The sequence below is a fragment of the Pipistrellus kuhlii genome, unplaced genomic scaffold (assembly GCF_014108245.1).
Source record: "Pipistrellus kuhlii isolate mPipKuh1 unplaced genomic scaffold, mPipKuh1.p scaffold_m20_p_2, whole genome shotgun sequence".
NCBI classification, from domain to species: Eukaryota; Metazoa; Chordata; class Mammalia; order Chiroptera; family Vespertilionidae; genus Pipistrellus; species Pipistrellus kuhlii.
Genome location: NW_023425515.1, coordinates 43,303,773 through 44,399,717, shown reverse-complemented (window position 1 = coordinate 44,399,717; position 1,095,945 = coordinate 43,303,773). Strand labels below are relative to the sequence as shown.

The 1,095,945-nt window shown below is 38.5% G+C and overlaps 4 protein-coding genes and 1 non-coding gene across 8 annotated transcripts; 4 read left to right on the top strand and 1 right to left on the bottom strand.

Moving 5' to 3' along the window:
* Nucleotides 1–9,833: 9,833 nt before the first annotated feature.
* ATP13A5 (ATPase 13A5) lies at nucleotides 9,834–108,229 on the top strand. Its single transcript, XM_036445076.2, has 30 exons — nucleotides 9,834–10,151; nucleotides 22,486–22,659; nucleotides 23,659–23,805; nucleotides 24,036–24,106; nucleotides 24,212–24,292; nucleotides 31,192–31,261; nucleotides 34,911–35,045; nucleotides 43,506–43,578; nucleotides 44,510–44,638; nucleotides 50,837–51,007; nucleotides 53,204–53,361; nucleotides 56,055–56,243; nucleotides 59,751–59,812; nucleotides 61,290–61,440; nucleotides 63,732–63,818; nucleotides 64,705–64,861; nucleotides 66,826–66,943; nucleotides 70,537–70,661; nucleotides 71,467–71,627; nucleotides 73,757–73,882; nucleotides 75,013–75,092; nucleotides 79,022–79,064; nucleotides 82,212–82,321; nucleotides 86,416–86,512; nucleotides 88,507–88,579; nucleotides 95,072–95,246; nucleotides 97,570–97,772; nucleotides 104,025–104,113; nucleotides 105,612–105,692; nucleotides 107,218–108,229. Exons 1-30 carry the CDS (start codon nucleotides 10,089–10,091, stop codon nucleotides 107,476–107,478), a joined length of 3,660 nt encoding a protein of 1,219 aa, XP_036300969.1. The 5' UTR covers nucleotides 9,834–10,088; the 3' UTR covers nucleotides 107,479–108,229.
* A 4,993-nt stretch (nucleotides 108,230–113,222) lies between these two features.
* PLAAT1 (phospholipase A and acyltransferase 1) lies at nucleotides 113,223–134,570 on the bottom strand. The gene is made up of 4 exons (XM_036445092.2): nucleotides 134,436–134,570; nucleotides 125,104–125,239; nucleotides 121,173–121,441; nucleotides 113,223–113,477 (listed from the first exon to the last, which is right to left on the bottom strand). Exons 2-4 carry the CDS (start codon nucleotides 125,237–125,239, stop codon nucleotides 113,376–113,378), a joined length of 507 nt encoding a protein of 168 aa, XP_036300985.1. The 5' UTR covers nucleotides 134,436–134,570; the 3' UTR covers nucleotides 113,223–113,375.
* A 213,055-nt stretch (nucleotides 134,571–347,625) lies between these two features.
* Nucleotides 347,626–461,317, top strand: MB21D2 (Mab-21 domain containing 2). The gene is made up of 2 exons (XM_036445020.2): nucleotides 347,626–348,328; nucleotides 458,495–461,317. Exons 1-2 carry the CDS (start codon nucleotides 347,683–347,685, stop codon nucleotides 459,757–459,759), a joined length of 1,911 nt encoding a protein of 636 aa, XP_036300913.2. The 5' UTR covers nucleotides 347,626–347,682; the 3' UTR covers nucleotides 459,760–461,317.
* A 54,692-nt stretch (nucleotides 461,318–516,009) lies between these two features.
* FGF12 (fibroblast growth factor 12) lies at nucleotides 516,010–1,024,920 on the top strand. Of its 4 annotated transcripts, XM_036446555.2 has the most exons (6): nucleotides 516,010–516,152; nucleotides 516,306–516,448; nucleotides 824,876–824,986; nucleotides 848,111–848,214; nucleotides 997,133–997,331; nucleotides 1,020,222–1,024,920. In XM_036446555.2, the coding sequence occupies exons 2-6, from the start codon at nucleotides 516,436–516,438 to the stop codon at nucleotides 1,020,338–1,020,340; spliced, it is 546 nt and encodes a 181-aa protein (XP_036302448.1). In that variant the 5' UTR covers nucleotides 516,010–516,152; nucleotides 516,306–516,435; the 3' UTR covers nucleotides 1,020,341–1,024,920. The 4 variants fall into 4 exon arrangements, with proteins under 4 accessions (XP_036302448.1, XP_045439803.1, XP_036302447.1 ...); XM_045583847.1 differs by lacking the exons at nucleotides 516,010–516,152; nucleotides 516,306–516,448 and adding an exon at nucleotides 642,365–642,501; XM_036446554.2 differs by lacking the exons at nucleotides 516,010–516,152; nucleotides 516,306–516,448 and adding an exon at nucleotides 672,057–672,220.
* Nucleotides 883,655–883,786, top strand: LOC118725151. Its single transcript, XR_004989891.1, has one exon. It is a non-coding gene; the product is annotated as a small nucleolar RNA SNORA51 (small nucleolar RNA).
* Nucleotides 1,024,921–1,095,945: the final 71,025 nt, after the last annotated feature.

Sequence of the window (1,095,945 nt, the reverse complement as noted above, 5' to 3'; positions counted from 1 at the left end):
CATTCTGCCTATTTTGGGGGGGAAATGCTTTATAAATAGGCCTCTCTTGGACGATTTTTGAGTCGTCAAGTTTTCCCCTGAGATGCAAAGATCTATATGAAACAATGTAGATTCAGGCAGAGCTGTAGGAGCTGTGTGGTTAGTGTTTTTGCTGTGCCTTCATGTTAGCCCATCTCTCTAGGGAATAATCCATAGCACTTCATGGGCTTCTCTTTGGAACATGGTTCTCAAATTTGACTCATAGAAATCCCCAAGGATCTTATTAGAAATAAAGTCCTGAACCCAACCTGAGACATACTTAATCAGAATTTCTGGGATGGGTTCTGGGAAGCTGTGCCTTTATCAAGCTCTTCAAGTGATTTTGACAATGAATCAGGCTTAGGAAATTTATTCCTTAAAAAAAAAAAAAGTATTTTCTTAGGTGTACTATCTTGCACTTGTTTTTATAGATACTCATCTATAATTTTTTTCTGCCAATGTCCACAGTTCAGACAGAAAATTTTGTGGCATATTTCCTTTGGAAATGTTGTTTGTCCCTGTGCATTCTCTACTCTGTATTATAAGAGCTGTCCCTGGTGGTAAGAAACCCTGTTAATGGATTTCTCTCCCTGAGGTGAACCAAGTTTTCAATGCTCTGTTAGAGATCTAAGTATATACTATATTCTTTTTGAAAATATATATATATTTTATTGATTTTTTTTCACAGAGAGAAAGGGAGAAGAACAGAGAGCCAGAAACATCAATGAGAGAGAAACATCAACCAGCTGCCTCCTGCACTCCCCCTACAGGGGATGTGCCTGCAATCATTGTACATGCCCTTGATGGGAATTAAACCTGGGATCCCTCAGTCCACAGACAGATGCTCTATCCATTGAGTCAAACCTGTCTTGGCAATATATTCTTGACAAAACAATCACCTGATGGTTAAGTTCAGTGGGGAAGACATAGTCACCAGCCAAAGTAAAAAACATAGAATAGTGTTTAATATCTCATATTCTTGAAGCTGGTTGAAAATGTATGCCAAAAAACTTGATTCCTGAAAATATTCAATCTAGTCCACCTTTCAGGTAAGGGAGAGAGAAAAAAAAAAAAAAGAATAATTGATCCTGGACCATGGAGAGGTCTGAATATATCTAAAGAATCCTCAACTCTCCAACCAGGTTAGATCATCTGGAATTGATTAGTAAGAAATCAACCAGCTTCAGGACATCACTTTAGAGGTTTATGTTCTAAGGTTAGTTCTTGGGATCAAGTTTACTGTGTAATACTTACATCCATTCAGTATTTTTGTAACCATCCCACCTCGTTCTATTTTTTTTTCCTTCCTGGGAAAACCTAACTTGACAAATGAAATTGAACCCATTCTTTGAGCAGAGACAGCACTGATTTCAGAAATGCCTCTGTCTTTCTGTTTAGCATCCTTCGCTGGACTCAGTGGTCATCAGTGTTTTTAGCAGCAGTGATGGGGGCACAGATGCAAGTTTAATGTTCACCAACATGAAATGATCTGACAGCATTGGGATATCTTTTTGGCCACTAGTCAGTCTCCAGTTGGTGACTTACCTGACAAAAATGGTTAACGCTTGACTCATTCTTGCTGGTACTTACTGTACTCAGCCAAAAAGCTATACAACTGGAAGTCTGTGTAGATTTGTCCTTGGGGCGAGTCATCTGGAACTCCTTCCAGAATGTTAAACAGACATTCTGTGTCTATGCAGCTACTAATTACACAGAGTACCATGGCAAAGTGGAATAAGCTTTGAGAAGCCTAAAGTCCTTGACAATAGTCAACACATTTCCAATAGCATGAAATGAGCTATTGAATTCTCCTGGAACAATCTTAATATCTTAGGCAGAAAGAATGGTTAGAACAAATTCAAGGTGGTTGCATGAATTTTAAATTAGAGAGGAAAAGAAGCACATCTCCCCCCCAACCCCCTACCCCCTACCCCCCCCCCCCCCCCCCCCCCCCCCCCCCCCCCCCCCCCCCGCCAGACACACACATTAAATTAAGGAGATTGGGAACTGGAGGCTTTGAAGTAAGAGTAATGAATAACATCCAGGTGAGAGAATGAAAAGATGAAATCTGCTCATATATAGCAGGTAGTCTCCCCTCTCCCCTTTCAAAAAGAAATGTGTTGATGGTGCCTACATAGATCTCTGGGAGATACAAATATTAAGAACATTTAGTTCTTTTCTGAAGTTAGAAACAAACACTGAGATGTGAATTTACTTTATAATGGGAGCGTTCCTAGCAGAAACTTGTAAGGGAGTGGAAGAAGAGACAAATAAGACTTTTGGGAAAAGTCTTAACTTTAACCCGATGCTGTCAGGGAGCTTTGGAATATACACTTCACCTCAATGTCCCAAGGGAGAAGGACTTCAGACTCCAGCCTCAGTCATTGGCTCAGGGTTGCTTGGGCAGGGTGGGGATGGGGTGGAAACTCGAAGCACTTTTGGGTCTTTGCTGGGATGGGCAAAGGGGCTCAAGGGCAATGCTATGGCTAGGTACAGGCCATTAGATGGAAATATACAGATGCCTGCGGGGCATTGAAGGCATCCAAAGGGATTTGAACAGGCCACAGACCATATCTGTTCTAGCTCTAGTTTCCACTCTGCCACTGATTATCCTAAAGGAAAAAAAATTCCGTAAACATTTACCTAATCTGAAAAATTGAATATTGTAAAGCAAACTCTCAAGGTAGAAAAAGTGACTTATTCATTTACACAATACTTATTGAGTACCTGCCATATCTGAGTTAAGTGCCTGGATCTGAAGATGAATGTTCTTTCCCTTGAATGTGATAGGAGCATTTTTTACTTCTGTATAAAAAGCTATGGGAATGGCCCCAAGGCAAAGAAGGTGGGCCCAAAGGGCAGCAAAGACCACCAAGCCTAACACATAAAGCATTAGGAAATAGACTTGACTCCATAATAGAGTAAAACAATGAATACGTATTTAGTGACTAAAGAGAACGTTTTCTAAACTTCAAACAGAAGCGATTAAATAAAAAAGGACAATGGCTTCATTTCAATGGTCCACACCGAATTACATCATCTGCAATGCATGCAGCTCATTTTGTAATAGAGGCCAAGTAGAGCCTAGGATTTATCCAAGTTCTGGTCCTTGACTCCCATGAGGCCCATGGAAGAGCTAGCTCAGTTACCTAACTTGTGTCTCTGTGCCTTTGGAGGGCAGCTATGCCTAAAATAGGAGCAGAAATGGGAACCCCAGGGAAAAGTCATTAACCGAAGAGGGAAGCCTTTTCCTCACTGATAGGAGTCAGCTGTGAGTGGGTGTGGCGGAATATTTCTTTCCCCATTGCTTCACATGCTCTAATCAGAAGTCCCTGGGCTGCTTTGTTTCTGTCACCCGTTCACAGATTCCAACTATCAGTCACTTTCAAACATCATCACGTCTGCCAACAAATTCTGAACCATCTAGTTCCTACAGGAAGAAGGCATCTCGGAGGATCCAGGTAAGCAATGAATGATTTAATATCTGTGACTAATCAAACTTGAACTTGTCAGTGAGAGAAGAGCTTGTCAAAGCCTTTTTGTAATATAGGTCACAGGAGTAGCTGGAGGAAAGTGAAGAACACAGAAGACTTACTTTTAGGAGCATGTCTCCAGTAGACTGAGTTCAAGGGCACAGTTCTAGCCTCAATCATCTCTGGATTCTCCTTTTAAGACCTAGAATACTTCACACATGTGGGCAGAAGTGAACTAAGGAAAGCAGAAAAGTTTGGTGAGCTACTATGACACCCCCAAAGGATGCTTTCTGCAAAGCATACAAAATTTAATTCCTTAGCTAGACTGTTCTAATTTCCATTCCCTGGCTCTAATCTAATTGTCTAGTTTCCCCCACAAGGCTGTTCTTCAAAAAAGAATGAAACAGAGTGCACAAGTTGAAATACTTTTGTATGATAAGAGCAAATTTTAGTTCATGCTTAAATTATTTATTTGAGTAATATATTATAATTAAATGTATTTTCCTTTCACATTTGTAATTGTTTTAAAACTAAAGAGAGGGTCAAGAAAATAAAATGTTTTGTGAGTAGATTAGTTTGATAATTGCCCAAATTTTACCCTTTTCAGATGTTTTGATTTCATTAAAATTTATTTAGTTTTAGTTATGCAATATTATTATTTATTACAATATATTCATTTTTCTTCTTTTGTAGACATACATGATATAATTAAAAGGTATTTATTAATTACTTCTTCCTTTATGTATAGTAATTTTTTTCCACTTAAAAATTATTTTTACTAACATAGTTACACATACAAAATTTAATAAAAGTCCATTTTCAGTGTCTATGTATGTTTATTTTCTAGCTGTTATTATCATTCATTTCACTAATCCTTGTGTGAGAGCTTAGAGCTGTTTGCTAAATGAATTAACAAGATAGAAAAAAACTGAGAAGTCATGAGAAGGTCTCTTTTCACAGGTTGGGCTCTTTTTTTATTTCCAGATAAGACAGATTTTACTTCTACTTATCTAAGTTTTGACATAGTCACTAAATTCTCAATTGATGACCACCTAAATAGAACTTTCAGGCAGGGAGTGAGAAAGGCCAAACCATGCCTTCACCTTCAATAGCCCACATTTTTATTTCCTGGAGGGAGTTCCCTCTGCTCTGTTTTGATCTGTAGAGAATGTGTGGGTTGTATTGATGCAGTGTCGATTAGGGTTGGAAGGAGTAAGAGTTGGTTGGCTCTGCTTATTAACAGATTAAGTACGATTAAAAAGGACAACTTTGCTCACATCTTTGAGTCTATACTTCAGATAGAAGATTAGTTATGTACTGAGAGTCAAATATTTTCCTAACCTGTGGTTGTTACAGAGAGCTCACAAGGTCACTCAGTCAGATATCATACTCCACTCCACACACTTGGGTATGCTCCTCCTTAGTCTGCAACCACTCAAGCCTTCCTCTTTCCAACTTGTATAGTAGACACCTCTGCATGGTTTTGCCTTTTCACCAGACTGAGTCCCCCAAGGAATAGGGTTCATTCTGATCCATCCCTTTACCTGTCACTGAGAACAGCACAGGAGAATGAGGTATTGTAGAAAGCTTTATTTCTATGGAATCAAGCCCCTGAGTTTCCAAGGTCTCATTTCCCTGTATCCCATCACAGAAGAAATGTAGCTGTAGCTTCAGAAGAGCTATGATTAAAGCTGTTGCCCAGAATTTCTGTTCCATGTTTACCCAGTCTAATCCAGCACCAGGTTAACTTAGTTTGTGTTCCCCACTACAGATCATCAATCCATTGTGTGTGGGGTCTGCAGGGTCACATGGCTATGGAGGGGACACAGGTGGGAGCAAAACCAGAAGAACCAAAGAGCCAAGAGTGCCAAGGGATCCAAGAGCCAGGAGAGAGTTCCTTTTGATAATGGGAACTGTGAGCCAAGGCCCTTTCCCCTCTCCCTCACCTCCCATCTGGTCTTGTCTTAGGACACTGAAGAATGAGCTCCATGAACCAGAAGATTTAAACAAAAGTGTGGAAAATTTATTACAAGCAAATTCAGATTTCCCACATGGGGAGGCCCCCAAAGCCTTGTAGTCTTGGGGTATATATTTGCTACAAGTCTGCTCTATATCTATTGATGCCATCACCTGATGGATTTCCTCAATTGTTCTTGCCCAGCAATGGATCTGAACTTTCTGTGTTCCTATGCATCAATTCACCTTATTGTTGCAAGCCCTCTCTTGTTCTCACATGCCTCCCACTTTGAGTCCAAAAACATTTTGTTATTCCTGCTTGGTTGGTTTCTGTGATTAGGCTTGCTCAAATTGCCATGTCTTCCTCTGCCTATATTCTACCTGCCTTTGTTTTCCACTGGACCCCTGCCCTGTTTGCTCTCACTTTGTGAGATTTTGTATCCCCAAATTTTTACATTTTTATAAGTGACCCTTTTCTCCCTAGTCAATGATTTCTGTTCCCAGGTTTGACTGGCATCAAGCCCCTTCCCTATATCATCCCAACTCACTGTGCATGTGCCCATCTTCTCCTTTGTCCAGTTTCTTCCCCCAGTAATCTGTAGGGAATGGGCCAGTGTTTCCCTGGGGAGTGTGAAATTTCTGCTTACTGGTGAAGGTGTGCTGGGGTTCTTGTTCCAGCATTAAGAAGGGTTCAGCAATCTGGAGAAAGGATATGTGTGTAACTGAAGTAAGAGTCCAGAGGTGAAAGATGATTTTGAAAGGCATTGGGGGTCAGAGGAGCTTTAGCTAAAGGAGCTAAGTTCTCCTTGTCTCAGAACTGCTTGCTTTTTATTAACAAAATTTGTCCTAGCTAGGTGGAGATATACTTCAAAGGGTAGAGTTTCATACAGAAGCATTGTCAGAATGGGGAACAGCCTAAGGCTGTTCAGGTGTTTGGCCAACAGAAGGCAATAATATGTAGATTAAGATGCCCTGAGCTGTGTGGCAACAAACAATCATCCTATTTAAATTAGGGGGAAATGCCTTTAGCCATTTCCAACAGGTGACAACATATGTGACTCAGCCCTTGTTGCATCCCTGAGTTCCATTCATCTTTTGAAGAAACTCTTGCAATTATGACATGCTGGAATTGGTTTCTGGCTAAGCTGCCCAGATGACCATGCTTATAATGTCTGGCCTACCCTTTACTCCTTTCATATTATTAATAATTAGCAAATTACAATGTTTTCAGTCTCAGGAATTGGCTAGTAGAAAGAGTCCTTTTGCCACATACAAAGCCAATATATATGTCATCCAAAGAATTGATCAACAACTTTGACTTGGTTTTTAAGCTCTTTATGGCTGGGTACTTCTCTGTTTATATTCCAATGTCACGGCTCAATACTCTACTCTTTTACCCTCTATTCTCAACTCTTACTTTGATTTCTCTTTACACCTCAAATACCCCATATTTTATTACCTCTATTAAGCCTCATCACACATTATTTTCTTGTGTTCTCAGGCCTAGAGTATGCCCACCATCTGCCACTGTTTCCCATTCCTTCACCTGGTTAACTTCTGCTCATCTTTGAGAGGTCAGCACAGATATCACTTCTTTCAGGGAGCTGTTCCCATTAAGTCTGAATTCAATGTCTTTCTTATTTAAGAGGATATTTACTTGTCTCTCTCCCAAATAACTAAACTCCTTCAGGATAGTGACTCCCCTTTTCCCACTGAATCCCAAGAACCTAACATAATGTCTGGGCCATATAATTGCTGAGTAAAAGTTTAACGGAGTTGCAGACAATGGTAGCATTATTAAGAACATTTAGTTATATATATATTTTTTTTTAAAAAAATATATTTTTATTGATTTTTTACAGAGAAGAAGAGAGAGGGATAGAGAGTTAGAAACATCGATGAGAGAGAATCATCGATCAGCTGCCTCTTGCACACCTCCTATTGGGGATGTGCCTGCAACCAAAGTATTGTACATGCCCTTGACCGGAATCAAACCTGGGACCTTTCAGTTGGTAGGCTGACGCTGTATCCACTGAGCCAAACCGGTTTCAGCTAGTTATATTTTTAACAAGGTGTGTGGAGCTAGGAAGTCACAGGCTTAGTTCTATGGCTCAGTGATATCAGGATCTAAGCTCTTTTATTCCTTTGTCTATCATCATTAACAAGGCAATTTCCATTCTCTTTACAATCTAAAGAAAACTGCCATGCTCTATGCATTGCCTCCTGACACATCACTTTTAAAGAAAGAAAGAGTGTAAAGGATGGAAAAGAAAATTCTCTTATTAATTGGATAATCTTTTCCAGAAGACTCCAGCCTCCACATGTTTTTCCTTTGATTTTTATTGTTGATAACTGGGTCATATACCCACTTTAAGCAAATCATGATTCATCCTTGGTGCTCTTGTATGAAGTCATTCTGCCCAAAGTAGTCATTCTTTTAGCAATAATACTAGAGACCTGGTGCATGAAAATTCATGCACTGGAGGGGATCCCTCAGCCTAATCTGCCCCCTCTTATAGTCCGGGAGCCTTCAGGGGAAAGGGGTGACCTAGTGATCAAGAGAAGGCAACGATCCATCACACCTCTGCTGCTGCCACTGCAGGCAGCACAAGCCTCGGCTGGACCTAGTTACCTGAGCCTCAGTTTGCCCAGGGTGGCTGGGCAGCCACCATCTGAGGCTTGCCTGTGCCTCTGGCTGGCCCTGGGTGGCTGGGGGGCTGAGGGGACTAGAGGACTCTGAAGGCAGGTGCATGGAGTGTGCCTGCTGTGTGCCTGCCACCCCAGCGGGCCTGAAGGGACTGGGCACCACCATCTTGTTGCTGCCATATTTGAGGGCATGTCAGTCAATTAGCATATTTCATCCTTATTGGCTGTGGGTGCCCATCTTTGAGGGCAGTGCAATTGATTAGCATATTCCCTCTTTATTGGCTATGGGTGCAGCCATCTTTGCGACCTGTGAGGGTCAATTAGCATATTTTCTCTGTATTAGATAGAATGAGTGAATAGATGATCACTAAGAAGAGAATGATTGCTGCCCCTAAAGTCTTTCTTTATGTTTTACTAAAATCCATGACTCTCTTCTCCAAACTGGAATTCAACTCTAGATTGGTGCTTCTTAAAAGTGCAATGTTATTCTTTAGTGTGGGTCTCTCAGCCTTTTTGGCATGAGAAGCTATAATTATTTGTTTATTTTCATCAGCTACTTTCTTCTGGGCCAGAAAGTACATTGAACTCTGCTGAACTTCAAGGTGGGCACTGGTTCCCCCATAAGACAACCAGGGACTATCTCAGGCAGTGGAAAGACTCGTTCTCTACTAGTCTTCATTCTTTGTAAATTTTCCTCCATGGCCAAAGTGGCAATAATTTTGTCAAGTAGCCTGGATTCAATAATAAGGCAATAAAATGACAAAAGTGTTTATCATGAACAAATTAATTAACCTTGAGTAGATCACAGTATATCTAATTTTTTATAAACTTACAAAATTCAAAATATTCAATATGATGGTGATTATACAATTGTGGGAATTTAGATGATATCCCCAATATTTAGCCTTCTTAGGCTCCCCCTCTCTCCATATACTTCAGTTATTGAAAGTTTTTGTAAACTAAAAAGGGAAAATAAAAGAAAAAAATATTATAGTTTACTATTTAAAAGCTTCTCTCTTTTTGCTTAGTGTTATGATTTTGGTAATGATGATCTATCACTTATTGAGTATGAAGGAACATATAGTTGGCTTTTAATAAATATCTCAAGCCAGAACCAGTTTGGCTCAGTGGATAGAGCGTTGGCCTGCGGACTGAAAAGTCCCGGGTTCGATTCCGGTCAAGGGCATGTACCTTGGTTGCTGGCACATCCCCAGAGGGGTATGTGCAAGAGGCAGCTGATCGATGACTCTCTCTCATCGATGTTTCTAATTTTCTATCCCTCTCTCTTCCTTTCTGTGAAAAATCAATAAAATATATTAAAAAAAAATATCAATAAATATCTTAAAAAAATCTTATCAACTCTATAATTATTATAGACATTTTACAAGTAAACTTAAAATTCAGATCTCATTTAAATATCTTAAAAAATCTTATCAACTCTATAATTTTATAGACATTTTACAAATAAACTTAAAAATCAGATCTATATCAGTAGAGCAGGGATTATAATTTAGAGTTTTCTGATTCCATAATGATTTCTACATTCCCAGGTATGAACCAACCTCTCTTCCTTTCTCATTGTCACTTCCAATATGCCCATTTCATTTTCAAAATCCATGGTACATTTATTCATTTATTCAAATCCTGTTGCCACAGGTTTTTAGCAAAGTGATCATTCTATTCATTGGATAGCCCAGGAAATACCTATCTAGTTCAGCAGCTTAAGTCTGGAGGCACTCACATCCAGCTCAGCAAGTAAGTACTAGGAAGAAAAAACAATCACTCCACAACAAGCAAAGAGATTAATAGATTAATCCTATGGCTGAGGAGAGGTGTTTTTTTTCACCCCCCCTCTCATTTGTTAACGTAATAGGTGAGGTATGTGCTAAGGGATATTAAGCACCTGAGAACTACAATGACAGATTGTTCAGAGTTCACCTAAACCTCTGTGGGTTTCACATTTCCCCAGGGCTTTAGCCAGGAGATCCAGTTTAGATGGAGGAGAAAAGTAAGAAGGACCATCGGGCTTTGCTTAACCAAGGAGAGGAGAATGAACTGGTGAGTCTTCCCTTCTTTTTATTACAGGATTCTCAAAATAACTGAGCAGTGGGCAGGGGCTGAAGTAGTGCTGATTTTAGAACGTGGAGAGGCTTCAGTTAGAATGTGGAGAGGCTTCAGTCTGCTAAGGCTCCTTGAGGTCCAGGGCAGTATTATAGTGAGGGAACCTAATGGGCTGAGAAAGTGGGTCCTAATAGGTATTGGACTGCATGAAGCCTCTGCTTCAGACATTTTGCAGAGAAATCAGGTGCACTCCTATATGAAGTCTTCCCTCCTTATCTTCTGGGTCTTAAGACAATTGGACAAACTCAGGCAAAAACAAACTATTTTTTTTTCTTTATTATTCTTGTGTGTTTGTATGTATGTTTAACTTATGTTTTCTGTGCTTTGGCTGGAAGTCATGCTAGTTGCCTAGAAGGGTTTTAAAACATCAAGTACTGAAGAAGGAATAGAGTGTAGCATAGGATTTAGTGCATATCTTAAAAAAGTTCTTACTTCTGTAATTCTTTACCCCTCATTGCCTTTTCCACCATATATATATATATATATATATATATATATATATATATATATATATATATAAAATCATTGAAAGCTTGAATACACTGTGTCTATTTGGTGCTGACAGGTTACTTTTATTATTTTATTTGATCTGCAGAATTTAGTGAAGAAATTAATCCTATTTCATGGAAAAAAATCTGAGACCAGGCAGGATGAATAACTAGCAAAGTCAAAACCTGCAAGGGACAGGCTGGGTATCCAGCCCACTCCTTCTGCCTTTATACCCCATATGTTTGTGCTGCAGTAGTGACTCCAGTTAGGTAATGAGAAAAAAGACAAAAAACAAACAAAACACACACACACACACACACACACAAAACAAACAAAAAACAAACAAAAAACAAATACCAAACAAACAAACAAAAACAAGGGGGACTGGGCAGAGAAGGTACCTGGGAGGCTGAAAGAAACCCAGAGGATAGAGTTCATACATCAGAAGGTCTCCCAGTTCCCTATGAGTTCTATAGGAAATCCATCCATCTACCTTTGTTTGTTAGCTGAAGGAATACTGAACAATCATATGCATTGTTCAGTATGGCAACCCTGGCCACATGTGGCTTTTGAGCACCAGAACAGTAGCTAGTTTGAAATGAAAGACACTGACTGAAGTGTAAAATACACACAGTATTTTAAAGACTTGGTAAGAAAACAACAACCTATAAATGAGCTCAATAATTTTTAAATTGGTTACACATTGAAATGACAATTTTTGGATTTGCTGGGTTAAATAAAATATATTATAAAAATTATTTTAACTTTTTTTTTTTTTTTTTTACTGTGGCTGTTAGGAAATATAAATAACCAACATGGCTCCCATGGGTTTGTCATTGATTTAGACAATGGAGAGGCACTTTAAAATCTTCATACAAGAAATTCACAGAGTAAAAATCTACTTACCTGTGTACACTCCAAACAGCACTGTGCCAGTGCTGATTTTTTTTCAATATGGATATAAGTATTCATAAAAGCCTTTGGTTGCTCTTTATTTTTCTGTAATGAAGTGACTTATTTGTAAAATTCATAGCCTAGTATTTTAATTCCTTTAATCACAGAGGTGGCACAGATATCAAAGCAATAAGTAATAGGCCCCGCACCATAGTTTACTTTTTTGTTGGTTATCAAACACTTCTAGAAACACCCACCAAAAAGCTCTATCAGGAATCCCACTGTGCTGATGTGGTGTTGTGAGAGCATATTGTCAGCAGGAAGTGGCTATAGATTTTTTTCTTCGTAAATCTTACTTGTGAGCTTGGGTAGAGATCACATATGCCAGTCCTACTCAGGTGGGTCAGAACTTTGGGTGAGTTAGGAAGCTCTGGTGGGAACAGGGGTCACCCAGTGCATAGGCTAAGAGGAAGCTGCCACCAAGCTCCAGTCACTGCTGTCCTGCAAGTCAACAGGCCCGGTGCTGTCAGCTCTTCAGAGTTTAAAAGGGAAGCCAGAAATCAAATGCTTGTGTGAAATAATAGCCTTATTATAAATTTTGGAAACAAATTCTTATTTTTGTTGTTGTTGTTGATAATTGGTAGGCCCAACTTAGCCTGGGCATGGTCTTGTCCCAGCCTTTGAGGGCTATCAGTCATGGCTTTTACAACCTCTCCCCACTTGTTTTTACTTTCCCAAAGGTTTCCCCATGGCCCACTCTGATTTCTATTTGAATTAATCATCTCAAGTACAAACACTTGTGATCATGTGAGAGGATCTAAGGTGAAAACCACACACCATTTGGGCAAATAATGAATTTCTTTAATCAAATATCCACAAAGAACCTATTTGAGTGGGGATGGCCTATGAGATTATTCAAGTGCAGCTCAGAGTCACTTTGCTGAATCAGCATGGATAGCAGGCATTGCACTAGCCTCCAGAGCTGGAGGAGAGAGGGGCTGGAAGTTGAGTCACTTGCCAATGACCAGTGTCATTCATATCTGGTTAATGAAACCTCCCCCAGAACCTAAAAGGCCTGGGCTGGGAAAGCTTTCTGGCTGAAAAATATGTGGAGGTGCTGGGAGTTAGAGAGGGCAGCTCAGTGCCCTTTCCAATCCTTGGCCTAGACATCTCTTCCATCTGTCCCTGCATTTTATCCTTTTATAATAAACCAGTGTTCTAGTAAGATATTTCTCTTGAGTTCAATGAGCCCCTCTAGAAAGTTAACCAAAGTCAAGGAGTGGGTTCTGGGAACCTCCAATTTGTAGCCAGTTGGTTAGAAGTATTAAGTAGCTACTTGGACTTGCAACTGGTGTCTGGACTTGGGGAGAGGCAGTGGAATCTGATGCTATCTTCAGGTGGTATCACTTCAGACAGTATTAGAATGGAGCTGAATTATAGGATGCCCAGCTGGTGCTTGAGAATTGTTTTGTGTTGTGTGGGAAGGCCTTGCTCTCGTCACATAAACATACATAGTGGGAATTGGGTCCAGGAACCCACAAGAGTCACCATGCCTCAAAGTTAGTTCTTATTATCTAATATAGACAAAAGACATTTTATCCCACTCTAAGGCACTCCATGGCATGAATGCAGGACAAAGTATAGAAAACTATAATTAACAATGCTTAGTAACTAGTGATAACTACCATAAGTTACTATTGTATTGATACATGTGGCCAAGCCCAAGCAATAATAGAGGGTGAGAAACACCTACAGGGTCCATTGACAATAGACAACAGGGTCCATACTAACAGGGTCCATTGATACAGACAATATTATCTTCGCATTAAAGAAAATAACCTTGAAACATGGCAGAATTAAAGATAAGAGAGCTTTAAGAATGCCCTCCTAATCTAAAACATAAAGGAACACAATTTGGCATGTACAGATAAAGAAAACAATGAATAATGAATAGAAATGTGCTGTTATGGTTGCTTTTAAAAATAAATAAGCTAAACCATGATGAATTCTAGTATCATGAAAGGACACAGAATATTACCTTTTCTTGGTCTGGATTCAATGGACTGAAATTTGTGGCCTATGTAGAAAAAGCTAACTTACTCTAAGGTTATTGGACCTTATCACCCATGGAAAAGCCATGTCATAGAAAAAAATGGCCTTGCCATTCACGGAAGATAATGGTAATACTGAGAATTATTTATGTCTTAGTTGAGTAAATTAAGTTATAACTTTGTGCTGCTATGAGAATTTTTAGGTAAGTAAAAGTGTTATGAGCTATCATCTAGAATATCATTCCAAGGATACTACTACTACTGTGTCTGTGCATGGTGGGTGCACAACAAATATTTTTAATGGATAAACATACAGTGAACATAGGACTAAAGGATTTACAAAAACTAAAAAGGATTGTTCACAAAACCAGTCATGCATAAATGCTAGTGCTCCAGATGCAATGAAAATCCAGGAGCAAGGACAGGTGGTGACCCAGGGGACGGTTCCATATGACTAAGAGGATCCCCAACAGAGTTTTGAAAGAAAACATGTTTAGATGAAGAAGCACCTCAAAATTCTTCTTTCCGGAGGAATTTAGCCAATTAGTTCTATCTTTGATGGCAGCCATAAAAGTTACCTATAAAAAAAAGAAAGAAAAAATAGTAATTGAAAAAGTGCCATTTATGTTCAAGAATTTCATATATGTTCTCATTTAATCCCTATGAGCTAATGTCTTAAATATCCATTTTATAACTAAGGAAATTGAGGCTCTGCTAAGGAACATATATAAAATGACATTACATAACATCAGAGGGTGTTCTATTACACTGTTTTTCTCCTGTACAAATGAAGAATGATTGTGCTGGTTTGTTTATATGTGTGTGTACATATGTGTGTGTGTGCATGTGTATATGTGCATGCACATTCATATATTATAATATATAATATATAATATATAATATATAATATATAATATATAATATATAATATATGGTTATAATATCTAATTAATCTTTGAATCAACTTAGTATTTAACTTAAACTTTTTTCTCAGTTTCATATATTACAAAGTTGAGTAGTTTTCTTTTTGGAATGTATTTGACTTCAACTTGGACAATTTGTGCTCTGTGAAAAAGCAAAAATTCCATTTAAGCCATTTAAGGATCAACCACTTTTAGAAATACAACTTTTGGTTTTGGCAAATAACATTGAGTTCTGAATATTGCCTGTGGTCAAATCATTTTACAATGGTTTGAAATTTTGTTGAACTGTATATCACTCAAGCTAATGTTAACTCAACACTTACTGTGTGCTCAAAGTGTTTCAGGAACTGAACTGCATATGTTATCTTGTTAATTTCTCACAACAATCCTAGAAGATAATTGTTGTTATTCTCATTTATGGAGAAGAAAATTGAGTCATCAGGAGAAATAAAGTGGATTGCCCAAGGTCACTTTTTGTGGCTACATGGTAGAGGATTTGAACTTGTTTTTTTCATGCCATATTCCCAGCTTTTAACTGCTATACCAGACTACTTCTGTTGCATTTTACAATCAACCACATTTATCACAGGAGGAATCTAAAGTTAGGGGAATTTAAATCATTAATTGAGATCCCAATTAGTAAGTGATGGAGCAAGAAACAGAAGTGCTGACTTCTAGAAGGCAATAGGGGTGGGGTACAAAGAATAGAGGCTCTGCTGATAAGCTCCCACAGGGCTTTAATTTGTCAAAAGGCACGTGTGTATTTTTTTGTTGCTCCTAACGCCTCTGCTTCTTCCACACTCTGGGTTTAGAAAAAGGTAAATAAGGCTGTGATACCTCTCCTGGGATCTGGAATACAGAGTTCTGGTAGGAAACAAAAAATAAGCAAACATCACTGTTTAGAGAGAATGCAGTTCAAGTCTCCTTGAAGAAACACACAACCCGTGTACTGTTCAACTCAACTCACAGGTGGTGGCAGATCTGGGTTTCTCTAGAACTCAGCCTGTTTCCATTACCAAACTTGACTCTATATTTCACAGCCACCACTTCCTTCCTTTGATTGACCTGTTATCAAACCACCTGCTGACATTGACTGTGAGCTTGGTTTATGCTCAATACCTATACCTAATTTAATCCTCACTACTATTCTTCCAAGTGTGTGTTATTAAAACTCCCTAAGTTCAGAAATGGAAGTGGACTTAGAGAAGTTAAGGTCACATAGGTCGTAGTTGACAAAACTCACTTTACTACAAGATACCATGTATAATGTGGTTGAGATTTTGATCCTCTGTCCCCAGTATCCTTACATTTACAAGACCTGGATTCTATTTACCTTCCTCTGTTATGGTATAAATATTGCTCCTGCATTGCTTAGTGGATTTTATTAGGAGTGTATTAATATCTAGGACAACTCTCAAGGACTCTTATTATATCAGAAGACTAATCATTTAGAACAATTAACTTATACTTGAGTTTAACTAGTCAATGTAGAAACACACAAATGTTGGCTAGTCCCTTAAGAGTATTTGGTTAAAAGAATGCCAGATAAAATAGTGATTCTTTTAGACAAAACCTCAAGTCCCATATCCAGCACTATAACTTGTGGTAAGACTGAGAAATAGTCTAGAAAAGAATTTTACCAAGAATTATGAGGTCAGTTTATCAAAGAAGCAAAAGCATTGCTTCTGCTCACTTTGCTCAAGAATAATATCTGAACATTATTCTGACATTTACTAGTTCTTATTTATTTATTTACTTACTTTTATGTGCTTAATTTTTTAAACAGACAGGAAAAAAAATCTGCTGACATTTTGATTGAGGTGTTCCAGCCATAAGCAGAGTCATGATCAGAAACCTCTTTTCCATCTTAGTGATTTTACCTCTGCTGTAAGAGAAGTCAGTTCTTCCCAATCATCCACACCAGAAAGCATCTACAGTCTTCCCAGGTCACCGAACCCCCTATTTTCCATAGAAGTTATTTCTCTGTCTCTTTATTTATTTATAATATTATGCTGCCAATTTTTCTTTCTCAATCTAATATTATTAAAATAATTAGAATATATTCTACCTGCTTGGACTAGAGTGTCTAATAAACAAATTAATTCTACTTTTCTAAAACTTTTTATTAACATATAAATACAGTGGGTGTATTTATATAAATTTATAAAAAAATAGCCTGGCCAGTGTAGCTCACTGGTTGAGCATAGACCCATGAACCAGGAGGTCATGGTTGGATTCCTGGTCAGGGCACAAGGCCGGGATGAGGGCTCAATCCCCAATGGGGAGAGTGCAGGAGGCAGCCAATGATTCTCTCTTATCATTGATGTTTCTATATCTCTCCCCCTCTCCTTTTTTCTCTGAAATTAATAAAAACATTAAAAAATTAAGTTAATTTATCTTAATGGCTTTCATCAGTTTTGCTAATTTTGAACTTGATCTAAGTAGAATTGTGCATTGCTTCATGATATTTGATTTACTCAATATAATGTCTGTGAAATGTATGAGAGAGAAGCTCATTCCTTTTTATTGTTTTGTAGTGTTCCATTGTATGCAAACACATTTATTTATCTCTCTTCTGTTAATGTATTTTTAGATGTTTGCAGTTTGGGGCCCTATTTTTAATTTTTATTTTCATTCAGTTCAAAATATTTCCTAATGTTTGTCGTAATTTCTTATTTGACTCACGGGTGTTCAGAAATATGTTTCTTTGTTTCCAAACATTTGGGAGTTTTAGTCATCATAATGTTAATTTCTAATTTAATTATAATGCCATCATTGCATAATACAGTCAATTTAGGTAAATATTTTATGTGTACTTGAACATAATTTGAATCATGCAGTTTGGGGCTGTGATTTTTTGTATTTGTTAACTAGGGCAATTTAGTTAATGAGGTTGTTTAAATTTCTGGTAGTCTTACTGATTTTGTTTTCTTTTTGTCTACTTTATTATCAGTTATTGAGAAATGATGAGAATGGATTTAATTCCTATCAATTTTACTTTAAAAATTTGGAAATTATATTTATAGGTGCACAAAAATTTAGGATTATTGTCTTCCTATTGATGTTTTAGCTTATGAAATGTCCTTTTTCTCATAATGTTTCTTTCCTTAAATTCAATGTTATCTGATGTGAATATAGCTATACCAATTTTCTTTTGTTAGTCTTTGCATGACACATTTCCCCCTTTTTCCTCCTTTTACACTGTCTGCTTCTTTTAACTAATTCATTTCTGTTCCTTTATATTTAAAACTAGTGGCCCAGTGCACAAAATTCATGCACATTAAAAGGGGATTAATAAGAGGAAATAATTTAATATTGCTATTTGCCCTTTCTCTATAATAGAACTGTCAGAGATGAAACCAAATTAGTAAAATGTATATGAAAACCTTCCTCCTGTCAGAGTCTGGGATATGCTCTGGGACCCAGAGTCAAGTCCCCACCCCACTCATGGTGCCTCAAAATTGCGCAAGACCCAGACTCAGTGGCCCCACCACCATTGGGCAAGATCCAGACCTAGCCAGCCCTTCCCTTATCAAGCCCTGAGGGGTGTGTGTTATGACCTACTATGTGGACTATCATATACATTTTATTTGACAAAACTAATAAAACTATAAATAAGTAAATTCACAAATAAAACCAAAACAGGTTTATAGAATCAGAAGGAAGTTTTGGGAGAAAGGAGACCAACTGAAGATATGCTTAAAAGCAGAGTGAACACATGCTTCTAAGTAACATGTGTGAGGGGGTGGTGGTGGGCACAAGTCCCCTGGCACAGGACCACGCAGTGGGGTGGACCTCAGTTGGAATCATGGTGTGGAATCATGGATTAAAGGAATAGAAACATCCTTATAATTCTTTTAAAAAATATATATTTTATTGATTTTTTACAGAGAAGAAGAGAGAAGGATAGTTAGAAACATCGATGAGAGAGAATTATTGATCAGCTGCTTCTTGCACACCCCCTATTGGGGATATGCCCACAACCAAGGTACATGCCCTTGACCGGAATCGAACCTGGGACCTTTCAGTTGGTAGGCTGATGCTCTATCCACTGAGTCAAACCGGTTTTGGCTTCTTATAATTCTTGATACAATTTGATATAATTGTTGTCACCTTGCTCTCCCTAAAGAATTATTCTAATTTATAAGCTTATTAGCAGTATGTAGCTGTAGTGGTTTCATTGCAGCCTTGCCGGCATTATGAATTCCTTTTTTTAAATAAAAACTTGTTGTATAAAAAAGAATGGAAAGGAATCAGAATTGTGATTACCAGTATCATTGCTGTGGGTACATAAACATAAAGGGGAAAAGTCATTTACAAATATTATTTTTAAAAATATACGTTTTATTTATTTTTTTACAGAGAGGAAAGGAGAGGGATAGTTAGAAATGTCAATGAGAGAGAATCATTGGTCAGCTGCCTCTTGCACACCCTCCAATGGGGATGTGCCCGCAACCAAGGTACATGCCCTTGGACCAGAATGGAACCTGGGACCTTTCAGTACGCAGGCCGGCGCTCTATCCACTGAGCCAAACCGGTTTCGGCTACAAATGTCATTTTTTATATAAGCTGGACTAAAATTTCTAACTCTTCTTCATCTGTGTTGCACACACTTGGGCTTTGGCCCTAAATCCCTCTATATTACTAAGTAAAATAAGTGATACATTTACGCTGTCTTTACAAAGTCTTTCATGGCCACAAATAATTTCTTAATTTATATCTTCCTACTGGTACAATTACTAATACTTTCAATTAGTTATGACCTACTATGTGGACTATCATATACATTTTATTTGACAAAACTAATAAAACTATAAATAAGTAAATTCACAAATAAAACCAAAACAGGTTTATAGAATCAGAAGGAAGTTTTGGGAGAAAGGAGACCAACTGAAAATATGCTTAAAAGCAGAGTGAACACATGCTTCTAAGTAACATTTAAACCTTAGTGTGAATAATCTCAAGATACAGTGGCTGCATCACTAAACTTAATGAACATCTTTCCTCAAGTGGGTGATAGTGCTGAGGAACAGTAGAAAGAAACTTTTAAAATTGTAATTACTTTGTGGAGCACTTGAGGAGACATTATCTCATTTGAGCATAAGTACCCTGTAAAGCACATATTTCTTTTCTTTTTTCTTTTTTTTTTTTTTTTTTGTAGATGAGTAAATTGGGATTCCCTAGAGGTGAAAAGATTTACCTAAGTTCACATAACTGATAACTGGCAGGCAGGTGACTCAAGTTTACATCTTTGCTTCTTAAGCCTGTGACCTCTCCACTATGTTTAAGGATTGCTTTCAACAGCTGTTATTAAAATCTTTATCTACCACAGAGTTATTAGAAAAACTTAATGAAATTAGTCATATTGAAGATGAAACTTTTCCAAGAATAAAGCCAAGAGACTTATTATAAATAATCTAAACTGTTATAAAATTCAGAAGATTCTATTATTTGAAAATGCCACAGAAATTCAGTGAAAACTTACTTCCTTGATATTACAGCTCTATGATCTGAACATGAAGTTCAGAGTCATAGAAAAACACACACACTCACACACAAAAATAATAGCAGAACCTAAAATCATAGTATAGCAACAATGTCATTCATAATAGCATCCCTCAGGCTTTACCAAATACACAGAGAATCTAGGCTTCTTTATTGGAAAAGTTTGACAGGTAATATTGTATAAATTTAAGGTAGCATGTTTCCTTAACCCTGTAAATAAAAGCCTAATATGCTAAGTGTCCAGTTGCCCAGTAGTCCATTCAACCAATCAAAGAGTAGTATGTTAATGATTTGCTAAGGCTGCTCAACTACTTATTATGACGTGCACTGACTACCAAGGGGCAGACACTCTGACCTGTAAGTTAGCTTGCTCCTGGGGTCTGGCTGATTAGGACTGAGTGAGACAGGCCAGACATGTCCTGGAGCCTTCCCGTGGTCCCTTCCCAACTGGCCAACTTCCTGCATCCCTTCCCAGCCCTGATGGAGCACTGGTGGGGTCCCTCAACCTGGCCTGTGCCCTCTTGTAATCTGGGAGCCCTCAAAGGATGTCCAAGAGCTGGCTTTGTTTCAGCCCGATCCTAAAGGCCAGGCCCAGAGACCCCACTGGTGCATGAATTCGTGCACTGGGCCTCTAGTATATTTATATACTGTAACATGGTTACTGATGTAATCATATTTATCACATTACATACTTAGAGTACAGCTAGTGGCATGGTGCACAAATTTGTGCACATTGAAAGTAAATTAATTAGAAGAAATATTTTAATGTTACTATTTGCCCTTTCTCTATAATAAAAGTGTCAATCAAATTCATGATCAACAATGACAGATGAAAACACATGCATGTGATTGATGCCAGTGAGAGCTTTATATGTATCATGCATGCATGAGTCAACTTAGCCTTTTAGAATAAACTTGCTTAATTAGAACTGCTTTCTGATGCAGCTAAACTTTTATTCCAGCCCAGCGAAGCACCCAACTTATCTTTCAGGTAATTTTCAGCAAAACAGAAGTAAATATCAACATGAAGATTTTTATTATAGGTCACACAGGGAGAATAAAGGGTGAAATATTTAACTGCAGTAGTGTTTGCCTATAATTTGTGCTTTGAGAAAACCTAAAGTCATTTTCAAGGTCCACAATTTCTTACTTCTTTTCAGTCAGGTCAAGTTTCTAAACTTTCTAAATCTCTGTTTTCTGGCTAATGGAAAGAAAACAGGATTCCACCCAGTCTCCTATCTATCAATACCTACTCCAGGACTTCTGTGAGGATCAAATGAGATGAGGCATGTGAAAACACTTCACAGACATTAAGTTACAGTGTGAAATGTTTGCACCTGGCTATAAAGCAATTCAAGTTCCTGGTATGAAGAAACTGCAAGGAGGCTAGTTGTCACTAGGGAGAGGAAGCCAGGCATTGCTAGGTGATATCATTACCTGAACAGACACTTAGCATACTAATCTTTTATATAAATAGATATTATTGTCTATGTTCACTAAATCTCTATGGCTATTTTAGTACTCATTATAGGTTTGTATCTTTAGACACCATCACTCTTCTTCCCCACCCATCAATCCCCTGGTTTCCACCATTTCATTGTCTAAAAAATTTAGTTTTAGAAATAAAATTTAAAAAAAAAACACTATACTGTGAGTCTTCATTGTAGAAGATGGAAACTATAAATTGGCTTTAAACAAACAAATATATTATTTTCTGCTACTTGTTTTCCCCTAAAACTGGATCTTAAGCCTTTATTCAATTTGTAAATAAAAATTAACTAACCTATTACTAAAAGTAGAACTATTTCATCAAGTTACTCTTTGAATGAATACCTTTAAGCTGTCTTTTGAGTGTTTCATGTCCCAAATAATCTTTTAATTTATATCATCTTATTGGTTCAGAAAGTAGTAGAGTTATTAATACTTTTAATGCTTCTTAATCCTGTTATCATTAAACAAAGCTGACTTTGAATAAAGCCAAACATTAAGTGTGGATCATGTTCTATTATTATTTTATCATCTTTCTCTAGTAAATTAATATTAATACTTAAAAAAAAAACACCTTATACTTAAAGAAAATAGAACTGGTCCAGAGCTGGTCCAGAGCACTAAGTATTTTATAAAATTATGCGGTGACTCTTAAGAGTATTTAGAACCAAATAATTCTGATCCTTCCTTGCTTCTCCTATCTAACATCTTAGCTCCAGATGCCAGGGTAATAAAATGAGTCTTTTTTTTTTTTATACTCTATCAGCTGACAGCTGTGAGCAATCAATCTGATTCAACCAGCCAAAGCCAGATTTCTCTCCCTATCAACACCCCCCACATCTAATCTCTGTTTCTAGGATCAAAATGATATGTTTATGTGAAAAAAAGAAAAAATAGAGTGATCTTTTCTTTTCCCTGCAGGAGGTGTTTGGTTACCAGACCCAGAGTCTTCGCAGAGCCTTCTGCCTTGCGGCATCGGTGATGACCTGTGGAATCCTCCTGCTAGTGTTCTACTGGAGGCCCCAGTGGAGAGTGTGGGCCACATGCATCCTGTGCCCCTTACAAGAAGCAGATACCGTTCTGCTAAGAACAACCGTGGGTGCCTATTGTGTTGCATTTGTGGCACAACCAATGTCTGGCTAGCACTTCAGAGGGGAGAGCTTTCTTCATTTAAAGAATTTTCCTGTCACAAAATAGGAGATGGCAAAACTACCTTTGCAATCTACTTGACATCTCTTATTTTAACCCAGGAAGGCCATTTCTTGCATGTCAGACTGGGGAAATTTCTGCCATGTCAGGGTAGTTGGCAAGCCTCTTAGCCATTGCACGAACAGTGGCTGTCAGTGTTACAGCTCTTAGAAATGTAACAAGGGAATGGTCATTCAGTCTTTCAAAAGTATGTATTCTGGGGGAAATTAGACATTTAAACATGTTAGATGTGACCTTGAGATAGCCAGAAACTATTTTCTGCTTTTTCCTGAGAAGTGTGTTTTTCTTTGTATTCTCCAGCACAGTGGTTCTCAAATTTTAGTGCAAGTCAGAATCACCTGGAGGGTTCTTTAAAATATAGTCTGTTGGCCTTAACACCAGAAATTCTGATTCAGTAGGTTTTGGGTGGGACTCAGAATATGCATTTCTAGCAACTTCCAAGATAATGTTGATGCTCTTTTTTTTAAAATAAATTTTTATTGTCCATATTATTACAAATGTTCCTCTTCCCCTCCCCCCCTCCATTGCTCTCCTCCACCAGGTTCCCACCCCACTCTCTGCCCTTTCCCCACCCTACATTGTCTTCATCCATAGGTGCACAGTTTATGTTCAGTCTCTTCCCACATTCCCCTCTCCCCTTTCCCCCAAGAATCATCAGTTCACACCCCTTCCATATCTCTGATTCTATTATATTCAACAGTTACTATTGTTCATCAGATTTTTAAAAAATTTCCTTGGTTTTTAGATTCACTTGTTGAGAGTTGCGTATTTGTTGTTCATAATTTTTATCTTTATTTTGTCTGTAGTCCAAACTTTGGGAAACACTGGTCGGTACTTGGTTGATTGAGTGCCTTACTGAATAACAGGCTGGATTGTTATTTCTAGGATGAATTTCAAAGATATATCAGGAAGAAAGTGACGTGCCTCTACTTAGCCACACTAAAGTTTCCTATAAGCAAGAACCCGGAAGAGCCCCTTGTAGCTGACCACCATTCTGTCATAAACCATGCCATATTGAAACCAGAACTAAAAGTAAGTGATTTTTTTAGACTGCATTGTTATGGTAAGTTTTTTTGCCCCCCCAAAAAGTTATGTAAGTGTTTATTAGACAAGGTTTGAATATCCCACGGCAGGATTGGAAATTGTAGCTATCTACTGACAAAAGGGAGGGCTGTGTGAGGACCTTCATTAAACAAGCCTCCCCTTCCCTGATAAGCTTGACTTTATGAATGACATATTTCCTATCACATTTGCCATTGCAGCTACGATGTATCCAAGTGCAGAAAATTAGGTATGTTTGGGACAACGTGGAGAAGAGGTTCCAGAAAGTGGGGTAAGTCTGACTTCTCCTTGGTTCTGCATCAGGATATAAGGGAAGAAGACTGTTTTTTTGCATGCCATGAACTGAAGTGTGGTTCCTGTCCTCACTGCATCCTAGGTTGCTGGAAGACAGCCACTCCTGCTATGACATCCATCATATATTCAGCCTGGGTCTGACCCATGAAGAGCGGGAGGTCAGGTAGGATTTGCAGTACTCCCTGAGAGAATCCTGCCAGCAGAAAGTGTAATATCAAATGGCGTGTGCTCAGTGAATTGTTGGCATAATGCTTCATCAGCTTCATATAATCCCAGCTCATTTGCTGGTATCAGAAGAGATATTCTAAATTGTTCACATCATAAGCAAACTTATTAAAAAGAAACTTCTAAAAGAACCATGCAATCAAGTAACATTTGATCCTTTCTTTTAGGATTGTACAACAGTCTTCTCTGTGTTGTCTTTTTATTTATTTTTTTCTCAAAAACATCTTGAGTCATTTCATAAACATCAGCTTCCTAATCCTCCCATCCTCAGAGAGACCAAAACTATATTATGATTGCATTTTACTTTAAAGAACAGCCCTTGGAGATGAGGATTTTGTTTGTTCAGTTGGTTCTGTCATTCTCTACTGTATTTGCAGCACCTGGGACAGTGCCTGACTCATGATTGGAGCTCGACAGATATTTGTGGAATGAATGAAGAATGAATGAAAGCATTCATAGATCTATTAACAAAATGCCTCTAAAATGCCAGGTACTCTGCAAGATACTAGGGATGTCAAAAACAAGTAAGACTTAGTCATCATCCCAGGAACATTTACTGACTAGAGAAAAAGAATAGTTGTATGATTGTGAGAATGATATCTTTAGTAGCACATAGGTTAAGAATAATGGTAGTAGCATAGGAAATGCTTAAGCTATGCATTAACTCACTGTGCTCTAGAGTCCTCACTTTCCTCATCTATAAACCGAAGTGGTAAATTCTGGTGAATCTGCAAGAAAACCACTGCAAACCTTCCCCAAAATTATAATAAGCAGCTTAATTTCTTCCAATTTTAAGGACATTATCTTCTTTGTGGTCAGGCAATATTGTCATAGACTAGATGCTTGCTTCATTTTTTCATAGTGTTCAATCAAAGAGAAAACTTACAAACAATAGATCAACAATTCTCAGACTTGGGATACTACATAAGAATTATGAGGGTGCCTGATAAATATGCAGTTTCTTTTTACCACTACTTCTACCTTCTACCTACACTAAACACTAATTCTCAAGCTAAGAAGACATTTGGAGCTTCAAATACAGGTCCTTGGACTCTATTCCCACAATTCTGATTTAGTAAGTAGAAGGTAGAAGTAGTGGTAAGAAGGAACTGCATATTTATCAGGCACCCTCATAATTCTTATGCACCCCAACTCTGAGAATTGCTGATCTATTATTTGTAAGTTTTCTCTTTGAACACTATGAAAAAATGAAGCAAGCATCTAGTCTATGACAATATTGCAAAATGCCTTTCAAAAGGTATCATTACATGAGATTTTAGATGCAATGCTTAATATATTGAGTACAAAAAGTTTTCAAACTCATTAAAACATATTGATTTAATAACATTAAGCATAAAACTTTAAAAGATTTATCTAAGGCATTTAGGAAATCTAGTTGATAAATGTAGATGTATTGTAGAGAAAATCATTTCTGCAGGAAAGATTTCCATCAGTGCAGCCACCTTACATGTCACTATTTATCAAGCCCAGGCTTTGATAAACATCATACATAATTAAATTTAAATCTGCTCCACACAATAAAGAACTTGACAATCTAATAAACAAGACAGAGTACAGTTTTCCAAATAAAAAGAATTGAGGAGATAATCTACTTATAAACATATAGACATATTTTATTTTATGGGCTTATCTATTTGGAGGGTTAAGACAATAAATAGAATGTGGAACATTTTCTCCCTATTTTCCCCCTCATTTTTTAGTGTAAAACTAACCCTTTAAAAATAAATCTGACTGGTGAGTGATATCAATTTCCATGAGCTTGCTTGCATGAAAAGTAAGGGCATGATATGTGAAATAAAGGAAGGAAAATACCCCCAAATCTCAGTTGATGAAAATCCACAGTCTAAATTTAATCTCCCATTTAGCCTTCCAAGTAGCCAGGAAAGGAGAGAAACTACATAGATTTACATAGTCCTCACTGTTAAGTAGCAGAAAGTAAATCAGGGCATGAAAAGAGATACATTTATCATGGAAAGAATTTGTCAAAGGGCATCAGAATGAAAGCAAGATTATCCCATGAGGTTTTATACTCCTAGCTTCACTCATTCATGAACTCAACTCAAGTTTCCTTCTTGGAATTGGTCCTAGGTAGGTTCATGGACACTTGAGTTAATTCCCTTATCTCATGGAAACAGGCCCCTATGGGAAAAACAAGTCTACTCACTTCCCATCCATCTCATAGTCTTCCTATTAGGACAGTTTTTAAATTGAGCATCTCTTCATTTTCCCTTTACCCAGCCCATGCCTCCTCTTGCCTCCATTGTTTAATCTCCTAAAAAGACAAGGGGAACTTTCTAGCATTGAAGATATCAGGCACCTCCTAATGGCATTAGCTTCAAACAATTTACCTTCTTGGTAACCCAGTTCCCTAAAAGAAAAAAAGCTTTGATGGATAGAGTTTGCCAATTTCTGTACTGGAACTACTCTCACCATGGCTAATTTTAATCCACTGGTGTGACATCCCTGAACGTGGAGTGGAAAAGAGATGCTCACCTTAGGCTCAGTGGTTCTGCAGGGCCAAACTTAATTTTCAACATTTGCCACACCATTGAGTAAAAAGGCATGCCTTTTAGTAGTAGAGGAAAGAAATTTCATTAATGCTCAGCCCCAAACTGGTAGAAGCTTTCCAGGAGAAGATAGATTTTTGAAACAGAGAGAAAGAAGGATTCAATAGGAGGCAGGAGAGAGAAAGGGATTAGTGCTGCTTTGAAACCCTATTCTTTTACTCCTCAGGTCTCGTGGGTAGCAAAAGTCAGAACAGAAAGCATGCTTTTATACCATGACTTTTATACCCTTCACAAGCTCTGTTCCTAGAAAACATTTCAATTGTAGACACTCATGCTTAGGAAGGAAGTATTGATTGGAGTAGAGGAGAGAGGCAATGTTTAACATTTAGTTAGAAGTTAATAAATTACTTAAAATAATATAGGGTATTTAGTACAAATTGAATGAGCCACTGAAATCCACATTCTCTTTTAGATATTTGTCACATCCTTGGTTCAATGAGGATGAGTCCATTCAAGATATAAAATCATTTAACTTCAATACCTGGTTCAGATCAAAGGACTATGGTGACACCAGTAAGCCTAAGGCTTGGGTCATCCTGGGGAAGTCCTGCCTGGCTTTTCTCAACCCCCACCTTCACCCTCTGCCCTCCTGGTCCTCTACTTTCCAAACCCTCATACCTGAGAATTTTTAAAAACTCTATAAACTTGCTTCCTAAAAACTCCAGAGTTCACAGAGTGTGTCATGATATGGCATTAACTTTGGAAAACTACAAGTCACCCACTCTACTGGTGGCTTATCAAAATGGAAGCAGAGCAGTCATATGTTGCTTAAAAAAACTCACCAATAATTCTAACATAGTCCTTCTCTGGTTGGGACCATTCTAGTCTTCACCAAATGGAGCCTAAAGTGTTTAGCACACAGCATATTCTCAGCAATTATCCTATATAATAATCATATATAATAAAAGGCTAATATGCAAATCAACTGAATGACCACTCGCTATGACACACACTGACCACCACGGAACAGATCCTCAATGCAGGAGCAGCCCCCTGGTGGCCAGTGTGCTCCCTCAGCTGGTGAGCATAGTGGTGGTGGCAGGGAGCCTCTCCCACCTCCACAACAGTGCTAAGGATATCAGACTGGTGGCTTAGGCCTAGGGTATTCGGGTCTAAGCCATCAGTCAGACATCCCCCAAGGGCTCCTGGGCTGCAAAAGGGTGTAGGCTTGGCTCAGGGACACCCCCCTCCTGTGCATGAATTTTGTGCACCCAGGCCTTTAATTTGGTTAATAAATTGATAAATGAATGAATGGATGTACACATGATCAAATTAAAAAAAGACACAGACCACCTCCAAAGGAAATTATTTCTATTTACTTACATTTTGGTTTTCATAAATAAATATATTCTAGTAGATTTACTAATATCTTATGATTGCAGAAAACTTCAGTCATCTTCCAAGTCTAATTTACAGCTGGTGCAGAAAATCTCTCCATAACTTCCCTGTTAAAAATTATTCAATCTCTTTTAGAGAGAGATCTTTTACCTCCAAAGCAACTATTCCAATAATGACTAGTTCTGAATATTAGGCAAGTCTACTTAGTTGTATTCAGCCTGTTTAGTACTGCAAGGCCACCTGGAATAATTCTCTGACCTCTTTTCCCTGCCAGTTCATCAGATTTTAAAGTCAGGGCATATAATCTTGCTTTGTTCCTTGGAATTTTACTTGGGAGACCCAGTTTCAAGCCTCATGTTCCTTTGCCCAGCCATGTCCCTGAAAAGTCTGTTTGGCTTGTGCTGAGACTGAGATGAGCACACAATCCCTAAACACACAGTATTTTTGGCAAGAGATACTGGAAAAGATGAAGCAGCAGGGGCATGCTGGGGGTGATTTCAACATGGCACAGATAAGCCCTAAAGAGGATAATTTTCAGGCATATTTCATCTTCTGGATCTCAGTCCTCATGGTTGCCGAGCTCCTCTCCTTTACTAGAAACATCAGAGACCACCTGACCACAGGAAAAGCAGAAGTGCATCAGGCCCTGGGCCTATTCCTCACTGAATTGACTTTCCCTAACATGTGTGCTGCTAAAGTTGTGTAAACTGCGGTTTTAGCCCTAATTGCGAGAGGGTATTCTAAACATGGATCACAAAGGTCCTCACTGATTAAGTCCAACATTTAGAGAACATTATCTGCATCAGACACTGCTTCTAGATGCTAGAAAAATAGAATTGAAAAAGCTCTATCTTTGCAATTAGAGTGATTAGGAAATTTAAGGGAAATACATATAACTATATGTAACAACAATTCAAGGAAGTAGATACTGTTATTAAGAAGGCTTGTTTGGAGTAGGGAAGACTTCAGTTGGTCATGTCCTAGGCACTTATGCTAAATGCTTTACATATGCATTTCATCTGTTATTGATAGCAATTTTATTAGGCATGTATTATCAAACCCTTTTCACCCATAGGGAATTAAGGCTCAACTCTCAATCACCTAGTCATTCATCCAACAAAACATTCTTGAATGCAGAATATATATTTGGTCCTGTTTTATGCATTCAGGATTAGTCAGTGTCCTCTAGAAGCTTATATCACAGTGGAGGATATGGTCTATAGTTTGCATGCTTATTAACAGGTAAAAAAAGTAAGATGTAATATTATATTATCAAATGCACTTTAATGTGAGATAGGTTGAGGAGATATAGAGAAACTAACTGGGGTTAGGGTAGCTATTTTAACAATAATTATTAGGGAAGACTCCAATAAGGAGGTGTTACCTGAACAGAAACCTGAATGAAATGAGAAACTGAGCCACGCAAAGATGTGGGGAAAACTGGTTTCATGTGCAGAAAGCAAGAACAGAGGCTTAGCTGGACTCAAACCCAAGTCTGTTATATCTTGACATTTTCAACCACTAGGCTCTATTACCAGATTTGGCTCTCAAAGGCTGAGAAGGCTTTTACAAAGTGAAGAATGTGGGGAGGGCATTCCAAGCAGAGAAAAGGCCAAGTTCATCATCTGATTCTTGGCCAAAAACAGATTATTTCCATGGATCCTGGAAAAGAAGATCTTTAGCACCAACATGACTTCAGTTATGGTCTCTTTCCAGTGTGGGGTTTAGATACTTGTGAAGTCAAACAGCAGCACATGCAGTTCAACCTCTCTGCTTCCCAACATCTCTGAACCTCAGTATTTCCGTGTCACAGGGCCAGAAGGCCTTGGATTGAGTTCTCTCTGACCATTGCAAGTAATAATTTTACTTGGAGCAGCAAGGCTTACAAGTCAGACAAACCTGGGTTTACTTCCTCTTATACCTTAGACCAAAGATCCACTTTGCAGATTTTGACCCCTGGTCCTTCCCAAAGCAGAGTGAGAAGTGGAGTGACAGAGACCATGCTGTGAAGCATGGCTCTGCTTCTTTCTAACTCTGATATTCTGGAAATACTACTTAGTTTTTCTGAACTTTGTCTTTAAATAAAGATGATAATATAAAATCTCATGGGATAATGTGTGATTAAAGGAGATAATGTATAAAAGGCTAACTGCGGTTTCTGAACTGTCATTTCTGCTCAAAAGTCACACTGCATTCTTTATGTTATATTTATACACCTTTGACAAAACATGCACTTGCCATGATTTCTCCCTTTGGAAAAATGTGGATATTAGCCCTTTCCTCTGGACTATTGTGAGTTTCAAATGGGAGAATCTTTTTGTAAGAGCTTTATAAATTGTAAAATGCTATAAAACACAAGGCCTTCTTGTTGTAACGTACATATGTTTGGATTTGCAAGATGTTAGTCATAAAGACCATCTATGATCTTCCTTTGTTGGTTCATTCATTCCTGTATTTTTTGAATTCATACACTAAGGGCCTGTCCTACGTGCTGGAGAGACCAATTTAAGACAGACATGATCACTAACATCAAGAGTAATCTAGAATGCCTGCACATTCCAGGAACATATCTATGTCTGTGGTGTTTCTGTGTGTGAGGGTTTGTTTTGTTTATTTGTTGTATACCTGCTTTTAGAGTATAATCAACTTATTTAAAAATAACTCAAAATAACTTTCTAATTTCATTTGGCTCTTTACTGTACTTCAGATATTTTTAACCCAGGAAAACAGCTTTGCTCATTGTGCATTGACTTTCATTTTAAAAATACACCAGTGTTTTAGGATTTACACATTCATTTGTAATTGAAAGCACAAAATCCAAATAGAGAAGTGACTTCTGCTCAGTTTGGCCTATACCCACTTATTCATGAGTTTGAAAGTATGATGCTAATCAATGGCCAATCTCCTACAGGAGACTTGTGTGTGGGCCCAATGCCATTGAGGTGGAAATTCAACCCATATGGAAGCTGCTTATTAAACAGGTAACTAACTTTTGCTTTCTTTTTGGAAAAACAAACATAAAAATTCTCATCCTTTGCTTGCTTGCTTTCTTTCTTTCTTTCTTTCTTTCTTTCTTTCTTTTTTTTTTTTTTTTTACATATAGATGTGAATGTTTTTGAAGGAATTGGTTCACAATTGTGGGGGCTTGCAAACCTAAACAATGTAGGGTGGAAGGCAGTCAGAGAAGAATTGATGTCCCTGTCTTGCCTCTGAAATGTGTAGGGCAACTGGTAGGCTGGAAACTCAGAAGGATTTCTATATTACAATTTTAAGATAGAATCCCTTCTCCTCTGGGAAATCTCAGTTATTGCTCTTATGTTTTCAACCCATATTACCAAGGGCAATCTCATATACTTAAAGTCAACTGATTGAAAAGGTTAATCATACCTGCAAAATACCTTCACAGCAACATCTAGTCTAGGATCTGACCAAACTGAACACTAAAGCTTACCCAAGTTTACACATAAAACGAACCACCGCAATAAGCTTTTTCTTTTCTTCTTTCTTTTCTAACAACTTACTTTGGCTGTCTTGCCAAACATTCAACTCTCTCTTCTTATCCCACCCTTTACTTTTTATTTTTACTACTGTGGGGAATATTAAGCAACACACAGGTACTGCAATGTGAACAAAATCTATGTTTCATGCATATTCTTTTTGTTATTGCCCCATTGCCTTTAGTCTATGCTTTTCTTACCTTTAAAATATTTTTAAAAGTGTATATTGTTGTTCTAGGATTTCAATGATCACTTGTTTTAAATTCAAATCTATTTTACAAAATCTCTTCCCAGTCTGAGGGAAGATGCCATGGTCTTGATCCAGCATCTAGGAGGGTTCAGGAACCTGGAGAAGGCACTATGCATAAATTAAATGAGTCCAGAGATTAAACATATTTTTAGAAGGCATTTTAGGGAGTCAGAGAAGACTTAGCTAAAGGAACTAAATTCTCCTCATCTCAGAACCCCTTGCTTTTTATTAACACAATTTGTCCTAAGGTAAGATGGAGATATACTCTTCAAAGGGTAGTGTTTCCTATACAGAATCCATTGTCAGATTGGGGAATTGCCTTAGGCTGTTCAGGTGTTTGACCAGCAGGAGGCAAAAACTTGTAGATTGTGATACCCTCAACTGCCTGGCAGCAAGCAATCAATTTATGTATCCTTTTCAGGTTTGGGGAAATGCCTTTAGCCATTCCCAGATCCTGCTGACATGCTGGAATTGACTTCTGGCAGGAAGAATCCTGTTTTATAACCTCCTGTTTGTTTTCTTAAATTTTTTATAGTGATTATGGTGGGGGGGCAATGCTTAGATTTCTATGATTTTTTGAGGGTTTTAGACATACTATTTTGGTCTTTTTTTTTTTTTCTCTATTGTTCTGCTGTTTCCATTTTCTGAGAATGATTTCTTCTTTTGTTGGCAGGTTTTTGTTTGCTTTTTTTTAAAAAAAAATATTTTCTTTGTGTGCTTTGAAGTTATTTTTTCTTTTTGGTAAACTCAGCTCAAGTGGGATTTCCCCCCTCCTTTATTTTTGTTTGTCTTCAAGTACTCACTCTCTCTGTTTAGTGGCTCTGTGTTTTGCCTCTTACTGGTCCCCTCAGGTCCCCAGTTCTGAAATAGGGCCTATACTACAGGTTTGGGCTTTGTCCCTCAGGGATCCCTGAGGTGCAGGAGCTGAGCCAGGTTGGGGCTTGGACAAGTTCACAGTTGCACCATGAGCTCTGTTCTGTCCTACTTCTCTCTCCGCTGGTGAACCACTGCTTGTTATGACTTTTCTCAACCTCTGCTTTTGGACAGGGGAACCCCATTGCTATCCCTGTTTTTCTCTGCAAGCTTGGGTTTTGTCCCCTGCCACTTACAGGACACTTTCTGTCTTACTCCCACTACAACTGAGCTTCTATCTATCCCTCTTCTGTCCTTGTCTGAAACTCAGTAGGCTGATCATATTAGTCCTCACTCAATTGCATGTTTCTAGTCTATTTCTAATCCACAAAGATGGTAATTTTATTTTATTTTTTATCATGGTCATATATTTTATAAAATAAATTTTATTAGACTCTTTATCTTAGGTTCATAGCAAAATGGAGTGGAAAGTACAGAGATCTCCCATTTACCCCATGTCCCCACATATACACAGACTCTGCCACTCTGGAAAAGAAGGTCACTTCTTAAACTTCTTATTCAAGTACATTTTCAAATTGCCAAAGACTCTCCCAAGTGTCAATAGATCTATTTTGAAAGAAGTGCTAGTATTTTTTTGGCACCTACTTACAGGCCTTTAATAGAAAAAAAAAAAAAAAAAAAAAAAAAAAAAAAAAAAAGCAAGTAAAACTGTTTTTCTCACATTTGGTTTCAAAACAATATTGAATAAGAGAACTGCATTAATTTTGATGATATTTAATAAGAAGTATTTAACAAATTTTCTACTGAGTTTAAACTGGAAAACATATGATCATTAATGTGTAATCCATAATTAGAACATTTTATGCCAAGCAACCAGAAAAGCTATAATTTGTAATTTAAAAAAAGGCATTGTGCAAAATAAATAAAAAGAACCATTAGGGAACAAAAGCTTTTTTAATATATAAAATATGCCTAATGATTTAAGAAACTCTTGAGGTACAGCCTATTCACTTCTTAAGGATATATCAGTTCACTTTTAGGACTAAAGTAGAAGTGTAATTAATATATTAGAGAACTATAAAAAATAGAGGTAAGAAAGAATGGCACTGGTTTTAGGTATTTCATCTAATTTATAATCATTGTAAAGAGTGCTTCACCAAGAAAAGAATCCTTGTTTTGCTCAGATAGGCTCTTTAATTCTCATTACTTGTGTGTATTACCTGACCATCTCTAGCTCCAACCCATCAAGTTGCTCTCTCTGCTACTATCATTAATAGAGAAATCAGCAGGGAGTGTAGTTTAAAGTATTACCAAAATATACCTGTATCGGTAGTTAGCATTGGGGCTGGCAGTGCACTCTGCCCCTGGTTTTTACTGTAGATTTGGATAAGATCTTTTTCTTCACTGTTCCTCCTGTACAAGGGAAGGCCTATCTATGTTGACTTGACTGGCTTTCAGAGGATCTTTCTAAGACCTGTACCATAAGAATAGGTTATTTTTAAATGTCTAGGTAAAATTAAAATCTTTAATTTTCATTACACAGTTTGACTAAATCTAGTCAATTTGTGATAATTTTGGGGAAAAAATCCTGCAGTAAAAATGATTCCTATTTTTTCCTTGTGATAATTTTGGGGAAAAAATCCTGCAGTAAAAATGTTCAAAATTGAAGTTTGTTTTAATATGAGAGTAAACTGAAGTTTGTTTACTATGGGTAAACACGTCTAAAAATGTAAATTATTGAATTTTGATATTGGTAATGTGTTTTTGAAAATTCAAAATAATAAGAATGATCAATTTGTGGCCATGCCTTTGAGTGCTTAAAATAATTTTGTTTCTACCTTATTACATTGTATGTTCTTGACATTGCCTACCCCAAAATTAATGGAGTTCTAAGTGTATTCTGAAATAATAGAGGTTGTTGGATGCTATAAAAAACGGGAAATACAACTCTATAAAGAAATGACATCATCTTGACTCTAAGCGATTTAAATGTTATTTTTGTACCTGCAGGTTTTAAATCCATTTTATGTGTTCCAAGCCTTTACCTTGACTTTGTGGCTGTCTCAAGGTTACATAGCATACGCTGTGGCCATCATCATCTTGTCTGTTATCTCCATTGTCTTAACTGTGTATGATTTGCGACAGGTAAGAACTGAAATCACAGTTGGATTCTATTTACTTTCTGGCTGTTTGAGAAACAAAGTACATGAAATTTGCATTGACAGCAAGGACTTGCTTTGTTAAACATATGCCAAAACAAAGAAAAAAGCATGGACTTACTCATGTGCCATCTCAGGAGGAGGGCTTCAGGAATACTAGGTAGGTTTAAATGACTTTGGAAAGTGATTATCGGTTGAAGGCTATATTTAGAAGGACTCTGATGCTGTGTCTGAATATTATGGGAAAGAATGCTGTGATGGATTGATGATGCTGATGCCAGCCATGGTTTTAGAAAGATTGGCAGCATCCTAGCTGTGTTTTAATAAAGACTGCTTCAAGTCTGTAGTGACAAAAACCCAACTTGAGCTAAATTAAGCAACTTACTTAAGCCATTTTAGGGTTGTTTGTATTTAGATAGATCTAGGTGCAGTACTGAAACAATGAATAGGAATCTGTTTCTCTTTATCTCTTCACCCTGCTTTACCAGAATCTTCTCAAAGTACTGTCTGTGGACTGGGGCTAGTCTGCAAACTATTTATTTGTCTGTGATTCATTAAGTACTACTGAACTCAAGAGTAAGCATTTATGAACTTTTTATAATAATTTGATATTGTCCTAACACTCAAGCATGTAGTCATTTTTCTATGAATCATGGCTTGAGAAATGATGTTTTACAATATGTGGTCTTTACATCCAGATAGAGCCTCTCAATACAGTGGTAAAAATGGCCACAGCAGTCTCAGGTATATAAATAACCCTTCAGAGCTCATAAGCTCAGTCGAAGAAGGAGAAATCCCTACTTATGCCATGTCCATATTCCCCAAAAGACCCTGGTTGGGACAGTTGGAAGTGGAATATGGCAGCACCATATGCTTTCATCTGCCTCCAAATCCTTTTTCTTTGAGCTCTTTTAATGCAGTATTTCAATATGTCCTTCATGCTGTAAGACAGGCTATTTTCCTTTGTGACTAAATGTTCTCCCATGGTAGACTCCAATTTAGTTTTTGATGGGAGCTTTATGTTTTCCATGCAAGCACATTCTTAATCAGAACGTGGTTTTTAAGAGCTTCACTTCTGAAACCCCTCATAGACTGTCCTGCTAATTCCTAGATCCCTGAGTAATGCAAACCCTTCTCATTGGTGATAGTAAGTTCATAGTTTATGATCTCTTTCTTTCTCTCACCATCTCTGTGTATCTTATAACCATTTAAAAATCTTCCTTTTAAAAAAATCAATCTTATAAATGACATAACAACATATTTTGACGTAGTATTAGTTGACTATTACCTGTAACTCCACAGCTCCTCCAAGTCTCAGATTTCTATAGCATCTCTCTAGAAAATGTTTTACTCCTTTGTTTAGAATTCATCAAACTGAATCATGAAGCAACCCTGAAGGAATTTCTTTCTTGCTTGCTTTTTAAAAAAATATATATTTTATTGATTTTTTTACAGAGAGAAAGGAGAGAGATAGAGTTTTGAAACAACGACAAGAGAGAGTCATCGATCAGCTGCCTCTTGCACACCCCCCACTGGGGATATGCCTGCAACCAAGGTACATGCCCCTGACCGGAATCGAACCTGGGACCCTTCAGTCCACAGGCTGACGCTCTATCCACTGAGCCGAACCAGTTTCGGCAACCCTGAAGGAATTTCTAACTGTATTTGTTGTATATTTTTGAAAGCCTGAGAGTAGAATTAGCTTTTTTTAGATATGATGAGCAACGGTGCTTGTGTCATCTTGTCAACTCTATTGAACTATTGAAACCATCCAATCTCAAATTTCCATCTTCATCTAGAGAGGAAGAAACTAAAATATAGGGAGCTTGATCCAGACCATAAAGTGGGTTGGCGACAGAGGCGGGGCTCCTGACTTTTCATAAAGTGAAATTCTATTGAAGGTATGTTATTTCCTTAGCACAAAACCATTTGCAAAGTAGCACCATAGCCAGCAATGAGATTAAACATTGCCATAGGAGAATGAATTCTAGCTGTCAGCAGAGTAAACTCTGGCCAAGTATTAGTGAGGCAGATGTAGAGGCATTGGAACAAGCCTAATGAAAAGACACCTTAGTCCCACTCTGTTTAAGTCACTTAAAATTTAGTAGGTTTAATATTGGCTTTTTACCTAGTGTTCGGTGCTACACATTTTGAGTTATTAAGTGTTTGATGAGAAGTAAGAGAAAAGCCATATGTATTTAAAGAATTAGAAGATAGAACATAAAATGATGGTTAATGAATGGAGTTACTTTGAGCTAGAAAGTGAGGAGTAGAAGGTCTTTGCTTTGATTATTTGTTTGTTTTTGTTAATTTCCTTTTTCGAATGAGTAACTGAGTGTTTTTCTTCATGAACTAATTTAAATCACAAAAATATTAACAGTGACCAGTAACCTCCCTTTGATAGTTACAAATCCTTTCTGTCTGGCTGTCAAGTCAGGGGCAGAGAAATTGTCCTGGTAAAAACTGTGAGCATTTGAGCAAAAGCATGAAAATATACACCAGGACAACAAAAGACCAGATACATTCTGCTCAGCCACTGTAGGGAATTATAGTGTTCCAAACTTTTAGCTTTATCGTTTGGTAAAGGTATGAAATGTGAAGCCCCCAAGTCAAACGTCTAGTTACTGGTTTTTGAGAAATCGTTGTTTTAATAGAATATCTAATTTGAAACCTGCAAGTCATTCATGTGCTTTCTGGCGTAAGTCAAACATTAGTGAGTACAGTTCTCCTCTCAACATGCTTCATTCTGCTGGGAAGACATCTGCATACCACAAACAGATCAGATACTCACAAACCATCTCAGGGTCCTGAGAAAAAATACAGAACACACTGAGGACTTTTAACAGGGAGATCGGTGTTTCTCAGTGGTTAGAGCATGGTCCAACACATGGAAGGGCCACAGGTTTGATTTCTAGTAAAGGCGTGTACCTGAGTTGCAGGTTGGATCCCTGGGCCCGGCTTAGGATTCATCAGACTCAATGATGAATCCTTTCTCCTATCTCTTCCCCTCTTCCTTTCTCTCTAAAAATCAAAGATTAAAAAAAAGTCCTCTGTGAGGATTAACAACAAAAAACAACACAAAGCCCTTACTATTTGTGTTACTGGACACTATTTGTTACTTGAAACTTTAATAATCAGCTTCCTCATCTATGAGTGTGTGTGTGTGAGAAATAATGTGTATGAAGAACTTATGTTCCCATACATTGTGGGCACTGAACACATGTTGTTAGTTCTTGTTATCACTGATGTTGCTGTTGCTATTTTTATTATTATTTCTGGAATGGAGAAGTAAGTGATGGGAAGATGGGAAGATGGGAGGGGGCACAGAGATTGAAGGGAGGAGCCCTATATTAACAAGGAAGCAGCATACACAGGGCTTCCATTGAACAGTGACTCATTCATCTTGTGACTCTAGGAACTCCCTTCTCCTTCCTGGGCTCACTTTTCTCAGCTGTAAATGGTGGAGGTGCAACTCTATGTTATTAAAGATTCCCTTTCTTTAGGACTCATTTTGCCACAGCCACCAATAAGAAATGCAAAAAGAAAGCCCTTGAAAACTTTAAAACAATAAGAAACTTTCTAGTCCCTGTAGACCTGGGAGCACGTGTTGCAGACTTGAGTCCACTCCTATAGGAACTTGTTAGAAGTTGGACTAACTATCTAGATAAACTACTCAGTCAGGTTGTGTGCACATAATAGAAATCCACTTAAATTACCTTAATCACAAAAGGGATCTATAGTATAAATATGCATCAGAAGCTCATGGAACCCAAGGACCTAAAGTACAGAAGACTTTTCTACGGCCTGAGCCCGAGAACTTGGTTACTCCCTCCGGCCTCCTAGTCTCTGACAGAGATGGGAGGAAGTGCACTTGTTTTGGGGAAAATGCTCTACTTTCACTCCTCTCCTCTGAAAGGCTGGGTACACCTGAGCCGTGGCAGCCTGCAACTAGCTTGTTCCATGTGGCTCTCTCTCTCCACTGCCACAGTTAGTTGGTATCAGGAGCACTTGACCCCCTGGAATCCAATCCATTAACAGGAATGATGCTAACCTGTTTTTTTTGTCTGAGATCTTAAAATAAGGGCTTAAAGCTGCTGCTCATCTGCATTAGAAACATCATCTAAGAAACGATGTATAGCCAAGACCAGGGTGGCCACACTTGATCCCTGGGTATGGACAATTAGAGAAAAAACTTCAGCAGAGAAAGAGAGTGAAAGGATGAACCAAATATGCAGTGAGACATAGAAGTGAGCAATGAACAGTCTAGCAGAGACAGAAAGAGTAACCTGCTCTTCATAGCTTTCCTGTTCTTATTCAGAGCCCTTGGAAGACTTGGCTGCACTTCCTACCTTAGGTTCATCAGACATCCCGGCATCCTCACAAATTCTCACCTTCTGCCTAAACCAGATTTAAAAATTACTTACAACCAATGAATCCCAAGTAAAGGATCTGCTATGTCCCCTAGAATGTTTTCACATATTTCTCTTGATTTAGTTACTGTTTTTGTCCTATACATCTCCCATCTATGTGTTTGTGACAAATTTCAGTCTCTCTTTTAAAATCCTTTTGCAATGTCCATTTCTTCATTTGGTATTACATATGTGTCCATATCCCTCCGTTAACCCCCCCACCCCAATCCTATACATGCCCTTAACCCCCTGCTGTCTCTGTCCATTGTTTATTTATAATTTTTGAAATATTTATTTTAAAATCCTTAAGGGAATTTAAACATTCAGGTTCGACATTTTAACAGAATTCTTTAGTCAGAACAGTGACTAATATGAGAAGTTTAGATATGATGGCAGTAATGCAAGATTTCTTTAAAAAGATATTAATCCTATTAGCAATTGGTATCTGTCACTAGAAGCTTATGACTCAACCTGTAAGGCATCTTGTAATACTATACAAAATGGGCCAGTTTCCTGAAACTATCTTTGCAGCTTAAATCATAAATCCTTAATAGTCAATATCTGTTTAGCACTTTATAGTTTGTAATGGTCTCCTGCATCTATATGAATGTGTTTATATGAGGCATGGCAAACAAAGTGATACACATACCATTGTTCTACCCCCACCTGAGAGGAGGGACAGGGGATTCAGAGAGGTGAACTGATTTGCTCATGCCATAGACCTTAGTCCAGATTTCAGACTCCAAGTTAAAAACAACACACCATCCCATTGAACAAAATCTCAAAGATACCTATGAGTTTTTCATTGGGATAGTAAATGACTGATATATATATATATATATATATATATATATATATATATATATATATATAATTTTTTTTAACAAAAAGCAGATTCAGGGAAGGATGTTGGTAGAAATGAAAGAAGGCACATCTACTCCCATCCCCTATCATGCTGAACAAATATATGCCTTTAAAAGTTGAAAGAAGGGGGTATTGACAGGAATCTTCCTGCATCGACTGTAGCCCTAAATCATGCCACACAGAGACCTTATTTTGTTAAAGCAAGAAACACCCTGTGCAGTCCCTTTCTAACATTTGGTACAAGTTTGAGTGCAAACCTCAACTCTCAACTATATTTCCATTGAACTGTATTACATACTCCACCACTGGCTTCATGGGTGGCTGCTAGAAATAATGCTGAGAGTGCCTGGCCCATATTGCTTCATTCATGACTGAGCTGGGCTTAAGAGATATCTGATTTAATGCCCTCATTACTTATCTCTGGAGGAAATCCAGCCACAGCAAACACAAGGACGATGCATAGCAACAGATGCCAAATAATAACAGGATGCAAATAGTCTTGGAAACGGATCTGGTCCCACTGAACAGGAACTAGAGAACCAGAGGGGGCCTAATGAAAATCAGGCAGTGAGCTTCAAAATCATGGCAAGCATCACAGCACTTGCTTTTTCCTAGCTGGTTGGTTGTCATAGAAACCTGTGTTTGTAGAGTTTCTGAGCACATTAGCTCAAAGAGGATGCTTACATTCTCCTATCTCAGGGTTGCTGGGGAAGTAGAATAATTCAGTTCTATTAAATAAATATTTGCTGAGGGCCTACTATGTGAGAGACTTCAGGGGATACACAGGTGGATGTGTGGTTCCCTCTGTGAACCGCCAGATGCACAGGGGAGGCCTGACAAGAAGACAGATGGCTATAATGGAATGTGATTAGCACACTAACACAGGTGGGAACACAGAGAGCAGAACAATTAATTCTTCTTGGGGATGTTAGGGACTTATGGAGTGGAGGTGACATTTGAGCAGGGATTTATGTGAAGAATTGGAAAGTTTGCTAGAAGAAAACTGAGGTAAACAGAGAATAGATTGAGCAAAGCAGGTTACGAAAAATGTTAAGTCTGATATACAAATCCAACTTTATGCCATAATGAGTTTTGAGAATTACAGTCAAGAATACTTAACGCATTCTTCACCACTTCCAAATATGTTAATTAGCATCCTCTCAAGCTAGGTTGAAGTTATCGTGGCATTGACTAAAAGGGTTTGCTATGCAAGAAAATAACAAAATTTATCATGAAGGATTATTTATCTTCTTAAAGGAAAAAGAGCTGTTTTCAAGCACTTTAGGAAAACATATTCATCAACATAAAAGGCTTTTGAGTCATATGAACCTGGGTTTGACTGTCAATCTTAATCGTAGTAAGTAAATGATTGTGGACAAGTTACTTTAACATTTTCAAACCCTCCTTTTTTATTATATGAACATTGGAGACAAAATTTTCATTATAGAATTACTTTATTATTTTTTTTAAATCAAGTACCATATTCCAAGTGACAGGCACAAAGCAGTTGCATAACATTTTAAACTGTTTAAAAAATAATAATTTGAGTCATTTAGATACTCTGGGTATTGCTTTTATGAAGCCTTGGAGGTTTTCAATAAATCTCTGGTATATAAAATTAATCAGTATAATGCCATTTTTAGAGCTTGAAAGGAACTTGAAAGTGGTCCAATTCAATGTCATTTGTTTACAGAGGAGACAACTAACTTATAAGATGACATTTCTGATATTCGGGTACATAGCTGGGTAGTGGAGAAGTCTGTCACACAAATGGGGAATCCTGATGGAATCCAGTGTCCTTGCCACAGAACCGATGATGACTTTCTCATCGTTATCCACCATTAAAGTGGATGTCCCAACGGGCAAGCCTCGGGAAGTCAAGTTAGGGAAATGAATTTGTGCCTAACAGTAATATCATTTCTTCCACTCAATTGGTCCAAATGATTGAAGTTTAGCTTTTCACACAAAACTGAAGTAAATAATAAATTGTTCCATATAAATATTAATGCAGAATTCATTATGTTCTCTCAAGAGGAAAGTTATGTGTAAGGCTTATCTTAGCCTGGTGACATTTATAATGTCAAAAATCATCCATAGAACAGATACTAATAATTTACTCTAACATCTGAAAGGAAAAGGTTTCCATTTGAGTTGGCTTAAGCTGTGTTTAAGTACTGTTGACACTATTCAGATCTCTTCTACTTATTAATATCTAAGTAACTGACACCTATTCAGAGATGGGCAGTACCTTCCAGGGTTGCCCCAGCTGGGAAGCATCCCACTCCTTCAACTGACAGCACCCCCTACAGTGGGTGTGGGAAACTGTGTGGACAGCAAAGCAGTCTCACCTCTGCCTCCCTGACTCCTGAGTTATTCTAAGAGATACTGCCTCTACTTCTCGGGACTGCTTTGCACAGGGTCACATCTCAGTTATTCTACCTCAAGCAAATTCTTCCAGCTGATGTACTCAGACAAACAACTTTCTATTAATCATTAATATGAGCTCTTACCACAGTAGTCAATACAATTAAGGTAGGAATGAACCAAAACAATCCTATAGAATAGATACGGTCATTTCCACTCTCAGATGAAGGAAAAGGAGTTAAATAAGCTAAATAACGTATAAGTGACAGCATCAGGATTCCAACAGAGCAGTGTGGCTCCACTCTGCAGATTTCCCCATTGTGAAAACCTACCCGTCATAAAGGAGAGGATGACCATTCTACGGTCAATTAAAACTCAACCCAGGCATTCACAGACTCCTCCAAAGGAAAGCCACTTACAAGCCACCTTCAGCATTGTTTTTTTCCAGATAGGGAAACAGAGGCACAGAGGGGGAAGTGACCCGTTTATGATCTCATTCTTCCCCAATCTAATCAGACATCTTCCAGAAGTGAATCCTTTGTGCTTTGCCTTAGGTCCTTGAGGGCAGTGGCTATGCATTATTTTTCCTGGGATTGAAATAACATTAAACTAATGAGCATATCTGCTTCTACAGATAGGGGGTTGGGTAGAGTAGGCGTTGGGGCAAGGAAGCAGTAGCATCAAAAGTTGAACTCTGAGTCTTCGCTCAGAGTCAGTTTGGCTGTGGCAGCAGCCTTGACATTTACTGTATTGAGAAGATGCTGTTTTCCTTAAGGACTAACCTTGAAACTTTGACTCTCAATTGATAGCAATCAGTTAAGCTGCACAACCTCGTGGAGGATCACAACAAAGTCCAGGTTACAATCACCGTAAAAGGCAAAGGTAAGTGAAATGTATTCTACTGTAGTTAGCATGCTAACATTTCAGGATGGAATCGGTTTCACTTATTATTATTAGTCCATGAGAAAAAGGCTTTTCTGATTGAACCCAGGACTGGGGCTAAGGTGAGACAAACAAGGCATCTGAGGTGCAAAATTTAAGAAGACAAGGTCATACAAATGCTGACCAGTACCTGTAGGTACCCTAAGAGTAAGAACCTTGTTAAATTTTGTACCATTGCATGATTCATCCTTATCCCAACCCTGATTAGACCATTCTTACCCCATGTATGGATTGCTTTCAAATTCCTTTTCCCTCCATATTTCATTTATTTAAACATTACTAGATAAGTCTTCCTATGGCTTTTTAAATTTTCCTAACTAACCATTCCAAACAGACCCTGCATCATACATGTTAACACAGCCTGAATGAGGCTTGTAGATGCCTGCTGGGCTCTGGCATTGGCTCTGGACTTAGCCTGAGGGAGGGGGGAGGTGGGAGGTGGGCGGTGGCCCTGGCTCTCTGTGAGGAAGGAGAAGCTGTCTGCAAGGTTTACACTAGTTCTCATTCAAAGAACAGAGTATCTGTGTCCGCAGGGGGTCAGGAACTCAGCCAAAAGAGAAAGCAAGAGCAAAGGGGGCAGTCTTTTCTATTGACAAATGCCCTCGAGTGACTCCTATGGACAGAGCACTGTCCCAGATACTAGGATCAAGATGAGGTCTTGTTGCTGAGCTGGTCCTTTGCTGTGGCCCAGGAATCAATCCCCTTAGTCTTGGTTCCTGGGAATTTGTGATTGAGTGGAAAAGGGTTGGAGTAGGTGAGCACCCAGGGCAGTTCTTGCCAACAGGCTGACATGAGTTTGCAGTCTCTTTCATTTTTAAATAAAACAGGAGACAGATGGTCAGCTAGTTATGGAAACTCTGCTGTTGTGTAGGTGTGCAGGAGCTGGAATCCCACCTCTTGGTTCCTGGAGATGTCCTCATTCTCCCAGGAAAATGCTCACTGCCATGTGATGCTGTTCTGATTGATGGAAGCTGTGTGGTGAACGAAGGCATGCTCACAGGTAGGCAGCTATCATGGAGCTTCATTTTTCTGTCCAACAACTAGGCCAAGTGTTAGCAAAGCAGACCTATGCATACACACTGCCTTATACCAGGCCCATGCTAAACAGTGAGAGAAGGGTGAGAGAGACATGGTATATGCAAATTTAACAATAAAAGAAAACCATTTAACAATAACAGAATCAGGCCATGAGGAATACAAAACTATATTTAAAAATCTAGCACAACACGTGATTAATTAACTGCCTGACAGGTGACGTGAATAGGATGAGTTGGGTTCTGAGGAGGGTGGGGCCACTACAATGATGCACAATCTCTTCATAAACATGAGAATGGTTTTTATATTTATCCAAACAAAACACAACCTAAAACTACCAACTCTCACAACTGGCAGAGCATAAATACTTTATCCAGCCCTACTCCCTGTGGATGGAACTCTGAGTTACTGGGAAGGAGACTGAGTTGTACCTTTGGGGAAAGGCAGTGAAACAGTTCTGTTTTTTAAAGATGTTTTTTCTATTTATTTTATTTTTTTTTTTTTAGAGAGAGAGCAGAAGAGAGAGGAAGAGAGAGATAAAAACATCAATAAGAGAGAAACATTATCCATTGGCTGCCTTCTGTATGTCGTCAACTGGGGAACCAAGCACACAACCAGGCATGTGTCCTGACTGGGAATAGAACCAGCAAACTATTAGTACCTGGGATGATGCTCAATCCACTGAGTAACACCAGCTGGGCAATAGTTCTGTTCTTTAAAATTATATTTCTAGATTATTTCACTGAACAGAAAAACCAGTTTTCTAGTTATTATTTAAACTGGCCTTGTTCTCATTTGTATTTTGTAAAGTCCACTTGAACTTGTGTAATTAGTAAGTCACTATTTGCAAAATATTCTTTATGCAAACACACACACACACATACACACACACACACACGCACACAATATCCTAATGAGAGAAGAGATTCTACAGCAGCACAAAAATAGACACTTTTTGCCTTTTGTGCTTACAAATTGTTGCATTTTTCTGTTTCCAAATTGCTAAAGATAGGAAAACACATACACACATACACACACACACACACACACACACACACTTTTTAACATCACCTAAATGTAAAGGGAGTCGTTATCTATTCCTAAATTGTTCAACACAAGCTGATTTCAAATTAAAAATGAGTCTGCTTAATTTAAAATTGAGAGAAGAAAATGTGGTAAACACAAATATATTCAGTGTAATTGCAAAATATCCATTTAATGTGCTGAAATCTAACTTTCTTATAATGACAGTGATGAGGTTTGCATGCTAATCATATCCTTCATCCAGCAGGTTGCCATAGTACCCACTGTGCAAACCTTAAGCCAAGAACTGTCCTCCTCGCTCAAAGGCAGCGACTGCTACATTTCCCCGCAGCCTGCCCACGAGGAACGGCTTCTCTCATTGGAGACAGGGAACCTGGTTGTGAAAAAACCCAATAGGGTGGAAAGCAGTATTTACTCACCTGAGTCTGACTCAGTGTGGAGTTCTCGCCTGGATTCTGGGGAAAACTCAGAGAATTTCAGAGAAGTAGAAATGGTAAACAAGACTGACCTTCAATAAATGTGCAAAATTGACCTAAAGTCACCTTAAATAGTAAGTGACTTTTCCTAGGGTCTGTTTCTGAAAAAAAAAAAATAAATAAAAAAAATAAATAAATAATAATAATAATAAATAAATAAATAAAATAAAGTCACCAGCATTAATATCTATATAATTTAAGTACTGATACAAGTAAATTTTAGAGACAGACCACACATAAAACAGAAATATTGCTTTCTTATTCATTGCTTCAAAAAGAGCTAAGTATCATCATGCTCTCTAAATACTTGATCACACAGCCCACATAAATCTTTCCACTCATGTACATATTTGTGGAAATGATGCTGATTGAAAGAAAAAAACAGATTAGGGTTAACTTCTGAAAGTGAAAATGTATTCCTAGATCATTGGTCCACATGTGACTCAGGTATCAATAGTTTCCCCCACTTGCAAAATAAGCTTTAACATCTATAGATGTCTTTATTTTATGTAAGATCAGCAAGTACTCCTAGAATATTCACACATTTTACAAATAACTTTTACATATCACTTCATTGTGGCATAAAACAAACTGACCAGGAACTATTATAATACCCAATGTACAGATATAGAAATTGAAATGAAAAGATACTAAGGCTGCTCAGCTAGCAAGTGAGAGAATTAGAAATGGAATTGGCATTTGTTCTCAGTCAGAAGGGGCCATAGGAGTGAGGAGGAGGATTCTAAAGTGAGCAAAGCTGCAGCTGTCATTTTTTGTGTGTTTGCTTTATCTCATTTCCCCTCAGCCAGGTATTCCCATCCATAGCACATTCCTGTAGTAAGATCTTCCTCCTCCTCATCTCCTTAGCCTCATCCTATTACATTAAACTCAACTAAGCAAGAAGCTTCATTTTATTTTATAGCTACACTTAATTATTATTTTGGTTCCAAATGCTGCCACCCTTGGAAGTGTGCATTGTGAAGTACCTGATATAAATCAAATAGTTATCCCCAGGAATTTGAGGTCCTTCAAATCCCAATCTGGCTGCTGATGTACAAGGCATCGAGGAGGGTGATCTAGTCTAGGGAATCCCATCCTTTCTGATGCCCCACTTCACTCTGGACTTGGGAAATGTTCCAGGCTTATCTACCTGGATAAGGAAGTAGATCCAGGTGCCTTTGGATCTCAGTTTTCACAATCTAAGTTTTCTTTGCATTTTCTTTCAATTGCCTTTCTAGGGATTTTTATTTAGCTAGAAGAGTAGTAGGATAAAGGGAAAAGCTTTGTTCTTACTCTCTAAAATTCATGATCAAACTTACGAATGACTTTTGAAACCCAAAAATTAGTTATCTACTCCTCTGTTCTTTTTTTCTTGTCTCTTGAGACAATGGTTCCTTTTAAGATTTAGCTTCTCACAAGCAGTCAAGAGGCAAAAGGGAATACTATAGGGGAAATCCTATCAACATTTCAAAAATTCCTCTTGGCAAAACAGCTAATGTTTCTTAGTTCTTATATGTATTAGACGCTGTGCCAGCATTTTACATGTGTTGTTTCATTCAACCCACAACTCTGTAAAGGTGGGAGAACCTAAGGCCTAGAGAGGCTGAGTAATTTGCTTAAGATCACAAAGCTAGGAGGTGGTGGTGCTGATATTTAAATTCATTTGTGTATTCATTCATTCATTCATTATTCATTCATTCATTCAGTTCACAAAGGTTTTAGTAGCCCTTACTATGGAGCAGACACTCTACCAGATGATGAGAATACAGCAGGGAATAAGGCAGACAAGATTTCTGCCCTCCTAGAGCTGACGTTATAGTGGGAGACATGAAAATAGGTAAATGACATAACTTTCCAACAGTTGAAAATTTTATGAAGAAAATAAAACACTTAAACACAGACATTTTGACCTCAGAACCTGTGCTTATAATTATTGCCTCCTCATTCTCTTAGGGATAATTGTGTGTGTGAGGGTGGAGGGAGGAGTAGTAGACACCCTGTCACAATCTCCTTCCTTCTCCCTCAAGTTATTAGAACTACTGGTTTATTTGAAACATATGTGTGGGAAGTATGCATGATACAAGTTAGACACCTTGGAATTTCCCTAAGTTATTAGTTCAGATTTATATTCTGCTAGACATGCTTAAAATCCGTTGGTAGATCTAATATTTTTCTCTCTTCTTCCTTTTCTCCTACCACACCCCTTTTCTTTTATTTATTCTTTTGTTTATCCATTAACTCTATAAAGATTAAAAAATGCCTACTATGTATCAGTCCCTGTGTTGTGTGCTGATCAATAAGACAAATCCCTGCCCTAAAATAGTTTATAGTCCAATAGTCCCACCCAATGTAAACAGACAAGGACATAGCATTTAAAACACCATCACTATGCAGAAGTTCATTGGTGACAAGGGAAAGAATCTCTCTTCTCAGCAGCCAGGACATCCAGGTCCTGGAAGCCAACTGAACTGTTAACAGTGAGTATAACTTCCTTCTGAAACCCTCTCTAGCCATGTCCAAACTTTTGTAGGAATATTCATTCTTATTTGGGATTATAAGAAAGTCCAAGCACAAGACTCTCTATTAATATGTGAACAGAGTAAAAGAGATTTTAAAATCATCTCTGTGTACAATCATCTGAATTGAACTTTATCTATGGAACCTGTATCCAATGATTTCCATTTTTGGTGATTAAAGAGCTGGCTGTCTGTTTCCCATACCATTGATTGTGTGTGCAGAAATTGTTCATCTACATATATAAAAGCCTAATATATAAAGTGTCCTAGAAGAGTTCGACCAACTGAGAGTTCGATCATTAGCTATGACATGCACTGACCACCAGGGGGCTGTGCAGAATGAAGGAAGGCCCTGGCTGGCAGCCAGCAGCCCCTAGGGACTCTACCCATGCACACATTTTGTGCACTGGGCCTCTAGTTAATTATAATTTGTGAATTAATATTTTGTGGCCTAAAGGCAGAGAAACATTTGTAATTCTGTAAGTAACTGTCTTTGCAAAGGATGATTTAAAAATAATGTGACACAGCAATTTGGAGATTTGTCAAGAGATTCTTTTTACAAAACCATTTAGAATGCAACTGATAAATCTACACAATGGATAGATGTCATAATTGTTCTAAAGAAATGACTTAAGAACAGTGCTTGATATGGGGTTTATAGATCGAAGTAGATGAACACATCCACATGTAGCAGGGTGATGCACCCCAACTCTGCACCAGGGGCCATCCCAGCCTTTGCCCTATGTAGCTCTTCATCTGACTGTTCTTCTCTATCCTTTAACATATCATTTAATACGCTGGTAAATGTGTTTACCTGAGTTCTGTGAGCCACTTAGCAAATTAGCAAATTAGAGGAGGAGGGGAGTGGGAGCCCCAGGTTTATTGGTCAGAAGCACATGTGACAACATAGATTTCCAATTGGCATCTGTAGTGAGGTGGGAGCAGTCCTGTGAGACTGAGCCCTCAACCTGTGGGATCTGATGCTATCTCTAGGTAGATAGGGTTGGAATTGAGGTAGATTGTAGGACAACCAGCAGGCATCACAAAATTGCTTCTTATAGGGTCAGAAGTGTATGATAGTAGTGTGAGAGTAAAAAAAAAAAAAAAAAAAAAAAAAAAAAAAAAAACCAGAGGAGGAAGGACTGGAGGTTTTTTGTTTTTTTTTAAACTCAGGAAATCAAGGAAGATTGTGATCGATAACTTATTAATAAAAAAATTTATTAGTCCCGCTGTAGCCTCAGATCATCCAGAGAATGTGTTTGTACTCCAAAAAGCTAAACAAGTCACAGCTTATCCATTAATGCAACTACTATGAGTCAGACAGAGATTACTAGTGAAGTCAGTGGGACCTAGATGCAAGAGTTCCAGACTGACTGGAAAAAACATCAGGACTCAGAGAATGATGCTATGAAAGATTAGAGCAGAGTATAGAAAGAGGAAGAATGAAACATGATTTGGAGGTTGTAAAACTGATTTAGCAAAAGAGTGGGACCATAAAGAAATAGGAAAGTCAAGAGGAAGTTTAAGGATGAAGATATTGATATGGACTTTAGATATGATGAGTTAGAGATACTAGTGGTATGTCCAGGTTGGGATGGACAACCCGCAATTGGGATAAGAGCCCAGGAGAGAGGCTGCTTACTTAATCTGGCTCCCCGAGCTTTACAAGGGCAGGGTTTCAGTCTGTCTTATTCATAATTATATGCCCAGGACTTAGAATAGTGCCTGGCACAGAGTAAAAATAGTTGTTGAATGAATAGATGGATGGGTGAATGAGAGGCAAATAATAATAACTCTGTACATGTTTTTTTGTTCCTTTATTGCCTAGAATAGTATTGGGCTTAAAGAACACTTGGGAGAATGGTTGTGATGACTCTTTTCGCTAAAATAGTTTTAAAAATTATAACTAGGTCAGATGTTAGAAATATAGGAAGAACTTAAATAAATATTTGAAATAGAATCATGTCCTACATTTTGTCTCCTGTATCCCTACGAACAGTCATCTGACTCAAGGGACGAGCATTCAGAGCCGATTAGCTGTGGTCTGTATATTTTCTTGACACTGGCAAGCACCAGCTCTAAATAACTCGAGTTCACACAAAATCAACAAAATACAATCTTCTTTAGGAGAAAGTATACCTGTTACAAAGACGCCATTGCCCCATATGGAGAATTCCATGCCCTGGAAATCCCACAGCTCAGAGGACTATCGGAAACATGTTCTTTTCTGTGGCACAGAAGTGATCCAGGTCAAGCCCGCTGGGCTGGGGCCAGTAAAAGCAGTTGTTTTGCGAACAGGTGAGTCAGTTCCACTTTTGTAAATTTAGTCTATGATTGAAGGTGGGGGAATTGAGTTTGGGGAAAATTTTGTTTGTGATTACAAAGTTTATCACATTCTGTAATAACAGCCACACTCACTTTCAATCAGGCTCTTATTATTCTAAGTTTCCACGATTTTGCCACAATTTTCAACTAAATAGTTCATTGTTAAAACCATTGTAGATGATGAAGCAAATAGAGGGACAAAGTATATTTCCTCAAAGGCAAAAGTGTTTTTTTGTGTCCTTAGACATCTTGTCTTCTCTTCTCTCCACCCACTCTGAGTACCAAGAAAACAGTTTCAACCACTATCACTTGAGAGCATTTTCCTTTCAAAGAGTTGCTTGCTGGGCTATTAAGATGCCTGCTGGATATCTCCACCTGGTTGCCCCACAGACACTTCAAGGCATTTAAACGTGATTTCATCCTCCTCTGGCACTTCTTCTGTTGACAACATCACCATCTGGTAGTGTCTTCATATCATCTTAACTCTTCACTTTCTCCCATACCAAATAGGGTACCACATCCCGTCTACTTCACAAATACATCCTGAGCCCTGTCTACCTCTCCTTAACTCCCGTAATGTTAATAGGGTACCACATCCCGTCTACTTCACAAATACATCCTGAGCCCTGTCTACCTCTCCTTAACTCCCGTAATGTTCAGGCCTTCACCATATCCCATCTAAACCATTACAATAGAAACATTTTTTGACAGTTGCTTTCAACTTTTGCCTCAAATACTTTTCTTTATATTTTGTTCAACCTTTCTTCGAACCTATTTTTCAATCTGTCTCAAGTCACATCTATAAAACATAACTTGAAGCAATTTATGCACATCATGCTTAAAAACTTTTCAAGATATTTGAATTAGTCCCAATCTTTCACATGACATCATAAGGCCAACATCTTCCATGGTATGTCCCAGGTCTGATGTTCACCCTTGACCTATATTTCTGCCACATGATATAGTCACAGACCTAAAATGCACCTTTCACTTTACCTCTCTGCTACTAACTGGTGTTTTTCAAATTAAAACAAAAAATAAGTTTTGTTCAAACTATTCAATGAGTAGGAGAACATTTCTTGGCCAGCTGACAAGCAGAAGTAAACAAGGGTAGAGATCATGAAAACCACACTATTTGGGTTTGTGAAGTGCTAAGGTAACAGGTTACAGGAAACTCTGCCCCTTTTCTCCAAAGCCTGAAAAGCCATGTTTCAGGAGACCCAGTGTCCATTAAGTAGTGGGATTAAGACATGTTTGTATTTATAATACTGACTCATAGAATGTATAGTAGTCAACCTTAGATATTAATAACTTAGATTTTAATGAGTATCTACTAAGTGCTATGCACTGGAGACTCTAAAGAGAAAAAAAAAATCGTGAAGTATTCATTGTTTTGAAGGAAGATTTGTAATGTGGAGAGGGACACAGATGGATTTATCACTAACTCAAATAGAGAGCAGTGATAGATGTCTTTGACCAAGTGTTATAGGTATTCCAAAAAGCAGAGAGATTATTTTTTATATGAACTATAAAAGTAGGACTCCGAAAACATTTATTTGATGAAGTGGCATTTTGAGCCACGCCTGATAGGAAGGATTTAGCCAATCATATCAGAGAGCTGAAAAGACATGTTAATTTACATCTACAAAACACAAAGGAAGGAAAGCACAGGGGTATTCTGGGATGAGTGCGAAGTTGAGAGATAAGTCTAGCGAGGAAGAAATGGAACAGCTTTAAGGGGACCTCAAATGCCATGCCTAGTTATGTGAACTTTATTCTAAAAAGTGGATATTCTGGAAAGTTTTTGGGCATAAAAGTGACATGATCAGAGGCATATGTATTTAAGAAATTACTTGCCTTGTACATTGCTCTTCTCTTAATTTTCTAATATTTTCAATACATATTTGGTCTTTAAAACTGCAATGTGAGCCACTGACTCAGTGACTCACAAGAAAGAGAAATCAAGCAGGGCTACAGGAATGCTACTTCTTGTGCCCAGCGAATTATAAGAAGACTAAATGTAAATACACTGTTAGGTCACAGAAATGCTGTTTTCAGTCCATATTCAAATGCTCCTTCTAACCAATTCTTAATTCAATGCAAACCATTTTTGGTTTGGGGGAAACTGTTTAAACGGACCTTATTCTGCCTCTGATTATCTTCGTGCAGGTTACAATACAGCCAAAGGGGACTTGGTGAGATCCATTCTTTACCCCCGGCCCCTGAACTTCAAACTCTACAGTGATGCCTTCAAGTTCATAGTGTTCCTGGCCTGTCTTGGAGTTGTGGGTTTTTTCTATGCCCTTGGTGTATATTTGTATCACAGAGTAAGTACTGAGAGTAAGGCTTTTTAATAGTATAGTTTTCTCAAGGAGTTGAATCCAAATCAGCAGGGTTAGATTAGGTTAACTCTGAATCCCATTATTCTGTGAATCAATGCTGTACAATAGAGCTTGCTTAGATGATGGAAATATTCTATGCAGTATAGACACTGTCCAGTTTGGTAGCCCTTAACCATGCATGTTTATTGGGCACTTGAAACATAGTAAGTGTAACCAAGGAAGTGAATTTTCAATCATTTTATTTTCGTTAGTTAGCCATATATGGTTAGTAAAAAATATATTAGATAGTGCAGCTACAAAAGTTATTCATTTAATCACTTAGATGGGGATAAGAAGTTACTGCATGTGTGGCATTGGTGATACCCAAGCCAAATAGCCTTGGAGGATATACATATTTCCTAAGCCTGATGAGATGGGGAGGATTTAGTTAATCAGATCAGAGAGCAGGAAGGTCATACTAATTTGAGTGAGCAAACACAAAAGAAGAAATGCACAGGGTCTTCTGGCATAGCAAGCAATTAAGAGATTAAGTCTAGCAAGGTAGAAAGAGATCAGATTGGAAGCGACCTTGAATGCCATGCCTAGAAATGTGGATTATTTGTGAGTGTTGACATATTTGAGGATGTACTCTGTCCAGGGAATACTTAACATACCATGCAGGCAATGATTGGCCCTGCGTTTTGTTAGGTTCTGAGATGAAATTCAATGTCTCCTTTTACAGAGCTGATGCTGCATGCTGCATGGGTTCCCACTTTTAAGTTTCAGGTGTCTATTTCATTTGGATGTTTCACTATGAATAGTTGTGATAGCTGGAGAGGGAAAGGTTGTCACAATAATCTCTGAGGTCCTTTCTGGTCCTGAGAGTCTGATTCTCTTGTGGGCCATGCCATCTTTTCTGTGAGACATCTGAAATCTTAACAGTGTGGGCTCAAAGGAAAGAAGAAAAAAAGTGAATAAACAGATTCAAACACGGGTATGAAACAGTGCTGGTGACCTAGTTACAATGCCCCAACAAGTAGCATCAAGCACATTTTCTGTGTGTGTTGGAGGAGGAGAGGGGTGAATATTAATGGGCAGAGACTCAGTCTTAAGAATATGTAGGCGATGTTCGTGCTCTCATTTGATCTCTGATAGTCATTTCAATCTGAAATAAGACTCCACAGAGCATGTCTGGAGGAGGCAGGGCATATTGGCAGGAGTAGAATGGATCCTGAAAGAGTGAAGCAAACTGTCAAACCCGGGGAGAGGGGGAGCATTGAACTCTGAGGCAGGGTACCAGTTTCAAATGGGAATAAGAATGTTCAGCAGAAAAACAAGCACAGGACCCTGTCCCTAGACCAGGAAGTGCTGGCAGCGATGGGGAAGGAAGATTTTCTGGGCAGGGTGCATATCAGCATTTAATATGCACTAAAGCAACAAGGCTAATTGCAGACCCCATCTTCTTGGGGTCAAAATCTATGGTGCTGTTGACCTCCTTTATGTGCACTGGTTCAAGATTAGCCAGGGCCAAGCCCTTACAGTCAAAACTTCGCTGTGGCTATGGGAAGAAAAGCAGGGAATTATGAATTTTGCAATAAACTGAGATTGGACCAAAGATGTATCTAGCAGCCATTTCTATTGAATTTGAAGCTGCAATTTCAGCTTATGGTTCATTAAAAAAAAATGGTTCATTAAAAACAAACAAACAAACAATAAAAAAACTAGGCAAAGTTGGAGGAACTGAGCCATTATATCTAGGGCATGTGAAAAATAAAACATGCCACCCCATGACTTGATCTTGGCCTTTACCAGCCTGAGAATTTCTTCAGATCTGCCTGGAATCTTCACTCCAGGAGAACTGGCTTGTTAGTAAAACACATTGGTACACATTTGTGCCTTGGAGTCAGATCAACTAGAGTTCAGATCCTCATCATTTAACTAGCATGAGGCCTAGAAGAAGTTTTTAATTTTTAAGCCTTGGTTTCCTCACTTGTTAAGTGATTAAGAAAAAAATAACGGTGTATATGTCATGAGGTTATTTTGGAGTAACTCAGCAATGTGTGTGCCCATCTCAGAGTGTGTGTCCAGTGAGGGTAAGCTATTTTTATTATTGGCTTCCCTATAGCAATATTTGCTGAGATCTTGGGCAAAATATTGGTCATAGTTTTTAGCAAGTTGTCATTCATTCAATGTATGTGCTGAGCACCTCCTCTGTGTCAGAAACTACTAAACTCTCTATCAAGAGATGAATAAGATAAATCCACAGATGAATAAGCTACAGCTGCTGCACCCAAAAGGTTTGTAAGCTAGAGGGGGAGAGAGATTTATAATCCAAGACTCAGGCCACTGTGTGAAATATTATAACTCTAGACTAGTCCCAGTGCCCTGGGAGACTAGAGGGCATATGGATGGGTAGAGAAGGGGTAGGCACTCTGAGTGAAGGAATGCTATGTGGAGAGAAACCGAGGCAGGAAAGGTCATGGACAGTGTGGGGTGTGGATCAGAGTCTCCTGTGTTCTGCAGTGGGAGCCAATTTATTCATTCGTTGAGCACAGCCAGGAGAACCCTCAGCCCCACCAAGAGAGCCAGCTCAGTAGGAATCTTCTGAGTCACTACTGCTCCTGTGGTGGCGGAGACGGTGCCAGGGAGGGTGCCAGCCTGCTTGACTGGGCTAACCTGTGTGTCCCTCCCCTCCCCAGATTTCACCAAGAGATACCGCAACCATGGCCTTACTCCTCCTCACCGTGACTGTCCCTCCAGTGCTACCAGCTGCCCTGACCACAGGCATCGTGTATGCACAAAAGAGGCTGAAGAAAAAGAAAATCTTCTGCATCTCCCCACAGAGAATCAATATGTGCGGACAAATAAACCTCGTGTGCTTTGACAAAGTATGAACTAAACTTTGCAGTTTGGTGATTGATGATTTTAGAGCTGGGAAGAGCCTCAGAGAATGTCTAGTCCGGAGCCCTCATTTTACAGATGGGAGCTCTGAGGCCAGAGAAGACCACATAGTGAGCTCATGTGACATCACGTTTTAGAAGCCTGCTGTGTTGAGACCCAAGAAAGTGGGTCAGCCATCACTCATGAATTTCTTTCCTGTGAAATTTAATACTTTTTGTCCCTGTTTTGAGTTTCTAAACAATCTCTTTCTGTAGAAACTTCTAGATATGATTGACTTTTTCAGGAAAAAAAATGAGGGACATTTTGATTCCCTGAAGTGCTTTGTCCTGAGCTAAAGTGAGCATATTCATTTCTCTGCCTCATAGCTTCACTGCTACAATGCAATGGCCTGACTTGTTCCCTCAGTTCATTTGCATTTGAATAATTGATAAAGGCTTGGCCACTTTTTAATTAACCCACTTTGGCAGAGAGGCCCATAATGAGATGTTCCTAGCTCTTGAGAAGTTCATGGTCTAGCCGAGGAAGCAGGTAAATGGGAGTGAAGATGATGATAATGCAGTGAGATGCATCCTTAATGCAGGTATGAGTGAAGCATAGAGGTGCAGTTACCTGGCACAGGTTGGAGGTAGATAGAATGGGCCCCAGGCTCAGAGCCAAGCAGCTGAGAAGCATAAGGATGTGAGGGCCTGCAGCATGGGAGGATAAAATTCCCTGAGGTGTGGCTGGAATGTGGGCTGTTTGGTAGGAAATGTATCTGGAGAGGAGGAGCCCAGTTGTTCAGTGCCTGATGTACCAAGCTAAGGAGTAGGGCCTTGTCATGAAGCGAATGGAAGCTCTTCCCATTTTTTTAAAAAAAGACCAATGACATTTTTATAGGTGTGTTTCAGTTATTCCATCAGGGGAATTTGATAAGAAGGGAAAAAAGGGAGATAGGGCTGAAGCAGGAGGTTATCTGGGGGGTAACTGAAGAGCATGTTTATTGTCCTCGACAGTGAGGTCAAGAATGGAGGGTAGAGGACAAACTGGAGAGACAGGAACAGGTCTTGACAAGTCTTCATCCCCAGTTGGAAGTGGCATAGCTCTTAGATTACTTTAGTTCTATTCTCTTTTAATTTCCTCTGGTAAAGGAAACCCTCTATTGACATCAGTGGGGAACCAGTAGGGTTAATTTAATAGGAGCTTCCTTTTAGATTCAGGGCCAGACAACAGCCCTTTGGACATTTTCTGATAGGGACTCCCATTACCTATCCCAGCGGCATCATTACTGTTTAGAATATAGGAGGGAGATTTATAAAATATGTTCACTCTATTTGACTGTTTCTAGAGCTAATTTTACACAGCTTGTTTATCTTATTTCCTATGTAAAGCTTTTTCCTTTCCTTCCTCATGTGCTTCTTTGCTAGTCTGTCTTAGGGACCACTCCTCAGCAAGCTTGGCCAAACTCCTAGTGGCACCATGTCATGTTATAGTGTAAACGAGTCTTGATTGGGAATTAGCAGAATTAAAAATCGAATCCTGAATTTTAGACTAGCTTTCTGCCTGACTTTTGCGATAAGATTATCTTTAAGTTTCTTTCTAGCTTTCACATTATAAAGCTCTACCAGCACGATATTGGAATAAAAGCACTCTACAATTAATTGAAGTATTGAATTTCCATCTAGTGCTGTTTCAATTTAGGAGATATTTACCACTGGGCTTCTGAGTATACTTGTCCCCATATGTATCTTTAGTTGATGTTGGTTTGTTGTAAGTTTTCTAAAACAAGTTCCCTCGTTTCTTTCTGTTCAATTCAGCCCAAGCCTGGGCTAATATTTATGCCAAGAAGTTTTCTTTATCTTTATTTTATTCTCTTTAGAACCTCAGCTATAATTTAGGTTTCTTTCTATTTTATGGTCAGCTTTTATTGTATAATGGTCATTTTCACTCAGATACATAACATGGTACCATTTCTATTTGCTGCCTTGTCATCTCTATTTTCATGTTCAAAATATTGATGCTTAAACACATAATCTAATCACCAGAAAAATATCTCAGTTTGGATTAAGTTGCTAAGTCTTTTTGGAATGGAACAACTCAAGGGGATTTGGAAACACACAGGTTGTGTTTCTTATAAAATGCAGGAAGGAAATGAAGCAAATAACTTTTCTTATTGTTGTCCTTCAAGAAATAACTCACACAGGCATGTTAGCTTTCTACAAAGTCAAATGAATGAAGACAACAAAGATTTCTTAATTCTTTAATCTAAAAATCAGTATGGGCTTTGTCTTTCCACATACTTTGCCAAGTTTTTTTTTTTTTTTTTTTTTTTTTTTTTTTTACCATTTTTCATAGAGTGGAAGACTCTAGATGACTGGATTCTGGCTCTTTCTCTCTAATTTACAGGCCATTGTGCCCTGAGGCTTCTCCAGTCACCTATAGCCTGAGACTGTGTCTATCTATTTACTCAGTTGTAAGAATTGAAAGCATTGTGACCACTCACAGTAAAGCACTGTGCTAATGTGATGTGTTGTAATAATAGAAGATGTCGTTTAGTAAGGTGTCTTATACAGAGATGACCTTTAAAAGTATTATACATCAGAGATCTGGGTGTCAGTGTTAAAATATAGGATGTTCCCCAACAGTTGGTAGTACTCTGCTCTGCCCTGATAGTGTTGACACAACAGTGGCAGCTCCTTAATCTGAATAGGTATTTAGCAGTCCTAAAGCTGTTGGTAGCCAGCGCCTTACTTTGAATGGGTGTTACTAAAGCTGTTAGCCTACCTACTGAAGAAATTGGGATCTGTAGTTCATGACCAACTGTGAAACAATGAGCAAATTAAACGTGCTAAGATTGTCCTCAGTTGTGTATTGAATCATCTGTTATATTTTCTGATAAATACCCTCCCATAATTCAGAAAATCAAATCTTCCAACTAATTTCCTCTTGACCTAACAATAAAACCCACTCATGGACATTCATAATATTTATTTAGCACTTTGTTGCTCTTTTTTTAGTCTCAAAGCCCTTTATCCACATTTTATTATCAATCTGGAAAGTCACCGTGTCACCCATATTTTAGGAAATTGTGTGAACCAGATGGCAGACTGTGAACTAAATATTCTTTAAAAGGAAAGAAAAATTCTGAGCTCTGTTTTAAAAGATAACAAGTGCTAACTAAAAGTCAAAGCTGATTCTTATTATATATCCATTCACTGAACCTCTCTCATTTAACAAGTCAAAACATTAATAAACAAAAACAAATCACTTCCATTTTGTTGTAATGGTTAGTAATTAGAATAATTTAATTATCAACATGGTCTTTTGGGAATCATTTGTCACCTGCTGAACCTTTCTTTCAGATGCCCTTCTCTGATTTGAAATTTGATGCTTCCAAAGAGAAGGCTTTGGATAACTAGATGTACTTTAATTTCTTGGGAACTTGGTTTTTATGTGAGTCATGATATAATTAAAAGCTCTTAATATTTGGCTAATACCAACTCTATTTCCCCCCCCAGACTGGCACTCTTACAGAGGATGGGCTGGACCTCTGGGGGACTGTCCCCACTGCTGACAACTGGTAGGCACCTTCATGAAGAAAAAAATGTGTGATTGGTTAGGTTGCCTTGGGGCTACTCAAATCTATTCTTCCAGTGTTGAGGGATCAATGACCCATAAAATATGTATAATAATTGGCTGGAACCAGCTCCCAATTATTCTAATTTTTTAAATTAAATGAGTTCTAATTTCAGAATCAGACAGGGAAAGTAGGCCTTCAAACTCCACATGAAAAATGGAATAGAATGAGGTTAGTGATTAAGAAGCTGGATGACTAAAACAGAGCAGTAAAGAGTGAAATCAGGACTGTGCTTAATTAAAAACTGCAAAGACTTCCTGGGCAGCTAGTGCGGTAGGGAATCCAGAGAAGAGCTCCGTCTTTTCCGTTAGTTTACACTCCAGTGGAATTAAAGGGCGCAGAGTAACAGCAGGCAGGCAGCACACACAGCGTTGCAGAAGAGCCATGGTCTGGGCCTCAACAAACACCCTGGGCTCTAGCCCTCCTCCTGAGTCTCTGCCTCTGGCTGTGTAGAGATCCAGTCCAGATTTTTGTCCAGACAGGCAGGGCCTCTACTGGTCAGAGTCACAAAAAGGGAAAAGGTATTTGCAGTTTTAACCCTGCTTTTCACTCCCTTGCCCCTAGTACTCTGAAAATTTTGGGGAGATAGAAACATCTAGATACAATTGCTATTTAGCTCTAAGACTGGATGAGAAGGTAAACCACGGTGGTCTACTGTCAAAGAAGAAAACAAGCGTTAGATGCTGGAAGTCTATGCCAGGAGTTTCAGGGAGCAGGGACAAAGGCCAAAAGGCTGAGTAAAGAGAAATATTGTAGTCCATGTGTGCTTTTACTTGAGCCACCTGACAGGCATCCTTTTCATTTCCCCTGCATCACTGGCTTAGGGATTTTGCTAAGAGACAGCTCTGGGGAGTTTGCAGGAATAAGCTCTGAGCCTTACAATGTGCCTTACTGTGATGCTGCCATCATGTGCGCTGGCTACAAGTACTCTGACAGAAATCCCTGTGATTCTATATGCTGAAATTACAGCATTGATTGACCAGTGGCAAACTATTGAAAAGGAAATTCACATCCACCTCAAAGGATGGTTTTATGAATAGCAATGCACAGGCAGAACACTCCAGTTAGAAAAGAAGGAAGCCAAGTGAGCTGATATCTGCAAACTCTCCAAGAGCTCAAGGGAAGGGCCATAGCTGTGCAAATATAGAAATATCAAGATGTTTAACTTGGCTCTGGAAAAATTGTGCATCAATGATATCAGAATGAGTAGAATCTGTAAGGTACCATAGAAATCAAGCAGACAGGCCTTGAATACCAGGCTCAGGGTTTGAACTTTATCATACTGGACATGGGGAGCTATTGAAGGTTTTTATCATAGGGATTGAGTATTATTGAAGCTCAGTGTTAGTGAGATTTAAGGGGCACAGGTGCAAAATGATTTTGTTGAAGGCCTTAACTTATTAGTTACTTTCTCTACCAGTTTCCAGGAGGTCCACAGCTTTGCCTCGGGCAGGGCTCTGCCTTGGGGCCCACTGTGTGCAGCCATGGCCAGCTGCCACTCTCTGATCCTCCTGGATGGGACCATCCAGGGAGACCCTCTGGACCTCAAGATGTTTGAGGGTACCAACTGGGTAAGATGATAGTTTATTGCTTCAACAGAATGATCAAAACATGAAGAAATCCTTAGTGGGAATGCTAAAGATTTTCTATCTTTAGTTGAAACCCAGAGAAGATTTATAACCATGCACATAGGAAGTCTGATCCTACCTGAATTTTCTAGCCTCTATGTCAAAGGACTCTGTTGATGACTGCAACATGAAATAGGGTTGCATGATGAGATGAATTTGGGAACTGCTGTTTAAACAAAGTCAAATCAATTTATTGACTGGAAGATTTCTTTAATATAATGTGGTGTCTTGTGACAATTCAAGAGAAACTATATGAAATGCTGCATTTCCCAAACCTATTTGACCACAGAAACCTTATCTATGGGCTTTCTAGAGGCCAGAATAATAAAAAGAATAAAAAATATTCTTCAAAACATCCTCAGAGAAACAGTAGACTAAAGCAGTACTGTCCAATATGTAACCACTTATCACATGTAGCTAACGAGCATTTTAAATGTGCTATGCAAACAAGGAACTAAATTTTTTATTTTATTTACTTTAAATCTAAATAGCTACAACTGGCTGGTACCTACTGTATTAGACAGCATAGGCTTATACACCAAACTGGGGGGCTCTCAGCCCAACGGTTCAATTTTCTGAGCTGAGTGTGAATGGTAGTTGAAGGTCATAAACCCATCCTGGCAACTGTCATGACAAGGTGGGAAGACCTCTCTATTCTGCCACTTTCTAGTGTGGACCCCAAATTCAAAACCAAGACTCTGAGTCTGTGCCTCATCATGCATTTGAGATTACAAAGCCTCACTCACAGACTTGTGGTGAGCATTGAGACTAAAAGGGCCCTGTGTACTGTAAAGTGCCGAACATATGGAGGGTATTAATGAATGAATGAATGAATTTGTTACTTAGATTCTCCTGTCCTCCAAAAAAATGTCCTAAAGCTACTTATAATGACACATCAAGTATAGGACAACATTTTAAACAGAGTTGTAAAGAAATGGAAACAAATTGTTGTAGGGACATTAAGAAGATTTCACACACACACAAAAAGTTTAATTTAAAGATGTATGGTAGGAAAATTGTAGCTTTCTAGAGGTCAGAATAATAAAAAGAAAAAACCTGTTAAACAGGGAAGTTTCTGATATCAGTACATTATAATTAGAGCAATTGCTTTGGAAATATTTTTGACATCAAGACAAAATAGTACTCACTTCTCTGGATCTGAATGGAGAGGAATCAGGATAATTATTATAAGCAATGTCTTACCAACCTCATTAGAGTTGGCACAGTAATGAATTACACAGGGCCCTTGTTACTATCTGTGACTTTGACCCTGGTTTTAGTATTGCCCCCTTTTCCATAACAGAAGTGTTGACTATCTGCACAAATGACAGATGAGTTAGGCTCGTGTGTGGAAACATAAATCATTAATGTTATCGTTGTAAGAATTGTTTTTAAGTTCCACCCCAAATAAAGCATAAAAGTGCAAGAATGTTCAAGTTTAAAGCTGGGTGAGAAGCAGCCTGGAGTTAAGCATCTTTTGGTAATGGGGAGGGGGGAAATCCTTACAGACTGTAAGAATTTTAGCACTGGAAGGGATATCAGAGTATTTTTCAGAAGGAACTGTGATCTAGAAAAATGGAGCAATGTTTCCAAGGTTAAACAGGTGACAGAGCGAACATCACCATTGTTTCTATATTCTGACCTTTATTATGTATATACCTGCCTGATTTCCCCATATATTAAGTTAGTATTAGTTTCTCTGGTGGTATGACTTACACTGTTATAATAAATATAAACTATACCAAAAAATATAAACCTTTTTGAAATATGCTTTCCAAGTTTCTGGCAGCTAACTTGTTAACTCTCTAGCTACCCAATTAAATGGGTATAGCATCAGAAATAGTCCCATGTTTATCTTAAGACCCAATCCTAAATCATCCGAGAGCTAATGTGCTCAGTTCTATTGAAGGGTAAATCTCCACTTAAGCCCTCCTTCAATTACTAGACATACCGTTTAGGAAGAGCCATTGGCCTATAGCTTACATTTCTTCCATCAATTACTACTTAAAATGCAGTCATAATATTTCTGGATTTTCCACATCCTACAAGAAGATTTTTTAATGTAAGTCAACATAATAGAAATCTGACAATGGGGTATTAAGATAATTGGCCCAGAAGAGCAAGTATGTGAAAAGGGCTTTGAAAAGATTAAAGTGCTATGCAAATGAGAGAAATTTCTTTCTTAATATTTTTTTTCCCTGAGGAATCTTATGGATGTTTTTATTTTAAAACAGATAATGGAAGATTGCAATGTAAACTTCTGCAAACTTAGGATGTCAAACTCAAACATAATAATAAAACCAGGACCGAAAGCCAGTCAGGTATGATTTGTTTCTTGAATCATGTAGCTCTTTCCCCTGAAAACAGATGAAACTTCCCTGAATTTTACATATTTCTATATCCTTATTGTTTTGCCTTATCCTAACAGTCTCCATAGATAGTTTGTTTATTTGTTTACTCATGAATTTATCCATTAACTCATTCAACGCCCACTGAGTACTCCATGAGAGCACTGTGCTCAGTGCTAAGGGATGGAGTGATTTCAATGCTAGACAGGTTGGACTCTATGTTGGAATTCACAGGGTGATAGAAAAATCAATAGGGATAAAAATAAGTATAATACAATGTGCCAAGTGCTATAATAAAGGCCAAACACAGTACCATGGGAATCCAGATATGGGTGTGAATACTCTTTCTGGGAGAGAGAAGCACTACAAAGGAGGGTAGGTAACCTGTGAACTTGGCCTGGAAAATGATTAGGATTTCTCCAGGCAGCCAAAGGAAAGGGTCTTACAGACCAGACAATTTGATGAGGGAATTGCCTTAGAGGGAGCCCCCAAAATACCAATGTTGTGAAAAGTATAGCACTTCATGATGTCCCTGAGCTCATTGCAAAGGAAACCCTGTTGGTGTGTATCTGCTAAATCTCACTTAAAAGCTTCTTAAACACTCCTTTTTCTTCTTTAATTTTTAAACCTTTATTGACTTTTAGAGAGAGAGAAAGGGAGAGGGAGAGAGAGATAGAAACATCAATGAGAGAAATATCATCAGCTGCCTCTTGCTTACCTCCTACTGAGGAACCTGCTTATAAGCCAGGCATGTGCCCTGCCTGAAAAATTGAACCATGTCCTTTTGGTTTCTGGGTTGACGCTCAACCTCTGAGCCACCCTGTCTGGGCTAAACACCTTTTTCTTGGTCCACTCTCAGAGTCCTGTGGAAGCTATCTCCATCTTGCGCCAGTTTCCATTCTCATCGAGCCTGCAGAGGATGTCTGTGGTTGCTGGGCTAGCAGGTGAGGATCACTTCCACGTCTACATGAAGGGCGCCCCAGAGATGTTGGCCAAGTTCTGCAGATCTGAAACAGGTACCAAGTGGCACATTTCCCTTTCGCGAGTATTTTAAGTCCAAATACACAAAGCAAACAAGCCTAAATCAGTAAGCGTAGAGGGGGTCGTTTTCTTGGTGGGTGGGAAGTGGGACTCATACATTTGATAAAGTAGGCATGATACTTCCAAGGCAAAGAGGCAGAAAGTAAATACCCAGCTGTGGTCCAGCTAGAAAAGCCCAACCTCAATGGGGTGTCAGGGAAGGAGATGTGAAGTGAGCACCAGAAGCCAGAATGGGAAGCTACATAGTGCTCAGAGAACCAGGCTGGTTGATAGTAGAAGTACTCGGAAGACAGAGCCAAAGGGAGAGGCTGGGACAATAGGCCAATTCTACAGAAGGGGTGTTCTGTCACCTCCTGAGGAGCTGGCTCCTCTCAAGGAACCTCAGAGACACCGATGGAAAGAGAATGTAGAAAAGATAAATCTTTTAGAAAAAAAAAGTGATTACAATAAATTAGATGGTATTAGAGCAGGGTAATAGATCATTTTTACAATACCAGTAATTTCATCTTTCTGGGCCAGATTTTGAGCTGATTTGTATTGTTTCATAGTCTTATAAACATATGCACTTGCTAAGCAGCAGCCCAGATTTGTAAGAATACTGTTGCATTCAAATGAATTCATTTGGATAAATTGCCCTTTTGCTTTTGATTTTCATCTATATTCTCCTATGATTGCTGATATCCATCAACTCGTGCACAGAATTTTGATTTTTGCAAACATTGCTTTAACTTCTCTCTCTACTTGGAGTCTTTTGTGCCTTAGAAGTATCTCCTTTTTCTTATTTTGATCTTCATAGCTCTCATTAACTCTATCCTATATAGATTGATGACCTATACTTTTCTTTCTACCTTTTCAGCCACACAGATATAAGTATCTCTTTGTCATTTTAACCAGTAACTATTGACCCTGCTCTGTCAGGTTTGGTGTCATTTGCCACCTCTTATTTTTCTGGTAGCCCTTCCAATTCTTCGTATTGTTCTAAACTCTCATCCTTTACACATGCTAATATCATCTTCAGTGATTTTTTTCCCCTCCTGTACTTAAGAAATAGAAAGGTAGGAGCTTCCTTGAAGTTAGACCTACCTGAAAGATTACTTCAGAATCACAGTAAGTCTGAGCTGAATGGGTACATAGAAAGCCACAACCCCCTCTTTTTTTCTATTGTAAAGTGGAGGTGCAGAAGAGAGACTTAACATGCCCAAGGTTAGAGAGCAAGTTGGTAACAGAGTGGAGACAGGAAGTCAGTGTTTTGCTATATAATCTGCTACACCTCCCATTATACTGTGCTTCTTTCTAATGCCTTTACAGGCATACTATAAAATATAAAGATTTTATAAATATAATAATATTAGTTATAATTACCATGTCAAAATACACATGTGTTGGCATTGTGTCATCCATTATCTAAAGTAAGGATCGACAAACATTTTTGAGAAGATCCAGGTACTAAATAATTTAGGATTTGTGAGCCACATGGTTTCTGTCTCAACTGCTCTCCCCTGCATTGTAGCCTAAAAGCAGCCATAGACAATGAAACTAATGGGTATAGATGTGTTCCAATAAAACTTTATTTACAAAACAACAACAACAAAGACAACAACAACCAGTAGGCCAGATTTAACCTACAGTTCACTGACCTCTGATTTAGAGAATCAGTATTTCTCTCTTTCATCCAGGAAGATATAGTGCTGAGGTCTGTCCATACTGAATCCAGCCAGTTGATGACTAGAACATCTTCGGCATTTGTTTCTGTCAGAGTAATAAGAACACACTATGAAGTGTTTGTAGCCTTTAACTAGAAGTTGTGGTATTTCTATTAAAGCATTTTTGATGGAGTGGAGGTTAAAACAAGTACAGTAGCTGCATCCCAGAGTCTTGCTTAGGAGTTTGGTGACCTTCAATGTGACCTTGAATTTACCTGTCTTTTCTCCCTTGGCAGTGCCCAGGAACTTTCCACAGGAACTGAGACATTACACAATGCAAGGCTTCCGTGTCATTGCCTTTGCCCATAAAGCTTTGAGTCTGGGGAATCTTTCAGAAGTGGAGAGTTTATCCAGGTAAGAAACTCAAAAATAAGTTCTGTATGAAAGAAGTGAAGGAGCCATTGGAGATGAATGGATATCTTAAATCATTAAGAAAGTTCTTGGTGATGAAAATTCAATCTCATTCAGCTCCTTAATTCAGAGATGGCTAACTGTGAGCTACACTGGGAGGACTTGATTAGGTCACAGTGCTGGTTAGTGGCAGAACATGGTTGGTGGTTGAGATGTCCTGACTCCCAGATGCTAGTAGCAAATTTTCTTTGCCCTGAATTCCATCATCCTACCAAAAATGACCAATGTTACTTGGGAGAACTACATACAAAAGAGTTGAGGGAAAGAAACAGTTGAAAGTTCTCCAGAATCCTTAGACTTAGCTTCTTTCAGGGCCCAACAATATACTCTCCTCAGAACTGAAGAGGTTGTGAGTGCAAACTGCATTTCTTAACCATATATATATAAAAGCCTAAACAACCTTTAAAATGGGTCAACCAAATGACTGGTTGACTGATTGCTATGATGATGCAATGACCACCAGGGGGCAGACACTCAATATAGGAACTTCCCCTGGGGGTCAGTGCATTTCCACAGTCAACTTCCCAGGAACCCTCCTCCCCCAACCGGCCAGCCCCTATTAGCCCCCACTGGTACAATCACTAGCCAGGCCAAGGGATTCCCACCCCTGCACAAATTCGTGCACCATGCCTCTAGTATGAAATATAATTCATTATCCTTAATTAAATTACAGAGATGAATTGTCCTCATAGAGGATAATTCTATAGATCTTTTTAAATGTTTCTCAATCTTTAATGCTGTTTTTTAATTGTCTATGACAAAGAAGTAGGGAAATAGTGTGAAAATTGAATAATTAATAATTTATGTATCTCTTATCTTTGGTTTTGTGTGGCTGATATATACTTTTATGTAAAATTAGCTCCCCTACAAAAGATATGGATATTCTTGGTTCAATATTAGTATTTACAACAGGAGTCTATATACCTTAATATAATCAGTAATCATTGCTGCTTTCTTACAGTGTCAACTTTTCCTATCTGTAAAATGCAGGATTGTATGGTCCCTAAGGAGCCTTTCAGCCATGACATTTTAATCTTCTAAATAGAACCACAAGGCTCATTTTGCAATGTATGAATGGCACTCTCAGGTTTAACATTCAAGGTGTTAGTTATTCTTGAGCAAGCATAAAGACCCATCACACACAGGATTGTAAAATTTTTCAAGACACAAATTTTAATAACGAACATTAAGATCATGTGTGAAAGGAAGATTTATGTAGCTTGACATGAAACGCAGCCACCGCCCAGCTGCCACAGACAAAGACAGCTGTGATGTTCTTATTTAAAAGCTGCTACTGAGATAGACTTTATTCTAAATATGCCAAAATAAAAAAAAATAAGAATAAAATGTGCTAGATTCCTAGGAATCTCAGATTTTCTAAGAGAATTTCAGAAATCTAGTATACTTCTTGGAATTTAGTTACTATTTTCAAAGAAGATAAAGGGATAGGGTTTTTGATATTTTTTAGAATCAAGTCATATTTATCTGAGTTTTCCAATTAGCAAATTAAAAAAAAAAAAAAACTTCTAAGAAACTGCCATCAGAAAAGGAGATAGAAGAGTTTTATGAGATGACTTAGATACAGGGGTCCTCAAACTTTTTAAAGTGGGGGCCAGATCACGGTCCCTCAGAGAGCTGGAGGGCCGGACTATATGAACTACTAATTCCTACTGTAACACCTCGGCTGCGCTCACTGCCCAAAAAACCTGGCGGGCTGGATCAGACTCTGCGGGCTGCATGTGGCCCGCGGGCCATAGTTTGAAGACCCCTGATAGAAGATAAAATACAAGCTATAAGACAGAAGAAATATTTGATCAAGGTTTCCTTTTTTATTGGTTTAGCAATGTTTTGTTGAGTTTGACTGTGTGAGATGCTCTTCGAGGCACTGAGGATTCAGAACTAAATTAGAATAAAATTCTTGCCCTTAATGAGCTTAAATTCTAATTGGGGAAATAGGTAATAATAATAATAATAATAATAATGATAATATATTCAATATTAAAAAATAAAAATAGATGATAGATAGATAGATAGATAGATAGATAATATATAGGTATACAAAATAGACCTATAAATATTGCCAACTAGTAAAAAATGTTCAGAGGGGGAAAATATAGAGCAGGTTGAGAGTATTTTTTAAAAATGACAGGGATCACCCTTTCCCATGGGGTGATCAGGGAAGTCCTCTGAGGAGGCAAGCTTTGGACAGAGATTTGAGTAAAGTAAGGGAGTAAAGCATGGAGCTATCCAGAGGAAAAGCTTTGCAGGCAATAGGAATAGTGGACACAAGGATCCTTATACAGGACTTTGCTAAAAATGTTATAGAGTCACAAAAGGTTAAAGTGCCTGAAATGGTAAACAAGGGGAAGAGCTATAAAGTAGAGATGAAAACCAGAATTAATCAGTGAGAAAATGTTTGGATTTTTTTTTTTTTTAGATCCAGATAATGAAAAAATAGTAATCCAATTTATCATGGAAATTGATTAAGTTAAACGATGGGACTTCAACAAGTTCTATATTAAGTTACCTTTTCTTTTATAATATTTTCTGAGATCAGTAAGGCAGGATTGATATCTGTTTATCTGAGTATTCACCAAAATGCCTAGTATAAGATCTAAAATATAGTTATTTAGTGAAAGGACTTTTGAAGGAAAGATGTAGCAACTTAGATTCTACTCCAGATAGAAGTGTTCTTATTCAACTTTGAATTATATTTCCAAGCCTCCAATTTCAAATTCTAAAACTATTTAAATCCATGGCTGATATCATGTATCAGGTTATAGATAGAAGTTGAAATGAATAATAGCATATTCAACTATTACTTTATATCCTGTATGCAGTAAGTCTTAACACATGTGTAATAAATTGAAATTACTTTAAGCTCAAAAAAGATCTTAGAAATTAAAAATATAAATGATTAACAATATTTTTAAAACCCAGAAGAGTTAGAAGATAATCATATTGTTTTAAAAAAATGGAGTTGAAAACTAAAAGCAGCTATAAGATATAAAAGTGGTTGCTGCCTCTGAGAAGTAGAAGAGCAGTATGAAGACATGGTCTTTTGGTTTTCATTATAAGTTTTTTGGGTTCTTTTTGATTTATTAAACACTAGAGGCCCGGTGCATGAAATCTGTGCATGGTAGGGTCCCTAGGCCCAGTCAGTGTTCGGATCGATTGGAGTCTTCTGGCTGCCAGCTGGGGCCTTTCTTCCCTGGCTGCCTGCTGCCTGCTGATGTCTGGGGCCTTCCTTCATTCCACGCCACCCCCTGGTGGTCAACACACATCCTAGTGAGCGATCAAACTCCCGGTCACCCGGTTGAACTATCAAAGGGACACTTTGCATATTAGCCTTTTATATATATATATATATATATATATATATATATATATATATATATATATATATATATATATATATATATATATTAGCATATAGTTAGCACATTGATAAAATTTAGAAACATTAAAAAAAAATAAATCCAACTGTTGAGACTATATAAATAAGCATTAACATTCACTTTCTCCTAACTCCATAGAGAGAAAGTGGAGTCAGAGTTAACATTTCTGGGACTTCTCATAATGGAGAATCGCTTGAAGAAGGAAACTAAACCTGTGTTGAAGGAACTGAGAGAAGCCTGCATCAGGACTGTGATGATTACCGGTATGTGTGTCTGGAAGCTTAATTAAGTTGAATGTCTCCTGGGCAAAAGAAAAATACTGTGTGAGCTGAGATCATATGATTGAGGCAGAAAGAAAGATGCTTTGCTGTCAAGTCTGTCGCCCTGTGGTACAGTTACCTGGAAACATGTGTAGCTCCCCCAACACCACAGTAAGTTTTGGAGGCACATACTATAACTTGTTTTCTTTGTCTAATGCTCACTTTTTATACCCAAAATCAGTGTACTGCTAAGGGATTCACAGTAAATGCTTAAACACAAGAATGTGTTTTCATCAATAACTCCAATAAGACCTCCTTGTAAAGAGTGTGAGACCTACCTGGACTGTCTTTAAGGCAGTGGTGACAGGCGTGGCACCTGATGATCAAATCGAAGCATGGCTCAGCGCTGTGTTCTTTTCTCTGCTTGACTGGAACCCAGATCCCAAGGATGGCTTTATGCTATCAGATTGGACTATGCTACCCTATCACTAAGAGCTGTCAGTCTCCTGGGATTAGTCATAAACTGACCACCACTTATTTATTCATTTGTGCATGTTTTGGAAATATGCAATATTCAGGATACCAAAATGCTAACTATGGTGGGAAGAAAATGCAGACAGCAGTTGACCTCTAGGGGCAGATAGACTGAGGCAGAGCAGAAGATAAATGATGATAAAATAAGGCCGAAAGCAATAAATGCTGATAAAGATCACTAACGAAGTAGTATGGACACTCAGGAGAGGGGGATCTCAATTCTGATTGCAGAGATGTTTGTACACAAAGCAATCTAACTTCCTTTGTCATCTAGGTGACAACCTGCAAACAGCTATTACTGTTGCAAAAAACTCAGAAATGATCCCTCCAGGGAGCCAAGTGATCCTTGTTGAGGCCAATGAACCAGAAGAGTTTGTTCCTGCTTCTGTGACCTGGCAGCTGGTTGAGAACCAAGAGAATGGACCTGGGAAGAACGTGAGCAAATGCGAAAAGGCCCTTCCGTGGCCTGAGCTGACAGATACAGTGCTGGCCCTGGGCAGCCTTTTCTTGGCATCACAAGTCACCACAGTAATAATCCTCACATCTGTCCAGAGCTTTACAGTTTGCAAAGCATTTATCATTTCCACCAGCACCACCTAGATGTAGACATAACCTGGAGGATGATTAGGGAGTCAATGCCAAGGCTCTACTGATTAAATCAGAACTTCTGGCCTGGGAGCTGACATCAGCCCTTCCTCCTGGTGTTTCCAATGTTCAGTCATAGTTGAAAATCACCAATTTATATCCATAATTCCCATTTAATACTCACAGTTACACTATACCAGTGGTCGACAAACTGTGGCTCGCGAGCCATATGTGGCTCTTTGGCCCCTTAAGTGTCCTAACACCACTTCTTCAAAATAGACTTGCCCAGGCTGAAAACTGACTTCTGTGCATAGGCCACGAAGTTTCAATCGCACTGTATGTGCATGCCCGCACGTGGTATTTTGTGGAAGAGCCACACTCAAGGGGCCAAAGAGCCGCATGTGGCTCTTGAGCTGCTGCTTGCCCACCACTGCCCTCTACAGTTCAGTAAACTATTCATTTTACAAGTGAGAAAACTGAGGCCTAGGGAGGTAAGCTTGTCCAAAACATACAACTAGCCAATTACAGAGCAGAATATCAATTTTGGGTCTGTTTGATTCCACCCAAATCATGGGCATTTAGATCGTGCTGTACCCGTGACATGCAGGTGGCAGGTGGCGCCTTCTCTTGAGAGTAAGGTCCCTGTGAGCCTGTGACAGGACAGCTTTTGCATGTGAAGGAAATGGTTGCAGTCTGATACTCCATCACTAATTGCACCACCTTTCTTTGTGTGAGTTCAATGAGATAGCCCTCCAGGTGATTAATTACAAGAAGGATGCTCTCTTCTTCTGGGCTGACCAGCCCTTTGGATTGTTCAGTGTAGAGTAGGCCTTTGTTCAATAGACAAATTGCACCACTGTACAGAGTGGCCCTGCACCTGCTGTGTGAAGATGACCCCATTGCATGGGCAGTGAAAGATGAAAGCTTTCTGCAGAGTTCTACATCAATTTATATCGCCTCAGTTTCACTGTGTGACGATACTCAGGTCCTCACTAATTTTTAACAAACAGTCCACTCACACTACCTGTTTGTTTTGGTCATTGCTGGAAGAAGTCACATCACAGCCTCAGGTTTTCCTCCTCTCCCTAGCTCCCCATCACCACACTTTCTCTCCCCACAGTCTGGTAAAAGCAAAAGGAATCATGTCCTTGCTTCAAGTGGAATGCTTCAGAGCATGTCTTTTTGTTGGCTGGTTCACAATGAGGGTTGGAAGGGGATGCACTTTGCCTTCCAATTTGGCACATCAAAATGTTTTTTCTTCCAAGTACAATGCTTTCCCTAAGATGAATACCTCAAATGAATAAAATTTTCTCACCTTTCATACTATTTGAATTTTAGAGTCCTATGTAAATGTAAGGCCCTCTGAGAAATGTCACATGAAAAACCATGATCACCTTTTGGCATGAGGCATGCATGTGCATTCATTAGATGCTCTCCAGTGGGGGGTAGGGGGTACTGACAGGTGAAAGACAGGGGAAAGGGTTACAGTGTTTTTGCAGTGGAAAATAAGGTGTGGAAAATCCGGGCACCTTCCTTGGTGGGGAGAGGTCAGGGAATAAAAGAAGAATTTGACAGTGTAGACTGTACAATTATTTTTGAAGGAATGAATCATAAGTTATCTTAGGAAATAAAAGGTTGCAAGCTGGGAAGAAGGAAGAAGAGAGTAGAATCTTCCTGTTCTTCTTGGAATCACTGACTGGTACCTCAGAATAATTTCGTGGGAAAAATGATACCACACATACTATCTCGTAGGATAGGATCCAGAGCATCATGTTGTCAAAGTATCGCAAGTTCATATATTATTTTGGGAGACATTCTGAAGGTTTTGGCCATAGAAGTGTAAGTTCCATGGGCAAATTATACATTGTTTGCTGAGCCTCACATGGTTATGAAACATGAATACACTTCCTTCCAGAAAACATAGGAAAGCAGAGGGATCCTTTAAGAGCTCACATGGAAATGATGCCTTTTGATTTTAGGAAACCCACATAAACATTGGAAACAGTTCAGTGCTTCCTGAAGAACAAGGGAACTGCTATCATTTTGCAATGAGTGGGAAATCATACCAAGTGCTATTTCAGCATTTCAGCAGCTTGCTTCCAAAAGTGAGTACTGGGGAAATGAAGTGTTTTGTTTTCCTCCTCAAATTAGTGAGGCATAAAAGGGAATGGAGTAGTGAAGGTGACATCACTGAGATTGCCTCGGAGCTAGAGAATAAATGTCCCCAAAGGGGCACCAAAGTTTCCTGGCCCTGCCCACATCCACCCAGTCCTGCACATGCTCATGACCTCCTCTGGGTGTTTTGAGTTCTGATATAGCCTGCTACCCCGTGGCCAATCTAACCCCAGCTTCCCTCATCCCTCCTTCCCCAGAAAGGAGACCTTCTGGATAGGTACAGACAAGATGGGTCAGCTTCTCTCTGAAATCTACCAACTCATGTCATAATAAGCTCTATTCCCCTTCCTGTCTGTATTCTTGAATTACAACAGGAGGAAACAAAAGCTCCATGGTTTTTATTTTCAAAATCATTTGTTATCTTGTCCTGTGTGTGTCTATTTTAAAATAGTGCTATGCAGGGCTGTGCTGTCAGTGTGTAGGAGATAAGTGGAGCACAAGCCCAGGGCAGCAGCCATCTGTCCGCCACGTCTTGAAATTCTGTCATCTTCCCAGTCCAGGACCATACAATCTAGTCCCCAAAGGTTTCCGGAAAGCCGTCAATCCAATTCCTCACTGTGGAGATGGGAAAGCTGAGACTCAGAGAGTTAAGTCACTTGTTGATGGTTTGTGCCACTAATTGGGACAGAGCTAAAAATAGGAGCTTATTTCTCAACTCTGGATTTATTGCTCCTTTCTCTGTCTATGCTACAAGTGTGGAGACAGAGTTCAGTAAAAACAAAGCAAAACAAAACAAAACAAAACAACAACAAGCACCCTGTATTTCCTTAAGCACTCTTATCCCACAGGCTTTGCTGCTTCTTAGTTATTATTAATTAGAGGTTAAGCCATCTGGGAAAAATGGCCTGGAAAGAATTAATAGACTTGTAATGGAGGACTGAGAATGAAAGTTACATATTAAAACATTAAATCACCTTATTCTCTTTCCTGACATTTGGTCTAATGGCCACAACCCAATGCTACATTCAAACAGTGGCCAGAAATGATTTTTCAGGGCTATCCTTTTATGTAAAAGTGTTTTTCTTTCTAAGTTTATTGCAAAAGTTGTTTTTCTCTTTAGATTCTGGTGAATGGAACCATTTTTGCAAGAATGTCTCCTGGGCAAAAATCAAGCCTTGTTGAAGAATTTCAGAAATTAAAGTAGGTGTTATTGCATGAAAGGATAGTGTATTCATTATCTATTGTGTAACAAATTACCCCAAAACTTAGAATGATACTATTTATTATTCTGCAGTTCTGTGGGTCAGACATCCACGTATGCTCAGATGACTCTGGCTGCAGATCTCTCACAAGGCTCTAATCAAGTGTCCATCAGAACTGCAGACATCTTGGCACTTAAGCGGGGGGGGGGGGGGGGGGGGGGGGGGAGATCTGCCACCAGCCTAACTCACATGTTGTTGGTAGGGTTCAGTTCCTTGAGACTGGTTGGGCTAAGAGTCTCTGTTTTCATTGGCTGTTGAACAAAAGCCACCCTCAGTTCCTTGCCACATTAATCATTTTACAAGGAAGTTCACAGTGTGGCCACTGGCTTTCATAAAGGTGAGCAAGGAAGGAGAATCAGAGAGAGAGAGATCAACATTTTTTATATCTCCATCTCAGAAATGACATCCCATAATTTTCACTATATACCCTTCATTAGAACAAAGTCACTAGGTCTGGCCACACTCAAAGAGGAGCATTACCCAACATCCCAAGCACCCAGGAGTTGGGGATCCCTGAGGGACATTTTAGAAGCTCCCTGTCTCAGAGAACATTCGTTCTGTGGCCCACAAGGCATATCTTAGAGCAGTGGTTCTCAACCTTTCTAATGCCATGACCCTTTAATACAGTTCTCATGTTGTGGTGATCCTCAACCATAAAATTATTTTTGTTGCTATTCCGTAACTGTAATTCTGCTACTGTTAATGAATCATAATGTAAATATCTGTGTTTTCCAATGGTCTTAGGTGACCCTGCTAGCGGTTCTCAACCTGTGGATCACGATGCACAGGTTGAGAACTGCTGCAGTAGAGCATAAGACCATCAGAAAACACAGATATTTACATTATGATTCATTCACAGATATTTATATATATAAACTAAATAAGCCTTTGGTTGATTTAGTGGGCTGTTGTTCTGGGATAGTGGCAGGGCCTGTGTCCCACTTGGGGGAAGCCAGTGTTGCTTTGTTGACCAGGTCTATAAATGTTTCTCTCTTTTTTGCATCTAGTGGGGCTAGCGAGCAGTCCAGTTCCTGAGTAAGTGTGGCTGGGGATTGAGAAAATGAAAGAAAGAGACAGACATAGAGATAGAAGGAAAAAGCTTGGGCCAGGTGGGACCACTGGCCTCTGACATGAACAGGGACAGGAACAGTGACCCTGAGCCAATGCAGCATGTTTATTTTATACAGCAAGAAAAACAGAAAGTTTTACTAAAAGTCAAGACAAAGGAGATTATACAAATTTTAGGGTGGGCCCTCGTCATATTCATTCCTGGTACTTGGCTGGATTTAAGTAGTAAAACCCCTGGCACCTGGGCTGAAGATCAAGTTTGGCAACGCATGTTTCCAGAGCTTGGCTTTGCCGAAGCCACTAGATTCAGCTGACAATAATTAAAGAAATGCCCATGTGCCTTCCCAGGTGTTCTCTACACAGGTCCACACTGCCATTTCTCTGTAAAATGGCAAGAGTGCATCACAGCAGCTGCTGCATTGAGTGTCTGCTCCTTGGTGGTTAGTGCATATCATAGCAACCAATCAAACAGTGGGAAAGATACTTAGTCTTTTATATACATAGATTGGCTGATGAAAGTAGTTTTACTCTCATGAAATGCCTGAGAAATTTTGCCAACTTAAATGCTTAAAACTAAAAATCTATATTTCCCTAAGGAAAAATATCAATTCAGGAATATATATGCAGTTTCAGAATGAGCTGTAGTCTCAATTTTCTGATTTTCTTTTTCATGCCTTTATCATTGGCAATGTGCATAAGGTTGTCTGAATTATCTTTCTGAATTCAGGGGACACTAGAATATGTAAAATTCCTTGTGTGACAGAGCCCAGAGATGTATTTTAAGGCTGAAGAAAGGAAATAATTTTCACCAAATGTACATAGTTATGAAATGTACATGAGCAGGTGATTTTTGTTTGCATTTATGAATTTGTTTACTTTTGACAATTTGTGCTCATTTCTTTGCAACCAATATGAATTTCTTTGTAACCAATAATAAGGAAAATCGCTAAAAACTTTATTTTTCCTGCCGAGACCGGTTTGGCTCAGTGGATAGAGCATCGGCCTGTGGACTGAAAGGTCCTGGGTTCGATTCCAGTCAAGGGCATGTACCTTGGTTGCGGGCACATCCCCGGTAGGGGGTGTGCAAGAGGCAGCTGATGGATGATTCTCTCTCATCGATGTTTCTGACTCTCTATTCCTCTCTCTTCCTCTCTGTGAAAAATCAATAAAATATATTAAAAACAAACAAACAAACAAACAAAACTTTGTTTTTCCTCGTATTGATTTGGTTGTTTCATGTGGTTTTTATTTTTGACAAATTATTGCTGAGCTTTTAATATTAGTGTCATTAGTCAATACCTATGATGTATTATCCTATATAATATAAGACTAATATGCTAAATGTCTGGTCAACTAGTCATCCATTCAACCAATCAAAGCAAAATAATGCTAATGATAAGCTAAGGCCGCTCAACCACTCGCTATGACATGTACTGAACACCAGGGAGCAGACACTCTGATCAGTAGGGATCCAACTGATCTGTATTGAGCAAGATGGGCTGGACATACCTTAGACCCTCACGCAGCCCCTCCCCAGCTGGCCAACCTCCCGCATCTCTCCCCGGCCTGGATCATGCACCAATGGGGTCCTTCAGCCTGGCCTGTGCCCTTTCACAATTTGGAACCCCTTGGGGGATGTTGGAGAGCCAGTTTTAGCCCTATCCCATAGACTAGGCCAAGGGACCCCACTGGTGCATAAATTTGTGCACTGGGTCCCTAGTTTATTTATAACAAAGACAGAGTATTTCCTGAATCAGAAATTCCTTTTTCTTTGGCAACAGTTTTGATATTTACTCTTTAATTTTATACTAGTGGCTCAGTACACAAAATTTGTGCACAAGGGAGGGGCATTCTCTCAGCCCAGCCTGCACCCTCTCCAATCAGGGACCCCTTGAGGGATGTCCAACTGATGGCTTAGGGGAGCAGGGAGTGGGCCTAAGCAGAAGTCTGGCCTCCCTCTGTGGGAGGTGACTGGCAGGCTGATCAAAATGGTGTGGGCAGCTAGCATCTGGCCCTATCCCCAATTGCACCATGGTCACTGGTGGGCTCTCTCTGTGGGAGGCAACCCCAGCAGGCCTATTTGGGGATGGTGTTGGGCAGCCCTGCCCTGAATCACCCTGCTGCTACTGCCACCAGTGGTCTCCCCCTACAGGAGGCAACCAGGTGGGCGATCATGGGATAGTACCAGCCCCCACTGCCCTGCAGCTGCTGGTTGCTGCCACCCTCCCTCCCACCCCATTGCCATCCCCTCTCTCTGCCCACTGGCATGTGCCTTGGCTGGTCTGGCAACACCTGCTCACTGGCCATGCCCCCACTGACTGGTTGTTCCAGTGTTCGGTCGATTTGCATATTACACTTTTATTATATAGGATCATTGTGTTTGCACACCAAGGTGGTATAATGGGAGCATATTATCTCATTTTTACTCCAGAATGCTTCAAGAGTATGTGTATCTAGCTCCAGTTATATCTGTTAAACTATTTCCCAAATGCTTCTCATCTAGCTGCCCCCACTCTAAAGTCTCAACAGCAGTTAGCAACCAAAACACGGAAGGATTAGGTCATGATCTATTCATAAGGTTCTGTGGCAAGTGCTATGATTATGACTGTGCACCCTTAAACTTCACCTTGGTGGTTATAATAAAGCAGGACTTCTCTCTCCTCTCTCTCTCTCTCTCTCTCTCTCTCTCTCTCTCTCTCTCTCTCTCTCTCTCTCTCATATTGCATTTGAGTTACTTATGTATGATATAAATTATTCAAGTGAGATGTTGTTATTAATTTTTCTTACTTTCCCCTGCAGTTATTATGTGGGCATGTGTGGAGATGGAGCCAATGACTGTGGGGTGAGTAGTAACTACTTCTGCTAATGCAGGCAGTTTACTAATATCCCCCTTAAAAACCCCACAGTCCCCTGGAGTCTGTCTCTTCACCCTTCTGCCACAATCACTTGATTATTTGTGATTCCCCAATTTCAGACTGAGAGGGACATTACAAGACTAGCTGGTTTAAATGTTATCAACAAGAAAATGAGTCTAGGGAAGTGAATTCTTTTTTTTTACCCAAACTCACACAGCTGGTAAATCCTCAATGAAGGAAAAGTTTGAAACTAATGATTAAAGATTTTGAATTATGTGCAAATTGCATTATTCCTGCCAAACTTCTATTTCAGGGTTAGTTTTTTAAAGTTTATTTTATCTCCAAATTTTTACACTCGATGAAATTGTGTGTTTCATGCTGTTGAGTCAGCTCTGACTCTGGGTGACCCTATGAATATGTGTTGTCTATAATGCCCTGTCCTCAGTAGCCCTGCCCATGGGAGTCACGCTTAGGGCTATTCTTATGGGGTCAATCCATCTAATACTTGTCTTTCTCTCTCCCTGCTGCTTTCTATTTCCCCAATATTATTGTTTTTTTCCAAAGAGCCTTGCCTTCTCATGATGTGCCTGAATGGGACAGCTTCGGTTTTGTCATTTTCACCTCCGGCAATATTTCAGGCTTAATGTGCTCCATTTGTTCATCTTTCAGGCAGTCCGGGGTGTCTGTAGAGCTCTTCTCCAACACCATATTTCAAATGAATCCATTTTTTCTTATCAGCCCTGTTAACTGCTCAACTTTTGTATCTGACATGGTAACTGGGCATATGGGGATATGGATGATCTTAACCTTGGTCTCTAATAACACATCTTTGCTCTTAGAAATCTTTCTCAATTTTTCTGTCGCTGCCCTTCCAAGCATCAGCCTTCTCTTGATTTATTGGCTTCAGTCTTCATATAAATTGATGATTGAACCAAGATAAGCAAAATATTTAACTATTTCTGTGTGTTTTTAGAACAAACTATTCAGTTGTTACACATGATAACAAAACCTAAATTTAATGATTCTCAGCAGATGACTTTCATACATAATAGAAGACAGTACATATTTTAGAATATTAGTTTTAAAGACATGGTTGAAGTAATACTCTACCTTGAAGATTTATACAAGAAAATATTCTAGTAGCTAATGTGTGGGACAAGAAGTGAAGAGGATTGCTTTGTATTTTCAAAGCCTATTAGATTTTTAAGATCTGGGTATTTCTTTTACTTCTCTCTTAAATGTTTTCTTCAAAGTTCTGTGTAAAACTATGACCATACATAGAGAACTGTTATAAATTTTTCTGCCTTATATTCATGAGAAACTAGCATTTAATCCATTCTTCAAAATTTAAAATGAGTGCCTAGTCTCATTAATTATGTGGAGTTTAGATGAAACAAAGAAATCAAGTGCTAAAAGGAATATAGTGTTTACCCCTAAAGAGTTAATTGTCTGGCGGGGGGGAGAATCATGCATAAAAATAACCCTAATATAAAGAAGATGGTACTAAATTATGTGATAGAGATGCAGAATACTAAGAGAGCAGAGAGGAAGAAGGAAATATTTTAATATTTATTGACCATGAATTTAGTATGTTCCGGTCATAGTATTCAGGTACTTTGTAGTTCTATAGAGCACAGAAATACACAATCTTACTTTATGCCCACACATGCCAGTAGGATCAAGGGCTTCCTGCTCTCCTTATTGGTCACTGCTCTGTATACCTTCTGAAGAGTTCTATCTTCTAAAAATCATTATTGTTACTATTATTATCCTCACCCAAGGATATGTTTATTGGTTTTTAGAGAGAAGGGAAGGGAGAGAGAAAAAACAACAACACTGATGAAACATTGACTAGTTGTCTCCCCCATGCTGCCTGACTGTAAATCGAACCCATATCCCAGTCAAGTGCCTTGACCAGGAATCAAACCTTTTGTGCATGAGAGGACACTTCAACCAGCTGAGCCACCTGGCCATGGCTCAGTCTTTTTTATTTTTATTTATTTATTTTTTTTTAGTGTTTTCATTTGATATATTTATAATTATTCTTAGAAATACAATGCTTCTTTTTCTTATTTTTCAACCTGAGTTGGCATTTCATATTATTTTCAGGTTATTTTCAGGTGTACAACCTAGTCATTAGACATTTATATAATTTACTAAGTGATTGCCCTAATAATTCCAGTACCTATCTGACATCATACCTAGTTATTGCATTATTATTGATTATATTCCACATGTTGTACTTTACATCCCCATGACTATTTTGTAACTACTAATTTGTACGTCTTCATCCCTTTACCGTTTTCACCCAGCTCTCCAGCACTCCTCTCATCTGGCAGCTATCAGTTTTTTCTCTGTGTCTCTGAGTCTGTTTCTGTGAACAGTTTTCAGTCTTGATGAGAAATGAATTAGTCTTCATTTCAATGAGGCAACTCACATACTGCTATGAGTCACTGATAAGTGTGATCTAGTTCCTGTGTTCAGGGAAGATGCTGTATGCCCCATATTTTATTCCAACAGTTAGCTAGTTGGCTGGGTCAGGAAGTTTAGGGAATGGTGGGGTTTGGATTTATTTTTCTATTGTTCATCAAGATGACCTGCTAAGTGTAAGAACTATGATAATAAATGTCTATTCAAATGCTGTCATCTTTTTAATAGATTTCTTGAATGACTACTTCTATTTATTTATTATGTCTATATCCCACAACCAATATATAGACATAACCCTAACATAAAGAAGATGGTACTAAATTAAGATCTGGGTATTTTATTTTATTTTTATTTCTCTCTTAAGTGTTTTCTTCAAAGTTCTGTGAAAAACTATGTTGATACTTAGAGAACTATTATGAATTAGTCTCAAACACACACACACACACACACAGACACACACACACACACACACACACACACACACTCCATTCTTCTTCATCTGAATCATTGTTTAATTGGCTCTCCTCAGTTGGTGACTTAGTAGAGAAAGGATATCCCAGGAGAAGGGACAACATAATCAAAAATCTAGGGTTGGAAAGATGCAATGTTATAAACATTATAATGTTAAGAATAGCCTCATGGTATTTAAGTAGTTAAAGCCTGGCCTGAGGAGTTGTGGGTGTAACATGGATTTGTCATTCCAGGCTTTGAAAATGGCTCATGCGGGTATTTCCTTGTCAGAGCAGGAGGCATCTGTAGCTTCACCTTTCACCTCGAAAACAGCCAACATCGAGTGTGTGCCTCATCTCATCAAGTAAGCCACTTCTTCCTTTTGCACCCCCATGACCAATAGGCTCAGAGTCTGGCTCTAGCTAGAATTCAACTATAACTTAGTGATAATTGTCACAACAGAGGTATGGGTAAAGTGCTATTGGATCACCAACCAAGGGAGCCTTTATTGCTGCTTGAGAATGCTGGTAAAAGCCACAAAAAGGTGACTTTTGCTGAGCCTTGAAGGATAAATGGCTGTGTCATGTAGAGAGCTGAAAGCTAGAGTTGGTATTTAAAAAGTAATTGCTTTTCTTATTTCTCCTTTCCTTTATGTTGTACATTGGGAGCTTACTAGAACTTTTCTCTCAGCAGTTGACAGGGTGAGGAAGCAGAAAGGGAATATTCCATCAGATAGCTTCCCCAAATAGTCTTATGTCTCCCCTCCCCTTCCCCCCCCCCAAAAAAAAATAGCGAACATCCAAAATAATTTCATAAAAGACTTTTATAATTGATTGGCAATAGTTAGGGAGGGGAAGGAATGAAAAACTGTTTATTTTCCCTTGCTCATTTCTGACGCCTTTACTCATATTTTAAATGTAGTTAAGAATAATGCAATAGGTTCTATATTTGTTCATAAGTATTATTCTCCTGTTGTGGGGTAACTTTAGGTAATTTTCACATCAATAGCCTTGAAGACATCATCAAATTTCGAGGTATGCACCAGAAAATTCTCTGTCATGTCCCTTGGTGCATCTGAATGGGCAGCTGCTGGCAGGAACCACTCACCTAAAGGTTCCAGGCTAGAAATTCCATGCCTGTGTCTGGCTGCATGTCAGGAAGACAGCTAGATGCATCTCCCTGAACAGTGGGTTGCTGCATCTGTGTCCTTCCACAGTCTCAAACATCATCACCTCCACTGCCTCCTCTTCCTACTTACCAGGTTCCCTGCTTCTGAGGACAATTTGGTTCTTAGAGTCCCTCATCCAGGCTCAGAAGCTCCCTTTCTTCTTCTTCTTCTTCTTCTTCTTCTTCTTCTTCTTCTTCTTCTTCTTCTTCTTCTTCTTCTTCTTCTTCTTCTTCTTCTTCTTCTTCTTCTTCTTCTTCTTCTTCTTCTCTCTCCTCCTCCTCCTCCTCCTCCTCCTCCTCCCCCCTCCTCCTTCCTCCTCCTCCCCCCTCCTCCTCCTCCTCCTCCTCCTCCTCCTCCTCCTCCTCTCCTCCTCCTCCTCCTCCTCCTCCTCCTCCTCCTCCTCCTCCTCCTCCTCCCTCCTCCTCCTCCTCCTCCTCCTCCTCCTCCTCCTCCTCCTCCTCCTCCTCCTCCTCCTCCTCCTCCTCCTCTTCTTCTTCTTCTTCTTCTTCTTCTTCTTCTTCTTCTTCTTCTTCTTCTTCTTCATCTCTTCTTTCTTCTTCTCCTCTCCTAGCCAACCAGGCATCATGTTTCACTGCTTTTGGAGACTCTCTTTGAGCCTTTTTCTTGCTACCTCTAGTGCCTCAGTCATTCATGTCATGGAGACTACAAAATGAGAATGCCTAGGACCTTTGCCCTCATGCATTCTTTCCATCATCAACACAGCTCCCGGAGCTCTTTTTAAATACTGTGTTTGGAAATATGTGGGATTAGGAATGAGACAAAACCTAGCCCTGGAGGATTTACATCCCAGTGAAGCATATAGATAGATGAAGAAATCATCACAAAACAGGAACTTCTGCATGATAAGTGAGAGGTGTTCAGTAAACTAGCTTTAAATAAATCAACATCCAACAATACATTACCTTTGCCAGCAGTTTAATATGATAGCTCTAGCCAGAGGGAAGGCTTCAGCAGAAGAGCTACCACTTAAAGGATGGACAGGATATCTGTGAACAGAAAGGAGCTGGGAGGGGATTCCAGGTAGAGGAAATGGAGAGACATATTTAGGAATAGGGTTTTAATTGGAATGTGCAGGGGCCCAATAGTCTAATTGTGCTGTGAAGATTCTCGTGTGGGAGTTGTGAAGGTGAAGCTGGAGCACCAGGTGTGGAGACCTCACATAGGGAGTTTAAACTCCAGGATACTTGCACAGTGTGCCTGGTTGGTCCACCAAAAGGCAGTGGTATTTGAACTTCAGGTGTTGTTGCTTATGCATGTGGCCTGATGCATTTATGAATACAATATACTGCTTTAAATTACAAGTCAGGATGCAAGATTTCTCTAGTGGCAGATGGTTTAGTAAAACTTCAGGGTAGAAACTCTTTGCTTTTATATTTCATAGATTTATAAAAATTAGATGTGGTTCAGCTCTGTTAGGCTCATAGTACCCTCGTCACTCTCCTTGATGCATGCTTATTCCAGAGCAAACATCCTCCAGAGGGACGTGAGGTAGTTTTAAATGCATAAGTCCAGATCCATGAGTTTTCATTTTTACCTTTTGAAACACTGTTGTTGTAGTTCAAGTCCTTTACCTTATTCATTTCTTATTATTGTGTCTCACACTACACTGGATGCATCAGAGCATTCATTACTGTTTGTGGAATGCATAAATAAATGAATGAGCTGCTCAAGATTCATGCTGATTAGGAATAGCAGTAATTCTGGGGGTCCATGAAAACATCCTTTGTTCTTTACTTGTAATGTTTTTTTGCACTCGCTTTTGAGTCTGCATCTTAACTTTAAAAAAAAAATATGCACAACTACAGAAAATAAAGGATGGAATCACAAAGTTTATGTCAGAAGATGATCCAGGCTTCACATGCTTGCCCCCTCTGAATCTGTCTTCTGCCCCATTCTCTGTGCTGAAAACAAATGGTGCTTCATCGCCTGGAGGAAAATAGCTGCCCACAGCAAGTTGCCCATCTCCCTCCTGGGCTTTCTCATTTGCCTGAGGCAAGGTGGTTATTATTTAGCTTTTAGATTTTCCTTCTTTGTTCCTGTTCTGTTGACAGTCTCTGAGCAGTGTAGATGTCCCTGTGACTGGGATCTGGAAACAAAAAGGATGTGGGCTACCTCACTTGTGGATTTGCTTCTGCCTAAACAAGAAGAGGCTGCACTAAGGGTTGTTTGCCAAGTTCCCACACCCTTATTGCACTACCTTGTCTTCTTCAGCCTGTCTTAATCCATCGCCCAACTAAGCCTCAGTTAAAGGAGCAATAGATCAAGCAGAATTTTTTAAAAGGGAGGAATATTTACTTTTTAAGCTGCCATTTTCACTTCATCTTGATCTCTTTGGATCTCCACACCAGCTCAGATTATTACCCTGTGTTCTTTGTGGTGTACTGAAACCAACAAAACCTATTTTGTCTCAGATATTGGAGTCGCATCCACATTCCTAAAATATGAGAGCCCCGGTACTTTAGTTTTATGTCTCTAAGGGTCTCCGAGGCACACACAGCTCAGGCCACAGGAAGCAAGTGTTGTTCAGGTGCAATGAGTCAGTCAAGTCAATGCTTGACATTTTTCACCATATTATAATGTACTTTATTTATAATGTACCGTATTTTTCGGACCATAAGACGCTCCGGACCATAAGACGCACCAGTTTTTAGAGAAAGGAAATGAAGAAAAAAAGATTCTGAAACAAATAGTGTCCTAAAATATTTTATGTGCATTAAAACCCAACATCACAGTCATAAACACATGTAATCAACCCTGTAAAGTAAACAGCAGCATTTAGAACCATTTTAGAGCCGGGCAAGCACACAGAGACCACACAGAGCCGGGCAAGTAAAAAAACTTTTTTTTTTAAGTATATGTGTAGGCTATATTTGGACCATAAGATGCAGGGACTTTTTCCCCCCACTTCTGGGGGGAAAAAAGTGTGTCTTATGGTCTGAAAAATATGGTACATGCTAATCTACCTAATTCACTGAAAGCTCGTTGAAAATATAGACTGAGCCTGATTAATTGATATCCTCTATGACTCTTAGCATAATTCTGGTATCTCAGAAACTCTGAATAAAGTTGAGTTTATGAATTAAAGAGTGAGGTAATGATTAAAGGAGAGAATAAATGAGTGGATAATTAAGTAAATAGTTGAGAGGATGAATCAGTGGTTAAGTGAATGTATGTCAATAACTATTAAAAATTAAACTTCTTTTGAAATATAAAAGAGAATAGAAGATGTGTAGAATGCATGACCAATATTCTTATTTTTTCTTAAACAGAGAAGGCCGTGCTGCCCTGGTTTCATCCTTCGGGGTATTTAAATACTTGACCATGTATGGGATAATCCAGTTTATTGGTACATCACTGCTCTACTGGGTATGAACCAAAATAAATTTCTAGTCCTAGTTGCATTTACATCGCTGGTTTATTCTTGATGGGGTGCAGCTCCTACACAGGATTTAATGTTTTATAAATAAATGACAATTCTCAAAATAGATGTCTATAAACTGGGAACTTGGTATAGCTGTGACTGAAACATGGAGCTAGAAATAAAGAGATGTGGCTCTGTTTTGTAGGAGTGTTGTTTTTCTCGAGTCACTTGACCTCTTCAAGCCTCTATTTCTTCCCCTGGATAATGAGTAAAGCTTCAGAACAGCCTAAATATAACTCAGCAGGAAATGGATCAGTCACCAACTGTGGAATATTTTTGGCAAAAGACTAAGAAGAGATCAAAAGAAATAGAAGTTGTTGAATTTGACTTTGAAGGATTCAAAGGCTAGAAAAATTTCCATGCCTGAACTTGGTTTCTGAACCTGCCTAGAAATTACACATTTAGATGCGCCATTAGTAAAGGATGAGTAATTCTTTAAAAAAAAAATGACTTTCTAAATTAAATGATAAAAATAAACACTTAAGAATTAATTAACTGTATGGGAGAAATATGTTCAGGTTGAAAGTACATTTCATTAGTTTAGTCATAACTTGCTCTAAAATAAAATGACGCTACAGGTTTAGGGACCACTTCAGGGAGAAAATTAGTCTGCTGTTTTTCTGAGACATCTGAGAGGTGAATGAAAGGGCCATAGGACTCCAGCATCCACCACTAGCAAGGATCACATACACAGAGGGCTAAGGGGCAACTGGGTTCATAGAACCAAGACTTGGCTTAGGAGTCAGGAAGCCTAGATTTAAGTTCTGACTCTATTATGAAGAACAAATTAGATCTTGTCCTTTGCCAAACCTTTATCTGCCTCTGGAAAGTTAGGCTGGCTGATTCCCAAAGCCCTCTGTAATTCTATTAATATATAAGCTGCTCCTAGAATGAAAACTGAAACTGCTTTTAAAAATTCCTCCCTATTTCATCTCACCCTGCATATAGATCATTTTACCATTCTGAGCAGATAATAAGGGCAAGAGATATGAGAAGGGCAAAGAAGATAGAAATGGAATTGTAGGATGAGAGGGACACTTTTGAACCATTTGCATCCTCTCATAAAGAGGAAAGCAGAACTTCAGTTCCCAAGTCTCATGGATAGAGTTAGAACCCTAGTCCATGCAGAATCCATCCACTCTGATGGTCTAGACCTAAATTAGAAGGTCTCCTCCACCCCCCGCAAGGACTTGCACCTTTTCACCTTATAAGAGGTCGGAAACGTTTTTCATTTGCACATATCTGGTCTGTAAAGTAGTCAGAGCCAGATTATAATTCAGTGCTCATTCAATAGCTGTGTAGCAGATAAACAGACTTACCTGTCCGCAGAAGGAATATTGCAAGGCAGGTTCCAAGAGACTGTTGACTCCTATTTAAATACTTCCAACTCCATAAATTTGAACATAAAGTATCTATATAAATCTCAAAAAGGCAGGTGTTCCAGACTGAAGTTTGCAGTGGGCTTACTTGGACTAGAAGCACTTGTTCAATTTGTGAAAGTGAATGAACCCCCAAGCACTATGATGTGATCTCAAACTATGAATAAAAATGGAGAGAGACCTGTTGAGTATTTCTTGGTCTTGACTTTAAATTTTAAGTTTGAAATTCCCAGGTAACTTTTAGGCTTCAATAGACTATGTTAAAAATTCAACCGTTCAGGCTGACACTATAGATATCAGAACTGCTGTTGCCAGTAAGAGGATGTTTTCCAACTGGCACACCCCCATTGCTAATATGGAATTAGGTAAGACACTGGGAAAATAGTGATCTGGTTTCATTCTCTCCAATAAGATGCTGAAAACCTAAGGTAAGTCACTTTCTTCCTAAAGAGGAGAAAAAGACAATAGTTGCTTCTTGACTATTTTCAAAATGTCTTAGAAATGATAAAATGATAAAATGGCAGAAGCAATGGTCATACCTACTTTTCTTTCCTTTTCAGCAACTGCAACTCTTTGGGAATTACCAGTATATGATGCAAGATATAGCCATTACCTTGATGGTGTGTTTAACAAGTAAGCTCTTTAGTAAATAAACTATATTATTTCTATTTATCCATGACATTCTATCGATAGACATGTTCACACAAGTAAGAGCTTCAGAAAAAGATGCATCTCAACTACTAAAACCTCATTTCCTATGACTATTTTTGAGAGTGGTGCTGGGGGAAAATTGAGGCTTAAAGTCCTCAGAGATGGCATTAAACATCCTGAAAGCAAATAGGTTTTAGCCTCATAAAATTGTCAATGTACTCTGAGTTGTTTGTAGGTTTGTGCCTTGTGCATAGAAAAATGTATAGGAAATCCAGACCTTTAAGCTGAAGGGTCACTTTCCATTATTCAGCTATGCTTCATGTTGACTTGAAACCAGATTCTTGCTTAGTCTTTGATGTGTGAGAACAAATGCTAACATTTTATTCTTGTGAAATTCTCACAAAAGCAAGGTGTATGCTTACAGCAGCTATGGCTCGTTTCCTTCCTTGCAGATGACACTGATACAGAGTTTCCTATCAAAGAACTCAGGTTCGATACTAACAATAAGTGAGAAAGGTGACTGCCTGAAAAGAGTAAAGAAAAAGAATGATGTAGTCATCTCTTTTCCCTTGTTCAATAATGAAAGTGTTTTGAAAAAGAACAGGTAAAACATCAGGCAGGGCAGGATATTAATAACTGTGTGAATTTCACGTTGAATCTTAAAACATAAAACTGATATTGAAGTCATTTATTATATCAATACAATGACAAAATTTGTTAGTATCAGAGATGTAAGTAATATAAATTTTGATTCTTAGGATTGGAATGTCTATTCATAGCCTATAGAAGTATTTTCTACACTAGAGGGCTGGTGCATGGGATTCACGCACTGGTGAGGGGGGGAGGCAATGACCTGCAAGAATTGGCCTGCTGTGAGAGCACCACTCATCTCAGTCAGCTGAAGAGCTGTGGACCCACCCTCTGAGGGCTTCTCCCTGGCCTGGCATCTTCCGTGGAGCCGGAGCACTCACCTTTCTAGTGGACCCGGTTGGGGCCAGGCCTGGGGACAATAGCACTGAAAGGCCGCAGGGTAAGCCTCAGTCCCACAGTGGCCACAGACCCATCTTCCAGCCTCCAGAATCAGCACTGAGAGCCCAGTGGCAGCGGCACTGCATGGCCTGCAGGTGTCCAGAGGAGACGTCAGGGAGAGAGGAGGAGGAGCCTGGGGCAAGGAGGCTATGATCACAGCCCCAATTCCTGCACATCAGTCTGGGTTCCCAGTGGTAGCAGTGGCTCATCTCGGTCAGCTGAGTGGTGCTCCCACTATGGGAGTGCACTGACCACCAAGAGGCAGGTCCTGCATTGAGTGTCTGCCCCTTGGTGGTCAGTGTGCATCATAGCAGACTGGTCAACCGGTTGTTCTGGTTGTTCTGCCTTTCGGTCTCTGGGCTTTTATTATATAGGATGTTATTAATATTCACATGACTAGATAATTTTGAATTAATATTGCTCTGCAGTGTTGGATATTTTTAAGTAATTGTCATTAGTTACTTATGAATATGGTCACTGATGCCAAAAAGGAAAAAGAATACCAGGAATTTCCAAGAGCTAAGCTAGCAGTCTGTTGCATGAAGGTGAAGGCCATTGCCATCCTCCACTGCTCCTTATCTCTGTGACCTTTGGAAAACTACTTATAAAACAAATAACTTCCTCATAGAAAATGTCCTCATAGGATTGTGTGGGGGGCCTGACATAGCCGGAGATCTCCCTTCTCCGTGGCCAGCACAGAAAGAGAGATGAAATTGGTTCTTCGTAGAGGCAGCCAGGGGTTGAGAAATATTAGAAATAAAGAGAGATGACATAGAAATAGATTTCAAGCTGGGAGCTGTGAGGGCCGCTGACCTCCTCTGCTGGAGAGACAGACTGACAACCTCCTAAGCCACACAGCACATCTATTTATACTCCAATCCAACAAGAGGTTTCACAGGAAAACAAGGAGCCTGGGAGAGCCCAGGTTCCACCCACTCCTTCCTCCTGAACAAACACAAGCCAGGAAAAAAGACCATCTCAGCACTCCCAGGATGGGAGTGCAACTGACATGATTCTGTCAATATCCCGGGCCCAGTCAGCAACAATCTAAAGAATGTCCAGGTGTCTTCCCATTTGGCCCTCTACAGGTTGTGAGAATCAGATAAAATAATACATGTGAAGTAAAATAATACAATGCACCACATGCTATGAGCACTCGTTACAAAATTAGTACCATGTGCTTCTATATTCTTTTTCTTCTTTTGCAATGATGCTAATTTGGTGAGCCCTTGAAAAGAATTTGATTGTATACAAGTAGATTGATTAGAAACCCAAAACATTGGGTGGTAGTCTTAGCCTTTCCTCAGAATGCCAGATGACATTGGTAAGTTATTTTGAGCCTTTACATATTTATTTATTTATTTTATTTATTTATTTATTTTTAAATATATTTTATTGATTTTGTACAGAGAGGAAGAGAGAGAGAGATAGAAAGCTAGAAACATCGATGAGAGAGAGTCATCGATCAGCTGCCTCTTGCACACCCCCTACTGGGGATATGCCCGCAACCAAGGTATATGCCCCTGACCGGAATCGAACCCGGGACCTTTCAGTCCCCAAGCCGACGCTCTATCCATTGAGCCAAACCAGTCTCGGCGAGCCTTTACATATTTAATTTCATGATATTGGTTATGAATTTGACTCCCATGGCAGGGGGTATACTTAACTTTTTCTCATGGCTCTATTCTGTTGATTTTCATGCCAGTTGGCCAGTTAGCCTCTCAGCTCAGAGTAGGCTCAGTGTGAAACTTTGAATGATTCAAGGCAGAATCATTGTTGCCAGTGGGAGAAAAAGTCTCAGAAGGGTAATAGATCAGAAGCATGATGTTCTATCAGAATGGCAGCATTTCATCCAAAAACTATTCAACAATCATATAGCTAGTTTGGTAAATGGGCTGGGCTTAGGGTAAGTTGAGAAATGGAGTCAAGAAACAGCTATTTCTGTTTGATTTTTACCCTCTGCCTTTAGGCACCATTGCTTTCCCATCCCTATAAACTCAGTTATCCCATAGGCAGATCATTTCTCCTGGTCAATTCCAGTTATTAAATGAACTTGTCTTTAGCTATAAAGCATCTAGGTATTATAATTAACATTTGGGTTTTCATCTAATTCTGAGCTTTGCTTTCCCTGTATCAAGCCTGACCTATGGTTTGGAGCAAGCAGTAGGTGAGAAGGCCATGGTCTCTGCTTTCCTTGCAATGGTCTCTACTTACCTAAATTCAAAACCTGTTTTAGGGAATATGAGAGCAACAAGAGCAAAGAACTTTTTACTTAAGCGGGAGTGTTGTAGCTGTCTCCTGACGTGACAGATATATTAAGTTCAGGCAATTTGTAGAGGGCCCATTGGTGAGTTCTTGGGTTCTTCAGAGAATAAGAAGTTCAGAAAGCATCTGTAGATTGGTCTGGACTAGACCTCTGCTTGACATAGTGGTGCTCTCTTCTTCTGACTCATCAGAATTCCTTTCAGCACCTGCCTTCTAGTGGTACATACCTCTAGCCTCAGATGACTGCCTCATTGGGTAGATTCTTTTCAAGACACCTCTACTTTGGTTAATTCCTATAGCTTCTGCGTGTGCTACCAATTAGTAAATGATATAGCTTGCTCTCACTGCTGCCCCCTCTTTTTTCCCTCTGATATTTCAATCTCAAAACCATTTCTCTTAGGGTGGTTCTTATGAACTTTTGGTTAGGGTGATGCAAGAAAGAAAAACACAGTTCTTGCTCCTTCTAAAAACTCCCTTTTAAAAATCTATTGATAATCTCTATTGTTTTCTCATATATAATCTGCACATAGGTAATTGTGTGTGTCTGAGGGTATGCTTGCATGCTTACGGTTGAAGAACCGATATGGATCTCACTTAGTAGGTACTATGGAATTATGGAAATGGGCTAATTTCTTTACAAAATGAAAAGTCCTATTCACCATCCTCTTAGACATGTTCATATCCTACTATGTGTTAGGCATGTACATGCCTCCTATATAAAAAGACTGATCAGCCAAAACTGGTTTGGCTCAGTGGTAGAGCGTCTGTCTGCGGACTGAAGGGTCCCGGGTTCGATTCCCGTCAAGGACATGTACGTTGGCTGCGGGCACATCCCCCGTAGGGGATGTGCAGGAGGCTGCTGGTCGATGTCTCTCTCTCTCATCAACATTTCTGGCTCTCTATCTCTCTCCCTTCCTCTCTGTAAAAAAATCAATACAATATATTTTTTAAAAAATTAAAAAGACTGATCACTAAAGGTCAGAGTTTAATGGGGGACTCACATACATGAATGAATGCCAGAAAATAAAAAGTTCAGAAAAAGCAGAGATTACTTCTGATAATCTGGGATTAGAAAGATGAGAGAGAGAGAGAGAGAGAGAGAGAGAGAGAGAGAGAGAGAGAGAGAGAGAGAGGAAGAGAGAGATATTTCAGAGAGGAAAGGAGGAGAGAGAGAGAAGCATCAAGCTTTAAGTTAAGGGTTTCCATGCCATCTGCACTTCTGACCAGCTGGCTACAAATTTGGAATTTCTCACTAACCTCTCAGATTAAATAATTCGCATCCACATTTCCCAGAACTCAGAAAAGTGCTACATATATGATTACAGTTTTGCTATAGCAAATGGATACAAATCAGAACAAGCTAATGTGAGAGAAACTTATAGGGAAAGATCTGGGAGGGGTCCCAAAGATGATATTCCATTGTCCTCTCCATGGGGAGTCAGTTTGCCTTATCCTCCTGGCAAATCAATGTGTGATAATATGCCGAGTAGAGCCAAGCATGGAAACGCACCTGAACTCCCACATGTGGAGTTTCCATGGCAGTTCCATTATTGAGGCATAATTGATTTAATCATTGGCCATGAACTTGAACTCAATCCCAGCTCCTCTTATCTCTCCGAAGATCAGCCTGATGTCAGGAATCTCAAAGTCCCAATTCTCCAATCATACAGGTGTTTTTTGTTGTTGTTGTTGTTGTTGTTATTGGTTTTTGTTGTTGTTGTTTTTTGTTTTTGTTTTTTGGGGGGAGCGTGCCAGATCCCATCCTGAGTCATCTCCTTAGCACAAACTCTCTTCAGGCCCACCATGAGTCATCTTGTTGGTATGACCTATCAGGACTCACCATGAATAACAAAGATACTTCTATCGACTCAGAAAATCCCAAGATTTTAGAGGGTATATCCCAGGAAATAGGGATAAAAGCCACCCCAATTCTTTATTCCAAGAATTTTGAGATACCCTCCCAATACCCTGGGACAAAGTCCAGACAAAATCTTTATTACACAATCCATCTATGTCTATTAGACTGCAAGCTCTTTGATAGCAGACAAGGTTCCTTCTTCTCTGAATACCCCGAAACCTCTAGCCCAGCACCCTCTTGGGGAAATATTGCTTAAATTGGTAAAGGTAAAGCCTTGGTCATGGAGCTTTAGGTTAAATGAGTTGGAAGAGACTTTGGAGACCTTGTAGACATTCCAACACATTCATTTTATACAGAGAGTTTAAAATGATTACCCCAGAAAACACATAGAGCAAACTGAAAAACTATGTTAGAGTTTTATTATCCCAAACTGGACACCCAATGCCCATCATAAATCTAAGCATCCACACTTCATTTTCTTCCTCACATCAAAGAAATCAGTTATAAGTTATGAAAAGGGGCAAGGTGATAGATCTGAAGGCAAGAACTGAGCCATGTCTGTGATATAAACCTTTAAATGTGTTGTATCCAATTTCTGACCTTCCCATGCTTCTTTCCTGCTTTGCCCTAAAAAGTACATTCCATTTTCATATATATACTTGTTAGAATGTATGGCTTCTCAGGAGGATATAGAAACTATATTTTCACATTCTCATCTGGAAGCAAGATTTTTTTTATGAGCTCTATTTTCTAACTGAGTCTAATGTACTCTAGTAGATCTCCATTGAGGCACATTTCCAGGAGGGAACAGAGCACATCTCTAACATTTATCCTGATAGATAGAAATACTCAGAGACTACTAGATGAATGAATAACAGAACAAATTCTTTTTTTTTAAATGGGTTGCCCTATAAAAATTAGTTTTCCTAGATGCTTTCTTACTCTACTCTTAACTCTCCACTTTCCATCATCACTGAGAAGTAATAGGAATGCTTATCCATGTGAAAGGCCATCTTCTTTTCTTATTTATCATTCCTGCTAAGTCTGGTTGTAGAGAAAACATTTGTCCATGCATTATGGTAAATTTATTAATACAGAACTTTTTAATCCATACTTTTAATTTCTGGAGGTAAAACCAAAGGAAAGAGGCAAAGCCTGATAGCATTGGATCTGCTACTGAACAATGTGCTTTCCTAGATATAAATTCTCAACTCACATGTGCTTAATTTGAGCCTTAGAGCAAGACTCAAAATAATATGCATCTCAGTTTTTTTATTCTCAACAATGAAAGTGTAACTGGGAAAAACGCATTTCTCTTTCAGTGAGTTCAACTCATGCCTACCCAAAGCTGGCTCCATACCGACCAGCAGGACAGCTCCTCTCTCCCCCTTTGCTGCTCTCAGTTTTGTTGAATACCTGTTTCACCTGCATTGTGCAAGTCTGTGCATTTCTCTATGTGAAGCAGCAGCCCTGGTACTGTGAGGTCTACAGATACAGGTAATGGTCAATTCTTTACTTTTCCTTTCCAAAGGTGACTACCAATGACATTGTACAACTGGGTTTGAACTATACTCTAACATTTTAATTAACAAAAGTTATGTCTCCATACTGCAAAATACCAGTGGTGAGATAGAACACAGAACACAGTTGATGGGTGGAGTCCTGGAGTGAGCTATATGGAATGGATGGGAGAACATTTTTACATTGGTTGTTGAGGTATAGATCTGACAGTTGGTTTACTGAATTAACTCCCTGATAGATTAGATATTATATAGATCAGAGGTGGGCAAACTTCTTGCAGAGGGACAGATAGTAAATAGTTTTGGCTTTGTGGGCTAGATGGTCTCTGTTGCAACTACTCAATCTGCTGTTAGAGTGAAAAAGCAGCCATAGACAGACAACATGTAAACAAGTGGATGTGACTGTGTTCCATAGAACTTCATTCACAAAAACAGTTGGTGGGTTGGATTTGGTGTGTGGGCTGAAGCCAGCTGTCCCCTCATATGTAAGAGATTTGCTTAAATTACTTTGGGCAAATCTTTCTAGTTCCCTGAGCTTTAATTTCTTTAACTATAGAATAAGGGTTAGCTGAGGTGAACTATGCCATAGATGTTTAATTTATTTTTTCCAGTAAAGCCTACCTGACCTCCAAAAGGAAAGGCAAGTGAAGCGCTGTTCTTTTTGAAGTCGGGCTTGTATAAATTCCCCCTCACTCCACTGTGGTTGTGAAGGCATTAGAATGCCAGGAACCAGTGAAAGATAGTTTAAAAAGTACCAAATGAGGTCTAAAGTTGTCATTTAGACCTCAAAGTCAGAACTTCAACTACTAGTTGAAATATAGAAGTTATTTTTATTTCAAAACCAGATTTCTCCCCCAATTGAAGTGTACGTATTCAGAGAAGTAAAGGTCTGATGAAATCTAGGAGACAACATGGCGTAGCCAAAAGGATGATGAATAGGTAGTCCCATCTCTAGCATTAATTAGCTAAGTCGTATTAGCCCTCAGCTTTCTTATCTGCAATGTAACTATATTGATATACTAGCTTAGTGTTAAATTTCATGCTTCAACTCCTCTAGTTTATCTGTCCACTTTGTGCAAGAATGCTTTGTTAAGTACTAATTGTTTCATTAATCTATTAAGCAAACATTAACTCAACATCTCTTCTATGCAAAGCACATTTGGGAGCCTCAGGTAGCCAAGGATAATAAGACTTAAGTCTTGCATTTGAGGTCACAATTGGAAAAGAAGTTATTTATAAACAATTTCAATAGCAGTAAAAAATTTCAAGCAGAATAAGAAAACTGTTGGAAACTGATTTGTGGGTTTGAAATTGAAAAAACAAACAAACAAAAAAACAAAAAACAAAACAAAAAACATTGCTCAAAGCTCCATCAGAACTGGGGAAGCCCATATCTTAAATATTTTTTTCCGAGCAAATGCTATGTGGCATCACTATATTAGGTGCTAAAGATTTGTTGAAAATCTGAGTAAAACAAAATAAAACCAAAAGGAAAACTCCACATTCAAAGAACTCTAATCCCAGGACTGGAAAATAAAAACATGTGAATGAATATTTGCAAAATAATGAGCTAAATGCAGCACTAAGAGGGGAAAATGGGGGCACTGGTTATGCCGGCCAGCAAATGTAAAGGCATTCAGAAGAAATAGCACTTATGACTCCAGAGATATACAAATAGTGACATTTGGGGAGTAGAGAATATCCCTATATTTTAAGAATACAATGAGTCTATAAGGACTAGCAAAAGATAAGGTTGCAAAAATACATTGAGATGAGAGTGTGGAGGTCTTCTGGACTTTGCCAATAAATTAAGTTGAAACTTAAGAAGTTTCAACTTAATTTATTGGCAAAACAAAGCCATGAACACTCATAAGCAGGAGAGTGTTTTGTTCAAATCCTCTGTAAGAGTCTTTGGTTGTGAGAAGAGATTCAAAATCAGGACTCAGCACACCCTAGCTAGTCTGATCTTGGATGCAAAGCAGGGTAGGGCCTAGTTAGCACTTGGATGGGAGACCCCCACACACATTTACTCTGAATTAAAAGGAATTCCATAGAAAATGGCCACTCAAGCCCTTTCAATACAGATCACTTTTTTTAAATGGAGTGCTGCACAAAGAACAATCTTGTGTTCCGCTGAATTTTATTTCTGCTTTGACATGGCAAGAGCTTTATGTCTTGGTAGTTACTGGCAGAACAGTTTGAAAGCTGAGGTTCTGTGGTCGTGGTAAACTAATTTTTTTTCCACCAGCTGGAGAAAAATGAAATAAAAGGTCCCATAAATGCTGGTGATTCTTTTGTAGTGAGTGCTTTCTGGACAACCAAAGTAATTTCTCAACAAATATGAGTTTGGAAAGAAACTGGACTGGAAATGCAACTCTGATTCCTGGTTCAATTTTAAGTTTTGAGAGTACCACACTATGGCCCATCACGACCATTAACTGTGTCACAGTAGCATTTATCTTTTCTAAGGGAAAGCCATTTCGAAAACCCATCTACACAAACTGTAAGTATATGAAGTTTACTTTTTCTTTTTGAATATTATTTTTCTCCTCCCTCTCCAGTTCCCCGAAGGTGCAATTCACTGAGGTGATTGGCTGAGAGAGAAACCATTGCATTGATCTAAAATTGAGTACTAAATGGTAGAGCCCACGGGAGAAACCTTCTCATTGGCATGGAAGCACATGCATTATTGAGTTGTAACATGAGTCCTGCCCTATTGTGAGCCATCAAGAAGGAATTTAAGCACCTACATATATGTCAAAATGTTTTGGAAAAGTCTTTCCAACCAATTCAAATATAACCTTGTAATGATTTATAACATTGAGGAAGTTACTTTAATAATTCTGTACATCTCTTTAATCACCAGTGAGGATGAACATATATCCATGTTATTAGCCATTTCTTCCTCTCTGGATTTCATTTACATTTTTATTCATTTGTTTATATTGTGTTGCTGTTATATTCCTTATTTATTTGTATGAGCTGTTTATTCCTTTGTGAATTTTCCATTGCCTTTATGCACAAATTTTTTCTCATTACAAAATCATATTATCATTTATTTAATTTTTTTAAATTTTCTTTTAATGGTTTTTAAAACCTAATGCTCATTTGGGATATAAAAGTAGAGATCAAACTAGTTTATCCAATTAGTTCCTAGTTTTCACAGTGTATTTTATTATTTAATATTCCTTTTAGTCATTTATTTCTCTACTCAATGTAATGCCACCAATATCATACCTATATTCATATATATATATATATGTATGAATATAGGTATGATATTGGTGGCATTACATTGTGTGTGTGATTTCTCATATACATAATTTATATTATGTATTGATAAATTTTAATATTATATTTATGTTATATACCAGGGGTTAGGAAAATCTGGCCCTGGGCCATATACTAGTAAGGCCTAGGAAATCATTTGGCCTGGCTCTATGAAGGCATTAAGGGTAAGTTAGTTAAATGTTTGACCAAATATAACAGACTACTTTTTAATTTAATTATTTCGTATGGCCCACAAATCTTATCTAATAAAAGAGTAATATGCAGATTGACCATCACTCCAACACACAATATGGCTGCCTCCATGTGGCCAAAGATCCTGCCCTATGTGGACACAAGATGGCCAGCAGGGGAGGGCAGTTGGGAGGGACCAGGCCTGTAGGGGAGGCAGTTGTGGGTGATCAGGCAAGTAGGGAGGGCAGTTGGGAGGCACCAGGCCTGCAAGGGAGGGCAGTTGAAGGCAATCAATCCTGCAGGGGAGGGCAGTTAGGGGTGATCAGGCTGGCAGAAGGGGGAAGTTGGGGACAAATGGGCTGGCAGGGGAGCAGTTAGACATCAATCATGCTGGCATGGGAGTGGTTAGGGGCTGATCAGGTTGGCAGGCAGAAGCATTTAGGGGCAATCAGGACGGCAGTTTATTTCTCAACTCAATGTAATGCCACCATTATCATACCTATATTCATATATATATATATATGGATATATATATATATATATATATATATATATATATATATATAAGCAGTTGAGAGCCAGCAGTCCTGGATTGTGAGAGGTATGTCTGACTGCCTATTTAGATTCCAGTAGGATTGGGTCTAAATGGGCAGTCGAACATCCCTCAAGGGATCCCAAATTGGAGAGAGTGCAGGCTGGGTTGAGGGATAACCCTCTCCTGCCCCCATGCATGAATTTTGTGCACCAGGCTTCTCATGATATTATAAATATCCGAATGGCCCTTGGCAGAAAAAAGGTTCCCCACTTAATTATACTGTATGTTAATTTTTATAAGATTAATATTTTCTATACTACCTGCTCTGTTTTATTGGTATGCCAGCCTATTCTTGATCTACCACTTGGCTTTAGAAATTATACTTTTATATGTTTTTATAAGTAGCAAGGTTGGTGTATTCTTGTTACTCTTCATTTAATAAATATTTTTTAAATGAATATATATATATATATATATTATTGATTTTTCACAGAGAGGAAGAGAGAGGGATAGAGAGTAAGAAACATCGATGAGAGAGAAACATCGATCAGCTGCCTCCTGCACAACCCCCACCAGGGATGTGCCCACAACCAAGGCACATGCCCTTGACTGGAATCGAACCTGGGACCCCTCAGTCCGCAGGCAGACACTCTCTCCACTGAGCCAAACCAGTTCTGGCAATATTTATTACTTTTCTTTCTTGTTTATTTTTCCAGAAAAACTCTAGAATAAATTGTCAGGCTTTTTAAAAATCCCCTTTGGAAAAAAATGTACTTATTTACACACTTTAATCTCCACATTTAAGAACATATTTTGTCTCTCTACATCTTTATGCTTCCCGGTATATCTCTCAGTAAATATTTGTTGTTTTCTGAACTATAGATCCTATACACTTATTTAAAAAACTAACCCTGTACTTTTTTGTATATTTTGTCTTACCATAGAGTTCAGAATTTTCAGGACAATGTTAAATAATAGTGGTAAAAGCAGATAGTTCTACCCATGCTTCTGAAAACTACTAGAACTATTTTTATTAATAAACATAATAAAATATAATAATTATATTTACTTATAAATATAATTTTGAATATTGGTTCAAGGCAGGCTATATATTGAAATTATCGTACTTCCAAAAATTAGAAGTGTGTTTTAAAATTCAAAATGGGAGATGCATTTCATTAAACTCCTCTGTCACCTATTGAGACAATTATGCTCTTTGTTGTCCTGTGACCAAGTGCTAGTCTGTTACATTAATAAACTTATCATTAAATCATCTTCACATTCTTGATCAAATCCTACTCCCTTGTGGTGGTTTATAAATTTTACTGAATTAAATTTTTTACATTTTTATATTTATACTAGAGGCATGAATTTGTGCACAGGTGAGGGTCAGGCCAGCAGGGGGAGGGGCCGAGGGCAGTTGGCCAGATGGCTCCACCCCCAACCAGGGTGTTTGGGGCTAATAGGAGGCCAGGCGATTGAGGGGTGGGCCCAATTAGGGCCCGGATCAGACCGGTTGGCTGCACAGTGCATGTCATAGCCACTGGTCATTCTGGCTGTTCTGTCCCTTCCACCTTTCCAGTTGCTGGGCTTTTATATATATACTATATATAGAATTTGTGCATAGGTGTTGTCTGGGTGTCCCAGCCCCGATCAGGGCCCAATTAGGGCTAGGCAGGCTGGGAGGGAGGGGACACAGGCAATTAGCTGGTAGGCCCCACTCCTAGTTTCGGTGGTGGGGAGCATTTGGGGGCCAGTAACTGGGGGCTGGGCCATGGGTGGTTGGCTGGCTGGCCCTGCCCCTGATTGGAGTGGGGGGGGGGGCATCATGGGCAGGGCCAGCCAGGGGGAGGGGCCACGGAAGGTTAGCCAGCCGACCCCACCCTAGATCAGCTGGTTTGCTGGCCACAGTGGACATTATAGCAACCAGTCATTACAGCATTCCGGCCACTGGCCTTTTATATATATAAATTATATCAGGACGGCAGTTTATTTCTCAACTCAATGTAATGCCACCATTATCATACATATATATATATATATATATATATATATATATATATTTCACAAGAAGGATATATTATGTTAGCTAGTGCTTCAATTTGAATTGTAGTTACAGAGTCCTTTTGCTTAAATTGAGTTTTTTGGAGCTGAATTAGTTACATCATAGTGATTTAAAGCTTTTGGGTAAGCTCAAACCCCTATGTCAAACATAGCTGATAATTTAAAGTGAAAAAAGTTCCAAACCAATGGAATAAATAATATTTTCAAGGTCATATAAGCCAAAAGTTCTTGGATCTACTATTCAATATACAAGCAATTTTATATTGACACAATAGAAAGTCTTTGCCCTTCTTAACAGCATTTGGCAGAAGAGCAACTTAAGATGAGATATATAAAAAAGTACAGATTAAATTTTTTGCAACCACAGTTTACATTCAACACTATTCTGCACAGCAAAGTGGGCAGAAAATCACTCACTTGACAGAGTGGTCTCCTGTTGCCCCATGTACCCACTTAGCCCCAAACACATACATCATTTCATTATTAACTATATTCCCTATGCTGTAATCTACATCCACATGACTATTCTGTACTACTGAACTGTAGTGCTTAATCCCTTCACCCTTTTCACCCAGTTCCCCAAACCCTCCTCCTCTCTGGCAACTGTCAATCTGTTCTCAGTACAGGTTAAATTTTTATAGAAACAGGTGTCAACATTCATTTACCTGAAAATAATCTGTAATGATTTGCCCAGAACTTTTCTTTACAAATCACTTGTATAAACACCCCGATTCTCTAAATTTCCTCATCAATAGTGACTAACCAAGGAGGGCAGCATTCATTTCAGATGTTCATTACATTTCCAACCAAAGCTGAATTAAAGAAGAGAGCCTTATAATTTTGTTTCTACGTTGCTCATTGATGCACTGGCTGCTTTTCAGATCATTAGTCTGAGGACAGTGTGAAATGCACTCAGTTACTAGTGAGCACCAGGCCTTTATCAGGATGAATGTTTGGGTCATCATCTTCCAAACATCTGGGTCCCTGGGATTTGGAAACAATGAAGCAAACGAACAATCTACATTGCCCTTTCCTGGGATCTTCTTGTCACCAACCTGCTCAGATTGCTTAATTTGGGAAGAGGCAGCCCCAGGTTTTCTCCACTTTGCCTCACGTCCTTCCTGAGAAAGCCTGGGTATTCTCCAGGAGGTGCTGTATCCAGCTTTGTATATAAAGTAAAGTGTAGATTAATATGATGGTGTTTGTGGATGAACAAGATGAAACCAGAGCTCTGGTTGTTTAAAATATTAGAACCTGCAGTAGAGGAGCAATTGCCACTGATTTCTCCTTGATATGACCTATGTAGAGTTGAGGGCCAGTAGATCATCAATACTGGAATAATGGGCATAAAATAAAACCTAGTCTGTTTATAAATTTTGTTTGTTAATCCTCACCAAAGGACATTTTTTTCATTGATTTTTAGGGAGAGTAGAAGAAAGAGGGAAAGACAGAGAGAAGAACATCAGTGTGAGAGAAACACATTGATTGGTTGCCTCCTGCATGAGTCCTCAGCAGGGCCTGGGCTAGTGAGGCGCTTGCAAGCAAGGTACATGCCCTTGACCGGAATTAGTCTGAAGGCAGATGCTCTATCCACTGAACCAAACCAGCTAGGGCTGTTTATAAATTTTGAGGATTATGAGAATCATAGATATCATAGAAACATTAATTAAATGCTAAAGAACTATTTCTATCAAAGAATTTCCAATGCACCAGCTACAAAGTACCTAAAAGCTCTGATGGACACAGGAGTGGATGAGGTTTGGGGTAAGAGCAGTAATGTTGGCACATTGCATTCTGGGAAGTTTAGCTCTTAAAAGTAAAGCAGTTTTGGCAGGTTGGGGAGAGAGAACCCAGCAGATGTGCAGGCTAGTTTTTCATTTACTCTTTCAATTTAGAGCCCCAGCGAGAAGCAAGTACAAAGTCACTTTTAAGTGGTTACAGTCTAGTTGATACATAAATGAAGAGCATGCAAAGATCATGAAATACACCATATGAAATAAAATTTTGTAAGGAAGAATTGGGGAACTTTAAAGATAAAGTCATATTTGAATTGGGCTTTTTTAAATTTTATTTTATTGGAATTTGCCAAGAGAGGAAAAATACCATCTACACAGGGAATTCTGTGAACAGAGGGATAGAAGGTGGAAAGTGTTGGGCCTCTGGAAGCAGCAGGTTTAGGTTTAACTTCCCTGGGCTTGTAAGAAAGAGCAACCAGAGGTCAGTTTAGAAAGGCTAATTGGAACCATATTGTGGAAGGTCATGAATCAAAGACCCTTGGATGTATTCCGTAGGCAATGAAAAAGAATGGGGTACTCTCAAGAGGACTGACTGTCCACGAATGCCTGACTCAATAGACACATGGTCTGTCTGGTGACCATTTACATGGACTGATCACTGCAGAAGGTCCTACCACTGCTCCCCCCCGCCAGGACTCCTCGGTTGAGGTAGCTCCTTTATGGAAGCTACTACAGTACACTTAGCAGCTTTCTATACCCAGCCTTTCGAGGAAAGATTTTAAGATATCACCTTTATCTTATAAGCATTTGAACATATTTTAAAACATATGGGGATATTTCAAAACATCGGAAGATGTATCTAGTATTTTCCCAACAGAGATAATTGATTCTGCAATGTGTGCCAAATTATGTGAAACATTCCTTTAGCATCTAAAAGTAATGTTTGGTGTTTCTTCAGATATATTCTCATTTCTGCTGATAACTGTCTTGGGCCTCACAGTTTTCATTCTGTTTTCTGATTTTCAAGTTATATATCGAGGGATGGAGGTAAGTGCTATTCATTTATGCTTCTGTTATGACTCACAGGTGCAGTGGGACCCTATTTGCATTATAATTTCAAATTGTTGTTGCCATAGTCTCTCTGATCACTGAGAGACATTTTCTATTTTCTAGAAGTGCAAATTATTATATTATATTATATTATATTATATTATATTATATTATATTAATCATATTATATATATGAAATACTTTATCCTTTAATGTTATATGGGTATAATAAATTTTATGCATTAAATTCAGTAATCATTTTTTCAAGTTTAATATTTTAAAACATATAGTCAAAATCCTTCATACCATAGCTGTGAGGAGTAAGAAAAAAGTAGACTTATAGGCCAATCATATTTCTATCTGTTGGAAACTGATTATAAGGAGTTTGATTACAGTAGACCCCATTTGATCCAGGGTGCAGTGTGTTAAAATTAAATTTATTAGAGGTTAGTGAGCCTGTTCTTGGACCCAACACTGTGGAAGAAATAAAAAAGTATTGACCCACTACCATATCTTATAGCTGCTCCAGACAGCCCTTGTACACAGTGTGCTGTTTTTTACAACCAAGAGAAAGGCTGCCTCCACTTGGAGGAAAAATAACTCATATCAGAATAGAGATGAGAATTAAAAGTGAGCATTTTTATACTGTGGAGGACCTGTAGTTTTAGTCCTCAAGGCAGCTCAGTCCTCTACATAGTTAGCCATATTCTACCTTTTAGGATCAGAAATGGGGCTAAGTAGTGGTTTTTTTGTGTGTTTTTTTTTGTAATGTGTGTTTTTTATTGTTTTTTTTTTTTTTTTTTTTTTTTGTGTGTGTGTGTGTGTGTGTGTGTGTGTGTGTGTGTGTGTGTTTGTTGCTATGGGTACAGCCAGGGGAAGTTGTAGCTCTTACACTCATTAAATAAGTGTAGTTGGTTGTCAATATGTACCCATTGATCCTTAAAAGAAGGTGATTTGGGTAAGTTTGACTTTCATCCAGCCATTGGTTTAGGGCTGGGAAAATGTGTTCAGAAAATGTTCCCTTCACTTCGATTAAAGTAAACTTAAACTTCTGTCCCCTTATGTTTACCCATAGGTCAATTTTACTGAGGGAATGAATTTCAAGTAGATTTAGCTTTGGGGGAATTAGAAGTCATAATGTAATTAGATGAATGATTTAATCATATACCCTGCTTGCTGTATTTGAAAAGACAAAAATGAAGAGAGACACAGGCTTCCGAATGCCCTGTCTCGGGCCTGCGGTTCAGGGCATATTTACTCCATGTCTGTCATCAGGAACTGGAGAAAACACAAGACGTGAGGCAGTCGGTTCTCATTTGAATTCTGGCTCTGTCTTTTATTTATTGGCTTTGAGTCCTGACTTTCTTGTCTGTAAAGTGCTGAAAATAATGCCCACCCTCCAAGCTCAGAGAGTTGTTACAAATAGGTAAATTAAATATGTTTTTTCAAAGTGTCAGGTATGAAAAGTCTAATAGTAGTATTCCTTTTTCCACAGCTCATCCCAACCACAACATCATGGAGGATTTCAATTTTGGTGGCAGCCCTAATCCAGTTCTGTGTGGCCTTCTTTGTAGAGGTAAAGTGATTTCTGTGTGGTTCCTATTACTCTACCAAGGAGATAAACAAATCAAGTGTCTCATTTTCCACAGATGCTCGTTTTTTTAGAGCGAACATCTTTATTCCCAATAGTGCTAGTTAAGAAGGGTATGTAAAAATTGTTTGTGTACCCTTTGGGGAAAACTTCTTATAGAATGATTTATAATTCTTTGAAGGCCACATAGAAATGCCCTTGGTATCTGTAGCCTAGAAAGCAAACCATGAAATTAGCTCTAATTTTGCCTCACTTGAAGGCACTGTATTGTACTTTTCTAGTGGTCTCAGTTATCCCTTAGAGACTGGACCAGGCAACCTTCCAGCTTGGAAATTCAATGAGACCATTTACAGTGAAGCTCTGTCTTCAGGAGGCCTTCCTTAATTAAGAGAGAAGGGAAGCTATTGCTCATTCTAGTCAATTCTTGCTCTGGAAGGTCTTCTCTGACAGCATTTCTCTTCTACTTAGTGTCACTAAATCACTTTACTTACACAGTGAAAGCTTCGGGTACTATATTTTTTAAAGGATAGGTTTTTTTGTTTGTTTGTTTGTTTTGTTTTTTAAAGATTCATGTACCATATGTTCTTTGGGAAAGGAATCAACCAAATTTTTAAACACACACACACACACACACACACACACCAGTAAATGCAACCAATATAAAATTTCTCATACTATTTAACTGAGGAATTCTAGTTCTGAAACTATATTTTAAAAAAAGCAAAAAAAAAACCAAAACAAAAAACAAACAAGTGAGAGAGAAAAGGTATGAAGGTATTATCATAGTATTACGTACAGTGGTAAAACAGACTGGACTCACGTGTTCTAAAGTAAAGATGTTTGTTTAAATAGTTATACAGAAATTTGGAGAAATGTTATACAATCATTAAAAAGGAGTATTAAGAAGACTGTAGCTACAAATAGTATATGAAAGCCGAGTATTAGCAAAAGTGGAATGCAAATTTTGACAAGTTCTGTTATGTGTAAAAATCGTGTGCATGTGAGCCTAGGGGGAAAAAAGAGCCCCAAATGGGAAACAAAATCTATTTGATGGCAAGAGTCCATCTATTCATTCAACAAGCTTTTATTTGTCTTCTTCTAGGTGGCATATGGCAGGTAGCAGTGATTTTTCTTTTCTTGATTTTGAGTATGTTATTGAGTACAATACCTGGTGATCACTGGCAGTAAACTAATTCTAAGTGAATCGTTAGCCAGAATTTAATTAGGAATATGTGGAAATGAAAGGCTGTACACATTCAGCAGATTTCTGAGAACACCAATACACTTGCTTCTCAAGGGAAAGACAGGAGAGCTGCTAGATTTGATGGGGCCTGCAGCGGGAGAAGCCAGCGCAGCAGCAGCAGCAGCAGCAGCAAGCACATCTCAGTGCTGGGTGGGGGGAGGGGAGCAGCTTGTGGGGGTAAACAGGGGTCTGCAGCGGGGAGAAACCAGCCACCAGGCAGCAGGGGAAGTGGATGATGGTTTGTTTTTTCCCCCCTGGATTTCCCAGGATGCCATCCTTCAAAATCGAGAGCTCTGGCTATTGATCAAAAACAAATTTGGATTCTTTTCGAAAAGTCAGTATCGGAACTGGCAAAAGAAGCTGGCAGAAGACTCCACCTGGCCTCCCACAAACAGGATGGACTATTCAGGCGATGGCCAAAACGGGTTCTACATCAACCGAGGCTATGAAAGCCCTGAACGGCTCCCACAGGGAAAGCTCCGACAGGGAGGCCAAACCACACAACAGCACTTTTGGACCAGACTGTAATCAGAATTGTTGTTGTACATGCTTAACAACATCCCCTTTTCCCCAGAAACTGCAGTGCTGTGGAGAGGTGAGGGTAGCCTGCCCTCATCTGTCCTCTCTCCAGCTGGGGACTCAAAACACATTTCTCAGTGTACTGAGCTTTGCGACAAAGAACCTTAACTATGCTTATTTTGACTGTATCCTATCCTTTATCACTGAGGAGAAAAGATACATTGCCTGGATTATCTATATTTAAAAAAAACAAAACACTATATTCACATTACATAGCATTATCCTGGTTAAAATGTACAGCTTTTCTCAGCAGTGAAATGAATGGTATGAACATCAATTAAAAAAAAAGAAAATAAAAAAAGAATCGTCATTGAAAGTTTCACAAATATATTTTTATTTTCATCTAAAATAAAAGTATTTAAAAAACACACACCCTTCTCTGAATAAATTGTCACAAGTTTACTTAACCTTACATTCACTTGCGAAGAACATTTATGTATAACTATTTTTCCAAGGTCACGAAATTCCTTTTGTTCCTTTTGTACAGTTGTGAGAGAAACAAGAATTGGCATGTACTTAGAAAATTCAGCTCTAACTGTGGTGACCTGGAGCCGTGTGGCAGTGGAGAATGAAGGAGGTGTCTGTTTATTGCAGATAATCTGGGCTTGGGCACAGCTAGCATCTAACCAAACTCCACCAAAGATGGCATTTCCCAAAACATATTGTTTTGGGGCCAATGAGCTATGTCCAGAGTAGATCATGAAGATGATGAAATAAACGGTTAAAATGTACTTTTACATTAAAGAAGCACAGCACCTTTATTTACTCTTCATTACTGACAGGTGAAATCCTTAAATTGTTTTTCTTTGTTTGTTTGTTTGTTTTTAACTAAAAGTTGGCCCAAAGTCAGTATTACTCATCTTAAAACACAATCCTAGGGGAGAGATGGACCCATAATGTTTGTATCTACACCATGACAATTTTCGAGCTACTAAACAATTTTAAGTTTCATTTCATCTTTTCATTATCTAAATCATTATCTGAATAACTATTCAATGCACATTAACAACTACCCTTTACAAATATATTGTGTACACTATTCTCTTTAGTACCTATCTACTCCACTGTGACCTGAGAGGACATTTATTCCAAGTGAACATTGTATATTATCTAATAGGCATTACTTATGATAATCAATGTAATTTTGCTAACTTAACAGAACTTTAATAGTTCATAGGCAATTAGGTAACCATCCCATTCCATGAGTGCCAATTATATGCCAAACACTGATGTATGCTTTCAATAATGTATTTATTGAAAATTTCAAGGTCATGAAATTCCTTTTCTGCTAGCTGTTTGAGAACCTCTGTTGTAGAGCCTTAGACCATCGGAAAACACAGATATTTACATTTTGATTCATTATCAGTAGCAAAATTGCAGTTATGAAGTAGCAATGAAAATAATTTTATGGTTGGGGGTCACCACAAGAAGAGAAACTGTATTAAAGGGTCGAGGCTTTAGAAAGGTTGAGAACCACTGCTTTAGAAGGAAAAAGAATTTTTTTACATTTCATTAATTTCTGTAAATAGGATTTAAGGCTTTGTTACACAAACCAATAGCACCAATAGCATAAATGCAAATGTTTATAAAAACAACTCTTTATATTTACATTTTATTTGCAAAACCTTGTTTTAATTTTGGTGCACAGCTCTTGGAGAATGATAATTTTCAAAATGTGCCTTATTTAGTGGCTACTAATTAATGATAAAAAGATAAAATATTTATCTTCTGGTTAAAAATCATATATCAATATAAAAAGTATGTAACTCAGGCATTTAATAATTTGACCATTAGCACAAGAGGATTCAACTGATACCCTATGGCAGATAGCATAACAAGATTTCTTAAAATCTTGATTTAATAAATGTACAGCTTTTTTTTTTTTTTTTTTGGCCCTGTTTTTCCAACAACCTTTTTGGTATCTGATAGGTGATCATTTTATTTCACAGATTTCTTAGGAAGTAGAATATGTTAAAGTTGAAGTCTATACTTAACTTTGCTAAATGTGCGCTCAGAGGAAGGTTTAATAGTCTTGGGGAAAAACTTTGATAAAAGCACAATGAGCATGGCCACTTATCAAATTGATCACCTATTGCAGTGATTTTCAACCTTTTTCATCTCATGGCACACATAAACTGATTGCTAAAATTCTGTGACACACCAAAACTATATGTTTTCTTGATCTGACAACAAAATAGGTATAATTTTGATTCATTTACACTGATGGCTATTGTTGTGCTGGCTGTTGTCATTTTTTTATTTGACAATCTATGGGAAAAAGAGGTCTGTGCCCCTGACTAAATAGTCAGGTACTGCATGTTTTAAATTTTCCTGCGGCACACCACCCACTGGTTGAAAATTGCTGACCTATAAAAAAAAACTGCCCATGAACAGAAGTGGCCATTTTTATGGGAACACTGATGACTAATTGTGAGCTTACTTTCAAGGGTGAAAATTATTGGAGCCTTGAACACTACCTATGTAAAAAATTAATCCATAAATTTATATAAGTACATAGTGAAATAAGCCAGTCAGAGAAAGACAAGTTTCATATGATCTCACTTTATATATGGTATCTAATGAACAAACTAAACTGATGAGCAAGATAGATCCAGAGACATGGAATCATGGAACAGACTGAAGAATCTCAGAGAGAAGAGGGGGAGAGGGGACAGGAAGAGATTAACCAAAGAACTTATATGCATATATGCATAACCCATGGACATGGACAATACTAAGGTGAAGGGGGTGGGTTGAGCTCTGAGTGGAGGGGGGTCAATGGGAGGACAAAAGCAGACATCTGTAATGCTTTCCAACAATAAAGATAAATTTAAAAAACTAAAAGTGTATTTTTGACATTATGTAGCATGTCTTCTGAAGTGGTGAAGTCCAGAGTTCTTTAGAAAGGTTTGACATGAGTTATTCTTAAGTCTGTTCTCATTTCTGCTCCCTTCCCCATCCACCAATGTTTAATTCCACCACACCCAAGACTCCTGTTTTGGGTTAAGATTTGCCCTCCAAAGTCACGTTTATTAAAAGACTAGAGGCCTGTGCATGAAATTTGTGCTCTGGGGGGTGTCCCTCATCCCAGCTTGCACCCTCTCCAATCTGGGACCCCGAAGGGGATGTCCGACTGCCGGTCCCACAGGAATCAGGCCTAAACCTGCAGTTGGACATTCTTCTTCTTCTTTTTTTTAAAAATATATTTTATTGATTTTTGTACAGAGAGGAAGGGAGAGAGATAGAGAGTTAGAAACATCGATGAGAGAGAGTCATCAATCAGCCGCCTCTTGCACACCCCCTACTGGGGATATGCCAGCAACCAAGGTACATGCCCTTGACCGGAATCGAACCCGGGACCTTTCAGTCCCCAAGCCGACGCTCTATCCATTGAGCCAAACTGGTTTCGGCTGGACATTCTTCTTACAGTCCAGGACTGCTGGCTCCTAACCACGTGTCTGACTAGCTGCCTGATTGCCCGTAACTACTCTGCCTTTCAGCCTGATAGCCCCCTAATTGCTCCCCTTCTGGCCTGATTGATACCTAACCGCTCCCCTGCTGGCATGATTGACACCTAATTGCTTTCCAGCCCAATCACCCCCAACTGTCTTTCCCTGCAGGCCTGGTCTCCCCAATGGCCCTCCTTGCCAGCCTGGTTGCCCCCAACTGCCCTCTCCTGCTGGCCATCTTGTGACAATGTGGGGGTGGCCACCTTGTGGTGGCCATCTTATGATGATGTGGGGGCAGTCATCTTGTGGCAGCCATCTTGTGGTGACATGGGGGTGCCCATCTTGTGACACATGGAGTGGCCGGCCATCTTGTGACACATGGGAGTGGCCGGCCATCTTGTGACACATGGAGTGGCCGGCCATCTTGTGGGAAAGGGGGGGTGGCTATCTTGTGATGTGAGAGTGTGAGGGTCAATTTGCATATTGCCTCTTTATTATATAGGATAAACACATCTTGGGAGAGGTAATACATTAAACTGCCATCAATCTCACCCTAATTTGACAGTACTAGATAAGTACTCATTATTTTAAAACTATTACTTGAGGACAGGACATAAAAGAAAGAGGAAAGTAAATTTAGAAAAAAATAAATGGGTATTTTTAGATCATGGTATCTGGTAGGAGATATCCATTACTCCCCTCCTCCCCTCCCCATCCAGGTCCAGTGGAGGAAGAGAGATGTCATAAAATTGAAAAGGGAAAAGTCAGGGTATAAGGAAAAGAAGAGCTAAGATCTCTACTGGCCTTGATTGCAGTAAATGACCCTTTTTGTTACTACTATTCTTAACCTTGCAGCTAAACTGTAGAGTATTTTTAGCCCTGGGGTAAAATCAGAATCCATTTAATAGATTCAAGTCTTTCATTGAGCCTTCTGTCCCTTTATTATACTAGTGGCCCAGTGCACAAAATTCCTGTACAGGGGGTGGTGTCTCTCCAATCTGGGACCTCTCAGGGGATGTCTGACTGCAGTTGGATATCCCTCTCACAATCCGAGACCACTGGCTTCTAACCACTCGCCTGCCTGCCTGCCTGCCTGATTGCCCTTAACCTCTCTGCCTACTGGCCTGCTCGTCCCCAACTGCTGCCCCTGCTGGCCTTCTCGCTCCCAACTGCCCTCCCCCCTTTGCTGGCCTGAGCATCCCCAACTGTCTCCCCTGCCAACCTGATCACCCCAACTGCCCTCCCCTCCTGGCCTGGCACCTGCCTCGGCCCTGACACCATGGCTATGTCCGGAAGGATGTCCGAAAGGTCTCCTGGTCTAATTAGCATATTACCCTTTTACTAGTATAAATTCCTAGTTCCTTCATTGCACTCACCCTCAACGTTTACTTGAACTTTTCCTTATCTAATGCCATGCTTTTAACGATGTCATTGGCTGCTAGTGTGTTTGGTAAAGCAGTGCTATGCTACAATTGTACAATAAAATCTTAGGGTATAGAGACCTGCAACCATTTTTCACCACCTGCTGCCAACAAGAATTCTACTGGAAAGATATTAAAAAGTAATTTGTTTCATTCACCACATAATCAATAAAATGCAAGAATAAAATCACAATGCTCCTTGACTTACAGTGAAAACCTTAAAAAAGTAATATGGGATATTTTTTTTCTAAATATGGCCCTTACACCTTTAAGGATCTCTTTCTAGGTTAAAACCCTTGAAATACTTCAAAATCCACAGGGAACACAGTAGGTAAAAGTAACAGCCCATTCTTATTTGTCAGTCTTCTGATAAATGAGTCATTTCCAGGGAAATCACTGGATCTGAAACACTGGAGCAAAAGCCCCCTTTCCCACTCATCCAGGCAGGAGCAAGAGGACAGGTGTGCACCCTCAAATGGCTTGTTAACCCAAGTTCCTCAATCTGCCTAGCCAAATGCTGAATTCTCCAATTTCTTTTCTAACCAGAAAAGGAGTATTAATTTAGATGTCAACCATAACAATTTAGAGCTCTTCTCATTTTTTTCAAAATCTCATGTAATCTGTTCTTTTTTTTCTCTTGGCAAATACAAAATAGCCACCCTCAGGAAAAAGGAAACTTATATTTATAGTATAAGATAAAATATACTGTGGTTTTGTTAAGATCCTCTGCTGGATCACTAAAAAGGTTATTGCTTCTTGTCCAAACTGCCACAGAAAAATCTATGCTAGTAGGAAGAAAAATTTCCTCAGCTCAATGATGAGATAATATCAGTAAGCAATTTATTAAAGAGCTCGCCATCCATCATTGGAGTTTGAAATTATAATGATGCATTGAAAATAAGTATTCATCCCAGGGCATTTCCTCCCCTCTCCCCCCGACAAATTTCTTCAGTCCCAATATCTCTTCAGTAAATTGTTAATGGTATTTCGCTCTTTGTCTTTTGAAAAACAAGCCAAGGAATGAGAAGGCTCCAGCAGCAGCTGTCACAAACCCAATGGTGCTTATTGCTCTGTTGGCCTATAAAGAAATGACAAGCAAACAAAAACACATTTTATTCTCAAGGCATCTCGGTATCCTAAACTCAAGCTTTTTAAAATATATATATATACTTAAAAAAATTACATATATATATATATATATATATATATATATATATATATTGATTTTCAGAGAGGAAGAGAGAGGGAGAGATAAAAACATCAATAATGAGAGAGGATTGCCCTCTTAGAAGCCTCCCACTGGGGGTCAAGCCCACAACCTGGCATGTTTCCTGACTGGGAATCGAACTGTGACCTCTTGATTCACAGGTCTATGCTCAACCACTTGACCACTCTGGTCAGGCTTTGGTTGCTGCTTCAACTGAAGACCCAGCTTAATGTACAATGAATAAATTTAAAGCTCAATAAAAAATTTAAATTTTGTATGAAGATGGCATTTATAATTTTTATAATTATGACAAAAACATAGATAAACACACACACACACATATATATATATATATATATATAATTTTTAGAGCCTCTAACCATTAATAAACTCATTATCACAATCCCTACGAATCATTACTCATGTTTGGCAATATTTAAGAAGTTAAAAGTGATTTACTCAAGGTCATAAGGCCAGACTTGACTCTTGAACACTGTGTTCACCTTTTACACAATTCTACCCCATAAACACACACTGGTTTGGTTGGATCTATAGCACAGTGAATAGTGTGTGTGGCAGGGGGTGGGGGGAAGCGAGGTATTTTCCCTGACTCAAGAATGTGTGTTAGCAAAATAATTCAGGGATGTGATCTGAGCTAAATATCTATAAGCTCTTGTTTGATAGATACCATTCGTATTCTGATAAACTTGAGAAGAAATCAATAGTAATGTTAATTATCATGTCAAAAATTAATTTCCCATGTAGACAAACTAAAATAAACCATTCTCAAGCTCAATTGTCCATAAAAGAGTTCAGACAGTTATAGCTTTAAGAGTATTAATCATCATCATCATGAGGGGTCTAATGAATATTCATGGTTTTCATGGTAATTGACTAGTATTGCCTTCCATCTGCAGGGGTTAGAGTACAATTTTATGACCCAACAGTCACAGCTAGATACTTCAGTATCAGGTATGGAAACAACAGGTGTTCTCTAGAATTTAAGAATCAGGCTCCTAGACAAAGCAAAACATTTTCCCCAAGTGCCTCTGGAGACCTGCCCCAATGCTGCAAACCCTGACTCAGCTCACATTTGCGCATGCCCTCTGTCTGGCCCCAGGCTTCCTGCATCCATCCTGTGAGCCGGCCACCCCCATGTTACTGACATAGGTTGCCTCCCTAACCGGGCCTCCCTGCCGGGAATGGGCAGAAAGAGCCCTGGCCGGGAAAGGAGTGCAATGACAGACCCTTCACTCCCTGTCACCGTTGGTGGGCTGCAGGGACAAGGCCCAAGATAGTAACCTCCTGAACTGCCAACTTTCCCCATTGCCAGGGAGAATGGCACTGGCAAACAACAGATAAATCATATTTTAGTTTATAATTATATATTTTTTTGCTTGGTTTATTTATTTTGTTTGTAATTTTTAATTAGTCGCTACCTAAGTTATTCTCCAGGAGAGAGACAGAATTCATGGCAGCTTACAGCTATCCACATAGCGCCTGGGATGAAAAAAGGGGCAGGGAGAGATACAGGACACAAGACAATATCAATAATCAAAGATAAATCAAACCCAAGCCTCCTACAATTCCAGGCAGATGTGGAGCTCCCCTGAAGGTTTAATACAGGAAACTGTGGCAGACGATGAAAAAGCAGAAAGGTGTCTCTGGTGTCTTTAAACAGAAGTGTCAAATGGCCGTAGGGTCCAGCCCTGGATACACTCAAGGTTCTGTGGGTAAGGGGTGCCCAGCTAGATGCAGACCTAACTCACTGCTTATTTTTCAGCCACTTAGAAACACAAAATGTGAGAGAAATCCCATAAGTCTAAAAGGCCTGGGGAGGGGACAGGCAAGTTGATCCTAAACCAAAGATTGCACAGACCAGATACAATAATACTAAAGCCACTTCCATCAGTGCACACGTTTCCCCAAATTCCAAATGCTTATTTCAAGTTGCAGTCTAGATGGCAAAATCCCATGTGATTGGAGCAATCCCTTGGAGTTGCATATAATGGAATCTGATCTGTGGGGTTATAACATCAAGGGCTGTTCTCGGTGAACCACATGGATAAGAGCTTTTACTTTATGGCTTGCTTAGAATGGATTATACAACCACCAAACCTGACTCTGCAAACGTCATCCTTTACAGGGTTCTCTGTCTGAGGGCCACAGCAAAGGCCTCAATGCTGAGGATCTGCTCATGCCCAACGAAACCTTAGCTGAGTCTGGAGCGCTGTGTCAGACACACTGTAGCTGGATTCCAGGTGGCTGCAGGCTTAATCAGGTAGCCTCTGAGGGTACAGTACTGGGCAGGCAACACAGTCAAGCTGTGCTGTGTGTCTCCTTGTCCAGGCCTAAGAGGGTCTTCCATCTCCCACAGAGACAGACTCATTTTATTAGTTGTTCCGGCACTGCAGTGAGAAATGTTGATATCAGAAATTTTAAAAAATGTAGAAAAGAAAAGCCACAGATTGGGAGAAAACTTTTGCTAAAGACAAACCTGATAAAGATTGTTATCCAAAATATGCAATAAACTCTTAAAACATAATAAGGAAACAAGCAAGCAATTAAAAATGGGCAAATGATCTCAAATGACACATCACCAAATATAATATGCAAATGGAAAATAAGCACATGAAAAGATGCTGAGCATCATACGGATCCATGCAACAGCAAATTAAGATGAGATACCACTATGCACCTATTAGAATGGCTAAATTCCAAAACACTGACAACTCGAGGTGCTGGTGAGTGGAATGCAAAATGGCACAGCCACTTTAGAAGGCAATTTAGTGGTTTCCTTTTTTTTTTTTTAATATATATTTTATTGATTTTTTTTTACAGAGAGGAAAGGAAAGAGATAGAGAGCCAGAAACATCGATGAGAGAGAAACATCAACCAGTTGCCTCCTGCACACCCCACACCTAGGATGTGCCAACAGCCAATGTACATACTCCTTACCTGAATCGAACCTGGGGCCTTTCAGTCCGCAGACCGACATTCTATCCACTGAGCCAAACCGGTTTCGGCAACTTGGCGGTTTCTTACAAACCTGAACATACTTTTACAAACAACTCAGCAATCATGCTCCTCAGTATTTAACCAGAGGAGTTGAAAACTTATATCCACACAAAAGCCTGCAAAAGCCTCCAGAACTCTAAAAAATAAAGGTCATGTTTAAACAACTCAGACTATGGTATTCTGTTACAGAGGCCCAAGCTGACAAAGACATCCACACAAAATCCACACAAAAGCTAAAAAAAAGTTGTTGCCCAAACTTGGAAGCAACCAAAATGCCCTTTAGTATGTGAGTATACATCCAGATAATGAAATATTATCTAATGACAAAAAGAAGTGAGCCATCAAGCCATGAAAAGACATGAAGAAATTTTAAATGCATATTTAAACAGTAAAAAGATCAGTGATCACCAAAAGTTTAAGTAGAGTAGGGGTGAATAAACCTAGAGCACAGAAAATTTTAAGACAGAGTATATTCTGTATGATACTGCAAGGACATAATTTGCCAAGTCCTGCAGAATGAGAGAACCCTAATGGAAACTATTTTTGCGGGAGGAAAAATGTTTTCTTTACCCATCACTGGTTCTCAGATAAGTTGCTATAATAAAAGACGGGTTATAAAAGACAAGAGAAAAACAGTTTATTGACATACTAGAGGCCCGATGCATAAAATTCATGCAAGAGTAGGCCTTCCTTCCTACTCTGAGGTTATAAAGTTAACTCTTGAGTCCAGAAATGTTCATGTGCACCTCAGGGAAGGGTAACTCAAAGATGTGGTTTAGAATTCAAGCTTACATAGCATTTTCAGAAAAGAGCAGACATTTGTAGAGAAATGATAGGACAAAGGAAAGTGGTTTTAAAGAAGAGCAAACTGTAGGAAAATAAACATATGGAAAACTAGTGGTCAATAGTGGCTTGTCAGTAAAGTTTGTCATACAGATTCCTCTGATGCCTTCTCCAGGCTGATAAATGTCTTACCTTAACCACAGATTCTCCCAGTGATTTTGTCCCTCCTAGTAGAAAGAGGAGGGACACCTGTGAAAATGTATGCCTGCTTTTAGGCAAATAGGGGAAGGGTTTTTTGTGTATCTGCTTCTTCTCAATGCCTTCAGTTCAAAATAATCTTTATGCCAAAGTGATATATTTGGGAGTGACACATTCTGCTTTCTTTCACTATAGACTTTGGTAGATAATGATGTACCAGTGCTGGCTCATTGTCTGAGACACATATACCACACTGATGTGGGGTGTTGATGGTGGGGAAGGCTATGTATTAAGTGTGATGGGTAGGGAGATATAATATAAGGACTCTATACTTTCCACTCAATTTTGCTGTGAACCTGAAACTGCTCTAAAAAAATAAAGCCTGTTAATTTTTTTAAATACTGAAAAGTACAAATTAGAAAAAAACAGGGCCATATCCTACCTACCTTTCTCATCTTTTTAAAATACATATACAATGTTGTTGTTATTTTAATTGGAGGAAATACATAGCCATTCCCCAAGAAAACTATTCTAAGTTAAAGACCATAGCCTTAAGGGGACCCAAAACACCAATCTAATACTAGCTATTATTGGTAATAATGCTATAATTATTGACAATAACACAAATAATTCAAGTGTTTTATTTCTTATTAGATCAACAGGTATTTTATTAGAGTGCCAACAAAAATCTATAAAATTCTTAAATAGTGTATTTAATAATATCTAGCTCTTCTTAGGATGGATGATAGTCAATACAGAATGCTAAGAAAGAAAAGAGAGAGAGAGAGAGAGAGAGAGAGAGAGAGAGAGAGAGAGAGAGAGAGAGAGAGAACTCATGGACATGGACAACAATGTGGTGATTGTGAGGAGAGAGGGGTAGGGAAGGTGGAAGAGGGCATAGAGGGTATAAATGGTGATAGGAAAAATAATAAAATAATACAGAATGCTAAGATATTTCAAATATATCCTATAATTTATAAAACAACTTCAATTTATAAATTAGGAAACTGATAAACAATGAGCCCCAATCACCAAGTTGAGTGATAAAGACGGAGTTCTATCTCAGGTCAGCAGAATTCTAAAGCTAAGGTGGGTTCTTAGGATTGTCACTCCATCATCTTCATCAGAACTTGTTAGAGAAGAGTTCAACTGATTGTTGAGGGATGATTGGTTTTTATGGGTCTTGATTGTGGGTATGGAAGGTGATTTGTGTATATATACTCTGTGTTCTAGCTCAGAAGCAATTTATTTTTCCATGTGAGTAGTACATTCATTACATTAATATATTTTCTAAATAAAAATGAATTTCCAATTAAATCACTTCCTAATGAAAACAAATGTATCCTTCCATTTGTTTATGTCTTCCTCTATCACTTTATTCAATGTCCTGTAGTTTTCTAGTACCGGTCTTTTACCTCCTTAGTTAAGTTTATTCCTAGGTACCTTAATTTTTGGTGCAATGGTAAATGGTTGTTTTTTTGTTTTTTGTTTTTTGTTTTTTTTTTTTTTTTTTTTTTTTTTAAGTTTCCCCTTCTGTGAGTTCATTATTGGTGTACAAGAAAGCCATAGAACCAAAACCGGTTTGGCTCAGTGGATAGAGTGTCTGCCTGCAGACTGAAAGGTCCCAGGTTCGATTCTGGTCAAGGGCATGTACATTGGTTGCGGGCTCAACCCTGGTAGGGGGTGTGCAGGAGGCAGTTGGTTGATGTTTCTCTCTCATTGATATTTCTAGCTCTCTATCCCTATCCTTTATTTAAAAAATAAATAAAATATATTTTAAAAAAAGAAAGCCATAGATTTCTAGCTGATAATTTTGTATCCTGCTACATTGCTGAATTCATTTATTAAGTCTAGTAGTTTTTTGATGGAGTCTTTGGGGTTTTCTAAGAACCATCAACAAAACAACATGAAAGCCCACTGAATGGGAGAACATATTTGTCAATGCTATTTCTGATAAGTATTTAATCTCCAAAATTTACAGGGAATTCATACAACTTATTAAAAGGAAGATAGACAATCCAATACAAAAATGGGCAAAGGACCTAAATAGATACTTTTTGAAAGAGGACATATAGAAGACCCAGAGACACATGAAAACATGCTTAAAGTCACTAATCATCCTAGATGCAAACCAAGACAATAATTAAGTATAATTTCACACCTGTCAGAATGGCTATCATCAACAAATCATCAAAAGACAAGTATTACATTAGGATGTAGAGAAAAAGGAACCCTTGTGCACTGCTGGTGGGAATGCAGACTGGTGCAACCACTGCAGGAAACAGTACAGAGTTTCCTCAAAAATTTAAAAATGGAACTGCCATTTGACCCAGTAATCCCACTTATAGGAATATATCCCAAGAAACCAGAAACACCAATCAGAAATGATATATGTATCCCTATGTTCATAGCAGCACAATTTACAATAGTTAAGATTTGGAAACAGTCTAAGTGCCCATCAACAAATGAATAGATTAGAAAATTAGAACATTACATGTTCTCACTCATATGAGGAATATAATGATCAACATAAAATGATGAACAAAAATAGATCCAGATCCCTAATTGATTTGGGTCAGTGGATAAAGCAAGCAGCCTGTGGACTCAAGGGTTCCAGGTTTGATTCTGGTCAAGGGCATGTACCTTGGTTATGGGCACATCCCCAGCAGTGGGTGTGCAGGAGCCAGCCAATTGATGTTTATTTCTCATCTATGTTTCTAACTCTCCATCCCTCTCCCTTACTCTCTGTAACAAATCAATAAAGTATATTTCTTTAAAAATAGATCCAGAGACAAAGTAGCACTGAACAGACCATCCAACCTCAGAGAGAAGGTGGGGAAAGGGAGGTTAGAGATAAACCAAAGGACTTGAATGCATCCATATTAACATAACCAATGGACACAGACACTGGGGTTGTGGGGGCTTGCAGTCAGGGGTGGGAGTGGCTGGGAAAGGAGACATATGTAATACTTTAAACAATAAAATAAATAAATAAATAAATAAATAAATAAGGTCAATTACTCCATTAAAAATAATCCAAAAGCTCTATGAATCAAAGAATCTACTTAAAAGCACAAAATTTCTTTGGAATTATCATTGCAAAGAGATATAAAACATTTACAAACCCACCAAGATATGTCATCAGTTGGCCTCTGTCAGCTAATGAAAAAGAATATTAGATTTACCATCTGTTTTTGGCAAATGAATTTCCATTCAAAAAGTCAACAATCTTTTCAGCATATTATTTTCAGTATATAAGATTACTGATTTAAGACTGCTGCATGGTGGGATAATGGGGGGGGGGTGGATACTGAAAGACAAAAGGCAATAAACTAACTGAAAGCTATGATTTTGATTCTGCTTCAAGTTTCTTCTACCCCAAATTTATAAATATCTATGTTTAGTCTCAATTTGGTCATTAACTTGTCTCAATGTTGGACAACTCAATTCCCTGATTTGTCCTTCGGTGTTCTTATCATTTTGTATGAGGCCTGGGAACCTTATCATAATCATTAGTTATCTTTTTCTCCAATGTAAGAAACTCCTTATCTCTTAAAGAAGACTCACCTGCTCTGAAACTCCTTCTCCATAGCGAAGCAAAGTCACAAAATGCTCACAGTTGTTGACCAGTACGTCATACTCCACTTCCTGTCCAATAACAAACTCTGACCGTTGCATGACTTCTTCCATGGGGAGGGGAGAATATGTTTCATCATATTTATTGTTTATTCTATATGTGTCATTGCCTGCAACATCCTTCAGGAGCTGCATCTTCACCAGGGCCTTTCTGCTGAATATGGACTTGGCGCTTGTAAATGATGCAGGAATGCCATCCTCTATAAGGAGAATTTTGGTTAGTGAGCTGTAGTGACCCAGCCCAGTGAATTTTCCCTGCCATCTAAAGACTTTGAAAGTGTTGGGACAACTGAACCCATCTCTGTTCCAAACGTATCATCAAACCAGAAATCACTTAACTTACTAGTCTAAGCACCCCTTGTAATTTATCAATATACTTATTCAATGATGTATGAGTGAGAGTGCAGGAAAACTTTGGAAAATTTACATCTCTCTAAGAGTAAATTGGGTAAGAAAAGTGTGCCCCTTCTTGAGTAATAAGTTCTCTATCACTTTATTAGAGATCTTGGTACATGTCAAGCTGTTTGAGATCTTGGTACATGTCTCTGTACCAAGTTCGGATAGGACCATTGCCCATGCTTTCTGTAAAGCGGTCTCTTTTTCAGCACGTGAACCCTTCCCAGCTAATATTGTTGGGCTTGAGCAGTAGTGCATTTTGATTAGTAGGGTTGTCCTAGTGTCTAAGCTGCATTCCTTACTCTTAACTCAATTTTACACTTATTCTTTCAACTATGTTTTAATTTGTGTCCAATTTGAAATTTGCACAGTTACCCCATTCCTCTGAGGAGTGAGCTGGTGTGAGGTGGAGTTCCTGCTTTGGTTTTGTCAGTTTCTTTGGCCAAGAAACAGTCCTGAACCTGAACCTGACCTAGTATGCACTCTCTGCTACATGTGGCCTCAGGCTGTGGCTTATTCACCTGTTATAAGGCCTCATGCCCTGTCACTATGTCTTAGCTGCCTCTATGGATAAGAATTTACCTAGACTGCCAGAGACATTTGTAACCTGGCCTGTCATAGTCAGTGTCCGAGGCTGGACAGGCAATTCCTCAGGGTTCAGCTCCACCGCCAGACTCCAGTCCCTCTTCCTCTGTCCAAGATGCTATGCGTGGCCCTTGTTCCAGTAAATCATGCGCGGGAAGGTCTGTATAACCAGTGCTTAGACAATTTTCCTTTTAGTAGTGACTGAAAGCAAACTTTCTTTCCTGCTCTTCCTTTTTTCTATCTATCAAGCTTCTATTCATTGGAGCAGCATTTCCAAATCTTACACATTGAAAGTTCTTACACTTACAAGTTCTTATACCACATATATTCTAGTTAGAATTATATATATATTTTTACTAGTCTGATATAATCAATTTGCAGATGAGGCGATTGATGCTTAGAGAAGTAAACTGGCTTGCTAAACATCACATGAGTAGTTAACAACGTAAATGGGAATCGAATTTCAGTCTACAGAATCAATGCTCAGTGTTTGGACCACATCAATAAGAAGCTTATGACATGAAAATAAAGAAACGGCACCAAAATTTCATATTATTTCCCAGATGTGAGCATTGCAGGAATAATGTAGGAAGTTGCTAAGTGTTAATCCCCAAACTCTGCAGAAACTAGCAGCTCTGTATCATAAATGTCATTGTATTTGCCATTTCCATTTTCAATATTCTGGAACAAAAAGCAACTATCTCAAAATATTGCAAAAACTACTTCAAGATAGTAAGATTAGGCACATCAATGCTTTTCTTTAAAGGTATTTTTAAGGAAAAAAGTACTTCAGGTTATTTATCTGCATATATTTTCCCAAAAAATTATTTGTGCTCATTTTTAAACATGTAGAAAATACAGCATAAACATGTAAATATAAATATTCCACCATCCTACCCCCTAGAAATAACTGCTATTATTTTTATGTACTTAAGTCTTTTTTAACACAATATAAAGGTGCATATATCTGTGTGTATTCATGGGTGTGTGTGTATATATATATATATATATATATATATATGTTTTTTGAAAACTGGGTTTTATATTGCATGTTACATTTTAATCTAGAATTTTCAAATAAATATCATGTGAGGATCATTTCTCATGCAATTAAACATGTCCAGAATAGTAATCTTTTTTAATGACTTTTATAGTGGCTATGGTCTTTTGCTATTTAGCACTTCATCCCTTCACTGCTATTCTTTCTAGAAAAAAAACTCTATCTAGGCCAATGAGCATCCCCTTGTCCTGAACATAGTGATGGTCCAGCAATGGGTATGGGACACCCACTGGATGAATTAGAGTCATTCTCCATGATTTTTCTAACTGCAATAGACAAGGTTTAGCTATCTCTTCTATTAGGTAACCAGATTATAAGAATGAGAATCTGAGGATGCTGATGGTCATCAGTTCGGCTCCTTAGAGAGACATAGCCTGGGAGAATGAAGGCCACAAATAGAAAAAGTACAGAAGTTAGACAGAGTCTTAATAGTGTTCAAACCTCTCATTGTAGGCAGCCCTGCGGCCAGCACCATCTCTGCCCTTTCTGTAGTTTCTTTTAGTGAAAGAATGAGTTATCTTTTTGTTTAAGCTAATTTGAGTATGATTTATTACTTGCAACTAAAGAATCCTGCCAAAACACAGATGCCTAATATTTTGCAGCTAAATAATAATTTAACCGTTTTCTTATTGAATGTTAAGACACTGTCTATTTTTAAATCATTATTAGTGAGATAGACATGGATACCCTTACACAGAAATGTTGTTTATATCTTTTAGATATTTCCCATGACCAGATTCGTAGAAGTACAACTAGAGGGTAAGAACGTAGGAACTCCTTTAAGACTCTTAACACATCTTATTAAATTGTTTTTGTGAATTAGTTTATCAACTTATATTTCTATCAGCAATATCTTTGTTTTCATTTCATTATACCCTTAACAACAATGATTGTTGCCATTTTTTAACCTGTGCTAATGTGATAAGCATAAAACCTATCATTTTATTTGATAATTCTTAGAGTACTAAAAAGTTAAAGGGTATTAGCTTTAACTTGGGTATTAGAAGATGGGTATTAGCTTTTGCTTCATTCTTTTGCAAGTTGTTCATAATTCTTTACTTAATTGTGTTGTGGTGTGTGTGTGTGTGTGTGTGTGTGTGTGTGTATTTAATATTTGGGTGTTTGCTGTCCACTTGGCCTGAAAAACTCTTCCCAAATATAATCTGCTCAGTTTTCTCATCTCTTTCAAGTTCAGAAATGTTACTTTCTTATGAGATTTTCCCAATCACCTCACTTATAATTATAGTACCCCTAATCTTCTACCATTTCATTTTCTGCTTCTATGATTTATTTTCTCCATATTATTTATCTTTACTTATCTTTACTCTAACGTTGTTCTCTGTTCTCTCTCGCTCTCTCTCTCTCTCTCTCTCTCTCTCTTTCTCTCTCTCTCTCTTTTCCCCCTCCCCACCCCTCTAGAATATAAACTACACCATGCAGGGACTGGTTTATGCATATCCAGTATCTAGAATAGCATTTTACATATACTGGGTAATCTATAAATAGATGTTAAATGAATTGAGATAACTAATTTGTATGTTATAAAAAAGTGACTTTGTCATGTTTGTGGCAAATGTATTTCCTGTTTGATTATTTAAACCAGAAGTTTTACATTTCAATGTGAACTGGTCTTTGTGATTTCTTCAATACCACTTTGGTCTTAAAATATTATTTCCTAAACCTAGATCAGCTATATTTATCAGCTTTGTATATTTTGGTTTATTTAGTTTTATGATTCTGTTCATGATATTTTTTCTGGTAATAATAATAATAATAGTAACAACCAAAAAGCTCCCATGAGCTTTTGGAAAGAAACCTTACCCAGAGGTGTTAAGTTGATAACGTAACCATCACCCAAGTACAGGGCCCAGTGCTGATAGGCAGGACGAAACACTTCAATCAAGTCCCCTGGCTGGGGGCTGCCAGGGTAGGCCAAACTAAAATCATTCACCGCCATCTGTAATGACAGACATAGAGAAAATCTAGCCAACATGACTTTACCAAAGAAAATCAGTTTAAGACTTCCATAGAAGCGATGGGAGACAGAATTTGTTGGGATTACACTCCTTATTAAAGACTTAGACTCATGCCCTGCTCTGTATCTTTGAATGATTCCAACACAGAATTATGTGTGCACAAGAGGACAAGTGGAGACTTTGTTTGCTTTTGTTTAATTGTCTATTGCAATGCTTTTCATCCTAATCAACCCCAGGGCCCCTTTGTTATAATAAGCATCTTATAATTCTCTTTAAGTCCAAAAATTTACAGATAATATTATTTACCTACAGACAAAATTTTCAAGAACATCATGCCATGTTTGGAATAGAATAGAGAAGGATGTTTATATCAATATCTGTTTTACTAGGTAAATAACTACACAAAAAGACATAATAAAGTATCTGTATTCTTGCATTTTCTAAGCATGAGAAAGTCAGGATTGAAAAGCAGACAATGAGAAGTCTTTCATATTGCAGCATAATAAAATCAAAGAGCAGAGGTATGGGCGGCTGATAATATTCTGTGCAAAAAAAAAAAAAATAGTGTATTGCAAAACTTACTCTGTGAGTTAATTTAAGCAGACATAAGTTCTAGGCTTGGATGAGTGTCCAGTCAGATATTCAGGCATCTAATGGGATACAGGACATTTACCCTTGTGCCGAACTATGCCGTGCCTATCTGGGCATGCTGGCCTCTACCCACAGCATATCAGTGAATGCCCTTTGTCATTGTGACAACAACAATGACAAAGATTTCTCCCCTCCCCCCGCCACTGCCCTGCTTACTGTCTGATTCCTTGCTTCCTGATTCCAGAACCAGTACAAGGTGGTCAGCATTGAAGTGGGTAATTTGGAATGTTGGGGAATTCATCATAATAATGAACATGTCTGAAAAGTGTAAGTCTGACCAGATCTTTTTTTCTTGTAAATCAATACTTTTCAGAAAGAACCTATGGAGGGGACTGAGGCTGGGCCAAGGCCAAACCCCGCCCGCTGTTTTAGGCCCCGCGAGCTGCCGCGCCCCTCCCTGCATCCTCCTCCGCCTCCGCGTCCGCGTCCGTGCATAGGGAGGGCCGTCAGCTTTGCCAGCGGGGCCCTAGGTATCAGGTCCCCGCGCAGATCTGGGGGTGGAGAACGGAGGCAAAGGGCGGGCTGGGAGAGCGCGGGAGATTGGGGAGCAGATAGCTGGACTGTTGGTGAAGATTAGTCCAAGTTTCCCAGGGAATGAATTGCTTTCTCTGGTGGAGAAACCTGACGAGGTTCTTACTGCGCTCAGAATACAAGCGGCCATCCCACTGTATCTCTTAAGATATTCAGAATCATTTGAACTTGTCCAGATATCTAGATTTCTTTTATAAACTTCCTTAGGGGGTCCAATTGATGGCTATCATTCAGAATTGAAGGGCAGATGAAGAGCTTCACAGACAAGAAAAAGCTAAAGGAATTCATCACCACCAAACCAGTATTATATGAAATGCTGAAAGGTATTCTTTAAGTACAAGAAGAAGAAAAAGGTAAAGATAAAAATTATGAACAACAAATACATATCTATCAACAAGTGAATCTAAAAATCAAGTGAATAAAAATCTGATAAACAGAAAAAAAAAAAAGAACATATGTCTCTTAAGTTTATTGCTATGGAAAGTTAACCATTCTATGTATGGCACAGAAGTCTAACGACTCAACAAGAGAAAGTTATGTACATCCATCACAAATCAAAAGGAGATTTAATGTGAAATCCGTGTTGAACATCTAATTGACAACAAAGTGTTTCTCATCATCTAATGTAGACGCGTACACTCACTGACAAAATAAACCCAAGTGCCAGAAAGGGAAACTTCCAAGTCATCACAATTATGATCATAATAGCATCAGCTAAGGACTCAGAAGACAAACCATGATTTTCCTGGCACTCTCAAAGTCTTTTTTACAGCAGTTGATATTGGGAGGGTGTTTTCCCAAGTATTTGTATGCCATCTGTTGAAAACTTCAATCATCACACTGGCACATGAACATGGCCTATATAAACTGTCCATCTGTTGAAAAATAACTATTAAAAACAACTTTATGGAAATCATTAAGTCTAACCACCCTGTCAAATATGTTTGAGCCTTATTAATATGGCAATTCCCAATTTGGCCACGTGGGTACTAAAAGGAAAAAAATAGATAATATACTGTGATATAAACAAACATATTTCCAATGAATAGGAATCAGCAAGCACACACAGCTGCCTGCTAGAATTCAGAGACCTAGCCAAGCTCACAATAATAACCATCATTTAAACAGCACTTTGTAGTGTAACCTTTTTTTTTTCAAATGCATTATTTCAATTCACTTTCTTTAATTAAAAAAAAAAAAACTACTACAACTATTTGAGTTCATTTGTTATTAAGCCATTTAACATCTTAAAAAGTGACAGTAGAAAATGCCAATTTTTTGGAAATCTCCACTGAAATCTTTACTTTATAAAATATAAAGAGGAGCCCTGGCCAGTGGATTTCAGTGGTTGGAGTTTCGGTCCATGCACCAAAGGGTGGTGGGTTCAATTCCCAGTCAAGGGCACATACCTGAATTGCAAGTTTAATCCCTGACCCCAGTTGCTGCTCACGCAGGAGGCAACAAGTCAATTTGTCTCTTTCACATGGATGTTTCAATGTTTCTCCCTCTCTCTCTCTCTCTCTCTCTCTCTCTCTCTCTCTCTCTCTCTCTCTCTCCTTCTCCCTTTCTCCCTTTCTCTCCCTTATTCCTCTCATTTCCATTCTCTCTTAAAAGCAATGGAAAAATATCCTTGGGTGAGGATTAAAAATATATATGGGAGAATAACTGGACTGGATGTTAAACATATGAGCTCTTGTCTTAGGTCTTTTACTTAGGGAAAGTCATTCAAATTGTCTACATCTCAGTTTTGTCATTTTAAAGGCGGGCATAAGAAGGTATAAGATAGGCTGTTGCAAATAACCTTTCATAAACTGGCTGAAAGCTATTGCAAGTGCTTTGTGAACTGGCAAGAGCTAGGCAGGTGTATAGTCAGAGAAGGCCAGCTGTTTGTAAAGGTTGAAAGATGGGTCCACCGCAGACATGTGATTTTCATTCCTTATCCTCTCTTTCAGCCACTATAATTCTTTAGAATGGATGATTCCACTGCAAAATGATAATATATTTAGCACATTTTAAATTCCGACATATACCTTTTAAACTGGTTTATGAAATGGAATTTCATTGATTTCATGAAGCCTGTCATATTTATAAAGAGGGGTGACAGGATAACAAGGAAAACATTTCATATCACTAAGTACATTCTCAGGAAATGGAGAGAAGAGCCTGAAGGCTAACCCTAAAGGGAAAGTGATTTCTGACACTGAACAGGTGAAAAGGCACTTCAGATGTTACCTGACTCAGTGCTCTCCAAGCTCGGCTTTAGCAGTGGGGCCCTTACCAAGTCAAACATTAGATAGACGCTCAAAAATCTAAAACATGAAAAGCTGCCCTGCCCTGGGTGAAGTCAGGGCCGGGGGTGGGGGGTGGGGGGGTGGGCAGGAAAACCCCTTCTGCTCCTTACTGTTGCTACTCCTGAGGCTATTGCGACCCCAGACCTTCCACTTTCAGGAATGGATCCTGAATGATGCTTATCTAGTCTGAATGCAACCCCCTCACTTGTAAGACAGAGGAAACAGAACCAGGCAGGTAATTTGTCTTGCCCAAGGACATATGCTTTTTTCCAAAAGATTTTTAACACATCATTTTGCTCGAGCAACTGGACTTTCACTCAGTTGGGAGAAGGGGGGGTGAACCTCAAACTAAGTCTCACACCTTATATAAAAAATGATTCAAAATGGATCATAAATTTAAATGTGAAGTGTAAAGCTATAAAGCATAAACAAAAACCACATAGGAGAAAATTCTCAGGATCTAGGGTAAGCACAGAGTTCTCAAACTTGGTACCAAAAGTACTATCCATTAAAGAAAAGACTGACAATAGGGTGTGCTCAAAATTTAAAACTTTTGCACTGTCAAAGATCTGTGAAATGGACAAAAAGACAAACTACAGAGTGGGAGAAAATATTTACAAATCATATATGCAAGAAAGGACTCATATGGAGATCATATTTTGAAATGTCAAAACTCAGAAATAAGAAAGCAAAGAATATAATTAGAACTTAAGCAATATACACGAAGACACATTTTATCAAAGAAGACACATATGTCAGGCAGGACATGCTAAACATCACTAGCCATTATGGAAATTCAGGTAAAAACCATAATGAGGTAGCCATACACACATATCACAATAGCACAAGTAAAAAGGTATTGGCCACAAAATGCTGGCAAGGATGCAGGATAACTGGGTCACTCATTAATTGCTGGTGAGAATATGAAATAGTACAGCCATTCTGGAAGAAGTCCTTCAGTTTCTTTTTTCTTAATCTTTATTGTTGATAGTATTACAGATGTCTCCTTTCTTACCCCTGTTAACCCCCTACCCCTTGTTCCTGCCCTCCCCAGGCCTTCCCCCAATGACCCAGAAACTGCACTCCTAGCCATTTACCCCAGAGACTGAAGACAATGACGACTTATATTCGCACAAATATTTATAGCAGCTTATTCATAATAGCCAAAACTGGAAAAAAATCTATATGACCTTCCATAAGTGAGTGTTTACACAAATTGTGGTACAGCCATACTCTGGAATACTACTACTAAGAAATAAAAAAAGAACAAACTATTGATACCTTCAAGGACCTGGATTAATCTTCAGAGAATTATGCTGAGTGAAACAAAGCCAATGGTAAAGTTTAAATAATGTGTGATTCTATTTGTACAACATTTTTGAAATGACAAAGTTATAGAAATAGAGAACAAAAAGTGATCACCAGGGATGAGAGGGAAGTGGGTGTGGCTATAAAAAGGCAACATAAGAGATTCTAATGATTATGGACATGTTCTGCATCTCCAGCGGGTCCGTGCCAATCTCCTGGTTGTGATTTTGTATTGCAATTCTGCAAGTAGTTACCATTGAGGAAGCTGGACAAGGTTCAGTGAATCTCTCTGTATTATTTCTTACAATTGCATATGAATCTACACTTACCTCAAAATTTAAAAAAAGGTATTTTTTAAAGGTCAATGCTTTTTTCTTTTTCTTTAAAAAGAAAAAGTTACCTGACTCATTGCTCTTTATTTAAATAGAACATAGAAGAGAACCAGTATGTAGAAGTTACACGAAGGCAGTTTTAAGCCATATGTCATAATATTTTCTTTCCTTGAAGATGATTCAATAATGAAATGGAGCACCTTGTGCAGATAGCAGGTTCTGGGAGTATTTAAACACAGTCAGGAAAAATAAAATTTCCATGGCAGGGGCATGGGGAAGGGGTGTTAGGGTAATGAAGCCTTCTAAGGTCCCTTTCAACTACAACATTCTCTCATTCTGTTTTCCAGAAACTGTGCTAGGTGTAATCCTCAAATCAACATCACAAAATAGATATAATTATTTCCTGATGTGCACAGCAGTTCAGGAACTCATCCAAAATCACACAGCGGGAAGGAGCAGAACCCACATCTGGACTCAGATTAGCCTACCTCCAAGGTCAGGCCCCTGTCCTGACAGCTTCTCCCATGCACGCTATCTGGCCTCCCTTGCTGACATTTCTGCAGCCCACCTCACAAGCTGCTACACTGTCAGCTGATTGCTATGACCACCATTTTACAGGTGAAGAGTCGGAGACTCAGAGGAGTTAAGTGTCAGATCCAAAGTCACACAGGTAGTGAGTGACAGAATTAGATTTCAGTTCCAGGTCTGTCTTCTTATTCCAGACTGCACGCTCCTGTTTTATATCACTGATTAACATCATTCACCAATGGAACTGATATATTTCATCTTGTCTCTCTTCCCAAATACCTCATCATATAGAGATGCCACAAAGTACACAAAATATATGTTTCATATGAGGATGTGGGAAGTTTCTAAACATTCATTTGTGGAACCAGTGAGTGATAACAACAGAGCCTTGGGGAATCCTTGTTCTTCACCTCAGGTGAGGTGTCAAGGTGGGGCCAGTCTAGAAGCATCTAGAAGATGCCCAGACTCAGGCTTTAGGGAAGTGCTCATAATATGTCTGGCTTGGAAGTTTGATTTACATGGATCCTTCTACCCATTTCATTCATGTACAGGTATGTAATATGGTGTTTCCTAAGTGATAGCACAGAACCAATTGAAGATGGATTTATAAAGTACTCTACTGCACTGTGTGTCTGACCTTCAAAGTAAAAATACTTCTTTGGAACAGTTCATCTGCACAGGATTGTTTGAAGAGTTTATAATAAAGAATGGCAGGAAGGTAGGTCTGTAATCTTTGTACAACCAATTTCCCCTTTCAACCGTCGAAACAGGCTACCCTGGTTATAGCTCCATGTTGGTCCCTGGGGATGCATCAAGGAAAGTAACTGCCCAGCACACAGAGAGAGACAGGCTGATTAACTGCTGCTCCTGTCCGTGCGGCCACCTCTGTTACCAAGAGCACTTTTTTCACAAACGACTCCCAAGAATGCTATGGAAGTCAGAAACACCATCACAAGCTACCTCTGGAGTCCAACAACCTCCCAGTTCAATTTGGACCCTTTGCCACTCCAGCGGCATTTTTCATCCACAGCCCAGCCTCACTGAGATGGCTCCATGAAGCCTTGTGCTCCCAGTCTGGCTCATTCATTCACAGACCCTCAGAGCTGCAAGGACCCCTGGCCCAACATCCTCACTCTAGCTGAGGGTTAACCTTCCAACCAGGTGAACCCTCTGCAGCCATGGCACTGTCATTCTCTGCTTGGAATCCTCCCAAACTTCCCACTACCAGCACCCTAATTGTGCCTTCTATAATTGTGACCTTCTTAATCCCTATGTTCTAGGCCAGTGGTCAGCAAACTCATTAGTCAACAGAGCCAAATATCAACAGTACAACGATTGAAATTTCTTTTGAAAGCCAATTTTTTAAAACTTAAACTTCTTCTAACATCACTTCTTCAAAATAGACTCACCCAGGCCGTGGTATTTTGTGGAAGAGCCACACTCAAGGGGCCAAAGAGCTGCACGTGGCTCTCGAGCCGAGCCACAGTTTGCCAACCACGGTTCTAAGCAAAGCCAACCATTCCTCATTCCTCACACTCACCTGGAGTTTGGTTGCTAATGCTGAACCTTCCTACCTGGAATGCACTGCCCAGTTCCAAATGGCCAGCTCTTAGACCAGGTCAGATGCCACTTCTTCCCTGAGTCTCCCCACTACCCCCCAACCCCCCTCAGTGAGCCAGCATTTCCTCTGACTTTCCACAGAGTCTTGTATCAGATGCCCATTGCACTATTCCTTCGCCTGGTCAGGTACTGGTACCTGGGGAATTTTGTCTTCTGCTTGATGTGGAGGGCTGGCTCCTTTTGTCTCTATCCCCCAGACCCCTGCAGAGAGCCTGCCACAAATTACTGCCCCCTGAGTGAGTGGTTGATGAATAAGGGGGAGGAGCTCCACTAGGAGGACAGAGTGGCTGGGTTTCCTGGCACTAAATCATAGTCACAGTCCCGAATGCACCATCCATATTTCCAAAACCTAATATTTTACAATAATAATTACTTGTATTAGCATTCATCTCCATTTTGGTGAGGACAGTATGCTTAAAACCCTTGGTAAGAGAGACCCATTTCTAGTCCTGGTTCTGCCACTGAATGGGGTGCGACTTGGGGAAGTGAGTCTCTTTCCTGAGAACACTGTTCTCCCATCTGTTAAAAATAAATTAAAGAAGAGAGAGAGAGAGAGAGAGAGAGAGAGAGAGAGAGAGAGAGAGAGAGAGAGAGAGAGAGAGAGAGAAAGGAGGGAAGGAAGGAAGGAAGGAAGAGGAAGGAAGGAAGGAAGGAAGGAAGGAAGGAAGTAAGGGAGGGAGGTAGGGAGGTATGGAAGGGATTAGGGAGGGCGGGGATTGAAGGGCTTGAGGTAGGGAGTAAGAAGGAGAGGAGAGAGAGAGAGATAGAGAGTAATAGATTAGAGGCAAATAATAGAAAGATAGAGAAAAGAAATAAAGAAAAGCGAAAGAAAGCTCAAAGAAAGAAGAAAGAAAGACAGAAAAGAAAAGAAAAAAAGAAAAGAAAGAAATAACAGAATAAATAAAGAAAAGAAAGAGAAAGAAAGAAAGAAAGAAATCAAGCAAACTTCTCCCGTTATAGTTGGCTCAAACAAGTTTGTCTCGGAATCCGGAGGTCCTCCCTCCCTGTCCCCAGCACTCCTCACTGTGAAGCAGGTCTGCTTTCCAGCACCGATGGCAGCTGCAGGGATTCTAGGGTGGCCCTGGCCTCTCAGCTCCTGTCCTCCTGCTAAAGGGCAGTGGGCGCCCTCCATCTGCTCCTGGAACTACCAACCAACCAGGGCCACCTCCAGCGCCAACGCCAGTCCCCGCCCTCCCCACCCCCCCACCGCGTGGAGACTCCTTCCCCCCCCCCCCCCCCATGAGACCCCGAGGTGCCAGCGACAGGACACTGCAGGGCACCCCCTTTCTTGCGTCAATGTCCCCCCTCACAGCCACCCCGCCACCCCGCACTCCTGCCGCGCCCTCCTCACCCCGGGAGCACTGATGCCACTCACACCCCCCTCCGCACACACTGATAGGTTTAAAAGGCAGCCCTGATGCGTACCTAACCAATGACACCCCTCCCAGCCGCTGGGACATTCCGGTAACTATGGTAGCTGAGGTTATAAAGTTAACTGTCTTCTGCAGCCCAGAAGTGTTCGTGTGCACCACGAATACACCCTACACCCACCAGAAGTACGCCCCTTCTAGCTCTACACAGACTCCTTCCTGCCAGTGGAAAAACCCCATCCCTGCGCCCAAAGTAAACATTGCAGCCTTTGACTCAGCAAAGTGGGAGAATTGGCCTTAAATAACCCTCCCTAAAAATAAAAATAAAACCCTCCCAGCTATGTGCTTGTCTGCCTGATCCAGCACCCACAGACTAAGGAAACACACGGACCCTGCTCCCTTTGGACCCCTTCCTGTCACCACCCTCCAACCTAAAATCAACTTCAGATTGGGATGAGGGGAGAAAGGAGAAAGCAGAAAGGAAGGATGTGCAGGCCCCTATTCCCCTAGACCTCCAGGCACCAGTTTCCCTGGTGGGAAATTTACCTGGCTCTGAATGGGGCCTTCATCAGAGACAAGACTCTCTCGGGCAGCTCATTCCCCTCCCCACCTCCCAGCCCAGTCCCTAACAGCAGCGGCTTCTGGATAGACAAGCCGAGCAAGTCCCTTATTCAGTGTGACTTGGGCGCATGTGACAGAGCAGGGCCTGTCTCTCAGGCCAGGTAGGCCAGCAGAGGCCTCCAGGAATCGGGCCATGAGTTTAAAAATAAAGCTGGGCATGGAGAGTATCCTCTTCCTCGGGGCTCAGAAGGGGAGGCCAGAACCACTCACCAGCTGAGTAAGGAAGCCTGGCAGGCTGCTGGCTAAGAGCGCTTTTTGGAGCGCTGCACAGGGCTGCTCTTCAAATAAGTCACAACCTAGATTTTTACTCTGATTTCAATGGAATCTCAGCTAAAAGGAAAAATTCTCCCCAACCCCCATTCTAATTCAAAGGCTGAAATAGCTTGCTAATTTTGTTTGTTTTGTCGCAATGAGAGAGAACTACCTAAAAATGGCAGCAGCTTTTTATAAAGGAATCAAGTTCTGGGAGAAGGTTAAAGGTGTATCTGCATGGCTTTGGCACCTTTAGAAAGATATTGAAAGCGTGTGGGACCTAGATACAATTATTGGCAAAGTGGGAACTGGAACACTTGAGAGGCTGTGTAGCTTTGTTTTGTACGAGTTTGTATTTTTCTTACATGTTCTCTATTTAATACAGTTTTGGTTCTAGACTGAATCAGATATGCTTCCCAATACCCTTTCAATGTCTCAAAGAGAAGCCAGAAACATGCATGTGCTTTGTGTACCCCAACCGTTTCAGTGTAGTCATCACTGAAGGAGGTGGTTCATGATTTTACACAGGAGAGTGACTGTGAGCACTTATAAAGCCATCCTGCTTATGAGCTAAATTTATTATGTTTGCCAGGTTAATCTGTTTTTTTCTAATCGGGCACTTAATCATCCAGTCTCTTCCCTGTATTATGGATTCATGAATGTCAACCGAAAAGGGTTGCTCAGTCAGGGCAAAATGATAAATTGCCTTTTCATTTTGGGGTATTTGTGACTAAATGCATCACAGTAGAATTAAAATGAAATGCATCTTGTATTTTTACTCCTAGATCCCTGTCAGGTATAGATAAAATGCATGTGATTAAGTTTGATGCCTGGATAGAATTTGTAGGAGAAACAGACAAAGTTTCTTCGTAGGTTCGGGAGAGCTCTGAGCTCCCCTATTTCTATAGATTGGAGAGGTAGTTAATCACTCATAGGTACTCCATGGATGAAGAGCACAGAACTAACATTTCCATTCAGAAAGAATGAGGAATTAGCCTTGTGCAGTAATAGCCAAATTTGTCTGAATCTAAAGTTGTAATACTGGGATCTCAAGGACTGCCCCTGATACAAGATGAGAGAAGATGTAAGATTACAACCAGATAACCAGTTCCTGCTGTTTTGGCTCTTACATTAAAGGAAGCACCACCTGGTAGCACTCTGCCTAGTTGGGGTGATAGGTTGAAACATTAAATAACCATAAAAGAGATGATTTAGTAACGTTTGTTGTTGAATAAATAACGTCCACATTATAGTGTGAGGTAATAAGAGTCAATATTTGCCGAAACTGGTTTGGCTCAGCGGTAGAGCGTTGGTCTGCGGACTGAAGGGTCCCAGGTTCGATTCCGGTCAGGGGCATATATGGATACCTTGGTTGCGAGCACATCCCTGGTCGGGGGTGTGCAGGAGGCAGCTGGTCGATGCTTCTCTCTCATCAACGTTTCTGACTCTATCTCTCTCCCTTCCTCTCTGTAAGAAAAATCAATAAAATATATTTGTTTTAAAAAGAAAAAAAAAAAAAGTCATTATTTGCCTTTTTAGCACCCGGAGACTAAAACCAATTGGCATTGTGTAATGTTAGAGAGTCCTCAAAAACAAACAAACAAAAAACAAACACACACACACACACACACACACACATGCACACACCAAACACCCTATTTTAGGATGCTCATTTTACAATTAGCAAAGCATTTCATATCCTTTATTTCATTTAATCTTCACAAGAAACTCACATTCAGATCCCAGCAGCTCTGAGTCCTGAGCCATGGGGCTCCTCACCCCAGGGTAGGCCCTAGAGCAGGCCTCTTAGTCCAGAGCTCCTTTCCCCAGTCTCCCTCTTTTATCACACAGTAAACGCAAAGTCTTCCTTTCAGACAAAAAAAACCAAAAAACCCACAAAAACAAAAGACCTATACTTTCAAGGTGAATGAGAACAAGTGCAAAAAATTAAAATAAAATAAAATGATATTGTAACGATTTGGTGGCTTTAACAGATATATTTGCTGAGATAATTCAGAGGCTGTTGGCTGCATGAGCATAAGAAGTGAGATTTGGGACAATCATTCAAATAGTTCCGATCCCATCTTCCCAATATCTATGCTGTTAAAATAAAAGCTTTTTTCTTGACTGGACTATCCAGGCAACATGTCTGCTCAGGTTGGATATTTGTACAAATTGCTCGAGGCTTCCATTCAATCAGCATTGCACATTCTTTTTTTCTTTTTCTTTTTTTAAAATATATTTTATTGATTTTACTCAGAGAGGAATTGAGAGGGACAGAGAGTTAGAAGCGTCGATGAGAGAGAAACACCAACCAGCTGCCTCTTGCACACCCCCCACTGGGGATATGCCCGCAACCAAGGTACATGCCCTTGACCTTAATCGAACCTGGGACCTTTCAGTCCGCAGGCCGACGCTCTATCCACTGAGCCAAACCGATCCCGGCTAAACAAAGTCTTTTAAAAATACAAAGGGTATAATATGTGTAAAGAATAAATTCACTCAATGCAATATAGAGATGCTGTATTGTAATACTGTACAGTTGAAACCTATATAATTTTATTAGCTAATGTCACCTGAACAAGTTTACTAAATATTTTTTTAAAAAACAGAATAAATTACAACTATGATTGGTCGATAGGTACAACTCAAGGATACCTTAGAGATGACACTTACATTTCACCATATTCAGGAAGAGAAATGACTAAATAGATACATAATGTTTTATTCCTGCCTATCATATTTACCTCTTTCCATTTTAAATTCCCGGCAAGTTGTTGTGTTTATTCATTGTAACATTTACATAGCACAAATAACTGTCACTGAAAAGTGACACTGACAATATGGTTAAACCTTTATTTTCTTTTATTAGTCCAATAAACAAAAGCACATCACTAAAAAGAGGCCACAAATATAAATGGTTTCAGGGACTTTGTCCTAAGGGGAAATTATAAAGTGCTTTTGGAAACCAGTAATTCTGACTTGGTCCTTTGTAAAATGCTAAATTTCTGCACAAAATCTTAAAACACAAGTGTTTACAGGACTCTTGATGACAAGAAGAGCTATAGTAAATGTGCCTTAGCACTAAAATTCCCGTATCCATGGAAACCTGTGAAGTTCTGTAAGTGCACACACATGTGGCCTGTAGTATTTATTGAGGGGCTGGGTGGTAATCGGTGCATTACTGTGCTCTGAGGGCTGTCAGGTTGCTGGGAGCTGCTTGTCACAGACCTGGATGTTTTCCCTGCTAACTGCAATTACAGAGAAATTCAGAAATTAAGGAGGGGGAAAAAAAAAACACACGTGTATATATTTACATATACTTATATTTCCCAGAAAAAAGATTCTTTTTTTCTGAAAGGCTTGAGAAATCAGCAGTGTTTCTCTCTCCCCCTTCACTTGCTACTCCATTTGAAAACTCTCCATTTTCCATGTGTGCCAATCCATATATTCCTTGCATGTTTGGAGAGAATACCACCAGTTTCAAAAGTATTCCTGGTCAATATTCCTAACGTATAATGGCTTTAAAAAGCACAGAGCACAGTCATACTGGAGGGAAAGAATCATCTATAGCACATGTGTCAAACACAAGGCCCATGGGCCAAATCCGTCCCGCCAGGCCTTGCAATGTGGCCTGCACCGCGCTGTCATCACTGCACTCGCTGCGTTTCCATCACAATGACAGTTTATGACTGTTCAGTAAACCATTCGGCCCGCGATTTAGGCTGGATTTTAGGTTTTGGCCCCTTCTCTGATTGAGTTCGACACCCCTAATCTACAGATAACTGAAGTGTTTATATAGCCTAGAACCAATATCCTAATAAAATAAAGAATAGCAATGCTAGTCAGAAAGGCATATTCACACAATGCTGTATTTTGTGAAATATATATTTTATCTCGTTTAGTCTTTATATCAGTCTTGATGGGTATCACCCCCATTTTCCCTTCCACTGCTAAATTCTTAGATAGCCTTTTCATAGTCTTAAATATTATTATGGATTTTAATGATTAGGAATGGTTTGTGTTTGAGTTAAAGTACGTTGAAACTGGTAAAATAATAACGAATTGTTTAAAATCTTTTGTGTTCTTTCTTCACAGAGATCTTCTTCTGAAAAATTTTTTCACATGTGGTTCTCTGAAGATGCCCTGTCCGAGGCGACAGCCGCTCACCACAGGTGGCCACCGAGCCCCTGGAATGTGGCTTGTGTCACACGTTGAAATGCTCACAGTTGCACATCGTCAGTGAAATAAAATATGACTTTAATTTCACCTGCTTCTCTTATGTTTTTAATATGCTTATAAAAATGTTTGCAATTATATATGTGGCTGGCATTACGCCTCTCCTTGGCCAGCACTGCTCCAGCGAAAGTCTTCCAAGCCCTCACAAGGGGTCTGCTTTTATCGTTTAGTGTCAGCCAGACTGGCTCAGTCTTGTGATTGACCTAAGAAGAAGGAGCCCTGATTGCTTCCCCTTAAAAGAAGGATTTAAATTATGCTCCTCTTTCTGGGCCTGGTTTTTCTCCTTTTCTCCCATGTGATTTTCCATAGCAGAACTGCAGTAAGCAAACCCAAGCTCTTCTCCTTTGGCTTTGCTTTAGAGAGGCGATGAGGCCATGTTCCAACCCCTCCCTCTCCGCGCCCTCTCCACCCTTCCTCCCCCCATTAAAGCCAGTGACCTCTGTCCATGCAGGACCCAGAGTTTGCCAGGAAAAGCCCCCTCTATGCCAGCCAAAGTCTGCTAAACACCTGGTAACAGAGTGCCGCCCTACGTTGAAACTGGCTCAGCCACCGCCCAGTCATGTGAAAACAGCTGAAGTTATTTTGTGTTAGCATCTTGTATTATTATTGCAATCCAAATTCTGAATCGTAATCTCAGTGTTCATTATCGGCTGTGTGACTTTTATCGAATCATTTATGCCATCTGTGCCTCAATTTTCTTTATTATATTTTAATGGAGTTTAATAATTATAGAAAAACTCTATAATGACTCAAGACTCAAAACTCTATAATGATTCAGTTAGAACTCATAAAACTGGAAAGAAAAGAGTATATGAAGAATAAATAGTTTTTGCCCCAATCTATATCAAGAATATTTTCAGCTGCAAGTAAGAGAATGCCATGTTAATGGTGGAATAAACAAAAAGTGTATATAGGAAGTCTGATAATGAGTATCAAACCCATCAGCAAATCCTGGTGGTATGACTTTAAAATATATCTACCCAATAGAACTCAGCCTTTTTCTCTACCGCCATCACTTTCACTTATGGCCAGCCACCTCCATCTCCCTGGTGTTTTTTTTTAACTTGTCTCCTGTTGCCTCCCTTGCTCTCCTTCAACATTTTCTATATCCCACATCCAGAAAGGCTTTTTGAAGTACCAAAAAGGTAAAATTTAAGTACTGCTTTGCACCCCTACTCATATTCCTCCAATGGTTTCTTGTGTCCTTCAGAATGAAATCTAAAATGCTTCCCACAGTTTTTAAGCCTCTATATGACCTGATACCTGTGATCCCTTCAGTTTTCCCTGCTGCTCATGCAGTTCTTCCTGCAGCTCCTTGAACATGCTGAACGCATTTTCCCTCAGGGCCTTTGCATATGTTGCTCCCTCTTCCTGCAGCACTCCTTCCCACTTTCTACCCCCTCCCCCCAAAATATCTGCATGCCTTGCTCCCACACTCCCTTCAGCTCTCTCAGATGTCACTTTATCATATATACCTTCCTCTATAAAATGTCACCCCTATCACTCTCTAGATCCCTTATCCTTCTTGATTTGTACCATGGTTCTTGACTCTATTATTGGCTATCTTTCCTTCTACTGAAATGTAAGCTCCCTGTAAGCAGGGACATATCAATCCCCAGCACTAGTACAGTGTCTGGTACCAATAAGGATTCAATAAATAGATTCAGCAACAGAATGATATCAAGCCCCTCTGTCAGCATTTCTGCAATTCCCTTGGCCTTCTCCTTGCTGCAGGAGGGCAGCGGCAGCTCCCACCATCATGTCCTCACACAGCCACCCTCCTAAGGAGGAAGCAGTGGGGACAGATCCTGTTTTCCTCCTGCACTCCTCTCTTAACGGGAGACCAATACCTCTCCTAGAATCTTGTAACAGACTTCTCTTTATATATTAATCACTAGAAGTTGGTCAGAGGCTACTCCTATGTGCAAGAGAGGCTGCATAAGCATTTGGCTTTTTTAGAGAGAGAGACAGGCAAAGGTGAATAGTATGATTAATAAAAGTGCCATGCCAACAGGATGCCTTGCTTGGTACACCGCAGTTATATCAGCTGATTGGAGATGTGGTAAATCATGAGATCCAGTGCTCTCAAACTTGTAGTGCCCCTATTTTTCCACCCTTCATATCTTGAAAATAGAATCATATATATTGACTTATCTTTTCAATTTAATTACTGATCTATCAAATGAAAACATTTTCAAAGAATTATGTGGAGAAAATGGCTTATGTAATTCTATTAGAGAGGGTTGGTGGAAGGCTGTATCAAAGGGAGAACTGGGCAGACAGATGGAAGGAAGTGACATTGGCATGCATACCTCAGTATGGGACAAGAGAAGACAAGTAGAGGGAAGTGCCCTCATGTTCTAAGTGTCCATAAGAGTGCTCTCCAAGTTCTAAGAGAGTCTGAAAATATCCACAGGCTGTGAAATCTTTTCTGTCAAATGTGCTGTCTGGGATAAGGACACAGACCCATTTCCCTGTTCACACATCTTAATATCAAATTAGCAGGCTCTCCAATCTAATACAAAATGGCTTTAAGATTTTTTCTGTTGAATTCTAAGGAAGGAAGGGAAGAAGGAAGGAAGGAAGGAAGGAAGGAAGGAAGGAAGGAAGGAAGGAAGGAAGGAAGGAAGGAAGGAAGGAAGGAAAGAAGGAAGAAAGGAAAGAAGGAAGGAAGGAAGGGGGGAGAAAGGGATGGAGGGAGGAAGGGAGGCAGAAAGGAGAAGGAAGATTGGGGAACAATCTTTCAAAAGGGAACACATTGTCTTTGAGGGATTAATGTGGCTATCTTGGTGGTGGGGTAGGGGGATGGGGTAGTTTGGAAAATAAGGACAGAAGCTACAGGCAGTATTTTCCTACTAGAGTTCACATCTTTGTCTATACTTTGCAAAAGAACCAAGACCAGGTTTTTATATAACATGTATAAATCAAATATTCAGAATGTTGTATAAAGATTTCTTTATTTTTTTTTTTTAATAATTTACTAAAGCTCACTTCTTGACAGGTTAATGCCGTGTGGTCCATGAGAGTGTCATCTGAGTTCTAAGAGAGTCTGGAAAAGAAACCAGCATTTGGATGCCCAAATAAGCTCCCCTCTTCACATCTTTCAGGAGCTATCAATGCCTTAATATATCAACTGCTGAGTGAAAACTATTTCAAGTCTGAAAAATGGGGCAACAGATAAGAAAGCAAGTTATGCTGGACTCAGGGTAGGGAGAGTGAAGATAAGGAGAGCCTCCTTAGTTTTTAATCTCAAGCATTCTGTCCCATGCCTCCGATTCTTGAGAGCACACACAAAAGCACAATGGTTCAGCATCCCAGAGTCCTAGAAGCAGAGAGTATGGAAACAAGGACCTTAAGATACAAGTGTCTGCACTATTAGACTTTTAAGTAAGCTCTGCATGACACGAGTGGATGGAAAACAACCCCTTCGTTTTCTCCTGTAGCTGTTCAAAGATTAAAGAGATATTTTTGTGTTTTGTAATGATATTTAGGATGACATGTGAGGTGGACCATTTTTAAGTGAATGTCCACTCAGGCAACAAAGCATGGAGGAGAGACAGGAAAGGCAGAATTAATGGAAATCACCACTGGCTATGAAATATTTTTCGTCAAATGTGTCATCTGGGATGAGGACACAGGCCTGTTGCCCTGGTACAAGCATCCTAATATCCAATTGGCAGGTTCTTTAATCTAGTAGAAAAAAAAATGGCTTTAACATTTTTCTATTGAATTATCAAAGAAGAAGAAGAAGAAGAAGAAGAAGAAGAAGAAGAAGAAGAAGAAGAAGAAGAAAGAGAGAGAGGGAGAGAGAGAGAGAGAGAGAGAGAGAGAGAGAGAGAGAGAGAGAGAGAGAGAGAGAGAGAGGAAGGAGGAAGGAAGGAAGGAAGGAAGGAAGGAAGGAAGGAAGGAAGGAAGGAAGGAAGGAAGGAAAGACTGAATACTAAAAGGGGAGCAAATTGCCCTTGAGATCATTTAAATTTCCAACCAATTCTAGTACTTGTTCTGTATGAATCTGTGACCAGGCTCTGCTCTGAGAGTTAGACAGACTGCCTGGGTTTACATTCCAGTTCTGCCATGCAGAGCAGTGTGACCAGAGCAGGTCACTTAACCTCTTTGTTCCCCAGTTTTACCATCTTCTATGGCAACCTACCTTTTTAGTTTAATGTGAGGATTCAACAAATTAATAAATAATCATTAGAACAACGCCTGGTAGATGCTATGTAAACGTTAGCAATTATTGTTATTGTTGCTCTCCAAAGTACATAATTAACAAATAGATATTTAGAAGAATATTGTGGAAATGAAACTTTGACTAAGTCAATTGAATGGCATAAATAAAACAAATATTTTATTACTAAGTAAAAAAGAACTGCACAAAAAATTATAGCATGATATGATATTTGTTTCAAAAGATATAAAAGACATTGCCTTGTGTAAAATGGATGCCAGATGTCCTTCTCTCTGGCTGGGACTATATATAAAACTTGGCTCTTCACTGAATTGACTGGGAAACTCAGCCAGAAACTAATCATTCAATCCAAGACACTAAATCATTGAAACCAAGTTTTTGGATCAAGTGACTTTTTTTTTCTTTCTTTCTCTGCTCATACTCCTGATTGATGCTATTAGACCATAGAACCAGTTAAGTCAGTGTCTTCTAGGTTGCCTGGAACAACCAACCTCCCTCCTTTTTTTTTCTTTTTTCTTTTAAGTACATATCTAATCTTTACTCTTCCCCAGGCCACCAGATGTTCAACTTCTTATTGTTAAACTTTGAATATTGATTATCTGTGACTTATTACTAGAAAAAACGGTCAAGAAACCCTGTGGTATTGATTTCCACTCTGTTTTATCTGTAGCCAATGCTGCCATCCTAGAGGGCAAGCCTGGGATTTTTTTTTTTTTAATATACTTTATTGATTTTTTACAGAGAGGAAGAGAGAGGGATAGAGAGTCAGAAACATCGATGAGAGAGAATCATCCATCAACTGCCTCTTGCACAACCCCTACTGGGGATGTGCCCGCAACCAAGTTACATGCCCTTGACCGGAATCGAACCTGGGACCTTTCAGTCTGCAGGCCGATGCTCTATCCACTGAGCCAAACCGATTTCGGCAAGCCTGAGATTTTGAGTATAAAGTACACAATGTTATCTGCAGCAAAATGGCCTGCAATGGGCCCAGGGTCACAGACATACTTGACAGTGCTGAGGCTCCTGCATGATTGTCCCACCCTGTGTGTGTGAGCCGCTCTGCAGTGTTTGCCCCAGCACTCGTAGACTGGTGTTTGGTGATGGTTTAATGCTATTATGGTCTCTGATAATTAGGCTCACTGACCAATGGAGGTAACTCCTGGACTGGTTGGAAATAGCACTAACATCTCCAGAATGCCTGGAAACTACTGAAAAATAAAATACATAAAAAAGTAAAGGCCAATTTAAGGAAAAGGAAATGCAAAAAGAGCTCAGCTACCAACGAAGCAAGCTTTTTATGGCTGAGTTACTTTTTCTGCCCCCTCATCCCGTAACCTCCACGGGCCTCCAGATTGTTTCTAACTCAGAATTGTTTCCAACTCAGATCTGAACATGTCACGCCTCTGATGAAACCCTCCTCTTCCACCTGCAAGAGAAGGCAGAAACGCCTCAGCCCTTCACTTTGGTCTTGATACCAGATCCCGTTATCCTTCTCATCTCCCACTTTCACCCCCTTCTTCCACCCGACCACCCCCAGGCCCTACACCATATGCTCCAGCCACACACAACCACTGAAAACTCCCTGGCCATGCCAGATGTCATCTTGTCTCCCTGTACATTATGCCCTTATGTCTCCTGTTTCAGTGGCAGAAGGTCAAATTTTCGTTTTCTTGCCTTTCGCTGCACTTTATTCATAATATTTTAAAGCAGAGCTTGTCTTGTGTGTGCTTATCACTCTCTCAATCGTGAACTCCTCAGTATCAAAGCTCAGTTTTGTAGCCTATTACTTATATGTGTGTCCCTAATTCCTAACCCAGGACTACAAGTGTATGGTGGTTAAAGAAATCTTAGAGGCAGGAAAACGTGAATGAGCTTGCCTTTGTTTTATTTTGTTTCTTTTATTACCTCTCACAGGGGGTCATTTTGATAATCACGTGCACCAATTCTCACAGCCCTGACACTGCCCTGAGAGACCTCATCTATGAAAGAAGGTAAAATGCATCTTACTAACTCCTCCAGGGCAAATGAAGGATATTCTGTGGCAGCTCATAGCACAAAATTATAACTTGATAAAAAAAACAGCTGCCCTGTCTCACCTGCTGTCATCAGTACTGTTCCAGAAGCTGCTTACAAATTCAGCTTTTTGATAATTCAGAGGCTGTTGAGCATCCTTCCTGTTGATTTGCTCTCTGGTGGAGCTGAAAATGTACTGGCTTGTAGTCAGAGGGCCTGAATTCTGGTCTTGGCTTTGCAGTTTGAAATGTATATGAGTTCATGTAGGGCAGTTAAGAGGTGAGTCTCCAGTTACTCAGGTGTAAAACAAGGAAAATGATCCTTTCCCTAACCTTGCTTACCTTGCGAGATTATTATGAAGTCCAGAGGATGCAAAGAATTTGAAATCACTTAAAAAAAAATCACCAGGGAGAATGAAGGGTAAATATATAATATTATTTCTACTTTAACCCTGGCCTTCTGAGGTTTTCTACACTGTTTTCTTCAGGACACAAAATTAAATACAGTGTCTGAAACACACAAATTTCATCCCATCAGTGTTGTCCAGTGTTTGAGCATCAAACCATAAACTAAGAGGTCACAGGTTTGATTCCAGGTCAGAGAACAAGACAGGGTTGCAAGCTTGATCCCCAGTAAGAGGAATGTAGGAGGCAGCTGATCAGTGATTCTCTCTTCTCATTGGTGTTTCTATCTCTCTCTCCCTCTCCCTTTCTCTCTGAAATTGATTTAAAAAATAATAATAAAAAAGAGTTAAACATTCACCTGCCATATGACCCAGCCATTCCACTCCTTGGTATTTACTCTAGGTAAATGAAAACATACGTCCACATGAATAAAGACCTGCACATGATTGATCATAGCTTAATTTATAATAGCCCAAAATTGGAAACAGCCCAAATTTCCAACACCGATGAATGAGTAAACAAATTGTGATGCATGTGTATATATGTATATATTAATTTAGTCAGTGTAATATTACTTAGTGATGAAAAAGGACTTAGCAATTGGTACACAGAACCATGTAAATGGATCTCAAAATTGTATGCTGAGTGACAAAAGCCAAACAAAAAGGAGTTTGATGATTCCGTATACATAAAATAATAGAGAATGTACCACGATCTACAGTGACAGATCAGTGTTTTCCTGGGGATTGTGGAGTAAGATAAAGGAGAGGTAAAAGGTAGGGGCTATTTAGGGCACTTGCACATTTTGCAGGGCATGGATATGTTCACCATCTTGACTGTGGTGATGTGTTCATGGATGCCTACACATGTCAAAATGTATCAAATCACTCCCTTTAAATACAAGTGGTTTATTGTCTATTAATCACATTTCAATAAAGCTATTTTTTAAAAATGGATACATAGGGAAAATGTACCAGAAACATCTCATGTTTCTCCCCTTCTACCCAATCAAAATACCCTATTTAATATCCATTATTTAGTTCCTAGAAGGTAGTTCATTGAGGGCAGATACGGCCTTATGTGCCTTTGTGTTCCCAATGAATTTTAGAATAAATGTTGAAAACAATACAGGCCCTAAATATATAGATATAAAATGTGTCAAGAATGAATTAACTAATTAGTTAAGTCATTTTCAACCTTAACAGTCATAAATGACACTCTCTACCATCATTTTTGTGAAGTCCTACAATTGCTGACTTTCCCCTCTCCAGGACAAATTCCTTTTTTTGGCAGGTCAATACATCTCACTCCAAATTATCAGGCAAAAATCTTTGTTGGAGGATGATCTATGAATGCCAAGGAGCACTATTTGTTTCTCTTTGAAGGTGGCCTCTTCTGACTCTTTTTAGTAGCATTACAAATTTAGAACTGTAGTTTAATACTAACTGGACTCTGTTGATAATGTATCTCCCAACATTCAGAAATCTGGATGTAAATGGAAAAGTATCCTATATAATAAAAGGCTAATATGCAAATTGTCCCATTGGTGGGAGTTTGACCAACTGTGAGTTAGACATGTGCTGACCACTAGGGGTGGCTCAGAACATGGTGGTTGTCAGCTTCCCTCCAGCTGGCAGTGGCAGCAGGCAGCTGGGGGAAAGGAGGCCCTGGGTGGCAGCTGGCAGCCACTAGGGACTCCATGCACTGGACCACTAGTCTTTAGATAAGAAAAAAAGCATTTGACCAGGAGAGGGAAGCTTGAAGTTCTAATCCTGAGCCTGATACTAGCTATTTGAACTTGGGTAAATCACTTCATCATTCTTGGGCATCGTGTTCCAGTTCTTAAAACAAGGAGATGAAGCAAAATTGCTCATGGAGCTTTCCTATGTCAACATTCTGCAATTTTGTGGTTCCATAAAGGATCTATTTAAATGAGCTCTTTGGGGGAAGAGACAAAATGAGAAAAGCAGTTACCGGATAAAGTGGAGGAGAGAGTGTTTCTACTCCTAGGAAACTCTCCCACATGGGAGGGAACACTCACGGCCCAGTTCTTTGTCACTAAACTATCCATTGAAGAGTACTATCCATTGGTGTATTATACCTCCTCTGTGGAACATAGAGCTAGTTTTGTGTCCCATGTATGTACTTGCTGTGTATAAACTGTGCAATGGAAAAAAAAAAAAAAAAAAGCATGGCAAGGAAAAATGAGCCACACATTTGGCCACTTTTCTGTGCATGTTTCACATCCAGGGACACCAAGCAAAGATTTGGCATAATCTATGTTCATTCACTATCAGAGATGAAAATTTTATTTTCTGCCCCTGTTTCTACTTGGCCAGAGTCCTTTGTCTGTGATGCTTAATGGGATGCAGTCTCCATAAGAGTGATTGATTGCCAGGTACAGGCACATTTAGCCAATGTAACTGTGGGTCACCCCATCCCCATAGTGCAAGAAGATAAGCATGCATTTTATAAGAGGACACTGGATCTTTCTTTGGCTTTGCAGCTCATGACATAAATACTCTGGGTTAAAAATAAATAATAATAATATGTATATAGTGAGCAAATTGGACTCATTCATGGAAGCAGAACATGGGGGAGATAAACAAGGCAAGTCTCAGAGTCAAATCTTAATTGTTAGACATTAAAGCATGATGCTCATTTAAAAACACTGTTTTATTAAGAGTATATTTCCTATGCTGTACTTATTTAAAAACCAAATAATTGTGACGTGTGTGTAAACCCAGTTCATCTTAACCTTTTCTCCTGCCTTAAAAAACTATCTATGTGTTTTTTGGGGGGGTTTGGGGGGAGGGTAGAATCCATCTCTGAAAGTTTTAAAATATTCTAAGTGTTTGCTGGAGACTTAAAGAGGAGAAAAAGAAAAATTGAAGGAGACAATATAGGGAAAAACTTTCTACAATCCCATATGTTTTCCAAAGTTCCACTTAACTTCCTCCCAAGGAAGACAATACTAAGATTGGATTGTTTTACTATCTCTAAGACCAGGATCTCTTGGAGATTGAGGTCCTTTCTATCCAGAATGGGTGGGAGATATTCCTTGTGGTTGGGAATATAGAAAAAACAGATTCTTGCCTCCCTACAGTCTTGGCTCCCCATACAGGGTAGGACCTGAACAGGACATCGAAATAAAAGGTCCCCTTTGGGATAAAGAAGTTCAGCTAGCTCAGAAGGCCGTGGTCTATGGCAAGAATGGGATACTGATGGGTGAATCTTAGGAAGAACTTTTATTCCATAGTGGATGAAATTCTTAATAAACCTTGAACCTGGTTTCTTGGAGTAACTGATAGCCTACTGCTTTCTATGATCCGCAACTCTGTCCTTTGAGAAATTGGAACCTCAAAGATTTTTATAGTCAGAAGGTTTTAAGGCCAGGCTTATAGATAGTTTCTTTAGCGATACATTTTTTCCTCAAAAACAGCAAGCTTATTTCTGACTTGTTTGTTGCTTGTCAGTTCCATGGGCTAATGATCTTATCCAGGATAGTGTTCTGCTATTCTTCCACAATATCTATATCCATGGTTATTCATGTCTTGCCTACCTCAAGCCACCTAGATGCCTTTGATATGGAAGTTCCACTGCTTATTTTCATCCCCATCCTTATAGTACTTCTCTGCTCTTTTCTGCCCCAACACAAGTCCTGGGAAGCTCTCATTGCATAACCTAAGCTCCCTTGCAGACTGGCTTCTACTAGTACTTGTGCAGTGGGAGGCACTTACAGGAGAGAAGGGTATTTCTTCCCCCATTCCTCCTGCTTCCCCAAAGCATTTCTGACAGTAGCTGCATGTTTCCAAAACTCTAGTTTCTGGAGGGCAGCCCCTTCTCTAGGGGTCCAATAAAAGTAATCATTGCCCCTGTCCATCAGCTCTGAGAAGGACTATGTCACTAAACTATCCATTGAAGAGTACTATCCATTGGTGTATTATACCTCCTCTGTGTAAGGTATAATACACCAATGGATAGTACACCAGGTGGTGGCAGTAGTGGTAATGGCTTGCCATTGTTGCTAGTGTCTGGGTGCCTCACCTTTACTTGATCGTTTCCTTAACCTGGCCTACTTCTTTGAAAGGAGTCCCTTCATTAAAGTCTCTTCATTGGAAACATCTGAGTGAATTATACTCCCTCACTCAAACAGAGCCTTTGCAACTTACAACAGTGTGACATGCTTGCTGAGAAGAGAAAAGCAGCTCCTGACACGGGCACCTGGCCTACCACAGTTAGGCATCAATGTTATTAGCAGCTGGCCTGAATGCTCATGGCTAGGCCATCTGTTCGCTTGCTGGACGCAAATAATTGCACAGACTGCCAATGTCAGGTAAGGTCACACCATACTGTGATGAATTGAGACTAAAGAAGACCACTTCCAAACTTCTTCTAGGCACAGACAAAGCAAAGTCCAGTCAAAAGCTAGCTTTTGCAAACCACAAAAGCTAAACATTTCCCTCTCCTAAAGAGCAGTGGCTGTTTCTTCTTTATCAATTACAGCTTTAGCCTTCCCTCCTTCTAGATGAAGATTAAGATAGCTAATCATAGAATCGTTCCTCTTCCTGACAGTACACAATCCAGAACAAGCCTTCATTTCCTTGGGCACTCTCCAAAAACGGTGTGATCAAACAACCTAAGTCCTTCCTAACACCCTCTTGTTGAAACACCCTGAAGTTCCCCATGTTGGCAGTCCCCTCATTTCCAGTGAGAAACTCAGCATGTTCACCTGGTGGTCTCTGACTACAGGGCATCAACGCTGGAACCAGGTGGTCTGGGTTCTTTGATTTAAATCCCCCATTCTAGTCATTCCAAAACCCTATTACAAAAGCCCTCAAACTGGAAGGTGGTTGAGTTGCCATGCCTAGAGACATTCTTTCTCTAGAAAACTATGATCATCTAGTTCGCCTCAGTTCTAAAAAGTCAGACAAACTAAACTAGATAAGAAATGATGTATCTGCATAACAATAGCCACCAGCGGCGGAAATTCCAATGGTGGGATGCAGGTGAGACTGCCAATAAGGAATGTCCCCACTTAGGAGCTCTGACATTGTACTAACATGTTAGGACAACAAAGCCCATTAAAAGCCTTACCATGGTATTGGATTCTTCTGGCAACTTGTATGGAATTGTTTCAGAAACACACATGAATTTCCAATAGTTATTCTTAGAATATACAACTGGTCCTGAGAGGCCTAAAGAACTGCATTGTTCCTCATCTCAAACATTCTGGTATACTAGCAATAAGATATACCTTAGGTCCTCTGCTTTCTGATGCCCAAGAAACTTTCCTAAGAATGTCAAATGTTCTCACCAAAGTATTACTGACACACTATTCCTATCCGTCTGCATTAACCATCACCACTCTATCAAAAGATCTATTTTTACAGACAATCTCATTATCTGATCTCTGACTATTTCCCTTAGCTTAATTTTTTTTTATTTGGAATGTGCTCTTCAAACTTGAACGTACACACTCATACTTATCTGCCCATCACATAGCTCTCCAAGACCAAGAACAACCTGGAGTGGTCAATGGAACACCAGAACATTGCAGTTACAGGACTGGTTGATCAACCCACACAACTTAGGCTTTGCCCCCAATAACATACTCTGCTCCTATACACAGACCACTCCTTAAAAAAAAAAAAAAATAAGTATTGATTCTTCCCCAAACTCCCTATGTCAAGAACTTCCAACTCCTTAGTAGCAAGAGGGTTCCTAGAATAGCCTCAGAGTACTTAAGAGAACAGAGAAGATACTTTCCCTTGCACCAAGAACAAGCAATGTGCCAGCCAGGAATCTACGAGATGGGAAATGATGCTCAAGAAGCCCTCACACCTATTAAAAACTGGAGACTGTGACCTCCAGTCTTTCAAGTTGAATGCATTTAATCAACCCTGTGGTTTTACAGTTTGTAACTTCAACCACCCTCCTTTACTATTTTTGCCTGTCCTATTCACACCACTTTCTGCTCCATTTGGCTAGTCAGAACTCTGATCTGTGCACCTCCCAGATCCCAGAATTTAAGATTAGGATCTGAACACTTGTCAAAGACTTTCTGGACTCTTACCAAAATCATATTTGGCCTCAGGGTTTTGAAGTCCTGGGTGGTGAGGATGCATGGGATGGGATATATATTATGGAATTGGGTGCCCCTTCCCACACTGCTGAGATGAATCAGAAGGAGAGTTCTGCACAAAAAAGCCAGTCCTCTCATAAACACTCCTAATATAGACATAGCAAATGTATTGAGAGAGCAATATCTGTTTCCAGTAAGTGCCTGAACAGTTGTCTACTTTTCTCAATCTACTGCTTTCAATTCCAGATTTAGATCTTGATTCTGGTTCCCAGGTGGTGATATATTTGGCCTTCTCTATCATATTAGACTCAGCTTTCTGGCATAAAATTATGCCTCCCTTCATCTTCTTCTCTCCCTAGGGGAGAGGCTCCCTTAGTCCAAACCCAAGTAGACTTTGTACCTGGGTCAACCCTGGAAAGTACTCGGGGGTATTAGATACTTGGATAGCTATTTTGTTTTAAAATCTTCACTCTTAATTCTCTCTTCTCTTTTATTTTCTGGTCACCCATTAATCCATCCACCCATTCAACCAACAACTTATTTAATTACCCATTCAAATTTTTTAAAGAATTACTATATACCAGACTATGATAGATTCGCTTGGAATATGACAAGATCCACATCATTCAGTCTACAATATAGTGGTGGAGAGTAGCTTTAAATGTGTTTAATTCTCACCCAATGAAATATTTTATTGATTTTTTAGATAGAAGAAAAGAGAGAGAGAAAGAAAGAAAGAGAGAGAGAGAGAGAGAGAGAGAGAGAGAGAGAGAGAGAGAGAGAGACATTGATGTGAGAAACATTGATTGATTGGTTGCCTTTCATACACACCCTGAACTAGAATGGACTCATAACATTTTGATATATGGGATTACACTCCAACAAATTGAGCCACCTGGCCAGGAAGGAGAACAGCTTTTTAAAAAAGAAAAGTGTCATAAAATGTGATGCATGCTATAATAAGAAGTATGAACAGCATGTTGTGGGAAGTTGCTGGTGACTAACTGCCTTCCTGCCTACCTCCTTCATTTCTATAACTCCCCTCTGATCCTCTATATCCTCCTCCTCCTCCAACACAGTCATGACTCCTGAGCTTGAGGTTTCACCAGCACTGACATGTCTCCTATTCACTTCTCTCTTCTCTCTGATCCATGCATTTGGAGTGAGACCCCTCAAGAGATACAGTAAAACATTAGTCATTCAATTGAAAGGGTATTAAGCCAGATTTTGAGTGGCTATTAGTGTGGAAAATCTGTTCCAGGATAATGAGGTGTGTGTACATCTACTATCTCTTGTAGAAGAGCAGATGAAATGAAATGCCAGCTGTAATTGCTCTCTTTGGGAAATTACAAGGGAGAGAGGACAAAATAATATCACTACTCTCTTGGCTCAACATCATGAATTTAAAAATGTTTATGTGAAAATACACAAGAAGATACATGTAATACTCCCATACACATATTAAAAAAAAAAAGACTTGGACCAAATTACCGGGAACTGTAATAAAAAGCAAATACATTTACCTATATAACCAGAGACATATAATATGAACATTCAGGCATGTGTCAGCAGGATCAGATCCCTTCACCTTGGGTGCCCTGGCATTTGGTAGCTGCATGACCCACTTTCACAAGGAACAAGGCAGGCTAGCTAGGGATGCTGGTCAGAATTGTTTTCATTTGTTTATTCATTTATTCACTCAATACATATTCATGAAGTGCCTTCCATATGCCAGGCACTGGGCTAGGCTAAAGATACAACTGTGAACCTGTAGGACATCCTCTCTTTCAGCTTGTATTCTAGTATCTAACAGGAATAGATGAAGCACACTAAGCCAGTGGGCAGTAGGATGCAATCATGGTCGTTCTAATATTTAACTTTGATGTGCCAGATATTAAGTGTTTTATGTATAGTTATTCATTTACTACTCTTCACCATCTTACGGTTAAGGTTATTGTTCTCACCATTTCTACTTTTACTAAATGTATTATCCTCATCTTACAAGGAAGAAAACCGACATTCAGAAGAATGAAGCTACTTGCCCCAGATCACACAGTAAGCTGCTCTGTTTGCCAAAGTCTGGGCTTAGATGCTATGTAAGTTCCACAGTGAGAAAGCAGAACCCAATTACCCAGCAATTGGAGAAAGCACTCTGTTACTCAAAGTCCTTGTGTTAGATCTCAAGTGTCCTTTTCCAGTTCATAAACTTGCCTTAATTCTTCTGCCTAACCCTCCTGCTGCATCTCTACCTGTGACCCAGTCTCCGGTCTGCACCACCCTCTCATCTGCTCTGGGTAGATGGGCTGCCTCAGGAAGGACAGCCCCAGGAACTGCACCCTGTGCCTCTCCAAGTTCACCTGGCCCTCAGGCAGGATAGACAAACAGAGCATCCCATGGTTGTCCGAATAAAATGTCCCTATAGAGAGACTATCGGATGCATTTGAAGCTCCAGGGAATAGCAAAGCTTTAATCTTCGATGCTTCCCTTCTGCTATCATATAAACAAATAATGCCATTGAAGATCATGTAGAGCTGTATTAGGAAATCCTGTTTCACTTTGTGCTGAGCTTAGTTTATGAAGAAGTAACATAGCAACTGCATTTTTCTTTCTCTGCCTTTGTTAGCAACTAAAACCCTAATGCCTTCTTTTTTCCCCCTCTCCTGTTTCATTTAGGGATTTAAAACAGTTTGTTCTGGTTTCTTTGAAAAATTCTGTTGTATCTCTGGGGAGGAAGTCTCCTCTGCTTTGTAATCTTCCTCTACCAGTGGGAAGCTAACACGGAATAAAGTTCCAGGAGAAAAACTATCACCTTTGTCACTTGACAGGAACAAAAATGCGAGGTTTTGACAAGTGACAAATTGTGATTAGGGGAATTATTTAAGGCACAAAGGACAAACTTGAAGGGTAAGAACTGTTCTGTTTACAGGAGTAAAGCTAAAGCCCCATTGTTTTTCAGAACACATCTTTCCTACCCCCAGTCAGAGAGGCAATGCTTTGTAAAAATGACATTTCTATTTTTTAGTCAATGTAGTGTTATTCAACAAGATTTGTAGAATGTAAGAGCTAGAAGGAAACTCTGAAATCACCTGGTCCAAAGAATACACTCTTGTTGGAGAAAATGAGGCTTAGAGACCTCTGCTTGGCAGGGGTTAACGGAACAGCCAGATTGCACCCTGGGCCTTGAACCTCACTCAGTCTATTGTCTTTAAGTCTGTCTCCTCCATGGTTTTTCCATACAATTCTTAGACATGTGGCAGCAAGGAGTTGCCCCAGACCAGCTGTACCCGGAGCTTTGTGTGAATGTGTTGGAGGAGGATTGCTCTATAAGAGACACTTAATGATTTAATTACTAATAGTAAAGAAGAGATCCAAAGCTTCTGCTGCTACTACTGAAGGCTCATCATTTTTACGTCTTGAGTGACACCTCATTTATCAAACAGCATGATAAGAGGACAACTTTACCAAATGAAAAATGCTGACTTTATTTTATTGTGTCCAAAAAAAAATGACTTTTTCTTTTGGGGGAAAAATGTCAGCATGAAATACCTGTTTTCATAATGTAAAATTTCAGGTCTCCCTTTTTCCCATGACACTTAAGCTACTGAAAGGGCCCAACTGCTAATGTACCATTATGAATCTACTTATATGTACACATGTATTTTCATACATTCCTTTTGGACTTTATAGAATAGTTTTAGATTAAAATGTATTAGAAAGAAAAAGCTAAGCTTATTTCTTATCTAAAAATTAGTTTAAAAGGTACTTAAGATAGTTACAACCATGCTTGCTTTTTAATTAGCCATATACATTTTTAATAAAATTAATAAATAACAATCTCACAGCAGTGTTCTTTTAAAAGAATTGAGAGGCAAGAAGCTCAGATTCAAGCAGAAACCCAAATAGTATCCTAAATACAAGGTGAAAGCAAAGCATTTTTATGAGAAAAAGGAAAATAAAAATTACATAAAAAGAAGAAGAAAACTCCTATTGGTGCGGACAAGCTGAGCTACTCTTGGCTGCACATGATGGGCTACCGATTCTGCCTTCAGCTAGAGCATCTACAATCATCAGTTCTATGGTTGGGATGTCCATGTTCTTCCAGTTTGGCCCAGTCCTAATGGTCAAGGAGTGAGAGGAGCAACATGGTTGGTCTGGACAGACTGCTCAAGCTCCATCTTGCGACATCTCCACTCATGTCACTTTTTCCAGCAGCTTTACCCCAAATGTGGTCTTTTGTCTAGTACTCCCAGAAGACAAGCTCTTAAAAATGAATTCTCTGGTCAAATGTATTTGAAAAATGCACATAATATACTCCCTTGAAAATTTACAACCTCTCTTCGCTCTTTATGGCTCTGAGATGTCCCACTCTCAAGAAAAATGCTGTTTTAAAAAAAGCTATTTTAACACAGAGTCATTTTAATTTCTCATGGAACACATTTTGGAAAATAATGCCACAGAGAATTCTTTTCAAAAGGTCAAGAAGATGTATTTCTACAATTATGAATACATTTAAAACAGTGGACTGAAAGCAAGACACCTGGTCTTCAGCTTCTGGGACTGTCAGGTCTAGACTTGTGCTTTAAATAAATACAGAAGCAGATATATTACATGAAGTAATTATTTTCAGATGTTGGACAGTAGGTAGCTCAGGAATATGACTCCTGAGAGAAGAATGCATTTAGCGAGCCTCCTGGTGGCCGGCTTTTAGCTGAGGCACTGTCTGGTAGATGTAGGGAGGGGATTCAAGCAGAGCATTGTCACTCAGCTGAGGAGCTGATATCAGGGTCAGGGGCTGAGGCAGCTGGGACTTGTGGATCAAGGTACCAAAGAAAGGAGTGGCCTAGAGAAAGAGCTCCAGGAATCTAGAGAGGCCCTCTTATCTTTGGCTTATACAACACTATGCACAGGAGAGGTCAGCGAGGCCTGGCTGAGAAGAGCTATTGCAGTACTGTGAGTTTCTGGGAGGCTTTGGACTGCCCATGGTGTGGGAGACAGAGCTTAACTCTCCTACGTGAGGATGCCTTGCCAAACACTGCAGCTTTGCACTGGGAGCCAGCAAGGCTAGGCTCTTGGCAAAGGGCTGCACTAGATCCCACCTGACAAAGCTTAGAAATAAGGCTCAAAGGGATCCCACTGATCTGCCAGTCAGTTAAAATCCAACACTCCTTCCAGGGAGAAACATACCTGGACTCTGGTAATCGGACCATTTCCAATATCCAGCATACAATTGATAAAATTACTAGATATTTATCTCTGAATAGCCAATAAGATGTGACCCATAACAAAGGGTGGCAGGTGGTGTGGTGGTGGTGGGGTGGGGAATAAATAGGAATAGATCCAGATATGACTAAGGTGTTGGGATCAGCAAACAAGTGCTTAAAACTGGTCTTATATATTTGTTTATAGATTTAAAGGAAGATGGACATAATAAGTGAACACGTGGAAATGAATTGGGAAACATGATACCTGAATTAAAACCAAGGAAACCCCAAAAGCATGCAAATGCATATTATTCCTTTTGAAGAGTACTTTGAAAGAAGTCAGTTATTAACTACTTTCCAGAATAAAACTTTCAGTTCCATGCTTAGATTCTGCACTTGAATTTTACAGATTATGTGGATTTAAAAGAACCCCAGCTGTGACTGAAAAAGACATAGAAATTATATCTAGGGATAAAAAGTAGAACTTGGCTGTTAATGGAAAGTTATAAAAGATTCAATAGCTGCATTAACTATGGGGAGTCAGAAAGAATAGTTTCCTTAGTGAGAAGCAATGAGAGAAAAATATTTCAAAACTAAAATGTGAAACAAGAGCAAGTCATAGATAAAGATGATAAAAGGAGTGTCATATAGTAATTTCATCTTCAATCGAAGCCAGTTCTTTGCTTTTTTTAGGAAACATTTGCCTCCCCGGATTTTATCTTTCCATGTTAAGCTGCAAGTCAGCATGGCAGAGGCCCAGCTTTTGTAGACCAGCTTCTGTCAGAAATCATAAAATCCTCTACCCTGTGGCATATAGCGTATGGATTCTCCTTGCATGGATGAGTTTCTACCTCTGTTCCTGCACACAGTGGCATAGCATGGCAGGGACTCAGAAAGGTCTAAAATGCAAGCAAGAGCTAAGATGAGGTAGATGGAGGCAGCCAGGGAGCATCATTACACTTCACTAAGCTGAGAGAGGAAGAGAGACCCTATGATGGCTGACATTGGTCTCAATCAGTGACAATTGACAGTCCCTCGGAGAACAGAGGAGTAGAAGGAAGGGAGGAGCAGGTGAACAGTTTGCCTTAAAGTGGAATGTATCTGAAGGGACTGTTTAAATCATTGTGTACAAGTAGATTATTTTAAATTTGGAAATAATCTCAAACTTACAGAAGAGTTGCCCATAACGCACAAAAACTCCCCCCTCTGAACTACTTGAGTATAAATTGTTGACATGACACCTTATAATCCCCAAGTATTTTACCATGTCATATTTTGCCCAAAAAAGAAAATTCTTCCTCATGACCACAACAGAATCACTAAAATCAGGAAATTAACATTGATAAATTACTACCACTTCATCCTCAGACTCGATTCAAATTCCACCAACTGTCACAATCATGTCCTTTATAGGAAAAGGATATAGTTCAGAAGCACATAATGTACGTCTCCTTAATTATTTCTATTTGGAACATTTCCATGGCCTTGAGGTTTTTGAACATAACAGCTTAGTTTTTTGGTAGAATATCACTTGATTTATGTATTCTGCTGTTCACTCACTATTAGATTTAGGTTATTCATTTCTGCCAGGGCCATCATGATAGTGATGCTTCCTTGGCCAGGTAGATCAGTTGGTTAGAGCATCATCCTGATACCTCAAGATTGTGAGTTCAGCCCCCTGTCAAGACATATACAGAAATCAACCAATGAATGCATAAATAAGTTAAACACAAGTTTCTCTCTCTCTCTCTCTCTCTCTCTCTCTCTCTCTCTATATATATATATATATATATATATATATATATATATATATACATATACATATATATATATACACACATATATATATACACACATACATATATGTATATATATATATATATCCACTAAATAAATAAATAAATAAATAAGGTAAATTTTAAAAGCTTTTTTTTTAAAAAGTGATACTGTATTCTTCTCATTGCATCCAATCAAGTGGCATATAATTTTCAACTTGTTCCATTACTAATGATGTTTACTTTGATCACTTGATGGAAGTCTTCCAGACTTATCCACTGTAAAGTTATTCTTTCCCCCTTTTTAATTGATAGGTATTTTTATAAGGAGGCACTTTGAAATGTTATAAATACCCTGTTCCTCCCCACACTTTCAGCTCATTTATTAACTCATACTCAATGTGTATATAATATAGACTATTATCATTATTTACGTATTTAGACTACGTATAGACTACGTATCATTATTTACGTATTTTGATGCACTTTGAGCACTTCCTTAGTCCTGTGGCACAACGAGGTACTCCAGGGTCTGACACCTTCCTTGCTCACACTGGACACAACTGGTTAGGAAATGGAGAGAAGGAGAGGAACAACTGATGAAGTTTTAAACTCAAGCAGACAGTTAATTTCTATCCTCCTTACCTCCCTATTCAAATGTGGGACCTAAAAGAAGACAAATGCAACTGCTTCCCCTCTGCTAATATGAGTGGTAGTGGGAGGGAATTTAAAACCTTGCTACATATTCATTATCAGGGAGACCTGTGTTCACAGTCCCTGAGACTTTGTCAGTTCCCTGGTTGGTTACTTATGTTATGCCTTTTGTTCTACAGTGCTTAGTTACACAGCTGTGAAACAACAGTAACATGAAACTGGTTTAGTCTTCAATTATGGAAAAACTGGTGACATTTTAATATTTTCCTAATATTTCAGCACAAACTTCTCAGTGAAATGCAGTTTGCATGAGAGACCCTGGTGCAGAAATGGCTGCTAGGCTCTGTTCAAGGGGGTGGGGAAGAAGTGGATTTTTCTTTTCTTTTCTTTTTTCTTTTTCTTTTATTTTCTGTTTGAGACCAGTTAGCCACCAGGAGCCCTTTTTGTAGGTGTCTTCTTTCTAAGTGTTCACAGTATAATAAAATTTTAATAATGTTCCCCCCCCCCCCCTGGAGAATGACACTTTGAAAAATATTTATTTTCTAACTTTTACATTTTTGATATGTTGGACATTTTACTAAATATGCATTATCTTTTAATCAGAAGAATTGCAGACATGTAAGAAATAGAAAAAGTAAAAATAATAGATGAGAAACCTAAGTAGTTTCGTTAAAATATTGTATGTAGTTAATTTTTTCTGAAGTATAATGTTATAATATACAAATCTTAAGTGTGGAACTGTGTTACAACGGCCATCTGGATCAAGATGGAGAATACTGACTACCTAAGAGAGTTTCCTTGTACCTCCTCCCAGAGAATTCTTCACTAAGACTTGTGTCACCTAGGGTTAGGAAGCAGGCTCCAGCTCTGACCTGACGGTTATGTACGGTGCCAATCTACACAGGTCTCTCTTCCTCTGCATCTCTGGAAATAGACTCAATGACTTGCAGGGACCCTTTCAGTTGTACTCTTCCAGGAGAGAAATGATAAGTAAAGTATTTTCCCCCCAAGTGTCCTTAGTAAGTGAGCAGTAAGAATTATCTCCCAACTTCTAAGTCTGACTCCATCTACTGAGTATATATTAGTTCCCAAAGCTGAATCAAATAGAGTTTATTTAAATAAAAAAGCAATCTTTAATTCTGAGGTATTAGATTAATGCTTCGTTTAGTCACTAACATGACAAATATCTCTTTAGCAGTCATGAGCTCTTCTGGGGAGACAATGATAATCAGATTGTTTACAGACTGAACTGGGTTTGAATACTCAGTAGTTGCCAGTCAAAAGACAACTCCAAGATGATTTTGCGAGAAGGAAATGAAAGCCAGCAGACGAAGACACTGCAGATAGTTCCCCGAGCAATGCATCCCTGAATAAAGCATGTATAAACATTGAGGTAGATTTCACCATTGCCTGTAAAAGTGGGGACATTCCAGCGCACCCACAGACAGAAAGCATCACATGTTCAAAAATGGCAGGAAATCTCCTGGGTGGAGAGTTTAGTATTATAATGAGGTATAATGAGGAAATTCAGGAGGACATCACTGGAGGGTCCTTCATGCTGCTCCTGCTGGTCTCAGGAAGTTTCAGCTGACTCACCCTGGATCCTGCAAGTGCAAAGCATCCTGAGCTTGTCCCTGAAAAACAGTCTGGAAATCTTCAACACCAGGGATTGCATAGGTATGCATAAACCGCTGAGTACAGTTTTGTCTTTCTGTAAAACTTCAGCAATGACAAGATAGCAGTACACAAACCTAATAAATTTAAAGGTGATCTAAGTGTGGTTCCAGGTTAATCAAGGCAAAGTTATAAACTGTAAACAAGGTGAACCTATACCAGACTCTCTGCCAGGCTACATGTGCAACTTAGTTACAACAGCATTGTTACAACAATGCCTGCTCATAGGTCTAGTGGAAGAATAAAAAGTCAGTTCCAAGTGACTGTAACAGAAGGAAGAAATGTTCAGGACCACCAGAGAGAATAGAGTTCTAAGAGGGGAGAAAGTCATTTTTAGTTGGCAGGTCAGGGACAGCTTTATGAGGAGGTTGACCAGAGAGCAGGACTTTGAATTGAATAACAAGCAGCAGTTGGATACATAAAAAGAGTTTAGTCCAAAAATGTGCTACTCTTACATAAGGATATGTTCTTGTCTACAGAACATACACAGCAAGATTAATGGTTTTGTGCTGAGTTCCTCAATTTATATCTGCAAGTCTGTTGGTCATTATTAGGAAAACTCTGTCTAACAGATTGATAGCCAAAGATGTTCCATATGTTATTATATATCAAGAAATCAAGACATATAAAGAAAACCATGTGTCTGCAAAGGCACTGTAAATTAGTGTTTGTCTTCACAACCCTCCAGGCTAGGCTGTGTCCAGCTGAGGGCTCCAAGGTTCTCCAGTTGGACTGATCAGTGGGGGACTTTCCTCAGTGCCACAGGAGTCCCTCCTCTCCCGGAGGGAAATAGAACATCATAAATGCTATCTCTTCCCTGTGTTGTGGTAGGAGAGCTTCCTTCTTGGTTTGACATTTGTATTATTAACCCTGAAATCATTGAGCAACCTGAGACCTCACCTCCTCACTGATTTTTCCATGTTGAGATCTCCAGATGGGAGCTCACTTAAGAAGCTGCTCTGTATGAGAAAAAAAAATAAATAAATAAATAAAAAATTCCCTTGTAAAGGCAATGAACCAGAAACCACATGGCGGATCTCTTGAGCAAAGATCAGGAAAGGGCAAGTCACAATTACTTGATTTTCTTACCTATTCATTCGAACTAATATATTTTAAAATTTTACTCTAGATTGCCCACAATTTGAATTACATTATCTGAACATCATTATTACTACTAAAAATAAATCATTTCCTCTTCAATGAAAGTGCACTGTGCTCCACTTATATGCCAATAGTTGCTACTCTATGAAAATGCAAAAGACAGAAAAGATCACAGTCATTCAGTATCATGTGTCATAATTCTTTGAACAGTTATCAAGCACCCTGTGGTACCAGGCACCTTCCTAGGAGTGAGGGAAAGAGAAAGGTGAGCCAGAGACCCTTTGGAGTCATCTCCTACAATTCCCCTATTTTTGGATGAAGAAATCAAAGCTGAGAAAGTTTATGTAATTTGAAACCAAGGTCACTTGACCAGTAAGTTGCAGAGCCCAGACAAGAAGACTCTTTCCTTGACTAACAGGTATTCTATTACCAAAAAAAGCCTCTTTTTATAGAAATAAAAGCAAATCTGACAACTGTTCTTCTAAAATGAGCCTATAGCTTTATAGGCTAGAAACTGTTGACTAAGGAAATTTTATTATCTCTTCTCCATAAAATAGTATAGTTGACATAGGATCCATCCCGAATTTTCTCATCTAAGTGTGTTCACAAAATCAGTTTGCACAGAAGTCTTACTTAGCTATTTTATTCCATTTGGAAAGATTATATATTACTGAGAGCAAGACATTTTACTGCAGGATTTAATTTGCAAGAATCCTAGATAATAGAAGGGTAATATGCAAATGAACCGAACGGTGGAAATATTGGTTGGTAGGAAGCTCACTAACTACCAGGGGGCAGGCACTCAACACAGGAGCTGCCCCCTAGTGGTCAATGTGCTCCCACAGGGGGAGCGACACTGGGCCACAGCCAGGCTGACAGCTGGTGTGCACAGCAGAGCTATGGATGTTTGTGGCTTAGGCCTACTCCATGAGGGGAGTGAGCCTAAGCTATCAGTCAGACATTCCCAGATGGCTCACAGACTGCTAAAGGGTGCAGGCCAGGCTGAGGAGACCCCCACACTGAATGCATGAATATCGTGCACAGGGCCTCTAGTTTATTTATAAAAGTAAAAACTAAAAGAACAGGAATATGATTCGCTCCTAAAAGGGACAGTTGTTATTCACAGTGTAATCACAATCACCCAAGATCAGCTGGATAACTGGGACCAGAAATGGCTTGAAGCTAATAAGTATTTTTTCTTTAGTTTTTACTCTGGTCTCCATCAGTTAAAATGTGAGTGCTGCTATCAATTTACTCTCTGTTTACCCTCTACTTCTTCCAATTTGGGTCTGATTTGAAAGGAGATTTTCTAGCTTCCCTTCCTTACACAACAGGCTAAATGTGCATAGAACTAAGTATTGTTCTTAAATTTTTTATTTCAGTGTTTTTATTTACTCAATTATTCATGAATTCATTTATCAAGCACCAGTTGGACACCCACTATGTAGTAAAGCACTGGGTTAGGTACTAGGGTTATGAAACAGACCTCAGCTAAAAACAAGTAAGCAAGCTTTTTGTAACAAATGGCACCCTAAGGACAATCTGAGTGCTGGAGGAAGCCTAGGAGGTGCCTCCGACCCAGACCTGGAGATCAGGGAAATGGCTTCTCCCTTATAGTGACTCTGCGACATTACTTGCAAGATAGTTTTGATTTTTCCCCATTGTCCGGAAGAAGAAACTGAGTTTTGTACAATTTAAGTGATCTCTTTATTCATTCATTCATACAACAAAACATTTGAGATCCTGCTAAGCATCAGGCACTTTTCTTAGCTCACTGCTCTATCCTTTTAGTAGCCGTATCAATTTCTGTGGGAAGATTTTACATTTTTGTGAGCGAGGTAAGATATGAACAAATACATATATGACATATTGGATGCTAATAAGCACTAGAAAGAAAACTAAAACAACTTAAAATGCATAGAGAATAAGGTTACTTACTAATTCTCACCAGTTGCTTGTGGATGAGGAGGGGCAGAAGGCAAACTTATAGAGATTGGTTGTTGAAGGTATGTCTCATAAAATGACTGAGATTGGAACTGACACCTGAAGGAAGTGAGGGAATTGGTTGTTTCTAGGATTAGCAGAGGGAGCAGCAAGTATAATTGTCTCCTCTTATCCTGGGGGATATGTTCCTAGATCCCCAGTGGATGCCTGACACCACAGACAGAACTGGATCCCATATGTTTTTTCCTATAATACATACCTATGGTAAAGTTTAATTTAAAAATTAGGCACAGTAAGAGAGGCACAACAATAACTAATAATGAAATAGAACAATTACAACAATATACTGTAATAAGAGTTTTGTCAATGTGGCTACTGGTTTCAGGGATCTTGGCTGAAGTCTTCAGATGGGCACCATGCTTTCTGGCACAATATGTTGCTATCAATTTCTCTTCATGTCTTGCATCTACAAAAGCATCTATCTTAATTAAGCACTTACCACGTACTGTGGCCACAACGTTTGCAGTTTGAGATGAAACAGCAAACCTATCACAAATAATTTCCCTTCTTTATCATTTCAAAGATAGAAGATTTGTTCTTATTGTGGATCTTAGGAACCTCAGCATATAACTTTTTTTTCCCTTAAGTTGATAACTTTTACCTTTTCCAGCTTCTCTTTGGCATATCCGAATTGCCAGCATCACTACTCATGCACTTTGGGACCATTATTAAAGGATATAAGGGTTGCTTGAACTTGAGCACCACAATACCAGTAGTTCTGATAACAGAGACTGCTACTAAGAGACTAATGGAAAGGGAGCATGTGCAGTGTGGAGATGATGGGCAAAAGAATGATTCATGTCCCGGGCAGGATGGAGCAGGATAGTGCAGGATTTCATCATGAGGCCCAGAACAGCACTTAATTTAAAACGTATGAATTATTTACTTTTGAAATTTTCCATTTGATACTTTGGACTGTGGTTAACAGGTGAGAAATTATCTGTTACTGAATATAGCTTGATGTGTGGAGTTACAGGACTTGCTGATGGATTGAATATGAAAGAAAGAGAGGGGTCAAAGTGGGTGCTGATTAACAAAAGAGACAGGGTCTGACCTCAGAGTTGTTTTACTGCTGGGATAGGCAGTCAAAACTGGTAAACAAATCAATATGATTCCGTTTTGTGCTAAGTATTAAAAAAAAAATGCTGCAAAAGAACAAGAGGTACATGCTATCAATAGGGTAGGCAAGGACTGTCTCTCTGAGGAGGCGGTGTTTAAACTAAAGCTTGAAGAAGGGGAGGGGTCCTCCATGCACAGGTGCAAGGGGTAGAGTATTCCAGGCGGGGCTCCAGCAGGTGCAACAGCTCGGAGGTTTCATTGCTGACCAGCAGGAAAGCCAGGGTTTAAACCAGTCTGCCCGACTCTGAAGCCTGTGTTTGTTTTGTTTTTCCTACTCTTACAGGCTCTAGCACAATGGTCTTCAGGGTGTGATCTATGGACTCCAGAGTTACCTGAGGTCCTTTGGGGAGTCCACAAGGTACAACTTTTTTCATATTAATACTAAGCCACTGTTTTTTTTCTTTTTCATACTAATTCTCACCAGAATACAGTGCTTTCCAAAGGCTACAAGACATGTGAAATAACAACAGACTGACTGCAAAGCAGAGACGAGAATCCACTATCTTCTACTAGCATTAAGCCAGACATTGAAGAGGTTTAAAAAATGGAAAACAATGTCACTGTTCCCACTACATGCTTTTTGGTGTGTTTTTTTTAAAAAGTTTTTTCATAATGTATGTTATTTATGTTAATAAGAAAGTTATTAATGTTATTTTAAATAAATTAACATTTTATATACTGCTCATACTTATTTCTAGTGGTAAATATCAATAGCTATAACCTCCCCCCCACACACACACACAAAAGTTATTTGAGTCCTTTATAATTTTTAAGGGTGTAAAGGATCCCGAGATCAAAAGGTTGAGAGCTGCTGCTCTGGCATTAATGTCAAAGCTCTTTCAAAGTTTGTATCAATACTTGGTCTCTGGATATAAAACCCCCTTTGCACCTACAACTTTCTTTAAAACACAACAAAAAGACTTGCCAATCCTGAGTGTTCACTGCATTCTAGGCATGACCTCGATGCTTTACAATGTTTTAACTAATTTAATCCTCTGAAACAAACCTAGGAAGTGGGTACTTTCATTACATCTGTTTTATAATGAGGAAACCAGGGAACAAAGGCATGACAATGTGTCCCGGATCACACAGCTGGTAAATGAAAGAACTGGGATTGGAACGTATACAGTCTTGCTCTACAGACAGCATTCTTAGCCATCAGTGGTAATTTAATATGTTTGAACAAATAAATAAAGATTTAGCCTTAACATTATGTAAATCTCACTTGTAGGAGATTATAGGAGCTCTGACTGGCTGGGGGCATCCAGGGCCGGCAATGGGGATGGAGGACTCAAATACCATGTAGTAGGTAGAGCAAGAGAGAAGATGAAATCTCTGGGCTAGTAGGGAGTGCTTAGTGGCAAGCCATGAAAATTCACTTCTGCCATGGAGTCCCACGGGCAAACATGAATCAGGAGAAGGAACAAGGCCAGAAGGCCCAAAGCTGCAGGGGCACTAGGACAAGGGAAGGGAAGGAGTGAAGTCCATGCTCCTGCCCATCAGATCTAAGAGATAGTCATCTCTCAGCACTATAGCTTCCTGTTCCTCTGACTCTTAAAGGAAGGTCATGATCCTCTGGAGGTCACTTCCCCAGGGGAAGCCTTGATTGAGATTGGAAAGGTTCACGCTCTCTCTTATCCATCCCATCCCACCAAGAGTGAGTAAGAGAATTCTAGATAAATAATAGTAGGAGGGCTGGAGTTGCCAAGACTTGATTGCATGTACTGTAGCATTCAAGATTCAAAGGCGGAACACTTGGATGAATGGCATCATGTTAGGAACAATACCCACACCAGGTTAAATTTTGCAATAGCATACTTTTCTTGGTGGATTAAACAATCACACATGGTTTGTACACTATAGTGTGAAGAGTCTTTTAAGTGACCCAAAATTTTTAAATGTGCATTTATTAAAATTAAGTATGCAGACCATAATCAATAAAGAATACAAAGTGAATTTTATACTACTGAGCATAAATGTAAGTTAAAACAAGAATTTGAAAAAATGGCATTTAAAGTTTCTGTGCTTAGTAGAGTGAAATTCAATTTCCACTTTTTGGGCAATGTAATTATAAGGTCAAAGGGAAATGTTTATATATGATAACCCACAGTCTCATCTGTCACAGGCTACATAACCCCTTTCTCCATGAGTTCAGTCTCACAAGGTATGTATTATGCAAATGAAGTAATGGATGAGAGAAGAGAAAACTCAGGGAAGCCTACATGGTTTATAGTAGAAATCATACACAATGGACACCCTTATGTGCATTCCCCCATCCCATTTCTATCCCTAACTTGCAAAGGTAAAGACCATCTTAATAGTCTTACTAGATATGCATTTATTCCTAAAAATGTATTGGTTAGTTTTGCATGTTTTGAATACAAGATAAATGAAATCGGATTGAATATGCTATTCTGCAATTTTCTTTGTACACTACTCTCAGTTCCTGAGCTGCTTTTGTAGCTGGAGTTCATTTATTTTCCATATCATGTAGGATTCTACTAGGGTCTCAAGCACATTTTCTTTGTTCTTTCTTCCTTTTGACTGGTATTTTGGTTGTTTCCAGGATTTTGCTTCTGTGGACCACCTTGCACATAAATCTTGGTGCACGCGTGTAAGAATAACTTCAGCATTCATATCTGGGACTAGAATTGCAGAATGGCTCAGGATGCACATCTTCAGCTGCGCTCCATAGTGTCGTTTGCTTAATCAATTACTGAGAGAAATGAGCTGAAGTCTCCCACAGTGATGATGAAGTTTGAAATTCCTCTTTGCAGGTCTACCAATTTTGGTTTTATAGCCTTAAATTGAGAGATGCTTCCATGCACATTTATTGTTCATTTGTGAATAATATATGTTTGAATTTATATTATATTGCTTTATATTCTCTCTCTCTCTTTTTGGCTTTTTCTGTGTACTTGCCCCTGTTTTTGTTTGTTTGTTTGTTTGTTTGTTTGTTTTGTTTTTTTACTTCCTCTTGACATATTAAAATTTTGGAGGATTTTTTTGTTTTGTTTTTTTTGTCAAAAATGGGATGCCGTTATGTCCCTCTCTGTAAGCAAACCCCTTTGGCAATAAGGTTGCATTTCCTTCTATCAAGAAGTGAAAGAGAAGCAACTGTCAGTTCTGTCTGAGCCAAGAGTCAGCACTACAGCTGCTGGCCAAACCTGGCCTGCTTTCTATCATTGTAAGCAAAGATTTACTGTAATATTGTAAGCAAAGATTTACTGTAATACAGCCACACCCATCCACTTACAAATTGGCCATGGATGCTTTTTCCCCCCCAAAAATAGCAGTTAAATAGTTGCAACACTTGAGTAGTATGGCCCTCAAATCCTAAAACGTACACTGTGTGGACCTTTATAGAAAAAGACTAAGGAGGCTTTTCATTCATTCTCTTGACACTTGATAAGTTGCCATGTGAACAGGGACAGGCTAGTCAGCTGGAGGATGAGAGGTCACCTGGATCAGAGATGAGTTGTCCTAGATAAGGGCAGCTTGGACTAGCCAGCTCCTGGGACAAAGCCCCTAATGACATTGCGTTTATGATTGCATCTAAGGAGAGCTACCCTAACCCAAATCAGCAAAACTGCCTCAAAAATCCACAGTCTCGTAAGTCATAACAAAGGTTTGTTGTTTTAAGGTGCTAAGTTTTAGGATAGTTTGTTATAGAATTAATACAGAGGGGTTTTTTTTGGCTATTTTTTCCCCATTTCATTTGTTCCTCTAGCAATTATAAGTTATACCTCTATTACCTTCTATTTTTATCCTGTGAGTGCTCTTTCTAAAAATTTTAATGTGCCAAGTTTAAAGTTAATCATTATTTTTTCTTCCTCACAAACAAGCTAAGGACCACATGCAGATGACTTTAACTTTGATCAAGCTGCTCTCAATTTATATGCTGTTATTGTACAGAATTTTGGAGGTTATCACTATTAATTATTATTTTATATTGTTGATTTTTGTTTAGATTTACCCATATATTTTCTATGTCTTTCACCCCAAACTTTCTAGTTTTTCAAATTTATTTTAATAAGAATTGATTAAGGCACATCCTCTCAGTGTTTTCTGAAAATATTTCATTTTGCCCTCCTTACTGCAATATACTTTGATGAAGTAATGATTCTGGATTGATAGATAACACTTTGAAGATATTATTCCACTTCTCTGGCTTCCATTTTCATCCTTTCTTGAGAAGCAGCTGCCATTTTAATATTTCTCCTTCTTAGGAAATCTATATTTTTTCTCTATATTCTCTCTTTTTGTCTTTGTGATTTGCTATCCTGCATCTAATTGTGAATTTCTTTTCTATTTATCTTCAGAATTTGTTTAGTTTTCTAAAATGAGGGCTGGGTTTTAGTACATTTGAAAAGTTTTTGGATATGAACTCCTCACATATTGACTCTCTCTTCTCACCTCTATGCTCTTATTTTATAATAATAAAATATGGTTAGACAATGCTCCACCTTCCCATTCTTTTCCATGGCATTATTCTCGCTGTTATACTTTCTATTACTTTTGCTCTCTGAGATGCATTTTGAATGATTTTTCCTATCTTTCAGCTTACTGATTCTTTCCCTATTTATGTTAAAATCTAAGATAACATTAAATTCTGCACACAATTATTCCAACATGTGTGGGTGTGTTTGTGGAGGTGTGTGGGAGGGTTCCACCCAACACCTAGCAATTCTCTGATACCAGCTGGGTGTTCTATAATTAAATCTAATTCTGACACTATTTATCCTCAGATAGCATCAGATTCCACAGATTAATGGGTCAGTCTCAGAAGACGCCCCCCAACCACTTCAGATCTCAATCAGAAGTCCAGGTTATTAGCTGATCTTCAGAGCCACTGGCTATGGATTGCGGACTCCTTGGATTTTATTAATTTCCTAGAGTGGCTTACAGAACTCAGAGAAACATGTTACTTATTTGATTACTGGTTTATTGTGAAAGGATATAATTCAGGAACAGTCAGATAAGAGAAAGGCACAGGGCGAGTTTTGTGGGGAGGGCTGCGGAGCTTTCGTGCCCTCTTCTGACCATCACTCTCCCAGCACCAACCCATAAGCTTTCCACCCGTCATTTAGGCTTTTTATGAAGGCCTTGTTAACTAGGCATGACTGATTAAGCTGTTGGTCATTGATTTAACTTCCAGTCTCTCTCCTCTCCTAGGTCTGAAAATTCAAACCTACTAATCACAAAGTTGGTTCTCCTGACAACCAGCCTTCTGCCTTAGGTACTGCCTAAACATCACCTCATTAATGTAACAGAAGACTCCTGTCATCAATTCCAAGGGTTTTAGGAGCTCTGTGCCAACAACAGGGTGCAAGACCAAATGAAGTATGCATATATTAAAATTTTAAAGCATTGAAATATAATTCTCATACCATAAAATGTTCCATTTCAAAGTGTACAATTTAGTAGACTCTAGTATATTTCCAAAATAGTACAACCATTATCATTATCTTATTACAAAATATTTTTATGCCCAAAAAAGCAACCCCATACCCATTATCAGTCACTTCCCTGTCCTCCTCTTCCCAGATTCTAGCAAACACTAAACTACTTTCCATCTCTATGGACCTGACTCTTCTGGACATTTCACATAAATGGAACCATATAATATATGGCCTTTTCTGTCTGACTTCTTTCTTTCCTTCCTTCCCTTCCTTCCTTCCTTCCTTCCTTCCTTCCTTCCTTCCTTCCTTCCTTCCTTCCTTCTTTCTCTTTCTTTCTTTCTTTCTTTCTTTCTTTCTTTCTTTCTTTCTTTCTTTCTTTCTTTCTTTTAAAAATATATATTTTATTGATTTTTTACAGAGAGGAAGGGAGAGAAATAGAAAGCTAGAAACATCAATGAGAGAGAATCATTGATCAGCTGCCTCCTGCACGCCCCCTACTGGGGATGTGCCCGCAACCACGGTACATGCCCTTGATCAGAATAGAACCCAGGACCCTTCAGTCCGCAGGCTGATGCTCTATCCACTGAGCCAAACCGGCTTCAGCTGTCTGACTTCTTTCATTTAGCATTATGTCTTCATGATTAATCCATGTTGTAGCACAAATCAGTATTGCATTTCTTTTTATTGCTGAATAACATTTTATTGTATAGAATCTATCACATTGTATTTTCTCATTCATCAGTTGATGGACCCTTAGGCTTGTTTCTACTTTGTAGCTATTATGAGTAATCCTGGTATTAACCTTCAAGTACAAGTTTTTGTATGGACACATGTTTTTAATTCTCTTGGGTATATACCTAACAATTCAATTGTTGGGTCATATGTTAACTTTATCTTTAACTTTTTGAGAAAATGACAGATTGTTTTCCACAGCGTTGACATTCCACTAACAGTATATGAGGGTTTCAATTTCTCCACATCCTTACCTACACTTTTTATTTTCCACTCTTTTTAACAGCCATCCTGCTTGTCATGAGGTGTTCCTTACAATTTTTCCAGTCACCAAATAAAAATGCAAGTTACAATTGACCCTTTAACAATGGGAAGTTAGAGGTGTCAATACCCTGCACTGTTAAAAATCTGCATATGACTTCTGACTACCCCCAAAAACTTAACCACTAATACCCTACTATTGACTAGAAGCTTCACTGATAACATAAATAGTTGATTAACACATAATGTGTATGTTATATGTGGTATATATTATATTCTTATAATAAAGTAAGCTATGGAGAAGAAAATACTATTAAGAAGTTCATAGGAAGAGAAAGTACATTTATATTATTCATTGAAAAAAATCCACATTTAAGTGGACTCACACAGTTCCAACCATGTTGTTCAAGGGTCAACTCTATTATCTTATCTGTATAATATTTTATATTAAAAACAGGTTCAACTCAGAAAGGTTGAAAACGTTTTAACATAACATGTTGTGATCATTATTACAGATGAATTCTCATAGCCTACACATTTCTCTAAGAGACTTAAAGCTACATCTCCTTTCTGGGAATCTACACTTATTATTAAACTAGAGGCCCGATGCACAAAAATTCATGCGAGAGTAGACTTTTCTTACCTCGGCTGGCAGACTAGCTTCCTTCTGGCACTCAGAACTCCAGCAGCTTCCCTCCACCCATCCTCAGGCACTGGGGACCAGGGACTAGGGCTTCGCTTCAGCCTGGCTTCATCAAGAAGGATATCCAGTCTAATCAGCATATTACCCTTTTATTGTTATAGATAAATGACTTGCCTGTACCTCTATAGGAAATGATTCATTTGAAAAGTGCAACACTTTTGGGTCATATGTTAACTTTATCTTTAACTTTTTGAGAAAATGACAGTGTGTTCTCTGAAACAGCTGTTACAACTCATGATCATTTCTCAAAGCATATCTTCTCTCTCTCTTTCTCTCTCTCTCTCTCTCTCTCTCTCTCTCTCTCTCTCTCTCTCTCTCTCTCTCTCTCTCTCTCTGTCACACAGACTAAGGCACCATGAAAACCACCAAAGCATAATGCACCAAAAACTGTGTCCATCCATATGTAATTACTTGCTTATACACTTTCACATATATTTTTTATGAAAAAAGGCAGTTATTTAATTATTTTGAATGAATTATTAGTTGATAGAGTAAGGAAGTGTTTAACTTTCAAACATTCATACAAACGACACAAATTTGATAAGAGGTATTAAGCACTGTAAATACAAAGAAGCATTATTTCCATTATAAATATACTAATATTGAAATTGATAACACTTTAAAAATAAATTTTTTCTTGATTTCAGATAGGAAAGGAGAAGGAAAAACATCAATGATGAAAGGCAATCATTGGTCAGCTGCCTCCTGCACGCCCCACACTGGGGAATGAGCCTGCAACCCGGTCATGTGGCCCTGACAGCATGTCCTCTAACAGGAATCGAACAGCGACCTCCTGGTTCTTAGGGAGACACTCAACCACAGAGCCACGCCACAGGGCTGAAATTGATAACATTTAATGGCACTGAAAATGCTTGGCATTTGCTTTTCTTCCATAGGCAATTATAAAGCTAAGGAAGTAATATTGGGAAGATTTTGCTATAATCATTGCAGCATTTCTAATTAACACCCTTTCATTTATATTTGGAAAATTAACAACACACAGTAGCATTCAGAGAAGTAAGACCTTCTTTTGTTTTTAATCCTTAAGATAATAGCAGGCTCATGCACCATTGAAGAGGCAGGAATGGAGCTAGCTACAGCAGGTATTCACAGCACAGAACTTGAGCTTTGAGGGTAAAAAAAAAAAAAAATGTTCCTTAAGCCAAAGAATTAAGAAATGACTCATACTTGAAAGCCACCTGCAGCTGCATGTTGGTGGGCAAGTTGCATCTGATATTCCTTAGATGCGACATGGGGGAAATCCCCATTGTCCACATTAACCTCAGCAGAAGTTTTGTTGAGAGCTCTCCCAAAGGAATACGTCTGCATCTTGTCTTCGGGTTCATGCTCAGCGGTAGTAAATAGATTAGCACAGCAATGTCTGATGGAATGATGGATGGAGTCAGAGGAGCGATTTTCTAAACACCCTTTCCTTCTTTGATGGATGTTTCCATTTCTGGATCATCCCTCGGGGCTCTTTGTGTGCAAAAATCTCTCTTCTGAAAGGAGTTTTCACTTGCTATTAGTACCCATGAATTTATGATGTCCTCTCTCTCTCTCTCTCTCTCTCTCTCTCTCTCTCTCTCTCTCTCTCTCTCTCTCTCTCTCTCCCTCTCTCTCTCTCTCTGTCAGGCTTTTTGCCATTCTGCAGGAAGAGTCAGCTCTGGCGTTCTATGTAAAATCTCTTCAAAGTCCAACCAACAGTACCCACTGTGCTAATATTTTTAAGCATGAGACTCAATTTAAGTATGAGAATATAACTGCACTTGTTTTCCCTAATTAGTCTCAACTGCAGCTGGAACTTGTCATGCACCTAAAGAAGCATTTACCTTCTTAGACGTGCTGCTGAATCCTGTGGTATTTCTTTGTTATCACTGGCACCTCCACCAATAATCTTATTTGGCCCCTTCATAAACCTCAGCTGAAGCTGGAGTATACATTTGATTACACTAATCAGCATGAAGTATACATCTGATTACACTAATCAACATGACCCCTCTCATTTGAACCATGAAGCATGTGTGTCTCTTTGATGGATTAAGGATGGAAGAGAAGATGCCAAGATTAATAAACAAAGACATCAAATTTGGGAGAGGAGGGGTTTGGTGAATGGTCAAGGGTTTAGGTATGAGGTGGAGAATTTGAAAGTAAATACCATCCACCTCAACCATTTTTTCTGTCACATTTCCTCATCTCCTTTAATATATACTAATATATATATATATATATATATATATATATATATATATATATATATGTGTGTGTGTGTGTGTGTGTGTGTTTGTGTGTATCAGGTAGCAGAGAATTGAGAACTGGCTTTGGTGTTTAAATAATTGGGAACTTAAAAAAATAGGCAGGTGACACAGGGACAAGCTTTCTTTTGAAATTTGAGAAATCTCTGAACCAGGTTCCAGTTGAAGGTTTCTTAGAACAATTTCTCTTCTGGCAATCACCCTACATCACCTGCCCATGGAGAGAGCAGTTAGGTGGCAGAATAATGAATACAGATAGGCAAGATCTGAGGACAATTCCTTCCAAAGTTTTTCTGATAACTCACAAATAGTGAGAAAGAGGTCCAAAATCTCATTGCCAGAAACAGAATATAGAAATTTGCTGAAGGTGAGAGCCATTACCTGTCAAAAAGTTCTTCAAAGGAGGTGAGCAAAGCTTATACTGAAAAGAGTATGGTATTTCAGTCACCTCCTGGGAAACACAGAGATGAAATATTTTAAATATCACTCCTGGCACAGAGTCAAGGAGGGAGGCCACATTCTCTCCTTGCCAGAATGGTCCCGGCAGCAGGGGAGAGACCATATGTTATGTTAGTAGCAGACCATGGAGATGCTGTCAGGGACCACAAGTTCACTTTCACTACTCCTGCCCACCCCTAAAATATAAATTTCATCCCTGGAGGAGAAGGAAAGGAGAGTAGAGCCTCGAATTGATAATATTTTAACCTGTACTGAATTGAAAAATTGCTACAGTGGACTAGATAGTTTGCCTGCTTTTAGACAGTATGTGCAATGCAAAATGAGATCAAATTGAGTTGTAGGAATGAAATGTACCATACAAATGTAAATTATATACATTTTAATTTTAAATTTATTTTTTAATTTCTAAATTTTTTTCAATTGCAGTTTGCATTCAGTATTATTTTGTATTGATTTCAGGAGTACAGCATAGTGGCTATACAGTCATATAATTTACTAAGTGTTCCCCCCATATTTCTAGTATCCAACTGGTACCGTATGTAGTTTTTACAATAGCACTGACTATATTTCCTACACTGCACTTTACATGCCCATGACTATTTTGTAACTACCAATCTGTACTTCTCAATCCCTTTACTTTTCACCCAGTCCCCAACCCCTCTTCCCTCTGCAACCATCAGTCTGTTTTCTGTATCTATGATCCTGTTTCTGTTTAGTTTGCTCATTTCTGTGGTTCTTTAGATTCCACATATGAGTGGAATGGTATTTATCATTCTCTGACTGAGTTATTTCACTTAGCATAATACCTTCTAATATCCATGTGGTTGAAAATGGTAAGATTTTATTTTTTTAGGCTGAGTAATATTTCTTCACATATATGCTCAACATCACTAATCATAAGAAAAATGCAAATTAAAACCACAATGATATACTACCTCACAACTGTCAGAATGGCTACCATCACTAAATCCAAAAAGAGCTAGAGTGGTGAAGGAGATGGAGGAATGGGAACCTGTGCGCACTATTGGTAGGAATGCAGTCACTGTGGAAAACAATATGGAGTTTTAACAAAAAAATTAAAAATAGAATTTCTTTATGACTCAGTGATTCCACTTCGGGGTATGTATCCTAAAAATCCCAAAACACTAATTTGAAAGAATATATGAACCCCTATGTTCATTGCAGCATTATTTATAGAAGCCAAGCTATGGAAGCAACCTAAGTGTCCATCAACAGATGAGTGAACCCTAACTGGTTTTGCTCACTGGAGAGAGCATCAGCCTGTGGACTGAAGGGTCCCAGATTTTATTCTGGTCAAAGGGCATATGCCCAGGTTGTGGGCTCAATCCCCAGTAGGGGGAGTGCAGGAGGCAGCTGATCAATGATTTCTCTTTCATTATTGATGTTTCTATCACTCTCCCTCTCCCTTTCTCTGAAATCAATTTAAAACACACACACACACACACACACACACACACACACACACACACACACAGAGATGAGTGAATTTAAAAAAATGTGGTAAATATATACCCAAGTCCTTTAAATTGTAGTAAGAGTAAAATTGAACATACTTAAAAAATATGTTTCTTTGCCGGGACTGGTTTGGCTCAATGGATAGAACGTCGGCTTGGGGACTGAGGGGACCCGGGTTTGATTCCGGTCAAGGGCATGTACCTTGGTTGCGGGCATATCCCCAGTGGGGGGTGTGCAAGAGGCAGCTGATCGATGACTCTCTCTCTCTCATCCATGTTTCTAGCTTTCTGTCTCTCTCCCTTCCTCTCTGTACAAAATCAATAAAATATATTTTAAAAAAATATGTTTCTTTAATTTGTGAAGAACATAATAGATTACAAGGTGAATTGAAATAGTTGATCCTTTTAGGGAAATGTGATATTCAATATGGGGTATTAGAAGAGTTGGCAAGGAAATTATAAGAAAATTTATTAAAATTTTGCCATTTTTTAAAAAATAGATTGAGAAAAGGAAAAGCTTGGAGGAAAACCAAGGACAACAGGACCTGAAAAGGCTATATACTGGAATATTTTTTAAGAGCTGGTTCTGAAAAAGCAAATATCGGTGAGTTGTAGGGCAGTTTTAATCGCATTAAGCCTAGATTTCAGTGGAAGAAAAATACTGGCTGTAGAATGCAGAAGAAATAAAGATGAAAAAGTAATAGACTGTGGAATCTTGAAATGCCCAAGAGTACCATTTGCCTAATGTATACATTATTTAAGTAACATGCTTCTGTTACAATATAGTTGTGTGCTTCAATCTATTCACTAGCAACTCATGAAACAGCAGAAGGATGTTCCATGAATCCAGGAAAGGATATTTGCTGGGGGAAATTATTGGTGCAAGATAGGGACTCTTCAATGGCAATGTAAGTGTCTTCTGTCTAAATGCTTCTCAGGCTCATGTTTTATTAAATATTATCATTGCACTTTCTGCTGTGAGGAACATATTAGGCTTAAAACATATTGTTAGTGGGCTGTAAACAGTGAAATGATAATTATTTGAAAATAATTTTAGCTCTGGATTTAATAAACAGATATTCTGTTTCTCAACAGTGTACTGGAAGAGCAACTAGAAGTTAACAGCTTGTCTTTTTAAAAAATTGTCAAAAGAACTTGAAAGGAATCTGGAGGCTTTGACTAGAAATAAATGGTGAAGATTTATTCAAGGGTCTTAGACTTTTCAAACATGGAACACAGTGAGCCCATAAGTGTTCCAAAGGAAAAAAAAAGTGAAGAGTTTTTATAGTAAGAAGTGCATTCTTTAGAATAAGCAGGCCTGCATTCTTAGCCAGAGGGTTGGTCCAGAGTGATTATCCATCAGATGTCAGGCAGTCTGGATGGTGGATGCCCAGGTGATCTACAGATGGGAGCAACAAGGTCTGGTCACATCAGGTGGCCTGGATAATGGATGTCTAGTAGCCTGGATGTGTAAGTCCTTCAGGGTGTAAGTAGAGGTTTGTCTGATGAATGTCTACATATATATCCAGATATTTACCCATGACTGGAAAGTTCAAACACTTTAAGTTCACAGGGTCATTAGAATAAAAATAGAGCCTGTCCTCATGCCCCAACCTTCACTGTGTTAATAATTGTAGCAGATTGGTTCAAGTGACTCCATTTCATATATTTCCTATCTTCATTCTTTCCTCAAAACCCTACTCCACAATTGAAGGCAGCTGGTTGTGTTTTATTGTCGTCTTGAATATTATTTTATTCCCTGTGTTTCAATATCTTTTGTTTTCTGAAAACTGAGGAATGGATTAAAATGAAACCAAAAAATGTTACCTCAAAAATGTTACCTTGCATTTCTGGCAAGTTAATGCCATCAGGTACTAAAAGTGAAATTTATAAAAATATCATGAAAAATGTTTAGTCCCTCTTGCCTTTCCTTCATTAGAAGATAAAAGTCAATTCCTAGGGTACTATTTTACATTTCAAATTTGCTTTTCTGGGTAAAAGATTAAAAGCCTTTGGCTTGGGCACATGTGAATATGTTTTTCTAGCCATTGTAAAGAAATTATTTAAAAGTACTGAATCTTGCATACCTATTCCTCTAAATAGCATCCTCTATGTCAAAGTATGCTCACAATTCCAGGGAGCATTGTGAAAAACAATAATACTAAATCATCGTAATCACCCACCCTTTCAGATACATTTCATGAGTGTTTGAAAATTAAAAGCCCAAAGAATTTTTCAAAGAAGAAACATCTTGGTCATTTACGTTTGTTTTCAAAGCCTCAACATATGGTGAGGGTGCTAAATTAGTGCTTTATTATTATAATCAGTAATAACAAATGGAAAATTAAGTCCAAAGAAAATGCAAGAAGAATGAATCATTGGTAAATGAGAAAGACTGATTTCAGAGGTAAACCAACATCTGGGCAAATGATGCAGCTTCATTGGGTGTGATTCCCACTTCCTGTTCCTCCGCCTTTCATTCTTACCTCTGTTTTCACCTCTTATGGAACAAATACAGTGGATCCTGGAGGCTGGACTTATGTCTCAAAATCTCTTCCTTATAATCCTTTTTAGAAATGATTAAGTTTCCTCAAAACATACTTTATTTTATTTAACATTATTATTTAGACTGAAAAAAGAAACACCCCTTTTAGGATTCTTTATGGAAATGTCTCAATCTAAATGAACCTCAATTTAAATTAAGAACCATAGAGATGAGATTAAAGGCCATAATCACAGTCAGCTAATATTTTCGGTGAGAAGTTGGAATGGCGCCTGTTAAATGTCCTGTCTAGTACTAAGTTTTTCCTCTCTTTCAAATCTCTCTGCAAACTCTTGTCCACCTCCATAACTTGTATTTTATTTCCCATGATCTCTAGCATTCTTGCTTTTCTGTATTAACCCCCATCTAATCTTCTTCAAATGCAATCAATAATAAATAATTAAAAGAACATATTCTATTTATTAACATTATGGAATGACTTGAACTCAACTTCTGTGAAATGCAGAATAATCCATTTTCTTTCTAAATTTCAAGTGACAACAAATAATGTCTAAAAATATTTATATTTCCTTTATTTTTAATAGAAACAACACACATTTAGTATATGACATTACAATCACAATCTTATAAATCCTTTTCCTAGAATCCAGGCAAATAATATCTTACCAAAATTAAGATTAGTAACTAAATTAAGATTCTTTATGTTCCACAACATAGGAATTATATATTTATTTGGAAACGTCATGAAAACTAATTTGAGTAATGCAGTAAACTTTATTTTAATTCAACAAACATTCAGTGTTTGCTGCATGAAAAAGATTACTGATCAAACTGGAGAATACAAAGACAGCTAAGATACCGCCTCTGTCCTTCAAGAATATAAATTCAAATGGAGGAAAGAGATGCAAGCATTAATATTAGTTAATATATAAACAAGAGAAGAGAGTGAGAAAAAAGTTATTTTGGCTGAACAGAGCACTATAAATTCTCAGAAGAAACAGAATTTGAATTGGCTTTAAAGGATTCGCAGAATTTTATAAAGCAAGGCAATCCTAGCAGAGACAAATTTGAGAGACTTTCTCAATATCACATCATATTGTAACTATTTATTTAAGTGTCTTTCTCCTTCACCTTAATATTAACTCCTTTAGGATTGAGATCATGGCTTACCATTTGCAACATCACAGCAGCATTTTATATCTTATTAAGTTTTTAGCAAAGGCCTGGTACTTCATAAGTTTTCAGTAAATATTTGTTGAATTAATCAATTGGTGGCTCCTAAAAAATTTAATGCCACTCGAATTTGTACTCAACAGTTGCTCAATGAAGTTTCACAAAAAACACATTCAAAATATTAAAATTATTTTAAAATCATGTCTGTGAGGACTAAGTGATTCCCTCATTGTTCTCTGTGTTTTCATGGGAGTAGTTTCATGATTCTTAAGGAAAGCAATGGACTGGGCATCAGGAGTATGAAACTGAGACCAACCAGTACCTTCAAAGAACTGGATTATCTCTTTTTCATGCCTCACCCTTCTCATCTAGCTTTTTCACTCAATGTCATTGAGAGGCTGTGTGAGGAAATGGAAAGTGCTGTGTGAGCTGGTACCTCTTAGGAATCAGTGTAAGGTTATGGTGATGTTCCCCATAGCCTAAAATGAAGAAAAAATCAGATCCTACTCTATCATGACCACTGCTACCTATATGATTTCCCAGGATTCCTCTTAGTTACAAAGAACATTGTTAGTAGTCTAGAGGCCTGATGCACGAATTCATGCATGGGTGAGGTACCTCTGGGTGGCCGAAACCCAAAGTCCAATGCTGCCTGCAATTCCTACCTGCTGCTCCCTCTCATCCAGGCCTCACTGTGCCTGCCATGGGCTCACACCTAATCAGTCTCGATAGAGAGAGGCTTGTGCTCGCTAACCATGAGCCCTGTATCTGGCACCCTTCCAAGGTGAGTGGCCTGCAGGATCAGGCTGCAACTGGCTCTCTGACATCTCCTGAGGGGTCCTGAATTGAGAGAGGGCACAGGCCAGCCAGAGGGATCTACCAGTGCACAATCAGGCTGGGAAGAGACTGTGTGAGGGCTCTGGGCGTGTCTGGCCATCTCACTCAGACCCAATCAGCCAGATACCAGCAGCAAGTTAACCTGCTGATCAGAGCATCTGCCCCCTGGTGGTCAGTGCATGTCATAGAGACTGGTCAACCAGTGGACTGTCTGCCCCTGGTGGTCAATGCATGTCATAGCAAGCAGTTGAGCAGCCTTAGCATATCATTAGCATATTATGCTTTGATTGGTTGTTCAGTTGTTCTGCCATTTGGTCTATTTGCATATTACTCTTTTATTTTATGGGATGGGAAACAAAATATTGCTTTCCTCTTGGGTATATGAGAACTCAGTACCCCCCAATTCAGGACCTTCTCCTAAGCTATGCTTGACTTGAGATAAGAATGGGACTTCTACTCCAGCTGGGTGGCTCAGTAGTTGAGTGTCAATCCATGAACCAAGAGGTCACCTTTAGATTCCCAGTCAGGGCACATGCACAGTTTGCTATCTTGATCCCCTGCAGGGGGCTTGCAGGAGGCAGCTGATTGATGTTTTTCTCTCATTTATGGATATTTCTCTCTATGCTTCTCCCTTCTCCATATGCCTAATTCTCCACCTTCACTCTAAATCTGGAGAGCACTATGAACTTTCAGGAGGAGGTATCTGCATGGCAAGCCATGAAATAACTTACCATTCAGTTGCAGATTTCAAGGGGATCCATTCTCTCTACAGTAACTGTAATTTTTATGGGCTCAAAAGCATTTTCAATTATATTTGTTTTCCATGGTGTGCATTTTCTCTATTCATTTATTTATTCACTCACTCAGCAAATATTTGTCCAGTATTTTTATGTGCTAGGCATTCTAGTAGACATTGAAGACACAATGTGAATAAGATAATCAAGATCACTGCCCTATTGGCACTTGTAGTCTAATGAGGAATAAAAAGAAGCAAATAGCCAATTATAATATAATATAAAAGTGTTATGATAGCCAAAGTACAGAATTATATGGGGGGGAAAAGAACAGAGATGACGAGTATAGAATTGATGACAGTGGGGGTGGCCAGAAAAACTTATAGTGGAAGTAATAGCCATGCTGACACTTAAAAGACAAGTAGAAGTTAGTCAAGTGTAGGAGACATTGTTTCTTCTGATCAGCATCCACTCCTCAGTCTTTAGGTATAGTACCCTAATTTTCCTTTGAGCAACTACCCTCCCCCACTTTCAATCCATGTGGTTTGGATAAGTCTGATAGCAACAACACAATCTAGGGTGTGTTGCATAGTTGCTGAGCACAATTCTGATCTGGTCCATCAGAGTACTTCATCCCTTTGGTCCTCATTTGGTTCAGTAACTTGCATGTTATGTAAGTGAGGCCAGTGAGACTGATTTCAATAGCACATGTTGGAACCATTGGGTTGAAGGACCTCTGATGTACTGGAATTGCTTAGGTAGTAGAATATAAAAGCTTGAGATTTGTAAAGAGAGATAGCACATCCCATCTGTGACTGAGATAGAAAGCAGGAGGACGGGTAGGGAGACACATATATAATCTCCATCTGTATCATTATTATTTTTTTAATCAGGAAAGCAAAAGCTTTCTCATAAGCCCACTATGACTTTCTTATGGTCTCACTGACCAGAACCTGGTCACATGGTCAATTCTACTTGCAAAGGATGCTGGGGAAACAAGGAACAGGATCTTCAGAATTGGCTTAGACTAAACATAGACCATAGCCTAATGCTAAGTAGATGCTATACTCTCCAAACACAAACAAACAAAAAAGCCTGAATTCTATTAGTAAGGAAGGAGGGTGAAATGAATATTGAAAGGAACTAACTGTAGTGATGACAGTGTTTGAAGATATTTAATATTCATGGTCTATGTATGGTGTCTCTCAGCCTCATTTTCTAGTGCTGCCATAAGAAAATACCACATATTGGGTGGCTTAAACAACAGAACTTTATTTTCACAGTTCTTGAGGCTGGAAACTTGCAATCAAAGTATCAGTGGGTTTTGTTTCTTCTGAGGTCTCCTCCTTGATTTGCAGATGGCCACCTTTTTTGCTGTGTCCTCACATGATCTTCCTTCTGTGTGCACAATCCCTATTGTCTCTTTTGTTTGTTTGTTTGTTTTGTTAATCCTCACCCAAGGGTATCTTTTTCCCATTGATTTTTTAGAGAAAGTGGGTTGGAGGGGTAGAGACAGAGAGAGAAAAACATCAATTTGAGAGAAACACCTCAAAGTTGCCTCCCACACACATGCCCGGTCTGGAGATCAAGCCTACCCCTGAGGTATGTGCCCTTGATCGGAATGGAACCCACAATCATTCAGTCCATGGGCCAATTCTCTAACCACTGAGGCAAACTGAGTAGGGCCGTGTTGTATCTTTGTGTGTCTAAATTCCCTCTCCTTATAAGGATACCAGTCAGATTGAATGATAGCCCACCATAATGGCCTCATTTTAACTTAGTTACCTTTTATAGGGCCTGTCTCCAAATACAGTAACGTTCTGAGGTACTGGGGATTAGGGCTTCAATATATGAATTTGGGGGAGCTGAAATTCAGCCCATAACAATCTGTATCATTAATTTAATTCTAGAAAGTTTATAAAATGTATTTCTATTACAGTGAGGGCAAATTTTCCTCTCTTACTACATCTTTAAATATTGTGGGTAATAAATTTTAAAATCACTCTAAGTGTATCAGAGAAAAAGACAGTGTTTTTTCCATTCCTTTGATTAGCAGTGAAGATAAATTTTTTTCAGGTGTATTTTTCTCATGCAGTTTCATTTTTTTATTACCAGATGTCTTTCAGCCTTATCCTGATTCCAGACATGGTGGTTCCAGAGAGGTGGCTCTCAATGCCTGCTGTGCTCCCAGCTTCTCTGAATATGGAGAATAGAGAGGGCAGGACTCTGCCATGCAAACAGGCCTGCTAAACTGAGAAGTTCTGGGGAGTTAGCAGCCCTGGGACAACTTTTTAACGTGAGATATGAAAGACGATGAGTATATGCTTCTCCCCAACCATCCTTGGTGGTGGGATGCTTCTGAGCCCTCTCTGCACTCCTGAGCACATCCCGGTGGAATGGAGCTTCAGTTGCTGTAGTCGCAGCCAACTCGAACACACACCATTGCACTAGCTTTCCCTTCTCCCCTAGTTCAATCTGCTCAGTTTCTCACTTCTGCCCCCAGCATTTACCAAATAAATCACTTGCACAAAATGTCCTGTTTTAGCCTCTGCTTTCAAAGACCAAGGCATCTATAAACTATTCTTTGGTTGTTCTTTTGGTTTTGTTAATTTTCACCCTATTCCATGAATGATTCATATATTAAGGATATTATTAATCTTGATGTCGGTGTCAACAGAGCTGGGAAAAAATATTATACATCCCTTAAACTCTATGTCACACCAGACTATGTGTAAGGCCAAGAGGATATATTGTTGTACTTGCCTTAATACGGTAATTCAGAAATGCAGAGTTTAGCAGTATTCATTTCATATTACTGCTTCCATCAGTTTCTAACTTGGAAATGATATTTATGCCTCCAAAAAATTCTACTAGAACAGTGGTTGGCAAACTGTGGCTCGAGAGCCACATGGGACTCTTTGGCCCCTTGAGTGTGGCTCTTCCACAAAATACCACAGCCTGGATGAGTCTATTTTGAAGAAGTGGTGTTAAAAGAAGTTTTAAAAAATTTGGTTCTCAAAAGAAATTTCAATCGTTGTACTGTTGACATTTGGATCTGTTGACTAATGAGTTTGCCGACCACTGTTCTAAAATATCAGGTGATTCCCCCTTTAGGGAGCGGTTTGCTTTCATTTTAGAGATAGAGAACCCTTTTAAATTGTGTTGAGAACATAAATAAATAAGTTCCTAAACATGCCTATTTCTTTCAGCCCATCTGTTTTAGATGGAGAGAAACTCTCATTCCTCTGTGTGATCCATTTCTTTTGAATGGCAGCTTTAATTTTTCCCCGGTTCTGTGCTTTTACTGAATTTTCCCTCCATAGGAAAAATGTTTACACCTTTCAAGAATTAGCTTATATCCTAGGAGGAATAGAGGGTACATCTTTCAAAATTTGCTGGGCTCTTCGCCCAAACCTTTAGGTCAGAGATTCCTGAAAGCATCATCTGATATGAGAGTCAGTTTTGAGGTGGGAAATCCTAAGCCATTTACACCAAATTCAAGCTGAGCAGGTCAAGATAAGGGAGCTAAACCTGGCCAGCCAATCCCATGCATCGAGATGTCACTGATTTGATTCCTGGTCAGGGCACACACCTAGCTTGCAGGCTGGATCCCCATTGGGGGTGGAGGAGCATACAGGAGGCAGCTGATCAATGTTTCTCTCTCATTGATGTTTTTCTTTCTCCCCCTCTCTCTAAAAAATAAATAAATAAAATTCAATAACAATTTTTTTTTACAAAAAAGATGAGGAAGCTGAGATGAGAAACAGCTTATACACCAGGAGAGCAAAGGGGAGGAGGAAAAGTGAGGCCTGCAGAATTCCTGAGGCCGCCAGTACCTAGCTGCAGACACACTGAATGTGATTCTTGTGACAAAAGAAGAGGCTTAATCCCTGGAGATAAACTGGATGTAGAGGCAATGGTGAGTATTTTTTATGGATTTATTACCTCTGCTTATAAAAGTCAGGGGAAGAATCCACATTATTTTACCCTTCCAGATTATCTTTGTTTAAAACTTAGCCTCGTCAATTGCATTAGCAAACATCTGGTGTTCTATAGCTATTTTCATTCCCATGATATAGATTCTTCTCACTTGGGTGAGCAGTAATGGCGTCTCCCTGTAGAGATGACTCCTTTTCTGAGGAGGATTTCTGTCAGTGGAAACCACAGTTGGACTGGGTGCTGTTTTTTATACAGGGGATGATCTATCTTGTTCATTTATAGCTCCAGTAATAAAGCTGTAAATTCATTATGCCATTTTAACTGCCACTGATCATGGTAATTACAAGTGTGACTCTGCAAATGTATCAAATCCTTTTAAGGGTGCAACAAGGAGGCAATCAATCGTCTATTCATATTGTCACTTCTTTTTCATAATTTTAACTCTTCTCCTTGATAAACACGTAGAAGTTAGTATTTTGAGCTGAGGCAGGAGGGACTGAATCATAAATCTCAGCATTATCTGGAAAGAGCATGTTTATAATATAAAAAAGGCTTACAGAGAGTCCAACTGAACAATGAATTTAAAGAATCTAAGCAAAGAGGCAACATTGAGTTAAGAGGTGATAAGGCACACTCAGTTGAGACAATTAGGATCCCTGTTAGGGATGACACCTCTGTAGCTTCTACTTGCAGAATCTTTAGAGCCTTAAACATGAGAGGGAACAGGAATATCAAGAGCTCCAATTCCACTCAGACATTCTGCTTCCTTCTTGATCCATTCCCTGATTCTTTCCAATGCAGTTTGAATCATAAAAAGTAATTCAAAATTATCTTCTTCCTTCTCCTCCTCCTTCCCTCATCCTCTCCCTCTCCCTCTTTCTTCTTCTTCTTCTTGTTCTTGTTCTTCTTCTTCTTCTTCTTCTTCTTCTTCTTCTTCTTCTTCTTCTTCTTCTTCTCTCTCTCTCTCTCTCTCTCCTCTCTCTCTCTCTCTCTCTCTCTCTCTCTCTCTCTCTCTCTCTCTCTCTCTCCCTCCCCCAAAATCTATATTCAGTGTATTTCCACCACTAAAAAATTCTTGCAGTATTTGTAGAGCATCATCTAGCACAATCCTGACCACTTCTTTGGCATAGGAGAAGCTAGGATCCCAGAATGAGGTCTGGAGAGAAAGCTGAGGGCTATTTAGTGATGCATCAGACCCATTAAACTCCCAGTGCCCCATGGACTGACCTAAAATCCTGGAGCCAAGGAATGCACCCTAGCATGCATATATTTCCGCAACTTCAATACTCTCTACTCTACTCGTGATTCCCATTCTTGACTTCCCTACAGGACAAGAAATCTGTTTAGGTTTTTACTTTTGAACTTGCCTAGTACTCCAGATTTCATGTTTACTAGGCCCTATTTCTTGCCTGAGGTCTTCAAATAAATGTTTTTGTTAGTTACAAGACAAGTCAGTGTATTGCTTTGGAGTGTTTAACCATTGCAGATTAATGAGCCAGGACAACTACTCTGCTTTCTCAATGTACTGGAACTTAGTGCAACAGATCAGTAGGTGTGTTGCTGTGCTTGTATCTGCTTCTCATTTACAGCATAAAAAGCTATTTAGTTAAAACTTGTAAAGTTGCCGAAATCCGGTTTGGCTCAGGTCAGTCTGTGGACTGAAATATCCCAGATTTGATTCTGGTCAAGGGCATGTACATTGGTTGCGGGCATATCCCCGGTAGGGGGTGTGCAGGAGGCAGCTGGTCAATGTTTCTCTCTCATCGACGTTTCTGGCTCTCTATCTCTCTCCCTTCCTCTCTGTAAAAAAATCAATAAAATATATTTAAAAAAAACTTGTAAAGTTTACAATTTATAAACAAAAATGCTCCCTAATGTCCAATAAAATAGTTAGTTTGGATTCTGTGGACTTAGAAAATATTTTCTTTTTTTAAAAGGGAGATGGAAGAGGATGGTGGTGGCGACAAATAGCTCATGTATTATGACAATGTCCTTAATGCTTTTATTAACCCACTTAACCTTCACAGCAATTTAGTCAGTCAGGCACTATTATTGTGAGACTATAAAACTATAGCCAGTACTTGACTGTTATAGTCACAGAGCTAGGAATTGGTAGAGCCAGGATTTAAACCCAGGTAATCAGGCTCTACTACAATATAATCTTATATTTCTTATGGTGGTTAAAATGTGGTCTTTAATATTTCAATAGTGCAACTTAATAGCTAAATTGCAAAAATCTTTTCTAATTGAAATTTAAACATCATTTTTCATTAATCAGAAACTATTCTTACTCACCCAGTCATTCCATATAAAAATTACTCATAATGATTGAATAATTTGAAAAGTCATATGAGACTCAATGACTAGCTATTTATAATCTGAAACAATGTCAGAGTTCTCTTGGTGGTAAAGAAACATTAACCCACCCTGTGCCAAAGGTTGTGTGTGGAGGTAAGGAAGTGGGAGCCAAAGAACCCAACGCTGTTTGCTGAGAGCATTGTTTCATCTAAGAAAAGAGAAGAAAAATTATGATCACATTATAAAATGACTATGCACCCATATTATAATAATGACTAGAAACTTATCATATAAAATTTAGGAACAATTCAGCCTTCTAAACAGGCACCCTCAAAATCATCTAATCATCATTCTACACCAAAGGTACTTAGCACAATACAAAAGACACAATGGCCTCTCCTTTTGCTCCAGATTTTTATGGTTCTAAATCATCAGACTGTTTCATTGCTTATTTACACAATATTGGCTGCCCAAAACAGCAAAGAGAGGCAAGTATCCAAGAGGCTGTTTTAAATGCTGGTTGGGACAATATCTAGCATACAAAACACCTAAACTATAAAATGATATTATTGATCATAAATAGGTAAAGGTGACTTAGCATTATAAAAGTTAATAGACATACCTATGGCTGTATTACAACTTGCTTGAGATATAAACAACACTCACATGGACTCATTTAAGCCTCAAGTCACCATGAGAATTAGGAGTTATCTCTAGCTCATAAGTGAAGAAAGAGAGAAATAAAAATACCAAGTGTCTTTGAGATCCAAACAGTATTGTCAGTGTAAATCTAGTATACTTTGCACTATACATAGCACCTATGATTAGACATGCAAAATTAAAAAAAAAATCTCCTTTATACTTGTGATATTAGTGAAGGGCATAAAAAGAAATAACAAATACTCCAGCATAAGTCTTATTTCAAAAATGATAAAACAGGACTGAAAAGAAATTATGTAATTAATTCTTGTTACTAACACTTTTTATCCCACATAATGGCATGAATATCTTAAGCCTTTGGAAATTTAAATAAAGCATGTGTTTGTTCTATCTGTCTTTCTATACATCTAAACTTTACATATTGTATATATAAAGTTTTAATTTAATTTTAAGGAACGAAGAACATCTATATCTGCATATTGAATGAATGTGTCTATATTAAAATATATTGAAAATTGAGGTGCTTTATGCATGGAGTATGTTTTACAAAAAAAATTAATGCTAATGGGCTTGATTCAATGAGAGCAAACACTATCAAGAATTATATCTATATTATTTATTAATGAAAAAATTTTCATTTGCTTGAAATGTAGAAAACAGCTATCCATGTTTCAATATGCCTAGATAACTATTCCCAGCAATGTCTCATTATGTTGACTGTTTTCCTATACATGAAATGCACATTCAAATTGAAAATTCACTGAACAAATAAATATTTGCTGTCATGTCTACATTTGGGAACTAAGACTTACAATTTGGTTAGGGAAGGAAGATAGATGTAGGAGAAGCATCACTAATATAAATGGAAATTCCCCAATCTAACTCATTTTCCCCCCTTTACTCCATCACCAAACTGGAGTGGCTGTCAATACTGCCTGCAGTTAGAGCTCTCTCTGCACCAGCTGCACTGTATATTCACACTGGTGTTAGATATTTTAACTAATTGAAAATCACCTGAAGACAAATAAAAAGTAATAAGCAGGATTCGGCTTGTGTTTTTATATTTATATATTTTATATGCACATCCTATTTCTATTGGCTTATTTGTTGTCTTAATAAGAATTATTCAATTTTTAATCTATATATTTGAATAATAATCAATGGTTTCATTATTAACCACCCTATGTTAACTTTGTTAACTATGACTAGGAACATAAGAGATTGCAGGATGTGTCCTGTTATGGGAAATGAACCCTTTATCTATATGTCTGGGATAAATTTTAGTTGGCTAGACATATAATACAATTGTAAGTATCAGAATGGTTCATGTGATAGATATTGACTCACTAAATTGTAAAATCAAAGTTTTAATTTTTTTGTGTGTGTCAGAAATTTTACTTGAAGGACATATTTTTATTATTATTTATAACTATGAAATGCTTGTTGAAAAAAAAAAACTAGGACATTTTTAAGCACATAAAAAATCCATTGCAATTAAAGGACCATCATATCTAAATTCTAAACCTAGAAACATACTCATAGTTTTTTGTCTTTCCACTAAAAGACCTTTTCTTTCTGGAGAAGAAGGACAATGATGAATCATGTCTCAATCATATCCATTGAAAGAAAAATCATAAAGATGATATGTAAAAAAAAATTATGGTATAACGCATCATAATATTGGATTCTATACAATTAGCCATGGTGGTACACTCACATGCAGGTGAATATTCATCTCAGTACTCCCACACCACCTAGCATAATGCTCTGCTCATAATGCTCTGCTCCTAATAGATTCTTGATAAATGTCTGATTATTTTAATTATACTGTATGTTGAATCCATAAACTAATACTATTTATCCTGCCAGTGTCTATATTGTCCTCCAGAGAGACTTGGGTAAGAGTAACATCTACTTGTTAGAACCATTTACTCACATAGAGTTGCTTTTTTATTGTATACTTGAAAACATAGGGGGTTAGAGTTTGTTGTCATATTTAGAGCAATCTATAAAGTTAGAATGATATTGACAATAGGCTGCAGCCAGTATGCATAAACAGTCACAAAGAAAATTATAAACATTGACCTTAATTTAGTAGTCAATGAACAAGTCAGGGTCCTCCAGAGAAACAGAACCAACAGATGAAAGACAGAGAAAGAAAGAGAGAGATTGCAAGGAATTAATTCACATGATTGCAGAGGCTAAGTGCTAAGATCTGCAGTCAGTAAACTGGAGACCCAGAGACTTAGTAGAGTTCCAGCCTGAGTTTGACAGTCTAAGAACTAGGACAGCCAATGTTTTAACATATATAACACATACACACTAATAAAAGAGAAACATGCAAATTGACTGTACCTCTATGACACCCACAAACTACTCCCACCAGCCAATCAGAAGCAAGTATGCAAATTAACCCATCAAATATGGGGGGTAAGTTTGCATATGCAGGTTAGGCAGGCAGCACCATGGCCCGCCCCTGAGGGTCTGGGGAGGTGGGGTTGGCAGTGCCAGATGTCACCCACAGGGTCCAGGCCCATCACAGGCCCCAGGAGGGGCAGTGGGCCTGCCTAGCCACTCCCAGGAGCCCCTGTGAACATCACCATCCTGGGGTTGGGAGGCCTGGCCTGCTTAGCCACTCCTGTGGGGCCCTGTGAACATCACTGCCCTGGAGAGGTGCAGATGGGCCTTCTTAGCTACTCCTATGAGGTGCAGGTAACATCGCTGCCCTAGGTAGGCATGGCTGGACCTTCTTAGGCACTCCTGTGGGGCCCGTAAACATGACTGAGGGGCTGCTTGAGGGGCAGGCAGCTTCAGAGCGAATGCCACAGGAGGCAGGCATTCCAAGAGGCCCCAAGTAGTGCCTCACCATTCTGCTATGAGGACACCCCACACAGGTGCTGCCTTTACCAGCAGGCTCTGGGAAATATCTGCAAATGCTACTGCAACCTCTAACCTTCTGGGCAAAGAACTGACCTTGTGTCCCTCTGGGTACTAGGCTTGCTAGGAGTGTGCTGTCAGCAATGCCATAGATCAAAGGCAAAAACCTGGCGAGGCAGGGTACACCAGAGAGGGCTCGGGCTGGGGCAGGGGACCAGCGGGCAGTTATCTGCCTTGCCTGCAGAGAGAGAGGTTCTGCAGTGGCCCCAAGAAGCAGGTGGGTCCGGCCAGGGATCTAGGGCCATGGAAAGATGCCCGGGAAGAGGGGCAAAGACCTGTAGTCCTGAGGTGGGCACTGAGGGGCGGTGCCACCTCTGTGGAGGGGTGCCACATTGTAGGGTACCAGACTGACTGATGTGATTCAGAGAAGCTCCCAGTGCTAACTGGACTCGCCTAGGCAGCCTTCACACTTCAGAGGCGGCAACTCCTGCTCCCACCTTGACCCAAAAGCAAGCCCGCTCCACCCTGCCCCACAGCAGAGCATGCCTAGGCGGTGAAGGCAAAGCCTTCCACCTGCTCCGGAGAAAGTGGGGGGGGGGGGGCGGTAAAGAATGGGGGCAGGGGATGGGGAGAGGAAAGAATGCGAGCGTCAACAATGAAGAGGTGCTTGAGAAAGAGGCTCAGAATCTTGATGGGAAGGTTTGTTCTGTTTGCCCAACAGCTGCCCTTTAGGAAGGGCAGAGAGAATGGCTCTGAGGACTCCCTGTGCACTGAGTCAACTACCACAGCCAACTGGAATTGGCCTCAGTTTCCTGGTCTGAAAATAGATAAGCGTGTCCCAGTGCTTTCACTGAGCTTTGATGGCCAATTAAGACACTATATAAGAAAAATGAGGGAAGAATTGAGAAAGAAAAGGAAAGGCAAACAATACAAAAGAAAGACTGGAAGGAACCTGTAAACCCATTGTCACATAAATAGGGACTATAGTCAATAGTGTTGTAATGATGGTATGATGCCAGGAGGGTACTGGAAATATCGGGGAACACTGTACATAATATGATTGTCTAACCACTATTCTGTAACTAATATAAAACCTGAAACCAATACAAAATAATATTGAATAAAAATTAGAGTGAATTTTTTTTATAAATTTCAAAGTTTAAAGAAAGGCTGTAAAGGAAGGAAGGGGGAGAATAAAAATAGTGTTTTTCATTTTATCATTTTATTGTCTTTTCAGTACATGAAAAAAACAGTTGTCTTTACATGGTGCTTTTATACTTTTCTAAGGCATTATCTCATTTTAATTTCAGGGCAACTTAAAAACAAGATAATTATTTCCTCCACTATTCAAAGAAAGGAAATCTTAGTGTCTGGTTCCAATGATTCAATCATCAAGCCCTTATTGTAAAGAAGGGTTAGTAAAATTTTCTGTGAAAGATAATATCTATACTAATAAAAACCTTGGGGGTTATCAGGCCAGCAGAGGAGGGTAGATTGGGGCAATCAGGCTGGCAAGGAGCAGTTAGGGGGCAATCAGGCAGGCAGGCAAGCGGTTATGAGCCAGTGGTCCCAGATTGTGAGAGGAATGTCCTACTGCAGGTTGGAATTGGGCCTAAACCTGCAGTCAGACATCCCCCGAGGGGTCCCAGATTGGAGAGGGTGCAGGCTGGGCAGAGGAACACCCTCCCCCAGTGCACTAATTTCATGCACCAGACCTCTAGAGTATATATAATTAATTAACTACACATTAATTATTAATAATATATTAACAACTATATACATATCATTAATAATTAATGATCTATACAGAAAGAGAAGAGCTATAATTTTCAAGGCAGAGTGGTTAGGATGTAGAGAGTGGAAACATGTCTAAGAAAGAATCTCTGCCTCCAAGGTAACTTATATTATCACTAGGGAGACAAAATACATGCAGAAGAAAAAAAAAACAAATACAAGGTAGCATTGCTGTGCTAGGTTAGAGTCACAGATTATGTCTGATTTAGAGTGCATTTTAATGCACAAATAATTTTAAACATGTAAATATATCTGTCAAGTTATGAACTATAATGAAAAGCTCAGCCATCTGATAAATTTTTAAAATTTGAAATAGCTTTATTATTTATTTTATTCATAAAGATAATTAAAATGATGTTTAAAATATTCAGAAGCTTCCAAAGAAAAACAAACAGCACTGAAAACTTCATCACTCAGGGTCAGTAACTATTAAAAATTTTAGTGTAACTTGTATCTTTCTATGCAGATATAGATAAAATTGAATTTCAACACATGCTGTTTTCTGACCTGCATTTACATTATATTGCACTGAAAATACATGGAGCAGTTGCAACACACTGTGAATATTTTTTTTCTTGTGCTTATTTTTAACAATCCATGGTTTTAAAAATGAATAGTATTAACGAAGCTTATAATGAAAACCATTAATGACCTGAATACCTCCCTACACTGATTCTCACTCTATAGAGAAAACAATTTTTTAACATTTAGGTATTTTTTTTTTTTAGTACATATCTCCATTTTTTTCTAAATCACAAGACTATAGTGTTATTTCTTTATTTTTCTCTTTCAACACATATTTATTTTCATACATTCATTGTGCTGTGAACTCAGAATATCCCTTTAATCCACAAACATGTGTCCTTCTCTGATGGGAAATTGTATTATTTATCTCTTTATTAACTTCCTTTCCTGGGGCCTGGGGAGAATCCATTTCACTGGCTGACCAAGGGCTGGAATCTAGGGACCACAGTGCATATGAGTTCTAGTGCCATCTGTGGCCATCATGGCAGCCTGATCATCAAACTAGTTCTTCCTTTTGCTCTGAGTCTGCTTCTCCAGCCTTCCTTGTAACTTCCCAATATTTATTTTATGGATTACTTTTTTGCTTAACTCAGGCAGATTCAATTTATCCTGCTTAAAACTAAAAGCAAGCACTGAATAACACTAAAACACTGTCTACACTCTAATAACCACCCTTTAAGCCACAAATATATTACTGTTTGGAAAAGTTGGAGTTCATAAAAAATAATTGGAGTGAGTTATAACAGAAACTGAGTTTAGGGGTCATTGGACATAGAGTCTTTGTTCTTCAAAACCCTCCATTTTTATGACACCCCAATTCCCTTTGTCTTAAAAATACATTACCACCTTCATTTAAGGAGGATAGTTAGAAGTGCCTTAGCATATTTGTAATTCTGGGGTTTTCTGGAAAATTATTGATGCAATATACCTTTGGCTCCAATGTGGAGATAAAGCAAGCAGATTCATTTGTGTGTGTGTGTTTTTTTTTACAAAGTGTGATGCCAAATGTCCATAGGGATACTCATAGATCAAAATGAGACCTCCAAAGATAGCCATCTTCAAGTTGACTGTCTATTAAGGTTGCATTTGAGGGCTTGCTATTTCTCCTTTGTCTGTGTCCTCGGCTGCTTGTCATGAGATGTGGAGGGAGTGGAATGAATCAGAAAGAAATATAAAAGATGTTACAATATGGATAATGGCCTATATAAATCTTTGTGAACTGTTTTTCCTTAGAGCTGTGCTTGAAACATTGAAATGCCTGTTCCCATGATGCTCAGTGGGCACTATGAGGTCAATAAAACTTCCTAAGATTATATAAGCTAGCTAGACACTTATACCCAGGGAGTTTTCAGCTATTAAATGAAGGTCCTTAAAGCTCAGAATGAAAGGAGAGGAGGTGACAAATGTGGCCAAGGGCCTAAAAACAAGTAGAGCAATATCTAAACATAAAGAAAACACTTGGCAAAATCCACTGTATATACTTGACATGAGTAAAAAAGAGTTGGAGCAAAGTTATTAAACGTGGTTCACCATACATAACTTACTGTCTATCCACAATGTGTAATAAGAAGAACATCTGTTGTTCTCATAGGCTTTGGAGCCAGAATCCTGGCTCAATTCTGGTTTGCCTCCTACTAACTGTCTGGCTTTTAATAAGTCACTGCATCTCTCTGAACCACACTTTTCTCATCTGCAAAAAATATTCTTAAAAATAACCAGTTCTGCCAAGCTGGTTTGGTGCAGTGGTTGAGTATTGACCTATGAATCAGGAGGATCATGGTTTGATTCCTAGTCAAGGCTCATGCTGGGGTTGTGGGCTCAAACCCGAGTAGGAGGCATGCAGAAGGCAGCTGATAAATGATTCTCTTTCAACATTTATTTTACTCCCTCTCCCCCTCTCCCTTCCTCTCTGAAATCAATTTAAAAATATTTTTAAAATAACCAGCCCAGCTGAATAGCTCAGTGGTTGAGTGTCAACCTATGAACCAGGAGGTCACAGTTCAATTTCCAGTAGGTCATATGCTTAGATTGCAGGCTCAATTCCCCCAGTGTGGGGTGTACAGGAGGCAGTCAATCAATGATTCTCTCTCATCATTGATCTTTCTATCTCTCTCTGTTCCTTCTTCTTTGAAATAATAAATAAATAAATAAATAAATAAATAAATAAATAAATTACCAGTTCTTTATACTTTGAAGATTAATGAAAGACTATTTATAAGTCATTTATACATGCCTGACACAATTACAGCAATCACTGTTATGATGAACAAGCTCAAACTTGGGCCCTGTTCTGCAGCCCATTTTATTGAGCTTGTCTTTGGCTGGCTCTCTCTATGAGTCAGCTGCATGGATGTGTCACTCCTAGTTTCATGCTTTGGCAGCAACTTCCCTTTACTACTTGGCTCTGTTCTCTACCATTGGTACTCACAATACCTTCATTCTTAAACATGTCCAGTCCTGGATCGCCAGTTTCCATCCCTATGTCAACCAGAATTTAAGTGTTATGACATTCTGAATTACTGGAAACAAGAAACTAAAATACGCTGTCCCTGACACTCTGCTTCACTTACAGCCCTTGACCTGTTTAGTTTCTCACCAATGCCACCCAGCCCGTTGCAGCAAAGCCTGTAGAAGGCCACTCTGGAAAGGTTTCAGGTACTTTCTCTTCACCAGCATGAGAGGACTATAAGCTGTCCTCTTTGCTTCTGGCCTATTAAACTAACCACCAGCTCAGGGATCACAAAACTTTTTGTTTCCAAGGCACACAGCACAAAAAGCTGATATGCAATCAGTTTTCTTGTTTATTCTCGACTGCTTTTGTTTTGACATCACCTCCACCCATTCCCAGACTTGGCATCTTTGGCTCCTTTGGGTATGTTTTTCTCTATTTGGTACCAAGCTTTCTCATGTTGACTTCATCTTGGCTCCTTTCCTGGCCCCAAGCATTTCTATGCTTCACACAAAAATATAATCCCTATCTTAAGTCACTCTTTAAGTGAGCATGTGGTAGTAAAGAATACCATTTTAGGCATCAGTTTTTCTGAATTCAAGTCCTATTCTTTGTACTTTTTAGTTATGTGATCTTGGCCAAATGGCTTAACCCATTTGAGCCTTCATATTTCCTCAGAAAATTGGTGTTGATATTACTAAAACTATCCTGTCAGGATCAAATGAAATATATAACATGCAAAAAAAATAGTGCTTTATGAACTTCAAGGGCATTGTTAACTATTCAACACTGAAATAAAAGATGGCTAATGAAAGATCAGCATTTAATAAGAGGAGCTATAATCTCCCTGGTACAAAATAAAGATCCACTTTTTAAAAAAAAATGCCAGACCCTTAAAGCAAATAGAAGCATCAATCTTCAGGCTCAGAAAAAGAATTTTTGCTTCTAATGTTCTTAGCATTTTTATGAGCTTCTTCACTTCCAGAACCTACATATTTATTAACATTAAAAAATGTGAGTTGCCTCTTTAAAAATCAAGTTGGTGAGAATCTAAGACTTTGCTCCTATTTTTGCATATAAAACACATTTTCTTATTTTAATTAAAAATAACAAACAAACATGTTTATACATGTCTTCCTTAGGTAGTATCCCTGATGACACAAAGCAGAAAGCTGTTCCCCTCATCCAGCTTGGGTAATGGCAAAGGCAGTTTCCCAAGAAATGTGAGGTTGCTTGACCTTCGCAAAGTAATAGAGCAGGTCATCTCATGCCTGGCAAACTCACACCAGGACTGAATAAAATAAATTATTTTCCAGTTGCAAGTGGGGATGCTTGAGATGTGCAGGTTAACTTCTGTTCACTTAGGACCGCTCTCTGACATCTGGATTGCCAACAAAGAATCTGCAATTAGGTCCACAAAATGCTGAGTTCCTTCAGGAACTCAGAAGAAATTTCAACATGAAACTCTGAGTTCTCTATATACACACTTCTTCTCAAAGCCTAAGCAAAGAATTGACTTAACTGAAAATAAAAAAAAGTTTTCTAATTATCTTATTTGATGGGAAAACATAAAGCAATTAAGGGATTGATCTAGTTACGTGGTGTACCCACTCACACCAGTTCCAGAGCTAACTTGACATTTGCTCCTCAGTCCCAGAGCCTTTGTTCTCTCCAAAATGCTTTAACATATCCCTTCAGGCAATTTGATTTACCGCAAATTGTACTGTTGCCAACATTTCCCTGAACATTTGCTTTTTTCCCCACTATAAAATTAACTCAGATGTAACAAACAAATATTTGAGCCAGCACTGCTCTGTGTATTTGTGTGTTGACTAAGAAGTGAGTATGTCACTGTGGGGTATCTTCTCTATGCACCTCTTTACATTCCATGTGTCCTCAATCTGGAAAAAGACCATGTGGGGCACTTTGGCCACAGGCATTAGAGGCTTCGTAGGAATGACCAATCAGTATCTCCCATGACAATTTCAAGAGTTGATGGTAACTGCTGGAAAGTTATTGTGGGGATTCTGAGATTCCAGACTCGGCAGGAAAAGTGTTGTGATGCATTAGCAATGCCAACTGTGTGCACAGGAAGGAGGAAAGCTGCACCTGTGCCATGTCCCTGTGCTCCCAGTGAGCACTCAGGGCCATAAGTGTTGCAGCCTTATCTACCAAGAGGAGCAATGTAATATAATAATTCCTGTGGAAAGGGTTCAAGAATGAAGGGGTTCGAAATTTAAAATTAGGACATTTATATGGCACTTTGCCCTTCACAAAGGATTTTTTCCACATAGGTTCTTATTTAATTTCTCCAACACACCCATGAGGCAGATGTCAATTCTATCTCCATTTTGCAGCAGAGAGATTAAAGGCTAAGAGAAGGCACAATTATTAGCCCAAGGTTCCACATGGATCATAAATGGCAGACTAACTATCCAAGCCCAGACTTACTAATTCCAAGTCTTATACCAGAGCAATGTGAGTCAATTAAGCCCCAAGTTCCCCCTGCAGTCAGAGGGTGGATTCCAAGGATAGGATCGGATTTATGTGTGTCTCTGAGGAACCTCTGGACCTCAGCAGAAGAATGTAGTATGCAGTCAGGTCAAGTATGAGGCACATTCATCCTCTTTCTTATTTTTTACAGTCAGCCTTCTTTGTGAAAGCATTAGAACAGCCATCATTACACAGAGCTAAAATAGGCAAGGAATTGTTGCCAAAGAAAATATAATGTGCTTTATTTGAAATGACTTATCTTGCTTCATTTGTAAATTGATGTTAATACGACTGCTCAGACTAATTTCTGTAAACAAGCATTAATGCCTTCACCACCTATCTTCTGCAGCATGAAATTGTGGTGGCTGTCTTAAAATTATCTTCTTTCTTGAGGGTAAAAGCCTAAATTTCTTTTCTTAGACTCTTGCCAAAGGTTTTAATTAGGATATGCAAATATACAATACTTATGCAAATGAAGCTCTGGATCACAGAATTTAATGCTTTGGGAAAGAGTTTGGGTAAAATAAACTTCCTGCATGATTTTTTTTTTTTTAACAATACCACCCAAAACTCTTGCTTTTATTAAGTAAAAATATGGTAAGAACTTCCTTATTCCTCTAGTTTAGGATCATACATTGGACAATAATAGAAACTTACATGAACAACTTCAATTGTTGAGAGATCTTTTATCAAAATTAAATCTGAGTTTCAAAACAACCTATAGGTTAAATATCATTTTTCTCATTTTACAGATGAGAAAAACCAATGTATACAGAGGCAAGCAAGTGAAGTTGCCCTACTCCAGGCAAATGAGATACTTGTCCTACTTTTTATTGAAGAGCATTAAAAGTAAAATTAAAATCTAGTATTTTTATTTCTTACTTCTCATTTTTCTCTCTAGAACCCTCTCAATAGAAGTAAATGGCATCTTACATGAGGAAGCACTTCACAGTTTATAAAATCCTTTCATTAAAACATATCAATCCAAACATTTATTGAATTCACTACATCAATCAAACATTTACTGCCATCTTCTATGTACTTGCTAGACATTATCCCAAGTACAACTGCTAAAAGGTCCATGCTCACTAATGTTTATATTATTGACTGGAGAGAGACAATTAATGAACAACTAATCTCTGTATAAACAAGTTAGTAAAATAAATTTAAAAATTGATATTTGATCATTGATACAAAAAAAAAATAACACAGAATAATGTGATAGGCCATGACAAGTTGTTTGTAGAAATGAAACATTTGAGAAGAGAGAAATATTCTTTGAAAAAAATTTCACATGAGCTTAGACCTAGATGGTAGGGAGTATCAAGGAAAAGATGACTCCAGCATTGATGTGGGAGAGATATTGGTATTTGAGCAATAGGGGGAAGGTTCAATAACAGGAACTGAAAGAGAAAAGTAGAAGATAATATCAAAGAGATAGGCAGGGGCTAGATCTAAAGGAGTTCTTTAAGCTGCTGTGCTAGGATTATATTCTACTTGCTATGGAATGACTTTCAGGGTTTTAAATTTTATTTCCCACAGTAATCTGTAAGGTAGGAGTTATCCTTGTTTTACAAATCAGGAAACTTGAAGATGTTTGAAATTTTGTCTAAAGATACACAATGAGTAAAGCAGCAGGATTTTATTCTTTAGGATCCTGGTCTAGACTTATATCTCTAACTACTGAAAGTGAGACTGGAAATAAAACACACAATGGGGGAAATAGTATAGGTGACTGTTATCCTCCCATGAGTATAAGCAGGATAGGCAGACCCATGCACTCCACTTATTGTGGGAAGTCCTACAACACTTTAGACCCATCTAGAAAGAGAGCCTAAATCTCCAAAGGCCTTTGGCTTAGTCTTAAGACAAATATTCTGTTGAAGTTACTATTGAATATTTAGCAGTATTGAATTTGTCATGAAGTCTAATTTGCTTGATAGATTGTTTTTGGGAAAGTAGTCAGTGAATACAAAAGAATAGGGGGATGAGGACCTGTCAATCAGTAAGCCATAAGCAAAGCTTCTCTTTCCAGTTTAGCCTCTTAACTCATACTGCCTATCAATGGATAGTAACCCAGCAGTGTGGTTAATATGGAAAGAATTGCCGAAACCAGTTTGGCTCAGTGGTAGAGGGTCAATATGGGAACTGAAAGATCCAGGTTCAATTCCGGTCACGGGCATGTACCTTGGTTGCGGGCACATCCCCAGTAGGGGGTGTGCAAGAGGCAGCTGGTCGATGTTTCTCTCTCCTGGACGTTTCTAGCTCTCTCTCCTCCTCTGTGTAAAAAAATCAATAAAATATATTAAAAAGAAAAGATGGAAAGAGTGTGTTCTAAAATCTAGCTCATTTATAATCATAATATAATTATAGTCAAATGTTTCTTTTTCCTCATCCTCCCTAAGGCAAATTTGATGAGATTAATTACTTATTGATTCATGGAGTGTCTCCTGTGCCATTATGGACCCTGTATGAGGTGCTAGATATGTCAATATCACAGAGACTGAGATTTTAAGACTCTCACAGCCCAGGGGTCTCATATCTCTTAGATCTGCCATACCCCGTGTGTCCTTCTGTCTTTATTGTTCCCTTTAACCTGATTCCATCTGTATAAAGGTATTGTAGGGGAAGCAGAAAAGTATGATTTGTGATTCATCTCATCCCCTAAGAATACTACTAGTTTCCATTTAGACTTTATGGTTCCCAGAGGCATTAGGGAAAGAATCCAAATGTGGCCATGTAATTGTCTAATTTCTATATTAAAGAATGGCCTTACTTATTTTATTATCTGTCATTATTTTCAGCTAACTGCTACACACATTCACTTTCAAAGCCTTTCCTCTAAACTTGGTTTTCCTCCTCTCTCTTGCCTAACCTGCTTCCCAGGTTCACTCCTGTTGCTCTTGTCCAGAAGAGGGTGAGATCACCTTGGCTATTTATAATTTCTCTCTCACTCTCTCTCTCTCTCTCTCTCTCTCTCTCTGTCTCTCTCTCTCTCTCTCTCTCTCTCTCTCTCTCTCTCTCTCTCTCTCCAATGAAGCATGGTTCATTAGTTTTCGGGTGGTTTAGCTTTCTCTCCTGAATTAGAAAACCAAAATCCTTGCTACCTCTCCAGGAACATTTATACTATGGGTATTTTTATTGCAGTCTGTGGTTTTAAGGACTGGCAAAAAATTTCTAAGAATGGCTAACAATGAATTACAGTCAAATGGGAGAAACCAGAAACCTGTGAATAGCCTGAACTGACCATGACTAAACCTTGTTCATGCTTTTGTCATTATGTTTTACTAATACTCAGACTCACAGAATGCTCAATTTGAAGGAGACTTAGGCAATTATCTAAAAATGTAGCATATCATATAGCAGAAATAACTTAACCACTAGAATTATAACTTTAAACTGTAGTTTTTTAAAAAAATAACCATTCCATATACATAAAAATTTTTAAATAAGGTATGCTGATAAGAGAGGGTTAGCCTATAGGAAGAGTGTAAGGATATAAAATGGACGTGGCAGGAATATAGGGCAAATTGGTTCATTCTAAGACTCCATCTAAGTATAAAGAAAATGATGGGACTTAGGGCACAGGAGCAAGGTGGCAGTGGAGGCTCATGACAATTGGTTTGGGTAGAGCAGTGTTTTTCAACCTTTTTTGGGCAAAGGCACACTTGTTTCATGAAAAAAATCACGAGGCACACCACCATTAGAAAATGTTAAAAAATTTAACTCTGTGCCTATATTGACTATATATAAAGTAATTCTCTTGAATAGGAATCAAATAAACACAAAGAAAGTATTTTATAATTACTTTATTATGAAATATTAAGTAAACAAAATAGTGAAAAATTATAAAATTCTTGTCTTGTCTGCACCTACGGCACACGCTGCGGAACAGCGGTTGAAAAACGCTGGGGTAGAGGATCAACCTTTATGTTAGGCTTCACTACTTTGGAAGGAAAGAAAATCTCAAGTACCCAAGAGTCTAGAATAGAAGAAAGTATGGGAATTTTTTTTATCAGTGGGGCAAATTCTACTTTGTAGAGCTACTAAACTGGTAAATTGAGATTATTTCAACTAACCATCCTCAAAAAGTTATTGACCTGTTGTTCCCTAGTTGGTCCCATGAGAGGGAACAGAGTAGCCAGCAGAGAGGCTGAAGTTTATTATCAAGAACTGAGATGGTGCTCAGCTGAGGCAGAGCCTGACTTTAAGGACACCAGCAGCCCGGGAATGTATGGAGCTTGCCATAGTATGCCCATGGGGGCACTTGGCTTTTAATTAGGATATGATATAGAAAACTGACAATGAAGACTGAAAAACTTGAGGACACCTGGGGACAAAAGTTTGGGTAACAGGAGAGTTAAAAAAAAAAAAAGCTTTGGAGTTATGAGTGAATAAAAAAGATTTTAGCCTGTAAACAGAATAGCCAGAATGTCACTGTGCTGGAGAATTGAGTTATTTTTCTGTCACTGGAAGTGTTTTTGATTAACATTGGAAAACAAATTCCATGCTCTCCTTTTTTTAAAAATATATTTTTATTGATTTCAAAGAAGAGGGAGAGGGAGGGAGAGATAGAAACATCAATGATGAGAGAGAATCACTGATGGGCTGCCTTCTCTACACCCCCTACTGGGGATTAAGCTGGCAACCTGGGCACATACCCTTGACCAGAATTGAACCCGGGACCCTTCAGTTCACAGGCCAATGCTCTAGCCACTGTGCCCAACTGGCTAGGCCATGCTCTCTCTTTTTTGAGACATCATTAAAACAACTTCAGTTTGTTCTACAACCAAACAAGGGGAGAGCACCAAGGAATAAGAAAAAGGAAGACTTAAGAATCAGGAGAATAATAAATGAAATTCTAGAATGGCAGCCGTGTGCCATACCTGCAGCATAGTCCAGTCTTAGAGGGGGAGGACGGAGAGTTTTAGGAGGGTGGTCTGCTCGAAAAAGGAAGTGGGAGTGGGAGGCTCAGTAGATCATAATACTGTCAGATCCCATAGAATGTTAAACAGATTTTTCACAGATAGAGTCAATATTTGAATAGTCACAATGATTACTTTTTTAACCATATCCCTGAATAAAAATGTATTAAGAAGATGGAGTCAGGAGGAAGGGGAAAGTATAGAAGAGCACTAACTCTCTCACCTATAATAATAGAAAGTCAAGAGTTAATGTTTAAAGTGGAGAAATCAAGAAATATGCAATTCAGCATATTTATAAAATACTGGTCAGTCACTACCAGAAGAAACTGCTGAAAGGTTAAATAAAGGTGATTCCTTTGGGATTGTGGTATTTTGGGTTAGGAAATTGCTATTTTTCATTAAAATACTGTTAGCATTATATTATTTTTGCTTTAGTTGGGTGCATGAAATTTCCTTGGTAAAAACAAAATTTACTAATGATAATTTTAAAATTAAAATAAAACAGAAGAAATGAATAGGCCACTTGGTAATAACAATGTTGAAAAGAGAATTGTGATGGTCAGTTGCACCAGTTAGACATATAGGTAGAAGTTTTGTCCCCATGTCCAATGCTTTTAGATTCTCTGTTCTTTTTCTTAATATAATGTGTTCAGTCCAGCCCGGATTGTGGGCTAGAGACATTGGGGATATTGAGGTGGTCAACAAAAGTTGTGTGAGGAGCATAGAAGTTGGGGAAGGAAAAAATCTAGCTCCAGTTCACCCCATTGCATAGGAGTTCAGGTCAGTTGGCAATGGTCCAGCTCTGACATTGTGAAGTTGAATTTGTTGGCCTACTGATAATTTAACAGATCAGCCTTTGTTCTCAACATGGTGCCTTTGCAAGTGTGGCATCTGTAGTTCCAGAGAAACTTGAGTCCAAGCCACACACAGGCCGATGGTCACTCATGGCCTTACCAGGAACTAAGTGTACCTGCAATCAAGTCCTAGATCTGCCAGTGACTAGCTGTGTGACCTAAGGCGTTTTACCTGATCTCAGTAAGCCTCTGTTTCCCCAGTCATATTAAGGTAATAACAACCATATCCATCTCATTGAGATTTGGGAAAGAAAAAATAAATTTATGTCAAGTGTTCAGTGCAATGCTCCATAAATATCAGCACTAAATACTAGCTTGCCTCTGATCTCAGCCCCTCATTCCTCCAGGTATGTCATCCAGGAAGATGGCTGTAACCAGACAGAACCCTCTCCCCAGCTTCTGTAAATGATGCAGAGTACTGTGCCTCTGTTCAATACACGCTAACTATTGTGATGGCCCATGAGATGATGTGACCAGTGGCACCCTCTTTGGAGGGTGAGATGCTCATGGAAAAAGCAGCAAAATCTCTCTCTCTCTCTGTATAAATATGATGAGCAATATAGCATTTCCATAACCTGTCCAGAACCCTGACAGGAGCAGAAATGCTGTTTTCTCTGAATTTGTTAGCCAAGAACCCTTTCAGTCTTAATGAGGCTGAAACAAACTATTCTGTCTGAGAAAGAAAACCTGTGCTGGTTTCGGGATGTTATGCTCCAAGTGCTTTATAAAAGTAGAGTGAAGGAGGAACCAGCTGCCTTCTGACTTGCAGGATACCAGGACCAGCTCCCAAAGAAATAAATTCTCATTATATCTATAATATTTGTATGGTGCATGTCCTCACTTTTCCAGAATATCATGAATACATAAACTGGCTTCTTCAAGCCTCTCTCCAGATCTCTACAGGTTTTCCCTAGTTGCTCTGAGCTTTTGTGGACACACAGTTCTAGACTGGCTCAGCAGCCTTCTTTATCACAGTGGGGCAGTCTTCCTGCTTCTCCCCTTTCTCTCTTTCAGGTGGCCAGCATTGTGAGAAAGACGACCACCCAAGCCCCTGCTACCTGTCCCAGCTCCTCTCGGACACAAACCTTATTTCCTTTTGTTTCCAGTCTACTGCATCCTCAGAACTTTCCAGCAGCAGATATAATTTAAGCAGTTTTATGTCATTTCGTTTATTTTGTAAATTAAGTATCTGCCACAGGATTGCTCCATGTTCTCCAGCTTTCTGATATCACTCCTCCTTTTCACATTGAACTAGAAATTCTTGACCCCCATTTCGTTCCCTCTGGAAGCCAAGGACATTGCTCTAATGTTCTCGTTGTGAGGCTTTCTTTTCTTTGTCTTTTCAAATTTCTTCTGCTGAATTCTTGATTCTCTATTTTATTTCACTCCTGCCACCCCCTTTTATACTACTTTGCTTATCTAGGCAACATCCTTCCTTCCTTTATTCCCATAAATCATCACAAATTCAAGCCATTGTGCATATCATGTGTATATCACATTTTTTACTGAAAACCTGAAGTAAACTAAGATTCTTATGTCAAACCCAACATAGTTCAACTCAGAAAGGTATGACTATACTAAGATTATTATTTTTGTGAGAATATGTTTTTATTGATTACAGAAAGGGAGAGGAAGAGAGAGCTAGAAATGTCCATGATGAGAGAGAATCATTGATCAGCTGCCGCCTGTATGTCCCCTACTGGAGACTGAGCCTGCAATCCGGGCATGTGCCCTGCCTGGGAATTGAGCCATGACCTCCTGGTTCATAGGTCAACTCTCAACTACTGAACCACCATGGCTGGGCTAACTTTATTTTTTCCTCATTTAGATTTCTTCTCTGAAAACCAAATATTTTTAAATGGTAGCTTATAGGCCTTAACATAGTCCACAGACATATTTTATTGGCAGCACAGTAACTAAATAAAATTTTACTTCCCTGCATTTAAAAATGAGGATCTTTTTCCAGGTTTCTGACTTTTCTTGAAAGACTGAAAGATCTGATAGTGCTGGACCCCCACTTATGCATGGCAAGTAACCTTGCCCAAGTCTTGCCCTCTGCCCTCCTAGGCCACTCAGCAGTATTTTCAGCCTGGGCTCTACTTAGCTTGTAAATTTTGCTCTAAATGTCCTTATCTTTTTTCCAAGGAGCCAAATTTCTTTCTCTGACAAACAACACTAGCATGCCTGTTTTTTGTCTTACAGGTATTTAATTCTTTTTGAGGCAACCCTGGTCATATATACCCATTTTTCACAACCAAAAATACCTATTGAGATCTTCCAGATGTTTCCCTCAATAGAACTTACCCATCTGATATGAACTGTGCCACTTTTATATAGGGTAGAAGTAGCTTTGGTTTATGAATTGTTTCTAAATTATATAGCTAGTACGTGGCAAAGCCAAGATTCAAATCCAGTCCTCCTGACTCCCAGCCCAGTACCTCCTCACACCTCACCCTAAATGCACCTTGATGCAATCCATAAAATGGAGAACTTTTACTTGCTTGGGAGGCAGACTGAGAGAAAGTAGAAAAGGAAGCACCTCTGTGAGTTGATGTTCAAGGGCATTCATTTAACCGCCTGCACATCTTAACTGCCTTCAGTAAGGCAGTAGGTCACCTGCCACTCTTCTTTTCTACACAGCCTTTGGCTTTCTCTGGTGACTTTTTAAATCATGGAACACTCAAGCTGCTGAGGAACCCCAGAGACCCCTGTAGCCCAACAACCCAATTTTATAAATGTGGAAATTGAGGTCACTTACCCTCCTGAGCTACTCAAATATTCTTTTTAAGCAGCACATGCTCATCTTGCCTCTACACAAATTACCAGACAAGATACAGCAGGTATTTTGTCATCAATCTCTAAGAAGAGAATTTTCAAGTTGGATTTGAATAATGGAAGAAAACACAGCAAAAAAGCTTAGGTGACTATAACAATAAAGTGTACTAGAGGCAATTGTATTGTTTAGTGATCTGTGAAGAACCACTTTTGCATCTCTTGAAGTACTGTCGGAAATTAACTTACTAATCCTCAATGTGGCATAGAAATAACATTCAGAAACACCTACTTTCCTAAAGCTACTGAAGGCTAAGAAAAACAAAGAAGTGGTATTGGTGTGAGCATTTTGATTTTAAAAATAATTAAGCAAATTAGCAAAAGAAAGCATGGGTAGTTTTAACTCAGATTGGGGGGGGTGGGGTTTGAACATATGAGTGAAGCAGAGGAAGATACCAAAGATCTAGTCTCAGCCTAAACACACCATGGGTGAGAGTCATTCTGGACCCAGGGCCCTTGAAGAGACTGGAGCAGAGCTTCTTACATTAGCTGTGATTAAGGGCCAGTTGTCCAGCACTCCTACCTAAGTATTTTAGATTTAGCAAATAAAAATACAATCAATTAGGCTTGAATTTTAGATAAGTCTAAAATAATTTTAATAGAAATATAACCCATAAAATTCTTGAGATATTGTTCCATTAAAATATTATCCATGGTTGTCCAGATACAGCTCAAATTCAAGTGGGCATTCTGTATTTTATGTGACAACCCATTTCTAAGCCAAATCCATCATGGAACAATGCCTGAAACAATACAACTATGCATGACCAGAAGCAGTTTGCACACATGCAGTTCCCTGCTGAGTTGGACAACTGGTCCGCATCCTCTTTATTGAGATGAGTCCACCGGTCACATACTTGGGCATCAAGGTAATGTCAAATTACTATTGATATAAAAGTTTCTAAGAGACAACACTCAGTTTCAGACCCTACATATTGACTGTTCTGAACAAATGCTCTGCCTGCCGCCATTAGTCTGTGCAGCACACTTAGAACATCACTGGGCAGGAAAGATGGAAACACCATCTGCTTCCGGCTCATTCTCTTGCCAGGTGTGCAAGTCTGGTTAAGGCATCCACTTTTTGGTTTCCAAAGTAACAATGACAGTGATGGTGCCTAATTCTGTGTAACCCCACATTTATTTATTTATTTATTTATTTATTTATTTATTAAATATACTTTATTGATATTTTACAGAGAGGAGGAAGGGAGAGAGACAGAGAGCTAGAAATGCCCATGAGAGAAACATCGACCAGCTGCCTCCTGCACACCCCCTACTGAGGATGTGTCTGCAACCAATGTACATGCCCTTGACCAGAATCGAACCTGGGACCTTTCAGTCTGCGGACTGAGCTATACCACTGACTCAAACCGGTTTCAGCTGTAACCCCACATTCAGACTCAAACACCCCTTGCACTTGATATAATAGACATGGAAACATGCCTCCATATCCTCCAAAACACTAAAGAAAGGCAGAGAAATGAAAATTTAAACATTTAATTGTATAAACATTGATGCTAAAATTATACAAAAATTCAGAACTTGTTAGACTCTCTTATACATATCATCCTATATAATAAAACCCTAATATGCAAATCGACTGAACCTCAGAATGACCAGTTGCTGTGATGCACACTGACCACCAGGGGGCATATGCTCAATGCAGGAGCTGCCCCCTGGTGGTCAGTGCATTCCCACAGGAAGATGCTGCTCAGCAAGAAGCCAGGCTCATGGCTGGTGAACGCAGTGGCAGTGGTGTGATCCTCTCCTGCCTCTGAGGCAGCACTAAGGATGTCCAACTGATAGCTTAGGCCCTAGGGAGAGGGCCTAAGCCACATGTGTCAAACACAAGGCCCGCGGGCCAAATCCTTCCCGCCAGGCCTTGCAATGTGGCCCGCACCGCGCTGTCATCACTGCACTCCACTGCATTTCCATCACAATGACAGTTTATGACTGTTCAGTAAACCATTCGGCCCGCGATTTAGGCTGGATTTTAGATTTTGGCCCTTTCTCTGATTGAGTTCGACACCCCTAGCCTAAGCAATCAGTCAGACATGCCCCAAGGGCTCCCATACTCAAGAGGGCACAGGCAAGACTGAGAGAACACACTCCCCTCCCGAGTGCACAATTTCATGCACCAAGCCTCTAGTCTTATATAGAAGTGTTTTCACATTGAAGACCATATGAAGATGGGGAGTGTATGAGTACCTTAATATTTGAAAGAGTATGGATTTTAAAGATCTTAAACTGGCCCTGATTGTGTTTTTTTGCTCATTTGTTTTGGTTTGGTTTTGGCTTGTTTTGTTGTAAGATTCAAAAAAAATTATGTAAAATGACTCAATAGTCTCCATTCCTTGTAGGTAAAATGTTGGTGTAGATAAATTTTGGCTTTTAAAATAAAAATATATATGCCAACTTTCCCACTTAATCTGGAAAATTTTGTATATGGCTGCATATTTGTGGATATATACACTTACAGCTTCTGGATCCAGGGATGGTTTCAGTTTGGTTTTGCCACTTTATGGTTGTGTGTCCTTAGACAGCTTTCTTAACCTTGTGAAGTTTCAGATTCCTAATATTATTATAACAAGTAGTGAGTACAAAAATTGTTTTATATGTATGGAGGGTAATATAAACACATAACTAATCAAAATGTGCATATTAAAATTGACTGTTTATAATAGCAAAAATTAAGAATTCAGATAGCAAACATTAGGATTTCTTCAAAATATTATGTTCTCATACATATACTTAAATGCCTAATCAAAGTTTAGGATGATGTACATGAAGATAAAATTTCATCTTAACTTTGGTCATCTTTGGAAAATATTTTCTTTTCTCCATTCTAATTTTTTTTCCCAGTAACTACATATCACTTGGGTAGTAAAATTTCTTTAGAAGGTGCTGACATTGTGACTTCTTTTCTCCTTCTACTAGGTCCTCCCTCCCTCCTGCTCTTAGCCCATCACAACCACCTCAAGGATGATACTCCACCTCCATAGATCTCACTTCCCTTCTGCCCTTCCAAATCTGCTCCCTGGAAAGTGTCTAGTAAACTTTTCTTTTTCTTGGTCCAAGTGATCAGATTCTATTAGATGAATTTGGTGGCAATGTTTGGAGTTTTGCTGATCTCAACAGCTCTCCAAAGATATTGAGATATTTGCTCCTTTTGTGGCCATGGCAATTCTTTGGTCAGCAGTAGTGCTAACCCATGAAGCAGTGTCAGAAAGAGAAGATATATATGTCTTTGCCATGTTCCTGTATGTCAGTGGTGCTGAACCATGCAATGGTCCCTGGAATGATAACCTTGGGAGAAGATTAGCCTGTCTGCCAACACCAACATCTTTGTTCCCTAGCAACATGCTCAAGCAAAAAGGGACTTTTGTTTTGTGCTGGCAGCTAGAAGTCAGTTCATCTCAGGGTTGGTTAAGCCATCTATCTCTCCCAAGAAATCATACTCATATAAAAGGTTCACCTCTAAATTTTGGACTTTATTCCTTCCACCTCTCTTGTTCAGAACAATAGTGTGATTAATCTGTTATTTGTTTTGAATAATGTCTTTCTTTACTTGGTTTATTAAGAGATATTGTCCTGGATGCTATTGGCTTGTAAAATTAGTATAATTCTCAGAGCAACCCTGTGTTAAATAACTTGCTGACAAAAACAGACTTGGTCTCTGAGTATGTTTTTTTTTTTAAATATACTTTATTGATTTTTTACAGAGAGAAAGAAAGAGAGATAGAGAGTTAGAAACACTGATGAGAGAGAATCATTGATCAGCTGCCTCTTGCACACCGCCTACTGGGAATGTGCCTCCAGCCAAGGTACATGCCCTTGACTGGAATCGAACCTGAGACCTTTCCATCCGCAGGCTGATGCTCTATCCAAACTGGTTTCAGCTCTGATTATGATTTTGACACCTGCCCCAAAACCAAACAAAAAAGCTGCAAAACCAATAGTTCTAATTACACCTGCTAATAAGGAAGGCAGATTCTTGTAAAACTTGTGCAAATAATTATGTGCAATTATGTGCAAATACTGAACACGTGTTTTTAAATTGTTTAGTTGTCAATCAGAGAGAAAAATATAACATTTACAAATATTTCTTTTCCTTTTACAAAAGCAGCCTACTAAATTGTTATAAATTAAAGATAGCTTAAAAAAATGATTACCTTTATATTTAGAAAATATAACATTAAAACATGAACAATATTCCAAACAAGAAGCACAATTATCCTTTATTACTTCATTGATATCTAATTCTTGTTCTGTTTAATCTTGAGTTGACAGTTCATGAAACCACTTACTTCTGAAAATCCTGACTCAAATCACTGGTCTGGTCTCAATATTGTTTAAGTGATACAATATCATCAGATGCCTGAACTCAAAAGTATCTGGCATAGACCTTTTCTGTGGGGCTCTGAAAAAAGTCCTTCTTTGGTGAAGACAAAGTACTTTGGTTCATGACTGATTGTAAGAGCTTTCAGGGAAACATCAGAATAAAATGTAAAAAAAAAACAAACAAAAAAAAAACTGTCTATAGATCACAAGAGACTTAAAATGGCTGTGGTTAACTTCATGCCATAATTTTCTAAGATGAAAGAGTTTATGAGTGTTCATTTCAAGAATAATTCAACTGACAAAAAAAGTCGGTTGTTTCTGTGGCATGCAAAATAAGATAATAAAATCAATTTTTAAAACTGGGCAAAATATCTCTAAACATGATGATTAATCCTATTTTCACAGAACAGTGAATGTTATATCTAATCTATAAAAATGGATGAACATAGTCTTTTACAGCAAAAAATATGTTCAGATATAACATATAATCATCCTGTGACATAATATACAATACAATGAGTTTACCAAATGGATGTAACAACCTATAGTTAGACTACAGCAAGAATATCAAGTAAGGAGATTCTGTAAGTCAAGAGTACCATTTGCAACAGCATGGATGGAGCTGGAGAGCATTATGCTAAGTGAAGTAAGTCAGAGAAAGATAAATATCACATGATCTTACTCATTTGTGGAATATAATGAACAACATAAACCGATGAACAAAAGCAGATCCAGAGACACAGAAGCATTGATCAGACTGTCAAACCTCAGAGGGAAGGTAGGGGAGGGTGTGGGTAAGGTCAACCAAAGAACTTGTATGCATGCATATAAGCATAACCAATGGGTGCAGACAATAGGGGGTGAGGGTGAGGGCAGGATTTGGCCAGGTGGGGGGGATGGGAGGTGGCGAGTGGGAGGAATGAGGGAGCAATGGGATGATAAGCACACATTTGTAATACCTTAATCAAATAGGGGGGTTGGGGGAGTGGGTTGTAAACATCTGTATATTAATGTAACTGCATAGGTAAGTATGTGAATCTCTCATTAAAAGCCACTGGCTTGGAATATGCTAGATTCAAATTAAGGAAAATTGAGATCAAGTTAATATTTTTAAAAAATAGCTAAAATTGTGACGGATAATATTGTTGTCTCTGATACCAACGAAAATAACACCTGAGATCTGATGATGAGAATCACCTGACAGTGGGGGCATTGACAAGTCTCTAGTGATTTCCCACACAGTACACAATATCTAAAACATTTGTGTTAATAACATTTTTCCTATACCATTTTAACCTAGAGAAAGCTGAACATTTTTCCTGACTTGACAACACTTCCAGTGCAACTAATCAACAGTAGCATATTAAATAAGCCTATTCCTTGCACCTCTCTCTTTATAAGCTGGAAGACCAAATACTTAGTGATTTTTCAGGGGTCTTCTGTGAAGTCTCAAAGACAGTTTTAGGTACAAAACATATTAGTTAGAATTCAATTTTAGAAAGAAAAAATAGTAAAATTATCAGCATGTTTTAACTTGATTAAAATAGGATCATGGGTCTTACCATAATAAAATTTAATACTTTAAATACAAAATAGTAAAAAAAAAAAAAAAAAAAAAAAAAAAAAAAAGATAGGATCATGGGTGACTGAGAAACAGTACTTAGCTATCTATTAAGCTAAGTGACAATAAAACATTTTAAATGTAAACATAGGAGGTTACCTAGGAGATAACTCTTTCACATGTGAAAAAAAATTTGATTTCTTAAATAATTGACACAATAAAGTCAACATCAACCACAGAGTTTTTTTGCTATCTATGCAGATTACATGAAAGATAAAAAGTAACCTTTCCAACCTTTTAGTAAGAGCAGACGAATACTCCAGGAGAAAGGCCACATTTAGAGAGAGAAATTCTAGCAATGCATTAATAGTAATATAAAATTTGCTATTGTGACTCTTTTTGAAAATCTTCTAAACTCATCAAAACCAAGTTCTCTTTTCATGAACTTTCTGCTTTCCGTATCTATAAACATCCCTATTGAGCAACCACTCAAGAAGACAAAAAAGAAATACTATCAATTAATAGCCTCAAGTGAGAGGGCAGGAAAGGGCAGGGAGGGGCTAATTCCTGACTCCATTTTGTACTGTGGGGCAGGGCGGAGCTATCCTCATCTTGTAACTGGACCCTAGCCCTCACCCAACCAATCAGGGTCAGCCAAAGCAGTGACATCACCACCCCTTGATCTGTTGAAGCTGGCACTCTTCCGCCACGCCGCTGTCGGTGTAAGTGGGACAGAGCCCATGCTAGCATGGAACAGGCTTTCTGCTATTGCATAGGACTCAGCTCCCTGGTGGTCCTTGGGGATCACGAAATCTAGGCATAACAAAGTATATATACCCTCTTTGTGCATACACAAATAAGAGGCAGAGCATATGAGCTCAAAGTTATGCTTAGTAATTAATATATCTAAGTAAGTGTTCCTTCTCACTTAGAAATAACCCAAATATCTAAATTATCTTAAGAATTATAATTAAGCTACATGCTACACAACATAAATAGTGCTCAAATAAAATTTGTCAGAATAGTGATTCAATTTGGTTAAGCATAAGTTTACATTTCACATAATCTTAAGCAGTAAATAGAAGAGATGCCAGCTTATTTGATGAGTAAACTTGTACAAGTTCAGGAAGAACATACCCAAATAGAATAAAATCTGTGTTTGTTTTATTTAATTCTGATAAATCAGAAGAGACATAGTTTTTTTTTTTTTTTTATAAAACTAAATATGTTAAATTAGTTTTATTTGCCAAATATTTCCCCAAAATATGTGAGCTTGGTTTCTTAAAATATTTGAGTAATTCCTATAAGAAATTTTTACCATGTTGTAAGTATTAGAAATTCAATTTCCTTAATTTCTGGGGAGTTTGAGCATATTTATTTTATATAAGCCTTTATTTATCTTTAAACCCAATAGAATGCAGCTCCTTTAAGAAATTTTATGATCTAATTTATTATTACTATCCAGAGATAGGAAAATATTACACAATCACACAATGAAAGGAAAAATATATTTCTGAATTTCAAACAGACACAAAGGGAATGCATTTAGTTTCATATATAAAATTTTGGCCCTGGATTAAGAATAAACACAGACTTACAAACTCATAGCATCAAATCAAAATGCTCTTCTTTTCCAAGTTGAAATAAATTCTCAATTTGAGCTCAAAATAGACAAACAAAAGAGATGAACAAAACAGATTCTCTGTTGCATTTCACCCAACATAAACAAGAACTTTATGAACCATCAACCCATATATATAAATTGTCAAATGGTTAAACCATTAAATCAAAAGTAACACTGCCAGAATCAAGTGCATATTCAAAAATAATCAAAATCAAATCTTGACTGTGCTACCAATAGACAAAAGTTGAGAATACAGGGTCAGGAGTCAGACACAATACTGCATCTGCAGATCACCAGCCAGAAACTGAACACAAGGTCTCTGAGAGGCCCCATTATGAAGATGGAGTTAACAGGGATCTAAAGGTGAGGTCCAAACTCATCTGAATCACAGCACCAAGCTATCAAAGGTAAACATACTAGACAGTTAAGGAGATGATCTTATTCATGGTATTATAATTGGGAGAACATTCCCTAATGTAAAAATAAACCACCTCAAAGAAAATAAAGGAGGCCTAGGAAGGGGAAGGTTAACAAAGGAATCATATTGGAGTCTTATGAGACAGATGAGGAAGGATGAAGATGGGTCTTATCTGATTCATCGAGAAGAGGTGGAGAAGGGTCTACACTGAAATATGGGAGAGCTAAATGTCCTTTGTGGATTTGTCATTTCTCAGAAAACAAAAGGGTAAGGATTTCTTTGCCTTTTTATTTTCCAGGAGAACAAGACTCAGGTGAAGTTCAACATTGGCAAAGATAAGCTTGTGAGGAAACTAAGAAAATATGATGGTCAAATGCAATGTTGTATCCTAGATTGTATCCTAGAAGAGATGAATTGCATAAGTGAAAATAAGAAGAAAACCAAGAAAGTTTATAAAAATGTACCAACATTAATTTTTCAGCTTTCAAAAATGTGCATGGTAATGAAGATATAATATCATGGAAAAATGAGAGAAAAGTCATATAGGAAATCTCTAGTCTTATCTTTTAAATTTCTCTTTAAACCTAACAGTTTCCAAATAAAAGCATAATGGAATACCACTACATACCAACCTGAATGACTAAAATAGAGACTGACACTCAAACTGTTGGTGAGAATATGGAGCAATAAGAGCCCACAGATACTATTAGTTTAAGGGTGAACTTGTCAACCTATCTGGTTTGGCTCATAGATAGTGTTGGCCTGCAGACTGAAAGATCCTGTGTTCAATTCTAGGCAAGGGTGCATGCCCAGGTTACAGGCTCAATCCCCATCAGGGGGTGTGTAGGAGGCAGCCGATTCAATGATTCTCTCTCATAACTATTTCTTTCTCCCTCTCTCTTCCTTCAAGAAATCAAGAAAATGTATTTATTTTTTAAAAGAGTAAATCTGTCCAACTACTTTAGAAAAACATTTCGCAATTTTTTTTAAAGTTGGAAAGAAAAAAAAAAAAAAACACATACAATTGAAAATACACATACCATTTGACCTAAGAAGTCTATCTCCAGGTCTATATCTAACAGAAAAGTGTGCACTTTTACCTCAAAAAACACATATGACAATATTCATAGCAGGTTTTTTTTTTAACTTTTTAAAAATAATTTTACTTTTAGTTTTGAAGATTTTTTTCAACTTTAATTGAGGTATAATTGACAAATAAGAATTGTGTATATTGAAGGTATTGATGATTTGACATATGTACATTGTAAAATTGATCACCATAATCAAGCTAATAAACATATTCATCACCTGACATAACATTTTACTTTTTTCTCTTCATATTGTGTGAATCTTTCACCTTTTCCTTTTCAACTTTATATCCATTGAACTACTTCTCATGTCCCCCTGCCTCCATCCCCCAGTAACACCATTCTATTTTCTGCTTTTATATCACTGGCTATTCTAGGTGCTTTTATATAAGAGAAGTAAGTATTTGTCCTTCTGTAACTGACATATTTCTTAGCATAATGTCTTCCAGATCCATCCACTTTGTTGCCATAACAGCTTTTTTGTAACAGCTGGAAACAAACCAAAGGTCCATTACAATAGAGTGAATAAATACATTATGATAAATTCATTTTGTGGAATATTATACTCAATAAAAATAGCTGAACTACTGCTATATGCAATAGCAACATGAGTAACTAATTTCTCTTCTGAATCAGAGAAGCCAGGTGTAAGTAAAAACATACTAAGCTATTCTACTTTACAAAAAGTTTAAAACAAGTTTAGTCTTTAGAATTAAAAGTATGGATGGTGTCGCTGTGGATTCTGTGTACTTGGGCAGGGAAGTGATATGATTCAAACCAAAACAAAGATTGGTTTGAATTTACAGAATTCTTGGTTATACCTCTTTCTCTTAAGTGTCAGTGAGTCTTTGCTTTTTTCTCAAATGAAAGCAAAATGATTTTGCTCAATCATAGACATATTTTAAGGCAAAAACAAAGTTAGCAAATAAGATTATGAAACATGAGTTTATTTTATTGCAAAGTCAGCTTTCATACAGGATTGAATACTCTGACTCAGACTGAGGTTAGCTCTTCATACAGATCTACTTCACACCTAACAAGAGTAAAAACCCTTTATAATAAAGAAGTAATATGCAAATTGACTGCCACACCCTCACACAATATGGCACCCCCATGTGGTCACAAGATGGCCACCCCCATGTGGCCACAAGATGGCTACTACAAGATGGCCAGCTGGGAAGGGCAATTGTGGGCAATCAGGCCAGCAGGGGAGAGCAGTTGGGGGCAATCAGGCTGGCAGGGGAGCAGTTAGGTATCAATCAGGCTGGCAGGGGAATGGCTAGGGGGTGATCAGGCTGGCAGGCAGGTGAGCTGTTGGAGTCAGCAGTTCCAGATTGTGAAAGGGATGTCACAGGATGCAGGCTGGGCTCAATGCAAATTTTGTGCATTGAGACTCTAGTATATATTTTTTTAATTAAATTTATTGAGGTAACATTGGTTAATAGGATCACATTGGTTTCAGGTATAAATTTCTATGATACAAGATCTATGTATGTACAAAAAATAATTTAAAATGGGTCAAATACCTAAATATATGACCTGAAACAATAAATTATATAGAAGAAAAAGTACCTACTGAACTTGTGGACCTAGATTGTGGAGAACATGTTATGAACTTGATCCCAAATGCAAGGGAAGTAAAAACAAAAATAAATGAATGGGAGTATATCAAACTAAAAAGCTTCTGTGCACAGCAAAAGAAACTGACAAAAAACAAAGACTAGAAAGCAGAATGGGAAATGATATTTGCAAATAATAGCTCCAATAAAATATATTTGAAATCAAGAAAAACACTATGGATATTCTGTTGATTAGTATGAATGAGGTGCAGGTGGGTAAGAAGCTCTTATTATAGGGATTTGGGGGGGGATGAATGCTGTATGTTGTAATCTTGAGAAGAGAAAGCACATTATCCCAAAAATCCTTTTCCAATAACATCTACCTCAGCACACATAAAACATACAAATTTGCCATTTCATTTCAAATATCCCAAAAGGCATCTTCACTTTGCCCTTTATCTTACTGAGTCTTTAATAATAAAGCAAATGATGCTTGTTTCTGGTATTTTATAGATAGCATTGAGAAAGCATCCTAGGACCCTTTGGAGTGTCAACTGATAGTTCTGTGGAATTTTTAAAATTGATTTATACAAATAAAGAATTTAAAGTTACTGAACAAAAGTGCTAGGAATCTGTATCTCCCCTTTGTGCTCTAGAAATTAGATGTGGAGACAAGTTATCCATGTAGAGGAGCTGATGTAGGACAGAACATAAAACCTGATATGGGCCCTAACATCTGAAAAAATGATGAGACTTGAATCTCTCCCTTTGGGCTAAGAGAGAATCATCTTAGCACTCAAGCCTGCCCAACAATGTGTGAAGATATTTTTCTTCTCAGGCTGGGAAAGGAAAGTACTGGCACTGAAGTACACCTACTAAGGAAATTCTTGTCCTGCTACAATTACATATTTCAGAGTTACTTATAGCAGGACTGGCCATGGTCTCCCAAATGCAGCAAAAGAACGTTCACTTTGGAAATCTGAGTCAAAAGGACAACAGTAAGATCAACTTATATACATGGTATTCTTGCTATAACAAGTTCCCTGTAGGCACAAAATACTACTTATTTGAGTAATATGTGGTTGGGATTGTAACCTTTACCTATAAAACACCCTTTGGGAGGGAAGGTCAAAGCTTGTGAAAAAAGAGAAAAAGTACACATACTAAGAATAGAACCAAAGCTTTAAATTCTAGGTAGAAATTATATCTCTTTATTAGAAATACCTATGAGTACATTAAATAGGAAATGCCTGACATTAATAATCACCATAAAATCCTATATAATAAAAGCCTAATATGCAAATTGTTCCCTTGACTGGGAGTTCAGCTGGGAGTTCAACCACTTGCCATGATGTGCACTGACCACCAGGGGGTGGCACAGAACATGGAAGGCATATGCAATGGGATTCTGGCAGCCGATGGGACTGTAGCAGGATGGTGGAGCAAGTGAGCAGGCAGCACCAGGCCAAAGGTGGGTGCAAGCAGGTGCCCAATCGCCCCATCAATCACTCTGAAGATGGTGACCAGTGGCGACGGTGGGAGGGGATGGAGCTGCCATCTGCCTCCCAGGTGCTGAGGCAGCCAGGCAGGGGACCTGGCCCCAACCTATCCACAAGTGAGATGGTGGAATAGGTGACTGGGCAGTGCTAGTCCATGGTGGAGTGCCAGGCAGGGTAACAGGGTTGCAAGGCTGGGGGCAGGAGCTGGGGCCCAATCCCCACAGGTCACTCCAAAGGACCCCACCCATGCAAAAATTGGTGCACCAGGCCTCTTGTAGTTATTATAAAGAAAATATACAGAAAATTTATAAATGGTTTCTGTCATCACTGAAGATCAAACTAATGTTTGGGTCCAGATTATTCTTTGGGGTGAAGTCCTGTCCTGTGCATTATAGGATGCTTTGCAGTATCCTTGGACTCTCCACCCAGAGTTACCAATAGTGACATTCCTATATCATGACTATCAAAATGATCTCCAAATATTGCTTGAGAATACTTAGAGCAGAGAGTCCTATAAGTCATCCACCTTCTCATGAGGCAAGGAAGAGAAGGAAAGGAGAGATTGGAGCAGAATCCCAGGGATGACAAAACCCAGGAAATCACTCCCCATTGGGAACCACTGAACTAGAGGAATGATTGAAGAGAATTAAGAAAGAGTCTCTGAGAGTAGTGAATAAACCTTAAAAAATAATAACAAACAGAGAATAGATAATAAACATTTCTAGCAATGGGCTATTCAGCCTCAAACTACAATCCCACCTAGAAGAAGGATGATAAGATATTAAAGCCTCTTTGGCACTAACTAGTTCAAAGAGTTGTGTTGTCCATGAAAAGTTTCCATCTACTGAGATTGGTAGAGCTAAAACTGTAGGTAATTTTAATAGTTAAACATTACAAATTAAAGAAAGAGCAAATCAGAAAAAGCAAATTAGAAATAAAGCCTCTTAAGGGCTAATTATGATAAGGGCTTCCTTTTCAAAACGACCTTTTCAATGATGGGCCAATTTGGATTACCTAATTATCGTACTTACTGCAGACTTTTTAAATGAAGGAAACTGGCTTTATAGATTTTGTGGTTTACATAAAAAAAGATAACCAACAAACCTACTGTAATTTGTCAAACCCTTATACAATACTTCTATGCTATTATCTGTGAATGTTTCACAAGGAATTTGTTTATGTTACAAGTTGTATCACCAATTCAACTCCATGGGGGAAATAAAAAGATGCTTGAGACAGTCTCCTTGCCTTTAATAAGCTTGCTATCTTGTGATTGACATAGAAATACTCTGAAATAAATTATGGTAAGATCTGTCCCAAAGAAATTAATTTAATATTACAAGGAATATAAATTACCTTGGAAACTCAAAGAAGAAATCATTTAATTTAATCTGACTAGGGTTGGGGGTGAGGCCCACAGGGAGGTGGAGGATTGGATATTGTTTAATGTATATTTGGATATGAACCTTAAATTGATGAGTTCAACAGTTACTGTTAGAGGATAGACATGGAATTATATTATAGGTGGAAGGATCAGAAATGTCAAAAGTCAAGAGGTCAGGAGTGATGATTTCATCTATCTGGAACAAGTGATAACATGGGTAATGCTAGAAAAATTAGATTGTGGTTAGTTGTGGAGAGCATTGAATGCTGGTGTAAGGTATATATGATGGTAATTTAAAATTTCTGTCTTTTACTTAGAGTATTTAGGTTTTAAATTATGGACTACTCACATTGCTTCTATTTCTGGAAATAAAGATTATAAATGAAGAGTACTTTGTCACAAAATTATCCTATCTAATAAAAGAGTAATATGTAAATTTACCGTACCTCTGTTGTGCCATAAGCCATGCCCACTAGCCAATCAGAAGCAAGTATGCAAATTAAGCTAACCAAGATGGCTGCAGCCACAGAGTGAGGAGGAAGCTTGGGTTTCCCTAGTGATGAAGAAAGCTAAACTTCCTGGCCTGCCCTGGCCTGTGCTTAAGGCTACAAAGTCTCAATTATAAAAGATAAATAAATCCCAGATACCAGGGCCTCTGCTTGGGATTGCCTGGGGGGGGGGGGGGGTTGGTCAGCCTGCAAACCACCGCAGACCCCTTGCCCAGGCCAGCCCCACAGACCCCTTGCCCAGGCCAGCCCATGTCCTAAGGGAACCCCCATCCTGATCCGGGACACTCTTCAGGGCAAACCAGCTGGTCCCTAAACATGCATCAGGTCTCTATTCTATCTAATCAAAGAGTTATATGCAGATTGACTGTCACTCCAACACACAAGATGGCTGCCCCCATGTGGACACAAAATGGCCACTACAGATGGCCAGCAGGGGAGGGCAGTTGGGAGAGACCAGGCCTGCAGAGGAGGGTAATTGTGGGCAATCAGGCCAGCAAGAAAGGGCAGTTGGAGGTGACCAGACTTGCAATGCAGGGCAGTTAGGGGCAATCAAGCCTGCAGGGGAAGGCAGTTAGGGTGACCAGGCCAACAGAGGAGAGAAGTTGGGGAGAACCAGGCCTGCAGGGGAGGGCAGTTTAGAGGCAATCAGGCAGTTAGGGGAGCAGTTAGGCATCAATCAGGCTGGCAGAGGAGTGGTTAGGGGTGATCAGACTGGCAGGCAGAAGCAGTTAGGGGCAATTAGGAAGGTGATCAGGCAAGGTAGGTGACCAGTTGGAAGCCAGCAGTTCTGGATTCTGAAAGGGTGCAGGCTGGGCTAAGGGACACACACACCCATGCATGAATTTCCTGCACTGGATCTCTAGTTGTTAGTAATCTTTTCAAAAGCATAAGTGTATCTGAGATTACTTGACTAGCAGCAATTCCAGAATTTATATTATAACCAAACAGCTTTCCAGGCTTAGCCTTGGTGTTGCATTTATCTAGCAAACACACTATTTTACTAGAATTGTAAATCCATCTGGAGTGTCTCTGAGGAAGATGGGGGAGATTATAGAGTAAGTAAAATTTCCTTAAAATATGATTTAGATGCTACCATTAGACTTGATTAATTAAGAGGCCAGTAGGTTAAGGATTAAAGAAAATTTTGTTGATTTATGTTCTATCCAGGTATAAAGAAATACATTAGATATCAAACCCCAAAACATTTATTTTATACTAGAGGCCTGGTGCACAAAATTCATGTACTGAAGGGGGGATGTCTCTCATTCCAGACTGCACCCTCTTCAATCTGGAACCCCTTAAGGGATGTCTGACTGCCGGGTTAGGCCCAATCCCACAGAGACTGCTGGCTCCCAACAATTCACATGCCTGATTGGCCCTAACCGCTTCTGCCTGCCAGTCTGATCACCCCTAACCATTCCCTGCCATCCTGATCAATGCCTAACTGCTCCCCTGCCAGCTCAATTGCCTCCAATTGCCCTCCCCTGCAGACCCAGTCACTCCTAACTGCCCTTCTCTGCTGGCCTGGTTGCCCACAACTTCCCTCCCCTGTTGGCCATCTTGTGGCGGCTATGTTGTGACCACATGGGGTGGCCATCTTATGACCACATGGGGGCAGTCATCTTGTGCGAGGGTATGACAATCAATTTTCATATTACCTCTTTATTATATAAGATAAACAGGGAATAGAAGAAAAGAGCTCTATGAATGTTACAATAGATCTTATGGGAAGTGTCCACTAGATATTAGGTCTAGTAATAATTAATGTCATTTTCTAATACTTTTTTAAATCGAATTTATTTAAACAATACAACAAAATTTAATCAACAATATAGTTGCCGTTGTTTTCTACTACTTGTGCCCAACGCTCAGGAAGCATTTTAATCCCTCTGTTGTAAAATTCTTGTGATTTTGATGCAAAAAATTCGGTCAATGCATTTTTGAGGCATTCTTCACTATGAAATTTTTTTCCAAGAAGAAAGTTTTGCAAAGAACGAAACAAATGGTAATCGGAAGGGGCAATATCAGGAGAATATGCAGGTTGAGGGAGAACTTCTCATTCCAACCGGCGCAGTTTTTCAGCAGTGATTCTTGCAGTATGCGGTCGTGCGTTATCGTGGTGAAGAATTACGCCCTTCCGATTAATCAGCGTAGGCGGGTTCTTTTTCTCTTAAAGCTTGGGCTAACCTTTCCAATTGGGCACTATACACTGCACTTGTAATGGTTTGGTTACATGGTAAAAGTTCATAATGAAGAATTCCTTTAAAATTCCACCAAACACACAACATCACTTTTTTCGCATGCAAGTCAGGTTTTGGCGTGGGCTGCGGAGCCTCATTTTTGTCCAATCATTGAGGCCGCCTTTTCAAATTAACATACAGCACCCATTCTTCTTCTCTGGTAACAATTTGCTCTAAAAACGGCAAACGGTTTTGAAGAGAGAGGAGCGAACTGCAAATTGTGACTCTTTGATTATGGTTGTTGTTGGTCAACTCATGAGGAACCCATTTTCCAAACTTTTGGACTTTGCCAAGTGCACGCAATTGATTGGAAATTGTTTTTTGTGAACAATTTAAAGTTGTCGCAAGCTCTTGTTGGGTAATTTGAGGATTTTGCACCAAAAGAGCTTGAAGAGCTTCTTGATCAAAATTGGACACATGGCCTCGACCACTCTTGTCATCTAACAAAAAATTTCCCTCGCGAGATTTCTCAAACCAACGCTGGCATTTTCTGGCGCTAACTGCATCTTGACCAAGAGCACTACAGATGTTTTTTGCAGCCTCACTTGCTTTTCTTCCTAATTGGAACTCGTAAAGCATGCAGTGCCGAATATGCTCTTCATCCGCCATCTTCTTAGCCCTAGTTTTGCAACAAAAACCAAACCAAACACAAACTTTTTCAGCAAAACTTGTTAATTGCACTTCACATGTTCTGTAGATATCATGTGTTTGAAGGTTATGTCAATACAAGTCAACGCCAAGCAAGATTTTAAACGAATGTTTAAAAACGACATTAATTATTACTAGACCCGATAATAGGATAGTAAAGGCAAATACTTAGTTATTACAAACTGTGCACCTTTCAAATAAGTAAACATCCCTATGTTAACCATTTACCTTCTCCAGCATGTTCTGACCATCAGAGTTAGAAATCAAAAGCATAATAAAATGTCAAATTGAAATCAAAATTAAACTCACAGTTTTATCAGAAACTTTCCCACTTTTTCAGCTCACTTCTGAAAAACCCTTTGTAAAGTGCAAATAGTCTGAAAAATCACTCATCAAAGAAACCAAACACACCTTTGTAAAAGATGCCATAAAAAATTATGAAGACTTCATTATTGTTACTCTTGCTCTTTTAATAGCATATTTCTAAGACATTTTGGGTGTCCAAACTCTAGGCAGGAAGTTAAGGTCTATGTAAATTATTTTTTCAACTCTTGAATTATTAAATAGAAAATAGTATCTCATCCTGTGGTCATAAGTTTTAAGGTCTTGACCAAGCCACTTAGTGGTTTTAATTAAATGATTAAAAAAAACCCACAACATTCCTATATTTGTTTTATTTGTTTGTTTTACTTAAAATCATCCTCATGCTGAAGCATGAGTGAAATAATATCCTTTAGCATTATATATAATCTTTCTATATAATAAAAGGGTAATATGAAAATTGACCAAATGGCAGAATGACCAGTCACTATGACATGCACTGACCATGAGGGGGAAGAAGCTCAATGCAGGAATGAAGGTTGAAGGCTGGTGAGCATAGCAGCTGTGCTGAGAGCCTCTTCTGCTTCTACAGCAGTGCTAAGGATGTCCATCTGGTGGCTTAGGCCCACTCCCTGACAGTCAGACATTAACCAAGGGCTCCTGGACTGCTAAAGGATGCAGGCCAGGCTGAAGGGATCTTTCCCTCCTCTAGTACATGAATGTCATGCACTAGGCCTCTGGTCCTATATAATAAAAGCCCAGCAACCAAAAGGCGAAACAACAAGTTGACCAGTTGCTATGACACACACTGATCTCCAGCTCAACACAGGAGCTGCCCTCTGGTGGTCAGTGCCCTCCCACAGTGGGAGTGCTGCTCCGCTACCTGGGATGAGCAGTGCTCCCATAGAAAGCCGATCCCTGCAGACCACATCCCCCACCAGTGCAGGAATCCAGTGCACCAGGCCTCTAGTTATTCTATAATGATATATTGTCTTTTGCACGTACACCAGTTTTTTAATCCAATTGTGTACCTGTATCTTGATTATATCCTGCCTTTTATATGAAGTTTTATATTACAGTGCCCAGTTCACAGAAGCTAATAACAGTCTATAAAGGTTAACTTTATGTTTAAATAGATGAGAACTGTATTGAAATTAGTGAAGTAAATCCCAGTCTATCCTCACTACCTACACAAGAAAATCCTCCTTTGACCTGTGAAGCTGTGCTCAGAAAATAGGTTTACCTTCATTATAAAGATATTCTTTTTTTTATTGATTTTTTTACAGAGAGCAAGAGAGAGGGATAGAGAGTTAGAAACATCGATGAGAGAGAATCATCGATCAGCTGCCTCTTGTACACCCCCTACTGGGGATGTGCCCGCAACCAAGGTACATGCCCTTGACCAGAATCAAACCTGGGACCTTTCAGTCCGCAGGTTGATGTTCTATCCACTGAGCCAAACCGGTCTTGGCATGAAGATATTCTTAGTCATAATTCTTTTTTCCTGGTCTACTCCTATTCACCCCAGTGTATATATTTGGTTGTAATCTATGAAATATAAAATGTCCACCTTCAAGAGTAACAATCTGGTATAATAGAAACCCAATAAGCTCTGTAAGTTAGTTGACTCTGGTTGGAATTCTGGCTCTGCTGCTTACTAGCTCTGTGTCCTACGGAAAGTTGCTTAACTCCTCTGAGTTTTTGTTTCCTGGTTTATGTGAACTGTAGTAACAATAACTATCTCATAGTATTATGATAAGGTGTACAGGAAATGTGCATATAGCTGTAGTACATATAGGTAGGTGCTCAGGTATTGGTAGCTGTTGCTATTGCTGTTGTTGTTGTCATCATCATTATGGCATCAGAAGTCAGCAGTAACAGATCTGAGTCCAGTGTCCTGGCACCTAGGGGCAGCTGAGAGCAGCAGAGCTCTCTTGAGTGAAGAACTCTCAGAAGCCACCCCTCTACAGGTGGATCGAGTTATCAAAGTGGATGGAAGAGGAAGGAAGAAAAGACTGGAGCAGAACCCCTGAGATGGCCGGGGACAGAAAAGTAAGAGTATAGAGGAAAATTGATTCAATATCAATAATGGTGTGGCACTGGGCAATTGAGAAAGACATTAAAAAGACAATTCCTCTACCCTGCCTGGTGTGGTTCAGTTGATTGAGCATCATCCTGTGCACCAAAAGCTTGCTGGTTCAATTCCCAATTTGGGCACATGCCTGGGTTGTGTGCTTTTAGGATTCATTCCACCCAGTAGAACGTGTGCAAGAGGTAGGCAATCTATTTTTCACTCTCACATCAATGGGTTTTGTTTTGTTTTGTTTTTTCTCTCTCTCCCTCTCCCTTCATCTTTCTCTAAAAATCAATTTAAAAAAAAAAACTTAAAAGAAAAAGAGACAATTCTTCCTTAGCAGAATCAGAAAACAGGAAATACAAAAAATCAGGGGATTCAGCAATAACACTAAACTCTCACATAGGGACTTCACAGATTACCACCACGGTCACATCCATTAGTTTATGGTGCAGTACACCCATCACCAAACCCACATAATAGCCTATGTCTCACTGTTCAGAACATGGAAAACCCTGCAAATCCCACTGATACATAAATCTGTAAACTTCATGTTTTAGAAATCAGCTCACTAGATTTCTAACCACATGAAAGCATATAAATTGCCCAGACTTCCAACCTGTAGGAAAAGAACTCAATAAATTGCTCTCACTTGTTCTCTTAGAGAGCCTAGAAGTAATAAGTTCCCTTGCTAAGCATTGCTGCGTGGTCAGCATGGTCACTCATCAATGCCAGGGCAACCATAAACCCTAACGCCGGCTGGCTAACTGCTGGATGTGGGCCTCCAGGCAGTGCCAGGGAGGTTAATATAGTGCGCTGAGATGTACTTCCCCCAAGGCTACCGATGCTGACTCTTCAATGGTTGCTAAGGGGGAGAACTAGCCTCTGCACTGCCAAGCAGGCTTGGTCTGGGAAAATTGAGCTCTTGGCCATCCAGGCATTTTAATGGACTCTATGAATCACTGATCAGCCCAGAAAGAATGTGAAAAAAAACCTCGAGTCCTAACTCTGCTGATTGGCTCTTTCAACAAAGACAAATGGAGAGCCAGTCAATCTCAATGAAGCAGGCCATAACAGAGATCCTTTCCACTAACTTCGGTCTCGCCTGTTTCTGTCCCAGGAGGACCATGGAGATAAAAGCTGCCATAAAACACAATTCCTTACAAACAGCAAAAGAGAGTAGATGGAGAAAAGGATGGATTGAATCACCCTGTGTTCTTCAAAAAGTGTCAGCCTTGCCTCATAGCAGGTAAAAGTACTAAAATGAGTGGAGCCCTCAGTTTTCAGAAACAACATCAACATGATTGGGGAATGGCACAAATTAGAAATAAGGATCTTAGCCTTGGAAAGTAAAGCATTTTATAAATGTGAAATTTGAGGCAGAGAGGCAAAGATACGTGCCCAAGGTCAGACTGTTTATTGAAGGCAGAATTGGAACTAGGTCACGTGACTATGTACTCCCAGTCAGTGTAGAGCAGATCGGGTTGCCATGTGGATTGAACTAGACAAAAAGCAGAAAGAATTTTTTACAAGAAATATGTGAGGACTCAGAACATTAGCTTACTAGATGCTGATGACTTCACAAATAATACATACTTTGAAGCCAGGTTTTAGCTCAAATATTGGTCCTGCTGCTCCTACCCACTTTAGCCATGAGAAGTCCCTTGACTGTTGCCTTAGTCTCCTGTCCATGAAATTAAGATGACAAAAATTTAGAGTTTTTGTAGGAATTCAAGGAGATAATGCACTTAGCACAATGTCAAATATATACCAGATGTTCAACAAATGGCAGGAGTATAGAGGTGTAAAAAGTGGATTCTGGAGTCAGGAGACTTGGTTTTGTAAAAGAGTTACAGTTATAATACATAATCTGTGTTTGGTAAGATATCCTCTCTATCCAATTTCTCAATTATAAAATAGACATGATAATTCTAGTTACTAACTCATAAGACTAATTTGAGAATTAAATGATTACATACAAGGTACCTCCTGATGTAACTAAAACCTGGTAGATGTTCAGTAAATATTAGATGTTATGTTATTATTCTCTTTCTCAGCCCCTTCCTCCTTCCACCCATCCTCTGCCATCGTATCAGGGGTGATTGCCCATCATTTATATATCATTTGTTCAATAAGTTCTCTGGTATTGGATGACCCCAGTGATCTCTCACTCTATACTTCTCTAGCAAACCACACCTTCAGTTCCAACTTGTACCAGATCATTTCCTCCTGAATGCAATTATTTTCTAAATATTTTAATTCCAAATTCCACCTCTTCAATCACAACTTCATATTTTCTCACACACTCTTAAATCCCAAGTACATACTCTCCATAAAGTTTTTCCAGGCCCAGTTATAAAGTATAGGATTTAGGAGAATAATATTTCCACTCAATGGGCATGACTACTACCAGACTCATCTAGTTTTACCAATTTAAACCTGTTGCTTTCCTTTAGTTACTCAGCCTTAAAATAAGACCTATTGTCTGTTTAAGCACATTTGATCATCTATGGCCTAATCAGAATATCAATATACCTAAGTGGATTTGAAATCTCTATAGCCCACACAAACCATAGCTCACCTAATCTAATAGATTAGGGAAATATCATTCACTTCTGCATATTTTATTCTTTGATTTTGTTAATACCATTTTGGTAGGATGAACTGGAATGTTGAATGTAATCAGATCACTTGATGGCATGGCATTGATGGCAGGAATGTTATTGCTTTCATCCTTGGCACTGTGTAAAACATGAGGGAGGTTTTTGCCTGTACCTCTTTGCTAAGAATTTCTGATTTTAATTGGGTTGGGATGAGGCCTGAGCATTAGTGCTTTTTAAATGCCACTGTGGTGAATTTAATGTTCAGACAGGGTTGAGAACAACTGCAACAGAGGGTAAGAAGAGATTATTAGAAGTTTCTTTTATCTAATATCAATTTAACTCTTCGGTGGGATGCTAAAGCTGGTGTATCCTAGTTCATTAAAACTGATTGATAAATTTTAGAAATTTTGTTTAACCAATTGGTTCACATTGGTAAAGTGAAAGTGGTCATGCAGGAGAATTTACACTTTAGCAAATACTAAATATCAGGGATTTCCCCTTGATTTCTGTACATATACCCTGAAATAGAATTGTGGATGGTTTGAGCTTCTTCCTTTTCTTTCTTACTGAGATAACATTGGTTAATAACATTATACATAAGTTTCAGATGTACAACATTACATTCCATATCTGTATGCATTAGAGTGTGCTCACCCCTAAAAGTTCCATTTCCATCCAACTTAAACTTTAATACTCATACAAATAACTTTGAAATCTTGTTGAGAGTCTTTATTTCATTTTTCTTTCCTTCTCCTTGTCCTTGAATCAGAAATTATATGCAACTAAAACCACCCTCCTCTTGAGTGTTTCAGATGAAAGTTTTCCCCCTATGGTTCACTATGAAATGGCTCTGCTTTTTCTTCTTTTCAAAAGAAGTGGCTGCCCAGGGGGAATTGGCCCAGGGGGAAGTTGATAAATACCTTCATAAATGGGAACTGACAGAGTTGAAGAGAAGGCCCTACTTTCTATGCAAATCTATTTACTCTCATTTCCTCTTTGGTCTGGTAATTGATAGTTCTATTGATTTATTAATTTAATTTCCATGGCTTTCTAGACCTGCCAGAAATCCTTCCAACACTACAACGTAAGAGTTATTGTTTTCCATATATTTTATTGTGAATGTGTAAAAGAAATAAAACTTACCCAAGGCAGATATGATGGCACAGAGTATCCAAGAAGAAAAATGGTCTTAGAAGTTATCTAGCCCGAGCCCCTCATTTTGTAAATGACCTAATTGGTCCAGAGAGTTTATAACTCAGGTCTCTTCACTTTTGAGTTATTTTCCTTTTTTTTTTTTTTTTCTATGCCCTTGTACTTCAGTGTGTGGTCTGCCCCCACCTGCAACTCTGATATCATCCTTGAGCTTGTAAGAAATACAGGCCAAAGAACAGAACCTACTAAAAACTAATTTGTATCTCAACAAGATCCTGTGTTTATTTGTATGTGTATTAAAGTTTAAGAAGCACAAATCCATCCAATAATTCCATTTCCTGGTGTATATCCAAAATAATTGAAAGCAAGGTCATAAAGATATATTTGTACATACATGTTGATAGCAATATTATTTATAATAACCACAAGGTAGAAACAACCCAAGTATTCCTACATGGATAAACAGATAAACAACATGTGATATGCACACACAATGAAATATTATTCATTCTTAAAAAGGAGAAAAATTCTGACACATGCTATAATATGAATGGAACATGAGGATATTATGTTAAACTAGATGCCTGGTGCACGGATTTGTGCACATTGAAAGGAAATTAATTAGAAGGTGGCTGAGGGGACTGGACTAGACGGGTTGGATGCACCCTGGAGACAACCTCCTGCAGTCCTTCCCTGTCCAACTGCATGTAGGGCAGGGCTGGGGTTCAAAGGGCATCTCTGGCAGGTGGGATCCTTGTGGGGAACAGGCTGAAACCATCAGTCTGACATTTCCTGAGGGGTCCTGGAGTATAAGTGGACAATCTGCAAAGTTGCTGTCATTCGGCAATTTCTGCCTTAAGTGTTTTCTGCCTGGTGGTCATTGCATGTCATAGCTACCTGTTGGACTGTCAGGTAGTCAGATGGTTGCTTAGGCTTTTACATATATACTAGGAGCCCATTGAAGGAAGATTCCTGCAAGTGGCCGCCTCAGCCACGCTTGCAGCCACCACCACCCTCACCCACCAGCCCTGCCCACCACCTCCATTGTGGCCACAGTTGCCACCTTCCCCTCCCACACTTTCCCTCTGGCAGCCGCCTTGCTTTCCGAATTTCTTCCCTCTTCCTTCTATGCTGTCTTCAGTCTTCACTCCTCGCTTCCTCGGTGTATGCAAATTAACCACCATCTTTGTTGGGTTAATTTGCATACTTGTTCTGATTGGCTGTGGGTGTAGCAAAGGTATAGTCAATTAGCATTTTTCTCTTTTATTAGTGTAGGTAGATATGGTAAAATGAGTTTTGGAGTTTGGTTACACAACAATGTGAATATACTTAATATGTGTACAATTTAACACTGTTAAGTTGTATGGTTAAAATGATAAATTTTATGTTGCATATATTTTGCCATAACTTTTAAAAATCTTCACTTAAATAAAAAGAAACACTAGTCCATCCCTATTTTATTCTGCTTTCTGGAAGTTTTCATTCAACAACTGGAAGGAATGTTAGGTGGAGATAAAGCCAAGCAAGGATAAATAGTGATTGGGGTGTGTGTGTGTGTGTTTGTGTGTGTGTGTAAATAAAATAAATAATAAATAGTAATAAATAGATACAATTTTTAAAAAGAAGATTATTGAAGTGAGTTGAATAAAAACATTTCTCATTTGTTTAAAATTACTTTGATTAGGCTTTTTGAAGGCTCAGAATCCTCACAAAAACCTTTAGATGTATATTTAATACTCATGTGACCAATTCGTCTTAGGACTCCCACTTTTAACCTGGAAAGTCCCCATGTTTCAGGAAACACCTTGCTCCTGAGCTACTTCAAAAATAATTGGAAGCCAGTGTCATCAGGTCTGTCTGTATTCAATATATGCCCAAAACCTATTTATTAACAAATCTTAGAAAGATTATGCAGCAGCTAAGTGAGCCAGATTCAAACTCAGAGATTGCTGGCAAAAAAATTTAAAAAGAATTCCAATCAAATGATTAAGAAAAAGAGAGGAGTGACCATAAAACCTCTAGGCCAATGTTATTGTATCATAAGGTAATATTATTGTAATATAGCTCAGATTTAAAAGAAATAGAATCTGCTATGTCAAACATTCTTAACTAATGGGTTTTTCTGTTCCAATTAAATGTCATTATAATTGGTACTATTCTGGAAAGTTCACAAGATGCTGTTCTTCTAAAGCAAAGACACATTTCTCATTTGTGTGTTGTGTTTAGAATGACTGTGGGCCACGGGGAAGAAGCAATGGAGAATAACCCTCAGCATGGAATGTCATCAGGTCTGTCTGTAAACAATATTTGCCCAAAACCTTCTTTCTAAAGGAATTTGGTGATAAAGGGAGTGTAGGTTTAAAAAATCACTGTTTAAAAAATCATTGTAGTTACTTGAAACATTCAAAATATAGGCTGACAATGGATGGACAAAGATGTTTGAATTGTAGTGAGAGAATAACTCTATTTTTCTCTACATTTATTAGAGAAGGGGTGGGGGTGGGTTGCTGAGAAATCTCAGACTAATTCACACATCCACCTTACCTCTGTCTTCAGCACCTGTGGGTGCTAAAGGAGGGGGATTATTAATAAAAGAAGGGCTGGAAAGACAATGGGAGGAGAAGGGAACACACCACTCTGAGGATAAAAGCTAAATTGAGAGCACTAGCCAAAAAAGCACCTAAGAAAGACTGTCTGAACACCAAGGATATTTCAGAAAAGGACAAAAAATGGATGCCTTTTATTTCATTGTAGATTAGGGAATCACTGATGATGCTATAACATCTGAGGAAACTGCCACTGAGCATGTGGCTTTGTTTGCTTTTCACTGTTCACTCACTGAGGTTAATAACAAAACACTTAATCATGCATAGAGAGGGGAAAGCTGGTGGGAGCAGATACTGCTCCAGCATTAGGGTGGGTGGAGACTTAAGAGAGGAATCTCCAGTTGTTATCTGTGAAAAGAAAACAATAGAATACCAGCTCCCTTGAGCATCTAGAAAGAGAAAATGTAGCTGTTAGGGAGAGCTGGCCTTGGTGAAACAAGGAAGCAGGCCAGATGATTGAACCCAAGCCATCCATCCCCCTTCTAGGTCCACTGAAAAATGCTCTTGGCCATTCAGAGACCAACCCTTCAGAAATGAGTGCAGCCAAGCTAAGGACAGAATAGAGCCAGTCTTGCCCTTTATCTTCTATAACAAACTTGACAAATGATGTTCATTTGCCTGGCAAATGCCCGTGATTGCCCCCAAAAAGGCTATTGCAAATTGCCTGTGTGAATAAATTCACTCTTGCAAAACAGGATGCAAGTGAGCGAGAGTGATGCTACATGAATATATCTTTATTTCTCTCAAATGTATTATTATATGACAACTAAAATGGGCAACTTAGCTACAAACCTTAATTCTTTATAAAGTCAAGAATGATTGTTCACACAAAAAGATCTGTATGTTTATAGCACAATTATTCTCAATAGCCAACAAGTGGAAATAGTCCAAATGTCAATTGACTAGTGACTGAATAAACAAAATGCAGTATATCCATGAATATTATTCAACAATAAAAAGGAAGATATTATGTAAATGGATGAACCTCAAAAACATTATGCTAAGTAAAAGGAGCCAGATTCAAAAGAACATATTATTTCCTTTATACAAAATGTCAAGAAAAGGCAAATATAGACAGAGTGTAGATTGGTCGTTGCCCTGGAGTTGGGGATGAGAATGAGTAACTATACTAGTAAATGGGCCTGAAGGTCTCCCAGTCTAATTAGCATATTACACTTTTATTAGTGTAGACTAGAGAAGGGAGGGCAGTACCCTCAGCCAGGCCTGCACCCTCTACAATCTGGGACCCCTTGGAGATGTTCTACTGCTGGTAAGTACAACACAGATGAGTAAGAGCCTATAATCTGATAAATAAAATTATTTAGAGGTACTGTTTTGAGGTATTATTACATATTCCCACACATTCTCCTTTGTTTTCTCCTTTCCTCTCTCCAAAATAAGTAGCTGGTTCTGCCTTTATTGCCAATGGAGAAAGATTCTACAGAACATTCTGGATGGTGGGTACCTGGGTGTAGACATAGGTAAACATTTATTGAGCTCTACAATTGAGATTTCTGTATTTTATTTGGACATTTGACTCTTGTGTTTGCATAAACATAAGCAGTGGCTTCTAACCCACAGGTTAGAATCATTCAGGGATACTTAAAATTCACTGTTGGCTGGATATTCTTCAAATCAGCAAAATCAGAATCTATGGAAATTGAACAGAATGGAACACTAATTTCTGAAGGGGTAGACTTGTTTGGAATATTTTAAACACACACACACACACAAGCACACACACACACACTCCTCAAGTAATTCCCATGAACAACTATCATTGAAAATCAACCTCCAAGAGAATTTAGAGTCCCTGTAAGGGGGCAGAAGAATTCAGGCACAATAAATAGACAATTGTGTTGCTAGAAACAGCAGGAAATGTGGGCCTGCCCTCATGCCTTACAGCAGCCTTAAAAAGCCTTGCACTGCCTGTCCTGCCTCCCTGGCCCCCAATGGACTGGGACCCCACAGCCAGGGCCTGGCGCTGCTCGCCCCTCCTACATATGCAAATTTACCCACCATCTTTGTTGGGTTAATTTGCATGTCACTACCTGATTGGCTAGGGGTGTAGCAGAGGTACAGTCAATTTACGTGTTTGTCTATTATTGAGTAAGATAATCATCCCCATTATACTTGCAGGATTGCTTTGGATAAACAGTCTATCCTAGAAGCAGAGAAACCAGGAGTTGTTGTGCATGGCTTGGTCTCAAAAACAAAACACAGGAAAAATAATGTAAAATGTTCTGTCATAAGTTTCCTGTTGTTTATCCTTGGGGCATTTCCAGCAGAAGGGTAGGGGTTGGGGGAGCAGGAAGGATAATGATCACGCTTTCTGGATGCTAGTAAATGATTATATTAAAGAATCTTTTTATGTGTGAAATGAGAATATAAAGGTAATATTTCCTATTGACACTCAATATAAACAATAGTGCATTGCAAACGACTTGCAAACTCAGTTTTAACCAATTCTTATTACCACACTCAGATCTGAAAAAAATGTGATAAACAGATTACAAGTTTATAATAATGTTTGCAGTGGTACAATGCTATGAAACAAATGTTAGCATGCTTAAATTTTATTTAGGTTACATCTCTGATTACAATTTTTTTTTTTTCATCTAAACTATGCAAGTGGGAAGGGAACTAAATACCATGAACCAATCCCCTGAGCTGATGGAACAAAGAACTGTGAATCAGCTTGCTCCTAATCTCACAGAATAGGAAAGGCAAAGCAGGCCCCCTGACTCACTATGACGTGCTCTTTGCCTTATAACTCTAGTTCCTAAAGCATGCAGAAAGGTTGCACACTGGATACGAAGGCATAGGAGAGGGGTTTCCCCTCTGGGTGCACCTTGTACTTACTTAGAAAGAATTAAAGTGGAAGGGACCAACTACCATTTTGTGGATGAAATCTAAGTTTGCTTGACCAACATGGATTTTTTAAAATTTTAAATTGTTTGTCAAATTTTCTGTTTGTTTGTTAAGAAAATTAGAACTTTGGCAACCCCGGGCCAGCCTTTTTCTATAACAGCAGTCCCTGGAAGAATGGCGACTGTCCAGCTTAGGGCGTGCTTTCCCTCCTCGGTGTGAATTTTTTTAAACACCTGAGCTGCTTCTTTCATTTTACTTACCCAGACCCCTGTTGGCATTTGAGTTGTGCGTGAGAGGATCTGGGAATACTGACTCCTAGATTAGAATCATCAAGGTAGAACTTTTGGGACAGATGTGTGGCACTTAGCGGTTGGCTGAGTTCTTAGTCTCTCTAGTTAGATATAATTTATGCAACGGACAGTCATTGGGAATACATATCAGCAACAGATTTATTGAGGCTATCTTGGAGTTGACTTAGAAATTGTTGGGCTGTTTTCAAAGACAGATCATTGGGTAGCTTAGGACAAGATTGCTTTCAACATTTATGGGGCCCTGAGCAAGAATGCAAATAAAGGCCCATGTAGCCCAAGCCTAAATTTATAAAAGTTATGAACTTACGTTAAACAGACTATTCAACACAATCTATATTTTATTGACAAGGTACCTATCTTACATGAGGCCAGTTTTAAATGTGAAATTCTCAGACACCTTGGAGTTTCAGACCAGAACAAGATAACATGAAATCTAGCCACCTGACCTGACCCCATAGCCAACCCTGTCTCTTTTTTTCCCATGGCCATTCTCTACCACAAGGGGCTTCATGCACTTATGTGTACACATCCAGCTATCGGCCCACACTCTGCCCACAACCTTCCCCTCAAGCCCATTCCCTTGAGCCTACAAAATCTCACACAGGTGGTTGGCAAGGTTCCGTGAACCATATAGTCTTGGAGCTAAACAGCCTGTTTTGGTATGGGCTTTAAGCTAAGAATGGTTTTCACGCTTTCAAAAAGTTGTAAAAAAAAAAATTTTTTTTTTTAAAGAATATGTGACAGGGACTCTAAGTGGCCTGTAAAAACTAAATAATATTATCCTTTACAAAAAACTTTGCCTATGCGTATTCTAAGGCCTAGAGCAGGACTCCCTCTTCCTCTGATCTAAGACCCAGAACCTTCTAAAACTATCATGCAGCAATCGAAAGTCTACTTACCTCCGCCTAATTTCCCCAATGACCCTGGAACCAGTCCCCTGATTCTACCTTTTATGGGGTCTTCTGAACCAGAGAGGCTTCGGATGGGGTTGAAGGTAAAGGCCATAGGCCAATCAATGCATATTGAACACCAGCTTTGTGTCAGGCGTGTGCTAAGTCGTTTGCATACATTATCTCCTTCAACCTTCTCAGACAATCTCTAGTCAAGACAGAAACCTAAGTCATGCAAATAAACCCTGTGGGTGAGAAGACATGAAAAAGCCTGGTATTCTTGCATTTTCTAAATCATCAATGGCATCATTTAACTTTAATGTGATGATGTCCATAGTGGAGAGGAGAATAAGTCATTTCAATCATTAAAAAAAAAAATAGGTACAGCTTTAGTTAAGTGCAAAATGAATCTTTTTTTTTTTTTTTTCTTCCCCAGCAAAGGGATGGGAGAGATTAGCTGCAGCTCGGTAGTTAGGAGTTCAACAGCCTAGAGACCTTAGTGATTAAATTCCACCTCTGCTTCTACGCTGTGCCTCTCCAAGGAGAGAGACAGATGGCATGTCAGGCGACAGAAGATCACATCACATGGTGATGAATATCTCGCACTGGCTCAGAGGCAGTCTTATATGAAGCCAGCAGCCTCGCATGGAATCAAATCCTTACATTATGAGGAGAGGCATCCAGGAGTTGCCACATTGTGCAGCTGTGGCGTCTTACCTCACCGCCTGCCTGGGGTGCTATGACCTGCTATTTCCTTACCACACAAAGCTCTTCCCAAGGAAAACAGGCTCTTTCTTCTCACAGAAAAGCGTAATTTCAGATCCCTGAACTTCGGGAAGAACAAAGAAACCTCAGAAAAAGTCACTCATGATCTTTGAGGCTTATCTGATTTTCTTATTCATAGCCATACTATGACTTTTATTTTTTTTTATGAGTAAAGGCAAAAGCCTCACAGTCATTAAATAAGTCAGAGAATAGGAGGGTTTTCTTCATGAGAAATAGCTTTATCTATTGCAAATACAGAAAACCTTGGCTATAAGCTGGTAGAAAATTGAGTGAAAAATTTAAAAATCATAAAAGTACAGATGATATAATAAATGCACATACACTCATCACAAAGATAGAATGATTTTTGTCATAATTGCTTTAAATATTATTGAAACAAAATAAAATAAAATAAATATTACTTTCTGTTTCAGTTCCATTTTTAAGGCACACCTCACAGTCCTATCAAACCTATCATATGATAAATTATATTAATAGTTTCATGCTGGATTATTGTTCCCTAGAGTAAGTCTAATTTGCTCAAATATGTGTGTGCAATACTGTGTTTAATTTTGTTTTGATTATATCATTTATGGTTTGGGCATTTATATTCATTAGTAATATTGGATTTTAATAATAGTTTTAAAAGTGAGGTGGGTAACTTACCTCTTTTTTCTAGTCTCTGAAACAGTTTGCATAATAAAGAGATTATTTATGCCATTTAAGTTTGGAGAAATTCATCTATAAAATTATCTTATATTACTAAGAATTTTTACTACTAATTCAATTTTTAAAAGTTTTTAATTGTTGGTTTTTAAACATTTTGGTCAGGTTTTTAATTTATACTTTCCAATTTATTGACAAAAGTTGTTCATGTTATTCTTTTGACAAATCTTAAAAATTCAATTGTGTTGGTAATATATTCCTTTTCCAACTTCTTTCAGTTTTTATTGGTGATTTCTTTCCTTTTTCCAGTTAATTTTGTCAGATTTTTATCTATTATTCAAATATTAGCTCTTTGCTTTTGATAATTTCTTTCTCTTTAATTCCTTATTTCACTAAATTTTCCATTATATCCTTTTCCTATTTTATTTCTATTTCTTCTGATTTTTTTCTAACTCCTTGATGTAAAACTTTAATCTCATGTATTTTCATGATTTTTTTAAATAAACAAAGCATCACAGCATTTTATATGTAATTTTTGTGTTTTGTTCAAAATTAAATATTTTATTTATTCAACTATGGTTACCTCTAACATGAGTTAAGTGTTGCCTTGTTTTCAAGTTAATTTATTTTTTAAAGCTTTTCAATTAATTTCTTATTTAATTGTTTTAGATAATTGAATGAACTCTGTATGATATCAGTTCTTTGGAATCTATTGTGAGTACCATTGTGCCATTATAGAAGGTTGGTTTGGGAGAATGTTTTTGTGTATGCATGAAAATAATTTAGGTTCTCTATATAGGTGCTGGATCAAGCTAATTAAATGCATTATTCATATCACTACAGTGCTATGATATTTTCTGCATGAGCTATCAATTTCTGAACACAATACATTAAAATCCCCCTCTGTGATTGTATTAATATAGTAAATTGCATTGATTGGTTTTTTATTGTTAACCTACCCTTGCATTCCTGAAGTAAATCCTACTCGGTCATGACTATCTTTTATTCAGTTTGCTATTGGTTTACTTAAGGTTTTTATTTCTATGTGTATAAGAAAGATTAAATTGTTAATTTCTTTTATTCTAACATCCTTGCAATAAAATGATTTGGAAAATGTTACTTCATTTTCAGTCCTCTGGAGCATACAATGTTTCCCCCAAAATAAGACCTACTTAAAGGTTTCCTTCTGAGTAAAATATAGGCCCCCTCTAGGCTAAACATGAGAGATTTGGTCCACTGATTCTGAAAGAAATGGAGTCACAAGAAATTCATCAGGAAATTCAGTTATTGGATTGTTATGATGATGTTCCAGAAGATGGTGACATGATTGTTATTGAATAAGTGAGTAAATTCTTGATACTGTAGGATTCACAGTTTGTCTGGTTTGTGTTGACAACTACCGTACTACTGTACCGTATACAGGTAATAAATTTCTTTTATTTTCATTTAACAATAAATGTGTACCGTATTCTTCTTCATGGAAAAATAAAACATCCCCTGAAAATAAGACCTAGTGCATCTTTGGGAGCAAAAATTAATATAAGACACTGTCCTGTCTTATTTTCAGGGAAACAGGGTAGTAAGAGGAATCATTATCCTATCTAATAAAAGAGTAATATGCAGATTGACCATCACCCCAACACACAAGATGACTGCCCCCATGTGGTCAAAGATGGCTGGCCCAATGTGGATATAAGATGGCCCCACAAAATGGCAGGCAGGGCAGGGCAGTTGTGGATGATCAGGCCAGCAGGGAGGGCAGTTAGGGGTGACTGGGCTGGCAGGGGAGGACAGTTGTAATTCTTTAATTCCAGTTTGGTTCTTGGAGGAGGTTTTTCTACCTACTCTGCCATCTTGGAACCTCAGTTCTCACATCTTTTTTTTTTTTTTTAATCTTTATTGTTGAAAGTATTTCATATGTCCCCTTTTCCCACCCTTAACCTCTCCCAGCCTACCCCCACCCCAGGCTTTTACCACCCTATTGTCTGTGTCCATGGGTTATACATATATGCATATTAAGTTCATTGGTTGATCTCTTCCCATCCACCCACTCTCCCTGCCTTTCCTCTGAGGTTTGACAATCTGTTCCATGCTCCTATGACCCTGAATCTATTTTTGTTCATCAGTTTATGTTCATTAGATTCTACATATGAGTGAGATCATGTGATACTTATCTTTCTCTGACTGGCTTATTTCACTTAGCATAATGCTCTTTAGGTCCACCCATGCTGTTGCAAATGGTAAGAGTTCTTTTTAAAAGCTGTGTAGTATTCCATTGTATAGATGTACCAGAGTTTTTAAATCCTCACATCTTGATGGAAGGGTTTCTATCTGTGGTTTGGCTGAGGTGGTTCTGGGAGAGCAGCAATAGCCTGAAAAACTGAGTCAAGTTTTCTTAGGATTGCAAAAGCAATGCTCCAAAGCAAGAACCAGAGAGCTGAACAAAGTGGCAAATGACAATCTGGATGAAGTGGGAACACCTAAGCATTCCCTGGCATGGGGAGATTGATTAGTCTGGACTTCCTGAAGATAAGTGTACCTGGAGCCCCTTGAGAATATAATTTAGGACCTCACAGGCTGGAGAATTCTGGGACATTTATGGAACACACAGGAAAACTTTCACAGTTAAACCTACAAAAGGAAAATAAACACAAACTCCATGCTTTTGATTTTTTTGTGATGCTTTTGAGAGTTTTTTTTTTTTTGAAATTTTTACTTAAAATTAAGGGTGACATTTTTTTCAGGTCCATGTTCCATTTGATTAGACTACTATTTTAAAACATTTATCTGTTCATTAATGTTGAAGTCAAATATATTTCCTTTCTTTGGAATTATAGGTATTTCATTTCCTTGACTAATTATGATGAATAGTAGAAGTTACTAGCTGTTGGTCTTGGCATTTATTGTGTCAATAATATTTGAAAATCACTGCCAGAGGCTTCTCCATATGTTGGACTTTTATCACTTAAAAAGTTCACAGCTTTTCACTCACTGTAGATGCTCAGATTGAGCTGAAACATGGTTCAGTTGTTTTTTTTAATATAAATACAAAAATCAAAATTTGAAAAAAAAATACAAGGAGAATCACATTTTTAACAGTACAGTAAAAACATTTGAATTCATATTGAATTGCTGGTCATTGTGAAATAATAACCTACTTTATAGCATTGTAATAACACTTGAGATAAATTCTTGAGTAATATTGCCAATCCCCAATCTGCTATCCTTGGCTCATGCCTTCCACCATTATGCCATCTTTGAAATTGCTCCCAAAGAGGTACATTTAAGATTTTTTTTCACTTTGTGAAAATCCTGATAACTGATGCTTCCTTTATATCTCTGTTCCTTGACCTCCGTGGCCAGATTGAATGAACACACACCCTGGGATGATGGCTTTTCTCCTAGACTTAGAATTTCTAGCCAGTCAATAGCATTCACTGATTATTAATTATCATTTTTATTTTACTGTGGTGATTGATTTGAGTCTTTTAGCACAATGGATTCACATCATTCTTTGATTCCCAACCCCCCCCCCCAAATCTTCAGTATACATTCTGTGTTGGTTTGTATATGTCTTTCTTTCCTCCCTCCCTTCCTCCCTTCATTTCTGCTGTTTCCCTTCTTTTCACCCTTCCTCATCTCCTTTCTTCTTCCTCAGAAGATTCTCTGGTGTGTTATACACACTGTCTCAAGACCATCCAGGGTTTGTTCTTCAAAGAATGTGCTCCTGTTAGTTCTGCATACTTGGTCATTGCACATGGGAAGGATAGTCACAAAAGGGGATCTCAGGTGAAGTTTTATCAGATTCACTGGCATGAAGCTGGTCAAAGCCCAGACAAAACCACTGCAGCAACTGAAATAAGAGACAGTGAGGTGACAGGTTGTGAGGTGGTGCACAAGAGATGTATAGAGAAGGCTTTGAAAAGATAAACAGAAGTTGCCAGGAAGGCAAATTATGGCAGGTCGGGGGGATTCCAAACAGAGAGACTAACAAATGGAAAGAAACTGAGGCATAAAACAATGACTTGTATACACAAACCCATAAACAGTTCTATTTTGACAGAATATAAAATTTAAGGAAGCAATGACAAAAATGAAGCATTTCCTTAAATCTCTTTATAGAATTGAAAACTACTCTATTATTTGTTAAATTTTATATGTAACTAGAATTTATTTTTTTAATGTATGGAACATTTTATGTCATATAAAGGCAAAGGCATGTGAGTCTTCTTTTCCATCAGAGTCCAGTGCATGGTAGGAATCTTGAATAAAGAAGAGTACAAGCCATCAAGGGCTGATATTCCATTCCTGGGATCGCCATCACGCTCTGAGATGCTTGAGTACAAGATTTATATCTGTCTCATTCTCCTAAGTGGCTAGTGCAGAGATTTCCACTAATAGGTACCCAGAGACTGTTTACTAAAAATATATTGAATAACTTAATTACTGAATTGGAAAGGTATGGAAAGGGTAGGTGTGCTATAAGAAGCTGCTGAATTGTAAAAGAGATGCCAGGAAGCATGGTTTGAATAATATGAAAAGTGTGGATGCTTTGACATCTAGCTATTTTCCCAAACTAACTTGACTAGTCGTTCATTACACTCACACTAACTTATTTTGAGATCTAGCCTCAAAGTATCTTTTCTGAACCCTGACATATGAGCTTCCCAAGACATCAGAGAAAACATTTGTTATAATTTTACATGCATGTCTAAAAATTAAGTTATCAAAGTGGTAAGATGTTATCTTTAAAATAAAATTGTATGTAAGGCCATTGCTCATTGGCATCTTCTTTGAGGTCCAGTACAGTGTTGTCAATGTACATGTGGAGAAGTGAATAAGTCTGAGTCCAGGTGCATGCCTATAATTGTGGCATCTCTGACAAAGATCCAAAGTAAATGAGAGGCGTAAATAATGTAAGCGATGCCATTGAAGGGTGTGTGTGTGTTTTTCTTTTCAAAATGTTGTTTAATATTCTAAATGAATGGATCTTGCTCAGAAAAGACACAAAATTTAGAGATGAAGATCTATGAGTGACTCCATGGTGATGAGATTGGCAGTATTTTCACGTGGTCAAGTCCATCAGTAGTTCTCTGCGATTATCTTTTTATATATATATTTTTTTTAAAGAAAACCCTACAATGTATTATTTACATAAGGCTTGACAATCTTAGTCAGAATAAGATAAGCAGCATCTGGCAGAAAACATGGAAGAATTCTTGCTAACTACATAATGTTCCAGGCAATAGAATTAACATCTCAGAGTCAGAGCAGGTACCTTAAAGATATTGTGGTTTATCTAGAAATTGACAGTTTATAGAATTAAATTTGATAGAGAGATAGGTGTTTGTTTGTTTTTTTATCTACATTTGGCTCCCCACCACCACCCTCCAAAAACCTAAAGTCAATTGAAATTTAAGATGTTTCCCACACATGTCTAGTTTTGCAGCATTCTTCACCTATGACAAGAGTGGACCTTTTTATCTATGCAGCAACCATAACCTGGAGCTACCAAGCTTGTGCCTTTAGAGGGGGAGGCTCCACCTCTCCCATCATCCTCCACTGACCCACTTAGAAGCATTTAGGTTTCTGGCCTAGCTTCTGTAGGCTTCTGAACATCTGGTTCTTGTATTAGTTTAATGATAGAGATATTTAACTCTCATATCTTGAATTCCTGAAGTTGAGTAATATATGCTATATTATCTGGCAAGCATGGGTAATTTTCTTTCAGTATGGTATTATCTAACAATATAAATATCATAATTTGTTTTATAATATGTTACAGTTTTAAACTAATTAGGGATTTACTTTAATGAAATTTGCTTGTAGCAGTTTATTGTTATCTTGTTCGTACAGACCATAAATATCAAATTCTCTTTCAATATATTTTGCTATAAAGTCAACTTGTATGTATCAGCAATGAACAGGAAAAATCCTATTCAAGAATATTGAATATATATGTTTGTATGTATATTCATATATATTGTAATTATTAATTCAACAATATATAATATACATTTATAAATACATATATATTCAGAGCTTTCTATTCTGAATGTTTTTCCAACTATAATACCAATTAGAATTAGAATTAACTTTTTGAGAATCTGATGTTCACTTGTAAATGACTTGACCTACTTCACTGATTATTTATGAAATGCTTATCATATTTTAAAATCTCCATGCAAAGGGCAATTAGGAAATATAAAGGTGAATGAGACGTGGTCTTTGCCCTACAAATAACTTACATTCTTGTCAGGAATACAAATACATAAATAATTCAAGGCAGCTGAGCAAGGGGAGTGCTAAATGGATTGTTTGTGGAAATGAGCAGCCTCCAGGTTAGAACTTGGGTAAAGGGGGTAAAGGGGTGTGGTGGGGAGGAAGAGAGGGTGTTACTCCAAGATTCTGACCTAGTTGTTGTTAGAGAGTCCACCCAGTTTGGGGACAGGATTGCAGACCAAATGGATGCCTAATGCTGCCTAAAAAGGTGTAGATTTCAGGCCTTGGTCTTGTCAGTCAGAATTTTTTCCAAGCTTATATAACTTTGTAAAAATGCAACTTGAAAGTGTCAAATGCTGGTTTAAAAAAATGAGAATAGTAATCAAATAAAAGACAGATTAGCAATAGTCTTCCTTTTTGTTCGGAGTTGTTTTTATTGTTTTACATAAGGACTGTGGGTAATCCAGGTGGGTTTGAGTTTGATGGTGACTGTAATATTTTCTAAGAGGAAAAATAGCCAAAACCAGTTTGGCTCAGTGAATAGAGCATTGGCCTGTGGACTGAAAGATTCCGGGTTCAATTCCGGTCAAGGGTATGTACCTTGGTTGCGGGCACATCCCCTGTTGAGGGTGTGCAAGAGGCAGCTGATCGATGACTCTCTTAATGATGTTTCTAACTCTCTATCCCTCTCTCTTCCTCTCTGTGAAAAATCAATAATATATATATATATATATATATATATATATATATAGATAGATAGATAGATAGATAGATATATAATATATATATATGTATATATATATTTTTTTAAAAAATATATTTTATTGATTTTTTACAGAGAGGAAGGGAGAGAGATAGAGAGCTAGAAACATCATCGATGAGAGAGAAACATTGACCAGCTGCCTCCTGCACACCCCCCACCGGGGATGTGCCCGCAACCAACGTACATGCCCCTGACCAGAATCGAACCTGGGACCTTTCAGTCCGCAGACTGACGCTCTACCACTGAGCCAAACCGGTTTCGGCCAATAAAATATATTTTAAGAGGAAAAATAATATCCTCTTAGGCTGTGTCTATTCAGCACTGAAAATTTGGTCTATTAAATGCTTGTTCTATAATGAATTTATTTTGGAGGTAAAATCAGCCAGATTTACTATTTGATCTCATAGATTTAAAAAGTAGAAGAAGAAAGAAAAATAATAACAATAATTTTTTAGCTAAAGAGTTCCCTTTCCAACTTTTGTAAATTCTTCTATTTTGGATAACCTGTTTACATTAGGAAATCTCACTTTAGACCTATAGGGAAGAAGATGAGGATTGAGAGAGGTAGGGAGTGTCTCTGAAAAGTGTGGCAGTACGTATACTTCAAATTGCAGGGCTGCTGTAAATGTCACTTCTGATTACACATTATTACAGTGGGCTCAGCAGTACCAGCTAGCCAAGCACAAGCCAGAGAAAAGTGGATAATATTATCTCACATTGTTAACTTATAATTGTCTTGTACTTTTGGTAAACCCATCTTTTCCCATCTGCGTAAGTGCCTCCATTGGGCCTGTGCACCTGATTGCTTGTCTTTTGCCAACAATGTTCAGGTCAACTCTTTTTTCTTTTTGTCATTTTTTGGTTATTTTTTCCTAAACACAATCGGTGAACTATTTCATCTAGATCCATATTTATTAAGCTTAAATTAGGGAAAACACTACAATAGATATATAGGTCATGGGGTCAGCATGACTCAATTCCAACCTATAATAATAATGTGTGAGGGATGGGAAAGAGGAGAAGGAAGAGAAAGTTGTTTGCTAAGAATCTATAATTTCTAAACACTATTAAGTCACTTAAGCTTCATAAAATCATTACATGTTACCTGCATATTTATGAAGGTGTTCACAGAGAAGTCAGATACATTGCCCAAGCCAAAAAAAAAAAAAAAAAATGATACACTCCTCTCAACAACCCTTGGTCTAGTAGCTTTTATTTGCCTATTTTTATTGCACTGGTAGATTTTTGCCTTCTAATATAATTAATTGTGGGCATCTGTCACAGAGACTGTGAAATATGTTTTCATCACTCCAGTTCCTGGCTGAGTGTCTGGCTCTAATAGCCACAGAGTGAATATTTATGGATTATTGAATTTCCTTAACTAGAATCAGTACCTGTGGGGAGATCATACTTGGTGTTCAAAAGCTCTAATGTAGTGTCCTCTCACCACAGGGGTGGAGCACTTCCACAGAGCAGGCAGAACACCTTCCCATTAATCACTGAGCAATTTCCCAGGTTTCTGTTTTCCCCAAAAAATACAAAAAGTGCAGGCTACTTTAGTTTCACTCTCTGGTGAATGCTCTGAGTGTATGGGTGTGTCTCACTTTAGGAAAACCTAATGTGGAAATGGCTGGTTGTAGGAGACTTTTTAAAAATGAAAATTTTACAGTTGGATTTTTAATGCATTGTGAGCAGACCACTAATTATACTGGTCATATTCATATGTTAGCCATAAAGCATAACATGAGAAAACAGATGAGGTGTTTCTGTAACTCTGTGAAACCATGGTTAAATGGTTACTTTCTACCCTGGATGGCATTGTTCAGTGGTTAGAGCCCATGCACTGAATGTCTCAGGTCCAATTCCCGGTCAAGGGCATGTATCTGGGTTTCAGTTTGATCCCCAGCTAGGTCAGGGAGCATACAAGAGACAACTAATCTATGTGTCTGTCTCACATTGATGTTTCTCTCTCTCTCTCTCTCTCTCTCTCTCTCTCTCTCTCTCTCTCTCTCTCTCTCTCTCTCTCTCTTTCCCTTCCACTTTAGCTAAAAGTAATGGAAAAATATCATGGAGTGAGGATTAACAAAGTAAATAAGTCAAGTTAAATTAAATGGTTACTTTCCTAGACACACAGCCTCACCCCACAATCAACAGTCATTCAACGATCAAATATTCCCGAACTAGAAGGGGCAGACTGTTTCATGAGCCCAGCAACTAGTTCCCCTCTGACCAGTCTTGCTCTGGAATTTAGAGATAAGTTTTTCTTTGGTTTGCTTTTCTCACCTTTTTTTCTCATGAAGAAATGGTCAACAGATGGATCCCAGGCAGCACCCTAATGGGTGGTCCTTGGATGGCTGGTGGACTCTAGTTACTTAGATCTATCAAGCTGGCAATTTCAAAGGAAAATTGATGAAGAGATGTAGTTTTCATTAATTTTAAATTATTATTTTCCCCAGAAATCATGTTACATCCTTCAAATTACTTTCCCAACCTCTACACATTGTACTTTAATGGTGAAGTTGGTTATTATATCAATTAACTGTGCAATTTGTTAAAAAACAACATATTTTCCCATTGTTTTCATATTATTGTTTATTTTGATGGAATTAGCAGTTTTAATTATTTCTACTATGTTGCATTACATTCTTTGAAAATGGTTCAAAAGTAGGTCATTAGAGCATTAGTCACTTAAAAAGTAATGCAATACAATTCTAATGAATCTGAAGGTATGATGATTCTACACAAACATCTGGAGGAATGAAAATCCACACAGGAAGCAAAAAGTGAATATTTGAAAGTCAGATATTATTGGGCAAGTGGCCCATTTGCTCCCTGTCCCCAGTTTCATTGTCTGTGAACCTGTCATTTAGTGGGAGGAAGCCACAAGATTTTCCATTATTATAAAACAGAACAGCAGCCTCCCTGCTAAACCACTAGCATTTTTTTGAAATGAACACTATATAATGTTTTTGTTGCAAATTGATTGATTTTGTTATTAAAGTTAGATATGAGACAATATTACTCATGAATCTAAATTACTCAGTCATCAAAATAAGTCATTTTCATTTCATATAGCAAAAATAGACTTGTCACAATATCCAAGAAGTATATAAAACCAGAGACAAAGTCATTAACATCATTTTATGTAGAGAGAAAGCAGAATGAGTTTTTGCCAAACTTATCCAATGGCACCTTTGGAGTTCACACAGTATCAATGGCATATGATGTGTTCAAGCAATCAGCATCACCTGGGCCTGCTAGGAGATGCTGAACTTTCCAAGGAGATGAAAACTTATTTTTTTGAGCAGAGTGTCAATCAGCCTTTGGCAACTATACTTTAAAAAAATAGAAAAAAATACACAATGACTTCTTATTCTGCTTATTCCTAAAAGCACACACTACAGAAGAGACATTTCTCAGTTGGCACCAGCTTTTGTAAGCCATGAGGGAGAGTGAAAATGGTATCAGAATAGGCTACAAAGGCAGCAAGGAAGGGCTTTAGCATGAGGATAATAGACTGCTCCTGAGTGCCAGTGTACACACTTATTTATTCAGAGAGAATAGGTAGCAGTCAATAATATACTTCCTGATCTTGATTCAGTGCTGAAAAAAGGAAATAGTGAAACCTATAGCTGTGATTCAATTGTAGAGCCTGAGTATATGTCTTTTTAACCTACTATTCAAAGAAATAGGCAGCAAGTATTTGAAACTTTCCATGCACAAGTCTGTCAGTTATTAAGGAGAAAGATGCTTATGATGACTGGTTGAATAAGGTATGAAATGAAAAAAAATTTTCTTTATGGCACTGTTAAAATCAGGAACAACCATCTCTATAATTTTAAGTGATTTGCTCAAATGAGATAGTTCAACATTATAATCAATTAGAGGCTCAATGCATGAAATTTGTGCATTGCAGGGGGTGTCTGCATCCTTTCCAATCTGGGATCCCTTGGGGAGATATCCAACTGCTGGTTTAGGTTGGACATTCCTCTCATAATCTGGGACTGCTGACTCATAACTGATCACCTGACTGCCTGCCTGATTGTCCCCTAACCACTCCCTGCCAGCCTGATTGACACCTAACTGCTCCCCTGCTGGCCCAATTACCCCCCAACTGCCCTCCCCTGCTGAGACCCACCTCCTCTGCTGGACCAGTCTCCTCCACACTGTGTGGAGCCATGGGACCCCTAGGCCTCACTATGCAGAGTGGCTGCCTGGCCGCACCTCCACTGTGCACATGGCCATCTTGTGGTGGCCATCTTTGTGGTGGCCATCTTGTGATGACGTCAGGCAAAAGAGCACAAGGACCACTGAGGCTTTTATTAGTATAGAAATCTGAATACCTTGAATCTATTACCTTAGAGGTAAAATATAATTTTTCATATTGGGGAAAGATATCACATGTATTAAGAAGACTGAACTATGGTGAAGCCAATGTCATCATCAAGGATTTGGATTTTCCCAGAATTTTATTATTTTTGTTTTACTCACAGCAGAAAAACAAATCAATAAAATAAAAAATATAAGCACACACACACAAACACACACACACACACACACAAACTAAACCACCCAAATGCCCTACTAGAAGATTGTAAATACATTAAAAATTAAAGCACTTCGAGAGTGGATTATTAATCTACTTTCTGCTGTCTCCCAAGTTAAAATACCCAGCCTTCCAGTTTTTTTTGTTTTGTTTTGTTTTTTGTTTGTTTGTTTTTGTGTGTGTGTGTTTAATTTTAATATATTTTATTGATTTTTTACAGAGAGAAAGGGAGAGGAATAGAGAGTTAGAAACATTGATCATCTGCCTCCTGCAAGCCCCCTATTGGGGATGTGCCCCCAACCAAGGTACATGCCCTTGACTGGAATCGAACCTGGGACCTTTCAGTACACAGGCCAATGCTCTAGCCACTGAGCCAAACTGGTTTTGGCCCAGCCTTCCAATTTTAACATGATATTCCCAGTTAGTATGTGACAGAAGGTTGAAAGTATAATAAGTTTCAGTGAAATGTCTCTCCATCTTGCTGGGCTCTTCACTAATCCTAACATCCATAATTATCTGACAGAGCCACCAAACACTTGTTCCAATTTTGATGACCTATAATTGTAAATTAGTACTTTCCATTTTTATTTTACATTTTGTAAAAAAGCTAAGAGGGGGGTAGGGGGACTAAATAGATGTGAAACATGGCTGGTAGCTCAAGGCTTATTCAATATAGAGCCAGGTATCCATGTACTGATACTTTGGTGAAAGATGGAAAAGACACAGCTTCATCTTTCTTCAAGTCTAGATAACAAAAGCACAAGGAATTATACTGAGGTTGGAAATAAAACACTCCTCATAATAAAGCAGGTGAGACAGTGGAATAGGGCTGGAGAAGTTCAAGATTTCAGGATCCTGGGTTTCTGGCCATCTCTCTTTTCCTTCATCATAATTTATTAGGATAATTTAAAATTTTGTATATAAATATCAGTATTGCTCTAAAAATGTTGTATAATAAAAATTGTGTAGCATCTATGCTGGTTAAATTGGAATCTTTTTACTCTTATATTTTAAAATCTAATGTTATTCTTTATTGCAATTTAAATAATGAAAATGCTTTCTCCTCTTCTTGTCTATTGAAATTGGAATTTCATAATCATGCAGTTAAATTCTCACAATGATAATAATTGTTATGCATCTGTATTTTCCTATGCAGAACAGTTTCATTGCATATATCTTAATTTCAGTAAGGCTAGGGTGAGCATTTGTTGCCAATACAATTGCTAGTTGTTCTTTACATAAACATTAGCATTCCACCCACCTTTCAAATCCACAAGCAACAGTACTCCAGTCAACATTAGCATTCTTATCTCTATTCCTCCAGGGAATGCATTTCACTTTGGTAATTTTGCCTGTATTTTTAGGATTAAATGTATGCTTCCTTTACATTGCAGTAAGGAGAGTCATGCTCATTTATCATTAAGTAGGCAGTCTGTTTTCTAACACAAAAAGAAAGAAAAAGGAAAGAGACGATAAGACCCTGCTGTCCAACTGAACTACCTACAAGTTTTCTTGTATTTTGAACTGAAGAATGATCATTTCATCTCTGTCCACAGTAGTATACACCAGGCTGCACTCACTTTAAGTGATAGAAATGTAGAGGAGAGGAAAGATATTTATACCTCCTGTCAAGTGGCCCATCTAGTTGTTGGTCCTACCACTATTTTAGAATATATGGTCAGCATTAAGGTGTTAGTTCCCAGAATGGGATGAAATCAAAGGGATTGTCCAAGACAAGTAGAAGCAGGTAAATTTGAATAGGAGACACTTGCTTTCTTTTCCTTTTTTTTTTTTTTTTTTTTTCCTATTTTAAACATTTTTGGCCAATGCTTTTTTTCCAGCAAACCATGCTACTAGTACTCCTTAACAGTAATTAATAGTATGTATAATTTAATAAGCACACACCATATGCAAACAATTGTGCTAATTCTTTACATACATTATTTATCTAAAACAGCTATCAACCCTGTGAGGTATTGATACTTCCTCCAATGTTCAGATTAGGTCATCGATGCCTAGAATTAGGTAACTTAACCTGAGGTAATATGGCAACTAAATGTGGACCTGTCATCATTCCGTTTGTCATCCCACAACTGCATTTATCATACAGTCTTTGGGACACCAAAGCCTTAATTGATGTAATAATGATAGATCCATTTCTTAAGCCTTATTTTATTTTGTTCTACAAAATAATTTCGTGAGTCCTTCAAGAAGCAAAGAAATACACCTTCCTTCAGTCAACATTAACTAAATAAATTATTAGTCTGTCTAGGGAATGCATATGTGAGACATGGATTCTTTCCTTAAGGAACTTGGGTCTAGGGAATAAAAAGTGCAGATGATCCCAGACTATAATGGGTCAATTTAAGATTTTTCAACTTTACTCTGATGTGAAAGAGATATGCATTCAGTAGAAGCTATACTTTGAATTTTGATCTTTTCCTAGGTTAGTGACATGAGGTATGACCTTTTATATGAAGCTGGACAGCAACAGTGAGCCCCATGATCACAAGAAATGACAACTGATATTCTACAGTGTAGTATTAAACATATTTTCAACTTACGATATTTTCAGCATAGTATGAGTTTATCAGGATGTAAGTTAAGGAGCATCTCTATATAGATGCAAAAGTTTTCATAACACACACACACACAAAAAAAAAAAATACCAGCTATCACAAAAGAAGTACAGATGAGATTCATTTTGTTAGAGAATTAACTTGCAGCTGGGGAGAGCAGAGAATCTTTATAATAAAGGCCAGATATAGACTAATTTAGAAACGTAAAAGTGGCAGTACATACTAACAGGCTGACATGGTACTCAACACAGCCACCCATTTTAGAAGGTTTCCCAGCCTCCATCAAACACAGGGTTGACAGATGCTGTGTGTCTTTAAATAAATTATTGTATATTCTCTCTTAGACCCTATCTCTGTACCTAGAAATTGAAGGGAATGACCCATAGGAATAGCACAGGCCATGTGGCACTATGTTTAGACTCTAATTGGATTTGTTGCCAAATGGAGAAGCAATCCAGAAGAAGAGAGGTCGGTTATGTACTCCTGAGTAACTGTTGCAAAAGGAGGGTAAAATGGACATTGTAGAGTTAAGAGAAGGCAGAAGCTCTTCTCCAAGCACCAAAAAAGCCTGGTTGTGGGAAGAACCAGTCCTTAACCATGAGAGGAAGATACTTGATGTCCATATTGTCCCATCCATTTGGGGAAATATATTCTTGCCCTACCTTTTAGTTACATGACTTAAATGGTAAAAAGGATTACAGGCTGGTCCTCAAATTCGGATTATTTCTTGGAGCTTTTTGGTAGTCTGCTTGGAGTCAGATGACCTCTACCCAATAAATTTCTAAGAGAAAATTCCATGATACTACAGTTCAAGAACACAGATGAATCGCCAAGCACAACACTGCTGCATAATAGATATCCACTAGCTATCTACTGGAAGTCAGGAAAAATGTGCTTTCAACAGGTCCAGGACAACTGTTCTATCACCTCTTTTTCTATATTATAACAATTCAGAGAACTTGCTAGAGATTTAAGACTCTCTCTCTCTCTCATTAGCCACATTTTTCACATTATATTGACAGAAAGTTACTGTATAATTTCCAAAGGGAACTATGCCATAAAAAGTAGACATCAAATCAACAGACAATTGAACATCCATTAATAAAAATATGCAGACTACATTGTTAGGATAATGCAAATGAAATAAAATTAAGTAAGAAGCTCAAAGAAAAATTATTATATACATTCTATAATTACTATAGCAGTTACATGTGGAAAGATTTAAAATAAGCCAAGGAATAATAAAAATAGTTGTTTAAGGAAAAAGAATAAAATTCCTTGTGAAACTGATTTAATAATACATTCTTTTTCTAATGAAAATATCATATTAAAAAAAAAAAAAGTAGTAGCTGGGACCGGTTTGGCTCAGTGGATAGAGCGTCGACCTGCGGACTGAAGGGTCCCGGGTTCGATTCCAGGCAAGGGCATGTACCTTGGTTGCGGGCACATCCCCAGTGGGGGGGGGTGCAAGAGGCAACTGGTCGATGTTTCTAACTCTCCGTCCCTCTCAATTCCTCTCTGTGTAAAATCAATAAAATATATTTTAAAAAGAATAAAATATCATTGTACTTTTCCTCATTGTTGTTAAAAATGCAAACCATGCAGAGAATGTAAAAATCCCTATGTAATCTCCCCCTCCCCCAAGGGGTAACCACTTTCAGCAGGCTGCTGGAATGTGTCCATATTTCTAATGCATATATAAACTCACACATATTTATTTACAAATAGAATTCTATTCTGCTTGCTTTGTATAATTTTTAATATCAATCATTTTTATGATAGTGGAATAATATAAGCTCCTAAGATCTTTAAACAACAAAGAATAAATAACTTAGATACAAATCCTTCTAGAGGTTCATATACAAATGTCAAGGTACGGTCTTTTCCTCAACTTGCATGAAGATTCCAATCAGGTATTTCCCATCAGTTGCTATATACAGCCTCGTCACCAAGCTGTGTCCTCCAAAGTAGAGAGGGAGGGCAGTAGTGGATGGTGGGGGATGGGGAGTGGGACTCAGCCCCATCTGTCATTTTGTGACTGACCTGTCAAGACAAAGCTCCATGGACTTCTCCACTCAGAGAAAGGAGACATTGCCTATTGTTAATTAAATAGATGTGGAGCCCAAGGAGTCTATAAGTGAGCCACACAGAGGCAACGGGTGAAAAGCTGTCACATATGTGCCAGTGGACCCCACAGACTCCGTTTTGATTTTCTGAGTTTACACCCTACTTTTCAAGAAGACTGCTATCCATCTTCTCCAGGTCGTGAGTCTGTGTGTCGTCTTTCCCAAGGGATGCTTCTCAGCTATTGGAGGTTATTATTCATTATCTTCGTGTCATTCTAGCTAATAGGGCTGAGGGTTTCCTGAGGTCACACTGCAGTGCTGCTTCCTCTTTGAACCAGGCAGGCTGGAAAAAATGCGCTCTCCTTCTGTGCGGTAGCTACGGGAATAATGAGGTAATGTGAGGTTATGCAACTCAGCATATGGCATTTCCTTGGAGAGCAGAATTGTCAGAATGAGGCCTAGCAAGTGAGTTGTTAGGCAAAACAGCCTCACTGCAGCCTCTCAGATACACTAGAATTGCTATTTTCTGCACAGGCCTCATGGGTTTGAGGACCCAGGAATGCTGGCCACTGGAAGCACTTGCTTTTTTTCTGAGGTAAGAGTCAAATGCATGCATCAGGTCCTCACAGAGATTTGTGATACCTAAAATGTTATAGATCCTATTGGTGCTCTCACCAGAATCCCTCAGATTCTTTTACTATTGCAGTTGCACTTCCTATTTCCATTGTGCTTTTGCTTCTAAAGACACACTTGTGACTCTTTGCAGAAGCATTTTGCTGACTCGTGCTGAAAGCTGATCTATCTGGAGCTTGTGTCCCCTGGTGAGGAAGTATGGAAGCCCAGCTCCCTTGCCTCCAGTGGGGACAATCTGATGTGTCTTTTACATTCCAGCGTGCCTGTGGAATCTTGTTGGAGTTGGAGCTTTGTCATAAATTGCTTGGCTTCTTCTTCCCCTTCCATATCTTACTTCCCTCACTACCTGCCTGGATTTTCCTGGGGGCCCTTTTTAATAAATCACTTAACACACGGATCCCATCTCAGGGTCTCTTTCTGGAAAACTTGCTCTCAGACAACTGCATTCAAAATGCGGCAGGATATCAACAGCCTCTTTGCCCCCGAAACTCTTATAAAACAACTGATCACAGCCTAGAAGTGAGATGGGTTATCATGGACAAGCTGGAGGTGCATGCATCCTGTAAGAGGAAATGAAAGAAAATGAAGCAGATGGATGAGCATAGAAGTGGGACAGAGAAAAAGCAGAGGGAAGAGGAAAATAGGTTTGGTAAGAAATGATAAGAGAATCACTCATTTATTGTTCACTTGGTATTATGTTACACTGGAAAAGGTTCTAAATAAGAATGAAAGAATCGCCCTAGCTATTTTGGCTCAGTGGATAGAGCATCGGCCTGCAGACCAAAGGGTCCCAGGTTTGATTCTGGTCAAGGGCTCATCCCCAGTAGGGGGCATGCAGGAGGCAGCCAATCAATGATTCTCTCTCATCATTGATGTTTCTGTCTTTCTCTCTTCCTTCCTCTCTGAAATCAATAATAAATAAAAAGAATGAAAGGACCTAGGTTTTTGTTCAGACTCCATAAATTATTAACTGTTTGAACTTAGAGTAGTCACTTAAATTCTCTGAGCTTTGGTTTTCTTACTGTAAATCAGAGATCATACTACCTAATTCATAAGATTACTAGGAGAGTCAAATAAAACAATGGAAGTCAAAATAACTTTAAGTTGTAAAGCATAATGAAATGTTATCTTCCCTTAGCAGTGTTTTTTTATTATCATGATTTGGACAAAATTACTAGTTGGCTAAGTTTAAAAAGCTTTTAAGGTTTGATGTTGTCATACAAGAGGTTTCCATCTAACTGAAGAAACAAAACAACAGCTAAGTCTGTATCTATACACAAAAATATTTAGACGATGAGGGTGAAAACTATTTCAGAATGTGGTGAGGTAAGAGTTGCGCTGATGGAAAGGCACATGCACTAAGTCATTTTTTCCTGCTAGAGGCTTCCATGTTCTCCTTTATGGGCCACTCCTCACATTGTTGGAAAATGCCAGCCTCCACCAGGTTGTAAGTATAGATCATATCTGAGTCATTCACCCAAGAATCTCTAATGCCTAGCACACAGTTAGGGCACAATAAGTATTTCCTAACAAATAAGTGGTAACAGGTGGGTAAATAGAATTTTAATGGGCAATTGAAAAATATATTGCAATGTGAATGAAACTGGAAACAGTGGATAAATGTAGTTTGACTCAAACAGGATTCATGCTCCTCATTGTGGAAGAATAATTTGGAGATATAGGATAAAAGCCACACCATAAAATTGTTTGACTGCCAAAATGATGCTTAGAAATTAGCCCATTGGACTCACTGGAGGTTTTGTGGTAGAACAATGTGATGGAATCATGCAATAAGAAGGTCTTTCTGGCAGTGGGTGTGGACATTCTGTGGGAATATGTTGGTGGGGTGCAACCCAGTTAGAGAGCTGATTGCAGGCATTGGGGGACAAGCAGTTAGGCAAAAGAGCAGTGGTTGTCCAGAGGTACAAAGCATTGCCATAGGTCACCTATTCTTGTACGAAATTCCCTTTTAAAACTTAACCAGAACTTTTGTGGTAAAGGTGATACAGTCTCAATTCCTCACCATTTTTCAACAAGTTATTTGGCAAAGAGTAGATTTCCATAGCCTTAGAAGTTAAAGTCCAACTGCCCATCTGATGCATTTATCTACCGATTTCCTTCTAGGCAGCATTTGGGCTATGCTTAATCACCTCCATAGCTGAAGACCTCATAACCTTCTAAGGTAGCCTGTTTCATATCAGCCTTATTGGAAGTATTGAAATGCAGGGCATACTGACATGGCTAATCATTTTTTCCCCTAAGAAACTCCAAAAGAACTATCCTACTTCTTGGTATGGGAATGGCCAGGGAGAGGTCAGTGGGGGGGAAAAGAGACATATGTAATACTAAGAATTTAAAAAATAAATAAAAGATAAAGCCACAGTTGCAAATAAGCAAGTTAGGGTACGCTTGCTGTCATAGGAACACCCTTACCACCACCCCACCCCCCCACCCCCAGCAAACTTACATTTTATTTGCAAATGAGTCACTAAGTTGCTAGGTAAAACTGAGTAAGTCATTTTTTCTAGGTTTACCTCTGTTTCCTCATATTAAAGATGCTAAAGTTGGACTAGGTCATTATTTTTTTAGTTGTGGATAGTCATTGGCAATCACCTAGGGAACTTGCTAAAATCATGCCAAATCTCCTGAGTCAGAACCTTGGAGAACTGAACTCAGACATCATATTACTAACACACTCTCAAGTGATTTTGTGAAGCCAGCCTGGGCCTGGTTCAGGTAAAAGCATGTAAGAACCAATGGGCTAGATCCGTGGTCTGATCAGCAAACTGCGGCTCTCGAGCTACATGCAGCTCTTTGGCTTCTTGAGTGTGGCTCTTCCACAAAACACCACAGCCTGGGCGAGTCTATTTTGAAGAAGTGGCCTTAGAAGAAGTTTAAGTTTAAAAATTTTGGCTCTCCAAAGAAATTGCAATCGTTGTCCTATTGATATTTGGCTCTGTTGACTAATGAGTTTGCCGACCACTGGAGATCATCTGTGTGGTCTTCTCCAGCTCTCAAAATTCAATTTGAGAATTTATTCTATGAATGCTATGTTAGTAATAATACAAAAAAATTATATAAATGTAATCTTTTTGTCAAATACACTAGCCTACAGTTTTGTTGTTGTTGTTGTTTGTTTTTTTAATATATTTTATTGATTTTTTTACAGAGAGGAAGAGAGAGGGATAGAGAGTTAGAAACATCAATGAGAGAGAATCATCGACCAGCTGCCTCCCACACAACCCCCACTGGGGATGTGCCCGCAACCAAGGCACATGCCCTTGACAGGAATTGAGCCTGGGACCCCTAAGTCCTCAGGTTGACGCTCTATCCACTGAGCCAAACCGGTTTCGGCCACCAGCCTAGGTTTTAAAAAGGGAGTGGGGAAGGCAATGACTAACAATGTAAATAATTTTTTTCTAACTCTACCCCTTCCCACTGTTTCAGACACTCTAAATTCCCCTCTTTCCAATATTTTGGAATTCACTGGGGAGACACTCATAAACACCCCATTGAAGTTGCAATGGTTTTTCACTGCTCTTAGGTTCTAATTCTGATGCGCACAACTTTTCCCTGGAGTGACATATGTGTCATCTCTAAAACCCAAGAATTCCTCCAAAAACTGCCTCTGTGCTAGTATTCTCATTATGTCCTGCTTGTGGCCATTACGCTGTGCTATGCCAGAGGTGCCACCATGAGTCAAAGACACAATGCCTGATCATACAGCTGAGGAAAAGGACAATAGGCATTGCTAAATTTCAAGTAGATAGATTGGGTTCCCTCTCATATATGAATTAAGACCAATTGCTGGTGAGAATTCTGGGGCTGCATCAGGTTGGGGCAAAGGATTGACCAACTAATTATGTCTACTATGAGTACAAGGATGAAAAACAGTGATATGCCAAGGCTTGATCATCTAGTTCTAATCCCCTCTTTTCTTTTTGCCTGTTTGTTTTGTCCTACAGACATGGATACAAAGGCCAGAGAAAGATTCATATTTCCACAAGTACTTCAGAGTCACTGATTAGAATTTTGGTTGGAGGAGGCTGACCAATGTGCAGACTTGAGGCTCATGATATCCTTCTGTGTGTATTTCTCTCTCTCTCTCTCTCTCTCTCTCTCTCTCTCTCTCTCTCTCTCTCTCTCTCCCTCCCTCCTCCCTCCCTCCCTCTCTCTCTCTCTCTCTCTCTCTCTCTCTCTCTCTCTCTCTCTCTCTCTCTCTCTCTCTCTCTCTCTCTCTCTCTCTCTCTCTCTCTCTCTCTCTCTGTGTGTGTGTGTGTGTGTGTGTGTGTGTGTGTGTGTTCCTTTAAAAACCCAGGCAATACTCCACATTGCAATACAATGTCTTTTGTGCACAGTCTGTATGGGCTTTCCAGATGTTTATCTGTCCTTTAGAAGTTTTTAAAAGCTCTGTAAGATTTATCCAGGCAGCATGATCTCAGAACAACTACTCACTGCATTTTCTAACAGTTGTTATCCCCCCTCTGTTAAGGGATATAAAATAACGCTTCCTTTGCAGAAAGCCTGTGCTGCTGGACAGATTAGATAACTCAGGGGATTTGCAGCAGACGGTGGAGCCTTTAACCCTGGGTCACTGTTTCATCTCTCACCCAGATGAGTTCTGACAGCTGTTCAGGAGCCTCCGTGGAAGGGAATGCCCAGCCATTTGTCTCAAGACAACCGGTACCAAGTGATGGAACTTTTTGAAAGACTTTCAAAAGTCTTGAAAGACTTGTCATTCCTTTTACGTCAGTTGTCTTCATTCCACAAATTGACAGAGATCCACAATGTCTGGATGAAGTTTATTGGCACAGAGCAAGGAGGCACCAACTACTAACACAGGTCCTGATGTCTGTCCCCAAAGTTCTGTCCATGGGCCACATATGATAAAGGGGTTTTACCACACGCTGTAATCCCATTTCCATGCTGCTAGAAAAGCACCACTTTTTTTTAAATTTTATTGATTATGGTATCACATAATTGTCCTCAACCCCCATTCCCATCCCATACCCCTCCCTAAATATGGCCCTACACCCTGTTGTCCATGGCCACTGGCTAGGCCCATATGCATGCACACAAGTCCTTTGGTTGATCTCTTCCCCTTACCCCAACCCTTCCCTACTTTCCCTCTGAGGTTTGAGAGTCTGATCACTGCTTCTCTTTCTCTGGGTCTGTTTTTGTTCATCAGTTTATGTTGTTCATTATTTCCTCTAGATGCGTGAGATCATGTGACCCAAGAAATGCCCTTGTAAGAACCAAAACTGAGATAAGCCATAATGGTTATGCTGAGAGGCCAATGAATCAGTCTGTAGTGACTTCTTTTCTGGGCCAACAGTTCTTTTGAGTCCCAATTTCAATGTCAAACAGTTCCTTATGTGTACATATCAGCCATGCTATTGCAGATCTGGTTGGTGAACAAATGGTGGTGATGCAGGTCTGACCATCTTTGATTTGGACCTGGGCATCCTACAGCAACACACAGCTGCTGTCTGCTGGTATGGCGAGGCATCATCAGCGTGCACCACTTTTGAATTGAAGAAGAGGTTGTCTGCCATATTTCAACAGAGGTCTTTGTTCTCCACCATGCCCACTTCCCAGAAGGATGCCCAGAACCGCTACAGTCAGTACAGCTTACCGGTTGAAGTTGTTCAATGCCATGATTGACTTCTACTCAATCAGAAATAGATCATAGACTTCACCTCAGAAAATATCAACTTGCATGATAATTATTGTGACTGTTGATTTTATCATAGGAATGGAGATTTAATGGGAAAGACTATATTACCAATGGGATATTTTAAATATTGTTGATCTAGAGGAGTCTCTGTTCCTACAATTATGCTTTATTTTTATACATGTACAACAATCGTAAGAATAGGATGCAGAAAAAGAAGTCAGTGACAATTTTTAACCCATGTTACTATTTATTTATGTTTATTTGTGTCCCACATTTTTCCATAGAAGGTTATAACAATTCAATTGATTCCCCATGGAACACTTGTTTTGATATTGATGTTGCTATTGTTATTATTTTTCTACTTTCATAAGTATCATTAATAAGTTAATGGGGATAATCATAGAGTATTGTTAGATTTGTATTTTGGAGAATTGTGGCACAATGGAGAGATCACTGGCTGGGTTAATAGTCAGAAGACCAGATTATGAGACTGATTATGAGACTGAATATTTGGCCATGCAGTTTAACCTCTCTGTGCCTCAATCTTGTCATCTAGAAATTGAAAAATATAATTTCTGGTTTTCCTTTCAGCATAGTGGTAGAGATCAAATACATTAATGTACATGAAAGGACATACAAGCTATTACATTTTTGTGTTACTTATAATGCATTTTTTTAATTAGAAAAGTAGTGGTAGTTTATTATAGAAAAGTCCAAAATGTTATAAAGTAAGTGAATATAACTCATAATCTCATAATTCAGAAATACTACCTATTAATATTTTGACATGTAATCTTTCAAACTCTTTTTTTCTCTGCATATGTGGGTGTGTTTTAAAAATGGAAATCATACTATAAACATGGTTTTATGGTGTATTTTTCAGTTAAAATATTTTGAGTGTTATGGATGGAAGTGTGTTCCCCCAAAATTCATATATTGAAGCCCTAACCTACAATGTGAGAATGGCCTTTTAGAAAATAATTAAGGTTAAATGAGGTCATAAGGGTAGGCCCCTAATCCAGTATGACTGGTTTCCTTTATTGAAAGAAGAAGAAACACCAGGGTTGTGCACACACAGAGGAAAGGCTATGTGAGGGCACAGGGAAAAGGCAGCCATCTGCAAGCCACCAGGATCATAAGAAATAGATGCCTGTTGTTTAAGCCATCCAGTCTGTGGTATTTGGTTATGGCAGTTCTTACAAACTAAAACATTGAGCATGTCCCTTTAAATATTTTTAAAGAATTTGGCTTTTAATGGCTACAGATATATCATTTTTATATAGTGATGTAATATATCCTCTATTTTGGAATATTTAGGTCATTCTCAACTTTTGGTGTCTATAATAACACAAGCATAATATGCAAATTGGCCAAACGGCTAAATAGTGGAACAACCATCCAGACAACCACACTATGACACCTATTGGTGCCAGGCCAGCCAAGGCAGGTGCGATGTGATTGGTTGGGGGCCCGGCCATCACAGAAGAATGCCCAGGCCGCCAACCAGTGGGCTGTGGCAGGTGTGTGAGGCCTTCCTCTGAGGGGGGAATCCATTGCAGAGCCCCAGCCAGGTGGGCGGGGCTTTCCTCTTTGGGGTGATCAATCGTGGAGCCCCAAGATTAATAAACCCACAGAGGGAGGCCCAGCCTATTTGGCCTGTGGTGCTACAGCAGGTAGGCAGGGTCTCCCTCTGTAGGAGATCGATCGCGGGGCTGCTGGACTGTGGTAGGGCACAGACCAGGCTGAGGGACTCCCCACCCAGTGTACAAATTTCATGCATTGGGCCTCTAGTAATAAATAAACTTCTAGTATCCTTTTATGTTGATAAATTAATATTTAGTTACAAAATGCTCTCCCCAAAGACGGTAGCATAAATTCATGAGAATAAACTATGGAAATTCTTTATACTATTTTTGCAACTTTTCTGGGTTAAAAACTATCTATATACTAGAGGAATATGCAAATTAGCTGGTATGCCATAACATCACAACCAAACAGCAGGGACCTGAGGCTGCATGGCACCTGGCTGGGGTGAGGCACCTCAGGCTGCACCCCCTGCCCCATGGGGCTTGACAGGGAACCTCAGGCTGCATCCCTCATCAGGCAGGGTTTGATTGGGGACCTCAGGCCATGTCCCCAATACTCTACTTTGATAACCAATGTTCCAGTGGGGCTTGATGGAATACCTCAGGCCATGTCCTCCCAGCCCAGTGCTGGGCCAGGGAACCTCAGGCTTTGCCTCCCACCTGGCAGAGATTGACCTGGGACCTCAGGCCACACCCCTGGCCCAGAGGGGCTTGACAGGGGTGGGACCAGCCAGGTCTCATTCAATGGGGGAGGGACTCCCCAGGTTGGGGGGGGAGGGGTCCTCCTGAATTTTCGAAGCACGAGTGGCTGGTGGGTGGAGACTTGACTCTAGGTCCCTAGGCAAGCCCCACACTCTGACAGGAGGGAGAATTTCATATATGTTTTACTAATTTTCTTTCATATCTGACTCTTCTATTATAGAGAAAGGACAAATAGCAATATTAAACTATTTCCTCTAATTCCTTTTTAATATGCATGAATTTCATGCACTGGGTCACTATTTTTAAAATAAAAGCTAAGAAGGATAATGAGGATAAAATAGCTATAGCATATTTATTCAAATATTATTCTGCAGCTAATATTATTTAGGTACAATGCCAGACAGGCCTTCTTGGAGATCAATATACTGATTGCAAATACCATCAATCAAACAGAGGCCCTAACATAAATATTTTTGTTAGCAAGAATTTGAGAATCTAATGCATGCGTATAAGTGAGGGAAAGGATGCTCTACAAGAAATATCTTCCTAAAAATTATTGTTCCTACACAGAAAACAGCAAACATAAGAGTGAAGGTGGGGTTCCTGCCTTACATGGTCTCTTCATTGATTTGATAAGCAATGGCCAGAGCACATTTTCCTAATGTGGGTAACATAAATCTTTTCCTAAGTTACCCACATTAGGAAAAGATTTATGCTGCTACTACAATAAGGGTGTGCTTTCTGGGTTTTTATGGAGGTATGACAATTCAAATAAAGTGAAATATTTACTAAACACCTAATATATACAAAGTTTATTTGGAAGTTACAGAAATTAATAAGAATTAATTCTTATCATCTAAGTAGACAAATTAATGAGATAGACTAATAGAAAGGAAAACCATGAGCTATCCTAAAAACAACGGAAGGAAACAAGCCCCACTGGTGGTTGAAAAGTGCTCAACACACATTTATGAGATCAAAGCATCATTAATCGAAGGGGTGGCATTGACAATAGGGTGTTGCTAAGTAGATTCAGATGGGGAAATGGCTACAACTATCTAACATCTGAGAGGGAATGTGCAGGGGTCCTGAGAAACAGGGTGCATGGGGTGTGTAAAGGGAGATAAACCTGGATATGGAAGCCATGAATATTATGGTATGGGTGGGAGATTCCTAGGAAGCCACCAAATGTTTTTTTATTCTATTTGTATTTAAAAATGACTGAGGAAACAGGGAGGACTAAAAAAAAATTGGAGAAAATATATCTTGGTTGCAAGAGTGTGAGAAAGATTTGCTCCCTACACCACTCCACTCCACCCCCATCTCCTAAAATTCAGTTCAGGAGGAGACAATGTGATAGCTATAGAACCAGACAGTGAGAGTTATCACACTGCAAGGCTCCAATCAGACAACAGAATTCACGTACTTCTGCTGTGTGCTTGGAAAATATATTTAATATTTGTCAAGGCATGGAATAATGGTTTACTCTTCACTAGTGTTGATGTTTAATGCATCTTCACTTGTAAAGTGTAAGTCCTGTATCTGCTAATCCCGGTGTGACTTTCTGAAAATTACCTACCCTCTCTGAACCCAAATTTTCTAATGTGGATCTTGTAAGCATTAAATGAGATAGTGCATGGGAAAGTGTTTTTTAGCTCTAATGTGTAATACAAAGGTTATTACTATTATTATTATTATTATTATTATTATTATTATTATTTCTTTCTCCTTTTAGTGGAACAGAGAAAATGTTCTGCACTATTTTACCAGTAGGTGGCAGTATGTTGTTTGTGAGACATATCCTCTCTCTTAACTCTAGGGGGTATTTTCTGGAGAGTTCATCATGCAACCATGGAAATCCAATGGGAAGTTATATGAGTTTGAAGACCCTAATTCTTTTTTGTCTTTTTTGTTGCTTTGTTCTGTTTTGTTTTGCTTGGCTTTAGACTATAGGGTGATTAACATATAGACAAGTTATAGGAACCAAAGTCTTCTTAGAAGCTCCATTAGGAAGAAAGCATTTGTTCTCGGGCCTCACCCCTGCAGGATATGCAACATTCAAGGCTTCGTATTTGTGGCTTTTAAATGCCTTCATTATGGCCTGGTGTTTGAAGCAGGAACTTATGCTTTGTGGATCTGGTTAATGGTTTTACCTGATTGCATCTCCTACCTGTTAGTCCACATCAGCACACTCACATGCATTATCTGAGCCCTTTCTGGCTGCAAAAATGATATGAAGAAAATTTCAGGAATGCTCATATTTTTCAGAATCTTACAGTCAGTCTGGTTGGGAAGACCAAGCATCAAAGGTCTTGAAAATAGTTACAAAATATCATATCAGTGTAAAAAACCAAAGTGCTCCTGGCGGGATATATGAGGTCCTGCAAATGCAGAAATGGTCAGAGCGAGAGAGATGATAAGACTTTCTGGAGAAAATGTATTCTAGCTTTTATTTCAAATCAAAGTTTCTTTGTGATGTTTTACAACCTCTCTTATTAGATACACCTGCCAAACAGACCCAATGCACTGCACACCACCATTTTCCAAAGTGCTCCATTTATATATTTGTACATTTTTAAGATAATTGGTTTACTTAGTTAAATATATTATTTCTTAGAATGATATAGAATAGATGTGTGAATATATTACAAAATAAAGGCTTCAAAGAACAGGGACTACATCTATCCACATATCTCTGTAATATATCTAGTAAAACCAATTAGATGTGTGGCAAGTGGTTTGATGATAATGCAAATATATAATATAGGTATATCAACCTAGAAATGGTTTTACCCATCTTGTTTAAAGTGTCTTTCCAATACTCTACTTTGATAACCAGTGTTCCCTAGGCTTGGTTTTGTTTTCCATTGACAGTGATGCTAGTGTAATATTACAGGTGCAGTAATGAGTGAATGAAGCCAAATCTGATGCACTCTCAGCTTTTGATTCAGAGGCACAAGACCAGGACCCCACTCATGATTCAGTCTCTGTGATCATTGTGCCTTAGTGATGAGCGCATTCAGATCTATAAAACTGTTCCTGCAGCCCATGAAATTTATAATTACCACTGCCACCATTCATTTCCAAATTTGTTCAAAAATCTATCTGATTTTTGCCCCATATCAATTTAAGAAGCCTGCTGTTGCAGAATAAGGGGCAAAAATTATCCTAGCCGGGAATTTCTTTGTGATCACTAGCAGATAATTAGACCATACCAAAACAGGCAGTTCTAGACTGCCTGAGACATTTGCTAACACTCAGGTTGACTTCTGTACCTCATTTGTCTTTTCTGAATCTCATTTTACCCATGTATATATAAAAAAGGGGGGGGGGGCAAAATGATTTCTGAGGTTCCTGCTAACTTTGTACGTCTGTGATTCTAAGAGAGGCCAAGTTCCGTTAGTTGACCCATATTTGTTATTAGGCCCCTGCAAGGAGCAATGAGGGTCTTTTTAATGCAAGCCTTTTGCTGTGTGTGTTTATGTCAGCATTTGAATTGGTCTGGGTCCTTAATTGGCAAACTGCAGTTCCAGAGCCACATGTGGCTCTTTGACCCTTTGAGTGTGGCTCTTCCACAAAATACCATGGTCTGGGCGAGTCTATTTTGAAGAAATGGCATTAGAAGAAGTTTAAGTTTAAAAAATTTGGCTCTCAAAAGAAATTTCAATCGTTGTACTGTTGCTATTTGGCTCTGTTGACTAATGAGTTTGCTGACCACTGGTCTGGGTGACTGATTACTAGTCAATGATAGAACCTAAGATGAAAACTCTACCTTGAGATCAATCCTCCCCCTCTCCAGTTAGGAAAAATTACCATCCAGTTAGTGAACTCTCCATCTCTACACTATCCAGCTTCACTGATGCGTGTGAAAAATATGAATGCTGCCTCTAATGATGAATGTCGCCAAACTAGGACTATTATATCTATGGGTTGGCTAAAAGAGCATTTTCCCTAGAGTAAGTAATAGAGTTTAAATTTGAGACTAAGCTCTGGCCCTAACTTGGTTTGAGTCCTTGGACCTGAACTTCAACTTATACATACTTAAAATTTAAGAAAAGCATCCAACTGCATGACTACAATGTTCCCCAGGTGACGTAACAGACATGAATTTTCATGAAGACATGTCATTCAACAGTAATTGAGAATCCAAAATATGAAAGTAATATGCTTTTCAAGAATGCTTCGTGCTATTTTCAGGGAATAGGAGTGTGGCAGGCATGCAAAAAAGTAGCATGAAAAGGGGTTAAAACTGATAGATCAATAAAAACTACAAAATGGCATGAGCAAAGACAATATCCATGTAATATATACTACATTAACGGAGAAAATAAGTTAACCATAAAATAATCTCAATAGGTAAGAACCTAAATATAGGGGGGAAAAAAAGAATAAAATTCAACACCTATTCCTGATTATAAGCCATCAGAATATACCCCCCAAATTTTCCAAACTGGAAAAAAGACATATGCCAGGAACCTATTAATAAAATAAATGTCATAATAACACTAGAAACTGCCTAGTTAAATACAAAACAAGTTAAAGATTCGCACTATAGTCACCACTCTTATTCAGCATTAGACTCGAGATCTTATCCAATCACATAAGACAAAAAAAAAAAAGAACAAACACAAACACATCTATTAAATGTGGGGAGTGAAAAGGGGTCTCATTATTTGCAGATAAATAAGATCAGCAATCTAGAAAATCCAAAATCCATGAGAATTAAAATTTTAAATTATGAGGATTAAGAGTTTAGCAATGTGGTTAGATTTAATACCCATGGGTTTCCTAAATATTAACAAAACCAATTAGAAAATATAAAATAAAAATCACAATCAAAATAGCATCCAAAATGACAGAGAGATATAAAAGGAATATGTTTATGTTTTTTAAAAAACAAAACTGTTTATTTCTATGTACATGAGTGCAAGTAAATACCAAGCAAGAATTAATGTGGTTTCTTCGGGGAGAGAGGCTGGCTGGGATTGGGCACCAGAAGGATTCAGCTTTTCCTGTCTTCTTAGATTTCCTTGTAGCAATAAATATGTGTGCATCACTTCTGAGGGGTATTTATTTATTTTTTAAAATATTTTTTATTGATTGTTTTAGAGAGAAAGAGAGAGGGGTAGGGAGTTAGAAACATCAATGAGAGAGATTCATTGATCAGCTGCCTCTTGCACACCTCTTACTGGGGATGTGCCCACAACCAAGGTACATGCCCTTGACCGGAATTGAACCCGGGATCTTTCAGTCTGCATGCCAACGCTCTATCCACTGAGCCAAACCGGTTTTGGCACTTGTGAGGAGTATTTATACTATCAAAGAAAGGAATAATTTCTGCAAGCAGCCTTTAAAAGAGGGGGAGGTTTTCCACAGGTGGAAACATGTGGCAAAGGCATTCCAGAATGGAGGAGAAGCCAAGAGGAAGGTATGGGGCATAAACACAAATGTTGCCAGTTCCCAATGTGCACTGTGCAAGTTTATACTTTACAAAGCACATTTCACCCATCCATCACCTCATGTGGGCACCGACTGTAATGCTTTAAAGCAGCATTTCTAGATTTGAATTCAATCTCTGCCTGGCTAGCTGTGTGGCCTTGGGTTAGTTATCCAACCTCTCTGAGCTTCTGTTTTCTCATTTCAAAAGTTGGGCTAATACAAGTACCAGACTTAAAGTAATGTCTTAACAAGAAAAACAAAAAGGAGAGGAAAACTTGAAGCATAAGTGCCCATGTAGGGCATTCTCCCCTTTTCTTAGTCCTCTCTGAAATTTTGGACTACTTCTTTATGAAAACATCTTATTTTCTAATTTTCTATCCCGGAAATCATGACTATTTTATATGAATAATATCTTTACCGGTCCTTTTCCCTGAGGTGCTCTGTAATGAAATGTTAATGAACCAGGTGTGTTTTAGAATCTGCACTAGACAAACACACACATATTGCACTGTGCAGGGGCAATCCTCTAATGCACAGGGGACTTCCTGGTCAAGGAAGAGCACTACACAGAAGCTTCCACAGCATTTCTTTTCTTTTTGCTTTACTATTGATTGGGTCCTTTCTATTCTCAGTGAAAGGAGTGGGAAAAGGATAAATGAGAATTCATAAGGCAAGTCAGCTACCAAAGAGAGCATCACTGCCAGATAAGAAGGTAGACTTTCCCCCAGCATGGTGGCAGGTGGGCCAGAGGTCAGAATACATGTTTAATATTTTAACAAGGATGTGGGCATGATTGACATCATTACAAAATGTGATTTCATGAACCAGAGAGGTTGTGCCAGTGCTTTTGTGCATGGTTGGACTTTCAGAGAACAAAGATGGAAGGCAATAGAAATGGAGTCAGTTTCAGTTTTATTATCTCAGAATTATAGGAAATTATGAGCTAGTAGAGCTTAAAAATCATATTTAATATCACAAAAGGAATTATTTATGTTTAGAAAACTCCAACATATATTGTATACAACTAAGAAAATACCTTAGTTATGTGAATTATGCATGTTGGAATTGACTCTCCCAAAATCTAAATGGGAGACTCATTGATCTGTAAGAACACAGATTAAATTTGAGTTAACATCAGTTTATTTTTCCCATTACTATTCATGTATATTCTGTAATATCCCCTCCTTAATTCAGAAAAAAAAATCCAATGTTGTCATCTTTCCCTTTTTCATATTTTATTTTATTTTATTTTTTCAATCCTCACCCAGGTATATGCTTACTGTTTTTAGAGGGGAAGGGAAAGAAAGAGAAAAAAAATGTCAATGTGAGAAAGAAACATCTATTAGTTGCCTCTTGTATGTGTCCAACCAGGGACAGAACCCGCACCCCAGGTATGCACCCTGTCCAGACTGAATAGCAACCTTTCAGTGTATGGGTTGATGCTCCAACCAACTGAGCCATACTGGCTAGAGCTCCACATTCATTTTTAACTTTGAAATTTCCTTAAGTACTTATCTAGCCCATCTATAATAATAAAAGAATAATATCCTAATTAGAGTAGACAGCTAAATGACCTTCACAACGTCATTCCAGATGTCCTTCTGGATGAAGCTGTGGTGGCGGTGGCTGAGCCAGAGGTGGTTAGGGGCAATCAGCGGGCAGGCAAGCAGTTAGGGGCAATCAAGCAGGCAGGCAAGTGGATAGGGGCAATCAGGCAGGCAGGTGAGCAATTAGGGATGATCAGGCAGTCATGCAGAGTGATTAGAGTCAATCAGCCAAGAAGGTGAGTGGTTAGGGGCAATCAGGTAGGCAGGCCAGTGGTTAGGGGTGATCAGGCAGGCAGGTGAGTGGTTAGGGGCGATTAGGCAGGCAGGCAGAGGAGTGGTTAGGAGCCAGTGGTCCCAGATTGAGTTGGACATCCCCCAAGGGGTTCTGGATTGCAAGTGGGTGCAGGCCAGGCTGAAGAACCTTCCTTCCCACCTCCCATGCATGAATTTTGTGCACTAGGCCTCTAGTTCTTTAGATAAGCTGATTAATTTTCAGAGATGTTGAGAATATTAAATGAGAAGCTCAATGAATTTACTTTTCTTCTTAACCATCCTCCTCAATTATGTACATCAGTTTGTTCTCTTTAAAAAAAAATCTTTTTGGTTAAAAATTTTATATGAAGCTCTTATGAAAAAATAGTATATTACATACCAGAGCAAAAGAACTGTGTCTAGCCAAAACCAGTTTGGCTCAGTGATGGAGCATCGGTCTGCAGACTGAAGGGTTCTGGGTTCGATTCTGGTTGGGGGCATGTACCTTGGTTGTGGGCACATCCCCAGTAGGGGGTGTGCAAGAGGCAGCTGGTCGATGTTTCTCTCTCATCGACTTTTCTAGCTCTCTATCTCTCTCCCTTCCTCTCTGTAAAAAATCTATAAAATATATTTAAAAGAAAGAAAGAAAGAAAGAAAGAAAGAAAGAAAGAAAGAAAGAAAGAACTGTGCCTAATACACTAATATTTTTCTTGCACCCCTGCCTTGAAACATGTCCCCTCCATTCTTTGGCCTCTAGATGCACAAGCCCAGGAGGTTCTTGAATAGCCTCAGGCTCCCAAGAGAAGCTGGAGAACTCTTTTACCCTCTATCTCATTAGCATTCTCTGACTCTGACTTCATCCTGTCACAAGGCCCTTTGTGGAAACCAGAGCCAATTTATGAAAGTCCCCAGAGCAAGGGTGAAAATGTATATTACCCTTAGTGGCTAATAAATCATTCTATCACCATCAAAAATATCTTTGAGTGTCTGTTGCCATGGGCAGTATATAATACAGAGTGCTTACTATATGGGTCTGTGATTCAATGGCTGGCGTGAGAAATTTCTTCTGGAGAAGTAGGGTACTTAAAAAAATTGTAGAGTTAGTAGTTTGCCACAGGTCTGGGTATCACCAAGTTGATTCATGTGATCAATTCTTAATGCATCCATAACATGCCTGGCTGATGCTGGACCTGTCAAATCCAGAACTAATATAATAAAGGTCAGGTTTTAAACTATTGGAATCAAAACAGTGCTGCATAGGCTGAGCCACACACAGTAACCCTAGGTCCAGCTGATCATTTACAGATGCCTATTCTTGTTTATGATGAGGATAGTGGGAATGTACGAATGGCTTCATAATCTCCCATAACTCCTGTGGACAGAAACAGACTCATAATGCATACTCTACCAATGATAAGAAATGAACACTGGGCTTGGGGAGAAAAGTTTGAGTTGAGCTCCCTGCATACATCTTGGGTAAAATGTTAATCACAATTAACTTCAAGTGCTTCAACTGTAAGGTGAGAGTAATGGCACGTACATACTTTATAAGGTTATCAGAAAGCTCAAATTTGGCAATGATTATGAAAACACTTTGCAAAATGCAAAAAAAAAAAAAGATTATACACATGTATACATACATTTGGAAGTATCTGTGTTAAATTATCACCTTATTCTAAGTGGTGCTGATGAGCAAACTGAAACATTTAAATAGCAGCGCTTTTAATATATATAAGAACCACCTGGTAATCTTGTTAAAATGCAGAATCTAATTGAGTAGGTCTGTTGGGAACCAAGAGTCTGTAGTTCCAATAAGCTCTCAAGTGTTGATGATATTGCTGATTCAAGCACCTGAGTTCTTTCTGTAGCAAAAAGATTCAGGACAGCTTAGGACTCTAAAAAGTGATGAATTTTGAAAATGCTTCCTCATGTGCCTCTGGGATGAAGAATTTGAACATCCATGGTTATTTCACTTTACACATAAAGACAGTGTTTACTTTGTACTGATTACATGCCCCGATGGCACAGGAGCCATTCACATTAACTTAGGTTGTAGACCATGAGGTCTGTGATCTTAAACCATAAATATAATCAAGAAATATTGATGAATGTAGTCTATACATTTTTTTTCCTTTAGATTTTTCTTTACCTAATTACTCAGCTATTTCTTTAGAAAAAAATTAATTTGGCAACACATTCTGGCTGTTTTGATAAATTATTTCCAGTAGAGAAGAACTGTGATGAAACCGCCTAACAGGGGCCTTTCTTTTACAATATATGTGTCCACCAGGCCTGGCAGCCTCTCCGCAGCTACACACTCTGCGAAATTCATCTTTGTCACAAATAGCAAGTCACATGCTATGGAATATCACAATCTCATTATGGGATGTCATCTCACAGCACAAATACATTATTTTCACCAGATTTACAGACAGTGCAGCCACGTCACCACTGGCAGGTGATGGATGGGCTGGATCTGGATGAATCTGGGTGTGTGATTTACACAGGGCAGGACCCTGACAAACATGGGCCTCAGCCAGACCTTGAAGGGCTCTGAAGAAGTTTCTCCTTCACGGTCTCCTACACATAAAATCCAGTGGTTGGAAAATGTTGTGGCACCGACTTTAAGGGGGGAAAAAAAGGAGGGACAACCTTAAAAATCTCCCTGTCATACTTGCCTTAGCTTCTCATGTATTAGAATGCAGAGCTCATAGTGAGAGGACTTTGGTGGACTTCACACATAACCCCGCTGGATAGGCCAGCAAAAAACAAATCTGGTATTAAATTCCATTCTTTAGGAAAAGTGTTATTTAACAAGGCATCGCATTTCACGTGAGAAGAACCACCATGCTTTAGCATTTGGGAATTTCTATGGTGAGCAAGTAATTTACTAAGAATAAGAAGTAAGAAGGTTATATATATGCATTTATAGTAGCTCCCTCCTTGTCCACAGGGGATATGTTCTAAGACCCCCAGTGAATGCCTGAAACCTCAGATATTACCCTATGCATATTGTTTTTTCTTATGCATATACTAGAGGCCAGGTGTAAGGGTAGGATCCCTGATAATCAGATCAGGGCTGATCTGTGGGGCATCTGGTGAGGCAATCGGGGCCCCTCCTCACATCCACCTTGGCCCAGTGCTGCCCACTCACCTGCTCCGCCATCCCACCACGGTCCCTCTCTGATCAGCGTCCATCAGGGCCAGTAACGCCTCCACTGCCACCTGCAGCAATGCCTGCCATGTTCAATGCTGCCACCCCCTGGCAGTCAGTGCATGTCTAACTCCCAGTTAGTCAAACTCCTGCCCATGGAAACAATTTGCATATTAGCCTTTCATTATACAGGAATAGAGGCCCTCAGCCTGTCCTGCAGGGATCAGGCTGAAACCAGCTCTCCAGCATCCCCCAAAAGGTCCCAGATTGTGAGAGGGTGGATCTCAGGTGACGCACCCTGGAATCAGGCTTCCTCCTCTCTGGCTCCAGGTGCATCATTCAAGAACCGCCACTGACAAGTGACTGCAACTTGGCAGCTCCTGCATTGAACATCTGCTCCTTGGTGGTCGGTGCACATCATAGCTACTGACTGGCTTTTATATATATAGATAACTTTTCACTTAATGGAAGCACTTTACAGCTTCTCTTGGCATATTTGAACTGCTAACATCACTAGTCTTATGCTTTGGAGCCATTCTAAAGGAAAATATAAGGGTTATTTGAACGCAAGCAACATGATGCCATGACATTGGATCTGATGACCAAGACAACTACTAAGTGACTAATGGGCCAGGAGGATAAACAGCCTGGATACGCTGGACAAACAGATGACTCACAAACTGAGCAGGCCAGTGTAGGGTTTTATCACGCTACTCAGACTGGTGAGCAATTTAACTTTTAAATTGTTTCTTTCTGGAATTTCTCATTTAACATTTTCAGACCACAACTGTCTTTAGTAACTGAAACCACAGTAAGCAAAACCATGGGTAGGAGGAGAGGAAAAACTATTATACTTGTGGCCACTTTATAACCTGGGAAAGAGAGAAGAATTGGAATAATATAAATCTCATAATAGATAATTTTAATTTTAAAGAAATCTAAAACCCCTCATATCTTGTATCCAGTGCTTTAATCTCTTCCCCACATTATAGTTCCCTGATCTCTGTTCAAATACTTGGTATATAGGGGAAATCATCATCTCCAAAGAGAAATTTATTTGCATTGCTGAAATACTTGGACTGTTAGAAAATATTACACATAATGAGTCTGTATCTCCAATTCCCACCCTTTGGTTTCAGCTCCAAGTTTTAGTGGCTCCCAGAATAAGTCTATCTCATCATTTACCCATTTTCCTAGCCCTCCAACCCTCTAGATTTTACCTTCAACCTAATGGGAAATTATTTAACTTTATGAAGAAGTAGCATCATACATTGAATTTTAATTTTTTTTCAGGAGAGAGAGAGAGAGAGAGAGAGAGAGAGAGAGAGAGAGAGAGAGAGAGAGAGAGAGAGAGAGAGAGAGAGAGATATCAAGAGCAATAACATGCTAAATAAAGCTGGGGATTCTGTCCACCATTTGGCCCAGTGATTGTGCACCTAGGATAAGATGAGAAGCTCTTCCCTCTGCTGGCTCATTTTCCAGGTGTGTCCCATAGTACAGGCAACTTAACACACTTGAAAGTGTTTTAAGTACTTAAGATGAATTTTGTTTTTTGTATAACAGCACCTAAACATGACCCAATTACTTTAATTGACAAACTTCTGGTTGGCAAACAAATATTAATTGTAAACTAAGTAACTGGTTGTATGAGTTTTCTACTGCTGCTATAATAAATTACCTACCACAAATGTAGTGACCCAAACAACACATATGTATTATAGTTTTGGAGGGTCAGCAGTCTGAATATAGGTCCTATAGGATTAAATATGGGTCCTATGGGACCCAGATTGTGTTTCTTCTGAGGACACCGCAAAGGCATGTTCCTTGCTTTCTCCACCTTCTATAGGCTGTCTGGTTTCCTTGTCACATGGCCTCCTTTCAACAATGGCATCACTTCAACCTCACTTCCATCCTCTGACTTCTCTCCTGCCTACCTATTGTGATTTAGGTTAATCCAGGTCAATCTCCTCATCTAAAAATCTTTAACTTAATTACATCTGCAAAGTCCCTTTTGCCCTGTAAAATAACATAGTCACAGGTTTTCAGGATTAGGATGTGGGCTTCTTCAATGGGCTGGGGGGAGGAAGGGCATTAATCAGCCCCCTACACTAAGTCAAAACAGAGGCAATTCTGCATTTCTAATACTATAAGTGTCTATTTCCTAAAGATAGTGTAGCACTCACACTCAGGTGCCAGCCTGTACTCTCATTCCCCTGAGAGGGAGGGTCTCTAAATTCTGAACTCTAGGCACTTTGCTTGCTACATCCTAGGCCCCACATCACTTCATCTATCTACACCTTTGTTTTCTCATCTGTAGAATTGGAGTATAAGGTTAATCATCAGTACTTTTTTTTTTTTTTAATCTTGCTTTTTTGTTTTACTCTGTTTTAGGAGAAAGAAATGAACTAGTGAATATTTTGCACAATGAATGCCATTTGTGACAACTAGATTTTCTTACAGCATGGGAGTAGAGTAAGTAATGCTTCCTAACCTTTCGCCCAATGAAAATATAAAAGAAAATGTATGTACTCAAAAAGTATTAATGTATGTGCTTACAAAGAGAAATCAGGAATGTCCAAAAGAAAATGTACTTGTTTATGGAAACAGTCCTTTTACCTTAGCTGCACATTGGAATCATGCAGGGAGCTTTATCAATTGCTAATGCCTGGGTCTCACCCCCAGAGAATCTCATTTAATTGGTGTGGGGCACAGCCCAGGCAATGGGGTTTTTAAGACTCCCCAACTGACTCTAACATGCAGCCATAGTTGAGAACCACTGGTAAATGACTACTTTAAAAGCCTCAGAAATGTGTTTTAAATTTATTTATATTTTATGGAGAATATAGAACATACTTTTTCAATTTGTGTTTATTCCATAGAATCAACGTGACGGGCAAAATTCACAATATCATATTTTGATTCATACACAAAACTTTTCTGTTAATACATAGGAGGCATCTAAATGTCAAGGGAGCGGGCAGGAGGCAGCCGATTAATGATTCTTATCATTGATGTTTCTATCTTTCTCTCCCTCTCTCTTCCTCTCTAAAATCAATACAAATATTCTTTAAAATGCAAGTAAATGCTTATTTTCACTATAAATGTGTGTGTGTGTGTGTGTGTGTGTGTGTGTGTGTGTATAATAGATAGGTTAAAAAAAAAAAAAAAAGAACATCAGTGTCTCCTATTTAGAATAAATCCTCTTGACCTTGGCCCAGGCTGTGGTTCTAGATCTTGGCAGCACATTAGAAGGAACTGGGGAGCTTTGAGAGCCCTAATGCCCTAACTGCATCTCACACCAGTTAAGGTAGAACCTCTGAGTGTGGGACCCAGGCATCACATTTTCACATCACCTCCACATGTGACTTACATGTGCCAACAAAGTCAGGGCCCCTAACCTAATTTACATAAACTCAATCAATTTGATAGGCATTTATCCAGACAGAATATTTATTGTCAGAAACTGCAGAGAGGTCACTCCCTACTCTCCAGAGATACCCAGTCCAGTAAAGGAGAAAAGCACAGCAACAAGATGCAGTGAAAACACAGAGGAAGGCCAGCAAGCCATTTCTCCTTGGACATGGCATGGAGAAGAAAATGAAACAGACCACCGCAAGGTTCCACAAGGGATTTTGTGAAAGTGCTGAGAAGGGCCCTTCTCAGAGTTGATATAGCATGATCAGAGCCTAAATAAGAGTAATTGACATATCTCATAAGATTTCTAATTTCTCAGCATAGAATTGTCTAAATGATGCCTTATTTCAGCATTCATCAAATTACTTAAACACATTCCTGAAATACTGCTCAGCAATAAAAAGGACCCACCTGTTAATGAACACACAAGAAGGGTGGATCTTTAGGAGATTGTGTTGAGTAGAAATAGCCAATCTTGAACCTACTAACATGGCTCCGTGGTTGAGCATTGACTTAGGAACCAGGAGGTCACAGTTTGATTCCCAGTCAGGGCACATGCCAGGTTACAGATTTGGTCCTCTATATTGCTATGCTTTTCTCCTTCACTAGAAATGGGTGCCTCTGGAGAATGGGGAATGGCCTCTTTGCAGTTTCTGACACAAAATATTCTGTCTGGATAAATGCTTGTCAAATTGATTGAGTTTATATACATTAGGCTAGGGGGCCTGACTTTGTTGGCACGAAAGTGGGATGCATACAGGAGGCAGCCAAACAATGATTCTCTCTCATCTTTGATGTTTCTATCTCTCCCTCTCCCTTCCTCTCTGAAATCAATAAAAAATATTTTTTAAAAGAAATAACCAATCTCAAAACCATATACACTGTATAATCCCATTAAATGACATTCTTAAAAGGACAGAACTAGCCCTAATCAGTTTGGCTCAGTGGATAGAGCTTCGGCCTGCAGATTGAAGGGTCCCAGGTTGGATTCCAGTCAAAGGCATGTACCTTGGTTGTGGACACATCCCCTGTACAGTGTGTGCATGAGGCAGGTGGTCAATGTTTCTCTCTCATCAATGTTTCTGGCTCTCTATCTCTTTCCCTTCCTCTCTGTAAAAATTCATATATATATATATATATATATATATATATATATATATATATATATTTAAAAAGGACAGAATTATAGAGAACATATTAGAGGTTTCCAGCAGTGCAGAATGAGGGGTGTGGGGTGACAAAGGAGGGTGGGGATGCAATAAGTTAGAAAGAGGGAGATCATTGTGGTGATAGATTAGTTCCATAGGTTGATTGCTGAAGTTATATCAATCTACACATGTGATAAAATACCACAGAATTATATGCTTACATTGTACCAATGTCAGCTTCCTGGTTTTAATATTATACTATCAAATATATTATCCTATATAATAAAAACCTAATATGCAAATCAGCTGAATAATGCAATAGCTGGTCAGCAGGGGATGGAGCTGGCGAGTGGGTGGCACAAGGCCAGCCAAGGCAGGTGCCAGTGGGCAGAGGGAGGGACTGGCAATTAGGGAGCAGCAGTGACCAGCAGCGGTGGTGGGGCAATGAGGGGTGGGCCTGGAGCTGCCCCCTGATGGTCAGTGCATTCCCCCAGGGAGAGTGCCACTCAGTCACAAGCTGGAATGACAGCTGATGTGTGCAGTGGCAGTGACAGGAGCATCTCCTGCCTCTGAAGCAGCACTAAGAATGTCCGACTGATGGCTTAGGGGAGCAGGCCTAAACCATCAGTCAGACATTCCCCAAGGGCTCCAAGAGGGCACAAACCAGGCTGAGGGACATCCCTCCGCCCCCCACCACCAAGTGCACGAATTTTTGTGCACGGAGCCTCTAGTATGAATCATATATGTTAAGATGTAACCAATGGGGAAAACTGAGTTAAAGTACAGTGAACCTCTCCATACTATCTTTGCAATTTTCTATGCATCTATAATTATTTTAAAATTAAAAGTTGTTAATGAACTAATATAAAACATTGCTTTGAAAGAAACTCCACAATTCTGATATTACTATTCTAAATCAAAAGGCAGTTTGAAAAACTAAACAAAATATACTATTGTGTTGCTTTTATTCCTATACTAGAGTTCTGGTGCATGAAATTCATGCCTGGGTAGAGTCCCTAGGACTGGCCAGCGATCAGGGCCAATCTGTGGGGTGACCTGTGGGGCAATCAGAGGGCCCCCACTGGCACCCATCTTGCCCAGCCTGGCACTGCCTGTCCACCAGCCCCGGCCCCACTGCCACTGCTGGTGGCCTCCTTTTGCAGTACAACCAGCAGGGCAATCAGGGGGGACCCTGCTGGCACCTACCTTGGCTGGACTAGGGCTTGGAGGCTGGGGGAAGCTCCTGCATTGAGCATTTGCCCAACGGTGGTCAGTGCTGTCATAGTGACCAGTCATTCTGCTGGTCGTTCCACTGTTTGGTCAATTTGCATATTAGGCTTTTATTATATAGGATTCTCTTCTTATATCTCTCTTTTTTTTTCTTTCTTTCCTTTCTTTAACTTTCTCTTTTTTTTTTCTCACCTCCCAATCCCCTTTCCAAAATTTCAGTTTGATGAATACATTTTAGGATTATTACAAACAACAGGGGAAAAAAGAAAAGATAATAAAGAGCTTAAGTGATAGTGAAAAGTTAATGATGCTGCCATAAGTCTCAGTTGTTATTAGGCTACAAGCCCATTCTGAAAATTTAGTTTATTATTTCCACAGCAGGACACTCATAGGCTGTTTTATTAATATGCTAGCTTTGGGCTAAACTAAGAACCAAAAAAAATCTCAATTACAACCACTTTAGCTCTTTTAATCTAATGGTGACGTACTAACAACAATGTAAAGATTTGGGGATGAGAATGAAAATCTTAGCTTTAATTTTAGACTTTCAGATATTTATGTATTATAAAAATTGATTACAGACTGATGTTTTAAACTCTGTTTTGCTTAAAATTTGTTTACATAACAAAAATAAAATTGTCTTTTATGGGGAGAATTCTTATACTAACCTCACTAATATATCTAATAAAGATAGGCACCTCTGTTGTAGTTAAGTGCTCTAGAGAAATAATCTATTAAGCAAATAACATTTTGACAACAACAACAAAAATAAGTTTGTCCTAGCAGTTCTTTCCAATGAGGAGGGAGGTGATTAGAAGTTCCCCCAGAGGCTTGGCAGCAGGCTCAGGCCGCATTCGGAACCCAGGGCCTCAGGTGATGATTCCCTGTGCTTCCTGCTCAGTGACTGGTGTTGTTAACGATAGACACATGCTAAAGCTCAAAGGCCTCAGTCCCTTCTCCGTGAAATACCAGTGCTGTGACGAAATCCTTCTTTTATTTTTAAATGGCATAATTTATATTTCCAATTAAATTAGAGGCACCTAAAATTACTCAAAGGGAGCCGAAACCGGTTTGGCTCAGCTGATAGAGCGTCGGCCTGCGGACTGAAGCGTCCCTGGGTTCGATTCCTGTCAAGAGCATGTACCTTGGTTGCGGGCGCATTCCCCGGTAGGGGGTGTGCAGGAGGCAGCTGATCAATGTTTCTCTCTCATCGACGTTTCTGGCTCTCTATCTCTCTCCCTTCCTCTCTGTACAGAATCAATTTTTTTCAAAGAAAATTACATACTTCAAAACACCTAAAAATATCTTGTAATTGAAGAGCATATGAATATCCCTGAAGGAAAAAGAAGTTACTAATTATACTAAGAAATTTAATTAGATTATCATATATCTTAATGGTTCTAGAGTCACTGTAGGCCTTTTTTTTTTAATTGTTAAGGAGATCTGTACATATGCTGACTTAAAAAAAAATAAAAAAGAATGCCCCACTAGGTTATTGGAACCCATTTTATTAAGTTTCTCCAACTCAAAGTGATCAAATAAAGTCAAATTAGAAAAACAAGTTGTGAATTTAAAGAGATGCTGATCCTTCTTGAAAGTGAAATATAAAGCAGATATACCAAGAGCTACTTCCAAAAATGTAATCCTGGACCAACTTTCACATCCTACGATGCATTGGTCAGGCTCTCATGCATGAACCTATTGCTGGCAGCAATATACTGGGATGTGGTGGAGAGCTAAGCTAGAGAGCTCAGAGGACCCAAAGGATCAACTCAGCCATTGGAAACCTTCTGTAATCTGGCAGGGGCTTTCTTTCTAGCCTTTCTCTGGTCATCTCCTATCCATCACTCAGTTATCCTGCATTCTCTCTGGTCCTGATCTCACCCAAGTGCTCTCCACTATTAGTATTACCTCTGCCGGAAAAGCCTCCTCACTCATTCAGCATCTGTTTGTTGAATATTTGCTGCCTTCCTTGAGCAGAGAAAAAGATAGGCTCCCTGCCTTGATAGAGCTTACCTGTAAGTGAGGGAGAGGATAATAAATAAGTAAATAATTAAACATGACAATTTCAGATTCTGATAAGAGCTATGAGGGAAAGCAATATCGATAGAACAATGTGATAGAAATTAACTGGGGCAGAGAGGAAGGGCTACTTGTCACAGAGAGGGCGTCAGGGAAAGCATTTCTGAAAAGATGACATTGAACTACACATTAAAGAATAAAAAGGAGCCTGCCATGCAAAAGACAAGAGCTTCCCAGACAGGAGGAAAGAAAATGTAAAGGCTCTGCAATAGGAATACAGCTGGAAAGTTCAGGCAATTGAATTAAGATGGGAAGTCATTGAGAAATTGAAAGCATAGGGGCAACATGATCAAATTAGTATTTTAAAAATATTACTCTGGCTGAAGCATAGAAAGCATTTAACTTGGGTGAAAATAGAAACAGGAAGATATATTTTGAAGGTTTTACATAGACCTGATAAGAGAGAGTGGTGGCTTGGACTAAAGTGGTAATAGCGGAGATTGAAGAGAATGAATGGACTCTAGTTATATTTTAAAGGTAGACCCAATAACCCTTGTGGAAAGATTGGTTTTGAAGGATAAGGGAAAGGTAGAAATACAGGATGGCTTGTTATTTGGGACCAAACACCATTGCTGGTCTCCCACCCACAAAGTTTTCTATTTACATTTAAATATTTATACCATTGGAACAAAAATCCCACTTCTGTGTGTCTCCTGGGGAATACTGTCATATATCTACAAAGAGGTGCATACCAAGGCATTTATTATAGCTTGGTTTGTGATAGAAAAATTTGAGAATAAACTAAGTATTCACACAAAAAAAGAGAATGCCTTGCAAACTGCTATATACATATTTGTACACATACACACACACACACACACACACACACACACACACACATATACACACACACACACATACCACTTCTGCCTACCAGCCTAATCACCTTCTAACCACTCCCCTGCTAGCCTGTTTGCCCCTAAGTGCCCTCTCCTGCAGGTCTGGTCACCCCTAAGTGCCCTCTCCTGCAGGCCTGGTCGCCCCCAACTGCCCTCCTCTGCCAGCTAAGTCAACCCTAACTGCCCTCTCCTGCAGGCTTGATCGCCCCCAACTGCCCTCCCTTGTAGGCCTGGTGCCTCCCAACTGCCCTCCCCTGCTGGCCATCTTGTGGTGGCCATTTTGTGTCCACACGGGGGCAGGATCTTTGACCACATGGGGGCAGCCATCTTGTGTGTTGGAGTGATTGTCAATCTGCATATTACTCTTTTATTAGATAGGATAGAGGCCTGGTGCATGGGTGGGGCAGCTGGTTTGACCTGAAGGATGTCCCAGATCAGGGTGGGGGTTCCCTTGGGGTGTGGGGCAGCCTGAGCAAGGGGCTTGTGGTGATTTGCAGGCCAGCCATGCCCCCCAGTGACCCAAGTAGAGGCCCTGCTATCTGGGGTTTATGTATCTTCTACAATTGAAACTTTGTAGCCTAGACTGGAACCAAGCCTTCTGCTTGCTCCGTGGCGGCAGCCATTTCTGTTAGGATGTATGTATTTTCTATCATTGTAACTTTGTAGCCTTAAGTGGAGCCTGGGCTGGCCAGGGTATGTGGAAAGCTTGTTTTCCTCCATCACCAAGAACAACCCTAGCCTCCTGCTCTTTCCAGCTCTGTGGCTGCCGCCATTTCTGTTTGGATTTGTTTACCTTCTATCATTGAAACTTTGTAGCCTTGAGTGGAGGCCTAGTCTGGCAAGGACAAGCGGAAAGCTTGGCTTTCTCCATTGCAAGGGAAACCCAAGCCTCCTTCCTGCTCTCTGTGGTGGTAGCCATCTTGGTTGGGTTTATTTGCATATTCGCTCCTGATTGGCTGGTGGGTGTGGCTTGTGGATATAGTGAAGTGATGGTTAATTTGCATGTTACTCTTTTATTAGATAGGATACTAGAGGCCCAATGCACAAAGATTCATGCAAGAATAGGTCTTCCTTTCCCTTGCTGCCAGGACTGCCTTGGCTCCAGCTGGAGCCCACCTTTTCACTCTGGCTCGGAACTGCCTTAATGCCTTTCCATGCTGCATAGAGACCTGGAGTGGCACCTGCATATGCAAATTAACCCTTCATCTTTGTTCAGTTGATTTGCATACTCACTCCTGATTGGTTGGTGGACATTGCAAAAATATGGTCAATTTGCATGTAACTATTTTATTATTGTAGCTTTTTAAAAATAAATCTTTATTGTTCAGATTATTAGAGTTGTTCCTCTTTTTTCCCCATAGCTCCCCTCCACCTGGTTCTCACCCCACACTCTGCCCTTACCCCTCCCCCTCTGTCCTCATCCATAGGTGTACAATTTTTGTTCAATTTGTTCCCACCCACCCACACCCCTTTCCCCCTTAGAATTGTTAGTCTACTCCCCTTCCATGCCCCTGATTCTTTATATTCACCAGTTTATTCTGTTCATCAGATTTTTTTATTCACTTGAGTTTTAGATTCACTTGTTGATAGATATGTATTTGTTGTTCATAATTTTTATCTTTACCTTTTTCTTCTTCTTCTGCTTCTTAAAGAATACCCTTCAGCATTTCATATAATACTGGTTTGGCAGTGATGAACTACTTTAGCTTTTTCTTGTCTGTGAAGTTCTTTATCTGACCTTCAATTCTGAATGATAGCTTTGCTGGGAAGAGTAATCTTGGTTGTAGGTTCTTGGTATTCATCATTGTGAATATTTCTTGCCATTCCCTTCTGGTCTGCATAATTTCTTTTGAGAAATCAGCTGACAATCATATGGGTGCTCCCTTATAGGTAACTGTTTTTTGTTTGTTTGTTTGTTTGTTTTTGCTGCTTTTAATATTCTCTCTTTGTCTTTTGCTCTTGGCATTTTAAATATGATGTGTCTTGGTGTGGTCCTCTTTGGATTCCTTTTGTTTGGGGTTCTCTGTGCTTCCTGGACTTGTAGGTCTATTTCTTTCACCAGGTAGGGGAATTTTTCTGTCATTATTTTTTCAAATATGTTTTCATTATCTTGCTCTCTCTCTCTTCTTTTGCATCCCAATAATTCTGATGTTGGTACACTTGAAGTTGTCCCAGAGGCTCCTTACACTATCTTTATATTTGTGGATTCTTTTTTCTTTTTTGCTTTTCCAGTTGAGTGTTGTTTTTTGTTTTTTGGGTTTTTTTGCTTCTTTGTATTTCAAATTCTTGACTTGATTCTTGTGATCCTCTAGTCTGCTTTTGAATGTCTGTATATTATTTTTTATTTCAGTCAGTGTATGCTTAATTTCTAGTTGGTCCTTTTTCATATCCTTGAGGGTCTCATTAAATTTATCAGCCTTTTCTAGAAGATTCTTGAGTAACCTTATAACCATGGTTTTGAACTCTATATCCAGTTGTTTGCTTTTCTCCATTTCTGTAATTTGTGACCTGTTTCTTTGACTCTGCATTTTGGCTGCTTCCCTGAGTTGATAGAGTGGCTTTGAGTGCTAGGTGTACTATAGGGCCCAGTGGCTCAGCCTCCTCAGTTACCTGAGATGGACACTCTTGGTGCACCTCGTTGTGAGCTGTGTGCACAGTCCTATTGTAGTTAAGCCTTTATTGTTGTTGATATCACTGGGAGGAATTGACCTCCAGGCCAATTGGCAATGAGGATCAGCTGTGTATACAATGGGAGAACTTCTGTAATGGAGGCAAGTCTTGCTTCAGTGGGGCTTTAGTGGTCTGCCCCCTGAATGTGTCCCTTATGGATCTGAGGAGTTGTAATCTGGATGGTCCTACTCTGACCCTGGGCATACTGGCTCTTGGATCTCCAAGGAGGTGCTAATTTAGCCTCTGCCTGAGGCCACCCAGCAGGAGCTATGGAGAGATCTTCAGATTCCTCTTCTTTGTTTGAATTTTGGAGGTGCCCAGATGAGGCCCAGCTGTGAAGCAATGCAAGGTGTTGTGGGGCCTTGGACCTTCTTTTGGATGTTCTGAGTCTCTCTGAATCAGCTGCAATTTGTTAGGTAAGTTTATATTTCAAAGGACCAGGCCATTCATATGCAAAAGCCTCTGTGCACAGCTTGTATGGGGCAGAGTCTCAGGGCAGAGCAAACAGCAATGGCTTCCTAAGATGTCCCCGGGTCTCAGTGTCCTTGGTAATCACTGCAAGCACATCTAAGAGAAAGCTGCCCTCAAGTTCTGTCCAATTCCAGACAATCCAGTTTCTCCCACTATGAGTTTGGGTCCCCAGAGTCTCCCCCAGAACTGGAGTTCAGAGCAGTTGGGAGCTTGTGTCTCTCTCCTGATTGAAGAAGAATGTACTCAGTTGCCAGCCCTCTTTGCACGTGCACCTCCATACCTTTGCACTTTATTTCCCCAGCTCCTCTGAGTCTCAGTGTGCTTTTCTTTTCCCTTCTGGTTGTAGAAATTCCACTTAGCCAGCCTACCTATGGTTCTGGATGATGTCCGTTTTGTATTTTAATTGTAGTTTTGAAGTTGTTGTGCAAGGCAGCAAGTTCAGGTGTTCGCCTATGCCACCATCTTGATTTCTCTTATTATTGTAGATTCTTACACTCCTCTTGGTTCAGAACCCAGATGAACAAGAGGGGTCTATTTGTTGGGCTTGTTCAAACCTCAATAGCTCTACATGGAATAACAGGGAACAAAACCTCAATAGCTCTACATGGAATAGCAGGGAACAAATCTACATTTAGTGCTAGTGACTTTGGACCTGGTAAGGGCATACTGACAACACCCATCTACCAAGAAGTGTTCAAGTCAGAAGACAATCAACAAATTATTTTAGTGATTATTAAACAATGTCACTATAAAAATAATTCTGTTATTATTAGAGATTTATGTGTATTTAATTAAAGTATTTTTATTTCAATGAAAAGAAATCTTACTGCCTGGATGATTTTAAGTCTCAAAAAAATTCCAGTCAAGTCCCCCTTGCTGTCACCTGCAATATATGTTTCTTCCTGCCTCAATTTCTAAAATACTTCCTTTGTAACACTCAAGCCACTTACCACAAGCAGCCTTCTCTGGCAGCAGCTATGAATACGTCTTCTCTGTCATTTCTGGTGTTAGCTCCTGCAGCCCTGGGACCTTATCTCATTCATGGCTATGTGCTTTTCAGCATCTATTATAGAGATTTGCAATTTGTAGATAGCAATGAAATGTAATTTAAAAATGTTTAAAGGCAAGCAAGTCATAAACCAAAAGGCTTAGAGTGGATGGCAAATCATATCATGTAGTTTTCCTCTCCATAGCCATTTAATTACAGATTTAAAAGTCAATGGACATAAAGATCATTCCTGAAAGGGAAAAATTCCAAAAGAATAAGGAAAATGAAATAAGTGAAAAGAGGGGAGGGCAGTATCTCTAGTCCTTCATGTTTAAGTTTTTCACTATTTCTTAAACTTAATAACCCATATTTCTCAAGCTCTTGCACCTCACCAATGTGATGCAGGAATCAATCCCCCTACAAAATTTTCCTCTCCCCATCACTATTCCCTCATGGGTAGCTCAGGTCACTTCATAAATGTTTCTACCAATGTAGTTTTCCCACAAAGCTCCTTGATGGTCTTGTAGTACTTCTCTCTGCCTCAGCTTCCCAGTCCTTGGATGAGGTTTTTACACCTATTTTCTTAGGACTCCAAAAGCTGCATTCTCAAGCTGCCAGTTAGGTAAAGAGATAATGGCCATGTAACTTTGGAAAAGTAACTCCCTCCGCTTGTTCCTCAGTTGTCCTATCTAGAGCTAAGGTGGTTGGACTTTGTGATCACATCAATAACATTGATATACTAAGAATCAATGTCAGCTTGTCTAGTAGAAATATTAAATTAATTTGGGGGCTCTAGTTTAGTCTCATTTGGTCATTCAAACAGGTCCCATTTAATCCCATGCTCATTCACGTATTCAAAGCTTGCACCCATTTAAGGTTATACAAACTCAAGAACATCAAAAGTCCTGTTTACTTCTTTCTAAGATGAGAAAATGCCTTGTTGCAGGTCCACCTACTGTACAAAAAAAAAAAAAAAAAAAAAAAAAAAAAAGAGTACAAGAGTCCAAACTAAGGAGAAGCCATATTTATTGTTTATTGTTTTTTCTGGAATATCCAAACCTGTGGTAGAAATTTAGCAGCCAGGGAACTATTTGGTTTTATGCCATGATCTTTTCCTTGGCTGAAGAGAGACACTGAAGCACTGGGTTTTATCTGACACTCAAGGAAAATCATGTTGCAAAAGGAATAATAGAACTGAGGTTTGCATTGCAAAGCAGCAAAGATCAATCCTTGTCTTGAGCTACAGAGGCCTATCCATAGCACATTTCACATGTGTTATAAATTGTATTCCTTCTCTCAGTGAGAGGTTAGGCTCAAATCCATTTCATTAATTCTATTGATTTACAGTCTGGGCAAGAAAAAAGTCATGTGATTGCATGGCTAACCCTGTTAATACTCCCTGTTCCTTGACAGGTTTTCTGATAGGTCAGAAAAAAGAGTTATTTTTTCTGCCTAGGCCATGTCTTGAAGAGCCAACCTCAGCATTTTCATAGGAGCTTAGAATGCAAGAAAGCTCACAGGTTGCCCATGTGAACTCTCTTTCCTCAGCACAATGATTCAAACTTTCTTGAAACTTCTCTACACATCATCTGTGTTAGGAGATATGAGGAGAACATATCAAAGAGCAGGGAACTCGTGATCTCTTCAGTCCATTCCTTTTATTTTTAAACAGCACCAATGCTCAGAATATTCTTAAGAATTATGAGCCCAAAATCTGTCTTCTGACCCCTGTTCCAAAATGTTACCTTAATTTATAAACTCTTAGCCCACCTCCTCACACATAGTAAACACTTAATAAATAGTAAGTATGACCCAAGTGTTATACTGAAGTAGTTCATTGTAGTATATCAGGGTCATAAATGTTGAAGGAAGGTAAGCCTGAAATGGAGTGGAACATTGGGCAAAATTTTCTCTAAACCTAAATGTTCTCATCCACAAAATGTAAAGATAATAGCTCCTACCTTAAAGTGTTGAGAGGATTAAATGAGATCATGCAAGTCACACACCTTAATACAGTGCCTGACAGTAAGCACTCAAAATATTTATTATCAATGTTACCATCAATAATTTTTTGTGGCAAAGCCAACTTCAATTAAAAACCATCTGGCAGCCCTAATCAGTTTGGCTCAGTGGACAGAGTATCGGCCTTCGGACTGAAGGGTCCCAGGTTTGATTCCGCATGTATAATACCTTGGTTGCAGGCACATACCCAGTAGGGCAGTGTTTTTCAACCTTTTTTGGGCAAAGGCACACTTGTTTCATGAAAAAAATCACGAGGCACACCACCATTAGAAAATGTTAAAAAATTTAACTCTGTGCCTATATTGACTATATATAAAATAATTCTCTTGAATAGGAATCAAATAAACACAAAGAAAGTATTTTATAATTACTTTATTATGAAATATTAAGTAAACAAAATAGTAAAAAATTATAAAATTCTTGTCTTGTCTGCACCTACGGCACACTAGGCAACATCTCGAGGCACACTAGTGTGCCGCGGAACAGCGGTTGAAAAACGCTGCAGTAGGGAGTGTGCAGGAGGCAGGTGATCGATATTTCTCTCTCATTGATGTTTCTAACTCTCTATCCTTCCCCCTTCCTCTCTATAAAAAATCAATAAAAATATTAAAAAAGAAAACCTATCAGGCATGTACATTGAAAGAAGATGGAGAAAAATGACCTGTTGTGAGAATTAACAATAGAAGCCGCCTTCCTATTGATAGCAGGAACTCAGTACAAGGATTGATTTTTGCTGCTTTGCAATGCAAATCTCTTTGTAAAATGTAGTACTTAGCCATTTTCTAGATTCTTTAGGCTATTGGACTTATTTTGCTTTTGCTTATGTAGATGCATATCACAGTCTACTACTTCTACCAACCAATGGTGATAAAGTTGGAAGGGGCCTTGGAGAATTAGGATAATTCTCTATATTTTACACATATTGAAACTGAGATTTAGATGGGGAGGATTATGGCCAAGGTCATCCAGAATTATTTTTATGTGTATTTTTTATTATTGATTTCAGAGAGAGGAAGGGAGAGGGGTGAAAAATAGAAACATCAATTATTAGAGATAATCATTTATTGGCAGCCTCTTGCATGCCTTCTGCACACCCCCTGCTGGGGATAGAGCCTGAAACTGGGACATGTGCACAGACCAGGAATCAAACCATGACCTCCTGATCCATAAGTTAATCATACTGGTCAGGCCATCCAGGATTTTAATAGGAGAACTAGAACCAAAAAAAAATAAGTGACTCCCAAATTAGAATTTTTTTGCCATACTGTTATTAGATATCAAGAAATTCACAGATATGCAACATTTTTTTTTTTTTGCATTTTTAGCTCTGTTCTGTGAGGGTACCTAAATATGCCCCCTCCATTTATTTTTGCTAGAGGCAGAAAGACATAACTGTTCTTTCTCCCTTTTTCCCCCAATTCTAGTTATTTCCATACTTTTTTTTTTTTTAATCATTGTTGACACTATTACAAATGTCCCTATTCTCCTTCACCTTTGCCCATCTCCATTCAACCCCTGACTTCCCTTCCCTCTGGTTATTACTACATCATTGTCTATGTTCATGTGTTATGCATATATGTTCTTTGGCTAATACCTTCATCTTCTTTCATCCAGTCCTCCCCCACCCCACCCCACCCCACCCCACCCCAACAGCTGTGTCCATGCCTCTGTTTCTTTTTTGTTCAGCCGTTTATTTTGTTCATTAGAGTCCACACATAAGTGAGATCATATGGTATTTATCTTTCTCTAACTGGCTTATTTCTCTTAGTATAGTAATCTCCATTCCCTTCCATGTTGTTGCAAAAGATAAGATTTTCTTCTTTATGGCTATGTAGTATCCCATTGTGTAAATGTATTACAGCTATTGTATTATCTCCACAGATTTTTCTACTGATCATCTTCTTAACTCATATCACTTATATTAATCAGGCCTCTTAAATGAAAGTAACAGAAAACCAATAGAAACTAATTGAGACGATAAGAAAGTATTGGAAAAGACCAGTAAATATCCTCCAGAACTGAAGGGAGTTGGAAAGGAAAAAAAATTCTGGGATTCATTGGCTTTCTACACAGAGCACTGCCATCAATTCAATGTGATTCTAATGACACCCAGTCCCTGTCTCCTTTGTTCTTAGTTTTAAATGAGGGAGAGAGGGAGGGAAAGAGAGAGAGAGAGAGAAAGAGAGAGAGAGAGAGAGAGAGAGAGAGAGAGAGAGAGAGAGAGAGAGAACCTGACAGATAGAGGGGACTAGATGGGCCCAGCTGTGTCCAGTGTCTATCCTTGGACCAATTTGCAATTGTAAGAGTTGAAAGGTTATCCACACTAGAGACCTCCCTCCCCTGGGCCTGAGGGGGCAGAATAGAAAATCCCTGTGTGCAGAGTGGCTACCCTAAGGGTTGTGTCTACATTTTACTATGTTCCTCTCCAAGCAGAGTGTGATTTTCTAGAAGGCAGAGACTCTGTCATTTCACCATTAGACAGTATTTCCCTTGCTTGTGTGTAGTAAACATCTGATGAACATTCATGGATTTGAATATATTAGATCTTCAATTTCTCATGATCCAGGCATACCAAACCAAGCTGAGAACACTGTGGTATCCAGCTAACAAAAAGAGGCCTTTGCAATGTTTTTGCAACATACATCATACACAAGTATACAAGTAATACATCCTGGCTCATACGTAAGTAAGGACAGTGATCCTGACCATCCTCTCTCTCCAGCTTTCTGTAAGGACAGGGTCCCTTTCTCAGGCAGCCTTCCTACTGAAAATGTCTGTTCTTGACAGCCTGGCCCTTCCCCACAGCTCTGCTTTCTGTGGTTGAAAAGGAGTCTTGTTGTGCTGAGGCCATTAGGATTCTATCTTTCCTCTTCATGTGACAGATAGCAAGAAGACAAGCTCTCTTCTTCTGAGGAGGGGGGGAAAAAAAGCCCCAATTAAACATACTCATTAAAGCCAGGTGATTCTCCTGCCTTCTTCTAATCCATAACCAATATGAATCACTTTCTGCTGACCTGAAGCCTGGACAGGGAGTGTTTGGCCCCAGTTTGGGCTGACCGCCAGAACGTTATGGGATGTACTAGGCATTTTTCACTAACAACTGCCAGACTTTCACTGCTGCCCCTCCAGCTGGCTACCAGATGCTGGCAGGCAACTGCATAAGGAATCCTGAGAAAAATATCACAGTTTGTCCAGAATCAAAAAGGATGATAACAAATTAAGGGGAAATTGAATTCAAATCTGCCCAGTTCAGCCCCTCATTGACCACATCCACCATTCTTGGCTTTGAGAGTATAGGCGATGATACAGAGGTAGGGAGGGAGGCAGGACAGGAGATCAAAACACCTGTGTTTGCCCCGGACCCTGCCACTCCTTCCTTGTATAATCTTTCAGCCTTCGTGCCTTGCAGTTTGCTGACTCTTTTTTTTTTTTTTAAGGGAGAATTAATTGCATTTCAGAAGAGAAATTTCATTACTAACTTTATTTTAAGGTATGGTCCCAAAAATCTTTACTACTACTGACACAACTGCCACTATTGGATAATATTTATAAAATCTTACTGTTTCAGACACAGACTGGTATGTGCTTAATTGCTATACATAAATGCATTTTATCCTTTTATCAATCCTTTTGAAGAAAGTTAGTAATATTCTTCCTATTTTACAGATGAAGAAACTAAGATTTAAAGACTAAAATAGCTTGGCCATGGTTATATTAGCTTGCAAATGACAAAGCTTCAGAACTCATATTTTTCACATCTGTGTTATCCCAATCATCTCTCAGTTACCAAAACCAGTATGGTGATGCTAAGCTTCCTTCTTGGCCTCTCTCTACCAAAACATTTGGTTTCTAGTACTAAGTACATTATTTTATCTCCTTCAAATTAGTTCACTATTTTGGTACTAAATGACCATTTCTGAAGATTTTATCTCACTTAAAAATCAGTCCATCTTTGTCTTCTAAAAATCACCCTAGTATAGCTAGTCAGTATTTATTCTGATGTCCATAAATTCACTTGTAATTCTCATTTGGCAATGAATGTGTTGCCTCATTAAGTCACCACTTTTATTTATTTATTTATTTATTTATTTATTTATTTATTTATTTATTTATTTATTTTATCTCTTGAGCATCTTTTATTATTTATATCCTGTCTTACTATCTAGTTTGAATACCTTGAGGTTAAGGACATGGATCATACTTCTGTGAATACTCTTAGCCCCTGAGACAATGTCTTGGGCCAATCATAAACATTAACCGGTTTTGGGGTAGCTCTTCCTCAGCTTCAGCCTGAACTACCTGTTTCCCCGAAAATAAGACATTGTCTTATATTAATTTTTTCTCCCAAAGTTGCGCTAGGTCTTATTTTCAGAGGATGTCTTATCTTTCCATGCTCTAGGATAGGGGTGTCGAACTCAATCTGAGACGGGGTCAAAATCTAAAATCCAGCCTAAATCGCGGGCCGAATGGTTTACTGAACAGTCATAAACTGTCATTGTGATGGAAACGCAGCGGAGTGCAGTGATGACAGCGCGGTGCGGGCCACATTGCAAGGCCTGGCGGGACGGATTTGGCCCGCGGGCCTTGTGTTTGACACATGTGCTCTAGGAGGTCTTATTTTCAGAGGATGTCTTATTTTCAGGGAAACACGGTATACTCTTCATTAATCAGTGTCTATATAGCTGTAGGTGTCTTTGGAAAAGATGGTATTAGAATTATCAGTCAAGAGCCTGGTGACTTTTATGGTGCAGGCCGGCCTGGGAAAGGGCACCCTGACCTATGCCCATGCTCCTGTGCCAGCCTCAGTGTGTTGCTTATGTCAGAGCCTTACGATGTCTGCACACCCCTATGTATCTGATGGTATCAGGCCAAGCTTTTCTGTTGATGCCAACCAAGAAAAAAACAGCTGGCAAATGTGGGAAAGATGATATCAGGCACCTGCCCACTTATGTTAGCTTTCTGTGCCAACTTCTCCTTTGCATGAAGGCCAACATTGAAAGTAGAAAGTGGCTGCATCTCTGAGTGCCAGGTTCCTAATAGTCATCTGCTACGCTGTCCATCCACAGCACCTGCAGCTCAAACAACCAAATCCAGAGGCTGCCAATATTTTGGCAGTCTCAGGGTATAATGGCAGTGCCAAGGGCTGAGGGGTGATGAGTGTCCAAATTATGTTGTCACCTCCCCTTGGAGGTTCCAACAGCCCCATGCTAAAAGAAAAATGACAGGTTTTCCAGGTGCATTGTATTTTATAAGCATCATGTATTTCAGCAAACAGAAGTGGTAGAAAATGATTCAGCAAATTGTATAGAGCTTGATAATTTTCAAGAGGGATAATGTCCTTTTTTTTTTTTAATTGCTTCCACAATGACAACCTTCAATGTGCTTTTAGTAGCCAGCAGCTACCCAGTTTTATTGACAATAAGGGGAGATAAACCAGCTTTGGCTAGAGAAGGAAGAGAAGGTTCTAGCCATAGTTTTTAAAGTGTATTTCTAAGACTGCTTTGAAGAAGGTGGTGAGCAGGGCATGCTCTGAACAGGGGAAAATGGAAAAATATAATTGACCTTTTAAAACAAAAAATAGTTACAATAAACTGTGGTTTATAACATATGTAGAAGTAAACAGTATGAGAATAATACAAAGAGAAGTGAAAATATACTCTTGTAGTTTCAAAAACTTGATGTGAAGTGATATAGTATCACTAGAAGATAGAGTAGAAAAAGTTTAGGTGAATACAATAATCCCTAAATCAATCATTAAAATAAAACCACAGCCCTGGCCAGTGTGGCTCAGTTGGTTGGATCATCATTATCTACATTGAAAGGTCACGGGTTCAATTCCTGGTCAGGGCACATACCTAGGTTGGGGGTTCAATCCCTGGTTGGGGCACAAAGGAAAGGAAACACACTGGTGTTTCTTTCTCACATTGATGTCTCTCTCTCCCTCTCCCCATCTCTCTCTAAAATTAATAAACGTATCCTCGGATGCATATTAAAAAGATAAATACATAAAATAAAGCCAAACATAATTATAGCTAATTTGCCAGCAAAGAACATAATAAAATAGAATCTTAAAAAAATACTTTATTAATCCAAAGGGAAACAAAAACATAAAACAAATAGAAATGAAATATAAGACAGCTGATTTAAATCCAATCATGTCAATAATAACATTAAATGTAAATGCTCTAAACAACTAATCAAATGGCAGAAATTGTCACATCAGATTTAATAAGTAATACACAGTCATATGAGGCCACAAGAAACCAGTTTAAATATCCTATATAATAAAAGCCTAATATGGTAAGTGTCCAGTCATCCAGTCAGCCATTCAAAGAATCAAAACATAATATGATAATTATATGTTAAAACTGCTTAACCGCTCACTATGACATGCACTGACCACCAGGGGGCAGATGCTTCAACTGGTAGGTTAGCTTGCTGCTGGGGTCCAACTGATTGGAACTGAGCGAGAAGGGCTGGACATGCAGTGGAGCCCTCTCACAGTCCCTCCTCCGCTGGCCAACCTCCTATGTCCCTCCTGGAGTCCCTCGGCCTCGCCTGCATCCTCTAGCAACTCAGGACCCCTCAGAGGATGTCAGAGAGCCGGTTTTGTCCTGCAGTGGAAAGACCAGTTGCTATGACACACACTGACCACCAGGAGCTACCCTCTGGTGGTCATTGCCCTCCCACAGGGGGAGCGTCACTCAGCCAGAAGCCAGGCTCACAGCTTCTCCTGCCTCAGCAACAGCACTAAAGATGTCCGACTGACAGCTTAGGCCTGGATATCTCCCCAAGGTATCCTGGATTGTAAGAGTGGAGGGTACAGGCCAGGTTGAGGAACACCCTCTACTCCGAGTGCACAAATTTCATGCACCAGGCCTTTAGTAAAAATATAAACATGTTAAAAGTAAAAGTGTGGGGGAAAAACAACCATGTTAATATTAAATGGAAAAATAAAATATGGGGTGGCTTTAGTAATAGCACACCAGGAATATTTCAAAGAAAATGTGCTTTAGTATATTTACTGAGATAATTATCTGTTCATGAATTGGAAGTCTTGATATTAAGATGTTAATTTTTCCCAAGATGATCTACGAATTATAGTGAATTCAATAAATATCCCAGGAGGACTTTTTAAAAGAAATTGATAAGCTGACTCATCTGGAAATGACAAAACAACTCTGAAAAGAAACAAATTTGGAGAAATTACTCTATCTGACTCAAAAATATATCATAAAGTTATAATAATCAAGATGGTATAGTAATAGTATAAAAGATAAATAGAACAGAATAGAAAGTTATTATAGACAGAGATCTACATATACTAGTATATGGTCATTGATTTTTTTTACATAGGAGAAAATGTATTTCAGAAAAGGAAAAATAGTCTCTTTAACAAATGAAATGGGAAAAATTGGATATCCATAAGCAAAAAAGTGAACTTTGATTCATACCTTACAACATGTACAAAAGTGAATTCAAAATGGATCATAGACCTAAATGCAAAACCTATAAAACATCCAGGGGGGGAAAAATCATAGGAGAAAGTTTTTGTTGCCTTAAATTAGGCAAAGATTTCTTTGATGTGATACTATATACAGGATCCACTAAAAAACTTATAAATTCACTTCTTCAGAATTGTATGTGCTATACTTTTGTGTGACTAGCAACACAGTAGGTTTGTTTCCACCAGAATGATCACAAACACATGAGTAATGTGTTACATACAATGTGCAATGGTTATATCACTAGGCCTTAGGATTTTTTCAGCTCCATTATAATCTTCTGGATCCAGCATAATATGTGGATCCATTGATTAAAACATCATCATATAGTACATGGCTACAAAGCTGTTATGGATACATACATATTAGTATATATGCAAGGCATATGCATACATGTACACATAAATATATAACTACCAGAGAGAGTTAAACATTAATGGAATATATTATCCATACATCAGAGATGTCATAGTGCTAGCAGGGAATGGAACTCGCAGAGTTTTATTTTGCTTCCTCAACTCAAGAACTTATTTCTGTTGTCCTCAGGTCACCTTTGGATCTGCAACATTTATGTCAATGTTATCCATTACCAAGAAATGTAATTCCTAAGTGGTTCTTCCAGTTTAGTTATAATAGTGACAGACTATAATAATAGAAAATGCTTCTCGGAAATTTTCTCAATAGGGTTGAAATAAATTCTAATGTTGTCTTCCAATTGCCTGTATGCACGCATTGACATCAGCATTCATCTGAAAATTACATCTAAAGCTGCTGCACCTGTCCAATCCAGGTGCACAAGAATTAAGATGCTGCACAAGATTAAGAAGTAGAGGCCTTGGTTAAATCGTGGTCCTGGCAAGTAAATGGATGGTGGATTTATTATTAGCTGGGTTTGAAGACCGGGAATAAAGAGTCCACAGAAATCATTTAACTTCCATGATTTCTAATTAGATGTCCTTTTTGCTAAAAAATAAATAAATAAATAAATAAATAAGTAAATAAATAAATAAATAAAATAAAACACAATAATAGGCTCTATTAGAGACTGCAGTAGTCATGACTGTAGAGAAAGAGAGGGAAGGTGGGGGAGGGTGAGTGGGTGGGTGGGAAGAAAGCAACCGAAGTACTTATATGCATATATAGGGTGGTGAAGGCCTGGGGAGAAGGCAGGGCAGGCTAGAAGAGGTCAATAGGAGAAAGAGGAGATATATGTAATATTTTCAACAATACAGATCTATTAAAAAAAAAATAATGTCATGGGGCCTACTTCAAGGAACTTCCAATCTAGCTAGGTGATCAGCCAATATTGCCCTGCAAACAACAGACATAATAGAGAGACCATGTCCTGAGGCATGTGAACCTGGGCAAGTTCTCTGACCTTTCCTCAGTGCCCCTCACTCAAGCTCCCGGCACGGCCTCTTGTTCCTCCAATGCGCAAGCTCTTTCTTGCCTCAATGCCCTTGAATGTGCAGTTTTCTGTCTGGAACAATTTACCCTCCACATAACTGACCCCTCTTCTCTTACAAGTCCATCCTCAGAGGAGTCTTCCTAGACCACTGCAGGTAAGGTCACTCCCCACTTCCAGTTATAGTCTATACCTTGAATTTTTTTCATTTCTATAAGTTCATCACAATCTGTAATTATTGTTTTTCATTTGCTTACTTACTTCCTTTCTTTCTCCCTATAGCATAGAAACTTTAAAAAGAGTATATAAATATTAGGTAAAATATTTTGTTAATTATGGTAAAATATGCATAACATAAATGTTATCATTCTAATGGCATGTAAACTTTTTGAGGGCAGGAGCCTCATCAGTTTTTTTCTCACCAAGGAAAGTAAGCACTCAAAATCAATTTGTTGAATTAATGAATTAAGCATTAAAAGGGAGATAATTTTTCCACCCTCTATTTCACAAAACTCTTCTAAGATACAATAAGTGACTCTGAAACATAACCCATTGAAAAATATAAAAGTATTGACATTTTTATTATTTTTAATGTGATGTAGCTCAGAGTTCAATGCTTATTACATAGTGAAATGCTGATTGGATAATGAACACAGTTTAACTGAGCTGAATGATCAGCCATTGTTTAATCTGACTTTTTTAGTCAGGGTTAGTATTTGTAGAAGATACCACCTGGGACAGATTTAAGTTAAAAAGGGAACAAATTGAAAGAATAGTGACCTAGATGACTCACAGAGTCATAAGAAGCCTGAAGAAGGGAGAAAGTGGCACCGTGGGGGCCAGCTAGGACCACGGCCTTCATGTTAGCAATCCAGTGTTCTAGGACCCTACACTCCCTCCACAAACACTGAATGCCTGTATTTTTCAGCGGTAGCACTGTATTTTTCATATGGGAGATGATAATGGTCAACACTGGAAGCTGCACCTGAACCCAGCTAACCAAAAGCTCCCAGTTCAGTCTTGGTGGCCCTAGTTTCTATCATGTAGCCTAAGGATAGGCAGAGGAGAAATGGGAACATGAACATTTGAATTTTGTAATGTCTATAGTGGAATATAAGTTCTATCTCCCACCAACTCTGATGAGGTGGAAAACTCCCCCAAAGATGAAGAGTTTCAGATCTACTATATCAAAAGGAGATAACTGTTTAAAACATCTGAAGTATTTATTAATAGGAAAAGAACATGCTCTCAGAGAATGCCCTAAATCATTAAGGATCCCAACTTCTAAATCTAGGTCTGGAGCATAGACTATAGGCCACTAACCCAGACCCTTTCTTTCACAGGTGACAAAATAGGAAGATACATATGGTTTAGAAAAGAATGATAACCAATCCAGTTTACAGCTGGACCAGACTCAGTTTTTCTGTTTTAGGGCTAATTATCTACTTGTTAAATCACACTGTATTTCAAGACAAAAAATAAAATAAAAAGAGTCCCCTCTTTATGTATTTTTTAAAATATATTTTATTGATTCTTTACAGAGAGGAAGAGAGAGGGATTGAGAGTTAGAAACATCGATGAGAGAGAATCATTGATCAGCTGCCTCTTGCACACTCCCTACTGGGGATGGGCCCACAACCAAGGTATATGCCCTTGACCGGAGTCGAACCTGGGACCTTTCAGTCCGCAGTCCAATGCTCTATCCATTGAGCCAAACCAGTTTCAGCCAGAGTCCTTTTTTTTTTTTTAATCAAATTAGGTGAGATGATAACATTTATAAAACATTTATTTTTTGCAACTTAGGTTCCTTTGACTTATTGTGAAGATCTTGAGATTAAACAGATATAGACATGATCCCCTCCCCTTCAAGGTTCAGATAAAATTGTATTTATTAATAATCTATCAGAATGGTAGACAGAGAGCTGGTGTTTTCCTTAATGTAACAGGAAGGGCAGGGATCTGTTTGGACCCAGAGCAACTGGTAATGGAGATTAGAGTTCTACAGAGCTTCTCTGGCCATCTGTCACATCTGTTTCCCTCTGATCATCATTTTATTCTCCCTTTTTGATAGCAACCTCTGTATGTAGTTCTCTTGGCTGAAAACAAGATGTGCAACAGCTGTGGGAAAATGTTATAGTGTCAGTAAATGGCACAGCTCCCTTAGTCACGGTACCAAATTCCTAAGGAAGAAACAATTCGCCCAGGGTGTCCATCCCTGGCCCATCAACTATAGCCTAGGGTTCAGCATCACATTTTGCAGCATGGCTATTCCCTGAATAACAACAACAAGAGGGCAGTTCTATCAAAAGCTGAAAAATGCTCAGACAAAATGCTGAGTCCAGTATACATAAATGAATCAATGTAACACATTAGTCTCATTCATTCATTTGTTCATTAAATATTTATTGGATGGTGCTGCTTTTTAGACACTATTTTAGATAATAGAGACATAGCAGTGAGCAAAATAATGAAAGAAAACAGAAGAAAAGATGAATAAATAGGGATATATATTATGCACCAGATAATGGTAAGTGCCATAGAAAAAAAAATAAAGATTGATTAAGTGTAAGGGTAGAGTGGATGTATGTACATACAAGAGCTATTTTATGTAGACTAAACAGAGAAGCCCTCATTTAGAAGAGGTTATTTGAGTTGAAATCTGAAGGAAGCAAGGGAACAAGCCATGAGGCTAAGAAGTAAAAACATTCCTGGCAGAAAAACATTAAGTGCAAGACCCTGAGGTTGAAATGTGCCTTGTATGTTCAAGAAATAGCAAAGAATTTGTAACAGCTTTATCACAGAGAGAAGGAATGCCAGGACATGATGTCTGAGAGGTGATTGAAGCCAGGTCATGTAGGGCCTTTGGCTTTGTCAATCACTGTAATGTTTTACTCTGAGTGAAATGGAAAGTTCTTCAAAAGTTTTAAAACTAGACATAACATAATCTCACTTGTGTCTATTGTATTGAGAGGGTGGTAGTTGAGAAGTTGATCAAAATTTGAAGGTTGAACTGATGAGATATGCTAATTGATCGATATGAAAATAATGAGAGAGACACAAAGAGAGAGAGGATATTTAAAGATGAGTTTTGACCTGAGCATCTAGAAAGATAGAATTGTCCTGTACTATGATGTATAGTAGTATGAGAAGAAGTAAATCAATGGGGTGAAGAGAACTAAAAGTTTGATTTAGGACATGTTACACCTGAGATGCTTTTAGATTTCCAGGTGAATACTGACTGGACAGTTGGCTACATGAATATTGAGTTCAGGTAGGAAGTGTTGCTGGAGATAAATATTTTGGAATTATTAGTACACAGATGACATGGAAAGCCTTGAAACTGAACGATATCCCCTTAGAAATGAATATCAGTAGAGAAGAGGTGAGGAAAGCAGAGTGATCTCCAGAGCAGTCCAATATAGAGAGAGGTTGAAGAGATGAGGAAGGACTGCAGAGGATATTAAGCAAGAGCATCCAGTGAGGCAGGAAGAGAACCAAGAGACTGTTATTCCAGAAGCCAAATAAAAGAATTATTTAATGGAGTTAATAGTTCCTGATACTTCTATCCAGATAGACCACTAAATTTCACAGCATGGAGGTCACAGATATCTTTCTATATTTCTATTTTTCAGGGAAAACAAAATTCAAGCACAGTGAGTATAGAGAAAAAAAAAGAGAGAGGTGGGGGAGAAAAATGAAAGACAGCTAGTATGGAAAATTCTACTGAAAATGTGAACAGAGAAGTGGGGTGGTAGGTGGAAGTCTGGAAGTGTTTGTTTTGTTTGCGGTGAAGATGAGATTATTGAAGTATCATTGTATGTTTATGTGAATGATCCTGTAGAGAGGGAGAAAAAAGCTGATTGTATGGAATAGAGAAGGAAGGCATACTGAAAGGGTGTCCCTATGTAGGTAAGAAATGATGGAATCTGGGGCCTGAATCTGAAAGGTGACCATAGATGAGAGAGAAGGTTTAGCTGTAGTAACTGGAGGGAAGTGCACCCTGTGGGCACAGACACCGAGTAAGTGGTAGATGCAGTGGTAAAAGCACATTGAAGTTCCTTTCTCTTTCCAACTTCTCTTTTCCAGGCCAAGTAGAAAGTAAGGTTACCAGCTGAGAGCGAGGATGGAGAAAGAGGTCTTGAAAGTTGGAAGAGGCAAGAGAGTGTGGAACATAACCAAATAAGAGATTCACTTTGACTAGGGAAATTTAATAATATTATCAGGCTTCTCTACAAGCCCTTTTGAAATCGTTCATCATGAATGTAAAGTGAGGCTAGACATCACAAGTTAATTATTATTTTCCAACTACATTTAGCTGTATGTGTACAGCCATAGGGTAGGTGAGTATTGAAGTTAGCCAGCTTTGGTTCTTATTGGCCAAATTTGAGAAAGGGAAATAGGAGAAGAAAATTGAAAATGTTGGCAAAGGGCTGATTAGAGTAATAGACTCTGAAAACTGAGCTGAGTAGGGTGAGAGAAGAGGACAAGAAGAGGCACAGGAAGAACAAAATGGTAGGTAGAAGGACCAATTACTGTAAATCTCTGGGGTTGAAAATGTATTTAAGTATAAAAAAGAGTGAGCTGCAAATCCAGAAGGTTTTATTAGAAAGTGAAATGCATATGAGATATTGAAATCAAGATTTATGATTAGGAATAAGCATAACTTCAGTCATTTACCTGAAAGCTGATAAGTAGAGGAGTCAGTTTCTATTCCAACCTTTTGATGGCACTGACTGCCATCATCAATATTCTCCTGGTGTAACCACCAGTGCTGATACAGTCTCTGCCTTCTGGATTTTATTGTTCCTCCCAAACCCTCTTTTCTAATTTCCTCACTATACAGCACTTCCTACATGTACAGCAGAAAGCTGAGGTTCAGAGAGAGTGAGAACATTGCTTAAGCACACAGCTAGAAAGTGGAATCATTTGCTACTCAGAAGTCTCAGAAACCCTTTCAGTTTCCTCTCCTTCGCTCCCTAAATGTTGTGTGAGGAGGTTTGGCCAGGGTGGAAACCTTGAAATAGTTAATAATAGCTTTTAAAATTCATTATGAAATGCTTAAAAAATTGTTCATCTTTATCTTTTAAGTCCTGTTTTTGAGAAACAGGAAGAAAAATAAACAGGAAAAGTGCATGAAAATCCCCAATGGGATCCAGTTGAATAAAAATAGTGCTAACAGGAAACAAACATCTTAAAACTCTAAAGGGGAGCAAGGGACAATATGGATTAAGAAATTTTGCAGGACTGATTGCTTTTCATTTATATGGAAAAATCAATTACTGTTAAATGGCCAACATTTGGGCAATAGCGTCACACCTCCTTGCAATCCCGTTCTGCCATGTTAGACATTGTCCCCAAAACTACTAACTGCCAACACCCATAAAGGAAAGAATATGAGAGCTGGCAGTGTCTCTGGACTAGTGGCCAAGTTATGCCATCATATCTTGGCCTTGTATGCAAGTGCCTAAAAATAACTTACTGAGCGTCACTTTGTATTAAGACCTTGGGCTGTGGATTTTACATGCAATATTTGAAAGGGGCATAAAAAAAACAGCCATACCTAAAATGTTGCTCCTTCATTCAAAACATTCCTACTTTATCAGTTCTAAGCCTCCATGAGTTTGTACTGCCTCAACTGTAAATTAATTCATTAATTCATCAGATTACCCAGAGTGTAGATTATCATTGTGGATGCAGAGATAGACGACACACAGTCCTCCAAAAGCCAATATTCCGGTTAAATATTAAAGTTTGTAGTATTTGTAAAATCTGTACTATATTTCTGTCTATTATGTGTTTTTAGTATAAAGAACATTTGATTAGAAATCAGGAGACTTTACTTTTTAATATATTTTTATGTATTTCAGAGCAGAAGGAAGAGGGAGAGACAGTTAGAAACATCAATGATGAGAGGGAATCATTGATCAGCTGCCTCCTGTATGTCCCCCACTGGGGATGGAGCCCACAACCTAGGCATGTGCCCTGATTGGAATTGAACTGTGACCTTCTGGTTCATAGGTCGATGTTCAACCCCTGAGCCATGCCAACTGGGAAAAATCAGGAGACTTTATTACTTACCACTTCTTCTGCCATCAACTTAACCCTGAAGTCTGTATTGAATCATTTCCCTCTTTGCAATCCAACTGCATCTCTTTAAAAAAAAATGGTTTGGCCATAGTCCCTTCATTCTTTTCCAATATTGACAACCTATCTACTGGTATTTTATTTATGTATTCAACAAGCATATGTATAGCACAATGTGCTGGGTACTTTACAAATATTAACCTCCTTATTAGTCATAACAATCCTATTGTATAGATACTATAATTATCGCTAAGAAAACAATATAATAGACATAATAATAAAATGTAATAGAACTGCTATTATCACCCCCTCTCACAGATGAAGAAATTGAAGCACAGAGTCATTTAAAATGCTTGAGATATATTTTACTTTTGAGACACTTATACATTATTTACTTTTTTTTTTTTTGCTGAGTGATTTAAAAGCAGCCTTTGATATTTTATTATAGGTACCGTTATGACACTGATCCTACAGAAGCTGTTACCTGCTTGGGTAGAACAACAGTCATTCACAAAGGTTGTTGGAGCAATGAGCATTCTGTGTCCCCGTCACAAACACACACGCTGGAGCTCTTCTGTGTCCTTTTTGTTCCCAACCCCTACACTATCTCTTTCCCCAATGCAGAAACTGGCTCATTTTACACGAAAAGCATCCACTTCCCTCTTTTTTCCTTCTCTCCATCTTTCTCTCCTCTCTCACACTCAACTTTTCAATACCACCACATTTATTGTGATATTCTTTCCTGTCTTTCTAACCATTTCTCCCCAAAAGTAGTTGCTAATTTCCACTCCAAACCTGTCTATGTTTCTCTAGCTTATGATTCCAAACTCCATTGGATTCCCTCCCATCTCCTTCACAGCCCACTTATCTGTCTACTGCTGCTGTGATCGCCTCCCTCACCACTGCCCTGCACTCTGAGCCCAAGGCTCCCTTCCCTGCTACCACCAGCTCCCTCTCTGCACCATCTGTGTCCCTACAATTCCATTTTCTTGTGTTGTCCCTGTTCTTTGAAATGTCTACATCAAAGGGCTGTGTAAGAATCAGGCTTGGCCTGATCTATACCTTCTCAACACCCTGCCTACTTGACAGCACAAAGTGAAATTTTAACAATGTGAGTTCATTAATATACTATTGAATGGTGGTCAAAGGACACCTGTTTCAGACACAGCAACATGTGCAGAACAACAACTTTTACAAAGTCACTTGATTCTAATATTTGAAGTACTGATATTTGTAACTTTTCAAAAATCATTGAAGAGGCAAGTCACCTACATCCATGGGACACTCTTGTGCTCCATGACATCATTCTTGAGTAGTGGAGACAGAGAGGCTAAGGCTCTGCTTCCTCCAGCTTCTGCACACAAATCTGGCTGAGCCCAAGGGAGAGCACATTCAGATGAGCATCATCTGACAAACATATCACAAGGGGAAGGTTTCAAACTCCTGGGGGAAGGGAAAGAACACGACTTTTAAGAAAGAAGACTTGGGATTAGATTCAAGCTTTTAGTTTATTTATAGTTTAACTTTAGGAAAAGTTAATTCCACAATTTAAATCATGGGTTATTTTTGTTCGATAAGATGACAAATTTAATATATTAATCTCCAAGGTCTATAGTGCTTTAAAGTTTTAAGTTTGCAAGATCCTAAGCTTATTGCCCCAAATATCCAAATGTGCAGTTCTGTCAAATTGCATGTAATAGCAACAATGTCTAAACTCCCTATTAAAAGGCCCTTGATGATGAGCATCACTGTGCTCGTGAGGGTCTGAGGACATAAAGAAAAAATAACATGGTATGTGCCCTCCAGGAGTCTTAATCTGTTTGTGGGGGAAAAAGGTTTATAAAGATAATTATTATAAACTAGAGGCCTGATGCACAAAATTCATTCATAAGTAGGCCTTCCTTCCCCTGGCTGCCGGCACCAGCTTCCTTCTGGCACCCAGGACCCTGATTTCCCTTGCAGCCTTAGCTTTTGTCTGAAAGGTCAACCGGAAGGATGTCTGGTCTAATTAGCATATTATGCTTTCATTGTTATAGACTAGAGGCCAGGGGCATGGGTAGGGTCCCAAGGGGGGGCAGGACGCAATTGGCCCTCCAGGCAGGCAGTTGGATGCCTTGCTGGCTTGGGATTCAGATCTGTCTCTCCGACATTCATTTGCACTGGTTGTCAGGAACCACCTGGCAGCCGCTTTTATATCATTTCTTTCTTGCTGAGTGTCTAGTGAGGGAAAGCAGCCGTGGTGGCCAAGGCCAACTTCCAAGAGGCCTGCAGCACTGTGGGGATCCTGCTCTCAGTGCTGGTTCATCAGTGTCTGACCTGTTCTCCAGAGGTAGGACCTGTAGGACTACTGACGGAGTGAATGGCTACTGCCTGGCTGGTGGGCCACCAGGATGGGTCAGTCAGCTGAACATCTGCCACATGGTGGTCAGTGAATGCCATAGTGACTGGTCATTCTGGTAATCATTCGTAAAGGTCGCTTATGCTTTTATATATATAGATAAGTGAAATAAAATTATTCTAACACTAGTTACACCTGCTATTTAGAATCATAATTGAGAACTGGAGTGATCATAATATTGGCTTAAGGCTGGGCTTTACAAAATGGGAAGATTTTGATGGTGGACAAAAATATAGACTTTGGGGTAGAAGTACTGTAAATAATGAGTGCTCAAAAAGGATATGTGGAAAATGTGATTGTACAGAGAGACTGGAACTATGTTGAGGAAGGTTTATAAAAAGTTAAGCAGAAAATTTCAGATTTCCATGAATAATTTGAAGCCACTAAATATTTTATTTTATTTTAATCAGGCAATTAATATAATTAAATAACAATAAAATATAATGACATATATATTAGTCCTGGAATTCTTAAATGTGGAAGGTTCCTAAGCCAAGGGCACCTTAGAAATTTTAAAATATAAAAAAAAATTTTTTAAAGAATGAAAACCTCCTGCCTCTCATTTTCTGCTATTTCAATCTGGGGACCATTAGCTGAGCAGTTGAGAGTTTTAATTGCTTGTTAATTGACATTGCATTGGGAGGGAAGTGATTGCTAAGGTAACCAGGTCCCAAGCCAGATGGGGCTTTGCAAAGTCATTCCAACACCTTGAGCTGCCCTTGGAACTGAATAGGCATTCTGTTAGACTGCGCCATCCATGGAAGAGCACCTGCTCCTACTATTCATTCAAAGGAAGGCAGGGCCATGATCTGGGCCAGGTGATGTTCTATGTTGATTTTAAAAGAGAAGTTAGATTCAGAAATCTCATTAGGAAATGTGAAAACATACATTTCTTTCACGAAGTCCAATCTCTCTGCTAAAACAATTTCAACTGGGTCATTCTAGAAAGTTTTCAGCAGAATTTTGTAGCCACAGAGTGTTAAAGCTAGAACTGTCCTTAGATGCCAACACTTTTCATTTAGCAGGTGGGGGAAACTGGCCCAGAGTGGAGAAGAAAATTTTTAAAGTAAAATTTTAATTAATGGCAAACCTGAAATTAGATCCCAGGTTTTGCAGCTCCCAGGCAGTTTATCAAATGGCCTCTCACATTTATTGCTTGTTGAGTTAAAGAAGAAATCCCGGTCAATGTTGAAGATGAGCATGGTAGTTAGCAATGACAAAGATGGGGGTGGGAGTGGGGTCTCTCATTTCTTGACATTCCCATACATGTAGGAACTATTTGTGAAAAAAGACTCTCCAATTCTGCCAGTTTGATAGCTATAACTACAAAGTAAGAAGACAATGGTGTTCCTATAAGCAAAACAGATTATTCTTTGACAAAACAACTTCGAGAACTCTAGATAGTGTGACAAAACTATCCTATTTTAAAATCTGCTTTTTAAGCTATTCCTTCTTGTTCCCTATCATCCTTTTGTCCTTTTCTTATTTTCTTACTTTTAACTTACCATGTGACTTTTTGCATATTACCTACACTAGATTGTAAGTTCCAACAAAGATCTTCGTCTGCTTAAGTCAAATATGTATTAAGGACCCAGAGTGCTCAAAAATATTTTGAATGATTGCCTGAATAATGACTGGATCTACCACTTAGTTTGAACAATGGACATATCTTTAAGCCATTGTTTATTACCTACAAAATGGGCAGGATAATTCTCACGTAATAGGGATGTTATGAGGATCAAATGAAGCAAGTTGGAAAGTATCCTGCACAGTATTGGATCCCAAAGAGGCACTCATTAACTACTGGCTCTCTTCCTCTAAATGTTTGAAATCAAAAACACCCATCTCTCAGTCATCTTTCTCCTTTCTGATTCAAACCACACAAACATCTTCCTTCTAGATCCCTTGGCATTCTTCCTGTGTCTTTAGATAGTGCTGGTGGGACTTGGCAGCATATTGAGTGAGGCAGGATAGTAAGAAGCTAGGAAAACTATCTGACAAGTATAATAAGGGAAACTGAGACAAAATAGTTAAACAAGGCCAAACAATCTGAGCAATTTATAGCCAGCTAATGAATCACAAGATCTTATCTTCCCTACCAAGGACACTTAGAAGGAAATGGTTCACACATTCCAGACTGTCCAGGGACAGATGGGCTTCAGTCCCAGTTTCCTCTTTGATGATGTTCTTTAAAACTAAACAGAGCCGAAACCAGTTTGCCTCAGTGGATAGAGCGTCGGCCTGCAGACTGAAAGGTCCCAGGTTCGATTCCAGTCAAGGGCATATACTTTGGTTGCCGGCACATCCCCAGTAGGGGGTGTGCAAGAGGCAGCTGATCAATGATTCTCCCTCATCGATGTTTCTAACTTGCTATCCCTCTCTCTTCCTCTCTATAAAAAAATCAATAAAATATCAATATATTAACAAAAAAACTAACCAGAAAACAACCCTGACACATTTTGATGAACCAGCATATTGAAGGACAAGCCTGAAAAGCTAATGGATATTCTGTTAAGACTCTCCCCTGAGACCACCCCTAGGATTCCCACAGGCTAAAGAATAACAAAACAAAACAAAACAAAAAAAAAGCCTCAAAACTAAAGACCCACTGTGTGCTCTCACTAGAGCACACCCATGTCTTATATATCTGTTCTCTTTCTCCTAAACTTAGTCTAAAGGTCCCCACAAAACTTGCAACCAGGGAAGCAGCAGGTAGAGGTAGCTTTTTCTGGGCTTACCCCCTGAACCTGTCTCCAAGGCCCCCTTTTTCTGTGACTTTCCAGTGAGGTAACAGCAGTCTGACCTTGGCTCACTTCTTTTACAGTGATTTTTACTTCCCAGTGAGCTCATGTAGCCCAGCATGGCCCATTTCATTCCTACAATGTTTTGAAAGAGTCAAAACAGCCCCACCTAGAGACTCTCTTCTGCTGCTTCTTCTATCCTAAGCCCTTCCTTTGTTTCAATGTTGCCAGCTGTAACAAACATACTCTCAAAATCACCTGGATTCATGTTAAAAAATCTTTCCTGCACAAAATCAAGAATCCACATACCAGCTGTCCAAGGAAGACCCATTCTTGGCTCAGTCCCTGTTCCAATAACATTGAGTAGAAGTAGTATTGACTGTGTGGTACCAGGGAGCAGCACAGACTTTGCAGACAAACAGATTCAATGTTGAATCATGGCTCTGGCATTCTCCTAGCTATGTGAGCTTGGAAAGTGATCTTACTTTTCTGAGCCCCAATTTCCTCGTATGAAGAATGGGGATAATGGTGCTTACTTTACAGATTCAGTGAGACTTTTGAGGACATAATGTTTGTAAATTACCTCTGTAATCATAGATGCTCAGCAAAGTAATAAAGTTAGCTATTATTCCTGGAAAATAAATAGATTTATTGAAAAGTTGTCTTCAAGAAAGATGAGTTATAAATCAGCATATCTGAAACTCTCCATGTTTGTATAATGACATATATCACATTAAGGCTGGTCTATTTAGAAATTACAGAATTTCTGCTCACATTTCTTATTTTGAAAATAATGACACATTGCAGAGAATGCTAGCGTGTAAAATTCAATTTATGGAGGAGCATTTTTTGAATTAAAGCAATTCATAGATGTAAAAATTATTGTAGTTTTCAAAGAACATTATAGTTCACAAAACACTTGCATATCTGTTATCTCATTCAATCATCTTCAAAACCCTGCACAGTGAATTAGCACTCTAGTCTATGTCCTTTCAGTCATCTTGTTTATTTTCTTCCATTTATGCCCTTAACGTCTTCTTCCCACACCGAAATCATTTGTATTTGTACTCATCCTTTCCCCATACCTTTGTTTCCTCTCATTGGAATGTCCTTTTTATCCTAGTTGCCCAAATCTGCCTTTGAAAGTCCTATTCATTTATTATGGCCTAACTTGAGTCCTTTCCCTTCCAAAAGCCTCTCTAAGTCCCTTTAGCAGATGTCTATAGAAGGCATCTAGCAGATGTCTGTAGAACACATCTGTTATTTTGTCTGTCTACTATCCTTTCTTTCTTCTTATAGTACCAATAAACCTTCTTTTTCAAGTGATCCTAGTAGAACTATCAACTGCAGTGCCCAGTTTTTCCTTACCCAAGCTCTACGCCACCACCATACATAAATATCAAGGTTGGATGTGTGATCCAAACCATGCAAAAGGCCCTCCTCTGAGAATGTAAAGAGGAGTCATAGAGTAGGGGGATGGGGAGAATTATGTCATAAACTCCAGAGGCTGGAGTTTTTTCAGTATTAGGATCCTAAAAATACCCTCCATGAACTCAGGCCACTGTGCTCACAAGCATTGTCTTTCCGTTTCTGTATTTCCAAAAACTTGTTATCAATTCTTCCTTCAATTCTAAGAAAGACTGAATTAAAAAATGGGAGGGGGAAAAATATTTCTAAGTGCAAACTCTGTTTCTCCTCTTTTGACACTCAAATAATTTCACACCGTTCTTAGAATAAAAATAAAAATCTCTATGTGGCTTACCATCTTATGCATGATCTGGCTCCCCTCCACCTCTCTAATTTTATTTCTTGCCATTTTTCCCCTCGCTTCCCTGTTCCAAATATGCTGGCCTTCTTTCAGTTTCTTAATTTCCTCACACATTCTCTCTCCCATAGAACACACCCTCCTTCTTATGAAGTAAAAACAAAATACAATCCTTGTCTTTTAGAGACATTCAAATCTTACCTTAGAATGCTCCCCTTCCTTAAAAAAGCCTTTTCTGGACATTGTAACCCCATATCCCAAACTGAAGAAAGTTTTCTAATATTTGGTCTCTTTTTTTTTTTTTTGCCCTCTCCCTTCATTGTACTTGATAATCCAGTGTTATATACCTATGCTGATTGAGGTATTTCTCCTCCATTAAATAGTAAATTGTCCAAGGAGCTCATATGCATACAATGGAATAATATTCCACACACACACACACAAAAAGGAATGAAGCACACTGATTCATGCTTAAAATGAACCTTAAGAACATCATGCTAAGAGAAAGAAGCATGACACAGAAGGTTACATTTTGTATGGTTCCATTCCTATGAAATATCTAAAGTAGGAAAATCCATAGAGACAGGAAGTAAGTTCATGATTGCCAGGAGCTGAGGGGAGGAAAGAATAGAGAATAAGTGCTTAATGTATATGAAGTTTCCTTTGGGGTGATGAAAATTTTGATGATCACACAACAATCTGAATGCACTAAATTCCAATGAACTGTTCCCTTTAAAATGGTTCATTTTCTAGAAGAAAAAAAACAACAACAAAAATAAATGGTTATTTTTATGTCATATGACTTTCATCTCAATTTTAGAAAACCTAAGATCCCTATTCTAAAATCCCAGGTATAATTTTGAAGAGTCCCTAATTAATCATTGATTTTTAAAAAGTAACATTCATAACAAAACAAAAAAAATCTTTTAAAAAATATTGCTTGTTAGCTGGTACTATGATCTGGGCCACTGTAAATAAAGATTTTGAGGAAAGTTGTAAGAAATATTGCCAAACAAATATAAATAAAAGTACATTAATAAATTTGAATTTTAAATCACAGATTTTTAATCATTTCTTTGATCTTAGTAAAACTATAAAAAAATGTTTTAAAATAAACTTGCAACTTACTCTAAGATACTGAGATATGCTGATACCCTATGTTATTAGTCTGATATACATTACTAAGAAACTATGAATAACTGAGAAAAATCTGTGACAACAGATGGTGTGAGGCTGTATTTGGTAGCAGAGGTCTATTATAAGCCCAATGAGAGATCTGAATTAATGGAGGCATCTTGAATGTCCTAGAAGTGTGTGTGAGGAATATCAAAGTCAAAATCTTTGCCCCTGGGAGCAGCTCTGCAATGACTGGGCACCTGAGAAGCTTAAGGGACAAAACTGACACTATAGATAGCAGTGAGTTCTCAGCTATACCCGGACTCGTGATTGATCAGACATAATATCACCTACTGATTTGCACTCAAAAGGATAAAGTTTCCTAAAAATTGACATTTTCCTCAAATCCTGGTTCTGTAAAAGATAATAGACAAACTGTGGAATAAACATACAATGGAATATTATTCTGCAAAAAAAACAACAAAAAATACACACAAAGGAATGAAGCATACTGATTCATGCTTAAAGTGAAACTTAAAAACATTATGCTAAGTGAAAGAATATTTTTTTTTCTCAAAACTGACTCCTGGTGGGAAATACCATGAAGTTGACTTAATGAGGAGTGGTGATAAAATTTTGTCAGCAGCGTTTCTCAGAACATTCTTGACTCCTCCATTTATTTTTGAGCTTAGACCAACAAATCTTTTTCACTATCTTTATTCCTTTCTACTTTCTCCCCTACATCCTTCTCCTCTCTCTTCTTCTACAAATAGTTAGGATGCTAAGGTTTGGAAGAGGATGTGTGTTAGTTGGTACCCATTGTTTCCAAAATCAGACCTGAGTAGAAAGTCAGAATAGACCTTAAACTTATAGCTATTTAGGATAACTGATTTAAATAATTATGACAGCCCGGCCAGCATTGCTCAGTGGTGAGAATCGACCTATGTACCAGGAGGTCACGATTTAATTCCCCAGGTCGCCAGCTTGATCCCCAGTGTGGGACAATCAGGAGGCTGCTGATCAATGATTCTCTCTCATCATCGAGGTTTCTATCTCTCTCTTCCTCTTCCTGCCTCTCTGAAGTCAATAGAAATGTTTTAATAATAATAATAATAATAATAATAATAATAATAACTTATGTTAACTAATAAAGAAAACCCAAAAGTTACCATCAGAATTTATCTTGAACTCTCATTTTGATGTACCCTCTAGCAAATGTCAAAAGGAATGAATTTTAACATTTGCCTCCTTACAACATCTGTGAGAAATACAAATGAGGAAATACAAACAAAGGAAGGTGAGAGAAAAAAGTATGGTCTTGGATGAACCACCAATAGAATAATTAACTTCTAAAAGACTCAGAATGAACATTTTTGAACTCCTATCATGAGTTAGGCAGTGATCTAGACAGCTGGAGTGGCAAGACAGGAGAGATAAAAATGAAAATAATAGAGAAATCATAGTCACTATCCTCCAGGAGCTAGAATTTGAGCTGGGACTTCAATCTGCTGTACATGCCTCTGACAGTCAGCATTGTGGAGTGCGGTCTACTCACAGGAAGCAGTAGTAAGCACACACTACCTGGCGTAGGAGACAAATTTTAGTTTGACTCTTGCTCATTTAATATAGAAGCTGATTGCCTCCTCGGTTTATAGTCTTTATTCATCTTAGAGTTTAAACTTTTCTTTCACTGCAACAGATTTTCATCATTCCAGGTTTGTACATATTTTGGAAATTTTGTACAATCTTAAGTACTTTGCTGATTACAGCTAAAATGATTCCTCAGACAGAGGAATTCCCTCCCTCCTCTGCATTCTTACAATGTTCTTCTCACACCTTCATGGAGCACAGATAACACTGTGTATTAATTATCTGTCGCTGTTCTAGCTCCTTCACTAGAGTGGGAGCTGCTCCTGGAATGTGATTATATCTTGTGAGAAAGGAAAATATGGTTGTTGGGCATCTAGGCTCTCAGCTCATTCTCCACAAGTTCAAAGACCTATGCCACTATTTTCTATTTGGTGTATAACCTTGGACAAATCATTTGTTAACCTTTCTGTATTTCAGTTTCTTCCTATGGGTAATAATGAACCTACATAAGGATGTGTTGTGGGTATGAAAGTAGATATAGGAGGTACTTTCTACAGTGTTTGGCATACAGAGGGTGATCAATAAATATAGGCTCTTATCCCATTGCCCACATTTTCCAGCACACAGTAAGTATTGAATAAAGTTTGTGAAAATATTTAAAAAATAAATTCATTTGCAAGATCTATCTAGGTTGGAAAACAGTTGTGGCCTAGTTTAAGTGCCCAAATTCCCTACAGAGAAAAAGAGAAGATAAAAAGAGAAATCCCCTGTCACACATTCCATGATGCTGCGGGAAGTCACTCATTTCACTTTGACACGGTGGGGAAATGACGGTAACTGCTTCTTCCTCATTTTGCCTAGAAACTTGGCTCAGCTGAGAACTGAAGATGGGGAACAATAGTCAGAGGTACAACTGGAAAACACACACACACAGAGAGAGAGAGAGAGAGAGAGAGAGAGAGAGAGAGAGAGAGAGAGAGAGAGAGAGCCTTGCAGTTCTCCGAGGGCTGCTCCTGATTATCTTGGTGGAGAATATACCATGGTCTGATGAAGAGCTTCAGGATCTGCCAAAAAGCTGTCCCCAGAAGACATCCTATTACCATACATTGTAACTTTGTTAATAAATCAAGGTCATCGCACTTGGCTGGCATGGCCCAGTGGTTGAGCATTGACTCATAAACCAGGAGGTCCTCGTTCAATTCCAGTAAGTTCACATGCCCAGGTTGAGAATGGATTGATCCCCATTAGGGGACATGGAGGAGGCAGCTGATCAATTATTCTCATCATTGATGTTTCTATCTCTCTCTCCCTCTCCCTTCCTCTCTAATACACACACACACACACACACACACACACACACACACACACACACACACACACATTTAATGTAGGTAATTGCCTATCCCCATGATGAGTTAATGCTCCTCTTCTGTGCTCCCTTAACACCTGCATCAGGCCAATTACTAACCTGAACTGAGCACATGCCACATGCTGGGTGTTGGTTTACATGTGTTAAATTATTTAATCCATACAACAAATCTACAAGGTTGGTATTAGGACCCCATTTTCCAGATGAGGAGACTCTGGCAGAGAACTGGAGTAACTCATGTAAATCACACAGCTACTAATGCCAGCGCTGGGATGTGAACTGGTACCAGATGCTACCAGAGATCACGCTCAACAGTACACGAGCCTGCCTCCTCAACTGCTTTCATGTCACTTCTTCACCTATCGAGAGAAATCCTTCAATGGCCATACCCTCAGGGATTCCCCTGTTTCTGCCACAGTGCCTGGCACATTGTAAGTGTTCAGTACATGTGGAACAATAAAGTGAGTGAGAAAGTATATTGAGGCATTTAGGCTCACTTCAGGCAGAAGAGATGTTGGGTTTGAGTGAAAGAAAGGAAGCAGAGGAACCATGTCTGCCTCCTACTCTGTCACTGGTTGGGATCCCTTCAGAAGTTTTAACTCTTCCAGATACAGTGGCTCAGAGTTGTTGAAACTAGAGCCCTCCTCTATGCACCCCTCAGCTAAACATTTCAAATGAATCATCAAAATAGGAATTATTTAACTTCTCTTTCCCCACCTCGGTTTCCAGGAAGAGTTTTTACTGCAGGCTCTGAGCAGCTCCTTGTCCAGCTCTGTGTCTCCTGATATAGTTTAATTTCTCCATCTGCCCTGACTCCAAACATCTGCCAAACCCTCTGAAGGAAAATGGCCCTCAGTGCTGGAGATATAGTATGTCCAAGAATTGGGCTGGTGACAGCCTCTCAGAAGTCCTTCCTGCATAGTTTCTCCTTTTGCAATGTTTGTATCCCAAGGATGGAGCTGCTTTTTCTGCCTTTGGTAGGTCCTCTCCATATATGTCTGAAAGCAGAATTGGACTCTTCTACAGAGCTACCCTGTTGGCTAAAGAGTCTGTTAATAATTTAATGAGGACTAAAGGTCCTAGGGTATTTTGCTGAAGACTAAAGCTTGGTTTCTAGCCAGGAATCTGAGTGTGTACAGCAGGCTTTCCACAGACAGCAATCTCCCTCGTTTCCATCTGGGAGTGCCTGTCATCCCTGCTCAGGTTGAGGTTTCACTTCTTTCCAACTACCTATGACCATATGGCTATTAAACAGGCCTCCTTTCCTTTACACAATACACACACACTCACACACACCTACACACATATGCGGTCATCTGTTCTAAAAGCAGCTGAATTCAGGACTCACTCAAGCGATTTTCATATACGCATAAGTAAAGCCCAGCATGATATGCATCTTTGGGTGGCTATATAAAGCATTTCTATAATGAACTTTCAAAAATGGAGTTAATGTAACATTCTCAGAAAGTACGTCAGTGTTATTTAATTTGTGAACAAAAAAAGAAAAATGACCAATTCATCTTTTTTTAAAAATTTTTTTTTAATTGCCCTTCTCCTCTGTGTTTTACTGACAGTAAAAAATGAAATTGACCCATTCCTTTCACCTGGTGTCATCAACCTTTTTTGCTCATCTAATATTTATTGACCCTCCGTGTGCAGAGCACGGTATACCATAGTGGTTCTTAACCATTGTTCTGAATAGCCAACTTAGAAATAAAAATGAAGCCATATTAATAATGGATTTCAACTAATATTCAAAGCAGAGGGTAGTGCCCTGACAGGAAAATTTAGAAAAACTCATGAGACTTATCTCTACCAGTGGTTTTTTAAAATTTTCTTCAGTTTCAAAAATGCTTCACATAAAAATTTAATTGAGAGCTTGTTACATCAAATGAAAGTCATTTTTCTACTTGAGGCACATGAAGTTCAAAAAAGATTCAAGCCAGGCCAGCACCTCCAATCCAGTTCGTAGGGGTATAGTTAGGTCTCTTTCTCTTATCCATAGCCATGAAAGGTTGTTCTCTCCGGCTGAACTGCAGCCTCTCTTATTTCAATAAGCTTAGTCTTACAATGCCATGAATAGAGTCTGTAGTCTTTAAACCATGCAAGCTGACACCAGGTTCTTGGCTTGAGTTGCCAAAAATATATGTAATTACAATGGGCACTGTCCCTCTCTGCGTTTAGAGAGTGTATCTATGTTCTGGATATCTTCCTGGATTTTGTGGAAAGTGTTGATATTAAATGGGACTGGAGTAGAAGAGTGCTAAAGTGTGTACAACTTAGATGGCATTGAGTAAACTAGAACATTATATGAAGAAATACAAAGATGTAGCCCTACTTATGCTATATTTCAATATGGGTTCCAGATAAATTAAGGACCTAAAAGTTAAAGATAAATCTATGAAACTCTCAGGAGAAAATACCAGGTATTTGTAAAAGATAAAGTCTTCTAAATGAACATCCTAAATCACAAACCCTAAGGTTAAAAAATGGATGGATTGTACTTCATCAAAATTAAGAATTTTTGCTTAGTGAAAGACACACAAACAGTCCATAGACAAAAGATAGATTGTAACAATATATTTGAAGCATCTATAACAGTTAAAGGATGAATTTCTGGAATATGTAAAGAATTCCTGCAAATGAACAAAAAAGAGAGAAGCAATCAAACAGAAAGTATTCAAAGGATATGAAAAGATAATTTATAAAAGGAAAGACTCTAAATAGATCATATAAGAATGATGTGAAAAGCTTAATAATCAGAGGAATGCAAATTATAACAATGCAATGCCATTTACACTCATCAAAATAGAAAAATAGAAAGGTAATATTGTCAAGGATATGAGAAGGCTAGAACAATAAGGCACAGGTGATTTGAGGGTAAAACATATAGCCTTGGGATTAAAAATCTGACAACAATTAGTGAAATTAAAGATGACTGTACCCATCCGGCCTATGTGGCTCAGTGTTTGAGTGTTTACCTATGTACCAGGAGGTCATTCTCTATCAGGGCACATAGCCAGGTTGCAGGCTTGATGCCCGTTTGGGATCATGCAGGATGTAGCTGATCTATGATTCTCTAACATCTTAGATGTGTCTATCTCTCCCTCTCCCTTCCTCTCTGAAATCAATGAAAATAAATATTTTAAATGGCTATATCCTGTGAACCAAGAATCCTACAAAAAGGTATACCCAGAGAATTTCTGCCATGAGTTCACTAAGGGGCACTTATGAGGATGTTAACTGTGGCATTGTTTGTGGTATCAAATATGGAAATTACCTATTATTCATGAGAGGGGAATACATAAGTAAGATGTGGCATGCCAATACTATGAAATGTTAGGCCATCATCAATTATTTAACTAAATAAATGGATAGCCACATGAATAGGCCTATAAACATAATGTTGGATAAAGATGTATAGCACAATATATTTTAGTAAATTAAAACACATACATAGAACAGTATTTACACGGTTAAGAACATATCACATACAGTGGAGTGTAAGGGGGAGAAAAGGCTATGAATCAGAAAGGAGAGAATACATAACGGGGGAATCTTTTCATGCACTTAACAATGATGAACAAATGAATATAATCAAATAAACTTGTGAAATTGACATTAAAATATAGAGAAGAAAACAGGGTGGGCTGTTGCTGGAGAGGTAGTGTGATATAGAGAAAATTAACCCCCTGCAGACAGGAGCCCTGGGTTCCCATTCTGACTCGGCTGCACACTTGTTGGTAATGCATGCCCAGGATGTTCTCCAGATTTCCATTTTCCCCTTTGACAGGATGAAGATATTAGGCTAGAATTTCAAAGGTTTTTTCCAGCTTTATGCTTCGAGTCCTGTATTCTCAGTTTCCCATCAATAACCTCCATAATGTCATAAGCAACAATAAAACCATATCATCCATTTCAGAGCATTTTTATTCACAATAAAAATAATCTAACTTCTGAGAAATATCTTTTGCTGAAAATGTGTTTTTATACACCTGGCTGACAGAGTGGCTTCCTTTCTTTAAATGTATAGGTTTTACCATCGTAAAGCAACAATTTCCCTTTTCGTGGATCAATGAATAAAGGAAGAAGAAAGTTTTTAAATCGCTTAAATAATATTAAGAAAGACTGGTGGCAGTGCTATAGAAGCAAGACACATTTCTTGGTTAACCAGAGTCTAGATGATGATGATGATGATGATGATGATGACGACGACGACGACGATGACAACAAAAACAATGCTCATGATAGCGAACTAGAATAAAATTAATCTTGAAGAATTCAGCCTTTGTACCCTACCCTGCAGAGGCCACTAGGCTCTGAGTTCCTCAGCTTCTGGCTAGCTTAGGGTTCCTTTAATTTACTTCTAAATACAGCCTTGATCTGGGAAATGGAAAGAATTATAAAATGAAGAAAGCCATTATTATAGAACTGTGGACTTCATTTGCAAATTAAAATAACAAGATGGAAAAATACACATTATCATAGAAAATTGATTCTGCATTGTACTGGAGGAATCCTTTCACCCCATTAAGAGCTCATAAAAATGCAACAGTGCTCATTTTAACCAATTAATATTTTGACTATGAATAGAAAAATATGTGTGAATGGCAAGTCCAGTGCAAGCCAAAACACTTACATGACACCAGCTCTTTCTTTGGTTGCATGATTAGTCATTTGGGTTTATCCACTTGTAAGCATAATTTTTCAATATCAAAAGAAATTATGTTTTACTTATTGAAATACTCTAAACCTTAATTACAGCTATCATTTGTTGAGCACCATCTAAGTGCCAGGAACTACACATATATTATTTGCTATGCTCGCCATAATATTATAAAGTAAATATTATTATTCCAGTGTTTTGGATTAAGGGACTCAAGTTCAGAGAGGGTTATTAACTAGTCCAAAATGACAAGCAATTCAAAGCTAAGTCTGACTCTCTTCAGAGCTTCTGTCCTTTTTACCATGCTATGCAGCCTCCTCTGAAGATTTTTCTTCTGAAAATAGTGAGCCCATATTAAGAGCTAATATTGCTAAAACCGGTTTGGCTCAGTGGATAGAGTGTCTGTGGACTGAAAGGTCCCAGGTTTGATTCCAGTCAAGGGCATGTACCTTGGTTGTGGGCACATCCCCAGTAGGGGGTGTGCAGGAGGCAGCTGATCGATGTTTCTCTCTCATTGATGTTTCTAGCTCTCTATACCTCTCTCTTCCTCTCTGTAAAAAATCAATAAAAAATATATATTTTTAAAAAGAGCTAATATTTATCATGTGCTCTCTCTTTGCCATTTGCACATGCAATTTTATATGCATTGTCTCATTTAATTCATTAAACACCCCTCTGAAATGTGGATAATCTTACATGCATTTGAAGTAAGAAAAATGGGGGTTCAAAGAGACTATTACCTACTTGAATATACAAAAGCTAGAAAGCAGTGGAATCTGGATTCAAGATCTTGGTATCAGTTCTGATTTTTATTAATTTTAATTTTTTAAATTTAAATATAATAAAATTGACCTTCTTGAGGTAAGGTTCTATGAATTTTAACACATGTATAAATTCATGTAATCAGCACCACAATCATTATGCAGAACAGTATCATTACCCTAAAACAACCCCTCTCAATTCCTTTGTAGTCACACCCTCCTCCCATACCAAGCTCTGCACCCACAGGTCTGATTCCGTCACTGGGCTTTTGTCCTTTTGAGAATGTGATATAAATGTAATCATGTAGTATATTAACTTTCAAAATGGCTCTTTTTTTTTACTCAATAGGATACCTTTGAGCTTCATCTATGCTGTTGCTTCCATGTCTGTCCCATTTCATCGCTCAGTAATTTTCCATTGTATGGATGAGGCTTTTCCATTCATCTATTGAAAGAAATGGGGGTTGTTTTCAGTTTTTGGTAAGTATGAATAGAACTGCTATAAACATTTATGTATAGTTTTTTGTGTGAATATGTTTTTATCTCACTAGGGTAAATACATAGGCTTGGGTTATTGAGACACATAGTCAGTGTCTTTTTTAATCTTATATTTTTTAAAACCTGTCAAACTATTTTCCAGAATGGCTGTGCCATTCACTCTCCAGCAATGCAAGAGAGTTTCAGTTTCTCCACATCCTCCTCAGCAGTTAGTATTGTTAGTTGTTGCTGTTTTTTAATATATATTTTTTAATTTTAGCTATTCTAAGTGTGTAATGGTTTTTCATGGTGATTTAATTTTCATTTTCCTATTGCATGCCTTCATGTGCTTATTTGCCATCTATATTCCCTTTCTGGCCAATGTTTGTTCAAGATTTTTTGGCTATTTTTTAAATTGAGTTGTTTGCTTTTTTACAACTGAGTTTTAAGAGTTCTTTCTATATATATTCTAAATACAAGTCCTCTGTCAGAAATCCTATTCACAAATATTTTTATTCAGTCACTAGCTTGCCTTTCATTATCTTAATATCTTTTACAAAGTCCAAGTTTTTAATTTTTATGAAGTCCAATTTATCAACTTTTTAAATGGACCATGTTTTTGAGGTCATGTTTAAGAATGCTCTGACTGGAAGGTCAGGGTTGGAGAAAGAGAGGTTGGAAGAAGCTGTGGTGCTAGCTTTGACTGTGAGTCAGGAGTCAAGAACCAAAGAAAGCAGACATCCTCCAGAAGCTGGAAAAGATAGGAAAACAGCTCCACCCTAGAGCTTCCAGAAGGATTTCAGCCTTGCTGATACCTTGATTTCAGCCCAGTGAAACCTATTTAGAACTTACAACCTTTAGAAATGTAAGAAAACAAGTTTGCATTATCTTACCACTAAAAAAAAGACACTGCCATACTCCAGATCAAACATTTTTTATCCTAAGATCTCCCCCACCCCCATTTTATAGTTTTATGTTTACATTTGGTTCAATGATTCATTTTAAGTTTTCTTTTGTATAAGGTATGAGGTTTTGGTCAAAGTTCAGATTTTTGCATATGGATGTCCAGTTGTTCCAAAATCATATGCTGAAAAGACTATCTTTTCTTTATTGAATTGTCTTTAGAACTTTGTCAAAATCAATTGGCCATGTTTGCATGGCTGTTTCTGGGTTCTGTATTCTGTTCTATTGATCAGTGTGTTTATAATATCACCAATATCACACAGTCATGATCACTGTAGCTTTAAAGGAAGTCTTTAAATCTGGATTTGTGTGTTATTCTTCAACTAGTTCCTATTCTGAGCCAACAAACTCAATAGCACAGTTGGCTCAGCTTCAGTGTCTTCTTTTCCTTTGCCACTTGGAAAGAGTTAATAAAATATTTTTGATGTACAATGGGATAGAAAAGCAATGTGCCTTGCTTACTTTCCAGCTCAACAGAGAGAGAAAAGGCTGTCATTTGAAGTTTCTCCTCTGCCTGAACCACCTGGAAGCACCCCCTAAACACACAGATAAACAAGTAACACCTAAACACAAGAACAGAACCAAATGGTTATTTCACAGGGAACCAACATTGGGTAAAGTGTAGAGAATAACTCAGGTATCTTAAATCACATGCCCAAAGAATGAGTCTCTAAAGAGGTGACATTTACACTGAGATATGAACTCCAACAAGAACCAGATGGGCGAACATTGAGGAAAAAACTTTTCTGGGTTGTTAGTCTGTAGAGTCTTAGATGAAAGCATGTTGGTATATTTGCAAAACAAACACGCAAACAAACAAATACCTGACTTGGCTACAAAGAAGTGAGGCAGAGGCAGGTTGGAGAAGAGCTTTGCAACCAAAGAAGTTGGGTTTAGTGGGAGGTCATTAGAGAGTTTAAGCCTAGGTAGGTCATGTGACCAAAGACAGAGCTATGCTCCCAAACAAATGGGGAAAGGGAGTAGAGGAGTCTTTTCCAATCTTCATTCTCACACAAAAAATACCCTGCCCACATTAAACTATTCTCTGCAAATGAGTGATTAGCACACAGTTCTAAATAGGCCATGCTCAGAACTTCAGTCATCAGAACATGATTGTCACTTCTTCCTCACACAGACCCCAAGGCACTGAGAGGAGAAGGAAGTCCCTCTCAGGCTCTCCTTAAACTGATGATATGCAGAAGAGGTGAAGCCCTGAGTGGGCTGGGAGCCCCATAAAAGGAAGAAGTGGAGACCTGTGTTTGCAGGTAGAATGAATTCTTTTATCAAAGCTACTGTCCCGTGATTCCCAATTGTCATAAATAATAGATTAAAGAAAATTGGCTTAAAACTGCACCATAAAAATAATCTTGCATGGAAGGATTTTCCAATTATGAAGAGTCATAGTACTGGATTGTATTTGTGAGCAGGGGTGTGTACAGTATCCCATAATCATTCTGTTTGCCTAAACTCCACTTTGGATCAATAAACTCCCGTGGGGAAACATAAACATGGCGCCTCTTCCCCAGAGTCACATTTTCCAGCTCGATGTCATCCCTTCCATCACCAGTGTATGTACATGGACATTTTATGGAGTTATCACCCATGTGATGCTGGCTTCCTAGTGTTGTGTTTTTTGCTTAACATTGCTCCGTGAAGCTGTGTGGTCTAAATAGTTACCATTTGACAGAACAATGCAGTGGTATAGTGTAATAATAGTTCACACTTACAAAGTAATTACTATATGTCACACACTCTTCTAAGCACTTTACCTATTTTTACTCATTAACTGTTTCCTCACTATCACCCTCTGAGGTGCCTATTGTCTGTCTTAGTTTATCTTCAAAAGGAAACAGAGCCTGAAGCCAAGGGTTCCTTCCACACACTACTTTATTCTGGGGGCAATCCCAGTGAAGCAGGGCTGAGGGAAAGATGAAATGAGGCGAGGAAAGGGGAAGAGTCAATTGAGGGTGTGCTATCATGCTGGTTACTACATACCAGGTATGATGGATTGCTTCATCTCACAATACCCTCTCCCGTGAGACCATCCTGCAAAGAGCTAAATAAACTGCATACAGGGATGGAGGGAGGAATTGTTTATGCACCAATTTTCATCTTCCCCACGAAACTCCTTATCCACACCACCACCACCTGGGGACACACACACACACACACACACACACACACTTATTTCTGTCTGGCACATGCCACAACTCAGTATCAGCAGATAAGCCATGGGTAAGTGACAAGAGGCGGGCATGAGTCTAGGTGCTCTGTAGTTTGCCTGCACAAAGTTGTGAAGTCGACCACAGTCCACATAAACCTAGTATGGTAGGGTGCTGAAATATGCAAACAGTGTTAGACACAGTGTTGGTGGAGTCAGGATTCAAACCCAGAAAGACAGATTTTTTTTAATATATCTTATTGATTTTTTTCAGAGAGGAAGAGAGAAGGATAGAGAGTTAGAAACATTGATGAGAGAGAATCATCCATCAGCTGCCTCTTGCACACCCCTGTTGAGGATGTGGGCACAACTAAGGTACATGCCCTTGACAGAACTGAACCTGAGACCTTTCAGTCCACAGGCCAACGCTCTATCCACTGAGCCAAACAAGTTTCAGCGAAAGATGGATTCTTGACAATGATGCTGAACTACTTGTTTGATTTGGAGAGATCTCAGCTGTTTTCAGCTCTTCAGTGAAATGCTTCAGAGCATAACGGAAAAATTATTGGACAGGAACAAATCCCACCCGTGGCTCAAAACTTTGGAAAATCATTTTTCCATACGACTCAATTTGCCCATCTGTTTTTGAAAGAGCTCAGACTACATGAACTTAGCAGTCTCAAAATCTGAATAACACTATTTTTAAAATCTTTGAACAAATAATATTCTTTTTTAATTTATAAATTCTCAGCACATGAATTCAGAAAATAGATTACTGGATCATAGGGTAGGACCATTTTATGACTTATGGTTTAAATGAGCAGATTGCCTTTGAAAACAATTGTGTCAATTAAAGCATTTATGATATCTCTGGTGCATGAGCATGTCTTTTTTCTTGCCTCATCTTCATTGGGATAAAATTAAATTATATTTAACATATTTAAGTTTTGGTGACTTGATAGATGTAAAGTAGTATCACAAAATTATTATTTTTTATTTTTTTAGTGACTAAATAAGTAAAACATCTCCCCAAGTGTTTTATATCTTGTGCTAATGTATTTAAGAAGTTATTTCCCCTCTTTGGAGGATCAACTTTATCATCTCTGAAATAGTAGACAGACTGAGATCTCTAAGGCTGTTTAAGGGTTGAGATAATATAGAGGCAGTGCCTTCTTACATAATACCTCAATCCTCTAAATAAATATTGAGCATTTCTATGAGTCTAGAAACCAGAAAGCATGTTCCTTGACCAGACACCAAGAATGTCATCAGTCAGATTCTCTTCCGATCTCAATGGTTTACATTTTAGTCCTTCTAAAAGAAGGAGCTAGGAGCTTTAGGGGCCAGCATGTTTTCTCTCAAGTCCAAACAGTTTGTAATGTTATTGCATGCTGAGCAATACATACCAAATGCCTCTCCCAAGGTAGCGGGGTTTTTGTTATCTCAACTGGCTAGCACTTCTACTTTTGCTCTAATGAAACATCTGGCACACTTGTTCCGAAGAGTGGTGTCCTACTTATTCTAAATTTCAATCCTTCAGCTGCTGAGATTAAAATGATCAAAGAAATTAAGTCATCACAGTCATCCTTTGGAGAATGAAAAGAAATAGGGCAGCACTCTCAGACACTAGGGGAGTTAGGGGGTTGGGGAATCGAGAATCTGCAAACAGATAACCATGTTCCCAATCTTACGAAATAACTACAGAAGAGGTTCAGGCTGTAATAAAGAACCAAAAGCCTCTTTCTGAGTAAAAATGAGTTGCAATGGAGAAAACACAGAGTCAGGTAGCAACCCAAACTGTGCTCAGGAGAAAACTAAGGAAGGCAGGGTTTACTAAGGAAGGCAAAACCCACAAAGTATAATTCTTTCATGCAGATGAAGGATTGCTGGCTAACGGAACAAAGATTAGTTAATTCCAAAATGCAAATTAGGGGGTGAAACAACTAAGAGGAGGAGGTAAGGGCTGTCTGGTCCATGCAGCTGTTCCAGGATGTTTATGACTCAGCGTGGAGCTGAGTTTAGCAACAGGTTAGCAACTTAATAGCAGCTCTGAGAACTGAGGCACAAGCTGTGCATTGGCCCCGCTTCCTTAAGAGCTTCACAACTCTATTTTAAGTGACTCTCTTAGCAAGGCTTGTTCCATTTTATTTTGTTCTTAGCAGGACAGAGTCACACACACACACACACACACACACACACACACACACACAGTCTGATTCTTGAAGCCTCCTTTTTCTATGTTTCTTTCTCCATAGTTCTCCTTCTCTTTGCTTTTACAGTCCTCTGAAAATCTGTTTTCAAAACTGGACAAGGAAGCAGGATAGATGGAGTCAAGCCCACTTATACTCCTGTGGATTTAAGTAAGTCCCTGCTCTTCCTTGAACCTGTTTCCTCATCTATTCACATCGATTATTCAGTCTCCACTAACTATAATAGTATGTAAGATTCTTGAGTTAGGGAAATAAATTGCTGATCTTCGTGTCCCCCACAAAAGCCCACTGTGAAATTTGTCATAGAAAGGTGCTTTATTCTCATTAGTGTACTTAATTTTTAGAAATCTCTCCTTGTGGCTGAAACCTGTTTGGCTCAGTGGTAGAGCGTCGGTCTGCGGACTGAAAGGTCCCAGGTTCGATTCCGGTCAAGGGCATGTACATTGGTTGCAGGCACATCCCCGGTAGGACGTGTGCAAGAGGCGGGTGGTCGATGTGTTTCTCTCTCATCGACGTTTCTAGCTCTCTATCTCTCTCCCTTCCTCTCTGTAAAAATCAATAAAATATATTTAAAAAAAAAGAAAAGAAAAGAAATCTCTCCTTGTCCCTGAAGGGTAACCACTGCCATTCAATCTTTCTAAGGTTGCCCCAGTACATTAATTTTCTAGAGCTGTTGTAACAAGCTGCCACATACTGGTTGGCTTAAAACAATAGAAATGGGTTCTCTTGTGATTCCAGGGGCAAGAAGTCCAAAATCAAGGTGCCCACCAAGCTGTGTTTTCTGAAAGCTTTAGGGAAGGATCATTCCTTGCTTTTCCTGGATCCTGATGGTTACCAACAATCCTTGATGCTCCTCAGCACATAACTGCATCACTCTGATCTCTGCCTCTACTGTCACATTGACTTCTTCCTTCTGTGTGAGTCTTTCCCTGTCGCCAAACCCCTCTTACCCTTATAAGAGCACCAGCCATTGGATTAAGGCTCAACCTATTCCAGAGTGACTTCATATTATCTTGATTATGTCTGCAACAATCTTACTTCCAAATGAAGTTACATTGACAAGTTCTAGGTGGATGTGAATTTTGGACTTATACTATTCAATCCAGCACACCAGGACATCTTTATATCCTTACTCCTCCCATTGCACAGCTTTGACCTTGAATCCCGCCCTCATCATGAAGAATCCTTCCCCCATAATGACTCCCCACCACTGGCATCACGATGGTCATCTTTGCAGTTCTCATTGACAGGCGGCTCTCCCTGCTTCAATCCATGTTCCATAGGACATGCTCTCAGGCTAATCTCATAAAATGGACAGCTTGGTTATGAAACTTTTTAAAAAAGGTATTTTTATTTATTTCACAGAGGAAGGGAGAGGGAGAAAGAGATAGAAACATCAATGATGAGAGAGTCATTGATTGGCTGTCTCCTGCCCACCCCACACTGGGGATCGAGCCTGCAACCCAGGCAGTGCCTTGACTGGGAATTGAACCATAGCTTCCTGGTTCATAGGTCAATGCTCAACCACTGAGCCATGTTGGCTGAGCACTACTCAAACTTTTTGATGTTCCCTTTTATCTATGGCATAAGGGCCACACTTCCCCAGAAAGACATTCACAGACTTGACTACCTGACATCAACTTTCCAGTCCTCTTCTCACTACCCTCCTTCAAGCACAGCTCAGATGGATTACCCTTAAACTCTGTCATCAGCCCTATTTCTCCTCTATTGTCTTGTCTTTCCCTAGCCATTCTCTTTATCACAGCATGCATTAGTCCCACCACTCTTGAAAAGCTATCTCTTTTTCAAAGTCTACCAAGATTTGCACCCCATGCCCAGCCAGAATAATCACTCCCATAATATTTTGTACTTCATTTGACATTTTAATTGTGATCATTTTATGTCTCTTTTGATTAAAACATGAGCTTTTAAGAGCAGGGTCCCTTTCTTATTCACCCAGTTTTTGGTTCTTAGAAGAAAATAGTTAAGTGCACCAACGTTTTAAAGAGAGGGAAGAAGGGAAGAAGAAAGGAATAAAGAGAGGGAGGAAGGAAGGAAGGATTCTAAAGTAATACTTTTCAGAAGGTGCTTTAGGGAATATGCAACTATTTTGCATTTCATTAATAGTCAAACTGATGAAAAGTTAAAAGGCCATCTTTACTCCTAATTTCAAATTTTCATATTGATAAAAAAAAATAACTCAGTTCTTTGTACTCGGCAAATGATATACATTTGAATTGACCAGATAAATAAATGAACATTAATAAAAAGTTTCTATTTTATATGTAGGTTCCGGGTGAGCTTGTATTGCATTGTAAATGATGAAAACCACTATAGCAATGGGGCCATGCATTGCCCTTGACAGATGAAGTATCTATGTTCCTCTTAGTCCCTCTTAATCCCAGGAGCTATGATGATGGTTGAGTTTTCTATCCTAAGTGTGAGGTTAAAGGAGAGGGATGCTATAAGGCCAAGAAGTAGAGCAGAACAGTAGAGGGTTTTGGAGTCACAAGCAGTGACAACTCTGCCATTTATTAGCTGTATGACTTGGGGAAATTACTTAGCTGCTCAAAACCTGTGTCTTTCTTGTTAAAATAGAGAGTAACTCTAACTCATAGGATTGCTGAGAGGATTCAATAATATACGTAAACTGAATCACATACAAGGTACTTAATAAATGACATCAATTGCAAGGGTTAGTTTTGGAGGAGAGTTGTCATATATTTTTCACACATTTGGTGAATTGTAGCAGTAATTCTAACAGCATCTGAGAAAATGGATGAGTCTAGCCATAATCTCTAAATTGCCCCGATGGAGAGTTAGCTAATGAAAAGCCACAAGAGTAAATTATCTGCTGACTATACTCTTTTGCTGAGGTAAAAATTACTTTTGTATAGATATGCAGTTTGCTAGTTATCTTAAAAATCAAATGAGAGCTCTGACTAAAGTTCTGGAGGTGACCAAGAAAATATATAAAAGAAAAAGCATTGGATTTTACCCAAGAATCAAGAAAAACTCATTTGGAAATTAAGTAAATATTGTACTTTTATACATATTATTTGGTATGAATCTGGATTAGGTAAACATTTTTTAATGTGGTCTCCCTCCTTGAAGATTTGAGTGAAAAAAACATATATGATGTGAAAAATAGAAAAAATACACACATACACACACAAAGATTTTCTGAATCAATTTGGATCTTTTAAAAAATATATACATATTTTTATTGATTTCAGAGAGAAAGGGAAAAGGATAGAGAGATAGAAACATCAATGATGAAGAGAAACATTGATTAGCTACCTCCTGCACTACCCACACTGGGAATCAAGCCTGCAACCCGGGCATGTGCCCTCACTGGGAATCAAAACTGTGACCTATTGGTTCATAGGTCAACCAGTGCCCAATCCCTGAGCCACACAGTCTGAGCTGAATTTGGACCTTTTAAAGGAAACCAGTGACCGATGTTTTTTTTCTTACAAGTCAGGTTTCAAATGTTACAAATATGGTTTCAAATGCTCTGTACTTTCCAGTAGAGGGTTCCTAGCCTGTGGATGCAATTTCACTGATGTGATGAGTAACTGGGAGAAGTATCCATGCCCTTCCAGGGTTTTTCAGGAACCTGGCTCCCCCTCTGTGTACCTTCCTAATAGTAAGTTCTTGGGCCATTTGTCAGACGTGGGGTCTTTTGCTAGTATCTTCATTGCCTTCGTCTTCAAATAACTTACCCTACTGCCTCTCCCCTTCTACATGTTACCACCATGTTCCACTCCATTCTTTGGCAAAGCCACCAGAGGTCTAATTTTAAAAGCTTTACTACCAATCAGAATTGGAAACAGATATTAGCTAACAGAAACTGTATTGGAAAGATGGAAAATTTCTAGATTCTTACAATGAATGTAGAGCCAGTGTCCAGAGCTAGGATTGAGATTCCAACCCTTTGCTCCCCATCTTTTGCTTTCATTATTTCAGTAAAGCATAATCCAATTTGTACACAGAGATATTCCCCTACCGCTCTTACACTCACACACACACACACACACACACACACACACACACAGACACACACACATACTGGAAGAAGCAAGCAAGACAAAATAGATGCTCCTAGCTCTTAGGAGTATAACATTTTTTTCTAAAAAAAACTTCAGACTGAGCATCTCTGAACTTTTCATAAGAATGGTTGACATAGGATATACTCAGTACTGTGAAGGTAACAAAACTAAAATAATTCGGGGAGTCAGATTATTTGGTGGAGGGACTTTATTCCGCATCTTCTTATACTCTGATCTCTTGCCATACTGAAAACCCCACTGTCAAGTGTGATTTTGAGTCAAGCTGGTTTCTATTTGATGGCTCTTAAGCTGCCTAGCCTTGTGTCTCTGAGAGGTTTGTTGCTTTTCTCCAGACTTCAATTTGCCAGAGGGTACTCAAAGCCACAGACTGAGAACCTGGTCTATAATTCTCGTCACAGATAAGGAATTTGAAATACAGTCTTTATATTAAAATAAATACATGTATATTGTGAATGGAAAATATATATGTTAGGTTGGAACATAGGAACATTGCCAATATACAACTATCATTTTTGGTTTATAAAAGTAACAATGTTATAGGATTTAACTTAATACATTTTAAAGGGAACAGAAATGTTTTTTGGAGGGCTTCATCCCCAGGCCCATGGATAAAACTTCTCTTTTCATTGACCTTAGGGACATTTAAACAAAAGTTTTAGAAGCAGTACTTTATGCAGTTTAATTTATTCAATGCTATTTGGAATATTCATTGATATTGGGGATAATTGACTATAATTTAGAAATGGCCATCTTTCCAGGTAATTAGTGCTGCATTCTAGAGTAAAGGTGAAAGTGTAGGTTCCACTTTTTTAGTTATCTCCAAAGTGTCAGCTCTTTCAGAGAGTTTCTTTTACCCCACACCAAAAGTTTCCTTCTTTCACAGATCTTGATCATAGAGATTTTTCCTTTTTCCATTATTTTCCCCATTTCCAAAAGCCTAAGAATTGATAAAACATATGAATTCACATCATGTCCTATGTGTCTCTAGGAGAATCTCTCTCTCTCTTCTCTCTCTCTCTCTCTCTCTCTCTCTCTCTCTCTCCTTTCTCCTATGAATTAGGCAAAGATACTATTTTCTAAAACAAACAACTGAAGGGAGAAGCTGTGCTGGTGAGAAAAAAAAATGTCTTTATTAAAAGTTGATGGGCCTTCTGGAAGAAATCTACAAAACCTTCATATATCAAATTCTGCTTCATCCACATTCGCAATAAATTTTGTCCATGTAATCAGGAATCTATTACCTTTTTTCTCATCCTCTCTCTCTTTTACTGTATAAAATACAAAATTTAATTAGATGAATAACCCTTCTAGGTCTGATATTCTAAGATTCTACAACATAAGAATATCCATGCTTGTTAATAAAGAACAAAGTAAAAATGCATCAGTTTGGCTCATCATCAACAGGAGATATTGGCTATTGTCATTAATCATAAAGCCAACATATTTTTCCTATTTTCCTGAATATTTACTTTGTGTGTCTAAGTTTTGAGCTATTTTGCAAAGATTATTAATCCATAATAGCCAATAAATGCAAAGGCAATAAAAGTATTGAAAATGCTGATAAAAAGAGGCACATAATAATTATATAAACGAGATAGGGTATATTTAAAAATTTTAGGTAGCATGATTCACTAGACTATAGGAAAATGTTTAAAAACAAAGAGCTATTCATGAAGCAGGTGCAAGGATCTGTCTATACTTTTGCAATCAGCAATAATCATTAGGAGCAAAAGAAAAGTGACTGGTGAACCAGAATACCATTTGTGTTAATAGCAATAATTCAGAACAGAGAAGACCATGAGTTTGCTAAAGAATTTAAGGGTGAAGCTTGCTAACCCTGATAATGAGACCTGTCACAAGCTATGAATAGTTTGTGGGCTTAAGAATCTTAGTGAAAACGGAGTAAGTATAGTAACTAAAGTACTAAAGGGTTTCTAATAATACTCAGAGGAATTATCAAGGAAGAAGGTGACATGACTCAACAGATTTCCAGTCTATGAAGTAAATTGGTTATTGTTGAAAACTATACTTGAAGAAGGACATATCTGTAAGGAGAAGAAGTGTGAATACTTGGATTAAAGTATTGAAGGCCACACTCAAATGTGGGTGTAGATGATAAGACTAAACCCATTTGAACTTGTTTAGGTAAGTCTTTAATTCTTATTGGCTTCCCACAGTAATGGTATATTTTTCACTAGTGTAAGAATTCAATTGTACTGACACTTCATGTGCAGGAAGCCAGAATCTATCTCATGGATCAGCTGTGCACCAGGTCCTAGGAATCTCTCCATTCACCTAACAGATAGAGAAAGGGGGTGTGGGTTTACAGGGGTGAGTACAATTTCACTGGGCCAATCAGAGCACACTAGGGTGCCTTATCTTACTATCCATCCAGAAGGGACAAACATCACTCCTCAGACCTCCCATCAGCAAGAACTAGCAGGAACAGGAGCAGAAGAGGCAATTATCATCCCAGGCTGGGCATCACTTTCTAGCAACAACCCTATACTATGAAAGAGTCTTCAGGGGTCAGCTATCCAGCTCTGCTGCACCTTCTGATTCCAGTTACCAATAAAACGATTTACAACCAACTTTTCAGAATCTAACTTGTTTACATGTAGAGAAATAGAGAAACTTCTGTATTAGCTGCTCAGAAATGGAAGCTATAACTCACAGTACTGAGTGCCTACAAAATGAAAGTATAAAAGTAATCTTTAAAGGGACAAACTACATTTTAAAGCAAAGAAAGGTGTTCTATTTTAATTTGTAAATGTGTTAAAGTCAAACTTGGGTGGGGTGTGTGTGTGTAAATACAATATCCCTTTCTTTGAGAAACTACCCTCATTCTGTAAATATCTTGCTCATAGTTTGCAGTTAAAAGAGTTGGGGGAAGAACTGACCAAAGCCACCTCCCTACTTTGGGGATTGTGTATGATTAGGTCTTTTTTTTTTTTTTTTTTTTTTACATTTTTTTTTATTAAATTATTATCTGTGTACATATTTTAACATTGCCTCTCCCCTCCCATACATACCCTCCCTCCCCAGAGTTTTGTTATGACTAGGTCTTGACTAATCAAATACTTTAATCCCTGGGCCACTGTGAGTTTGCAGGGAAGAGTACAACTTCATTGGGCCAATCAGAGCACACTATCGTGCTTAGTCTGCAAAAGCTCTTTCTTGGGGACCTAATCTCTGATACCCACCTAAGCCTGGAACTGTTGAGAGCCAGTTACTACTATATGAAGACAGCCTAAGAATGAAGCCAATCAGAAAGCTGCTGGCATTATTTGAATACCTGGACCACCATGACCGAGGTCCACTACTTGCACTTTCTAGCTAATACATTTCTCCATTTACATTTATTTTTTTTCTTTGCTTAATTTGATTTATTTCTGATAATAAAACCTTCAAAACTAAAAGGGTCTTCTGTAAGATGCTTGATTTGGATTTTTTTATATCTTTTCATAGTGTTCAAAGGTTCTGTTCTAAAACCTTAATGGGCTCATTAATTCCTCACAAAGCCAAATTAAAGCTCCTCTGCTTCACTTTCAGAACATTCCACAAAAAGGATTCACCATCCTAATCCAGGAACATAACCCTTAGAATACCCAAGCACTTATTTCTTATACTGACATCTGATTTGAGTCCATTTCTGCCTTAACCTGTCTCAACCTCTAAAATTTCACATATGTTAGCACAGTTTGGTGAAAATTATTACCACTTTGAGGGTAGTGACCAGTCTTGTAGACAATGGTGATCAACATTATCATCTGCACCTCTCCCCCTTAAAACAATTTTTAGCGAGGGAAAGAATCCTGAAAGCACTCAGAAAATTCTTGTTGCGTTACATTTCCACAGTGGTATTTATTTGGGTAGTAAACTTTTAATTTTGAAGTCTACATTTTTTTTTCTTACTGAAAGGGGAAAAACTATCTAAGTAGACCAGTTGGGGAGTAATTTACAGCTTGAAAAAGGTGCTAAATTGTCCAAAGTCTTCTTGGAGGCCAGCATTAAGGTCACTTTTTAAAATTTTCATTTTCAACACAACTATAGCTTGGGCAGCAATTCAGAGATTGTTTCCCAGTAATTGATCTAAGTGGTAGTCTCTTTTAAATGTGAAAAAAATAAATTAAGTTCCTCACAAATCTGCTATTTTGAAGATGTGAAATATCTGTTCTTCATTTTTTCCTGGAACACTATGGTGCACAGTGTTTGTTGAATGACTGAATGATATCCTCCTTTCCTTGGATTCTTTCCCCCAACTCCAGGCCTCATTAATTCCTGAGCAATATTAGGAAAGTGTAAAATTAAGCTGCAACAATCCCTCACATATTTTAAGTATTTATTCACATTCCTTCTATAAAAACTTTGTAGCTAAGAAGGAAGAGTAATATCCATTTTGCTAAGAAGGAAACTGAGACTCAGAGAAGCCAGGAAACCTAAATGTCATACAACTGCAAGCAAGAGACCCAAAGTATCAAGCCTCATAACATAGCGGTACCACCTCCCACCAACACTTTACTCTGTATATTGTCAGAGATTCTGGAAGGCGACCAGAAAGGCAGACCAGGGTGGTGGTCAAGATCATAGACTTGGACTGAAGTAGGCATAGGTGAGAGTTCAGGTGTGCTGCTTACTAACACTTGGCCTTGAACAAGTTACATGGTCACTTCAAATCTCTTTGCTCCTCTGAAAATGGGAATAATCCTACAACCTCTTAAGGAGATCATGAGGATTGAATGACATAATGTCTGAAATTTAATAAGTGCTCAGAAAATGCTAGCAACTAAGGACAAAGTCGTCAGGACATTGGGGAGTTAGCCAGGTCAGAGAATGATTACCACAAGTCTGAAAGTGACTTTGATCCCCATTTGGATTAAATATACTAGCTATCGTGTCTACCTGATGCACTGTGAAGGGCCACACTGTGGAAAATACTCCCTCTTTGAAGAACATCAAAAATCGTTTGCTGGCATTTGTTCTCCAGATCCATGGGTTTATTACTGCAATATTATCCCTGGATGAACATATAATACAAGGGAATCACCTGAGTAAACCCAGATTAAAATCTCGCAAGGAGTGCAACAGCAAGATTAGAATTCCAGAGTGGAGGGAGGGGTTGGATGTCTGCTAATCCCTTGCCTCCCGTGATGTCCTATTACCAAAGACCTTGTTTGCTAATGCGCTATTTGCACTCTCCCAACACAGCAGCACTTGCTCCTTTAATGCTCAGTACACGTGCAGCATTTCCAATCTCACTTTGTGGTGTGTCAAGCCCTGGACGAAACAGGTGGCTCACCCTGCTGACTTATCTCCACCCACCCCATAGCTGGCCAAATGGAACCTGACTCACCTGAGAGTGGTTTTTTACTTTTCATGCTCTTCAAGTTCCAATCTCGAGTGAGTGAGGCTTCTTCTAAGGTACTTTTTCTGAGTCCCTGTCACTGCCATGGTGATTGTCTCTGAGGATGTCTACCTTTTGAGGGGACACTCTGCTTTTCTCTTCAAAGTGATACAAAAGCAGAGTGCCAATCCTGAAACTACAGTGAATCACAATAAACTAAGCCTTATTGTAATAGATTATTATCCACTCCCGAGGGGCAGATTTTATTTAACAAAGCTCATCAGATAGGGTGATTACAATTTATCTTCACAAGATGCCCCATGATTGTCTCTCCGCACCTGCCCTTCTGAAATACACTCTCCTAGACACATACCTGCCCAGGTGTTGTTCACATGCTGTGAAGAAATGACCTCTGAAATGTGATCCAGTAGTTCATGAATCTCTGGTTTGACTGTCAGGCAGGATTATTGTGGGGATTGTCATTAAAATGACATGATACACAATAAATCTAAAGCATTATGTAAATTAGAAGTAATGTGGCTCTTAGCTTTTATATACTTTCTAGATCTCCTCACCCTTGGAAATGAGAAAAGAGCATCACCACAAGACAAATATTCAGCTCTCCTCTGAGAAAGATGAACTTTGATCCCCCTTGAGCATTACACACATCTGTGAACATCACTGCTTGGCGATGTCCATTTATTTAATACCTCTGATCAATAACCTCATTTCTCCCTAGTGTCCCTTTTTACTAGTCTGTTTGGTAGATTTAATTCAAGTAATGTACTTTATGGAGATATGAAACCAGGCACTTGAAGATGTCATTTCCTGATTTGGGTCCTCAGCTTCCCTTTCATAAAGTGGAAGTAGAAGGGAGTAGAAGGGGGAGGAGAGTACCGTTTCCTTCTGTTCAATTCACAGTGGTATGAAGCTGAATAAAGACTTGTGTGGAAACTGTCTGGAATTCCTCTAATTCCTATAATTATAATAATTGTTGAAAATGTTACAGTATTCTCATAGCCAGGGACATTGTTTTGAGTGCCATAAAAAACATTTGTATAGAGAACAAACTCATGGTTGGTTAGTTCAGTAGTAGAAAAGCATGAATTCCTATGTAGGCAAAAGGATGATTGAGCTTAATGCAGGGATGGGAGAAGCTGGTTGTGGAATAAGGTGTGAGCCACATCCATTCAATAATAATGTGCAAACCCAACAGCTATTTTTTAAAATGAGGGAGGTACTTAGGGCATGGAAACAAGATGGCTGAAAGGAATTGTAATAAACAATATATAAAGCATACAATTGGATGAGAATTTGACTTTCTTGGGAACCCTGAGGCTCCTACATATCTTTTCTCTCTGCATACCATCCCCCTAACAATAACAATTTAATTTTAGTACAAAAACCAATACCCTTCACTGAGTGGTGAAAGTGATAAAGTTTTAACTTTAAGACATATCATCCCTGAACCTCTTGTTTGGGGCATCAATACTTATATGTTCATTGAATCAATTTTTTTCATTTATCAAAGAATAATGTGAGCCCTCTCTGGTTTGGCTCAGTGGCTAGAGCATCGGCCTCTGGACTGAAGGGTCCCAGGTTTGATTCCAGTGAAGGGCATGTACCTTGGTTTTCTTCACATCCCCAGTGGGGGCTGTGCAGGAGGCAACTGATCGATGTTTCTGTCTCATCGATGTTTCTAATTCTCTATCCCTCTCCCTTCCTCTCTGTAAAAAAAATTCAATAAAATAAATTTTCAAAAAAGAATAATGTGATTGTTTTCAAAGACAGTTAAACCAAGACAACAAAGATAAAGCATAGTCTTCCTTCTCAGGGATGGGAAGACTCATTTTTGAAGAAAATGGCACCGACTTGTGTGTGAAGGTTTTCTGTGTGACTTTGGAGGAATCTCTTGATCTCTGTTTCATCTGCGAATGTTTTAACATCTTTAGAGCAAGTACTTGAACGAGCACTGCATAATCACTGGCTCAATAAAAGAGGTTTTGATGAATGCTCTATATTTCCAGCCCAACTGAACCACTTAATGTTTCTATATGCATCACACATCTTCCTGACTCTGCACTTTGCCTTATGCCATTGCTTCCACTAGGAACTCACTCTCCTGTTTCCCTTGTTCTGATTTTACTATTTCTCCAAGGACAAGGTTGACTGTCTTTTGTGCTATCAGCTCTTCCTGATTTCTTTACCTGGAAATATTTTTCTTTTTCAAAACCTCAAATACAACTGCTGTTATCTACCTCTCTTATGAATTTGTAAATCCATGTAAGTAGAACTTTCCTGTTTTTGTATATTTATTTAAGTAATGACTTATGTCCCTCTTTAGAGGGCAGGGACTGTGCATGATTTATCCCAGAACTTGGCATGTGATCAGCACTAAATAAATGTTTATTGAGTCAATTGTGTGATAGTGATTTTTATGTGTCAACTTGGCTTCACTACCCTACTCAGCTATATAATCAAACACTAACCTAGGTGTTGCTGAGAAACGTCTTTGTAGATGTGGTTAATAGCTCCAATCAGTGGGTTTCAAGTAAGAGATTACCCTCAATAATGTGGATGGGCCTTATCCATTGGTTGAAAGTTCCTTAAAAACAACAACAACAACAACAACAAAAAACCACTGAATTTTGTAGAGAAAATTCTGCCTCAAGACTGCAACATTAACTCCTGCTTGAGTTCCCAGCCTGCCAGCCTGCCCTATGGATATTGGACTTGCCTGCTCTACTTGTCAGCCCTTACAATTGCATCAGCAAACTCCTTGAAATAAACCTCTTTATAAATGTATATGCTATTGGTTTTGTTTCTCTTGAGAACCCTGACTGATACTGAGAGAGAGGTTAATTGTAGTTCAATGTATCCAATTTATCATTTAAATTAAGTGACTTGAACTATAAGCTCCAGGAAGACATGAGTTTTTGTTTTGTTCACTGCTGTTACCCAGTGTCTAGAATAGTGTCTGATACATCATAGACATTTAATAGATATTTGTTGAATGAATAAAGAAAAAAAAAGACATTTCATGGAATAGAAAACTTTTGGCTATTTCCTGGGCTTAAATTTACCCTTGCATACTATGGCTCTTGTGTTAATGTTATGACAGAAAAAAATCCCAGTCCTTCATCTGTGTGTTCCCAAAGGCAAATCACTTCCATTCTCTGCGCCCCATCTTAGTCATCTGCATTCATAAGATTTTAATCAGGTAGAAATCCGAGTTCCTTCCACACTTCTTTGATGTCAATGACTTTTATGCATGACTATAATATCCTTAATCTTGCATCTGTTTTTGCCATCATCGTGCTTAAATATTATTTATTGCACAGTGATTGTAATTGCTTTTTTAAATATTTTTTATTGATTTTTCACAGAGAGGAAGAGAGGGATAGAGAGTTAGAAACATCGACGAGAGAGAATCATCGATCAGCTGCCTCTTGCACACCCCCCACTGGGGATGTGCCCGCAACCAAGGTACATGCCCTTGCCAGGAATCGAACCCGGGACCTTTCAGTCCGCAAGCCGACACTCTATCCACTGAGCCAAACCAGTCCAGCTGTAATTGCTTTTATTACTAATCATGCTATCACTCATTACTACCTGAGATTTATAAAGTTACTCTTTTCCAAAGCACTTAAAGAAAACTTTAGCCTAGATTGCTAAGACCAGACTTCATCATAAAGAAATAAAAGGACTTCTTAAAGCTTTTTGCCTAAACCACAATTCCTTGTCCGTAAGGGCTTTATAAACTGGCTATAAAAATCCATAAATACATTCATTCTGCACCTGGGCTTCAGAACATCAAACCTTGCTTCTAATGTCAAGGCCAGGTAATTATTTTACAACTGTTTTTTAGCTTCTTATAAATAAATACTTCCCGGGGTACTTTCTTTGGGTAGCCTTTGTTTCCTGTCATTCTGTGGGGAGAAGGATTTCTGAAGTCTGAACATACCTGCTGAGCCCTGGCTGGGCCCTAAGAACCCAGAGGCCATATACCCAAGGGCCAAGCTGCTGAGTGAATTTCAGCAGCAGGCTTTGCTTCCTTCATCCCCACCAGCAAAGAGTAAAAGGCTATTAGCCAAGATATGCCAAGGAGGGGGTCCTAGTGTACTTACAGATTCTCCTCTCTTGACTTGAAGCTAATTCTTTCAGAGCTGAGATCCTACAGAAATAATCCTTAAAGCATTTTATTATGGAATGTCAAGATGCCCAAGGATAGACTGGGGGAAAATGAACAAATAAATAAAACGTGTTAAGAAATCATACTGAGCACAAGATTGCTTTATTTGTCTTCTTATATCAGTCACAGTCTCAGAATGTCACACCTGAGTGGCACCTTATTCTATGCATTTACACTTAAAGAAAAGGAGTTTCAGCAAAAGGAGAGGATTGTCCTCTGATCATGAAACTAAGTAATGGCAAAAGCCAGGTTAGACTCAGTCTCCTGACTCCCAGTCCACTGCTTTTATCTTAATTTCTTTATTCATAATGTATAACTATATACCCCAGTCTCCCCCTCCCAGCTTTCCCCAAAAGAAAACAAAAGAATTCTGAGGCAAGTCACAATAAAATGCACAGACTCATATTCCCAGGATAGTTGACATAGACATGAATCATTAGAAATTAAATAGAGTAAGGAGGCTGTGGGTTTTTTTCTTTCTTTCTTTTTTTTTTTTTTTTTCCTGTATTTCTTTTCTTGTCTGTTTTTCCATGAGATTATGTAGAACTGGGGAAATTGAGACCTAGGTTTTGTGGTGTTTTGTTTGTTTGTTTGTTTTTGCTTTTTTTTTTCTTCTTAGAAACTAACAGAGAAAGAATTAGAAGGCATGGTCCAGAAAGCATATTTATGGTTTGTGTGTGATAATGTTGTCAGAGCTGAAGGAATGTCAGCATTTTTCCCAAATGCCCTCTCTCCAGGTTTTGCAACTTAGAATTTCAAATGAGCTTTGGACCACAGCTCAACACACCAGGTCTCAGATCAGGGGAAACAACTTCTATTCAGGTAGCGTAGTTGTGGGGAAGTGGGGGAGGTGAGGTGTGGGAAGGAGGGAAGCCAAGTTTTTCAAACTTGTTATAGTGTAGAATACAGAAAATCAGTTTTTGACAACCTTTAGAAAACATGCATTACTACCATTCCCTAGTCAATTGTATATTCCTGCTCAGAGAGCCAACTTTATCATCGCAATATGAGTGTGAAAATAAATGTGTTAGAGGGAATATCTTTTGTTTCTTTTCCTGAGAGCTCCTTTGAATGCGAATTTGGGTATAGAATATGTGTATGATGTCTGTGGCAGGTGTTGGTACCACAGCACTTTGCATGGGGTGGGATGAAATAATCTGCTAGAACTGGACAATAGGAAAGCCAGAAACAATGAGATATGTTTCTATTTTAACCCTAGGAAAAGAATGACACAATCTTTGATCATGGGACCTTACGTGAAAATGGATAGGAAACACTTTTTATGTAGAGTTCTGTTGTGAGGCGGATGTTTGTAGGGAACTGGTTCTCAATTATTACATTCACTGAGAAAGAATCATAAAATTGTACAATAGCTTCTCAGAGCAGAAAGGCACCTCTGAATTCAGAGTCTAAGTTCCTTACCGACTCAGGAACTCCCTCCAGCGTAAGCCTGACAGATGAATAACAGAGTTCTGAACCCCTCCCGTGATGGGGAGTTTATTAATTTATAAGGCAGTGTATTCTGTGCACAGTAGCTTTCATGTAAGAAAATGCTTCCTTATCCTGAGGTGAAGCCTGCATTTCTCTAACTGTCACCCATCTCTCCTAGTTCCATCTTCTATGGCAGGGGTGGTGAACATGCACCCCTGGCCCTGCCAAGGCATTAAGGGAGAGTTAATTAAATGTTTGACCAAATATTAGCAGCCTAATTTTTAAGTAGATAATTTTGTATGACCCTCAAATGATGTTATGAATAGCCATTGGCAGAAAAAAAGGTTCCCCAGCCCTGCCTTATGGTCACCCCTCGAAAAATATAAATCAATTTCCCCTGTGATAACCCTTTTTTTTAATTGCTCACAGCAATGCAAACCAAATATCTTCAGTTTTCACTGACAAGGCATTGCACTCCAACGTTGGCACCTGATTCAGCACCCAAGATACATACAATGCAAAATATGAATTGGTGTAGAGGACCTACACCCAGACTTTTGGTAAGTTCAAGGGCTAAAAGGGGATGGAGAAATGTTAAGGTTTTGATAAGAGGCTCTCTGCAATTTTCCCCATTAGTGAGGCTAAGGCATTCTAGAAAGAGAATTTCTAGAGTGATTAATCAATTTGCTTTTTCTTGTCTGATGTGTAGAGGTCAAGTTGACAAGGTTTCCCAAAAAAGAAGAATTGAAAATTTGAACTTAAGTTTTTGTTATTTTCCCATACAGTTTATTGAGCAAATGACCGAGCTCAGATTTTAAGGTAGCAAAAAGAGGAACAAAAGGCTTTGTTTGCCATTATGGAACTTGAATTGAGCTTTGGGATCAGCTTGTACATGTGAAATGCTGGGCAAAGTGTAAAGCTCTCCAAAATGTAAGAGACTGTTGGTGTTTTTCTGAATACTCAGTGGTTGCTAACAACAGTCAGTGAAGTTTGATGAAAAAATCATGGATCATAAATAAAGACCCAAGTTGGAAACCTGAGCCAGCCATTTTTGTTTCATTCATTTACTTAGTCATCGATCTAACATTTATTGAACAGTTATAATGTTCCAGACTCATGGGTATACATCCATGATCAAGATAGGCAAAGTCTCCATATGTATTAAGCACATGTTTGTTAAGGAGATACTAGAGGCCTGGTCCACAAAATTCGTGCATAAGGCGGTGTTTCTGAGCCTGGCCTGCACCCTCTCCAATCTGGGACCTGAATGCCTCTCGCAATCTGGTGCTGCTGGCTCCTAACTGCTTGTCTGCCTGCTTGCCTAATCACCCTAACCCTTCTGCCTGCCTGCCTGATTGCCCCTAACCATCTCTGCTTGCCTGATCCTCCCTAACTGCTCCCCTACCAGCCTGATCACCCCTAACCATCTCTGCCTTGCCCGCACATGGGACCCAGGATTCCCTCCTCTGGCTGGTGGCACACACACAGGACCCAGGCCAACTTCGCCTGGGCCAGCCATAGCCTCAGGTGCCCAGGACCGCAGGACATGCTGCTTGTTTCTCTCCCAGGCTGCAGGTGGAGGCACAGCCACTGGCACTTGCGACTGCGGAGTGGGCAGCTTGTCCCTTTCCCAGGCCACAAGCTGGCTGGTCCCCATTCCTCTCTCATGAGCTCATTTTTGCCTGGCTTGTCCAGATTCCTCTCTCCCCAGTGTTAAGTGTCTGAGTCTTTATGGCATAAGGGCCAGAGGGTATGATGACCATTTGCATATTAGCTCTTTATTATATAATATAAGTCATTAGGCAGCTACAATGAAGTGAGGGGCAGCCTTGAGAGAGTCCAATGGTGATGAGAGGCTACATGACCTAGAACTTGGTATGTGGACCTAGACCTTGGAAGAGTTGGTTCAAGAAAAGCTATTTGCCAGAAATTGTATCTAAATAGAGAGCCAAAAGATGACAATTATTAGCTGTTGGCCTCAGAAAAATTACCATCTCTCTGAACTTTAGTTTCTTATCTCTAAAATGGAAATAATAGTAACAGTCCAGACTAACCTGTTTTTCTAGGAGATTGTGATGATCAGATGAACAACATATTTTTATGGTAAGTTGCATTTTTATTTGTTGAATCCTAAAGGGCTCTATCTTTGTCAGGAATGACAATATGTAAATAATTGTTATCAGATACTATTATTGCTAATCCTACAGTCTATTTTTTTTTCTTCCTACTTCTATAGATTTGGCTTCCCTGAGAATAATAAGAGTAGAGAATCATATGGCAGATTTGGGTAGAGATTTATATTGCTACAGTTTCTTCCCAGCTAGACTACCCAGGCCCTCATGGTTGGGGAGAGTGTGGTAAAAGATGATCCATGTGAATGTGCCACGTGGGATGGGCTTCGCTGGGAGCTCACCGTGTTAGATTGGAAGAGCTGTGTCAAGAGGCTTATCCCCACTGGCCTGGGAACCTCACTAATGTTACAATGGTCTAATCCAGTGGTCGGCAAACTCATTAGTCAACAGAGCCAAATATCAACAGTACAACAATTAAACTTCTTCTAACCCACTTCTTCAAAATAGACTTGGTATTTTGTGGAAGAGCCACACTCAAGGGGCCAAAGAGCTGCATATGGCTGGAGAGCCGCAGTTTGCTGACCAGGGGTCTAATCTCACCAGAGGTAAAATGGCTCAATTTGCCCAGAACAGGGCTGTGTGAAATTTTCATGACTTTGTGAGATACCAAGGAGATTTCAGCTCTAATCCTGCTTATCTACCTAATGGCAGAGAAGGTGGGAGAGGAGGTGGAACAGGAGCTAAGTAATTCTAAATATCAGAATCTCCAGGTTTATTGACATTTAACTGAGTACAGTGAGTGATTTTGCCCAAGGTCCACTCTCCTCTTTGGACTTTGTTAGAAATCTGGTTACATTTCATGGATTTTTTCATGCCCCCTCTGGTGGTCTGAAAACACCATAAATATTTCCTAATTCTGAAGTCAGCATGAAAAATAGAAACAGCACTGTCTCTCCTATTTAGGCAAGTCTCCTTTTCCTTTCTGTGTCTCCATTCTATCTGCAAAACAAAGGTGGAGGATAAAATGTATCCCTCAAGTACCTTCTGCTATCAGCATTCTACTTGTCTATAATGTTTGCCTCTCTTTTTCCCACCTACATTTTCAGATCATAAGACGTCCTGGCCACTTTCTTTTGTTAGACTTTTATTGAAAATGTATCTGCCTCCAAAGGCCAGATCTTGTAGCCTGGGCTGCCCTTTAAATGGCTCTGACCAGAGGATCCTTGTTTAAAATTACGTTTTGTTAATCCATCACAAGGATGTGGAACTTGCTATTTTTAATACAGGCTCTGCACAGTCCAGTTATTCATGGCTGAGAGTTTGCCACAGACCTTGAGAGCTGTATTTAAAAGCAAAGAGTTCCAGAGAAGCCAGAAGAAGGCTTCTTTCACAGGCTAATAAAATTTGGGAGCGGGAAGTAGAGGGGCAGTTCTACTGCTAAATGGGACAGCAGTTTGGAAAAGCAGCATGTTTCTTGGTCTGTTTGATGTTGCAGGAGCAAGTTTAATGCTCTTTTAGATAGTAGATTCTATTGACTTTTCCTGAGTTATCTGTCAAAACTCGAGAAATATGCACTTTTATTGAAAGACCCAGATACTCTTTAATATCGTCTAATAATTATGCTCTCTCTCTCTCTTCACTTTTCCATTACCTTTCCTTCTCTTAGGCCATATAACATGCAGGTGCCCTGGGTGTACGTCCTCTACACCAATTTATATCTTCCCTAGTATGTATTTTGGGTGCTGGGTTAGGTGCTGAGGGCAGAGTGCAATATCTTGTCAGTGAAGATGTTTGGTTTGGTTTGCTGTGAGCAATTAAACAAAGGACTGTCACAGGGGAAAAAAGGCATGAAAACAGAAGCACTTAATTAAACTCATGCAGAGAAGCCTGTATTTATAACAACTCGTAAGTTATTGTTGGGAGACCATGGATAGCTTACATTGATATGTTTAATTTTAGCAAATGTCACCTAATGCTGGCTTCCTGGACTTTGAGAGATGATATTAATTTGTTCATTCATTTACTCAAGTATATTAATTAAGGTCATAAGATGGGCCAGAAACTCTATTAAGTGCAGTGTTTACAAAGGACAAGTGACACACCACTTGCCCTTGAAGAGCTCAAAGTCTAAGGGTCCAGAGGTTAAAAAATCTCCCAAGAGACCAATTCAGGAAATTATGGTTCCTGTCTTATTTATTTTGCGTATTTAACAAGGGATATTTATAGCATCTTATAGAGTTCCATAAGAGCATATAATATGTATTTAGTTAACTATTCAGTATACTCTAAATATACAGGTTCCTGGAAGGCCAGTGAGTCATAGAATTCTGATCTGGCTGATGGCGAATAGGACAGACAATGAAGAAGAACAGAGACTTACTCATTCAAAACATATAAGACCTAAGACTAAGGCACAATCAGAACAATTCCTGCTAACTACCTATTTTCTCTCTATGAATATAAGTAGACACAGGGAGGAGCAATGCCTCATTCATTCTTTTGGAAATTAACAAAAAGTGTTTTGACATTTTTACCTGAATTATTTCAATTGTATTATGTAGGTGGGGGGTTGTTGCTTACATAGATGAACTAGGATCTTCTTAATTCATGGAAAGATTGTGCCTCAGCCAGTTTCTCACAGATGTATGGATCATGACAGAAGCATTGACAGATGGCAATGGATCAATTTTTGTTGAGGTTCCAACCACTTGTATAGCTTATATCCCTGCCCAAGTAATGGTAATACCCTCTCAAATGAAAAGCTATGGCAAGTGCAGCAGACCTGCAAAAGCCAGAGGATTTTAGAGAGCTTCCTCATTAGTTCACTAGCATTTATCTGGGCACATATCTTCCCTCTTTAATGTTGAGTGGGTGAGAAAGCTTATTTCAAAGAGAAGGATACCAAAAGTAAAATAAATTAATTAGTTATGCCTAAGTTCTTTACTCATTTGATTCAACAAACACCATTTTAGCCCTGGTGTAGGGCTAAATGCTGTGGGGGAAAAGTTTATAACAACTAGGGGCCCAGTGCACAAATTCATGCACCTTGAAAGGAACTGTGGGCCGGGAGGTTGTGGTGGGCACATGGGTGGGTCTTGGCCCATCCTCCACACTCCTGCCCGGTCCCTCCCATCATGCCCCCCCTCCCCTGTCCCCTGCCAGCAGCCCTGGTCCTACTGCCTCCTCTTGCATCCACTGATGACATGGAGAATTGGGGCAGGTGCCATCAGCAGGTTTGAGCTGCAGCTGCTGCCCAGATCATCCCTCAGGAGCAGGGGGAGGTGGAGAAGCTCTCAGGGGTGATGGGGGCTGGTAGCCGGCAGGGGGTACTATTGGGGCCAGTACCAGCAGTAGCAGATGTGAGCACCTGGCAGGACCTCGGTGCATGGGAGCAAAGAATTTTCAGTAACCACCAGAGGCTCACCCTGATGACAGAGACTGGTGGCCTGCATTGATATGGTGCCCCCCGCTAATCTACTCCACCATCCTGCCACAGCTGATACCTGCCATGTTCCATGCTCTGCCACCTGCTACTGATGCCTGCCATGTTTCCATGTATGCCCCCTGGTGGTCAGCACACATCAGAGCAACCGGTTGTTATGCAGTTTGGTTTATTTGCATATTAGGGTTATATATATATATATATATATATATATATATATATATATATATATATATATATAGTAGTTAACATTTAAGTATTTATTGTGTCAGGCATTGCACTAAGTATTTTACCCTCTTTATCTCATGTAATTCTTAAAACAATTTATGAGACAAGAATTACTATTATTTCCATTTTATAGGAGAAGGCATAGCAGAAAACTGGACTAATTTCTTGTTCTAACAAAACAGTTTGTGTTCTTGGCCATGGGAACCCAGGCAAGAAAATAAACAAGGTACTATCTAAGTGAGGGACTGTGGTAGAGAACAGATGGATATTGGGGAATTACCTTTGTTTCTAAGAACCAATCAGCCTCCTAAGTGTTTGAGTCAAAAACCTCACAAACACTAAAAACACCTGAGATCCTATTCCATCTAAAGGATTGACTTGGATGGAACCTGCCTTGTCAAATAAGTATAACTTATTTGCAAAAACTATGCCCTTTGGCTTATCCCTGTGCACCAGATCCTGGCACTCTGCCTGGCAAAGAGTGGGTGCTCAAATTGTACTGTTGAAGGAGAGAGAATTTCACTTAGTCATTCAACATACATTGGCACCTGGAGCAATTCATCCCGATTCCCCTCCTCCGCACCCACACGTTCACTTCCCTAGCTTTATACTGGAGCAAGTTTAATCTTATTCATTTATTATATCTTAAGTTGAATTAGCTATTACCCAGGAAAGTTAATTACCTAGGGCAAAGGTAAAGGATACTTTAGTGGCTAATTAAGGTGTCGCTATAGGGGTGGCGTGGGCATTCTCATTTTTGAGTCTCTTAAGTCTGTCTTATTTGGCAACCTATTCAGAAAAGGGCAGGAGACTGGTATCATCATCCTGAAGTCAGGTTCCTTCACCCTCTAAAGACACTGGGGTTCTCCAGATGGAAACTCTCCAATAGAGATGCACTCTCCCTGGACACAGCCCTTAAAAATCAGATTGAAGGAAGACTCCCTTCTCCTAGATTGCTCTTGGCAAGGCAAGCCCAGCCAGCTCCCCAAAGGGCCTGGAGGTAGAGAATCAATACATCCACACCAGGAACAGTCTAGCCTGCCTGATCACACACAGATTGGCAAGTGGCACGGGCGCGTAGACCTCCTGTCATTTATGTCTCTTTCCGCTGGGTGCGCTGTCCCTTTAAATGGGGACGCCGGCGCTGGCTGCCTCACAGGCGAGCCGGCAGCTTGTTGATTTCGGAGCCGGTGAATCTCACATTGTTTCCACTTCACTTTCCTCGCCCCGCGGGAGGGGATCGGCCGGCGCTCGGGCCGTGTTCGGTCGCCGCTGCCGGCGAGGAGGACTCGGGGAGGGCGAGGACCCGCAGGACCGGGGCCGGCGCGGGGCCAGGAGCGGGTGTCGGGGCCACGCGCGCTGCAGTCAGTCCCGCTGCCTCCGGAGCCCGGGCGCCGGGAGCGGAGCGCACGGAGCCGGGACCGCCCGCCGCGGCGCCCGCCCACGGCCCGGGCCGCGGCGGCAGGGGAGCCGGCGGCGAGGGGAGGAGGCCCAGGGGGCGGGGTGGGGGGCGGGGGTGGGTGCCGCCGCCGCCGCGGAGCTGCCGCTCGGCGCCTTTTGCATGAAGATGGCGGCTCCCACCGCCAGCAAGGCAGCCTCCCTGGGCTGCAACAACAAGCCTCCGGCGTTCCCGGAGCTGGATTTCAGGTCCGGCGCCCGGGTGGAGGAACTGAACAAACTCATCCAAGAATTCACCAAGCACGACCAGCGGGAATACGACGACCAGAGAGCGCTGGAGATCCACACCGCCAAGGATTTCATCTTTTCCATGCTGGGTACGGAGGCACAAGGGGGGAGGTGTGGATGCGTGTGCGCTGGCCTGCGGGGCAGGGAGGGCACCCTTTCCCCCGGGTCGCGCTCTCGTTCCTTCTGGGTTGCCTGCCCGGAGCCGGGCGCCCGGGCTGCAACCCATCTCTTTTCCGCCTCTCCTCCTCGTCCTCCGCTGCAAGCAGAGCTGCCTCACCGCCTCACCTGACTTTACTTTGCACCGGGTGCCTTTCCCCTGCCCAGTTCACTGGCTCTTTTGTTAATGTCTCACCCGCCAGGACTGGTGGGCAGGTGATGTGTCCATGGAGAAAGGTTATCGCTGGTGGGGGAAGCCCCTGGAAGCTGCGCGGTTCAGGTGGAGACGCGGCGGCACCTTGCAAGGAAGGGATTGGACTCAGGAGGAGAGCCTTGGGTCAGCTCCCGAGCTTGGGGCACGAGGGTAGCTTGGGACGTGGGGTTAGCTTGGGGCATGGGGGTGGGGGGGTGGGGCATGGGGGTAGCTTGGGGCATCGGGGCAGCTTGGGGCTCCGGCTCGGCGTGCGAGCCCACAAGTTGCTCCTCCGGTCCTGCGGCGGCGGGGCGCTGTCAAGCCCAGCCCTGGGCAGCCCAACTTGTTGGGTTGTTCCCTAGGAACCCGCCGAAGTAGGCTGGGCGCCCGGAGTTGTTGCAACTTGGACTTTGCCAAGCGACTGCCTGCCCTTTGAATCGGTCGGAAGCATTTCCGGTGCTTCCCTAGGGTTCTGGCGGAGCTGGGGATTGCTAATTCCCTCCCCCAGGGAGCCTCCGCCTGCCCCTCCTCTTTGTGTGCTGTCAGCGCGCTGGCCCGGAGAGATGCCCTGAGATTCGAACCCGGGAGACATCTGGGAGGGGTGTGTGTGTGTGTGTTAGAAATATGCCGCCCGCTGCTACCCCTTCACCCGGCACCTACGGGTCCTTAAACTGCTTGTTGAATGGCGAGTGGAAGCAAATAATAGAGTCTGGCCTGGGAGCCGGACCCCCTCCTCAGGTGTCCCGTGGTTGGAATTCTGGCTACTGATCTGTAGTAGGAGTGTCCCTGTAACCCGCGGCCCCACCAGCGCCGCACCGGCCCCCACACAGTAGGTGGCCTGGCGGGTCAGGTCCCGCAGAACTGGGATCCCAAGTGCGGCGCTGCTCCAGCGCGTGTCTCCCTCTGTGCTCCCTGCACATACATCCTCAGCCAGTTTTTCCAGGCAGTGGAAAATTGGATTGAAGAGGGAGACAGAGCTTTTGCCTTTCTCCTGCCATCTCCTTGCATTTCTGCCGGCTTCTCTGTTGCTGGCTCTGTCCTGGGGTACCTTTTTTCCTTCTCGGTTTTCTTCCTCTCCACAGCCCAAGTTGGGGGAGGGGGAGAGGTAATACCCATGGAACGTGTGGACTCCCATAGTAGTGATGCGTTCACAAGTTGGATCAAGCATGTTAACACTTGGGGCTGCCTTTTACCTTTCGGTCCCCACTCCCCACGTTGTATCATATAGATCTTGTGTGGGGTTGAAAAAGCCCTCTGTTGACATATTCCACCATTCGGCTCTTTAGAGGAATATGTTTTTATTTTATTTTTTTTAAACCACACTCCTACATGTGGGAGTGAGCTTCCCGAGGAGAGCTTACAGAGCTACCAGGTCTGAAAACCAGCCCAGTGATTGTCAGGAGGGTGGGGGACGCACAGAGTGGGTTCAGAGCAGTTATTTAAGTTGCTTAATGATGGTTTTTCTCTTGGACATAAATAATGCAAGTATTCCACTGTGTTGTTATAGCCCCTGAATTAGTTGTCTCCTGCCCTAGGTCTTTTCACTAGAAAGAGATGCTGATCACTAGCAGTCAGGGTAGTCTTGAAACAGAAAAAAAAGGGAGAATGTGGGGAGGAGTAAGTTTAAATGCCTAGCACCTTGGTCGGCAAACTGCGGCTCGCGAGCCACACGCGGCTCTTTGGCCCCTTGAGTGTGGCTCTTCCACAAACTACCACGGCCTGGGCGAGTCTATTTTGAAGAAGTGGCATTAGAAGGAGTTTAACTTAAAAAAAAAAAATTGGCTCTCCAAAGATATTTCAATCGTTGTCCTGTTGATATTTGGCTCTGTTGACTAATGAGTTTGCGGACCACTGGCCCCCTAGCACATTAGGAACTTCTGTATTAACCCCACAGCTGCTACACTGATTTAGCAAAGCCTTTACCTAGGGATGTCTAATTCCTGGGAGCTTAATGACATGGGTGGCATTGTGTTAACAGGTGAACTGAATTATCTTCTGTTCCTTTTTTTACCCACTTGACCTTGCAAAAGGCATCTTTCTTGTTCCCTAAGGATTTGATAGTTCCACCTGCAGGAGACAAAAATCAGGAGAGTATGTCATATAAAACCTTCTGCCCCTCTGGACACGAGAAGGCAGATGGCCAAATGAGCTTGCCTGTGTGTGGTGCTGCATTCATTTGTGAGTTCCTTGCTTCCCCTTAATGAGGTGCTGGCTGCTCCAGACCACGGAAGGTTTGGAGACAGCAAGGGTCCCTGTGTGGATTTACTTTTTTCTAAAGCGGATTTTCGCTTGGCTGGAAAACCAAAATCTCTTTTTGTGCACTTTGTTTCACTTGCCACCGCCTTGAGTCTTTCATGAATATGCGAATGAGGTGTCTTAATGACCCTCAGCTTGTTAAGGTGCCACTGGGTGGCATCAGGCCTTTTTTTTTTCTTGGAGATTTTTTTTTTGGGGGGGAGGGGTGAGTCCTCTTGGCTTTGTTCTGCCTTTGAGCAGTACCTGAGGATTGTCTAGCAGTGTAAAGACTTTATCCCCTCACACGGAATGAAATGGCAGAACAAGCAAGCCTCTTTAAAGGAGCTGTGGATGAGCTTTCTCTGCTTTTTGGCAGTTGTAATCACTCTCTTTTTTTTTCCTTTTTTTAATTTATTGATTTTTTTACAAAGAGGAAGAGAGAGGGATAGAGAGTTAGAAACATCAATGAGAGAGAATCATAGATCAGCTGCCTCTTGCACACCCCCTACTAGGGATGTGCCCGCAACCAAGGAATATGCCCTTGACCAGAATCAAACCTGGGACCTTTCAGTCCACAGGCCAACTCTGTATTCACTGAGCAAACCGGTTTCACTGCAGTCACTCTTGAGCCACTCTTAGGTATGATTGTTAGCCCCCACCCCAGCTTCCCAAGTTGTTCTTTCTTTTTCTTTTCCCTTTTTTCTTGTTTGGGGACAACTGTATGCAGAAGAGCAAAGTGGTGGTAGACTTTTGTCATAATCAGTGACCTTTCTGCAGCAGCAAACTCCACTGCCCTGTCCAAGCATCGACTGTGGAGTTGATCTGAACCTGCTGGTGGTCACTGTTCTCCGTAGCCTGTCCCGACAGTCTCCGTTTGTACAGAGGTTCTGGTTCTTTTGGGGGCAGGTGTTACCCGGAATCAGCTAGACTCCTTATTGCTCCAACCTTGGTCTTTGAGGAGCGTGATTGCTGTTATTATCTGGTTAATATCTGAGAGCCCAGATTGTGTGAGAGGCTGGCCGTGCATAATACGCACCGTTTATCAAAATTCAGGGAAATTGCCAGAGTTCATTAATGTTTTAATAATATTTAGTGTTTGCATAATGCCTCCGCCAGCTCCTTTGTTATCTCCATCCTCTGGCGAGGCTGGTTGGAGACTGGTCCAGTCGCCATGGAACAGATGCGAAACGGGGAGTATGCAGAAGTTAGAGAAGCCAGGAGGGAGACAAGCAGTCACTCGGAGTGCCTACACTCTGAATGAATGGCCAGTACCATGGCACGGTTGTTAGAGTAGCTGTAAATGACTGCTTGCCTTCTCCATGCCAGAAACTTCACACAACCTTAGGAGTAATGCTGAAAATTTACTGGGGTTAAGAATCACCCAGGGCCCTATGTCTAATAAATGGTAGAGATGGTGCTGAAACATATATCAGCCAGACTGTGACATGTTCCTCTCTGACTTGAGACTATCCATAATAGATGCATCCAGACCAGAGGAAGGTCTTTCTTTAAAAATGATTCCTGCCTCTTCTTTCGGATTTTGTTTCCGATTTCAGCTGTAAGTTTTAGGATGATCCATGCAGCATCGAAGGTGATTTTTAAAACCATCTGAGTTGAAGTGTTTTATTCAACAATAGAATTACTTGTTTGAATTTCTGGTTAAGAAAATGATGGCCATTACAATAAAATGTTAAAATCTGTGCCAATTCTATTTTGCCTCTTGCTGGCTGAGCAGTTTTAGTTCTTTCCCCTACTAAGCATGGATAATAATACATCATTCCAGAATTATGTGTGAATGTGAAGTTACTTTGTAAACGGAAAAGGGATGTATACGTGATTTAAATGTTTATTTCAAGGAATGGGCATTATTAGGAAATCTAGTGAGCTTACTCTAGAATTACTATGGAGTACGAGTAGAGGCAGCCTAGGAGAAATAAACCCCGGCCATAGAGGAGGGCATGACTAATTCTAACATGCATTGCCACCTGCTAAGCTCATACTGTGTGCCCACCATTGTGGTAGTAGCTACTTTGCATAAATCCATTAGTTCATATAATTACTTCCAACAGATTTGTAAGGATGAAAATTATTCTGCCTGTTTTGTAGGTGAAATAGGTGAATGAAGAAGTAATATCTCCTTTTTTTAATTTGAGACGCTGCGGTTCAAAGAGGTCTAGTTCTTATGCCAAGATCATACAGAGTTTGAATTTGAACCCGAATTCTCCTGTTCCTTCCACTGTAGTAGTAGTCAGTTTCCATGGCTTTTGGTTCAGACAAGTAAAAAAGCCGCATTCCTTGGGGGAATAAGGTACTCAGTAGCTTACGTAGCCTATAGGAGCAGGGAAGGTGTCTCTTTGTCTACCTAGCTCTTTCCCTCTCTTACTTTCATGCATTTAAGAAGTATTTACCGAATGTTATACTGCCTACAAGCAGTATGCAGGGTCCTAAGGACAAAATACTGAGCCAAAATGTTGAGGAATTGATATGGGTCTTTGGAGACCCTTCTCTCTTTTCTGGCCATCAACTCGAGGAAAGTAGTTTCTCTGGCTCTTGTCTTTTTTTTCAGGCCCATAAATACCACAGGCTCACTTCTAAGTTCTAAACTTACAGTGTGGTACATGGAGCACTGCCAGACCTACCGTATATTTAGACACCTTCTGTATGTTCAGAGTAGGCCATTTTGAAGCCCTGTCTTTCTAGTGTTTGAATGCGACTTTTCTCTTAATCCATTCAGCAATATTTATTTATTGAGGGAATTTATTTCAAGTCATTGCTTTATGGGCCTCCAAGTCTTGACAAGTTCCTTAGAGTTCAAATCGCTAATGTGCTGTGTTTGTATAATGGACAAGATCATCTGTGAAGACTGTTCCATGTCTGACAGCAATATGTATCTAGGGCAGGGAGGTGCCTCAGAACATTTATTTTTGCTGCTAATTTGGATTGATTTCAATTCCCCTCCATAGCTCTGGGCAGTTGCTGTTCTTTGTCCTTGACAGAAGAGCCGAGAATTACCCCGGGCTTCCCTTGATGCCCTTGTTGTGTCACCCAGTGGATAATGCATTGCTCTAGATTAGACTGGGACCCTTTTGTATTCACAGAAATGTGAAATTCTTATCAAACTGAGAACTCATTATTGGATGTTAGCTCTTTAGACCAGTGGTCGCCAACCTGTCAGCGACTGCTGCTCCAAAGGTTTCCTTAAACCAGTGGTCACCAATCTTCTGGACCTCATGGACCACCAATGGTCAGCAGACCACCGGTTGGCAACCACTGCTTTAGATCAAGCATGTCAAACTCATGGCCCACGGATCGCATACCTTGTTTATTTGGCCCGTTAGCCTTTGACTTTGACATGCTTGCTGTAGACTCTCCTGGAGCTTTTTAACAATTCGGGATCTCTGGTCCCATATCAGACCCATTGAATCAGAATCCCTAGCAATTCCCAAACTGGCTGGTCAGCGCTCTGACACCCTGTCTGTGTTAGGCCTGATGTTGTGCATTGCCCATTCAGTAGAGCTGCTCCTAGCACAATGAGCATGATCCCAGTTGACTTTTGAGAATCAGGCTGCTGAGCCTAATGAGCAGATATGTGTGCTGGCTCCTGGAGCTGGAATTCTTATACCTGGGACAGAGGTGGGCGGGGAGGCATAGAGATTGAGATAATTGGAGTATACTCTGTATCAGAAGTTGTAATAGGTGTTACATCACTATATTATTTAATCATCACCGTAATGCTTAGGAGTAAAGAACTACATGGAACCATAGGAATGAAAAAATTCAGGAGTTTTCCTGAGTTTACCAGCAAGTAATGGCACAGCTGAGACAGGCTAACGGAAACCCTTGCTTTTAACAATGACAGTAGTATGCTTGCTCTCAGGAGTGGCAGGAGACCTGGATTCTAGCCCCAACTCTTCTAATTACTTGCTGTGTGTCTTTGGGCAAGTCACTTAACAAACACTGGGCCTCAATTTCTGAATATGTAAGTTGGGGCTAATAATTATAGACACGTGTCACTTAACAATGGCATCTGTTCTGAGAAATGCATCATCGTTAGGTGATTTTGTCTCCATGCGAACATCATAGACTGTACTTACAAGAAATCAAGATGGTATAGCCTACTACACACTTAGGCTATATGGAATAGCCTGTGGCTTCCAGGCTATAAATAGGTATAGTAAGTTATTCTATTAAATACTGTAGGCAATTGTAGTGCTATAGTACTTGTGTATCTAAATATACCTAAACAGAAGAGGTACAGTAAACTACGATATAAAATATGGTCCTCGTGCATAGGGCCCTTACCATGAACGGAGCTTACAGTTCAGGATGCTGCTCAGGGTGAGTCAGTGAGTGAGTGGTAAGTGAATGTGAAGGCCACAGACATTACTATACACTACTGTAGGCTTTATGGACACCCTACACCAGCATGACTGCAAACACGAGTAATGAAAATGCATTGCACTAACATGTAAGGACAGCTATGATGTCACTGGGCGATACAGGAATTTTTCAGCTCCATTGTAACTTATGGGACCACCATTGACTTAAACGTTCTTATATAGCGCATTCCAACCTATCTCATGTAGGTAGGTACATTAAATTCTGAATCTGAAAACTTTTGTGCACTACAACAAAGGATATTTCTAAGGTCTAGTCCCAGGCTCTGTTTTGTACTATGTGGTATGTGTTACCCTGAATAAAGTCTCCTAACCTCTTTTGGGCCTCTTTCTGCCCATTTTTTAATTATAGAAAATACAAAAAAATGAAAGTAAAATCACTTCCAAATTTTAACTACGTTAATATTTGATATACATTTTCCTAGACATCTGTGTTTATAAACACCCTTACACCCACTCATTCTTATGTGCATAAGGTTTTACATAACATATTCATATTGGATGTGTGCTTTTTTTGGTCAATTTATGACTTAATGCTGTCATCCACAACACTTTTAAAAAGAAGTTATAACTTGAAACTTATGGAAAAATGTTTTCCTAGCTTCTCTCATTCCTCTTTTATTCCAAAAGAAGACATTATTTGGGAACTTAGAGCACATTCTGTGACTTAATAATTGAGGATTGTGAATCTTTGTATTGGTGACATCTGAAGGTTTTACTGGCTTTTCAATGTCATCTTTCCTATCTGTGTCTTTACATGCTCTGCATGGTCACAAAACCCGTATTTTCCACTTTCTTCCTTTGCTTAGGCTGTTTTCTCTATCAGGATTTCTTAACCTGGATCCATAGAAACAAGAGCATAAACTCTGCATGGGAAAACGCATCTTAATTTTTTATGAACCTCTAGCTGAAATATATTATAGCATTTCCTTCTATTATAAAAGTAGGTAACAAGCCATAGTACCTATGTTTTTTGCTTTTGCTGCTTACAGAAACACAATACTTTCACATTAAAGATGTTACTATGATTTGATATCTCAAATGATTTATTGCTGCTTTGAAATTATGGTGGCTATTACACTTGCTATTGGATTTTATTTACTGCATTCATAAAGAATCACATGGTACTCTCACAAATTTATTTTTTAAATGCATTTTGTGTTTCACTTCTATTTTTTTTGAAGTCCTGTGTAATTTTATCACATTCATTTAAATACACTTATTTTTTTTGCAGTGGTTCATTGGCTTTTCCAGTCTGTCAAGACCAGTCACAGAGGCAGTTAAGTCTCAGCTTCAAAAGATGGCCTTCTGACACCTTATCTCTGCTTTGTTTTTTTTTTTTGTTTTTTCTCCCAGTTCAAATGCCACTTGACTTATAAGATTTCCTCTATCTCTCTGAGTGGAAAATAATTTATCTTTCCTTTGTTTTCCTAATGCCTGGGCCCCTATTGTATGTCGTGGCACTTTCTTTCCCATGCCCTACGTTAAAGAACCTCTGGCTCATCCATCTTTGTGGCAGCCGTTGGGGTCACGTACATAGTAGGTGCTCACAGGATGTTCAGTGGCTTGATTCACTTTATAAAAGCCCTTCTGTGTGAAGCTTATTTCAGGCTCTGTTTCATGACTTTCTGACATTGTCTCTCTATGATTTTCCCTTTTGGTTAAGCCATGCTATCTCGAGACTCTTTGCTGGGGTCAAGAGAATCTTAATCTGTTCTTATGTAGTAGCGGAGTTTTTTTTTCTGCATTCCAAGAATAATGCCCTTAAACTTACTGTAGGGCAATTTAAGAAATGTCCCAAGTGATTACTGTAGTTTGTTGACTGAGAGCAGTAAATAGTAACTTGGAGCAATGTCCCTTTCTTGTATTAGACCCTGACTTTTCTACCATGGGCATATAGGGTACTCATGAATCTCCTACATGCCTACATGTGAGGCTTACAGAGACCGTGTAAGTCATCTTTCCCATGGAGGTGTTCCATGTGCTTACCAGTTCACCTGCAAATATTCAGCTGCCTACTCTGGAATCCAAATTGTAATGATACTTCATTATTATAAACTACTATTACTTGACCTCAATAACTCCCCTTTGTTCACTGCTTTACAGATTACAGTACATACTCACATCTGGTATGGCATGGTATCATTCTTTGGACAGGCCTTTGGGAAAGGTTGTGTGTGAACTATGAACCCGCATTTCGGATGGGATCAGTTCTGAGACTGAGAGGCGATGTGACTTAGTGGGAGATTGTAGAGTAAATTACAGAATTGGACTCCACCAGATCTGAGTGCCTTCTGTTTCAGCACACTGCCTGCCAAGAGCTTGTAGGCTTTTTTACCCTCGGCATCTTTCATGGGTTGCTGGGGTGTGTCTGTGTTCTCAAACAAGGCCACGGGAGCAGCTTTCATTCCTCTCTGGGTTTTTCAACCTGCCCCCTGAGCCGCGGGTATATAGCCCTGGAGACTGAGGGATGGTGGAATGGGTAAGTACATGCCCTATAGGTATGCATTCTCCACATCTGATTGTCAGGCCCTGCCCAACTGGTTTTTAGAGTCTCTGTCAGTTTCACAGTGGACTTGGCTAAGCATTTGCCAGCTGAGTCATTTCTTCAAAGACAGTCTATAATTATGCTATTATGTGGGGCCCTCTCTTCAGGAAACAGCTATCTGATTTTTTGCCCACTGAACTGCCTTTTCATGAATTCCCTCTATACAAGGTAAAGAGACAGGTAACTAGGGCCAGTGCTGCTATGAATAAAGGTGGCATGGACAATTGTTGCTCAATTTGTTTATTTTTCTATTTTTTTCCTCGATACAAGAAGCCATGATTACTACTTGTGAAATGACTTAAATCAGTAGTGAGAGTTGGTGTAAGTCTTGCTTAGATTTTTGTTTCTTCTAACATTTATTTGAATATCTACAATATGCATAGGATGGCGTTAAGCATTCACTCTTTAATTCATATATTCATTCAACATGTTGCAGTGCCTGTCATGTACTAGTTCAGTGGTTGGCAAACTAATCAGTCAACAGAATGGCTAACCGCGGCTCGTGAGCCGCAGTTTGCCGCCCACTGTACTAGTGCAATCACCGTGCTACAATTACAAGTTACGTGCGCAGAGTGGTGAGTAAGAAAAGCAAAGTCACTATGTCTATAGGACTTCTGTTCTCTGGGGGAATTCAACAAGGTTTAAGCACACAAATAAATAGGGATGTGTGCTGTGAAAAAAACGAAGCACAGAGTGTTATGATGGAGAGTAACTAGGTAGGAGAGAATGAAGACCGGTAGAGAAGACCTCTTTAAGGAGACATTGGAAGGGAAGGCTAAGAAGGACCTGGCCATCTGAAGACTAGATGGAAGAGTATTCCAGGTGGACAGGGCACCGTGTGCAAAGGTGCTGAGGTGGGCTTCCAGCTCTCAAAGCTGCTTGAATAATAGCAGGGCTGATTTGGCCTTACAAGGAGGAATGGTCCGTGCTCAGAGGAGGCCCAAGGTAGAAGGAATGGGCTTCATGCTTGGAAGGTAGTGACCTTGCAGGTGAAAGTTTTCCAGGTGGGGCCACCCTTTGGCTGGGCTTTTGTTCAGGGCTTTCAGGACCCGGTGGGGAGGGAGGCAGAGCAGGAAGGTTGGGTTACAAGCCCTCAGAAGGCCCTTTGTAGTCATGTGATTCTCTGATTTCACCTGACTGTCCCAGGCTGGAAACAGTGAGTGCTATCTTAGATGAAGTGTGGGTCAAACAGCAGTTTTCATGGGACAATAATAAGCCTTTTATCTAGTTTTCCACGGTTTACAAAATACTTTTCTATGAATAATCTAATTTTGACTTCTCTCAACAACCATATGAAATAGATATTATTATTTTTATCTATTTTAACATAGAGAAAAACTGATGGTTTCCAGAGAAGTTAGGGTCACAAAAGGGTTGAGGTAGGATCAAACTCAAGTCCTTCAACAGTTACCCCAAATTCTCTATGCTAATTCTAAGAACCTTCTCTACCCCCCACCCCCCTCCCCACACACACACACACACACACTCTGTCATTGGGTGTGGAAGAAGGAGGATTTCTGGTCCAGAGAGAGGCAGGCAGGGAAGATCTACAGGAAGAACCACCCAATAGATTACAAGTCTGCACGTGTCTGTTGTTGGTATTCAACTTGTAAGCACTTTTCTAGGCTGCTTCAAGATCACCCTTTTAGCAGCCGCAGCTGTTCTTACAGCAGCTGCTTGTGGGGATTGTGATTAATAAAGGAGACTCAACAGTTTGTTCTTTTAACTGTGCCCTTGGTGTGTGCAGCCTGTTGTCACACAGGCTGCGGTTCTGATTTGGAATAAGCAATCCTACTGGCATCAATGCCCGAGGGGCTCGCAGTCTGTCATGAGAAGGCGGGGTTCATCCAGATAGGAGCTGGTGAGCCAAAGGCCCACCAGGGACTGGACAGTTAAAGAAAATGAGAGTGATGGACAGCCCCTACTGGTTATTGGGTTCAGAGTCAAGGACACCTAGGAGTCGGAGGGAGAGGGTAGGAGGGGGGAGTGCGCTGGAGAATGAGATTACCTTTTATATCTTTTTTTTTTCTTTTCCTAAAAGAGGTCGCTACTCTCAGTCCCTGCCAGCTGTTCCCTCACTGCAGTGGCATTAAAACAGGTTGCCAGCCCCACTCCTGGAGTTTCTGACTGAACAGGTCTGAGATCCAAGAGTTTGCATTTCTACAGAGTCTCCGGGTGATGAGCTGCTCCTGGTCTGGAGGCCACACTTCCAGAACCATCGCTTAAAGGGGCCAGGACTGTTGTAAGAGATCCGATTAATCTGGGTATTTATGGAAAAGCTCCAGATTCTTAAATACTTAGAATAAAATCAAATCTTAAAGGAACACAATGTGGTATAAAACTACAGGTTAAACAGAACACTGTGGCTGTCAGTATTTCACCTCTGATCTGAATACTTTTAGGGCAACTGTGTACTGTCCGCTCTGGAAACTGAGGCCCAGAGAGGAGCTGTGGTTCGGTCCATGCTAGTAAGCATACAGCTAGTTTAGGGCAGAATCACAACTGGAACCTAGGTTTCCTGTATGTCTTACAAGTATGTGTGAGCATGTATACTGGTGTTAATCCTAGCCTATTGCCTTCTCAAATAATTCCCTTTGAATAGAAAACTTATGTAACTTTGAAAATAATAGCCACTCTAGGCACCGTTCTTACTCCTACCTTATACTTGATGTATATCAGTTGAATTAATCCTAACACCAACCCTACGAGGAAGGGTTATTCTTCCTATTCTTACTTACTGGTGAGACTTCCAAAGTACAGAGAGGTTAAGTAATTGGCCCAAGGTCACAGAGCTACTGGCAGAGTGAGGATTTGAACCTAGGAAGTCTAGGTTCAGTCAGAAAACAGCAAATAACTACGAACCTTACTTTTTATTATTTAAAACAAATCCTTTCCCCCTGCAAAATGGAAGTCATTGATAGGACTGCGACAATTTTAATCCTGCTAGGAAATTTGGAAATTAGCTGGGCAGAGTTCCTTCCCCTTCCATTTTACAGAAGTGGAAAGTGAGGCCCAGAAAGGAAAGGGGATTTGATCATCCTGAACATCGATCTTGCTTTTGGGCTGGTGGAGACGAGGTAAATGTCCAGCATATTACTGCTTCCTGAGAAAGCTGCTTATACGTGAGGCCGTCCCCTCTGAAGAGTTTGCTCCCCAGGGAGGGTCTGCCTGGGTTTGAAAGGGGGGGCAGTGCCTCTGAGCGGACTGTACTTCCAGGTGAGGAACGTGCCCCCTGCTCCAGAGCCGCCTGTGTGGTTTGGAGTTCTCTAAGTGCCTTAAGACAAAGCGTGCTAAGTAAACAACCCCGCGGGCACAGTGCATTTCTGGTCTCTGGTGTTTGCTTTTGTCTTGATTGTTCCTGTGTCCCTCTCTGGTTCCTTTCAGTGAAGTGTGTGCTTTCCTCACACCTGTGCGGTTTCCACAGCTTTGAGGATCACAATGACTATTTTCATCTCTGAAATATGTACATGTGGATGGCAGGACCCCGGGGCCAACCTGTGGTTGGAAGGAGCGGAAGCTCAAAGGGCTAGAGAGCTGCTGGGACCTGATGGAGAGCCAGCACCACCTTCTCTCCATGCTGCCTGTGGGAGAGCCCTCAGCCTGAGCAGGAGTTAGAGCTGTAACAGGATTCAAAGCTTTATAGAGGAGCTAAGCCACTGGGGATCTTCCTGAGATCAGTGTAGCCGCCCATGATTTCCCTGGTGGGGAAATTGAACCCCATGGTGGACGGTGACTTGCTGGAGGTCAGACTGATGGTGGTAAGGATGACCATGATCTTGGGAAACTCTTCCCCACTGTTTGCCAGGTATTGTTCCAAATTGTGTTTGAATTTAATCTTCAAACAGTCCTGTGGTGAGGGGGTTGTTACTATCCTGCTTCAGAGAGAAGGAAACTAGAGAGTAAGTCACTTGCTCAGGCTGGTGAGAGAAGCTGGATTGAAACCTAGGTGGCCCAACTCCATCCCATCTTGCACCTTTCCCAGATGGGATGAGGCGGATGATTTTTCCTGAGCAGGATGCAAGGGTGATTTCTTTCCTGGGTTCTTGTCCAGATGGAGTCGAAGAATGAAGCCATGGACAAAAGGTGGTAGATGAAAAGGTGGATACTGTATTTTCCGGTGTATAAGACGACCCCCTAATTTTACAGTTAAAACATAGGTTTAGGCCTATATTCGCCATATAAGACTACCCCCCACTTCCGAGGCAACACCAGTTCTTTTTTTAATAGGCCGCCTCTCTGACTCTGGCCAATCTGAGCAGGCTTTTTACTAGAACACAAGGTAGCTTGGGTACAGAGCATGTATAATTTGCATGCATAAAAAGCCTGCTTGGATTGGCTGAGTAAGAGAGGCAGTCCGAGCAGCCTTGCAGTGATTGGTGCGGGATCGAGTTGGAAAATTCATTTAGCGGCATATCGAGATGTTTTTCGGGATATACTTGGCGTATAAGACGACCCCCCCCCCCCGATTTTTCGGTTGACTTTTTTTCGTTTCAAAAGTCGTCTTATACGCCGGAAAATACGGTATTTATTGGAAACAAGTGCAGACTACTCCCACGTAGGGAGGGGGTCCCAAAGAGGGTGACCCACCACGCTCCTTTTTCCTAAGGTTTATTAAGGCTGCAGGCCTTCCTTCCTTCCTTCCTTCCTTCCTTCCTTCCTTCCTTCCTTCCTTCCTTTCTTTCTTTCTTTCTTTCTTTTTTTCTTCTTCTTCTTTTAATATACTTTATTGATTTTTTATAGAGAGAAAGAGAGAGGGATAGAGAGTTAGAAACATCGATGAGAGAGAATCATCAATCAACTGCCTCTTGCACATCCCCTACTGGGGATGTGCCCACAACCAAGGTACATGCTCTTGGTCGGAATCGAACCTGGAACCTTTCAGGCCGACGCTCTGTCCACTGAGCCAAATTGGTTTCTGCTGTTTCTTGATGCTGCCTTCCAGTTGGTAGAATATTAGCTTCAGAGCTCAGACCCCACGTGGGGCCCCCTTCTTTCTCTCCCGCTCCAGGGGTAGAATTCTCTATCTCCTGTGAAAATATGTTTTCCTCTTTCTCCCATTTGTCAGCATTTCTCTATCCTGGGTGAAAGTTTGTTTCCTCTTTCTCCCCGTACCCTGTGGCTTGTCCCTATCTTCTGTGAACGGACGTCTTCCTTCCCCCTTATCCCATGGCACCGTTTGTTCTCTGGGAAGGCATGCCTTTTGGCAGCTCCAAGCCCCTGACCGACTATGCCCCCCTCCTCCATGGACCCCTAATTCCTAAAACTCCCTACACCTGCCTATTTTACCCCCAAAACTCCTTTCAGCCAGTACCGTTCCAATGCCAGGCTCTGTGCTGGTTGCAGGCATATAAACATGAGATGGAGCTGAACCTTGAGGGGGAGTTTGGAAGTGTGGGAATCGTGGGCAGCGTGGAAAAGATGGTGGTTTGACTGTCCTGGAAACCAGGCGCTCACATGAAACTATGGCTCCTGTTCCTGAGTCTTTCCATTCCATCATTTGGCCTCAGCCACCCTCAGGGGAAATATTCTCTGGATGATGGTGCTTTATGTTCATTGAAAGTCCTTTGAATGGAGTCCTATCTTAGACATCTCTCTTCATTTTGAAAGTAAGGGGGTGTATCCTAGCTGCCTGACTGACTTAAGGCTATGGAAAGGTCAGTTGGGCCCTTGATGCTAAGTAAATTAGGGCAGGCTTATGACACCTAGGCTCTCTCCTCCACTCCCCACCCCCCCACCCCCAGGTGGGTTTCAGTCCAGATTTAGAATGTTTAATTAGAACATAGCTAATGTAGTCTACCATTGTGGGGAGAATGGGGAGCAGATCTTCTCTCAGTGAAAGGCTGAGGCGAAAATGTACTCTTGAGAAAGTTACTTTGAAATCAAAACTTATAAATTGAATAGGGGCTTATGTGAACCAAGGGATCTGCTTCTTGAGTGCTGTAAGTGCCTACTTTTAAAAAGTGAACATTTGTTAAATAACCCTGTTCAAGTTGCCCTGCTTTAAAAAATATATATATATTTATTGATTTCAGAGAGAAAGGAAGAGGGGGAGAGGGATAGAAACATCGATGATGAGAGAGAATAATCAATGGGCTGCGTCCTGCATGTCCGCACACTGGAGATCCAGCACGCAACTCTAGCATGCTCTCTGACCAGGAACTGAACCATGACCTCCCGGTTCATAGGTCAACGCTCAACCACTGAGCACACTGGCTGGGCCAGTTGCCCTACTTTTTAACGGCAGATGCTGGTACTTTGACTTGTGTTAAAGCATTCAAGCACTTGGCACCAGGCTATGAAATCTGTTGCTGGGTTGAAATAACTTCTTGAGGTCTTAGTGCTGCTCATGATTCAGAGGCTTAGAATTGGAATGCTCAGAGAAGCCCCATTTCCAACCTACTGACTTAATTTTCCTGCAATAACATATCAGTGGGAATGGAAACATCTGGAATTGGCAAACCCATCTGAATAATGTAGAAAATTAAGGGAGGGAATTATTATTTTTTAAATTTTTATACAGTATATTTTTTATATCAGAGAGGGAGGGGAGAGAGAGAAACATCAGTATGAGAGAATCATTGATCAGCTGCCTCCTGCATGCTCCCTGCTGGGGATTGAGCCTCCAGGCATGTGCCCTTGACCAGAATCAAACCTGGGACCTTTCAGTCTGCAGGCTGAAGCTCTATCCACTGAGCAAACTGGCTAAGGCAAGGGAGGGAATTTTATAATCTCTGGTTCTTGAGGAACATAATTGTTAGGAAGTGATTTAACTAAGTATTTTTTGTGTAATTCAAGACCAACCAACCCCTGTTCCTATCTCCTGAATCCCATTCTCTCTGCTCAGACACCCCCACGAAGGATTACTTCTGCCCCCTTCACCTGTCATTTTCCCTTCATTACTGATTTCTTCCTGAACACTTACATACACATTCTCCATACATTCCTTCAACAAAGACCTTGAAGAACCTTCGTGCAAAGAGTCCTCTGCCAGGCAGTAGCAGCACCATGGGGTGCACACCTTCATCTTGTTTATGCAAATCTTAGGAGGACATGGACAATGAAAAAACAACAACAAATTGCCTGGCTGGTGTAGCTCAGTAGTTGATCATCAACCCATGCATGAACCAGGAGGTCACAGTTCGATTCCTAGTCAGGACACATGCCCAGGTTGTGTGCTTGATCCCCAGTCGGGGACATGCAGGAGGCAGCAGATGGATGACTCTCTCATCATTGATATTTCTATCTCTTTTTCCCTCTCTCTTCCTTTCTCTGAAATCAATAAAAGCATATCTTTTTTTCTCCTCTTCTAAGTATAGATTATGACCAATGCTTTGAAGGAAAAACCAAAACAAAACAGAACATGGTGCTGGGTTCCTCACTCTTTCTCCAAATTGACACTGTCGACCATTATCTTCTGAATTCTCCTCCCCTGGCTTCCATGGCAACATACTCGTCCTACTTTTCTTCTCTTCCTCAGTCTCCATGACAAGGACAGACCTGTATTCTTTTGTCTAGGCCTCGATGACTGCTTCTGTCTCTTCTCTCCTTATATATATTGATTTTTTTTTACAGAGAGGAAGAGAGAGGGATAGAGAGTTAGAAACATCGATGAGAGAGAATCATCGATCAGCTGCCTCTTGCACACTCCCTACTGGGGATGTGCCCACAACCAAGGTACATGCTCCTGACCGAAATCGAACCCAGGACCCTTCAGTCCGAAGGCCAACGCTCTATCCACTGAGCCAAACCGGTTTTAACTCAAATCTACTCTTTTACAGCTGTGTTTCTGCTGCTGCTCACCAAACCTGTGTTCATCTGGACCTCTTGACTACCTCTGTGACAGTTCCGCTTGGATGTCCCAAAGGTGCCCCAAATCAAGTGTCCAAAGGGTATCTATCTGTGCTCCAAACCTGCTCCTCCTCAGCAGCCACACCATCATTCACAGAGTGCCCAAGAAGGGAGCTTTGCAGTCATGCAGCTCTCCCCACCTTCTTGTCCCAGTGCTGAAGAGGAACTGAGATTAGTCAGTTCTGCCTCTTCCTTTAGACTCTGTTTTCTTCTCTCCATTCCCACTGTCACCACCCAGGCTAGGCCACTGCTGTCTAGTGCCTGGATTATTGCAATCTTCTTCTCATTGGGTTTTCTGCTTCCAGTCTTGCATCTGTTCAACCCATTCTCCATGCTTAGTAATCTTTGAAATAGGCCTAAACCCTCTGGGGCAGCCCATCCTTCTCCACATGAAGTTCAAACTCCTTAGCCTATTTTACTAGGCCTTCAAAGAGCCAGCAATTCCTGCTCACTCTGTCCTGCCTCTGTTCATTTTTACCATGTTCCTTGCATACCTTCTATGAGATAAGTGCCATGGGAGGTATTGACATTGCCTAAACATTCTGAACACGATTACAAGGCCTCAGTGCTCTGACTCCGGTGGCCTCCTCAGCCTCAACTCAAACCTCACAGGCCCTCATCCTCTTGGTATCAGCCACACTGGCCTTTCAGTTTGTTGGAAATACCACATCTCCTCCCACCGAGGCCTTTTGCTGGAATGTCCTATCGCTCCTATCACAATCCACACACTTTACTAACTTCTACTTACTCATAGGATCTCAGCCCAGTCAGATCAGTATTTCTTAAAGAGACCTTTCAGGCTGACACACAACAGGTCAGTTTCTCCCAAACAGGCATCTTGGCTTCACAGGTTTCTTAGTTGCACTGATCAGTTCTGAATTTGCCATTGTTTGTGACTGATGTCTACCATGTCCCCTTCCCATAAAAAATAAATTATGGTCTATCCTGTATCTGTTGGTTTTTGTGGTTGTTTTTTTACTTGCCTGAAATGTGATTTTTAAAAATATTTGGAAGGGGCTCAATGAATATGGCTGATATCATTGGTTATTTTGCTTTTGTTCTTGAACTTAACAGTTAGGTGGTGTATAGTTTATGATGATGGCCAAGTGTGTACTGAGTTTTAAATTTATACATTAGAGTGTTCAGGGGGCTTCTTTTCCTTTCCTAGTTTCCCATCTCTGCATCATTTAATCAAGGAATTATAAAAGTGTGGACTTTAGAAGTTGTCTAGTCCAATCCTTTCCAACCTTTTCTAAATATAAGAAACTCAAATGATAGTGGTTATATTTTTACTGTCAGTTCAGTGGGGGGGAAAATGAGTAGTTTATAGAAAGCTACTATGAATTTAGTTAATCATGTAAGTGACTTTGAATTTTTTCATAATAGCATCCACATATATTTGAAAAATAGTAGTCTGCACTCGAAAGACAATGCATGGTGGGCATATGGACTTATCAATAACTCCATGCCCCTGGGACCTCTGTCAGGAACCAGCCTTCGATTTGGGTCTTTGCTACATCTACGTCAGATTTACTAGCAGAACTGGTTACCGTGAGCTCCAGTTCTTCTGTACATGCATTTGATCTGACCAGCATGGTTCTTTTAAAAATTTAGAGCAGAAATTTCAGAAAATTGGGAGATTTTTCACAACACCAGATTTCCAGCTTACAACGTTAGCAGAACTAGGCCTTACTTCCTGTATGGCCCAAACAGCAGCTGCCTCCTTCACAAATGCCACACTTTCTTAAGTTTGTCACAGTCCCCACTTAGCTCTATTGCTACACAGCAAGTTGTTGGTATGAAAAGTAACAGGCAACTTAACGACTTCACCCCTGAGTGGGTGAGACCTCCTGTCCATCCCTCAGCGGCTTGTGAGCAGAAGCCTGGGTCCTTGTATTCTCGCTGTTACCAGTGTGGGGACCTTGGACAAGCTATGTAACCTCTTTGCCTCAGTTTTGTCATCTGTCACCAACTTGTAATAAATACCTTCTGGCCCCTAGAGAGGTGTTTGATCCGTTGAGGGAAAACTATCAATAGATATAATGGAACCTGCTTGCTATTAACTATCCCATCTTCTCTTTCTTTGTCTGTTTCTCATAGAGGGGATTTGTTATTTTTTGTTGCACCCCCATGTTCCTTTAAGAAATATGAGAGGAGAGCTGTTGGTTCTCACTTTCTCTTTCTACCATTTTTTACTCATTATCTGGAGGCAGCTCTGCTCCCTTCATCCTATGTCCTCTGTTCCTGTGTGTGCGTGTGTGTGTGTGTGTGTGTGTGTGTGTGTGTGTGTATGTGGGGTATCCCACAGCCATATGCAAGCTCCTGCAATGATACCCAAGACCCTCCAAAGTTGAATTCCGGATATCAAAGACTTGTAGCTGCATTATTGCCAGTTGAGATACTGAATAATTAGCCAACTGTGGTGTTGCAAAAGTCCATGAAATGCTAACAGGTCACTGGGCCGATGTTCTGTAGGCAAAATGTTTGGTTCTGCGTAAATTTATTGTTTGAGAGGAACAATACCGGTGCTTTGTCCTTCCGAAGAGGGAAGGGAGGACAGGCGTCAATGCCATAAATAGGAAATACACAGGCGTGTCTGTCTCAGAGGTGACGGAAGCAGGGTGGGGCAGTGGGAAGAAGGAATGTGGACTTTGGAATCAGGCAGATCTTAGCCTGTGAGGGGATAGCTGTGGGACCTCGGACAAGCTGTCCTTTCTGAGCCTGTTTTTTTCTTTAATAAAACAGGGATAAAACATGTCAGGGAGCTTCATGGTGAAGGTGGCAGTTCTGGAAAAGCTCCTGGGGATGCGACCAGTGCTAAATAAAAATCCATTTGTGATAAAAAGAAAAGTGTTGTTTCATCTTTTAATTTTATACTCTGGTTTAGTTTTTAAAGATTTTGATGATAATGCCAGGGATTGTTTTAAGGACTAAATCAGTGGGTGTGTAGTATATTAAATGAGCAACATAGTACATGAAACTGTCCTTTTCTCCCATGTTTTTCTGAAAATCTTTTTTTACCTCCTTGAAGTAGGCTTAGTTTAGTGGGTCAGCTGATGAACAGAGAAGTGGGTAAAACGTTATCTGACTAATGGTCATAATTAGTGTCTAGTGTGATTCTTTGTTCAAACATATTGGCTCAACATTTTCTTGTGTAAGTAGAATGGAGCTACTACTGATTTTATTTTTCCCGTTTTGTTTTATAAATAAATGAGAGCTAGATTTCCCAGGAAATAGAACAGATATTTCTTCTACCTTCATAGTTTCCCAGACATTTCAGAAAAGTCTAGGATTGACCAAGCAGGATGGTTACCCAGTCATTCTGAAAACCCAGCTCCAGGGCCTACAGGAGGGGACAGAGCCTCCCCACTACTCCCTCCACAGTGATGGGCTACATGACTATAAACCTCTTCTCTGGCTGGATTAGAGCAATTGATGCTCATACTAATACTTGTTACTTAGAAGAAAGGGAGATAATTTAGGGAGACCTGACTTGGAAATGATTGGAGTATGTACTCAGGTGTGGGAGAATGTGAAATTCCTACTCTGAAATCTGATGTGGAGTTAAAGATTACACCAGTTCTTGCTCTAGCCAGTTTGACTCAGTGAATAGAGCACTGGCCCTGAAGGGTCCCTGGGTTTGATTCTGATCAAGGGCACTTACCTCCTCCGTTACAGGCCCCATCCCTGTCCCTGGTTGGGGTGTGTGTGGGAGGCAACCAATCTATGTGTGTGTCTCTCTCACTGATATTTCTTTATCTCTGTCTCTCCTCCTCCCTTCCACTCTCTCTAAAAATCAATGGAAAAATAGCCTTTGGTGAGGATTAACAACAAATAAGATTATACCAATACTCTGAAGAATTTAGGGTGGGCTGGAGATTGAGCACCTGCTGAAGAAGGTGGGCCCCAGACCAGAGTAAAGGTATTAAGAAGACACTCTGTTCTCCCAGGGCTCTTGAGAAGTGGAGGCCACGGAGAGTTAGTTCTCTAACAGCCCCCACCCACCACCCAGTTTCCTTCATTTCTTGTTTCTGTAGGACTCAGTGACTGGCGGGATGTGTAGAGGGCATTGGTGAACTTGATGATGAGTTGGATACCAACAAGAAACTTGGAAAGACTGAGAAGAGCTTGGGGATGTGTTCTAAGATGCTAGACAAAGAAGAGATTTCTTATCAATGCTTATCTTTCTTATCAATCTACCTTTTCTATTGTGATTGGGTGAGAACAAGCCTAAGGAATCTTTTCATGGAGGACTGACTGCCCTGAGAGATGGGTATATCTCTTGTTCCCATTGCTCAGGTGGGAGATGGAAGGATGAGGTGCTGGGTGGAGAGAAGTGGGCATCTTAAAGACGGAGTGTTGGAACTTTATCAGGAATAGAAGTGGAAGCTCTAACAATGCTCAAAAAAAAAAAAAAAATTAGACTCTCCTTATGGACCATGGGCAAAAGTTTCTAAGATTCTGGCAGATGTTCTTGGGTTTGTTGCTCCAATTACCTGTTGCCTCTCTGGGGTGATGAGAGGTAGAGATCTCCAAGATGAAAAAGGCCCTGTCTTCAGAGGGCTCAGGTAGAAGGCTGGGCAGGCAAGGGAGTTGGGGGAGACCATGCTCTACTCAAAACTCAGTTGGGAGGAAAGAGCCTGAGCATGGGGAATGCCTGGGCTGGGCCCTGAGAGATTGTCAGGGGGGCCTGCCTCAATGAGACTAAGAATTGTTAGGGATATTTCCTAGGTCTTTCAGGAAATGGACTATTGTCCTATAATGGGCATTTGAGACCCTATTACATCATCTTCAGCAAGTTACTTCCCCTCTCCAGCCTTCACTTTCCCCTTCTGTCAAATGAGGAAATTGGGCTGTCTTATGCTATGATTTTAGGATTTCATAAGTAGAGTCATCTTGCTCTTACGGATAGCAAAACTTGCATCAAATTGCTATACCTTTGAAATTCCTGGGGTAGATGTGGAGATTTGCTGCAGTGATTGGTTTGGGGGCTGTTGTTTTTCGAGGGAATGCCTGGAGAGCAGTTTCTGGTCTCATTTGAGGAAGTTATGGTGTCAGGTCATGAGATACAACATGTGGGGAGGCTCAGATCCCCTCCTATGGCTTTCAGCAGGATGACTCATTAAGCTCCAGGGGAGTCTGGCTCAGGCTAAGGGGTTGGTAACCTGGCCCCTGCTGCTACTGGTGGTGCAGAAGCTCAGGGTTGCCCACTCAGCTGCTGTGACTGCTCCGTGGAAGGCACTGAGAGGGCCCCAAGCCGTGTACACCAACAGTGACAGCCAAATATTTTTGTGCAAATTAAATAGCACACCAAATAGGAAATGCATCTTAATCTTCTTTAAATACTTGCTGCTCATTTGCCAAGGTTCTAAGTAATGCAATTTCAAAGGTTCAGAGGCGTCTAATACAATTTCCTCCCCTCTGTTCATAATTCTATGCCCATTGTGTAACTATTAGAACCATTAGGGAATTATAGAGTTACTTTCTGCTATTCAGTCGCTGTAACATAGCCTCCAGTCAGCCTGTACTGGCCATATTAATAAGCAATGACTGAAAATGAAAAAGAATTCAGTAGACTCCTAACAAGATTTTTCTGAGCCTTTCTACCTAGAGTTTGTGGGCTACTGCAGGCAAGTATGCTGATACATGGGAATGTGCTTTGGGTTAGATGTTCAGAGATGTAGTTACTAAATTTGCATTTATAAAATGGGGACAGAACTCCCTGACTGGGGATTGTTGCAGGTTGCAGGAAGAGCACCAGGTGTTAGACCAGCAGGGTCAGACTGGACCTGGATTCAGCAACCTCAGTACTTGAGTTCTGGCTAAGAAAGAATTCAAGACCCAAACTATAAGAGAACATCCATCTATCTATATAAAAGCCTAAGTGACCGTATGACTAGTTGACCAATTACTAGGACATGCACTGATCACCAGGGTATAGACGCTTAATGCATAGAATCGGGCTCCCTCCTGTTTGAATCAGCCTGAAACTAGCTATCTGACATTCCCTGAGGTGTCCCGGTTGCAAGAGGGCTCAGGTCAGGCTGAGGGACCCCACTGGTGCATGATTTCATGTACTGGGTCTCTAGTTTATTTATAAAATCACAGAGGAAGAAAGAGTAATTTGTAGAAGAAACAGGCTTAAGAAACAAGTGTAGAGATAAAGGAAGGGCCCTTGGAGCTTGGGAGTGAGGAAGCTAATGGTAACTACTGCTACTAATAAAAAAAAATTAATATTTCTTGTTTGCATACTAGGTGCCAGGTACTGTATTAAATAACGCCCATTTAGAAACTCATTTGGTGGCATGCTAGCCCTGGAAAGGAAGCTCTTAGAAATATCCTGCACTTGGGGACTCTTGTCATCTTCCCTTTCTCACAGTCCATTTGCAAATATTGTACTTGCCTTTTGCTTTCCTCCTGCCCATTTGGAAATAGCCTAAGTTGGTGCCACTAGGGCTGCTTATTCTCCCTCTTTCAGTAATTATGCTAATTCAGCTATTACATATTGACCTTCTAAAGCCTGAGTTTGTCTTGTAGACCTGTCATATTTGGCCTTGGTTGTATTAAAAACACATGCGATTGAATCTAATCAGCCCTGAGCTTTTGTAACACCAGTAGCAGCAGGGACCAGGTTACCAATATCCTAGTCTGGGCCAGTTCTTAACAGCATCTAAGAATTCAGGTGACTATTAGAAAAACTGGATGTATGCTTTCTTATGGAAACTGTAGCGATATGGATCTGCTTACATACCAGCATCAAACTATTGTACTACTCCCTATAGACAGGAATGATCTTCAGTTTTTCTCCCAATCTTTTTCTCATTCCCTTTGTAACTACCATACTGAGATTACTTGGAGCAAATACTCTTTGTAAGATAGATAAAGAAATAAATTTTGAGATAGAGAATAAATTCTGTAAGTATATGTTGAATTCAAGTTGCTAGTTTAAGAAATAGGCTTAGTTTGGTAACAGAATATTGGTATTTGTGAAGTAACTTGTTCTCATGGTACTTTTTGCACAGGTGGGCATACTGTCTTTTAAAAAATATATTTTTATTGATTTCAGAGAGGAAGAGAAAGGGAGAGAAAGATAGAAATATCAGTGATGAGAGGAAATCATTGGTCAACTGCCTCCTGCACACTCCCTACTGGGAATTGAGCCGACATGTGCCCTTGACTGGAATCAAACCTGGGACCCTTCAGTCCAAAGGCCGATGTTCTATCCACTGAGCCAAACCAGCTAGGGCAGGTGGGCATGCTATTTTAATCTGTTATGCTTAGAAGAAGGGCTCTACCCTGCTACTTGAAGGTCTGTAACTTGTCAGAAGTTAAAACGTGGCATACTTACATCTACTCTTGATAAAAATATTTTTATTGTATATTCAGTATGAGGGAATATGATGAGGAAACAATATTTTCTTTAAGACAAATGATAGCCCAGCTGGTGTGCCTAAATGGTTGAGTGTCAACCTATGAACAGGAGGTCATGGTTCTGTTCCCAGTCAGGGCACGTGCCTAGGTTGTGGGGTGTGCAGAAGGCAACTGATCAATGATTTTCTCTCATCATTGATGTTTCTATCTTTCTCCTTCCCCCTTCTTCTTTGAGATAAAAATACATTAAAAAATTATAGATTTGATGAGTTAAGTGAGATAATGTATATGAAAACACTTTGTGTGTTGTTGGATATTGAATCAATAAGTTATTGGAGATGTTTTGAGAGCATTACCACCTTATCTTTATTTCAAGTTGAGACTTTTAATATCTTTTCTTTCTGTTTCTCTATACCTGGCTGGTCAATCCACTTATCCTCTCTGAGCTTTTTTCATATCCTATATAATAAAGAGCTAATATGCAAATGGTCTTCCTGCCCTCACACCATAACAGCTCAGACACTACATTGGGGGGAGAGGAATGGGGACCATCCAGGTACAAATGAGCTCCTGAGAGAGGAATGGGGTTCAGCCAGGGACTGCTGGCTTCCAACCACTCACCTGCCTGCCTGCCTGCCTGATTGCCCCTAACCACTCCCCTACCAGCCTGATTTCACACCTAATTACTCCCCTTCTGGCCCAATCTCCCTAATGCCCTCCCCTGCTGGCCTGGTTGCCCCCAACTGCTCTCCCCTGCTGGCCCACTCACCCCCAACTGCCCTCCCCTGCTGGCCTGATCGCCCACAACTGCCTTCCCCTGCTATCCATCTTTTGGCAGCCATCTTGTGACCGCATGGAGGTGGCCATGTTGTGTGAGGGTGTGATGCAATTTGTATATTACCTCTTTATTATATAGGATGTAGTGGATGTTATTTCCAGCACCCAGTACAGTGCCTGGTGTAGAGAAGGTTTTCAATATTTTTATGCTGAATGAGTGAGTAAATAAACAAGGGGATTTTTGTGGCTTTACTGGGCTAATGCGCATACAAAATTAAGTAGGGTACCAGCATGTATATTATTAAAAAGCTTGCAGCTTTTAGTTTTGCCTGTTTTCTAAAACTTTCCCCTGGGCACATGCTAGAGGGTGATATGTGCTCTTGGATGGCGGAAAGCCTAGGCCAGCAGGTATGCTGGTTGGCAGGTGACAGGAGGCCACAGAACTCCAGCTATGTGTGAGACACTGGATGGATAGAAGCAAACTCACTAAGAACCAGAGCTGCCCAGATGCTCTGATCCATGTCCTTCCACCCAGAGCATGCTGGAGGCAAATGATGAGGCAGGGACAAGACGAGTTCTTATGTGTGGGATTCTGGGTCTGGCGGTTAAGGCCTTTGGAAATAACACATCTGGCCCAGAAGGGTTCTAGCAGCCATTAGGCCAGCCCTTTCTCTTTCTTAATGCCTTCTAGAGATGTGGAAAGAACAAAGAGCAAGGACTTCAGAGTTGAACAGTCCTGGATCTGAATCCCTGCTTTGCCTTTTCCTATCTGTTAGCATGAACCTTAGCTTCCTTGATCTTCGTGGCAATTTATTGGCTGTTTGTGGGGCTTAAATTAAGTATGAAAAAATTTTAGCATACTAACATGTATCGTATTATTGACTGCCATCGTTGTCATAGAAAGGAAAGGGAAGCCCAGAGAGATAGGAATGGATGGTCAAAGGTCCCAGCTATGGGGAGTGGAGCTGGTGCTGACACCTCCTGATGTGAGTGTGTGGTGGAGAAGAGAAGGGGAGGGGAAGAGGTGTGTACGTATGGCCAAGAGGTGTGTACGTATGGCCAAGCTGCCTCTTTCCAGGAGTCAGAGCTAAGGCAGCAAGCGTAGGAATAGCAAGGCAGAATCTTACCTTCCTCTTTGAGATGAAATAGCTCAGCTGATTAGTTTGAGCAAGAAGCTTCCAGGGAACTTTATACAAGTCAGAAAATTATGTGTTTTGTATTCTAAATAAGTCTTTGATTTCATCCTCCATCTTCCTCAGAGTGGTGGTGTTTTTCTTTGAGTAAGCTGCTAAGAAATGATGAAAATGACCTCTAAAAATACAACGTTGAGCATGTCACCATCATTTTCCCCCCACTCAAGACAGATTTTGAATTTTTATTAGGTAGTATTTTAGAATTGCCATTCTTTCTCCTTCTCTCCATTGCTTTGCCTAGACCTAGTACTTAGGGACTTCGAAATGCACACTCAGGCTATCTCAGTAACCACCTGTGACTGAGGATGTGAGGGCGGCATTTTGACCTTATGCCATAGCCTCACACTGCATATCATTTTTGCTGAAATTCACTTGTTTTAGAGATTTTCATAAGATAGCACAACCACTTGGCTCCGTGGCTTTCAAAATTTATGAGTTTGTACCTGTGCAGTTAGGAAGCATCATGGAACACCGATAGCTAATGTTATATAGGTGAGGTTTTTTTATTTTAATCATGGCTTACAGTGCAGATTGCAGGAGCCTTTTTCAACACCTAGAAAATGACCAAGCAGGGAGCTTCAATTTACCTTTTGTCACAATGCCTCATCCGGCACTGAAAGCTAAGCCCATCATCCTCCCAAACCCAGGCTTTCTTTAAGGAATAATAATAATAATAAATAATGACAATAAATTGTTTATTTTGAATTTTTAAGATTCACTCAAATCATGATCTCCTTAAATCTAAAATGTTGAAAAAACTAGGAAAAATCTTCTTAGTTCTTTTATTTCTGCTGGGAATTCCCCCTGACAACCCTGATCTGGGAAAATAGACTATCTACACACTGTTGAGGCTTTTGGTTTGTTTCTGCATTTTGCTGTTAAACGAATTGCTTCTGCATATTTGATCCTCATACCTCTCCTGTGCTGGAGGCAGAAGCATCCTTCAGTTATTCACTCTAAGGAGCTTTTTATCCAGAAACACCAAAGGAAGGCAGGAGAAGGTTGCTCTTGTTTCTGTGTATTCTGGGAATTAAGAAAAGTCAAAAGAACCGTTTTTCTAACTAGCGGTGGTTTCAGAAATAGCATCAGCCATTTCTTATTCCTTGAAATCCATCCCTCACAGAGACGATGTTTCTGAAAACCAAACTTTGGGCTTCTTACCGACATAGCAGCATGGTTGTCATTTTACTTTTTAAAACTCAATGTTGTCTCTCCGGTGGCAGGTGCTCTGATCCTGAAGTCTTTCTGTCGGAGGGTTTTGGATTGGATCTAATAGTAGAAGTGGTAGAGTTACTTCTCATTGCGGATGAAAACCTTTTCCTGATGTTTTACTGTTAGCTTGCACACTTGGCAAATTACCTATAAGACACTTTCCAAGTCTTGGTCCTGTGGATGCCTGTTTTTATTTTTCTTCTTCTTCTTTCATTCATGTGAATGACATCATTTGGCCCTGTGGTGAGTGACCAGGAACATACCTGTGGAAACTGGATGTATTTTGCTAGCACCCTGTGATATACCCTAGGCATGTGGGTAGGCCAGGTACGGCCTGGCTGGACAGATGTCGTGTAGTTTTCCCGCAGGCTACAACCTCAAGGAAATGCTTCTGGGGCTAAGCACAGCAAAACTTAAAAATAGTAAGCCATATTAAATATGAATTAAGTACTAAGTGCAAAATTAGATATTCAGAGCCAAGAAACCTCTCAGAATTACCAGTTCATTGAATGCTCTTCTCCAGAGAGGTCTGTAGTCTGAGTCTCTGCCTTCCAGTCATCCCAAGCGACTCACTGTTCTAGGTCTCACATGCTTCCATGCCTTAGTTCATATTTTTCCTTCTTATCTATTACTAGAGGCCCGGTGCACGAAATTGACGCACTTGGATGGTCCTTCAGCCTAGCCTGTGCCCTCTTGCAGTCTGTGAACCCTCAGGGAACGTGGGCCTAAGTGTGGGCAGCCAGACATCCTTAGCACTACTGTCGAGGTGGGAGGGAGAGGCTCCTGCCACTGCCGCTGCACTTGCCAGCCACGAGCTCGGCTCGGGGCTTCTGGCTGAGTGACACTCCCGCTGGTGGTCAGTTCCTGTGTTGAGTACCTGCCTCCTGGTGGTCAGTGCAGGTACTCAACATAGTGACTGGTTGTTCTGCTGTTTGGTTGAATTGCATATTAGCCTTTTATTATATAGGACTGGACGGGGGAGGTCCTTCAGCCTGGCCTGTCCCCTCTCACAGTCCTGGAGCCCTCAGGGGCGGGAGGTGGCCCAGTGATCAGGGGAAGGCGATGCCCCCATCACACTCTGCTGCTGCCACTGCTGGCAGCACAAGCCTTGGCCGGCCCTGATTACGTGAGCCTCAGGTGGCCCTGGGCAGCTGGGCATCCACCATCTGATGCTTGCCTGCACCTCAGGCCAGTCCTGGGTGGCAAGGGGACTGGGGGACTCTGGAGGCAGGCACTCGGAGTGACTGGACCCGCCTGGGGATGGGCCTGGCCATTCCATGTGCCTGCCGCTCTGGCGGGGCTGAGGGGACTGTGTGCCACCATCTTGTGGCTGTGGGCGCCACCATCTTTGAGGCCATGACAGTCAATTAGCATATTCCCTCCTTATTGGCTGTGGGCACTAACATCTTTGTGAGGGCATGACTGTCAATTAGCATATTCCCTCTTAATTAGATAGGATAAGTACCTGCATTTTAATGCTCAGACTGAAAAAGTATCTTAATCCTTATGTCAGAGGTTTTCCTCTGCCTGTTCCAATGGGATGTGTGTGTGTGTGTGTGTGTGTGTGAAATAAATTTTCTTGCTGGTGACTTTTCCACTGGATTAGATGTTTGTTGAAGGCAGGAACAGTGTGGATTTCTTCTGTACCCTCTCCCTGTAGCTAGTCTCTGTCATGCCTGTGTGAATGGTGAGGGAAGGGTGTGGTGCTACATATTTCTCTAGGCCGGTGATTTTCAACCTTTTCATTTCATGGCACCTAAATTTCAGTGGTACATCAAAAATATATATTTTTGCCAATTTGATAAAAAAAACCAAAAAAAACAAACAACGTATAATTTTGATTCATTCACACAGGACAGGTATTGTGTTGGCTATTGTCATCTTTTTAAAATTTGGCAATCTAAGAGAAAAAGAAAGAGGTCAGTGTTCTGGGCTAAATAGTCAAGTATTGCATATTTTAAAAATTCTTTTGGCATACCAGTTGAACAATGCTGCTCTGGACTTTGTACAGCTTGGGCTTTGGATAGCTTGGACCTGGAGTTTATGGGGCATAGTGTATAGTGTCTTGTCCATTGCATCATGCCCTGTTAAAAGAAGCAAGAATGAACATTTTAGGAAAAATGTTTTAAAGAGTGGAGGAATTTACAAGTTTATAATTAGCCTAGAGGCCTGGTGCATGGATTTGTGCACCAATGGGTTCCCTTGGCATGACCTGCAGGGATTGGGCTGAAACTGGCAGTCCAATGCTGCCTGTCTCTCCTGCTCATCCTGGCCCTGCTGTCCCTGCCACCCTGTAGCTTGCTGCTGCTCCGGTGCGGTCTCTGGGTTGCGGCGGCCAGCTGTGAGCCTTGGCGAATGGCACCCGTCGGTCAGCTGAATGGTGCTCCCACTGTGGGAGCCTACTGACCACTGTGGGCAGCTCCTGTGTTGAGCGTCTGCGCCCCCTCAGTACGTGTCATAGCAACTGGTTGACCTGCCATTTGGTTACTTAGGATTTTATATATATATGTGTGTGTATATAGATATAGATATAGATATAGATATAGATATAGATATAGATATAGATAGATATAGATAGATATAGATAGATATAGATAGATATAGATAGATATAGATATAGATAGATAGATAGATTTCAGAAAACAATGAGTAAAAACAAAGCATTTTGAGTGAAATGATTCATATAAGCTGTGTAGTGCTTACTGAGCATTTCACAAGCTCTCAACAAATAGAAACTGTATGATCCTATGGTAACGGCTTAATCACAGATTGGTCTGGCTGACTGAGGGAATCCTGAATTACAATCCCTGCACTCTGAGCATGGCTAGTCTAGCAGATAGCAGAGCAGTCTCTCAGGGCAGAAGGCTTTGGTCCAGCCCACCTGATGACCATAGCACCTCAGAGGAACTACTCGTGTTTTGTGGACAAGACTTTTCATGGGTAAACATTCATTTTTTGGTTCTTCAGAGATTTGATGATGGTTCAGGAACATGCATAGGTAAATAGATTTTATTTCTTGATCAGGTGGAATTTACCAGAGTTTCCACAATATTTTGCTCTGTTAGCTTTCTTATAGTATGTTATTGATTTCCATGTCTTGCCTGGGCCTCTGAACTTGGACTTCGGGACATGTATCTTTGGTTTAGCCATGACTTAATAGATTTTGGAGCAGGGACTTTTCCTTGTTGGTTAAGGAGTTTAGATGTACAAGGCAGACCCTGAATGAACAAACTCAATTGCTAGGATTCTTGTGTGTATACCGTCCTCCATTTGGTCGTTGCCCCTGAGTGAGCAGTGATGCCTGGTGCTGGTGGGCAAAGGGGTGGGGAGACCTTTCTCCAGAACAGCAGCAGGATCGGCGTGGTGCCCTTCTAGTCCCCGGAGAAGCGATCTGAAGAAAGCTTCACTGGCTTTTCCCTGTGCAAATAAATGCGCGCTCCCTGTCTGCAAGTCCCCTACTGCCTCGCTACGTAATGGCTGACCCATGGCCGCAGCATCACCCAGGAACTTGTTAGAAATGCCCCCTTCCGGCCCTGCCCCAGCCCTGCTGAACAGCAGCCACATGTTAACAAGGCCCCAGGGTGAATCAGCACGTCAGGTTTGAGAGCGCTGTCCATTGTGAAACTATAGTGGGGAAAGCAGGTCTCAGAACATTAACGTTTGAAAATATGCTGCTTTTTATTTCTAACTAAAAGCCTAACAGCTTGTTAATGAGATGAAATGATTTTTGTTTCGGCCAAACCCTTATTTAAGACGTTTTATTTTTGAGAACTTAAAAGCAGGGAGACTATTATAATAAACCCACATTACCCAGAATATAGCTTCAGCAGTTATCAGCTCAATTAATTTTATTTTATCCGTACTACCCACCCACCCAGGATTATTTTAAAGCAAGTCCAAGACATAAAATTTACCCCTACATATATCTTTTGCCCTTTTAAATTATATTTTTATTGATTTATGAGAGGAAGGGAGATGGAGAGAGAGATTGAAACATCAATGATGAGAGAGAATTACTGATCAACTGCCTCCTGCACGTTCCCAACTGGGAATTGAGCCTGCAGCCCAGGCATGTGCCCGGACTGGGAATCAAACCTTGACCTCCTGATTCATAGGTTGACGCTCAACCACTGTGCCATACTGGCTGGGCCTGTCTTACCCATTTTTAAGTGCATGATTAGTTCCATGGTGTTAAGTACATTCATCTTTTTGTGCAGCCAGACAAAGAACTTTTCATTTTGCAAAACTGAAACTCTACAGATATTAAACAATATCTCTTTCCTTTCAACATAACCACAGTATTGTCACACTTTGAAAAAAGTTAATGTTATTTCTTTTAAAAAAAATATATATATATTTTATTGATTTTTTTACAGAGAAGAAGGGAGAGGGATAGAGAGCTAGAAACATTGATGAGAGAGAAATATCCATCAGCTGCCTCCTGCACACTCCCTACTTGGGGATGTGCCTGCAACCAAGATACATGCCCTTGACCAGAATCGAACCTGGGACCCTTCAGTCCGCAGGTCAATGTTCTATCCATTGAGCCAAACCGGTTAGGGCTAATTTATTTCTTTAATAGAATCCTATGCCTGATCATTGTTTAAGTTTCCCAGATTGTACTTTAGCCTAAAGAATGGTGTTCAGCATCTTTCCTCCAGGAAACTGGTGGCTGTTTGTTTCGGTGAAGGACCTAGAGACAGTGGTGAGAGTGGAGGCTCTTTTTCCACTCCATGGAGCCTGGCAGGGTTTTGTGTAAAGACTTTGTAATTTTCAGTCTTCTATTTTTAGAAATGACGAGTTTGGCTGGGAAAAGAGCATGAACTTTGTGTAAAAAGAACTAAGTCTGAGTCACTCATTGCTTCTTAGAATTGGGTAACATATGTATTCCTTCATTTCAGGCAGCACAAGATAACTGAGGAAACAGAATGAAATTGGAGTATCATATAGCAATTAGAATGAATGAACTTATAGTATTTCCATCATGGGTAAATCTCAAAAACATAAAGTTTTGAAAAGCAGAATGATTTGTACCACACAGCAGCATTTATTTAGTGTTAAGCCAGAAACAATAATATAAATTATTTATGACTACCCATGTGTAGTAAAAGTATTTAAAAAATGCTGGAACCAGAGGACTTGTATGCATGCATATTAGCATAATCAATGGACACAGACACTAGGGCAGTGGGGGCTTCCCCGGGGTGGGAATGGTTGGGAGGGAGGAGAAGGGAGTCAATTGGGGAAAAAGGAGACATATGTAAAACTTTAGACAATAAATAAATTAAAAAAAAATTGCTCCAGAATGATATCTGCACATTTCGGGATAGTAATCATCTCTCTAAATAACAGGAGAGTAGAATGGAATCATTGAATCTGTAGGTTTTTTTTTTTAAATAAATACTATTATTAAATTATTTTATTCCGAAGAAAGTGTGGCAGAATGTCAAGATTCGCTGGTGCTGACTGATGGATATATGGGTTTTCATGCTATTACTCTTGTCATGTAGTTTGGAAATACTGCAAAATAAATTCTTTTAAAAACTGATCAATTTGTGTGCTAATATTTTGTAAAGGCAGGTACTCAAAAATGTTAGTAAGTGTGATTGATTTCCACCCTCAGCTCATCACGAAAAAATTGACACTTGTGTACAAAAATTATAAAACTGGTTTAACTGGTGGTGTAACAATTAGGATAAAAAAAAAAAGACATTAAAAAAATTAAAAGGAGCCACTGTGAAGTGTTTGAGATTGTCCAAAATTTGAACTAGTCTGTGTGCCCTGCCCGCCTTCTCTATGTGGAGTCTGGTGAAGTGCAGGGCCAGGGCTACTTTTTGTTTCATTGGCATTTGTAGTTCTTCCAAAGAGAAGTGGAGGTGCCAGAGTGCCAGCTCTGCTGTGGCCTGTGGTCTTGAAAGCACCTTACATTCCCAGAGCCTGCGCCTGGCTCTCCCTTTCATTTGTTGGCGCCCCATCTGTGGCTAGCACTACTTCAGAGTCATCTGAGACAGATGGTGGTTTTAAAGATGCCTGAGAATGGCATTCTTGGGGATTCTTGGAGGACAGTTTGTATTTAATCACCTTTCCCTCTGCTCTGGCCTTGCTCACATCCTGATTTTCCTAAGGTGCAGGCTGAGATAACTGATCACCCATCTCAACTGATCACCCGTCTCCTGTCTCCTGATAATGATCCTTGCCTAGAGGGTATGTTAAAGGTCACACACTGGATATTTATTCATGAGGATGGAACTGAAACCCCAATCACGGTGGATGTTCTTTTAGGTAATCAGGAAGATTTAAGCTTTTAAACCAATGTATATGTGCTGGGGGTGGGGAGCAGAAATGTTAATTAAGCCACATTGACGAAAATGATAGAACGCTCCTTGCCAAGAGGTTAAATGATTTGCTCTTTTCTGCATCAAGGTACCCTTGATTGTGGATGTTTTATTGTTAGTAATTAAGTTGAGCTTACAACCATAGTCACATCCGGTACCTGAAGACAGCCCAAAGGTCTGCCTCTGGTCTAATGTAACCCTTGCAATTATGATTTTATTTCCCTCACAGAGCCTATTTTAGTCCCCTTAATCAAATTTATTGCTCTTATCTCAACTCTCAAATATTTCTAATCTTCCAGAAACATATATAATTATCTTTTAAGGGTCTGGATCGTGCCAGATGCAGCAGAGGAATTGCTTCCTGGCTCTCGCATGGCACTAAATCTTCCTGCATCAGATTTTACCTCCTTAGGAGTGATGCTTTGTCGTTTTTTAAGTGATTCATGGATTTGTCCTCTCATCCAGGTATTCATCAGATATTTATTGAGCTCCTCCTCTGTGTGGGGTGCTGTGGTGGATGCTCTCGGGGAGATGGAGTCCTGTAAGAAAGAGACTCCCAGTGCAACCTCAGAGATTTTGTTTGACTTTGATGAGGATGGAACGACCGCTGGTTTTGACACAAACCCATGGATCGCTATTTAACTCAACCTCCTACCACTGCTGTAGTTCACTTTAATTTCCTTTTTTTAAAAAAAATATATATTTTATTGATTTTTTACAGAGATGAAGGGAGAGGAAGAGAGAGTTAGAAACAATGATGAGAAATATCCATAAGCTGCCTTCTGCACACCCATGATGTGCCTGCAACCAAGGTACATGCCCTTGACCGGAATTGAACCTGGGACCCTTAAGTCCACAGGCCAACACTCTATCCCCTGAGCCAAACCAGTTAGGGCTAATTTTATTTTTTAAAAAAATATATTTTATTGATTTTTTACAGAGAGGAAGGGAGAGGGATAGAGAGCCAGAAACGTCGATGAGAGAGAAACATCGACCAGCCGCCTCCTGCGCACCCCCCACCAGGGATGTGCCTGCAACCAACGTACATGCCCTTGACCGGAATCAAACCCGGGACCCTTCAGTCCGCAGACCGATGCTCTACCACTGAGCCAAACCGGTTTCGGCTAGCACTAATTTTCAATTGTAGATAGTTGAAAGGAAGAGAGGCCAGTGGAAAATCACAGAGTGATTTACTATATTTGAATGGTGGGGAAGTTAAGGATTGACTGGTTTAGGTTATAGCAACCAAGGAAATGCAGTCCAGTTCCATGCTAACATCATTGCATAGGCACTGGACCCGGACTTTGAAAAGTCAGGGAATGTCTCATCTGATATATCTGATATATTCCCAGGCGTAGACTTCGAGCTTGGTTTTTCATGTGTATGAATCTGTGTCCTTGGGAATGTAAATGGTTTTGACTCATGTCCAGCTTTTTTGCTGTGACGAGAAGACTCAGGTGCCCAGAGACAACCAGACAAACAGACCAAGAGGAGTGAGATTTCAGCTAGAATTGATTGAAGTCTTTAGGCAAAAGCACCATCATTAATAGAACTGATTTTTTTTTTTAAAGCAAATGAAAGACTCTCCTGTCTCTGGTTAGCACAGTGAGATGCCTCTGCAGAGAATGAAGGCAGCTGCTACAGAGGTGAATTAACTCTTTCAGTCAGGGAACTATTTAATAATTATATAACTCTATAGTTGGGAACTGGTATTCATTCTCATTATAAAACAGCATTTCTGATCCTGGCCAGTGTGGGTCAGTGGTTGAGTGTCCACCTATGCACTAGGAGTTCAGGGTTTGATTCTTGATCAGGGTACATGCCCAGGTTGTGAGCTCGATCCCCAGTAGGAAGTGTGCAGGAGGCAGCTGATCAGTGATTCTTATCATTTATGTTTCAGTATCTCTCTCCCTCTCCCTTCTTCTCAGAAATCAATAAAAATAAATAAATAAATGAATAGCCATTATTAAAATAAACAAGCATCCCTGAGACGGCACCTTCAATCTACTGAAGCTTCTCACAAAACTGAAACAGAGATTACAACTGCTGGGTAGTGTTTCTAATGGATTGCTTCCTTTTCCCCCTTCTTTTTAGGGAATGTCAAGGATTTACATCCTTTATAATAAATGCAAAGCTAGTTGTGAAATAAGCTAAAGGCAATTTTTGTCTTTTAGTATCTTTCTATATCTACAATACTAGCTACCCTTTCTATCCTAAAATATACATGTTTATTAACACTTTCGTGCTGGGTCAGAAACTAGATTTTTTCCCTTGCATGGTATCTTCTGTCAATGTATAGTTGTTGTTTCTTAAGTTATAAACATGACACTCATATAAATATAAAATGAGCATAAGTCAAAGAAGTACTTAGTTTATAAATGAGGGAACCAGGAGGAAGATAAAGCAGGTTTATAGAGCATTTGAGGAACTGTGTACTTACGGGCACTGCAGCATATTGGAATAAGATTGCTAGGCCAGGTGCAAAACCGGGCAATAAAACCGTTACACTGGGGGCTCTCATTTCTAACATTCAGAAATCTTGTACATCTATAATGATAAAAATTGGCAAGTTAACATGTAACTTTACAAAAATCTGAACCCAAATTAGTAGTACATGAAAACATTTCTTACAAATTAAACAATCCCTGAGTGTATGTCTGTTAGTAATATTCCAGCCTGGCACTGAAACCACAGACTGCCTTCCTTTGGCTTTATTTGCAACCATTGCATAATGTTGTCTAACATCCTTAGAGTCATTGCACTCAGCCAAGGAGCCTATGCATTCATTTATTTGTTGATTCTGTTTAATAATTATTGAATGCCAGTTTTGTGCCAAGTAGTAGGACAGGCATTAGAGTTGAGCCCTGAATGAGACAGAAGCTCCTACTGTTGGGCCTCAGAGGCTACTCCATAAACACCCGAAAAGAAGAGAGGGGGTTATTTTCAGGAATCAGAAGCCATGGGAATGATCTTTTGGGTCCCAGTGTCTATAAGGCACTACAGACACTACAGAGAATGACAACCAGAGCCCAGTACTCTTAGGGACAAACACTGATGTCTTTCTATTCACATCTCATCTATATCTTTTTAGTGACAACATGTCACAGGATCTGGATTTTGCCATCACAGGGCTTCTATGGCCTGTCTTGCCAGGTTTCTCCAGATGCTTCCCTCTGTTTGCCGCTGCAAGTACAGATGTACTTACTATTGGTTTGACTAGTTTGGGACATAAACGTCAGCAGCGTTTGTAGCAAAGATCTTCTAGAACAGCTGCTTTTCTCAGAAGGGTTTTGGTAACCAATAGCTCAAACTGACTGGCTGTCAGTACAAGTTTCTTACAGTAAATCTAAACATTTATTAAGGGTATTTTGGGTGTTTTTCAGTTAAATTTATCATTTCAAAAAAGTAATGGGTTGGGGGAGTGGCTGACATTGTCTTTGAAGCATAAAACATATAGTGTCACCCAAAATGTATACATACACTTTGAATAATTATAAAGGCAGTGTTTATTAAAATATATTTCATTTGCAAAATTGAGCTATCAGCTGTTAAAGTGTGTATACATTTTGGGGATATATATATATATATATATATATACACACTTGTATGTATGTGTGTGTGTATATATATACATATATATATATATATATATATATATATATATATACACACTTTTATATCTTTTTAAAAATATATATATTTTATTGATTTTTTACAGAGAAAAAGGGAGAGGGATAGAGAGTTAGAAACATCGAGGGAGGGAGATGTCAAGGGAGAGAAACATTGATCTGCTGCCTCCTGCACATCCCCTACTGGGGATGTGCTTACTATTGGTTTGACTAGTTTGGGACATAAACATCAGCAGTGGGGATGTGCCCGCAACCAAGGTACATGCCTTTGACTGGAATCGAACCTGGGACCCTTAAGTCCGAAGGCCAACGCTCTATCCACTGAGCCAAACTGGTCATGGCTATACTAGTATGTCTTTATAATTTTTAGTTAATGGGATGACCAACATTTTCTTATGATTGTTTTTTTCTTTTAAATCAGAAAAAATGATTGTCCACTTAAAAAGCACAAATGAAAATATTTCAGGTTGTATCTTTGGAAGAGGTGAGTGTGCTAATGGCAGAGATGCCCGCTCAGGTTTCCTCTGCGGGAAGGGCTTGCTGGCAGTTGGATGGAAACTGGTCTGCAGACAGCCTTGTGCTAGCTGGCAGTTCCTTGAGGCTGCACCTGGACTGCACTTGTGCAGAGAGCTGCTCACCTCTGACCCTCCCTTCCTGGGGCACCTCCCTCTGGTGCCATCTGACCATATGGAGTCTGGAGGTTTCCCAGACACCAGACCACCCGCGCTTAGGTCCAGGCTCTGCTTGGCATTCTATCTTTTCTTCTATTCAGTCTGCTTCCAACTCCCTTTATGAAGGTCCATTCCTAATAAATATCTTGACTGCACACTCCATCTCAGTGCTGCTTCTGAGAACCCAACCTGTGACAGGACTTTTTGTCCTTGCTTGAGGAGTGGCTCAGTAGCCCTTGGTGCATAGAACTGGCTTCTGCAGTCCCTCCTGCAGCAAAGTCCTGGGAGCCAGTGGCATCTGGAGCTTGATCTCCTAATCCCTCCTCCTCTCAGAGTGAGCTCACCCTGTCCTCCCTAGCCTTCCTCAGAGGTTTGGCATTTGAAGAATTTGGCCTTAGGCCAGTTGCTGAAGGCTGACCACTCTGGGGCTTTAAGGGAGAACTTAAAAGGCTTTCTTGCTGCGAGCGTTCTCTACAGTAAATAATCTATTTTAATTTTTTGTGACATTCATCAGTTAATGATGTATCTGCTTTGGGAGACATTTCTCTAGGACAGTGTGAAAGCTCCTGCCTAGCACTTGATTAAGAAGGTTTTTTGTTGTCGTTTTCTTTCTCCCACTTCAACGGATATCCCCTTTTTTGGCTCTTTCTTTCAACCTGCCACAAGAGGAATAGTGCCTCTCTTGAGGTGCCCTATTTGCATAACCTCTGCAATCACTCTTTAATTTCCAGCAGAAATTGTAATCTCACTAGTCAGCCTGAAATGCATATGGAGATGGCAGGAGATGCCTTTTAGAAGCCTAATGGGGGCTTTGTTCCAGTCGCTGCATTTGCCCAAATGGCTTTGCTGTCTTGGTTAATGCTGGGAGCGGCAATGGACCCTGTCCCTGCATCTTCTCGAAGGCCCCAGGGAGACCTTCATTTCAATTCCTGTTTGGGCTGCCAGCTCTTGTGCTGGTGGCATCTGGCTTAAAGAAAGCCATCCGTGCTCTGGGGCCCCTTGGAATCTGTTCTCCCTCTTCCTTAAGTACCATTGGAGGCAGAGAGAGAGAGAGAGTCATTCTTGATCTACCCTCCTAATCCCCAAAACTCAGTTTATTTTGGTGCCTTTAACCTTCAGCCTTAGCCAGCAACTGCTGTGTGTATTTTAGAATCTGTGTAAGTTTTTGGGAGATAAGAAAGGCCTGTAGTAGGTTTGGCCATTGGTGCTTTAGTACCTATTCTGTCTTTCTTGGGGGGTGGGAGAGCTCCTTTAGGATTGTGCTGACACAGTAATCCCACTCTTCAGCACGGAGTCCCCACCTTGTGATCAGCATGCATGCTAGCCTGGACTTAAGAAGTCCGCAAGACACAGTTTATATAAATGCAGACATTTAAAAGCCTCACTTGCTTTAATGGGTGTTTTTTAAGCTATAAAAAGTTATTTTTTTCTTGAAAGGGCAAGCTAGACCAGAAGATGCTGCTGAATAAGTTCTTATTCTGCAAAAGGTAATAGGCAAAGACCTGGTATCAAAGAAGTTGTTAAGCTTTTTATTTCTTGTCCAATTTTCTCTATAGGGGAGAAAGGTCTATAAAAGCACTCATGTGTGTCCACCTTTTTAATGACTTAGTCCTCCTTGGAGGAAGAGAAATTGTAAGCAAACAATACACCATAGAGTCTAAAAGACTTTTGAAGTCATTTAGGTCACTGCCTTTCTTTTGGGTGGTGGGGGATGGGAAGAAGGGCAGGGATGATAGAAGGCACACTTGTTAGGGCAGTTTCTAGCTTATCCAAGTCTTCTCCCCACAATCAAGCTGACATTTAGTGTTTTGTTTTTCGAGGTTAGTTTTCTTTTTCAACCATAGGTTTCTGTACAGGCAGGTTGGGGTGGGGGGGGAGTTATAGTTCACTTGGGAACCCCAGATCCCAAACAACAGGCATCTTTATAACCCTTCCAAGTTTTGACAACACACGAAGATGTGCATCAGAACTTAGATATAGAAACTTCTGGAATGAAAGATGTGTGAAACATATGTGTCAGTCTGGAATACTTGCATATGAGTTTGCAAAATCCTCATCCCCCAATCTGAGTAGCACGGTATTACTCAGTTGTAACTTATTTTTGTTAATAAAGATGCATTGGCTAGGAATTTGAGCTAGATGTCTACAGGTACTACAGGTAAGACACACACACACACACACACACACACACACACAAAGTAACTATAGATTAAAAATGTATGTTTGAGTGATTACAGATGAACATATAGCCCATGGGAAGATCTCTGTATGAAGGGCCATGAGAGGACAGACAGTAAGATAATTCTACTGTTACTATCACAGTCCTGGATGGATAGGGGAGCCTTATATTTGAGATGGGCAGAGCTCAGAGTAGAGAGGTGAGTATGGCGAGAAGAAAGGTTCAATATTGGGAAAGTGCATGCATGGGCTGTTTGGAGGGTACCGAGTTTGAAATGGTTCTAATAACTCAGAATTGCTGTCAGATTTTATTACTTTAAAAGCTTAAGATTTTTTTTTTTAAATTAGGATCTATATACCGTGTTTCCCCGAAAATAAGACATCCTTCGAAAATAAGACCTACTTACAGGTTTCCTTCTGAGTGAAATATAAGGCATCCCCCCGAAAATAAGCCCCCCCTAGGCTAAACATGAGAGATTTGGTCCACTGATTCTGAAAGAAATGGAGTCACAAGAAATTCACCAGGAAATTCAGGAATTGGATTGTTATGATGATGTTCCAGAAGATGGTGACATGATTGTCATTGAATAAATGAGTAAATTCTTGATACTGTAGGATTCAGTTTGTCTGGTTTGTGTTGACAACTACTTTACTACCGTACCGTATATAGATAATAAATTTCCTTTATTTTCATTTAACAATAAATGTGTACTGTATTCTTCTTCATGGAAAAATAAGAGATCCTCTGAAAATAAGACCTAGCGTATCTTTGGGAGCAAAAATTAATATAAGACACTGTCTTATTTTCAGGGAAGCAGGGTAGTTATGGCTGTTCTGGTAAGATGAGCTTGGAATCATCTAGAATGATTTGTGGCTAGTATAGCTAGAACACAAAATAATAGATATATTGGGGTTGTAAAATACAGCATAGGGAATATAGTCAGTAATGTAATAACTATGTATGGTGATAGGTAGGTACTAAACTTATTGGGGTAATTACCTCCTAAGTTATATAAATATCCAGTAAAGGTTGAAAATGGTTAAAAAAAACCACACACAAAAAAATCCCCCAATAGATATGATGATATCTGGAATTCATTTCCTCTCCTAAGTTAAAAGATTGAGAAAATATTATATAAATGTGCAGACAAGACCTTTGTGGTCTCTTTGGGGTCCTGTGTAGTCCAGGGTCTTGGGCTTGCTTAAAAGTTGTTTGCTTTCCACCCCTCCTTCCCTTTTTCTCTCTCTCTCATTCTCTTTCATGTAGTCATCCATGGGCATATATTAATTACCTTGGGCAGACACTGTTCTAAGTCTTGGAAATAAACAATGAGTAAGTCTCTGCCCTCAAGTTTTAGTCAGAAAACAAGACAACTACAAGTCTGAGTAATCTGTATCTGTTGCTACAAAAGCACAGAGGAAGAACACCTTACCCAGCTTTGTAGTCCTAAAGAAGTTTCTGGAGAAAGCTGGAGCCTGAAGGGCCAGAAATAGCTGGGACAAGGAGAAGACCTGGGGAAAAGGAAGAGCATTCTAGCCAGAGAGCATATTATGACCAATGGCCAGGAGCCCAGTGAACACCCCCCACCTCCACCTCAGCCACATGTAGCTTAGCATGACTGACGATGGAGGAAGTGGCAAGAAGTGAGGCTGAGAGTAAGAAGGGGCTGGATAAATGAAGAGCCTTGTGCACCAACCTCGGAATATAGGTCATCATCCTCAAGATACAGGGCAATTGCAGGGCTTTAATCAGGGGAGTGAAATGCATGTTAGGAAGACCACTGTGGCTATAGTGTAGAGACCAGGCTAACTGGAGGCAGAGTGTGGCAACATCTGAAGGAGGAGTGTATTGCATAGGCCAGGAGATGATGGGAGCTTGTTATGGAGAAAACTGGACAGGTTCAAGAGAGAATTGTGAGGTGAAATCGATCAGTTGACTGTTGTTGATGTGAGTGGTAAAGGAGCGGAACAAATCCAAGGTGGCAGCCAGGTTGCTCTCTTGGGCACAAGAACACGTGTGAGGGCATGCACAGACTAGGAGTGTGGAGAGCAAAGAAAGCAGGGTTCTGGGTGCGATAACTTGGCATGGAGCCTGTTGCGTTGGCAGTGCCTGAGGAACATCTAAGAAATCATATGGACACTCCACCTTTGCCCTTGGGAATCCTAACACTAAAAATAGTGAGCATAGAATGTCAGAACTGTAGGGACTCCCAGGTTTGCCAAGGAACATCTGATCTTATGCAGAACGAAAATGCTTATGGTCACACAGATACTTCATGGTTAACCTGGATCTCACATCTAAGTCTCTTATTAACTATCTCAGAGTGTTTCCATTCCTGTTTGTAGGTTTAGTAGTATCAGAAAAGTGTGCAGACATAAATATAGGTAGCCATGTTGTCCCTCACTTGGGAAGAACTGCTGACAGGAAGAATCTGGGCCATCAATCTGTGTGGGGACTGTGCCCCATTTATATATCATTTGATTCCATCTGCCCTGTCTTAACATGATTATGCCAACTTTGTTAGGCAAGTGGTTGCTTAACTCAGTGGAAAGTCTTAATTACTGTTTAATAGCTTTGTACAGAGGGAGAGTCAACGTTCATGTTTAATCATTTGGTTGTCTCTTGAAAAAGTTTATTTTAAATGCATGTGGTTTGTGTACCCATAAAATATATAAATGCATCCTTTTTACATTTTCATTTTCACTCCAGATTTCAGTGACAAAATATTTTCTCTTTAGAGTATTATTGCTGTATACAAAGCAAATTTAATGAAAAATTAAAAATTAAAAATCCACCCACAGTCTTTACATAACAACAATAAAATTCAAGCTTTGTGTTTGTTTGTTTTTTACAGCTTTTTCCTATCCATATGGTAATCCTACTTTGCATTCACTTTTCTAACATTTTATTCACCATCAAATATGTTACCATATTGTTTGTTTCATTTATTCATTCACTCATTCTTTCATTTGGCAGACTTTTGAATGTCTTATAGATGCCAATACTCTGCATGGTATTATGAGGGTATAGTAAAGTCAGTCCTCACGAAGCTGACATTTGAAGAATAGGGTCATGGCTGGGTGGGTAACATATCCTATATAATAAAAGCCTAATATGCTAAGTGTCTGGTTGTCTGGTCAACCAATCAAAGCATAATATGCTAATGTTATGCTAAGGCCGCTCAGTTGCTCACTATGATGTGCATTGATCACCAGGGGGCAGATGCTCTGACCAGTAGGTTAGCTTGCTGCTGGGGTCTGGCCGACTGAGACTGAGCAAGATAGGCTGGACATGCCCTGGAGCCCTCCCAAGGTCCCTCCCTGGCTGGCCAACCTCCCGCGTCCCTACCCAACCTGATGGTGCACTGGTGGGGTCCCCCACCTGGCCTGCACCTTCTTGCAATCTGGGTCCCCCTTGGGGGATATCGGAGAGCCGGTTTTGACCCGATCCCGCAGGCCAAGCCAAGGGACCTGTAGTTAACATAACAAGTAAGACCTAGTGTTGAGTTAATAAACATGGTGCAGCATGTTGCTCTCCTTGATGTAACATAACTACTTTCTTGTTGTTCAAGCCCAGGGTCTCAGGGGCAAGCAGGTGGCACACCCACATTAGGATAAATAGAGGAGGGCTTCGTGCAAGACAAGGGTGTGGTCAGAGTGCAAGGAAACCCACCGGGATGGTGCAGTTCTTTAGTGCTTGCACCTGTTCACCTAAAAACACCTGTGTGCCAGGCAGGCATGTGCTCAGTGCTGAAGAAGGGAGCTGATGCCTAAGGGATCTTCCACTTCCAGGGAGTGAAGCTCACAGAACCGGGCTGCAGGTCAGAGAGCGGAAGAGGGTTGATAGGGGAGAGGCACCAAGGAGACCACCTGGGTCAGCTGTGAAATTGGCTGAATGGTGAGGTCACTGAGGGCGGGAGGGGTGGGAACCGGGGGAAGACTGAGTTGAACTCATTTGTTCCTTCAGTCAGAGCTTTCTAGTTTTGGGCAATGGATGGGTTGTAGATGGAGAGGGGGGGATAGGAGGGAGGCCTCCTGAGGCTGGTTTGTTCTGGCCTCAGAAGCCTCTTCCTCTTCACCCCAGTATCATACAAATGTCACTCTCTTGTGTGTGCTACGACGTGATAAAGTTGAGGGGGGTCTTTGGCATGATGAAGTTGGAGGTGTCCAGGGGCTCCTCCAGTTATCAAGTCCTGTCATTCTGGAAATTCTTCCTTTAGTGTTTGAAGCTACATACGCGAGTACTGGTAATCATTATTAAACCCTGATCATGATCAATAGTAACTGTGTAGTGGCCATTCTGTTGTCAGGGTGTGGGGGAAGTCAGATGGGGCAGAGGGAAGGGTTTCATTTTGAAGAGCAAGGAGTGAAGCACATAGGCTCTCCCCGCTCTGGTTGGAGTGTAGGGCACTGGTGGGAGTGCTCACCGGAGGAAATATGTCTCCCAAGCTTGAATTTCCTGTTTGTGTTTTGCTGAGTATTACCAATACTGGGAGCTGTTGAGCTTAGGAGCTAATGAAGCAATCACTTATGCTGTGCTTCATAGGGGAAAAGGGAATGGAGGTCAAAATCCAATGGCATCTCCAATGGCTGTGTGTGTGTGTGTGCGTGTGTGTGTGTGTGTGTATGCATGCGTGTGTGTGTGTGTGTGTGTGTATGCATGCGTGCATGTCTTTGAATGAACAAAACCTTCTCTGTGTCCTCTGTTTTCAAAAGACATAGCGTTGTGTCTTGACTGCTGTCAAGTTACTCATTTTTTCATTGTTTTGTTCTGTTTTGGGCTCTGATGGAGGGAGAGAGGCTCATCTGGAGAGGAGTCTGGAGACTGAGTCTGTGCCTTTATTTCATCCACCTCCTTTCCACTATTCTTTACTCTGTACTGAAACGTTTGGCCATAGACTCAGAGCCTTGTCCCTTTTGGCCACGAGGCCTCTGGGATTGCAGAAAGCCAGCAGTGAGCTCCCCTTCACCTTGGGATACATTTGGTTGGTCTCTCTTTACCTTTTTTATTGTAAACTGCCTCAAGTCCTTTTTTGAAACCAATGGGGGTTTGAATAATGAATGAGTAAATTTTCTTTTATCCAAATTTAAACAGCCAGGAAAACTAAGTAAGTTTTATTTCCACACTCCAATTTCATGAAAGATAAACTTGGATTATAATTATTGAAAATAATGAGTGAAAAGTCTAGGCTATGTCAGAAGATTCAGTCAATCACAATGTTTGTTTTTCGTCAGATCTCAGCACCATACAACATCTCTGTCTAGTGCCCAAAGGTATTCCTAGTTACTGAAGTGCCTTTGAACCAGCCAAGACAGTCTAAGTTAATTGCTGTTCCTATCTTGTCACTCCTCTGCTTTAAACCTTTCATGGCTCCCATTATCATTAAATTAAAAATCATTCTGTTAGCGTGTCTTTGAGGACCTCCTGGCCTCTGCCCATCTCCCAACCTCATCTTCTACCTGCACCCTCTCCCTCTCTCTCCCCTCTGCATTCCTTCAGGGTCTTTTCACCTGACTGACTGACCTTGGAACCTGCTCTCTTCCCTCTCCCTCTCCTTATTCTTCAGGTCTTTCCCTGACCCCAGAGATGAAGCTAGCTTTTTGTCAGGCTCCCAAATCTGTACCTGTGACTTTTACTTTTCCAGAGAAGATAATTTCCGTGAGGACAGATTTGTAATGTTCTTGTCACTGCCTTATCCCTGGAATCCTGTTCAGTGCCTGGCAGGCAGTGTGTGCTCAGGAAAGGTTTGTTGAAAAAAAAAAAAAAAAGAAAAAAAAAAAAAAAGAAAAGAAAAGAAACGTGAGCTTTCCAGTAGCCAAGTTTTTTGACATTAGTAGTTCATATTTAACAGATCCAATCAACTCCCAGATTACTATAATTTTTAACAAGTTAGTATCTCCCTTTTCAAATAAGCCTCCATCCTTCCTATCTGCAAATATTTGTAATTTTTCATGACAGAGAGTTGTCAGCAGGGTTGGGGGTGTGTGGAAGGTGAATTATATGAAGTGACTGGGTCCGCTCCTGCCTTCATGAGCATGCTCACTTTCCAGGTGAACTAAAGCTTTACAACTGGAAATTCTCATTGGTGTAATCTCCATGACCACCTCATAATAACCTCTGAACTTGGCAGAGCAAAGGTCTTCCTCCTCATCTCACAACTTAGAGATGTTCCAGTGATAACTGAATAGTGTCCAGTCAAGAAGTTGAATGAGTCAAAACCGGTTTGGCTCAGTGGATAGAGCGTCTGCCTGCGGATAAAGGGTCCCGGGTTTGATTCCGATCAAGGGCATGTACCTTGGTTATGGGCACATCCCTAGTTGGGGGTGTGCAGGAGGCAGCTGATCGATGTTTCTCTCTCATCAATGTTTCTAACTATCTATCTCTCTCCCTTCCTCTCTGTAAAAAAAATCAATAAAATATATATATTTCTAAAAAGAAGTTGAATGAGTAATAGCCCTGAGGATGGAGATAACAGGTCAGGCCACACTGATTGGAAAGAGAAAGACCCCGAGTGACAGCCATAGGAGACCATTCTTAGTTTGGAAATCATGAACTTTGGTCTTAGTAAGGCATTTGGACTTGCCTGCTTCAGTGTGGATTTTGTGCTTTTTAAGACCAAGGTTAGCATGACTGAAACCTCCAGCTGATCCAGTGTGCTCACTCACTGCATTTATTATGCCTTAAATGTTTTGGTTTATTTTTACCCACTTTACAGATGAGAAGCTGAGAGTCGGGGGATGTCATTTACTGGAGATTCAACTGGGGAGTGGAGGTGGGATTCACATCCAGGTTTTCTGACTCAGGTTGTGGGGGGCTGGGTGCCCAGAGAGAAGGGGCAGCATTGATTGCATAGTTTGGGGATCATTGTGCTCCTTAAGCATTTCTGGGCCAAGATCATCAGCATTTGGTCGTGTAATCCATGATGATTATTACTGGCCTTCTTCAACAAGCCATTCTGATAAGTCTCAGGCCCTTGCTCCACTCAGGCATCATCCATCCATGTGCTATTGCTGTACAATTTATTTTCCTTTAGGAATTGCGCCGTCTGCCTCTAACATAACGTGGGTTCTGCAGCTGCCCATTTCCTGCTGTTCAATTTCTGTCCCGAGCTCAGTTCCGCAGATTGTGGACAGTGCGGTGGTTGCCCGGAGAGCAGCGGTCTTTTCCATTATTCATGGTGTTAGTGGCAGGTGGATGGCTCTGGCCTGTGCAGGCTGGAATAGGCTCATTGATGGCAGCAGGTGCGGCTGCTCTTCCTTCCTGTGGTATCGGCCGTAGCCCCAAGTGCATGCTGAGGTCAAGAGCTGTGTGGAATGAGGTTTGCAGAGCAAAGTGTTTCATCTGGGCAATTGGCACCTCTCACTTTCCTTTGGCACTGCCAGCAAACCCAGCTGTGCTCAGAACCTGGGTAGGGTCAGCCACATGCTAAGTGACTCTGGATAATGGTGCCTGGGGTTCGTTCTAATGATGGGGAAGACAGGAGGTTTGCCCATCAGACCTCACTGGAGCCAGCTTTCAGATTCTGGGTTGTTTCATTCACTGTGTCCATCTCTTCCACCACCTAATACTGCCATGTTTTTCTCCTTCCTCTTATTTTATTATGAAGTAATTTATTTAACTAGTCAGTGGCATACTTAATCATGTAATGTTTTATTTTCTGAACACATTATTAGTAGCGGAGTTCCCAAACTTACCATTCATTCATTGGCTGCAGCGTTTCCCACTGTGCTTAAGGTAGTTTACTTAGCTACCCATTAAGACCAACATGCTGGGCTACCTCCAGTTTGCCAGGATTATATGTGGCATGAATAGCATGGAAGAGGTGAACTCGCAGAATCCCGGGGGTGTTAGAATCCTTTCTTCACTGGATATAGCTCAGTATAGTCTTTTCGTTTTGAAGACTAGAAATTGGAGCCCTGACATGCTTAAAACGTTCACCGGTAGATCTTTTTCTCCTCTTTAAGATTTCTTTCTTTGCCACTGATGACTGAGTGCACCCAAGTAGCGGAAAACTCAACACAAATTTGCTTAAGCAAAATGTGAATTTATTGGCCTGCATCACTGACAAGTCCATGGGTAGGGCAGGCTTGATGAAAAGAGTCAAATGATGTTATCAGTTCTCATTTCTTTCCCTTTCCTGGCTTTGTCTCCCATTGTGTTGACTCCTTTCAGGGAGATTCTCTGCTGTTGCTCCACCTGCCTCTTCTCTGTTTCAAGTCCAGTGGTGGTGGTGGTGATGATGATAGTGGTGGTGTATTGGGAACTCAATTCTCTAGCATTCCTGGCAAAAACCTCATTGTGTATCATTGGTCTGAGTAAGTCACCCACCCCTGAATCAATCACTGTCTTCAGAGGGATGATCAGGCCAGTGGGTATAAGGGGTGGGATTACCACTGGAGCAGTGGGAGGTGGTTCCCTCCTTTTATATGGACTGAAAGTGAGGAAGGGGTGGTTCCTCCTGTGAAAATTTTGTTACATGGGGAAGACTCAGACAGTGAAGGTCCAACATACACATGCACCCTTTCCTCTGACCTCTGGATCTGGCTGCCCTCGTGAGGATGGGGAAGACGTGAAGGACCACAGAGATGTCCAAAGGTCATAGCTGTTAGAGCTGGAAGTACCTTTATAGGGACCTGTGTCAGTTATTGATGGCTGCATAGAAACTACCTCAAACCTCGTAGCTTAAAATAACAACTTGTTAGGTCTGAGGATCCTGTGAGGCAGGGATTCAGACGGGACCTTGGGAGTGGCCTATAATTGCTCTCTGGTTTCGGTACCTGAGCTGGGGGTGGCAGACTTCTCTTTCCCTCGCTCCTCCCAGTCTCTCCCCACCTCCAGTCTTTCTTCTTCGATGCTATTCCAGTCCAGTGGGACTTGCTTGGCCTTTCCTATAGCATGGCAGCCTCAGGGTAAGTCAGACTTCTTACAGGAAGGTGAAAACTCCCAGAGACAGTGCTTCAAGAGGCAGGGAGGGGGGGCTGCTAGCTTCTTAAGGTCTGGGCATCTTTTCCATGGTATTCTAGTGATCAGGCAGTCACAGAGCTCACCGGGTTCACAGGGAGAGGGCCTCCTTTATTCACAGATGAAATACCCGAGGCCCCCAAAGAAGCAGCGATGGATCTACTGATAATTTCTCAGTGCCCTCTTTTCAGAAACAACATGAAAACAAACAACAGCCAGGGTGAAAGCCCTTACCTTATTCCAGCCAGAATTCCTGTACTCACCACCCCTTTGCTCCTTCTCCCTGTGTTCTGTATGGTGAGCCACAGGGGCCCAGAGCAGGGTGAGCCAGGGTATGGGTATGGTTTCCTCTTCGCAAATCAGGTGTTGCTTGTCAGTTTTTAGGGAGCTGCTCTGCTCGACTCTGCTGGGACTCCTGCCTCAGCCAAGAACAAAGAGAACAAGGCTGTTTGTATTGCGTTGTAGATATCCTCCTCTGCTCCCTGTGTTTCTCCCCCGCGGAGGTCCAGGCGGAAGGGGCTGAGGATGCCCCTGCTTGGCCGAGCTGCTGCCTCCTCCGCTCTCCACCCCGGCCCTCCTCTCGCAGGAACAGGCCACTGGCACCTTCCCCTTTGAAAGTCAATTTCATAACCCAATATTTCAATATTTTCTTATTATTTCTCTCCAACCTGCAGGATGATGCCAGCTGGTGTGCATGCATGCCCTCCTCTCTCTATTTCTTCTCTCTTCTGGGAGGAGGGAACATTCATAACCGTTCTTCACACAGGGCTTGATGTCCGTTTCTAGGTGTGTGAGGCAGGAGGAGAGAGATGGTCAGAGAAGGTGGTTGTGCAGGGCATTGTAGCAGTTTCTCCAGCAGCCAGTGAACTATACTAAAGAAAGGAACTTTCTTCTCTCTTCTGAGTTACCGTATATCTGGTATGAGGACAGATGTTTTTTTTTTTTTTTTTTTTTTTTTTTATGTCCTTATGTTTCATGGGATCACCCAAATGCCTCCAAAGCAGGCACTGTCTTTGTGGAAATGCAAGACATTGAGATGAGTTGAGGATTCATTTACAACCTGGGACACCTGGGAAAGAATGAATTACAATTCAGAATCATGTGTGTGCATATGTATATGTTAACTGTATAGTTAACATTATGGATCAGGCAAAAAGACATCCTTTAAAACACTAATGTTGGATTAGAGGGTAGGATGAGGTGAGGGGGTTAATTCAACGTAACCTTCACTTTTTTGCCTTGCATTAATTTTCTTCTTAATCAGAGAGACGTAACTAGAAGACGCGATCTAATTGACGTTTTGTGATTCTTGCAAAGTAGAGACAATGCCATCAATGTTTTCAGTTCTTATGGGAAGACTATGATTCCTACTTTTACTCATACCTTCTATTTTGTCTGTATTTAAAGTTTACACTTAGTTTCTTTTAAAAAAATAATTTTATTGATTTTTAGAGACAGAAGAAGGGAGAGAAAGAAATATCTATGCGAGAGGGAAACATTTATTGGCAGCCTCCTGCACACTCCTTACGCTGCACTGAGCCTGCAACCAGGCATGTGCCCTAACCAGGAATCGAACAGGCAAGGTTTCGGTGCATGGGGTGTTGACTAACCCACTGAGCCACACCAGCCAGAGCTACATTTTTTTTTTTTTTTTTTCCTTAACCTGACCATTTGGGAGAAATTCTGAGTCCTGGAAATGAACAATTAGCTTACAGGAGTCTTCAAACTACGGCCCACGGGCCACATGCGGCACACAGAGGAGTCTGATCCGGCCCGCCAGGTTTTTTGGGCAGTGAGCGCAGCCGAGGTGTTACAGTAGGAATTAGTAGTTCATATAGTCCGGCCCTCCAGCTCTCTGAGGGACCGTGATCTGGCCCCCACTTTAAAAAGTTTGAGGACCCCTGGCTTAATATAATGCTATTTAAGGAAAAGTCCATATAGTACAAGGGTCAGTGGCTTTGTTCTCTGTTTCTGATGAGTTGATTGCATCCTTCCCCTTGGTGCCAGCAACTTCTGGGGGCTTATTGTTTTACAGGAAGCAGATATATGTTGATAAAGGAAGAATGGTGGGGCTAGGGAGGCAGGAGGCATTAGAGGGGCCTGGTAGAGCAGGTCTGCTCCCCTAGATCCATCGCCACTCACACAGCCCACAACTTGAATTCCTATTTACCTTTGACTCATTTCTTAAGACCCCCAGGTCAGGGATGCAGATGTGTGGCTATTTCGATCCTGTGCTTGAATGTCTCTTACTTGTAAGAGGAAGGAAAGCAGGCCTTGCTCTTTTTGTCCTTCCACTGGAATCTTCAATCATGTGGTTGGCGTAGTTTCCATTTACTCCTGCTGAACTGTTTCCCCATGTACAATCCCAGAAGCCCTCTTACACGCTTCAGAAGAAACATACACAAAGCCATGATAGCAGGAGCATCCTGGGGGCAGGAGACTGAGATCTCATCTGGGTCAGCCTCTGACCTGCAGTTCACCTCACCCCTCGGCCTCCTTCTAGCCTCGCCGACACGGCTCAGCTCCCTGGGCTGCTGTAAGCATAAAATCCAGTGGCATACAAGAGCTCTCTGGAAGGGGGAAGCCCTCCATGGGAGAGGTTGGGTACTTGTGTTCGGAGGATGCTCACAGCTGTCAAGTGTGACACACTGACATCCCCTCCTGCTCCTCCACTGTCGGGAAGCAGCTGTTCGTTTCATCTCTGCCTCTCCCTTCTCCAGATGCCGGAGTGAGGGGGAATGAATGGATTAGAAGTCTGTTGGGGCTGGGGGTGCCATCTGATGTGTCTTCTGTCCAGCTTTGAATCAGCGAGTATTTTAATATAAGATTTTTAAAAAATATATTTTATTGATTTTTTTTTTTTTTTTAACAGAGAGGAAGGGAGAGGGATAGAAAGTTAGAAACACCGATGAGAGAGTAACATCGATCAGCTGCCTCCTACACATCTCCTACTGGGAATGTGCCTGCAACCCAGGTACATGCCCTTGACCGGAATCGAACCTGGGACCCTTGAGTCCGCAGGCTGACACTCTGTCCACTGAGCCACACCGGTTTCGCTAATATAAGTTTTAATATTCCCAGTAAAGCTGCAGGGCGGGCCTATAACCAGCGTAGGGAAACAATCAGAGGTTTGATTACTCTTAAAATGAAACATAAAAAGGACATGGTAGACTCTGGGTGGGAGGGGAGTCACTGAACAGGACTCTTGAGATTTGGGCTGTGAAAGATCTGAGTACCTGTGAGTTTCCTGGACCAGTTCAGGTACACGTTGAGATGCTTCTGCGTAGCTCTGAGTTTGATTTCTTGTCCCTCCTTTAACTCTGTATCAATCAGCCTGTGTCTGGGGGAGTTAGGCCAAGGCCTCTGGGCGTGGCTGCTTCCCTACCTTGCTCACTAGCACACCAATGTTTAACACGCTAGGCGCCCAGCCTGTTTTGTCTTCCGGACATTGGAATGTAGAGTGTCAGACACCGGTGCCTGACAGGGCACTTAACGTGTTAAAGACCTAGTGTAGATGTAAAAGTCTCCCCCATGACTCACTGTCACAGTTGGCCACTCTTGTCTCTTCCTTATCTCTGTGTTTGTAAATGCCGCTGTCATAGGACCCATCCCTGAGGTAAAGACATCTGCTGTGTTTGGTGGAAGGTGGGTGGTTAGCTCCTTGAAGGCACGAATCATTAGTCCTTCATTCTTGAGTCCTCAGGAGGACTTGGCAGAATTTTGCCACATATTAAGTATGCAGCAAATGTCTATTAAGTGCATGGATGAGTTAAAAAGAGAAAAAACTTGAGCAGTTTCCTGAAATTCCTCTCATTCAAGAATTTGTGCTAGTGCCTCATCGAAATTTCCATTGAGAAAATCACCCTCCGTTCCTGAGGCGTAGACAGAAGGTCACCAGGTTCAGGTGCTGGGACATGTGTTAATCTCCCAGGGCTGCAGGGACACATTAGCACGAGCTGGGTGGCTTCAAACAAATGTTTCCTCTCAGATCCTGAGCCTGGAAGTCCAAAGTCAAGCAGATGGCAGGGCCGTGCTCCCTCTGAAGGCTCTAAGGAAAAAATCTTTCTGGCTTCCTGCTGGTTTCTGGTGAATGCTGGCAGTCCTTGTGTGGTGGCTGCATCACGTCAGTTTCTGCCTCCATCTTAACCGAGCTGCCTTCCTGCTGTGTGTCTGTGTCCAGATTTCCCTCTTCTTTGAAGGACAGCTCTTCTTACTGCAGTCAGGGCCACCCAGACTCAGTAGACCTCATTTTATTATAACTTGAACATCTGCAAAGACCCTTTTTCCAAATAAGGTCCCACTCACAAGTAAGGGAGTTAGGCTTGAATATATCCTTTTTGCAGGACACAATTCAACCCACAACTGGCATCGTGGAGCCTGGACTCATTCACCCCTCAGCCTCCCTCCCAGTGGTTGTCAGCCTCGCTTCAGCATCCCTAGCACCCAGGAGTTACCTCCTTCAGAGGCGGGTTTTCTGTATTTCAGTGGCAACTGTTAGGGAATTTTTGCTGTTATTAGACCCAATGCTACTTCCCTGTGGCCACTTTGTCTCTTCCTTATCTCTGTGTTTGTAAATGCCGCTGTTAGAGGACCCATCACAGAGGTAAAGACATCTGTTGTGTTTTGGTGGAAGGGGTGAATATGAAATAACTAGAGGCCTGATGCATGAAATTCCTGCAAGGGGCTCAGCCGATTCAGTCCCTGCTGCCTCCGAGGCTGTAGGCCTCTGTCTTGGCCCCTCCACTTTGGCTTCCTTCAAAAGGAAGGATGTCTGGAAGGACATCCAGTCTAATTAGCATATTACACTTTTATTATTATAGATAAGCTTACTGTTTTTTTGGGGAAGAGGGGGAGCTTTCAGATTTTGAAAACGGTGTTCCTGACCTTCAAGCCTTTTTCCCTTTAAATCTCCTCACTTTCTTCAGATCATCCAGGGTGTGATTTTACTGCCAAGCTTCCTCCATGCTGATGGAACTGCGAATTTGCATATGTGTTGGGTGAAACTTAAATGAGAATCTTCCAGGTGTGGTATGAGCACAGATCAAAGCAGACACATCTGCTTCCAGGAAACCCACCTCTGTTCTTGCAGCCTCAGGTCCACTATCTCGGTGGCCAATGCATACCCTTGAATTATTTGAACTTGCTCTTGGTGGCATGTGACGAGGTTAAGTTCTGTTTTTCTCATTTAGCCTTTGAACCCCAGGAGCAGAGCCTGGCCCTTGTATGCTTTATTTTTCTCTGTTGCCTTGGCCATGTCGCACTGGGCTGTGGCTGAAACAGTTCTATCAAGGGGTTGTCATTGCAGGGATCATGATGGTGGGGGAAGTGAGGGAGGGACATCACTAGAAATGTGTCTATGGTAGAGGCCATCTTACTGCTTCTCTGTGCCCAGATAACTGATCAGAAGAGAACCCAAGTACGCTTTGGGGCCAACTGTGGGGAAGGCTTTCGAGTTTCCTGTTCTTAACTCTGATTTGCTGCTGAGGTGGGGCAGCTCCCATTAAGTGGGAGGTCTCCTGGGACACTTGGGTGCTGGTTGGGTGCCTTGGACTCTGGTAGTCTTAACCCTTTCAATTTGAGTGAATTTACGCAGATGAATAAATGAATGCCATAGATCACATGTGTCAAACACAAGGCCCTCGGGCCAAATCCGTCCCGCCAGGCCTTGCAATGTGGCCCGCACCGCGCTGTCATCACTGCACTCCGCTGCGTTTCCATCACAATGACAGTTTATGACTGTTCAGTAAACCATTCGGCCTGCAATTGAGGCTGGATTTTAGATTTTGGCCCCTTCTCTGATTGAGTTCGACACCCCTACCATAGATGGTCAGAACCAAGGGGACTTGGAAATGATAACCTGAAGACTATGCTATTTATTACCAATCTGCTTTTGTTTACAGAATAAAGAAAAATAAATAAAAGTGTATTTAAAGGTTTTCTCACCGGAAACGGAGTTTCTCTGTTGTGTTTATGAATTTATTTCAGATGTGGGTTACTGGTGGGAAATGGTTGTCCTCGGAGATGGGACATAAGTGAAGAAGTGGCCCCAGACTTTGATAATGTTGCCCGCATCTATTGGGCAGCCCTGGAGTACTGGCCCCGGGGCAGGCACAGTGAGAGGCTGTCTGTGCAGGATCAGCACCTGCCTGCATCCTGAGGTCCTGTTTTCTCCATTACTACGCAATGCAACATGGACTATATTTTCTCTCCATCTCCTGTGGATTGGAGCATTGCATTGCACCAGCTTACCTGAATTGCCACAATCAATATTGTGCTACCTTCAGATTTTATGCATCCTAATGCCTTTTCTCCTTTTGAAGTATACTTGTTTCCCAAATCAGTCTTTGTAACATTAAAAAAAAAAAAAGAAAGAAAGAAAGAAAGAAAGAAAGAAAGAAAGAAAGAAAAAGAAAACTTAAAGAGAGAAAAAAAAGCCTCTACATTACCAAGAGAGTTTCTGCCTGGTGATTTGGGACATGAATAGGAGTGGAAAACAGGACTCTGCAGGGATGGGGAGACCCGACTGGACTTTCTGGGGAGCCCAACCCAGAGCCAAGGCAGCTAGAAGAGGGAGGTGGGGTTTTGGCTCAGAGAACCTCTTGGCTGGTTGAGCAATAGCTTGAAGGAAGGCCTGTGCCACACACATTGGCATGGAGAAATCATTCCCCATGGCCCACCCTACCCTCCCAGCTGAATTGCTTTCTAACAGGGACTCTGTTAGTTTGGGGACACTAAAGTGGCCTCCTGAGAGTGGGTGGTCACCTTCTACCCCTACTTATATGGTGTCTTGTGTAGGTACTTTACCAGACCTTTGGGGCTCATCTGCATGATCTCTGCTTTAGTTTTCTTAATACATCATACTTTTCAGCCAAAGGGACCACCTCACTGGTGTGATGTGATACTGTTGCTGCCATCTGTGGCTTTTACTCTGGTCCCTACTTCGTGGCAATGTCTGTTTTTTCTCTGAATGCCATCTATCGTTAAGGATGAGACCAAATGTCTTTTTCCTGAAGCCTTCTCTGATTTGTTATTCATTTATCCATTGTTTTCAATTATCATTTTATTGAGTACATAATATGTGCTCAGTGCCATGGATGAAACACAAGAGAAAACAAAAATCACTGCCCATAGCCTTTACCTTCTACTCTGGGGAGAGAGGAGGAAAGGGTATATATGGGTTGTCAGATGGTGGGAGTAGGGCTGTCATTTAATAGAATGGTCCGGATGGGAGGGCTTACTACCAAGGTGAGTTGAGTTAGGCTCTGAAGATGGAAGTGCTGTCTTCCTCCTCTGACTGACCTGTTTCTGGTGTTCACTCAGTTCTATTGTGGGCAGGGAATTGATAAGATGGTGGAGGAGAAGGAATGAGGGAGCGAAGGAGAAGAAAGATGTGAGAGGGTGTATGTGTCTGTGTGTGCACACACTTCCTCATGGTGCTTAATGAATGACTCCGGAGCGAACATTGTTTTACTGCTAATCCTAATGAGATGAAGCAAAATTTATTGTGGGCGCTGCAGTATTGCTCCAGGAGGGATCAGGGACTCCTCTGGGTCTATGGTCTTTGGTGATCGTGCTGCTGCTGCTCTCTGAGCCCAACAGCCAAGTCTTTTTGAAAGGCTCAGTCTTCTCCACCTTAAAACAAGGGAGTTGAATAACTGATTCCTAAGAGCTCCCTCTGCTCCAGAATTCTTCCATTTTGTGTTATGAAATCCTGGTCCACGTCTCATTCTGCGTGGGATCCTTCGCTGCTGGGCCAGCTCACAGCTGCAAGTAGCATCCACAGCCGTCCTGTCCTCGGTACCCTGGGTCCTGGGAAAGTGTTTCTCCAGCTAATCTGTGAGCACTGATAGGACAGGCCAGGGAACATACCCTGGGCCCTTTATAATCTGCAGGAGAAGGCTATGTTCAGAGTTAGTTGAATCATAGCTCCATTCATCTGTGTCCACTACTTACTAAGTGCCTGGGGAGTCTGATTGGCCCTAGAGTAGACACTGGAAATACTTCTCTGAGCATTCTCTGAATTCACATGTCAGTTGAAGAATATCTTTTGCTAAGCACTTTTTTTTCCCCCCATGGGACTTTCACATCTTGATCTTTAGACATCCCTATGATTGATGTAGGGCTATAATAGGATGCTATATGTTGTGCTCTTTCAGTAATGGAATGTGATAATATAACCTGGAAAAACTGAGAGAGCAATTTAAACGGTGCTGGTGACGTGGAGGGTGGAGTCCCACCGTGAAGCAGTGTCCTTGGGAGCAGGAGGGGTCTGACAGAGAGGTAAGTCTGCCCGGTCCTTTGGCCTCAGGTCACATGGACCTCTCTGACATATGCATTAAAATATGTTGGCCCTACCTTTCGGATAACTTTCGACATTCCCAAAGCTTTTTAAACATATGTGATTTTTGTCTTACCCATTGACTTCGGAACTGGTTTCCCGATGTGACTCATTCTGCCTTTCCCCTGTCACTGGCGAGGAAACTGTCACAAGGGGGAGAATTGACCACATGCCTTTGTAACCTGCACCCATGGCTTTATCCTTGTTAGCCTCATTTCTGTAATACCCACGGGGACTAGGAGCATGTGGCCGAGTAATGCCTGTGGCAGGAAACGAGCCCAGAAGCTGGGTGAGATGTGCTGGCTGGGTGGGTTAACAAGACGGGTTCCCTTTGAGCTTGCAGGGGCCCTTGTCTGCCTGGGGCTCTCCTGAGCTGGGTTGGAGATGCCTGTTCTGAGATCTGTGGCTGCTTCTCCCCTGTACCTAATGAAGTCAGACTGACTCTGAATGCTCTCCGACTCACTGCAGTTCTTGAAAGCCATCTTCCACGTGGAATTGGTAGGTTCGCTTAATTGTGTGGGAGCCAGATAAAAACGCCCGGTCCTTTGTTCCTGCATTATGCCGTTCCACAATATCTCTTCTCCCACAAATTGCTGAGGCCGTTCAATTTGGGCCTTCAATTGCTTCTCTCTGAGCAGATCTTTCCATTTATATTCCAAGGCCTGTTCTTTCTGATTACACGTTTAGGATATCAGTTAGGGTTCTTAATCTGTTCGTTCATATTTCTTTCTGACTTTCTCATTTCTTCTTTTAAATGTGTTCCATTACGAAAAGCATGCGGTCATGTGGCTATAATGAAATACAAGTACTTTTTCTGTTTGCCTGCTAAAATGAGCTTTTTTTTTTTTTTTTTTTTTTTATTCTATTTTTGCTTAATTTTTCCTTTTGTTTTTGGGTTCTGGTAATGATTATGATGAACTTTTTTTTTTTCTTTTAAAAGCAGTTCCTGGACTTAGATATCCAGTAGGCAGAGGTTATTAGTGGACATGAAGAACTCTAAGCACCATGACCCAGATTTCAGAAAATGTGCGAAGTGCAGTGCCAGCTGTGAACCAGATACTGGGTCTCGCTCATGGTGCTTAGAGTCTGGATTCCTACATGTTTCCTCACTTCTCCTTTGGGGCATCCACTGTGTCTCATTAGACCCATGAGGAAACTGGGAGTAGGGGTGCTCAAATGAACTGCAGGGACTCACACAGCTAAAAAGTATCAGATGGGTTTTATTTTTATTTTTTATAGTTTTTTTTTTTTTTTTTTTTTTTTTTTGTGTGTGTGTGTGTGTGTGTGTGTTAGAGAGAGAGAGAGAGAGAGAGAGAGAGAGAGAGAGAGAGAGAGAGACAGAGACACTGATGTGAGAGCGAACCACCCCTGGGCTGCCTCCTGCATGCTGCCTTCGGGGATCCAGCCCCAAATCTTATGGTGCACACTGACACCCACCCAACTGAGTACATGCACCAGGTTTTATACTCACATGTTGAAGCTCCAGGATGCATGCTAGTCTGTGTGCTAAAGGAAGGCATCCCAAGTCTTACCCTCTCAAACATCACTTCCGATAGGACTATGGAAGCAGCCCTCCTGAGTGTAATCAGGGCTCATCTGATTTCCTTTGTTCTGGGGATTGGAAACAGAATGGCATGTTGATCTCTGCTGCATTTGTCTTGTTTTACATCTTCTCCAAGCTTCATTTTTTTAAAAATCCACTACATGGAAGGTGATGGAGACAGAGAAGGAAGAGAAGGAGAGGAAGTTAATATTCCAGAGAAGGGGTTCTGGAGTCCATATATTTAGTCCAGAGTCCTGGCTCTGCTGCCTGCTGACTCTGTGATCTTAGAAACTAGAACCACGGTTTACTTATTTGTAAGATGGAGATGATAGTACCTACCTGAAAGGTCACTTGAGGATTTAATTGAAAACAAATAAAAAATAAACCCCCCGGGAACATGTGAAACATTTAGCATAGTGGGAAATAAATAGTTTCAGGTATCATTTTTCTTTTGGGGGTAATTTGCTCATTTACATATTCAGGGTGCATATACTGAGCGACTCTCAGGTTGTCATCCTGTCACTATTATTATTAATATAACCCCAGTTCTGGCCCATCAGTACGGCTTTGAACATAAGACATGGTTGCATTTGTGGTGACCTGAAACTGGGTGAGTGTCAAGTGATATGATCACATTATATTAAAATGCTCCCTTAGTGCAGAAACTGGTTTGGCTCAGTGGATAAAGCATTGGCCTGTGGACTGAATGGTCCCGGGTTAGGTTCCAGCCAAGGGCATGTACCTTGGTTGTGGTCACATCCCCATTGTGGGGTGTGCAGGAGGCAGCTAATTGATGCTTCTCTCTCATCAATGTTTCTAGCTTTCTGTACCTCTCTCTTCCTCTCTGTAGAAACTCAATAAAATATATTAAAAAACAAAACAAAACAAAACAAAAAAACAATGCTGCCTTCGTGTGGAAAAGCACTGGTCACAGAAGTGCCCTGTAGAGAAAGGAGTGCTGAATTCTGATAGGGTCATTGTGGAACCAGGGACTGCTGGATCGTGTAGGGAGGGTCAGTGAAGTGGCCTCGAGCAGGACAAGAGCCTGAAGGCTGATGTGGTGGGTGGGCACGGTCTTAAAGGACATGTAAGGAGTTTAGGCTTCATTCGTTTGGGCATGCGTGTGAGCATCCGATCATTTGTTACTTTGTTCTTTCCTCCATTTGTTCGTTTGATTGTAATGTTGGGGTGTGTGGAAGGTGGATCAACGAGTCAGTAGACTAAAGATAAACTGGTCAGTGGAGATTAAAATAGTTTCAAAGGGACAGAGATGATGAGGGGCTGATTCAGGGCATTGATAATGGGAAAGAAAAGTAGCTGAGAGAAATCAAAGATGATGAGATGGCTTAAAAGCACTTAAAAGAACTTGGAGTCAGGTCATGAAAGGAGAAGCAGGCAGACATGAGTAACATGGAAAGGTAGTAATTGTGCAACAGGCAGAGAATAATGTGCATCTTAATTAAAGGGATCCGGAAATATCGTGCAGAGGGTCCATGGTGGGGGGGTTCCTTCTGAATATTCACGGAGGGCGTACTTTGAGGATTGGCTGGACGATTCCTTCTCCTGCTCTTTATCCATCTCCTAATTATGTCAGTCCTACTGATACATTTTATTTTTATTTTCTGCTGATTCACATTTCCTATATTTATAACCTTTCTAGCAAATGGCAAGAAAGAAATTTATTTTTTCCTCCACCATAAAAATGAAGAAACTATTTTCTTTTTTTTATTTGAGGCTATATCTCATTTGCCCTTCGTCTGTTTTTCCCCCTCTTTTACAAATCTCAGCTAAGGACATGTATATTGCACAGGTTGAAAGGAATGGTTCAGCTGAGAGCCAGAATACCAAGAATTCTTTCCTGTCTGCCAGCTCAAGCCAAGAAACAGTTGCTTTGAAATATGCGTCTGTTTGTTTCCTGTGACATTCTCTTTGCTTACAACCCTCCTTCCCAGTTCATGAATGTTTGTAAGCATTGCATCCATTGGAGAGGCTGATGGAAATGGATGCTGTGCATGCCGATTGCAGTCTCTGGTTATGAAGCCACCTGAAAAGATGAGGCAGCCCCTCCACTCCCACCCGTCTTTTCTCTCCCCGAACTGGTTTGTCCACGTTCTGCTCTTGGATCATTTCCCTGTTGGCAGAACCTGCCTTTGACCCTCTGCCACAGCGAAATCATCATGTGCTGGCGCTACTCCAAGTGCCTGGGGGAGAGAACTTTGCCCAAGTTGGCTAGTCGCTCTCCACAGCTGCTCAGTGGCTTAGTGTTTGTTGATGTTTCCTAGAAAATGTTGGCCCCACACTTGTCATTGGTTTCTTAGTTGATGTGACACTTAGATTGTCTTGCTTTTGGCTGGGGACTTTGGGGAACAAGGTGATAAGACTTGGGTACTGCCCTAGAGAAGCTCGGAGTGTTTGAGGAAGGGGAGAGATACTACTATATTTTCATTAAGTATGTAATTTCATGGTTTTAGTATGAAATTGCATACTAAAACCTAATTTTAGTATCTAATGCCTAATTTCAGAGCATTTAAAAGAAAACCTGTGCCCATGAATGCACACTTCCCATTCCCCCTTCTCAACAACCCTTGGCATTCAGTCCTCTACTTCCTAAATCTATGGACTTGCCTTCTCTAGGCATTCCGTATAGGTAGAATCATACAATACACAGACTCTGCATCTGGCTTGTTGAACTGAGCCTGATGTTTTCAAAGTGCATCCATGTTGTAGCCGTGATTTCAGTACTTTATTCCGTTTTATAGCCCAATAGTATTCCGCTGTGTGGGTATACACATTTTGTTTAGGGGAGCAATATCTCAAGTATTTGCCTGGGGTGTTTTCTGTGTTCCTGTTCCGTGAGCTTTACCTCTTTAAGTTTATTTGTTTTCACATTAAACCTACTTCCTTGGTACAATTATAATTGCCATTTCCTACCTAAGGAGGTAGGGCATCGGAAGGTCATACAACTAATAATGGGCAACGTAGGCTTGGTTTAACCACAGTCTGTGCTCTTAACCACCATATAATCCCCACCCCGCTTACAAGTCAGAGGATATGAGACATATTTAAAAGTGCTTATACACATGGAGAAAGTTGCAAAGGTCTTAAATACAAGTAGCTCAGGGCTCAGGCCTGTAGATCGGGGGTGGCTGATCCAATGTGACATTCTTTCCTGCCCTTTGGATTTTGTGCCTTCAGGTTTCCGCATGGAGATGGGGTAGGACCCCCAACCTACTGCCAGGGTTGGTCATGGCTGACTCAAGTAGTGGGCGGGGCTGAGCCTGGGCAATCTGGGTGGGGCAGGGGGCAGGCAGGGACTTGATAGCAAGTAGTTATTTTCTGCTGGAATGTAGTAGAGTACGTGCAGGACTAAGGGTGGTGGTGTCCAGCTCACCATACATGGGTGGAGTGACCAAATGAGTGCGAGGTACCATCGGTGGATGCCAGATGAGAGAGCCTTGCATCAGAAATTGAAGAGTGCATGCAGTGGGGTGCTTTGGAATGTGTTGAAACCTGTAGTGATGAGATACTTGCTTGTTCTGGTATAGGTCCTGCCTGGCTCTGCCCCTATGTCCGTTGCTCTGCTTAAGCTTTTGTCCAGAATCTGTCTGGGGTCCTTTTCAGGTTCTTTCCTGTGGCATGATAGGGTGAATGCCCTGGAGATGGGACTCCTCAGGCCTAGCTTTTGCCCTAGTAGAGCCCCAGGGAATTGTTCTGTGATAGGATGCTTCCATTTCTGGCAGGTCAGTTATTCATCCAACAAATATCTAAGACCCTTCTCTGTGCTAGGAAGTGTTCATTGAACAGAATGGAGGACTTCCACACTCTTGGAAATTAGATATTTTATCAGGGGAAAGAGACAATAAGCAATTGATATGATAAATCATTATTTTATTTTTTATTTAATAAAGTAAGATTTATTTTAAAAAAGGAAAAGTAGAACAGGATAGAAGGGGATGGGAAGAGGTGGACATTTAAAATAGAATAAGAAGCTGATGTTGAAGCAAAAGTCTGGACTATAAGTGAGCGCATCGGGGAGGAGTCTTCCAGCCAGGACAGAATTCCGGAGATGTTCATGGAAGAGCGAGGAGGCGGGTGTAGCTGATGTTGGCGTAGGGGTAGCAGTGGGAGCAAGGTCTGTCACCCCTCCAGTCATTGGGCAACTCTGGCTTTTCCTGAGTGGAATAGCAGCATTTCAGGATTGAACAGAAGAGTGACACATTTGCACAAGCTATTTAAAAATGATCTCTCTGGCTGTGGCATTGAGAACCTTAGAATAATACTTCATCCATACTATGTCCAGCGCACTTCTTGGAGTAAACAGATGAACTACTAGTGAAATAAAAATCATGACTGGTGGGTCCAGAATGTGGGGGATCCTAGAGTAGTCTGTTAGGCAACCAGGGGCCCTGTGAATTCATTTGCTTCCTTTCTGATCTTTGGTCAATCAGAGCATCAAGGGAAAGTGACCACCTTCTACCGCAGAAGCTTAGCTATGCCCCACGGTCCTGCTGAGTGGGTTTTCCTGCTGCTAGTTGGACATGATCAGGCCTTGACTTTCATTTGTTCTGGGAAGAGTTAGCAATTAGTATTGAATCAGTTATAGTGTATGCTTTCAGTAATATATATGTGGCATATAGCTCCTGGATGCTAGTGTATTAAACGGTTACAGGCTGGCTTATTTCATTTCACAAGGTTTTCTTCAGGTTAGAAATACGAAGTCAGAAGTGTACTTTTAGTCAGCAAAATACTGTGTCACTTCCACAGTGCCAACTTATTCCGTCGGGAGTAGGAAATGGGTCAAACACTAGTCACATTATCTACTATATGAATGGGCAGTGACTGCCGTACCTACATAAAATTATAGTAGAATTGTATGAGGCATCAATGTCACTTCCTTTATCTGGCTTGGTGTGGGGGCCTTCTCTGGGCCAAAATCTTTGGGAGATGCATTCAACGTATTTGAAATTTGTGTTAGAGCTGTGCACTCCCCTCTCTCCTCCCCATCTGAGATTTGAGCGATAGCTCTTTGGCAAAATGTCAATTCAAATGTTTGCAGGGATGGGTGAATGAATTAAAAAGCAGAGTAGGCATTTAACTGGCAGGCTAAACGGAAAATGTCAGTATCTGTGGGTTAAGCAGGATCTGTGTGGCATATTTAGCACTTGACTTCTTCCAAATTTGTCTACGTGAAATAATCTCTCTGTTTTCACACAGGAAATATTTGAATGACTTTAAAATATGTATGTAATGCTGGGTATGTGACCAGATGGAAGAGTATTTCTTGGCCAATAAGTGTACACAAGCTGCCACTAATGTTAATGTTAACAGCTGTGGACATAAATATATTTTTGTTGGTTATATTTTATTTGTAAGAGTGTATGGTTCTTTGAACCTAAGTCCAAATTGAGTTTCTATTTGAATTTTTGTACATGGAGCTTTCCTTTGTGTATTGATTTGATCTGTCCTTACTGGCTAGAAGATTTTAACTCCATGTGTAATGGAAGCAACTGTGTACATTTTTCAGATGGTGTCCAAATAATAATTTCTATCTCTAGTTCTTCTGAGGGAAATGCTTTGCAAACAGCTTTAGGATATTGTAGTTAAAGTAAATTGTCAGCTAAGTGGATGGATTACTGTGTTTGCAAAGTCTGTAACTGATCTGCTGCTGAGTTGAATTGGAAATCATTTGTCCTGCAAAAACTTAGATTTGAGGTGTCATGTCATGAGGAATGGTGTCCTATTGTTGTAACTCAGAAATGAAGATAACGTATCTATTCTGTATCATGAACCATTTTGTCACCTGCCATCTCCTTTAATCCTAACTCAGCATGCCAGTTGATGTTATTTTTATTTTGTAACTAGAGGCCAGGTGCATGAAAATTTGTGCACTCGGGAGGGTCCTTCAGCTTGGCCTGCACCCTCTTGCAGTCCAGGAACCCTCGGGGGATGTCCATCTGCTGGCTTAGGCCTGCTCCCTGGGGGATTGGGCCTAAGCTGTCAGTCAGACATCCCTCTGCCAGCTTGGGAGCCCTCAGGAGATGTCCAACTGTTGCTTAAAAGCCACAGTCGGACCTTTTTAGCGCTGCCTAGGAGGCAGGAGAGACTCCCACCACCACTTCTGTGTTTGGAGACGTCAGCCCGGCTTGTGGCTGAGCAGAGCTCACCCTGTGGGAGTGCACTGACCACTAGGGGCAGCTCTTACATTGAGTGTCTGCCCCCTGGTGGTCAGTGCATGTCATAGTGACTGGTCATTCCCTGTCGTTCTGCCAATAGGGTCAGTTTGCATATTACTCTTTTATTATATAGGAGGTGGAAAATTAGCCTTTGAGAAACAGATTTCCCAAGATACATAACTGCTAGTAAGTGGCAGAGTTAAGATTTGAACCCAGTTCTTAGTTAATCAAAGGCCGAGCTCTTTTTGCTGTCTGGTTGACTCTACCAGTAAGGAAGGAACAAGGTGATGTCAACATATCCCAAAAGATTGGGTTGGACAGATCGAGTGTTTCTTAAACATTGATCGGTTGCCTCCTGAACAAGACCCGCCTGGGGATAGAACTTGCAACCTAGGCATGTGCTCTGACTGGAACCAAACCTGCAACCTTTTGGTTCACAGGAGGATGCTGTAACAAACTAAATCACTTGTCCAGGGCAGACCTAGTGTTTCTTAACCTCATGGAGAATCAATGCTTTTACCTGATTACTAATATTTTCAATATTTAATCGATATAATAATATTGGATCTGTAAGACCCCATCACCTGGATCTTGTTTTAACAGATATAATTGTGTGATTATCTTGGGGATGAACGGAACCTTTGGCTTCTACTCTGTGACCTGAGACCATGAAGACTCAAGAATGGCTTCTTCCAAATTATTTACAGGGCCTCTGCCTCCATGTGGTGGTTAGTCTAACCCGACTGGCTTGAATTGCTGTCTCCACATCAAGAGGTTCAGGGAACCAGGTCACCTGGCAAGATCTTAAATTAACTGGTTTTTAATAAAAATGTTTGCAGGAATTAAGGTGCATCTGGGTGTGCCACATACTTGTCTTAACCCAGGTGTGTTAGAGAAGTGAAGGTAAGTCTGAAGCAGACCACAGACTAAAAGGTTATAATATTAGGAGCAGGAATGACAGGTGGGCTCTGGCTTTGTAATTCTAGGGAGCTCCTTGTAGCTGAGCTTGTCTGAATGTGGCTTGGTCAGGTGATGGTTGTTGATCTCCTATTTTAGATGAAACTGCATGGTTAGCTTGTTCAGAGTAGTTTTGGTGTGTTTTAATAGAAAGAGATTTGTGTTGGATCCCAAATCTCCCAAGTCTACAAAAGGTAATGCTATGAGTGGCAGGGAGTGGGATGAGTAATATGTCAGAAGTAGGGCCAATGATGTGGATCTGTGTATGTGCACATAAGCACATTGACCCAAGTGTATGGTTTGTGGCATGGGGAAGGAGAAAGAAAGAGTGTTGTAAATCGTAGGCTAAGGAGGCCAAGAATTTCCTCACCTTTACTGCCCTTCTTTCTTGTGGTAGGATTTTATGATTGGGCCATATGTGAGGATACTTACCAAGGCAGGGGATGGAGAGAAAACATCCTTTAATGGCAGTTTTGATGATGGACACAAGAAGGTCTCTGCCACGGACTCTGCACTGTGGCAAGAGAGCCTTTTTGGATGCCAAAGCCACTTGCTCTGAGCTAGGGAGGGAGGGTGCTTTGTTCTTCCTGGGACTCGTAACTGATGCAAATTAATTTGTCCCTGGCTCTTAATTACATGGGGAAGAAAACCTTACTCAGTAAATGATGTCATTGGAAGAAGACATAGCGGTTCCCTGGAACTCGGTCCTTGTTCTCTTACAAGTCTTTAGCATGTGTGGTTTTTTTTTCACCCTTTGGTCTGCAACTTCCGAGCTTCCCAAGGAAATGGGATAATGAATACATGTGTTTCTTTTCATTCTGAATCAGATTTACTTAGCAGCCAAATCTATAGTGAGCAGAGGATCACTCTTGTTTAAGGGGCTGTTAATCACTGATTGTGTAAGCTCCAAGTGGGAACTAAAGGCCTGAGCTTTAATCTTGTTGGCCTTCCTCTGGAGGAAAATAAGGACAGAGGATGCCAGCCGTCTGGCTGAGGGATGGGAAGCTTCCAAATGAACTTTCTCCTGCACATCAAAGGGAGGTCCTTGGTTTATTCAGGCAAAGGGGGCTGTGAGTGAATGGTGGGGCCAGGCTGGAACCAGGCCCTGAAAGCTGATGTGGGAAGGGGCCCTCTTAGGGGGAGGGATTTGGAAGCATTTCAGCTCCCACTGGAATCTCCACCCTGTTGGAAATGCATCTTAAGCCTCCACCAAATTTCAGTGGGTTTTGCCTGCTCATTTGCCAGCAGAGAGAAATGACCAGGAGACCTTGTAAAGAAGTGGGTAGTGTCGTTTTGTTTGCCTACAGCATCTATTGGGTTGCATTTGAAGCTTGGGCATCACAGTTGGTCGCTATGTGGGTGGCGTATCTGCTAATGTACCCATCGGTCTGTGGACAGGAAGGAGAGGGGAAGTGGGGGCCACTGCAGGGAAACAGCTGACTGGAAATTACCAAAACTTTTAGGGAAGGGTGTTTCTGTCTCTGAAATAACATTAGTGTGGGAATCCAGCTCACGCCAGAGCGATGAAAACAGGGAGGTTTAATGCCCATGAGCACTCACGAGCATTCAGGAGTAATAAAAATTGTCTGAACGAACTTCCTCCAAAGTCTGAAGGTAAAACAAACATAAACTTGAATGTGGACGGGCACTGTATCCAGGCCCCATCATCAAAGAGGCAGGGGCAAGCTCTGAGAGGTCCTGGCTGCATTCGTGATCGCTTCCAGCTGGCTGGGTTGGGAGAGCCCCATTGAGGTGGCTTCCGTGAGGGTTTCTGGCCATGGGAACAGAGCATTGAGGGGGAATCAAAACCTGGATGATAGCAGCATATTTCATAATCGACAGTGATGTGCAATGGTATGAAGGGAGGGGCTGTTAGTTCTGGAGTCAGGGGGTAGGAGGAGAATTTCTGGCCCAAGCCTGACAGTTTGGACTCAGTATACAAATGGGGAGTAAGTTCCAGGGACTGCTAGTCTGGTTCCGCTTGGAGAGTGGCCATGGCTGCAGACCAGCCTGGGCTGGGGCTGGAAGCACATATCTCCTGGAGTCTTCTTGCCTGCTAAACAGAGTAGAGGTATTTGTTTTTATTTTTACCGATGGGGAAACCAAGGCTCAGAAAGTTGAAATGACCTGCAGGTCACATGGCTGGGAAGTGACAGAGCCAGGATGGGAATACATGTTTTCTAGGCTTTTTCTTCCCTGACCCAGCTCTAGTGTTTGTACGTGCTGACGGGTACATTTCCTTTGACTGATTTCATTGTTTCACAAATAGATATGTTCATATTTCTGTGACTTTACCAAGTTCCATTTTTATGAGCAAATGTTTCTACCCCTATTGCTTTTGAAACTAGAAGGATGCTTGTGTCTCTGTAGTCCCAACACAGTACGTGCTTAGCAGAGCGGCCCCTGAGCTGTGATGACAGTCCTGCTTCATCATAGCAGATGGAGAGACAGGTTACTGGAGCTGGGTTTGTAGCGCCTTCCCTCATAGCAAAGCAAGTCAGCATATTGTTCCGACATGTGAGCAACAGGGGGGAGCTTGCTTTGTTTTCTTTAAAATTTTTATTTATTGATTTGAGAGAGAGAGAGGGAGAGGGATTTGTTGTTCTACTTATTTATGCATCCATTGGTTGCTTCTTGGATGTGCCCTGACTGGAGATCGAACCTGCAACCTGTCATATCAGGACCGTGCTCTAACCCAGTGGTCGGCAAACTCATTGGTCAACAAAGCCAAATATCAACAGTACAACGATTGAAATTTCTTTTGAGAGCCAAATTTTTTCAACTTAAGCTATGTAGGTAGGTACATTGTTATTAAGTTAATTAGGGTACATGGTATTTTGTGGAAGAGCCACACTCAAAGGGCCAAAGAGCCGCATGTGGCTCGAGAGCCGCAGTTTGCCGACCATGGCTCTAACCAATTGAGCTATGTGGTGAGGGCTCAGGAGCTTGCTCTAGCACTTGTGTTTTGTAGATTCACTGACAGGACTCACTAAGTTACAATCCTTCAGCAAGTTCCAGATGTGGATGACTGATCATCTCCTTTTCCAGGGTTGAATCCTTTTAGTTACTTCCTAAGTAAAAGCGTCCATGTCGCCTCACTGTCTGTGAGGTCTGGAATTCTAAGTGTGTACATAAAGGCTTGAGCCTTCCTTTGCAACTGGGTCCCTATTACTCTCCCTGCTAAGCCTTTCTAGAGCTAGTATTCCAGCCTAGGCCCTGCCCTTCCCAGCCTTTCTGAATGACCTTCACCATCACTTTCTTGTATCAGGACACTAACCACCTTTTGAATGTCACTTTCTCCTCTAATTCTGTTCCCTCTTCACTCTTGATCACTTTATCTACTAACCTGATCCATCCTGCTTCCAGAAGCTCATGTACTCATCTCTACCTCACAGGACCTAGCTGGTGGCTCCATTGATAGAAGTTTTGCTTCTGATGCAATTCGTGTAAATCTCAGAGCACAGAGCATTCACTGGGGGCTCATTGGGAGAACCTGCCTTCATCTTCTTTTTTTCCATTGTGAGATTAAGTGAAAGCAAAAGATTGTTGGGCTGAGGGTACAGAAACTGGGATGCTCGTCCTGATTGACTCCAGCCTGTGTCACCTGGGCCAGTAGGTTTACATCTCTCTCAGCCTCATTTTCCCTAGCTGCAAAATGAGTGTGGGTCAGCCTACCCGCTATCCATGCCAAACCAGATGGGCACTAGCATTGTTGTCCAGGAAGGACATGCTGCCCACATGTGCTATTTCCACTCAGTGGCATGTTACTTCCTTTCCTCCAGGTCCTTACAACTCTACCAAAGACAGTCTGCCTAAGGACAGGGCCCTTTGGTCAGTGTTCCTGCGAAAGTTTCACTAGAATAGCCAGGTACCCAGCATGAGTAGTGGCTTTGAAAGCCTCTGAGTAATTGGACAGTGTCCACTTCCCAGAGATCCCCATTGAACCTCCATTGGCATTTTAATGATTTTTCTCCTCTTACATAGGGTGACGGGACAAGATTGATACTACTAATATTGTTTCTCAGTGCTTTCCTCCTCGGACCTGTCACCACTATGAGAGATTGGTTTTGAATTTTCTGTGTATCACTTCCACAGTGAGTCCTCTTTTCTTAGTACTTGACTTTGCTTTATTAAAGATAACAGTGTAATTTGGAGTCAGTTCTTGCTGTTGAGGTGATCTAAGAGGAAACGAAGCTTATGCATTTACTCTGATTTCGTGTCTATAACATCTACAGTATTTATGGTGTTAACTTTGTAGTGCGATGTGTGGTATACTGGAACAGCATGTTATATGCATGAATGGTGGTGCTTTGAGGGAAGGATGTGTTCCTGGTAGCATTGTCGTCAGGTGTAACTGAAGATGCACACAGATCAAATAACCAAGGGAGTGTTCAGAAACCTCTAGCCCTGGTGGGCAGCCTTGGGAGGCCAGTGTGTGACATGGTGGACCTCTCCTTCATCTCTTCTCTCCATTCCTATTTCAGCTGCACTCTGGCTCAGCTCCTTATTTATCTCTTCTCCTGGGTCATTACAAAGGCTCCTGTATGACTCCCTTGCCTCCATCTTCATGTAGCTAATCCATCTTCTACTTGCCCACCAGTGGGAATTCTCAGTCCTGGGTACCACCTAGTTATTTCCTCACTCATGGATCCTTGCTTGTTCTTCTGGACAAGCAGTGGTAGACACACTGGCCTGGCATCATGTCTGTCCCCACTGCCCATGAAACTTGACTGATGTTTTGCTGTCCCTCTGCTTGGTTCACTCATGTCTGTGGCCTATCACCACTCCCCCTCCTCTTCTGTGGCTTATCACCACTCCTAAACCTCTCACTCATTCTTCCTTCAAAATCTGCTTTTTTGACAAAGAACTTCCAGCCTCCAGGAATTTCTCCCTCTCCCAAACCTGCAACTCTTAGTGTAGCCCAATGTATTATTTATTGATTGGTGACAACAGACTGTTCCACCACTTAAAACAGAGCATGTATGTTGCCTCCCACAGTTTCTGAGGGTGGAGAATCTGGGAGTAGTTTAGGTGAGTGGCTCTGGCTCAGGGTTTCTCATGAGGTTGCAGTCAAGCTGTCATCCAGGGCCGCAATCATTGGAAGACTTGCCTGTGGCTGGAGGAATCACTTCTAAGTTCACTCAAGAGGCTCTTGGCAAGAGACTTCACTTCTTCTCCATAGGGCCACTCAATAAAATGGCAGCTGGCTTTCCACAGGTGACTGATGGAGAGAGAGACACTAAGATGACATGTTATCTAATCTTGGAAGTAAAGACCATTACTTCAGTTGGTCACACTGATCAGCCCTGGCACATCATGGCACACTGTGGGAGAGGATCATTCAAGGATGTGTCTACCAGAGGTGAGGCTATCGAGGTTACTGGACCTGCCTTGTTTTTTTTTTTTGTTTTGTTTTTTTTTTTTTTTTAAATATATTGTATTGATTTTTTACAGAGAGGAAGAGAGAGGGATAGAAAGGAGGAAAAAATGATAAGAGAGAAACATCTATCAGCTGCCTTCTGCTCGCCTGGGGATGTGCCTACAACCAAGGTACATGCCCTTGACTGGAATTGAACCTGGGACCTTTCAATTCCAATGCTCTATCCACTGAGCCAAACTGGTTAGGGCTATACTATACTATACTATATTATATTAATCTTAGAGGAGAGAGACAGAGAGAGAGAGAAAGAGAAAGAGAAATCGATTGACTCCCAAATGACTCCCAAATGTGAACCCTACTGGGGGCTGAACCTGCCCTGACTGGAAATCAAACTCACCACCTTCTGGTGTAAGAGTCCAACCAACTGCACCATACCATCCAGGGCTGGACCTGCCTTATCTTTTCGCATGCATATATTCTGTTTTTCCAGATAGTCTGGGAACTATTTGAGGTCAGAAGATAGTCTCATTCATTGTGTGACTCCCATAGTTCATTCAGAGTGCTTTTCATAGACATGTTTATTTTGTCTTGCCATAATCTGCTTGGCTTCTTATTTTTCATTTTTTATAAACTGATACAGGAAAATAAGGCCTAGAAGAGTTATATGGCAGAGCAGAGCATGTGAATTCAGTACTAGGGCTTCTGATAAAATAAAAAAAAAAAACCTATGTTCTTTCCATTAAAAACCTATATTATTTCCATTACAAAACCTGCGCTCTTTCCGTTATGGTAAGTCTGTGAGCTATGGTGGATAATTAAGAGGAGCTAATGGATGGCACTTAATGATGTGGGGAAATAGTTGTATATTATAGTTCCAAGACAGGAAAAGTTTCTAAGAAGTTGTTTAAGTCAACTGAAACCTAATCTTCCTCGCTTGTATTTATTCAGCAGTTATCTAATCAAAGCCTCTGACTCATCTGACTGTTCTACTGAACAGAGTGGCTTAGGAGGCTCCTAAGAGTGCCATATTTCAGCAGGATTTTTCCTTGGTTAACTGGGCAGATCCAGTCTGTCACCTCCCACACAAGAAATTCCCTACCACAAAACCTTGCTCATCTGTTTCAAACAGGGAAGGTTTTTGGAAACAGACTAGGTTTTTTAGATTTGGTGGGATTGGGTTGTAGTTTAAATTGGAATATCTCCTGATAAAATTGCCCTAGATACTCTGACTCAGCTTCAGAGGGAGGTGTGTGTGTGTGGGTGTGGGTGATGTGTGATGGGAAGTTGGGGGGATGTGAAGAAAAGAAAAAAAAGGAAAAGTTCTTGCTATCCCCTCAAGTTTAAACATATGGTGGTTGAATTAAAGGAGCTTTGATTTTCTTTTTGATTTTGAACAAAACTCTGGCCCCTTTCGTTGACTTTCAAAATGTGGGATGAGTATAAATGTTTCCCTTTCCCTTTATTCTCTGTAGAAAGGGGGACACTGCAGGTGGCTTTCTAAAACTTGAACCCCTTGATTTTTTATGTTCCCTCTCATGATCGTCTTTTATGTCTGTAGGAGGACATAAATGTTTGTAATTCTCCTTGGACTTTTTACGTACTGGCTAAAGATACATTTTTAAAACATTCTATTTGATTTGGGAATGTCCTCCACCACTCAATGCTTTGAAAAGTATTGAGTTGTTTTTTTTCCCCAAAATCTTTCCTTTTCTCTGCATGGGCAGATTTCTTTTTCCCCAGTAATAGCCATGGGGTGCTTTAATATTACATGCCTTCCCACAAAGAGTTTCTCCCAAACCATGGAGTTTCTTGGTCCTGAAATTCAAAAAGTCCAGAAACACAGGGGTGGGGGGAGAGAATGAGAAGGGGTTTTGAAAAAGAATTGGGGATGAGCTTTTTCAGAGACTTTCATATTCCTAGGTGGTTATAGGGTGGTTTTGTGTTTTCATTGCCATCTTTTTAGCACTTGTACTCCTGGTCAGATTCTTTTTCTCTAGAGCTCCGAAGAAGATCCCATTCTGATGATGGTAGAATTCTGTCTCACCCTTTAGTTTTTACTTTGTGTATAACTGCTGATGGGCACTTGGGCTGTTTACAAATCTTAGCTATTATAAATTGTGCTGCTATGAACACAGGGGTGCATATATTCTTTCTGATCCGTATTTCAGATTTGCTAAGATAATGTGCATAATCCATGGACATGGACAATAGGGTGGTGAAGGCCTAGGAAGGGGGATGGGGGCAGGCTAAAAGAGGTCAATGGGGGACATATGTGATACTTTCAACAATAGATTTAAAAGTAAGTAAACAGCCGAAATCGGTTTAGCTCAGTGGATAGAGCATCAGCCTGAGGACTGAAAGGTCCCTGGTTCGATTCCAGTTAGGGGCATGTACCTTGGTTGCGGGCACATACCCAGTAGGGGTTGTGCCAGAGGCAGCTGATCGATGATTCTCTTTCATCATCGATGTTTCTAAGTCTCTATCCCTCTCTCTTCCTCTCTGTAAAAAATCAATAAAATATGTTTTTTTTTAAATAAATAAACAAAACAAACAAATAAATGTATTTTGTTAAAAATGCAGGCGAGTGCTTGTAAATCCTGGAGAGGAGTTACGGCACCAGGGAGCTTGGGCAGTTGTGTAGATACGTTTTGTAGAGTCTGTCCAAACAGGATTGCTAGGAACACCACAGGTAGGACATGTCTACCGGAAAGCAAACAGTTTGGAGCAAGGCGGTGAGTGTCCCTGTGGGTGGGATTTTCTTAGAGACAGTAAGGGGCTGCTTTGCCCTTAGAAAGAAGGTACACGAGAGGGTATATGTAAGAGGAATTAAGGTGACCTTGTACAATGGCCACCACCTTCTGTTCTGTGTACCCTGGCTTATCATAAACACGTTAGTATCACAGTTATTAGTGTGTGTGGCACTTAGTTATTGGTTCAGTACTGGCATGGATCTCAACTTCGTTCGCTTCACCCAAATCCCTGCCCCTAACTCCAACCAGACCCATGACATGGAATGTCCTACAAATGGGGTTTTGGAATTGATATTAAAAAAGAAAGCCTCTTTCAAAATGATTCTGTTGCAAACAGCCGGAACATGTCTAAGGAATATCATTGGGAGCCAGTGAAGGAGAACCCTTTCCTTTTTTCTATATTTCAGTTCTGATAATTCAGGTGTGCTGTGGATAATGGCACTTCAGTTGTCTTTCAGGGCCTCATCATAACATCTATCGTAGCGGAGCATGCCTGGGGGTGATGAACCCTTGTGCTCTCTGTAGCAGATCCGGTTTGAGCCCCAACTGGCTCTTGGCGGGGAGCCATATCCTGGATCCGGCCTGTCTGTGACCAGGAGCAGGGAATGGAAATAGGCTCTAATACAAATATTGAGTTTGATTACCTGGTATTATTTATGTGTGAGTGTCTCTGTGTGTGTACAGACTTCAGAGGCCCCTTTGGGAAAGAAAACATCACGGAGAATCAGTGACTGTGGTGACACTGGAGGAACTTGTTGGCCTTCTGGGATGAAGAAAGAGGTCCTATACCTACTCTGGTCAGTAGGTGCTGACAGAATGCCTGGCGCACACAGGGCATATTTAAGCATATGTTTTTAGTTCTTTAATAAAATATCACAATCCTAATGTAAAATGAGTCCTTCCAACTTTATGACTGTACACTGGGTAGGGTTTGTGATGCCCACCATTTGTATGTCAAGGTCAAGTTTTAAGGTTGTATAAACTTCATTTTTTTAAAAGAAAAAAGTTGGAACTGTTGAGGGTATCTATTTCACTCCCCGAGCTCTGTTTTGGTAACTCTTCTGGGCACTAAGTACCTGTGTGACTTTGGGCAAGTTACTCTCCTGCTTTAGAACTAAGTCTTTTCACTAGAGAAAGGAGAGATAGAGAGAAGATGATCCAGTTCTCATCTAAACAGATGAATCAGTTCAGCATTGTCGTGATGGCCCAGGCTTCTGTAACAAAATACCAGAGACTGGGTGGCTTAACAACAGCCATTTATTTTCTCACAGTCCTGAAGGCTGAAATCCAAGGTCAGGGCGTCAGTAGGTTTGGTTTCTCCTGAGACTGCCCTCCTTCACTCGCAGATGGCTTTCTTCTCTCAGTGTCCTCACATGGTCCTTCCTCTGGTTGCTCACACTCCGGTGTCTCTTTCTGTGTCCACCATTCTGTTCTTGCAAGGATACCTATCAGATTGGATTAGGGCTGGTCCTAATGGCCTCATTTTGACTTGAAACTTTTTAAAGGTCCTATCTTCAAATACAGCCACATTTGGAGTCAGTCGGTGTTCGGGCTTCAATTATATGAATTTTGGGGGAACACAGTTTACCCCTTAACAAGCACCCCGATGACTTTTGTGTGTTTGAGGTCCACTGTGAAGCAATGGTGGAGGTGGGTGCAAGGTCACCCTTGGGTGTCTATAACAGAGGTTGGATCTTTTACTGATTTTCCAGAAACAAACACTGATATTATCTCTCTGTGTTAGAGGAGTCACAGTTGGACTCACAGAATGCTGCTGTAGAGGGGACTCTGAATAATGGCCTTTTTAGTCTTAGAGGATGCTGAGTTCCAGGGAGGGGTTGTGCCGTGTTTATAATTAAGGCTTTTGATTTGCTGCCCAATTCCATCCGCTCCAGGACAAATCAAAGCATGTAACCATACTTTCTGATCTCACTCCTGCCTCTCCAACACCACTGAGATACCCCAACCATGAGTAGCAGGGCATGTTTTCGTGCTCCAAGGAGGGCAGGATATAATGGTACTTCACTGGGATTGTGCTAAGAACCTCTAAAAATAATGACATCCTCTAATTAAAAGCTTTTTGTCTGAGAGAGTGCTTCCTTAAAAAAAAAAAACAAAAAAAAACAACAACAACAAAACACACACACACAATTTCTTGATCTTCCGAAGGAGGGTAGTTTTTTTATCCTGAGCTGTAGGGTCAAGGCTAGTAAATCTTCACACTGGAAGTTTTTATATATTTAAACAGGTAAAAGAACAGAGAAACAACAGTAGAAATGACCGACTTCTTAATTTCAGAATTAGGACTGGAAATGGTGTTTGATGTCTAAATAATTTTAGACCCAGTGGCTATTACAGTATTTTGAGAAATGACATCAGATTGTCATCCGTCTTTCTAGAATCCATAAGTGACTTAGGAATCAGAGATGTGACCTGGCCCTTTCTCTGGGTTAAGTGGAATAAAATTTGCAATTGTTGTGGGCTTTTAAGAAAATTTTTAAAAGATCAATGGGGGCAAATCAAATTAGAACAATCCTCTCCAATATCTGTACTGTGGTAGAAAGCAACTGTCCACATAATCCAACAGATATAATCCAGTTTTTTTTCTGGAACAGAAATGCTGTCAGCGTAACATTGGTGGTCCCAGTTTGTCTTATGCTGGTGATGAATAAGGACCATTTCCTGTTAGAAGCCACCGGGAGAAGAGAGGCTGCCCACACATTTCCCAGAGTCTGAAACGGGGGCATCGGAGTGGAAGGCCACATGTTATTTATATAGTGAATTACCTGAATGCGAAAACAGAAATAGCTTTCCATGTTGTACAAGAACAATTTGTGACTTCTATTGTATACCAGCCATGCACGAGACAGAGTATTTGTACCGCAAACCCACTCTCCAGTTTTGGAAAGTTCTCAAATGATTATTCATTCAACGCCTAATTCGTGAAGCTTCCTGTGCTTAGCACTAGGGATATAGCAGCGAATAACAACAACAAATATATGTTTCTTCTCTCGGGGAGTTTTTATTTTAGTGAGAAAGTGAGGCCTTCAATTGTACTTTTCAAAGTATAAGTACATGTTGGGATAAATTCTCCAAAGGAACCTGGTTGTAGCAAAAGTGGAAGCAGATAACAAAGGAGCCTGCCCCAGGCCTGAAAGCTTCCCCCTGAGACTGATTCTGGGTTGAGAAATGATGGATGAGAGCGATGCTAAGTTGCAATGTCTGAGAGGTGGTGACCGAAGACCAGGGTCAAACAGAGAAAACGGCACAGGCAAAGAGGTGACGTAATGGAAAAGCCCTGGGCTGGGAATGAGAGAATTGGATTTATTGGATTTTTGTCTGTCGTGTGTGTGTGTGTGTGTGTGTGTGTGTGTGTGTGTGTGTGTAAAACTTTGGGGGTGAGGGGTTCATGTACTTGGGCCTGTTGTCCTTATTTACATAACGAATAAATCTGAATCAGAGAATTTTAAGGACCTCAAAGTCCCTGAACTAAATTCTTTACTTCACACAAATTGCAGGAGCAACTTCTTTGTACCAGGTAATTGTTTTGGTCCTGCAAGTCAGAGATGAATTGACTTGGATCCTTGACCTCAGGCAGCTTGATCCAGGAGGAGGAGAGACAAACAGATGAGACAACCAAATGAGGTGCCATGTTGTGAATGTCTGAGGGTCATGGGAAGACAGATGAGACTGGGAGGAGGGGGACCTTGGGGGAGGACTAAACAGAGTGAAAGCCCTTTCTCCCAGAAGAACAGGTTGTAGTTAGACTGGGGCAGCCAGGATGGTATGGAAAAACTTGTGCAGAGTCAAAATATCCATTGGAACAACAATGAGTAACACTATTTCCTTCTCTAAAGTATTGCAATTAGTCACCTCCTTTTGGGACTCGACATGCACCCCGGTCTCCAAGGTTGCTTATGGAAATCTTTGCCCTGGTCTCCTTGCTCCCTGACACTGGGGAAGAGTGGAAAAGGTTGACGTGCTGTGTTTTGGTTTGCTTTCCCATCTGTCAGGAAATGACCTTTTCATAGGAGGCTTCTAGTGACTTAATTATTGTTTGTGGGATATTTAGAAGTGCAGATCAAGGATGAATTTCTGGTGCAAAACAGAAGGCACAGAGTAAGATGTTCAAAGTCAAAGTGGAAGGTTGTTTTGTTTTTGCAGGGAAGGATTTTTTTTTTTTTTTTGTCTGATCTGCTGCCACAGTTGGGTCAGATTGTCAGAAAATTATTTTATCCATCAGAGAAAGACAAAAAGAGCCTGTTGAGGAGCTACTGTAAAATTTTCTGTTGATTCTCTTAAGTGTTTGGCTTGAATAAGAAATAATCTCATTGCCAGGATAGGGTGGGGGCTTTTGCAGTGTTGTAAGAGCTGACCAGGCCATTGGTCAACTGGAAGAAGAGTTACTAGAAATTAGGTCGTGGTTGCTTAGTCTAAATGTATGAGAAACAGAACAAAACGAAACTAACAGTATTGATTTTAAAATGTATTTCCTGCCTACTTCTAAAAGTACTTGAAGGTCTTAAAAAAGACATGACCATAACATGACCATTAAAATGCAGGACAGAACGAATATCTCACAAAAAGTTTTTTGTAGAAGCAACTGTGTTCGTGCATGTGTGTGTGTGTGTGTGTGTGTGTGTGTGTGTGTGTGTGTTACCAAGGTATATCACAATAATATTTTATTGTTTGGGGGCATAAATTTTAGGTGAAAAATTCCTGGCAATCTAAGTGAGAAAAGAAAGCCCAGCAACTTTTGTTAACTGATGAAAAAGGAAAACAGGACAGCCTGTCAGGAGACATGTTCCTTAATATATTTATTATGAAGATTTTTATATTATAGAATTGAATAATGTAATTTCCCATTACTTCAGTAAGTTTTCCAGGCAATGCCAAGTTATGGTTGGTAAGAGAGTTTGCTTGTTTGTTTGTTTTACATTGAATAAAATCTTATACTGAGGTGAATTTAAAAAATATATATATATATATATATTTTTTTTTTAATTAAAGGATAGTTTATTGATTTTTAGAGAGAGAGGAAGGGAGAACGGAGAGCACAACATTAATTGGCTGCCTCCTGCATGCCTGTCTCTGCGGATTGAGCCCTCAACCTGGACATGTACTCTGCCTGGGAATCAAACTAGCAACCTTTCCATCATGGTACAATGTCAACCAACTGAGCCACACCAGCCAGGGCAGATGAAGGCATTTTTTAGATAGAGATATTGCTAAGGAAACCAGGTTGGTATTTTTCTATTATGATTTGATGCAAGGAAAATTTTAGTAAGTAGATGTATATTACCTGGTTTAGATCAGTGTTTTACAACTTGTGTGTTCATAAGAACTGCCTGGGGCTCTTGTTAAAATACAGATTCCATTGTCTGCCCATCCCAGATTTACTGAACCAAAGGGGCCTGGGTGTATATTTACTAAATGCACCTGTGATTTCTTATGGTCAAGCTGATTTAGGCCGCACTGCTATAGATGATGATCCCCAGCAAAACCAGCCTAAATAGCGGGTCTGAAACCATAAGGTACTTTCCCCTTTTCAAGTTCTGGAGCTTCAGGATGCTGCCCATCAGGTCCCTCCAGGTGCCTTCTCATCTGTCACACCATTGGACCTTGTAGCATCTCTGTGTGGTGGGCAGGACAAGTATAAGGCCACATTTTATTGATTCTGTGATGTGCATTTTCCCATACCTTTTCTTCCCTAAATTGGTATGCATTTTAGAATCGATGATATATAAATTTGATGACACCTTTTTCCTGTATCAGTGATTTAGGAAATAATGGTACATCCTGTATAGTTGAAGGTGCTGAAGGTTTGATGAACTGTAGTTGCTCCTTTTACAGATGAGGAATCTGAGACACTAACAAGGGGAAATGACTAGAAAATCCTTACTAACTGGAGGAGCCAAGACTAAGACCTAGCTCTCTGTCTAGTTATTTATACCGGAATAACCAAGTACCCCAAACCTTAGTGGCTTAAAATAACATTAAGTGATATCACACAGTGTCTTGGAGCCAGGCATTTGGGAATGACTTAGCTGGTGGGTTCTGGCTTGGAGGGTTTTTCATGAAGTTGTGGCTAAGGTGTTGGCTTGGCCTTCAGTCATCCGAAAGCTTGACTGGGGCTGGTGGTTTCATGGACAGGCTGACTTGTTGGCAAGTTGGTGCTGGTGTCAGTGGAAGGGAATCCCCAGTTCATCCCCAAGTGGGCCTCTTCCCACGTTCTTGAAAGTGCCCATGGCATAGTGACCGGCTTCTCCCAGAGCAAGTGATCCCAGGGACCAAGGCAGGAAAACATTGCTATGCTTTTTTACAAAGTTGTAATTTTTCAATTGCAGTTTAAATTTAATTGTAATTGTATTTTGTATTAGTTTTAGGTGTACATAAAGTTGTTAGACCATCATATCCCTTACGAAGTGTTCCCCTCAGTGTTTCTAGTATCCACCTGGCACCATATATAGTTGTTACAATACTATTGACTATATTATCATGTTGTACTTTACATCCCCATGACTGTTTTTTGAGGTTCTCAGTCCCTTCTCCTTTTTCATCATTTCCTCAGCCACCCTCCCTTCTGGCAGCCTCCAGTCTGTTTTTGTATTATGAGTTTCTTTTTATTTTGTATGTTTGGTTATTTTGCTCTTTAGATCCCATATATACTAGTAAGCAAAATCATATAGTATTTGTCTTTCTCTGTCTGACTTATCTCATTTAGCATAAGAACCTCTAGACCCATCATGCTGTTACAAATGGTAAGGTTTCATTTTTTTTCATTTTATGGCTGAGTAATATCCCATTGTACATATGTACCATAACTTTTTTATGCACTTGTCTATTGATGGGCACTTGGGTTGCTTTCATGTGTTGCCTATTATAAATAATGCTGCAGTGAATATAGGGGTGCATATATCCTTTCTAACAAGTGTTTTGGGTTTCTCCAGATATATACACCCAGAAGTGCAATCACTGGGTCATAAGACAGCTCCATTTTTCATTTTTTGAGGAACTTCCATACTGTTATCCATAATGGCTGCACCAATCTGCAATCCCACCAACAGAGCACAAGGGTTCCCTTTTTTCCATTCCTTCTCCAGCACTTGCTGTTTGTTGAATTATTGATGATAGCCATCCTGCCAGGTGTGAGGATATTCCATTGTGGTTGTAACACCAACAGAACAAACAATTCAATTTAAAAGTGGGCAGAGGACCTGAAAAATGCTTTTCTGAAGAGGACATCCAGGTGGCCAAAGGCATATGGAAAGGTGCTCGGTATCAGTGACATTAGAAAAATGCTATGCCCTTTATGGCCAGACTTGAGAAGCCTCACATTATTACTTCTTCGCATTGGATATGCCACTCAGACCACCCTGACTCAGTGTCCAAAGGGAGACACACAGGGGCACCAGAAAGTGAGGATTATTGGGGGCTGACTGTTTCCTTCCCACCACACTGCTTTTCCAATACAGTGTTGTTTTGAGCTTGGCCATCTCACTCAGTTCTTTCTTTTTTTTAATCCTCACTTGTGGATACTTTTTCCATTGATTTTAGAGATTGTGGAAGGGTGGGGGTGGGGGGGTAGAGGGTGGAGAGAAAGAGAAGAAGGGATAGGGAGAGGAGAAGGAGAGGGAGAAACATCCATCTGAGAGAGACACATTGATGGGTTGCCTCCCACATGCACCCGACTGGGCCATGATAGAACCTGCAGATATGAGCCCTTGACCAGGAATCAAACCCACGATCCTTCATTGCAAGTGTCAACACTAACCACTGATCCGCACCAGCGAGGGCCAAGTTCTTAAAATGCGTGAATGCAAAGTCTGGGATGTCTATCCCATCCTAACACTTTTGAACTTTATCGTGCCCACAAATTCCCTGAGCCTCCTGTTGAAACACAGACTGATTCAGGAAGTCCACAGTGCAGTCTAAGGTCAGAACACAAGCTCCCATATGATGCTCTTCCTTCTGGTCAGTGATCAACACTCTAAGCAACAAAATGAGCAGAGGCAGCAGGCTGCACTGCAACCAAGTTCTCTCTCCTCGAGGGGTACTTGCCTCCCCCTTTTATCTTGGCAGAGAGAAATGGTTTGGGGAGAAGGGACTGGAGAGCCCAGCCTACTTCACTAGTTGGCAAGGGAAAGAGAGGTGAGAGCAGAGAGGAGCCCATGCATTATTAGGCAGGTGGCCTCTGCAGCTGGCAGCCTCTTCCCTGTGAAGGTCAGGTTTCAGACAGCAACAGCTGGGTGCTCAAACTGGGGAGGCAATTAGCTGGCACGGGGTGAGGATGGGATGGAACACAAACAGCGCTTACAATGAAACGTGTCAATGCATTATTCAGAGCTCATTGCCATCAGTGGATTCCCCATCGTCTTTCTCGCCTCTCTCCTTTTTCTCACACACACACACACAACACACACACACACACTCACACACACACACACACACACACACACACACACACACACACACATATGAGCACTCAGAACTCTAAAACCCATAGATGCTGCCACTCTTGAAGCAGCGTGGCTGAGATCTAGAGGGCTGGCCCTGCCTGGCTCTCTGCCTTTCTCCTGCCCATGCCCTGTGCCTTCCTTCACATCAGTTAAGAGGGACATATTGGACTGTAAGGTCCACACGAAAGGAACTAAGTCCTTTTTGTTGTTTGCTCTTTTTCTCTTCAGCACACACACACCTATGTACACATTATAAATAAGTAGAATAATGAATAAACCAACATAATATGTGCTGGGAGGGGACTCCTGGACCCCGTGAAATTATCTGGAAAACAAGGCCAGGTCTCTGCTGTGGGACACGGGGAACTTCGCTTGCCCATTCTAGTGGCTGTTCGGGCCCTTTGGAAGGGGGTCAAATTGATCCCATCCCACTTCTTTCTCAGCCACGCCAGTCTATAACTGTAGAAGCTAAAAATGCTGTTTACTGAATAGGTCTTACATGCCGAGCGTATACACACATCATTTACCCTTCCAACAACCTGAGAGTGAGGTGATCATCACTTCCAGTTTGCAGAAGAGGAAGCTGAGTCTGTGAGAGGTGAAAGCACTTACCTTACTCAACTAGTAGGTGGTAGTTTTTCGGTCCATCTCAAACAGTTTTAACCTAATGCTGGTATTTAGTGTGTACCAAGCAAGCTGTCCAGAGAAGGGAAAAGAGAATAATGAGACAATCAAATCTGGGGGGAGGTGGTGGTGGGGCTCTCTCAACATGGAGTCCAAGCACTTACTTTGTATTTATTCTCCTGCTATTGGGGGAGAGGGAGGACGGAGATGCATTTCATGGGACCTTTGCTCCGAAAGAGCCTACACATTAATGAATAGGAAAGACATTGACAGGAATTACAGTTATTATCTGAGCCTCCCCATTAAATATCAACCAGTGGGATGTTCCCACCATCACTGCTGGGAATGCAAAATTATACAGCCACTTTGGGAGACAGTGTGGCAGTTTATAAGAAAGTTAAACACATATCACACACTTAACAAATGGCACAGCTGCGGTACTCCTGAGTTTTTAACTAAAAAACAACAACAACACACACACAGGAATTTATGTTCGCACACAAAGGCCTGTGCACAGATGTTTACAACTATTATTCATATTAGCCAAAGAACTAGCAACAACCCAGTCAGTGAGTAGATAAGCCATTTGTGTTTCATCGATACAGTGGGATACTGTTCCGCAATAAGGGCAAGCTGTTAATTTGATGCATTCAGCAATGTGGATGAACCTTAAAAGCATCATGCTAAGTGAAAGAAGCCAGTCATGAAAAGCTACATACTCTTTTGTTTTTATGTCATTCAGAAAACAGAAAAAATAGGGGTCAGAAATTAGAACAGAGAGTGCCTGGGGCCTGCTGAGAACATGTTTGGGGTGTTGCAAATATGTGCCTTACTTGTGGCTGCAGTTATACAACTGTGTACCTTTGTCAACCTCAAGCTATATCTATAAAAGGGTGGATTTTATTCTGTATAAGTAAAAAAAAAAAAAAAAAAAAAAATCAGGACTTTAAAATATTTATCAGCAAGTTGAAACCCACCATTTTCCAGATGGGGAAGTGACTTGCTACAACAGGTGTGAGTTTGAGATACAGGTTTGGCCCAGTCCTGAGGCAGAAGGGAGCTGAAACCTTGGCCTCCTGCCTTGGTCCACATCACATCCCAGGCTGGACTGATCCTCCATCTCAGTGCAGCTCACTGTGCTTACTGTACTGCTCATTACACTGTTGGCCTACAGTGGCTAGTGGGCGTCTAATTAGAAAATAAAGTAAATTTTCAGTCAGCCAGAATCCAAAGAACATAAAACTCTGGTAACAAATGTCTATGTCCATATTCCAGTCTCCTTTCTTTGAGAGGCAGAAAAAGGTACCATTAACCTGTTAACCAAGCAGGACGTATAAATACATCAAAGGTAAACAATATCGGGAACGGGTAGGATGTATGAATACGTCCTGGAAATATATGTGGCGCCCTGAGAGGGACGGTATATATTTTTTGTAATCTTTATAATTGTTTGTAAAATTTATAATTTTTTAATTTGATGTTTCCATTTTTTTGTTGGTATTCTTTTCTATTTGTTTGTAATTTTGTATTTTCCTTTGTGCTTTATATATAAATAAACAAAAAATATATATTTCATTCATTTTAATTAAGTATAAATAAAAAAAATAATAATATAAAATTACGTCTGCTGGGCTTGACATACTGACATGTCCTAGAGAAAGAGTATGCACCCGTTGTACATTGCGTAATTAAAAAGGGAACTCCCCGGTTAGCAGGTTAATCTATACTAATAAAAGGGTAATATGCTAATTAGACTGAACATCTTCTGGACATCCTTCCGGAAAAAGCCACAGTGGTGGGGACCGAGACAGAGGCATTTAGAGGCGACCAGGTCAGTCAGGGAGGGCAGTTAGGGGCGACCAGGCTGGCCAGGGAGGCTAGTTAGGGGTGACCAGGCCAGCTGGGGAGGGCAGTTAGGGGTGACCAGGCAGTGAGATAGGTGAGCAGTTAGGAGCCAGCAGTCCCGGATTACAAGAGGCATTTCTGACTGCTGACTTAGGGATAGGGCCTAAATCGGCAGTCAGACATTACCTGAGGGGTCCCAGAATGGGGAGGGTGCAGGCCGGGCTGAGGGGCTTCCCCTCTGTGCACGAATTTTGTGCACTGAGCCTCTGGTTTATTCAGAAGAGTGCCTTGTGGCACACTGCCACCCAGTTTAGAAAGAACAAAATGGCCTAAACCGGTTTGGCTCAGTGCATAGAGTGTCAGGCCTGCGAACTGAAGGGTCCCAGGTTCAGTTCCTGTCAAGGGCATGTACCTTGGTTGCAGGCACATCCACAGTGGGGGGTGTGCAGGAGGCAGCTGATCCATGTTTCTAACTCTCTATCCCTCTCTCTTCCTCTCTGTAAAAAATCAATAAAATATATTTTGAAAAGGAAGGAAGGAAGGAAGGAAGGAAGGAAGGAAGGAAGGAAGGAAGGAAGGAAGGAAGGAAGGATAAAATGTCCCAGAGATTGACATCAACTTCTTGTCTCAGAAACCAGGCTAGAGTTAAAGTGCGCCAGACCTGGTTGTAGATTCCGAATCTTTTACTACCTGACTTCATGTCCTTATGTAGTCACTTAACTTCTCTGTAAGGTAGTGACAGTTCCTGCTTCCAAGGGTTTTTGTGAGGTTTAAAGCAGAGATTGGGAAATAGAGCACTTAGCTCACAGAAGATAGACTTCTCTGGGATGTTCAGAGCTGGGCTGTACTTCAGATGCCTCATCTAAACCTTAACAGTCCTCATCCCTACTGTGGAGCCATCAGGCCCACGGTGAGGAATCTGTCAGAGAGTAAGCTGGCCACGGCCATTGGGCTGTGTGTAGAGTTGAGTAAATGATTGTGGATCTGAATCTATAAAGTAATTGGTTGGGGAGGTTGTAAGGATTGAAATTCAGTTTCTTAATTTGAGAGAGAGCCTTATTTCAGTTTTGTTCATTTATTTTATTATTTTTACATATTTTTTGCTTCTAAGGAAAGAAGGGAAAAACAATTGAGGCCAAAATTAGAGCCCTGAGTGAGTGTCTTACTGGTGGTTGAAGAGAAGGTGTCCTCCCAATCACATCTTCACTCAGCCTCCTCTCTCCTTTTCCAGAAAAAAGTACCCCAAGGATCCAAGAGACCTTGTGCTACTTCGGGCCCAGCTAATCCAGAGAGCCAGGGAGACTCCCCAGTTCCCCCAGCAGGCGACTCTGGGGACATGCTTTGTCATCTCAAACCCTATCTGCCTTCTGAGATTGACAGCCCAGTTTAACACTAACTGAAATAGGATGGATTTTATGAGCTTTAACCAAGTAAGTTTTCTTCCATTTTCACCTGGAAACATTTCTTACTCCATCACATAGTCAGTAGAAGCCTATATTTACAAAACACTAGCTAGTTTTAATAACCCAAGACACCTGACAAATATCAATTGGCAAACTTACCAAAGACAATAGAATTGGTTTCTACTGTATACTGTGTATTGAAACCCCTTCATTACACACCACTTGTGCCTGGGCTCAATTTTGCTTTCCTAACCGTTGTCTTCTAATGTGAAGCGGCCAGTGAGACTCACAGATTCTAGTGCATCCTGTCAAGCACTGGGTGCAAGTTAATGCCATGCCCTCGTACTCAAAGGGCATAATTTAGGCTGAAAGTAAGCATGCTAGGTTCCAATGTATAGAGACCTGGATAAACATTAAAGCGCTTTATGGCAGGATAAGCACATGTGGTTTAGGTGCCAGAGATTTCTGTATTGCCTGGGACAGAATTATTATCCTCTTAAATAGCTCGGAGCCTCAGGACTAAAAAAACGGAGTCAAGGCTGGTGGTCAAAGTGAGCCTTTAAAGACAGTCTCCCAATACCTAGCCCAGAGCTGTTTCCATTGGCCCACACCTCGTTTCCTTTGTGTAGGTTATTTAATAAATTCATTTCACAGCCCGCAGAGCACAGTAGGAAACAATGCAATTACTGAACCAACCGGAGGAGCACAGCTGCCAGCGTCTTGTTGATTCAGAATTGTCCAAACACTTCCATGTGGGGTGGGACAGATACAACTTGCTGATTCAACAGTTGACGTTGACAAATTGGAGTTTCATTTCCTCAGCCTTCTGTTGGAGGTGCTAATGAGCACTGAAAGGCCGCAGAAACACAGGAGGGAGAGAGGCGGGAGACTCCTCCAATCTACATGCTAACTAATTGAGCCTGGGTGATGGCAGACTTGACACCCTAGGTAATAGGTGGACACATTTGAAGCACTAATGAAGGCCAAATAAAATCAACACTGAACAGTTCAAGCTCCACTTGCGGATTTTGTGGACTGCTATCTTCATCGATTAGAGAATGTTTGCTTTTCCTAATATCCTCTCATATGTTTCCTGAAACATTCTTTAAATGTCGCAGGGCACTATTGCCAAGATTCCTTGGTTTCTGGGAAATGAGGGGGTTGGGCCAGACAATTTCCGAGGTCTCTTCTATGCTCCACTTCTTGACTTGCTTGGCAAGAGAATTTGCCTGCAACGAATTGTATTCCCCTCTCTCTTCACACACATTGACCCTGACCTCTGTTTTCCCCATTCATTTCCTCATTTATTCAATAAGCATTTGGTATGCTTACTCTGTGCTAGGAACTAGAAATAAAATAGGGAATAGGCCAGAACACCACCACACTCTTACTCTCAGGGGTTTCCTTTCTAATAAGGCGACGGGTAAGTAAGTAGGGCATCAGGGACATGTTAGGAGGGAGCCCACAGGAGTATGAAAGCTCATAGGAGAACCCCTAAGTCAGAAAAGTCTTTTTTTCAGAAGTCAGATCATCTCAAGGAAAGCTCCTCAACGATCTCACATTTTAAGTTGCTCCTTAAAATAAGAAGGTGAAGATTGGGAGGAAGATGGACTGGGTTCAGTGCACCTCCCAGGATGCGGACACCTTTCCTGTGTGGAGCAGAATGTGACGGGGCAAGGGCTGTGCTTGGTGCATTGAGAAGGAATGACGTTTGGAGAAGGGATGATACAAGATTAACACTCAAAGTGCTGACATTATAAAAGGTTAAATATTTAAAATGAAAACGTTAAGTAGATATATTATAATTTCCTCCTTAGTCTGCAGACCATAATCGAAGCCAACCACCTCTTTATGAACATCAGGTAGTTTAATCAGATCGTTAGAGCTCAAAGATATTTCGTGTCTATATTTATGATATATTTATGATTTCACACATGAGGCAGCTGGTGCTCAGAAGAGTTAATTCTTTTTTTTTTTTTTCCAGAAGTCACATCATTGGCAGAGCCAGCTCTAGAGTCCCACCCACATCCTCAAATACCTTCTTTCAAAGTTCAGCCTATGCTATCACCTCCTTTATGCTTTCTTTCATCCTTGCTCTTTCTCTCTTATTTCCTAACAAACCCCAACTTTAAACTTTTCCTCATTTAAAAAAATAACGTGATTTTTTTGCCAACATATTTGAGGTCTTATTACACCTCCCAACATTCTTTTCTTTTAAAATATATATATATGTTGTATTGATTTTTTTCACAGAGAGGAAGAGAGAGGGATAGAGACTTAGAAATATCGATCAGCTGCCTCCTGCACTCCCCCTACTGGGGATGTGCCCACAACCAAGGTACATGCCTTTGACCAGAATCAAACCTGGAACCTTTCAGTCCACAGGCTGATGCTCTATCCACTGAACCAAACCACTTAGGGCAACCTCCCAAAATTTTTTCGTCATTTTATCCCCCCCTTCATATGGGCCGTTGTTCCTGTCTTCAGAGAGCTTGCAGTCTAAGGGAGGAGATGGATGGCAAGTCTTAATGAATGTCAAGTTCTCCCTATGGGATTGAAGTCCCTCTGTGATGTAAACCTTGCCCTCCTGTCCAGGGTTCTCTTGGTAAAGCAGGACATATCTCCAACATAAGAGATTGCTGCTTGCATTTACAGAGTTCTCACAGAGACATAGACCAGCATAGGGAGGAGGTACAGTGATTTTTATCATCTTTTGCCCCAAAGGTCATTAGGCTGTCCACACGATGTCCTTTTCCTAGTAGTATTTTTGTTACATTTTGGCATAGGAGCCAATTAGTATTTCCAAGATGTTTATGTTTTCTCATCCTTTTGATCTGTCAATTTTGTTAAAAAACAAATCTTTTTTGAATAAGACAGGTTGGTATGAGGACTGGCCTTTTAAAATTGACCTTTTACTTATACGAATGTGTACCTGGTGTCCACACCAGCCAGCCAGCAGTAATCTTTTTCATGTCTGCAGCTCTCATCAGAAGAGTGGACTTATCTTGGAGAAATGCGCTTTGTTGAGTCGGGAGTAGATAGACTCAGGAATTCTCCAGCTGCCAGACATTTCAGAGATTCTCAGATGTTTGTTTACTCGGCGTTTTTAAAGCAAATTGGATCTATTTTTGTATGGCATGCATTAGAATTAAACCTGTTTAAACAGATTTTCTTTACAGGTAATCTTGACTTTCTTTTAAACGTGTTTGCTTAAAAAATATGTTTGCCTAAAGCCATCTATAAATAAGCCACTGTAACTCAGAATATTCAGTGTGAAAATATGTAAAAAAGGCAAACTTAACTCTGAATGAATACTAGACCGGCTTATAAAGGTGTCCAATTGACTTCTATCATATTATCATATTCTATCATATCTGTAGTGGAAACTGTAGAAAGTGAATGTCAGCTGATGGCTGACATTAATATAATGACCAGGCTGTCCTGTAAAGGATTTATGTTTGTACATTTATAGCCCATCCCGCCATCTCTCTGAGGTAACACTTGGCTCTTAGACCCCAGGGTATCAGAGCACTGGGGTAAGAATTAGGAGACCTTAATCTAGTCATGGCTCTGACACTCACTAGCTTTGTGGGTTTTAGCATTGTGTCCTCATCTACCAAGTGTAGCAGGGTAGATTAGATGTTCTCAGGACCTGTGCACTTTGGAGACGGATGAATTACATGATAGACTATTTCCTTCCATTTTGCACACTGAAAATCAAAAGCCATATAGAATATGTGACCTGCTTGTGGACACAGAGAGCAATAGCTCAGGCTCTTTTAAATTTTTAGGTTCTCCCCATGCCTTTGGATCTCATGCTCCCTCACTGTCACTCTGGTATTGAACTTTATGGTTTGGAAAGCCCAGCCATTTACATTTGCTCTTACATCTGTTAGGGATAACTTCTAGGTAGATATTTAAAAGACGTAAGAGTAATGAAGTTAGATGACAAGATTCCATTTTAATAATGAATTATGTCCCACCATGTCAATCAAAATTGGTGTCTTAAATAAACTTATATTACCTTTTCTATTGAATCTCATTTTAGGGAGAAACCAATAATTACAGTGAAACATGAGAAGCCACTCTCCTGGGTGTTTCAGGCTTTCCTCTTCAACTACATTTAGAATGAACAAGGTTCTCCACTCCCTATTCTCCTTTGGATTAATACTATTAAGCTTGTTTGTGGCTCTTATGATTAGCTTGTGACTTTCTGTAATAATGTCTCTTGATAGCCACACATTTAGGAATATCATGGACATATAGGATGGGGCAAATATAGGTTTATAGTTGTTTGTATGGAAAATAATAAAATAATAAATAAGAATACAAAATAAACAACTGTCTACTTTTGCCCCAGCCTGTATATTTGATGGCTTAGAAGCAGATCACATATTTCCATGTAAAACATCCTGAATCATTCATAGGTTCACAGATGCCATTTTAACTCAACTTGCAGCTCAACTGTAATACGTGTCTTATTAGCTTGTGTTTGGGGAGTAGGAGTCTACAGAGGAGGAAGGCAGAGAACTGAGCACCGTGTTTGAAATTAACAGATCATCTCCTTGGCACTGCCTGTCCACTAACCTCTAACCTCTGTCCTCTGGACCTCCTGGCACGCCTATGTCCCACTGCGGTCCTTTGTTAATCCATAAATCAGCCCACTGTGAGTCAAACCTCCCATTCTGGCAGGGCAGCTGGTCTCCACTGTGGTGAGGATAGGATGTCCCCTGGTGACTGAACACATTTATACGAAGGAGGAAATGGAAATTAGAACCTTAACCTCCAAGAAGCGATTTCTGTTTTCTTCTTTTGAATTGTGAAAATGAACCTGATGGGTAGAATTTCAGGCACAAGGAAAGGGAAAAGACAGAAAATGCAGGCCTGAAAATGTCTCCAGGTCCAGTTCCCCTTGTCCACCCTGTATTTGCAGCTTTTTTCATTTCCTTTTTGAAAGCTGCAGTCACATTGCCATCTCTCAGGGAAAGAGTGAAGTTGTGGGGATGATGGGAGACGTGGGGGACAGCAGACATGGACCGTTTTCACCACTTACCTGTGTGAAGTGTTTGTAAGTCAGCTCTGTCTTTTGAGTCAGGTGTCTGGGGCCAAAGGTCAGATCCACAGACTGTCTAAATTTGGCAGGTTTTTAACCTCAGAGTCTCCATTTCTTCACAGCACTCGGGGGCATCATGAAAATGAAAGACGATGCATACGAAACCCTTGGACCAAAGTAGATGCTCAGTAAACAGGTTATGTTATTAAGAGGCCAGGAATGGTTGGATAGTAGCGTTAGCAATATCTGGAAGGCAGCAGCATCCAAGAGAACTTTCTTTAAAAATAAAATAAAATACTTTATTGATTTTTTACAAAGAGGAAGGGAGAGGGACAGAGAGTCAGAAACATGGATAAGAGAGAAACACCGATCAACTGCTTCCTGCATGCCCCACACTGGGGATGTCCCTGCAACCAAGGCACATGCCCTTGACCGGAATCAAACCCAGGACCCTCCAATCTGCAGGCCTATGCTCTATCCACTGAGCCAAACTGATTTCGGCCAAGAGAGCTTTCTATAGGTACAGTGTTATTTGAAGAGTGGATAAAGTCAGTTTCCTGTGTGTTTTGCGTAGATTTCTGGGGATAGAAAACAGGTGGCGAAGCTGCATGATATAGGCACCTCCAGATGTGTGCAGATGAGGCCAGCTGAGCTGCTCTGAGGAGGGTGGGCCTTTGCAGAGAGAGCCAGCCAGGATGCTGGAGAAGGGTTGCAAACCCAGCCAGTAGTCTCCGGGATGCTGGCACTTTCATCCGCAGTCACCTGTGGTGGGTCTGAGGCAAGAATCAATAACAGGAGGAGAAGGGGACAAATCATTCATTGCCCAGAGGCTGGCCATCAATCCAGTGCCTGTTGTTTTCTGTGTAGCCACTTTAAAGAAACTTTCACGCCGCGCACCCATCCCCTGCAACACAGAGCCTTACCTCAGGACCCGCAAAAGCCTTTTGGGAAGATCTACAGTTACCTTCTGTGTTGTTAGGAGCTGCTCTTTCAGGAGAGTGAAAGATGGATCCCGTTCCATTCTGCGTAAACTATATCGGCGTTCATCCCGTCTTCCCCTCCCGCCTGTTCTTTAGCACTCGTGGCTTTTAGAGAAATAATCTGCCTGAAGGTCTGCTTGCCTCTGCGTGTGTCGTAGCCTGTGCTTTACACCCGTTACCTCTGACTTACTGCAAACTCACTCTTGCCCTCAACACAGAAACACACTCTTTTTCTGTATCGCCTCCTGATGATCAGAAAGAACAGGGAAGGCCCTCTAGTCCAGCGATTTTCAACTTTTTCCATCTCATGGCATATATACATTAATTATTCAGATTCTGCAGCACACCAAAAAAAATATATTTTTGCTGGACTGACAAAAATAGGTATAATTTTGGTTCATTTACAGCAAATGGCTATAGTTGTATTGGCTGTTGTCCTTTTTTATTTAACAATCTAAGGGAAAAGAGGCCCGTGCCCCTGACTGCTGCACACGGGTTGAACATTGCTGGTCTTGTCTGGCCTCTCCTGGCAGTGAGGCAGTGGCAGGAGAGGGGAGGAGGGTGGCACCCTCTCAGGGAGCATCAGGACTGGGACCGGGGTCCTGCTTCAAGTTCAGGGCTCCTGGGAATCCTCTGCTCCTCCCCAGAGCACAGGCTGCAGACCTGAGGCTTGCTCCACGAGTGCCTACACCTCTGCAAGCCCTGAGCTGCTGGAATGTCTGGAAGGGGGAGAGAGAGATAGGCAGATGAGCCAGAGGGTTGACACAGGGTGAGCCTTTTTAGACAGCCTTGGAATGATTAGAGCCGGGACTTGGGGACCCCACAGTGGCGTTCTGTGGAGAGTAGATCTTTTGTAAGCAATGATTTATTTTTCCTCTGAAGGCCAGCCTCAGGCGGAATTGGGAAATAGCCAGCTAGCTATGATGCAGTGATTTTCAACTCTTTTCCCCTCCCTTTTAAAACTGCCAGCCACTTACCTCAACTAGACGCGTCAGAGGAAGCCCAGGATGTAAAAGGAATAGAGGTGGTTGGGGTGGGGGCGGGAGGTGCAGTCTCCTTAGCTTCTCACCTGCCCACACCCTCCACTCACTGTAGGGCTCCCGGGGGGGGCACTTGTTGGGAAGCCACTGTTGCAGTGAAAAGCCAGTATTTGGAGCTCAGACCAGCCTGTTAGTTACCCGAGGCCCGTGGTCGGCAAACTGTGGCTCTGGAGCCACATGCGGCTCTTTGGCTTCTTGAGTGTGGCTCTTCCACAGAATACCACAGTCTGGGTGAGTCTATTTTGAAGAAGTGGTGTTAGAAGAAATTTAAGTTTAAAAAATGTGGCTCTCCAAAGAAATTTCCATCGTCCTATTGATATTTGGCTCTGTTGACTGAGTTTGCAGACCACTGCCTTAGGCAAATCCTGAAACCACCCAGCCTGACTTTCTTTTCATGTCAATTGAGGATAAAGCCTCAAACGGAAAGGTTTTTGCATGTACATATTGATGTAACAGACAATATGCTTAGTTCATAGCAGACACTGTAAATGGTGACTCCCTCCTCTCTTTTTATCTTTTTATTCCCCCCTTTCTGTGCCTTTCCCCTCAGATGTCCTCTGCCTCTTCAGGAGCCTAGCGACCTCTGGCCCTAGCACTCTCCCGGGCTCAGCCCTCCAGGAAAACCACAAATCGCTGACAGGTGTCTGCTCAGGGTAGGCTGTCCTCCCCCAGCCTGTCTGAGCTTCAGTTAGACCAGTGCTGGCTTGAACAATTGACATTCAAAGGAATTGCCCAGAGGGACTTCACAATCAGTAATCATTCCCTTTCTGGCCAGCCAGCTGACTTCTGTCCTTGGCTAAGACTAGTCTTGGCATTTATGTAATGGCACAGATTTCACATTCCTTAGCAGTGTACACATTCCTTAGCATCCTCGTGTTCTGTGAAATCACCTGGTTAACGTAAAAACATTCAGACCTGTAAAGAATTGTTGTGAGTTTATTGGAGCCAAACTGTCGGCAATTGTTGGGGAGCAGAATCTCAATGTATTGGGATAATGCTCCGGAGAACAGCAGCTTTTCACCTTGTTATATACATTACAATCAAAGGAAGAGATGTAAGTGGGTTCCATGAAATCCATTGGCGATAGATTAGGGAGGCAGGGGTAAGCAAAGCAGGGAGACCTCTGGGATTGAATAAAAAGTAAAATCATAGACACATACTTCTTTTACTTAGGTGGGTACAGAATAGTTAAGATTCAACAATTAACATGATCACAATAACAGTGAAGGAATTTGTGGAGCCCAGGGCACATGGTTGTCTCCAGGGGGATTTGGAAAAAAGGGAAGTTAAAGTTATCCTGACATTTCAGTGATATGTTTGTTATCTTAGGTGCAAAAAGACAATAGGCTCAGTAAAGATTGAAGTTGATCTTTGCCAGGGAAGATACTGGCCTAGGGCGTGACTAACCATTATAAATGGCTTTGGATGAAAGGTTTTAATTTCAGACCATCCTTTGTGGTTACTTTAGGTCACTGACCTCAGGCTTTCCCAGAGTTAGGTTAGCATGTGGCCCCTTTTCATCCACAACTCACACTTCTGTTATTATGCTGGCATATTTGTACATTTGCCAGTTCTGTACAAGCCAGTTCACAGTACGACACCACATTCTAAATCAGGACAGTCTGTTCTAGATCTCAGTAGCCTAATGCCCAGGTAGAGAGGGCTCAGAAGGACACAGGTAAGTTAGGCTCCATCCCTGACCTCAGAAAACTCAGGCTCTTGTGTGAGATACAGGAATGTCCGTAATAGCAGTCATACTGTAAATCCCATAAAATGTCAGGTGAATCAGGAAATAATACTATGTCCCATTTTGGGCTGTTAGAAGTAAAAGATTTAGGAGTAGAAATGGCAGGATTTCACCAAGCAAGGATGAAGGGCAAAAAGATAAGAGTGAGCCAAGGCTGGGAGCCAGAAAGCACAGGGCATATTTGGGGAACTAGCATAATTTGGGGGCTTCACGTTGGGAATGGAGCCATGGAGGGGCATGTAAAATAAAGATTGAAATGGTGTTTGGCTCAGAGTGTGGGAAGAGGGCACCATCAAAGAATGCTGAGTAGGCGCATGTCCTGATCACAGGACCATAGCATTTTTAAATTGGAAATAACTGAAAAATAATCTTATCTATAAAGCCTCTGCTAGATGTAAAACTATGGCACCCCAAAAAGGTCAAGTGTTTGTGCAGGGTAGGTCATGGCAGAACCCAGATTAGAAACTAGGAAGGACTGTCACTTCTGATCTTCAGAAAATATTTAAGTAACTTTGTTTATATTAGAGTTATTGAGAGAGGAGGAACCAATGGGACAAAAAGGAGTTTTATTATGAGCATCAGCTCATGCTATTATGGAGGCTGAGAAGTCCCGCTCTCTGCTGTCTGCAGGCTGGAGACCTGGAAAGCCGGTGGAGCCATCAGTCTGAGATCACAGTCCAGGGAGCCAGGGAAGTCCCAATCTGAGGGCAAGAGAGACTAGGAGATAAGAGGACCCAGCTCAAGCAGCCAGTTAGGGGGGGAAAAAGGGAGGGGGGAGAGTTTGAACTTGATTTCCTGTTCTTCTGCCTTTTTAAAAAAAAATATATATATATATATATATATATATTTAATTGATTTTTTACAAAGAGGAAGGGGGAAGGATAGAGAGTTAGAAACATCAATGAGAGAGAAACATCGATCAGCTGCCTCCTGCACACCTTCTGCTGGGGATGTGCCCGCAACCAAGATACATGCCCTTGACCAGAATCGAACCTAGGACCCTTGAGTCCGCAGCAGGCTGATGCTCTATCCACTGAGCCAAACCGGTTAGCGCGGGTCTTGGGTTTTGATTTCAGTCAAGGGCATATGCATTAGTTGCAGGCTTGCTCTCGCTCCTGGTTGTATTGCATGTGGGAGGCAACCCTTCTCTGTGTCTCACATGTTTCTCTCTCTGTCTCTCCTACCCTTTTTTACTCTTTCTAAATACCAATGGAAAAATATCCTCAGGTGAGGATTAACAACCCAAAAACAGGTATTCAATCTTCAGGCCCCTTTCCTCTCTTTACTTTTTTGGATAGAGCCTGCTCAGTAACTAAAAAGAAAAACTAGGAAGGCATGACCTCTAGTGGACTCACTGAAAACTTTGCTTTGGTTTTGTTGGAGGGTTTCTCCAACACCCTTCCCTTGTTTTAATAGAATTATTGAATTTTTCATCTGAATGTTACTCTCATGACCAGACTTGGGGCTGTGCACAAATATCATTTTTTTGGTCGCTACCTTAAAAATGGGATTTCTGCATCTCAAATTCACATTGCACTTGTGTTTGAGTCCTTTTAATGACCTTTCTCACAAGTGTCATCTTTTAACAGAATGCTTGTCAGTCAGTCTTTTTCTCACCCAACTATAAAACCTAATCTGACTGAATTTTTGGAAGTGACTGTTTGAACGTGGGTGTCTGTGTTTAATCCGTCATGCCTAGGTTCACGTCCAGGCAGATGATAGCTTTGGAAACTGTATACTTCTGTTCAATCTGTGTGATCTTTGGTTTCCAGGACTGGGCTGTGGTTGTGCCCATCACCGCAGGTTTATTGCTTGACTTCCAACTCCGCCCCACAACTGACAGGCACTAACCCACTTATGTGCTCCCAGGGAGGGCTGGTGGGTGCCAGGGGCCCTTAAGGATTCTTGGTTGATTATACAATTGCTTTGTCCATGTTTAAGATTGAAACTAAGACAAAAAGCAGCCACTATCTGTTGGATGGAGGGAGATAGAAGGTGTGAAAAAAGAATATCTGGAGCAAAAAATAGATTTTTTTCAAAGCAAAATAAATAGCTGGGGAGTGGGGATATTAATCTGTCTCCCATTGAGGGGAATGAGAGATGGCATATCTTTCCTGATTCTCAATTACTGTCATGGTTCCAAAAGTTCTGCCAAAGTTGTCTTTCCTGAGTTGCAGAATATGCAATCTCAGCTCTTGGACATTTTAGAGATTTACTGTACAGTGAGGCCCTCCCTCTAATTTGACAGCTTTGTCTTTCTTGAGCCCACATAATTAAACTTCTGCTTTGAAACTGAGGGAAGGAGCAGACAGTCTCAGCTTTTAAACAATTCATATTGCTGGATTAAAACACATGTCTGCTTCAAGATGATGCTTGGGCCCTGCTGGGGTGGGATATGGGACCTGTGTTTTCTCCAGGCCCCTTGGTTAGAGATCCTTGGATATAAGCAGGTAGAGTGGAAAGAGCCCTGGATTGGGGATCAGGATTTTGGATTCTCTTCTTAGCACCTGGGCCAGGTGATATGCTGTGTATGTGTCACCTTTGGCTTTTAGGGTTCAGCAACCTGGTCTGGACCATGATAGTTGGAGTACATAACCTTGAAAGTCAGTTCTGGCTCCAATAATCCATGACTCATTCATGGTTTGTGGAGGGTATAAATTCCATCCACGGGAGTCCACAAGTTACAGAATTGGCAACTGACTCAAACAGCATCCTTCAATGCTGTAAAGTTAAAAATAATAACTAGGTACCGTTTTAGTACACAGTTTCTGGCTAGGGTATTGAGTTCCCATTTTTATCCCAATCCATTGATTCTTGTCCCATGTTTTGATGGTTGGGGGAAAAGTAGGAGTAAGAAGCCATCTCTCAAAATACCACTTCCCACTTCAGCATTAAGAGACTTTCCTTCCTTATTGTGCAGGCGTGGGCTTAAAAACACTGCACCAATTTGTCCCTCTTTCAAATGCTCTCCTCATGCTTTTAAACTGCAAATTTCAACTTCCCCACAGGGCTTTGATTGGTTTGTTTTCAAGTCTGGTTTCTTTTGATGTGAACATTTTCAAGCTCAAACAATAAAGTGCTTTTACCAGGATACTGGGAGCAATGAAGGGTCAGGTGGAGAATTGTGGCTGTTCTTCATTGGTCTCTCAGGCTGTCAGTACTTCTTTCCGTGTCTGCTTTCCTGGGAAACATTTCTTTGATCCCTTAGTCCTTCCTTACATTTTGAGTATGGTTGTAGTTGTACATGCCAGAAATTTTATGGGGAACATTCCAGCTTTATACAATGGAAAACTTCATGACTGACTTCTTAACAGTTATTTTTTGAAATAGCAGACTTATTGGATGTTACTATTTACTTTGTTGTTTGGAAATTGGATTGAGGAGGTTAATGTTTGAAATAACATTTATTTAAATCAAGATAAAGATAATATAGATTATCATTATTAATATATTAGGTATTACAGCAATGTATCACATGGAAAATTAATTAAGAACTGTTGATTTGACACTTAAAACAAGTTATTTTCTAGGGGTGTTATGTGTTTATTTTTGCCGGCATAATATCATCTTGTCAGTTCCCCAGTCAGTGTAGGCATACCTGAGACTTCTAGGTTTGCCATCTTTAGATTGCAACTTTGCATTTTGAGCCTTTCTGCTCCTCCTACAAGAAAGCTATTAATAATCTAGTGAAGAATCCAAGCGATATGCTTCCTCCTTCAAAATAATAGTGTGTGGTCAGACTAGTTGTCAGTCTAGGGTAAGCCAAAGAACTATGTGGCCGCTATTTTGTGCACTTATGTGGGTGGTCCCTCCCTCCCTCCCTCCCTCCCTCCCTTCCTTCCTCACCTGAGAATATTTTCCCACTGATTTTTTTAGAGAGCATGGAAGAGAGGGAAAGATAGAGAGAAACATCAATGAGAGGGACACTTTGATTGGTTGCCTCCTGCATGAGACCTGACCTGGGCTCTGGCCAGGGAGGAGCCTGCAACCTAGGAACATGCCCTTGATCAGACCGAGGCTCTATCCACTGAGGCAAACCCGGTAGGGCAGGATATGACAAACCTTTGTTTTTTTCCTCCAGGAGTGAGGTGGAAAAACCCTAGATCACCTTCTTGGATTCTTATTACCCAAGTTACCAAGAGCACTGCGAGTGGTGTACAGGGAGCTTAGCCAGAGAGCTTTAAGAAAAGGCAGAAAAGGCGTTTCCTCTGAAGCTCATGCACAGAGACGGGATTACTGACGCACTGTCTCCCAGTGAGGGCCGGCCCCTCCTGTGTGTTATGTCTCTGCTCTGGGCTGGGGGCAGGCCCCCCTGTGAGTTGCGCCTCCACTCCAGGCCCATCTGCGTGCCTAACCTCCATTCTGAGCTGGTCATGACTGTTCCAGTATTCTGGCTAATTTGCAAATTACCTCTTTACACACACACACACACACACACACACACACACACACACACACAGGTTTACTCCTAAAATCTTTCAGTGTATTTATTAATAGTCCTAATTAGTTTTGCAAAAAAGAATAGTGCCTCATCTTCATAAATCAGGGATTATTTCTTCTGCCTTTCCTCCCCCCTTTTTCCTGGCACTTGAAGCTTTCTTTATTCATGTTTTTTGTTCATTTGTTTGTTTATATTTTGTTTTGTTTTTTCATCTCAGCTGCAGGAAATGAGAGAGCTGAAATTCTCTGTCTTGTGACAGGGTCTTCAATACACCCTGAGAATCAGTTGTCAACTATACTACCTGCCCAGACAAAGAAAGCAGCTTTCAGACTTGAGTCAGTGTAGTTGGAACCTGTCAGCTCCTGAGTTACTAAATTTCCTGTGGGAGACCAAAAGGCAAATTTGTGAGTCACTGGGTGGTGCCTGGAGGCAAATAGGTCCTGGGATGATGTTTAGTATTAGGTCCTTGCTAAGCTGCTTTCCCCAGAGCTTTTATTCTATTGATAGGATTTTATGACTTTGGATCCCTGCTAGAATCTTCCAGTAAACGAATGGAGTGAGGCTGCCATCTCCTGGCACTTATTGGGAATTGCTTAGGAAGAAGGAATCTGTTCTTGCACATCAAAGGGAATATGTATGGTCATAATCCTTGTTTTTTTGTTTTGTTTTGTTTTAAATCTTCTATTAGACTTTGATCTTAGATCACACTGTAATTATATAGCCACTTTTCTCCTAGTCTCTGGCTATATTGCTGACTGAAAATTGGTGCTTTGAGAAATGTCCTAGAGTTATATTATTCTCAGAAAACAAGAGGAGATACGTACCTTTGTGTACTTACCACGGAGACTCCTAGCTTCTCCCTTCCAACCCTTCTGAGTATGTAATATGATTGTCATGTAATATGATAATTGCTCTGAAGTCTCTCATTATGTTTGGAAATGACAGTGTCAATTCCAGTAAACTGTCTTTAGGCTATATCTTCATTTATTCCTTCAACTGACTTCTGCTGTGCTAAGTTTGGAGACAATCCACTGGTCTTCAGACAGAGGGACACTGACAGGTCAACAAATACAATGCACTAAAGAAATTATGGTCAAAAGTCATTGAATGGAGAGATTAAATATGTCACTTGGACTGACCCCCATAAACTGAGAGAAACAGGCAGAATAGTCTCAAGCAGAGACTAAATGAGAAATGGTATTTTGGTCTTTGTATATTGCTTGAGTCGTTTACATATGACCGAGAAGAGTCCGTTTGAACAATGTTTCCCTCAATCTGGGAAGCTGGACTTACCTATGTTTTAACTTCCTTCTCCTCAAACCTTGCTCTCCATTGCTTTCTTTGTTGTTGGGGAAAGAAATGCCTGTCTCTAAGCAATGTATGAATTTACACCTGTCCAAAGTTCTCCAGACCTGGAAGAGGTTTTAGAATGTCCTCTGGGAAATGAGAGGAATTAGATTATCAACAAAGCAGACATTGATGAGGCCACATGCTGACTCTGAATGCACTGGGAAACACATTTGCTGATTGGAGGAAACTGATGAGCTCTTTTAGAGAATAGTGCTCAGATCTGGTTCTGTGAGATTCATATACTAGATTTAAGACTTGATGTGGGAAAGAGCAAGTAATTCAGTACCATCAGCTTATGTTTACGTTCTTATGGTCGATTATACATCTGAGGTGTCATGATTTCACTCAGAATTATTAGCAGAGATGAGCCTGTCTAGCACTGCTACAACCCCCCCCCACACACACACACACACAAACACACCCATGCACACACCCAGAGTTTTAGAAATGAGAACCACTTGTTCATTTGGTAGGTAATACTGAGAGGCACAGTGAGGGAGCAGAGCAGTTGAAACTGAGAAGCATGAAAAGTCAGTAAAGGGCTTGTTACAGAGCTGAGTGTACAGTTCCCCTGGGAAGTCGTGCAGAGCCCATCTTAGAATTTTTCTTTTTCTTCCATCTTAGACCTTTTCCTCCCATGTTCTTAGAGAAGCCAGGACATTTGCCCACTGACTCCTGTCCTCTGGTGGTTGAGGGCTGCCCCCAATGATGCTAGTTCTCCTGCATTGACAACCCTACACATCCTGGTAGTTCCTGGTGCAGAGCCACTGGCCATGGAGGTATATAGAAGCTGCCAGCTGGCAGGAATCCACCTGCCAAACCTGCAAGTGGAGTCCAGGGTGGGCTGGGGATGCGGGGCAGGCCATCAACAGAGTCTCCTCCACACACACCTGGACCACATTCATGGGCTCACATGTACGAGGAAACGGTCAAATCAAGTGAAGTCTAAAATAATAAGAAGGAATTACTATTAATTTTGTTTACATATGAGAGGGGTGCACACACAGCCCAATGAGAAAGGAATGTGAAGTGTAAACCACACTCTACTGGGCCACAGGCAGAAGCGACTGAGACAGCTGACTTATTTGGATCATCCCCATCACAAGATTATTGCTTCTGAAGATGAGGAGAGAGGTACTCTGGTCATCGTCAATGCATTTCTGTATCCATTTGCCAAGCCTCTTTGCCGTTTACTGCGCCGTAATACTTGACATTGTTATCTCATGTAAGAGGGAAAATAAGCCTTGAACACAGCCCACTGCCATAACGTGCAAAAAATGCAGGAATAATTCAGATCAAGACCTTTCACAGGGGGCGGGGGCCAGGTTACTCATTCCACAGGGCAGTGGTCCTGAGGGAACAAGGAGGTTGGCATCCAGCCTGCCTTCTACCATGGCCTCCACCGGAGCTGGCATTCATTCCCAGGCCAGCGGCAGGCCAGGGAGAGAGTGCACATTCGATTCCCTTCATCTAACCCAGTGGTTGGCAAACCGCGGCTCGAGAGCCACATGCGGCTCAATGGCCCCTTGAGTGTCCTAACGCCACTTCTTCAAAATAGACTCGCCCAGGCCGAAAACCAACTTCCACGCATGGGCCACGAAGTTTCAGTCGCACTGTACATGTGCGCCTGCTCGTGGTATTTTGTGGAAGAGCCACACTCAAGGGGCCAGAGAGCCGCATGTGGCTCGTGAGCCACGGTTTACCGACCACTAATCTAACCTGTTTTGTGTGCTTTATGTGTGCTGGAGTCTTTAGGTAGGTTATCTTATTCAAAACAAATCTGGGGACTAGGTGCTATTTGGTTAATCAGGTTCATAGGTGGTAGAGAAAGGGAAGAGCATATGGGAAATTTAAATACTGTATGCGTAGACATTTTATATCAACCCTAAAAGGGCAATTTTGTAGGGTTTTGGTTTGTTTTAAATAGATGAGGAATCGGAAGCTTAGAGAGGTTAAATAACACGACAGGCTTACTAAAGTAGTAAATGACAAACATATGATTCAAAGCTAAGCCTGTCATACTCTGACTCCAGTGCTCTTGCACACATATTTGTGTCAAAATGAGAAGAGATCAAGGGACACGTAGTGGAGGAGGCATCTTTTGAATCAGTTCCGTTTCTACATATACTTTGGTCAATAGGTCATTAACATACATGAATTAACACCTTTTCTAAAAGATTTCAATCAAATAATGTAGAGTTACCTCTATCTCAGAAACTATGCCAAGTAAAACTGACTTTGATTTATGAAACACATTACTATAATTATTGTTATTAATGTCCACGCTGCAGATTATTGAAAACCTGGAGCACTCTATTGGTATCTGTCTTCAGTATTTCTAGTGTCTAATAGTATGTCTGTTTAGGACCACAGCACTGACAGCTTCTTGCAAGTCAGGGCAGGTCCATTCTTTCTTATAGTCAATGCAGATAGTCAGACATGTTCTGCTGCCTGTCCAAGGTCAGCTTTAACCAACGAAGCACAAATCTGTCACTTTGCCTTGTGACCCCTGCCACTTCCCTTTAGAGCCATTCCGCATTCACGGCAAGTTGGGTCATTGTCTCAGGAGTACAGTATTATGTGCATTTTGACCTTTGGCACAAATGTGGAAACAAGACAACACTGTTAATCTGCCACTAGGGCCGTATGACCTCGAATTAGCTATTTTTCCTCTTTGAACCTTAGTTTTATTTTACCTGTAAAATAAGGGACTTCATATATATGATTTCTGGTCATGATTAAGGGAAATGCTAAAATATTCCCCAAATTGAAGACATTAAAAACCCATAAATGGGTGACTTTGTTAGAAGGTGACCATGCTTGCTTCCCAGAATGTCAGAGAAGCTTGGCAAAAATATTTACCCCTTTCTATTGTAAGTCATAATTTTTTGTTGTTGTTGTTAATCCTCACCTGAGGATATTTTCCCATTCATTTTCAGAGAGTGGAAGGGACAGGGAGAGACAGAGAGAGCAAAACATTGATGTGAGAGAGATAAATCGAATGGTTGCCTACTGTATGCACCCCAACCAGGGCTGCGGATCCAGCCTGCAAACGAGTTATGTGTCCTTGACCAGAATCGGACCCAGAATCCTTCTGTCAAAAGGCCAATGCACTATTCACTGAGCCAAACCGGCTAGGGCCATAGTATTTTTATAGGAAGATTTTATATTGTTTATTAACAACCATGAAAACTGCACCCTTGCAAGGGTTAGGGAAGTGGAGAGTCAGAGTCACAGAAGGACTTTGTCAGCATGGTCCCATGATAGGTGCTTTTGTTGGTGTGCCACAAATTGGGGCAAAAGAAAGAACTCTTTCTTATAAATCAGCAAATATTATTGAGCTATTTAGATTTTTTTAATGAATCTATATACTATTAATTTCACTTAGCTACTTAGTATTTATTAAATTACCTGCCTGATTTCAAATATTACTTAATTCTTGTGCTCTGTTGTTAGTTATCTGCATTCTGTGCTTGAGTGATGGAGGTTAGTAATTTGAAGTCAGTGGAATGTGCTCAAGTTCAATTCAGTAGAATCTGAAGGAGTCAGGGACAGAGTTCCATTCTGTATTTGATATTCTAAAGATAATCAGCAAAGAGCAAAGTGGATGACAACGAGGCCCCAGTAATAGGAAGGTCTTCTTAGGTAGAAATTATGAAATAGAGTGAAAATCAAGGAATCGGTTATAGGAACTGAGGCAGTTTTACTGTGTGGTTTAAGAGCAGACACATGAAAATCTTCTATGAAAATAGGAGACGCACCCAGAAGAATAGGCCCTTTAGGCATACCTCCTTTCCTTTGCTGCAACAAGCTCAGTGGTCTGTGTGCTTTTTCCTTTTCTTGGCTAATTTACTAACAGCCAAACAGGCAGCGTCACTGGATCTTATCCTCCTGCAATGCACAGAAATCCTTGCATCAGTTCAGAGGTGGCATTCCCTGGAACTGATCACGGCCAAAGTGTACAACTGCATTTTTCCTCCTCCTTTTCCTTCCCAGGCCCTGCTTGTGTGTTAGTTGCATGGCAACCCATCTGTTGTAATAGCTGATGTCAGCTCCTTTTCACTTAAAGGTGGCCCGGGAAAGTTTTCAAGACGGGCACTTGAATTTGGATTTGCGTAATGCTAGGGAAGGCTCCAGTTTGTGTTACCAAATTATAAAACTGCAGACTAATGGGCCCTGGCAGGGGAAATGCAAATGCAGATCACAAGGGATTAGCGTCCAGAACAGTGTGGCCTTAGGGACTTGATTTCTAACTTCTAGGAGCTTAGCAAGTGAGCCTCAGCCATATTCTGTTTGCTGCTAACGTTCTCTCTGTACTTTAAAGGAATAAGAGGCCCAAAATTACCCTAATTCCTCAGTGTTAGCATTTAGACAAATACTTGATATGGCTTTTTTGAAAGAAGGGCCAACGTTTTACATAAGTGCATCAGCAGCAATTGGGGGGAGGAGAGAGGGAAGGGAGTTAGTTCTCTAGTATGTAATAAGTAGAAAAATGTAACTTCTTGAATCCAGCAGAGGGCAGAAAGGAGTTTTAGCTTTTCTCACCTGTGACAATCCAAATCAGTGACGATCAAAGGCAAAATTCAGAGGCACATTTGTAAACAAATTATTCCCCAGCTGGTACCATAGCAGTTATTCTGGTTGTAAAGACAGGGTCTAGCTCACGTGCTCAGAGCCAATTTGATTCCATCTATACAAAAGGACATACAGAGTGCTGACTTATTTATGCCTAGGAGGAGATAACAGTGCTGTACCCAAATAACACCACCACTTCTATTTGATTTAGGTTTTAAACACTAACCACAGTGCAGCATTTTATGATTTTTCCCATTTATGTTCATGACATTCCTCATACTTGAATGAAAGAATATTTAAAATGAAGAGGAGTAAATTATTTCATTATCAAATGTTTCTCTTTTAAAGGAACATTATCTACACGTAACTCTATAAAATAGTGAAAATGGTTTTCACAACTTACGCTGGTTTCTTAGAAGTCAATCTAATTTATCCTCTCATCTCTAAGCTGCAACTTGGTGTGGTAGTATTTGTGCCATTGTAATGATGAGGTGGATACTGAAACATGGGGACAATTAAGAAATGAGTCTTTGTCTTGGTGTTTACATAATCCTATATAATAAAAGGCTAATATGCAAATAGACCTAACAGTGGAACAACCAAACAACTGAACAATCGGTTGCTATGACGTGCACTGACCACCAGGGGTGTGTGCAGAACATGGCAGGCATTGGCTGTGGTGGGATGATGGAGCAGGTGATTGGGGGCACCAGAGCAAGGTGGGGCTCTGGTCCTGTCATTGGGGTGAGCCTCTGGTGGTTACTAAAAATTCTTTGCTTCAGCACACCACTGTCCTGCCCAGTGCTTACACCCACTGCCAGTGCTGGCCCTGCTCGCACTTTCACCTGGCACCAGAGCCACCGCTTGCACCTGTTGCCAGTGCCCAGTGTCTGTCTCGATCACTTGCTGCCATCAGCAGGTGTGAGTGGCTACTGCTAGCCCTGAGGGGCAATCAGGGCAGCAGCCTCTACTTGCAACTGCTGACAGTGCTGGCCCCAATTGTTCCACACCGTCAGCAGTTGTGAGTGGGGCCGGTGCCATCAGCGTGTGGGAATGGCAGTGGTGGGTGCAGGACTGCCGGCAGACAGGGGGCTGGGGGCCACAGTGGGAGGGGCCAGGCAGGGTCTCAGAGGATGGGCCGAGACCTGCCCTGGGCCTACCACAACCTCTCTGCCCACAGTTCCTTTCAAAGTGTATGAATTTGTGCACTGGGGCCCTAGATTTATATAATTTTAAATCCTGGTTGTTAATGTTTGGCTTTTAAAAACAGGGAGCATAAATCTTCCATGACGATTTGTATGGAAGATTGTTTTGGATTGGGGTAGTATGTTAGTGTCTTCTTTATTTTTCCGGCTTTAAAAAAAAAATTTTTTTTAAAGTATGGTAGTGTCTTAAATCCGGTTTCTCAGGAAGCAGCCTTGATTGCGGTGGAGTTAGGATATTTAGGAAGGAGCAGCCCTGGGCTCTGTGCCTGTGGAAGAGAGGGGAGGAGGCAGAGGGAGGAGATAGATTTCCCTGCAGGCCCACTGTCAGCCTTCGGGAACTTTGGATTCAGATGACTCTTCAGAGTACCCTGAACTGGGGCCCTCCCAGGTGCATTAATTATTGTTGGGATACCTCCATCCCACCCCACCCCCACAGCAGGACAGGACTGGGGTTGAGGTGGCTCTTTGCAGCTGACGCAGTCATTAAGGGATTGCACTGACAGCACACCCAGTAGCTGAGCTAAGCCATTCTTTGTTGAAGAAAGAGCTGGGTGTGTGAGAAAGAGCCCAAAAAGTCAGGTACACTGGATTCTCTTTTTGATAAATTGTTGACTTTTTAACATTGGATAACATTTTGATTGCTTTAAAAAGAAAGTGATTGCTTGCTATATATTTCAATCTGTGGGGAAGGAAATGGTACTAAATAGAAGACTTTTGGGAAGGGAGGGGATGTGTGGGAGGGAGGGAGGGGGGCAAAAAAAATCAATAAAATATGTAAAAATAAATTTAAAAAAAGAAGACTTTTTCATGGTTACTGTTGTTTGAAAAATAGGATTTTAAGGAATGAAAATGAGAACTTTTTTTTATAAAAGAGTGTTAAGTTCTGAAATACAGTGCTAGCATAAATACATATAAATGCTTTATTTATTTGCATTGGGGTTGTCCTATGAATAACAAATGATGTTTATTAAAGGTAATTCATTGAGTAATGTAATGAGTTTGTAGTAGTTCTTTGCAGTTTCTGGGGAAAATTGTTAAGTAAATCACGGAGAGTGTGCTGGGAGTCTGTCCCCTAATAAAGTACAAGTAAATGTAATATAAAAGACAGGGGAGGGAGAGGACATTTGCATGCCATTGGTAGAACGGTCACTTATGTCTAGCCTTTATCTCAGGACTTCATGTTTGAGCCCTGTTAATCCCATCTACCATTTGTCCTTCAGTCACAGCTTCAGTTGTGTGCCTGTTGGATGCAGACCCCTGTGCCTGCTTAATACACATCGGAGATATGGTTCTCTTTCTCAAATAGCTCAGAATGTCATAAAAATGTCACATCTGTTACATTACCACCAGTCTCATCAGAAAAGTATACTATTTGGAAAGATGTTAAGTTCATGATGCAATGAGGTGTGTTTTTTTTTTAATTAATATTTTTGTTGAAAGCTCCATTTTTTTATGTCAATAAGGACTTCAGTCATTTTTATGCAGACAGGCAAATTTTGGTCATTTTAAATGAAAATGTCTATCAAATAACTGTCTGAATATCCATAGTTTATCAATTGTTTTTAAAGTAAAATGGTATTCCCTCAGCAAAACAGCCAATTCAGGCCACAACTTAGAATCACATGAGTGCTTTTCTTTTACTTTTTAAAATTACTTACTGATTGATTTTAGAGAGATGATAGGATAGCAGAGACAGACAGACAGACAAACAGACATTGACTTGTTGTTCCACTTATTGATGCATTCATTAGTTGATTCTTATGTGTACCCTGATGGGATAAACTGGAAACCTTGATGTATTGGGATAACACTATAACCAGCAGAGCCACCCAGCCAGGGCACACGAGTACTTTCCTGAAAGACAGCTTTTGTGTATCAGAATGACTAGGAAGTGCTTTACAGTTACTTCCCATTTCCTCACACAGGGTATCTGGATATAAGAAAGGTAGCCCAAGAGTTGACATTTAACAAAACGAATCTTTTTGTTTCCATTAAGAATTTTCTTAAATGCAACTGGATTGATTTTTTTTTTTTTTAATGCTATTGCACAGAATCCACAGAATCCAGTGACTGCTCATGCAGTTGGATGTTACTGTCTTGACTAGCACTAAGTAGCTTTGGCCTCCAATTGCCTTTATACCGTCAGTTCAGGTGTGAACACAGTGAAAAGACAAACAATGTCTTAGCACAATGAAAAGAGCTGTGATGTCACTGCCCTCTGAAAGTGTCCCAGGTCCAGTGTCCTCAGCCCACAGCGCCCTCTGCTGGCATAGAGAACTGTTTTGAGGAGGGAGAGCTTGGGGAAGAGACTGCTTTGGCAAGAGACTGGAGAGCCTGACTTCGTCTGATGTCAGCAGAGATGGAGAACCGGGAAGGAAGGATTGAAGCTTCCTGAGGTTTTCAGCCTGGTGACTGAGTGTGGCAATACCATCAGTCCAGGTAATGACTGAGGACAGAGGAGTTTATGGGTTGAAAGTGATACTGCTGCCGCTGAGAGAGGGAAATCTATCATGATTCTCCCACTTGGAAAAGAGTGGCCTCAAGCTGCTCCTGTGCAGGAGCCTAAGATTTGATGTTTTTACTAACCATGAGCAGTGGTTTTGGAGGCTCCACACGTTCTGTGTTGATGCCTAAGCCTCTTGTGTCTGTGCTTCCTGTAATATAGTACTTTCTCTTCCTGTTTCTAGGAATGGTGCAGAAGCTGGACCAAAAACTCCCAGTGGCCAATGAGTACCTGCTGCTCTCGGGGGGAGTCCGGGAAGGCGTGGTGGACCTGGACTTGGATGAGCTTAATATCTACGCCCGGGGGACTGACTATGATATGGACTTCACCCTTCTGGTGCCAGCCCTTAAGCTGCATGACCGTAACCAGCCCGTGACCCTCGATATGCGCCACTCGGCCCTGTGCCACTCCTGGCTGAGCCTCCGGCTCTTTGACGAGGGCACGATCAGCAAGTGGAAAGACTGCTGCACCATCGTGGACCACATCAACGGTGCCACCAACTACTTCTTCTCCCCAACCAAAGTGGCCGACTGGTTCTACGACTCCATCAGCATCGTCCTGTCGGAGATCCAGAAGAAGCCGCAGCGGGGGATGCCGAAGGTGGAGAAAGTGGAAAAGAACGGGACCATCATCTCCATCATCCTGGGCGTGGGGAGCAGCCGCATGTTGTACGATATCGTCCCCGTGGTGTCCTTCAAAGGTTGGCCCGCGGTGGCCCAGAGCTGGCTCATGGAGAACCACTTCTGGGATGGGAAGATCACCGAGGAGGAGGTCATCAGCGGCTTCTACCTGGTGCCTGCTTGCTCCTACAAGGGTAAGAAGGACAACGAGTGGCGGCTGTCCTTTGCCAGGAGTGAGGTGCAGCTGAAGAAGTGCATTTCCAGCAGCCTCATGCAGGCCTACCAGGCCTGCAAAGCCATCATCATCAAACTCCTGTCCCGGCCCAAAGCCATCAGCCCCTACCACCTGCGGAGCATGATGCTCTGGGCCTGCGACAGACTTCCTGCCAACTACTTGGCTCAAGAGGACTATGCGGCCCACTTCCTCCTGGGCCTCATCGACGACCTGCAGCACTGTCTGGTCAACAAGATGTGCCCCAACTACTTCATCCCGCAGTGCAACATGCTGGAGCACCTGTCGGAGGAGACGGTCATGCTCCAGGCGCGCAAGCTGTCCTCCGTCCGCTCCGACCCCGCGGAGCACCTGCGCACGGCCATCGAGCACGTCAAGGCCGCCAACCGGCTGACGCTGGAGCTGCAGAGGCGGGGGAGCACCACCAGCATCCCCTCCCCGCAGTCGGACGGAGGGGACCCCAACCAGCCCGATGACCGTTTGGCCAAAAAACTGCAGCAGCTGGTGACTGAGAACCCGGGGAAGTCCATCTCTGTCTTTATTAACCCCGACGATGTCACGAGGCCCCATTTCAGAATTGATGATAAATTTTTCTGAGCATTTTTGCTGCCTTTTGTTTCTCCCGATTCTAAAACTTTTGCATCATGTTGTCTTGTGGTCTGTGCCGCTGTCTTTCCGTTTTTCTACCCATCCAGCCTTAGACTGGATCCGTGAAGAACACATTGGAAGTCTCCTGGTTTGCAGGGCGGTGCAGGCTCTGAAACAGTATATTACTATTTCATACGCTGCCTCTGGTTTTGTGTACTGTTCCTAGTTCTTGTCACATAGTTCAGATTTGTTTCGTTTTTTTTAAGGAGAACTTGAGCCATAGACTGAGATGCCCATGAACTCTCTTGCTTTTTTCTGTTTCACACTCTGTGCAAATTTGTTAATGGGGATAGAGAAACAGACCTCATTCTGACACCTAAGGATTCTGTTATTTTTTTGTTTTGTTTTGTTTTAATTTTTAATGAGCTGTCTTCACTACAGATATTTGGGAGTCACCTGAACCTGGGAACTACCCAGTATGCTAGCTGGATCGAATTCTTCTGACCAGCGGCCAGAGTAGTTTCCCCTTGTCGACTTTGAAAGTGATAATGCTACAAATTCTGTTTTGGAGCAACTTCATTGAATGTAACTATCCTCTAATCAGAACTTTGGATGGTTTGGAGGGTATGTTTGACAACTTTCCAAACAGAATTAAGGTTCCCAAATGGTAGTTTTAGTGTATGTAATTATTTGAAGCCTTATTTAAATCTTATTAAAGAACGTACCATAATTGTTATTTGCACTAATGAAATCTTTGACATTGTCAGAGTTCCAATGTGTGTGTTTCAATATAAATTGACATCCTCTGTTGAAATGCTATCACACTTTTTTTTAAATTTAGCCCATTTCTTGCAATCAATGGAATGATTCTTTACATTTGTTCAGTCCTCCATTAATTATGGGCTTCTGTTTTGCCATCTTTGATATACCTGGTTCCTATCTTACTGAGAGAAGTTTTTAAAGCTTTATACCTGCTGAGTGACTTTATCTGAAGCTGGGTAAAATATATACTTGATAGAATAGGTGTCTTTGTATGTATTTCTTTGGGGGTTATAGAGGTAAACGTTTTTTGTAAAGTCTTTTTGCTTCTACTGAATGTTTTGAGGAAAACTGGCAGGAAGAATTTATAATCCCCAAATAGAAGCTATCATGCCTGTTCCAAAACAGATTTTGCTACAGAGCAGGAACCAAGACATGTCTGTGGGCACCAGCCCTGGAGTAGAGCTATCCCGTCTTCATGAACAAAGTTTCCTGCCGGGTTTAGGTGCCACGGGCATTGGCTCTGTTTTTGTATGGACTCATTGCCAACTGTGGTGTTTGAGAGGTCAGGGGGCCTGCTGATCTCTCAACAATGACCATGATGTCTACTACTGGAAAGGTCAAGCAACATTTTGGTTTTGATCTTGAATGTCCAGAACTACAGGTTTGATTGAAATCAGGCATAGGCGGTCCTGGGTTTTTGCATGGGAATTACTGTAATGTTTATAAATGAAAATGAAATCCTTCAACCATCTTAAGTCAAACACACGAAAAAAAATCATAATAAAAGAAACATACTGGCCTTGGATTTTTGTTGTTGTTGCTATTGTTAGTTTGTCATATGGAAACTATTTTCTTTTTAAATATATTTTTATTGATTTCAGGAAGGAAGGGAGAGGGGGAGAGAGATAGAAACATCAATGATGAGAGAGAATCATGGATAGGCTACTTCCTACACTCCCTCTACTAGGGATTGAGCCCACCACCTGGGCATGTGTCCTTGACAGGAATCAAACCTGGGACCCTTCAGTCTGCAGGCCACTGAGCCAAACTAGCTAGGCTTGAAAAATATTTTCTTATTAGTAATCCCAATAGTAATTTTCAGTCAAGTTGGGGCTTGCTATTGTCTTTGAGGCCAGATGCTCTATATCACATGTGTCAAACACAAGGCCCGCGGGCCAAATCCGTCCCGCCAGGCCTTGCAATGTGGCCCGCACCGCCCAGTCATCACTGCACTCCACTGCGTTTCCATCACAATGACAGTTTATGACTGTTCAGTAAACCATTCGGCCCGCGATTTAGGCTGGATTTTAGATTTTGGCCCCTTCTGTGATTGAGTTCGACACCCCTACATAGGGAACATCCAGTGTTCTCTCTTCCCTTCCCCTATTTTCTCCCTACCACTACTATCTGTCCTCTACCTAACCCATGTCCTTCTTGGGAAATGGCTTTATCCCCAGCTCAACTCTCCCCTGACTGGTGTAGGCTCATTGACACAACCATTTCCCCGGCCACAATTATTAATTAGGGATTGGCATGGAATGTAAGCGGCTCCCATCAGGGACTTGCTCAGGATCCTAGCTTGGAATGCTGGGCAGAGCATGCATGCTGGACATGGAAGAAGAAGCACCTGGCCTCTGCCACTCTGACAGCTATCCCATAATCATGGCCAGAGCCTGAGGGTGAAGCTGACATGGGATGATACTACTGAGAGATTGGGCACAGGGGGTACAACACAGGTCACCAGACTCTGCCTTCCTCCTGGTACTATAAGCCCAGTCCGAGACATCTCTTCCCATTGAACTTTCTACTTAAATGAGTCAACACTTAGCTCTTTTAGCAGTTTGAATGTGATTCGATTCATCAAAATTAATTTAAACTGGTGTACCAAACTATTTCAGTATTTAAACTAAGTTGTTGTGTGTGCTCTCTTTCTTTCTGGGGACATATATCAAGGGTATCCATATAGTATATCTAAAAGCTGGTTTATGCTGATTTCATTAATTCCAAAGAATAGCATAGCCTCTATAACGAATAAATATGTACCTGATGAAAGCCTGTTAAAGTTTATTATACTTTAACCATTACGCTAGACATCCTAGGTTAAAAGAAATGGTTACAAACTGCTGAAGTAGCAAGCATATTCAAAGGCATTGGCTCCCTTTAGTCAAATATAAACCACTATACTTGCGCTTGGAATTGGCATCTCAAATATGATTTAGTAGCATTTATGATATTTTAAGTGCTGTGTTTGCAGACAGGATTGAATTACAGATGTGACAACCTAGTTTCAGTGAGCCTCTTGGCACTTCTTTTCCCTTTGCATCTCTAGTCCTAGTGAAAAACACTGCAGGTTCTTGTGATACTTCATGACAAGTCCAGAGGGCCCTAGGATTTAGGTAATTTTTTAAATCCTCACTCAAGGATATTTTTCCATTGATTTTTTTTTTTTTTTGAGAGAATGGAAGAGACATTCATTTTTGAGAGAATGGAAAAGACAGAGAGAAACATTGATGTGAGAGAAACATATCAATTGGTTGTCTCCTGCATGCACCCCTACCAGGGCCTGGGTCAGGAAGGAGCCTGCAACCGAGGTACATGCCCTTAACCGGAATCCAACCCGGGACCCTTCAGTCCCAAGGTGACGCTCTATCCCCTGAGCCAACCTAGCTAGGGGCTAGGGCTGATCTAATTTTAAAACTTTTTAAATGCCTGGTACTATAAGCCTACGACTCAGGCCAGGCATTGTTGAAGGTAGGTAGAAATAGGATGTAGTCTGATATATTTCCTTGTCTGAAACTTAGAAAATCACTGAACTACTAACTTTTTCTTCTGAATCCTGGAAGATTAGTTAAAAATCTCTTATTTCAAGTACAATATAAAAAAAACCTGAAGGAGTTATGATTTCAGCCTTACAACTGATTTCTTTGGTTATGGGAATTCACCAGCTGTAAGTGAACAGGTTTTCAATTCTCTGATGAGACTTGATTTCACATACTTTAAGAGGAGATTATTCTCTGCCTTTCTCATCTGAACTGGAAGACCCGAAGATCCAAGTAAAGACTAGTTTTAGAGTGATGAAGTCAGTCAGGACCAGACACTTAAAATATAGGATTATCCCCACAATTACTGTGCATAGTTGCTTCAAAGAAAATGAGAGGCATTTTCTTATATGGCTAATTTTATTCTCAGATGGAGACGTGAGGAAGCAGGGCCAACAGGAAGCTTCTAGAGCTAGATGAAGGGTCCTTAGTGATTTCTGCACCACCCTTTACACACACACTTGCTTTCACATCACTGACTGGAAGCTGCTTTGCAGGGGTGGGGAACATGTGGCCCGTGGGCCATATAATGCCTGTGAAATCATTTGGTCTGGCCCTGCCAAGGCTTTTAGGGTGAGTTCATTAAATGTTTGATGAACTAGACCAGGCCAATTTTCAAGTTGATCCAAGGTTCCTCACCCCTGCTTCAGGGTGACTAACACTTCCTGGGAGGATTCTGCCCATTGGCTGGTCACAGCTAAGTGCCGGTTATCCACGTGAATCCTTGCTGAGGAAAATTTCCTGACATCATCAGCCGTGGATGGGATGCTGGGAAGGAAAAGGAAGCTTGTGCTTGGCAGCAGCTGCTGGACTCAGGTCAGGCGGCTTCCTGCTGCTCCAGAACTCCGCCTGGTCTTCGGGGAAAAATCCCTGCACTTTGTTCGGAAAGCTGTCTGCAGAATCTCTTCCTTGGAGCCGTCCAAGGCTGCTGGTGGGGCTGTCTCACTTCCACCTGGTCGTTCATAGGGGCTGGGAAAGATTTTTATTACACACTCCCCTTATGCTGACCTGGAGGGTAAAATTTTTTGCATTAAATGGAGCATTAACTACTACTTATACTAAAGGAAGGATGGGCATGACTTCCTGTTCTTGTTACTTTGTTAATATCAAGTAGAAACATATTTTTAACTGATTGAATTGATGTAATTAATGCTCCTCTCAGAGGAAAATAACCAATTTAAAAAACATACCTCGTATGCTGTAATTTCCTCTGCAGGTAAACAAAGAATATATGTTCCAAACATTGTTTAGAATAAATATTTGCCAGTGGAGGATTATTGGCAACAGGTCTAAAATTCTACCTTGTGTTAATTAGCTGGAAAATAATATTTTTTAGTTTTTAAGAAAACATGCATTATATATATAGTAGAAATCAAGCTATAATTAACTACAATGATTGTGTTTCTCCATTTTATAGTGATAGCTTATTAGCAGTTCATTCAAAAGCATCATGTTTCATAGACCATTTGCTCTATGGCACTGAATGTTATACTAATGTAGTGTGATCCTGGTTTTCTAAGTCTAGGTGGCAGTTTTTAATCTACAACTGGGTCCAGACAATTCATCAACCATCAAAGAGCCCATATGCCTGGGTCTATGTGGTTAAGAATTATCAGAATTTTCAAAAAGTCAAATGTTAATCCCCCTTGTAAAAACACTGCTGTTCCAAGATCTTTCCAGATATATTAAGCCTTATTTTGAAATGACAGTTGAGATGAGAATGTTTGAATTTCTAGGCCACTTTTCATTTGTTTCCAGGATAAACAGACTCTTAATGTGACTTGGGTAGAGACAGGCATTGAAATGTTGTATCTGCCGTCTTCTGTTCCGCCAGTTCATCACGAAAGTTAACGGAGCTGGGTGTGGGTAGAGGCTAAAACTTGTTTGACTTACCATCCTTTCCTGTGAAATGCAGAACTAAGGTAGCTGCTCACTTCCTTTCCGACTTTCCCAGTATAAGATTGCTTTTTCTGCCCAATAATCTCAATTTTATTATAGATTTATACATTTATCTATTATATTTGCATGCCTGAAATTAATTAATGACAATTTATGACTTGAAAAATGGGATTTGCAGACCCAGACTGAGGTGGATAGAAATGGCAGGGAGTGCTCAGCTGGGTGAATTGATGAGAGCACGTTGCTTTTGCTTATTCTCCTGCCCTTCTCTTGCTCCAGGGTGGCATTATTGTCCTAAGAGCTCCCCAAGGCCAGTCTCATGGTCAGAGGTACAGATCTCTCTGTGCCCTCTGCACAGGTGCCTTTGTCATATTTTATAAAGCTGTGGCTTACAAAAAGATTTTACTAAAAAATGGAAGCTTTTTTTTTTTTCTTTTTTTTTTTTCTCTCTCAGGTCACTAAGTATACCTTACTGAGCTCGCACATTAGTTTTGTTCAATATTTTTTAATATAAAATTTTGAGAGAAACAAAGCCATTCAGGGATTTGCATGACAAGAAGGGAAGACTATATTGAGTATATAATCTGCTTAAATTTGGTCTCTACCTACCATGTGCACCTCGTGGTGGAAACCTTTGGGGCAATGTCTCCCATCATAGTCCTGTGACTCTGACAAGTCACAGCAGGACTCCAGCCAGATCCTTCTTTGCTGTCTTATTGACCTTCCAGTCTTCTTGAGGGTTTCTTTTTTTTTTTTTTTTTACAGAGAGGAAGGGAGAGGGATAAAGAGTTAGAAACATCGATGAGAGAGAAACATAGGTCAGCTGCCTCCTGAACACCCTCTACTGAGTATGTGCCCGCAATCAAAGTACATGCTCTTGATCAGAATCAAACCTGGGACCCTTGAGTCCGCAGGCTGATGCTCTATCCACTGAGCCAAACTGGTTAGGGCTCTTGCAGTCTTTTGATAAACACAAAAACCTCATACTTCAACCTCTTGTAGTAAAATTCTCTGAGATGCCTCCTTCTCATGTTCCTATTATTAGAGAATCACTGTCTTTTAAGTATTCCTACCAGCCAGTGAAAAATATTTTGACATGCTTTCTAAGGTTTGTCTTATGAAAATTATAGGTACCAGAGTTTGTTTTAAAAATAAATTTACAGACTATGTCAAACTATACATTCTCCTAAAACACTGTTTTTGCAATAACATTTTTCCAATTAGGAATCATGTATCTACATGGAAGGACAAGTGGATATTAAAGGACTTCTTTTGTTTTTCTTTTGTCTAAATTGATTTTATACAAGTACCTGTCTCACCAGAAAGAGTGACTCACATTGAAATGTCTTTATAGCTAGTTGATCCACAGATTTTTGTTCAAGTCTTGAATCCCCATAGTGGAGAAGGGCCCCATGGAGTTTTAGCCAAATGAAATGGAAATGAATGTGTATGCAGGGGGCGGGTGGGGGGCACCAACCCTAGATGCTCAGATGTATATGAGTTCTAACTACACACACATATGAGCATAGCATTATTTAGATTAGAGTTCAACGAAATAGGAACCTTTGTCTTGCAGGGCACTTAATGAGTGAATGCAGCTTCAGTTAATGACCTACCACTATCTAGCCTTGTGACTTGATTCTAGTTACCTTTACTTTCTACTTCAGTTTTCTCAATTGCTATGTGAATGCAATTTGAATAAGTTGGATTTTCATTGTTCACTTTACAGAATATTGTATTGTTCTGGCCATTGGTCTCCAGATGATGGACTATCTCTATTTTTATCTACCCTATATGTTAGAATCTCCCATAATAAGTTATTTAAAGAAAACGTGTCACAAGTACCACAAAGCATGTGATGAGATGACATCTGAAGGTCCTTAGATTTCGGAAGGGTCAGCAGTTCTAGATAGCAAGTGTTAAAAACAATGTGTTATGGGGTTAAAGAGGAGTAGAAAACATTTCAATATGCAGTTATTCATTCAACAGGTGTTAACTGAGCACCCAGATGAAAGAGGAGGACTGTTTTCCAGCCTGGAGAAGTTTATAGTGAAATGGGAGTGAATGTTGAGGGAGAACATCAGGCCTAGATTTTCAGTTTAAAAAAACAAGTCACATGGAAAATTAATAATTAAGATAAAAACAAATATTGATAACTGTTTTCACATATCTCAGCCCATGCTGGCACAATAAAATAGGGCTTCTCTACCTTGGTACTATTGATATTCTTTGTTGTGGACAGCTGCCCTGTGCATTGTGGGATATTTAGCAGCTTCCCTGGCCTTATTCACTACATGCCTGCAGCATCCTGTACCTCCCACTGTGACAAACACAAAGTGCTCGACATTGCCAAATGTCCCCTGGGGAGCAAAATTGCCTGTAGTTGAGAACCACTGCAACAAATAATTCTACTTAACCTTTTATTTCCTGGGGGTAGAGACAATTTTAGGTTCATTTCTGTGACTAGCCAAAACTAAGTAAATATCTAGGATTTGCTGGTTGAATTAAATTTGTAGCAGCAGAGTGCTGATGAGTCTTTCAGAGTTCTTTATTCATCACTTTTATCTTTGCAACTATCAAAATACTTAACAAGTAGTTAAAGAACCAACATTTTCCAATCTCTCAGCTATTGCCAACAGGGTTTATTGAGTTGTATTCTAATAGTGTTTATGGGGAAATATTGATTATGTAGGTGGATATATAATAAACAGAAAAAGGTATATACAGAGAGGATCAAATGTAATACCAGCTAATAGTTACCACAGGAATTGAGCTTAAAGGCAAATCCTGGGCTGGGATGTTTAGAGAAAGCTTTGAAGGATATGAGGATTTATAAGACTATGGAGAAGTGGGAAAGTACAGGATGAGGAAGACTCTTAGGGAGATATGGAGGGGCCACTATGGAAATGAAGTATAAGAAATTCAGGTCCCTTTTTTCCTATATTGAGATCTGGAAAATGCTGCTGGAACTGAAGTTTAAACTTAGAAAATATATCTGCTGTAAATTTGTGTGGAAATAGAATCGCACTTCTTGTTTTAACTCTTGACAGCATGGAAAATCTATAAGCACTTTGACAGTGCTTGAAATTCAATCCTAAATCGTCACTGGAGTGTCTTTACAGCTGAATAAGTTTCACATATAAGCACTGTTTTGTCTCATTATTTTTGGTGGAATTTATTAAGAAGTATTATCAAGTTTGTAGAAACAGCTAATTTTCAAAGCCATTCAAGGCTCAACAGTAGGACAGTTTTTCTCATCCAGAAAATTTGTAATCTCAGCCCTGTGCCAAAATAGTCCCAGAAACAATTTACCAATGCTGAGTCACTAGCCTTCTGTGTGGCTGGGCAGTTAAGGCTATCCAACTTCTGTTTTTGAACAAAAGTTCTCAGAATTGCCAATGGTTACATCTACAAGAGCACATGGAGTTCATGGTTCATGCCACTGTGTTTAGAATACATGATCAATTCCAACATTGCTTCAGAATACCTGCTGATGAGCAGTACAATGAATAATCATAGGTTTAAGTATTACATTTTTACAAGCTTTATAAACTTGTCAACCTAAGCTTTTGTTCTGCTCCACATATATTTTAACCTCCATCAGTTAATACATGTTGGCAGATTTCACTTCAGATTGCACAGAATTAGTGTGTTGTTGTTGTTGTTTTAATTTCTTTGAAAATGTTGTCCCCTGTACTTTTTCCACACAAACCGATTTTTAGTCACCACAAGCTCTATATTGATTCCTCAAATAAATAACAATTGAGCAATATTGATAATACATATGAACTCATCAAGAGTCAAGGAAAACTAATCAAAATAAATTATTTTATTTTTAAATGACTATTGATTTTGTTCCCAATGCCATTTTGTCTTCTTTTTGGATTATCCATTCCCATGTTTTCTCTTTGTTCTAGCATTGAAATTTCACTTTAGGATAGGTCCTGGTTTGACCATTCTGGGAAATATTTAAGCAGTTTCCTGATGTTTCATTTCAGCATGATATTTTAGATTATTTTTATTATTTAGAAAGCTTTCTGAAAATATAGTTTAAAATATTTGTTTATGTTTTTATTATTTTTGTAGGGATTCTACTAATATCCATATTTTATTTCCTATGCTGGTCTTTCATGTGTGTCATTGTCTTAAAAATAATATTTTTAAATTTTGTGTTTTTATTTTTTTGCCATTTTTTATTTTCTTTGCTCTCTATGTATCTATTCTCATCTCCCTTCTAATTTACTCTTCTTCTTTTTTTAAAAAAAACAACAAATCTTTATTGTTTAGATTATTACAGTTGTTCCTCTTTTTCCCCCTATTGCTCCCCACCACCTGGTTCCCACCTCTGCCCTTACCCGCGCCCCCCCCATGCGCCGCACCCCCATACCCTTTTCCCTCCAAGAATTGTCAGTCCACTCTTTTTCTATGCCTCTGATTCTATTACATTCACCAGTTTATTCTGTTAATCAGGTTTTTTATTCACTTGATTTTAAGATTCACTTGTTGATAGATACGTATTTGTTGTTCATAGTTTTTATCTTTATCTTTTTCTTCTTCTTTCTCTTCTTAAAGAATACCCTTCAGCATTTCATATAATACTGGTTTGGCAGTGATGGACTCCTTTAGCTTTTTCTTATCTGTGAAGCTCTTTATCTGACCTTCAATTTTGAATGATAGCTTTGCTGGGTAGAGTAATCTTGGTTGTAGGTTCTTGCTATTCATCACTTTGAATTTAAACACACACACACACACACACACACATACAACACACACATTTATTTCAACATTCATCTATATTTTAAAAACCATGAGGTCATTCCAACACCTTGAATTCCAGTCCACCTCGATAGGCTTCATTTTAGTTTCCTATCTTTTCATCTTTTCATATTGTGTCTTTATTCTCTGAGAAACTTGTTTTTAATATATTTATGTATTTGATCAATTTCTCTGTTTATAACTAATCTTCTATTCCCTTTTCCACCTCTTAGCCACTCTTACTCCCCAGAGGGGGGACCTCCTTATCCCAGTAGAGTTCTGACATGACCCCCCTGTACTATTGCCCTCCCTCCATCCAAGACCCTCCTCTCCTGCTAATGCACCTCCTCCAAGGTAAATGCTCCACCCCAAGCAATGCACAAACACATATTTAAGTGGATTCCTACTGTGTTTAGCTTTGTCTAATAGTTTTGGACTGAATTTTTTGAAGAGAGGAAAACTGTTTCTTAGTTATTTCCAGAGTTCCCTTGGTTCTTGTTTTATGTCCTCCATGTAATTTCTAATTAACTTCTGAGCTTTTCTACTTTTAATCTCTATTGTCTATCAAAGGTGCATTCATTTTTAAGTGTGTTTCAATGCATTTTGTCATTTTTTAACCTGATTTCTGGGCCCATTTTTTTGGTTCTCATAGAATTTTATAAGGTTCATTTTAATGTTGTTGTTTTTTCCTCTTATAACTTGTATTTTAAGCAGCTAAACTGTACTTTTCATGCCTTTTGTTTTAAATAAGGTAAGTTTTTCTGTGCTATTAAAAGGAGTTATTATTGGTTGAAGGGGTGGAGAAGAATAGCTTTCCCAGCTTCAGAGCTCAATGGTTTTTTTCTCTGTTATCATGAAAAATTTAAAATATGGCCTCTCTGTGTAGCTTTGTTGCATAAAGTTATATTGGATTCAAGAGCCAATCATCAAACCACAGAGGAAAGGCAAGGGAGAGTGGGAGGAGGGAAGGGAGAGAGATCAACCAAAGTACTTATATGCATGCATATAAGTATAACCAATGGATACAGACACTAGGGGGGTGAGGGCATGAACTGAGGGGTGGGAGGGCAATGGGGGGAATGGACACATATGTAATACCTTAATCAATAAAGAAAAAAAAAATAAAGAGCCAAGTTGGATTCAATAACTTTTTTTTTTTCCCTCTAACCCTGTGTGCTCCAGCCTCCAACTCTATAGGCCTTGCTTCCAGGTTGGTGCTGTCTGCTTTTCTCTGACTTCCTGGGGTCCACTTTCTCTTGTCTTTACTGTCCCTGTCCTGCTCAATTTGTCCCCCACTCTGGCCCCAATATTTCCCCCTCAATATAAGGCTTTATCTTTCTGGAAAAGAATGTTTAGGAGCTATGTCTGAGATTTTCAAGGGCTCCTATGGCCATAGCACTGTTTGATCCATATGAACTTTTTTAGTCTCCGACTCCTTTATATATACCAAAACTCGGGCCTTGTGAGAGCATTTTTCTGATGGTATTTCTAAGAACAGTCTATACAGGTTGGCCATCAGGATGATGTTTCATCTTTTTGTGGATGAGCACTTGGTAAATTTTTTTACTTTCAATAGATTTTAGGATACAACATTTCTTTCATGTGAATCTTGCTACTATTTCTTTCAACATTTCTTTCATGTGAATCTTGCTACTATTGATGGTTTTCTACAAATGGTTTTTGGTTTTTTTCTTAAAGATGTTGTTCATGTCTTTTTCCCCCTTGAATGGGTGAATGTGTTTCTCTTTCTGGAAGTTTTGGTAAAATTATAAACATCATGCAATGCCAATTTATGGCAAATACCAGTACAGTGTGTGTGTGTGTGTGTGTGTGTGTGTGTGTTTTAGTGCAGTGAATTCTTCCTGGGCTAGTTACATCACTAGGATAGTTTGGAGGGGCCAGGAATTATCTAATGGTTCAGAATGAAGCCCCATGGAAACAGGGTTTGTGGTTATTAGGCGTTGAGACCTGTTTTTCACTTCAGATGAGAAAGATTAGCAACTGCAGAGCTTCTTGCCTATCACACGCTCTCTTCTATCCACACATAGTAGCTGGTGTGCTTGCTTAAAAGCTTCTTTTCTTTTATTCCTTTCCTCATTTATTCTTAATTTCTTTGCCTCTCTCCATAACATTAAAGGGGAGTCAGTGAGACTCCAAGGTGCTACTTCCTTATCTCCAAGCAAAAGGTCATTGATTTTTGCCCTGCTTCACCTGCCTCATATTTTAGGGGCAACTAGGTAGTGGCTTGCACTTGAGCTCTTTAAGGACTATGCTTCTTCTATGTCCTCCCTTCCCTGGTCTGATTTTTGTCACCCTTAGAAGTTCGTCCTCAAATACACATGACTTGGAGCATGAGTGTCTCCTAGTTCTTGCTCAGAAATGATTTATTTTTTGGCACTTCAATTGATTGCTACAAAATGTAAGCAAGAATATCTTTGCTGCATCATTTACAACTCTTTAGCTGTTTATTGTTTTTTTCATCTAAGAAATGTTGAGGCTTTTTTATTTGAAATCTGCCAATCTTTTTATTTATGATTATTGATTTTATAGTTTTTCTTAGAAATTTATTTGCTTATAAGAATAAGTTCAATATAATTTCTATTCATATCTTATTTTGTACATTTAGAGATATTTAATTTTCTAATCCTATTGGAGTTTGTTTAATGTAAGGTTTAACGTAAATGTACTTATTTTTATGAATGGTTGGTCTATTTTCCTTCTATTATTTGTTTATATCTGTCCTTTCCCCACTGTTATGTAATACCACAAAATGTATTAAATTTCTGATATAGTTTTTTTTGGAGTTCAATGTACTATTCCATTGTCATCATATGTCATTCTGTTTCTATTTCATATCCACAGTGTTTTAATTATTATATAAAAACAAGCTTATCTCACTCTGTTTACAAAATTTGTCTTAGCTATTCCATCTATTTCTGAAGCATTTTGCTAAGTTGATTAATTGATATTTTATGCCCTTACGGTTCCTTTCAGAAACATGGATTCATTTCTTATATGTCAATATATCAGTAAGGTTTTCTGATTTTCTTCGTAGTTCCAAGTATGTGATTTCCACTTTTATTTCATTACATAGTTTTTAAATAGTAACTATAGCTATAGAGAAAATTTAATATCAAGATAAGACTGACCTTATGAAATTAATTGAAAAGATCAACATTAAAATTTTATTTAAAGGACTTAAATATTAAGAATGGTCTATTCCTTGAGTATTTAAAGAGATTCCATTAAAACCAACTAGGACTGATGTCATGTTATAGGAGGGCTACATTTGCATTTTAAAAGGTTTTTAATAGACTTTATAGGACACAAGAGAGACAAAACCATTCACTTAATTCAATCATATAATGAAATTATATGCCAGGCACTGCACAGTATTATAGTTATTGAGATAAGATATGTTCTTTGTTTCATAGTTTCTTGGGAATTTATTTTGACTTATTAAGCTGGAAATGTTCTGACATTAAATAATGGTTACACTACAAAATAATCTGAGTTTAAGCTATTTGACAAATGCTTCTTTTGATGTTATCATTCCTTAAACTAATTCTGGAAGGTTGATTGCTATAATCCTAAAATGAGTTATTAATCAGCTTTGTATATGAATTCCCACTATAACTTCTAGAACAGCCTTTGTTAGTCTCATCTCTATCCCAACCCAGCATACTCAAGGGCCCTTACATCTTACTATTAATGCCAGTGGTTTATTGGGTTAGTGTTTAAATTGTTTGTAGAAACTCCATATTGGTTTCCCAACACCCACTCTACACATATGAAATCACCTTTGTGGAGTTTATGAAACTCACAGAAATCCTTTTCCTATGTGTAAGATATACATATTTATATACACACTAGAGGCACAGTGCATGAAATTCATGTACAGGTAGGGTCCCTAGGCCTGGCCAGTGATCAGTGCCAATCAGGACCTTCCTTTATTCTTTGCTGCTCCCTGGTGATCAGTGTACAACATAGTAAGCGATTGAACTCCTTGTCTCCCAGTTGAACTCCCAAAGGGGATAATTTGCATATTAGTCGTGTGTGTGTGTGTGTGTGTGTGTGTGTGTGTGTGTATAGTTGGATAAGGTATTACTTTTTTCCCATTTGCTTCTCAAAATAGCCAATGAGATAGTTAGGGCAAAGATTACTAGTATTTGCTTCACTTTGCAATTGACAAAACCGAGGCTTAAACAGAATGGATTTTTCTAGGTCACAGGGTTTGAGGAAGGGGGCTTAAAAGGTATTATTGGAAGTGATAATTGAGAGGAGTGGCCTTGGGTTGACCTGAGAGCTGGGCCCAGGCAATGAGGCCATGATAGGAGGCTCCTCACCCTTCTGCTATCCTTAAATAAGTATTTTGCACACCATTCCCCCATGAATGCTGATTTCAGGGACACAGCCTTGAGAGAGTAACATGCTAATACCACCTGGATGGTATATAAACTGAACTCCATTAAGGCCTCCGTATAAACTTAAGATTCTGGCATGGAAATCTATAATTTTACTGCAACAAATACAAGCCTTGAGTGAAATAAGTTATCTTCCTTATCAAACTTGCCACCTACCATCTGGAGCCCCTTTCTTCCAGTCTCTCCTTGCCCTTTGTGTATGAAAGCCAGTTTTTAAAACAACAGGAAAAGATCCAGTTTTATAACACCAAATTTGGAAGAAAATAGCTTTTATTTTATATAGCTTCTACTACAGGAAGTGATGATATAATGGTTTGGGTCTAAATTCTATAGTGACTAAATTTGTTTGTGAATTCTCCTGTAACTGGATAGTTCTTCCTGGCAATGGCTCCTATGTTTCCTTTTAAAACATGAACTAGAAAGAGCCGTTGGGGATCAACCTTCTAACTCAGCTACTGGGTCCTGAGAGGAAGTATAGAAGTTACTTCCTCATGAAGGTGTCTTGTTTCATCTTTCTAACCTTCTAGCTTTGTCCAATTTTATCCCAATTTATTATTTGTAATTTTTTTCCTGAGGAAGCTAGAGAAAATTAGCTTATGTAATGAGAATAGTAGAGATATAATTTTATGTTATTGAGATATAATTATTATTGAGATATAATTTTCTATTCAATTTTGTATTTTATAATGAAAGGAGAACTTTAAAATTGCTTAATACCTTTGGGATTATTGCCTTTAAATGAGCGAGATAATACTTCCAAGAGTGTGTAATTATAGGCAGATAATGAAAATACAGTTCATTTTTATGTTGTCTGTATTGTGAAATGTAATTCCATTCAGAAAAAAAAATGAAGAAAGTGCAAAGATACAACTTAACTTTATAACCAATTTTGATTTAAAAAAAATAAAGACCCATATAATTATCACCCAGATCAATAAATAGGGTGCCCTGGCTGATTTGGCTCAGTGGATAGAGCATTGGCCTATGGACTGAAGAGACCTGGGTTCAATTCTGGTCAAGGGCACATGTCTTGGTTGCAGGCTCAGTCCCCAGTAGGGAGAGTGCAGGAGGCAGCCAATCAATGATTTTCTCTCATCATTGATGTTTCTTTCTCTCTCCCTTTCCCTTCCTCTCTGAAATCAATACACATACATTTTAAAAAATAGGGTAACTTTGCTGTTCTTTTTTTTTTTTTACATCTTCTTTGCTTTTCTTTATAGTTTTTTTTTTAGTATGCCACTGCATTATTAGATGATATAGTTTAGCTATACTGTGATTTTGAATTGTGTATAAATGGAATCATTCTTTGGTGTTAGACTTTTGCTCAACTTTACGTTTGTGAGAGTCATTCCTGTACTTTCAGGAAACTGTCGTTTGTTAATTTCCAATGCTATCTGATATGTCATTACACAAATCCATTTATTTAATTATATGTTATTGGTAAACATTTAACTTGTCTACAGTTTTTAGTTATTATAAATAATATTGCTATGAATGTTTTTATCTATGCCTCCTGGTACTTATTATATGCATACTTTTTTTTACATAAATCCAGTAGTAGAATTGTTAATTACAAATATTTAAAATATCTTCTCCCACTTTATGACTTGCCTTTGAATTCTCTTAATCATATATTTTGATAAGTAGAAGTACTTAATTTTATCTTCATATAAATTTATCAATCTTTACATTCTGTTACACATTTCTTTCTCATCAGATGGCTGAATCCATTCTTTCATATTATCTTCTAATTTTTTTTTTCAAATTTATGTCTATATCCATCCAACATTAGGATTATTTGCAAGTTTTGCCTGTTTTTGATAGATAAGGTATAAAGCTCCAATGTATATTTGTACATGTCCTTTCATTGGATACTAGAGGCCAAGTGCATGAATTCTTGCATGGATGGGTTCCCTGCACCTGACCAGAGATCAGAGCCAATCAGAGCAGTCTTACCCAGTCCTAACCAAGGGCCAATCAGGGCCAGTGGCCAGGGAGGGACCATGAGAGAGACCGCAGGAAGGTTCCAGGGCATGTCTGGCCCCATCTCTCCCAATCCTGATCAGCTGGATCCCAGCAGCAAGCTAACCTAACAGTCAGAGCATCTGCCCCCTGGTGGTCAATGCATGTCATAGCAAATGGTCAGTCAACCACTTGGTGGGACACTTAGCATATTAAGCTTTTATATATATAGACTAGAGGCCCAATACTTGAAATTCATGCAAGGGGCTCGGCCCTTGCAACCCCATCTGGCCCTTACAGCCCCTTGCAGCCCCGGCCGGCCCTCACAGTCCCAGCTTCATCCAAAAGGTCATATGGATGGTCGTTCTGCTATTCAGTCTAATTAGCATATTAGCTCTTTATCATATAGGATTATAACTCACAGCACGGAATGTTTGGCACACACTTTCCCTCCATCCCTTGGTCTTGGAGAACTCATGTCCTTGCAAGGCTCTGCTCATCCTCTTCAGCTGCCACTCAAAGAAAATTGCATTGTGTGCATGGAAACACTTTTCAGGCTCCATGGCTATGTCTTTACTTTGCTGCAGTTCTGATTACCCAACATGAGAGAGACAACCGCATTATCAGGTAACACCACCATGGTAAGACTTCTGCTCAGCCTACTGCAGCAGTTTTAAATAGGCCATGGGTCACTCTAGATGGTTTGTCTCAGTAGATAGGGCTATGGCCTGAGGACTGAAGGGTCCTGGGTTTGATTCCAGTCAAAGGCACATTCCTGGGTTGCAGGCTCAATACCCAGTAGGGGGCATGTGTGAGGCAGTAGATTGATTCTCTCTCATCATTGATGTTTCTATCTCTCCCTCTGCCTTCCTCTCTGAAATCAATAAAAATATATTAATAAAAATAAAAATGGGCCATGAATCAGACAAAGGTCACTGCTCTTCATCCATCCAGTCCCCTCACACCCTCTTTTGTCTTCACCCCCTGACACATACACTCAACTGGGGTCTGTAAAATGGGTTCAGGATTTCTACTTCAACCAAGGGCAACACTTCCACATGGCCCTCCTTTCCCATCTAACATGGTGGGCTCTGCTCTGCCCCCTCCTCCTGCAACCTCCTGTCTGCACTTTCCCCCTTTCTCCTCCAGGGGCAGAGCTCCCCAAAGGCTGTGCAGGGGTAGGGGGGTGGGAGGTGGGGGACTGTGAGGGACTGGTAATGTGCTGCAGGTGAGTCAGTGCGGGCGGGGCTGTGGGGGGCCATGTGGCAGTGCTGAGCTGTGTGGGGTGAGCCCAGGCAGGGCCTCAGAGGACAGCTGGAATGATGGGTCACGGGGAGGAGAAGGGAAGGGCCTGGAGCCTGACCCATGGGAGAGGCACTGGGCTCCTCAGCTGCCCCCACTGCGCAGCTGTTGCCCTCTGCCCCTCTCCTGCCTCCCTCTTCCTTTCAAATTTTGGATTCAGTTTCTCCCACTCAGCAGCCCCTCCCCTCATTCTGCTGCATCTTGGGGAGCCTGAGACCCTCCCTTGGCCTCAGGCAGGTGCACCTGGCCCATCCCCCTGTAATGGTGCCACCTACTCTTCTGGAGTAGTTAGTGAAACAACAAATAAAAAGAAGCAGCTCTGAAGATTATACATTGTGCACTGAGAATGCCACAGGCTGTGGAGGGCTGCACAGTCCACAGCTCTTAGACCATGTGTAGCAGCCTTTCATGCCACCTGGTCCCTCCTGACTCCCACCTCCGCCTGCCTCTACCCGGGGCTAGGCCAATCTCTGGGAGCTTCTTGACAGCTCTCACCTCACAGCTCACTTTGCAGTCCAGCACACCAGCAGCCGCAGCAAGCTAACCTACTGGTCAAAGCATCTGCCCCCTGGTGATCAGTGTGTGTCATAGCAACTGGTCATGAGGTTGAAATCCCAGCAGAACTCCTGGTTGAAGGGACAATTTGCATATTAGGCTTTTATTATATAAGATATGCTCTTCTTCTTCTTAGATATATATCCCACAATAGAATTTCTGATTCAGATGACAATAGATAATTCCAAACAATTATCTAAAGTTTTGTGCCAGTTTAACTTCTACCAGCAATGTTTGGGATTTCCAATTTTTCCACATATTTGCCAGCACATATATTGCTAGTCTTTTTATTTGTGGTCATTTTGGTAGATCTGTACAAGTGTCTCATTGCCAATTAATTTACATTTTCTAATAAATTATGATTTTGAATAATTTTTTCAATGCTGATTGGATATTTGTGTATCTTCTTTATTAAATAGTCTTTTCAAATTATTTGCCCATTTTTGAAAAGTTTTTTTTGTTTCGTTTTTAGATATTATATGTAGGAGTTTTCTAAATATTCCATAAAAAAAGTCCTTTATTATATAAACGTAAACATTTCTTGGTCTATATTTTGTATTTTCAATTTCCCAATGATGTCTCTGATGAACAACAGTTTAAATGTAACAAAGTTCAATTTCTCAATTCTTTTCTTTTAGGATTATTTTTACTTTTGTCCTGTTAAAAAATCTTTGCCTACCCTAAATTTCATGAACACATTCTCTTTTATTTTTTATGGCAGTTTTATTGTTTTATCTTTTCACATTTATATTTATACTAGTGGCCTGGTGCATAGATTCATGCACATTGAAAGGAAATTAATTAGAAGAAATATTTTAACACTGCTATTCAGCCTTTCTCTGTAATAGAAATGTCAGAGGTGAAAGAAAATTAGTAAAATGTATATGAAAATAGTAAATAAATCGATTAATAAATAAACAATAACGTGACATAAAAACAACAAAAACATAATATAAAAAATTGATAAAAACAATGACTGATAAATGATTAAACATATTCTAATATCTCTCTGTATACCACATTAAGAATAAAAACACTTTCGGAGTGCTTGACTAATTGCTTTTATGATGAAGTATGTACAACTTTAACTTTAACGTCACATGTTCTTCAAACACGAGAAAATAACATATAACTGACCATGTCTATAAACGAGTTTAGGTAGGAATATCTCTAATCTGTCTAGAGTTATTGCAAATGCTGGCATCATGGGAAACTGTCTTCAAATTAATTTAAATGGGAGGTCAGTGTCAGATGGAGACAAATAAATTCTTGGAATCAGAACAACCACTCCTTCCGTAGATCCTATTAATACTTCAGCTTTGATTATTTTAGGTTGCAGTCTTGTGATAATAAATCTAGTACAATTACAAAGAACCCATTTACTATTAAGATTTTTCAGTAGCATGATGATTGCATCTACTTTCAATTTTAATTTATGACATGGTACTCCTGAAAGAGTAATACTATAAAGAAATTCAATGAGAAAATTTTTCCTTTTCAGCACCATCCATTGAATTGATGGAATCATCAATACATGAGTCAATGTTTATTTTTAAATTGCCAATGCATGTCATATGTACTGGCCCCGGTCGGTTGGACGTATGTGATGCCACAGCTTTCTTCCACTTTCATAATGTCAGCAAAAACAACTAAATTCACAATCGGCAATTACAGATTGAAACACATGCATGTGATTGGCACCAGTTTTATATGTATTATGCATGCAAGAGTCAATGTTTATTTTTAAATTGCCAGTGCACATCATTTGTATTGGCTGGTCAGTCACTCAGATGGTCAGATGAACATATAGCTGGTCACTTAGCCTTTTATATATGTAGATTCTATCTCAAATAAAACTTTTAAGATAAAGGAGTGAATATTTACTTTTTTCATAGGACTATCCAACTGACCCAATACATTTATTAAAAAATCATCCTATCTCCTTTGAATTACAAAGGTACAAAACCCAAGTAAGCATACACACACACTTCTAGATACTTTACCCTATTTTTATGGTTCATTTCTCTAACTTTGTGCCCAGTGTCAGATTCTTTTAAATACTGTAGCTGAAATCTGGAAGTGTCTTTTATATTATATTTGTTCTTCTCTTTAAAACCTGGTCTAGGTTTATACATGGCCATATACATTTTAGAATCAGATATGATCAATTTTTACATGCAGTTTGCTGGGATTGATTAGGCTTGTGTTGAATCTACAGATTTGAGGAGAAGGATATGTAATAATTTTGGGGAAGATGCAACTAAAATATTGCATCTTTCAATATCTATGATATAGCTCTGCATTTATATTCTCTAATTTATTTCAGCCATTTTCTTTGGTTGTAAGTTAAAAATCTTAAATATATTTTAGTAGGTCTACTCAGAGTTATTTGAGTCTCTTAATGCCATAATAAATGATATTGATTTTGAAATCGAATTTTCCAGTTATAATTTTATTGTGTTTTTAGTTAAATATATTCCTTAGAATATGATGTTAATTTTAGAAGATTTTGTATTTTCTAATTTTTCCTAGCTTCAGTCCACTTTCATTTCATAATCTGTCTGTTACTTTGTTTTCTTCTATTTTGGGTTTTTAAATTTCTGAATTGAAATGCTCTTTCATATCTGCAAATTTTTGTCTAATTGTTTTAAGTTCATTTGGGAGCAGTTTTGGTCCATTTTTCTTTACTTCTTGTTTTTTATTTCATTTTGTAAATATTTTGATTATTACTTTCTGTTTTATCCATATAATTGCATTTTATTGGTGTGGCCTGACAAAATTTGTTCATTTTTAAATGTCTTGGGTTTTCTACATTAACTCAAAATGTACATAATGTCAAATTTAGAAGTAAAATATTTTCTCAGGTCCATATTTAAACATTACAAACATCTATTTAACTTATTGTTCTGCAAGTTTTATTGTGAAATTCTGGTAACACATAAGTGCCTCCACTCTATATTCAATTATATGGTTCTTGTTCTTTCTGTGACAATTAATTTAAATTCATTATTTAAAGCTCCCAGTTCCCATAACAGTAACATGTAAATTATTTTGCTCTTATGAACAGTAGTTACTTTTATTTGAGACCTTCAGAGCACTTTATAGGCATTGCCTGATAGTGAATGTTATTAGACTGGATTTCCAACAATTAAGATCCTCTCTGCATAAATTCATTGTATTTTTTAAAAAACTTTTTTCTAACATGATAAGAAAAAGCTGAAATCTTAGAAAGGCCAAGAAATTAATTGAGTGTTTTATTATTTATACTTCTTCTGGGTTTAAGAATTTTGGAGAAATATTGAATACTAACCAGAAAGAAAATGTCTAGATCATAAATCCAACTGACACCAATTTATTGCAATACTGTCTACAGAATCTGAGATGCTAAGAGATAAACTTTATAGTATGAAAGACAGTTTCAACCCTGAGGCTTCACTTACTATTGTATCTATTGCTTGCAGTTGTTCACAAAAACAAACATCATTCTATTCTCAGACCTATCCATCACTTGGATGCTTGCCTTGATGAAGTTCATTACATCACCAGTAGAACAAAGCCTGTCTATGTTGGCCGAGATCCCCCAGGGGGCAGCAAAGTAGCAGTTGCCTTCAACTTGGCAGTAGCTAGCATCTAAAAAGAAGTCTGGTTTTGTGGAGAAACGCTTGCCTGAAAGGAAGACCAGAAAACAAACAGGGAATATAAGGATGTCAGGATTAAGAAAATAAATATAGGTATACTCTGAGGGCAAAATTGTAACTGAGCTAGAAATGGGAGCTGGGTTTTGGCAATTAAATAGAAAATGTAGTGTTTACTTTTCTAGGCAATGTTTCCTGAGGACCAATAGGCCCATGAAGGGAGTAATAAGTTCTCTGCTCAATGTGGTGTTAAGACCTATGAACAAGTAATTAAGTGTAATATATTAGGTGCCTTGAAAAAATGCACAAAATGCTGTAGAAACCCAAGAACAGTGACTATAGGGGTGGAGGGGTGGTGGTGAGGAGGATTTTATTGTGAGTGACATTGATATCAGGCTTCAGCGAATGCCTCTTGAGAGAAAAAATAGGGAGAGGCTAAAGTATATTATTGTACATCTTGTGAGCTGTTTGAGCTAAAAATGAATATCCATGTGAGGAAATATGGAAGACAAGATATTCATTTTTTTTAATCTGTGCATCTCCCCGCTAAAGCATAATATCTCTGAAGAGAAGATCTATGAACTTCCTTCATAAATATTACTGGTTTTCATGTTGGTTTTTTTTTGTGATTCTCAAGAGAATGAAGATTATAATTTGGTTTGTGGAAATTTGGGAAGTTTTATTATTTTGTTGAGGCAAGAGAATAAATGATCAATATGAGCACTCTACTACAGCATTGCAAGGCAAGAACTTGGGAGTTGGGAGGAGTGACTTTACTAGAGTGACCATTGTGGGCAAAAGGAATGTGATGATGCAGGTCATGCCCCAATGAACTGAAAAGAGTTGCAGGTGTGGCCAAACGTGCAGCCAGTAAAGTTTATGGAGGGCTGACAATGGGCTCCTGGTGATTCAGCTTTCAAATCTGTCTTCGCTCATATCTGACACTTCTGTCATTTTTTGAGGCCACTGTACCCCTTTATTGTAGACCAAGCAAGCTTCAGTTTGCTGTTCTACAATGCAAGTGCCATCTACAAGTAAAACATATCACTTCTATTTTGAAATATTTGATATGAAAATAATTTATTGCATTCAAATCCCACCTACAAGTCACAAGAAAATTCATTATTACACTTGATACTGGAGTTAAGAAGAGTTGTTAGATTCTTTAAATGCAATTCAACTGTTTTAAGTATTTAGATTGTTGTAAAAAAATGGCTTTAAATTTTTTATCTTCTACTTTTGCAAATGGTTTCTCCTCAATGATGACTATCAAGAGTTTTGAGAGCTTATAGTTAAGAAGTCTTATCAGGAATCAGATGTCAGTCACCTCAAGTATAAAACCTGAATTATCCCTGGCCAGGTAACTCAGTTGGTTAGCATGTCATCTACAGCAAAGTATCAGGTTTGATCTTTGTCAGGATATTTGCAAGAACCAACCAATGAATACATGAATAAGTGGAACAACAAATTGATGTTTCTCTTTCTCTTAAATTAATAAATAAAAATAAAAAAGAAACCCAAATTAAAAGTTTTTTATGTCCATTGACAAAATTTCAACTTTATCTTCAAGTGTTTGAAAATATTTGATTCATAAATTTTATCAAATTTAATATTTTTTCTAATATTTAATTTTATTTATCTTTTGATTATATATTTAAAAAGAAAATCTAACAATTTTTACCAAACCCTTTAGATAATCTGCAAAAATATTTTTTTTAGTGTGCCATACCATTATTACATACTATGAGACCAATATGTGCTCAACCATTCCTCCACACACAAAATAGGAGGAAAACATGCTCTCTCTGAGACTGGTTAGGATGCTTAACTTGACTTGATTCCTGCGTTCCTCTAGTCTGCTGTTGGGTCTCTGTATAATATTTTTTTTATTTCATTCAGCGTATGTTTAATTTCTAGTTGGTCCCTTTTCTATTCTCGAGGGTCTTATTAAATTTATCAGCTTTTTTAAGGAAATTCTTGAAAAACCTTATAACCGTGGTTTTGAACTCTATATCCAGTTGTTTGTTCCCCTCCATTTCTTTTGTTTGTGATCTGTTTCCTTATCTCCTCATTTTCTCTGCTTCCCTGAGTTGGTAGGGTGGCTTTGTGTGCTAGGTGTCCTATATGGTTCAATAGGTCAGTCTTCCAGTTACCTGAGGTGGACACTCTTGGTGTACCCTTTTGTGGACTGTGTGTACAGCCTTGTTGCAGTTAAGTCTTTTTTTTTTTTTTTTTTTTTTTTTTTTGGTAGTTAAGTCTTGATTGTTGTTGTTTGTGTCACTGGGAGGAACTGACCTCCAGGCCAATTTGCTGTGAGTACCCACCCACTGTGTCTATAATGGAAGAATTGCTGTGCTGGAGACAAGTTTATAGGGCAGGACTTGTTCCAGTTTGGTTTGTGCTCATTGAGTCTGGCTCTTGAATGTGTCCCTTATGAGAGTAGTTGAAATCTGGTGTTGTCTCACACAGATCACTAGATACACTAGTTTCTGGATCTCCAATAGGTCAGCTACTATCTGAGGCCACCTAGCAGGAGCTACAGAAATAACTACAGTTTTCTCCTCTTTGCTTGGGATTTGGAGGTTTTGGAGCTGTCTAACTGGAGCTGCAGTTTATTTGTTTAAGCTTTAACAGGGCAGGCCATTTATATGCAAAAGCTGCTGCACGGAGCTTGGGTGGGTTTGTAGATTGTGCGTGGTGGAGTCTCAGGGAGTCACGAGGCTAAGATGTTGCAAACAGCGATGGTTGCTAGTCCACCTTCTCTGCGTTTCCAAGTCCCCACACAGCAGGTAATGATTGCTGGGTACACCTCTGCAAATAAGCTGCCCTCACTTTCCAACCCAATGGCCAACAGTCCAGCTTTTTCCCGTGTGTCCCCAGAAACTGAATTTCAGAGTGATCAGGAGCTTGTCTCCCTTCGAGTTGAAAAAAAGCAGTGTGCCTAGTCTTCTGCCACCAGCCCTATTCACATGCCTCCATACCTCAGCTTTTCAGCGCTTGTACTCTTTTCTCTTTCCTTCTAGTTGTAGAACTTCCACTCAGTCAGCTTTCCTGTGGTTCTGTGTGATAGATGTTTTGTCTTTTAGTTGTAGTTTTAAAATTGTTGTGCAAAGTGGCAGTTTAGGTGTTTACCTTTGTCCCATCTTGGTTTCTCTCAAGGATTTATTTCTTGACACTGTGCTTATGTCAGAAATCAGAAAGATGCTGTTTTTTCAAGTGTTTTAGATATTGCTTTTTAAATTCTCCAGATTACATCTGAGAGGAGCCTTTTTGAATGGCTTATCCTCAGAATGAACTGGTGTAATCTGATATGAATTTGTTTTATCATCTAGTGAGAACTTAAACAACTTATAGGATATTTTTTTCTCATTGGTTTCCATTATAGCAATCTCAATTGCAGTAACAGTTATTGTTAGGACATATAATTTTGATATTAAAATAGAATAAATTATGCAGAAAATAGGCAGAATTTATAACTCTCTTTCATTGCAAATAACTTGATGTTATCTGAAGATAAAAATACCCAGATTGATCTGCATACAGATTTTTCCTTTTCTTTCCTCTGTTTTTCTTCCAACATTTTAATAATATCTTTGCTGATGCCTACACATTGGTTTTGCCTAATATAAATTTTTGATAAAAATAAGGACCACTCCCCTGTCTTCCATGTATACAGAAGCCAGGCAACTTAGGATCTGTTCTAACCAAGCTGCTGGTTCTGACCTGAGAGGGTTGAAATGGTCTGAAATATTGGAATCTCATATAGCACTGTTACTATATAAAGAAATGAGATCAAGCCTTGGAAGTTGAGGACATGAAAAGTCTTGTTTTCTACTGCACTTAAGGAAGTATTTTTAAACAATTTTTATAAATGTGGGTCAGATTACATATTTGAGGCACACTAAAGATATCCCACTGTCACATGTTTCTTCCACAATGTCCCTCAATATAGGACCATAGCAATATTTCCCAAATACTCATGACCCAGCTTTGTCTTTTCTAGGTTGTTTTCAGAACCACTAGTTCCTCATGTTCTTTTCCTTCTTCTAAATTGTTTCTAATATATGCGTAACCCATGGGCACAGACAATAGGGTGGTGAAGGCCTGGGGTGGGAGGTGGAGGTGGTCTAGAAAGGATCAATGGGGATAAAAAGAGGACATATGTAATACTTCTAACAATAAAGATGAAAAAAATTAAATCAATTGTGTCTAATATGTTGGGCTCTGTCCTTCACTTTGTATGGTATTTATTAAAAGAGGGAAATTTATACCAGATTTCAAGCTGTATTACAAAGCCACTGTTCTCAAAACAGCCTGATACTGGCACAAGAACAGACATAGAGATCAATCAAACAAAATAGAGAATCAGGATATCAACCCAAACCTCTATACTCAATATTTGACAAAGGCGGAATGAACATATAATGGAGTCAAGACAGTCTCTTCAATAAATAGTGTTGGGAACATTGTACAGATACATGCAAAAAAATGAAACTAGATCACCAACTTACACCATACACAAAAATAAACTCAAAATGGATACAGGACTTAAACATAAGATGGGAAACCATAAAAATACTAGAGGAATCCACAGGTAGCAAAATCTCAGTCATATGCCTAAAGAACTTCTTCACTGATACTGCCCCTAGGGCAATGGAAGCTAAAGAGAAAAAAAAAAAATCGGACTACATCAAAATAAAAAGCTTTTTTTTTAATAGCAAAAGAAACCATCAACAAAACAACAAGAAAGCCTACTATATGGGAGAACATATTTGCAAATGTTATCACTGATAAAGGTTTAATCTCTAACATCTACAGACAGCTTATATACAACTTAATAAAAGGAAAATAAATGATCCAATTAAAAAATGGGCAATGGACCTAAATAGAATCTTTTCAAAAGAAGACAGAAGGAAGGCCAAGAAGCACATGAAAACATGTTCAAAGTTACTTAATATCCAAGAGTTGAAAATCAAAACAACAATGCAGTACCACCTCACACCTGTCAGAATGGCTATCATCAACAAATCAACAAACGACAAGTGTTGGCAAGGTTGCAAAGAAAAAGGAACCCTCGTGCACTGCTGGTGGGAATGTAGACTGGTGCAACCACTGTGGAGAACAGTATGGAGTTTCCTCAAAAAACTGAAAATGGAATTCCCATTTGACCCAGTAATCCCACTTCTAGGAATATATCCTAAGAAACTAGACACACCAATCATAAAGGATATATGCACCCCTATGTTCATAACAGCACAATTTACAATAGCTAAGATTTGGAAACAGCTTAGGTGCCCGTTAGCAGATGATTGGATAAAAGAACTATGGTACATCTACACACTGGAATACTATGCTGCCATAAAAAAGAAGGAATTCTTATCATTTGCAGTAACCTGGATAGAATTGGAGAACATTATGCTGAGTGAAATAAGCCAGTCAATGAAAGAAAAACTCCACATGATCTCACTCATTTATGGATAATAAAGAACATTATAAATTGATGAACAAAAAGCTGGATACAGAGACAGTAAAGCAACAAACAGACTGTCAAATTACAGCAGGGAGGGTAGGGAGATATGGGGGAGATAAGAGAGCAACCAAAGGACTTGTATGCATGCATATAAGCATAACCAATGGACGCAAAACTCTAGGAAAGGAGGGCATGTATAGGTGGGTGGGGGCAATGGTAAGATCTGTACACATATAATACCTTAATAAAAAAATAAAAATAAAAACATTGTAACAGGAAAAAAATAGAAAAATAAATAAAAGAGGGAAATTGGCAGGGATGCTTTTATAGTTATAGTTCTTAGAATTTTATTTATTTATTTATTTTTCTTAAAGTGCACTTGGCATACAATATTATATTAGTTTCAGATGTACAATATGGTGATTCCACTTATAAAGATATCACAATTGAAGTGTGGTATCCATCTAAAGTTATTAGGATATTATTGACAATATTCCCTGTGCTGTACATTACATCTCCATGACTTCCTTATTTTATCACTGGAAGTTTGTACTTCTTAATCCCTTTCAAGTGCACCTCTGTTTTCTTCTAGTTCTCTGAATACCAGTAATTAGAAATACATTGCTTTATATCTTGTCTTTTGCATGTGTCTCTCTGGACTTTTCTTGCAGATTGTATTTCCTTTAAGGACAGTGCTAATATCATTTTAAGAATGAAGTCTAGTATATTCTGATGAAAAGAATAGATGCCTAGTCTACTCAGTTCTATTTTACTTAATGAAACTTGACTTTAAAGGAAGTCTAAGCAGGTTACAAGTCAGAGAACTAAGAATTAGGAGAGCCCTGAATTTCCTGAGTCTAATTTTGGTGCTAATTTGTGCTGTGGTTTTGAAAAGATTTTCACATGTTCCAGTATTGATTTTCCTATCTGAAAAATTAAGAGATTTGGGCTAGACAGTCTCTAAAATTTCTGTCACTCTATAGTTCTGATAAAATTCTATATTTCTACAAAAATGAATTATTGTGAACCTTAAAATATACTTGAGTTAGCCCTGATTAAATTTAAAGTTAAAGCCTAATTCTGAAAGTCTCTCTCTTTTTCTTTTTTTCCAAAGCAGGAAACTGGAGGGCCTGATAAGCTGTTGACAAAAGTGCTTTTGAGAATGGAAGGTAAAGTAATTACTAGCTTATGTTTAAATAGACAACAGAAAAGATTGCTAAATATTTATATATCAGCACTTACACAATATTTGTGTAAATTTGTACTTATCTATGTCTAGCCATTAAAAACAAAACAAAACAATGGAGTCTATATGTCAATTAGTTTACTAAAAGGGACAAGTAACCTTTTCTATATTATTAAAATTTTTATTCTAATAGTCCCAAAGGCAATAGGTTTATATACCTGCAATTATATTTATTATAGTTAAATATATTTGATAAAAATATTTGGTCAAGAAAATTTTCATTTAAAATTATAAACTGTTCATCATGGGAGATTATGCACATTTAAAAACTGTGATAATTAACCTGCTATGAACTCTCCAATTTCCTTAATTAACTCAACTAGTACCAAAAACTTGTATATTTTCTCTGAATGAGAACACATCTTAGTCATTTTACAGGTAAAATAAATGTCTAACAGATTAAAACTTAAGACATAGTATTTGTTACAATTATTATTAAGAAATCTAACAGTCATCTCAACCTGTTTATGAAAATTGAGCAACACAGTACTCTCTTTTTGTTGTTATTGTTGTTAAAAAAAAGTTTCACATTTGATGATATATGTTGTAAAATACCTTTTCAAGTAATTATTTGCCATCTGTATATCTTCTTTGGTGAGGTATCTGTTAAAATCATTGGTTCATTTTTTAATAGATTTGTCTTCTTATGGTTGATTCTTTTTTTAAAATATATTTTATTGATTTTTTACAGAGAGGAAGGGAGAGAGATAGAGAGCCAGAAACGTCGATGAGAGAGAAACATCGACGAGCCCCACTGGGGATGTGCCCACAACCAACGTACATGCCCTTGACTGGAATTGAACCCGTGACCTTTCAGTCCGCAGACTGATGCTCTACCACTGAGCCAAACCGGTTTTGGCTTATGGTTGATTCTTGTGGTTGATTTTAAGTTTTGGTATTAGTTGAGTCAATTAAGAAAATTGGAAAGTTCATAGCAGGTTAATTATCACAGTTTTTAAGCATGCATAATCTCCCATGATGAACAGTTTATAATTTTAAATAAAAATTTTCTTGACCAAATATTTTAATAAAATATATTTAACTATAATAAATAAAATTATATATTTTGGACAACAGCCCTTTTTCAAATATGTCTTCTGCCAATATTCTGCCCCTGTTTGTGGCTTTTTTTTTAATCCTCCTGACAATGTTTTTTTCTGAGCAGAAATTTTTAATTTTAATAAAGCTTATCAATTCTTATATGGATTGTGCTTTTGGTGTCAGATCTAAAAAGTTACCACCAAACTAAGGCCATCTAGATTTGCTATCTTCTGGGGCTTTAATTTTGCATTTAACATTTAGGTCTATGATCCATTTGAGTTATTTTTAGTGAAGAGTGTAAGGGTTTATGTCTAGATTCCTTATTTTGCATGTGGATGTGTAGTTGTTCCAACACCATTTGTTGAAAAGGCTATCTTTTCTCCATGGTATCGTCTTTACTCCTTTGTCAAACATCAGTTGACTATATTTTTGTAAGTCTATTTCAGGGCTCTCTTTTCTATGTCATTAATCTATTTGTTTAATAACAAACTAAAACAATGAGCTAACACTAGAAACCTAATAGAATGGTCAAATTTCAGAGCACTGACAACACCAAACGCTGGCAATGATGTGGCGCAACAGAAATTCTCATTCATCACTGTACAATGAAAAATTGTATAGCTATTTTGGAAGGCAGTTTGGTGGTTAGTTGCAAAACTAAGTGTACTCTTACTATATGACCCTTTGTATATACCCAAAGGAGTTGAAAACTTGTGTTCACTCAAAAGTCTGCACATGGGTGTTTATAGCAGCTTTATTCATAATTGCCAAAACTTGGAAGCAACCAAAATATATTTCAGTAGGTGAATGGATAAACTGTGGTACATCCAGAAAGTATAGAACTTAAATTTAGCCGAAACCGGTTTGGCTCAATGGATAGAGCATCGGCTTGGGGACTGAAAGGTCCTGGGTTCGATTCTGGTCAAGGGCATGTACTTTGGTTGCGGGCATATCCCCAGTAGGGGGTGTGCTAGAGGCAGCTGATGGATGACTCTCTCTCATCGATGTTTCTAACTGTATCTCTCTCCCTTCCTCTCTGTACAAAATCAATTTTATATATATATAAAGAACTTAAATTTATATTACTAAGAAGCCAATATGAAAAAGCTATATACTATATAATTTCATGTGCCAGGCCTCTAGAATTATATAATATCCATGGTCTCTTCAGAATGATCTTAAGAATGCAGTTGAAGACTGTAAAAACTAGTATACCAATAGTTTCTTACTTATCAGTAAGTTCATAATTTGGTATATTGAGTTAACTTAGAATAGTGTCTATGAATACTCACACAGAAAGAAAAATACAGATCTAGATATGAATCTATATGTGACATAAATGTATATCTCTTTAGGGGTGAAAAAAATACCTTAGAAGTGGAAGTTTCCTTTAGAGGTCATCTAATTATTTTGCAATTTTATTCTGCTGGATAAACTGTGGCAAGAATAGAAAATTGGTTTATAGTAATTAGCAATATGACTATGGATTTTTGACTTCTCAAGCAGTTCTTTTTGGAATTCTCTGCAAAGAATACTAATTTGCTGTATGACCTTTCTCTCTGGGTCTCAGTTTGTCCTCTGTAAGCTGAGTGGGTTATACCAGATAATCACTACAATTCACTCCAGCCCTAACAATCTCTGACTCAATGTTTTATGATGCATACAATCATTATCCACTGTTCATGTAATGTCAGAGGACTTTGAACGTCTGGATTGAAATTCTACCTAGAAATGAGAAAGTAAAAGCTGAGAGAGGAGAAATGTTAGTCCAGAAGGACAAAAACCCAGAAATGAAACACATTAAGCCCAAAATGTAATTGATTTATTTGTTGGCACTTTACAAGTTGAGTCTTTATAGGTTTTTTAGGAGTCATCTTGCCATTTACATCTGGCTTACAAACAGAGTTTTCTATTTACTCTTTTCCATTTAGTCCAAGCACAATAGTTTTCAATCAAAAACATATCAGAATCAGGTTTAGAGAATAATTCAGTGAAGAGCATTAGCCTTGAGGGTAAAATGTATTATATTTTAAAAGGCTTAGCTAGAAAGACACTATTAAATTAGTTATATCTTAAAGCAAGTTTTAGGGAGAGTATTAACAATCATGTGCTCCTGAGTAATGTAGAAGTTTCTATGACAGTTTAAGAAAGACAAATTCATAACACACTCATTTTATTGATATACTTTGGTTTTGGACTTATTTTCTGTGAGTCCTTGAGCAAGTTACCCAATCCTTCTAAAATTCAACTTTCTTTTGTGTCAAATGGCAATACTATTTTTACTTAATTCAAAGAGTTGTTGTTTGTATTAAATGAGATAATATGTAAAAAAAGAGCTTACCATAGGGGTCAGCATGTAGCAAGTTCAGTGGCTGCTCCTAGTAGCAGGCTCTGTTGAAATATGACATTTAAACTGTAGGTAACTTTGATAAAAGGGACAATCTTCAAGCAAGGTAAACTACAGGTTTTAATTTGCATTCCCATAAATAGGTGACCTTATTAAATCAAGTACATAAATCTTTAACAATGAATGGGAAGGTTTCAATGCAAACACATATTTTTAGATCATTGAAAATAGTACTCAATATTTATAGAGTTTGCAGTTTACAATCTTTTCAGTATTTACAGTATTTTCAGATATACATAAAAGTGTGTGTATAATTATGATTTTTTCCTGTTCAATAAATAGCCATGTTGTTATTTCCACTCTTTAGATGAAGAAACTGACTTAGAGATTTGATGTTTGCATGTCTAGTCACTGTTGGTACTGGCACTGAAAATCTGATCTTCTGACTACTTCTGACACAGTGCTCTACTTAACAAATGTTTATTGAGCATTTATTAGGATCTAAGCACTGTGATGGGCACTAAGAGAAATATTTTAAAATGTGTACCCATTGTTTTCTCATCCAGCACTTCTCCCTCCAACTCTCCTTCACAGGAACTTCCCAGAGTGTTCTAAGAGCTGCTGCTATTCACCAAACCTTCAGCTCAGGGTGACTGAGAGAGCTTCCTTGTTAACCTCAGAGTCATAGTTCATGGGGGGGGGGGAGGGGAGAGGAGAGAGAGAGAGAGAGAGAGAGAGAGAGAGAGAGAGAGAGAGAGAGAGAATGAATATGTGTATGTATTTGTATTGTATTTACTTTGAGAAGCAGGAACACCAAATGTTGCCCAATTCAAATTCTCTTCCTGAGAATCTGAACTTATAGGAGAGAAAGTTATCTGGGTATATGGATTAAAACATGTAGCATTTGGGAAGTGCCTGCAGTCACATTCTGCCACTGAGGAGAGGAGGAAGCCTGGCTGAGTGAGAAGAAAAAAACCAAGTATGTATTTAGAAGCCAGTTGAGATGAGACAGAAGGAATGCTGGAGGTAACGTTCTAGTTGTTCTTGAGCCTAAATGCATTCTTGCTGAGTTTCATGATTCACTCCAGTGTAATTACAATAAGTCTGCCTTTTGGTCAAATTAGAGTTATTTTTTAGCTATGAGCAGTAAAGATTTAGAATTTATATCAATGTTAAGATTAAAGACATGAGGTCTCAGCTTCTGTGATTATGAAGTCACCACTAGCATTTCCAAATGACTAATATTAGGCTAGTTGTTTAAGAAATACTGGGGAGCTTGTTCAGATGCAGATTCTTAGCACCACTCCCACAGGTTCTCATTCAGAATATCTGTTTGGCCTGAAAAAAATCTGTATTTCAACAAGATTTTAAAGTGATGCAGATTCACAGTCAGAATAGGAAACCTCTGGCAGAAATACTGTTGTAAAGGCTTCGGGGACATGGCAATGTAACTGAAATATGGTGCATGTCATGACAATTATAATACATCAGTTATATTGCAGTTTGAACATTGATTGGATAATAAATTAAACATTTTCTCTTATGGGGTTACTATCTCTTTGATGTGTCAGAATGAGGAGAGAGGAAAAAGCAATGCAGTCAGACTTGGGTAAAAGGGTTTGTACAGAAGGGGAAGAGCTGAAGATTCACATGGAGATGTTACACAGAAAAGGAGTGCAGAGTGATGGGTGGGCAGAGGAAGTGAAGTGACTCCTGCCTGACTCACAAGGGCAATCATAGCATTAGGCTAAGAAGTCATTTCTAGATCTTGGTGTCTCCTTCCTTGACCTGACCTCTGCTGGGAAGGCAGTTCATAGATGTAGAGGATATTTCCCTAATTTTTAAAAAATGAAATTTAGCTGAAACTGGTTTGCTCAGTGGATAAAGCGTCGGCCTGCAGACTGAAAGGTCCCAGGTTTGATTCCGGTCAAGGGCATGTACCTTGGTTGCGGGCACATCCCCAGTGGGGGTGTGCAGGAGGTAGCTGATCAATGTTTCTCTTTCATCGATGTTTCTAACTATCTAACCCTCTCCCTTCCTCTCTGGAAAAAATCAATAATATATATTTAAAAAATGAAATTTATTGGAGTGACATTGGTTAATAGGATCATATAGGTTTCGAGTGTACATTTCTATCTTATAGGATCTGTATATTGTATTGTGTACCCACCACCCAAAGTCAAACCATCTTTTGTCATAATATATTTGACCCTTTTACTTCTCAGCTCGAACCCCCTTCCCTCTGGTAATCACTATTATTATCTGTGTCTATGAGTTTCAGTTTTATATCCCACATATGAATGAAATCATATGGTTCTTAGCTTTTTTGCTCAGACTATTGCCCAGTGAGCATCTTGGGAAGAATTACTTCCTACCCCCAAATTGACCCTGATGCAATTTACTTTTACCTCAATCTCTTTCAGAAATGCAGATCATTAGCAATTCATGGGGCAACTTTAACCACAATCAAGCTGCAAAGATACTCCTGAGAAGCTTTTCCATCTGAGAAACACAAACAGTTCCATCGATCTTACTAACACCCTAGAGGTAAGTGTGAGAACAATAAAAATGGTCTTGGGGGTGGAAAGGGAGAGAAGGGATGCCTTAATGATTCTGTAGAGCTGTTTCCTGGACTTGCCAAAAAGCATTGCTGGGAAATGAAAACTGGGTGTGGTTAAATTCTCAGTATTTGGGGATGTCACTGTTGGAAGAAAACTTAGAGATGATCCAGTCTGTAACTTTCAGAGCCTCAGAGAAAGGAAAGGACCTGTCTAGGTTCATACATCTGAGCCAAGACAACAATTTAGATCTCTGACATTGAGCTTAGTGTTCAACAAATGCTCCACAAGCAGCCAGGCATCGTATTGTGTAACCAAGTAAAATTACTATAAGTAAAACTCATGATTGTGTATAAAGCATGAGAAGAAGGCCAATATGATAGATAGAATTGTAGCAATAATTGCATTAGTCAGCCTTGTCTACAATAACAAAGTACCACAGTCCAGGTGATTTAACAGAAATTTATTCCCCTCAGTTCTTGAGGTTGGGAAGTCCAAGATCCAGGTGCCAGTGATCTGGTTCCTGGTGAGGACTCTTCTTTCTTGCAGATGGCCACCTTCTTGCTGAGTCCTCATATGACAGGGAAGGAGGTGAGAGAGGGAGAGGGAGGAGAGAGTAAGCACTCTGGTGTCTCTACTTATAATGACATAAACCTCATCAAAGAGACCCCTACACCTAATAACCTCATCTAACCTAATTACCTCCTCATAAGCTGTATTTCTATATACACTCTCACTGGGGCTTAGGCAGCATATGAATTTTTGAAGGACACAGTTCAATCCATAGCAATAATCCTCTTTATAGTCACCATCATCCTTCTGTCTTTCTACCTGTCTCCCTGGTCATTGTTATGGGGTCGAACCCTGGGTTCAAAATAAGACCACTGGAGGCTGATGATTAATTAATAAGCAGGCAAAGATGTATTGAAATAACTGGCCAGGACAGCCGCGAGAGCACCACACGCAGGTGGTCTCCACACGACTGCACCGTTTCAGAGGTAGGCGATCCCTTTTAAAGGTTCAAACCACAGGAATTTTCCTTTGTTCTAAATTCTAAATCTCAAAGACTGCATTCTAAAGACTGGGGTCAGCCCACAGGGTCGTTGCTAGTCACATCCTGCTGGACATTGAAATGTGGCCCTATCTTGCAATAGCCTATAACATAGAAGCAGAGCTCAGAGGTTATCTGCAGTTTCTATCTCTGAAGGTTACTGAGTTAGTGGGAATTACTCTCCTGTGCTCCTGGTCCCAGGCAAGGGAAAATTGCCTTAGCCTCCAAGTCTCCACCTGAAAGCTAAGGTAAATAGTTTTTTTGTTTGTTTGTTTGTTTGTTTTTTTCTCCATGTTTAATCAGGTGCAAGAGCCAAACTAGAAGGGTTAAAATTCAAACAGCAGTTTTTACCAAAGTATGGTTGCCACTATATTTCAGTCATGCTGATGATTTAGGTGAAGGCAGGTACTTGCTCCCACTGCCAATAACAGAGATGCTTCTTTTGAAAGGAAAAGAGGAAGCAAAGTACCTATTTTATTTTCTATTGTGTTTCCTTACAACATCAGGAAAGGTCCATAGGACAAAATCAAGTCAGTGCATGCCAACTAACATTGATGACTCTTTTTGAGAGACATATGGAAATATCAACATTACTTGACTTGAATGGAGTAGTTCAACTATTGAGTATCTGAACAGATCCACATTTTTTTATCTGCAATTCCAAAATCCAGAAAGCTCCAAAATCTTACCATTTTCTGGAAATGTGCAGCAAACTCACCTGGTGCCAAAACCTGACCAGATATGAGGCTGCTGATATCTTTAGTATCCAACTTAGTGAGCCTATTCCTGTGTTTTGCTGAAGAAATAGTAAAGCATTTGACTATGGGGTTCTACTCTAGATCCTGCTAAGGTATCCTACATAATAAAGAGCTAATATGCAAATGGATGTCACATGTCACACCATCAAACCATAATGCTCAGACACTCAACACTGGGGAGAGAAAAATGGGGGCCAACCAGGGTGCAGCCTGGGAGAGGGACAAGCTGGCCACCCCATGACCCCAGGTACCAGAGGCTGCCCCTGTGCTTGTGATACCCGTGGTCCTGGGAGCCAGCAGCTGCACCTGCACTTGTGGCTAGGGAAAGGGACAAGCCACATGTCCCATGGTCCTGGTCCCCTGTGGCTGAGGCCAGCCCGGGCAAAGCTGACCCAGGTCCTGGGTGCCTGTGACTGGCAAAAGGAGGGAATCATGGGTCCTGGGTGTGGGGTGAGGCAGAGGTCGTAAGGGACAATCAGGTCAGCAGGGGAGCAGTTAGGGGCCATCAGACAGGCAGGCAGGCAGAGGTAGTTAGGGGCAATCAGGCAGGCAGGCGAGCAATTGGGAGCCAGCAGTCCTGAATTGCAAGAGACAGTCAGACATTCTCCAAAGGGTCCCAGATTGGAAAGGGTGCACCAGGCGTCTAGTTTATAATATATTAAGAAAGTTACTGGACTGTATTTCTAGAATCCAAATGAGTATGAATTCTTAAAACACATATGGCCCAAAGATTTTAAATAGGGAAATTAGAGTTTGTAGTAGAGTAAATCTACTCTAAGGACCAAAATTATGTGCGATATAGTAGGAGGGGAAAAAGCAAGGTGAAACAGAGTGATTGTTTGCCCAAAGTTCCCAGGAAATGAACTGTTGCTGAAGCCATCAGAACAGGTGTGAGAAGAAAAGTGACTGAGTTGTGCAGAATTGGCAATTCTACATCTGCCTGACTCCAGTTACTGCAAATGGGGTCATGGAATTCTTCACATGAAAATTTTAGGTCAAAATATATGGATCTAAATTACATAGGATTCAGAATAGAAGAACCAGGGTTATTTGAAACAGCCATAGAATGCAGTCATTTCAATAATTTGGTGATGTTGTCTCACCTGGCAGGTTGACCTCCAGCCTACATTTGTGGTTTCCTTCTTTTTTATCTCATCTTGTTGAAACTTGGCCAGCTCACTCAATCTATGCCTCCTTTAGTTCACTTCAGTGTGGCTGGTGTGAATAGCTTTCTTTATCATGTTCTGGGCCAATACTAACTATATCATTTTAAAAAGACTTCAAGTCCCACACAGGACTTGTTTGAGAGGTTACTTGATAACACTGCCTTTGGTTCTAATGAAGAGACTTCTGGGTTGGGAAGGGGGAGAGTTGGAAGTCATGATATTACCTTCAACCTTGGTATTATTTCCAGTGTGACCTTGAGCATGTTATACTTTCTCTCTCTAAACTTGTTTCCTTATTTAAAGGAACCTTTAACCCTCTGATATGATTAGATGAATCATGGTTATTATAACAGGGCCCCAGTTTGTTCAGCAATTTATAATATGTGAACAACTTTCACATACATAAAGTCATCATATACTTACAACAAACCCATTATTATATGTTGGGAAACTAGGTATTATTATTCCCTTCTAAAGAAGTTCAGAGAGAAGGGAAGTGACTTGACTAAGGTCACAGAGCAAACTAGTTCTAGTAAAGAAAGGACCAAATCAGATTTTCTGACTCCCTAATTGCATAGCCTGTATTTTTCCACTCTGTCTCACTACTTCACTAGTTTCAGAGAATAGCTTCATGAAAATGCATGCACACCTGTTTGTTCACAACAGAGAAGAGCATTACTTATGACCAATTGTAGGCGGAAACATTGCTTATACCTTGTTCGGCTTTTAGTAGTTGTTGGCACCAGGCTCAGAGCAGGAGCTTGGGTAATTACAGATGAGATGGAGAAGCACTGAGTATGACAACATCCATGAAGTTCTGAACCAGAGCACACTGGGAGAATGCAAAAAAAGCCAGAAAACTGGGATGAGGTGCCTTGGTCAAATGGAGATAGTGGGAACATTCTTAGAGAAAACACACTTTGACCGGCATCATGTCCAAAACCTTCCAAAGCCTAGTTGAGTCTAAGTTGATTTTTTTTTTTTTGCCTTTAGACTATATTGTTTTTGAGGAGAAAATAGCGCAGAAATGTTATATCATTTGTAAGTCAAGATACTGGTTTTCCTTGTTAGTTGACAAGATATTGGCAGATGCAATTTCAGAAATGTATGAGATAGAAGAGCAAAAAGAAGAGGTCATACCTCTCTGTGCCTTGGTTTCTTCATCTGTGAATGAGGCTGCATTTAAGGCACCCTGCCACCTGGCTCAGCCTTGTCTAACAGCTTTTCTCTGTACACTCCACAACAGAAAGCCCAGCTCTTCTCTCTTGTTCATGAGGCAACTCAACTCTGCCTTTGCTACTCTTAGGCCTCTCCTCGATTTGTGTTCTTTGTGATTCTAATTCTCCCTGTTTTTTAAGGCCAGCCCAAATGCTACGAAGCTTTTCCTGAACTTCCTAACTGGTATTTGGCACTCCTCCCTAACTTACCATTTAAAACTTTTCACCTTGTACCATAGTTGTTACATGTCCTCTGCTGTAGCCCAATTGGGATCCTTGATGACAAACACATCACTGTGTACCATCCCCTCCCCACTAGCTGTGCACTTATTTCACTAGGAAGGAAGACCTTAATAAATATCTGAATGAATGGGGGGATGAGTGCATTCCAAGGTCCTCTTTATTATTCCTTTCTAAAGAAGTTCAGAGAGAAGAGAAGAAACTTGACCAAGGTCACCAGTTCTCTATGATTTAAAAGACATAATACCCATTTTGAAGTAATGCTAACGAGAGCCCACTTATAAGTGAGATTTTTTTTTTTACAAAGTTATTAAATCAAAAACTATTTTGGCTCAATGGTTGTTGTTTCTTTAAAATGAAACCCACTTAAAAGTAGGTCCCATGTCATAGAAAAAAATGCTGCCTTGGAAGAGTTAATTTTGAGATCGTGTTCTGTTCCTTGCTAGTTCTGTGACAATAGACAAGTCATATCACTTTTGTGAGTACTATTTCTTTAACCTGACAGAATGAGATCTCTTTCTTGGGGCTTTTGGGAGGAGTTAATGTAATAATGGATGTGAAAGTGCTTTGCAAACGGTAAAGAACTTCACATTTAAAAGGGGTTATTATTATCATTATCATTATTATTATTTTAACAGTCATTACCATGGAACACAAATGCAGTCTCTGAAGCTCCTTTGAGGCTGTAAGTGTACAGACTGTATTTAGAAGTTCATATCATCCACAATATGAGGTTGAATAACAGCCAATCAATGCTAATAGCCCTGGGTCCTTATTTACAGAGTGCCCTTCCTCGGAGCTCAAGAGCTGTTAAAAACTGGATCCATCATTCCTCAGTCAATTTCCATTCTGTCATCCATTCAGCAAATAGTTCCTGTATGCCTACTATGCGGTGGGCATTATTTTGGACAGTAAGTGGGTTGCTGATATTGCTAATGCCCTGTTACATTATGGGAGACTGAGGAACCATAGAAGAAAGGGGACTTTTACAAACAGGGTGGAGGTCAGGGGTGCAGCCCTGAGATTGGGGCAGGTAGATAGTGGCCTGCATTGTGCTGAAAATGACTTTTTCAGAACTGAAGCTGAGCCCCTTTGGGCTCAGAGTCACAAATCTTCATCTAAAGCAAATTGGGCATTTGCCTTGTTTGCTGAGAATGAGAAATGATGTCATTGGCTGAAAGGCACATTGTGTGACCCAAGTTACATGGGTTAGGTTTCTGAACTGCTTTGGTCGGCTCAATTTCAGATGCTTTGGAAAGAAAAGTTTAAATGTAGTTATTGATTGGGAGAGATTTGCCTCTGTCCCAGAGCTGACTCCTGCAGAGCCTGCACCTGGCTGCAGACACATGGCCCAGAATTGCAATTTTGCTTTTAGCCTCCAGAGAGAATAGGCTCTTTTTTCAAATGGAGGATTTCTCAGATGCTGGGATAAAAGCTCCCCTTTCATGTGCTGATGACTCAGAGAGCAGGGAGTCAGCAAGGATGTGGTAAGCCAGCCCAAGGTGCTATCAGGGAGCTGAGGTATGTTTCCCATTTTCAGTTTTGTAGTCTTTCAAAGACATTTCCTTCCTCAGCTTTGGAATAGCCCCAGCAGTTTTAGCCAGACCAAGAACATAACATAGGTCATTTGTACCACTTTCAATGATATGATTGTTGATGGTCAATTTGATGTCTCTAGGAAATATGGACCTTGAGAAAGACACAGAGGTGGCAAGACCTTTACTCTCCCAAAGCTCACTATGGGGTGCTTCATAACATACAAAAATAGCCCAGCTGGTGCAGCTCATTGGTGTAGCATTGACCCATGAACCAGGAGGTCATGGTTAGTTTCCAGGTCAGGGCACATGCCCAGGTTGTGGGCTTGGTCCCCAGCAGGGAGAAGCATGCAGGAGGCAGCCAATCAATGATTCTCTCTCATCATTAATGTTTCTATCTCTCTCCCATTCTCTCTTCATCTCTCTGAAATCAATACAAATGTATATTTTTTAAAAATTCTTTATTGTTTAAAGTATTACATAGGTCTCCCTTTCTCCCCATTGACCTCTTCCTGGCTGTTCCCATCCCCAACACATGCCCTCACCCCCCTACTGTCTGTGTCCATGAGTAATGCTTATATGCATGCATACATTGCTCTCTTACCACCCCGTCCCCCCTCCCCCCATCCAAGCTCCCATCTTCCTTCTGTGGTTAGATGTCTGTTTGATGCTTCTATGTTTTGGGATCTATTTTTTTTTCCATTAGTTTATGTTGTTCATTATATTCCACAAATGAGTGAGATCATGTGATATTTATCTTTCTCTTACTGTTTTTTTTCACTTAGCATAATGTTCTCCAGGTCCATCCAAGGTGTTGCAAATGGTAAGAGTTCCTTCTTTTTTATAGCAGTGTAGTATTTCATTATGTAGATGTACCACTGTTTGTTTTTAATTTCTTCATTGATTAAGGTATTACATATGTGTCCTTATTCCCCCCATTATCTCCCCAACCCCACCTCCACTCATGTCCTCACCCCCCCCCCCCCCCTGTTGTCTGTGTCCATTGGTTAGCTTATATGCATGCATACAAGTCCTTTGGTTGATCTCTCCCCTTTACCCCCACCCTCCCCTACCTTCCCTCTGAGGTTTGATGGTCTGATTGATATTTCTCTCTCTTGAGCTTATTTTGTTCATAAGTTTATGTTGTTCATTATATTCCATAAATGAGTGAGATCATGTGATGTTTATCTTTCTCTGACTGGCTTATTTCACTTAGCATAATGCTCTCCAGTTCTGTCCATGTTGTTGCAAATGGTAGGAATTCTTTCCTTTTTAGCGTAGTGTAGTATTGTGTAGATGTACCAAGCTTTTTAATCCACTCGTCTGCTGATGGGCACTTAGGCTGTTTCCAAATCTTAGTTATGATTGATGTTTCTAGCTTCTTGGGATATATTTCTAGAAGTGGTATTACTGGGTCAAATGGAAGTTCCATTTTTAGTTTTTTGAGGAAACTCCATACTGTTCTCCACAGTGATTGCACCAGTCTGCATTCCCACCAGCAGTGCACCAGGGTTCCTTTTTCTCTGCCAACACTTGTTTATTGATTTGTTGATGATAGCCATTCTGACAGGTGTCAGAGAGAAACCTCATTGTCGTTTTGATTTGCATCTCTCAGATAATTAGTGACTTTGAGCATGTTTTCACATAGCTCTTGGCCTTCCTTCTGTCTTCTTTCAATAAGTTTATATTTAGGTCCATTGCCCATTTCTTGATTGGATTGTTTATCTTCCTTTTGTTGAGTTGTATGAGTTCCCTTTAAATGTTGAAGATTAAAACCTTATCAGTGATAGCATTAGGAAATATGTTCTCCCATGTACTTGTCTTTCTTGTTTGTTGATAGTTTCTTTTGCTGTACAAAAGCTTTTTATTTTGATGTAGACAAGAAGAAGAAATAAAAGGCATCCAAATTGGAAAAGAAGTAAAACTGTCATTATTCACAGATGACATAATACTGTACATAGAAAACCCTAAAGACCCCATCAAAAATTATTAGACTTAATAAATGAATTTGGCAAGGTAGCAGAATACTAAATTAATGCCAATAAATCTATGGCATTGCTATATACCAATAGTGAAGTTACAGAAAGAGAGACTAAAAAGGCAATCCCATTTACCATCATACCAAAAAAAAAAAAAATTAAGATACCTGGAAAGAAACTTAACTAAAGGGGTAAAAGACTTATATGCAAAAAACTACAGGACACTGAAAAAAGAGATAGAGGAAGATATAAACAGATGGAAGAACATACCGTGTTCATGGATTTGTAGAATCAACATCATTAAAATGTCCATACTTTCCAAAGTAATTTATAGGTTCAATGCACTCCCCATTAAAATAGCAATGGCATATTTCACAGACCTAGAAAGAACTCTCCAAAAATTCATCTGGAACAAAAAAAGACCCCGAATAGCCACAGCAATCCTGAGAAAGAAGAATAAAATAGGAGGGATCTCAATACCAGATTTCAAGCTGTATTACAAAGCCACTGTTCTCAAAACAGCCTGGTATTGACACAAGAACAGACATATAGACCAGTGGAATAAAATAGAGAACCCAGAAATTGACCCAAACCACTATGCCTAATTAACATTCTACAAAGGAAGCATGATCATACAATGGAATCAAGACAGTCTCTTCAATAAATGATGTTGGGAAAATTGGATAGATTCATGCAAAAAAAAAAATAAAAATGAAACTACACCACCAATTTACACCATACACAAAAATAAACTCAAAATGGATAAAGGCGCCAAAGCTGGTTTGACTCAGTGTATAGAACTTCGGCCTGCAGACTGAAGGGTTCCAGACTGAAGGGTTCGATTTTGGTCAAGAGCATGTACCTTGCTTGTGGGCACATCCCCAGTGGGAGGATGTGCAGGAGGCAGCTAATCAATGTTTCTCTATTTTTAAAAAATGGATAAAGGACTTAAACATAAGACAGGAAACAATAAAAATACTAGAGGAATCCACAGGCAGCAAAATCTCAGACATATGTCAAAGGAACTTCTTCACTGACACTGCTCTTAGGGCAATGGAAAATAAAGAGAAAATAAACAAATGGGACTGTATCACAGTTTTTTAATCCACTCACCTGCTGATGGGCACATAGGTTGTTTCCAAATCTTAGTTTTTGTAAATTTTGCTGCTATGAACATAGGGGTGCATATATCCTTTCTGATAGGTGTTTCTGATTCCTTGGGATATATTCCTAGAAGTGAGATTATGGGGTCAGATGGGAGTTCCATTTTTAACTTTTTGAGGAAACTCTATGCTGTTCTCAACAGTGGCTGCACCAGTCTGCATTTCCAGCAGCACTACACGAGGGTTCCTTTTTTTCTATATCCTCTCCAGCACTTATCATTTGTTGATTTGTTGATGATAGCCATTCTGACAGGTGTGATATGGTATTTTATTGTCATACTGTGTTCATGGATTAGTAGAATTAACATCATTAAAATGTTCATACTACCCAAAGCATTCTATAGACCCAGTGTAAACCCCATTAAAATATCAATGGTTTGTCAGTTTACAATGTTAAAATATGTACACAGATAATAATTTAATAAAAAAATAAATAAATAAATAAAAAGAAAAAAGAAAAAAAATACCAATGGCATCTTTCACAGACCTAGTACAAACTCTCCAAAAATTCAGATGGAATAAAAAAAAGACTCCAGCCCTAATTGGTTTGGCTCAGTAGATAGAGCGTTGGCCTGCGGACTGAAAGGTCTCAAGTTCGATTCCAGTCAAGGGCATGTACTTTGGTTGTAGGCACATCCTCAGTAAGAAGTATGCAGGAGGCAATTAGGGCTATTAGCATATTCTTGAGAATAATAGTAGTTCACTAACTTGGTAGTACTTTAATTCTCCTGAGAATAGGCAGTCAGGATATTTTTTATTTCTTAGAACAATTTTATGAGCATTCAAATTAAAACAATTTTTCATGTTTATTATAGCAGTAACATTAAAAAGTAAACAGAAATAAGTTGGAGAAAAAGTTAAAGTTAGAAATTGCATGGGGAGAGAAGCACTGAGATTCAGTTCACCCATGATTACAGATTCCAACCACATGTGAAATTCAAACACATTTGTGAGCTTTACTTACTTGTATATCCTTGTGAGCCTTAGGGATAATCATTCACAAACTTGAAAATCTGTAGGATTAAATGCAGTATATACAAAGTGCATAGTATGCAGTGTAAGTGGTAAATAAATTATACTATCTCTTTTCAGGCTTTGTGCCAAGTGCTCTCTTGACTATGCCTCCAGGGCAGGGCAGATGGAAAAGGTGAGCCAATGGGACTTCTAGGGGAGCAGACACCCTGGAAGAGATAGAGCTTGAAGGACTTTCTGAAGGTTGTTCTAAAATTCATGGACTCAAGGAAGAAAGATAAAAGCACAGCTTGGAGGTCAAAAGTTGGATCTTGCATCATGCTGATTAAGGACATAATTAAATGCAAGTCAGATGGAAAGCTCGTGGCAACTAGAGAGAAAGAATCCTGGATCAAATTGCTGAGTTGATGAGGTCAATGGATGAATATTTAAATTTGCCTGTGGCCAAAGTTTGTTTTATGCAGTCTCAACAACTGGAAAGTCAAGGTTGTACCCTCAAAGAAACTGCACAGGAAAGGATAGGTCTGGGGGAAAAATATAAGCAAGATTGAAGTCAAAGAGCTATGTCTGATTGATCAAGTAAACATGAAAACAGTTTAAGTCCAAGGGAGAGCATACCAAGAGATGTCATAGGGAAATAAGTTACCCTGGAAAGACCTGCTATTCAGACAACTCCTCTGCTCCAACAAAAAACTACCTGAAATGGTCAAGGCCATCGGGGTAGAAATTAAAATTGGTCTCTCAAATATGGTAATGGTGATGTTCTAATGGGAATCTTGAGTGTTAAGCCTCCATCCTCAATTCAGTACCTCTTAAAATGTTTTATTGTCTTTAGAAAGAGAGAAAGGGAGGAAAAGAGATAAAAATAGATCAGCCTCCTGCACACCTGCTACTGGGTATCAAGCCCCAACCCTGGCATGTGTCCTCACCGAGAATCAAACTAACAACCTTTTGGTGCACCGGATGACACTCATCCAACTGAGCTACACCAGACTCAGTACCTCTTTTTTTTCCACTTCAGCAACACCAGGCTAGTTGCTCACATCAACTGTACTCTACAGCTTCTCTCTACTTAGAGTTTGTGCTAAATCATCCACCAGAAATGGCTTTCTCTTCTTCACTGGAATGGCCTTTTCATCCTTCAGGGTGTCCTGCCCCATCTCTAACTGCTAAAGAAATGCATTCCTCTCTTGAGCTCCTGCAGCACTAGTTTATCCAAATACTAATAGTGGGAGATGTTCTACCTACCACATATATGTCCTTGAGGCATGTGCAAAGATTAAATATTTAAATTCTGGAAGTAACTGGGTTCCTAACTCTATAGAACACTGAATCTATACTTTGGGCAAATAAAATATCATCTTGGAGCCTCAGTTCCTTATCAGTGTTATTATGGTGATTTAATTAGTTAGTGCATATAAAGCACCCAGCATGATGTAAGGCAAAATTGAGAAGTTGGTTAAATTCAATGTATAATATAAATATAAACTAGCCCAGTATCTTAAAATAGGCTTTAGAGGCTATCTTCAACTTGAGAAAGAAGTTTGACTTCCTAAATTGTCATACTGTCCTTTAGATAAATTCTCTGATGCCACACAAGTATAAGTCATTCTCCGCTCAGCAATTTTATGAGGGATAAAATTGTGGTATTTTATTCTTATTGGATACATAATCCATGAAGAAAGATGTTCAAATTAATTTCATAAACTTCGGTGATTCTTCTCAGTGTTGATATATCTTCTGAATTCTGATTTTCAGCTTATAACTAAGATGGATAAACTATTACATTTAAAAATTTCTTAAATTTTTGTTGCATTTATGTATTTAAACACTATTTAAATAGTGTATTGAATTTTATATATAGAGAGGAAGGTAGAGAGAGAGAGAAAAAAAAAAAACATCAATGAGAGAGCATAACACCGATATGCTGCCTCTTGCTTGCAGCCTACCATGGATTGAGCCCACAACCTGAGCATGTGCCCTTGACCGGGGATCTAACCAGCAACTTCCTGGTTCATAAGATGATGCCCAACCAACTGCCCACACTGGCCAGTCATTTTTTGTTGCATTTAGACTTCCCTGGTCCTCCATTCAGGACCTAGCTGATACTTGTTGCATAATCTCCACCTTTTAGGATAATTAAGAAATAAAACTCATAGAAGTATCGAACAGACTGTCCAACTTATGAGGAAAGGTGGGGGTTGAGGAGGTAAGAGATCAACCAAAGGACTTGTATGCATGCATATGAACATAACCAAGGGTCACACACAGGGGGTGGTAAGGGCATGTGTTGGGGTTGGGGGTGACCAGGGAGAGATCAATGGGGGGAAAAGGAGACTTATGTAATACTTTAAACAATAAAAATCTAAATTAACACACACACACACAAAACAAACAAACAAACAAACAACCCCCCCCCTCAATTATAAGAAGGCACCATCCTCTTGGTGATTCTCCCATCCTCATCTGTGCTGCTCCCAAATGCCTACTTTTTGTACTTCTAAGACATTATCTTTTGGCACTATGATCTGGAGCAAATAATGCTGAGTGTAACAATAACAAATGATTTGGCATGTGCATCAATATGGAAATGGGTTTACAATTACACAGTAATGTATCCTACAAGAATATGTCATCTTTTTAAATGTGCTTTTCTAACATACTTACGTTCAGTTGAGAAAACACCACATCCATTATTAGAAGGATAGAGTGGCTCTTTGTATTCTGGGAGGATTCTTGACAGATGATTGCTATATTTAGTGAGGGAAGCTAACATCTCACTTAAGGAGGGGAAGAAAAACTCTATTCAGAGATAAAACCAAGAATTTAGGTATTTTAAGTTCCCTGCTTAAAATGAGAAATAATTATTGCAACAAAACTAAAGGAAGTGGATAACAGGGTCAAACAGTAACATTTACTTATATTCAGAACTTGATACCAGAAAATAAAAATCTATGGAATATTTGCCATTCATGTATTATTTTTTTCTTGACTGAGTTAGGATGCTGGTTCAACTCATGGTGGTCTACAGGCAGGAAGATTGTTAATGAGGAGTGTGTGTGTGTGTGTGTGTGTGTGTGTGTGTGTGTTGGGGAAGTAAACAACTAGTGAGGTGGGGAATCCTAAGACCAGAGGGAGAAAAAAGAAAGGGTGAAGGAAGCTGAGGTATAAGAAGACAACAGTGGAGACCTCTATTTCTCCAACCAGGAGGTTCAGAGAGAAAAAAAGCAAGAATAAGTAGATCCAGTGTAGAAAAAGCAGTGATATTGAAAGCTCACTTTTTATTTGCACCCAGGGTATAATGAATGAATGTACCAACTATATTAAAGGTTTTAGAAACTGGACCTTCATTCATTTGTCACTCACTGATTGGTTCATTATTACTCTATGCTTATTAAGTTCTGGGCACTCTGCTATGTGATAGGAATACCTTGTCTTTATAGAGAGACAGACATATAAACAAAAGAGAGACGTGGTTGAGAAATACTGAAAACACAATGAAGATTCAGAGGTTTCTTGGGAGAACATTTTAACTGGATTTTGAATAAAAAGGAAATGTTCTAGGCTGAGAAAGAGTGAAGGTTCCATCTAATTCAAAAGCTCTGTGAAACTGAGTTTGTCATTCTTTATTACATCCTTGAGTCATCTGCCAGCTTGGTTTATTGGCATGATGTAGAGGGTGAAAAAATAAATACACAAGTGAAAAGTTTAGAGGAGAAAGAGGCAGTGAGACAATTGGAAAGAGACTATTTGGATAATATTTATAACTCTTCATTTAGTGGTTGAATGACATTAATGGGCCCTGGTAGACTACTCTTTCCTCACTTCAACCTAGTCTCTGTTTTATACTCAACTGCTTTGTACTTAATCAACACAGGGAATAAACAGATTGTAAGATAGCTGGCCAATGTGGCTCCGTGGTTGAGTATTAACCTATGAACCAGGAAGTCATGGTTAGATTCTTGGTCAGGCACATGACCAGGTAGTGGCCTTGATACCTGGTAGGGGACATGTACAAGGCAGCCAATCAATGGTTCTCTTTCATTATAGATGTTTCTATCTCTTTCTCCCTCTCCCTTCCTCTCTGAAATAAAATATATTAGGGAGAGAGAGAGAGAGAGAGAGAGAGAGAGAGAGAGAGAGAGAGAGAGAGAGAGAGAGAGGAGTGTAAGATAATGGTTAAAAGGGCTGACTTTGGATTCAAGAAATTCCAATTTAATATTCAAGAATCTTATCCTCCATGGGCCTCAGGTCTCTTATAAATCGAAAGGAGTTCCAGTGGCTCTTTGAGCTCTGGCATTGGTGCCAAAAGGAATGTGACATCCTGTGTGATAACCAAGGGCTAACATGCTTTCTAGTGAAGAGTAATACTGTGGTCCACAGATACAAACTCCCAGTGTTAGGGCTGGAAGGAATTGACAGACTGTTTGGTCCAACTCCTTTCTTTGATAGAGAAAAAAACCAAACCTGTTAAACCTTCTCCAATATCCTTCTTGTGACAGCTATTAATTGTTAACTATTAATACCTTGAAATTCTCCAGAGAGAAGGAAAAATGTTTATTGAGTGAGTTTGAAAGAGATTGGGTATGGTGAATGTTTATAGTCATAAGCTATAGGCATAAATTAAAAATCAGATAAAAAACAAGATATTTTAAATTGGGACAGACTTCAGATGACTGAGAGAAGGTGTGGGAACCTCAGCAGCATCATGGTCTCACAACCTCAGGGTCTAAAAATTAGAACACAAAATAACCCTTTGTGCACAACAGCAGTCTGCATCCCACCTCTAACTACAACCTTCATCTTTGCTTTCTTATCAGCTGATCAATATAGTTATCTCAGTGGGGTAAAATGATTAAAGAGGGAACAATGACAACGTAAACAATTTTGGAAAATACTTTTTTAAAGATAGCAAATACAAAATTTTATTTGCCTTTTAATTTTCTAAATTGTGGAGTGTCAATATTATCAACATTGGTCATGATCCTCCAAGTCTCTTTTATCTATCTATCTATCTATCTATCTATCTACCTACCTACCTACCTATCATCTATCTATCTATCTAATTTTAAAATATAATTTTATTGATTTCAAATAGGAAGGGAGAGGGAGAAAGAGATAGAAACATCAATGATAAGAGAAAATCATAGATTGGCTGCTTCCTGCACATCACTAGGGATCAAGCCTGCAACCTGGGCACATACCCTGGACCAGAATCAAATCTGGGACCTTTCAGTCCACAGGCTGACACTCTATCCACTGAGCCAAACCGACTAGGGCGGGCCCTCCAAGTCTCTTTTAATAATGCCCTTGGGTAATAGACCTGTGGGATCCATTATACTATTGTATTCTTTTGCTGTTATTTCATTTCATTATTTTTTCCTCCCTTTTTAATAGCACAGTGTTGGCACTGTGATATGGTTAATTGCTTCATTTCTGCATGTTTCTTTGTCTGGGTAGCTGCAGCCACTAAGTGAATAGAGATTTGAATGTAAATATAAAACAAAACAAAAAAATTTTCACCAAGTAAGAGCACTGGTAGTGAAAGAAATCTTTGATACTATTCATCACACAAATGATACACTTGCACCACATCAATTGGGCATCATGTAGAATACATTATGGTGGCTGTTTATTGCTGGCAACACATTTAGTGTAGTACCATTTTCAGTCCTCCAATAAAAACTTATGGTTGTGTTTACTAAGTGAAATGAATAGAGTTCTGAAATAACAGTTGTCAGTGTAATACAAACAGGGCAAGTCCTCCAACCAAAGGATGTGCACAGTGGGCATATCATTATGGAGAAAGCTCAAGGGGAAGGGGGCATCAGCAAGCTTGGCTCATAATTGTGTTTGTAACTTGCCGTTTGACTTGGGCAAAGCTGTTTTTCCCACCTTGAGCCTCAGCTCATTTCACTTTTGTATAATGTTTGGAGTATAATATTTTTGAAGTTTCTTCTAGCTGTGAAACTTTAATGTAAACACTGTCAATGCACAGACTACTGGTATACCCTAGAATAATATCTGGCATATGTAGGTTCTCAGTAAATATTTATTAAATGAATTAATATTGACTTTTAGAACTACTTATTCATGTGCTATTTTTCCCATAAAAAAGAATATTGAGCATCTATTTGTTTGAAATGTGAAGTGTTGAGAGTAGAGTATGAGGATATGGCTTTATTGCAAATGTCTACATTCCTTCATGGCAGCATTTTTAGTCAAAAGATGCACAAAAAATTGTGCATATTTTGACTAAAACAATGTTTATTTAATTTACTCTTATCATAAAACTCAAGGATTGGGTGTTCTTCATAATAATCCCAACCAGCTTTGAGAATTTACTTTTGCATGTCATTTTGTCAAGTTGTTTCTTATCCCTAGAGTGGAAGGGGCAACTAGTTGCAATGTGTTTTCCTCCTTCCCCTATATTCTGTTTGAACTAATTATTTCAACCTGTATTTACCTGGGACATAAATATTAATGAGATTGGCACACCTCATTTTAAGATGTATCATGCCAGTGTAACAGATGGTCTTTGAAATTGTCAGTTAAGAGTGTATTTATAAATCTCTAATATTATCAAGTGAACAAAGACCTTAACAAGAAATGTCAAAAATGTTTGTCAGGTGGCCTCCAGATGCCTTACCTATGCATCATTGCTCTGCCTCACCACTCTGCAAGTCTCTTTAGACTCTTAGTAGCCTTCAGAGAAATTATTGTTAAGTGATGCAGAAGGTGATTCCTTGGCAAAATACACTCAGATGACCTGTATCCTCTTTTGCCATTTCCCATCTTTTACAGACTGTTCCTTACATGGATTGCATACCTGCATCCTGTATAATTTCTATTGAAACTTTATCACTTGCCATTTTCTTCTTAGGAAGATTATTATTTTACCTTCACTCAAGGAAGAGAATAAAAACCGCACATGTAGTATGTAATAAAGATAAGTTGGCTTTCTGAGAGACACTACCTAACCTTCACAGCATTGTTACTTTCATATGGCTTTGCCATGTTGACTCATCATCTTCTTTCCATTGAAAATTTTGTTATCTACTTTATTCTCCCTTCTTTTATGACGAATTTCATCCAAACTCCTGACCTAGACTCTTTGGGAAGGCATGATCCATGTAGGACTCTGCCTAAGAGATACTTGAACGTAGAGCTGATAATTTATGTTTTGCCCAACAGTAAACACTACACACTTTTGTTAACTTCCTCTTGACAATCTTCTGCTTCTTGCAGGTCACTTATAATCCCGTTTATGTCATCAGGATTGCTGGTTGATGCCTCCCATTTTGCCAAATAAACTGGCTTTGCAGCCATGAAAAAAGCTTTATTTTATTAAACTCACCAACTATTAAATAAAACCTTCTAAGCTACACATACTAGAAGCCAGAAATACAACAGTGAACAAATGGACCTGGCTTTTGTCTTTGTGGATCTTACATTCTGATGATGGCTTGGAACTGACAACCCCAGAAGAGACAGTGAGTTAATCACTTCTTCTGTCCTACAGTGAATATTCATTTGTGGTGGTGAGTTGATCTTACTGTCATCACCAAAAGCAGTTCTTAATAGTCAACTGTTATTTTCTTTACAACAGATTATCCAATTATACAAGATGAATAGTAAAAAAATAATTGGGCACAAAGAAAAGGTCACAAATTCCTTTCAATTTATATTTGTCACTTCTGGAAAAACAGAGTGAGAGTATGAAAAAAAAATATGGGCTTGTAATTGATTTGACATATTATTGAGACTAAGTTGTTAATTATAATGTAACACATTGTTGTTTATTATTCCCACTTATTTATATTATTTTTTGTACATTCCAGTAGGAACCAAAGCTAGAGAACCTGGATATGCACACATAACCAATTACATGGGTTAACCAGAATTAGGCTGGAGTGTCAGTGTTGGCGTTGCTACTCTGATTCAACTGTATAATAGAAATAATATGGCCATATAATTTATTGCTGTAAAAAGGACAGTTTTTGATGGTGAAAGAGGACACCCAAAATACAAGGGGTCTAATCCTACCTAATCTTGGCATTTTGAAATAACAAATTACTAGGCTACTAGTCTATTTTCTTATTTTAAGTCATCTTTAAAATACTGATAATAATAGTACTAACCTCATAGAACTTTATAAAAATAAAATTAATTAAAACATTTGGAATTCTTATAATAGTGCCTGGCACGTAGCTATTAGTAGTGCTAGCTAAATATTTTATCATCACTACTTGTTATTATAGTACATATAGTCAATGTCATCTACACAAAACATGTATGCTAAATATTATGATGCATCAAATATTTATTAATGTTTCCTATATTCAGGACATTCTATCCACTATAAAAATATAGAATACAGGAACCCAGTTTTAGTAAGGATGGAGAACAGGAGTAAGATGCACATAGATAATTATAGTACAAAATAGAAAGTAATAGGTGATGTAAGAGAGGTAAAGAAATAGCAATATTGTTATTTTTAATAGAGAACATTTTCTGATTAAAAGGATCAGGGAAGATTGTAGGAGTTAGATTGTAATTTTAGTTGAATCTTGAATAAAATATAATGTTTGAATATGTAGACATTTGTGTTAGAGGTGAAGATATTCCAAGGATGACTATGTAAGAAAAGGTAGAAAGAAAAATCTTGAGCTTTGTTTAGGATAATGACAAGTATTGTCTAGGAGTAAGTTTGGAAAAGACTTGAAAGATAGTCCAGAACAGATAATGGAAAGATCTTTAAAGTCAGATCACAGATTTTATATTACAATTTAATTCATTTGCTATTTAATAAAACATCTGGATTTTTAAAATTATGAATAAAAATCATGAAAATTCACAAACTAGAAGGCTCTCCCTGTTCTTGTTCATTGTAGACAATGGGGAGGTGGTTACATAAGAAATCATCCAGGAGGAGCTGGATCACCTCCGCCTGTGAGGCAGGACCTTTGGGTTCTGAGCCTGGTTCTGCTCCACTATGTGACTTATGTAAGTCAATATCTTCTCTGTCTCTCCATCTGTAAAATATTAAGGGTTATGTAATGGGCCCTAAATGTATCTCCTTTTCTAAAACTTTCGAGAGGGGAAGAGGATATAGTGGGGTACAGTGTTAGGAGCAGAATATATTTATCCCAATAAAATATGATATTGTTCTCTTTTTTTTTGAGAAATCATCTAAGTAGTTGCTTTAATATAATTATTTTTTTAGACAGAAAGTATTTGCACACTATAGAAAAGAAGATAAGGAAAAATAAGAACATAAAACCAGCTATAATGCTGTCCCTAACACATCTATACACATTCTGCTCTGATAATTTTTGTCATTTGCCTCTTTCTGAGTCCAACGGTCACCTACCTAGTCCCCTTTTCTTTGTTCTCCTCTTCCTCACCTCTTAGTTGATGAATCTCTCTAATGTGTGTTTTGGGATATATATTTTTTTCTAACCATTGATGTTTCTGTTTTTTTTTTCTTTTTCTGACCATCTTTCTCTTCAGCCACCTGTCTTCATATATTTGTATATTAATCATAAGATTTTACCAGATTGTGAGAGTGAGAAGAAAAGTATCAAATGAACTTCATTAAAAACAAGTTTAAGAAATAATAGGCTATTTTTTATATTTAAAAATATATATTTTATTTATTTCAGAGAGGAAGGTACAGGAACAGGGAGACAGAAATACCAATGATGAGAAAGAACCATTGATCAGCTGCCTTCTCCATGCCCCACACTGCGGATCGAGTCCACAACCCGGGCATGTGCCCTGACCAGAAACCAAACCGTGACCTCCCGGTCCATAGGTCTATACTCTCCCACTGAGCAACTCTGACCAGGCTAGTCCATTTCTTGAGGAACAACTTTAAACTCACTCTTAGCCTTCTTTCTAAACCTGTCAAAATTTAAAGGATCCTGAGTTTTGTGATTTTTCCAAATATTTACTTTGGTATGCAGCATGAGAGTCCAAAGGTGAGCAGACCTTAGGTTGTGGCCTCTGTAATTCCACGCTCCGGCTCCGGTGTTTTAATTCCTCAGTGCTGCACGGAGGTAGGCTTTGCTGAATGAGCCTCATTAGTGGAGTTCATCAGCAGGAGCCCTCCACTAATAAATGTCCCAGTCTGGTTGAAGTGTCATGATTAATATTTGTAATCAAGGCCTTCAGACATTGAGAAATCCCGGATGCCTTCTGAATCACCAGAACACTGAATTTAGTCAGCCTCAGGTTTCTTGTTGGGAGTACATTTTATTGTATTTCAGTGTTTTGAAAATTGGGATTAGAAGTCTACTATGGAGGGATCTCTGTGGAACCTGAGGTGTGATTAATCTGCACATCTCTCTCCTTAGCCATTCCAGACAACAGAGTTTTCTAGATTTATTTTTTATGCCTGAGACTAAGACTAATATTCTCAAGGAGAGAGTATTCTCTCAAAATAATTTGGACTATTGAAAGAAAAAAAGTAAGTGAAGACACATTTATCTCCTCTTACACATTTTACAGATAAACTAAATATAGTGTGGCTTTTAAAATACTCTGATATGAAAGTGGCACTTCAGGAATTTCTGCTTTACATCTTTTCCTTATACAGGAAAAGCACCCCATCTGTACCTTCATAAAACGATGATGTGTACAGTTTTAAAGTACTTAGTACATCAATAAGGTGCCTCCCCACCTTTGGAGACTACTTTTTGGTTGATTGTTGGAAAAAAGCTAAAACGAGCACCCCCGCCTCTAAGTATCCTCAGTATCATTGTTTGGAGAACTTTACAAGCCTCAGTGGCTGTTAATGGATGTTTTGGGATGGAGGCACAGGGGATCTCAGGGAGGCAAAGAAATTAAAGTCTGAGTAGCAAAGAAGTGGGGGAATACTAACCTTTGTTAGCTCCAGGACTACTCCCATCCCACCCCCTGAAAAAAAAAACACAAAAAACAAAAAACAAAAAACAACACACACACACACACACACACACACACAAAACAAGAACAGGAATGCAAGGAGAAATATAAATCCGGTGGGGGAAGCAGGTCCTCCAGGGGGAAAACCTTCAGTTGGAAAGACTGCAGCAGTAAGGAGAGAAACCCAAATAATGCCCCTCAAATAGGATTCCTAAATCCCTTCTCTTCCTTTCCCCCTTTCTGCCTTCTGAATGAAGCTGGACCCAGCTCATGGACCATAGTCTCTTCTAAGGTTTCTGTAATGCATCCTGGAAAAATCATATGAATCCAGGACACAATCCCAATCCCATCCATTTCTGGCTTGCAAAGGAAAATCCAGTCCGGCCTTTATTTTTCACATTGCTTCCCTGTGCCCAAAAGCTTCAGCAATTTGGCAGGGATAGCTAGGGAAGGTATTGGGGAGAGGAATGAAGGGGGCGGGGAGCAGGAGGCGGTGAAAAGGGGAGGGAGGATGCCCTGCGCATGCGTGCCGGCGCCTATGCAAATCGTACATCCAGAAAGCAAAGTGGGATGATCTGTCACTACACCTGCAGCACCAAGCTCGGAGGACAGCTCCTGCTTGCAGCTTCCAGATCCAGGTAAAAATCATCTGAGCGGGCACCGTGCATGCATTTCAATGCCAGCTGTGCGCTGCAGTCTATCCCTCATAGAGGCAATCTGCTGCTGTCTGCTGCTTAGTGTCCTTTGGTGGCTGACTGCAGCTTCAAGGTTTAAGAAATCCCATCTTTCAGGAAGCCTGAGGGAAAGGAAGGAAGTACTGGCGAAATCATCAGATTGGCTTCCCAGGTTTGGGAATCTGAAGCGGGCCCACATCTTCCGGCCAACTTCCATTGAACTTCCCAGCACCCAAAGGGGACCGAAATGGAGAGCAAAGGTATGTCTCTGTCCCCTTCCGGGGGGACTTCCCGCTGCATGTGCTTGTGACCAAGGCGGTCCTCAGCGAGGGGACTGCAGTGCTTGGAGAGCGAGCATCGTACTAGGTCGGTAGGAGGAGATGCTATGTCCGTTGCAGCACCCAGGGAATCCTGGCAGAAGGGCCACTTCTTTTTAATTCCCACAGCTCGGAAGACAGTGCTTAATACTCCGTCAGTTGCTTAGTGAAGTGTGACGAGTTGTTATTATTTATTTTTGGGGGAGTGGGGGTTGGGAAGGGGAGAGAGCGTCTTTACCTGGTGGGAGAGATGTGTTGGTAAAGCATTTCTTTTCTATGGAATCGATGAGCTTGAATAAATATAATTAATCTGCTTTAGTATTGCTGACAGGCATAGGTCTGTATCTGATATCCAATAATGCATTGCTATAAAAATGTTTGGATTTCTCCACCCCCACCCCAGGAAGATGGTATTTTTGGGTGTGTATGACCACATCCTACTGCATTTTCAATATATATATATCAGCAGATAAATTGCTTCTATTTGAAACAGTGTGCATTACAGCTGACCTCTAAGAAGAACAGTGTGCTGGGAGTACTGCTTGACTCCCAAACACGATGAATTTACTAGTTATGGACATGTATGTCTTAATATTCTCCTCCTAAGCAATTCTGTATGATGTGCACACTAACTGAGAAAGGGACTATAAAAACCAACTTCAGATGGCATATTTAATACACAAAAACAAAATGGCTATTACAACTATGAGAATGGATATCATTTGGGTTTAACCCCATCTATGCAGGTTTCTTTTTTCTCCTCCTCTTCCTCCTTCTTCAAACACTCACCAGATTGCAATAGCCGTGAGTGATGTGGTCAGATACCCAGTAGGAATATTGGAAGTACTTGATTCCAGTGAAATCAGAAGAAATGATGTCAACTTTTATGAAACTATATTCATTACCAAGCACTGGAGAAGCTATATTTGAGACAAGGTTTTATTTTTAAACCAGGAATGTCAGTCATTGTGCTAATGTGCTCAGGATCAGGGGATGGTGGTGGATTCCCTATTTCTGGGCTGATTAATAAAACCAGCATGTTGAATGAGAGCAGACCTATGTTGAAGAAAGTATTTTTAAGTATTCAATTAGCAGAGTTAAATATTTGAACCTAGGTAAGTATTTACAGTATGAAAAAAACTGGATCAACATGAATTCAGACTAACTGGCAATTTTTATTTTAGAAAAGTGATTGTTTTGATTCACTGATGGGCACTTAAATGACTAACAGTGATGTACATATATAAGAACATCCAAATACTTATATATCTACATATACAAATACAAGTATAATGAGACATATATTTATTAGCTATTATAGAACCCATTTTAATGGAGAAGTCTGTAATATTCCAGTTGATTAAGTATTTCTGGAACATAAAGTTAATGACAGACATTAACTGAGAATATTATTTTACTATGAAATAGGTTTTTGTGTGCTTAAATGACCCCTGCTATTTGGTTATTAACTTGTTTTTTATGTTTGTGTTTTGGCAATGATCCTTGGTAATGTTTGGCTTCCAATTTATATACTTATTCCTGGTCCATCATAAATATGATGCATCTCTTACAATATTTTTTTCCTTTCTTGCTCATAAAATATATTACATGTCACTCAAAATTCCAGGTGGTTTATGTCTCAAATTGACAGTAGTAGAATTCTAAATATTCTGCCAGTCTTGGGAGTTTTGAAAGGAGAAAGAATCTAAGAAATATATCTGAGAAGAATCAGGCCAGAACTTCTATAGCTCTTCAGATAACAGTGATACAGGCATGAGTCACAGCATTGACCAAAAGGCAATGAAGAATTTTGTCCCAAGTCAATATTATGGTTATTCTGCAGAGGTACCATAATTGCCTTACGCAAAATACATAATAAATGCTTTTATGCATGTTAGCACTTGAGTTTCCTTTACAAAGGAAGTAGCTAGTAGTGATCACATTAGGAATGAATAAATTTTTTACATATTGGCTTTATTTTTGATGCAATTGGAACAGCTAAGCATTGCAGCTAACTTAAAATTTTTATAAGTACATTAAAAGGTGTGTGTTCCATTCAAATTGGTCCATCCTTTATACTCTGTGCTGCCATGTACAAACTTCTCCCCCCAACAGATTAAAATCTATTTCTAGGAAGACATTCTGAAATGTAAGTACATAAAATTATTTTTCCTACTGGAAGCTCTTTTAATATAGATTAGAAGAATATTATGGCATGATTCAGTTGAGGGTTCAAGAGTTCTTTATCTCAGAAAAAATCTAATGGCTCAATTATTATTGACTCCTGTCACTTGCATTTGACAACCTTCATGTTACCTCTAGCATTTGAAGATCTTTCTTTGAGCACTGGTCCAGAGTTTCTAGCAAGTCGAACTTCAGTCATTTACAACTAAGATCAATTTTCTTTTGTTTCTTTCCGTATTGCTTTGCATCCCTTCCTGTCATCCAGGGAAAAGAAGAGAGGAAAATATATTATTGCCCTAGCAATCAAGTCACCATCTAATTTCAGTGATCTTCAAGCCAGGGTAATTAGCATAGCTCCAAAGGTTTGGTTGGTAGGTGCACAGTTGGAACAGCTTTGATAGAATTTGTGCCTTGCAGTGGCTCACAAACTTCACTGCACAGCAGAATCATCTGGCATACTTTGTGGTCATCCTTGTGTGTAGGTTGCACCCCATACCAATTACATGAGAGTATCAGGGTGGAAGACATATATAGATAGTTTTAAATAATCCCAGATGCAGTAATGTTTGGGAACCACTGATTTTGTCTCTTGATAATCAAAATGTGGTTTGAATACTAGCTTTTTTTCAACTGCAGAATATTTTCTTTACTCCAGGACAATTGAGACAGAAACTTATTTTAATAAAATCCCCAGGTAGTTTGAGAATCACTGATTTAGAGTGAGAAAAGATATTTCTCTGTCTGTCTATCTATCTTTCTATCTATCTATCTATCTATCTATCTATCTATCTATCTATCTATCTATCTATCTTCCATAATTTCTCTCTTGCTATCTCCCCCTCTCTTCTCTATTTTCTTCTCCTGACAATATGTTACAGCATATTAGAAACACCTGTCGAGTTTTTAAAGCATAAAAATGCTTAGGCCACATCTCTGGACATTCTGGTTTAATTGGTCCTGGAGTGAAACCTGGCACAGGTATTTTGTAAAAGCTTCCCAATCGATCCTAATGGATAGCTAGAGTTACCCACTGGTCTAGACCCTTGCTACTCAAGGTGTGGTCCACAGACCACATTAACAGCAGCATTAAAGCACATTAACATTACTTGGGAACTTGTTAGAAATGCAGACTCTCAGGACCCACCCTAGATTTTATGAGTCAAATGTGCAGTTCATCAAGGTCTGCTGGTCATTTATATACACATGAAAATTTAAGAAGCACTGGTCTAGCTCTTGTGGAACTGATTATAATATCTGAAAATGACATCACTTCAGGCCCCTCAGTAGAGAAGATTTGATATGATCTCACTAATCAATATGGAAGCTCCTGGATATGTAATCATGATATAGGTCTTCTTGTTGCTTGTGGACAGAATGGAAATGAAAGGAAAATAAATTGCCTGCCTCATGGTTAGATCAGGAAAAACACCTCACTTTAAAAAATATATATTTTTATTGATTTCAGAGAGGAAGAAAGAGATGGAGATAGAAACAGCAATGATTAGAGAGAATCATTGATTGGCTGCCTCCTATACCCCCCACACTGGAGATCAAGCTCACAACCCAGGCATATGCCTTGACTGGGAAATGAGCCATGACCTTCTGGTTCATAGATCAATGCTCAGCTACTGAGACATGCCAGCCAGGCAAATATCCTCTCTCTGCTCTTCCTCAAGCCATTTACTTTCAACTCTGATTATCTTTAAACACTTATTTTCTAGGTCTATTCTGAGCTCCTGACAATGCCCTGCTATATATCCAAGATAGTGTAATACTAGACTTTTTAACTCAAGGTACATCTTAACAGAGTGAATATAGCTTTACCCTTTTCCCGTTGTCATGTCTCTGTTCAACTCTTTTTGAGATTCATTTGCTATAGCTCTTGTTTCACAAAATCTCCCCTGACCTCCCCATATCTGATTTACCCCTTATGTACTGCATTTTTGTTTTACAATATACATTGTAATTTTATGTTCTTTATTTAAACAAATGTTTATTGAGTATCTGCTATATTCCCAATGTACTAAGAAGCAATCTCTGATCTTAAAGATCTCACTCTCAAATCCCTATTAATAGATTGTCCTTCTTGTGTAACATACCTGCAGCTACCCAGGAGCCTGCCTCATATAAAACATTTCCATTTTCCTATGCAAATGTGTACTTGAGGGACTCAGATTGTGTATGTTGAACTGCATAGCCTTGATTACTTTCTCATGCCACGTTTGTGCACCAGGAGATTGTTAAGTTAGGAGAGGCAAAATATGTTTGGCTACCAGGAGGACGACAGAAACATCATTTTTATTTCAGAACATAGAAGTCAGTAACTTGATCTGCTTTTTCTATAGAGACCTGTATATATGTTCCCAATGAATATTCAACTCTGTTCTGGGTTTCACAGCATCCATTAGAGTCCAACCAGAGCCCCAAACTAATGCATTTAATGTATAGAACAGTCATGTCTCTGAAAACAAACTGTTTCACCCTCCAGGAGAGAAGGAAAATGTCTACGTAGTTAATCACTTAGAGAACTGGGAAGTGATTTTTAAGAAAAGCTCCTTTGTGATTAAAAATAACAACAACTAAAACACTGAGGCCATGGTGGTGGGATAAGTAAAATAAAATGTAAAAAACATAATGTAATAGAATAGGCATTGGATAGAGGAGACCCATTCTTACCTCAGTGTTAATTTTATTACATCATTAGATATAGTTTTCCAGTCTGAGTCTCAGGATTCTTAACTATTAGAAAAAGTTCATTTTGTTTGATTTAGTATATTTACTGAGATGCCACATTGCTTTGGGCACATTATTAAATTCAGGGGACAGAGATTTAAATAGTGCATTGGCTCACCCTCCAGGAGCTCACATTCTAGAGATACACAAAGAAGCTGTGAATTTCTAACTTTGTGTATCTCTTATGCAGTTCTAACATTTTATGTCATTTATCTTTCAGAATTAGAGTAGGTTACCTAGCAGGCTAGAATATAAAATCATCCAGTAATTAATGACCACCAGAGAGGCACTTAACATTCCACAGCAATAATGCCTATCTTTTGTCCCCTCTTTGGTTTCTTTAAACAAAATTGTTGTGTGGGAGATCATTTGAACTCAAGCTAAGTATCCACTCTAAAACTGTTCCAACTGACTGGATACCTAGCTAGTAACCCAATGTGTGACTTAGATGGCCATTATGAGGCTCATTAGCATTAGTAATGAGTCTAGAGGTGGCCAGTTAGTTATCTCCTATCGTTCCCTTCTAGTGTTGTGTGATCATGAATGGATTTGTGATTTTTCATGCAGTAACAGCCATAAATAACATTGATGAGACACTTTGTATCTTTTCAAAGGGCTTTTATTGTCATCTCCCTTTAATTTCTGTGATTAGGCATTTTAACTTCATCTTATAGATAACAAAAAAGAGGCTCAGAAAGACTAAGTGACTTAGGCAACACATCTTAACTTTGTTCCTCTGTAAAATAAGAATTATTGCTCCCACCTGAAGCCCCATACCATAATATGAGTATAAAGTTAAACTCATACCAATAAAGCATTTAGAGTCCTTTAGAGTCAGACTTTCATCATTATTAGCTGTGTTTGTGTTTTCACTAGATTGTGAAGTCTGAGAGGGGAGAAATTGGTTCTTTGACACCTTTGTAGTTTTAGCAGCAAGCATCCCACATAGATACACAACATTATCTCCACTGATTTCCACAAAGGTTTCCATGTACAAAGAGGGACTTCTTTTGTACTTATTTTATATATTTTACAGTTACTCCTGGAATATCTAAATTCATTTCTATGTTGCTCAGGCTTAGTTTGAGGCAGTTATATAACATCTTGTGGAGTTGAAGGTGGAGATATATTGGGTCAAGTATTATATATCTTCGATGGACACATCGATGTCTAAAATATGGCCACAAACAGATTCTCAACCAGGGGTGCACAGCAGAACCACTGGGTACCCCAAGATACATAAGGCTTAGATATTTAAGAAGCACCTCAGGTGATTAGGATGTACACCTTTAATTATTATGAATCAATAAGTGAGCTACAAGGTGGTTACTGTGAAACTATAACATGTACCTGCATCCCTTTTCAGGAACACTACAGGACTCCTACTGCTTGGACCTTGACTTTTATTGTCACCCTCTTTAGTGTTAAGAACGTGTACATGTACAATAGAAGAGAGACCTAATTTCTCTACTCCAGGCTTGTGATGGAACATAAACATGGAGAGAGTCTGAGGCTAAGATGACACATGACACATTGTTTCTCATTGTCTTCATCCTCATCTCCTTGTTAGCATCCTTGCAGGCAGAGCACGGTGGGGGTTTTCCAGGATCTATGTCTACAGTTCTAATTTTAGTTTGCTCTCCAGTTAGTTTTTTTGAAAGTATCTCTTTCTTCTTGTCTCTGGAATGTAGGACTCCCACCCAGGCAGACCATGGCATTTTGGGCTTTGATGCATTGGATGGATGGCACCTTGGCAGGACACCTGTTGTCCTTCCACAGACACTGTCTCTCTTTCTTCAGCACACACTCTGTCTTGCATTTACCTGAAACAAACCCTCCCGCCAGTGATTCAGAGAGGACAGGCCATTGAAAGCGAGGCTTAAAACTCCGTGAAAGAAATAAAGGGAAGTTGCTGCTCTGTGGTTAGGTTTTTGTTTCACTTCTATTTGGGGACTGGCCATTAGCCTGAGAAGCAGGCCAAGGGGACTAGGGTGAGGAAAAAAATCCAGAGACTTTCAGAGGCCATTCAGAGGATGACCAAACACATCAAACATTCGTTTAATCAGCAGGCAGGAAGAAGCAGCAAGGCCAATGTGCCAAGTGTCCATCTCTCCCCATCCCATTCATTCCTACACTTGTCACCCATGTGAAACAATTAGGTTTTCCACAAACCCCAAACACTGCTAACTTTCAAACAGGGTGAGCAAACCTAACACAAGGCAGATTGGGAAATGCCTTTTCAGCTTTTTGGAAATTAATCATCTAGATATGTTTCTGATCAAAACAAAACAAAAAAAAAATCTCAGAATGTTTATGCCCTTAGTCTCATTCATGTAATAAATTGAGCTTAGAGAATTTACAAAGAAGAGAATTATACAAGATTTATTACATAATCATTCTAATTGTTAGAATCTGGATAGTTTAAAATTAGATTATTTAGGCAGTTTTCTCCAAAGGCTCTTCTTTCATTTCAAAATATTTTCAACATTCTCAACACAATCTAAAATTGAATTTGGTTTACTTCTTTCTCTCTTCTGGAACTTAGAGGAGAAATATGTGCTATATATCAAAAGAAAGGTTGTCCTGTAAATGTCACTGTATTTGCAAGCCTTCAAATAAGTTAAAATGAAATGGCACAGGTGCTTTTTACTTATGGACTTTGCATCAACATCAGCATGAAAAGCAAACTGATAATGCAAATATAGCAAAACCCTCAATAATACTAAGGCAAAGGAGACAACCAAAGCAATTTTAGAACAAGATGATTGATTGCTTTACTTTAATAAGCAGCATTTATTCAGTGTCTGCTATGTGTTAGAGTCTCCAAGGCCAAGCTTTTCAAACCGGGCTGTGCATACTGGTGGGACGATGAGATTGTATACTGGAGTGACTCACAGAGGCACAGGAAACGTGCATGTTCTGTTGAAATAAAACTGACATTAGACTATGCACTAGAGAACCTGGGTTCATGTTCTAGTCCCTCCATTCAATGGTGAAACCTGAGGAAAAATCTCTTCCTTCTCCTCTCCTGAGTTCAGTGTCCTAAGCCATTCTTTAGCTCTATTTGGTTATTCATTTCTAGTTTTATAGTAAAGAAACTGCTTATTTAGCTTGTTTGTGTTTGTTCTTTACTTGTTCCTCTTTATATTTGATGTTCATAGAAAATAAGTCAGGGTGGCCATAATGGCCACATTAATTATTTAAGTCCCACTGTAGATTTGAGCTAGTTGTTTAATGCTGTGACTTTTATGACTGAGGTTGTTGGTTCTATAACTGGATTGAGCAATTGAACTGGGTTGAACAATTAATTTGGTCTCAAGTGAGAAAGCATTAAGACTGCTGGGAAATTGCTACTTGGTTATCTATAGATTGCATAACTGTGACCACAATAGAGGCCCAACTATGTCTGAACCAGTGGGTGGCTGCCACGGCCTGGCTTAGGAGGCTAGAAACTTGGATTTGAATCCTACTTCCTGATCCAGTTCATTGTGTGACACTGAGTTGGTCACTTCCTTTCTCTGTCCTTGTTTCTTCACCTGTGAAACAAGGGTAGATTAGTGCAAGATTCTTTTCAACTCTAGAATTGTAAGAACTAGCATTTGTGATGTGTTTATGTAGGAACTACAGTGGATATGTTCTGTTTAAGGTTATAGTTGGCACCTTGGTTTCTCCTATTTCTTTGGCTAACTCAGTGTCATTTTTGCTCAGCAGATTGCACATTATGTTTCTGTAACATTTTTTACCCTCAAACATATCTTGTTTTTATAATTAAGATCAGTTTATTTATATATTAGTCATATGTGAAGTTGATTTGGTGGATACACTTTTCTCCTCTCTCACAACCCAAATCAGCATTCCCCTTAAAAAACAAACAAACAACAACAAAAAACACCACAAGATAAACAGAATAACACCAAGAGTCCAAGAGCTAAATGTTTTACCATTATTATAGAAAGGGTATTTTATTTTCTTTCAGTTCTCAACCATTAGCAACATACTATTTAAAAATAATTGCAATCGATTCCTCATTGTCTTCAAACAACTTAAAAACCAATAGTCATATCTTATGACATTTGATGGGATAATGATCATTTTAGATTGAAGGAGCTTTTTTTGTATCTAGATGAAAGTTATCAAGTGTATAAGAGCTTTATGGTTAGTAAGCTTAATATTTTGATCATGCAAATAAAAATTTAATGATGGGGTGAACTATTTAATAGACATTAACATGTTAGTGAGCATGAGTTGTCATCAGAAACTCTTGTGATATGATGATGACTATAAAAACACTGATGTGGATTTATGTATTGATTACAATAATGTAAATTTATATGTCCATGGACAAAGAGTAGATGGTAATATGCAAAAATTGCCAATATTTAGGCAATGGTGATTGAATTGTGACTAAATTATTTTTCATTTTCAAATCTTTTATCAATAGTTTATTATAGTTTTTAATTAAGCATATATTACTAGGTATTAGATTCAGTTATAATTGTTTAAACGAGCTACTTAAACTGAACTCAAGTAAATCTCTCCATGAGCCATGATTCTATGCTTTATTCCTGTGGGACATTGAAAGGACCATGAAGAGATAACTGAGTCTTTTGAATAATGCTTCTGTATCTTTAACTATGTGCCAAACACTGCTTTATATATACTGACTCAACAAATCCTTATAGCAATCCAGTAAGGCAGGCACTATTGTTATCCCTGTTTCAAGGAATAGAAGACCCAGGCATAGAAACATTTAGTAACTTGCCTAGATTACACAGCAAGTAAATGGCAGACTGGCTTCAGAGTCTGTGAGCCTAACTATAAGAGAACATCTAAGGTATACTGGTAAGTCAATTAGTTACTGAAAAATGGACCTAGCTGTTTACATATAATAAATTTAGTACACACTTTGTTACTCTTTGTTATATACTTTATTATCCTTTAGTAAACACTTTATTGCTCCGTCTCCCCTAAACCATGGACCAATGAGAGCCAGACTCAGGGAGACATCAGCCATTCTTACTTGCTCTCAGGTGGGCTTGAGAAAGAGCCTGCTGCTCTCCTGTGCCTTAGGTTGGCTCCAAACCCAGGGCCTTAAATTTTGCAACTGCATTTTCTCAGCTCCTCTTGAATAGCTGTTCTGCCTATCTGGGAAGCTCATTCATGTGAGAGAAAGATTACAAAACTTGAAATCACATACATAACTTTACTAGCACCTTGTTAATCCCGGTGTCTTTGGTGAGATATATCTCTGAGTCTTTGAGTCCTCATTTGTACAATTATTCTTTCCAGGGACAAATAAAGAATATCTCTATCTCTATCTATCTATCTATCTATCTATCTATCTATCTATCTATCTATCTATTTATCTACCTACCTACCTACCTACCTACCTACCTAATCTCCAAACATAAAATCAGTATTCAATAACAATAGACTCTGCTTTGGTAATTATTACCTAACCCTTAGTCTTCCAACTTCCTCTGTTCCTGTGTGGGGGTAGACTCATGCCTTAAACTCTCCACTATCATGATAGCCCCCTTGCATAGAAATAGATGCAGGTTTTGGCACCCCTTGTACCACATGTAACATTTCTGAAGCATGGCAGGATTCCTACCTGATGTTGGAAGCTATGGTCTTGCTTACTCTTATTACCATATTCCTTCCTTCTCCTGCCATTTTTCCCTCCCCAGTCCTTTGACACCAGCTGTGATTGGTCTAGAACTGGTTCCATTCCTTCATGGTCTTCTATGGACTGCTGACCCTTACTGCTCTCATTTGCTTTCTTCTTCACCTTTTCCGGTTCCAGTTCACTCATTTTTCTCTATTGTAACCACCAGAATGCCTGAAGCTGTGAGGCACCATTTAAAATTATACTCTTTAAGTTATGCTGGTTTATCATACTACAAAAACTAGAGTAGTGATACCAATTGGTTAACCCAGTGATTTTTTTTTAAAAAAATCAGAATTTAACTAATTTGTTCCCTAACATAAAATCCAGTTTCCTCAGGAGATAAAATCTAAGCCTTGTGATAGGAAAATTGACATCGTTGGTCTAGGAAACATTCCACTGTTCATGTCAGAATAGTGAGGACAATTTTCTGTCCATTGTGCCTGGTCCGTGGTTTTCAGACATTAGTTGCATCACAATAACTTATAGGCTCATTAGAACACACATTTCTGAGTCTCACTCCCAGAGGTTCTGATTCAGTGGGTCTGGGATGGCCTGAGAGTTGGCATTTGTTTGCTGGGGCTGCTCATGATGCTGGTCTAGGGATCATATTTTGAGAAACACTGGTGTAGACATCCTTGTCTAAGATTCTCTTGTACTTGAGTATTGTATCTAGAAATAAGAGTATAAATATACATTTACATGTATATACAATATACATTTTTCTCATTATTGAAGAATGCCAGAAAATGGACCATGCCTTAGAATTCTCTTGAGGAATGCCACAGTTTAAAGGTATCAACATGATTACAACTAGGAAACTACCCAGTGCTGTCCACAACCACAGTGGCTAATTAATAAAATAATCCATGTTTAGATGTAGACATTTCCATTTATCTGCACCATGCACATTGTTTGTCATTGGTACACAACATAAAAAGTGACATAGTTTCTGACCCCATGAAGACTAGCTTTTGAAGATAGACCCAAACAGCCGAAACCGGTTTGGCTCAATGGATAGAGCGTTGGCTTGGGGACTGAAAGGTCCCGGGTTCGATTCTGGTCAAGGGCATGTACCTTGGTTGTGGGCATATCCCCAGTGGGGGGGGGGGGGGTGGTGCAGGAGGCAGCCAATCGATGACTCTCTCTCATTGATGTTTCTGGCTCTCTATCTCTCCCCCTTCCTCTCTGTACAAAATCAGTAAAATATATTTTTTTAAAAAAATGAAGATAGACCCACACAGAAGCCCAGGATAAGCTGACAGTTATCAATGCATGTGAAAATGTAGAATACATTTTACATTTACTTTCACTATCATGTATTTTGTGTGGATTGCTTTGTATAGCTGCTATAGGCCAGGAACCAATGAGTGAAACAAGGTTTATATCTTCTATGATTACACCAGAGATATAAATATGTTCTGTGGGAATACAGAAAAAAGGAGTTGGCATTTGAGGTTAGTCTTGCAGAAGGGGTGGGATTGAAACATTGGAAAAGTATCCGAGGCTGACAAAATAGTATAAGCAAAGGAAAATAGTCACTAATATACATGTAGCAACTAAGGAAATGTTAAGTGATTGGTTAATTCATTAATCCAGCAAATATTTTTAATGCTGGATGCTGTTCTAGGTATTGAATATGGGAGTGACAAGACAAAATTCCTGCCCTCATAAAGCACTTAGGGCTGGAGACAGATACAGTGAATGGTATATCATGAAAAAAATTGAGAGAAAATCATGGAGGCCTATTATATATAAACAACATTTCAAAAACATTAGTTAATATAATTAATAATTGTCTTTTAAAATTAGATTCTCAGGGATTTTAGAATTTAATTCTACTTGCAAATCTATTTTTCACTAGGTTTTCAAGAAAATATCTACTGTACAAAGCAAGGCATATCTATAAGCCCACTGCCATGGCCAGGGTATATGCTGTGGTCAGTATTTCATCCTCTGACTCTTTCCAACCTCTGCTGCTGACACGCTTTCTTTACCTAATGGAAGTGAGTTTTATTTCTGTCTCCTTTTGGCTCTCAATCCCTCCAAATTTTCCCCTAAAACTTATAGATTGGTATTTTAGAAAAAAGGCCCAAAGAATCTTTTCAAAATGTGTTTGACTTAAAAATTGTTTCCTGAAGATCTTTAAATTATTATTAAGTCTCAGAATTATGATAGAGCAAAACTGTATAAGCAACCATTGATATGAAGTTCTTGAAACTCTTCTATCCTTAAGTATATGAAAAATATATGCCTTCAAATTTATCATCACTCTTTCAATGCTATGTTTTTATATTCTGACTTTCTTTAGGGAAGCTAGAGAGATTAAAAATTGTTTCTAAACTGAATTCTGATTTTGGGTTTTGTCTGTCTACATTCTAGCTGAAGATATTTGGCAAGGTTACTAATTTCCCTGATCCTCGATATTCTCATCTATCTAATGGAAATAATAATAATACCTATTCATGAAGTTCTTTTGAAGATTAAATGACATAATACAGAAAAGTGCTTACCACATTGCCTGGCATATATTAAGTACTCACTGAAATATAGCTATCAGTATATCCCTCAAAACTGCCTTATTATAATCTCTGGTACAAAATCATAGCCCTGGACATTTGCTGAGTCTGATGGATTTAGGTTTACTAAACTGTCTAAATAAATTCCAAGTGTAGTACTTTCCAGTCCATTAAAGTAACTCAACATAGAGCTGAAAGTGCAAGAACCCTACAAAGATATTGCTTTTGGATCAAAGTCAAATGGTTCTAGGAAGACACTGTCAAACTGGAGAGCCATAATCAATGGTTAAAAATCCAGAAGACTGCCTTGTATAGAGAAGGTGTCAGCCTGACCAGTGAGAGATTTATGAACAAGATTTTGAAAGTGAAGGTCAGCAGATGATTTTCATTTAATAACCACAAGGAGCAGTGAGACAGATGGCCAGGGCAGCCTTGTCTTTTCTCTGAGCAGCCTCTTGTGATTTCGACTGACCATTGAATTGGATCTTAGTAAAGATGTGAAGGTGTCAGTGGACACCCTGCAGCCTCCTTTGTTACTTAGTTCTTCAGAAATGTTTCTGGAGCAAGACATGTATAAAGATAATTCCTTATGAATGAAATTTGAGGTGATTTCGTTTTTTTTCTTTTGCTTATTATTTTTTGTCACATAGAATAATATCAAAGATCCTTGTTCTCTCCCTCAAATTTTTTTCTCTCCAGAGAAATTTTAAAATCTTCTTGATATTTGCCTCCATATTCTAAATAATAGTCTCTTCTTACAGCCTCTCAATTTCTTACCTCTATTTTTCATGCCTCACCATGAAAATGAAGTTTTTGTCCCTCTCTCATAATCACATTCTCACTGTAATAGGCATCCATCCCATCCCACTGTCTTCCCAAGGCTGTTACATCACTCTTTTATTGGGTCAGTATTTGGTTGAGACATTATTTTGACTTGGTAAAAACTTTCCATGACTAAGCAAGTTGAACTACGATTATTCTTATTTTCCTTTTAAGGTTATGTTTTGTCTGTGGTTGATAGTTGTCTTGTATTTAAATTTTTTTTATACTGATTTCAGAAAGGAAGAGAAAGATAAAATCATCAATGATGAGCAAGAATCATTGACCAGCTGCCTCCTGCATGCCACACACTGGGGATCGAACATGCAACCTTGGCATGTGCCCTGTCCTGGAATAGAACCTGGTTCATAGGTCAGCACTCAATCACTGAGCCATGCTGGTCACCAGTTGTCTTATGTTTTGTTTGCTCAATTTTCTGCATACTTTTCATTGTTTATCTCCAATTCTCTGCCAGTGGTGTGAGCCTCATCTCAAGGCATTCAAATGCAGTTTTTGTTTTGTTTTGTTTTCTTTTGTTTGTTTGTTTGTTTGTTTTTTAAGTCAAGTCCTCCTATGGGAGTAATCTCTCTCAGAACCTTCTGACTTCCTTCTATGCCCTGGGCACTAGACTGCTCCCAGGATCTGTCTTTCTATCATCCTGTAAAACTGCAAAATTCTGTTTGAATGTCTCATTTCCCTGAATTTTCTGTGTTTTCCTAGTTCACTCCCTCGTTTGGTGGAAAAAAGACATGTGTGCCTTTGCATATCTAAAAATATCCTCAGCCCCCTTATATTTGAACAATAAGTTTTTTAAGTATAGAATTCTATATTGAAATAATTTTCTTTCAGAATTTAAATGCACAAGTATGTCTTCTCCCTCCTGGTTTTGTTGTTCTGGTCTGATACCATTTTTTTTTTTTTTTTTGAACATGTCTGATTTTTTTTTTCTTTAAAACTTGTAGGATCTCTATTTTCCTCTATAATTTTAAAAAAGTATAATGATTTGTCTTGTTGTGGTTTTCTTTTCACCCATTATGCTTGGTACTTAGTAGGCTTCTTTAATGTGAAAGCTCATATTCCTTATATCTAGATAATTTTCTTGAATATTTTTTTCCTGATGATTTCCTAGTCTCCACTTCTTATGTTTTAGTTGTTATTTGGTTTCACCTTTTTGGAAATTTTGTTACTTAGATATTGATATCCTAAATTAATTTTTTATGTTTTTATTTATTTATACTTTATTTCCTATTTTCCATTTCTCTTATACTTTCCCCTTATTTTCTAGGTAATGGACTCAACTTTATCTTCCATTATTTCTCTTAGGTTTTCTTTTTTATTTCTTAAGAGAAAGCAGTCCTGCTTTGTTCTTTTTTTTTTTTTTAATATATTTTATTGATTTTTTACAGAGAGGAAGGGAGAGGGATAGAGAGTTAGAAACATTGATGAGAGAGAATCATCGATCAGCTGCCTCTTGCACACACCCTACTGGGAATGTGCCCACAACCAAGGTACATGCCCTTGACCGGAATCGAACCTGGGACCCTTCAGTCCGCAGACCTACGCTCTACTCCTGAGTCAAACCAGTTTCGGCTCTTTTTTATTTCTGAGATCAGATTTGGTTCCTAAGATCCTTATTTATTAGTTTTCTTTTGATGTTTGATTTTAAATTATTCCATCTTATTTTGCTGAGGCAATATTTTCTAATACCTTGCTGAAGATAGTAATTATATATATAATTACATACATATATTTACAATTTTTATATCCTTCCATAGCCTTTGTTTCCAGTAAGCCTTTTTTTTCTTCTTTTTTTTATTGTTTTGGTTTCTATATTTCAGGATAGAGACTTTCTGTAGGCATTTTTCAATGCAATTACTTGTTCATATTTAACAGTGGGTATAGGGGGCTAAAGAGGTTATTGGAATGGGTGGGTCTTGTTGACAGTGATCTTAGTTGTAGGGTGATTTTGGTGAGCTTTTCATGTGCAGTTTCTAATATCAGTATTTTTTAGGTTTTATCTTTACCTTTTCTATTTACAAGATTCCTCAAAGGAGACTCTTTCTGCCACTTGGATGGTAAAGACTTGACTGCCAGGATTCTGTGGGTCACAGCAATCAGTGGGTAAATGTTCCCTTAATCTCCCAGTTTTCAGTGTGTACTAACTCTGTCCTCTGCTCAGAGCACTTCTGTTCAGTTCTCTACAAAGAGTAAATCTACAGTCTTCTACTGGGCCTGGGGAGGGCGGTTGTCTAGTTGCTCAATGCTTAGGAGAGGGTTTGAGATTATAATGCCTTCTCAAAAACAAACTTCCCACCAATCTTGCACATTTTGTTCCTTTCCTCTTCACCCCAATTCTAGGTAAACCTGGTGCTACCACTGTAAACTTTTGAAGATTTTGCAGTCTTAGGTTGTTGATTTTCTTTACTCACTCCTGAGTTAGAATTCAGCTTTCTCTGGTCTGCTAAATCCTTTATATCGTCATCAGCTGAATTTCTATTTCTAAAATTTGGTTTTCTTCTCTCCCTTTTACTTCATCTTTATAGATTTATCACACACACACACACACACACACACACACACACACACGCATGCACACATTTATTATATATTTAATGGTGTTTCAGGTAGGAAGAAAATTAAAAGCCATATTCAATCTCCCAATCTCTATTTAGAATTCTTTTACTTTTAAAAATTACTAAGTAATCTTACAGAAACATAATCTCATCTCAAAGGTCCTGGAGTTAGCATTTTGTGGAATTCCCAACAGTGCCCTGGCTGGCTTCCTCTTTTACCCAACATACTTAGGTTGTCAGACATCAGGGTCATTAAAGTATTTTTCCCATGAGAAAGCACCCAAAAGTACCATGGAAGAGTTACAAGGTTAAGGTACTACCAAGAACATGTCAGCTAGTTTTTTAAAGTTGCCTTGACATTCATTCATTCTTCCACTACCTGGGCATCCATTGGATACTTCCCCTGTGTTGTGATGACCCCACTGCTCAAGGTGCAATATGGTAAAAGCCAAAATGGTCATAATAATAACTGCTAGCAGCTAGCGGCTCTGAGGGACAGGAGTGATTAAGTCTACATTCAATCACCCATGATTGGAAATGAGTCTCGGCTCTCACAATTCAAGCAATAATTTCCCGGAAAAAAAATCCTCTTATGAATTCAAGTACCGTAATAGCATCTTTATGCTCAGAAGAGACTTTGGAAGTCATTTTTTAGCCTTTTGATTTTACCTGGAAAAGTTGAGGCAAAGGGGAAAATGTAACTCAGTTTTGTTAAAATCAGGACTTAAACTCGGGTTTTATGATTCATACTATTTTCTATCTGCTAAATCAAATTGCACCTTATCCTAAAGCCCAGCTATCTATAAATAGGATTAAATTAATAAGTAGTAGCTCTGAGTCTCAGAAATCTGGAAGTGCCAGTTTTGATAAACCCTGAGAATTTCTTTAAAAAGAATAATTCAAATGAAGAAGCTATGCTTTGGACATGGGTGTAGGACTCCGAACTTTTCCATGTAATGTCATATAGACAGAATGGCTTGTGGTCGTCAGGTCTTAAACTGGAAGAACAGGGCTTTTTTATTTTCACAGGTTAATATTGATTGAATTCAAATTCATCCTGCAAATTGAGGGGACAACTTCCAAATGAAGCTTTGCTTATGCCATTCTGCAATATATTTTTGAGAGTTTTTCCATGTTTACATTGTGTTGAAAGCACACAGCATAGCATTTAAACATTTTGAAGGGGCAGAGAATAGTGTCTTCAGTGAACACGTAAGAATGTAATGTATTCCGTTAAATTTATGGTTTCATGACTTAACTATTGGCACATGGTATATTATGGGGAAACTAAGAACTATAAAGACACATTCAACAGCAATTTATCAGTAATATAATGCTAATAATAATTACATTATTCATTCAAAGGTAGGTTTGCAGTTGTGAGTATGCAAAACATAGCATTTATTCCTGTATTGTTATTTCTTAGCTATTGTGTTAGTTTTCGTCTGAACAACTGTGAACTCACTTTTGCCCCACCCTGTGTAATACATTTTTATATCCACAAATAATGAGATTGCAATTTCCCTAGGAAAGTTTTTCTTAGCCCTTCTCTAAGGAGAAAAGTCTCTTCTCTGATCCTGTGACCCTGTCCTGCAGCATGGATTTTTTCCCTACACTCTAATATCATCCCGGGGGTGCATGTCAGAGCTTCTCTTCTGGGCTACAAGCCTCAGGAAGGCATAGGCAATGTTTTTCTTCCTAATAATCCTAGTGCCTTGACACATATTAGGTATACTTACAATACAAATTTAATTGAGTGAATATAAATATAAAGTTCTTGATATATAATAATATTTATTTGTTTTTGTACCTTTTTTTATTATATCCACATGGACATAGACATACCTAGCAAGGTGGGTCCTGACAGAATACACAATGTAGCACACAGTCTCCACTTCCCTTTCCTTCTTTTTTGAAACATCACTCAGGTCTCATCCCAGGAGCTCAGATACCCTGTAAAGAAGGACCATGTTCACTGTGACTTAACTTCCTATTGTCCGTGGAAGGGAACTATCGATCTTTATCCCCAGGAAATCTAGTTAGGCATGAAGACTTCCTCCTTCCCTTGGCCAGAAGCAATTTCTTTGCTGTTTCTAAAATGAGAAATAAAATGATCTCTGCTGTTGTTCTTGTCCTTGTGCAACGGGGAGTGGCACGATTCTTCATTATTATCTGTGCCTGTAAGTTGTCACCAGTCTTCGGCTTCTCCCCGCTTCCATTAGAACGCAGCAGAGCCTGGAGTGCTGTTCCCTGTCACAGCTTTGTAACTAAATTCTAATGCTTGTCTTTAGTTACTTCTCTGATCTCAGTGACTCAGGGGGACAGACTGTACCTCTCAGGACCTTTCTGAGAATCAAAAGAAACTTCTGTATTGGTTCATATGGCTGCATTTCTGGAGCCACAGCTATCATCGTTTTTTGTTCTTTAAGATAACTCAGGATTGCCGAAACTGGTTTGGCTCAGTGGTAGAGCGTCGGCCTGCGGACTGAAAGGTCCCAGGTTTGATTCCCGTCAAGGGCATGTACCTTCGTTATGGGCACATCCCCGGTGGGGGGTGTGCAAGAGGCAGCTGATCGATGTTTCTCTCTCATCGACGTTTCTAGCTCTCTAACTCTCTCCCTTCCTCTCTGTAAAAAACCAATAAAATATATTTAAAAATAAAAAATACAATAAGATAACTCAGGATTTCTACTTTCTGGGGACTGGTGGTAGAAATGCTTCAGTTCCCAAAGCTTGAAAGTGAAGGCTGAAAAAGTTGGTAAGGAAAGACTTTCTTATCCTTGATGTCTAAATCAGTTTGCTGGACAAGCATTTTGGTGGCTGTCCTGTCCTCTTTTTATTTTATTTTTTTAAATTTCTTTATTGATCATGGTATCACATAATTGTCTTCATCCCCCCATTCCCTCCCCAAACCCCTTCTCACATATTTCCCCACCCTGCAGTAGTCCATAACCACTGGTTAGGCTTATATGCATGCATACATACAAATCCTTTGGTTGATCTCTCTCCCTTTCCCCCACCCTCCTTACCGATGATTCCAAACACCTTGGTCATCCAGGAGGACCATGCATGGGTGGGGCAAGGAACTATAATTACACAGGAGTCTCCACCCAGCTTCCCTTTTGAATAACAAAATCAAACCACTGCTCCTTTGTGTGTAAAATTGAAGAGAGGTTTCTGGCTTGCGTGGACACCAAAGGAAGGGACAATCACTACTTGCTCCTGGGAGAGGTGCAGAAAATGTAACTAAGACCTTGTCTATACACAAAGAAATTAACAGCCGGTTTGAAATGGAATTGCCATGGCCTAGAACTGTCCTCTTTTTAAATTCATCTATTCCTTTTGCATGGGTTATTCATTTGGTTAGAGTTAAGGTCTTTTAAAAGCAAACTTTACATTTATAAACCCTTCACAAAGTTCCTGGGGAATGCCCCTTAGAATCTTGGCTTAATTAGATGCAAATGAGGATTCTAGTGGAATATTTTTCTTTACCTGATTGCATCTTTGGAACAGAGATTGCTGTACCTTTATGTACAGAGAATTAGGTGCATAGTAAGAAAGTCTGGACTCAAATTTAATTCTGTGACCTTGGACATATCACTTTACATTTATTTCTGGGTCTTAGTTTATTATAAAAAGAAGTAAAGGTCCTGTCTCTGGGGTTTCGAGAAGGAGTCAAGGAGAGAGTCTATGAAAGTCCTTTGTAAACCACACAGTACTATGATAAAGTGAGTTGTTATAATAGAGGTCTGACTATTCCCAGTTGTTTCTGCTTGGTCAGTTAGTTCTGGATGAATACATTAGAGAGGACAGGATAGAAGGGAACAGCACTGGGCTGGAGTCAGGTGATCCAGAGTCCATCCTGGGGTTGTTCAGCGCTCAGCCACTGATTTGCTGTGACCTTGGCAAAGTCATTTTATCTCATGTGCTTCTGTTGCGTCATCAGTAATATGAGGTGGGTTAAAGAAAAGATAATGTAGAGACTCTCTTCCAGCTTAAAAATGTTTAGTTGTTATTGTTTTGTTTTTGTTTTTTGTTTTATTTTTTGGTTTTTGTATAGGTGATAAGAAATTATTGTGTGTTTAAAGGTGTTTCTCAGTTTAGGTTATTTAATAAGAAGCCTTACTAATTATAAACCCACATGGTATATTTTGAATACATGATTATGAAAAACACTTTTAAAGAAACCAGCAAAGTTTAATCTTTTAAGCACTGAAAAGGAATCAGTAGAATTTCCTATCCACTTACTTTTTCTATTTTGTCTGGAAGGAATTTGAATGTTTAAAGAGGAGGCCAACTATTAACTTCAGATAAAATTCTGTGTGAGAAATTATACCTAAAACATTCAAAACACATTTGGTTGTGATAAATTCTCTAGTCACTTTAAATTTGTGTTTTCCCTTCATTCAACAAAAAAAAAATATTATTGATCACTTGTTTTAAAAAATCTGACACTATGCTAAGCACTATAGATGTACAATTGAATAAGACAATTTCTATTTAAAGAAATGGTTGATCTCATGTAGAAAAGAGCATGCGTTAAAGTTATAAAAGAGGTGAAACAAAATTCCAATAATACAGGATAAGGACAGATTAATTTTGCTAAGGAGATGGAGGGAGGGTAAAACTATAGCATCTTTAAAATGCTCTGTAGAATATAGATGTTTTCCTATACATTATCTTATTTAAATATTACACAGACTCCAAGAGGTCTAGTAAAACATACAATATTTTGGAAATTAGTTTAGAATCCCTTGAAACTTCCAAAGCCTAAACAAGGTAGAGAAAATATCAATAGGATATATTCTTATTTTAAAAATTAATGTGGGTACTGATAATCAAGTCAAATTTCTGAAAGTTTTTCCCAAAATGACTTGTCAGGACTATTTTTTATATTTGATTGTAAGTATCATCCAATTAACTAACCATCCATCCCCTTCTACAATGAGAATATGTAAGAAACTCCCCAAGTTATGTGAGAACTTAATTTCATTTATATTTTAAGGTTAAATTATTTAATATTTATAACATGTCAGTTTGTGATCATAGAGTTGGGAAAAATCTTATTTCAATTAGCTAAATTTACAGATAATGAATACAATAAACTTCTTTTTTTTAAAAAAGTTATTTTCACAAAAGAAATGTCTTGCTTACTAACTATAAAATCAGGATTATAATCATGGTCTTATGGAGTAGTTTCTTTGTCCCCATACCACAGCCTAGGGTCTGTTTAAAGATTGTGGCAAGTAGCCCTAGCCAGATGGCTCAGTTGGCTGGAGTGTCATCCCATACACCAAAAGGTTGGGGGTTCAATTTCTGGTCCAGGCACATACCTAGGTTGCAGGTTTGATCCCCAGTCAGGGTGGGTACAGCTCTCTCTCTCTCTCCCTCTCTCTCTCTCTTTCTCTCTCTCTCTTTCTCTCTCTCTCATCTCTCTCTCTCTCTCTCCAATCAATAAAAACATATCCTCTGGTGAGAATTAAAAAAGAATGATTGCACCAAGTGAACCTTCATTGGATATGAGAGATTACTTAAATGATCTCCGTCTCTATTTTGCTGTTCACATTGTATTATTCCATGGATGCTTTTAAAAATAATTAATACTGTATTCAAAGTTACTCACATTGTGCAGTGCTAATATTTTAAGGAAGCATGAATCTGTGATGCCAAATGCTTTTAATAATGAATCCACTAAAATACATTAAGTGATTTCCACTCATTAAGTGAGGAAACACGGTGCTGAGAAGTCATTGCTTCATCTCTGCTTTCTTTTCAGTGAAGCGTCTTTTAAAAATGAAATATATCTTTTTATTAGGATGCTACAAGACTGTATTTGCTGCATTGCAAAATGAAATTCTAATCTTATTTTATGCAAGCACATTAAATTTAGCAACTATTTCATTTTATTTTATTTGAAGAAGTATACTTTCCTGGGTTTGTGAGTGTGCTAAGTTAGTGAAATTTATAGGTAATGAATACAGTATTCTGTTTTATTTACTGTATTACTTGAGCATTTATAAAGCACTGTGCCTGTTTTTACACTCTGCAGATTAGAAGGACCAAGTAAAAATGCAGAGTGTCTGCATGTAAATTGAGCACTTTGATGATAGGCTAAGGAATTGGAGTTGCTACCCTGAAACATAAAGAGCTCAGAAAATGTGCTAATGACCATCCTGCTTCTGAAGTAGATTTATGAGGAACCTTGTAGCTTCCCGCTACCCTGAAAGGAGAGGTTATGGTTCTGTGTTAGCGGTGATGGCACACAGCAGAGATTCGGCAAAGGGACTCTTACTGATTCTTTAAAAAAAATTAATTTCTTTATTGATTAAGGTATCACATATTTGTCCTCAACCCCCACATTCCAATCCCGCACTCTCCCTTCCCCCACCACTCATGTCTCAACCTCCCTATTGTCCTTGACCACTGCTTAGTCTCATATGTGTGCACATATGTCCTTTGGTTGATCTCTCCCTTTTATCCCCACCCTCCCTTTGAGGTCCAACAGTCTGACCCATGGCTCCTTATCTCTGGGTCTGTTCTTGTTCATCAGTCTATGTTGTTCACCATTTCCCCTACATGAGTGAGATCATGTCCTACTGGAAATATACTTATAAGAATAAAATATGAGACAAGCAATAATTATTATGCTGAAAGGCATATGACTCTTAATTCATGCCTTTAAGCCAAGAATTGATGACCATCAGATTTTTAAGTTACTTTTTGTTGTGTCTGAATGAAATGATCTCTTGATTTATCTTGAAGTTCTGTTGTTACTTTTGGAGCAGAGATATTCAAATGATTTTTTTTTTCAATGACAGTGATTAGGTACAATAGAATAACTGACTCAAAAAATGTGGGAATTGTCTCTCCAAACCCTCATCCTACAGAGAAGCAACTGGAAACTGAGAGAGAGAGAGAGAGAGAGAGAGAGAGAGAGAGAGAGAGAGAGAGAGAGAGAGAGAGAGAGGTGGAAAAAGAAGTTGCAGGAAACTCTATTGACACTTAAGTCAGGGTGTTTTCATCTTTCTGCAATAATTCTGAATACTTCCTTGACTTTGTGAAATAACATGCAATGGATTTGGAGGTCATGACACACAGTTAAGGTGATGATTGGGACAGGAGGGCAAGCTCATGATACACTGGGACATGCACATCTTCCTTCCAAGTATCGCAGGTGATGGTTTACTCTATTGTATCAGTAGGTTTCTGGCAGTGTGGCTAAGGAAGAATGGATTTGTTAACTGTGGGTGCTAAGCAGTTAGAAATTATGGAAGGTTTGTTATGTGTCCTAGATCACTATGCTCTTCCCTCCCGAGCTAGAAATAAATGAGCAGGAGTGGATCTCTTACACCCACCATAACTGAACAGTTATTGCTTGAGATTTTTTCATACCCAGAACTGGTGATAATGTCCATTAGGTATAGCTTTTTCCTGATCATCACTGATTCAGTCCTCTTCAATACCTTTAAATTGTGTAGAAAACGAAAGGTCAGATTTTCTTGGTGTTGAAAACACCAAGGTATATGCCATTTTGTTATACCTTGGTGTTTTCCCCAACAAGAAAAGCTATACCTAATGGACATTAGCACCACTTCTGGGTGTGAAAAAAATCTCAAGTAATAACTGTTCAGTTATGGTGGGTGTAAGAGATCCACTCTTGCTCATCTATTTCTAGCTTGGGAAAGAAGAGCACAGTGATCTAAGACACATAACAAACCTCCCATAAATTCTAACTGCTTAGATGTGGATGTTATTTGGTGACAAATGAGGGTTAGAAATGAGAAGGAAAAAACACATTTTAAAAGTCACAAGTGTGTTATGGGATGTCATCGGGAAATAGTGACTGCAGTTTTTTAAGGACAAAGACAAAGTTATACATCTCTTTATAGGATGAGGGAAGACATCTCTCTCATGACATGCGATTCTCTTTGTAGAATTAACGTGAAAGAATTTTCTGAAAGGGACAAAGGGACTAGTGTTTACAAAGTCAGGAAACAATATGATGGGTACTCTGAAAGGCTCAGGGGCTATTGATAATAATGCAGGTTTTTCTTTGAAAAATGGGAATGATCATCACCTTTTGGAAGATTTAAAAAGTAGCAAGAGCTCTGTTGCTGTTTGTTCATCTTTGAAAAGTACCTAACCCTTTCAAACTTCCAGAGAACCAAAGGAAAATCACAGAGCTGATAGGAATATTAGAATTTATCATTCCTGCTCAATGTAGGAATCTAATCTATCTTTTTATTTTATCAAATTTATTGGAATGACTTGGTTAATAGGGTCACATAGGTTTCAAGTGTTCAAGTCTGATTCATGATCTGTCCATTGCATTGTGTGCCCACCACCCAAAGTCACCTTATATTTGGCCCCCTTTACCTCAAACACCACTTTCCCTCTTCCCCCTGGTAACAACCATACTGATCTTGGTGTCTATGAGTTTTAGTTTTATATGTCCCATATGAGTGAAATCATATGGTTCTTAGCTTTTTCTGAATGACCTATTTCTATTTCACTTAGCATGATATTCTTTTTTTATTATTAAATATTTACAGAGAGGAAGGGAGAGGGATAGAGAGTCAGAAACATCAGAAACATCAATGAGAGAGAAACATTGATCAGCTGTCTCCTGCACACCCCCTACTGGGGATGTGCCCACAATCAAAGTATATGCCCTTGACTAGAATTGAACCTGGGACCCCTCAGTCCTCAGGCCGACGCTCTTATCTACTGAGCCAAACCAGCTTCGGCTTAGCATGATATTCTCAAGGTCTATCCATGTTGTTACAAATAGCAGTACTTCATCTTTTCTTATGGCTGAGCAGTATTTCATTGTATATATGTACCATATCTTCTTTACCCAGTCCTCTGTCAAAGGGCATTTTGGTTGTCTCCATTGATGTCTTGCCCATCATAAGCAATGCTGCAATGAACATAGGGATCCATAAATATTTGTGAATAAATGCTTTGGAGTAGATACCCTGGAAAAGGGTTGCTGGTCATATGATAATTTTATCCTTTCTTTTTCGTGGGACCACCAGGCCGTTTTCCATAGTGGTTAAATAGTTTACATTACCACTAGCCATGAATGAGGGTTCCCTTTTCTCTATAATCTCTCCAACACTTATCACTTGACTTGTTGATAATAGCCATTTTAACAGGTGTGAGGTAGTATCTCAGTTTAGTTTTGTTTTGCATTTCACTAGTAGCTAGTGAAGTTGAACATCTTTTCATATATCTGTTTATCCATTTATATGTCTTCTTGGGAGAAGTATCTATTAAGTCATCTGGACATTTTTTCAATTAGATTGTTTGGTGTATCCTTTGGAATGATATTTAACTTTTCATTAAATTTTTGTATTTTCTATTCTTGCTGTTAGTGGTGTAAATAAGCCCTATTGGAGCCAATGTCTATGTTTCTGGTCTTCAAGTCCTAGATACACAGCTAATTCTCAGTAAATATTTTTGTTGTTATTGGTATGTATGAAATTAATGCCAGTCTTAATTTTAATATTACATCATGCTGGTGTTTGAAAGAGACTTAAGAATCTGATATAATTCTTATATTTGCAGTAGAAACTGAAGCTAGGAAAGGAACCACTATAAATTTATATAGCTACATAGTGCCAACCAAAACCAGAACTTAGATATGCCAGCTTTGTTTATCTCCCAGAACAGAACACTAAATTTTTAAGTAATAACTTTGTTAGAAAATCATATATATATTTGCATATATGTAGTTATGATGAGCAGCCACATTATCTGATATTTAATATTTTAGTAACCCCATTATTAATTAATCAGGTAATAAATTAAAAGATTTATTTATTTATTCACCAGTACTTGTCAGACCTGTTATATGATAAGCACTGGACTACATTGAAAAGTTAAGAAAACAAAACAAAACAAAATTTCCTGATTTCGCCGAAGCTGGTTGGCTTAGTGGTAGAGCGTTGGTCTGTGGACTGAAAGGTCCCAGGTTCGATTCCGGTCAGGGGCATGTACCTTGGTTGCGGGCACATCCCCGGTAGGGGGTGTGCAAGAGGCAGCTGGTCGGTGTTTCTCTCTCATCGATGTTTCTAGCTCTCTATCTCTTTCCCTTCCTCTCTGTAAAAAATCAATAAAAATATATTTTTTAAAAAAATTTCCTGATTTCATGGAGTATAGTTTGGCAGAGGAAAGATTTATCAAGTGAGTCAACTATTTTATGTCATATAGTGAAAAATACCATTAAAAAATGTTCAGGAAAGGTAGATAGGGAATGGTGGTAGCTACTGGGGGGTTAATTTAGGATTTTAATTTGGTAGGTCTTGGAAGGCTTCATTAAAAAGGTGATATGTGGATAAGGACCTGAATAGGTAAGGGATCAAGCAACTAGAAAGCAAGGATTTATCTGAGAGAATAGCATTCCAGGTGGAGGGTACAGCAAATGCAAGTATTCTGAGGTGGGAGTGAGCCTGGCTGGTTTGCCCAGCAGCAAGGAGGCCTGTGAAGTTAGACAAAAGAGTGTTGGAGATGAGGTTTGGTGAGCCCATGGTCCATCTCCATCCTCATGCCCTATTTCTCCTGACCTGTGGTTTCCATCACAATCAAATCTCAGATTTCCAAGAGGGCACCCCTGCAACTGGTCAGTATACTAACACATCCCTCACTTATGGTGCTTTGATCTGAATCAACTCCTTCAAACAACTAACATTTGCATCTGTTATGTTAACAAAGAGTGCTCTGGAATTCTGAGCTGAGGCTGGGAGTCAAGCTGATGTGAATGCCCTTGAATATCAGAAATTTGGGACAGTACCAATAATTTCAACTTAGAAAATTTGAACATCTCTTTCAATGTTACAGGAGCCTCACATTGCTGGTGGAAGAGAACAAAATGCAAATGAGTTTGCAAAAGGTGAAATTCTTTTGGTCTTTTTTGCAAAAGTGGACACCTCTGAGAACTGTTGGGAGATTTTTTAAAGGAGCTGTGTGTTTTTCCACAGGGCTCTTCAGAGACTGCCCCTCACCCCCCAGTCACCTTTGGGGATTCACTGAGTTGCTAAATCACTGACTTAGCCCGCTGCCTTCTGGAAAAAGCTAATCCCACTGCTTCTGTCTGAGGGAGAAGTCAGCTCTTGGCCTGAAACAAACCACATTGGGAACAAACTAAGAGGTAGGGGAGACCTGGGAAGCCCTTATAAACAGATTCAGATCTTCAGGGCAAGGTGGGGTGCAAGCACCCCTAGGAAATGTAAATATCCCTAGAAAGTACTGTAAGACCCAGAGGAAGCTCCTGCTCCCATTATTGCTAATCATAATAGCTTTCCTTAACACATCACAATTTATAAAGCAATTTTCTAAACTTTCCTTCAGTCAGTCTCCTCTGAGGGCCTATATGGCCTTGTTATCAAAATGAGATCTACAAGCCAGCAGATCTGCATTACCCAGGAGCTTATTGGAAATGCCCCACCCAGATCTACTAGCTAAAATGTGCATTTACTGAGACTCTTAGCCCCTTAAGTTTTGGAGGCATTGCTGTAAGGTCCATTAGATATTTATTTCTCTCCATTATAATAAGGAAATGGAGGACCAGCAAGACTGGGTGACTGAGGCAACATCACCCACTTCACTAATGGTGAAGTTGGGCCTCATACTCGGGCTTTGTGCCTCCTGACACAGCAATCTCTAGGCTGCAGTCACTTTTTTCCACTCCAAGGTCCCTTTGTGGGTTACTTACAACATACTAGTTGTTGAAAGAAAACCAACCATTCTCTGAATGCAGGCTATCACCTTCTTTTAAACTCTTCATCACCACCCTGCCCCAGGCCTTCACCACCCTCCCTCATTTACTGCTGGTACTAGAGAAGCAAATTCCCTGAAAAACTCCATAGCATTGCTCCAGTGGAGCTAATAATGAGTGAATCTGATTAAGAGCTACTGGCATCAGCCACTTGCACTGGGCTTCTTTGCAAAACCTTTTCAGTTTCACTGAAGGAAAGAGGTAGCAATTGAGAACAAGACAACTGGGGACTGTAGCTGGGACATTCTGATGGGTGCAAATGGATTTTTCTACTCTTGCTCATGGTTATGGAATGACAGATGATGTTTAGCTAAGTACCACAGGAAAACACTTGGATAAGATTTTTGCATGTCTACAGAGAACTCCCTATCCCACTATTCACTGTGACTTACTGTTATCCTGAAAATATCACCATATTCAGGAGGAAAAACTATGCCTTGATGTCACTTAGATGATAATCAGAAAATAGGTGATTCATACTTTGCTGACTAGCCTGATAGCAGACAAAACTGATTTTACTGGGTAAACAATTCTTAAAGTATAGGAATCACACTTTGGGTGAGGATAAGTTCTAACAGAGTTTTAAAGATGTGACTCAGATCCTAAGCTATAAATCTTTAAGTAACGAAAGCTCACTAATTTCAAATTGAATCTTCATATTTTATTAGTCGGTTTGTTCAGTGAAAAATGATAGAAGACATCTACTATGAACCTTCTCTGTGCATGAAAGTCACCCTGGTAGGTGATAAAAAGGGTTCAATAATGATTGAAATCCTCTTGAGGAGCCTAAAGATTAATGGAATGTACACACATGTATAGGACAAACTAGAAAAACTATAATGAGACACCCTCTCCCTCCTCCTCCCACTCAAAGGCTGAAGGTTTGGTAGCATTTAAGTTCTTTCTGGACAGATGGTAGGCTTTGGACACTCAGAGTCGGCAGAGTAAGGAAATGCATTAGGGTGAGGAGGCAGTCTGAGCAAAGACAAGATGAAAATGCTCTATTTATATTTACAGCAGCAAAGAAACATTGTATTGAATCTAACTTGTAACCTATTAACTCAGAGGCAAAGAAATGCGCCTTTCTTTTCTTTCACTTCAACTTAAATCTGGCTTTGATTCCCTGTACCTGGTGATCAATGCATAATTGGGCCTTATCCCCTCTCCCAAGTGGAGTCAAGTCCTACTTGGGTCTTATGAGCCTCAGAACATTTGTGGTCATAGACCTCTGTCACAGAGTAGAGTGGAGTGTATGCCATGACTGGGGCATGATAATTTTTTTTGCTTTCAAGAACTGTTTTTTGCCTGGGTTCAGCTTCCCAGGCAAGCCATGCTGCCATCAGTCCCCAGAATACAACTGCTCACTTCCACTCTGCTGCCCCTCAGCATTCTCTTCCATATGTTTTTAGTCCCAAAGGAAAAACTTTCCCCATCTAGATGCTCCTCAGAGACCTTTCTGATGGTCTCCTCAATGATTCCATTCTTTCCTAAGAGCTATGATCTTCAGATAGCTTCTGTTTTCCTTACTGGAAAAATTCCCAAGTCAAGAAAATACTACCTTAGTGCCCTACTTTGAATAGCAAAGGAAAAAAAGGAAAAATAGAAGTTAACATTTTAATAAAAAGTAGCAGGGTATCCGGGGCATGAGGTGGGTGCAGGAGAATGTGAATGTTCACCATGGATATGTTGTTGGTATGGGAGAAAAGAGGGGAGGAACATCTTCCACTGACTCCACTGACTTTCTTTTCTCTTCTCTTTTCTTTTCTTTTCTTCTCTTTTCTTTTCTTTTCTTCTCTTTTCTTTTCTTCTCTTTTCTTTTCTTTTCTTTTCTTTTCTTTTCTTTTCTTTTCTTTTCTTCTTGATCTATTAGCTTTTTAAAAAAATATTTATTGTTGAGAGTGTTAGAGATTTTCCTTCTTTTTTCATCCTTGTTCCCCACCACCTGGTTTCCATCTGCCCCAGACCTTCACCACCCTGGCTGTGTTCATGGGTAATACATGTGTAAGTTCTTTGGTTAATATCTTCTTGCCCCTTCCACCCTTCCCTGTGATATTCATCAGTCTGTTCTATGTTTCCATGACTTTGGTTCTATTTTATTCATCAGTTTATTGCGATCATTAGATTCCACATATAAATGTGAGATCATGTGATATTTGTCTTTTTCTGACTGGCTTATTTTCTGACTAAGAGCCTAGGGCCTATAGTTTGGTCTCAATTCCAACTTTCCAATCCCTTTCATCCTATAAGAGCTTGCCTTTATCTATGCCTATCTTTCCATCTTCTTCGTAGAACAAAAGTTGGTCTATCTTTAGTCTAAACTGGTCAGCTTTTACTCTGGATCCTAGAACCTTCTGAATCTTGTGGGATAGATGCTCCTAAACCTCTGGCGTTTTCATCCTCTCTCTCTACTGACTTATTAGCTTATTCACATGCTCAAGACTATTCTTAAACACAAAACCAGTATATGACAATCTTCTTTACCTTCCATCTCTTTCTAACTCCTTCCTTATCTTTCTCCTTTCTTCAAAAGATCCCTGATTATGCCATAGATTTTGCCTCTGGGACTGAGGAATGTTGGAGAAACAGCCTGTTCAGTTCCACTCTTGGAGACAGATGGGCTCTGCCATTTACTGTATATTCTCAAAAATATACTGTAAGCCAATTTACTAATTTCTAAAATGGTAACAGTGGGGCCAACCTTGAAGTGCTGTTGTCAAAATTCAATGAAATGTAGGTAATTAACTCGGCATAGTCTTGTATGTGGTGGTATTGTTATTATTCATACATATTGTATCCTTGACCTGAAAAACTTATTCCCTTCCTTTCATGTCCCTCCAGTTTATGTGAAAAATTCCATATCATCCTTTAATACCAATCCCCTGTGCTGGTATCTCCTTGCCTTCCCTTCCCCTCTCTTCCTTTCCTTTTTTTCCCTTCCCTTCTCCTCCTTTCCCTTCCCTACCCTTCTCTTCCTCTCCTTTCCCTTTTCTTCCCTTTCCTTCCCCTCCCTTCCCTTCTCTTTTCCATAGTCCAATATATTCCCTATATTTTTTTCATGGTACCCAAGAATTTGTTTTATACTTGTTGGATCTCCTGCCTTCCTTTCAACACTATCCTGAGAGGTCTTTGACTACAGCAACTGTGATATAAATTTCCTATCTCCAGTTTCTCATTCAGGTATTGACATATGTGAACACTCAAATGCTTGTTGAGTTTAATTTTATTTCACAAACTATTTTTTTTTAACATGGCAGCTCTCCCTTCTTTGGACCCATGTTTCCACACAGTTTTAGCTGGAACTGAGTAGGACTGCTCCATTTATTTATTTATTTATTTATTATTTTTTTTAAATTAATCCTCACCAGAGGATATTTTCCCATTGATTTTTAGAGAGAGTGGAAGGGATGGGGAGAGACAGAGAAACATCAATGTGAAAAAGACACTTTGATTGGTTGCCTCTGACACACCCAAACCAAGGCCAGGATCGAGTCTGCAACCAAGATATGTGCCCTTGATTGGAATCAAAACCAGGACCCTTCAGTCCATAGGCTGATACTCTATCCACTAAGCAAAATTGGCTAGGTTTTCACAAACAATTTAATAGTGTTTGCTATGTGCCAGGAATTTTAGAAATATTAATATGTTAATCTTTATAACAGAACTATGAGGTAGGCCTTATTATCTTTATTATTCAGATAAAAACCACAACAATTGATATACAGACAGATTAAGTTGCCTAAGGACACTTTGCAAGTAAGTAGGGGAGCTGAGATTTTAATCCATGTCATAGCTCTTGTCCATGTCTGGGTTCAACAGTACCTGCTCATATAACTGTGGTAAGTTATATGCCCATCTGTCTAAAGAATTATCAAGTCTTTGAAAGGGATAACTGAATTTTGTAAATTGAATGTCATGATAATGACAAAAAAAGAGAGCATCTTATATAATAAAGAGGTAATTAGCAAATTAACCCTAATGCCCTCACAATATGGCTGACTAAGACCAGTCAGGGGGAGGGGCAGTTAGGGTCAATCAGGCAGGCAGGCAATTGAGCAATTAGCAGTCCAGGATTGTGGAGGGTTGTCTGACAGCAAGTTTAGGCCTGATCCCTAGGATTCTGGATAGGAGAGGGTGCAAGATGGACTGAGGGGACCCCTCCTCCATGCACAAATTTTGTGCACTGGGCCTCTAGTTATAAATATAACAACCATACAAATATGATGATTATCATAAAAATGTTTTTATCTTGATTTTGAATTACTGAAAGAAGGCATTACCATTTGCATTTTCTTTTCCATCAGAGGAAGAACAACAAAACCGGAAATAGTTTAACATGTAATGTGATCCCCCAATCATTTTTCTGCAAGGATCAATTCTATTCAAGATTGGCTTGAAGCAGATGAACTTCCTAAAAGGCCCTGGGGGATGGGGAGCAAACAGACAGCTGCTTGATCTTTTTCCAAGTGAACAAACAAGCCTGATCAGTTGGACTTGATTGGCATGTGCAGAATCAAGGAGTCTTTGATCAGTTTTGATAACAAATCATCCTGATGATTACTCACTGCTTACTAACATCATACCACAGATCTGGTGGATCTGATGTGTGTTTCCATTTTAGCTGCATAAACACAAGTCAGCTGTGGGCAGCAAGTGCCATGACAGTGGTGACCTACCGGGAGAAGCACTAGAAAGTGTTTTAGTGTTTGTATAGATCACCTTTGTTAGGATTACCTGGAAGCATTGAGTCATTCAGGTTTATGGGATTCAACTTGGACTTCCTGATTCAGATTCTTTTTAAGATATTGCATTGAGAACAAGCACCCTCAAGGTGAATTGTAGAATAACACAATTTGAGTACCACTGTCTTAGTCAGCTTGGGCTGTCTTAACAAAATACCAAAGACTGGGTGGTTTAAACAACAGGCATTTATTTCTTACAGTTCTGCAGTCTCTGAAGCCCAAGATTAAGGTGCAAGAAAGATTTGGTTCCTGTAAGGTCCTGCTTTCCTGATTCCTGGCTTATAGATAGCCACCAGTTTCTCACTGGGTGCTTATATGGCCTTTCTTCAGTGTAAGAGCAGAGGGAAAGAGAGGGAGAGAGAATCTGTCTTCTTCCAAGGATACTAATACCATTTTGAGGTTTCCACCCTCATTACCTTATCTAAACCCTGTTACTTTCCAAAGTTCCCACCTCCAAATACCATCACATTGAGAGGTGGAACTTCAAAATATGAATTTCGAGAGGGACACAAACATTCAGCCCATTACAACCACTGAGGTGGGACTATCCTTTACAGTATCATGGAGGGATTGGCTCTAGAACTTAGTTTGACTAATCCTCAAGGAAATTTAGATTCTCTCTCTCTCTCTCTCTCTCTCTCTCTCTCTCTCTCTCTCTCTCTCTCTCTCTTTTTCTCTCTGTCTCTGTCTCTCTCTCTATTTATTTACTATTTGTGATCAATTAATTGATGTTTATGCCTGCAGAGGAGTTTAGAGATTGAGTTTGCATTAGAACAACAAAAAATGTTCCTACATTTGTTTTGGCTCAATTGTGTCAGTGATTTCAAGTCTGATCCCTATGCCTGTAGGACGGAAAAAAGGAATGAATTTTCTGGATGACCAATATTTGAATTGCTTGAGAATTATAAAAATAACCCCCACAGAGTAGTTGTTAAAGAGATGATATATTAGGCAGGGCTTTTTGTCAACACCTGAATGATGGCAGCTTCCTCCCAGAAAAACATTTTAAACTTTGGAATAGCTGTTTAATATAGCAGGGAAATGTTTCTTCTTTGAGCTCTGTTAGGAAGGGCTAGTGCAGAGGAGTGTGTCCTTTTTGATATCTTGGAACAGTTTTTCATGCCATTCATCACTTCAGCATAACCTGATTTCAAAATGATGGGAGCCACTGATCGCTTGTAATCACATAATGACCATGTTGCTGCCAGAGCACAACTCCAGAGCAAGCCAGAGAGCATCTGCAGCATTTTTCTAAGGACATATGAAAATTGCAGTTATTTTCCAATAGGTATATCATATGCAACATTGTAGTACGATTCTGACATTAACATGAAGTAACCTGGAGTAAGCATCAACTCTACAGTTGGACACAAGCTCCAGTAAGACAGCCTTCACTTCTGATGCCAGCCATAAATTTGGAGGGAGGTTTTTCATGAACCCCCCAAATTAGATAATTTGCTAAAACAACCCACAGAACTTAGGAAAGCATTGTATTTAGAATTATTGTTTTAATATAAAGGATATAAACCAAGATTAGTCAAATGAAGAGACACAAATAGCAAGATCTCGGAGGGTCTGCTTTCTTTCCCTCTTTCTGTGGAATTAGGATAGGTCACCCTCTTGGCACATGGATAAATTCCCCAATAAAGGAGCTCACCTGAATCTCAGTTTCCAGAGGTTTTAGGATTTCATTACATAGGCATAATCTATTAAATCATCAGTCAAGTGAATGAACTCATTCTTCAGCTTTCCTCCACTATTGAACCCAGGCTCAGAGCCCCAATTTCTAATCACATAGTTGGTTTTTCTAGCACAGCCACCCCTCATCATGAGTTATTCCTTAGCTAAAACTCAGTTGTAGTCCAAGGACCCACCATGAATAACAAAGACATACCTATCATTTGGGAAATTCAAAGGGCTTAGAAATCCATCCCAGGAATGCAGATACATTCTTTAGTACGTGCCATTTTAACCCCCAGAAAATTATATTTCAGATAAAATAATCTTAATCATTGGAACCTCATGTGTAGTTAGAGGAGGAATGAATCTCTGAGATGATTTAGTCCAAACCTCTCCTTTGACAGATGAGGAAATTGAGGTCAGGAGGTGAAGGGCATTCCTCAAATTCATAACTAGCAAGCAGTAGAACTAGAATTGGAATCAGAACAGGATCAGGTTTTCCTATCCCAGGGCCAGAATGGAAAGTGTTTTAGGAGATCTATATATCCATGTGGGAAATGTTGGGGATTGGAGGCAGGAGGGGGAGGGAAAACATGCATGTTTGTGTGCACTAGCAGGTATATGTTGAGAGCCTTGCAGCAAGAATATTGGGCATCTGCTGTTTATTTTGCTTGTATGAGAGTTGCTATTGACTAATAGCTTCTTAGACCACTGCTGAAACAAACAAACAAAAACTTGAGTGTCTGTCACCATTTCTCCTGGCCTAGGGAAACCTTATTATAAAAGATAAATTAGAGATTAGGGTTTGGCTCTATTCTGAATATGAGTCAGCTCAGGAGAAAATGATCAGGAAACAATTCTACCTCCCATTGTTTTAATTTCTCCATTTTTATAAAACAAAATAGGAGAGAGAAGAATAGTATCATATTCTGACACTATAGAACAAATACAAAACATTCTAAATTTTTTGTTTTGATAGACAAATAAAAATGAATGTATAGAAAACCATTGTGATCCTGTGCATGCCCCCTTTCCACCTCTTTCAGATTCAGGCATTGGGCTGACTAGACAATATTTACAACCCAACTAGCTTATATAGTGAGTGTGTGACTAATTTTCTTTGCTTCCAACATCCCTGCATAAATACTTCCTTAAAATAAAAGGAAGATTTATGTAATGCTTGGGAAGGAAAAAAAAAAGCAAAAAAACTAAAAACTAAAAAAAATGTGTTCCAGATAGCTCACATTTTTTTCTTTCTTTTAAATATTTTTTTATTGATTGTTAGAGATAAAGGAGAGCGTGAGAGAAAGAGAAACATCCATGTGAGAGCAGAACATTGATCAGCTATCTCTTGTATGCTTCCTACTGGAGATTGAGCCTACAACCTGGGTATGTGTCCTGACTTGGAATCAAACCAGCAACCTTTGGGTGCATGGGGTAACACCCAACCAATTGAATCACACTGGCCAAGGCCATTTTTTTTTTCCTTTATGAATTTCTTGTTCTTCCTTTTGAAATCTCTCTGGTCAAGGAGCAACTTTTAAAAGTGCTTGCTCTCTGCTAGGCTTTGTCTTTTTTAGAGAAGTAATAAGAAAAGATAGAGGCCTCAGTTTAGCTCCTCTCTCTTAAAGATACCATGTACTCCTTGTACATGATCTATCCTTTCAACTGTCTTCTATATTCCTATGACTTTTACATCTCCAGTCCAGAACTTTCTCCTGAAAATCAGAACCAAAGCACCTCCAACTCTACTGGGTCAACTGAGTTCTTTATTTCCTCCCCAAATAATTTCCTTTCTCTGTTTTTTCAACTTGCCAAATGGCACCACAATTTACCCAGGCACTTAAAACAGAAACATTGAATCATGCCCTCACCCCCTTTCCTCACACATTCTGACTTCGTGTTCCTTTTGCCATCTCCACATCAGACACTCAACATCTGTTTCTTTATCTCCTGTGATGGATACCTCATTGGTCTCCCTTCTTTGGACAGTGGCTCTTCTCCCTTCTACCATTCAGGAACAGGATGGAATGAATGAAATATTTATAAGTGCATTTCTGAGCTGAACATATTATTGAACAGAACAACTTGAGGACCCAGTATCCAGCTTTAGACCCTTATTAAATGCCTTTGTATAAAGACCACATTATTTAGCCTAGTTTAGGGCAGGCTCCCAGTCTTCCCATTTTGTGATCCTGACAGCTCATGAGCTTGGTCCTTAAAGGCAGGATCACATTTGTGTGTTTTTATGGGACCTTTGACAGTGCTCACTCTAGCATTAAATTACCTCCAAATAATAGATGCTTATATTTTGTGGACTGAATAAATGTAGGACTATACTTCCTCATGTACTTGAAAGCTAGGAGACCTTCACAGAAAAATTCAATGGCTTCATTTTTTTAATAAATGTAGAAGCTATGGTTAAAGAAGAGGAAACAAGTCACACTGTAAATCTGAACTTGTCTGTCTGGACTACTCTGATACCCTCACATCCCTATTGGGTTTCCTAATGTGCAATCACTGGTCTTTTCTGTTGCTGAGTTTTCTTCTGTCTGTGTCAGACCTTACCTCATAAGCCAACCTCTTTGGCTTTCAGAGTGCTTTGACTTGAATAATCTCTGCAATGGGCTTTTCTTCATTTTCCTAGCTGAGTCCACCAGGGTGTACAGCTCCTTCATCTCCTTTTATGTTGTGAACCTGAGCTGTGGGTAGAGTCTCTTGTCCCTTTCTTACCATCTCCTGTAGTACTCACCACCCTTTCAGTCTTGTTTTGCTCCTTGATTCTTCTAATGACTTCTCACTCCTTCTAATTAAAGATTTACAGCAATGATACTTCTAGAATTTGCTGCGAGACCAATGACATCCTTTCCCTGATACATCTCTGCTTCTGCCTTTTAAAAACTGCTTTCTTACATTGAAGAAATAGAATGCATAGGTAAGCCATTTTTTTTCCATTGGCAGAAGAAGCCGACAGTATAGAAACCCTTTGCCTACACAAAAGTGAAATAAAAGGTTTGTTTTTGTTATTCCCGTTTTTTGTTGTTGTTGTTGTTTTTTTAAAAATATTTTATTGTTTTTTTTTAAATATTTTGTTGATTACAGAGAGGAAGGGAGAGGGACAGAGAGTTAGAAACATCGATGAGAGAGAAACATTCATTAGCCACCTCCTGCATACTCTCCACTGGTGATGTGCCTGCAACCAAGGTACATGCCCTTTACTGGAATCGAACCTGGGATGATTCAGTCCGCAGGCCAATGCTGTATCCACGGAGCCAAACCGGTCAGGGCTTATTCCCATTTTCTTAAACCATGCTGTTTTGTAAGCACACATGACCTGGTGGCAAAGGGAATGGGAGAGAACATGTGATGCCCCCCCAGCTTAGAATTACTCTCTCCTGTCCACCATACTAAAATGCAACTGCAAGTCCAAAGCCCCCCTGCCTGTTCAGCTAGGCCCCACAACATTGTACAGCTATGCAGAGGAGCCACACAGAGCAGCCATAATGACTTACAAGCTTTAGGACAACAAGATGTTTGGTCCTTGATTCTCATACCTAGGTGTGGTGAGGGAGAAGAGGCAGGGAGTTGGAGCCTCTCTAAATGAGGAAGTGAATCCAAATTTTGTTATCATCTGAAGATGGAGCAGAACTGCTTATCTTTTGGGTTAAGTCCAAATTTTCTGCTTATCTTCCCATGCCCCACTTTGTACATTTCATGCTCCAGCCTTATCCAGCTGCTCATATTACAAATCTGACCTCCCATGCCTCCATAGACATACCCACCAGGGAGCTGTTTACTTATCTGCTTATTTCTGTTTTGCTTGAAGTACATACTGTTCTCCAAAGCTTGGAACTAGAACAGTACTTCTCAAAGCGCGGTTCCCAACTCTGCAGCATTTGTTTCATGGGAGAATGTGTTAAGAGTACCGATCTCATGCTCTACTCCAGACCCCATGAATCAGAAACCCTGGGGTGGGGCTCAGCACTCTGTGTTTTAGTAAGCCTTCCTGGGGATTCGGAAGCACACTAAACTTTGACAACCTCTTCTCTAGTGTGAGCTCCAAATTCTCCCCATTCCTTATTGAGCACTGTCAAAGGTCCCATTATAGTGGATGCTTGAAGGTGGGCCTAGGATGGCTTTCCACCTCATGCCATGGAACTGACCTGATTTTCATTTATTTAATATATTTTATGGGGGGGGAACCTTAGCAAAAGCAGAATTATGGTGGGATTGTGGAAATTTCCCACATGACTCAATCATGAATTTTGCCCATATGTAAACAGTGGGGAAAGGAGGAAGATTTAAGATTTGCAAAAATCTACAAGGCAGAAATTGTCAAATGACCTAAGAAGAACTGAAAGAGTTGAGTGAGGGAGAGAATGTTTCGAGTTAGGGTATACAGACACTGGTGAGTTTGAGTTATTCAACAACAGTCATATTTAGAATTACTCTCTCCTGTCCACCATATGAGAGAGGAGTAGTCCCCAACCACAAAAAGCTCTCAATGGAGACAGGAAGATAAAACAAAACCATGGCTACTAGTGTGAGAAGCAGTCTAGGGTGGTGGTGAAAAGTGAGAGCTCTGCCTACAGCTTGGCTTCTCATTCTGCACCAGCCATTTACCAGTTAGTGGATTTGAGCAATTTGCTGAACGATTCTGTCTCTGCTTTGCTTCCCTCCTCTGTGAAGGGGAGTAATAAAAGTAATTTATAAGGTTATTGTGAGAGTTAGCACACAATAATAAGTAAAAGGCCTTTGGAACATTTAGCTTAGCATATAGTAAGGGCTCAGTAGATGTTAGTTCTTATTTTGTCATTAAGAATTGTGATAGAAACATCCAGAAATAGGTGTTCTATAGTATAACTGTTCTTGTGATGTTTCATCCATGATTAGAGAGCTATAGAAAGCATTCAGACAGTAATCTTGCCCCATGGGCTCAGTGCAATCAAGTTGTATTGGTCAAGAATATAATACCAGAACCTGTTTAATTTGGAAATGACTCTAGTGTTATCTCTTTTGGTGAATGGATTCTTAATCAGTCTGTTCCAAACTTATAATAGTATGTATTGCACAATTCAGAACTTCTGATGCCAGGCAGTCCACTTAGGGTACAACCTTTGTGTGAGATAAAAAACATGCCAGAAGCTTTTTTGCATCATCCACAGGCCTTTGGTTGGAACAGCTTGTATTGAAACTTATAAAGAAGAGAGTGAGGTCACATTGCTTTTTCATCTGTGGATTAAGTGGCTTTATTTTTTTAATCCCCAAATTTAGAGTTTCTTACTCTTTGGAGTCATTTGCAACTTCCTGTTAGAAAGGAGATAGAAGACAATATATTGAACTAGCTAGTAAAATGATGGAAAACTATTATTCATAGTGAAGCAATTGGAAGTACAATTCAAAGAGAAAGCAATTCTCTCTGTGTGTTGGATGCCCTAGGCCAGAGGTCTGAGAGCTTCATTGCATAGGCTAGAGTTTGCTTGACACAACTCCAGTTTCTTTCGAGCCTAGCCTTCTGTAGGGGTGAGATAAGGAATGAAGAGGCAGTTTGAAGTAATTTCAAACCTGAAGTTCACAAGTTATTATAAATGCTAGGCTCAGGTTTACAGAACTAAGCCCAATCAACTCTCAGTATGGGAACTGAGGGAGTTTTGTGCTGTTTGTTTGGAGGGTTATAGTTTGAAAGGTGAGAAAGCAGTGAGGCCATTATTTAGAATGTCATCTGTAGTGGGTGTGTTGGGGTAATGGACTTTTCATACTAAAGAAAGTCAAGCAATCTCTTTGGCTTGGGAACAGGAAAACAGCCTGTTACTCTGGAATGAGCAAATTCAGATTGAAGATGGGGGCTTATTAGGCATTGAGAAGTACTGTGTCTATTCCAAACTCCTTGTGTTAGTTTGCTTGGGCTGCCCTAACAAAATACAGCAAACCGAATGGCTTAACACAAACTTACTATCTGACAGTTTTGGAGGCTTTCAGAAGTCCAAGATCAAGGTGTCTGCAGGGTTGTTTCATTCTGAGGGAAAATCTGTCACATACTCCTCCCCTAGTTCCTAGTGTCTTCCTGGCAATCTTTGCTGTTCCTTGGCAGGTAGAACCCTTACTGTGTCTTTGCCTCCATCTTTACATGATGTTCTCCATGCATGCATGTCTGTATCCAAATTTCCCCTTTTTAAATGGACACCAATCCTATTGGATTAGGGCCCATCCTCATGATCTCATGACTACACTTGTAAAGATCCTTTTTCTAAGTATGATTACGTTGTAAGAGGTTAAGACTTCAACCTGTGAATTTGTGGGGAACAGTGCAACCCACACACTCAGACTGTATCCACTCTAATCACACACTATCACATTGAGAGAGCTGTGGTCCATGAAACAGGAAGCCTGGGAGGTGATGCCAACTCTACTTCTAATTGGCAATATGACACGGACACATGGAGTCTGAGGCCTTGCCCCATTCTGTAAAGAGAGCTAGGTGTCATTCTCTTAAATTTCTTTCAACCCTGCAGCTCTTTCTCTGAAGTTCTCCTTTCCTCTCTAGGGAATCTTATATTGGTTAATGGCATTGTACTTACTTTTTTGGCTTATACTATGGTATTGCTAATATCATAAAGATATGATGTTCTTATAAAGTCCTCAGTCCCTATTTCTCTACTCTCTTGATGTGAACTGGGCCAGGGACTGCCCCAAAGAACATGCTAAGCATTTATCACAATGGGTAAGGGAAAACTGATTTATGCTTTTCTTTGAACTGTTAGAAATACTTGTGCCACCTTCTGGTTTTGTGGATGTTTTATGAGATCCCTGCAATGCCTTCATTGTCTTCTACATTTCCATATGAACAAGTCTTGTCAAAGTGTAACATTCCCAGTCTGACATTATCTAGGATAAGTAAACCTGAACGAGCCAGACCTGAGGTGGTGTCTTGGGTTTTGGACCCTACTGGAGTAAGAACACTGTTGGATCTCACAATATCCTCACAACCAATGCAAATGATGAGTCACAGTGCACACATCTTAGTTGTTTTCATTGTTTTGCTTAGCCATTCTTGAGTATCTTATGAAGCACACCTGAGAAATATTGAACTTTAAAAATGTCAGTAACCTATTTTTATATGTACATATGACCTTTTGATTCTTAATTTGTTTTTATTGTGTATATTTATTTTATCAGAGCATTAATTAAAAGGTATTGTAAGCTTACTATCTGTGTGTCTTAGACAAGGTGCTTTGTTTTCTGTGCATCAAGTTCCTCCTCTATAAAGTAGTCAAAAAAACTTCCATTCTTTTTTTGTATTAGGATTGTGAAAATGGATCAGATGAAATTGTGGATAGTGATCAAAGGACTTTATGAGTAGAGAGACCATGTGTTTCTGTTTATATATATTATCTTGGGGTGATAATTAACAATATCTCTTTATATTGGACAGTTTCTGAGTTTACATAATAAATTATATTGTCCCTTATAGAATAACAAATATAAGGATTCTTGGTTTTATCATTCATGTCACTATATAAATGATCTTAAATTCTGGGTTCTTAAATTGTTCTTTAAAATTTAAAGCCTTTCTCTTTGCTGACTTTGAAGGACAGAATAACCAACTGAATATGAATTCTATACATTCATGCCCATTCATGTAATTGGTGTCATTGACCATGATGGACCTTAGGTGGACCCTGCTGCTATTTGCTATTTTGCCCCAGGACTATCCTAGGCCCTGCAGTGTTCATAGTGTTCACAGGCTTCAGTTCCTCAATGATTTTCCCCTACCAATTACTCAGCTCCTAGGACTGGCTACAGGGTAACACTGGTAATTCACCTTTGTCTGTCTGCTCCTAAAGACAAATACTCAGGCCTTGTCCATTTTGAAGATAAAACTATTGATTTCTTTACACTGGTAAACAGTTGATGATAGACAGAATAAAACCACATAAAGGCTGCAAAGCTTAAGAAAGGATATGATAAAGTCCATGGTCTATATTTCTCTACTCTCTTGGTGATGATAGTAACTATAAAGCTCAATGGGCTTTTCTCCTCCTAGTTTGTACCTGAGGCTGGAATACACCACAGTATTCCCTTTCCTTAGACTCCATATTCTCCTTTGGGAAACAGCACAACTTCTTCAAAGTCTCATACCTCCATTAATGCTGGATAGTAGGTTAAAGCCTTTTCCTGAATGAGCATTTGCTTCTCTGAGGATTTAGAGACCAGAGAAGACTCATTTAACAGGGACTTTTATTCATGTAATTGCATATTTTTATTACTATTATTCAAATGTTTAACAGTGGTATACAATGTAAGGATCGCAAAATTTCCTGGGCCCCACTCCTCCTTTGTACAGTTGAAGGACATTGAAATTGAGAGATCAGCAACTGTCTTTTAATCACAGAGTAGGCCTCATCCTAAGTGTCCAGGTTCTAGATCTCTTCCAAACATACTATTCATAGGATTTATTAATCATTTTGGTCTTTACATGCTGTATTGAATATACTAAGTATTAATATTATATAATGAATAATGAAATTCTAGATGGATTGTATCATTTCTAAATGCTTAGTCTCTTCCTTCTCTGGATTTCAGCGGGCAGATTTGCCAATCAGTACTTTTTTTTTTTTTTTAACTATATTTTATTGATTTTTTACAGAGAGGAAGGGAGATAGATAGATAGAGAGCTAGAAATGTCCATGAGAGAGAAACATCGACCAGCTGCCTCTTGCACACCCCCCACTGGGGATGTGCCCATAACCAAGACACATGCCCCTGACCGGAATCGAACCCGGGACTCTTCAGTCCTAAGACCAACGCTCTACCACTGAGCCAAACCAGTTTTGGCAACCCAATTAGTACTTTTAACATTCATGGTATTTTGATGATTTACAAAGTAACTGACCATAGTTTATGGCATGTAATAATTTGCCATGTAATTATCATATAATTATTATGTAATAATTATGGCATGTGATAATTTGTCACAAGAACAATAACTACCACTTGGGTTGTTCTAGTATTAAATGAGATAGGACACAGAAAATCCTGAGCATGAATGTGAATTCCTTGGGCTAAAAAGCTGGATGTGGGAGTGTTTACTTATTGAGAGAGTCTAGTCATAAAGCACCCATTTACATTTGAATTGGGTTAAGAATTTTGTGATTTGGAAAGGGTTTTGGATGTAATCCTCATGGATGTAGGAGGTCTATTCTAATTTATATAACAGCTTTCCTTCCCCCTCTCCCCACATTTTTTTTTTATAATACCATAGCCTCTTTCTGATTGGCCTCTGTGGTTGCCCCTTTTCTGGGGCTCCTGGAGGCAACCTGCTGGCATGAATATGTTAGCTGCAGAGAGTGAATCAGGGATTAGAGCACATTCTTATGACCAGGAAGCCCAGGGTGGTGAATCACCTGGATTTACTTATTTAATTGACTAAACTACCTTTCTAATCCTCCATTTCCTACCAAGATCTGGTTCAAACACTATCTTCTAGCTGGAACCCTCAACCTGAAGTTATCACTCATTTCTCTAAACCATGGCAGCTGTATTTCTCTTATGTATGCATGCTTTTTATTGCCTTTTATCCTGCTCCCTAGGATATATGCCTTATATCTTTCTGTTTCTCCCAGAATGCCTGGCACAGAATCTTATACATGAAATGTGCTCTGAGATTGTGTTGAGCAGGGAAGATAAGGTGAGGGGGACTCAAGGGATCAGGGCCAGCCCGTTCCTTCTTATGGAACACTGTCAACTCTTATTAGTGAAAACTTCATCCATGTACCTGGACTACATGTGTCTATGGCCTTGACACATTTCTTGGCAGCAGAGATGCTAAGAAACATAAACAAACTGGTTAACAAAGGAGAAAAAAAAAGAGGCCCACACAATCTTCACCTCCTTTGCTCTATTACTTTTAAAGAAGTCTGTTTGTGTTATCACTTCAACAGTTTGGTAAATAGCTATGCCTTCTCGGTGATCTGTCTTCTGTGGTTGATTAGTCATGGGTAAAAGCTGTATCCATGTCTTCAAGTTGCTTGGCAATATGTACGCAGGAACTGGAGGTAAACAGAGATGAGTACATGGGTAGCAGCTTAGAGTGACAATATTAATGTGTTCATCAACTTGGAACTTTTAGGTCTATTCATATCAAACTTAAAAAGAGAACCACTGCAGTGATTATATTTTATTTAATTTTTGGCAGCAGGAGAATCTTATTTTTCAACACTATTATAAATAAAATTCATAGATATCCTTAAAGCAATTCGGCTGGGAGGTGTATATTGAAGGAGTTGCCTTTTGTTATCATCTCCTTCCACCTACTTCTGAGCTCCTCTCACAACTTTAGGGATCTTTGGAACACAGAAAACCTCCCCATTCCCCCCCTCCTCCATGATTTCACATTCATGCAACTTATTATAGAAGACTACTTAACTGAAATTCAAGAAAACACAGTTCTGGTTTTACGTTAGCCATTAATTTGCTATAAACAGTGAGTAAACCAAATGTTCTCCCTAGATCTGAGTTTCTTAGTGAACTAAATAAATTTATCTTTATGAGCTTCTTGATATGGTGGTGTAAGAGTTGACAGTTTTATTTTAGTCTAGTTTATAATAAAAAGTTATTTATTCTTTTAAAATTTACTACAAGTCATATGATTTTAGCCCTGAGTATAGGGTTGGTTAGCTTCTTATTTTGTACATGCTCTTGGAATTTCATTTTTTGTTGGCCCAGATGCTTTGCTGAATAACTCCACAGTAGCCTTCAGCATCTCACCTAATTAGAGAAGTGTTTCTGATCTGTAAAGGACCATCCCATTCATCATCTCCTTTGATCTTTACAAAGTATGTGAAGTATCAGAGAGGGAATTTCACATGCATTTTATAGTAGAGAAAAGGTTAAAGCCACCAACTGGCCCAGAGTCACAAAGTGATGATGGGGTATTTTCACCTACTCATCCAGTAAGTCTAGCACATGTTGGGCTAACTTTTGATTGCTATGAAACTGGTGGTTATATAACACAGGTAACTTATGGAATTTCATTGAAGGCCCATGAATTTTTTTATCTTTAATAATTGACTTCTATGGCTCCTGTTTTCCGAATCAAGAAGAAATCATGAGTGGGCATATAATCTCTAAGGAGTTTCTTAATCTTTCATCTAGTCTCCTGACCTCCACTCTCATCTCCAGTACATTTTCGACTTTACAATCAGAGAGAGTTTTTCTTAAGCACAAAATAATCACATCTCTCTCCTTTAATGTTTTCCTGACAGCTCTGTAAGGTAATTTATATTCCTATGCTTGATCTATAAAACTATTCATTGTTTGGTTTTTGCCTTCCTCAACAGTGCCAACACTGCCTTCCAAGCCCTCCACTTGTTTGTACAAAACCAACGTTCACACTTACGATATTCCAGTTTTCATGCTAGGATGGAGATGAAAGCTAATGAATGAGATAGACCTAGGTGATGCCCTGCCTGAGATAAGCATATACATTCCAGCTGAGCCAAAAGTCATATATTTGACATTGTTCAGTCCAGTTTTCTCCCATTTCTTTATTCTTTCTCCATCTGGCAAACATCTACTCATCTTCATAACTCAATCTCTATAATCTATATGAAGCCTTTCTTTTAGTCTCAAGGAGAATTGAACTAAATCATCCTTTTTTGTTCCTATTGTACTTTTATATATCTCCATGATAGCATTAATAATGCTTTAACCTTATTCATTGGTGTATTGGACTTCAGTTATCTTGAAGGTGGGACATTCCATCAACATATACTTAGTACATTAACAGTTTGTGAGTCATAGTACTGCACAGCCAATAAACGCAAGCCCAAGAAAACAAAAGCATTTACTGTGCTTATATTATTTTTTAGGGAGATTGATCTGCCTATAACAGTAGCTATTATAGTATAATAGATTATTTTGCCTTTCAGCAAAGTATGCTGAAACTCTTGACTAAAGCTGTTGGCTTGGGTTAAACTTCAGAGAATCACAAAAAGTGATAGCTAGTAGATGATTGAACAGAGCTTTACTTAGGCCACATATATTTACAATTCACATAAACCTCCCTATTGCAGACATGTGAATGAGGAAGCCTACATACAAACCATGCTTTGTGGCCAAAAAAGATTATTTTAGATCATCTACTATTAATATTATGTTGTTTTAAAAATAAACGAACATTTACATACAATTTCAGCTTTGTCAGGAATGAAAGATTTATCTTTAAAATCTTAAAAGTTATTGATTAAAAAAAATAGCATACCTAAATATAAGAAAAAAAGGTTGAAAATTCCAGTATAGAAACACTGAAAATTTAATTCTGACCAGGTTTCCTTCTAAGCTATTGTTCCTAGTGCATATTCATCAGTGAATCTATACAAAACTACTTACCTTCTATTTTCCAAAGTTATCAAAGAAAAATTGATAGCAAATGAATATATAATTGCTATTTGATATCAAAACTCATGCTGTGGGTTTGTGCATTTCTAATATGTGTTTTACTCTCTATTCAATTCCTACCTAAACTCTTCACATTTGGTTGAGAGATAACCTTTTCTGCTACTCTCTCTAGACACAGGTCCAAAGTCACTTCATTTAAATGCCTTCCTAATTAACCACTCATTTCTCTGTGCATCCACATCTCCTTAGCACTTGGGCACTTTTTGGAATTCTGGCCATTCCTGCTAGTTTGAATATTCAGTGTGTTTGCCTGCTTTCTTGTTTTCATGTTTATTCAATCAGCTTTTCACACTCCACCAGAGTGAGATCTATCGTTCACCCATCTGTCTATTTTCTCTTATTCTTAAACTAAATTATGTCACCTCCCATCCCAGATAGTATATAAAACTAATCAAAATGTATAACCTTGTGTTTAAATAGTGTATGTATTTGGTTTATTCTTAATTCCTTGGTAGACTATGAGGTCCACATGAGGAAGGAATCATGTTCTTTTTGTTCACTGCTGCTAGCCCAGTGCCAAGATGACATTGTTAAATAATATTTATTACATGAATGTATTATAAAAAAAAATTGGAAAATTCAAATGCACATAAAGAATAGAGAGCAAAATCACCCAATGGCTAGTAAGTATCAAACAACCAATGTAAACACTTTTGTCATGTATATATATTTGATATGTATATAAGATATCAATATTTTTTAAAAAACAGGGTCATAAAGTATACATGGTTTGACTTGCTTTTTATGCATCATATCATGACCTTTTTATTGTATGTCACTATATATTATTTACACTACCATTAAAAATTGCTGTTTTTAAATATTATCCACATGTCAACAGTTCTCAAACTTTTTAGAATTTCAAAATTATGGAGGATTTGAACTGCATCCATTGAGATGTACCTTATAAGAAATTAAAACAGAGAAATATAAAAATTGATTTTAAAATAAGAAATAAAATATGATTACGTTAATTTGAGAAACATTTTAAAATAACAACTAGATCTTTCAAAGATATTATCAAGAATAGCATTATTTTACATTTTTTCAAATCTTTTCATGTCTTGCTTAATAGATGACAGCTGGGTTCTCATCTGCTTCTGCATTCAGTCTGAGACAAAGACTGTTTTCATTAAAGTATATTTAAAAAATTCAGTCCGTCCTGGCCGGTTTGGCTCAGTGGACAGAGCATCAGCCTGTGAACTGAAGGATGCCAAGTTAGATTCCAGTCAAGGGCACATACCTTGGTTGTGGGCACATCCCCAGTAAGGGGTGTGCAAGAGGCAGCTGATTGATGTTTCTCTCTCATCCATGTTTCTAACTCTCTATCCCACTCCCTTCCTCTCTGTAAAAAATAAATAAAATAAAAATAAAAAATTCAGCCTCACACAGGTATATAGTTGGAAAATGGAGGAATATTTGAGTTTTCTCTTTGGGAAGAATACAATGTGCCATGCAGACCCAAATCCCATTTTCACATGGAGATTTGTGCCTCTGCCCTTAGAATATCCTGAGGACAGTGGGAAGACCGTTTCTATCACAGTTTTTTCAGGTGGGCAGTATAATCCCCGCCTTGGATTCATTTGATGAATCCATCTTTGTCCCTGCGGCTGTGCACTAGTCACATTTGTTATCCATTTCATATTCCCATTTAGCATCCTTATCCAATATCTATATTTGTTCTTAATATCCTATGGATTAGTAGCTTCTTCCTCATTTATTACTGTGTTGCCTCTATAGTTCTGCCACTCAGAATCTATTCATTCTTTGTTAGCATATTAAATTTTCAATTGTACATAACTTATGTTATTTCTTTTTTTTATTTTATCAGTGACTTATGAGTTCAAAGTAGAAGAGGGCATTTTTGGTATGTGTTTAAGCTGCCATCTTGTCCAATTCATTCACTATAAAAATCTACCAGCATTTATTAAACCAAGTCCCCATTCTTGGATATTTATGTTGTTTCTAGTTCTTGTTATTACAAACATCACAATGATAAACATCTTTATTGCTAAATATTTGCAAGTATCTATTATTTTATCCTTAGATTATGTTTTCAGAAATAAAATTATTGGCAATTTTTACCATACATGTCTGACCATGTCCTTCTTCTAGATTTTTACTGGCTTTTCATTGCCTGCAGGATTAATGCCCTAACAGCATGATTGGGTATAAAAATACATCAATATCTATCTCCTACTGATTTCTTCAACCTTATATTTTCCCACTATCTTCCGTTCAACACACTTGCAATTCTCAATATCCTATGCTTTCTCATTCCACCATGTCTTTACCTGTGTTGTTCATTTTTATCAGAGACACTTTCTCTTCATCTCTTTGCACAGTGATCTGTTTTAAACACTGCTCAGGTGGGCCCTCTGCTGTGAAGTCTTCTGTGACCTTTCCATGTTTTCTCTTCTGTGTTCTCTTCTTGTGCACTATTATATTCCCTGTATTATAGCATTCACTCCTGGCATTTACATGCTTGTCTTCACCACTAGGTGGAAATTCTCTAAAATTGTTGTTTGGACCCTAGCACTTAGCATAATATAATTACATAGAAGGTACTTGATCAATGTATAATTGAGTAATGAGTGATATTGTATAACTATAAGTAATATCACATTAAATTATTATTTTTTTGCTTCCCTAAAACACATAGTAAACTTGTTTTTGGTGATACTATATCATTATTATCAATCTTCTATCATCTATCAATCATCTATCAATTATCTATCAATTATCTATCTATCTATCTATCTATCTATGATAACATTTTTTTATCTCCAGTCTTCTAATGCAGTATCAATTATATCCTTGCACCCTCTAAATATTTATTTGATTGACTTTTAGACAACATTAAAGTATCAGTGAAGATGAAGAATATTAATTGTTGAGTTTTGCTATAGATCATTACATGCTAGACCTTCAGGATGTTTGCACTAAATACTAACCTTGGACAAACCTCTTTCCCTTTCTTAGTTTTGTGGGATTAAACAAAGGTTTTGGACTTGACCTCCAACGTAGCTTCCAGCTCTAGTAGTTTATTTTCTTACTTATGAATCCAGTCTAGTTCAAACCTAGACCATGACCCCTGCTCTACATAAAGTTAGTGACCTTGATGTTTCATAACAGCTCTTGCTTGTAGTGTATTTTTAGAGCCCAAAATGGATTCATAACACTTGTATTTATGTTTCAACATACATCTGGAAAAATGACTTACTCAAGTTCAAGAAAGAAGACTTATATTATAAATCCTTTTTGAAATATTTGGTCTGCAAATGAACTTGTACCTATCAATATATTTATGGTGAATTTGGAAGTAATAGCAAAAATAATAAAGACTTTGCTACTTTTTAAAGTAAGTTCATAGAATGAAAATAAATACATTTTTAATCAAGCAAAGCTGAATAAATCTGGCTAGAAAGCAGATACAAAACTCAAGATAGTATCTTGAATTGATTGAGGAAAAAAAGGTACAGAATTACATAATCCTTTGTCTTTATTCAGGAATTTATTTCCTGCATTCAGTACATATTTTGTCTGAAGTTCAGTAAAGACCTCCAGCTCTCTCATCAGAAATCATATTTGTGATTATGCTAAAATTAACGATGGACCTGATTTTGCTGGATTTCCAGTATGAATGCACTAACAATCTCATTGAACCCGCTGGGTGTGGTTTTGGATACTTTGTTTCACTTTTTCATGCTTTTTTTTTCCTTCTATACTATGTAGGTATTACTTAGCTGTACAAAAATGCAATGTTTTTAAACTAAAATTGTTTTAGAGTAGACATCACTTTGATTTGTACTGAGTTCTGTATTTCTTACAGAAGCAGTAACAATAGACAATCAAATGGATGAGGAGTTGGTATTTTGGTGATTTAAAAAATTTGGGCTATAAATTAAGGAAGTAATGCTAGCAGTAGTTTTAGTGCTGTGATCTGTCTTAAAGTCACAAGCTTTGAGGCCCTAGGACAATTGTGTGGAGTTTTAACCACAAGGCAAGTCTGTTGATCAGTTAAACAAGAAGCACACACTCTCAGTGACACACAATTGCTACTACTTGTATAATTTAAACAGTGCTAATTTTCTTGGCTTCCAAGAGATCTTTGTCTTATTATAAGATGTCTTTCTTATCTCATGATAAATTTATTTGGTTGGCGCAAAATGAAGTGAGGAAGACAATGGGTTAACTTCAAAATTCCTGTCCCACGTATTTTGAGAAAAGTGGGGGCAGATAATGTGGTGGAAAGCATGTTGCACTCCTTGTTTATAGATCCAGGATCTGCTCTTTCGCTCAGTGGTAGGAATCTGAGCAGTTTTGTATCTAATGTAGAAGTATTACTACCTGCTAGTCTATCTAATACCGTTACATGGTGTAAGGGAAAATGCCAGTGTTATTGCAAAGCACAGAACAAATGGATGTTGTTAGCATTGTTGTAGGATCTATGTGTATGGGTAAAAGTGAAATCCTTGGAAACAAGCTGGGAGATTTTTTCTTTACCCTTCCTTCTGCCAAAAATGTATATTGATTGCAGCTGGAAGGAAACCTTTCGGAAAGGAAAAAAGGATGCTGAATAGGAGTCAGAGCCTGTTTAACATTCTATAGTTTGAGCGTGCCTCTTTATGTTTCATAATAATAATTCAGCTTCTAAGTGACTTCTCTGATGTGAGAGCCCATTAAATAGGGAGAGCTATAAAACGCTGAAAGTTTCCCCTCAGGGAGATGACCAGGACATTGGACAGTGTGTTTGCCTGAGGATATTCAATTTTCTAAGGTTCTATAGATTTCTAAGAGGCCAGTTATGTGGCAAGTGAAAGGCCAAAAGAGCTAGCCACCTACCAGCCTTGAACGTCATTTATTTAGACTGTGCTAAACTCTGTGGTAGGCTCTTTGGCCAAAATAGTAGATTTGACCTTCAAAACAACTCTTCTAGAAGAATACTATTGAATGCAATTAGGGAATACTTACGTGCAAAGTGGTGATGTGACAACTCTCTACACTACAATTATGCCCAGGTCTTCTAGTTCTAAATTCCATACTTTCACAGCCAGCATGCCTCAGTGGTTGAGCTTCAACCTATGATCAGAAGGTCTCAGTTTGATTCATGGTCAGGGTACAAGCTAGGGTTGTGTGCTTGATCCCCAGTGTAGAGCCAGTGCAGGTGAGCAGGAGGCAGCTGATCAATGATTCTCATCATCATCATCATTATCATCTCTCTCTCTCTCTCTCTCTCTCTCTCTCTCTCTCTCTCTCTCTCTCTCTCTCTTTCCCTCTCTCCCTCTTTCTCTCCCTATCTTTTCATTTCTGAAATCAGTAAAAATATACTAAAAAATAAATCTCTTACTCTTTCATTTTATAGATTCACCACAAATAACTGCATTAGTAACTATGAATTTACAAAGTCCTTCCACACTACCATGGACTTACCATCAGTGGCTACTATAATTTCCTGGAGTCTTTTCAGAAGAGAAGTTACTCTTTAGCTCATGTTTTTCTATCAGTAAAAACCTAGCATCAGCAGTGAATTTAACAGTCTTATGGTGATTTTTAAACCTGATTTGCTCTGTCCTGTAGTTGTGGTTGGTCCACTCCAACCACTTGGAGAAGCAGCATTCTGGCTAGCCTGGTGAATCCCTGAAAGATGGGTCAAGTACACTTTTTCTTTTGGCAGTACTTTGCAAGGGGTCTAGCATCTGGGATTCTAGAATGTACAAATGACCGTCTAGACTCTAGAGCAAGTGCAGAACCTGTAAATACTTCCAGGTTTTATATAAAAGCTACCCTTTCAGTCATTATATCTTCAGCCCCTAACTGGATAACTATTTTAATATATAACCAATGAGGTTTTTTTTATTATCTTAACTTTAATGGTCATGTCATACTAAATCTTCCCCTGGAGAAACAATTTTTTTTCATTGAAAATCTGTTACATAAACCCACAGTTTAAGAGAAAGACAGAATTTTCATCTCTTAAGCCACCCTTTATTTTCCAAATAAACCAACACCCTGATTTCTAGGGTAAAGCAATTTCCCCTGCTGCTTTGTGTGCTGCATACTCTGCATTGCTCTGCTCTCCATGACCATCTTCTTGCAGAGTCTGAGGCTTGCTCAGCTTCAGAGTCATGGCAGAAAGCAATAAAAGTGCTATGAGCAGCAGTCGGGACCCAATGGGACTTTCTGGCAAACCAGCAGCTGAGTAGAAAGAGGCAAATAGTGAGCCACCGCAACAACGCAGTGTTCTGAAATGCCAAGTCCTGAGGACCTGACAACCGGCAATTTCAATACCAGCTTTCAACCAAGTGTTGGACATATTCTCTTGATATAAAATGATACAGAAAATTTTACAATGTGATATTTTTAAAACAACTGACTGATAGATTATTTAGCAGTTTTGTCTTTTTTTCCCCCTTCAATTTCCAGAATCACTGATGTGTCTGATTGTAGTTGACCTAGTTAAACCTCATGGCATCTCTGCCAGTGCACTGTTTTGCAATTGCCAAATGCTGATAAGGGTCCATCCCATTCTCCAAAGGAGCAATGATGGAGTGAAAACAATCCCAAATGGTCTGTGGGCCTCATTGGAGAAGCATAGCCTCCTCTCAAGTAAAGCAGCCTTTGAAAATTCATATCTTGCCACAATTATTAGTTTTAGGGATTTTATTTATTACTTTAATCCTTTTTCCAATTGAAAAACTGAAGGTAGTGTTTGGACATGTGTTTCTATTGATAAATTTGGGTTTAACTATTACTAGACATACTTAATGTGGGAGAAGCATAGCATAACATTCTATTAAAATACAGCCAAGTGTAGGATTTTCTAAATTTTGATGAATAAAATGTCCATTAATGTAACATCTCATGAGTCTGAAGCTCATAGATCAAATAAACTCAGCTGGCTGACACCTAGCTGCAAGGCAGGAAATAAAGCCACAATGAATTTGGAAGAGATAAAAAGAGACCAAGAATTTTATGTGTTCTCAGTTTCCATTCCTCCACTGTGGGATATTCTTTTAGGATTTAATTTTAGATACAGTTCTAATAGACCTGGTGATATTTTTCATCTCATAAGAGACTAGAAGCCTCTGAAGACAGGGACTGTGGTTATGGTGAAAAAGCCAGTTAAGACTCTGCTGGAAGAGGCAGAGAAAGAAAAGTGATAAAAACCAGCAGAAAGACTCTAAAAGCATTAGGCTATCTGGTGAGGGCACAGGAAACCACGACCATGTTATTAGCTCCAGAGGACATTGCAGTCCAGGATCATTGTCATAACCCTTGTGAATATATTAAGAAGAGATTAAATTATGCTCAAGATGGGTGGTATGCCTAATAAAGAGCAGAAATGTATAGTGCATTTCAGAAAGCATTTTGTGTGGGAAATTTAATTGTTTTTATGAACATAATAGGGGGAAAATCGTCTTGACTCACTAAACACAAGTATCCTGAATAGCCACAATTTCATGATTACTCATTAGGTTTCCTGTGGTTGGTATACGCTGGGATTCTTTATTTATAAGTTCTATGACCTTGGACATAGGATTGACTCTCTTGTTGTATTAGAATTCTCTCTGGAAGATAATTACAATCACATCTATTTCTCAGGAATGTTCTGTAGATTCATGAATATTTCTTTGTAAAGTTTCTTGCATTGTTCCTGCTAAATGTGCATTTAATAACTGTGCCTATTATTTATTTCTAGCCTTTTATTAAGCAAGGAAATAGAGTGGAGGCTCAGCAGTGCCAAAAAAAGTATACATCACATTTTTATAATCCTATACTCTCAGGGGTTTTCTTATTAAATACTCTGGAAAATATCCATGAACAAAATATGAACTAATAAATAATACATGAACTAAAAGACAGTCAGCACTGAGGAGAACACACCATCACCTTGAGTCGCTCTATTTTGAGTGGGATAATTCTTTGTTGAGGAGAGAGCGGTCCTGTGCACTGCAGTATGGCTAGTTAACAGCATCCTCAGCCTTTACTCACTACATGCCAGGAGTACCATCCCACATACTTATAACAACCAAAAATGATTCAAGATACTGGGGGGAAAGTCACCTTGGTTGGGAACATTTACACTAGAGAAACAACTGTCAATATCACGTGTAGAGTTTTAAAAGCGGTCAAAAGTTAATGCTGAGTGTTTTACAGCTAGCATTCCTTTTGTGCAATAAGGCTTTGATAACTGCTGTTCGCAATTACTTCTGTGTGTATCTCTTTAAATATTTTAACTTTTCTATTTCAGTTTACATTCAGTATTATTTTGTATTAGTTTCAAGTTAGATAATCATAACTTTACAAAGTGATCTCCCTGATATTTCCAGTGCTCACGTGGCGCCATCTGTAATGATACCATTACTGATCATATTTCCTAAACTGTACTTTAATCCCCATGACTATCTTTCCCCCTTTCAATTTGGTGTTCTTTGGTGACAACTAAAGGGAGGTGTGAAAGGATTGGGCTGAAACAGGGTGTCTCATGGAGACTTTGGAAAATGAGGCTTCCCGGGTAAACTTCAATTACTGGCTTTTGGGATAGCTATAAATTAACTAACACCCATTTATTGAACACGTGCCCATGTTTAACTCCTGTGCCAGATATTACAAGGAAAATAATATTTTTGTTTTGCAGAACCACTTGGATAAGGGAATTTATTTTCTGGGTTTGTATCTCTGTTGACCTCTTTAAGTTGCAAGGAACTTGCCTTTCCCTCTAACTCCATTCATCTTTTGCTCTACATTCTCATGCCTTAATTCACCTCTCTACCCTACATCACACCTCCATTGCATCATTATTCAGGGAACAGCACCATCATCTTTTGGCATGACTCAGAATCCTGATAAGGTTTCATTTCTGGTTGCCTATTTAGGGAGAATATTACCCTTTATTTCAGGTCTGTCACACTGTGATGAGTCTGGTGTGGGAGAAGGAATGGACTATATTCAAGAATCTTCTTCTCCAAGTTGACCATTTCATGGCTCTTTCACTTTTTCTTAGGCTTCAGTTTTTATCCATAAAATGGGGCTGATAACCTTTAACCTTCCTGTTGTTTGTTTTGTCCTGTCTCATAGATGTATTGAATATCCACCTGTGTCAAGAGTTCAAAAGACTGTGGTATGACAAAGCTATTGTGAAACAGTTGGTTGGTATGCCTAAGCAACTGGCAGACCAACCAACTGGCCAGTGCTATGATGCACAATGACCATCAGGGGACAGATGCTCAATGCACAGGCATGAAAACATGAAACAGACTGATGAATTTCAGAGGCGAGGGGCAAGGGAAGAGGGTGGGAAGAGATTAACCAAAGATCTTATACGTATACTAGGTATATCTAGTTAGTTCCATCCATTTTAATCCCTCCTGTAAGTGTAAGGGCTGGAAGTCCAGGAGGGCAGGATTGAGTGGCATTTAGTTTCCCTGGCACCTAGCAGAATGTGTGGAATAGAACAGGTACCTGGCAAATATTACTAGAATGGATAAATAAATTTGTCATTCTATTTCCCTTTCACTTCACAGCATTCTCTGCATGAATAGTGTGACTAAAGGGAGGGAGCATTGATACAAAATAAAACTGAATTTGAAGTTCACATATTGGCAATTGAAACTTAGCTCTATGTTTATGCATTGCCTTGCCTGGGGCAGTACACTGAATCTTTCTGCACTTCATTTCAAAATTTAGTAGATCTATTATTTGTCATTTACCAGTAATTATCACTCAACCTCCCTCATCATTTTCTATAACATGAAACAGCCCCAGGACTATAGGATGGGAGAGCTGGAGGCCCTCAGTGATGTTATTTAGGCTCCCTATCTTACAGAGAAGGCACTATCATTCAGACAGAAGTCACCTAGTCAGTTTCACACAACGGGTTGATACCCAGTTCACCCACCTGGAAATCCCATTCCTATTAGTCTAAGAAGCTTAATGTACTGACATTCCTTAGCCCTGGGACTGTCTGCCTGTTCATTATTCCAAGTAATTTGGATGTTTTTTGGATTGTTGGATTTTACTCTTTTAGCTCCTAGTGAATGTTTTTGTGAAGATAAAGGACAAATAAAATATTTCAGCTGATATACAAACATATTCTTGACCAAAGGTTAATAAAGGAATATTTTCTATAAATTTGACTTGGGATTCTTTTTCATTTTTTGCCCAAATGATTTTCCTCTGGCTTGTTGCATATGCCTTACAGCATAATGATTATTGCTTGTCTCATTTTTTATTCTTATATTTCCAGTAGGACATGATCTCACTCATCTAGGGGAAATGGTGAACAACATAGATTGATGAACAAGAACAGACCCAGAGATAAGGAGCCATGGGTCAGACTGTTGGACCTCAAAGGGAGGTGGGGATAAAAGGGAGAGATCAACCAAAGGACTTATGTGCACACATATGAGCCTAACCAGTGGTCAAGGACAATAGGGGGTTAGGGGTTGGAAAGGGGGGTTGAGGATAAAAATGTGATACCTTAATAAAGAAATTAATTTAAAAATAAATAAATAAAAATGAGTTTTTAAAAATCAATGAAATTTGAAAAATACTAACATGCTTTTATTTGTAATATTTTAAGTCTTCTTCTGAAAGAGCTCCTCTACTTAGTTTGCTTATTTGCCAATTTTTATTTCTTTATTCTCTTATTTACAGCTTATTTTCTATGAAATTTGCTAATTTTTACAATCTCCATCACATATATTCATGTACAGATTTTTCTCTAATCATCCATAATAAGTATCAAGTTATGTTACCCAAGTCTATATAAATTTCAGATAACCATGTGTTAATTATTAATCATCAAGAGAAAAAACAGGGAGGTGGTAAATGGTGATGGAAGGAGACTTGACTTGGCATGGTATACACACAATACAGTGTACAGATGATGTGTTGTGGAAATGTGCACCTGAAACCTGTATAGTTTGGTTAACCAGTGCCATCCCAATACATTCACTCAAAAAGAAAAATAATAGAAAACTTAAAATTTAATAAGAATACTTGTTTCTCAATACTTCCTGAATACTTGATATACAATAATACAAGAATTCAACACCTTGATAATTTGCTGGTTACTTAAATTAAAAATATATTAAAATTTTTAATTTTACCTTGGCTCTTTTAAAAATATTTGGATAAATTTAAATATTTGTCCATTTTCTGGACTGAAACAAGCTAGCAGGTTAGTACTGGAAGGATAAATTGTGTGTGAAGCACCTTTTCTGGTTCACTGATACATATGTCATGTGGGTAGAGTTCAAAGCCTCATTAAAGCCCTAGTGTAATATAATTCTGGCTCATTTTGTTATCTGTCATCCTCATCATTCAGCACACATGGTGAGACTCCTTGACAGCTCCTTTATAGGGTAATGAGTGGCAATGTTTTATAAGACACATGGACTCTATCTTCTTCACATCATTTAGGTGATAGATTACTGAAAACTTTTTCATCATCTTTGCAGGTAAAAAATAATAATCCTGTGAAACTGAAGCTCCAAAGTCATTATTAAATGTAGACATAATTCATTCAGCCACAGATCACCAACTGTAATAGCAGCTTTAAAAAATTAATTTTGGTAAGATCCTATATAAGCAAGCTATCTAGATTGTTCTATCTTCATGTCTGTCTATCATCTATTGAGCTTAACAGAATGTAGGGAGGAGTTCCATGAGATATTTTTAAGAAACATCTTTAATGATATACAATTCTCATCCCATAAAGGTCACCTTTTTAAAGTGTACACATCAGTGGTTTTTTGTATATTCATGGAGTTGTGCATTCATCACCATGATCAAATTCCAGAACATTTTTATCATTGCAGAAGAATACCCCATATCTATCAAGCAGTCATCCCCTTCACTCCAGCCTCTGGCAACCATAATCTACTTTGTCTCTAAGGATTTTTCCCATAATGAACATTTCATATTGATGCTGCCCTATTTTAATTATTATTATTATGTCTTTAAGTTTATCTATATTGTAACACTACTGATATTTGTTCCTTTTCATGTATGAATAGTATCCAATTGTATGGATATACTGATTTTTACTTATCAATTTCATGAGATCTTCAGTCTCACCAAAGTAACTAATCAATTCCTCCTGAACTCCCAGAAGAGAAGGTTTCTGGCAGAGGAATTAGCCATGAATGACAGCTTCTTTATTTATATTAATTGAGAAAAAGAGGCTCATTAGTACATACCATACTGTTAGGAATTATAAATGTTTCTTTTATAGTCTTTTCTTCCCCTATATCCCTAAATTAAGTCTTGATTTCTTGTATCCCAGGAATAATTGATTAATTGATTAATTGGTTGATATTATGTTTCAAGCTAAGATCTTTCCTGGATCAATGGGTCAGATTGAACTCTTCCTACCTCTCCCATTATGTTCCAATCATATCCACCTTCTTTTGAATACAACTCACTCTAACCTCAGGTCTTCACATATGCTGTTCCCACTTGGAGTGGTATTCACTTACTGAGCCCCCCTAATCAGGTTTCAGGTCTCAGTTAAATGACTAATATCTTAGGAAGTCTTTCTCTGGCAAACCGTAACACCTACCCAATACAGATTACATATCCCATCTTATTATTTTTATAGTACTCTACAGTAATTAAAACAAATTTTAATTGTGAATTTATTTGTGGGCTCTAAAATATAACTTCCAGTAGAATGTGTTGTAGAATTATGCATCTGAAAGCTGTGTAGTTTTGTTAACCAGTGTTATCCCAATAAATTCAATGAAAAGGAAAACATTCTAAAAAATAATTTTGGAAGAGGAAAAGTAAAATATATCCTTTAGTAGAATGCTGGCTCAAAGAGTTTCAGGCTTTTTTGTTTTTAAACCTGCTTTTGTAACTGCTTATTCCCTGACATCTAATAGAGCTGTTGGCACACAATAGGCATTCAATAAATATTGAACAAACAATTGGCTTTAATTACCACCTGCGCCCTCATGATTCCCTACTTGGCATCTCCCTCCCAGACCTGACACTCCATTTTCTTGTGGGCTGCCATCTTGACACATCTATCTGAATGCTCCTCACGAACACCAAAGTCAGCATTTCTAAAACCGGGCTCATTAACTTTCCTCTCCACCTCTGCTTCTCTCTGCCCTGTTTAATGATTTCTTAGCGTCAAAGCCAGAATCCTGAAAATCACCATAGATTATTTTCTCTTTAACCTTCCATATCTAATTGGTCTTAAAGTCCAGTTGGTTCAGTCTGCTAAACATCTTTTTAATGTGTTTTATATTTTCACCCCCCCACCTTAGTTCAAGTATCTGTTTTTTACTCACTTGTGCAGTAAAAACTTTCTAATTCCTATCTCTCCCTATCTCTTTCTGTCTCTGATTTTATTTAATACATACTCCACACCACTATGATCTTTTAAAATATAAAATTGACTGTGATAACTTGTTTCAAAGCCTTTCTTGATGAATAATTTTCTTCAGGTGAGGCCACAACTCCATTGCTTGGCCTGCAAGACCCTGCCTGCCTCTTCAACTTCAGCAGGAGCCATTTGATCAAGCATTCAATTATGCCAGGCTGCTTTTAGTCCCCCACTCATGCAATTGTTTTTAAAGCAATGCACCCTTTCCTATAGAGTTCCATCTACTCACCATGCCCCCTTCCTTCTGTCCACTTTGCAAACTTTTAGTCATTCTTTATGATTCAGTCTGAATTCTCTCAGACGAATTAAAGTTTCCTCTGTGCTCCATGACACTGTATGTTTACCTGAATAATAGCTCACAACATATTGCCTTAATCATTGTGGAAGATGTCTCCCCCTAACACTAGGCACAAGTCCTTCAAGGGAAGCTCTCTTAAAGGCTCAGGCTTTGGACAATGACAGACTTGTGTTACAATACTGATCCCTATTTGCAGTTCGGGCTTCAGTTGAGCATTTAACATTGTAAGTGAGGAGATGTGAAGTGCCTCCTATAGTACCTGACATCCAGGAAACATTTAACATTAATAGTAATTATTGATTATACTATTGTAATAGTAACAGAAATAACTAATATTCTAAGGGTAGAACAGTGACTGATTTAAAATAAAATTTGTTGAATCAATGATTAAATAAAAATCTATATTAATTTTGGTGAATCACAATCAAATTTCAATAAAATAAAATAGATGTAAACATAAAGTGAGCTGTGTCCAAAGAAACAATAGCACAGATATGCATGGGATACATATGTATCTATAGTGCTTTGAGAGAGGGCTGAATGAATTGGGTTGTTTCACTCAACTCAGCTGCAGATAAGATCTGAAAATTTTAGAGAATCTACACAAGATTTCATGATCCTTGAGGTGTCTCCTGACTAATATCTTTAATGAAGTTATGGTTTCTTGAGGAATATCCTAGTAATGTATGTACATGACTTTAACAGGAGCAAAGCACCCAATCACATATTTGTGTTTTGGCAATGGACATCACCAAGAAAGTGTTGTAAGAAAGGCAATATGGTTGAAGGGGGAATGAATGGATATACAGTGCCAAAGGACCCAGGTTTTAGTTCTGCGTAAGTGACTTTACCTCTTTTGAGGTCCACATTTTATGTGTAAGACTGGAATCTTGGCATGGCAGGTCTCTTAGGTCCTTTTAAAATAAACATTCTAATGTTATTTGAGTCACTCTTCAATGAACAAGAAGTCTCCCGAGCAATCAAGACCCATTTATTTTGTGAGAACTAATTGATGCTGTTTATTAGTGTAGGAATTCAACCTTTTAAATCTATTATTTCACCGAAATTAAGGTACCAGGAACCTTCTATCATAGACCAGTCTTTTCTACTGTTTAAAATTATGGTCTAGCAACAATTAAAATGTGTAAATTATTTATAATCCTATCACTTATATAGAACAGTGAAAATTAGAAGAATGGATGAATGAAAATAAGTGCCATTGAAAATGGCCACCAATAAAGGGCAGTAGGAATTTGAAAAATAGAGCCTTGAAAAATGGGCATGACGTGAATATGAAAAGTAAGAGGAAAAGACATTTATATCATTTAGAAAGAAGAAGGAAGGGAAAGTATAACATGAGTGTTTTGGGAGTGAGTTGAGAGATAGTGAATATAATTTGCATGGAGCAGAACTGATAGATGGTAAGATTAAAAATGTAAGTTGAGGCCAGATTGCAGGCCAGTTGAACGCAGATATAATCTTTACTTTCAAGATGCACATTGGACAAAATCCCCTTTGATGACAGTTTTCTTACTAAGACAATTGGATTAAATAATCTATAATTGTCCATTCAATAATAATGTTCTTTAATTTTATAATTTTCCAGGTTGTCTGGGTCAACAAATAATAAATATTCCTGCTACCCAGAGAGAGATGATAGATAGATAGATAGATAGATAGATAGATAGATAATGTATTCTAAAAAATTCACAATGGTTTTCAGAAAATTGAAAGAGTAAAGAATTGTCTTAATTCTAACTCTAACCTGAATTATTATTTTTTAATTGTGATTGCCAACTATGTGCAGAAAACTCTTTTGTGCAACATCATTCCTACAAGAAGCATGTATTGATTGTGACTATATTGAAAGGCAACTTGTTACTGGTAAAAAAAATGTAATTGACAGCTGGTCTTACTGTAAGTAGTAGCATTTAGTAGTAAAAAGGAATAAAAAGGAAGGAAAAAAAGAGTGTAACTCCAGATGGATTAGTCAGGACATTCCTTCAAGCCTCTCATCAGTTGCCTTCCAGGGCTGGCATGGGGACAGGGAGTAGCGATGTCCTCCATCATTTCCTTTAAGCCACAAATAAATGGCTTAGTAACATGGGCTTCATGGCAAGCGCTACACTGAACTGAGATTAACATTTAACTGGAAATTCTCTTTTCCTTGGGGCCAATTGGAACCATTAGCCCCAAGGAAAAGAAGTCTTTCCTTAAATAGGAAGAGGCAGTTCATGCTAGCAGGAAATGCTGGCACTTGGTTATTCTCTGTTCGTTTGGAAATATAATAATAAACTTATTTTTTTAAATAAGTAATATATGCACGTGGCACAAATATAAAACAAAATTATAATAAGTATCTCTTAGCTCTCTGTTTAGCCGACCAGAGACAAAATTCTGCTTGGTAGCCTTCCAAAGACCATTATGTATAGGAAAGAATTAGAACTTCTGTTAAAGAATGTCATGTTTATTTCATTTTAGGATTTTTCCATTTCAGCCATGACTATGCTTGCTCCTTCAGATGGAGGTCTGCTCTCCAATGGGTACCTCAGTCCTGGGTCAGGGCAGGAGTCTTTTGCTTAGTGCTCCCCACTCTTAGGAAAGTCACTTGAATACTCTGAGCCTCAGTTTCCCCCTCTGCAGGAAATAGTAGTTCTTTCCAGGTGCACCTCATCTGGTTTTTGTGAGAGATTAGTGGAATAGTGGATGTTAAATGTTTTAAGCAATAAAGAACAATATAAATATGGTTTGGGAAGAGAATAATGATTGTTGAGAAGTTAGGAAAAATTCTCCAGTATTTGGTATCTTGCATAAAACTGTCTGATAAGGTCATGGATTTATAAATAAGATATGACAATATGTAAATAAAATTATAATTATCTATGAGCAAAACATATTCTAGTTTCAGACCTGTGAATAGGTAGCATATCTCTGAGATGTGTGATTTAGAGAAGGAATCAGCAAAGTTTTTCTGTAAAAATCTGGAGAGTGAAAATTGAGGTTAAGTGAACCATGTGTTCTTTGTTGCCACCACCTGTCAGAATGAAAGCTGCCTTTGACAAAGAACAAACAAATGAGCAAAGCTGTGTTCTAATAAAACTTTATGGACACTGAAATTTGAATCTCATCTGATTTTAACTTATTGCAAAATGTTATTCTATTTATTACATCTCAACTATTTTAAAAAACAAAACTAATTTTAATTCTCAGCTCATACAAATACAGGCTGCAGGCCAGGCTTGCACTGTCTGTCATAGTTTGCCAACCATTAATTTAGAAAAAAGTTGTATCAAGAAAAAAATGAACTTTCACCAACCAAAAATTTGATTCACTTATAGGTATAACATGTTCTATGCAAGACTGGCCTGACTGGGTGGAAGTGGGCATTACATCATCCTCTGAGCATCATTCTACTTTTTGTAACATGCAGGAAATATATTTGTGGGTGTCTTGGGAAAAGATTTTTCTTTTAAAAATATTTTATTGATTTCAGAAAGAAATGGAGAAGAAAAGATAGATTAAAACATCCATAATGAGAGAGAATCATTAATCAGCTGCCTCCTACATGCCCCACACTGGGGATCGAGCCTGCAACCTGGTCATGTGTCCTTGATTGGAATCAAACCCAAAACTCTCTAGTCTATAGGCCAATGCTCTATCCACTGAGCCAAAGCAGCTAGGACAGGAAGATATAGTTGTAATTTCTTAGGAGCTTTCCTTCTCTCACATCTGGTGGTTGAGTGGTTCTGTCAATATTTGGGTCCATCTTTACTTATATGTGAGCTATAAAATGTACCTGTGAAAGCCCTTCTCCCAGAAAGCTTTTGGCTTCTTGTATTTTAAATGCATTGATAACTAGCGCATGATTTCTGCACCATGATGGGCTCAGATTTTCTTGGTTCTCAGGTTTCTCTGTATTAAATGAGCTGTTTGCATTAATTTTTCAGTGGCTCCTGGGTATCACTTGGGGCACTGCCATGTTATCACTGCATTGCTCAGTGAATCAGAAAACATTTTAATTCGATGGAATTTTTCCTCCCCAATACTCCCACAGACGTGGGCTGCAACTCATACTAAATGAGCACATCTATAAAACAGGGGACGAATCCCTACCTCGTGGGCATGCAGTGAAACTCAACTAGTTAATGCTTCTAAAGAAATGCCAGATTCGTGAATAAAATGTATTACTCAATTGCTAGGAGCTATTATTGTTTGTTATTTTCTCTAGGTATTTCCCAGTATGTGCTCTGCTATTGGGATATGATGACAGTAATTTTGAAACAAGTTAGCATTTGAGTTTGTTTGCAGAGTGAATGAAGCTACAGGTTAAATTTTAATGAAATCTTCTCCTCCTTCATCCCAGTCATTAGGTGCACCATTATTGCCTTCTCTTAGATGTTCATACAATTTATTAGTGTTTAATAGAAACATCACTGTCAGGGTAGGGAAGAATGGGTAGAAAACTTTCCCCTCAATTATATCAAGTGACTCAGTACCATATCTATGTTTATAATTTTCTCAATGCTAACTAAAACTGTGATTAAAGGGAGAAAAAAAGTTGTATCTAGTAACTTGCTAATAGTTGTAATTGACCTTTTCTATGGGCCCACTTTGTAGTTTGGATAAGAATCACTGAAGACAGAACCCAAGTATTTCTCCCATAATATGTAAACGATCTGGGAAGGAGTTGCAATTTTTAGATGTTGTACCATTTAATGCCCTCTTGCAAACATGTGAAGGCCAGCCAGCATGCTATAATAGAACACTGGGCTGGAGGCAAGCAACCCCTTTGGAGACTCGGCTTTTCTTCTTAGCAAGTTTATTCTCTCTCTGGGACCCAGGCTCCTTAGCCAGCTGGAATTACCACTGGTTTTCAAACTGTGCCCTTGCAATTTAAGACTCAGAACAGATGCTTCAGGGTTTCTCCCAACAGCTAAGAATATTCCAAACAAACATTGAAGATTTATAAGCCTGAAGACCCCATAATTACTTTTTTCTTCTTATATAGTTAAGATTTATTTTAAATTTGCATGTGAACATTTTCATTGCTTAGGAAAATATTCAAAGGCACTCTGTGATCCAAAAGATCCCCTCTGGTTTCAACAGCCCCTGATCCTGCATCTCAGATGAAGCTGAACAGCATGCACCACACACAGACACACACACACACACACACACACACACAGCTATTAAAAATAGTGTTTGAAGATTTCAGTCATAGACTCTGGATCTAAAGACAAGTTTACTTTTTGTTTTTTAATGTCTAAAGTTTTACATATTTCTCTTTTCCCCCCAATTAACTCCCCTCCCACCATGCCCACCCTGTGCAAGCCGCCACTGCCCCAGTGTCTGTGACCATTGGTAATGTTAATATGCATGCATACAAATCCTTTGTTTGCTCTCTAACCCCCCCCACACACACACACACACATACCTTTTGTCTCTGGATCTATTCTTTTTTTTTTTTTTTTAATATATTTTATTGATTTTGTACAGAGAGGAAGGGAGAGATAGAGAGTTAGAAACATCGATGAGAGAGAGTCATCGATCAGCTGCCTCTTGCACACCCCCTACTGGGGATATGCCCGCAACCAAGGTACATGCCCTTGACCGGAATCGAACCCGGGACCTTTCAGTCCCCAAGCCGACGCTCTATCCATTGAGCCAAACCGGTCCCGGCTGGATCTATTCTTGTTCATCGATTTTTGTTGATCATTATATCTCACATATAAGTGAGATCATGTGATATTTATCTTTCTCTGACTGGCTTATTTCGCTTAGCATAATGCTCTTCAGTTCCATCCAGGCTGTTGCAAATGATAAAAGTTTCCTCTTTTTTTATAGTGGCGTAGTATTCCATTGTGTAGCTGTACCACAGTTTTTTAATCCACTCATCTGCTGATGATCACTTAGGTTGTTTACAAATTTTAGCTATTGTAAATTGTTCTGCTATGAACAAAGGGATGCATATATCATTTCTGATTGGTGTTTCTGGTTTTTTGAGATATACTTCTAGAAGTAGGATTACTGGTTCAAATGGCAGTTCCATTTTTAAATTTTTGAGGAAACTCCATACTGTCTTCCACAGTGGCTGCACCAGTCTGCATTCCCACAAGCAGTGTATGAGGGTTCCTTTTTCTCCGAATCCTCTCCAGCACTTATTGTTTATTGATTTGTTGATGATAGCCATTCTCACATGTGTGAGATGGTACCTCATTGTTGTTTTGATTTGCATCTCTCAGATATTAGTGATTTTGAGCATGTTTTCATATGTCTCTGGACCTTCTGTATGTCCTCTTTCAAAAAGTGTCTATTTATATCCTTTGCCCATTTTTTGATTGGATCATTTATCTTCCATTTGTTAAGGTCTATGAGTTCTCTGTAAACATTGGAGATTAAACCCTTATCAGAGATAACATTGGCAAATACATTGTGCCATGCAGTGGGCTTTCTTGTTGTTTTGTTGATAGTTTATTTTGCTGTGCAGAAGCTTAATTACTTTGATATAGTCCAATTTGTTTATTTTCTCCTTAGTCTCCATTACCCTATGAGCTGTGTCTATAAAGATATTGCTACAACATATGTCTGTGATTTTGCTGCCTATGGAGTGTTGTAGGATTTCATGGTTTCACATCTTACATTTAAGTCCTTTAGCCATTTTAAGTTTGTTTTTAGGTATGGTGTTAAGTTGGTGATCTAGTTTCATTTTTTGCATGTATCTGACCAAACTTCCCAGCACCTGTATGATCTTTCTAATGTAATGCTGAATCCAATATGCTAGAATTTTGTTGAGAATTTTAGCATCTATGTTCATCCTATAGATATTGACCTGCAGTTCTCTGTTTTTGTGGTGTCTTTATCTGGTTTTGGGATTAGGGTAATGCTGGCTTTATAGAAAGAGCTTGGAAGTGCCTTCCTCTTTAATTTTTTGGAATAGCCTGAGGAAGATAGGTTTAATTGTTCTTTGAATGCTTGGTAGAACTTGTCTATAAAGCCATCCGGACCAGGGCTTTTGTTTGCTGAAAGATTTTTGATCACTGTTTCAATTTCTTTAATATTATAGTTATTATTCAGATTTTTTATTATTCTTGATTGAATTTGGGGAGCTTGTATATTTCTAAGAATATGTCCATTTCATCTAGGTTGCCCATTTTCTTGGAATAGATTTGTTCATAGTAATTTTTTCATAATTGTTTATATTTCTGTATAATCTGTTGTTATTTCACCTTTTTCATTCATTTCTGACTTTATTTCAGTCCTCACTCTTTGCTTCTTAGTGAGCCTAACTAGAGGTTCATCAATCTTGCTTATCCTTTCAAAGAAACAGCTCTTGGTTTTGTTGATCTTTTGTATTGTTTTTTGTTTGTTTGTTTCTACGTCATTTATCTCCACTCTGATCTTTATTATTTCCTTCCTTCTGCCTATGCTGAACTTTTGTTGCTGCTCTCTTTCTAACTCTTTGGGTTGTAGGGTTAGGTAATTTATTACCACTTTTTCTTATATTTTGAGCTAGGACTATAGAGCTATGAACTTCCCTCTAATACTGCTTTCACTATGTCCCATAGATTTTGGATTTTTGTGTTTTCATTGTCATTTGTTGCCATGATGCTTTTTATTTCTTCTTTGATCTCTCTGGTAACCCAGTCATTGTTTAATAGCATGCTATTTAGCCTCCAGGTGTTCAATTTTTAAAAAATTTGTTTTTATTGTAGTTGATTTCTAGTTTTATGCCACTGTGATCTGAGAAGATGTTTGATATGATTTCTATCTTCTTGAATTTGAAGAGACTTTGCCTGTGTCCCAATATGTGGTCTGTCTTTGAAAATGATCCATGTGCACTTAAAAAGAATGTGCACTTATAATTCTGTGGCAGTGGGGTGAAATGTTCTGAAGATGTCAATTAATTCCATCTGGTCTAGTGAGTCATTTAGGATTGATGCTTCTTTGCTGATTTTTTTGTTTAGAGGACTTGTCCAGTGTTGTTAGTGGAGTATTAAAGTTCCCTACTATGACTATATTGTTGTCAATATCTCCCTTGATACATTCCAGAAGTTTTTTGTTTGTTTGTTTGTTTGTTTTTTACATATTTAGGTGCTCCCCTATTGGGTGCATATATGTTTACCAGAGTTATATCTTATTGAATTACTCCCTTTAGTATTTTGAAGTGGCCTTCCTCATCTCTTTGAGGTCTAATTTGTCAGATATAAGTATTGCTACCTCAATTTTTTTTCATTTCCATTCTCCTGAAAAAAATCTTTTCAATCCCTTCACCATCAGTCTATGTGAGTCCTTTGTTCTGAGGTGGGTTTCCTGTAGACAGCAAATATATGAGTCATGTTTTCTTATCTATCATTCAGCTACCCTATGTCTTTTAATTAATTTACATTTAAAGTTATTATTGATGGGTACTTGTTTGTCACCATTTTCATTCTTTATGCCTGTATTCCTTCTTCCCTTCCTATTTCTTCTTTTTATAGCAGTCCATTTAGCATTTATTGCATTACTAGTTTGATGGTAATAAGCTCCCTTAGTCTTTTTTTTTTTTTTTTTTGTCTGTGAAGCTCCTGATTTCACTCTCAATTTTGATTGATAGCCTTGCTGGGTACAGTATTCATGGATTCAGACCCTAGATTTGCATGACTTTGTATAATTAATTCCATTCCCTTCTGGCCTGATGTGTTTCTGTTGAGAAATCAGTCAACAGTCTGATGGGAGATCCTTAGTAAGTAACTTTCTGTCTCTCTCTGGCAGCCTTTACGAATCTTACTTTTTCATTGGTGTTTGCCAACTTAATTATAATGTGTTGGTCTTTTGAGTTTCATCTTGTTTCGGACTCTATGAGCTTCTTGGGATTTTGTGAGGTTTTTTTTCATCCCAGTATCAGGGAAGTTTTCTGTCTTATTTCTTCAAACAGTTTTTCTATTCCTTGCTCAGTTTCCTCTCCTTGTGGCACCCTTATTATGCAGTTGTTGTTTTGTTTCGTATTGTCCCAAAGTTCCCTTAAGCTCTCCTCCTGTTTTTTAAGTATTTTTTAGATGCTGCTCTGATTAGGTATTTTTTCCTGCCTTGTCTTCTAGCTCACTGGTGCAGTCCTCCACTTCTAGTCTACTATTGATGCTTTCTATCAAGTTCTTTATTACAGCAACATTTTTCATTTCTTCTTGGTTATTACACATATTTTTTAATTTGTCTTCTATCATTTTTGCAACTTTATGACCATTGCTCTGAATTCTTTCTCTGACATATTGCTTGCCTCCATTTTGTTTACTGCCTTTTCTGGTAATTCCTCCTTTTCTTTAGTATGTGGGCTGTTCTTTTGCCACCCCATGATCACTCCTCTAGGATGTCTGGTTATGTATCTCTCCTGTATTGACTTAAAAATACAAAATTCAACACAAGAAGACATAATGCACAGGGCACCAAACACAAATGTATTCATGATACTAATAACCCCAAGTATAGATGTCCACAAGATGAAAGAGAATTAGGAGATAGAAAAGAGGGCAAAAATGATATTGAGAAGAGAAAAAAATGTAAGACAAAAAAGAAAGAGAAGAAAAGAAGAGGAAAATATATATGTATACAGGGAGAAAACTCCAATAAAACAACTAATCCAAAAATTGCAAACAACAAACACCCTAACCAAAAGCACCCAGATGAATCTGAGGAGGCAGAGCTTTCTCTAGGCCAGTGGATGGCAAACTTCAGTTTTAGAGCCACATGCGGCTCTTTGGCCCCTTGAGTTTGGCTCTTCCACAAAATATCACGTGTGGGCACACATGTACAATGTGATCAAAACTTCGTGGCCCATGTGCAGAAGTTGGTTTTTGGCTCTCAAAAGAAATTTCAATTGTTGTACTGTTAATATTTGGCTCTGTTGACTAATGAGTTTGCTGACCGCTGCTCTAGGCAATCTGGCCTCTCTGTCTGGAGATTGCTTCACCAGCTGTACTTAATTTGCCAATTCCAGGTAGGTATTGTTTGATTCAGCTGTTTCTTCTGTCTGATCTGTAAGAAGGTTTAGGGCTTGTCTGTATATTTGGCACCATGTTGTCTCCCCCTGGACAGAAGTTTTAGGCACCTGTGGTCAGGAGGCTGGAATTATGGTGTTTGTGGGTTCACAGCTGAGGCAGCTGCTCCCTGGGCATTATGGATGTAGGATCCTGAGAAGTATCGAGGTCTCTCCTATGGAATGTAAGGTTGGGTTTCTGATCACAGCCAGCCTCCCTTTCAAAATGGCACAGTCTCTGTGGCAGAGCCAACTGCTGTAGGAGATATTTTAGCAGCAGTAGAGGCTGCCCAGCAAGGGGAGTCCAGTTTGCCAGTCCCCAACAGTCCCTTAGAATACAGCTGCCCCTCTCTCATAAATATAGACACTCCTGCACATCCATGCACTCTCCTTTTATTCTTTCACTCACACACTATCTTGCAGCTTGCCGTACCTTCAGCAACCATCTTCCCTTCAACAAGTTTCTTGAGGCTAATACACTGTAGAAACTTTGTTAAATAAATAAAATATTCAATTAATAAGTAAATAGTATTTGAAAGGCACACACTCTGTGAAACTGCCACTGAAGTGCTTGGCAAATTACCTGCTTTAATTTTTCTCAATAGCTATTCCCTCCTCAGCAGTTGATGTAGCAACATTTTCACTTCCAAGATCTGTGGATTCCTTTCAAGTCATGTAGCTGTGGCTCAAAATGAAAGAGCTATAATGAGCCTGTGTAAGTGCCTACTGTCCTGGGGAGTAAGGCGAGGCACAAAGGAGAATGGAACTCAATGGTCTGTGCTCAATAAATAGCATTTCTTATTTCACAAAGTATAAGCTTTTCAGGTGCCAGATCAAATGTCTATTTATCTTTCCCCTTTGCATAGTTCTGACCCGCGGAAATAATTGCAAAAGGAATTGCTAAAGGCTGAGCTTTCCTTTTTCAATTGCTATACAGAATAAAATGGTAGGTATATATAAGGTATGTATATTACTGTGTGTATCTACACTTACATATATACTTACACATGTATATGTATAGGCAGAAATATTATTTAATTGTTGTCAGTGGAAGGATGTTATGTTTTTTGTCAATAAAAAACTAAGTTCTCAGAAACATGCTGAATTGTGTTGATGTGATAGCATTCAATCCTGCGTCCTTTAGCTTGAAAAATAACTGTGCTGACCACTGATCTAGGCAATATCTGGCCTCTCTGTCTGCAAATTGACACATGGAATTACCTATCCTAAAGGCAGACATCCCAGAATGTTGTCATTGTCTATCATTTGGGAAGATGAATTCACTGACACTGTGGCAGGGCGTGACCATATCTGCTGCTCTTTGTAGGCCTAAAATGCTGAGTTGTTTGTACAACTCAGAGAATGCTTCACTGGCACTTTAGACCATGCACTGCCTATAGCATGCTCTGTTCATCCAAAGGGTAAAATGAGAAAGCTGCCACTGAGGAGCCCCTGCTCTGTCACTGGTTGAGTTGTAAACTTGAACATGTGCTGTTTCCTGTGTACCTCTCAGTTTCCTCTTCTGTATAAATGTGGATGGTGTGCAAGAAGATATTTAAGGTCTTCCTAGTATCAGGCACAGGCAAATTTAAGCAATTACTCTGTGTGTTTTCTTTAAATCTTTTTTTAAGATTGGTGAATTGTATCAAGGTCAATATCCTGATTCTTATATTGTACTATAATTTTTTAAAACATATTTTTATTGATTTCAGAGAGAAAGGGAGAGGGAAAGAGAGATATAAACAACAATGGTGAGAGAGAATCATTGATCAACTCCTTCCTACAAGCCCTCAACCAGGGATTAAGCCTGCAACCCAGGCATGTGCCCTGATCAGGAATTGAACTGTGACCTCCTGGTTCATAGGTCAACACTCAACCATTGAGCCACGCCAACATGGCTGCTCTGTATTTATTTAATGCCCAACAAAGATTATTATGAGTATTGCCTTGTATTATATATTGTGCTAAGAGCTTCAGTTTCATTTCTTTAAAACATTACTATAACTTCTTGAGGGTACTATTACTCCAGTTTAACAATAAATAATGCTTAGATAAGGGAGATTTTGCTCTCTCCCTCTGAAAGACATATCAGAGAAGAAATGTAAACCAAGGTAACCAGACTCTTGAGTACACAGTGCAATGTCAATGTTCGTTTGGCTTCAGCTGTTTGGGACACTATGCTAGACTCGTCCTGGGCCACAAAGACCAATATGACACAGTTCCTGTCTTCCCAGAGCGTGTAGTTGTATTTTTTGCTGAAAAGAAACACAAGAAAAATGGGTTAAGAGAAATACCAGGCAGCCTGTGCATTGGTGGCCAAAGGAGAGGTCCAGAGCATGGCTATTATGAAAGCCCTAAGAAGGCAATAGGAACTTGGCACCACTGAGGTGTCGTTACAAACAAGCCAAAAGCATTGTCAGCAGTTAGCAAGATTTCCATGACATTTCCAAAGAAACAGGAGCAGGAAAGAGATGGTATAAAAAGAAGAACAAAGGAAACAACTACGTATCAGATGTGTTCTCAGTCATCTGTGGTGGAGCTGAGCTGGTGACCTAGAGTCATCAGGCCAGCGGTGGTTTGCCAGGTAATTCTGTGCAACCCAGTGGGTTTTCGGCTTCCTACAACCTCCCTCATCAGCAGCACTCTGTCATTGTTATTTCCTTCTCCTCTCACTGAATTTACAAACACCTTGTCCACCTAGAATATAATGTAGTTTCCACTTGTGCTTTCAGTTTAGGATTATTCTGTGGCGGAGTGTTAGGACAGGCCTCTGATAACATCTTGTTTTTTCCTTGACACCTGAGTCATTGGGGAAAAGTCCCATTAAGTCACCTCTGCTGACCATCATGGCTAAGTCACCTCAGGGCAGATAAGGACTCAGCAGTCAGAGCAGCCAATAGCTATGACTCTTTCCCCTTACCCACACCAAGTCTGACACACCCACACATTTGCAAGAGACTTACTATTACCATATCCCTGACTCATGAAGGAAAGAAGAAATGTCAGTTTAGAAGAGATTGATAAACACGTTTGTTAAGGGTTGACTTGTGCAGATGTCGGCATCAAGAAATGATGATGTAGTCCAGTAGGGCTTTCTGCAGTGATGGAGGTGTGTTATCTTTGCACTGTGCTACATTGCAGTAACTGGCCACATGTGGCAATTGCACCATTGAAATGTGGGACTTGTGGTGGGACAGAGGAAATGGACCTCAGGTTTTATTTAACTTAAAATAATTTACATTTAAAAGCCAGGTAACTAGTGGCTACCATATAAGATGGGGAAACCATGGATTAAAATGTCCAAATATTCAGAACTGACAATCGGGGAGGAACTAGTCTACTTGTGCTAATATTGATATGGTGTCTTCTTTTTAATCGTACCACATATTTTATAAAGTGGTTTTCTGTACATAATTGTATTCAAGATCTTGAGTGTATCATGAATTCAGAGTTTATAAATGTTTATTGAAAGTACTTACGTGCCATTTATCCTCCAGATCTCAGCCTCAGAACCTTTAATGCATTGCTCCTAGTAATTAGTGTCAGTTGGTGGAATTTGTCAAGAAAGAGAAACTTATTTGCCATTTCTAAGATTAGGACATGTGTAGTGTACTTTGATACAGATATCTTCAATTAAGAGTTGATGACAGGATGATCTTTAAGGTCTTATGATATTAGAGGCCTGATGCACGAAATTCATGTAAGAGTAGGCCTTCCTTCCCCCAGCTTCTGGCACTGGTTTCCCTCTGGCACCCAGGACCCCAACTTCCCTTGTAGCCCCAGTTTTGTCAGGAAATCGTCCAGAGGACATCTGGAAGTACATCTGGTCTAATTAGCATATTATGCTTTTATTATTGATTGTATGGTTCTTTTTATTTAAAGAGAATAAGTTCTACATCTCATCCACTCTTCTTTTTAGAAGTTCAGCAGAAAAACCTGCAGCACTAAGATGATGGCCTCTTGCTTCCAATAAATCCTGTCTCTCCACATAAAAATAGGATAGAAAGAAGAAAAAAAAGTGCAGCAAAAATTTTAAAGAATCAATTGATTGGCTTACATGATATGAAATAACTGATTGTTCTCTTGTTTTTGGCTTAGTATAAACATAGCCTCTCAGGCCAAGTCACGACCGTTATAAAAATATTTAAGGTCAAGCACTGTGAATTCCTGGTATACTTAGGGAATCAACGCTAAGTTATTAAGGAGTATAACGTGACATTGTAAAGTCCAAATAAAATACTGATGTTTCTGATAAATTTGCATATATTCACAACATTTTTTTATACCACATTTGTGGGACTTTTAGTAGTTTTGACAGTGATATTCTTAAACACAAGCAGGCTTGGCTTAACGGAAGAAGAGTTATGACTATGGGTATACTTGGAAAATATTTTAAATATTCTGAACACTAAAATAGAGTCCAAGTATTTTGGACAGCTCCAAAACCATGTTATAACTGATTTTTATACTTTTAAGAATAGTTTCTAATTATTTTGTGATTGTAGTAACCAGCCATGGCATTTTTTGAAATAATTTTTATTCCTAATTATGAACTTATACTTAAAATCCAATATTCTTTTTAATTTCTCATAATTATTTCATTAATACACATATAAATTTGTTCAGTTATTTATTAATGATTAAACACCTTCCTGGCAGAAAATATAGTGCTAAATCTACCATGACAGATAGTTAGATGTTAGCCTTCCTCTCCAAGAGTTTAACTTCTACTTTTGGTGTTAGGTTGTGTATAAATGCATATAAGTTTATATAAACACTAGAGGCCCATAGCACAAAATTTGTGCAGGGGGATCCCCTCAGCCCAGCCTGCACCCTCTAGCAGTCTGGGAGCCCTCACTCCTTACCCCACCTGCCCACTGCTCCTTATGGCTGGCTGCTCCCTAGCACTGCTGCAGAGGCGAGACAGGAGAAGCTGCCACTGCTGCTATGCTCACCAGCTGTGAGATGGCTTCTGGCTGAGCCTCACTCCCCCTGTGGGAATGCACTGACCACCAGGGGCAGCTCCTGCATTGAACATCTGCCCCCTGATGGTCAGTGCATGTCATAACAACCTATAGTTCCATTGTTCAGTCAATTTGCATATTAGGCTTTTATTATATGGAATGTTTGTATCTGCACATGTGTATATGTGAAGAAAGGAGGAAAGTAAAAGAGGAAAAATGAACAATAAAGTCTTATTTAAATTAGATTTGGTTAGTACCATCTTAAAGCAAAGAGGCAGTGCTTGGGAACTGAGGGGATTGAGAGATCTATATCTGCCATGGGCCATTAGGGATGAATTTAGACATAGGTAGATCTTATGCCTATGTACCGATGAGAGTACATTTTAGGAGAAGAAACAAGGGTATAAAATTATGAAAAGGCTAAAGAGGACGGGGGCAGTTACTTAAATCATCTTAATGAACATAAAGGTTGAACATGAAGGGATGCTGAGATGTGAGAGAGATTAATGGAAGTGATGGTCAGGTACTGATCCGGAGTATCATGTGCATGAAAGCCATGAGCATCCGCTGTTGGCTGAAGAAGGTGTTGGAAGCTCTGTAGAAAACTGTACAGATACTTATTTCTGTATTGATTATTGTAGTTTGGAACAAGTTGAATGAAGCAGAGGGTCCTTTGCAAAGTGATACAGAATGGTTCTATTGCTACAGCAGCACATCTGAACTTGTTTGGCCTGAACAGTTTAATCTCATAGAAAAAGGCTTTATAGACTTTGTTTGGGTATCAACTCCACAGCTGATTAGCTGTATGATTTTTGGAAATAATTTAATCCTTATGTAGTTGATTAAATCATATCCTCCCCAAACTCAAGTCCAACAGAACTTCAAAATGTTATCTTACTTGGAAATGGGTTCTTTGTAGATGCTATTAAATTAAGATGAGGTCATATAAGCTTAGATGGGATGCTAAACCCAATGCTTGGTGACTTTATAAGAAGAGGAGAGGACAACACTATATAAAGATTAAGGCATAAATTGGAGTGATTAATCTACTACCAAGGAACACCAAGGATTTCTGTCAACACCAGGAGCTAGAAGAGAGGCACTGAAGAGATTCTCCCTGAGTCTCCAGGAGGAATAATCAATGTCTTGATTTCAGAATTCTGGCCTCTAGAACTGTACCAGAATAAGTTTTTATTGTTTCGAGCTACCCAGACTTTAGTACTTTATTCTGACAGCCTCAGGAAACCAATACACCTCCAAACCTCAACTTCCTTCATTGTAAAATGGGGGTGAGGATACTTACCTCTGAGAGTTTTGGCAAGAATTAAATGAGCCAGAATGGAAATGAGAAGACATGTGTCAATTGTAAAATAGTCTACAAATATTTGCAAATTTCAATATCAAATTTTTAGGATTGTGAAGTATATTTAACAGTTACTGAGCATAAACTATGTGTCAAGGAATATGTGGGGCACCTGATGCCTGTTATCTCACAATAGAATTAGCAGTATTCATTGTATAATTTCATGACATTTTGCCTTCTTGGCATTTGAAATGTAATAGCAATAAAATTTTACAGATGTTTACTTACTGGGTGAAGAAGTGAGTGCTTTGGCTAAAATGGAAAGGCTATTGCATTTGTAGTCTCTCTGGCAGTGTTTTGCTTTTAATCAGAATCATTTATTTTTCTCCACAGGTATACAAATTGTTATGGCATGGTTTAATGAGCAAAATATGTGCATCTGGCTAAAATAAAAACCTACCTGGGCATTTTCATCCCGTGCTCTGCTTTTCAATTGCTACTTACTTTTCCTAAGGAAAACATGCCTTTGAATTCCTACCTGATGTGGATTAGATGAGGGTAAAGGAACTCCATGTACCAGAAGAAAATGAAATGTATGTGGAAAGCTGTTTAGCTCAGTTCATTTTCAGATGATTTGGTAAACATTCGCTGGTTTGTTCTCTCTGCTCTCCTGAGAGATCTATGAGTTGTGTTCTTTTGTAACACAGAAGCTGAAATAGAACAATCCAGTGATTTACTAAATGAGTGAAAGGAAGAGGTTTAGCGGCTGGAGCTGCATTCCCTGGAATTTTAAAATTCTACTTTCTAATGAACGCCCTCCGCAACCACTGCTAACACGAGAAGACCTCAGACACACATATACTGCCAATTACCATGCTGCAGGTGTTCAAAATATTTTCTGTGCTTTTTGCATTCCACTATTGCAAAACCTTTTGCTCTCTCTCTAGTCTCCTAGTTTCTATCCCATTGTCTTATATCTAGAAACACAATGGCAAAATAATGGGTTCTGCCCGTTGCCTTCCATGTGCTATGTCTAGTAAGGGATATAGGTCATTACAGGGCAGAGTGGGAAGTGGCATGGCTTTTGTCAAGGTGTAAGATTAGTTAGACAAGGTTACTAATTGCAGACACTAGTAGACTGAAACATGGTGGCACTAGACTTGTGAACTGGTGTGGTGTGGTACAAAAGGTTGGAAGAATTATGCAGCTTTGGGTGCAAAAACGGGTCCAGTCTGGTGAACAAATGAATTTAGCATGATTTTCAGTTACGATCAGTTGCCATGGGAAGCCAGGAATGATACATTGGATGAAGTAGCATTATATTTCCAACAGTTTAACTAAATGTAATGGTGAACATCTGGACTGGGCCCATCTCAAATATCTGGACAGTTGTTATCAGAGTAATAGGGCTTAGGCACTTCTTTAAGGTTTAGGAATAACTTTTCTCTATGACAAGGAAACTGAAAGGCAAATTAGGGTCAGCAATTGGACAGGAAACTTTGGAGTATGAGGCAGGTTAGCAGAAAAGTATCTCTTTTATGAGAACATAGGCAAAAAAAATGTGGCCATGTTTTGGGAACTGGGGAGTGAGGTTAGGAATGGACTTGATACTGTGAACTCTAGAATGGGACTGGAGCCAGTTGAGTAAATTGTGTCATGAGACAAAATTTGGGGCCGAGGGAGTGTGGGTGTGTGTAGGGGGGAACCAGGCTGGGACTTGCATAGTTTCCATTAAGAAAACATGGATTTATGTCATTGTTAGAAAGCACGTGTCACAAAGGGTTAGGTACACATGAAAGATAGAAAGAGTTATAGTTTCAGCCTTTATTAGTTATTAGATATGTGATCTTGAGTTACTGGGGAAAATTTTTCTATCTCTGATTTTTCTGTCTGCAAAATGAGAGTATTGCTCTATATTATTAGCTCCTAAATGCTGGGTCATAGGCTGACACTGGGTGGCCGAGTAAGAATCTCCTATTGAGATTGTTAAAAATTCATGCTCCTAGACTACCCCCTAATAGTCAGTGATGGAGCACAGAGATTGTGCTTATAACAAGTGTCCCATGTAATTCCAAGGAAGGAAACTATACATAAGACTACACAAAATTAGTTACTGGGATTTCTTCAATATTATTTTTTATTATTATTTCATCTTTCCATCATCTGCCTTTATTCTTTTTTGTATTCATTGACTTGGATGATGCTCAAATCCTATCTAATAAAGAGAGAATATGCAAATATGCCACAAAGATGGTGGCACCCACAGTGGAAGTCGGGGTTTCTGTAACACAAATGGCTGCACCCACAGCACAGGCTGAGTTCCTGTAATGAGCCTTAAGGAGCAATCAGCAGGGACCTGAGGCTGCATGGTGCTCAGGCGCGCCCCAGACTCTGACAGGAGGAAGGTTTTCATATACATTTTATTAATTTTCTTTCATCTCTGACACTTCTACTATAGAGAAAGGGCAAATAGAAATATTAAAATATTTCTTCTAATCCCCTTTTGATGTGCACAAATTTTATGCACTGGGCCACTAGTATTAATTAAAAATCTGACACCTGAAGTAAGGAGCCTGGTAATGCAGGAAAACTATATTTTGTTGCTGTTGCCCTCTCTGCCCTAACAACAACACCAGCCATCACAGGTCTAACTGTGGGATCTGTTCTTATCTGACTCCAGAGCCCACTTTGGCAGAGGCAGAGTGGCTTTCTTGGGTCCCTCTTCTATGTTATAAAGCTTTTCTGAAGCCAAATTAGTAACATCTAGCTATTATTTCAAATTCTTTAGAGTAAAAGTATCTTTATAAATAAATATGAGGTTATCATGAAGATTAGGTAATTTCTATTGTCAAATAGAATGGTGGGGAAACGTCTTTGAAGTTAAACTTAGATAAAGTAAATCAACTTGCTATGTGCAGTGAGTTATTTGGGGGAAATAATATATGTTTAGGCTCACATATTATCTGTTTCCTCAGGAAGATAATTTCCTACTCAGTAAGCAGATTATTTTTTTTGAAGATACTTTCTAGGTTCTAAATATTCATAATCATATCAAATTAAAATGACTTTTAGAAATTTTCTAATTTATATATCAGAAAACCATGTCTCAGAAAAGAAATGAGTTATTCAAGATCACACAACATTGCAAGACATCTCAATCTATAGTTCTTAGTTCTGCACTTAGTGCTCAATAAAAATATCCTCTATGCCTACCAAAATTGTCAAAATGAAAATATGATAATACCAAATGCTGACAAGGATGTGGAGAAAAACCTTAAATTACTCCTATATTAATGCTGGGAGTAAAATATTGTGCAGCTACTCTGTAAAAGTTTGGTAGTTTCTTGTAAACTTAAACATTAAATTATCATATGGATCTACAACAGTACCCATGAGTTTTATGCCAGAAAAAATTAAAACAATTTTCACTCAAAATCTGTACATGATTATTCATAGTAGTGTTACCTATAGTAGTAAAAAACTGAAAACAGCACAGATATCCTCAAACAGGTGATGATTTAACAAGCTGGTGCATCCATATCATGGAAGAGCATCCAGCAACAAAAAGGAATAATCTATTGATGCATGCAACAATCTGGCTGACTCTACAGGGAATCGTGCTGGGTGAAAAAAATCCAGGCCCAAAATGTATATATGGTATACATATAGTTTCATATGACATTAAAAAAAAAAGACAACAGTCTGGCCAGGGTGGTTCAGTTGGTTGAGCATTGTCCCATGTGCCAATGGATTCCAGGTCAGAGCACAAGCCTGGGTTGGGAGCTTGATCCCTAGTGGGGGGCATGCAAGAGGCAGCCAAACAATGTTTCTCTTTCTCTTTTTCCTTTTCCCTTCCTCTCTCTCTAAAATCAATAAAAGCATATTCAGATAAGTGAAAACGGGACTAAATATCCTTTCTACACATAGCACTCACTTTATTTTATTTTTTTAAATATATATTTTATTGATTTTGTACAGAGAGGAAGGGAGAGAGATAGAGAGCTAGAAACATCGATGAGAGAGAGTCATTGATCAGCTGCCTCCTGCACACCCCCCACTGGGGATATGCCCACAACCAAGGTACATGCCCTTGACCGGAACCGAACCCGGGTCCCTTCAGTCCCCAAGCCGACGCTCTATCCATTGAGCCAAACCGGTTTCGGCAGCACTCACTTTAGTAAGGTTTTATTAGTTCTTGATTTAGTTTCATTTGGGAACACTTTCTTATTGAAAACAGGGAGTATTCCTTATTTACCAACTGGATGTGTAAATATATATATTTCAGAAAGAAAGGGAGATGGAGAGAGAGAAAGATCAATGATGAGAGAGAATCACTGATCTGCTACCTCCTGCACAACCTCTACTGGGGATCTAGCCAGTAACTGTGGCATGTGTCCACATGCCCATGTTCTATCCACTAAACCAAAGTGGCTAGGGCGTATTCCACAATTTTTTTGCTGTAAACTCTTGAGAAGATATGGAGAAAAAGAGCTTAAATCACTGAGCCTCATAATTCCATCCTGATCAGGCTTGAGATAGTCTCATATTTAATTAACCTCTGTCAAACACTATGATAACCCAATCTTAACATTAATTACATACTCTTAAGCACACTTTTGGAGACTCCATAAAATAATTACATTTCAAACATATAGTTTTAGCAACTGGTCATGATTACTTCTCCCTCTCCTAAGATCTGATGTCCCATGAGAAACCTGCAGAGCTGGTGACACTGGAGAGGCAGGTGAAGTTCAGTACCTCTCTACTTTTCTGCAGTATCCTATCTTGTGCTGCTTCTGAACCAGATGGGACACATCCATGTTCTTTATGCTCAGGAGCCTGCATTCCACTCTGGGCAAGTATGGGAAAAACCTAATAGTGTCTCGTATCCATAGAGTCAGGTGCTCTCTATGAAATACCAACTCATCTGGATAAAAAAAAAACAAAAACAAAAAAAACTAGAATACACAGTATACAGATCATGTATCATAAAGACATACACTTGAAACATATATGATCTTACTGACAAATGTTACTCCAATAAATTTAATTAAAAATAACACAGATTATAAAACAAAGGAGATATCAAGTCCTTTTCACAAAACCAAAGGACAATCACAAATTTTAGGGCATAATACTTAGAGGAACTTTGAAGGAATTCAGTTAACCATGTGGTATTAACCTCTAATTGGTATTAGTAGTACCTTATACTTGTGTTCAGCTACTTATGTTTAGGAATTAAAACTTAGATTGGACAAACATTTTCATTCCCTGATCAGAAATTTTATTCTGAGCTATTAACAAAAACAATATTTAGCTTACTTAAATTCCCCCTTTTTTTTCTGGTCAGAAATAGCTGATACCCCTCTTGGTCCTCTCGTAGGCCATTTAGCACTTACATAGCTCTTGCCTTGTGATCAGTGACTGTCTCCCCTTGCCACTAGAATGTGAACAAGGAAAAGGCATGTGATATGTGATTTATCTCTTTATCCTCATTGCTCTAGCAGGGAATATTGAACATAGCTAATACAACATAGATCATATTCATTTGATTGGATTATGAGTAACAGGTTTTACAAATATAAGCAGCAAGAGGGGAAAAAGAGGAAGGGGGTAAACTAGGTATAAAATGTAAATTGGCTGTATTTCTAATATATTAAGCCATTACTGCAAATGTCATAATTTAGAAAGATCTTTGGTAGCCCCTCAGTGTCTGTGAGAAGAGGTGCTACTGGACTGCTTACCTGCCAGCCTCTTAGGTTAACTATACAGGGCACCTGAAGAAAACATGAAGCCCAGATTTCTCCAGCTACCCACCAGTGTGTGTGTGTGTGTGTGTGTGTGTGTGTGTGTGTGTGTGTGTGTGTGTTTATGTCTTCACCTGATTAAAAAGAGACAACCATGTTTATTTTTGGATATGAGGCATCTCAAAGTTTACTAAGTGCACCTATACTTGTTATTATCATATTTGAGTTTTAAAACAATATGAGAATACTTTCTCTAGTTATGCGATCAGTTAAATGATTTGCCCAAGTTCTCCTAGCTAGTGAGAATGGAAGTAAGACTGGCTGCTGGGTTAGAAAAGGGAAGGATGATATTTTAGAATTACTCAGAGACTCTTAAAACTCCACATGCATCCTCCCTTAGTGGTGTTCCCTGCACCCTCTTCTCCCCTGTCATTATTCCCATGAGACCATGCTGCATCCCCTGGATGTCTTATGGTATAGTGAGGGCTGAAAAACTCTGCCCCAATCATTGGACACCTAGTTCAGTGTTTTCTGCTCAGAGAATTTTATACAAAATGACTTACTCGTTGTCCCATTCCTTAAGCAATAATTATGATGAATGGCTCCAGGACAGATTGAAAGGAGCACTTGACCAGGTGACTGGGCTCCATTTAGTTCCTTTGCTTCCCTGGGCTCAGCTCCATAGCCTTCCTATCTCTTAGTCCTTGCATTTTGCTCAGTGCCTTTGGGCTACAAGAGGACATGCTGGGCAAAATGATTACATCTGCACTCCAGCTGGCCAAAGGAAGCCATGCTGTGCATATTTATTTGTGCCCATGGCACTTGACAACAGTTAGATTTAAAATTGGCTTGTATTTGTCAAGGAACTGGGAAGGAAGCCTTTTTCTCAGTGGGCTACTCAACAACTGTAAAGATCTGAGTTGTCAATCCTAGTCAGCTGCAGCTTTCTTCAGAGAAAGCTGATTTCACCACATAGAATAAAATGTAGGCTGGAAGCCATGTGCCCCTTTCCTTATTGCCCAATGGAGAATTTGTGGTTATATCATTTCCATTTTTGGCAGTGGAATAGAATGCCGAGCATCTCACTATTCTAGCCATATTTTTTGAGGTCCCTTCTGGTTCTGAAATCTGCAGTTCTTAGGTCTGGAGGCAGGAGGTTGTGTGTGTGTGTGTGTGTGTGTGTGTGTGTGTGTGTGTATGATCTGCATTTGGTTTTTGCTTATTATCTTCTTATCAAGCTTAACCTTTCTTCTTCCCTAAATTGAGGATGGAATTTTTCTGCCAGTAAGAATACCTACTTTGTGTCAGGCACTATGCTCTATGAGTTATCTACATTATCCCCAACCTTTAAAATGACCCCATGGTGTGAGGGCTATTCTTCCAAAACAAAGTGGGGAAAATGAGAAACTTACATTCTCTCAGAGCACAGCAGCAAAACTTGAATTCCAATCCTAGTTTTGTCAAAGCCCATACTATATCACATGCAATATTACATAGCTAAACTACATAGAAATTTAGTTTTAAAAACTAACCATTTCTTATAGCATTTCTTACTCAACCCACTGTCCATTGGCAAAAACACAACAATTGAGGGGAAAAAAATTCTCTATAAAATTAATTGGCTAAATGCAGGCAGGAAAAGTGAGGGGGAAGTGAACATATTATTTTGGGCATGGGTAAAAGTAAAAGCAATGGTTGAATTTAGCTTCAGCAATTGATTGCTTAAAAAGAATGAGAGGTTTAAGAGAAGGATGTTTGGAAATTTCCAAGTATAATCACATTCCTTTAGATTACCTGACTAGAAATACAAAATTAGTAAGTTAGAGTCAGATGGTGCTGAGTCCATCCCCCAACTTTGCAGATGGGGACCCGAGAGAGTGACGCTCATGGAGCTCATGTTGGGGTGCAGAGCCTTAAAACTTTAGTTTCCTTATTTTGAGCCCAATTCTCTTTTGTGGCTACTGTGATAAGTTTTGGTTACCCACAAAATGTAGGGAAGCAGACATTACGCTTTTTTGGTTTATCTCAATGTTGAATCCAGTATCCATCACCTTAATATGGAGTTCAGAGCTGAGTATGTGACAATTTAGATACTTTGAGCTTAACATTTTACCTGGGAAATTTTCTGGGTCAACATGGGCCTCATAAATAAAATATAACAGTGGTACTTATAGACTAAAGTACCCCGTGACTGATACACCAGGGAGTATATCCCATTAGGTTTTGAGTGACAGTGTGGCCTCTCCTACGGCAGCTTGTCAGTTGAGGAGCTTGGGCAGCAGGTTGGCAGCATGCTGGCCAGCTTCAGCAGGGTAGCATTTTTTCTACCTTAGAGTTTTTGTGCAGAGCACACAGCAAGCAAATGATTCCCAGCAGGGAAGGATGCAGATTTCTTCTTGTATATTATATCCATTGGAGTAGAAGAAATATGGGTCCTGGAAGCCTTTTTGGAAAACTCTCAAATTGCTGTGAGAAATGCTTATAAGGAAGAAGAATGTGGGCTCTTTTTTAGTCTATTGAAACCTTGAAATGTTTTTTAGCTTTGAGTGTGTGTGTGTGTGTGTGTGTGTGTGTGTGTCCATTTTATCTTTTTGAACTGAATCGTGAATTGTTTTTCTAAATTCGAAGCTAAAATAAATGTTCATGTCTCCCTCAGCTAGGGGTGTGGGGATGGAATAAGCAAAATTGGAGTCATAACAGGAAACCAATGCCAAGGAGAGTTCATGTGTGAATCTGAGCAATCAGAAGAGGGACTCCATTAAGCTCTTCTCACCCATTTCCAAAAAATGACCACAGGATATCCAGGCCTAAAAAAATCAATGGTTTCTTCAATAGATTGCTTTTGTGTTTTCAACTCATCTCAACTCCCTCCCCCAAGAGTTACTGAGAAGCCCTGGCCTTCTGGGACCGGAGCCAGATTATCCAAGGTTGCTACATTCCACACCTCAGGGCTTGCTGAGAAATCAACCAGCCTGAGTTGGTTTTCTGATTTAGGACTTGACAAAAATAAAGCATGGTATTGAGATATTCCCAATTTCTCCTTCAACATGTTGAGTTTATAGTCAAATAAGTTTGGAACAGAGCAATTTTTCTAAAATTTTTCTTATTATAGGAAAATTAAACAAGCAAAAATAAAGGACTTGCTCTAAGCAAGTGTCAGAATTGAGTTTAGTACTAGAATTCCAAAATCTCATGCCTGGGTGGGAGGGGAGGTCAAAGTCCTCAAATTATAGAACAGCCAAGGGCACCAGTGAAGTAAATAAAAACTGTGACCTTGACAGCACTACGTCAAAGATGTCAGCAGGAAGTGCTTCCAGGAACTGGGCAAGAGAGACCAGCAGGGATACCAGTAATGACTAAATTAATTTCTTTGGTTTCAGCCTGCACCTCCCTGGTGTACATACTAGTTAAGTACACCTTTCCCAGCTCCTACGTTATGCTTTCATTCCTCTCTGTACCACGCTTCTGTACATGCTCTGTCCTCTGTTTGAAAATGCTTGTTTCTTTTTTTGAGGGGGCTCATATGTCAGCTATTCTGTAAAATCTCCTCTAGGTCCCTACCCTTGGGGGAAAGAAAGAGGTTTAAATTTTTCTTCACCTGTGATTCAAGATTGTATTTATAGCTTTATTTTAAATAGTTAAATGCTAAATTATTTTTAATTGAATATCTCTCTATATAACCTCTATCTACATATCTCTCTATATAACCTGTAAACCAGATCTTATCTGTGCTTCCCTAGCCCCTGACAAGAGCTTCACATCTAGCAGGTACTCAGTAACCTTTGTTAATTTGAAGTCAGTTTTTTAAATCCTCACCTGAGGATATTTTTCCATTGATTTTTACAAAGAATGGAAGAGAGAGAAAGACAGAAGTATGGATGGGAAAGAAACACATCAACTTGTTGCCTCCTGCATGTGCCCTGACCAGGGCCGGGGCTGGGGAGGAGCCTGCAACCGAGAGGTACATGTCCTGACTGGAATTGAATTTGGGACCCTGACGCTCTATCCATTGAGCCAAACTGGCTAGGGCTGATGACAATTTTTAAAATAATTTTACATGTGGAGAGAGAGAGAGAGAGAGAGAGAGAGAAAGAGAGAGAGAGAGAGAGAGAGAGAGAGAGAGAGAGAGAGAGAGAGAGAAACAAGCTTTGATATATGAAGGGAGAATAGCCTTTGTAATTGAACAGGTTTATTACTTTTCTTTTTTCCATCTGTGAATTTGATCTAAAAGCTTCAGTGGCTTTCAATGAAACTGAAGCTAAGATTTTGAAGGCTTCAATTTCTGGGCCAGAGGGATGGGGAGAATATTTTTGGTTCCACTTCTTGGGACTAAAATATTCAAATTTATCATTAACATGCTGCCTTTCTTATACATTACTTAACTCTTCTCATTTTATTGTATATCATACTCTTTGAGTTTTTCTCTCTCTCTTTTTTTCATTTCTCCCTCACTTCCTTTCTTTCTGTTTTCCTTCTTCCTTAAAAACAGTAACTAATTTTTATAAATCCATCTCTTTATTTATTTATTTATTTAAAAATATATTTTATTGATTTGTTTAAGGGAGGAAGGGAGAGTGATAGAGAGTTAGAAACATCAATGAGAGAGAAACATTGATAAGCCTTCCTCCTGCACACCCCCTACTGGGGATGTGCCAGCAACCAAGGGGCAGAATAGAACCTAGAACCCTTCAGTCCTCAGGCTGATGCTCTTTCCACTGAGCCAAACCCATCTTTTTATCATCATCTCTTACACCTAATGGCATTTATCTGCTAATAATTAGGTGGAGTCAAATCTAATTTCATGGGATACACATTAAGTTAAGAGATGCCTGTAGATTTGGAATTCAATTGTATTGGCAACATTCTTTGCTTAATTAAGCATTTTTTTTTCATAGCTCCTCAAAATGAGCTCTCTTAAAAAACAATCAAACATAAACCATAAGTGTTCTTTACAGCCTGGGTGTTAACATTGTAGAATAAGAAAAGGATAGAGCCAAAATTGGTTTGGCTCAATGGATAGAGCATTGGCCTGTGGACTGAAGGGTCCCAGGTTCAATTCCGGTCAAGGGCACATACCTTGGTTGTGGGCACAGCCCCTGTGGGAGGTATGCTGGAGGCAGCTCATTAATGTTTCTCTCTCATCGATGTTTCTATCTCTCTCCCTTTCTCTCTGTAAAAAAAATCAATAGAATATATATATATTTTAAAGAAAAGGGTAGAATAAGAACAGACCTTGGCAATCATCTCAACAATTCCTCTATAATTCCTATAAGAATCTATATATCTTCATTGTGAACACTTACACTGAAAGCAACTTATTATTTTCCAAGTTCACACATTCCTTTGTTAGTCAGTTTTGAATCTTCTTTGCCATCCTGTGTATATAGATGAAGTCATATCTACATCAAGAACCCAAATATATTGTCCTTTCCTGTCAATGTGTTTATAAAAATACCTAGATGAACTGCAGTATTTCTGGAAGTGTCTGGATTGTACTTGGAGGGTAGTTCCAGAATATTCATAAAAATATCACCTTCAAACTCTGTTTTTTAACATCTCCTGAAGTCTTCTTCCCTCACTCTGGCTGTTCCATGTCAGTTTCTTTTCATCACAAAACCTCTATCAAAGTACTACCCAGTGATTGCTAGACTAACACCATGAGCATCATCGAGAGCTTATTTGAAATGTGGAACTTTGGGTCCCATGGCTTAGTCCCACTGGATTGGATTAACAATTTCACAAGAGCCTCAGATGAATTGTTTGTACATTTGAGTTCGAGAAGCATTGCTCCATCTAGATAGCACTTTATGGCCTTGCCCATTCTGATAACACCAATATCACAACTAAACATGGTATTGCTGGGTGACTTCCAGTTCAGAATGACATAGTTGAGGAAAGTTTTCTACAGCAAGTTGGAGATGACCTCTCCAATCTTATGACTCACTTTGTCTCCTAAGTAAGGGCCTATATAGCCCCCCCCCCCCCCCGTTCATCTCCCCACTTCCTTTGTATAAAAACTGCTCTTCCTCTCTTTTCCAGTTCCCTTCTCAGAAGAATAATCTATACTTCAGGACAGACAGCATCCTGTCCTTGCAAATGATGCTTTGAAATTTCCCTCCAGGCTCTCAATACTCTTGACCTTTCTACCTCATCCTGAAATCACAAAGCTTATCTAGAAGTCAGCTGAAGCCAATAGACCCTAAGAATGATCAATTGCAAACAGTACATCCTACATACAAATATCTGAATTTCTTTTGGATTTAACTGCAACTCACATATTCACTTATATTGAACAGATATATACTTTCAAAAAATCTTCTCTATTTTCTAAATGTTTCCTTCTGGAGCCATGAAAAATAAGCTTTAAGTCTCTCTCCCAAATGACTATCTTTTAGGTATTTGAGGAGAATTTTTATGCCCCCATTCTCCAAATCTTCTAATTTCTAGACTAAACTTTCCCATTTCTTTTACCTTTATTCTTACATTTGATTTTTGGTTATTTCCCCAGAATTTAGCCTTACAGAGGATTTTTCTCATAAGGAAAGAAGGTGTATATAACAGTAAAAGACATCTACCAGCAGCCAAACTAGAAAATAATTCTGTTACTCTATTGCCTCTCATGTATTAAGCAGAAGAGCTACTGATATTTTCTTCTTAAAATATCACTGTTCATATCACCTTTCTCCCAATTTATTTATATTCTATATTTTAGTTTCTCAGTATTCAAGCAATAAAATTCTGGGAGTATAGGCTTCGCTGGCACTGTGCATCCAGGGCCATTCAAGTTATTGAATATAAGAAACAGTAAACTTAGGGATCGATTGCAATAAATCTGATGTAAGAATTGTGATGGCTTAAGCTTTTGAGTCAATGAAATGCATATCTAAGTAAACACTAAATTATGTAGAATGATAGGCCAAAATTACTTATGATATCTTTTGTTTCTCAGATTGTAGGTCTTAATGTTTTAGAAATAACACAAACAAACAAAAACTAAACCAAATAAGTCATCAGTGCTTTGAAATTTTTCTGAGACTGAGACAAGGTAGCATATTTTATTTTAATTTTTTTGCAATGATTCAAATAATCAAGTGCAGCCTAAATTTATCCTTTTGGTAAACTTACTCTATTGGAAGAAATTATTCATGGATAACTATACAATGAAGTAGTTATCAATAGAGTGCCCTTCAGGTTATATTTTCAGATATAAAATTATTTTTAACATAAAATTAATAACTACCTATTATAGAACTTTTAAAATTATAACCTATATAATCACAAAGAAATTAAAAACATCTATAATTAAAATGATATTTAAAGCATGCCACTTGGGTGGAGTGGGTAATAAAATTTTAATGGAAGGTAGGGAAAATAAGCATTACATTATTTCAAGGAAAGAAAAAGTAATTTGTGAATAAATGGTTTTAAGACTTAACCATTATTATATAATGAAATCTTAGTTCTATAATTTCAGGAAACCAACTTTTTAGTTTCCTAATAGAAAACACACATACACATAGAAATTCGTAATCAGTGGTTTATTTTTACACAGACTATAAGTACTGACAGATTCAACAATCTTTTTTAAATTCCTTAAAGAAGATTTATAATATTTTTTATCATGTCATAAAAGCAAAAACACAGAAAAGCTAGACTCTAAACCTCATAGGGCGGAATGGCAGCTCTCTCGGGAGTCTGTATTTCTGCCCCCAGTAGAGATCTTGACGCACAGAGGGAGCCTATTGGAACAGTACAGATAATCTTCTTGTTATGACTATTTCAGGGCAAAATAGATCTGGTCAAGATAATTTTATTTTCATAAAACATTCTTAAGTAAAGAGCAATAAAATGGAAGAAAAATTATCTGTACACAAGCAAACAAACAAGGATCCAAAACTCCAATTTGAAGTTGTGGTCTCTCAAGAGCAGGAAATGCTCCTCTAGCTAGATTTTGGGATGGATGGAATGAAGAAACATACTGAATCCACAAAAGACCTTTATCTCTCTCAGTAAAGACAAATTACCTGAATCCCTGTTGTTATGAGTCTCTTTGTTCTCCCCTGGCCTAGTTACAGCATAGAAAATATTCAGTAGCACTTTTAAAAGTGTTTCCTTTGAAAATTAATCTAGTAGTACTGAGGGGGAAAATGAAATTTAATTTAAAAATATCTAAACCCTAACACTTATGGCAACACAAGGGAAACATATTTTGCTTCCTCAATGTATTTGAGGTAATGAGCAATTTTAAGGAATAATACAGAAAAAGACAGAAGAATTCATTTAAACTAAATATTATCTTTCCTGAACTGGCTTAAATTCTTTCCAATCACTAGGGAAGGGTTTTAGGGATTAAATGAATACTTGGGGACTATAAGCTTCATCCATCTTGCCACTAGTTAAAAGCATTCTGAATACTAAAACCACCCATTTTGTCATCTTCATTTCATTTTAGATGTAGAAATAAAATGGCTGGTGAACAAAGGATCTATACAGTAGATAGTTTCTAAAAGGAGGGTGTATAGGAAATAACTTTAACTTTAACCACAGTGTACATTGAACCTTAGGGGGAAATATATAAAAAAAGTAATTAAAGAGATAAGAAAATCATGGAGGAAATTACATTTTAGAAATAAAATCATCTGTAGTAGGAATACATGGAGTACCACATTGGACCCTCTCATGCCCTATTTTCCAGGGAGCAAGCCTATATGTGTTGGAGAGGTGAGTGAGGCTGTCTTTAGAGGGAAGCAATGGAGAGGAATGTTAGGATGCCAGGGAGCTGCATGTCATGTGACTTTAATCCAAAAAGTAGCCTATCCCTCATTCCAAAGTTGACCACTCTTGCTACTGATAAGTGAATTAATTTACATTCCTTCATTTAATGGCCTTGTTAGAATTATAAATTTATAAGTGTTTTAGGATCTTATGCATAATTACTGAGAAAAAGCTGGCATTTTGAAGCCTACACACAGTGTTAGAACTTTACTCAACAAAGATTCCATTTTGGACCTTTCCTATAATATGACTATCAGTGGGAATGTATATTAGAGGTTTGTTTATCCAATGTACTTTATTCATTTCCTACTTCTCTGCATTAGAAGGATAGTGGGGAAATTACTGCATAACTAATATATTTGAACATGCCACATTCTTGGCAAATATTTATAAATCTTTGGAAAATTGTATTAAAGGTCAACTGGTCACAGAACATTTATTCCAGAGTCATTTATTAAACTGTTTATTTTTTGCATGTATTTGGAACCCAAACATGATCATCGATCAGATCAGAAGAAATTAATTGTGTCCCATATTGTTTTGTTTTTAGTCTTCAGTGTTCTATTTTTGCAGCAAGCACATTCTCATTACACTGTTCTAGAAAAATAAAATAGTAAGGTATCTGTGGTGCACCTGTGAGGAGGCTGTCTACACAACTTTCTCTGCCATAAAGACCATTAATAGAAAAATGCTCATCAACAAAATGAGAAAGCACTTGGGGGAAATCAATAAGGCACAAATTGCACAACCAAGTCACTAATCTCTTTTCTCGGAAATTTTTCAGCAAGGAAATTGTGCAAAGAGTCTTCAAGGAATAATTGACTTCAACAGCTTTCTACTGGTCAGCAAAAACTCCTTTTATTTTTATTTTTGTTTTGAAGTACGAAATAAAACAAAGGAAAGGAAAAAAAAAAAGGTCAGCATAAGAGCAATAAGCATGAATAATACATCTTCCTAGCAAGAAAATTGAGCAGGGAGAGGTCTTCTCTTTTAATTATTTTTATCTATTTCACTGTTTGTGTTCCAAATTATTTTTCTTTCTTTTTTAAAATATATTTTATTGACTGTTTTTTTTTTTTTTTTTTTTTTTTTTTTTTTTTTTTTTACAGATAGGAAGGGAGAAGGATAGAGAGTTAGAAACATCAATGAGAGAGAAACATGGATCAGCTGCCTGCTGAGCACACCCCCTACTGGGGGTGTACCCACAACCAAGGTACATGCCCTTGACTGGAATCAAACCTGGGACCCTTCAGTCTGCAGGCAGACACTTCATCCACTGATCCAAACTGGTTAAGGCCCAAAATATTTTCTGAACATGAATTCTTTTTTTTTTAATCTGGAAACATTAAACTCATAATAGTTATGCCAAATTAAACCTCAAAGTAAAATTTAGTTATCAAGTACCAAGTTTCTTGAAGAAGGGGTATAAAGAAAACTAATTTCTCTTTATTTGCTTTACATTTTTATTTATTTATTATTGATTTCAGAGATGAAGGAAGAGGGAAAGAGAGACAGAATCATCAATGATAAGAGAGAATCATTGATAGGCTGCCTCCTGCACACCCCACACTAGGGATCAAGCCCACAACCAAGGCAAATGCCCCAACTAGGAACTGAATTGTGACCTTCTGGTCCATAGATCTATGCTCAACCACTGAGTCATGAAGGCTGTTTTCCATTTAAAACATCACAAATTTATGGCCTTAAGTTGTCTTATTGTTTTGAAATTAATATATGTTTACCTACTTAGAAGATTTAAGAAATATATAATAATCAAAAGAAGAAAATAAATAACACTCGTAATCTTATTCCATAGATATAGATTTTATGTCTTATTTTGTATCATTAAAAATGGCTTTGTTTCTTTCATTCAAATATTTTTTCTTACCATATGTGAGCTTTTTTCCTATGCACAGTATTCCATCTTATAGATCCATCATAATTCATTTAATTGGTCTCCCTTATTATTTATTTATTTTGAGTTAAGAAGCAAACTTTCAGTTGTATGAGAAATCAGGCAAGCCAAACAGGTGATGAAATTCAGATAATGTCTGTTACATTAGCAGAATAAAGTAGAACTTGAGTTATCTCTCTTCAAATTACTTAGTAGACAAGCAAAGGAAACCATATGCAAACTCCATAGACTGGCAAATGCAAAAGTATGGTCCAAAACTGGGATAAAAATTCTAAAAAGACAGGTAGGTAGGTATACCCAGGGGAAATGTCATGTAAGGCAAACCAGAGCCTACTTCATTTGGTCACTTGAAGCATATTTTTAAAAATCTAACCCTTTGTCTCCTTCTGGCTGGCTTGCTTTCATGGCGAAGAACTGGCTTTGGCTGCAACTCTCCATGCCTCAAATAAAGAGTATGTATAGAGCTATCTGTGGTTATAATCCCAGAGACCCTGCATCGCCTTTTTAGATAAGGGCTAAGCCTAAGAAGGGCTCATATCCCACAATTCACTAATGTGTAGTGAGTATTCCTGGGACACTGAATCCCCAAGCAGGAGAATGGGGAATAATTCCCCACATTTATTCAAACATAGTGCTATTTTTCCCCTCCAAACACAGCTATTAACTTTTCACTAATGACTACCTTTCTTTGGGCCAGAGTTGAGGAACTTTGCTCTTTCTAGGAGTGATTACTCTCCTTTTAATACTCCCTGAGCTCTTATATCTATCCCTTTTGTATCTATCCATAGCATCTATCCCTTTTATGTTATAACCTTGGTAAAACATGGGATGACTATAGAATCACTTGGGAAGTACAGCATTGAAAATTCTTCCCCTTGCCCTTCAGATTTTTTGGAACTGGGAGCCAAGCATTGGTTTGTTCTTAAGTTAGTTGGGTGGTTCTCTTGTGCAGATGTGTTGAGTGCCATTGCCTGATGGTACACTTGTTCTTTATGTATTTTAGGGGATGTTTTTAGTATTGCTTCAGATACCCTTAAAGTTAATGTGGGGTCTTTTTTGTTAAAAGGTTCTCAATAAATATTTTGTTCAATGAATTAATATAACCTTAATATAATAATGTCAAAGGTATTAAAGTGATCTAATATCAAAGATAAGGAAACAATCTTATTGTTGCCACTTTTTTTCTTGGCTATGTAGGTATTAAGAGATAAATAAATCTGAAAAGTAGCAATGAATGCTTCCAAGGGATGCTCTAATCTTTTAAAGGACTATAGACTTTTAATTTTTCCACAAGTAAAGCAGAAAGCAGACTCCTAAAATGCTTAGTTACAATCCGAGAGGCAGTCTTCCTTTTCCTTCCTTCTTTCTTTCCTTCCTTCTTTCCTTCCTTCCTTCCTTCCTTCCTTCCTTCCTTCCTTCCTTCCTTCCTTCCTTCCTTCCTTCCTTCTTTTTTTACTTTCATTCATAACTTAATACTGTATTAAATGCTTACTATATGATGAACACTCTTCTAGGCTTTGAGAATATGCTAGTGAACAAAAGTTCTGATTGTTACAGAAGTTATAATCTAGTTGGAAACAACATGTATCTAAGATGACCTTAAAGGCTAAAGAGTTGGAAAGGGTATAGGGAATTAAAAGAAGCTGCAATTTTTAGATGAGTGGGCTAGCCAATGCCTCACTGAGAAGATGATATTTGAGTAAATCAGAGAAGAGGGTGAAGGAATATCTGGGGAATAACTTTTCTGGGCCAAGGGAATAGCAAGAGCAGAGGCTCTGATCACTCAGCTGGTATATTTTAAAAAAGGCCTGGTGATTAAAAGCAAAGATGAATCCAGAGGAGAAATGTTGAGGCCACATCTTGCTGGACCTTCTTTTAGGTGAAGTATGGACATTGGCTTTTATTCTTTTTTAAAAATATACTATATTGATTTTTTACAGAGAGGAAGGGAGAGGGATAGAGAGCTAGAAACATCGATGATGAGAGAAACATCGACCAGATGCCTCTTACACAACCCCTACTGGGGATGTGCCCACAACCAATGTACATGCCCTTGACCGGAATCAAACCTGGGACCTCTCAGTCTGCAGACCGACACTCTATCCACAGAGCCAAACCGGTTTTGGCAATTTTTAAAGAGATGGAATATCACTGAGTGACCTGACCTGATATTTTAATAGGCTCATTATGATTTCTGGGCTGAATAGACTGAAGGGGATAATGGATGGAGGCTAAGAGACCAGGTAAATGGCCATGATAACAACTCAGATGAGATGGTGATGGTTTGGACCAGAGGGTTAACATGGGAGGTGAATAGTGGTCAGGTTTTATGAAAATCTCTTCTTTGATCTGTGGACCAATGTATTAAGATTGGAGAGGACAGACAGTTTCCTACCTGAACATATGTTACAGCAACACTAATCTTCAGATTTTCCTAGAGATCTGTGTAAACTTCTCATGATTCTTTACAATTGGGGGGAAAAAATAAAAATAAAGGAAAGAAAATGTGATTCACTTTAAACAAGTCCTCAGCTTGCTTTGCTTGGATGCTTTTCTTGTGAAGAAGCTGAAGAGGGAATTTCTGTACCCAAGCAAAGAGTGTGAATAGATAAGCTTGAACATTTCTCTTCATACTAAAATTCTATGATTCTTAGTAACTCTGAACATTAATAGTGATGCAAATTGTCACAATAGTTTGGAAATGAGCATTAATGATTGTGCATGATATTCAAACCATTTTATAACTGGCCCAGCACAGACATGGACCAAGTCAGAATAGATGCCAGCTACAAACAAGAGGTGTATCTGACTGAACATCAGTCCTGTTCATGTGTGGGTATGAAGCAAAGCCTACTTTAGTGGACATGGTTTGACAAAGGTCTGTATCAGTTTAAGCCAGTTGAGCAAATGTCATGACCTCAGATTTTGTGCCTAGGTTGGTTGAGAGGAATATAAAAGAATGATACATTCTAGCTGGAACCTTCAGGGTGCTTTGAATCCACTTCAGAAGGCTTCACTTTGCACTCAGAACAAATTGGAATCATGCAACGTATGATGTAATAACAACCACCTTATAGGTTCCTGCCTCCTAATAACTTAGCAAATGTGTTCTTGTGGAGGCTTCAGAGTGGTGTAATGAAAGGTGAAACCAGCTGATGTACAAGATTTTAGGACATGTTGTTGACTTTGATGCTCACTTGCAGGAATCATGGGAGCAGAAATGCAAGGCTTCAGGCCAGTGTTCATCACCCCAACTTCAACAATACTGAGATAGAGTGAAACCCCTTCTCTATGATCACATCCCCTTCTAGTTTGGGTAACTTCCCAGTGATGTAAGTAAGAATCAACAATCATAAGCCAAAAATATGTGAAGGGTGGAAAGTAGTCCTTCAAATGCAGACTTTCACATACTTCATCCCCAGTTACCGATCTGCTTTAGGAAGATCTTTGCTGTATGGAATCTGATTGTGTAAAGTCAAGGCCTGGATGAGATGCATCCATTCAGCCCTTCCCAAGGATACCTGCATTAAGGTTTTGACAAGTGTCCAGAAGCAACACATCCAGGCCTATGTAACAAATACAGAGCATTTACAGAATTTTAGTTTATCTGACCTACTTATATTCAGTCATTAAAAGGCGCCTGGGGGCAAAATGGAGGGATAAAAGCTCTATCCAGAAGGAACACAGAGTTGCCAAAGTAAACTAACTATAGATTCTGCCCATTAGAGCTCAGCCAAGTGCCTTTTTTAGAATTTTTCTCTTTGAGTCTGCCTTGTAGAGCCAGTTAAGTGCCCAAATATGTGGAACTAGCCCAACCACAATGGACTACTTCTGCATTAAATCCTTCAGCACTAGTAAATCCAGGCATCCTAAAGAGCTGAGTTACGCCTGTGCCATTTATCAAATTGGCATAAGGGTTACAGGCTTAAAACTGGGACCTGGATTTTCCCAGAGGCTGAATTATTTAATTGTCAGCAATTTTGAGGTTCATGGTAAAGTAGAAGTAATGGAATCACCTCCCTTTCTATGTAAAAGCATCATCCCAAATGGCCTTTCCTATTTGCTGGGTGGCCTAGGTCCTGCCCAACATGAACTGTTTATCTGGACAGAAATGTGAGAAGATTCTGTCATAGAGCAGGTTCTGTGGAAATCTAAAAGGCAGGCTTTGCATTTCACTGATTGCTCTGAGTAAGGTGGTACAACATCATATTTGCTCATGTTTTCTCTGGTAAATATTCTTTCACATAACTATGGAGCTGTGGAGTCATGTTCTGAATCCTGCATCTACTATTGACTAGTGGAGTGACTTGGGCAAATTGCTGTGTGCCATGGTTTCCTCATCTGTGAAATGGGAATGATACTGCTACCTCACTAGCAAGGTTGTTGCTTTGAGGCGGGGTTTAGTCTCTTTGAGGTGGTGACTGGCTAAGAGCAAGCACTCAGGGACTGCTCACTATTCTTACTTGTTGGTGTTAACATGGATATGGCTGACAAAAGTTCTACTAACAAGATTATGTATTTTATCATTGTTAAAATTATAATAGAAATTATATTGAAATAGATAGAGAGCTTACATAAAATTAATGAAACATACACTGCAGTTACAAGGGTAATGATCAACTTATTTTTAAAACAATGGTTTGAAAACAAAAAATAAATTTTTTTTATTCAAAAAAATGAAATTTGTATACCTGGTATTTGAAGAGCATGCTATGTGTCAGGCAAAGGTAATAGCAATCGCATCACATTTATCCTCCCCTTACCCTGGTATTATTATCTGTGTTCTATAACAAAACTGAAGGTCTAATAAGCATCAGGATGAAAACTCACTTGTCATCTCTAAAACCATTTTCCACTAACTCCAAATACCAGTCCCATTCTCCTTCCTCCCCTTTGTTCTGAGCCTTGACTTCCTTTCTAGGGGTTAAAGGGACCTCTCCCAGTGCTCCATCTCAGTAGAATTACTCCTCTGACATGTCCCAAAAAGCCCTAATAGTCCTGGATATAGGTGGATTTCATGAGTTGCTATAAGATGTGGCAGCAAGGTATGGGTTTTCTCTCCCAGCCATAGCCAGATAGCAAGCTCCTTATGTTCAATAGTCAATGGAGAACTAACGACTCATTTTGTGGTCCCACAATGAAAACATTTCAAAAGTTATAGAGAAGTAGTCAGAAGATGGAAGGTAAAATTGTGGCCAAATATCTGTGAGTGTATATACATGTGTGCACATGTGTGAGTACATGTTGTCTTTGAAGTTGCATCTTTGCATTCTTATTACATGCCAGTAATAAACATTTGTCTTCAAATGGTTTGCTCACCTACTACTCAGATTGCTCTAAGATATAGTACACTGCTTGGGGAGGAAGATTTATGCTAAGTCAGAGAGAAGACCTAGACCTAAGTTGGCTGGGCCTGGGAGGGGGGCGCAGGGGTGTTCCTGATTGGAAGCTGTTTGGCAGCCTGGACCTTGGAGTAACACAGATCTGGGTTGAAATATTTTCTTTGTTTTTTAATGCTGTATGACCTTGGATAGTTTTCATAATTTCTTAAGTCTCATTTCTTCCTGAAAAAAAAAAAAAAGAATAACTGTATTTTAGGTACAGGGCTCCCTGTGATGATTAATAGTCAAGGAGAGTCAAATATCTGGTACAATTGATTAGTTAGTACCACATGAATGGCAGTTATTATTAATGTGCACTGATTTTAATGTAGAAAGCCAATGTTTTGCCTGGTCACACACACAGAGTGGTCCCCTAGATCATCTCCTCAGCAAATATCTACTGAAATTTTGCCTTTAGATACTGAGTTTAGGTGCCACATATGGCAGCAACCTGTGCAACCCTGAGAGCAGACCCTTCCCATCAGTGTAATTCAACTCCATGTCATACCTCTGAGAATATGTGCAACCTTCAACATGTCCACAGACACATCATGGTTGGCTCCCTCTCATTATTCAATTTGCACAATTCCACCTCCTCAGAGGGAACTTCATTGACCGAAATAGCTCAGATACCCCTCACCCTACCCAACCTCTCCAACTGCTCTCTAATTCCTTGACTTCCTTCCTTCCTCCCTCTCTCCCTCTCTTCCTCCCTCTTTCCTTCCCTCCCTTATTTCCTTAATCTCTTCCTACCTCCCTTCCCTTTCTTTCTAATATATTTTAATCTTAGTGAAGTTTTAAGATCATAGCAAAACTGAGTAGAAAGTACAGAGGTTCCCATGTTCTCTTCCTTGCATGCAAGCACAACCTCCTCCACTATCAATATTTCATACAGAATGCTATATTTTTTACAATCTACAAACCTACATTGACACATTAAAAACCCCCCAAATCCATAGTTTAAATATTGCCCTAAAAAATCCTGTGTTTCCCCTATTTATCCACCCACCCCTCCCAACCCTGCCAACCCTGATCTTTTTATTGTCTTCACAGTTGTGATTTTTCTAGAATGTCATATAATTGAATGTTTTAATATGTTTAATTATTTATTGTTTTTCTCTCTCACTAAAATGTCAGCTGCATGGAGACAGGATCATTTTCTGACTTCTTAAATGAGAGATCCTAGACTATACCTGACTCAGAAGAGCCCTCAATAAATAGATATTAGGTTAGTAAGTGAGTAAATATTTCCTACATCAAAGTTATTCTCACCCTCCTGCTAAGGTGAGAAACTAGTTATTGGAGATAGTTACATAAATGACAGTGATAACATTGGCCACTATTTCTGTTATCTCTCAGTGCTAGGCACTGTGCTATATAATTTAAGTATTTATTTAATGTAATCCTCATAACTACCTGCTGAGATGGGTGGGTTTAGCAGATAATATAGATAGTATACAGGTAGTCTAGCCATTTTGCAGGTAAGTAAAAAAGTTAAACTACCAAAAGTCACAGAGTTAGTAAATGACAAAGTTAAGGTCCAAACTAACACCCATAGGATTCTAAAGCTGACAGTCTTACAGAATATGTTGGAATTCTGAGGTGGAAATAATCTAGCTAGTCCATTATCCTCCTTGGATTTGAACATGGTTGGCTGATCTAAGTGAGTGACATTCACTCTGATCCACTGAACATGTATAAAGCATCTGCTCTTTGCTGTGCCATGTGCTGTAGAGTGTGACCTGGCTATTCTTAGCGATGTAGACATGTTGATAGAATGGGCATCTGAACAGAATCCCAGGGAGATTTACACATATGAGACAGGCTTGAGGAGCACTATTTTTTAAGGATATCAAGACCCAAGACTGCTAAGACCCCAGCTAGTGGATTAATCAGGGTCTTAACTTTCAGAGAAGCTTGTACTTTAGAGGAGGGGAAGTCTCCCATGTAAAGTGCTTATTTCACCTCTTAGTACATATAAACAACACAAGGAATGAAATATCAGTAGAAGAGCTGAATGTAAACCAGGTAGAAGACCAGAATAGTAACAAAATCAATCTCTAGGTATGAAATCATGTCTTCCAGTAATGCACAGGACATGCTGCTTGGATTCTCTTGCCATGATTCAGTGGTGGTGGTGGTACCTGGGAGTAAATATCAGGCTTTTCTAAGTGTAGTTGGTTATGTTTCTGTAACACAATGCAGACTAGCACATCTGCAATGATGTGGTAATGAGCGTTGGCCAGTGAGGCTGTTTTACTGCAAATCACAGAAATCTTACTGCATTTCCATCAGGGAGGTTGTGGGGGGTCAGTTTTAGCACTGCTGGAAACTACTGTGTTCATACAATAGGGAACAAAATGTTATGTTTTCTGATATCGCTCTTCCAATCAAACTCAACCATCACGACACACCTTACTGTTTATGAGCATATACAGCGGAGAAAACACATTTCGCTACTCCAGGTATGCCATCTGTCCCAGCATCCTTTACATCAAAGTGCCAGGTTGCCATCCACCGAGGCTCCCTGCTGCTTGTGAGTTGCTTTTGAGTCTGAGGATGAATTCAGCACTTTAATCAGTGTATTTGTTTTCTGCTTTGTCATACAGGTAACTGGCAAGTCTAGCCAGGGTGCTGCCTGCAGAGGCAATCTTCCTGTGTCTGGAACGCAGAGCGGCCAGCTTCTCCCATTTCTCTCCCTTGCCACAGCCACCCTTTCCATTTGTTCCCAGTTCTAAGCAGACTATAATTATGTATATTTCCTTTCATGCCACTTATAATTGTACCACATTTCTGCATCCAGGATAAATGCAATTCATCCAGTTTTCTTTCCCTTTCTCCTTTGTAATTCAAGCTGGTGCCTCGCTGTTTCTCATTGATTCCCAAACCACAGTGCAATCAAATGAAAATACAATGCTTTGCACCTTACTTATCCATTTAAATCACCTGCCATGTGCTAATAGGTGCTGACAATTTCTTAATGTAGTAGTCAGTGGGGAATTGTGTCAGCCCTCAATAATAGGCCTATATTTGTTTTTCTCTCAAATATGCTGTGGTTTGATGTTTCAACAATTCAAGAAAGCTGTGAGGATTCAGTGGGAATGAGCATTAGATACTCACCAACATTTTTCTTGATATTTAAAATTTAGTTAATCCCAGTGGATTCTTCTGCTCTTCCAAGGAATTAGAGTGAAGGTGAGCACAGGCCCTTACTGGGCACTCTCAGGGCCCAAGCCCTGAACTAGGTACTCTGTATGTTCAATCTTATTTTTACATGTATTTTTGCTTAATTCTTACAAGAAATTTAGGTATTAATAAGTACATATAGTTTATTTTATAAGTAAATTAAAATCTATACAGAAAAGATGAGTTTTCAAGGTTTTGCTGTTGGTCAGGATTTGCCTGACTCCAGCATTCATCCCAATTTCACCCATTATTTCCTCTCTTTACAAAATTTTAAATTCCAGAAAGGTCAGCGCACTCCTTTGCTATTGGAAGCTGATTAATTGGGTGCATAGAAGCTATTTTTTTTTTTTTATCTCATACTAAGTGAATACTGCCAAACTGTTGTGGGAGATGATTTTTTTTAAAAAAGAAAAGATATTTTCTGCTCTTTGTGACCAAAATAGTTTTCATTGTGGAGCCAACTGTATTTCAAGAATTTTTTAGTTTTCCATAAGCCCTCATGGTATTATCAATCTGGTCATTATTGTGTGTCAATAAATAAATCTGCTGGGCAAGACTAAAGATTGAGTACTGGCCCTGGAGTTGTCATGTGTTTTCTGTGTTTCCTAGGGTAAGCCACATGACCCTTCAGAAACTCAGCTTATTTCTCTATAATGTAGTGTAATGCACATGCCCTATTTACCTATTGGGAATGTTGAGTATTGAATGAGATAATGACTCTTAAAGGCTTTGAGATACATAGAAATGTGTCAATGAAACTCATTTGGTATCTCCAAGAGCCATACTACATGTTGTTAGGCACCGCTCTGGGAAGGCCACCAGGACTTCCTTGCTCTCAAATAACTTAAAATTAAGTTAAGCACAACATGGTCTCATGAGCTGGGTCTTGACTTTATAATAAACTTATAATCTTTGCTATTTTTGTTCCTTCAGTACCAACAGCAATTGATTCTCAAATGGAGGAAGCATCCTGGCAAAGAGCTACCCACTATATCATGTTTTATAACTTACATTTTCAGATTTTTAAAAATGAAACTTATTTTATTGTGTCTTGCTTTCAACTTGTCAAATGGATACAGTGAAAATATATTTTTACCCATCAAGACCAAGCTCAAGGTTCACCACTTACATGGCAAAGATTTTTCAAGTGTGGTCCCTGTACCAGCAGCTTTAGAATTACCTGAGAACTCTCTAGAAATGAATATTTCTGAGACCTATGAGGTGAGACTCAAGCACTTGGTGTTTTAATCTTCCTGAAGATTCTCGTGGGTGTTCATGCATAAGAACCACTGCTCCAATGAAACCTCAAGGTACAAGTCAGAAGTTATGAACAAATAGACTAATAGGCCAGCGAGGATGCATCAATGAGGGAGGGGGCTGGGAAGAAAATTATAAGGAGTGGGAGGAGGGGACTGTTAACCTGAAGAGCCTCCTCACCTAATCCTGGCAGCTACTGATTACTTTAGCCACTTAGCAATGTGAAGCAGATCCAAATATAATTTTCTAAAAGATAAAAGCAGGACTCTCTTACAAACATATAGTGAATAGATGGCAAAGATGAATTTAACTCATTAATAAGAAATTAACAAGGTAAATTTTGTTAAAAAAAATGAGACACTGGCATATTTATGGGGTCAATAGTAGAAAGAATACTGAAATAAGATTTAGTTACAAAACTGGTTATTAACCTACAAAGCAATAAAATTGTTATTTTTATTGGGGTTATTTTTTCTACCAGACAAAAATAATTTGCAACCAATCTTTTACAAGTTAACATCTAGCTTTAGTCTTGTCCTTAATCAATAAAAAATAGTAAAGCAAACAATATTGTATCCATAGGATTTGGGACTAAGACAACTATATAAATCTTAGGAAGGCTTGTGAGACAATGTTCTGTTATGACTGAAAGAGCATGTAGGAATGCTTTTTAATTATTTCGAATGTTTAGATAATTTTTTTCTTTTTTAGTAATAATGGCAGACTTTCCAGTGTTAAACTAAGATTAAGAATCAGGACTTCCATGCAAAATTTTTCCATTAACAAAAATAGACTAGATACAACATGCATGAGGGCAGATAACTGTGAATTGCCACTTGCAACCCAGGTATAAACCATTATTGAATTTGCAAACTCCTAAAAATACTCTTTTCATCAATTGATGCCTCTTTCTATTCATTTTCTCTATTGTGTCTGGTTAAGCACTCTGTGTTTCATTATTAAAGCCTATTATCCAACTTTTGAAAGCAGAGCTAAAAGGGCAGTTTCTTGCACGAATGTCCTTACCAGACACTTCAGGCCTCAGCTCCCCTTGTGTTCTTCAGAAAATCCAGCAGCTTAGCTTTCTTGCAGTTTGCTTTATATTTTATAACTTCAACCAAAGATACAAGCTGCTTACCCTACCAATGTTTAAGGAGTTCAAGGCAAGATTAAGAATGAAAGAAGTGTCTTGGCACAGTAAGACCAAAACAATCTAAATCCTTTTTACAACATTCTTAGGTAGTGGGATAGGATTTGAGGGATTCCATAAAAAGATTTTTCTTCCTGCTTTTTTTCTTGGTGTGAGCCAGTCAGTATCTCTCAAGCCTCAGACGGAGGGCATTCACAATCCAGAACAAAGAAATCAATGCTCAGCTTTAAGTTACAAAATAGAATTTTAAAAGTGCCCAACAAGAGGAAACAGCCTTGAAACCTAATGCAACCTTCCTATGAGGTTTTTTTTTTTTTCATTTTCAAAACATTAACTTTGCATAAAAAGGGTCAGAGTTGGGTGTACTCCTAGTTTAGAATTTATTCATTTATCTATTCACGCATCCATCCAACAATTAGTTATGAGAATCTAAAATGGAGTGGTGGGTGGGTGGGAAAAGATGAACCAAAGAACTTTGTATGCATATATGAACTGGTCAATGGGGATAAAAAAGGGACAAATGTAATACTTTCAACAATAAAGATAAAAAATAAATAAAATGTACTAGGCACTGGGCATACAGTAGTGAACAAAACAAAGTGTCATGGAGTTTACATTCTGATGAGTAGAGTTGGACAGTATATACACTACAAATGGACAAATAATAAATTAGGTATTAATAAGTGCCATGGGGGAGAAAAGGACAGAGATAAAGAGACAAGAAGTGTCACAGAGCGGGCATGCTGCTATTTTATGTATGGCTGTGAGGGAAGGAAGATCTCCAACTTCAGTCTGAGCAGAGGGAACAGCCAGGAGTAGCGGGAGCTGAGTGACAGAGAGGTAAACACACAGGTTTTCACAGGTCAATGTCAGAACTTTGGATTTGACTCAGTGAAAGGGAAGCCGATGGAGGGTTGGATTGAGCAGAGGATTTATGGTATAGGTTATGTAACTTGCATTTCCAAAGGAATCTCTGTGGCTATTGTTTTGAACACAGATTCTGGAGACCTGGGGAGGAAAGACTAATGAGAGGTCAGTTGCAATAATACAAGTGAAGAATGATGGTGGCTCAGACCATCATGGTAGTGGTGGAGAGGTGAGGAATGATTCACTTCTGGATGTATTTTAAATAATAAGTCAGAACCATAACACACAAAAGGGGACAAGACTGTGACACAAGCTCTGGAAGAAGCAATTGGAGGAGCTATGGGTGGAGCTGCTGTGCCCTGAGTCTCTAAGAGTTGCCCAGCACGATTTTCCCTTTGCTTCAGGTCAAGCTCTGTAGTCCAAGGGAAGATAGGCCTTTTAGATACATTTGAGAAGATGCTGGAACAGAAGGTGTTTGTCCTGTAGGGATAGCTCTGAGCCCCGTGGAGAAGTGCCAAGGCTTGCATAATGCTAGGATGGCATATGAGCATCAACTAGGTGAGGAACCTGAGAAGATGGAGGGTCACTTTTCAGACTCCTATGTACAATGCATGATAAGCAGATAAAAGTTATCCTTAGCCCTGAGAAGGAAATAATGGGAGGAGAAGAGAAAGCCAGCAGACCAAAAGGATCTGTGGCTGGGTCCAGGGAAAGATAGCATGTAAATATTGTGTCTAGAGTCCATGGCAGGGTTGGAGATGCTGGTAGCAGCAGAGGAAATATTAGATTCTAACACCCAGGACAAGGTAATTGAAATGATGTCCCGAGGGATACCAGAAAAGACAGGGGCAGTTCACAAGGACAGATACCCTCCTCCAAAGCAGAGAACTTATCCCAACAGAGCTTTGTATGTAGTATGCAGTCTCCAACACACTAGACAACACTAATAAAACAACAGCTCCAGACAAAATTCCTGTTTCCCCTATTAGGATTGAGTGGAAGGAAAAGCAGCTATAATTCCAGGGTTGCTCGCCCTAATAGAGATTTTCCCCCTTGTTTAATCTATTTTTATTGCCTACATAGCCTATAGCAAAGTACAATGAGAAGAGCAGTAACTTAGTTGTTCTTATGAAATTTTGGGGCTAATCCACTGTGATTAGGCATTATAGCAAAAAAAAGTGCTGAGAGTTTCCAATTTTACTTGTGGTAGGAACAGTCTGGTCTTAGCTTTGTGACTAGCCACACATAAACATATATTCTTCACCCAGATCTTAAAATTTCCACGGGTAATATGGAAGGCTTGTACAGAAAATCTTTATAATTTCTTTAACTCCAAAATTATTGGACTTTCTGCTACTAACGATCTTTTCAGCCAATTGTATCCTTTCCTATCACTTGCCTCAGCATCTGGCACAGTGCTTTGCTCATACGGGGTTTTAAATGACTTTTAACTCATGAGTGAAAGATGAATGAGGAGGGTGACCACACACCAAGCCCACTGCAGGGTCTTACTTGAGGTAAAGGGCCTGACTGACCTAGGCCTGAAGCCTACTGAGTGATGGAAATAATGAGATGAAGCTGGGAGCCATGGCCAGCTTATTCTTGCTAATTTCTGGTTTAGTTCCTTCAAAAAAATGCAACAAGCACATTTGAATTCTACTCAGTCTTTCTATTTCCTCTCATTCTCACCTACTCAAAGTTATTAAAACTGAGAGCTGTGCCCTAACTGATTTAGCTCAATGGATAGAGCATCAGCCTGCAGACTGAAAGGTCCCAGGTTTGATTCCAGTCAAGAGCAGGTACCTTGGTTGCGGCACATCCCCAGTAGGAGGTGTGCAGGAGGCAGCTGATTGATGTTTCTCTCCCATCAATGCTTCTAACTCTCTATCCCTCTCCCTTCCTCTCTGTAAAAAAAAAAAAAAATCAATAAATTATATTTTAAAAATAAAATAAAACCGAGAACTGATCATGTCCTGGTGGTGGCAAACTTAGAAAAAAAACCCAAAACCTCTATTTTTATTCTGTAGTCATCCAACAGGCTGGTTAGAAACTTCCTGTGAGCATGATCATTTACACAGGGGACAGAGTGTACCATTCTCAAAGTAAAGCTGCTAAGTGGGCCTGATTGTGCCTAAGAAGACCCTGGTGCTGCCTGATCTCTGCCAATCACCTCAATGAACTCCCCTCTGCAGCTTTGGTGGAATTCTCAGGCTCTCACCAAATGTTTTTGCTATGAGGTGGGAAGGGATATGGATAGAAAATATAGAGAGGAGATTCCAGTGGACTGAAGAGATGTAGAGATGTTAGGAGTTAATATGGAAGGGAGGGAGATGAACATGCAGAGAACTGTCAAAGCAAGTGTGTGACCAGGGAAGGAGCAAAGCTGGGTTACACAGGGTATATCAAGCCATCAAGTATCATGTACCAAGCCATTGATTTATCTGGAGTCACTGGTTTTTATCAAGCCAGAAACATATATTAGTGGTGCCATTTTTTAGAAACATTTAAAATCTGAGACTAAGTCTGCATTTCACAAAGTTAATAATTCAAGAAAATGTGACAAGGGACATGTGATTATGCCAGATGTGTGGTACAGAAAGTGGATGACAAGATTATGTGACTCAAACCTCCCCCTTTGGCCTTCAAGCAAAAGTAAGTCATTTATTTTAAAGATGGATTTGTAAATAATTTTTGACAAATTTCAAGCAGCGCTTGCCTTTTGTGGGCTTTTTTATTTGGGATGGATGTGTCTACCTTATCCAGTTTCTTCATACTGCTTGGCAGAAATGTTCTGCTGCTGAAAATAAAGGCCTTCACATTTTTCTAAGAGTTTCTGAATTCTCTGGAGTTCCTATTGGCATATTACCATAAATTTTGGATAACAATAAATGAATTGGAATTGTAAATATTTAATTTCCTTAAAAATATATGTGTTTTCTCAACGAATGAACTCATCTTTAAGGTACCAACAATGTGCCAGGCAGTTTAGGCTTTACATTTTTTCATTGTTTTCTTCTTATATTCTCTCTCTATATATAAGCTATTTATATATTCTGACTATATATATATATATATATATATATATATATATATCCCTTGTTCTGTTCATATACTGGTTCCAGAACAAATCACTAAGACTTCTAAACTTGAACACTCAGTCCATACTTTTGCCTGAGTTGGATATCTGTGCCTTGAGTTTAGACTGAGCATAGTGGTAAGGTGGAAAGAACAATGCTGGAGATGAAAGAACCAGGGTCCAAATCCCCACTCTACCACTTAATAGACTAGCAGCCTTGGAAAAATTTTTAAAATACTCTCAAGATAATATTTCTCATTTGTATAGTAACACAAAAAATGCCAACCTCCAGCTAGCAGAGCAGAAAACAGAGTTTTCTCCGTGTAGCTTGCATATTGTGAGGGCTGAACAATGACTCCTTCTGGTCTCTCTTCTCCTTTCAAAACCCCTCTCCTTCCTCATAGAATGTAGTATTTGCTTGCTCAGTTCTTTGCTTAAAAACTTCCATTTTTACTCAAAACAATCGCCTACTATAATTGCTGTCATCCAGGCATCAGCGATTCTTCCACTGAAGGAGGGGACTAAAGGTGACTGCTAAAGGACCTTGCTTCTATCACTGTCATTCCGTGAGTTTATGGATCTCATGGACTTCCTGGCTCAGCTTTTTTCCTCAGCTGGCCCTTCTCTCCCTTCGGCCCATGAATCCCATTTCATCTCCGTAACTTACATAACAGGTGCTCTGTCTCAGACACACCGAGCCTGCTGACAAGACTTACACATAGAGACAGGCTAATAGAATTTTCTGAAAGCTACATATGGAGCAGTTTTTCTTCTTGTTATCTGACTTTCTGTTTCATTTCAAAACGTTATGATTTGCAAGTCTTTGATAATTTTATATCTTCTAACAATTTAGCACAATCTGCTTGTGTAAGTGATCTGTTACCCCTCCTGTAGCCATTACATTAGTTTCTAATGATAAAATTCCTTGTGTCATTATAGCTGACTTGTATTTTTAAATTCCACTTGTATGGCTAGGCTTTGATAAATAAGTTAATAAAAACTGACATTCTTAACACTGGCACCAGGCTGACACAGATCCCCAGGAACCTCTGCCATATGAGGTTCAGAACTTGGGTATGAGAGGTCCTGGAGTCAGATCTTAAGAAGGGAATCACAAATACATACAACTGCAATAAGATAAAATGATGGGATGTTTCATTTTTTTAATTTTTAGAACACTATCAATGACTGAGTGACTTTCTGGATAAAGAAAAATCTCAAGAATTCCAGAATACTTTAATGTAGTAAAATGAACCCTGAACTCAAATCAGAAACCTAGATATAAAATACTCTCTCCCACATTCTAGCTGTGTAGACTTGAGTGAGTTAACTTTCTGAACTTTAGTGCCCTTATTTATAAAGTGGGGATAATAATCCCTGTATCCTAGGAGGCTGCATGGATTAAAAGAGTTGATATACATAAAATAACATGAAAATTCTAAAGCACAGAAGTTGTCATTATTATAAAACTAGAGGCCCAGTACATGAAATTCGTGCATGGGTAGGGTCCCTAGGCCTGGCCAGTGAGCAGGGCCCATCTATGGGGTGACTGGCAGGGCAATTGCAACCCCCCCCTCCCTGCTCACACCAGCTTTGGCCTGGTGCCACCCACTCACCTGCTCCAACACCCTGCCGCAGTCCTGCCCTTGTCAGGGCACGTTGGGGCCGGCCGGCCAACAGCACCTCCACTGCCACCCACTGCCAGTGCCAAATCACTGACAACTGCCATGTTTTGCACCGCCCCCTGGTGGTCAGTGCACATCTAACTCCTGGTTTGTGGAACTCCCACCCATGGGGACCATTTGCATATTAGCCTTTTATTATATAGGATAATGTTATCTTGTTCATAATAACACCATTATTACTATTATTTTAATTTTTGTTATGCAATATCATACAATGAATTTCTTAACATGTCCCTGTTTTCAAAAGTGCTATAAAATCCAAGGAAATAATAAATGCCCCCCAAAGTAAATAATAATAATTGGTGCAATAACTAAATTAAATACCCTAAAGGGAAGGCAAAAGTAAGTTTATTATTATTTTTTTCAACCATCTACTATGGTACCCAAGATTTTCGGACTGGAATTTTTTTTTTCTTCACATTAGGTGGCATCTTTCAATACTACTGTCTTGAATGCTATAATATTGAAATACACCATATTCCGCTGTTCCAAAGCTTTTTTTCATTACCACCACCTTAGCTTTGACTAGGGGGGCTCTTCTCCCACCCTCCACAGTCCAGGAACTAAACAGTTAACTCTGGGAACAGCTGAGGGCCTCCAGGAAGTCACTCACTTGAGCAGTAAGGCCTCCCTTCTGATTGATTGATGCACTGCAGTCTGATTGGGAGCCACTTTGAATACCACTCTTACCTGAGTTCTATATGAAAGGTTGAGTGGCTCCATTATAACCAAAGGTAATATCTGTTCATTGAGACAAGTGCTAGATGGAGAGAATATGAGCAGCACTTCCCCTTTGTATGCCCTGCTCACATTCATCTTGAAGCTGTAATGTGATTCTGTAATTGACTTAAGACCTAGAATTTTTAAATAGGATTTGAGCCTATTTAAAAGTAATATATTGAATACAATATTAATAGGCTATATTAATATTATATGCAATATTAATATATATATTGTGTATAAACACACAATATATACATATAATATACATATACAACATTATGTATATGTATATTATATGTATATATTGTGTGTTTATAATGTGTGTCTATATAATGTAAAGCATTATATTATATGAAGGGGCACAAGTAGGTTTACAGTTACGAGTAGTGAAACAGTTTATTCTTATATTATTAATTTATTAATTATTGTATTATTTTCCATATGAACAACTGTAAACCTACTTGTGCCCCACCCTGTATATTATACACATTATTGTGAGAAACCACCGAGGTCAGTGACTTCAAGACAGTTTAAGAATTATTGCGTTAGGCTCTTTCTGAAGTAATACATTATTAGATTTATAGAAGTGAGACATGGGTAAAGGTATACAAATGGAAACCATACTAACAAGAAGTATAGCTGTCAACATTTTAATGGAAAGACTTAACAAGACTTGAATAATTTAAACAGAGTTGAAAATGAATTTATTTTAGTCTTCAGCTGAACATATGCACATTTCCATCAGAAACAAGTGGCTCCCTATGGAGTTATCCAGGCCTGCAAATATATTAACTAAAGTTTCTCTACTAAAGTGAGGGGATGAAATTTACTCTTTGATTCCTTCATCTGGAAGAAAATAGAGCTCTTCTGTGGACTTCCTGCTTTCTGTCCAGCTCAGGTGAAGTTATATTGCAACAGGAAATGGGTTATTGACAATCAAGCTCCTCTGGGGATGTTCAAATCAACTTTTCAAGCACTATTTCAGAATGAACTAACAATAACAACAATAATAATGTCAATAGTAATAGCTACTTTTATACATTTTGTTATTCAGTAAATAATTTTACTATTTATTAAAGATTTACTTTGTACTAGGTACTATACTAAGTCCTTTATTTACATTATTTTATTTAATCTTTATAACAACCAATGAAATGGTTATTACTATGTCTTAGATATAGATGAGAAAATTAGGGTTCAGAAAAATTAACTTTTATGAACTTTAAATGCTTGTAAATAGCAGAGCCAGGAATTCAATGGAGACAAGTCTGTTGGCCTCAGTATTGCAAGTGGAAAGAGGCACAGTTTCATAGAAAATACAGAGATTTGGAGTTGGACAATCCTGGGTAATTCTCTGGATCAGATGTAGGGGATGTTACATATTATTTTTCTGTTTGTCATCTATGCCAGTCTCATTTGAGTTATTCAACTATCCCACTTAAACAAATAATAATCACAAGTACATAGTAAGCAATGTCTGCCAGCCTCTTCATATAATTTTTGTATGGCTGCTTTTCACACGTGCATTTGGTAAATTTTTATGTAGAGTTATCATGATGATAATAATTATGTTTTTATTTTATGTGCCACTCCACACTTTCCAATATTAAGCTCTTACCTTTTGCTAATTTAAGTTCAATACAATATCTTTGTATGTTATTACAACTATTATATGCTCTCTTCACTAGCTCTTAGAAATGTTGCTAGATTTCAACTAAATCTATATAAATACATGTAGCTAAATATAAGTAATCAAGGGGTTTCAACAGTAAAGTTTACCTATTAGACTTAATATTTTATTTATGTAAGGACAGTTAATCCCCTTTTCCATCTCCATCCAAGGCAATTGACTATTGGCTCTGTTCTTTCTCCTATTACTCATTGTTGAGTAGGATGGGAAGTGTGTGTGTGTATATGTGTAGAAAGTTCCTGGAAAGCAGGGAATGACAGGTGATCCCTCCTTAGGAAGTGGGGATCTGAAGAGTGGGTCCTAGAATCTCCAGAATTCTACAGACCCTATGTTCTGGGATCAAGCTGGTGAGACCAGCACCAGAATCTCTGCTGCTGTCTGTCTGGTCTCAACCAGTCACTGGGCCTGCAATCCCTATGACATTTAAATGGAACAGCAAAGTTATCACCAGGTGGTGCTAGACCACAACAGAGAGTTGTGTACCTAAAACTGCCCCCCTCACCTTGCCCTAGCTGGAAAGAGGCACAGTTTCATAGAAAATACAGAGATTTGGAGTTGGACAATCCTGGGTTGTATCCTCTTGCCCCCAAGGTGATTGTGAAGTCCAAAATGATACATAGAACTGGTGTCAACAGTCAGGAAGCACAGTGCACAGCATCTGTTAGGCACCCTATACACGTTATTCTAGGAAGATCTGACTTGGCCTGAAGTTTGTTCCTTAAATATTGAATTAATTTTTGCCATTTACTACACTCACTTTATTGAAAGTGAAGTGACCTTTCCTCATTTGATGTTGAAATGACATAATAATCCTGCTTCCAGATGGGAATTTTACCTGTCAGGGGTTGACCCATATCTTGTCTGTAATTGATCTACTGGCTTCCATGAGGAACCCATTTAGGGCCTGGCATAAACTGCTGAAAAGCACATTCTGGAGATGGGAATGGCATTCTCTGTGGAGAATCAGAGTTTTGCTGGCAGCTTTACAGGAGTCCATCAGAAGAGGAAAAGCAACATGTAGTAATAGCCCAAGAGATACTTGGGACTTAAGGAGGTGCCTTAGCCAAGCAGAAGGAGCAGAGAAGGGAGAGAATCTTTGAAATTGGTAAGATAGTTGGGGAGCAGACTATGTGGGACAGGCAGGCACACCTGAATGGACAGGGCAGGAGTACCATATCTTGTCTACAAATTTTAGTGATAAGGTCAAGGATGGATAATGAGTAAATATAGAAAATGTGACTGAAATTCTGGTTTGTTACTAAAAGAATCCAACTTCCTTATGTGAACAGTAAGGTGCTCTATTAGATGTAAAGAGCCTCAAGTTCTGAACCCACAGATTGGAGTCTATTTCTGGGCCCAGGGGTACTTCTGACTTGGAATGATGCCACAGGTGGGTCCCTAGACCTCTCTGGATCTGTTTCCCACGGGATCTCTAATGTAACTGCTAGATAAAGCTTTAAAAAATAACTGTGTATTCAAACATGGAAAAATTCAAACATGGAAAAATACCAATCTATACATGCAAATAATTTCACATGAGGTAGGGGAAAATTGCTTTACAACAAGGAAAAATGGGGTAGCTTTTTCATATAAAGAAGTGAGAGAATCAGGAGACAGGCCCTGAGGAAATGGCCATTGATTTTGAAGACTTAGCAAGGGTATCAGAGAAACAATAATTACTATAGCTAGTATTTCAGTAATTTTAAAATTTCTTTCACTCCTTCTAACAAAGAACAGAAAATGTCAGAGGAGATATAGGTATGGGATAAAGCTGGTCCCAGATCCTTTATAAGGTTTCTAATTAAATTTAAAAACACCTTAATCACTCAACTCCATGATTCCATGCTGCATCAGCTTGATGTTCCTCTGTATTTCTAAAAAAGATTATGAGCTCAGGTTTTTTTAAATTTTTTTTTATTTTATCAGCAGGACCTTATTATTCAAAGCAGCTCTCAGCAGGCTTTCTGAAGCTAGTTAGACTGAATTCTCCCCAGGATTTAAAATTACCAGAGAAAAAGATGAAATTATTATTTCAGAAACAGAATTCAAGGCTTATAAAACAAGCTAAATTTGATATTCAGGGTTAGGAGAGAACATTTTTGTAAAAGATGTCTAGGATTTTCTTGTATTATTTGGGGCATCCTTTCCTGCCTGACCTTCTAATCACCAGCTATGGGGTCTGAGATCCCACCTTGCTTTAAAACTATTGAAGCTGTCTTGGCTGTAGACCTTTAAGGCTGCCCACACACTAACATAGCATTTAGTCTTTTTGCTTATCTGTTCTAGACCAGATCTTACAATACTTAGTTTCTGGAAGGCTACATCCTTGTCAGGGGTCAGCTAATTCTCGTCATAGCTTGATAAACTATATATTTCACTGGGAAATAATAATCCAGGAATAAGAATAAGTAACTGTGATGTGATACAAACCTTAACCTTAAGAAGGTTATGTTTTTCCATATTTTAAATGCCAGTTACTTCCATTTGTGTTTATGGAATGCACTTTGGAAGGATATAAAAAAATTAAACATAATTATTTTTAGAAGCTGAATGCTGAAATCAAATGGCAAAGATAATGCAAGGTGCATTATGTTGAACTTGGTTTAGCATCTGCATAGTTCTTATATGTAGCTGCTTAATAGTCAAGGGTTAGGCTAACTGAATTTTTACTGGATCTAACATTATTTCATTTTTTCATAAATTTTGAACAAGTTTAAATGCAGTAGACACATTGTCAATGAGTAAAGCATTGAGTTTATTCGAACATTTGAGTGCCCGAAAGGTATTCAGAGTTTTAGGCATTTTCATATTTGTTCATAATCTTTTAGCAAATTCAACATGATAGTATTTTTGAGGTAAATGTGTTCATTTCATTGAAGGATTAAAAATTCACCATGCCATTTAGATTAAGAAAGATGTGAGGAAATTTGAATTACAGTTTTCTCAGAGGACTAAGAAGCCATTGAGCCATTTGGATTCTGAACGATAGAAAATTTTGAATTCTTCTAAATTGCTTTCATTTACATTTTAATGAAGATTTTTAAAGGCAATAAAAACACATCTAACAATTATGTTTTTTGACTTGCTAAAAAAAAATAGATGTTTATTGAAGAAAATGTGTATAAACCAAAAAAGTATTAAGAAGAAAATAAAACTACTTATTTACTCTTTTCATAAATTCATTTTGAATATGAACCATGTGTGTTAGACCATGTACTGTACGTACTTAAGTAATATAAATTTAAGCACAGCAGTGAAGTTGCTGAGGAGCTAGTTTTCTCTCAGATGAGTGAACTAATCAGTGAAATAAAGTGTGCAATAATAGGGTGATGGCCAAAGTTCAGGGTGCCGTGGTAGGATATAATAGAAACACATGATAAGGTAGAACTTGCTGGGAGAGTAATGCAATCTAAGTGGATGCCTGGAAGGTGAATATGAATTCTTTCCCTGAAAAAATAAGGAGGGGTTTGAGTGTTTCAGCTAGAGGGGTTGGGATATTGAAGGACCTTGATTAGAAAGATCATGACAAAATTGAGGAATTTTAGGATGTTCAATTGATCAGAGTCAACATTCTTGACTATATTATTCTTTAAAAAAAAAGAAAAAGAAAAAAGACGTGCTGACTATGTATCGTGCCAGTTGGGTACTGGAAATATTGGGGAAACAATCGGTAAAGTTCATGATTTTCCAACCAGTATGCTGTTCACTGAAACTAATACAAAATAATATTGAATGTAAAGTGCAATTTAAAAAAAAAAATAAAGGATGTGTTGATCATATAGTTTTCTACCTACTTTATTCAGTTAGCCATAAATTGTATTTATGGCCCACATCATTGAAATTCTTCTATATAATGTTCAATGGCAACAAAATTATCTGTGTAATTAAACTCATAATTAGGCATTCCCCTCTCATTGAGTATATTGTGCCCATTTCTCTCCATAATGAAAAGAGAGTTTTAATAGATGTTTTATACAGATCTCTATTTCCTTAGTATCAGATATACCATGTATTTCAAGTAAATGACCTCAGCCCCAACGAAACAAAAACATATAAATTAGTGTCTCTTTAAAAAATACTCATCAGAAGATATGTTTACTGGTTTTAGAGAGAGAGAGACAGAGAAACATTGATGTGGGAAACATCCATTGGTAGCCTTGTGTAAGTGCGTAGGTATATACTCTGACTTGGAATTGAACCTCAACATTTCGATGTAAGGGACAACCTTCCAACCAACTGAGCCACTTAACCAGGACAAATGAGGTCTTTTCAGGCTCTTTATTGAGAAGCATTTATTGAGAGACCTCACACATGGACAGAGACTAGTTGTCCTCAGCAGACATAAACTGACTTTGTGACACACTCTAAGATCCTAGTATTTTAATATATATATATATATATATATATATATATATATATATATATATATATATATATTATTGATTTTTCTTACAGAGAGGAAAGGAGAGAGATAGAGAGCTAGAAACGTCAATGAGAGAGAAACATCGACCATCTGCCTCTTGCACAACCCCCACCGAGGATGTGCCCACAACCAATGTACATGCCCTTGACGGGAATCGAACCTGAGACCTTTCAGTCCGCAGACCAACGCTCTATCCACTGAGCCAAACCGGTTTCCACAGATCCTAGTATTTTAATATTATGGCACATTCCCTTAGCAGTTCTTGCTCCATGGTTCAGCAGTTTCTATCTGTATCCTTAAAAAATGAGTTGGACTTCAGGGTAAGCTTAAAGTAGTTTTCATCTCTGATTACATTTTTTAAAAATAAGAACTTCAGCAACATTTGCAAAATGCAGAAATCTTGGCTCTACAACAAATTCCAGTAGTTTGCTCTAAAACCATGCACTGGCAGGCACCTCTGCAGCTAGGGACATGGAACAGTTTGGAACTTAAAATGGTTCATTGCAAGTACTTTAGATGGTTCATTGCATGAAGTGCCTTCACAAAAGAAAGTAAATAAGCAAATAAAGAAGTTGGCTACAACATTGCAAGTCTTAGTTTTTGAAAGAAAGAGCAGGCCCTGAATTGAAAATCAGAAGACCCAGCACTGGTCTTCCTACCTTCCAGATGGTAAATTCCTTGAGGTCAGGGAGCAGTATCTGTCACCTCTGTGTCCCTCTACTGCCCATGACAATGCCTAGCAAATAACACTTAATACAATCATCTGATTGAATGAGTGAGTGAATGGAAGAAAGGAAGGAAGGAAGGAAGGAAGGAAGGAAGGAAGGAAGGAAGGAAGGAAGGAAGGAAGGAAGGAAGGAAGGAAGGAAGAAAAAGAAAGGAAAGGAAAGGAAAGGAAAGGAAAGGAAAGGAAAGGAAAGGAAAGGAAAGGAAAGGAAAGGAAAGGAAAGGAAAGGAAAGGAAAGGAAAGGAAAGGAAATAAAGAAAGAATTGGGCCTGAGGCTTTTAGAAGAATCAAACATGGTTTAAGACAATGGGGATATTGTTCTTGTATGGACACAACTCAAGTACTTCTGCCCCCTTGTTCAGGGCCATGTGTGTAGTTTTTAATCTCTACATAGACTTGAGAGTTTATGTTTTTTGGTTTTAGAGAAAGAGGAAAAGAGAGAGACAGAAAAAACATTGATGTGAGAAACATCCATTGGTAGCCTCGTGTACGTGGCTAGATACAAAAATTGTCGGCACATTTCTTCCCTCCCCTTTTTATTGTATATTTTTAAAAGAAAGAGCACCCTAATTTCCCTTCTTGGAAACAGGCTTAGTACCAGGCTACAAAGTAGTGTTTCCCCAACTAGTAAAAATGAAGACACATAGATGAAAGTAACATTGACATCCTACACTCTGAAGGTCATTGTCTATTACAGCAAATCTTAATCATGAGGTACTTGTAAAAGAATTACCGAAAGCCATGAAAAGAAAAGTGAGCGGGGGGAAAAAAATCATAGACTTAAAGGAGTCTTGGAATAAAGATTTGGTGATAGACATTTTACAAACCCAGGCAGCGTGGGAGTCTTCAATTTATATTTTTAAATGTGAGCAGATGGGCTGAGTGTTCTTGTAGAAAGGGGCCGTGTGTGTCTAGGCAATGAAAATGTAGTTCATGAAGGCTGTTCCTTTGCAGGTGGAAATAATATGAGCTTACTCATTTTGCAATGATAAGATTGCTAAAATCAATCCCTGAAATGTTTCACATATGGTGACCCAGTTCTTATTTTCTTATTAATTGTCTGGCTCTTTATTGAGAGTTGTTCTTTCTTTACATTTGACAATTTTAGTGAAACATGTAATATTTTCGAAAGAAATTTGAATGCCAATCATATAAACATTAGTGTGTCATAGCAGAACTTTGTCTATAGTGTGGCATCAATCGTGGATTTCTTGGAAGTTAAGGATGGGGGATGGGTGGTATAGCAAAAAATGAGGACACACTTCCTGCTTACAGGTTTACTTTGAGAGGCAAAGCTACCTGGCTTAAGAAATAAGGGCAATCAATAAATATGTTTGTCATAGTATATGCATAGGTGAGCACATTGTTGTTGTTGTTACCCTTGAAAGAAAGTATAAGGTTAAGTTGCAGAGTGTGGACCCAGAAGGCTTGAGTTCAAATCCTGACTATGCTAATTCCTAGCTGTGTGACCTTAGACAAATCATTTAACCTTCTTGTGCTTCAGTTCCCCAACTATTAAAATGAAGGGAATGGAAAGGAGAATAAAAGTATCTTTTGACAGGGACATTTGGGAAATTAAGTTAGTTAGTATGTAAATAGTGTTTATAGCAGTGTCTGGCATATTGTAATTGTTATATAAACACAGTGATTGCCTTTATTATTACCTATTCATTATTATTCTGATATAATATGGGTAACTAGAGTCTGGATTTCTTTTTTAGATAAATTTACCCAAACAATATTTTTATTGATCATCTTTCAAATATCCCTTCCCCCAACCCCAGTAATCCCTCTTTGCAGATCTTGCTATCTGCCTGTACCTTTTTGTGGATCTTCTAGAATCTAGATAGTTACTCAGATTTACTATCATAAAAAGACTTTTTACAAATTGAAACCTTTTTTAGGGCTTCATCTAATAACCCATGGTAAACTTTAAGATTTTTTAGATACATTCACGTTTATTCAAACTACAAACTACAACTCAGTTCAGGTGCATGCTATTTGCCAGTACTGTGCAAGGCACTTTGAGGTTAGAAAGTTGAATAAAACAGTTGTCATTAGAGAGATTAAAATCCAGTGTGCTTCAGACAGTCCCACATATGACAGATTATTTTATAAACTTCAATCTCTTCACTCATATCCCCTCATCTTAGCCTACCTCCATTTAAGATAACTAATTTTAAATGAGTTCCTCTATGCCATATGGAAAAATTGCCTCTTCGTTTCTTCTCTGTTCCAGCTATTTTTGAAGTTCATTCCAATTTCCTCTCTCCAGTGTTGCCAAAATGTACACAGTATTCCAGGTAAATCTGGCAGGATCAGGTTTCCACTTTGTTACCAGTACCTTGGTGAGAATTTTAATCCCGGAATTGAATGCAGTAGTACAGTGGACCAAATATTTAGGAAATCATGTACAATGACTCTCAGAACTATCTATTCATTAAAATATTTATTTTTGTAGTAAGATCAACAATATACTCTGGTATGTCCATAGTTCAAAAGTAGGAAAATATAAAACAATATAAAGGAACAATAGCCATTTATAGTCTTAACACTGAAAAGAGCATATTTTGATATTTGTCCATTCATTTCTCTTTCCTTCTCTATCACCCAATAGATATGGTACTGAATCATTTTTTCTTCTTCTTTCAAACATAATAGCATTAAAATATGGGATGTCCCCCATGTCATTAAGTATTCTTAAAGGGTCCACATGATACCATGTCTCCCTGAAAATAAGACCTAGCACATGGAAAGATAAGACATTCCCTGAAAATAAGACCTAGCACAACTTTGGGAGAAAAAAAAATATAAGACATTGTCTTATTTTCAGGGAAACAGGGTAGATTGAATGATGACTTGCTTATGATTTAGTTAGTTCCTCTCTTTTTATAAGCAGAGGACATACTATTCAAATAATTCATTGACCTGGTTTCCCCTCAGGACCTTTATAAAACATTGCTCTTTAGTTTGAGTCACACAGTACTTCCTTATCTTGTCATTTTTACTCATTGGAGAGTTATGGACAATGCACAAGATTTGGGGTCAGCTATTCTTATACTAGCTTGTGTGGTATTCAGCAAGTCATTTCCTCTGACTTTCCTTAAGCTTTCTCACCCTAAAGTGGGGTACCATCCCTTTATTTTATTACAACACCATTTCTGTGCAGATGAAATGAGATGGCAAATGGGAAATTGTTCTATAAATTATAAAACCTGGGATTCTTTTTGCTCTGTTTGACTTTTCTAACCCAAAAGCAACATTGATTTTTTTTTCTAGCAGAGAAAGGCTGCATTAGGTGTTGAAAAAAAGCACCATTCAACTACCTAAGCTCCCAAAGGATTAGTTAATGTGTGACCTTAACTCACCCCTTTCCCACAGTGACCTGATTTATCTGACTATTTAAAACTAAGGTTACTTGGATGGTCAAAGTACAATTTTCAAATGTCCATTAGGAAAATCAAATACAGTTACCTTTCTTATCCTTATCATAGACTATAGCTTTACAATGATAACGATATTGACATAATAATTACAATCTACTAGGTACCTACAAAGTGACAACTAGGTACTTCCTATATCAGTTTATATCTTCTCAAGAACCCTACAAGTTATATTTTGGGGGGAAACATCTAGCATTAGGTCAAAATCACTTAGAAAAGAGCTCCAGAGTGGATCTAAAATGTTTTACTAATAATTAGAGAATAACTAGGCTTAAGAAAAGATACCAAAGGCAAACCTAATAGTTAATGGAACAAAAGAAAACACACACCAAAAACAAAGACTTCAGCATGGACGCCACCTAGTGGGGGACAGAGAGCAAGAGACTTCCCACCCTGCTTCCCATTGCATTGTGGGTATTGGCTCAGTGAATGTCTTTCAATCTTGACAGTACCAAAGTCTTCATCACTTTTTCATAATTTTAAAAATATTTTACTAAGGTATTATTGAAATGGAAATGGTGCAGAATGAAAAAAAGCATAGAATGTGTTACGTTTTGACATCATTGCCACAGGAAGTTCAATGAGTATAACAACCATGTCCACACCCCCTACACACATTAACCTCCTTCCCCTCCTTGCCTCATCCACATTCCTAACCCACCAATATCTGCTCTGTCATCACTGATTAGTTTGGATTTTTAGAATTTTATGTAAATGGAATCATACAGTAAGTACTCTTTTCTACTAGTTTATTTCCCTCAGTATAATTATTTTGAGATTGTAAGCATAATGTATCCATAATTCACCCCTTTTATCGCTTAGTATTCCATTGTGTGGATATACCAGTTTGTGATGGATATATAAGTTATCCAATGTTTCAAAACAGGTTATCACAAAACAGTGGCTTAAAACAAGTATCCATTATCCCACAGCTTTGTGGGCCAGACACTTGGGAGTGGTTTAGCAGGAGAGTTTTGGCTCAGGGTTTCTCATGAATTGTTGTCAAGTTGTTGTAGCTATCTAAAGCCTTTACTAAGTCTGGAGGATTTATTTCCAAACCAGCTTTATTTTTTTCTACTGTCCCAAGTATTGTGCCTCACACTACTACTATATATTCATATTCATGTACTATATATATGTTTTTCTGTTGCTAGAATAGGTTGAACTCTGATTATAGACATCCTTATATTTCAGGCTAAGCAATTTGGACACTTTACCCTTTCCTTCCTCCTTCCCCACATCAAGCTATTGAGAATCAGTGCAGGTGTTGGATTAGAGAATGCTATGATGACCTCTGTTACAGGAGTATGGTTTCAATGACAGGAGGTGGCTCAGTTTTTAGTGAATAAGTACTCTCAAAATGGTCAGTGCTGGTCAGAGAGGTTCAGAGTTTCATTTTCTGGTATAATCCTTTAAGCAAAAGCTTTATGGGAAAGGGTTAGAATCATAAATTTTTCATGAGGAATCCAACCAAACCCTTTTATTCTTTTTTATTTTTTATTGTGTTTTTATTGGTTTCAAAAAAAAAAAAAAAAGAGGAAAGAAAAGGAGAGAGAGAGAGGACAAAAACACATTGATGTGAGACAAAAACATTGATTGCATGCACCCCAACTTGGGATCCCAAGGATCAAGCCCGAAACCTGGGCATGTACTCTGACCAGGAAGTGAACCAGGGGCACTTTTGATGCATAGAATGACGCTGAACCAACTGAGCCACACTGACCATGGTTCTTTTTTGATTCTTAAATCATAAAGACATGCTGAGAGGGTAGGCTTTATTACATATGGTAATGATTGCTATGTGGTACAGACAGGTTATCTTTTTTTCACCTCTGAGCCTTGGTTTACCCATGTCCAAAATAAATAATATTGACTAGCTTATTTCTACACTCCTTTTAGGGTTATTTTAGGAGAAGTTGGTAAAAGTATGTATTGCAGAGAAATCAGTAAGATACAAGAGTCCCAAATACTTGATTTCCATGTGTGACCCTTCCCAAAACAGAATGATGGAACTACTGCTTTATGGCTCAATTGTGATGTTTAATCTGGATAGATAGACATTTCCTTCACTCCTATGAGCCTCCATAAGGTGTGGCTGGCTGAGCAGGAGCCCTAAATGCCTTAGGCTGGAGAGGCTGGGAAAGGGGAGAAGTAGGTTAAACCTGACATCATACTTTTTCTCCTAACTCAAATGGAAACCAAAGTGACACTTACTGAATATGTCAGAGGCAGGGCATAATCTGATGGCAATTAAACAATGCTGATCTTTTAAAATTTTCATCTTTTAAAATGTCTTCTCACACTGTTTATTTAGTGTATTATCACAAATTTCAATTTTATTAAGTGTTATTTTTTCAAGTGTATAAAATTACAAAAATTGTAGGTATCGTATTGATGGACAGGATTCTCTAGGGAAACAGAACCAATAGAATATATAAATAAATATATACAAATAAAGCATATATCCTATCATATATAATAAAAGCCTAATATGCTAAGTGTCCAACTGTTCATCTGACTTTTGACCAATTACTATGATGCACACTGACCACCAGGGGCAGATGCTCAACTGGTCAGTTAGCTTGCTGCTGAGGTCCAGCTTCTGGGGACTGAGCAAGACAGGCCGGGCATGCCCTGGAGCCCTCCTGTGGTTGTGCACTGTTGTGAGGGACCCCACGGGTGCATGAATCCATGCACCACCAGGGCTCTAGTGTAGAGAGAGCTGAGGGAAAGAGAGAGAGAGAGAGAGAGAGAGAGAGAGAGAGAGAGAGAGAGAGAGAGAGAGACTTATTAGATGGAATTGGCTCATGTGATTATCAAGGCTGATAAGTCTAAATCTACAGAGCCAATGTCCCCGTTCAAGTTCAAAAACAGGTAGGACCTGCTCTAGTACAAGAAAGAGCTCATGTTTCCATTTGAAGTAGGACTGGAGAATTCTTTCTTACTCAGGGAAAAGGTGAACCTTATTTTTTTTTTTTTTCTTTAGGACTTCTACTGATTAGATATGGCCAACCCACATTATGGAAGACAATCTGCTTTACTCCATCTATCAATGTAAATGTTAATCTCATCCAGAAATATCTGTGCAGAATCACTCAGAATTGTTTCACCATATATCTGGGCCCTTTGTGACCTAGTCAAATTGACTCATAAAATTAACTATCACAAGTGTATTGAATATGCTTTGTTGTTGTTGTTTTGTTTTAAACTACATAGGGATCCACCACTATCTCCTCCACCCCCCATTCACAAGATGATGTTTAAGGCCAATTCAAGGGTATATTCTGTAAGCATTGGGGAATGAGAACCCCTACACTGAAGAAAGGACCATCTTATCCTAAATTATCTATTTCTGATCACCAAGTGTAGAACAAGACTCTTTAGTATAGACCTTTGTTTATCACTTCAGATGCTGGCTGATCAAAGTACTAAAAACACTCTTTTCAATGCAATTCCTTTATCACTAGAGCTATATAATATCTTTCTATCCCTCTCTCTTCCTTCTAATATTTATTAAGTATTATTCTATGTGAAATAATAAAACTATAAGATGACCATAAGATGTTCTCTATTTTTACTCTGTATTCTATTTATATGTTCTATAAAGTGACATTATGATGTTCATGAGTCCCCTTATCTTTTTTATTTTACATAAAAATCCAGAATTTTGAAATGTTGTGAATCGACCACTGTATGCTTTCATAGCTCATAATAAAGTAGTCTAGTAAAGAATTTCTAAACTACTCTAAGAGGCCAATTTGCAGTATTATGTTACTGTGTGTTTGGACCTAATCAATGCTATTCATTGAAGTGTAATTTTGGCAAAGAGTCTTTGCATTTAAATAAAGGGGTTAAAACAACATACCTGCCAACTTTGCACTTTTTGTGGGTTTTGTTGGTCATTATAAAACGTAGTGCTCTTATATGGTGTATTTTCCTTTAGGATGTCCTTTTGGTGCGTTTTTGTGGTCATTGTTCTCTCCCTACTCACCTGCAAGCTCATCAGCATCATTGAATATGCAAGGTACAGAGAGCTTGAATCTGTGTGATCTTTTAAAATTAAAAGGTGGGCTCTCCTTTGTTACAAGAGTGCTTACTCGGGCCTCAGGAAGATCAACCGGGCACTCAGGGAAGAAAATCTAATTACATGTTGAAGACCAAGAATAATTTTGAGAACATTGCCCGTTATGTGACCTGCGACGATGGAAGAATGACAAGAGCCCATTCTGTGCAATTAAAAAATACCCTTTACAAAAAGAAGTGAGCAAAAAAGGAAGACAGAAAAGTAAGAGTTATATTCATTATTAATTGGATGTAATATCTGGATTATTATACCTGAGGATGCATGATGAATCTGTTTCCTAGTTTATTATTCTCATTTATTCGTTTTCCAGTAAACAGCCCATCCTACATGAGGCACTGTGGGTAACCCAGAGCTGTATAACGGAGATTGCTAAGACTGGGATGCTGCGCTGAATAGAAAGAAAACAGTGCTGGGGCCCCTGAGCCCAAGGAGAGTTCCTGGGCGCAGAGATTGGCTTCCGGGTGGAAGAGCTCAGGGCAGAACTCTGGGAGGCGTGGCCACTGGCGGTGCGGGGAGACTGGCTGTCCAGGTAGCTCCTGGAGCTGCGGTGCCTGAGGCCGGTGACCCAGCCTGGGGAGGATGAAGAAGCTGGCGGCGTGGCTTTAGTGGTGAGCAAATTCAGGGACCTGACTGCCCTGGGGGAGCAGCCTCGGACAAGGGGCAGATAGAGAGGCAGCATAGGATCGTGACACATTTGTTTTATCAAGGCCTCGCGAATCCTATTACGCAGTCTGTCCTCGGGTAGCAGAGATGCTGAGAGCTTTGCCTTTCTTGGCCGCGGGGCGCGCCTGTTGCTGCAGCTCCGCTGGCGTTGGCGGGAGGGCCGCTGCTCTGTCCAGAATCCCGGCCGCTGATCCGCGGCCCAGGCTGCCTCCCCAGGCTACGGGAGTCAGTCTTACGCTGAATCTCGGCAGAATGGAGGAAGGTGCTATTTTGGGATAAGAAGCATATGATCCTTTTTTTTTTTTTGGGGGGGGGGGGGGGGAGGGAGGGTTTGGACAGGGGCAGATTTCCCAGGCCGCTATGTTTGCAGAAAGACAAGAGTGACTTTCCAGAAGACCCATCTTTCTGTTAGGAGACAGAAAACCATTTCATGAAGTCATCCTTGCCTCTGGCAGAAAGGGGTACACATTGGACACCCACAGCCCATTCATTGTGTTGTCGACAGGAATAGCCTCAGAGCAGTTTAAAGGAAGATGTTTATGTGTGGTTAATGAGCTACTCACACCCCCTCCTATTTTTTTATTTTTCTCCAATGGCGGACATGAAAGGGGAGAGGGATTTGGAACCTGTGGCGAAGCTGGAATCATGGAACCCTAAATGAACTGGCGTCTGCTCTCCGCCCCTTTCCACGCCCCCTCGTTTTCTTTCCTGGCCTTCCTCAGGTGCAGCCTAAAAGCGAGCTTCCAGCATGGAATAGTTCCTGGAGGGGTGGGGGTGGGGGTGGGGAGTTGGAAGGGGGGTGCTGGCATTCCAACCGGGTTTTTCTTACACATATCATTACTGTCACAGTAAACATATATTCTTTTGGTGATAAGCCAAAACTAATACAATAGTTGCTAAAAGGATAAAAAGAATGTGTGTGTGTGTGTGTGTGTGTGTGTGTGTGTGTTGATTTCAAGGCCTGTGAAGTTTGGGGACCTGCACCCTACTCGATATAGACACTATGACTGCTGTGAATGCAGTGGGTTTTAATCTTATTTCCAGAAGGTGAATACTCTGGTGTGTTTCTGTTTCACAGGCTTAGTCAGTCATACTTGGGAGAATACTTTGAATTTAGCCTGAAGTCCTTACCTTCAGGGAGACTTAAAACCTCTCTGTTTCAGAGAGACTGCTCCATCCTTCACTGTCATTTTTCTCTCTCCTTCGCCATTTCATCAGTCATATGATTTGCACTATCACCTTTGCATGTGCATGTCTATAAATAAAGCTTCTTTCGATACGTGTAAAATGCATGCCCCTGTGTGTCTGCTGGAGCTTTCTCCTTGGATTTGCACAGGCCACTCAAATGCACCAAGTTCAGAAATGAAACACCTATATCCCTCTCCCCATTGAAAATGAAAGCAAACGCAGTCCATCTGATGCTTGTCTGGCATCCTGTCTTGGTAAATGGTAAATGGCACTTCCAATCCTCATTGCCCCAGCCAGGACCCTGCTCATTATAATCTGTTTCTCCTTCCTTTGTCAGCATCCTTTATATCCACTTACTTATTAAGCCTATGTGCTCCAGTTCTTAGTTACTTTTAGATCTGCTTCCTCCTCATAACCCTCAGTCCAGGCACTGCTCAAGGTAGGCCTTCTCATATCCCTTCTGAAAACTTGTATAGTTCTATGAGCCTCACAGCCTCGGTCTTATCCTTCCCCAGCCATTGTTTTCACACACATCCTTCTAAAATCCAAATATAATTTCCATTCTCCCTATTACAACCTTCCAATAATTCCCTTTTCCCTATGGGATAAATTCAAACTCATGTGCATGGCATACAAATTTCTCAATCAAGAAAACTTTCCGATCTGGTGTCAGATCTGAATCCAAATCTTGGTTCTGTCACTTACCAGCTGTGTGACCTTGAATGATTTCTCTGTGTCTCAATTTCTCCAACTGTGAAATGACCATAATAATGGTAGCTAGCTACCCGTGTTAAGCCTTTACTTTTGTTCTTCAATACCTGCTTCTCCTCTAATTCCGGACATTACATTTCTCTGTCCCTTCAAGTTACCTGTGCCCAAATGACCTGCTTAATAAAAGAAATGTAAGCAGATGCTGGACATGTCACTTCTGTGCGGAGGTAGTCAGTTACTGGTACTGGACTCTTCAGCCCCCCTTTTTCTTTTGATGAATTGTGAAAACATGTGTTGATAAAAAGGTGCCATAAGAATTAAGTAGAACAGAGGCTGAACCAATACTTAGAAGACTACCCTGGAGAGTGAGCTAATCCCACCAGATTATGTGAGTGAGAAAAAAGCATTATATGAAGCAAGTGAGATGTGGGAGCTGTACAGCTTAGCTCACACTGCCATTCCCCCCACTGTTGTGAGAATATATAATGCACAAAGGCATTTGGCATGGTGATTGGCACAAAGCCAGTGTTCAGGTAATGCTATCGGTAATTATGGTTAGGTAATGATAATGGTAATGGTAATGGTAATTATCCTTTCCAAAGGATGTATTTTTCCCTTTTTCTTTGGCATACTTTATTCCATAGGCACCTACCCCCTTGCTGTTTCACGTGTTGGAATCTCACAATTGCTTCTCATGTACTGTTTTCAAGGATCTTGCTCAGATGATGAAATTTATTCACCCCTTAAGAACCAGATGATGTGTGTCCCCTACAGAGGCTTTCCTCACACTTGTGTCCACCCACACATTCAGGGTTGACCCTGTGGCTGCTGTGTTTATGTATGTAGAGGACATGTTCTTAGCATGTTTACCCTGAACTGTAGTCCTCTTACATGTCTGTTTCTCCTGCCAGGTTGTGGGGATCCTAAGAGGAGGATTCAGCCTTGTTCATCTCTACAGTTCAGAACCTCAAATATGGTCTGCCTCAAAGTAGATATTCAACAAAATGTGAAAATAAACAAATATAAAAATAAAAAGGGTGATAAGACAATTCTACCATAATCTGACAAGTGACTGGCAGAGATATAAGTGCCTTCTCCCCCTCCCACCACCTCCAAAGCCTTCTCTGTTCTTCATTTCTTCTCGGACTCATCATGCATTTGACTGTGTGACCATTGGCTGGTCTAGCTTTCTTATCTGACAGATGAGGAGACTGAGCACAAGTGGCATAGCAAGATGGTGTCAGACTCTGGAAGAGAAATGAGATGTCAGTGCCCTGTGGCAACTAAACCTGTGGGAGAATCAGGGTATCCATAATAGGTAGGTTTGTGAACTCCCCATGGGCAGGCGCAAGTAAGGTACTGAAAGCATTGCAGTGGGGTGAACGGCAGACCCCAAAAATACATGTCTCAATCCCAATCCCTGGTACCTGAGAATGTGGCTTTTTTTTTTTTTTGGCAAAGGTCTTTGCAGGTGTAATTCTCAAGATGAGTTTATCCTAGATTTTTCTGGTAGGCCTTTAGGCTGCTGACAAATGTCTTTATAAGAAATGCAGAGAGGAAGGTCGTGTGAATTCTGATGCAAAAATTGGAGGCCTAGAGCCACCAAAAGCTGAAGAGACAAGGAAAGGGTCTCCCCTTTGCAGGCTCCTTGATCTGGGACTTGGCCTCTGCAACTGTTGTTTTAAGCCACCCAGTTAGTGGTAGTTTGATATAGCAGCCCTAGGAAATGAATATAAGTATCATTTGGAAGATAAATATGTTTTTTCTCTTGGGCATACTTTTTTCAGGTTTTGTTTTCTTATAATTGTCTCAGCGAAATATTTTAGTCATTGTTATAAAAGTAATAAAAAGCCCTTTTCTTCTTCTTCTTCTTCTTCTTCTTCTTCTTCTTCTTCTTCTTCTTCTTCTTCTTCTTCTTCTTCTTTTCTTCTTCTGTGTGAACTGACACAATGTAAGAATATTGATAGAACTGGTAAAAAGTTTTACCAGTTCTATCAATATTCTTACATTTTTCCCCCCTCTGAGGTTGAAAGTATGGTATCCCCTTTCATGTTCTCTTTCCCATGGAGTACTTCTTACTAGAAACAGTCACAAAGTTTTGAGCTTTGCTTAACTTTGAGCCTCTGAGGCACTTCTGGCACCTGCCGTAAAACTGCTCGGTTCTCTCCGCAAAAGTCATGATTCTTACGGACCTCATATAGGAGCAGTGAGGATAAGATGAGAGGTAGTATTTGTTGGAATTTTGTAAACTGTGAGGTGCTATGTGGAAAGGACAATTATATAGCTGGTATACATGAGTATGTTCGGTATACATACAAAATATTTGGAATCTAAGAATATTTCATAAAGGTGCCCTCAAGACTGCTGCTTGAACTGATTTTATGCTATACTTTGCTGCCACCTTGTGACATTCCTGGTAATTGTTGGAGATGATTTTTCTAATAAACTTCCAGAGATTTTGTTTTTAATAAAGTGATTTTTTTCTTTCAGAAAGAAGATGCGGAATATGCCTCTGAAATTGCTCAGTATCATTCTATGTTCCTATTTGACAGAAGCTAGGAGACTTGCTTTGGGAATATTATTTGAAAAATTATGGCTGTCTGGCCACATGGTTCAGTGGTTGAGCTTTCACTTATGAACTAGGTCATGGTTTAATTCCCAGTCAGGGCATATGCCCAGGTTGTGGGCTTGATCCCAGGTAGGAGACATGCAAGAGGCAGCCTAGCAATGTTTCTCCTCATCACTGATGTTTCTATCCTTTATCCTTCTCTTTTCCTCTCTGAAATAAATAAAAATGTATTTTTAAAAATAAAAAATATGAAAAATTATGACTGATAAATCTAAAGATTAAAAGACTCGGAAGGGTCAGAAAGACAATGGACAGTGCTGAGGACTTTAAAGAGATGAAACCACTTACCCTATCCAGGGGGTCATCCACCCAAAACTGTTGTTGGAATTTCAACACTTCTTGCATATAAAATTATTGTTCCAATATTCCAGGCTTCCAATGGCAGGTGGTTACTTGGTCTTAATAGCTTCTTTTTTTCCGTTAGCTCCTTCATTTATTTCATAATCTCCAGATCTATGATTACTGTGTATTTCTGGTCCTTGTTACCATTTCAATATCTGGTCTTCCTATCTCCATAATCTCTCATCTTCCATGCATCTTGCACACAATGATAGACACTTTTTATGAAGCCCTGAAAAAACACACAAAAAAAAAAAAACCCAGTACAAAATAGTGACTAAGAATGTGATCTGGAACCATACTGCTGGGATTTGAACCTCATCTCCACCAGTTTGGTTCTACTTGCCTGATCTGGGGAAAATTCCTTAAGCACTCTGTATAGGGGTTTCCTTATCTGTATAATGATGATAGCATTAAGGCCTACTTCATATGTTTGGGAGAAAGATTAAAGGAGCTATTCCATTTAGTGTTCAATTGGTATTTGCTGGTATTCCCCCTACTAGAGTGTGAATTCCTTAAATACAAGACTTTCTTGGATTTGTCTTTGCATCTTCAAATTGACATGTCACTTTTACATTGTAATCATTTGATGGCATTTTTGTTTGTACAGTGAGTGAAGAATCACTAAGCATTTGATGGGTGCATCCAGTTTACTTCTTGGACTTCTCATATCATCAAAATTTACCTAAGGTCATACAGTGATTCCACACACCCTCACCCCCGCCCCAAATTATACAGAATTTTTTTAAACTTGCTATACCGAAATTTAATAAACAGTGATTAAAATTTATTTAGTATTTACTATATGATAAGCTCTGTTCAAAATACTTTTGTAGTAGGTAAGACAATAATTCCATTCCAATCATATATTGTCTGACATATCAAAAACCACCTGCTACTTCAACTGCTGGCTTGTGTTAGAAAGTCTTCCCCAGAATATCATACACAGACCTTGACGTGGACCTAGGAAATGAATTTCCTGAAAGACTAGAGCAGTCTGAGCTTCAAGATGTTGGAAGACTATACATGGTCTAGTTTTTAGACTTGGTCCCATTGTCCTTATTTCTATGGCATACACATTCATCTACCCTATCAATAATTATAAAGCATTCTTTAAATTCCAATGACATTAAGTTGAAAGAGATTGTGTTTTTCCCAAGAGTTCCTTAAGGGGAATCTCATCTATCTGATACATCTTATTTCACGTAATCTCTTATTTATTCATCCATTCAAAGTTAATTAAATTTGAGATCATCTACTATACAAAAATGATGTCAGGTGTCATCAAGAATATTAAATATGTTAAGTATATTTTAAAAGTAGATATAACTATAACCTAGAAATCATTTTACCTTTTGAGATGAAAATAAAATGGATGAATTTTTTATTCCTCCTTCCTCATCTTCTTTCTGATGATTTTTCCAGGGAAGCTGTATTTCTCCTAGACACCTCAAACTCAGAACATGGCCAAATTTTGTTGAAGATTTTGGAAGATGGGAGAGCTTTATATTCACAAATTACTTTTGCCATCCCACCACATGGAATTTCTCATTGACCCCATTTCTCTTTGGTATTTAGTTGAACATTACATGGTATCAGTTCTGCTATGGTCTGAAGTTTGTGTCATAAATTTATATGTTGAGAACCCAGTGTCTAAGGTTATTAGGAGATAATCAGTTAATAAGAGCACAGCCCTCATAAATAGTATTAGCACCCTTTCAAAAAAGAGCCCTTAGAGGTCCCTAGACCCTTTTTGTGAGGACACAGAGAGTAATGCCAACTATGAACCAGGAGGCGGCCTTTACCAGAACTCGTCCAGGCTGGCACCCTCATCTTGAACTTCCCAGCCTTCAGAAGTCTGAGAAATGAATTTCTGGTTGTGGCAAACTACCCAGTCTTTGGTGTTTTGCTACAGTACCCGAGCTAAGACACAACTCCACTCTTTCTTTTCACATCTCTTCTCCTTTCCTTCAGATCTATATTTTTAATTGCCTTTGGAACTATAATCCTAACTAAAAAGAGTTGTTGTCTTAAGAAAACTTTCCTTCCTATTAAACTAGCTGATATTTCTTTTTGTGATATACAGAAAACTTGAACTTTGAAAAATGTAGGCACACTAAGTGGTAACCATCCATTACTAATAAATAATGTATATGTCTTATACACTTTCTTAAACTTGAGATGTATTAGCTCATTTAATACTTATAATATTCTATGATATAGGTATTTTTATCATCTCTATTTTCTCAGATAACAAAATGGGGGCATAGAGAAGTTAGGATTCCAATACAGGCAGTTTGGCTCCAGAGTCCATGCTTTAACTACTAAGGTATACTACAGATCACTGTATTATCACTACCTATCACTACATTCATCTATTGGTAATATCAGTTAAATGTTGAACAATTATGTAGTGTCTCTGTTTCATGACACTAATGATATACACTTGCGAATAAAGCACGTCCATGCCTTTTATTTGAATGTAATTGTGTTCACAATTTAAATTTGCCAATTTCTATCAGAAGCCATATTCTGTGTGCTTTCATTTATATGTGGAATCCAAAACACAAACAAAACAAAACAAAACAAAACAAAAACACACATAGAAACAGAGACCAAAGTGATGGTTACCAGAAGGGAGGGATTGGAGCAGCGGTCAGCAATCTCATTAGTCAACAGAGCCAAATATCAACAGTACAATGATTGAAATTTCTTTTGAGAGCCGAAAACCGACTTCTGTGCATGGGCCACGAAGTTTCAATCTCACTGTATGTGCACACTCACATGTGCTGTTTTGTGGAAGAGCCACACTCAAGGAGCCAAAGAGCCACATGTGAACTGCAGTTTGCGGACCACTGGGTTGCAGGGGTGGGGGGGAGGGGGTGAAAAGAGGAATGGCAATACAGCCAACAATATTATACATCTACACAGTGACAGATGATTACCAGAATTAGTGTGGTGATCACATTGTAAGGAATTAAAATGTTGAACCACCGTATTGCACACCTGAGTCCAATATAACCAATATAAGATTGTATACAAACTATACTCAAATTAAAAAAAAAAAACTGTTAAAAAATATGTCATCCTCAAATATTGCCATTTTTCCTCTTTGGGTTTAGCTTTATTTTTATTCTTTAGGAAGCAATAATAAATTAAATTAACCTGGTTCTCCTCAGTCTCCAGTGTCAGACCATTTGCAGGAGATGGAAGTAAGCTAGGAGGGAGATGGGATTGGTGTGCAAAGTCATCATTGTATGAGCAACTGCTGAACATGTGAGTTGTTCATGTCAGAAAAGTAAGCCTTTATCCAGTAACTTTGCCATGGTTTGAAGAAGTTCTAGAATTTTAACCATTATGTTTTTATATAATATGGTGTATATATACTCCATTCTCAGCTGCTAGGGCTCCTGACCTAGCTGACTCTTTAAAGCTCACAGTCACATGTACTCCAGGAAAAGGAAGCTAAAATCTTAAAAGAAATAAACAGAAAGAGGTTTGTGTTCTTTAACTTATTTGAAGAGTTTAACGTGCATTTTTATTTTGTTAAATCCGTTATAAAGCCTTCATTGACAATTGGTTTTCTTGAATTAATTCTGAACCTTTAAGCGTGTATTGGGAATTCTTCATGTGTACCTCCAACCTATCTTTCTGTTCTTACCTCCCATTTTCTCTGATCTGATGCTTTAGTTGTGTTTGATTATTTGTTCTTTCAAAATCAAGCCCTTTCCCTTTCTTTGTGGCCTAGCCAAGACACCGTGCTATGCTCCTTATGATTCATTTCCTTTTCTCTATTTGCAAATGTGATTTTACTCACCTTTTGTTTCCCATAGATGGCACTTCATATATTCTACTGAGACTGGCCATTGTTCTATTATTAAAATAAGAAAAATTGTCTACACCAGCCTCCTTTTTGAGGTGAGCTCCTTTGCTATTTGGCATACTGCCAGGAGCTTGGACATCACTGCTTCTTCCTCTCTTTCAGTCTCACATTGCAGTCAGCTACAAAGTTCTACCAACTACACATTCTCAGTACCTCAACCCATTCTCCTCTCTCTATCTCCACTGCATTTGTCCTAGTTTCAGTTTGACAATTTAATGTCAGAACAACTCCATCTCCTCCATCTTAATACTGATACCAGAGTCACCCTTTTGAAATACATATTTGATTATAGCAAACCTTGAATTAAAATATTTAAAGGGCTTTGATATAATAAATATTCCAGGTTTCCTAGTCTGGCCAACTATTATTGTTATTGGCTTTTATGGTATGGTGTGAGGAAACATAACCTAAAACATCCACTTTAATGTCTAATAAGAAAAACAGTAGTAATTTGTAGTAAGAACATAACATAAAAATTTATGAAAGGCTTTTTTTTTTTGAAAACAAACCAAGTGAACTTTTTTTTTTTCAAGTTTCAAGAGTGTTAGTTGTATTTTAATGAGTTATTGCCATAGGAACATATTGTATATCAGGTATAGAAATTAGTGGGAATTAGTTTTCCTTTCAAATATTTAGGTTAATAGTGCAAGTTTTTAATTTAATTTAATTTTTTTTGGTTAGTCCTCACCTGAGGATATTTTTCCCCATTGATTTTTATAGAGTGTGGAAGGGAGAGAGAGGGAGAGAAAGAAACATCCATGTGAAACAGACACACAGGTTGGTTGTCTCCTGCACATACCAAGACCAGGGTCAGGGAACCTGCAGCCAAGGTACATGCCCTTGATCAGAATCAAACCCAGGACCTCTCAGTCCATGGGCTAATGCTCTATCCACTGAGCCAAACTGGATAGGCAATTGCCAGGGTTCTTTTCCCAGCCTTAGAAAGGGTTCAGCATTTTGGAGAAAGGGGCTGCGTGTATATGATTAAAAGGGTATTGTCAGTTTGGGGAATAGCCTACCACTGTTCAGGTGTTTGGCCAACGGGAGGCAATAAAATGCCTTGAGCTGTTAACAATCCTATTCAGGTTTGGGGGAAGTGCTGTTCAGCAATTTCCAACAGGTAAACTGTATATGTGGTTCACCTTTGTTGAGCCACCCAAGTCCCATCAACCTTTTGATGGAACTCTTATAATTATTACATGCTGGAATTGGTTCTCGGCAGGCAATAGTGCCAATTTTTAATAAAAAAACAAAAACAGTTTGTTGTTATTGATGAGTAAGAATATCAGTGATGTGTTTGGAGGGCTGTAACTATAGCTGAATAAACACATGCCTGTCTTTCAATCTGTCTGCTTTTGCACAGATGGTGACATTATTAGAGAATAGCTACCATTGGAATTAATAATAATGCTCAGAATCTGACTAATGCATACTTTGGTGAATCAGTTGACCTCTACCCTAGGTATGGCAAATGAGACATTAGTAGCATTGAAAATACAAGTGATGGCCATACAGTTGGTAAACAAATAGAAGCAAATGAAGCAGACTCCTTTGGAAAAGGATATAGAAATGAAAGATCTGAAGTCTGCTCCAAGTTGATTCACTATATTATTGTAAATTATCTTGAGTGATTCATTTCCCTTCCTTGGCTCTGAGTTGTTTTTCCCCCCCTCTGTACAATGAAGGAACTGGACTGTGTAACTCTATATTTCTATCTGAAATCTCTATAAATTTGAATATTCTGAATTGTATAACTCATCAAATTGCGCTCTGATGTAGTCTCAAGTTAACTACTAAGTGTGTTGCTTCTGCGGCCTTTTACGAGGATCTCTGGTACATGCCAATTTCAGAAACCACATGTGACAGGCCCTGGGCTACCTGTTAGAAGCTACAAAGTGATCCATGGTTGATGGCTTTCTCTGCTGGGCTGGGTGTGTAGGGGAGAGGCTGAACTGCACATTGAGCCCAGCTTCCACTAGAACTGGGCCTGTTTTTTTCTTTAGTTAAGAAAGGCCAAGGCACCCTGAGTCCACTTCTGCCTGTTGGCCTCTCATAAGGCTTAGTCACTGAAAAGAGCCTCTGGTAGTACATGAGTTGTGTGAGGCAGGTTCTCAGTGAGCCACAAGGTAGGGGTGAGCGGTGTTCACCAGGATGATGTAGATTCAGACTCAGTACTATTACTGGGTCTGAGTCCACTCAGCAAAAGTCTTAGAATGCACCAAGGCCAGACACCATCTGCCTCGGGCATGTGGACCTTTGCAATGAGTCAGGGTCTTCCATTTACCTAAATATTTCATTTAAAATAATTTATCCATATTCGTTATTATTATTATTATTATTATTCAGTCATATTAATTAATTTGGCAACACTTAATTGTCTTCAAAGAGCACTGCAAAGAATATAAAAAAAGAAGATACATTTCTAATCCCCTAAAGAACTTAAAACCTGCTCCTAGAAATAATGCAAATATGATTAAGTAGTTAGAAAAAAAATAAAGAGTGCAATCTATAAGAAACTTACTTCTTTGTCCCATCTTTCCTGAGCACTATACTAGCCTAAACATGGTCTCCTTTAAGTCTGCTCCAGGGGTGAACTGGAATGGAAAGCTGGCAGCTATACTGCTTATAGTTCTTCTTAGCATTGCTTAAAAGTATGGGAGCAGAAAAGAGAGATTCTGATGTAAAACTAGTTTTAAAAAACTGTCACATTATAAAAAACAATTTTATAAAGAGGAATGGAGAAAATGCTTTGGTTTGAGTTGTCAATAAACTTTTAAAAATATATATTTTACAGAGAGGAAGGGAGAGGGATAGAGAGTTAGAAACAGCTATGAGAGAGAAACATCATACCTTGGTTGTGGGGATGTGCTCACACCAAGGTACATGCCTTTGACTGGAATCAAACCTAGGACCCCAGTCCACAGGCGCTCTATCCACTCCACTGAGCCAAACTGGTTAGGGCTTGTCTATATTCTTGATTTCAGTAGGCTCACTTCATCAAAGGTAGGGCTGTTCCTTAAGGAATTTCTAGTCGAGAGGGAGAGAGAGACATGCCAACAATGTGCTATCAGATGCACTGACATTCTGCCTGGAGGAGCCAACACTTGTACTGGCCCTTATAGAGTTTATTAAACTAGAAGAGATGAAGAGGACATTCTGGGCTAAGGAAAGAAAATAAACAAAGTCTCAAAAGTTCAAAAGTTTATGTCCAAGTAAAGCAAGTGCAGGCTCATAATCTATTACCCACAATTTCTAAATCTAAGAAGCTCTGAAAACAATTTTTTTCTTAAGTTTGTAGCAAACTTATTTTTTAGCACAACCTGACATAGATTTAAATGAGATTATTTATAATCTTCATTTATTCCATTAGGATATTTGTAGATTTCACTACAGAAATATCAATGTTTTTGATTACAGGTGCTGCCCCAGTATACATCCTGTGCTAATATTTTATTCATTTACTGTATCATTTTAAAAATACCATCTGTGTCCCTAAACCTGAATTGAAATAAATTGATTTTCCCAAGTGTTTCAAATATGGATTTGCAGACCTGAAGTAATGATGGATGCTGTAATATTGTAGAAGGTATAGTCAGAAAACTAGATAAACACTGTACTGGTTCTTGATTGTCTCATGAAAGATGCTGGAAAGTCTATGTTAGGCTGTATTATAGTATTTAAAAAAGTTAGTGAAATATTCAACAATGTTTTATCAAAATTAGTTTGTATTTCTGAGCATACTCCATTTTAAATTTATTTCCCCAAACAACCACTAACCCTGGGATATTTTTCTTTGCAGAAAATAGTGATGTCAGATGAAATACCTTTCAGAAATAGATATTTACATCCATTGTTTGTTCCCTTGTGAAGGTGTGTGGGAGAAATAGGATTAGAGAAAGCAATATGAGATTGTGTTTGCGACTTGCGAAGTGTCATATTATATAAATATAAGAGGCCCAGTGCACGAAACTCATGCACTGGGGTTGGGGGAGAGGGCAGCCTGGCCCTGGGGTTGGGGGAGAGGGCAGCCTGGCCCTCTGCCCTGTCAAAGTGTGGGAGGCCCAACATTGATTGCCCCAAAGAGTTAGGCCCCACCCTCCCATTCAGGTCTCCTTGATAGATTTCCCCAAAGAGATAGGCTGGAGCCCGGGGTCCCACCTTTGTACTGCATGGAGCCAGGAGATGGGGCCCCCAGGACACCTGCAGAGCCAGGAGGAGGCAGGACCCCCAGGCAGGAATCGCTGCATGGAGCCAGGGGACCTCAGGCAGGCCTTGCTGGACCCCCAGGCAGGATCCTCCTCCTCCTGGCTCTGCCAGGAGGTGGGACTCCCAGGTCAGCTCATGCTGTGCATGCAGTGTCAAGTCCAGCCCCACCCACCTGCATGTGCCCACTGTGTGCTCAGCCATCTTGTGATGGTGTGAGGGCATCACAGTGTGATTACTACTTAGGCTTTTATTAGTAAGGATGGTCAGGATTTGTTGTCCCCAGATGACTTTACTTTGAATATGCAAACATTGCTTTCTGGAATAAAAAAATAAACAAGCAAAAATCCCATAAGAAACAGTAATAGACTTTGTTTTTTATCACATTCCCTAAGAAATAATTAGATTTTAATTAGGTTAGGAAAATTATTTGAAAATCAAATATGTTATTGTGTGTGTGTGTGTGTGTGTGTGTGTGTGTGTCCTAGTAAATTTTAAACTCTGCTGTTGGAAAGAGGCAGTAAAAGTTTGGGAATTAGAAAATTGTACACATCTCTTTTTATTTTCTTTGTATATCTGGGTAGTTATTTGGTCCCTCACTTTCCCTGAGGGAAAATTGATGCAAGGACCCCCAAAATGAAAGTGCATTTATTTTTATTTTTTAAAATAACATGTAAAGGTCTAGAAGCAGAGAAGTGATGTCTGGGGAGGTTTGTGACATGCACAAAGGCTTCATGGCCACAAGTAGTAGAGCAGAAGCGAAGCCCAGCAACTACAATTCCAGAGGTCATCCTCTGAACAAACTAGACTGTCCTGCCTCCCCCCAACATGTTCACTGAGAAATAGCCACTGTTGTATTTTTGTGCAAATGTATTCATTGTTTCTCCCCCATGTGTATCTCTTTTTCAAAGATATTGAAATCCTAGTACATGCTGTTTTTTTCACCTTTGATGTTGGACTTTTTCATAGTTAAACCTATTAACTACTAAAATGGAAAAGGTGTGATCTTGGTTTACTAATCCAGAATGGAACCCTAATGCTGAGTGTCTAAGTGATGCCTTGGATTAAAGACAAACCAACCATGGCAAAAATAGGTTGTTTTGTGTTGCTTTGCATTTATAGATTATAATTTTAAATATAGTAATGGTCAGTGGGTAATTCATACCATGTTATGATTTAATTTTTTAAAGCCATTACTTAAACTTACACAAGTCCTTGCTAAGTGGATTTCAAATGTTGGGGAAAAGGTGACAAGAAATTTGTGGGGAGTCTATAAATGCTAAACTCTGCATTAAGCATTTTCTTCTTCCTACCCCCTTATATTTTGTTGCCACAACTCTGCATGGCAGTTTATCAGCCTCGCTTTGTAAATGAGGAAAATGAAACTCAAAGACATTGAGGAATTTGTCCATGAACACATATAGCTGGTAACTAGTAACATTGGGGTTTGACTTAGGAATGTATGGCTTTGAAGTCTCAAACATTTCAATCAATTTTGTAGTTGTACAAAAGGCCCAGGTATTTTTCTTATACAATTTTTTAAAATTTAGATTGAATTTAAATTTCACCACTTTAAAGGGTAGAGTTTAGGTTTTTTTGTTTGTTTGGTTGTTGTTGTTGTTGTGTGTGTGTGTGTGTGTGTATTATACTCACAAAGCTATGCAAGGATCATTTCTGTCTAATTCTAGAACATTTTTATCAGCCCCCAAAGAAACCCCTTATCCATTAGCAGTTTCTTCTTACAGAATTTTGGTGAAATAAAAATCTTCAAAACTGTTCTACTCTAAATCCAATTTTCTTTGATTCTTTCCTCAAGCAAAAATGGTTATTAGGCAGATGTTGTAAAGTAGTTATAAAAATAACCTTAAATAAGAGATGATTGATGTTGCTAGTCATATTTTTAAATAAGAAAAGGATTATTAATGGAAGACTATTTCAGACTTTTCAATGTCAATATAATCCCCACCACCTCCATGATCATTTACCATCATTTAGTGAGCACTTACTCTCTGGTGGGCACCATACTAAGTTATTCTTCTTCATTTAATTCTGGCAACAATCATTTTATTACTCAGACTATTGTGCAGGCAAGGAAAAAAATAAAGTTTGGAGAAGTGAATAACTCAAGTGTTAGGGTTGAGAAGTTAAAACCAGGTCCAATTTGATTAGAAAGCATAAGTCTTAACCACTGAACTTCTCCAAGTGAGAGGCATTGGACCAAAAGATAACAGATCTAAAATATAAATAACATTTTAATCCAAATGAAAAATTTATATAAGCCATGGGTACTGTAGAGAGTTAATCCTAGAAGCATTATCCCAGTGACTTACATATCCACTGTGCAGTGTGCACTTGCTTAAACTGGACCTTGTTTTAACTTCTCAACCCTGACACTTAAGTGATTCACTTCTCCAAACTTTATTTTTTCTTGCCTGCACAATAGACTGAGTATTAAAATGATTGTTGCCAAATATTTTTGTACCATCCACTTGGGAAAAAAAAAGGTAATTAACCTATCCAATCAGAAATGGAAACAATTTCAAATTCAGGGAGTAGAAGGCCTTTCAGATTGGTGCTCTAGAAATTTCTTTATCCAGGTCTTTGCCAATTGGACTTCCAAGATATTACATTAGTCAATTAAAGGATTCAAAACACTCATTTTCTCTTAGCTTGAGTTTCTTTTCACTCATTTCAAGACCTCGTTTATATTTATCATACCTGAAACTATCTGAAAAGTGTGTCATTGATTTTCAGGAAAGAGAATGCACAACCCATGTTGCTTTTGTATGTCATTGCCATATTAGGTTACACTTGAATAAGCACTTATCTTCAGATGAACTATATGGTTGATTCAATCTTGAAAAAATAAAATTATGTAACTATTCTAAGACACTGGGTGGAACTTTCAATTTAATCCAGCAGGTATAGGTGACCATTTCTTACGTTCTGAGCAGAGTCTGTCTATGGAGGCAGGTGGTAGTAATAATATTATTATTACTATTACTAATAGTACTAATACATTTCATATTTGCCATGAAAAGGATTAAATTGTGTGTGTGTGTGTGTGTGTGTGTGTGTGTGTGTGTGTGTGTTTGAGGCGAGGAAATGTATATAAAAGATACCCTGTTTCCCCGAAAATAAGACAGTGTCTTATATTAATTTTTTCTCCCAAAGTTGCACTATGTCTTATTTTCAGGGGATTGTCTTATTTTCGAGGAAACACAGTGTGCCCAACTAATTGTGATACAAAGCGATATAAAAAATTCTTCAACTTTTCTTGATTCTTCCAACTAGATCAACCCTCATCTTCTACTTTAGACACTATAGCATCATGTACTTTCCTTTTTGCACCAATCATAGTTACAATTGTTTGTATGATTATTTGGCTGAATTTTTAATAAATACTTTTGGTTTTCCCGTAACTCTATAAGACATAAAGGTTATAAATTAAACAAATCCATGATTGCTATGTGAAAGTTCTATGCTAAGAAATATACATAGCTGAGCTCTAATCTATTCAGGGAAGGGTTTTGACAGAGGTCATGCTGGACCTAATTTTTTAATGTTGGATGTATCCAGATTTGTTGTTTCATTTATTCCCTTAAACTCTGAATGAAATCATTCCACATACATGTATTCATTGGGATATGAAAGAAGGCAGGGTGTCTAAATAAGAGGAACAACATGTGCAAAGATACACACACATGAAACTGTATGTCTCAAGGATATGAACGGTGTTCAGTTCATGGACAGAGATGGAGGAAGACAAAGCAAATTATCCAGGGTTTTTTAGGAAGAGCAAAATCCTTCAGGGATTTGAGTTTTGGGGTGATTATTTTAGCAGTGTGGAGGGTAAATTGAAGATAGTTGATAGTTGAATTGTCTTTCATAATAATGTTACAGTAGTCAGGCAAGAAGTGATGAGGGCCTGAAGGAAGATAGGAACAAAGTAGATGGATGTAAGAGATGTTAAAGAAATAATAGCTCTCTAATACCCTCTGACTGGTGGAAGGTGAGTTAGCAAAAAGAGTCTTGGATGGTTTACAGGTTTTATTATTTGGAAACTGTATAAATGATGAAATCTTTTACTAAAATGTACAACTCAATAGGTTTTGGGGGAAATAGATGTATCCAGATTTGTTGTTTTGTAAGTGCCTGTGGATCATTTAGGTAAAGCTTTCCAGGAAAGTCTGGAAATATGCAACTAAAACTATGGAGGAGTCTGGTCAGGAGTCATCAGCAGACTAAGACGTCTGTAGTGGGATGCCTGAGAAAAGTAACTCTGGAAGCAGTAGTACTGGGTGATGGCCAGAAAGAAAACTATAAAGTTAAATAGTGAAGTAAAAAAACTTGTTCTAGAAATAGGAGGAAGAGTTTTGTGAAATAGAGAATGATTAATAATTTTAATACATATAATGACAGTTTTCTGCATAATTAAGACAAAATGTGCTAGAAACTAGAATAGCCTAGTGTATGGTGATTTTATAAGGAAAACCACAATGAAATGTAAGGGCAAAAGGCATCATTCAACAGGTTCAGGAAAGAATAAAATGTGCTTAAGTGGAGACAGTATAAGTACATTCCTTTTTAATTGATTTCAGAGAGGAAGGAGAGAAAGAGAAAGATAGAAACATCAATGATGAGAATCATTAATCAGCTGCCTCCTGCATGCCCCCTACTGGGGATGGAGCCTGCAACCCAGACATATGCCCTTGACTGGAATTGAACCCGTGACCCTTTAGTCCCCAGGCGGACACTCTATCCACTGAGCCAAGCGGGCTAGGGCAGTACATTCCTTTTTAAGATGTTTGTGTGTTTAAGGAAGGAAAAAAAAAATTATAGTAAGTGCACAAAGAGGAGTTTTGAAAAGTCTACATGAAGCTCTTTCTTCGTACATGGCAGTGTGTTCTGCAGAGGACAAATATATGCACATATGTGTATTTTTTAATGTATTTGTATGTATAATAAGCACCTTAAAGAGGGCTAAACTTTCCTTTACAAAGTACCACATGTCCATCAAGCCTTCACTTCTATTCAAATTAATGGTTCCAGAGAGTAGTTATTCTCCTCCTTCCTCTGTCCAGCTAGGGGTGTCGAACTCAATCAGAGAAGGGGCAAAAATCTAAAATCCAGCCTAAATCGAGGGCCGAATGGTTTACTGAACAGTCATAAACTGTCATTGTGATGGAAACGCAGCGGAGTGCAGTGATGACAGCGCGGTGTGGGCCACATTGCAAGGCCTGGCGGGACGGATTTGGCCCGCGGGCCTTGTGTTTGACACATGTGGTCCAGACTATAGATTTACAAGCATTTGTATTTGCACAGTTCAAGCTCACCATGATGGGAGTCAACATACTTCATAAGCCAAGACTCACTCCTAGGCTCTATTCTGAAAGTTGACACCAGTAAATACTAAATACCGTGAAGGCAATATTGTGTTTACTGTTGTCAGGTCTTTAAATGAATGGCTGCCCTCTGCTCTGGAAAGCAGAGAATTTGCAGAGAGAAAATTTAATTTCCAGGGAAGGATATCCTGAAATCATTTCTATGTATTTTATAAAGTAAGTTTGATCTCTCCACTATTCAAGCCAGAAACAGCACATTGAGTCAGGTAAGGCATATTGCACTGGAGGCAGTGTCCTGACATGAGTGGTAACTCTGCCACTAGGAGCCACGTGGCTTTAGGGGAAATCACTCTCCCCTTTTTAGTCTTCATTTCTGTTAAAGGGTTGAGCTGAATATTACCTAGCTTGTTTTGACCTATGCTGAAAATGTATTCCCTTAAACTCTGAATGAAGTCAATCCACAAATAAATTTTCTTTTCCTATCAGTTTTTTTGAAAACAAAAAAAAAAAACAAACAAAAAAAAACTTCATTCTTGTCAAATGGCACCATATTGGAGTTCCTTTTTTTTCTTTTTTCTTTCTTTTTTTTTTTTGTTCTGCACCCACCTCCTGGACAAATGAAATTGCTCCCTTCATCTTTGCTCTCACAATAGTTTTTAGGCATCTCCATCCTTATAACCATTATGTGTATAGCTACCTCCCAAGAAATGCTTCCAAGATATAAGGTCATGAGGGCAGAGGTTATCTTTATAATATGCACAGTATGCTCATTAAGCATGCATTGAATAGAAATTTTAAAACACAACTAATTTAACGGGTAGACTTATATATACTATATAATTAAAGGAGGTTTTTATTTGGAGGAAACAGATAATGTGAAATTTGATAAAAGGGATTGGTTGACTGTTTATTGCTGAAATGAAAGGGAGTCTTCATTATTATTTTTTTGTGTGTTTTTAATACTCAAGATTGTTGAAATTCCACAGGGGCACAGGGGAGTTAAATATAGTTTATTTCAATTATATGCCAATATTAACTATTTCTCCTAATGTCAACTAAATTTAAGGCCTCACTTTAAAAAATTAGTACATAATTTAAAATTAAAATAAGAGTGATATCTCAGATTTATAGCATGTAGGACTTCTTTGTTTTTACTTCATGTATCCCCTTCATTGCAGAGGATACTCTTATCAATACCTTAAACTATTTTTGGTAGGAATGTTCTGTTCTTAGGCCCTGAGTAGGTATGATTCTGATGAAGTCTTCTGATTCAGGGCATTAAGACTATATCCTGTGGCTACTTGGAAATGACATTTCTAGTTCTAGTGTATCTTCTTCACTGTCTTTATTTTGTATTTTAATCAGTCTTAGTAATAAATACTTTTTTAGCCAAAGCAAAATTTACATATTTAATTATATTTATTTTGAAGAATATGTACACACACACACACACACACAGTACAAAGTTTTAAAAGTACAAAATAAATTGCAGCCTAAAGTAAATCTCCTTTCTCTCCAATTCAGCATCCTGATCCTCCCCAAGTCTATACCCGATGTCAGTTTCTTGTATACATTTTTAGAAAGAGCCCATGAATTTATGAACATAAACAATGCACATTCTTTTATTCCATCACACAGATAGTTACATAATTTAATATTCATTTACATGTGTGTTAAAATTTATATATTATAAATTCATGTAATTAATTTCAAACAATAAATTTCATGGTTCTTTCAGTACATATTGAGTACATAATTTTTTAAAGTTCAAGACATTTCTTTGTAACAAGAGATGTGCCAAAATTCAATTAGTTCCCTATTAGTCAATTAGTATCATTGGGATCAAATAGCATGTCATTGATGTTGTACTGATATGATGTGCAGTTGTCACTAGTTTAACCTCTGCAGCCATATCAGGAAGCTAGTATTTAGAAAGACATTTGGGAGAAGTGGCTTTTTAAGTGTTGAAAGATGGAGACAAATTGCAATTCATTAATGCATTCAGTGTGTACTCTTTCCAAGAATGTAAGAGTTCCTATTTCTTTTACATTCTCTCTAGTACACTGCCTTATCAACCATTTTCATCTTTGAAACCTGAATAATTGAATAATAGTATCTTATTATTGATATATTTTATAGTTCTCTGATTATGAGTAAATCTTATGAGTTATCATGTGTCTACAAGTGAATTATATTTCAGGCATAGGCCATATACTTACTCTAAATTCTTGGTGAGTTATTGTTTTTTAATTTGGTGCATAGTTGTAAAATATTCTCCAAATGAAAAATACACAATAACAGTCCCCATGTTATTTTACTTCAGCAATATGAAATCTCATTAATTTACTATTAATTTTATTATATCAATATTTAATTAATAAATTATTTATCACATGTTCTAGGTACTAAAGTAAAATATGAAAGGTAAATTTACCTAAATTTGTAGGTATAGGAGCTCATAATCTCTTGGGGGAAGAGAAATATGTACAAACAGAATAAATCAGTTCCATGTTAGAGAATGATATAGTGTGTTATGAGAGCTGAGAAGTTGTAATTAATTTGAGGCAGAGTCAGGAAGCATCAGAGAAAATTTCCCAGAGGGAGCCGGTAGGTCTTGTGGTAAGTTTTAAAGAATGTGTGGGACTTGTAGGCTCAGAGACAGTTGAGGTGATAGAAGTGAGAATGCACATTGAACTGTGCCTATATTTTGGTGAAGAGTTTTGACCAAAGAGCAAATGTTGCTTCCCTGAAATTCACAAGTATTAACTATCTTGGATCGATTGACTTCATATTTCTCACAATAAACAACTGAAACTTGTCTCATAGAACTCATATTTAAAGAATTTTTTTTAAGAATAGATGACAATCTCTGAATCTATTCAAAAGAACTCACTACAGTGTAATTAGAAGAGAATGGAAAACCTCAAATTGTAACAGCAAACTCTGAAGTATTATTTATTTGAAGATTGGGATCTGGAGTGGGAAGGTTGGAGGAAAATGCATGGAAGGCTTATATATTAACTGGACCTCAGAAGGTTTTATTGGGGAAAAAAACTGTAAAAGTAACAAATTATTTCTTGCCTTTTTTTATTTTTATTTTCGTCTGCTATAGGGTGAACTTAAGTTAAATGAGAATTATTACCATGTATCTCATAGAGATGTGATGGGATACAGGACAGGGTTAGAGGTAAATATAGAGTCCGAGTTTGGGTGCTGTATTTTTTTAAATATATTTTATTGATATTTTACAGAGAAGAAGGGAGAGAGATAGAGAGCCAGAAATGTCGATGAGAGAGAAACATCGACCAGCTGCCTCCTGCACACCCCCCACCGGGGATGTGCCCGCAACCAAGGTACATGCCCTTGATCGGAATCGAACCCGGGACCTTTCAGTCCGCAGACTGACGTTCTACTACTGAGCCAAACGGGTTTTGGCAGGGTGCTGTATTTTTCAGAACTGTTTTGTCCTTTAGTGGAGACAGTGTCTATGCTTTATGGCCAGATGGTAGCATTTATTAAGTGTTGGAAATTATATATTTAAATGAGAGGTACCTCCTTCAGTTCAGCTCATATTTCTTAATCTATAAAAAGTTTTTTTCTAACTGCTTGTTTCTTCATCAAAAGGTAGAATGAACCACTTTTTTTTTCTTTGTACCTTTACTGAGCTCTGCAGTCCTACCTGTGTTGCAAAGCTGTGTTTTACTTATGATTGACACATCTCTCTTTCTTTCCTGGCTTTTAGAGCAAGGATTTAGTTTTAGTTTTAAATTATTTGTGGAATGTGTGAGTGGATGAGTGACTGAATAAAAAGTTATCTTAAAACCTTACTCCCTGTTCCTATGAAAATGACCTTGTTTTGAACTCCTATCTAAATAAATGTTTAAATTAGTATAATTTAGTTTCAGGACCCTCCCTGGTGGCAAATTCTGGTCTTTTAAAAGTGGGTATTTTTTTTTCTAATATCAAAATAGGAAAGTAATGTAAACAGGCAATTCCTTTGAAAAATATAAGCTCTTAAAAGGTGTTCGAACTTACTCATAATTAGAAACATGCAAATTAAGATGGCATTACAATTAAACTGACAAAAATAAAAATGTAGCACAATCCATTATTTGGGTGGGGCTGTGGGGAAAGTTGAATTCTCAAAAATAAATTTATACAAAGCTCTTAGAAACATACAGATGTTTTACATACTCAAACAATAGAAAAATCACTAATATTAATTGTAAATAGTTAAAATCAACCAGTATGGAATATAAGTAATAATAAATGCATGTAACTGGGTTACAAATGAATATGCTACACTGAAAAGGATACGGAACAACAAACTAATCTTAGTACCTTTGGGAAAAAAAATACTATTTTGACTAGCAATTGTAAAAAGCCTAAAGATACATAATATCACTTTTGTGACATTCTCGCCAAAATTAATAACTGTTGACAAATCATTAGAAAACATCAGAGAAACCCAAATTGAAGGACATTCAACAAGATGTTGGACCTATATTTATTAAAAACTGAAGTCAAGAAGAGATGAAGGCTTTGTCATGAATTTAAGAAGATTAAGAATACAACTAAAGCCAAAACCGGTTTGGCTCAATGGATAGAGCGTCAGACTGCAGATTGAAAGGTCCCAGGTTCGATTTCGGTCAAGGACATGTACATAGTTGTGGGCACATCCCCAGTAGGGGTTGTGCAAGAGGCAGCTGATCGATGATTCTCTCTCATAGATGTTTCTAGCTCTCTATCCCTCTGCCTTCCTCTCTGTAAAAAATCAATTAAAAATATGTTTAAAAAAATACAATTAAATGCCAAGTGGATCCTAGTTGGGTCCTGAAACAGAGGAAGAACACTGAGGTACTGGTGAAAGCTTGTACTTTATTCAATAGCATGATGTCAGTGTAAATTTTCTGGTTTTGATAACTATACACTGTTTATGTAAGTGTTGGCGAGGTTGCAGAGAAAAAGGAACCCTCATGCACTGCTGGTGGGAATGTAGACTGGTGCAACCACTGTGGAGAACAGTATGGAGCTTCTTCAAAAAACTGAAAATGGAACTCCCATTTGACCCAGTAATCCCACTCCTAGGAATATATCCCAAGAAATTAGAAACACCAATCAGAAAGGATATATGCACCACTATGTTCATAGCAGAACAATTTATAATAGCTAGGATTTGGAAATAGCCTAGGTGCCCATCAGCAGATGACTGGATCCAAAAACTATGGTACATCTACACAATGGAATATTATGCTGCCATAAAAATGAAGAAATTCTCATCATTTTATCATCCATAAAATGGATGGAATTGGAGAACATCATGCTGAGTGAAATAAGCCAGTCAGTGAAAGAGAAATACCACATGACCTCACTTATTTATGGATGATAAAGAACATTATAAACTGATGAACCAAAAGATAGATATAGAGACAGTAAAACAACAAGCAGACTGTCAAATTACAGCAGGGAGGTTAGGGAGATCTGGGGGAGATAAGAGATCAATGGAAGGATTTATATACATGCATATAAGTACAACCAATGGACACAAAACTCTGGGGAGGGAGGGCTTGTATGGAAGGGGGCGGGGCAATGATATATGTACAAAGATAATAATTTAATAAAAAAAATAAAAAATAAAAGTTGTTAACATTAGAAGTTGAGTGAAGAGTATACATTAATGTTTTGCAATATTTCTGTAAGTCTAAATTTATTTCAAAATAAATAATGTAGAGAAGAAGAAATAGAAGAACAAAAAAAAGTACAAGAGAAAGAACAAGATTTAAAAAAACAAACAAACATGTGTTTTCATTTTGAAAATAAAACTTATTTAGATTCCATGTCATTAATAAAGTAATTCAGCTGGTCGTGGCAGTTTTTGTCATATTATCTAATGAAATTGATTTTATTGGTGTCTTGTGTGCCCCAGCCACTATAACAAAAAAATACCTTAGGTTGGGTGGCTTTCACAACATTTATTTCTCACAGTTCTGGAGGCTGGGAAGGTCAAGGCACCAAGAAAGATCCTGCGTTTTGTAAGGACCAGCTTCCTACTTCATAGATGACCATTTTCTTGCTGTGTCTTCCCACGGTGAAAGGGGAGAGGTAAATCCCTGGAATCTCTGTTTAAAGGGCACTAATCTCATTCATGATCTTGAAGCTTCCCAAAAGCCCCATCTCTTAATACCTGGGGGATTCAGAAATCAATTTGTGAATTTGGGGATACAGACATTCAGTCTATGACAATTGCCTATCGAAATTGGATCTAAGACATGAGATGTAGTTACTACCATAGTAGTCAGTGGACTATACATATCACACTCATGTTGATCTTTCAGTTTATGTGTTGCCAAGGCGTTTTTGTGAAGATATAAGTTGCTTTCTGTTTGATAGACATTTTGCCATAAGTATACTCATTAAGAGTTTTTGACCTGGCAAATTTTCGAAAATGTTATTACTCACTCATTGTAGGCTTCCAAGCAGAAAAATGCGCTGATTAATTGCACAGTTGATGCCAAGCATCAACGGATTCCTATGCTTAATATGAACAGAAAATGTCTTAGATAAGTCACCACTTAAAAATCTCAAAACTCCCACAGACACTTATTAATTCCTGCAAGCTGTGAGTAACTCTTTATAAAAAGGGAAAAAATTAGATACTAGAAATTTAAATAAGCTCACCTATCATTTTGTACCAGATTTTCTAATCCTTCTTAGAAAATATTATTTCATTTTGCAGCCACACTGGTGAGTCACTGGCTAGAGCTGGCCTAAGGTTAATTTAAAAAGAGAAAGAATGCCTAACTTAGGAAAACTTCCATTAGAGAAAGATACATGATTTAAAATGTAGGCATTAAAATAATATATCTTCCATTTAAAATTTAAAAATATAATTCCCAGAACAATTTTGACTTGGGGTTATAGCATAATACAAACAGAAAGGAGAAAATTTGGGAAGTTTTGCTTAAACTAAAATTTGACACTTTATTACTACTATCCATTGTGCTTCAGCTACTACGTTTGTTTTGTTTTGTCTTATATTTGGAAATTATGGTACTGCAAAAATGTGTTCTCCTTAAGTACCTTAAGTACTGCCCAACATACTTTAGGAAGATGACATCTGTGCAATCTATGCACCTAATTGTGGAACTAGATGTCACCTTATGAGTTGCTTTAACAAGCATGTACATTGAAGAACTGGTAAGGGTAAGAACCTTTAAAATAAACAAAAAAACAACTAAGTTTGACTAATAAAATTCTAGTGATCAATTCCCTTTTAATCTACTTTGACGAAATGTTCATAATATGTAGTCAGAAAATATTTTGCGTTAAAATAGTCTATGCTTTCTTTGGTTTAATCTGAGCTCGCCTGAGAGTTCAATAACAACAAAAATCTGTCCACGTGAGCCCTCTGTTTTTACAACTACTGTGTTGACTAATTTTCTTTGTAATGCGTACACTTGACCACAAGTATCACTTCAACAGCCATTTAAACAAGACAGCAGACCACTTGAATATTAATTATGATGTATTTCCTGTCCTGCCTTCTAAGAGTTGACAGTCTTGTTGAGGAGATAGAAGATTTGCCTGCAATGAAATAAAAGGGCCAGAGCACCTAGAACCCAGAAAATTGGGGATAGCATCTTACCTTGCAAAGATAATAAAAATCTTCTAAGCACTTTCATGTATTTCACTACATGTTATCCTTGCAATGACCCTGCCAGACAGGAGAGACTCATTACAAATATAAAAAGTGATGCTATGCCCTGACTGGTTTGGCTCAGTGCATAGAGCACATGTGTCAAACACAAGGCCCGCGGGCCAAATCCGTCCCACCAGGCATTGCAATGTGGCCCGCACCGCGCTGTCATCACTGCACTCCGCTGCGTTTCCATCACAATGACAGTTTATGACTGTTCAGTAAACCATTCGGCCCGCGATTTAGGCTGGATTTTAGATTTTGGCCCCTTCTCTGATTGAGTTCGACACCCCTAGCATAGAGCATCGGCATGCAAACTCAAGGGTCCTGGGTTCGATTCTGGTCAAGGACATGTACCTTGGTTTCAGACACATCTCCAGTAGGGGGTGTGCAGGAGGCAGCTGATTGATGTTTCTTTCTCATGGATGTTTCTGGCTCTCTTTCCCTTTCCCTTCTCTGTAAAAAAAATCAATAAAATATATTTTTAAAAAGATAAAGAAAAAGAAAAGTGATGCTCTGGACAGCATATGTGTTTCAAAATGACACATGGACCTGCTTGCTCTGCTCTGGTTCCTTTGAGGGAATCGGGCCTTTGCCCTATTTTTATTGTTGTTGTTATGTTCAAGGAATAACATATATCTCAAAGTAAAGAAATAGCTCTAGCACTGGGCTCCAGAGCAGGAGCGCTCTACCGGAAAGCTCTGCCTGTGCTGCAGCACGAAGGACTATTTTTAGGTGTTTTTCTTTTGCTAATTGCCTCTCCCTCTGTGGGGAATTTCGATGGTAGAATCCCCAGACAGGCCAAGTTTCTCACTAATTCCCGAAGAGACCGGAAAGAGGAGGGCCGTGACCCAGGTTGCCCAGTGATGACATCCTGGTGGCTTTGGCAAGACCTTCCAGGACCTTGCAGCCCACAGAGCTTAGGTGATTCCACTGAATAACAACCTTAAGAGATGACGGGAAGGAAGGCCTGGACATACTGCCTTGAGTCTTGGAAATGCCTCTAATGACCATGCCTGGTTGGAGCTTAATTCTGAAAGGAATTAAGAGAAGGTGGAGCTGGGATGGTTGTGGGCTTGAGGCCCTACAGATGTTCCGGCTTTCTTCTAACACCTCTGAGGGGAAGAAGGAAGAGACTTCTGAAAGAATATTTTTCCAGGCAACTTCAACCTTAAATCTCAACTATTATGGAACATCGTAGGAACTGGGAAGGTTTAGCCTAGAGAAGAGAAAGAGAAAAATGATGAAAACCATTTTTACTCCCTTGCAGGGAAGAGCTGACCAGCTAGTGCAAGGTGGCCTTGGGACAATGAGTGGATCAAAATGAAGTTTTTGGCTCAGTGTCAGTGTAAACCTTCTAACAGTTTTATACAATGTTTTATGCACGTTTCATACCTTGGAAACTGGTGAGTTCCTTTTAAGTAGATTTTTATTGATTTCAGTAAAGAAGAGGAAGACAGAGATAAGAAACATCGGTGATGCCAGGACCGGTTTGGCTCAGTGGATAGAGCGTCGGCCTGCAGACTGAAAGGTCCCGGGTTCGATTCCGGTCAAGGGCATGTACCTTGGTTGCGGGCACATCCCCAGTAGGGGGTGTGCAAGAGGCAGCTGACCGATGATTCTCTCTCATCAATGTTTCTAACTCTCTATCCCTCTCTCTTTCTCTATGTGAAAAATCAATAAAATATATTTAAAAAAAAAAAAAAAGAAAAGAAACATCAGTGATCATTGATTGGCTGCCCCCTGCAGGTCCTCACACTGGGGATCAATCCTGGGGATCAAGCCTCCAACCCTGGTATATGCCCCAAGCCATCATTGGAACCCTGACCTCCTGGTTCATAGGTCTAGGCTCAACCCCTGAGCCACCCCAGTTGCGAGTGGTAAGTTTGTGATACCTGAACTATTCACTAGTTCTTGATACCTGAACTGTGGACACTAGTATGGACCCTTGTATTCATTGGAAAGTGATAGTGATTGAAAACCCTACAGGTGAGGAGCTAAGTAATCATGATAGCACTCATTTTACACCAAGTGTTTGCTTAACTCTCAACAAAGGGTGTATAAAGTAGATACTATTAACTTTCTTTTAGAGGTGTGGAACTTGAAGCCTAGAGAGGTTTAAAAATGTGTTCAAGGTCACCTGCCTTGAATGTAGGCTATTTGTCTCTGCCATCTGTACTCTTCATCACCTGCTATAATGATGTGTCCTCTCTGTGCCCCTTGCCCTAAGTTCCAGGTAGGGTGGAGTCCCACCCAATCGCCCACATTATTTGTAGGTGTCACTTTTTTAAAATATATTTTATTGATTTTGTACAGAGAGGAAGGAAGAGAGATAGAGAGTTAGAAACATCAATGAGAGAGAGTCATCGATCAGCTGCCTCTTGCACACCCCCCACTGGGGACGCGCCCGCAACCAAGGCACATACCCTTGACCGGGATCGAACCCGGGATCTTTTAGTCCCCAAGCCAATGCTCTATCCACTGAGCCAAAGGGATCCCGGCTGTAGGCGTCACTTGTAAGCCTTCCAAAAAGGGCTTTGATGGCTTCCTCTGGGAGCAAACAAATGAACCAGCTAACCAACCAATAAATAAGTAAAGCCAAAGAGGTTTCTGGTGAAAAAATCATCAAGGCTTTTAAAACTACAAGGAAGCTCCCTGGTCATCTTGGGCCAGGTGGTTCAGGCAAAGCTGATCAGGAGAGTGCGCCTAAGTGTAGTGTTGTTTTTGTTTTCTGATTTCCTTCCTCATCTGCCTCTCCCTCTGCCTTCCCTTCTGGCCTCCCACCTATTCCCCCCCCCCTCACCAACATTGCCCCCCGCCCCCCCCGCACCTGCCTTCCCACTACACCTGTGCTAAGCTTTTCCTGGAGTCTGGAAGGCACAAAGCTAACAATTGTCTATCCCACATCCTCTCCCCGCCCTGATTTACACAGGGGAAGAGTGACTTACCCAAGGTCACTGAGCCCCCATCCGAAAACGCAGGGGACAGGACTCCCACGTCAGGGATCCGCCCACACCCAGACACACCTTCGCTCTCCTCGCCCGCCCGCACCCAAGAGTTTTCTTCATTCCACACACACCCCCCTCCTCCCCATCCCCACCCCCCAGGTCCCTGGAGTCGCTGCTTCTGACGCTTTGCAGGCTCCAGGGTCCAGCCCTTCCTGCCGGCGCATCCCTTCCGCTGGATTCTCACGCCCAGGCGCCCTGGGCACGCGCGCAGCCCGCTGGGGCCCAGGGTCACCGCCCCGCGCTGAGATTCGGAGCAGGAGGGGTGCCCGGACCCCGTTCTCGTCCTCCAGGGGTGCTGGCACCTGGAAAGGGCACCTACCCCGTCACCTTCCCGCCCGCAGACCAGCCGCCTCCTGAAGTCCCGGTGTCAGGTGCGATCTCACTGGGCTTTGGCCGCGCCCGTGGCTCCCCGGGGGGCTGCTCCCGCCAGCACTCCCTCCTCCCGGGCCCGCCCGGCCCCCGCGAGCTCCTGCCCGGCGCCCCGGTCCCGCCCGGCGCCCCGGTCCCGCCCTGCGCCCCGGTCCTGCCCTGCGCTCCGGTCCTGCCCTGCGCCCCGGTCCCGCCGGCCGCGCTGCGAGCTGCTCTCCGCCCGGGACGCGCGCGCCATGGACGCGGGAGCCGGCTCCCCAGGACCCGCCGCCCGCCGGTGGGACCATTAGCGGAGGTGGGCGGGGAGTGGCCGAGCCCCACACGCGCGCTTCTCCATGAAGATTCTTGAGCTTTCTTTGAGGAAAGGAGTGCATATGCTGCAGTGTCTCTGTGGAAGGAGCCTGAGGACCAGCAACAGCCTAAGCGGTGAGACAACGGTTCCTTCCTTGGCCCTAAAGCACCCCCTTCCCCCTCCTGACCTCTCCACTTTCCTCTTTGCGCTCGATTTCTAGGGGTCGATGGCGGTGGAAGGAAGGCATCTCCTTGGTGGGACGAGATGACCTCGCAGAGAGTTGTCTTTTTCTTTTTTTAAGCCCTGAAGTCATCAGCGCCTTATCGAACGCTCTAGCTGTCACCTGCGCCCGCCCCAGAGCCTTGGGTCTCTCTGGGGGCGCGTTAGGTGACCTGCTTCGCACCGCCTCGCTGGCTCTCTCCTTGTGACTTGCGAGGGAGGCGTGTGGCTGGGAGTTGCTGTGTGTCTCCTCCTGTGTCTCCTCCAAGAAGTTGCCAGTGAGCTGGGCGGGAGAGGGGACTTGGAAACAGGTGGCCGGCGAGGCAGGTATCTTTTCTATTTCTTGCTTTGTCTGAAAAGGAGACTCCTGGCCATCTCTGGGGAGTGCGTTTTGCCCTGGAGATCAAGCAAGTTCTGAGGAAACAGGAGAGTTCCTATTAGTTTGCGGCTTAGCCAGGGGAAGGCACAGGGAGGGAAAGAAAGAAAAGCAGGCCCTGTAAATGACTAGCAATAATTGAGAAAAATAAATGAAAGCTGTCAAACTAAAACCAAATAAGTGAGATTCTTTTGTGTGAAAGCCTTGGAAACGGTGCGCTGTTTCACAATGTTTTCCATTGCCCATCTCTTTCTTTGTAGGGTGTAAATTCCCTTTAAAATGACTTCGTCTAGTAGTTTTGCAAGTACTAATCCACTTTTTGTGTCTTGGATTTTCTCTTACTAAATGGGGGAGGGGCAGTGGGCGTGAGGGCAGGGGAAAGGTACATCCCTTTCCTCTGTCTAAACAACTGTCTTTCTCTTAAAAAAAAAAAAATATATATATATATATATATATATATATATATATATATATATATTATTGATTTACAGAGGGAGAGGGAGAGAGAGAGATAGAAACATCAGTGATGAGAGAATCATTGATTGGTTCTCTCCTGCATGCCTCCTACTGGGGATCAAGCTGGCAACCAGGCATATGCCTTTGATGGGAATCAAACCTGGGATCCTTAGATCCGCAGGCTGATGCTATATCCACTGAACCACCAGGTAGGGCCAAGTGTCTCTTTTTAAACCAAAGTTTTTGGGGTCCATGAATTGCAAAAAGCTTTAATGTTAAAAAATGTAACAATATTATAATAGGTGTCATGTTTAAAACTTCATTCATATATTATTCTGGGGAATCTGACTCATTTGGTTACATATTTTCACTTTGTTCTAGAGCTATAAAGGCTGTATTTGTAAAGATTAGCATATAATAGGTTTCATTCATCCTTTATAAAATTTTGATTTTCTGGAACTTATCACTCTAAATACAAAATAAAACCATTTTGAAAGAACTAATTAGATAATTTAACTATATGTGAGATCTGAGAATATACACTTGTGAAATGAAATCAGCCATGATATCTCATGTTTTTACTTTTATTCAATTCAAAAAATTATGTAAACATTTCTTGCACCTATCTTTATAAGTGATTTTAAGCTACTACATTCTAAACTGACATGATCAATGTTGAAGTTTTATGTTTTGAAAATACATATTTCAGGAGTCCAATAGAGATGTATTTTAATATTATTTCAATTTTCTTTTTCTACATCAAATGAAATGTGAATGGATTGTAACTTAATGTGTTTCCTACATAGGCTGCCCAATCACATATGTTATCATTTCTGTTTGGATCTGTTACTATTCCAGAAACTGACTTTACAAGTAAATTGAATATGTTGCCTCTTTTAGACAGGGTATGTCCTCATTTAAAAACAGGTAACATATTCAATTTACCTGTAAACTCAGTTTCCCAAATAGTAATCCAAACAAAATTGATAACATATCATTTGGCACCATTGGTTGTTGCAATATCATGAGAGTAATACAGAAGACCTAGTTTTATAAAGCAGTCTTTTGGCTGGACCTGAATATTATTATGCTAAGTGAAATAAGCCACACCAATATCCTATGATCTCAGTTATATGTGGAATCTAATGAACAAAATAAACTAATGAACAAAATAGAAACAGAGGCATGGATATATGGAACAGACTGACAGAGGTCAGAGGGAAGAGAGATGGTGGGGGACTGGATGAAGGAACTTGAAAAGATAGGCCGAAGAACATATATGCAAAGCCAATGAACACTGACTATACTGTGATGATGGCCAGAGACAGGGGGCGGGGCAAGGGCTGAGTCCTGGTGGGTAAAGTGTTTGTGTATGAGGGGGAGAGAAGTTAGGGGGATGGGGAGGATGGGGGGCATCTGTAACAGTGTCAACAATCACGAAAGTCACTAAGAGTTTTGAATTTAGTATTACTATATTAAAAAAAAGTGGAAATAATGATAGCTGTAGCATGGCTTCTATCTTATTTAATCTTAGATTTAGCATGTGATCCTATGGAAATTATTGCACTTTATTTACACACTAGAGGCCCAGTGCACAAAATTCATGTATGGGGCAGTGTCACTCAGCCCGGCCTGCACCCTCTCCAATCTGGGAGCCCTCAGGGAATGTCCAACTACAGGTTTAGAGGCATTAACTCCAGCCATTAGGAAAATTACACAGAATGTCCTTGACATACAAACAGTGTGGTTTATGAGTTGTTTTAATAATAATGGCCATTCCTTTAAATAATATCTGCTTATATACAATACAGCTGGTACTGTGTGAATTCAGAATGTTCATATCATAAATCATAGAAGGTTGTAGTGGAAATAACCTTGAATTGTTTAGTCAAAACTTTTATAACTATTGGAATTCCCTTTTCAAAGATTTCAAATGCTTTTTGTCCTAAGAAGCTTAACCAACTTTTGAGGCAACCCATTTTTTTGTGAAAGGATTGGGGGTGGGGGGACTTCTTCAGAGCTGAGGGGAATGGGGGCTGCCATCTTTGTGATGGCATGATGGTCAGTGTGCATATTTCCTCTTTATTAGATAGGATGCATTTTTACTTAGTGGACTAATTGCTTATGTTGGGGAACTGTCACTCAGGGGAATTCTTTTTAAATGGTGTAGTCACTCTTACTGGTTTGGCTCAATGGATAGAGCTGGCCTGCAGACTCAAGAGTCCCAGGTTCGATTCTGGTCAAGGGCATATACCTTGGTTGTGGGCATATACCCTGTAGGAAGTGTGCATAAGGCTGCTGATTGATGTTTCTCTCTCATCAATGTTTCTGGCTTTTTATCCCTCTCCCTTCCTCTCTGTAAAAATATCAATAAATTATATTAAAAAATAAATAAAATGACTGTATTCACAGTAGTGAAGATAAAGACTAATTTACACCCTTTCCACAGACAGAGGTAATATGTAGATTATACATTGCTTTTGCTTAAATTGTGGTTTTTCTTAGTTTATAGTCCTTTATGACTTTCATATGTTCCTGCTATTCCTCATTCGGAGCATAAATTACTAAGGTAATGGTACATACTTTACAGGTTGTTGTAAAAATTGAATGAATTAATAATAGCTAAAGCTTTATTGAGCTCTTACAATATGTCAGACATTGTTTTGAGAACTTTGAACTTATCATCTACATGTCTTGTATGTTTTAGATATTATTGTGTTCCATTTTAAAATTCTTCCATATGACTTATGCCATTAGTATGACATTACAGCAATTTGCATCATGCCCAGTGTGCACAAGCAAATTTAGGTAAAGTTGTCAGCTAGATTTCCATGGAGCAGTTTATGAGAATAGAGCTGGAATTCACTATTTCAATTTTTTAAACTTTCCTAAAGAGCCATGCAATAATACTAGTATTTTGAACTGTGTCAGCATGGAGTAGAAATTTTTATGCCAGCTATTTCTTTCCCATTACTTTAGAGTTGAGGGAAGTGAGAACCACTGGAGAGCAGTGACATCATTTTTATAAGAGACTAAGAGATTCTATTTTTGTGTGTGTGTTAATCCTCACCCAAGGATATTTTTCCATTGGTTTTTAGCGAGAGTGGAAGGAAGCGAGGGTGTGGTGGGGTGGGGAGGGGGTGTAGACAGAGAGAGAGAAACATTGATGTGAGAGAGACACATCAATTGATTGCCTCCAGCAAGCTGCCAGAGTAAGCCAAGAATCAAGCCTGCAACCTAGGTATCAGGTATGAGCCCTTGACCAAAATCAAACCCAGGACCCTTCAGTCCATGGGCCAATGCTCTATCCACTGAGCTAAACCAGCTAGGGCAAAGAGATTCTATTAATGGATTGCTGTATTTTTTGAATTGTTAGAGTTGATTGTGGGCATATCAATATTTTATTTAGCCATTATTAAATAAATAGAGTTAAAATACAAAATAATTAAATATTTCATTAAAATATTTCATTTCTCTTGTCTTTTCTCTGCATTTTCAATTATTAATATTTTGTTTAATTTATCTCCTTATATTAGTTTAGAAATGTTTTGTACTTTAGTAGGATGGAGCTACCATGAGTTATCAAAGATGACAATCTTAGACAAGGTTAAGTGGATTGTTTAAGGCTATTTTTCAGTGTCTTGTGACTTTTTTTTTTTTTTTACTTTTCTAATTTTTAATTTACCTTTGTTGTTGAAAGTGTTACAAATGTTCCCTTTTTTCTCCATTGACTCCCTTTATCCTGTTCCTCCCCCTCCACACCCTGCTGCCAGACCTTCACTGCCCTATTTTCTGTCTATGGGATATGCATATAAGCATGCAAGTACTTTGGTTAATCTCTTCCTGCGTCCCCCCACCCCACACCAATGATTTTTATTTTTATTTTTTTTGCAAGAGGAGCCTATCCATTAAAAGACAGATAAGCTTAAAATTCTACACAATTCTACTCATAATTTATGGCACTTCTATTAACCTGATAAAATACTGTTTTTAGTTCAAATGGAAAGTTAAAGCAGCTTCATTTTATATATATATATATATATATATATATATATATATATATATATATATATACCTTTGTAAAGAACATAAGCTAACAGAAGAGTAGGGATTAAAACAATAGCTTACTGCCTGCATTCCTCTCAATATCTAGTTGGGAGGAAAGCAGAAGCATTGTTTCTCATCACTTCTGTGCATCACTAACGTATAAAAGAGGGGTTCCTGTCCTCTCCTAACAGCCAGTGTCCTGAGAAAACTGTGTTAGGTCTCCACCTAGAACTAAGGAGGGCAGTGCTTTAGATAGTAGGTCCCTACAATAGTATGTGTGTGAGTGTGTGCACAAGTGCACACAACTGGTCACAGGGAGCACTGTGCTCATCTTACCACCTTAAACTGTTTCAAAAAATCAGCCAACAGGCTCTCCTCCTTCTGTGTACAGTCATAATTATTCTATGATACTCAGTCAGTTAGGGGCTCCTCAACCTGGTAGCTTGGAGAATTATCAGATGTCTAGAGACTGAACTTTACAGTTACATTAAATGGCCTTTGTGTAGGATTGAAACACTCCGGGCAAAAGTAATTTATCAACCTGCTGAAAACCCATAACTCAATCCCAGTTACAACTGTACTTAAAGTATAGTACTGGCATCTAAATTAGAACTGCCCACTTACAAGTTGCATCAGCTGGTTGTATATTTGACTACTCTAAAGGACAAGGAACTGATCTAAGAAAAAATGTTTGTAAAGTGCTTATTGTCTTATGCTTATTTCCCAGGAAGAAATGACCTATAAAGATACAATTATTTAGTTGTTTTCAGCACCACACTGCCTTTCCTCCTAAGGATTCATATAGTCATTTAATCTCTTTCTTTGAAGATATGGATAACTGGTGCCCTCCAAAATTGAGACAAATTACAATAATATATTTACAAATTGAAGATACTTTAAATTCAAGTTCAATCTTCAGAAATCCATCAAATAAAGAAATAAATGACAAAATCCACCTCCTGAAGCTATGTACTCAGGTGTTCACACTGTTTTAATTTTGAAATATGGGTCACTTCAGTGTGTAACTGTCTTCAATTATCCAATCTTGGAAAGCTTGATTAAAGGATAAATGATTTATTCATGGCAATTATCTTTATTGTAGAATCATTTTTGAGCTGTTTTTATGTCCTGAGCTTAAAGTTTTTCACTATTTTAATGATGCTCTTCAATACAATGATATGAGTCATGCAATATACCACATATCCCTAACTTTCCTATGGCTTTCATTTCCAATGGGATTTTTTGTTGTTGTTTTACATGAGCTTTTCAATGTTAATTAATGTCAAAAAGCTCTAAAATTTAGTGCTTCCTATTAGTTCACTTGCCTTAAAGTACTTTAAACAAACCATTTGCTAAGTGCCTAGTGTATGCAAATGTAATAGTCATTACAACTTTTCACCCAGTATTTTGGATTGTTTTCTTGGGCATATTAGTATGTGGTCATCTGACTTGCCCTATTAGCCCTTGTCTGTGAGCAGAAGTGACAGGTCTCACTCCCACGTGGAAGCTTTCATAGAGCTAGAGCACAATTCACCTCAGGCTCTTTCCTTCTGATGTCGTTCCAAGGAGTGGTTGCTCTATCAGCCTGTGTTGCTGAGTGTCAGTAATAAATGGAGCCCCTCTATGTGAACCATGATGAGCATTTAACACAAATGAGAAGTGAATACTTCTTTTTAAGTAACTTGGATTTTTTTTAGTTCAATCATCATCTGACCTACCCCGATTGACATAGTCAGGCCAGAGAGTTTAAAATAAAAAGTAATGCAAGATTATTGGGCTGTGTTTAAAGGTCTTTACAATCATATACTCCAATTTCTCTATGATATCATCTTTGGTATATAACAAATAGATGTGTTGGTTTTCTTTCATAACCTTAGGATAATTAATTTAGCTTACCCAAGTATGAGGCTTTGTCATCAATCACCCTTGTAGTTAGCCTGTTTCCGGAACCTAGTGAGTGCATTGTTTCTTCAATGATATTTCCCCAAAGATATAATGAAGCTCCACTGACGTTTCTGAGATTATTGTTTCAAAGTTTTACTTTAATTGCAAGGACCTTGAAGAATCTATTGCTCATGACCACTTATTCTGAAATGTGGAAATTACCTTTTGATGCCCCCAGCATCTTCTGGAAAATAAGACTTCACTACGTTGTTGAAAAAGCAGTGACAATGTGACAGCTCTGGTCACTACTGTAGTTTTGCCTCTCCGAGCTTATAAACTAAGAACCATGGGCTGAATGCTCTCCTCTGAGTCACAGACCAGCAATCAATTTGCCTGGCTCAGGGTTAATTACTGCAATAGAGATGAGGGCGGTCAGACTTTTTTGGAAAAATAAGATATTTGTGTCATGCCAACTGGCCCTCCACAGTTGGCACCCCCTTTTTCCTTCTGCCCTTTTCCATCTGAATATAAAAAGTTAAAGAAACATGTTTCAGCTTCAGAGATTGCCATTGTTTTTTTTTTCCAATCCAGATAACACCTTTTAATATATATATATATATATATATATATATATATATATATATATATATATTGATTTCAAAGAGGAAGGGAAAGGGAGAGATTGGAACATCAGTGATGAGAGAGAATCATTGATAGACTGTCTCCTGCATGCCCCCCATTGGGGATCAAACTGCAACCCTGACATGTGCCCTGACCGGGATTTGAACCATGACCTCCTGGTTCATAGGTAGATGCTCAACCACTGAGCCACTCCAACGGGGCTCAGCAAACACTTCTTGAGAAGTGATTGCATGCTAAGTTCTATGTTAGGTGCTGGGAAATATATATGTACATGGAAGAAGTGTAATACTAGACAGGATACGATACAGGCCCAAAGAGAGAGACTTGGGAACCTCAGTTCATCTCAAGTTTAACAACCTCTTCCCTAGGCCAATTTCCTACTGTAAGAATAACCCCAAGGAAGGACAAATTAATTCTGCCTAGGATTTATGTTAATCTCCAGTGTTTGAAAGCACTTAGGAGTTCAAAAAGGTAGGCTGAGGTAGGTAAGAAAGGGGCTCTAATGCAAAAAATAGTAACATTCTTTGAATATTTTACTGGAAGAATGTATTTGAATTAAAATAAGATGCCAGTATATATATATATATATATATATATATATATATATATATATATTTTTTTTTTTTTTTTTTTTTTTACAAAAGTAAGTTCCCTACAACTCAATTCAAGCCTACCCAGCCTTATTCATATTCAGGTCTCCTGCCTACTTATTTACAATATGTTATACCTTTTCTCTGCACTTACTTCAACACAAGTTCATTCATGCAACAGCCAGATATGATTCATCAGCTTCTAAGAAAGGGGCAAGTTCTATTTTTTGGTACTACTATTAGAAAGGGATAGCCAGGGAGTACTTATATTGTACATCTGTTCCCTCAATTTCCATGAAATATCTTAAAACAATGAAATGTTCCTCTGTACAACTTAGTGTATGAAATTGCTGCCTTTGTGACAAGTTGTTTTCATTGCACAATGCTATGTTAATCTCCCTGTGTTTGAAAGCATTTCTTTTAATGCTATTAAATGTTTCAGGCCCTTTGCATTTCATGGGATGCCAATTAGAAGGACACTGTGAGTCTGCCAAGACAATCTCTCTTGCTGAAATGATCTTTCTTGTTTATACATAAGCTTCTAATACCTTCCTACCCACTCCACTCATTACTGTTTATAGAAATGATAGCATTGCAGTTGGTGTCACTGATTGCCCATGTTGTTGCTTCAATGAAGCCAGCTGGGATTCGATTGCATGGTCTTTAAATAAAACTTAGTGGTACAAAATCAATCTCCTTTTTTTGAGGGGAGAGGGGTTGTTGCTGGCTGTATCATTCTCTACAGCACTAATTATCAGCTTCACTTGGAGGAACTTGAGAAGCAGGGCATCGCCATGTTGGCTCAGTGTCTGACCTTGGCATTGAAGAGCTTGTGTGTAGATAGCATAATTATACTTCATGAAGCCAGTATCAAAACGATAGTGATAACCTCCTCCCTCTCACTCATTTTAGCACTCCATAAGTAAGCACTGACGAGAGACAGTGAGTGTTCCAGCTACTTGGAGAGAAGATACATTGAGATCAGGAATTCTAGGCAGTCATTCTCTGTACCAGCCTGTTGATGGTCCTGTGTTCAGGAGATGATTTGAAAATGGTGAGAAATAGAATGAAAAGTTGGAGTTGCATTTTCTAAAACTGCCACATATGGAAAAATGAAGGCTATCAATCACTTTTTTTTTTGGCCCTTTGGCGTCTAGATTTCACTATGATACAGGCAAGATAGCATTCCTCTTTATAGTTACACTAGAGGCCCAGTGCATGAAATTCATGCATACTATGCTATATATATATATATATATATATATATATATATATATATATATATATATATAAAATAGGACAGATTAGGAAACTAAGGCTTATCCAGGTGAAGATTTATATTTTTATGTACATTTATGTCTTTTCTCCTCAGAATTTTACATTTACATTATCTCTATCTAAATTGTCTATACACACACACACACACACACACACACAGTGACGGGGGGGGGGGGGGGGGCAGTTACCTTTAGAGAAGGGAAGGCTTGAGTTTTACAAATATCTACATTTGAATGTTCATGAAAATATGCTCATTTTATAATAAGAAACTGCTGATATATACCAGATTATTACAGTTTTCTGCTCACCAGAGGAACCTTTGAAAAATATAAAATCTCTGTAGGATTGCAATATAAGAAAATCACTTATAAAACCATAACCCCAGTGTGAGTCTTTCTGTTCATTGTGGGTGACATTTTTAAACAAATGTTATCACTTGAAAAGTATATGTTTTGCTTGTCTCTTTCCTATGAAAGTAAATGATTTAAATGTGGAAATATATACTCATATTTAAATATTTGGAAAATATTTTTTTCCAGAAGGAATTACAAGAAACTGTTCATAGTGGGTGGTTGGAGAGAGATGCATTTGGGGCAGTGAGGAGGGAGGCTTTCCCTGTCAAGTGTTGTGCATTTTGTGCTATTTCTAATTTTTAGACATATTGACTTTAGTTGTAATTGGGTAGAAAATTGAGGACCATTTGTATTTTAAAAAATACTAACACATATGTCATTTTACAAAAATATTTTCTAGAAATTTCAATATGAGTATCTATTTCCATATTGAGAGAAAGAGATAACGAATTCGCAACAAACTAAGCTTCGTGTGCTCCATTTTTCTTCATGATCTCACCAATCAGATAAATTTTTCCTCTTCTTTGGAAGGGAGTGGACCAAGAAGTCCACTGTGGGCCAAGAAGTAAGTGTAGAAAGTGGGAGTGAAAAGTTACTCCTACAGAATGTAATTTTCAAAGGTATAACTGTTTTTAAGAATGTTGAAATGTTCTTTAGTAACTTACACCTCTAACAACCATGTAATATTTTCCGGGCTCTTTGTGACTATGTTTTCTGGCTCGTTGGTCTTGTGTTTCATATGCAAAATGGGACTTAATGATAGTGCTTAGTGTTAGGGTTATTCTGAAGTTTAAGTGCACTTCTTTTTGTGAGGTTCTTAGCCTATGAAATTTTAGCATGTGGTCAGTACTTGGTGTTTTCTGCTTTTTTTTTTTCTTGCCTTTCATCCCTCATGGTGTCATAAAATATTAAAGGCGTGTTGTTAGTGTATGATTTATCATATTTTATTCTTTCTCTCAACTTAAGGGGGAAAATGTGCACCATACTCAATTTTAGGATATATTTAAAACTTTGATTTGTATATTTAGTTTCTCCTTATTAAGACAAGCCTTCCTTCTAGTAAGAAGTAAGAAGAGTCTGTATCTAGCCAATTTCATTTCTGAAAAATCTTGTTTATTACCTAGTATCACCACAGAGTTAAGAAAAATTGTGTATTTTATATCATTGATCAAAGCAAATGTAAAGTGGTATGGGGGCATAAGTTCACTGTAACAGGTAATTTAGGTGATACTATAAGTGATTTTTAATAACTGAGTTTTTGGAATTAAGCATAATAATACTAATTTTGAAAAATCTTCACCCAATGACATGTTTCTATTGATTTCTAGAGAGAGGAGGGAGGGAGAGAGAGAGGAGAAAGAAACAGCAATCTGCTGCTCTCTGTAAGTTTTCTGGCTGGATATTGAATCTTCAACCTAGGTGTCCTGACCGGGAATCAAACCTGCGATCTTTTGGTGTATTGGACTAAGCTCTAATCAACTGAGCTACTGGTCAGGGCTACTTTTATTTTTAACTAGAAGCCTGAAAGAATAGGGCTTCATGCGATCTTCTCCACCACCCCTCCTTCTTCCCTCCCTTCTCCACAGCCCCGCCTGCTTCCCCACTGCCCTGCTTGCTTCTCCACAGCTTCACTCCCTTCTGCAGCACTTGGCTTCTTTTCTACACTGTCTTCAGTCTTTGCTCTGAGCCAAGATATGCAAATTAATGGCCAGCTTGGTTGGTTTAATTTGCATACTGGCTCCTGATTGGATGGTGGGTGTGGCTGGTAGGCATAGTGGAGGCATGGTCAATTTGCATGTTTCTATTTTATTAGATAGGATAGTCCAGGATGCTTGAGTTTCAACTTTCTCCTGTGTTAGTAGATTGTTTAGAACAGTTGGAAAACACAGATATTTACATTATGATTCATAACAGTAGGAAAATTACAGTTATGAAGTAGCAACAAAAATTTATGGTTGCGGGTCACCACAATATGAAGAACTGTATTAAAGATCAGAGCATTATAAAGGTTGAGAACCACTGGTTTAGAAGATCAAGACAGGAGGCAACCAAAGTCATATTAAATTTTAATGTTCTAGAATCAGCGTAACAGAAAAATTCTTCATCTCATCAGAACAATAAATAAATTTACTAATTTTTTCGAGTCATTCAGTAGATTACTGATTTTTCTATTCCTTTGTAATGTTTTCCCTACCAAATAATTTCTAGGAAACAATGAAGAATGTTTATACATTTCACAGGTCTCTCCAGGTGTTCATTTGACATCACTACTAATTTTCTTTACTCTGAGCCACTGAAATGCAAGGTTTTGTTTCCTTCCGCTTTTACCCTTACAGGAAACCAGATGGTGGGTCTTCAGGAAGACAGAGGTACACAACCCTGTGGAGAATGAAAATCCACAGACTGATGTTATCTATAACTGCTCCTAGAGTAAATATATTCTTCCTAGGAGCAGTGATAGGTAATATCTGTCTTTGGACATCTCTCTTCAATTCCTAGCCTATCTCTGCACAATGAAAATTCTCCTCCCCCAGCAATTAGGCACCACTCCTCCCAGTTACAGAGAGACAATGAGGTTCATTGCTTTTCTATTGCAGGATGACATAGAATGGACCATCCATTGCTTAGGAGAAACAATCACTCTTAGCACAAGATATGGTCTGGCCACTCTCGGTCCAGAAAAAGCAATCATGGTATCTATCGATACATTTTTAAATGTTGGGGTTATTTCATTTTGAATAACATCAGATGAGGTATATACTAAGTTGTTCAGCCAATTAGTATTGCACCTTTCCATCATCTCTCAGTCAAAATGCATTGGTTCTGATGTGCTGTTCTTGACATGATCTTTTATCACAAACTCCTGGAACAAATGGCACAGGTCCTCTAAAAATAAACACAAATTTTCAAATGGGACAGCCTAAATGTAGGGGAAATGTTTAAAAGACTGCATGAACTTAGTTTTGCTCAAAATATATCTAATTTAAATTACTAACCAAATACTTAACCCCTCAGATAGAAGCATCTGCGTTAATGGTTGGGATTTTTGTTGTTGTTTGTTTGTTTTCTGGTTTGTTTTTAAACAGCAATAGAGAATAGGAAATTAACTTATTTTTGTATGATTACAAAGGCTCTACAGGGAGGTTCTCTGAAAACAAAAGAGATTCTTTTCAAGGGGAAATCCTAATTTCTAGTCTATGAGCAAAATTACTACCTCACCCTCAAAAAAAAGGGGGGGGGGGTGTCTATTTAGTCAAATCATGATAAGATTCAGCCTCCTATTGCTTGAAGAGTTGCTTTTTTTTTTTAGTTTAGAAAAGCAGAGACATTATAAAATATCACTTCATTTATATACTTATTCAACTATCATTTACTGAGATACACCGAGCATCGGGGTCTGCATGAACTTGGTTTTAAAGAATTCATCATTTGATAAGGGGGGTAATATGTGAGCACAAAAAATCCCACAGAAGATATTAATGGTGCTTATAGTGTGTCATTCGTGGTCAGCATTGGCATTATTCTAGAATGGACTGCTATGTTTGGAGTAAGCAATACATTCTCCTCAATGTTTTTATTTTTAGGCTACCTTCTCTGATAATTACTGTGGCTGCTGTGATTGCAGGTGCTCAGTTCGAGTTCGAGTTCAGTCAGTTAGTTGTTAACTTGTTTTCATCACACTCTGCTGGATATTTTTTTTTCTGCTGGATATTTTAGTTGGCATTATCATTAGGCTAACCAGCCCTGGTTGGGTGATTATATTGTTTTTCGAAAATGCAATATTATGTATTTAATTATTTTAGCTGTAAATGGGTATTCATGGTATTGGAATTTGGATGGCTCTATAAGTGATAGAAGACCATATATATATATATATATATATATATATATATATATATATATATAGTTTATTTTTAAGGAAAATGTGGAGAAATGACTTGATATTAATATAACAGACACTAATATATTTAAGACTCAGAATGAACAAAATAAGTTTATTTTATACATGTTTCAGATATTTTTATTTTTTTAATATATTTTATTGATTTTTTACAGAGAGGAAGAGAGAGGGATAGAGAGTTAGAAATATCGATGAGAGAGAATCATCGATCAGCTGCCTCTTGCACACCCCCTACTGGGGATATGCCCGCAACCAAGGTACATGCCTTGACCGGAATCAAACCCAGGACCTTTCAGTCTGCAGGCCGACGCTCTATCCACTGAGCCAAACTGGTTTCGGCATGTTTCAGATATTTTTAAAATAAAGTCCAACTTAAGAAACTAAAATCACTTGAAACTGTCTCAGCTGCATTCCAGGGTCCTTCCTCCTCAGGCATAACAACTATAATGATGTTGACAGGTGTCACTATGGTTCATGTGTTTATTTTCTTAATGCATGTTATATATAATATCGTTTGGGTGTTTCTAAATGTATACAAATAGTCTTGAACTGTGTGTATCTCTCTGCTTCTTATTTTTTCATTCAAGTACATGTTTTTGAAATTCATCCTTGTTAATACAAAATTTTGAAGCTCAGAAACAAGTACCTGGTATGAGGCAGTCTATGTAGTGGCTGAGAACATGGACTGTGGGGCCAGGTTGCTTGGGTTCGACTTGACTTTGAGACTTAACAGTATGTGACCTTGAACAAGTTCCTTAACCCCTCAAGGCCTCAATTTTCCTCACTTGTAAAATGGTAATAACAATAGCACCTGCCTTATGGAGATTGTGATGAGGAGGAAACCGAGTTAATATAGGTAAGCTCTTAGAATACTGCCTGACACTAAGTGCAATGTAAGTACTTATTATCTGTATGTTCATTCAGGAATGTGTGCTGACTCATAGTAGGAGAGTGGCCTTACTTGGCTAATGCTCCCTAATTTTTTCATGTCCAGCATAATGCTAACCAAGGTTAGATTAGATTGTGTACAAGCTTGGATTCCTGACAGAGGTAACTAGGCTTTGAATGGAGCAGAAAGAAAAGTACCCTGGACTGACAAGGTTAGTGAGTCAACAGGAAACAATTGTCTTTAAACGGAGACTGTTGCCCAGTGGACTGGAGTCAAAGGAATTTTCAGCGTCTGCTGAAAAATTTCGTTTTGGGGGTTGGTATTATTGTATCAGTGCGGCCACAGGAACAACTGAGAACTGTCTGAAGTCCAATCCATTTTCTTTGATTGCATGTTACACCTTCCTTTCTCTTCTCTCAGGAATTATAAATAGGTGTGCTTTGTCATCTCACCTTTTGAATTGAGAGGGAGTGATGCTTGGTTGAGCTGGAACTAGACTAAACTCTTAAGACTGAAGCAAATCCCTGGAGAGGTTTAAGAAGAAAATAAATGAAAGGATAGTTAGAGCTGTGATTGTCCATTGACTTCCTATCTGTGGCAGCTCTATTTTCCAAGCCACCTGACCCTCCTTAGCAGGTCCCTTACAGCTGATAATAGCAGTTTTCTCAAAAAGATGGAGTGCATTTCTAAGGCAGACATTAAAACTGAGCTAAGGCTTTGTTCTGACTAATCTCTCTGCGTCATGAAACTTTTGAGCATGACCAAATTTCAGCTATTCTAATGAGTCTTGTCATTATCACAACATATATATTAAGGAGCAAAGATGAAACCTGTGTTGTAATCTTCTCAAGAGGGAGGACCAATTATCATATTATACATAGAGCATAAGTGATTCAGATCTTGAATCATATTTGGATGCTAGCAGCAATTGTAGGAATGAAATACATACTTTTATTTGGCAGTTGAAGATACTGAGACTCAGCAGGCTTGAGGTAGCTTTTCCAAAACCCCATGTCTGTATAAAGTGAGTGGATCTTTGAATCCAAGATTTTAACTCAGTATAATTGGGATTTGTACTCTAAAGACATAGGTTGGAATCTGGTTCTTTTGTTAACTCAATGCATAACCTTAGGCAACTTTCTTAACCTCTGTGAGCCTCAAAATTCTCATCTGTAAAGTGGTTATGATCATTCTTACCTCCATCCAAGCATTGTTTGAAGTCTAAATGAAATAGAAGTGCAAAGCAGCAATGTCTAAAAAACACAATTCAGATATAGCTTATTTATTGCAATTACTATGTTTGATGCATAACTTGCTTATTGCTATTATTATGTTTTGTTGGGAGAAAAAAGAAAGCTCTATTTTTATTGTATTTCGAAGAGGAAGGTAGTGGCAAAAATAAATTTGAGCAACATGAAATACATTTCTTTTTTAGAATAGGAATTATATATTCCAATAGCTATTACATCCTGCTGCATTCAAATTTTTCTGGTCTACATTGCTATGATTAAGAATGCTATTCCTATCAATAATATAGAACCTTTTCAGACCACATTGTGAAATGGGACATCATGATAGAGGTTAGGGCATTTTGTTTATTTAAGCTTACTCTAAATTCTTTCATTGATGACGGATAACTGGAGTATTATCGATACACAGGGTGGAATACAATATCCATATTAACTTTCATAATTGAGGGCTTAGATTACTCTAGTTCTCAGCCAATGGTGAACAAATATGTACTATATTACGGTGTAATTTTAGGGATCTATAGATACTTTTGTGTCTGCAGAGTGGAACTATTGGATGGAAAGATAAAGGTTGGGATTCGAATACACTGGTGAATGAAAAAGTTGATCCAAAGACATGGAAGCAGGTAATGGAATGTGGAATCTCAGAGGGAAGGCAGGGGAGGATGGGTGGGAGGTAATCAACCTAAGACCTTGTATGCATATATGCATAACCCATGAACTCAGACTACATAGGGTGCTGAAGGTGGGAGTGGTTAGGTGGGAGTGGGATGGAGGGGGTCAAAGGGGGGGAGATAGGGGACATATCTAATATTTTAACAATAAAGAATTATTAAAGAAAAATAATTAGAATTTAGAGGATGCCAGGTCTGGAGATAAAAATGTGTGATTCATCAGCATAGAGATAGTTTTTAGAACTCCAGAATTATGTTCAGTCATAAGGAGTTAGTATTGATATGAATAGAAGAAATTTAAGCCTAAGAAACTCCTGTAATTAGACAACAGTAGCTAAATCCTAATGAAGAGAATCGGAAAAAGTAGTTTGAGAAGTGAAGGAAATTCAGGAGAGTGTGATAACAGGAGTTAAGTGAAGAAATTAGCTGGAAAGTATGACAAAAGAAAGAAGAAACAACTGGGTCATATGCTGATGAGAGATCTGTAATATGCAGAGTGCAGTTGTATCTTTCCATTGGGAAAGGTGGAGGTCATCCGTCACCTTGCGGAGAAGTTTCAGTGGAAGGATTGGGAGGGGGGGTGAAAATCGGATCAGAAAGGGCTGAAGAGACTGTAAGGTGAGATATTGGAGGCAACAAACATAGAAAAATATTTCTATGAGTTTTGCAGATAATTGTGTGGAGAAATGAGGGAACATGGGATCAGGGTAGCATTGCTTTTATGAAAAATTTTATGGCATATTATTTGCTGAAGAGAACTATTGCCTAGAGATATGAACACTTGTTACAGGCAGGGGAGAGATTGGGGATATTGGAAGAGTAAATGGCTTCCAATGGTTAACAAATTCTAGGCCGGAACTAGCTCCATCATACTCAGATCAGACTCTTTTTTAAAACAAACAAACAAACAAACAAACAAACAGAATGCTTTGTCTTACATTAGACCTCCTATGTGCTAGAAAGGTCCAAAATGTTTATATTTTCAAAAGCTCCCCCGGTGATTATAGAGTAGAGCTAGATTCAGGAACATTTGTTTTAGCCAATGGTGGCAAGAGTCCATTAGCTTGAGGTGGCAGAAGACAGGGCTATAAATTTGACTTTTTATAAATGTTTAATCTCTTAGCTTTAGTTTTCTTTGCATTTGGATTTCTCCTCCTACGAATGCTATTAGCATTGGTGAGTGAAGGCTGCTAATAGTTTTCAGAGCCCATGTGGTTTCTCTGGGGGCATTAATGGAAGTGTGTAGCTGTAACTATTTGTGATTAGAAATACTTCTATTTATAGTTTAGGCAGATTATTTATCCATTGAAAAATCAATGGTCGTGTGCTTTCTACGCTTATAAGAATACACAGCCATGAGATTGCCAAGTCAAGTTCAAACATGTTCAAGAAATGAGGGCAAAGGAGACCTTAAGATTTATACCTGATCTTAGAACCGAATGAGGTGCTCAGACACCTAATTATTTAGGGAGAATAATACTATGGAGGGGACTAGATCTGGAATCCAAAGGCTCAGGGTTTAGTTTTAGCTCTATAATTTACAGATTATGTTAATTTTGGCAAGTTTTGTGTATTCCTATGAAAATGAACATTAATCTTTACCCACTTTCATCTTAGTTTTATGATGATCAAATGAGAAGAAAATATTTCATGAGTTACTAATGACTTACAAATATCTATTTATTGAGATGAATTATGAAAACTTAATTTTGTACACACAATTTCATATTACATGACATAAATATATTGGGAAAATTACTTTTCACACCCCACTATCATTTGTGATGCAAGAATGGCTAATTGATTAAAATGTATATGTATCTACAATATAAATCCATTTATATATGCATATACACATCTCTAACAATAAAATCATAATATGCTAATTAGACCAGACATCCTTCCAGATGGCCTTCCAGATGACCTTCTGGACAAAGCTGGGGCTGGGAGGGAAGCCCAGGCACCAGGTGACAGAGGGAAGATGGTGCTGGCAGCCAGGGGAAGGAAGTCCTACTCTTGCATGAATTTCGTGGATTGGGCCTCTAGTAAATGTATAAGCAAGTGTCTTGTTTTGTACAATATTGTTTGTTAAAGGGATTAGAATAATTTTTGGATTATCCTTAAAGAGACTATAGAAGTTATATGAGAGCCTAGATCCCCAAATTCTTCCCACAGTGATTTCAAATATGGAGATAATCTCAGAATGTCATTGATATCTCTCTGCGCTGTAGCTGTGTTCCAATCTATGTCTCACAAATTAGGGGTGCTAACTACAAATGAGAAAGGGAAAATAATGATACATAGGTTGTACCATTGCATTTCATGCTGTTCACAAGATGCTTGGAGGTAGGAAGGACATATTGAATCTGTTCTTGGGTGTAATGTTTCCCAAGGATATTACACAGCAGTACATCTAGGAGATGTAACCAGTGTATTAGTAGGATTTGAAGTCATGACTTAAAAGGATTATGTAAATATCATGAAGAGAGATATTTAGCAGAGAGAAGATTGCAGTAGAATATATAATATTCTGGTTATTTCAAGGAAGAAGAAGTAGGTTTGATGGACTGAGTTTGAAAGGCAGCCCTGGGATGAACAGGAAGTACAATGACTGCAATTATAGAGTCCATACATAAATGTCTTGGCTACTAATGACTCTCCAGTTATTGTTATTGTACAAGCAGATGCTGTGACTGTGGAGCTATTGCAGCAAGATGTAAATATCTAATATGAAGCAGAAATAGATGAGCTGTGTTGTCTTTTCCAGCTTGAACACTTTGTGTCAAATCTAAGAGTATGTGAGGAAGAGCTAGTTCATTTTCTGATTTTTAATGGAAGGTGGGAGGACAAAGAAGACAGATGCAAGGAATGGTTGGTTATGCTAAGCAGTAGGAAGGATTTTGAGTTTAGTTTCCAAGAATTACAATACTTATCATTTCAATTCTCAAGTCCTGGGTAAAGATTGTCATTCTGTTGTGATCCCGAGGTCAGAACAGTGTCATTGGTGTGTAACTTGATCTCTTCTGAATCTAAATGACAGAAAAAATAGTCACCCTCTCAGGTCTCCTTAGATCCTCCTTCAAGATCCTCCTTCACTGTAAAATAATAAAGTCCTTGAATGCATAGCTCTGAAGAAGTACGTAAATTGAGTGGAAGAAGCAACAATTTAATTTATGGTCCACTTAGATAACAGTAAGTCTAATTGACATGTTTAATAGCTAACTGTGCTCCTAATGGAGAGTTAATGTTTTCTACTTTGACTCATAGATTGATGTTGCTGGAAGGAACCTTGGAGACAATTTAGGCCTTTTATAGATGAAGAAGCTGAGGTTCAGGGAGGAAAATTGCTGAAAGGCATAGTCTCAGAACTGAGACAGGGAACCAGGATTCCTGCCATCCATTGCCTGAGGCGTACATAGCTCTCCACACTTTCCATTTGTCTCTTACATTTGCAATTCTCTTCATCACATATTGAGATGATTATTTTTATATTTTTCAAGCATTAATATTACAGTATTACCATTAATTTTTTTAAAAAAAACTAGAGGTCTGGTGCACAAAATTCATGCATGGGGGGTATGTCCCTCAGCCCAGCCTGCACCCTCTCTAATCGGGGAAATCCCTCTCAAAATCCAGGACTTCTGGCTCCCAAACACTCGCCTGACTGCCTCCCTGCCTGATTGCCCCTAACTGCTTCTGCCTGCATTACCACCTAACCACTCCCCTGCCAGCCTGATTGACACCTAACTGCCCCCTGCCAGCCCGGTTGCTCCTAACTGCCCTCCCCTGCCAGCCTGGTCACCCTTAATTGACCTCCTCTGCTGGTCTGGGTCCCCTCTAACTGTCCTCCCCTGTAGGCCTGGTCCCTCTCAACTGCCCACCCCTGCTTGTCTGGTCTCCCCCAACAGCCCTCTCTGCTGGCTGGGTCCCCCCCCCCCCAAACTATCCTCCCCTGCAGGCCTGGGTTCCCCTCAGCTGTCCTCCCATATAGGCCTGTTCCCCCACAACTGCCCTCCCCTGCTGGCCTGGTCTCCCCCAATTGCCCTCTTCTGCCAGCCCAATCACCCCTAACTGCCCTCTCTTGCCAGCCTGATTGCCCACACTGCCCTCTCCTGCAGGCCATCTTGTGTCCACATGGGGGCAGCCATCTTATTCATTGGAATGATGGTCAATTTGCATATTACTCTTTTATTAGATAGGATACATTTTTATTAATTTCAGGGGGGGAGAGAGAGAGAGAGAGAGAGAGAGCGAGAAACATTAATGATGAGATAATTATTGATTGGCTGCCTCCTGCATGCCCCCTATTTGGGATTGAGCCTGCAATCCAGGCATATGCCCTTGACCAGAATTGAACCTGGGACCTTTCACTCCATAGGCAGACCTTCTATCTGCTGAGTCAAACTGGCTAGGGCTTCTTTTTATCTTTATAGTTCTGCAATGAAGTAGAATAGTCTTTGGGAATGGACTCAGAGGAAAGCATCCTTAGGGAGACTTTTCCCACCACACCTACTGATATGTCAGAAGCAGATATTAACTAACACAGTAGCCCCCAAACTCTAGCCATTCATGTGTCTCATATCTAATTTTGCTGTAACCATAGTCCCTGAATTATTTTTATTTAAATTAACACATTTAACCTTAATCAATAAAAAAAATTGAATAAAAAATCAATTTAGCCTTCACATAGTAATTATATCTGCAAAAGAAGCACATTTTCCTTCTGTTTTTTTTTCTAATATTAACACAATAATTTTACTAGAACCATAATTTCTTAAGGTTTCATTTGGATGTACCCTAAAATATTTTTGTATACTGTGCTTTGGAAAGTACTGAAGAGGTGAGACTATTTCAACAAATTTTTCTGCTGATGTAATGAATGATAGTTATTTCTTCCTCTTCAGCCTTCCCATTTTATTACTAATATCTTAGTAATTAAAGAAAAAGAAAACCAAATCCTGTTTGTGTGTGTGTGTGTGTGTGTGTGTGTGTGAATGAAGGAAGTATGAAAGATATACTTAAAAAATAATGTTTTAGGAAATGAATGAATGAGGTTACATTTATGCATTAACTAATGATAAGAATCTTCTGAGTAGAAAAAGTGATGAAGGATGTGAAAGATATATTTTCTTCCTGTTCAAATATTGATTAATTGTTTACAAATTCTGATTGGAGATGTCAGATAAAATTAAGTCTGTTTAGAATTTTCTTCCTGTAGTACCACTCAGAGTTCCATATGAACATAAATAAACACATCATTATAAGTTGCATTTTTGGGATTTGAATATGAAGTATGGATGCTTTTATATGATGGATTTATATTTGTTTAAATGATGCTTGGGACAACCTATCTCATAGACCTACTTTTTATGCTTGAGCTCAATTTACCAGTGAAGAAACCCATATAAGGTGGAGCAAAAATAAGTAGGTTTACAGTTATGAGAACTCAAAAACAGTTTATTCTTGTATTATTATATTTTCTATATGAACAACTATAAACCCTTCTTTTGACCCACCCTGTTTTGTTTGAAGGGGGAGACAAAAAGCCTTGATTCCATGTGAGCCAGAATTTTTAATTCTAATAAACTAGAGGCCTGATTCATGCAATTCGGGCAACAGTAGGCCTTCCTTTCCTCAGCTCCGACACTGGCTTCCTTCTGGCACCCAGGACCCAAGCTTCCCTCTGGCTACTGGCAGGCACCTGGGACCCATGTTTCCCTTACCAGAAGGTCTGGTCTAATTAGCATATTATGCTTTTATTCTTATAGATTACTAGAGCCTCGGTGCCCAGCAGTCAGACATTCCTCTCGCAATCCAGGACTGCTGGCTCCCAACTGCTTGCCTGCCTGCCTGCCTGATTGCCCCTAACTGCATCTGTCTGCCAGCCTGATCACCCCTAACCACTCCCCTGCCAGCCTGATAGACACCTAACTGCCCCTCTGCCAGCCTGATTACCCCTAACTGTCCTCCCCTGCAGGCCTGGTCACCTCCAATTGCCCTCCCCTGTAGGTTTGGTCACCAGGTCTGGTTGCCCCCAACTGCCCTCCCTTGCAGGCCATTTTGCATTTACATAGGGGTAGCCATCTTTGACCACATGGGGTGGCCATCTTTTGTGTTGGAATGATGATCAATTTGCATATTACTGTTTTATTAGATAGGATGGTTATGTAGAATAGGGCTTTCTAACCAGTGTGCATACTTACGGTACCATCCTGCCTTAAGGAGCAGTTTATTTAGTTCTTTATAGTCCATGTATGAGTGACATTTCCTGACTTGATTTGTGCATTGTATTATGAGATGACACACGTGATCCTTGCCTTCACTGTGATCACAGTTTTATGAGGAAGGGAGATGTTACATATAAAAACATCTAAATGTAAATCAGCCTGGAATATGTGTTATAAGGTAGGTACAGACAAAATTCTATGGAAGAATAAGAATGAGAAACAAAGAGGTTAACTTGAAATGAAAAAAGAAACTAGAGAAAGAATTATGGGAGAAATGCAGCATGCCTAAACTTGTTTGTTTTTTTAAAGCTTTTACTTTAAATGCTATATAGAGAGAAGTGCATAAATCATATGTGTGTAGCTTGGTATAATTTCACAAAGTGAACACCTCCATGTGACCATCATGAAGATTAGAAGCAGAATATACACCCACCCTGGTAGCTCTTGTGCCTGCTTCCAGGCAGTACCTTCCCAAGGGCAGCAGTTATCTTGCTCTGACACTATGGATTAGTTTGCCTGTACAATTTTAAATGAAATATGTCTGGATGTTTGCTCCAATGTTGTGTCTGCGAGATCTATCCATATTGTTGCATATAGCTGTAGTTGCAGGTTTTTTTTTTCCTTGCTATAAATATACCATTTATTTATTATCCATTCTACTGTTGATGCCCACTTGGGTTGTTTCCAGTTTGTGGTCATACACATCTGAATCTATGAGTTATCTTCTGTCTCTTTGGGAATGTATATATGCAGCTCTGTTGGGAATAGTCCAGCAGTGGGTTTTCTGAGTCATGGAATATGTTTATGCTAACATAGTTTTTTTTTTTTAATTTAATATTTATTTTTGCCAAAACTGGTTTGGCTCAGTGGATAGAGCACTGGCCTGTGGAGTGAAGGGTCCCAGGTTCGATTCTAGTCAAGAGCATGTACCTTGGTTGTGGGCCCATCCCTGGTAGGAGACAGCTGATCAATGTTTCTCTTTCGTTGATGTTTCTAGCTCTTTATAAAAAATCAATAAAATATATTTTTTTAAAATCTTTATTTTTGAGATATTAACAGATGTCCCTCATTTTCCCCCCAATAATCCCCCTCTACCCATGTCCCATCCCACCCCAGACTTTTGCCACCCTATTGTCTGTGCCTATAGGTAATATATGTATGAATATAAGATCTTTGTTTCATCTCTTCCTGCACCCTTAGTCCCCTTTCCCTCTGAGAATTATCAGTCTGTTTAATTTCCATGCCTCTGATTATTTTATTTAGTAGTTTATTCTGTTCTTTAGATTTCTTATTTATTTTCATTTTTAGATTCAATTGTTGATAGATATGTATTTGTGGCCATTTTGCCATTCATATTTTTTATCTTTTTCTTCTTTCTCTTCTTAAAGAATACCTTTCAACATCTTTGTCATTAGCCCTTGGCATTTTAATTTTGATGCATCTCGGTATGGTCCTCTTTGGGTTCCTTTTGTTTGGGACTTTATGTGCTTCCTTCTGTTTTTTTCACCAGGTAGGGAAATTTTTCGGTCATTATTTCTTCAAATAGGTTTTTAATATCTTGTTGTCTCTATTCTTCTGGCAGCCCCATAATTTGGATGTTGGTATGTTTAAAGTTGTCCCAGAGGCTCCTTACACCATCTTCATATTTTTGGGTTATTTTTCTTTTTGCTCTTCTGGTTGGTAATTTTTGCTTTCTCGTTTCAGCTTGTTGATTTGATTCTTGGGATCCTCTAGTTTACTGTTGAACTCTTGAATCCTATATATTATTCTTTATTTCAGGCAGTATATGCTTAATTTATGATTGGTCATTTTCCTTTTTTGTTTTTTTTTTTTTTTTTTTTTGCATTCTCACTAAGATCCTTGAAAGTCTCTTGGAGGTTTATAGAAGATTCTTGAGTAACCTTATAATTGTGTTTTTGAACTCTACATCCAGTAGTCTGCTTTCTTGCATTTATTTCATTTGTGACATGTTTCCTTGTCTCTGCATTTTGACTGCTCCCGTGTGTGTGTGTGTGTGTGTGTGTGTGTGTGTGTGTGTGTGTGTATTTGTTTTTTCTGTGTATTGGGTAGAGCTGCTATGTCTCCTTGAGTTGATATAGTGACCATGTGTAATAGGTGTCCTATATGATCCAGTGGCTCAGGCTTCCCAATCACCTGATGTGGACATTCTAGGTGCATCCCTTTATGGGCTGGGTGCACAGTCTTGTAGCTGAGAATTTCTGTTGGTGTCACTGGAAGGAATTGAACTCCAGGCCAATTGTCTGCGAAGACCAGCTAAAAGTACAGTGGGAGAGTTGCTGTGCAAGAGACATCCCTATGGAGCAGGACTTGCTTTAGTGGGGCTTTGGTGCTTACTGAAGTGTGTCAGTTAGGTATGTGTAGAGTTGTAATATGGTGGGGTCCGTCATTGACCACTGGGTATACTGGCTCTTGGGTCTGCAGGGAGGAGCAAAGGCAGCCACTGCCTGGGGCCATCCAGCAGGAGCTACTGAGAGAACTGCAGATTCCTCCTCTTTGTATCAGGTTTGGAAATGCCCAGACTAAGCCCAGTTGTGAAGGAAAGCAGGCTGGTGCTGGTGCTGGGTCTTTAGCCTTTTGTTATAGGTTTGGGGCTTACCAACCCAGCTGAAGCTTGTTTGACAATTTTACACTGAGCAAGAGCAGGCCATTTATATGCAAAATCCATTGCACATAGCTTATGTGGGGTTGTAAATTGGATGAGGCAGGATGAGGCAATGGGGGAGGTCTCAGCACAGGAACAATGATCCCTGTGAGCACCTCCATCTAGGAGAGAGCCATCGAAGTCCCTACCAGACAATCCAATTTCTCCTTATGTGTCTGTGTTCCCCAGAAGCTCGCCCTGGCACTGGAGCTGAGTGGAAGCAGGACCTTGTAAGTTGTTTGTGTGCCAGCCTTTTAAGAGGAGCAGTGGGGTCTCCAGCAGCCTCTGTGTCAGTAACCCCAATTCACATTGGTTTTTACAGCCTGTTTTTCTAGCTCTGTGACCCTGGGCTGGGCATCTGGTGTGGGGCTGGGACCTTTTGCTTCTCATGAGCAGCCTTTACAGAGATCTCCCTCCAGATTAAAATAGTGGTTCTCATGGGTGCTGGACCAGCCAGTTCCGCGCCTCTGCACCTCCTATCAGTCTCTGTGTTCTTTCTTCTTTACTTCTCTGGTTGTAGGTCTTCCATTCAGCCACCTTCTGGCAGTTCTCAGTGATGGTTGTTCTGGTTTTTAGTTGTAATTTTGATGTGGTTGTGGGAAGTGAGTACAGGCATTTGCCTACACCACCTTCTTGGTCTCCTTAACATAGCTTCGATGAGAAAAAAACAAGGAGGACAAGAGACTTTGCTAATAGGGGAGGAACCATTGGCAAAGACACATGGTGGACTGCAGAGAGAATTCAGAGAGTGGTAAGCAATCTGGGTAGCATGAGAATACTGTTTATGAGAGTTCTAGTGGAATATAGATTTGGAGGGACCAGGAAAAAGGGAAGCATGGAAGAGCCCTGTGCTATTTTATAGAAAGACTAGGGACCTGTTGCATATAAATATTCCTGAAAGACGTCCAGCGGGCTTCCCTCCCACCACTGCCACCTCTCCTGCCCCCCACCTCTCCCACTTCACCCATCCTGCCTGCCTCACCGAGCCCACAGCCACTGCTGCCACCTGCTATAGTGGCTGCTCGCACTGCCACTACTGGTGCTTGCCTCGTCTCACACACCTGACCCACCACGCCCGCCGCCACCACTGCGGGGAGCACCGATGCTGCTTGCCTCACCCTATCCCACCCTGCCCTGCACGTGCTGCCAGTGCTTTCCCTCCAGCAGTCACAGCCACATTGTTTTCCACTTTCCCTCCCTCTTCCTTCTATTGTTGCCTTCAGTCTTCACTCCTCCCTCCACATACCCAAATTAATCACCATCTTTGTTGGGTTAATTTGCATACTCACTCTGATTGGCTGGTGGGCGTGGTGGCTGGTGGGTGTGGCAGAGTGGTGGTTAATTTGCATATTACTCTATTATTAGGTAGGATAATTGTATGAATTGGAAAGACATTTATCTGAACATTACAGGAAACTTCAGTAAGTGTCTTAATCAATTGGATTGATATCTCTCAAATATTTATAGAAGAAGTCTGGATGCAGGCATTTTGTTGGATTGCACCCAAAACTCAACAAAGCCATCCAGGAACTAGGAACTGTGTTTGCTCTGTGGCAGTCTTAGCATGTTCCTATTCATCTTTTTATCTACTATATTTTAGTTTCAAGATAGTGCTGTAGCCCAAGATGTCAAGTCCAAGCTCAAAGCAAAGGGTTAGAGAGAGTGATGCTAACCACATCAATTATCTTTCATTGGGGGATTAACAGTTTCTCAAACATCTCCCAAACACTTAGTTTCATTAGTGTGTGACCCCTAGCTGAAAGTGAGGCTAGGCAGTTGGACATGGTATTATTAAGCTTGGCTTATATTAATTACAATCCATTGGATCTAAGCATATAATTGCCCTGAAGTACATTGGAACTCTCTTAGGAAAGAGAAATGGATATTACATAGGTAATTAAATGAGCCTTTCATAACAATGATGGCATTGGAATGAAGAATGGAATAGGATAAAGGGTATTATGTAATGTGCAATTTTAATTTTATATCCATATAGGAAATTTGAAAAATTTTAAGGAAAAAATTAGCATATCATTCAATTGGATTATTTAAATCTTACCAAGGTGTTTTACTATTACCATTGTTTTTATTAGTATCTCACCTTAGATATGTTTTCATTGATTTTAGAGAGAGATGAAAATAGAGAGAGAGAGAGAGAGAGAGAGAGAGAGAGAGAGAGAGAGAGAAAGAAACATCTATGTGAGAAACATAGATCAGTTTCTTCCTATGCACACCCACCTGGATATCAAACCTGCAACATTAGTATGTGCCCAACTGGGAATCAAACCTGCAACCTCTTGTTGTACAGATGATGCTCCAAGCAGCCAAACCATCCGGCCAGGACATTTTTATTATTTTTTTAGGGAGATGATGAGGTAGAAAATTATCAGATAATATCTCTTAAAGTGAGGTTGTCCTAGAAAACGATCAGTTACATAAAGTGTCATTTTAACAGCTTTTCTATAACAAAGTGAAACCAAAGAACAGGCAGGCATTATGTGCTGCTGCAATTACAGGCAGAGTGGTGTAAAGAGATTTCTATGATGCATAAATTAAAGCATCCCATCATGAGACTAACAGATCCAAAATAGCCCAATTTAGTCTTTCATGTGACTTTATTTCTATCTCTAACCTGCAGTTGTTGATTTCTGACAGATTAATTTGTCTTGAAATGGGTTGAGTTAGTGCACAGAAGGAGAGAACATTGATTCATATGTTTCAGATGTGTGGCTGTAAAGGAAGAAAAATGGTCATATGACATACTTTTTGTTTTAAGCAATTAAGAAATCAGGTCAGTCTTTAAATTGTTTCCTCACAATTTATTCCTTTCCAGCAGCAAAATAAGGTGCTATTCAGGTTCACGAAACATAATCTGCCTCCAGTGGTTGCTTATTCATTATTTTGTTTAGAGATATGGTGGGATATTAATTTAGCAAGGGTTAAAGGCTCCTGTGTTGGGTAGAACAAAAGAAAAAGAACAGAATCACAGAGTCATCTTCAGTGTGATATTGGTAGAGGTAGAGCTAATGGACTAAGATTTTTCATTTCACGTGGAGTGTGATGAATGTCTTTTTCATCCTGGAAGTTTGGCTCAGCGAGAGGAAGAAGAGGGAAGGCAATATGAGGGTGATTCAGACTTCAGTTCAGCAATATTTGGATAACTCTATTTGCAAGTATGATTGTTAGTGATTATAATGACTAATGAATTGGATAACTCTTTTTCTGTATGTGACAAATTAGTGGTTATTCCTAATATGGAAACATTTCCAGGATTGTTTCATCATTTCATAATTACAGTGGCCAATGGCCTGTTTCAAGACAATATGTAGAACCAATAGATGTATTTCTTTTATCAGGAGGCAATTAATAGTCATATTTTTATTATTTTGAGGGATATTACAGATCCAGAATATTAATAGGCTTAGGAAAATAACATGTGAGATAACAGCCAAAGCTTATAGTTAAGTAATTGCAGGTATTTGGGGAAGCCATATAGAATATACTTCTATTATTTTGGTGATTTTTATCACAAAGTTCAACCATGTTATCCATTTTGTAGCCTCATATGTTTGAAGCACAATGCTGGGCTGAGTGTTCAATAGCCTGATATTCATTCACTAATTCAAAGACTGTTTACTGAGAAGCTTACCATATACTACTGTTCTAGATACTGGAGGTAGAGCAATGAATAAATTAAAAAGCCTACATTCTTATAGAAGCACTTTTTTTTTTCATGGAAATTTCAGGACTTTATTAAATTGTTATGCTTTCTAAGCAGATGAAAGAAAGGGGATAAAATTAGAAACAGGCTTAAGCTAATCTCAACCTAAGAGATTGTACATAATATGTGATAGGAATTGTAAGTTCCCCATTTTTAGAGTGACAATTAAATTATAAATGAATCACTTTAAGCAACATATGTCTTATACTACAACTTGATTGTACATACAACACAACATCCCTCAAAGGGTCCAGCCATGACTTGCACAGTAGAAGTAAGCAGTGCAAAGTCCAAATGTGAATGTCTTCTGAGAGAAGTAAGGTCAAACAGGTGAGCTTGAGCCCACAGAACTGAAGCTAAGAACTAGGTTGTGGATAAGCACAAAGACAGTATAAGCTGATGTTTTGTGTTTAGGTGTGGTCTTAGAGTGACAGATGGATATAGATCCCAGAGTTAATAAATAAACAAATTCAGATCTAGGAAAAGAACAAGTTAGGCATGATCTATACCAAAATTTTGAGTCAGCACTTAGGACAGTTCCCAGGGGGCTGTGACTGTTTCGATGTCACCTAAGAAGAGGTGAAAAAATAAATGCCTCTATTGAGGCCCAGAAAGAAACTCACTACAGACTGATTCATATGCCTTTCAGCATAATAATTATTGCTTGTCTCATTTTTTATTCTTATAAGTATATTTCCAGTAGGACATGATCTCACTCATATAGGGGAAATGGTGAACAACATAGACTGATGAACAAGAACAAACCCAGAAATAAGGAGCCATAGGTCAGACTATTGGACCTCAAAGGGAGGGTGGAGATAAAAGGGAGAGATCAACCAAAGGACTTATGTGCACACATATGAGCCTAACCATTGGTCAAGGACAACAGGGGGGTAGGGGCATGGGTGGGAGGAGTGGGGGATTGGAATGAGGGGTTGAGGACAAATATGTGATACCTTAATTAATAAAGAAATTTAAAAAATAAATGCCTCTAGATATACCCAGCAGGTGAGAACATGAATACAGTAGGCTCCCTCTTAGTCAATGGAGGAGTATAGGGAAGTGACAAACAGGAAATTACAGCATTTTGCAAATGGTGAAATGGAGCAGCTGCTATTCAGCTCAGACCAACTGGTTCTAGGCATGAATGTGGCTTTGTGTTACTGCATTATCCAGGGGGGAGAACATCCCAGAGATGCAGAAAATTCAGATATTTTAGGTAAAAATCTCATAATTTTAATAATTTTTACAACTTAAATGAAAACAAACAAACAACCCTGTAAACACTGCCTTGACTCCTGTTTCCTTTAAGGCAGTCTTGGTCCCAAGTGAAGGAGACTGTGGTGCTTTGTCAATGGTGCAGCTAGCTATTTCACCCACTTTGGCCTAATATCTTAAAAATATAAATTAGATCTCATTTTTCTACTGCTGTACTCCTCGGTGGCTTCCTATTTCACCAAGCATAACATAAAAACTACTATGGCTTTTAAGACTCTAAATGATGCTCCGTTCCTATCTCTGCAACCTCATTTTGTCCCATTTTTCTCCATGCTCACTATTTCTCAGACACATTATTTTGCTTTTAGTTCCTCAGACATCCGACATTTTTTTTTCTACATCAATAGTTTATAATTTTTTATTCTCTCTTCTAGAATAATTTTCCTCACTGACCATGTGTACTCTTTGGAAGGCTTATTATTCCATCCAGGGATCATCTTTAGCAATTGGTTCTTCAAGAGGCTCCACTGATCATCTAATCTTAACTGAGCCTTCATGTTACTCCATTTATCATAGGACCTTCTTGATTTCCCTCACACCATCGATTGATGGCAGTTTGAAATTTTTAAAAAATTATTTGTTCATATGTTAATTTTTCTCTCTGACTCTTGATTTTAAGCTCCCTGATACTAGGGAATATATCTATCTTGACTACTGCTATGGCTTCAGTGTCTAACACACAGTAAGTATTCATTAAATATAAATGAATGGGCTATTGCATAAGAGGACTGGATAGGTTTGTGTCATTCATATGTTGAATTGGTGCCTGGCTGGTGTGGATCAGTTGGTTGAGTGTCATCCTGTGCACCAAAAGATCGCAGGTTTGATTTCCGCTCAGGGCACATGCCCAGCTTGCGCCTTGATCCCCCAGTCAGGGTGTGAGCAGGAGGCAACTGATCAATGTTTCTCTCTCTCTCTCAAAAATAAAATCAATAAAAATATATTGAATTGTACTGAATTCTTTGGACCTAGATCTTCCAGAGCAGTATTTCTCAAATTTAGGTAAGGCAGTCACCTCTGTTCATGAAACACTATATTAATGGCTGCGCAGTGCAATTTAAATTGTTTTATTGCATATTATAAACACATTTATATAAAATAAACTTATATTTTTATAGCTCTTATAAAATTATGAAAATATAAAATTACAAATTAATTTATGAACAATATTTATGAAAAGGAGTTCAATTCAAATTAATAATATTCATTTAATGTTATAGGTGATGTTTTGATGACCAAAAAAATGCCTCAGTTCAGATGCAGTTCCATAGTTAATGTTTCTGTGCTTTCATTTTCATAATATTTATGTAGATAATACAGGTTATATAAGTATATTGGACAGATTCAATATTTTATTGGTTTTCTTTGTTAACTGAAGGTATCCCACTTTATACTTAACCAAATCTCTGTCTGCTAAAAATCCTAAAATCTTAATTTTGATTCCATGTCTCTCCAAACATTTTTTCCACTTGAAGATAAAGTTTATAAGGTAGTATTACTGAAAATTACATTAAAATGTTATGTGAACTAGTTGCTGGAATTGAGGAAAGAGAAATTTTTTATTGCACATTTGCTATTTATTCTTGTTGTGAGTGAATTGTTGAAACAATGTAGGCTCAAAGCTGAGATATCTGTGATACATCTATCTCACAGCAAAATAAAGTTTCTTCTTATTTCAGAAACACAAGCACTTTTGAGTTTTCAAAAGTCACCTAATTACTACATTTTTCCTCTATTTGAACTAAGACAAACTATTGTTCACTTGATGCATGATGATTTCATTTGAACTTTACTTGGAGTGGAACAGATCATAAGTAAAACCAGAAACATTGGTTCCAAAATTTTGTGTCAATATCATTTATAAATTAACCAGATGGCTCAGAATATGTCTAACTGCAAATATATAGATAAATGTACGTACATACACAAATACATATTTATATATGACATATGGATATATATGTTTGTGTTTATATGTATAAAATATAAATTCTCATAAATACTTCCTAAACCATCCCTCCTGTAATTGGAGAAACAGTGTATTAGGAGATCCAACTGTGTTTTAACGCCTGAATCTAGATATTGACAGTGGAAAGTGAGGCTCTAGACCAGTCTTGAAATATGTAGGTTAAAATAAAAACATAAATAATAGGGTAAACTTTCTCTAGTGAATGCATTTTTGTCTTTGAACTGAGCTCTGGTCGGGGGAAAGGCCAACAGTTCTGGGGATACTATCCATATGGGTTTCTGAAATTGTGTTTTAGGAGATGCCATTCACATAAATACAATATGGACAGTGTCCCCTGGAGCTGTGCAAGGTGAGTCTGTCCATTCAACAGCAAGAGTGTATAACCATTCATCCACCTCTGTGGTGATGGTCCTCTCCTGCTACCCAGAGAACCCTGTACTTTTCCCATTGAATGAGAATTCCCTCCCAGAGATATTCACATTCTAAAAGTTATCTTGTCTATATAATAAATATTTAAGATCATAGAGTAATGACAGTAGAAATAATTCAGTCTACTAAGAAAAATATGTTTTTACATGTAGCCATTATTTGAACTTTTTCTGTTTTGTTTCTAAGGGCATCAAGTAACATCTAAAGGGCAATAGGAGTTTAGAAAATGGGAGATACAACTAGTGATGGTATGTAAGTCCCCATGAAGATGGTGGCATTTGGAGTGGACTTTGAGACCTGGGTAGATTTTGGGAAGGTAGAAAGGGAGTCTTCTTAGAGGAGGAATAACTAGAACAAAGGCATGAAGGGGCTCTTTGTGAGGAAGGCAGAGAACAACGGGTGTGGAAGAAAGCAGGACTGCAAGTTCATTGCCAAGTAGAGCTTGTAAAGATGAGTCAGTAGTGGGAGATGAGACTGGAAACATAAATTGAAGGCAGATGTAGGTTGTACAATGCTCTAAATTATATTCAAAAGTATTTAGACTTTATTCTTTATTTTTTTCTTATTTTTTTTAATTTTCTTTATTGATTAAGATATCACATATTTGTTCTCATCCACCCATCCCCATTCCCCACCCCTCCCAACACATGCCCCCACCCCTTGTTGTCTTTGACCACTGGTTAGGCTCAGATGTGTGCTCAGATAAGTCCTTTGGTTGATCTCTCCCCTTTAACTCCACTCTCCCCTACACTCCGACAGTCTGATCAATGCCTCCTTGTCTCTGGGTCTGTTCTTGTTCATCAGTTTATGCAGTTCATCATTTCCCCTAGACGTGTGAGATCATGTCCTACTGGAAATATACTTCTAAGAATCAAAAATGAGACAAGCAATAATGGTTATGCTGAAAGGCAAATGAATCAGTCTGTAGTGAGTTTCTTTCAGGGCTAATAGATCTTTTGAGACCCAATTTCAATGTCAAACAGTTCCTTATGTGTATAGGTCAGCAGTGATATTTCAGTTCTGGATTGTGGACAAATGGTGGTAATGCAGTTCTGACTCTCTCTTGTTTGGTCCTGGGAATCCTTTAGCGAAGCACAGGTGCTAACTGCTAGTATGGCAAGGCGTCATCAGCATTTTTCCATCTCTGGACTGCTACTCTTCTGTCTTCATGACTGAAGTAGTCCTGTCAATTCCTCTCTGTTGCCAGAATCCATGTGGTCTCAGAGTTGTTTTCTGAAAATATACATACATATTCTTGACCAAAAGTTAATAAAGGAATATTTTCTATAAATTTGACTTGGGATCCTTTTTAATTTTTTGCCTAAATGATTTTCTTCTAGCTTGTTTTGACACTGTGTGTGTTTTTCATGGGTGTCTTGCTCTTAGCATTACAATTAATTTTCTAAAGTACAAATTTTCTAGATGTAATTTACTTACAGGATATTTTTCTACTATCCCCCTTTTTTGATTGAGATATTAAGGGGCTTTTGAAAATTTTATTATGTAGTCTTGATAGCTTTTAAATTTAAATTTTTGCACTATAATATGACTGCTTTAGATTCATTACTTGTTATGCAATTTTATCATGAGAAAAATTAGTTGTACTGGACAAAAAGCTGTTCCTAAAGTGTAGATTTTATTCTTTAGACAATGGAAGGTTGAAAGCTATGACCATGGACACGAATCAACCAATGTTATACCATGAAGATTTTATCTTTCCAATCATTTTAGATGCTATTCATTTTGAGGAAATTATAACCATGTAAATAATAAAGAATTTATTAAGCTCTTTCCCTTGATTTCACTATTATCCTCTTAGTAGCTTTTGAGTATTAGTCATTATCTTTTTCTTTTGCCTAAGAGGGGAGTAAGCCTCACAAAGTTTAAGTAGTCAGCACCAGGTCACAAAACCTAAAAGCACAGACTCAGGAATTTAACCATGTTTTAGGATTCATATTCCATGGTTTTATTTTTATTTTTTTACCATGGAACCTGTCCTCTTCTCAGTTTAATTTTTAGTTTTCCAATAAAAGCTTAAATTCACATTTAATAAAAATAGTTTAAATATGTAAACATGTTTATATATATATTATTTTTTCTCATGCATTTTTTGCTTAGTTCCTTTTGGATACTAAAACACTAAGGATGTAATCTCTTCTATGCTTGAGGTTTAAGACCCACATTGGTTAACTCATAATGATCCCTGTAAAGATGTGCAGCATCCTCACTATTCTCAGCAATGATGAAGTTGGTATGTGATAATGACATAGGATTAAGCTCTTAGGCCTCGAAGAACCCATTAGTGGCAACTTCTAGTCATCCTACTCTTCATATTTGGGGCAATAAAAATATGCTCAGCATGCTTTAAGAGTCGTTTTCTTGGTCTCTGGCAAGTGTAGACTCTGAGAGAAATTGAACTACATACATAGTGTAGTGGTAGGAATGCTTTTGACTAGAGTTTACAGAAACTATTATTCTGTGTGGTTTAAACACCAAGGAGATTATCTGGCTCATTTTACTGAAGAAATCCAAAGGGAGATCAGACTGCAGGGTTGGTTTGTTAACTGGTATAACTTTCTCAAAAAGAACTTGATTTCTCTTCTTTTGCTCAGCCATCTGATGAGTTGTTGGCTTCATTCTTAAGTTTGTTCCACCCATGGCCATAGATAAAATGCTGCCTGAGGCAAACTGGGACCATACCAGTAGAACAGTTGGGTACCACTGAATAAAAAGTTTAAAAGTCTCTCTGGCCACAGAACTTTCATTGGCATAGACTTAATTTACCTTAAACAAATGAAGTGGGTAGGATTACCTTGACTGATGCAGATGAATTAGGATTTTCCCCTAGAGCTGAGATATTGTGGTAAAATCTAGCAAAACAAAAGGACTGCTGTTCAATAGATATTGAAAAGAAGACCAGTGTTTTCTATATATCAGGATAACTGATATTTTAACCCTTTCAAGCCATTTATACTTTTTTCAATTTCAAATATATTTTTGAAATTTATGTCAACATACCTTTTTATGAAATTTATGTTGGACACTCCTGATATCATTACTCAGCAAACCCTAGAAGCCTTTGAAATTCCTGTTATAAACAGTGTTCTGAGCTAGACATGCAGTGTATAAAATGTCATCTGTCAGCATCAATTACTTCATTTGGAGGGAGGTTAAATTCAGCATGCTCTTTCCAAAATATAAATTAAGCATATGAAGCATTAAATAGTGCAACTCTCTTCCCTGCTCCGTGATTAGATCTAACTAATTATAATGCAATCCCCTTTGATTTAATTTTTAAGTGTATATTGGAGTAATTAATCTGTATTAGCACAACATGTAGACAAAGAAAACACTTTGATCAATGAATAGCAATTGAAATTGTCAAAAGATAATGCAGTTAAGCTGTTTTGGATTTCCTTCTAAGTTTCAAATGTTTTGTGCTATCTTTTTTTTAGAGTATATCAATGACAGAATCTCTCCATGACTTTTGCTCTGTCCCATATTACCAATGATTGGGACTCTGGGAAGGAACCTTTTATGCTGGTTCAGTTTAGGAAGAGTTGAAAGAACTCTCTTACTGTTTCCCCATTGTGAGATACTCATCTTCTGCATTTAGTCTTTATTCCACTTAATTAGCAACTTTATTAAATTCCTGGTTCTTCTATTATTTCTATAGTTGGCAGCACCATTTGTTTCAGAAGCCCCTTGGAAGACAGGATTACCTTCTCTATTCATCAGTATAATCTTTCCCCATGGGCAAGCACAGCAATCATATGTCTTTTCTACACTGAGTGACTTCCTAAAATTAGTCATGGGCTCTCTTGCTGACACTCAATATCTTAATTGTGTCTAGAGGAGAACGGAAGGAGTACTTAATTGTGTCTAGAGGAGAATGGATTTTATGGGGAAGGGTGAAGAGAATGATGAGGTTCCTTTGCAGTGTCTCATAATTGTTTCTTTTTTCTTTATTCTGCCATTATCATCATCAATATTTAACACTGAGGTTATTTCAGTTAAGTTGTCATTATATGCTTTGATTTCCTTTCTTTATCCTCATTCCCACAGTAATAATTTAATCTGTTGGTACCAGCTGAGTATTCCCATAGTACTGATGTCCTCTCTGCTATTTTTCTATGATCTGCATGACAACCCAGAAAATCCTTCTCCCTTCTTTTTCACAATCTAGATTCTGTCTGTCTTTTAAATCTAGTCTAGCTCATACCTGTGCTACCCATTCTTTCCCAATACTCTAGACATTAATAAATTCCTGAACTTATATGCTATAGTCTTGGGGGTCTTCACAACCCATATTTTTAGTCTTAGCTATACCATCTTGCTCTTTTTATAAACATTATGCACCTTAATATTCTGGGGAGTGGGAATATAATTTTACTTTTCAATACCCGGAACTGATACAAAGGAGGCACTCAATTAAAATGGACTAGATGAACCAGGCAACATTACTATGAGAATATAAACATAATTTTGTTTAACCAAACTAGATTAATAGATTGATTCTTCCCATTTTACTCTCGCCCAACATTGAACAATAAAGTTTTTATTTGATTTGCTTTATTGGTAGAAAACAGGAGAGTTTATTAGGCTTTTAAAAATTACCTCTTTTTTTGGTAAAAAATAAAGTAATGCTTAAAGTCTCCCACAATTATTTTTTCATTTGGACAACTGATTAGAGATATTGACTAAATCTGTGTTATTGACTCCACTGTCTTTACTGAAGACTGGGACTTTGGGCAGGTGGGCATGTATTCTGCTTAGGGACCCATCTTACTGCTCTATCTCTTGATCTCTTGAGAGCTGCTCACTAAAGAGTGGTGTTAAAATTGACACATAGACTGCAGTGATATAGCCTTCTGCAGCTTTAAAATATACTGGGAAGTGGAATAATTCCATTTACTTACTGAATAGTTTATTTATTTATTGTACAATTCCCTTTATTTTAAGGAGAACGGGAGGGGAGAGACTCACAAGCACTGCTTGGTCAAAAGAGGATGCATTTCCTGCATCCTGCAGAAGAGGAAATGGAAGGGAAGGAGAATAGAACTTAGACAAGTGCAGCTAGATGTCTGACAATGTTCTTCAAATAGCATGTCTCCTTTAGGCTTCCATATTTTGATCAATGTGCACAGCTAGGGGTTTATTCTGTTTTTTATAATGTCTTGTTTACAGAAAAGTGAGCTGAGCAGGTTCTGAGTAGAAGAATTTGTAGTAAGAATAAAGATATGTACTATAACATCTGGAAGTGTAAATGAAATGTATGCTTAACGGAATATGTGAAAATGATTCTTTTGAGTTTATTCAACACTCATACAGAAACAGTGACTTGATTCTGAAAAGCAGCTATATAAATACTGTGATATTAGTAGAAAGTGTATATATTTTTTGTTTTTCTACATTTTCTTTCAGCCACTGTCCACTTTTCAATTACTTCAAACATACTGTCACACCTCAATCACAGCAAAATAGAAATTTATTAATATAAAATGAGATATTTATATGGCAAGTAAATTGAATAGTCTCTTTGAAAAGTTTTACTTAGGAAGTGGAGATGAATGTTGGGATTCAAAAATCTGTACATTTAGCCAAGCCAGTGTGGCCTGGGAGTCAAGCATTGACCCATGAACAAAGAGGTCATTGGTTTGATTATCTGTTATGGCACATGCCAGTGTTTTGGGTTCAATCCCCAGTAAGAGGAGTGCAGGAGGCAGCTTATTGATGTTTCTCACTCTTTCCCTTCTTTTAAAAATTAAATAAAAATAAAAATCTGTACATTTATATAATACTTAACTTTTACACATACTTTTAACATAAGTTGTTGTTGGTTTTTTCATCCAAACCCTAAAAAGACTATTATTGATTAGGGCAGTAGTCAGCAAACTCATTAGTCAACAGAGCCAAACATCAACAGTACAAAGATTGAAATTCTTTTGAGAGCCAAATTTTTTAAACTTAAACTTCTTCTAACACCACTTCTTCAAAATAGACTTGCGTGATATTTTGTGGAAGAGCCACACTCAAGGAGGCAAATAGCATCATGTGGCTCGAGAGCCCCAGTTTTCTGATCATGGATTTAGGGGGACATATTGTTTGATTGTATAGTTTTGTGTGAGGGCAGGATATTGGATTAATTCCTGGCTTTATCACTATCTGCAATATTGTAGGTAAATTATTTAACCTAACTTAACAAGACTTAAGTTTCTTGTGGGTAAAATGGTGATAATATTGTAGTAGTACCTACTTCTTGGATTGTTGTGGTGAGTAAGGGAGATAAACATAGTACTTGGAAAATAGTAGGCACTCAATATATATTTTCTGTGAGAGGTTAGATAGGGCAAATATGTTAGGTTAAAAGATCAAAAGACTTATCCCAAATCAGAGAGCTGAAATGGGACCAGGTCTCAGGCCCACAGCCTACAAAGGACATTTTAATTTTGTCAATCATTTGCACAGCTAAATATAGAATTTGGGCCTACATTTTTCATAAGCAGTGGAATAAAAGTGTTGCCTATGGTTGCCCATGAGTAAAAACAGTGGTCAGGAATTGAATCAAGTATCTAATTAAATTATATAAAGTTCAATCACTTAGTTCTTCATTAGGAAGCACCAAAATGTCTGTTTGTGGGAGCTTTCTATTCTGTCATGAATTTGAAGGACAATTGACCAAACATAGGAGCTTTCTATTTTGTCATGAACTTGAATGGTAATTGATCAAATAGCATATTCAACTACTAATAGCAATATGTGGTTTCAAGTGAAGTTTAATGAGCCAAGCTCAATTTGTCTACTGTTAATACTTCTTATCTAATTTTTCACAATAATAGTACAACAAATTACGTTGTGTATACTTCTAAGCCAGTCTTGACTCTTCCCCTTTCCTTGCCCCCACTCTCCATATGCATAGCTGTCATACTTGTAAAAACTTGAACTACAATATAAATGAGCCTAATGCTTAAATATAAATATAATTATATTACATAATCATTGGGAATAATGCATCTTGTACATATACTGGTAATAATTTCAGCTATTCTAGCATCGACTCCACTCACTCTTTATCTCTGTTAATATAGGTAAGTAAACATTGTAAACTACTACAATAGGATTTTCTTTGTTATTTGTAAGACTTTGAGACAGAAACATCCTGTTTGTGTTTCCAGATCCCCTCTCCAGTCCCCTACTTTTTCCTACCTGGGAGACTGACTTGTGTGAGTTACTGTTGGTGCTTCTATCTACTCTGGATGCCTATTGAGTTTGCCCAGTGAGGAGCCTTGTGAGGAGATGGAATGGAGAAAGAGTGAAATCAGAGTATTTATTCCTTCACTGCCTTTTCTGTGAAGCTATCTCTAACTAGCTAGTGACAGAATGTAACTACTTGTTTCTGCATAGCCTGCTCTGCACAACTTTCTCTCCTGAGTTTGTGAGTAACTCCCCTCTTTTCTTGTCCCTTCAAGCTAGTACAGCTTTGCTGGAATTAGCCCTGGGTTCCTACACTCTCCTTATAGTTACCCTACATATTGCGCTCCTTTCTGTAATTAGTCCTTCTGAAAGTAAAATATTCTCAAATTAGGAGTATAAAAAATAAACAAAAAATATGTGTGTGGGTGTTTTTGTTTGTTTGTTTGTTTGTTTGTTTTTCCAGTCTGATACCAGTCTCAATCATTCAAAACCTTTTATTAAGACTTGCTCATATATAATTTCAATTATGCTACTCCTCCATTCTTGGGTTCATTCAATGGCTCCCTTTTGCTTTCAGAATAAAAATCATCCAAGCCCATTTACAATTTGGCTATAATCAGTCTTTCCTACTTTCCTCTCACTAACTTCCTCCATGAACCATCTATTCTAGCAAAACTATATAGAACTTCACAGGTGAGCCCCAATGCCAATGTTTAGAAGATCTCTATTCAGTTTGGTGACACTGTATCAGTCTCAGGGTTCAATTTCAGGTGCCACCTCACCTTGAGCTTGGCTTTCATGGAGATCAACTAATTCTATTTCTCTGAAGTTTGATGAAAGTTTGGGGTGTTCATAGATTGTAACATTTGATGATTTCCTAAGCTCTGCTGCAGCAGGTGTCTATTTATATCTATCCACCCATCTGTTGTCTATCTATCTATCTATCTATCTATCTATCTATCTATCTATCTATCTATCATCTATCTAGCTAGCTATCTGTCTATTTACTTTAATAATTTTAGGCTTGCAAGTAATGAACTGAAAGGATGTTTTACGTTTGTTCAATTAGGATAATGTTTCAGAGACATCGAAGCTGTGTTATGTCCCTTCAGACTTCTTTGTCATAAGAGCAGATTCTGCAGTTATTTGTAATCTTTCCATTTCTTTGTCATTAAAAATTTATGAAGTGAGACTATTGGATCTAGAATAACTGTGCCTGTCCTAATCCATGATCACTGTAGGGACTCTGGCTTGTCTGGTTAATTTAGTTTTACAGCTTCCCATCAATGGGTTAAAAACATCTTTGAATTTGTATTTTATTCCTATTTTATGCATTTATTTAAGTACTAGAGGCCTGATGCACGAAGATTCGTGCAAGAATGGGCCTTCCTCCCCTGGCTGCTGGCACTGCCTTCACTCTGGCCGGAGCCACCTTTCTGCTCCAGCCCAGAGACAACTTTCCACCTTCCCATGTTGCCCAGAGGCCTGAAGCAGCTGGGGTGGTGAGGAATGCCTGCATCATCACCATGGCAATGACACAAACGTCCCAGCCTGCCCCTAGCCCCTTGGCACCTGCATATGCAAATTAATGTGCCATATTTGTTGGGTTAATTTGCATACTCACTACTGATTGACTTGTGGGTGTCACAAAAGGTAAGGTCAGTTAGCATGTTATTCTGTTATTAGTGTAGATTTCTGGAAAAGAATCTGGAAATAGGCTCATATTTTAGGTCATCTAAGGTTTACAACCATGATTTTTATCTCTCCTTATGTACTTTATTGGGAGCTACACAAGTTACATCTTTTATAATTGTACCATTTAATTTATCATCCTTTTGCATCTTGATCTTTGAAATTACAAGCTCTTCTGTGTGTTGGGTAAAAGCTCAGGAACAACCCATCCTCAGTCCTCACTGACTTCCAGCTAGACCAGACCACTGATGTAGGTTCTCTAACAGGCTCCCATCAGTGTCATATTTTATAAGCCAAGTACTTGGATTTTGATCCATTTAACCCAGTTAATGCTTTGCTCTCTCTATATTTTTTTATAGAGTTGAGCCTGGCTAGTGTAGTTCAGTGGTTGATTGTACACCTGTGAACTAGGAGGTCATGGTTTGATTCCCAGTTAGGGCACATGACTGGGTTGTGGGCTCGATTTCCAGTGTGGGGTGTGCAGGAAGCAGCTGATCAAGGATTCTCATCATTGATGTTTCTATTTTTCCCTCTCTCTTCCTCTCTGAAATCAATAAAAATATATTAAAAAATAAATAAAACAAGAAAAACCTCCACCAGTGGTTGAATACTACTTTAATTCAAGCTGTATTCAATAGCATTTTAGTTATAAATGCAGAGCTTCTAATTTGAACCTATTGAAGTAAAGAGTGAATTTTAATAAATATACTAGAATTGCTCACAGAAAGAGGTTAGATATGGGATTTCAGGGACTTGGCAAAGGACTCAGAAGCCCTCAGAACATTCTGTCACATCTACTACTCTCTCTGTTGGCTTTGTTTTTGCCCACCTTCTCCACCCTGGCTGTTTGTGCATGCCTACATACTATTGCAGCTGTGATCTCAGGAAAAGAAAAAAGGTGGTAGTTTTCTTCATCCATTTTAGTATATGAAAATATAACTTAGAGGTATCATCTTGGATCATATTCCTATCCATGAGTTAATCTCTATGGCAGAGAAAATGGGGTGCTATGATCAGCAAAATCTATAGTATGTGCCTAGGACTGTGTCCTAGGATAAGGTGACCAGACATCACGCTTTTTTATGCCAGATTATAAAAAAGATAAATATGATATGTTCTGTACTCTTAAATTTTAAAAAAAAATCAATAATTTATATGCTGGGTAACAAACTACCACAAACCTCAGTGGCTTATGAGGGTCAATATTTAATTAATACTTGCATTCCATTAGTGCTGCAGGCCATGAGTCCCAGAGTCAATGTAGCACCATATATCCTTTTATTCTGGAACTATTGCTGAAAGAGTAACCCCAATGTGAGACATGACATTCTCCTGGTGAAGGGCAAGAGCAAGAAAGCTTGAGTCAAACACTTATTGAAATCTGCTTAATTAATTGTAGCAAACACCTGCTTGCAATTCTTTTGGCTAATACATGTCACATGGCCACACCCAAAATTGATGCCGTAGGGATGTGGTCTTTTCCCACAGTATATGACAAATTACATGACAGGGAATGGAATTGTATAGTCCTGATATAGAGAGGGGACAAATGATTGAGGATAATGACAAAAAGTACTTCACTCTACAAAGCAATATTGTTTTTACTCTCATTCCTTGGTATTTATTTGAAATAATTAATAATGACCATCACTTTTCTTTAGAGTAGATGAAGATTAAACAGAGTGTAGAGTCAGCCTACCTAATGTACCTCTGTATGTAGTTTCCTGTTTTCACCACCCATGTATACAGGCTTTGATAACTTGTGTGTCTTCAGTTCTAATAATCATTACTCATGATGAAGGACTTCAAGTTGTCAGCTTGTCTAGAAAACAGATTGGAAGTAGGCATGAGGGTGTCAGTAAAAGCAGACATAAACCAGTCTCAGGCATTCCGAAAGTTAAGTCAAATCTCAGCAGTTTGCAGGGTGAGCTGTGGCTGAAAATTTCTCTTTAATGCTAAGTTTCAGTCAGTTCAAAAACATACCCTGTGTCCTCAGTTTGTTATGCTCAAACAAACATTTATTCATGTGTTGAACACATACTGAGAATCAGGATTAAAAAGGTGAGTAAACTCATAAGCCCTGCACTCAAAGAAATCACAGCAAGCAGAGTAAAATGCATGTAGATTATAGACTTTTTTTTTCAAGTACAGAAATAGCATTAAAAAGAGTATAAATCTCTCTGGAGCTTGGCATGAGAGGGCAGGGATGGAGATAGGGAGAATCTGCCTGGCACAGGTGATCCAGGAGCAGACTGGTGAATGGCGAATCATTAGGAATTATTTAGATAAAAACTGAATTTATGCTTAGGAAGTTCCAAGCAGGGGGGATAGCCAATAAAGACTTAAAATCATAGAGATGGATACCTGTTTGTTTTCAAATACCCTTGGTAGAAATAAGAAAGCTATTCGAGAAGGAGGTGAGAAAACAGGATGGAGGAACCACAGGGATGGGAGCAAGAGAGCTTGAGGGAGGGAGATGGTCTTGCTTCCTGGAGAAAAGGGTGTTGATTACTCTTCCTCTGTCTCCTCTTTCCTCTTTGGAGCAGCTGGATGTGCGTTAGGAGTTTTAGGTGACTGGTCTTTTGGGAGTGACTGGGAGATTTTTACATCTTCAACTCTTAATTTGGAGGCCCTGAGCTGTGGGCTTTGGAGATGGTAGAAATCAAAGGGAGAAAAAGCCAATTAACACCATGGAATGGTATCCAGGTGCCATGTGAAAGGAAGTGTTATTAAAGGAAACATTCTGTTTCATTCTCATTCTTGGAGCCTACACGATGGTGTGGCAAGAGAGGGGTGATGGGAGGTCCATCCCTGTACAGGCAACAAAGGGTGCAATGTCTAATGAAGATCTAAAAACATTAATGAAGCCAAATAATATCCATATGTCTTTAATTATCAACACATGCAGACGATTCTAAACTGTCAGAGATAACATACTCTTATTAAAAAGTCTGCTGCAGTTGTTTATTGCAAAGTTTTAAAAATATATATGTAGTATATATATATTTAAAATTAGCTCATTTAAAATTACTTATCCTTGAATTCTACACGGTGCTGACTCGGAGATCTCTCAGTAGCATAGTCAGCTCTAATTACCTGTACACTCAGAGCTACCTGTGCTCATTTTAAGAGTAACTTAGCCATGGCTCAGAAATACCAGCAGGCTCTGGGTGCAATTTGTGCCCACATATTCCTGGATTTAAAGAGTAGATTTGAAATAAATAAAGAGAACACGGGGTTTGTAAAGATGGACAGCAACTTTACTTCTATGACCACTTGGAGAGTTTTTGTGTCCAAAATGTAAAACAGTGAATTAGAATGCAAAATGTGGTATACATTTTTCCCTTTTCTAAGAAGTACATGAATGTAATTTATGTTTATTATTGTATTATTTGTATATTTTTACTGGCTTGATTGTACCTAGGGGTCAATAGAATAACATTTTGCCGTTTGCATTTTTTCTATGGTTACTACTAAAAATAATTATGTAGCCTATGGGGGGAAATTTTTACAAAGTCTGCCCTCGGTGTCCAATGTACCTGACTCCCAAAGCAAGGTCAGAGGCAGGTCCCAGGGCAAGCTCTGTCCCAGGGATGAAGACTGTGCTTCTGAGTGAGCATCTAGTCCCTGCCAGGTCCTGGTCCTGGAACCAGCAATGTGCCAAGGAGCCATACATTCTAGTAGGGAGAGAGTGAAAATAATCATGTAAAATAAAACACTTTAAGTGAGAACACGGAATAAAACAGCATGGGGTGTAACAAGTGGTGGAGTGGATGTAGTTGAGATAGGGGGTCAGGCAAGGTTTGGGGAGCGGTGCTATTTGAGGAGCAGCCAGCTCAGTGAACATCCGGAGAAGAGCAGTGGCCAGTAGGCTTTGTTTGCCCAAGTGATGGAGAGAAGGCCTCAGTGGCTGGAGCAAAATGAACATGAGGAAAGGAGATTTATTTTCAACCTTTTAGAGCAGGGGTGGGGAATGTTTGGCCAGCAGGCTGTGTGAGGCCCACACAATCATTTGGCCTGGCTCTGCCAAGTCATTAAGGGGCGAGTTAGTTAAATGTTTGACCAAATAGAGCAGCTAATTTTTAAGTTGACAATTTTGTATGGCCTCTGAATGATATTATACATATCCAAATGGCCCCTGGCAGAGAAAGGTTCTCCACCCCTGGTGTAGAGCCAGGGGAATAACAGATGAGCTCTGTTCTCTTTTGCCCTCCTGTCTCTATTGATAACTTGCTCCCCACATGTCCATGATAGCCATCAAACTTCCCATTATAATGACACATTTAATAGATCTAATGTTGGATTTTCAAAGCATTGTAGTGTGTTTATACAAGTCTCACCTGAAACTTTGAGTTGAAAGAACTTCAATGCTGACTTTTAAAAAGTCTTTTCTGCCCTTAAATTTCTTGAGGCTTTGCATGACAATAAGTTTAATATGAGTAAAAATTTTATTTTCAAATTTATTTTGTTAGCAGCCTTTTTATTATTTCACTGACTTCTTATACAATACATTACCTATATTTAATTCTACCTCAAATGAGGGAATTAGAATGAATTATATTCTTCCATTTGTCACATATTATCTTCTAGGTTGAGTGAAAATGCTCTCATTTTTTTATCCTAAAACACCTTTTCTCTTTATATGTAATTTTCACTCCTGTTTTCCTTTTCACCATGGTATGCAGGATCTGACACAGGCCAAATATATACATACATATTTTAAACATATATAAATTTTATGTAGTTATGTGCTATGTATTAAGTCTAGGACAGTGGTCTGGAAGTCAAAAGAGCTACTTTCAAGTTGAGCTCTGCCATTACCCAGCAATGAGGTCCGGGGCATGTGGGCATGGGGTAGTTTGTAGTATGCATAGTATGCCTATCTTTTACAAAAGTACATAAGCACTAAAGGCCTTTTCAGCCAAAACCGGTTTGGCTCAGTGGATAGAGCGTCGGTCTACGGACTGAAGGGTCCCAGGTTCGATTCCTGTCAAGGTCATGTGTCTTGGTTGCGGGCACATCCCTGGAGTGGGGTGTGCAGGAGGCAGCTGGTCAATGTATCTCTCTCATTGATGTTTCTAGCTCTCTGTCCCTTTATCTTCCTCTCTATAAAAAATCAATAAAATATATATTTTTTTAAAAAGGCCTTTTCAGCTCCTATTTCTAAGAATTTACAATAGTATTTTCTGGCATATAAGACAACTTTTGAAACGAAAAAAAGTCAACCGAAAATCGGGGGCAAAAGACCAAAATTGCACAAAAATTACCTGGGGATCTTGATGGCAAAGTAAGTCTTTTCTTTGAAGTGGGGAGTAGTCTTATACAGCGAATATAGGCCTAAACCTATGTTTTAACTGTAAAATTAGGGGGTCGTCTTATACGCCGGAAAATACGGTAATTCTGTTTCATTTACAATTACAGTTATTTCTCTTTTAAATGATAAACCAACAGAGATCTTCTCCTCTGTGGAACTAGCTGTGTTTCCTGACACAGTAAGCGGGAGGGAGCGAACATGTGATTGCTTCTCGCTTAATGAAGGTGATTGCAACATAACATAACCTTGCACGATTTTCCCTTCAGTAAATACTGTTCTCTAGATGTCCTATCACCCGCTATGCTCAAAATCTGCTACTGGTAAAGTAATGCTGTGCTGCCACCCTGTGGCTAATTTTAGGTACTGTAAGGCCAGGAAATGCCAAGAGAAAACAAACACAGAAATTATTATACATAGACCTTTAGAGATGGGCGATCCCTCAAATTCACTTAAGTGAACCCATTTCTTAATTATGAAATTGATGCTCAAAGAGGGACAGTGACCTTCTCTTTACTACTTAATGGTAGAAGGAGATTCAGAATTCAGGACATTAATTTATCAGACATTTATAACAAGAGGAGCCTGACTAGCATGGCTCAGTGTTGTGCACTGATCTGTGAACCAGGAGGTCACGGTTTGATTCCTGGTAAGGGTACATGCCAGGGCTGCTGGATCAGCCCCCACTATGGGGCCTGCAGGAGGCAACTGATCAATGACTCTCTCTCATCATTGATGTGTCTGTCTCTCCCTCTCCCTTCCTTGCTGAGATCAATTACAATATATAAAACAAACAAACAGAAAACTAGGGGAACAGATTCCAAAGCTTTTGAATAACTGAAAAATATTCTAATAATCTACTTGGAGCAGATTTTCCAATAGAATATAATGTGGATGTATTATGTGCTTCACGTTTGCTCTGAGAGGTTGTGTGTGCTTAAGTGTCTGTCTTGGGGATACTGAGAACTCTCCACACAGGACCCAGGGTTAGTTGAGCTCACCACTGCAGCCCATTGCAGGGAGAGGACCCACCACCACAACAGGATCCACCTGGAAAAGACAGGTGGAATCTATGAAAAGCCTCTAATGCCCTCTCTGCCCTGGGAGGAAACACACCTAGCCTGTCTTCTTCCAGCAGAGAAAAACACTGTAACCTGCTGTTAGTTTTCTGGATTTTACTGTGGGACGGGTCATGGTGGCTCCTTCTGTCCAGCAAGTTCCAAAATCCTAGACTCTGGAGGGAAAGCAGGCATTCAACAAAAGTCACATTGTTTGAACAGTTTGTGCCTTATGAACCACGTTTACTTGTTAGAGAATGGACGGCGCACTCTGAAAGCCAGCCCCTGGATGCCAGCCGAGGGCCAGCCCTGCCAGCTGTCCTAGCTGGAGAGGGCAGCCTCGGGCCTGCTCTGTGTCTCTGCTCCATGCACAGAACTGAGACCCCCTCACCAGGGTTGTTTCCACAGGTTCCGAGTGCAGGTAAGCCTTGGGTTTGTTTCAGCTCAGCTTCCACCTGTATTGTTTTCAGATTTGCATGCGGTGTTTTAAAACGTGGGAGTTTCTGAAGATCTTAAGTCTTTTCACTGTTGCCATGCGGAGTACTTTTTGGAGAAGTTGTCAGTGGATTCTCACATCAGAGAACTTTTGTGATGCCTTCTTAACAGCTAGTCTGCATTTTCCTTAATGGAAAGCTCTGCGGTGTAAAAAGTCTCCACAGCCTTTAGTGAATAATTGGGGCCTTTTCCCCAGCTTTGGGATACTGTTGCCATTACATTGGGTAAGTTTAAGGGCACAAGGTGTTGGTTTGATACCTTCAGATGCTGCAAAATAATTATCACCATAGAGTCAGGTAAAGCCGCCACCACATCACGTAATTGCCAGGTTTGTGTGTGTGTTGAGAACATTTAAGATCCTCTCTTGTAGCAACTTTTAAATATGTAATACAGTGTTATTAAGTAATAGAGACCCAGTGTACAAAATTTGTTGCATGGGGGTGAGGGACCCCCCCTCAGCCCAACCTGCACCTTCTCCAATCCAGGACCCCTCAGGGATGTCCCACTGCTGTCAGACATTCATCTCACAATTGGGGATTGCTGGCTCATCTACCTGCCAGCCTGATCGCCTCTGCCTCTGCTTGCCAGCCTGATCGCCCCTAATTGCCCCCCCCCATGCAGTCCTGGTTGCCCCTAACTGCCCTCACCAGCCTGGTTTCCCCTTACTGGCCCCGCCAGCCTGGTTGCCTCCAACTTCATCCTCCTGCCAGCCTGGTCACTCCCAAATGACCCCCCTCCAGACTGGTCACACCTAACTGCCCCCGCTGGCCTAACCACCCCTTATTGCCTCTCCTGCCATCCTGGTCACCCCCAATCGCCTCCCCTTCCCCCCCGCCCCCCCCCCGGCCTGGTCTCTCTGAACTGCCCCCCTCCTGATGGACTGGTCGCCTCATGCAGCCTGCTGTTCATTTGTTTGATGTTTCCTCACTAACCCCCCTGCTAGGCCCCACCCATGGTGGTCAGTGCATCTCATAGTTACCAGTCAAACAGTCAGACAGACACTTAGCATATTATGGTTTTATATATATATGATTTCATGCAGGTAATTGGGGCCCTCTTGCCCAGTCCTGATCGGGACCTATCAGGGACAGCTGGCCAGGGTGAGGGATCACAGAAGGTTGGCCAGCCACGGGAGGTTGGCTATGGGAGTGCACTGACCACCAGGGGCAGTTCCTGCATTAAGCATCTGACCCCTGGTGGTCAGTAAGCGTCATGGTGACCGGTTGTTCTGCCAATTGGTCCTAACGGTCACTTAGGCTTTTATATATATAGATACACATGTAATCTCTGAAAAGGAAACCCATGATTAAAAACCAGAGCTAACAGAAAAAAAAGAAAAAGGAAAAGGAAAAAAAAAACTCCCCAAACTCTGGAAACGTGGGCCTTTTCTCATTAACTATGAATATGAGCTAGAAACTCTTTTGTGCTTTTAAGCTTTATTCTTTTTTCTGTTGGGCATTTCTCTTCATAGTGAGACCTCTTAGAGGCGTTTTCAGCACCCACTGTCTTCACTTGCACTTCTCTCACTCTTTAACGTTTAAAGAGCCTTGCACGCCCTCTCCCCAGTCCCTGGAGAGTGCTGTCATCCTGGAGTGTAAAGCAGCAAACCTTCCTCCCAAAGCACATCAAAGAATAAAATAGATGAAGAGTAGCTGCTGTGGTTGAAACAGTTAAGGAACTAAAGCTCCGCCCCCAGACTCTTCTCCCTCTTCTTGGCCCTTTCAGGCGATTCCTTAACATGCCTAGAGTCTCTGGAAACAGTTCCACAGCACCCACCGAGGCTAAACCCTTCCCTATGTTGGCCTGGAAAATGCCTAATGTTCACTGGAAATCAAATGTGTAACTTGAGTGCAAATCTTAGGGTGTGTGAACTTCTCTGCATGACTAGGTAAATGTAAAGAGTTCATTCCCAAAGGTAGGGCAATAACTAACCTCCTGAGTTAGTGGGAACCAGGTTGGCTCTTCCCGTGTAGAAACTAGTAATCATTCAAAAAAAGTTGATAACAGCAAACAATAGCATCTTCTATCACTCAAAAGTGACCGCTTGGAGTAGTTTAGTCTATTTCTTTAAAGTATTTTTAATTGTATTTTTTTCCCCTCTGTATACCTGGGCTTTATTGTAGTTGTAATTTTGCAGCTTGCCCTTTCCATTTAACAAGATGGTACAAACATGGTTACCTATCTTCACAGACTCTTCCTATGATTTATTTTTCATGTCCTATAAGCTTTTGATAAGCCATTCTAGCAGTGTGTGTTCTATAAAGTATTTTCTTATATAGTTGGATGTTTCAATAGCATTTAATAGATATTATTTTAAATATATAATAATAAAAGGGTAATATGCTAATTAGACTGGATGTCTTCTGGACGTCATTCCAGACATCTTTCCTGACAAATCTGGATCTGGAGGGAAGCCAGCTGGGGTCCCAGATGCCTGCGGGTGGCCAGAGGAGGGAAGCCCGGGTCCCGGGTGCTGGAGGGAAGCCAGCACCGGGAGCCGGAAGGAGGAAAGCCTACTCTTGCATGAATTTTCACGCTTCAGGCCTCTAGTCTATATTTATAAAAGCCTAAGCCACCATTATGACTGAAGGACTGGAACAACCAGAACAACTGCTCAACCAGTCCACCAGTCACTATGGCACTCACTGACCACCAGGAGGCAGATGCTCAACATTGGAGCTGGCCTCTGGTGGTCAGTGCATTCCCACAGCCAACCCCCCTCAGTCCGTCCCCCAGGCTGGCCCCCATCGGCCCCTGGTACTAAACCATTCTTAGATGACATGCTTCAGGGTCAGGGTTTCATACCTAACAGAGCAGCTCCTACACTGCCATCTATTGAAAGTCAGGCCTCAACGCAAGGGTTTGTCTCTCTTTTGTCCTCCCCCCTCCCCTGGGGCTGCCCATTTACCATGGTGGCAGCTCAGTGGCAAGGGAAGGAGGTGGAGGGGAGGCAGGAAACTGTGTGGTGGCGGGGTGCTGACAGCAGTGTTGGCTCCCGGCATCCATCTGTTCCTCCCATGCCTGGCCTGGAACCATCACCTCCTCTCCCAACCCTGCCAGGGCCTTCAGGCTCTGGGTTGGGATGGGAAACTGGAGGTTGGTGGCAGAAGACATGGCCCCTTTCCCAGGGGTGCCGAGAGCTAGCTCCCTCCTTGGGGCTGGCAGCAACATCCCATGGTCCCTCTCCTTCCCTTCTGTGTACCAATTTGTGCATCAGGCCTCTCGTCTATCATTAAAATAATATTTATTAAACGCAATGATATGTATTCTTAAGTAATAAATATTATTGTACTTAAATTATATATATACTAGGGGCCCGCTGCAGGAAGACTCCTGCAAATGGCTGCTGCAGCCCTGCACTTCACAGCTGCCGTCACCCGTCCCACCTGTGCTTTCCTTCTAGCAGCCAGCTCACTTTCTGCTTTCCCTCCCTCTTCCTTCTATGCTGTCTTCAGTCTTCACTCCTCCCTCCCTCAGCGTATGCAAATTAACCACCATCTTTGTTGGGTTACCTTGCATACTTGCTCTGACTGGCTGTGGGCATAGCGAAGGTTCCGTCAATTAGCATTTTTTCTCTTTTATTAGTGTAAATGTAATTCATATTATCATGTACAACTTTGTACGTAAAGTTCTTATTTTTATATAAGGCTATTTCCCTTGTTGACACCTAGATCAAACCTGAGGGGCCTTTGTACTTAATACTTTCAGTGAACTCTTTCCTTAGCTGTGCCTTCATGAGTGGGGAGGGTCCCTCTCAGACCTTTGTCAACAGCAACTTATAATTCCATCATCTGATTGATGTTAGGAATTCTTATTAACTTCAACATTTGAAATTATATCTTTTAATGTATATTTTCAGTTACTAGTGAGTCTTTAAATTTTTTAAATTTCAAAATGAGACAAAGCCATATTTTAATTAATTAGTTCCATCATCATCCAATAATAATGATGATGGAACTAATTAATTAAAACTTATTTATTTTAAAAATTACACACACACACACACACACACACACACACTTCTTTTTTTTTTCTTTTTTTAAAATATATTTTATTGATTTTGTACAGAGAGGAAGGGAGAGAGATAGAGAGTTAGAAACATCGATGAGAGAGAGTCATCAATCAGCTGCCTCTTGCCCGCAACCAAGGTACATGCCCTTGACCAGAATTGAACCTGGGACCCTTCAGTCCCCAAGCTGACGCTCTATCCATTGAGCCAAACTGGTCTCGACCACACACACACTTCTATTTAGGGTCAGGTAGTTGGAAAGTGAGTTTAGTTTAATTTCAATTTTATACCTTGTAGAGATGAAAACATAATATTTCTTTAAGAAATGAGAAGCCACATGGAATAAAAATATTGGTTAGGATTTATAGATTTATAAATTTATAAATTTATTTATAAATAAAATATAATTCCAATCACTATTAATCTTTCACAAGAGCTTTTAGTTTTTCTCTTAATTTAGGGTTTTCAATGGAATTTGGGTATGTTCTGTATTACTGATGTTTTTTATATATCACAATGCCAATATTTTCAGTAGTTACTACAAATCTGGCAAATGTGTTTCAGGAAAATGCTGTTATTTTTTTTTATGATGTCAAGTCTACATTTTATGAATTAGAAAGATGCATATGGGTCATGTTTCTGACATCTTCAACTCTTAAAACATATCCCTACCAATGTAATTCAAGCTGCCTTTGTTATTTAAAAGTATAACAAATATTTTATCATACTCAAAAAATATGCCCTTGTTTATATAATTGCATTTTCTAGGTAAGCTTCAATCTGGGGGGGGGGGGAGGGAGAGGGAAAGGGGGGGAATGTGTCCTTCATGGTGTGTATGTTATTGGACTGGGTAAATGTTAAATTCCTGAAGGCAGAGATTAGGGCTTATTGATTTTTAAACTGCCCTCCCCCACCCATGTCACTTAGCACAAACTCTGAAAAATACTAAGTGTTTAATGAATATATGTATTTGCTTGAAAAGGAAAGGTTAGTAACAGCGCTGCTTGGTAGGAAACACACAGGAATTAAAATGCTTGGCTTCTTATTCCAATTTGATTCAGGTAACTGGAAAATTCATTTCATCCTTCTGAGCCCCGTAATCCTTACCCTCACCACCTCAAAGTGCTCTTCTAAGAAGAAAGTTAAATAATTGATGGGAAATCTGTTGCCAACTGTAAAGCACTATCCAAATGCCAGATAGATTTTTTTTTTTTTTTTTTTTAGGGTAAGAAAAAAATAGTGCTTTTCAAATACTCAGGAGAGAGAAAAAGAAATTCCTTCCCAGTCCCATCTCCTTTCTAATGCTACTGGTAGATTCAGCAGTTACTGAGCATTGTGGAGTCATTGATGATGGGAGAAAGATTGCACAAACCTTGAGAGGGACAGTCTGAATCCAAAGAGCCTGGAGTCCAATGGAGGAAGACTCAAATACGCAGTGAGGTTGGTGCAGTTGCTACCATCCCAGGAGCAGGATAAAGGGGATGGCAGTGGGGATTTAGAGGGGAGAGAGGGGAGCATTTGAGGCCCTGAGATTGCTGCTTGGAGACCAAGTGCTCTACTTTGAGGTCTACAAACAATAGGCTTCTGTGACATTTGTTCAACAGTGGATTCCCAGACCTACTATTGGAGTCTTTTGCTGGCCTGTTCCCCCCCCCACTGAGTTTTAAGTGGTCTTACAGGTCATGCCGCATACCTGTATGCCATTTGTTATTGATCAAAAACAAACAAACAAATAAACAAAAATAAGACCCAGTGAAACAGTTTTTATCCAGAAAGCTTCAATTCCTTCCATTTGATGGTCATTCCATCTGCTTACGGATACTCTCCCCCCCCCCCCCAAAAAAAAAAAACACACACAAAAAAATCCAGCTTTCCCAGATGCTACTTTGATGGTTTGGGGCTCTTACATGATTGGTGATTTTTTTTTATAGGTTTAAAATCCTTTCTTCCTACTTTTATTGCTTGCTCCAAAGCAAAACTGTGGGGAAATGTATACAGTCATGATGTCATAACATTGTAGCGCAGTGCACTAGTCATGGGGTGGTGGGATGCCGGTGTTAAACCCACCACTCAGCCAGTCACATAAAAGTACAGCACAAGCACTTAGGGATAGTACATAATACTCAGTATTGACAATAAATGTTTATGTATTACTGTACTATACTTTTTATTGTTATTGTAGTGTGTACTTTTTCTACTTATAAAAAAGGGTTTGCTGTAAAAGAGTATGCTGTGTTACCTAGGCATCAGCCTCCTCCATTCCCTGTTTACCAGGTCTCTTGATTTTATCATTTTCTCTTGTGCTTGATTGAATCTTAGGTTGTTTTGTACAGTCATGTGCTGTGCAGATTTGTAGTCTAGGAGCCATAGGCTATACCACCTAGGTTTGTGCACTCTTTGATGTTAGCCCAATAACAATAAATTCACCTACGGACTCATTTCCTTGTGGTTAAGTGTCACTTATGATCTGTCATGAATTCATGGGGAATCTGCAGTTACCTGCTTAATCTTATTGTCCCAATTCACTTTGTTGAAAACCTCATGTCCCAAAGTAGGAGATAGAAAAAGCTGTGAGCAGACAGCAGTGGCTGGAAGGGAGGAGAACATGCTCTCTCCCCTGAGTGTCCCCATTCAGCAAGGGCTGTCATGGTAGCCATGGGAACTTGGCTCTGAGTACTGGGAATCCTGACAGTGATGCAAACACAGCAAGAGGTAGGGCCCTTGTTAAACCTGGGGGGGCGGGGAGGGTGAGTTATATAAAGGAAAGGCAGAGTTTATTAGAATCAAGGCTCCAATAGCCTACAGTTATTCCAATTTGATTCAGGTAACTGGAAAATTCATTGTGTGTTTCAACATTTATAAAACCTTTATTAACCACCTTCCATGGTTTGAATGCACAGTGCTGGGATGAAAACCCAAACTGGTTTTCATCCCAGCACTGTGCATTCAAACCGTCACCCATCACTGGTTGGGATCACTCAGGAAAGTGAATGAATTTCCTTGTTAGCCTAAGCTAATCTAAGGCAGGTGCAAGCTGAAGGTAAAGCTTGTGTATGGTTTGGGTAAGTTTATGCTACTGTAGTTGAACGCTGTTAAGATCAAGGGTTTAAAAGAAACTCCACTCCATAAATAGTTTCTGTGGTCCAGCATGTGGTTAAATCTGGCAGGTGTATTGGAGTGTTAGCTGGCGATGTAAGCAAGCATCACCTAGAATAGCAATCACCAACCTTTCAGACCTCACAGACCACCAGTGGTTTGCAGACCACCGCTTGGCGACTGCTGACCTAGAAGACCTCATATATGACTCAGGTCAACTCTTGTGTTCTGTAGGCCTCCTCTTCACATACAGATGATTTTACTTCTGTGTCAGGAGATGACATCCTTCTCTTCTCTGGAGAAGGTACTGGATTGTGTTGGCAGCCAGGTGGCCCAGGAGGCCTGCATGTTTTTCAGTGAGCGTTCTGATCTTCATTGTCATTTGGGTAGCTCAGGTCTCAGGTTTTGGGCAAAGCTCAGACAGATAATCCAGGCAGGTTTTTGAATTTAAAAAGAACCGTCTCTTCTAGTCCAACTTGAAGATGAGTATGGATGCGTTTGTAGGATCCAAATGGCTAGTGCAGCTAGTTCTCTTGGGAAAGAAAGAAATTAAAGCAAGGAAGAAGATTGGAGCATGCTTTGTTTTCTTTGCCTATATAACTAAGATCCCTGATTTTCTTTCTCATTAAGTCCCCAATTGCTATTTAGGTCTTCTTAACTCTCTAACACATAAGATGGAATTGATTCCAACTTCCCTTTCATCTTCCCAAACTGTTTCTTGTATTTCCATTGCTGCCATAACGTTAATGCATTTGTTCTCCTTATCCGATAAGGCATGAAGGTGGGATTTATTTAGTTTATCTCTGTAGCTTAAATATCTCACAGACACCTCCTTACATGGAAGGTGGTTAATAAAGGTTTTATAAATGTTGAAACACACATGCACAAATACACCACACACACACACACACACACACACACACACACCACATACACCACACATACACACACACACACACACACACACACACACGGAAGATTATCTTCAGAGTTAGTAAGATTTTTTTTTATTACTATGCAGTACCAATTGTGAGCATCACCTTATTTTAACTAGTCAGATTAAAGTACATACATTTTCAAAATTAATAATTAATTTGTTTTTCCTTTTGGAAATCATGCAATCATTCTAAAATTGGTTCTGTGAATAATCCATTTCAATATTTGTGCCTAAGTACAAGGCTCATGCAGAATGTTGCTTTTTTTTCTTTCTTTTTAGAAACAAGTTTAAAATTTGTCTGGTTTCCTTGGGAACCAAGCTACAGACACAGAGGAGATGAAGTAAGATTCATAGTTTTGTGATTGTTGCTGCTGCATAGAATTTTTCCAATCATTTTATTTTGAATGTGGCATTTACAATCAGCAGGCATGCAGCAACTTTAATTGACCAACTTTTGTCTTCTTAGTACCAGGCAATTTCTTTGAAATGGAAATGAATCAGAAAATGGCAATTTATTTTTGGCTTTGTCATTTAGCATTTAAAGCAAAACTAAGGCTTAACTTTTATATCTGATAAGAAGTTTATTAACTTAACTGAATTACTAAGACCAAGCAGTCGTAGTATTTGATAATTTAATTCTAAATGCCCATGAAATGTAAAAAATTATGGTACAAAAGTCAGTAAGATGACATCCCTGCCTGAATGATTTTTTTTTTATTTTATAGTCTAGCAGGCGTCTTCAAACTACGGCCCGCGGGCCACATGCGGCCCACAGAGGAGTCTGATCCGGCCCGCCAGGTTTTTTGGGCAGTGAGCGCAGCTGAGGTGTTACAGTAGGAATTAGTAGTTCATATAGTCCGGCCCTCCAGCTCTCTGAGGGACCGTGATCTGGCCCCCGCTTTAAAAAGTTTGAGGACCCCTGGGAGGAGAGCTACTGCAGTTTGCATGTGTAGGGATCGTGTGTTTTTTTTTTTGCAATGATTATAACTCTATCATTGGAAGATGATTTAACTGGATCCTCCTGATACTAACTCAGAAGCTATATTGGTCCAGACTTAGATCTAAAGACTGCAGGGTGTAAAACTTGCTTTGTAGTCCTTGCCTGAAAATAATTCATACATTAGTGTGAAAGAAATGCAAACTGACCTATAATGCAAACCAGACAAGTAGGTAAGTGCAAGGGTGGATTTAGAAGAGAGCACAATAAGCTTGCAAGGAGAGAGGGACTATTTCTGGATGACTAGATTGGTGCCTATAATAGAGTAAGTGCTCAGTATTTTTTCTATAAATGAATTTTTAATCATAATTTAATAAAAGTTTTAAAAATTTTATTAATCAAAGAAATGCAAAAGTAAAACAGAAAAATAAAAAATGAGATATTATTTTAGTCTATATAGTTAGCAAATTATATATGTAAGGAATTTTTAAGAAGTGTATAAGATTAGCCAGTTCTTCTTTGAAATGAAAATGCCTAGTGCTGATTAAAATACTTCATGCTGGGAGGTGGGAGAGAGGAGAGCAGGAGCAAGAGAAAACTAAAGAACAAGGGAGAGAGAGAGAGGAGGGAGAGAAGCAGATAAAGAGAGGAGAGAGAGAGAGGGAATATATATATAGAGAGATATGGAGGAAGATGGCGAGGGACAAGAAAGGAAGAAAGAGAGAGGGAAGTCAAAAGATATAAAAATGTTAAATGATTTTGGCAACTTATCTGCGATAATGCTAGTTATCTCCAGGTGGTATAATTTAAATGATTTCATTTATTCTTTATGCCCAATAAAATGTGTTAGAATAAGCATATATCACATTTATAAGAAATATTTCTCTTTTGAAAATATTTATTTACTGCTTTACTCAAAACTCTCTAATTTTATTTATTTATTTATTTATTTATTTATTTATTTATTTTTCTTTATTGATTAAGGTATTACATATGTGTCCTTTTCACCTCATTGCCCACACACCCCACTCATGCTCTCACCCCCCTGTGGTCTGTGTCCATTGGTTAGGCTTAGATAAATGCATCAAGGCCTTTGGTTGATCCCCTCCTTACCCCCACCCTCCCCTATCTTCTCTCTGAGGTTTGATGATCTGATTGATACTTCTCTATCACTGGATCTATTTATGTTGTTCATTACATTCCACAAATGAGTGAGATCATGTGATATTTATCTTTCTCTGATTGGTTTATTTTGCTTAGCGTAATGCTCTCCAGTTCCTTCCATGCTGTTGCAGATGGTAAGAATTCCTTCTTTCTTTTACCTCAGCATAGTATTCCACTGTGTAGATGTATTATACCACAGTTTTTTAATCCACTCATTTGCTAATGGGCACTTAGGCTGTTTCCAAATCTTAGCTATTGTAAGTTGTGCTGCTATGAACATAGGGGTACATATATCCTTTCTGATTGGTGTTTCTAGTTTCTTGGGATATATTCCTAGAAGTGGGATCACTGGGTCAAATGGGAGTTCCATTTTTAATTTTTTGAGGAAACTCCATACTGTTCTCCACAGTGGTTGTACCAGTCTGCATTCCCACCAGCAGTGCATGAGGGTTCCTTTTTCTCTGCATCCTCGCCAACATTTGTTGTTTATTGATTTGTTGATGATAGCCATTCTGAAAGGGGTTAGATGGTACCTCATTGTCATTTTTATTTGTATCTCTGGGATGATTAGATACTTTGAGCATGTTTTCTTATGTTTCTTGGCCTTCCTTATGTCCTCTTTTGAAAAGTATTTGTTTCGGTCTGTTGCCTTTTTTTTTTTATTGGGTTGTTTATCTTTCTTTTGTTAAGTTGTATGAGTTCCCTGTAAATGTTGGAGATTAAACCCTTATCGGTGATAACATCTATAAATATGTTCTCCCATGCAGTGGGCTTTCTTATTGTTCTGTTGATGGTTTCTTTTGCTGTACAGAAGCATTTATTTTGATGTACTCCCATTTGTTTATTTTCTCTTTAGTTTCCATTGTCCTGGGAGCGGTATCAGTGAAGAAACTGCTTCGGCATATCTCTAAGATTTTGCTACCTGTGAATTCCTCTAGAATTTTAATGGTTTCCCATCTTATGTTTAATTATTTTATCCATTTTGAGTTTATTTTTGTGTATGGTGTAAGTCGGTGGTCTAGTTTCATTTTTTTACATGTATCTGTCCAATTTTCCCAACACCATTTATTGAAGAGATTGTCTTGACTATTTAATTCCATTGATCTATATGTCTGTTCTTGTGCCAGTATCAGGCAGTTTTGAGAACGGTGGCTTTGTAATACAGCTTGATATCTGATATTGAGGTCCCTCCTACTTTGTTCTTTCTCAGGATTGCTGCAGCTTTCAGGGTCTTTTTCTTTTATTCCAGATGAATTTTTGAAGAGTTTGTTCTTGGTCTGTGAAATACGCCATTGGTATTTTAATGAGGAGTGCATTGAATCTATAGATTGCTTTGGGTAATAGGGATATTTTAATGATGTTTATTCTATTAATTCATGAACACAGTATGTTATTCCATCTGTTTATGTCTTCCTCTATCTCTTTTTCCAGTGTCCTGTAGTTTTCTTAGTACATATATTTTACCTCCTTAGTTAAGTTTATTTCTAGGTATCTTTTTGTGTGTGTGTGTGCAATGGTAAATAGGATTTTTTTTTAAATCTCTCTTTTTGTAAGTTCACTATTTATGTATAGATTTCTTGGCATTAATTTTGTATCCTGCTACATTGCTGAATTCATTTAAGTTTAATAATTTTTGATGGAGTCTTTAGGGTTTTCTATGTACAGTATCATGTCATCTGCAAATAATAATAGTTTTACATCTTCTTTTCCAATTTGGATGCCTTTTATTTCTTCTTGTCTAACTGCTAAGACTAGCACTTCTAGGACTATGTTGAACAGGAGTGGTGAAAGTGGGCATTCCTGTCTTGTTCCTGTTCTTAGGTGAAATGGTTTTAGTTTTTGCCCATTTGAGTATGATGTTGGCTGTAGGTTTGTCATATAAGGATTTTATTATGTTGAGGTATGATCCCTCTATTCCCATTTTGCTGAGGGTTTTTATCAAAAAAGGATGTTGGATTTTGTCAAATGCTTTTTCTGCATTAATTGATATGACTATGTGATTTTTATCTCTCAGTTTATTTATGTGATTTATCATGTTTATTGCGGAATTGTACCATCCTTGCTCTGCATGGGACCGGGCTTCTGGTTAAGATTTCCGTCAGTTTCGGCAAACCTTTTGCCTCTGAGTACCAAGTTTGCTCAGTGGTGTAAAAAATTTAGTTTTCTATTTTTTTTTTTAATGTTTGTTTGGGTTTTATTGTTGTTTTTGTTTTACATAGCCCTTGGAAGCTGATATTAATTTCTGATAGAACTATAGCATGATAATAATGACTAATTTCATAGCACAACTAAATTCCAAATATTCTAGCATATAGTCCTTATAAACAATGAAAATGACATATATGTTACCATCATGCTTTTGGTATCTCCTGACTTTTGTAACCAAAAGTGACTTGAAAAGCTTTGGTTACCCCATGTGTATCATATTCTGCCTCAGTGTAGGAGATACTGTCATCTAATGTATCAGTTCAATATTTTCAGAACTCAGGTACTGTGAGTCAGGCTGAGCTGGTAACATTTTGTGAGTCTGAGGACTGAGCAGTACTGGCTGGGAGTGACCACTCTTCAGAGCTCCACTTTGTTAGCCATTTGGCCTCTGTCTTGACCATCCCCTAAGTTCTGTCAAGTATGTTTTCATCTGGTGGGTTATTACATATTTGTGTTAAACTGAGTTTGGTGGGCCAGTGGAATTGTGGACATGTAGTCTTATGGAGTCATGTGATTATTGAGTGTATTCTCAATTCTATGTATTCATTCAAGAGAGAAAATTCCAGAGTTATTTATGATAGTGAAAACCAAAAACAATCTAAATATGCAAAAGTAGGGTAAAGACTAAGTACATTAGGAGAACTACTCATTGGGCTAATATTCAATTACTGATAATTTTATTAAAATTTTATAACAAAAACCTGTGCTTATTATATAATGTGAAATATCGATAATAAAGTAAAACAAAATGGTATTCATGTCATAAACACAATAGACTGTGCATCCTGCTGAAGAAGAGATCAAGAAAGTAAGGGGCTAACCCTGACCTTCTCTCTCTCTCTAAATACATTATTATAGTTGCTTTTCTGCTGGAAGTGCCCATGTTGATGTTAAGGTTCCCTGCAAGTAGTTTTCTTACCAGAATTTCAAACAAAAATTGGGGCCAAAGCTCTGTGTACTTTCAGTTTCCTCCTCAGCAAGTTTTGATCTTCTTGCCTTCAGTTTATCCTGAGCTGAGAACCAGAGTGGTTGAGGCACTGGAGTCCCAGAGAGCTTCTGACCTTGTTCTCTCTAGGAAACTCGGTGTTCCTTCCTCAAAAATGTTTCTATGTCTACTTCCCAGTCTGTACCTGATATTTTCCTTTCCTACTCTGTAGACTTAATCTGGGAACACTTACATACTCACAGTTTTCTAAACAAACACGTTTAAATGGTAAAAAAACATAACTTTAAAAAATAAGAAGCTATTAAATAAAATAAAAATATATATATAATAATATGATTGAATGTTAGATAAGCCATTGAATGAAGCTTACTAAAGGTTTTTCAAATGCTAAGAAAAAAGTGCTTAGGAAAAAAGATTGAGTCCAAGCTTGAGTGTGTTATATCATCCCCATGGCCAAAACCAAGTGTCTATAAAACCACTTTAAAAATTCATATAGCAGCAGTGTTGTAGAAATGAGTGATTTCTTTTTTTTTTTGAAATGAGTGATTTCTGTTCTCTCTACTTCACTGATTTTTTTTTTTCAGATTTTCTGCAATAAGTGCATAAATGCTTATATTAATCAGCTGTAATACGTATTCAGAACATGACTATATGGGGAGGCTCATCTTTAATGATCCCATGCTTTTTCCATTACCTGGACAATAATAAAAACTGATTTGTCTGAATGCTCAAGATCCCTAGAAAATGATTTCAACCCATTTTTCTATCCCGAATTTTCCCTACTGCTGGAAGCATTCTCTGTGCCATGGCCACATTGTATTTTATTGTTTTATTTATTGATTTAACAAATAATTTTTAAACATCATTTAGTTGCCAAACACTAGACATATAGTGTGGATAAGAATGAAGTGATTTTTGTTCTCTTAGTTACCATTCCCTCTACAGAGGAAGACAAACCATAAGCAATTGTCCTCAAGATTGATTAGTTGATGATGGGAGGAATCCAGGGTACTACAAAACTGCATATAGCAGGAAGACCACAAGGACAGGATTAGTACTGGAAAAATAGTTTTGTTTAAACAAAGACTGCAAAGAAATGAGTACAAGTTTGCCAACTGTGAAGCGATAGGATGTATGATGGTGGACAGTGGTAAGAATAATGGATTATAGATCTCACTAAGACAGGAATTGTGTGTGTAGGGGGGGCAGTGGCCGGAAGTACTAGAAGTATGAGTGGTTGAGACAGAGTTGGATGGCTGAGGTGAAAATTTTAGAGTACAATTTTATGCATGATATGGAAGTGGGTAGTTGGGTGGAGTGGAGGGAAAGATCATTCACTATGAGGATGTCCATGATCTGAGGGCAGGTATTAGATAGGTTATGTGTGTGGAGGTTGACCTCACCAAGGAAGATAGGGAGGGAGGGATGGAAAGAAAGGAATGGCTAGGCTTGTTGGCTGCTGTTCACACAACTTCCTCTGCCTCCACTCCCTACAGTGTACATACTTTAAGGCCAGCATAAACCATGGTTTATTCTTTCAGACCATCCTTAAATTATCTAATATGATATGTTACTCCCTTCCTTTGATTGCATAGCATCTAATGGCTCATTCCTTGTGTTGGTGTTCAATAAACATTTGCTGAATTTAATACTTCCATGAGCCATGGCTGTTAGAAACAGACTTTTGGAACTGAATGAACTCTCTGTTTAACCTGGGACTACTTTTATGTTCAGAAAATAATAGTTCAGAAAAATTGGCTTACCTATTCTGAGAGCAGATTTGTCTAGAGCAGCAATTTTTAACCAGTGTTCTGCAAGAGTTTTTAAAACATGCAATACCTAACTATTTAGTCAGGAGCACTGACCTCTTTTTCCTTAGTTTGTCAAATAAAGAAATGACAACAGCCAACACAATAATAGCCATCGGTGTAAATGATTCAAACTTATACCTATTTTTTTTTCTGCTTGGCAAAAATATATATTTGTTATGCTGCAGAATTTAAGTAATTAATTTGTGTGCCATGAAATGAGAAAGGTTGAAAATCACTGGTCTAGATTATAGCAATTTGTGTTTTGCATTTTATAATCAATAACATAGCTTAGAAAATAATTTTTCATGTACAGGTGGGGCAAAAGTAGGTTTACAGTTATTAATATGAAAATATAACACAATATTTAATAAATAATACAGAAAATGCCAAAGGACATATGAAAAAATGCTCAACATCACTAATGATAAGATAGATGCAAATTAAAATGATGATAAGGTTCCATCTCACACCTGTCAGAGTGGCTACCATCAATAACAAGTTCTGGTGAGAATGGAAACTTAAGTACATTGTTAGTGGGAATGCAGACTGTTGCAACCACCATAGAAAACAGTGTGGAGTTTCCTGAAAAAATTAAAAATGGAACTGCCATTGGACCCAGTTATCTCCCTTCTAGGGATATATCCTAAGGAGCCTAGAACACCAATCAGAAAAAAAAATATGGGCACCCCTATGTTTATAGCAGCATTATTTACAATAGACAAAATCTGGAAACAGCTGGAGTGCCCATTTAGTAGACGAATGGATAAAAAAACAGTGGTACATTTACCAGTAGAACACTATGCAGCTGGGAAAAAGAAGAATCTCTTACCATTTGAGACAGCATGGGGGGACATGGAAAGTATTATGCTAAGTGAAATAGGCCAATCAGAGAAAGACATGTATCACATGATCTCACTTATATGTGGAATCTAATGAACAAACTAACTGATGAACAAAATAGTTACTGAGACATGTAAACATGCAACAGACTGATGAATCTCAGAGGAAAAGGAGAGGAGGTAGGAAGATTAACCATAGAACTTATGTGCATCTATGCAGATTAACCATAGAACTTATATGCATATATGTGTAGGCCACGGATAAAGACAATAGTTTGGTGAAGGCCTGGCGATTGGGGCAGGAACAAGGAAAGGAGGGTAAATAGGGGGATGAAAAAGGGACATCTGTAATATTTTTAATAATAAAGTTGAAATAAATGAATACATAAATATAAAATAAAATAATAATGTAAATATACAAAAAATAAGCTATTTCACATACCCACCACTGTAACCCTACTTTTGCCCCACCCTCTAATTGTGCTACAAAGGCAAAAGTATGGCTGTTTAAGTAGTCACTTAATGGCTGTGCTTTTGTTCAATGTCTGGCTATACTCACTTTTCTGTAGATAAACCTGCAACATCAAATAAATTACCCGATTCCAGTCAGATGCATCCAACGTCTGGAATCAAGACAAATTATATCACTTGACTGTCACAAAAAATGCCTCTCCTGATATGTTGGAGCCATTTGTTTAATGACACAATTGCTAGTGTGAGGAACAGATGACTGTCTCCTTTGTAGTTCAGAATTCCTAGGGCCCTGCAGAGCACCAAGCAGTTGCAACAAGATCGGTGTGTCTGGGCAATTCTGCAGTCCTGGTGCCTCAGTGGGACAGGGGTGATGGCTCTGTTCCGCTGGAGGCAGTTCATCTGCTGCTTTTTGGGGTGGGTGCGAGGCTGTTACCTAGTGGCTCTAGTCTTCTTGCTTGGCTAATTATTTGAAGCCAGAGGATTCCAATTGCAATTTCAAATTTTGTCCGTGCCACTATACCCCTGCAGATTGTGTGGATTCCTATAAAGAGGTGAGTGAAGGTTAAAAGGTGAAATAAAATTACTGCTTGTATGCATCCAGCATTTGGATTTGATTGGGCTGGAGGATTCAGAGGAGGAGGCATCTGTTTGAAATTTCTGAAGTTAATTGGGAAAGCTTCCCAGACAATACTCCAAGAAACTCAGCTCTGAAAAACTGTGAGTCTAACATGCAGGTACAAGGGCAGTTCTCTTCCAAAATTGCTTACTTCCTGGATCCAATGACAAGAGCATTGGGGTCTCTAACTGGAGTACACAGCAGACAAGAGAATGAACTGGGGTGCCAAGGTCGAATGTCCATTCTTATGTTCTAGCCCCAGAGAGTCTGATTTAATGGATGTACGGTAGGGCCCAAGAAAGTGCACTTTAAGAAAACATTACAGGTGATTTTAATGTAAATAGTCCATAAGCCATTCCTTTGACAATCATTGGTGTTAAAAATGTAAAGATAACGGGTTTGTGGCAGTTCAAGAAAAGAAGAGACCTCCCCAGAGAAGATGTAATGGAAGAGCAGTAATTAGTGCTCCACTTTACAGTGTGGGAGGAATTTACTGCTCATGTGCTCTGTAAATTTTAACTTGAATTCAATCTGCATAATCAGTGTCCCTTTCCTTTGAATTTCTGACTGCTCCAAACCCTTTGTTTAAAGAACAGAAGCTAGTGATTGTCCTTCACCTTAAATTTCACCTGAGGACAGAGTCATTGTACAGACATTTCAGCTACTACTCAGAGGATACATAAATTGAGGCTTTGCTTCCGTGACTGGAAGGTGTTCAAGGCAAGTGACAGTACATTCTCATACCATTTTGAGAGCTAGTTCACAGAATAAAGCATTTCCCACCAAGTCCACGAGATGGCACCCTCTTACCACTTCTCATACCAACCAAGCCGGCCTGTTGATGTGTCCTGACAGTGGAGAATCTGGGGAAACCTTGTCAGCATTATGGAGCAGGCTTGCTTGAATTATTCTTAGAACGCTAGGAATGACAATAGGCTCTGCTCTTTTCCCACTGTCCCAGTGGTGTCTAATGGTGAAGGTCACATTATCCTTTTCCAGAAACAATGGTAGAATCAATTGGCTAAATAAAGAACACAAAAACAACCTCACACAAAGACAAGAGGGAAAAAGACGAATGACAAAAATAATACCAAGAATGGAATGAGTTCTGAGAGTGAAAAACATATATTCCTTTAAAAACAAAAAGATTTCTAATATACACACTGAATGGGAAATATTGGGAAGTGAAAGAAGAGAAGGGAAGTGTAGCAGATGGGGAATACAGGTTCAAAGAAATTTAAATAAAATCTTTCTTGCCCTTTTTCTAAGGTGAGCTATCCAGGTCACACTAGACAGCCCTGGAGGGAATGAGGGCCTTGACATGCCAGCCCAAGTTCTAGGGCTTGGCTAAAGAATCATGGGCAGCCAAATAGTTAGTCGTTATTCTGTTTCTTTCTCACAATCAGCTAATTAAAGTTCATGTGGATGTCTATGATCCAGTAAAATCCTATCATGTTATAGGGACTTCTGGAACTCCAGAAATCCAGGGCCTGAATTTGAGGATAGATCAGGAGTTCCTGGAGGAGCCTGATACCTGGCATTCAGCACCAGTGCTTCTCAGTTATTATGCCTGAACCCTCTCATTGTCACCTGCCCACTTTGCTGCTCTCCTATCCCCCATAAGCTGCAGAGCTTTGTGCTTATGTCATGGACCAACACATGACTGTGAGTTTTCATCCAGACTTACTTTGTGTGAAGCAAATGCAAATGCCTTAAATATGAAAATGAATGGTAAAACGAAATTCACACCAACATGCAGATTTTGTTGTGCTAAACATGATCTTTAAACCATTGTTGTTTTCTATGCTTGAGCATTCTTGAGATACATATTGAATGCAGGTACTAAACAAAATGTTATTTGAAATATTAAGCCAAAATAAAATTATTAGCTATACATCCTCAAGCAGAACACTGATTATGTCACACCCACTTTTCAACATCTTCAACAGCCTGAAAGATAAAGTCAGATACTAGGCTAAGTATTCAGTCTTCACCATCAACCTTTCCAGCCCTACTTATTACCACTGCCCTGTAATATTTCCAGTTATTTCTGTTTTTATAAATTTCATACAGTGTTATATTTTCTGAAAATTTTTATGTAAGGGAAATAAACAATATTTCATTCTGACTATCACATTTGGTGTTGATTGAAATCTGGATTTGGGGAGACACTGTAATAGATCTGCACAGAACAATGAAAACCTCATTCAAGGTCATTTCTGAGTAACTGTAATGTTTACATGTGCTACAAAGGATGTGTATATCATTATAAATGTCTGAATTTCTCTGTAATAAGTCTTAGATAAAATTCAATCTTCCCCCCAGAATACTCATGCTTCATGATAGATCCTATTAGTAATAGAAGGCATGTGGCTTCTGTCTTTCTATCTGATGATAATAATAGGTTCTTTAGGTAAGGCTCATTTCAATTACCTGGCAGCATTATTTTGGCACCTTTCAGCCACACTCTAATTTTAATCTGCGTGACATTCAGTAGATCAAAATTAGGCTTATAAAATGTATATACAGTTAGGATTAAGGCAAGTTAGCAGCTAAGACAGTGTTTTATTATCTTTCTCAGGGAAAAGTAGGTTCTGTTGAGTTGATAGAATCTAAAGTACACAATTCTGGTACAACTATGGACCTCTGAACTATAAACATGTCATGGAAATTCTCTGATGGTTGGAGAGAGATTTGGCATTTCTCACCTGGAAACCCAGGCCAGTCTTGGTGCAGTAATTGGAATCTGCCTGTTCCTGCTTCACAAGGTCCTGGCTTTAGAATTGATGAGGACTCACTTGTTAATCTCATCTTCTTGAGGAGAATTCCTCTTGCTGTTTCTTGCACAAGGAGAAGGAGAAAATAATACAGAGATAAGAGATATATCTAAGTGCTATCATTTCCTGTCAAACAGACACAGAGAAGTAAGATCATAAGTTTGAATTTCAATGTGTTGAGCTTCAAAATTTTTTTTCACGACCCTCTTCTTTTCCCCAGTTTTCAAGAATCTCTTATAATTCCTTGTGAAGCAGGAACAGGCAGATTCCAATTACTGCACCAAGATTGGCCTGGGTTTCCAGGTGAGAAATGCCAAATCTCTCTTCAACCATCAAAGAATTTCCATGACATTTTTATAGTTCAGAGGTCCATAGTTGTACCAGAATTGTGTACTTTAGATTCTATCAACTCAACAGAACCTACTTTTCCCTGAGAAAGATAATAAAACACTGTCTTAGCTGCTAACTTGCCTTAATCCTAACTGTACATACATACATACATATATCTAAGTGCTATCATTTCCTGTTTGAAGATGTCTTTTCACACTGGAAATGAACAATGCTCTCAGTGTATTGCCCCTCTTTTCATTCTCAAAGGAATATAATTGAGTACTGAGTGGGTCCCTGGCCCGGGGGTGTGTAACAGTAAGAAGAAATGTGTAGCATCCCTGAGAGTGGTTTCATAGGGGAAGAAGTCAAGGCACAGACAAGAAGAGACTGATGTAGAATCAGAGAGTGATCCAGTGGCTTAACTGAGGTTAGGATCCCAATTTCCTAACTACCTAATTAATACTCTTGCTACCCACTGCATCTTTCCTTAGCCTCTCTTATTCATATAGTCATTCATGTAGACTGTTATTTATTCAACATGAACTCAAGAAAGATAAGGAAAGCTGTTATGACTTCTGTGAAACATCTTATGTTTTAAGATCTAGGATCCTACTGAATCTTCAAAAATTACTAATTGATGCAACTGAAGCTCAGAGAAGTGAAACAATTTGCTTACTTTTGCATAGGTAGTTAAGGGTGATTCTGGCATTAGAATTCAAATTCCCAAGCACAATTCTATTTTTTTATGCCATATACAATTATACCCTTACTAATGCTCAACACAATGTCAGGAATTGAAAAATATATGGTATACATTGTGTCTGGATTTAGGTACCTTATCTTAGAGCATTTCCTAGACTGCCTTAGAAATATAAGCTGTAGTTCCTGCCATCAGTGAGCTCGCACTTAATTTGGAAAGATATTCTATATGTATTAAAGTTTAGGTAAAACTGTAAGTCAAATGTCATTGTCAAATTAGTATAATATTGTATTAGCTGGAAAAATTTTACCAGCCTCCTGATGGATGCTCATAGGGTCTGGTGAGTTAGATTATGTGGCTTGTGAGTAAAGAATCATTTGTTTTATTTTCAATTTGTTGAGTGATTAACATACATTATAAAAGTAAATAGAGTTGGATTTTCAAATGTGGCAGATGCTTGAAATCCTCTTGCCATCTGCCAAACAGAAGATTTAAAGAGATGCTGCCCTCTATCTTTTTGCCCTCTTTCTTTTTAACTTGTAAAGTTTCCAGAAGAGAAATTATAAGAGATTCTTGAAAACTGGGGAAAAGAAGAGGGTCGTGAAGAAAAATTTTGAAGCTCAACACATTGAAATTCAAACTTATGATCTTACTTCTCTGTGTCTGTTTGACTGTATTGGTATGTTCAGGGAATGTTACTCTGGCTATCCAGTTGTTCCAGAAATGTAGAGATCACCTTTGACTCATCCTGTTGCTCCCACCCCATACTACCTAATCATGAATTGCTCCAGTGCCACACTTTAATCTTATTTGTTCACCTAGGCCAGTGGTCAGCAAACTCATTAGTCAACAGAGCCAAATAACAACAGTACAACAATTGAAACTTCTTTGAGAACCATATTTTAAAAACTTAAACTTCTTCTAATACCACTTCTTCAAAACAGAGTTGCCCAGGCCGTGGTATTTTGTGGAAGAGCCACACTGAAGGAGCCAAAGAGCAGCATGTGGCTCTTGAGCCACAATTTGCTGATCATGGACCTAGGCTATTGCAAAATACTCCCAAGCAGATCACCTGAGTCTAAATGCCTCTTCATTGTATATTTTCTCAGACTGTGGTCACAGTGATTCCTCAACATGCACAGGTTTTCATTTTATCCCACCCAACTCTTTAAAACTGTTCAGTCAACCTCTTATTGCTCTTAAAACAAAGACAAATTTTTCCAGTCATCTACAAGACAACTTTTTTTCCTTAAAATTTTTTTGATATTCTTTATACTCTTCCTACAGAGTGTTCCCCCCTACCTGAAAAAGTGTTCCCTTGGGTACCTCCATCCTCAGCCGTTGGACTTCAGCTCGACATTTACATCTTCGGAAAATACACCCTTGGCTGGCCTCTCCTTGTACTAGATTCCTACACAGTCACATACCTCTTCTTCACAGATGCAGTTTCATATTTAACTTGTGGAATTATTTCATTTTCATCTGTATCTCCCAGCAGTAGACTCTGAGCTCAGTTGAGGCAAGAACCAGATCTGGTTTTCCCACCATTGTATCCTTCTGCACATCACAATGCCCAGCAAATAGAAGGAAGTCACTAAATATCTACTGATTGGATGATCCAAGAAAAATGGGGATATTTTTATTTCAGAAAGGGAAGATAAACATGTGGCTTAAAAGTGATCTGTGTGGGATATTTTTATACTGAAAATACTGGGAAAAGTTTGAAGTTCTTTTTAGCTCTACTGAGAATGGGTAAAAGAGCTCTACACTGTGCAGGATGTAAAGCAATATTGGGATGAATTACCAGAGGAGGCTCTAAAGTCTATATAAGTAATATTGATCGTGGCAGGATGTATGTAAAGGGAACATAAAGGCTGACTTGGTGGACTCCTGAAGGGACTATTGCAGAAAACAAAGTTACCTTTTCAATAAAAACCTTCTGGCAATTTTATCTTCCTGCCTGAGCCTTAGGTCTGAATCTGATTGCCCTTTCCAACCATACACAAAGGCAGACAATCCTATGTTGGTTACACTGTGTCTTGGACGATTTTTGAAGAGTTGCTGCAAAGAACAATTACACTTGTGACTAGACCCCATACCTGGTGTTGCAGTTCAGGACAAAGTAGCCCACACTTTGTGACTCCCAGGTCAGAGTCTTTTGTTATTTCACATTTAACCATGTGAGGTGATTCTCTTGGGCCAGCCTCCATCCCTCTGAAACCAAAGGGCTATTTAAATCCAGAGAGGTCTGCAGGCCCTAGATGCTCTGAAATGTTGCATCACATGCAGACTGGTGTCATAGCAACACTGCAAATGCCACAGTGATGATATCCTGGCCAAGCATGAGCTTCTGTTGCAGGAATGTTGATAAGTTGTCTGTCTTTGACCTGAATGTTTCCCTCCTTATGGGGATTTCTGCTTGATGATAGCAGCAAACCTGTCTCTCCTGTGGGTACTCTGCTCTGGTTTTTATCCTTCTGAGCCTGGGGCAGAAGGAGATTAATTGACTAGTGATCTGACTGCACTGGCAACGTCAAACAAAAAGACTGGAAATCCCTGGTTCTGCCTCTTGACTGATGAGAGCCAACTCTATTTGGTTTTCCCGAGGATGGCTTCTTCTAGATTGGCTCTAAGTTTTCAGGAAGGCTTAAAAGTAGCAGTTTTTACCTTCACACATCAACTTAACCAAAGATAAGCAAACCTCTTCATTGAAGATATGCAGATGAAGGAGGCATACTCTTTGTCCTCAATGCTTTAGACATCTGAAAGAGAGGTAAAACCTGAGCCATCATTATAATGCTATGGAAGAAAGCACAACCATTAAAATTGTATCCAGTTAGAATCAGAGATGCTTTCAAAGTACATTTGAAAAATTTTAAAGTGGTAAGATCACATCAATGGGTGAAAATTAATAAAATATTACCCTTCAGTTTGAAGTGCCTTAGGGATAACTTGGAATATATGTCCAGAAGACTTAGAAATGAAAGATCCAAACTGAGGATAGTTGTAGGTATTTGAGATAAAGATTGGATTCATCACTACAGAAAATATTATTTTAGTCAATTGAGGTGATATGAATTTCAAAGAAGAATAGAATTCAGAGAGTGCATTTATTCAAGGAAAAAGAAAAAAGACAGGCAATAAAGGTGAACATGAGAGTGGAGTAGAGTAAGAGGCTGTGTCTGAAGCTCAAGGAAGGTGAAGATTTTACATAGAGGGGTTCCTCAGTAATGTTTCCAGATTATGGGAGGCTGAAGAAATAGTAGATTTGGAATGGGGTCACTAGCCTATAGTCTCTCAGTGTTCTCAGAAATTCCACTGGCTTTTCCTAAATATTTCTGGCTAATGGGCGGTACTCTTACCCAGCTTTTTCTTTTTACAAGTAGCATGTTTTTCTCTCATCATCTGGTATTTCTTGGATGCCTTCGAATGACTACTGTGGTATTTTTATTTTCCTAATGACCTTGAGACTGGCCTTGCCAGTCTTTTTCTGTAATCTTTGCAGCTCTATCAGCTTCTTCCTCTAGTCACTAGTCTCTTGAATAACTTCTATTTCCTCCTTCCTTTCTTAGAGAGTTCTTTCCCCACCCTCTGCTTACTTATCTATGACCCTTTCTCCCAGCAGATCTTGCTCCAATGACCTTCTAATGAATCTAAGGTGCACACTACAAAGATTCATTTCAGATTACAGTGGAATCTTGTTTCCCGAAGGTCTCGCATCTCTAACAATTCCCTTCTTATTCTGACAACCCTTTCACGCTGATACCTGAATAATCAGTCATGCATCTCTCAGGTGTCAAAGGAGAGAATGTGCAATTATGAGTCTGTTTGCCACTGTTAACATCTCAGGATATTGTGCTGTGAATATCTGCGTGTGTGTGTGTGTGTGTGTGTGTGTGTGTGTTTTACTTTTGTTGCTGCTCATAATTATTGTTAAATTTGCATTTTTATTGTACATTTCCTTTCATTTTTGTTAAATTTTTATTCTAATTTCATGTCCTTTTTGTTTTAAAAGTGTTTATTGATAAATTAAGGCAGTATAATAGACATGTAAGAAGAGTTAAAACAAGGACTCATCTGGGGGTCTGGAACATATTAATTCAATTTGCATTCTTTTTAATGGGAAAACATCAGTTTTTGAACAGCCTTTCAGAATGAATTAAGTCTGAGAAATTTGGTTCTACTGTATATCATTCTCATCCTTAAAATCCTGCAAAATTTTATTTTTTATTTTTAAAGGGAAAAAGCCTCGGCTCCTTGTTATAGTAGAGAGTGAGCCCTCAAGGAATGATCCTATACAACACATGTGTCAAACACAAGGCCCGTGGGCCAAATCCGTCCCGCCAGGCCTTGCAATGTGGCCCGCACCGCGCTGTCATCACTGTACTCCGCTGCGTTTCCATCACAATGACAGTTTATGACTGTTCAGTAAACCATTCGGCCCGCGATTTAGGCTGGATTTTAGATTTTGGCCCCTTCTCTGATTGAGTTCGACACCCCTACTATACAATAAAAGGGTATCATGCAAATTGACCCCAATGGTGGAATGACCAGAATGACCGCTCAACCAGTCACTATGAGGTATACTGACCACCTGTCTGTCCCTTTCCCTGGCTGGCAGGCTCCGATCGCCCGCCCAATGATGAAATGGGGAACCAAGGGTGGGTGGCAGCAGGGGGGGGCGGGGCTGACTGCCAGCAGCTGGGGAAGATGGCCCTGATCACAGGCCAGGCCTAGGGACCATACCTGTGCATGAATTTCATGCACTGGGCCTCTAGTTTTTGAATAAATAAGTTAACTTTTGTGTCCTTCGATACCTACCCAGTTTGTGGTGGGTCCCCATCTTTGAATTCTCCAGCATCCAATACACCGCACTTTGTATGTAGTCAGTTATAAAAAAATTATGGGCTGCATTTTAGTCTTCCCTGGGAAATGCCATCCTAGAAGTTTAACTTACATGAAAGAAATCCTTAATCAGGCAAGCTACTCAGAAACAGGTGTAAAGTTAGAGGTATTTTGTAAGTGCAGTGATTGGGGGAAATAACATTATCTAATCTAGTCCAGTGGCTCAGAGAGCTCATTAGTACACCTGGGGAGCTTTTGAATCCTGCCTGTGTCAGTGCCTTATCACAGGCTGATTAGCTCAATTCATGATCATTCCTTTCAACAGAGGTTCTTCAAGTGTGGGCCTCTCATCAGCAACATTAGCATCACCTCAGAACCTGTTAAAACTACAAACTCTTGGTCCCACTCATACCTTCTGCATGAGAAATCCAGAAGTGAGACCTAGCAATCTGTTTTAGCAAGGCTTCCAAGTGATCCTGATGTGTACGAACGTTTGAGAACCACTGATTTTCAGCACTAAACTGTCAGTGGGGTCAAAACTAGACACAAAACACAGGATTCATCTTTGGTACCTCACTATAACACAATAGGGCATTTGTGGTTCAGAGGGGTTCTACTTCTTATCAGTTAATACTGGATCACCATCTAGAAGGAGAACTTCTTTAAGACAAGGATGTGACTATTTCAACCTGGGTTCATTCCCTCAGAACCCCAGCCCAGCACTTAACATATGAAGCAGGTGATCAGTAAGGGTGAGAAGAAAACTTTGAGGATTAATTGGATTGAAAGAAGTAGATGCATTAATTGTGATGTGCCATTATCTGAATCTGTATTGTTTTTAAAAATATTCTTTAAAAATTATTCTCTTTGGAAACACCAAGGAATTATGAATTCAGTTATGCAACTGGTATTTATCATTTAGGCCTCTAAAAATGTGATTGGAGGCTTAGCATGGTAATACATAGAAAATTGCTCAACACAGAGAAAATGATAGCAGCAGATCAGATAAGCAAAGACCAAACAGAACAAGGAGAAGAAATGCTTGTTTTGATTGATGGTTGGTACACTTCAGCAGCAATACTTGTTTACTTCACTTTTTAGAGTAACTTGCCTTTAAAAAAAAATAAAGAAGTACCTCGGTAGGCTCCTTTCCTTTACAGTTGAGGGAAGTAAGGCTCAGAGATGCACCCACAAGTCCCTGGCTGAGCAGTGCTGTTCAGGACCAGAACTTGATTATCAGGACTGCTTCTGGCACCAATGGTGCCCTGACTCTCTGAAATTTGTCATTGGAGAAGACCCCTGAGCCTGGGGAGGATGACAGTGAACAGCTCTAGAAGTAGGGGGGTGGAGAGAAGTACTTTTACTTCTTTTCAAGTACTTTTTTTCTTTTACTTTTTTTCAAGTACTTTTACTAATATTTCCTGTCTTTTGTAAGTGACTTTCAGTTTCAGAATAGAAATACTCACTGTTTCCCGCCCCCCTTTAAACATTATTCCTCATTTAGTATTTAAAGAAATAAAGTTATTTACTTTTTAACTAGTATTGCTGAAAATGAGAGAGAGCGCTAAACTAAAGAGGATAAACCCATGATATCTCCCCCCCCCCCCAACTCATTGCCTTGATTTTTTTTTCTTCTTCTGATGCTTTCAACTGGTTGGTTTAAAGGTAAAGACATAGACCAAAGAGCATTGGAGTAGCTGTGTAACTCCTTTTTCACTGAGGAAATAGACCCAAAGCGGGATGGCATTGTCTAAAGTGTTATAGGTGGAGTAATTGGGAGAATGAGACATAGAGCCATTTCTCTTAATTCTTTCCTCAGTGTTCTTCGAACCCTTCAGTGGGTAAGATGTCACCACTGGGGATGTGCTCCTAGAACTGAAAAGCAGTTAGGTGAAAGTCCTGCTGCCCCTCTAAATGTGGAGAGAATCCATTGTTAATTTATCCAGGATACTTATGATCATGAGGGGTTTAACTAATTTACTGTGGTCTGGGGGCATATGTTTAGAGATAGTTTTTTGTTTATTTTTCCAGTTACTGCTGAGTCACAGTTATTTTGGATAACAGTGGAGGCTGTTTATGGTCCCCCAAATCAACCCCACAACCCATTCTCTAGTTCTATAGACTACTATTGTAATCAAATAGAACAAATAAGACTTCAAAAAAGTCAACTCCATGTTAAGACTGAATCACAGAACACTTCCTTTCTTTCCTATCTGCCAAACACACATACTCAGGTGCACACACACATGCATGGTCACAAGCTTGCTCCCATGGCAATACACATAACAGATGGTAAAGATTATGGGTTCAGGCTGCCCAAGTTCAATTCTGCCTCTACCCTTTACTAGCCATGAGATTTTTGGAAGTTATTTTATCTTCCTTGACTTTTTTCCTCATTCTTCAAAAAGCTGGGATTCTCACAGTTTTGGAGGTAAAGTTGATGTTTTGTACCTCCACTGCCCAGAAGCTAATCAACCTTCAGCTTCATGGGTTTCTCATTTGCCCAGACACTTCCAAGATCCTGAGAGGGACCCTAGAAATGAGTTCACATGTTCATATGGTTCTCTCAACTTGCAAAAGTAAGATATTTTGACCACAACTGCTTAGGCACAGTAGCTTTTTCCTTTTAGCCATCTCCTTTATCATCACTCATTCCCTGTTGAAGGATGGGGGAGTTGTCACTGCCATCTTTGGATCTGTATAAGGAAGTTGAACACTGTGTCTGGACGTTATAATGTTTATGTTATTTGTAATTTTTAAAAATGTGTATTTTGGCCTGATTTATTTTAAATTAACACTGACTTGATAAGTAATTTTGTATTTGCTTCAAACTGCATGAGCTTCAGCTACACAAAACTTGGCTGCATTCCTGCAGTTGCTAAAATGATTTAACCTCGGGAAGTTTACAGATGCTATAGACCACTTTGGCTCATTACATTTAGGTGAGATATATTAATTTACTCATGCTGCATAACAAATTGTCATAAATTTAGTGGTTAAAACCACATCTGCTTCTTATGATTCTGTGGGTCAGGACTCTCTTGGCACAGCTGAGCTGGGTCCTATGCTCAGGATCTCAAGGCTGCAGTTACTGGGCCTGTGGTTCACAATGGGAACTTGGGGTTCTCTTTTAGGGTCATTAAGGTTATTCACAGAATTCAGTTCCTTGAAGTTGTTGGACTAAGGCCTCTATTTTCTTGCTGGTTATCAGCCATGGCCATTGTCAGGTCCTACAATCTGCCCTCAGAATCATACCAGATGGTCATCTCCATAGGCAGTTCATAGTATAGCATTTTGCTTTCTTAAGACCACCAGGAAGTTCTCTCTCTCCTGCTAAAAAGGAACCCTATATAATAAAGAAGTAATATGCAAATTGACTCTCACACCCTCACAAGATGGCTGCCTATGACCAGGTCAGCAGGTGAGTTAGTAAGGGACAACCAAATAAGTGAACAAGCAGGGTGTGTGTGGCAACCAGGCCAGCAGGGGGGTTAGTGAGGGATGACCGAATGACTTAACAGCAGACTACATGGGGTTACCAGGCTGGCAGGGGTGGTTAGTAATTGATGATCAAATGACTGAACAGCAGGCTGTGTGGGGCAACCAGGTCAGCAGGGGGGGGGGGCAGTTGGGGGAAAACAGGCTAGCAGGAGGAGCAATAAGAGGCAACCAGCCTGGTGGGAGGGGGGGGGGGCAGTTAGGGGTGACCAGGCCTGTGGAGGGGTGCAGTTGGGGGTAACCAGGCTGGTGGGGGGTTGGGCAGTTGGGAGTGATTAGATTGGAAGGAGGGTCAGTAAGAGTGACTAGGCCAGCAGAGGGGCACTTTGGGGTCACCAGGCTGGTAGGGGGGGCAGTTAGGGGCGACCAGGTGGGCAGACAGGTGAATGATTAGGAGTCAGCAGTCCAGGATTGTGAGAAGATGTCCAACTGCCAGTTTGGGCCTGATCCCCAGGATCAGCAATTTGGCATCTCCCAAAGGGTCCTGGATTGGAGAGGGTGCAAGGCTGAGCTGAGGGAACTCTCCCCAACCCGCTCCCATCCTCGTGAACAAATTTTGTGCACTGAGTCTCTAGTCTAGGGGTGTCGAACTCAATCAGAGAAGGGGCCAAAATCTAAAATCCAGCCTAAATCGCGGGCCAAATGGTTTACTGAACAGTCATAAACTGTCATTGTGATGGAAACGCAGCAGAGTGCAGTGATGACAGCGCGGTGCGGGCCACATTGCAAGGCCTGGCGGGACGGATTTGGCCCGCGGGCCTTGTGTTTGACACATGTGCTCTAGTCTTATATAATCTAACTTACCCAGGGAGTGACTATCCATCATAATCACAGCCCCACTCATGCTCAAGGGAACAGGAGGTGCCACCTTAGAATTCTATCTATGACAAAGACAAAGGCATATTTTTGTGCTGCTTTATTTATGTTCTTTTAACACAATAATTCTGTGAGGCAGGTATGATTATCTCATTTTTTTAATGATCAAGCTATGAAGACTTTGAGGAATCAAGTAATTTGCCCAGACTCAAGAAATCAGAGTCTGGATTTGAATCCAGGGCTATCTGACTTGAAAGCCTGAGTTCTTTGCAACATACCCATGGCCTCCAGAATTGATTGCTTGTCTACACAGAAAGACCTATTAAAGCCTCTCTGAGTACATCAGGTCATGCAGAATATATGGCTATCTTGTGATATGTCCTGCCTCTCTTAGGTTTAATAAATATAAGGTTTGTGTATCAATCAATGTGGAATATAAGATACAATTTAAATGCTAAGTACTCCAGTACCACCTACCTAAAGTTTTAAGTTGTCCAACTTTTGATTTTAATTTAGCAAATAATTTTTTATCTTTCCATGTGAAAAGTTGTAGGGGCAGTAAACATTTATGAGGAATATGTTGTAGATGGCTATTTTTATAAAAATAATCATGGCAGAGTTACAAAGCACTAACTGCAGTCTAGAGACATGGGCTCAAGCCTTCATTTACCAATTACTACAACTTCCTAACCTTCAGTCTTTCGCATCTGTAAAATCTGCCTTGGAAGGATACTTGTGAGGATCAAATGAAATTTGATAAATGAGACAACATATTTTTAAATGTAAATTATTACAACTCAAGTTTCATAGGCTATCCTATAGGCCAGTGGTCAGCAAACTTATTAGTCGACAGAGACAAATATCAACAGTACAAAAATTGAAATTTGTTTTGAGAGCCAAATTTTTTTAAACTTAAACTTTTTCTAATGCCACTTCTTCAAAATAGACTCACCCAGGCCATGGTATTTTGTGGAAGAGCCACACTCTAGGGCCAAAGAGCCGCATGTTGCTCGAGAGCCGCAGTTTGCCGACCACTGCTATAGGTAGGCTGTTCAAGGCCCTATAAAAGCACGAGGGAAATGATGATTCTCCTTGACTGGGTGATTTGGGAGGTTTCTTGGATGAGGTTGAATTGAGGTTGGGCCTTGTAATCAGATCTGATGACCCTGTAGAGAAAGTAGAGTTTATGTAGAATGGAGGAGATGCTTGCCATTTAGTTTTTTATAAAAATATCTCTGGATATTGAGTCATTTCCACTGAACTGCAAACTTGTGTTTCATATGTAGCACTAATTCATTTAATACCATATAATTCACTGGGTGCCTTGCTGTAATGACAATGATAATCACATAAGTGACTTTCACTTTGGGACTTGCCCCCCGACATTTCTAAGCACAGGTTTTTAAATGTCCAAAATCAAATTATTTTTCAAGGAAGTAGAGTTTAAAATAATTTACTTCTAATATATTGACTAGCAAAATGAAGAAACGAAACTTCTGCTGGGACTGACCAGCAGACCCCCAGAAATGGATGAATGATTACTCTGATGCACTTTTGCTGTGAAAGAGAGGGGTAAAGAAAGGACTGCCTTGCTAAAGGAACCAGATAGTAGCTTCAATTGCCTGCCTCTTCAGGCCTTTATTGTAACAGCAGTTTGAGATAAAGTTTATCTTTTAAATACAATCAGTAGGGTAAGTAATCTTGGGAGGATACATGACCTTTAAGCAAGGACACCTAAAGATTAAGCATAAATATTCCAAGAGTCTGCATGTGAACAGATTTGTCTGGAAAGGTCAAAGAATACCAGTAAATAGGAGTGCCGCCTTCGACCAACTTCCTTTTTTGAAATTCTTCCTTACAGACTTTCCTACCAAGTCTCCTGTGCTCCCCCAACAAACTTCCTTCTCTTTGAACAACACCTGATGATAGAATTGATATTTATGCAAGTTAGAGAATGTATTAACATATGAACAACAACAACAACAAAAAACAAGCACATAAACAAAACTAAAAATTGGCTTTGTTTTGGTTGAGCAGGGAGAGTTACAGCACACCATTATATATATATTAATATAGTTATTATTATATTATTGTATTATATATATGAATACTACATTCTACTTTATTTTATTTGACTTGATAATATGATTTTTAAAATATTGCTGTACATTTCATTGTGTAAATACAAAAAAAAAGATACTTAGATTTTTATCTTTTCACAACATCTCTTACTTATCCAAAATTATCTTGTAACATGGTTGAACCCACCTTACCTCTTACTATGCATGCCTCAGTACATCTAGCCAATTCTGGGTTTGCCTTTGAAAACGTGGACTGAGAAGAGCTCATTTTACATTGTGTTGTTCAGAATGTATCTTATTCTTGAAGGCCTGGATTTACTGTTATCCTTTCCTCCACTTGAGTCAAGATTCTCACAGCACTTTGAACAAGATCATGAGTATTTATTCTTCCCTTTAGTCCAATTATTGTCTTTATTAAGTTCTGTTTTCTTCATTACACTTACAACTATTTGAAGATTATCACTCATTTTTAAAATCCCTGTTAGCATTAAGAGCATGGCGTGGGGCATAGCTGGTGTTAGTAAACATTGAAAGTTGGCTGTTGAAGGAAGTCCCTTGAATAATAGGAACTAAGGGTGAGAAACCACACACAGGCAGGCAGACCTCATGTAAATGGTGCTGTCCAGGTGAGTGCTAATGGAAACCTAGATGAGGGGGGAGCAAGAGTAATGGAAAGGAGACAACAAAGAGACACTGTGGGGTTAAACAATGAGCAAGTTATGTCTGTGTGCACATGTGTGGTATGCTTGAGGTATGTGAAAGAGAGGCTGCCAGGTATAGTTAAATAGAATGCCCAGCTTCCTTTTCAATGACCAGGTGAAGGTTAATGCTGTTACTTGAGAGCTGATGGAACAACCTAGGCTGGCTTGACATAAGGAGTTTAATGTCTCACCAACATTTCCAGATAATAAAAAGATTAATCTGAGTTATACTTTATAATAATCATATATTAATATACACATACATAAGCAATTTGTAGCCCTTATGAAGTTGAAAATTTTTAGTTATTTTTTTTTTAGCCAGTTGAAATGAACTAGGACTTGGGACTAACCTATTTAGAGGTGACAGAGATGTTTAAGTTAAGAATGGTATTTAAAACCGGAGGGCCTTCAGGTGGGAGAGGAATTGTTGAAGGAACTAGGCATGTTTCATTCACAGAGACAGAAAGAAACAGAAGGGTAACATTGCTCTCTGCAAAAATCTGAAAGGCTGCCCTGTGAAAGAGGTGCTGGAATAATTCTGAATGCACCCAAATGGTGGATCTGGGACTGGGGACCCATTTTCTCTTACACTCAGAGGGTATTTTTATAGGCATACTTACTTAGAAGGTTGAGACAGCTCACCAGTGGAGATTTTCAAGAAATGCTTGCATTGCTGAGGAATTGGACAACCTGGCCTTCTAACCCTCTATGATTCTAATAGAACTGTTTTCTTTTCAGCAGGTTTTGTAGATTGGACAGATTTGTCATTTATCCCTGTCATTAAAAAACAACAACAACAAAACAAAACACATTAATTTAAAAAAGTACAATGGTGTAAATAAAGCAGTATCTTGTTTGTCCTTTGTTTCTAGACATAAACACAATAGACATATAGGATTAAAGTTGTTTTGTTTTTAAAATTCTCCTTCACGTTTTTTCTTTTTAATGCAACTTTACCATCAGGGAATCAAGCTATTTTGCTTCTCCCCTTTAGCTAAGATCTAATCAGGCCCTTTCTATTTGAACTGCCAAGAAAATCAACCTGATACGAAACTTAAATTGAAAGGTTTCACCTACTATGGGTGCCACCAAGGTTTCTCTATTCAGACCCAAGCTCCTGTGTAAGTAGAGAGCTTATCTCTGAGGTTCATTGTGGGTGGTAAAGACAGTGCTTGCCTTTGTTAGAATGATCCAAGTAATTTCTCCATTCAGATGACAGTTATGTTGGAGTTTTAAAGATAACACATGTCCTTGTCTATTCCTTCATTCCTGGGGCTTTCAAGATTTGTTCAAAATAATATTTAATGCTTAAGGAAAGCGGTTGACCCCATTGTAGCTTGGGGATGACAGGCAACCTTGGGTATCTCTTGAATTAAAAATGCCCTCAGTGGAAGTAAGACATTGTTGATATTGTGCATAAACTCAACTTTCTTAAAAGCTTACATTTTTAGCTGAAGCCGGTTTGGCTCAGTGGAAGAGCATCAGCCTGGGGACTGAAGGGTCCCGGGTTCGATTCCGGTCAAGGGCATGTACATTGGTTGCAGGCACCTCAGTGGGGGGTGTGCAGGAGGCAGCTGGTCGATGTTTCTCTCTCATCAACGTTTCTAACTCTCTATCCCTCTCAATTCCTCTCTGTGTAAAATCAATAAAGTATATTTAAAAAAAAAAGCTCACATTTTTAGAAATTGAGATGTTCAGATAACAAATATGCCCCAATATACTAGTTATAGTATAGAGTTAGGATTTTTTTTTTTTTTTGTATCATTCGGACTGTTATCTTTCCTTACCTGTACTCTTTAAGATTCATCCAGCACTGCCCTTCTTAAAATGTTTTCTATTAAAAAATAGTAGTTAGCCCTGGCCAGTATGGTTCAGTTGGTGGAAGCATTGTCTCTTGCATGGAAGGGTCATGGGTTTGATTCATGGTTAGACACATTCAATCCCTGCTTAGGTGTGTACAGGAGGCAACTAATCGATGTATCTGTTGCACATTGATGTTTCTCTCTCTGTCTCTCCTCTCTCTTTTTCTCACTGACTCTCCCTTACTCTCTCTAAAATCAATATGATTATATCCTCAGGTGAGGATTAAAAAAATAGTAGCTAGTGAACTGCTTTTCTTTGTTTTCCTTTTCATAGAGCCAAATAAATTTAATTTTCATATAACAGGACTAAATATACAAACAGAATACCTTCTAGCCAACATATATATTACTTTGAGAAATATTTGTGCATTTTAAAGTAACTGTAGAGAGTGGCAATCAAAATCGAAATGGTGGGGTGGGGTTGTGATTGTTTAAGGCATTTTGTTTCAAGGAAGATCCAATTGAAAAATTTTAATTGTGCTAAAGCACAACAAAATATACCAGTTTACAAATTTTAGGTGTTCGGTTCAGGAGCCTCAGAATTCCAGAACTTTTCAATTTGCAAAACTGAAACTCTGTACCCACCAAACAATTCCCCATCCCCCAGGCACTCAGCCTCCTGGAAACCACCATTGTATTTTCATACTTTTGGTTTCTATGGATTTGACTATTCTAGATGCCTCATATGAAAGTAATCATACAGTGTGTGTGTGTGTGTGTGTGTGTGTGTATCTGGCTCTTTTCACTTGGCATATATCCTTAAGGTTCACCCATGTTATTGCATGTGACAGAATTTTCTTCCTTTTTAGGATGAATTGTATGTATATCACATTATCTATATCCACTCATTCACAGATGGATACGTGGGTTGCTTTCACCTTTTGGCTATTATAATAATAATGCTACTATGAATATGGGTATGAAAAGAAAGGCCCAATTTCTAAAGTAATTGTAATTTCTCCAAAAATTGCTAGTACTATTTAATAAAAAATGGCATAGTGACATCTGAGATAATTTTATTACCATTGCTATTCCACTGTGTGGCTTTGAAGGAGGCAACTGGAATGGCTATGCCTTGGTATATTAGTTAGTTTAATTGTTGCAAATAATATCTTAAATGCCTTTAACCTCATTTTATTTTCTTTATAGTAGTTTATGACACAACACACCAGCAGTAATCTTTTCAGAATTGCATTAACAGATACCTTCTCAAATTTATAAATATTCTTGTCTATCTTAACTCATTTGTTAAGATCAATAAACAGCTGGCACCGGTTTGGCTCAGTGGATAGAGCATCGGTCTGTGGACTGAGGAGAGGTCCCGGGTTCGATTCCGGTCAGGAGCATGTACCTTGGATGCGGGCACATCCCCAGTGGGGGGTGTGCAGGAGGCAGCTGGTCGATGATTCTCTCTCATCAATGTTTCTGACTCTCTATCCTTCTCTCTTACTCTCTGTGAAAAATCAATAAAATATATATTTTTTTAAAAAAGATCAATAAACAGCAAAGGCTAGGCCAACCTCTGCAGAAAGCACTGTAGATTGTATTTTAAACCAGCAAGCTTCATTACTGACCAGATTTCTTCTTACTTGTTTTCATGGTATCCTTCAGTGAGCTATCCTGGTCTTTGGGGTAAAAGGCAGGCACTGAGTTCTAGAGAAGGAGTATTGGATGTGAAAAGGGGGAGATTTTATAACTTCTTAAGATACATGAAGGAAGTGAAAGAGGAAGGAGAGAAAAAAAGGGGGGGTAAGAGAAGAAAGCATTGTTTCTTTCAATCAAGTTCTATATTATATAATGTACTATAGACAACCAGCTCCTTCCCCCTCCCATCATAATATAATCAGTTCTTTGAGTTACCCCTCACAAACCTGTTTTTAAGAAGGGTTTTATGATTGAAATGATTAGACAGTAAGGACTGTTAGATGAAAGTTGGGTGTCTTCAACTTCATGAAGAGGTGCTCCTGATGCAAACCTCTCCCCCACTTCACTAAATGAACTTGCACATTTCTATTTAATTTAGGAAGTCTTTCTTTTTTCCAGGTCTTTGCAGGTGGGTAAGATAAACATAGTTCCTGCAGAAAAGCAGTTCATGGACTTGTTGGGAAAACCAACATATATAAATAATACATTGAAGAATATAGAAGTGACCCAGGGAGCTTGAAGGAGGATTGACTAAGAGAAAAGCAGGAAGAAGAGGTGACATCTGAGTTGGGACAAACACTGGAGAGCTAAGTCCTGGCAGGAGGATCACCACATGCAGAGTTGCAGAGGCTTCGAGGTCTATGAATTACTTAAGGGAACAGCCTCAGATTCTTCACCTGGCTGGTGTGGCTCCATTGGTTGGGAGTTGTTCCTTGCATTGAAAGGTTGCAGGTTCAATTCCTGGTCAGGGCACATGCCCAGGTTGCAGGCTTGATCCCCATAAGGGTTGTACAGGAGGCAGCCAATGGATGTTTTGCTCTCACATCAATGTTTCTCTCTCTCTTTCTCCCATCCTTTCTCTCTGAAATACTCAATAAAAATGTTTTAAAATAAATAAATAAATTAATTAATTAATTAATAAAGTTAAGGTGCTAGAGTAATTGCTTCATGAAATCCCTTTTTATTCTTCCTGTAATTCTAAAATATACAGATATTGGCTAACAGCTTTTTCTCTCTCATATTTTTACTGTTTCAAATGCTGATATTGTCACCAGGTTGGGGAAATGTGAGTTATGCCCAGGTTTGGAGTTCCTTCTATCATACCCTGGAGTACTGCTCAATCATGGGGATAAAAGGGAAGACTCACTGACAGGTTTTAGGTTCTTTCTATGTTGATATCTTCCCAAGTAGTGTTTCTTTTATTCCTAATATACTGACTATTTTTTAATTTTAAAAGGAAACCCTCTCTGGGCTATTTGGCAATTCAGAGTGTAAAAGCCACCATTATCAGAGTGGTTATTTTATGTCATAGTAATTTGTTTCTATTATCTTCATACCTGTGAACTTTTCTTCCACTTTCCCTCCTGACACTCTGCTTTCTTCCTTCCAACATACAGTTAATTAAAATACCTGCTTCTAAATGATGAACTTAGATCCCCTGCTTCTAGGAAGTCCTTCTAGTGGAGGGAATCAGACATGACTAAGACACATGTCAATATAATCCGAAACAGGAAACTGTCTTTGCTAAGAGAAAGCCAAAAAATTCCCTCAATACTCAGAAGTGTGTGTGTGTGTGTGTGTGTGTGTGTGTGTGTGTGTGTGTGATTGTGTGTGTGTGTGTTGGTGGGGGAGTCCTGTGAGGAGGTCACAGGAGAGGTTGCAATTGGGAAGACCTTGAGGGGTTGAATTAAGGAATGTATTTTCCACCTGACCCAACTTTTTACACTTAATTTCCTTCTGTTTTGGTTGGAGAAACACAGTTGAGGTGCTAAGATGTTCTCTGTGACTAGTTATCTGAGTGCTTTGGGCTGACTCTCTGGTATACACAAATATGAAATTAGTAGGGGTGTTTTTTCAGATGCTATCAGGCATATGAAGAGGCCGTGCTTCCCATACCTGCTCCTCTGCAGGTGGCTGCAGTAAATGGGCTTTCCCTCAGCTTCTGGGAGATTGCCTGGGAGGGAGGGCTCTGCTCCCTGCTGCTGTGTCTTCATTGCACTGATGCTCTATCAGGACTGTATCAGCGGGTGCAGTTTAAGAGTTTCTCAATATCTTCTCTTGAAAGAATTTTTTTCTCCTCAATGTGGTACTTATACTTCCTTTCAAAAACACATACTATTAAATGACATGATGTGAGAACCACTAAACCATTATTCATATTATATCCCTAAATGAAGAAAATATCCACCTTGTTGTTTATAACTAACTTTACATTGTGTTTCTTTTCCCATCCAGATAACACAAGTTACCAATTGAATTTCCCCTGCTAATTTAAAATACTATTTGTGCTTTTTATGTTTATTGAGCCTAGATTATATTAAGTACCACCATGTTATATAAAAAATGCTAGCCCTGCTGATGCAGGTCAGTTGTTGAGCATCAACCAATGAACCAGGAGGTCACAGTTCCATTCCTGGTCAGGGCACATGCCTGGATTTGATCCCCAGTAGGGAGCGTGCAGGAGGCAGATGATCAGTGATTCTCATCATTGATGTTTCTAGCTCTCTCTCCCTTCCTCTGTGAAATCAATAAAAATATATTTTAAAAAATGCTACATTTACCTACTCTTAAGTTATTAAAAAGTCCCAGATGATCACATTCTAATAAATAGTTGTCATTCAGTGCATATTATGCATCATGAACTATTCCAAGTAATTAATGTATTTTTTTACTTATTCCTCAGAATTAGGTTTAAATTCCTCATTAATTAGGTTTAAATTTTATGTTTATGGTTTAAAGTATTACAGATATCCCCCCTTCCCCTTCTTCTCCCCCCCACCCACTGACTTCTCCCCAGTGCTCCCCGCACCCTAGGTCTTCATTGCACTATTGTCTGTGTCCATGAGCTATGTATATATACATATAAATTCTTTGATTAATCTGTTCCCACCTAACTGCCCTCTGAGATTAGTCAGTCTCTTCCATTTCATTCTCATTTTTAGGGTGACTGCCAAGCTAAAAGACAATAAATTAGTAATTAGCCTAAGGTTCTATAGTTACTTAGTTAATGAATTAAGATTTAAACTCAGGATTTTCATTACAAGTCAAACACTTTTTTACTCTTAAGACATTTGGTTCTTTTGAATCCTGGTGCTTCTTATGTAAGTGTCTGTCTTGGAAACATAGCTAAAGATAAAAGTAAGTGCCTGTACTGTTTCCTCAGCTCTTAATATAGTTACTGGGGTGTTACCATCTTTCTTTTGTATCACACCTTTCATCACCTACAATTCTGAAGTAATTTAGTAAAAATAAGAAGGAATATTACTATCCATACTGGATTATCATCCTCTGAAATGGGTTAGCTCTGGGATAAAATTAAACATCTAATTTGAATAGCCACACAAATTTCTAAAATTGAAGCCTAATATATGTTCAATTGTTATAGTCCATTCTGGTTGCTATGACAAAAATGCCATAACATAACTGGGAATCTTATGAACTACAGAAATGTACTTCTCATAGTTCTGGAGGCTGAGAAGTCCAAGTTCAAGGTGCCAACATTTTGTCAGTTGCTATAGGTGGTGCTTTGTAGAAGGCATGACAAAAGGAATGGTTTAGGAAGCTCTCTGGGGTATCTTTTATAACCACCTCCCAAAGGTTCTACCTCTAAATACCATCACATCGGATATTAGATTCCATTATATGAATTTGAGGTGGGAGGGCACAAACATTGAGATCACAGCACCTATTGGTTTTCTGCTGCATCTTTTACTTTATACCTTTACTAGAGGCCCGGTGCATGAAATTCGTGCATGGGGGCAAGGGGAGGGGTTTGTCCCTCAGCCCAACCTGCATCCTCTCCAATCTGGGACCCCTCGAGGGATGTCCAACTGCCCATTTAGGACCAATCCTACTGGCCTAATCGGGCAGTTGCACATTCAGGACTGCTAGCTCTTCAACTGCTCATCTGCCTGCCTTCCTTATTGCCCCTAACCGCTTCTGCCTGCCAGCCTGATCACCCCCTAACCACTTTCATGCCAGCCTGATTGATGTCTAACTGCTCCCCTGCCAGCCCGTTTACCCCCAACTTCCCTCCTCTGCTGGCCTGGTCACCCCTAACTGCCCTCCTTTGCAGGGTTGATTGCCTTCAACTGCCCTCCCTTGCAGGCCTGATCACCCACAACTACCCTCCCTTGCAGGCCTGGTCCCTCCCAACTGCTCTCTCCTTCTGGGCATTTTGTGTCCCCATAGGGGCAGGATCTTTGACCACATGGGAGCAGCCATATTATATGTTGGAGTGATGGTCAATCTGCATATTAGTCTTTTATTAGATAGGATAGAGGCCTAATGCACAAGTGGGGGCCAGCTGGTTTGCCCTGAAGGTTTTCCCGGATCAAGGTGGGGGTTCCCTTGGGCTGTTGGGCGGCCTGGGTGAGGCGCCTGTGGTGATTTACAGGCCAGCCATGCCCCCCAGCAACCCAAGCGGAGGCCCTGGTATCTGGAATTTATTTACTTTCTACAATTAAAACTGTATCTTATAGCGGAGCCAAGCCTTCTGCTTGCTCCGTGGTGGCAGCCATTTCTGTTTGGATTTGTTTACCTTCTATAATTGAAACTTTGTAGCCTTGAGTGGAGGCTTAGGCCAGCAAGGGCAGGCTTTCCAGCTTGGCTTCTTCTATTGCCTGGGAAATCCAAGTCTCCCTCCTGCTATCTGTGGCTGTAGCCATCTTACTTAGGTTTATTTGCATACTCACTCTGATTGGCTGATTGGCGTGGCTGGTGGGCTTGTCTGATGGAGTGGAGTGATGGTTAATTTGCATACTACCTTTTATTAGGTAGTATTTGTTAAGTTTAAATGAACAAAAAAGAGCATGTTTTATTTTCCCCTCAGAACATACTGTGGGATTCTTTACCCAACAAAGTATATACACCTCCTGCTGTGCTAACTGTAGAAACTGACAGAGTGATGGAATCATAAACCATCAGAGCTCAAGAGGACTAAGGATGGTCCAGATCTACCTCTTTGTTTCTAAGGTGACTGGGTCCCAGAAAAACGAAGAAGCACCCAGGGTCTTAGGGCAAGTTAATGGTAAAAGCAGGATTAAATACAGGTCTTACACTGTCTGTCCTATACTACTTTCCATGTATGCCCTTGAGAAAGCTTTGGATATTTCACATGGAAAAGAGCTTTGGATATTTCACATGGGACTTTGCAATAACATTTGTTAAGTGTAACACCATAGAATTTGGTCTTCTAGAGCTTTGTTTTACGTGCTATGTATGCTATTTATATCCATTAAGAAAGTTTAGTAAGACACTTCCACCCTCCCTATAACTTTATTGAATTAAATTTTAGTTTAATATAATTTAATTTTGATGTAATAAATTGACTATGGTTATTACTAACTCTGGCCGACCATATTTATTCCAATTGCTTTTATTAAAATATGCAGTAGTACAGAACTTTATTGATTAAATTGCATCACAGTCATTTTTAAAAACTTTCAGTATCTCTCTGCTGCCTGCAAGATGAGGCACAAATTCCACAGCAATATATCCTATTCCCTAGGAAATGTCCCCAAACATCCTTTGGAGAGTGATTTCTGCAATATGTTTTCATACATCATATTTTCTGAACCCAGTGAACTGTCAAACTCTTCAAATACTGCTTATTCATTCATTGTTTTGTTTAATCATATTTGTTTTATTAATCATGAGCTTGGCACTTAAGATATAATAATGCACCAGATACACAGAGTCCCTGCTCAGGAGCATTTCACAGCCTGTTGGATGTCGGACACCTCTGTGCTTCTGTGCATTTCCTCTCTTTTCTCTAATGAGAAGGCCTTCCTTAGTTCCTTTTCTGGGAGGTCTCTGCCTACTTATCTATCCTTGAGTAGGCAGTTCAAATGTCACTCATGCCCCGAAGGATCTTTAAAAGTCTCTTCCAATGGAAAAGAGAGATAGTCTCTCCTGCACATCCAGGCCAGAGCCCACCATGCATGCAAAGGTGTTTCATTCTGGCTGTTATCACATAAAATATCTGGCTTATCTACCAGATAGTAAGTTCTTTTTGGGATAAACAATTTTATTCCCTACCATGTGCTAAGCAGTTTGGCATGTAGTAAGTTCCCAATAAATGAGGGATGGAGGAATAGATAAAATATCTGGATAGATAAAAATAGAGGTTTAGTTAAGTGTAGAAAGAAAGGAAATAAATATTTTTATATAAAACTTGGTAATAGATCACATTTCATCCCTTCAGTGCCCTTACCTTAGCAATATATATATATATATGCCATATATATATATATATGGCATATTCACAGAATTTTATACACACACACACACACACACACACACACACACACACACACACATGCTGGGGATGAGTTGTTACAGAGAACAAACAGGCCATTTATGTATGGACTCTCCTCCACTGGCTCGTGATTCAAATTATAGATGTTCAAGATGTAGGCGAATTCCTTCACTGAATTTTCCCTAAGCTGTAGTTGTTTTTAAAGATGAGTTACAAGCTAATAAACACTCCAGCAATGAGCTGCAAGTTTTGCATTTAATTTAATCTTCGAAGTCAAAGAAGCACCACGGGTGAACTAATTAAAGAAATTATTTATGTGACTATAAAATGCTGCTGCGTTTAATCCATATATTAAAAGCAATGTCTGCCCTGAAATTACCTGATGGAAATCCTGAGGTGAGATTAGTGTCCTGCCTTTCAGCTCACGTGCATTCCTGGCATGCTGCACCAGATGTTTTGCAAGCACTACCTGGTGAAGGAAATTCTCATTAGCATCACAAAGAATTCTGTATCTTGATGACACATCTATGGTTACATAGAGAATTCTGAATCCTTTATCTTATGCAATAAAACAGTAAGAGCAGTCCCTATGGTTTTAAAGAATCCTGCTTTATTTGAATGTAATGTTGAATAAAGAAGATGAGGGGGAGGGAGTGGGCCTGAGCCTTGAGGCAATACAGAAGAAATGCCTACATACATTTCTGCTCACAGAGGGCATTTGGGAGAAACCATTAATATTGCTTAATGGAGATTTCATAAATGATTTGATTTCACCTAAACAGGTAAATTTAAAGGAAAGATAATGAGGAAAGGTCCAAAGAAGAAAATAAAGAATTTCAAATTAAGGATAAGAGAGAGAGAGAGAGAGAGAGAGAGAGAGAGAGAGAGAGAGAGAGAGAGAGAGAGAGAGAAACAGAGAGAGAGAGAGAGAGAGAGAGAGAGAGGGAGGACATGCAAATGCCATCATTTATCAGGAATATGACCTTGACCCACTCAGCAGTTTGGGCTTTTGTTATGCATATGTAAATCAGGCATATAATGTTAATAGTGATACATAAATAACTATCTGGGTGTTTGTCAGGACTGAATGGGAAGTTTGCTATACATATTGGATTTAATTTCTTAGTATTTCTTTAAAACAAAGCCTAAAATATAGTCTTTTATTGAAAAATTAAATCTTATACAGAGAGATCACTGACAGAATAAGAAAGCATGAGCTGTGTTTTGGCTTAAGCCACCGATAACTATGTGACCTAAGGTGTGCTACACCTTCCTCAGTCTTCGGTTTCATAACCCATAGAATGAGGGCATTGGTCTGGATGATTTCTTAGGGTTCCTTCTAGTGCAGTTCTTATGTTCAGTGATTCCATTTCTAAGTCTTTGTAATGAAAGACTACAGTCATTTTCCAAATGATCCTATGGAACAAAAGAGCTGTTAGCCCAGGCTCTGTCAATAAGCAAACAGCAGTTATGCATTAAAATGCAAAATCCTAGCACTTAGTGACTTAATGCTGCATTAAGTTGCTCTTCTAGATACATACTAATTCAGTGGCTCCTTGCAACTGAATACTCTGAAAAGAAAACCAGAGGTTGGCATTTTATGGATACTTCTCGTATAATTCTCTTTAAGTCCTTCACACATTTTATTGGCTCTAGGAGAATTGGTTAGGGAAGCCTTACACATTTTAATTACATAGATTATGCAACAGAGGGCTCTCTAACAAAGAGGAAAATTAGTGAGATACACATTTAGGCTTGATTCTGCTTCAGAAGCAGAATGAGCCTTGCTTGCAGTTTTCAAGGAAGTAGAAGTGAGATGCTGTGCTATCACAGGACTCAGTTAGGATTATAAACTCTTGAGAATGTTGGTATCAGGGATTACTTTTTGATGATTGCAGGGTGACAGTGCAATATTGGGTGGTTAGTGTTCCATCTGGCAAAGGCAGCCACAACATAAATTATGGTCCATCATTCTGAGCAAGCACAGAGCTGTCAGCATCCCACCTTTGGTGAATATTTGGGTTGAACAATAAGGGAAAATAGAGAGAGGATTTATTCAATGCATCAGAGAAAGCTGTCAGGCCTGGAGACAGCAGAACCGATGAGGTGGAGTGAAGAGGAAGTCACCAGATTTAAGTCCCAACTAAATGAATATATTCCTTTTTCAATGTTTTGTTCCATAATAGTTTAATCTCTGTCATGCTTATCCCACACGGTTATTGTGAGGATTAAATGATTAAAAATGAAAACACCCTACTCAGAAGGTGTAATATAACTTTTTCTCAATCTAACTTCCTAGTTCCTCCATATTCTCAGCTATCCAGGAGAAAGCCTGGGCCTGCTCCCAACCTCTCTTAGTTGAGAGCATTTTTCATATCAGGCTCTTCACTCTGCCCAGTGACAACTTTTATTTTCATGTAGGACAATGAAAGAGGGCTATATAAATGATCACACTACCTTTCTTTCTCCCCCACTACTACCCGCATCACATGACTAGGAGGTGACTGATGTATTAGTAAGACTTGGATCCAGACTTCTTTTGTTCAAATCCTGTTCACTCCCTTTGCTACCTTATCATCTTAGCCAAATGGCTTAACTTTTTTGTTTCTCTGTTTCCTCACTGTTAATAATTATACCTTCTTCCTAGGGTTGTTGTGAGAATTGAATAAGAAGATACATATAAAGTGCTTAGACCAGTTATTGGGAAATCTTCAGCACTCAAAAAATATTTGCTTTCATTATTATTGCCTTTATCCAGAGTTATGGAGTACTGCTTGGTGGTGAAAAGTAACCAGTCCATGGGTAGCTCTCTCCCAGGGACTGAGGACATCTAGCCCTGGGCCAGGAGATGGAGGAGATGGAGAGAGAGAGAGAGAGAGAGAGAGAGAGAGAGAGAGAGAGAGAGAGAGAGAGAGAGAGAGAGAGAGAGGAAGAGGTGAAAAGAAGACAAGAAAAGAGAAGAGAGAGAAGAGAAAAGAAGAGAACAGAAGAGAGGAGGAACATCAATTGGTTGCTTTCTGTATGTGCCCCCATGAACCCACGGCCTTTCACTGGGCAACTGAGCCAACCAACTGAGCCACACTGGCCAGGGCATCAATCTCTCTTTTTACTTTAGTTAACTACCCTGAAATTAGAAGGAAGATAAAAGGGAATATCTGAGTTTGTTTTATATAAGTTACATGCTACTGGTAAGCATTATAGTTAGAATCAGAGAGTTTTAGAGAGGTAAGGGACCTCAGTATTCATCTCATTTATCTCAGTATAAGAGTGAGAAAATGGAGACAAGGTTCCATATCAAGTACATAGCATGGGAATGAGATTTGAGCTCCGGTTAAGAATAGATCTATTTGGAACATTTGCTTCTGTTGACTCTCTTTACTGTAGAATGATCTCTTTGATCCAAATGATTGCAAAACTGCTTGTGAATAGTCATCTAACGTATTGCACACCTTTGAAATCTTCATATGATGGGAACAGCTTTATTTTATTTTATACCATCTCTACAACTAAGAGACCACTTCATCATTTCCTATTTCTCCTGCACCACCCCTCAGTCAGAGATAGACGGATCCTGTGTGAACCAAAATTGGGATAGTTTAGTGGCTTCAGAGAGCACTGCTGGGATTAGAGTCATTTGTTCTCATGACAGTCTTTGCTACAGCTACAAATGCTTTTTATTTCTCAAGTAAGTGGTCACCTTGAAAACACATGTGTACATAGAGCATGTGTACTTACTTTTTCCCTGTTGCTTAGAAAACCTAAAACTAAATGTCAGTCTTGGTTCCAAGACCCTTCCAAAAGTAACCTTCCAATAGAGGATTTGAAACATATAGTTATTCCCTTAAAGTTTTCTAATTTTATAGAAGAGTAAACTGATGCACAAAGGTTAACTGACCTCTCTCTGGACATGCAACCTTCTTTTCACAAGTGGGACACATGCTCACTCTCCAATTTTGAAGATAATACTGTGCATATAGCAAGTTAAAAATTGTCAAGGAGGAAACAGGATGGCTGACTTTTAAAATTCCTAACCTCATAAATGTGACAACTGTCAATCCACCATCTAATACCTCTCCATCTTCCTCACTGTGCTCTAAAACATTTAGTTGAGAACTCAACTAATAATTTTTCTTGGTTTATAGTAAGTTTTCTCACATTTGTTTTGAGCTTTCCAAATTTGTGATTATTACTTTTTATTTCTAAAGAACAAAATCAAGGATACTATGTTAAAACTGTGGATGTGTACATAGGTGAAAATATTTCCTTTCTATGATAAGTTTAGTCTCCAGATTTCTGTATGATTACTAATAGTAGACATGGTACATGTAACAACTGTGACGTCAGGCCAGTGTATTTACTTTTCACACTCTATTATGAGCCGATATTTTACCTGCAGAGGACCTTCTATTCATGGGACCACCATAGAGCTCCTAATATGATTCTTTGCCCTCCTAGCCGTTTTCCATTGGTTCTGTGTTCACCTTTAAGCTAATTAGCTTTTGGTTACTTCAAAGTCTCCTACTTCAGTATGGGATCTTTCCTTCACAGGAATCTTGAAGGTCAAAGACCATCCTCCACAGAATCCACTGTGGTTTTGTGTAAACCCTAGGGGCTTTTTACACTGTAAACCCTAGGGGCCTTTCCTGGGGAGCTTTACTCACTTAGGTTTTAATAGGTTCTTATGTTTTCTTTCCCTCACTCTACATTGCCACAATTCAGAGGAATATTATCATTTAGCCTTTCAGCTGTTCATTCGGAAGCAAACCCTTTAATCAGCAATGTCAGCCTTTGCAACACACATTCACACCATACAAAAGAAGTGTTAACCCTGCACTTTCTTCACAGGGTGATCTCAATATGCTTCCTTGACATTCTCCTTGAATCTTGACTCTTGCTCTGTTTTGCTGTTATTTTTTTTTTCAACTAGCAATCGGTTTCATTATTTATTTACCCTTATCTTTCTATTTTCTTTAAAAAAAGAAGTTTTGCCAAGTATTGCTTTGGATGCATTGTATAGTGGTTTTGATTCTTTTTTCCACCCTAGCAGTGCTGACCATAATAATTTTATAGAATATCCTTCTCAGTTCTTGGGTCCCTCCTCCTGCAGTATTGCTCCTGATCTTGACTTGAATATCTCTGATGATGGGAAACTCACCTCTCTGTGGTGTGTACCAGTCTATTTCATGGTTGGTCTGCACTTCCATAAATATCAATGCTGAACTAAATCCAAAATTTTCTCTGGACACACAGGATACCTTGTTCTTTTCCAACAAGAACATGTCAGACACTTGAAGATAGATATCACTTTCCTCAATTCCTCTTTTTCTGACTCTTGTTATTAAACTGGGACCTCAAATGAGGCTGTGATCCCAGGAGAACAGTAGCACAATACCACTGACTTAAATTCTGAGTGGCCTTAACTCAAGGGTTATCTTAATTTTTTTTAACACTTCAACAATGTAAATGATCTCTTTACAAGTTCATGTAGTGGATCATCTAGAAACAGTCACCAAGAGAGTTTTGGATTTGGAGTCATCTAAACTAGATTTGAGATCTTGACCAGACCCATACTTCAGACATTAATTAACTTTCCTGACATTTGGTTTACTCTTTGTACATGTGAATAACATGTGGCCTTATGGGATTATTGTGTATGGAGCTTAGTACTGTGCCTGGTGCATAATAAGTCTTATTTTTCCTTTTCTTTCCTTCCCTAACCTTCCTCTCATTCTCTTCTCCATTGCTGTTGTCTTAGCATATTCAACCAACCAGAGATAGTTTTCTTATTTATTTCTTAAAAGGTCTCTTTTCTTGCCAAAACCGGTTTGGCTCAATGGATAGAGTGTCAGCCTGCAGACTCAAAGGGTCCCAGGTTCAATTTCAGTCAAGGGCATGTGGCTTGGTTGTGGGCACATACTTATTCAGGAATGTACAGGAGACATTGATCAATGTTTCTCTTTAATCGATGTTTCTAACTATCCCTTTCCCTTCCTCTCTGTAAAAAAATCATAAAATATATTTTAAAAAATAATAAAAATTTAGGAGTAGAAATGACCTTATTGGTCACCTTGTTCAAACTTTCATTTGCTCCCCTGATAGTTTTCACTAACCAGCTGGTATATTTCAGTTATTTCCAGTAAAATCTTATTCAGTATCAAATACCTATGATCACAGGATCAGCAGAGTCTTTAACTAATTTTATTTTCATAGCACCCAGATCTATGTGCATACAGAGGATCAAAATATAAATTTATTACCATTTTCATAACATAGCCTGAGTTCTAGTCATATGCTGAGTGCTGTAAGAGACTGCAATTTCAACAAGATCCATTCTTGAAAATTTGGAGTCTAAAATTAGAAATGAGAGCAACTACAAATGGTCCATGAAAAAAACAGCTCAAAAAAATGGGTGACAGCATGAATGTTAAAATTATCAAACCACTTAAGGTCACGTAATCATATTTTGAGACTTTAAAATTGACTACTCATTCTATCTGATGTATGTTCCTTATTGTGAAATTCTTCTTTTGTGAGTGTGTGTGTGTGTGTGTGTGTGTGTGTGTGTGTGTGAGAGAGAGAGAGAGAGAGAGAGAGAGAGAGAGAGAGAGAGAGAGAGGGAAAACTGAAACTATTGGCCTAAAATTGGGTGATGGGGGTTAGACTATAAATCTAGGTACCATGAATACTCTCAGGATATCAGATTTTAATAGATGCATTGAACTGAGAGAGATAGTTTTAGGGGTATTAGGGTATTAATAAAGCAAAATGGTCTACTTGGAAATGGAAGGCCACCCTTGAGTTAACTGAGACTAAGTTTTCTTTTGTTTTAAAATTTTTATTGATTTTAGAAAGAGAGGATGGGGAGGGAAGAGAGAAAAAGAGAGAGAGAGAGAGAGAGAGAGAGAGAGAGAGAGAGAGAGAGAGAAAATAAACATCAATGTGAGAAATAAATATTGATCATTCTGAGCTACACCAACTGTGGCAACTGAGTTTGCTTCTGGATATTAGAGTAAATGTTTTCATTTTTAACTTAAAGGGATAGATGGGTGGATGAATTAATTAATTCAAGTACTTACTGAGCACCCTGTACTAAATGCTATTTTAGATATTGGAGAAGGAAAATAAAACAAAATAGAACATCTCGTCTAGCTGGTATGGCTCAGTGGTTGAATTTTGATTTATGAACCAGAGGGTCACGGTTCAATTCCCAGTCAGGGCACATGCCTGAGGTTACAGGCTTGGTCCCCAGTATGGGGCATGCAGGAGGCAGCCAATCAATAATTTTCTCTCATCATGGATGTTTCTATTTCTCCTTCTCCCTTCCTTTCTGAAATCAATTTTAAAAAATGCAATATCTCTCTGCTCATCTGGGCTTTACATTCTAATGGGAATCTTCTAACCACATGTCTCTTCTACAAAGAAAGGGTATTACTGGATTGGTGAAAGTGGAAATCAGAAAAGGGCTACAGTGCTGGGGAGTCACTTGAGGCAGATTCTGTAACATCCTCAAGCCATCTGGGAATGAACATAACCAAGTACAAACCATGTGGTTCAAGCTAAACTGATGTACATTTTTTAGGAATGTGAGTAGAAGAAATGTAATTTTATCTTATTTTAAATTCTTTTAATTTATGCTTTGATTTAATTTCCCTATAGTTTTCTTATAAAACTCAACTTGAATTACTAAACTAAGGAGGGGAAAGTGTTTGAAGGCCACATTCTCAGAGCCAAAGGGATACTCCCTTGTGGCCAAGAGTGGATAATCACTACCTTAGTTAGTTCCCTGGATGAGAGAGGCAAAAACAATAGAGGGAGAAGTTTTGAGACACTTGGATCCCCCTCCTTTCCAACATTAAATAACCTCTTTAAGGTCATTTATAAGATGTGAAACCCTGCTAAGGGAGTACTAGAGGAATGTGAATGAAAGGATAACAGTTTCATTTTTTCTCTATGTGACCTAATTAGGATATGAGAGACATTGAGTTCAGAAGTCCTAGAATACACTCATAGATCTTCACTCATCTGTTTTGTGACCTTGGGAGATTATGTCACTTATTGGAGTCTCAGTTTTTCTGTAAAATTGGGTATTATTATCTCCTTAACTTTACTCACAACATTGTCAATAATCTGAAAGAGATAATACATGGGGAGAGGATTATTAAAGAGTAAATACTCTATAAATGCAAATGCTAATTCCATTATTACTTTATTACATGATTATAATTGTTTATGGTACCATTTTTTATTGGCACAGAGGGTGGGGGGGTGGTAAAAATACTTTTCTTCCCACTTTCTATGTTCTTCTAGCTAACAGAAATTAACAAGAAAAAAATAAATTTTAAATGTTATTATTGATTTTAGAGAGGATGGGAGATGGAGAGAAATATAGATATATTGATAGGCTGCCTATTGGGGATGGAGCTCAAAATCTGGGCATATGCCCTGACTAGGAATTGAACTGGCGACCTCTTGGTGTATGAGGTGGCACTCAACAAACTAAACCACACTGGTTGTGTGAGAAAATAAAATTTTAATACATGTGCAGAGAATACACATAGGCATGAGGATTCCAAAAACAGTGAGGCAAAATTGGGTATATATGTCATGTAGGACAAATGAAAAGAAAAATAGGGGGAAAGTTTGTAGATTTCAAAAGTAAAAATGGAGAATTTAGGGGTAGCTAAGAGAGTGGCAAGAGAATTCCTGCTAGACATCATGGGTCACATGGGGGGTGACCCAGTTAACAGGCACCGCTTAGAGCCTTCCTACCTACCATATTTAACTCAATTTAGGCTAAGTTGAATAGGCTAAGATTTTTTTTTTTTTTTTGAGCAGGTCTTTACATCTGAATTTCTTAGACAGGAAAAGGGGAAAATATTCTTTCTCAGTCTTTTGTTTCTTAATAACCAACTAAAAATCAATATCCTGAAAGTAAGTTTTAGGGTGGCAAAACTTGATTCTCTTTCAAGTGTAATATAGCGGATAAAAGGAAATAAATTACATGTGTTACATTTGAACTCTACCGATTCTTAACTGAGTGACCTTGATAAAGCAACTTAACCTCTCTGTGCCCCAGTTTCTTCAGTTATAAAATGAGGATAATGGCAGAACATACTTCAGAAGTGTTGTTATAAGGATTCAATATGTCTATAATTGCAGTGCACTTATTACTGTGCAGGAAGCTTAGCATTGGCTCAATTTTACAGAAAAACTCAGACTTCAATTAGTCATATATTTCTTATCAAAAAGAGACATTCGCTATGACACTGATAATGTTTCTACTTGAGCAATAAGGATACCACCATTAGTATGTGTTATAAAGAATAAGTCTATTGTCTTTTGTATTGAGAGATGGCCAAAGCCAGAGAAATACATGTAGTAATTCAATTGTTGAACTGTTGAATGAAACACCATAAAAATTTGTTGTATGAAGGAATTCACAAATTATTAGAGAGTAATTATGCTTTTGGTGAACTATTTTAACAGACAATCTGGCAGAGAAAAGAAAATGGAAATATAGTTACTCTATGGGATGAAATTCATGGAGAAATGGTCTTCTGCCTATTGAGCTTGCTGTGTGAGAGCCTTGGGATCTCTTATTCACAAAGCTTTGAAACAGGGGCTGTCCTTAGAGAGGGATGATGTATGAACAGAGCTAGATTCCTTTGTGTTCCCAACAGATAAGGACATTGACAATATTCCACTAATGAAAATTTTGTTTGCCATTACAATGTCAAGTTGATTTCTAGCCTTTGTGAAATGCATTATGTCCAGGAGTGAATGATGTTGTCTATGAATTACAGATTATGTTTTATATCATTATCACTCTGCTTTGAACCTTGCAGCAGCCTACTTAGATAGGTACTACTAGTTTTATTTTCATTGGTCTATTTTGCAGATATGCTTTAGAGAGTTTGAATAACTCTCCAGTGGCATGCAGCTAGTGAGTGACTAAGACCAGAGACAAATAAGATCATGATGGTATGCACTCTGAGCTTGCTGAGGGCAGGGAGAATGTGGAGGTGTATAGAGTTACCCTTAGGCACCAAAAAAAGAGTCTTGGATGCAATCTGTGCTCAGTTTAGTATTTCAAGTGAATGACTACAGTAGTCCTAGTAGTTTGGTTTGGGAGTTGGAAGACATGACCTATGAATAAGAGGAAGTCTATTAAATATTCTGTGTTTTGTCATTTTAAAATATGGAGAAGATGAGCTAGCAGGCATGGTTCAGTGGACTGAGTGTTGTCCCATGCACTAAGATGTTGCTAGTTCAATTCCTGATCAGGGAATATGCATGGGTTGTGGGTTGGGAATCTATTAGGGGACATGCAGGAGGCAGGTGATCCATGTTCCTCTATCATTGATGTTTTTATCTTCTTCCTCTCTTTCTCTAAAATAAAATCAATGAAACATATTATTTAAAAATATGCAGAAGATGAAGACTGTCCATGTTTTATTTATTTGATGGGAAGTCAGAATATAAATGTAACTAGATAAGTTCCTTTCAGTGTGTACTGGCAACCTTCTCTAAAGTAATTAAAAGTGTTTTCACCCATGATATCTCCAGAATTATAAAGGGAAATTCTCAAAGTTGTGCAAAGAAAGACAGTCTACAAACCAAGGTATTATTCTCCCTCAGATATTCTTCTTTAAAATAACTTGATTGTTTTACCTAAATCATCAGTAGGCTTATTTAATCTCATTCCTGACCCCAAAATACAAAGGTATCGGAAGTGTCCTAGTTACCAAGGAGGAGGGCTTGTGAGATGTAGTGGGCCAGGGAAGAAAATTATGAATTTCTGGATATAAAACAATTAAGTATTATTTCTGATCTCAGTGGCCCCGTTCATATGTTCTACATAACTTCTTAAAATTCCCTTTGCTTACCTTTTTTTTTTTTTTTTTTCCATTGAGGAAATGGAATAATGACGTTGATGAAGACTTACAGGGCTACAAAGCTGAAAAGCATTGTGACAGTCATTGCAGGAGTGCAGGGGGGAAAGTGAAGTCTTTGTGGTCTAATCACCATGTTCTTTTAATAGAGATCTAAAGACAGGAATGATGTTGCTCTCAAAAAGCTGTCATTTATTGTTTCCGTTTTCTTCCTTAAATGTCTAATTTGATGCTGTCATGTCAAGACAGAGAGAACTTCAAACAGCCACTGTTACCTGCTTTCCCATCTTTTCCCCCATCACCCTCTTCTATCTTATGACTGCTACAGTTGTTATCTTCTGCATCAAAACATCCTTATTTCTCACAAACTCACAGAAAAAAAATAAACTCAAAGATTAGTTAATACACATCCTCTTTCCAGGCCCTCTCCCCTTTTTTTGAATGGAGGGAAGTAGGGGGCACTACAATCTTGGAGAAAAGTATTAGATTTTGAAAGTCTGAGTTTATTTCTTCCTTCTAATATTATCTTCACTTAATATATGTATTAAACTCTCAAACCCTGACACCTGAAGAACTTGTTAAAAACTCAAATTCCTGGCCTGGCTGGTGTGACTCAGTGTTTGAGCATTGACCTATGAACCAGGAGATCAGTGATTCAATTCCCAGTCAGGGCACATACCTGGGTTGTGGGCTCACTTGCCAGTAGGAGGTGTGAAGAGGCAGCCAATCAATGATTCTTTCTAATCATTGATGTTTCTATCTCTCTCCCTCTCCCTTCTTCTCTGAAATCAATAAAAAATATTGGTTTCAGGATTCTACTCAGAGAGATTTCTCCACATTGTGAGAAATCAGCAGGAACCTGCATTTTAAAAAGCATCTAAAAAAAAAATAGCATGCATTTTCTTTAAAAAAAAAAAAATAACAACCAAAAAAACTACACTGTCATCATCTCTTTCACTCATTTGGCATTTTTCAGTTTTCCAAATGCTTGCGCATACATATTTAGTTCTATGAGGTGGATTTTCGAAATGATTCTCACCATTTTGAGCATAAGAAAGAGACTCAGAGTTTAGTAATGATCTTCTCGAATCCTCACTTATACACCCACCTCTTGCTAAGATTTCTCACCTTAACTGACCTTTTTCTTCTTGGGTGTTGAATTGAAAAAGGCAAGGAGACCCAAAGCCAGCTAGTACTATCTGTGCCTGCCTTCCTCAAGCATGAGACAGGTCTTCTGGTAGCCAAGGAAGGAAGATAATTTTATCTCCGGAATGTGAACACTTGCCTAATTGGTACAGTGCTAATTTGATTTTATTAATTTATCTCTACTGTTGAAAGTATTAATTTAAAATGATGAGTCCCCCTTGCCCCACCCAGATGTACTATTAAAAAATGCATTCAAATGTTTTGTTCTGTATTGTTAAAATGCCAAGTTCTCTGTCCTAATTCAGCCACACTGAACTATGGCAGGGGATCTGTGCTGCCCACTGACAGCTGGGATTCCCCCCTCTCGGACATCTTGCTATTGAACCTTCCTTACAGCTGTCTGTCCCCAACCTCCTGACTGCATGTTTTGCCCAGAGGTAGCATGGAAGGTCCAGACCCCCCAGACATAGTAGGGTTGTTTGACATAGTAATGCCTGCTCTAAACACCTCACAAACCTCAATCATTCTCATTGCAGATGTGAATTTCTGGTAGGTCCACAGGTTAGCGACCACAGGCAGAGAGTTCCTGGAGCCTCTCCTGCTCCCACATTCCTGTTCACTAGTTTCCAGGGCCTGCATTTTCCTTGCCTTCTACTAGGATGGTCCCAACATACACCTGTTTCTGCTTAGAAATCACCCATTTAATCTCTGGGCACTGCCTTTGACACTTAGCCAGGCGTCTAGGTGGAGGCATTAGAGATATTTGAAGATAATTGAAGAAAGAGTGTAAATATAACCGATAGCCACTTTGAGACCTTGGCATGAATGGAAGGTGATGATTTCTTTTGCATTTCCAAAAACCTTTCATGCTGCATTTTAACTTGGGCGGCATGATCTCCTCTGCTGTGTTTTCTGTCACATCCAGCAGTCCCCACTAGCATCCCTAGAGACCCGATTGTACTCCAGAGCTGCTTGTTGACTGCCCTTGTCCACACTCACCCGCTCACCTTACCTCCATTCTCCCCTGTGCAGGGTGCTCATTTGGTTCCTCATTCTAGGGGGTTAACCTGTTTTGCAACTTTCCAGGCAGAACCAAGAAATCTGGTTGGAAGGAAAGGACAACACTTTTCCTATTCCAGGATGAGCTAAAAGTGGGGCTCAACCTGGGGCCCAAGATAAACAGAGAATTCTACCTGCTCCAGATTACTGGAGAGAGGGTGCACTGCCTTCTTTCAGCTCCCCCACTCTTCCCCCCTTCCCTGCACACTAAGTCCTCCAGAAGGCATGGGGTGGTGTTTTCCCTTGGGGGAGGGACCGGACAGAGCCGACCCAAGCTGCAGTTTCCTTGGTCTGCCTGAGCATTTCTCATCCAAACCTCAATCACGTAGGATTGCGTAGAGAGGAGGAAAGGGGAGAGACAGAAGACAGAGAAGGTAGAGAGGGGTGACAGGAAGGAGAAGAAGGGAGTCTGGGAGCAGAGGGCGCAAGGCAGAGGAGGAGGACCGGAGGAGGACCCTGCTGGCTCTTCCTTCGCTCCTGGAGCCCGGCCCCCACCTGGCCCCACCTGGGCGCTCTGGAGCTTTCTGGAGGGCAGACTAGCAGCATCGGAGGTACTCCCACCACCACTGCTCTTGGGCTCTTAGTCCCACAACCTTCTCAGCAGCAGTCGTCCCTGCGTGGAGTTTCCTATGGAGCTAGCTCACTAGCCCAGCAGGCAGAGCTCACTGGGAGGCGGTGACATCGCACGGGAGCTGAAGCAGCTCCCGGCACCCAGAGCCCCAGCCCATGAATGAGAATCCACCCTGAGAGCCCCCTCCGGGGCTCTGAGCTGCCACCCGCACAAGTTGGGCTAATTGGGAGCAGCCCTCACCTGCCTCCTGGTCAGTGGGGCCCCAGAGTCTGCGTCCCTTCGTCCGTCCATCCGGCATCAGGACTCTGTTGGACACTCCGCCACCTCCTGCAGTGGCCCCAGAGGGCCCTAGGGCCCTGCCTGTGCCCCTGGCGCTAGACCATGGTGGGCGACTGGGGCCGGAGCCACAGCCACCTAGAGCCCAGGTCGCCTGCAGCCAGCCCCCGCCCCACCACCGGAGCGCGCCGGTTACTTCCTTCCTCAGCCAGGATGGGCTCTGCTGGACTGAGCAATCTGCCTCCTGCCCGCTGGTAATCCCCCTCTGATCTGCTGCCTGGGGGCCATCCACTGCCAGGGGGTGCGAACCTGGGGCCAGCCTGCGCGGAGATGACCTGATCCAGCTCGCCCGGCACCTCCTCCCTCCTCTGCTCCCTCGGAGTCTGTGCTGCGGGAGGACCATGGCGCGGAGCTCCAGTTAAAGGCGTGTGGGCGCCGCGCTGGGGAGGACACCTTCGACATCCCTGCCTTTGGAGGGGGCTTATTTAAAGGACTGAGTCATTCCAGATTTATGATTCCCTAAATAATCACCGACTGTGCCCGTTTTCGTGCCAGAAAGCAAGCGGAACAGAAAGAGCACCAGCTCCTCTTGGGACCCCGGTATCCATGCTCCTCGCCCTCCCTGCCCCCCAACCCGCGGGTTGCTCCCCGAGGAGTTGCCAAGCCCTCGAGGATCTCCCTCCCTCCCTCGTTCCCTCCCTCCTCTCCAGCCCCTCCTCCCCTCTCCTCCCCAGCCTCCTGCCCTCTGGGCTGAGCTGCCCGCTGGCGGTGGGGAGTCCGCTCACCGCAGAGGTTCCTGGCTGCCCCCTTCCCAGCCCCTCCCTGGACTCCGCTAACGGCTCCCAATGGGAGAGAGGCAGCTGGTGAGATGCAGCTTTTAGACCCCAGCCATCCGGGAGGAGGGACCTCCGAGTCTCCAGTACCGCGGACCACAGGGAGTTAAATCGCTGCCTTCCTCTCCTCTCTGCGGTCCAAAGGAACGTTTTTATTCACTTTTGAAGTCTTTTCCAATGGGGCAAGCCTCCGTCCCTGGTCCAGACTCTGCTTCCTAAACGGGCTCTGTGGGATGTGTGTGTAGATAGACTTTGGACACCTCTGCAACAGGGGCACGGCTTGTTGTTCTGCACATCTTTCGTTCCCTTCCCCTTGGTACCCTGAAGGCGGGGTGACCCAGCTCCCCAGAGCCCCTGGGACGTGCCAATCAGCTTGGGGTGCTCCAGCCTAGTTAGCAGGAAGGCCTGGGTGCGCCCCGCCCCCGCCCCCTCCGCCAGCTGTTGGGGGAAGTTTACATCTGGATTTTCACACGTTTTTTGTCGCTGCCGCCCAGACTCCGATAAACCTTGTGGGCACCGGTTTTGGGAACTGCAGCCTTTTCAAACATTAGCACTGCCTCCCTCGCGCCTCCGGCCCCGGAGGTCCGACCTAGCCCCAGCGGAGAGCAACCCTGAGGGCGCAGTGGAGCCCAGGGCCCGTGACCCTCACTGAGCAGCTATGGCTGCGGCTATAGCCAGCTCCCTGATCCGGCAGAAGCGACAAGCGAGGGAGTCCAACAGCGACCGGGTGTCGGCCTCCAAGCGCCGCTCCAGCCCCAGCAAAGACGGGCGCTCCTTGTGCGAAAGGCACGTCCTCGGGGTATTCAGCAAAGTGCGCTTCTGCAGCGGCCGCAAGAGGCCAGTGAGGCGGAGACCAGGTCAGTAGAAAACCCCGGCTAGGGGCTCCCCAGAGGCTGGCGCCCTCCTCCTCTGCCGCGAAACACCTGGGAACAGGCATGGAAGAGAACCGGTATTCCCCTCCATGCTGGACTTCCTTCTTTCTTAATTTTCAGACATCGCTCTGTCACCCTCTTTCAGTTAATAGCTTCTTGTCCCATATCTGTATCTGGGGAAACACTTTATACCTTGCTGTGACTATGGTTTGACTAGGATGAGAGTTATGCGCATAGATACTTCTAGTCCTGTGTAGCCTGTAGAATCTTTCAGGGCACCTCCTCATTCATTTTTTTTCTTTCTCCATTCATCCATCCATCCATCCATCCATCCATCCATCCATCCATCCATCCATCCCTCTCTTACATTACCTTCTGAGAACCTAAATGTAGTAAATAAGCCCTTTATCCCTATATCTCATACTACTTAGCAAATTCTTGACTCATAATAGACCCTTAGTAGACATCTGGCAAACTTAAATGTAGTCTCTTTTTCTAACTCTTCCTCCAGCAACATATGAACTACATCGTTCAGATCTTCCTGTCAGTTTCTCACCTCTCCATGTTCCCACTTGCCTTTTGACATAGACCTCCTTTTCCTATGCTCTACCACCAGCTACTCTCATGGTTGCCAATGTCTCTGCTCATTAACTTTTCTGCCCTGTGACTCCCATTGTTTGTACACTCACACTTACTTTTGCCACAGCAAGGGGAAAACATAGTATGGGCAATTTGGTTCCAGGGAGGATAGAGCTTTAGACTTAGAGATTTTCTTGGCAGGCCTTTCTGAAGCTGATTCTCTTACCTGGCCCTTAATTCAAATGGCTGGTCTGTAATGTGTGTCTGTTTACAAAGAGAAATTGGATCCCTGGAGTTTCAAAGTGATTCCTCCCAGCTCAAGCCAGCTTGAGAGAATAAAAGCAGAATTGCACAGGTCTGTGCCTCCACCAGACTTGATTGATTCTCTGGGTGTGGCCTTCCTGGTCATTTATAATCTGCAGATATTCTGTCCATACTGTAGATGACTGAAAGGAAATACAGCCCAGAAAGAAAGCTTCCATTCTGTGGTTACTGGACTCATTTAGGTGGGGTGTTTGCAACTCCGTGGTGTTCTCCTGGGTTCCAGGAATGAGGCAGATGGGCCAGGTTCAACTGGGGTGAAGAAAATGCTTGGAAAGTTTCGACAGTTGGGATCAACAATTAATTTAGAATTTTAGATTAAGTCTTGTGAAGAAGCCATCTCATCTCATTTTTCTGTTGGGTTTTCATGATATTATTTTCATTATAGTGAGCTTCTTTTCTTATTCTGTGACGATGATAAAATAGTAAATTTCAGGAATAAACCAAAATCATTATAATCCCAAGGCAGGAGCTACTAAAGCCTCTGTTATTTTGCATCCAATTAATTTCATAAGTTGAAGCTTTATATGAAAACCAGACTTACCTCTGCAGAGTGAATAATTTGCATTAGGGGAAAATAAACTTCCTGGTATTCTGCAGTAATCCTTTGGGGGCCATCTTCTCTCAGGGCTTATGTAGTTAACAAGGAACTTCAAGTCTCTGAATTCAATGTGGTTCTTATATCTCAGTCTCTGAAGTATGTTCTTGCACTGCAGTTAGCATAATGACATGATATTTGTGAATAGATCTTCCTCAGCCTCCTCAGTTCAAAACTAGCTAATAGAAATGACAGGTGGATTGTATGTATGAATGGATAAGGTAAACTTGCCTCATCTTTGTTGAAGTTGATTTGCAGATGAGCTCTTTGCATGGCTTGCTTTTGCATAGGGAAATTGCTTCCTGAGGCCCTTTCCTTAGCATCTCATTAGAAAAGAGAGAACTTGAGGGAATTGCTGATTTTGATGTTTTCTTTAGTGTTCATTTGACCTATTCCTTCTTTTCATCTACTTAGTGTACATCTTGGCAGGGAGGATCCTGACTGGTGACTTCCTTTAGCAAAAGTGCCCTAGTAATAATCTAGCAGAAAGATGGCAATACCTGTTAAGACAGGCCCAATGCAAGGGTGACATGCATGTATCTGTACACCAGGGACTTCCATTTGCTGCAGCTTAGCTTAGAAGAATGTGAGTGTGGGGTACCAAAAAGGTTTCTGGGAAGACAGTAGCATGCTATCATCTTTACTAACAAAGCCAAATAATTAATCTTCTGATTTGCTGTCAGCAACCATGATTCACGTAACAGGGCATGAGCCTATTTAGAGGGAGATAGCACTTTCCACATCTCAATTTCAGAGAGAATTCTTTAACTTGATTGGGAGGAAGTTGCTAAACACCAGAAATAAAGACTATGTGAGAGCACCAGTTTTATAAGGACTTTGCTATTATGTTCACTTAATATTTTAGTTATTCTTCAACTCACTAACGCATATCCTTGTGAACTACAAACAGAATCACCAGTGGTACAGTGGTCACATTCCGTTGCCCAGACTTTCCAGGGATTGAGGCTGAGACAGTGAAACTAAGCCAAGTATTGAATGGGAAAGGCCACGGTTGTGTATCTGATTTCAAGTCTGATACATTTAGTGACTCTCAACCTCTTGTCTTAGATCACTGAGTTTTGATATGTCCTATAATGAAATTGTTAAATGTGGTGGGAGTAATGAAATTATATGATGAAGGTCTCAGCTTTCAGAATCATGATATTGCAGAATGAAAAAGTGAGAACTGGCAGGGTGGACCTCACATCACACACTTACAGGGCTATGGTTCACATCAGATACTTTATGAATGTTATCCCTGGGGCACAATGTGATGGCTTACCCTGGTATTGTATAGCAAAACTCTTGCTTTTATGAGAAATCCTAGAGTCAGAGTTGGTGGTTTATACAAGCTTACACAGGTATACTGTGGCAAAATTGGGACCAGAACTAGATCAAATTGATTTTTCTTGCCTGGGCTCTTTGCAACACAACACAGAAAAAAAGTAAAATGAAGAACTAGAACTAGGTGTCCTCTCTCAAAGGGTGGGAATAATTTTGTGTATTTTCTTACCATTAGAAATTGTTGTTCTGCTAACATTTTTTTAAAATATATTTTTTAGAAAGAGGAAGAAAGAAAGAAAGAAAGAAAGAAAGAAAGAAAGAAAGAAAGAAAGAAAGAAAGAAAGAAAGAAAGAGAAAGAAAATCTGCCCCTTGCAAACCCCTTTTCAGGGATCTAACCCTGACCATAAATCAAACTAGTAATCTTTCTGTGCAAGGGATGCCCAACTAACTGAGCCTCACTGATCAGGGTATTATCTTTACTATTTTGTAATAAGAATAAGAATAGGGTAGGATAGAGGAGGTTACTGGTAGAGGGAGACCTAGGTTAAATCAGGCAATTGGGTTCTAAAATGATTATCCTATAGCTAGCATGCATTATAAAAGTAATTCCAATAGTGGAGACATACAGCCAGTATAGCAATGCTTAGCTCCCTGGGCATTGTGTGGGCTGTAATTCTTCCGAAATGAAATGTTGAAAATCTTAAGCTGGCAAGTTGGCTGAGGTCATTGAACTATAAAAAAAAGGCTTTAGAACATTTCTCTTTGTTCACTTTCTAATATAGGAAGAAGCATTCTTATGGTCATTGTTTGAGTCATTATGTATGTGTGAATTACCTGTATGAGCCAGGCCAGCTAGGATATTTTCTTCAATGTTGATACCACTTAATTTGCTATAGCTAACTAGAGCATCCATGTGAATTATGTAGCTTATTCATTTCCTACGTTTATTTTACTTTTGAATATAAATACAAATGATTGACTTTAAAGTATTTATGTTTTGACTGAGAAGTTACTACACATAATGGGTGGCACTCATAATGAAAAGAAGGGTGTTGATAGAATCTCTGAATGTCAGAGCTGCCATGAACCTTGGATGGAGGTCATCAGAATCGCTTTGTAATTTTTCAAATGAATGCCTTTCTGGGAAGTACAGAGTAATTAGACAAACCTAAATCTGTGTATTTGAAGTGATTTTGTGTTTTTATTATTTTTCTATACAATTTAATTTCTCCCCTCAAATTAGAGCATTAAAAACTCAGAAAATTCATTGGCTAACTAAATTACATATTTTTCATAAATGAAGTATTTGGCTTTCTATGCTCCTCCCTTTTTAAAAGTGATGTAGTATATTGCCCTGGCTGGTGTGTCTAAGTGGTTGGAATGTTATGCTAAACACCAAAAGGTTGCAGGTTTGATTCATTCTCAGGGCACTTACCTAGGTTGTAGGTTTGTCCTTGATTGGGGCATGTACTGAAGACAACCTGTTCATGCTTCTCTCTCACATAAAAATTTCTCTCTTTGTCTTTCTCGCCAACACCCCCCTTTCCCCTCTCAAAAAATCAATGAACATAGCCTTAGGTGAGGATCTTTAAAAAAACATATAAATATAGATGATGTAGTATATTTACACTGAGTGGATACAATAAATTCAAGAAGAGATAATTTTTATTGCTTTTCATTGTCTATTTTTCTGAGTTTTTGTTTCTACTGTAATCAAATTATGGATATTCAAAACATAGTATTATTCCAACTTGTATTGGTAGATGTATAATATTTAATAGCATACTCATTCAATTTTTTACTATCAAACACATCTTTTTAGATAGAAAATCGAAACTTTAAGAAGAAAACTGATGAAATAGGGAAGAGATGCTAACTCATGTTATCTATGGAATATAAATTAGAATTTTAAAATTGAAATAATTTTGGTTCATATACACACCAAGAATAAATTCATATGACAAGTGATATTTTACATCAGTAGCAAGCACTTTTATTGCATATTATCTTTTAAAAGTGTGACTCATGTCTGAACTACAAAATTAGCATAATTAAATATTTGTCTTGCTGTTTGTTTAAAAATAACAAAAAACAAGCTTTTCTCTTCAGAAACCCACTCTAGAGTTTAAAATGATATCTTGTGTGTGTTTTTAAATCATTTTTTTCTATAGTAGTGGATTGTTGTCAACAAGTTATGCTTCCGTTGTAAGAACACTATAAAACAGCAGGTCCTGCGGTCTCTCCTCTTTTTTTTTCTTTTCCCTCATCCCTCAGAGATCTCATCAAGCCATTACTTAGGGTTAAGTCTTTAAAGTTTTAATAACATTGATATTTTTATCAGAAATAAACAATTTGCAGGAAACAAGGCAGTCTTTGTATTTGAGGAAGCAAGAGGAATATTTTTGGAAGACTTTGAGAAATGAAAGTTTTGTGTCATAAAATTATATTAAAAAATACTGGATTTACTAGGATCATACCACCTTGCTGTTGTTCTAGGTGAGAACATATTTATTGCACAGATATTATATACAATGTTGATGTGGTTAGGAAAATTTGTTAATAGTGACTACTTTTTTTTTCTTGTTTCTTTCTTGAGTGCTTCATCAAAATGTGTATTTACTATCTATTTTTTCTTTATGGAATTATAATATAGAGGTGTCTCCCAAAATGTATACACACTCAGTCAGTATTTATTAGCATACTGTTCATTTTTAAAATTTAAAAGAATCTACAGAATTGAATAAATTTTTTGTCAATGCCCATTCTGATGACCATTTGTCTGATGACCATTCTGATTCAGGCACTGCTGATAAGGGGAAGCCATGCAATAGCAAACATCAAGAATCATTTCGTTCAGTATTTGTGCAAACTCATTTCCTTGGCTGTTGCCAGTTTTGTACCATAAACTTTATCTTTTATGTGTCCCTATAAAGAAAAGTTCAGTGGCACTTTAGAATAAATTTTCCTTATTCAAAGCTTAGTCTGGTTTCACCCATTATTTCAAATCTGTTAAACCTGAGAAGGCATGAAAATTAAGTGAGTTATCAGCTGTTAAAGTGTGTATACATTTTTTGACACCCTATATTTGATGAAGACTCTAAAAGAGTCTCATTAAATATAGGGACTCCTGTAATATACTTCATTTTTGGGTTTTATTAATAGCTTACCAATCACACAGCAGAGCTTTACTTGTTGCCCAAAGGAAGATGAGCCTCATCTAAAGGGCTCTGATTCTGAGGCCACCTCTTAAGTATCTGTGAGGAGGGTTCTTAGGGGCAAAATAGCCATGGATAACAATAGCTCCTAAATATAACAACTGACTACTAAATGACTTCAGGATGTACAGTTTCTTCACAATTTTTGTGCCTTTTATATTTTATGTTTTTGTTTTGAAATTTTATTTATATCTTACTCATTTCTTTTCTTTTTAAAATTAAATTTATTGGGATGAAATTGGTTAATAAGATGATAAAGTTTCAAGTGTACAATTCTAAATATAATATATCATCTGTATTGTTTTCCACTGACATAGTTTGTCCCATCTTTGAAATAAGAAAACTACCCTAAGTGGCAGAAAAACTTGTTTCAGGTTCAAGGAGTCAGGAACTGGCAAAGCTGTGCCATGACACCCAGCCCCCACACTGCACTGCGGGTCATCTGTCTTTCTCTTCTACCACCTTTAGCTAGGGAGGCTGAATCTGAAAATATCTCACTTGGTTTCCAACGGAAATTGTTATTGGGGGGAATCCAATGAAGAGTTCAAGGAATTATGGAGTGTGATGACACATTTGTTTTGCTGTGTGTCTGACCTAGAGCCTCCAGAGAGTGTCTCAAGTGAGGAGGAGGAAGGGGGAAGTGGAGACTGATCAAAGTCTTCAGGCCAAAACTGAAGAAACAGTACTGAGGCCATGTTGTTATGTGCTGGTGCCAAGCACCTGGCTGATAGGTCTCTCTCTGCATGTCAGGGACCTTAGAGCTATCAAGAGGTACCACTTGGGGCACCTAAGCACTTGCTGTGAGACTTGGGTCCATAGGGATAGACTTTCTTGACTGTGAACATAAACAATTGCTTCAGATGTGGGTTTTTTTTGTTTTTTTTTGTGTGTGTGTGTGTGTGTTTAATGTGAAGAGGTTAATAACAGGGTCAGGAGAGCCCTGTAGCATTTAATCTTTTTTTATTATTTTTTATTTATTTATTTATTTTTTTTAAGTTACTGTTTAAGTGACAGTGTTCTAGAACAATTAAATACATGGACTTTGGTGTGGAATCTGAATTCAAATTTTGGAAATAATATTAGTAATAACATTAAGCAAGTTTCTTAATATCTCTGAGCCTCAGTTTGCTGATTTCTTTAAAAAAAAAAAAATATATATATATATATATATATATATATATATATATATATATATATTTTTTATTGATTTTTTACAGAGAGGAAGGGAGAGGGATAGAGAGCTAGAAACATAGATGAGAGAGAAACATCGACCAGCTGCCTCCTGCACACCCCCAACTGGGGATGTGCCCACAATCAATGTAAGAAATGGATCCTGGGACCCTTCAGTCCACAAACCAATGCTTTATCCACTGAGCCAAACCAGTTTCGGCCAGTTTGCTGGTTTCTAAATGAAGATATCTCTAGCATTTAGTGAGGAAATGTCCTTCTGAATAAAAGGTTATCTAATACCCAATTTCAATGGAAGAGGGGTGGGGCAGTTCCTATACCAAAGGAAATTCTCAGACACCAGCTGGGAGTCTTACAATGGAGATAGTGTCAGATTCCAAAGGTTCAAGGCTCAGTTCCACAAGACAACTCCCTCTGCCCCAATCAGACACCTTTCCCAAGTCCAGGCTGTCACCTGTGTTTTAACCAACTATGAATTCTAATCAGCTATGAATTGGACCCTCTCCTTAGACTTCAGAAGCTAGTTGCAAGTTCAGGCTGTTGCCTCTACTTATGACCTACTGGTTATAAATTAGAGGTTCCCACAATTCCCTCTTCAGGTTCAAGTAATTTACTAGTTTGGCTCATAGAACTCAGAGAAGCATTTCACTTACTAAATCATTATTTTACTATAAAAGAATATAACTCAGGAAGAGCCAGGTAGAAGAGATGCTTTGGGCAAGGTTTAGGAGATGTGGAGCTTCCATGCTCCTTCAGGAGCCCCACTCTCCACAAATCTCTTAGTACTCAACAGCCAGGAAGCTCTTTGAACTTGTCCTTTTTGGGTTTCTATGGAGGCTTCATTACATAGGCATGATTGAATCATTGGCCACTGGTGACCGATTCAGCCTCCAGCCCCTCTTTCTTCCTTGAGCTGTGGGTGGACTGAAGTTCCAACCTTTTTATCACTAGGTTTGATCTCCTGGCAACTAGCCCCTCTCCTTAGTTTTGGTAAAAAAAACAAAAACAAACAAACAAACAAACAAAAAAAAAACCCTGCCTAATTAACATAACAAAGACATCCTACCAATATCCTCACTTAAGAAATTCAAAGGGTTTTAGGAACTCAATGCCAGAAACTGGGATGAAGACCAAATCTATATATATTTCTTATCAATCACATGAGGACATTATTTAAACTGAGTTATGAAGAATAATGCAGGCAAAGAGGATGGAAGAATGTTCAAGGCAGAAGAGAAGAACTTGCATGAAGATCAAGGTGAAAAGGAGTTCAGTGCTTTTGAGGAAATTGAAGGACAGCTTGAATAATGAGAGCAAGGGACACAGGTGATGTTATGTCCCTTGCTCTCGTTATTTAATAAGAGCAAGGAACACAACATCAAGGGCATAGTACAGTTGTGCAGGAGCTTAAAATTCTTTGAAGGGATTTCAAATTTTAATCTAGGATCCAAAGAAGAGTTAGAAGTAGGAGAATGATATAATGTGCCTTGGATTTTTAAATAAATGCTATGGCTTTGGAGAGGAAAATGGGTTGCAAGGGAGCCCTAACAAAAGCAAAGGAATAAAAAAGCTTGGAGGAATCAGTGTGGGCAAGCAGTTCTCAAAGTATGGTACAGAGGTTCTGAGGCAACTCAAACCTTTCAGTGTTTCTACAAGGTAAAACCCATTTTCATAATAACTTCTAATAATAATAATTATTATTATTTGCCTTTTTTACTCATTCTGCTATAAATGCTTATTGGAATTTCCAGAGACCCTATGATATATCCACAATCAAAAAGAGCTATTCTAATTTCCCTCCTTTTTCAACCATATGTCAGGTTATATTTTCATACTTAAACCAAAACAAAGTATAGCAGGAGATTAAATATAGAAGCAGCCCTAATCTGTTTGCCTCAGTGTATAGAGCATTGTCCTGTGGACTGAAGGATCCTAGGCTCAATTCTGGTCAAGGGCATATAATTTGATTGTGGGCACATCCACAGTAGGGGGTGTGCCAGAGGCAACTGATAGATTTTTCTCTCTCATTGATGTCTCTAACTCTTTCTCTCCCTTCCTCTCTATAAAATAAATAAATAAATAAATAAATAAATAAATAAATACATAAATAATATATTTAAATAAATAAATAAATAAATAAATATAGACACAGACTTGAGAATCTAGTTGATTTCTATTGTCAGACATTAAAGATATTTACAAACATATAAATTACTTATCACTCATTTTTTTCTTGTTTTGGAAAATAAGACATTTTGTTTCATTAAAACATGATATTTACAGTATACAGTAAACATTTACTTGGCTTATAATTTTTATTAAGATATATCGGGTCTAGTAATAATTAATGTCGTTTTTAAACATTCGTTTAAAATCTTGCTTGGCGTTGACTTGTATTGACATAACCTTCAAACACGTGGTATCTACAGAACGTGTGAAGTGCAATTAACAAGTTTTGCTTGAAAAAGTTTGTGTTTGGCTTGGTTTTTGTTGCAAAACTAGGGCTAAGAAGATGGCGGATGAAGAGCATATTCGGCACTGCATGCTTTACGAGTTCCAATTAGGAAGAAAAGCAAGTGAGGCTGCAAAAAACATCTGTAGTGCTCTTGGTCAAGATGCAGTTAGCGCCAGAAAATGCCAGCGTTGGTTTGAGAAATTTCGCAAGCGAAATTTTTCGTTAGATGACAAGAGTGGTCGAGGCCGTGTGTCCAATTTTGATCAAGAAGCTCTTCAAGCTCTTTTGGTGCAAAATCCTCAAATTACCCAACAAGAGCTTGCGACAACTTTAAATTGTTCACAAAAAACAATTTCCAATCAATTGCGTGCACTTGGCAAAGTCCAAAAGTTTGGAAAATGGGTTCCTCATGAGTTGACCGACAACAACCGTAATCAAAGAGTCACAATTTGTAGTTCGCTCCTCTCTCTTCAAAACCGTTTGCCGTTTTTAGAGCAAATTGTTACCGGAGATGAAGAATGGGTGCTGTATGTTAATTTGAAAAGGCGGCCTCAATGGTTGGACAAAAATGAGGCTCCACAGCCCACGCCAAAACCTGACTTGCATGTGAAAAAAGTGATGTTGTGTGTTTGGTGGAATTTTAAAGGAATTCTTCATTATGAACTTTTACCATCTAACCAAACCATTCCAAGTGCAGTGTATAGTGCCCAATTGGAAAGGTTAGCCCAAGCTTTAAGAGAAAAAGAACCGTAATTCTTCACCACAATAACGCACGACCGCATACTGCAAGAATCACTGCTGAAAAACTGCGCCAGTTGGAATGGGAAATTCTCCCTCAACCTGCATATTCTCCTGTTATTGCCCCTTCCGATTACCATTTGTTTTGTTCTTTGCAAAACTTTCTTCTTGGAAAAAAATTTAATAATGAAGAATGCCTCAAAAATGCCTTGACCGAATTTTTTGCATCAAAATCACAAGAATTTTACAACAGAGGGATTAAAATGCTTCCTGAGCGTTGGGCACAAGTAGTAGAAAACAACGGCAACTATATTGTTGATTAAATTTTGTTGTATTGTTTAAATAAATTCGATTTAAAAATATTAGAAAACGACATTAATTATTACTAGACCTAATAATTTACATAAATAACATTTCATATATTGTGGCTCTTATACCAAAAATAATGATTCTGCCAATCCAGTGTAGCTCAGTGGTTGAGCATTGATCCTTGAATCAGGAGGTCACTGTTCAATTCCAAATCTGGACACATGCTCAGATTGGTGTCTTGATCCCCAGCAGAGGGTGGACAGGAGGCAGCCTCTCAATGATTCTCTCTCATCATTAATGTTTCTGTCTCTCCCTCTCTCTTCCTCTCTGAAATCAATAAAAAAAATATGTATTATATAAAAAAATAGTGATTACATTTATGAATGCCTTTAATGAATGGGATAATTATTTATGATGCAAGGAACACATTCATGAGGCCCAGAAACTGTGTACACCAATTTTCATTATAATGATGATTCCTTCTTTTTTCTTATTGTTAAATCTTTCAAGTGTTTAATGGTGTCCAAAGCCTGAGCCTCTTAATGTGATATGTCTGTGTGCCTCATCTTCCTAACTATCATGCTGGTTCCTAAGGACAGGACCTGTGCTATGTTCCTCACTAGATTCTCTGTGCTTAGCATCCTGCTTGTGTCACTGCAGGTCCTCCATCGCTGGTAAATAAATGAGTAAATGGCAAGCTGATTCAGTGAATCATACTTTTACAGCAAGAGGAAGAAGAGGAGGATTCTTACTAGTAAGTTAGTGTCTCTAGTTTTCACATGAGGATGCTGAGGTCTAGCAAGCCTGGAGCTTCCCAAGAGCTTCTCAAGTTCACAAGACCAGTTCAAAGTAGATTCTGGGTTTGAACTCAGGCTTGTTTTTCCTAATCTGCTTGTTTTGTATACTTTGCCAGCACTGGAAATGGACGTCAGTTTCTTTCTATGAAAAACAGGAAAACTATATTAAATTATATTGAAGGGCCTTCTTAGTATGAAAAGTCATTAAAATAGGCCCATCTCCCAGGAGACACACTCATAATGAGAGACATGAAATATTCATCTGCTTCCTGCTTCCTACTTACAAAGGAAGTATACAATTTTTTCCAAGTCTGCTGTTTAGGATATTCTCAATTGTATCCCATGGTTTAATGACCTGCAATGTACTATTATAATCATGTATTTGTCTAATATATAAGTCTTTATTTCTTTTGACTTCAATTTAGGTCTATTCTCTTCCTTCAAAGATTAGTAATTAAATCCAACATGCTTTAGTGTTTTAGACATTTTTAAGCCTAAAATAAAAAAGGGATAGAAACAAACTGTGGAAGAGTTTCAAGAGAGAAAACCGATGAGATTATTCAAGTTATTATGCAAGAAAAATGACTGATGATGTCTAGAATATATATTGTTATTCCTATATAAATGTTATATTTTAATTTGGTAATTCAAAAGATGACCCTGATCTCCTTCACAGTGCCCTAAAATCAGCTAATACCCTTTAAATAATTAAAAACCTAGGATGAAATTTAAATAAGTACTAAAATCAGGGAACTGTATTCAAATTTCCTATAATAAGTGTCAGATTCTGTTTTGAGATAAGTAGCTTTAGCTGAGTTGTCCACATAATATTCATTCCTCTTGTGATGTTATGTTGGGGAGAAGACTTTAAGAAAGGATAGCCTCACAAAATCACCTAAAAAGGTTGGCCAGTATATGAGAAATTAATTCAAAATGATGGCAATTAAGAAAAATCTCCAGTTCCAAGGAAATGTAAGTTACTATGGAGAGAGTTGAAAAGCTGTGGTGTTGTCATGTTTTTTTGCTTTAAAGCACATGTGTCAAACACAAGGCCCGCGGGCCAAATCCGTCCCGCCAGGCCTTGCAATGTGGCCCACACCGCGCTGTCATCACTGCACTCCGCTGCGTTTCCATCACAATGACAGTTTATGACTGTTCAGTAAACCATTCGGCCCGCGATTTAGGCTGGATTTTAGATTTTGGCCCCTTCTCTGATTTAGTTCGACACCCCTATAAAGGAAGACTACCATGGATTTTTTGCAACTGGAGCATAGTCATGAGGAGGTGGGCAAGTGATGTAAAAGGTGATGGTCCAAAAGCTCAGAATTTTAGGAAAGGAAATTACATTGAATAAACACATGTTTCCTCTACAGTCCTCTTTCTGTGGGATATCCCATTGGAGCTGAGAGAAGATTTACCTTCTCTCCCAGAACAGTAGAGAGAGTTCCTGTTTGCCTCCTTGCTGAATCAGTCCTTCCCCAACAGATGCTGGATCATTATCTTCTAGAGCAGTGGTCGGCAAACTCAGTAGTCAACAGAACCAAATATCAACAGTACAACGATTGAAATTTTTTTTGAGAGCCAAATTTTTTAAACTTAAACTTCTTCTAATGCCTCTTCTTCAAAAAAGACTCACCTAGGCCGAGGTATTTTGTGTAAGAGCCACACTTAAGGGAACAAAGAGCCATATGTGGATCGTGAGCCGCAGTTTGCTGACCACTGCTCTAGTCTATAGCTTTTGCTCAGTCAAGCAATTGGCAGCTTCTTGACTGCCTCCACATTCTGCAGCTGTGGTATCCTGAGAGGTCTGCATACTCCTCTCTCTTTACCTACAGGTCAGGAGGAAAGCAGCACCAAGAAAGAGAGTCACTTTAAAATAATGCTTTTCCTAGCATTTACCAAAAAATCCCTTCTTTGAGGTGTTCATGAGCTGCATTTCTGGGTTACTATTTGGCTTCTACAAGTAGAGTCCCATTCATATGGTTCTGTTAATGGGACCACTGTCTTCATTTGGAATCTGAAGATGGAGATACCAACTGGAAAGTGTGGCTCAACTTATGAACCAGGAGGTCACAGTTTTATTCCAGTCAGGGCACATGCCTTGGTTGTGGGCTCAAACTCCAGTGAGGGGTGTGCTGGTGGCAGCAGATCAATGATTCTCTGTCATCATTGATGTTTTTATTTCTCTCTCTGCCTCTCCTTTCCTATTTGAAATCAATTAAAATATATATATATATATATATATATATATATATATATATATATATATATTTTAAAAATATGGAGGTTCCTTGGCTCTCTTGTTACTAAACTTCACTTCTGCCCACTCTCTTTCTCAAGCTCGGCAACCACTTTCAGTCTGAAGCTTGTTTCCATGGAGCTGGTGGGAGAGGCTGGTGAGACTGGAGAGCAGCAAGCTTCATACTCCTTGGTTCATTATTTGAATGCAGACAATGCCTACAATTTTTATTAAAAATTCCTATTAGAATTTGCACTTTAAGACTGTGCCTCATGCCATTGCATATATGCACTTGAGAATGAATATCTATGGCCTCAGCCTTGAAAATTCCACCTAGAGGGATCATACAACTTAATGTGTGGTGGGTTTGAGTTGGAAAACTCAGGGCTCATTATACTTACCTTATGTAGGGGGAACAGAGACTTCCAAGGGATAAATTAAGTTATTCCACTGGAAAAGGAGAGCAAGCAGCATAAGCCAATGCCTTACGGCTACGCCACAGCTGTCTATCGTGGGACGTTGTGAGATGCTGGTAGCAAGATCTATTCATCCATTTTTGGTCTTGAGCAATTAAAATGTGGGTAGTCCCCTTTAAATATCTGTAGTCAAGTAATATTGCCAGACACCTATCAAATATTTGTTTGTGGTGTGCTTGGGAACAGGATACAGAGATAATGAGGAAGTCCCTGTTTTTTTCCTGTCAGGCAGTATATAATTACGATTTGTTAACTCTGGCTGGATTTGTTTTACTGTGTTCCAAGTTGTTGTTTTGCTGTGTTCTTTTGGACAGTTTCTCTTTTAATGTCTATCTTTCTAGAAAAGCAGTAATTCCTTCATTTAAAAAAAATTAGCTACAGTCTGTCTTTTAAAAATACATGTGTGGCCTGGCTGGGAGCAGGCTGTTTTAAGATATATTATCAACATGAATAGACTGCACAATAATTTTTTTTTCTCCACCCCTTCTTTAACCAATGCTCTAGCCAACCCCAGCCTTGTTGACATTCGTAGGACGTTTTCTGCATCTCTCCATTTCCCTTCCTTTAGTTTGCAGTTGTTTCCACCAGGGATGCCCTTAACCTCCACACCTGGTTTTACTTACGCAGACACAGCCCCTCATTTAATTCCCCTGCCTGCGCATTGTTCGAAGCCCAGCTCAACTCTGGTCTCTTCTGCCAGATCTTCTCAGATCCTCCCAAGTAGAATGAATCACTGCCTGCCCCAGGCTCCATTTGGCTTTATGACTGTATCCTCTGCAGTTCAGTGTGTTTTGTGTTGTAATTAGTGTATAAGTGCATGTCTCTGCCTTTGGCATGTGAGTTCCTGGAGGAAAAGGATCCTATCATTTCCATGCTTTCTACATAGTAGGTGGTCACAAATAGCTCTTCAAAAAGAAATGAATTCTGCCCACGGCATCAGTACTAGTCAAGCTCCCAGGGAATTTCTGCCCAAATGTGAACATGCTGAGCAAGAAAAGGAATTAGTGTATGAAGCTAATGTTCATTTATTTTCATTTGACATTAAAGTACCAAAATACCATAAGTCTATTTTCATTTGATATATAGTTAGTAGATAAATAGAATTTCATACCTTTCCTTCCTCCCCAGCCTAACTTGCACTTGCAAGCCCTGTCTCACTCAGTATACTTTTCTCTCTCTCGGCAGAGTGACTACTTATAAAGGGGGTAGTTTCTATGGGAATGCTCAAAGAGAAATCATAATTATATTCATTGATGTCTTTATCTCAGAAACCCAGGGAAAGTGAGTGGTGTACCATTGTGGGAAAGGGCCCATTTCTATTTTGACTGCCTTTGGTTTTTTAACATTGGGTTAATGATAAATAACCTTTGCCATTGATTTCAAATTCAACCATGCCTGGTCCTTACATTTACAGTTGAAACCAACAAGTCATTTTAGTATTAAATACCCTTGAGGGAACATATTCACTCTGGTTTTACTTTCCTTGGTAAAGCTCCAAGTGATGGGGGAATACAGTATTGATTGGGTTTAATGAAAAAGCTTTTTTCCTGTCAACTCTTTATTACCTCATTGGCTTTTCTTCTTTCCTCTTCTCTTACTCGGAAAGCTATTGATAGCACCTTTAAGTAAGTCTTCGGTGTATGCTACAGTCCGCTGTGTTTATTCTATTGCTTGCTTTGAAACCTAGCCCTTTTCTTGAGAAAATATGAGCAAACAAGGCCTTTGATTCAGTCTCAGGTAGCAGTGTTATAGAAATAACATTGGACTTAAGGCAGAGTCTTTTTGACCTTGGGGAAATCCCTTCAGTGTAATTTTCTCATTTTTGGAATAAATATCAGATGGTTTTTGAGATTTCTTTAAGCTTTGTCATTCTTGATGTGTATTCCTGGTACTAAAACTTGTAAAGAAAAAGTGGTTGGATTTTAAGATATCTGTATGTTGGATATAATAAAATAGCATAATAATACATTAGATATGCAATTCTAGAAGATTTGACAAGTATATGAAATGGAATAGCAAAAAATGAACAAATATATTTTTGTTTAACTTCTCTCTTATATATTCCTTGTTTGTTCTTAGATCCTTTAATGTAATTTAACACAAATGGAATGTATTTATAAATTTTCCTTGTATTATATAGTTTTCAGCATTTCATTGTACAATCAGTGTAGACTATTATGTAAGTTTGAACTTCAGCACTGAAGTGATTTAATAAGATGGTGGAGCCATATTCTGTTCTGTTTATTACTATTGCAGCCTCAAGATGACATAACAATACAGAATAGACAGTAAAAGGAATCATGTGATATTGAGTGAAAGTTGAAGGATTATTTCTAAATAAGCTAATATGAAATGTGTTTCACAACAATTTTAAATTAAACAGTGGAAATCTGGTATACTATAGAGTGCCATAAGAATTGGATTGGTATTACAGAGAAAAGTTATGCCTTAATTATTAAGTTTTTAGATTTTCAAGATCTTGATAGGTAGATCTTGGTATACACCTTATTGATATGTTTTCCACCAAGATATCATCAATAAAGGAAGATACTGAATATCACTCTTGTCATACTCTTAGGAATCATTACATTTGTATTATGGACACTTGCTGAAGTTTAATTGTGCAAAAAAACAAGATTTAGAAAGGAGCACTATATTAAAAATATTACCTAAAATGTGATTTTAGGGTTTCTGTGAGTTTTATTTATGTATAGTATCTGTTCTTATGGGTATAATTGGTATTCAACTTTTCTCATCTTTAGTTTTTCCCATTTTTTATTTATGCAATGTGGTGATAATATACATAGGGGGAAATTCAGTTTTATCTTTAAAAGCACTGATCATATTATTTCACCATAAATAACATAGATGCTCTATGACCCATCACTAGAATCATCTTCTTATATACACTACTAGAGGCCTGGTGAATGAATTTGTATACCGGTGTTGTCCCTCTGGGTGGCCTGCTGGGATCAAGCTGAAACCCGCAATCCAACGCTACCTGCAACTACTACCCATCACTCCAGCTCATCTTGTCACCACTGTGCCTGCAGTAGGCTCACACCCAATGGGTCTGGATTGCGATAGGTTCACAGTGCCATAGCACCACTGACCAGCCATGAGCCCTGCATCTGGCACCCTCCCAAGGGGAGTGGCCTGCAGGATTGGGCTGAAACCAGCTCTCCAACATCCCCCAAGGAGTTCAAGGTTGAAAGAGGGCATAGGGCAAGCTGAGGGACCCCACTGGTGTTAAATGATTGGGCAGGAAGGAACTTCAGGGTGTGTCTGGCAAATCTCATTCAGTCTGGATTAGTTGGACCCCAGCAGAAAGCTAACCTACCTGTCAGAAAATCTGCTCCCTGGTAGTCAGTGTACATCACAGTGAGCAGTTAGGCAGCCTTAGCATATCATTAGCATATTATACTTTGATTGGTTGTTGATTTGTTCTGCCATTTGGTCTATTTTGCACATTACTCTTTTATTATATAGGATTGATTTTTTTGGGGAAATCTTAGTTTGTCAGGTGAACTTTTTTGACTCAACTCTACCCGACAACTTGGATAGACATAGATAGGACATATGCAGAATTAAATAAAATATTATATACATTGATACTGTAATCATAGAATCTCAGAATAATAAGGGACTTTAAAGATCACTAACTTGACATTTGATACTTAGACTCTATCACCATTGTTCATTTATTTATATTTGACACACATCCATTGTCTATTTATAATCTATACTCATATTCTATCAAGTACCATAATATGGGGCATCAGAGAAAAGCCAGTTTTTTTCATAAGGAGGTTGTGGTTTCATAGGAAATACAGCAGACCAGGAATTTCACATGTAGTCCATCTTTTCACTTGAACAATTTTAGAATCCTTCAGTTATTTAGTTTATTTCCATTTTTTTAAATCTGTGCTGTATGGCTACAGTATACATAGGGAAATTAAGTTTTCTCTTTGAAATATTGACCACATTATTTCATTAAAAATAAGCTTGGTCTAACCCCTACATTTCGAGTCTTAACACAAAGTACATTTTAGGATTTATAGCACCTAAAAAGGATTCATAGCATCTAAAACTGTATGACGTACTGGTGATCTTGATTATATGTCTCTGGACAAGCTCCAGTTTATCAATATCAATGTAGAGGAGCTTGTAATAATCCAGATTTGGGCTAATAAACCCAGAGTAAAATGCCCTCAGTCTAGTTTAGAATTTCTGTGAGGTCTTATAGAGGTCACTTTAGCCCTCTGCACAGTCATATTTGGTTAACTTCTTGTGACTGCTGTTTAAACTGTGTTTTGAGAAAAGAACTTTATAATTTCACAGTAGGCATTTTCTTTTCTTTTCTTTTTTTTTTTTTTAATGCCAAACTCTCAGGATTTTTTTTTTTTTCTGAGAGGTTTTTGCCTGCATTCTAAATGAAGTCTCCAATTGTCCAGACTCATCTAAATTGATTGAGGCACTTTCACAGGTAGATTTCAACAGAAGGTAAACTATATGCTCAAAGCTCTTACTCTGTTTAATTTTAAGAGTTTTGAATACATCTTTGTTCACAATTTCACAGTTATAGTCTGTGCAATAATACAATGGAGATAGTAGTTCTTATTGTCCTTTTGGTGCTCATGCAAGTCCCATTCATCATATTCCGTCATGTACCTCACTGATTTTACCTCTGCAAAGTTTTATTTTTTCATTTATTCTTCAGGCACTAACTGAGGACTTTCTGGGACAGAGAAGGAATAAAAGATGAATCAGGTATAGTCACAAACATCACATGAACTGAAAATCTTAGTTTCACATTATCTTTTTTTCTATTCCTACTGTCACTGCCAAGATTTAGGAGCTTCTGTGACAACCTAGAATGTTGTAATCTCCCACTTAGTGTCTCAACGTCCCTTTTCTAGAATCCCTGATCATTCCTTACATATAAATCTCCAAAAACATATTTAATGTTGTGTTAGTTCCACAGAAAAACATTTACAGCTTCCTAATTGCTTACAAAAGCACCTTTAAATGGCTTAACAGTGGCTATGACTTCCTGAGATCTTGTTCTATCAATCTCTTTATCCTCCTCTCCGAGTTAGTGCATTTATCTACAGCCCCCGCACTGAGTGCCGCATTAGAGCCAGACCAGGGACATGAGAAGGATTTTAATAGGAGTAAACGTGGGCAGTAAGCACATGAACAAAAGAATAAAGATGGGAAACTGTATGGCTGCATGTCCCAGCGCTTTTGTGTTTGTTTGTTTTTTTTTGTTTTGTTTGTTTGTTTGTTTGTTTTTCCACTTTGTGAAGTCAATTAAACATTAAACACTCAGAAAGCTTAGTTTCCTTTTTAAAATCTAGGATTAAGAAAGAGGAAGTTCTCATGCTGAAGGTATAGCATTAGAATACATGTAAGCAGTTCCCAACCTTCATCTTGAAGAACTGCTCAGTCCAAATAGTCCCAGACCTCAGAAAAGTGTGGAATAGATGTTAAATTAAGTTTTTCCCTTTTATTAAGAAAACTGAATATTTTAAAATACATTTTCCAAACTTGAGTACTTATTTATATAATATTTTAGTCTGACAGCATATAACAAGTTGCTTTAAAAATGTGAAATATATGAAAAAATATAAAGACATTTATGATGTTTTTAATTAAAAACCAACCTTCATTCCAACACTTATTCCTTATCACTGTATTGAAATTATGTGCTTGTATGTCATATCTCTCACTTTATAGATTGATTTGAATTAGTGCATGATTTTCAATTATAGTGCTCCATAAAACCTGGTGTATCTGACATTTAATAATATTTCACTAAAATTATCTTGCCAAGATCGGTTTGGCTCAATGGATAGAGCGTCGGCTTGGGGACTGAAGGGTCCTGGGTTCGATTCCGGATAAGGGCATGTGCCTTGGTTGTGGGCATATCCCCAGTAGGGGGTGTGCAAGAGGCAGCTGATCGATGACTCTCTCTCATCGATGTTTCTAACTCTCTATCTCTCTCCCTTCCTCTCTGTACAAAAATCAATAAAATATATTAAAAAAATAAAAAATAAAATTATCTAATATATGTCAATTTCTATAACATCACATATTTTTTTAATTTTTAAATATGTTTTTATTGATTTTAGAGAGAGAGGCAGGGAGGGAGAGGGATAGGGAAACAGAAACATCAATGATTGGTTGTTTCCTACATGTCCCCTATTAGGAATTCAGCCCATAATCTGGGAATCTAACTGGTCACCTTTTGGTTCATGAGCTACACCAGCTGGGTAACTTCACATATTTTAAATAAAAGGTACTATATATATTCTGATACCTTCTAAAATAATTCGTTTTTTGTAGTTGAAATTTCATTACTCTGATTTGGATTGTTTTTCTCTTTGCTTATTTTCATAAGCACTTATGTTTCATAAGCACTTATTTTCATAAGCACTTTCAATTACATAAAATGAGTCATGCAATTTATGTTTGGTTACTCTACTTACTGAAAATAACTCTCCTAATTTATTGAAAGAATGAAGTAAGTCATAAAATAAAATCTATTTAAAAATCATGAAAGGTTATTTAAGTAAAATTTGGTTTTGTGAATTTTTTAAAATTAGTAAGCCATTTTCCTTCTCCAAATTAATAAAATAAAAAAGAGACATTCTTGGATGTCTAATCTTTTAACAATATGGTTAGACATACTTTCTTCCAGTCCAATGAATCTTAAAATTCTAAGCTTCTGAGTGACTCCTAACGGTTTTACACTTGTCACATCTGTTCTGTGAAATCACAAAAGGGCCAACTGTGAGGTGTCACTGGAGATCCTCCTCTGATATATCATCATGAAATATTAACCAGCTCCTCTGTAGGGCTTTCCCGCGGGCAGGCCTTCCAGGGCACATTCAGATTCACTAGTAATAATGGTATCTGATTACAATCCTTGGATTTTCGGTGCAGTCCTCCCACAGCTGAGACAGGAACACTTCCTTTTTCAAACACAGAGCAGATTCTTGCTAGCAATTGCTCTTTTTCATATTCATTTCATTGTTATTCATATTATTGTTACAGAATTCTGTGATTTCCTATAATTAACTACTAGGAGCATCTGCAGTATTTAGAGATACCAGAGCATATGTCAACCTTATGGAATACAATAAAGTTTATAAAGGCACTAGCCCTGTACCTGAAGCATAATTAAGTGCTCAGTTAGTTCTTTTTTTTTTTTTTTTTTTTTTTTTTGTTCTTTGTTCTTTTTTTGTCTCCCAGGGTTTGACTCTAATTCCAATGTTCTTTCCACTGCACAAAGTTATCTCTCCCATTTGCCTCTTCATTGGGTAGATCAGAAATAGTTTTATTTCTGCACTTATCCAATTGGCCATTTTTAATTTGTGTTGTTTACATACTAGCACTTCATAGTTTCTATTCTATACATTGCCATGTATATAGAAATATGGAAAGAAAAATTACATAAATTACTCTCATAATGATTATATCAGAGCCTTTTTTAACTTCACATTCACTTTTATTCTTCTGAATTTCATCATCAATAAATTATCTATTTTTGTCTATAATTAAATTAAGAAAATTAGACAAATAATTTTTAAAAATATGTCTTACTGATTTTAGAGAGAGGTAGGAACTAGTCTAGGGAGATAGAAAAATTGATGCAAGCGAGAGACATGAATGTCTCCTGCATCCCCCCATTGAGGATTGTGCCTGCAACCCAGGCATGTGCCCTGAACTGGAATTATACTGAGGATCTTTTGCTTCATGGGTTGATGCTCAACCACTGAGCAATATTGGCCAAGCTGAGAAAAATAATTTTAGTAAGATTTGAATGTTGTTTTAGAGGATGAGATGTATAAGCATTGCATCCCTGAGTCATAAATTAGTGAGAACTTATGGCAGATGAAATTTGTGTAGAGAAAAATGAAATAATGAAATAGGATGCAAACAGTAATTTTTACAAATTGTATTTTAGATATGTTCCTGAGATACACTGCAGCTAGAATATTGTTTGAATCTCCAATGCACATACATACTAACAGATGTGTGAGTAAATGAACTATCAAAATATATACAGATCCATGAAAAACCTAGATAGCAATATGTATTTAAGTCAGATTGGAACTGTAGAATTATTTCAAGAGAGAAGGTAACTAGGTTCATGTTCAATGTGTGAACAAATAAAGGTCCTCTTCATTTATTCATCCCATACTGAAAGCTTATGATGTGCTAGTAAATGGGTTAAGTAACAGTTAATTATAGTTAATTATTATACTTCACCTTTCTTTTTAAAAAATATATTTTTATTGATTTCAGAGAGGAAGGAGATGGAAAGAGAGAAACATTAATGATGAGAGAGAATCATTGATTGGCTTCCTCTTGCATGCCCCACATTAAGTATTGAGCCTGCAATCTGGGCATGTGCCTTGACCGGGAATCAAACGCTGACCTCCTGATTCATAGATCCATGTTCAACTACTGAGCCACAGCCAACTGGGCATATTCACCTTTTTTAGCTTCAGTTATCTTAATGTTAAAATAGTCAAATAAGTAGGCTAATGAGTCTTCTAAGTCTTAGACAGAGGACTTTGTCCTGAAGTCTGCTCTGGACTTCCTCCATGGAGCAGGGAGGTCAAGGGTGAGTCCATGCTTCTTCATTCTATACTATCTGGAAACCCTGGAATTCTCATCCAACTGCACTGAGCTCTTGTCAGGAGCTGTGTGGGCCTTTTCCCAGGGAAAATTGCACTATAGGAGGTGTACCCATAAACTTGAAGATTCATCAAGGCTGCAGGAAGTGTGGACGATACTTGGACACGGAGGCTCCTGTGTCCACGTGAATATATATCAGGACCCTGTCAGTGTGGGTTGGCTGGAGCCTAGGGTGGGAAGATGAGATGTGAGCTATGAGCTGGGATATAAGGTTTCTCAGTACTGCTCTTTTTGGCAAAATGTTCTGAGAAATTTAAGTTTGACCTTGGGTTTCTGAGTAATTAGGAAGGTAAAATTTTCAGGTAGCAAAACCAAATGTTTTATTAAATAGTTTGTTACCTTGATTTATAAATTTAAATATCAGACATATAGCATATGGGTTTCTTGCTTTCAGCCCTGCAAATACTAGAGTGGGTTTGGCCGGGACCAGTTTGGCTCAGTGGATAGAGCATCGGCCTGCGGACTGAAGGGTCCCGGGTTCGATTCCGGGCAAGGGCATGTACCTTGGTTGCGGGCACATCCCCAGTAGGGGGTGTGCAGGAGGCAGCTGATCGATGATTTTCTCTCATCGATGTTTCTAACTCTCTATCCCTCTCTCTTCCACTCTGTGAAAAATCAATAAAATATATTTTAAAAAATAATAATAAAATATAGAGTGGGTTTGAGTAATATATACCTTAAAGGTCTATCTCATGGAGCATATATGTCCTTAGTATTTTAATCTATATAAAACTTATATTAGAAAATATCGGCATAAATTTAGGATATGTTATTACTGTGTCATAACATAAAAATAAATTGTAACAGAAAGCACCCAGTGGTCATAATATACTTGATAATTTGTATATAATCTTAGTACATAGTGCTCAGGACCTTATAGGAACTCATTGGCACAGCCACAGTGAAATTTGTTAAACATGACAAGCATATTCACATCTGTGTCTTTGCACAGGCTTTCTGAAAGAAAAAAAAATAATAATTCTTATATATTCTTCTTGAATCAATAAGTCTATCTTTTATCATCTATTGCCACTCTCTACAGATGAATCTACACTAATAAAATAGAAATATGCAAAGTGTGTGTACCTCTGCAACACCCATCAGCCAATCAGGAGTGAGTATGCAAATTAACCCAACAAAGATGGTGGGTTAATTTGCACATGCAGGTGTGGAGTGGCTGGGCAGGGCAGGATGCCTGCTGTGAGGGTGAGGGTGGGGGGCAGAGGGAGCTACAGGAGTGGCGCTCTGCTGGGAGTGAGGACTTGCAGGGTCCTGGGCAAACAGGAGTAAAGCCAGGGGAAGGAAGGTCTATTCTTGCACGGATCTTTGTGCAATGGGCTTCTAGTACATTATATAGCAAAGAATCTAAGTGATTTGCACAAAATGACAGTGTTAGTTCTCCTGCTATTAAAAATCTTCTGGCCTGACATAGGGATACATAGCTAATTGGTCTTCCAGTCTATCTGTGCAGATGGTGCTTTGAATGACACCCCTGGAACTTGGCGATGGTACATTTGTAGTGACTAAGTGAGGAAATCATTACTCAGGCTGTGTGTGTGTGTGGTGTGTGTCTCCCCAGAATTCTCAGATAAGTATTGGAAATCTTGAAAATTACCTGCTGTAAAGAGGAGCCACCACCTTTGGGAGCTCCTCCATACTTTCATATCTGAATAAGCAAATAGACACCTACTTTATCTTTTCCTCCTAGCTGAGATTAATCTGTATTTTAAATTGCATCCCCTCTACTTTCATAGGAAATTCACTTTTATCTTAACTCCTCTCTCGAGGATTCTTGTTTTCAATTTTATAGGCTCAAATCTTTTTTTTTACATTTAAAAAATTGTATTTAATTTTTTAGTGTTGAGACATTTATATAACTTAAGAAGTGATAACCCTGATAATTATACTACCCACCTGGCACCATACATAATTATTACAATACTAGAGGTCCAGTGCCCGCAATTTGTGCACAGGTATGGTCCATAGGCCTGACCAGCAATCGAAGCGCAAACATCTGTCATAGAAGGGCAGGTTCCAGCTGACCTCTGGGCCCTGGGAAGCACCTGGGACCTTGGGCCCTCATGCGCGCCCCTCCTCCTGAGTCATCAGGCCCATGCCTGGCTTCCTCAGCACCTGGGAGCCAGGCGGCAGCCCCGCCTCCTTATGTCGCTGCTAGTCACCCTCAGCGGGGGCAGTCAGTGGAAGGATTGATGGGGCGATCGAGCCCTACTCACACCCATCTTGACCTGGTGCTGCAAATTGGGGTCCATCAGGGCCAGCAGCACCTCCACTGCTGTCAGCTGCCAGCACGGCATCACCAATACCCGCCATGTTCCACACTACCCCCTGGTGGTCAGTGCACATCACAGGGAGTAGTCGAACTCCTTGTTGAACTCCTGGCCTAGGGGACAATTTGCATATTAGGCTTTTATTATATAGGGTTATTGACTATTTTCCCTACGTTGTACTTTATATCCTGTGACTATTTTTATAATTCTCAATTTATTACATGTTAATCCCTCCCCTTTTTTTTACCCATCCTGCAGACAAGGAATCTATAAAATGCAAAGTTAGAAACAGGCTCAAATCTTTCTCAAACAATCAAACAACCTTATCACCATCTTCAGTCATTTGTCAGTGTTTTTTCTTTCTTAATATATTTTTATTCATTTCAGAGAGGAGAGAGATAGAAACATAAATGATGAGAGAGAATCATTGATCAGCTGCTTCTTATAAGCCACACTGGGGATCCAGCCCACAATGCAGACATTTGTCCTGATGTGGAATTGATCCATGGCCTCCTGATTCATAGGCCAATGCTCAACCACTGAGACATACCAGATGGACAATTTTTATTCATATTCAAACTTAAAATCCTCTCTATTTACTGTCAACTATTCTGAAAGTATCACTCAGACCTTATGTCTTTCTAATCTGGCGTGTATCCTCAGCACTAGCAATACTGCTCTTGCCACAGTTACTAATGACCTTCACTTTACTACATCTAGTGGATGTTGTCCATTTCTCATTTTTGTGATCTCTTGGTAGCACTCAACACTGCTGGTCCATCCGCCTTTTGAAATATTGTTTGTGTTCATCCTTCTGGATTTTCTTTCCTACTTAATTAATTTAGCCTCTTTTATTTCATCATTAGAGAGTTTCAAGGCTCAGTCCTGGGACATAGACACAATGTACGCTCATGGCTTTACTTCTCAAAAACCAACTACTGCCACTTATATATCCTTTGTAAAGGCTCCTATCTGAGCTTTAAATCTATATATCCAACTTGTTCCTCAAATTGAAAATGTCCCAACCTGAATTTGAGGATTTACTCTAAAAAATCTATTCTTTTTTTAATGTTCCTCTTATCAAATAATGGCACCGACATCTATCTTGCTTAAGCCAGAAACCTTGGATGCATCCTTGACTTCTTAAGTAAGGTCTGACCACAGAGGCTTATCTGGCTTCAAAGATGGGTGAGAATGACCACTTTTAAGATTGCCTATTCACTCTTTGTTTTACTTTACACCAGCATATGACCAGTGCAAAGAGTATAGGATACAGGCTGACATGTACAGTTCCCCATTACTATTCTAATATGTCATAGAGGCATTCTGAGCTCAATGTAGCTCACAAGGAGAGAGGGATCTTCATTAAGTTAAGAAGTATAAGCTCTTGGTTTTACTTTCATGTCATGCTGGGAATTTTATGTTATTTGGAAGTCAGGGGGGGAGATATATGCATTAAGGTCTATTCCATTTTCTTACTTGCACTGTCTATTTAAAAAAAATATATATATATATATATATATATATATATATATATTTTATTGATTTTTTACAGAGAGGAAGGGAGAGAGATAGTTAGAAACACTAATGAGAGAGAAACATTGATCAGCTGCCTCCTCTACACCCCTTACTGGGGATGTGCCCACAACCAAGGTGCATGTCCTTGACAGGAATCGAACCTGGGATCCTTCAGTCCACAGGCCAATGGCACCAGGCGTCTTCAAACTATGGCCCGCAGGCCACATGAGGCCCGCAGAGGAGTCTGATCGGCCCGTCAGGTTTTTTGGGCAGTGAGCGCAGCCGAGGTGTTACAGTAGGAATTAGTAGTTCATATAGTCCGGCCCTCCAGCTCTCTGAGGGACTGTGATCTGGCCCCCACTTTAAAAAGTTTGAGGACCCCTGCATCCACCTAGCCAAACCGGTTTTGGCTGCACTGTCTATTTTGACTGGCCTCATGCATTTCCTTCTCTGCCCACATGAAATTAATAACAAAGTCAAGACAATTCTACATCCTGAACTGCTTTCTGTTTCCAGAACTCTGTAATCCAAATTGGCCATCTCTTGATTGATCAAGTGCTGTTACTTTCTAACTCATCTCCTTACATAGTCTTCTATCCATTCTTGAATTTTTAAAATATTAGTTAGGTCTGGCTGGTGTTGCTCAGTGGTTGAGCATCGATGTAGGAACTAAGAGGTCACAGTTCAGTTCCCAGTCAGAGCTCATCCCTGGATTGCAGGCTCAATCCTCAGAGTGGGGTGTGCAGAAGGCAGCTGATCAATGATTCTCTCTCATTATGGATGTTTCTCTCTCTCTCTCCCTTCTTTGCTAAAATCAATAAAATATTTTTTAAAAATGAGTTAGATGGTATCATCTTCTTGCTTCAAACTTTTCTATGTATCTTCATTATTCTGTTCACAAGCCAGAAGTTTAAAATATGGGTATCTCTTCTACATGGTAATTTTTATAATCCAGATTTTATAATCACATATACTGGATTAATACAGTTGGGAAGTTCATCCATATACATTGTATAATTATGAATTATAAATGTTACATAATTATAATTTATTTGGGTTGGTTATTTGTTCTAGGTTTGTAATAGCACAGGAAGAAGAAATAATTCTATTCCTTAGGCAAGCTAGCAGCTTTCTTAAAGCAACTTTTGTGCTTTTTTTTATAGCAATATGTTTTTTATTGCTATAGGCAATAGAGAGGAAGATAACAGTAGTAATTGGTAAGAAAAACATATAATACATAAAATCAAGGACTAGATTTGTACAGTGCTATTCATGTTTTTACAGCTATGTATTTGAATTGTTCTATTGACATTTATAAGAAAGGGGTGGCCATCCTGGGTATAGATGAACCACTGTATCAGGGATTAATTGATAGGAAAGCACAATAAAAAGTGTACCTTAAACTTTCTTTTTCATTGTCCTATATACCTTCTGTTTTTTGTTTTGTTTTGTTTTTCAGTTCAGGAGTTTCCCAGATAACTCTGAGCTTTCTTTATTTCTTTCCTTCTTTTTTAAAGGGTATTATTTTCTTCTTCTTTTTAAATATAATTTTTATTTATTTTTATTTATTTTTGAAGGGAGGGGGACAGAGAGAAACATCAATGATGGGAGAGAATCATTGATTGGCTGCCTCCTGCACAGCCCCTGCTGGGGATCGAGCCCACAACCTGGGCATGTGCCCTTGACTGGAATAGAACCTGGGACCCTTCAGTCCGAAGGCTGTTGCTCTATCCACTAAGCCCAACCAGCTAGGGCTGACTCTATGCTTTCTGACTACTTCTTTCAACATGGTCTCTACACTCCTGATTCACCTGGAACCATGTTCCATACTCTTAGTCTCTAAACTGCAGCCACACTTTCAGTTGTTTAAATTTACTAAAGTTTTTTTTCTGTCCTTGAACCTTTTCTTTTATACTGCTGCCCTTGTGTGGACTATGATTACTTCCACTTCCCACATTTTCTCTCACCTTCCTGCTCCCTCAAGCTAATTCTTTTTATAGTTTTAGGATTCATCTTCAGTGTTGTGTCCCAATGGAACACATTGTCTTAATCCATTTTGGCTGCTATAATAGAAATACCACAAAATGATTGGTGTATAAACAACACACATTTATTTCTGTAAGGCTGAGAAATTCAAGATCAAGGTGTTCATAGATTAAATATCTGGTGAGGGCCTGACTCCTCATTGATAACCATTTCCAGCTGTGAATTCACAGGGTTGAATGGGGAGGAGGGGGAGAGATCTCTTTTCTGAGGACACTAATACAATTCATGATAGCAGAGCCTAATCACCTACCAAATGCCCCATATGCTTACATTTGGAGGTTAAGATTGCAACATATGAATTTGGGGAGGATATAAACATTCAATCCACAGCAACTCCCTTGAGACTAAGAAAGATCCATCCTTTATCCTTCATAGCAACCAGGACTCTTCCATATTTGTAATTCACTAATTATAGAATTATTTAATTAAGGCCTCTCTTTCCCATTACAGGGTCAACTTTACCAGGGCACTGACCCAAATTGTCTTGTTCACACGTGTATCTCTTGGCACCATACCAAGGCCAGAGTTTTTGTGGAAGGAATGGCCAGTGTAAGGATGCAGGGAAAGGAAGCAGGCAGGCAGTAGGCTTGGGTTGTAAATTTTATCTTTTGAGAACATATATGGTCTTTGGTCATCTCTACCTTTTTATTCTGAAAACTCACAGTATGAGTCACTGATGCCGTTATTGCTTTGTGTAGCAGGCACTTAGTTGCTGTTTGGAAAAAAATATATCTATCAAGGTGTGAACTCCTCCAGCACTGTGCTGTCCTATATGGTAATCACTAGCTAATGTGGCTTTTGAACACTTGAGATATGTTGCAACTGTAAAGTGCACAGTGGATTTTGAGGACTTAGCATAAAAATGTAAAATATATCTAATACATTTCATGTCAATTACACATTCTGAGTATATTAGGTTACATAAAATATATTGACAAAATAATTTCAACCATTTATTTTCCTTTCTTAAATGTGACTGCTAGAAAAGCTCAAATTACCTATATGCCTTGCATTATATTGTCTTTGAGTAGCCGTGACCTAAGTATAGAACACAGCATTCTTTTCCTTCTACCAGATTCTAAGGGAGAGGGAAGCCATCCTGGTGAAATGAGCTGAGTGCCTTCACAATGTTGTGCTAATCAGTCGAAGTTCTACTATATTCCTTAATATAAGTAGAGGCTGATTTTCCAAGATTATCTTTACTTTCTCCCCAGGATGAATAGAATTATTGGAAACGAGCACCATTTTTAAAGTAGCATCATCATTATTATCTTCTCATAGAGTTTCACAGTTCAGATTATTTCATTTCTCTTGTGAATTTCAACTCTGATAGCCTCCACCTCTATTGCCTCTACCCGATTCTGGAATGTGGTTTGATATGTTTTCACTTAAGTAAATGAAAGTTAAGACAAAGTTTCATTCTTTGAAGTTGCTGGAGAGTTTTCCCAGTGTGAAAATGGATGTTGAAGTCAACTATAAATTATCTTGCAACCAATATTAAGTTCCAGAACTCTGAATTCCAAGAAGATGCCAGTCCATTAAGCAAACAGATGAAATATGCTCTCCCCAAAGGTTTAGCTGCAGCAGTCAATTGTAACTCTTAATAATGAGACAAGAAGGGGAAGCTTGGGCACCTGGAACTGATACTGCACATTGCCCACTTAATTAGTAGGGGATATTAATTATTATTGCTTAAAGTTGGAACTGATTTAGTGTTCTTACAGATTTCTGGCACTGCCTTTAATTTAAATCTTGTTATTAAATTCTGGCTTTCCCTCTCTAAGCACTAAGCTATAAATGGTTTATATTATATATCACTGTGGTGTTTGAATATGTTCGAATGTACATAGTTCATGGTACCCAATAACTAAAACATAATGCAATAATAAGCCAAAAGCTATATGGTTACCACTATTATTGTCTTAATACCATAGGATAAATATATGTAAAAATGATCTTGACAACCCATCTCCTTCAATCTTACATGAGAAAACAAGTATTGTAAATTGCCCAGTTGGCAGAGCAAGGCCTAGAACTTGAACCTTCTCACTCCTAGTCCAGTGTTCTTTCTACTAACTTTTGAGAGTATGTTGGTGCCAATGTATAGTGAGCAGAAATTAACATTTTTTTTAACTAGGAAAATAAGACAGTATCTTTGGGTATATGAAATGTAAGAAAAATCCATAATTATTATTTGTATGCACATAATGTGTGCATGCATATGTATATATGAGTGAATATGAGTGTGATGTATGTGTGTGAAAATATTAGTATTAGTTAAATGTGGAGGGTAAGCTCATGGATATTTGAGAGTCAGTAGAGAATTTGGTAGTCTGCATTGTGGGTTCTGTAGGCAGACTTCCTGGGCTTAAATCCTCAAAGCCCTTTTACTTATGAAATTTGGGCCTTTTGGCAGTTACTTCACTCTGTAACTGATCATCTATTAAATCTCATCATCTATTAAAAAAAATTAGTCTCATAGAAGCTGTTGTAAAGATTGCAATGCATTGTTTTACACATACATTGTATAAAATGTATGTAAGCACAATTAAGAGCTATTGTTATCTCTATATTTTTCTCATGATTGAAATACTTGCAAACAAGAGAATTCAAATAAATGAGAAAGAATGAGTATGTAAAATTATAATAAATCTGCAAATTGTAGTAAAGGTAATCTTCACCATAACTTAAGTTAAAATTATGGATCAAAATTATTTTCTGGCATTTCAAGAAGTTTTTAAAGCCTCAGTATCATAGTTAAAAGAGAAAATCTCATGAATATTCAAAATAATTTGGTTTACCACTTATGACAATCAAATGATCCATATGGGAAATGAGTCATTTTGTGCGAATACATACTTGCAAAGAGATTCATGTTTATTCTCTTATCTAGTCATTTAGAAACAAAAGGCAGAGATTCTAAAATTAAACCAATTTCTTCTATTGCAAAGTGCAAGGTTTTGAAACATCAAATAATAAATCTTTTCCTGTTTTTGGTTCTGTTACACATAGATAAAATTTAATGTACATTTTAATGTTTAGATGTTTTTCCAAAATCATGAAAATTATATATTTTATTTGACAAATCATGCCTTTTCTTAGTATGTTTCACCTATAAATGACAAACTGCTCACAATTTTTTCAATAGGTATTAAAGCTAAGTGGCTTTCTCTGAAAAGTTTTGGAGAATCATTAGTTATGGATAGATCAACACTGTTGTATTGCACTCTGAATATACTTTTGTAGAGATGACCATGAGATAAGCAAGCTTTCAGGTCTCTGGAATTGGAGGATTGGTTACCCTTGAGAATATTGCCTTGGTACTGTTGTCCAAAACCACTGGTTCATGTCTTTTCCATGGAATTCTCTATCTGTGTAGCTGTAATGGCTCCTCATCATCAGTCACAGTGCCAGTTCCTTGTACTTGTGTTGCAATTGTGTTTACATTTTCTGAGAGCCTCCCAAAGTCAATTGGGGTATAGTATATACTCGTTATTTACACCACAAGTGTGTCATCCACTTTGATAAATATTACTACTTCTTTTTGTGTGTGTTGTGATGCTAGATAATACATTCATTGCATTGTTATAGTTTGTGTAGATTATCCTTTCTAATAAAAGAATAATATGCAAATTGACCATCACTCCAACAAACAAGATGGCTGCCTCTATATAGTCAAAGATCCTGCCCCATGTGGACATAAGATGGCCACCACAAGATGGCCAGCAAGGGAGGGCAGTTGGGAGGGACCAGGCCTGCAAGGGAGGGCAGTGCAGGTGATCAAGCCTGCTGGCAAGGGGCAGGCCTATAGAGGAGGGAAGTTGGGGGTAACCAGGCCAGCAGGGGAGGGCAGTTAGGGGCAATCAGGCTGGCAGGGAAGCAGTTAGGCATCAATCAGGCTGTCAGGGGAGTGGTTAGGGGGTGATCAGGTAGAAAGGCAGAAGCAGTTAGGGGCAATCAGGAAGGCAGGCAGATGAACAGTTGGGAGCCAGCAGTCCTGGATTGTGAGAGAGATGTCTGACTTCCCATTTAGGCCCAATACTACCAGGATTGGACCTACATGGGCAATTAGACATCCCTTGAGAGGTCCCAGATTGGAGAGGGTGCAGGCTAGGCTGAGGGACACACACTGCTATGCAAGAATTTTGTGCACCATGCCTATACTATTTTATAATGAAGTTTAAATGACTTTTTAAAATATACAGTGATGAGAAATGTAATCTATTAAAATACTTTCTCCATTTTCAGCTGTAACTTACTGAAAATAGCTTGTAAGTATCTGTTTCTACTGATTAGTACCTTAAGTTTTTAGAATCCTGGACTTGCAGCCACTCAACTGTTCCTGTGCTGTCATTTTACAGATGATAGCTGAAGCCCAGAGAGATGAATCAGTTCATTGAACAAATACATGTTTGCTTCCAGTGCTGCGCTAGTGGGCTCTATGCTAAGTACTGAAAATAGTGTGATGGATAAAGCTAACATGGCTTCACTCTCATGGATGCTACAATCTAGAAGAGGAAATAGACATTAAACAAATAAAGAAAAACACATACCTAATTACAAATTGGGATAAGTATTATGAAGGGGAAAAACATAGTACATTGATATAGAATATGAATATGAAGGTAGGTTTAGATTGAGGGGCTAAACAAGACCTCTTATAAAGTAATATTCAAGCTGAGACTTGAATTTATCTTAGGAAGAAATAAATCCAGGCAGGGCAAAATGCATGTATAAAGATCCTTAGGTCTGAAGAGAAAGAAGACATGTGTGCCTAAAGTTTCATGAGCCAGGAAGAGAGGACATTTAGATGATGATGGGTTGACAGGAGCCAGATGGTGCAAAGCTCTCCAGGCCACGCTAAGGGTTTGTTGTTTTATTGTAAATGAAAATGAAAGCTGTTAAAGAGTTTAAGCAGGAGAGTGACATGATCCAATTTATTTTGTAAAATATCTTCCCTATAGTGTGGTTTGGAAGGAAAACAGAGTTAGAGTGTTAGTGAGGAGGCTCACTGTTGGAGAACTCGGTAGCCAGACATTGTTGGTGGCCTAGACAAAGGTGGTGGCAATGGGGATGGAGAGGAGCCGACAGTGGGCATCAGATCCCAGGTGTCAGGATCCCCCTGGGCCATGCTCCCCACTGCAGCACATTGTCTGGACTGAGCGTGCCACTGAGTTGAGGCTGATTGATGTGCTTTTGGAGCTATGAATTGTTTTTTTATGGAAACTATTATTACCTCTTCAACTCACTCTGGTTGATGCTGCAAATTTTTCTTGGTGAATGCTATTAAAACAAATGATAGACTTAAGGCCACATTTTAACACAATAGCATTTTGCCTGCAGGTAATTTATATGCGTGGTGTTTCAGGGAATTCCCCAGGCTTGTCAATCTGAATGAACAGATCTCCTCTTCTGAGATAAAGGTAGTTCTAGGACAGATCTGACACTGTGCAGCTCCTCTCCTCTCAGGCAACTGCCATGCCTATGCTCTCCCAAATAACTCATCCTGGTCATTTACTTCTGGTGCCAAAAAATGTATCTCTGTAAAAAGGCTTTAAGTCTTAAGAAGATTTTTCTATGCCAAATGAGATGCTTTATTACAGAAAAGTTTTTGCATACATAGCAGTGTCTACACCCCCCCCCCCTAATTTTTTTTTTGTTTCAGGAGGCCAAAAGCCATGTCTTCAACTCCAGTTTAATGTTTGCCAGTCCCTTTATTTCCAGTCTCTTGCTTCATAGGGTTTCTACCATTTGTGTGGGCCAATCACAGTTAAGGAAGAAGAGAGAATTATCATCATGTTAGCCTTTTTGAAGAGACAATGATTGACAATGAGAAGGTGTAGGGAGCAGAGGGATCTGGTTCCACACCTGGTTCTGGCATTTATTAGAGCACATCACTTAACCTCTGCAAGCTCCAGTTTCTTAGTTTATAAAAAAGGTCCAGTGATAGGGCCTATTTAAAATTATTTCTGTGAGAGTTCAGAGAAATAATCCACATCAAGTCTCTCTTATGTGGTAAATGCTTGGCAATTATTGCCTGTGTATAAAACTCAGGAGAATTTGCCCATCTCTATTGCTCCTAACCCTGGGTCTCTGTATCCTCATTAATACTGTCTGAAAGTTAAATCTACCCCTATGAGCATGATCACTTCCTGATCATATAACACACTATAATGTGCATTCTTTTTAAAATTACATTTATTGGAGTGTCATTGGTAAATGAGATTATATAGGTTTCATCTGTATATTGCATCATGTGCCCAACCACCCAAAGCCAAATATTTTTCATTATTATGTATTTGATCCCCTTTACTCTTTATTACCCTCCCCCCGCTCCCTGCACTGGGTAGTCTTAGAACATCAGAAGCAGGTCCTATTCATTCAAACAATTTCCCTAAAAGCAAAGTATGCCTGTGCACAAAGAAATGAAGTTTTCTGTATACTATACAGCTAGCTTGGCTGAGGACCAGGACAGAAGGGACCTTTTGCATTAAAAAGCCCTGAATCTAGGGAATCTGAAGATGTGCGCCCCTTGCCCTACTATTCTGTGTCTTCCATCTGTAGAATGAGCCTGGACTTAGATCATACTGACTAGCTTTTCTGATTCTAAACGTTTAAGAATCTCGGACTACCTTCATGTTTGAGATGTTGTGTGTTCTGAGTTCTCCAGAGCACAGTTGTCAGTTGACTAGAAGGCAGTGTTCATTCCAGGTCTACATCCCTGGGGGATAAAGACCAGAGGGTTGTGACTCACTGAGGTTGACTGTAATGAATAGCCTCTTCATGAACAGAAATCAATAGAAAGGCAAGTAAATAATTTGGTTGGCAGGGAGGGAATGCTCATGTTGTGATTCCTTCATCCTCACATTTCAATGGCATGCCACACTTAACCCTCCCCCTTCTAGGGCTTCCTTAGAAGGCTAATGATCGATGTGAACTTAAGAACCAAGAAGCCACACATTTTTTCTGGAACTGAAGAGGGTTTATACATCCTGTCATCTATGAAGCATTGCCATGCACTGTCATGCCTCAGGCTGACATCGTCTCTTCACTCAGTGCCACTGCCTGACCAAGGCCCTTATGATGTGTAATGGGTCCTTAAGTGGCTTCCATGACATGACCAATTGCCACCTACTCTAATTCACCATCTCTATTGTTCCATAATTCGGCTTGCTAACATTCTGCCTTCATCATATATCCCCAGACTTAAAGACCTTTAGTGTTTCCCCATTGCCTAATTCTGTGGTACCCAGGTTTTTCCTATCTGAAGTGGATGGGGCAAGACAATTGTGTGGAGATAAACTATTTTAACTTTTATTTATATTTACACTGGTATCATTTAAACATTTCAACATTGATTTATAGTATACACAGTATATGGAGAGGTACATACATGAAATTTATAAATAACTAGAGGCCCGGTGCACAAAATTCGTACATGGAGAGTACAGGTGTCCTCAGCTCAGCCTGTACCTTCTCCAATCAGGAACTCCTCAAGGATTGGGCCTAAATGGGCAGTCAGATATCCTTCTCATAGTCCAAGACTACTGGCTCCCAACTGCTCCCCTGCCTGCCTGGCTGCCTGATTGCCCCTAATAGCTTCTGCCTACCAGCCTGGTCACCCTCTAACCACTCCCTTGCCGGTCTGATTGACACCTAACTAACTGCTTCCCTGCTGGCCTGGTTGCTCCCAACTGCCCTCCCCTGCTTGCCCGGTCACCCCTAACTGCCTTTTCTTGCCAGCTTGGTCACCCCTAACTGCCCTCCCTTGTTAGCCTGGTTGCCCCCAATTGCCCTCCCCATGAAGACCTGGTTTCCCCTAACTGTCCTCCCCTGCAGGCCTCATCACCCCCAACTGCCTTCCCCTGCTGGCCTGATTGCCCACCACTGCTGTCCCCTGCTGGCCATCCTGTGGCAGCCATCTTTGACCACATGGTGGTGGCCAACTTGTGTGTTGGAGTGATGGCCAATTTGCATATTACCTCTTTATTATATTGGATAAATATACATTAATGGAGGTGAAAGTTATAAAATTTTTACAGATAGGGTTGTATGGTTAGAAGTGTTTGGAACTCATTGGTTTAAAGGGTAAGTACAACTTATATTTGCTTAAGGCAATCTGAGTGTTCTGGACCCATATTATTCTTATGCTATGACCTCTAGCCACTGAGTACACCCCCTTTTTTCCCAACACCCTGGCCTCACCTATCTGCTTGCCCAGTTCTCCTGGGCCACTGCCGATGCTGCCTGTTTATTCAAGGTGAAGTCTAGCGTATTGTTTTATCATTAAAGTTTTTCTCAACTGCCTCTTGTCCCAGAACCCACCATCTTGGGTAAAATTAGCATCTCTGCTCTGTTATGCCAAGGCATTTTGTTGATTCCTGTCTGACAGCACTGTTCATGCCCCTGTTGTAATGTTAGTTGTGTATGTGTCTCTCTGATTAGGCCATGGGTACCTTTGAGGCAGGAATTGCACCTTACTCATCTTTGTACCCAGCACCTAGTGCATGTCAAAAGTCGATAAATAGTGTTTGAGTTATTTTAAAATTTCATGAGCATCTTATAGAGTAGAAACAGGGAGGGAGAGGGCTAATGGTATGAGGCATAAAATTGGCTCAGTACAACTATCCCGGCCTTATCGGCATTGAACATCCCAGCTCAATTTCCCTGCCCTGCTTCCCCTGTCTTCTGCTGCTCAGGCTGCCTCAGAGAAGAGCATCCTGGGGAAAAGCGCATCCTTTCTTTCCGTTTAGCTTTGAGGTAGCATGAAGGTTAAGGATTGCCTGTCTCAAGGTCACTTGATTCCCACTGACGTTCCAGGCAACTCGGGGCTTTGGAAACTATGCAGTTTATGCAGGATGTTGCTGTGCTTGTCAGACTGTTCAATGTGGAGCAGCTGAAGCTGTAAAGGTGAAAAAAAAATACACATTGAAGGCCAGAGGCATTATATTAAAAGGCTGTAACAGCTTTCTTACAAATGAGGAGCTCCTCTGAAAGTCACAGGTGACAATGAAAAATACTAGATATGACTTATCTCCTTTCTTTCAACATGTGAACACTCCTCACCTACCCTGCACCTAGCACTGCGTAACTGGTGGGAGGGAATGATGAATAATTCAAGCTCCCTGCCCTTGAGCAGCTTTTAGTTCAGTAGCAGAGACCTCAGCATAAGCAGGCAGCTGGAACCCTGTGGGGAGTCCTCTCCTAACCTGTGCCCAGGGAGCTCTGCAGAGGGAGTGATTAAATTTCCCTCAGGGTGTCAGGGAAGGCCCTGTGGAAGAAAGCTGAGCTCAGAAGACTGAGGAGTTCTGGGCTGAGAAGGGAGGCAGAGGCTGTGTTTCAGGGGAAGGAACCTGCATCAGCCAGGGTCTGCAACAAGCATTGGCAAGCTTTCTTTGTGAGGGGCCATTAGTAAATATTTCAGGCTTTGCAGGCTGTGGGACCTCTCTTGCAACTACTCATCTCTGCTGTAGCATGAAAGTAGCCAATGGGTGAATGAATGGGTCTGGCTGTGTTCCAGCCAAACTTTGTTTACAAAATTGGCAGGGGCAGGGCCGAAGTTTGCCAACTTCTGGTTTGGAGGAAAGCTCTTCAGAGAGCATCTAATCCTAAGCTTCCTAATCTTTTTAAGTATTAGGATTACTCCGCACTTGCTGTTTCCTGCACTTGGTGTGCTCTTCTTTTAGACGTGCCCCATGGTTGGCTCCCTCTCCTCAACCAGGTCTCTGTGATGTCATCTTCTAGCTACTCTGTCCATAGTAGCAATGCATCCCCTGCATGCTCCATTTGTTTTAATTACTTTTGTTGTCATTAAAGCACTTATATGTGTGGATTGTTTATCTCTTTCCTTGTCTACTAGAATGTAAGCCTCCTGGCTTGTTCTCTGTTGTATGCAGTGCTGTGCTGGAGCTGATTATGCTAGGCCAGTCTCAACACCACCTCCGCATTCAGGGATGACAAGTAGTAGTTTTAAGTCTGCAGTGGTGAGGTATTTACACCATAGGAATGAGACTCATGAACATCGAGTTTTGGGCATTTTTTTTTTTTTGAGAGCTGGTGTGATAGCACGCCATGGTTATCACCTGTATCTAGAGGAATACCCTCCAGAAAGCCAAGTGCTCCATAAATACTTGTCTTTTGAATGAAGTGTGCTATTAATATCTATTGGTTGGGAAAATAAATATGCTCGGATGGATAGATGCAATTATTAGCAGTTTATAAAGATCCCCATGGCTCATTGTGGGTAGTTACTGCTCATGGTATCTGTAACTTTTATTTGATGGGTGGAGAGACTGAGGACTCAGATAGGATGGGACTCTCTCTACTCCACAAAGCAGACTCTGCTAGGCCATGGGGACCAGTATCCTCCTCGTGTTCTATTCCTGCGGGTGCTCCTTTCGGTGTGTGCACTGAAATCTTCTGAGTGAATGAGGAGCCTCTTTAACCGAGCAACATGTATTTGTAATGGATTCCCACAGCTCAGGGTGGTTGTAATGTTTGCAGTGTGTTCAAAAGCCCCCGAAATGTCCATCCTCTTTCAGATGTCTTACTGTATCTTCTGATTTGTTTGGGAATTTGATTTGTGCCATGTAAATGTGCTCTAGTCTCTAGCCTTTAGCCAGAAACATATCTGTTTATGAACAACATCTGACCCTAATTGTCTAATTTTGAAATCTGTAGCAGTTGAGGCCCCAGAAGCACTTGACAAAAATCACATTGAACAGCCTGTGAAATCTCAGCTCCTTTAAGTGGCTAACATTCCACCTTCAGACCGAGAGCCCATTTGTAAACCCAGAGGCTGATTAAAAAGCCTCATCAAATTACTGCACAATTCATGTGTAATAGTTCCAACAAACTGCATTTTTAGGATGCCTAGTTAACATCTTTCCAATTCCTTGTCCCAAACACAAACTAAAACACAGAAAAGTGAGCTTGCATTTAGCAGGCTGTCTGGTTTATCCAAATGCTTTTCAAGACCTTGGGTTGGAGAGGATCTTGCATGGTCATGCAGATGCCTTAGCCACTGGAGTCATCCATATCTTTCACTGCTGCTCTGACCTGTAGTTTTTTTCTGCTTCACCTGTTTGCTCCTGTTAAGTGGTATAGACCCTATTCTTTCTGTAGACAGCCTGTTCTCTGTTTGCATACAATTTACAGAAAGTTCTCTTTCACTTGCTTTCTTGTAACTTTCATCCTTTGGCCATAGTTCTATCCCCAGGGATCCACTTGGGACAAATTGTTTTCTTCTTTATTCTGCCTGCTCTCAAGAAATAGGGACAGCTCTCAGGTCCCCCGGGTCCCCCTTCTCTGGGCTACATACACACTGTTCATACAGGCTTTCTCCATATGACAGCTCATAGTCCCCTCTTTATTTGGCTGCCTTTCCTCTGGACATGTTCTAGTTTTGCTAATGTCCCTCTTAAAGTGACTGAACAGAAAATGGCTAGGACCACAGACTTTTGAGCTAGATCTTTCTCTGTAGTAACTAGTTCTGTAACCTTGTGCAAGTGGAGTAGCTTTTCTGAGTCTCCTTCCTCTCATTTGAACAGTGAAAAGAAGTGCCTTGCAAATTCAGTTGTTGTGAGTACTAAATACAAATGTAGTAAAATCATCAGGGAGTGTACTAAGTAGATATAGAGTTGATGGGTTCAAAATATGGCCTTTGTTTTCATAATAAGTGCTATTAATTCTCTGAGTATGGTTTCCAGCACACAGTTTAGATCACTATTACTTATTTTAGATTTGAGTTTACATGGGGGTATTTTCTTGAAATTTGGGTACAATATCATATATATATATATATATATATATATATATATATATATATATATATACACACACACACACAAATATATTTTTGCACAGTTTTATATAATCTGTCTTCTTTATCACCCTATACTCCAATAGTGAATGCACAACCAAGTGTCCCTCCCCATCCTTCTCCCTTCTTCTCGACCTTATTTCCCCCTAACCTCTCACTTGCACAAAGTATTGGTTATATCTTGACACTCACTTTGGACCTCAGATTTTCTGTTTTTTAAGTCTTTGATATTGATGATGGGACATATTTTGATGAAAGAAGATAGTGAATTCCAAGGTACTTTTCAAATTCCAATTTTACTTCATTTTCTGCCTTCTAGTATTCATCTTGAGATGTGTGATAAGGGCCCAATAGTCCCAACTCTGTTCTGAGTTTATATTATTGTATAATCAGGGAACTGCCCCTTGAAACCAGCAAGAATGTCTGGATAGCTTCTTCCAGTCTCAGCTTTTTTAAGTGACTTTGATTCAAACATTTTGTTGAAATTGCTCTGTCATCCTAAGCAGAAGCAGTGATGAATATGAATTCTTAACCTTGTTATTTTTTTAAATTACAGTTTATATATTTAATATTATTTTATATTAGTTTCAGGTGTACATCAGAGTGGTTAGAAAATTATATAACTTATGAAGTGATCACCCAGAATTATCATTGATTGGTTCATAGGTTGATGTTCAACCACTGAGACATACTGGGGTAACATTGGTCAACATGCACATATAGGTTGATGATCTTGAGCATCTTCCCTATGTTTTTAATATGGCCACATATATATGACTTCTTTAGAGAAGTGTCTATTCAGGTCCTCTGCCAATTTTTTTTTTTAAATTGGATTATTTGAGCTTTAATTTTGAGTTGTATGAGTTCTTTATGAATTTCAGATGTTAATCCCTTATGAGACGTATCATTGTGAATATCTGCTTTCATTCAGTAGATTGTCTTTTTGATTTGTTGATGGTTTTTACTGTGCAAAGTTTTTTTGTTTTGTTTGTTTGATGTGGTACATACTTCATTTAGATTTCTTTGATTTCTATCTATTTTTTTCTTCTAGTACGAGTATCCCATCTAGAATACCACATTATCTTTAGTTAACATGTATTCTTAATCTACTCTTGGCAGTGACAATTTCTCAGACTTTCCTTATTCTTGATAATCTTGACAGTATGGAGGGGTACTGGTCAGCTATATTTTAGAAAGTTCTTCAGTTGGAATTTGTTTGATGTTAGACGAAGGTTATGGAATTTTGGAAGGGACATCAAAGAGATAAAGTACCCTTCTCATCACATCATATCAAGGGTACATACTGTCAACATGATTTATGACTGTTCATGTTAACCTCAATGACATGACTGCGGTAGTGTTTTTACTTTTTAGATTTCTCCACTGTAAAGCTACTCCCCACCACTCCATCCATTTCCATATAGGAAGGAAATCACTGTGTACAATCAGTCAAAGTTTATTTATTATTCATCTAACTATTTGATATGGGTATTTATGATGGCTGTTTTTTCTCCACCAGTTTTTCAGGGGTTCAGAATTCTTCTATTTTGCTACATCCCTTACAGCTTTGTCATCTAAATCCAGCCAGTGTTAAAATAAAGAAAATTTGGAGGAGAATATATTATTTTAAAATCCATGGCCTGAAAAAGACACACATAACTTTCACTTACATTCCATATGATACTCATGCATCTGCCAAACCTATCTGCAAGGGAGGCTGGGACATATGGTCTAGCTGGGTGCCTAGAAAAAAGAGGAAATTAATTTGGGAGAAAAACTAACAGTATTTGCTACATAATTTCAGAGTACAAAAGATAACAAATCAACCCCCCCTTCTTATAATAATTTAGTCACCAATGAATAAAAACAGAAAAAAGTAATGGAAAAACATAATCTTAGAATCAAGAGACTAATAAAATAGAAAAAAAGCTTAATAAAAATGTAATCCATTGAGCCTATTTATCTTATTTCACTATTGACCTGTGAACATTTGTTAAAAATAGTCACTCTACCTGCATGTCAGCATTTGAGAACCTCTGCCATATATTATGCCTATTCCAGACTCTACATCTTTCCCAGAGTCTACCATGCTGCTTGTTGCCTCCCTCCATTTTTTTTAATGTCTGAAATGTCATTTCTCTCTCTCACTTTTTTTCCCCTTTTTTTAGCCTATGATGATTCTACTCACTTTTCTAGTGACAGATGAGATTCCTTCTTCCAACCTCGAGACAGAATTATTCCCTTGTTCCTTGGTGCCATCATGTCATGCTGCTTCTATCCATTATTAAACAACTATCCCACACTAGTATTATATATTCATATGTTTCATGCATTACACTGGGGACTCTCTGAGGAAAATAAGGTTTTATTAATCTATTAGACCCCTATGAAAAATCTGACAAATAAAAAGCATGTGTGATGAGTGCATCAGCATATTAGATATGACAAAAAAAATGGTCTCACTTTTGAAGTCCTTTCTTTAAAATACAATAAAACATATCCCCCAATTATCAAAATGATCTTCAGTTATGATCACCACACCTTTATAGAAAAGGTGATCTTGAGCTGAACTTAGAATGATTGGTAGGACTTGATAGATGGTAATAAGAGGTAATAAGGATATAGACCTGTAGGGTAGGTGATACTGTTTTCTATGACACATCCTAGGTTCAGGACATTTGTTCAATGGATGGTCAGCCCTCCTTTGAAACATCTATAGTGTAAGACATTCACTTTCATAGGTCATCACATCATTAAAACTCAAACTTGGAGCTTGTTCTGACTCTTCTCTTGAGCAGTGGGGTTTGGTATAAAAGCCTAATGCTCATTATTTTGAACAGGAATAAGCAACCTGAATTCTCAGGGCATCAACAGTGGGGGTGGCTTATGGATAGTTTCACTATAGCAAAAGAGGTGCTTAATTACAGCTACAGAAAAAGATTACAAAAAAAACAAACAAAACAAAACAACACAATCATTTGTAGGCATTAATGACTCAGCTGCCATGCATTTCATAATCAACAAAAAACATAAGTTCTTAAAGGGATCGTATCATGCTGAATAGAAAGAAAATATGAATTATAAGAGTTGTCCTTTTCCTTCTATCTTTTTATAGTTTCTACTCTTAGCGTTCTGTTTACTTTAATGACTTCAACAAACTCACTTACTATTTTATTAAAACAGAAATCAGAAGACAGAGTCTGTTCACAGAATACTCCTTTTACCTCACATGGTTTCTTTGATTTTGATGGTTGAAAAATTAGACCTTCATTTGTATTTATACTCTAATGGGTGTTTTTTTTTTGTTTGTTTGTTTGTTGTTTTTTTTTTTTTGTGTGTGTGTGTGTGTGTGTTTAAAGTTCATACTATCACATGTGTTTATTAATTTGACATTCTCAATGATTGTAGTTAGAATAGGAATTATTTTCCCTCTATACAGATGTGAGAACTGGGGCTTAAATGTTAAATGACTTGCTAAAGACCACTTGACAATTGTGGCTCAAAGCTGGGTCTTCTGACAGCTAAGTGTGCCACAGCAGGACCTGCCGGGCAATCAGTTAGCTTCACAGCAGAGGCACACGTATCCTTTTACTTCCTCTAGTTATGAAAGTGATTCTCACTTACGACCTCCAATTCTTTAGTGAGGAGGTGGTCTTGAACTAACTCTGGAAAGTTGGTAAGATTTGATAGATGGCAGTTGGGGTATAGGATTTTTTTTTTTTTTTTTTTTTTTTTTTTTTGTAGTGAGGTTGGTTAGCCAGCTCCATGCTCTTCCAACATGTTCCAGTATGTCAGATTGGGTGGGGCTCTTGGAATCAGCACATTGAAGATGCACACATTTCTTGATTTCTGCCACCACTCAGGGCAGATGATTCTAATGTACACAGTCAATAGAGACTCACAGGAGGGACCTAAAGTTCTTTAACTTTTTAGATATTATTGGTGAGGAAATTATGGTCCACAAATTAAATAAATTTAACTTACAAAGATAATTATGGTTATAAATCAGTATGGCAAATTTTAAGTTCAGTTCATTTTCTCTTTTTGAACCCTCCTTCCTCCTTTCCAAAATTTTAGGCATTTTTTCCTGATTCTTAGGATTGCTTTGAACAGGACATGTTTATACAGGCATCGCCTCATTTCCCCAAATATGTGTGATCAAGTCATATGTGCAGAAGTGTGATCATAGGCAAATGCTATAGGGAACAGATCCATTCCCAAAAAGTTAAATTCATTGAATCCTTGACTAGAATTCTTATTTAGACCTGAATGTGAATAAATGTGTTCAGTTTAACACACAGTACCTAGCATATTGCATGACAAAAAGAGATTCAGAGTGAATATTGGTTTAAAAAGTGGGTGAAAGAATGAAGTTGACTGTCAGTAGTTGAAATTTGGTGATTGTCCCTTTAAGGATAACATGTTGCCACTTCAGCAATTATATGTTTTCTATTTTTGCCTCAATCATATGTTTTCTATCTTTGCCTTGAGAAGCAGAACTTTTTGTTCTTATTTTTATGAAATAATTAGGTCTACAAATGCACTAGAATAATCTAATTTTTGCTCAGCACTGAAGTAGAAATAAAGATGGTGGTGATGCTATAGAAAAGGGATTGTTGCTGTCAGTCAGCACCATATTGAGAAGCACTAAATATTTATTTTAGGTGATGTACAAAAATTCAAATGTGTTTACAAAGTTCAGTTTGGTGGTATTCATAAGAGGGAATTTTTAAAAGCTGAGGACCAACCACTTCAAATTTGAAATAATTAGAGAAATATAAACAAATTGATTTATTAGGGGCTGGAAAAATCACTGTAGTACTGTCTCCACTCTGGTCAGGTATTTCTTGAAGGTGAAATCTGTTTCCACATACTTTCCTGTGACAACTTCTGGCCATGGTTTTTGCTCTTTCTTATGGTTCTCATCCAAGCCATTTTTTCTGACTGAACTTGGCCAGAATTTCAAAACCTAGAAGTTTCTGATGGATAGTTGACATTCAGCAGAAACCGAGTTCTTCCAGGAGTCAATTATTACTGCTGGAAGTTTAAGAACTATAGGGGCAGCTTGGTCTAAACAGTGATTCTGGAATGGGAACATAAACTTGCAGTCAGACACTAGATGCATGGGAGAGAGAAGTAATTCACTTTTTAGTATGCCTCTGTGTTTTGCTAATCATAATTAGCTTCTATTTATTTACATTTGGTTTATTGCTGCATAGTATTATGGTCCTACGTCTGGAAGGAATAAGAAGAGAAGATATGTTCCTGAAATGCTCCCTTTTCAAATACTTATTTTAATATTTAAGCCTTTGGCATCTATGCATTTACTTAGAAAATGTTTCTGGCAATTTTCAATTGAGCATTTTTATAAACAAAGTACCAATTTGAATAATTATTTCTTTTTGTTTTGCAGAACCCCAGCTGAAAGGAATTGTGACAAGGTTATTCAGCCAGCAGGGATATTTCCTGCAGATGCACCCAGATGGTACCATTGATGGGACCAAGGACGAAAACAGCGACTACAGTAAGAAACATTAGATTGTTGCAATCCATTCACAATAAAATGTATAGCCCAGTATTATATTCTTAAAGCATGGCCAGGCTGCCTTTGAACTATTTATCTACAATTAAATAGGTATATTTTTCTTGCTATGATTCCCTATAGCAAAGAGACAATAATGGAGAAAGGTTGTGTACTGAATGAGAAGTTAGGAAGCCCAAAGAAGTTCCACCCAGTTTTCCTTCCATCCCAGTGTTTGTAGTCAGGATGATATGTACTCATAGAAACAAGGCAGACTTTACAGCACAAGACAGTGTTTTCAGTCTTAGAATTAAATAGTAAACATGTTAAAATAACTCTTAGAACATCATTTCAGGCAGACAAAAATTACTTCTTAATATAAATATTGGATACATATGTATATTGCATGTTATTTTATTTAGATTTAGAAAATATAAAATATATTAAAATAACATTATGATTTATAGCATATGTGATAAGAGCAAGATAATTAACATTGGTGGACCTGAAACATTGTTTATATTTTTAATATAAAATGCCAGATATTATCTATAATAATAAAAGCAGAATATGCTAATTAGACTGGATAGCCAAACGACCTTTGGGACATCATTCCAGAGGAAGCTGTGGTGGTAGGGGCCAAGGCAGAGGCAATTAGGGGTGATCAGGCAGGCAGGCAGAGGCAGTTAGGGCCAATGAGATAGGCAAGCAGAGTGCTTAGGGGTGATCAGGGAGACAGTCAGGAGAGTGGTTAGGAGTCAGTGGTCCCAGATTGTGAGAGAGTATAGGCCAGGCTGAGGGGACCACCCCCTCGCCCCCCTACCATGCATGAATTTAATAATATCACTGGAAATAATTTTTAACTAATTCAACTTTAGAGTTGATAAGTTTAATAATTCAACAAAATCATCAAGTTTTAATAAAGTATATTTTAATTTTGGAAATATTTTCAATACAAACCTTAGCATAAGGATGTTCATTGTCATCATACCTTTCATTTTCTGCATAAACTGAGGAAAATTTGTGTTCTAAAATGAGGTGGGGTGCCATAGTATTTTTTAAAGTTTATCTGTATTCACTACTAGAATCTTACTTTTGAGTGTATAGTAAATGTTCATTAAATATATGTCCAATTGAATTTGTCTTCTGATGGATATGATTTTATAGTCAGACTGACTATCTACCAAAACATAACTGCATAAGGTAATCTAAGAAGCCTGATATTTTATGATGAGGTATATTTTCAATTAAAAATAAAGATTTGAGGAAAGATCTACAATTCCTAAAGTGTGAAAATGATCTTGCCCACCCCTTCCAAATTATTCTTTGTTCACTTAATATTATACATTACAAAATATGAATTATAGTAAAGAAGAAAATCTTATTTCAAGAATTCCATTCCAGTTTTCTTCAAAGTGGTTGATTAGCTTATTGTGGTTTGCATTGTTGGTTTGTGTTTGTGAGTATGCATTCTTTAAATGATTCACATTTTCAACTGAGGACAGAAGAATGAGAATGGTTCATTTTCCATGTAGGATTTCCATCTATTGCATCTGCACAAGAATGTGGATTTAGTCTAGCAAGCAACAAGTATAGATGGAAAGAACCAGGGAGATCACTAAGCTGTGTCACCCATGCTATCTCTGAGGTATCCCTTGATCTCAGTTTATTTTCCTAGGAAATGAGGTGGCCAGAGATGATAACATTAACATCCTCTCTCTGTACTTTCCATCCCGCCTTTAAAAAAAATATTGAAAAATTAGAAATTGATAGATTCAATCCCCAACTAAGTCAGGTAACCATAGTCAATTCCATAGGATGCAACTGTAACCCAGATAGTTGCCCTGTGGATGCATGCAATTTATCATGGAGTGAAGGTAGAAGGCTAGATGAAAGTGCGGCCTCAGCTAAGACAAATCCTTCCTTCACTCTTGCTAGAAAAATAATTGTAAGTGCTTTCTCTGCTGATGCTGGGTCAATGACTACTGTAAATATATGCCTACACACATATGTTATACACAAATACTTATATGCAGGGTGGGGTTAAAGTAGATTTACAGTTGTTTGTATAGAAAATAATATAATAATTAATAAATAATAATAAAAGAATAAACTGTGTTTTCCATACTTACAACTGTAAACCTACTTTTGCTCCACCTTATACATATAATATTAATACATATAATGCTATATTGAAAATACAGTCTTTCATATATGTCTATTAAATCAAGTATTGTTTTGTATGTTTTTAAATGTTTATTAAAAAGTGCAACTATTACTGTACATAAATATATAATTTTCCCTAATATTATGGTTTTGAGATGCATATATGGTTATATATTTGCTTGATTTTTTTTTTTTTTTTTGTAGAGTAACCTATTACATGAATAGTCCCAATATATTTATCTATTCTCTTTTATTGTGGATAATCATCTTTTATATTTTAGGGCATTTTACAAACAGTGCTGTCAAGAAATTTCTGATAGATGTTAAAACGACCTTCCCTGATCATCTTTTATAAAATGATATATCTCATCTTGGCTTTCTTTATTCTGATACTCTATTTTTTCCCTCTCCTCATAGCTGTAATGACTACCTGGCATATATATTGTTGCTGTGTATTTGTTTATTTTTTATCTTCCTCCCAGGAGAATGTTAGTCTCATGAATAAACAGACTTTTGCTTTCATCTTTGATATAGCTTTAGAACTTAGAATGATCTCTCAGATATATAATAAGTACTCAACATAAATGGAACAAATGAATGAATGTTTCCTTGTGCAGACATGTAAAAGTTTACTTAGGCCATTGGCTAAATACTCTTCTTAGCCAAACATTTTTATTTTTATTTTTTCCTTTTGAAATAAATTTAGACTTCAGAAAAATTACAAAGTAATACAGGAATCCCTGTGTACTCTTCACTCACCTCCCTAATAGTACTAATTTATGTAACAATAGTATAATTATGAAAAACTAGAGAATTAATACTGGCACAATGCTATTAACTGAGCTTTAGGCTTTGTTCAGATTTTACTACTTTGTTTTTTTTTTACTAATATGCTTTTTTCTGATACCCCTTCCCAATATTTTCATTGGTAAATTTTTCAATTAAAACATAATTTTTATTCATATATTTTCTGAGTGGGAATTTAAAACATTAGAGAAAGATTTAAATGTTACTCAACTTTTAATAGAAAATTATTATAAATCCTAAAATGTTAAAATGCCTTGCTTTTTCCACTTTGTGTGGGCAGGCGTAAAAACATTTAATTGCTTTTTAAAAAAAAATCTTGTTACTATGAGCATTTGTCAGAATTATGCTGTTTGATTCACTAGACATCATTAGATTCAACCAACCTTACTATGGTATCTTGCATAGAATAGATATAAACACCTGTTCTTTTGTTCCTGAAGAAAAGACTAATTACATGCAATTGAGTGAAAAAACACATGGCTTTGTCAGCAGTAATGGATAAGAATCTCTGCAAATGTTATTACAACAAAAGATACAAAACTATGTTGGAGCACTGATACAAAAAAAACAAAACAAAACCCCAACCCACAACAATTGCAGTTTGGAGAGTATTAATGGGAATATTTTACATAACATTAAAAAGGTAATTACTCTGCTTCCTGGATACTAGAGGAGAAGATGCATTTGAAGAGGTCAAACATGCTGGGGTGAAAACAATTAAGATATTATAACCAAATGTTTTGTTCTCTTTCCCTTTGAACAATACTAAGCTCCATTTGATGTGGAATGAACTGCCTGGTTAATTAGCACAAGAGTAACACTGGAGATATTCAAACAGATGCTGTGTTGACACATGGAGCTAGTATTTAAAAAATCAGTCCTATGTTATGTGAGTTGCAAATATTTTTACTCTTTTTACTGTTTATCCATGCTTGCTTTACATTTTTTAAATTAAAATACCAGTGGCCCGGTGCACAAAATTCATGCACTTGGGGCAGGGGGGAGGGAGGGCCCAAGCATGGCCTGTGCCGTGTCATAGTGCAGAAGCCCTGCAATCCATCATCCCAAAGCTGTCGACCCCACCCACCCATTCATGGCTCCTGGATGGATTGCCCCAAAGAGGTAGGCCGGAGCCAGGGGAGGCCTGTGGACCACCAGTGCAGATGCACGGAGGCTCCTGATGTGGCCCCACCCCCGGGTCAGCTCCTTGTAAACCTCCACACACCTGCAGACCCCTGGCCAGGGCCACAAGCCTGCAGACCCCTGGCTGGGTCCTTGTTGGAGGCTTTTTTGTGTGCCTGTGGTCCTCCACCACAGGTGTGCAGAGAGGGCTCTCTGCCATGGTCTTGCCCAAGTCCCCAGTGCTGCAAGTCCCTGCCCAACTACACCTGCTGTGCAAACAGCCTGCTGATTGGTTGTTACAGTGATGGCGATATGATCAATTTGCATATTACCCTACCCTATTATTAGTATAGATGCTCTTATGCCTTTAGTACTTTTTTCCTATTTAGAAAAGGCTTTACTCATTTCAAGATTATTTAAATTTTTTTTTCATGTTTTGCTTTAGTAAAGAAAAAGGATTTTACAAGAAAACCATTTTGGTGTGGGAAATAGAAGAAGATGGTGATGGTTGGGATAGTCTCAGAATTCACTGGTGTTTAAGGTCTCCTTCAGTTCTGAGATTATTTTATTTTTAATCCTAATCAGAAAACATGAGTATTTCTTTGAGAGTAACATCAATTGGTTGCCTGAAGGTACATCTTCCTTAGGACATCCAACGGGAGTAACTCTACATTTAATGGAGCCTCCCTAAAAAATCACATAATAAATCCTATAAGTCCTCTTTTGACAACTTCTTACTAAGCCACCCAGTTCTGCCATGTTGTGTATTTTTCCTCTTTGCTTTGAGTCATTAATCTCAACTTTGTTCAATTATGAGTGTGTTTTTATAGCTGGAAGGCACTGACTCAGACAAAAGCAATCTTCTGTCCCTCTCTTCTCTTTTATCAGGTCACATTTCTTTGTTTTCTTCCATGTATAATCTATGCATTTATCAACATATCTGTACTAATAAAATGGTAATATGCTAATTAGACTGGATTGACCAGACATCTTCTGGACATCCAACTTCCTTCTGGACAGTTAGGGGGTGACTAGGCCAGCAGGGGACCAGTTAGGGGGTGACCAGCTCAGCAAGCAGAGGCAGTTAGGGGTGACCAGGCTGTCAGGGGAGCAGTTAGGAGCCAGCGGTCCCAGATTGTGAGAAGGATGTCCAACTGCCGGTTTAGACCCTATACCTATGGGGCCTAAACCAGCAATTGGACATTCCCTGAGAGGTCCTGGATTGAAGAGGGTGCAGGCTGGGCTGAGGGACCTCCCCCTGTGCATGAATTTTATGCACTGGGCCCCTAGTATAGTACTATTTATCTATACCTCCATGGTATGTATCTTATTCCACACCCCCTTTAACTCAATATGTTATATCAATAAATGTTTTCCATATTAACACATATTTGAATGGGGCAATTTTCTAGCCAGATTTCCTATTGAAGAACATTTCAGTCATTTCTAATGTTTTGCTAATGCAAACAATGTTATAAAGAATATATTTGTGTATGAGTTATTTTGCATGTGTGCAAGAGTATCTATAGGATGGATTCTTAGAAGTAAAATTGCTGAGTTATGGTTTATGTGTTTTTATAATTTTGAAATATATTTGCTCTTTGTCATGCAAATTTACACTGAGAGCATTTGTTTCTTTATCTTCTAGTCAATCAAATATGTTACCAAAATTTTGATTCTATGTTGCCTAAAAACATAAATTTTAATTTTTCTTATCTTGTGTTAAGTTGGGCACCTATACATCTATTTTAAGAATCATCTATTTTTTTTTTCTTTTTTAAAAATGTATTTTTATTGATTTCAGAGAGAAAAAGAAAGGGAGAGAGAGCTAGAAACATCAATGATGAAAGAAAATTATTGATTGGCTGCCTCCTGCACGCCCCCTATATAGGATTGAGCCCACAACCTGGGCATGTGCCTATGACTGGAATCAAACCCAGGATCCTTCAGTCTGCAGTCCGACGTTCTAACCACTGAGCAAAACCAGCTAGGGTTACAATTTTTTTCCTATGAAATGTCTATTTATATTTGTTTTAATAAAATGTTCATATTTTCATTTGTAGGAAGTCTATATTTTAAAAACCAGCTCTATGTTATATGAGTTGCAAATATCTTTACTTTTTAAATTCTTATCTGTATATTTTTTTGCCAAGCTTTATTTATTTTATTTTTTATTTAAAGTATGCTTTTATGCCCTCAGCTTTTTTTTCCTATTTAGAAAGTCTTTATTCATTCCAAGATTATTTAAAATTGTTTTTCATAGTTTATTTTCCTAAAGTATTGTTTTATCTTTATACTTAATATTTAACTACTTTGGAATTTATTATTGAGATTTTTTTTATTCTAGATCTCTGATATTTTGAGTTCCTAACTACCAATTATAAATACAAATGCAATTTCTTCAGATTATATGAATATACTAAATTCACCATGAGTTCAGCATAAAGAAAAACATTTCAAAATGGTTTGTATCTGAGTTTCAGGAATCAAATTGGAAATTTGGAAAATTTAGTCATCTAGTTATGTCTTCTATACAATACCAAACATATGATATTTTGATATCACTAGTCACAAGTACATAGATATAGCCAAAGCCAACAGACTGTCTGTATTGCTAAACTATGAACAGAAATATGCTCCAAATGGTTAGTTGAAAAAAATTATCAAGGGCATAAGGGATGTTGCAATAATTATAAAAATGTGTTCTCCCTCTAACATGGGGCATTTTTTAACCAGGGGTTCATCTCTTTCACCTACTTAAGAATACGCACACATATTAGTCCTCATAGGAAATTAAGGACTATGCCGTACCCAATTATAGGGACATTATTTTCTTTTAGTTTCATCTGTACTTTAAGATTAGGACATCAACTTGGTAGGTGTGAAGTCAAGTTGGATAATAATAAGAAGAATTCATGTGTTATCCTGCTGATTTTCTTTAAGCAAGATTATTACATAATCCTGAGCAACACTCTGGCAGATGAAATGTTGTTACTTGTATAGTTGCATATCTTTTCAAGAGCAAAATTAATTTTTAGTATTAGCTTATGAATGCAGTTACTTCAATTGATTTTTTCAGAAAGGAAAAACATTGCCTTTTGATTTTCATAGCTAGAAGTGAAGGACATTTGTTCAAAATGTGCCTTTGTTGATTGTGTTTTAAGTTTAAAGACTTTTTATCCAAATAATATTTGTGGAGACATTAAAAGGAACCAGTTATGTCCTTGAATAGTTTACCCGTCCACATAAAATTAAAAGGGAATTACTTTCCATGCTTATTTTATTACCCTGGCCCCTTAACTTCTTATTGATCTTATATTTCTTTTTGATCCTAAGACTTCTGCTCTCATGTGTCCCTCTGGTCAGTAAAGCAAAACATGAGCAATTTGAAATTAGCCTTCCTTCGACTTTCTCTATGAGTATTTATGGGCAAATATGTATAGGTAGTATACACAGTGGGTGAGAATCTTATGGGAGTTACTTAACTAAGTGTATTCCTAAAAAGAGCTGAGTGACTGAGATTGTCTTTAGTTTGCCCATGGCTCTGTGAGGTGACCAGTATTTGGCCTTGGGAAAATCACATACACTTTCTCAGATTTATATAATCTCTGAGTTTACAAAATGAGAGGAACATGGGATCTCTAAGATTTTGATAGCCTTTCCTTTATTCTTATGTGGAAATGAATATATATACTCAGAAAAACTGATTCACAGATTCCATTTCCATAAATACCAAAAGGTATGTTACTGGCAAGAAATCTTTTTTTTACAAATCCTGATGTAATATTTTCATAGAGTGTATAAAAATCTGATAAGTCACACACATAATGATAAAGCCAGAATTAAATTTAGGCTTATTTGATTTGAGATTATGTGCCTTTAAGGTAGAAAGGGGGAGTCATCATAATACTTAGATTGAAGGGTCATTGGGTAGAAGAAATGAGTTGATTCATGAAAAGAGCTTAAAGTAATGCCTAAAACACAGTTCTGTGTTGACGGTTGTTTTTGGTTGTTAGTCTCATCAGTAGGGGTGAGGATCCATGTTTACAAGGAGCTAGTAGACAGTGGCCATTGTCACAGAAACAAAATTTTTAGTGCTGGCAGCTATTGTTACACGAAAGACTTTAAAGGTCCTTAAGCTGAGGGGTATTGAAGAGTACTCTAAATCAGCAGTTCATAAAGTGTCTAGTCCTGGAACCACTGGTATCAGCATCACTTTTTAGAAATACACTTCTTTGAGCCTCACCCTAGATCTACTGAAACAGAATCTCTGGGCTGGACTCAGCAGTCTGTTTTGACAAGTCCTCCAGATAATTCTTATCACTGCAGATATAACTGGTAATTCTACTCTGTACCTTGGGTTTGGAGTGTTCATATTTGCTAATGAATGCAATCTCTGTCTTGGGAATGTCATACTTAGTTCTATGGGTACCTAATTCCTAACAGATTAGGGAAAGTCAGGGATATTGAAAAAATATTGAATTTCAGACTTCCTAGCATCTCAAACATGTGTGGAATCTGTTCCTTTTTTTTTTTTTTTTTTTTTTTTTTTTTTTTTTTTTTTTTTTTAAGAATTTGTTCCATTTTGACTTATTTTCAGGAGAGAGTAAGAATTCCATTCTAGACAGATGTGCGATCAAACATAGGCTTGGGGAATTATAAAAACATATATAATGATATAAGTCAGTCTGTGCCACATCGTTTTATGTCTTGCAGCTTTTACACATATTAATTCTTTTTGCTTGAAAGGACTTAACCAGTACTCTATTCCCTTTGTCTGTCTGAAGTCTTCCCCTGCTAACCCCTTCAACTGCCACTTCCACACAAAAACTCCACATTAATCAGTCATTTTACTCTACTGTGCTTGAACCCTGTGTGTACTGCAATTTCTTATCTGCATTTATGTTTCCTCTGTTAGAGTATAACATCCTTGTTTGCCTTTCTGGCTGGTACAGTGATGGGCATTGTCCAAGATCCCAAAGTGGAGGACTACATATATGTTTCATTTAGCTGGCACACTTCAGCGGGAAAATTAGTGCATTTTTGCAATGGATGCCCTACATTTTACTCTTATCTACATAGACCCTAAAGACTTTTAGGTTTGGGATATTTATAGCTCTCATACAATGTTTTTAAAATCAAAATAACTCAATAAAACTTCAAATGATGGGTACTAACTGCTTAAATATCACCAAATGTAAGGGAAAGAAGCTTGGACTGTGAGCCAGATGACCTGGTTTCCAGTGTGCAGGTTCTATCCTTCATTATCTATGTGATGTTGTTTAAGTCATATACACTTTCTTTTCCTTGTTTTTTTACTCTTTAAAATGAGGTGTTTGGAAAAAATTATCTCAAATATTCCTGACAGATTTGAAACTTGGATAGCTGGGAAAAACAAAACAAAACAAAACAAAAAAAAACACACCTTGAAACTTTCTTTATTAAACACGTTGCAAAAAAGGGAAAAATTGTGAGAAGATGGTACAATAATTTTTGCATTGAATTGGAAGACATTAGTAAATTCAATCTGCATTAAAATACATATACAGAATTGAACCACATTCCAATACCATATTGCCACTACCTGGCCCAAACTGCTTTCATCTTTGGACTTCTGCAGTAGCCTCCTGCCTTACCTCTTTACTTACAGTTTCCCCTTTCAGTCTATTGTTCACACAGCAGCCAGAGTGACCTGGTTAAAACACAGGTCAGTTAAGTCAACAATCTGCTCATTCTCTTTCAACACACGTTATTAAGGATAAAAACCAAATTTCATCTTTTTATTATTACTTTTAAAAAATATATTTTATTGATTTTTTACAGAGAGGAAGGGGAGGGATAGAGAGCTAGAAACATTAATGAGAGAGAAACATTGACCAGCTGCCTCCTGCACACTCCACCAGGGATGTGCCCACAACCAATGTACATGCCCCTGACCAGAATTGAACCTGGGACCCTTCAATCCTCAGACCAACTCTCTATCCACTGAGTCAAACCGATTTCGGCAAATTTCATCTTTTGACCAATGTTTTTTATAAAACCCACCCATCACTTAGCCAGATTGTTCTCTCTCCTCTTTTGACTAGCCTGCTACCTGTTCTTCCAACACACCATGTTGTTGGTACCAGCTATCTCCTATGCCTACAGTGTTCTTCCTCCAAATATTGAAATTTTCTTTATATTCTTACTCAAAAGTGATGTTTTTTTTTTTTCCATGTAGGCCTTTTATGGTTAATCTGTATCAGTTTCAATCCCTATCTTCAACACTTTACTCCCCTTAGCAATTGGAATCTTCCCCTTCAGAACACTTATCACTAATATACTTATTTATTTTATTAGAGGCCTGTTGCAGGAAGATTCCTGCAAGAATTGGAATTCCTTGGGGCTATTCCTGCAAGAATTGGTCTTCCTGCAGCTGGAGCAAAGCAGAGAAGAAAGGCTTCAAGTAGTAGGCTGATTATGGCTGGCTTCTGGCTTCCCTCTCATCTTGGCTGCCTAGCTCCCTCCCTCCTATCTCCACTGTCTTGCTCTCTCCCTTCCTGCTGCCTCAGTCCCTTCTCTGACACTTCGCTCCTTCCTGCAGTGCTTGGCTTCCTTCTATGCTGTCTTCAGTCTTCACTCCAGGCATGCATATGCAAATTAACCACTATATTTGTTGGGTTAATTTGCATACTTTCTCCTGACTGGCTGGTGGGCGTAGTGGAGGTATGGTCAATTTGTATGTTTCCCTTTTATTAGTGTAGAAGATTGTCTTTTTTCTTCTAAAATGCTCTCCATATATATTCCACAGTTTCCTCATTCTGTGCTTGTTTATGTTATTTTTTCCACTGATTATATCATCATCTAAAAACAAAAAGAACTGCCTTTTGTTTTTGAAAAGTTTTTCTGATTTCTTTAACCAGAAGTCCTGCTTTTTCCTTTGCACAATGATTCATCTTTTAGGATATTTATTATGCAATTTTCCTTGTATGTATTTATTATGTATGAGGGCTATTTACACCATTTGGATTACACAATTCTTAAGGACATTGACTATGCCTGATTTATCTCTGAGTTGGCATGTAATAAGGTCTTACCATTTAATATGGGTAGGTTAATTCATAATAGCAATACTGTAATCAGCCTACCATTTAAATTGAAAGACTAAAATAAAATAGAAACTTCAAAGGAGCAGGAAGTTTTGTCTGTAATTTACACCTATGGTAGTGCGTGGCACATAGTAGGTATTCAGTACCTGTTGAATAAATGAATGGAATTGAATTTGCAGAACAATCCCAATAAAAAATAAATGTAGCCCTAGACAGTTGCCTTGTGGACAGACCATCAGCCTGTGGATTGAAGGGTCCCAGGTTTGATTCCAGTCAAGGATACATGTCCAGTTAGCAGGCTTGATCCCCAATAGGAGGTGTGCAGGAGACAGCCAATCAATGATTTTCTCTCATCATTGATGTTCCTGTCTCTCTCTCCCTCTCCCTTCCTCTCTGAAATCAATACAAAAATGTATTTTTAAAAAGAATGATTTTGTTGAAAAACACCCAGTTTGAAGAATTCATTAAAATTGGATCACATTTGCATTTTGTTTGAGAATTACAGACAATCTTAGAGAATTCAAAATCTAGATAAAGTAGTAATTTTCCATTATGAAAACAGGAAGGCCATTGTATATGCTCCATTTGGAAAAGTGAACATTATAGCAATAAAAGTAAAAAGAACACACTCTTGCTCTTGCACAGTATTAAATATACCTTCAAAGTGTTATGTGAATAGATATTCATGGTGATAATTACAGAGACATTTTCTAAAAGTACATAAATGGTATATTTACCCAGAGGAGAGGGAGATGTTGCTTCTTTTGTATTCAAGTAGGACAAGTAGCACAATTTAAGCTTATTTTGCAAGAATATATATATATATATATATATATATATATATATATATATATATATATATATATATCCAGGTACTTTAAGAATTAAAAAAAGTAGGGGAGGAAGGTTCTTGAAGTAATGGATAAAGAAATACTAAATTAGAGTTGTAAGGAGTTAGAGATAATTAAAAATCCCTCTGAAATTGACTTGCCTGATTCTGAGGCTCTGAGAGGTGAATTGATTTGTTTATGGTAAGAAAATTTATTTTTATTATATCCATATCCTGTGTTCCCTCCTCAAGTCATTGCTTGGAAGACTATACATATTTACCTACATTTTCCCACTTAATATAGATAGTAATTAATGGAAGTGGAATTTACTATATGCCGTTGGTTCACTGAAGCATTCAGGCTGTAGCCTCCAACTAAATAAGGGCTAGATCATAAGTTTATTCTCATATGGACTGGCATTTTCCAGTATATACTACTATAAAGTATAAAGGAAGAATTATATATTTTCAATAAGAGATTACTTAACCTATGAGTTTGGGGTAAATTATACAATAATGGCTAATTTTTACTGAGTATTTTCTAAGGGACTGGTAAAGGTCTGAAAACTTTATGAATTTTACTCATTTAACTATCACAATGATCTTTTATATCAGCTCCAGTAATCATTCCTCCTTTGTAGGTGAGTAAACCGAGGCACAGGAAGTTTAACTTATTAGCTCATAGTCACACAATTATTAAATTGTAGACCCAGGATTTGAACTCAGTGAGTTTATTTGTTCTAGAGCTAATGCCCAGAAATTACACACTCTATATTGAACCCCCAGTCTCTTTTCTGGTTAATATTTAGTGCATAAAAATATTCCCTAAATTAGATCCCTGCATTCTTCTTACAACACTTTTAAAAAGCATTTATTTATAAAAATATGGTTGTTTATTTATAAAATATGGTGGTTTACTTTAGAGAGGCTAAACATTATACTTGAGAGGATTTTTCTTCAATATGCTTGATATATTTAAACTGTAAATTAATACGTTTTAGATTAAATAGCCATTAAACAATCATTTTAAATATGTTAATGTGGTTTCCTGTTTCATATATATCACTTGGGAAGTTTGAGGCATGTAGTATGTGTGTTTGTGTGTGTATATAAATATTCATGTTTTATGCAGTAGGCTAGATAGAGTGGTACTCAGCAGGCAAGCATCCAACCAAGATTTAGTAAGGGTGCACTTTGAACATCTGCTTTCCCTGGCACTGAGACAGAAATGAGGAGGAAACTAATGTAAAAAAGTGTCTGCACAGCAATACTAAGCCCACTCCATAGTATTATAATTTAGATTTAAAAATATTCTAAATAAAGCTTCTCTTTGTTCCTTCTTACTTAGGGATTGGCAGAAGACCTCATTTTTTATTGTTCCTTTAGTGTATACCAGAAAACAGTACTGGTAAATGGGGAAGCAGTATGATGTGTGAATAGCCCATAGGGTTTTAGTGACAGACATTTATGGAAATTAATATATATTTCTAAATTTACCAGCTGTATAAACTTGGTCCATTTGCTTAGCACTTTGAAGCTCATCTGAAAATTGGGAAATATGTGTAAAGACTAAAGTATATAACATTGCATTTACCCTCCAGGAAGGGAACATTTTGGAAAATCTAAGGAGGAGAGATCTGTGCTGATGAAATATGATCAATAATAATTTCAGGGGAAATGTAGGACTTGAGCAAAGCTTTGAATAATTGTATAACAAGCCTTTTTGGCAACTTATCTTCAGTTTTAGCACTCTTTTCTGCTCTAGGCCCAAGCTTCATATCTTTGGGGGAATTAGATAAAAGTCAAATTTAGATGCAATTAAGCCCCACTGCACTTGGAATTTAACTCTGAGTGTGTTAGAATGAATACAGTTATATGTGGTCTCTCCTCAGCCCTTTGATTCTGCTGATAATCTGAGCAGGGGAAGTCCTACCAAGATACAAAGGAAGACATTCTACCTACTCATGTCCAAGTTCTCTAGAATAATGGTCCCAAGGTTTTTGCATATTAGAATCACGTGGGTACATTTGAAAACCCAATGCCCAAGTCTTACTCCACATTAATAAAAGCAGAATTTCTGTAGATGGAATCCAAACATTGGTATTCTTTTAAAATAACACCAATGATTCCAAAATGCATTCAAGTGTAAGAACAGTGACTTCTTTTAGAATGCTGCTTTCCATATTTTTTGTGTGCATCAGGATCACCTGGAAGTCTTGGTAAACTGATTTGGGAGACTTATCCCCAGAGTGTCTCTTTTAGTACGTCTGAGTGGGGGCTGGAGAGTTGGTATTTCTAACAAATTCACAAGACCGTACATTGAGGACCACCCATCTAGAACCCTGCTTCTAAAACCTTAAGTGCATGGTAATCATCTAGGGATCTTGTTAAACTTCAGATTTTGTTTCAGTAGGTCTTAAATGTTGCCTCAGATTCTGCCTTTCCAGTAAGGCTGCCTGCTCTAGGCTTTGAACCACTGGCTGGTCAGGATTGGTAAGAACCAGCATTACCTCAGAGCTTGTTAGAACTACCCCAGAACTACTGAATATAAAATAATTTTTGACAATAGGGCCCTTTGGAATCATCTGAGGAGGTTTTGTAGTTGTTGTTGTTTAATTGGTGCTTAGGTTCAACCCTGATGACGTTTATTTAGCCTAGGTGGTATGGTTCAATGGTTGAGCATTGACCTATGAACCAGGAGGTCAGTGTTCAATTCCTGGTCAGTGCACATGTCTGGGTTGCAGACTTGATCCCCAGTAGGGGGTGTGCAGGAGGCAGCTGATCAATGATTCTCTCTCATCATTGATATTTCTATCCCTCTCTCCCTCTCCCTTCCTCTCTGAAATCAATAAAACTAGTGATTTGTTTTGTTTTTAATATGCTTATTTAGTTGTTGTGGGTGTGGTAAGACATCAGAACTTAAAAAAAAAAAAAACAGCAAAAAACTTTGAGACAGAGTTATGCAATAAGATATTTTTTAAAGTAGAGTGTAAATTGGTGTTCTTTTATGAAATGTTTTGTGATATTTTATTGTAAAAGGATGCCCTCAAGCTGGAGACGACAAAGAAATGGCCAAGTGGTCTTCCTGTGTCTATGGCAGACATCACTAAATTTTCACATTCCTTGTGGCCTAGCCTCATATGTTTTCTTACCACATGGTTTCAGACAGCTACAACAAAATGGCTGGGGTTTCACATACCACACTATAAGAATACTTCGTCTTCATTAAGTAATGAAGGCCAACTCAGTTTTAGTTACTGGATTACAAAGATGATTCCCATACCACTCATGACTTCTAGCTGCTCCCAGAGCAGTTGAATATTTATATAAGACAAAACTTAACACAGAAAAATCACAAGATTTCAGAGAGGAGAGCAATCCCACAAAGCTGTGGTGCTCAGTGAGAGTGGATTTTAAATGGAATCTTGAAGAATAGGATCGAAGCATGTGACCTAAGATTTGGAGCACTGCATTTCAGATAAGGAGGCGCACAAGCATCTAGCAGAGAAAACTCCTGCCCTGTTTGGGGAGAAAGAGCTGATTAGATGAAGCAGAATTTATGTGGAAACATCACAGGACCATATTTTAGAGCCTGGGGAACCAGTGAATATTACTGAGCAATTGCAACTGAGTGATAGGTGAAATGTGATGCTTTGGGGAAAAAATAAATGTGTAACTAGGGATGTGTAACTAGAGATGACATGAAGGAGACCATTTTAAGTTAGAAAATAATAATGACAAAAATAATCATTCTATTTTTTAAAATTCTATTCCCCCACCTCCATTTCTATTGATAAAAGATTTGTTCTTTTAAAAACAAATCTTACGACATGTATTTCAATGGAAATATTTTTGGATTGAAGATGATATATAGAGTGGGTCAAAAGTAGGTTTACAGTTCTTTGTGTGGAAGGTAATACAATAATTAATAAATAATAATATAAGAATAAACTGTGTTTTGCAAACATACAACTGTAAGTTCACTTTTGCCTCTTTGTATATATAATTAAATTGTGGGCAGCAAATCTTTCAGTGTCAATGCCAACATAAGTTGAGTGGAATTATGAGTGTTTTCTTTGTGGTATTTCATTGACTTTCTGCTATTTAAGTGTAATCGCTTATCACTTTTATATGCATATATTATAAAGAAGTGCAAAGCTTTGGTTGAGCACATCTAAACCATCTCGAGCAAGTTTGCTTGTGTTTGTGTGTAATTTTAATAAAGAAGAACTAAAGATTTTATATTTTCTGGGTGGGATATTTTTACTTTAAGGCTTCAATGTATTTATTATAGTCCCATTTTTTCCTCAATTTCTTTATAGCTGCTTAGATTGTGGTTACTAGAATTTTACTTTTACTTTTTAAGAGCAACATTTTCCCCCTAGCTTTACAGACACCAGAACCTATGTTCACATCCCAGCTCTTTTTTGGTGGACTTAATGACCTTGAGAAAATCACATCTTTGAGCTTAATTGCCCATCTCTGTAAAGGTGGATTCAGAGTACATGTGTGGGGCTATTCTTTTATGATTTAGACTTTTACCATGGTGATTATTGTTACTGTGTCTGCCTTTTAGACCACTGTATTACAAGTGTCTAAACCTCTGCAGTATATGTGAATGATTTAATAAATAAACCTATTAGGACAACATAACTTGTGAGGAAAGATTTGTGGAAGATACAGATCTAAAAGCTTAAAAACATGCAGTGATTTCTTGGTGGATGTTTTTGCCCATTGATCTTATGGACAGCACCTGTGCTATTCACTGAGTTCTTGAAATGGACAGTGAGACAAGTCTATGTAAGATAAATTGGCTGCAGAGGATGAGTGATGAAAGGCATTTGCTTTCATTATCGATAGTGATATGCTTCATTTTTCATCTTAAGGTGAAAAGAAGAATCACATTGAATTGACTTGTTAATTATTCAAGTTTCTGAACCTCTCTGAAGCAACACAGGAAAGGTTATATGATGATATCAGGTGTAAAAGCCAATGGTAGGATTTCTTCTACAGCTAAGGCTTTTTTTCACAAAAGTATCACCATGTTGCCCATTTTTGCTATGTAGAAAATCTACTATGTTTGCTATTAGCCAATGCCTACAAAAAAATTTTTAATTCTCTAAGCTCCAAATCATTAATCCATTTCATAAGCCAGTGAATTCAATGCAGAAAATAAATCAGACAGTTGAATTATTTTGACCATTTGTTTATAAAATAGGTCAGCGAGATTGAAAGTTACATAGCCAAATTATGTTGACTTTTTTTTTTTTTTTTTTTACATCCTTTTCATTGCTTTACTTTACATTCAAAGTTGATTTTGCTCTCTGGGTCATAAATATATAAGCTGAAAGGCATTTCTGTCTTTTCTCCCATGGCATATTAAAGAATTCAAGTTAAAATATGACATAATGATACCCCAGGTTTCCCTGCAATATACACCCTTTATGAATGCTCTAGAATTGGAAGTTTAACACCAGCTCCAACAATACCAACACCAATAATAATACTTTGCATTTTACTTTTATGGTTTAACAAGTGTTTTTTGAAAATATTTTAATTGACCTACATAATGTCAGTGAAGCATTCAGAGCAGACACCAAGAGTCCATGAGGTTACATTACTTTGTCACAAAGTTGTTAAATATTAGGAGAAGAGGTCATGATCAATAGCTCTGTCCTTTGGATTGATCTTCAGTCCTCATGCCAGTCTTGTTTCCTTGACTCAATAGCTAACGAAATAGGACAATCAAATCTTTCACTTAATTTCTGTAAGAAATTGTGTTTTAGAGAATTAAAGTTTAGTGACCACCATACTGTTTAGGCTTCTACTGTACAATGCACTCTGGATGAAATATTTCATATTCTTGAATTATTAGTTTGCAGGGAGACTTAGGCAAACACATTAATATGAAAAAGCAATGTGATAAATGCTATGTATGGAATGCTATGGAATTAGGATGAGGGAACAATTAATTTGCCTGACTGTATTAAAAAATTGTTGTTATAAAATGTTTTCAGGGATTATTCATACAAAATAATGGAGAAGATACATTGAAATGTATCGATCAAGTTTTTAATTAAAATATTTTATTATTTCCCAGATTTAATAATTTTTATGATAGCTTCCAGCTTTAAAAAATTTAATATTTTGTGCCATAATTTGTATAACTACTTTCATATTGGATTTCATAGCTCAGACTATCTCCCAATTGTTGACTGTTCTTTAAGATCATTTTCCTACTGAAAGCAGAGAGGGAGAAAAAAAATTACTTTAGTAAATGATAAATAACTGACAAAAATAAATATTATTTTCATGACTAATGAAAAATAATTTGAGTAGACTATGCATATTATTATAAATATTATAGTTATAAATGGTTTTGATAGAGACTATAGGATTAAAGGGGAAAACAATATGGTATCAACTTTAGGATATAATATCATTTACACTCTAATGAAATATCTTTATTGAGACCATTTTGAAGTAAGGAAAATTATACTGAATTTTCAAGATGATCTTTTATTGGGAGTGCATAGATTTTAACTCCCAATAGTTTCATTTTCTCTCAGTATTTTCCACTATAAATTTACTTGTGTTTTTAGTGGGTCATAAAATGCATTTTTTCATTGCCTATTCAGCAAATTCAACCCGGAATTTTATAATACAACTGCACTTTTATAGTGCTTCATTATTACAAACAATAAGGAATCTGCCCTTAGAATTTTCTTAGAAAGATGCTGGATTTACCTGTTGAAAAGAAGGTTTTACCAGTTGGAATGAACTTTTTTTCTCCTTCTTTTCCTTCTTTGCATCTTTATTGGTTGTCGCATTAGGTACTTTCTGATGTTCTTTGGATTGTCACCATATTGCCACTGGAATAACTTTTGTGGATAATGGTAGGCAGGTAGAAATAAAGTTGAATTATAACATAGCATTTTTACAAAATACTTTTTTTCCTGGTTCAATATAATTGTACAAGATGTCTAATATCTTAGGTGTAACAGATTCCCCAAACTTTTCCCTTCCTTTTCATTCCCACAAACCTGAATCCCCTTACACACACACACACACACACACACACACACACACACACTGGCCCCATACATCCTATGTTCATATCCTCTCAAACTTAGTATCATATAGGGTTCTGCTTTCCCTTTAAATTCCACATTTGAATTTATACTATGTGTGGAAAATGTTCTCTTCAGTTTTATTTTTCCTTTAATGCTTAATTATGGAAATGTGACCTAGAAAAGCTGTAAATAAGAAAGCTTAAAGAGAAACCACTGCTGATTCATTATTTATTTGTCAAATATTGAGTAGTGACTTCTATGACCAAGCTGCTATGCAAGGCAATGAGGATAATAGTACAAGTTTCTAGGGCCTTCACTTACCCACAGGATAGTAGGAGTCTCAGAAAGATTTATAAATGGAAGCAATTCCTCACAGACCACATATGTTGGATACATCTTTTTCCATTGCCTAAGTATGACATGTGGCATATAGTAAGTGCTCAATAATGATAAATGATAAATCAGGGGCATTATCAAAATATTTACAAAATTCTATATGAGAGTTAAATTAAGGCCATGGAATTTTATACCAAAGTTTAAGATGACACTTTTCAATCCCTTTATTTATCCACTTTGTACACAAAATATAAGATAATATTTTATCTCTGAAATAAAGTGAAGTAGTCATATATCTAGTATATTTTAAAAATGACATTTTGCATATCAGAATGCCTGGCACGATGCCTGAAAACAAAAGTAGACATTCAGGTAATATAATATCTTTAGTTTTTTCTTTCCCATTTGTTACTTTCATTCTTTCCCTTCACTTATATTTAATTCTGAGATAGACTTAAGTGTTATGGATCCTAAAATTTGTATACTTTGGGAGATCCTTTTTGAAAAATAAATATAGTATGGTGGAATGAAAGTTTGGTACAAAACTGAATAGGGTAAGAAATAAATCACAATAACTACATTTTAAAAGCTGAAAGCTATTACAAAGATTATATTATAATATCTGGAGAAATACTAAATATTTTAACTATTTGATTCATTTCATTTCTTTTGCCTTATTTTGCATTTATATTCTATGAACACACCTCTTCATCTTATAACAATTGTAGATAAGATTCATGAAGCACTTCAGTATGGTAGGTCTTAAAGATGAAAAGAGTTGACCAAATTTAGAAATGGGAAAATAGTTTATTTCAAGAGAGCATAAAATAAAATAAAAATAAAAAAAGATCAGCCTAGTTAAAGGTCAAGGGGGAACTTAGCAAATGGAAAAATCTCTTAAAAGCTGGTTAGAGTGGATGAAATGAGTGACAGGTGATAAAATAGAATATTGGGTTGGAACCAGGTTGCAAAGTGCTTTGAGCACCAAAGTGAAGACTTTGGATCCATCTTGTAGACATTGGGGGATCCATCGCTTGAGGTTATAAGAAAAGGAATGGTAGGAGTAGATGCAAGGTACTTGAATGGTGTATCTCAGTTACATGAGCTAGGGCCCGGCTTTGAGGATGAAGAGAAAGAATGGAGACTTAGGAGGAATTCCCACTGAGTAGTGAAAGGCTCCAGTTGGGTGAGAGTCAGTGTGCTACAATGAAGAGAAATAGTAGGCAAGGGGGAGCCACTTTCCATTTTTCAAGATTTTAGGAGGCAGATGTAGACCCTCCCAAAGAGAACAGTTTGTAGCTTTAACTACTAAAAAGTCTAATTACAAGTTGGTTTTTGAACTGACTTTTTAAATGAACTTGTTAAAACATCTCCCAAAGCACAGTATCTAAAGTCATTGTCACCTTGTGGTTCATATAAAACTTTCACTCAAGTGTTTGTCCCTGCCTGGCTTGAGTAGTTTTCTCACTCTCATTAGATAGGTAAAGCTTCATAGTTGCTTTTCTATTTCTGTTTCAGCTAAAGGAATCAATGTTCCTGCTTTTTCCCTGATAAATCTTTACCTTGGAAAGACATTATGTACAATTTTGGATTTTACTACTTTCCTCATAAGAATAATCACTGAAATTGGTATTTTCTAGTGGGTGTGATTATTTACAATGCATAAGTATCTTACACTAGTTTGTATATTTCCTGCTAACTCTATCAGTTAGGATTACCAATCTCTATCAGTTAGGATTAGGATTAGGATTAGCTCAGTGTTGCACAGACTTATTTCCCCACATAAATGGCAGACCTGGGACATTGAATGTGTGACTTGTGCCACTGTTCCACAAACTGCTTGGAGATCCAATTCCAATCCATCTCGGCTGCTACCACTCCCTTAGAAGTAGCCCTTGTTCTCATGATCTAGGATGTTCCAGCCACCACATTGTTTAAGCAACAGCTAGGCAAAGGGTTGAGATCAGGGCAAGAGACATTTATGAGTTGTCTTTAGGGAAGGAGGCTTCATGCATACAGAGACCCTCTGCCTACATCTTATTGGCTAGTACTGAGTCTGTAGCCATAGCTAGCTGCAAGTTGTGTAGGGAAATAGCTAAATCATCCATTATTTTGCAAGAGGGTAAGAACAGTTATTAGGATAAATTAAACTCAAAATGGAAGAAGGGGAGAATAGGATATTTTGGACAGGTAACCTCATTAAAGAGCCAGATACACTTTGTTCAGATGGTGTTCTACCCAGGTTATCTCTTTGAACCTGTTTGCCCTTCTAAAAATTAGGATGATCATTCTGTCTTGAACTCTTCTTAGTGTTTGTGGTGGCAGGTCAAATACAATAATAGATTTATAAGCACTTTGAAAATTGTGCTGCACAAATATGAAGCATTATTTTTTAAAATACTAAATAACCTTCTGAATATAAATTCAATATTACTAGAGTGATATATGAATTTTTACATCAGACCCTATGCTAACCTTATTTGACAATTGGAAATTATATATTAATGACAAATAACTCATAATAATAAGAGAGACCACATCTCTGTTTATAAAACATTTTCAAGAATATGGTGATGCATTTGATTGTTCTGTCAGTTTTGTGCAGTGAGGATTAGTATGCCCATTTTATAGACTGAAAAACTAAAGCAGAGTGGTTAAATGAATAACTCAACATCATGCAGCTTCTGAGTGGTGGGTTTAAAGACTATGTTGTTTGAAAGTCTCACACATTTTTGTAATCTTGCTGCTTGAATCCTTTTATGCCAACTTCTTGTTGCCCATTGGGAAAGTCCAGATCTCTAAGATTAGAATGCCAGAGTCTCCGTTATTTATCCCTACCTTATCTACATGGTGTTCTTTTCCATTTCTTCCCAATATGATATAAATCCTCCAATCTGTCAGTCCCTTCCTGTACACACACATTACCCTGCAGAGCCACCTAATTTACTGCCCCACTAAATGTTCTTTTGTCCCTGGCTCACTCAACTGCTGTGCTTTCTTTAAGTGTCAACTCAGGTCCCATCTTCTGTGTAAGACATTTCCCAATTACTTCATTCCACACAGACCTTCCATTTTCCTGAACTCTGTAACACAGGGAATATATATATAGAATGCATATATTACATTTAATTATAGACATAAATTATACACCGTATCAGATGATTCCATATGTCTTAGCTTTCTTTCCTCAACGAGACCTTAAGGTCTTGTACTCCTTAAGTTATTTCAGTAGCACAAGGACAGTAGTGAGAGCAAAGGAAGAACTCTGGCATTTGTTACAAAGATCATACTTGATTAGCAATTTTTACTATGAACATGTTCCACTATTGAAAAAAATGTGGTTTAAATTATTTGTTAAAAAACAAACATCTTATATTACCTGGTTTGAATATTGTTCATTTTGCAGAGGGGAGATCTTGAATTCTCAGATCCAGGTGGGGGCCTTAGAAATCTTCTAATGTAAAGCCTTCATTACAGATGAGTTTATGTGGTTTGCCTGGAACCACATAGTGGTGGTGCAGAGACAAGAAGGGTGAGTTGGCCACACCCTTAGACATTCATTCTCTTCCCCTCTCCCTCTCCTCTTCCTCTTCCTTTCCCTCTCCATTTGGGTTCATAGCTTTTAATTCCCAAAAGAGTTATCTTACAAGTGAGATGATTTATTCAAAGGTCACTGATCCCTTTCCTCTGTCTTTTTCCTTTCTAGCTCTCTTCAATCTAATTCCCGTGGGCCTGCGTGTGGTGGCCATCCAAGGGGTGAAGGCCAGCCTCTATGTGGCCATGAATGGTGAAGGCTATCTCTACAGCTCAGTAAGTCCCTTTTCGTGTGTGTGTGTGTATGTGTGTGTGTGTGTGCACGCATGTGTGTGTGTTGTGTGTGTATGTGTGTGTGTGTGTTTTTAAACTGGCATTGGAGTGACCATCATTCCATTATTTCAGGGGGGAAAAGTGGCAGTTGACATAATTTTATATTCTCTGAGCCAGTATGTCAGGGTTATTATGAATATTTTATAATTCAGAATGTTACAAACGTTGTCCTGTTGAGAAAGAGCTAGTTGCTTTTGTGCAATGTAAATTCTCTTCATCTACAATAACTTCCACTTCTGGATCTATTTAATGAATTTTACCTTTCTGATTAAAGGTGAGTCGTTTTTCTTTTCTCCTCTTGCCTCTTTTTCAAACACAGAGGATGGTTTGGGAAGCTATATTCTTCAGTTTGTCTGGGAGTCTTCTCTGTCTATGGAGGAAGACTTTTGAAAATAGATTATGCTTCTGTTGTATTTAATAAAATCTGTGCAGTACCTAATGGGTCAGCTTCCTGGGGTAACAGGTCACTTTGAAGGTAATGTGAATGCGTGCGCTGAGCTCTGGTTTAAGGGCTGGGATATTTAAGTTTAATTTGCATTCAGTTACTCTGAAGTTATCCGTTTGGGCAAGCTGCCTCCTCTCTTTGAGTGAATTTCTGACCTTTAAAATAATGTTGTCTAATGTTATTTTTAAATCTGAAGTTGATAAAATTAGGTAACATCAGTGGCTACATTATCAGCACTGACATGTTATAAAGAAGTTAATGATATTCTGATGCCTATCTCAATCTCAAGATAATAATTTATGCATTGAGAGAGAATGTGGCTGCACGGAACCTTGTGTTCTCTTAAAAGGGAGTTGTCTATTTGTAGTTCAAGAAGAAATATCCTTGAAAATCATGGTTACAGATTTCCACTCTTACTTTCTGTGTTCTCAGTAAAAAAAACCAGGTTATTCAGGAAGTTCACTTATGCCTACAAGATACTAAATCAATTATTGGATAACTACCATTAAACTTTTTAAATATTCAGCTAAATGAATCTCTGGTATATTAAGCTTGATATTAGTAATATATCTGTCATTCATAGGAGAATTCGTTTTTAGAATATATTTTTTATTGATTTCAGAGAGGAAGGGAGCAGGAGAGAAAAACATCAGTGAAGAGAGAGAATCATTGATTAGCTGCCACCTGCACACCTCATACTGGGGATTGAGCCTATAACCCAGGCATGTGCCCTGACTGGGAATTGAACCGTGACTTCCTAGTTCAACCACTGAGCCACCCTGGCTGGGCCATATTAAAATTCTTAAAGTTACTGTTTTACTGTTCAACATATTTATATCTAAATATGCTTTTATATACTAGATGTATACATATACATTTTTTAACAGTTTCTACTCAAAACAATACTTAAAGGTAAATATATATTTTGGTCAAAACAGTGGGCTCTCACTCTTGGTGTGCTATAATTCTAACAGTTCTTAATGTCCAGTTATTGTGAGTCTGTGCTTTAAATGTAAAAATGAAAATAAAAAAAGAAAGATAACAGGCTTTTATTTAAAACAATTTTAGTTTCTTAAACTTAAAAAAATGAATGTATTACAAGCTAAAGCATGGAGATGATCCTAGGATAATATGATTTAAGGATTTAATCAGTCATCAATCAGGTCAGCAGCTAAAAGTAGGGTATATTATGCTCATATTTATATTTAGAAGGTGATTATTTATTTATTTATGAGGCTGTAATTCAGGTTGTAGTTCCATAGAAGCTGTAGAGTTTATTTCTCTGGACCAGAGTAATTTCCAAAGGTCTGGGAGAAGGAAAAACACAGAGAGTCTGGCAGTGGTAGTATAGGCAGGAGGCAGTTGTATAAGATCCTGTGTGTGTGTGTGTGTGTGTGTGTGAGAGAGAGAGAGAGAGAGAGAGAGAGAGAGAGAGAGAGAGAGAGAGAGAGAGAGAGAGAGAGAGAGAGTGTGTAAGAGATGGAAGTGTGGAGGGGTCACCCTTTTGGATACAATCCCAGAGTTCCTGGGAGGAGGCTGGGTTTTCAGTGTGAGATGACTAACCTTTATACTCTGCAGCATTTTCAGAGATTCATGGGTTGAGCTCATCAGAGGAAGTTTTAAGAAATTCTTGCCAAGAGAATCATACTGTAGGTGCTTTTTAAATTTTTTGTAAAGGAGCTAATAATGCCTTAGTAAAGCCAGTAGTCAGCTGTTGCTGAGTTACCTGTTTGAGGTACCTAGAGTTTCAGTTTTCCTCTTCACTTAAATGAAACCTGCCTCATACCAAGAATTGCAATGCTTTTCCCTGTTTATGGTCCTGCCAGGCTACTGGGAGCAGTTTTCCTGTATAAGCATGGCATCACTGGCATCAATCATCAGGCCTCCTCCTTTCAAAATCACCCTCTTTCTGGATAGGACCAATAGGAGTAAATGCTGATCTTAAATTTTAAACAGAAGTATAGGTCTAAGATACTGTAATAGGGCTAAAAGGGACCAGTATGGGGGAGGCAGACCTGAAAGAGAACTGGCTGTCAAGGCTTCATCAACTTCATACTGCTGCTGTCTGTGCAGTTTGCCTCAGCAGGAGAGCACTAATGCAACCAGGAGCCCTGTAGTGAGTTAAAGCAGGCTGTTAACATAGGCTGTTCTGGGTGTTTTTGTATATATTGAGTTTTGAAATTATTTGAAAAGCAGTTTCCTACTTTATGTGAAACAGTGTAGTTGGGCATACCAGGAAAGGCCGATGGGGAAGGAGAGAGGGCTGTGTGACCCAAGATGTCCTAGAGAAACATACAGAGCATTCAAAAGAAATTCACAAACAGTATCATTTATCTAGTGCCATTTACCTAGTTTGTATTCATTTTTAGACACGAATTAATTCCCTTGTTACTTCTAACTTTCCTCTCACCAGGAGAGAGAAAGACAGAGGGATGTTAGGAAATGTAAAGCTAAACTTTAAAGATCCATTCTGGAAAATGTACTTTTTAATAGGTGACTTTCATCTATATGTATTTAATAAGATTGTTAATGCATCCGTATTTGTTTGTATCATTATAGTTTATATATTTTTGCTTCCATATTTTTCTTTATTTCCTTACATTATTGAAACATTTTTTAAATTTTTCTGCTACTTTGTAAAGGAAGGTTATAATTCTACCTCTTTAATGATTTACTCTTATTTTTAACATGCACACACACATAAGTGGATAGTTTGCTAAATATTTTCAGTGTTTCTGTTCTTCCATACAGCTGACAGATCTGAGCATGTTTTCTTGCTCAGTGAGCACCACCACTCTTCTTGGCAATTTGATTAGTTATACTGTATTTTTAAAAATATATATTTTATTGATTTTTTACAGAGAGGAAGGGAGAGAGATAGAGAACTAGAAACGTCGATGAGAGAGAAACATCGACCAGTTGCCTCTTGCACACCCCCTACCGGGGATGTGCCCGCAACCAATGTACATGCCCTTGACCAGAATCAAACCTGGGACATTTCAGTCCACAGACCAACGCTCTATCCACTGAGCCAAACCGGTTTCGGCTGATTATTTATACTTTAAAATGAAGTCATATGCATGATAAGTTATTATTCTACAGCTCATAGTTAAACTTAATCATGATAGGTTATTATTCTATAGCTGATAGTTACACTTGCCTATCTTTAATAAAACATTCTATGCATATCATTTTTGTTTCTGTTTGTCTGTATCAAATTTGGCCCCTCTGAGTTTTCTTCTAACTGAAAACTTTGCTTTGTGTGCTAGGGTTCACTTCATTCTGGTGAAAGAAAATGGTTTCCTTTCACCTTCCCTCTTGAATTATAGTTCAGATAATTATACAATTAGAACTGGACCAATATTTTTATACCACCTTGACTTCTGGCATGTTACTGACCATGCCAAGTGTGCTTCCAATTTAATATATTTTTTACTTCCTTGGTAACATACTAATATATGGGAAACTTAAAAGGTGTTTTTCTCTTTATACATAATGTTCTGCAAGTTCTCTATAATAATATTTACTTGTGAATTTATTTTAATTTATTTTATTAGGAATTCAGCATTCCCTTCTAATTCAAAGAATCATAGTTCTTCCAGTTTGGAAAATTTAAACTCTCAACCCATGTATGTTTTATTTCTCATGTTTTCAGTCTCTTGTGCTAGCAATACTTAAATGACTTACATGGAAAACTTGCCAATTAATCTACTCTAAATGTTATGCCATCTGTTTTGTAATTTCACTATAATTTTCATGTTTGGATGTTTAATAGTTTCCATTTAATATTTACCTGTTCCTGATTTATTGCCTCCTATTTTAATTATCTGACTCTTCTAAAAAACATTCATGAACTCATTTATCTTTCTGAGCATTATTATAATACTTTGTCAGACTTTTTTATAAGGTTAATTTCTTTTGTAATGAATTCATGTTTCAATTGTGGATTTTGTTGGCTGCCATTTTTAGAAGCGGATTCAGATTATGTTAGAATTTAGAATGAGTTCTCCACGTGTTTGGAATTTTGATCTGCAGGCACATATAGCTCCCTCTTTTCCTGTCCAAAATCCACTTCTTCCTCTGGGGTCTGCTCTCACTTCTTATTCATGTTTTGATTGTCTCTATCCAGCCTTCAGGGGCTCTAGTTTAGAATAAGATTTTAAGAGTCATTTCAAGGCTCCAAGTGTAACATTGGGGTTAGAGAAGGAGGCCAGGGCTAGGGTGAGGTTGGTCTAGGTCCTCTCATTGTGAGGCTACGTCTATCATTGCTTCTTGCCTAAAGTAGTAACTGCATATTTTATTTCAGCCTTTTTAAAAGTTGGAGCAGGAAAATGATCCCAGCTCCTAGTGTGGTGTGGTAGCCTGCCTCTGGCTCTCTAGTGTACACAGAGGGCTTTTGTGGACATTGACTTGAGCAGAGCACAATTCTGGGTCACAAGGCCTCCTTCAGGACCTGAAGCTCAGTAGGCCTGCAGCTGGGACCTGCTCAATGCTTTGTGTTTCTAACCTATGCAGGTACTTAGCTTGCTTTTGTCGTGGCTATGTCATATAGGCCTTATATAGGGTGTTCCCCAGAAATGTATACACATATTTTGAATGATTATAAAGGCAGTGTGTATTAAATCACATGCTTAAACAGCTGATAGTTCAATTTTCTAAAATGAAATGTATTTTAATAAAGTACATATATGTAATAAATTACATATTACATAAATTTGTTATATATATTAGGCCTTTTTTATATTTTATTCATCATTGCTATCTGTTTGGAGCAGAGAAGATGCATTATAATTTGAACTCATGCCTCGTATTTGTTATTGTGATTAAAAAATCCCCACATATTGTAAAATGTACCGTCATCATCATTTTTACGTGTATGTTATGGTAGTGTTAACTATATGCATATTGTTATATAACAGATCTCTAAAACTTTTCATGCTGTAAAACTGAAACTCTATACCCATTAAATAATAACTCACTTTTCTATTTCCCTCAGCTGCTAGCAAACACCATCCTTCTTTCTGTTTCTGAGTTTGACTACTTTAGATAGCTTAAATAGATTGAATTATGCAGTATTTATCTTTTTGTGACTATTTTATTTTACTTAGCATATTTTACTTTAAGGTTAATCCAATTGTAACACATGACAGGATTTCCTTCTTTTAAAGGTGGAATATATTATTTGCATATACCACATTTTCTTTGTTAATTTATTTGCTGATGGACATTTAGATTATTGTAATAGGTTGGGTATTATGAATAGTGCTGAAATAAGCATGGGTATGCAAATATCTGTTTGAGATCTTGCTTCTATTATTTTGGATATAAAACAGGAAATGTAATTGCTAGATCATAAGATATTTCTATTTTTAATTTTTTTGAGAAAACTCCATACTGTTTTCTATAGCAGCTGCATCATTTTACAGTCCCATCAGCAAGTACAAGTGTTGCAATTTCTCCATATAAACACTTGTTATATATATTTTTTAAATAGTAGTCATCCTAACAGGATTGAATAATGTAGCTCATTGTAGTTTTTATTTCCCTAGGATTTGTAACTAGGCTAATATTATTGGGTCTTTTTAATAAATAGTTTGATGCACTTAGCACACATATCACTGGTATTTTAGTGGCTAATGATTAAAATGTTTTGAAAAAGGTTTATTTTTCTGTGATTATTATTTATTTATTTTACAGACTAAAAACAATTATATTGATAATGTCTTAGCCTTGAATCAATTATCTCTATAATCTGAATTAGATTGCTTATCCTGTATAATAAAAGCCTAATATGCAAATCAGCAGAATGGCTGAATGAATGAATGACTGGTGGAATGAGTGGTTATTATGATGTGCACTGACCACCAGGGGGCAGATGCTCAATGCAGGAGCTGCCCCAGCCTGCAGGCCCCAGGCCAGTCAAGGGTAGGTGCCAGCCGGGGGAAGGGGGTTAGGGGGGGCTTTAATTAAGCCAGGCCTAAGGACCCTACCCATGCAAGAATAAATGTTTTATTTCAACTAAGGGATACACAAAGTTCAAATAACATGAACATGAATTTTTATTATTTAACACTCTTCTAATCCATTCCAATTATACTTGAAGCTAATCAGTGCTAAAGTGATTTTTTAAGTCAATCTATGTTCTTATGCATAAGTGATATTATAAGTTGTCATAAGAGTAGCTATGTAGTGATAGCCATATCAGCAGCATTAGTGATTGTGCTAGTGCAAATAATATAGTATGTTTAGTTTTTATTGTTTCTAAGTAGTTTTTAGATTTATATTTAATTGTTACAGAAACTGTGAGAAAAAACAGGAACTAATTACTAACCATTGGTGAATAACTAAGGTTGTTTACTTAAATGAGCCCATCCTAGTGAGTAATAGACCTAAAACTTGACCTTGGTGATAACTTCAAAAACTATGAGCTTTTGCCCAGTTATCATGGTTCAGTGATTGAGCATCAACTTATAAACCTGGCGGTCATGGTTCAATTCCTGGTCAGGTCACATGCCCAGGTTGCAAACTTGATCCTTAGTAAGGGTGGAAGGAGGCAGCTAATCAATGATTCTCTGTCATAATTTTTATTTCTTTTTCTCTCTCTCCCTCTCCCTTCTTCTCTGAAATCAATTTTAAAAATATTAAAAACAAACAAACTATGAGCTTTTAATAATACTGTGCTCTCCTTGGGCTTATTTATAAGAAAACATTTTCATTGTGCAGTGTTTCTCAATATTTTCCTGAACTTTCATATGGTCTCATTTGGCTTTGCAATAACTCTGATATTATAATTATTACTGACTAACAGAAGCTATACCTTGGAAAGAGGGAAATTGAGTGATTAACATTAGTCCATTCTGTTTAGGTGAGATAAATCAAGAAAAAGGAACTTAGAGTTCAGTGTTCATTTCTTTAATCAACATTGCTTATCCTATTTTCTGTTACAATTAAAGGTGTGCTACTGTCTATATTTTTACAATGTAATGTCAAAAGCATGATTCTTTAAAACCAGGGCAGCCTGTCCCCTGGTTTATGATGGTTTTCATTAAAGCAACAGTAATAATAAGAATGAGAAAAGGCTTTGATCGATTCATATCCTTTGGGCCATTTAGAAATCTATGGTCTGGTGCTTCAGCAAGAGAAGAAAATGTGAAGATTGCAAGAAGATTCTGACTTTATATTGAACAACTGTATGAAGCATTACTGAGAAACATGGAAGGGGTGTCTCGGGGAGAAGAAAAGAAAAGGTCAATGTTGAGAGCTATAGGGAAAAGATATTTTATACCCACAAGGTAGACAGCAGGAGAAAGTACTTTTTTATTTTATTCCCAATTTCTTTTGCTTTCCCACTGTCACGAATTTTCAAAATTTCCCATCACTGAGGACCCAATACAATTTTTCTGTTTCTGTAGCCAAAAACAACTTCCATATTTATACTTCCATAAGGTATTTATCTGTATATTTCTTTTCTTCATTTTGTTAGATTTATGCCCTGTTTATCCAGTCAGATGCAAGCTTCTTGATGTTAGGCATCATGTCTAATATAGATCAATATCTCCCACAGTGCTGAAAACTTTCCAGATATAGGGACCTGTTAAAATCTTGTTGATTCTGTTGATGGATGCATTTTGTGCCATTTACTTCTGGTGATATTCCATTGGCCATCTGATCTTTATGGTTTTATAATATTTTCCTGATTGTGACTCCACATACTTTCTAACTCATTTAACTCATTCAATTTTGAATAGGATATAACTGTCTTGTTAAAATATGGAAAGTTTGATAGAGGAATCGCATTGTTCAGAATTCTCTGCATTGAGGCTAATACTGTTATAGTTTTATATTGTTGTCATGTTCTCCTTTTTTAACTAAGTAGGGCTTCTGAAAGAGAGGTGTGGTAAAAGCAAAGATTGGCCAGGACATTTTCTTGTGAAGCCACTGGTCATTACAGTTCATCTCTCAGTGAAAGATTACCTCTCCATGTTGAAAATAAATAGCAGATTTTTAAAGAATGTCTAGAATAGGCGTACAAAATGCTTGCTTTGGAATTTGAATTTTCTCCTCAACTGACTTCCTCATGGAATATTCTGAAATTTGAGGTATATGCAAACTATTTCTTGGGAAAAGTGATATCTCTAAAAACTCCCTAATATTGAAGGACAGTAAGAGGTCACCTTAGCCATTAATGCCAAATTAATCATAGAATGTGGAAGTTAATGGCACCAGAATACAGAGAAGTCAAAGGCCAAATCACAACTATGGTTCAGTAATTAGATTGTTAATATTCAGTTTAGGTCATTTGCATATTTCTGTTCTTCCATATACTCGTGGTTTCCTTGAATTTTATAATGTTTCTTTCTAAATTCAGGCCAATCTTTGGCTGTGCTTATTTTATCTATGTCTTTTTATCCTCATATATATTAATTAGCTGAAGTGGAGTATTCTTTTCAACTAAAAATAAAGAAAATATGGAATCCTACCAGTCCAAGAATCTGGCATTTGTTCTTTGCAAACATGTGACATTATTATTTTACTAGAATTACTAGGGGCCCAGTGCATGAGTTCATGCACCTTGAAAGGAACTGTGGGCCACAAGGCTGTGGTGGGCACAGGGGCAGGTCTTGGCCCATTCTCCTCACTCCTGCCAGGCCCCTCTCACTGTGACCCCTGGTCCTCTGTCTGACTTCACCCCCACTCCTGCCGAAACCACTCCCACAGGCTGACAGCACATTTCCAGTCACACCCACTGATGGCGTGGTGTGATTGGGACCAGCACCACCAGTTTTCGGTGCGAGTGGAGCCAGTGCCATCAGTGAAGGTGAATGGCAGCTGCTATCCCAATCACCTTTCAGGAGCAATGGGTGGTGGAGAAGTCCTCAGGGGCGATTGGGGCTGGCAACTGCCATTCATACCCAAGGATGGAGCCATGTGATCAGGGCTGGTGCCAGGCACCAGCAGCAGGTGCGATCCGTGACTCCAGTGCCAGCAGCCGGTAGGAGTGGGGCCAGTGTCAGCAGCAGGTGTGAGTACCAGACAGGACTGTGGTGCATGGGAGCAAATAATTTTTAAAAAAATATATTTTAGTGATTTTGTACAAAGAAGGAGAGAGATACAGAGTTAGAAACATCGATGAGAGAGAGTCATCAATCAGTTGCCTCCTGCACACCCCCTACTAGGGATATGCCCACAACCAAGGTACATGCCCTTGACCGGAATCGAACCCGGGACCTTTCAGTCCCCAAGCCAACGCTCTATCCATTGAGCCAAACCGGTTTCGGCTTGGGAGCAAAGAATTTTCAATAACCAGCAGAGTTTCGCTCTGATGACAGTGACCAGCACCCCACTTTGGTCTGGTGTTCCCACTCACCTACTCCAGCGTCCCACCGCAGCCAACGCCCGCCATGTTCTGTGTGTGGCCCCTGGTGGTCAGTGCATGTCATGGCAACCAGTTGTTCAGTTGTCTGGTTGTTCTACGGTTCTATTTGCATATTTGCCTTTTATTATATAAGATGTTGCCTTTCTTTAGAAGGAATCAACAGGTCAAGTGTTATACTTCTGGTGAGGATAGAATAATATAAGCATACATTTTTATCTTTTTATGATGTTTTCAGCTGTAGGTAGTGTTGGTTTTATTCCAAAAGTTTATAACTTATGGAAAATGTTAATATTCTAGCTCCAGAGCTAGCTTTAATTATTAAAATTTTCATATGTGTTTGTAATAACATTTTTCATTAAAACATAAAAGTAGGATTAAGCTTCTAAGAGCAGCACTATTGAGGACCTTCAGTTGAATCATTTGAAAATGGTACTAAATTTTATATTTTTACTTTCTATATTACCCTTTGAAAAATTAGGCCAATGTGTAGCCATGTATCCAAAATTTCTAGATTGTGTTTCTGTAGTCATTAGCAGATGAGGTAATATTAGACAATATTTAAGAATGCGAATTTTAGCCAAAACTGGTTTGGCTCAGTGGATAGAGCGTCGGCCTGTGGACTGAAAGGTCCCAGGTTCGATTCTAATTAAGGGCATGTACCTTGGTTGCGGGCACATCCCCAGTAGGGGGTGTGCAAGAAGCAGCTGGTCGATGTTTCTCTCTCCTCGACATTTCTAGCTCTCTATCCCTCTCTCCTCTTCTCTTTAAAAAATCAATAAAATATATTTTTTAAAAAAAAGACTTCTTGGTCTAGCCTGATTCCGCAAGCAGAGTCCCTGTCCTTATTCTGCCTTCCCTTACCTGCTCTCCAAAACCAATGTAAAAGATTAGTAATTATTATATGTAAATATGTTTTTTGGCTTGTGATAACAGAAAATAATAAAATATATGGATCAATCTTTCTTCAATACCACCCCTCCCCCCAAGTATAAGCCAGTTTTTCAACTTCGGGGGACTTCTCTTCTTCTATTTCCTTATATTGCTCAGCTAGAGTGAAATATACTACATAAATATGTTGGCAGGCCATGAGTCTCATAGCCTTCAGGGACAGGAAAAGAAGGAACTTATGAGTGCTGAATTCAAAGGGAAAATCAGAAGGTTTTTAAATGAGACTTGAGTGGAATGTAGATGTGGTGAAGCAGAGAAACACAGGCAGGTCAGTCTTATGACCAGGTCTGCAGGGAAATTAGCTCTTTGAATTTGAAAGAGAACATTAAAAAACAAAACACTTTTCTAAGCTGCCAAGTGAGAGCAATGGCAGGCAGGCACAGATCACAGAGTGCTATATTTTGAGGAGACTTCAAGCCTATGGTCCACTGCATTTATGATGCACCTCAAGTTTATTTCTATAGCACACAATATTTAAATCTAATAGTTAAAGTGGGGAAATGGATTAGATGCCTAGAAATAGACATGACAAAAGTGACATATATTTCAGCCACCTCCAACCGGAAAGAACTTTTGTTTTGAGACCACTGAGAACATCAGCCTCCCATTGGGTAACTATATGTCATGGTTCCAGTTTATGCCTGATGTGGTTTTTTTTGTGTGTTTTTTGGTGGTTAATGAAAGTGCCTATTTGCTTCTTAGAAAAGACCTGTATTAAGATATGGGCAATAAATATGTAGTCACTTTATACATGATCCTGTGTATATGGCTATGTAATAATAGAGGCCCGATGCATGAAATTCTTGCAAGAATAGGCCTTCCTTCCCTCAGCTGCCAGCACCAGCTTCCCTCTGGCACCCAGGACCCAGGCTTCCCTGGCAGTCCTGGCTTTGTCTGGTAGGTCCTCTAGAAGGATATCCAGTATAATTAGCAGATTACCCTTTTATTATTATAAACGACTCAGTGGGCCATCTGAGGTCTCATGATATGCACAAAATCTCAGTAATTTGAAAATTTCCTCACATGGTTTTACTTCCCAAGACCAACTGTTCATTTCATATGGTTCAGTGGCTAAAGCATTATTAGTCCACACAACAAAGGGTTGGGAGTTCAAGGACATGTACCTTGGTTCCTTGGTTGCCAGTTTGATCCCCAGCCCTCTCTCCTGCCCTTTCACTCTCTCTAAAAATCAATGAATATGTTCAGTTGAGGATTAACAATAACAGCAACAAAAAAGATGAGAAAGAGAGAGGGAGAGGGAGCAGATTGAAGAATAGATATTCATAGGTAGTCTTCTCATTAGGTTGCATACAATCTTTTGAGTCTCTATAAATAGGTGAAAATTTATGAATTCAGAAGAAACTGGAGGCCATAAAGACTACCTGTTTGTTTGTTTTTTCATATCCATGTGGATTAGAACTCACCTGAGATTGGAGGCAGAAGCTTTCTGCTTGTTGAATTTTCATGGCACATTGATAGATATTTCCTCTGAAAGTTCTTTCTATAGCTGGAATGAAGATGAATAACCATTACTACTTCAACTCCAATTCTTCTATTTTACTGAATATGAAAAGGTCTTCCTGTGGGGAACCATAAGGAATAGTGAGGGAACTGAAAGCTACAAAGGAAAAGGACATCGCATTGACTTTGCATGGGTGTGTTTGCCTGTGGTTTCTAGAGAGCTGCCTGACAATCTAGGAATCAGACGCTTTCCATGCTTCCATTTATCCAATACTTAATTACCTATTTATTTGGAATTGTCAATGTGACATACATTGTCTTAGGTATCCTATATAATAAAATGCTAATATGCAAATTGTCCCCTTGACTGGGAGTTTGACCTGGAATTCAACAGGGGGCAGGCTGTCCAGCCAACCACCTGCGGGCCCTCCCCACAGCCAGCTCAGCCTGATCCTGATCAGCCCTGATCAGGGCAGGCTGGCTGGACCCTATTCATGCATGAATTCATGCACCGAGCCTCTAGTTGAAATAAAATGTAAAACATTTCCTTTTAGTGGGAGAGCAAGACATGAAAACAAAAATATGAAAATTTATAATTTAGCATGAGCACTATGAAGGAAATAAGTATATTTTTGTAATCTATGATAATAAAAGGGTAATATGATACTTAGACCAGACTCTTCTGGACAACCTTCCTGACAAATCTTGAGCCAGAGAGAAGCCAGGCCAGGGCCTGGGTGCCTACAGGCAGCCCGAGGAGGGAAGGAGCCTGGGCCCCAGGATCCAGCCTCTGGAGGGAAGCCAGTGCTGATAGCTTGGGTGCCAGGTGCCAAAGAGAAAGCCAGTGTTGGCAGTCAGGGGAAGAAAGGCCTACTTCTTGCACTGATTTTTTTGCATTGGGCCTATAGTAGAGAAAAATAGAGGAAATTAATTTAGAAAGCATTGCCATGAAAATTTGTTTAAGGAGATGATATTCAGGCAAAACCTAAAGAATGAAAAGAAAGAAAATTAGACATTAAACCAGGTTATAAGTGATACCAGCAGAGGGAAGAATAAGGGCAACACTTTCATAGTAACAAAATGTTTGTAAACTATTCTGGTTTTCACCCCTTTTGTCATATTTCTTGCATCTGAAGCACCAGTTTTCATAGTCATTCATTTTATATTTTGCTCATCTATTTGATTTAAACTATTTTCACTTATATCAAGTGGAATAATATTATAGGTGCCCTAATCATCAGTGAGGAAAAGGACAATCACTGTGCTTTCATACCATAATGAAAGATTGACCTTATTAAGGGTCTTAAAAGAAGGAAACAGGATTATAGAAACATGATACATGTTAGTTTTTATAATATATATATATATATATATATATATAATTTTAATTTTAAAATTTGCATTAACTCTTATCACAAATTTATGTTCAAGTATTCAGATATTTTGACTCTTTTTACATAGAATCCAGAAATAAGTTATCTTTTTTAAAAAAAATATGTATGTTATTTAATAAAATGCTTTCTTTTTACAAATATCCCTAAGGGATTTTTAAGAACTTCCTTAGTTATTTCAATAAAAAGACTTCGTTGGCATTGTCTTAATACCTTGAAGTCTGATTAATAGCATGTTGCCAATTGGCCATCTGTATGTCCTTTTTGGAGAAGCATCTATTCATGTCTTTTGCCCATTTTTAAAGTGGAGTGTTTGTTTTTATGGTGTTGAGTTTTATAAGTTTTTATAAATTTTGGATATTAACTCCTAATTAGATGTATCATTGGCGAATGTGTTCTCACATTCAATGGGGGTTATCTTTTCATTTTGTTGATGATTTTGTTTGCTGTGCAAAGATGTTTTTGTTTGATGTAGTATCATTTGTTTATTTTTTATTTTATTCCCTTTGCCTGGGGAGATATATTAAAAAAAATATTGCTACAAGAAATATCCAAGATTTTACTACCTATGTTTTCTTCTAGTATTTGTATGGTTTTGAGTTTAACATTTAAGTCTTTAATCCATTTTGTGATTATTTCTGTGTATGGTGTAAGAAGGTGGTCTAGTTTCATTTTTTTATATGCATTTGTTCAATTTTTTCAACACCATTTATTTGAATAAGATATTTATTTCCCACTGTATGTTCCTACCAATGTCATCACAATAAATTCAATAAAAACAGCATGTTGCCAAAAAATTACTTAAAAAGCCTACACTACATATAAAGAAGTATCTCAGAATAGATCATGGGTCCTAGTGTAAGAGTTAAAACTATTAAACTCTTACAAGGATGCATAGGGGTAAATTTTCATGCCATCAGATTAGGCAGTGATTTTATAGATATGACACCAAAAAACACAAACAACAAAAGAAAAATAAATGTCTGCTTTTGTCATAATCAAAACTTTTGTGCTTCAAGGGACACAATCAAAGAAGCAAACAAATAACACAGAGGAGAAGAGAAAAGTTGGCAAGCTATGGACCTGATAAAGCACATGCATTTAGAATACATGAGGGCTCTTACAGCTAAAAGTAAAAAGACAGATAACCCAACTAAAAGTGTGTGAAGGATCTGAACAGATATATTCCAAAGAAGACATTACCTAGCTGGTGTTGCTCAGTGGTTTATCATTGACCCAAGAACCAAGAGGTCACAAGATTCCTGGTCAGGGCACATGCTGGGTTATGAGCTTGATCTCCAGCAGAGAGTCTGCAGGAGGCAGCCAATCAATATTTCTTCTTCCCATTGATATTTCTCTCTCTCTATTCCTCTCCCTTCATCTTTCTGTAAATCAATTAAGCCATACTAAAAAAAAATATAGATAATAACAAGGATAGGTGAGGACATGGAGAAAAAGCAATCTTCATACACTGCAAGTGGGACTATAAAAGGATGTAGTCCTTCTAACCATCTGGCAGCTTTTTCAGAAGTTTAAACATATATCAATAGTTACCATATGACCCAGCAATTTCACAACTAGAGATACATCCAAGAGAAATGAAAACATGTTCACACTCACACACACAAAAAAAAATGTATACTATTAGTAACATTATTCATAATCACCAAAAGTATAAAAAATGCAAAGGTCCATCAAGTAATGAAAGGATAAATAAAGTATGGCATAAGCATATAAAGGAATATTTGGCAATAAATAGGAGTGAGCTACTGGCACATGATACAGCATGGCTAAACCTTGAAAACATTGCTAAATTAAAGAAGCTGGCCCAAAAGGCAACATATTGTGTAATTCCATTTTTATGAAATGTCCTGAATAAACAATTCCATGGAGACTGAAAGTTGATTAATGATTATATAGTATTGAATGGGGATGGGTCATTGCTAAAGGGAGAGAGGTTGCTCTTTGAGGTAATGAAATGTTCTAAAGATTATTATGATGGTTGCACAACTCTGTGAATATACTAAAAACCATTGAATTGCACACTTTGAATGGGTGAACTGTCTGGTATGTGAATTTTATCTCTATAGTGCTCTCATTAAAAATGATAATTCTTTTTAAATATCAATTTAATCATGATTTAATATCAATTTGAATCATGATTCAAAAGTAAATAAAATTATTTTCCCTAATGAATTCATGATGCATTAATTGAATTACATGTTTTGTTTGTTTAAAGTAGCACAAAGGTGTGAATTTCTTCACAATTGGAGAGGTGTGACAAAATGTTAATACGCTGGTGTGGGAACAAAAGTGGAAAAGGAGTGAAAACAGTAGAATTTGTGTTTTCATTGTGAACTGTATCCTACACATGCAAACTCCATTAATTTTATCCATAAAATACCGGCTATGAGAGATGAATTTGAAAGGAAGATTAATATTTGCTAGGACTGGCAATATTTGAATTTAAGCACCAAGTTGGATTTTTAAATTAATTTTGTCCGGGCTTTAAAAATTTATACATATCTATTAATGAGGTGTTACATTGAGATAGGTATCTGTTTAAATCATAAAATATACTTTTTCTTGCTTTCTTTGTTTAAATTTTAAAATTTTCTGTGATATTTTCTTAAATATTTATAACTTTAAATTGCATCTTGGGGTTATTTAATAAAAAAAAAAGGTATAGAAATATAATTATCTATTTAGTGATGCACATCTTAGTGCCTTGCAGTAGTGCATATTACTTCTTTATATACCTTTGGAAACTTACTGTGCAGTTTTAAACATGACTTTTTAAATAGGCTTTTACAGAATTTGAAACCCATATAAATATTTTAAAAAGTAACATACAGATGTGATTTTTATCATTAAATACTTATTTTTATTGTACCCATATTATGGTCAAACTAGAGGCCTGGTGCATGGAAGCCCTAAACCTGCAGTTGGCTGAATGACTCTCCCCCTGTAGGAGTGCACTGACCACCAGGGGGCAGCTCCTGCATTGAGTGTCTGCCCCCTGTTGGTCAGTGTGCATCATAGCCACCAGTTGTTCCACTGTTTGGTCGATTTGCATATTAGCCTTTTATTGTATAGGATTACTTGAAGATCACCTCAAACAAATGAAAATAACATGCAGTTGACAGGCCACATGTATCTTCTCATCTCAGTTGATTTTGTTTCATCTCTGAACATTATTAGACATAACAAGCACATCTCATGTCATAATATAGGTCTATTTTTTGAAACATCTATTAATCCAGCTTTTATCTCATGGCATTGTCACAATTACGTTACCATTTCTCTTTTTTTGTGTTTATTGCAGCATTCATTATGTCTGTTTTCAAGGCCAATGGCTGGGTAAATCAATATTACTTTTCACTCAGTGAATTGGATAAGGTTTTATTTTCAAAAGATTTACCATTTTAAATATTGTCTCATTAGCCTTGTATAGTTTAATTCAGTCCATCTGAAAAAGGAGAAGGTAAAAAATAGAAATTCTTTAAAACAAATACCAGGATGCATGAAGTTTTCAGAGAGTTGAAAACTTTCAATATAATTTAGCCTAAAATAACATTTGAAGATCAATTTCTGTGTAGCCATTCAGGTCTCTGCTTAGACACTTCACATTCCATGTGGGCATACCAACCCCACAGACTTTTCATGCTGGTCCAGCTGTCTGGTGTAGTGTGAAGTGTCTGGAATCAGTTGTACTAGGTTGTAGTTGCCATCTTGCTGCTGGTTGAATTTAGGTGACTTAATGTCTCTGAGTTTAAGTTACCATTTTTTAAATTAAATGCATTACATCTATTTTGTAAGTTAGAGGGATATTAAAAGATAAAATAATCGCTAATCCTCTCAGTTCAATAATAAACATCCAATAAATGTAGTATTTTCTTTCTATTTCCCCTAAGTGTCAAAACACTTGGCAAGACACAGAATAGACCATGTGAAAATTTTTTTATTTATATTTTTTAAAAATATATTTTATTGATTTTACACAGAGAAGAATTGAGAGGGATAGAGAGTTAGAAACGTCGATGAGAGAGAAACATCGACCAGCTGCCTCCTGCACACCCCTCACTGGGGACGTGCCCGCAACCAATGTTCATGCCCTTGACCGGAATCGAACCCGGGACCCTTCAGTCCCCAGGCCAACGCTCTTCCACTTAGCCAAACCGGCTTCAGCTTATTATTTATGTTTTGATTATAGTGGGAATATAATGTGATGTTTTTACTTATGTTTATCTAATCTCATAACTTTTTTTTATTACCTCTGTTCTCTGTTCTCTTCTATTTCCAAATATTCCCTTTGCACACTCTGGAAGGATGTGCTATGTTGCCCATGCTGTTTTGCATTTTTCACCACCTTAAAAGTAGTCTATCACCTTAATGCCTCCAAAACTTTCAATGAACTCTAGTAACCCATTCTATACAATCCAAAATTCTTTGGCTGGCTTACAAAGCCTTTTGACATTTTTACTCCTTCATAACTCTTTGATTTCATGTTCTATTTCATTTCCCTTTATGACATGTGTTCCTTTTATTCTCTTTTTGTCTTTTCTTTTTGAGCCATTTCATATATCCATGCACTCAATCCTAAGGTCTTTTTCTGTCATCTTTGCTTATCAATATCCTGTTTTCCTTTAAGATTCAGTATCCCTCCACCATCAAATCTTCCTTATTGAGACTAAAGAAATCAATGCTACCTTTTGCTTCTCTTTCTCAGCTGCTTTTTTTCTGCCTTAGGTTCAGTTTGTACTTTTCTCTCTATATCTATCTTATCAGAATCTTCAGACAGCAAAGCCTGTTTCTGACTTATTCTCAAATTTGCACCTAGTGGTCTCTTGCAAACTCTCCCATCACATTATCCCCCCACAGTACCTCTACAGAAGGAATGGAGGTGTGTATTTCTACAATTGGTTAACCTTCTATTGGAAGAGGTCTATGGCCTGGCTGTAGCCACTCTCAAAACCACATCAGCTTGGATGTTTTGGATTCTAATCTAAGTGAGAAGGACAAAAGCTATGATTTCCACTTTAGGTTTTTCCCTTTATGGTCTAAATCATAGAGGCACACTTTTTTTCCATTACCAGCTACATAGGGTTCTTTATTTTATTCTCTTCTTTTTCTCTTTGCATTTTGTATTCTGTAATGTATTTGATATATTTATGGTTTAAACTAGGGGTGTCGAACTCAATCAGAGAAGGGGCCAAAATCTAAAATCCAGCCTAAATCGCGGGCCAAATGGTTTACTGAACAGTCATAAACTGTCATTGTGATGGAAACGCAGCGGAGTGCAGTGATGACAGCGTGGTGTGGGCCACATTGCAAGGCCTGGCGGGACGGATTTGGCCTGCGGGCCTTGTGTTTGACACATGTGGTTTAAACCTTTGCTTTCAAATGGTGTGATACCCAGAAATAATTGTTTACTGCATAATAAATTGAGTGATCCTCCAATTTTAAAAAAAAGCAAGCAATATTTGTATAAATGAAAGACAATATTTACATTGTATTTTACGGATTACAATGCATGTTTGCATTCATTGTTTTATTTGATCCTTACCACTGTGAAGTAGGCAACAGCAAGGAATATTGTGCTTAGTTTATGGATTAGCAAGTGGAAGCTGCGAGGGCTTAAGAGATTTACCTAATGTCACAAGCTGGTGCCAGACCTTGAGCAAATTTTCCCATGCATGTCCTAACACACTTTGTATTGTATAATGCTGAGATACTTAAAATTCACTTAATTTGATTTCTTAAAATGAGTTACCTCCAGTTACTCCGTAGTGCTCCATCAAGTGAAATGGATTGCTGCTGCAGGTTTAATATTTGAAAGGGCTTTATTTAGTTTGAGTTTTTCTTTGATATTTAAAATCATTTGTTTTGCCCTTAGACACTTATCTTCCAAGTTGGTTTAACACCATGGCAGTTTTGAATGCCTGGGTAATATTTAAGGTAACATGTGAATGTTTTTCCTGGAGTTTACTTGTATGCCTTTTCAATGCCTGATTTTTCTTTTAATTAAAAAAATTCAATTATAGTTTAAATTCAGCATTATTTTATAGTAGTGTCAGATGTACAGTATAGTGGTTAGATAATCATATCTCTATATATATATCCCTAAAATGCAAATAGACCAAATGGCAGAACAACCGAACAACCAGTTGCTATGATGTGCACTGACCGCCAGGGGGCATGCGCAGAACATGGTGGGCAGCAGCAGCAGGCAACAGAGCACAGAACATGGCGGACATCAGCTATGGCAGGATGGTGGAGCAGGTGAGTGGAGGTGCCAGACCAAGCCAGGGTGCCAGTCACTGTCAGGGTGAGTTTCTGGTGGTTACTGAAAATTCTTTGCTCCTGCGATCCCACCAGGCCCTTGCATCTGCTGCTGGTGCTGGCCCCGCTTGTACCTACTGCTGGTGCCTGGCATCAGCCCCAATTGCTTAGCATGTGGCAGCTGCCAGCCCCAATTGCCCCTCAGGACTTCTCCACCTCCCCGTGCTTCTGAGGGGTGATGGGGGCTGGCAGCTGCCTCTCACACCCACTGCCGGAGCCAGAGCTGCTGCTTGCACCCACTGCTGGCACCCAGTACTGGTCCTGATTGCTTGGCACTGGCACCAAGTAAGAGCAGCGGCTGCTGGCCCTGATCCCCCCTGAGGGCTTTTCCACATCTCCCTGCTCTTGAGGGGCAATGGGGGCATCAGTTCCTGCTTCCAACCGCTGCTGGTGCCTCGCCAATCACTCTGCACTGTCAGGGGATGTGAGTGGGGCTGCCAGCAGCTAATGGGAACAGTGGTGGCCAGAGCAGGGCTGCTGGCAGTCCAGTGGGTCGAGGCAGGATGGGCTGGGCAGAGGTGTGGAGGATAGGCCGAGACCCGTCCCTCTGCCCACCGCAGCCTTGTGGCCACAGCTCTTTCAAGGTTCACAAATTCATGCACTGGGCCCCTGGTACTTTATAAAGTATTCTTCCTGATACTTCCAATACCCACCCAGCACCATATAGTTATTACAGTATTGTTGACTATATTTTCTATGCTGTACTTGGCATCCTCATGACTGTTCTGTAACTCCCAATCTGTACTTCTCAATCCCTTTACATTTTTACCCACTCCCCTCAGCTCCCTCCCCTCTAGCAACCATTTGCCTTAGTCTCTGTATCTATGAGTCTGTTTCTGTTTTGTTCATTCAATTATATTGTTCTTTAGAGTTTACAAATGAAGTCACATGGCATTTGTCTTTCTCTGATTGACTTATTTCCCTTAGCATAATACCCTCCTAGGTCCATCCTTGCTTTTGCAAATGGTAAGATTTAATACATGATTAATATATATATATATATATATATATATATATATATATATATATATATACATATATATAATTGTTATTTATTTATTGTTATTTATTATTATTAAATATGTATATATTTTTTCTTGATTACAGAGAGGAAGGGAGAGTGAGAGAAACGTCAATGATGAGAATCTTTGATCAGCTGTCTCCTGCACACCCTCTACTGAGGAGGAAGCCTGCAACCTGGGCATGTGCCCTGACTGGGAATTGAACCTGGGACTTCTTGGTCCATGGATGGCGCTCGATCCACTGAGCCACCACAGCCAGGCAATGACTAGTTTTTGACATGAATATTATCAGAGTGTGGTTTTTACTCTTGAAAGTTTTTACTGGTATCTGTTCATTCATTATCCCAATAGCAATTTGACATTATTATTATAATATATATGATATATATGGCATATAGACTAGTAGTTTATTACAAAAAGGATGCTTTTCTTAAGTCTTCTTAATTGTACATTTTGGTTCTCATTCTCAAATCTATATTTATAAACAGGCTAAGGTTTTGGTGCCTTATTGTTTACAAGATAAAGAGACACAGGCTAAGTCCCTACCACCTAAGATACATTATATAAGAATGGAAAATGGAGTTGCACAGGCCTTAAGTCTCAGATGAAAAGTGCAGAGGGAAGTAATTGGCCACATTCCAAACTCTTGAGAGACTGATCCAGTCATCCAAAATGGAAAATGAAGTTTCAAAAATGCATTCCCCAAAGAGCCATGATTCATCTTGTGTAGCAGTAAATGTAACTCTCTGAGCATCGTTATTTATTTCACTACTTCACAGGAGTCCAAGTGTCCTTATCTCTGCAAATCGGCCTTTCAAAAACTCTTAAAGCCCAGCTTTTCATTGTTGTAACTTTAATTTTCCTTCAGTTCTGAGAGATCATCCTAACCTACCAGTCCTACATCTTCTATCTGGCACTGTGCCCACTGTGGCTTTGTATATTATGGACTGTTAGTTAATAAAAATGATCACAGAGGTCAATTACACCAGATCAGTGGGACCTTCGCTAAAATTCACCAAAATTAGAATCCAATCTTTGCTGAAACATCTCTAACATTGAAGACTTTATTATCTGAATTTTATACTGGAGTTGATTATTGGGATATATTCTTCTTACTCTGCCTTTATAAAGGTCCTAGTTCTGCAATCTGTAGTCGCAGGGAATATAAATTAATTGCTTAGCAGGGATTGGTACATAGTGTTTTATCTAAAGCTAATGAGCATAGTGAGGATAAAACTAGTTTTTCTGTTTCTCTGTTTATTGTATCTCTATCTCAATCAATTTCCATGTATCTATCTTTGTATCTATGATCTATCTATCTATCTATCTATCTATCTATCTATCTATCTATCTATAATTTCCATCACAAAGAATGATACCTGACACCTAATAAAGGTTTTAAAGTGTTTGCCAAAATTATTGTTATTTATTATATGACACATTTTCATCTACTTTTTAAAAGACATTTAAACACTATAAGAAATGATCATGGTTTACATGGTTTATTAACCAGTTCCAGTTTTTTCACCAGGCAGTTAAATATTATTTAGTAAATAAATGAACAAACTATAGAATTATTATTTTTTTAAATCGAAGAAAGCATATGAATCACTTAGTTCAATTCTACCTTTTTTTCAGATAGAAAATAGAAATCTAGAGTTGGATTTTTTTCATCTCTTCCTCATTTAAAGCTCCCTCCTCTCCTCTCCTCTCCTCTCCTCTCCTCTCCTCTCCTCTCCTCTCCTCTCCTCTCCTCTCCTCTCCTCTCCTCTCCTCTCCTCTCCTCTCCTCTCCTTTCCTCTCCTCTCCTCTCCTCTCTTCTTCCTTTTCTTCTTCTTCTTCTTCTTCTTCTTCTTCTTCTTCTTCTTCTTCTTCTTCTTCTTCTTCTTCTTCTTCTTCTTTCTCTCTCTCTCTCTCTCTCTCTCTCTCTCTCTCTCTCTCTCTCTCTCTCTCTCTCTCTCTCTCTCTCTCTCTCCTTAAATGTGATATTATAATTCATGGGCAAGTGATTTTTTTTTATTACTTTTTTGCCTTAAGTTAGCTCTTACGGAATACTATTTGACTCTCTCTGGCCACCAAAAAATCATTCATGGTTAATGTGTATTGGTTAGCATGTGCTAGAAATTCTCTGAAATTGCTCTAATTTAAAACATTGATTAATTTTCTCTCTGAAGGTAGATTCTGGTGTATTCAACTAGCTTACTTGATTTTCTAATATACAGTAAACCTACAGAAATGTATTTTTTTTCCATTGCCTTTACCCTTGCCTAACAATAGTGTTGGTATTTATTATGATTCAATGGGTAGCTTGCACTAGATCCATAAGCTGAGTGCATGCTAAGTACAGCCATAATATAGGAAGACAAGAGAGTGTTCCTGGCAGGGTTCTTATTATATGTGCTTTTATTCCATTTGGTAGTGGTTTCTGTAAGTCTGTAGAAAATTCCCTGCTGTTATAAAAGGTTTTCCCTCACTCATACAGACTCTTTAGGCCTTCCATAAATGTGCATTTTGCCTCTACTAATTCTTTCCCCCATTTCTGGCCCCAATCTTTTAAAAATAGAGTTCTCCCTTTCTTTGCCAACCATTACCTTACATTCTAAACAAATCCCTTTGCATTTTCACTTGCTCCACTTATCATCAAGACCTTTGGATAGGCTCAATCTATAGCTAATCCTTTCATCACATATGCACTCAAAGCTCTTTTCTAAAATGTCATTCTCTGTTTACACAGAGGGTATTTCTTCTGCATAATCTTCCCTGGTGAATATGATGCCTCTCAGAAATGATGCTGTTTCTCAGCTGGGTGTTGAGGCATATATGTATATATATGCATACATACATACATACATACATACCTGATGGAGGTGGTGGGACTCAAAGGAGATTGGGGCTCCTATGACAGATGAACTTATACAGGATTTCCCAACTTATTTTTTTCTCCTCTCATACAGTAGAGATTATATAAACAAACACATGCATCCAGGAAATGTTTCTGACTGTGAATTTTTTGGATGCATTTTTTTTATTTACGTTCAAGAAACTTTAATGTTTGTAATGTCATTAGATCCATATAAAATTCCAGAGAGGTTGATCAGACCAGTGTAATTATCATTTTATTATAAATATGATAAGTTACTCAAAGATGATAGTAGTCACTAATACCAGTGTCTAAGCTAAGATTTATATCATTTATACTTACCCATACTTACCCTTATATGATAAAAGGAATATTTCATTGCTCGCAGTAGTTAAGGTTTCTATTGAAAATTTTTACTTATTTGTGGGGTTTTCTTCTTTTTCATTTGAGGACAGGATACTAGCTGGGGTGTATGTCTGGAAGGATGAATAATGTGCTTTGAAGGCGTAGGAGCTGGGCATAGAGAGTCTGGCTCAGGGAGTGGGTGGGAGACAGCAAGAGCAACTCAACTTGTATTTCTGGGAAGAAAAGTTAAAAAAAAGAATATGATCTCTGCTTAATTTTTTATTTTATATTTAGCATTTTGAGTTTATATGAGAATTAAGGCTGTTTTCTTTTTCTTTCTTTGGTAACCTGTAGCAGTGCCTATCATCCTAAGCATCAGAAGTGGCAATCAGGAGTGGTAATAAGAAACAGTGTTGTATCCTATGTGAAAGTGATCTGTGATCCGAGGATTTTATTTAAAGTAGTTAAGTGTTTTTGAGATCTCTGCCCATGTCTTTATTATTCATGTTTTTTTTCTCTCTTCCATTTCCATCCTTCCTTCCTCCCCTCTATTCATACTTTTCTTCCTTTCTTTTTATCACTGTTTATTTTTCTTCCATCCGTCAAATCCTTCCTTCTTTTCTTTCTTTTTATTTAATAGACATTTATTGAGTATGCACTAAGTACAAAGTGAGCTCAGCTTGGGAACATGTGATATAAAGAAGGATATAAAGCTATTCTCTCAGCGGATCTTCTAGTCCAGCAGGGTAGGCGGGCTCTACAACAGTCAGGATATCCATGGTGGAACCTGACAAAGTTCTAAGTGTGGAATAAGCAATATCTCAGGTTTCAAATTGGAATACTGGGGTTACAGGATGGAGAAGATATTTTAAAAAGTAGGCCTGGTAATGTACAATAGTTTCTATCAGTAAATCCTACGAATTTGAGTCCAAGAAAATACAGGCCATTGTAACCTGTTCTCAACTGTATACAAGGTTATATTATTGTACCATATAAATTGTATATATGGTACAATAATATACCATATATACAACTTGGTATATATGGTATGACTATGGATAGAGTTTATTATTGGAATTTTCAAAATATGATATAAAGGAAGCATCTGAACATACCAAAAATTGGGTGAGTAAATGGCAGTGATAGAAGTAGGGGCATGAGGAAAGTTTTGCCACAAGTTTCGCATTTGAGCATGATCTTGGGAAGCATAGAAGAGTTAAGTAAGCAGGTGAAGAACACTCCAGCAGAAAGATCATGATATGTATAGACAAAAAGCAGCTTTTAATATTAAAATGTATCATGTATAAATGGAGTTGAGTGTGACATTAGAAACTGACTACTGTAGGTCCCTTAATCAAAATCCCCTGTCTTCTCCTTCCTATGCAGGAGAGCAAATCACTAGCAAGATAAAAAGCCAGTGCTTTGTTCAGAAAGACTTATGAGGAGCCATGTGCTTGGCAGGACGTCTTAATCAAACATTACAAGGACTAACACCATATTTGTATTTATGTGTGGAAAAGGAGGGAAGTAATTTCAGGGAATAATGGAGAGGTTACATGGGGATGAGACAAGTGAAAGCAAAGTGAATAATTAATATCTAATAGGGAATGTAGAAAGCTTGAGGATAAACCTTGTGCATGCATGCTTTTGTCAGAAAACTATAGAGGGTTAAGAGATTGCTGTGCAAGACACCTTGGAAGTCTGTGTTTTGAATTTTGCAGCTCATTGCTTTGGGGACATTTAGTAGGAATAATAGCTCTATCCTATTTAACAACTCCTCAAGTTCTCACAGTAAATGAAGGAAGAAAATGGACATAATGATTATTTTTTGAATGGTTGCTACATTTGAATGGTTTGAACTGTATAAATTTATTCATTTACTCTTTACAGCAACTTCCAAAATTATATCCTAGCATTGTCTTTCTTAGACAAGTGAGGACATAAAGATGAAATGACTTAACCAAGGTTACCCAATGGGAATTTAAGTTATTAACTGTATTACATACTGATTCTCTATTAGACAATATCATTGGATATTTAATCATGTAGTGCTTGATAGTTTCAAAGGCTTTGATATCCACCATTATGAACGGATTAAACAGCATCTCTGTGAGGTATGTTAGGTCAGACTACTTATCCCATTTTAAAGAGATAAAGTAATGAAGGCCAGGAAAACTATTATGTGTAAGAATACATGAATACTAAGCGACAAAACTAATATTCACTTCAAATCTATTTACTCCAAAACCTAAGTAAAGTCCATGGCACTCTGATGTCAGTGCATAATTTAAACCAAATAGACGGTCTCATTTTAGACGAGTTTCCAATGAAATTGGCTAAAATCTAGTATAGTTTCTGGTGGTTGGGAATGTCAATTTCAGTTTGTCAGTGATTATCTCATACATTGTGCAATCATTCCCTGGAACTGACCGACAAATGAGATATCACTGAACTTAAGGGCAAGAATCCATGCTGCTGGCTCTCCATTGGCTTCATCTGTTGCTAGGAGGAGTTGCTGTCTCTCAGCAGCTGCCAGCAAGGCAGGCCCTTCTGAGTGCAGCTGAGCCCAGGTTGACAGCTAGCAAAGGACCATGTCCTAACCTGGCAAGGAAATCCTTCAAGTCAATGTTTTTGTCAACTAGGTTGACAGAATCTCCGATTTTGATGCACTTCATTGCTTTTCGAGAAGCCTATTTTTGTCCTTTTCCCTTTTTTTTTGTTTAAATTGCTGACAGACATATTCATGCACCTTACAAAATAATAAGTAAATTCTAATTAACATCTAAAATGCAGAAGAATTTGGTTTTAGCTCTAGTGAAAGAGCAATATATTGTTTGATTAAAAGAAGGAAGAGCTATTTCTTCTAAATAAGGGTATACAACATTTTTCTGGCAATTACCAAAGAAAGTTTAAAATGTTCCCATTAGGAGTTGGATGAAAGAATAAGAATTGTTCAATTTGGATGGCTTCCCATGTTTAAAATCCTGTTTATCTGCAACATGACTGAAATAGATGCTGGGGATGGAAAAGAATTATGTTCATTCTTCTGCTTTTTGCTTATACATATCATGATCTTTCTGCTGGAGTGTTCTTCACCTGCTTACTTACCTATTCTATGCTTCTTAAGATCAGACTCAAATGCAAGACTTGTGGCAAAACTTTCCTCATGCCCCTACTTCTATCATTGCCATTTATTCACCCAATTTTTTGTATCTTCAAATACTTCCTTTATATTTTTATTTTGAAAATTCCAATAGTAAACTCTCTCCATAGTCGCCATGCCCTGCATGGCCATTTCCATTGCTAAGTTGTTGAATGTTTGAAGGTTGAAAAACCATATTTATGCACGTTTAAATTCTCAGCCCTTAGTACTGTCCCTGAACCTAGCTGAGTGACTCCTTAAACTAGGGGTGTCGAACTCAATCAGAGAAGGGGCCAAAATCTAAAATCCAGCCTAAACCGCGGGCCGAATGGTTTACTGAACAGTCATAAACTGTCATTGTGATGGAAACGCAGCGGAGTGCAGTGATGACAGCGCGGTGCGGGCCACATTGCAAGGCCTGGCGGGATGGATTTGGCCCGCGGGCCTTGTGCTTGACACATGTGCCTTAAACCCTCAACATTAGGCCCAAGTATTTAGTGAACATTATGAACACTCATTCTCCTCAATTTTTACAAAGCTCAATTCAAATTCAGGGGTCTCAAAAGCCAGACTTAAAGGAAAACAAAGTCACGCTGATACCTTTAATCTCTGAAATGTATTAACTGCTTCCAATCATACCAACAGTCTGAGGTGGGAGGTGTCTGAACATTTTCTAATGACAACCTGGGAAATAGAGCACTGTCTGTTGAACCTGAGAGAGATGTCAGAGTGTCAGTTGGCCCACATGCTCTTTGACATGTGAAAAACGAGGCCCCGAGGAGATGCAGCCTGCCCAAGGCCACTGTCTAAGGTTGGTGGCTGAGCTGTGCTTTGATCCCTAAATGAGCATTCTCTTTGATGTTTTTTCTCTCATACACTTGTTCTGTTACACAGGTGTGCTTTACTTACTTTTGTATTCTCCACAGCCCTTTCCAAGTTGTCCATGTTGGGTTCTCAGTCAATATTGAAATGAAATAGGGTTTCTCTTATTCTCTTCCTCACGCCCTCCCATTCTCTTTATTACAAAGGATATGAAAGAGACAAATTAGTTCTCCTTTGGAGACTAAAAGATAGAAGAGTTTGCTCAGTCTCCAATACATGGATTGGGAAACACAATTTTGCTTCTTCATCCTTGTTTATTCCCCTGCTCCCTTTCTTAGCGGCTTTTTACTCTTTTACTCTTTCTTTCTTCTCAAGATGAAATACTTACCCAAATTTTCCATTAGCTAGGAAAGTATAATTTAAAAGTGTTAGAGGCACTAGCCTATTTCTCTTCCAACCTTTTTTTCGCCTTACCTGGAACACCCCTCCCTCCACTCTGCCCAGCCAATTCCTGCTCATCTTACAGCCTAAATTTCACTCCTTACCAGTTCATATAATGCCCTCTTACCTTAGTACCCTCTTTATCCATAGTACATATCATAATTTTAATGTTTAATTTTTGTATGCTTATTCACTTAATGTCTATTTCTCCAGTCCATATATATATATATATATATATATATATATATATATATATATATATATATATATAAAAGCCCAGTGACCAAACAGTAGAACAACCAGAAGGACTGGTTAACCAGTTGCTATGGCATGCACTGATCACCTTGGAGCAAATATTCAATGCAGGAGCTGCACTCTAGTGGTCAGTGTGCTCCCACAGTGGGAGCCCTGCTTGGCTGACCAGGGTGAGTGGCTGCTCCCACCGCAGAAGCAGCCTCTAGGCCCAGGGTGAGGCCGAGTCTTTGCACCTATCAAATACCTGAGACAATCCAGACTCTGGCCTGACCCCACCAGCTGATACAGGGCCTCTAAGGTATATTCTGGAAAGAGCATAGGGAGTTGGCATAGGCGGATGACAAGAGGGCATGTGACTGTGAATCCCCCGGGGAGGCTGTCCTGATGGCTGAGGATCTTGAGCACAGCTGCCCTGAACATCCCTGATGGTGAATTTCATGCATCAGGCCTCTAGTATAGGGTAAGTACTACTGGTGGCAAGTGCTGGCAAGAGAGCTGCCATGCAATAGAGAACTTAAGATTTTCCAACCAAGAACACTTAATCTGCAGGTGCTATTGGTAGTGGTATTGGTGCCTTCCTGGGACAGTCCTGGGGTGGCAGAGAAGATTTCTTGGGCTCCCCCTAGGCTTTGCTGGAATTTCCATTGGCTTTTTGTGAGATAAACACCAAGTGTATAAAATATAGGCCCCAGTGGAACAATGAGTGAGTGCATGGGGAAAAAAAAATAAAAAACGTCTTTGTAATTCCAATACTGAAATTAAAACACACACCTCCCCTACACCCCCCTCCCACATTGTCCAAAGGACACTATTTAACTGCATTGGGCATTCTAGTCATTTACATGGTCTGAAGTCACCCCAACTCTCTTCAGATTTTAAACTCATCAGAGAATGTTTAATTTTATAAGCATTTGTTGAACACTGACAATGTGTCAGCACTGTTAGGATCTTGTTTCAGGAATTATTCTATGTCCTGCATAATTCCTAGAACAAAATTTATCATACACTGTATTTGAAGAATTCCTTCAGACCCTTTGTCCTGTCTAATATAAGTAATTATGGTGTCCTTCACTTATCCTCTTATGCAAAATACTAGTACATTAGAGGGGAAACCACCTTAGGAATATTTAAAACATATAAAAGAATATGCTGTATCCTCAAGTACTATTGAAGCACACATTTACATAGAACCAATTTGTATGATAATCACAAGCCATTCTCATCCAGAATTTCTCAGCAACATTAATCTAGTTTAAATTTACAGGATGTAGTAAAAAATGATATTGTTTGAGCTCCAACTTTTCTCAGTGGGAACAGGAAAACTGTTTCTATAATTGACTTTCCCTTAGTCTTCAATAAACTTCCCCAATTTCTTCTGCCTATCAGAATCTTTCTCTTCCAAACTAATTTTGTGAAGCATTGTTCTGATTATTACCAAATACAAATATTCCTTCTATTATAGATTCTGCCCCTCAATTGTTTAATCAGTTTCAATTTTCATTTTACCTGTCTATCTCTGGTTGATTATACACTCCATGAGATCAAGTGACAGTTTTTTTTTTCTAAATCATCTAGTGCAGTACCTTGCAAACAGCAGTGCTCAATAATGGTTGAGTAATGAATTAATGGACAAACAAGTGAGGGAAGCTGAAAGAATATTAGTTCTTCAGCCAATAAAATTTTTGGAATGACTCCTAAGCAACCATGTGCTGTACAGTTTTCTGTCTTGGGTATATATATATATATATATATTCCATGGTGAACTTGTATCTGTTGCCACAGTAATTATGATCTAAGTCAGTAATTTTCAATTGGTGTACTACAAAAAATTTAAAGCATGCAATACCTAACTACTTAGTTGGGGACACTAACTTCTATTTTATTAGATTATAAAACAAAACAAACAAACAAAAATGACAACAGCCAACACCACAATAGCCATCCAGTGAATAAAAATTATACCTACTTTAGGTTGGCAAAAATACACTTTTTGGTGTGCTACAGAATTTTAGTAATTACTGTATGTGTTCCATGAGATGAAAAAGGTTGAAAATCGCTAGTCTAAGTTATAATAGTACTTATAAATGTCCTCTTGGTGTGAACGAATAGGTAGCCAGTCACGTAGGGATGTTTTCACTTTTGAGACTATATGAAAAATCTGCGACTTTTCAAAAGGTAACACTCTAAGTAAAGAAATGAACTTTGGAGAAGTCTAGTGGGCATAAAGCAAATAGTGTGATACTGCTACCAGTGCCTACAAAATATTAGACATGAATCATATCCAATGAGCAATGTGGGGCGTGCCTCGATTCTGTTTCAGCCTCAGAAGAATGACATCTCTATGACCTCATCCAAACCATTGCTTGCTTGAAATCCTCTGTTTTATAATTAATTTCTCCCCCCCGCCAAAAAAAAATAAATGAGTATTTTGAGGATTAATTACTGTAAAGCACTTTGCAAATGAAAGACCTATTTAATTTCTAAGTGGTGGTGTTATATTGTGGGTGACATGCCAGTGAAATATTGACAAAAGCTCCCTTTTGCTTAAGCCTGCATTGATGTATGAAACCTCCGCTGTAGAACAGTACCTCTGGGGTGTCTCATGCATTCTTTTATTTAGATATGTGAATTGGCAATTAAAAATAATTATATTGCAGTGCCCCTTGTGCTGCCAGTCAAGCATCTGCAGTGAAGAACATGGTAAGCAGTCTTTAAGTTTCAATTATCAAAGAGCACACTTCTCTCTTCCCTCTTCATAGAGTATTGCTTCTGAATTGGTGAAGCAATCCAAAATTTTGCTTTTTTTTTTTCCTTTACATTTTTTTTTTTTTTTTTGCTTTATCGGCATTTTCAGGAAAATGAATGCAACATTCTTGTTTGTGTATTATCCCTCAGATTGCAGAAAAATTCTAGCCAATTAGGTTTCTTTCTTTTTTCTTTTTTTTTTAAGCAGGCATACCTGAATGTACATTGAGTTTAATACTTTAACTGTACTTCATAGCTGGTAGAAGGGATAGTAAAAGATTAGTAATATCCTTGCTGTGCCCAACAGAAGCCTAGATAATTAAATTTGCACAAAGCAATTTGAAGAAGTTAAACTATTTCATTCTGGGGCATTCATTCTGCTGATTCCTGGATTTTATGCTATTTGTAAACCTGTATGTAAGCCTGTGTTCCCTGGTTTGAGCTAAACACTGTTCAAGGATAATGCTATCAGTGAAAATGAGATAAGAGGATTAGACCATACCACTTCCAATCTCCATCAGGTTTCTTTCATGAAATTCAAGAATTGGACTTCAACAATTTTTTTTCTTTTATTTTCAAACTAGTGACCTACTGCACGAAATTCATGCACATTAAAAGGAAATTAATTAGATGATATATTTTAATATTGCTATTTGCTCTTTCTCTATAATAGAAGTGTCAAAGATGAGAGAAAATTAGTAAAATGTATATGAAAATCTCCTTATCTGCCTCCTGTCAGAGTCTGGTGTATGCCACTGGACCCAGAGTCAAGTCCCTGACATGCGCATGTACCTTGAAATTATGCAAGACCCAGACCAGGCTGGCCCCACCCCATCAAGCCTTGCAGAGTAGGGGGCACAGTCTCAGGTCTCCCAGCCTGGTGCAGGGGATGGGGTCATGGCCTCAGGTCCCCCAGACAGGCCTCAGGTGCCCAAGCATGAGGATGCAAGAGTGTGATGACCATTTGCATATTAGCTCTATATTATTATATATAGAATTTGAATGCATCAAATTTGCATCGTGTTTTTTAAGGGATTATAGAAGCTTTATACAAAATTTATAGAATATTTGTGTGTGCTATATTTGAAGATACACTAATGTTTTTTATAAAGAACTAAAGAATCTATTAAACTAAAATAAATAAATGTTGATCTCATGTCTTGAGATTTTATTTTCTTATTAAATCATGACAACTTTTGAAGATTTGGTTTAAAATAGAATAAAATACCTGTATTGCAGTGTTTTTATAAACCAAACCTGTATTGGAATGGCTGTCAAATTTAGGGATATTTGGGATAAAAATAGTCACTGTACATAGTCTTGATTTTGGCAAATACTTTAAGGGAATAAATGATTTGACTTGCTATTAAATTGGCTATTATTAAAGAGCAAATCTAAATTCATATTAAAAAATATTCCATCCAACAACCATTTTTGGTATATTTCACTGTAGTTTTTTGTTAACACACTTTATTAGTGTTTAACCAATAGTATCCCTGCAGAGATTATATTCATTGCTCATGATTGGAGAGAAAACTAGGGAAGAAATGTAGACCTTAATCTGACCCACACATTTCAATATTCTGGCTTTGAATTTTTAAACTAAGAAATAATACCACTTTAAAAAAAAAAGATCTTACCTATGCTAATGACTTCTATAGGAAAAATGCCATCTAAAGTTTGTAGGGTCATAGATAATTATAGTTGGGGGAGGTCTGGGGAGATGCTTAATATACAATTAGTGCCAATGGTCATTCAGAAGATGATGTCCTAAAAAAAAAAAAAAGTGATGGCCTAGTCTGATTTCTAGTTCTAATCTTACCACTGACCTAAGCCATTGTCAGAAGGCTGTGGGCAAGGTTTTCTTGGGTACATTTGCTTTCATCAACTCGAGAGAGAGTGAGAGCTGGCAAGAGAACAAGGGAGCAAGGTGCAGGGTTCTTGCCACCCTTCCTTGGATCATTCTGAGTCTCAAAGCCCTATTATTTTGTGTCACTAGAAACAATATACTTACATCTACACAGACCACTAATATCTGTAGGATATTTAACTGTTAGATTTCACTGGTATTATTTTATGATAGAAACTTGTGGCTATATTTTGAGGATCTATGTCCCAAGAAATCAAGTTGTTCGATGACTTCCTGTTCTGTGTGCCCAAAGGAATCCTCTTGGTGGTAAACAGTATGTGTTCACGGAGAGATGTTGTATTTTATCTGGCTGTAGATACCCAATCTGATTAAGGTTCACTTGCCCTTATCCATTTGAAAGATTACTTATTTTAGTCTTTTATTTAATAGTTGAAATAACATTTATCTACCCAGTCATTACTTTCTCCAAACTAAAATATGTTGGAAAACCAGGAAAAGGAAGGAAGGAAAGAAGGAAGGAAGGAAGGAAGGAAGGAAGGAAGGAAGGAAGGAAGGAAGGAAGGAAGGAGAGGGAAAGAAAGAGAAAGAAAGAAGGAAGGAATACTCAAACTTTTAAAAGAGAAATCATAATATCTTTTTATGGAATTTTTTATACTTTACTTTTTAGTGAAGATATTATTCTGCTTTTATATGATCTGAAATCTTTAGTTATATCAACCTAAGTTCTCTTATTTATTTGTCTAAGGAGAAAAAAACTACATATTTTAAAAAGGAAAAAAGAGGTACGAGTGGCAACAGTAACAGGAGTGAGAGCTAGGAAAAGCAACCCTGAATGAAAAGAAAAAACATATATTACAAAAGCTTCTACAGAAAGAGGGAGGGAGGGAGGGAGGGAGGGAGGGAGGGAGAGAGAGAGAGAGAGAGAGAGAGAGAGAGAGAGAGAGAGAGAGAGAGAATGAATATGAGTTTGAAAGGTGTAAAAACCTCCAAGACTGTATTTAATCATGAATAGCAATTCAGTGTATTACACTGCTGAGAGGTCCAGTTTACTAAGGTTTTACTCAACTAAATTGATCTCTTCAAGATCTTATAGAATTTGGCACTTCTTTCTGATACAGAATATTTTAAACTGGAGGCAAATCAAACCAGTAGAATTACTTCTAAATCAAATTGTAATTGAAGACCTGGGGATTCAGTGACAGAAAGATATGTTAAGTTTTATTTTAGAAAACCCCTTTAAATTGTGTTAGAGTTCAGCAGTACAGAGAGGCCTACAAAGCCCTAGACACTTACACTTCACTTTCTCTTCTGTTCAAACATTGTCACAAGTAAAACATTATATAATTTTCTTTCATTTCCTAAGATAAAGTGTTTTTTTCTCTTCTACAATCTGCCTTTTTTTCCCTTTAGAAAGCATCACGTTGGACTCCAAATTAGATTCATGAGAGAAAACTTTGTTTTACATAAATGAAATGTCTCTTCCCCACTTTTATCTAATCTGTCTATGGAAATAATATAAATGAAATTTGAAAGTTTGACCAAAAACACTTTTTCAGCTAGTGCATGTGTGTGTTCCACAGGAGAGGCTTATGCTACCTCAGCTGTGGTTGCCAGTTGTGAGCCCAGCATCTGGCACCTGTCAATTGAGCTGTGCTCCTGCTGTGGAAGTGCCAGGGGCAGCTCCAGCATTGAGCATCTGCACCTTGGTGATCAGCGTGTGTCATATCTACCAGCCAGTCATACAGTTGCTTAGGCTTTTATATATATATTATAGATACACACACACACACACACACACACACACACACACACACACACCTATATGTTTTTAGATAGATAGAAAGAGCTAGTTAGAGAGATAGAGAGATTGACTTTACAAATCAGAAAATTGTGTAAGATCTTGAAAATATTTCCCCCAGGCCTCTCCCGGTGCTTAACACAGGCTATATTCTTACATTGTGTGTACAGAAAGAGGAAGCAGAGTACACCCAACCATATACACCTCAGCTCAGGCCTTATGACAGGCCTGTGTTGTAAATGTGGGACATGGAAAGAAAAACAAGATGAAACAGGAAAAAATGGGGGGAAAAGAAAAAAGAAGACAAAAAGTTCCCCCATTTTTATCTCACTACCTTAGACAATTAAGTCAGTTGTAAATATATTTGAATAGATAGATAGCATGTTTTTTTTTCTTTAATATCCCCCTGTTATTTATTTCCTTAACAAAAATTGGAAGAGAAAGATGATGACTTGGTAGTACTTATTGTTTTCTGTCTGTGACTGTATGATTCCGGACAGCTCTGTGAACACTGGAAAGAATAGTGGTTGGTGTTCTTGATACTCTGCCCAACACAAAGCTACAACACATTTGAAAAGAAAACTCATGGTTTTCTAATAGCTATTTGGGTCAATAATGAACAAGGTGAGCCTTTAGGAAGTCACTGTTGTCATGCTGAACAAAGGTCTGATTCTGAGCAGTGATAGTAATGGTTTTAAAGTTGGCATGGGTATAGCTAAATTTTGGTGTCAATTTTATCCATTTTCATATTTTGGTGGGATATGCCCATACATATTTTGAGCTTTGACTATGAAATCACATTCCCTTGCCTTCCTATTTCCACTTGAATGGTATTTTGAATTTGCTTACATACAGCTCTGATGATAATTTGATATAAATATTGCCAGCCATAGCACATTTTTGCTTTTATGAGGACTTTGGAAAATATTTTTTTCCTTTTAAGATTTTTAGTCTGTTCCTTCAGGTGTATATTATCAAGGGTTACATAATATTCATATTTGTCCTAAAACTTGGAAAAGTATATTTCCATGGCTAGTATATTTCTGTGTATTTATTTCCCTTCTTTTAAGAGCTTCTAATATATGTACCTATTAATATATACCTTTTGATCTGTATTAGTATGCCAATACTTTCTAGAGTATTTATTTGAAGAAAAAGTCATACTTGTAGGATAATATCCTGGAACACTCTGACATAGTGCTAATTAAAAGAAAAAATAACACCCACATGATTCTAAAACTCTTATGTCCACAGAATAATTAATAAATTAAGAGTTTCACATGTCCAGATATTTTTAATATTCAAAAAGCTTTCCTAGTCAATTGCATGAAATCACCAGATGATAATAGAAAAAGTCACTTATTCATATAAAAATAATATATAGTCCATGAACTGGGAAGATGCTAATTTAATACTATTTAATAAGCAAGGGCTAATGGCAGCATAGAAATAGATAGAATGATAGATACACAAAAATGTAAGGACATGTATAGATGCATTTACTAGTTATTTATTTATAACTTTATAGCTGATTTGGTGATGTACTGAAAATGCTTTTTTTTTTCTTAAATTACCAGTTATCAATAGGTAAATTACTTTAGTAAATGAGAAGCTATAGTCTAATAAAAGTCTGCCAGTTATTGAACACTTATTATATGCCACCTAATATGTTAAGTGTTTAACATGCATTCTCTTATTCAATCATTGGCACATTTTGGTGCTTTAAATACTCTTATTGACTCCAAATGAGTATTGATGAGAAGCTGTATTCCTGAAGAGTAAATAAACCTATCTGGGGTTGCATGACTAATAAATTGTAGGCCACAGAGCCAAGCTTATCTAGCTTCAAAAATTTTGCCCTTGCTGAAACTGGTTTGTCTCAGTGGATAGAGCGTCGGCCTTCAGATTGAAAGGTCCCAGGTCAAGGGCATATACCTTGGTTGCCGTCACATCCCCAGTGGGGAGTGTGCAGGAGGCAGCTGATCAATGTCTCTCTCTCTCTCGTCGATGTTTCTAACTCTCTATCCCTCTACCTTCCTCTCTATAAAAAGTCAATAAAATATATTTTAAAATATTTGCCCTTAATCACATTGAACCTCAGTGTTGTCCTCTACAAACAGATGTAACTATCACAGCTTTCCTCTCAGCCACTATTTTATGAGAAGCTGTTACCACTTTATCTAAAGCCATATTGGTGTGTTATTGAACATAGAGATATATGTAATAGGAAGTGTAGTGTTGCCAAAGGTCTTGGAATGAGGTATTAGAAGACCTGGGTCTAAGCTCAAGCTCTTATTTTGCAATTATCAGTTGATCTCTTTGAGCTTCAGTTTTCTCATCTGTAATGGGAAGGTGATAAGACCTATTTTTTTTTTTTTTAGTGTTACTAGGTAGTTTAATGAGGCTTAGTCAACTATGTTATGAAATAAATTGTAATTAGACTTAATATCACTTTTCATCTCTACCATGTAAATTCTACTTCTTCCCCTCATGAAGAATGAACTAATATTTATTGAGCATCTGATATGTGTCAAGTGCTTTGTTTACACTAATTAATATTGATTACACACTTACAAATTAGATTTCATCACCCCAATTTTAAGTGAGTACACAGAGATTTTAAAGTGGTTAACTCTCATGTAATGCAATTAATAAGAGGTTGAGTCAACAATCCCCCTTTGGACCCTGTTCTTTTCTTCTGCAGGCTGAGCTCAGATCTCCACAGTATCCAGCAGGATCCTAGCTTGTTTCTCATACACCTCGAGTTTAAACAGTCTTTGTATTTGTTTGTTTGAATTCTCTACCTGGTGGTTTTTTCCCCATATGTTTCAATGGCTGCTCCTTCTTGTTATTCTTACCTTTCTTTTGGAACAAAAGCCAAACGGTACTGTTCTGTATTGCCTCTCCTACTCACCAGTTCGTTAGTACTTTTAGTGTTCTTTATATTACTTGTCACTATCTGAAATCATTTTTATTTTTATCTAGGTATCAGTTGACCATTCTAGTAGAATATAAGCTTCATGAAACCAGGGACTTTGTCCGTCTTCTTTGCTCCTGCATCCCAGCAAATAGAGCGGGCTTGGCACATTAAGTGTAAAACCAATAATTGTTCAATGAATGAATGATCTTCAGCTGTCTCTTAAAATCTATTTTCAAGTAGGCTGATCAAAACATTTTACATGCAGTCCCATTTGTTTATTTTCTCTTTAGTTTCTATTGCCCTAGAAGCTGTATCAGTGAAGATATTGCTTCGGCATATGTCTGAGATTTTGCTGCTTGTAGATTCCCATCTTATATTTAAGTCTTTTTCCCATTTTTAGTTTATTTTTGTGTGTGGTGTAAGCTGGTGGTCTAGTTTCATTTTTTTTTTTTTGCATGGTATCTGTCCAATTACTCCAACACCATTTATTGAAGGGTCTGTCTTGACTCCATTGTATGTTCTTGCCTCCTTTGTCAAATATTAATTGAGCATAGTAATTTGGGTCAATTTCTGGATTCTCTATTCTATTCCATTGATCTATATGTCTGTTCTTGTGCCAGTACCAGGCAACTTTGAGAACAATGAGGACTTGTATGCATGCATATAAGCCTAACCAATGGACACAGACACCAAGGGAGTGAAGGCATGAGTGGGAGGCAATAGGGAAATACGGACACATATGTAACACCTTAATAAGTAAAGAAAAAAATAAAACCAAAAAGAAAAAAAAAACCACACATTTTATATGTATCATTCAGTTTTCTGAATGATTATCAGTGTTTTTTCTGAATGTCACTGTTTCTTGCAAGGATTTTGTGGTACTAATAGGCTTGACTATTGCTGAATAATTTGAATTTAGGCTAGGACAGCAAAGGCACTCAGATAATGGGGTAGTTCTTGACCATGATATAAAACAAAGTATACAAGTAAACTCATGAGCAAGATTTGTCTACTTTGCTACTAAAAGCTAAAAGGACAGATTTGAGCTCTACTTGTTTGAGTGTATCTATCATAAGCAGAATTCTAATTATGAAAACTTTATATTTGATGACTCAAGAAATAGGATGGCCATGGATGAACTTTCAGGCTTTTAGTTGAAAATGCAGAATCATTAATTAAGACATAAATCATTGGGCTTTGAATATAAATTTGACCTGGATTTCATCTATAGCAAAGATCATATTAGAATTTTAAAAATTTAATCATGGCCCAGATAATATGGCTCAGTGGATTGAGCATTGTCCTATGTATCCAGAAGTTACTGATTGGGTTCCTGGTTTGATCTCTAGAAGGGGGCATGCAGGAGGCAGCCAGTGTTTCTATCTTTTCTTCTCCTTTCTCTCTCCAACTAATAAAAACATCTATATATTTTTAAAAAATTAACCATAGGCATAAATCTAATTTAAAAAAAAAAGATTAAAGAATCCCTTGAGGTAAAAGAACCTAGATTGTTTATGTAATGGTACTGCAGCTTTGAGATAGTATTTCTTAATACTAACTCTGTGCCAAGAACTATGTTACAACCTGAGTTTACCAAGATTGACATGGCAGCTGAATCACCTGCTTTTGAGAAACTCACTATTAGTAGAGGTGCAATCTGCATTATTGCTATTAATTGCTTTGGTTCCTTGCTGTGAAATATTTTTCTTCTGTTACTTAATTTGTGAATCATTTGTGATCATTGTCACACAGAGTAATATTGCAATTCATAGGTTTATTTTTCAGTACCCACATTTTGTTTGAAAACTTGTCACCTCTGCCTAAAGTTATCCCTTTAATAAACACTCAAATTCTGAAGCAGTTTAGGTGAGATGTTCCATTTAAAACCTTAACTTATTTCTAGAGATAATAATATGTTATCACACAGTAACTGACAACTTTACTTTTTCTTTGTAAGTGTAGTCATCAAGGAAAGCTAGGCCACCAGGAAATTCTTTTTGGCTCAGTCTGAGTTAAGGAACTATCTTTTATTTGTGCTTCTATCTATGTATATAATTTACTACTTTGTTTTGAAAGCAATATATGTTTTCACTAGTGGAGAGTTTCTCAAAAGCAGGTGATTCAGCTGCCATGTCAATCTTGGTAAACTCAGGTTGTAACATAGTTCTTGGCAAAGAGTTAATATTAAACAAATAGTTATTGAACTTTAAACCTAGATGAATTCTTTACTCTTTTACATTACATTCTCAGAGGTGTTTAAGATTTGCTTTTATTTGCTCCTCCCCTCAATGACTCTGTTCTGTTCTGGGGTTAGTGGTTTTATGGCTTTGGCTGGCTTTTCCCATGTATGCTATTCTTAATTGTGTTAGTTTTCAGAGCCTTGTTTTTTTGTGGTTGCTGCCTCTAATCTTCTTTGATGCAACAGACCAGGTAACTAAGTACATTAAAGCAATAAGCTAAACTTTACAAACTGATAATTCTGAGCAACTTTGAACAAAGCTATATGCTTAGCATTGTGTTAAGCATCATGGTGTACAAAGAAAATATAAGACAGAATTTTTCCCCATTTTATTTGGAGAGGCAATATATAAAAAGAGAATGCAATGAGGTAATATATATTCAGTACTGAATTGTGCAGTGCAGATGAGGGTAACGGGAGTAAGGCAACAGAAATAGGAAATAAAAGAAGGTTTAAATTTTAATGGCAGGCTATTTCATTCTATTTAGACCTTGAATGTTAAGCCAAGAGTAACAGACAGGCGCTTGGGCAGTATTTGGAGGAAACAGTCTAGTATAGAAAATATTAGAATTTTACAAATATTAGATCTAGGAGTTTCTAATTCCTTCTGGGTCACTCAGAGAATTCTATATATGTTTGACCATTAATTTTCTATTTATTTTTATTTTTATGTAGATTATCTCATATTTTGAATTGGATAGAATGTAAATTTTAAAGAAAATATTTTGAAACTTTAGGATGGATGATGACGTTTTACACAACAGTGCTGAGTAACAGGCTGTGAGGTGTAGGTCTCTGCAATAAGCAGTGACACTTCTATACATGACAGGTGTGTGTGTCATGACTCAGCAGCAAAGGTTTAATGCCTGAGAGTCCCCCATAAGTAGCCAAAACCTTACTCCGTTTTCATGGAACAATTGTATTATTTGGTTACCTACTGACAAAATGAAGACAGTTTGATAAAACATCAATCTCAGTAGCGTGCTCAAAATAATAATAAAATATCCTTAGTGTTTTAAAATATAAATTCTTATAATTAATAAAATTATTTTATTGGCTTTATGAATATATTCATTCCATATTTTCATATGTACTTTTTTGAAGACTGCTTAAAAATTCTTTGATGGAAACCTCTTTATACTACGTGAGTATGCATGCTTAGAACAACCAAAAGTCTGCTTATGGTTCTGGAAAGTAATCAATCCAACCAGACTGTAAATTAAAAAGAGAACAGATTTCTGGGAGTTTTAATTCTCTGTGACTTAGTAACATCAATAGTGATCAGCATGTTAGTTGAAAAGAAGGTCTTTCAACCAGAATCTACTGTTAATGCACATTTTACTTGGAGTGTTTGATTATTTGCTAAGAACCTTAGGGCAGCTGACATATTGAAGAGAAAATAAAAAGAATGAAAATAGTCCATCATAAAGGTCGATTCTGTTTAATAGTACCAGCAACACATATGATAGAAAATCCAGCCAGATATTTGAATATATACTGGTTTGAGCATTGAGATTAATCCTCTTCTCCTCAGCATCAAGTTCATAGTGTAGCCAAAGAACTTATATGCACAGAATTTTAAAAAGTTCATATGGTTACCATACATTCTTACTTCCAGGTTTGATTAAATTACTACCTCTCTTTTGAAAGCTTCACCTGTGTTAGCAGAGTAAATGGCTTCTCTCTAAATCAGCCATTCTGTGCTTTTATCAGTGTATAGGATATGTTTTTGTTTAATTGAAGATATACCCATCTCTCCTAAGCTGCAATATCTCCAGGGATAGGTACCAGGTGGTTCTCATTATTATACCTCCAGCTCATAGTAGATACTCAGACATTTGTTGTCATAGTAGGTATGTGAGCACACTTAGGTAATTAGCTTGCTTGGTTGTGTCTGGTTATTCCCACTAAAAAAATATATGACCTTGACATAGTACAGAATCTTAAATATTATCACAACAGGATGTATTGCATTTACTTCATGCAAGAAGTTTTAATTACTAAGGGCATCCATGAAAATAATTATGTTGGTCTGACCCAAAAGAGAGTTCACAGCATGAATACCAAAAATTCAAGTATAATTAGGTGATTACACATTTCAGTTTTATGAACAGGGGTAGGAAATGGCCGAAACCGGTTTGGCTCAGTGGTAGAGCATCTGTCTATGGACTGAAAGGTCCCAGGTTCGATTCTGGTCAAGGGCATGTACATTGGTTGCGGGCACATCCCCAGTAGGAGGTGTGCAAGAGACAGCTGGTCGATGTTTCTCTCTCATCGACGTTTCTAGCTCTCTATCCCTCTCTCCTCCTTTCTGTAAAAAATCAATAAAATATATATATATAAAAAGAGGAGTAGGAAATGAAGCAAGAGCTTCAGAATTCAGAAGAATTTTAGGATATAAAATATTTTTCTAAAGGATAAAATAGCAATAATAAAACTATACTCATATGATGAATTCTTAGAGAAATGCTTATTTGTTTATGACATTTCGAAAAGCAGGAGTGATTTACACATAACAATATTTCATTTACTTATTTCCTATAATAAATTGATATTCTTCATAATTCATTGAACTAGAAAATAAGTTCTTGATAGAAAAAGATTTCTTTGTGATTATAGTGGAAAGAGCACTAGATTTGGAATCAGGAAGCTTGACTTTTAGTACTGGTTTGACCCATTTAGAATTAGGAGGTTATGGCCAAGTTCCTCAATTTCTTTGAAGTTCAGATACTTCATCTGTAAAATGGAGATAATAATTTCAGTGTAATAGGAATTCATTGCTTACCTACAACTAAGGGCCATGCGGATTAAATGGGATGACTTATTACACTTCATGTCACAGCATATAATTCCAGACTTGAACAGCTCCTCATCTGCTGGGTCAGAGAGAAATCCACGTAGTAATTAATATACTGGAACAAGTTGTTATATTTCTAGGCTGCAGTATATCTTTGAACATAGGCTACTTTCTCACTCAGTCATTGGTGGAGCTTAACTGCAGTAGCTCCCAGCCAGTCCATTCAACTTGTTGGATGTGAGTCCCACTTATAGCCCAATGATTCTCTCTGACTCTGTGAAAGTCAATAGGTTACAATAGATTCTGTCCAGAGTTCATTGTTTTCTGAGTTATTGGGAACTTGAGATTTGGAGTTTTGTTCTTTATACTCACTAACTATCGATCTGCCATGAGAGTCATGACAAACATTACTCTCCCCTGTGGAATAGGGCAGAAAAGACAGTTCTGCAGTGTGATCTGTTTCTCAAAAATCCAAAATTAACTAATACTTTTTGTTTTTCATCTTTTTACTTCCTTTCCCCTTCTGTTCCAAGTAGGAATCCAAATTGCAAGGCTAGTAGAATTTTTAAAACGTATGTTGGGAACTTCTGGTATAAATATTATTTGAGGGGCATGGTAGGGTACAACTGTAGTTGGAATATATTTCAGCCAAGATCTCAAAGTGTTTGACTAACCACAGGGCCATTTACCAATATTAATTGATCATCCCTGATGGGCAAAGTTCTATGTGATCACCAAGATTCATCGAGGTTAACAAGCAAGCTTCTTACCATTAAGAACTTAGTAGTTTAGAAAGGATGTGGAAAGTTTGGAGTTTTGATGACCAACATTTCTTTTTTTTCTAACGAGTAGAAAATAGAGACAAGAATGCAAACTAAGGCCAAACCATCATTTTTATTAGTGACAAATGCCTAGTAGTTGGAAAAGCTTCAATGCAGAATTCAGTGTTAACCTGAGACAAAAATGTTGGGTCACTAGAGGATCTTTAATGGTAGACTTTAGAGCTAGAGGCCACCTGTGAGGAGAGCTGGGCCAGGAAAGTATCCTGCACACTTTTACCTCTTCAGCTTCATGGAAGTTCTCTGGCAGAGCAGGGGTGGAGGAAAGAATGGCAGGTCTCTCTACTTGTGCTTCAGATGAGAGAACCTGTACTCTTTCAGAAGTGCTGATTGCATGGGGATACAAGGGGAGGAAGGAACCTTAGTCTTCATGGCAGCGGTGAAATAGACAGAATTGTGCTTTTCCCCTCCACACTTGAAACTAAGTAACTCTATTCATTTTTTATATGACCCAGTGAAACTTGACATATTAAACAATAAGATTATCCACTTCTGATACAAATTTCAATTACTACATCTACCACTATGAGGTAGATGTAGTAATTGAAAGTTCATTTCTCTTTTGTGGTAAAGTTGGGCAGTGGTGAAAGTTTATTCTAAAAGAAGTGGTGTTCTCTCCTAACAGTGAGTGATAAAATGTGTACATAAATAACTATTGTAAGTAAAGTTCCCTAAAAATTTAAATACTATAGATAGCTACTTAATTATATATGTTTGCAGAAATTATATTAAATTCTTTCAGAATGAAGGTGGATATAAGTAGTCGAGTAAATAATTGTACTTATCTTTTATGAAGAGTTCAAGTGCTCAAACTTCAGAAGGAAGGTAGGGGAACGTGAGGGTCAGGGGGAGAGATCAACCAAAGGACTTGTATGCATGCATATAAGCATAACCAATTGAAGCAGACTACAGAGGGTGAGGATGAGGACATGATTGCAGGGGAAGGGCAATGGGGGTATAAGGACACATATGTAATACCTTAATCAATAATAAAAAATGAGTTCAGTTGCCTCTCTGATGTCAACAAAATACAAAAATAATCATGTTTTCTTTGTGAAGAAAACAAGTTGGATCACAAGGTTCTATTCAGAGAGAATTTCAATTAAAAGAGAATATTCTATTTTTAAATATTGCAGGTAATAATAATAGGTGTAATGTACTAAAGTTCCATATGTGCTAGGCCTGTACTAGATTTTTCATGGTAGTTACATTTATAAAAAAAAACTTTAGGTAGCATTTATATATATGTTTTATGTCACCCTTCTTATAAAAAAAATTCTCTCATACTTATTTTATTCCTTTGAATTATTTTTTTAAGGTCCAATACAATAATAATCTCTTCTCGGACATTTTCAATGATTTTCCCTTACCTACCTTATTTCTTAGTTGTCAGAAATCCTGTAGTACTTCCTGTAAAACATAGTTAGCACTTATTCAAGACATTTGTTTTATCTGTTTATATGTCTTATGCTTCACTTACATCATAGGCATAAATAAAACTCTATATGTCTCCATACTCTCCTCCCACAATCTAATCTCATTTACATATAATAAAGCTTCCATAATCATTGATTAATGATTAGCTTCTGTGAGTTAGAAATTAGAAGGACAATTTGAATTTTTGTTTAAATGTCATTAACTCACTTGGCCGGCTTGGCTTAGTGGTTGAGTGTCGTTCTATGAACCAGGAGGTCACTGTTCAATTCTTGGTCAGGGCACATGCCATGTTGCAGGCTCGATCCCCAGTCTGGGGTGTGCTGGAGCAGCCTATCAATGATTCTCTATCATCATTGATGTTTCTATCTCTCTCTCCTTCTCCCTTTCTTTTAGAAATAAGTATATATATATATATATATATATATATATATATATATATATATAAAGTCAGTAACTGATATAAATTTTCTATGAAAGGAAAATATATTTCATTCTTATGCACAACAAAATAACTTATTTCTGACAATAACTTAACATTTTAGACATTCTGTGCTGGTTATTGAATCATAAATAAACTTTCTACATGACCTCAACCTAAATTGAGAAACATTTTCCCCCCCCCGCAGTTTTGTTCTCTAGTATCTCCATCTTCCAAGTTATGTAGGGTAATCCTAACAAGAGAGAATTTGGTGAGAAAAAGCAGCACATGAGTGAAAAGTCAGTCACCTGAAAATCAGGAATCTTGCTCTATTTCCACTTTGGTTTCTAATTCATAATGGAACTTTGGGAAACTCTTTCATTCTTATTCAACTAATAATCATGGAATTCTTATTGTATGTCAGTCACTGTTCTAGGCTCTGGAGATGTAGTGAATAAAACATATCGATATTTTGCTTCTGCGGGGTATACATTCTAGTTACCCTTTTGAGCTTTGCTATATTTCCTATAAATAAGAAACTCCCCACTTGATAAAATATAAGATTGAAATTGCAAACCTCTCAGGATCCTTTCATGTTCAGCACACCGGACTATGATGATGATATATAATGGCTGTGGCCATTCAGGGCTAGAAGTTATGAATGCCAAATGGGAAACATTGCGCTTTTCCAAGGTATTGACAGCAGAGTGACTAAGTACAGCTTTGTAATGGTAGGGGCAAGTATCTTCCTATCACCACCAGTAAGGAAGCCAGTCCCAAAATAGGGGATTTCTGCTTCATGCCTAATCTAGTCAAGCTTTGGTTCAGAGCTCTCAGCTTGTTTTTTTCTACTGGTTTGCTGAAGTAGGAAATCAGTCTAAAGAAGGAACCACTAAAAATTGTAATATGAGTGATATTAACCTACATCAATGTGGCAGCAGAATTTGAGATAATCTGCAAACAGTTTTTACCCCTATTAGGAATTTAATAAATACCAGGCAGCAGTAATTAATCTTCAAAATTTCATGAATATATGTTACTAATTTTCATTATTATCCGAAAGCATCTTATTAACTTTCTGTGGCCTTATACAAGGAATAAGACTGAATCACAGGATTCCATTGTAAGCTCAAAAAATATTATCTCTGAGTCTATCTAGTCTAGCTCACGGTAAAGGAAATATCAGGTGCATCAAAGCCAGTCCTGAGAGAACAACATTGAAATAAATAAATCATTAATTCATGTTTAATACTAAGTACACCATGACTATAGTCAGTCACTGCCAACAATATGTACATAATATAAACATAATGTAATGTGAGATATATATATATATATATATATATATATGCTATATACCTTGCATTATGAGAACACATAGTTAAGGAGTGAGCAAAATTTTTAAGTAAAGACTTCAGAGTAGTCTTTACTTACATAAATGAATAAAGCAAACCATACAAAATAAAGGTTAAAATAGGAAGTTAATATATATGTATTAATATTATGTATATATATGTGTGTACATGCATATCTATATCTATATCTATATCTATATCTATATCTATATCTATACACACACATATATACAAAAATCTGCTTTGCAGAGCCTGTAGTCATAAAGGCCTATGGAACTTCTATAGTTGACACAACAAATTGACCCAGAGCTATTTGGAAGTCACAGTAAAAACAGATATATAGTCATTAGTATAGTTATTATTATTATTTAATTTGGGGGCATAGTAAATGTAGTTGCTCCTTAAATAAATGTTTTCAAACAATGTGTTATAAGGGGAGTGTTGAAGGATGGCACACAATAGAAAATAATCCCAACAAAAAGATAACTCCACTAGTATACATTATTTTTGGCTATAATAATGAATGGGGCATGTTTTATATTTAAGAGTCTATTAATTTCATACTTTCCTCTTGATTCAGTTAGTCTACTTATTTATTTAAAAAATATGTATTTACCACCTACTATGCCCCAGATATTTTTCTAGATATTAGGGATAACAGAATGAATGGAGCTTGCACTCAAGTGAATTTGTCAACAATTGTTCAGGAATATTTAGCAGTAATAAGATTAAACAAATGTTAAAATATCACTCCATAATAATTTAAAATACACATTTTATTACATTATCATTTATTAAAATAACTATATTTAACAGTAATATTCTTAAAACAAATAAAGAAGAAAGAGACTTATAGCAAGGGAATAAGTAAGTAGAAGTTTGCTCTTTCATGTCATGTCATTCTGATGAGTTTAGGTTAGTTCTCATTTCTAATGTATAGTATTATTGGAAATTCATGGGCACAGCTTAATGAATTCTCAAGTAGAGAGCCATTTTTATACCAGCGTCTGCAGTGCAGACAGGAGAAAAGAAATATAGAAAGCAGGAGGACTGGAAACATGGAGCCTTTCCACCCAGGATTGCGTAAGGACTGTAGGGAATTGGTTTGGAAGGGCTGAAGCCACATATTTGTTATGTTTTAGGTGAGCCCTGAGTGTATTGCACCCAAAGGACTACTCGTAATCCCTCCACTCCAAAACCTGTTTTCTCCAGGTGTCACTAATTGCTGAGGCTGAGGTTATAGTGTTACCTTTAGCAGATGTATCGATATATTTGTGAATATGGATGCTGTGTTTGATCAAGGGAATCTCAAAGGGGTTATAAAATGACAATGTATTGCCATGTCACAGTATCTCCACACCACCTGTAGTGGGTTGAATAGTGTCTCCCAAAGGTCATGTCTACCTGGAACCGCAGAATGTGACCTTGCTTACAAATAGACTCTTTGCTGACTAAAGTAGTTAAAGACTCTCAAAATGCTGTCTTATGTGATTTAGGGTGAGCCCTATATCTGATGCATGGTGTTCTTTAAAGAAAAGGCAAGCATGCAGAGACACATATAATTAGGCCCCATGGAAACAGAGGCAGAGATTGGAGTGTGTATTCCAGTCAGGGAAAGTGAGAATGTTGGGAATCCCCCAAAGCTTGGAAATGGCAGAAAAGAGTTCTTTTCTAGAGCCTTCAGGAGGAGCATGAGCCCTCTGATATATTGATTTCAGACTTCCGCCCTCCGGAACTGTGAGAAAACAAATTTAGGTTGTTTTAAGTTACCCACTTTGTGGTGATTTGTTATGGTAGCCCTAGGAAACCAATGCTTCCAACACAGACTGAATGTGGGGGACTGTAGAAAATACAAGGAAAACACCCAACCAAATGCTGAGTGCAGTGAGTAAAAAGTCCAAAACAAAAACTCTCACAGGCAGGATCTCCTCAAACCCTTTTAGTAATGAAACAGAATCGAAAGATAAATAAACTTCACAAAAGGCATAGTACATTTATATATTCTTAAGACAGGCCTTGAGTGAAATTCATCTCATGTATCACATCTAACCCTAAAACATTTTGACTAATGATTAGTATATTTCAACATGCATCATTATTTTTATTTCTTTATTGTCGATTTTTTAATACACTTATTCATAGTCTGAGTCAAATCCTACCTCTCTTACTCACTAGCTGATTATCTTTGAGCAAGTTTTTCTTTCTGCTTCAATTTCCTTATTTGTTAAATGGAGAGAGTAATAGTTCCTAATTATAGGATTGTTGTGAGGAATAAATAAACCAATAAACAAAGCATTTAGAGCATCTTGGCATATAGGAAGTTTCTAAAACCTGTTAGTTATTATAAGAGTTTGGTCAGCTAGTTGTTTTGGAGAGTCAGTAGCATCATAACGATCAACTTTACAGTAAAGAAAGTCAGGAAATGAAATTCTGAACAACTATTATCTAATCACAGATAGTATCATTAAAATATTGAGTTGTCTTCCAATCTTATAACTGGCAAATACTATTATTTTACATTTTAAACACTGCATGCTTGTCCCATTTTTTTATTTAATGCTAAGCTCTAAGAATAAATGTATTATCTGCTCCATTAACTAAAATTTGTTCAGAAAAAAATCCTCATTACATTTGCAAAGTAGGATTCACAAAACAAGCTGCCAAAACAGCTGTGCAGTTCTAAAAATAATACTAATAAATCTACATGTAACACATCACGCTGTCTTAAAAAGTTACATCTAGGCTTCCTCAAACTTTGAAATTGTTTATATTTTCAGCGAGTTAACATGTTATAATTTTTTTTTATGTTATGTTAAGGTAGACTTTTTCAAAGGAGGCTTTCTTAGGTAAATGTAAATTTTATATATCTCATCAGCCATATCCCTCAGATGCTAAGCTAAATTGCATAATTTAATATGTATTACCTGCCTAACACATATTTTTTTTCAGAGCTGGAAATGAAATCCAAAATCAGAAGTGACTCTTGGAGACACTTCAGTCCATTTTTCTGGGTTGATAGATGTGGAAACTCAAGCCCAAAGAAGGAAAATTACTTACCACATTCCGAACAGCAAAGCAGTGACAGACCTGTGCTCCCTTCCTTCCTCTTGTCTTTTGCTTTGTCCTCTGTGAAATAGCTGAGTGCTTACTCACTGACTTAGGAGAAAGCCCAGTAAGGATCACTGGTTCAGGTTTTGACTTTGCTGCTTCTCCTCTAGGTTTTAGTACTTGGAATGTGATCTCCGGGGCCAGACTGGTCAGCTTTGATTACCAGCATTTCACTTGTTGGCTGTGGACTTCAATATCTCTGGACCTAAGTTTTCTCTTCTATAAAATAAGGAATGTAATGGTGATTGTCTCATAGTGTTGCTGTGAGAATTAAGTGAGATAAATACAGAAAATGCTTATAAGAGTATATCACTCAATTTAGGTGCACTATTTTTTTTCTAAAATATATTTTATTGATATTTTACAGAGAGGAAGAGAGAGGGACAGAGAGTTAGAAACATGGATGAATCACCGATCAGCTGCCTCTTGCACCCCCCCCCCCCCTACTGGGGATGTGCCCGCAACCAAGATACATGCCCTTGACTGGAATTGAACCCGGGACCTTTCAGTCCACAGACTGACGCTCTACCACTGAGCCAAACCGGTTTTGGCTAGGTGCACTATTAATAGTCTTATAGGATCTTTTCTCAGCTATGAAATGCAGGCATGTTTACCTCACAGAAATAGTGCCAGGATCAAATAAAATTCCCTGTGGGAAACTACATGGTATATATTCAGAAATATATGTGAGCTTATACATTAAATAAGCATGATTTATAAGATGAAATCAAAATATAATGTAACATTTTTTCACTGTCCTTTTCAATTTTGTACACTGAGGTGAATTTTCCCCATTACTTTTCTTAAATTTGTATAACGCTTATTCATTTGATAAATTTATATTGTCCAGTTCATTATGACATAACTACTTTTTTATTCAAAGGTTTTTTTATTCCATGCTCCTATCACTGATGGGCGATACTTGCAGGAAGGCCACTCAACTTCGCATTCACCTCCACTGCTCACTGTCTAACCACTATCACATCCCTTCAGAGCTAGTTAGAGAATGGAAGGGAGGCAGAGAGATCTTACTTGATTGCTGCTACTATAAGAACAGATTTGGGGGGACTCTTCCTCTCCTGGATTTTTAGGTGTTCTTCAGAGGCTTCTCCAGCTGCAATTGTGTCAGGTCAGTGATGTCTTCCAGTCTTCAAACCACCACACCCCCATCAGCCACTGTTTTTCCAGTTTCTGCTCTGTGTAGTGTTTTCATGATGAAGACCCATTGCCTCCCATCTGTCCTCCTGTGACTGGAATTAAAATGACTGAAGGTTTCCTTCTACCATGTAGGCCACACCTGGTTTGTGAGAAATGCTCAACCATCTTTGCCTTGACTACGTTTGAAAATGCAAGTCAGTCTAAATATAGCCACTCTTCTTCCTGCTCTCTAACTGTTTCAGGTGGAGGTGATTTTGACATTGTTCTGCTATGCTCCCTGATAAGATGGGAAGAAGATCAAGGTCTCCAAATGATCCTACTGAAGCCTTTCCTCTAGGTTTGAAATGATGATATTATCAAACCATACTCCACCCTCTGTATATCCTCCTTATGGAGCTTAGAGCAGTATAACCAATGTTTGCATTACCTCTTTTTAAATATCCATACTTTAGGCATTATCCTCTGTAATTCGTGTACTAGTATACCATATCCTGATGCCTTGATCAGTTTGCTGTTTAAAAAAATCCTGTTTTATACACAATACATATTTGATTGATATTTGTTAGCAAATTAATGATTTTTAGGTTCCTAGAACTAGTTAATTAAGGTTGATGCCTGGAATACACTTCATAGATATGTGGAAGTATGTACTCAGGATGGGGTGGAGCTCAATTAGGACAGCAATATCCCCATACAACGGCCAGGCATCAAGCTGCACTGCTCTGAACACGTGTGAGGAACATTTAAATCCCTGTGGAAACAGAAGTGACTGAATCATAGCTTAGTTAATTGCATTCAGCAAAAGGTTTTCCTCTTTGGAACAAAATGAATGTAGATTTCAGGTGCTCTCCTTACACACACATGCACACACACACACAGGGTGTTAACTCTGTGAGTAGATGCAATGTTAATTAGCTTCACTCCAGTAATCATTTCACTATGTATATGCATGTCAAATCTAGCGTTGTATGCCTTAAATAATACAATTTTTATTTTTTTAAAAAAGAAGCTTTCAGGGAAGACCCCAAAAGGGATTACCTAAGTAGCTGCCCTCACTGCAGACCAACTGCCATTCTTTGTTCCCCTTTTTGAAATCTTCTTTATCTTCTGTTGGTTTTGCAGTCACAGTTATGCATATGAATGAAGATATCTACAGAGTATTTTCTCACTGAGCCAAGAAAAGTAATAGATGGTTTATGACTACCCTTCAAATTTGGTTTTCCCTGCCAGTTTATGGCTTTTTCCCTCTGGCCGGGCTTATCTGTTACATCTGAATAAACTTGAGGCAACACTTTCAGTTAGAAACAATCTATTCTCAAATAAAAATTATTGATAGTTCTAGAGTATTAAAATGAGGATCACTTTCCCATAAGGCACTTCGATTTTCTGTAAGTTTGTGAGCAAACATAAATTCAAAAGGAAACCAGGACAAAAAAAATAGTGCATTCACACACTAAAACTGTGTCAGAATATACTTAAGCCCTGACTGGGTAACTCAGTTAGTTAGAGCATCATTCTGATAAGCCAAGGTTGTGGGTTCTATCTCAGGCCAGGGCACATACAAGAGCTAACCTGTGAAAGAGACAACCTATGAGTCTATAAATATTTCTCTCTCTCTCTCTCTCTCTCTCTCTCTCTCTCTCTCTCTCTCTCTCAATAAATTAATAATTATATATATAATTATTTTATATATATATATATATATATATATATATATATATATATATATGGTTAAATAAGCTCAGCACTAAATTTCTAGAATGCATCTATGTTGTTGTGTAGAGCTGGGTTTGCTTTGTTTCCCCCAGACATTTCCTCTGTGAAGTATGCTGTTGTGAGGGAGACTTTCAGTGCTTACACGTGGACTACAATCCCTAAAGTGAATAGACCACATCTGGTGAATCAGTCTCCTATCAGTGGGCATTTGGGTGGATTTAAGATTTATGCTTTTGAACATACATATACGAGCCTCTTCTTAACTTCAAGGTTTAATGATGCTTGATGAATTGCTGGCTTTTAATATTCATAATCTAGAAAAGTTAAAACTCTCATTAGGAGGTGCTGAGTTTGTATAGGTTGGCTTGTTATACAGGATACTCTTAATAATATAATTTCTCTTAGTTTCAGATTCCAGGGATGCCAAACCAGCCCAATAGGGTAATAGTAGGGATACGTCTTTAGGATGTTGGGATGTGAAATTATCTGGAAAATATGATCAAACCAATCTCAGGATCTATGACTTTTAGTGATTTCCCAGAGAACAAGAAGTGAAGTTCACATTCCTTGGTCTGAAATTTATATATATATTCCATATTTTGTCCCCAAAGTACATTCTTAGTTTTTACTCTAAGCTTTACTTAAACTTTAATTAATTTAAAATGATATCTGACCTTTGAGCAAACACTTCATTATTTTTCTATTGTATTTTCCTGCCTTGTTTTTTTTTTTTTTTTTTTTTTTTTTTTTTTTTTAATGTATTTTATTGATTTTTGTACAGAGAGGAAGGGAGAGAGATACAGAGTTAGAAACATCGATGAGAGAGAGTCATCGATCAGCCGCCTCTTGCACACCCCCCACTGGGGATATGCCCGCAACCAAGGTACATGCCCTTGACCGGAATCGAACCCGGGACCCTTCAGTCCCCAAGCCGACGCTCTATCCACTGAGCCAAACCGGTCCCGGCTCCTGCCTTGTTTTTATTAATCTTTAAGATATTACTCAGAAAACACTGTTAGAAACCTTTTCTAGTTCCCACAGGTAGATGTAATTCAATTTTCATATACATATGTACACACATACTCACTCATGCACACACACACACACACACACACACACACACACACATCTGAATCTTTATGAAAACTCTGGTGTTAGATATTAAACAAAGGAAATAGTAGACACTAATCATCTTTAATTTAAAACATTAATATCCAGCTTTATCATTCATTTTATTCAAGATTTTTTCCCCCAATTTTTAAGGATGTCTGTTCCTATTAAGAACAATCAAAAGAATGTGCCTAAAGCATCTTTTATTAAGGCATCTCTTAAAATAAAAAATATATCAACTGTGCACTTAGTACTAATGGTTTTATTAAAAAAATGAATTTGAAGCCTGTCATGGTTACTAATATGGAGAGACGAGTTGATTTGGAAATGGTCTACCTTTCAAGCAATTTCATTTCTCTGGAGTCCCTCATGTAATCATAATTGGAAATCAGTCATGCAAACTTGATCAAATGCTTTCATATATGTAAGGTATTCACATATTATTAACCTTGATTTCAGAAAAGCCAGATAGTAAGATATCAGCTGTAAATGGAAATCAGTTAATCTTTTTATACTCTCATCCTCTTTCTTCCTTTCTCTTCCCCATCTCTCATGAGAGCCAAGAGCTTAGACTGAGTATCTTAGCTACTACCGAATGCTTTTGATGATTTCCCACCAATGTAAGCCCTTTCCAGTTTTTATTACTAAATAACTTCTCTCAAGTGTGTTAACAGACTTTGAAAAAGTATGTGTTTTGCTATGTCATTTATTTTTGGTATGACACTATATGCATTTTATATACCTATAAACTTGTCACTGAATTCCTCACTTCTGTAATGTTTTAATAAGTGTGCTTGCTGAATTAACATGTTATTTTACACAGGTGTTGTGTTGGGGAATTTTTTCCCTGTTTTGTCTGTCTAAGTAATGCTTAGGGGAAGATTTATCCTATAATTTCAGGATCTCTCTAGATATAGGAAGTATCACCATTAACTCAATTTCTTCCTATTTTTCCATATTTATCTTAAAAAAAATAAAGTATAGGGAGTGTTCACAGGAAATCACAAGAGGTGATTAGGGTGTGTTAACCTTGAGGCATCTATTTTAGGTTTTATGTATGTAAGACTTTTCCTCAGCCTCAGTATAATTATCTGGCTAATGGTGATCAATCATTATGATGCCGATGACAGGAATTTTTCATTGTTTCCAGTTCTACTTTTTTAATCACTTACTTGACATCCTGAAGACTCAAATCCTTGAATCAATCCACCCAGCAGGAAGGTCACAGCAGCAAGCAGATGAACCAATCTCCCAGCTTGCTATCTCAAGGTTGTACTCAGAGATTGAATCCTTCCATCCATTATTTTTGCCAGCACTTTTTAAAGAAACAGTTTTAAAAAGTGAAAGTAAGTGTTTCAAACTCCTGGCAGCCTTAGTGTCAGTAACACTTTCATTCATTTAATGTTTACTGAGGGCTGGTCATGTGCAAAGTCCTGGGAAAGAATGCTCACCTCCTTGGCAGTGGTTTGCTGTCCAGTCAAAGTCAAAACACAAATAACCAATAATGTGAGGAGATGCCTCTGGACTCGGAAGCTTAAAGCTGAGCACAACATAGACTGTTGCTGAGGTCTGATTCTACATAGAGCTTGATGTACCGGACTCTCTAAGAAGCTCTAAATTTGTACGTGTGTGTGTGTGTGTGAGTGTGAGTGTGTGTGTGTGTGTGTGTGTGTGTGTGTGTGTGTGTGTGTTCTGTCTGTCTGTCTTCATCCCAAGCGAAACCTGGTTCTTTTTTTTCTTGTTCTTTTTTTTTTTAAATATATTTTATTGATTTTTTTTTGCCCCCCTCCTTCCCTCCCACTCATCCCCTCCCTCCCCAGAGTTTTGTGTCCATTGGTTGTACTTATATGCATGTATAAAAGTCCTGCAGTTGATCTATTATCTCTCCCAGATCTTCCTCCCCTCCCCGCTGTAACTTGACAGTCTACTTGTTGATATACTGTCTCTATATCTATCTTTTGGTTCATCAGTTTATAATGTTCTTTATCATCCACAAATGAGTGAGATCATGTGGTGTTTCTCTTCCATTGATTGGCTTATTTCACTCAGCATGATGTTCTCCAATTCCATCCAGGTTGCTGCAAATGATGAGAATTCCTTCTTTTTTATGGCAGCATAGTATTCCATTGTGTAGATGTACCATTGTTTTTGGATCCAATCATCTGCCGACGGGCACCTAGGCTGTTTCCAAATTCTGGCTATTGTAGATTGTGCTGCTATGAACATAGGGGTGCATATATCCTTTCTGATTGGTGTTTCTAGTTTCTTGGAATATATTCCTAGAAGTGGGATTACTGGGTCAAATGGGAGTTCCATTTTCAGTTTTTTGAGGAAACTCCACACTGTTCTCCACAGTGGTTGCACCAGTCTGCATTTCCACCAGCAGTGCACGAGGGTTCCTTTTTCTCCACAACCTCGCCAACACTTGTCGTTTGTTGACTTGTTGATGTTGGCCATTCTGACAGGTGTGAGATGGTACCGCATTGTTATTTTGATTTGCATCTCTCGTATAATTAGTGACTTTGAGCATGTTTTCATGTGCCTTTTGGCCTTCCTTATGTCTTCTTTTGAAAATGTTCTATTTAGGTCCATTGCCCATTTTTTAATTGGATTATTCATCTTCATTTTATTTAGTTGAATAAGGTGTTTGTAGATGTTGGAGATTAAACCTTTATCAGTGGTATCATTTGCAAATATGTTCTCCCACACAGTGGGCTTTCTTGTTGTTTTGTGGATGGTTTCTTTTGCTGTAAAAAAGCTTTTTATTTTGATGTAGTCCCATTTGTTTATTTTCTCTTTAGCTTTTATTGCCCGAGGGGTAGTATCAGTGAAGAAGTTCTTTTGGCATACATCTGAGATTTTGCTGCCTGTGGATGCTTCTAGTATTTTTATGGTTTCCCATCTGATGTTTAAGTCCTGTATCCATTTTGAGTTTATTTTTGTGAATGGTGTAAGTTGGTGATCTAGTTTCATTCTTTTGCAAGTGTCTGTCCAATTTTCCCAACACCATTTATTGAAGAAACTGTCTTGACTCCATTGTATATTCGTGCCTCCTTTGTCAAATATTAATTGAGCATAGTGATTTGGGTTGATATCTGGGTTCTCAATTCTATTCCATTGATCTATATGTCTGTTCTTGTGCCAGTACCAGGCTGTTTTGAGAACAGTGGCTTTGTAATATAGTTTGAAGTCTGGTATTGAGATCCCTCCTACTATACTCTTCTTTCTCAGGATTGCTGTGGCTATTCGGGGTCTTTTATTGTTCCAAATGAAATTTTGGAGAGTTCTTTCTAGGTCGGTAAAATATGCCGTTGCTATTTTAATGGGGAGTGCATTGAACTTATGGATTGCTTTAGGAAGTATGGACATTTTGATGATGTTGATTCTACCAATCCATGAACATGGTATGTTCTTCCATCTCCTTACATCTTCCTCTATCTCTTTTTTCAGTGTTGTTGTGTAGTTTTCCGCAAATAGGTCCTTTACTTCCTTAGTTAAATTTATTCCTAGGTATCTTAATTTTTTTGGTGCGATGGTAAATGGAATTGCTTTTTTAGTCTCTGTTTCTGCAGTTTCACTGTTGGTGTATAGAAATGCCATGGATTTCTTAGCATTAATTTTGTATCCTGCTACATTGCCAAATTCATTGATTAAGTCAATTAGTTTTTTAATGGAGTCTTTCGGGATTTTTATGTACAATATCATGTCATCTGCAAATAAGGATAACTTTACTTCTTCTTTTCCAATTTGGATGCCTTTTATTTCCTCCTCTTGCCTAATTGCAATGGCTAGTACTTCCAGTACTATGTCAAACAGGAGTGGCGAGAGTGGGCATCCCTGTCTTGTTCCTGTTCTTAGAGGGAATGGTTTTAGTTTTTGCCCATTGAGTATAATGTTGGCTGTGGGTTTATCATATATAGCTTTTATTATGTTGAGGTATAATCCTTGTACTCCCACCTTGTTAAGAGTTTTTATCAGAAAAGGGTGTTGGATTTTATCGAATGCTTTTTCTGCATCAATTGATATGACTATATGATTTTTATCTTTCAATTTGTTTATGTGATGTTTCACGTTTATTGATTTGCGGATATTGTACCATCCTTGCATTCCTGGAATAAATCCTACTTGGTCATGGTGTATGATCTTTGTGATGTTCTTCTGGAGTCGATTTGCTAGAATTTTGTTGAGGATTTTGGCATCTATGTTCATGAGGGATATTGGCCTGTAATTCTCTTTCATTGAGTTGTCTTTATCTGGTTTTGGTATTAGGGTGATGCTGGCTTCATACAAGGAGTTTGGAAGTGTTCCTTCCTCTTGGATTTTTTGGAATAGTCTGAGGAGGATAGGTTTTAGTTCTTCCTTGAATGTTTGGTAAAACTCTCCTGTGAAGCCATCTGGCCCTGGGCTTTTGTTTGCTGGAAGCTTTTGGATGACTGTTTCAATTTCTTCTCACGTCACTGGTCTATTGAGATTTTTAGATTCTTCCTGATTGAGTTTTGGCAGTTTGTATTTTTCTAGGAATATGTCCATTTCCTCCAGGTTGTTCAGTTTGTTGGAATAGAGTTGTTCATAGTATTTTGTAACAATCTGTTGTATTTCGGTGGGGTCTGTTGTTATTTCACCTCTTTCATTTCTGATTTTGTTTATTTGGGTCCTCTCTCTTTGTTTCTTGGTTAGCCTGGCTAGAGGTCCATCTATCTTGTTTATCCTTTCAAAGAACCAGCTCTTGGTTTTGTAGATCTTATGTATTGTTGCTTTGGTCTCTATGTCGTTTATCTGTGCTCTGATTTTTGTTATTTCCTTCCTTCTGCTTACACTGGGCTTTTTTTGTTGCTCTTTTTCTAACTCTTTGAGTTGTAGAGTTAGATCATCTGTTACCATTTTTTCTAGTTTGTTGTAATAGGCTTGTAAGGATATGAATTTCTCTCTCAAAACTGCTTTTGCTGTGTCCCATAGATTGTGGATTGTTGTGTTTTCATTGTCATTTGTTTCCAGGATGTTTTTAATTTCTTCCTTGATTTCTCTGGTAACCCAGTCCTTGTTTGATAGCATGTTGTTTAGTCTCCATGTGTTTGATTTCTTTGGATTATTTTTATTGTAGTTAATTTCCAGTTTTATGCCATTATGATCTGAGAAGATGCTTGATATGATTTCTATCTTCTTGAATTTGAAAAGACTTTGCCTATGTCCCAAAATGTGGTCTATCTTTGAGAATGTCCCATGTGCACTTGAGAAGAATGTATATTCTGTGGCTTTGGGGTAGAATGTTCTGAAGATGTCAATTAATTCCATCTAGTCTAGTGAGTCGTTTAGGATTGATATTTCTTTGCTGATTTTTTGTTTAGATGATTTGTCGAGGGGTGACAGTGGGGTATTAAAATCTCCTACTATGATTGTATTGCTATTAATCTCTCCGTTAATGTCCTCCAGCAGTTTTTTTATGTATAATATTTGGGTGCTCCTGTATTGGGTGCATATATATTTACCAGGGTTATTTCTTCTTGTTGGATTGTTCCCATTAGTATTATGAAGTGGCCTTCATTATCTCTTGTTATGTCCTTCACTCTGAGATCTAATTTGTCAGATATAAGTATTGCTACCCCAGCTTTTTTTTTCATTTTCATTTGCCTGGAAAACTTTTTTCCATCCCTTCACCCTCAGTCTGTGTGCATCTTTTTTTCTGAGGTGGGTTTCTTGTAGACAACAGATGTATGGGTCTTGTTTTCTTATCCAATTTGTTACCCTATGTCTTTTGATTGGAGCATTTAACCCATTTACATTTAAGGTTATTATTGATAGGTACTCATTTGACGCCATTTTTATTCTATACTGGTGTTCCTTCTTCACTTCTTATTTCTTTATTTTTACAGTAGACCCTTTAGCATTTCTTGCATTGCTGGTTTTGTGGAGATAAATTCCTTCAGTCTTTTTTTGTCTGTGAAACTCCTGATTTCCCCTTCAATTTTGATTGATAGCCTTGCTGGGTACAGTATTCTTGGATTCAGACCCTTCCTTTGCATGACTTTGTATATTTCATCCCATTCCCTTCTGGCTTGATATGTTTCTGTTGAGAAATCAGTTGCTAGTCTGACGGGGCTTCCTTTGTATGTAACTTTCTGTCTCTCTCTGGCTGCTGTTAAGATTCTTACTTTGTCATTGTTGTTTGCCACTTTAACTATAATGTGCCTTGGCGTCTGTCTTCTGGGATTCATTTTGCTTGGGACTCTGTGAGCATCTTGGATTTGTGTGGGTTTTTTCTTCTCTATCTCAGGAAAGTTTTCTGTCATTATTTCTTGAAATACTTTTTCCATGTCTACCTCAGTTTCCTTTCCTTCTGGAACCCCTATTATTTGAATATTATTTTGTTTTGTGTTGTCCCAAAGCTCCCGTAGGCTCTCCTCCTGCTTTTTAATCTTTTTTTCTAGAAGCTGCTCTAATTGGGTATTTTTTTCCATCTTGTCTTCTTGCTCACTGATGCGGTCCTCTGCTTCATCTAGTCTACTCTTGATGCATTCTATTGAGTTCTTCATGGTAGTGATGTCATTTTTCATTTCTTCTTGGTTCTTCTTCAGTTCCTCTTGGTTCTTCTTCAATTCCTCTTGGTTCTTTTTCAATTCCTCATGGCTCTTCTTCACTTCCTGATGGTTCTTCCTCATTTATTCTTGGTTGTTGTCAAATTTCTCTTCCATTCTTTTTAGCCAACCTATGATCATTATTCTGAACTCTTGCTCTGGTAAGCTGCTTGCCTCTGACTCGTTTACTTCCTTTTCTGGTGATGCCTGCTTTTCTTTCATGTGCGGTGTATTTTTTTGTCTTCCCATGGTATCTCTTTTCAGGATGTCTGGTTATGTGGTGTTCTTTCTCTTGCGTTGATTTAAAGGTGCAAAATACAACACTTTCTGTGGGTAGCCGATGAACTCCGTTGAATCCACGCATTTGCTCTGATTGGGGCGTCACAGGTGCTTGATGGAATCCTCCCCTGTGGGTTTTCCAGGCCTCAGAGATTCTCCTCCTTTCCTGGTAGGGTGGTGCAGCCTTCGCGCCGAGGCCGCTCTGGGGAAAGTCGGCAGTGCTGGCCGCTTGTTCAGGAAATCCTGTCCAGCGGACCCTTCCTTACTTTCCTAGAGATATCTGCTGCCCTTTAGCTGCTAATCAACATTCCCTGAGCTACTCAGACTCTGCCTTTATCTGTTTTGGGAACGGATTCAGAACAAGTCCATCTGTTCAGTCGCCATCTTCAAGCTCCGCCTCCCCTGGTTCTTTTTTCAAAGCCAGTTTTATTTAGCCAGTTTTATTTTGTAAAGCCCTCTTCTTTTGCCTTGCATTATAGTATGTTTTTTATATTTTCCGTTTTCCATTGGAAGCTTTTTAGTCTCAGGAATGGCAGTGTCTCTCAACTGTGTCCATGTCTGTAAATTTAGACTGCCTAGCGCAAGTGTTTGCATGGTTTCCCACGTTAACTCCTTTGTGATAGTGTGAGTGGCACAGTAGCTTTGTTAGGAGAGGAGGTTGATAGTTTCTTAAAGGAAAAATATCCCTTCTCAGAGAATCCCTCCTTGCACAAAAGTGGGAAAGCGAACTTACTCTTCAATCTGTGGGAAGCATGGCCCTGTAAAATCCACCTGCTCTTTTCCTGCCCTGAATCCAATTGAGAGAATCTGGTTTTAAAATGTATTCATCACTGCTTTCTGCTCGTCTTTGACGGTACTCGGGAAGAGATGGCAATTGAGATAGATGGTGTTTTTCTCCTAAAACACTGGACAGGAGTTTTTCTGTAAAACAGGGTTTGAATGTAATGGCTTATCAAATTTAGAAAATCACCAGCCAGAGGATGTTAGAGGAGGAAAGGCCCTACCAGCCTCACCTGTGAATGTATTTGTGGTCAGTCGGGGTTTTCTTGGACACTTCCAGGGATAGGAAGCTCCCTCTCTCTCAGTGTGCACACTTTTGGATTCACAGGGAAAAAGCAAGAGGCTTACAGTTTTCTGGTAAACAATCCATAAGTAATCCTGTCTCACCTATCTATAATTTCCTATTTGTTTTCCTGAAATAGGGAGAGATGTTTAAAACCAGTAGCAAGCATGTCATGTATACATATGGCCCCCTTTTCTTTTGCGGAGGATTTATATCTTGTTCCTGGAGCGGTGTGCTGCTTTCTGATAATTGGGTTCAGGTTTCTATGTCTGCAGTCATGCAGCAATATTCCATAGATTACATTTTGACATAGCAATTTTACAGAATCAGATTATGTATGCATATAGCCTCCTCCCTGCCCCTTTCCTTGTCTGCAAGGGTACAAACGTAGGCTGGGAGGGAAATGAGCCCTCTGTGAGCTTAGCTGCCACAGAAAAGCAATAACAGTTATTGAAAATTCCTGGAGTAAGTTGTGTTTATATGAAATGTTTTGTGTGTTTGTTTTTTTTCATTTTAGATTTGTCCCTCAGTGCTTATTTCATTTTCAGATGGCTCCAAGAAAGGTGCGCTATTACTTCTTTTCTGCATCACTCTGCGTTTTCCAGGACTTGCTGGCATTTTTAGTAGTCAGTTCTTATAACATTATGGGGAGGAGAGTCAGTATAATTTCTTCTCCTTCCAACTGGAAACCCCAGACCTGGAAAAAAGAAATGAGTGGTCCCAAGACAGATTGCATGCCAAAATCGTTCCCAGAAGGGCACTTTTTAAAAGCTTTCTTAAAGGGTCTGATAAACAGAGTATCATTGCATAGCCTGGGAAACTGATTCCTGGAGGTGGTTCTTCCCATAGTCCTCCAAAACCGATGCCCTCAGCTTCTATGCCTCTTCCTTGGGACACACCAAAGCCTCCAGACCTTTACATTCTATTTGCTTTTGGGTTTGTTTCTAAAACATTCAAATCTGGTACATGAAAGTCGGCTGATCTAATCTGGAGATGGAGATTGGGAAAGACTCCTTCAAAGTAGCAATGTTTGAGTGGATACCTGGAGGGAAAGTTAGGGGTAAAGAAAGAAAAGGTTGGAAGGGGCCATTAGCAGAGAGAGGGAAGACAAAGGTGATGATAGAGTTAAAGTCAGGGAGATAGATGGAGAATGGTCAGTTATGTTTTATAGGTTGAATTTCTAATATGGTTAGGAGGTCGTGATGGACATTTTAATTCAGGACGTTGGGGCCCAACCAGGCATTTTAGTCATGTTATTGTAACTTCCAGCAAATGACTGAGAATAACTTCAATCCAAATGGTCACTAAACATCTGGACAATACAGTAATTTTATAGCATTAACAATGGAGATATTGTTATAGGCTTGGGAAATGTTTGAAGAATGAATGATACCGAATACAGAGTAAAACAACTGGAAGATAATTAGAACCTCTAAATTCACATAAAGCCAGATCTTTTGAATGACAGCAAATATATTGATACAAAGAAAACTCTGTAGTTTCAAAGATGAAGTTTATTCTTCCTTGGTATTGCAGAATGATGCATAGATCTCTTACATATAAAATGGCCATCATGTTTTGTGCTCAAAGTTAATGACTTTTAGATGACACTTGGAGAGAGATTTGTGGCAATGTCTAATTGATTGGTCATGGTCCAATTTTGTAAAGAACCATCTTCATGGCATGGAATGAGGTTGCCTGCCAACAACCCAGCTGAGAAACTCATAACAGCAAGAAAAATCTATTCATCACTTCAATTTGAATCGAGTTTAATGCATGTTTAGTGGAATTCTACCATCCTGCCAATGCCAATTATATCTGCCTGTTATTCTTCCCACTGAATTCCTGGGCACTTCTCCTACTTTTTAATTTCCATCTTAACCTTATCAGCTCCATACTCTGGAAGAATATATAGGTAAGTAAAGTATATAAACATATTTGTCATTTTTATCTTTGCTGAAAGTATGAAGGATATGTAAACTGTAAGATGTATGCATTCTCATGAGTTGTTTTTTTTTTTTTTTAGGTTATTTTTTTAAAATATATTTTTATTGATTTTTTACAGAGAGGTAGGGAGAGAGATAGAGAGCTAGAAAAGCCGATGAGAGAAACACCGACCAGCTGCCTCTTGCACACCCCCTACCGGGGATGTGCCCGCAACCAACGTACATGCCCCTGACCAGAATCAAACCTGGGACCTTTCAGTCCACACACCGACGCTCTACCTCTGAGCCACACCGGTTTCGGCAGCTGTTTTGATTTGCTTCATTCAGAATTAGTTCACTGGCTCCTGAAATGTACTCACTTTATCTCTCTCCCAGTACTACCTTTGATGAGTCCTGCTATGGTCCAGTAATTTAGATTGAAGTTGTTATTTTTTTTTTTACTTTTTAGCTCTTTTTGTCAAATTATAGGAAGGGGAGTTGGGGGAGTATTTATGAAATGTGCACATAATTGGATAGCATGAGTAGAGAGTTTCAAGAAAAGTTCGGGTTTTGCTCATGAATTGATTTAACAGTTGCCAACTAAAGTGCAAGAAAATTAAGTGTCATATTCCATATTACATGCAGCCTGAGGCTCTGTGGAGGGAAGAAAAATCACTTTCACTTTTCAGTGAGCTGTGGGAAATTGCTCCAAGATCATCAGGAAAACTTTATTTCTGTGAAAAGAGCTCTGTGGTCACCAGAGCAGAAGGATTTTACTTTGTGAAAGGTTTTTGCTGAACTAACCACTGGATCTTGACTCCATTGACCTTGGGAGGTGGGAGGATATGGAGCACGGAACTAGAATTGCAACCCCACAAAAGTTATTCTCGTTTAGTAATACTGCAGTGTCACAAATATTCTGTGTTCTGTCTAAATGAATGAAGCACTCAGCCACTGACCTGAATAAAAGCGGTTTCTCTTTATCACATAAGACTTAGTAATAGTGTTCATACTCTTTGACCCACTTATTCAACTCATAGAAACTAATTTTAATAAAATACTTTCAAGTAAGAAAAATAAAGTTACATTCATAATTATATGCTTTGCAGTAATAGTTATTATAGTGAAATGTGGAAACTATTTATGTAACCAATGGTAAAGAAATTACTAACTAAATTCAGACATACAGGTAAAGAAATATTATATAGGCTTTAACAAAGTATCGAGGTAAACTATGTAACTGGACAATTGGTTCCCATGTAATGTTGTATTGCAAAAATGAGTCACTAGTGACAAGTACAGCTGACATTTTCGAGGCCTTTCTCAGTGTGCCAAGCACTATTTGAGCACCTTACTTTCATTTATTCTCACAATAATTCTATAAGGTAGTTACTATTATTATCTGCAATTTACACATGAAGAATCTGAGTAAGGCTGAAAAGGTAGTAACTGCTCGGTCTGGAATTCAAACTTAGAAAGTCTGTCTCTAGAGGTTATACTTCATCATTACTTTAATAAGATCAACAAAGAATAGGTATGTTCTTTTTATTAAAAATATTTTTTAATTGATTTCAGAGAGGAAGAGAAAATGGGAGAGAGATAAAAGTATCAATGATGAGAGAGAATCATTGATGGGGTGCTTCCTGCACACACTTCTACTAAGGAACTGAGCCTGCAACCTGGGCATGTGCCCTGACAGAGAATCAAACCTTGACTTCCAGGTTCATAGGTCTATACTCAGCCACTGAGCCATGCCGACCAGGCTGGGTATATTCTTCTTAATCATACCTGGTGACACTCTGAGACCATGTAAAAACCTGGGAGAGAATATACAGAAATAACATTAGTTAATATTGTTGAAATTTGGAAGAAACACATATTAAAATTTTTCTTTATTTTTCTAACATTTTTACTATTAAAATATGACTTAGCAATGTGTAACTTTTGGGTACAAAGTGCAAATTTTATTAAACCATGCCATTCACACATTGACAAAAGAGAGCTCTCCATCCCACATAGCCACTCATTCCACTTGAAAACCCATTTGGGGGTCTGGTGTTAGAACTAATGTCAGGAAAAAGGCACCAGAGAGCCCCAGATAGGAAAAGAGTAGATGCCAGAAGATGAGGCTTTTGGAAAAAATCAGTAGCAGCAGGATTTGCTAATATGTAGGCCAAAGAATTGTTGCCTGAGTAATCTGTTTATAATCTAGCTCATATTACAGAAGTAGGAAGAGTAACAGATATAACTGGCATGGAAAAATTAAGCCAAACTCCAGGAACAACTTCTGAGCTTTAATAGCATTGTGTTAGGTTGTGTAGTCATGTCTTAAAATAAGTTTTATCTGTGAAACCTACAGCTACATCCTTGGAGGAGCAGAAATGCTCAAGTAGTGAAGGACAGAATACATTATACACAGATAAAGGTAGCAGGAGGTAAAGTACCTTGTGAAATATAGAATATCTGATTGAGGAGACACGTGTGATTATGTTAAGCTTATTAAAGATGCATTATGGAAAAGTTGTGATTTACAGTGTAAATTTATCAGCAATGTTTTTAATGAGTTTGAATAGCATAAACTTTTATTTTATATATTAAGTAATTAAAAATAGTCTCAAAGAGCTTTATTTAAATTTGGAGTCCATGAATGGGTTTAAACCAGTGGTTGGCAAACTGTGGCTCGCAAGCCACATGTGGCTTTTTGGCCCTTTGAGTGTGGCTCTTCCACAAAATACCACATGCAGGTGCACATATACAATGCGATTGAAACTTTGTGACCCATGCGCAGAAGTTGGTTTTCGGCTCTCAAAATACATTTCAATCGTTGTACTGTTGATATTTGGCTCTGTTGGCTAATGAGTTTGCTGACCACTGGTTTAGACTTATGCATCTTCCCCCGAAAGTTTTATGGCATGTTTACATATATATACATATGAACATTTTCGAGGAGAAAACATCTATAGTTTTTGTTGAATATTCTCAAATATCTGTGATACCAAACTTATACTAACATCTTCACTAATATGTTACAACAAAAGAGAAGGATGAATGGGGATTAGATAGATAGATAGATAGATAGATAGATAGATAGATAGATAGATGATAGATAGATAGATAAACAGAGATAGGTAGGTAGGTAGATAGATAAATATATTCTATTGCATATAGTTGGAGAGGTTGTTTTTTTTAAATATATCTATATTTTAAAATATATTTTTATTGATTTCAGAGTGGAAGGGAAAGGGATTGAGAGAGAGATAGAAGCATCAATGATGAGATAAAATCATTGATTGACTGCCTCCTGCACACTCTATACTGGGGATGGAGTCTGAAACCCAGGCTTGTGCCCTGACCAGGAATCAAATTGTGACCTCCTGATTCATAAGTGGATGGTCAACCACTGAGGCACACCAGCTGGGGCTAGTTGGAGAGTTTTGTTGAATCTTGTGAATCTTCTAAATATGTTGTTGGGAATTCTCTGCTGAAATGAAAATAGGTTACATAAATATTTAAAAAGCATTTAATCTATCAATATTACCATTGCAGTAGAGTATAATGCATAGGAATTTTACACTGAAGCTACAGCTCTCACTTACAGCGTGTTTGGCATAAAAATGGATCAGGAGTTTGGGATGATGTCCTGGGGTTCTTCCTGTGGATACCATGCTGCTAGCCAGTCAACCTAGCTACTGAGGTGCATTAATCAGCAGCGTGGCCTGGGATGCCCTCTCAGATGAAGTCACTTCTCCAAGGACTAAAGCTCAATTAAACCTCCTCTGCATACTTCGGTGGCATCTGTTCTTTGCATTGTTGGAAAATCTGTTGTCATTGTATAGAAAGCTATGTTTCAGATTTTAGGTAATTCAAATTTACAAGTAACAAAAATTTAAATAAGCATAAGACCCTGTCTAATTCATCAAGGCACTAGTCTCTTAAAGCAAATAACTAATGATTTAGTCTCTTAAAGCGATAACTGAGATTTGGTTCTGATTTATAACTCAGGTTTTATTGCTTTTTACTCTAATAACAGCTTTATTGAGATGTAATTCACATTCATTGCTTTTTTCGAGTTCCTTTACCTTTTGTTAACTGTAAAAAAAAAAGTGTGTATGGTACTTAAAGATAGAGCAAACTGACTTTTGAGAAGAATGTGGCTAATGGAAACACTTGTGTTTGTGATATAGGAGGAGGTAAGATTGCACACAGCAGAAAAAAATGGAACATATTCAAAGTTTCAAATTAATACATTAATTTTATTGGGTACCATTTTTTCTCCCTTTAATGCCCCCGCTGACTCATAATTGCTATTGCTCTAGCATTTCATTATTTAGCCTATAATGCATAGAGTCAGATATTATATATGTCTTTGTTAGCAACATATAACATTATATACTTGATAGAGTCTAGTATTTCATGTAAGTTGGTGACATCCTTTCCCTGAGGTTCCTGTGACACTCTCAGCTCACATATTAGCTATTATTTGGGAGGACAATAAATCTATTTAATTATTTCCACATGGTTTTCCATCCAGTAGGGCATGCATTCAGTTTTTTGTTTGTTTAGCAAATAGTAAACAACTGTCTTTTATATATATTTACCTGTCTATACTTGATACTATGGGATTTACAAAATTAACAAGAAATTATCCCCACTTTTAAGGAGGGATTTATAAATGACCAAGGCATAAGGAAGATTAAGGGTGATACTATAACAGAATGGTCTGGGAACACAAAGGAAGCAATATAAATTGAGAGACCATCGAAGGTTTCAGGCAAATATAACATTTCATCATGACTTTGAAGGACAGATAGGATTTTGATAGGTAAGGAAGGGGAAAGGGTAGTAGGATTTCTAACTTGAGGAAAACATTGCTTTATTGAGCGCTTCTATTTGAAGGCACTGTGCTAAGTGAAGAGACTTTTCTATGAGCCGAGTTCTTTTCCTAGAAACACCAAGGAATAAATGGCAGCCTGTAGAGGTTCACTTTGTTTTTAGGGGAAAAGGGAGTGCAAGCAGCAGAGCCATATTTCTTTCTTTTTTTTATCATTGTATGTTGCACAGTGGTTGGCGAATATTTTCATATGGGCCAGATAATAAATATTTTAGTCTTTTCACATTTGCACAATCTCTGTCATAATTACTCACCTCTGCTATTGTAGCTCAAAAGCAAATCATAGACCATATGTAAATGGATGGGCATGGCTGTGTTCCAATAAAACTTATGGATACTCAAAATTTAAATTTATATAATTTGCACATTTCATGGAATATGATTATTCTTCCACTTTTGTTCAGCCAGTTAGAAATGTTAAAATCATTTCTTGTTCATGGCTCTGCGGGACCAGGTGATGAGTTAGATTTGTCCTGTGGGACATAGTTTGTTAATCGCCGATGGCACATACCAGGTACTAAAACAAATCTTGAGAAAAATAATTAATGGAAGAAACAACCTGCTCCTTGTCCAAGGCCACTACATTAAGTCACTCCTGAGTCCTCCATTTGACTCCAAGTCCCTGTGAATGGCTCTGCCTTCAACTGAGACTCCATAGCTTGAGCATCCAGTGACACTGAGCTCCAACACCGAGACATACAATTTGCACACTATTAAATTGGATACCTTTTACAGATGCATCTGCTGAAAAAAGGTCAGGAAGTCAGCTGAGGTATCAAGATTTGTTTTTGTTTTTGAACCAAGAAATATTTCCAAGTCTGCTCTTGAAATGAGCAGGTATTCATACCTTAAGTCATTTTGTCTATCCATTTTGAAAGAGCAGGAGCTTTTCGTGTTATCTCCTTTAAAAACTGTTGAGTTAATCTTCAGTGTTCTTTTGATTGAAATAATATTTTTAAAAATCCTGATGGTTGACTATTTATGAAGTGCATCTTATGTAAGTCTGATGATATTTTTAAAAGCATTGATGAGCCCTAACCAGTTGTTCAGTGAATAGAGCATCAGCCTGCTGACTCAAGAGTTCCAGGTTCGATTCTAGTTGAGTGCATGTACCTTGGTTGCGGGCACATCCCCAGTAGGGGGTGTGCAGGAGGCAGCTGATTGATGTTTTGCTCTCATCTATGTTTCTAACTCTCTCTCCCTCTCCCTTCTCCTCTGTAAAAAATCAATAAAAATAGGTTTTTAAAAAGCATTGAAGAAATCCAACATATTTGAATATACCTAACAAGATCCAGGATTCTTACAATGACAGAGACAAAGCTTTTGGCATCAGAAAGTGGGCCCCAGGGACATTTACAATGTGCTGTAAGTTCCTAATGGTTAGACTTCTGGGGTGCTATTCTTGTGGGTCTAAAAGCAGAATCTGATAACCCATAGTATATTCAAGCTTTCATAGAGATCTGACTGATTTCAAAGTTTCTAAGAATTTAATAACTATGAAGATTCACTTAATAAAGTGTAAAGAGTGGCCTTGGCAAGTTATCTCTCCTCTCTTTGCATCATTTTCTTCCTCTGGATAGTGGAGTATTGGGAGCCACATCTTTGGGTCGATGCAGGATTAAATGAGAAAATGAATAATTTTAATTATTTTTAATTATGCTCTTTTTTTAGATTTTTAAAAAATCTATGACAAAATTAAAAATAGAATTGAAGTATTTCCCTGATATGTTATTTGTTGTAACCCAAGTTTTTCTTAGACTCTTCTTAGATGCCACATTGAATGTAACCAAATCATATTCTAGCTTCATTTTATCAACACATGTCAAAAATATGATGTGCCCAGCCAATCTTATTCTGGCTATTAAGAAAAGGCTTTCTTCTTAAAAAATTATTTTGTTGATGGGGTGAATTAACAAAAATATCCTTTATATTCATTTTGTTTGCTCTGTGCTAGGAGAACATTTATTCATGCTGCAGGTTTCTGATTATGCTATATAGTTATAATGATTTATGAAAACAAATCTGAATATCTTATGCCAAATTTTTAGCAAAAGCCTATCTCAAAATAAGATATTAGTTTACATGATGGGAGGATTGATTGGTTTTATTTTCCCCAAGGGAAAACAGTGTCTTAGTCTTTAATGATGAAATATAACACAGTGTGAGTGACTCTTTAGCCTCGGAAAGGAGAGTTAACTGTAATTCCACAGAACTTTGCTCTAAAGCTCATTTCCACTGTGTATACTGATGCTTATCTCTTAAGATAACTTTCTATTAAGGAAATATAGGAATTGGGTGTTTTGTTGGATGGCATCAGGGTATCAGAAGACATCTTTAGACTAATATGTTTCTCCATTTGACCCTAGTATCAATATACTGTTGCATAAGGTCTTATTTTAGTTTTTACATATTATGACTTTATTTCCTGATTTGAATTTTAAAACTCAATTTCTTGTATTTCAATTCAAAGAATTCCACAGCAGAGCCAGCATTATGTCTTATTTAATTTAAATCAGCGCTTGTCAACTTGGTTGTACCGAGAATCAAGTGGAAAGTTAAAAGGAAAAAGAAAGCTTATCCCTGGACTCATATGCATATTAATTGTTTTGGCAGGTGGCCCAGGCATAAGTGGTTTTTTTTCCCCCTCCCTTTTTAATTTTTTTAAATAACAGTAGAGGACTTGAACACATAGTTTTGGTTAAAAACCAGTGGTATCAATGAGAACTTCTCAAATTTTCTTTTCTCTGAAGGCTGTATGTGTGTGTTAAGGAGGGTGAGGCTGGTTCTTAGCTATTTTAATCTATTTTCATGATTAATGTATGTAAATTACCTAGAACAGTGCTTGACTAAAAAATTTGGAAAATGTGAGTGTAAATAATTAGTATCTTCCATCTAGTATGTAGGAACAGTGATTTTTGAAACAGGCCATGAGAAATGAAACCAATAATAAAGGCAAAGTCACCTAACACATCATATCATATCTAGAACAACTTCATCATGAAAAACAGAGATGAATGGGAGGTATTTGCAGAGCAACTACTATAGATCAGGTATTTCAAAACCATACTAAGGAATAGAATTATCTGCCCATTTTACATATTAGGTAATCAAGTCCCTGAAATTCACTGGAAACTGGTTAAAAAAGAGAGGTTTGTTTAAGCAGTTATAGGCTGTGTGTTTGGGAAACTTAGTCCTCTTTTGGAAACTTTGAACCTACAAATTAAGAGAAGATTATGGGATTTTTATGAAAAATTTAAATATTTTACTTGTTCATTGATGAAAAGATCTCAAAATATAGATCAGTTCTTCCAATTTATTACATTATTTTTTAAATAACCAGTTATTTCTCTGTTTTAGCTTTTTATTTTTTTATTTTTTTTAAAATATATTTTATTGATATTTTTACAGAGACTAAGGGAGAGAGATAGAGAGCTAGAAACATCGACCAGCTGCCTCTTGCACACCCCCTACCGGGGATGTGCCCGCAACCAATGTACATGCCCTTGACCGGAATCGAACCCAGGACCTTTCAGTCCGCAGACAGACGCTCTACCACTGAGCCAAACCGGTTTTGGCTGTTTTAGCTTTTTAAATAATCAAACACAAAGTAGCAGTATTCTCTAATATACTTTTGGGTTTAGTGAGAATAACAAATTATAATATATGCGATTTTGATTACCATGTGAGAAAATAAGTTTAATTGATCTTATGCCAGTTTATACTGTGTGCTATAATTATGTAATATTATCTCAGTGTCTCCATCCAGATATAAAATCTGTTGTGAAAACTTCTTAGATTGAGTAACTTTTAGTGCTTAAGACATGTTCAATTAAAGGCATTGTGTTTATCATTTCTTTTGTCCTCAAAAAACAGTTTTTTGAAAATCTTTAAAAAATTAACAAAGTGATCAGCATCTCACTTGCCAAGGGAATTAAAAGCAAAGTTCATTCTTCCTCACCGCCAGCTTACTTACACAAAACAAATGTCAGAGGCAGCTCCTGGGGAACTTGTAATGCTTTAATTTACATGTATGGAGTCAGCACAAAATTAATCGCAGTCTAGCACCAAGGTTTGTTAGCTAATTGCTGGGTTTTAATGTTAAGCATGGGAGTGTGAATTTTAACAACACTGTTTAAAAACCTCCTTGGAAACCTGCTCTTTCCATTCCTCTTGGAATATTGAGGGTTTCAAGCTATTTCTGAATACATTTTCTGATCCTTAAATATTCAGGTGGCAGCCTCTGTTATCTTTGGCATTGGACCCCCTTCCTGATAAAATTCACTGTGCACCTCTCAGAAACACAGTCCAGAAGGTAGAATTCTCATGGGCCGCTGCTATTTTTTTTTTCTTTACACTCCATCTTTTCTTGTAAAGGACAAACAATTCAGATGATTTCACCAGCTGCTGGAGAAATGACTTAATGAGTGTTCTATAATCTAACCCTACATAATACTACTGAAGGTAGGGAGAATTCATTTTAATGATTTGAAGCCTAATCTATTTGTAACCAGTGTGTTAATACATGTTTATGATGTAAATTAAACGTAATTTTTTTTTTCTCCCACTGCCCCTTTACAGTTGATTCAGTAGGGAATAAGTTTTGTTCATCCCTAGATGTAACCTTTGGCAGACCATTGGCATCTCTACAGCCCCATAGTCACTTTAAGCTCAAATACAGTGCCAATCCTTATTTAAAATGGAGTCCAAACTTCAAAAGTTGACTTATCAACAGTGAAATCTTTCCTTCTTAGGGCCTCTTACTACCTCTTACTATCTAGCTGTTATATTAACTCCACCAGGAACAACAGTTTGGTGGAGGGATGGAAAGTATAAAAATAGTACAGGTGTTTGTCTGGGTGGCTCTATAAACCCTGGGCCTTGGCAGAGTTGAGGTCTTTAGGTAGACCAGGCTATTATAAAAGCTGTTCTTTTTTCTTTTCATATTTTTTCTTTTCTTTTCTTTTCTTTTCTTTTCTTTTCTTTTCTTTTTTTTCTTTTCTTTTCTTTTCTTTTCTTTTCTTTTCTTTTCTTTTCTTTTCTTAATACTTCTTTTTTCATGGGATTTTTAAAAAATATATCTTTATTGATTTCAGAAAGAAAGGTAGGGAGAGATAGAGAATGAAACATCAATGATGAGAGAGAATCATTGATTGGCTGCCTCTTGCATGCCCATTCCTGGGGATTGAGCCTGCAATCCTGGTAATGTGCCCTTGACCAGAATCAAACCCAGGACTCTTCAGTCTATAGGCCAAACTAGCTAGGGCTTCATGGAACCTTTAAGATTTCTTGTCATATTCTCTCACCTGGAGTTCCCTTAATTGGCATCTCTATTGCAGATTGTTTCTTTGTAGAGCCTTCCTCAGCTTCTGCATATCCTATGGTACATAGCCAATCTCTGGTGAGAACCCTCTTCCTGTTCAAGCTGACATCTCTCTCTCTCTCTCTCTCTCTCTCTCTCTCTCTCTCTCTCTCTCTCTCTCTCTCTCTCTCTCTCTCTGTTTTCACTCTATTTGGCACATCGTAGACCTTAGTAAAATTTAACTTCTGTCTCAGTGTGTCAGGCCACAATTCTCTTCCCAGTAAAGAAAGGTAGCACCCCAAACCCTTCCTCCTGGTGTCGGAGGTGGGGGGAGGACTTAGAACACATCAACAGCTTTCTCTAGAGAAACCTGGTGGATGGTTCCCTCCAAAATCCTATTTCACACCTTGGACCTCTCTTTATATCTTACCTTAGCTAAACAGCCCAAGGGTAATGGAATGTGTGCCTTTTAATCATCTATGCTAAATCTGCATATGGAGATTTGCGCAACACACAGAATGCATTTTTATAGCTAGTATATTGGTTCCTCAATTAAATCAGAGATAGAAAGAATAGCAGTTAAATATTTTATATATTTTTAAAAAGCTGAGGATGGAAAGAATCCTATTCAATGTGGTTTTCTAACCATTGCTTAGGCATTGTTAATTAAATAAAATTAAGAACTTTATGGGAGATCAAAGATAAATAAAATATAGCAGATATAGCAGTTGCCTTCATGGGCACACAATCTAATTGGTAAAGCCAGATATGTGTACATAGTTCAATACAGAAGAATATTCTTATGATATCATTGATTAAATTACATTGATATGGCATCTTGTAGTGTGACAATCCAGATGATTTGGTACTTGACTGATGAAAGGACTAGTTTGCTAAGCATAGAATATTTTGCTACAATGATTTTGGCTTGGGAATTAAAGTTATTGATCTTTATCTTAGAGATGCTTCAAGAAATGGAAGATCAAGGTAGGGATGGAAATAATCTAACAGTTAATCACTGTGAAATAGATTACTGATTATATAATACTCTTAAGTTTACATATTTTACTGAAGTTTCTGTCTGAAAGAAAAGCTTCCATTTGAAGGCAATTAAGTATTAGAGACATATTTAAAGGACTACCACATAATATCCCCAAGATGGGCTAATGATTAAGAATTATGGCAATAGATTCAAAGTTCTAGGTTTGAATCCCTGGCTTGAGTATGAAACTCAATATCTGGCTTGTTTTCATTGTTGTATTTCATGCTTTGGTAAACTTTTCCTTTAACCATTATAGTTAAACCATTTCCATTACTTTGTGACAAAGAAAGGTTCAGATTATTCACTTTATCTGATATGGAAATAAGGAATATATTTTTTTCTTTTGAGGAAGTATGTCTAACCTACTTTCAATATACAGGTGTCCTTAGAGAAGAAAGTTACAAATATCTCCTTGAAATCCTTATTTCTCTATCATCCATAGAATGTGCCTATTCATACATGCCATGTCAGGAACTCAATGCATTTTACCTATACACTTAGAACTTTTTCCATTATAATGCTTTTGGGATTTTGTAATAACATGTTCACATCAATTAATTCCCATTTTTCTTCTTTATTTTATAGATATAATGATGACTACATTTTACAATTACAAAGTTGCCTTAAATCAATTTAAACTATAGCTTTAACATCTATTTTCATTATAGTTCCTACTCGTCACTCAAAAGAATAACAAAATAAATAAATATAATGCAATTGTTAGCTTATTATACAAAAACTAGAGGCCCGGTGCATAAAATTCATGCATGGTGGTGGGGGGGAGGGGAGTATCTCTCAGCCCATCCTGTACCCTCTCCAATATGGGACCCCTTGAGGATGTCTGACTATCTGGTGGGATCGGACCAAAATGGGCAGTCGGACATCCCTTTTAGAATCCAAGATTGTTGGCTCCCATCTGCTTGCTTGCTTGCCTTCCTGATTGCCCTTACCACTTCTGCCTGCCAGCCTGATTCACCTCTTAATCACTCCCCTGCCATCCTGTTTGTCCCCAACTTCCCTCCTCTATAGGCATAGTCACCCTAACTGCCCTCCCCTGCAGGCTTGATCACCCCCAACTGCCCTCCCTTGAAGGCCTGGCCCCTCCCAACTGCCCTCCCCTGCTGGCCATCTTGTGGTGGCCATGTTGTGTCCACATGGAGGAAGGATCTTTGACCACATGGGGGCAGTCATCTTGTGTGTTGGAGTGATGGTCAATCTGCATATTATCCTTTCATTAGGTAGGATAGAGGCCTGGTGCATAGGTGGGGGCCAGCTGGTTTGCCCTGAAGGGTGTGCTAGATCAGGGTGGGGGTTCCCTTGGGGCATGGGTGGCCTGGGTGAGGGGCCTATGGTGGTTTGCAGGCCAACCACGGCCCCCGATGATCCAAGCCGAGACCCTGGTATCTGGGATTTATTTACCTTCTACAATTAAAACTTTGTTGCCTGGAGTGGAGCCAAGCCTTCTGCTCACTCCGTGGTAGCAGCCATTTTTATTGAGATTTTTTACCTTCTATAATTGAAACTTTGTTGCCTTAAGTTAGGGGTGTCGAACTCAATCAGAGAAGGGGCCAAAATCTAAAATCCAGCCTAAATCGCGGGCCGAATGGTTTACTGAATAGTCATAAACTGTCATTGTGATGGAAACGCAGCGGAGTGCAGTGAGGACAGCGCGGTGCGGGCCACATTGCAAGGCCTGGCAGGACGGATTTGGCCCGCGGGCCTTGTGTTTGACACATGTGCCTTAAGTGGAGGCCTGGGCTAGCCAGGGTGTGTGTAAAGCTTGGCTTCCTAGATGGCTTGGGAATTCCAAGCCTCCTTCCTGTTCTCTCTGTAGCCACAGCCATCTTTTCTGGGTTAATTTGCATACTCACCCCTGATTAGTTGGTGGGCGTGGCTTGTGGGTATAGCAGAGTGATGGTTAATTTGCATATTGCTCTTTTATTAGATGGGGTTTTATTATAAAGGTTTCCCCTTTTCAATTTCTTGGCAAAACCTTATTTGATGCTAGACCAATATTTACCCCTTCTAATTCTGTTTTGAAGCTGTATTAATTAAATTGAATTCCATGACCTAGACAAAGGAACTAAATAGAGGAATTGCCCTTGGATATAATGAATTGACACAAGGAAAGCCACTTTCATTTGATCTTAAGTACAACAAAGTAATTTGCTTCAAATCTCGAGAGAATGATTTTGTGTCATCTATTAAAATGTATTCAGCTGAATAATTGCAGTTACATAAGTGGCATTGATGGAAGTGCAGATGATAGGATACATAAAAATATATAGGCACACATACCACACATATGTGTGATCAATTTGGTTCATTAGTGACATATACAGTTATTGAGTTGCTAAACATTGATGACAGCATACAATAATTAATTTAGAAATACATAATTTTTCTTAAGTTTTAGTTTTTGTTGCTTCTTTCACACATCATTGCTAGAGAAAATCCAGGCAGCAAGTTAATTTTTGCTGTTCTGCTCTTGAGCTACTTAAGCATTTTTATATTTTCTTTAAAAGTATACAATAAAAATTATTCACAAAAATTTGGATCTTCATATGGATTATAACAAATAATTAAAAGAAAAGACTAAGATAGTCAATGTTTATGTTTTCTAGAACTTTAAAAAAAATTAATGAATTCCAAAGCATTATGGTTTAAATGCATTTTTATTAAAATCCAACTATTGATTAAATTAATGATGCTAACTACCATCACTTACTTTTTTAATATATTTATGTTTTGTACTTTTCCTTATGTAAATATTTCCTGGTTCCAGCCCTAGCTGGTTTTGCTCAGTGGATAGAGCTCAGGCCTGTGGACTGAAAGGTCCCACAATTTATTCTGGTCAAGGGCACATGCCAGGGTTGTGGGTTCAAATCCCCAGTAGGGGGCATACAGGAGGCAGCTGATTCATGATTCTCATCATTTATGTTTCTATCTCTCCCTCTTTCTTTCTCTCTGAAATTAATAAAAAAATACATTAATTAAGAAAATAAATAAATTATTTAACAACATTTTCCTGGTTCCAAAAATAGTACTTTTCCATACAGTTTTGTAATTGTAATGTTTTGTTCATTTTGCTGTTGTTTTCCCACTGTCTCACGAGCATGGACACATCAGTAGTCCTGAATTACAGGACAGGTTCAGAATTAGAATTCAGGAATTCCGTTCTAAACATTTGCTACAATACTAGCCCTCTCAGAAGTCAAGCCCAAGATTTAAAACAGAACATTTACTACTATTGTTTACAATTAGCTCATCCTATTTAGAATCAGCTTATCCCATCTTGTGTAAAGTGCAACTATGTAGTTCTTGTTATGAAATGTAGAGAAAGCTGGTATTTGCTATAAATTGAGACGTTGTTCTAAGAGAGACTGCTGGCAAGGTAGCTTTTTGGAGAATCCATAGTCACGTGACCAGAACATTTGGCTAAGCTAAACCAACAACAAAATGAGCACCAAATATTCCTTCATGATATTGATCAACTGTAATTAATTATCACTGCATCAGAGGTGGAAGCCAAAATGGCTCTGATGCAGAAGAGAAAGCTACTCACTGGGGAAAAAAGAACTTTAAAAGCCAGGATCCTAATGTTGAATAAGTATTTGAGAAAAATTACTCAAAATGTTGAATAAGTATTTGAGAAAAATTACTCAAAAGTCTTGGAATACACATGATGACAAGGAATATGTGTGCAAATGGTATAGGCATTAGGAAAGTCTCTTTTTTTTTTTACACTGATATAGTGACCATTTAGGAGATGGCCAGGCTGAATTTTTATTGCTATTGAATAGGAAGTTGAGTTTAAATAACACAGTTGTAAAACTGAGGCATAAATTGAAAATTCTGGTTTCATAACCAAATGCTAATGCTAAGACTTTTAATATCAATATGATTCCCCTAAAAGAGGATAATATAGTATTTATTGAATCTAATAAACTCTTGAAGAACTAGAAAAGACATGTAACAATAATAACACTGATTTAATATTTAAAGAATAACTAAGTTAGTTACATCATATTACTGTTGCCTGGTAGTTTATAGTTTAACATGGACCAAGCACTAATAGGATTGTACATTTTAATACATCAGAACATGATTGCAGTTTATGAGCTTATGGCACACATCTACAATCTGTGAGATTTTTCTGAGAGGCAGTATTACTTGAAATCCATCTTGGAAGGTCTGAGTTGGTAAAAACTAATATTAACTTCCATATTGTCACTAACCAGATCAAATCTAATGAAATGAAAATCCAGAGCTCAAATTAGTATCTCAGTTCAGGTTGCCTGAGTTCAGGAGTGTTTATTATCTGTGCCTTCTTCCATGTATCCATCTGTGCATCTTTCATTAAGTAAATATATAACATAAAATTTAAAAGAAATTATTCTCAAGTAAGAATTTAGAACTTACTTCACAATTTTTATGCTGTTAGATAAGGAATCTGTTTCATTTTGATCCAATTAAAATGTGTTCAAGATAGAGCATATTGAAGGGAAAATTCAAGCAGTTTAAAAAATATTTTTATTAAATGCAGTAAATACAATATATAGCATATGCTATACTAAATGACATGCAAATTTATTTTTATAATTTATAAAGAAACAACATTTGTATGAATATCCTAGTTTCTTTCAAAATGCATATAAATAAATGGCTTATAGATAATTTATATTTATACCTAAATATAAAATATCCACATATAAATAAGTCTGTCATCTATGAGGGAGTGTATGTATGTGTGTGTGTCTATGTGTGAATGTATGAGAAAATGCAGCACTGAATTTGAAAAGAGGGTACAAATCAATAAGAGGACACATTATTGTAAAAATTTCAAAGGATTTCTCCTCCTTACATACAATATCCCTTTAAAATAAAAGTACATTTGGTCAGCTTATGAAAAGTTTCAATTATTTAACTATTATAAAATTCTGTAAACTTATAAGTGCAAAGCTGGAAATCAAAGGAATGACTCAGTTGCATGGGAAGTAAGACTCGGTCTCACTGTGGTCAGTTGGATATGATTATATAAGAAGACAAGGATAAGACTGGGACCAAGTAACTGGGTTCACTGTTCTTTGGCCTGACCCTGAGTAGGTAGGCAATGAATTTATCAGCTGGGATAGTACAACCAGACAAGCCACAACAGAATTGACATGCAGCTTCCTTTTCCACCAGAACTCTTACCAGAATGCCCCATAAATCTCATTTAATGGGCTATTGTACCTCCTTGTGGAATACCAGCCAGAGTCCTGCCAGGTGGGTGCACTCATGAGATGCTGTATAACCCTGAGAAGGGCATTAGTGGCCACGGGAGAGGTTCCGTAGCTTTAGTATAAACCTCTAGAAAAAATGTATGTGGTTGCCTTTAGGTAAATTAGATGTAACAGATTTCTCTGTTTATGGTAAAAAGTGGCTGAGAGTCAGACATGAGAAATATATAAATATAATCCTTGGCAAATAGAATTTTCAATGATTTATTTAAACAATTAATTAGATTTACTCTTAATGATTAATGAAAGGTTGCAATAAAAAATAGAAATAATAGTAAATCAAGTTGTGCCCAAAACAAAATCTGATGAATCCAAATTTTATCACATTAAATGTGAGTTTAACCCATCATAAAAAGTCATGCTATGATATGCATTTAACATTAAGCCAATAGTGTATTGATAATTCAAACTTTCTTAGGCACCATAACTATTTTCCCCCTATAAATTGACCTACTCAAAATGCACTTACTATAGTAAAATGCAAAAATATTTTCTTTTCCCAGTTCCTAATTTTTAATATGTACACCTTACTCTGAGGCCTATTAAAGGCCTTTGCTAAAAGAACATGAGTGGGAAAATTTCAGTGTTATATCACTAATAATTTTAATTTTTCTATTAATATAATTACAATGGTAACCCTTTATTGTTGTCTTACATTCAATGTGCCCAGAAGTTTGATAAATGCTCTATAGTATTTTTTTTAATTATTGCCATATCCTTTTATGAGAGGGATGTATATAATAATAAAAGGATAATTTGCTAATTAGACCGACTGCGAGGGAAGCCTGGATCCCGAGTGCCTACCTGCGTTGGAGGGAAGCCTTTGTCCCAGATCCAAAAGGAAGTTGGTGCAGCAACTGGGAGAAGAAAGGCCTACTCTTGCACAAATTTTGTTCATTGGGCCTCTAGTGCTTTATAAACTTCTGTTTTGCAGATGAAGAAACCAAGGTTTTGGTGGATAATTTATTTATTTCCAAGATCTCACAGATGATAAATGGTAGAATTACAATTCATACCTGGCCTCCAAAATTCAATCTCTTCTTATCACTTCACATCAAAACTTCTCACTATGCTAACTTATGCCATGATATACATTGTAGGAGATCCTTAGCAAAAATTGTGCAATTTTACCTAATAGTACAGATAATTTGGAGAAGTGTTGTCTGTTCAATGTAAATCAAATAATAAAGTATTTGTTTACTTCTCATAACCCCTTTTGATTTGATTGTTAAAATTTTCATAGTGCAAACTGTTAGAAAAATTTAGCTCATAAAAAAATTAATGATTTTTAGAGAGATAGGGTGAGGAAAAGAGAGAGAAAAAAAAACACAAAACATCAATGTAAGAGTGAAACATTGATCCACTGCTTCCTGCAAACCCTCTACCAGGGATCAAGCCTGCAACACCCACCGTCATATGCCCTGACCAGGAATTGAACCTGCAACTTTTGGTGCACGGATAATGCCCAACCAACTGAGCCACACTGACCAGGGTTAACTCATTACTTTAATGTAAATATTTAATATGAAGTAATTTCAAGTGTGAATTTTTCTGCATTTTTATGCTGAGAGTCTCAAGGAAACTTTAAACATTATCTCAATTAATCTGATAGGGCAGAGTTCAATACATAATTTAAATAACACCACTTTCCATTCCACACCTCAGGCTTTAGCCACACTAAATCTTTTTTATTAATTCCTTTATTGACTTTAATTTGTATTTCTGGACACATCTTACAGAAAATCAATAGAACATCTTAATTTCCTCAAGATCTTGGTTTCTCACCATTGGCTGAAGAAAAATTAATTCATTTTCTCCTTCATATTTCTTTTTTTATTCTCCCTCTCTGTTCGCTCTCTCCCTCCCTTTTGCCATTTTTATTAAATTTATGTAATATACATTGTTCTTGCCAGGATTCATGATTTGTAAATATTTTTCTCTTTTTCAATAGGATTAGTTCCATCTCTAGGAGCAAAGTCCAGGATCAATAAAATGGTCTGTCTCCTCTCATAAATATCATCTTTTGTAGGTTAAGACTAGGTGACAGAGCACTTTTGTAAAGTATGCAAATGAGAGTAGATTCCAGGTCCAGGGAACTCTGGGAAATCAGACCATATTTCTTCATCCCAAGTCAGGATATTTTTCTCTTCAGTGCAAAAGTAGGAAAATCAGATGATTTTTTAATATGTTTTATATGCTATTGGTCAGAAATGATATAAGTTTATCAATCAATTTATAAATATGTTATCAAGGGAATGCATTTCATAAAACTAAAATATTTACCAAGCAACTAACTTGCCAATGAAATTTAGTTCCTATTTATCTGTTCCAGTCTTATATATTAAGATGATGTCAGTTCCCTGAGGGTATAACAAGAGCAATGTTAGAAAGGCAATAATATAAAAAACACACTTGACATAATGCTTTTTACAATATTATCTTCAGTCTTTCTTGGGTTCTCTTTTCACCCAGTTTCATTGAGATATGTGTCTCATAAAAATTAAGTAGTAGTTTCAGGATATTTTTTCCTGACACCCCATTCACAATTTTTCCCATGGCTATCATTGATCAAAATAAAGATGCTAATCACTTGAAGAAAGTGATTATTTCTGAAATATGTGGAAGTAAAAAGCATCTTGACAGAGCCATCGATTCTAGTTTGAAGCAATAAACTTAGGGACACATAATTTTATTCTGTCACTCTAGGGTTGGAAACACCTTATCCTTTCGTAAGCATCTGGATATTTTATCATCTTATCGATAAAGAATTTCTTCCTTGGTTCCATTTAAAATATCTCTGGTTTGTTTATTGGGGTCATAAGGAATATCTGGTCATAATTTTTAATACAAAACAATTTCATGATTTGGAAAATGGACTTATTTTTGTAACTGTATTTTCTGTAGATTCAAATTTATTTATTTTAATCATCACTTTATAGGTAATGTGTTGTGGTTAAATCATCTTTATTTATTTTTCATTTAGAAGACAATTATAAACGTGAGAGGGTTTTTAATTTTTTTGTATGGTGGTCAGCAAAACCAGATAATTATATTTAAGAAAATATAGCAAGGGAATATAATTATAATGTGTACTTACTGACCCCACTGAATATAGCAATAAATAATTATTTTAAAACTCAAAGAGGCATTGATCCAAAGCATTTAGTGATTTCCTAATGTGTACCTGTTATTGTGCCAGACATAGAGTATACAGAAATGAATCATAGTTATACTAGTCTCTGACTTTATATAACTCCCAATTTATGTTAAAAAGGATCACAGAAAAATAATTAAACTTGTAATTATTTTCTAGTTTACTAATGTATCATCAGTTCTTATCAATATATGAGTACCTAGCATAGACTAGGTCCTAAATGATATGTGTGATTCTTTTTTAATATAGACTTTATAGACAAAGTATTTAAATCTTAAATGTGAAACTTGTGTGTAACCACCACCAGGTATGTGGAACCTTCCTATTACTCCCAGAAGCTCTCCCATAGAAATCATATCATTTGCTATGTAGTATTGCTTTGTATGACTGTAACAGAATTTGTTTACCCGTTCTCCTGATGATGTACATTGCGGTTATTTCCATTTCAAGGCAATTATGAACAAAGCTTCAGTCACATTCTAGTCATTATCTGTTGGTGGACATGTATACATAATGTCTGTGAAATTTTCATAGGAATAGAATTCCTGGAGCCCTACTATGGTCCTTTCCCCAGCTGGCCAAACTCCTCAGGCCCTCCCTGACCCTGATTAGAACTCCTGGGGGATGTGGGAGAGCTGGTTTTGGCACAATCCCACTCAAAGCAGGAGCTGCCCCCTGGTGGTCAGTTTGTTCCCATAGGGGGAGCTCCACTCAGCCAGAAGCGGGGTTTATGGCTGATGAGCACAGCAGTGGCGGCAGTGCTAAGGATTTCCGACTGATGGCTCCATGGGGAGTGGGCCTAAGTCATCAGTCAGATATCCCCTGAGGGCTCCCGGACTGTGAGAGGGTGCAGGCCAGGCTGAGGGACTCGTCCTCAGAGTGCAGGAATTTTGTGCACCAGGCTTCTGGTCAATAGTAATGTTTTTAAATTGTATGTTAAAATAGAGCGATGACATCCACATCTATAACATTGTCTAAAACATTGTAGAAATTTATAAAACATTCTTGTCTTCTAGCTGGACTTCAGCTTCTCTCTTTGGTTAGGACTTTTTGTCTTATAGCAAATATGGAGATGCCATTCAATGTCTTTTGATGCAAATGGTTTGAAAGGAGCCAACAATTGCTTGTGGTCAGTATCATATGAAAAGGGTCAGAATGGGAGTTATAATGATGCCTTGTTTGTTCCAATAGCATTGAGAAGTCACCTTACATCTCTCTCTCTTTTTTGTAGTCGTGTTGTTGCTAGAGGAGGAGAGGGTTTTTATAAATCTGAAGATTCCATGTGAACAGTCTATTTCAAGCAAATAATGTATTTTCAGCTACCACACAAAACAATAAATGTTTCCTAGCTCATAATAAATGGAGTCTATGTGTGGAAAGAAAAAAACTCTATTCTTACCATCTTTGTATTACATATATAAAGGTGGTATTCCAGATACTACCTAGAGTTCATGACGTGTTGAGAAATCTTTTAGTGTATTACTGTATTTTAAATATTCTAGGAGGGCTGAGTCAGGAAATCACTCTGCAAATTTAACTCCCAGCAATTGTTTGATAAAGCTTAATCTTTTACTCACATATGTTTATTGAGTACCTGTTGCATGAAGTGTTGTATGCATTATAATTAGAGGCAAGTTTTTAAAATAGAATGCTTTATTATCAGTGAAAGTTTCTATAATAGTAGTTTATTATTCAACTTGCATTTGATGAACCATCTGCTTTGTGAAAAATATTCTGCTAAGGGCCATGAGTGTTATTTTGCATACTCTTTCCCAAGGAGCTTATGATTGTAATTACAATAGTATAGTGAGCTGAATTTACATAGACTTTACAATAAAAAGTGTCTCTATATTTATTATCATATATATATATATATATATATATATATATATGCGTGTGTGTGTGTGTGTGTGTGTGTGTATATACACACACACATATACATTATATATATATATATAAAAAGGCTAAGCAACTGGCTGACTGGTCTTCCGCTAGGCATGATGCACACTGACCACCAGAGGCCATACTCTCAACACTGGAGCTGCTTATCGACAACAACTTTGCAGAGTGCCCTCTTGCACTCCAGGACCCATCGGGGAATGTGGGACTGCCAGTTTCTGCCCGATCCCCACAGGCTAGGCAGAAAAATATCACCTGCCAGAGGGACCCTGCTCACTCTGTAGATGCCCTTCGAACCCTGGTGCCACCCTAGGATGGCAGGCCAGCGAGGGACCATAGGAGGTTGGCTCCAGGATGTGCCTGGACCTTCTTGCCCAGTCCCACCCTGCCATCCATCTTCTAATTAATTCCCTTTCAATGTGCATGAATCCATGCCCCAGGCATCTAGTTTAATAAGAAGAACAGTTCCATTTTCATCATGTTGATTTATCCTGACTTATGCATTTGCTAACCAAGTGTCATGTTAAGTACAAAATAACTGCTAAATCTGAAGTCCTGAATAATTTTGGCTAACCAATGAATAATCACTGATTGTAAATGGTAGTTAAAGTGGCAGTTATAAATATGGTTTATCAATTAGGTACGATTTGATCATAGACCAATCTATATATATAAAAGCCAAGTGATTGGAATGACAAGAACGACCAGTCCCACTGGTCTCTATGATATACACTGTGGGCTGGCCAACCAGCCTGATTGGGGGCAGGGCTGGCCGGCCAACCTCCCATGGTCCCTTCACCCCCACCTGCCAGCCCATCCCCTAACCTTTCGAGGTCCCTCCCCCTGGCTGGCCTGGCCCCAATCAGTCCCAATTGGTATTAAAAATAAAGTAAAACTACAATTAGTAAGTCAATGTGATACTGAAACTTAAAAAAACAGGATAATGAGATAGCCTAAAAGTACAGAAATCCAAGTATGTAAAGAAAATGTGTATATCTAAAATAACATTTAGTATTAATGGGAAAAATAAATTATTTAAGAAATTATTAAGAACCATTTGGATAGCTCAGGATGAATGCTAAATATATAAAATTTAAATCCTATATAATGAAAGCCCAGTGACCATAATGGCAGAATAACCAGAATAACCACTTAACTAGTCATTATGAGGTGCACTGACTACCTCCTGGTTCCTCCCCGCAGCTGGCAGGCTCCCATTGCCCAATGGCAAATGGAGAAATGAGGTGGGTTGCTGTGGGCGACTGGCTGGACTCAACCCTTGCACAAATTCATGCACCATGCCTCTAAGGTAATTATATTAGCCAATAATGCAGTGTCCTCTAAAAACTAACTTCTGAAGGATTTATAATTATTATTAGTTCAGAAGACTATTAAAACATTAAAGAGAAGAATTTGGATCATCAAGTCTTAACTATCTGAAATACTCAGGATAACTTTAAGTCACAAATCAGAGAATGTGATAAATATATTTAGTGTTAATATTTGTGCAACATAAATAGTGATGCTTCTTATATTCAGATAATTTTAAGATGTCAGGATCGGTGAAAGCAGTTGCATAAAGCACTTGAAAAATGCCATATTGGACCACATCAATACATTTTAAAATAGCTTCAGAAAACATATTTGAAAGTTATCAAGGTTGTCCTTCATAATAATAATGTTTCAAGTTCAATGTATATATTAAACACTTATAGGTTCTTTAATGGCTGTTAATAAATTACCATTGTGATTTTTATCTCAATCCCCTTGAATCTGTATGTCATATCTAATGGTTGGATGAAATTTATCATCTGTGAAGTAGATGTTGATACCAGATACTAGTATGCAACATAATAAAGTATTGCTGAATCATTTATCCCACCCCAGGAACTCTCATGACTGATCATATACACTAATAAAAGAGAAACATGCAAATTGACCATCCCTCTGCTACAGGCATAAGCCAATCAGAAGCAAGTATGCAAATTAACCCAACAATGATGGTGGTGGCCAAAGAGCTAGAGTGAGCAGGAAACTTGGGTTGCCCCCTTGACAGAGGAAGCCAAGCTTCCTCACACCCTGGCCATCACTGAAGGAGGGGTTGGGGGCCAGGGTCACCAGAAATGACCCAGGTTTCCAGCCTACCCTGGCCTCTGCTCAAGGAGTGGCTGGGAGCCTGGGACAATTTGCAGCCCACACTGGCTTTCAGTCAGGGAGGCACAAAAAAAAAAAAAAAAAAAAAGAGGGGCTTGGAGCCTGGGTTCCCTGGTAGTGTGGGAAGCCTGAAAACAGCCCTCAGCCCCTCACCAACACTTGCCAGGCACTCCAGTGGAAGCCTTCCCCCTGAAGGAGCTTGCTGGACAAAGAAGGGACCAAGAGGTCAGTCATTCTTCCCACTCGTTGGCCCCACTGCCCACAGCGACCCACCTCGTTTCTCCATTTGCCATTGGGCAATGGGAGCCTGCCAGCTGCGGGGAGGAACCAGAAGGTAGTCAGTGCACCTCATAATGACTAGTGAAGTGGTCATTCTGGTTGTTCTGCCATTATGGTCACTGGGCTTTCATTATATAGGATTTAAATTTTATATATTTAGCATTCATCCTGAGCTATCCAAATGGTTCTTAATAATTTCTTAAATAATTTATTTTTCCCATTAATACTAAATGTTATTTTAGATATACACATTTTCTTTACATACTTGGATTTCTGTACTTTTAGGCTATCTTATTATCCTGTTTTTTTAAGTTTCAGTATCACATTGATTTAGTAATTGTAGTTTTACTTTATTTTTAATACCAATAAATCTACCCCTCCTCCATTATTTTCTTCCCCCCCCCACCATGATTGTCCTAGCTATTCTTTTTTAATTTATTTTTCAAAATGAGTTGTAGAATGAGCCTTTTTAATTTTTTCAAATTTCCCATTGATACTTTATTTCCAGATTGACTATTATTTCTCATGGCCAGATGATTGTTGACATCTTTGTGAGGTTAAACCTGCCTATTTAAGCAGATGGCATTCTTACTTTTCCCTCAGAAGCATTTTCATATTTTCTCAATATATAACCTAAAAATTTACTATCACTATTATTCCAAGATATTTTGTGCTTTCTCTGTATTATTACTTATAATGGAGGCTACTTGTATATGAAATTATTATTATTTCTGTATTAATTTTACACTAAGCCAAATTATTAAATTATCTGATTGTTTTTAATGGTTGCTCAGTAAAATTCACTTTTTTAGTGAGAACAATTACATCAGTTGCAAAATTATATTGAAATAGTAACATTAATTGTGTCTCCTTTACCTTTTTCCTATGCTTTTCTATCTTCTTATTCAATTATATGGCCAAATATATCTAGAAAAATGGAATGGTGTTTAAATAGTAATAGTCAGTTTGGGTTTTTCATTTATCTTTAGATGGTTAGATTTTGCCAGCTCACTTTGCTTCTTCTTTGGTAATCCATGTGTTAGATTTCTACATTTGTTAATTTTATTTTGATGTAATATTATCCAGGTTTCATATTAATGTATAGAGTTTATTAAAAAATGGTTTATTTGGGTTCCTTTATTTTTTGTGACTCCTCATTCCTTCCTTGTTATTTCTTTCACTAGGCATTTGTGTTTTGGCACCGAGGGGACAATAAGCAATGTCCCTAGACAATTTTGGTTGTTACAGTGGGGAAAAGGGCGTTTCTGCTGGCATATAGGACACGGAGGCCAGGATGCTGCTCGACATAATGCACAGGAAAGTGCCCACACCAATGCATGATCAACCCTGAGTGCCAAGGTTAAACACGTGACAGCTAAAAATGTATTCTTATCGTTTATTTATTTTTCAAAGAAAGTGCTTTTGTATTTTCACTAATTCTATCATTTCCTTTCTAATTCATTAATTTCTATTTTAATTCTTCTAATAGTCTTTGTTTTTATTAGAGTTTATAAACATTTTAACTAATTTTAAAATGTTGATTATCATTTATTTATTTTCCTTCCTTGTTTCCTGATGGATGTAAATATTTAGTTCAATGATTTATTTCTTTGAGAAGTGTCTCAGCTCTGTTCTTATGCAGTATCTTTTCATTATTGGTGTTTTTGTGTGTGTGTGTGTGTTTTTGTTTGTTTTTTAAATTATATTTTATTGATTTTTTACAGAGAGGGAGGGAGAGAGATAGAGAACTAGAAACGTCAATGAGAGAGAAACATTGACCAGCTGCCTCTTGCACACCCCCTACTGGAGATGTGCCCGCAATCCAGGTACATGGCCTTGACCGGAATCAAACCTGGGACCTTTCAGTCCGCAGACCGATGCTCTACCGCTGAGCCAAACCGGTTTCGGCCTCATTATTGGGTTTTAAATACTGTGCAATTTTGGTATTGGTCTCTTCTTTGACTGAAGATATGCGTTAGAATATTTTTAAAAATGAGATTTTGTTTTCTGGTTTCATTATTCACTTGTAGTTTTGTCACTATATGTCTGAGAATTTTTTCTGATTCCTTCTCCTATTTGATTTTATTTATAATTAGTGTGTAACCATAAATAAGTCAGTTTTTATGAGTGTTCTCTGGCCACTAGAGAAGACCCATTTGGGTTTTTCTTTTGGTTGCCTCATTTATTATGTGCTTAAATTTATGAGTGTTGCTACCATCTTAATTTGATATCTAGTTATAGGTCTTTAATCTATTTGGTTATATTAAATATTTATTTTATCACTATAAATGATAATTTATTGCCTTCTTAAAATACTTTTTTCTTTGCTTTGAATTCAACCTCATCAAGATAATCATTCTGTTCTTTTGTTTACACTTGCCTGATATATTTTGCCATATTTTTATTTCAAATTTTCTGAAGTTCTATGTTTTAGGATATTTTCTTTTATCTAGTACAGATTGGGGGTACTTTTGTTGTTGTTGTTATTGGATATTTTCCCATTGATTTTTATAAATAGTGGAAGGGAGGTGGAGAGACACAAAGAAAAAAACATCTGTCTGAGAGAGAGACATCTATTGGTTGCCTCCTGGACATGCCCCAACCAACGACAGGTATTGAGTTTACAACCAAGGTAGGTGCCCCTTGACTACAATCAAACCTGGAACCCTCCAGTCGGCAGTATGATGCTCTATCCATTAAGCCAAAATGGCTAAGGCTGGGGTTATTTCTTTTTGCAATTTTTTTTCTTTAATCTGTAACTTTAGCTAATATACATTTTTCTTCTTTTCTTCTTTTTCTTTTATTTTCTATTGAATTTATTTGAGTGACATTATTGAATAAATTCTATAGGTTTCAGTTGTACAAAACAGCTGTTTTTATGCCAGTGATCAGCCAGACACTGTTCCAGGGCTGGGACACAGTAATGAACAAAATTAACAGGCCACCCTGCCCTTATGTAGCTATTAATAGGGAGAATATAAATTTAATTCTATCATTATTCCATGTTATGCTTTTCTGTCTTTAAAGCTTTTTATACTCAGTTTTAAATAATTGGTGTGTGTGTGTGTGTGTGTGTGTGTGTGTGTGAGTTACTTCTGATATTTGGGAAATTGACCTAATATAAATGTCATGCTCTAAATATGCTCACTCTTCTATTTCTTTATGCAGTATCTGATTCTCTACTATAACCAAGGATGGCACTAGTATCTTTCTTCTTCTTTGTATCTCCCCTTTCTCTACTTCTCCACCTGATTTTAGCTAATTATATAAGCTTTCTTAATGTATTACTTTGATCTGTTAAAAATACTTATATACCATTAATTTTTTGAAGTATTTAAAATATTCTTTGAACTAATATTAGGAGTGAGAATATTACCATTATTCACTCTCTCACCCTTGCTCATGGTCAGGGTATGTAACATTTACATTCTCTGCTATTACCTTAATCCTTGCATATCTTAAATCTTCCTCCCATAAATAAGTATATTCAACTTTCATTACTGATCTTTTCATATAGTCTTTCAAAAATAACTTCTTGCTAGGTCAAATTCATTTTCAAGAAGAACTCATGGGAATAAGATTGTCTGAATTCTTGCATGTAAATATTGTTTGTTTGTTTTTTGCTAATGTTTCTCCTGGAACAACACTGTGGCTAGATATTGAATACTTGGTTTGATCTTTTCTCCCCACAAAGATTTTGTAGGCATTACTTGACTGCCTTCTAGAATTGAATGCTGCTGTGGATATATCTTAAGTTCAGCTTTATTTTTCCTCTCTGAGTATTTTAGTTGTTCTTATTCCCTGACAACACCAAAGAATACTTTCTTTATCCTTGAATTAGTTGCATTGAATATATATATATGTCTTAAAAATAAAAGCTACCTATTTTTGCATAATGAAAACATAAAATGAGAAATATGTAATATAAAAAGTAGAAATAAGGAGCTCTGAGAATTTAGAGGGATTTTTTTTTTCATAGGATTTAAGTTGAATATTGAAGGACTAGAGGCTTGGTGCATGAAATTTGTGCAAAGGGGCAGAGGGGAGTTTTCCCTCAGCCCAGCCTGCACCCTCTCCAATCTGGGATCCCTTAAGGGATGTCTGACTGCCCGTTTAGGCCCGATCTCATCAGCATCAAGCCTAAATGGGCAGTAGGACACCCCACTCACAACCCAGGACTGCTCACCTGCCTGCCTTCCTGATTTCCCTTAACTGCTTCTGCTTGCCAGCCTGATCACCCCCTAATCACTCCCATGTCAGCCTAATTGAGGTCTAACTGCTCCCCTGCCAGCCCGTTTGCCCCCCAACTTTCCTCCTCTGCCGGCCTGGTCACCCCTAACTGCCCTCCATTGCTGGGTTGATTGCCTCCAACTTCCCTTCTTTGCAGGCCTGGTCCCTCTCAATTGCCCTCCCTTGCAGGCCTGGTGCCTCCCAACTGCCCTCCCCTGCTGGCTATCTTGTGGTGGCCATCTTGTGTCCAGGGCATGGGACAGCCTGGGTGAGGGGCCTATGGTGGTTTGCAGGCCAGCCATTCCCCCTGGCAACCCAAATGGAGGCCCTGGTATCTGGGATATATTTACTTTCTACAATTGAAACTTTGTAGCCTGGAGTGGAGCCAAGCCTCCTGTTCACTCTGTAGTGGCAGCCATTTCTATTGGAATTTATTTACCTTCTATAATTGAAACTTTGTAGCCTTGAGTGGAGGCCTAGGCTGGCTAGGGCAGGCGGAAAGCTTGGCTTTCTCCATTGCGGGGGAAATGCCTCCCTCCTGCTCTCTGTGGCTGTTGCCATCTTGGTTGGGTTTATTTGCATACTCTTCTGATTGGCTGGTGGGTGCAGCTTGTGGGCATGGAGTGATGGTAATTTGCATATTACTCTTTTATTATGTAGGATTGAGACCTGGGAGCCTAGGAGAGAACAGTTTAGTTGAGTGGAAATGGGAAACTATGACATAATCATTAGCCACTAATTATTCTATTTTACTATAATATTATACATTCTGAGCACCTTTAAGTTATCAAGTACTTATGAGGTGTCTTTTTTATAGCTTGAAACTCCTAAAACCCTATTTTCAATAGGAGCTAAATTAATATTTATTGTTGTATATTATCATCCTTATTTGTGGCAGAAAATATATTTAAATTGGTTCTCAGAGTAAGAAATTATTTTGTCAACAGAAATCCATCTAAATTAGTGAAAAGTCAATTATTTCTAAGTAGATGTGGAGTATCAGGGGATGTCAAGCAAGTCTACGTAGCCTCATTGTGACATTATTTCACTTATCTTTTTTGAATGACAGTTATTTTTAATGTTGGGTGAGAAAAAATTCCCAAAGCTCTCCAATATGTGGTAATTAAATATAGGATTCACCTTTCATTGCGCTTCTATTGAATAACAAACATGGAAAAATCAAGCATGGGTGCACCTGTTTTTTTATTTCCTCTGAGGCTTCAACACACTAATGGATTTCCATAAAGGTAGGGGTTTAGATTGCATAAAGTCTATGAAAAATTTATAAGGCAAGTTTCCTTGTTGAGTTTTTTTCAACCAGCAGGGCCAGGTATTGAGCTTCCATGAAAAAAAATATTATTTCTGAGATCTCCACCCCTGCACACTTCCTGCCAAATGCAGCTCCCTTGTTTTTAATTGCACCCACTGCCACTGCCCTCAGCTATTCCCTGGGGTTTTTTAACCTTAGGCTTGATTGCAACTTGAGTTACATGGTCATCAGGATTAACACTTGCAGTATTAACTCTTACTCAAATAGGCTTCACATGAATTAACGGTTTTGTCCCAAATTTGTATTAAAAGAGCAAGCTGAATTACAGTAACTTCTCCCATCATCAGTCTCTTTCCTAAAATTTAGTGTAGGAGTTCAGGGATTTGTCCTTAGCTCCTTAAAGGAAAGAACAAAGCAATGGAAGTCAGAAATTATGAGACAATCAGAACATACAAAATAAACCCATTTGTATGTGTGTTTGTTGTTTCACCATTAATCTTTTTCCCCCTATTATTTATTTATTTATTTATTTATTTATTTATTTATTTATTTATTTATTGTTTGAAGTATTACAAATAGTGGTACATATTTCTTCTTTTTTCCTCCCATTGACCTCCCTCTAGCCTCCCCTACTCCCTAGTATATGCCCTCACCTACCCCCAATCCTTCCCCTCCCTCGTATCTTATATCCATTGGTTATGTTTATATGCATGCATACAAGTCCTTCGGTTGATCTCTTACCGCCCCCTCTCCCCAGCCTTCCCTGCCTTCCTACTGTAGTTTGACAGTCTGTTCAATGCTTCTTTGCCTCCGTATCTATTTCCCCCATTCCTTTCCTTTAAAAAATCTTGCTTCTGCAGACTAGAAATAAACATATAATAACAAAAAATATTTGAGTCCCCATTTCAATGTCAAACAGTTCCTTATGTGTACATGTCAGCAATGCTATCTGGATGGTGGGCACATGGTGGCAATGCAGGTCCTAGGCAACCTGTAGCAATGCACAGCTGCTAACTGCTAGGATGGCAAGGTGTCTTCAGTGTCTTTAATCTCTGGACTGATTCTCCTCTTGTCTTCGTGGTTGGAGCAGGCCTGTCAATTCTTCTCTGTTGCAGAATTCCACCTGGTCTTGGAGTTGTTTTCTGAAAATATACAAACATATTCTCAACCAAAAGTTAATAAAGGAATCTTTTCTATATAATTAATTTGGGATCCTTTTTATTTTTTCCCAAACGATTTTTCTTTGTCTTATTTAGACTCCATGTGTGCTTTTCCTGGGTGTCTTGCTGTTAGCATTACATATAAAAATTAATTTTGTAAAGTAAAAATTTTCTAGATGTAATTTACTTATAGGATATTTTTCCTTACATGATATTACTCTACTATTCTCCCTCCCCCTTTTTTTATTAATGGAGTATTTTGTAAATTTTATAATGCAGTCTTGATAACTTTAAATTTTATTTTTTTGCACAAAAATATGATTCCTTTAGGTTCATTGCATGTTCAGGAATTTTACCATGAGATTAACTACCAATAGAAATTTTAGTTACTACTTTAGGAACAGCTTTTTGTCCAGTATAATTAAATTTTCTTGAATATTCACTTATTTCAATTAGCCTATTTAAATTAATCTGAAAACTTGGTTACTATTTTACTGACAAATCTAATACTCTACCAACAATTTTAGTTTACTCTGTAAACATTAGTGGAAATGACTATTTGCATTCTTGAGTAGGCCCTGAGCATTCCTGGTGCTAGGCTGGATTTAGATATAGGGCAGCTGTTGTTCACCAAGTCTCTGTCTGTTGCCTGGGTCACGATCTGAGCTGCGCCAAGTCTCTGTCTGTCTCCTGTGTCCTGATCTGATCTGGGCATGGGAAGCAAAGCAGCCATGGGGGCAGGAGACCTCACTCAAAAGGACTAAGGGTTCAGGCCCTAGCAAGGTTGAGGGGGGTGAGGATTTGTGCCCCACCTCTATTGACCCCCAAGTTCTCTCCTGATGGCCCCTCTGTGACTGTGCCTGTCTTAGGTTGTTCCTTCCCTGAGGAATCTTACCTCTCTCTGGCTAACCAGTCATCCTCGGGGCCAAGCAGGGTGTTGTGAGGTTCAGTTCTGTCTCCTTGGTAGCCTATGCTCCTGTGGCCTCCATGGGATATACTCACCTGCTGGTGGGGCCCCAGCAATGGTCACATATCTCAGGGAACTTAAGTTTCTTCTCCAGGGAAGGCACCGCTCACATGCTTGGGCGAGAGACAGATCCATGGTAGCAGCCACCACGAGGCTTCAAGCTCAGCATGAACAGAAAGCTCAGGCAACAGCTGAGGGTAATTGGATTGTGAAAAGATGGTCCCTCTTGGCACAAGAGGCAAGAGGAGCAATATAGAATGTTCAAGTGCCTTCCCAGTGCCTTAATTCCTTCTGAAAGGGATTAAATCCTTTCATGTCCTTTTTTTTTAAAATTGCTGCCAAACATTCAAAGAATTAGTTTGTAAGTTTGTTTGGAATAATTATACAATATACTGTTGTAAAATATCTAAAATTCTAATGACGTTGTATAATAATATCATGTAATGATATTCTTTGCTTAGGCCATGGCAATTCAATTTCAAACTGGCTGTCAATTTCTTTTTGCAATTTTATATAAACTTTGTCAGGGAGGCAAACACACAAATTACTTACTTTAGTTCAAGAGGCCAAATATATTGACTTTCAATGATAATCCTTTCACCATTAATCTTGATTAGTGCTATAGTGCATGATTGCTGTCATTTGTATATGGGCCAGATAGTGTTATTTCTGGGCCTCCATTGACATTTTGAGTGGTGCACTCTTCTGGATGCTATATATGGGCATTATGTTATTTTGCAAAGTCTGAGACATTTCTGCTGCTCATTTCTTGGGATTTGAATTTTTTGTATGACTCTAAAATCTCTGTTCTTTCTCAGCTATTGGGTGACCTTCCCAATTGTGTATTGTTAGTAGATAATTTACTTCCTGTCAGATTTTGGAGAATTAGATTGGCATAGGCTTTATGCAGCATGACTACCAGACATCCCAGTACTGTCCAAAGATTACCATTGGTAATATGTTTCAGGAGGATTAGGCATCGGAGGGCCAGAGGGATTCACTGAGTTAGAGTAAAGGTTGGAACTACAAGGAACTTTTGAGCTGCTATAGGATGTTACTAGTAACAGAAGAGATTTGAGTCCATTCCCAGCTCTGCTTTCCTCTGGAGATAGTTCGCTTTACTCCCTGAGCCTCCAATTTACGGTCCTGTTGAGGGCAGAGTTGTTATGTAACCAAATGAAATAATTGAAGTTTTGCATTTATTTTTTAAATTATTTATTTGTTTGTTTGTTTGTTTATTTAAATTACAATTGGCATTCAATATTATCTAAGTTTTAGGTATACAGCATAGTGGTTAGACATATATAATTTGTGAAGTGATCTCCCTATAAGTCTAGTACGAACCTGACACCATCCACAGTTATTACAATATTATAGACTATATTCCCCATGCTGACAATTTAGTAACTGCCAGTGTGTACTTCTTAATTCTCCCTGGTTTTCACCCACCCCCACAAATCCTTTACTCTCTGTCAACCATCAATTTGTTCTCTATATCTATCAGTCTGTTTTTGTTTTGTTTGTTCATTTATTTTGTTTTTTAGATTCCATGTAAAGTTGCTTGTTTTTTTGTTTTTTTTAATTATAATTCAGCTATCTTATTCTTGCCTTTTTTTTTTCTATCTTATTCTCAGGTAGCAAAACTGAGCCCCAGAGAAAGAAAAAGACTCATCCTAGGAGATACAGATCACTAGAGAAACAACCAGAGCTAATAGGTTAATAAATAAACTCATTCCCAATCCATTGCCTTCACTGTAGTAGGAAAGAGTAGCCATGCATCTTCAAGTCTGGGTTTCAAAGATAATGCCCTTGTGAATGGGAACTCACAAGAGGGAAAACGTGTTATTTGTTTTACTACTGAATTCTCAAGGTATTTTGGAGCAACTTGTCATAATGTATTTCAAATGATTATTTGTTGAGAATTAATTCTGTCTGAGACATTGAGCAATGAAATAAATCTTGAAGTCTATTGAAGGAATTAGCTCTGCATATCATAAGCAGAAGGCAGTACTGAGTTTGAGCTCTGTTTTCTGCTGACCAGTAATTTATATTGTATGAGCTGATTAATCTTGACTTGTTGCATGGTTGTTTTCTAGTTTTATAGACACCTTCCTTCACTATAACAACCCTAACATAAACACATAAAAATACAGGTTTGAAGTATTTATTTTGAGTTCCATGGAACACTTTGTAACTCATGCCCTTATCTTCTCTCATTGCTATTGATTATCTGTGACTCTTGATTTGAAATATTAATTCAGTTAAAAGGGGGGATGTTACCTGTCCAAGTAGCCATTTTCAGATTTTCCATGCTATTCAAGCTTGTTCAGCATGACTGAAAGCTCCATCAATAATATATCAATAGCATTTAAAACCAAGGGAAGAGCCTAAACTGGTTTGGCTAAGTGGGCAGAGCGTCTGTCTGTGGACTGAAGGGTCCAGTTTTGATTTCGGTCAGGGGCATGTACCTTGGTTGTGGGCACGTCCTCAGTAGGAGGTGTGCAGGAGGCAGCTGATCGATAATTCTCTCTCATCAATGTTTCTAACTCTCTATTCCTCTCTCTTCCTCTCTGTAAAAAACCAATAAAATATATCTATAATAATAATAATAATAATAATAATAATATAAAAAATAAAACCAAGGGAAGAATTCAGAATTCTGTCAGGTAATTGCCAAGGCCAGAGAGAACTGTTCAGGTTTTCCCTTCATAGATAAAAATGATCATGGATATTATACCAGGTGAACTTTAACATTTAATCAAAATTGGCAATGCCTAGAGGCTATAAATCTAAACTGTTTAAGTGCTTAAAGATCAGAAAGATAAGTGTCTTTCTTAAGTAGGTCATTCTTATCTTTAAGTGTTTAGTTTTATTAAATCTTTCTTTACTTCTTTTGAAAATTCTGAGACCTTATCTACTGTTTTTACTTTTCAATTCTTTTCCCACAAACTCAGAGGTCATCTTTCCTGATATGCTAAAATAATCTGATTATGTTGTTCCTTGCATTTTAGGGCTTCGGGCTGTCCTTGAAAAGTCATTCATTGAAGTTTTACTCTTATGACAGTGAAAAATAAAAAGACAAAAATGAAAGAATGCTTCCCCCCCCCCCCAACCTGAGATTCCAAGTCAGTCTGACATAGAAACTCATCAAAATTAGCTGTGCATGTTTCACAATATTCAGTAACAACTGTGTTTTTCTTTTCTTTTCTTTTTTCCTCCCTATTCTGGAATCTCCTTCCCTAGTACATTGGAATTATTATTATTGAATTTCTTACTATTAGCTCTGCATCAAAAGCATTTTTTCTCTAATTCTTACCAAATTTAATATTATTATCATCGTCACATTTCAAGGTATGTTTTACATATTTTTTGGTTAGTCAGTGAACTGAGTATCTGAAGGCAATTCAGTGATATGAAGTCTAAAATATGCCATAGCGATGCAATAAATAAATAAATAAACAACAACAACAAAAACACCAACCATATATTTTCAAAAAATTATTATAGTCTTGATTTCTAGGAGAAATGAATGATATATATGTAAATATGCAGTAATAGGTTCACCAAAGTTTCACATCAGACCATTGGGATACCACACATTCCTAAAATTGGACAATAAGATTATTAAAATGGCCGAAATCGGTTTGGCTCAATGGATAGAGCATCGGCTTGGGGACTGAAAGGTCCCGGGTTCGATTCCGGTCAAGGGCATTTACTTTGGTTGCAGGCATATCCCCAGTAGGGGGTGTGCAAGAGCCAGCTGATCAATGACTTTCATCGATGTTTCTAACTCTGTATCTCTCTCTCTTCTTCTCTGTACAAAATCAATAAAATGTATTTTAAAAAATTGGTTATTTAAAAAAAAAAGATTATTAAAATGTTTATTCTTATTCAATAGGTCTGGGATAGCTTAGTTTAGTTCATTTCTCAGAGATGTTGAAGCTGCTACCGCATGGTCATCGTTTACGTAGCAGGATATTGTAAACTAGTGGCCCCTTGCATGAAATCTGTGCACATTAAAAGGAAATTAATTAGAATAAATATTTTAATATTGCTATTTACTCTTTCTCTATAATAAAAATTTCAGAGATGAAAGAAAATTAGTAAAATGTATATGAAAATCTTCCTCCTATCAGAGTCAGGCACACTATAGGACCCAGAGTCAAGTCCCCACCCACCCAGGTGTACCTCGAAGTACACCCAGCTGTCCCATTGGGCGAGATGCAGACCCAGCAGACCCCACCCCTGTCAAGCCCCACCAGGCAGGGGGTGCAACCTCAGGTCCCTCATCATACCCCACCAGGTAGGGGGTTCAGCCTCAGGTTCCATATTAAGCCCTTCTGGGCAGGTGGCACAGTCTTCGGTCCCCCAGTCCAGTGCTAGTTGGGGGTGTAGCCTTAGGTCCCCCAGCCTGGTGTCAGTGCAGGGGGCACAGCCTCAGGTCCCCATATCAAGCCCTGCTGGGGCAGGGAGCACAACCTCAGGTCTCCCAGCCCAGGGCAGGGGGCGTGGCTTCAGGTACCAAGTCAAGCCCTGCTGGGAAGGGGGCACAGTTTGAAGTCCCCACTCAAACACTTCAGGTGGGGGGCATGGCCTCAGGTCTCCCAGTCTCGCACTAAGGTCGGGGCTTGGCCTGAGGTCTCTGTCAAGCCCCATCGGGCAGGGTATGCAGCCTCAGGTCCCTGCTAATCACTCTTTATGAGAACCCTGCCTCGGCTGTGGAAACAGCCATCTTGTAACAGCATGATGGAGTGAGGGTCAATTTGCATATTACATCTTTATTATATAGGATAAGCTTTACTATGCCCACAATGCTCCAATTTTCTACAATATTGATTTTCACATAATATATCATTTCTTAAAACAGTTATGTGTAACATGTAAAAGGAAGTGTGTTTCTTTTACAGATGAGAACACTAAAGAGAGCATGAGTGTTTCAGGCTTTTCTAGTGTGTGAGTTTCTAATTAGTAAATTCAGTACAAGACCTCAGTTCTTCACACTCTACAGTTTTTCATTTATATACTATTTCAAAGCTGTAGAGATTAATATGCTTTACTTAGTTCATATCCCTTGACCATTCAGATTGCATATAATATCCACTTTATATTTCTGTAGGAATTTATATTTATTTCATTTTATGCTACTACAAGTTTGTTTTCTTGGTCTGCAGAACCTGATATTAATTTTAAAATCACTGCATTGCATTATTTAGTGTGATAACTGGCCTCTAACTTGGTGACACTACTCTTAAACTAATTTTATAGTTTCTCAAATATGAAAATCTATAAACAAGGATATAAAGGGTTATCTGGTGGGCAGTTATGAAGCAGTAGAAAAACACTGGAGCCAAAATACCTGCATACTACAAACTTTAGCTCTTCAACTTCCTGTGTGAATGAGGACAGTTAGAAAACAAACGTGAAAGATTCCCTACACACAAGTAGAAGAAGATTTTATTTTTCCTTCTTTTTCTCTCCAACTCTTATTTTACTCAGTAAATAGAAATACTAATATGGCTTGGTAGAGTGAAAAGACATTTTAAAGTTCAAATCTCAATTCTTTCTTCATCCTGTGCACTTAAGCCTCCAAGGCTTAGTTTTTGTAATTTCATTTTTAGACCCATAAAATGTATTGTGTTTCAACTGTGTGCCAGATGCTAGACTAGTTGTGCTTGATAGAGTGACATCCTTACTCTCAAAGAGCTCATGGTTATATCATAAACTCTATAGAGCCTGAAATTATTTGATCCACTATAAAAATGAGGATCACACTACCTATGTAACTCACATAATTATTTTGAGAATTGAATAGGTTAATCTTAGAAATATGATTGAGCTGTTTCACTGGAAACTTATAAGCTCTCATAATATACTTTATTATGAGGTTTGTCTCCTTTCCTTTTTCTCAGACAGAATTAGACAGTTGTACTAAGTAATTACCATAATCCTGTAATCACAGATGCACCAGAAATTGATGAAGCAAATGCTATTCTCTGTATCATACTCCATGGTTATAGTGCCCAAAGGAAACATGGATTGCCTATTCCATAAGAATATGACATTCAATTATATATATATATATATATATATATATATATATATATATATACACACTAGTGTAGATATAGATATATAGAGATAGAGATAGACATAGAGATAGACATAGAGATAGACATAGAGATAGAGATAGAGATAGAGAGATAGAGATAGTTGACTTCAGAGGGGAAGGGAGAGGGAGAGAGATTGAAACATCAATGATGACAGAGAATCATTGATCAGCTGCCTTGTGCACACCACTTACTGGGGATTGATCCTGCAACCTGGTCATGTTCTGTTCCTTTGACTGGAATCAAACGTGAGTCCCTCCGATCTGCAGACTGACACTCTGTCTACTGAGCCAAGGACTGACGTTCAATTCTTAGTATAATTCTTTCCTAAAATAGTAATGATTCTCTGGTTTTTATCTTGGAAAAAAAATACGGTTGTGTTTCTTTGGGGTTTTTTCGTTTTGTTGTTGTTCAAAGGCACATGTGTCAAACACAAGGCCCACGGGCCAAATCCGTCCCGCCAGGCCTTGCAATGTGGCCCGCACCACTCTGTCATCACTGCACTCCGCTGCGTTTCCATCACAATGACAGTTTATGACTGTTCAGTAAACCATTCAGCCCGTGATTTAGGCTGGATTTTAGATTTTGGCCCCTTCTCTGATTGAGTTTGACACCCCTATTCAAAGGTAAAAAACCACACTGAAAGGTATTACCATTTTGATAACATTTCCGCTATTTTTAAGGATCTCCTGTGTACAGTTCAAGGGCCATGAGCCTTGATGGGTTGATTTGGAAGCCACTCTGAGTACTAGTATAAGGGATACTGTTGTGTGAGAGCAGAGTTTGTTCCATTTAATCCATTTCAATTTCTAAATACTGTTAATTGTAAGGAATGCAGTTGGCATGACTAAGTGTATATGCTGAGCAGAATGACGATGTCAGGCTCAGAGTGGATTTTTAACCTACTGGTGAGTGATATATGTTGATGTCATGTCTAATCACTTATTTTTTATTTCCTAAAAACAAAAAGACATTTTAAAGGAATAGGTTCCTTTGTAGAAAAGTAGGACCCTAAAATGTGTTAATTTTTTCCTCTCCAGCTATTTATAATCAGCTTTCATCCTTTTAAATTCTAATTTTTTTTGCATCGTTTTGAGCATACATTGAAAATAATAACTATAAATCATGGTCTTCCGTAAGAAATAATTGACCTGTATTTGTCAATGATGGGTTGTTTGGAAGGAATCTCCATTTTTAGGTGTTGTTTTGACTTTTAGTCTCTTCTTCCTTCAATTTCATATGTTTATTAGCAACTGCCTGCCTGTTCACTTACAATGGTATCATGGGTTTGTAAAAAAAAAAAAAAAAAAAAAAAAAAAAAAAAAAAAAAACTAAATGGAATCTTAGCTTTACCAGGTGGAAGAGAAAAAATTTACCCCTAGGTACGCATAGCCTCCAATATTCCAATAATCAGACGCAGGGAGTAATCAGTATATGTTTTAGATATTGACTCTACTTAACAGTCTAGTCTGGAGGCAGAGGAGATTGAACTGGCAGCCACATAAAAACAGAGGGAAGGCTTTCAAATAAGCTAAGAACAGAGTCACCATGTATGGGGGATTAAAGTTCTAAATTTGAGTAAGTACAAGTGTTTTACTTCCTGGATTTTACTTGTCATTCTGAAACGGCTGCTAAAATAGGTATTTTACTGATAGAAACATGAGGAAGCAGGGTACTTGCAAGACTTTATGAGATCTGTCCATCCATTTCTTTACTGAACATGCATGTCTATTTATAAGTTTGTGTATGCAGTATGCATAGTGCATATATATTTATGGCTGCAATTATGTTATTTTTATTTTTATATAAAGGACTAGAGGACCTTTGCAGGAAGATTCCTGAAATAGGGCTTCCTGCTAGGGTCTCCTCAGCCCTGCCTGCTTCCCTTCTTTCTCCCCTGCCCTGCTTGCTTGCTTCTCCACAGCTTTGCTCTCTTCTGCAGTGCTTGGCTTCTATGCTGTCTTCAGTCTTTGATCTGTGCCTGGATATGCAAATTAACTGCCATCTTGGTTGGGTTAATTTGCATACTCACCCTGATCGGTTGGTGGGCGTGGCTTGTGGGTGTAGTGAAGGTATGATCAATTTGCATGTTTATCTTTTATTAGATAGGATTGGATCTTGCTTTATTCATATTTTAAGGATTTCAACGTGTTCATGATTTAAATGGAGATTGCTACATATAAAAATAAGGCATATTGTGTTTTTTAAAAAATTGCTTTTTTACTCAGAATTTAAGTGTGGAATGGTGACACTGTGTGATGCATTATGACAACTGCATATAAAGCAAAAATATGGGCAGAATTAAACCTGCAACCTTTCAGTGCACAGGATGATGCCCCAACCAACTGGCCAGGGCATAACTTTATTTTTAATTTTAAAGAATTTTCAAACTGGTTTTTCAAGCAGATATACCATATTCCATTCACACTACCAATATGGAAGGGTTTTAATTGCTTTCACATATTCATTGGATGATGAGTACATGGAGGTTTTGAGTAGAAGGGTCATTTAAAGAAGCAACAGCAGCTTCTAGATTTAAGTTAAATTCAGTTTGGCACATGCTGACCTGCTGGCAAGATCGCAAGAGGGAGATGCTAACCCTTTAGCTATCTTTTTTTTTTTTTTTTTTTTTTTTTTTTTGTTCTGGGAAAATTTGGCTTGAGATGGTGGCATGGCTTCATTTCTTTAACTTGAATTTATGCAAGTGCGATCTGTGGTAATGGGTGAGTGAGCAGATGCCAGTAAGAAATGACAAGTCCTGGGAAATCTTCCAGACATAGAAAATCGGGATTTGGCATGTGTGTTTGAGAATTTGTATTTTAACAAGTACTTCACCTGATTTGTTTACATGTTAGAGCTTAAAAACCACCCCTCTAACCTACTGGCATAAGAAGGGGTTGTTGCAAGAAACTCACTAATACTAACCCTTACTACTCTGGGGATGATGTACAGTTGAGAACTGACACATTCGGGTTTGACTAGAGAACTGACACATTCAGGTTTGACTAGCATCATGCCAGATATTTTGCACTTTTTCTTTCATTATGACACATTCTTTTTTGATTTAGAACTACTGTAATCTTCATCATAAAAAATAATAAATTTAATCTTGAAGGATTAAACACATGCAGTGTTTCTCAAAGTGTGGTACGCGTACCCCCAGGGGTACGGGAAGAGTTTGGTGGGGGTACACGTTGCACCGGAGTTTGGTGGGGATATACACTGCACCGTGCTTAGCTGTGCCTAATTCTACATTCTCATGAGTATGAGGTTTACTCAGCGTTATGTAAATTATAGAAGGGGTACACATATGTCAAAAGTTTGGGAAACACTGAGGATGGCAAAATTGAGATTTGAAGCCTAAAATTAGTCTTTCCACTTTTCCAAACCAAATTAATATTTTTATTTAGGATAGGTACCAAGGGTTGCTAAGAAAAGAAAAAGATTGCCAAAACCTGTTTGGCTCAGTGGATAGAGCGTCAGCCTGCAGACTGAAGGGTCCCTGGTTCGATTCCAGTCAAGGGCATGTATCTTGGTTGCGGGCACATCCCCAGTAGGGGGTGTGCAAGAGGCAGCTGATCGATGATTCTTCTCTCATCGATCTTTCTAACTCTTTATCCCTCTCTCTTCCTCTCTGTAAAAAGTCAATAAAATATATTTTTTAAAAAGGAAAAGAAAAAAACATTTTCTTCCATCTGTGGATAGTGTATCCCTCACATTTGTTTTTAACTGGCTAAGGTAGAAATGTAGATTCATTCAAAGTGAAATTCTACTCATTATCATCCTCATCACCACCATATTCAGCCAGAGGCATTTCTTATGCTCCTTTTTACTGAGCTATGTGTGCACTGCACCTTGAAAATACAAAAATGCTATATAAGTTTGCCTGGTAATAATAATGGACATGCTAATGGAATTTCTGAAAACATTGCAACTCTCTGGGTGTTTTATAAAGTACTAACCCTGAGGCAGTCTATCTGTGGTAGATTTAGGATTGGACAGTAGCCAAGATGACCTTGGTTTTGCTGCTAACAAGCTACCATTGGCTTACAGAATCTAATACCCTATTCTGTATACACTTTCTTTTTCTTTTCTATGGGCTATAGGGAAGTTTTTCTCTCATGTAATGTATTATATTAGGCACAGAGATTTGTAAACTGTTATTTTTGTCACTTTGGTAATATGCATAATGTAACAACATCTTTATTTATTTTAGTAGTAAGCATTGTAAGTGATTAATATAGTGTGCTACTTTTTATATTATTTAAAATAGGTTATACATTTTTAGCTCCTCTAGGACATTGATTATCCTGGTTATATTCCTCATGATATTTAACATACAATAGATTATTAATTAAGGAAATATATAATTTATTATCCAAACTTTGCTAATTTTTAAGTAAAATGGGGCACCATTAAGAATTTTACCAGGACCATAGGCAAAAACTAGGATGGTACCAGGAATGATATATATTTGGTATTGAACCTGGGACCCTTAAGTCTGCAGACCAACTCTCTATCCACTGAACCAAACTGGTTTTGACAGTCTTTAAATTAAAAAATATATATATTTCTGCCCATAGATTTTTTGGACATTATTTATTGAATGGACTAATATTTACCAATCATCTAGAGCTTAGAATAGCTCTTTGCACATAGAAGACAATTATTAATTTTTGTTAATTGAAGGGGGAATGGCAGTTCCTGATTGTGAATATGTTGTGTGTGTATATCACAGTATGCCAAATGATATATGAGAGGTGGGATAAAAAACTTAAGGTAGTAAGGTAGGTAAGCACTACTTTAGATTTGATGCATCAGGAAAGACTTCAGGAAGAAATGATATTTGAGACAGTTTCAGTGTGAGAAGAATTTGCAGTAGGTAAAGGGCAAAATTTGGCAATCCAATTAGAAAAAATGCATAGGCTAAAATTAAAGTTAAAATAAATATGGAGTAGGAAAGTTTAGGGGTTTGTAAATTGTTTAGAATTTAAGGTTAGAAGGAAAGTTGAATGATGAGAAGTGCAAGAAGGTAGATAAGAAGTAGGTCATGGAGGGTCTTTGATGCTGGATGGAGTAGACTGGCTTTATTCATTGGTAAGTCACTGAAGAATTTAGAGCTGAGGTAGTTTATGTCCTGGCTTGCACGTTTAAAATATTAAACTGTCAGCAGTATTTGTGATTGAGAAAGGTACTAGAGTCAGGGAAGCTAGTTAGGAAACACTTCCAATGGTTAAGAGCCTGAACTGTTACTAGTAGCAGTGAGACTATAAAGAAAGAATGATTGTAATACTGAGAAGGTAGCATCAGCACCCAAAGGAAAATGATTCCTGATGCTTAGTTGGTGTCCTTTTGTCATAATCAGAAACAGAAAATTTAAATTTATCTATCAGAACAATTAGGTTTGAGAAAATGAGTTTAATTAGGGGGCATCTTCAAATGCAAACTAATATACTAGATAGATCATTTGAGTGAAAATAGGCTACAATCACCAATAAAGAAATGTGGCTTCTATGTTGTAGTTCAGTGGTTCTAAAATTATCTGGAAGTCTCATTAAAGCATGGACTTCTGAAACATGGTCCCAGAGTTTCTTGTGAAAAGAAGATTGTGTAGGTTAAGGTGTGGCCTGGTAATTGGCATTTCTCACATATTCTAAGGTGATGTTGCTGTTGCTAGTCAACAATGTGAAGAAGCTGTACTGTTCTGCCCAGCTAAGTGTACCTTGAGGTACAGGAGAAGCCTCTGAGGAGCCTTAAAAAGCACCACTCATACCACATCTATTACATAATTCAGGGTGGCTTTTTTCTCCCTTGGGTTTTTCAGATGATTTCCCATGAGAAACCAGACTGAAAACCATAGTCAGGTTTTCTGATATTTAAGAAATTAAAAGATTGGGTTTTATTTAAATTAAAAAAAAGTTTATAGCATTCTATCATCCATATAAAACAAATGTGTTCTTCCAAGTTTGCCATCTTAGCTAAGTGACTAGCTATGATATCTAGCATAGGCACACAATAGGCAGCTGAAATGTAGGACCAGCACCTGGAAAATAGGTTTGGATTGTGGCCATGCATTTGGACATGTTTCTGTAGCTTTATAAATGTTGAACAAATCCAGCATCAAATGAAAATCAGGAAGTTGTATATCGTCCAAATAAAGTGATTATTTTAAAAAAGCTCTTACTCTTTTCTGCCTTTGCTCATTTTATTTTTCTTGTTCAAGAAATTTGTTGTATATGCAGCCATGAATTATATCCTCCACAATCAATTGGTCCAAAAGATGCCATTATCTCCTTTTTTTTTTTTTTTTTTTTAATCTCCCTACATGTCACAAGATCAACTCAAATTTAGTGTTTTCCATTTATCTGTGAACATTTTGGATTTTAGGTCCGTTCATACAATTTGGATTTCTGACAAATAATATTGGCCAGAACTCATTAATATGTCACAAGGCATATATTACTCTTAAATGTAATCAGAACTTGATCCTGGTAAAATAAGGTCGGAGGAGGAACTAGATAAATTGTATGTTCACTAAACTGTCTATAGCAAAGCCATTTAGGAAAAAATCTTCAAATTTGATTTTACATATTTTCTTAATAAAATACTTTGTTATTTATAAATACATTTTTAAATTGATAGTATGAATTTTGATAGTCTTTGAGACATGTCTACAGATGTTGTACTGTTCTATGGTCTTTCTTTGATTTATCTGTTTGTTTTTATTAATAGAGAGCATTTCTTCCTGCAATTGAATCAAACTCCTCTGCTAACTAGTCTCTCTTACTTTGACTTGATATTGATGATAGGCTGATACCAAGTGTAAAGAGTAACAATTAAAACTGGGTTTGAGACAAATTTGAAAAACATTAATGCTTGAATATAGAAATGATAACAATATGACAAAAATAATAGCAGATACTCATGGACCTTACTGTTCCAGACACTGTTTTATGTATATTAGACATATTAATTCATTCATAAGACAAGCCCATGAAGGATGAGAAAACTGAGGCTGAGAGTAGTGACTTGTCTAGTGTCAAGAAGCTAGCAAATGGTAGGGATTGTAACCCACGTCTATCTTGATTCAAAGAAAATATTGATCATTATCCTAATATATTCATACTATAGAGCAAATATTACTCAATAATCATGTTTTCCTTGCTAGATAGATTATAAAATATAATAAACATAATAGGAACACCAACATATCTGCTTCAATATATGTATCTTGTCACATCTTAATATTCAGTTATTAAAACATTTATCACCTAGGGAAGTCCATGAAAAAAAATATTGTGAAATGAAGAGATGGGTTGGAAACCAGAGTTTAGGTCCAGGTCTGCTATACAGTCCCTATAGTAGATTAAAAAATAATGTACTTTGCTATGCCTCAGCTTTCTTACCTCAAAATGATGGTATCCAAGTTCTTTTAAGCTTCCAAATCTTATTAAATTTTATTTCTAACATAAAATGAAAAAGGAGCACTCTCTGTGAATTGTTTTATTCCCTGAATGCTATTGAAGAGTAGAAAAGTTATGATTTTTTTTTGTTGTTAATAAGAAAGCTGTGGCCCTGGCATGGTAGCTCAGTTGGTTAGAGTATTGTCTTGATGGGCCAATGTTGTGAATTCTATCCCTGGTCAGGGCACATACAATAAATGCATAAATAAGTGGAACAACAAATCAAATATTTTTTTTCTTTTTCTCCATTCCTCTCTCTAAAAAAGTCCTAATATAAGAGTTTTCTGATTATCTGGCATCTTAAAAGTATGGTTTATTATAAGATATGCAGACATATTTTAAAAGAGAGTTTTGTACAAGTTTTTGTATAAGAGTTTTTATACAATGCATATTACATTTTATAGAATAATATGTAAATTCATTTGCTTTCTATGCAAGAGGGATCCTGTTTTGCATTTCAGAATAAGAGCTGGGAAAACAATTTCCCTCTTATTGTTAAAGAAAATGGACTGTGAGACAGGAAGGGTCAAGGCTGAGAAGTAATAACCTCCATACCTGGGTCCAAAGATAACAAATGGCTGGATGTAACACTGTCTAATTTATAAGATGTTCAGGTTAACAGTAATTTGGGAATAGTTCTTTGTATCAGGGAAGAAAAGAAATATTCACTTGGAGGAATGCAAATGGAAAAAGATTTTATGTAAGAAAAAATTAGGGTTATTACTTACAAAATATAGCAATACAAAACACTGTCTTTTTAACAATAGCCTTGAAATTGGCTTTAGGAAGAAAAGTTAATTTTATTAAACTTACTGTGGATTGTGAGCTCCATACAGAGTCTATTTCTAGGGTCTTTCTTGATGCTTATACAAAGTCGAAGGTCAAATGTTCACACAGTTAATGAATTGTGACTATATTTAATATTTTAATACTGATATTAAGAAAGTGGGATGCATACAGAAGGGGTCAGCAGGATGAGAAGGAGTCTTAACCTAAGTCCTGTGAGGAAATGTTTAAAATTTTGGGAATGGTAGATGATGTGTTCAGGGAAACTAGAAAGCTGTTTTTGTATAGCCAAAGAATTACATCAAAGAGCTGGATGTATTTCTTATGAATTTTAGGCCTAGAACAAGAAAAAAAAATGGCATAATCTCCTCTGTAGGGGAAAGTATTTTGAAGGAAATAAGAAAGAGCAATCCCAATAGATGGCTCTGGGCTATTGGGATACCATGAAAGCTCTTAATTATAGACCTGCTAAGAGGGAATAGATTCAAGTCAAGAGTGTTGTGGAGGAGGTCCCAGCACTAACTACTCTTACATCTATTAGTGGTTTCTATTTATTTATTATTATCATTTTTGGCATTTAAGGATCATATAATTATGAATCAAGCATTTAACTTAGGACCAATAGCTATAGGTAATGAATAATGAGTAAGATCTTAATCAAAGAAGCATAACTAGTCTGATAAAATATTGCCATGTAAAGACTATCAAGTATAATGCTAAGAGTTATCACCTTTCAATAGTGGGGTGAGAGTGAGAAAGGCTTCTTACTTTGCTGTACTATCAATATTAGCATCCATCTTCTTTCTCATCATCATTAGCTCAGGAAAACAGACTCTGAATTGGAGATTAGTGGGCTGTGATCTTGTACCCAAGGAATTTCTCCCAGGACCACTCCCAGCAGCTGAGGAATAAGGTTTCCATTCTTTGAAGGAATATGGGTTGCAGATAACACCATCCAAAGTATTTATTTTTATAAAACTAAATTAAAATTTGACAATATTGTTCTTTACAAAAAAAACACGAAAGATCCTAAAATCATTTATTTTCAACCATTCTTCCAAGGTCACAGCTATCCATGTTATTTAGTTTTGTCCCAATGTTGATATTGAAGGTAACTGTTAACCATTTGACCCAGCTTTTTGGATAATCTAATGATGCTTATGATTTGACATTTTAAACAAGTTTTAAAAGTCAATTACCAACCCCTTTCTCTATGGTGGTTTTTACTCTTGTGAAATAATAATAACTATTTGGAACACAAGAAAATGTGACTGAACTGGAAGTTGGTCTGTAGCTATGGCTTCCTTTCTGTTATTACAAACATGAGTGGTATGTGATGATGCTGGCTTTGTGTAGTCATTTCCCTTCATTCCAGGTCTTCCTTTAGCAAAAATATTTGATAACATCATCACCTCTCCCAATAAGGGCAATTTCAACTTAAAAAGTAACACACACCAAGACTTATAGAAGAAAATGTATTGTGCTTACTCAAAAATTCACATTACCGTTAATTATTAATTTTAGCTCTGATTCTGGGTTACCTCGCTTATTAAATATGAAACATTGGGTAAATGTTTTGCCTTTTCTGAACCTTAATTTTCTCATCAGTAAAGTGAATATAACTTTGATTTCACATAGTTATTGTGAAAAATAAGTGAAAGTGGATTAGTAAGTGTTTGTGAAGCATATCACACAATCATGTAGGTGCTTGATAATTGTTACAGCCCATCTCCACTGAAGAAAGTGTATTCTGTGGACTGAGAAATAGCCCATTTAAGAGCTTAACAGTCCAGTAATGTGCATCATAATATTTGTAGATTATATACATTGACACATACGGAGGAAGGTAACTGTTTAAGGAAATATTCCACTACCTTTTCCTGACTTGGATTTGTCTTAATCTGGCATCCCAGGAATTTCCCCCATCCTGAATTCCATTCCATCAGCTGGCAGAGTTTACTCACAGTCACACATGGCTGCAGCCTCCACAGTGATCAGGGAACTGGAAGCTCCATTAGAATAATTGGTCTATGAACACCAAATCTTTTCAGAGGCACCTCAGTCATATTTAATAGGGGGCAGTTTAGTAGCATTCTGAGGTCTCTGAGTAGTCTGAATTATGCTTTATCTATATTTCTGTCCACAGAGATAAGAGTGCTTATCATATTGAATAAATAAATTCTTTGGTGTATAAAATTCTATACTGATAGGTACTATAAATTCCCTAAATGAAGCAGTTAAAGTTTAGTGAAATGAGAGCTAGACTGAACCTACAACCTGGTCATGCCCCTTCTAAGCTTAGTGATCTTGGTATGTCAACTTATTGAAACTCATCAACATGAAAGTGGTATAGTAATACTTACTTTAGCATGGTGGGTGTGGCTCAGTGTTGACCTATGAACCAGGAAGTCATGGTTTGATTCTGGGTCAGGGCACATGACTGGGTTGCAGGTTTGATTCCTAGTAGAGGATGTGCATGGGGCAGCTGATCCATGAATCTCTCTCATCATTGATATTTCTCTCTCTGTCCCTCTCTCTTCCTGTCTGAAGTCAGTAAAAATATATTTTTAAATATATTTTATGGCTTTGCAAATGAAATGAGATAAATATTTATACACGTGAAAATAAAATGACGTGAGCATTTGTGAAATACAAGAGCATAAAAGTACGTATGCGGAGATATTCTTACTAGAGGTGAAGTTCCAAACGCATATAAGGTGCTCCCTTCCAAAAGGCAGTTTTTCTACTGATTCATGCAGAGCTCCCCACTGACTACAAGGGCAGTTTCCAAAAAAGAGTCTGAGGCGAAGCTTCATCTCTGGCTCACTGGGAAAATTGTGCTTCAAAGGAAGAAAGAGGTTGACAGCATACTGAATTTTCTTGCCTAGAAAGGTAAGAATGTTCTGTGTGGAGCCATCTATAATAGACAAAACTTTTGACATTGATTAAGATTGACACATCAGATCCTGACAAGTTATGCAGGAGGAAGAACATGGGACAACGAACCGTTGGTATAATCATGCTTCTGGGGCTGGCTCAGAGCATGCAGCTCTGCCTAGAGCAGTTGCCATAGCAGACAAGACATTTGTTTCTATATTTCTTTTTATATTACATGCAATTGATGCTAACCCTCTTATCTCCTCTGGCAAAGCTCGGGGATTAGCTTTTGAAATTGTTATCAGAAATTGCCATGCTATCTTTTCTCTTTTCTCTTTCCTCCTTTCTTTTTTGTGAATTTTTCTTTTTGGTGAATTTTTATGCTGAAGAAAATATGAAAGGAGAAATTATCAGTCTACAGGATGCCATAAAAGAAAGCACCTTATTTATGGCTTTTAAATGACAAGTCCTGAAACTGCTTTGAATCCACACAGCTTAAAAGGTTGGTATTAAATATGACCTTTGATTTCAATGGTCTCAAGCTGAAACCTTCACTTAGTCTGTGCAAATTGTACTGTAAATTATTGGCCCAGTTCATTGCATTTTGAAGCATCTAGGGAGAAGGGGCGGGCAGACAGCAGCAAAGACTATTTCTTGTCACCTGCAGGCTTCAAAATAACAAGTAATTTGAATTTAACCATTTTTCTCCCCATACCATTTTTACATTACTCCTTTAAATACCATTTTTTTCCTGAAAGCAACTGACTGAGCTAACTCAGGCCTTGACATTTTGTGGCAAATCCCTTCTCTGTTCCAATCCTCAGTTTCCAAATCTGTACAATGACATTGCCAGTCTAGATGACAAGCATTTTTGTTTCCACCTCTAAATCTTATGACTGTGTAACCTTCTTGTTTAGTCTGTGAAAGAATAAGTGTTCATCATGGCAACAGCCCAGCAATTTGCAATTAAAAAAATAATAATAATAATGGAAAGAGCATCAATGTGTCTGAGATCTCAGTATTTAAAGGTAGGCCCTGCTGTGCAAATCTGTATAAATGACAGCATTACAACGTGAAGAGGATGCATTTACAAAATAACTTAGGCACAACAGAAGTTAAATTGCAAATTATGTGTTGCCCCAGTTGCACAATGGGCTATTTGGGGGAACACTGTAGGCTGTTTAATGTTCCTGTGTATAACGTGGGAGACTTCAATTTGGAGCAAGAGTTTGAAGTATTCTTGTTTCTTTTAAAATATGCTGCTATGTGTGGTTTATTATATTCTTTGGAAGGAAAAAAAAAGAATTTTATATTGTGACTTTAAAAAAAATTTGGAAATTACCAGGCTGCAAATCGTATTCTTTATTTAGAATTAAAAAAGAAAAAAAGATTTAGTGGCATCACCACCTCAGCTGTGATTGATTTCATGTGTCCGGAACTGATCGTTGGTCCCACGTACACTCAGTTCATTGTCTTTTCCTTTTCAGTTAAAGGTAGCTCTATCCTTCCAGTAGGTTAAAAAACAAACAAATCACAGTAAGAGTCTTGAAATCATCCTTAAATTTTCTCTCTTTTTACACCCCAGGTATAATCTGTTAGGAAATTCTTGTGGCTCTATTTTTTCCCAAACAGAAGCATCATCTGACGACTTCTTACTTTGTCCACTGTTTACACACTTCCATACAATTTGCCCTTCTTCCCTAGAGTACTCTAATAGCCATTGAGCCGGTCTTCTGTCTTCTGGCTTCTACCATTATAGCCTAATCCAAACAGCAGACAGAGTATCCTTCCAAACTATGTGAGTCATCTCAGAGTACCTCTACTTGAAACTCTGCAATGTTTCCCCTTTCAGTTAAAGGCAAACATCTTTACAATGGCCTCATGGGATCTGATACCTCCTTTCTTTGTTGCCTTCCTCTTTGCTTATTTCTTTCCAGCCACCCTGACCTCCTTGCTGGTCTTTGATTTTATCTAACCTGATGAATCTCTGAATCTATTAAAAATTGTAGTATCTCCCCAACATATCTCAACATCTTATTCTCATTTATATTTTAGATACAATTTAGTTTCTCTAGTTTAACATTTATTACATTTATTGTCTTTTTTTCTACTCTCTACAACAATATAAAATCCATGAGGACAAAGATTTTTATTTTTCTTCCTTGCTATATCCCAATATGTAGATCAGTGCTTTGTTCAGAAATAATGACTAATAATTATTTGGTTTAATTCTATGATAGTTACCAAGGTCAAGCCGAAGTTTTTACCACATAACTTTTCTTGCAATTGTCACTTATGTTCAGCTTCATACAATCCTAGGAGGCTATGCATTCTTCCATCTGCTATCTGTGACTGTAGTGCTGACTATTCTAAAATTTTATGAATATGACACACACAAAATAATTTCCTTCTTAGAGCTCTCTCCAAAGCCTCTTGTATTACCAGATTCTTCCAGTTGTGTGGGGAACTACTGCCTGTTCTGTGTGAGCTCCATCCATTGTTTCCAGTGGCTTTCCCACCACCAGCCTTGGGGGATTTCCTCTTGCTCATGTGCAGGTCAGCACCCATCCATCTACTTAGAGGGCTGTGCAGAAATTTAATTTTCTTCCTCCTCTCTGGTCCTCTGCCCTGCAGTTATAACCACCTTGGTTCCCTGACCTCCAATTTCTGTTTCCTGAATTCAGTGAGTTTGTGGACTGTTCAAGTTCTTCCCTTCTGTGCTGCTGTCTAGAAACTTCCTCCTGCAGCCATGGTGATCACGCTCACTGTGTTTGTTTCCCTTCTTTCAAGGGTGAGATTTGTTTGCTGCATATTTTCCAAAGTCTGAAAACCATTGTCTGGCTTCGGGTTGTTTAAGGTGGGAAGGTAAGTGTAGTCACTGTTACTACACAGAAAGAAGCCTAGTTTTAAACCACCGAAGCAAAATCTCTGTTTAAAAAATATATTTAAGTAACAAATAACACAGTAATTAATAGAATATAACAGTATAACTAATTTTCACATTTAGAATCTGCAAATATTCAGCAGAAAAACAATATATTCTTAGTCAACTGGTTTAAGTTCTAACTCCATCCATTGCATTGTTTGACCTTGGGCAGGTCACTCTGAATTTTAATTTCATCATCTGTTCAGGTGCAGAATAGAGATACTGCAGCTTTATCACAAGTTACATCAAGGATTAAATGTGGTCATGGACAGAAATGTCCCTATCTCCAAAATCCTGTATTCATAATGAAGGGATATTCTTATTGTCCTTCTCATCATCTGTCAAACTAGAAAATTCAGAATGATTGAACATTTCTTCTTATTCATTTTATACATATTTATCCATATTAAGTTATATAGATAAGATTATGTTCTATTTTGATATAATGTGTGTCAGGATTGATTTTCACTTTATAACAACAAAAATCGATAGTACTAGTGGTTTAAACAATATAAACATTTATTTCTACATAAAAAGCTCTAATGGTATACAATCATAGCTGATATAGATTTTCAGAGGACACTGGAGATCCAGGTTTCTATTTTGCTACTTTTCCTTTCTCAGTGAGAGCTTTCATCACTCTTTGATTCAAGAAGGGTATGGGGATTCTAACCATTACATTTACATCCCATGATGGCAGCATGAAGAAGCAGAGGATAACAAAATGCTTTCCTCCAAGACAAATCAGCTCATTTTAATAAGCTTTTCTGAGATTCCTATAACATACTTTTGTTTATATCCTATTAGCTCTACTTTAGACAGATAGCTACATCTAGTTACAAGAAAGATTGGTAAAGGACGTCTTTTGTTTATTTTTTTTTTATAATGTACCTATTTAAGAATATGTATTTTGTTACCAAAGGGAAAAAATAAGAATGCTGAGAGGCAACTTTCACTTTTTACCACATAAATTTTCTTTAGGAACAAGGGAGTCTCTGAACTCATTCAATATAAGCTTCTTCATAAAGTATACTGTATACTTGTACTCTTATGTATGCACAGCGATGCACTCATAGGCAAATAGCTTGGTTAGGATAGTCTAAAATCTATTCTGAGGGCATTGCCCAAGGAGGTTTCTAAATCATGTTTTGAGCTGTGGTGGTTGAAATCTTTGGGATGCATTCTATGGAATATCATGACAGCCATTGCACTCATCTTCGGAAATAGCTGATTCTGTAAGTTACATCAAAACATTTTTTTATAAATCAAATTATCCCCCCAATGATAAACAAAAACTTCAAAGGTTTCCTTTTCATTCCTTGATGGTTTTTAATCAGAACTCTTGAAACTCTATCTTTAAGATTTTCTTGACTTTCTCCACCTCTGTCTAATAGCCAATGAGCTGTGTAAAGGGATGCTTTATGCACCAAGAAACATACTATTTAAAGGAACTCTGGGATCCTGAAATGAATCCTTTTTAAAACAAAAAACATTTTTGCAGTGAAAATAATTACCCTATAATTTATCTGCCTTAAGTGGTATTTTCCTATGTTTAGTTTTGTGGATGTGGTTTGTGCTGAATATCCCTCAGGCGCTTCCACTTCAGCGTGTCTGAAATGGTGGCACAGAGCCCAGTTAGAAGCCTATGGCTGTGTCTTGACACCAGTTTCTCTCCATTCTAATTCATCAGACACTCTAATGCCAGAGAAATCATTCCTCAAAGACAAATCCACTCATTTCACTGCCCTGCTAAAAGCTTCTGCAGGATCCCCATTGCTTGCTGGGTAAATGCCAAGCCCTTTAACAGAGCACTGATGGACCTTGACATTTTGGCCCCAAATGTTCCTCCAACAACATCTCCTGCCATTCCCCTCTACATACCATATGCTCCCAGCACACTTCACTTCTCCCACTCTCCAAATACACTGAACATTTCATTCTTCTCTGCATTTGCTTTTGGCTCTGCCTGGATTGTTCTGTGTCCCACACCTCTTCTACCTGAGTAATTTCTTGTTCTGCAAGCCCCAACTCTAATATCTTTATTCCAGCTCCACAAAGAAAGTCAGTCATCTGTCCCTTTATTTCCACAGCCATATGTTCATGTCTGAGAATACTAGTTACATTTTATTGTAATTATCGTTATCTGTCTGTCTTCACAACTAAATTTTAAGTTTAGACTCCATGACATAAGAAAGCTTTCTATAGTGTGAGTGGGTAACATTTTGGATGTTTACTAAATGCCACATTCTATGTTGGAAGATGCTAAGGAGCTTTCTCATGGCCATACTGCCAATAAAGTCAATAGTTGGATTTAAACTCATGTCTGATACCAAAGCCTAGATATATTTTTCTTAATATAACATGCTCTGAATGCAGATTGGTAAAGTCATGGTAAAAAACAGTATAGAAGTTCCACAGAAAATTAAACATGGAACTGCCTTATGATCTAGCATTTCCACTTCTGGATACATATTCAAAGAAACCCAAAATTCTAATTCAAAAGAATATATGTATCCCTGTGTTCATTGCAGCATTATTTACAATAGCCAGGCTATGGAAGTAACACAAGTGCCCAATAGACTAGTGGATAAAAAAGCTGTGGTACATATATACAATGAAATAGTCCTCAACCATAAAAATAAATAAATAAAAGCTTACCATTTATGATAGTATCGATGAACCTCATATTATTCTAAGTGAAATAATCCAGTCAAATAAAGGCAAATTCCATATGATATTACTTATATGTGGAATTTAAATAACAATATAAACAAGCAAACATAACTGAAAAAGACTCAAATACAGAGTGGAAATAATTACCCTGAATTTATCTTCCTTAAGTGGGATTTTTCTTAAGGCAGATAAATAACAGGGTAATTATCTGAGGGTTGCCAGAAGGTAGTGGGGAAAATGGTAAGGAGATTGAGAAATTCAGATTAGTAGTTACAAATAGTCATGAGGTATAAAGTACAGCAAAGGAAATATAATGAATGATATTGCATTCATTTGATGGTGCTAATTGTGTATTGGAAATATCAAAGCGATCACTTTTTTTATTTTTTTAATCTTCACTGTTGGAAGTATTACCTATGTCCTTCATTCTCCCTCCTTGACCTTTCCTAGCCCCATCCCCTGCCTGAGGTCTTCACTCCCCTGTTGTCTGTGTCCCTGGGTTATGCATATATGCATAAAAGTTCTTTTGTTGATATCTTCCCACCTACCTACCCACCCTCTCCTATCTTCCCTTTGAGATTTGACAGTCTTTCCCATGATTCTATGTCTCTGAATCTATTTTGTTCATCAGTTTAGTTTGTTCATTAGATTCCAATTATAAGTGAAATCATGTGATATTTGTCTTTCTCTGCCTATATGGTTAGCATAATACTCTCCAGGCCTCTCCATGCTGTCTCAACGGGTAAGAGATCCTTCTTTTTTACTGTTACATAGTATCCCATGGTGTAAATGTACCACAGCATTTTTATACACTCATCTACTAAAGGGGATGAGCTTTTAAAGTATATGATTGTCTAATTACTATGCCGCATACCTGAAACTAATACAAAATAATATTGAATTTAACTGTAATTGAAAACATAAAAAATAAAATTAAAAAACATGCTTCATCCTTGGAACTTAACACCATGATTGATATCTGACACATGAAAACAATATATAATTGAGTTTAGACTGTCTCCAAAAACTACAGTCACCTTGAAAATTTCCCACCGCTGCCAAAACCAGTTTGGCTCAATGGATATAGCGTTGGCTTGGGGACTGAAGGGTCCCTGGTTAGATTCCGGTCAAGGGCATGTACCTTGGTTTCCAGCATATCCCCAGTAGGGGGTGTGCAAGAGGCAGCTGATCAATGACTCTCTCTCATCGATGTTTCTAACTCTCTATCTCTCTCCCTTCTTCTCTGTACAAAATCAATAAAATACATATTTTTTTTTTAAAGAAAGAAAATTTCCTACCGCTAAGTTTAGTATGAAGGAAGTTCTAGAGGCAATTTCTCAAAGGTACCTTCTCTACAGTATTGTGTAGAGAGAGGACAGTACTTTAGAGTTAAATGTGACACTTTTTCAATTAAATATTAATCTGTTGCCCTGGCCAGTGTGACTTAGTTGGTTGAGTGTCCTCTTGTGCACTGAAAGATTGCCTATTCCATTCTTAGTCAGGGCATATGCCCAGGTTGCAGGCTTGATCCCCAGTGGCATATGTGTAGGAGGAAGCAAATGGATGTTTAGCTTTTATATCAATGTTTCTTTCTCTTTTCTCTCCCTTCCTTCTCTATAAAAATCAATAAAAATCTTTTAAAAATAAATATTAATTTGTTATTTTATTTTCCCCACCAAGTATTTGTTTCAATAGCATTGAGGGAGGTTTTTCAAAGTAAAGAAATAAAAATTACAGATGGGCTCCACATTATCCACCCTACCTTATTGAAAATATTTTTGTTCTTTGTATTTTTTTAATGTATTGATACAATAAATATTATTGACGTTATATGTTTGTGAAGACTTGTGATAATGGTTTAGAAATATTTACTTACTAATGTATCTCACAATTAAGTGCTATTAACACCATAATCAATAAAGAAATTTAAAAAATAATAAAATAAAATAAAAGCAAAAAATGAAGTAGAAGACATAATTAGAGAAGTATATTTATACTTAATTGAATGGTCTCAATATGATGGATGTAAATATGAGATATATTTAAGTTTTGTTTTGATTTGTTCTTCCTCTCACTACTTTTAAATTTACTCTGTCAATTCTCCCTTTCCTGCTTCTTAATGAACTTCTGGGTAGATTCCATGATTCTTCAACTGCTTGGCACATTTTAACATAAAATTGTAAACTCATTTATGATTTCAGCCTATTGCTTTTCTATTTTGGAGACTAAAACTAAGATCCTTTGCTATTACCTATTCTTGGCCTAGAGAGTTTGGGAAAGCAGAGATCTACTTATGACTAGACACATGACTATAGTAGAGTGGTGTCGGTGGCATTGCTTTGGGTTAGTGTGCTTCTAATGCAGTGGTCTCCATAGAAGCAATATGCATGGTTTTCTTGGAGTAATGTTCAGTTTCCAAGGACACACTCTCAGAGGGCCAACTGTGTTTCCAATTAACTCCATTAATGGTAGACAATTATAACAATTTCTCTGGATAAAGTATCCCATTTTTGCCCAAGCCAATGTGACCTTCAGCATGTAGACCCAAAAAGAATCCAGAGGTCTTCTATGCCTTCCAAGGGATTGCAGAGACAGATGAAGTGTCTGTCTCGCCATATTCTTTTCTTACTACATTATCTTTTTCATGATTTATTCTAGTTGAAAACCTAATTTCCAAATCTCTGAATCTGAAGTGAATACCATTTCTTATATTCTCACAAGCCCAAATGTCAGATGACACAAGACACATTCTTCTAAGAATTCTTGAATCACTTCTTTAGTACACTATCAAGACAAGAGGACTTATTTGCTTAATTTTGCAAGCATTTAGTCAGAGAATAAGAAGCCAATCTCTTTTTGGTAGGAATTTGAACCCCGCACATTTGGCTTTAAGGAAGGATGACATTCCAAAGCCAGACATAAAAATTCTATTTGCCTTTCCTCTAGCATTGTTATTCGAACCCCTAACCTATCGCTGTTTTTGAAAACTATGCTATGTTAGCAATCTCTTGCTATATCCTCCATTTTTCATCTTCTCATATATGATTAGATCTTTTTGTTGTATATTTTACTTTTCTTTCAAGAGCCCATCTTCCACCTGAAATATTCTTATGTATCTCCAAATAACAATGAATCCAACTCTTCTAACTTTCTATGTGTCTATTATTTTCTTATGATCTACAGTTGACTAGACATTATTATTCAGTGATCTTTAAAACATAGCCAATTCTTTTATGACTTGTGGTACTTCTAAGAATGTATTGTTTATGTTTGTTTATATGTTTTTTTTGCTTTGTTGGTTTATATGAATTTATTTTTTTAGAATTTATCTTGTGACATATAAATATTCAATCCAGTTTTCATACCATTGGTTACAGAAGGATTTAAAGAGATTCATTTTTAATGACATTAAGGTGTAAACATTTTACACTTCCAAAATATATATGAATTTGTTAAATATCAAACCTATAATGGGAACAGTTTTTTAAAGGTTATATATTAAAATTCTTTCTAACTTTACTACTGTCTATTTAAAAATCTAAGTGCCAACTACAGAGAAACCACAACAATAAAACTCTTTATGCATAAGAAGTGCCTTGGATATATCTTTTTATATCATTTAAATAAGTGCTAAAACTTGGCAAAGGATCCAAAACCAATTAGATTATTGATATTGAAGGTATGTCCAAATGTAAGAGGTTATCAGGAATACAATTTTTAAAAGAATACATTTTAATAAGTAATTATTCTTGGTAAATAGAAGAAAAGAATATTGTTCTCGATAGGTTCTAAGCATATATTCCATATCTGAAAATCAATGTGCATGAACACAAGGGTGTTACTAACCAAGTCATTAATTACTGCCCTGCTTGTTTTTCTGTTGTGAAGGCTATTCATTTGCTGTCTTTAACAAGTAGTAATAACTCTAATAAGTTAATGAGACATCAGTTAAATAAATGTGGTTTTAAGTTAGTAAAAATCTACACATGATTTTAATGAGCTTTTACACTAATAGAGTTTCTCTATTTATGGGTCAATAGTGGTGATATACTTAGAGCACATGTGTCAAACACAAGGCCCGCAGGCCAAATCCGTCCCGCCAGGCCTTGCAATGTGGCCCGCACCACGCTGTCATCACTGCACTCCGCTGCGTTTCCATCACAATGACAGTTTATGACTGTTCAGTAAACCATTCGGCCCGCGATTTAGGCTGGATTTTAGATTTTGGCCCCTTCTCTGATTGAGTTCGACACCCCTAACTTAGAGGAAGGAATATAAGATTGGGTTCCAGGTCCAGCTCTGTGGTTTACCAGATCTGCAGCCAGAGTTAAGCTATATCAGCTCTCTAAGCCTTAGTCTCAATGCTTACCCCAAGGAGTTGTGGTGAGGCTCACGTGAGATAATAGACATTGATATTGTGTGTGTTTTTAAATGTGTTATTTAAATGCATGAAGATAAAATTTATAAATCTTTGAAGTACTTATAATTTGATGACATATTTTAGCTTTATTTTTAATCCTTTTCAACATATCTCGATTTTAATTTCTTTTCTATTCACCCATTCATACAAGGAATATTATTGGCCATATTTTATGTGTCAAACCCTATGCTAAACTCTGTTCAGCTACTTGAGTCCAAGTACTCTTCGTTAATTCCCCAAGTGTTAACCAGCTAACTTGATAAACAAATATATACTAATGGCCTTCTCTAGATGACCTTTTCACAATAAACAGAGTATATGGGAAATATCCTTATCCATTCATTTCTTGTTCTTCTAGTATTAGTAGGAGTCTATTATTGACCTCTGGTCAATAATACAAAGTGGGGGGGGGAAGTAAGTTTATAGTTTTGTTTTTTTTTGTAAGGAAAATAGTAGAGTAATTAATGTATAATAATTCAAGACTAAATTCTGTATTTAATCTACTCACAACTGAAAACTTACTTTTGCCCCATCCTGTGTAACACACTAAACCTTTCTTTGACATCAAGGAAACTGAAGGACCATAGACCTTTAAAGAGACAACTACATGTATGTTGGTATAAAGAGTCTATATAAAATCCCCTCACCCTCAATGTTCCTTATTCCAGTTAAATGGGGAAAACAGAGAGGGAATATGTTCTGTTCAGGATCACATAACATACTACAGGTAGAGTTTCTTTCTCCTTTTTAAATACTCATTGACCCTGTAATTTACATTTAGAGGCTTTGATAATTGCTGGCATGTGAACATGCTACAGGGATTAGTGAATACATGAAGGGAAAATACTTTCAGAATTTATTTGGCCTCCTTTGTTGAAGTTTTCTAGTCTAACATGTATATCTCTACAGTCTGATATTTTGCCACATTAAACTGGAGAAGAAAATGTGGTCTACAGTAAGTGTCTTTATTCCAGCTTAATTAGCATTTTCATTTTCATTATGACTTTAATATCAGTGTGTTCTAAAGCATGAGTAATTTCTATTGCTTTCTTGATTGGTCTCTTTAGCATTGCTGTTTCCTAGATTTAGGAGACAAGCCATTCATCTCTAAAGAAATTGACTTATAATCCTGCAACCAGTATACATATACAGTTGGCTTTTGACATATACATTATTGTTGTCATCAACCAAGAAAATACTCTTCATTCTATTTGTATTGTGATATTTTTATTCATGAACTTAAGAGTACATAATATAATTACTTTCAAAGAGAGGGGGGGAAAGGGGGCAGTTAGATCTCCAAATAATTAGACTGCCTTTTTCTTCATCTTTCCAGATTGACAAGAAATATTTTTGTTTGCATTTTATAATAGCCACTTATAAGAATTAGCTTTTCATAAGAAATAGCTTTCCATTATTTCTAAACTTTACGCACTGATTCTCAAAGTAATCACTGATAAGGTGGACTGTCTATATTCTGAAGAAAGGCAATAATACATCTGATCTCCATCTGTCTGCTGCCTTCAGAAAGCTACTCACTATTTTCAGACAGTGCTGTGTTTTTAAATCCTAATCCCACCTTCATTCTCCCCACCAGTAAAACAAGGCATAAGAAGTCTCAAGTATGAAATACTCCAGATCTAATCTACATCTTATGTGAAATGTTAAGGTGGATGAATAGAGAACAAGTGGGAGGGAGCACAATTGGGTGTACTTATTGCTCCATTTTCCTCCCCAGCTTGTAAGCATTCTATTTTAGGTTCAGAGGCTCCTATATTTAAAAGAGATCTTAGAGACTATTCTGTTTGTTTGTTTGTTTGTTTGCTTATTTGTTTGTTTTTAGTCTTCTTCCCCATTTTACAGATTAAAGTGAATAAGGCCAAGAAAGGTCAAGTAAAATCTCAATATTTGAAATTTTAATTAGCATTGTGACTGACTACAGCTGGTTTCCATTTGTAATTTTCTTGATACTGTGCTGAAACAAGCTTAGTTTACTACTGAAGTTGATTCAAATTTATCTAAAAGCACTTGAGTAAAATTCTGGGAGGTGGATGGGTGGGAGGTAATCCACCAAAGACCTTATAGGCATACATGCATAACCTATGGACACAGATAGTGGGGTGGTGAGGGCGTGGGACATGGGGTGAGGGTAGGCTGGATGAGGTCAATGGGGGAAGAGGGAATATATGTAATACTTTAAACAATAAAGAATAAAAATGGAAAAGAAAAGAAAGAAAAAGAAAAAAAGAAGAAAGAAAGAAAGAAAGAAAGAAAGAAAGAAAGAAAGAAAGAAAGAAAGAAAGAAAGAAAGAAAAAGTGTGGACTTAAAAAAAAGCATATGTGTAAAATTTTTCCGAATAGAAAGCTTACAAAAGTTGTAAATCATCTGTTAGACTATAGACTATAAAACTATTGCCTGGTGATGAACACTTAAAGAGTAATAAGATTTCTGCCTCTGAAAGTAACCAAAGAGGGCTTCAGTAAAGCAATATAAAATTTTGTATTTGAGAATCAACATTAGCATGTTGCTCATATTTACCTCTTCATTAAAAGTAACTAAGGTTTTCCAAAAAATATCTCAGTTGTTTACATATGTCTGGCTATTTGAGTAGTGAAGATATTGGTTATTATAAGTTTCAGGAATTTGGGGGACATCAGGTCTAAAGAATTGATTTTTTTTTTTTTAACTTGGCTGGTGTGGTTCAGTGGAGTGTATGTTGTCCCATGCTGGTTCAGTTCTTGGTCAGGGCACATGCCCTGGTTATGGGCTCATTCCCTGCTAGAGAATGTGCAGGAGGCAGATTGATATTCTGCTCTCACATCAATGTTTCTCTCTTCCTCTCTCTCTCCCTCTTCCTCTCTTTCTAAAGCATTAAAAATCTAAAAAAAAAAAAAGGACCTGGACCTGATTTTAAAAATTGTATTATATTCCCAATATCTCAATTTCAACTCAGTTTTCTTTTCTTTCTTTTTAAATTTTTTTTTTTATTTTATTGATTTTTTACAGAGAGGAAAGGAGAGGGAGAGAGAAACATCAACCAGCTGTCTCTTGCACACCCCCTACCGGGGATGTGCCTGCAACCAAAGTACATGCCCTTAACCGGAATCGAACCTGGGACTTTTCAGTCTGCAGACCTGCGCTCTACCATTGAGCCAAACCGGTTTCAGCAATTTCAACTCAGTTTTCATTTCCAATATCTTTACCACTGCATTTTAGACTCATAGATTCTTAATACCTAGAACAGCTACTAGAGGTAACATAACATCTCAATATTTACAAATTTAATGAGCATTATTACTGATTTTAGTTTGTTTATCTATTCAGTGGTTTTTCACCTTTAATATGCAATTTCATTTTTACTCAGGTTATCTGTTAGTGAATAAATATTAACTCAATAAATTAAATAGAATTGTATATTGTCAGTTTTAAAGGCCATTAATTCCCTAAGGGCCATCAGTGAACATTTTACTTCTAATTTGGTGCTTTAAAATATTGTCTTCAAAAAACTGAATGCTCTCTCCTAATCTTATTTTTGTGCTTAATTTACTTAACATGTCTTCTTACCATAATGTAAATATTTAGCTCTTTGTTTTTGAAATTGATGTATTTTTTCTGGATTAGCTTTGGGTTCTTCCTTCTATTCAAAATTTATAACAAAGCTATAGAATTAAAAAGTCTGTTTACAGAAAATATGGAGATATTATAAAAGCTGAAATTAAAAAGAGCCTGAGTACCTTTGTAGGTTGTCATTGAGAACACTCTGCAGGAAATTGTGAAGGACATAATCTTCCTCCTCTCATGAGCATCCTCATTGTGCTGTCCTGATTGGTCAGCATGGGCACTAAGGTGGACCTTATATAGTAAAGAAACCGGCAGCTTTCCATCTACTGTTTTCAAATGCAAGAAACAAGAAGTATCTTATGATTTCTATGGTGCTCACCTCAGAGTAGTTTGTAAAAGGTTGGCAATAAAGGAAATAAATACACTGCTCTTCAAAATGACATTATAGTTATAGTTAAATTTCAGGTAATGCAGGCTTAGTTGCATCTCCAATGAAAAAAACTCTAACTGAATGTTAAACATTTTTAAAGATTAGTAAAGGAAAACATAAGCTACATATTTAAAACTGGTTTCCTGGTCCTGAGGTTAATAGTGACTGTCCATAGTGTTTTATGTAGGTACTCAGAAGAATACAGAAATAAAAACAAAATTGACATTAAAATATAGGTTTTTGTTTTTTTTTTCATATTAGGACTTTACAAAAAGTTTTATTGAGAATTGCACATGCACTCAAAATAGACTGTCCTTGGCCAATTCACAACCAATAAGAACAGCAATTGTTATTATTTTTAGATAATTAGTTCCAAGGGAAATATTTTTAAAAGTTACTTTCCTAGGATTGCTAGTAATTGGACAAAAGCAGAAACCCAAAGATCCCATATCTGATCTCTACTCTTAAAGCAGAATCCATTCAGTAGAAACTGATTTTTTTTTCCCCCTAAAGCTCAGCCTACAGTCATATTAAGTTATTTTTTTCTAGAACTAGTGCTTACTTTATATATTTCAAAACTAGACATTTGTCTGTGCAAATGTAGCTTCTAAAATTAATCTATAATTGTACTCCGTAGCCTAGTTTGTATTAAGGAAAGAGTTCTGTCAAATTGTCACAGATAACTAGACTCAAAATGGGGAAGAGAATGTTATAAAATGCTGTCAAGTTTACTTTGATGGCTCACATTTAGAGTGTTATTCCTGAAGGAAAGTAAGAAATGTGAAGCCTAGAATGTTTTCATTATTAATTCCAGCTATATTTGACATTCTTAATGGCTAGATAAATTGCTAACCATCATCATGTATGGATGAGACTTTTTTTTTTTATCTCTTGGCCAATTTAAAAATTCTTCTGCACCATCAAGTATTGTTACATAATAAGCTCTAAATAGTAGCTTAAAAAGAATGGTGGCATTTTATCTCTCTATTGTTTATAATGATCTCTCACTTTCCCAGTTCTACATTTTGCTCTCTTCTAACATTCCCATTTAAAATCTGTGCCTGAGGCATTATAAAATGTGGTACTCAACAAAGCCTTTATAAAATAATCTAATTTTTTTAAATACAACCTTTGAAAGAGCCTTTTGCTATCTTTTACAATTAATTAACTCTAATTTTTCTCTTTAAACATTTAAATGGTATCTGCTTTAGTTGAAATAAAGCCTTTATAAAAATTTAAGTTTAAGACTAATCATAAATTAAATGTAAAAGAAGAATTTGTTTTATTCTTGCTTCAGAATGAGTACTGTGGAGGCCTTTTAGAAATAGATAAGCAAACTGTGGACTCTGCTGGTCATATGTGGGACAGTGAGAAATCTAAAAGCTATCTATAATAATAAAAGTGTAATATGCTAATTAGACTGTGTTTCCTTCTGGATGAAGCGGGGCTGAGAGGGAAGCCTGGGTCCCAGGTGCCAGAGGGAAGCTGGTGCATGCAGCCAGGGAAAGGAAGGCCTACTCTTGCACCAATTTCATGCATCGGGCCTCTCATGTTATAGAAAATGATCAAATTCTTTACTAAAAATCATACATGTTGCTTTTAAAAAATGTCTCATGATGATTATGGTGAATTCAATGGAGATCTGATGAGCTTTTAAATATAGTACTGATTTTTAAATTGTTAAGAAAGGTGCATTTCTATCATTGTCTTCACAGGGAGGGAAATGACACCTTCTCCAGATACAACTCTATGATATTCATGAATAGAAACAGGAAAAAGTCCACCAATTATTCAGTATTTTATTTTTAGGATGCTAAAGATATAACTGTGCGAAAATATGCCTATCTGGGTATATCCTGATGTATAAAGCTGTGAAGAAAAGTTTTATCTAGCATAATATGAATGGGTAACTCTAAGGTATTTTCAGTGTCAGCTAGACTCTAGACCACCTGTGTAAAACACAAGGCCCGCGGGCCAAATCCGTCCCGCCAGGCCTTGCAATGTGGCCCGCACCACGCTGTCATCACTGCACTCCGCTGCGTTTCCATCACAATGACAGTTTATGACTGTTCAGTAAACCATTCGGCCCGCAATTTAGGCTGGATTTTAGATTTTGGCCCCTTCTCTGATTGAGTTCGACACCCCTACTCTAGACCATACTTTTATTTCACAAGTGTTTCCAGGGTTCCATAAGTCCCATCAAGCTGATTCATTCACTTAGGTTACCACCTGGTCCCTCTAAGCACATGCCTTTACTATCCTTGCACTGGATGGGACATACTAATCTCTGGGTCAGTGTGTTGGAAAGGCCCGGCTCACTCTCATTAAGCACATACTTTGGCATTTTGGGAAGACCACAAGGTAATCATATGGACTAAAATTCTTGTTATCCATTCTATGATCTTCTTACCTATTTGAGTACATTTCTGCTTTGCATAAATCAACTTAAAGTACTAATAGAAAGTACTATAAAAGCATATCTCCATTCTAAAATTCTCAAAGTTTATTTTAATAATTTTGTGAGGAAGAACACAAGTCCAATGCAATGTGAGTTGTGAGGAGTTCAGATATTGTTTGAGAAAGAAATATTCTGATTTTCTTTTTACAATATACTACACACATCTACTGGCCCGGTGTGGACCGTCTACAGAAAGGAAACTTGAGAAAGTCTATCACTGCTGTTTTCTCACTGCTTAACTCAGGAACATGTGGGTGAACCAACAGCAATTACTTTGCATGACAGGGTGATAGTACTCCTAGGAATCACAGTGAGGGTACATATACACATTATAATATTTGGAATTTTATTTCTTCTAAAAGGAGTAAGGAATAAGGCCACTGCTAACATTTGAAAGTGTTTCAGTATGGATAGGGAATTCATCCCAAAATAGGTAGAGTCATGGTATTAGACTCAGTTGTGTAGAAAATGACAGATGACAAGGGATGAAACCATGAGGTGTGTGTGTGTGTGTGTGTGTATATATATATATATATATATATATATATTGATATAAATGCAGAATTTAAGAAATCTAGTCTCTGAAAACATGAACCATGGGAATCCAGAGTATCAAGACAAAGTTTCTGATTTATCTTGAGCAGATTTTGTCCTTCTCTACGTAACCCTACCTATCAATAGGGCCCTTATGACAACCAAATCTAATATAACTCCACTCACCATAGAGGTGGTAAAAGTGTTCTTAACATTATTATTTAAAAGACTAGAGGCCTGGTGCACAAAATTCGTACACAGGAGGCGCGGTGTCCCTCAGCCCAGCCTGCTCCCTCTCCAATCTGGGATATCCCTCTCACAATCCAGGAAGGCTGGCTCCTAGCTGCTCCCCTGCTTGATTGCCCCTAACAGCTTCTGCCTGCCTGCCCGATCACCCCCTAACCACTCCTCTGCCAGCCTGATTGATGCCTAACTGCTCTTCTGCCAGACTGATTTCCCCTAACTGCTCTCCCCTGCAAGCCTGGTCACCCTTAACTGCCCTCACCTCCCATCCTGGTCGCTCCTAACTGTCCTCTCCTGCAGGCCTGGTCTCCCCCAAGTGCCCTCCCCTGTTGGCCATCTTGTGTCCATCTTGTGTCCACATTGGGGTGGTGATCTTTGACCATATGGGGGAGGCCATCTTGTGTGTTAGAGTGATGGTCGATTTGCATTCTTTTTTTAGACAGGATTACTGTGTTGTCATTGATTCTGTATTTTATTGATGGTTCCATGATTAAAAAAAAAATGCTCCTTATTTAAAATGGCAAATATCTCAATGCTGTATTTTTATAATGATATATTCTCTATACATGGATTTGTTATGTGGTTAAAAAATAATTTTAGGTATTCATAAATACATGTTGGATCTCCACTTAGTACACCTGAATAAACTTAAAAATGCATCTTTCCTTTTAAAAATGAACTTTGAGGAAGGAATTTTTCCACTCTGGATCTTATTTTTTGTTTGTAATTCCGTTTCCCTTTAAGTTTTAAACATTGTGACTATGATTTCACAAAGAAAATTCATAAAGTATAGAGAGGGAATTATTGTTAACAACATCAAAACATCTTGAGTGAGAAGACTTTTCTTGTTGCCTGCCTTATTTTTATATATTTTTTTAAAATTTGTTCTGAGAAAAGTGTGTTTCTGTGTGTGTGTGTGTTTCTGTGTGTGTGTGTGTGTATGTGTGTGTGTGTGTAAGAGAAATGAGAGTGAAAGAATAAGGTAAGAGTATTTTCCTTCCTACAGAAAAGCCCACAATCAGTTGTTCCATTCTGGTTAGCTTGTAAGAAAATTATAAAATCAGTAATCATATGATTCTTTCTCCACTAAGGTGAAAGTTTGGGGACAAAGACTTAAAGCTCTAGCCAAGATAGTCCTCCTTTTAGCATAGATTCTTATATTAAATGAGATTTAAACATGATTTCACCAGTTAACTCCTGAAAATTAATGCTAAAACACCAGAGAGTATCCATATTGTGTGCTCAATATGCTTAAAGGCCCAGTGTTAACCTATGCCAAGGTGACAAAAAGAAGAAAAAGGGTTAGAAATGTTTCAATATCATTTTCTTATTTCTGAGGAACCTTTCTTCGATCATGTTTGTACTTTTATCTGTATTCCTGTTATTTGTTTAGGGTTTTATATTTTACTTAGGTGAATACTAGTATACTTCTCCATATGGTATCAGGATGATCACCAATGCTAGAAGTAGTGATGAGGAAGGTGTACCTCCAGAAAACAATGCTGGGGGTCACTGCAACAATCTATTGAATATATGAATAAAAGGGTAATATGCTATCAGACTGGATCAACCAGACATCTTCTGGATGTCCGAATTCCTCCAGACAAAGCCACAGTGGCAGGGGCTGAGGCAGAAGCAGTTAGGGGTGATCAGGCCCACAGGAGAGCAAGCAGTTAGGAGTGAGATCAGGACACAGAGGAGGGCAGTTGGGGCAATCAGGCTGGCAGGAGAGGGCAGTTGGGAGTGATCAAGCAGGCAGGCAGGCCAGTGGTTAGGACCCATCAGTCCTGGATTTTGAGAGGGATTGGGCCTAATTCAGCAGTGGGACATCCCTGAGGGGTCCCAAATTAGAGAGGGTTTTAGGCCAGCCTGAGGGACACCACCCCATGCAGGAATTTTATGCACCAGGCCTCTAGTCTCCTATAATTTCACAAGGCCTGTTATTGCTTTGCTTGGGCTTACTTTAATGGAATCCTAAAATGATGGGCAGAAATAATAAATATTTTTGAAGAGGCCCTCATTCTTTAGAATAATAGGCACAGCACAGATAAAAATAACTTTCACATAACTTTTAAAATTTAAAAGGCCACCCTGCTGGCCTGGCTCAGTGATTGTCAACCTATGAACCAGGAAGTCATGGTTTGATTCCTGGTGAGGGCACATGCCTGGGTTGTGAGCTCCATCTCCAATGTGAGGCATGCAGGAGGCAGTGCAGGAGGCAGCCGATTAGTGATTCTCTTTCATCAATGATGTTTCTATCTCTTCATCTCTCTTCCTCTGTGAAATTAATTTATTTTTTAAATTAAAGACCCTTTAACTAACATTATCACATTTGTATTCTTTCTCTGATGCTTTTTGTGGGTAAGATTTTGACCTACTGGTATTTAAGAAGAGTATTTTGAAAAGAAAGTTGAGATTAGAATTTTTCAGATTCCAATCATCAGTATAAAGTTGTGAAATGCATATTATAGGTCTGTTAAATAATTAGTCATGTTTTCTTCTAAAATGTTACTGTTTTACACATATCTTCAGTGACCCTTTAAACTAGTTTTTGGTACATATGGAAATTTTTGAAACATAAAACTTAATGTCAGCTTCAACTTATATAATATGTTTTTATTTGTTTGCTTGTTACTGAGAAATGTATTATTTGTATAATCATTGTAAAATTTTGACCACTGTGTTTGATCTTAGAGAAGTGAAATGGATAAAAAATAAATATTGTATTTTTCTCAGGAACTACTTAAAAGAAACAAACAAACAAAAAACCCTTTTCTTAACTCTCATAAACCATATACCATACACTAGGCGTTCCCATATGTTTCTTCAACCTGCCCTCCACAGAAAAATGTTGGAAATTCCTCCTTGAGCTTGTATGCTTCACAGACTTTTACCCCACAATAAGGTCAAATGCAGATGTCCTTATTAATACACCAAAATCCTCTTCAGAGAGTGTATTAGTTTGCTAGTGCTGCCATAACAAAATACCACTTACCATACTATTATAGTGTAACAAAATACTACAGACTGGGCTGTTTAAACAATAGAAATTTGTTTTCTCACAGTTTGGGATGCTAGATGTCCAAAATCAAGGTGCCAGCAGGTTGGTTTCCTCTGAGACCTCTTTGCTTGGCTTGCAGGTGTTTGCTGCCTCTTCACATGGTTGTCTCTGTGTGTGAGTACCCCTGGTGTCTCTTTAATCTCTTCTTATAAGGAGGCTTGTTTTAATTTAATTACCTCTTTAAATACCATCACTATCTAAATGCAGGGCCTATTTCTGAAAGAAAAATGAAAAGAAATAGAAATAAGAATCGTGGGACCCATAAACTCTCTGCCACACCAAGCAAAGCTTATTTGAACCAAGTTGCCACCGCTCCACCCCGTGGCAGCATTCTCTAATTGAAGGTTAAGTATCACCTTGGGAAAACAACTTAAAATGGAAAGATAATCCCACGGTATTTTTTGGAAAGGCCAAAATAGCCTTCTCCTAAATATATTAGGTCCTGTGGATCAGGGGCTTGGAATTCCTGTGCCTTGAACTCCTGCCATTTGACCATCTTCCACATCAGGCTATGTCATTCATGACACTTTAAACTCTAGATTTCATTCAGAGAATCATATGAGTATTAGAGTATTGGAATATTGTAAATTGATTATTGAATTAATAAAATACTTTATTTCCTTTTCTTGCCTTCATTCATTTTCTACCTACTAAGTTCCATTGCATTACACAAGAGTCAAATACAGCCTCTTCCAGGAAGATCTTGATTCTGATTCTCACTCAACAAGAAGATTGCATTACTCAGTTTTATGTCTCACAATATTTTAAACTGTGACTATAAGGACTGTCTATTAATTCCTATATCATTAACTGATAGAACAGGTACAAAATTTAAATGTTAGCTGAAATAATTCATGAGTTACATAATTATTTCACTGAGCACCTGGGAATTAAACATCAAATATGATATTTGGTCAACCTCTCATTAACCTTCCTTTTCTCTACCTACTTTACCTGTCCCATCTGTAGCTGATTTTCATATAAAATATACATTTAACTGATTTCCATATAAAATATACATTGAACTTGAACTAAAACTATAATATATAGGCAAACACATACTTTTAGTTTTATTAACTTATTCATAGGAAATTATAAAAAGTGTTATGCTATATACATTTTGTTTGCCCTTGCTCAAATGAAGACTGTATGTGTCAGAAACTAAAACTTGTCCAATCTAGCATGATACCTCCTTCACATATTGTTCTGCTTGCCTACACAGTCGTTTTAAGTACAGCTTTCCCAAAATCGAATGCTAGAAACTTGCATGCTGATTCCATTAGGGAAAATGGTCAGATTCTATTCAGACTGAATACAAGCTGAATTGGTGAGTTGCTGTGACCACCACTCAGCTCCAGGTGAAAAGCAGTGGCACTGAGGTTGGCCTCCAAGGCTAGGTCTTTCCCTTTTATAAGTGGTTTAGAAAATTTTCAGGTTTCTTTTTACTTTCACCTCTAGTAATCCAGACTTCTGCTAAGGAGAAAAGAAATTTATAGTGCTAAGCTGCAATATATCTCTAAAGAGCAATGACTCTCTTTGAGCATGTTAGACACACTTCGGGGGAAACCAAAGTCAAATATTCACTGCTTATCAACAATTGAACCACAAACTTTGTTTTTTCAGACCCCTGAAAATAGTTTGATCCATTTTTATATTTTAATCATCTTTTATTTTCATTGCTGACACTTGTAAATATTTTATTGTACTCTTTTATTAACTTTCTTTAGCTATCAATGAATATGATAAATATTTTATTTATTTTCCCCACCTACTCCCCAACCCTGCCCCTTTGGTAATAAACTAAAGTTGTAGGCAGGTGGAGAGAATTTGTGATTAACAGAAAGGGAAGTATTACTCATCCCAGACAATGTTATTTTCATTATTTTTAAAATTATCAACCAATTTTTTTCTTTTTATCTCTCTCTTTTTACATAGGGGCAGAAAAATCAAAACAGGAAATGAATACAAATTATTTTCCTTTCAGATAATGTGGCATTCCACAACATAAAATTTAAGAGAAATTGAATTGATGGTTTTTTAGTCAGTGATCTAAAAATAAAATTCTTTATTCTTTTGACATTTCCTAAAAATGACTTTTCTAGGATGAATATATATACAGAAAAAAAGTATAACCTTCTGACTAGCCAGATTAATATGTGCAGAAAAAAATAATGTATACTTCAGTAAGTATTAAACAACATTTATGTAAGACTTGTTGGAGCACACAGACATGGACTGGAGAGGAACTGTACCATGCTACAGTACATCAAAAGAATGGGTTAACTCTTAAATGATTCACATGTATTTCTGAAAGTCTTATCAAAAGAACCATTAGCATTCTACTTATATTCTTCCAGGCCCAGAATAGCAGTTGTTTGCTTTGCTTAATACATGTTAATTGCTTTTGTCAAGTTAAAATGTATTTGGATTTCTATGTAATTAGCTGTCAATTCAAGACAGGAATAGTATATATTATATATACCTTCCATGAAATCTTTATGGTTTGTAAGCTAACATGGAATGTGAAAAGACTATTGATTCATACCTGCATTTATTGTGTCATATCTTAGGTTCCTTGATAAAATGTTTATTTAAAAATGTTTCTTTTTCAGGTATTTTCTGAAAGAGTAAATGTTATTTCCTTTAGGCATTTAAGCTATTGATTGCTCGCTGAAACTTTTACGTTTCTATTATAAAACAAACAGAATAACAGAATGTAAATACTTGGATTCTGAATTGTGTTTGCAGGTTTGTTGAACAGAAGCTTAGTTCTGGAAGATGTCTGTACTAGGCCAGATGTACCCTCACAAAGGCTATTTCATCAAACTATTCCAGACACTTGGAATAGGCTGTGTTCATCAACTCATTCACTTATTCACAAACATTTATACAGAAGCTACCAGGTGCCATGTATTAAGCAAGACTGAAGGAGAAATAAGCAAGAGACCCTGATTTCAAAAAAGTCGTACTTAGTAAGGTCATATTTGCAAATACATATAATATGAAACAAAAAGTGAATATTGTGTTGGCAGCCATAGAGAAATTGCTGTGGTGGGTATCAGAAGAGGCAGAGATAATTTTCAGATGATATGAGATTTTGTGAAATGTGTTTAATCTGAAGTATGTCTTTAGGAATAATTGAAAAGAATTAAACATTGGCATTTGCAAAAAACATTGTTAGACCTAGGAAGTATTATGTTAAGTGAAATGAGTCAGACAGAGGACAATAGGGTTAGGATTAGGCTTAAGTGAAATTATTCCTAGACTAGAGGCCTGGTGTACAAAATTCATGCACTAGAGGGAGGGTTCCCTCAACCTGCCCAGCATCCTCTTGCAGACTGGGAGGAGCCCTTGGGGGATGTCTGACTAATGACTTAAGCCCACTCCCCCTGGGGAGCAGCAGTCAGACATCCTTAGTGCTACTGCAGAGGCAGGAGAGGCTCCCAACACTGCTGCTGTGTTCACCAGCCATGAGCATGGCTTCTGGCTGAGTGGTGCTCCCCTTGGGGGAGCGCACTGACCACCAGGGGGCAACTCCTGCATTGAGCATCTGCCCCTGATGGTCAGTGCACATTATAGTGACCAGTCATTCCACTGTTCTGTTGATTTTCATATTAGCCTTTTATTATATAGGATGATTTCACTTATATGTGGAATCTGAAAAACAAAACAAACAAAATGATATAGAAACAAACTCATCGTTACAAAGAACACAAACTGATGGTTGCCTGAGGAAGTGGAGAGGATGGGAGGCTGAGTGGAAAGGGGGAAGAAGATCAAGAAGTACAAACTTCCAATTGTAAGCCATAGGAATGTAATAGACAGCATGGGGAAGAGAGTCAATGATATTCTAATAGCTCTCTGTATGGTATCAAATGGTCAGTAGACTTATTGTGGAGATAGGTATTAAATGTTGAATAAGTATATAAATGTTGCACACACCTTAATGTAATATAATAATGTATGTCAAGCATAATTCAAAATTAATTTTTAAAAAGAGCAAACTGAATTTTGGGTTGACAGGCACAGGTGGAAGAACTTGCCATATGTGAAAGCACAGTAGAAACAACAAATGAAATGCATAGGTAAATTGTGAAGGAATGTGAGATGAATAGGTCTATAATAAATACCCTGTTATGATAGCCTAGGGGCACAGAGCACAATTCATGAACCTTGAAAGGAACTGTGGGCTGTGAGGCTGTGGCGGGCATAGGGGTGGGTCTCAGGTCATCCTCTGCATCCCCATCTGGAGCCTCTTACCACGGCTCCTGGTCCTCTGCCAGCAGCCCCACTCCCGCCTCCGCTGCTCCCACATGCTGATGGCACTGGCCTACTTGCACCTGCTGACTGCTTGGAGTGATTGAGGCCAACTTCAGCAGAGGGTACCAGCAGTGGCTGCTACCCCAATTGCCCCTCAGGAGCAGGGGGAGGTGGAGAAATCCTCAGGGGCTATCAGGGCCAGCAGCCACTGCTCGCACCTATTGATGGCACCAAGTTATCAGGGCTGGCACCAGGCACCAGCAGCAGGTACAAGCAGTGCAGGCACCAGCAGCAGGTACAAGCAGTGCTGGCTGCAGGTGCAAGTGGGGTTGTCTCCAGTAGTGGGTGCGAGAGGTGGCTGCTAGCCCTGATCTCCCCTCAGGATCAGGGGGAGGTAGAGAACCCCTGAGGGGCAATCAGGGCCAGCAGCCACTTCTTGCACCTGCTGGCAGCTCTGAGCCATTGGGGCTGGTAACCAGGCACTGTCAGTGGGTGAAAGTGGCAACTCCAGCACTGGCAATGGTTGCAAGCAGAGCCTGTGCCAGCAACAGGTGCTAGCACCCAGTGGGATCATGGCACGTGGGAGCAAAGAATTTTCAGTAACTACCAGAGGCTCTCCCCAATGACAGCAACCAACGCCCCAACTTTGTCTGGTGCCCCCACTCACCTGCTCCTGCTCCACCTTCCCGCCACAGCCAATGCCCATCATATTCTACACTATGCCTGCTGCCCTCCATATACCATCATGTATCATGAATGCCCCCTAGTGGTCTGTGCACGTCATAGTGACCAGTTGTTCAGTTGTTTGGTGGTTCCACAGTTGAGTCTATTTGCATATTAAGTATATATATATATATATATATATATATATATATATATATGCATATGCATGAGGTAATTTAGCAATCTGATGAGAAAGATAAAATACATGAATTATTCAGATAGGTTAAGATGTTTTTCATTTCATGGATTTATAATCAAACATGATACAATAGGACAATAGAGATAAACTTTCAAGTATGCAGAACCATTTTGTTGGTCTACCATTTTTGTTAGGTCTGAGAAGATGCTTTAAGTAACTTGTCACCTTTTAGTTTGCAAAACAAAATCACTCTAGGATTTAGTCAGCAGTCCTGAATCAGGAGTGAATTAAAATCAAAGGTCCATTAATAGAAGCATTATGTGGTAGAATGGCTACTACATTTCAGGATTGAATGGGCTAGCCCCAGTTTTTTCACCCAATTGTTCTCTTTGTCCACACATGCCATTCACCATCCCTAGTTAAAACCATCCATCAAACTTAACTGTTTTTATCCTGGTTGCATAAAAATGGTTACCTCCTTTTGCCCTTTGGCTCCTGCTATATTATCAATGTCTGTTTTATGGAATCATAAGAGCAAATACTACCTACAACCAAAATGGCTTAAAATAGTATATTCCTGTGGCAGGGAAACAAAATAACAATAGTTATTACATTAATTTGAAGCACATCAGTCAAAGTCATTTGATTAATAGAAAATATGCATAATTTTAAGTATGGTAGAATCCTATTTTGCCTAGCCATTCTTATCTATGAAAAAGTATCAATCATAATCAGACTTCCTTGCCATGATGAGGGAAGATCTCTGGATGGGAGTCTGTGCTCTGATCCTGGTTCTGCTACTATCTAGTCTAGTGGCATGAGTTTGGATGTGGATTTCTTTGTCTCTAAAAAGGAGATTCCGCCTAAATGTTTACTCTAATTATCAAGACTTGTATGTTTACTGTAAAGACAGAGCTCATGGACTTTCTTTGTTTTTAGTTCCTTTTAGGAAATCAAACAAGTGTGTTTGTCATCTCTTGGTTGGAATGATAGTGTATTCAAAACACGATAAAGGTAAACTGCCTTCAGTAACCTTTAGAGACATGCATAAATGAGGCTCTTCTCTCTTTGTTTCTCTTTAGTGGTAAATAATTTCATCATCACAGCAAGAAGATTTGCAGCAAATAAAAAATACACACTAGCTTTTTAAAGCAACACTACTTTTTAGCTCTATCAGGACTGTGTCTAGCAGATTGCTCTTTAGGCTGTTGAAATGAAAGTGGCTGGTGTGACGGCACATGCAGGCTTCATTGAGACTGATCAGAACATGCCTGTGAGAGGTGGTTTTATAGCTCTGCTAGGAATATAATATCAGGTCTTATTCTACTCACTCCTGCTAAGTACCTGCAGGGTACCAATCTTATTTCACTTTCCCTTTTTTAAAAAAATCTTTCATTCCTTCCAGATTAATAAAAAGGTTTGTGGTGTCAGCTGTACCTCACAGCAGCATTGCAGCAATCCTGTATCACAAGGTGCTCTATAGTCATGGTGCATCCCAGCCTGCATTTCTCATTCATTGACCATTACAGTGGTTCCTCACTGAGAATGTTTCAGTCACTGAGCATTGTAATCACTGCCAGGAAGATGTTTAAATGGAAGTATAATTTGAACCCAATGAGCAAGCAACAAAAGCAAATTCTGGGTTTGTTTCTCCTCAAGTGACAGAGGGGATAGTTATACAGCATGCCTCCAGAGACACATTACCCCCAATAAAAGCCCTTAACTGCATATTCACAGGTGAAATGCCATCATCATCTACAAAGCCCACAACATTTAATGTTTATGCCAACCTTGATCAGAAATATAGGTAGTACTGGAGGAGAAATTGGGTCTCCTGGATTTAGGGCTTGATCCAAATCATGGAAAGGCTGAAAAATGAAACAATAAAAATAAGGAGTAGGATATAATATATACATATATATATATATAGAGAGAGAGAGAGAGAGAAAGAGAGAGAGAGAGAGAGAGAGAGAGAGAGAGAGAGAGAGAGAGAGAGAGAGACCAAGATAAAATATATATGAAGCCAAAAGTTATCCTGCCTACCAGGTTCGGGCTGAAACAGGCAGTCGGATATCCCTCCAGGGGTCCCAGATTGGACAGGATGCAGGTCGGGCTGAGGGACACACATCCCCGTGTACAAATTTCATGCACTGGGTCTCTAATATTCTATATTAATTTTTCAAAAGCCACATTTAGTTAGTAGATTAATTTTACTTGACCAATAGGATTTTCCCCCTTAATATAATTTACTGTTTTAGGCAGTAATATATGCATAGAGAAAAGTAAAAGTTTATTTCTTACAGCTTTATTCTCCAACTACTCAAATCCCTTCCCAGAAGGCAAACACTATTGCCAACTTTGTGTGTATTCTTCAAGAGACTTTCTAAACCTAAGACAAGCAAATACGTATTTGTACATCTGTGCATATATGTGCATATTTAACATAAATGGTAGCAAGTCATGTACAAATATATATGTGCTTGCATTATGGATGTGTGTATATTTAATATAAATACTGGTATGCACAAATATGCACTTACAAATTCTTTTATTTAACAGTGCATTTTGGAGATTTTTCTATAGTGATATATAATGAGCTGCTTTAGTGTTTTCAGCATCTGTATAATATTTCATTGTGTGGACATGCCAGAATTTATTCAACCTGTTCCCTAATGAAGGACATTTGACTGTTTTCAGTAATCAGATGTCATACTTTTGAATATGATCTTCAACATACTTCATTTTGCATATGTGCTACTATACCTGCAGGTAAAATTCCCAGGAGCCAGTCAAAGGGCATATGCTTTGTAATGTAAACATTTAAGCCTATTTCCTAATAACACTCCTTTGGCTGCATCCCACACATTTTGACGTTTTGTGTATCATCATTGTTCAGTTAGAACTATTTTTAATACTCTTTATGATTTCTCCCTTGTCCTATGGATTTTCTGTAAGTCTGTTGTTAACTTCAAATACTTAAGAATTTCTAAGATATTTAATATTTATTTATGTCTACTTTAATTTTGTTGTTGTCAGTGAACATACTATATAAGATATCACCAGTCTTTTCACTTTTTACATGGGCCTGCTTTTATCATAGTGAATGTTCTATACATATTAAAAAATATATATGCCACTGTTGTTTGTCATGGTGTGCTACAACATTAATGAGGTCAACTTGTTTGATAGTACTCAGATCTTCTGTATCTTTACTAAGTTTTATCATGTGTCCTAACAATAATTGAGAGAAAAGTATTAAAATCTCCAATTGTCATTGTGGATTTATTTGTTGTCTCCCTTTAGTAATGTCACCTTTTGCTTCATGTATTGCAAAGTACTGTTACAAGGCACATACATATGTAGTAGGATCATTATCTAGATTTCCATGCACTGACCCTTAATCCTTAGGAAATGTTTCTTTTTACATCTGATAATATGCCTTATCTTGAAGTATCTTTAATCTGCTATTAATATAGTCATGTCTACTTTCTTATGCTTACTATTAACTTGGGTATATCTTTTCCATACTTTTACTTTCAACCTCTATGAGACTTATAAATATGTTGAGTTTTGCATTTTTGCTCAGTCTGACAGGCTCTGCCTTATAATTGGAGTGTTTATTCTATTTACATTGAATGTGATGATTGATATGATAAGGTTTAAATCTATCACCTTGCTATTTGTTTTCTATTTATTTCATCTGATTTTTATTTTTCATTTTTCTTCTTAATTTTTAATTGATGCTTATTATGTTCCATTTTGATCCTGATATTTTTTTTTCTTAATCTACCCCTTTGTATTATATTTAAGTTTTTGTTCTAAAAGTACAATAAGGATTCTTACTTTATGACAGTATAATTAGAATTAATATAAACACACTTCATGTAAATATAAAAACCTTAAAACAACAGTTCAATTGGTCCTTTCTACAATTATATATATATATATATATATATATATATATATATATATATATATATATATATGTTTTTGCATTATAAACCTCACTGCAATGCTATTGTTTTTGCTTTAAAATTGAAAGAATAAAAAGTATTATGTTTATTAAGATATTTATGATTTCCAATGTTATTTATCCCTTCCTGTAAAACCTAGTTTCCATCTGGTATAATTTCTTTTCAGCCTGAATAACATCTTTTAACATTTATTATAATGCAAGCCCATAAGAAATGAATTAAATCATTATGTTTATCTGAAAATATGTTTACTTTACCAATTTTGAAGATTATGTGCACTGGATATAAAATTATGGGTTCAATTTTATATCTATTATAGCACTTTAATGACTTCATTCCATTGTCTTCTAGCCTCTAATGCTTACATGTTTGCTATATCTTTTTCCCTTCTCTGATTCATTTTAATTTTTTCCTTATCTTCATTTCTCAGAAGTTTGGTTACAATGTGTTTGAATATAGTTTTAGTGTATTTTTCTGCTTGGAATTTGCTGGGCTTCTTCTATCTGAATATGTGGAAATTTTTATTTTTATCACATTTGATAAATTTAAATATTTATTTTTTCACCTTTATTCCATATTTTTCTTCTCTCTCTCTCTCTCTCTCTCTCTCTCTCTCTCTCTCTCTCTCTCTCTCTCTGTGTGTGTGTGTGTGTGTGTGTGTGTTTTGTTTGTTTTTTGAAATCTTTATTTTGTATTTCGGTCTGGATAATTTTAATCAGTCAGTCTTCAGGTTTGTTCATACCTTCATTTTCCATCTTCAGTATGTCAATAAGGACATTCAGCATTATTCCCACTCAAATATTTTCCTTTTCAGTTCTAAATGTTTCATTGGTTCATTTTAACATTTCTATTTTTGTTGCTGAGATTTCCTATTTGCTTACTAATTATGACCTCTTTCTTAAAGCCCTATAACATTTATAGGAGCTGTTAATTCTAAATCTGAGTCATCTTGTGAGATCTTTTCTATTGACTGCTTACATTGCCTTGCTTATATCTATGTTTTGTAATTTTTATCTTGTGTTAGATATTTGTATAATATGTCATAGAGAGTATTAGATTATCCTCTGACAAAGAGTGTGTTTTCTTGTCATTTAGGTAAATAACTAGTGGATCCTCTTGATCTTATTAGGTTTTGTGTGTGTGTGTGTGTGTGTGTGTGTGTTGGAGGAGAGTGTTTAGGTCTTGACTATTTTGCTTCTGTCTTTATCCTGGGGTGGCCATCAGGGGACCTTTGATGTGATCATTAATCTGAGACTGTTTTCTGAGATTTTCAATGAATGTCCCACATGCTAATGAAGGCCTCTCCTTTCTGACTTGTCTAGAAGTTTAACAAATCCAAGCCCTGCACAACTTCTGGTATCTTCATTCAGCCCTCAGTCCTGCAGTAGCTATTCCATACTAGGCTTTGGGAAATCTCATCTTGAGTATGTTGAGTCTATGGATAGACCCAGGGTTCTTAGGGAATTCCCATTGAGCCTTTACCTCATTCCACTAGGTTCCTTTTCTCTGAAACCTTGGTCCACAAATTCAAGGCACATTGTAATCCCAAATCTGCCTCCTCCATTTAAGAAAAACAGAAGTTGTATATATACTTCATTCCAGGGTTAGAAGGAGCCCTTTGCAGAAAGCCAGAATTAATGTGGGGCTTACCTCATGTATGTTATTTTTCTCAAAGATCAAAGCCCCGCAATTCCAGTTGACAAGTACCAGGAAACCATTGCCTCATGTATTTGTACAGTTTTACCATAGTTTCCATCAGGAAGTTATGTATGATACTAGATTTTCTGACTTCCAGGATGCTGACACGGGAAGTTTTTAAAATAAAGATATTTCATGTAAAAAAACACTTTTCCAGCCTTAGTAGATTATTGCTGGGGCCCTTTGGAGTATTCAAACTGGTTTCCCAAAAGGTATTGCAATGTTTAAATTGAAATACGGGAATATGAAAAAATCCCCCACTTTCATTCTTATCCCCAGAAGGGAAGACAAACACCAAAGCATCAGAGGCAAAAAAACCTCTTTCCTGTATGTGTCTGGGGTATTCAGTGTAGTTGTCTTGGTTTGCAAACTCAGTCATAGTGGGGCATTTGGTAACAACGTGTGTGCTCACATCAGAAAAACCAATGATATTTTCAATGGAGAAATGCACTGTTCCCCCAATAACTGCTCTCTGTCTCCAGAACATTCGGACTCCAGGAAGTAACTTTGAAGATAACAGTGAAATGTAATATGTTACATCACTTCACCTAATGGCCTCCCACTTCCCACTCCCACCCCACTTCTATACTTGCAGTCTTCTGGCTAGAGGCTAAGTCGAATGGACGTGTGATTTATTAGGAGGGATTAAGAACCTGAAAACACATCACTTATCTCAGATTCATGTCAAAAACATTTGTGTGTTAGTGCCATTGAGTTTGCTCCATCTCCCAGCATCTCTATGAAAGAGTGATGTCAACACTTCCCTGCTCAGTTTCTATAAACTCATGCCCATGCCTTCCTTTATAGGACTTAACCATCTCATATTTTGTTTTCCTCTTTTCTTGATGTCTTTTATTTGCCCAGCATTATTTTTTCCAAAGAACCTTGACTTTTCATGGTGTGCCCAAAGTAAGACAGAATTATTAGTTTTGTCATATTTGCCTCCAATGATGTTTTGGGCACAATTTGCTCTAGGACTTACTTGATTGTCTGTTTGGAAGTCCAGGGTATTAGTAGAGTTCTCCTTCTACACAACATTTCAAATGAATCATTTTTTTACTGTTAATCTTCTTCACTGTCCAACTATTACTTACACCTGTACATTGTAATTTGGAATACTAGGATGTGGAAGATCTTAGCCTTAATCTTTTGCTGCAGGTGATTTTTCCTAATTCATTCATGGCTGCCCTTCGGAGTCTCAGCCTTTTCTTGATTTTTTTTAAATTAATTATTTTTGTGTGTGTGTGTGTGGCTAGAGTCTTCATTTGAATTGATAACTGGGATGAAGTAAATTCCTTAGTAATTTCAAAGTTTTCATTGTCTTTGTTAGAGCTATGTCAAAAACATCTTCTACCAGTTAAAGAGAAACGGTAAGATTTATCTGTGTGATCTATATACGAATGATCAAATTAACCTAAAGCAAAGTAGCCTTGATTAGCCTTTTATAGGGAAGATAAACTCGGGATACAGTATTTGGAGTCCATACATAAATTAACTTTTCTCAAAAGTTATCCTGTAGTAGTACCCAGGATAACTTTTTCTCATATCATATTATCACCTGAAAATTATAACTAGCAGTAAAGAAAGTAAATAATATGCTATATACTATGTAAGACACACCTTTATTATCTTGTTTAATAATCACAGTCTCATAGTGATGGTATCATTAGTCTCAATTTATAGATGATGACACGAACTTCAGAAAAATGAAATAACTTGTGCAAGTTATAAAATCAAAGGTTTGAATTTATGTGTATATCTCTCTCCACATTTATGTTTTCTTTATACCAGTTTTCATTATTTCTTGACGATAAAAATTTACCTTGTTGCTTATAAAATATTGCAAAGAATATGTTAGTGAAGAACCTTTATTATTAGATAAATTATCTCAGCAGTTTTCCAATCAAAGTTATCTAAAAAGGACATAGATAAATATTCTATATCTGCAGAGTATTTTTAAAGTTATAAAATTTGACTCGTTCTATATTTTTTAAACATGCTTCATTTGAGATAATATATTTAAGCATTTTCTTTGACTCTTGTCAGGATGGAAAACAATAATTCTCTTGCTTGATTTAATGTCATTATGTTTGACAATACACTTGACAACCCAATTGCTAATATACCAAAGATTTTCAAGTTCTGTGCATCTGAAAGCCATTTAATGAAGTTAGAAAACCAGAAGCTCCACAGCCAAATATGCAAAGGTTACATAATCAAAGGAACTATCTATCTCTGGCATTTTTTGACATAAATTGTGTTTAAGAATTGTCAAATGTTTTATTTATTTTTTCCTTATCACTACAAAATAAACAAGGTTGTACAGAAAACAGGAAAGATGCTTTTGAAAAAACCTTAGATTTTGTTTTTTGTATATTTATTTTTTTTGTAAAGGAAAGAGATCAAAATGAGAGGATCCTTTGTATCTAGCATATGTTTGAAAAATTCACAAATTGTAGAGAATTATTATTCATAATTACTTATACATAATAGTAAAGTTGTCTTCTCTGTTTATATTTTTGTTTATGTTTTTCATTTTGTTTTCTTCATAATATGTTATCACTCTTTTTTATGTCTAAGCATTAATTTTCAAATAATATTTGATATTGGCCCTTTAATGTCAACAAATGATTATTATTATTTTAAATTATTGTTTCTTTTGTAGAGAGAAGAAGAAAGGGGGTTAGAGAGATAGAAACATCAATGAGAGAAAAATATCTATCGGTTGCCTACTGCACACATCTGACTGGGGATTGAGTCCATAATTTAGACATGTGCACTGACTGGGAATCCAGTCTGTGACCTCTGGTTTCGATGCTCAACCACTTAGCCACACCACCTGGGCAATATTTATTTTATCTGAATTATAAGGTGTAAAAAGACAAGTCAAAAGTGACATTTGTTATTGCTTGGTTGAACAAACACTCCTCTATAACATTTAGGGGAACAAGAAATCTAGGAAGGAAAGTGATCCACCCAATTTGAACACAAATTAGATATATGCAAGAATAAAAGTCCTGATTATATGATGTTTTTTCACCAAATTATTTTGTTGAAGTAGATTTTTAATGCCAAGAATTGTTGAGCTCGGCCTGCATTGCACAGTAGTTAAGTGTCCACCTATGAATCAGGAGGTCACAGTTTGATTCCCGGTCAGGGCACATATTAACACAGCTTGATCTCTCACTTCAAGAGAAGTTTTCAAGAACAAAGGTTATGTCAGTTGTGAAGGATTTAAAATGTGTTATGCTTGGGGCTTTTTTTTTTTTTTTTTTTTTTGAGAAACAGAAAGGAGAGGATTGCTGAAGTGTAACAAGTGTTTGTTTATTCATTTCACATTCATCCCATGGATTATTAAAGAGAGAGCCTTAAGGAGGAAATGGGGATCTACAAAGAATGGGATAAAGAGATATCATAGTTATGGTACAATTTAATTAAATTACCTGCACAGGACTAGACAAATCATGTATTTTTACTTGAGTTGGAAAAGATACGTTTTGCAGGTAAAGCTAAGAGGAGCAAAAGTGGTTGTGAGTGAACCACATAACATTCTTTACTTATCAAAAACGTATTCCTGTCTTGGCCAGTTTGGCTCACTGCTTAAGTATAGGCCTGAAGGGTTCCTAGGTTCAATTTCCAGTCCAAGGCACATACCTTAGTTTCATGTTCCCCTGCCCGGGTAGTGGAGCCTGTAGGAGGCAACCAATCCAGCTGCCCCTCTCATGTCAATGTTTCTCTCTCTCTCTCTCCCCTTCCTACTTCCCTTTCACTCTTTCTAGAAATCAATGGGGTGAGGGGGGAAATATAACCTCAGGTGAGGATTCAAAAGAAATGTATTCCAATTAGGTGTCACTCCAAAATGTAGACATTTTTAAAGTTATGATGTCAAAGTATTCTCTGCAAAAAAAAATGTCAAGAACTTACACATGTGTTTTATTGGTTAATAAAATTATATAGGTTTCAGATATACCATTCTATAGTACATCATCTGTATATTGTATTGTGTGCTCACCACCAGGTTCCTTTTTTTTTTCTATACTTATTCCTAGGAGGGTTTTTTTGGTGGTTTTTTGTTTTTGTTTTGTTTTGTTTGTTTTTTTACCTGAGATTCTGATTACTAAATAAAAAGCAAAAACCAAATCAAACAAAATATTTCCAAGAAATTACAGGGGAAGTTACAGAGATTAAGCAAAGAAGAAATATAGTGGTGATTTAGTCGAACAAGCCTTAGCTGTGTAATAGGTTTTTGTACATCTAGAATAGACCCTTCACAAACATCCAGTGAGCCTGTGTGTGCTGTTGCCTTATTTGATTTAAATTCTCAGAGATACATTTTTCATGCTTACAGACACTAAAATGTATAATGGCAAATCTTTTAAATTTACAAAAACATAATGGGATCAGAATTTGGACAGGGGAATAGTCTTAATATTAGCCCAACTAGTGACTCGCAAAAGCTGTTGTGGCTATTGTGTTCTGAAAGATAAAGGCTGTTTAGAAAGAAAATCTTGTTTGTTTTTTTATTTTTTTATTTTACATGATGAATATTTATAACCAAGGACAAATAGAAATTATGTGCAATTCTGTCTCACATGTTCTTAACAGCGGACCTATATTACTAGGTTCATTGTATTTCAGTAATTGCTGATTCATTTTAAAATCCTTTCTTTTGTATCATTTTTTTTTTTTTTACCCCTGCAGGATATTTTCACTCCAGAATGCAAATTTAAGGAATCTGTGTTTGAAAACTACTACGTGATCTATTCTTCCACATTGTACCGTCAGCAAGAATCAGGCCGAGCATGGTTTCTGGGACTCAATAAAGAAGGTCAAATTATGAAGGGGAATAGAGTGAAGAAAACCAAGCCCTCGTCACATTTTGTACCAAAACCTATTGAAGGTATGAAATGAACTTCTTTTCTTCTTTAGACTCGGATCAGTAGAGTTTACTTAGAATGCAACACATCAGAACAAAATTTCAGAAAACATAATAGCACCTCTTCTTATTAAAACATAAAGAAAATCATATTACAACTATTTGGTATTTAGAAAAAAAACTGCTTGAATATGAAAATAGAGAAATTGCTGAAATTAGAAAAGTAGTGGTAGTTACCATTTGAAATATAATTTCCTTCTTTTTTGAACACAACAATTTAATTCTTAGGCTACACCCTTAAGAAACCAGGAATACTATTTTAGTCCTTTAAAGTTTTCAAAAGCATTTTAAAAATATGATTATAGCCAAATCTTTATGTTTGGCTATATCTCACAATATAATCTATTAATATTTATTTGTATTTTTTGAGGAAAGAAAATAGTATGCTATACTGTGATCAGTAAGTATTAATTTATAGTATTAAATGTTATACTCAGTTGAGCCTATAACTTTCCCTCCCTTCATTATTTAGGATCATTCTATTTAATTAATATTTAATATATGACTTATTTCAAACTGAGTAGTGCAATAAGTAACTTTATACTGAGGAAACTCACTTTTTGCAACTTCTTTCTTAAATAGGATGAGGCTGTATCATTGGAGTGACCATATTTACTGCATTACTGCATCCAGACAGTTTTTTTTTTTTCCTTTTCTTTTTATATAGGCTCTGAGAGCAGCAGTGGTCTGGACATGTACAAACATAACACTATTCTTCTTTAAATGGCATACACTATAATAACTTAAAACATTAATTTAGGCTCCTTGTTTGAGGAAAGGAGAAAATTGAGGCAGTGCATTACAATACCTTATACATTTTATTTCCATTTGATTAGTGGATATTTGGCCCTAAGATGTCACAGAGAAATATGGTCTATGCCAGTGGTTGGCAAACTCATTAGTCAACAGAGCCAAATATCAACAGTACAATGACTGAAATTTCTTTTGAGAGCTGAAAACCAACTTCTGTGCATGGGCCATGAAGTTTCAATTGCACTGTATGAGTGTGCCCACACGTGGTTATTTTGTGGAAGAGCCACACTCAAGGGGCCAAAGAGCCGCATGTGGCTCACAAGCCACAGTGTGCAAAAGGGCCTTGATATTTGGCCTTGTCCAAAGTACCCATGAGACATTTGGTCCACACCAACCTACCTACCTCACTCCTTGTACCATTATCATCTAGGCTACTGAGAAAAAGAGGGTTATTATTGATAGTACAGTCATAACACAATAATTAGATCAGTTAAATGATAGTATTTTTATATACTAACTAGAGGCCTAGTGCACAAAATTCATGCACTCGGGGGAGGGAAGATTGTACCTCAGCCCAGCCTGCACCCTCTCCAATGTGGGATCCACTCAAGGGATGTCCCAACTGCCAGTTTTAAACCGGCAGACATACATCTCTTTCACAATCCAGGACTGCTGACTCCCAACCACTTGTCCCTAACTGCTTCTGCTTGCCAGCCTGATTAACCCCTAACCATTCTTCTGCTAACTGGACTGATGCCTAACTGCTCCCCATGCAGGCCTGGTCCTTCCCAACTGTTCTCCCCTGCTGGCCTGGTCTCCCCTAACTGCCCTCCCCTGCCGGCGTAGTCACCTTTAACTGCCTTTCCCTGCCAGTCATCTGTGGCAGTCATCTTTGATCACATGGAGGCAACCATATTTGACCACTTTGGGGCAGCCATTGAGGCAACCAATTTTGACCAAATGGGAGCAGTCATCTTCTGCGAGGGTGTGAGGGTCAATTTGCATATTACCTCTTTATTATATAGAATCATGTAAATTAAAAATCTAAATAAGTGTTATGGGCTTTCTAAACACAGAGATGTTTTCTTAGGTGTAGACATTTTAGACTGGACCAAATGTCATGTTTTGCAATTAAACCACACACACATACACACACACACACACACACACACACATTATACTGTGATATTGATAGTATTGCTGTCCCCTAAATATCTATAAGGTATGGTCTGGTCAACCAGTATAGGACTCAATGCCTGTTGCAGAGTATATATGTGCTCCATGTAGTTTTCTTTGTCCTTCCATGCCTCCAGTTTCCATGGAAGGACATGGAACATGCCTATTAGTCCTTGTAAAAAATTGATTTAAGAATCAGTACTTCCATGAAGGGCTCCCTGACTTTCTTCAAATAGAATTAAGTATTCTGTCACCTTATCATCGTATACATTTCTCTCCCCTAGAAATTATCATATTGCATTCAATTTATCTTGCTTTCTATTCTAGCTCCTCTTATCCATGGTTCACTCTTTGCCCCTTTTTCCTCATATCTCCTTGTATCTTGTGAGAGACCTGGCATATCACACAAATGAACAAGTGAATGAATAGCTAAGTATATAGATAAAGAAGAGCTACCTTATCCAGAGAACTTTGTACTGGAAATATGAAATGTACAATGTAAAAAGAGATATGTCGCAAGCTATAGGAAATGCTATACGGACTTAGGGAAGGAGCTATCACTTCCACCAAAAGAATGATATCATGGAAGAGACTATATTTAAAGGTACCTCAGTCCTAGGCCTGGATCAGACCATTTGAGATGAGAGGTGGGGATTTGGCAGGACAAACAGCTCCAGAAGCCCCGTGAGTAAAGGCAATGATGTGCCTACTTGTAAGGTTATGCAGAGGATGCCTAAGAGATAATGTTTTGCATGGACAAACATATTGATTCTAAAAATGATGTTCTAGACAAGTTTTGCTTTTATCTTTGCACCTTCATTTATGCTTTTAAGTTGACATTTTTGTTGTTGTTTTGCAAGTATTATATGCTCATCAACAACTTTTGGGAAGTTCAGAAAAGTATGAAGGAAAATGAAAATATGGTTGTCTTTTATCCATTCCTTTTATGGCTATATTTCATACTGACCCTCCCCACTCCCCCAAAAAAGAAAGATCCATAACCTACCACCCTCATCACAACTGCACTGTGGCTAGTCAGGTTTCCATCTGAGTCAATATGCACTGGGGAAAGAAATGTACACAATGATTATGCTCCCAATTCCAGAGCTACTTTCATTCTACATTTCTTGCTACATTTCCGAACAAATTTGGAAAGAGTTGAGTAGATGTTTCTAGCTGTGTATGTTGAATTAGGCTTGCTGCATATAAAACAAAACCCATGTGAAGAGCAGTTTAATCATAAAGAGTTTTTATTTTCTCTCAAACTAAACCTAGATGGCATCTGTCCAGGGCCAGTGCTGTGTCCTTACCATTGTTTAAGACCCAGATGGCATGTGCCCGATACACAAATCCCTTACCAGTGGGTTGAACAACCATGAATTAGCACAGCCACACACTGTGCTGGCCCTGGATCTGCACTGATTCCCATAGAACAAACCAGTATCTTCATCCAGCCAGAGGGCAGAGGGAGAGATGCAAGAGATGCTGTGCCATGTTCTAGGCACAAAGGTCTCCATTTGCTGCTATGATACTTCCATCCCTCTGACCACAACTAGTCAGATGGCCATGCTTAGATGCAAGGAAGACTTAGAATATAGCATTTTTTTTCTAGATGGCTACCCAACAGGTACATGTTTTTAGTGATTTGGGGAGGCCTGGGACAACAAGGGGCCTCTGCTTCAGCCTGCCATCACCTCATAGCTCCGATTTCCTAGCCTTCTCATTGACAGCTTTTGTTTAATTTTCTTTCTTTCTTTTTTTTTAATTATATGTATTTTTACTAGAGGTCTAGTACACAAATTCATGCACCAGTGGGGTCCCTCGGCATGGCCTGCAAGAATTGGGCCAAAATGGGCAGTCCAATGCTGCCTGCTGTTCCTGCCTACCAGTCCCACTCATCCCAGCCTTGCTGCGCCTACCATGGGCTCACGCTCAGCCATTCCCTATTGAAAGAGGCTCGTGCTGCCACAGTGATGCTTGCTAACCATGAGCCCTGTGTCTTGTGCCCATAGGTCAGCTGAGTGGTGCTACCACCATAGTAAGCATCAGGGCTCAGCTCCTGCATTGAGGATCTTCCTGCTGCTAGAAACCCTGTGCACAAAATTAGGGAGGCCCCTCAGCCCAACCTGCCCCCTTTCACAGACTGGGAACCCTGAGGGAATGTCCTACTGACAGTCTGGCCTCCCTCTGTGGGAGGTGACTGGGCTGATCAGGGGAAGGTGCCAGCCCCATCACCATGCTGCTGCTGCCACTACCTGTGGCCACAGTTGCCCAGGTGTTTTCGTCAACACGGACTCCAGTCCCTTCACCACAAAAAAATGACAACTTTCTTTAAGCATTTTCAAGATGTGTCGTTCATAGGATATGACTTTTTCTTTTTTTTTTTATCCTCACCTGAGGATATGTTTCCATTGATTTGTAGAGAGCTTGGAAGAGAGAGGGAAAGACAGAGAGAAACATCAATGTGAGAAGGACACTTCAATTGGTTGCCTCCTGCGTGAGCTCTGACCTGGGCCCCAGCCCTTGATTAGAATCAAACCCAGACCCTAAGGTCAGCAGGACAAGGTTCTGTCCACTGAGCCAAGCTAGCTAGGGCAGAATATGACATTTCTTAGCTCCTCTAGCAGCAAACCTTAGGTTTTTTCCTCCAGGAGTGTAGTGGAAAACACCTTCTTTGATTCTTTTTACCTAAGATACCAAAAATACTGTGAGTGGTGGCATACAGGCAGATTAGCCAATGAGCTGTAAGAAAAGGTGTTTCCTCTGCAGCTAATGTGCAGATGCCCAGTTGTGTCCACTGGGATGGGGGTGTGCTCTGAGCCCTGTGTTGGCCACCACGAGCACACACCCATTATGTCCACCCTAGCCCTGAATTGTGTCTGCTGGGCTGGGAGCATGCTGCCTATCCAGATGCCCTCCCTCCCTTGATGGCCAGCCCATGGGACACTGGCCTTGTAGCCAACACAAAGATGCCAGCTTCCCACCCCTGCCCCTATGGGCACCGCCATATTTGTGATGGAGTGATGGTTAATTTGCATATTACCCTGTTATTAGATTAGACTAGTGGCCCGGTGCACAAAATTCATGCACATTAAAAGGGGATTAATTAGAGGGAATATTTTAATATTGCTATTTGCCCTTTCTCTATAACAGAAGTGTCAGAGATGAAAGAAAATTAGTAAAATGTATATAAAAGCCTTCCTCCTATCAGAGTCTGGGGTGCACCATGGGACCCAGAGTCAAGTCCCTGCCCACCCATGGCACCTAAAAATCACACAGGACCCAAACCCAGCTGGGTTCACCCACATTGGGCAAGATCCAGACCTGGCCGGCCCCACCCTTGGCAAGCCTTGCCAAGTGGGAGGCACAGTTTTGGGTCCCTTGGTCCAGTGCCAGACAGGGAGCACAGCCTCAGATCCCCTGTCATCACACTATCACAAAAATGGAGGCACCCACAGCAAAGGCAGGGTTTCCCCTGTCAAACCTCATTGGGAGGGGGCGTGGCCTCAGGTCCTCTGACCCAGTGCCAGAGCGGGGTGCACAGCCTGAGGTCCCGCAGCCTGGTACCAGGGTGGGGGTTAAGACCTGAGGTCCCCCTCAAGCCCTGCCTGGCAGGGGGTTCAGCCTCAGGTCCCCTGCCCTGGCCCAGTGCCACACAGCCTCAGGTCCCTGCTGATTGCTCGTTAAGGCTTGTTACAGAAACTCTGCCTCCACTATGGGTGCAGTCACCTTGTGTTATGGAAATCCCACCTCCACTGTGGGCGCAGCCATCTTGTATTACGGAAACCCATCCTTTGCTGTGGGTGCCTCCATCTTTGTGATAGTGTGATGGTCAATTTGCATATTCCCTCTTTATTAGATAGATTGATTTCAGAGAGGTAGGGGAGAGGGAGAGAGAGCCAGGAACATGAATGATGAAAGAGAATCATTGATTGGCTGACTCCTGCATGCCTCACACTGGGATCAAGCCTGCAACCCAGGCATATGCCCTGACTGGGAATTGAACCCAGACCTTTTGGATTATAGGTCAATGCTCAATCACTGAGCCATGCCAACTAAGCATGTTTTTATTTTTCTTATTTACTGATTCTTTAGGATGATTTTCTCTTTTTCTTTGGGAAAAACTAAGGTCCATTTTAAAATCAGATTTATTAGTAGTTAGATTTACTTCCAAGACTCTTTGTCTCTTTAGATTATGGCAAAGAACCTTAGGTATGACTTATATAGAATATGATGAAAGCTGCTTCCAAATTTGAGAACAAGAACTTAATTAGTTTCAGATCAAAGACCTTTTATTCCATTGAAATGTCTTTGCCTTTTGTCTTAGAAAGCAAGATTCACTCTTTTGAACAATGCTACCTAGCAGCTTTAGAAATGCTTACTTTGTACAGTTATTGCACTATACATATCTCAATTATTGCCTGTTCTATGTTTATTCCATTTCTACTAAGTAGATTCTAGTACTCTCCCTATTTCACAAATGTGGAAAATGAAGCCCAGAAACATTAATTTTTCCCAAATCAAGCAGATTGTAACTGGCAAAGCCAGAATTCAAACCTTCTTTTTAAATCTTGCTCCTTAGAAATAAAAGTTGTCTTAGATTCATGGAGACCTTCATGCTCTTATATTGTAACTTGCCTGATACACATGAAATTGGCCCATATTCTTATGCCTCATCTAGACTTTGATATTGTTAATATAACACAAAACATAAAAACAATTATCCAATAATTATCTATGAAAGTTATGTTTTTATATCATTAAATGATGCTTACTGGTTACCATTATTTATCAGAGTTATGTGCACTTATTCTTAGGAGAACTTTTTTCTCCCTGCTAGGAACCCAAAACTACTCTTGCTACCACTATTACTACTATTCCTAGTCTTACTACTTCTATATACAATTTGTCAGTTTACCATTTGCGTAGCAACTTCAGTCCATTGTCTAATTAAATCTCACAATGGCCCTATGTAATTCATCCTTATTTTATTGATGAGGAAACTAATATTTAAAGTAATTAACCCATCCAAGATCACAGGGTTAGATAAATACGAACTTGGCTTGCCACTAGGAAGTCTAGTGTCAATGCTTATGTACCTAACCCCTCTACTGTACTGCCCTTCAGTCTGAAGCAAGCCTATGCATATGCAAATACTCAGAACAGTTGCTGAGAGCAAAGCAGAAATTTTATACCATGATGCAACTTGAATAGTTAGGTAATTCTAAACCACACAAAATTGAGAGTGCACGCATGTATATGATGATGTAAATTCGTGTTGGTAGATGATCAGATAGGATAGTTATGGGGATGCCATGTTAAAAGTAGGCAATAATGATGAAAGTAGAAATTCTAATGAATTTAACGGGCTTCATTTCCTACTCTGTAGAAGAAGAATTGGGACCAGACGATTTCTAAAGCTCTTTGGCAATGGCATTCTGTGGTAGGCTTTATGAGCACTTTATTGTAAAGCCATAGTCCTTCTTGGAACCCAGCATAGGATTTACATATAAAAAGATTCTAAACACATTTCCCTTATTGAATTATTGAATGAATAGAATACATTTTTTATGAGCTATTTCCATAATGGGTGGTTTGTAACTTTTATTGGAGGGGGGTAGAATGAAAGACATTCTAGCCATAACACTTAGCATAGAGGGTTTTTTTTTTAATATATATTTTTCCATAGCCCTCATCTAAAGCATATAACTACAGGACACTTTTAGAAAAGAAATGGAAAATGACAGCTTCGTAATAAATTAGACATATAGCTGTTTAACCAGAAAAGTTGCCAATTATTTTCAGTTTGGTAATGAGTTTTTATAAACCCATAAACCCACAACTAATACTGATACAGTAGAGTTCAGTCCCATAGACACTAAATGTCCTTTTTTGTGAAGGGAGTTTGTCTTGTTCCTTTATTTCAAATAGCTCTGCTTTTTTTTTTCTGTCTCGCTGGTGATATCATTTTGAATGTCAGGATTCTCCAAATTAAGCTCTGCCAGCTTGAACACCTTCCCGTCCTACACTGGTTCTCTGATAATACAGTAATTATCCAGCAGCTCTTTCTCTGCACAGCTTCACCCGCCATGCTGTGTTTAGAACACAGGAGGTGTTAATGAGGGGTTGCAAGGGCATCTATTCAGATAGATAGGTGGACTCAACATTTAAAAGCATTGCTATGTGCCTTGCACTTAAACCTCCACTTGCATGGGTCCCCTCCCTTGGAATTTAAGGCAACCGTGCAGCCTTCACAATTCCCAGTGTTGCCCTTTGAGAGCATTGTTCACACAACAGATAAGCAACTCCCCGTATTTAAATTGTCTTGGTGGTGACCTCCCCCTTTAGTTTCAAATACAGCAGCCAGATACTCTTTGACAAAGAACAAGACACAGTCTCCTCCTTTTCACCTCCTTCCTACTCCCTGAAGCTCATTACTCAGCTCCTGCATGTGGTTTGGTATTCAGAATCTAGTTTCTCCCCCGTGAAAAGAATGTATGCACTTTCCAAAGATGCAAGCTTCAAGAACTTAATCCTGGGGGGGAAATAGGTTTCCAGAGTCATCTGAAGTGTTCATAGATTCGCAGAACAAATCCCCAAAATGGTTCTGATTTACTTATTTATGACCTAGGAATCAACAGATTTAAGTGATTCGAATGGCAACCAGGTTTGAAACTTGGTGTTCCCAACTAAATTTCTTGTTTCTCAGCTCATTTGGGTCAAATCCGGACATCAGCAAATATTAAAATTTATTCAGATTATTGTGATCAATATATTGGATTTAGCCTAATGTACTGTAGTGTAAATTGACACTCTGACACTATGGAGTTAAGGATATACATTTTTACATTTCTATTCCTGTTGAGATGGATGCCTGTTAATGCTGGGTTAAATTATCATATGGAGTTAGTAGAGGTAGTGCAAATTATTCTTCTAAATTGATTACTAAGAAAGAGTAACCTAATAGAAAAAAAATTAATCATGGATAAACAGATGCCTAATTGTTCTGATAAAAGTTTTGCAAGTGATTTTCTATGTCATTTTGAGAAAATAATTTACTTTGTTCAACGTCAGTAATCTCTGACGATAGAGTAAAAATAAATCCTTTCTAGGAATAATATAGAGATTAAACATTATAAGAAAGTTAAATTTCTAAAATCTTTCAGATCATTGAAAAGTATCTTTTTTTTATTTTCCCTTGGAAATTGGACATTTTGTTACTGTTTTATGTACTAGAGAAATGCTATGAGGGATGACATTAAATAAAGGATGAGAAACAATAGAAATTGAATCTGGAGGGGAAAAGATAATCCCTTCAAAAACTATATAATAAGATACCATAGAACAGAATAAATAAAAAATCCTAAGGTAAAGCTCCAGTAGAAAGGACACCAATGGCAAATTTATTTTGATATTTTTATTTCAATTAACTGGACAGACAACTAAATGGCTTGTTTTACAAAATCCTTTCTTTGGACCCAACCATACTAAATGACAAAAACAGAATGATGGAGCAAAAAAGTACCTCCAATGCCCCTGATTGTTTTAATTACAGAAAAGATAACTCAACTCCCTTTCCTCCAATCCTTTGAGTTTGGGATTTCTGCTAGCCTGTGACAACTTCTTCCCCCAAACCATTTAACTCCTTCAAAGTAGCTATTTCCTGCCTTTGAATTTAGTCTTTAATAAAACCCTCTCGCCACATCTTTCTCCTATATCGTCTTCACTCTTACACAATTATTGCTCTGACCTCTTTCTATTGTAAATGAAGATGTAGCTCTTTTTTTCTTTTACAATGACTCTTAATTCTTTAAAATAAACTAGAGACCTAGTGCAAAAAATTCCTGCATGGAGAGGGGTGTCCCTCAGACCAGTCTTTATGCTCTCCAATCTGGGATTCTTGGAGGGATGACTGAATACCTATTTAGGGCAGTCGGACATCCTCACAATCCAGGACTGCTGGCTCCCAACTGCTCACCTGCCTGCCTGCCTGGCTGCCTGATTGCCCCTAACTGATTCTGCCTGCCAGCCTGATCACCCCCTAACCACTTCCCTGGCAGCCTGATTAATGCCTAACTGCTCTCCTGCCAGCCTGATTGCCCCTAACTGCCCTCCCCTGCAGGCCTGGTGCCCCCCCCCCCCAATTGTTCTGCTCTGCAGGCCCAGTCCCCCACAACTGTCCTCCCCTGCAGGCCCAGTCACCCCTAACTGTCCTCCCCTGCTGGCCTAATTGCTCCCAACTACCCTCCTCTACAGGCCTGGTCCCTCCCAACTTCCCTCTTCTGCTGGCCTGATTGCCCACAACTGCCCTTCCCTACTGGCCTGGTGCCACTAACTGCCCTTCCCTGCTGGCCTGATCACCCACAACTTCCCTCCCCTGCTGGCCATCTTGTGGCATCCATCTTGCGGTGGCCATCTTGTGTCCACATGGGGGAAGCAATCTTTTCCCACATGGGGGAAACCATCTTGTGTGTTGAAGTGACAGTCAATTTGCATATTACCTCTTTATTATATAGGACTAGAGGCCCGGTGCACGAAATTCATGCATGGGGGTGGGGGAGTGGGGAGGAGGGATGTCCCTCAGCCCAGCCTGCAACCTCTCCAATCTGGGACATCTCTCTCATAATCCAGGTCTGCTAGCTCCCAACTGCTCACCTGTCTGCCTGCCTGATTGCCCCTAACCTCTTCTGCTTGCCAACCTGATCACCCCCTTATCACTCCCCTGCCAGCCTGATTGACACCTAAATGCTCCCCTGCTGGCCCGATTGCCCCTAACTGCCCTTCCCTACTGGTGTGATCACCCCTAACTGCCCTCCCCTTCTGGACTGGTCACCCCTAATTGTTCTTCCCTGCTGGCCTGATTGCCCCCAACTGCCTTCCCCTGCTGGCTCAGTCACCCCTAACTACCCTCCTTTGCCAGCCTGGTCACCCACAACCATCTTCCCCTTCAAGCCTTGTTCCCCCCAACTGCTCTCTCCTTCAAGTCTGGTTGTCCCCAATTGCCCTCTCCTGCTGGCCATCTGGTGGTGCCCATCTTGTGTCCACATGGGGGCAGCCCTCTTTGACCACATGGAGATGGCCATCTTGTGTGTTAGAGTGATGGTCAATTTGCATATTACCTCTTTATTATATATGAGGATATTTACAGCATATTGGGTAGATTCCTTTGGCAATACATTGCTTCCAAACCAGCTCTTATTATTCTCCTCCAGTTCCAGAGGGATTCCATGTGACTTCAATTAAGGTGTGAAATTGCTTCATGTTAATTGCCCACACCCTTTCATGATCTGCTATTAAGACAATTAAATATCTTTAATGGTACATTAACTAACAGAGCCTTCTATCCTTTCCACTTCTTGAAAATTACAGGGGCCAAGGAAAATGTCATTATATAGGTAGTAATAAAAAATTAGTCATATTTTATTATTTTTTTATGAAAACTGATACAGAATGGGAGTTCTTTATAGAATTTCATTTATGAGCTTTGTTAAAAACTGGAGTTATTGCCTCCATTTGGAAAACAGAGCTTGTCATCAGCAACAATTGCCACACACACAAGTTTTCTCACTCTCCATTAACAGATCAGTATTGCCACTCAATAACTTACACTTAGTTCCCCCACAACTACACAGAACTCTCAAAATTTAAGTAATTTTCAAGGACCTAGCAGTAACATAAAAGTAATCATTAGTAACAGTTTATTACTTTATATTTGATTTGCATGGCTCATTGTTATTGTAAACATACTTCCATAACCAATGTCATTTGATAGTCACTAACACTCTGGGAGTTTACATGTTAAGATTAGCATCCCAATTGTAAAAAGGAGGAACTGAGTTTAAGAGAAGTTAAATAACCTCCTTCTATGTCCATACTGTAGCTAAAAGGCAAAACTGTGACCAAAGCTATTATCTCTAGCATCCCATGTGCTGCTGGATGAGGATTAGCTGTTGTGTGGTAATGAATGGCCAGTAGTGACTTGACGATTTGACAGGAGTGATTTCAGTGAAGGGAGTGGGGAGTAAGTCTTACTGAGATGGATTCAAGATATCATAGGAGCCCAGCTGGTGTGGCTCAGTGGTTGAACATTGATCTATGAACTAGAAGGTCAAGATTTTATACCTGGTCAGGGCACATGCCCAGGTTGTGGGTTCGATTCCCAGTAGAGGGCATGCAGGAGGCCGCTGATCAATGATTCTCTCTCATCACTGATGTTTCTATCTCTTTCCCTCTCCCTTCCTCTCTCTGAAATTAGTAAAACAATATTTTAAAAATTATCAAAATAAGAAAGTGATATTCACTGACACATTTGAAGAATTCTGTTCTGAAAGGGAAGTAGAGAAAGGGGGAGCAAGGAGGAGAGAAACATGACAGTTACACAGTGGGATTGTTGATTTGTTTAATTCTATTGTAAGATATTTAGAGACTGATGCGAAATAAAAACTGCTATTATAGGAGAGAGGGTCACTGAGTAGAGGGGATGGGATCAAGTGCACAAGTGGCAAGTGCAGGGCAGGTTAAGATAGGAACGGGCAGCGCCCACACATGCAGCAAGCAGAATGTGCGCAGGTTAATAATTTTTGTGGTATTAATATGAGAACTTTTTCTTCTTGTCTTTTCTAAGTATAATGCAAAGTAGGGTATTTGTTGATTAAAAGGACAAAAGAGAGGAAATGGAAAGGGAGAAAATACGGAAAGGGAGAAGGATAGGGAGCGAAAAGAGAAGAGGGAAAGAAAGGGAAAAGAAAGAAGGCAGATATATTACCTGAGTATGAGAAGGATTTGAGGTGCTTTGGGAAGTTTGAAGGGCAAAGAGAAGGTATGGGATAGTCACTGGGAAGAATGAGAGTAATTGGCAAGATAAATGTAGTAGGATTCTAGAAATTACGGAGAACCCAGGCCCATGAGATTTAGGGTCAAGGTTTTAATATGAGACCAGTCAGAAAAGTTTTCTGTTTTTCTCCAGGCATACTAAACTACTGGACAATAAGCTTAGAACAGGAACTCTGGAGTTAATTACACATTAATTTGAGTGCTGATTCCACCCTGTGTCAGTACACTACTAAGAACAAACTACCATTTTGTTCTTCAGATTCCTCAATTGCCAAAGGGACCAATAATTTCTCTACCTTTTAAGGTTACTTAAAATAACCTTAGTGTTTATAAAGTGCAGATATATAGTAAGTGCTCAGTTAATATTAGCTATGATTATGAGGGCAGCAGGTACCAGGTCCCTGGTTTATTAAGTTGCCTGATTAATAAATAACAGCAACTACTAATTTAACTTTTTTTTTTAATTTTTAAGAAAGGCATTATTTTAGTTTAAGTTTTCCAAGGAGACATTTTTGATAACTGAAATAAAATTGATTGTTGAATGTTAAAAGCTGCAAACAGGGAATATGAACTATTATAATGGCAAGGAATGCCTGCATATTCTGATAAACTGCGTCTGCAACAGAGGAACCAGTGAAAGAATATAAAAAGAAAAATATTAAGTGGAAAGCTTGCCTTGGAAATACCCATACCTAATCTTACAAAGACAGGGTGGATTTTATTGTTAACAAGACTTCAAAGCCCAATATATATTTGGGATTTTTTATTTTCTAATGGTATAGTCTTACATTTAAAAATAAAGCAAATAGCATATATTGTTACAGAATTCATACTTTATGGTCTTGTTAGGGCCAAGTGGAGCATTTTATTTGTGATACCAGGACTGCAGGGCTTGGCACAGACATACAGCCCGTGCATTTCAGGCAGTTAAGAAAATGATAACCTTCATTGTCAAGTCACAAGGTAACTGGTGTCCACCATACAGACTGCTCATGTTAATGGGTTAAACTTGGGTTTCTGCTATGTGTTAAAGTAGTACATGATGTGGACTGTTGTTAGAAAACTGCACTTGCCTTGTGTTTACAATTGAGCAAGAATACTATCTCATCAAATCTCTGTACCCCATTTTTACTCTGAAATCTGAGGTGAATCATTTGGCTTCAATGTACTATAGATCAAGAAAAGTCAAAAGAAGAATAAAAGGAAATGTCTAGGAGAAGAAGAAGAGTGGGGAAATGGAGGGAAGAGGAGTAAGAGGATGGGAAAGAAGAGGAAAAAAATGAAACATATATCAGAATAGAAAAAAAAAATAGGAAGAAAACTTACTTGAAGAAAGGGTACTAAAAACCAAACAGAAATAATTCCCTTTTTAGGACATTATCTCCTTTACCTCTTATCTAAAAGTATAATGATAATACATATGCTAGAGGAAGAGTGATATTTATCTAAAAAATATACTGTCAGGTAAAAAAGCAAAGTATTTTTCCTACATTAAAGAGGAAGGGGGCAAGAAATGTGATCAAAGACAACCCACGAGGGCCAGGTGAAAGAGTGGTAGTGTTATTCATTCAGGTTTTGCATCATCAGGACAGTGGATAATCTCCAAATTTGTTGGAGAATAGGGTAAAATGAAATCTGAGAGAAACCCATTTAGAAAGTAATTCCATACCCAGTGCTAGCATTAAATCTTGCCCACTGAAAACAAAATCTGTATCAAAGAATAGCCTACAAGGTTCTGAATGAGACAGCATTACACAGTAACATCCCAAGTTGCCCAAATCCAGAGGATTTTATTCCAGCTGTTAAGTGGTTGGTGGCACTGAATCTGAGTTTCTGTTAACAGATTAGGGAGTGGAGAGGACAAGAAAGATATGGAGTTGGATTTTTTTTTTTTTTTTGCTTGTTTTTTCACTTAATTTCAAGTCTGGAAAATAATCCTCATCAAATGAAACTAAATATCAGACTTCGCTCTCACAGCTGTAGTGGATCAGAATGCATAAAGAAGATGGAATCAGAACATACTCAAGAACAAAGAACATATATATGGCTTTAGAAATCTCTAGGTTTTATATAGACATAAATATAGATTTAGATGATATAGATAGTTATAGATATAGATGATATAGATATAGATATAGATATAGATATAGATATAGATATAGATATAGATATAGATATAGATTCCTTATGAAATAATGTGATATAACAAAGTGATAGGAAAGTCCTTTCTTTAAACATCACTGTACTATGAACTTCTGGGGTTCTTTGCAACTACTAATAAGGTCCTGATTATTAGGAAGAGAAAAACTTAATCTTGCATGGGATAGGAATGCTTTGAGCACAATTTCATTGGGGTAGATTTATAGAACTATTGATAATCAGAACCTAGACAGTTTCTTAGACATGCTTCTTAAAGGTTTCCCCCAAATACTTATTATTACATGATTGGAAATTAATTCCAGAACTTCAATTCCAGCTACTAGTAGCTGTTTAAAATTGTGTTTATTGTTTAGTGTACAGTAAAGTATGTTATTTTCACATGTGGGATTGGTAACTCTTGATTTATCATTTGTTATTTAGTTTTCTTAAGTGCTTAAAATAAGCTCTATAGAAAACAAAAGGATAACTCTTCTCAACATGTCAATTAGCTTGACTAAGCCAACCCCATTTTCAATTGCAGTCAAAACTATATTACTTGGAGTATATTAAATATTATCTATATTAGATAAACAGCTTTTCTCATAGGTAATGGTACCTCAGCCAGATTTATTCCAAAACATAAGATTGTGTTCACAGGGCAACTCACAAAATTTTCAAATGCTCCCAACCTTTCCCTATGGAATCCATGCCTTAAGATTCAGTTTGACATATTTTTCATGATTAATCTGATTGGCTGTATTCATGTCATGCAAACATAGATATATTTTTCTCGATAAAGAGATTGACTAAATAGATTTCCCCCTATGCACTTATATATTTGATGGACATATTATTAACTTTGCATTCACTATCAAATTGAAGCTGGTATATATCATAATCACAGTTTCAATTGTCTAGCCAGGAATTCAGGATGTCTGACACAAATTAGCCCTGTCAATCCTACCCCTCACCATTTCTCTATTTTATCCCATTCTTCAGCCAGTCAATGTTTTTCATCTCTTCATCCTTATTTGTTAGATCATCCATCTCTGTAAATCCTCTGCATCTTTTAGGTTAAATAAGATAGCTTTTTTATTTACTCTTTTCCATTTAACTCTCTATTATGCCCATCGTACCTTGTGTTTTGTGTGCTCTCTCTCTCAGCTTTGAGCTCCATGAGGGCAGGAGTCAAGAGATAATTTCTTGCAGATGACACAGATTCAGGCAGATTGCCTGGGGAAAAAGTAAATATTCACCTGTTCATAGAAAAAAATGAACAAATGAATGCTTGAACAAATTGATCTTTGTATATTAGTTAGCAAAGAGTAATTTAAATTTGAGAAGAGAAAAAAAATAATGTCAGTAATAGAATTAAATAGCTGTAAGATTAGTTAAGCTGAGTTGAAAGGATCAGTAAATGTTTTGTGAACTAGTTCATTCTATTAAAGACATCTAAGATGCCTTTTACCAAAATAAAGGTTAAGGTTGTAACAAAGATTAAGAAGTATTTATTTGAAAAAGGGATTGCAATCCGGAGGCACAGATTCAGGTAAATTGTGCTATAGAGAAAACAAAGGAAGTCAGGGTTTCTTAAAGCAAAAACCACAAGGACAGCTGTCATTTGGGGCCTCCATACAAATGAAGGATGTGGCTAGGTTAACAGGAATTGGTTAAGTCCCATATGTAAATGAAGGTTGGAAAAACTTTAAGTGCTGTTCCCATTTAGGCCCTTGATGTATATGGATGATGCTTGCTGGTGAAAGGATTGGCTCTTTTCAAAGTGAAGAATGTAGATGATCTGGTTGCCATGGAAAGGAGGAAGTAAAATCCAAAATGCAGTTTCAGGGTTAGCCAAATGGTTCCAATGTTCATGAGTAAAGCCTGCATAATGCAAAATTCTTTATAGCCTCCTGCCTTCACTTTAGTTCCCTCAACCTAAATGGCTCTATATTGGCACTTTCCATTCATAACTCTCTGCTTCTTCAAAGTCTTCATATGGAGGTCAAGTCCAATAAGGTCAGGAAGTTTTCTCAAACAACCTCCCTATCATATAGTGATTTATAGTTTTACTTCACATCAAAGCACTTCTCTTCCAGACAACAGTAAATTCGTCTAAGATAGCACTGTTTAAGAAATATTATGAGCTATATACATAATTTAAAATATTCTAGTAATCACATTTAAAAAAACAAAAAAGTAAAATAAATGTTAATAATAACTTCAACCCAGTATATCTAAAATATGATCATTTCAATTTATAATCAGTATTAGAGGCCCAATGCACAAAATTTGTGCACTAGAGGAAGGGGCCTTCAGCCTGGCCTGTAACCTCTCACAGTCTGGGACCCCTCAAGAGATGTCCACCTGCTGGCTTAGGCCTGGGGGGATCACTCCTAAGCCAGCAGTTGGACATCCCTCTTGCCGGTCCAAGAGCCCTTGCTCTTTACTGTCCTCCTGCTTGCTGCTCCTTACCATTCATCTCACTGCTCCTTAGTGCTGCCACAGAGGCTGGAGAGGTTCTCACGACTGCTACTACGCTCACCCACTGTGAGCCAGACTTCTGGGTGAGTGATGCTCCCCCTGTAGGAGCACACTTACCACCCTGGGACAGCTCCTGTGTTAAGTGTCTGCCCTTGAGTAGTTAGTGTGCATCATAGCAACCAGTCATTTTGGTTATTCTGCCATAACAGTTGCTTAGGCTTTTATTATATAGATAAGCCATATATTGAGATATTTTTGTATGTGTGTGGTCTTTCAAATATAGTGTTTATGTGTATAGCACATTTGAGTTAGGATTAACCATATTTTTAGTGGCTGCTGTATTAGGCAGTGCACTCTTAGGATTTTCTCATCAGCTTCTGCTATCTTCTCCCCAGTGCTATATCTCTTCAATTATATCTCAACTCTCTTTCATAGTACAGTCTTAGACTAATATTTTTTACTATTGGGGAATTGTTGGCTTTTCGCGGGCAAATAGGACATCCCTAGCTTTAATAATCACTTATTTGTTTAAAACTTACTCAGAGAATTATTTTTAAACTGTGGGTGATTTTTTAAAATTATATTTAACTTGAGGCCCGGTGCATGAAATTTGTTCATGAGGGGGAGGGATGTCCCTCAGCCCAGCCTGCTCCCTCTCAAATCTGGGACTGTGGGCTCCCAACCACTTCCCTGCCAGCCTGATCAAATCTAACTACTCCCTTGCCAGCCTGATTGCCCCTAACTGAAACTCTGTACCCATTAAATATTAACTTCTCATTCTCCCTTCTTCCACCCCCCAGCCACATCATTCTACTTTCTGTTTCTATGAATTTAAGTACACTGTAGGTATCTCACTTAAATAGAATTATAAATTATTTGTTGTTTTGTATCTAGTTTATTTCACTTAGTTTAATGTCCTCAAGGTTCATTCATGCTTGTGTCAGAATTGCCTTTATGGCTATACAGTTTTTCACTGTATGTATACGTCATATTTTGTTTACTGATTCATTCATTGATGAATGTTTTGGCTGATTGCATTTTTTGGCTATTGTAAGTAATGCTGCTATGAGCAGGGTTATGCAAATATCTGTGCATGTCTCTACTTTTCATTCGTTTTTCATATATATGCAGAAGTAGAATTTTTGGATCACATGGTAATTCTATGTTTAATTTTTTGAATAATCACCATATTGTTTCCCACAATGGCTGAGCATTTTATATTCCTACCCACAATGTAGAAAGGTTCCAGTTTTTTCACATATTTGCCAACACTTATTTTCTGTTTGTTTTTGTTTTTTGTTTTTAGTTTTTACAATAGTCATCCTGCATTTGTTTTTATTGGCATTTTTGTATGACATGAGTAATAGTAGACATAACACCAAGTTGGATATTGATTGATATATAGCTATAATAACATTGTCTGATATAAAACAATCATTTGTACATTTATTTGATAAATAGCTTTTATTAAAATCTCCCAATTAGGCATTTGAAACCCGATATTCTCATTGTCTTTGCCACTACTCACAAAATCAGTAATAAAAATTTCTCACAGGCTTATTATAATCATCAAATGGATTAATCAATTTAAAGGCTTTGAAACTTTTAAATAATAGATATATTAAAGGGATTAAAGTTATTCTTTAGAGATTATCATTGTGGTTATTGAGTACATCATAGTGATTTTGGTTTATATTTTGGATTTAAAACGTACTTAAATAAGCCTGTGGATATGTGTCCTTACAGCCAAATAGGTGACAGAGTACTGAAAAAAACCTGCTTCATGGCATCATATGAGTAACTTTCCAACTAAATCACTTTATCACTTCTTCCAATTTCCCCTATGCCCTAACCAATTATAAATAAATGGCTATATTTAGCACATATAAATATGTTTTAATTTTAGAGATTTTGACACTATTCATAAGATAATTACAGGTAAGAAACTTTAAAATTTCAGTAGAATCTTCCATAAGAATATTTCTTTTGTAAAAGAAAGACAAAAAATTTAATTACCACTGACACTATCTTAAAATTACAGGATCAGTTCTTTCTGAGTTAGTTTTCTCTTTACTCTCTGCTACTTAGGTTAGGCCAAAGATGGTTCTTTAGGGATATTTGAGGACCCACCCAGTTCAGTAATTGAAATATTTTAAAATTGCATTTAAAAATACATATGTATGATCATATGATTTTTATCCTTTATTTTGTTAATATGGTGTACCATATTGATCAACTTACATATTTATGTTTTATATATCCTTATACCCTAAATAAGCCAAACTTGATCGAGTTGTATTATCTTAATAAACAAATACACCAATGTTGCAGAGTTTAAAATCAATATACAAAAACATATTGTGTCCCTATATACTAACAATGACATTTTAGAAAAATTAATGAAAAAAATTTCATTTGCAGGTGCAACAAAAATAATAAAATATCTAGGAATAAACTTAATAAAGGATGTGAAGGGCCTATATTAAAACAATACATTTCTGAAAGAAATTGAAGAAGATACAAAGAAATGGAAAGATAATCCAAGTTGATGGATTGGAAGAATCAACATTGTTAAAATGTCCATATTACCTAAAGCAATATACAGACACCAGTGCCCTGGTGCATACTGAAAGGAAATTAATTAGAAGGTGGCCAGTGGGGCGGGACTGGGTGAAATGGCAGAACACGTCCTGGAGCCAAACTCCTGCAGTCACTCCTCGGCCAGCCACACCTGGAGTTGCACCACGGCTCAAAGGGCATCTGCAGAGTCAGTGGGGGTCCCTCTGGCAGGTGGGTTCCTTTGGCCTGGCCTGTGAGAATAGGGCCAAAACTGACTCTCCAACATACCCTGGCGAGTCTCAGATTGTGAGAGGGTGGTTCTCAGGTTATTCACATCGGAATCAGGCTCCCTCCTCTTTGGTTCTGGAAGTGTCACCCAAGAACCATCACTGCCAAGTCACCACAGCTCAGCAACTCCTGAATTGAGTGTCTTCCCCCTGATGGTCAGTGTGTATCATAGCTACCAATTGGAGCATCTGCCCCCTGATGGTCATTACATGTCAGAGTTACCAGTTGGATTGTCCGACGGTGACTTAGCCTTCTAATAAATAGACTAGAGGCTCAGTGCACAAAATTCATGCACAGTGGGAGGGTCCCCTCAGTCCAGCCTATATCCTCTCCAATCTGAACCCCTCAGCCTGCACCCTCTCACAATCCAGGCCCATGGGCTCCTAAATGTTCACCTGCCTGCCTGACTGATCACCCCTAACTTCGCACCCCTGCCAGCCTAATCACCCATAGCTGCCCACCCCCCCGGCCAGCCTGGTCACCCCTTAGTGCTCCCCCAGCTGGCCTGGTTGCCGCCAACTGCCCCCCCCCCAGCCTGGTTGCCCCTAACTGCCCCCATAGTCTGGTCGCTCCTTAGTGCCTCCCTGCTGGCCTGGTGACCCCCAACTTCCCCCCCCCCCATAGCCTGATCACCCTTCACTGCCCCCCCTGCTGGCCTGGTCACACCCAACTGTCCCCTCACCCCCGTGGGCCTGGTTGCCCCACACAGCCTGCTGCTCAGTTGTGTTGTCACCCCTCACTGCTACCCCTGCTGGCCTGGTCACTGCCAACTGCCCCCCTGCTGGCCTGGTTGCCCTATGCAGCCTACTGCTCAGTCATTTGGTTGTCCCTCACTAGTCCCCCTGCTGGCCTACTTGCCCCAAGCAGCCTGTTTGGTCATCCGTTTGGTTGCAATGGCTGCTTAGGCTTTTATTATTATAGATAGTGCAAAAGAAATAATAAGGCAGCTGACTGAATGGGAGATGATAGGTATAAACAACAAATCCAAAAAAGGGTTAGTATCCAAAATGTATAAAGAACTCATAAAACTCAATATCAAACAAACAGTCCAATTAAAAAATGGACAGCCAAAACTAGTTTGGTTCAGTGGATAGAGCATCGGCCTGTGGACTGGAAAGTCCCAGGTTCAATTCCGGTCAAGGGCATGTACCTTGGTTGTGGGCACATTCTCAGTAGGGGGTGTGCAGGAGGCAGCTGATTGATGTTTCTCTCTCATTGATGTTTCTAACTTTCTATCCCTCTCTTTTCCTCTCTGTAAAAAATCAATAAAGTATATATTTTTAAAAATGGACAGAGGACTTAAACAGACACCTCTCCCAAAAGATATACAAACAGCCAACAGATACATGGGTAGCTATTAGGAAAACACAAATCAAAACTACAATGAGATACACCAGTTCTATCCACTGTCCTTTTACCTCACACCTGTTAGAATGGCTGTCATCAACAACACCAATAACAACAATAAAAATGTTATTTTTCAGAATAAAAATGTACCTAAATTTACAGAGATAGAAAGTAGCTGAATATCATGTGGCTCCAGGCAGTGTAGATCCCAATTGGTCCTCTTATCCACACACAACAACTATTCAATCACAGCCATACTCTCTCAAATACCAAGGTAAAGCCCAAGGGAAGAAGTTATTTGATTAAAAATACCATTCAAATTAGCTAGGCATTGTAGTGATGGTTCAATAAGTGGAGGTACTTAGCTGTTTGTTTCTAAGTCAAAGTTGAAAATAACTCCAGATACTTAAGTGAAATATTTCATATGTTCTTCTACAGCCACATATCTATTTCACAACAATATAATGAATCCTATTAAATGTGTTCAATATGCTGATCATATTTTATGAGAATAAGTATGACATAAAACACTGTTCTTTCTGTGCAATAATCTAGCAAGGGCCATGATAATTTACATATGAATGAGCTTTAGAGACAGTCAGAACAATGGAGGGGAAAATGAACAGTTTATATAGATGTGAACTGAAATCACATGGTTGCATAATCACTTTTCCAGCATTATCTTTGGTGAAGGAAATCTGGAGTCCTTGGGAAAATTTTGGGGGAGGGAGGGAAAGTGTTATTTTCCTTTTATTCTGACTTCTCTCCCATTATCATTTCTTATGTAGGATATTCTGAAAAAGGTCAATAATTATTTCAATTTACCACAACAGTGTCCTATTTTTACAGTGGGGTAAGATTAGAAACTTGTATATAAGGATTTTTTTTTCTACCCCAACTAAATTGAAGACTGAGGGCTAAGTAACAGAATATAGTTTTCTATTCATTAAATGTTATACCCTTAATGTCTTCTCTAACTCTACATGAAAATCCTGTAGTGTAGGTTAGTAGGGACTGAAGTAAGGACTGAAGCCTTATCTATAAGGGAACTGGAACCACTCATATATCTGTGGTTGAAGAAGACTTAAGAGGTTGTACTGATAGAACTGGAAGAGGATCACGTATATTCATTAAATATATTACCCAGTTAAAACTTGTTTTTACAGTGGGGAGAAGAGCTCGTGATGAGAATTGAGAATAATAAACTATAATTTGAAATTTTATAGAGGCTAAACTGATGCCTACAATTATAACAATTATTGCCATTTTGCTTTCCAGTGTGTATGTACAGGGAGCCATCGCTACATGAAATTGGAGAAAAACAAGGGCGTTCGAGGAAAAGTTCTGGAACACCAACCATGAATGGAGGCAAAGTTGTGAATCAAGATTCAACATAGCTGAGAACTCTTCCCTTTATCCCTCTTTCATCCCTTCCCTTTCCCCCACTCCTTTGCCCATTTTCTTCCAATAAACCCACCCAAGGAGAGAAAAATAAAATGGCAACGCAGGACCTGGTGGCTCCCAAAATCTTCCTTTGTGTAGGACAGGAAAATTGAACCAAAGCTTTCCTGTTGCAGTGTGGTAGAAAATGCACATGCACAAAGATTAGCACACGTATAAGCGAGAGGAAAATAAATCAAGACTCCACAAACATTAAAGTAAATTGTGCATTTATTACTAGAGGGCTAATTGTAATGAAGACATAACTGTAATAAAGATGAAATAAAGTTATTACCTTAAAGAAAAGGGCTTTGTAGAACTGAACTTACAAATTGATGTAATATCCTAAATAGCTTAAGTTCTGGGTAATGCTATGATGAGTGCTTTGTTTTAATTTTGTATTTTCTTTGGGTATCTGAAATTAACACATTATTGAGTCCTGTTTTCAGGATGTTTTTAAACCATGATATTGAACATTTACTTATAGATTTTTAATGCCCTGAAGATATATAATAAGGAATCACTTCACATCAAGAAAAATTTAAAAATTTATTTTTGAAGTTATTATTTAAGACTGTTTTAGACAAAGGATGGTCTTATGTTTAATCTAATGGTATTAACAAATTGAATTCCTTACTAAAAAGAGTTTCAGGTTCTCTTAAGAGAATGCCATATTTTTATCCAAGATATTAATCATTTTTTTAGTAATTTAGATTTTTTTTTCTGAGAATGAATTCATTTTTTAGAAGTATTTGTTATAACCATTCCTGGGCAATGATGTACAACTTACATGCTCTTACTGTTTGGTCAGATTTTTTATTTTGTGGACAACTTTGAGAGTATAGGTGCATGTCTAGTTGTCTTAGAGAGAATTTGTATCATCTATTGCAACAGGAAAGAAGAAAGAGGAGTTTTACATAAGAAAATACATTCTAGAAAATTGGTCAAAGCAAATTATATCTGCCTTTGTAACTTACCAGAGTTTTATGTATACAGCATTTTCCAAACTCTGCCATGATGTTGGGAGGCATGGCTGTGAAATTCCAAACTTACTATTTTATGAAGCAGATGGATACATATCCTTGTTTATAAGTCTAGGTGACAATAAGTGTGTTTCCTTGGGGACTTGTAATAGACTTTCAGGGGTTTAGAGAAAAAATACGGAATTGACAGCTATGGTTTCAACAGACAGGTTTGTATGAGAAGCTTAAAGTAGTAAAAATAAATAAATAAAACTCAGTGTAAGGCAAATGCATAGTTAGGAAAACTAAAGTATTAGAAAATATTAGGAAAGAAATTAACATTATTCAATTGCCTTGGAAAAACTAGATCTACTTAGTCCTACAAATCAGGAATGGTGTAGAGACATCCAAATTAAAATAAAATAAAACAGAATGTTTAAAAAAATGTATGCTGATTTATGGATATTATTGAAGACAGCATGTTACTTCTCCTATAATTCTACTGTCTGGCATGTATTGCTCAAAATATTACTCCCTAAAATGTATACTCTTTGAAGATGCTCAAGGTCACTACAGCTTCTCTCACTCTACACAATCATTATTCTCCAATAGTGATTCCTATACTTCACCAAGTATTCTATTAATGTTATCAGGAGATTAGCAGAAAACAAAAAGGAAGATTTTGCCTAATCAATTGCAAAGAATGGAAGTTAAGTATCTAGGCAAGGATTTTGAGCACAAATTTGCAAGAAATATTCATTTATCCAAAATATTTAGAAAGTAACAAATAAAGACATTGAAATTAAAGAAAAAAAAGGGAAATGTTGAAAAAGAATGCCCTTGTTAAACACACACACACACACACACACACACACCCAAAAAAAAACACCTGGTTGTATTTCTCCTTGTCACTCTTTATTCAACTTGATAATAAATGCACCTGTCACTTTCAGGACCAAACCAATCCCAAGCACAAAGCCTTATTTTCTTTAAAGACATAAAAAAGAGGCTTCTACAAAATGGGTCACAGGCTCATTTAACATGAAATTATCTGTGGGGTAGGGCCACATGCATGTATACACTCACCACAAACTCATCAGTAACACCATTTTCACAAAGTGCTATCAATTACTCAGAGGACTTCATGACAGAATACATTTAATCCAGTTAAATATTATGAAAAATATGAGAGATCTGAATCTCCAATAGAATTCCCTGTTTTCAGTGGCTGCTTGTTTGGTATCTAGAGTCATTTGTTTCCTTCCTGGCAGCAGTTAAGAAGCAGAGTTCTAACTCAACAACTTCTGTAAATTTTTTCCCCTCTATATCATTTAAGCAAATGTTCATCACAGTAAAATGTTTTGTATGTTAGCTTTGTCGTAGTTACAGTTACGTTCAGAGAATAAGTTAGAAACATATTACATTATCACATGAACCTGACTGTGTTTAGAGCACAGGTGAACATTTGCTTAATTACTGCTTCCTTTGTGAGCACCGAAAACTAGTCATAGAAAACATCAGTATTCACAGTCTAGGTTTTTTGTTGTTTTTTAAATTAGCAAATGTAAAATAATTATCTGGTTTTCTCCAAAAATATGAGCCAGTTTAAATAGTTTATTTTCAGATTTGTTCAAGTAAAAAAAAATATTTACTTTGATATATTCATTATCCCAATTTCTGGGTCTCAATTCATCCCTCAATTATTCTCCTATAAGTGAAGTAAGCTGTTTAAAAAATTAAATCTCAGGAGAAATATGACTTCTAACAAAGCTTTGTTATTGGCTCTGTACTACATAATAAGACATGTTTAGCCTGAGAGTCATTACAAAATGTTTTAAAATCACTGGGCTTAAGAATGAGAACAAAACTTTGGAGACTCTCACAAAATAGTTTTCTGGTCAATATACCCAACTTGCTTGTTAAGCTAGAAGTTTGAGGTCTTGAAACAAAAATGGTGCTTTAGTTCCATTTGCTAATTCAAAAAGTTTTGTGTCTCTGGAAACTGGAGGACAGCAAGCAAACCTATTCTTGATCGAAGTAATAGTTTGGTTCGAATTTTACATATTAATTTTATAGCACATTTTTTGCCACAAAGACTTGGCCCAATAAAGCGATGCCAACTGATGCACATTGTGACACTTTATGGACCTCCTTATAACCCAGATAGGTTTTTTGAAAACTGTGTTGAAGACAATGACAATACTGAAGATAGGTATTATTTATAAATGGGTGATGTTGTGGTGCCTCTAGCAAGAGATGAGAGTATTAAGACAAAGTCAAAGGATCAAAATGGCTTAACATGTATTGAAAAGTTTGAAGGTCCTAACTTATGGTCCCTGATTTCTTGGTGAAGAAGCATGACTACATCAACAGTAATTTTTTTTTAAACATAGATCCAGAAATAACAAATCTATTGCACCTTTATAGCTTAATGTACCAGGCCTTGCTCCAAGAAAGGTTTCCATGAAGTTGTTTCATTTCATCTGCACAAGGTGAAATACATTCAAGTATAAAAAAAAACTTCCCTGCTCATTGTAATATCATAAAAAGCTGAGATTGTAAATAGCGTTTTTTAAAAATCAGAATCACAATTAAAACAGTGGATTGTTCTACAAATATATATGTGTATATATACAAATGCTTCTGAAATAAGAACTTATATAGAATTTTTATTTGATTTGTGGTATTTAGTTATAGGTGATAAAAAAAATAAAGAGATTTGAATGTAAAACTTTATATATAAATGTATATTTCTAATGATAGTATAAATTGCCACTTTATAACAAAAGAAGAAACAGGTGGGAAGAACAGTCAAAGCACATGCTCCTTCAGAACTTCATGATCTGAATCCCCTTTTTGATGCAGAGGCAATTATTTTTTTATTTCTAAAAAGTTATATTATAAACCTATACTTCCTGAAACAGATTCCATGATAAGTCATAGCAAATTGAAAATTTATGTTTAAGGGCTGGAGAAAGATGTTAAATGCTCATCTTACTTTTCAGGATGTTTTTCCTGGAGCCCAAGTTAAATATTCAATATGTAAGATCTAAAATAAGTGAAAATTGTTAATGTTCAGAGATGGCATGTTGATTTTTGGTATCAAACAGAAGCAAAAAATATTTTACATTATACTATTAGCAAAAAATAATGCCATAAATTTCACCATTAGATGTTTTATTAGTTGGAAAGAATGAGTTGATGCTTCTTTGTCTTCGCTCCAAGCACAAACTAAAAAGACGGACACTCATTTCACTTAAAGTTGTTCAAAAGTCCAAACTCTCATGAGTAGAATCAACATTAGCTCCATTACAAGGTTCAATGTTGCAGTTTTAAGAAATTATTGACACTGAAATGTTTAATAAACATGATATATGAGAAACTGAACAAATTCATGTTTTGTTATTGCATTAAAGCACATATTATTCAAATTATGGCTTTTAGAGATCAGATTTGTAAAATGTTTATACATCCCAACGTTCCTGAAGTTAAAAGCAATTATATTCTTGAGATGCTCATGCATGTACACAAAATACTTGCACTTTTTTTTACATTAAATTTCTTTGGGAAGTGTCTCTCCTTTTTTTTTTTTTTTTTTTTTTAATGTGTTTATCATACAATGTCACCGACAAAGTCCTATGCCTTATTAAAAAAAATAAAAAATGCCTTTATAGGTGGGGAATAAGTTAAAAAATTTGAATACTGCTGTCAAAAGTAAAACTTATTTTGTAAATATGAAGTTACTGTGGTAAATCTAATACTTCTCTTTTTTAAGATTAAAAAGTAGAGCACATTCATTTATTCATAATTTACTATATACTCAGTTGAGTTTAGGGATCATACACTAAATTATAATTTCCCCAAATCCCAAAACGGCAGAAATATAAATAAATAATGTAATGCTAAAAAGAGTTACAATCAGTATATTACTAAGATTTTGTTGTTGTTAATCCTCACTCGAGGATATTTTTCCATTGATTTTTAGAGAGAGTGGAAGGAGACGGGGAGAGACAGGGAGAGACAAACATCAACTAGTTGCTTCCCACAACTGAGATATGTGACCTTGTCTGGAATTGAATCCGGGACCTTTTGGTATGTGGGTAGATGCTTTATCCACTGAGCCAAACATGCCAGGGTCCTTATATTTTATATTTAACTGATTATGCAATAAAGACACCTAGGGGGAAGACAAGGATTGAAAAAATATTAGATTTTACAAAGTAATAAAAAACAGTAAGTAGGGGAAATATGTTGAAGAAAAGTTATGGAGACCCAAAAAGTTGACTTGCTTAGGAAATACTTATGAATGAAACAAGGAAAGGTTATTCAGAAGTGGTTGTGCGGGAAAAACGGAATTGAGATTAATAAAAAGGAAAAGTTATTTCAAGTATAGTCAATTCACTCTGGATATGTTTGAATCTTGCTATTGGTTAGAATGCTTCTGGTTGTTTCATAACACAATCCCCAAAACAAATGGCCTTGCAGGCATCTTCAAACTACGGCCCGCGGGCCACATGCGGCCCGCAGAGGAGTCTGATCCGGCCTGCCAGGTTTTTTGGGCAGTGAGCGCAGCCGAGGTGTTACAGTAGGAATTAGTAGTTCATATAGTCCAGCCCTCCAGCTCTCTGAGGGACCGTGATCTGGCCCCCACTTTAAAAAGTTTGAGGACCCCTGATAGAGGTTTGCAGTATTATTGCTGAGACTTAATTTGCCCATTGTTCTCTCGGCTCTGCTATGTCCATTTATAATACCTTTTCTCTCAGAGCCAGGAATTCTTTTACAAGTTGAAAACACCAGATATTTATAACATCTATTTTCTTTTATAATCCCCCAGAGAATATCTACTCAGTCCTCTCAATTTGGGCCTTCAGTCCACAACTGAATGAACCACTGTGGCCAGGAATTTGATATACGTTGACTGGTTTTAGTCAAATGGCACCTTTACCTAGACTTATAGGTGAGAAGTATTTTTCCAAAGATATAGGTCTGCATAGATGAGCAGTGAATATTTGAATGAAATTCAGAGTGACTTATTAAAAGGAAATGAAAATGAATGATGAGTAACAAAGAAAAACAGCAAATTTCCATAATCTATTAATGAATATAATTCCTAGCACAGCTGATTGGATAGTCAAAAACTGGCAGAGAAATTTGAAAATGTTGATGACTCAAAGCCATTTTCATAGGCCAGGGGGTACTAACAAAGGCATTGAGGATTCAATTCCCCTAGCACCGTGGTCAACAAACTGTGGCTCGCAAGCCACATGTGGCTCTTTGGGCCCTTGAATGTGGCTCTTCCACAAAATACCATGGCCTGGGCAAGTCTATTTTGAAGAAGTGGTGTTAGAAGCAGTTTAAGTTTAAAAAAAATTGGCTCTCAAAAGAAATTTAATCGTACTGTTGATATTTGGCTCTGTTGACTAATGAGTTTGCCAGCCACTGCCCTAGCATTATGAAATGCCTGCTATGCCAAAGGCACTGTGGGGATCACTGAGGAAGCTATAAACAGATGCAATTTTAAACAAAAGTGATTTATTGGACAATAACTCAATATATCTAGTATGGCTAATGCTTATATTATAGATGACCATCACAAAGAGGACTAGAAGATGCATTTTGGCTATTCTAAATCAGAAGTTTTTATCATATCTACATTTTCATAACCATAAAAAACCCTGCTCACATTAGGTAATTACAAAATGTGAGGGCTGTTTGGGACCTCTGAAACCTGGAACAGCAATGCATGCCATTATTGGATCTTTTTTACAAATTATAGCATTCATTTGAACAGTTTGAGCATCATTAAATATACTAATCTCCCTAAGCAGCCTATTCTATTTCTGGGCAGTACTAGTTTTATAATGTTTTTACTTACGTGAAGTAGCTTGTTCTGTAGCTTCTAACCATTGTTTTAAATTTAACCCTTAGGGCTATTCAATGTCACTTTAATTCTCCAACTACAAGGAAGTCTTAGATATTTGCAGATCACTGTCATTTTTTTCTGACTCTTCTCTTCAAGTAGTTTCAGCTCATGTGAAATATTTTCAGTTATTTTAAATATTTTGTTTCTTTATTATTCTATTTATTTTACTCAAACTTTAATAACTTGGAGTGTACAATGCAACACGAATTTTTTTAAATAATCTACCTGGTCCAAAACACTTCCTCATTCTTGATATTGTGTATAACAGTGTTCTATAAAATTACATCTACTTTTTCACAACCTTGAATGTTTAACATTTAAGTTAATTTCTATTTTTCACCTTTTCATCTCTGAATCAAACTAAAGCAAAGGTGTGTCAACAGGCAGATAATGATAATTCTAAATTGAGTAAATTTGACAAACCTAACTCCAATAAACACATTTTCAAAAATTTCCACATATACTGCCAAATTGCCATTCAATGATTAATCATGAATCCTCTATTTAACTTTGTGTTATCCTACCTACTTTTGTGTGACCCAATCAATCTGTTTTCAGGGACTAACCACAATTCATTTTCTTTTCTCAACTCACTTACCTGGGGCAAGGTTTCAGAGGTGATCATTCTGATGTAAAGTCTTATCCTTAGAAAAGATGTGCTCTTATAGGAGACATGGTTTTACTCCATTTTAATTAAAGTTTCTCTCTTCTCCTAGTTACTGCTCATTTAAACTAACAATCGCTTACACACAAGAATCAGACTTCTCAGGATTATTACTTAGTTTCTCAATGACTTGTTATTTTAAATTTTACTTACCTGTTTCAATACAAGTTGGGGCAAAAGCGGGTTTACTGAAAATAATACAACAATGAATAATTAATAATACAAGAATAAACTGTGTTTCACATATAATTGTAACCCTACTTTTTCCCTGCCCTGTAATTATTTCCAGATCTCTTCAAATTCCTATTCAAAATTTGCTCCTCTGAGTCAGCTTACAGTGTGCTGGTGCACATTCACCAGTTACTAAACTGGTAACATTTCTGAGGCTTTGAGGACCTGAAAATGCTTTTTGCTTGCCTTTGTCTAGGAGTGACAACTGGGTAGGCATCCAACCCTTGGGTGACCTTGCATAAAATTCCTTGGGTTTTCTGCTGACCTCCTTTGTTTTTTGTGGAGGGGATTGCTTTTATTTGAAAGTAATATGCATTCTCTGAGCAAAAGTTTTCATGATTATTTTTCTTGGGCATTTTAAATGTTATCAGTACTATGTTATTTTTGACCCCTTTTGACAAGCTGACCTCAAAGATAATATTGATTACTTCATTACTGTGCTATGTCCCTCATATATCAATACATATTCATATATGGTCATCTGCTGTTTAAGGTCAGTTTAACGACAAGGATACCCTCAGAGAAGTGTGTCATTGGCGATTTTGTCTTTATGTGAACTTTATAAAGTGCACTAACACAAACCTAGGTGGTATATACCCCACTGTAATTGCATGTGCTCTACTTTTATAGGACTCAGAGAAAAGTAGGATTGTTCACAGCAACTTCACCACGAAAAATGCTGAGTAATTGAAGCCTACACCTTGGTAGTTGACATTTCTTTTTGTAATGCAAGTGCCTGACAGAGCTTTGACTGCACAGATATTCACTTCAATGAGGCTATTTGGAATAAACCCAGTGCCAGTCATAGGAAAAAGTAGAGTCAGTTACCTGTCCCCATTGAGGCCCCTCTGTTTTGGAAAACTTAATTTCAATAACTGACTTTTTGGGTTATTTGTTTATTTTCTCTTCCCACATTTTAAATCCCCCCCCCCTTTTTTTTTCCTCATCAGTGAAAACCCTAGGCCTCCAATCTGAAACCCAATGAAAGCAGAACTCCAGGCCTATGTTGACTCCAGCTGACTCATTCAGCTCTCTCTCCTGACTGGGTGCCCTCTGGTGTGCTTTGTATGCTTCAGGGCCTATAATAAATTCATTTTGTCTTCAAAGTTTTCTAATGGTTATCACTGAAGGCATCTTCAAATAATAATAATAAGAACCACAAGAGTCAGGTCCAGTTTAACTTTGGTTTAGAAAAGGGAGATGTCTGTGGGAGGCTCACTGGGGCCCAGGTGCCCCAGGCATTTTTAGCAGATGACTTTACTATCCAAAGACCTAGACCTGCACAAAACAGTAACACAGGGCATTAACATCTCAGGAAGGCTGCAATGTCACTAGGCCATAGGACTTTTTCAGCTCCATTATAATCTTACTAGAGGCCTGGTGCACAAATTTGTGCATATTTAAAGGAAATTAATTAGAAGAAATATTTTAATATCACTATGCACCCTTTCTCTATAATAGAAGTGTCAACCAAATTCATGATCAACAATGACAGTCAGAAACACACTTGTGTGATTGGCACCAGTGAGAGTTTTATATATAGAAATAAACTTGCTTAATTAGACCTGCTTTCTGATTTAGCTAAACTTTTTCCAGCCCAGTGAAGCACCCCAACTTCTCTTTCAGGTAACTGTCAGTAACACAGCAGTAAATATCAACATGAAGTAGATTTTTATTGTATATCATGCAGGGAGAACAAAGGGTAAAATATTTAATTGCAATAGTGCTTGACTATATTCTATGCAGTAAGAAAACATGAAGTCATTTTCAAGGCCCACCATTTCTTATTTCTTTTTAGTTGGGTCAAGTTTCTAAATCTCTGTTTTCCAGCTAATGAAAAGAAAATAGGATTCTATCTAGTCTCCTATCTACTTATTCCAGAATTCTGTGAGGATCAAATGAGATGACACTTCACAGACATTTGGTTAAAGTGTATAATGTTTGCACCTGGCTATAAAGAAAGTCATGTTTGCCCCAACCAGTTTGGCTCAGTGGATGGAGTGTCGGCCTGCAGACTCAAGAATTCTAGGTTCAATTCTGGTCAAGGGCATGTATCTGTTTTGGGCACATACTCAGTAGGGGATGTGTAGGAGGAAGCTGATCAATGTTTCTTCTTATCAGTCTTTCTAAATCTCTAGCCCTCTCCCTTCCTCTCTGTAAAAAATAAATAATTTAAAAAAAAAAAGTCATGTTCCTGGGCTGAAGAAATTCCAAGGAGGCTAGTCACTAGAGAGAGAAAGGAAGGCATTGCTAGGTGATGTCATTAGCCAGTGTCCACAGCAACCATTTCTGAACTGGGCAGTGGGCCCTGAGCCACATTTTGCACCATGGGGTTTTGGCAGCATTGGCTGTGATTTGTGGGCTGTTGCTCTGGGTGGTGGTGGAGCCTGTTTCCCACTTGGGGAAAGCCAAGCATTGCTTTGTTGTACTGTTTCTTTGTAAAAGGCTGGCACATGTCATGGCAGCTCCTGTGTTGGGCGTCTGCCCCCTGGTGGTCAGTGCAAGTCATAGTGACCAGTCAGACAGTTGGAGGGACACTTAGCATATTAGTCTTTTGTGTATATATATATATAGATAGACCACCATCCTTGGTATATGTGATCTTTCATTTACCTAAGTGCTGTTATGTGGCACATGACTATTAGCTCTGCCTCTGCATTGCTATTTGTTGTCTTTAATAATATGTCTTTGCCAGGCTTATGTTGCTCAGTGGTTGAGTGTGGACCTATGAGTCAGGAGGTCATGGTTTGAATCCCAGTCAGGGCATATGCCTGAGTTGCAGGCTTGATCCCCAGTGTGGGGCATGCAGGAATCAGTCAATCAATGTCTTATATATGTTTTTTCTCTTTCTCTCTCCCTTCCTCTGTCTCTAAAAAGCTGTAAAACATGTTTTTAAAAATATATATGTCCTGGACTTAGAGAACCATAAAAAGACCTACATGAGGAGAACACACTAAAAGGAAGTATTTAAAACATGAAACATATTTCAGCAAATCTATACTTTGGCTTGTCTCTGTCAATTTCATTTTTATTCCTTGTTTTCATATTTTGCTCCTTCAGTGCATCTCCAAATTGTCACACAACTTGTTTGACTAACTTAGCTCCTAGTTTATATTGAATATTTTCCCCCCAATTTTTTTTAGTATTTTCCTTGTGCAGATAACCCTGGAACAAGCTAGCACAAATTATGTTGGCTCAGCATATCTGGTTTAATGGGAGAATGGCCATTTTAATACCTCTATTTGATGGTCTCACTGAGGTACAATCCCACCTACACTATTTTTTAAAATATATTTTATTGATTTTTTTTACAGAGAGGAAGAGAGAGGGATAGAGAGTTAGAAACATTGGTGAGAGACAATCATCGATCAGCTGCCTCTTGCACACTCCCTACTGGGGATGTGCCTGCAACCAAAGTACATGCCCTTGACCAAAATTGAACCCAGGACCTTTCAGTCTGCAGGCTGACACTCCATCCACTGAGACAAACCGGTTTTGGCCCCACCTACACTATTATCAGACAGCTGTGCTAGCACTTTTAGGCACACATATAAACTTAGCATAGAATTATGGACAAGGGTGACACTGACCAACCCTCCATCTTAAATACTAGAGATATTTCTGACTTGGCTCAAAACTAATGGCTGTAGCCTGAAGGAATACAGACTATATAGTTGTCTGTGGATTTGTATGTTTGCAGGGGACAGGTTCTCTGAGTGAAAGTGCATGTGCCTCTTTGATGCAAGGTATGTAGTTATCTGAACCTAGGTCACAATGCAGGAATTGGAGGGGTTAGCTCTCACCCCTTCTTGCTTCCCCAATCCATTGTCTCTACAACTAAACCTAGATTCTGGTCAAGTGCTTATATCTGCCCTCCAAGAGAAAAATGCCATGATGAAATCATCAATCAGAGTGCATATGCTGATTTAATTTTCAGGTCTTTTCCATTTCTTTAAGGAAACAAAAGGACCTATTCATTTACTATTGTAGGATCTTTTCAGTGGCTCTTAATCCTGATTGCGTATTAGAATCACCTAACCTCAGGTCCTTTCCCTTCCCAACCTCAAATTGTGATGTAATTGGTTCAGAGTGAAGATAGATGATTCTCATCTGTAGCAGTTGAGAACTACTCTACTAAATAAACTCCTACAAAAGCATTGTTAATATTTAGTGACTATTTAGAATGGATGAGTCTGGATTTCCCCACAACCGGTGAGTAGTCAATATCCGTTAAGGTTATGAATAAACTCCCTTTCTTTTTTATTCTTTTTTTTTTAAATAATTCTTTATTAAGTTGATTGGGGTGGAAAATTCCCTTAACTTCCTTTCTGAGGAGGATTAGACAGTTTAACAGCAGGTGATATTACATGCAAAGCCAGTGTAATGTCCATGTCGTACTCTGGCATCTTGCCTGATCTAGAGATGGTGTAATGGTATATTCAGAGATTCCTTGATAAGGAACTTTGTCTTATATTAAACTCTTGTCTACATAAAGTTGATTCAAGGACAATTACTTCTGAGTGCAGAGGGCTATTTGTTTAAACAACCCCATTAAATGGGTGTTTATTTCTGCACAAGATATTTGGATCTGGATGAGGTCAATAAAGTGTGGTTGTCATCTTGAAACAGTAATTCTCAAAGTCATCAAGGGCATCTGTGAACTATCTGGATCTTTGCAGAAAACTGGCTTTATTTCTTGTCTCTGCTATCTGGGTGCACAATGCCATTTTGTTTAGAGTGAACATGCTAAGAAAGGCTTTTCTGCTACCTGGAAAGAAGTTTACTTTCCCCAGACAGTGAAATCCTGGCTGTGAGCTGTCTCTTAGCACGGTGACCTGTCTGATTTATCCACTTTGAACAGACCATCAATCCCCAGGACAGAATTAAATTCCAATGGCTTTTTGCTCACATTCACTCAGAGCACCTGTCCCCTGCAAACAAAATTGTCATCTCTGATATTTTCTTCTCTGCACAGTTCCACATTCTAGAAATCAAGCAAGAAAAGAGTACTCTGTGTCTGCTCCAGAAAACTAAGTAATTCAAGTGCTTGTCTCTGTATTTTATCTTTTAAACCCATCTACCCTGTATTTCTTCAGTCCTTGCCTTTATCTGTAAGAATCTCTTTCACAACTGGTGTGGAAAGAGTTCCAATTCAGGGTTTGGGTTCTGGAGAAGGGCTGCACTCAAATGAAGAGACTTGAGACTTAAAGAAATTCAACTTGGTGATGGGGGGGGGGGGGGGGCAGGCAGTAGTCCAACTCTAGTGGGAGAACTACTCACTGCTCTGGTCCTGCCATCCCCTTTTATTGAGGCTTTGAGGAAAACATCTTAGGCAATGTAAACAGAAATTTACATTTAGCCCTTAGGCAGGAAATAACAGAACCTTACATGGGACAAACAAGGTGGAGGCTGCTTCAGCTAACAATGTCTCAACTAAAGGTTAGAGCAATTAAGGTTGTTGACCAGCCTTCCTGGCTTCCTGTCAACATCTCTTTTTTAGTTAAACTGATTTGTTTTCCAGCATTTATCTTTTTCATCAGAAACACAGCTCCTCAAGGCTCATAAGCCCATTTGTCTTTCCCCAATGATGAGAAAGAGAAAGTTACGAATTTACTTCAGGTTTTTCTGTGCTCTTGGGCTCAGAACCTGCTAAAGGCAAGGAATGTGCATCAAAAGTTTATACAGGGTGTCCCAAAAAATGTATACTGTACACACTTTAACAACTGATAATTCACTTAATTTTGAAAATAAATTCTATGTTAATAAACAGTGATTTTATAATCATTTAAAGTGTGTATACATTTTTTGGGGAACCCTGTACGTACCTGAGAACCAGCACTTTCTCTGCCTTATAGGGCTAGCCAAGTCTTCTCAGGAAAAGCATGAGAAAACTTGGTCCCTTATTTCCAATAGGAGAGACTAGAAATTGGATGAGACTTAGCCTGATCATTGCATGGTTTAATGCTCTTTCATCCATCTTTGAGTCTGTCCTTGTATGGGTATTAGTTTTTCAATGGATCTCCTAGTATCACACAGCCCTGCCACAAGCTCAGGACTCCATTTCCAATGAATTCTTAAATCAGTCCTGACAGGATGCAGCCTAGTTTTTTCACTCTTCTCCTTCTCCTTCTCCTCCACTTCCTCCTCCTCCTTCTCCTCCACCTCCCCCTCCTCCACCACCTCCTCCTCCTCCTTCTTCTCCATCCCCTCCTCCTCCTCTAAAGAGCTAGAAGAGAAGAGAGTAGTTAGTAAAGTAGTAGGTGATGATACTTAGGAAGTTAAAAAAATTATATATATCTAGTTGCTATAAGAGCTTAAGTAAGTTAATTCCCTCTCTAAGTCTTTTTTTTTTTTTCTCATCCTAACATGGAGATAGTTGGCAAAGCAGCAACCAATTTGATTGTCTAATTTTCCTTATTCATTCTGAAAACCCACATTTTAATTCGTATTTTGTTCACTTGCATTTAATGTAATTATTGATATGCTTGATTTGAGTTTACTATTTTATTTTCTTTCTGCTTGTTCCCTGTTAACCCTCTATCATGCCTCTCTATATTTCCCCATTTTAAAAACGTATTTAGTAGTTTCTCTAAGGATCATAATATATTATACATATTTAACTTTTTTACAGGCTATTTAGAATCTAGTATTTTATTATTTTGGATGGTTTATAGAAACCTTACCAGCATATAGGTCCCTTTAGCCTCTCCCTTTGTATTATGATTATCTACAGACATTAAAATCTCTTTCAGATGTTAAAACTTCTGCTTTCAACTCACAAACCTACTTTAAAGAACTCAAGAAGAGAAAAATCAATTACATTAACCCAGATATTGGCCATCTTTGTTGCTCTTTCTTTATTTCTAAGGATCCAGGTTTCCTTTTTATATTCTTTCCTTCATCAGAAAGGTTTTTAATTTTACCTTTATTCCTGAATATACATATGCATTGAATGTAGAATTCTGGTTGACTGTTCTTTTCTTTCATCAACTTAAAACTGCTGTGCCACTTCTTTCTGGCCCCCAAGGTTGTTTTCCTATTCGTAATGAGTCATTTTTCTCTGGGGGTTTACAGGACTTTTCTCCCTTTCATTTTCAGCAGTTTAATTATGATAAGTTGGCACGAATGTGGTTGCTTATCCCGTTGGGCATTCACTGAGCTACTTGAATCCCCAGGTCTAACTCTTTTACCAAATTTGGGACATTTTCAGATATTTCCTTAAATATTTTTTTTCTGTGCTAAACTTTCTCTTTTCTCTTTTGGAGATTCCAATGAAATATGTGCTAGATTGGGGGGTGGGGGAAGGCAGTTATCCCCCCACAAATCTCTAATGCTCTTTTCACTGTTTCAATCTCTTTTGTTCTCTCTGTTGTTCAGAATGAATCATTTTCATTGATTTATCTTCAAGTTCATTAATCATTTCCTCTGTTATCTCTCTTCTACTACGGAATTGATCCCAGAAGGATTTTTTGTTTGTTTGTTTGTTTCTGCTTGTTGTGTGTGTAGCTCTAAAATTTCCATTTGATTCTTTTTATATATATTATATTTATTTGGTACCTTTTCCTTTGGTTTAAAGAATGAGACAATTCCAACACCATTATCATCTTACTGTTGAAATTGATTGTCTTTTTCTATTCAACTTAAGATTTTTCTAGTAACTCATATGTCAAGTAAAATTTTAATTTTGTATGTTGAGCATTTTGAATATCATATTATGTATTATATTATGAGACCATGGGTATTCATTAAATCTTAGGAAATGATGACATTTTTTGTTTCTGTAAGCAATTATCTGGGCGAGGTTCAGGCCTTAAAGTTCCAATCAGCCTCCTGCGAAGGTGGTTCCAATGCCATCATGTTTTTCAAAGCATTCCCAGTGCTATTTGGCTCTGCCCAGTGTATATGCCACCTAGTGGCCAGGATCAGACATGACAGTGGTATATCTGTTCAGTTCTTAGTCTTCTGTGTGCTAAATGATATCAGATCCACATGTACACACCCTGGGAATGAATCCAAAGCTTACCGACAGTTATTTGGGGTACATTTCCTGAGCTCCTTCTTGTCCATGACTACCTCACACTTTCTTCTGCTGGGGGGCTCCTCTATTTCATTTCAGCTAGAAAGCTGGGATGTTAGTTACCCTGCTCTATGATGCACAGCTGAAGTAAGCCGACATTCCCAGCCAAACAATGGAAATACAAGCAAGACAAAAGCAATGGTGACTGAGCCTACCCTCTTAGAAATCCAATACCTCAGCTGAATGTAGTGGAAGGTTCCTCTGCTCAGAGCTTTGGTTACTGTGGTCTCCCCTATGCCACGGAATTACTTACGCCATGGCAGAACAGGAAAAAGGCATAAGTACAACAGATTTCCACAGTTTCTCTTAACAATATGATTCACTTTCCTGATCCTTAAGCCAGTCCTAGAGGGCTTCTCCTGAACTCATTTGGTCTACTGATTTGTGCCCCCTGCAAAGGGGGTCATTAGAGAAAAATTGGCAGTCACCACCCATTCATCAGTTACTGAATTCTGGACTTCTTTCCCAACTTGCCTGCTACTTTTCATAGTCCTCAAGTTGCTGCTCTGTGCATTCTGTTCAGATATTACTCAGTACAAAACACAGTGTGACCTTATCCAAACTAGTACCCTGATATCTTTTTTTTTTAATTTCTTTATTGATTATGGTGTCACATAATTGTCCTCATCCCCCCATTCCCATCCCAAACCCCTCCCCATGTATGTCTACTCCCTGTTGTCCATAACCACTGGTTAGGCTTATATGCATGCACAGAAGTCCTTTGGTTGATCTCTCCCCTTTGCCTCACCCTCCCCTACCTTCCCTCTGAGGTTTGACAGTCTGATCTCTGCTTCTCTGTCTCCAGGTCTGTTTCTATTCATCAATTTATGTTGTTCATTATTTCCCCTAGATGCGTTAGATCTAGGAATTCCCTTATAAGGACTGAAACTGAGACAGCCATAATAATGGTTATTGCTGAGAGGCAAATGAATCAGTCTGTAGTGAGTTCCTTTCTGGGCCAACAGTTCTTTTGAGACCCCATTTCAATGTCAAACAGTTCTTTATGTGTACATGTCAGCCATGGTATTTCAGATCTGGTTGGTTGACAAATGGTATTGATGCAGGTCCGACCATCTCTGGTTTGGTCCTGGGCATCCTTCAGCGATGCATAGCTCCTGTCTGCTAATATGGCAAGGCATTGTCAGCGTCTTCCATCTCTGGACTGATTCTCTTCTGTCTTCATGGCTGGGGCACTCCTGTCAATTCCTCTCTGTTGCAGAAATCCACATGGTTTCGGAGTTGTTTTCTGAAAATACACAAATATATTCTCAACCAAAAGTCAATAAAGGGATATTTTCTATAAATTTGACTTGGGATCACTTTTCTTTTTTAAAAAATATTTATTTATTTATTTATTTATTTATTTATTTATTTTCCCCCCAAATGATCTTCTGGCTTGTTTTGATACCATGTATGTTTTTCATTGATATCTTGTTGTTAGCATTTCAAATAAAAGTTAGTTTTCTAAAGTACAAATTTTCTAGATGTAATTTACTTGCAGGATATTTTTCCTTACATGATATTTTTCCACTGCCACCCCCTTTTTTAATTTAAATATTAGGATGCTTTTGTAAATGTTATAATGTAGTCTTGATAAGAACCCTGATGTTCTTTATTGCTCCAAACATTTAATGATATTTATTTATATTTTAACTAGTGCCCTAGGGAACAGATTCATGCACATTGAAAGGGAATTAATTAGAAGGTGGCCAGCAGGGCAGGACTGGGCAAGATGGGCTGGACATGCCCTGGAGCCAACCTCCTATGGAGCCAACCTCCTGCGGTTCCTCCCTGGCTGCACCCGGGCAACACCAGGGCTCTAAGGGCATCTGTAGATTGAGTGGGGTCCCTCTGGAAAGTGGGTCATTCAACCTGACCTGCATGGATCAGGTTGAAACTGGCTTTTTTAAATTCTCTAAATTGCGTGAGAGTGGTTCTTGGGTTACACACCCCAGAATCAGCCTTCCTTATCTCTGATTCCAGGGTGCATCACTGAGAACTGTAGTTGTCAAGTCACTGCAAATTAGCAGCTCCGGCATTGAGTATTTGCCCCCGGTAGTCAGTGTGTGTCATACCTAGTGGCTGGTCAGATGGTCACTTTGCCTTTTGTGTGTATATATATATATATATATATATATATATATATATATATATATAGACTAGAGGCCCAGTGCATGAAATTCGTGCACAGGGGGGGTGTCCCTCAGCCCAACCTGCACCCTCTCCAATGTGGGACCTCTTGAGAGATCTCTGAATGCCCATTTAGGCCCTATCCCACAAGGATCAGGCTTAAATGAGCAGTTGGACATCCCTCTCACAATCCAGGACTGCTGGATCCCAACCACTCATCTTCCTACCTGCCTGATTGCCCCTAACCACTTCTGCCTGCCAGCCCGATAACACCCTAACCACTACCCTGCCAGGATGATCAAAGCCTAACTGCTCCCTGCCAGCCCATTTCCCCTAACTGTCCTCCCCTGCCAGCCTGGTCACCCCCAACTGCCCCCCCCCCTGCAGGCCTAGTCACCACTAACTGCCCTCCCTTGCCAGTCTTGTTGCACCTAACTACCCTGCCCTGCTCTGCAGGCCTTGTCACCCCAAGTGCCCTTCCCTGCAGGCCTGGTTGCCCCTAACTTACCTCCCTTGATGGCTGATTGCCTCTAATTGCCCTCCCCTGCTCAGCTGGTCACCCCTAACACCCTCCCCTGTAGGCCTGGTTACCCCTAACTGTCCTCCCCTGCAGGCCTAGTTGCCTTTAACTGCCCTCCCCTGCAAGCCTGTTCTGGAAACTGAGGATTGTCTCACTAATAGAAAAGCTGATCAACCTTGAAGCTCCCTATCTAACTGAGACAATGGTAACTGAGGCAACTTTCCCCATCAAATAATCATGTAAATCCTTACTGGTATGATAATCCGCTTATTACCTGCCTAAGGGCTATGAATGTATCTCATAATCTCAATAAGAGGGATAGCAAGGCCAGAGCCTAGCTGCAGTCCTCCACTAGAGGTTGGCTCCCACCTGACCCCCCATATTGCCAAATTAAATTTCTTCTAGTCTCTCTTCAATTTACGTGTGGCCCTTCTCCAGAACCCAAACCCTGAACCAGAACCCTGAACCACGTGGGACATGAAAGGGGTTCCCACATCCCTGTTCCCTCAAATGCCCTCCCCTGAAGACCTGGTTCACCTCAACTGCCCTCCTCGGCCAATCTAGTCACCCATAACCACCCTCCCTTGCAGGCCTGGTTTCTCCCAACTGCCCTCCTCTGCTATCCATCTTGTGGTAGCCATTTTGTGTCCACATGGGCAGCCTTCTTTCATCACATGGGGGAAGCCATCTTGTGTGTTGGAGAGATGGTCAATTTACATATTACTCTTTTATTAGACAGGACTTAGAGGCCTGGTGCACAGATGTGTGCACTGGTGGGTCCCTTGGCCTGGCCTATGAGAATTGGGTCAAAACTGGCTCTTTGATATCCCCTAAGGGTTCCTGAGAGGGTGCAGGCCAGGACAAGAGTCACCACCAATGCATGAATCCATGCACCAGACCTCTAGTTTGCATATAAGATCTTTGGTTAATCTCTTTCCACCCTCCCTCCTCTTACTTTCCCTCTGAAATTTATCAGTCTGTTCCATGTTTCCACGCCTATGGTTGACACTCCTGCATTGAACATCTGCCCCCTGGTGGTCAGTGCACATTATAGCTACCAATCAGACAGTTAGATGGTTGCTTATGCTTTTATATATAGATTATCCTATCTAGTCAGTTTACTGCATAAAAGTCTTTCCCTTTCCCCCCAAAGGCCAGGTACCAAATAAAATTTAAAACCCAGAGGTTATCAAAGTAAAATATTGCAATATTCTACTAATACTGCATTATCTGAAGAAAAGTGAAATCCCCCATCTAACACAATTTCCACCAGAATATAAAATATGGTATTGGATGATGTTTAAAATATGGATTTTGAAATAATATTCTTAAAAGTAAGATGATATAAATAGCTATTTTCAGCTTTTCTATTTAGTCTACTGACTAAGATTTTTAATTTGGGGGAAAATGGCTTTTAATTTGACACATTTAAAGGTTGTCATAGGGTCATCCTACAAATCATAGAATGACTTCAAAAGAAATATAAAAGCTGGCTATCTGGAGAAAATGCATCAAGTCAGAACACCCAACATCCTTTTCCCCAATAAACTACAGCACAGCTGAGAGTAAGTGGACACTAAGAGGTGTGTCTTTAGTGACTGCCATTCAGGGTGCAATTCCTCGGCAAATCAGTAATACTCCATACACATAATCATTTCAGAGCCACACTGACTATGGAAGTCTGCAAAACCCTTTTAGTGAAGGCTCAAAAAGATTGGGAAAAAATTACTTTTTTGATATTACATATTATTTATGAAATATAAAATACAAGTAAAAACACATTTTTACTAGATCATTCTTCAGATCCTCTGAAGAAAAAAATATACTTAAATTAAGGATCAGTTGCCATATTTCGCTCATGTGAGGCAGTTGTTTTCCTTTTTTTGAGTAGCTAATACTTTTTCCGAATTATAACATATCATCTGCTTTTTAAGAAAAAATATACACAATATAGACAAATAATGTGCTTCTTCTCAGAATCAGGTTGCATTTATACCTTTAAATATATTTTATTTATACCTTTAAATATAACTTTTCACAGTATTTTCTTTCTTTGAATAGCAGTCTAGTCTATAAGACTGCGAGATCCTTGAAGGTCAGAGATGAAGTATATTCAGATTGGATGGCACAAAACACAATTCTATGAATAGTCTTCAGATTGTTTCAAGTAGGCAAAAGATCAATCATAAAATTTCAATAAAAATATTTGTTTTGTTAAGGTGGTCATATCAAAGAAGAGAAAATCCTGGCAGGACATTTAAAAGAAAAAACAACACTCATGAATAATTTATTTTATGCAAAATAATTCTTGCCATTTAACTACAGTATATGCATTCACTGTACGTCTGCTAGTTTTTTTCTTCTTTATGCAAAGGTACATTACTGGTGGAAAAATTTAAGCCAGTGTTCTAAGTAGTGTGTGGGAGTCTTCTCTGTGCAAATATCTTACTGGTATATAATGGGATATGTGCATATATTTTAACTCCCACATAATCTTCTAAACTGCTCTCCCAAAGTTTGTAGAGCATATAATCTAGTTAGATGCTTTCTGCCTGGAATTCTGGTTGAAATCACCTCAGGGATAAATATAACCTTCTCTAGTGTTCAGATTTAATAGAAAGAAAATTCCTCCTTTTGATCAGCAAAATCTTCATTCCAGATGACTCTTCAATATTCTGCAGTTACCTGGGAGCAAATGAATTAAGAGTAGCATTGCCCAATAGCTCAAAATGAGAGCTGCATATATCATTTTAATTTTTCTATTAGCTATATTAAACACCTAAGAAAAACCAGCTGAAATTATGTTTAGAGTATAATGCACATAATCCAATATATTTTAAACATTATAATCTCAACAAATAGTGGGTCTTAAAAAGAGTGAAATAAAAAGCAAGGGACAGAATAAGATGTTTATGTAAGGCACAATTGATGTAATTTAATAATACAAATATATACACAAAATAGAGAAAAACATTTTAAAAGAACATATAAATATCAAAATATCAAAATTAGCCCTGGCTGGTTTGGCTCACTAAATAGAACGTTGGCCTAGGGACTGAAGGGTCCCAGTTTCAATTCTAGTCAAGGGCATGTACCTTGGTTGTAGTCACATCCCCAGTAGGGGATGTGCAGGAGGCAGCTGATTGATGCTTCTCTCTCATCAATGTTTCTAACTCTCTATCTCTCTCCCTTCCTCTCTGTAAAAATCAATAAAATATATATTTTTAAAAAATCAATATTATCTATATAGGGAGGGTATAATGGAAACAGAAAATAAGGAAAAAATAAAATAATAAGTCATGAATTGAAAAGTATAAGAAATTTAACCCTTAGAAATTAGAATCCAAATATTAGAAGAAAAATAAAAAGGAAATAAAACAATATATATATATACATATATATATATGTATATATACACATATATATACATACATACTAGTGGCCCAGCGCATGAAATTCATGTATGCAGGGGGTCGGGGGGAGGGAAGGAGGAGGATGTCCCTCAACCCAGTCTGAACCCTCTCCAATCTGGGATCCCTAGGAGATGTCTGAGTGCCGGTTTAGGACCAATGCCTGTGAGATTGGGCCTAACCCAGCAGTCTGACATCCCCCAAACCCAAGGGGTCTCAGATTGGAGAGGGTGCAGGCTGGGCTGAGGGACACACCCCCTGTGCATGAATTTTGTGCACCAAGCCTATAGTCTATATTAGTGGTTGGCAAACTCTTTAGTCAACTGAGCCAAATATCAAGAGTATAATGATTGAAATTTCTTTTGAGAGCCAATTTTTTTAAACGTAAACTTCTAACACCACTTCTTCAAAATAGACTCATCCAGGCCATGGTATTTTGTGGAAGAGCCACACTCAAGGGGCCAAAGAGCTGCATATGGCTTGTGAGCAGCAGTCTGCTGACCACAGGTCTACAGAATAAAAGCCCAGGGACACTTATGGTGGAACGACCTGAACAACTGGTTATTATAACATGCACTGACCACCTGGAGGCATACAATCAATGCTGGAGCTGCTCTCTGGTGGTCAGTGCACTCCCACAATGGGAATGCCTCTCAGCCAGAAGCTGGGCTCATGTCTGGCAAGTACAGTGGAGGTGGCAGGAGCTTCTCCCACCTCTAAGGCAGTGCTAAGGTGCAGCAAGCCAAAAGGTAAGGAGCAAGCAGGTGGGCAGTTAGGAGCAAAGGGTCCTGGTTTGCAAGAGGGAGCAGGCCTGGCTGAGGGGCTGCTTCTCCCTCCTCCACATGAATTTTGTGCATCAGGCTTCTAATGTAGTAAATAAAACAGCAGATTCAGTATACATAGCAACCATGCTGTTTATGTAAATAACTTGGCATAATCATCCCCTAATAAAAACAGTATTTATGCCTCCCCCAGCTATTCCTTCTTAACTTCTTCTTAGCTCAACTTCCACCACTGTCTTATCAATTTTTTACAATTTTTTAGTCCACTCTGTTAGATGCTCAACCATCTAACAAAGGACAAAATCATTCAATGAACAAACTGAAATAGTCACCATTCTAGGTGATAGACATATAAAGATTGATGTAATTTAGTTCTCAAAATCTGTGAGATACCATTCTAGTGGAGAGCTTATAGCAAATGGTTTCATCATAAATAAAGATTTATAGACTGGGTTATTTACATAGTATTCTAATAGTTATTTTAAGATGAGCCATTTTATTCTCCCAAATTTAATATTTTGTATGCTAAAATTTAATTCATATCTAGGGATCAAACAGCAAGGAGTTAAGAACAGACCACCAACCCCACAGATTCTTAAAAAGAGAGCCATCTACATACCAGATTTTCAAGATAAAGGGTGAAAAATTAAGATACTATCCAACCTTTATTAAGAAAAATATCTAATAGAGGCAACCAATCTATGCGTCTTTCTCACATTGATGTTCTTTCTCTCTTTCTATCTCTGTTTCTCCCCCTCCCTTCTATTCTCTCTTAAAATCAATGGGAAAATGTCCTTAGGTGAGGATTAAAAAATAATAATAATAAATAAATAATAAATGAAAACATACCTAGTAGAGAGGCTAAGAACACATTTAAAAATAATGAAAATATAGGACAAAGGTAAAAATAATAGCTCATCTGTGATGAATTATCTAATGTTTGGATTCAAAATAAACTGGTTTTGTTTCTCTCAGTGGATTAAGGTTGTTTCATGGAGAAGTGACATTTGAATAAAAAATACAAAACTGGGAAGAGGACACCAGGAAGTACATGCACACTAGCCCAGAGGCCAGATGTATATGATGCCTATGGAAAATAGTAGAGAAAGACTTAATTGTAATTGAAAGAAAACACATGAACACAGTATTGAAGCTGGATAAATATGCTAGAGGCCAATCTTGCAAGGACAATAGTAACAGAATAAATAACATGAAATTCTGATAAATTTAAAACTGATGACGACGGGGCTAGTAACTAACATTTACAATTAGTTACTAGCTAGTAACTAACAGTTACAATGCTAGTAACTAACATTTACAATTGACACACTTATTCACAGCATAATGGGACATTGGAAATTGTGACTGTGGTAAACCACATTTAGTCATTATATTATACAGCATTTTACATGGCCAAAGCCTCCTTCAGATAATATTCTCTACTTGGGTTTTGTTGTCATCTTCTTGATTCCCTTTCCATAGAAAGAATGTTCAGTGTCCTTCTTTAGTGTCAGTCAATCTGCCTCACTCCCTTTCATCACACCCTCTTTGTGATCACTATTCTTGAGACTTCTTGATCAATTTTTGTAAATCAAACTGTTCTTTAGTGTTTTTATATTCAGTGCCTCAAGGATTGGCTTAAAGAACATTTTAACTTATCTAAGTAAAAATCTCTCAGTATGTGATATTAATTCAAATAAATTGATATTGCCACTTACTGCTTTTAGATAAGTTTTATCTTACAACTCTTGCTATTTTAGGGGCCATTTGTTCCCAGTTTCCATGGTGAAAATTCAGAAATCTTCTCCCTAGCGAAGGCTGGCCTTTGGTTATAGATATTTTGAACTGCAAGATAGGATTAGTTCAAATGTGGCAAACTGGAAAAGTCAACATAAATGATTCAAACAGTTGTTTTTCTATAATTATAGTCTTTTTTTTGCTACGGATTTCTCCTTTATTGATATAAATTTGAGATATTGGCATCATTTTTCTTTCTAATTACTACCATCCTATCTAATAAAAGAGAAACATGTAAATTGACCATACGTTTGCTATGCCCACCAGCCAAACAGTGTGAGTATGCAAATTAACCAACCAAGATGGCAGCAGCCACAGAGCTGGAGCTAGCAGGAGGCTTGGGTTGCCCTTGGTGATAGAGGAAGCCAAGATTCCTGCCCTTCCTGGCTGGCCCTGGCCTCAGCTCATGGCTAAAAGTTTCAATTATAGAAGATAAATAAATTCCAGATATCTGCTTCCATCTGGCCCTGGCCTCTGCTCAAGGAGGCGCTGAAAAAAAAAAAAAATGGGGGGCGGGGGAGGCTGGGAGCTTGGGTCACTGGGGGCTGTGGCCAGCCTGCAAACAGCCATCAGCCCCTCACTCAGGCTGATCAGGCACCCTAGCAGGGACTCCTACTATGAAGGGACTGTGGCCAGTCAGCAAACAGCCATCAGCCTCTCACCCAGACTGGCCAGGCACTCCAGTGGGGCTCCCACCTTGATCCGGGATACCCTTCAGTTCAAACCAGCCAGACTCCACCCATGCACCATGCCTCTATCTATACTAATAAAAGGGTAATATGCTTATTAGACTGGGAGACCTTCCAAGAGACCTTCTGGACATTCTTCTGGACAAAGCCATGATGATGGGGTTGAGCTAGAGGTGGTTAGAGGCCAAGAGGGGAGGGCAGTTGTGAGTGATCAGGCCAGGATGGGATGGCAGTTGTGCGTGATCAGGCTGGTGGTGGCCTGGGCCTTTGGGGGTAAGCAGACCATCAGGGGATCCAGTTGGAGGTGAGCAGGCTGTCAGTGGGGGTCAGTTAGAGGTGATCAAGACAGTGGGGGGGGCAGAATTTGGAGTGAGCAGGTCAACAAAGGGACAGTTGGGGGTGAGCACACTGGCACAGGGGACAGTTGGGGTGATTAGGCTAACAGTTAGGTGATTAGGGCATTTGCAGGTGAGCAGGCCAGCAGTGGGGGGCAGTTGGGAGCTAGCAGGCTGACAGGCAAAATGGTTAGGGCCAATCAGGCCAGCAGGCAGGCAGGTGAGAGGTTAGAAGCCAGCTGCCTAGGATTGCAAGAGGGATGTCTTACTGATGGTTGAGGCTCAGTCCCTATAAACTGGCAGTAGGACATCCTTCGAGGAGTCCCAGATTGGAGATGGTGCAGGCCAGGCTGAAAAACACCCCTCTCCCCGTGCACAAATTTTGTGCACCGGGCCACTAGTTAATTATATTAACTGATAGTAATCATTTCTTCTGGCCTTAGAAATTAGAACCAAAATCTTTCTAGAACATATATTCTATGTTCAGTAGTGATCACTTGATGAGTTTGATGTACTAATGCTTTAAATAACTTGAACTCAAAAAGTCTGTTTTTATTTTATTTCTGAGTCTACTTGACTCAACAGGCACTATATTTTCTAGGATTTCTTTTCTGTGTACTTTCACATCAAAATTGACAAAAATGAAAATTTTTGTGAGGTGGAAGGCATTAGTGAAGCATAGGTCACCCCAAGGTCATAGTGGTTAGATTCATTGAGAGATAGATCAAGAGGTAATGGGAATGTCAATGTGTCCTCACTTACTCCATACTTCATGTCTAGCTCTTTCTGACTGCCAGCCCTGCTGACCAACTGCAACCATAGGCTCACTATAAGATGCAGAGGCAACAGCCTCCATAGACTTTCTCATCAGCTCTCTGTCATGGTCAAACACCAAATGGATAGACATGCCTGGCTTCCTGAAATGCTATGCAAATCCTGACTTGTCTATGATTGCTAGTGCTTCAAGACAGCAGCTAAATAATTTACTCTGATCCTCCAGCATTTCCATTCTAAATCTTAATTTCTAGCTTCTCCCACTGTTCTGTAATAAATAATAAAGCTCTTATTCGTGATATTCCTGATGTTTCCACTTTCGAGGTTGAACCCTGACTAATACAGTACTTAAGGGTAATTTTATTCTTGCTTTCAATAAAGGACAATAGTTTTCTTCTGAGCATGTTCCTTTTAACTAATGCAGTAATGATCCCCTTTATAATTTTGACTTAGAGAGACTTATTCAGTTCCAGGAAAACTCACTTCATCTTTGGAAAGCAGAGGGGAAAAGACTATTAAACACACCCTATTAAATGTTCTGGATATTTTCTTCAATAGCTAGCTTTGAGGGGAAAAAAATGTAGACACTGATATGTGTCAAATGCTTAGAAATAGTATTAGTCATTAGAACAAATTTCCAGCTTATATCCAAACAAGTTTATTGAAGGTGATACATATACATAATGTATATATGTTTAAGTACATATATAAATAGAATAATTTAAGAACTGACTTTAAAATCATTTAAAAAGTTATGGATATTTATTTAGACAAATGGAACAGCTGATAGGTCAGTCTTAATGCAGATTATCATCTATATGTAAGATTGTTCTTCATCTTGATACAAAATTTGTTCAAAGAGTTGATTTGAAAGTTCAGAGACTAAGAAAAATTGAAAATCCACAAGACAAAAGAAGGCAGGAAGGAAAAAAGGTAACTTGGTATTGTATTTTCACTTTTATTTATATAACTTCAGTGGAATATAGGACTAATAATTAAAATAATAATACCACATCTTCAATACAATAGTACCTAGTACCTGGGTAAAATGATCCAGATGTGAAGAAAATATAAGGAAATGATAAAATTATATGCAAATGTTCATCATCGCTATGTTGATTTCCATTATCTTTTCTTCCCCTCCTTTTTTTTTTACCCCACATTCACAGAGGTGTCTTGCTTATATGAGCTAATTAGGTAAAATAATCTGTACCACTCTTTCAGTAGGACTTGCTCTGTTCCTACACAATTAATACCTATTTTAAACATGTCTTTCTTAAGACATGATTCATCATTGCCAAGTCTGAAATGACATTTAACAGTGGATATCTTAAGCAAGCTGGTTCTTTTAGTGGTCTAATCTATTCAAATCAGCAAATAGTGACTAAACACCTACATTGAACTTTCACATTCATTTTCTCATTGGGAAGCATGAGCCAGGCCCTCTGCTCAGAACAGACAGACTCATCAGGCACAGGCCCCTTTTCATGGTGTTTTCAACACTGCAGCGATGATGACCATGCCAAAAATTATTTTCATACATGATAGAGTATATTTAAAGTGTTACTATGTAGGTATAAACTGGATGTTAGGAAAGGAGGTAATACTTGAGTATAGGAAACCAGAATTCCAGACAGGCACCATCATATTGGCTATTATTCCCTTCTAGAGACCATGAACAAATACACAGGTTATGAAAATGCAAGATATTTTCAAGATTACTTGCAGACAACCAAGTTTTGTTAGATGGTGACTATCCTAGGAGTAGCTTTTACAATGACATTTTCCAAACTTCTATGATTTATGACATTTACAGTTTTGCCCAATCCAAAAATTTTGCCAAATATACCAGCATACCATTACTTACTCTTTAATTAATTCTACACTGATTCTCATGTTTGTAGTTAAATTGTTATAAACATTTGAGTTTGATAAACTAGTGACATTCCCCCCTAATGAACATTAAATGTATTTAAAACTATTAATATTAAAAATATCTATTTTTCTAAAATAATCTTAAGCATCAACAGTGGTGTGTTACTATACATTGAGAAACTCCATGATGGGAGATGAAGCAGGTAGAAGAGGCAGCATCATATCAAGGACTTTGGATTCTGTGGTATGTACTAGTCTTCATGCTTAGATACTAAAGGGTATAAAATTTGCAGTGATTATAACTCTATTTGATGAATTTAATTCTAGAAGCACTGGTTTTAAGAAGTGAAAAAAACAGAGATTAGATAAAGCCAAGACTAAACTGTATGTCAGCTTTATTCTTTTATACTCTTGATTTGATTAATTAATTCATTTGTTTACTTATTTTATTTTTCAATGCATCTAACATGCAATGTTATTTTGTATTAGTTTCCATGTACAGCATAGTGGTTAGACAATCATATTTTACAAAGTGTTTCCCCTGATATTTCCAGTACCCACCTGGCACCATCATATTGGCTATTATTCCCATCTAGAGACCTGGTGTACGGGGGGTTCCTCAGCTTGGCCTGTGCCCTCTCGCAGTCCAGGAGCCCTTAGGGGATGTCTGACTGATGGCTTAGGCCCACTGCAGGCCAGCTGGCAGTCAGCAGTCGGACATCCTTAGCTCTGCTGTGGAGGCAGGAGCGGCTCCTGCCACTGCCTCTGTGCTCACCAGCTGTGAGCCCAGCTGAGCGGGCTCCCCCTGAAGGAGCACACTGACCACTAAGGGGTAGTTCCTGCATTGAATGCCTGCCCCCTGATGGTCAGTGCATGTCATAGCGACTGGTCATTCCACCATTTGGTCTATTTGGTGGATTTTATTATGTAAGATGCAGTACTTTACATCCATGACTGTTTTGTAAGTATCAGTTTGTACTTCTTAATCTATCCTCTTTTTCATCTCCAACCCCCACCCCACTCTGGCAACCATCTATCTGCTCTTTGCATCTGTGAGTTCCAGCTTCTTTCTTTTTTTTAATGTTTATTGTTCCAGTGATTACAAATGTTCCTCTTTTCTCCTCTCCCTTCCCCCCACCCCCATAGTTACCCTCCACCTGGTCCCCACCCCACAACAGTCCTTTCCCGCCCCCACCTTGACTGACCTTGTCCATAGGTATAAGCTCTTTGTCCAATCTCTTCCCACACCCCCCCCACTACTCCTTCCCCCTGAGAATTGTCAGTCTGCTCACTTTCTATGCCCCTGATTCTATTACATTCACCAGTCTGTGCTATTCATCAGGTTTTTTATTCATTTGATTTTTAGGTTCACTTGTTGATAGATATGTATTTGTTGTCACTTTGTTGCTCATAATGTTTTTATCTTTTTCTTCTTCTCTTCTTAGAGAATACTCTTCAGCATTTCATATAATACTGGTTTAGTGGTGATGAACTCCTTTAGCTTTTCTTGTCTGTGAAGCTCTTTATCTGACCTTCAATTCTGAATGATAGCTTTGTTGGGTAGAGTAATCTTGGTTGTAGATTCTTGCTGTTCATCACTTTGTATATTTCTTGCCACTCCCACCTGGCCTGCATAGTTTCTGTTGAGAAATCAGCTGACAGTCATATGGGTACTCCCTTGTGGGTAATTAACTGTTTTTCTCTTGCTGCTTTTAATATTCTCTCTTTGTCTTTTGCCCTTCGCATTTTAATTATGATGTGTCTTGGTATAATTCTCTTTGGATTCCTCTTGTTTGGGGTTCTCTGCACTTCCTGGACTTGTAAGTCTATTTCTTTCACCAGGTAAGGAAAGTTTTCTATCATTATTTCTTCAAATAGGTTTTCAATATTTTGCTCTCTCTTTCTTTTTGTGGTACCCCCATAATTTGGATGTTGGTACACTTGAAGTTGTCCCAGAGATTCCTTACACTATTTTCATATTTTTGGATTCTTTTTTTCTTTTTTCTTTTCAGGTTGGATGTTTTTTGCTTCTTTGTATTTCAAATCTCTGACTTGATTCTTGTGATCCTCTAGTCTTCTGTTGGATCTCTCTCTATTTTTCTTTATTTCAGTCAGTGTATGATTAATTTCTGATTGGCCCTTTTCATATCCTTGAGGATCTCACTAAATTTATTGGAGGTTTCTAAAAGATTCTTGAGTAACCTTAAAACTGTGGTTTTGAACTCTATACCCAGTATTTTGCTTTCATCTATTTCTTTCATTTGTGACTTATTTGTCTCCACATTTTGGCTGCTTCCCTGTGTTGATAGAGTGGCCTTGTATGGTAAGTGTCTTCTAGGGCCTAGTGACTCAGTCTCCCCAGTAACCTAAGGTAAACACTCTGGTGCACCCCTTTGTGGGCTGTTTGCACAGTCTTGTTGTAGTTAACCCTTGATTGCTGTTGGTATCACTGGGAGAAATTGATCTCCAGGCCAATTGGTTGTGATGACCAGCTGTGTCTACACTGGAAGATCTGTTCCACAGGAGACACCCTTATGGGGCAGGACTTGCTTCAGTGGGGATTTGCTGCTCATTGAGTCAGCCCCTTGAGTGTGTCTCTTATGGATGTGAAGAGTTGTAATCTGGATGGTCTCACTCTGACCACTGGGTACACTGGTTCTTCGATCTCCAAGGAGATGCAAGGTCAACTACTTTCTGGGGCCACCCAGCAGGAGCTGCAGAGACATCTGCAGATTCCTCCTCTTTGTATGGGGTTTGGAAGTGCCCACATGAGGCCCAGCTACTGCTAGGCCTTGGACCTTCTTTTGGAAGCTCTGGGGTTCTTTGACCCAGATGCAAACTGGGGTGGTATTGTAAATTGGGTGGTGCAGGGTCTCTGGGAATCACCAGGGCAGAAGAAACAGCAGTGGCTGCCAGTCAACCCTGCACTAGAGAGGTCCTGAGGTCCGGTGTCTCCGTGCCCCCATGCAGGAACAATGACTGCTGCAAGCACCTCTGAGAGAAAGCTGTCCTCACGTTCCTGTCCTGATGCCAGACAGTTCAGTTTCTCCCTGGATGTGTCTGGGTCTCCCAGAATCTCACCCAGAATTGGATCTACACAACTGAGAGTTTGTATCTTCCTCCCAATTAAAATAGCAGCATATCCAGGTGCCAGCATCCAAATTATGGGGGTACCACAAAAAGAAAGAGGTGTCTCCACACCTCTTTCCAATCTCACTGTGCTTTCTTCACCTCTCCACTCAGCCACCTTTCCCATAATTCTGGGTGATAGTTGTTCTGACTTTTAAATGTTATTTTGATGTGGTTATGAGAGGCAGCTAGTATAGGTATTTACCTATGCTGCCATCTTGGTTCTCTCTATCCCCAGTTTCATTTTTAAGAGCTAACTCAAATGTCACCTTTTCATGAAACTTTCCATGACTCCTCTGGGAGCTTAGTGACTTCTCTGAGGTACTTCCTTATTAAGCATTCTAAATATACTTTACCTATATTGCTTTGAATCTACTTTATAGATATATCCTGCTTCTCTATGAATTTCTTGGAGATTTATCCTCTTCATAATTGAGTCTCCAGAGCCCCAGAGTGTATGAAAGTTACAAAGGACTAAAATTTTGTAAACTGAAATAAATAAGATATGGAAACTAGGTAAAATCTGTTTAATAATTCAAAATTAAGTAATAGGGTCTAAAATAGGAGAGGATGAATTCCAGACATTCTTATGATTAGGTGACTGGAAACATGATAGAGACAAAGATGTTTCTGAATTCCAATCTTGTTGAAGATTATTAACAGGACAAATATTTCAAGTACAAATCCATCCACTGGGAATTGATGGTCTCTGAGCCTATAATATTATGTTGTACTCCTCTAAGATGCAATTAAAATATTTGTGAGATCAGTGACATGCACAGGACTAATGCACATGGTTTGCTGTTTGGATGATTGCATGCTTAGTTGCCTACTAAAAGGCAGCTGTGCTGTAAAGAAAGAACCAATAAAGTTCTCTAGTTTTGGCTCTGTCTCTAATCAGTGTCCATAAACTGAGCATTCTATCTCAGCAAACTTCAGTAAGAGGATAAGTCAAATAATCACCTCTCAGCCTTCTTTGCATATTCCAATGGGATGATGATTGTAAAAATAATTTTGGAATTGCTTTCACTATTCTACCCACTATAGTCTATCATCTATAGAACAAAGTGTGATCTTTAGAAAGCATAAAACAAATTATATTATTCTCCTGCTGAAAAGTTTCAATAATTTCCTATCCCAGTTAGGTTAAAATCCAGCTTACTACTCTGTTTCCCCAAAAATAAGACAGTGTCTTATATTAATTTTTTCTCCCAAAAATTTTTTTTCTCTGCTACGTCTTATTTTCAGGGATGTCTTATCTTTCCTTGCGCTAGGTCTTATTTTCGGAGAATGTCTTATTTTCGGGGAAACACAGTAGTTCTATAGACAGAGTCTTTGTACCTCTTGTAGCCCCTATAGTACAGTGCCTATCACATACTATATGCTAATAAGTATTTCATGAATATGTGACTGCATGATGGAATAAGTAAATGAATGAGTTGACTGTGACCTCCTGGCTAATTAGTTGGTGGAGTCAAAGCTAGTATTCTTATTCAAGACATTTTCTTCTTTGACCACCATGGACTTATGGGAAAATCATTAATTTTACTTACATAAACTGTATGGTCTCTGGCTAAGGATCAAGTTACAATACCATGCCTAGAGCTTGCAATAATAACTTATGGCATTGTTTATTCACCATCTGATGTATGTAGTACACAGGAACTGTTCACATATTTTCATCTCATAACACAATAATGTATGTTTCTCTGTTTCTTATTTTACAATTTGCAAGATACTTCCATTTAAAATTTACTTTGACAAAAAAATGTGATACCATTCCAGGCTTTTATAAATTATAAAGAGCCAGGTGGAAGGGTGATTGGATTCATCATGTAAAGGTTAAATAATTCTGATTTTGAGCAATAAATATCAATTGATTTTTAAAGATGTGTTTTAAGAATTCTTGTCATTGAGAAAAGCATTTATAATAGATCTCTTGGAATCCATTCAAGTGCAAAAGAAGGGTAAAGAAGGTATGGTAAATGACTTTTTACATATTGTTCTGAAATATACTGTTCTTGCCATAGGAATAATGGATATCTCTGAGAAATACTATCATCAGGAGTTCTTGCAAAATTGTAGTATAGCTTTGTGTTAGTCTGCAATGTTCAAAAAAAAAAAAAAAAGCATTGTTGAACATTGGAAAAAAACAGGTACTCCCTTTTCCAGATGAACGTGGGGCATGCCACTTCTCAAAGTCAGATATTTCCTATATTTCAATCCATACTTGAACGCAAAGGAAGACATTCATAAATCCCTTAATTGAGTTCACTGCAAACTTATGCTGTTATATGGTAATTACTCTCCCAATGTTTCTTTTTTCTCCAGTTGACTAGTTAGTTTATTAGAAAGTTTTCTTCACTGTCAAAAGAGTCTTATTGCTACGTATTTGTACAAATGATTGACTCCCTTGTATTAAGAAAAGCTCAAGGGAATTAGAACTTATTTTAGTAACCACTTCATTTTATTTAGTTTTATACATATTTTTATAAATTTACTAAACTTCTCCCCTCTTTTTTTCTTACCTTAAGTGTAACAACCCTCCATTTTTCTGCATTCTCTCTCCACTGCTTATTAATTGGTGGAGTAAAAGCTAGTATTTAGAATTTTCTCCCTCGATTTTTATTTTTCTTGTATTTTCACCTGATTTCTTAGTCTATTGAAATGTTCATGTCTCTAGTAGTCTTAAACAAACAAATGTACCATAAACCCATATCTCTTATAGATACACTGTTATGACATCTCTTCATTTTCACTTCTAAACAACTTGGGAGGACTTTGAAGACTTCTTTTCTCCAAGACAGCTCACACTCAGGCCATCTGGTCTTACCTCTTCCTGACTTCCTGAGTTGTTACTATAGATTCCTATAATGGATTTTGCAAGTCAGGTAATATGATTTTGTCTGTATTTGCCCAAAACTCTCCTGCCCAATAGGAGGTTACTACTAAACTTGCTCTTGCAAAGCACATTTAAATTAATCAGGTGTTTTGTTTTTTCCCCCAAACTTCATTCTCATTATTTCTTGTAATGTTTGTCAGTTGACTCTTCTGCACTTTTCAACTCTTAAATATCCTATTGTCTTTGGTTTCCATGACCCCTTCACGTGTTTTTATTCTTCTACATATTTAATATTTATTTTCTTCTACTCTCACTCCTCTTACCTTACCCGCACATGGAAATATGAATATTCACCAAGAAAATGTCTATTGTTTCCTTGTATTTCTCTTTATTCTCTTGATGATCCTATCACTATCATCTATATAAAGCATTCAACTTGATGGCAAGAACTTTCCCTTCAACTTCTTGGATATTTCACATGAAGTTCCTGAAACTGCTATGTCCAAGATAGTAGCACTCAGCCACATGCAGTTTTTGAACATTTAAAATGTTCCTAATCCACCCTAGCTGGTTTTGCTCAGTGGATAGAGCATTGGCCTGTGGACTAAAGGGTCCCAGGTTCAATTCCAGCCAAGAGCACATGCTGGGGTTGCTGGTTTGATCCCTCCAGTAGGGGGAGTGCAGGTGGCATCCAATCAATGATTTTTATCATTGATGTTTCTATCTCTATATTTCTCTCCCTTATTCTCTGAAATCAATAAAAATATATTTAAAAATAAAAATAATAATAAAATGTTCCTAATCTGAATTGAGATGAGCAATTGTATAATACACATTGGTTTTTAAAGACTTAGTATAAAATCCAATGTAAAATACCCAATAACTTGTATTGTATTGCTCCTATGTTGAAATAACAGTATTTTGGATACATCGGACTATATAAATTACTAGAGTGCATGAATTTGTGTACAAGTGGGATCCCACCGGCCCACCCCCAATTGGGGTGGGGGCTGATCAGGCTGGCCAGGGGGGTGGGGTTGCAGGTGATTGGCCTGCCTGCCCCATCCCAATAACATTGGGGAGGCTGATTGGGGATGGTAATGGTTGAGGGTAGTTATTAGCATCAAAGATCTTTGCAGGATACATACACATTTGCTGTTGGATTTCGGAGAGTTGAAGCTTCAAAGGCACTTTAGTGTCAGGGATGCTTACAGATTCAATTTCTAAGCCTCCCTCTAGATAGGAAATAGGGTAGTTCCCTGCTGACAAACCCACTAGAGAGGCTGTGGCTGTCCTCTTTGGAAGTAAGCAGTAGAGAGAGAACGGAGAAAGATGGTGGTTGTGCATCTCTCCTGGACACCTGAGTTTCCTCCTGATCACTTGCCATTCAGGTTCCTGGTCTATGAAGGTTAGAGAGTGTTTACTTACTTGGAATCACTTAAGGGCACACTTCAGTGATTCTCCACAGCGATGGAGAGGAGGGGCCGATTGGGGGCAGGGCCAGCAGGGGGCAGGGGCCTTGGGTAGTTGGCTTGCCAGCCCTGCCCCTGATTGGGCTGGTTGGTAGTTGTAGTGTGCATCACAGCCACGGGCCATTCTGGTCGTTCTGCCGTTTGGTCGCCTGGCTTCTATACATATTGATTTTTAAAAATTAATTTTATCTACTTCTTTATACTTAAAAATGTGTCCATTGGAATATTTAAAGTTAATATGGGATCACCACCTATAAGCAAACTTCATTAAACATAATATTTCTCTAAAAATTATAATGCTTTCTTATTGATTAATGAGTAAAGTTCAAACCATAAAACTACCATCTTTTCTCAAGGTAGTTGCATTTCCTTCCATTTGTTTTGAGTTATCTCTCGTCTTCTCAGGTTTCCAAATATGCTACAGTTGTCTACCTTTTCATTTCCATTTATTGAAACCAATCTAGTATTCAGGTTCTATTTTATATGTTATTTCCTCATTAATTTTGTCACAAATAATCCCTCCCAAGTCTGAATGTCGACAGTACTTTATTTTTTATGGCACTTCCTATTTTTAACTGTTTTGAGTTTTCTCATCCATTATTTATTTTCTATTCATAAACTTTAATAATAGAAATCATAGATTAGTCATGTCTACACCCACCTACAAGTGGCTATCATGGTGCCTACCATGATACATGATAAAAATTATTTATTGGTAAATAAATATACAAAGGCATTAATAAGTAATTACATAAAAATAGTTTCTGCAATTAAGGATTTCATTTGGAAAAATTATTCATAATTGTAATAATAGCCCAAAGTTTTAATTATTGCCTTATGCTTTTTCTTCCAACTTAATGTGCAAATCATTAACTTTAGCAAAACAAGTATTTTATTTACTGATGAAAATGCTCAAGTCAACAGAAAAGGGGCATATTAAGAATCAATAGAAGCTGCTACATCTGTATTTTTTCAATACCATCTGTCTCCCAAGTTATTAGATGAATATAAATCCCACTGTAGTTTTGCTGGTCTGAAGCAGTAAAACATTCAATGGAAATTCCAAACATATTGAATATATTTCAATTAGACAATTTAATCGTAAGAGCTTTGTTTTGGTGGATAACCTCTAGGGATTATAATGAAGATAGCTTAACTGGCTTATTAAATAAAATTTACAGAAAACAGGAGCCTTAGTTTGAAAACTTTTGGGCATCGTGAGGGATGGGGTTAGCATATGATAAATATGACGAACACTTGCTATTGCAGAGAGTTAGTGAGTGGTTGTACAAGTTAGGTGACTTCTCTAGCTAACTGAGAATTAGCATCTGTAAGCACAAGCACATTTTTAAAAATAATTGATACATGCTAAATATGCTCCTTGTTCTAATGATGAAAAATGAGCCTCAGTATGGCACCTTGTCAAGAAATTCTGTCCTAAGAATCAGAATTCTCATGTTCTATGTATAAAATTATAAAATTAAATTGACTTTCTTATTTATTTAAAAAGGCCATAATAAAAATGAACATTATTTCATAATGCTAAAAAATAAGATCTGGTGTTTAATTCTTACATAATTATACTAGTATTCAAATAATTTAATATTTAAGAATATATGGAACTATTGACAAATAATATATGTTTTACATATGTTTGTGTGTTAAGATTACACATGTAATGCTATGTGATGGTATGAAAGCAAAATTAAAAAAAAATCACTTTGTTTTGGAAAAAATTTATGTCACGTATTTTCAAATACTTCCTTTGACAAATAGGTAAAGAATGGGTCAGAAAAACAAGAAAATCCTCCATGGATAGCTATTTAAAATCAGACATCTACTTTCACAACCCATGTAATTAGCTTCTCAGTTGGCTACTTAGGAGACTTCTATAAATAACTACCAAACTCTTGTTTTCAAAGCAGTGATACAGTGAAGAAAACCAGATAACCTCTAAAGGTGAAATAGTGATTTGGGAGACTAAAAAAAAGTGCAGAGAAATACAGTCTAGAATTTCCTGACTCCAACAATTTACACTCAATTTAACAGGAAATTAACCATGATTTCCAGAAAAATTCTTTTCATGCTAGTAGATAAATATAGTGACCACTAGGCACAAATATATATTTTTTAACTTGGAGTTTTATTCTATAGTGTTGCCAAGGTAATATAATGTAATTCATGATATTGTGAAAATAAAAGTCAATTAAATTCAAATAACTATGTATTCTAATACCCTTCTGAATTCAAAGCATTATTTAGGTAGTTTTTGGTGTATATATATATATATATATATATATATATATATATATAATATTAATATGTCTGCTAATATTATACTTCATAAAATGGCTTAATTTGGTTGAATTATGTCCCCACAAAAGAAATTTTGAAGTGTTGAGATATAACCCCTACTATCTGTGAATAATGTGTCTTTGTTTGGAAATAAGGCCTTTGCAGATATAATCAAGTTAAGTTGAGGTCTTTAGGGTGGGCTCTAATCTAATATGAAGGGTGTTATTATAAGAAAATGCCACGTGAAGACATAAAGACAGATGGAGGACACCAGGTGACAACAGGCAGAGACTGAAGTGATATAGCTGCAAGCCAAGTAGCCATGACTAGAGGCTGGAAAGCAAGTAAGGATTCAACCCAGAGCCTGAGAGGGAGCACAGATTTGCTGACACCTTGAGTTCATAATTCTAGCCACCATAACTAGGAGAGAATAAATTCCTGTTGTTGCAAGCTACCCACATTGCAGTACTTTCTTATGGCAGTCCTAGGTGATGAATATATTCTGTTTAATATCAAATTTTGAATAATTCAAGGCCTGCTTTAATTTAACCTTAGATTTCTAATGGCTACAATAGGGCATTCAAGAGAAAGGAACTGGCGTGAGGAAGATGGGAGGACAGGGATGCAAGGCTGACATGGCCAGAACTTGAAGTCGGGCTGGGTTGGCAGTTTGCAGCAGTGGGAGCTGTGGAAATTGAGCAGAACACTGTCAACACTTCATGTAGCTCTTTCAAAGAATAAGCACTAAAACGGAAAACAACTGGGCTACTCACTTCATATGATTTTATTCATCTCCATAGTCCTAGGAAGAGAGGTAGGCTGTGCCCATGTATTACTACCATCATTTCTGGGGAGGAAGAGGAAGAGGATAAAATTCATACAATGTGGGTCATTTATCTTCACCTATAGATTTTCATCTGTTGTAATTGAGACTGTTTCTGATCCATTTTCTCTTAACTGTATTTTTTTTTCTTTCCAAAAACACTAGGCAATATCTCCCTGCCTACTTTGTGAGTCTTCCTCCCTACTTGATTCACAGTATCCACACAAGTGTAGCTCTAACAAGCTTGACAAGACATCATATTTTACTGCAATGTTAAGTCCTTCATATCATGTTGGCAGGATCATGTCAGGTTCACTGCCAGGGGCTGCCAGAGTGCCAGATAGAATGCTTTGTTTTTAGCATACAAAGTATTAAGTTATGTTGTGTAAGTTAAAGAAGAGAAAATAAGGATCAGTCATTAAGGAATGAAGAGCTACTCAGATTACAGCATGTGGGATATTTCTGATTTGGAAAGAAAATCTCTCTCCATATTTGTGCCTTAGGAATCTGATTATCAATAAGAAGGACCTTATATTATACTCTGACAATGTCACACAGATGTGTGTAGATCAAACTGTAAATTGATTTGTAAACAAATATGGGATGTATTACCCACATTTTGCCACAATCTGCTGCTGTCTACTTAGGACTTGTGCATATGTATTATCTTTTCCAACTTCATTCTTTGTTCTAAGCCAAATGTTAAAACAGATTTCACAGGGTAACATTTCTCTCTACTTTATTTACCTTTCTATTATGACTCAAATGTGAATAGGATAACAAATGTGACATTTTCTAGGTAATACAATAGATTTTGTATTGCTCTAAATTACTAATTATTTGAAACCTTATGTATATCTCTAGATATTTTTCTTCTATTTCATTATTTGAAGTAAAATATATTCTCTTGAACCACCGGAGGTGATAGTATAGGGGGAATAAAGTGTCCCAAAAAAATAAAAGATTGTTTAGCACAGCTGGTATGCCTGAGTGTCAGTAATCATCTAGGACAGTGGTCTGCAAACTCATTAGTCATCAGAGCCAAATTATCAACAGTACAAAGATTGAAATTTCTTTTGAGAGCCAAAAACTGACTTCTGCACATGGGCCACGAAGTTTCAATCACACTGTATGTGTGCGCCCACATGTGGTATTGTGGCTCGCAAGCCGCAGTTTGCCGACCACTGCTCTAGGACATCATTGAGCAAAGGCTTCTCCTGCTGATCTTCAAAATACTAATCCTTCAAGCTGCAGACAGAGAATATCATCATCTGCTGCTTCATTCACTAATTAAAATTAGGGCATCTGTCCAATTGGCAAAACAAACAAACAAACAAAAAAAACAATTATGTTTCATGTTCAGGAAGGAGAGAAACTTACAAATGAAAATGAGACAATCACTCCATTTTTCTCCAACACTCCTAACTCAGGTTTGGTTTATTGCTTTTTCATTTCTTCCTTTTCAAAAATGTTTGTGCCCTAAAATCCTAGTCAAAAAAAAAAAAAAAATGCAGAAGCAAGACCACTAAGGAAGATTCCTATGGACTCACTGATGAAGAACATTTGGTGTTCTTACACAAAGTGACAGAGAAAAAGAGATTTGTCCAAAAAGTCTTGTGAACAATGGTCAGGTTCTCTCTCATCTAGCTCTGTGTACATGTTGTATTCAGCTGGAGAAAGTAAATCACTGTTTCTACCTCCTCCGTAAGAGTTTATTGTAAAATACACATCTTCTGGAGGCCCCAGAAATCCCCTTATTAAAAAGGTACCTGGAGACCTTCAGTTTTCTAGCCCTTGAAGACTTTCATTGAGAGGGAACAATGAAGTTCTTGCTAGACGTGCGTAGAAGAGGCACTTGCTTTGGTCTGGGAGAGTGACTGGCAGAGTAGAAGCGGCTTTCTCTAAGTTGGTATTTTGGGAATGTGTCAAAGAATCAGCTTTGCTCTTGTATTTTGAGGGGCTGACAAAGGCTTTTTGTTAATTATTATAGGTGAACTAAATCTACTAAATATTTGCCACACTAGGAGGCACCGCCGGGGTGGGAAAGCAACCTAATGGAAGTGTTTAAAGGAATTCAATAAAGTGGACAATGATTTTTATATGATGTCAACATGAACTTTTATTCTTTAACAACTGTATGCCTTCTAATACTAAACTTACTCACCACTTCAGCAACTCATATTAAAATGAAAAATTCCTAAGTCTTTGAAAGGCTAAGGCAGTCAATTTAACACTAGCCATTAACTTTGTATGAAGCCCTATGCTGAGCAATTTGGGGAAATAAAGAAATAAAAAAGACAAAGTGGTGCTCTCAAAAGACTATTATCCGTTTGAATTGTCAGCCACTTTGCCAAAGAAACCCCGTATGTTAGGACTTATAGGAAGACTCCATGCTGTGACTTTGGGATTTGAGGGGGGTGAGAGGAGAAAAAGGGTATTTTAAGTGTAGTTTGTTTTGACATTTTAATTTGTTTTGACATTTTTTAAGGCTTTCAGAGTGATCTTTGACAAAACTGGAATGACCAGTTATTAGAAATAGATACTAAAAAGCATGACTTGAACATGCTTTACACAATCTTTTATGCATACATGTATTTCTTTATATTAATTTTGCACACTTACAGCACAGGGACCAATGCTTTGATGTTGGCTCTATGGCACTGAGAAATCCAAAGTAGCTTCTAATGGAAAAGACTATGCAAAGTAAGTAAAAAAAATACAAAAAAACAAACAAAACAAAAAAATATACAGAAAAGTATTTCTATTTGAAAAATAGGCAACCCAGATCTGGCATATACAGTTACCCTCCAGTAATTAGAAGACTTTATTAGACTGAATATTCAATTACTGGGATATGCCTGAAGGCAGCTTAATGTTTTTGTGTACCTACATATGTGTATATATTTGAATTTCCCCTGAGTAGTCCACTTTTGGTAATTTCCTCAACATAGCTTTTGTTTAGATGATCACAATAAAGATTTTGGTTTTATTAGTCTAGTGTCTAAAATTTCCAGCATTCAAGGCAGAGACAAGATGTGACAGTCACTTAGCTTAATTACAGATGCGGGTCATATAGCCAACTTTTCCGTCTGTCTGTTAGTCCTCTTCATAAGATGGGAGGTTATCGCATAATTATTCAAACCATTCAGATACTGCACACACAGCATGACAAAGATGAGCACACCATGCTTCAGCAGTTCCAGTCATTTATCAAGATTAGAAATTCTCAAGGAAATCATTTTAACTTTGAGGATTCAGTAGCAAGGGGAAAAGACAATAGAACTAGGCAAATTAAAATTTTTAAAAATCTTGTGATTTTTCATTAATCAAGTAATAGTGAAAAAAGTATTGCATAAGAAAGAAATGTTCCACTTAAACATTTTAAAATGAAAACATACATAATTAAGTCTTAGCTCTACTTATAGTTGAATATATAATTTTTTTTAACCGAAAGTCTCTATGAGCTACAAAGTGGTGTGTACAGTGCAACATAATAAAATGAATATTAATATGCTATACTAATAATTATACTAATATTAATATACCAAAATACTTATGATCCCATTAATAATCATGGATGTTAAACTTGGTTTTAACATGGTTATGATAAGAATATAATATGAGCTACTTGTCTATTCAGCTATGAAATTAGACCATCAAATAAATTTACTCTAAAGAGATTTCAAAGTCAATTTATCCAGATGAGGAAGTCTTGATAAAACAGTTACAGTTGTTAAATATCTGAATTTTTTTTTTCAGAATATGATGTTGGTGAAATATTTCTTAGAACAATACTGTTAGTGAGATACAGGTTGAAGAGCTCTAGACCTGGACATAGTGCTCTGAGCCCAAGTTTTAGATTCCTTTGTTAATAACCACAACATTAGCCAAGAATTAATTTCTTAGAATATTAGGCTCATTTTTTTTTAGCATAGGAATGTTAATTTTGTCTTACAATGATACAATAATACACTAGATTGAAGTCGCTTTGCAAACTGAATTACAATGCACATATAAATGTAGTTTGTGTGCTTAGTTGATAAAAATAAACTGCATAAAATACTGTTAAAATGACAAGGAAGACTTTATTCAAGACGATTGCAAGAAAGGATTGAGATTACGGCTAAAACAAAGGCAGATATTTTTTTAAATTCTGAGGTGCACTAATGAAAATGTACTGGAGGATGTCAGAGTGGGAGATTGATCAATGTGATTAGGCCATCTATGTTTGTTAATTGGCACTTCATTGAAATTAGGATTCTGTGTTCCCCACAGAGATTGGGAGACAAAGGCCCTATCTTTCTTAGAGATTATATTTAGAAGGAAAGAGGCTGAGGGAAGATTTACAACTAAAAGAGATAGAGAAAGACTTTCCAATGGCAATTTTTCCAAAGAAAACGCTCTAAGAAAATGAACGTTAGGGGGAAGAAGACTTTAAAATTTAGTCAAGCTGAGGGGAACTTTAAGGATGCCTTGGTCAAGAAAATCAGCACTCACAGATCTACATTCTACTTGTTACTCTGTTCACTGCTGATGGATTTTCACCATGATCACTACTTTATTCCTAAAATTATTTTTTAGTGTTGGAGTTGTAAATGCATAGCCAATGACAGACAATGTTGGATGACATACCAAAATCTTAAGAACTTTTTCTGAGATTTATTGATGTTTGTATTCAGATGAATTTATTTGGAGATAGATATATGCAAGATATATACTTTGATTCAGGTAAATAAAGTAAGAGAAGTACACAGCATTGACAAATCCTCTGGATATTGCTGTCAGAAATATATATTTTCCATGCAGAGTCACATGCTTTTGGACAGCTTAATTTTTCTGGCTCCTTGTTCTGTGATTCTTTGGGTGAGGGAAATATTTGACCTCCGGATCAGTTTTCCTTTTCTTTTCTTATAAAAAAAAATATATTTTATTGATTTTTTACAGAGAGTAAGTAAGAGAGAGGGATAGAGAGTTAGAAACATCAATTAGAGAGAAACAACAATCAGCTGCCTCTTGCACACCCCCTACTTGGGATGTGCCCGACCAAGGTACATGCCCTTGACCAGAATCGAACCTGGGACCTTTCAGTCTGCAGGCTAAAGCTCTATCCACTGAGCCAAACCAGTTTCGGCCAGACCTGTTTTTCAACAGCTTCGTATTTTGATTACATGGCTGAACTCAGAGTGGGTAAATAGGATTTGTCTAATAGGATAGGTCTACTCTCTGAACATGTTAAAATGTTGAATCTTGACAGTGTTTTCCAATATAGCCAGTGACCTGGGTGTTAATTGATTTAGTGCAATGAGATGCAGAATTTAAAATCTAATAATTCATAATAATGAGAAAATGAAAATACCAATTATAGCAACTATTTACTTTATATCTTAGAATTATAAAGCACTACCACATTCATGAATCTGTTTCTTACAACCTTGTAAATTTGGTAAATTGTGACCTCATTTTATAGACAATAAAATATGCTCAGACAGAGTATGTGATGCATGAAAATTTTCACAGAGAATGAGAATTAGAGCTGGATCAGCATTTTTTATCCCCTCTCCCCTTATTAGGTAAGAGAAACAACATGGAGAACCATACAGAATACACTTTTAGAAACACACCAGACCTGAATTCCAATTTCTGACCAATGAATGGCTTTATGTAAATTAACTTAAAAGCTATCAATTCTTTCTTCCTTTGTAGAAGAGATTTTGTGAGAAATTGATAAGAAACATATGTAAAATCTCATTAACCTCTTACATATAGTAAAAGCTTCATATACATTGCCTTTCTGCATATTCTTTTTTCCCCCTCTCTGCTTGTGAACCCATTGTTTTTTCTATGACATCATGCATTTTTGCTAAAAAATTAGTTAATTTGAGATGATTTTCTTAAAATTTTATAAACTCTTTCTTTAGGTATTGAAGTATGGTAGCAACCATACTTAGGTAAAAACTGCTGTTTGAATTTTAACCCTGCCATTCTGGCTTCTGCACTTGCTTAAACAATAGGGTCATTACCTCAGCTTCCAGATTGAGACCTGGAAGCTAAGGCAATTTTCCTGTGCCTGTGGGCCAGAACTACAGGAGATGGATTCCCATTGACTCAGTAGCTGCAGGAGTTGAAACTGCAGATAACCTTTAGAGATTAACTGTTCAGCTCTGCTTCTGTACTATCTGCTTTCAGCAGGATGTGGTTGGGGATGACCCTGCAGGCTGTCCCCAGCCTTTAGAATTTAGAATTTAGAACAAAGGAAAGTTTTTGTGGTTTAGACTTTTAAAAGTACTGCCTACACCTGGAACGGTGTGGTCGTGAGTGTGGACCCCAACTGCGTGTGGTGCTCTCGTGGGCCATCCTGGCTAGTTCAATAAATCCTTGCCTGCTTTTTTAAATCAATTAGCAGCCTCCAGTGGTCTTATTTTTGACTCCAGGTTTCGACCCCACACAGTATAATTTACATAAAATAAAGTTTACTCATTGTAAGTGTATGTTAGAATAAGAGTAGACAGATGCACACAGCAGTATAATCACAACTGCATTAAGACAAATACCATATGACTGCATTTATATGTGGGATCTAAAGAATAAAATAAAAGAAAGAAAAAAATTGAAACAGACTTGTAGAATAGAGAACAGACTGATGGTTGCCAGAGGGGAGGGGATGAAGTGGCTGGATAAAATGGTGAAGGAATTAGAAAGTTCAAAATAGTCATGGAATGCAAAGTACATTATAGGAATATAGTCAATAATATTGCAATAAAATTGTATGTTACAAGATAGGTACTGGAAATATCAGGGGAATACTTTTAAAGTATATGATTATCTATTCACTATGCTGTACATCTGAATCTAATAACATTGAATATAAACTGTAATTGAAAAATAGTTTTTAAATGCTGAAAAAATGATCAATATGCACATTTACACTATGCCTATGAATTTCCTCTGTGCCTCTTTTCAGGCAATCTTGTTCTCTACCTTCAGCAACTGGCAACTTTATAGTTTTCCAGAATGTCACATAAGTGGAATAAAATAGTATGTAGCCTTTTGAGTCTGGCATCTTTCACTTAGGAATGCTTTTAAGATAATTTCAACATCTTTCTCCTATCTGAATCTGATTTTAATGATTGCTCTGTCTCTTTAGATTTTTTTTTTCTTGCCTTTTGGCATGACTTATAATATTTTGCATAAAGCTAGACATGTAGTGTTAAGTACCAGATAAATAAACTTTGGTGTTACAATTTACATTTATCCTAAGTCAGGCTGTGTTTAATGTTCCTGAAACTTGTCAGAAGTTTCAAATAAATTGATTAATATGTTAAGAGTTCTAATGAAAATAGTTAACAACATATAAAAAGAGGTGTATGATCAAAACTGAGAGTTTCTTTCTAAAGAAAAAATCAAAAATAAATGCTAAAAAAGACTACACATTGTAAAATAAATGAAGACTTCTTTTCATCTGCTTATCAGTAGACTTGAAGATTTGTCATTAAAAACTTCCCAAACTGAAATGTAAAGAGAAATGAGAATGAAAAAAAAATCCAGAATGTTTAATTATGGGACAATTTCAAAAGGTGTAACACATGTACAATTTAAGTAAAAGGAGAAAACAAAAGAAAAAATGGAGCAGAAAAAAGTATGAAATATTAATAACTATAATTTTTCCAAAATAAATGACTGACACCAAATCATAGTTCCAAGAAGCTGAGTACAAAAAACAAAATATATATGAGGAGAACTGCATCAAAGCATATTCTATTCAAATTGAAGAAAACAAAAGAAGAGAAACTCCTTATAAGAAACAATGGAGTATGCGTGTTGAGTTAGAGGTTGGGAAATACCTCACCTACAGAGAAACAAGGAAAATAATTACAGTGGACTTTTCATCAATAATTTGAAATGAGTTAACAAGTGAGACAAGACATGGATAAATTATGACGTATATAGGTTAATGTAAGAAGCCATTCTAAAAAGGATACAAACTGTATTATTACAATTCTACTTAATTCTGAAAAACTACCCCTCAAAAAACAAACAAACAAAAATAAACTATAAATATGGTAAAAAAAAGATCAGTGATTGTCATGGGTTTGGAAGAAAGTGGAGAGGATTGAAATAGTGAAACATGAATAGTGAACCTTAACATATGTAAAAATTATTTAGAAAGATGAGAGATCACATGATGCAATGCATTATGTGATAAAACAATCTACCTGTACTGAAAATGTATGAATGAACCTCACTGAAAAGTGTTGGAGGTGGGGAGGAGTGCTGATATAAGTAACTTTGGAAATAAGTGGAGTTTATAAGAGTAAAGGTGAAAGAAACCGAACACAAGCAGTGTACCCTAGAAGCAATGATCACACTTCTAATGCTCACTCTAATATGATTTCTAATATTATTACATAGTAAAAGGATCCAGGGCTCCTTAGAGAAATTACTCATTCTAAGACTGGGGCAGGAAACATACCAGAGGGATCTGGAGCATCTTATAGTGCCAGATAGTAAGGATAATCTCAAAAACAAAATGAAACAAAATAACAATAGTGTGATGTCAAAAGGACAGGTGATCCAACTGAAAGCAATTCCAATGTTAAAATCTAGAAGAGTTGAAGCAACAAAATAAACTAGTATTAAATTGTAACTCAAGGTATAAAATTAATATTCATGAGTTCATACTGATATAAGTAAATAATTTAATAAAATAAATAAGTGGTGGAGATAAGACAAATCAGCCATGCAGAAGAACCAGATCATTTATGTAGAAACTCTACCCAGAAGGGAATGAGACCTAACTCCCCACACCATAAGTAGGGCCTGTACATAGTGACTTCTTCCTAAAGAGTACAGTATGGTGGAGGGGAGAGTAACATTAGAGTGCAGATGTTGGAGAGCACAAGAGACTTGGTTGGAATGTTGTAAGGAGGACATTCTGATAAAAAGGAATTGTATGGAAGGCCATCTACCCTGTTTATCAGAATTCCGACTTAGGGGAGACTTAGAGGAGTGTCCACGGTGGTAATTATTCCTTGACCTTTCCAAACAAGTCTGTGTATGTGCAGCCCCTGGGTGTTTACTGGAATCCTTATGCTTAATCCCTGGATGCCCTTGCCTAGAAGACAATGTGTCCTCCCAAGATTACTCACCCTACTGATTGTATCTAAAGATAAAAATTCCAATAAAAGCCTAAGGAGGCAGGCAATCCAGGCTCCTTGACTTCAATTGGGCCACCGCTTAGCCCTCTCCCCCACAGTGAAACTGAGTCAGAGTAATCTGTTCATCCATCATTCAGGGGCTGCTGGTAAGCCCCTGCATGCAGAAAGGTGATCAGCACTGCCTCATTCAGGTAATCAAATGAATTTCCTGATTACAGTGATTGGCATCTGGATAAGATGGACCCTTGATATAATATATAAATGGTGCTTTACCTGAGGGGTCTTACTTTTAAATTTTAATACCAGTCTAATTATGGGAAAAACATCTGACAAATCACATTTGAAAGACATTCTACAAAACTCATTATACACATCAAAACTGTCAGGTTATCAAAATCAAGAAAAGATTGAGGAACTGCCACCGCCAATTTGAGTTTAAGAAGACCTGACAACTAATTATAACCTTGTATCACATGTGGAATTGTGAAACAGAAAATGGGTAATAGGGTAAAAAAAAGAAGGAAATCAGAATAAAGTATGGATTTTAGTTACTACAAATGTATCTGTAATAGTTCAACAATTCTAACCAATATGCCATACTATTGTAAAATAATAATAGGGGAAACTGAGTGTGGATAAAGGGGAACTCTTTCTTGTACTGAGTTCACAATTTTTCTGTAAATCTAAAACTGTTCTATGATAAATAGTTCTTTAAAAAATAAATAAATAAACACTGCCCAGCTACCGCAGTCTTTTCGCAAGCAAGGGTTTAGGAATCTGGAGAAGGGGCTGTGACATAAATGGATAAACTAGACAAGAAACATAAATTTGGAAGGCATTAGGGGAGCCAGATGGAAACACTTCTCTAGTGGAATGGGCTCCCTGAATGTTTGGACCCACAGCTTTTTATTTACACATTTCCCTTTAACAAAGCAAACACACAAATCAAAGGTAAGGTTTGATAAACAATAAAGGACTATTAGGTGAAGGGAATTGCCTTTAGCTGTTTGGCCAGCATCAGGGTATTATAATGCTGATATTAAGTCCTGCTGAATATCAAAGCCCATCAGCTTTTTGAGGATTTTTCCAATTTATTATGACCTGCTGGACTTAGCTCCCAGCACCCAGTTGTGTGGCTCAGTGTTTGAGCATGAACCTATCATCCAGGAGGTCATGGTTTGATTCTCAGCCAGGGCATATGCCCTGCTTGCAGGCTTGATCCCCAGTGGGGGTTGTGCAGGAAGCAGCTTTCCAATGATGTTCTATCATCATTGATGTTTCTATCTCTTTCTCATGTTTCTTCTTCTCTGAAATCAATAAAAAAAAATATTCAAAAAATAAATGAACATTAACTGTTGCAAACATCATCCATCCAAGCATCTAACTGGAAATTGAGGAATACTCTCCCCTTCTCCATCTTCTTCAATGACACTAGTATCATCAAGTTCTCATTATACTTTAATTTATTTTTTATCCTTTTTTTTCTCTTCATCTGTCATGTTTTCACCAACTCTCATCCCATCAGGTCTTTCTGGACCATTTATAAAGTCTCCTAAATGGCACCATTTTTACCAGTCTCTATTTAAGAATAAATGAGTTAATGGATTAGAAAAAAACTAAAGCATAAAGTATATTAACAATTTTTATTTTACTGTTATAAAGTTAGTAAGATTAGTTGCCCTGAGATCATTTGGGGGAAAAAGGCTGTGACTATTAAGAAGAAAAGATTAATTAAGCTGCTTGTTTCTTGCTTTGGTTTTGTTGCCACATTTAAGCTGTTTATATCTTCCTCATGTTTTCCTAGAAATACTATTTATCAAAGTTCACAAAATATAATTTATGTGATTGTTTTACAATATCTTCTGAGACTTGCTCTGTACTTAGGGTCCTTAGGTGATTGACTTTACCTGGTTTATAGTCTTAGTATTCTAGTCATTGACAAATAATGTAGAATATTTATATGTACATTTCACAGCCTATTGAACTTCCAGGAATTATTATTTGAGTTGTCCTTGTTTCCTGGAGCTTGAACAAATTATTGATGAAGTATCAAGGAACAGAATGATTTATTTGACTATGCATCCTTTAATGACTGCCCAACAATAATGTAGTTATCTATGATTGCTTTTGGCTGGGGTGGGGGGGAGTGATGTGAAAGAAATAAATACACATTGATTGAAAATTATCAAAGCCAGCTTTTTATAAACTGCATGCTATGATATTTAAATGTGGCCTATAATCCATTTTCAGCTTTGTATTAGGGTTCCAGCTTTGTCATAGTTATAGTGCAATCCAATGCAAACTATGTTTTATCCCTTAAAATTCATGTTCATTAATCTTTGTCTGGAGCTCACTTTTGCCTAAAGTGAAGTCAAGCTACACTGGATGTGTTAGTTGCTCTTATCCACAAAACCATACCGCTTCTCTAGGTACAGTGTTTATTGATCCTTCTATGGCCAAAAAAAATTGCTTTAAGATGTGAAGCTTGTTGTTTCCAGTCAGTCAAAGAATTTGACAAGGGAGCTTAAAGAAGTGGCAAGGAAATATTTGACTTAGAGGCTCAGATTTTTTTTTTTCCTGGAAGGGAGTTAAAATGACACCTACCAGGAACTGCACTAGCTAACTTCAAAACTTCCTGGCTGGAAAAATGCAGCCTTTGATGTTTCTTTTCTCTGAGAAAAGATTAGCATTGCAGAGTTCATGCTCCCAGCAGGACTGCTGTCCCTGAGGCTTTCACTAGCCAGCCGCCATACTTATTCTTTTATGCAGTGAAACAATTAGCTAAGTGCTTTATATTTTTCAAGTGTCAAGTCTACCTGACACTTGTGAATATATATTTTAGAGATAAAACCAAAAACTGGAGTCATAAAAAGCAAATACTCTTAAAGAAAAAAATCTTCAAGGACATTTCAAGAAAAAGAAGTAAAGAATTATGATGCCCATAAATAATATAATGCATAGAAAATAATTGAATGGAGTAAGCTGTATCTGAGTAGAAATAATAAGTTGTCTTGGCAAACAAAATGTAAGAATAAAAAGGAATGAGAAATAAGTGCAAACAAGTGGAAGCGTGGAGTTAAATTAAGAAAGTGTTTAGAGAAAAAGAGAAGGGGAAAAAGAGAACAAGCAATATGAGTAACAATGAAAAATGGAAAGGAAATGACCATTTCCTAGCTGCTATTAGCACTTTCAAAGGGAAGGGAACCCACAGAGCCTGAAAGGCAAGGAGAATTGGTTGTGCTTCTTACTAACCTCCCCCCACCCCACCTTCCATCCTTCAGCCTCCAAGCCCTTCTACTGCCCCAACTAGTGTGGGTGTCCATGACTAACTAGTTGGAACAGGCTCAGTACAGTCAGTCACACTATGCACTTGCCTCAACATCCATGCTAACCAGATTGTTGATGTAAGTGGTTTTCAAGTACTTTTGTGGAGGAAAAAAAAATGATGGAAGAGGAATGGGAATGGGGGACAGGAGGGAAAAAGAGAAGTCAGGTCACCACTGGGCACCCTCCAATCATGGGTGCAGATGGGGGCATGATTGTTGCCAAGCAATCAATCCTATCATTCTCTTCTTCTCCTTTCCCCTCCCTCATTTAAGAAGTACAGATGGTCTCAATTGATGCTCATTGGCACCATCTCAATGTCAGTAAGAATCGCCAATTTGGGGTGAGGTGAAGAAGGAAATTTTATTCAGTGCAAACAGTGATACAGCATAGCTGTGAAAACAGCACTACTGTGGAACAGCTCAATAATGCTACAGTGTGGCTGTGAAAACAGCAAGGGTATGGAACAGCTCTGGTACAGCTGGTCCTGGGGCCAGGACCCTCTCAAGCTAGGCAGCTCTGCTCTCTGATGCTCTGGGCTTTGCACTGCAAGCTGCCCTGCATTCTATGGTTTCAGTGTTTGTTCAGCTCAGCCAGGGAGACACTGTCTTCATTCTCTGGTGGAAAGGTAAAGTAAGCTCCCAGCTCCTTGAGGGGAGCTAGCCTCAAAGCTACACAGAAGTTCCTGCCCTTGGCTCTTGATTGGTTTATCTTCATGCAAATGAGGATTCTGAATTCTCACAGTTTGATTGGTCCAAAGGCACTCTCCTGATTGGTCAAAATAGAGTTGCTCTGATTGGATGGGGTCAGAGGACAATTGCAGTCCTATTAATGGAAATAGGACTCCAAGGATCTCTTTAATAACTGATTCAGAGGGCAAAATCACAGTGCAGGCTATTTTTTTTTTAATTTTAATTTTTTATTTCTAGCTCTATTAGCCACCAGGAGCCCTTGTTAATAGGTGTCTTTATATTATTATTATTGTTATTGTTATTATTTAATATTTAGCAACAACCAAGCAAACCTTTTTCTAAATTCAAGGGTCTGATTAACAAGCTTAACCTTTTACACTTCCAGTTATTTCCCAGTTAACTAAATAAGAAAACAATAAAAAGAAGTATGTGGGAAGAAATGCAGGCCAGAGGTTGGAATGGCCTTTCCTTTTCTCTCACTTGGACTCTTTTACAGTCATGAGTCAAGGGGTTCTGTCATACGTGGTGACAGATTAAACAGCCAGGGGCCACAGTTTGCCATTGCTCCCAGCCACTGGAGAGAGTGGTGGAGAGGGCAGACTCGCTGGAGCAGAGCCCAGGGGAGTGACAGACTGACAGGCACTTCTCCGCTGTGCAGACCAGGCTGCAGCTGAACCCATCAAGCAGCTCCGCAGAGAGCCTGCTTGTGGTGTGACAAGATAAAGGTAGGCTGGGCCGGCCAGGTTTTTCAGAAACTTAAATGCAATTTTCACAGTAGCAGGAACTGTGGGGCCTCTGAAAGAATAACATGGCCTGTCAAGGTTCTGATCACTTAATTTTATCATTGGATTTCCAAAAAGGACCCATCAAGCATGCAAGCGGAAAACTAAAATAATACCAGAGATGATGAAATAACAGCCAGTTCAGCCCACTGCAGAGCGATGCAAACCAGGCATTGCTAAACTGCAGAACTTTGCCAATCAAAAATAAGGTGAAGTTTTCTTCTCTTGAACTTTCCATATTAAAACAAACACATGTTTTTTTTTTCTGACCACAACCCTGGGAGCCTGGCAGGTCAGGAATCATTAACCCCTTTATGCAGTATAAGAACCTGGAGTCAAGAGAAACTATAAAACTGTAATTCTTCTCTGACCACCAGTCCGTTCATGGTTCTTTCTTCCTTACCACTCAGTCCTGCAGATCCCATTCTAAGTAAAGTTGGGTATAGAAAAGAATTACTTTTCAGCTGTGGCTTTTTTCTAAAGCACCATCAACAACACATGGGCTAAAGTTAGTAGAGCTCAGGTCACTGATTTCCCGTCTTCTCCGCTGATGCAGTTTCTCAGGTTGGGCCTGAGACCCCTAATTTTCCAGTGTGATCATCAACTTTCTATGTTAGCTTAGACTTTAGAAAATGGAAGGTTTAGGAAGTTTGTTTCTCATATCTCACTCCACTTTCCCTTTGTTTCTGCAGAGGCACACCAGCCGCTTCCTTGGGAAGAACCACTGGGGCTTTAGACCCAACTTCACTACAGCTTGCGCGGCCCTAGAGTTCTCTGTTTAACAGGTGGGTCTTCTGGATAAATTTGTTTGGGGTGGAATATTCTATTTCAAACATAAAAGATTTGGAAATGACTGGACCAGTTGCTTTCTAATCTTCTGGCTTTGCTATTCTGTGGTTACAGGATCCCTGGCAGCATTTCAGGTTTAGGTTGCAATGTGCTAACTCTCAGGACACAATGGTCCTTTTCTGACTCTGATAAAATACAGTAAAGAATAAACCATCTTAACCCTTGTGGGGGCCGGGCGTGTGTGTCCCAGTATGTGGCATTTCAATTATATTCCCTGTTTTCTTCTTTTAATCCCCCCTATTGGCTAAGGCTGTAGGTGATGAAGTGAGGGATGAGTTTCCAGCTTTGTATCTGCTGACGTGGGGGTGTATTCTCTTCCCTCTAAAATGGGAAGAGATAAATTGGGATAGTAATATCTACCAGTATGTATGCTATTGCAAACAGTAAGAAAATGGAATAAAATATTATTAGTAATGTGCTTCGAACACTTTTCAGCACATTTTGGTGATCAAAGATTGTTAGCTCTCTTCCTCATTCCTCTGATTTAATGCATCCTAAAATCTTTACCATGGTTGACCATTGACCCATGGACCAGGAGTTCTAGGTTTGATTCTAAGTCAGAACACATGTGGGGGTTGTGGGCTTGCTTCCCAGTGTGGGGCATGCAAGAGGCAGCTGACAGCCAAGCGATGATTTTCTGTCATCATTGATGTTTCTATTCATCTCTCCATCTCCCTTCCTGTCTCTAAAATTAATAAAAACATATTTAAAAAATATTTATCAGCATTTAAATTTTCCTAGTCATATATTTTTTAGATAATACATAATTTTCATCAGCAAGGGATATTCATTCCTGAAGATGTAATCAGGTGTTACAAACTCATAAACCTATACTTACTGGGTAAGTAATGTAAAAAATAGAATGTCTCTAATGCAAATTATATACAGTGAATTAAACTGTGCCCAACTATTGCTTTTATCTGTCTGGTTTTGTCATTGAGTCCAGTGGATTCAGAGGCTGGATACTTGTGTCCTCTATTTTTTTAAATAATATATATTTTATTTACTGATGAGAGAGAGAGAGAGAGAGAGAGAGAGAGAGAGAGAGAGAGAGAGAGAGAGAGAGAGAGAGAGAGAGAGAGAGATTTATTTCATTTATTTATGTCTTCCTGGTTGATTCTTGTATATGTCCTGACTAAGGATCAACCCACAACCTTGGTGTATGATAAAAATGCTCTAACCAACTAAGAACCTAGCCAAGGCCTGGATATCTGCACTCTCATTAGAAAAAAACCATTTTAAAATGTTGGTCATTTTCTTTAAACCAAAATACTTCAATGGTGTAACCTTAGCAAGCATACAAAGTTTATTATACTGAACTGGGATTTGGGAAGGCAGATGAGAAGATTCTCAATGTATTTTATATCTTTCGATTTTACATTTCTATGCAATTGTACTTGAGGTGGTTGGGTGACTGAATCAATATAAGAGTCAAGGACTAACCCTGAACTTTTCTTCTTATTCACACTTGTGCTCCATTCTCCAAGCTACAGCTAAATAGAATGAATGGAGGTATTTCAAGGCCTGGTTCAAGGGTCAAGTAGATAGGAATAGAAAGGAGTAGTCAATGTTGGACCTATGAGGAATTTTTCTCAGTTTATTTGAGCCAAATGGTGGACAAATTGCCAAGAAGCAAAATCTCAAGACATTGAGATAATGCTCCGGAGAATGGCAGTTTTGCATCTTATTTTATACATTACAGTTGATTATATGATATTCATGATAGATGAAGGAGGCAAGATAAAGCAAATGGGGGAGGAGGTGGTGGAGAGAAAAACCTCTGGGATTGGATAAAAAGTAAAATGATAAACTCATACTTCTTTTATATAGGTTGTATATAGTAGTTTATAGTAAAAAATTACAATGATAAAAATAATAATGAGAGGATTTGTAGTATCTGTTTTGGTGCATTGGTTGTACCCTGAGTGGTCTGTATAAAGGTAAATTACTCTAACATTCCAAAGATAGGTTATGGTAGATGCAGAAGACAATAGACTTAGTTAAGGTAAAGACTCGCTTTTGTCCAGGAAGATTCTAACCTAAGACATGACTACTTGCCATCCTATATAATAAATAGTTAATATGCTAATTAGATCAGACAGTGGAATGACCTTCCAGATGATCTCTGGAATGACCAGTGGGCAGGGCTGCGGGTCATGGGGCCTTGAGGCGGCCGGGCTGTGGGGCCAAAGCAGCTGGGGCTATTAGGGCACTTGTGGGGGCAGCAAGTGCTGATCTCCAGCTCACAGCTGTGCCAGAGTGCCAGAGTGTCCTAGAATTCAGTTGTGGCTGAGAGGCTGCTCCTCCCACTGGGCAAGGAGTCTTTCCTGGGGTCCCAGCCTAATATCCACTCCTCTACCTTTCTGACGATTTCCCAAGCAACAATTCCCTGTGCTAAATTCTTTACTGCCTAAAATAGAAAGATCTAAAGACATTTTGGATCCTCTACTCTCAAGGAAAACAATGCTGCACTGGGTCAGGTATGGGAAGTGGGTGAGGTGTTGCGGAAGGCTCCCTTCTTTGAGTCTCAGCTTTCTCTTCTGTAGAATGGAGATCAAAGATCATCTGTTCATAATTACTGAAGACTGTGGCAGCTGTGTTTCCCGAAGATGGCCACAACATTTCCCATCCCTCCCGTGGCCTTGCCACTTTCCACCACTCTCTCTTGAAGCAGGGCTGACTTCTGCCTCACTGGTAGCCAGTAAACTGGTTGCCTGCAGAATTCTAAGGCCAAGGCCTAAAATGAACTGGGCTACAGCCCTGCCCACTCCGCCAGGTTTTCCAGCTCCAGTCCACCAACTCCACTTCCACTGGGGCTCTGGCTGGGGCAGGCCTTGCCCTCCTGACTTGCTTCCTCTAGGGTTGACGGTTCAGTGTACACCATGACCACCTGCTGTTGCTGCTGGGCCCAGATGGTAGGGTAAGTCAGGTGGAGTACCTCCTGGCTCCAGTGTGCCACTGCCCCCTGCACCCCGCAGTACTATTTTTAAATTTATTTTTATTTCTTTGTTGATTAAGGTATTACATATGTGTCCTGACCCTTTATGTTACTATTCTCACTTTCTCTTTTACACGTTAACCCTGAGTGACATTAGAATCAACAGAGAGTTTTAGGAAAATAATGGGCAACTAATTTTTAAAATAATTTTATAACTCTTTTAATAATTTAATAACTCTTCCATAAGCCTAAAATTATTAGGCTTATGGAAGAGTTACAGAAAATAGCACAGAGAGTTCCTATTACCTTTTGTCCAGCCTCCTCTACTTTCTACTTAATAAATATTGCAGACTAAATACATTGAGACTATACAAATTCTGTATTTCTCCTCAAACTTTAGCCTACTGATTTTAATATTCTATGAGTCTTTCCTGAAGCAATTTTACTGTGAATTTTAAATGGTGGGGAATTTTCTAAGAGGGAAATTTTCTATTTCCCTTTTAGATTCTGTATTTTATTAATGAGGATTCTTCTAGGAGGAAGAGATGCAATAGTCCTTTCTCTTATATTTATGTAACCATTTGTTAATATCAGCATAGAATTATAGATATTGATTTTATTCTTTGTGTTATAATTCAATTTGATAGTTATTGTGTTCCTTATACTGTTCAAGTTTGTATTATTCTTGCAGTTTGACTCTTACAGATTTTCTTCTATGCTTTTTCATTTATTTCATTTTTTTGTTGAATTTATTGGGGTGGAACTGGTTAACACAATTATATGTTTCAGCTGCACAATTCTACAACACATCATCTGTACACTGTTTTGTGTTCACCACCCCAAGTCACGCTTCCTTTCCTCATTATTTATCCTCCTTTCCCTCTCTTGCACTTCCCCCAACCGCCCCCCACCCCCAGCAATCTCCTTATAAATTGTCCCTGTTTATAAAATTTATGTCTTTTTTCTTTTTCACTGTATTTTTTACCCCAACTTCTCCCCAAAAGATGTCAGACTACTCTCTATCTATGACTCTACCTCTGTTTTGCTTGTTAGTTCATTAGTTTTCACATATGAATGAAATCATATGGTACTTGCCTTTCTCTGACTGGCTGATTTCACTTAGCTTGATACTCTCCTGGTCCATTCATATTTTTGCAAAAGGTAAGATTTTCTTCTTTTTAATGGCTGAATACTATTCCATTGTGTAAATGTACCACAGCTTTTTTATTTGCTCATTTATTGATGGACACGTGGGCTGCTTTCAAATTTTGATTATTATAAATAACAATGTATTGAACATAGGGATGCATATATTCTTTCAAATTAGGGTTTCATGTATTTTTTTTTAAACATTTATTTATTTATTTTTACATATTTTATTGATTTTTCCCCCCTCCCTCCCTCCCACACATCCCCTCCCTCCCCAGAGTTTTATATGTCCATTGGTTGTACTTATATGCATGGATACAAGTCCTTCAGTTGATCTATTATCTCCCCCAGATCCTCCTCCCCTCCCCGCTGAAATTTGACAATCTGCTTGTTGCTTTACTGTCTCTGTATCTATCTTTTGGTTCATCAGTTTATAATGATCTTTATTATCCACAAATGAGTGAGGTCATGTGGTGTTTCTCTTTCATTGATTGGCTTATTTCACTCAGCATGATGTTCTCCAATTCCATCCAGGTTGCTGCAAATGATGAGAATTCCTTCCTTTTTATGGCAGCATAGTATTCCATTGTGTAGATGTACCATTGTTTTTGGATCCAATCATCTGCTGACAGGCACCTAGGCTGTTTCCAAATTCTGGCTATTGTAGATTGTGCTGCTATGAACATAGGGGTGCATATATCCTTTCTGATTGGTGTTTCTAGTTTCTTGGGATATATTCCTATAAGTGGGATTAGTGGGTCAAATGAAAGTTCCATTTTCAGTTTTTTGAGGAAACTCCACACTGTTCTCCACAGTGGTTGCACCAGTCTGCATTCCCACCAGCAGTGCACGAGGGTTCCTTTTTCTCCGCAACCTCTCCAACACTTGTCGTTTGTTGATTTGTTGATGTTGGCCATTCTGACAGGTGTGAGATGGTACCGCATTGTTGTTTTGATTTGCATCTCTCGGATAATTAGTGACTTTGAGCATCTTTTCATGTGCCTTTTGGCCTTCCTTCTGTCTTCTTTTGAAAATATTCTATTTAGGTCCATTGCCCATTTCTTAATTGGATCATTCACCTTCCTTTTATTTAGTTGTATCAGCTGTCTGTAGATGTTGGAGATTAAACCTTTATCAGTGGTGTTATTTGCAAATATGTTCTCCCACACCCTGGGCTTTCTTGTTGTTTTGTTGATGGTTTCTTTTGCTGTAAAAAAGCTTTTTATTTTGATATAGTCCCATTTGTTTATTTTCTCTTTAGCTTCCATTGCCCTAGGGGCAGTATCAGTGAAGAAGTTCTTTTGGCATACGTCTGAGATTTTGCAGCCTGTGGATGCTTCTGGTATTTTTATGGTTTCCCGTCTGATGTTTAAGTCCTGTATCCATTTTGAGTTTATTTTTGTGTATGGTGTAAATTGGTGATCTAGTTTCATTCTTTTGCATGTGTCTGCCCAATTTTCCCAACACCATTTATTGAAGAAACTGTCTTGACTCCATTGTATATTTGTGCCTCCTTTGTCAAATATTAATTGAGCATAGTGATTTGAGTTGATATCTGGGTTCTCAATTCTATTCCATTGATCTATATGTCTGTTCTTGTGCCAGTACCAGGCTGTATTGAGAACAGTGGCTTTGTAATACAGTTTGAAGTCTGGTATTGAGATCCCTCCTATTTTACCCTTCTTTCTCAGGATTGCTGTGGCTATTTGGGGTCTTTTATTGTTCCAAATGAACTTTTGGAGAGTTCTTTCTAGGTCAGTGAAATATGCCGTTGGTATTTTAATGGGGAGTGCATTGAACCTATAGATTGCTTTAGGAAGTATGGACATTTTGATGATGTTGATTCTACCAATCCATGAACATGGTACGTTCTTCCATCTCCTTACATCTTCCTCTATCTCTTTTTTCAGTGTCGTGTAGTTTTCCGCAAATAGGTCCTTTACTTCCTTAGTTAAATTTATTCCTAGGTATCTTAATTTTTTTGGTGCGATGGTAAATGGAATTGCTTTTTTAGTCTCTGTTTCTGCAGTTTCACTGTTGGTGTATAGAAATGCCATGGATTTCTTGGCATTAATTTTGTATCCTGCTACATTGCCAAATTCATTTATTAAGTCAATTAGTTTTTTAATGGAGTCTTTTGGGTTTTTTATGTACAATATCATGTCATCTGCAAATAAGGATAACTTTACTTCTTCTTTTCCAATTTGGATGCCTTTTATTTCCTCCTCTTGTCTAATTGCAATGGCTAGTACTTCCAGTACTATGTCAAACAGGAGTGGTGAGAGTGGGCATCCCTGTCTTGTTCCTGTTCTTAGAGGGAATGGTTTTAGTTTTTGCCCATTGAGTATAATGTTGGCTGTGGGTTTATCATATATGGCTTTTATTATGTTGAGGTATGATCCTTGTACTCCCACCTTGTTAAGAGTTTTTATCAGGAAAGAGTGTTGGATTTTATCAAATGCTTTTTCTGCATCAATTGATATGACTATATGATTTTTATCTTTCAATTTGTTTATGTGATGTATCACATTTATTGATTTGCGGATATTGTACCATCCTTGCATTCCTGGAATAAATCCTACTTGGTCATGGTGTATGATCTTTCTGATGTTCTTCTGGAGTCGATTTGCTAGAATTTTGTTGCGGATTTTGGCATCTATTCAATATGTTCATGAGGGATATTGGTCTGTAATTCTCTTTCATTGAGTTGTCTTTATCTGGTTTTGGTATTAGGGTGATGCTGGTTTCATAGAAGGAGTTTGGAAGTGTTCCTTCCTCTTGGATTTTTTGGAATAGTCTGAGGAGGATAGGTTTTAGTTCTTCCTTGAATGTTTGGTAAAACTCTCCTGTGAAGCCATTTGGCCCTGAGCTCTTGTTTGCTGGAAGCTTTTGGATGACTGTTTCAATTTCTTCCCACGTCACTGGTCTATTAAGATTTTTAGATTCTTCCTGATTGAGTTTTGGAAGTTTGTATTTTTCTAGGAATATGTCCATTTCCACCAGGTTGTTCAGTTTGTTGGCATAGAGTTGTTCGTAGTATTTTGTAACAATCTGTTGTATTTCGGTGGGGTCTGTTGTTATTTCACCTCTTTCATTTCTGATTTTGTTTATTTGGGTCCTCTCTCTTTGTTTCTTGGTTAGCCTGGCTAGAGGTCCATCTATCTTGTTTATTCTTTCAAAGAACCAGCTCTTGGTTTTGTTGATCTTATGTATTGTTTTGTTGGTCTCTATGTCGTTTATCTGTGCTCTGATTTTTGTTATTTCCTTCCTTCTGCTTACACTGGGCTTTTCTTGTTGCTCCTTTTCTAACTCTTTGAGTTGTAGAGTTAGATCATCTGTTACCCCTTTTTCTAGTTTTTTGCAATAGGCTTGTAAGGATATGAACTTCCCTCTCAAAACTGCTTTTGCTGTGTCCCATAGATTTTGGATTGTTCTGTTTTCATTGTCATTTGTTTCCAGGATGTTTTTAATTTCTTCCTTGATTTCTCTGGTAACCCAGTCCTTGTTTAATAGCATGCTGTTTAGTCTCCATGTGTTTGATTTCTTTGGATTATTTTTATTGTAGTTAATTTCCAGTTTTATGCCATTATGGTCTGAGAAGATACTTGATATGATTTCTATCTTCTTGAATTTGAAGAGACTTTGCCTATGTCCCAAAATGTGGTCTATCTTTGAGAATGTCCCATGTGCACTTGAGAAGAATGTATATTCTGTGGCTTTGGGGTGCAGTGTTCTGAAGATGTCAATTAATTCCATCTCGTCTAGTGAGTCATTTAGGATTGATATTTCTTTGCTGATTTTTTGTTTAGATGATTTGTCGAAGAGTGACAGTGGGGTATTAAAATCTCCTACTATGATTGTATTGCTATTAATCTCTCTCGTAATGTCCTCCAGCAGTTTTTTAATGTATTTGGTTGCTCCTGTATTGGGTGTATATATATTTACCAGGGTTATTTCTTCTTGTTAGATTGTTCCCTTTAGTATTATGAAGTGGCCTTCATTATCTCTTATTATGTTCTTCACTCTGAGATCTAATTTGTCAGATATAAGTATTGGTACCCCAGCTTTTTTTTCCTTTCCATTTGCCTGGAAAACTTTTTTCCATCCCTTCACCCTCAGTCTGTGTGCATCTCTTTTTCTGAGGTGGGTTTCTTGTAGACAACAGATATATGTGTCTTGTTTTCTTATCCAATCTGTTACACTATGTCTTTTGATTGGAGCATTTAATCCATTTACATTTATGGTTATTATTGATAGTTACTCATTTGACGCCATTTTTATTCTATACCCATGTTCCTTCTTCACTTCTTATTTCTTTATTTTTACAGTAGACCCTTTAGCATTTCTTTCATTGCTGGTTTGGTGGAGATAAATTCCTTCAGTCTTTTTTTGTCTGTGAAGCTCCTGATTTTCCCTTCAGTTTTGATTGGTAGCCTTGCTGGGTACAGTATTCTTGGATACAGACCCTTCCTTTGCATGACTTTGTATATTTCATCCCATTCCCTTCTGGCCTGATAAGTTTCTGTTGAGAAATCAGTTGCTAGTCTGATGGGGGTTCCTTTGTATGTAACTTTCTGTCTCTCTCTGGCTGCTTTTAAGATTCTTACTTTGTCGTTGTTGTTTGCCAATTTAATCATAATGTGCCTTGGAGTCTGTCTTCTGGGATTCATTTTGCTTGGGACTGTGCGAGCATCTTGGATTTGTGTGGTTTTTTTCTTCTCTATTTCAGCAAAGTTTTCTGTCATTATTTCTTGAAATACTTTTTCCATGTCTACCTCAGTTACCTTTCCTTCTGGAACCTCTATTATTCGAATATTATTTTGTTTTGTATTGTCCCGAAGCTCCCGTAAGCTTTCCTCCTGCTTTTTAATCTTTTTTTCTAGAAGTTGCTCTACTTGGGTATTTTTTTCCATCTTATCTTCTAGCTCACTGATGCGGTCCTCTGCTTCATTTAGTCTACTCTTGATGCTTTCTATTGAGTTCTTCATGGTAGCGATGTCATTTTTCATTTCTTCTTGGTTCTTCTTCAGTTCCTCATGGCTTTTCTTCAGTTCCTCATGGTTCTTCCTCATTTCTTCTTGACTATTGTCAAATTTCTCTTCCATTCTTTTTAGCCATCCTATGATCATTACTCTGAATTCTTGCTCTGGTAGGATGCTTGCCTCTGACTCATTTACTTCCTTTTCTGGTGATGTCTGCTTTCCTTTCACGTGTGGACTATGTGTTTGTCTCCCCATGGCCTCTCTTTTCAGGATGTCTGGTTATGTGGTGTTCCTTCTCCTTTCCGTGGGTGACCGAAGAACTCCCTTGAATCCACGTGTTTGCGCCGATTCGGGCTTCTCAGCTGCTCGATGGACCTCTCTGCTGGAGTTTTCCAGGCCTCAGAGAAGCTACTCCTTTCCTGATAAGGTGGTGCAGCCTTCTCTCCGAGCCGCAGCCGCAGCTCACCGCCGCCACCGCCGACGCGACAGTGCTGGCAACCCGGCCAGGAAATCCTGTCTAGCAGATAGCTCCCTACCTTCCTTGAGAACTCTGCTGCCCCTCAGCTGCCAATCAACATTCCCTGAGCGACTCAGATGCTACTTTTATCTGTTCTGGGACCAGAGTCAGAACAAGTCCGACTGTTCGTTTGCCATCTTCAAGCTCCGCCCATGTATTTTTGGATAAACTCCCAGAAATGGAATAGCTGAATAATAAGGTAGTTCCATTTTTTTTTTTTTTTTTTAATTTTTAAGGTAAATCCATACTGCTTTTCACAGTGGCTATTCCAATCTGCACTCTCACCAACAGGGCATGAGAGTTCCCTTTTCTCCTTCACATCTTCACCAACAGTTGTTGTTTGTTGATTTCATGATGAAAGCCATTCTGACAAGTTTGAAATAATATCTCATTGTGGTCTTAATTTGCATTTCTCTGATGATTAGGGACACTAAGTATCTTTTTATCTGTTTATTGGTTATCTGTATGTCCTCTTTGGAGAAGTGTCTATTCAAGTCCTTTGCCCATTTTTAAATTAGATTATTTATCCTTTTGGTGTTGAGTTTTATAAATTCTTTATAATTTTGGATATTAACCCCTAATCAGATGCATCATTGACAAATATTTTCTCCTATTCAGTGGATTTTAAAAAAAATTTTGTTGATGATTTCTTTTTCGTTACAAAAACTTTTTAGTTTGTTGTAATCCCATTTGTTTATTTTTTCTTTTGTTCCCCTTGACTGAGGAGATATATCAGAAAAGAGATTGCTACAATAAATGTCATACTTTTCAGCATGCAACCACTTTCTTAGTGGTTGTTCTAAGGGTTACTTTATATATTTAATTAATCAGAGTGTGTATTCAAATAATATGCTGCTTCATGCTTTGTAAATGCATATTCTCATTGCCTAATTTTCCCATCATTTGTGCTACTGTTTGTATTCCTTTTACTTTCACATATGCTATAAACACAAAATAGGTTGTTACAATTTTTGCTTTCAACACTATGGTATATTTTAAACTAAAAACAATAAAATATTATGTTCCCTTTATTTATGCAATTTTTAGTTCACTTTATCTCTTTGTATAGATTCAAGTTTCTCTCTGGTAGCATTTCTTCCTGGCTAAATAAATTCCTTTTCCATATCTTGTAAATTCCCAGCCATAAATTCCCAGGGTGCTTGTGTTTTTAAAGAAAGTATTTTTACTTCATTCTTACAAAACGGTATTTTATTTTGGTATGGAATTCTAGTTTGAAGGGTTTTTTTTCTTTTCTTTTCTTTCTTTAGCACTTTGAAGTTGCCACCCATTGTTTTCTGTATGATTTCTGATAAAGAAATGTCTGGTATCATTCTAATCTTTGTTCCTCTTTGTATAATGTAACGCTTTTTTTTTTTCTTCACATCCCAGTTTTCTCTGTTTTTCATTTTTATACATGTAAACACAATATGCCAGAGGTGTGTGTGTGTGTGTGTGTGTGTGTGTGTGTGTGTGTGTATGAGTATTTGTGGATGAGTGTGTGTTTGGTGTTCCTGTTCCTTACTTACTGTGCCTCACAGAAGCTCTGTCTACAGCAAGTTACTTGCTCCTTGATATGTGCACACCTAGTGAGGGGGAGAGTGTGTTCTCCTGTCACCTCTAAGCCTAATCCTCAGGCAGTCACTATGTATCGATATTTGGGACTGCCCTTTTTCCTCTTAGCATTCCTGCCCTTCTCCCTTGCATAGTTCTGAGCACAGCATGCCTTTCAATTTCATTTCAAATCATCCATGTTAATTATAATAGTTGTGGGTAATTTCTTCTTGGTAGAAATCCCCATTCTACTTAGTATTGATGAGACACAGGGCTCTGCAATTATATATGTAAAGTACCAGACAAATAGCAGACATTTAGCAAATGATGGCACTTTTCCTTTTGTCTCTACTTGAAGTGTTGAGAGTTTAGGGGAGATTTTCAGGGAGTCGGGATTTGGGCAAGGGATAGATTTTCTTCTATACTAACACTGTATTCAGCTGAGGTAGACCATGGGATCCCTTTGCTTTGTAACTCTATAATTACATATTTACAGACTCAACAATTGGCAAGGTCATTCTGACCTTCCTTGAGACAAATCGTCCTGTTAGAAAGCCTACTGAGCTCTAGCTGTTTGGTTAATGTGGTTTTGGGCTTTGGGAAATCCTGCCACATTTGTAAGATTATTCTGGTATATAGTTAATATAACTCATATGCATATTCCATAAACATTCACCCCTAAGAGTGAGATAGGTTGATTTTTCAAATAAATGGCTTTTTAAAAAGTGGGTTGTTAAAGGCATATTTAAAAATAATATTTCAAATATATCCATTTCTATATTTTATAGAATTTTAATAAGATACAAACATTTACAAATGGTGTTGGTATATACTTGAGGATTTTCTTCTCTGTTAATCAAGTTGATTTCCCCAGTATGAGAGTATTTAAGATGAATAGAAATAAATGCAATTACCTAGTATAAAACAAAGGCTTTCCATGTAGTCAGTTAATTTTTGCAGTTTCCAGAATAATTTGTATTCCCTTTATTATTTTAACAGTGGTTGCTTTCAATCATGACCTAACCTTATAATTGAAGGGCACAAAACAATCAGAGAGATGGATGGAAGATGAATCAGACACATTCTTGTATTAATTTTTAAGAATATTGCCGAAGCCGGTTTGACTCAGTGGTAGAGCGTCGGTCTGGGGATTGAAAGGTCCCAGGTTCGATTCCGGTCAAGGGCATGTACATTGGTTGCGGGCACATCCCCAGTAGGGGGTGTGTAAGAAGCAGCTGGTCGATGTTTCTCTGTCATCGGCGTTTCTAGCTCTCTATCTCTCTCCCTTCCTCTCTGTAAAAAATCAATAAAATATATTTAAAAAAAAAAAGAATATGTTGTATGAGAAATTGTTCTTTTGAAAATAACATGTCTAGCCAAAGCCGGTTTGGCTCAATGGATAGAGCGTCGGCTTGGGGACTGAAGGGTCCCGGGTTCGATTCCAGTCAAGGGCATGTACCTTGGTTGCGGGCATATCCCCAGTAGGGGGTGTGCAAGAGGCAGCTGATCGATGACTCTCTCATGGATGTTTCTAACTCTCTTTCTCTCTCCCTTCCTCTCTGTACAAAATCAATAAAATATATTTAAAAGAAAGAAAATAAAGAAAATAACATGTCTACTTCAAAACAGTGAGGCTCAATGTGTGGCCCTGTGGTTACAGTACTCAGGTGGCACATGTGCCTCTGCCTCAGATAATCCACCCCTTTGCCCTTTGGCATGGCTGCTGCAAGGTCTTTCTAGAGCAAGATCTACTTCTTCATGTCAGATTTTTATTTGATGCTTCTACTCTTCTCTTACTTTGTACTTAGGAGGTTGTGTCCCTCATCTTTCAAAGAGTTAAGCTTTTTGTTTGTTTACTTTGATTTGTCTAAGAATTCTTGAGTAGATCAGTCTGTTAACTGTCCCTTCCCCTGTGTAACCATCCTTTTTTGCTCTATTGGTTGCTGTTCCACAGCCTCCAATGTCCACACATCTTCCCTATCAGTCCCAGTCTCCCACACACCCTTCCTTGCCACACATCCCCAATCATGAATTGCCTTTTTTTGTGTTTTCCTATTTACATAAAACTAAATCTAATTTCTCACTACCAATTCACTTTTTAAGCTTGGATTTTGTAAGTTAACATGTACTTAGTTGACTGAGTCAGTAATTTTATCAGACTTGTTAACACAAATATTGAGCCCAGATTCTTTTCCCCATTTCTCCTTTTCCAGGGACAGTTACTTTCAATTAGCTCTTTTTATATGCACTTTCATATCTTTGCATCTTTTACTAGTATTTCTAAGTACCACAATGGTATCACTTCTTCTTTTCTCATGTTTGAATATAATCCACTGACTTGTCACTATGAAAAATAAGAATTTGTCTTTCTCCTCACTATCCATCTTAAATAACATAAGCAAACTTCCATATCATCATTCTCCTAGTAGATATTTATTGGAATTTGGTTAAGTCTATATACAATCTTGAACATTTTTTTCTGAAATGATTTAATTCTCTATTTTCTCCATCATTTAGACTGCCTTTTGAGATATCTTTAACCTTATCTTACAAAGATTCTATTGAATTTGACAATTTTTTTCTTCTCATATTTAAATTTTGTAAAATATATTTTTTGTTCTCTAGATGGTTCCATTTCATAGTATCTTAGAGTTGCTTAATAAATGCAATATGAAGTATTATTTCTTTGAAAATATTTGATACCTAAATTTGTTTTTCTTTTCTCTTCATGGCCTCATGAAGGTTGTTTTGTTCAATCTATTGTTTGGACTCTCTTTTCTGTGCGAGAGGTTTTCCTCAGATACTTAGTGATCCTCATTGTCTATTCATATTTGAGAGTGTTGTGAACTAAAAGCTTGACTAATGACTCTAAGCATGTGAATAGGTCTTAGTTGACTAGTGGTTTCACTGTAAGATGGTTGGGCCAATTCCTCATTTGTTGAAAACCTCCTGATGCTTTTCTTTTGCTGGGAGTTAGATTTCATGAGATGACTCTTCCTGTGTCTAGTCTGGACAATAAAGGCCTAGTTGCTTGTGTTTGGAGCATTGGAAAAGAAAGCTGGGAGATCAGTATTTCACAAGCATCAATTTATTTGACACCTTGTTTTCATAAGTTACATCAGCCATCAACCCTCCTTGCAGTGCCTCAGTTTAGACATCCTCAGTGGTCCACTTGGGTAAGCCTGGGCATGCATTTACTAGAATCACTTTCTCTGTATTGTTCCAGGTTAGATTGGTTGAAAGAGAAATTCAGTAAGATTTAAAAGGAAGAAGTAAAGCATCACTCAATACAGTTTAAAGTTCTTTTGTGGCCAAGTAGGTCAAACAGATATTGAAAGCTGATAGGTTCCCACTTACCCTCATTCTCCTGAGCTACACATCTGGTTTTTCTCCCTGGGTATTCACCATGCTGACCATAGATGCCCAATTGCCAGAGGCTTTGCTGAAGATTCTCACGTGTACTAGCTACTGAGAAGCTCCCCATAGACCCTTCCATGAGCTTCCTCTTTGCTGTCTCACTTCATTGATGGGCATACCTGGCTTCTCATATTGATTATTTCTCTCATTCTCCAGCTCCTTTCACAGTTGTATAAATTCTAATTTCTATAATACACACCTAATCATATGGCATGCATACTCACTCTGCTATGCTGCTTTATCCTTGGATGGTAGACCTCAGCTTTATCCTCCTCAGTGGATAAACCTGCCATCTTCTGCTCAGGGGCATGCTAAAATAGAGATCTTTATACGCTACTTAGAAAGAGTTGGATTTCTAGATTGAGTTCATGTAATTGGAGGGGGAATTACTGTTCTCCCCTCCACATAAACACATACAACATACTTCATTACCACCACTTTCCTAGTTAGTCCATGTTGTCAATTCCTCAAAATGATTCCTGGCTCTGCTCAATGTATTCTTTAAGATTTGGCTTTCTCAGTGTGCTACATCATTTGTCTTCATTCCACCTGATTTCTAGCATCTATGATTTTCTTATTAATGTCTCTGTTTCTATTCTCCCAATCTTTGTAGATTTGTGCCTTAAAAATCACTGGAAATTTCAGTGGGACTTTGGTTTTGGTAGGGTTCCAGGAGAGGGTGAATTACATGTGTTTAATCCACCATTCTTACTGGCACCTTCACTCACTTTTTAAACTTTGTAATCTGGCTCTGGGCTTCAACTCTGCTATTGCTCCTTATAAATAACCTAGTTGTCAAATCAAAATTCCACTTTCGCAGTCAATGTTTCCTTATATTTTTCAATAATATTTGACATTACTGACCCTCTTGCTCAAATATTTTCTCTCTCCCTACTTTCCTTTTTTGATCTCTTTGCAACCACCAACACTTATGAAGCATCAGTTTTATTCCAAATTTTTAGTTATGAATCACCTTTCTCTTTCAGAAGATGCATAAAACTGCAACCAAAAGGTTGGAGAGTAGAAAAACACTTTAAATTCTATTGTGCTTCATTGATAGCATGTGAAGAATTCCTCCCACTCTGTGAAGAAATGACAGGTTGTAAATTACCTCATGCCACTAAGGTCTGAAGCAGATAGCAACTCTGACTGCATGAGTGCTTCCTTCCAACGGGGCCTGGCTGTCCATTATTTCAGGGTTTCCAATTCTCTGCAGAACATCTGGTTAATAGCATGTGGGCTTTGGTTCTGCTAGGCTGACCAATGCACAGAAAAATCGGGTGAGGACATGGAGAAAGGTCCTTTTCCAATACTCTGGAGACAAGTGTTCAGTCTGAGGGAAGAGATGGCCTTCCATTTTAGTCACAAATCCTGAACTGAAGAACAAAAATAGCAACAGTCACTGAGGGAATAACCACCACCCTTGTCACTGTTCTGCACTTATAAAGAGAGATAATTATTTTCTTTTACAAATAAAAACCCTAGCATGATTTTTAAAATTTCAATGTTACCTTTTTATAGGAAAAATAAAGTGTATTTTTTTAGATTCACTTTAATTAAAAAATTAGCTTTAGAAGCAAAGGGTATTTCCAAAAGAAGATTAGCAAACTAAATAATAATTGCTGGTGAATTAAAAGACAAGAAATACTTTTTATATGAGAAAATTCAAGCAGCACATCATTTTATTTTATTTTTTAGTAATCTATGTGTTGATTTTTAAAATGTATGGACTTCTAAATTGAATTCATTAAGGTGATATTGGTTAGTAAAATCACACAGGTTTCAGTATTCAGAGCTATAATACACCATCTGTGTATTGTATTATGCAGCATGCACTTAATAAGCATCAATGCAGCAAGTGATTCAAAGTCCTCTGTGTGGTGATAGAACCACAGATGATAGGGTTCAGCATCATGAATGCTTATCCTGCTCTTGATCCTCTCTGCCCTTATTGAAATAACCTCCACATGAAACATTTCACCTTTACAGAATTAAAAATAAACTAGGTGGAGTAATATCTTTTATAGTTTGGAAAAACACTGCTTGCTAAGAGAAGATAGAATGATTATTTATGTCTCCCTTGGACAATTCAAACCTAGAGTCGGGTACAATTAATCCTTGTTACTCTGTATTTGCTAGTTTACTCACTAGCTAAAGTTTATTTGTAAGCCCAAATCAATATTCACGATTCTTATGTGTTCATTCTTAAATATGTGCAGAGCTAATAAAAAAAAAAAAATTAAGTCCCCCAATACACACGTTCACAGCTAAGGTGAAACAAGGTGACACTCCTTTTTTTTTTTTTTTCCTATCATCCAGTAAACAAGTGCCCTTTCCTTGGTCTATTTAGTGCCATGTCTCTTGCATTTTGTGCTTTTTGCTGGTTATTTCACTGTTTAAAATAGCCCTCTAAGTGTAGTGCTAACATGCTGTCTATTGTTCCTAAGTGCAAGAAAGCTTCATGTGCCTTAGGAAGAATCTAAGTGTGTTAGATCGGCTTCACTGAAGATAACCTTCATCCAGGCATGGGTTATAAGTTCAACATTACTAAAGCAACAACATATGTCTAACAACGTGTCTTTAAAAGGAAATATATATAAAACATGGTTATGTATTGATTCACTGAAAAAAATATTACTGGGCCTCACAAGAACCTATCGTTATATTTTTTCCTAAAAGCATTTCAGTGCTAATTTAGTGCTTGTTGCATTTAATAGAATATAACTATGTACCGTGAATAATGAGAACTGTCTATGGATACATAAAGAGGGAGAGATCAAGAAACTGGTTTGAAACCAGTTTCAAATGGATACCTGTACTACATCAACTACTATTTCCTGTAATATATATTCTACATTTTGTTCTACATTTTTTAGTTTCCTCAAAGAGTTAATTCAATATTGATTTTCACCTCTCCACCAGCCTCTCAATAAATCAACATGCCTTTACCTAAAATTGAAAGGTTTTCTCATCTCCTTATTATTCTACTAGAGGCCTGGTGCAAGAAAATTGTGCAATGGGGGGAGGGAGGAAAGATTCCCTCAGCCTGGCCTGCATCCTCTTGCAGTCTGGGAGCCTGTGGGGAGTGGGCCTAAGCCAGCAGTGGGACATCCTTGTGCTGCCATGGAGGAGGGAGAGGCTCTGGCCACTGCTGCTGAGCCCAGCTCCTGGCTGAGTGGTGCTCCCACTGCATTGACCACCAGGGGGCAGCTCCTGCATTGAGCATCTTCCCCCTGGTGGTCAATGTGCGTCATAATGACCAGTCATTCTGCCCTTTGGTCAATTTTGCATATTAGTCTTTTATTATATAGGATTTTAGAGAATTACTTCTCTAAATTTTAGAGAATTACTTCTTATTGAACTATGCAACACATTATTTAATCTTTCAGGAAGCCAGAGTATCATGGAAGATGTCTTACTACTAAAACTATAGCAAGGGGAAATTTAAGGGAAAGCTCCTTAAAATGGGTGATAGTTTGATTTAAAGATGAGTAGAAATTAAATAAGGTAAAAATGAAAAAAGAGAAATTCCTAGTAAAGGAGCAATTGGAATTCCTACTATTGGAGTAGGATAGGTGCATCTGGGGTGAAGATGGTTGGCATGACTCCAGTATGGATGCATGAGAAGACATGGTACAGATTAGGTGGGGATGTAGGCAGAACCCACTATGTGAAGGGGCTTGATATTTGGCAAAGAATTTTGTCTTCACAGAAAACACATAAAGTAGAGACATCATATCTTATGTCTAATTTCTTTGTTCATTTATTTACATATCTTACAATGATCTCTCTAGTTATTTTAGGAGGCTATTTTTATATTTTCAGCTAGAATTCCTTGTTTTCTACCAAAACAGTAGCAATTGAAAGGAAGAGGAGAACATAAATTGTAAGGACATATAGGCCTTAGAATTTGAAATTCAAACAACTAACTGCATATTGAAACTAACTTGAAAGGAGAAATATAGAATGACTTCCAATATTGATTTATTTATTTTAATTTTTTTCATTTTCAACTTTTTTGTTAAATAACATACATGGAGCTGTCAGCACCTACAGTAGCAATGACTTTGAAACACCTCCTAAAAGTCCTTCCTGAGGCTCTTCTTCAGGAAATCTCCCTCTTGTCAGAATTATGTGTATGGTAGTTTGCTTGCTTTGTTTATTTTTTCCCCATTATAGATTTGCTTGTAAGCAAATGACTCATCATGAACCTTCCTCTTCAGTAGTAAAATCTTTTTTGTGTTGGGGCTTTCATGTTTTCAAACATTTTAAGAAGTTGTTGATGTCTACAAAAGTTCCTGCAAAACCTTCACTGTAAATATTCTTGGGGTTTCTTCTTTTTCTTCTGTAGTTTTCTTTTATCCTGCCTCTTCTGCAGCTATTCATTCTTTTTCCATTCCTAAAAACTCTTAATTAGTAAATTCAAGAACCAACTCTAGGAGCTTCTCATTGCCATCTCATCCACACAGTGGTTTGCCATTACAACCACAGCTTTGTTGATTCTTGCAAATACCTTTGACGCCATGGATATACCTCTTAAGTGACTTCTTCCAGATGTCATTCATACACCACTTGGTGACATCACCCTAAGCCCAAACAATGTTCACAATACAGTCACAGATGTTGCAATTTCTCTAGAATTCCATCAGGGTCTTTTAGTATCTTCCTCTGTTGCATCACTAGACAAAGGTCCTTCTCACCTAGTAGGTTGTGAAAGCTGTTACAACTCCTTGATCCATTGGTTGAATCAAAGAGGTGGTGTTTGGAGGGAGAAACTCCACTTTGATATTGAGATGAAGATTACTAATAAAAGGAGAATGCCAAGGAACATTACCAACAATAAGTAAAATTTTGAAAGGTATGTTATTCTTCAAATGGTATTTCTCCACTTTGCTGGCATTGCAATTCAGGAAGACATCTTGGAAGAAAAGATGGGTCATTTATGACTTGTTATTACTCTTATAATACACTGGCAGTGGATGTTTATTGATGTTTGTAAGTCCTGAGGTTCTCACTGTGCCAGATCACAAGATTTCAATTTGTTGCCTGCAACACATTGCCTCCAAGCAAGACTATTATCCTGTCCTTAACAGCTTTGAAAAGTGGCATTGACTTGGCCTTTTTATGGCTGAAGGTCATATCGGGCATCTGTTTCAAAAATAGCGAGGTTTCTATCCATATTGATTATTTTCTCTGGCAAGTAATTTTCTTCTATAATGAGCTTATCTACTTTTCAAAAATTCTTCAGTTGCTTTCACATCAGCAATCACAGACTCATCACTTGCTTTCACATTATATAATGAATAACAATTCTTGAATCATCTAAACAACCCAGAGCTAGCAATCAATTCAACATCATAGTTGAGACTAGCCTTCAACACTGCAAACAAACTTTTTTCTTTCTCTGTGATCATCATGATGTCTAGAGGATACGATTCTGTGTCTGGTCTTCAATCCAAATCACTAGAAGTTTCTTCATGTCTATTATAGGGCCCTCTCAAGTATGAGTGTTACGCTCATTGCCTTAAATGAAACTAACCCTTGAATGGCTTTCCTCACTTTATTCTTTTTCTTTTCTTTTCTTTTTTTTTTTTTTAAGACTGTAGCTGTGGTGAAATGGTACACCTGATTGGCTAGCAATACCTATAACAGATTTTCCACATTTATACTCCTTAATCACTTTTAATTTTTTCCAGCTCCATCACTTCATGTAGCTTCTTACTATCAACATTAGCTGTGGATTTTGTAAGTTTAGGGGCCATGATAAACAAAAAACATGAGATTAAATGAAGCATAAGAGAAAATAATACAGTCATGGATGATTACAACATCACTAGGTAATAGATATTTTTCAGCTCCACTGTAATCTTATGGAACCCGTTGTGTATGCAGTCAATTGTTAACTGAAAGGATATGCAGCTCATGACTTGTTCTTTCACTTATCATTTTATCCTCAAGCAAATGCCACTTTTTTTCTATCTTCTGGCAACTCTTTTATATATATAAATATATTGACAATAATATTGAAGACAAAAGCATATTTCTTATTAATTATTGATTTCAGAGAGGAAGGGAGAGGGAGAGAGAGATATAAACACCAATGATGAGAGAGAATCATTGATCAGCTGTCTCTTGCGCATCCCCTACTAGGAATTGTGCTACAACCTGGGCATATGCCCTGACTAGGGAATCGAACTGTGACCTCCTAGGCCTATGCTCAACCACTGAGCCATGCTGGCCGGGCTCTTCTCATACCTCTTTTCTAGCAATCTTTGCTTTTCTTCTTCCTTTCCCCCACCCCCTAAGGCTGATTTATTCCCAGGATTATATGTTTTATCCATCTCCCTTTTACACGGGTGGCAGTTGGTTTGGTTGTTCTCCTGAGCAGGATGCAAGGCTGATTTCCTTCCTGGGTTCTTGTCCAGATGGATTCGAAGATTGAAGCCACAGACTAAAGGTGAAAAAGGTGGAAATTGATTGAAAGCAAGTACAAACTCCCAAGTGGCGGGGGAGGAGGGGGCAAGGCTCCAAGGGGATAACCTACAAAGCTTTTTTTTTTTTGCAAAGGTTTATAAAAGCTGCAGTTCTTAGTTTCTTCATATTCCCTTCTAATTGGTAGCCTATCAGCTTCAAAGCCCAACCCCATGTGGAACCCCCCTCTTTCTCTCTTCCTTCTGTGGTAGAATTCTCTATCTGCTGTGAAAATATGTTTTCCTCTTTCTTCCATTTGTAGGCATTTCTCTATCCTCATAAAAGAAAGGATAATATCAAAATAAAAGAAAGTTTGTTTTCTTTTATTCCTCATACCCCGTGGCTTTTCCCTGTCTTATGTAAATGGGTATATTCCTCTCCCCTTATTCTGTGGCATCTTTTTTTCCCTTTCTCTGTGAATGTATGTCTTTGGCAGTTCCAAACCCTCACCTATGCTTTCTGCCCCCATGGACCTCTTTATTCTTAAAACTCCCTAAACCTGCCTATTTTATCCATAAAACTCCTTTCATGGTGACTTTATATGAGAGCTAATGTTTTATGCAATTTTGAAAAGATCCAAGAGATGACTCCTCTTAAACTGAGTTAATATGCAATACCAAGGATTATATCTTGCTTAGTTTTTATCTATTGCATCTATAGTGTACAGTAGAGTAACTGACTCACAGGTGATTGTGATAAAGAACAATAACTGTACCCTCCAAATTTAAAAAAATATATATATATTTTGTTGATTGTTTTACAGAGAAGAAGAGAGAGGGATAGAGAGTTAAAAACATCAATGAGAGAGAATCATGGATCAGCTGCCTCTTGCACACCTCCTACTGGGGATGTGCCCACAACCAAGGTACATGCCCTTGACCGGAATCGAACCCAGGACCTTTCAGTCCGCAGGCCGACGCTCTATCCACTGAACCAAACCGGTTTTGGCGGGATTATTTTTTGTGTTGCAGTTAGGTGTGCCCATATGATGAAGTCTGTACCTGT

Bases quoted from the DNA above. Each gene is read 5' to 3' on its own strand.
- ATP13A5 (XM_036445076.2), top strand. From the start codon at position 10,089: ATGGAGGAGAAAAGTAAGAAGGACCATCGGGCTTTGCTTAACCAAGGA. The intron at 53,362-56,054 runs GTAAGTACTGAG...TCCCCTCCCCAG, and splicing joins GTGTATATTTGTATCACAGA to ATTTCACCAAGAGATACCGC. The intron at 56,244-59,750 runs GTATGAACTAAA...TTCCCCCCCCAG, and splicing joins ACCTCGTGTGCTTTGACAAA to ACTGGCACTCTTACAGAGGA.
- PLAAT1 (XM_036445092.2), bottom strand. From the start codon at position 125,239: ATGGCGGTGAATGATTTTAGTTTGGCCTACCCTGGCAGCCCCCAGCCA. The intron at 121,442-125,103 runs GTAAGGTTTCTT...TTCTCCTTATAG, and splicing joins TATCAACTTAACACCTCTGG to AGGATGGCATTCCTGCATCA. The intron at 113,478-121,172 runs GTGAGTCTTCTT...ATTTCTTTATAG, and splicing joins GAGAAGGAGTTTCAGAGCAG to GCCAACAGAGCAATAAGCAC.
- MB21D2 (XM_036445020.2), top strand. From the start codon at position 347,683: ATGGGGACGCCGGCGCTGGCTGCCTCACAGGCGAGCCGGCAGCTTGTT. The intron at 348,329-458,494 runs GTACGGAGGCAC...TCCTGTTTCTAG, and splicing joins TTTCATCTTTTCCATGCTGG to GAATGGTGCAGAAGCTGGAC.
- FGF12 (XM_036446553.2), top strand. From the start codon at position 778,667: ATGGCTGCGGCTATAGCCAGCTCCCTGATCCGGCAGAAGCGACAAGCG. The intron at 824,987-848,110 runs GTAAGAAACATT...TTTCCTTTCTAG, and splicing joins GGACGAAAACAGCGACTACA to CTCTCTTCAATCTAATTCCC. The intron at 997,332-1,020,221 runs GTATGAAATGAA...TTTGCTTTCCAG, and splicing joins TGTACCAAAACCTATTGAAG to TGTGTATGTACAGGGAGCCA.